Source organism: Ambystoma mexicanum, chromosome 1p (genome assembly GCF_040938575.1).
Source record: "Ambystoma mexicanum isolate Mex_15411 chromosome 1p, UKY_AmexF1_1, whole genome shotgun sequence".
NCBI classification, from domain to species: domain Eukaryota; kingdom Metazoa; phylum Chordata; class Amphibia; order Caudata; family Ambystomatidae; genus Ambystoma; species Ambystoma mexicanum.
Window position 1 is genome coordinate 990,606,425 of NC_090921.1, and position 981,727 is coordinate 991,588,151.

A 981,727-nucleotide genomic window follows, 5' to 3' on the forward strand; every position below is an offset into this window, starting at 1 on the left:
CCAAGCTGGAAACACGCTATGACAACGCACCCTGGACAGTGACCCAAATGGAAGGAATGAGGGTGACAGCGGCACGAGGACAGCAAAAAACCTGGAATGCATCCTGGTTCAAGATGGTGCCCCAGCAGATGTGGACAGACGGAGAGACAGTCGCACGAAGGCGAGGAGCAGTCACAGCATGCACTGAGTCACCGATGCGACGAAGAAGCGACACAGAGTGGTGAGCCAGGGGAGCAGCAAGAAGAATGTGAGGAGGCGTATCCAGAAGATGGAGGTGAGCCAGAGGGGGAAGTAACCCAGAGATAGCACCCCGGCAGAGACCCAGTAGGTATAACCTAAGGGCAGCCCCGAAGGCCCCAGAAAGACTATGAATGGTGAAAGAAAAGGCAGAGAGCGTGCACCTGTGCCAGACTAGATTTGCACAGGAGAGTTTTTGATGTTGTTGAATACTGTTCTGGAGTTCTGCTTGTTTTTGTTTGTTGGGAAAAAGGAGGAATGTTATATCCACCTCACGTCCCACATGCGCGGTGACGTGATGCGTAATAAAGGGCCCGCCCTGCCAGAACGCAGGCAGTTCGGGGCACAAGTGAATACTGGTGTTATGCCGCGCCACGCACCAGTCGCCTACAAAGCGGCTCCCATTTGCTCTCTTCCTCGGCCGGCAGCACAAGCCAGAAGAATCTAACACTTCCTACAGTTGCACCTTATAAGACAACACATGCCTGAGTATGTCATGCAGTCCTGATTTTAGGCTTTGTGTTCTCGAATTTGTAGTTTTGCTTTTGTTATTTTAAAATCAGGAATACAAGTGCTCCAATTTAAAAAAAATCTATTCACGCATGGAATGTAGGCGCCTGTGAGGTCCGAAAATTCTACATTTAAAAAATGTCACATACTGAAAAGACACTAATAAATGTTTTTTTTTAAAAAAGACACGTTTGTTTACAAATAACCTAAGGAATAAAACACATGTTTGGAGTAATCTCCAGTCTACCCTTGCATTTTGGTGTCAAGTCTTAGTTTTTTTTCTTTAGTTACCCCCGTGATATTAATATATACTCGGTATACGCAAAGATTGTTTCTTTACTAGACACTATCAGCAAATTTAGCAGATGAATACGTCGATCTATAGATGTGGATATTTTCTGTTAATATCTATTCTGCTGAAAATCAAGAAATAACTGGAAGCAGAGAACACAAGAACCAATTTTCAATTCATTGTTTTTGTACAATGGAACAGTTCCTTTTCGGCGCTTGCACATTCTTCAGAATAAACGTGTTCTAGTCTTTCTGTCATGTCAACTGCTGTCATCCAAGGTCTGTCTTGTTTCTATGTCCATGTTTTAACCATCGAAAAAAGATGGCGGATGCGACCTGATATCCCGTGAAGTTTGTCCAATATCGGTGCCCGTCCAGTCTTTTATGGAGCGAGCATTCATTGGGGCCGGGAAACGGTACCGGAGAAAACAAGGAAATTAAGCTGGGGGGCGGAGACCATGGAAGCGAAGCGACAGAAGGTGATTGGAATGAGAGGAGCAGGGCGAACGGGGAACAGGTCACCTTTAACGCAGGGAAGCAATAGAGATGTGAAGCTCTATCCTTTGGAAAAGGAGTGAAAGTTGTCCTTGGTGTTTGTTTAATATCGCCTTTATTTAGCGTTGTCGACCATCTGGACTGTCGTTTTTTTAAGAGATGTGTCTGGTTGTCCATTTGACGGTCAATACATCGGATTTTATCTCTCTGGTGGATGGCAGTCTGAGTTTAAAGACTCGGAAGTAGCCTGTGGGGATTTAAGGTGTGTTGCCGGGTCTATCAATTGCATTTGAAATCTTTGGTGTACCCCTTGGATGTGAGATTTGCAACTCTTCTTTTGTGAGATCAGGGTTGCCCACTAGGCAGCAACTAAAGGAAATGGGTCACGGTGACAAGTTCATCTTCAGCGGCTTTTTCATGTGAACAATTCTAACTCTTCAGGCAAAATGCTAATATTAGGGCTGTACGTTTTGATGTGCAACATTAATTTCAAAGTTCAGATAACTGTTCTCGCCAGCTATTTGGTTTATTTGTGAAAGAAAAGTTAAACTGTGTAGGTATAGAAATGGACACAGTTGCGTGCTTGTTGGATATGTAAGCAAATAAAGTACTTATTGCAAAGCTGCACATATTCATTTACATCTGCACAATAATATGCTGGAGGCCTGTTTTCTACAATGAAAAAAACCAAACGGTGTTTATCAATAAACCATCTCTAAAACCACCATATAAAGTAGGAAGGGAGTTGTGGGAAGGAAGCAAACTAGTTGTCAGTGTTTGCTTTTAGGCAATTTCAATCTGCATCTTCATTTACTTTGCGGTGTGCGCACACATTTGGGAAACACTAACCTACGAGTCCCAGAATGAAAACTGTTTAATGAACATCCTGTGCTGGATGCGAGGTGTCAGACATGTAATGGGAGTTCTTATACTCTTCTATATAGCTCACCAAGTTCAAGTGAGAGTTACACCATTCATGGCCTCCAGGCTCACGTCAATTTTCAAGCCTGCTATGTGTAGATGTGTATTTCCATTGGGACACATAAGACTTAATTATTCAGACCCTTTGAGATATTGTGGTGTGAAATTGAAAATTTTGGGACATATAAATAAATCATTGTGGCTTCAAATTGTATTTGCAGCCTTTTTGCTTTGTTCTTTAATTGACTGGAGGGTGCGAAAGAGGTCTGAGGGTCATTATTTGCCCCTTTTGTATGTAGGTTCTGCTATCGAGTTACTAGTCTGAGGTGACCCTGTTTAAGTGTTTGACTCTGCTTTTTTGGGTAATTGTCTGAGCCTATTTTAAATACAAATTCTATTTTACATTATTAACTTTATTGATTCTCATTTGTAATAGCGCATATATTTATTTGGATTTGTAGAGCGCACTACAGCCCGCAGGCGACAAGGCGCTGTATCATAGCTTAAGAAGGCTTCATTAAGGGTTACAAAGAAGCCGCCCAATGAAAGACTTGTTTACTTTTCAGAGTCCATGGTTTACAATGGTTTCAAAGATCAACGCTATCAGACAAACCATCGCTCAGGCAGTGACAAGGGTTGGACCTACTGATAACTCCATCCCTCTCCCCGTTACTGCCGATCTATACCGAGGAAACTAACTATCCTTAGGGCTATCGGTAAAATTAAGTCATGCTCCCCCTCGGATGCTATTCCTTTACGGGTCATGAAAGACATTGCCACTGATTTGCTATCAGAAATTACCAAAGCGATTAACGATTCCTTTCAAACAGGATCTGTCCCTCAGGAGTTGAAGTCTGCCAGGGTGATCCCAATTCTGAAAAAGCCTACTTTGGACCCTACTGTTATATCTAACTTCTCTCCTTTCTTGGCTATTCTTTTAGAATCACTGGTGATCACCCCCCTTCTATCTACATTTCTAGAATCCTCTAATTTCCTGGACCCCGTTCAGTCCGGGTTCTGTCCTGGTCGTGGCATGGAGAGTGTTTTGATCGCCGTCTTGGACGATATGACCAGACTAGTGGATGCAGGTGGAGTGAGTGCCCTGATTTTGTTAGACGTATAAGCGACATTTGACACTGTCAACCACTCCATCCTGATATTTCGTCTCTTCCAGTTTAGCGTAGCTGGACAGGTACTTGCCTGGTTTAGTTTGTTCCTTGCAGATTATAGTCTGACCCTCTCGATGCCTCCTTTCTTTCTGCTCCTTGTCACCTCAGCTGTGGAGTGCCTCTAGGCTCCTCCATGTTGCCTATTCTGTTTAATATCTATATACAGGCCCTTGTGTGCCTCATCCGCTCCTTCGGCATCAGGTGCTACTCCTATGCCGATGACACCCAGATACTGATCAGATTAGACCTGATCAGGTTGAGGTGTTGTCGTGCTTGCAGGGGTGCCTGACTGCGGTTGGAGATTGGAGGAACCACAATGGGCTCAAACTGAATGGGGACAAGATTGAGGTGGTGGTGGGCTATGCCTCTGATCCTACACTCTGGGTGTCCTCTTTCTGGCTTTCCTCCCTGGGCCCTTAACCGATTCCAGTTAAAGTGAAAAACTTGGGTGTGGTTCTATCTGCATCCTTGTCTATGGACCAACAAGTCTCTGCGGTCCGTCACGCTGGTCGTTTTCAGTTGAAAATTTTGAGAAGAGTATTACCTCTGATCCTGGCTACGCTACACCTTCCCGTGGTTGCCGCTATGGTTTTATCACATATAGATTATTGCAACTCTCTGTATCTGGCCCAACCCATGGGCCTGATAAAACGACTGCAGCGGTTGCAAAATTTGGCTGCAAGGGTAGCCACAAGCTCCCTTTTTGGAACACCTCTATTACGGAATCTGCTCTGGCTCCCTGTGGCTCAAAGGGTTGAATTTAAGACCTTGTGCATTGTACACCGGGCCATTCATGGTCAGGGTGCAGAATACCTTCAAGCTAAGTTCATGCGTTACTGTCCCACTCGTCATCTGCGTTCAGCCGCCTCCGAACAACTGGTTGTTCAAAAGCACAACATGGCGCCCGGGCCTTCTCTTTTGCTGCAGCAGTTCTGTGGAATAATCTTCCACTTATCATAAAGAAAACCCCTAATTATCTGAAGTTTAGAAGACTGGTCAAAATGTTCCTATTCTAATTATCATGAGGCTGTCTCCCTCTCTCCTAGCGCCATGATGCCTTCGGGCGACAGTGCGCTTTACAAGAACCAATAACATAACAGCATCACAGAATACACTCACCCCCAAGCAATGACCTGCACCCTACTCACCAACACCCCTCACTCACCAATTGTCCATCAAAGGTTACAAAATCCAAACTGCTCACCTCTCTACCAGTCATGTAGATATTTACTTGCTCTGTCACACTTCCAACCCACAACTCGCACTTCAGTCCCCCGCTACACTCTCAACCATGCTCTCAACACACACCCTACACTCGCCAGTTCCTCCTGTCTTAATTCCTTCATTACCTCCACTCTTCCTCGTCCCAGTACTTACCTTATGAGGCCCCTGCCTCCGACACAGGACCTTCTTTTATTTCTGTTATCCCCTATAACTCCTCCCCTCAACCCACGTCACCCAGTTTATTTTTTCGTGCCTCTGTCAGGTTGGGCTATTCCTGGGGCAGGGCCCCGGGGAATGATGATTTCTGGCCCCCTGGTGGGGCTGTATGGCAGGGCCTTCGGCTCATTCAGGTGCAGTGTTGCTCCCGGGCCCCCTGCAGGATTTGGTGTCCCGGTTGAGCGGGAAGGTGTCGCCTGGCTTTCTGCTGGGCTCTAGTCCGGCGTGATGGTATCACGGCCCGCGTCCTGCGGTAAGGAGATGGGGGGGCCTCATATTTGATGATGCTTTCTCTCCTGCTGGTGGGGGTGAGCGTTTTTGAACACGGTATGCCGGCTCCTTTAATGTATGTTCCGATGTTTTTCCGGAGATGGGTGGGCTCTGCCTCTGGAGGGGAGATGAATTGTGAAGACACAGTTCATTTCCATGGGGTTAGATTGGTTGCTCTTCCCTTTTGGGTGTGGGTTCTCCTGGCTTTTCCATGTTTTAGTATGTAATTCGGTGTGTTTGCTTGTTGTTTTTGCACGCCATGGGTAAACATTCTGCAAAGCTTAGGCACCTTGTCTTGTCTTGTTCCTCTTCCCCTGAACTACACAAAAGGAAAAAGTAAAAGCATTTTTCCTTAACCAGGAAAGAATTGGGCATACCCCAAGGATGGGGTTGCCATTGGGGTCTGATATCCGGGATAAAATCCTTCAGGAATAGCGTGACCCAGAGAAGATTGCAATGCCCTGCTTTATGGCCAAACTCTACCCATTGACAGGAGGCGAGACTTTGCTCTCGGATTCAGTTGAGGTTGATGATATCCTCTCCAGCCTGGTGGGTCACTCCTCTGTCAGCCGAGGAGGCAGCGGTCCGGGACCCGGTGGACCATAGGGTTAATTCCAGCCTGTAGAAGCTTCATGCTGGGGTACATCTGGCTCTCGGGGTGAATATCTACCGTTCCTACACAACAGAAACTGTTCTGAATGGTTTCAGAAAATTGAAAAAGGAAGTGGATGGGGGTTCCGACTGTGCCCCTTTGCTGTCAGAGAAGATATGATATGGCATTTATATTTATTACGCGCCTATACACAACTGTTTCCAGGCACGACAAGATGCAGAGACAGGTTGAACCTTTGTCCAATCTTGTCATTTGATGGGGTGCTCGGCCAAGACCATGGGGGCTAGTGTGTCGGCCCGGAGGCATGTGCATCTGCGGGATTGGAAAATGGAAGGTTCTCAGAAGATGGCTGCCCTAAAACTTCCTTTTGATGGGTCTAACATTTTTGGTGATTCACTTGAGGATAAAGGGCATAAAGTATTTCGGGCTGACAAATGGCGCCACAAGCCTACCTCAACGACCAAGAAGTCTTTCCCTGGTGCGGGTGCAGTGCCAGGAAGGTCTTTCCCTTGCTCCTCCTCTCAATCTTTACCGAGATCGAAGGGATGGTGGGAGGGGGGAGATCGTGGTCCTCCACGCTCTTCACGTCCTGGTCCGGTACAGAAATCCTGACAGTTTGGACAGGCCGGTGGGTGGGCGTCTTTGGCTGTTGTTTCTGGTATGGGACAGGTGGTGCTCTGATTCCTTGGTTCTAGACGCCATTCGGAGGGGTTATCAAGTAAACATCCTGTCTCCACTTGTCCAGGTTTGCATGGTTCGTACTGTTGTACCCAGGCCTCGGACCAAGAGGTTGACTATGGAAACTACTCTCTCCGAGTTGTTGCTGTAGAAGGGTATCATGCTCGTTCCCGTTCGGGGTCAGGGTTTCTACTTGTGGGTGTTCCTGGTCTCCAAACCTTCAGGGAAGTATCGCCTAATTTTGGACCTCAAGGCCCTGAACTGCTTCGTCTGGAAGGAACGCTTCAAAATGGAGACTTTGCAGAACATTCTCCCTATATTGTGCAGGTGGGACTGGATGGCATCACTGGATCTCCAGGCATATTACCACGTGGCTCTCCGCCCCTGTTGCTTAAAGTCCTTCCGTTTTGCAGTAGGATCCCAGCATTTTCAGTTCCGTGTGCTCCTGTTCGGGTTGCGCTCAGCCCCCAGAGTGTTCACCAAACTAGTGGCTACCCTGGTGGCGCATTTGCACCTGAGGGGCATTCAGATTTTTCCCTACCTGGATGACTGGTTGGTCAAGGCGGCCCTCCGGCGGATAGTCCTGACTCATCTCCAGTTGGTCTGCCAGGCATTGCGAACTGGGGGTTTCTGGTGAACTGGCAGAAGTCTTAGCTGGAGCCCTCTCAGGATCTAGTTTTAATCGGGGCTCATATTTGCAGAAGGATGGGCAGGGTGTTTCTGTCCCAGGAGAGGGTCCATCGCTTGCTGGCTGTTCTGGGCAGGATTCTCAGGAGGCAGGGGCACATGGCATCTTGCATGTTTCTGTTTCCTTGGGCCTTTTTGCGTCTTCTGGTGTCTTGTCTCGCCCACTGGCTCCTGACATCTCAAGCTTATGAGGCTTTGATCCCAGTGTCCCCGTCTCTGAGGGTCTCCCTACTTTGGTGGTTTGGGGTTCTGAATCTCCAGGCAGGGGTGTCCCTGGTCCTTCCTCCTGTGACCACTCTTACTACAGACGCCAGCGGAAGAGGTTGGGGGGCAACATTGGAGGTTCTTGGCCCAGGGGTTGTGGGATCCGGCAGAGAGCCGTCGATCATCCAATTGGAGAGTGTTATGTGCCATTCTCTGTGCTCTTGTGTACTTCAAGGTATTTCTGGAAGGCTGGGTGGTTTTGGTCCGGACGGACAATACGACGGCCTTGGCTTGTCAACAGCCAGAGGGGTTCCAGCCCCTCGTTCATTGCTCTGCCTGCTCAGATAGGTTTGCGGGAGGAATCTCATCTGGTGGCCTCACATGTCAGGGGGGGGGTGGACAATGTTTGAGCGGATTTCCTCAGCCGCCAGTTTCCCTCCTCTGTGGAACTGGTTCTATTGGAATGGGTCTTCGCGAGATGTCAGATTTGGGACCCCCGTTCTAGATCTGTTTGCCTCTCTGACCTCGGCAAGGGTTCCCCTCTTCTGCTCATGGTTTCAGGCCGAGAGGCTTGGGGCGGGGGGGGGGGGCTGCGGGGTGGACGCTCTCTCGTTGTAGTGACCTTGGGAGGGGGGAGGGGGGTTACTTTTTTTTTCCCCCCGTTTTACTTATTTTTATTAAAATTGCATAATATAACAATAGTAACCACACAGAGCAACAGGCACTTACACACAATATTTTAACAACTTAACTACCTATCTACTTCCCCCACCCTACCATCCCCCTCTCCAGCCTGTACGTGAGCCCGTCCATCGATTACATTTATAGCGTCTACATCATCCAACTGCTGTACGTTTTCCCCTTCTCCCATGTTTGCGAACAGTGTTAGTCGGCACTATCCATCTTTGAATGTCCATCCCAGGCTCTATACTTTGCGTTCTAAGCGCCTTCTCCCACACCCCCGTCTCTGCTGTGCACCACATTTCCAACTCTTTCCACCATCTGCATACACTCGGTTCTCTAGTTTCTTTCCATCCCATGGCTATACTTTGTTTGTTTGGTCAAAATATACATTAGGTCCCTGAGTTTATTTAGCAGCTCTTATTCTGTGCTTTTCTTATATCGCCCCATCATGCAGGCCTCCGGAGTCTTGACCTCTAATTCAATGCCAACCTGGGCCGCCTTGGTTGCTACCTTCTCCCAGAACCCTTGTATTACCGGACAGCCCGAAAATATATGTGTGAGCCCCACATCCTCCCCTTTGCATTTGGGGCACACTTGTTTCCTATCTCCCTTGAATGTTGAAATAATAGCAGGTGTGAGGTATGCCTGTTGTACTATATACATTTGTATCAACTGTAGCCTGGCATTTCGGGATACCTTCTTATATCTCATTATCTCTCCCCATTCTTTCTCCTCTAACGTCCTCCCCAGTTCTCTCTCCCATTTACTCTTGCTATTCAGTTAGGTCCTTACTGTGCAGCCCACCAGGACCTCATAAATTCTGGAAACCGCGTGTCCACCTTCCGCCACTGTGAGCAGGGTCTCAATACACCTTCCGCCACTGTGAGCAGCCTTTCAATATCCTCGTTTTCAATCTCCCCATCCTTAACATTAGGCCATCTTCTACCTAGCACCCCCAGGGACCGTGTTGTATAATAACTGCCCAGCTTGTATTCCAGCTTCCTGTCGCAACTCCTCAAACCTTTTCCACCTTCCCTTGCCTCTCAGGTCCCCCACCGGAGCCAATCCACACGTCTCCCATCTCGTTGCTATCATTGTCCTGTCACTCTCCGGACCGCCCCTATCGGTATCTGCGGAGAGAGCAGATCTGTTAATCCCAAGACCCTGCAGGCCCTGTGCCAGGTTCTGGTACCCAGTTTTACCAGGTAGCAGCACTCCTGACACTCCCTAGCTGGGGCCCAAAGGAGGTCCCTTAGGTGACGCCACCTCAATGTGGGCTGCAGCAATGCCGTCTCTATCGTGGGTTTGTCCGCCCTCCACTTCACCACATGCTGTAGTTGGCACGCTAGGAAGTACAGCTCGAAGTTCGGTACCCGCAAATCCTTGCTGGTCATACAGCCTCTGTAATGTATTCAGGGCTACTCTATTCCGCCCATCCTGCCACAAAAACCCCCTACATAACTTCTCCAATTCCCAGATGAAATGCCCCAGTATGTCGTATGGGACATTTCCAAAGCAGTGCATAAGACACGGCAGTACCACCATTTTTAACAATGCCGCCCTTCCCATCACTGACAAGGGCAGTTTACTCCAGAATCCCATAGACGCAACTAGGCTAGCTTTGGCGTGCACTGTTATCGTCATGCTCGAGAGGGGTCCCAATATGTTAATGCTGAGGTATCTGATGGAAGTACTGCTCCAGGGCAGGGGGAGATCTGGCAAGTCCCCTTCCTCTAACTGTGCGGTAGCCGCCAGCAGAAACGGACATGATTTCTTCTTGTTTATTTTAATACCTGTGAGCTTTCTAGAGTTGTCCAGCACCTCCAGTGTGTAGGGCAGATTCAGCTTGGGATCTCTCACGTATAACAGCACATCATCCGCGTACATGGATATCACATGTCCTATCCCATCGATGTCCCTGCCAACATCCCTGTATTCCTGCCTCAGATATGCCGCCATGGGCTCAGCTGCTATAATATATAACATCAGGGAACCCAGGGACCCCTGTCTAGTACCTCTGTATAGTTGCGATGCCATCGAGTATGTACTTCCTGTCCTAGCCCTGGCCATCAGCTCTGTGTATATCGGGCGCACCCATCTCATAAACAGTGGACCAATCCCCATCTTCCTCATCGTAGCATACAACCAGTCCCAGTGTACTGAGTCAAATGCCTTTGTAGCGTCTAAATAGGCGACCATCCCTTGTATGGACCTATCGGCTGTGCTGTAAATTACATGGTGGAGCTGTCTCAAGTTTTCTGAGATGCTTCTTCCAGGCACATGCCCTGTCTGACCGGGATGGATCCGCTGGTGCATCACTCGTCTGAGTCTATTTGCTAGGATTGCTGTAAGGATCTTGCTATCCTGATTTAGCAGGGACAGGGGCTTAAAGCGAGCACTGACTGTGGATCCTATATCTGGTTTGAGCATTGGCACTATCGGGGCCTCTCTCATGCTTGCTGGAAGGATGCTGTCCTCCATCAACTCATTGTATACCTTGGCCAACAGCGGCGCCGGTTTATCTTCATATGCCTTATAGAACTCACTTGTTGGCCCATCGGTCCCTGGTGTTTTCCCCGTCTGCAGGGATCTGATAGTGACCACCACCTCCTCCGGTGTAATGGGGGCCTCTAGTGACTCCACTTGAGGGCCGTCTAATTTTGGTAGGTCTAGCTGGGTGAGTACATCTTGTATGTCCTTAGTGCCGCGCTAGGGGGCTGCGTATAATGCCTAATATTCAGAGAACACCTCATTGATCCCCTCCTTCGTGCCCACCGTCTCCATTTCCGCATTCCTGACCGAACAGATTACACTTATACAACCACAACACCATCCTCCCTGGTTTATCCCCTTGCGCATGACTCCTCTCGAGGTATTCTGTGTAATTAAACTTCCCAAGCCTATCCCATTGTGCTGGGCCAGTCCGCTTTAGCGCCATCATCTCATCCAACTGTTCCTGTCCTGTCAAGGCCTCCACTTCCCTCCTCCTCAGTTACCTTTCGGTCTTCTCCAAATCCCTCATCAGGACCTTCTGTACACCTCGCGATTCTGCTATCATCACTCCCCTAATTACCACTTTGTATGCTTCCCAGACTGTGCCCACCTTTTGCACGCTCCCCTCCTTTACCTCCATGTATTCAACTGTGTTTCCTGACATGCTCAGCAAATGCAGTGTCTAGCAGTGCTTTGCTCCTCAGTTTCCACGTGGGGATTGGAGGTCTGGGGGCAGTTACTCTCCATCTCGCCACCAGTGGCGAGTGGTCAGACAGTATTCTATCTAGGTACTCTGTCTCCGACTCAGGTCTGCGTTCCCCTCCTGTGAACCTGTAGTCTATTCTGGTATACACTTTTATCTGGCGCAGAGTAATGGGAATATCCCTTGTGTCTCCATGCTCAGCCCTCCATAAGTCGCGTAAGTCAGTGGTCTATTGATGAGTTCAATACCTTGGCCGGGGGGGTTAAGGGGGGCTGGCCGTTGTGCTTAGTGTCAGATCTATCCAAAGCTGTGTCCCTTGTGCAATTGATGTCCCCTCCCCAAATCAAGGTGTTATGTCTGTACGGGCCCAATCTCGCGTGCAGTGCCCTAAAGAACACAGTGGTGTCATGATTCGAGGCATTAGTGTTCACTATACTAACTTCACGGTTCTCAAGCAACCTGTGTACTATCGCCATCCTACCCTCATGATCAAGTTTTCACCGACTACTTTGAATGGTATGTTAGGTGCTATCCAGATAAGGACCCCTCTTCCTGCTCCTCCCCTCGCCCTTTCCAAATTCTTTTGCTTCTGCCCATCTAGGTGTGTCTCATATAATGGTGCTACCCCAAACCTATTTCTCCGAATATACATGCTCACTCTTTCTCTTCACATAGTTATTAAGCCCCCTCGCATTCCAAGTCATGATTCTCACCTTATTAGCCATCCTTGCTCATACTGAAGAGTTAGTGAGGCCGCCAACCTGTGGCCAGCCTAAGAAGGAGTTTGATGCAGTCCACTGTTACCTGTGACAGGCTCTCTGTCGTTCACACGCACACACTCGCGCTATGCCTTGCATGCTGGGATAATCTTGTTTCCGCTCCATTCCACCTTGTCGCTAGACTAGTTTCCTGGTGCCCTATGGGTTGTCCCGGAATTCGGCCCTCAACCACTCTAGGGGGTGGGGGGAGGTTTAAGAGTTCACGTTAGTGTACCCTCTACCTGATGTCTATGGTACCCATTCTGCTCCTGCATTTTAGATTATTTCCAGTTCTTACATTCCATTGCCCCCTTATGCCGCATCAGTAGTCCCACATCTCCGCTTGGTTACTTAGTCATTGCATGGAGTTGCCGTCCCGTGCCTCTACTTTCAGCTCTGTCCAGATCCTTGGCAGGTGTCCGGTTCGTCAGGCAACTGTGTTCTGTCCATCCATTAATGTTTCTTCAGGCGATTTGAATAATAGAGATTTGCCATTGTAGATCACTTTCAGTCTTGCAGAATATATCTGCATATACTGGAGTCCCGCTTTCCGTAGCCTGGCCTTCGTGGTGATAAATTGTGCTCTCCTCTTTTGAACTTGGAATGTGTAGTCTGGGTACACTGCTACTTTGGCGGAGCCTCTTTGTATCATTCCCCCAGCCCTGGAAAAGGCCAGCATCTTTTCTCGGTCCCTATAATTAAGTAATTTGGCTATCACCGCGCCTGGGTGGAGCCCCTGGGAGCGGTAGTCTTATGAGCGAGCAATGCGCCCTCTCAATTGTAAAGCCTTGAGAGAGTTTTCCAGCCCCAATTTCCTGCACCAATAGATTTTCCACATCGGTGGTGGGGTCCGCTCCCTCAATCCCTTCTGGCAGGCCCACAATACGAGCTTGCCCTTCCGCTTCCTCTGCTCTGTCTTCCAGTAACCTCACTTTCTGCATGAGGACGTCCATATCTTTTGTCGTCTGCGCCCTTACTTCCGTGTTTTCTTACACCTGTCCCTCCAGCTTGCTAGTGCATTCCACGATTGCATGGACATCTTGGCATAGCGGTGCCAGATCAATTGCTACTGCATCTATCCCGCCCTCCAATGTAGTCTGCAATACCGCTATCTCGACCAGAATTTGCTGATTACCTAGCTCCGTATTCTCTTGGGACTGTGGTTGCTCTTTCATCCTTCCCTCTGCTTTGTCAAGCCGGGGCGTTTGGCTTGAAGTAAATGTTTCTAGCATAGTCGGTTTGTTCTTCATTTTACCGCCTGTTGTCACCATTGTCGTTTCTGCGTTTCGTGGTGTTCCCGTTCTCTTGCGACACTTTGAGTGTCCCTTCGCAGGGTCTGGAAGGTAGTGTTGGCAACGTCCCCCTTGTGCGTGGCACAGTTATGAGTGTAATATTTCACTCTAGGTGTGATCCCTGGTGCTGCCTGTCCTCCAGGAGACCCTATTGGGCTCTAGCTTTGCTGCAATGTCCTTGGAGATTCCTTGGCTCCTTGCCCTGGCTATATGCTGTGCCGTAGCGTGTGGGCCCCTCCCAGATGGGGACTGCGGCCTGGTCATACGCCGGGGGGACCAGGAGTCTCCATGTAGTTTCTGGGAGCGGCGCGGGGTGGGAGCCCACCCTTTGTGTGTACTTTGAAGATCTATTCAGGGCCCCCTCACCCCTACCAACTCCTCACCTCCTTTCTCCTGCTGTCCCATATCTGCTTTGTGCACGTTGGTTGCATGCAGCATCTGGCCAGCCGCAGTTCGTCTTGCTTAGCATGAGGAATTCAAGCTGCTGGGATGATGTCCTTCGCGCTATTGGCAGCATTCCATTGTCTCCTCCCCTGTCCTTGCACGACCATGCTGCCACTCTTAATGTTATGGTAGCTATTCCAACCCAGAAATGGGCTGGCCCGGTCTCCCGAGCAGTGTCTCATGCATCCACCTGCTGTGTACACTTCAGCTCTCCCTCATGGACTGCAAATTCGGCCGTATGTCTTCTGTGCTCGCTGCTTGCAGGGCTTCACTGCACCTCGGCGATCGTGACAATTTCAATAATAGTAATGCTTGTGTTTCTTTTCAATTGTTACAGTAGCTCTCACAGCTGCGGTTCTTATGCAGCCAATTTCCATTTACTGGGGCCTGTCTGTGGCCGTACCGCAATGGTAACTCGCTCTCCACATTCCGTGTTGGTCCGCAGCTGCATTTACCACAGGGGGGGCTGATGGGTGCGCACCAGCCTTCCTGCTGCAGCGCAATGTTGCTGCTGCCTTCTGTAACGGAATCCACCTATCGCGTGGCTTCGTCCTTCTCCCCAGTGACTAAATGCCTGGGCGAGATGCATTGCAGCTTACGTCTTCACAGCTGCCCTTGGGAACGGCCTCCTTCCGCCTCAATCCTTCTAACGGCGGCTCTGTTGTTGTGCGAAGTGGCGAGATCGAGCCTCTCACTGTAGCATGTGAGCGCTGCGTTGCCTCTGCTCATGAAAGTTTATTGCCACTATGTATAACGGCAAACTCTTCTCTCTCTCACTCTCCACTTCTGCCAAAGTCCTTTGTTCTGTGCCGACCGCCATTTTTGTTTCCACTCCGTCGGGATGCTGCAGATCTTCTTCTCCTGCTTCAGGTTTAACGACAATAGTGTGGTTCCTTCCAGCTTTCAGTGCTTTTCATGCCTCGCATATTAATACAGCTACTGTTCCAATTCCAAGTGAAGTAGCTTATTTTAATTGCATCTTTGGGCCAGGATCATGCAGGATCTGCGGAAGCACTGAAAAAGTACCTCCTTTCACATGCCTTCGTAGCCACCCCCTCCCTTGGGGTCACCTTTATGCATACCCACCTCTACCCCTTCTTCCCCGGGTGGTTCAGCGCATCAGCATGTCGAGGTCGACTGTGTTGTTGTTTGCTCCATTCCGGCCCTGCCGGAGTTGGTTCCCTTCTATGTTGGAGCCTCAGTTCCAGGAGCCTTGGCTGGTTTCCTGAAGTGGTATGTCCCCTGCCCGGGTGGGGTCTGGGGTTTGGAGTCCGACAGATTCAATGGGCAGTATGGCTATTGCATGGGGTAGGTTGATGTCTCGGGGGTGGGGGGAGTTTCAGGTCCTATGGTCAAGTCGTCATGAATGCTCGTAGACCCTCTACTCTGATTGTGTATGGCAGGCATTGGGGCCATTTCCGGGACTGGTGTGGGCGGTCTGGGATCCCTCCCCAGTGTTCTGGTCTGCCTGCTTTTCTCCAATTCCTCCAGGAAGGGTTTGACAAAGGCTTGGCAGTCTCCACACTTCGCTCTCATTGGGCTTCCATAAAATTCCTCTTGGGGGACTCTGATGGTCACTTGGACTGGGAGGTGTTGGTGGGGAAGCTGCTGCAGGGTATTTCTTCTTCCCATCCATGTACTTATAAAGGGCTTCCCCCTTGGGATCTCCCTCTTGTCTTACCATTCCTTGAAGGGCCTCCTTTTGAGCCCATTTCTGAGATTGACATTTTACTCTGAAGACTGCTTTTCTTATCGCTATTGCTTCTGCCTGTAGGCTCTATTGTGTCACCCCACCCTTTCTGAGGGTGCTGCCGGACTTGGAGTGATCCGAAGTTCCTCCCTAAAGTTGTGTCTCGGTTTTGCACCGCTTAGGATCTGGTTCGCACTGCCTTTTTTCAGGATCCGCAAACACCAGAGGAGGTGGCTTGGCATGCCCTTGATGTGCAGTGGGCGGTGTTGGAGTATTTGGCTAGGACTGCCCCTTTCAGGCAATCTGCCCGCTGGTGCTGGGCGCAAGGCTTCGGTGGTTTCCATTAGCCAGTGGATCCGTGTTGTTGTCTCCATGGTTTATGTGGCTTCTGGCCTGCCTGTACCTGCGCACATTCAGGGGCGGTCCACTAGGGGTTTAGCGGCTTCCTGGGCCGATGCTAGGGGGGTTTCTCTACAGGAGATTTGTAGGGCTGCCACCTGAGCAGATCAAAGCACTTTTCATCAACCACTGGTTGAATAGCTCCCACCCGGGGTTGGTTCCTTTGGGGTTTTGTCAGTGGGCATGTGAATTCAGAGTTATTAAAGTGTTTTTCTGCACTGTTTTTTGCTCGCTCTCTCATTGGGACCTTTTCCCTTTTGCTGCTATGGTATACCTCATGAGGTAAGTACTGGGACGAGGAAGAGTGGACCTGGAGGTAATGCTCTTATTACTTACTGGTAATCTGCATTACTCCTAGTCCGACTTGTCCTCGTCACAGTACTGATGACCCTCCTCTCCCTCCCTGCGGGGAAGGTCCCATGCTCCGGCTTGGTTATGTAAACTGGGTGATGTGGATTGTCCAGGTGCAGAGTCCCAGTCTGCCCCAGTCCCCTCCTCCGCCCTTTTGCCTTTGCCTTGCCCTGCCTTCCTTCTGCTCTTCTTTATTGTGTAAATGACACTAACCGCAGAATGGCCCCCAGACTCGAAGGAAAACCCTGCAGCACCGGCGGATGATTAACCCGTGGACTGCGATGAAAGGCACCGAAGGGTCCAAGGTAAGCAAGTGTGCAAGTCGACCTCCACTTGTTCTCCCATCTCCCACGCAATCATCAGTAATCCCTGATATTTACGAAACACACGCTGGGTTGCCACGTTGCCCTGGCGAATCGGCGTTGTTTGTTTTTGGAAACGCCGGCTCTAACATCGTGTCAGAACATGAACATGACACTGAATGCGCGGTTATCCAACTGGTTAAACAAATCCATCAAAGGCAGTTTATGTCGGTCGAAGACGGATCTTTGACGAACCTGAGCCCGGTGCTGCATCAGGAACTCTGTCATCCTCATCCCCTCTGCCTGCAAAATACCACCACATCCTTAGTAATGACTCAACGCACCTATCTGCACTGTTTCCTTCGATTGAGTCCGTGTTAAGCACAACGATTTTTTTTCAGCTTTTACGTGCGACTCTGGTACCCAGTGTGGCACTGTGAATGCTGAACCGACCTTGGGAACAACCATAGGTCCTGGCCTTTCCACTCATACGACAAACTCTTTATTTTTGGTCAGTGATGCCGAGCTAATGCGTATTCCAAGTACACAGGCACAAAACTCCACTAATGAATTAATGGCAAATCGGAACCTTAAATGCGCTCTTATTCAACACCATATCAATCCTCTGCAGATTCCAACAAAGCCGGGGGCAGTGATCCAAAGTGGCGCCAGTGTTGAGTTGCTTCAGCATGCCGACGTAATGGAAACTAGAAACCTCAGCGCAAATTGGACCCAAGAATTAGAGGTGGCAGTACTGTTTCTCACGGAAATTTCAGAAATGACCTTCGACAATGCAAAATTAATGACTGCACAAACTAGCGTACACAGACCTGCTGCATGTTCTGGCAATGCAGATTTAAGCTCAATTGCTAGAGCACGACGACTACAACGTGTAGTTGAGCTAAAGTCACAACTAATTCACTCAACGACAAAAGAACCAGTACCCTGGTCAACAAATGTAAGCATTCCATATGCTAAAACAAAGTTTTCTGCCGGAGGCACAGGCCCCTATTCAAGCTAGAAATCTCTCTGACACCTTCACAGTTTAATTTTTAGATTGTACGCATTCTTCATCCATTGAAAACGAATCCATAGCTCCTCATGTCCTGCAACTGAGTATTTCCGTAGAAGCTTTAACGCCGCTAGAACATTACTGTGAAGCTGGTTCTTCAATTGCACTTGTTCCTTTCACTAAATTGTATGAATTCCCTAAATGGCGCAATTAGTGACCAAAGCGCAATGTTTCTAGTGCAAAAAATTGAAAAACTTGAACTTTTCACGGGAGTTCTGCAATGAAAATTGAAAGGGATGCAGACATTTCAACAGGATCGTTTAAGTGACTTGGCTGCTCGGCATCACTGCCAAAACGACACCTTAATAGAACGTCTCCTAGAGACTGTGCATTGGATGCGAAAAAATGTTAGCCGTGATAAGAGGGGAACACTTCAATTCGTTCCTGCCGACGATGAGGGAGTGTCAACCAGCATCCTGCCACACTCCAGTGTCACCAGACACGTGAATTTGCAGCCCCAGTCCTCTTTAAATGAATCTGCTACATCCCAAGATGTCCCGAATTCTACTTGGAACTCGGCTGCTTCATCCAGCGACAAAGCTTGACAGATGACAACCAAGAGATGTCCGTCTCCAAGTTCTACTGCGACAAGCAAATTGATGCATTCCAAAGCCACCTTGGCATCTGTTCAAGTACTGGCAAACGCGCCTAGTTCTAATCCGCTTTCTACACATGACGAAACCGGTGACAAACTTAGAAACCCACAAAATTTGTTTAACATTTTTAGTGGCCCCGCAAAAACTATTGCAATGATTGAAAATTCATCAACGCTGCAAAAGGTTGACAAAAAGGCAGCAATGCAAGCACCAAAAAACAAACTCCAAAAGAATGTCCGTCAAAATGTGAAAAAATGTATAAGAAACATCACCACTCCAAAAAAACTGGCCCGTTTGATCGTAAAACAGGCTCAACACGGAAAGTTCCAGATTCAGCACCAGCGCCAAACCTCGCCAAAGAAAATTGTTCTCAACAAAACAAGCGATCTGCAAAATGTGAGCGTCTAGAGTCTGACGAAAAAAGTACTTCTAGTTCCACTGCTGCAGAACTTGTCGACTAATCGGTCAACTTATTTAATTGAAATAGATGACACACTTGCATCTTCTATAAATGACCATGAATCTGGAAATTTAGAATCACAAGATGAAAAGCTTAAGAATGCAAAAGTTTCTTCAGCAAACAATCAAAGCAGTGATGTTGTACAAAACGGAAATGGTAAAGCTTTGTCGGCTCAATCCTTAACTCTAGGTTCCAAGCTCAATCCAAAACAAACTTTGAATCAGCGGAAAAATGAAGTACAGTATTGATCTAGAGTACACTGCAACACTAGTTCAAATAAAAAACATATGCCCATGGAAACTCGGTTTACAAAATATTCAGACTGATGAAAATGAGGTCAATTTTAGCAAACGTTTTGAAATTATTTGCTTGTATACCTCAACTACGAACAATATCGTCTGATGACATAAAAATCGTGGAGTACCCAACAGAGAAAACTTCCGACCAGGTACTGCTACATATCATCTCTTCTGCAGTGAAAAATGTTACTACAAGCAATTGAAGAGCTACTTGTCTTCCAGTTTGACATCACTTTGGCACCCGAGTTAATAACTCACAATGATCAACTTCCCCTTCAGGAAAGAAAAGATGCAGAAGTAAATGAACATCGATGTGCTACACTGCGAAAATTGTTGACCTTTCCCCAGGAATCTCGGAAAGGATTTGGAAATGAAGAGAAAGTGGCAAGAAGCAGAAATGGAAATCAATCTTCCTATGGAAATCGCCACTAACCATGATTGACGCGGACCACCACTGAACAGATAGTGTCATGGAACACACATGGATTTACACATTTGTTCAATAATTTCACGGAACCAATAGATGGTGTTCTTGCAATTTGTTTGCAAGGAACTTGGTTGCGTGATCCGCCGACACGCAATGGTTTCGCAATTTTCTTAAACCCTGCAGGAAAAAATGATAGAGGTCGTCCATTCTCAGGTTTAATCATCTTATTGAAAATTCATAATTGGCTGACTACTATAGCTTCATTCAATCCAAATCCGTTTGTATAAGGAATTCTTTTGCAAATAGATTCCCCCAATATGACCATGAAATCCCATCTACTATTGGTCAACAGATATTGGAATCCGGCAATGATCACTCCAAAGACCTTCATTAATGCAGTAACACATTTAATTGATGAATCTTCATTGGCCTATACCAATTTATCGGTATTAATTTGTGGAGATCTTAACTGCAGCTGGTTTAAATACTACTCTGAAAACAACACAAATGTACAGTTATCTGAGACTGCAGTAGCCCTAAGAGGACAATTTTGGTCACAAGCTCCCGCACTACAGAACTGCTATGGACAATGGAAACATAAAGGGCGACCAGCCATGCAATCCAACGTGGAGAGGACTGCACGGTCATAACACCTTGGACTACATTTGGGCATCACGAAATGTCTTTGAAAGATTGGTTTAGCTTCATGTAATCTCGATGGGAAACGGCAACCATGATTTGCTGCTTCTTGTATGCAAACTTGAAGGCGACGAACTACCCGATTGACATGATGTCCAACTATCAACAAATGCGGCCGGAAACCGCCTGACAACAAACGGCATCTTAATTCAAAAACTGTGCCTTGGCCTTATCCAATTGAATAATGTTGAGTATTCACCCTTGCTAACATGGCGGCACAGGTAAACTCCAGAATAATTGGGCATACTCCTAAGAATTTGTTTAGCTATGAAATTGCACAGGCAAAAAAGGCACTAAGAAAAGACCTGCGATCGATAAAGAAAATAAAGTACCTCCCGGACATTACATCAAGAAAAGTCAGCGAAAGACGCCAGGTATACCGACATTGGCTCAGATCTCATGCCGTGATAATTGAACAAAATCGTGCAGAAATTATGCTCAAGCTGCTGATCACCAAAAATATGTGACACATCTGGCCGATTTTATACCATGGAATCTCAAAATCTATACTTTTTTTTTTTTTTTTTTTTTTTTTTTTTACTTCAAATGAAATTCCCAGTGGAACTTTGGTTGAATATTTTACAACAGCATATAAGAATCTAAATCATAAGTTCCAGAAAAAGTACAAAATTCTGCGAAAGCATGGGATATAACACCATCAAGGAAAGACATTGAATTAGCTATACAAAAACTAAAAAGCTCAAGAGCAGCGGGCCCAGACCTAATCTCTAACATCATGTTAAAGAAACACAAAGAAAAATGGGCCAAATTTATTGAATGTCTATTTAAGAAAGTGTGCAAAAGCAATTATAATACCGATCTACAAAAAGGGGCGCAGAGACATTCCGGCTAACTATCGTCCTATAGCCCTACTTGATACTATTGGAAAATCTTTGATTCTTATCTTCGACAGAATTTGGTTGCATGGACAACTGAAGCAAGGCTAACACTCTCGACAAACTGGTTTGACGGCAAAAGTAGGTATGGAAGTAAATCTTACCCTACTGAACATCTTAAAACTAAACGCCCTACAGTCAAAGACAAAAATATTTTTTGCTTTTGTTGACCTGTGCCAGGCGTTTGATGCTATCAATCGCGAAAAACTATGGGCCAAACTCTTAAAATGAAATTGCCCTGCTCAACTTCTAGAACCAATCATGGCCCTGCATACTAACACAACTATTCAAATAAGAGTGAATAATCAAGGTGATTTGACCCCGCCTATACTTGCGTTCAAGGGAGTCAAACAAGGCTGCCCCTTGGCCGCAGATCTTTTCAAACTATTTATAGCGGACTTGCCTGCCTGGCTCACTGTTTTTCCCCAAAGATAAACGGTACTTTAATCAATTGTCTTGTTTATGCAGACAATATAGTGTTGATCGACCAAACTCAGATTGGTCTACAACATCTCCTGAATCGTCTCAACGACTATCTTCACACAAATGAGCTGACTCTAAATGCTGAAAAAACAAAGATCGTGTGCATTGGAACAGGATTCTCAAATAAATACAAAAAATTCATATGGACAATTGAAAATAATTGTTTAAACACCGTAAAGTCTATTAGATATCTAGGAATAATCTTCAATGATTCGATCTGTCAAACAGCATGGATAAACGATTTCACAAATAGAACAACCAAATTGGGCTTACGAGGAGCAAAGATTAACAAAGACTCTGCGAAATTCTCTATTGCACCAATTATGATGTTTTATCTTCAGAAATTTGTCCCCACAATTGCATTTGGTGCAGAAACAGGCTGCAATCTTGATTACCGCCTATGGCAACTTCTAAGAAGGCAACTTTTGGAGACGAGCTCTGAGGCTAGCTCAATACATCTCAATGGTTGCGTTGAGGCATGAATTGGCAATACATTCTCTCTACATGATGATCATATGGAAATCGCTATCCACCCTAAGGAAAATGTTTCTTGGCTCTCAAATTCCGGCATGTTATATCTTTAACATTGGAAATGAAACGGTGCAATCCAAAATCTTTCAATCCTGGAAATCAAAATTGGAAGCGATAATGGACACTGCCAACATAAGTCAAGAAGAGCTACTTGAACGCCCACAATATGCCAAAAAGAAAGTTAGAATCCTGGGATTGGATTTCAAATAATGAACAACGTCGAACTCTTAAAACCATTCTTCCAGTATCTATAGGATCTTTGAAGCTACACAACCAACCAAAGTACTTATTAAACTGTCCGTTGCATCACCATAGGAATCAGTTTTTAAGATTCAGGTTAAATGCATTGAACACCAAAGAAATGCTCTTGGCTCAACGAAATAAGGAAACGACTGACAATGTATGCAGATTCTGCGAAACAGGAGAAATTGAGTCCCTCAAACATCTAATAACTGAGTGTACTGCACTTATTACTCAGCGTGAACTGGATTTGGGTACTTAAGAACCACAAATATACGAAGCAGAAGAATGGTGGGAACTTGTAGCCGGCCGAAATATCAAGTTATCATGTAGCTTAATTAACTTTCTTGACATGATTCTGCGAGTTGAACCACATGAGGCTGTGACACACGACTAAGCTTAAAGTGTGAAAAGCTTGTTTAGCATATAGACTGGCTAAACCCTCCAGTGAACAAAACTTGAGATTGTTAGAAAATTAAATTCAAATAAGGATGATTAACCAATGTAACAAAAGTTCGATATTGATTTACCGAACTGTAGTTTTTACAATAATAATAAAAAAAAAAATGTGGATTGAGGGGAGGAATTATAGGGGATAAAAGAAGGTCCTGTGTCAGAGGCAGGGGCATCATGAGGTAAGCACTGTGACTAGGAAGAGTAGGACTAGGAGTAACGAAGATTACTGGCAAGTAATCAGAGCATTCTTTCTCACGCCTTGTCCACTTCACAACCTTTCTGCCAGTAGATCGTTCCTTTCCCGCATTCTTTCTCCCATTCTGCAGCCTTCTCCCTCTTTCTCGCCCATTACTCATCCTATTGCCCGCCCCTCCTTCTCTACTTTTTGGCCCACGGCGTGCCCTGGCTAGCTGCTCCCTCCCTGGCCCTCCATCCTTCTGATTTCTGGTCCATTGCTGCTTCTCCCCACCTCACATGGTGACTAGTTTCATTTTTTTGTTTTGTTGTAAAAAAGCTGTTATTTATTTAAATGGCCTTTTATTATGTGTGTTTTTGAAATGGTGTCAATTTGGTCCTAAGTGAAAAGATCTTTTTAAAAAGATCGTTTCACTTAGACTGATTTAGGAGCAATCTTTCTAAATCCAACTGTCACGCCCTTGCCGCACACGAGTGCATGCAGCGGCCAACCGGCAGGTCGGGACACGGAAGCGCAGGAACAGGAGAACGGCTAAGTGTGTGGGTGCATGTGTGTTGTGCGTATGCATGTGTTTTTGCTTGGGGGGTAGTGGGGGGCAACGGGTAGTGGGGGCGGGGAGGAACAATGGTGGGCTTGGCGGGTTAAACCCACCTTTTATCATGCAAAAAAAAGAAACTGCATAGAACCATCAATATTTGTGTTTTGCAAAAAATGCAGATTTTTGTTGGTATTTTTGCAAAACTGCAGATTTCGCAGGGATTATTAAAAAAGAAAAACAAATCCCATTTCGCTGCAGTCAAGAAATCGCTGTAAATTGGGGGATCTGATTATTGTGTAACGGAGCAAGATATCTATAGCATTGCTGTACAATATGCTTAACAAGTTCAACAACAAAGATAGAATGAGGAGATTTTATAACGGGCCATTATCAGTTAAAGGCTAGGAGTAACTTGGAGAAGTCAGTTGCAATATTACATTTTCTAGGCCAAAAAATGTGTTATTTAGCACAATGTCTTTCAGGCATGCAGATTTTTTAGTTTTTTTTAATGCAAATTACTTTAAAAAATAATATAGGTACATTAATTGCAAGCGTTGTTTCTTTTCTTATTGTACTACAGTTTTCAACTATAGAAGAGGGTTTATAGTGATTTTTTTCGAATACAAAAATGTCGAAAGCCATTTTTTCGAAAAAATAGCGTTTCTTATTCGAAAGGGGGGTTCCCCAAACCCCTTTTTAATTTTTTTTTTGTTTTACCCATTTTATTTTTATTCCCAGACCCCAAAATAAATATAATTTTTTAAAAAAAGAATTCGACATTTTTTTTTCGATATTATTTTTTCGACATTTTTGTCTTTCGACATTTTATTTTGTTGAAATTATGCCCGACCACCATAAAAGAGGGGTCGATGGGGCAGAGCTTCTAGAGTGTGGGCGGGGCTGCACATCTGGTTTTTACTTCAAAGGTGCCAACCCTACCTTGGATTGTAATGGTGTCAGGGAAATTGCTTCGGGTGGTTGGGGTAGCAGATGGGTGCCCCTGGTATACGGTTTCCACTTGAGAACGGGAGGTATTGCGGGGGAATGCATTGCAGTGGGCTTGGTAAAGGGAGCTCTGTCTGGGAGAATTTGTGCGCGCCTGTATTGGGACTGGGGGGGATTCGGGGGGGTATGTGATTGGGAGGGGCTGGTGAAAGGGATGTATCACTGGGATTAGTGTGCAGATGGGGAAGGAGAGGTGTCCCTGGAAGGTTATAGGGTGTGTGAATGGGACAGGGGAGGTGCCTATGTGGAATTGGATTGGATGGGGTGGGACTGGGGAAGGGAGGTTGTCCTTGGGGGGTGGGTGGGGGCTAGGAAGGAGTGCATGGGGGGGGTAAGGCTTGGGAAGGGGAGTTGTCCCTGGGGGATTAGTGGGGGCTGTGTGGGGATGGGGCAATTAGTGGGGGTTGTGTGGGGGGATAGGGAAAAGAAGGGGTGGTGTCCCTGGGGGTTTATGGGAGTGTGAACGGGATAGGTGAGGTGGCCATGTGGGGTTGGATGGTATATGGGTGTGGGACTGTTGAAGGGCAGTGTCCCTGGCCGATTAGTGTGGTGTGGATGGGAAGGGAGGTGTCCCTAGGGGACTATTGGGGGTTGGGTATGGGGAAGGGGAGGTATCCGTGGATGATTGACGTGTGTATAGGGGTGGGGCTGAGCAAGGGGATAGCTGTTGGAAGATAGGTATACAATTAAATTTGCCTGTTCCAGTTGCTCTGTCAATGTTTGTAAGCCAGAAAGCCTCATCAGCATACTTCCAACAGTTTGGAATGTCTGCTAACAAGCTTTTTATTGAGCATGAACTTGATCTCTTGTAGTTTGCATGACCCTCGTTAACAAAAAGTGTCCCTCCTAGTGTAAAAACAATGTATTTTCTGCTTACCTCGGATCTAGTTTGGGAAATTGACATTTTACCCAACCTTTGTTTTGAATTTACACCTTAACATGTTGTCTATAAGGCCCGAACTGTGTTGGTTCTATATTGCTTCAGTGTTAATTACTCTAGAACCAACTCTGCCAGAGGGTTTGTCCCCTTGTTTTCATATTGGTTCTATTTCTTGTTTTCGTTTTAGTTACTTTTATATGTTGTGTTGTACTCCAAAATTAATTTGATTGGTATCTTCTTTGAATAAAAAACTGTAGTGCCTCTGTGGGGATGGGCCCCTTAATCGCCTCAACCCAAGCAGGCCTACTGCCGGAGGAGCAAGTGCACATTTTGTACGCAAAGCAAGCTTATTGTACAATTATCTAAATAGCAGTTAGATGGTGCTGTAGAACCAAACTAACCCAAGTCTTAACAAACCTCTTATATACGTTTTTGCAACAGTTCAAACACTCCCAGATACTTTATTACAATCCAACCTCCAAATGTGAATGGACAAAAACCTCTTTAAAGAAATCCCATCTTTCTCCAATTCCTACACACTTAACTACCATATTCAGCTCATGTATGGAACACAACTCCTAGGATTTGTCCATGGTAGGTCATGATATCATAATTTAGTTAAACATGTGTATGCAAACATAATTCATTACTAGTAATAACTGGCCTAAGCCCTTTTAACCTTAATTGCACATGGTTCACATAAATATTTAAAGCGATATGAAGGCTGGGTAAATAAGTTCTCTTTGAATTAGCGAGAACTATCTCATTCGCCAGGTCACTGGTTTCATTGGAACATTTTAATCTAAATAACTGCCATTTCATTGCACACAGCAACCTGAAAATACAATTGAAACTCCCGGGTTCCAATTACTTTAGCCTTGTGCATTGACTTACCAATGTTTTACTGCTGTCCAAAAACAAATAGCGAACTCTGCATTCACGAGATTACATCTGCTGTCTGCGATATTTATCAGACCATAAACCCCATGGCTGGCTCCTTCACCTGAGCTGACCGCGAAGGTTGAAGTTACTTATTTACCCATCCTGTGGACTCTGAAATCCTGCAGCATCAGTCTCCCAAAAGTTACAGTTCACTTTGCAAACAGCCCTGACTACCGTGTTTTAAACCATTCGTAAAAAGCAATCTACACTTTTGACAAATTCACTACGTATTTGTATCGGTGTGCATGCATGCTTAACTGTCATATTTCCTTCACAGTGGGTTCTCTATGGCCAGTCCTCTTCCTTGCATGCAAATTAAATGTCCCCGTCTGTTTCCACATACTTGGAGAACCCCATGTGTGAATTGTTTGTTTCACTTAGTGTTTTGTGTGCGTGTAAGCTAATATATATCAGTTCTAAACAAAAAGTAACACTACAGCAATATGAAGTAGCAACATCGCACTCAGTTCGTCGCACCCCCAGTCATCAATATGGTGCATGCAACATGAACCCCGCTTGCTCGTGGTGATCTTTCCTGACCACCCAAACACCTCTGTTTTGAAATCTGCCACTTAATTTGTGCTCTTGGGGGGATCCCGGTTGGTGGACAACATAAGGTGTACACAGAAATGTATATGGCCAAAACTATTACGTCCTCCTGATGAACTAGTTGTATATCAAAACGCATGTCGAGGAGAGGACAACCAGCCAAACTAGAATTGACCAACAATGACATTTAAGTGAAATAAATCATTGAGCAAAAAAAACACAAATGCAACAATTGAAATGACAGCCAAAAGTATAAGACATCAATAGCCTAAACTTTAATTTTATTTGATGCACTTTGATAACTATACATGAGATCTAATGAGAAGAGAATGTATGCATTGGACTAAGGTAGTCCTCGACACATTCAGAGAAAACCAATTAATGAAGTATTTAATGGAATAAATGTCAACTACACATCTAATAAACCAACTAAGAACATTTAACCTTATGTACTTGCTTTGAATGTTTTCATAGAAAATATTAAATGAAGCCAATTATCACTTCCCAGAAAATACCTGTAACTTCTTTTGTTCATTTTTTCCTTTTCTTCTGATCTTTTTTCTTTAACTGAATTTCTAATAATGATTTTGAAAAGAGATTGCACATAAGCATCCACAACATCCAAATATTTAACAAATTTCCGGCAAGTCAAAGCAGGAATCTCCAGCTGTATGCAATGCAGCCTTCAAATTCACAATTTTAAAGCATAGTGCCCTGGACAATTGTCACGCTGTTTATTTCTTCAATGTTTTCATGTAAGGTTTTATCAGCAGAAAGTATAAGCTTTCATACTGAAAGAATGAACTATGCATTTGTTTTGAGAAACCTATCAAATGCAAGGCAACCCAAGAGCATCCAACTTTTAGCCACGTTGAAAGAAAAGTAGCCACACAATTTGAATCCCCTTTTTGGTTCATTTAAAAAAGCACTGCATAAGTATATAAAGGAACAAGAGTGCCCTCATCCAGAGTTGCCTCTTGTTGGAATCAGAGCGGTTTGTGCTCCGAGACGAGAATTTGCTGTACACATCCTGTTATTCATGGTTTGTTAACATAAAACAGTCTAGTACTGCATGCTGCCTTTTTATATGTACACAAAATAACCTATTTAAAACCCAAATAACATAACAAGCTCAGTGATGTAACACTTTTAGGCTTGGGCACGTTCCGTCACATGTTAAGCAAATACATGTGACTGCACATGTTAAGCAAATACATGTGTCTGCAAGTCTTATCATTCTCGGCGGTCTTATTTGGTAATCTACTGCTTTTCTGTTGGGAAAGCCTCTTATTGCGAAGAGATACACTAGACACTGTTTTGGTCTCTGGGTTTTAAATGTGACTCGGCTGCCCCAATTGGTCAGTTTTTTGGGGTTTTTGTTTTGTTGTAAAGAACATGACCTCCTTTTTGTATGAGTTCTGTTCTGCTAATATTGCGAGTGCTTTAGAATGAGGTCTGGGTACGAGTGGAGGGATCCATTACGTCTGACATCTGCCTTGTTTTTTGTGTCGATGGAACATTTCCCTTCCTTGGCAGGGTTGCATCCATGCCTGAAAATGGCTGTTTCATTCTCTGTCTGCAGGATTGCCGCGTGGCCGGGTGTTCTTATAGGGCTGTTCTGAGAGCATTATTGCTAGACAAAAGTGGGTCTGCGTGCAACCTTCAGAGGTAACTGGGTAGCTCCAAACAGTTATTGAAATTCGGCGGCAGGGCCTTGTGGTGTTGACTAACAGTAGCTTTGTGCATATTCATTTGCCAACCTTGTCTCTTGACCATCACGCTGCTTGTTTTAAAAGGAGAGATTACAGTCTTGCTTTTTCTTCTAATGGTATAGTTGTCTCCCAGTGTGGATGGACCAGTTGATGGCACCCAAGAACCTTCATCTGTCGACATCAGTGATGCCCTTACACAATTTCTGGATTGGTGTAAAGAAATGGGGATGAAAATGAATCCAAAGGTAAGTGGTTTCCTTCTGGAGGAGAGATTTGGCCAGCAATGATGAATTGAGTAGACCATCAGAGGGTGGACAATCGAAAATGTGGGTTCTAGGAGTTTTCTGCAGTACAGAGCTTCTGAGGGCTTGCATGCTTGTTCTTCCCCTGCATTTCCCAATACCTTCCCGTCAATAACGAGTATTTGTAATTGGACTAGGAGGACAGTGACTGAAATTAAACAGTCCGCAGGACCATTTTCCGAATTCTGTTTTCCATAACCATTTGTAATTTCAGCGTTTTGTTTTTCTTCATGCTGCTTCGTGCCAGTTAACTTTGGATGGGGTTGTTTTTCAACCTGTTTACAGAATGATTATATAAAGAGGTTTGAGATTTTGTATGTCTTTCACATCTCAATCTCTAAGTCCTTTTTAGATTTTGCTGAATGTATTGAAGGAAAATATCAGACTTGAAACGTGTACAATGTGTTTGCTAATCGCTAAGCCAGAAAGCTGTGAAGCTTTGCTTTTCCTTTGTGCCAATGTCCTGATAGTTGAGGGAAACAGCAAGGCTAGACAAACTAACGAGCCACCATCTAATGGGGGAAGATGATGATGATGATGATGATGTAGTTGAAGCACCTCTGCGCATGCCTTTTATCCATCTGGTTGTAATCTTCTGAGATTCACTTGCCAAATGTGACTCTGAAAATTGTTGCTTAGCAGCAAGTAGAGAGCCCAGAGATTGCCTACAAGCTTCCCTTCTTAAACATTTGGCTTAAACTGTTGATGTTGGCCACACTCCGTTATTCCACAGACCAATCTAATGGAAGACATCGGCCCGGAGTCTGCGCGCAACTACATGGATATCATTCTATATTTTCTGTGACAGGCATTGCAGTCAAGATCGGTAAACATTGATCTTGACATTAAGAATGACTCGCAGATATTATGCAGTTGGATGAAACCATTTTCTGTGAAATTTAAAAATGGCTGCGTTAAAATAAAATGCCTTTTTCAAGCTCGACGGTTGTAGGTGATTTTGACACACAAATACCAATGTGTACATACCGTCCTTTTTTTAAATGATTTTTTTTAAATTTTAAAATCCCTTCGCCTGGCTGATGTAATTCATGCCCTGAACTTCACCCGACACACATTCTTGTCCATAACTTGATTGCTTCACACACCCTCCACCTTTCCTCCAGCCTCCTCACATCCCCCACTTTGCTCTTTATCCAGCCACTGCCAGTTGCACAGGCATTGTGCCCTTCGGTCGTGTCTTCTTTTTAAATTTTCGCATTTATAGGAATTGAGACTCCTCTTAAACGAAGTACAAATGTCACTAAAATCCTTAAGAATGGATTTACTAAACAGATCATTTGTTAAAAATAAAGTTTGTAACCAAAACGATAACCAAATGGAATTAAAAACAATGGTCTCAGTAGCTCTCGGAACAGTTGAAAGATTGTAATACACTTTTAGAGCAAGAGTTTTAGCTTCCTATTAGCGGAGCGTACAGGAAGTGTCATACTTATTAAAGTAAGTAGAGCATACATGTTTTGCGGTAGGCATTTGAGCCACTAAGTTCTGTAATCTTTACTATCACTTTTGTTAACAGCAGGGAATGTCTAGATTGAGCAGGAGGCAAAGTATAAAATGGTTCAAGCGAGTGTTGTCTTGCTGTGTCCTGCTGCTACAGTTTCAGTGAGATTTGTCTGTGTTGCCATGATATTCATTTAATTGGTGTCAGAGTATAAGCTCTTCTTGTGCTATGAGCTTTATTCATTTTTTTTGGTGGCCGAAGCAAGACCCACACCCTAGAAGCCGGAAACTACAAAAACGGAGCCTTGCGTATTTGTTGTGCAAGTCCCGAAAGGACATCTTGCCTTCAGTAAGTTATACATACCAAATAATTTTTTTCCAATTGCATCCAGATTGCTTCATTTTCTAAAGACTTTATATATTACAAAGTCATAGTTATCTCAAGGGTGAAACAAAGTAGAGCAATAGCACCAAAATCTAAAAGCAAAAACAGCGGATAAAATCTGCAAAAAAAGGGAAGACGCTGGACATGTCTAATAATGAAAAATTATATGTAAATAATGTGTTCTATGTTGAGTGACAAAATCAGGAAGCTGGAGTTGAAATCCATCATATGCCTACGAGAACGGGGAACATTACAGCTTTCTTTCCTGTTGAGTCACCTGTAATTGCTACTGATACTGCCTCCTCATCGTGAATTGAGATAACACGGCCACATGTTGAGGAGATTGTTGAAGGCGGTACCGAAGAGGATGCCTGCCACTACCTTATTCTTAGATCTCTGCTACTCTCTCCAGGAGAGTATTGCAGCAGCAGTTGGAAAACCTTTCCTACATGTCACGGAAGGAACACCAGTTGTTATAAACGGGCAAATACCAGAAAGAGACATGATCAAGGACCCCAACAGACTATTGGCATCCCCAAATCTTTTTCCACAACTTGATTCATTAGGTTCAATTGAAGAGGATATTGCCATTGAACCAACTGCTGAAATGCATTCCTTTATGGTAACGATGCAATTTACCATGAAAAGTTAATGAGGATTTGACATCTGATGTACCCCATAGGCGAAAGACTGCATCCATTATTGCTACGAATCAAGAACATTTGGTTAATAATGAAAACTCATTGGTATGTCACTCTAAGAAAGACAATGATGTATCACAAGATAGGTCAGTACTTGGTGGCCAGACACATGAATGCGTGAACGCTAATAAGGCAGACCCCTCCGGTGTTGCCGAAATATTTGTCACCCAAACAAAGGTGTTGGCGTCGCAGAAGAAAGGAATTACCAGTAAAAAGTCACGACCACCTTAATCAGATACCACCAAACCCCACTAAAGGCACAAGCAAATCTAGAAAGAAACTACTGTATATGAAGAAGCGACAATCTGAGAATGTGGTACTCTAACTAGCTTGTTAACCCACAATCGGTTAATAGCATTAATATGGATGAAGTCCCTGATTTTCCTGGATGTGAACCTGAAATCTTGAGGCCAAAGAGTTGAGCAGAAGTTGAATCTAGCTCCACTCCAGAACGGTACAAACCTGCAACCCTTAGTACGCAGACTGTACCAGCTAAAGGTTTCTATATAAACGCTGACCCTAAGACACTCACTATAAAACACATGAATCAGAAGGCGAGAAATCGCTGGCCTAATTGGTCAGCTTTTCTTCAAGTTTCAAGAAAATTCCACAGCAACAAGTATTGCTGTCTGATTTAACTTTTTTTTATTTTTAACCATTGGAAACCACGAACCCTAATGTTACGAATTCGACTGGAAAGTTAGGGCTACTGTAGAAATGATTCACAACTATAGCTCACAGCTGAATTGTTTGGGTCTGGAGTTGGATATGAATGTGGACGGGAATGATACAAATATCCCATCAAGCTTACCATCACCCAGGCAAATTGTGAATACCAGGGGAGAAGGTGGTAAACATAGATGATGGCAAACGAGTCCTGAAGTGGCTGGTTGGTGCATTGCCTACACTTCCTGGAAGCTCAAACTGAGCTATTTTGATATCATCCTGAAATTCTTGAGGATTTGAGCATCTCCTGATAACCGAGCAGCCATTACAACTTTTATTGCAAAGCCAAATGCTTCTGTTACAGGAGACATGGATGATGTCAAAGAGATATATAGTGCAGACACCTGCTAGAAGGGGTGCAACGGGTAGACCCTCTGGCGGGTTATTGATTGGCATCAAGCCCTCGTACCCCGCTCGTAGATTGACATTGTGGAATCTAATGACTATACACTAGCAGTAGAGATTGAAGGTATCTGCCTGAGTAATTCTGGTTGTTTATTAGTCATCAATGTCTATGACCCTCTGGTTATGGATGCAACTGATTTCTATATTGGATGCACTCAGTGATCTCTTGACGAATTGGATAAAAGGAGATAATGAAATTGGGTCCTACTTGGTGGAGATTTAAATTCCTGCTTTGTATGTATTAAAAGCCTTGAAGCGCAGCTTATTGTGGAGAGTAGACATTTTATGAAGCAGACCTTCTCAAATAGGCAGGGCCGGAAATGGGCAAGATACTTGGGTGATCTGGAATGAAGTATGCTCAATGGCCGTGCTAACGGAAACTGCACAGGGAACTATAAATGGGCTATGGGAGACGGGCGGGTTACCCTAGATTATTTTGTTGTGAACACTGAGGGCTCGGATTTTATCCAAGGCATGAGTGTTGCTAGGAATTTCAGTGAGCATGCCATTGTTACCCTGTTTCTCAACCCTGGTAAACTAACAGAGCCCTTTTCCCGGATAAGAATTTTCCATTCTGGGACATTCAGAAGGACTTGCTCCCTTCTTCTTCCTTTTTTTTTCTTAAACCAATTCTCTTAATCTAATAAGAGTCTAGGCACAAGACAGTCTACGTATTAGACATGAGGCGCATAGACTTGACTTGTAGGTAGCACAAGTTATAGCTCTACATAGCGGCCATTTTGGGTCGCTGATGGTTCACTGTTGTTTGTGCCTTTTATGTTTGAATATCTATGCATTTTTGTTTTTTTCTCAACAAATGTTGTTTTCAAATAATTATTTTCCTTGCCCTTCTTGGGCTCTGATTTTTTTATTTACTTTTTTACTGATTTCAACAAAAAAATGTAGTTTGTGCATATGTTTATAGAGATGTTGGTATAATTTATTGCGCCCTTAGTAGTTGTTTCATTTGTTTCTTTCTTCTTACTTTGACATAACAATATTGTTAGGTTGTACACTTTAGCACTGTCTGTTTAAACCAATATATACACAACCGTCTTTTACACTTGAGACTGACTCATTTGTTGCTTTCTTTTTACTTTATTTCAATATTGTTATGTTGTACACTTGAGGACTACTTGTTGTTAAAACCAATATATACATATCTTTCTTTGACACTTGTGACTGATGGGGTGTTTTTTTTTTCTTGTGACTGAATGTACAAATGAGTTTTTGAAGACGGATTGGACTAGGAAGTTCTGTTTAAACAATGTAACCTAGGTGTACCAATCCCATGCGTAACAGTACCTTCTTTTCTTGATATATGTACATGCCCTATACTGTTACGCCTCCCTATGGGCAGACTGACGCTACCATATAGTGTCCTTTTTTTGTTGACTAAACTAACAGTGTACAACAAAAGATTGGTTCAGTTGAGGTTAACCATGCTGGAAACCAGATTATGTGGTCTGCACAAAATGTGGAGAGGGCAACCAATCGCATCAGTAAACTAGGACCGGATCTCTATACGTATATCACAGAATTCGATATAGATTATATTGAAAACTGGTTATACCAATTTTCTAATGTAGTGGCTGCTTTTAAATTTACTTGTACTATATACAAATCCAAATGTGGCCTGCCCTATGAAAAAACTATAAGGGATCAAAAGAGAGGCGTGCATCGGAATATTTGTGCAGCCAAAAGCAAGGGTTGTAACCATACAGCGTTTACTAACATAAGGCTGATAAATATACAGGAATTGGGGGTGTTGGTGGTCGCCTCCCATAAGAGTGCTGGCTGGTAAAAAAATGGTAGCTGTCTTAAATTCCTGTAACAATAGAAATATTTGGAATATTCTGCGGGAGGCAAAGGGAAATAAGAGCGCTTGAATAATAAATCTGGTAAACTAACAACGGTGGATTAAACACCTGAAGTCGCTATGGATCTGGTGGAAATAAACATCAGCTTGTCCCATAAAGTTCCTAGTAGCAAAGACTGGATCTCCACTGATAAAGCAGGTATTGTAAATCAAATTGTCTGACTAAAGGCATCTAGGTCTCTTGGTCCCAATGACCTAGCAAGTGCTGTTTAAGGAGGATAACTGTGGGCTGGTATTCTGGAGATTGTTTAAAAGGTATTCAAGACTGGCATTATTCCACAATCTTGGAAAACCGAATTTTTAATACCCGTACTTAAAAAAAAAAAAAAAAGTGACAACTGTGCCTGGTAATTATAGACTGTCTATGCTAGACGTAACCGGCAAACTGTTTGCGTTATTTTTATGGAGGAGCGTCAGAAATGGTCTAAGGCATGTAACATCCTTGACCGGTTTCAAACTGGTTTTAGCCCTGGGTGCTCCACTCTGCATAATCTGAGGCTGATGGATATGTAAACAGAGGGGCGAAACAGGCCGAGCCTCTATTCACTCATCGTTGACTTCTGGGCGGTCTTCGATTCAGTATGCAGATAGAGGCTGTGGCAAAAACTTGAATATCTTGGTTGCCCAGACCATTTATATTTCCTGAATATCTTTCATGAGGGCACAACTGTGCGGGTCAAGTTAGATCAAGAAGGGGCCCTGTTGCGCCCATTTGGAAGTATTAGGTGAGTCGAGCAGGGTTCTGTCTTGGCTCCCTTACTTTTACTTTTAATTTATATCTGGCTAACCTGCGAAATTGTTTAAAAGTTATCCTCTCCTGCCCACCAAAGATTGGACCACATCATGTTGTATGTCTCACATATGCTGGTAATCTCATGATATTAAACTGCACCTTTTCAGGCATGATGAGCGGAACAGAATTGCTTGCTACAGTAAATCAGTTATGTATAAATTGAGCAAAACTGAGATTATTCAGTCTTCCTCCAGAAAAGTACAAAGATCTAGGTTAACCGCTATGCGGGGTGAGGGGGTGTCAGTGTAGCCTATATACCGAATGTTATAGATAGCTGGGTGTGGAATTTGAGCCTAAACAAGGCTTTATTTAATATATCACGACTCGTACTAGAAAGGCTGTACAGTTAATGGAAATCATTTCAAATTTTACCAGGGGCTACTGTCACGCTCACCTGATCTCCACGGGGGCGTAGCTCATGCCCGAAGGATGATGTCTGCACTGGCTTTGCGCTGCTTAAATGAGGATGCTAGCCCGCGTCTTCCCTTCGTTCTCACCTCAGGAGGCGTTTGCCTGCAAAGTCGAAACAAGATATTAGCCAACTGAATGGAGCTGGTTTTGGCTTCACCTCTTTCCGATTTCCCTCTCTTCCTCTGGCTCACCTTGGGTTTCTTAAAAGTGAGCACTCCGTCCTGAACACTCTGGCAGGGGCGCGGTTTATACAGTCTTTCCAAAGATCAAGTTACTTCACTGATCTGAAGGAGGTTGCTGATTTGGAAGAACTGGAGTAAGCAGGTAAGTCTCTATCCCAATGGCTTCTTGGAATAGCTGCATCAAGTCTTTCTCGCTCAAGTTTAACTAATGTTCGTTCTTTTCTTTCAGGCGCGGTGTTGAGCGGTTTTCGGATAATGGACTGACTCTCCTTACAATGATGAGCAGGTTTTCTGCAGGTGAGTATATCGCTGTGCGAGGCGCGCTAAATGTCCTTTTGAATATCTTTCCTTTGCTGTATGTGACTAACCTGCTGTGTCTTTTCTGTTCAGCAGGTGCGGCGCAATTCCGGGAAGAAGATGGAAGAACCACTCGATGGAGTTCCTGGATGATGTCGAGGCGCGGCGCAATTCAGGATGATGGAAGAACCGCTCGATGGATGGAGGATGCCGACCCCAGGTGAGTGTAGCTACCCGCGTGGGTACCTTCTTTTCTGCTTCTGCAGATGCGGCGGCTCGTGAATAAGCGGAAGGTGAGGCCGGGATGTTAGACTGCAGGTAAGACCTTCGACGCTTTAATAACTCCTGTTCTTCTCTTTTCACAGGTGTCGATGGACGGAAAACTCTGGACTGGCATGGCAGAAGAGGTGCAAGAGCTGAACAGACACGGTGACCGTTACGCTGCAGGAGTGCAGAATACCGCAAAGCGTGTTCTGTTTGCAGGGTGCGGTTTAAATAGCCTTGCAAGCAGTTCCAGGCAAATAGTCCTCCTAACCGTATCCTGCCTATTCAGGTAAAGTAGTCCCAAGCCACACCCTGCACAGAAAGGCTCCGCCTCCCTAAACTGAGAATATAGTCTCATGAAGTCAACACCTACTATGAGCCTGGCGCCAGGACTGAGTCCAGGAGAATCTATTTGGGGCTTGATAAGCCCTTAAGGGTGCCAGTGTCGGGGATGGGGTCACCAGTTTCAGGCGTTTGGGAGCATGCACCATGACAGCTACAGCTTGGAGGGAACTTTTCGTCTCTACAAACAATGTTTTTTGCTTGCCATCATATATGGTTTAGTGTGTCTTTCCGTTATGGCGTGACATGGCTGCAGAGGCTGGAAGCTTGCTACTGGAGTCTAACATTAGGCCTTCCGCAGTGTATCCCCATGGAGCTACTGTGACTTGAATTGGGTCTTGTCTCCATGGTGGCTCTTGTACTAAATAAGCGTGTTTTTTTTGTGTACAAAATCTTTGACCTAACCAGAATGTCCTCTGCTAAATGTAATGGCTGATCTGCAACTGAGGTATGCTGTTGCATATGAAAAGTCAGTGCTAACATTGTTTGAATTGATTGGTTGGATCCCGGATTCGGATAAAGGATAATACGAACTCCAAAGGACATTTGAGCGGAATATTAAGAATTTGGATTGGTGTAATAACTTCTTGCATATGGTTAAATTGAAATCATATGCATTTGTATCAGATGTTTTTTTTTAATTATATGGTTAAAACATTCAACCTTTAATATGCAATAAAATAAAACGCACATAAAATGGCATTAAAATTCACGTGAATACAGATCAAGACCCATCTTAAAATCTTCAAACAAAAAATCAATTGGCATCAATAGCAATTCAGTTTTACAATAAAGCAAAAAGAAAAACGAAAACAGAGGAAACAGTTAGAATTTTATTATCTGAAGGACAGTTATGCAGTATTGTTTTGTAGGTTCAATGATTTTATAAAACTAACTACAGCAATTACAAAGGAGGTTGTCCGCCCAGCCAAACATGAAAGCCGTAATTGCTCAGTTCCAACAGAGGAAATTGTTGATAAAAATGTCTCAAACCAGAGCAGCCAAGCACTCCCCAGAGGCAGTTATCCAATGCCTAAGAGATTCATAAAAATCTGGTGCATTACAGAAGCGACATGTAACCTGTTCGGAGGATATCATACCATATCTGGCAAGAGGTTTGTTTGGTGAGTAACAAGTTCCATCAAAATCGTCGAAAAATTGCCCTTGTTTGTCAAGGTAAATACTTAGAAAAGGTGTTTATGATGCCCAATTTCGTATAGTCGGTGCACAAATGATTCAATGAAGACTGTGCATAGAATCCATTGTTTTAATCCAACCATAATTGTACAAGGATAATGTAACTTTCTGTGGATTGTGCACCAAATCTTCATTGGAACAATTGATGGTATCTAATAATGCATCTTTTTGAAATGGAACAAATCCAGGCACACCCTTGAACCTGAAGGATTTTGTTTAAATCTACGAACAAGGATATGTAACGCTCACCTGATTCCCACAGAGGTGCAGGTCTGGCTTCGAGTGCTGATGCTTCTTCAATGGTGAAGCGCAGGACTCTGAAGATGGACAGGAAGGGCCCTCTACTCTGGCTTCTCCGGCTCGCAGGAATATTCCCCTGTGCGTGAAAAGAGAGTATTACCTACTGACTGAGTTATGCTCAAGCCTCCCACTCTCTTCCAACCCTCCACGATACCCTTCCACGATTCCCCGTGAAGTCTCACCTTAGGGTCTGAAAGGACGAGCTCTCCATCCTGCTTCTGACGCAGGGGCGCGTTGAACCCAGTTACTTCACTGGATTGAGGTTGGATGTGAGTTCAGGTAAGCTTGATTATACTGGTAAGGCGCTGTAAAAGTTCTGTTGCAAGTTCAAAAGTTCAAGCTTTAAATAATAATGTGCATTGTCTTTTTTCAGGTGATGAATGAAGATTCCTTTGGAGACTTCTTGCAACAAAGCGCTGATGTTGATGTCTTTTCCCCATAGGGGCCGGGGTTCGGAATGCCGGAGATATGGCGCCGACCCGAAGTGAAACGTGCAGTTCCAGTAAAGATCTGGTAAGTCCTAGATGAGCGCTCAGGTAATGTTTTTGCATTCGCTCATCTAATATCTTTGTCTTTTTTCCCCATAGGGGCCGAGGTCCTGCTTGGAAGCAGCAAGACCCGAAATGAAATGGGAATGACCCAACAGGTAAGTCTTAGAAGTAAACTGAGCTTTTCCTATTCCCTTCCTTCTCTCACCTCCTTATTCTTGTCTTTTTCTCTAGGCTCTGGGAAGTGGCTGTGTATCCGGATGATCGCTGCTGAAGATGGAGGAACCCAGGAAAGGTGAGTGAAATGCAGCGCTGCAGCGATCGTAACTAAATGCTTTTAAAAATGTCTTCCCTTTCAGGATCGTCGGTGATGTCTCCGTGGTGCAGAAAAGCTGGTAGGTCTCTTGTCTCCCTTTGCAGGTGACCCAGAATGCTGACAGGCGTGGCTGAAGTCCAGATGCAGGAGCTGACACGGTGAGCGTCCAGCTGCGAGGAGCAGAACAACGCGAAGCGTGAGTTGCTGATCGGGTGTGGTTTAAATAGCTTTGTAAGAAGTTCCAAGTGTGTATCCTTCCTCCGATCAGGTATGTATCCTTCCCCGACCACACCCGGGTGGAAAGTAGTCCCACAGGTAAAGTAGTTCCTATTCAGGCCTCAAGAGGGCCTGGATGTGGCAGCATGGTCTGCATCAGGTAAGTGCACATTAAAACACTTGAACACATGTCTAGCTTTATGAGCCTGGCGCCTAAGGCGCCAGGACAGAGGTCCAACATGAGCCTGGCGCCTAAGGCGCCAGGACTGCGTCCAAAGGGCCCCAGCTTGGGCCCGCTGGCACTCCCCTGGGGGAAATGATGCCTGCCTCTGGGGTTGCTGGGTCGGACCTGGCTCCTTGGAGGTAGGCATCATGACAGGATCCCTGAGTTGGACACAATCTTCGGGTATAACGATAAGTTTCTCCTTTCTGCTCTTGCTTGTAATGAGAGCATACCTAGTTCATTCCTTATGGCATTAATGGGCAGAGCATTTGGGAGTCTTGGTGTTCTTCTCCAAAAGAGTGCCTAAAGAGCTGATTAACAATTCGTCACACTGAGAGGATAAGTTTCAATGCCATGAAGTAACTTTGACACAAGGTTGCCCTCATAAAATGTTATTGCGGGTTTCAGAGAGAATTTGCAGTATTTTTGATCAACCGTTATTAACTGGGAGGAAAGAGCATGAACACCATTCTTATACCACTGTGTTTAATATAAAGCCCTGTATAGGAATCACAAAACCAATATAGGTCAAAGAGGTTGTAGTGTTATTTTTGCGTCTCGCATCTTCCAGTGATATGAGCTCTTAAATTTGGTAAATTTAATAACTTCAGGCTTTTCGGGATTAATCCTCAAAGAGTGAGCTTCAATATCTCTAACAAAAGAGGTTATTAGGTACTGAAGGCCAACTGCGGTGAAATGAAATAATAAGAAATCATCGGCGTACGCCAAGGATCGCTGTGTTAGGTGAAAATTTGGGTGAAACAAATATAGCAGATTTCAAGCCATCATCGGCTAGATACAAATTAACTGGAAGGAGGCCAATACGCACCCCTGCCTAACCGTGCATGCAGTGGGAATTGTTCTAGAAAGACCACCAGTGTGATTTGAGGCGTATATGTATATTGGTATCTGTGTAAAGTCCCACAATGAGCCTTAGGAGACCAGACCAAGCTTCAGACCATACAGCAAATCTGAAGCTTGAGCCAGAGTCTGTTATGATCAACTGCATCAAACTCTGAGATTGGGATTGAGAGACGCAACTAAAATTGTTTCGTACTTCTCGCCCCATGCTAGGTGTTGTAAGCAATTCACCATAAGATCACTTAAACACATCTGTAAGTGGCACCTAAATCCCATTTGCCCGATACCGGAGAGTTGGCAGTCCACGACGCAAGATGATTCAGTAATATCGAGGCAAATACCTTGTTTTCTGCATTTTTGGATTGTAATTGGTCGGTAATTCAGGGGACATGTTCTCTCCCCTCTTTCGTAGATCAGTATTACCAAGGCAGTGAACATTGAGGATGGCAGCTCATCAGGGATAAATATGTTTTGAATTGGACATGATAAAGCATCAGCCCAAAGATTTGTCTCTCTCCTACACAAAAAGTTAGAGAGACCACTCTGACCCGGGGCATGAGAAGAGCGAAGATGCAAAATAGCCCGATGTACTATCTTACTATCTCGGGCCCAAAATCCTCCATTTCAGGCACTTAAAGTTGTTGTCTACTAGAAGCATAGTACCTTGCTCATGGTCATCTCTAACGGAGTGAACAGTTTTGAAACAAGCAACCCATACAGAATGCTCTAGTCCTTGTTTCTTAGACAGTTGAAGATCACTTCGGAGTCAGTCTTTTTGTCCGTGAGTTTCACGTCCAATATTTGTAGGACTGGCGAATCTTTTTGATGAGCAGTTGAGCCTCATCAGATGAAGGGCCCACTTGAGATCTGAGACATCTTATATTTTTTCTCATACCTCTTCTTGGAAATACCATTTCGTCGTAGGTGTGGGCATTTAGATCAATAATGCCTAGTTTTGACGACTTACTCATCTTATCAACTTTAACTTATGGCACAGGAGGTCGTCCTCAATGAAGTAACAAAAGTACCAAATTCATCAGAGGCAAGGGTGATGAACTTCTCTTCCTCCGTAGAGAGACCCAGTAAGTGTGGTAGATGATAATTTAGCCAGGCTGCAAGGTGCGCATTCCAAGAGATTCTGTATCCGGCCCCACTAACCACCAGATCCCAAGGTTTCTGTTATGTCTTATTAATGTGGTGTTGCACAACACGTGGTTATTGAACACGGGGGGCCGTTGGGAGAGGCCTCGGTGGCAGGTGGTGGAGGTGCTGCTGCTGCTCTGTGCGCTCTCATTCTTAATAAACAACATACCGCTTGATGTCTGACTCACAGCATCATCCTTACATCATTACACTGGCGACGAGGATGTAAACCGCACAAGGGGGTGGAAGAGAATATAGATGCCCCTTCGTGCAGCAGCAGGGACCGGCAGCAGCTCCCCCGACTGCCCGAACCCGAGGTGAGGGGTGAAGGGTATTTGTATTCGCTGCCACCCCTGAATCTACGCCCGCATTAGGAATGAGGGTAGAAGAAAGGAGGCCCAACCATGGGAGGTGATGCTGCTGGCCTGAAAATATTAGAGGAAAGGACCCTAAATGCTGGACACCATGCTTGTGAGCGTCATCCTTTCACGGCGTGCATTGTTTGAAGCGTTGCCAAGACAACATCAATGCGCTGCAGTTCGTGGCAGAGGAAGGAATTGTTAAAAAGCAGAGTTTGTTACTAATGATTCCAAGGCCTAAGGATATTTTAAAGTGATAGTACTGTTGTGTATGCCAAGATTTAAGACTATTTATTGTGATCTTGTCAATAAAGCGCAAATAGGGGGAAAAAATAATGTTTAGGAAAAAGGAAAAACGAAAGGGTAACGACAAGAATTGACCATGTCCACAGCAGCAATACGGTCCCACGCCCGTTCTTAGCTGAACGTGGAACAATGCTGATAAGGTGAGAAAGGTGGAAGAAAATGTTTTGAGACCTACACCATAGCCATTGGTGGGGACAAGTTTAATCCTTCCAGGAAACAGTCTTTGTTCCTATATAATATGGGCCCAGAGGGCTGCAGCGTATTTGATGGCTTACCAGAACCATAGGGTGAAGGGGGGGTAGAGGACCTGATGATTTTACCCTGGCAGTAAGGAAGATTGAAGAACATTTTGAACATTTCTGGCAGTGTTTTGGGCCATTCTTCCTGTGGGGCCAACTGTTTATAGTAAAAACTGATCAGACCTTTGGTACAGATGTTGGCTTGGGGTAACTGGTTAAAGGGTTAGCCCAGGATATCTAAATGAATATTATGGTTGCAGAATTATGATTTTCAGATGTGCTGCGTGCCTGGTAATGAGAATATGGTGGCAGATTGTCTTTCTCCTCTTCTGGTGGATTGTGGTAATGAAGGTGAAAAGATGGAAGGAAAGGAAGCGGAAATTATTATTGCCAGTATTGAGCAGGGTGCTTTGAGTGAAGAAGAATGGAGTCTGGCGGTGAGAGATGATGTAGTGTTTAGCAAAGTGGCAGAGACTGGGACAGGGTGGCCCAGCAAGACTAATTTGTCTAGCAAATGTGAACGTTTTTATGAAGTGAAGAATGAATTGCCTCTGGTTGGAGGAAAGCTCAGGAGGGGTCATAGTGATGCCTACTGAAGGCATCAGGGACAAACTGATAGAAATTGCTCACCAATGGCAACGTGGTGTTAATAGCAGGAACAGGATGCTGAGACAGAGTTACTTGTGGCCAGCAATGGATAGAGGGGTAGAAAGAGGAATAAGGAATTGAACGAGCTGTTTAGCAAGTGACAAGAGTAGAGTGACCTGTGCAGGTGAGGAGCCTTGGCAAAAGCTTGCAGTGGACATAATGGGACCCATTCAAGGGCTGGATGAAGGTTTCAAGTTCATTTTTGTCTTGATGGATTAACACTTGAAGTGGATAGAGTGGAAGGGTGCAGGGGAGGCAACCACTGTGGAGTTGGTGTCATTTTTCAAGGAGATTTATTTTAGTGCGGGGTTTCCCACGGAAACTTTAACTGATAATTGGGTGCAGTTCTGTTCAGAAACGATGAGGACATTTTTGCTGAAGTTTCGAATTAAACACATGCGCACAGCCTTGTACCACCCCCAGAGAAAATGTGGTGGCGGAACGTGCCAATACATTTCTTAAGGGTGGCATTCAGTTGGCTGAGGTTGCGGTTGTTGTGGAGTGCGGTTTTGAAATACAGGGTATGGAGCTACTGCATCACAGCCCACTCAGTTACTAAATTGTCTCCTTGTGTCTTATTGAAAGGACGCCAGCCGGGGACGAAATTGTGTCCGGGATGGATGGGGTTGGCGTACATTGTGAGTCTAGAACGAGAATAGGTGATTAGAATGGTGGAAGAGGTACAGTGTCTGTATAGAGAAGTGTTTGATGAGCATTTCAAGGTTAAGGAACGTGAGTGGCTGGTTGGTGATTGGATTTTGATCAAGAATGCCAAGTATGGTTTCAAATGCTTAGAGAGAAAATTCTTGGGCCGTAAAAGGATTGCGGCAGTGAGGAACAGCATTGTGGTGGTTGATGGAGAAGAAGTATGGTCAAAGGGTTGGCTGGCTTTGTGAGGCGGGGTCGGTTCCCCCAGGGGCGGTGAGGGTGGTAGTGTTGATCAGGTCGGATGAGGGAACATCGGCGTCGGCTGGGGGTTGTGTGAGTGGGATAGCTTAAAAATTCCCCCCAAGCTCAAGGATATTTTGTGTTTAATTCATTAATTGGCTCGGTGATTGAGTCAACATAATTTTATTCGCTGGCTGTCTAATACTAGCTGCATTTTGTTTTGTTCCTCAACTTCCCTTATCCCCCTCCCCAATTTGTTGTTCCTTCGTAAGGGGGGAGATGGGTTATGTCTTATTAATGTGGTGTTCCAGAAAACACGTGCTTCTGGAACGCAGGGGCCTTCGGAGAGAGCTTGGTGACAAGTGGTGGAAATGCTGCTGCTCTCTGTGCTCTCATTCTTAATAAACAACTTACCGCTTGATGTCTGACTCGCAGCGTCATCCTTGCCTCATTACAGGTTCCATTAGGATTCATATTCATGCTCCATATTGATGTCTAACGCAGCCTCTAGCATGGCAGCATCACTATAATTTGTGGATGTGACTATAAACCTTGTGAATTGTCCATACATCACCTGTTGACAAAAAATATAGTCCAAAATACTTAGTCTGTCCATGTAGGTGCTACAGCAACTGAGGAGAAAGTAATTTAAAATATCCAAGCTCAAACAATTCAACAACTGCCTACCATTTCCCCTTTTGTTGGCGGTCCAGCCTCCTCTCCTACCAACCTCTCCCAGCGATTCAAGGTTGAGGCAGTCTGAGTTTAGATATCCAAACAGCCCTATATGACCCTCAAAGATTGGTGGACGAATCCAACAGGAAACTAGTGAGATGGAGTCCAAATCCCCCAGTTTGTCATGCCAATAAACATTTAAGATCAGGAAATTCATTAGTCCCCTGTTATACTGAATATGGGTTGCCAATATTCCAAAACACAGCTCATATGACCCAGTTATTGATATGTTGGGGGAAGAATTAACACCTGTTTTTAGGCCACCAGAGGGGCGACCAAGAGCTCCTCGCAATGCAAGTTGATATGAAAGATGATCAAGCGGTTACAGCAACCAAGTCTCCTGTAGAGCAATCACTAAAAGTTTGTGCTTTACGTCCAAGTTCAGCATTTGTTAATAAGTGGCCATGACCTCTTGTGTTCCATGAAATTAAATTGAACTGTGATGTAGAAGATTTGTGAAGAACAGAAGGAATTCACTTATGCTGTGAAGCATTTAATAACCATGACCACTTATTTGTCTGCTCAGAATATGAATCATGTTTCTTAGACGTTGTATTTCAGCCCTCGAAACAGGCTCCATTCCCATGTCACAAGTTTTGGTGCTATTCCCACATGACCATTTGTATTGAGAAATATCAAATCCAAATAAGTTTTCCCTTTCCTACGTTATGTGTTCAAACACATTTTGATTTAAGAAAAACAATGGAGTTGCTTGCTCTGGAGTGGTTTGTGAAGTCTTGCCTTTGCAAATCATTCGATGTAATTTCAGAGAGACTCTGTATTGAAGAGAGTAGTTGTAAAACAGTTGTTTTAAAGTATTACAGGCTGATTTGCAGGCAGTAGACCTCCAAATAATATTGCATATGGATGTTCCTCTAAAGTGTGTTACTCATTAGACAAAAGACCTCTTTGTTTTGGGTTTAAATATGGCTCACGGCCAGTGATCGAAGTGAGCAGGAATGGTCGGGAGCAGGTATCCACTACTTTTATATATCCGTTTACCATTCCTCTACTTTTTACGACCATATTCACCATTCTATATAGATTTGTCCATTCACGTCCCATTTCAAGAGTAAAGTTGTAATGGGGGCCTTCGTTACTAGTAGCTTAGACTATTGCAATGCCCCGGCTGCGACACCTTGTCACATGTTGCACTATGCTATCACCTACCCTCTCCCCTGCCAAGACCACAGGTCCACTACTTTGTTCTGTACACTTCTACCACTGCTCAAGCCTTTTCACGAGATCAGGACCCAGTGGATTTTGAATGGCTAAGTTCTTACTTGAGTCAATAGAAGCACCATTCACCATCTGGGATTTACCCATAGCCCTGCTCATGAAACAATTAATAGATTCTGTATCAGACTGCTGTAATTTAAGTGATTTTAAGGTTGTCCTGTTATTAGGGCTGTCTGTTAGTGTAATGAAGGTCGCTCAATTTAGTAATCCAGTTTCAGATAGACATAGGTCTCGTCTGGGGTGTAAGGCTCGGTCGACACACCTGTCCTTACTAGGGAAGAACAGCGAGGGACACTCTATCCTAGTAACAAAGAAGAAAGTTCTTGATGACTAACCACATAACTTAGTTCAGATTTAGTTTTGGCTGCTATATTAGCCTCACCACCCTTTACAGTGGGAAGTGACTGATCAGGTTTTGTACCGAACACTGTGCTCGTAGTTTGAGATGCATGCCCCATGCTTGGCCCACTCCAAACCGAGCAGGAGCTGGCTGTGCCATGTTTATAACTATGTTCACATTGTCAGTATGGCCATCCCTCATAAAGCAAGTTTTCTTCTGTCCAATATTGATGGGATACTGTGTTAATTTCAGGTAATGTCATGTGGATGTTGTCTTAATTGTAGATGGATCAGGTTTTGACAAGGCATCTTTTGCAATGGGCTGATCAAAGAAGGAAGAAATATTGTCTTGATGGACGATTTTGTTTTAGAAGGCATATTCTTAGTTTCCTGCTGTTACTGATTTGTTTTTGCATTAGATTGTTTTCTCATGTATGTTGGTAGTTATAATGGCTAGGGAGAAAACGTGTAACGGAACAGGAAGCCTCGGTATCAGTCGATATTAATAATTGGATGGTGCGTTGGTGTTATGCGGATCACCTCTTCATTAGACATGGAGTCTGTAGATCGCTATTGCCTCATAAGGAGGTTATCTACTCAATGCCAGAGTGGCATGTGGTTTTTCTCTATGCGTTTGGATGGGAGGTTTTTCCATAACACAACCATTCACTCGAGGTTTCCCCAAATTCAGACATCTTCCGAGAAGCTAACATCCTTAACCACATTTCCCCACCTTACGTTATCCGCATTAGGCACTTGCTCAACATCTGCTGTCAATGGACAAGATTTCTGTTGGAAGCGAAACAACTTGGTCGCAATGTGTAATTTTATATGATCGAATTCGAACAAAGCGATTTCAAGGCCATAGTTGGTTTTAATGTCTGTCTTAAGGCCTCCATAAAGAGAGACCAGAATGCATAAAACTTGATTCATCTGAAGTAAAGTTTGATGAGATGGAATATTATTCCATCTGAAATTCGTTCCTGGGGTTGTTGAGTCGTCTTGGTTGAACTGACACAGGGAGAGAATCAAAAAAAGGAATCCGTACCCGACGTGGTGTTAAGGCTGGAGGAGTGTCAACGAAGCTAACCTCCAGAGTCCACATTGTCACCCGTGACGAGCACTTTCCCTATTGGGATTTGTGAAATTCCCTGAGATATCGGTAAAGAAAGTAGTGAAGATGGTAATGTTAAAGCCGCCGAGTTGTGTCCAGACTTTTATTGAGGGGGAAAAAAAGATCTCAGATTGTTTGCTTGTGTTAGTCAGGGTGGCGGTTTCTGTTTAACAAAGCAGGGTGCAGCTTCCAGAGCATCAACATGTTCAGTCATCTTGGAGCCAGAGTTAGACCATGGTTCTAGGTTGCCATGGACCACCTCTGGAAGAATGGGGAGAGGCTAATGTATGGCTGCCAACATGTCTGCATGCAAAATGTATTGGATTTTGTCATTCAGATTCATCATTGTTTTTCCCACTTCCTAATTCACACATGATGGTATTCGCCTACTCCCACTTTTAGCAGACGTGGTGAGATTGTAAGTGTTAGAACTGAAAGAGGGAGGACAGGAACATCAAGTCAAAAGTTTCTGTAATATTACACCAAAAATTAAGGCAGTCAAGATAAGATGTGGAACTCTTGCGCTCGCACTCCCAAACCGCCTATGTTTTAATAAAGTGCGTGCAAAGGGTGGAAGGGCTATGAGGTAAAGGTCAACGCTCACACTCCCAAACCAAGCGTGTTTATGGCAAACAGCGTGCAGAGGAAAAAAGAAAAAGGGCTATGAGCTAATGACTAGCTAATGACTAGCGCTCACGCTCCCAAACTTCCTATTGTGAGGCTAATGTACAGAGCTAAAGGAACGGTTTCCAGTGCTGACATTCCCAAGCACAAGAGCAAGTCCAAAAAGCACATGCAAGTGGTGAGTTGCTGTAGAAATCTGGAAACAGTCAGGCTTGAGTAGACATGAACACTTTTGACAGAGTTGGTCCCCGATTCATGGAATTATTTGCATCTAAAACAGGGATTTCTGTGCCATTCTGCCCGCAAATCTCCATTCGTCTAAAGGGATTTGCGGTCAGAATGGCACGTGAATCCCCGTTTTACACACAAATAATTCCATGAATCAGGGCCTTGGTCTCACCGCAGAAAAAATATTTTGTTGAGTTCTCATCATTGGCTCCGTACCTCAAACCCCAAATACAAAAAACACTGTTTGCCCACCGCGCCCTTTTCCCACTATAGAATCGCTGACGTTTTTTAGCCTCCGAAAAGCGCTAGCCACACTCGTACCAACACTGAGCAATCCGTTCTTCATATGGCGAAGCACTATGGCTCTACAACGCAAGAACTGCTGAGGCAAATGTTCCGGGCTTTATGTGCGACCTGAACTTCCAAATATCGAGGCGTGAGAGTTCCTCACTCACTGCTGTGCTGCTGGAGTCACTGAAGACCTAGAAGCTCTGGCAACAGACCCACTCTGTGGCACACGCGGCTTCCCATTCCAGGCACAAGGCTTCGGACTGCGGGCTGCAAGGCTCCAAAGCAGCCTCACAACCACAGCCAATATGGCCTTTAGAGGAAAGCACCTGACACAACTATGTTGAGCCGAACTGCACAAGCGAAAGAAGCTGAAAAAAAAACGCTAGAGCGGCCACTTCCGACGTAAGATTAGGAGCCTAATCTGATATGTTATGATTATAAGAAACCACAACCCCATCTGATTGTACGTCCTTCTGGGAATTTACGTCCTTCCAGGCAGCACTACAGATAAGGGGTGTATCAGCCACTTTTACTCCCTAAAAATAGGCAAATACTTCCAAAAAATAAAATCCGGGAGTAAAAATACCCCCTAACAAAAATAGGAAAAGACGCATGTTGCCTGCTTTCATCCACACAGCTCCATGAATATGTTTGGACTAGTTGAAAACATAGTGCCACAGTAAGAAACTCTTCTATTATAACTGCCTGATTTGAAGAGGTAAAACAATATCTTTTTATGCAGGAATACTTTGTGCAAAGAAATTTTCATTACAAAACATTTCTATCTTACAGTTGGAACAAATTTTACTTGCTAATAAAATGCTCCCATTGGGAATGAGACTTACTTTTTACTCACTAAATATTCATTTTACTCCCAACTTTAAAAAATAGGGAGTGCAATACTCTAATTTCAAAATCTTATCTGGAGCACTGCTTCCAGGAATTTACGTTGGTTCCTATTACTCCTGCTTATTAATAGTCTTCCTGTCATGTTTGTGATGGGATCTGCATTAAGAATGCCTTGGCGAGGGATTCCAAGATGACCGCCAGCTGAAGAGGTCGTGCATCCCAAAGTGCTCCGGACCGGCTAATGAAGAAAGGAGCCAAAAGCACCCAAATAAGACTACTATAAATCCGAAAATCCAGCTCCGTAGCAGCTCAAGTGTGTGATAATTAGACCCCTCACTCAAGCCCGAGTGCCCCAGCAGCCCGCAGTGGAAGAGCAGGAGATGTGAGGACATGCGGGCACTGGAGGCCCTGCGGAGCGAGCAGCCGCGATCCCAACCAAGCGTCGGAAGCCGGATCGTGGGTGGGAGAAGTGAGCCCAGCTCCCCCTGCTAGGGGTACTGTGCAGCGGACAGTGGCCAAGGGACCGCACTGCAGGTAGACCCGGAGAGCCGCAGGGGCAGTCCAGCCCTACCGCTTGAGGAAAGAGGACGAAGAGCGGAGGATGACGTAGCCCTGACCCAGGTACCAGCCGCCGGCTGGTGGCGGGAAGCTATGCCGGTGAGGAGAGGACTCGGAGGGCATCCCGTAACGAACGTAGCCCCTGCAGAGGCGATCCCTGCCGGACCTGTATAACAGAGGCCCAGCCAATGGGCCAACAGCAGGGCACGCCCCCGGAGGGGTGCGCCCGGTGAAGGAGTTAGCACACAGCCCCGTACACTGAAAGGTGGCCGGTGGACCTCGGAGGCGAAGGCGGCCTGGGAAGAGTGAGGGCGATGCGCCTCCCTGACCTTTGCAGAGCCGTTGGAAGCCCATCTGCAGTGGAATACTCTCCCCATAGCGCAGGAGCGCAGCGCTGAGGCCGACAGTCCCGCCGGGACTACCCCTAATACGAATAGTGAGTAAGGAGGTGAGGGGGTGTGAGGAGTTCCCACGATTGCTCCCCTACCCAGGGCAGTGAGCCCCCAGCTATCCCTGCAGAAGCCCTATGATCCTGTGGTCAGATGCTGGGAAGAGAAACGTGTGGATCACAGGGCCCACAGAGCTCCACTGAGCACAGAAGTTCCCACCAATATCACCCAGCTAATCACACGGGCCTAGTACCATTGGGGTCAACTGCAAAAGGTGCACGCTTGCTCCTGAATGCCCTCTTACACACCAAGGAGACCAGACCTTTGAAGGGTGAAGTAGAAGCTTCCCCGGGGTGCCAAAAACTGAAGTGTTGAGACTCTAAAGCTTTTGTTGCTTACTCAATCCCTGACACTAAGCCGGAAGCCAGTGCCTCCCAAAGTGAGCCATCTGGTGGCTTAGGTCACCAAACAAGAGCGGTTCGGCTCCCAGAACCCAGGGATCCCGGTCAGAGGCAACAGACAGTACAGGAGGAAGCAAAAGTTGGAACCTCACAGCTGGTCAGGGGGATCCAGATCAGGAGCACTGACCGCGAAGAAGCCTGAGGACCCAGCGTTGGGGAGCCCCCGGGAAGCGACACTTCGGAGTGGGAAAGGCGAATGGACAGCCCAGATGCCAGGAGCCAGAACCAAGAGCGCACCCCCAAGAGAGAAGGGGTCACCTAAAAAGCAGAACCAACTCGCTAAGTGCTGGAACCAGAAGCAGCTACGGGATCCAGCGCAGCCACAGTCATTGCTGGACCAAACCGAACCAGACTCTATCCCAACCTGAGACGCAATGAATACAGACAAAGAGGAACTGCTGAACTACCTGAAGGGTATGGAAATGAGAATGACAAATGCATTCAAGGCCCAAATTGGACAGCTCAAGGAAGACCCAACAGCCTCCCTGCAAGAGGTCCGCAAAGAGGTGAACGAACTGGGAGACCGGGTAGATAGAGTAGAAAATGGCCTCTCCAACCTCACAGAAGAAACCAAACAGACCAGCCAAATACTTGACCAAATAGCGGCAGCCACAAACAACCTCGAGCTGTAAGCTGAGGACCTCGAAAATAGGTCCCGTCGGTCAAACATCCGAGTCAAAGCCCTTCCTGAGACGGTCCTGGAGGGGGAACTCAAAGACACTCTGCAACAGATGTTTAGCAATATGCTGCATGACACACTGCCTGAATAAATTGGATTCGATAGACACCGCGTGGGGCCCAGAAAATCAGACCCAGGCGCAAGGCCCAGGGAGGTGCTGGTAGCCCTCTTCTGATACCTTATGAAAGAGAGTATTTTACGAGCAGCCAGGACTACAACCGACCTGACGATCAACGGCCACCCGATTCATCTATTCCAAGATCTGGCGCTCACAACCCTCCACAAGAGGCGAGACCAGTCACGAAAGCTCTTTGAGAGAGACAGGTATCTTGCAGTTGGTCATATCCGTTTGGCCTAATGTTCACTTGGGAAGGCAAAGCGAGGAGGATCAGCACCTGTGACGAGGGCCTGACCTTGCTGAATCTGGAGGAGGATAAAAACAGCCAGGACGCAGATCCGGCACGAAGCACTCTACCTACAGGGACCAACGCCTGGGAATGGTCCACAACACGGAAGAAACGGATCCAGGAAAGAACCAAAATTGTCGGGTCCGCAAGGCACCCAATCACGGCAAGAAACTCAACGAAGATGGCCTTAATCCATGCCACAATCCCTGAAGAGAGGCGTATAGTTGCATCCAACCCAAACACATGACTTAACGGCTAGCCTGGGCAGTAGCGGGCGCATCCACGCCTTGGAATCCACTCTGAGTCATGGCCCAAAATGGTCACTCGGAACCTACGTGTCACACAACAACCCAACACCCCAGATCGTTAGGGGGTCGGGGGGGGTCCTTCGGGATCTGAGTCGTGGGGAGCACAGGGGGGAGGGATGGAAGGGGGGGAGAGGAGGGAATAGGGAATCCTGGGTTCAATGTATAATTAAGCGATCCAGAGTCTGAGAGGGGCAGCATGGAATAGGAGCGGGTGGCGAAGGGGCGTCATATGGTTTAAGAAGAAATCGGGAGGAGATAAACGAGATAGGTGAGGGAGGCACCATAGTGCCCCACAACTTCATTAAAAGAGCGAGCAAACTTCCTCTACTCAGTAATGGCTGAGTCTAAGATAATTACTCTGAACGTACAGGGATTGAACTCGCCTATAAAACATCGGGTTATCCTGATAGGCTGAAAGCAATGCAGACAGCGATAGGGATTCTACATGAGACGCACCTCCTCCCTAAAGATGAGAAGAGAATGGCCCATCGATCCTTTCTGCAGCAATACTTTGCATCTACTGGGGGGGGGGGGGAAGGGGTAGCCATACTAATAGGGAGGGCTCTGGACTTCAAACAATCACAACTCTGCAGAGAGAGAGGGATGATACCTCGGGCTTGATAAAGGGTAGAATATACACAATCCTGGCCATCTATGCCCCTAACCAGCGTCAGGATGTGTTTATAATAGACCTACTGGGCAAACTGATTATAGGTGGGGACTGTAATTGTGTTATGGATGCACCGTTGGACAAAACACTCCCTCCCACAATAGCCGATCAGAAAAATGGGCACTGGGTCGCTTCTTCAGAGAATTGAGCCATTGAAACTTGGCGATTCTTTCAGGGGACCAACAGAGTACACCCACTATTCGGCCGCTCACCTTGGATACTCCAGAATAGATATGATCCTAGTCTCCGCGACATTAATCCAGCAAATAACGGAGGTAGAAATAGGAGTGAAAAATCACTCGGACCATGCTCCGGTGTTGGTGGGAGTAGACTGGGTGGGGGGGGGCTCGAGGGGCGCAACGGAAAACCGCCCTGGAGGTTAAATGAAATTCTCCTGAAGGACATAGCACTCAGGCCTCACATGGATGCCTCCATCAACAATTATTTTAAAGAAAATGACAATGAAGAAACAGGCTGGGGGGGTCATGTAGGATGCGGGGAAGGCGATGATCAGGGGAGAATTTGTCACAGGCAGCGGCGTGCGTATTACAGGGAAAGGACATTGGTGACGCACCAGCTGGAAAAGGAGGTGAAGGACGTTGAAACCAAACACAAATCCAGCCGCTCAAAGTCCCTAAGAGCGCTCCGGAAAATCGGAGCCCAACTGGAGAACCATATTGCGGACCGGATTGCCCAGACAGTGCTATGCACAAAACAATCCGATTACATCCATGGGGATAAGGTGGCTATATTCCTCGCCGCAAAATTGAGAAAATGAAAAGCCCGGAATTACATAGCACAACTGAATGACAAGCACAGAAAACCGCACACAGCGGAACTGGACAAAATAGAAATAATGAAGCGTTTCCATGAGGAACTCCTAAGTAGTGAGAACCTTGATCCAGGAGGACAACTCTCATATATCGGCTCTATCCCCTGGGCCCAGATCGCAGAACAAGACAGAACCAGTCTCGGGGGCCCGATCTCGGCACAAGAGGTCAACTATGCCAGTTCAGCACTGACGGCAAATAAGGCCCAAGGTCCAGTTGGCCTCAGCAACGGTTACTACAAGACTTTCCATACTCACAGTTACTCCCGTAACTGACAAGGCTATATAATTCAAACGGAGAAGAGAGGAGGGTTATGCCCGATATGGGGAGGCCCATAACCATACCTCCCTTGAAGCCAGGAAAGGATCCCCACAGCTGTGTGAGCTATCGTCCTATAGCGTTGCTGAACACAGACGTAAAAATCTATGTGAAGATCCTTGCCACTCGCCTGATGAAAATCCTTCCAAACATAATACATGACGACCAGACGGGGTTTATCACGGACAGGCACACAGGACAACGTAAGGATAGCACTGGTCTTAAAGGCAGAACAAGCGTTTGTAGTGGCTGCCCTGGATGCTACCCGGGCATTTGATATCATGGACTGGCGATACCTGAAACTGATCTTGAAACGCTTCGGTTGCGGCCCGGAGTTAACCAAGATGGTGCTTGCCAATTACCAAAATCCATCGACAAGTTTCACGATTAACGGTCAAGGCCAGAAGACACGATGCCCAGAGCAATGGCACAGCTGGAGGAATTTGTGCAGGTTTCGGGATTCTCCTTAAACTTCCTTAAATCAAAAGCTATGAATATCACAGCAAGGAGGGGAAGTGATCGAGACGCTGGAGAGGGAATTCCCAGTGATCTGGGTGGGGGAAACACTGGAATATCTGGGGATGCATCTCACCAGAGAACCAAACAAGCTATATCGGGCAGACATAACCCCTCTATAGAAACAGCTACAAGACGATATGCTCAGATGGGATTCTCGGGAACTGTCGTGGTTTGCCTGCATCACAGCAGTAAAAATGACTATCCTCCCCCGTCTTCTCTACGTGATAGGATCAGTTCCAGTGCCCATACCTCCAGCCAAGATCAGAGAGTTACAAAACGCAATACTGAAATTTATATGGCAAGGTAAAAACCCCAGGATCCAAAAACAAATCTTAATGTGTCCCCCGCTCCTGGGTGGCCTGGGAGTTCCAGAAATGGACAGGTATATCTTAGCAGCACATTTGGCATCAATATTGAGGTGGGCAAGACCTGAGAATCACAAAGGATAGTGCAGAATTGAACAGTCGGCCTCGTCCACTTCCCTAATTGCGTTGCTGAGCCTGAAAGAGGAAAATCGAGAGAGAGGGCGTGTCATGATGCCTACCCCCGGGCATCTGGACCAAGCCCATCCGCCCCGGAAGCGGGCATCCAGACATTTAGTAAAATCTCAGAAGCCCGGGCTAGGGGCTATCTGGGTTCAGTCCTGGCGCCTTATTGCCTAAGGCGCCAGGCTCATAGTCATCACTTACCTCAGGCAGACCATGCTGCACATGCATCCAGGCCAATGTGAGACCTGGAAGGGACTATTTTTCTTCAAGGACTATTTTTTTACTCTGGTGTGGTTCTAGAGACTTCTTACCGGGGACTACTTTTGAGGCTATTTAAACCATGCCCGATCTACAACACATGCTTCGCGTTATTCTGCAGCGTAACGCTCACCGTGCCTGCGAACCTGCATCCAGTCTTCTGCCACGCCCGCCTCGCATCCGGAGCTCCTAGAAGAAAGGGGAAAATAGGAGAAGAGGTTAGGTTACGGACATTAATCTCATTCCTTACCTGATTCAGGATCTTGCACCATTCCGAGCCTGAAGGGACATTACTTCGACACGCGTCGCTTCGCAGCTGCAGCGCCGCTCCATTCTCCCCAGTCCACAGCATCTTAGACTCGGCGCTGCCTCCATCATTTTCTTCGGTGATCTTCAACACCTGGGGAAAAAAGACAAAGGAATAGCGAGGTGAGCCTAGAGAGACTACAAAGACAATCATTTTACCACAAGGCTTACCTGATTTACCACCGGAGGCATTAACCTTCAATACGCCGCATCTTCTTACGCCGCATCTATGAAGGGAGGACAAAACAACACGTTGAACTCAGGCAACTTTACCGGATAGTGTTGGGTAATGCAGACTCTTACCTGAACGCCACCAGCAACCTCCAGGCAGTATTTGTTGCCGCAAAATCACCAAGGGATGCAAGAGTGAGCATTGGACATTTTGAACTATTTAAACTTGGTAAACTCCGGAGTCAATAATCTTCCAGAACTCCAATACCTCAAACCAGTGAAGTAACTGGTATCTACGCGCCCCTGCAAGCCATGCAGGATGGAGAGCTCATTCATTAAAAACATAAGGTGAGGACACTATGTGGGAATATCGGAGGTGGCCAGCGGGGAGAGCGGGAGCAGTGGGGAGGGGTCTGACCTCAAATCCACGGGACTAAATCCCTTTCTCCATCCACAGGAGAATATTCCTATGAGTCAAGCACACGAGACTAGGCGGGTCCATCCAGACAGCCATCTTTGCCCTACGCTTCACGTTGGTAGAGGCCGCTGCTGTCTGGGTTCGATCGACGCCCCTGTGGTAACCAGGTGAGCGTAACAGCGTGCTTCTGAAATCGACAAAATGGTTGCTGCAAAGCTGGGACAAAGCCCGGAAAAGGAAACGCATCCCGCGTGGCCTGGGCCCATACACGCCGCTGATGCACAACCCAGACTTCACACCAGAGTCTCCAGAGAAAGTACTGGGCGGGATGGCCGGATGCCGAGACCCTGACCCTGAGGGACATGTACAAAGTTGGTTCCCCATTACTCTTCAGACTGTCAGCAGAAATTCAACATAGGGGAAAAGGAGCGCTACAGATGCACACAAATAAGGCACTGGAGGAGGGTGAGACCGCAAAGGGGGGCTACCAGACTCTGACTGCTCTCCGACGCTCAACTGACAGACTGCCTCCCATATAAAGTGAATTGGGAAAGAGACTTACAAGAGAAGCTAACGGAGGAGGAATGGAGCAAAGTATGGACACGAGCACATGGAACTTCCAGATGCACCACGATTAAGGAATCAGCTTACAAACTGTGCCTTAGATGGTATATGTCCCCAAACCGCATACATACGATCACAAAGACTTACTCACCAAACTGCTGGAGGAACTGCGGTGAGAGGGGCGACCTGTTTCACAAGTGGTGGACAACCTGTTTCACAAGTGGTGGACATTTCCCTAAAGCGTAGCTTGCGGGAAAGAAATACTAGGTCACATAAAATACATCTCTGGAGTTGAGCTACCGATGTCCCCAAAAACAATTCTCTTAGGGGTCCCCATAGAGGGAATATATGCAATGTCAGGAGCGAAAGCCACCCTCATCAGTCACCTGTTATCAGCGGCGAGAATTACCCTAGCACAAAATTAGAAAAACGAAGCGGGCCTGACATCAGCATGGTGGTGGGTCAAGGTTTGGGGCGTAATGGCCATGGAGAAGTTATGCGCACGCAGCACCGGAAAATACCTAAAATTCTTGACTGTCTGGAACCCCTTCCACAAACTGGTGCAGGGCAGAGAAGCCCAATACGTCAAACCTCGTCTCCTTTAGAACACACATGTCATTTGAGCCCCACTAAACGTAAGAAGAATTGGACTCAATCTTTAGCGAAAGAACTCGCATCTGTTGAACTCTGTATCGCAAAATTGTGGTTAAAGCTGGGGGGAGGGGCATGTGGACGGGGGTTGTGGGACTGGGGTCAGGGGGAAACTTGAAACCCTTGAAGGTAAAGGGAATCTCAAACGAACAAACATAAAGGTTTTGAACTTTGTTAATAACTGAAAGTTTTATGTCTTGATAACCTGTATGCCTTGGATCCAAAAATAAAGTTGTTTAATAAAAAAAAGTGCCTCAGGGAATGGAGATACTGTAGTGTATATATTAGCACCTTAGTATCTGTGAGGCATGAATGCCCGAACCTAGCCTCAATTTACATGAAATATCTTTGTGGATACGTACAAAATCTTGATTCACTGAAAGATATGTCATTTCGACGGTATTGTATGCACTCAAAGTAATACCTTGCACTATAGAGTTTGGCTTTTAGTAACTGCAAATTTGGCTCAGATTCGATATATTGATGAATGAAATGGCCAATTGAATGCACAATTTGGATCTGTTTTTTTTTTTTTATTTTTTTTATATGCAGCCTTTTATTTACTCATTAATTTGATAAATGCAATGTATGCATATTTGTTTTAGTATGGAGTTGTTATATGTTGCGATTGATCCTGGATTTCTATGGATGGTTTTTTATGTATGTGTATGTCTAAAATATTGAATGTGTAAAGTTCTTACCATATTACATAAAATTCTTAAAGCAATGCAAAAATGGTTATGGGGAGTACCAGAGATTTAGGGAAACCTTCGAGGTGCAGCGTAGGTTGTAGACTGGGACATTGACCATTTATAGACGAATGGACCATTAATGGCCACAGGGGGGAAATGGGTTTCTTAAGTATGTGATGCATCTCCTTAATTCTAACATTTCCCTCTTTTCAGGTTTGCATCTGCCGGGAGGGCACTGTGTCGGATTATGGTATGTTAGCCCAAGGAAATCTCTCAGCTGGTGAACTTCTCTTTCTAGTCCCCAGGTCGGCTCTCCTCTCCCAGTACACGACTTCCATCTCCTCTGTTCTTCAGAAAGGTACTTTCACCCAAATTCTACATATTATCCTCTTTCCAGACAAGTGGATCTGTGCACAATCCCTGTTACTTGGGCTTAGGTTGAAGCTGAAAGTGATGTAGTTTGCAGTTATGAAACCAGTTTGATCGAGCATGGGAGCAGAGTAAATGGTACTAAATGTTATAAAGCATAGATAATTTGGTCGTTGACCTCATCCTGTTAGTCACACTAAAGCACTAATGCTTGCTTTGTCAGTTTGTTTACCAAGTGTGCTCTGTCCTCTCGCTGAAAGCATCCTTCAGTTGAGTGTCCTCAGATAAATGTCATATGGTTCAACAGTATTTCTTCTCAGTAAAGTTTTGGCACTCTGGAGGCTGATTATCAGAGGATGTTATGTGGAGTTCTATTGTGGAGGAGATGGTGTTTGTGGGAACGTTTGTGTGGGCAAGGTGGAAATTGTTTTGAAGGGATGCTGGGAGTAAAAAGGTCAGTAATAAATCTGTGCATGGGCACTGGTCCGGTATCTAGAGGAACATGATTTGGGTGAGCTAGTGGCCTTCTAGGACCAATCAACTTACATGACATTCAAGTAAAACAATGTGTACAACCCCTGTTGACGAAAATAAGCTGTACTGTTTGTGACTAACGATTGGCAATGTAGATCAGTTTCTTGTGAGGGGCTGGACCCTGAGAAGGAGGCTGTTGTAGTAATCCAGTTTGCTTAGGCCATGATATTAACTTGGCAGTGTGACATAAGGTAGGAAAGGATAATGTGGATGTTAGTGGATACACACTGCGATCTTCCATCGTGAAATGTTGCAATATTGAGATGGTCTCGGAGATGTTAATAAGTCATTGTGTTTTTTGTTTTACATGCATGGTATCCTGTAGTTAATGGAGGTCGTATGCGTGGTTGAATTCATCAAACTGTTTATTCAAGTAAGGTAATGCCTGATGACCCTGGCAAAAACTGACCACCAGTCTTCCTTATTCTTAAGTCTCTTGTAGAGCCTCACCCCACTATATTGTGGAAAACTGCTGCTTTTGTGCCAGAACAGCCTGCTACAGTGAATATAACTACATTTCATAAGAGAACACTGGTTGCTATTATATAACTTAACATAAGAAGTAACGATCCTTAAATTGTGGGCATGTATTTCTCAAGGTAACCATCTACCAGTGAGAGCATCACCCTCGTCTGCCATTTTCTCTCCTACTCTCCCTCCCACCCCACCTTTCACTCTCTTAAATATCTGCATCCATACCATGCCACCAAAGGTCTGTCTACTTAAGCCTTTGGTTTTCAAAGATCAGTGACTCCCTCCCTCATTCCTTCCAGCACCGCTAAACTGTGTCCTCTCTCCTACAATTTATCGTGTAAACCCAATTCATCCTTCACTCTTATACCCTTTGAAGGATTCCTAACTTCAAAAATGTCTTGCATCCCAGGGCTTGAAATTAAGGTTGGATAAGCAGGAGCTAATAGCAGATCCTGGCTAGCCAGCATTAACCAGTAACAAGGAGCTAGTACATAGCGTTCCACAACTCTATCTTCAACTTAAGATGGAAACATATCATTTTGTCCATTATTTATGGCTCCTTGTGCTTTAAATGTCCATAAAGACGTGTCTTGATGTTTACTTCTAGATTGTCCCAAACACACAGTTACGTTCACATAGTTGTGTTTCTTCGGCATCAGTTGCCCTGGGGAGCCAAAAGTAGCTCCTGGTCGCGGTTGGTGTCAAGCTAACCAGGCTCTTCTAGGCTACAAGCAGGAGGTAAATGGCTCCCAGCTCCCCTCAATTTCGAACCCTGACATCCATTTTCTCTCCACTCGACTCCAATACTCGCCTGCAACATTGCATTCCTTGAGGGGGCATCAGCAACCATATTATTCTTTCCACTGGTGTGTACAACTTAAAATTCCAATCTCTTGAATGCTCTTTATCCTTTTCACAGTTCTCCTCACACCATCTAACCCCGTTCAGTTGAAAATGGAGACCAATGGCTTGTGATCACTACTCATTTAAAAATCTACCCCACAAATGTGCTAAACTTGCTCACTCCTCACAAACGTGCCAAAGCCTCTCTTTACCTCAAAGTAGCTCTTCTCAGTGCCTTTGTGTAGTTGATGCAAAAGCCACTGTGAACTCTTTTTGCCCACCCCCATCTGCCTGCCTTAAAACTGCACCTAACACATCCTCACTCTATCTGTATATAGAAATAAAACCGGTGCCGATTTTCAATAAAGCCCATCAATCTAGCACCCTGAATTCCCTTCCACCCTCTTCTGAGTCTTCCTGTGCCATGTCCTCCGCAGGCAATAGTACATTCCATCTGATGCAGATGTTATGCAGCGTCACTCACATGCACTATCTTCCCATCCTTCTCTGGACTGTACAAAGGGCCCCTTAAGTCCAGTGGAGGCACCGGAATATACCTTTCAAAAGTCCAAAGGTGCATCTATGCATATCCTGGTCTTTTTGTGGGCCTCGTTGCAGGTACTTTGTGGCATCCCAGGGTTCCTTATTGGTGTCATGAGCCATGGAAGTTGTGGGTAGCCAGAGTCACCTGCAAGTGGAATGGCATTTACTTTCAAATAGTCAGAACAGGGAAGTGCAACCATTAACTAAGTTGTGCATGCTTTTCACTTCCATGCGGTTATTTGAGTACACTATAGTGCCATTGGGGTGCATTTGATAATGCACAATAACTTGTCCCCATCCTGCACTGCAGCGTATGTATGTACCCCTATATTATGGATTCCCCAATCATCCTGCCACATCCCAATGTTGACATTGCATGTTGTGGCCTGTGCTACCTTTTTCTTGGCCATTGCAGTGTATTTTATGTATATTTGCTTGGCGTTTTGTATGTCTCCTGACTTTTGTGTGCTACAGGGTATGGTGGGGTGCTTTCCTTTCTGCTACCATGAGTGGCCACCTGAGCCTGAAATCATTGAGGGGTAGTGGATGAGGCACTCTACCACACAAATGCTTTTTCAGTTATGGTGTCCTATGCATTTTGGGACTTGTGGTCCTTTCAGCCCAGCTGCTTTAGTGTGCAGGGAGAATGGCGTGGGCTGTTTGAGAAGCCATATGCATCATGGTCCAGGACACTTTGTGCTACATGTGCATCATTGAGCGCCCCTGCTTCACTTCCACGTTCACCTTTGTGGATACATGCCTAGTATCCAAGTGTGCTGTCCTTTGTGGGTCTCCATGTGTGCTGGAAGGCTGCTGCTTCATAGAACCATGGCGTCATGACTTGATCCTGGGAAACGGGCGCAGCAGTGGGTCAGTGAGGTCTGCGTCGCATGTACATTGCACATTCAGAGAAGGGTATGGTCTCCAATTTCGAAACACATGCTCTGATTTTGGGGTGTCACCTGCATGCAGTTCACAGCTGCTATTACATTAGGTAAACGGCATAACCTCTGCCCTTCATGGCTTGGAACTCTGCACGGGTGCTGGGCAGAGATGCACATGGTTCAGTAGTGCATCCAGCACTCGTCCAAGCACTTTGTATAATGTTGTTTGTGACATGATGTGTAGTATGCCGATGGTGTACTGATATGTTCCTGTGGCACAGAAGTGCAGTGCTCATACTAGCAGAAGTGGTAGTATGACTGCTTGTATGTTGATGTATTCTCCATGTCCGACTGGATAAGGGTGAGCTCATCTGCAAATGTTTGGCGGTTAAGGCGATAATGTGCATCTGTCTGTGTCCAGGGCAATGGTCTGGCTCTGGGTCTAGGTGCCTCCTTTGGCCCTGGTGGCTTCCGTTGTTGCTGCTGGTGTGCTATCCTATGTAGACCCATCTATAGTAGGAGTCCCTGGATATCCTAGTTGGCAACTGCCATGGGCTGCATGGTGCTTGGAAATATGTTTGGGTAAGGTGTGTCCCTTACGCTGTTTGAGTCCATTGGATGCACATGTGGCTTCATTCGACATTTGGTCTTGCGACTTAACCTTGTAGGAAAGCACATGCTCTGTCACATTTACAATATCGCTCGATTAACCATATTAAGGAATTACAATTCGCTTTAACATTTTATAATGTGCACTTTCTATATTTGTGTGCTATGTACTGTTTATATCCATGAATATAAGTTCTTGAATATGCTTAGATTTGCTAGTAATGTGGAGAATTTCAGTTGCTTACTTAATACATGTGTAGAATCACAATGAGTACATTATATAAGATCATAGATCAAACCTAGTTTAAAAGTATTGTAAAATCACGATTAAAATTTAGCATAAAATTGTGTTCAACCAATATTTCTCTAGTGGTCAAGTCTATTGGTGACTTTCGTTGTTAGTAAGATTGAGTGCCGATAAGAAGTTCATTGTTGCTATGTTTAGAGAGACTCTTGATGCATTAAAGATGTGGAGCCATAAACTCTCTTTAGTTAAAATTTGAAACTCGCCAAGGAATTTGGAGTAGGTTTGAGTTCTGTATTGCATTAAAGCCGTACATTCTGCGATTAGATGGTATGGGGTCTCTTTCGTGGTTGGCAATTTGCAAAATCGGCAAGTTAGATCTAGGCCATAGATTTAATCTTCAGCAAAGTATTGAAATGGCTAGTTTTATTTCAGGGTAATGATTTAAATATGAAGTAATTACATGTAGAGCTTTTTGTTGAATGGCTCCTTGTTTAAATATAACATAATTGATACATTTTTCCCATGTAACTCGCCAATCACATAAATACAATTTCAATTTTGCTTTTTCAGGGAATTGAAGTAGAAGATCAATTGATATATCTGCTTCTTTAAGCGTTGTGAGGCAGGACGTCTTCCACACATGTTAAAGGCCCTTCTGTTTCGTGTTCAAGGGAGGCTTTGAAAATAGGGAGTAGTGTAGCTCAATCAGTAGGGCCAATTAGACATTTTCTATAGGCGGCTATAGATTGCCATAGAATCTGAGCTTCGTGTGATGAGGCCCAATTCGAATCTATTTGTCGCAATTGGGACATTAGTTGCTAAAGATAGGACTTGTCTCCAGTAGAGTCCCTCAATAGTGTCCCAATTTGGGTATTACCAGAGAGTTTTGTGTGGGCTACATAGATTATGACAGAGGTTACTTTCTGTAGATAAAATGAGATTGCTGGAATGATAAAAATTCTACCAAATGTGTTGTGTGTCGCCTTGCCTTGTGTTGCTAATGCCTTAATTCTCATTTTTATTTCTGCTTTGTATGGGAGATCTGAAGGATGATTGTTTAAATGTACTCCTAAATATTTATATTGAGTTAGTTGAATTATTGGAGTTTGTGCTAAAAACCATTTAAAATGGTTAACTTGTTTTGACGCATAATGAGGAAGAACCACAGTATTAGATTTGGAAGTGTTGATCACAAGTTTCATTAGCAATGGCGTATAGGTGAAGAGAAATCAATTTTCTTTGTAATCCTATTGGCATTTGATCGATAATCACTAGATCGTCCGCATATAGTAGCCATCCTATTTCATATCGTCCTAGTTTTGGTGGGAAAGATCTAACGGAGTTAAAGGCCTTGGAGATGTAATTTATATAAAAAATTCAATAAAATCGACGCAAAGGTGCACCCTTGTTTTAGACTTGTAGAGCTGTTTATTTCTTTGGATAGCAGGCCAATTGTAGTGTCAGTATAAAATTGTCGTATTAAAAACAATAAATACGGTTGGCACTTAGATACTGTGTCAAATGCTTGTTTAAAATCAACTAGCGCTACATATATTGTGTTTTTCTTTTTTTTTTGGTTATTGCTTGTCTTTTGAGCATTGCCAAAATCGTTAAGTTTAAGGGAGTGCCTACTCCTTGTGTAAAACCTGATTGACCTGTTAATTTGTTCTTCAACCATAATTTGAAACCGCGGAGTATAACACGATAGAAGATTTTTCCAGGTACATCCATTCAGGCTATTGGCCTATAGCTTAACAGATTGTATCTGTCTCCTTTTTTGAATATTGGTATGATTGACTGTTTCCATGATTGTAATATCTGACCTGCGCTAAGGATTTCCCGAAATATGAGTTCTAGGATATCTGGCCATTCTTGTGGATGTTTCTTGATAATAAAGTTCAATATGTTGGCCAGGCCAGGAGCTCTTTCGATTTCTTGATAATGATGAGAATATCTAGCTTATCAAAGAAAAGATTATCTAATTCCCTGTATGGCAAGAGCTGACTCAGTGTATCTGCTGGGATTGAATAAGAATAGTTAGATGATGCTTTGTCCACGTGTCTTCATCAATAATGTTGAGAAGCGTGGATATGATATGGCATTTGTAACGCGCCTATACACAGGTGTTTCAAGGCGCGACGAGGCAGGGAGGGGAGGAAACAAGGGGAAACAGACAACGATCCTACTAGGCCAGGTGTCATTCAGATCGCGCAAGTGCAAGGGTGGGGGTGGGGGAGGGGGAAAAGTGCAAGTGCAAGTGCAAGGGGAAGGGGAGAAGTGCAGTAAAGGTAAGTGGCGTAAAGTAATAAATAAATGGGGCCAGCTGGTGGCAAGTGCAAGGTAAGTGCAGAACAAGTGCTGGAAAAGGGGGGGGCTGTAGGGATACAGAGACAGTCCCGCAGTGCAGAGGGGTTCCAGGGCATCAGTGCAAGTGGAGAGTGGCTGGGCCCAGGACCGAGGCCGTTAAGAGTGGTCCAGTTGCAGAATCAGTGGAGTATCAGTGAGGAATAATTGGCTGTTCAGCAGGGGAGAGGGAGAGAGAAAGCAGAGGCAAAGAGGAAGGTTTTAGGTGCTTCCGGAACCTGAGATGGTTCTCCTCAAGTTTCAGGGAGGCAGGAAGGCTGTTCCAGAGGGAGGCCCCTGCCGCGGAGAGAGATCTACCCCCAGCTCGTTGCTTCGAGAAGCGGCTGACCCTGAGGGAGTTGGAGGCGGATGAGCGAAGGGCTCGGGAAGGAAAATATTTGGGAAGAGAGAGTTGAAGGTATATAGGACCAAGGCCCCAGAAGGCCTTGTGGACAATGCAGAGGGTTTTGAACTTTATCCTCGCAGCTACTGGGAGCCAGTGTAGAGATTTCAGTCCTCGAGAGATACGGTCCCTGGGCTTGAGGCCAGGGACAAGTCTCGCAGTTCTGTTCTGTATGAGTTGCAGAGGGCGGAGAGTGGAGGCAGGCAGATTAAGGTAGAGGCTGTTACAGTAATCCAGCTTTGAGAGAACCAGGGATGCAGATGTGGACAGAGTAACATCGTTAATACATTTCCATAAATGGGATGTTGACTTGTTTATGATCGCCGAAAAGATGTTTTCTGCGTACTTCTGCTTTTTCTTCGCTACAATCTGTTTGATGTTGCAAAATTTAGTTCGTAAAGTGCGTCGTTCGGCATTATAGGTGAACACTGAGTTTCCTGATGGCTAGTTTGTAATTCTTAAGATTACATTTTATCTATATCCCAGGAATATTTATATTTGTATAGAGGTGGTCCTGTGGTTGAATGTTCTCCGGTTATCACTTTGGCTTTGGTATAGTCAGTTTGGGTAGTGGGAGATTTTTCTTGGAAATTTTCTGTTAGATGTTTTTTTTTTAACAAAGCTAAGGTATGTGGTTTCCATATTAGTCGTTTTCTAGCTTGATTCAATTGTAGTAATTGAGGGCTATATGTAAAATTTTCTGTGTCCGGGCTCAATTTCATTTCAAGGATTTTGTGGTCACTTGAGGGATTAGGGATACTTCTAAAGGATGATATGGAGGAGTTTGCCTTTTTTGAAATAAAAATATAGTCTATAGTAGATTTCCCTCTAGACCATGTTGGGCCGGAGGAGAATCTTGCTGAGTGGATCTATTGTCACGATGCCCGCTCCCGAGGAGCCGGCTCAGGCCCTGCGTCCCCGAAAGCGGACATCAAGTTCCCGGGGAAGGTCCCAGCAACCTATAGGCGCCAGGCTCATTATGAAAGTGTTTGGGTGCACTTACCTGATGCAGACCATGCTGCAGAACCCCGGCCTCCTTGAGACCTGAAAGGAACTACTTTACCTGTGGGACTCATTTACCACCCGGGTGTGGTCGGGGAAGGATACATACCTGATTGGAGGAAGGACACATTCTAGGAACTTCTTCCAAGGCTATTTAAACCACACCCGATCAGCCACACGTGCTTCGCGTTGTTCTGCATCTAGCAGCTGGACGCTCACCGTGTCTGCTCCTGCATCTTGACTTCTGCCACACCTGCCAGCATCCTGAATCACCTGCAAAGGAAGGGAACAAGAGAACAGAAGAAGGAAAAGGCCTCACCTGCTAAATCTGCATCCCAGAGACATTTTGCCGACAATCCTGAAAAGGAAGACATTTATTTTTAAAAGTACATCGCATAGATCGCTGCAGCGCCACATTCTACTCACCTTTACAGGGCGCCTCCATGTTCAGCAGCGACCATCCGGATTCGCAGTCGCGCCCCCGCGCCTAGGGAGAAAAAGACCAGAACAAAGGTGAGAGAAAGAAGGGAAAAGGGAAGCTAAAACTCCATGTCAAGACTTACCTGTTGGGTCATTCCCTTTTCATTTCGGGTCCGCGCCGCATCCAGGCATTTTCGGACCCTGGCCCCTAAGGGGAAAAAGACATCAGCGTTAATAAGTGAATGAAAAGACATTACCAAAACACTCATTAAAGACTTACCTGATTTCCACAAGGATTTCACCGCTCACCTCGGGTCGGTGCCTGTTCCCTGGCATTCCGTACCCCGGCCCCTATGGGGAAAAAGACATTAGCATTAGAACATTAATGCATGGACACAAGGGGAACCACTTATAGAAAAACTTACCTGGAAGCCAAGCAAGTTTGGTTCTCACCCATCCGAAAATCCAGTGACGTAACTGGATACCAACGTGCCCCTGCATCAGAAGCAGGATGGAGAGCTCGTCCTTCCAGACCCTAAGGTGAGACGCTATGGGGAAGCACAGAAGGGTTTTGAGGAGGGTGAGAGGGGTAAGTGGGAGGCCGATTGCATTACCCCGCAGACAGTAAACCCCCAATTCTCACCTACAGAAGGATACTTCTGCGAGTCAGACAAGCCAGATCTGGGGCCCGGTCCAGTCCGTCTTCCGAACCCTGCGCATCACCTTAGACGAGGTCACAGCAGCGCGAACCAGGCCAGCGCCCCCGTGGGAGTCAGGTGAGCGTTACATCTATTTAACATTGCTAGCTTTCTAAAGTCCATAAGTGAGAGCCTTTTTGTGGCTATTGATTGCGCAAGGATATTATTTTTTGATAAGCAATTTGTGTTAGTCACCTGCAATGATTATTGTTTGTATTTTCGGTAGGAGTGATATCTGATCTAGTAAAGTTTCAATATGGGTTATGAACACATCTTCCTTGATAGCACTAGGGTTCCAATAGATGCTGAAGATGGCCGCTTATGGGTATAAAGGATGATGAGGGTTGCTTGGGGTAATCGTTACTACTTGAATACCTGGATGAGGTGAAGACAAACTTTTTAGGTGAAGTTGAGAGGCAATGGTAACTGCAACTAGAAATCCGGATGATGGTTGTCTTCTGGCAGCTTTTATGGCTGGAATGCATGCTAAAAGATGATCTGGCCATATTGGATTAGTCGTTAGCCATGTTTCTTGTAAAAGTACTATACTATATTCATTCTGAATGTTTGCTTGGCTAGATATTAAATGTGAGAAACCTCTCGTGTTCCACGAGATTAGTGAGCAGGTGCAAGTTGTGGTTGGGTCACTGATTTATGATGTATTCTCTGTTGGATATTAGGTTTGGAATTCGGAAACCAGTCCCATCTTGATGGTGGTTTGGGCACTTGCTTGATTTGTTTGTTCAAGTTCTTGTTGTCAGAACAAGCACATTTGCATGTGGTTTGTCCCAATTCAATTGGGTTTGTTGCATGTGTTGTGTTGAAATCGGAGCTAGAGTCCATTTGCTGTATTTACCATTGTCCTGTAAATCTTGTCTATGTTGCCATATGGTGTTCTCGATTTAAAAAAAAAAAACTCAACATCAGAATTTCCCTTTTCCACGTATTTGATGTCATCCATGTCCGCAGAGCTAATTTGGTTTAGCCCACTAGTATTGGCAAAGATGGCCAAAATTGTTGCTCTGTTGGGAAATGGGTCAGACGGACGTCTGTCTAATATGGTTCTGATTAGAGTTTCAGAATCTTTAACCACAATTTCTGTATAGGCTGTTTTAGGAGGGCTTTGGGGTAAGCTGTTTTGTGAAGATCTAAGGTGATTCATTGGAAGAAACTGCATTTATTGGACAGGTGCTGATAACAGGTTCTCAGTAGACCATTCTAGTGACTTTTGGCCATGGGAGATTTAACGCTTTTGATCGAGGGTCTTCTGCATAGTCACGATCAATGTTTACACAGTAGGTTTGTTTTTGGGTGTTGCTGCTAGGTGCAGTACAGTGAAAACTACAGTGAAATATTTTGGTAATGGGTGGAGATTTGATGGGATAAACTGAGAGATTAAGCTAATCTTGGTCAATTCCATCCGATCAATTTGTCGGGTTTCATTCAATTCAATGACATCACATTCAGTAATGGCTGACAGTACAGATTTAGGCTGATGATTACCTTGTTTTGTTTGCGGGCTGCACACAGGAGGGAGAATGGTAGAGTTTGTATGAGCTGTATTCCCCATGGTTGCTTTAACTTGGTCATGCTCATGTGGTTGTTTCTTTCTCGCTGGATCTTCATGATTAGATGAAAGTGTTGATAAATTCGTCTATGCATTTTTTCATAAATTTTTTTTTTTTTTTTGGGTTTCTTGATTTATATTTTGTTTTTTTGTTTTCTTTGCCGGTTGAACTGGTTGGGAGGGAGTAGCTTTTGTGAGCTTCTTGCGTTAGACATTGCACAGAATTCTGTGGCGGGGCTGGTACATTCTGCTCATTCTCCGTCCTGATGGTCCCAGAAATTGTATCTGCACTAACTGGCATATTCATCAAAGGAGGAGCAATAGACGGGGGAGGAATTGGGAGCGGGAATAGTCTTGATGCAATCCAGTCAAGTTTCGCGTTGATGCAGGCTGAAGATGCAGCTTGTTGATTGACTTTCACATTGATGGTTTCGTAGAGTTTAGTCCATGAAAGTATGCTTGCGTTTATCGCATTGAGAACAAAGTCTAAGTGCAGTTTCATTGATGATGGAAATACGAATGAGGGGCGAGGGGTGGGTTTGTTGAAAGAAGCAACTAGGGATGAGGCTGAATAGGGAGGAGAAGGACTTTCCGGAACTTCTTTGGATGAGAATAATCTTGGCAGAGTGGATAATCTTTCTTAGTTATCGGGCGTAAGAAATAAACAGCTTTGCTGGGCGCCTGATAATTATTTTGAGTGGATTGTTAGTGGGACAAAGGTGCTGAGTAAAAGAGAATCGGCTTGGGCGCTGTTTTTTTTTTTTACCACTTGAGAGTAGAGTGAGGGAATGGCCGAAGTGTCAACAGTATGGATAACCGCTGCTAGGGCTTCTGTTACGAAATGCTCTTGGGGTGTTAAAAAGAGGTCTGCCTCTGGATCCTGGACAGCAGGAATTAAGCATTCCTGAAGCGTAGCATCCGAAATTGTGATAACGGTTTGATTATGGGATGCAGCAGTAAGGACATTGTCTAGGAGGCCGGTTTTACATATGGCACTAGAAGAGCATTATCGGTTTTTGAGAATTGGCAGTGACGGGTGGAATTTCTTCTATTCCTCCATATTTATTTTGGAGATAAAATTTCCGTATGTCAGCTATATTTGCAGCGTTTCGTTTTTTTATAGGAGGCCGGGAAGGTAATACCTTCGTGATTCCTTGGAGGGCGGGGGAGTCTATTTCGCAGGTAAGAGGTAGGAGTGGCATACCAGATATCGGATCGTTCACATTTTCTACAGCGAGTTTTGCCTGCGACAATTGAAGGAAAGGATAGAGAAGGTGGAAGGGAAACTATGCGCCGAAATGTGTAAATATGTTTTACACTGGGAAGATTGCAAGTAGATGATTGGAGAGAAGAATTAAGTGGAGTGGCGTGCCACGCTGCCTCGCAGACGAGCGGACAGTACACTCCAGTGCGCTCTCGGTTGCGCGCACGTGACCGTATTTGTAGATGCAGAGGCTGTTGATGCGCGCACCTTACCTAAAAATGCGAAGAGGAGTTGTGTTGAATAGGTATTTAAGGGCACTGTGTATATATAGTAAAGTGTCCACTTTGTATACCGTTGTTGGCAAATCCAGCTGGCTTGAAGATATGCAGTAAAAGTTGCGGTCGAGTGGCAGACAGCAATTCAGGCAGGCAGACGCAGACAGTACACTCCAGTGCACTCATGGTAGTCTTCATTTTCTTTACCTGGATGCATTTACCTCCACCTATTTGGTGGAGGTAACTGCGCACAATTATTGGCAGAATTACAGCCCATTTTTGGAGGTTTTTCCACTTGTAATACAGTGGCATTACCATTTTTGTTCCTGATGGTAATTCCACTGGCAGTCTCTGCTAGTTTTGTAGTCGGAAGGCACCCATTTCTTGGAAAGGTTCATTTGGCGGAGTGGTAAAAGTGGCAGTAACGTAATTACTGCCCCTTTTACCACTTATCGCAGTCTTGTAATGAGGCCCTTAGTCTTTGGTTGATATGTGGTCTATCTCCCATCGCTACAAATATTAGTGTCCTGATCCAACATAATAGATGGAACCTTAATTGTGGAAAGTTAGATTTAGTAGCTTAAAATTAAATTCCTCATTCAACATGTTCAGGGGCCAGTGTGTCTAGAGATTGTTGGGGTGGTCAGGAAAGGACTCCACGAACAAAGGAGGGGGGGGGGTGGTTTATGTTGCGCATGCCCTATTGATGACTGGGGTAGCAGTGAATTTAGAGCGATGTTGCAACTTCATATGTATCCAGTGTAGTTAATTATGGATGGGATATGAAAGATGAAATGTTAAAACCACCAAATGAAACATAAACACAATTCACTCATGGGGTGCTCTGAAGTACGTGGAAACTGAGACGGGGGAGGTTTTAATGTGCATGCACGAAAGTGGGCTGGTCATAGAGCACCCATTGTGAAGGAAATCTGACCATTATTAAACGTGCATGCACTCCGATACGTATAAATAGGGAATTTGTGAATCTAAATGTAGCTGGCTTTTTACAAATGGATTAAAACACGGCTGTCGTGGCTGTTTTGCAAAGTGAACTTTGACTTGATTCTGCAGGATTTCAGAGGCCACATGATGGGTAAATAAGCAACCTTCGCAGTCAGCTCAGCTAAAGGAGCCGGCCATGGGGTTTATGGGCCGCTAAAGGAGCCCGCCTTGTCGTCTGGATCATTACCCTCTAACCTTCGCAAATATACTTGCCACACATCCCTATCCAACACTATGGGCCAGTAACCTCAGACTAAGTTTGCGCACAAGATTGAGACTTCACTTAACTTGCCCACAACCTCAAAAGGCACGTAATAAATGCCTGAGAATACGCACGCATCCAGACATACCCAGAAATAACGATATGCCTCTCAGCACCTATTGACTTCTGGACAATCCCATGAGGATTTCATCATCTATTGCCTCCATTGGCACACACCAGGCAAGTGTACCATTGTTGCCACCAACCAGCATGCATCCTGCAAGTGTATTTTCCTCTGCATCGCATTTCAGTACTGCCCTCCAATGCTACCAATATTACTACGCTGCATAATAATGTGAATTGCCCCCTACCACACTCCAGCTCTGACGCCTCCTCCCCAATGTACCACCCCAGACTAGTAGCAACTACTCACATCTAAGTACCAACCCTGCACTCCCCAAATCCGCTGTACTGCCCCCCCACCTGCCAACAAGATGAACTACTTCCCTGACGCCTCTGTTTGTACTCCTGCCACTAACTCGCACCTGACTAGCTTGCCCTCACTCACCAAGCATCCCATCAGCTGGATGCCATGTAGCACAATTCTTAATGTGGCTCTGACTGTTGACTCTGATTGCATAGATGAAAAACATTCCACTGCCAATAATCTCACATGATTCTACACTCTGACTCTCCTGTGAAGGGGTCAACCCCTGCAGAGCCACCCTGTGTCAGTAACCACACCCTCATAACCATCTCCCAACCCACACAACAGGGATATCCTTGGCCACCACCAACCGGCCACACTTAAAGAGCCACTGTGACCATCCAACCTTTCTTGACTGGTGAACTCAACAATGCATGCACCATACCGGCCCACGCACTGGAATTTATGACCTCCTCACCACCCACAATGTTGACGCCCTAGCATCTCAGAAACCTGGCTCCACAAGGCATCCGGTCCCTCACTATCTCTAGCCATCCCCCCAGCTATACCATCTACAGGAATGAAAAGCCCACATCTAGAGGAGGTGGCGTTGCCCTTGTAGCTAGAGACTCCCTCCCCATGAGACAGGTCAATACCGCCATTGACGACAATGTAGACCTGCTTTCCCTCAAGCTATCCCCTTCACCCACATGTACCATGGCTATCCAACTTGTCTACTGCCCCCCAAACCCCATACTAAACTTTCAGGAAACATCCTTGAGGATAATATAAAAACCTCCTAGAATCCTCCTCCTGGGAGATCTCAAATTAGGCCTAATGACCCCAACGACCCTCAGTCCATCTCATTGGCCAACGCCCTAGAAACCTTAGGCTTCAAGCATCGCATCAACAACCCCATGCATATAAAGGGCCGCACACTGGATTGGATTGCCGACCACAACTGCCAAATGTCATCCAGCGCAAACATTCCCTGTCCGTGCTCTGACCACATCCCTCAGCCCAGCAAACACAAAGTCATGCCACCACACTACCACCTGCAGTTGCACGTAGCTGTCACAACCCTTGTCCAAAACCCCCTCTGGCAAACCCATTGGCCAGGTGGAGTCAGGACTCGGGCCTCTAGAGCCTGGCATTCTCTTCCAAAACCCTCTTGGGGCCACTCCTGGCGCCTATGGCTCCTGGCTCATACACCATGAAAAACATGTACTTGGGAACTACTTAATGTGTTGTCAGCCAACATGGAGGCAGCCGCATAGCTTGGTTCCAAGGAACCAAGCTATGCAGTCTAGTATTTTGGGTGTGGTAGCCTAGGGACTACTTTACCTGGACTATTTTGTTGGGGCTATTTAAACCACACCCGAGCAAGACAACACGCTTCGTGTTACTTTGCAGCTTGCAGCGTGACGCTCAGTGTCCAGCTATTACCTCGGAGAAGCAGAACCTGCAAGGAGACGAAAGCAACATCATTAGCAGCAGCATCTTACCTACAGTCTTCATCTTTAGCCACTCGCAGCTACTGAGAACAGCTTCCTCGAATCTGCATGCCTCCCGTACAGAACGACCTGAAAGAGGAAGATCGAGGCAACATTAAAGAAAGCAGTAGAGATATTTGCAAATTACGAACTGCTCAAAAGGCTTACCTGGCTGGTCGCCTCTCGGCTGGCACCACTCCGGACATTCCACTTGCGCTGAAGAACACCGTGACCTACAAGGAAGGAAAACACAGGTTAGCAAAGGCAAGACTTCGCAGCGCTGCGCATAGCGCTTACTTACCGCATCATAGCACTCTTAATGCCCATCATTTACCAGCGGGCTCAACCAAGCCAGTTTGCCGCGCTGAAGCTTTGCATACCTAAGGAAGAAAAAAGAGACATTTTAAACAAAGAAAGGCATGCAGGATAGCAACAAAACTAAAGAACAGCAATAAGACCTACCTGAACAATATCAAACGGGCCGGCGTCCGTGAAGTAACTGGACCGCACACGCCCATGAAAGACAATGCGCTCCTGCAAAGAAGGCAGGACGGAGAGCACGCCTAACTCTACCACAAGGTGAGGAGAGGGCGCCAGAGGGACTGAAATCATACGGGGGTGGAGGGAGGATACTTACCCCAGTCGGTCAGTCTTGAACACAGTCCTCCTGTATTTTCAGGCAGAACATTCCCCGCAGACCATATCAGGGCAAAGCTGAGAAGCATAACAGCGAGTAACCCGGCTGGATGGCGTCCCTGTGGATACCAGGAGAGCGTAACAGTAGCTCACAGAAGCTCACAAGTGAAAGATCATGCCATTGCTGGACATTCCATGCCTCAAGCCCCCCCCCCCCCACCATTCCCAAGTTACTAGAGGACGTGTAAACCTCTACCTTATCCACAGCTGTGAAAACTATTGCCCCCCCCCCCCCCCCCCTCTAGCACCTCGCAAAGCTAAACCAGTCGGACATTCCAACTCGTGGTTCACCCCGGCCTCCTTGAACTACATAACAAAAACGCCAGGCACAACTAATGTGGGCAAAAAATCCCACCATTACCCCGAAAGATGACTTCAATAAAGTCTCAAGCAATACAAATCAGCAGTAATAACAGCAAAATCCAACCCTTTGATTGCCAGAATATGCAGTGCCAAATCAGACACTAGAGAGGTTTTTACCATCTTTAGGAACCTGGAAATTCCAGCATCAACTCTCCCCACACTCATCAAGGATGAAACCTGGTGTTCCATCATTCAAATGGCAATGTTAAATAAAACTTAAAAATGCAAAGGAGAATAATGCCCAGCACCCCTCATGAAAGATTGTGCAGAAATCCTCGTCCCAATCATCACAGCATTCATAAATGCCTCCTTCTCCACAAGCACAGTACCAGCCAGCCTCAATGAAGCCTGGGTCCTCCCCCTCATAATAAAAACATCCCTAGAACCTATTCCCACCAACTACAGCCCATCACTACTGTCCCCTTCCTACTAAACATTCCTGGCAGGCCATCTTACCTGCAAGTTCAGCACCTCCTTGAAACTAACCATATCCTAGGAATGCAGCAATCTGGCTTCCGCCCTGGCCCTGGCACTGAATCAGCCCTGCTTGACCCAAAAAAAATCAACTGGACGAGTTCAGGTATGAGGGGAAAGCCAACACTTCTTCTCCTCCGAGAACTAGCTGCTGAATTTGACCTGGTCGACCACAAAATCTTGTCACTACATTATTACCTCTGCAAACATCTCCACCATGGCTACCGCCTGGATTGCTTCCTTTCTGGAAGGAAGAGTCACAAGGGTCTTCTCGGAGAGCACCAATGCATCAGCCTCTCCCATCCCATGTGGGATACCACAAGGGTCGTGCATATCCCTGACCCTTTACAACATCTTCACCAGGCCCTTCTTCGACATCCTTGACTCGCTCTGCATAGCCTACACAAACTATGCTGACGGTGCCCAAATCCTGCTCCCACTTACAAGCATTTATGCAGATGATTCCAACACCTTCAACAATACTTACACCCTGATACAGTCCTGGATGGCAGCCAACCACCTGTATCTAAATGGTGACAAAACTGAAATCCACCTAGTCGGTTCAGCTAAAGCACTAAATACACTGCCTTCTAAATTGACAACCTCACTATCCTTGCCTCCCCCTCAGTAAAAAGTCTAGGGGTGTACCTTGACGCCTCCCTTACCTTGTCCCGCCAAGTGAGCGCCATCTCATCAGCAGCCTACGCCACCAAGGTATTGAATGCTGCTCAACTTTTCCTCTCTGAAACAGCTGCTTGACTATTGCCCGAGCTATCCTAGGCTCCAGGATTGACTATTGCAATGTCCTCTTCACAGGAACTTCAGCCAAAAATATCCATACACTTCAAATAATTCAAAGTAATGCCCTCTGAGCAGCCCTGAACATAAAAAGAGAACACATCTGGGAAGCCAGAAGATCAGCCCACTGGCTCCTCGTTAGATAAGAATTGGTGTAGTCACACTGTGTGATTACACAACACGTATGTGCTTGGTATTGTGTAGTACAGATCAAATGGTGGCTTACCTAAGTAGCCTCAACAGTACCTCTGGTTGGAAGAGTGGTCCAGCTGGATTCCGTCTTGCTACAGCGCTGCAGACCCTGGTTCCTTGGCCTTTGTCATGGGGACAAGAGGGAGAACGTCTAGAGGGCTCTTGCGGCAGTACTGGGGAGGTCGTTTGCAGCTACGGGCTCTTTTCGGTTTAGCAGCACTTTGCGGTTTCAGTGCTTAGCAAACAGCACTAATGCTGATCTCAGACACTTGTCGGGCCTTCCTTGTTCCTTCGGTCCTGTACTCTGGTGAGGGGACTTTGGATCTGGAGGTCCTGAGACTCCTGGAGCTTCTAGCCGGATTCGTTCCGCGGCAGACGTTGCAGTAGACGTGGCATTTGACTATGGACGCTCGACCCCTGGCAGTGGGCTCCTGCAGCAACAGAGGCACAGCAACTTGGGGATGGTGGTCCAGTGGACTTCATTTCGTGGTTAGTTGGTCCCACTAACCCAAGGGGAGAAGTCGTTTCGGAGGAGCTTCTCTGTCGAGGTGAAAAAGGGGGTTGGAAAGTCAATCCGGACTTGTTGCATTCAGATATTCATAGAGACAAAGACAGGGGAGTTCCGGGACCCTCCCTCACACCCTGTCCTTCCAGACACACTGGAGCCGGGAGCAGGCTTCAGGGCTGAGGGAGACAAAGGGGCCAAACATGTTTCAACACAGAGTAAAACCCAAGAAAGGCAGCACAAACAGAAAATGGCAAAAAAAAGATGATGGGGGGGCCATTTTGTACTGCAGCGGAGGGTTCAGCCTGCGGTAGAAAAGCACAACGGTAGGAAAAAATAAACCACTGCCACCAGCCATTTAAAGTAGTGAGGGTAACAACAAAAATGTACTTGAGAAAGTGAGATAAGGGGCTACTAAGTAACCCCGCAGCTCTCCACATAAGATGGGGTGTGCTGGACCTACAAAGAGAAAAGGTAAGTAAAGTTAATTTTACTTTACTCTTCTTGGGAGCTGTAGTTCACCCAAGAAAAGGTATTTAAACCTTAAGAGGATTTCTCAGTGACGCTGTACTGAAGGTGTTGTGTGCCCCCATAAAAAGCAGATGCCTATGGAGTTTGTCAGATTCCAAAAACAGTGAAAACACAAAATCCAAATCCGGAAAATGAGTGAGTGAGAAAAAGGTCTCACTCCAGGGTAGAAATTAAAAAGTCGAGCAAACGAGCTAGGGTCTCCAAAGTTGAAGGGAATTAGCACAGAAATGAAGATGTTCCCTAACACTCTCCGTCTAAGACTGTATCACACTTAAAACCTTATCTATCACCCACAAGTCTTTCCAAGACAGCCCTACCCTTCTCCCAGAAAATAGCCAAAGCTCACTCAACTAGGCCCACCAGGAGACCATACACGGACCACCTACGCCTACCTAAAGTGAAATGATCCAAAGCTGGCGGCTCCAGCTTCCCCTACATCGCTGCCAAATAGTGGAACTCCCTCCCGCCCTCAATCGGAGCAGAAAAATCCTACTGGGTATTCTGTAAAGGGCTACAAACACAGCTGTTCCAAGTCTGAAACAAGCCTTGTGCCTTCTCCGTGTACCTAATGTATTGTATGTCATAACCAATTGTCATAACATTTGCCATTTACTCCCCTGTAAAATAATCCACCCTATGTCAAAACTAATGTAAACAACCTAATGCATGTCATAACCAAAGCTGATTCCTGTTCCTGTAACAGTTTTATGTCAAACCTCATGCAAATAACATCTTGTACCTGTACCAACCCCTTGATGCCTTTGGGCTGTTTACTTGCTTTACAAATAAAATAAATAAATAAATATCGCAAATGTAATCTCCTGAATGCATGGGAGCTTGACAGAGGGGTTTCAATATTCGGTTTTGGCCAGCAGTAAAACATGGGGTCAGTCAATGCCCAAGGCTAAAGTAATTGGAACACAGGAGTTTCAATTGTATTTTCAGATGTGCTGTGTGCAATGAAATTGCAGTTATTTAGATTAGAATGTTCAAATGGAACTAGTTCCTTGGGGAATGAGAGTTCTTGCCAATTCACTTGTTTACCCAGCCTTCTTCATATCGATTTGAAATATTTATGTGAACCATGTGCAATTAAAAGTTATAGTTAAAAGGGCTTAGGCCAGTTATTACTATTAATGAATTATGTTTGCAAACAAATGTTTAACTGAATGATGTCATGACCTACCATGGACAAATCCTAGAAGGTGTTCTACACATGAGCTGTAGGTGATAGTTTAGATAACGGCTGCCAATGAGAGTGTAGGAATTGGAGAAAGATGGGATTTCTTTGTAGGGGTTTTTGTCCAATCATATGTGGGGGTTGGGTTGTAATAAAGTATCTGGGAGTGCTTTAACTGTTGTAAAATTGTATATAAGATGTCAATGGATGAGGTTTGTTGAGACTTGGGTTAGTTTGGTTCTACAGCACCATCTAACTACTCCCTGTATGATTGTACAATAAACTTGCTTTACATACAAAACGTGCACTTGTTCCTCAGGTGGTGGGCCCGCTTGGGTTCAGGTGATTGAGTCCCACCTCTACAAATTTGGTGACCGAGGTAGGAGCCCAGGCTTTCTGAGACATTGGTCGTCTTCTGTCAGTACCATTCAGCTGCAGCGCCTCAATACTGGGACCAGTCTTGCACCATGAAAAGAGGTCTGTGGACGCCATATTGGTTAACGGTCCATTTTCTCCCAGGAGACGTGGTGCCATCGCCCAGCTGTGCAGGACAACTTGACTGAGAGCCACATCCGAGTGCTTTGGGTTCACGAAGTGTACTTTTGGAGTTAAAGCAAGAGGGAAATGGTGGGTAAAGAGGGTTGTTTCTTTGATTTAAGGGGTTTGTTAAGGGCGGGCTAGGAGTGTGTGTGAGCGAAATTGAGGTTGCAGGGATTGAAAAAGTGGATGTTTTTGATGGAGTGATTGAACTGTTCATCCCTTGTATATATTTTTTACCTATTGTTATTTTAGAGGTGTGAGGTGGTATCCTACCCTGCTACCCTTTAGTTTACTTGTTTGGTTGGAGTCCTCACCTGAAGATGGGGTAGCATTGTATGTATGGTAAGACCAACCATAGATACATTTTTAAAGTAGGCCCTTGACATTCTTTTGTATTGGCTGTGCGTCCGGAAAACTTTCTGTAGTCAGGGAAAGATGGTTTTGTAGTAGAGAAGGCCATACTAGTGATGAAGAGAGTGAGGGCAGCGGGGCTGTACTATGGTAATGTTTATTTGTAAAGTGCCTATACACAAAGCAAGTGTTTGAAAGCGCTCAGAAGGGAGGGAACAAGGGGGAAAAACAACAATTTCTGAAAGATACAAGTCTGCATGGGCAGAGTAAGTGCCTATAATAAGTTTAACAGTGTAGATAACAGCAAATAGGTTCGACGACGATTCTGCAGTTTTTCCAAGTGCATTGAGGCACCACCATGCAAGGAGGGGAGACGGGGAAGATATCTTCAAGGCATGATACGTTCAGATCGGGGGCATGGCCTAGAGATCATGGCATGAGGCTGTTTTTCCTTCGAGATTCGGCAGTGATCCTCTACAGATCCTACGACTCCTGCTTCCTGATAGGGCTGCACAAAGCGGGAACGCGATCGTAACTGAAATAACCAGACCGCTCCCGGTTCCAGTTGAACGTGCTGAAAGCATAACCAAGATGGCGGTCCTTATCTGAAGCTCCACTAACTGAAGCCGTGCTGGAGGAGCGGGCACAGCGATTGTGTGACATCAAGACCCTCACGCCGGGGTAACGGCAAACCGGGATGGTGGTAGGGTACACTGCTGCAGATTGAATGCCGCGGCCAATGGCGTGCACAAACCCTGGGCACCAGTGGCGTGTCCCGAGGTGGCTGATAGAAAGCGCCCCTGAAGAGCTCTCCGGAGCCGGGAAGCTGCTGAGAGAGGCCGGACCAGCTGACCACAGGAGTGCACCAAGAGTACACACAAAGCTACGGAACGAAGGAAGTGGACCAGCTGAGTCCGGGAGCTGAGCGACGAGAGCCTCCGCTGTAACAGTGTAGCAGCAGTCCAAAACACCGCCTGACAGCGGCGCGGACATCTGCACGCAGTGAACGCGTGTCGGCAGAGGATAACTGACCCCCATCACTCATGGGACAGCTTGCACAACAGGCTTGACAGCGAACTAGAAGACAGAGAGGAGCCTCCGAGGAGACGGTTCTTAGTGCCCCATCTACACGTGGTGACCGGAGGACAACCACCTGCAGTTCAGCGGCACAGAGTCCTTGTGTGAGGTATCAGATTGATTCACAGATGAGGCCCTAGACCTGTGCCCAGGTGGCTTGAATTACAAATGAAAAGGGCGCCATTGCTACAACGGCCGTGCTGAACAGGGCGAAGCGCAGCAATTAACACCAATGGGGGCCACATGAGAACACACTATGCAGCGCTTCGGTCAGCTGCGACGGACATCTCCCTTGAGCAAAGTGGCTCCTAGGCCTGGTTTGCAGACGTGTCTGGGGGAGCTTCCACTTATTCTTGTCGGTGTGTCTGCAGCAATGCAATATCAGCCCGATTGAAAGAGGAGGCTTTGGCCCGGCATCCAAGGTCTGGTAAGTGGCAGCACTGCTCCCTTTAATTGACCGCTAGATACAGCGCAGCTGTAATGCTCACCTGACTCCCACGGGGGCGCTGGCCTGGTTCGCCTTGCTGTGTCCTCGTCTAAGGTGATGCGCAGGGTTCGGAAGACGGACTGGACCGGGCCCCAGATCTGGCTTGTCTGACTCGCAGAAGTATCCTTCTGTAGGTGAGAATAGGGGGTTAACTGTCTGCGGGGTAATGCAATCGGCCTCCCACTTACCCCTCTCATCCTCCTCAAAACCCTTCTGTGCTTCCCCGTAGTGTCTCACCTTAGGGTCTGGAAGGACGAGCTCTCCATCCTGCTTCTGATGCAGGGGCGCGTTGGTATCCAGTTACGTCACTGGATTTTCGGATGGGTGAGAACCAAACTTGCTTGGCTTCCAGGTAAGTTTTTCTATAAGTGGTTCCCCTTGTGTCCATGCATTAATGTTCTAATGCTAGTGTCTTTTTCCCCATAGGGGCCAGGGTACGGAATGCCGGGGAACAGGCACCGACCCGAGGTGAGTGGTGAAATCCTTGTGGAAATCAGGTAAGTCTTTAATGAGTGTTTTGGTAATGTCTTTTCATTCACTCATTAACGCTGATGTCTTTTTCCCCTTATGGGCCGGGATCCGAAAATGCCTGGATGCGGCGTGGACCCGAAATGAAAAGGGAATGACCCAACAGGTAAGTCTTGACATGGAGTTTTAGCTTCCCTTTTCCCTTCTTTCTCTCACCTTTGTTCTTGTCTTTTTCTCCCTAGGCGCGGGGGCGCGACTGCGAATCCGGATGGTCGCTGCTGAACATGGAGGCGCCCTGTAAAGGTGAGTAGAATGCGGTGCTGCAGCGATCGATGCGATGTGCTTTTAAAAATAAATGTCTTCCTTTTCAGGATTGTCGGCGAAATGTCTCTGGGATGCATATTTAGCAGGTGAGGCCTTTTCCTTCTTCTGTTCTCTTGTTCCCTTCCTTTGCAGGTGATTCAGGATGCTGGCAGGTGTGGCAGAAGTCAAGATGCAGGAGCAGACACGGTGAGCGTCCAGCTGCTAGATGCAGAACAACGCGAAGCACGTGTGGCTGATCGGGTGTGGTTTAAATAGCCTTGGAAGAAGTTCCTAGAATGTGTCCTTCCTCCAATCAGGTATGTATCCTTCCCCGACCACGCCCGGGTGGTAAATGAGTCCCACAGGTAAAGTAGTTCCTTTCAGGCCTCAAGGAGGCCGGGGTTCTGCAGCATGGTCTGCATCAGGTAAGTGCACCCAAACACTTTCATAATGAGCCTGACGCCTATGGCGCCAGGACTCACATTTTCTATGAGCCTGGCGCCATAGGCGCCAGGACGCTGTCCAAAGGGCCCCTATAAGGGGTTGCTGGGACCTTCCCCGGGGACTTGGTGTCCGCTTTCGGGGATGCAGGGCCTGAGCCGGCTCCCCGGGAGCGGGCATCGTGACAGCACTCCCCCCAAGGCCCCTCCCAAGGTTGTTCCTTCCGGGGGTTTTGGTTTGTTTGGGAAGAGTCGGTGGAATTTCCTGACTAATCGAGGTGCATGCACATGGTCACTGGGTTCCCACGACCTCTCCTGAGGTCCGTACCCCTTCCAATCAATTAGGTAGAGAAGCTTTGACCTAAACATTTTTGAATCTAAAATGTTCTTCACTTCGAATTCAGGTTCCCCATCTATTTGAATAGGTTCTGGAGGTTTAAGTAGTCGGGTTCCGGGTACCACTGGTTTCAGAAGTGACACATGAAAAACAGGGTGAATTCGCATATTGGCTGGTAAATCAAGTTTAACCGCTACTGGGTTAATTATTGCTGTAATAGAATAAGGTCCCAGATATTTTGGGTTAAAAGTTCGAGGCCCTTTGAGCGGTAAATGTCTGGTAGCTAACCACACTTGATCCCCAATCTGATACGGAGGTGCTTCACTCCGATGTAGGTCAGCATTCTCCTTGTATTTTCTCTTGGCTTGTTGTAAATGCATGGTTGCCTCTTTGAAGGCTCGGGTAATGGTAGAATGCAGATGTTCTACTGTGGGCACTCCGAGGTGAGTCGAGGTTTGAGGTTCGAGGGTGATGTCCAAACAAGGTATAAAAAGGACTATGGCCAGTTCCAGAGTGTACCGAATTATTATATTTATATACGGCTATCCAAAGAATGTCTTTCCAGTTGCTTTCAGATTGCTATAACATACACCGTAAGTACTGCTCAAGGGTCCGATTTGTCCTCTCGGTCTGACCATCGGTCTGAGGGTGGTGACTGGTCGATAATCTTACGTCGATTTGTGCCATTTGACAACATTTGCGCCAGAAGTGGGAAATGAATTGGCTTCCCCGGTCAGAGATTAGTATAGATGGGAATCCATGTAGTTGAACAATATTTTCGAGGAATTCTTTGGCTAGGACAGAAGCTGAAGGTAAACCTTTCAAAGGAATGAAGTGGGCCATTTTGGAAAACAAATCCACAATTACCAGAATGGTATTGTATCCCGAACAAGGAGGCAAGTCCGTAATAAAATCCATTGATAGGGTGTGCCAGGGTGCTGGCGGTATGTCTAGAGGTTGAAGGAGACCGGCTGGTCTTTTCTTTTGACCTTTATTTTGGGCGCAAACACCACAGGACATCACAGAAGATTTAACATCTTTTCGCCAAGAGGGCCACCAGAATTGTCGTTTCACCTTTTCCATTGTCTTGGCAATACCGGGGTGTCCCTCTATTAATGTATCGTGATAACCTGAAATAACCAGTTCGTGTAAATCCTTGTGCGGCAGGAATAAGCGTCCTTGGTAATAAGGTAAACCATTATCTATGGTAAAGTCTGATCCCTTTTGTATCCAATCCTGTAGGACTGTAGGGTCCAGGAGTTGTTTCACTCTGACTTGAATGTCTTCAAGCGTCTGTAACGAAGTCATGCCTAGAATTCTCTGTTCGGGAATTATTGGTACTGGTTCTGAGTTTGTATCAGATTCTCCCATTCCAATTCGGGATAAGGCGTCTGCTTTGCCGTTCTTGCAGCCAGGTCGATAGGTAATCACAAAATCAAATTCAGCGAAAAACAAAGCCCATCGGAGCTGCCGTGATGACTGAGCATTGGCGGTTTTCAAATACTGTAAATCCCGGTGATCCGTGATCACCGTGATGGTATGTCGAGCGCCAAGCAGGTAATGCCGCCAGGCTTTAAAAGCAGACTTAATGGCTAACAGTTCTTTGTCAGTGATTGCGTAATTAATCTCTGGTGCCGAGAATTTTCTGGACCAAAATGCTACGGGATGCAGTTGGTTGGTTTCAGGATCTCTTTGAGACAGAACTGCTCCCCTGGCTAGATTGGATGCGTCAGTTTCGAAGACATACGGGAGATCTGGACATGGGTGTTTCAATATAGGTGCGGAGGTAAACTTGGCTTTTAAATCCTGGAAGACCTGCTCGGTTTCTGCAGGCCATTCAAAACGTTTATTTTTCCTCAAGAGTGTAGTAATGCGTTGTACTATGCGTGAAAATTCTGGGATAAACCTGCGATAGAAATTGGCAAAGCCGAGCATGCTTTGAACCCCTTTTACAGAGCTAGGTGATGGCCATTTGAGGATGGCATCCACTTTTCTTGAGTCCATTCGGACTCCTTTGGGTATCAGGATGAAACCGAGAAACTCAACTTCTGTGGTATGGCAAACACATTTCTCCGGTTTAGCAAATATTTTGTGTTGGCGCAGTTTTTCCAGAACTGCCCTAACGTGTTTTCTGTGATCAGATTCCGAAGAGGAGTACACTAGAATGTCATCGATATAGACGACAACACAAACATCGATGAGTTCCCGAAGGACATCATTCATGAAGAATTGGAAGGCAGCAGGCGCATTGCACAACCCGAAAGGCATTACCTGGTATTCGAATAATCCATATTTTGTACGGAAGGCTGTTTTCCATTCGTCGCCTTCTTTTACTCGCACCAGATGATATGCCCCCCGGAGATCTAACTTGGTGTATATGCAAGCGTCCTTCACCTGGTCAAGGAGTTCAGGAATCAGAGGATAACGGTTTTTAACCGTTATCTGGTTCAATGTGCGGTAATCGATACAGGTTCTAAGGTCGCCTTCTTTTTTAGGCACAAAGTACAAAGCCGAGGATGCCGGGGACTTTGACGGGCGAATAAAACCATTGGCGAGGTATTGATCCAAATATTGTCTCAAATGCAGGTTCTCAGGTTCGGTAAGGGCATAAATCCTGCTACAAGGGGGTTGTGCACCGGGCACCAGATCGATTTGGCAATCGTACGATCGGTGAGGAGGTAACGTGTTGGCCTGTTCCTTTTGGAAGACGTCCTGAAAGTCCTGGTATTCCGGAGGCAATTGCATGGAGGCAGAGGTTACAGATGCTAGATTAATCTTCAGGTTTTCTGGGTAGCAGGTTTGTGCACAATCCGGGAAGGTTATTCTCTTAGCTCGCCAATCAATTTGAGGATTATGTGTCTCTAACCAAGGAATTCCAAGAATAACCTGAAACTGTGGAGCCTTGATTACATCAAACACAACTGCCTCCCGATGGCCGTCAGGACCAATAAGAGTCACCTCAGTAGTGGAATGTGTTACCGGTCCAGAGGCAATTTCAGTTCCATCGACTGTGGTGATGACATCTTTGCTGGTTTTAGGACGGAGAGGGAGGTTAATCCTAGAGAACAATTCACGATCCACATAGTTTCCAATAGCCTCACTATCGATGTATGCCTTTATTGCATGCAACCGCTTAGGCTTTTCTGGATCTACGAGAAACATTGGCACAATGAAATGCGAGGTCTGAGCGTTAGTTTTCAAGCTCGGCAAGCGGACCCCTATGCTTGTCTGGCTGAGTCGTTTCCCGAAACAGAGTATTCATGGTTTTTATCAGCGGCTCCTACCGCTTTTCGGGGCGGTTTTACCGGGCAATCTCGTAGAAAGTGTCCAGAGTTCCCACAATAAAGACATAATTTTAACTGCCGCCTCCTTTCACGTTCCTTTTGAGTTAAGGGTTCTTTAACCCCTCCAATTTGCATAGGCTCAGAGACATCAACTCCCTTGGGGTTAGCGTGGGTCTTGACCAACACCCGGGTCTCAAACCTGGACCGATCTGTTTTTCTGTTTTGAAGTCTGTGATCCAATTGGACCACTAAGTCTATATATTCTGTGCATTCTTGGGGCGGATTTACAACTTGGGCCAAGACATCTTTAAGTTCTCCGCGTAGACGTCGATAAAATAACGTGACTCTCTTATCCTCTGGCCATCCCGTTTCCACAATTAGTCTATTAAAGGTTGCAATATAGGATAGGAGGTCCTGATTGCCCTGTCGCAGGGATAGAGGTTCGTCATCCAGAGCCTGCCCCTGAGAGTGTCGAGCAAATAACCTTTCCATGCTTGCTTGAAATCCTTGAAAATCACGGAGAATCTTGAGTAACCAGTGGAACTGACCAATCGGCAGCACAGCCGCTGAGATATGACAATACAAAGGCTACTTTGGTCTGATCATTAGGGAAGGCCCCAGGTCTGCATAGGATGTGCAAACGACACTGATTCATGAATACGGCAAATCGTTTGGGGTCCCCAGCAAAGCTTTCAGGTGCGGCCAGCGGCATGTTTCCAGGTAGATTAATCTGCATAGGGTTACTGGGAACCACAGGAGCGGGGTTCCCTCCGGAACAGGGTAGAGGAGTTTGTCCAGCTTGACCTTACAAAAGCTGTCTGGCCAGGTCATCAGTTCTTTCCTTTGATATTATTAATTCCCTCTTGAGGGCATTAGTCTCTTGACGAGCGGCATGTACTTCGGCCCGTAATTCCCCCAGTAATTGGGCCAACTGATCAGTCTCAGAAGTTTCCATAGCGCCTGGGTGGGAATTTGTAGGAAGGCTTCGCGTTCTGTAATGCTCACCTGACTCCCACGGGGGCGCTGGCCTGGTTCGCGCTGCTGTGACCTCGTCTAAGGTGATGCGCAGGGTTCGGAAGACGGACTGGACCGGGCCCCAGATCTGGCTTGTCTGACTCGGCAGAAGTATCCTTCTGTAAGTGAGAATAGGGGGTTAACTGTCTGCTGGGTAATGCAATCGGCCTCCCACTTACCCCTCTCACCCTCCTCAAAACCCTTCTGTGCTTCCCCGTAGCGTCTCACCTTAGGGTCTGGAAGGACGAGCTCTCCATCCTGCTTCTGATGCAGGAGCGCGTTGGTATCCAGTTACGTCACTGGATTTTCGGATGGGTGAGAACCAAACTTGCTTGGCTTCCAGGTAAGTTTTTCTATAAGAGGTTCCCCTTGTGTCCATGCATTAATGTACTAATGCTAGTGTCTTTTTCCCCATAGGGGCCGGGGTACGGAATGCCGGGGAACAGGCACCGACCCGAGGTGAGTGGTGAAATCCTTGTGGAAATCAGGTAAGTCTTTAATGAGTGTTTTAGTAATGTCTTTTCATTCACTCATTAACGCTGATGTCTTTTTCCCCTTAGGGGCCGGGGTCCGAAAATGCCTGGATGCGGCGTGGACCCGAAATGAAAAGGGAATGACCCAACATGTAAGTCTTGACATGGAGTTTTAGCTTCCCTTTTCCCTTCTTTCTCTTACCTTTGTTCTTGTCTTTTTCTCCCTAGGCGCGGGGGCGCGACTGCGAATCCGGATGGTCGCTGCTGAACATGGAGGCGCCCTGTAAAGGTGAGTAGAATGCGGCGCTGCAGCGATCGATGCGATGTGCTTTTAAAAATAAATGTCTTCCTTTTCAGGATTGTCGGCGAAATGTCTCTGGGATGCAGATTTAGCAGGTGAGGCCTTTTCCTTCTTCTGTTCGCTTGTTCCCTTCCTTTGCAGGTGATTCAGGATGCTGGCAGGTGTGGCAGAAGTCAAGATGCAGGAGCAGACATGGTGAGCGTCCAGCTGCTAGATGCAGAACAACACGAAGCACGTGTGGCTGATCGGGTGTGGTTTAAATAGCCTTGGAAGAAGTTCCTAGAATGTGTCCTTCCTCCAATCAGGTATGTATCCTTCCCCGACCACGCCCGGGTGGTAAATGAGTCCCACAGGTAAAGTAGTTCCTTTCAGGCCTCAAGGAGGCCGGGGTTCTGCAGCATGGTCTGCATCAGGTAAGTGCACCCAAACACTTTCATAATGAGCCTGGCGCCTATGGCGCCAGGAATGACGTTTTCTATGAGCCTGGCGCCATAGGCGCCAGGATGCTGTCCAAAGGGCCCCTATAAGGGGTTGCTGGGACCTTCCCCGGGGACTTGATGTCCGCTTTCAGGGACTCGGGCCTGAGCCGGCTCCCCGGGAGCGGGCATCGTGACAGCAGCTCGTTACTCCTACATACCCTTGAAAGGTCCACACACAGTGCGGAAACAGCACTTCAGTGCTGGAATACAGTGCCCCACATGAAAGTAAACGAGTAGACGATAACCCATATACCGCCCCTCCACCCCCAGCAAGCGCTATAGAGAGGAAAAAGTCTGCACAGCGGCCATATGTGAATCTCCCTTACTTTGGGTCCCAACATTCAGCCTGTACAAGACAAAGTGCACTACGGGGCCGCACCCTCCCTTCAATGACATTGGGACTCGCTACGTATAAACAATATGCCAATCTCTTGACCTGTTCCCTCGTTGCTCCCATACGCAGAGGCGAGGAAGGGTGCTGGCGCAACTTATTAGCAGACTTACACAGATAGGCATTCTGCATTGCACTGCGCTTACACGGACTGCTGACCATGGAACGAATGCATTAAAGAAAAATCAGATGGAATGGTTGAAACATGAGTGGATGGGACGGGAGGAGTGGATGGGACGGGAGGATGGGACACGGAACGGATGGAATGAATAGGAAGGATGAAACGGATGGAACACACAGAGCTGATCGCATGAATAGGAAGCATGAAAAGGATGGAACACATCAAACGGATGGGAAGGATGAAATGGGTCTACGGAATGGATGGAGTAGACTATGTGGACGATGGGTTGAGTGGATGGAATGTTGGAAGAACTAATAGATTAAATGGATGAAACAGACGAAATGGATGAACAGACTAAGTGGAATGGACAGAGTGAATAAAACGGATAGAATAGATGGTACAGATGGAGTGCTCGATCTCAAGCGCCTTACTGATAACCACCATATCACACTACCAGGCTTACACTCTCCTGTACATCAACACTCCACTAGAACACAGTGATACTATGACACATTTGGTAAAGCTGTTCTCATACTAACATCCGCCACATTCTCCTCATGATCCTAATTAAACACAGCTAGCTGAGCACACACCGCTAGCTTAAGCGTCTCCTCAGGCCTAACGCAGCCACAAATCAGTCTGGGTGTCATCCCGCCAGAATGAACACACATACCTGACCTCCCAACCACCACACCTACCGCTAAGAAGTAGCTATCATGCAACTGCCACACAGGCTGCGCACACATCTGGTGCACCACCTTATGACTTTCTCTCTACTGACTTGAACTACGGTTCCCGAGGGCGTTCAACCTACCAGCGCTTTGAGATCATACCAATGATGCATAAGGCGCTATATAAATGCCTCAGCTAGTGAGCATGGTGAGCCACGGAACGGCTATCCCCTGAATAGTTGAAAACTGTGCATAACCTACGGAAAACAAAGGTGCTGCGTTCTAACAGGTTGATGGGGCGAGGGACGGGGTAGATGCCCCTTAAATTGACATCTGGTCCTGACACTTCTATATGCAACGGAGAGAGCCTAAGGAGACAGGCGACCATATAACATTGACCCTCTGAAGTCCACGTTGGGATACTCCGGCATAGAGACGAGCAGCAACAGCGCAAGCAAGCGATATGCTTAATATAAAGAACAAACAGAAGGGCACCATAATGGACTCCTTTGCGGGGCACGGAGACACACCAATCGCAACAGAGAGTGGTCCGGGAACAACGGATACTGCTGCCCGTGCAGATCTGCAAGAAGATGGTGTTGGCCATTCAGAACCTCCCTAGAACATATTAATAGATTAGGTTAAAATTGATGTGCAATTGCTACGATATGATGTACTAACTCTTGCAGAATGGGTCACAACGCTGAAGTGCAGCTGAAAGGAACTGCCACTACCACCACAGACTTGGCTGTCAGGCTGAAAAAGCTAGAAACTACAAATCGTTACCTTGAACAGAGAGCAGAAGATGCGGAGGAACGCTCACGCAGAAATAACGTCAGGGTACTGGGTATTCCGCAAGATACAGAGGGCAGAGATCCTACAACATATATTGAAAATCTGTTCCTACAAGAAGTTGGCGCTAACAAACTGTCACAAGGATTTGCAGTAGAGAGAGTGCACAGATCTCTCCAAAAAAGCCGCCACATGGGTCGTATCCCTGCCTGATTGTCGCCAAAATATTGAATTTCCGAGACGGGGATGTACTGCTTCAGTTCTCTAGAGATGGTGGAAAAATCGAGCGGGGTTGCCGAAGGTAGCCATATAACCAGACTATACCCCCCTAGTGCAACAACAACTAAACAGATTTGTACCAGTCAAAGCCGGAAGAAAGGAATAAAATACATGTTCACCTACCCTGCAAGACTTAAAGTGATATACATGAAGGCAAGTCGAGATTTTTTGAAACCCCCGAAGCAGTAACGATGTGGCTAGAACATAACAATCTACCCCCCACCGCTGGATCGATATGGACAATTGGCAGGCTACCCCTGCTGAATCACTCGGCTGGTGCGTGCTAAGGGAAGTGTGCACCGGCAAGCCCGAACAGACCACAACTGTTGGGCAAAGTTGGAACGTTCCGGGGTTGGTTAACAAAGTTTCGTTTAATTGATCCAACCAAGATGAAGTTTGATGCCTTTTTGTTCTCTATACTAAATTAATAGGCTAGTGAGCAGGAAGGATTGTTGTTTACATTACATAGTGCACTGATTGCGACTACTCCTCCGAATGTGCCCCATGATGCCAGGCCCTGGCGCCTTTCGTTTAGTAACACATACATGGGAAGATGACGCAGATTAGAATCATCACATGGAATGTCAGGGGCCTTGGCACATACATGCGCAGGAACAAGGTCAAGTCCTATCTCAGCGCAAGAAGGTTTCGATAGCCCTCCTACAGGAAACCCACTTTAAAGGGAAGGAACAAGATGCTCTAGCTAAATATTGGGGAGGCACTGTATATGGGGCTCCATACTTCAAATATGCCAGGGGTGTACTTACATGAGTAGACTGCTCCTTACCCTTTCAGATTTTGAGTAGTGATATAAATATTGAGGGCAGATACGTCATCCTCAAGGGGTATATGGGAAATGTGGAAGTAGTCCTTGTCAACTCCTATTTACCTAACTATGCCATACCAGCATACATATAACCACAGCCCGTATTATCCACCACAGAGATGCCTTCTTGATATGGGGCGGGGACTTCAGTTGCCTGTGCATCGCGGTACTAGACAGACCTGCACCACTTAAGATTCAAAGCCTCCCCGGCGACAACGGCCCTCAATACTGTGCTGGCGGAACTCACCCTTACAGATGTATGCAAGAGCTTCACTCGGATGTAAGGGAATACTCCTACTATTCCTCCTCGCATGACCTCCGCACGAGGCTGGATTATTTTTTGTGAGCACAGAACACCTACAGAACTTTACTAGCGCAGAATACATGGCTCGCTTCATATCAGACCACTCTCCCCTTATTGTGCTGTGGAACGCTGAGGTGCTGCGCGCCCCGGTTCCCACGAGGCACATGCCCACCGATGTACTGCTAGACCTGGCCTTTAAGGAGAAACTCGGAGAAGCACTGGCTTTTTTCCCTTGTGGGATGTTTTTACTGCAGTACTGGCATGGAAAACATCATGATGGCCAGAACTCCCCAGAGAGTGCACAGGGAAAACATGAAGAATAGGCTGCCACCCATGTTTGCCTATGTTGTGAGCACAGGAGATCACTGCATAAAACCACCATTGGGCTACACACACAGTAGCCTGAAACCATTGAATCCTCTCCAGCAGGCCTCAAAACTAACCAAACTATTCAACAGCCGGGCGAGCTGTTTGAAGTTTTGCCGAGAATTTTTGCAAGACCTGTAGCAGTACCCAGAAAGCAGTGTTACATCCAGAATCCAGAGAGGCTAGACCAGCAGAGCAGAGCTGACCCAGATCGCTGTGAGCTGAACCGGTGCCTGATTGACCCGCCGAGCAGACAGAACCGCAGCCAGACGTGTTGACCAGATCCGTGACGAGGCCTAGTTCAAATTTATATTGTGAGTACCTAGCAGAACTGTGCAGAACCAATCTCTTAGTTAAAATAGTCTAATCCAAACTATTTTAACTTAAGTAGAACTGCCTCCTAGAAATCGTGTCATCTGTCATTTTTAAAGCTGCACAACTGTCACCTGTCATTTTGAGTTTACTTTAAATCCAAAAAACTAACTTTATTTAATCGTCCGTATCTCTGGAACCGTTTGGGATAGGAACGAGATTTAACTTTCCTCTGAAAGCTTAGAACCTAAGCTTTCCAACGAGCCTAGAACCTTTTCTGCAATCACGATTTACGCACTCGCGAACAATTTACCACGATTTGCGATTTTGGCTCAATTTCTCCACTTGTCAAAATAGCAGCTCCAGTCTTTCTTTTGTTAAAATCCGTTGCAGCTTGGTAATAACTCATAGAGCATTGCTAAAGTGAGCCTGAACTAATACCAACACGCATCTCCCACTCACCCTGAATCTCTAGAGGGAATTAAAATCAGTTGGCACATTTTCCCATCCATTGCCATCACATTTTAAAAAGCATTTTGGGCCTGTGTTTCAAACTCCTACCTGTTTCCTCTAAGCTTGCTGGGGGGGAACTGAATTTCGTATTGTATTTGATTGCATTCCTGAGAACTGTGTGCTCCTCTTTCCATCTCCTTCCATTTCTTACATTGCATAGGGGAGGGGGGTGAATTGCCAGAGAAAAAGTGATTATCTTATCTTTTGCTAAAATCATATCAAGTATTTCTGTACTGCATTTTATTCCTCATTGCTTTTCCCTTTAAATCATAAAAGTATTTTTGCTACTTTATCCATCCTATAATAACTCCTCATTGATTGTAAAGAAGTGTGCTAGTGCCAGATTACCCATTGTTGATCAACATCATATGTCTAAGTGTACTATCAGATATTAATTTATTATAAAGTGTGATATATATATATGTGTTTAAATTCTCAAATAAACCTTTTAATTTGCAAAACAAACCTACTTCTTGGCTCAGTGGGGTCAGGGGGATTCTAAGAGGGGTTGTTATACAAGGGTGGTCATCCAGAGTACTGAACTAGACATAACAATACATTAATAAGGGTTTTCCTCAGCATCCCAGACTAGGCATTGACTTGACTTGGCTGTAGTGTTGATTGAATATCGCTTACAAAAGCGGGGGCTCGGAGCCGGGATATATTCTGGGTTAGATTTACCACTTGTGCAGATTAATGCAGTGTGCCAACTGACCAGATACACATATCCGGTTAGATCACCACGCTGTTTTACACTGTGAAAGCATCCCTCAAAGGAACGCTCTAAGGAAACGGTCTGTTTTGCAAAATAAAATACAAACTTCTGTAAGTCAGGAAGGAACTCAAATTCCAGAATGACGACCGTGGTAGATATGAAAATAGCGAGGGAGCACCTCTTAAATAAGCTATTTGTGAGAGGTGAGTGGACTCATCAGGACCAGGCGGTCTGGTTGCAGGCAATCGCGCAACAGGTCACTGAAACAGGGTCAGATATCTGGAGAGATTAGGGTCCCCTACATGTGGCCCTGAGTGAACTATATATGGCCCCTAAGGCAAAAGATGAATACAATAAGATTGCCAGGATAGCGGCATATTTGTATCTATATATGGAAGTCATGCAGGACAAATGTGCTGAAGCCCAAGATCTGGCAAATAGACAACAGATGGCGTTAGAAAAGGCCCAATCTGACCTGGTCTCTTCTGAGCAGAGGCTGCAAAGGAGCCAGGAGTCAGAAAATGATAGCAGACAGTACATCACTAAAATAAAGGAGGATATGGATGTGCTGCAACAGGAAAAGGCTGACCAGGATACCAGATTTCTGGCCTTGCAGAAGGAGTACCAAGAAGGTTTGGACTCCCTACTGCAGAGTCAGAAAAAGCTGGAGCAACAATTAGATTTCAATAGGGCATGTGCCGAGCAGGTAGTCACCCTGCAAAGCCACCTAGATAGGGAGAAGGCAGAGAGCAATAAACTGATTTTGAAAGACCTGGATACCCAGGCAGAGTTTGACCAGGAGAGCCAGAAAGCTGGTGCCTTCCAAAGGCAAAGGGACGACCTGGCGGCACAGATGCAGGCTCTTAGTCAGGAAAGGGATACCTTAGGCCAGGAAGTCTGCCACTTAAAAAGGAAAATGGAAGAAAATCACCTGGCCCTCCAGGGACTGGGTGACCTCCAGAAAGAACACCAGAACTTGTTAGAGCACACCAGGAGGGTGGAGGATGCTCTGGCAAGAAAGGAGCAGGCCAATAGGGACACAGCTCAGGAGGTAACCCTCCTGCAGCAAAGACTGGCCCAGTACTCCAGGACCAAGCGGGAGGCACAAAGAGAGAATGAGGCTCTCTGCCAGCACAATGATAGGCTCCAGCAACTGGTAGCGATGCAGGAGAGACTGGTAGAGTCTAGTAAGGCCTTAACTGAGGAACTGAAAGCGCAGGTTCTTGCTTTGCAAGAGGAAGCAGGGGCGGATAGAGATGAGGTTCGCTGGGAAAGAGAAACTCCTGAGCATAACCTCAGGAGCCCTAGTACCAGAGGCCTTCATCTCTCCCAGTCCCTGGACTCTGCCACCCCCATGCCCCTCGCACACATGAGCCCAGAGCCACGGGGATGGCAGATTACTATCCAGCCAAAAGTATGGGGCTCATAGGCCAGTACCACCCAGGAATGGAGGGGCGGGCATCCGGGTATGGGCACCCAAGCACAGTGCAATTTCGTGGGGAACCCCAGGAGAGTAGGCCCATTAAGGGCATCCTGAAAACCTCTGCCCAGTTAGGTCAGTGGTGGGGGATACCCATCAAATCCTGGCAGCAAGGAGGGGTCTGAAGACTCCTCTGAGCATTACAGGACACAGGAGACCAGGTCCCCACATTCTGCCAGCCATTCCCAGGCTCGCAGAATCCGGGAAAACCTGGAAGATCAGACGGGCACCTCTGGGAGCAGCGCTTCTGAGTCGGAGGATGAATGGACCAGGGTTACCCGAACCAAAAAGGCCAATAAGGCAAAAAGGGCCTTGCTTAAGGACCCATTGAAACAAATAAAGGCAATAAGGAGTGTCATCACGCCTTATCATAAGAACGCCAAGTATTCTGTTTGGGAACACTTGGAGCTCTATGAGCAAATGATGGAGACTTTCCATTTGAAGGACAGCCAAAGCTGTATTCAATATGTAAAGTGGACCTTCTCACCAGAATACTCCAGTTTCTTTGCGGGGCTGGAGGATCAAAACCATTCAAGGTGGTCCACATACAGGGCGGCCACCTTGAAACATTTTTCTGTGCACAGAAATCCTCAAGAGGCTCGCAAGGCAGCCTACAATTTGCAATGTGGGGAGGATCAGGCCCCACAAGAGTTTGTGCAAGAATTAAAGCGTGCTTTTGCGCAGACCACCAGAAGGGTGCGCACGGATAGCAGAGAATTTATCGATACGTTCCATGCCTTACCCAAATACATAATGACCCAGCTCGTGAGAGATTTTCATGAGAAAAGATCTTTAGACTGGGTCACTGAACAGGCTACCCGGATCTGAGGTGCAGAAGCCCATCGAAAATAAAAATAATGTGCCGAAAAACCCCAAAACCAACAGCACTCCTGCTGCTGCCAAGGTGGCAGAGGTAAAGGTTGCCCAGTTTTAGATTTGGAGATGATGGGGGGCCTAAAAACCTGCCTGCACCAAATAATTCACAGCCCAGAAGGCCCTCGGGCCAGTCACAGACAGGAGTCGAGGAGGTAGTCCTACAAATGGGGTCCCCCGCTCCCCTGACTATGTAAGTCCCCGCTACAAGGGAAACCGACCAATCCTGGGTTATGTGTGGACTCCTCCAGCCCAAGGCGGGGGGGGATCCAGCCAAGCACCTAACCCAGGGAACTTCCCTCCCAACTTCCCCCAGGAGGGCATAAATTCACCAAATCCTGGGCAGAACTTTTATCCCAGGTATCCACCCAATTTCCAACCCCAAAACCATCCATCCATCTTTCCCCAATTCCCTGAGCCCAGACAACCTAATCCGGGAGAGGGGAGGCCAAGGGTGGAGGGGTACCAAAATCTTCCCAACCAGGGGTACTACCAGAGAAGGGATAGCTACCCTTCCCGGGATCAGCCCAGGGGAGAAAATAGAGCCCCGTATCAGCCTGAGCGGGTTTCACAACTTGAGCGCCAGGTCCAAAATATGGCACGGGATCTGGGTCACATACTGAGGGCTCAACAGAACCCTCAGATGAGCATGCCACCGCAGAATGCCCCAAACTCTGGACCTGGTGCTCCAGAACAATGACGGGGGCAGCACCCCGATAACCCACCGGTTCCCAGGGAGGAGGCACAAGGGGAAGGGGGGTGTAAAGCCTTGGAGGAAGCTTCCTTCCCAACTTGTAAACAGCCCCTGGAAAACCAGGAACCCGAAACAAAATCTCCTCCCCCTGAAAGCCTGCCTCCCAAGGAGCAGAGGGGGGGTAGGAGAAACAAAGTACCCAAACAGACCCACTTTGTGGAGGAGGTACAGGTCTTCCAATTTGAGGGAGAGGGATCCTCTGAAGATCCTGGGAAATGGATCTTCTCCTTCAGAGATGGGGGAACTCCTCCCAAGGAAAAATGGGTCCCAAGGGATTCCAATCCAGACTGGGGAGATGTGGAGACTGAGCTACCGCCGCCCATCATCTCATCCCAGAACCGACAATACCAAAATCCCAAGGGTCAAACCCATCCTGATGACTGCCTCCAAAAAGGGCGGGGCGGCCCAGAACCGAAACCAGCGGAACCCACAATGGCTCTGATCTCCAGTTGCTAACTTTTTCTTTCAGATTCCCAAGGTTCTCCACAGAATTCTGCCCAAATCTCTTCGCTAGCAATGTCCAAAACCAGAAAGTTAGCCCACCAGTTGTCCAAAAATGTGCATTATCTGTACCCCCGTTGAGAAGGAGGGAAGATACTATGCCCCGGTACAAGTACAGGGGCAGGGTACAATTTTGGCACTGGTGGGCACTGGATCCCAAGCTACCCTTCTGTCCAAAAGGGCCTTTGAGGAACTAAATGCAGGAAGGGGGGAGAATTACCGTATTCCTCTCAACTCTCTTCCTGGACAACTGCAGAACTTTGACAGGAAGGAAATTCCCATTGAGGGGACTGCAGACTTGGACATTAAAATTGGGCGACACAAGGTGAAACACCCGGTCATAGTAGTGACTCCAGAGGGCACCCCTTGTTTACTAGGGAATGACCTCCTGAGAAGGTTGTCACCCCTAATAGATTGCGTAAACAAGGAAGGAAACACTCTTAAATTCTTCACCAATCCACAATCAGACACTCCCACTCCTATAGTCCAGAAAGATGTAAAATCAGCTCAGAGCCTGGCTGATATTCAGCAAATTGGAGAGCAGTTGTTCATCCCTGTTCAGTTAAATTATGGGAAGGACTCTGTTCTCGCTCGAGTGTGTGTGAACAACGCTAAGAGCTTCATCAGCGAAGCCATGTTCCGCCAACTCCCAAAAGATCCAGCCATTCCCACATTCAAACTGATAGACAAATGGGAAATGGACCTGGAAGCACCTAATTCCAAACATCTCCTGCCAAGCAAGTGTATGCTCAAAATCTCCAATGGCAACAAGAGCATAGTCCATAATTGTTGGGTCGTGCGAGAGGTCATTGCCGCCTTTTACTTAGGCAGTGACATTCTCAATCGCTTTGCCATTAGTTTGGACCTAATAAACTTCAAAGCTTGGTCCGGATTAGCGGATAATCCCATGGGCTTTGGTGATCCAGAAAAAGCATTTAGGTCAGCTCAATTGCTACCTTATGCAGTTGAAATTCAGATCAAAGAGGAAGTCACCATCCCAGAAAGGACCCGACAAATCTCTCTGGAAGTGAAAGTTAAGAGGACAGAAATTGAAAAACCCTGATGCTTACATACATCTAAATGCTTCTCTCCAAAAGCAAGGGTTGGGGGTAAACCCAACTCCATTATTCAACATAGAACATGACACCATTCCAATAGAGGTGGATAACAGCGACTTAGAGGATTACTCTAGCCGCAGGCACCATCATTGGAATGGCGGTTGATGACCGACATTTCTCCATTGATTTAGGAAATGAACTGTTAGGACCAATCCCCAAGGACTGTTTTGACAGTGAGGACAATACAACACCAGACAGGATTTTCACCCGGCATGGGGGGGAACTTCCTGGTTTACACTTCCTGCCCTTATGGTAAGGAAGATGTGACTTGTGACTTCAGGAGGGATGAGGTGATTTTTCAGGTCCATGAGGGCTGCCTTTCCCACCTGAAGCCTCCAGTCCAAATCGGCACTCTGACCGGGGACTTCTCCACCCAGCTGGAGGAGGCCGCTGAGATAGCCAAACCAGAAGTCTTTCCAGGCTTCAGGCAGATGGTGGAAGAGCGAGTCAACCTTGCTGATGCCTGTGTGACTCTGGAACAGAAGCAAAAGTTGAAACAAGTTTTCTTGGATTTCCAAGATCTCTTTGCGGTAGACTCGTATGACTCTGGTCGCACCGACATCCACACCACAACAATTCCCACGGACCCTGGAATGACTCCAGTGTTTGAAGCAATATCGCTTGCCTCTCGCATCCATGGAGTCCCTTACTGAAATAATGAAGAACCTTGAGCCCCGGGGAATAATCCGTCCAGTCCACAGCACTTTCAATAATCCGGTGCTGGGAATGTTGAAGCCAAACGGCCAGTGGAGACTCTGCCCCGACCTTAGGGAGCTCAACAAACGGGTCCATACTTCCCGATGGCCTGTGCTCTACATTGACCAAGGGCTGGCCCAGATTCAGGGGTCACAGGTATTCACAGCAATAGACCTGACCAATGGATACTGGACCGTGCCTGTCAGTAGGGAGGACCAATACAAACTGGCTTTTACCTTTGGGGGCCAGCAGTACACATGGACCCGGACTCCCTTCGGATACCTCAACTCCGGCAATTAATTCAACATTTTCCTACATAAGGCCATGCCCGACCTGGGTGCGAGGGGTAACCTGGCTTATGTAGATGTCCTCATCAAAAGTTCATCTGTGTAAGAACACATAGCGGAGATCCGTTATGTTCTGACACAGTTGAGGGCCGTCGGAGCAAAACTTTCCTTCCAGAAAGCACAGTGGTGTAGAACCAGTGTTAATTTCTTGGGGCATGAGATTACTCCTCAGGGTCTCTGTCCCCAAGAAAAGAAAGTGGAAGCACTCCAGAAACTGAAAGACCTCACAACTCTGCAGGAACTAAGGAGCCTCCTTGGACTGACCAATTACAGCAGAAAGTTCATTGAAGGCTACGCAGAGATCACTAGACCCCTGATTCATCTCTTGAAGGGGGGGGTCAAGTGGGAATGGGGTCCAGAACAATCCGAGGCAGTAAGACAACTCAAAAGAAGCCTCTCACAATAGCCTTGCCTAGCTTACCCTTTCAGAAACAAGGAGTTCTTCCTGGAGACGGGGTTCTCTAATACGTGCTTGACGGCAGTATTATACCAAAAGCATGACAAGGTCAATAAAGTAATCTCCTATGCGAGCAAAACTTTATCCTCTGTGGAGGAAAAATTCAACGATTGTGAGAAGGCACTCCTGGCAACGGTGTGGGCATTGAAGAATTACCGCCCGTTTATCCAGGGGGAACACATCATAGTGGAGACTCCACACCAGCCTCTGCAATATCTCCAACGTGACAGAATCCGGGCCGGAAATGTGAGTAATTCACAAATTACTTCCTGGTTTCTGTCAATGCAAGGCTTTCCTGTGGAGGTCAGATATGGCCAAAACAAGAAGAGTCCCCTCGCGCAAGGTCTGGCTGACTTGCATGATTGTGCCAGAGAAAACTGTCTCGCGGACGAAAGTCTAAAAATCAAGGAAAACATGGAGGCATACCTTAATTCCCAACACAAAGTCTTTGAAGAGGACAAGTGTGAGGGAATGCCCACTGTCTATGTGGATGGATGCTCTCACCATGTTGACAACAACGGGGAGAAAGAACTGGTGGCCAGCGTAGGGAATGCATGGGTGAAGGAGTTTCCAGAACCCTCCGCTGGATACAAAATTGGTCCCCGAAGTAGTCAGGTGGCAGAATTGATGGCTGTGCATCAGGCCATCCTCACTGCTGTCCAACATCAACTCCACGAACTGGTCATAATCACAGATTCGGATTATGTACGGAACGGGTTCGTGGAGCACCTGGTTAATTGGAAAACCAGAGGCATGTTATGCGCTAATAACAAACCCCTGAAACATGGGAAGTTAATCCAAAATATTGATGATCTGGTCACATCGAATGGGATGACATCTACTGGAAAAAGATCAAGGGTCATTCCAAAGTAGAGGGACCAGACAAAACTGCAAATGACTTAGCTGATCAGCTGGCCAAAACCGGGGCCATCCAAGGGGATCTAATAGAAATAGAGTTCCTGCTGGGGGAAATCCAGGTCACTGCGATCACTAGGTCCCAGACAAATGCTCACAATGATCTTTCAACTGCCCAATGGAGCAAGGAGACCCCTGATGCTGATTTGATTACAGCTCAGAAGGGGGATCCAATCATTGGTAAGTTTTACCAACACCTTGAGGACCCTGAGAACTTTCCCCTGACGGATACCGATTACATTGAGAAAGAGGACCGAAGAGTGTTGATGAAATGTCCAAAAATGTTCCGAATCCAAGACGGTTTGCTGGTAAGGAAATCCAAAGCTGGCCACGATCAGTGGGTGGTTCCTACCTCATTCCGAAGCCTGATGTTAAGTCACACCCATGATGCGGCCACCATAGGGGGTTTCACACAACACTGGAAATCAAGAGAGGTTGCATACTGGCCACACATGCGGCAGGACCTCGACCAATACTTGAAGGTGTGTCTTGTGTGTGCACAATTTCAGCCATCATCCCTCACACACCGTGCGCCTCTCCAAAAGAGGGGGATGACACTGCCATGGTCAGATTTGCAAATCGACTTTGTAGGCCCTGTAATCCGCTCATCTAGAGGAAACCAGTACATGTTGACCGTTACATGCTTGTTTACCAAGTGGGTGGAATGTCTCCCAGCCCCAAATTGCAAGGCAGAAACAGCAGCTGCCCTGATGATTAACCACATATTTTCCCATTTTGGTCTGCCTCAAAGGATTGAGTCTGACAGGGGTAGCCACTTCACCAGTGAAGTAATGACAAAGATGTGGGAGATACTGGGGGTTAAAAGGAAGCTACACGTTGCTTACAGGCCAGCTTCTTCTGGAGCAGTGGAAAGATACAACCGAACCATTGTGAGCATATTAAAAAAGTTTGTGGCAGATTCTGGGCCAAGTTAGGATATCCGATTACCTCTGGTCCTAATGGCCATCAGATCTACCCCTTCATCTGCAACCAAAATGTCACCATTTGAGTTGATGACTGGACGCAAGATGGTGCTCCCCCAGCATTTGCTCTACAGAACCCAAGAGCAAACATTGATAAGTGCCTCCACAACTCATGAGTATGTGGAGAATTTAAGGAAACCCCTTCAGCATGCTTTTGTCTATGCTCAGCGGAATCTAGAAAGATCAGCCGAGAGCATGAAGACCCACTATGATTTAAAAACTACCCGAAAGGAATAGAAGGTGGGTGATCGGGTCTATCTATACAATTTCCAACGGAACCAGGCCAAACGGCGAAAATTCTTGCCTACATGGAAGGGACCGTTTGAAATTAGACAAGATCTCCCCTGGTGCCTATAAGATCTGCATCCCGAAAGGCAGTCTAGTCTGGCGGAAGGGAAAGACGAATGGGAACGTATAAATCAGCTAAAGTGTTGCCATCCCAGGCACACTCTGCAACAACTGGAGGAATCAACTGGAATCCCAGATGGGGCCGCTCCAGAGTAATTCAGTTCCAACCCTAAAATATTCCACATATAGCGCATAAAATTCTGTGATCCTTGTATATATATATATATATACATGTGTATATATATATATATATATATATACATGTTCTTGTCTCCTAATTTAAAAAAGAAAGTGCATGTTCATATCTTCTGATTCATAAAATGTATATGTTCGCCACACCATTAATAGTGGTGAAGAAATGTCTACGAATAGGTATTGCCGCGTTGCTTTATCATCCTAGGAGAGATGAAACCATGGAGACTGACCAAGGAGGATGACCGGGGACCGGGAGCAGAGAGCCGAGGGGCCCGGTGTACCGCCCAATCCTCCCATCAGGACCAGCATGGAGAACTGATTGATCGACTGGAGGGAGGAAAAGATGCTGAACTGTGCCATCCATGGAATTGGAAGAAGAGGAGGCGAACATCCCAGATCTTGCGAGTTCCATCAGCGAAAGATCAGAATGGCCATCGCAAGAGGGGGGGGCTTGTGGGATGTTTTTACCCATGCATACAAGCCCTACCATAAAACTGTGCAGTACTGGCATGGAAAACATCATGATGGTCAGAACTCCCCAGAGAGTGCACAGGGAAAACATGAAGAATAGGCTGCCACCCATTTTTGCCTATGTTGTGAGCACAGGAGGGCACTGCCTAAAACCACCATTGGGCTACACACACAGTAGCCTGAAACCATTGGGAATGGCAATGCTGATTGCCAAAAAAAGCAACTCAGAACTGTGGGGAATTCATTTTCTTAATCCCAAAAATGGTTGCATTACCAGTACTCACCACTATCAGAAAGCCGGCGTTTTAAAACCACCAGACTTTTGTGTAAAACTGAACAAATGAAACAAAACCAGACCAAGGAAAGACTTGCTAAGAGGTGGATACAATGTAAAACTATATTCTGAAATGACTTGAAGGAAGTAATTATTTAATGTATAGGTACAAATTGTCAGTATGATTTGAATGTAGAAAACTGGGAACAAAAAGTGACATTTAGCTGAAACCTGGCTTAATGAAACTGGATTCTGCCTGACCACTACCCCCGACAGGAGAAACCTGTTCAGCCACTCTTCCCAGGCCTAGCTGCATCCTGCTGCCCCTTGCCAAAAGGAGTTGTCACCTCTCTGATTAGATTAGGGGTGGAGCGCCTGGGAACTGGAAAGAACAGAACAATGCAACTTCCTTGACTCAGGCAAATGTTATATTGGGGGCGTCGTAAAATAGCTTCCTCTTGGGAGAAACTGGGGGGCAGCTGTGCCTCTGTGAACAAGCTGGCTTGGGGGAAGTGGATAAACCAGTTATTCCACCATGTGATGTGGGAAGCCACACGCCTTTTTGACCAGAGCATAATTTTAAAAAGTTAGATAACTCATAGTGCGGACTTGTCAGAATTATATAAGTAATATCATTATTTTTGTGATTTTTCTGTGAACATTTTAAGAGGCGTTCGGACCCTGTGGTGTATTCTGGGGGGTTGCTAGCGGAAAATAGGGTCTCACTCCAAATGTATGCATGTTAAAAATCTGACACTTTATCATCTGTAACCCATATCCCTGGTGCACATTTGTGTAAAATCTGGAAAGGTTTAGAGGTCGTTATCTGGATGAAAAGGGGAGAATTCTGTCATCGGTGGACACAATATCGTACAAAGACAGGGATCAGATGGTTTGATGCTACAGAAAATGTTAACTGGGCCTATAATATTAGGAAAATGGTACATAGATAAATATGTATTTGGGTCAGAAATAGATTTGTGTGCAATCTGACAAGGGGAGGTTCCTCTGACCATAAAACCTACAGCATCACTCTGACTCACATTTCCTTCCCCCAATCAAAGGAGAGAGGAGGAATTGGCCAATGATAAGTGAGAGGGGCAGGTTTAGTTATGACCAACGCACACACACACTTTCCAAAACACATAAAAAGAGACTGCTGGGACAGGTAGAGATATTCAATTCCATTTGCTGCAGAGTATGCGGACCGTCGACTTCAATTCCATCAATCTCCAGAACCTGTAGCAGAAATTAACTCCAGAATTTGTAGCAGAGAGGCCTGAATCCACCAGCTGAATCCTCTTCAGCAGGCCTCAAAACTAACCAAACTATTCAACAGCCGGGCAAGCTGTTTGAAGTTTTGCCGAGAATTTTTGCAAGAACCTGTAGCAGTACCCAGAAAGCAGTGTTACATCCAGAATCCAGAGAGGCTAGACCAGCAGAGCAGAGCTGACCCAGATCGCTGTGAGCAGAACCGGTGCCTGATTGACCCGCCGAGCAGACAGAACCGCAGCCGGATGTGTTGACCAGATCCGTGACAAGGCCTAGTTCAAATTTATATTGTGAGTACCTAGCAGAACTGTGCAGAACCAATCTCTTAGTTAAAATAATCTAATCCACACTATTTTAACCTAGGTAGAACTGCCTCCTAGAAATCGTGACATCTGTCATTTTTAAAGCTGCACAACTGTCACCTGTCAATTCTGCAGCTGCAAGCTGTCACCTGTCATTTTGAGTTTACTTTAAATCCGAAAAACTACCTTTATTTAATCGTCCGTATCTCTGGAACCGTTTGGGATAGGAACGAGATTTAACTTTCCTCTGAAAGCTTAGAATCTAAGCCTTCCAACCGACTTTTCCGCAATCACGATTTACGCACTCGCGAACAATTTACCGCGATTTGCGATTTTGGCTCAATTTCTCCACTTGTCAAAATAGCAGCTCCATTCTTTCTTTTGTTAAAATCCGTTGCAGCTTGGTAATAACTCGTAGAGCATTGCTAGAGTGAGCCTGAACTAATACCAACACGCATCTCCCACTCACCCTGAATCTATAGAGGGAATTAAAATCAGTTGGCACATTTTCCCATCCATTGCCATCACAATTTAAAAAGCATTTTGGGCCTGTGTTTCAAACTCCTACCTGTTTCCTCTAAGCTTGCTGGGGGGGAACTGAATTTCGTATTGTATTTGATTGCATTCCTGAGAACTGTGTGCTCCTCTTTCCATCTCCTTCCATTTCTTACATTGCATAGGGGAGGGGGGTGAATTGCCAGAGAAAAAGTGATTCTTATCTTTTGCTAAAATCATATCAAGTATTTCTGTACTGCATTTTATTCCACATTGCTTTTCCCTTTAAATCATAAAAGTATTTTTGCTACTTTATCCATCCTATACTAACTCCTCATTGATTGTAAAGAAGTGTGCTAGTGCCAGATTACCCATTGTTGATCAACATATGTCTAAGTGTACTATCAGATATTAATTTATTATAAAGTGTGATATATATATATATATATATATATATATATATTGTTTACATTCTCAAATAAACCTTTTAATTTGCAAAACAAACCTACTTCTTGGCTCAGTGGGGTCAGGGGGATTCTAAGAGGGGGTGTTATACAAGGGTGGTCATCCAGAGTACTGAACTAGACATAACGATACATTAAAAAGGGTTTTCCTCAGCATCCCAGACTAGGCATTGACTTGGCTGTAGTGTTGATTGAATATCGCTTACACCCTCAAAGAAAACATTGGTAGCGTAGGAACAGTGTGGGAAACCCTGAAAGTGGTCACTAGGGGAGAAGTCATAGCAGGGGCTGGGGGTGTTCAGAAAAAATGAAACTTGAGGCCCTAGAATGCAGAATAAGAGAACTGGAAACAACACAGGCTACAGGGGGAGCCACTACGCATACCCTCCAGGAGGTCTTCAGTGACCACTAAGCTACTTGGCGACGCCTATCCAAGTTTTGACTACGTGGCCAGCACCACGCACATACATGCAGAGGGGGATACATCTGGGAGGCTCCTTGCATGGCTTTGCTGTAGAAAACATCCTAAAACCCTGGTTACCCAACTGAAAGACGAATGTGCGGGGAAACATGGAGCGCTCAATCGGCCATTAATGATCTATTCGCCACATACTACGCTACACTGTATAGTCAAAATGCCTGTCGCCCTGCAGATGAAATAGAGTAAGCCCTCGCAGACATCACCCTCCGAAAACACACCACTAGCCAACGTAACTTCCTGGACCAACCCTTCACCCTACATTAATTTAGAAAGCACGATCACAGCGTCAGCCTCAGGGAAGACCCCAGGTAGTGATGGTCTACCTGCCGAGTTTTACAAAACATACCGAAACCCAGTAGAAGAAGCCTTTGAGACTGGAAAACCTCTGGACACAATGAGGGAAACTTGGATAGTCTCCATCCTTAAACCAGGGAAACCTGCAGACATGTTCATAGAGACCATTGGCCATGCTAAAATGCGATGTAAAATTGTTAACAATGATGCTGGCATCGCACCTCCGACAATGTATAACACTAATACATCCGGACCAAACCGGATATGTCCCGGGGCGCAACACTACCTTAAACCTTCACAGACTACAACATGTAGTCGAGCAGACATATAGCCATGAAGAACAATATGTAGTAGCATCACTGTATGCGGTTAAAGCTTTTGATTCTGTTTACTGGGAATGGATTGAAGCATCATTGAAAAGTTTTGGATGTGGGGCACATTTTAGAAGATGGGTTAAAATACTCTACACTTGCCCCCCCACTGCCAGAGTCTGAACAGGGCGTTATATATCTATACAATGGGTCATCCAAAGAGGGAACCGCCAAGGCTGTCCTCTTCCCCAATGCTTTATATCTTGGCACTAGAACCTATTGCTGTATACCTCAGACAGGAATTCCTCGTAGATTGGTTACGTATAGGCAACACCACACACCTGCTTCCACTATACGCTGACAGTGTCCTACTTTACTTATGCCAACCGCACCACAACCTCCCTTTAATGCTCTAGATACTGGACAACTTTGCACGATACTCTGGGATCGTATTTAATAAGCAAAAATCATGCCTTTTTCCATTGGCACCATTGAACGATGCCGAACTAACCCAGACATTAGACTGGGAAGTGAAGTGGGAACATGACTCATTCCGGTACCTGGGTATAAAGATAGCACACACCCCAGAATACATACATGCTCTAAACACGCGGAGAGCTGTGGAGGGAGTGAAAAGATCAATGGTGTTCTGGTCTAAACTACCTCTCTCGCTTATGGGCAGGTTGACCATCACAAAGATGATTATATTGCCACCTTTGTTATACGGGTTCACCAATGTCACCCTCTATATTGCAGCTTCCTTTTTTAGGGAATTAGAAACCCTGCTTAGAGCCTTTCTGTGGGGCTCCAAGAGACACATACTATCTACAACGATACTGACACTTCCTTTTGTACAAGGCGATGTACAGCTGCCTAACTTAGAATACTACCATCTGGCGACACAACTTAGTTTCACTGCCAAGTGGTTGACAGATGAACCCAACACAGAATATACTTTACTAGAGGCCCTGATTTGCTCTGCACGTCAGCGAGACGCTCTCTGGCATCCCTTTAAGCAAACAGATGCCACACCCCCTACTGGTGACGCCGGGCAGACAAATCTGGCAACGGACCATGAGAATTCTGCAGCTCACACTCCCGTACACTCCACACAAATCAAGATCGCACGGTGCTGGGAAGATGTTGGCATTGCAACATGGGGATAACTAAGTTTGCTAAACGCGCTTGGCCTAATTGGCCGGAGGAACCACAACAACATATGCGCCTTAACACTTATGTATGAATTAGAAGATGGATGGAGACCGGTGTCCCGAATATACAAGGCCTTAGTTGACAGTACGATTGTGGACCAGACTAAGCTTAGGGCCAAGTGGGAGGTGGATTTGGGGGAATAATTCACGTATAAACAATGGCAGTGGGCACTCGTCCACGGCAAACATGTCTCGCGCAATGCCAGATTCCGACTCCTGAAGGTCAATGTCCTTCGTCGTGCATACTTGACCCCAGCTTGAGTTGCCAAATTTAACAAGGACGCAGCTTCCACTTGTCCACGATGTGGCCAAGTTGATGCTCACATAATGCATACGTTCTGGGAATGTGACTCTGCAACAGTTATGGATTAGAATTAAAAGTACTTGTGTAGGCGCAAGCATCACTAGGTATAAGTGGACACCACAGGAGTGTATGCCTGGTATGTACACTAGAAACAGTAAGCACATCTCTAAGTTCATGGACTTGGCATGTATACTGGGTAAAAGGTGCGTAGCCATGACTTGGAAATCGAACAAGGGTCCACGATCTGAAATATGGCTAAAAGAAATGCAACGTTGGAGTGCAGCTGAGACTATGGCCTGGGGACATGCTATTAATGTACATGGAGGGGAGGTGGGAATTATTTTTCTTTTTGAAGCTTGGAAGGCACTGGTTCATGCTGCCCTCTACACATTGAATGACAAACCACTCTGAATTGTTGCGAGTTATACGTAATGTGTCAACTTTCATTGTCAAACTTGTCAGCGGTAAAACGCTCCGTATGTCCTTCGCTTTCACGCAGACTGTGACTTTAAAAGTTAATGCCCTACATGTCACGAAAGGCTAATCCGACAGAGAACAGAAATAAGCTGTTTGTGCACAAGATTGGTTGGTTTCTACTTCTTTTTGGTTGGTTTTCTTTGTTTCCCTTTTCCCCCTACCCAACTTTGGTTACCCTTCTCCCTGTTCTGTTCCCTTCTCTTTTGTTCATATTGTTCAGGATTATTGGCTTGCTGTGCCTAGCAAGGTAACCTCTACTCGAAAAAGCGTTTTATGCCTGTAATTAAAAAGCCAATAAACAAATATATATATATACAAAAAAAATGGTACGTTCAGATCTTGCAAGTGCACAGACGGTACAGGGGAAGGGGGGGGGAGACTAGTGGAGGGCGGGTCCAAGTGCCCCCAGTCAGAAAACTGGGTTAAGTGCTGAGAGATGCCACTTTCATGAGTCATTGACCAAGTGCAGTAGCGATGAGGCAAGTGCAGGCCCGGATGCAGTGCGAGAGGACTGGCACGGGTGCCAGGGACCTGTGAAACTGAGGTACACCTGGCAGCCAGTCAGCAAGCTGTGTGGAAAAGGAGGAAGAGAGGGATAGAGCAGAGAGAGAGGTTAGCAGGGTAGAGGGAGAGAGAAAGAGGAGGAGAAGAGGAATGTCTTAAGGAATTTCCTGAACTTGAGGCGATCAGGCTCAAGACTGGGGGCAGCAGGGAGGCTATTCCAGTGGGAGACCCCTGCTGAGGATAAAGATCTCCCTCCAAATCTCTGCTTGGAGAACCAGCTCACATGCAGAAGGTTGGGTGGGGGGGTAGATGAGCAGAGGGCTCAGGAAGGACAGTATTTAGGTAGGCCTTGTTGCAGATAGGAAGGTCCCAGGCCCCAGTCAGCCTTGTGGACAATTCAGAGTTGCGTGAACTTGATCCTTGCAGCCACGGGGAGCCAGTGGAGGAATTCCAGCGGCGGAGAGAGGCAGTCCCTGGGCTTGAGGCCGAGGATCAGTCTCGCGGTTCTGTTCTGGTTGAGTTGCAGAGGGTGAAAAGCAGAGGCAGGGAGGTTGAGAAAGAATCTGTTGCAGTAGTCCACCATTGAGAGAACCAGGGCCCTGGAGACAGTGAGCCGCTGGGGGAAGGTGAGAAAAGGAAGAGTACCTCTCAAGAGGTGCAGCTGATGCTTGGAATTTTTTAGTGATTTCCGAAATGTGACTGGAGAAGGAGACAGTGGAGTCAAAGATGACCACGTTTTTTTGCCTCGCAGGTGGGTGCGGGCGCAGGGCCAAGGGATGCCGGCCAGAGAGAGTGGGAAAGCGGGAGCAGGAGTCCCATTGCGAATGATCTCTGCTTTACTGGCATTGAGGCAGAGGTAGTTTGCTGCACACCATGACTGAATTGCAGACACAGTCCTATATGAGCGAGGTAGAAGAGGTGGCTGATGGTAGCCAGAAGGAGAGTTGCGTGTCATCCGCATAGCACTGGAAGTTAGAGATGTAAGTGGCAGTCCCACATGCAGGGCAGGCATGTAGACATTGAAGAACCAGGGGGATAGACCCCTGGGGACCGCCACAGGTTGAAAGAGTGACATTAGAGAGAAAGGGCCCAAGTTCCACCTGGGATGGGCGGTCAGTAAAGGAAGGAGGTTAACCACGCCAGAGTCTGACCGGGGATTACCTGCGATTACCTATGATTACCAGGGTGTCACAGACGTGCGATCAGGATTTTGTGGTTTACTGTGTCGAAGGCAGAGGAGAGGTCAAGAAGAATGAGGACAGAGGGAGTGTTGGTATCAAGATGCTCTAAAGCCAGACTGATGGACGTGCGGCAACCAGCAGATTCAGTGTGGATTTTGAGCTGAGAGATAGCCAGCTTTTCCAGGAGTTTGCCCAGAGAGATGGGGTGGTAGTTTGTCAGAATGGAGGGCTCAGTAGAGGGTTTCTTAAGCAGAGGGTGCAGAAGGGAATGCTTAAGACCCCTTCTTCCTGGCATTCAAGAGTAAAGCCAAAGCCTGGCTGTCTGCCCAAGACTGGCCCCTGAATCAGACCGCTCGCTAGGTACCTCTCGTGCTCCTGTCCACGGCCTAACTCTGGGTGTAAATATGTAATTAGCTGTCCTTCTAATTTGAATCTGTATATAATTTGTGAATGTTCTCTTGTTTCTTGTATTGCTACTCTGCTATGCTTATACTATGTTGTAACCTAAATGATGCACCCGGATGCCCTCGGGCCTGGTGCGCTATACAAATAAATACAAATTAAGAGAAGTTAGGATAACTCAGTGGCAAAAGACATTGCAGAGATCAGCCAAGGCTGGAGCAAGCGAGCGAGTCAATGTTGTCCTTGATGGTTTTGGAGGGGCAGGTGTCCACCAGTTTCGATGAGGCCTTCATAGACTGGACTTGTGTGGCGACCTCCTCATGTGCGATGGGAGTGAGAGAAGAGAGAAGTGATGGAAGGGCCAAAGCAGGCTCCAGAGGTGTTGGTGTATATGATGTGGTGTGGAAGTGAGGGAGGAAAGCATGTCTGACGGAAGACGAGGCTGCTGTAGGATTGGCTAGTTCCTTACAGACTTTGAAAAGATTGGCTGTGTTGTTTGATGACGAGATGGGGCTTGAATAAAGGCACTTTTCTTGGTGTGGATGCAGAGTCGATATTGCCTTTTAAAGGAGACGACAGGCCAGTTTGTCAGAGGGTCCGCCTGACGAATTCCATTTCTGCTCAGCTGCCCTAAACTTGCTATGGAAAGCATTGTGCCCCTCCTATGCTCGATTGGTGGGGATACCTTGGAAGATATTGGCCAGCGGAGTGTTTTAAATTATTTTTATTTTTTTAAGATGCTGTCTTAAGAGTGAGCCATAGAATTGAAGCAAATAACACAGCGAGGTAATTGCAGTGTAAAAGAGTACGATTACTGATAGTGGGGAGCCACTGAGAAAATGTCCCCTATACAGTTTCTCAGTAACTCCCCACTATCAGGGACTTTGTGTGAAGAAATGTTGTGCTGCGGGTTCGGTTTGTTATTGTTTTTGTGAAATTGTCTTGGATAAATAGGTGTGGAGTATGACTCCATTCAATCAGTTGTGTCTGATACTTCCTGGCAACAAGACGAAAATGTTAAAATACCATAGGGAATGGTTGCGGCAATCTAAGGGGAAAATGCTCAGTTCTTGGCTTATCGAGGGGACTTATGACACGCCGGTATTGGAGAATTTACACACTTTCTTGACTACAAGGCACAAGGGCTTGTAACTAGAGAAGCGGTTAAATATCCTAGAGTTATGGAGGATGTATGAAAAAGGCACGAAGGGCCATAATGTTGAAATCATGGAGGAAGAGCCGAAAAAGGAGGGTGCAGGAATTCCTTCTTCACCGCTCCATATGGGTGATATCCTTTATCTCCTGCTGAGGTGTACACCGACCCGGAGTTCGAACCTCCATTTTTTTCCCCCCATCATCCACTCCAGCTACGAGGCCTATGAACTGGGATCTCGAGGGAAGTGGAAGGGTAATTCCTTCAATGGTTAGGGCTGCAGATTGGTTGCGAACGGAGAGTGGCAGGGGAACAACTCCCCCAACTGCTAGATTAGCAAACGGTTAAGGGTGGAGGAATGAGAGGGAGTAAAGCTGGCAGCCAGAAGCGCAGGTGAAGGATCGAGCACTAGGGAGAAGGTCGGGCCTTTTCCTGCTAGGATAGGTTGCAGGAAGTGATAGACACACAAGCAGGGGGAAAAAATGACTGGAGCGCCAAGACTAGCAGAGGAAGAGGTAGTGCTGCTACTGCAGCAAAGAGATGGAGTGGGAGGAAGTGAGTAGACTGGTAAGGGATGTAGAAGGAAGGCAGTGGCATGGGCAGGTTCTTGTTAGATTGGACAAATAGGTTACGAATTGGTTGAGGTGGATATGGAGAATACGGGGATGCTGTCACTGGTACAGGGGTTGAGCAGGGAGGACTGGAGGCTGAACCCTTTGGTAGTGCTGCTTATGCTTTCTTGTCTGTAGAAGGGTCAGAGGATGTGGTAACTGGAGTAGGAGATGAAGGGGATGGGAATTCGATGTGTAGCAGGGTGTAGTCCTACTTCCCACTCCAGTAGCAGCGGTCGAGAGCACACCATGGAGCCATAGGATGCACCACGGTTGTCGCATGGCCGTAGCAATAGCAGGGGAGAGATGGGGAAAGCCCCAGTGAAAGCGGGTATAACTGTTTCAGTTGCTCCAAAAGGGTCTGAGAAGTGCGTATTCTGTCCCATGGTCACAAATAGATCGAAAGAACTTGATGAAGGCACTGCCTTCGCTCACTCCAGGGGCAGGGAAGTGGATTTATGCATTAGAGAAACATACTACCTGTGTCATGTTGGCCCTAGGGGACATGATGAGCTGATTCACGGCCTTAATGGGGTAGTGTTCAGATGAGCTCTGGAGGAGATCGGGGTATCCGGGAGTTCAGTTGGATACAACTGCCCACGATGGAGCAGCTTTTAATTATTGCAGAGCATCGGTATGAGGGGTCTTGCGGCTTATGTAACCTGATACATCTGTTATAAATTCAACTCCCTCTAGGTCAGTCGCTTCTCCAAGCAACAAGTTGGGGGTAGATCGCTTTCCTCGGCTGGGGTCTCACTCTGGAACAGCCTCCCTGCCACTTTAAAACTTGGAGAACCATCTCTGGTTCCAGGAGTGCCTCAAGACCTTCCTCTTTGATTCTGCCTTCAATCTGCCTCTCCCTTGCTGATCCGTTCTGCTTCAGTACCATGCACCTGGTTAACCTCTGACTTCAGGCCCAGGTCCCTGCCGACCCATCCGCTCACCCGCACTGCCTCCTGGCAACAACTGCACTTGGGTCTGTATCTGTAAACCTACAGTCCCCTTACCTGCACTTGTCAGACACCCCGTCTGCACGCTAAACTTTGCACTTGCCAACCTGCTGGCTGCACTACCAGTTGTTGTTTTTATCCCCTGCTTAGCACTTTCCACTTCTCCCCCTCCCTCCTGCACTTTCACATTTCCCTTTCCCCTGCACTTGTGCATTCTCAATGTCACTGGGCCTAGTAAGATTGTTTTGTCCTCCCTTGTTTCCCCTCCCTTGCCCCGTCACACTCAAACACTTGTGTATGAGCGCAATACAAATAAAATATCAATTCTAGCTAAAACGAAATAGGTTGTCGATCCTGCCGAACACAACCAGTTAAATCGGGAGATGTAGAGGGCAGAAATGGGAGAAGTTTGGGACAAGAATGTGGCGATTTTCTATTTTTTTTAAAACCACATGCTAAAGTATGGCCTCCCCAAGGAAGTAGAGCATGATTTCGAGAAGGTGGTCGGAATGGATGCTATTGGTTGGCCAGAATTCAAGCACACATTGTGCACTTTTGTAAAAGGAGGCGAGAAAAGGAGTATAGAACCAGTGCAAAAAGCAAAGGCTAAGCTTGTTCAGAAGAAATTGGTGAAGGTTTGTTTGGAAGGGGCAGTAATTACTCCCTCTATGGAAGGAAAGCAGGGGCAATTGGAACAAAAAGGACAGGTTGAATTGGGCATGGCACAGTGGTGGATTGATTGGTACGCGCCAGTTCCAAGGCAAATGAGGGGGTTTCCAAGGGGGTAGAGGTGGATTCCGCATGGGACTGGGTAATTTGGCAGGTTTGTAAGAAGGGGCCTCCAGTTAAATTGACCAATGGGAAATAATTATGGAGGATTATATGGGATTAAGTGTTGATCCTGTGGAAGGTTGTCATGAGATTGTCATGATGGGCCATAGTATTTTAACATGAGAGCTCAGCAGATCCAATCTCTGAACCTGCCATATGCCCCAGATTCTGTCCACTTGCAGCAGGCAACAGTTGAGCAGAAACCAGCGACTGAGACTTCACAGATCTTTGGGATCCCACCGACCATGCCAACACAAGCATCGGTGCAGACATGGGAGAAGAATCCTTTACCCCCAAGTAACAGTTACGTACTACACTGGAGTAAGTGTTTTTGGAGGGAGTCCTTTTTTGCTCTCCGGTGCTAATGAGTAACGGGTGTCGGACGGCCTACAGGGGTCTCTGATGTGTCCTGTCCGTTGCCACCAATCCAGAAGAGGAACCCCGGATAGGTGAGCAGGTAGATGACCAAATGGTCTCATTTATGGTCGACACAGGGACTGCAAAATCTTGCATTAAGGAAGGCGAGTTCCCCTTGTCAGGCAAAATGATGGACACACAGAGATTCTCTAGGGCTATCTTGTCTGTTCCTTATGCTGAAGATCTCCGTATTAAGGTAGGTATTCAAAATATATGTGCCCCTTTGTTGTATTGTACAGACACCCCAATGAATCCTTTGGGAAGAGACCTCCCGAGTAAGCTACAGATGTTGATTGCTTTCATAGTGGAAGGAATTGTATGCTCGACTCCAGTTTTGTATCCGGTGAGAGAAGCAGCGGGTTTGCATGCCTGTTGTAGCGACAGCACGACTAAAGGGTGGGGAGGTCCTGGTGCATTCAACATTGTTTCTTTACTGGGTGATGGTTTTGTTAAGTTGGGTCCTGGGGATCAGAAATTGGACCTGCTGGGTACCGATTATTTTTATTTCAGCCTGATGTGCTGTTTGAAGTAACACCAGGCACCATTGTTACAATTCTTAGAGGCAGTAGTGATCAAGAAGAACAGAGTGGTTCTCTCAGGCACAGATGAGGAAGGCAGAGGGTAGCGCACAGTTCTATGCATCGATCCGACCGCATTGCTTCGGCACGTGTTGATGAGCAATTGTTCAGTGACACTGAAGACGCAGGAGAGCTGGTCTTAGGAATTGGGGTTCCCTGCCAGGTACTGATGGAGCAAAGGTAAGTACCACAGACTATGCTCATCATAAAAATTACATCGCCATATTGGAAGGGGGATTTGTGAAAGGTGCCGGACCATTTGTGGACCATCAATCCTCATGATGTGAGGCTGCTTAAGAGTGTTGGAGCAGTACGAATCCAATTAATTATATTTAATATAAGCAGCACCCCATGTTTAGGAAGGCGGATAAAGAGATTTGCAAGACAATGATGGTGTTGTTAAAGCAAGGCATTATACAACCTTCTGTGCCCCCATGCAATATGGCTAGCTACCCTGTGAAAAAAAGTGAAGGGGTCCAGGTGGAGGATGGTCCAGCATTTTCGTCTCCCTCAATAATATTTCCTCTGGTACAGAATCCTGTCACCACCCTTTGTAACATCCCTACTGGGTCAACCCACTTCAGTGATTTTGTTTTTTTTAAATGCTTTTTTCTCTGTTCCCTTCCATCCAATTCTCAGTACCTCACAGCGTTTACGTTTCGTGGTCAGAGATTTGAGCATGCAAGGTTTGCCCAGGGTTATGGTACTGTGACTCTGCGAGTGTCTTTAAAAGGGTGGTTCAAAGATTCGGGGTATCTATCGGTGTCCAGTACCATAATTTAGTGCGTGGACGATTTTTTTAGTCTGTAGCACTTCAGAGCAGCATAGTCAAGGAGATTCAGTTACGCTCCTCACCCTTCTTGCGGAGAAGGGGTACAAAGTGGACAAAGAAAAATTGCAGTACTATCGGGACAGAGGTGGTATATTTGGAGCAAGTAATATCACCTACGGGAAGGAAGGTAATACCCACCGCAGTCCAGAATACACCTCAGCCAGTCGCAGTAGAACAGATGCAGCAGTTTGTGGGGCTCCAACTACTGTAGACCATGGATTTTTGATTACTCTTTTTTATGTGAGGTCCTTACTGCAGGGGCTTAAGGAAGCACAGAAGGTGAAAGGTCCGATAAAGTGGTCTGAGAAAATGGGAACTTGCTTTCGGGAACTCAAGGCCATGATCATCAGTGCTTTGGTCTTGGCGACACCCAATTACAAGAAGTCATTTCTTTATTATTATTTTTTGCATTCAAATAGGCAGGTGATGACAGCGGTGCTGACCCAGCAGACCTTGTTGGGCCACAAGCCTTACAGCAGACTGCAAGACCCAGCGATGCAGGGACAGTTCCCTTGCTCACTATTCTTAGAGAGGCACAGCTACACCCTACTGATGAGGTTCAACCAGACCGAAACACGTGTCTGGGGTTGCTGTTGGTACTCTTGTTCAGAGGAGATTTGCCTAGCATTTCGGTGCTGGACTGTCCCAGGGCAGGACAGAGACTGATATTTCTCCTCTGTGAAAGATAGTGAGCTAAAGACTCTGGGTAAGGCTCTTGTAACCAGGACTCATGTCTGGCAGAGAGTCTCCCAGGACCCCCCCTTGTTATTTACAGTTGCCTTGTGAGCAAGCTTTGGCAGCAACAGCCTTTGCGATGCAAAAGTCTTCAATCATTACTATGGGTTTGCCCGCTGACCTTGTACGTAGAGCATGCGGTCTTTGTGATATTGCAGAAATCCAAGTCGATGTTGACACCCCAAAGAGTTTTAGGATAGGAGGCAATTTTATCAAATGCATCGATACATTTTGTGCATTACCTAGTCCATCATAAGACCTTTGTAGCCGAACCAGTGAAATCTGTGGACACTGTTATGATTGTGCACTTATGAGGGAGAGAGAATGAATGGTAATGAGGATGCCCTGGAGTGGGGAAGGAGGTCAGGTACTTTTCGTTTATGGGTCTTGAACCATAAATCAGGACACTTGTGAAAGGCATACATGTGCAGCTGTAGTGGGCCTTGTGGACGGGAATACCGGGTCAGACTGAAGAGACTATTGCCTTTGTACTATTCCGCGCAAGTGGTGGAACTAGTGACAGTTACAGAGGTGCTAGACATTACTAAGGGGAAGGTAGTCACTATTCATTATGACTCTGCGTATGTCACCTCCACTGTACTTTCTGGGTTATCAAGATTGCAGAGAAGAGTGTTTAGTAGGTCTAACGGGTCCCTTGTCCAGCATGCTGCATTGCTCTTCTGACTAATGAAAGCATTAACTTGGTCCGCTGAGATAGGGGTAGTTAAATGCACTGCACATTCTAACCGCACTAATCCAGTAGCTCTTGGGAATGATTCGACAGACAGGGCAGCAAAGGAAACAGTGTATTTACCTCTTACAGATTCCCAGAAATTGGAATCCATGTCCCAAAAGGTACAGTTACCCGCTCCATACACTGCAGTCCCGGGTCTTCAGGTCATAGAGATGCAGGGGAAAGTTCCTTGAGCAGAACAGGAGCTCTGTAAGAAAAGAGGATGTGTTCTCTCACCCACTGATTTTCTGTGGAGCCAAGGGGTGACGAGTAAGGTAGTAATGCCGTAGCGCTGCTTCTTTTGACTCTAAAGCAGGTACACTACCCGTTGCATACTTAATGGCGTCAAACTGCTGAAGTGCTACAGGAGGAATGGTTTATCCCTAACCTACAAGAAACAGGTAAGTAGATTTGTAGAGAATTGTGTAGTGTGCAAGGAATACCGGAAATACCATGAGGTCGTTAAGGGGGTGTGGCCGAGGAGTCTTGCCTAGGCCCTCTGGCCCATTCAAGGAGCTGCACATTCACTTTGTGAACATGATTATGAGGTGCAGTAACTTCAGATATTTGATTGTGGTGGCTTGTCCAGTCTCACAGTGGCTTGAGCTTGGCCCCTACATACATCCTGATGCTAAGTCCGCAGCGAGATGTCTGGTGAGAGGCGTTTCCGTAGTGGGAATTTGTGAGGTCCTAAAATCCAACAATGGAACCCACTTCTTTGATGCCTGGTCCATGGAAATTGCTTCGCTTTTAGGGATCAAGCCCAGGTTGTGCTAGGCTAACCCCCTGCAGGCCAAAGGGATTGTGGAGAGGCTCAATGGGGTGCTTAAGGCCTGTTGAGCTCAATTGTGTAATGAATTGAGAAAATCCTGGCACCACTGCCTTCCACTTGCCTTGTTTTATTTGAGAAACCAGCCATGAAAAGACAATCCCTTAAGACATCACGACATTTTGACTGTGCGTAGGTTACACACACCTCTCACCTGCACGCACGGCATCTAACACACACAAGACTGCAGAGGTACTAGGAGTGGAGTTTAGGGGCGTACCTTATGGCTTGCGTCTTCTCACCAACAGACAACAGGTGAAAATGGCGAGGCTACTATCGATCAATGCAAGACACAGCTGTTTCCAGCAGATTGCATCTTTGTCTGCACCTCTGTGCGTTGCTGGAAGGTAGAACGAACAGCGTTTCCTTGGGCCCACAGAGTTATCTACTCAACTCCGACTGCTGTGAAGGGCAACAAGAATTGGATTAATCTCAGTGATACTCGGAGATACCGGCACCCCTCCACTGGCACAGGAGTAGACATTAAGTTAAGTATGCCATAAGGGCTCACTGGTCATTACAGTGCAAAGGGGAGTGCGAATGAAGATCCCAAATTAGGATCCTTTTGTTTAGGAAAGATGTCTAAACTTGTAAATTGTGTGAAAGTTAATGTTTTTATGGATGGTTTTTAGGGTCCTTGTGTCTTGTCTGAAGATGGCAACCAGTGTAAATTCAGAAAATTTAAATGTCTAGTTTTGTGGAATTCGAAGAGATAATGTCAAGAGAGAAAATAAATGTTAATTGTGGTTTTTTTGGAGGGTAATGGGGATGATGAACTAGATTCCAGGAACAATTGCAGCATAGTAGATGATCTAATTATGTCCCAGCATCATCATCCAAAGTTTTAATGTACATTGCTGATCAATTTTCGACTTTCCAGCCACACAGTTTTTTTGCATCCATTCTTGCACCAAGGGTCCAAGCAGCGGCAAATGCCAAATGGTTCCTTGTGACAAGGTACAAACTTTTGCTATTTGTCAACACATCCGAGTCAGCATTTAGTGCTGTTGGGGAAGAGTTGCGGGCAATGAGGATAATGACTTAACAGAACTGGTACTGAGTGTGTCAGAAAATTGGGAGTATGTGGCTAGAGTCTTTGTTCTCTTGATTACCATCTTGGGTCAGCCTCACTGTGAAGATCCTGCTGCCTATTTTTGTCTTTCTTATTCCTTTCCTGTCAATGGCTCTTACAATGTTGTTCTGCCCAGGTACGGAAGCAGCTGCTATGATGACTGTGACCCCTCTAAGGCTAGAGCCACTACTACTTCATCCCATATGGGTACTCAGACTGAAGCCATTTTGTGTCCTTCACCAAAGTGGCATGATTGTGTGCAGCAGTAATTGTGGCCATAGTGGGGAGATGAGTTGGGATTGTTTGGCGGAGGAGTATGTCCATATAGGAACTTGTAAAGGTTGGTTGTATTGTGGTTCCCCAAGAAGATGATTATGGAATATTAAAGTATTAACTAAAGGGGGGGGTGTGGTGCATGGCTACATGGCCACGGAATAGTACGTGGCTCCAGTGAGCTCCTGCTGATCTGGTAAATACAAATGCCCAGAATCCACTGTATATGGTATGCAAGCATGTACAGACGCATGAAGTCGTGGAGCACATCAAAAGTTGAACGCCAAAGAGAATTGCAGCGTGGGAAGTAAACCGGGAGCTCGAGGAGCTGGTCGGATCGGAGATGTGTAGACTTAGAAAATGGCGGCTGCAACAGAACAAAGGAGGCAGTGGTGAAGCAGCTATCCTGAAAGTTTGTGAGAGTGAGCGGAGTCCAAGCCCATTAAAGACGGTCCCCGTATACCACACGGGTGCAGAGTGGATGGAAAATAAATTGAATTGAGCTTTCCACTGAGCAGCCCTGCTCGAGTTACATTACTAAAACCAGAGCAGTAAATAATCTATATGGTTTGAGCAGCGCCGCACACACAAGGGCCACAGTGGATGACAACAGCACACCCGGTGACTTGACACAGGGCGAAAGACGAGAATCGAGGCAGAATAACAGTAGGAGTGTTATGCCGTAAATCCTGCATGGCCATTACAGTGTGTGCGGCTCCGAACCGATGGTAAGGACCAGCAGGACAAGGAACACAACATTACCACAACCCACGAATGCACACGATCCTGTGATAAGAGCCGGCAGCTGGAACAGAAAACATTGTGACGCAGTCAGTTGAATGCCACAGTTTAGCAAACGCAGCACAGCAAAGATCGGAACGCTGAAATCTGAAATTGACAACATTCGGAAACGCAGAGGCTAGCGAGTAGCTGATGGGAAGTGGCCGAGCTGCGCAGTGTTATGACTGTAAGGAATACGAGTTGTGTGATTGAATGAGAAGTCGAAGGCTGGCTGGAGGGCATAGCTGCTAGGACTGGTGCATCATGCATGAATGCCCAAAATAACATCAGAGGAAGTGAGAAGAGACCCAGAGCAGCAAAGAGGGCCAATACAAGGGGAACAAATGCTATACTAACTAAGAAGATCACTGTGGGGCACAAGTAAGAGTGTAAAACGGCCCGAACAGTAATGACATTACAGAAAAGACTGTGAGCCAGACACTGGGTTATACAAGGACGCGAGTATCGTTGGGGAGCAGTACAAACACAGAGTATCTTGGGAGATTAAGAAGCTGTGAGAGGTTCTGACGGATCACTACAGCCACAGAAACGGCCCTACAGAGGGTAACGCCACTCAGAAGAAACCGAAGAATTCAACTGATCGCCATAGTGCCTCCAGCAAATTCAAGGAACTATAACTGTACCAACAATCGGACGCACACTGGCGGAAGCTGACGGGCCAAACCACACAGAACATAAAGACCTGGGTGGAATGTTTTATCGCGGATAGTAGGTGTCCACAAATTAAGAAGACAGACAGTACTGCGCACCTACCATTGGGCCGAACGGTGCCTAAAATGGAATGTGGGGATAAGGAAGGAGACTTCAAGAGTGAAATACATAGGAAACAAAAGCCACAGCACTACTCGGAGAGCTCCTGAAATCTGGATGTAACCTGCAGCAACTAACACAGCGGGTGAGCAGCACTACATGCAAGATAATGGCTCTGGGGGCTCGGGACTGAGCAGGGACCCCTGCAAAGAGCAACAGACCCGAGAGAGGGCCATTGAATGCAAGCATAGGCTGTGGAACATGGGCTCCCCTGGAGCAGAGTATCCCCGATCTGCAAGAGTAGAAGAGTCCCCGCTAACAGAATCAAGACACAGGGCGCAAACTTGACAGTAGCACTGAGCAGTGGCATCCTGAAATTAGTAGCAGGTACTAAAGCAGAACTAAAAGAGGCTGCTGTTTGTGAAAGTCGCACTCTACCTCAGAGTGGAGGCTTTCGAGAGGGGCTGGTTGCATTGGATCCCGGCTGGTACTTGGATGCAAATGGGTGGTGCAGCAGCCTATAAGTACCCACCAAGTGCATATAGTGGGTCTGGGCTGCCAAGACAATGACTGAGGATCTGTAGCCATCTGACGCTAGGTGACTGGGCAGCACCAGCAAGATGCAGAGCAGGCGTAGCTGGAAGCCAACATACAGACCTAAGCACTGGTTGTGCAATTGTTGGCAAGTCAAACCCCAGCCTTCTTGTACCGAGGCATACAGCAACACCGTGATGGCCTCCAAGCTGCCCAAGACAAAAGGGAAGAAACCCACAATGGAGGAATTTGCAAGGGCACCACAGCCAATGGAGGGGGCTCGAAGTAAAAGGAATGTGCAAATGGACACAACCTCAGCACGCAATGATCAACAGATCCTGGAGGCGATTGCGGACTTGAAAGTAACATGGGAAACTAAACTTGAGGCAGCCATGGCCGACTCAAAGCAACACTGGAACTAAGTTGGCTCAGTACAGGTGGAAGTCAACCTACTTGGACAAGACGTACGAACAATAGCAGAACGCACAGGTGAGCTGGAGAAGGAAGTGACCTCAAACACAGCTGCATGCTCATCTCACGCCTCGGAAATTCACATAATGAAGCAACAAGTCAGCAACCTAGAAAATGGAGCAGAGGAAGCCAAAGGGCGCGCCCGGAGGAATAACATGCGCATTGTGGGGCACCCAGAGGAAGAAGGACCTAACCCAACGGACTACGTTGAGACTATGTTGCTGCAAGAAATAGGAGGGGCGCTCACCCAAGGGTTCGCGGTGGAGAGAGCCCACAAAAGCCCTGACAAACCACTGCCAGGGTGCCCCCCCCCCTCCCAAGATCAATAATTGCCAAAATACTGAATTACCGGGACAGGGAGAGAATCCTGGAACACTTACCGAAAGGGGGCACAATACAAAGGGGATCCACGTCTATTACGGTGTGCCCAGACTACACTTCTGGTGCAGAGACGGCGACTGAACTATGGGGTGGTGAAGAAGATATTGCGCAAGACGGGCTATAAATACATGCTGATGTACCCGGCGAAACAAAGTGTTCCACAAGAACAGGGCCCTGTTCTGAGAGACCCCTGAGGATGCGACGGAGTGGTTGGATGCCCATAATTGTTTGTCTGGAACAGACCGCCAGAAAGAGGGCCGAACGGATAAGTGAGGCAGCGATTCCAGAAGCCGAGGTGCTGTATAAACTGTGACATTGGGACTTGAATATAAGATAGGGCAATGTTAATTGGGAAGAAAAAAAAGCTGTGTTGAGCATGTAGATTTGAGCGGGCATAGCGTAATGGTGCATAATTGCAGGAGACACAATGGACTCACTCTTATACCCCTATAGATAGCTTAGTTGGGTTACCGGTAGTGTGCTAACCCCCTGCTGTGTTCCTAGTAATGGCACCGCAGAGAAAGGACTAAATGCAGGATAGCCTGAGATCCAGGGTTGGAGCTGGGCAACATTTGGGAACGGGAAGGGAGGGGAGTTGAAGGATGCGCAGTGATTTTAGTTGGGGAACGAGCTTACGTCCACGCTCCGCTGCGCAAGATACAAGAGAGACAGTGGCGGGACTGGGTATGGATGAAAGATGGGAGACCTTAAAATAGTTACCTGGATTGCCAGGGTGCTCAACAGCTACCTGAAGAGAAATAAGATCATTATGTACCTGAGGAGGCAGAAAATAGATATCGCTCTACTACAAGAAACCCATCTAATGAAGGAAAAAAAGAGGTGATGAGTAAGAAAAGGAAGGGAACCACCGTGGGGGCAACGTATTCAGCATATGCCAGAGGGGTAATCACCTGGGTAGCACTGCATTTCCCCTTTCAGTTATTACAAGCTGCGGTAGAGTCGGATGGGAGGATGGTAGCAGTACGGGGACTGATAGAAAACCGAGAAGTGTGTATTATTAACACATATGACCCGAACCAAGATACTATGGCCTACTTTAAGACCTTTTATATAGTAAAATAAGCCCGTACCTGGGGGGTGCGGTCATATGGGGAGGCAATTTTAACTGTACGCTGGATCCCAGCGTTGACGGGTCAGATGGCAAACTAGACAAACCCACCCCTGCAGCCAAAACTTTTAAGACCCTGTTGAGAGACATTAAGCTAGAAGACATGTGGAGGCTACACCACCCATGTAATAGACATTACTCGGCCCCACATAATTTGTACACACAGATTATATTTTCGGCTCCCCGAAGACGATAGGAGAGAGAGTGCAGAATGAATATAAAGCGAGGGTCCTTTCAGACCGCTCACCACTGATCTTAACATGGCAGTATCAGGCCCCTAGAGCCAGGATTTCAACGTGGCGGCTTAGAGCCGAAGCATTGAAAGATAAGGGGACCTGAGGAAGGGCATTGTAGAATATTTTGAAAACAATACTGGAAGCTTAAAATCGGCCGGCACCCAATGGGAGGCATTTAAAGTGGTGGTGAGGGGATCAGCAATAGCAAAATCCAAAGGGCTGCAAGGAGGCATATTGCAAGAGCTACAGAAGGCAGAGGAGGAACTAGAGGCAGTCATGTGCAGACGGAATGACTCCCTGGAAGAGGCAGACACTATAAACCAATTACGGCAAGAATGTGAAGAGCACTGGGAGAGGCTATGTAACTTAAATTACAAAAAATACATAGAGGCAGCGCGCTGGCAGGGACAAGCCGGGGAGGTTGCTAGGATGGTTGTATAAAAGCGAGACACCAAGGCCAACGATTGGAGCAATACAGGGGGAAGGAGGACAGATACTTGATACCCAAGAGGGAGTGAACGAAGGGTTCCTTGAGTTCTACAAACAATTGTCTGGAGATACAGATGGGGGTGAATGGGGCGAGATAGTGGAAACACTAGGGGACATTGGCCTACCCAAATTGAGCACTGAGGAGAGAGAGAACTTAGATGCCCCAATCACATTGGAGGAACTAGAAGCAGTGATTGAGGAATTACCCACTTGCAAGGCCCCGGGGGCGTACGGACTCCCTAGCGAGTTCTGTAAAACATATAAAACGGAAGTGCTTCCCTCGCTACTTGCAAACAAAGCTTTTTGAAACGGGGATATTGCCAGAATCCCTAAGGGAGGCGATAATCATTCCGATTCTTAAGCCTAATAAGCCGAGCATGGACCGTGGATCGTATAGACACTATCCATGCTGAACCAGGACAGCAAGATACTCAGGGCTGTGTTGGCGGGGAGATTGAGACAGGTCGTAAGCAAACTTGTACATCCTGATCAGACTTAGAAGGCTCCACCGGGTCATAGAGCAAACAGAAGGAGATGCGCAGGAAGTCACAATTGTTTCATTGGATGCGGTGAAGGCCTTCGATTCTGTTAAATGGCCGTGGCTGATTGTGGCCTTACAGGAATATGGAATAGGGCCCGAGCATCTGAAGTGGGTAAAACTATTATATAGCTCACCACTAGCCAGGGTTAAGACGGAAGTGGCCATTTCAGAAAGATGGCAATTTAGCAGAGGTACCAGACAGGGGTGCCCTTGGTCCCCGATGCTTATATATTCTTGCACAGGATCCCCTAGCGATATACTGAAGACAACAGTACGGGGAGATGGGGATTTTCACGAAAGGAGGGCAACGCCTAATATTGTATGCGGATGATATGTTGCTATATTTGATACCCGGAGGAAAACCTGCAATACAGCCTAGAAGTAATGGAGCGATTTGCGTCACTCTCTGGCATTGCAGTCAACCCGAGGAAATTGGGTATATTCCCCCTGGGGAGATATAAAGGGATTCTGCGGGAGCACCTACCCATCTTACAAATACCCTGGGAGACCGAAACCTTCAGATACCTGGGGATCGATACCTATCACGAGGTGGAGGACGAACACAAACATAGCACAGAGAAGGCAGTATCAAACATTGAGAATAGCATGAGATTCTGGGCTAAGCTCCCTTTGGCCATTGTAAGGAGAGCAGCTTTGTTGAAAATGGTTGCATTACCGAGGCTAATACACTTTTTAGGAAATATACCATACATGATACCTAAGCGATTCTTTGTTAAACTCCAGAGCATATGTAGAGGCATCATCTGGCACAACACCAGGAACAGAATAGCCCTGTGGAAACTGCAGAATACGTATGACAAAAAGAGGCATAAAACTGCCCAATTTTGAGATCGATCATTGGGCCAGCCAGCTACAATATGTTTTTATTGAAAGAATGAATGTGGCTGCCTAAATCGGAGCTAAAGGAGTGTCAGAGAATACTGGATTAGGGATGGCAAATGTGGCGAAAGGCTTGCCAGGCCATGGAGAACCCGACTGCATGCTCCACGCAGGTACCGCTAGTAGCACTGACCAAAGATGTGCAATTGAGGAAGACGATACGCAAGCACTGAGAACCGGTGGGTATTGCAACAATGGGAGACATATGGCAAGATGGGAAGATATTGGAATTTAACGCACTGGTAGAGGAAACTGGACTACAACTAGGGCAATATATTACATACACCAGACTGGTGCGATGGGTGAAAGAAACATGATCTGAAATAGTGCTGGAAGACCAACCCGATACGACCATAGAAACCATCTATGACATCGCAGAGGGAGGGCATGAGGTTTCCCAAATCTATGAACTGTTGATGACCAGGGTAGGGAAGGAAGTGACCAAGCTAAAACGGGATTGGGAAGAGGAAGTGGGAGAAAGCGTGAATGATGGGCTGTGGGAGAGGGCTGAGGTACCATAAAAAGGTGTCCATGAATGAAAGGCTGCAACAAATCCAGCTATACGTAACTCACAGAGCGTACATGACCTCCCAGAGGATGGCCCGATTAAGAGTGCAGAAATACAAACATGTCCCAAGTGTGGAGAAGTTAATGCTGGGATGACGCATATGTTCTGGGCATGCCGGTAAATTTTGGAAAGAAGTAGCCCATCGCCTGTCAGAGAAGGGGATCACGTTAGATGTGGAATCAGTGTGGGGATTTATGGTGGGGGGTTCCCTAGACCACGCAAGCTAATGTGAGTAAACTTAAAGACCTGGCTTACAAGTTTGCCAAGTGCAGAATTGCCATGGGCTGGAAAGGATGTAACAGACCAAAGGTAGAGGTTTGGTGGAATTATTTCAAGAAATGGGCTGAGACGGAAACAGCAGTATGGACCGAAGCAGCCAACAGAGGGGGGAGGAAGAGGCAGATACATTGACGGCCTGAAGGCACTTAGTGGCCACATTGTCTGAGTCCACCCAAGTATGCCCAAGTGAAAATGATATCTCCCAAAACACGGAAGAGGGAACATCCCTAGAGGATATAATGGCGGAAGGCGAATGGAGTAGGCTCAAGTTAGTGGGGAGGGTAACTGGCAAGAAGCGGCTATGGTTTAATATGACACGAGATACTTAAAAAGGTATAACATATACCGTTTGTTTTCGGTTTTTTTTTTTTGGTGTTGATTGGATGTTGTAAAAGTTTTGGCGTGGTCAGGAAAGGTCCCCACGAGCAAGTGGGGTGTGGGGAGTTTTATGTTCTGTTCACCATATTGATGAATGGGGGTACGGCAAACTGAGCGTGATTTTGCAGCTTCATATGTATCCAGTGTAGTTAGTTATGGATGGGGTATGTTACTGTAGTGTACTATTTGTTTAAAACTGATACATATTAGCCTACACAGGTGCCAAAAGATAAAATGTTAAAACCACCAAATGAAACATAAACACAATTCACATATGGGGTGCTCTGAAGTATGCGGAGACGGGGACGGTTTTTAATGTACATGCAAGGCAGACGGTGTCATGATGCCTACCCCCGGGCATCTGGACCAAGCCCATCAGCCCCGGGAGGAGGTATCCAAGTGCTTACTGAAAGCCCAGCAGCCCCGGCTAGGGGCCATCTGGGTACAGTCCTGGCGCCATAGGCGCCAGGCTCATGTACATTATTTACCTCATGCAGACCATGCTGCAATGATGTCAAGCCAACGTGAGGCCTGAATGGGACTTCTTTGCTTCAGGGACTATTTTTTACTCGGGCGTGGTTCTGAAGGAACTTCTTACCTGGGACTACTTTGAAGGCTATTTAAACCACGCCCGAACAGCAACACATGCTTCGCGTTATTCTGCATCCAGCAGCGTAACGCTCACCGTGCCTGCAGTCAGCATCCAGTCTTCAGCCACGCCCGTCTCGAATCCAGAGCTCCGCGCAAAAGAGGAAAGAAGAAGGAAAGGTTAGAACACAGACATTATTTCAATCCTTACCTGATTCCAGATCCATCACTTCTTCGAACTTGAAAGGGACATTATTTCTGCACGTGTCGCATCGCCAGCTGCAGCGCCGCGCCATACTTACCAGTCCTTACAGCATTTTTCGATCCGGCGCTGCCTCCATCATTTTCTTCGCCGAACTCCAGCATCTAGGGGACAATAGAAACATAAGGTGAGCCGAGAGAGCCAACAAATAGTCTCTTTTACCACCATAGACTTACCTGATTTACCACCGGAGGCATTATTCTTTAACAACCCGTAACTTCATACACCACACCTGTAAGGAGCGAGAAAACAAGTTAAATACACGCATCTTACCGGACAGTGTTGCGTAATACAGACTCTTTCCTGAACGCCATCAGCTGCCACAAGACGATCATCTCTTGGAGCCAGCTGCAACACAAGAAGGGAGTGGTACAAGAGTCGGACATATTTAACTCTTTGAACTTTATACTTACGGGTTCTCGCCAGGAACCTCGGAGTCAATATTCATCCGGAACTCTTCCAAAGCCTTCGAACCAGTGAAGTATCTACGCGCCCCTGTATTCCACGCAGGATGGAGAGCTCATCATTTAAAAACATAAGGTGAGATCACTGAAAGTGAATATTGGAGGTGATTAGTGGGGAGAACAGTGGGGTGCCATTACTAGAATCCACGGGTGTCTAAATCCCTTTCTCCACTTGCAGGAGAATATTTCTACTGGTCAAGCAGACGAGATTAGGCGGTCCAGTCCAGTCTGTCATCTCTGCACTACGCTTCACGTTGGAGGAGGCCGCAGCTGTCCGCGTCCGATCGACGCCCCTGTGGGAGCCAGGTGAGCGTAATAGACGGCTGGTCATGGAGAACCCACTGAAGGAAATATGACGTATATTAAACATTGTGAAACCTAGGCCTCCCCACCCCCCACCCCCTGACCCCCACAGGACTCTGACTTGGGTGTGTTTTTTCTCCAGTATCTAAATAACACTTTAATAGTAGCGTCATTCTGTGGTTCGACTTCTTTGCTAAGCATTCATTTAAAAACTGTACCATTGTCTGAGCGTCTGTTGTCTTGTCCAAATGCCTGCTATTGTCTCATCTCTCCCTGTCTCGTCTGCATGTGCCCCTCCCTGCATCTTTCCCTAGTGTTCTCCCTCCCCCCTCCCCTTTCTTCTCTCCTATCCCCACCTACTCTATGGTGCTCTGTCTCTCCTATCTTTTCTAATTGCTTCTCTATTGACAATCCTTCTCTCCTCACTAAATCTGGTAGGAAGAAGTTTAAAAAGGATATCTTGGTCTCCAACCCAAGCCTCCCTATCTCTGACACCGATACCAGTGCCGCCTCTAGGCAAACTTTCACCGACATCCTCTTTGTCGTTCCCTCGCCAGACCTATGGACTCTTCATATGGTCTCTTTGCTTTCTCCTTTCTCTTCTTCTCCCATTAATTGTGGCACTGGTGGGAGGCCCTCCTGGCCTCCTTTCACTCCTCTAAGTTCATTAATGTTTACTTGAATGTTACCATCTTGGTCCAAGGCCCACAGGTCAGTCTTCTCCTCTTTGATACATGCTTCCTGTGACTCATCAATTTCCTTCCTTCTCCTGCTGTCCCTTCTCTCCCCTCCATGGCTTCCTCACCTTCCCCTGCTGTCTCCTCCTTGGCTACCTTGCGCTCTCCTCCTTCCTCTTCTACACCTCCGCAGGACATACCTCTGATTTGTACCCCTCCCCAGAAGTCTTTCGGACGGTAACCTCCTCCATATTGCTGCTTTTACCTCTTGATCAGCTGTCAAACACTCCTCCAACATCTGCTACCTCCTAGAGGAACTTGACCTCGATCTAACTGAGATATGGTTCACGGCCAGCTCTGGCACAAGCTTTGACACTCCTCCCTGACCGCTACAAGATCCTCTCCGTGCTGAGGTCCAACCATTCCGGAGGGGGTGTAGCCCTGTTCTTCCCAGAGTGGATTCCTGTCTGTCATTCCCACGCAGGCCTACTCCTCTTTCTAATGCCTCGTCTGCAGGCTCTCTCTCTCTCTCTCTCTCTCTCTCTCTCTCTCTCTCTCTCTCTCTCTCTCTCTCTCTCTCTTAGCCATTCCCTTACTGTGGCTACTATCGATCTGCCACCTGGTCAGATCTCCTCCTTCCTCTCTGAATGGGAGGACCTTTCCTCTTCCCTCCTGGTCTCGATTACTCAACTCCTTCTTGGAGACTTTACATCCACCTGGATGCTTCCTGTCCTTCCTCTGGACTATTTTGTGACCTCTGTGACCCTTTCTATTCTTCCCTCTGGCCCAACTCACATTGCAGGGCACAGTCTGGATGTTCTGATATCTTTGGACCTTCCCCTTTCAAACCCTCTCACCACTCCTGGAGTGATCACTTTCTCCGTTCCTCCCAGCTCACCCTCTCTACTCGCCAAGCCAACTCCAGCACTGCCACCCACCTTCTCGGTTATCCGACCCATGAAGCGTGTGTCAGTTGAGGCTTTTGCCACCACTTTCTGATTTCCCTCCAACCCCCCCTTTGTCTGACTCACACTCTGACACAGCCCTTTCCATGCTTCACTCTGCCACCCCTCCTCCTTCTCCCCTGATGAGGTTTCTAGACAAGTCTGATCTATTAACGTCTCATCAAAACAGGTTGATTCCTGTTCCTCCAAAACCATCAAGGACCACATTGACTCCCTGGCTCCTGCTCTGGCTAACTTCTGCAGCCACTCCTTCGCCACTGGAGTCTTACCATCCCCCCTGAAGCACTTCCTTGTACACCCACTTTTTGAAAAACCCTCTGCCGACCCGTCCTGCCCGGCTAACTACCGCCCAATCTCCATCACTCCCTTCCTGGGCAAACTCCTGGAAAAGCTGGCCATCTCCCAGCCTAATCTTCACACTGAATCTAGTGGTTGTCTTCATGACCTGTGGGCTACATTGACCCATTGAACAGAATTTCGCCAAAACCAAGCTGCGCTTCAACACAAACAGCAAAATGGTTGTGCTGGTTCAAGTGAGCACCATGGCCTCAAAACTGCGTTGTGCATCAACAAAAGACAATGCCTCCATCATCTTGCCAAGCACATATTGGGCAGGATGGAACAAGGGGGCACACTATGGGAGCTTGCCAGTGTGTTCTTACATATACATAAGAAACGGAGTGAAAAAGCAGCGCTGTCTTGCTGTCATCCCAAAATCCCCATTAAAAAGGAAACTTGTTCACCTTTAAAAATGCTTCTCTGACGCTATTTCCATCTGTTTTACCTTAAACTACTGTGAGTAATAAGGCCCTGCCACGCCCAGGATATCTCATTGTGCTTCAGCAAAACTAGGCATGATTTCTGAATGACAGGCCCTGTCAAACCAACTCTGAGAACAATCAACAAGGAGCATCACTTTTCCAGCACGGGAGAACACATTCATTTCTATACAAAAGTATCAAAGCTCAGTGGTTCAAAGGAACTCCAGCTATCGGAGCCATGTCAGTTTCAATGCATCTGTGCTTCAGACAAAACTCCTGCATTCAAGAAAATAACAATAGCTGCAAGACAGTGTGGGAATCTGATGGAGATGCAAAACCGAATTTAAAATGAAATGCCTGCTTTTCACCACACGTGTATAAAAATGTGCTTTGCAAACTAAAAAGGAGAAAAATGCCTGTTTAAAAGTAAACTGTTGAATGAAAGCCTGGGTTTTGTTTTTTGTTGCTGGTGATAATACACACATGGGCTATTTTATTCCACAGGTTTGTTTTAATTTGGGATCCAAAATAAGAAAATAAAGGTTTTAAAACACCTGGGCTGGAGTATGCAAACTCTTAAAAAAAACAAAAAAAAAACCTGGTTATTCCAGTTGGCAGAACCAAGGCTTCACCCAGAGGAAGGGAACCACCATAAGAACTCTCAGCAGAGATTAACATCCCAGTGATCATTACTAGGTTGGAAAGAATCTAGTCTGGGCTGAAACCCCTGACAATGGAACTCCCAGTACAAGAAAGCGTCAAGTGGGAAAGGGGCAATAAAACTTCAATCAAGCTGTAAACCCCACCTTGCTTTCGGGGAAATAACAGTTGGTGGCAGCTGAAGAAAGAATAAAATGGTCCAGTGACAAAGGACTGCCATTTGCTTCCAAAGACTATTTATGTATAAAAATGTAAAGACTTCTATCTCTGAAGCAAGACTTTGTAAAAATGCAAAAATGTTAGTTTAAATTTCATTTTATGGGCTTTCATTGAAGACATGTTAGAATTCACTGGGAATAGAAATGGAAAAGTATTGCGGATTACAATAAAAGCATCGATGTTGCCAATGTGAATTTTTATACTTGCATCCCTTATGATCATTCACATGTGTATAAAGTTATGGAATTTTAGGCCGAATCTTTCATACTCAAAATGACTAAAAAGTATTAAACGGACCAAACAATATCTCAGATTGGATTTTTGGACTGCTATGCTCTACTTAAAATATGTAACCCGGTTATGACATTTATTACTGTGCTGCAAATGTACAAATGTGTAAATTCTGTTATGACTGATTTTTTGGCAAAAAGGTCTGTGGGAAGTCTTTTTACACCATAAAATGCAACCTCCAAAACTGAGTCACATCTTGGGGGAGGCAGCCAACATTGATTGTCCAATCCGGTTGCTTAGAGGCGTGCTTAGTTAAGCCGGCACAGCAATATAGTCTGTGATGTCACCATGCTCTATATTAAGAGTCCCAGACAAGACTCTAGACACACACTCTTCCTGAAGTTCCTGCGCTGCGTTCCTGTTCTATTCATCCTGCTGAGTCCAGATTCCCACTACAAGGCCAAAGCATTGCTGACCCTATTCCAGGGCCCACTGCAAAACCAAAGCATTGCTGATCCTGTTCCAGCAAGGCCTCAATTCTGAAATCCCACTAAAATTCCCAAATAACCAAAGGGGAAAGCTGTGGTATTCTTTTGGTAAGCATCCTGAACCAGCCTGGGTTGCTGCCTAACTGCATCCAGATGTATCTGTGCCGTGACCCGACCTGCCCTGCTGTCTTTTGCCCAGCTGTCCTTTGCCAGGTGCGCTGCCGTGTAGTGACCAGAACCGTTGACGGTCCAAAATCCAAGACTAAAAGTGGACTGCAAGTATAATCTCTACCCCATAGAAATCCATAGTCTACCTTGTCTTGCATTTGTCCTAATCCCACTCTCTAAGCCATCCTATCCTTATCCTGATAATTTAAACCAGTTTTAACAAGTTATCTGAGCACCCTGCCCGTGACTTTCTAAAGTGCTAGCGCCATTTCTTTTCAATTTTGTCTTGTGTAATCCTATGCCATTCGTCCTAGTTCGAGTGATCAGACTGGTTTCAGCAAGAGTTGGGCACTGGGGTGACGGGGTTGAATTTGCGAATCAACCCTGGATCTTACTGTGTCCATCTTTGGTGGTCTAGTCTGAATACTCTAGTTAAAAGTAAAACTGTTCTTGTCACACCTGATTTCCTTTCCTATTTCACGGCTTCATTTTACTCAAAGCTCACCTTTTTATATCTTGCATAACTCATCCAGTTTCATAGCTAGAGACCTATTTTCAAATCTTAGTGTCCCTGGGAGATATATCTATAACCCAACCGCTCTCCAAATCGGGAGTATTTCACCCGTTTTTATTAAAAACTGTTTGGGTAATTTAAAGCGGGAATTAAGAAAATGCAACTTTTACACATGTCATTTCACTGCAACATGTTTTAAATTTTCCATTCATTTTCGAATGATATGCTCTTGGTAATCTATTTCTTGTGATTGTTAGTGTTTAGGCATTGTTGCTTTAGTGAGAAATTGTATTTACCTTAATGTTTTAAACCCACATTCATTATTTATTTGTCCATTTCCGAGTGTCATTTTATAAGATTGCAAAGGGTTTAAAATCCGTTTTCCACTCTTATTTGGGGACGGAAGGTCAGATTTTTATTCTGTTTTCTGCCTATTATTCCTGATTATCTGCTGTGTCTTTCTATCCATTCAGAATTCAATTATTTGTGGGTTGAGGGAACATTGCAGGGGGAAATTCTAACTTGGGTGCTATATTTCCTAAATCAAAAGTGCTCCTATTCCCTGGTGTTTTGTATATGCTCCATTAGAAGGTTAAACCAAGTGTATTGCTTACATTCTCATTGTAATTATCACCCCATTGGTGATTGCTGCCCCATATTAAAAATTGTATGGTTTCTTTTGAATTTTAAATTAAATAAATATTGCATTTTACCAACCAGCCTGGTTCATGGTCCATTGTGACCCGGGGTATTTGAAAAGGGGGTGTGATACAAGTTCTGTACCATCTCAAATTGAATCTGTATAATATAAAGAGATGAGCATTTCAATTGTGCGTTGCATACTAGGCTGAGACCAAGGTGTGCGTCGCCTGATTGAAATCCTTTACAGACCATCAGTCTGGCTTCAGAGCTGCCAGAAGCATGGAAACTGCTCTACTGAACATCCGTGAAGACCTGCTCTCCAACCTTGAATCCATCACCCCCTGTGTCCTCCTTTTACTTGATCTCTCTTCTGCCTTTCACACAGTCTCCCATGCCATCCTGCTCAACCGTCTGTGATAACCTGGGTATCACCAGTCAGGCGCCTGGCGTGGCTGACTTCTTTCCTCTCTGATCGACCCTCCAAGGTCCAACTTGGGTCCTTCCTCGCCTCTATCTCTACCTGTGGTGTTCCCCAGGGGTCTAACCTCTCTTCATGGCTGTTCAACCAATACCTGGCACTTCTTGCCCACCGCATTGCAGCTCTCCGCCCCAACTTTCAGTTCTATGCGGATGACACTCAGCTAATTTTCAGGCTACCTTCGGCCACCTCTTCTCCGTCTCTCATCTCTGTCTGTCTGCTATCTAGGAGTGGTGTGCTGCCAATTATCTCTGCCTCAATGCAGTAAGACTGAGATTCTCCTCCTCGACACACCCACTCCCTACTTTCCTGTCACTCTCTGGCTGGCCTCTCTTGGCCCTCTTCCTACTCCCACCTGCAAGGCTAAAAACCTCAGGGCCTTCTTCGACTCCACACACTCCTTCTCTCCTCACATCTCTGACGTCTCTAAGTAGTTATACGACCAGCTGCCCTGCCTCAGTTATTCTTCCTTTCCTCCTTCCCCCAGAAGCTCACTGTCTCCAGAGCTCTGGTCCTCTCTGGGCTGGACTACTGCAACAGCCACTTTCTAAATCTGCCTGCTTCTACTCTCCGCCCCCTCTGCAACTCCTCCAGAACAGTACTGCGAGACTTGTCATTGGCCTCAAGCCCTGGGATCATATCTCTCCAGGACTGAAATCTCTGCACTGGCTCCCAGTGGCTGCTAGAATTAAGTTCAAAACCCTCTGCATTGTCCACAAGGCCTTCTGGGGCCTGGGGCCTCAATACCTTCAACTCTTCCTTCCTAAATATCTTCCTTCGCAACCGCCTCTAACTCCCTCAGGGTTAGTCGCTTCTCCAAGCAACGAATTGGTGGTAGCTCTTTCTTCGGCTGGGGCCTCCCTCTGGAACAGCCTCCCTGCCTCCCTGAAACTGGAGGAGAACCATCTCCGGGTCCGGAAGCACCTCAGAACCTTCCTTTTGCTTCTGCTTTCTCCCCAGCTAAACTCCTGGCTGAACCTGCACTGGTTACCTGGCCACCCTTTGATCTCGGGCTCGGGTCCTTTCCTCCACCAGTTGCACACCTGCACTGCCTCCCTGGCAACCTCCACACTTGGACTGTTTTCTGTATCCCTACAGTCCCCCACCAGCACTTACACCTGATATCTGCACTTATCCTTGCACTTGCCACCAGCTGGCCGTACTTATTATTTTATTTATTCTGTTTATCCCATGTACTGCACTGTCCTGGCCCCCCCTCCCACCCTGCACTTTTCCCCTTCCCCTGCACTTGCACAATCTGAATGACACTTGGCCTAGTAGGATCGTTGTCTCTGTCTTCCCTCTGTTCCCCCCCCCCACCCCCTTGCCACGCCGCACCTTGAAACACTTGTATAGGCGCATTATAAATGCCATATCATATCATGCACAATGATACAAATGTATAGGGAATTTGTGAATCTAAATTTAGTGGGCTTTTTACCAATGGATTGGAAAACGGCATTCTGGGCTGTTTGCAAAGTGACCTTTGACTTTTGAGAAACTGATTCAGAGACCACAGGATGGGTAAATAAGTAACTTCAACCTTCGCGGTCAGCTCAACTGAAGGAGCCAGCCATGGGGTTATGGTCTAATAAGTATCACAGACGGCAGATGTAATCTCCTGTATATATGGGAGATTAACAGAGAGGTTTTGCTATTTGTTTCTGGCCAGCAGTAAATCCTGGGGTAAGTCCATGCCCAAGGCTAAAGTAATTGGAACCCAGGAGTTTCAATTGTATTTTCAGATGTGCTGTGTCCAATGAAATAGAAGTTATTTAGATCAGAATGTTACAATGGAACCATTGACCTGGCGAAGAAGGTAGTTGATGCTAATTCAAAGAGAACTTGTTTGCCCAGTTTTCTTATCGCTTTAAATATTTGTGAACCATGTGCTATTAAAAGTAAAGGTTAAAAGGGCTTAGGCCAATTATTACTAGTAATTAATTATGTTTGCTTACAAATGTTTAACTGAATGATGTCAGGACCTACCATGGACAAATACCCAGGAGCTGTGCTCTACACATGAGCTGAAGATGGCAGTTAAGATAACGTTAACCAATGAGACTGTAGGAATTGGAGAAAGATGGGATTTCTTTGAATAGGGTGTTTGTCCACATGTGGGGGTTGGATTGTAGTAAAGGATCTGGGAGAGTTTTAACTGTTGTAAAATTGTATACAAGATGTCAACTGATGTGATTTGAGACTTGGGTTAGCTTGGTTCTACAGTACCATCTAACTGCTCCCCGGATAATTGTACGATAAACTTGCTTTATGTACAAAACGCACACTCGTTCCGCAGGTGGTGGGCACGCTCAGTGATTCCGTCCCCACGCGATCGATCAGTACAGTTCCTGTGTGGCTAATCTTAGTTTTGTCACCACCACTGGAGATAAGTGTATTACTTCCTTATCATAAATCTTATCTGGGAAATGTTCTGTCCTTTATCCAGAAAATGACTAGCTCACAGATTTCTGTCCAATTGTTAGACTTGTGTTCTATCCACCTTTCTCATGTATCGTTGTCTGATTGGCATACAGTTCACTACATGGACTTTTAATTGCATAGATGAAGTTTGAGCTGTAACATGTTGTGTAATCGTTCAGTCTACTCTTACGGGCATTATACGGATGCTGCACAGAATTACCCCATATGATATCTTAGTTGCTACAGTTAAGGCATGAGAACATGCATGTCTTCAATTCCCAAATGTTCTCTGGGTATGTAATGGAGACCTTTCAGACTTAACTAGTATATGCCACAGGCTTTATCTTTCCTTTTTATAAACCATCATTGGTAGTTTCAGGAATAACCATTTTAATTGCAAAGTGGGCAACCCCTTGCTGTATATAGATTTGTCAAGATGTCTCCTTCTGTCTCAAACACTTGAGATAATCATTCTCCGTCTTGGAAATTGACTGTTGGGTAAATTCTTCATCATTGAGTGTAATGTTGTGTAAACAATAAGTAGTTTTACGATAAGCAGTGGTAATCTCCACATCCAAGAAATGAAAGGTTGGGGTACCTGTTGCCAATTCATATAGAATGAATTGAGTTACAATAACCCAAGATCATCTGTAGTTCAAACTTGGTTCCAGTCCAAATTCCAAAATTGTCATCAATTAGTTTCCAGGTAAAATCTTATCAGACAAAACTGGGTTATCTAGCATATGTCTAATCTCCATTTGGTACCCTGGCTGCCTTGTCTGTACTTACCTGCAAGCACCCATTGGTGCATTTCCAAGCGTTACCTCTGCTGTAATTCCTCCTACGACATTCATTGGTACGCGACTATGCATTACGTTCCTTCCAGTTCCGTTTTCTTTGTTTACCTCATCTAGGCTGCCATTTGCACGCATCCTGTTTTGAGCATGAAGTTTCTGACGGTACATCATTGGACACTTTAAAAAAAGATGAGCTCCTCGAGTCGCTTACCTAGCCCTTCCTCTTTCAGATATTAATGAAACGCTGGCTTTTTAAAATTCAAGTCTATTGATATGGAGCGATGGGAAGCATTCGTTCCAACATGGCTCCCTACTGGTCCTTATCAGTAGACGTGAATGTGCTGTCTAATCTTTCAAGACTAATGCATACTGCAACTGCCACGTTCACTAGAAAAACCGACACAGCAAAGTTATGTGCGCCTTTATAAAACCTTAGTGCAGTTTGCTGCCCTCGGGCCTGTAACTGAGCCCCGGGCGGCAGAACCTGATGTAGTAAAGCCCACTCCCCACCCGCTCAGGGTTTATTGCCTAAATAGTGCATGAAGATATTAGCATAAACTGGTGCTGTTGCCGATCCCATCGAGGTGCCTGAAGCTTGCAAATAAAATGTAGCTTGAAAATGAAAAAAAGTTGTTCAACAGAATGAGCTGCACAAGTTCAATAACAGATTGTTTACTTGCATGGAAGATAATCCTCCTGTAGTAAATCCCACATCCTTGCCTCTAACCCCTTAATGTGAGGGAGTAAGATATATAAAGGCTTTGTACATCCATGGCAAAGAGAATGCAATCATCAGGAATTATTTCCAAGTAGTTCAAGAAATGAGTAGTATCACGCACGTATCAACTCGTGTGTTGAGCTATCGGCTGTAAAAGACCATTTAGGCAAATTGCTAAAGGATCAAAAATGCTGCCTGTACCTGCTATTATTGGTCTAAAGGGAGGGTTAGTCCTGTCCTTATCAATCTTCGGAAGGGCATAGAAAACTGGTGTAACTGGGAATTTATTTGTCAAATCTTTAGTGATTGGAGTAGTCATGTATTATCCTCTGCTTTATCAAGAGTATTTTTGATTAATGGAGCAATCTTTCGTACAGTCCATATCTAGCATGTTGAGTCATCACCTATTAATGGAAAACCTCTCATGATAAAACTTGTGTCCATTACAATTACTGCTCCACCTTTTGTTAGCAGGTTTGATAGTAAGTGAAATCTCTCTTGCGAGATTGTCAATTAAAGAAAGTTTTTTTCGTTTGATGTTAGTTACTGTCTTTTATGGTGTAACTGATCTAGCACTTTTGTTTAAAAAATATTCGAAGCAGTGTTGTTAATGCATAGATTAAATGTGCTTTTAGGTCGTATTTCTAGGTAAACCATTGTAACTGATTCATCTGTCTCGTTAGGTTGCATGTCAAAAATCTGTTATCGCATTTTAGTAGTAGTTTAAATGGATAAATCCTCTTTGCAAAGAAATGGGTAATCCTATTAGGAACAACATAAGACCCTCTTATTGAGCATGGAAATGTTTACTTCACTAGTATCTTGTGCTAGCTCTGTGTGTTCGGTTTTAGCTTTCTTTTGCCGTGGTCTTGTTTTCTTCGATCTAAAAGACATTGTTGAGAAGTCGATAGAGACCGATGTTGATGATGTATCGATGATTCAGTAGTTTGTGCTCTCTGGCAGTATTACTGTTCCTAGCTCATGGTATATCTCTATTACCAGAACTATCGTCACTATTTAGTTTACTCCTGTCCTGATTACTTTCTGGTGTGATTTGAAATTGGATTTTTGGACAGCTAATACTCCTGCCAAGTATACACAAGATTGTGCAAGTAAACGTGTGTCCCGTCTACATTTGTAAATCTTCTGTTCAATGTCCTTTTTGATACGAGTCTAATCCGATCTTGTGACGTATTTCTTTCTATCCCACTTAGTGATTTTAAGATGACATAACTGTGCTTTCAACTATTTCATGATCGAATGTTGAAAGGGCTTTTGATAACTCCTATGTGGTGTGAAGTATTAAATCTAGAGAACATTTATTAAGAATTGGTTCACATCTTTCACAAATTTTACTCTTTATGTAAAGTTGGGCTCAGTATATTCTGGTATCCTGTGAGATTTATAATATTGAGATAAAGTCGATGCATGGTGCTTCTGTGAGATCTCCCTCCTGAACAAATGTTTTAATTGCACTACCCGTTTAGTTGGATGTTCATTTGTAGGGGGAGATTTGTCAAAGTGACTTATGTGAAAGAATTCTACATACTTCATCCTTTAAAATTGCTAAAGTAGTGGCATGTTTCTATGTTCATACATTTTAGAGAATGATATAACGATGGTGTGTGTGCACATAACCAAATTGTGCCTATGCACACCCAAATCTAAAGAAGATAAGTATATAACCATTTGATAAAGTTGGGTGTAGGGGAGGAACCACACCCTTGTCACATAGGCTAAGTGACAAAGAATGGTGTCCAGGAAGGATTACTCTGTCCCCTGTACACTGCTAAACTGGTGAAAGCCAATTAATGAATATGTAGAATAGGTACTGTATAGTAGCATCATAATCTGCTAGTTGATATTCACATGTGGTTATTTGCATTATTGACAGATGTAAATTGCAACGGATGAAGAGAAGAAAGTTCTCAAAACTCATTGAGCACCTGATGCAATAAATCACAAATTTTGAAGTTCCCACATTTCCTGAAGTCTGTTATGAGATTGATACTATACAGTACCTATTCTACTTATTTGTTGGTTGGCTTTCACCAGTATAGAGGTGTGCAGGGGACAGAGGTACTCTTTCCTGAACCACCACCTGACTCAGAAAGGGTTCTCCATAACGTAGATGTTGGAAGAGCTCTTAAATTCGATCTTCACAGAACAAAGGAAGGACTTCAAAGAATCGTCAAGACTTTTTTTCACGTCCAGCAATCCCAATAAAGGTGGTCTGGCATCTAAAGCCACAGTTTCAATGTGGATTGTTTCCTGCATATTGGAGGCTTACCGTCTTCAGGGTCTGCCACCACCGAAAAGTCTTCTTGCAGTGCGAGTAAAGGCAGCCTTGGTTGCCTTGCTGAAATAAGTCCTAAGGGAGTGCAGGGCAAAGGGAGCTACTTGGCCTTCCCTCCACATCAGACTTCTGCAAACACTGACTTGTCAGTGCCTGGCAAATGCATATCTAATACCTATGCACAAGCCACAACTATTGGTGCTGACAATGCTTTCTTTTAACTGGACTTCGGTGCAAGGAACAGATATGAAGACACAGTATTGCATATAAATCAAGTGGCTGAAGGCACACCTAGTTAAGACATTATTATTTCAGTAGCTCATTCATAGCTACAATTAATCTGTTAACTCCCATGATACTGCTGAACAAAGACTGTTTAGCCCTGTACAGCACAGGTTTGATGCTACTGTGTGAAAGCTAGCTCAAGCAGGTCCAAGTAGGGGTTTTATTTTTTCGGGGGCGGGCATGGACAGGTAGGTTGGAAATCAGCATGTGGTTATCGTGGCCATGTGCGGGTAATCGGTGGGTAAAAAGCTGAACACTTTTAAGCAGTTTGTCCCTCCACCCATCTTATTGCCCTTCTATCAGTACTCCAAAGCGGTAGTTGGTGCTAAAGTACAGGAATGCTGCCTTCAAGCTGTAGTTCTATGCTTCTGCCTCCCTTCTTATGTTGTAACAGATTGTACGCATGTACAGTCCCCTTGTGGTGGTTCCTGTATGTGTGCAATCTGGGTTCCTTGTTATGTGAAGTATTTTATTTAGCTGTCTTGTGATATGGCACAAACTTTTTTCTCCCCCCTCCGCTCCAAAAAATAATCAATTGTAATAAAATGTAAATGTAATTTAAGATAAAACCAGTTGGTGAGGAAGATTGTTGTCCTGTTGCCGGTGGAGGAGTGACATCTGAAAAGCTTGTGAAACTGGTTCTGTGGTTGAAGTCCGGTTTAATGTGTTTCTGTTACTGCAGAGAAATCTTCACTGGCAAGTGACTCAGGCTGGGTGCCACTGCTCCTCTCCCTTCTATATGAATACACCAACAGTGCTTCACGGTGGAAGCCCTACTTTGCCCTTTGGCCGGACCTTAAAGGCTTGGATCATCCCATGTTTTGGTAAGGTGATCCATTGTATTTCTACAGTTGGTGTATCTCTTCCAATGCTTTGACTTGGATGTTTGTTTGTCCCAGGACTGTGGATGAGTGATCCCTTTTCCTGTGGAAGCAGCATACAGTATCTATTTATGCCTGTTCTGCAGTCAATAATTGATGCATGCTTGTATTACATTGCACAGAAAGGTGTAATCCTGGGTCCACAGTATTCCATGGATATTGCAGAATTCTAGGGCATTCTGCTTCGGGGAATTCTGTAAAATCTTCTGCTGGAATATTGACGTTTTCTTACAGCTATTTCTTCACATGGACAGTGTCTTGTTACTTCATTTTATTTTTATTGTATTTGTGTTTAGTTCTAAAAACTTTAACAAACGGCAAAAACGTTTTTAACATTTCCATTAGTAAACATACATGTATTTACATTCCAAAAGAATGCACTTTAAACTATGCTTAAAATACACTTTAAAATTAATTGCGGTTAAACACAAATAGACATTTTTAGGCCTACATATGATCATCAAATTCATTCAATTCATTACAATCATTATCTGGGTCCGCGTAAATGTGACCCATTGGCTAAATTCATTCAATATTATTTGTCACTATCAACTGTTAAAAGTTTCAAGATTACACGACATAACCAATACAAAGCAATGTGACCACTTTCCATCTCAGTTTTAAGACAATAAGTCCATAAGGCCTTGTGTTTTACTGCGTCGAGGTTATGAATGTATTTGTCAAGAGTGGTCTTGTAAACTGGACCCAGTTTTTTACACTCAGTAAATAAATGTTTAGCAGTTTCACTATTCCCTGGAGTTTTACATATTCGACAGACCCTGTAAGAGGGCCGTGGGGGTCCTATTATAGGAACCCTGAAACACCAAAAGTGGGAGTTGGCTAGTACGTAGTTTAAGCATCACATTCCACACAGCTGGTTTGGGACACTGTAGTAAGTACCTTTTGATTTGCTTATAAAGCGTGCTGAACCCTGAGGTAGCTAGGCGCTTGACTTGGTAGGAGTTACACACAGGTTATACATATACAAAGGTACAATAGAAAGTACAGATATAGTACAATTGATACAGTAGAATATGCAGATAAGTACAGTACATAATGGGGTTACAATCAATAAATAAGAGGAAGAGGGGGAGATATACTAAATGCAGTGGGGGCTGCTGAGGTGGGCATTTATGCAGTATTTACAAAGATGTACAGGCAGTGGTAGGATTGGGGGTGTGGCTCAGGAGGGAGTGGTTTGAGTGAGGAGCCAGGATTTTACTTTGAATCTGATCTCTAGGAAGGAGTGTTCATCTCTCAGCGGAGGGGGAAGTGAGTACCAAGTGTTGGCAGCTAGAACAGGGAAGCTAGAACCACCTGATTTTTGGAGTCTGAATTATGGAATGCTAAAGTAGTGGGCGTATTTGGCTCTGGTTGGTCTTGATGAGGTTTTCCAGGTGAATTTGTCGGTCAAATATTTCGGGGCTGTGTTGTTGAGGCATTTATGGGTGATCATCAGCGTTCTGAAGGTGGTTCTGTCTTTTATGGGGAGCCATTTGGCCGTCTGTTTGACTTGGGTTATTCGGCCATGACGTGGTATGTTAAGAGCTGCTCTAAGAGCATTGTTTTGGAGGATTTGAAGCTTGTGGATGTTTTGTTTACTGGTGCCTAGGTAGAGGGAGTTGGAGTATTACATTTTTGATAAAATTAGGGCTCTGGGCAGTGGGATGCAGCTTGGTGCAGAAGGAATGGTCTGCAGGCAGTTATTAGCTTGGTAGTATAGGCCGAGGCAGAAGCTGTGGCGTTCACTTGTTTTGAGAGTGATAGTGGTGTGGAGGTAGACCCCTAAGGTTTTGGTGTTTTTGGAGACATGTGCATGAAGGTAGCTGTGTATGACGTATGAGACATATTTTATAAGTACTTAAAATCGAGAGATGTGGATAATTATTAGTCCAATCCCATTGCATCAGTTTGTGTTGGAACATAAGTTTCAAAATAACAACAAACCTGGTTCCACGTGTGAAGTTAGGGTGCCAATTAATATGACTATTATTCAAATTAAACTTGGTACCACTGTGCTCTCGATTAGGTCCTCTTGGATCCTCCATTAAAGCTAACATTTGACATACGTTTTAGCTTTTAAGTGTAGGGTTCCCCGCCTGACCAACAATCTACCTCTAAGAGAAACGAGACCTAACTCCAATCTCAGGTACTCAACTGTGGTCGAGTAAGAGGGTTTCAATAACCTTTTCCAAAAGTAACTTAATTTATCCAACCAACAGCGGTCCTGCATAATCGGAGCCTCCAGTCCATACAAGACCATGGGGCAAAAGCCGTTGCTTAGCAAATTGCTCAATCAAGTGTTTCAAACAGCGAGCTTTGGCCATTCTCTTATAGAACAGTTATTCCGACTGGCACTCATTTCGAGGCCCAAGTAAGGGTATTTCACTATATACTCTAATTGCCCCAAGCTGGTTGTTTGGGGGCTGGGGGTTAAGCTTCTCAGAGGCTATACGCATTACCTTTTTGTCTTTTCCATATTTATGGTTAAATCGTTATTTGCTGCATATGAGACTAGTATATCAAACATTCCCATGGTTCCGCTAAAAAAGGTATGGTTGAACATTACCATGTTTTCGGCGTAGAGCATATGTGGTAGTAACTGTCCACCAATTCTAGGGCTGCAGCCGATGACTGAGGTAAAACGGGCAGAAAGGTCCGCCAATAGCAGGGGAGCTAATGTGCATCCCTGCTTCACCCCTCTAGAAATACGAAAACTAGTGGCCATAGTGCCTGCATCATCCAATCTATAACCCGCCCACCTGTACTGTGGTGCAAACACTTCAATACACACATAAGCCACTTGGCAACCCCAGCCCTCCATCTTGGCCCATAGTTATTGACAGTTCATGCTGTCAAAGGCAGCTCGAAAATGGACAAATATGATGTACATTGACTATCCACCCCTTGCTGAGGCCTTTCGAAAAAGGGTTTCCGTTACCCTCAGATTGTGGGTAGTGGAGCTACCCGGGCTAAAACATGTTTGTGTAAATTCGAGCAGCTGGCTATACTCGACCCATGCCTGCAGGGACTTTAAATCAAGGGTAGAAAAGAGTTTCCCCATGGAGTCTAAAAGTGGCAAGAGTCTATAATTTTCCGGCATTAGCCTATCCCCCTTTTTATAAACCGGAAGGAGAACAGACTGCTGCCATGAAATCATAATTTCCTGGGTGATGCACCGTCTATAGCCCACCTACCAGGGTCTTGTTTTAAGACTACATTAGCGAGTCCATTTGGACCACAGGCCCTGGAGTTCTTAAGCTTCAAAATAAGTATTTCTATATCTTCTTTGCTGGCCAAGATGGGCCAGCCCCCCGGGATGAACTGCAGAGCTGTCCCCCTTGTAAGATTATGATCTCTCATTCAAGTACTTAAGCCAAACACTTTCACTTATTGGGTTTAGGGTTTGCCTACTGCTGTCTCCATTAGCCTTCCCCAGTATCTTCCATATGTTTCTGTGCTTGCCAGTACTCAATGTGCTAATCCTTGTTTGCCAGTGGTAGTTTTTAATTGTGTCTCCCGCGCTTGTGCCAATGTTTGTATTCTTTCTTTATAGCCACAATCTGAGACCATTGTGTGTAGGCAGGGCCACCAGACCTGCTTACTGCTCTCAATTTCTGTCTCATTTCTCATTTAGAATCGTGGATGGCACTATCAAATTGGTTAGTATGTTTTCCAATTGTCAGCGGGTGCCTTGTAAGGAGGGCTTCTGTTTGAGAGGCTAGTTTTTTTTAGCCAAACTTTGATTTAGTTACCGTTTATCCTATCAAGCTGTTCAAAATCGACACTGGTGAGTAATCCCACCGCTACACTACACTTGCTTTTTGGACATGTTTGCTGTCCAGCGTATGGTGTTACCGGCATGATTTACTTGTAGGCCATGGCAGCCGGAATGAGGATTTATTCCCTAATTGCTAATAGTGAGGGCCAGAATAGTATGATCACTATAGTCTTTAGGCTTCACCTCAGGTTTAGATACTACCATAAGGCACACCTTATTACCAAAAAAATAGTCTAGGGTTGTTAGTGTTTGCTCCCCATGTATATTGCCCAAGGATATCACCCCTGGTTGTACCATTCAATTGAATTAGGCCCCAGTACCACTGAAAATGTATGCATTTTTAACCCTTACGGTTAGTGATGTTCTGTCCATTTCACATTTTTTAATTATATTTCGATAAGGTGAACACTCAATTTCATCTGAGCATCTGGCATTCAGATTTCTACCCAACAATACCATTTGATTTTGTTGTAACCGTCCATCTGCTGCAAAGATTTCATCGAGTTGAGAATGGATTTCTTCCATACAGGACTTTTTGTACAGATTATAAATATTTATTAACCGGTCTAATAGCACAGCGAGTAGAGCGCTCGCTTTGACATCTGTGCAGAGCCTGCTGACGCAGGTTTGAATCCCGGCAAGACCAAACTCAGTCTTTCATCCTTCTGAGGTCGATAAATGAGCAACACACACCGTGGGTAATAAGCAGCGCTCAGATGCCTGAGGGTTTGTAGCGCTATATAAATGCTAAATTGTTATTTTTATTATCATCACTTCCTTCCCGTTCTGTTTGAGTGAGGCCAAAGTTCAACCACTTAGACCATCCCTTTGCTAGATGTTACTGCCACTTGGCTAGAATACATTTTCTGGCTCACTCCCATAAATAACCCCGCCATATGGTCAACCCCCCTCCACCTCCAACCCCCAGTCACTTTGGCCATTACTTGGTATAGGTGGTACCTGTCCACATAGACGTGAGGGTTGAGGCAGGTTTCCTGGAGAAGGAAGACATCATAGCTGGTTAGCATTTGCTTTGACACCCCCTGTCTGAAAAAGGTGTAGATAACTCCAGGTATTCCAACTAGCAAACCTAAAAGTTCAATTCCCTCTAGTCAGTTGGCCCAAATGTGGCCTGTCAGCCGGTTGCTCCCAGGGCCTTGACCCAGAATCTGGTCAAGACTGTGTATGGCTTCTTGTAACTCTATTTGCGTATGGCCCCACCTGTGTGCATCCATTAGGGACTCCATAGTGTTTTTTGAATTCATCAACCCTTGGGGGGATGGCAGTACAACAACCTTTCCCCATACTGCCTTCTATCGGTTCTAGTAGTCACTGTGGCACCAGGGTAGTGCTCATGGTATACCGTTAGTTGGCCAGATTATACAATAAATCCACTGTAGCACATAGCATGGATACAGCAAAAGAGGATACAAATTGAATCAAGACCCAGTTAAACTGTGCCATTTAGGGCGTTTTAGTTGTAAAATATCTGCCGAAGAAATCATTCACAGCTGGGGGATCGTAGACCACACACTGAGCAGGGATGACCGATTTAAGAAGGGCCTGGTTGCAGTTGGCTGAATCCCTTCAATTTTCACTAAAACCCCCAGCTTTTGGGCTCCAATATCGGGACCACTTAAGTAAGGATTATAATCTTCTAGCCCATTTTTCCCCGTGTTTTGGAAAATTGGTATACAGAATTCATCTGGTGGTATTATTCTTGGGTGACAGAGAGGTGGACCCTTTCTCTTGCCTGGTGAAACAATCAATGACTGGCCTAGGGTTATTCACCAAATTCGTGTCAGTGGGCTGACTTTTACCCGTGTGGCAAGATCCAATGACATGAACTTTTTCCTGGGCCCAACAAGAGCCAACCCCTCGCCGAATCAACCTGAGATTTTACTTGTGGTTGCTTTGGGACTGCATGAGCCCATTTGTCCAGTGGCCCACTCAGTTACTTTCCTCTTTGTGCCATCGCCTGGAGATTTCTTTCCATCATTTGATATTTCATTGCATAATGCTTCCAGGGCATCCTTTTCATTGCAAGCAGCAATGTTAACCGAGTCTTGGAGCATTACTGATGCCGGTGAGCTAGGAATGCTGACTGGAAGGCTGTCCCAATGCTCACATTGGCCCTTTAAGTCTTAATCCATAACTAGTATACTTGCCGGGGGTCCTTGGTCCCGTCTGTGGGTTTGAAACCCCTCCCTGATGTATCCATTCCCTTATTTTCCGGTTTTTGACCCAGGCATAAGGCAGTATTAGCTAAGATAATCTCCACTACCTTTGTGGTTATTACCTTTAGGTCATGTTGTTCAGTGGCCAGATTTGTACAAAGAATCAATAAGGTTTTCATTTTAGAAAGAATAGTGTTGGAGTACCTATCCGGGTGGAAGGCTTCATCCTGGATAGTACTGTTGGAGGGCTCGCCATCACTTGCATCTCCTGAAGTTTCCAAGGTGTCAACGAACGCTTCGAGGTTTGGGGTACTGGACAGGTTTCCTCCAATTATATTTTCATGGGGTATCATGGGGGGGGGGGGGAGGAACCCAAAGAGTTGTGTTTCAGTGTACTACATAATTGTAACAATGATCCATTATTGTCAAGAGACTGCGGTAAGCTTGGCACTTGCTTGTCAAATTCGTCTGCTGTATCTGCAATGTTATTAGTTGCAGAAATTAGTTTTCTTTTGCTCTTGCAGATTATTGTCCCCCTCTAGGTTGCATGAAGGACTGTCTCTCACTTGCGTCACTGAGGGGCATGACATAGAAAATAACTTGCCCGTCTTGCTAACGGCCTGGAAATAGCTAGTAATAGTTATCTGGTCATTTGGCACTGGTTTTCCCCAGTTTCCTCCATAATTTCTACCCTTCTTTGTGGAAGGTGCCTCTGAATTACATTTATTATTTTTTAATGGGCTCTGTGCCAGTTTTCCCATTTTTAAGGATTTGCTACGCAGGCTAGACCTACTAGGCAGTTTGCTCTTCATGGTGAGGGCCACGTACTCGAGCAAAGGGAAACAAGTGGGCCAATGTTGAGAACTCTGGAGGTAAAAGGGGATGGCGGAAGTGACACAGGATAGAGACTTAGACACGGGTAGGCTATGTAACACCCTTTACTCTGTGGGGTACCCACATTCCATTACACACTCCTACCCTAGAGTAATTTATTCTGATTGAGATTGGATTTACATGGGTATCTGAGCAGGTTGCTTTACCTTGGGACGTATGCTGTTCAATGATCACACAGTCCACCCATCATTGGTTACTTCGCCGGTTACTATCCACTCCTGCTTGTCTGAGCCGGGGGCTGGGGGGCACGGCTAGCTCCCAGTTCCACCCTGTACCCCTGTCAACTGCCAGAGACTGCCAGACTGCAGCCAACTCAACAACCAACTCCGTGGTGTTACAGGTATCAAGAGCACTTTCTCCTCCCAATGTCACACCTGTAGATAGGGAAGAAACTCTGCCACTGCTACCGACTCTGCCCATCAAGTTTAAGTAAAGCATGCCCGTTTTCGGGACGTTGCTACATCTTTCCTAAATGTTGAACCTTTCCTGCAGCCCTTCTGCACTCCATTTGTTAAAGGGAATATATCCACCGGCTGACCTGACATTTTTGGACACAATTTAAAGGGAATAAAGTGGACTGTTTGCACATTTTTGTCTGGAGGATAGGTTTCAGATTTGTTGAAGGACGCCAAGGGGATCTTGACAGTAGATGCATACTGCTGAAGTTCCCGGGAAGACCAGGGAGTGGACGAGGAACAACACATAAGAAATTGGGGCCTGATGTGGTGATTTTTTTTTTTTAATGTTCTAGTTCAGTTTATCAAGACCATATACCTACAACAAGAAAAATACTATTGTGGGTTCTTATTCAGATTCTTGTTTTCATTGTAACAAAGTTGGTCTGGATGGTTAAGTGCTTGATGAATTGCTACGCTATGGAACCTGTCTTTGGCAGCTGTAATGTAAGTGCAATGTCCCGTTTGCCAGTCGATTAGACAGTTGTCTTGTCAAGTGACCCCTGCTTTCTTTTAACTTTTATTTCCTGTTGCTGATACTCTTAAACCGGAATATAACTTCTCCATGGTGTGGCACTAAATTAAAACCGCAGTACACTTGCAAAGGGTTTTGCCTGAGTAGATTTAGTGATAGCTGATGTGAATGGGATTTCACTTCTCTGCCACACTGCGAGGGGATGTTGCAGCTCTGTGTTAATGTCCGGGCTGTCTCCCCCCCACCGGCCTGTTTATATATGCTGGAGAGAACAGTTCAAAGCCCCTTGCTGCTTTTTTTTGAGTTTTTTTAGGTGCTCTTTCTTTATCGCTACTGCAAATTTTTGTATTCAGTGTTGTGAGTTTTAGTGTGATATGGACTTAAAACTGGCATGATCCGGCAGTGAGGTTGGCCTTGTGTTTTTTTTCTTCTTATAAGCTGAAAATGGGCAGATCTCCTAAACATTCTTGTTGCAAGTGATTGTGCTGAGACGTGGCCAGCTGCTCCAAGTGTACATAAGCATACATACAGTACTTGATATCAAACATTTCCCCCCCACGGTATAAAGACCGATTCCAAATTGGCGCAGGATACGCAAAGCTAATTTCTCCATCGAGGGTGTCTTTTTCCTTAGTGGTCGGAGGAAGGTGCCACTCGCATAGGGAGATTTTAAGCTACTACAGAGGGCATCTGGTGCGCCTTTAGTCAATTGATTGGTATTCTTACCTTTATACATGGGTGATTTCTGTCTGACTCAGCTGAAAAAATGTCAATAGGCTTTCATTAAGGCACAAAGGGCCTCATTACAAGTTGGGTGGTGCGGGTAAAATGCAGCAGTATTACCGTATACCACCGCATTACTGCACCGCCCAACTATACATTCGGCGGAAAGTTGGAGGATGGACCTCCAGAAATGCGCTGGAGTTAAATCTGCTAACTTTCTGCAAAATCCCCCATGGAGTCCTAAGAAATGGGGACCTGCACCGCCAGCTGCCACTTGTATTCCAATGGTAATACCGCTGGACCAAGTGGTAACGGTAATTGTTTGGCGTATCCTGGCGTATACCACCAAACTCTTAATGTTTGTACTTAAAATGGTACTCAATGAAACGGCCAACCTTTTACACATTGTTTACACCTCCTCCTATCACTTTCCCCCTTTTTAGAGGGCCCTGTTCTGGAGACTATTTTAGTTATTCATTGTGCATTGCAACTTGCCAGCTTCTTCACCTGCTGTTCTAGAACCAATTTACATCTGCTCTCCCTGCCATGATGATTGAAAGCATGATCGCTGCAAGGCCTAAAGGAGTCAGCCCAGCGATTGATTGCTAAGCTCAGGAAGCTTTATGTTGCTGGGTTTCACATTGTGGAAATGAGACTTGTGAGACTTATGATTTCCGTCGCATGGTCTTCCATTGATTACTGCACCAGCAGGATAGGTTTCGTTCAAAGGATTATTAAGCATCAAGATGGGTAAGAGTTGTAGATCTCGATTGCTCTTGGCAATTGTAAATACAGTATATTCTGATATTTTACGTGATCACATGTTTCACCCAACAGCTGGAATTCTGGGAAATTATTTGTATACATTTGTGAAAGAAATTATGACTACCCCCTCTAGAACTCTTGAGCTTGGATGTCAGTACCATGTGCCACTTTGGGCATCTGTGTATGATCCTTGAACAAGATGATAAAATAGTTTAGCAGCTAAAGGCAATTCCTTTGTAGGATCACTCGTTCAGTGTCGGCATGTGTACAGTGCTCGCTTGGGACTGGGCTAGAAGTGGAGTTCTGTTACTCGTCTGTACCTCAACCCATGCTACTTCACTCTGCTCACTCGATTCCAATTACCCTGCTCAACCCATTCCCCCACTCCATGCTAACCCGCTTATCTCACCGATGATCGTGTTAATTTATTTTATTACATCCAGGCCTTGTACATGCTTGAAAGACTATGCCATATGATCCGCAATATCAATAGGGAAAAGTGGGTGGTCCACATCAAGATATGGATGGAGGCGATTGAAGAGTTAGTCCGTCTTGTTTGTGGACGAGACTACAGTTGCCCTGAAGCAGCTGATCAAAGTACTTGTCTTGGGATAGGCAGCATCTTCAGTAAGGGCAAAGGATACCTATGTTGTTTTTTTTATTTTTGAGGGGTAGGTGGCATAATTGACAAAGCCTTCTAGATGATCATAACTATGTAGAGGATGTTGCCATATCAGAGGATCCTTTACATGCAAGACACCTGCATATCGGGTTTCACTTAGGACAATGACTTCTTTGCAACTTTTTGGCTTGGGTTCAAACCACCTCTGAATCTTGTGACCTAAATCCTATCCAGCACAACCTAAGGGGAACCTCAAGCAACTGAACAAGCCCACCATAAAGGTGGAACTCTTACAGGGCATCTCAAAGATTTGGTGACAGGGTCCTTGCTCCTGATACCTGTGTAAAGACGATAACCATGTTAAGGTGCTCGCTGTAGTGCAAAATGGGGAGGGACCAATATCTGAATGCGCACTGTATGCCCCCTCAGAATTCTTGCTCCTCAGCTTTTATGCTTCCCATGATTACAGTACTATTAAGATGTACATACTTTAACTATTGTCAACGTTTTTACTGGGAGACAGTAACAAAGGTGCAGCTTAATATGGTAGTGTACAGAAACATCGAATTGCTGCCTATGCAGTATAACTGAAGGAGGAGAAAGTGAAGGAACAATCAGTTGTCAGGGGACACTTGTATCTAGGGCTGAGGGGGAAAAGGTTTGGTACAGGTTGAGGTGGTAGGTTGACAGCCTTAGCCATCCTAACCTAGCGGGGCGCTGTGGCAGTTCGGAGGCCCCTGCCCCAGTCCCTTATACTGCTAGTATGCTTGTCAATTACTCCATACCTTCCCCCGCATAATGCTGACCAGAGGAATAGAGAACAGCCTGCGAGAGACTTCGGAGAGCCTGAGAGGAACCACACACCCAAGCTGGCAACTGAATGAAGTAAAACCGATACATGACACAACAACAAAGAACACAACAATCGTCAGTGCATATGTGATCAAATAAACCACTTTATCAAATAAGGACGCTCACCTGCTATGGAGCTGCAGACCAGCTCCACAACCAAACCAAACGGCCTGGGAGTCCCTCACACAAACTGGGACATGAATTCATAAACTTGGGCCCAAGAGGCGGGGACCAAGAACTAAAACTTGGGCAACAAGAAGCTGAACTAATTTGCAAATTTCGAGCTGTAGTGAAAGACCTCACCACAGACAATGAGATGGCCTCCTTTTTATGAATAATGTATGTGTTTACGCACTGAGAAGAGCATTGACTGAAAATGTATTTGTTGAACATGCAGATTGAGAACAAGCATGTTTTAATAATTAGAAAATGTGCAAATGTACAAATTGCTTTGTGTTAACCATGAATACAGACTTAGAGAATATATCAATCCATTTGTATTGAATAATAAAGAACTACCTTCAACTGGAACTGATAAAGTAAGGAATATATGGTATCAGGGAAGACATATGTGCTACCAGACAGGTTTTCACACACTGACAGAAAAGTGTTGACATAAAATCCATTCATAACATATCGCAGGGACTAGAACTGAAATACTGTATTAAACAAGACCGTAATTTTGAGCAGCCCAGGAACATGGCCGCGGTACCAGTAATTGAGAAAGGACTATAGATCATGTGATATTAACTAGCATGAGTTACCTACTAAAATAAAAAGAAAAGTAACAGGCAACTATTTGGCTAATATTTTCAACAATTGCCAAATTAGTAACTGTACATTGTACATCGGATCACTCTTTGCAACCAAAGAGGTTAATTCAGGATCAGAACCATGGGTAAACATCTGAACTCAGTTAGTTTTCCCATTCCAATATGGCCGCGGGCAACTACGGTGAAACGAGACTGGGTTGCCAGGCAACCACAGCGTAGCATACAATAGTCTGGTGGGGACGCCGTAAACACAAGGACATTTTGGCACGGGACGCAGTGAAGGAAATGTAAGCCCGCTCATGGGGGGGCTAGAAATACAAAGGGGTCTGGTTTATCTCGCACACGCGGGAACACGTGGAACATTTCTGAACAATTACTAAAGTGTGCGCTTAAAACGCAAGAGAACAGAAGCATGTAAATTTAACGCTCTCAATTTGCTGTGTTTACCGTGAAGGCCAGCCAACAACAACAAGGGGAAAAAAATGCTCATAGAACACTTTTCCAACCATTTAAAGATTTTTTACTCTTTCCTTATGGGAACTATGAGAATTAAGAAACGTGAGCCAGCACAAATTTGGTTAATATAAACACATAACAGGACGAACATTCTTCCCAACAACAATTCCTTTTTGTTTTTTGCAGATGGATCTGGGATTTAACCCATTAAATTATTCACAAGACATTAAGAATACTAGTGGGAAACAGTGCATCTAGGTAAGGCTATGTGCGTAGAACCTGATACCATAATAATTAAAAGTAAATCAAGAATAATAACAAAAAAATAAATAATAAAAAATAAAATATATAAATCAAGAAGTGCATGGACCATTACATGAATACTTGATCATTTACCATTGAAAAGTATTAGTGAAATTTAACCTTATGTTATTTTGTGGTTTAACTTACTATTTTCTCTTTTTTCTCATCTAATTGTTTTTTTCAATCCTTAACACTCCTACCCTTCACCCCTCCCTAAAATGGCCATTCTTTAATTTTGTTATCTTACTTAATTTGTGTATTTTTGATTTCAAAAAGTCGTTGACTTGAATGTTTTTACTTGATAAATCATTGACTCTCATATGTTAATATGGGAATATCATGGTATGTGCTTAACATGTGTAAATTATCAAATTATAAAAATGTTTATGTAATACTAATAGCCCTGATTTGAAAAAGATGATTTAGTCATCGAAACACGTGTAATCACAAAGGGCACGAGAATATCTCATAATAAACCACAAGATGTGGAGTTTCTGAACACCGTTAAGGGAGTCCTTTGTCATCCTTTTCAGTTATTTGTGGGCGCTTGGGAATAAACCAATGTAACACCCTAAAGAGTTTGAATTCATAAACTCAATCAAGGGGCTAAGACCCCCCTCTTAGTGTTTTGCCTGTTGTGACCCCTCCCTGTGGGTAAGAATAGTATGCTGGCACAGGCAACCAGCAGGGGAGGACCTCCAATGGAGGAAAAAAGGGAGGGGGTGGGGGGATACAGGGCAGCTCGGGAATTGAAAAGTTGTCGGTTGTTTGGATAAGGTCAGAGGAGGCATAGGTGGACCAAGAGACGAGGCAGAGGAAAGACAGTGCAGAGGAGCATGGAGGTGGATTATTCAGGCAGTGTGCAATGTGTGTTGGTGAGAGGATGTGGTACTTGGTAGTGAATGACCGGTATATGAGTAAATTGGCAAGGGAGAGTAGGGGGTGACTGAGCAGGTGACTGAGCTAGTGTGGGTGGAGTGGTAGTGGCATGGCAAGGGGGAGAGTAGTAGTGGTGTGCCGAGAAGGATATTAGTGGCATGGCGAGAGGGAGCATAGAAGAGTTTGATTTTGTAATTTTGTATAGTGCATACCCCACAGGTACTCGGCAGAAACCTGCAGATCGGCGCAGATGGCAATTAGCAATATTTGTGCAGAGATTGAACAGTACTGAAAGAATGATTCTACAAGTACAGATAGGTCTTCAATTGTTTCCTGAATATGCTCAAGGGCTCAATGTGTTGTACATTATCTGGAGGTGAATTCCAGTTTCATGGACCTGTAAAGTAAAAGTGTTTGTCACAACATGTAGAGGTTTTGGAAGAAGGAACCACCAACAGAACTTGTCCCGAAGATCGTAACATAGGTTTAGGGCGATAAGTAGTAATCTTGGATGGTGGTTACCAAACCATGAAAACACTTAAAGAACATACACAGAATCTTGAAACCGATCCTCTGTTGTACCAGGAGCCAAAGAAGGATCCTTCGAAAAGGAGAAACAGCATTTTTCCTGGGTAGGTTGAAGATCAGTCTAGCTGCCGAGTTTTGGGCTACCTGTAACCTCCTGAAGTTGGTATTTAGGAATGCCCATCAAAAGGGCATTACAATAATCTATCCTGTCATTGATTAGTGTTCCGTCGATCTTTCTCCAGAATAAGAGGCAGCAATTGTTTTTTAATTGTTTGAGCTGAAAAGACTGATTTCACAATCTGATTGACATGAAGATTGCAGCTCATACGAGACTGCCAAATGCAGCCTATATGTTTTACTTTCTCAGTGTATTTGGTTGGAACCCCAAATAAATGTTGACACTGGACAGTATTTAGAACATTTGCCACTTTGGTTTTAGAGCGTGGTGAGAGGGAGAGTAGCGCATGGTGAGAGGGAGAGTAGCAACTATTGGCCCCTTTAAAACCTGTCACAAAACTCTACCTGTCCAATGACACAAGGGAACAGATGGTGACCCCCCCCGCCCCAACCGATCCACTAGGATCAGTCAAATTTGTATTGATGTACGGCTTGGTGCTCTCCTGAGGCTAATGGGTGTACCTGTTTTGCCTGTTGCAGGAGCACCTCTTTCAAGAGGATAGGTGTGGCTGTAGCTAATGAACACCGTCACCTGGTCCATTAAGCAGGAACCTTGCACAATTCTGCTGACATGCGGACTGTTGTTGGCTTGTTTATAAAGAAGAAAATAGTCTTCATTTTTACTTTTATGAAACCCCCTCCTCTATCTTCTGCCTGTTCTTTAATGCCCCAAGCATTTTGTCCCAGTGTGTTCCATCCAGATGTCATTTGTGGCACTTGGGGATTGTTATGGCCCCAAAAGTTAGGGGCTACCACCAATGTCTGGAATCCACATCTGAGTTTTCCAATAAAGATGTCTGCAAAAATGTGTGGTGTGGTGACTAGCATTGATAAACTAGCTGTCAAATGTTTGAGTGGTGCATGTGTATTGTATTTGTTTTTATAGTTACCCTTTATCTTTTGGTTTGGAATAAAAGTTATGCACCAAGTACTTTGTCAACTGTTTAAATTTGCTTATGATGCATCCATAGATAACCTACTCAAGGGTGACCATGAAATCTCTTATGAAAACGGACTGTTAGGTAAGAATTGGTGTAGTAACACTGTGTGAGACTACACAACACTTTAGGTAGCCCACCTTTTGGTATAGGTCTGTACTACACAAGTTGTTAGCGTGACTGAGCAGCCAGGCCTATCTCAAGAGGGGTAAATCTGAGCTGTAGCAATGCAATTCGCAAATTCAAGTAGCCACGTTTTGTATTCAAGGTTTCAGTTGTTATAAATAATTATTTATTTAACATACATTTTTAAATAGGGCAAGCTATATAACGATCAAATATACTTTTCCAGAATCGGCACTGGTTAGTGGATACTCTTTGGATAAGCTTGGGACTTCATTCACAAGGACAGTAATGGCATGTATATATCACAAGTTACACTTTGCAGATTCTGAGGTTGCAGAAAGGAAAGGTTAAAGGAAGGAAAAAGGTTAAACGGGTTCTCAGGGCATGTGAATATACTTACATCTTCCAATGAAGTCTAGACAAGCCTTTGCCAGCAATAACAGTTTAAAACAAGTTACCACCTATGAGTGACAGACATATAAAAGGCAATGGACTAGATGAGTCTGCAGGGACCAGGACAGCCAAAGTCAACTGGAGTACAGTCTATAGAGGTGAGGCACTTCTTAGATTAAAAAAAAAAGTCTTGCACAAAGTTAGTTTTATAGAAAACAATTGTTGGGTCGGAATCAACTCTAAGGTAAGCCACTGCAAGTCTCACTTGAGAAAAGCACAGCTCAAAAAGACACTGAAGTAAGTACCCCAAGTCTTAACAGTACCTCTGGTTTGAAGAAGAGTGGTCCAGCTGGATTCTGTCCTGTTGCAGCGGTGCAGACCCTGGGTTCCTGAACCTCAGTTGTGGGGACAAGAGGCAGGACGTCTGGAGGGCTCATGCGGCAGCAATTTGGAGGTCGTCTGCATCTACGGGCTCTTTTCGGGTCAGCAGCACTTAGCGGTTCCAGCGCTCGGTAAAGAGCACCACCGCGGATCTCGGATACCGGTTGGGCTTCCTTCACTCCTTGGGTCCTACACTCTGGTGAGGGGGACTCGAGCTCCGGTCATCCTGCTTCTGGAGGTTCCTTAGGAGACTACTGGAGCTTCTGGCCGGATTGCAGACGTTGCACTCTACTACAGGTTTCTCGACCCCGCCCCCCCCCCCCCCCCCCGGCACTCGGTTCTTGCAGCAGAAAAGTAGTACAGCCAATCGGCGACGATGTTCCAGTGGAGTTCGTCTCGGGGTTAGCTAGTCCCATTAACGCAAGGGAAGAAGTCCTCTCTTCCGGAGCTACCCTTGTCGATCAGAAAAAGGAGTTTGAGCACAGCATCAGGGCTTCACTGGGCAATTCAAAGGTCCAGGAGGATGAAGCAAGCTTCGTTTGCAGTTTCTTCGTCCAGTGTTTCTCCCAGTAGTCGACTCTGCCACTAGTCCCAAAACCCTCACCCTTTAAGTATTTCTCCCATTCTTGCACAGCCTAGGCTGTCAATCACACAGCAGGGTGACTGTCCTGAAAGGACAGCCAGACAATCGGGACTGGTTGCATTCAGGCATTCCTAGAGACAAAGGACATGGGGGGGGTTTTGGGAACCTCCCTCACATCCTGCCCTTCAGACACACTGGAGCCAGAGGCGGGCTTCAGAGCTGAAGCGCGCCAAACTCAAAATGAACAAAGGGCTCAACTCTGCCTCAACGCATATACAAAAAGTAGATGCATTTTGGGGTTTGTCAGACTCCAAAAACCGAGTAAACATCTAATCCAAATCTGGTCCAAACACATGGGAAGTCCAACAAAAGAGCTGGGGATCTCGAAGGTTGAGAATTCTCTCTAACACTGACGATGAATCGATCTCACTCTGGTCTAAAAAGAGCAATGTCTGCTATTTCTTTTCAGTTTTCCAGCTAGAGAGTTTCACTCTGCAGGAAAGGAAACTGCAGAGGTGAGTGACATCCTGCAGCAGGGAAGGTTGTAGTTGGGTTCTAGATGGACCAGCTCACCACACGAGACATGCGAGAATGTAGCAAACCCATAAAGGTGATTAACTGAGCTCCCAAAAGGATATCTCAACAAAGACGTCAGTTTGAACAGTACAGGTTTGGAGCTGGCAGAGGTAGCAGTAGGAGAGCAGTTGTCCACCAGGTAGACCGGGGTCCGCATTGGAGTACTGTAGGGTCTGGGGAGCAGACACATCACTTCCAGCAATGTCAAGGGACCTCTGAGAAGATTTACTGAATAAAAGCAGTCAGTTACACCATTGCGGAGGCTGCGTCAGGGAATATTTGGATCAGCAGTAAGAAATGTTTTGTTTGTCAGAATCACAAACTCGGCAAAGACTCTGATCGAGGGAGATGTTAGGCATGATTGTATGCGGTACCCTGTGGGAGACTGCACCAGCCTTGTCCTCTTGGCAATAGTTAACCCAACCTTTGGTACAAGCATGTACTACACAAGTTGGTAGAGTGACTGAGCAGCCAGGCTTATCGCAAGAGGGGTCAATGTGAGCTGTGACAGTTATTCAAATAAACACTTACTTGATTAAGCTATTATTAATTTATTTAACAGTCAGTTAATAATAGAATAAGCCTTCTTTAGAAGGGAGCAAATAAATACACTTCTAACTGTGTTTCCTTAAATCAGTAGATACTTATGGCTTACAGAAACTTCCTACACCCTTAGGTGAGTTAAATAACTAGGATACTGTGGACATTGATGTGTCACTGGTACATTTTCGAGCAATACTGAATTTGGTGTCGATGTAAAGGTTTTAGGGAATCAAACAATGGTTAACACATATTCCTAAGCAGGTAAGTACTTTAGGAACCTCCAATGCAAAGTACATTAACCCTTCCCGAGCCCCACAAGTTATCTTATGTGTAACTTTTGTTGAGGGATAGTTAAAGCACAAAGTCAGAGGATAAGAAGATTCTTTCAGGGAGCCAGGACAGCCAATGTTAGTTTAGCAAAATGTTTAGGTGAGCTGAAGCACTTCTTGTAGTTATGCAAAGAGTCTTGCACAAGGTTTTGGAAGTGTTTGTAGAAAATGAAATCACTGTAGGGCCACATGCTGGGAGGGTTGTGAGTGGCAAAGCTGCAAGCAACTCTGCAAAGTAAGGAAGACGAGTCTCAACTGAGAACTAGCAAGGCTACACAACAAGAGGTAAGGCCCTTTAGTTTTACAGTACCCTTGGTACTGTAAATTGGTTCCAACTGGCTTCTGTTCCTTATAGGGCTGCAGACCTGTGTTCCTGGGCCTCGGTGATGGGGACAAGAGGGAGGATGTCTGGGGACTCCTGCACTACGAATGTAAGGTTGACGCCAGCAATGGCCAAACTTCAGATCAGCGGTTTCAGCTCCTCGCGACCCTTGCAAATAGCACCACTGCGGTTCTCTGATACCTTGATGGACTTTCCTTGCCTCTGGGGTCCAGCACTCTGTTGAGGTGTTTCAGGCTTGGTCAGTCCTGCTTCCTGGGAGTCCGGAGGATCTCCCTGAAGCTCGGGTCCGACTTAAAGACACTCATTCAATTCTGGTGGTCCTCTCCCTGGCAATCACTTCCTGCAGCAGCAATGGAAGTACAGCCAGCTCCGAGAGGATTTCCAGATGAGCTTGTCTTGGGGATGATTGGTCCCACTAACCCAAGGGGAGAAGTCGTTGCAGCGAATTTGGAACTTCAGCACTGCAGCAGGGTTTCAACCGACAAACCAACGGTCCAGGAGTTGCAGCAGTCGTTTCTCTTCCAAGTTCTTCTCTGGATTCCTTCGTCCACTGGTCAACTCTGCCTTCCAAGCAAAAAGGTTTGCCTTTTATGCAGGTTTCTTCCATTAATTTGCAGCTTAGCTGTCACACAGCAGGGTGGCTGTCCTCCAAGGTCAGCCAGCGGCCAATCACCTTTGGGTGCATTCCTGTAACCAAGAGGATTAAGCACAGGGCGTTTCGGGCACCGCCCTACTTCCTGCAACTGCCGGACACGCTGGAGCCAGAGGCGGGCTTCACCAGTGAACCCTGCCAAAGACAAAACGAACAAAGGGACCAAACCTGGTTTGGCGTGCAGAGTAAATCTCAAGAAGGACCTTTCCAACAAGAAATGGTGAAAAAAGACTGAGGCCATTTTGACAAAATGGGCACCCATGGGTGCTTTACTGCAGCTGCAATAGCAGCCCACGGTAAAAACACACAATGGTAGGAAAAAGTAGACCACTGCCACCAGCCCTTAATTGTAGAAAGGATAACATAACAATGTTGCATGAGAAACAAGACAAAGGGGATACTAAGTAACCCCTCCAGCACCCTATTGTAAGATAGCGTGTGCTGGGTCTAGAAAGTTGCAAAATGTAAGTAGAGTTAATTTCACTTCACTGCTCTTGGAAACAGTAGTTTCACCAAGAGAAGGTATTTAAACCTTTGAGAAATCTGAGACTTCCCTGTGCAACTGCACTGAAGGTGCTGTGTGTCACAATGGTAAGATGATGCCTATGGAGTTTGTCAGACAGAAGAAACTGCTGCAGAGAAAGTAGACGTCCCTGCCTACATGGTCCTTCATTAAGCCACGCCCCATGTTTACACTGGATTTTCATAATTGACCATGTGGACAGATTCTGAGATGCCTCCCTATTGTGGTGAACAGGGGAGGACACAAATTATCAAGGTAGTGGGACTCAGCAGTAAGGCTTCGAGTTGGGGGGGGGCTGGGTGTATGAGAGCAGTGAAGAGTTCATAGCGTGCCTAATAGCACAAATTAGGCAGAATGTGTAAAAAAGCAGTTATATTAAGGGTATCCAGGCATTGTTTTGAATACAAAGTTTCGAATGCCACAGTTTAGAAAAAAAATGCATTGAAAAAATTAATTTTATTGTAGGTAAAGTTTTTTTTTTTTTTTTTTTTTTTTTTATTTTTTATTAAAATGGGTGTTAAGGGGTAAAAAAACAGATTGGGGGACCCCCCCATTTTAAATATATTATTTTGATGCATTTTTTTTCTCGAAACTTTGACATTCGAAACAATCACTAGGAACCATATTAAGGCCTTGGACAGCTGTGTTGTCAATCAAATCACGGTTAAGTAACTCAAAAAACAAACTACAAATGCATACACATTCACTTTTGGGTTGATCTGGCTACGGAGCACCAATACTTTACTTTTAAACACTAAGTTTAGCACTAGAACACTAGCAAAGTAAGTGCAGAAACGACAACGACGTAAGTAATAAGTCAATTTGAGGAGTATTCTACTCTACACTTAGTCCTTCACTTGCTGAAAGAGATGAGACCTATTGCCCTTAGTCACAGGTCCCAATAAAACCCTTTGCAGGAGGCTTTAAAGTAGTATGAACAAGGATTGTCAAAGCCAACTGGTAGTTTGTAAGTGTTCTAAAAGTTACGAACAATAGAAGTAAAGTTCTGAGGCGGTCCTCTCCCAATCCTACCACCCCAGGGGAAGCCCAGGGGGGGAATTCTTGACCAGAACTCCACTGATCACGGTTAGGCATGGAAGAGGTTGGTTAAGGGCTTTATGCTGTTCATACCTATGGAGGTAGAAGTGTAGAAATGTGTATGCTCACTAATCCCCTGTGCTCCGATTAACTCTTGCACGACTTCAGAGGTTCCTGAATTTGGTAGGCCCCCCATGCCTCGTGTTTTGGTTCTGTTGGGAGGGGTATTGGGGTTGCGAGTGCACAGGTCACTTGAAGCATCAGAATTTAGGTCCGGCTAGTTGGCACTTGCGTGCCCTGGTGAGACTGGTTCTGACACTGAACATCTGAACAACCCAGGCGTGATGAAGAAAGGACCGCCATGTTGACTGCCTTGAAGGATGCCCACCAGGCCACGATGCAGGTGGTGAGAAGTGATGGTCACCGCAATTAAATTGAGGAAGCCGACTTTCGTGGCAGAAACCAAGAAGCTGATCCTTTGAGGCACCTCTTCATACTGGGGAACTACAACTCTAAGGCCTCTTGTTCACAAGTTGATGGTCTGTGGAGTCCGAAGTCTGAACTCGGGACAATGACTGATGCTGCAAGGTAGACTAGGAGGAAGCTGGTCAGCCCACAGGATGGTTCTGGGATGCTCCAAGGACAGGATCCCCAAGCAGGGGTTGAGACTGATTGTTCCCAATGGTCCAGAGGTTGATGTACTGAGAGAGCCTTCAGTAGATCAGCAAAAGAGCAGGGCTTGGATGTAACAAGTTCTGGCTCTTTAGCGGGATGCTTCTCTTAGCAGGGGTCTGAAGAATAGCTGCAGGAGTTAATCTTTTATCCCAAATCAGAGCTGGAATCGCCCCCGAGCTCACCAATGGTAAGGATCTGCACCATTCAAACTTGCAGGTGCTGTCCAATCTTGGACAGTCTCCGGCCACCACATCTCCCCAGCAACACATTTTGGCCAGGCTGTGGACTGTGGTGGAAGGTGCTGGTCATCAAGGCATTCATGCAAGGGAGTAAAGAGCTTCCACCCTCCAATTTCACACCCACCACCAGGATGTGATCTCAATGTAGTACTCGCAAAGCTCATGGGGGGGGCCCCCTTTCGGGCCGATGCACAAGTCCAGTCTTAAACACCTGACTTACAAGACTGCCTTCTTAGTGGCTATTACTTCCATATGAAGTGTTAGTGAATTGCAAGCATTGTCAGTGCAGGATCCTTTCTTTGTCATACACAAGGACAAACTGGTTTACGTACAAATGCTGGGTTCTCTCCTAAATTCATCTCTAAATTTCATGTAAACCAGTCCACTGAGCTACCGGATTTCCTTCAGAACGCAAGAAGCTCAGCTGAGGTAAAACTCCACACACTAGATGTAAGGAGGGCAGTCCTTTACTATGTAAACAAGAACCGACCGCTAAGAAAAACAGACCAACTTTTTGTCTCCGTAGCCCCAGGCAGACGGGGAGACCGCATTTCCAAGAATGCCATCTCCAGATGGATAGTCAGATGTATACAGCTATGCTATTCTCTGTCAAACAAAGCACTTCTTTCACTCCAAGAGCTCACTCCACAAGGAGCACAGGAGCTACTCTGGCTTTTATTGCAAATGTCCCCTTAGACAGCATTTGCAAAGCAGCTACATGGAGCTCAATACACATTTTCACTCAGCACTACTGCATTGACGTCCATTCCAAAGCAGATGCACAGGTGGGACACGTGGTTCTAAAACATCTGTTTGCCAATGAACCTTCTCACAACCCACCACATTCTCCTAACACTGCTCGCTAATCTATGCACAACATGTGATCTAAGCAGATTCCACAAGCCTCAGAAGGGATACATTACTCACCGTAATTGTATTTCTGATGCTTGTATCTGCTTAGATTCATATGCGCCCACCCTTCCTCCCTGTGGAGAGGTGGTGTATCGATGCTTTTGAACTGGTCTAATACATATCTGCTTGGATACACCTGTACTCTCAATAGACTTCATGCTACCTCATGTCAGAAACAAAACAATCTAAGGGACCTAGACGGCTGAAGAACCATAGGGACAGTGGACGTCACACTAGGGATGGTTTTACTGGCACGCCCTGTCGACGTCACTTTTTTTTTGAAATTTGAAAATAACAATTGTAATACTCTGCAGCTTCCACTAGATGTCAGCCTATGTACAGCATGTGAATCTAAGCAGATAACGTTCAGTAATGTATCCCATACATAAGTATTAGAGAAGTGGAATCCTTTGAGGTAGGGAAGAAGATGGTGCCATCTTTTGAAAAAAAAGAGGAAATAAAAGTAGGGGTCTGTATAATTGTAGTGCTTGAATTCCTGTGCCCAATATATTTCGGGTGGGGGAACAAGCTGAAGTAGTGGTTATTTGAGTTTGTTGTAGTGTTTTTAATTTATAATGTGTAGCAGGAGGGAGGCCGAGGGAGGTCCTGTGGAATTGGTGTGTGTGTGTGTATTGGGGGGAAAAAGGAAGTGTGGGTAGGGGGCGACAGGTGAGTGGGAGCCAAGAACTGGTAGGAATGCTTAAGAAGAACTATATTTTGCATATGGTCTGACATTTTTGCATGTAAAGTGTTTTAACATGGCAGTAGCTACACCGTTAGAGTACATGTATAGTGCATTGCCGTTGTATAAGGATACCATTGAGAAATACCCTAAGCAGCGGGTGGCAGAGACACACGGGGGTATGTTTCGACTATGGCCTGAGCAGGGTACGAACAACAGAGGGATATTGGAACACATGTACACATTTCTGGCAGCCAAATATAAAGGTAAAAAACTCCAAAGGAGGAAAAGGATTTTAGAATTATGGAAAATGGTGGAAGACATAAGCGTACAATGATGAGTGAACATTCCAGGGTGATAGCGGCACAGCCCTGAATGTAGTTAAAGCAGATGTAGCCGAGGAAAATGTTATCTCCGCCCCCTGTAGGATGTTATCCGACCCTTCCCGCCACCACATATACCAATCCAATGTATATGGCCCATCTGCCACAGCACCTCCCCCATCCGTGTTACCGCCCCCTACCAAACGAATACTAATGCTTCCGTACCGACAAATCGAAACCCACAGGAGTTGAAAGAGGCTTTAAAGACAGCACAAATGAAACTTGTGCAGTTGAGGGCTCTCGGGAAGAAGGGAGCAAATCACGGTGTGGACTAGACTAATGGAGGTCTGGAGACATTTTGTTTTCATTCGATAGCACCACGATCAAGGATGTGCATATTGAGAAGAAGGGAACAGTTATAAATGAGGGGCGTGGCGTGTAGATTACGTGGCAGCGAGGTTGGATGGAGACACAAATGGGGAGTTGCGGGAGGAAGATTGGGACACAGTGGACGATATGCCGATAATTACCCCACGGGTATGTCACAACCCTTGCCCAAAACCCCCTCTGGCAAACCCATTGGCCAGGTGGAGTCAGGACCCGGGCCTCTAGAGCCTGGCATCCTCTTCAAAAGCCCTCATGGGCCAGTCCTGGCGCCTATGGTGCCAGGCTCATACACCAGGAAAAACAATGTGCTTGGGGAACTACTTTATTGTATTGTCGGCCAACATGGAGGCATCCACATAGATTGGTTCCTAAGAATAAAGCTATGCCGTCTAGTGTTTTGGGTGTGGTAGCTTAGGGACTACTTTACCTGGACTATTTTGTTGGGGCTATTTAAACCACACCCGAGCAAGACAACACGATTTGCGTTACTTTGCAGCTAGCAACGTGACGCTCACCGTGTCCAGCTATTCCCTTGAACCTCAGAGAAGCAGAACCTGCAAGGAGACAAAAGGAACATCATTAGCGGGAGCATCTTACCTGCAGTCTTCATCTTTAAACACTCGCAGCTACTGAGAACAGCTTCCTCGAATCTGCACGCCTCCCGGACAGAACGACCTGAAAGAGGAAGATAGAGTCAACATTAAAGAAAGCAGTAGAGACATTTACAAATAACGAACTCTGGACATTCCACTCGCGCTGAAGAACACCGCGACCTACAAGGAAGGAAAACACAGGTTAGCAAAGGCAAGACTTTGCAGCGCTGCGCATAGCGCTTGCTTACTGCATCATAGCGCTCTTAATGCGCCATCATTTACCAGCGGGGCTCAACCAAGCCAGTTCGCCATGCTGAAGCTCTGCATACCTATTGGAGAAAAAGACATTTTTTAAACAAAGAAAGGCATGCAGGATAGCTACAAAACTAAAGAACAGCAAAAAGACCTACCTGAACAATATCAAATGGGCCGGCGTCAGTGAAGTAACTGGACCGCACTCGCCCATGAAAGAGAACACGCCCCTGCAAAGAAGATAGGATGGAGAGCACGCCTAATTCTACCACAAGGTGAGGAGAGGGCGGCAGAGGGACTGAAATCATACGGGGGTGGAGGGAGGATACTTACCCCAGTCGGTCAGTCTTCAACACAGTCCTCCTGTATTTTCAGGCAGAACCTTCCCCGCGGACCACATCAGGGCAAAGCTGAGAAGCATACCAGTGAGTAACCCGGCTGGGTGGCGTCCCTCTCGATACCAGGTGAGCGTAACAGAACGCAAAGCCTACCATAACAAATCCACCTGGGCGCCATGGAGACATCAGAAATGGTGACAAGAGACTGATGCCCTTCAGAGAGACCTAATAGTGACCAAAGAACGCACTGAAGAGATTAGCAGGCAATGCTTGCAATCACAGGCAGTACAGACGCCTCAACCTGGAAGCAATCCAACGATGCAAAACCCCGCCATACCACCCGCTCCGGTACATATCACGTTACCTGGAACAGTGCCCCTGGCACCACCACAAAGGTTCTCAGGTGACCCACGGAAGTATGCGGCATTCATCAATCAGTGCCGCCTTCATTTTCTTTGTAGGCCTGGAGCATTTCCAAACTACCAAGCTCGGGTAGCTTTTGTCTTATCATACCTGAGTGGTAGTGCAGCAGATTGGTCGGTGCCGTTGGTAACCCATGACGATCCTCTTTTACATGACGTTGGGGGGGGTTCCAGAGAGAAATGGAAAAACTTTCATCGCCAAACCCAGGAACAAGCAGTAGACAATGAACTGTTGTCCCTCCAACAGGGGAATCAGGACTTGTTAACCTACATTGCTACATTCAACAGACTGGTTGCCGAAGCTAGGTGGCCAGAAAACAAAAGAACCACGTTATTCCATCGAGGCTTACGAGGCAAATTAAAGGACGTCTTAGCCCAGGTGGTTGATCCACCCAGAGACTGCAGAATTCATAAATCTAGTCGTGCAGCTAGACCACCGGTTGCAGGACCGAAAGGCAGACCGGTCTAAGACGGACCCTCGGACCGTGTATATTCCACCAAGGGAAAACACACCCTGTGTACCTGAAAATGCTGTAGAACGCATGCAGATTGGAGGGATACGGCCTCCATTAACAAAACGAGAGCGGGACAAAAGAAAACAGCAGCTTTGTTTGTATTGTGGGAAACCAGGACATTTCCTGAAGGACTGTCCAGTAAAACCCTCTAGAAGAATAGTCAGGGCCACAGAGAAGGATGAAGCTAAGGAATCGGAAAACTACCAGGCTCGACAAACGTAGAGGTCAGTTTGTCGAGTGAGAAGAAAGAGTTGCTGACCTCGCACTTTGCAATACCAGTGATCTTAATTAACCACCAACAGTCAAGAATGCATGCCGTTGAAGCATACATCGATAGCGGAGCAGTTGGAAATTATATTGATCAAGAACTGGCAGCAGAGATGGGGCTTCTTTTGTGTTCTAAGCCAACTATGGACAAGGTAACCACTGTGGATGGGACAGAAATCGCTTCCGGACCAGCAACCCAGTGCACAGCCAAGGTAACCTTGCTGTGCCAGGATGGACATCGGGAGTCTATTTCATTCGATCTCATCAAGGCACCTCAGTTCAGGCTAATACTAGGGATGCCATGGTTGGTTGCTCACAACCCTTTGATAGACTGGCGGGCACGAAAATTAACCTTCCCCGGTGACTGCTCCCCTGCCTGCTTTTGCCAAGAGGAGAAACCCGACGTCTGTATCCCCATGACTCCCGGAGCGACAGTATCAACCCTGGGAGCAACTAATACCTTGCCAAGTGAATACCATGATTTCCAGGATGTTTTCCGAAAGGACCAAGCCAATACATTGCCTCCGCACAGGTCCTATGACTGTCAGATCGACCTTGTTCCTGGTGCACAAATCCCTTGCGGCAGGATCTACGCTCTCACAGAACCAGAAAACCTTCATTTGAAATCCTATTTAGACCAGTAACTTGCAAACGGATTTATCCGTCCTTCGAAGTCCCCCACAGCCAGTCCTTTGTTATTCGTACGGAAAAAGGAAGGAGACTTGATAACCTGTATTGACTACCGCGCATTGAACCAGACCACTGTGAAGAACCGCTACCCCTTGCCACTTATCCCTGAGATGCTAGACCAAGTTAAAGATGCCCAGATTTATACCAAATTGGACCTTCAAGGAGCGTACCACCTGGTCTGAGTCAGAAAAGGAGATGAATGGAAAATCGCCTTCCGTACTAAGTACGGCTTGTTTGAATATCAAGTCATGCCCTTCGGGTTATGCAAAGCTCCTGGGGCATTCCAGTATTTCATGAATCGCGTCTTAAGGGAGTTAATTGATGTGTGCGCCTTAGTGTACATAGACGACATCTTAGTATACTCGGCCTCGGAACAAGATCATGTTGGGCACGTTCGTTCAGTCCTTACCAAGCTCCGTCAACATCGCTTGCTTGCAAAGCTACGTCACCGAAGTAGAATTTCTTGGTTTTATCCTTACTCCAGGAGGCATCAGAATGGACGTGCACAAGGTAGATGCCATTCTGAAATGGCCTTCGCCGATGTCTCTGAAAGGGGTACAAAGCATGCTGGGCTTTGCGAACTTCTACCGCCGGTTCATCCCAGACTTCTGAAAGGTTGTGCACCCAATCACAGTACTATTACGAAAAAACAATAAAAAGTTTGCTTGGACCGAAGAAGCAGAAGACGCCTTTCAGGAACTTAAACAAAGGTTTACCTCTGCTCCAATCCTGCGACATCCTCGTCCAGACCTCCCTTATATCATTGAAACTGGTGCGTCCAGTCTCGCAATGGGGGCTGTCCTTTCACAGAGAAACCCGGAAACCGGCCAGCTACATCCTGTGGCCTTCTGGTCGAAAAGTTTCTCCCCTCCAGAGATTGATTATGCCATCACGGACAAGGAACTCCTGGCTATCAAATCCACCTTTTATGCCTGGAGACACTGTCATGATTCCTGCCCCTCATATCCCCAGCCCTCCAAGATGTCAGGCTGGAGCCAGGCCACGATCACCTACATGGCCCTCAAGGGCCTCTCCATCCCTCCAAAGACCCACTTGGAGTCAGACTTGGCGCTTGTGGAACGAGACTCACCCACCCCCATAGGATAACATTGGGGATTGGACTTGTAGTGCATTGAAGGGGACAAGATGGATGCCCCCACATATTTCGGTTCCCAGAACTGCATGTGCAGTCTAGTCTTTTGGGTGTGGTTCAGCCCAGAGACACCTGGGATACCCAGAGACTATTTAAGCCACGTCCAGGCTGAGAAACATGCTTTGTGTTTTCTGCACGTGCAGTGTGACACTCACCGTGTTCGGATCGGTCTCCAGTAGGCCTGCATCTTTCTTCTGCGCTCAGCTCCTGCAAGAACAAGAACACTGTTAGGAGCAGCCTTCCCTTGCGGCGCTTCTGCCCATCATTCATCGCTTCTTCTGTTCTGCGGGCATCTTCTGTGGTGTCATTCCCATCCCGGCACGCTGCTTCCTAAGGGAAAAGAACAGAAAAAAAGGCATTAGCAAGCATTCAGCAAATCTTCGCTCAATTTAAAGACTGTACGAGCTTCAAACGCTTACCTGAATCCCAGCCGCTCTGGGGGAACTGTCTCCGGAACTTCTCATCCATCTGCAAGAGGGAAAAGACACTCCATGTTAGCGTGGAAACAACTAGAGGCGCCGCACACCGCGCTTACTCACCGCATTTCTTCATAACTGGCATCCACGCTGAAAACGTTGCGGCACCTAAAAGACACAGAAAAAGAACTCCGTTCAATACAAATACGAAAGGGTCACATTGCGCATCGCGCTCTCACTCACCTTCAGTGCTACTCATCTCAGCAGCACGTCGCCTTCCTCGGACGCCGGCCATCATCCAAGGAAGGAAAGGAACTAAGTTAGAGAACTGTTCAAAAGACTCATTATACTTACCTGTCGGACTCTTGCCAGTAAGTAACTAGGCAGCAGCGAGCCTGTATCAATCAACGAGCCCCTGCGCTGAAAGCAGGACGGAGAGCATACTTTCCAAGAAAACAAGGTGAGCTGTGGATCAAAGGGAAGGGTTGGATCCCGGGGAAGAAGGGGTTCAAGCACACAGAGACAATAGGGAGTTAAACTCTACCAATCCTGTGTTTCAGGCCCAGTCTCCAGTCGAGTAGACTCCAGGGAAGGGTTCGAGGTCGTAAGAGGTCAGAACAGGCTGAGTGACGTCCCCGTGGATACCAGTTGAGCGTTACAGGCACTACCTTCTGGGGGCCAGACACACCATGACAGTCATCACAGACCACCGAAACCTGCAATATCTCAAAACCGCCAAGGCCCAGTCCTCGCGCCAATTACGGTGGGCCCTTTTCTTCGCCGAATATGATTATTTAATCACATTTCGACCAGGAGTCAGAAACGGAAAGGCGGATGCCTGATCTCGCATGGGCATAGATGAAATAGTATATACAACTCCAGACCCAATACCTATTATACCTGAAGACAAACTCTTGGGTATCACGACAGCCTTAACACAAGCAGAACTACGAAAAGAAATCCAACAGACAATGAATCCTGATGCCTACCTCGCATGGCAAACTCGAGGAGAACAATATACCATCAAGGATCATCTACCCTTTTTTAGGGATCGCCTAGATGTACCCAAGAAGGAATTACAACAGCATGTTATTTCAAACTATCATGATTCACTGATCGAAGGGCATCCTGGGATGGCCAAAACCCTAGCTGTGGTGAAGGAACTTTTGGTGGCCTACCTGGCGTAAGGACATCATTCAGTCCTGCGGTGTCTGCACACAAAATAAATCACAAAAACAAACATCTGGTCTCCTACAACCATTGGACATTCCTCCAGTTCCATGGCACACTCTTTCCCTTGACTTCATCACTGATCTACCTCCAAGCCAAGGGTTCAACACCATCCTTGTAGTTGTGAACTTATTCTCGAAGATGGCCAATTTTATTCCTCTCAAAGGCCTCCCAGACGCAGCTGTTAGGGAGAATTCTCTGTTTAGGCTGAATTTCCTAACCTAGTGAGTCCCCCAGCAGCTTTGCTGGATTTCTGGAGTTTTTTTTTTCCCATCCTGCCAAGAGTGAGACTCTTTTTCTCCCACTCATGGACATGAATGTGTGTAATTCCTTTGAATAGCCATGTGTTCTATGGGCTATGGGGTCTTTTACTCCATAGGGTCTCATATGTTTTACTATGTGTGTTACACCGCACCCTCCGTGCCGTAACACTGGGGCGTCCTAGAGGATCCCCACCATAGACTCCATACCCGGGGACTGACTACTGTCTCCCCGGGCATGTAAAGTCACCATTGGCATTACTAGACCTAAATTTACTAACAGAACTAGTACAAACCATCCTATTGTGGACGTACTAGTAGGTGTAATTCGATTACTCCTGGGTCTGTTATTTGAGGGAGCACTGTCCCGTCCCCCCTCGTCGAGTTGTGGCTGGTGGTAGTGGAAACTACTTGTTATATTCGACCCCCGAATATAACTCAATGGGATTCTTCCCATTTGTTGGAGGTTAATACTTTTCCTCGTTAATCTCTAACGTACCACCGGTTTATTTATCTTAACTAAATCTATCGGTTGGTATTTTCTGCCAGAACTCAGTTTTTAAAATGGCGTCTGTGTTCGTCTCTGTGACTCCTAAACTAAAGGTTGAGCCCTTTGTTCCACTTTTGGCGGGCTTCTACTCAGAAGCCCTCCAAAGTGGTGCCATTCTGTCTGGGTAACCACAGGGGGTGTGGGAGGGGGTTTAGGTACCCTGGACTGAGTTGCCTTGCCAACTCATGTCACACTCTGGTGTAATTGGCCCAAGTGATGAGCCACCCCGCTCACCACTTAGCGTAGGGTGATTGACAGCTAGGCTGAATGAATGGGGGTTTTCTGCATAAAAGCAGGGCTTTTGGGACTGGATCTTCCGAGGTCGCCACAGGACCTAAGAATCCGACGAGGGTAAAGCTGAGCTGGCCTGCAACGACGACACCTCCGGTGGAGCCCTGCTGAACCGACTCACCAATTCCTGACGACAGCGGAGATCTCCTGGCTGGAGTCTTCTTCCCCTGACTGGTGGGAACAACCAGTCCCCTTTGCTTTTTCTTCGTTCCAGGACGTAGTGGTCGAATTGCTCGTGCTGAGCACCCTGGCAACCGGATAGCCACTACCCACTGTACCGCGACCAAAAGGTGGTGCCTTGTGACAGAGCACTCTGCGGCTGGTCTCTTCCCTGGTGGTGCAACGATCTTCAACTTTCCTTCGACGACGAGAGCATCTCTTCTCTTGGCAAAGCCCCGACTTGCATCCACCACCAGGAACAACTGCCCCCGCCGGAGTTATCTCTCCACAAACAAGGTACCGTGTTCGCCTGGCTTCCCTTGTGCCGGTTAGCGTGAGGTGTCTTAATCCTCGCCTCTCCATTGGGTCGCCTCTAAGCCTTCTTAACTTTCTGTTCTGAACTGGTCCAACCTTTCGATAACAATTGGCAACAAAGACTTGAAGGGCATTTCCGCTGTGATACTTTTTGGGACATATCGCCTTGCCTCTCTTCGAGTGGGTCTGGCCCCTGAACTTCTCGATCTACAGTAGACTGTGCCTTACTTGCCTTGCATTTGTTTGTAAAAGTGTTGATACCGAGTTGATTTCATACCCTGCCTTTTCTCTCCCGTCCTAACGAATACTAGAGTGCCATCTAGGTTAAAGCATTCACCTCTGTCTGCAAATAAGTGGTGCCGATGAACCTAGACTTGTCGAACTATTGTTAGAGGGATTGATTTACTTATAGTAATTGTAATTGAAGTTGTTTTGCCGTATTAGTGCCAGAGTGTTTTCTATAGATGTGTTTTTATAAATAAATAACTATATATCTTTACACCGAAGCCTTGTTCCGTGTTTGCTTGTTCTACTGTGTAAATTGCCCTATTTTGTATACTTCACATACTGCCTAACTCTTCTTGAGGGAAGTCTGACTGCTCAGCCACAGCTACCAAGTGAATCTGTGTGGTACAGACTGCTACCAAGTGGATTTACTGCCAAACACCTGTAGTCCTAAATCTTTTGCACTGGTCCCAGAGGGAACTGCACAGGTTTCCGCCTAACAGCAGCCACTTTAGCAAAAGTGTTCCTGGAGGGCGTGGTTAAGCTACATGGCTTCCCTTCGGTTCTGGTCTCTGATCGAGGCAGCCAGTTTGTTTCAAACTTCTGGAAAAAATGTTGTGCAATGGCGCAGATCGACGTTCGGCTTTCTACCAGTCACCATCCCCAAACGGACGGCCAAACCGAGAGAACCTATCAGACACTCTAGCAATATTTACGGTGCATGCTGCACCACGAACAAAGGAATTGGAAAGACCTACTATGGATAGCCGAATATGCATATAACAATTCTTTGCATTGAAGCACGGGACAAACACCCTTCTACACCCTTTATGGCAGACATCCACGTATCTCTGAACTACACCTTCCAGCCAGCTTGGAAATGCCAGCGGTAAAGACTCTGCACACAACAATTACTCAGGCTTTCAAAAGGGCAAAGGAACACCTTATTCATGCCAAATAAAAACGAGATTCGCCGACCAACACCGGGAAAAAGGCCCCTGATTATCAAGTAGGAGACAAAGTTTGGTTAGCCGCTAAATTCGTACCCATCAAGGAAACCCGGACCTTTCATCCTAGATTCTTAGGACCCTATACCATTAAGGCAATTATCAACTCCGCAGCCGTGAAACTGGATTTACCACCTAATCTACAAATCCACCCGGTATTTCACCTAAGCCCGTACTTGTTGACAGAGAACCAGAATTCGAAGTCAAAGACATCTTGGACTCTAAATACTCTAGGACCAAGCTATATTATCTCATCGATTGGAAAGGATTTGGACCACAAGATAGATCCTGGGAGCCCAGTCAGAATATCCACGCACCACGTCTAATCTGGAAATTCCATCGGAACTTCCAAACCTGGGCCAGACAAAAGGAACACCATGGGAGGGGCCTTAGGGGGGGGGGAGTGCTGTCACGACCCTCGCCCAAAACCCCCTCTGGCAAACCCATTGGCCAGGTGGAGTCAGGACTCGGGCCTCTAGAGCCTGGCATCCTCTTCAAAAGCCCTCATGGGGCCAGTCCTGGCGCCTGTGGCGCCAGGCTCATACACCATGAAAAACAATGTGCTTGGGAACTACTTTATTGTATTGTCAGCCAACATGGAGGGATCCACATAGCTTGGTTCCTAAGAACCAAGCTATGCGGTCTAGTGTTTTGGGTGTGGTAGCCTAGGGACTACTTTACCTGGACTATTTTGTTGGGGCTATTTAAACCACACCCGAGCAAGACAACACGATTTGCGTTACTTTGCAGCTTGCAATGTGACGCTCACCATGTCTAGCTATTCCCTCGAATCTCGGAGAAGCAGAACCTGCAAGGAGACAAAAGCAACATCATTAGCAGCCTCTGCATCTTACCTGCAGTCTTCATCTTTAAACACTTGCAGCTACTGAGAACCGCTTCCTCGAATCTGCACGCCTCCCGGACAGAACGACCTGAAAGAGGTAGATGGAGGCAACATTAAAGAAAGCAGTAGAGACATTTACAAATTACGAACTGCTTAAAAGGCTTACCTGGCTGGTCGCCTCTCGGCTGGTACCACTCCGGACATTCCACTCGCGCTGAAGAACACCGCGGCCTACAAGGAAGGAAAACGCAGGTTAGCAAAGGCAAGACTTCGCAGCGCTGCGCATAGCGCTTACTTACCGCATCATAGCGCTCTTAATGCCCATCATTTACCAGCGGGGCACAATGAAGCTAGTTTGCCGCGCTGAAGCTCCGCATACCTAAGGGAGAAAAATTAGACATTTTAAACAAAGAAAGGCATGCAGGATAGCAACAAAACTAAAGAACAGCAATAAGACCTACCTGAGCAATATCAAACGGGCCGGCGTCAGTGAAGTAACTGGACCGCACTCGCCTAATTCTACCACAAGGAGAGGGCGCCAGAGGTACTGAATCATACGGGGGTGGAGGGAGGATACTTACCCCAGTCGGTCAGTCTTCAACACAGTGTTCCTGTATTTTCAGGCAGAACCTTCCCGCAGACCACATCATGGCAAAGCTGAGAAGCATACCAGCGAGTAACCCGGCTGGGTGGCGTCCCTGTGGATACCAGGTGAGCGTAACAGGGTAGAGAGTATGTGGGGCCGCAGTTGAACAGATTTGGCTGGGCAGCAGTGGCAAGGAAAAAGGGGAGTGACAGTAAGAAGGCAAGAGGAGGAGTGGGTACACAGTTGCCATTATTGCATAAAGGCCCCTGGAGGGCGTATTATGTACCTTGTGCTCAAATGGGCAATAACAAACCGATTAAGGGGCAACAGACATATTCGTTTGAAAAACAAACCGCTGGTACCCCTTTAGCAATAGGGGATTTTAAAGGTTTGCTTGTAGCAATTGTGGAGTGGGGGGGATAGGGCAGAAGATGTTTTTTTCTTAAAATTATTTATATGGTGCTACCAAAGTCCTGGAGGCACAAAGGTGCTGAAAGTAGATGTTATGCAACCATCGGGAGGTGAAAAGAGCTAAACGCCCCACTGGGCTTTGGTTAAGGCTGGATACCCAGGAGTTAAGATAGATGATCTACATGATGGGGTGCACTTTATATCAAGGCTCAGGTGTGGGCTGAACTTGGGCGGGCATAGCCTGATACTCCGGATTTACAGTCCATAATGAAGTACACAATGGGGGCTGATGAAGACCTTGCTCAATACATTTTGAAAGTACAGGAGATGTGGAGGGCAGAGAAGGGAAAACAGTGGGACCGGTTGGTTCTGCTTTTCTATTTTGTCAATATACGGGGATTGTACAGAAAGCTCTTGATAAGATCGTGGGTATTGAGGCGTAAGGCTGGTCTGAAATATAGACTATAATTGTACATCACTGTAAGCGGCACAGGGGTTGCAAGCGGAGGATGCAAAACTGGTACAGAAGAAACTAACAAAAATAGCAGTTGAAGGGTCAGTCGTGGCAGTAACTTAAACGAATTCGGCAGAGCAGGCAGCAGCACGAACAGATGCAACAATAGCAGGGTTTTTGCCAGGCAGAGGGCAATGGATCGGTGTCTCTCAATCACAGTACCCTGAGTTGTACTAAAGACGGCAGCAGCATGGAAGAGGAGGGTTTCAAGGAGGAAGGGGGGCATAGGTGGATTTGGAGGAATGGGGCCGAGAGGAGCAGCTGGACCAGTTCAGTGTTGGGGATGCAGAAAGAAATTGGTCATTTTGTAAGGGAGTGCAGAAGTATGATGGGAGTGGGCCCAATACCACAGCATCAACACTTTATGGCACACCCGATGTCCACTTCAATATCATATGAGATGCATCAAGCGTATACACAGCTGCCACCAAGACCCCCTCGGACACAGTTGCCTGCCCCACCCAGCATCTCAACACAAGATGGTCCACCAAGGCAGTCATATAGCTCCCAAATGCCCGGAAGCAATGCTGCTCCTTATGGGACAGTGCATCCCTATCGAGGAGTGAACCCTTTTGCGTTCAAATTCATATCCTGACCAGGACAGCCCACAAAGTTTTTGCGTGCCCAGTCCTGTCCATGTCTACCCACCCAGACAATGAACCCTTGGTGGGTGCTGAGATTGGAATTCATCTTTATGGTCGACACGGGTGCCACTAAATCGTGCGTTAGTGAAGGAAACTCTCAACATGCAAGGCTTCTCTGGGGCGTTGGCAACGTTTCCTTTCACAGAAGATGTATCCATCAAAATAGGAGGCAAAGTGGTGTATGCACCTTTTTTTAAATGTATTTGTAAACCTTTCCAGTAGATTTGCTAGGGTGTGATATCTTCAGCAAACTTAATATGGCCATCTGAAATGTTTGTATACGGGATTATAGTTTTACTTGATGCAGTGCCCCAGTTAAGGAATGTGTGGTGGCAGATACCATCAGATTTGATCTCCAGACCCGTAGTGACCCCAGAGCTTGTGGCAGCAACAATATGTGCAAGTGACATACTGTATTGAGCCAACAGTACCCTTGAAGGCAGTGACCGATGCAGAATTGTTTACGAATTGGGTTGATGACGGAGAGAAAATGCTGGCTATTTGCATACCCTGTGAGATAATGGCAATAACGTAAAGTACAGTGTTCTGTGATGGTCCTTGTAACCACGCCCCTTTCAAGGAGACCTAGCACAGGTTCCTGAGAGGTTATGGACAACATATGCCCACGATGTAAGGAGTGGCACCTGTTAAAATCACACTTAACAAGGGGCGGTGTTACCCCTGGTGAAACAATATTCACTGTCCAAAGATGCAGAGGAGGGAATAAGAGATACATTTTCCGCACTCCTAAATAAAGGAATTATTGTGCCCTCCAGCTCCCCATGCAACACGGCCATATACCAGATAAAGAAGGTGAAGGAGTCAAGTTGGAGAATGATCCAAGATCTCTGTTCCCCTTGAATAACATTGTATAGATGGAATTTCCGGTAGTTTCTAACCCTGCAACAATTCTGTGCAGCATCCCAAGACGAGCAACACATTTTACTGTTTTATATTTAAAAAATAACTTCTTTTCTGTACCCCTACACGAAGACACTCAATATCTAACTGTGTTTACGCATGGTGGAAAGCAGTACGAGCACACAAGATTACCACAAGGGCATTGCCAATCCCCTAGTATCTTCAACAGAATACTACATGCGTATTTGGGAAATATCCTGGTACCCAGCACTATCCTTAAATATGTGGACAACTTGCTAGTATGCAGTGACATGAGCAACAGTGCCGAAGGGACTATGTCGCACTCTTACAGCTGTTAGCACATAAGAGATACAAAGTGGATAAGGTTAAGTTACTGTATTGTCTCCAGGACGTTCTTTCTTTGTGGCAATTGATATCCGTCCATGGGTAGAAAATATCGAACGTGCTGTATCAGTGCGCAGTGCGCCCCAGACAAAAAAAATGCAGAAGTTCTTCAGGTTGTGTAATTACTGCAGAGAGTGGATCCTAGATTACGCTTTGTACACAAGGCTATTGTGGTCTTAAAGAAGCACAAAGGACAGACAACAAAATAGCATGACAGAACGCAAATGACAGACAACAAAATAACATGGACAAGAGGACATGCTTACAAACTTTAATAACCTGAAAGAGGTCATTTCCACTGCCCCAGTGTTCTTGATACCGGACTACAAGAATTGTACTTGTTCTCCCATTCTAATAGCCAGATGACGGCGGTGCTCACTCATAAGAGCACCATGGCCACAAGCCATTGGCCTATTACAGTGGGGTTTTAGACTTGTAATGCAGGGACAGTTCTCTTGTGAGCAGTCGCTCGCTTCTGCTTCGTTCTCCATGGAAAATAGATCCACAATCACCATGGGGTGTTCTGTAACATTCTATGTGGAGTATGCAGTATTTGCTATTCTGGAACGGTCTAAATCAACATTGACCACACAGCAGGCATCCGCATATGAGGTTATTTTATCTAGCCCAAACATCCACATAGTGCAGTGCAAAACAGTAAACCCTGCTACTTTCCTGACAGAACTGTGTACCGAGGAAGACCTTGCTAGACCTGACTGTAACATTTGAGGGGGAGGAGGCGGACATACCAAAGGCAAAAGATAGCCCACTTGTGGAGGGTCGGGGTGGGAGGGGCTGATGGGGCGGGGGAGGTAGTACTTTTTGTTGACGGTTCAGCAACCATTGACCTGTGGATAGTCCTAAGACCTATAGGTGCTGCAGTTGTCTGCTTGGTGAATGGTGCAGAAAAGACTGCCCATGCATTATTCAGCACAGGCAGCGGAACTCGTACCTCTTAACGAAGTACTTTTAGCATCTCATGGTTGCCGGTGCACATTTATTCTGACTCGGCCTATGTGACAACAACGGTGCATTCTAGGCTTGCAAGTTGGAAAAGAAGGGGGTTTAGGAGGGCTGATGGATCCCCAGTCCAGCATGCATCATTGCTGGATAAACTGATTGAAGCATGTTCCCAGCCCTCCATGAGGGCGGTGGTTAAATGCACCGCCATACAAATGATACTGATAAAGTTTCACTCAGTTACAAGTTGCTTATTTCCCAGTAGCCATCATTGGAGTATCCAGTAGTACGGGTACGAGAACAGTTGCTAGCCCCATACACTTCACTTCCAATAGCATAAATTATTGAATTACAAGGCCGGGCCCCATAGAAGGAGAGGGAACTACGGCACAAAAGAGGGTGTATTCAATTCCCCCTCTGCTTTATTATGGCGATGAGTAAGCACGGGTAAAGTTATGCCTCACATTGTTGCTGGTTGCCTTCAACAATTGCATCATTTGTCAAAACATAATATTGCTGCACATATTCAAGAGGACTGGTTTGTCCCCAGTCTACAGGAGGTTCTTAATAAAAATTAATTGCATCACATGCCAGACCTACAGTACTGGCCACATCCTGAGAACTATACAAGGTGCACTACACTACCTTAATGGGCCGTTTCGGGAGCTCTATATAGACCACGTCGATATAGGAGAGCCGTGCAAAGGGAGTAGGTATGTGATTGTCGTGCTGTCTCCCTTCTCCCAGTGGGTCGAGGCCACATCTTTGGTAAGGGCGGTGGCACGCGCCTTTAATCCCAGCTATGCGACGGGGAGGCCGAGGTTGTGGATGGGGGTTCGTGGCTGCTGTTTGCCGTCCACTGGTGATCTGCACTAGAGCTATTCTGAGTAAAACCCAAGTGAAGTGGTCTGTGTTATGTTCTTGGTGCACCCGGGAAGGGGTGGATCTGTTTCTGTCAAGTGGGATCTACTGAAGTGCATCAGCAATGAGATGGGCCTCAGACAGAACCTCCCCCCAAAAAAAAAGTGTTGCCTCACTGGGGCGTTTTGCGATGTGCTGCGGTCAGACAATGGGACACATTTCTTTAACAAACTTTTTAAAGAACTGACCGCATTACTGGGAAACAAGAAACAGATGTGCACAATTTACCACCCTTAGGCCAACAGGGTTATGGAAGGGATCAATGGATTGCTAGAGGCCAAATTATCTAAGTTGTGAATTACCCTTAAAAGAAACTGGGTGCACTGTCTTCCTTTTGCTTTATTCAATTTACACACCCAGCCCTGTAAGGATCATCACTTATCGCCACAGGAGGTGGTAAAAGGGTGGTGTATGAATACACCTTTCTCTCCTGTAAGGAAGTCCTCTGATGTTCACAGGGGAACAAACGTTCTAGGTGAGGAATTTAATGATTACTTAACAGTTTTGACTAGATCAATAAAATGTATTTCTCAAGAGGTAGAATGACGGCGGTCTGAAGAAACAACCAGTGCTGCATCTGCTTCAATGACATCAGCCTCTTCAATTGTCGCCGGATGATTGTGTAGTTAGGAACTTTGTGCGCCGGTGGAGTGAACCCAGATACTACAGGCCTTGTATGCCACTCCAGTTGCTGTGAAGGTCCGGGAGCTGCGATATTGGGTTCACCTTTCTGATATCGGGAGGGCTCCTAATACCCCACCCCCCATAAGCAAGCCCGACAGTAGTACATAAGTAGTGTCTATTAAGAGTGAGCATATATTTGCAGAGCTATCCACAGGATGTACATATGATCTTGAATTATATACACAGTTTTACAATCTGTTCATTTTAACTGAATGCCAGTTTTATATTTCATTCTATGCACTAGTGTATTCCCGCTCATCTTTTTCCTCCACTTTTTTTCCTAATCATGCAAGGGTGTTTACTTATCGATGCGCCTGTTGCTAATGTACGACAAGAAGTTAGGAAGAGATTTTATAGTACTGGGGTTTTCTCTGTATTTGTGAGTGATGCATTTCACATTGAAAATATTTTGTATTTTGGTTTGGTTTAGGACTATATTTAGTAGGTAATTGTATATGGTTTGAACATATAAAAGGGGGGCATAACTGAGAGAGGTGTACCAGGGGTGGGTGTACATATCAGAATGGGGACAATAACACAATACTGGGAATTCATTCTAACAGACCAATAAATGGGAATGTGATGACAAAAAAATTAATCTGGCTATATCACCAGATGCAAAGTTATACGTGCCATATGCAAGCAATGTTTTAGTGGACAAATTAAGAAAATATATGATGAATATCGAGGATTAGGGTTTGACACGATGGAGATGTGCACCATCCGGAGATGAGTAACAGCTGATATGCGGACTTGAGCTCAGTGGGGAAACGGAGGGTTAATGTGAGTTGCTATATTTGCTCCTTAATACCACACGTGGCAGGAGCCCCCAATGTACTAATACTGCAAGAGGTTCTGCTTTTGGATGGTCAATGTCTTGTCCATCTAGCACTATGTAGTTTGTGACGCACGTTCCAAACGCACAGCATACACCTTGTGATGATGGATGCAGATGAACAGCAATGGGCCTGTAATGCCAGAATCCTGCAGTACTTACAAAGGCCATACATGCAGCTAGAAGGAGTGAGGTTTGTGGCCAATCGGTGGGAAGAGACTGATAAACTGTGTGGCAGTGGGACTTATCGGACATAGAAAATAAGTGATTCAGAGGGTAAACAAAGCATGTCAAGAGTACCTGGGGAAGCACATGGAAAAGCTAACATGGATTGAAGCAAAGGAAAAGCCAGTGATGGTGCAGAAACAAGAAGAATGTAAACTGTGCTTCGAGGGGATTGGGTCCTCTGACGTATTCCATATCCATGACATGTAATCACCAAAGCTGTGCTGCTTCGGAAACTTTTTTCAGCGTCTGCGTCCTGCATCGATGTCGATGCGCCGTCGTCGAGGACCTCCTCTGACGTCATCCGATGTGATAAGTAGGACGCACGACGCCCGTAGCCTCAGTTCTGTTTTTTCCACGAACGTGTTGCTTTGTGAATCTCGGTTAACGCCTCGACTCTTGAGTTCTGTTCTTCTCGGTTCTTCGAACCTGTTCGTTTTTGTGAAAATCCTTCGTGGGAAGATGTCTTCTACTTCGTCTTCGACCCCGCGTCCGGGCTTCAAGAAGTGCGGGGAGTGTGGGTCCAAGATGTCGGTGACAGACTTGCACGACGCCTGCCTCTGGTGCCTTGGGGAGGCCCACGACATGGATGACTGTATCGACTGCCAGTCGCTCACGTCCAAAGCCTTAAGCGAACGGAAGAAGTTGTTGTCGGTAGGTCGGGTGTCCAAGCCCCGGAAGTCGAGGTCTGCGGGGCTTTCGACAGATGGTTCGAGGGGTGTGACTCCGCGTCATCGTCGGAAGTCTCGTGGGTCTCCTTCTAGGAGTTGGTCTCGCCACTCCTCAGCCTCTTCGAGGCATTCTCGGAAGTGCCGACCCCGGTCGTCTTCCAGGTCCTCTTCGGAGGACTCTGCCCGGCACGTCGCTTACCCCACCAGCCGTGCGACGCCGGAGGAATGGGCTTCCTTCGGGAAGAAAATTCTGGCGATTCTTGAGTCGCAGGGTACTAAGCCGTCCGCGCCCCCGAGTGGGGTCGGTCGTGAGAGGTCGAGAGACGCCGCTCGCAAGAGTGGTCGGCACGAGTCACGGGAGAGGTCCCGTTCGGACAAGGAGACTCGTTCTCGACGTACCCGCTCCAGGTCCTGGTCCCCGACGCGTTCGAGACCGTCTGCACCTGTGAGGTCTTCGAGGAAGACATCGACGTCTGAGGCGTCGAGGGCGTCGACAGGCTTTCTCGAGGCTCCGGCTCCGAGGAAGTCGTCGAAGCCGTCGACGCTCAGGTCGTCTAAGGACACGCTCGGGGCTCCGGCTTCGAGAGCTGTGTCGACGCCGCCGATGCTGGCGGCGCTGCATCTGACGTCGACGCCGATCCTCTCGGCGCCGATTCGCTCGACGCCTTTCGTGTCGGAGGTACCCCGTGGCACGGGGGAACCCCCTAGGAAGGCTCTGGTTAAGAGCAAGCACTCTCGGGTGCCTTCTTTTCGCCACCTGGAATATATTTCAGAGGCGGATGAGGATTCTGATGGCCTGGTTCCTAGTCAAGTTCCAGATGATATTGTCTCGGGCCATAGTCAGTTTGACGATTTGAGGCAGTCACTGCATGATGCCAGTGGACTGGACACCTCTCCGGAGGTGGAGTTTTGTAGGCCTGAGCCTGGCTCTCATGCCGATTCCTCGTACCGGCGCCTTATGGCTAGGGTTTGAGTACTTGGAATGGTCTGCTCCCCCAGGGGAGTTTGTGCAGGATGATCTAACGGACATCCTTGATGTTGGTCCCCCAACTGACCCGGTACTGCCGTTCCATATGACTTTACAGAGAAGGGTGGCGGCGGCTTGGACTGCTCCGGAGAGTCTCCCGGCGGTTGGCAGATCCTTGTCGCGAAAATACCGTCCAGCCGGTAGCGACCCCTGCTACTTGACCAGTCACCCCACTCCGGAGAGTTTGGTGGTGCAGGCGGCCACGGCCCCGGCAAAGCAGGCGTCGTACCCTACCATCCCTCCTGATAGGGACGACAAACGTTTTGATGGCTGGGCGAAGAAAGTGTTTTCTTCTGGTGGTATGGCGCTTCAGGCAGCCAACTCCATTTGTGCCTTGTCTCGTTTCACGCACACTCTGTGGAACTGTGTTGCGTTAGCGGCTGAACATGTTCCCGAAGGGGACGAACGGGATGGTTTCCTTGCTATGGTCCAGGATGGTAAGGATGCCATGTGTGAGTCCGTTCAGTCGGGTTTGGACTTAGCTCAATGCGTCAGTAGGTCCATGGCGGCGAGCACCGTGATACACAGGTTTGCGTGGTTGCGGAGGTCGGGGTTTGCTCCTGATGTGCAGTCCCGGCTCCTCAACATGCCCTTTGACGGTGAACACCTTTTTGGCAGCAAGGCTGACGAGAGCCTTGAGAGGTTGCAGACCTCAAAAGCTGCAGCGAAGTCGTTGGGCGCTGCAGTTCGACAACCTCCACCTTTTCGTCCTAGGGGACAGCAATGGAGGGGTGGTTCCTTTTTGCTATTACTCGTCCTTCAGTAAAGCGAGAGGAGCTGGCAGTCAAAGAGGCCAACGCAGGGGTACCAGAGGTGGACGACAGGGTACCCGTGGTGCCAAGGCCGCTCAGGCAGTTGCCTCTTTGCCCTCAGGTAACGCCGCAGCCGCTCCCACTCAGTCATGAGGCCATGTCCCATGGTTCGCCGGTTGGGGGAAGGCTGGCGTAGCATCTTGTAGAGTGGCAAGTCATTACTTCAGATGTGTGGGTTCTGGAGATCATAACCCACGGCTACTGTCTTCCCTTTCGGCACAGGCCTCGCGACAATCCACCGGGGAACCTCTCTTTGCAGAGTCCGGATCCGCTCCTTGTGCAGGAAATTCAAGCCCTGCTGGAGAAAAGCGCCATAGAACTGGTGCCTGTAGCGGAGAGGAACAAGGGATGGTATTCTCCTTATTTTTTGATTTCAAAGGAAGACTGGGGATTGAGACCCATCATGGACTTGCACGGTTTGAACAAACTCCTCAGGAAGGACAAGTTCAAGATGGCGCTCTCTCTCAAGTCCTCCAGGCCCTTCAGCTTCAGGACTGGTTGGTGTCACTCGACCTCAAGGATGCTTACTTCCATGTGGCGATCCATCCCAAGCACAAGAAGTACCTGAGGTTCGCGGTTGGCGACTCGCACTTTCAGTTTCGGGTCCTGCCGTTCGGATTGACCTCCGCCCCGAGGGTTTTCACCAAGCTCATGGTGGTGGTGGCAGCGCATCTCAGGCAAGGGGGGATTCACGTCTACCCCTACCTGGACGATTGGTTGATCAGGGGGAGCTCTCCCGAGCAAGTCCTGGATCATCTGTCCGTCACCTGCCACTCCCTTCACAGGCTGGGCTTCTCCCTCAATTTAAAGAAGTCCCATTTGACGCCAACACAGCGGCTCCAGTACATCGGAGCAGTGCTCGACACTTCCCTGGGGCGGTGTTTTCCTCCCCAGGTGAGGGATCTTCACATTCAGCAGATGGTGCACAAGTTTCAGCATGCCCAGACGCTCCCAGTGTTCGAGTTCTTGAGGTTGCTCGGCCTCATGACATCCTGCATTCTTCTGGTGCCAGAGGCTCGCCTGCGGATGAGATCTTTGCAGTGGGCACTCAAGACGCAATGGTCGCAGTCCTCCGGCAGGATGTCGGACCCGGTTCGAGTGCCGCCCTCGGTCGCCCGGGACCTTCTGTGGTGGGCCGTCTAAGGCAACTTGAGGAAGGGGGCTCCGTTTTGGCTTCCCTGGCCAGAGGTGACGATCGTGACGGATGCATCCCTCACGGGATGGGGAGCTCATGCCAACGGGCTGACAGTCAGCGGTCATTGGTCTCCGTCGGAGTCCAGACTCCATATCAATCTGTTGGAGCTGAGGGCCGTCAGGCTAGCCCTGAAGGCTTTTCTGTTTACTGTGCGAGGAAAGAGTGTCCTGATCCTGACGGACAACACAGTGGCCATGCACTACCTCAACAAAAGGGGGGGGGGGCAGGGTCACTTCCTCTGTGCAGGGAGGCGATGCAGCTCGAGTTCTGGGCCATCCAGCAGGAAGTTTCGATCTCGGCAGTTCATCTGGCCGGAGACGAAAACGTGATGGCGGACGTGCTGAGCAGGCAGAGCGCGATCTCTCACGAGTGGGAGTTGGCTCAGGAGATTCTCCTGGAGATCTTCGCCCTTTGGGGGACCCCTCAAGTGGATCTCTTCGCCTCCAGTGTCAACCGGAAGTGCGAAAGGTTTTGCTCGCGGGAATTTCCTCCAAAAGGAGCCTTGGGAGACGCGTTCGTGGTGGAGTGGTCATTCCCGCTGCTGTACGCGTTTCCTCCAGTCCCCGTCATCCCGCAAGTGCTGCGGAGGTTACGGAAGTTCGGTTCCCGGATGATCCTCATTGCCCCGGCGTGGGCTCGGAGGACGTGGTACCCGGACCTTCTCGACTTGTCCATCTGCCCTCCACGTCGTCTTCCCTACCGAGACGATCTGCTCTCACGGGAGGGGGGGGGTCAGGTTCTCCATCCAGAGGTCGGATCCCTCAACCTTCACGCTTGGCTTCTGAAAGGTTGAGGTATAAGGATTGGGACCTCCCTGAAGACGTGATGGAGGTGTTGCTTTCGGCCCGAAGGCCAGCAACAAAGTCTCTGTACCGTTGGCGTAAGTTCTGCGACTGGTGCAGAGTTCAGAATGTGGATCCTTTTGCATGCGACATCCCCATTGTTCTTTCCTTTTTACTTTCTTTGGCCCACAGGGGCTTGCAAGTGGGTACCATTAAAGGTTACTTGGCGCTGCTGTCCATCTTTAAGCGCTCGTCTGAAGTGTTCTTACTTTAAAATCCCCTTAATTTCACAGTTTCTGAAAGGGCTCACTAATGTGTTCCCTCCGTCACCTTTCCTGGTGCCCGGTTGGGATTCGAACCTTGTTCGTAAGTTTCTTATGGGTGCTCCGTTTGAGCCTTTACATTCTTGCATTTTGAGGCTGTTAACTCTGAAAACTGTGTTTTTAGTTGCGGTTACTTCCGCTCGCAGAGTGAGTGAGTTACAGGCACTTTCAGTTAAGCCACCCTTCACTGTATTTCACAAGGACAGGGTTGTCCTTAGAGTTCGTCCCTTCTTTTCTTCCGAAGGTAGTGACGGAATTTCATTTGGCCCAGAAGGTTGTTCTTCCGGCATTCTATCCTCCTCCGCATCCTGGTAAGGAAGAGGAGAGGCTCCATAGGCTTGATCCTAGGAGAGCTTTAAGCTTTTATGTTTCACGCATGTCCCGGGTCAGAGTGGACGATCAACTCTTTATTGGTTACGCTGGAAAGCGTTTGGGGCAAGCTGTGACGAAACAGACTGTCTCGCTGGATTATTTTGGCCATCTTGGAGTGTTACCGCTTGGCGGGTAAGGACCCACCCGCTGGCTTGCGGGCCCATTCTACCAGGGGTATGGCTGCATCTACTGCCCTGCAGAGGGGTGTTCCTATTCGCAACATCTGTGATGCAGCCACCTGGGCTTCAGTACATACATTTGTACGTCACTATTCCCTCGATTCCATCCGAGGACAGGATCTGGCCTTTGGCAAGGCGGTCCTTTGCTCTGCTATTTGATTGGCTATTCTAAATTTTGATTCTAAATTCTTTCCCTCCTCCTTGCTCTGGTACTGCTTTGGGAGTCTGTCATAGATATGGAATACAAAAAACAAAAAGTGTCTAAACTTAAAGACACTCCCGTCCCCTGCACACCTTACAAGCTGAAATAAATCAGTCAAATTTCATAACATTTGCACTTTTATATATAGAAAGAATTGTCAATTTAGAACATAGGTAACAAAATATCTTCATAAAAGTACAGAAAAAAAGCTATCAACTGACTTCCAATATGGCCAGCATGAAAAACAAATCAAACCAGACAAAGAAATAAGCTCCCAATTTTGAACTGCAGCTTCAAGCTCTACGCGTTTCGGGGACTATCCCCTTCTTCAGGAGCAAAAATATCTGCAAGTATAGATATATATACAATTAGAGGACATCTCACATATCATTAAAAGTTTGGACAAACTAAACACATTAAATAAAGAGAATACATTAAATAATTATGTACACATAAATTGAACCACAATTCTACATAGCATACACAAGTGGTTGTATATTCACAGTGGTACAACTGGTATGGCTCCAAATGTAAATCTCAAAATGCATTAAAACCTAAAACACTTATTCGTATGTACCTCACAGTGGGAATGTTGTCAAAGAAAATAGAGTCTCTGTCTGTGCATCTGTCTGTGCACGACGTACACATAACCAGGATCCCTGCGAATACTCCTGCCGTCCTCAACAAGTGAAATGTGATTGCCGAACTCTGGAATACCAAAGTATATCTATCAGCTCCAATTACACGTAATTAAATCACCAAACCTTAATGACTAAACAACTAGTTCAAAAAACACCTATTACTCATTGGCAACTAATCTGTGCAGCTCAACGATCACCAAAATCCACAACCTTGTGCCACCACCTCATCTTTGTGCCAACATATCAACTTAACACAGAAAGTTAAAAAGCCCAAATCCTCAAAGAAAACCCAAAATTTAAAATGTGCAACTCTTCCAACATATTATTTACCTAAGGCAAATCAATAGCCAATCCAATCCAAATTCAGGACTTCCAGTACTCCGCATCCAATGTAAAGCATCCTGCTGATTATAGATATGTATAATGCAACTAAAAAACAAACACAAAATATACCATTTACAAACTAACACCACCTTTCCAATACAAACATAAATAAATATAAACACATCCACACAGCTAAAACTTACTTCCAGAAGCGCACCTCTTCACCTCAGATTCAACGGCTCCTCTCCAATTTACACGTAACAGATCCCAACCCACAACACACTTCCTGGCTCATTTTATACTGTTTCCTGGTAGTCACATGATAAAGTCACGTGACCCGCCGGCACTGAATACTAAAAGAATGCACAAAACTCCCTGCAACCTGCCAAATACACAGCTAATGCTAACTAAGCACACAGGTACTGAGTGAGTAAATAAAACAAAATAAAAAAGACACCAAAGATAAATATGTGTGTAGTTAAAAAGGAGATAGACATAGAAGAAAGACTGCATTTTTGAAAAAATAAAAAAATAATAAATAAGTGCCTTAAAACTATTGCTGTCCATCAACCATACTTAACTACGCGGCAAATTCAGAAATAACCAAGTAAACTAGTTATGTACTAAAGATAAATGTGTATGTATTTAAAAAGAAGATAGACATAGAAGAAAGACTACATTTTTGAAAAAATAGAAAAAATAATGAATAAGTGCCTTAAAACAATTGCTGTCCATCAACCATACCTAACTACGCAGCAAGTTCAGAAATAACCAAGTAAACTAGTTATGTACTAATTACCCAAACCCAATAACTACTATTCCATACACCTCTAATGGAACAACCAGTATGTAACACCCGGAAAACACAAATCCCTCCATGTGACCTCAAACTCATATCAATTTATGCATTATGAACTACGCGGCAAATTCAGAGATAACCAAGTAACCTAGTTATGTACTCATTACACAAATCCAATAACTACTCTTCCATACACCTCTAATGGAACAACCAGTATGTAACACCCGGAAAACACAAATCACTCCATGTGACCTCAAACACATATGAATTTATGCATTATGAACGACTTAAACCATTCACCAACCATACCTCGATACCTACACAAAACAATTCAAAGAGAACTCTTCATTGAGCCCTCTTGGAGATAAAGTCCCCAAGAGGTCAATCCAAAACATCTCTCTCTGAGCTAATATTCTCAAAAAGTCACCTCCTCTGGGTGGTTTCTTCACCACTTCCAAAACATTAAACCTCAATTGTGCAATAGTATGTCTAGACATATTAAAATGCCTAGCAACTGAAGATTTCTCATTTTTACACCGTATTTGAGATTTATGTTCAGTCCATCTTTCACGTGCGGATCTGGCTGTCTGTCCAATATACATTAATCCACACGGGCACTTAATGCTGTAAATCACCCCTGTGGATCTACATGTGGCAAAATCTCTAAGAGTGATTTTTTTGCCCGTCTGCGGGTGAAGAATGTATTCTCCTTTAGCCACATTGTTACAATGACTACACGACAAACAAGGAAATGTTCCCTTTTTTTTAGTCACCAATGTCATCTGAATTTCCTTCGGGCCTCTTTCGGCTCTCACAACCCTATCTCTCAGGTTCCTACCTCTTCTATACACCATCATTGGTGGAGATGGAAACAATCCCAGAAGTATAGGATCATGATGGAGAATCGACCAGTGTTTATGTATGATTCTTTTAACATGCCAACTTTGTCGAGAGAATTTGGAAATATGCAAAATTGAATCAGACTCCTTCTTCACCTTAGGTGTAAGCAATTGCTCCCTTGTAATCGGGAGCGCTCTGTTCTGGGCCTCATTCAAAAGTTGTACTGGATACCCTCTTTCAGAGAATTTTTTAGAGAGCGACTCACATTCAACTTTAAATTCATCAGTATCCATAACAATTCTCTTAATTCGCAATATCTGACTATATGGCAGACTAGCAATCATTGACTTTGGATGAAAACTCGCAAAATGCAATAAATTATTGACATCAGTTGGTTTATGAAAGAGTGATGTTTTGACCTGATTATTAACAATTTCTAACTGAACGTCCAAAAAGTGTAACTTGGGGTCACCAATTTCCAAAGTAAATTTTATCCGTGAATGAACAGTATTTAAATACTCAAGAAACACTTTGAGTTCACCTTTGGAGCCACACCACACACCAAAAATGTCATCGATGTACCTTTTCCAAACAATTATCTTACTGGACCATTCTACATTGTCTAGTACAAATTGTTTTTCAAACCAGTACATGTAGATATTAGCATACGCAGGGGCCATCGCTGACCCATTGATGTTCCAGAAATTTGTGCAAAATATGAGTCTTGGTACCTAAAGTAACTGTTGTGTAAAATAATCGTAATCAACTCAATCACCAACTGTGGATCACATTCTACATTCACAGACTGTAATAGTAACCACTCTACTGCCTCAATTCCCTCCTGGTGGGGAATCGAGGTGTACAGGCTACATACATCCATAGAAAACAAAATACATTCTGAAGATAGACAAACAATTTCATTTATGTTCAATAAAAAATCAGTTGTATCCCTTAAGTAGGTAGGTATCAACTTCACCAAGGGTTGTAAGATCTTATCAACATATTTAGACAGTGGATCTAAAATACTGTCTGTTCCTGCTACTATGGGTCTCAAGGGAGGATGCGTTGTGCTTTTGTGTATCTTTGGAAGACCATATAGTACTGGTATGATTGGATGTTTATTGAGGAGAAAAGACCTTGTTTTAATCGAGATCCACTCATTATCCAAAGCTCTGTTCACACAGGCTTCAATCACTGATTTAATCTGTATAGTAGGATCACGATCCAATCGCAGATACGTGGAATTGTCATTAAGCATCATTTGACATTGGGTGTGATAGAAAGCAGAGTCCATGACTACTACTGCCCCACCCTTATCTGCTGGTTTTATCGTTAGATCTAAATCTTTAGCCAAGGCCTCAATATCTTTAAGTTGAGACTCTTTAAGATTAACTGGAGTTTTTGAATTGAATTTAATTTTCTTCAAATCATTTTCCACCTTGAATTTAAACATATTGATCACTGGATTTTCTATAGGAGGGTCAAACGTACTCTTAGGTTTAATTTCCAAAACATCCTCCATTTCATCAACTGTTCTGTCAAAAGTTTGCATAGAGAAAAACAATTTCAGTTTGATTTTCCGCAACAACAGATGTAAATTAATTTTTTCTTCAAACAGACTAGAATTACTTGCTGGAACAAATGACAGTCCCTTATTCAAAATATCCAACTGATTAACGGTGAGAGTTTTACTTGAAATATTCACTACTATGGATTCTCTCACTTGGTTTTCTTTTTGGACCTTGTTCCCACGTCGGGTCTTTTTTCTAAAAAAGGAACCCTCTGCGGAGAACGTGGCAATATCGGTACAGCTAAAGCAGGTTCGCCTGAATCTGCACTGTCAGCCAGAATACGGGTTGGCAAGCTTCTACCTGGTATGGGGTCACCAATACTCCCCTCACTAGTGTTATCTGAGCCTGATGATTTAGATGGTGGTTTAGGAAACCTACTCCTATTTCTTTGAGCATAAAATTCCTGCCACGAGTATACAATATCGTTGTAATAGTCAAAAGTGTCTCTCCTAAATTTACGCAATTTACGCTGTTCAATATCTTGTTTGTATGAAGCGAGCTTCAGATTGATATCCTCCGAAATGCACTTAAGGTCTTGTTCAGTCTTCAACTTTAAAAGTTGATTAGTCAGATCAGTAATTTCTTTCTGAATAGAATCTAAGGAATTAGCGAGTTCCTGTATGGTAAAGAGGATGAGGTCCAATGAACATTTATTCAATATCTGGTCCCATTTAATAATGAACTCCTTGTTCTCCTTACATAAAGTTGGCCTCAGATATACTCTGAGGCCTCTAGGAATTCGTTGAGATTTATGATATTCAACCAAAGTTGAAGCATGAAGCTTCTGAGAAATCTCACGTCTAATGACGCGTTCTAATCTAGAAATCAAACGATCCGGACTGTCCTGTGTGTCTAAGTTTTTCAGTTTGACCAATTAGAGCCAAGATCTGCTTGGCTTCCTCGTTAGTAAATGCCAAAGTAATGGCATGTTTATCAGTAATCTCATTGATTTTCGAAAATGACATCATATAGTGGGTGCTACCAATGATCAGTGTCACACATAAAGGGCAACTACCAAATTACAAAAAGAAGTATCTATCAGAGCACACCTAATTACTCAAAAACTAAATAACTATTTAGAGAGATTTTATTACAATTCTGGGTGCTGGGGAGGAATACACGCCCTGACACTGGAGCATGTGTTAAACATAAAACAAAAAGTGTCTAAACTTAAAGACACTCCCGTCCCCTGCACACCTTACAAGCTGAAATAAATCAGTCAAATTTCATAACATTTGCACTTTTATATATAGAAAGAATTGTCAATTTAGAACATAGGTAACAAAATATCTTCATAAAAGTACAGAAAAAAAGCTATCAACTGACTTCCAATATGGCCAGCATGAAAAACAAATCAAACCAGACAAAGAAATAAGCTCCCAATTTTGAACTGCAGCTTCAAGCTCTACGCGTTTCGGGGACTATCCCCTTCTTCAGGAGCAAAAATATCTGCAAGTATAGATATATATACAATTAGAGGACATCTCACATATCATTAAAAGTTTGGACAAACTAAACACATTAAATAAAGAGAATACATTAAATAATTATGTACACATAAATCGAACCACAATTCTACATAGCATACACAAGTGGTTGTATATTCACAGTGGTACAACTGGTATGGCTCCAAATGTAAATCTCAAAATGCATTAAAACCTAAAACACTTATTCGTATGTACCTCACAGTGGGAATGTTGTCAAAGAAAATAGAGTCTCTGTCTGTGCATCTGTCTGTGCACGACGTACACATAACCAGGATCCCTGCGAATACTCCTGCCGTCCTCAACAAGTGAAATGTGATTGCCGAACTCTGGAATACCAAAGTATATCTATCAGCTCCAATTACACGTAATTAAATCACCAAACCTTAATGACTAAACAACTAGTTCAAAAAACACCTATTACTCATTGGCAACTAATCTGTGCAGCTCAACGATCACCAAAATCCACAACCTTGTGCCACCACCTCATCTTTGTGCCAACACATCAACTTAACACAGAAAGTTAAAAAGCCCAAATCCTCAAAGAAAACCCAAAATTTAAAATGTGCAACTCTTCCAACATATATTATTTACCTAAGGCAAATCAATAGCCAATCCAATCCAAATTCAGGACTTCCAGTACTCCGCATCCAATGTATCCTGCTGATTATAGATATGTATAATGCAACTAAAAAACAAACACAAAATATACCATTTACAAACTAACAATCAGGTCAAAACATCACTCTTTCATAAACCAACTGATGTCAAAAATTTATTGCATTTTGCGAGTTTTGATCCAAAGTCAATGATTGCTAGTCTGCCATATAGTCAGATATTGCGAATTAAGAGAATTGTTATGGATACTGATGAATTTAAAGTTGAATGTGAGTCGCTCTCTAAAAAATTCTCTGAAAGAGGGTATCCAGTACAACTTTTGAATGAGGCCCAGAACAGAGCGCTCCCGATTACAAGGGAGCAATTGCTTACACCTAAGGTGAAGAAGGAGTCTGATTCAATTTTGCATATTTCCAAATTCTCTCGACAAAGTTGGCATGTTAAAAGAATCATACATAAACACTGGTCGATTCTCCATCATGATCCTATACTTCTGGGATTGTTTCCATCTCCACCAATGATGGTGTATAGAAGAGGTAGGAACCTGAGAGATAGGGTTGTGAGAGCCGAAAGAGGCCCGAAGGAAATTCAGATGACATTGGTGACTAAAAAAAAGGGAACATTTCCTTGTTTGTCGTGTAGTCATTGTAACAATGTGGCTAAAGGAGAATACATTCTTCACCCGCAGACGGGCAAAAAAATCACTCTTAGAGATTTTGCCACATGTAGATCCACAGGGGTGATTTACAGCATTAAGTGCCCGTGTGGATTAATGTATATTGGACCGACAGCCAGATCCGCACGTGAAAGATGGACTGAACATAAATCTCAAATACGGTGTAAAAATGAGAAATCTTCAGTTGCTAGGCATTTTAATATGTCTAGACATACTATTGCACAATTGAGGTTTAATGTTTTGGAAGTGGTGAAGAAACCACCCAGAGGAGGTGACTTTTTGAGAATATTAGCTCAGAGAGAGATGTTTTGGATTGACCTCTTGGGGACTTTATCTCCAAGAGGGCTCAATGAAGAGTTCTCTTTGAATTGTTTTGTGTAGGTATCGAGGTATGGTTGGTGAATGGTTTAAGTCGTTCATAATGCATAAATTCATATGTGTTTGAGGTCACATGGAGTGATTTGTGTTTTCCGGGTGTTACATACTGGTTGTTCCATTAGAGGTGTATGGAAGAGTAGTTATTGGATTTGTGTAATGAGTACATAACTAGGTTACTTGGTTATCTCTGAATTTGCCGCGTAGTTCATAATGCATAAATTGATATGAGTTTGAGGTCACATGGAGGGATTTGTGTTTTCCGGGTGTTACATACTGGTTGTTCCATTAGAGGTGTATGGAATAGTAGTTATTGGGTTTGGGTAATTAGTACATAACTAGTTTACTTGGTTATTTCTGAACTTGCTGCGTAGTTAGGTATGGTTGATGGACAGCAATTGTTTTAAGGCACTTATTCATTATTTTTTCTATTTTTTCAAAAATGTAGTCTTTCTTCTATGTCTATCTTCTTTTTAAATACATACACATTTATCTTTAGTACATAACTAGTTAACTTGGTTATTTCTGAATTTGCCGCGTAGTTAAGTATGGTTGATGGACAGCAATAGTTTTAAGGCACTTATTTATTATTTTTTTATTTTTTCAAAAATGCAGTCTTTCTTCTATGTCTATCTCCTTTTTAACTACACACACATTTATCTTTGGTGTCTTTTTTATTTTGTTTTATTTACTCACTCAGTACCTGTGTGCTTAGTTAGCATTAGCTGTGTATTTGGCAGGTTGCAGGGAGTTTTGTGCATTCTTTTAGTATTCAGTGCCGGCGGGTCACGTGACTTTATCATGTGACTACCAGGAAACAGTATAAAATGAGCCAGGAAGTGTGCTGTGGGTTGGGATCTGTTACGTGTAAATTGGAGAGGAGCCGTTGAATCTGAGGTGAAGAGGTGCGCTTCTGGAAGTAAGTTTTAGCTGTGTGGATGTGTTTATATTTATTTATGTTTGTATTGGAAAGGTGGTGTTAGTTTGTAAATGGTATATTTCGTGTTTGTTTTTTAGTTGCATTATACATATCTATAATCAGCAGGATGCTTTACATTGGATGCGGAGTACTGGAAGTCCTGAATTTGGATTGGATTGGCTATTGATTTGCCTTAGGTAAATAATATATGTTGGAAGAGTTGCACATTTTAAATTTTGGGTTTTCTTTGAGGATTTGGGCTTTTTAACTTTCTGTGTTAAGTTGATGTGTTGGCACAAAGATGAGGTGGTGGCACAAGGTTGTGGATTTTGGTGATCGTTGAGCTGCACAGATTAGTTGCCAATGAGTAATAGGTGTTTTTTGAACTAGTTGTTTAGTCATTAAGGTTTGGTGATTTAATTACGTGTAATTGGAGCTGATAGATATACTTTGGTATTCCAGAGTTCGGCAATCACATTTCACTTGTTGAGGACGGCAGGAGTATTCGCAGGGATCCTGGTTATGTGTACGTCGTGCACAGACAGATGCACAGACAGAGACTCTATTTTCTTTGACAACATTCCCACTGTGAGGTACATACGAATAAGTGTTTTAGGTTTTAATGCATTTTGAGATTTACATTTGGAGCCATACCAGTTGTACCACTGTGAATATACAACCACTTGTGTATGCTATGTAGAATTGTGGTTCGATTTATGTGTACATAATTATTTAATGTATTCTCTTTATTTAATGTGTTTAGTTTGTCCAAACTTTTAATGATATGTGAGATGTCCTCTAATTGTATATATATCTATACTTGCAGATATTTTTGCTCCTGAAGAAGGGGATAGTCCCCGAAACGCGTAGAGCTTGAAGCTGCAGTTCAAAATTGGGAGCTTATTTCTTTGTCTGGTTTGATTTGTTTTTCATGCTGGCCATATTGGAAGTCAGTTGATAGCTTTTTTTCTGTACTTTTATGAAGATATTTTGTTACCTATGTTCTAAATTGACAATTCTTTCTATATATAAAAGTGCAAATGTTATGAAATTTGACTGATTTATTTCAGCTTGTAAGGTGTGCAGGGGACGGGAGTGTCTTTAAGTTTAGACACTTTTTGTTTTATGTTTAACACATGCTCCAGTGTCAGGGCGTGTATTCCTCCCCAGCACCCAGAATTGTAATAAAATCTCTCTAAATAGTTATTTAGTTTTTGAGTAATTAGGTGTGCTCTGATAGATACTTCTTTCTATAGATATGGAATACGTTGGAGGACCCAATCCCCTCGAAGAACAAGTTACTTTCTTACCTGGTAACGTTCTTTCGATGGGATGGTCCGACGACATATTCCATATCGCTCCCGCCCTGCCTTCCTCGCTGCAGAATTTCTTTTGCGATTGCAGCTTAAGTTCCGCAAGGCTTTGTGTCTGACTGGCAGTTGACTAATGTCACACGTTCTGGGGGGAAAAAACTACAACTGAGGCTACGGGCGTCGTGCGTCCTACTTATCACATCGGATGACGTCGGAGGAGGTCCTCGACGACGGCGCATCGACGTCATCGACGCAGGACGCAGACGCCCAAAAAGGTTTCCGAAGCAGCACAGCTGTGGTGATTACATGTCATAGATATGGAATACATCGTCGGACCATCCCATCGAAAGAATGTTACCAGGTAAGAAAGTAACTTGTTCTTCTATAATTCAGGCGATTGTCTCTGGGTACCAATGACCAGTGCAATGCGACAAACATTCCAGATCTCAAGAAAGGCACAGCAGCAGTAATGAACATGTATTGGGTCTGTGGCCAGCAGACGTTTCTGCACATCTCGTCATCTTGGACGGACGTATGCTCGCTGACCATGTAGCACTCTGCTCTTTTTGTGGTCCCTGAAGCACACCTAGCAATGAGACAAGTAAGCTTACTTACCCCCCCCCCCCCCCTACCTCCCACAGGGCTTACTGCCTCTGCAGCCCCCTGTTTTCCTGGTCTTACCAGGAACAAAAGGAAAACCTACTAGAGGAAGGAAACTGTCAAAAAACTCAGCTCAATTACTTCACGGAATACCGGATCAATACAAACTACAATAAGGAAGCAACATTTTTCGCTTCTGTTACTGCCAGGAATACAAGGAGCGGCCAATGCCAAATGGCTGGAGAAAGTTGGATGGGAACTAATACAGCTGGCAAATGACACTGAACAAGGGTTTAACTCGATCAAGGTTGAACTGAGAGCCATTTGGTTAATGACGTTGCAGAACTCTATCTGCTTGCAGCAATGGAAGGAGCATTTGTAAAAATGCATTGAAAAATTGGAGAGTCTTGCTGTGCTCAGATACCCCCAATCGACGCCACAAATGGGTCTCGCGCACAAATAATAAAGGTTGTGCACACCCTTGGAGAACATATGCAGACTGAAGCAGGGATTCACAAGAATGATTGGTTCAACAATCTCTTCTTGTGGGCACAGTAATGGATGGGAGCAGTTGAGGATCCTAGTGCTGCTGGTGGTGTTCTTCTGCACTTGCCAGTTGGGACTTCAAATCTGTGCTAAAGCGATCACTGGTTTCATTTGGGGTAAGCAGTGCATCACCAGATCCTGAAAACATATGAGGAACACAGGGTTGACTTAGAAGGAGATAGGGGCTGTATATCTTACTTGTACCCCGGAGCAGCATGCTCAAGTGGGAGAAGGTTTACGCTCTGTATGTAGAGTGTGGGTGCCCAAGAAAGGAACATGGAGGTATGCAGAGGCTCAGAGGTATGAGGAGGCTGAGAGGATGGCAGTGGAGTTCGTTAATATAGAATAACGAAAGTGGGCAATGTTGGGGAGCAGGGGCGGAAGTCGCAGGCCCCTCAGCTATTTAGGATGAGACGTTTGTAGGAGATGGTGTGGGGGCACTAAGAGAATGGAGGAGTGAGGGGGGCACCCGTAGAAGCTGGTTTGTAGTGGAAATATAGTGAATCTTGGTACTAACCGTATATATGTGGAATGAGACTCCATTTTAGAAGTTAGACTCCATCTTGACATCAAGGCCTAGTGTTGGAGCTATGCTAGTACACTTAATTCTGTCCCGAGGGATAGAAAGGGTTGTGTGCATTTTCTGCTCAGTCCTGGCAGCCCTGCAGAAGGTTAATTCATTGGAAATACACAGTTCTCCATTGTGTTTTATCATTAGTGCATGTAACCCAGAAGGAATGCGCCCTGCAAGGCCAAGCGAAGGCCGGACTTTATCTTTCAATAGTTATCCCACAAGAAGAGGCCTGGGGGGCAGGGGCTTTATGCCCTCGCCAGTCCAGACCATTTAAGTTCTATCGGCCAGGGACTCCAGAGCACAGGACACATGCATTTGATTTGTGCTGCAAGGTGCCAGGGGAGAAGGTAACGATGGGTGGGAAAGTTGTGGAGGCACCAGCGTGTTTGGGATTGGAGGCGGGCTTCATGTAGTTCTGAAAGTTATCACAACCTCAAAGGTATCCTCCTTGCTCATGTCCTCGGTATCAGGTGCACTTTAGAAGCTATGAAATAATGAATTGTGTAACTAAATTGCCAATTAAAGCCTTTGAGAACCAGATGAGGAAAGAAGATCCCCATGTGGAAGAAGACGGACAGAAGATGCTAGGACCAATCACCTGGCATCCCATATGGAGCAGGCTATATGTGTACAGGGTCACACCAACCAGCTACCTGAGTGTGAAACCTATGTGATGTATGTCACTTGTTGCGATGTGTACCTTTTATAACCCATTGCTTATGCTGTTTTTGTCAGAGCGCTTCGTGGCAGAGTTCTTTGCTGGCACGCACTTGTATTTTCTTGAGACTAAACCTTGTTCTCCTTGCAAGAGGTGTGCTGGGCCTTTTTCCCTAGTGGGTTGTATTTCTTCTGGTGCTACCTCAATGGAACTGTTGCCGTTCTGTGTTAGCAGCTGGAACTTTGGTAGACGCCAGCTTGTGGTGTAAGTGGCCTTCCTGATGGTGAATTGCAACCTGCCAACTTCAAGGGATCCTGCTTTGGAAAGTCTTCCATCGTGACTAGAAGGATGCCTACTGTCACCTGTGTGCGGTGGCTATTGCTGGAACTTTCCTTCCCCCATCCTCTGCTGTGTCCTGAAGAGGTCTGCATCAGTACTTCTCGCATTTCCACAATGCGAAAGGTTTCGCTCTGCTCCTGGATATGGTGACTGTAAATATGTTTATAATTGTGTGGTGTGCGATATTATCACCTGCTTGTTTAATTTGTGTGTTTTGGCCCTAGAATAAATATAGTATTTTTGTACTTACCCATCTAATTTGTGTGTGCTTCAATGTGTGGACTCTTTGTGAACCCCTTGACCCCACTCGTACTCTCCCGAGAATAGTCTTGACTGCTCTCCATTGCTACCTTGTTTGGGTTTTGGCTAACCTCCGAGTTACCCTGTTCACTATAACTAGGATGGCCTCCTAACATGTCTACAAGGCCAGATTTTTTTTAGAAATCCATCTCAACATCATATATGGAAAATGTGGCCCGGAGTGGGTAGATAAGGCCAAAAGACAACATGGGCAAAGGAGAGGGCGAAATCCTATGGTACAGCCATTTTAAAGTATATGTCCTCTAAAAGGAATTATGCCATAAAATACAAAAGTGAATGTTAGAATGTCAAAATAACATGGTTGAAAAATATCTCAGCCCATTCTGCACACATCCTGCAGTTAACCATGCAATTGCCAAAAAAACAAAGAAAAAAGAACACAAAGTATCTCCACTGCACTCCACTGTAAGGAGATCGGAACAGGGAATTTTACAATGGAGGACAGAGTCCCCACTACACTGGCAACCATGTGGACTGATCAGTGCCCCTAAGCAAGGTAATTAAAGTGAACAGGCTTTTATTACTTCCAAAAGCCAGGTCGGGTTCAAAACAGGAACATAGAAGTTGGATGGAGTTCCAAAGATGTTTGAGGGGGGAAAGCAGCCAAAACTAAAATAGTGACATCATCAAAGGTGTATACTGCACCTTATTTAATTCATCCCGCTCCTTTCTAAGAGTTTATCTTGACTGCTCAGCAAGCCGGACTACCTCTTCGAGCCAGAATAACTCTGAACAAACGCCCCAAAAGACAAGTAGGTTGCTCTATCTTGGTCTCAATACATTTGATTGAGAAATAATGCGCATCACGTTTGTGCCCACGCATGCTTCATTTTTGCATATGAATCCAAGATGTTTGTGTTTCTTAATGCTACTCTAAGCAGCATTGTAAAGTTGTTCTTGTTAAGCTAACTGGTGAAGCTGATCAATTCTTCCTCATTATCCCCCCCAAATGTCCCGAATATCATCTATGAACAAAGTCCCAAACAGTTGTCATTTGTCATTTAATTGGCAATATTGTACGTTTGCTCATAGGGATTCCTTGGTCTGGTGCATATTTATCCCCAAAGCTGTACCTGTACTGTTGGTAAAAATGCTCATTGAATGTAAATGTTGATCAATGCCAAAACATCTTAGGAATTGTCATATTAAGATGGCACTGGGTGCACATCTCCAAAAAATGTAATTGCCTCACTGCGTGTGTTAAGCAAGAGCTGTTAGCCTCTGCACTCAGTCAGGTGTGAAATGGGGAAAGGAAGGCAGTTGAAATGCAATTTGGAACAAGCTGATGCTGGTTGGATTGGGAGTGAAGGTTATTGTAAAGGGCAGATTCATATCTTCACCCCTGTACCCTGAAAAATAAATGCCAGCACGTGTTGCACTGTTCTTGCCTGCACACAGTCATCCCAGTGCTCCCCCTTACCAGTGTGCGCTCATTTATTGATACTTTGTACATAATTAAACGACTTCCTTGCTCTGTCAATATATGCAAATACAGTCAAAGTGGTAGGTCATGTGATGTGCTGCTGAGCAGTGGCAGAGTTTTGGAGATTTGAAACTGCTTAAACGTCACAATTCTATACAGTTGCCCATGAGTGACACTGTGAAAAGGATGGTGCTGCTTGCCCAACATCTATGGAAGATGTCAAACAAGGGAAACAAACAGCAAATAATGGTGAAAGTCATAGCCTCTAAAGAGAATGTGGGAAACCAGAAAAGGAGCACAATGGCAATGGGATGATAAAGTAGAAAAGCAGTGGCAGCCCAAACTCCACAACATCAGAACTGTACACAGTGTTAAATGAAATCCACAATATGAAGTCACAAAGTGGGTGCTGTAGGCTCCAAAATTGATGTTATGTACAACTGATTTCAGGGAGGATCAAAGAGATTAGAAGACTATTCGCTCAATAGATTAGATGCAAAGGCCATATTAAGAAAGTCAACTCCTCATTACTGAAATGGAAATCGGTGATAGCCAGAGTGTTGGATTTCCAAACCTCAACTGTGAGGATCAAAGCGTCCCTGGCAACAATGTATGAACCCCCCGCCTTGGTATCTACATGAACCCCCAGAGGTCACAGTGTGGGCGTCCAGCAGAGATGCAGAGTATGTCTCTTAAAGCAGTCACCCTGGTGTCTGCAACTTTACTGAACCTGTGGGAAAATAAACTAGTATGAGTACTATAGACAAAAAGTCCCAAAACACACTGTGCCAAAAACGCAAGAATTTAAATACAGTAGTGTATTTATTTGAGTTGATCGGTCAGCCTGACACGTTTTTCGAGCCAAGACCGGCTCGGGCCGAATTCTGTTGCTTTCTGTCCAGCGCCCAGCCCAGCCTCTTCTACATCTGCGAAGCATAAGAGTTTGCATTGGCAATTTATGCCCCTATGGTTTGCATTGGCAATTTACGCCCCTACGGTTTGTGATTCCAACCTCTGTATTAAGCCTTGTCAAGAGGAGATGGGAACACCAATGAGCCACGGGTGGGAGACGTGCCAGGGAGAAATCAAGAGCAAGTCTTATTCCTGAGGTGGATATGGTGGCAGTCGAGTGCCCCAATTCCTTTCCCCCTTGTTCCGGTATGTTTCTGTGCAGTCCACAATTGTCTGCCTTTTGTAATAAATGCTCGGCCAACTTTTTGTTTTAGAAATCCCAAGGAGATCTTGAAGGGAGAGCGAAACTCCCTTCACCGCCATCCATGTACCAGGAATCTCAGCAGACCGAGACCAGGATTGGAACAGTAACTTGGCGGATTTCAAGGTTACGGGCATACCTCGCTGAGCGAGTAAATGCATGACCAGAATTACCATCACACTACAGCCAAGATGTGCAACACCCTACAGAGCCGACGGAAGCAAACCGCCCACTGATGCTTGACAGCCTATACCATCCGAGGACCTTTCCTACACCAGAACCTCCCTGTGGTGGCACAGGAAAAAACTGACATAAAACAAACTTGAATATTTACCTTCCTGGGCTGCCATTGCAATTCCACGCTGGGTCTGCACAGAGGAGCAAGGCAGGCCTTCGCCTTCTACCACGTATGGGCAGGGGAAAACTGGGTCGGATTGGCCAGGGATGGAGGCCCAATCCAGGAACTGGGAGGAGGGTAAAAGGATGCTACAGGAAGGGTGGGTTGTTTGAGTGAGGTCAGGGGAGGTAGAAGTGGCAGACCAAGAGACCATTAGGAGGAAGGAAGGAGCAGTGGATTGCGGAGGAGATTTCTGGAGAAGGTGAGATAGTGGGTGATGGTGGTACTGTGGTGAGTGTGCACATGTTGGTGTTCCAAGTGTTGGTATAGATAGTTTAAGGAATGAATGTGAAGCTAGTGGTAATGAATGAAAGGAGGCTATTTAAGGAGTAGTAGTGGTGTGGAGGATGGAGTGCTGGCGTGGAGGAGTGACGTGGGCGACAAAGGTGTAGGGGGAGAAGACAACATATCGGTTTGCAGGTGGGAACCAGAAGTAGTGAGAAAGATTGGGGGGGGTGAGAGGAATGAATAGAGGTGGGTGGAGTTGAAAGAGAACAGGGAGAGGGTGATTGTGAACTGAAAGCCTGACTACTGAAATAGGGTATTTGCAAGACACTATGCACATCCATCCATAAAGAAAACTAACCACTGGTTACAGTAGGAAATGTTAGGCATTCCCAGAGGGAGATTGGAGAGATTGGGCTAAGGGCCTTCATGCTTAACACCTTAGCTTTTTTAGCTTTCAACATACGGAGGGTGAAACATTCTGTAAATACTAACCAGGGGCTAGGGATATCTGGGCTCGAGAGGAGGAGCATGGAGAAATTGGAGAGGGGTGCGGCCATAGGGCCTGTTAGTTCTTCAATACCCTCTGAGAATCGGAGTGATTTTAGTGCCATACTGTAGATTCTATTGTCTGAAGCAGCCAGTGCGATTTTGTTCTGGCTTGATGTCAACCTGTGTAGCAAAGTCCTTTCCTCTGGAGTTTGAACCAGCTGTGTGGAAGTCCTACACTGTTAGCAGCTGCAGGGTGGAGTGGTAGTATTCTTGCCGGATCTGTGCCATGTCTGGCTAACTACATTTGGGGCCCCACTGCTATCTGTGACACTTCTGGTTCTCTACTTCCCCCAAAAAGCACTTGAATTCCAATTGGCCTGATTAGTTTGTTACTGCAATCGAGCAACAGCTGTGTGGCCTGTAAGCCGAATCTCTGCAAGGTCAAGGGTAGCAGGAAGCTGTACATTACAACCATGGCCTGTCACTACATATATCTTTTGTCTTTAGGGCCCAGACACCTTGTCTGCGACGAGGCAAATGGGGCTATTGCTATTCTAATAAGGGCTTTTAGTAATACCCTAATAGTGGTGAAACGACCTCCCTGCTGAGATACGTAGGGCACACTTGACTGCAGGGTTGTCCCGAGAAGGGGAGGAACCTTTGAGCTGTGCTAGTTTGCGGTGTGTGGCATTGGACCTTGGAGGACGTTTACATTGGACGTTTATGTTGGGGTTTGGTCACAATAAGCTACAATAATGTGCATGTGCAACTATTGCCGCTATGTTATCAAGGGCTTTTTGTTTCCTCTAAACGCCTCACTGTGCAGTTTGCAGTAACAGCTTGTGAATTTTTAATCTAAATCTGTCTGTAGTACGTACTGGATTCCCCTGCGGCTAGGTTTAAGCAGCAATTTTATGAACAATAAAAGCAACAAGGGTAATTTATAATCTGAGGGCACCAAAGGAAAAAAAGCCCAGAAACCAGCATAAGAGTCGGCATGAACCATCAATGGGAGCTGCTTCCATCGTGGAAAATGCTAATCACTCCGATAACCTGGGGGCGGGCAATAAGGAGACCCAAAGGATTACAGAGAGAAAAATAACCAACTACTTCCAAGCAGACTCTGAAGGGCCTGGAAGTAGATGATAATGCGTGGATTAATGAAGCCACTGGAACGGCTGCTAGCTTATCTGTAGAAATGGACAATAATTCCCTCCTAAATCTTTTCGAATCCTTACAGAATTGTTAAGTATTTCAAACAGGCGAGATACCTTGGTCTCGGCCTAGTATGCAGCGCACAGCTGAAATGTTTATTTTATTATGTCTATAGGTTCAATATTCTGAGTGATAAACCACTCATATCACACCCCTTCTCAAAATACCCCAGGTCACAATGGGCTAGGAATCAGGCTGGTTGGTAAAGGTAATATTAGTTTATTTATTTAAAATTCAAATCAAACATGTTTTGTAATAGGGAGCAGCAATCACCAATGTGGTGACAATAACAAATAAGAAGGTATGCAAGGTAGTTAAATTCACTTTTAGCAACACAGAATATTAAACACCAGAGAAACAAACACGTTTGGCTTGTTTGGAAGGATAGCACTTAAGTTAGGATTTCCCCCTGCAGTTTTCCTCAATCCAGAAATAAACAATTCTAACTAGATATCGGGAAGCAGCATGTAATCGGGAATAAAGAACAGTAAACAGAATTTGAATACAACCTTCCCTCCCCAAACAAGAGCGAAAAACAGGTTTGCAATCTTACACTTTAAAATGACGTTTGAAAATGGCTAAGCAAAACAATGAAAAGTGTGTAAAAATCCTTAAGTCAATACAAATTTCTACAGGAGCAACATTGGATAGATGCTAACAATCCTAAGCTATAGTTTGAGCAAAATTAAACACTGGGAATCTTAATGGAAGTTTGAAAATAATTGAAAACAAAAATCACACGTGTAAAACTTTGCAGAAATGTGGATTCGCTGCTAAATAACAGTTTTTAAGAAAAATTGGTGAAATATACTGATTTTGAGTGCGGTTTTTAGGTTGGGATGTAGCTATGGGTCTTGGGTATACTCCAGAGTTGAAATGAAGTAGTCTCTAGCTATTAAATTGAGTGAGTTATGCAATGTTGAATGAGAGGCGTTTTTGGAAATTAAAGGCACGAAAAAGGAAACAAATCAATTTTTACAAAGATAGTTATCCTCTACACTAGGGCATTCAGGCTAGGTTACCAGATTGAAACACAGTAAGCTCTACAGTTCATCCGCAGAACCAACACCACCACCTCCGTGCCCGCCCTGGCGGACTCAGTCCGATTACCCGAAGGAGGATTGAGGGTTTAGGATTTCACAAGACAAAATTATTTATAGAGTTGGGACTAGCGCAAAGAATCAAAGGCAGAGTGGCAATAAGGATTCTGACAATGTTACAAGTTCTTAAGGAAAGGATAGGATGGTTTAGAGATTGGGATGGAACAAAACAAGGCAAGGTATGCTATGATTTTCTGTGCTTCCTATTAATACTTACAGTCCACTTTAATTTAGGATTTTGGACTGTCTAGGGTTCTGGTCATCACACAGATCGGGTATGCCCAAGGACCGCAGGGCACATCTGACGGAACAGGGTCAGCTGGGCGGTTCTGGTCACCGGACTGCTCTGGACTGGAGACTGCACTGGTTACTGGAGATCGGAGATCAGCGGATGGCGAGTTTTCAGCAGGCATGCATTTAGCAGTAGCAAGCCAGCTGGATCAGAATGCTTGCTCTAGGATTTTGGGATTTTTAGAGTTTGAGGCCTAGCTGAAAAAGGAGTTAAGCAATGCTGAGGCACTAGCTTTGTAAAGAAAAGCAGGAATCGGGAACAAGGATGGAGAAATCAGGAATAGGGCGCCACACAGAAAATCAGGATGAAGTCAGGAATCGGTGTTCTTGTGTGCTGTGAGGTTAACTTTTTTATCATGCCAAGTGACATCACTAAAGTATATGGCAGGGGCAGGCCTACTGTCCACACCCCTTATGCTAGGATTGGGCAGGAGCACAGTTTCCACCTTGCTTTTCGCTGATTGGATGACCGAAAAGGATGTCATGTTTATGGGGTTACTTTTACAATGTCTAGAAACCTCCCCAGGTTATTGGGACCAAAATCTAACTTTCCCACAAATACATATTTATGCATTTAGAACCTCTGAGAAAATCAGATACACAGATTACATATTTTGTGGGTCACATTTCAATCCAAATCCCAAGTCTGTGGGACCTGGCTTTGACTTTCTGCTACATTTTGGCAATTTTAACCATGAAAGATTTGGCCTAATATTTCCCAATTTTGTACATAGATGCGCATTTAGCCCTAGAATGTGTATAAAATGTTATATTCGCTGCATTAATACTTTTCGCGCAATCTGTCATTCTTTATAACTTCTGTTCCTTATGCAGTAGTAAGTCCTACCAAGTCCTCAAATGAATAGCATAAAATTAGATTTATAATTATGCACTTTTCACATATTTTCTCATTCTTGCTGCCAAGTTAAATGTCTTGAAAGTTCAGTTGCAAAATAGGATTTTGAAACACCAAATGTCACGTGTCAGTCTTTTTTTTCTTTTTCACAAGTGTAAGCTCATGTCAATCCCTTTGAAGTAGAATGAGGGGCCTCTCCCTTGTGAGTGAAGCTTCTTGCCCCTCCCACTGGAAGGGTGAGTGTCTTAGCCTGCTATTGTTTCAGCCTGCGGCAAAGACTAATGTCTAATGCTGACTGGGAAACCCCATTGTCCAGGGTATTCAAGGCCTCCATCTAGCAATTGGCCTTTTCCTGTTCCAGCAGTTGAGGTGTCGCCCTTTCTCATGGCTTGCACTGGCAGAGCAGGTTTTTTAATATAGTTTACTAACTCGGACTGGGTTTAGCTTTGAGTTTCACCTTTTAAATCTTTAAACCTATGGAATTAAAACAGTTTATAGGTGGATTTTTAACAGTAGCAAATTCTTTTACATTTCTTAAATAAGCCTTTACACAAGAATATACTTTTAAAAAAAATAGGTGATTTTGCTCTTCATTCAGGAAAAAACACATGAAACTTATTTCTTTAAATTCGGTTTTCATTTGTAGCAAATACACATTTTAGTGAGCTCTAGTCCTTTTCTTGAGTGCTGGAGTTGTTTGCAGCATGGATAAATGTATCAAGCATTTGTTTAGTCTTTCTCTGGACAGCTGATTCTTTAGATACTGTTGCAAAGAAATAGCTGTGTTTCCTGTGGAAAATTGAAAAACAAAGTACCTGGTTGTTTTTCCAAAGATACTTTGTATAGGAGCTTTCATTCAAATGAGGCCCGTTTCCTCTGAGACTCGAGACTGATCCTGGGCATTGCAGGGCCCTTTAATCACAGTGGTTCAGAAGAAATTAATGGATTTAGTGCCAAAACAGTGCTTTTTATGGTTGAAAATATGACATTTTAAAGAGGCATTTTGGGTTTTCAGCACACTGATGCTGCCTATTTCACTTTGCTCCATGTAAAAGGTTGCAGAGCACACTAGCATACTCCTGCAGTGAGTACTCTGTTCCACCCCTCTGAAATGTGTTGGTAGGATGGTGCAGCCATTTTCTGGTTATTGCAAAGCGCAGTTTAGGGATCTTGGCGCGCACAGGAGTTGGTGCATTCATTTTGTGCTGTTTCTGGCCTCAAAGCAGCAAAGTGGTGTAACATAGCACATCTGAGTGGGTCAAAATATCCCAAAGAATGAAGGGCTGTCATTTGTATTGGAGAGCAAGGATATAGTATAGAGGGGACTGTGTACTGTGGTCCAAGTACATCGGGATGTGCAGAGTGCTGGCCTGACATGTCGGTGCGTGTCATGCTCCCTAATACTAACTGGATTAGCGGATAACGCCTTTGTAGAACAGAACTTGCATAATAGCAGAAATGCATGCAGCAGGAAGAAAGGGAGGAACAGATCCTTAAGTCAATGGAAAGTGGGGACAACGCTGCGAGTAATGTTGCCTTCAATTTTGCACTGAAGATCTCATTGCAAATGTACAATCAACTGGTGATGGAATCAAATAAACGCTGCAGATGGCTGGAAGAACTCTGATAGGTCCTTTAGGAAGCAACATGGAATAAATTGCAGAGCTGGAAGAAAGAGTTTACCAACACAAATTTCATGGAGTCTACAACTGTAGAACCAATAATCACCGCCATAGAGCCCAGCATTACAGAGGAGCCTGTCTTTGACACAGTGATAACCCGTAAAAAAGGAGAATGTTGAAAAAGGCAGGGAATGTGAAAAGAGCTAGCCAAGGAAATAATGAGGAGGCACTGTCGGTAAGCATGCAAATGGTGCCAGAGAATGGGAAGCCGCAAAGAATACAAAGGGGTGAAAGAAGATGTTGCAAAAACCTCAAACACCTGAAGAATAAGGGTGGACATCTAACAAACTGGATATTAACTTGTGATCAAAAGATTAAAGTCAGTAACACTGGGCTGGAAGGGAGCACAAGGACACAAAAAATGAATGGAAACTTATTGCAAAAAGAAATGTTGTGTGGGGATTTGGAATCAGAAACAAAAACACAGAGCTGACTGGAAACCAGGACAAATCCTGTATGACAAACAAACTGGAGGAAAAAGAGGTGAAGAGTGAGAAACGTGTTACCCCCAAAGCCTAGAAACATATGCCTGAACTAATTTACAATAACCAGATTATTTGAAGATGATAAATGTCAGATTAATAGGGGTTGTGTTCAATTATTTAATATCCCGACCATGCCCGAATTGAAAAGCTCTGACTTCAGTTTGGTTGAACAGCTGGAGAATTACAGTTTGCCAGTAACGAGGGTGCATTGTAATGTGTCGGAGATGGTGGGTTTAAGCCGAGAGAACGCAGTTTCTCTTTTGAAATGGGGTTTTGATATTGATCGGGTTGGTACCTTTTAAAAATTGACAAATCTATAAGGTACAAGGACAGCGAGCTATTGCTATGCCCAGTAAAACGATTGGATTGCAAGATGGTAAGATCCTCCAAAAAAAAGCAGTAGTGGGCAAGTAATGGTGGGTAAAGACAAAGCCAATTGGGAATGGTTATTATCTTTTCTACCATAACCTATATGCAAATCCTGAAAACTGGTTGACTGTAAAAAGCTGGAATACTGGGCATCATTATTTGTTTTTAAAATATGTGTGGTTCACATTACTATACACTGGGGACATTATTTGGCTTGAAGAGACCTGGTTGCTAGGGAAGGTAAGTTTTGATGGATTTATTAATTGTACCAAAGCTGCCCAGAGAGGTGAGAGGTTCCCTGTTTGTGGGGCTTATTACTTTTCTAACTGTTGTGAAGTGAAAAGTAAAGGTGGAGGGGGAAACCAAAATATTTTAGTGGTGGAAGTTGAATTAACTGAGGAGCGCTTGCTATTAGTGGTGAACATTTAAGACCCCCCCCTCCCCTTTGCTGGTGCTTGAACAAAGGAAATTCAATTGTCTTTATGTGAGGTGATTGCAAGCGCTAGAATAACAGAGTGAGTGCTACATTCTTGTGGGTGGTGATCTGAACGCTTGTATGGATTACACTGTGGTTAAATGTGGTGCATTTGTGGCCGACGGGCAGAAAGGAAGAGGACAGAGTCCAGAAGAGCTTGCGATCCTGGGTTGAGTTATTCTATGATTTAGAAGTGAACAGGTTAAACAGGGAGGTGAAGGGGATATATCCTCCTCTACAACATTGAGGGTTGGAGATAAATCGGCAACCCTAGATTATATTTAGGGATGTGGCAAGATATTAGCTGAACCTTAATCGATAGTATGGGTTTTAACGACCACAGTAATCACACTATAGTAATGTTAGTCCTAAGGAATGATGCTGTGAAAAACAAGAATATGGATAAAGTAGGGGCAATACAGTTATTATGATCTGTCCAGATAATGCGATTGAAACCCCCATTTAAGGGTATCCCCTTCTATGTGTTTTCCGGAAAGAGAGTTTCAATGGATGATGATCTGATGGCTTGGATTAGCTTGATTACCTCTGGATTTAAAAATAAGGGCAATAGAGGATTCCAAGATGGCCACTGACATAGATATCAGTGTCGGCAGCTGCTCCTACGGTCCGGAGCATATCCATTTCTTCCACCACCCAGGAACCCTGCAGTGCCCTCAACCGGGAGCCAGGTACTAAGAGGCAACACTGGGACAGCTCCAATGAAGGCTGGGAGCTACAAGGGAGGTAACTTGGCAAGAACTCAGAGCGGACAGGAGCCGGGGCGGCCTGCCATCACTCCTGATGAGAGAGAGGAGGCAGCGCAAGTACGGCCAGGAGCAGTGGCAACAGGCACCACCATAACAGGTGCTTGGGGAAGCGGGAACGGAGCCCCAGTCAGCAGAGGGGGGTGGAGGGGACTGCTGCCCCCGCTGCAGAGATCTGTAAGCCACGTGCCGGTGGGGGGTGGGGGGGAGACAGTGGAAGCTAGTGAGAGGCCGCAACCCGGAGCGACCAAGCAGCCTGGGAAGAGGAGTTGCTGGAGGAAAGCGCTCTGCCAGGAGATTGGGAGCAGACCTACTGCCCCCCAGCAAGATGGGAAGATCAGAGGGGAGTGCTGAGTTGGCGTTCCCGCCGGGGTCATCTGAGAGGAGATTAAGCCTGTCGGGGCGCGGCGAGGAAAGAGTGGAGGATGTGGGCCCTGCTGAGAGCCAGAGTAGGCAGGCAAGGCCCTAAAGAAACGCAGGCTGGTTGGTGTTTCCGGGGGGCCATTGCGGACCACACCACACACTAAGGCCCTAGGCGGCATGACTGAGGACGTGGCAGCCTAGAAGGGCCCCCCACAGCAGACCCTTGAGGACGTGGAGGCATCCCATAGGCCGCCGCTGAGGGGAAACCCAGGCCCCCGTGGAGGAGAGGCGCCTCCACTGCATGACAGTCCCAGAGGGTGACCGTAGGTATGGAGGCCCAGGAAAGAGATATAGCAGGAAAACAATAGGAGCGTGTGGGAAGCTTTGGGAAGGCCTACTCGACACACCCTAAACTGCCAGAAGGCAGCAGATGAAGGTGGAAAAGGGGCTTGGAGTGAGCCGGGGCAGGCCCCAGGAGAAGGGAGGTGGCCCCTGAGAAGGATGGGGCTGAAGAGACCAAGAGGGTCCAACTCGGTGGGCCCCTGGCCCAGACAGCATAACAAAGAAATCGGGAGGCTACGACTGGCAGGAGGAAAAGAGGCCTGGGCCAGAGGAACAAACAGGAGGACCCCCCAAGGGGCCCCAGCGGCCTAGGGGGAAGACGTGCCAGTGACACCCCGTAATGACATCATCCAGTGAAGCAAGAAGGGGAAAGGCCAGAACCTCTTGAAGGAGTGAGAGGGGCGGTAATCGGGAACCACAACACACAAACAAGGGCTCTTCTGGGTCAATCCTAGACTTGGAGGGCAGAAGAGTGGACCAGGCACAACAACGGTGGGAAGAATCTTCAGCCCCCTGCCATAGTATCGTGGCCCTGAGGCAGCTGAGCCGGAAGGGCCGACAAGACACTGGGACAGGAAGGCGCAGGGCGAATGTCAGGGCGAAGGCCTACAAGCAGGCACTAGTGGTGGGGGACACGGGAAGCACCATCCATACCTTGTGGGCATCACCAGGCGAGACCACAGGGTCTTTGATAACGACAAAGGGCAGACGGAGCCCGTGGAGCCAGAACCCTTCATGCGACGATCTCCACGATGACATAATGAACCTCCAAACCTCATTCAAGAAGACCTTCCAGGAACAATTCCAACTGATGAGGTCGGACCTCAACTTGGGTCAGACAGCTCGGCTCGAAATCAGACAGGAGGTGGGTCTGTTGGGAGATAGGACAGACACTCTTAAAAGTTGCCTCCAGGAAGTGGACGAGGACACAACGGCGCATGGTGAGGCCATGGAACGTCTCAATGTGGCCTAAAAAAAAATTAGAACTGGTGATGGAGGACATGGAAAACCGGTCGAGGAGGATCTGCATAAGGGTAAAAATAAAAAATCTAACAGACTGTCACAGACAAAAACCCGAGGGGAGGCGAGGAAGCGGATATACTATGGACCGTGAGCCCAGAGGAGATAGTTGAACAGGATCCATAGGACAGGAAGAGTTTCCAGGGAGCCAGGTGGGAGGCCGAGGTACGTCTTGGTGGCTTTCTCCTGCTATGCACAGAAGGAGGCAGTCTTGAGAGCAGCAAGTGTGAAGGAATCGTTGCAATACCAAAGCTCAACAATTTCACTGTATTAGGACTTCACAGGAAGCACATTGCTTAAGAGATGGCTGATGGGCCCAGTGGTGAGGGAGCTGGCTCGCAAAGGCATCCGATATAAATGGCTATAGCCTTTTTGATCTGCTTTTTGAATGGGAAGGAGCGCAGAAACGCATCACATAGCGATTCCAGAAGGGACTGACCTCCTGCAACTGGATGACACCCAGAGCAGCCAGGGGACCCCTACTGCCCACCAAGAAACTAACACAAGGCCCCGATCTTAGGCTTGGTCGACGCCGGGAGGGGGGATGCAGAATAACCGCACTGCGAGGACCACGCCCACAGGCAGCAGCAGAGACTGGAGCAAGCAGGTGGAAGGCTGAAGAGCTGGTGAGGCGAGCGCACAGGCAAGAGGGCTATATGGGGGTGGTGGAACAAGTTGGCATCTAACGGGTGACCTGAGTGGTGAGAGGCTCCAACCTGAGTTCAGATAGGGTGAAAAAGCTCAGGGGGGGCACATTGAGAGGGGGGGGTCAGTCAGGAATTGGTGGGGCGGGGGAAGGGCTGTTCTGGGTGGGGGCATCAGGAGTTGGGGACTGAGTCAAGGGGGTTTGGGGGGCAGGGAGTTCTCGAGGGACGACAGCAATGCAGTAGGCAGAAGGAAGTGAGAAGATGAGGGAAACGGGTGGAAAGCGGGGGCTAACTGGGGGGAGAGAGGAGGTGGACCTTGGTGGGGGAAGGAAAGGGAGGGAGTACGGAAGCACATTAATAATTTGAGGGCTACGCATAATGTAAGGGGGCTTAACTTCCCACTCAAAAGGTGAAAATTGGAGCAGCTTACTAGGCCCTGGGCCCAGACGTTCTGAGAGAGGATCAGGCCAGACTTAAACTGCAAGGCTACTCGCGGGTACTTAGGCCTCTGGCCTGGCAAAGAAGGGAGGGGTTGCCCTTGCAAAATCCGAAATAGTATGGACTTCAAGATGTTAGGACGGACAATGGGAGGAGATTTGTCATAGCAGTGGCCGAATATGGGGGGATTACCTATACCCTGGCCTCAGTCTATGCGCCCAACGTGGGACAAGAAACCTTCCTGATGGAACTGCTGGATACGCTTGATGGGGCAGTGAAAGGCAACATGATTATAATCGGGGATTTAAACCTGGCTTTGTCCCGGGAGCTGGGCAGAGGTTCGGGGGCACCACCTACGGGGGGCAGTGGCCTCAGCAGCATTACGGGAGAGGTTTGCAGAAATGGGCTTGCAGGATGTATGGAGAGGACTGAAGGGGGACGGGGAGGAATTTACATTCTTCTCTAGTGTCCATGGTACTCCGTCTCGTATAGACTTGTGTGGGTGTTGGCCTCGCCTTTGGGGAAGGTGGAGGGAGTTGAAGTGGGCCATCTGGAAGTAGGGTCCATGCAATAGTGATAATGGAGCTGCGACTCCCAGGTCGTAGGCCAGGGATCTGGGGCTGGAGGATGCCAAGAGAACTTCTAAGGGATCCGGTAGTGAAGGGAGACCTGGGGGCTGGGGGGAAATCGAGGCCTTCTTCGTGAACAATAGGGCGGGGGACACAGGAGAGAGTATCCGCTGGGATGCTTTTAAGGCTACAATAAGTGGGAGCTCATAGCAGCCAATGACCAAAGGGGGAGGCAGAAGAGACAGCTCGAAAACCCTGCTGGAGACAGAGGTGGAGGAGAGCAGAAAACTGGCAATCACGGACCCCTCAAGGAGGGCCATGAAGGGGTACCGCCAGGCAGTGGGCCAGCTCATGTACTCTGAACAAAAAAGGCAGAGAGGGCTATGTTATCGGTTCGCCAAAGGTTCTATGCGAAAGCCAATAAAGTGGACTCTTGACTGGCAAGGTTGTTACAGGGAGAAGCAGGAAACAAGACAATAGAGGCCATGATAGCTGACCCTGGGGCACACCACTCCCATACTGGGGACATACAAGACTGCTTTGCAGCCTATTATGCAAAGCTATACTCGTCCCCGGACCCAAAGGACCAAAGGCAGACGGCAATTGTGGAGGGCTTAGACCTACCTCTGCTGGAACCGGAGACTGGGAGGAAATTGGGTCAGGAAATAACGGCAGAGGAGGTGAGGGTGATGGCAACTCTGCCATCGAATAAAACACCATTCTCGGATGGCTTCACAGCATCATTTTACAAGGCATTTGCAGGGACACTTATACCGCACCTGACCACCCTATGTAACCATTTCTGGGTAACAGGCAGGATTTTGGCATCAATGGAAGAAGCAACGTTTATTCTTCTCCCCAAGCCCAACAAAGACCACGCTAAGTGCACAGCATACAGGCCCATAGCACTGATGAACGTAGACACTAAAATATTGGCTAATGGGCTGGAGGACCACCTACCAGGATTGATGCACCTGAAGGGGCCCCTGAGGAACCCTCGCATGAGGCAACAAGGCACAATCACCACACACAAACTGATACGCCAGACACAAGGTTGTATTCCCAAAATTCTAGGGTTTATTGCAAAGCAAAGTAAATTCAGTCGGCCAACTGGTCTCACGCCCCGCGACGTGTGTATCAGACCACGGGAGACGCAAGAGAGCGAAAAACATACATCAGTTGCATATATACAAAACAAGCATCTTGTAATCCGTAGTGTCACATCCAATACCGCCCCTTGTACTTTTCCTTTGAATTGGGCACAATGATTGACATTGGTGACGAATATGACATCTTAAACATTCGTTCTAGCAACAATTGCAAACCTTGCAAGGCCGCAGACATAAGTCTTTGTTGAAGAGAACATAATGCTTCTGTTCTCTTTAGCAAGCTGCATGTGGGGGAAGAGACACCTTCCAGCCCTTCCTATCTCCTAGTTTCTATTTGGATCCTACGGGTCGACTCGCTCTCCAGGACTCTACAGGGCTCAGGGAAGGGGGGCCGCAAAGAAGAGCATAATTCATGCCATTCATTTTCGCTTCTAGTATTACTACTGTGTTTTCGAGACTTGCTGGCACCTGTGAGCTGATTAGGATGCTTCGCTGCTCTCTTTCAAGGATGGCGCGTGGGAGGAGCCCGGGCATTTCTATCTGGTTGCTACATTATGTTTCAACATGTCTCCCTTGGCCTTGCATTGTGCACTAGCAAAGCAGAATATTCTTTCAGCGAAGCAGTTTAACAGAAAGCAAAAAGCAAAACGTTAGAGCAAACAAAATGGCGATTTCAGTCACCTTAAAATGGACGCACTTTGGTCAAGCTTATGGTTATATATCTTTAGTACTAAATGCATGAGATGGTTGGTCTTCGGCCAACATGATACATAACATCATGATCGAGGGGTGCCTATTTTTCTAGATCGTCAAACCCTCCTTTTGGCGTATGCCAAATGTCTCATCCGTACATTGCATCCTCTTCTGACCAAGTATCTGACTCTGATTCTGAATCTGACTCTGAATCTTGCGCATCATCTATATTGATTGACATGAATTCTTTAACTGTTTTTGTTTGCTCATTATCATGGGTACTTGGTTTAAAGGTGCTCTTTTTTCCCTAACATCTGTACGCATCCTTCATTCATTTTGGTGCATATTACAGGTAGACATTGTATGCAGCAACAGCATGTCATGAATATTCCTAGTATTGTGATTAGGATCGCAAATAGTTTCCATCCCCATGAATATATTAAGTCCCAAAACCAGGAACTTATATCCCAACCCCCTTCTTGGGTATGGAGTTCAGAGCTCAAAACGTGTCATTTTCTTATTGCTTCGAAAATCGTGGGAGAGGAGTCGTTTACAAATACACAGCACGCCAATCCCACGATTTTGCAAACACCGCCACGATCAACCAGGATTACGTCAAGAGCCATTCGGTTTTGAAGTGTCATTAATCTAATTCCTTTCACCTCTGTCATGTTGTATAATATATCTGTTCCGTTTATTGTTTTTTCTAAGATTCTGGATAATCGTCGACTATTATAGGAGTTTATTGCTTGGGCCAAAAATGGTATAAATGATTTTGCTACGTCCACTGCCATTAATCCCCCTTCAGTATTTCTTCATGGCCTGGATCTAGATAGTTTGGCTATATCTGCTGTTTCTAAGAAAAACACTCCTGGGAATGAAAGTCCTAAAGAACATGTACCTCCCCAGTTTCTAGGTAACCAAGAATACACTTTTTCTCCACATATGAAATACACAGGGTCACCTACATACACTGGTTCTACTTCCCTATTGAGAATCGCTGTATTCATACATCTAGTGAATGTCCCTACTAAATAGGAGCCTTTCTTTTGTAAACAAAAAGGAACAGAACGTGGGCTGTAGTTTACTGTGTAAGAGGGGGGCACTGCATCTTTATTTCCTTCTGATCTTATGCGAAATATGATCACAGATGATTTTTCTGTTGGAGACAATCTATCTTGTGGCCTTGGGTTGGGTGTAGTTTCTGGTATTATCATTCGTGCTCTATGAAATATAGAGCAACCTATGGGTCTCATGATAATCTCCTCAAATTCATTCATGTTCGTGCTATCTAACGGACCCGTTTTACTCTTTTTCCATTTTCCATGATCTAATGTACTCAGAGATGCACTGCATGCAGAACTTAATGTTAGTGGTTGCATGTACAAACCTATTCCTTTACCACCATGTTGTGGCAGATGAGCACACACCCAACAGTTATTCTTTTTCAAAATTGAATGTGTCATGTTCATTATTTGTAGCCCATACCCCTCTCTGTCTTTCTTCCATTGGGGACAGAGTGTTAGTAATTACGTGGATAGGACTTTCAGTGGTGGAAATGGTTCTAGTGGGCAAGAGGATTTCTAAGGGGTGCATTTCCTCTAGATGCCACAATACTAATGCTGTTGTTACTGGGGCTATTATACTCATTATGCACATGATCACTGTTAAAATCAGCATACAATTTTTCCAATAACCCTTTTTGTGCAATTTTTCAGTTTCTATGTTTGATTCATTATTAGCCTTATCAGCAGTGGTGCAGGAGGGGGCAAAAGCTGGTTCTGGCATTTTCTCTCACGGTCCGTCTTCCTCAGCGATTTTCGTCGTGGATATTTCTCCTCGCGGCACTCGTCCAAATGTCAAGGAGTTTGATAAATGTCAGCTGTCTATTCTGCCAGTTCTCTAGCAGCCTGGATTGCTTATACGTTGGGCAAGATCTCTATATGCATTAGTACACTGCTTAAAGAACTCCGGAGCAGTTATCAATTGCCTTTTTGTACCATGTGCGCCCCGCTTGTCCACTCGGGTTCAGGACACATGGATTTATGTTAGCACCGAGGAGTCTCGTCATTGGGCTGTCTGATTTGCACAACCCTCATGCCACTCTCCTCTAGGCCTCCAGTTCCTATTTCATCTGTGAATAGGAAACAGAGGCAGCAAAAGATCAACAAAATGAAGATTTGATCACTCCTTCTTTCGGCGTCGTAGATTGTACCGCCTTGCTCCTGTTACCGTGTGGTCGATGAACAGTGCTGGTGCACTTCCAGACTCAAGCTCGGAGTCAGCCTGTGGCGCAATGGCAGATGCTGGTGGGCGCCACAGTGATGATGCAGGTTTCATTTCAGGCTGCGGCACAATGGCGGATGCTGGTGGGCGCCAAAGTGGTACACGTTTCGTGTCGTCCAGCAGTGATGCAGATTCTGCTTGCCAACATTGGGGCACTCTTTGCCCTTCCTCTTTTACAGCAATCTTTTCAGGCTTTCTTTCAGGATCAGGCAGATTCTGTGGCAAGGAACTGGCAACCGTGTCTTTTGTTTTAAGAACCGCTGCTTCTTTCTGGTCACCTCGATCAAACAGTTTTTCAGATGGTGACGGGACCTTCTTGGCGTGGGTTGCGTGTATCCACGCTTTGCGCCCATCCACTCGAATGGCCGTCTGCGTTGTCAGGAGTTTTTGATAGGGACCATGCCACCTGGGTGCTAACAATGTTTTCCGCTCAAAGTTTTTAATTAGCACCCAGTTTCCTGGTTCCAATGCGTGTCCCGGGCCAGTGTATCTAATCGGTAATGCCTCCTACACCTGCTGATGAATCAAACGCAATTTTTGAATCAGGAGATTACAATAAATGCTGAGCACAGGGTATTCAATCTCCCTAAGCCTTTTTCGGCTGAGGTGCACACCAAACATTCGCCGGTCTCCCCATGACTATTTCATATGGGGAGAGCCCAGTTCTTGCCTGCACAGATGTTCGCATGCACAGTAGTTCTAATGGTAACGCATCTACCCAACTTAGCTTGCTTCCTGCGCATATCTTGCTAATCTTAAGATTTCAAGATTCCGTTGTGGCGTTCAATAAGACCGGCCAACATCGGATGTCTTGAACAATGGAATCGCTTATCGATCTGGAGACCTGCGCAAATCTGTAATATTACTGTGCCCACAAAATGTTGACCGTTATCTGACCATGTGACACGGGGTAAGCCAAAACGGGAGAAATATTGCTTTAACATTACTTTTGCCGTGCTCATGGCAGTGCAGTCTTTCAGTGGATATGCTTCCACCCATTTGCTAAATGCACATATGACCACCACGACATAATTCAAGTTTTGGCATCTCTCCATCTCTATGAAATCAAAATGGATCACCTTAAACGGCATAGAGGGAGGGCCAAAACTGCCTGTGGAGTCACTGTTCCCTTCCCCACATAGTGTTGTAGACACCTGATGCAGTTCTGCACCAACCTCTCAGCATTTTTCTTTGTGTGCATTCTCCCATACCGTGGCTAGATGCTGGACTATTTTTCTGGCATAAATGTGAGTGAGGCTGTCAGCCATCGTGACCATCGCAGTTACATAGGAATTGGGCAGCATCCAGTTCCTACTCTTCTTGTCCACCCAACAACCCTCTAGATCTAATTCTGCAGAGCCCTCAGCCCACCCTTGGATCTCATCAGCAGTAGCTTCTGCCTGCATCTCTTTGACAGTGGCAATTCCATTTTCTATCATGCATATCATGCAGGGCACTTTCTCTGACTGTACTGTCAACATTTTGGTATTCAAGTCAGTGGCAGGTTCCTTCGCAATTGTGTCTGCAAATGCGTTTCCCTCTCCCACTTTGAATGTTGCCTTTTTATGCGCCTCGCATTTCACTATTGCCAGGTGCTTTGGAAACGTAAGTGCAGACAATAATCCCACAATCAAAGGGCCATGTTGTATTCTAGCCCCATGTGATGTTAGGAAACCTCTTTCAGCCCATTGTCGGCCAAAGTTATAAACCACCCCAAAGGCGTACTGACTGTCAGTATATATATTCACACTCAAGTTCTCTGAAATCTCACAGGCTCTGGTCAAGGCAATTATCTCCGCTGCTTGTGCAGAGTTGTAGGGGATTCTTTTACTCTCCACAATACTTTTCAATGTGGTGATAGCATAAGCGGCAGTTGATGTGTCATCCGGCAATTTAAAACAAGAGCCGTCACAAAACAACTCTCCATCTGGCTCTTTTTGTGGAGTATCTGTTAAATCAATTCTCCCCTTTGTTTCTTCCTCTGTAACCATTAAACAATCATGGGGAGGTGTTTCATTTCCATCAAGTTCTTCCGTGGGCAGTGGCATTAATTCAGCAGGATTCAAGGTGCTACACCTCATAATTTGGATGTGTGGTGCGAATAGGACAATTTTATATCTAGTCAATCTAGCAGATGTGAGGTGTTGTGTCTGCGTTCTATTTAATAGAACGTCTACAGCTTGTGGCACCATCAAAATTAAGGTGTGCCCCAATACCATCCCTTCTGTTTGTTTCACTGACGCAGCAGCCGCTGCAACAGCTGGCAAACATCGTGGTAATGCGCGCGCTACATAGTCAAGTGCAGAAGAAAAATAGCTGCATGGCCTAATTCTTCCACCTTGTTCCTGTGTTAAAACTGCCAACGCGCAGCCGTCATTCTCATGCACAAACAATCTAAAAATGTTCTCATAATTTGGTGTGCCCAAAACTGGAGCAGAACATAATGCAGTTTTGAGCAAGTCAAATGCTTTCTGACAATCTTCATTCCACTGCTAAGGCATCACAACATCCTTCTTTGTCAACTCCACCATTGGCTTTACAATTGAGGCGAAATTGCCAATCCATTGCCGACAATAGGAAGCCATGCCTATTATGGCTCTGACTCCTTTCTGTGTTTTTGGAATAGCTATACCAGAAATGCTTTCTTTTCTCTCTGGCGTCCGTCTTCTCCCTTCTTTCGAAAGTAGGTAGCCTAAATAAGTTACCTCCTTTCGAGAATATTGGAACTTTTTTAAGCTCGCTTTGTGGCCATGCGCTGCCAAATGTGTTAACAACAAAACAGCACTCTTTTTTTCAAATTTCTTCTGTATCTGCAGCAATCAACAAGTCATCTATATATTGTAGCAATATGCATCCTATTGGTAACTCTAGCATATCTAACTGTTCTTTCAATGCTCTCCTATAGATGCTTGGACTTTCTGTGTAGCCTTGAGGAATGCGCGTGAAGGTGAACGATCGCCCTCCTAATGTGAAGGCAAACGGATATCTACTTTCTTGGTGTACTGGAATGCTGAAGAAAGCATTCTTCAAATCAATAACACTAAGGTATTCTGCTGAAACTGGTATCATTGTCAAAATTGTGGTAACATCTGGGACCAATGGAAATTGAGGATCTACTACCTTGTTTAGTGCACGCAGATCAATTATGAAACAATATGGTACCTCATTACCTCCTTTCTTATATACTGGAAGAATGGGGCTGTTACACGTGCTGCCTGTAATTTCTTCAATCACCCCCAATTTTACCAAATCAGACACAATTCTTTTCAATCCTTTCTCCTTCTGCTGAAATTTTATACTGTGGAATACGCAGCAACGTTACTCCTTCTTTTAACGTAATTTTCACTGGCTCTATTTTCAAACAACCCACATCATTATCATTTGTTGCCCATATACAAGTTGGCACTTCACTCAATTTCCCTGGCAAAGGTTTGGACAAAAATTCTGATATTAGTACATTCTGTGGCGAAATAGTCAAAAATACTCCATCCGGTGTATAGTGTATAACCGCACTGAGTTTTTTCAACAGGATTAAGCCTAACAAATTTTCCCCGCAGTTTTCTGTTAAGAGAAATGGACAGTATTCAGTGAATGGACCTAATGTTACTGGTACTGGTTGAGACTCTAGATTAATTACTGGGGTACCTGCGAACCCTACTGAAATATTTTTATGCCCTGACAGTGGTATCTCCGGAACCAAGTGATGGTCTATTGAACACTTCTGCGCCCCCGTATCCACAAAGAAGCTGTGCTCTTTATTCCCGACTTTCATTTCTACGTAGGGTCCTTTCTGATTCACAGGAATAGTCACTGGTTCCAACCCCTGTCTTGGGCTGTCCTATTGGGGAAATAACACATCATCCGATGTGTAGTCGCTACTATTATTATAGTACACATTCGAATGAGTATCAAAAATGTTCCTGCCCCTCCTATTTCCATTTTGCATATTCTGCTGGCTCTGATTCTGAGGAGGGGTTTGACTTTGGGTTTGGGCACCATTCCCTTGACTATTTTGGTGTTGCTGCATATTATTCCCGTTATGCCCATTTGCTCCTGGAGCCCTCTATGCTGTCTTCTCTGACGTACCCATTTCTATTCTGCAGGTGTGGACATTGCGCTCGCCAGTGACCTTCTACTCTACAATACGCACATTGATTCAATCCCAGGGGCCCTCCCTCCATGCATGTTCGAATTACCTCTACCCTGGGCGTTTCCTCTCCCTCTATTGTGTCCCGCTACCTGCTGGAGTAGCACCCTTGTCTTTAAGCTCGTTCTATCCTTCGCCTCTTTTTCTTACTCGGCATTCACTCTATTCTCACAATATTGACCCATATGCAATACTTCACTCAACGTTTTTGCTTGCCATGCACTCTCCGATGTCATATTAAGTTTTGTATGGGGAGCATTAACCCTCTTACATATTTATCAACAAATAACCTTTTTCCCGCCTCCGTACTTACATCCTGGCCACTAAAATCTGTAAAAACCTCCTCGAATCTATTGAAATAACCCGTGGCACAAAGGTAGGAGGTACTTCCCTCATGGGAAATACCGCGCTTACTATTCCTCCACCCTATCTCATCTGTAACAATATCCCCAAATCAAGTGATAGGGCCGTTTCTCCTGTTCCGCGTTCAAATGCCCTCTTATATACTGCTATTATTTCGGGGGGGGGGGGGGCTGGCTTTATTTTCATTTATATCTTTGTTTATCAAATGTTCAGCCATTATCTGCAATGCTTTTCTTTTCATGGGCAAGGTATATTCGTCAAATATCTCGTCTATCTCCATTGTGGGAATACTAGGATCCGAAATCCATTTCAACGCCTCTCGCATACACACTTAGTCTGTCGCCTGTCTGTCTTGACGACGGCAGATATCGCCGCTGTATATATGGCTCTACCGCTTCAATTCTATCTCTCCTAATATCCCTACTCCTATACCCGGGTATGGCAAACATTTCAGTATGTTCATCGTCAAGTTCACCTTTTAGTTCAAAAAGCAGATCTACATGTTCCCTCATCTCTTCATCATTCCCTCTACAACGGGCCAAAGCATTCAAATCTAGCAATCGTTGTGTTGGTAACTTCCCAAGTTGTTTCCATCTTGCCACCAAATATTCACCCATGCATTCCAACAATACCCGTCTTTGCTCCTCCTAAGGTCAAATATCGAGGCCATCGCTGCCGTTTCATCATTCCCATCTATATATATTTCGGCCTGGACTCGCAACTCTTGCTTTCTCTCCTTACTAATCGCGCTATGAGTCACCCTCGCACATCCACTCTGTCCAACCCCTTCTTTCTTTTCACCAGATCCAAGTTCAGTTACAGGGGGGGGGGGCAGATGGAACAGAAACCATCTCTGCTGAGGAAGGTGCAGATGGGGCCATGGGAACAGGCTGTATCTGTTGTGATGCTGATTGGCTAACCAGAGGCGCCGTGTGTGCAGTCTGTGGCTGTGCTTTGGTCTGAACAGCTGGGAGGGGCTGAGCAACAGGATGGGGTAGAGTAACAGCTACTGGCAGTCTTTTGAGTCTCTCGGCTTGGGCTTTGCTTTGTGTCAGTCAATATTTTTTCTATCAATTTATCTGATGCATGAAATTCTCGTTGTGGATATATTTTTTTCTATACTCAACTGATCGTGTCTATTTGATCTTCTCAAACTATTACTCCACTCCTCCTCCTCCTTTCTCTTCCTTTCTTTCAGATTTCGATTTATGCCTGTGCGCATGTTTCTCTCCACTTTTGAAACGGAGCGTTGCTGCGCTCCTCCAATCCCTAAGAATATCAAATGCAGCAGGGCGTGTTTTCTTCTTCATTAATACCTTTTCCAAATGATCTATCCTCGCCATCTCAAAACTCCTATGTTCCGGCCACTGAAAATCTTCCTATGCCAAATCTCACAAAACATTATTGCTCCCACACCATACTTCACATACATCTCATAAGCAGGCGTTCCCACCGGTGGTGCGACCTGGCCAGTTTCCAAAGATTGTCCGTCGCAGCGGAAAAAACCCACTACAGTGGACAATACCCCAGGCATGTGTTCACCTTACCCTTGGCTAATCAACCTTACACTGGCTGTTTGATTTTGCAAAATCAACTCTCAACCAATATCAGGATTACTTACTAATTGGGGCACGACTCACCTGATTAATCAATTTGTCTTTCCAAGACACAATTCGTCCGTATACTGATGCAACCAATGATGTCGCGTCTGCGTATCTTGGCTCACTCTGCCTCGTTTCGGGATCCTCGCCTCCTTGTTCTCTGGTCGATCAGGGATCAGATGTGTGCAGATCTGCAAAGGAGTCTCTCACCTTTTCGCAGGGGCGCCCCGAACACCTCTTGATCCTGGCTCGATCGGCCCGTACACGATTGAACAAGTGGGGGAGGGTCCCTATCCGGGCACCATCTTGAAGGGGCCCCTGAGGGACCCTCGCGTGAGGAAACAAGACACAATCACCACACACAAACTGATACGCCAGACACAAGGTTGTATTCCCAAAAATCTAGGGTTTATTGCAAAGCAAAGTAAATTCAGTTGGCCAACTGGTCTCACGCCCCGCGACGTGTATCTATCAGACCTCGGGAGACGCAAGAGAGCGAAAAACATACATCAGTTGCATATATACAAAACAAGCATCTTGTAATCAGTAGTGTCACATCCAATACCGCCCCTTGTACTTTTCCTTTGAATTGGGCACGATGATTGCCATTGGTGACGAATATGACATCTTAAACATTCGTTCTAGCAACAATTGCAAACTTTGCAAGGCCGCAGACATAAGTCTTTGTTGAAGAGAACATAATGCTTCTGTTCTTTCGCAAGCTGCATGCGGGGGAAGAGACACATTGCAGCCCTTCCTATCTCCTAGTTTCTAGTTTCTTTTTGGATCCTACGGGGCGACTCGCTCTCCAGTACTCTACAGGGCTTAGGGAAGGGGGGCCGCAAAGAAGAGCATAATTCATGCCATTTAATGTTCATTCTAGTATTCCTACCGTGTTTTCGAGACTTGCTGGCACTTGTGAGCTGATTAGGATGCCTCGCTGCTCTCTTCAAGGCTAGCGCACGGGAGCAGACAGGGCATTTCTATCTGGTCGCTACGTTATGTTTCAACATGTCCCCCTCGGCCTTGCATTGTTCACTAGCAAAGCAGAATATTCTTTCAGCAAAGCAGTTTTAACAGAAAGCAAAAAGCAAAACGTTAGAGAAAACAAAATGGCGATTTCAGTCCCCTTAAAATGGCCGCACTTTGGTCAAGTTATATATGGTTATATATCTTTAGTACTAAGCATGAGACGGTTGGTCTTCGGCCAGCATGATACATAACCTTGTGATCGAGGGGTGCCTATTTTTCTAGATCGACACACCCTACCAGGTGGGGTTTGTGCAGGGGAGGCAGACATTTGATAACGTCAGACGCGTCGCTCACCTGATGGAGAAAGCACAAATGACTTCCATTCTCTCTCCTTCTGTCTTTAGATGCCGAGAAGGCATTTGACCTGGTGGAGTGGTCTTTCCTGTTTAAGGTAATGGAAAAGATGGGACTGCGGGGGTATTCCTGTTGATGGTCACGGCTGTAAAGACCAGAGGGGGGGTCTGCACTTCCGCTCTCTATATGGTAGAGGGGAGGCACAGAGATCCCAGCCAAGATTCTCTATTATTGGTACGTGGTCGAGCAATCGGGGCCTAGCTTCTCAGGAGGTGATGCAAGCTGGTTCCTAAGTACAATGTAGTCCCCAAGCACCCACAAAGGAATGTCCACACACTTTATCGGTTAAAACACAGTCTTTATATAATTAATATTCAAGGTCATATTCACGATAACTCACTTTGTACTCCGAGAATCAACAGTGGTAAATATGTACAATTCTCAAGTGGTACCACTAACGTTATTAGATCTCATTAAAGTGCATACGGTTAGAAGAATGACACACAGATCAAAATAAAGAGGAAACCAGCAGTAGAGAGAGGAAGGAAAGCAAGATGGTTGAGCAATGGGCAGAATACTGGCCCCGTTACCTAGACACAGTTCTGTGTGGAGATCCCCCCCACATGGGCAACCTGTAGAAGAAAGATGCAAGCCCAGTCCATATATTGTTCACACTAGACTTTCCAATAGTTCTACAACCCCAAAGTACCTGGCGTTGTAGCGTTCCTCGTCGGGGGAAATCGACAACCCTTCTTGAGTGCCCTCCCTTTAAGGCAGGAGTCACGGGTCGTCGATCGTCCGACGGAGAACAGGTCGAGCTACGATGGTGAAGTGGCCGCGTCATTCCTAGCTGTGCTCGTTGACAGGGAAGCGTAAACCTCCTGCAAGAAAGAGGCGTGCGGGGCACCTTGGTGTCAATAGTTCTGGACCGCAAAGAGTTGAAGAACTGTGGCCCAGCAAGGGCGTCGAGTCATCGGCATCTCTGTGGTCTTTGGGTGGCGGGAAACCCACCGGTGGATGCTCCTCGGCGCGTCGACGGTCAGGCCTTCTCCAGCAGGATACAGCAGCGACGATGCGGACAAGGGCGTCCTTGGATCAATTAAGTTCTTAGGCAACGGGAGCACGACGGCTCCAGTCGGCGACGGCGGTTGTTGACAGTGGCGGACAACAGTCTGGGCGCTTCTCTTTGGAGTTCCGCAGCAATCCCTGTATCGGGTCGGCAGCCTGTCGAAGGCCTGTCTACCAGGGAGCTTAGGCAAAGATCGGCTTTGCACGATGATCCCTCGTAGCTCGGGAAGAGGGCGCCTTGCAGGTCCTCTTTGGGTCGGTTCTTGAGGTACAGCAGCTTTCAGATTGCGAAGGATGGCAACAGTAATTCTTTTCGTCCAGCAGGGCTCAAGGTTAAGCTTCAGTTACTCGTTGTAGTGGACTTCAGCTTCCGAACACAATTCCTAGCAGTGAGAGGTCCCCAGATATACTGTTGATCTCCCATTCATTCCGCTGGGTCACACTCAAGCATCCAATCACGACTACGGGCATTCATGCAGGCAGCCAATCAGGTACACAAGGTATTCAGGCCATTCACTTCTCTCCAGACACTCGCAACAAGTTGTGTATTGTATTGCGACAAGTACCGAGCCATTCAACACTCCAAGCTGCATTCATACCTGTTTTGGGCAGGGCTGTCTCAACCATTGTGTCAAACACCAGATACTAGACAGCCACCACATAGAATGCATATTCGTCACACACTCCATTCACTCAGGTCCCACCCACAGCCGTATCCACAACATACAGTTGTTGAGAAGGCTCCAGCCAGTCTGGTCGGCACTTCCCCACACTACCATATATGGAACTTCCACACAACAGCCAGTCAGGGGGAAGGGACAGAGGCAGGGTTTCCCGGGACCTCGGGAAGATCAAGGTAACGGGTGATGGAAGGCAAGAGGTCATGGGGGCCATTTTGTCTCCATCAGGAATCTACCGATTCCAATGACAGAACCTGGGCATCCCAAAAAGGAGGATGCTCAGGGCACCAGTCATTTCAGCACAGAGCTGCCACCAGCCCGTACCCTGCTCTGTGGGTCACACACAGGTGCCCAAAAACATACACTAGGGGCACAGGGTTGCACCCCTACCCATGGGTGCCATAAGGGTATCCCAAGGGTCTGTTCACCAAACCAAAAGAGAGCTGCACCGCCAGGAGTCCCACATGCACTCCTGCGCGGAAAACACGACAGAACCCACGATAAAAAGCAGTAAAGGACAAAGACACGGAGGCCATGTCCCTCCGATGCATTTCCAGCATCACAACGGCGAACTAACTCTCCCATAGCGCGCCTCCTGGTCAATGGGTCTATGTCCAAGGCGATCCGGATGCAGAGAGGGACCAAGCAGGGTTGCCTCCCGTCTCCTTTGCTGTATGCAATATATTTGGAGCCACTACTGCAAAAGGTGCGGATGCAGGAACGGTGCACAGTATTCCATTTGGCGGTGTTCAGCACAAGGTATCCGCTTTTGCGGACGATATGCTCCTCACTCTTATGAGACCGAGGGCGTCACTGAGGGCATGTGGGGACTTAATGGCCGTGTTTGGGGGAGGTCACAGGCCTCAAAATTAATGTAACTAAATCAGAATTTCTAAACCTCACAGTCCAAGGTATGGAAGCGGAGGAGCTGGAAACTTCACCATTTATATGGTGCCCCTAGGAGATAAAGTATCTGGGAATTCATTTGACCCCCACAGCTTCAATGGCTGGTACAGGGCAAACTAGTGACCCACGCTGGCAGGTGCCAACGCAGACCTTCAAAAGTGGAAGAATTTCCGGATTTCATGGGTGGACAGAATAGCGGTAGTGAAAATGGTAACGCTACTTGGACTGCTTTACCTCTTTCGGGTGATCCCGCTGACGGCCCCAAACACCTTCTTTGGGGAGTTTGGGAAAATCACAGGCAATTTTATATGGGAGGGAAAGAGGCCACGAATCAGCCGTTACTTAATGACATCCCCAAGGAGAACGGGAGGGATGGGTCTCCTGAATTTCCAGCGGTATTATGAAGCATCACAGCTGCGGATTATACATGAATGGTTTGGGGGACACAATGGGAAGTAGTGGGTAAGCCATGGACCGAGCTGTGGTGAGGCACGACCTGAGGGAAATTATTTTGGCTACCACATCAACCTAGACCGTAGAGCATGTATCTGAGCATCCTAACAAGACTAGTTTGTGGACACACGGGGCAGGCTGGAAAAAAAGCACAGGATCATGACCTTCCCATCCCCATTTCCACCCATTTTTGAAAACCCGGAGTTCTCCCCAGGCAGGGAGCAAGGGCCTTTTGAACAATGGCAGGTAGGTGGATGCAAGAAACTAAGGGATATTTTCCAGGGCTCTATTATCAGATCCTTTGCCGAGTGTAAGCACTCCTTTGCAGAGGGGGAGAAAGATAGGCTGCAGTATTTTCAGTTTCAGCATTTGGCCTCAAAAACCAGCGATCAAGGATGCGGCTACCAGCCAGCTTACCCCATTTGCAATATGTCTTAATGCACAATGGGTTGAATGGCCTGATTTCATGCCTTTACAAAATCTTGTATGCAGCTACCCCCGACCAGCCTGGTCCTATATGGGAAACTGGGAGAGAACGATAGGGAGAGAACTGGACAGGGTGGATTGGGAAGGTTTGTGGAGGTTGATACTGAGGGTGGCTAAGGCATCCCAAGTGCAGGAATTCTGGTACAAGTTGATATTCAAGTGACATTCTACACTGGTGCGCCTTCACAGGATCTACACGGGGTCCACGCAGGAGTGTTGGAGAGGGTGTGGGGAGGTGGGCAGCTGGTCCCACATTTGGTGGAATTGTCCCAAAATTAAAACCTTTTGAAGGGATGTACAGCAGTACCAGGTACAGATCTTTGGGGAAGAGGCAGGTATACTGCCGGAGGAAATACTTTTGGGGCTGGGGGTGGGGAGTGCACTGAGGGGGGATTGGGAGCTAGAAGAAAGGCACACATACTGCCCACTATCGCAGCTATGCTGCTCATTGCACTGTGTTAAAAGGGTGCTTCCATCCCCACCATCCAGGACTGGTACCGTAAGGTATGGGACTTCTTGACCCTGGAACGATAGACTGCTGCATTTTGCTGGAGACTGGAGGGAAGTCTCTGCTTTTCTAAAGTACATTGGGAGGAAAGGGGGGGGTTGAGCCTATTGTATTTTTGCATGTTGAAAATAAATAAAAACAAGTTTAAAAAAATACAAGAATAAGGGCCATCATAAGGCAGGTAAAGCAGCCAAAAGATATCTTCACCATTTATGGTAAAAAGATCAGGGAAGAAAAGAACAAACTGAAAAGTACTGAGAGCGGCCAAGTGGTGGCACAAATAGAAATAAAGAAGGTGAAAAATAACTGTAGAAACTGGATAAGGTGGTATCTCACCTCAATAACGAACCAAGATTGGTAAGATGTATATGAAGTGATGAGATCTGACGATTTACTTTGCCCTGAAGTAGACGGCAGACGGATTTAGATCCTTGTTTGTCTTGTATAGATAAGGCAGTATGGGGATCCTTCCTGAAAAATAAATTCAAAGCTGAGATTGGCTGGTCTGCTCCTGAAGTTGCCCCTTTTGCATTTAACATTTAAAAAGATGAGATCTGGCATAAAAACTGTGAAAGTATCGAGGGCACCAGGGCCTGATGGGGTTTCCAATGAGGTAATGAGGGCCAATCCGAATCTATCGTCTGATATCTTAAAGGTTCTTTTTGACCTGGTGACATCTACTGGTCGTATCCCTCAATCCTGGAAGGTAGCCCACCTTATTCCAGTACACAAAAAGGGTGATAGATCTAAGCCAGAGAATTATCGACTCATCTCGCTACTGGGTGTCAAGCAAGATTATTGCTTCCTGTGTTTTACAGAGGATACAAGACTGGGTTGATGAGTGCCAGATTCTCAACCGATTTCAAACAGGCTTCCGTAAGGGCATGTTGACGGTGTTACAATGTGTTTATACTGAACTCGCTGATTAACAAAGCTAGAAAGAACAGGCCCCACATGGATGCCCATTTTGTCGATTTTGCTGCAGCATTTGATACCATATGCAGAGTCAAATTATGGGTTTAGTTAGAACTGCTGGGTATGCCGAAAGACCTGCTTGGAGCCAGTCAAATGCTGTACTATGAGACCAGAGCGTGAGTGAGGCTGGGTGAGCAATCTGATGCGATTACAATTGAAAGAGGGGTTAAGCTGGGGTGTGTTCTTGCCAGTGCCCTCTTCAACTTGTTTATGGCTGGTTTGGGATCAGTATTGCAGTCCAGTAAACATTTTCCTCCTCGGTTAGGGCAGCTGTCAATCGCATTGCTTGCCTACGCCGATGACATAGTCATCGTTGATTACACTTAGGTGGGGATTAGTGTTGTTCCACAGAGGATATTCGAGTATGCTGCAGAGAATGGACTGGCAGTGAATATGGAAAAAACTAAATTCATGGCATTTGGTAGAACGAAAGAAACTAGGTCCTATACAAGTACCCGGAATGGACAGTTGGGAAAGGTGGGAAATTATTGTTACTTAGTTTATAATATAAGTGATAGAAGAGGGAATGCAAACATATATAGGAGACAACGAACAAGGACAATAACAATCATGTTATCCATTAGATGATTTGTATGTAGTGATGCAGGATATAATGTGATTGAGTTGATTACCGTGTACAAGCAAAAACTGTTAGCCAGTATTGGTTATGCATTATTAGAAACCTCGTTTCGAGGGGATTGGGTCCTCCGACGTATTCCATATCTATATCTATGACATGTAATCACCACAGCTGTGCTGCTTCGGAAACTTTTCGGCGTCTGCGTCCTGCGTCGATGACGTCGATGCGCCGTCGTCGAGGACCTCCTCCGACGTCATCCGATGTGATAAGTAGGACGCACGACGCCCATAGCCTCAGTTCCGTTTTTTCCGCGAACGTGTTGCTTCGTGTTTCTCGGTTTAAACGCCTCGACTCTTTGGAGTTCTGTTCTTCTCGGTTCTTCGAACCTGTTCGTTTGTGAAAATCCTTCTGAAGATGTCTACTTCGTCTTCGACCCCGCGTCCGGGTTTCAAGAAGTGCGGGGAGTGTGGGTCCAAGATGTCGGTGACGGACTCGCACGACGCCTGCCTCTGGTGCCTCGGGGAGGCCCACGACACGGATGACTGTATCGACTGCCAGTCGCTCACGTCCAAAGCCTTACGCGAACGGAAGAAGAAGTTGTCGGTAGGTCGGGTGTCCAAGCCCCGGAAGTCAAAGTCTGCGGGGCTTTCGACGGATGATTCGAGGGGTGACTCTCCGTGTCATCGTCGGAAGTCTCGTGGGTCTCCTTCTAGGAGTCGGTCTCGCCACTCCTCAGCCTCTTCGAGGCATTCTCGGAAGCGCCGACACCGGTCGTCTTCCAGGTCCTCTTCGGAGGGCTCACCCCCGGCACGTCGCTTACCCCTCCAGCCGTGCGACGCCGGAGGAATGGGCTTCCTTCGGGAAGAAGATGCTGGCGATTCTTGAGTCGCAGGGTACTCAGCCGTCCGCGCCCCCGAGTGGGGTCGGTTGTGTGAGGTCGAGAGACACCGCTCGCAAGAGTGGTCGGCACGAGTCACGGGAGAGGTCCCGTTCGGACAAGGGGACTCGTTCTCGACGTACCCGTTCCAGATCCCGGTCCTCGACGCGTTCGAGACCGTGTACACCTGTGAGGTCTTCGATGAAGGCATCGACGTCTGTGGCGTCGAGGGCGTCGACAGGCTTTCTCGAGGCTCTGGCTCCGAGGAAGTTGTCGATGCCGTCGACGCTCAGGTCGTCGAGGGACACGCTCGAGGCTCCAGCCTCGAGGGCTGTGTCGACGCCGCCGATTCTGGAGGCGCTGCATCTGACGTCGACGCCGATTTCGCCGATGCCGGTTCTCTCGACGCTGGCGCCGATTCGCTCGACGCCATCGACGCCTTTCGTGTCGGAGGTACCCCAGGGCACGGGTGGACCCCCTAGGAAGGCTCTGGTTAAGAGCAAGCACTCTCGAGTGCCTTCTTTTCGCCACCTGGACTATATTTCAGAGGCGGATGAGGATTCTGATGGCCTGGTTCCTAGTCAGGTTCCGGATGAAATTGTCTCGGGACGTAGTCAGTTTGACGAGTTGAGACAGTCACTGCATGATGCCATTGGACTGGACACCTCTCCGGAGGTGGAGTTTTGTAGGCCTGAGCCTGGCTCTCATGCTGATTCCTCGTACCGGCGCCTTATGGCTAGGGTTTCTGAGTACTTGGGATGGTCTGCTCCCCCAGGGGAATTTGTGCAGGATGATCTGACAGACATCCTTGATGTTGGTCCCCCAACTGACCCGGTTCTGCCGTTCCATATGGCTTTACAGAGAAGGGTGGCGGCGGCTTGGACTGCTCCGGAGAGTCTCCCGGCGGTGGGCAGATCCTTGTCGCGAAAATACCGTCCAGCCAGTGGCGACCTCTGCTACTTGACCAGGCACCCCACTCCGGAGAGTTTGGTGGTGCAGGCGGCCACGGCCCCGGCGAAGCAGGCGTCGTACCCTACCATCCCTCCTGAAAGGGACGACAAACGTTTTGATGGCTGGGCGAAGAAAGTGTTTTCTTCTGGTGGTATGGCGCTTCAGGCGGCCAACTCCATTTGTGCCTTGTCGCGTTTCACGCACACTCTGTGGAACTGTGTTGCGTTAGCGGCTGAACATATTCCCGAAGGGGACGAACGGGATGGTTTCCTTGCTATGGTCCAGGATGGTAAGGATGCCATGTGTGAGTCCGTTCGGTCGGGTTTGGACATGGCTGAATGCGTCAGCAGGTCCATGGCGGCGAGCACCGTGATACGCAGGTTTGCGTGGTTGCGGAAGTCGGGGTTTGCTCCTGATGTGCAGTCCCGGCTCCTCAACATGCCCTTTGACGGTGAACACCTTTTTGGCAGCAAGGCTGACGAGAGCCTTGAGAGGTTGCGGACCTCAAAAGCTGCAGCGAAGTCGTTGGGCGCTGCAGTTCGCCAACCTCCGCCTTTTCGTCCTAGGGGACAGCAGTGGAGGGGTGGTTCCTTTCGCTATTACTCATCCTTCACTAAAGCGAGAGGAGCTGGCAGTCAAAGAGGCCAACGCAGGGGTACCAGAGGTGGACGACAGGGTACCCGTGGTGCCAAGGCCGCTCGGGCAGTTGCCTCTTTGCCCTCAGGTAACGCCGCAGCCGCTCCCACTCAGTCGTGAGGCCATGTCCCATGGTTCGCCGGTTGGGGGAAGGCTGGCGCAGCATCTTGTAGAGTGGCAAGCCATTACTTCAGATGTGTGGGTTCTGGAGATCATAACCCACGGCTACTGTCTTCCCTTTCGGCACAGGCCTCGCGACAATCCACCGGGGAACCTCTCTTTGCAGAGTCCGGATCCGCTCCTTGCGCAGGAAATTCAAGCCCTGCTGGAGAAAGGCGCTATAGAACTGGTGCCTGTAGCGGAGAGGAACAAGGGATGGTATTCCCCTTATTTTTTGGTTTCGAAGAAAGACGGGGGATTGAGACCCATCATGGACTTGCGCGGTTTGAACAAACTCCTCAGGAAGGACAAGTTCAAGATGGTTACTCTCTCTCAAGTCCTCCAGGCCCTTCAGCTTCAGGACTGGTTGGTGTCACTCGACCTCAAGGATGCTTACTTCCATGTGCCGATCCATCCCAAGCACAAGAAGTACCTGAGGTTCGCGGTTGGCGACTCGCACTTTCAGTTTCGGGTCCTGCCGTTCGGATTGACCTCCGCCCCGAGGGTTTTCACCAAGCTCATGGTGGTGGTGGCAGCGCATCTCAGGCAAGGGGGGGATTCACGTCTACCCCTACCTGGACGATTGGTTGATCAGGGGGAGCTCTCCCGAGCAAGTCCTGGATCATCTGTCGGTTACCTGTCGCTCCCTTCACACGCTGGGCTTCTCCCTCAATTTAAAGAAGTCCCATTTGACGCCAACACAGCGGCTCCAGTACATCGGAGCAGTGCTCGACACTTCCCTGGGGCTATGTTTTCCTCCCCAGGTGAGGGCTCTTCACATTCAGCAGATGGTGCACAAGTTTCGGCATGCCCAGACGCTCCCAGCGTTCGAGTTCTTGAGGTTGCTCGGCCTCATGGCATCCTGCATTCTTCTGGTGCCAGAGGCTCGCCTGCGGATGAGATCTTTGCAGTGGGCACTCAAGACGCAACGGTCGCAGTCCTCCGGCAGGATGTCGGACTCGATTCAGGTGCCGTCCTCGGTCGCCCGGGACCTTCTGTGGTGGGCCGTCGAAGGCAACTTGATGAGGGGGGCTCCATTTTGGCTTCCCTGGCCGGAGGTGACGATCGTGACGGATGCATCCCTCACGGGATGGGGAGCTCATGCCAACGGGCTGACAGTCAGCAGTCGTTGGTCTCCGTCGGAGTCCAGACTCCATATCAATCTGTTGGAGCTGAGGGCCGTCAGGCTAGCCCTGAAGGCTTTTCTGCCGTCTGTGCGAGGGAAGGATGTCCTGATCCTGACGGACAACACAGTGGCCATGCACTACCTCAACAAAAAGGGGGGGGCAGAGTCACTTCCTCTGTGCAGGGAGGCGATGCAGCTCGAGTTCTGGGCCATCCAGCAGGAAGTTTCGATCTCGGCAGTTCATCTGGCCGGAGCCGAAAACGTGACGGCGGACGCTCTGAGCAGGCAGAGCGCGATCTCTCACGAGTGGGAGTTGGCTCAGGAGATTCTCCTGGAGATCTTCGCCCTTTGGGGGACCCCTCATGTGGATCTCTTCGCCTCCAGTGTCAACCGGAAATGCGAAAGGTTTTGCTCGCGGGAATTTCCTCCAAAAGGAGCCTTACGAGACGCGTTTGTGATGGAGTGGTCCTTCCCGCTGCTGTATGCGTTTCCTCCAGTCCCCGTCATCCCGCAAGTGCTGCGGAGGTTACGGATGTTCGGTTCCCGGTTGATCCTCATTGCCCCGGCGTGGGCTCGGAGGACATGGTACCCGGACCTTCTCGACTTATCCATCTGCCCTCCACGTCGTCTTCCCTACCGAGACGATCTGCTCTCACGGGAGGGGGGTCAGGTTCTCCATCCAGAGGTCAGATCCCTCAACCTTCACGCTTGGCTTCTGAAAGGTTGAGGTATAAGGATTGGGACCTCCCTGAGGACGTGATGGAGGTGTTGCTTTCGGCCCGAAGGCCAGCAACAAAGTCTCTGTACCGTTGCCGTTGGCGTAAGTTCTGCGACTGGTGCAGAGTTCAGAATGTGGATCCTTTTGCATGTGACATCCCCATGGTTCTGTCCTTTTTACTTTCTTTGGCCCACAGGGGCTTGCAAGTGGGTACCGTTAAGGGTTACCTGGCGGCGCTGTCCATCTTTAAGCGCTCGTCTGAAGAGTGTTCTTACTTTAAAATCCCTTTGATTTCACAGTTCCTGAAAGGGCTCACTAATGTGTTCCCTCCGTCACCTTTCCTGGTGCCCGGTTGGGATTTAAACATTGTTCTTAAGTTTCTTATGGGTGCTCCGTTTGAGCCTTTACATTCTTGCCCTTTGAGGCTGTTAACTCTGAAAACTGTGTTTCTAGTTGCGGTTACTTCCGCTCGCAGAGTGAGTGAGTTACAGGCACTTTCAGTTAAGCCTCCCTTCACTGTATTTCACAAGGACAGGGTTGTCCTTAGAGTTCGTCCTTCTTTTCTTCCGAAGGTAGTGACGGAATTTCATTTGGCCCAGAAGGTTGTTCTTCCGGCATTCTATCCTCCTCCGCATCCTGGTAAGGAAGAGGAGAGGCTCCATAGGCTTGATCCTAGGAGAGCTTTAAGCTTTTATGTTTCACGCATGTCCCGGGTCAGAGTGGATGATCAACTCTTTATTGGTTATGCTGGAAAGCGTTTGGGGCAAGCTGTGACGAAACAGACTTTGTCTCGCTGGATTATTTTGGCCAACTCGGAGTGCTACCGCTTGGCGGGTAAGGACCCACCGGCTGGCTTGCGGGCCCATTCTACCAGGGGTATGGCTGCGTCTACTACCCTGCAGAGGGGTGTTCCTATTCGCAACATCTGTGATGCAGCCACCTGGGCTTCAGTACATACATTTGTACGTCACTATTCCCTCGATTCCATCCGAGCACAGGATCTGGCCTTTGGCAAGGCGGTCCTTTGCTCTGCTATTTGATTGGCTATTCTAAATTTTGATTCTAAATTCTTTCCCTCCTCCTTGCTTTGGTACTGCTTTGGGAGTCTGTCATAGATATGGAATACGTCGGAGGACCCAATCCCCTCGAAGAACAAGTTACTTTCTTACCTGGTAACGTTCTTTCGATGGGATGGTCCGACGACGTATTCCATATCGCTCCCGCCCTGCCTTCCCCGCTGCAGAATTTCTTTTGCGATTGCAGCTTACGTTCCGCAAGGCTTTGTGTCTGACTGGCAGTTGCCTTATGTCACACGTTCTGGGGGGAAAAAAACTACAACTGAGGCTATGGGCGTCGTGCGTCCTACTTATCACATCGGATGACGTCGGACGTCGGAGGAGGTCCTCGACGACGGCGCATCGACGTCATCGATGCAGGACGCAGACGCCGAAAAGTTTGCGAAGCAGCACAGCTGTGGTGATTACATGTCATAGATATAGATATGGAATACGTCGTCGGACCATCCCATCGAAAGAACGTTACCAGGTAAGAAAGTAACTTGTTCATATGACTTATGGAGATGGGATGATGCTTTTAGAAGGCTTTATCTGGTGGAAAATACTGGGCTTATCTTCAGCTACGCCGGTGCAGGCGATAAGAATTGAATAGGGCCTGACTGCACTACCTACCATGATCAAGATTCAAAGAGGCAAGTTCTGTTTTAAAAATCATGTCTCCGGTTAATAACCCTCTGTTATCGGTGATTAGAGGAGATCCTGCGAGGATCTTGTAAGGTACTGGTAGATTTTGTGCAAGTCAATGAAGCCGCCTTTAAGCATAAAGTATGGATGCCTGATTGGACAGACGATATTGGTATTGTGTGTGCATCTAGGGTGATCAGAGCTAAATGATGGGACTGGAGCCAGAATTTCAAGCATGTAGTGGGTAAAAGTCATCAAGTACATTTGTAAAAATGCATTTTCAATACCTGAAACCACAAAGGTATCTCTTTCAGTTCTCGTCGCCTGGGCTAAGGAGGCTATTTATGCAAATGTTTAACAAATGACCAGTATTGGCAATAAAATGGGCTTGAGAAGGGGTTCTGAGAAAGAGATGTGATTTTGTAGGCTACGTAAAGACCCAGCTAAGACAAACTGTAAGACATGTACTAACAGACTGCAGAGGAATGTGGAAAAGCTACATGGAATACTATATGAAGTACATTGGTTCTAAGGTAAATCTAAGTTACTAGTATACAGGCCCATGTACACGGGCCAAAGTGCAGGTTTTCATTATCACAGTATGACCACTATATATCGTAAGCCTACAGCTCCATTGAGTAGTGACAACAGGCCATGACTGCATTGGCCTTTTTTTAAATTAAATTGTAGATGAAATCCTTTGGCTAAATCGTATGTCGTGGGAGGGGGGGTATGTCATCCACAATTGCAGTGACAAAGAGGTCTGGCAGGCTTTTGAAAAGGAACTGATGAAACCAGTGTAATCCTCCTGAACCTACCTTGTTCCACTCTGCGACCCCTCCAGCTAATCCAGAATAGGGCAGCAATATTTATCGTTGGCCTCAAGCCCAGTGACTGTATCTCTCCTGCCCTAAAATGTCTTCACTGGCTCGTGGTTGCTTCACAGATTAAATTCAAATCCCTCTGTATCATCCACAAGTCTGTCTGGTATCGAGGACAACAATATCTGCAACTCTCGCTCACTAGTCTCCATCTAGACCTCTGCGTTCCTCTGGCAGGAACTCTTTGCGTGTAAAGCGTTTCGCTAAATGGAGGGCTGGAGGTTGGTCGCTTTCCTCAACTGGCTCCCTTCTATGGAACATCCTCCCCTCTCTCTGCTTCTTGAGCAGGATTTTCTTACATTACGGAAGCTCCTCAAGATTTCCTCTTTACCTCCTCCTTCCCCCCTTCTCTACTCTGCTAATTTCAGTTGCTTTGATTGGTGTCCAGGGCCCTTATGCATCCTCAGGGGCCCTGACCTCTATCGCACCCAGCTTCTGTCTGCCCTCAGCACTTGCCTCAGCACACCCTCCATCCTGGAGGCTCGCACTTAACCATACCTTGTACTTCACCTGCTGCTCACCACGAGCATAGCACCCCAGCACCTACCCCCACTGCTGCCTCCCTTCTGCACTTGCACGCTTTGAATACTCACAAGGCTTAGTAGGGTCAAGGATCGACCTTCTTTCCTCTGCACCTGTATTTCATATTATTTCTATTTATTGTGTATTATTCCCCTGTCCCCTCCCTGCCCTGTGGGCGCTTTGAAACAGAATTGACTTGCTGTATAAGCGCCTAACAAGCAAACAATAAATAGTGTAATAGGTTTATATACCACTAGGTTATACTGTCCTTGAATAGCTGTTGCTCTTTTGAAACTGTAATTGGGGTTTGCTTTCCCTGAATTTCTTAGTGCACTTCTAAAATAGTTTACTGAGTTCATACTTGTCTTGCTTGTAGCCCCTCCATAAAGTATGCGTTCCTTTACTACGGTATCCAGTCAATATTTTGAATATTTTTTTTTACGACATACGAATATGTCGAATCAAAATTTACAAAAATGTTTTTTTTTAATTCTTGAAATTTTTTTTATAGGGTTTAGTTTGGTTTAGTTAGAGAAAAAAGATGTTTTTTTTTTTTTTTAAAAAGGGGCTTATTTTATAAAAAATAAAAAAACAAGGCATTCGAAGAAAAAATGTTTTGCAATTTTGGGTCGACATATTGGTATGTCAAAATAGTGACTGTTGAAAAAGTCACTATAAACCCTTTACTATGTCTGAACTGTTTTCTTAAAAGTAATACTGGTAGTGTAACTGTATCCATTCTTCATATAAGAAGGTTACATATGTTGCAAGAGATCCTTATAACAATGTTGGTCTAAGTGTGTCTAAAACTGGTATAACACTGTATATTCTGACCAATAGGGTCTCCTACCCTTGAATTATGTATTGTAATCTAAAAGTAACTAAGCTGGTTTTATTCCCCAAGAAAAGCATCTTGCTTTTCTGAATGTTCTTTGTACCAAACTACAGCCCTTTCTCCCTCCTAAGATAAGCCCAACTGCTCAGTCTATGCTACCAAATGGTCTCAGGTGGTACAGCATTATACTAAGAGTGGACTTTTGTACTGCCTCTGATATGGTTTTTCTGAGGTTTTGGTAGGACCTTCGAAACATTTTCCTAATATCGTCACAACAGAAGAGACTTGGTTTTGCAGGATGCAGTTTCAGTCAGTCATGGTACTTGGGAATCTGTTCCAGAAAGCTTCCTGAAGAAGATCCAAACAAGGATAGACTGCCATCCATCAGGGACATGAAGAGGAACAGATTTGTTGAAGGTCACCACAGACTGCGACAGGTGATCTTCTATTGGTGAACACAGGAGCAGGCCCAGCACAGCTTCCCTTGGAGCGAGACGGCTGAAAATGCAGGAGCAGGCAACACGTGACACACGCTGAAGATCTGCCAAGTTCCAAGACTCTGCTCGGAACGGCTGCAGCAGTGTAGCTGGTCAGTCCACTGGCTGGCCCAGTAACAGTTCTAAAGGCTGAACAGGCACAGATCCTCAAGCAGGGGTTGAGCCTGATTGTTGGTGCTTCAGCTGCTGGAGTGAGAGAGAACAAAGGACTTTCTTGAGATCAGAACAGAGGAGCAGCGCTTCATTAGGACAACACTGTAGTCTATGCTGGTCAGCTGCAGGGGTCAAAGGCAGACCGCTCTTCTTTGTAGAAGTCCTGGCTCCAATGGTGACCTGATGAACAGTTGCAGGAGCCCACATATCCTGGATTCAGACTGGTAGCAAGCCAAAGCCCATCAATGGTAAGGATCTGCAGCGTTTAAACACTTAGTGGGTATCCAATCATGGACAGCTTTGAGGAGGCTGCTGGTATGGTAACAAGTCCCTGCCACTCAGTTGCTCCACTCACTACCTGTTTTCATGCCTTCCAGGCAGCTACTTGAGGATTCCAGGCAGACTGCTTTGTGGAGGCTGCTGGTCATGTGACAATAGCCCCACCCATCCTGCCCTGCCCCTTCCCTTCCTTTCTTTTCTTAACTCTTGGATCAAGGCTGTCTCTCGCCTGGGTGTCCAAATAAAAGGGCATTTCCTGTTTGGACCTGTTAGGACCAGAAGGACCTACAACCCCTCTCCTCTAACATCAAGTAAGCTCCCTCAGCTAGGTGTTTCACCCCCCTCTCCCAACAGCCCAGCGCTACATCACCACTCATCGCCAACCACGCCGCTCACCTGCAACATCATGGACACTGCATCGCAACAATCTCTCTCGCATCGCCATAGACCCCATCAGCACTCTATCCACAACTACAAGAAAACGGATGTTCGCTAATGTCCACTCTGCAACCAACCATGCAGCAGACATTGCCGGCCTCATCACAACATGTGAGTTGGATGCCTTCTTCATTACTGAGACCTGGATGACATCCACCTCCACCCACATCATAGATGTCGTCCCCAACTGCTACAGACATCTACAATGAGATCAACCAAACAAGATTGGCTCTTTTGAAAACCTTTCCTGCCACTTCCTGCTCTCCCCTTAATCGAAGACTTCAATCACCACCATGTGTCTCATACATGCCATGTTTGAGAAAAAGTGAGGTAGATTTCTAAAGTTATTTTGACTTGGCATTGTAGTTGTTGGGTGGGCGGGTAATTGAGAGATGCATTTGATTTCTTGGGGGATTTAGGTTATTGTATATCTCGCTCTGTACATAGTTCTGGTTAAAATGTTATGATTTTCATTTGTATTTGCAATGTTTTAATTGTTTACGGTGATTGTCTTGTGATTTGTAATGGATGTTGTGTAAATAAAGATTTAAAAAAAAACACAGGCCAACATCTTGCTTGGTGACTTCAACATCCCTGTAAACCCAGCAACCAAGTCAATGAAAGAAGATCTCCTCTGCCCACTCAACACTCTGAACGTCATGCAACACATGAAAGGCCCAACTCACAGGAAAGGTAATACCCACAACCTCATCATAGCCACGCCCACCCTCCATCGCAGCTCTCCAATCCCACTTGACTGGTCAGACCATGTGGCAATCCCCTTTGACATCTGTCACACCACACTATTCAAGCAAACCCATTGGAAACCCTGCAACAAGCCTTCATATCTTTTAAGATCTTCCCAGTGTGGTGGATATTACGGAAGACCTTGCCAAACTCCACATGGTCACATTTACCTCTCACGAACAAGGACTGCGACTTGCTTCTCTAAGAAGTCAACACCACGGCCACAACCAACATCAACTGCCAAGCCCCTGTGAAATAAGGCTCCCTCAAGCCTAAGCCACCTGCACCCGGGTACACTCAAGAACTTCACTTCAACAAACGAACCATCAGAAAATAAGAGAAGGGTTCGCAAAAATTCTGTAACACATCCAACCTCACCCTGCTCAAGGAACTCTGTGCTACACTCAAATAACCGATGCCGACTGCCAAGGACCACTACTGCCAAAACACCATAGCCAAGGCCAACTATGAAAGCCTCTCCCCAAACCACCTGTACTGTGCTCCATAAGGGAATATACTGCCATCAACTCTTTCTTCATAAATGAGATCTGCATGATCTGCTAACAAATAGATGCCAACGCTGCAACTGACCGCACACTACACCTCCCATTTCACAAAACCCCAACTACCTGGATAGCTTTCAAGACCCTCCCTATGGAAGACCTCACTGCCGTTATAACATTGCTCAAAGCCACATCGTATGTGGACAGCATCCTCCCCGCCTCCGTATTCAAGAGACTTCCAACTGAAGCTCTCCTCCCTTACCGGACAATCCTTAACAGCTCCCCAACTCAATGCACCTTCCCCTCGACCCTCAAGACCGGACATATCCTCTTGGTTCTGAAGAAATCGACACTGAACCCTGACTACCTCAGCAACTACCGCCCCATCACCCATCTTCCTTTCGTGGCTAAAATCCTTGAGAAAGCCATAGCCAAGCAACTCCTCCAACACATCAAAGCCAACAACATCCTCCTGTCCTGCCAATCTGGCTTCAGATCCAGATGCAGCACAGAAATGGCTACCATCAAGGTGATCATTGATCCCCTCCAAATCCTTGATGGCCATCTCTACCTCCTTGACCTCTCAGCAGCATTGAACACGGTAGACCACCTGAGACTCACTGACAATCTACATCAAAGCATGGGAATTACTGCGATCATCCTCGGCTGCACATAGCAAGGAAGACTATGTGGTGTGAACCATTACTCCTGCAGAAAATCAAGTCCTTCATCCAAGAAAACAACTTCAGATCTGGTGTCCAAGCATTGGTCCTCTCCCAGTTGGATGATGGCAATGCCCTTATGGAAGGCCTTCTGGTGACTACTCTGGCTCCCCTAAAATGTGTCCTGCATGCTGCAGCATGACTCCCAAAGGACTGTGCAAATATGACCACATGTGGCTCCCACTGCAAGCCTGTGACCTCTTCAAATCCTGCAGCAACATCTACAAGGTTGTCACTTTGAAGTACTCCCAAGCTGCCTCACTGAGACTCTCTGCATCTCCAAAGGCCTGCGATCCACCAGGAGTGAAGGACATATGCATACTTGAACTCTGCCTGTAGACACATTCTCTGTCTACACCCCCAGATTCTAGAACTTCCTCCCCATCAACATCCGCCTTGTTCCCTCCCTTCATTCTACAATTCAGGAAGGAGCTCAAGACCCTCATCTTCAAGGACTGGCTCCTCCATGCCGGAGACTGGTGTGAGAAATCTGGAGGCACTCTCGACTCTACTCCCCAGGGATCGTCTCTTCAGGTGGCTAGGGAAGGGCCATCGCTTTTGGAGCCAACCCATGGGGTGGACTAGCGAGGGAGGATCACCTGGGTGGAGGGTCCTTTGGTATTGGGGAGGAGCGTTCCAGAGGGCAAGACATGGTATCCCCCATTTCCTGACAGTGATTTACCTTGCCCTCCCTCAGCCTTTGTAGGATATTGTTACACAGACCCTACTTTTCCCCTTGAAGGCAGACCAAGTAACGAGAAGAAACGACTAACCCCATGAGTAATGAAGATACCCATAGGAAACATCACTATAGTACTGGGACAAAGAAGAGGGATCCCGAAGGCTATAGAACTGAAGGTCAGGCATGTCCTCTTAATTGGTCTAATTGGGGTCAGGTAAATGATACTCGGACTTCGCACCTTTTGAGTATTTAAAATGTGGTGTCCAGAGAGTGAAGGAGAGAGCAACAGGAGAGCCATTGCAGTCCGCTGCAAGCCAGAGAACGGGACGTCAGGACACTGAAGAACAGCATAGCAAGAGAAGCTGTTATTGTGTGGCAAGGGAGTCGTGTCTCCAAGAAGCCGGAGAAGGGTACCGAGGAAGATGCCAGTGCCTTTTACTGTGGCCAAAAACTGCTTGTTCCACTGAATGGCAGTAACCATCCAGGTGCGTCTGAGGGGCAGGCGTTGAGACACTGACCTAAAATCCCAGAAAGCATCTGATTGAAAAAACTGATAAGTACATCGCTGCCGGTGAGTTTCAAGAGAATGCAAGGAAACCCGGTGCGCGTATAAAAGTGAAGGGATTACATAGTAGCGGAGTGATCGCGTGTGGTCGGCACGTTCGACTGGATTAAGGGAACAAATCAAAGCGAATGCAGTACTTGAAGTGAAACTTGCAGAAACATTGCATCAGAGTGAAACGCGCTGAAAGCGATGAATGAGTAGCCAGAGGGGAGCCAGTGAAGTGCTATCAAGATGCTTATCAGGAAAAATAAAACTGTAATTGAAAATCAAGCCGGTTTATAGTGATCACGTCGAAAACAAAGGGTCGACTTCCAAAAGCATCTAATACAAACCATTGACAGCCTATATTTTACATATAAAAGTTCAATTGCATCGAAACCAGTCCATCGACGAGATACATGGACTGGTTTCAATGGAAATGCACTTTTACATGTAAAAAGTAGAATTTCCATGCATTTTTGTGTTACTTTAAAATGTTACATGGCGCTGTCCAGTGCTGAAATTTCAGCACTAGCAAGCCCCTTGTAATGTTCACTTTTTTTTTTTATCCCATGCCTACCCCCTAACCCAAGCCCCAACCCTGGCCCTGGCCCCAACCCTAATGCAACCCTTAAACTAACCCAAGCCCTAACCCTAACCCTAGCCCCAGCCCTAACCCTAATTTTACCCTTAAACTAACCCAAGCCCCAACCCTAATACTTACCATTACATGTCGATGGAACCATCACATTTTTTCAACGAAATGGCCTTTCTATGGAATGGTATTTCGATGGAAAAATTCTATGGTTTGGGTTTCGATAGTTTGGGATTTGATAGAATGACTGGCTACCAATCAAGCCACCACATTATAGAAAGGAAGCGTAAAGAAAGGCAACACCCTGAATCAAGAACTGGGGAAACTCTGCAATTCGCCACGGTAATAAAAAGCTGGAAAAGGGCCACTGGTTGCGTGATCTGTGATGCATGCGCCATGCAGCCTATTAACTGCGCCTAGACACCCCAGTGAGAAAGTGTGAAAGCAACTTTGAAATGCACTAAAGCTGAACATTGGTGTTTTGATTATGAGAAACAGCATTTGGGAGAAAGCAACTCTGAAAGACACTAAAACGGAATATTGTTGCTTAGTCTTGCTGGAAGCTTGGGGAAGAGAACCCCCTGAGCTCCTTTGAAATATTCTTTCTTTGGACAGTCCTGCTATCGGTCAGTTTCTCCACTAGCATGAGAAAATCAGCGAACGGAAGTAAAGCATAAGGCTTTACTTGACTCCAAAAAGCCAGGATTGGGTTCAAAACCAGCAAAGAAAAAGGGTATCCCGTATAAATCTATGAAGGAAATGCAACAAAATAAAACTTTCGGAACCGGTGGCTATTACACTTGCTTTGCAGTGATCCAAACGCAAGTAGATTTTAAGACAAAGTACTCAGGGAAATCTTGATAAGACAAATCCCACGAGATCCACTTCTAATCCTGCTCATGCTGCAACTGACCCTGCAGTGCAAAGAGGGGATTTGCGGCCCCTGTCATACTGCTGGCTAGAAAATTGGAATTTTATTAGATGCTACCCAGAAACCCTGACTATGTACAGTGCATACCAGATTTGGTCCATGGTATGGAAGGAAGGTACAAGGTCATATCTCTTCCTGGTTGTCGCCCCAAAGAGAAATGGAAGGATTTGTGGGTGCATTTAAATTCTAAAGAGAATGTAAATTAATCCGATCAGGAAAACACTCAATAGGCAACTACAAATTGAAAAATAGGTTGTTGCGTGTGTACGTCTAGAGTAAAAACTGCAATTGTTGTCATGATCATTGTGCTATACAAAACTACTGCTTTTTATTGTTTTGAGAATGCTGATAAATGCACTTTTGCAAAAATGGTTTTCTTAAAGAGGTAACATGGAAAACTGTGAGAAAATGTGTGTATGTCTGTGCTGGGGAGAGAAGGGGGTTGGATTATTGTAATCTGTATTTTTGATCTATTGGTTTATTTTGTTCCCAGGTTTGGCCACACAGACTTTATTTCAACTAATCAGTAGAAGATGGATCAAAACAATAAATTAATCCAGCAGTGCAGATTGTTTCTTTTAACATGGGATGGCTTCTCAATCTATTCTGCAAACACAGGGTGCATGTGATGTTTGGTGCATATCAATATGCCCCATGCGTTCTGAGACATGCAGTACACTAATGGTAAGATGGTAAGAGCCCTGTTTGTCCTTCCCAAGTACACTTAGTGTATCCCAAAAAAACAAGAAATAATAAACACAAACCATGTACTGTAAAAAAGGATAGGGAATAAAACTGCTATAGTTAATAAACCAGTAACAGCAAATACTGCTCACAGATTAAAATTTATTTTCAGGAACAAATCCATAAAAACTCAAAAATTAACACAATATTTCAGAAATTACAGTAAAGCATACAATTGGCATACAAAGTCCCATTATTTCATATGTTTACCTGTCCATCTTCTGCATTTAGTCATTTTACTGAGCACAAGTGCATTTGTTATGGAAATTGCACCGTATTTGATCAGAGCTATAACCCAGACAGGTTAAAAGGAAATTAAACTGTTTTCAAAAACCAATGGACAGAAAGGGCGTGATCAACTACTGGGAAATTGTGTAATCTAAATGTCAAATAAAGCAATAGTTTTAATTGGGGTTATCACATGCAAGTATGCTGCCGCCCCCATCTCAGATTTGTATTTGTATTTATTGTGTTTATATAGCGCTTTACTCCAAAGTGCTTTACATTATAACGACGAGATACATGGAAGATTAGAACAGTAGAAGCAATTTACAAGACATGAATCAAACCAACAAAACAGTGAGTAGAGCAATTAACCTGCGAGGGTAAACAAGAGAAGGAAGGGGGTGAGGAAGGGAAAGGAGGAGGGAGACAGAGTGGGTGTTAGGGTGAAGATGCAAGGAGGGGGAGGTAAGGGTAAGAGGAAAAGGAGCGAGTAGGGGGAGATGTGAGGGAAGAGAGAAAGTGAGAGGAGGGTATCAGGGTGGGGAATGGAGGAGAGATTTTAAGGAAGAACGGAAGGAGGAAAAGGTGGGGATACAGTGGATAGAGAGAGGTAGGAAGTTCCAGTGGAGGGGGGCAAGGAGCTGAAAGGAGCGGAAACGGGAAGAAGCACATGGGGAAGGGGGTACACTGAGTAGGAAGAGATTGGAAGATCAAAGGGAGCGGGAAGGGGTGTAGAATGAAAGGAGAGAGGAGAGATAAGGGGGCGCAAGATCATCAAGAGATTTAAAGACGAGACAGAGGAAATATAATTTATGTTGGGAGTGAAAGGGAAGCCAACCAAGGTAAGCTGGGGGTCGTGTAACTAGTTAAGTTAATTAGTTACTTAGTTACTAATTAGTTACGTTAACTTGTGGATTAAGTTACCTGGGAATCTAGATGGCGGGTCTGCATTGTCCAGTTGCTTTTCTGCACAACATTTATCTGTCCTTTTAGAGATTTTATGCCAAATTCCAGCAAAGTTTCCTCTGTTTGGGTGGCGGGGGATATTTACACCAATGGCTGATGGGATGCTTTTCGCTTGTTTAAACCAGTCCCACATTTGGCCCCCTTTCTGAGTGAATTATGTCCCAAGCTGCTGCATTGCATAAAACAAGCTCTCTTTTCGCATGAATACATAGCCAAGAATGTTTGTTTCATAAACCTGCTTTCCACCCTCGAGAGGTAGTCCGATCGTTGATAGCCCCATATCGCATATACCACATTTATTCTCCTTAAATGATACCCAAACCGTTTCTATTGGCCAATCCTCTATCGTGTTCTTGTTGAAGTATTCCCTGATTATTCCCTCCCGTACATGTTCAGAGGCTGTCGCTTACTGCGGCAGCAGGGTACACAATTTGAATTTGACTAGCAGTTGCTGAAACCAGATCCTGGTTATTCAGTTTAAATTAGTAAGTAAGAGCTACCTCTGGAGAAACCAAAGCTGTTGAATAGTGTTCTGCAAATGTAACCCCCATTAAGATGCATACTATAAGCTTACCAATTATATAACACCAACTATGCTTTAAATGCCTTCTATATGTGCCCTAATGCTCATTTATACATATTTCCATTCATATAGATTTAATATCATAGATATGTTTGCATAGCAGCAGTTGGCTTGGGGAGCCAAATGTAGCTGTTGGCGCCAATCAGGGCCTACGTCACGTTTAAAGTTCCACTGCAGCAACAGTTTGGGATTATTCATTGTTAATCGTATCGGACTGTAATCAGTGACCTAGGCAAAATGTCACATGAAATATTAAACCATCTGTGAACTGTAAATTATCAGTTGTAGAGGAGGAATACTGTTCCCCCAAGTAGAACTTGTACTGCTGGATCTCTGGGAGCAATAACCTCCAAATGTCTTGACAAATAAAATGACATTGCTTCTGACCGTAGCTACCTGGTACAGCAAGCAATTTTTGACTGATTGGCTGGTCTTTCTCGAAGTCAGTAACTACATTGTAGTCTCCTCCAATAATGCATCCAGATCCTGCTGCCCTTACATTAAAATATATTAAAAGAATTCTGGACGGTTGTAGTTTTGCCCACAAATGTTAATCCACAGGACCTTATGATTTGTGGTCCAAACATTAATTTCTACCCATCGACCCTCAACGTTCACCTTGGTATCGAGTAGTTTGAAGCAATCTGATTTATGAATGCTTGATATGTGCAGCCCAAAATCATTTTGGCCACATTACGTCTGTTTGCATAGGCAATAATTTTGCTTGCCCCACTACTGCAGTCTTTTTCCATTCCTAGACATGTATGTGACACTTGCATCCTGCATCACTAACACCACTTTTAGTTATCCTATTGTGCATAGTCTGTTGCACAGAAATTGTATTCTGATTTTGTCTCCAAGTTTGTGTGCCATGAGCATTGATAGATTTGCTGTTCTACAAATGTCCACTTGTCATAACCATTCTGAGCATACCAAACCGATTAGATGATTATTTGCATAGCTATCTGATAAAATGTATCTGTGCTCCCCCATCCCCATTCCAATCATCCAAATATTGACATCCTGAAACCCAATTTACCCTTAACAGAACAACATCAGCTCTTACAGGTAACATTACAATTTGCCATGAATCGCCTTTATGCAGTCCTGTGAATCAATTTCCTCACTCTTGGAGAATAGATTTTGCACACTCCACTACTCTCTTTATGTAGTTATTGGTTGATTTGAAACATTAGCACCAAAGTTAGTTAAGTATTTAGTTATATGGTAGTGAAGGTCCCACATCTTACCTTCTTTCGGTAGTTTGGGTAAACTTTGCTCATTAATAACGCATTTGGTGCCAGTTAGGAAAGATTTCTCATTTTGCAACTTTCCCTCCATAGTTTCTATCAACCCATCACCCCCCAATTCTTTTTGCTTGCTCTGTTTTTAAACCTGTTCTCATTTTTTGAAGGGAAGTCAAGCCTACAGCTTCCCTTCCCTTTTGCTCATTGTTAATGTGAAAACTAATCAGTCCATCAGACTATCAGTGCAAACTGTTTTCCTTTTGAATTCTTGAACTTTTTAACATTGCATACAGCACTTCGCAGTGCAGCGCAATGGTGATGCTTTTGTATCACCCTAGCCTTTTACACTTGTGATTTTTGTTTACTTTTATATGTGCCTAAAGACTAGCTGGTGGCAGCAGATGCATTTTTACCATGTTTGCATTGCTTTTAGTCTGCGTGTTACCGCATATGGCTAATAAATGTGGCTAGTTCCCAAAAATGGCCATGCCATGAGTTTTTCCTTTTTGCTTCTTTGGACAGATTGTTTGGGATTTTTCTCGCTTTGCCAGGTCAGGAAATCCCTTTTCCAGGGTTATGCACTTGCCCGGGAAAGCTGCTGCTTTTGCAGGCTATTGCTGCCTTTGTGTTGCCCCGGAAGGGGGTGGGACTCCACATCCGTAGTGCCAGAAAGTCTAGGTGTGGGGCAAATGTGAAACCAGTAATTGTTCCTGATTGAACAACTGCTGCTTGTTTGAATGGTGCCGATCCTTGCCGTTGGTGGGCTTGAACTTGTTTCCAGCTCGGATTTTGGATAAGAGGACCTCTGCAGCCATTTCTTCAGATCATCATTGGAGTCAGGAATCCCTTGAAGAAGCGCAGCCTGCTGAAGATCCAAATTCTACAAGTGGCCCAGCATCGCTTCTTCCTGTGTCTGGCCCGGTGAAGCCCTATTTGACCTACCTGATCTCCGAAGACCCTGAGCAGTGCTTCAGCCCTTGTACTAGTGAGCCTTCAGAAGTGTCCCAGGACTGCCTGGTGGACTGACCAGCTCTCTCCTGGCCTACCTTTCCAGAAGTGTCACTGTTACATGGTCAAGACCAGAACTTCAGTGGTCACCAGTTCGTGCCACAAGTCACCTTCTCCTCAAATTTCAGCATCTCCGCATTAAGGGAACTTTTCATGGAGCAGCTTCTGTGACTTGGAAGGATGCCTGTCATCTCATGCGTTACGGAGAAGGTCACTGGAACTTGCCTTTCTCCAAACTGGAGTGTCCTGTAGAGGTCGGCATCAGTGTTTCTTGCATTTCGTCCATCGACAGAAATTGTATCTTGCACCCTCATGGAAGAATCCTCAAACCTGTAACTCCTTTGCTGAATACATTATTTGGTGTATTTTGAACCTTGGGTGAATGTGTGTATTTGTTTCATAGAGTATTGTGCTATGGTTTATACTAGCTGTGTAAATTTAATTGTGTGCCATACTGTGGACTCATTGAGGACCCCTGACCCCACGCATTCTCTCCTGAGAATAAGCTTCGACTTCTCTCCATTGCTACCTTGATTGGGATTTGGCTAACTTCTAGGTTCCCTCTTCACTAGAAGTAGGGTGGCCTCCTAAAATATGTCCACCAGACCAGATTCTATAAATCCGTCTTGCATCAATCTATTTGCTTTCAGCCTTCCCTTTACCAGTACCACCCTCGCCACTCCGAGAGGTAATTTGTGTTGTTAGGCTCATTAATGGTCCAGGCTTATTTGTTCCCGTGGAGGTAATGATCCCTCTGCCACACTACTGTGGCTCTGGGGTGACGACCACATGGGAGATCCCCTCCCCTCAGGTCAGTCTGTGTGCATGCTAACCTGGACGCAAACATCCCCTTAACTGCCCATTCCCCATTCATCATTGTGATTTTTGCACACATCTGCGGTACAACATAAATGCCATATTTTGCCTCAAAGTAGAACAACCTCATAGCTGACACTCGTTCGATCCCCATGTATTGTTATCCCACATCTCAGAGGCTCGAGGATAGATGATGTAGATCCAGGGGTGGGGAAGGGTCTAACCAATTTGCCAAAACAAGTCTGCTTTATTTGTATGTTTCGTGAGGGTCGGGGTGAAGATGTACAGATGACATGTCTGTTAACAGAGCACAGCGTGCTTCATTGGAATTATGAATGCTGGTATCATTCTTCATTCGTCAATCTCTCATTGCCGTTTCCAGTGAGCCTCGATCAGATGTGCTCATTGTGTATAGCCTTGGTCAGGGATTTCAACAAAGTCCAGTACAACTGCAAAGTCTGTAAAGAAATGTTTTTGCCTTCAGTAAAATCCAAACTTAGTGGGTGTGCAACACAGCATACTTCATACATCGCTGCTGCAGCTTTTTTAAACACATTTTGTAAACATTTTCCGTGCTTGCTGAATCTCCAACGTTGGATCCGGATAAGAAGTAACTATTATCTGAGCCATAATTCAGCTCTCCTAGTTCCCTGACAGCTGCCATAATAGCTCGGCCATTATGCTTAAAACTTTTTGGGATGTGTGTGGCTTCCATTACTTGCAAAGAAGAATAGTGTAGTGACATTATATCGGTTGTAGTGTTCAGGAGCAGCATTGATTGCTGAGTCAATGAATGGCACAGCTGGACTGAATTTTACATGGGACTGAGCCTTATTCTGTTGAATACAGCACTAAAGGTGGAGTGTGGGGGGGGGTATAAGCAAGTCTTTCAATCCCAATGCAATGTTCTACAGTTGGGGCTCTGCAGAGCTTTACATGCAATCACATGCACATTAAATTGCATGCAGCCATATGAACATTTGTTAGACAAGTCAATGATGTCAGGCCAGTGGTCATTTTTACCATACTAACAAAACCATCACATACATGCAAATGTCCTGTCAGTTTCACAAGTGGTAGATATTGCATGATGGACCGAAGGATGGGAAAACATCAGGCTCAAGAAACATATGAGGGCAATCAGCTAAAATAAAAACGTTCAGAATTCCAGTTTCGCACTAGATTCATGGGAATCTTATATAGTGTGTTGTGTGAGAAACCTGAAGGAGTCACCCTGTCTAGGGATCTGTCATTCGGGTGACCAGGACACAGCCATCACTTTTGGATCCAGTTCCTGCGGGTGGACCAATGTGGGAGGATCACCTGGATGGGAGGTCCTTGGGGGAGAAGAAGTGGTACACCGGGTGAGACACAGTATCCCCCTTCTTTAAACACCTTTTCCCCCATCCTACCACGTAGGATATTCCAAAACACTTTCCCCTTCCCCCTTTTCTGACATGAACACCTTCACACAACACTATAGACAACAGACTAACACCGGAGCCGTTTACCTGACATGTCCCAATACAAGGGTCAGGCAAAGACAGTCAATTGATCAAAATCACACACCCCTGACGGCCTTTTCCCTTTCCCACAGGGATGAAAGATGGAGCACGACAGCACCCTACAAGCAAAGCAGACTGCACGACTTGAGAGCTAACTCAGCACGGCAGTTCAAGAGAAGGAGAAAGACAATGCGCTTCTCGAGTATACCAAGGGGATAAGTGACCTTGCCCTTATCGACAGAGACCTGTGAAGCCTCAAGAGAAGGAATTGTAAGACCCCAAACAATAGCCTGCCTGTGTTGCAGCAGATGTGAACAGTACCCGGGCGCCTCTTCCGCTGACAGCCAAGCCGAGGAGAGACACATGGCCAATGGTACCGGCCTTGACTCTACAGAAAAGAAAGCAAAGCAGTTCATCAAAGCCGCTGCGTCGAGGGGAGAGCCGATAAAGAAACCGAACTGTGTTGAACAAAAGTAGCAAGCGGCTAACTGAATTTGAATGAACAAAGAACTATTGATGTAAGGAAAGGGGAAAGCCAGCATAACAGAATCAAACACCACATGGGTGTTCACTTGAGAAACGCAAGGCGATTACCCTGCTGTTGAACCACAGTAACCATAAGGATTTAGGAAAAACAGAAGGGGGGTCAAAGTGGTCATACAGGGGTCTTGTCAAATCCTCAGTACAGTTGAAAGTCTTTGACCATCAGATGATTGGGAAATTAAAGGGAAACAAATCCTGCATGGTAAGAAGAGTGCACGAAGAGTACGTTATAAAGGTTGGCAAGAGTGAACCCGGCAGAGGGATGCTAACAAGAGGGGACGAAATCTGAAATCCCATGAACATTGTGTTGACAGGAGTGAACCCAAAGGAGGGAGGCTGGCAATTAATAAGTGGTCCGAACCCAAAGGAGGGAGTTCCAGGGGTGGAAAGTCACCCTAACTACCATATGAAAAGAACCGTTTAAATGAGTTGTCGAGTACAACTGACGGGTCTGCGCCCAGAAGAAGGGGACCGAGAGGTGAAGCCATCACCCAAAGCCATACGAGGAACTGAACTTTGCGTTTGTTTGAAACTCTCAGGCCCTCGAAGGCAAGAGACTTTTTATTGAAAAGAGACTTTAACCATCGAAGAACCTGATAGCTGGAGCAGAACTGTCGACTTGTGCTGGGAAAGCTAGAGTGTGTATTGTGCTTAAGAGACCCACCTCGTCCCGTGCTGAAAACGTGGCAAAGGGAGACACCTGGAAATCACAAATCCTGATTTATTATTTGTGAACACTTCTTTCTTTATTGAAAACCCTATCCCACACTCTTTCTATAATTAGTTGTAAGGATTTGAAACAGGTTTTATTTAGTATAGGCCTTTTTACTTTGACAAGACGCAAAAAGGACAGCCTTATTTTTTATTTGATGGTCTGCACTTGCTCCCATCTTAGTTTTAGGTTAGGTTTTTTTCCACCCTGCACTTACTGTTTCATAAACACCCTTGCATCGTGATCACTTGTCTGTCTTTATTGTTGCCACCATGAGTTCCTTACAGTTGCAATACACTGCATTGTGTGCTCTTGTAGTAAGTATTTCAAATTGCTGTGGTTAGGCATTGGGGCACAGATGTCCTTAACGGTAGCTCAAGTATAACTAACCTATTAGAGAGGACCCGTTGTTAGGGAAGTTTTCTCTTTGAGCAACTTTTCCTCTATATTCTATGGACCCCCAAACTTTGCTTTTGTTTTTACACCTTGTTTTGACTTTTTCCAGTGAAGCCTTCAGGCCTTTTGCTCATTTGTAATGGGGAAACTGACTAGTCCTTCGTTCCATCAGTACTGGGAAAACTGTGTCCCTTTTTCTTTTTACATGTTCCCTATTTTGGGTAACTTTCTCATATTACACAATGCATCTTCCAATGCAGTGCAATGGGGATATGTTTGTATCACCCTAGACCTACACTCAAAATATTTTTGGTTACTTTTAAATGTGCCTAAAGACAAGCTGGTGGCACCAGTTACATTTTTACCATTTTACTGTATTTTTTGTTGGCTCTCAAGTTTACCATGTTTGGCTACTAATTGCGGCTAGTCTCCTAACATGGCCGTGCCACAAGGTTTTTCGCTTGTTCTTTCAACATTTTGTTCTTTTGCCTACTTCCTGTCTTGCCAGCTCAAGAAATTCTTTTTATGGTCATGCGCTTGCCCGGGAAAGCCTTGCTTTCCTTGGGCTAGTGGAGGCCATGTGGGCTGAGACTCTCTGGTCCCATCCACAAACTGGTTTCTAGAGTGTATGTATGAGTTTCACCAACTGTGGTCCCTGATTGGACCACTGCTGGGTTTGTGTGAGGGGAAGATCTTCCATTGGTTGGGCTGACTTTCTGTGCTCACCTGAACTTTAGGATAAGAGGTCCTGCAGCCATTTCTCCAGATCTGAAGAGGAGCCAAGTATCCTGTTTAGCTGTACAGACAAAGGAAGACCCTTGGACCGATCATGAAGAGATCTGGCGACCAAATATTGAGAGGCTGCGAGATGGGCAAATGAACCACAACTGAGAACCTGGCTAGATGCCATCAAGCGGCAACCAGAGGCTCCAACAGACTTACTCACCCACTTCGCCTTTCTGCTCCTCCAACTCTGGATCCCTTATGGACACTATCTAACCAGTGCGCAAAAGCACAACTCGCCACAGAACACTATCACACACCCAAGGCTCCGAATCTCACCCATACGGTTACAACGCACAGGGCCTCCTGCACAAACTCCCACATGCAAAACAACACTCGGACACCAGTTCCTCCTGTTTCTGAACCTAGCCTCTCATCCTTTACTCACTAACCTCCCCACACCTTCTCTTGCAGAGCCATGTGAGCACCTGGAAGCCGCCCCTGGGTGTTAGCCACGCGCGGTATAAATCAACGTAACATAACATCGAATGGATTGTGTCCTCCCACGTATTCCTCATGTTTGATATTCAATATCCAGCTTCAGCTGCTTTGGGAAATTTCTTTTCGGTGGAGGGTGCTGTGCGTCAATGCAGTCGACTCGATGTCCTTCGAGGGGCTCCGTCTCGAGGATTTCGTCATCAAAGGCATATATAGCGCGTGCAGCGCACATTGCCTTCAGTTACATTTTTCTGATTAAGTTTACGCTTCTAGAACTACAGCACGCTTCAGTATTTTGAGGGGAATGGGTCCTCTGACGTATTCCATATCTGACAGTAATCACCACAGCTGTGCTGCTTCGGAAAATCTTCGGCGTCCTGCGTCGTAGACGTCGATACGCCGCCCTCGAGGACCTCCTCCGACGGCCGACATCACTGGATGTTATGTTCTAAGTAGGACGCATGACGCCCGTAGCCTCGGTTCCGTTTTTTCTGCGAACGTGTTCGCTTCGGAGATCTCGGCGCGCCTCGACTATTTGGAGTTCCTGTTCTTTCTCGGTTCTTTGAACCTGTTCGTATTGTGAAGTCTTTCTTCGTGAAGATGTCTACCTCGTCTTCCACACCGCGTCCGGGCTTTAAGAAGTGCGGGGACTGTGGGTCCAAGATGGCGGTAACAGACTCGCATGACGCCTGCCTCTGGTGCCTCGGGGAGGCCCATGACACGGATGACTGTGTCGACTGCCAGTCGCTCACGTCCAAAGCCTTGCGGGAGCGCAAGAAGAAGTTATCGATAGGTAAGGTGTCCAAACCACGGAAATCGAGGTCTGCGGGGCTTTCGACGGACGATTCGAGGGGCGACTCTCTGCGTCGTCGCCGGAAGTCCAGTGGGTCTCGGTCCAGGAGTCGGTCCCGCCACTCCTCTGCCTCTTTGAGGCACTCCCAGAAGCCCCATCATCGGTCGCCTTCCCCGTCCTCATCCGAGGACTCCGCCAGTCGGCTCGTCGCTTACCCCACCAAGCAGGCGACGATGGAGGAATGGGCTTCCTTCGGGAAGAAAATGTTGGCAATTCTCAAATCGCAGGGCACTGGTCCGTCCGCGCCTCCGAGTGGGGTCGGTCGTGATCGGTCGAGAGATACTGCTCACACGCCTTCGAACTCGGGTGGTCGGCACGATTCGCCAGAGAGGTCCCGCTCGGATAAGGGGAATCGTTCTCATCATGCCCGTTCCAGGTCCCGGTCCTCGACGCACTCGAAACTGTGTGAACCTGAGGTCGTCGACGGACTCTTTCAAGGCCCCGCCTCTGAAGAAGTCAACGCCATCGGTGCCCAGGCTGTCGAGGGACCCGCTCGGGGCTCCGGCCTCAGACGGTGTCGACGCCATCAATGCTGTCAGTGCCGCGTTTCCGTCGACGCCGATTCACTCGACGCCTTTCGAGGCAGTTTTGACGGGGGTTCCCTGGGGCTCGGTGGAACCACTTAGAAAGGCTCTGGCAAAGGTCAAGCATGGCTTTGTTCCACATTCTGTGCCTTCTTACTGCCAGCTTGAGTTTATTTCAGAGGTGGATGAGGGCTCTGATGATGGCATTGTTCCGGATAAGGTGCCGGATGAGATTCTCTCGGGCCATAGCCAAATTGAGGACCTGCGGCAGTCCCTGCACGATGCCAGTGGGCTGGACACCACTCCAGAGGTGGAGTTTTGTAGGCCTGAGCCTGGCACTCATGACTCCTCGTACCGGTGCCTTATGTCCAGGGTCACTGAGTACTTGGGATAGTCTGCTCCCCCAGGGGATTTTCTTCAGGATGACCTTACGGATATCCTCGACCAAGGTCCACCAACTGACCCGGTACTGCCGTTCCATATGGCTCTAGAGAGGAGGGTGGCGGCGGCTTGGCGAAAATACCGCCCAGCCAGTAGCGACCCCTGCTACTTGACGAAGCACCCCACTCCGGAGAGTTTGGTGGTGCAGGCGGCTACGGCCCCGGCAAAGCAGGCGTCGTATCCTACCATCCCTCCTGATGGGGACGACGAGCGTTTTGACGGCTGGGCGAAGAAAGTGTTTTCTTCAGGGGGTATGAGGCTTCAGGCAGCCAACTCCCTTTCACGCACACTCTGTGGAACTCTGTTTCCTTAGCGGCTAAACATATTCTCGAAGGGGACGAACGGGATGGTTTCCTTGTCATGGTTCAGGATGGCAAGGATGCCATGTGTGAAGCCGTTCAGTCGGGTTTGGACATGGCAAATTGCGTCAGCCGGTCCATGGCGGCGAGCACCGTGATACGCAGGTTTGCGTGGTTGCAGAAGTCGGGGTTTGCTCCTGATGTTCAGGCCCGGCTCCTCAACATGCCATTTGATGGGGAATATCTTTTTGGCAGCAAGGCTGAAGAGAGCCTTGAGAAGTTGCAGACCTCCAAAGCTGTAGCAAAGTCGTTGGGCGCTGCAGTCCGGCAACCTCCGCCTTTTCATCCTAGGGGACAGCAATGGAGGGGAGGTTCCTTTCGTTATTTCTCATCCTTTGGTAAAGTGAGAGGAGCTGCCAGTCAAAGGGGCCACCGTAGGAATGCCAGAAGTGGAAAACAAGGTACTCAAGGTGCCAAGGCCACTCGGACTGTTGCCTCTTTGCCCTCAGGCAACGCCACAGCCGCTTCAGCTCAGTCACGAGGCCATGTCCCATGGTTCGCTGGTTGGGGGGGAAGGCTGGCGCAGCATCTTGCAGATGCCATCACTTCAGATTTGTGGGTTCTGGAGATCATAACCCACGGCTACTGTCTTCATTTCCAGCAGAGGCCTCAAGACAATCCACCGGGGAATCTCTCTTTGAAGAGTCTGGATCCGCTCCTTGCGCAGGAAATTCAATCCCTGCTGGAGAAAGGCACCATAGAACTGGTGCCTGTAGCGGAGAGGAACAAGGGATGGTATTCCCCTTATTTTTTGATTTCCAAGAAAGACTGGGGGATTGAGACCCATCATGGACTTGTGCGGTTTGAACAAACTCCTCAGGAAGGACAAGTTCAAGATGGTTACTCTCAAGTCCTCCAGGCCCTTCAACTTCAGGACTGGTTGGCATCTCTCGACCTTAAGGACGCTTATTTTCATGTGCCGATACATCCAAAGCACAAGAAGTGCTGGAGGTTCGCGGTTGGCGACTCGCACTTTCAGTTTCAGGTCCTGCCGTTCGGATTGACCTCCGCCCCAAGGGTCTTCACCAAGCTCATGGTAGTGGTGGCAGCGCACCTCAGGAAAGGGGAGATTCACGTCAACCCCTACCTGGACGATTGGTTGATCAGGGCGCGCTCTCCCGAGCAAGTCCTGGATCATCTGTCAGTCTCCTGCCACTCCCTCCACAAGCTGGGCTTCTCCCTCAACTTAAAGAAGTCCCATTTGACACCAATTCGGAGGCTCCAGTACATCGGAGCAGTGCTCGACACGTCTCTGGGGCAGTGTTTTCCTCCCCAGGTGAGGGCTCATCACATTCAGCAGATGGTGCACAAGTTTCAGTTTGCCCAGAGTCTCCCAGCGTTAGAGTTCTTGAGATTGCTCGGCTTCATGGCATCCTGCATTCTTCTGGTGCCAGAGGCCAGGTTGGGCATGAGATCTTTGCAATGGGCACTCAAGCTCCAGTGGTCTGTCCTCCGGCAGGATGTCGGTCCCTGTTCATGTGCCGTCCTCGGTCGCCCAGGACCTTCTGTGGTGGGCCGTCGAAGACAATCTGATGAAGGGGGCTCCATTTTGGCTACCCTGGCCAGAGGTGACGATCGTGACGGATGCATCCCTCACGGGATGGGGAGCTCATGCCAACGAGTTGACAGTCAGCGGTCGTGGCTTTTCTGCTGACTGTGCGAGGGAAGAATGTCCTGATCCTGACGGACAACACGGTGGCCATGCACTACTTCAACAAAAAGGGGGGGTGGCAGGGTCACTTCCTCTGTGCAGGGAGACGATGCAGCTCTGGTTCTGGGCAATCCAGCAGGAAGTTCCGATCTCGGCAGTTCATCTGGCCGGAGACGAAAACGAGACGGTGGACGCTCTGAGCTGGCAGAGTGCGATTTCTCACGAGTGGGAGTTGGCTCAGGAGATTCTCCTGGAGATCTTCGCCATTTGGGGGACCCCTCACGTGGATCTCTTCGCCTTCAGTGTCAACCGGAGGTGCGAGAGGTTCTGCTTGTGGGAATTTCCTCCAAAAAGAGCCTTAGGAGACGCGTTTGTGGTGGAGTGGTCATTCCCACTGCTGTACGCGTTTCCTCCAGTCCCTGTCATCCCGCAAGTACTGCGGAGGTTACGGAGGTTCGGTTCCCGGGTGATCCTCATTGTTCCGGCGTGGGCCCGGAGGACGTGGTACCCGGACCTTCTCGACTTGTCTATCTGCCCTCCACGTCGTCTTCCCTACCGAGATGATCTGCTCTCACGGGAGGGGGGGGGTCAGGTTCTCCATCCAGAGGTCAGATCCCTCAACCTTCACGCTTGGTTTCTGAAAGGTTGAGGTATAAGGATTGGGACCTCCCTGAAGACGTGATGGAGGTGTTGCTCTCGGCCAGACGGCCAGCAACAAAGTCCCTGTGCCGTTGGCGTAAGTTCTGCGACTGGTGCAGGGTTAAAAATGTGGATCCTTTTGCATGTGACATTCCCATGTTTCTGTCTTTTTTGCTTTCTTTGGCCCACAGGGGCAAATGGGTACCGTTAAAGGTTACCTGGCGGCGCTGTCCATATTTAAGCGCTCGTCTGAAGAGTGTTCCTATTTTAAAATTCCTTTAATTTCTCAGTTTCTGAACGGGCTCACTAATGTGTTCCGTCCGTCACCTTTCCAGGTGCCCGGTTGGGATTTGAACCTTGTTCTCAAGTTTCTGATGGGTGCTCCGTTTGAGCCTTTGCATTCATGCCCTTTGAGGCTGTTAACTCTTAAAACTGTTTTTTTCGTTGCGGTCACTTCCGCTCACAGAGTGAGTGAGTTACAGGCACTTTCAGTTAAGCCACTCTTCACTGTGTTTCATAAGGACATGGTTGTCCTTAGAGTTTGTCCTTCCTTTCTTCCGAAGGTGGTGTCGGAATTTCATTTGGGCCAGAAGGTGGTGGTTCCGGCGTTTTATCCTCCTCCACATCCTGGTAAGGAAGAGGAGTCTCTCCATCGGCTTGGTCCTAGGAGAAGAACAAAGTTATGGCAGAAAAAGCCACGAGTCCACAGTGCTTATACAGTGATTAAGAAAATAAACATCAAGGCTATGGGTATCTGGGCGGTGTGGGTGTACTGCCAATACACATCCACAGGAATAGTTGAAGAAAAACAAAGGTGTTCCCAGTCTTGCTGCGCCAAGAAATTATAATTAGTTGTTTGTGCAAAGAGAAGCCTCTATTGTTTGTGCCAGATACAGTTCTCGAAATGCCTCACAGTTGCGGAAAGCTCAATGACTGTTTGTTTCAGTCTACTAGTGTTACCATTGCAACTGCGAGGCATTTCGAGAACTGTATCTGGCATTGTCCTACTCTAAATGTGGAGTTCTTATTGCTGCAACCTAAGCCTCTGATGAAAAGCTGTACACAGCTTGAAACACGTGTCAGGCTTCTCTTCGCACAAACAATAAAGGCTTCTCTTTGCACAAACAACTAATTATAATTTCTTGGCGCAGTGAGACTGGGAACACCTTTGTTTTTCTTGGTCCTAGGAGAGCGTTAAGCTTTTATATTTCACGCATGTCCCGGGTCAGAGTGGACGATCAACTCTTCATTGGTTACGCTGGAAAGCGTTTGGGACAAGCTGTGATGAAACAGGCTTTGTCTCGCTGGATTATTTTGGCTATCTGAGGGTTACCGCTTGGTGGGTAAGGACCCACCGGTTGGCTTACGGGCCCATTCTACCAGGGGTATGGCTGCCTCTACTGCCCTACAGAGGGGTGTTCCTATTCGTAACATCTGTGATGCAGCCACCTGGGTTTCGGTACATACTTTTGTATGTCACTACTCCCTAGATCCCATCCGGGGGCAGGATCTCGCCTTTGGCAAGGCGGTCCTTTACTCCGCAATTTGATTGGGCATTCTAAATTTCTGTTTTCTAAATTCTTTTCCCACCTCCTTGCGCTTGTACTGCTTTGGGAGTCTGTCATAGATATGGAATACGTCGGAGGACCCAATCCCCTCGAAAAACAAGTTACTCTCTTACCTGGTAACGTTCTTTCGATGGGATGATCCGACAACGTATGCCATATCGCTCCCTCTCTGCCTTCCCCGCTACAGAATTTCTTATGCGATTGCAGCTTATGTTTCCGCAAGGCTTTGTGGGTCAGACTGGCAGAAGACTGGTGCCACACGTTCTGGGGGAAAAAACTACAACTGAGGCTACGGGCGTCATGCGTCCTACTTATAACATCCAGTGATGTCGGCCGTCGGAGGAGGTCCTCGAGGGCGGTGTATCGACGTCATGGACGCAGACGCCGAAGATTTTCCGAAGCAGCACAGCTGTGGTGATTACTGTCATAGATGTGGAATACGTCGTCGGACCATCCCATCGAATGAAGAACGTTACCAGTTAAGAGTAACTTGTTCTTCCTTCGTGAAATATACGAAAATGTCTCCATCTTCGATACGACTACCCCAAAGACCGGGTTCAAAGTGTCAAGACTGCGATGCCAAGATGTCGCTGACCGATCCGCATCAACTATGCTTGTGGTGTCTCGGTGTGGAGCACAAGACCTTGGCCTGTTCGAAATGTCAACCGATGACTGGAAAAGCTCTGAAGCAGTTTAAGGGGAAATTGGCGGTAGGTAGATTGCCTAAGGAATCCCAGTCGAAGAAACCTTCTTCTGACGATGCGAGAGGCGACTCTCCTCGAAGAAAGAAGGCAAAGAGGTCCAGGCAAGGAATGGCTCCCACCACTCCTCGTTGAGCAAGTCGAACAAGAGGCACCATAAGTCGCCTACTTCGACGTCCTCATCTGACACCTCTCGAGAGAGGTATATCCTGTCCCACTAATGCCTCCACTCCTGCTGAATGGGAAGCATTAAGGCTATAAATGCTCAAAATATTTGAAAAACAGAAACCCTCGACAAGCTATGGTCCTACCGTGCCTTCTAAAGCCGGTAAGGAAAGGGCTGAAGCCAAATCCTGCGCGCCCTCGAGCCCGGGACGAAGGCCAGATCCACATCAAGAGCTGTTGAGGCCTCGGCAAGATGAGAAATTATCGAAGGATCCTCTAAGTCAAAAGACAAGTCGAGGTCATCAATGCCAGCTGCGGCATAGACGCCAGCAGGCCCATCGACACCAGTGGCGCCATCGAATTCGAAAACGTCTTCATCGAAGACATCGATGACTCCTCGAGTGTCAAGCTCAAACCTTTTGAAGCCTTCACCTCTACCGGAGAAAACCTCTCACTCCTTTACCAAGCAAGGATTACTTTAAGTCTCTAACCTGTATTTATGAGGACGATGAGCCATCTGATAATGATGCACCATTTGGTTTACAGTATGGCACACCAAATATCCCGGATAGCTTAATATCGGAGGAATCCAGGCTGAAGGACCTATATGAAAATATGACTGCAAACAGCCAGTGGAATGGACACTTCACCAGAATTAGGTAAGCCTGAGTCTGATGAACATGCATATGCCTCATACAGGCAGTTGATGTTTAAGGTAGTAGATTACCTGGGATGGAGCAGACCTGCCCTCCCCTTCGAGCAGGATGATTTTACAGACATCTTAGATCAAGGTACTCAAAAGGATCCCATTTTACCTTTCCACATTGCTCTTCAGAAAAGGGTAAGTGCCAATTGGGAAACACCAGAGTGAAGTCCAGCAGTAAATAAAGAACTTGACAAGAAAATACAGGCCATCCAGTAGTGACCCCAACTACTTATCGAAGCACCCTACCACAGAAAGTCTGATGGTGCAACCGCAACCTCAAAACAAGCAGCTTATCCAACCGTCCCACCGGATAGGGATGACAAAAGGATAGGTGCTTGGGCAAAAAAAGTATTTTCTGCAGGCAGCATGGCTCTTAAGTCGGCCAACTCCACGTGTGCCTTGGAGAAAATTTCAAACACTCTATGGGACTGCATTTCTATGGCGGCTGAGCATATTCCCGAAGGGGAGGAAAGAGACTGTTTTGCTTCGCGATTGTTAGGGATGGCAAGGAAGCCATGTGCAAGTCTCTTCAGTCGGGTTTGTATTCTGCTGACAGCATCAGCAGAGCCATGGCGGCAAGCACCAGACGGTCAGTCCAGACTTCTTAACATGCCTTTTGACGGGTCTCATCTTTTTGGCAGCAAGGCTGATGAAAGCTTTGAGAAGCTGCAGTCCTCAAAGGCAGCAGCCACATCTTTGGGTGCCACTATTAGGCAACCTCCACCTTTTTGCCCAAGTGGACATTCCTGGAGGGGTAGATCATTTTGCTACTAATCCTCAGTTGAAAGAGCGAGAGGAATGGTTGGTCAAAGAGGCCAAAGAAGATTCCCTTGTGGTGGACAAGGGAGAGGTGCAAAGTCAGCTCAATCAGCAGCGTCTTTACCAACAGCCACTGTTTCAGCCGGCTCAAAACCTCTCTGAGGTCTTGAGTCACAACACCCCTTTGGGAGGCAGACTATCTCAGCATCTGAAAGAATGGCAAGGCATTACTTCGGATGCTTGGGCACTAGAAACCATAGCCCAAGGTTACTGCCTCCCCTTCATTCTGAGACATCAGAACCATCCACCGGGGAACCATTCTTTGAAGGTTCCAGATCCGTTCTTTGTGCAGGTAATGTTGACCCTGCTAGAGAAAGGTGCTATGGAGCAGGTACCTGAACGGAGAGGAACAAAGGATGGTATTCTCCATATTTCATAATCCCCAAAAAGGATGGAGGACCGAGACCCATCTTGGACTTGAGATACTTGAACAAGTTCCTCAGGAAGGACAAGTTCAAGATGGTCACATTCTCATATCCTTCAGGCTCTCCAACTCCAAGATTGGATGGTGTCATTGGACCTTCAGGATGCTTATTTTCATGTGCCAATCCACCTCAAGCACTAAGTACCTGAGGTTCGTCTTTGGCGGTTCCCATGATCAGTTTCGAGGTCTGCCGTTTGGCCTGACCTCCGCCTGAGGGTTTTCACCAAACTCATGGCAGTGGTGGCAGCGAGCCTTAGTAGAGGGATGATACATGTCTACCTCTACCTGGACGATTGGCTGATTAGGGCGCGTTCCCCCAAACAAGTCCTGGATCATCTCAACATCACTTGCCACTCTCTCCACAGACTGGGCTTCTCCCTCAATTACAAGAAGTCCCATATCACACCACTCAAAAGATCCAGTTAATCAGTGCAGTACTGGATACATCCTTGGGAAAGAGCTTGCCACCCGAGGTGAGGGCTCAAGACAGTTTGCAGATGCTTACCAAATTTCACAGTGCCCAACGTCTCCTGGCCTTTGACTTTTTGAGGTTGCTCGGCGTCATGGCATTCTGCATTTTTCTGGTGCCAGAGGCTCGCCTGAGAATGAAATCCCTTCAGTGGGCTCTCGGGGCACAATGTTCTCGGTTCTTTGCAACATGTCGCACCTACTTCAGGTTCCAAGCAGGGTCACACAGAATCTCCTGTGGTGGGCCTGCGAGGACAACATTCTGAAGGGAGAACCTTTTTGGCAACCATTGCTGGAGATAACGGTAGTGACGGACGCCTCACTCACTGGGTGGGGAGCCCACACCAACGATCTGACAGTCGGCAGTCGTTGGTTTCTATCGGAGTCAAAACTACACGTCAATCTTTTGGAGCTGAGAGCAATCAGACTGGCGCTGAAGGCTTTTCTACCCTCTGTTCGGGGAAAGAATGTCCTGATAATGACTGACAACACAGTGGCCATGTACTACCTCAGCAAGAGAGGTGGTGTAGGGTCACTACCACTGTGCAGAGAGGCAATGCAGCTCTGGGCAATTCGAGAAGGAATCTCTGTCGGGAGTTCACCTGGCCGGAGAGAAAAACACGGCGGCGGACGCTCTGAGCAGGCAGAGTACAGTCTCCCACACGTGGGAGCTAGCTCAGGAAGTCCTTCAAGAGACCTTCACCCTTTGGGGAACCCCTCAAGTGGATCTGTTCGCGACCAGTGTCAACCAGAAGTGCAAACTTACTGCTCCAGGGAATTTCCCCCAAGAGGAGCTCTAGGAGACTCGTTCATGGTGGACTGGGAGTTCCTCCAGTCCCCGTCATTCCACACATGATCAGGAGGTTGAGGAAGTTCGGGAAATCCATGATCCTAATTGCCCCGGAATTGGGCCAGGAGGCTGTGGTACCCGAACCTTCTGGACATGTCCATCTGCCCTCCAATACGTCTTCCACAAAGAGAGGACCTTCTCTCGCGAGTGGAGGGTCGGGTTCTCCATCCAGAGGTCAAGACACTCGGCCTTAACGCATGGTTTCTTAGAGGCTGGTTATTCTGATAAGGATTGGGACCTCCAGAATTATGTTATGGAGATTTTTCTTTCGGCCAGAAGGCCAGGAACTAAGTCTTTGTGCCGTTGGAACTAATTCTGCAGCTCGTTCAGGGAGGAATGTGGACCCTTTGCTATGTAAAACACCAGTGGTGTTGTCCTTTCTGCTGTACCTAGCCAATCTGGGGCTCCAGGTTGGAACATTCAAAGGCTATTTGGCGGCGCTATCCATCTTCAAGCGCTCGTCTGAAGAAACTTCATTTCGAGGGGATTGGGTCCTCCGACGTATTCCCTATTCAAAAAATATTCCATAGGTGCCCCTCTGCGAGAATGATCACGGCCCATTGACCTGTTCTATGGGCAGGTACCCACTGGAGAGTCCGCAGCCACACTTTAGCTCACTGTACCTTTCACAGATGGCAAATACCATTTGCATATCAGTCTTTGTCCCACTCACATGGGCAGTCCAGCACTGAAATGCTATGGCAATTCCCTTCTGAACAAGAGTACCAATTCAATTTAGGGTTGGACTGTACAAGTTAGGGTTATTATTCCTGTAGACTGTTTGTGCTATAACTAATGACTTAACTTACCTTTCAGTTATTGTGGGGGTGAATTTATTATTCTGCACTGACTGTATATTTGTTTTTATATTAGTGGTATTGTATGATATTATTACCTGTTACGAGTCATTTGTATAGTGTGTTCTTTGGACAATAATAAATATAGTATTTGTATACTTGCTGTCGAATTGTAATCCTTGATTGCTCATTGTGTGGACTCGTTGTGGATCCCTGGCCCTATTTACCTCTCCTGAGACTAAGCTTTGCCCATTCTCCTTACTACCTTGATTGGTTTGGCTGACCTCCCAGAGTTTCCCTGTTCACTATAACTAGGGTGGCCTCCTAAACTCTCTCCAGCAGGCTAAACTTTAGAAATTCATCTCAACACTCATAATAAGAGAATACATTGAAATAGTCCTACCCTGTAGATCTGTAGGTCTCCACAGCTCTTTGTGTCGATACCCAGCTGCACTTGTGACATGGAAGAGTGATCATTGGATGCATGTATGGTTTTTGGTATTTAGACTGATGGAAAATATGAGGGGTGGGGGGATTATAGTGAGATGCCCATATTGCCTAGCAAAACGTTTGTGGATGAAATTACTAATGTAGTGGAAGTATTAAATTCATTCAGATAACAAATGTTTCTGCTCAAGAGTGTCTGGGAATTTGGGGTTGGAGGGCTTCTAAAAGTAGAAATCATACTGGGTTCATTCATACAGATAGCCAGAGGGTGTGGTTTGCTAATGTGCAGCCTGCTAACTGATGTCCGAGCCATCAGCCTGTGCAGAATGAGTGTTGCAGGGAAACTTAAGGAAAGACAATACAATCTCCCTCCCCACGAGCCATACGAGGATGGCCTCAGGTGGAGAGTAGAAGAAATGGTAGGCGAGTGACTTGGAGATTTAAGAGGGAGAAGAGATTACCCCTGAGAACTGCAGTGTTGTGGTGTCAGAATGTGTCTGTATTCCTCCTGCCTGTGCGTGGTCCCAAACATGTAGGAGACCAATTCAGAGGGCTCATTCACATCCCAACTTGCTTGTGGTGGGAGTTGGTTCACCAAGGGGGCGTTGTTACAAGTGTTCTGTGGGTGCGCTCCACTATAATGACCTTTGATGGCTGTGCCCCAGGTAGCAGCTGATGTATTAACTCTTGTATATAATGTCTGTTGAGATGGATTGCTAGAATCTGGCCTCGTGGACAGATGCCAACCTAGTTATAGTGAATAGGGGAACTCTGAGAGGTTATCCCTAACCCAATCAAGTTAAGCGTGGAGAGTGGTCAAGGCTTAGTCTCGGGAGACAGTGAGTGGGGTCAGGGGTCCACACAGTGAAGCACACAATAATTCGATTTAGACAGGCGAGTACAAAAATACTCTAATATGCTGAAGGTTTGTAAGTATGCATACAATAATTTAGACAACTAAAAGAAGGTACGTAGTGATGCAATAGAATCAAACCAGTTGACAAGAATTATGCCCTAACTTTATAAGTCCAATCCCTATGATGTTTGGGGTCTTGTGCCCAAAAGACACAAATCTCCGTCTTATCTTTTTACGAGAAGGGACAGATGCTGAAAGAGTTCTTGTACTGGTTAAAATGTTCCAGAAGATATTCAACAAATTACAGGTAGGTAAAATATTATTCCAATCTGTTCGTTTTTTTTTTCTCTCCCAAAGTCCTGTCTGTGACAAGACTTTAGAAAACCCACTTTGGACAAACATGGTTGCATTCCTTAGCTTTAGACTGAGCTACCCAAAGGTTTGGTAGCTGTGGATGAGCTTTAGTCTAGGAGGGAGGAGGACTGTAGTGAGGCACACAGAACTCGGACCATTTACTTAGTTCAAGGAAACTCTTGAGTTATATAAAATAAAACGTATTTATTTATACACACCAAGGCTTGTACCATTCAAGTAAGGTAAGTACCATCACACAATAATATAATAGAGCAGTTGCAATGTTCAGAGTTGGATACTTCAAAATCGCAATAATGGTAACAAATCATATAATCAAACCTCCTGAAACATATATGCAAACCGCACTGAATTGCTTTAAGAAGTGTCCTAAGGCAAGGCAGAGCACAATGGTTTGTCCACCCTAATGTAGGCCCTGGAGGGGTGTGAGATGCAGCGATCTGCAGCCCCCAGAAAGACAGGATCAATAAAGCAATGCCTTTAAGAAAAGACCCCGGTTCAGGTTTCCTGGTCTTAGTGACAGGAATGAAGAACTTGGAATGGATCTGGCAATTGCTTTAGTGTGGTCGGATGCCCAGCAGAGAATCATTGTAGCACTGGCTTGTTGGTGCCCTTTTCAAGGCTCTGGTGAAGGAGGGTTGTCGTACGTTAGACTTTGCTCTTGTTGTCAGTCCTTGTCTCGGCTCATAGTACTTTTGGGAGCAGCGTCCAGTGTCTGGAGCTCCAGAAGGATGCCCACAAAATTCAGACGACCGAAGACGTTGCACTGCAAAATGGTGCAAGACCGCAGGCATTGGAGAATTGCAGGCTGTGGAGGTCGCAACTCTTCCAGGGAGGGTGCAAAATGCAGTTTGTGTTGGGACTTGTTAGGCCCACCAGTCCTAGGGAGGAAGTTGTCCTCTTTGGAGCTTCGCTTTCGTACAGAATTTGAGATTGGGACAGCAGTAGTTACTGAGGCGCCCCTGGCGGGCACTGGAAGTGGTTGTGGATGTCCTTCGTCAGAATCTTGGTACCAGTGGTTGACTGAGTTTCAGCTCCAGGACCCTCAGATCGATCCACGAACAATGGTAGAGTCCACCAATCATCACTCGTGCACCCTTCAAACTTGTAGGGTGTGGGGGGGGGGGGTGGCTGTCCAAGGGGGACAGCCAGCTTCCCAGTGCAAACTGGTTCCAGGCAGGCACACTGCAGGACAAAGACCAGGGGAGTTGTCACCTCCCCTCAAGACCGGACAAGCCATTGAGAACAGGATTTAAAAAAGTACAGCCACCATTTTAGGCAAATGGTGACCCTTGTGTCCCTTACTGCAACTGCAAAGACTGCATGTGACAAAAGTCCACAAAAAGGTGTGTAAAAAGGTACACTGCCACCAGATTGTGTCACAGTAATCAAAAAGTTACATGAGAGACGAGACAAGGGGAGACATTGTTTTCCCCTCAGCACTCCACTGAAAGTGGGCTCTGCTGATCTCGCAAAAATAAAATACAGGTGGGGCAAAGAGTGTCTTACTGCCCTGGTAGCTTGTGTTATCACAGGTAAAATAAAAATGGAAGCTCTAGGAACTCCCAGCAACACTGCACAGAAAGAGCTGTGTGCTGCAATAGGAAAAGGTAGGTGCCAAAAAAGTTAGAGAAACTCCATTAAAAAGTACCGAAAAAGAGGTGAAAAGGGTTCCCAGGGTCAGAGTAGATAGATGAGTGAGTGTGGAAAAAGGTTCCCACTCAACTCGGAACTGTCCAAAAATTCAATTGTGCAGCAAAAATGCTGGGGGACTCTCATAGTAGGGAGAAGTCAACTCAAAAAGGAAAATCTACCCAACACTATCTTTCAGATACAAGCTTTTAGATAGACCATCAAAAAGCGATGGAATGGAATAACCAAAGTTTATTCAAAGGATTACAGGGGGAGGTGAATGTGTTTCAATTACTTACCACCCTGACTCCGATTTTGCAAGATGACTAGGTATGTGGACTGTGGGTTGCTGGAGGCAGGTTTTTCCACTGTTGGATCCAGTTGAAGGTGCCCAGGAGCTGCAGGTGCAAGGATTAATCCAGGAGCAGAGTGTTACCCTTTGCGAAGAAGAAATGCAGAAGGCACTGATGCAGACTTTGAGAACACCTCACCAGATGGGGAAAGCGAGTTGCTACCGCACACGGGTGACAGAAGGTGTCTTTCCAGTCTTGGTTTCCAGAGCAGGATCCCTTGATGTTGGTAAGCTGAAACCTGGTCGAAAGGCGACTTGCGATACGAGCTGGCAACCACTGAAGTGCTGGCGATAATTCTACTGAGGTAGTCCACTGGAGAGCCGGTCAGTCCACTGGGTGGTCCAGGGAACTTCCGAAGGCTCAGGACGGCTGGATTCTCAAGAAGGTGTCGAGACTGGCCAGCCCAGTGCTTGAAATGACGCTCACAGCCTTCGCAGATCAGGAAGTCCAGCATGGCTTCACTGGGCCAATTGCAGGAAAGGATACTGGGCCGCTTCAGGAGTCGTCCATGGATCTTCAGTCTACTAGTCTACACAGGATACTTGGCTCCAACACTGATCTCAAGAAATGGCTGCAGGAGTCCTCTTCTTATCCTAACTCTTGGCTGGAAGCAAGTAAGCATCTGCACCATTCAAAGAGCCCGCAGTGGTCCAATCGGGGACCACTGTGGGTTTCACTTATGCCTCACACGCAGGCTCTCTGGCACCACAGATGTGAAGTGGGACCAGACCGTCCCACCCACTTGATGTGCCACAGACAAAGGCACCACTAGCTTGCGAAAGCAGCAGCTTTCCCGGGCAAGTGCATGACCTTTTTTATATGGGATTTTCTGACCAAACAACAATATGGCCAAAGAACAAGCAAGAAAACTTGTGACACATCCATTTTAGGGCACTGGCCAAATTTAGTAGTCATACGTGGTAAATGTGAATGTGCACCCTAAAAAGAATGCAAAAATGTTGATGGATTTCTAAACTCTGACCTGGTGGGCAGAGGTTTGGGTGGCCATCCTAGTTAAGTGAAACAGGAGAAACTCCTGGACAAACCAATCTACGGTAGCCTGGCAGGCGGCCATGCTAAAATTGAGGCAGGTGGCTTACAGTTAAATTTAAACTAAGGTCACCGTGTTTCTTTGTGTAACCTTGGTATTTCACCTGTGCGCAACACTGGGTACCTCTGATCTTATCCCATGCTGTACACCAATTTATTAATATGGATTTCTAAACTCTAACCTGGTGGGGAGAGGTTTAGGAGGCCACCCTATTTAAGTGGAACAGGGGAACCTTCTGGACAAACCAGACCAATCTACGGTAGTTTGGCAGGCGGTCAAGACTAAGTCTCAGGATGGGTAAGAGTGATTGGAAGCCCTTAATGAGCACACACAGTAAAACTCCACAGAACACTCTTATTTAAGTGTATATCAAAAATACATTTATAGTGGGCATGATAACTAAACACATATAAACCAAATTAAACATAAACAGTTACCACACACGCCTTACAATCTTTACCATGCATACAGATATGTTTCGCCTAATGCAGTTCAGGGGGAGAATACAACCTGCAACAGAATAGATACGCCAACACAAATATTGCATTAGGCAGTTCTTCAAAGTCGATCCCTAACTTTTGCAGTCCTGCCCTACGAATGGGGGAGCCTTATGCTCAAAAGTACAGCAGTGCGTTAACGCGCGGTCGTGCGTAAAAGCGAAAACTGGTCCTCTTCAGCGAGCTGTAGTAGTTCAGGAAGGGGCTTGAGAAGATGAACAGTGTCCTATTATTTGAGGAGGGTCTACAGTTAGTGCGACTTTCGAGTTTCGGGAATAGCTAGGGAGAGCAGGCAAGCCCTGCTAAAATGAGCATCTTTTCAGGGATTCTCAATCATATAGAACAATGGCTGTGCCAGGGGGCCACAGGTAAGTACTCTCCGACCCTTGACACAGTCCGGGCCAAACTTTGCCAGTCTAGTCGAGGTCGCTTGTAGGTTCTACCCCTGAAGTTGCACGTCACTCTGGCTCTCAGTGGCTGCGGGACAGGACGATCGTCCGTGGCTGGACAGTAGCATTTTCTCAGCTCTCGGTGAAGAAAAGAGGACCGTTCCAGTGCAGCATGTCTCGGGGCAGAGTTGGGCAGGTATGCAAGGCTCCTACAACAACAGTCACCACAGCAGGGGCACCCATGGACCGCAAATGCTTGAGGCATGGCGCACCCTAAAAAATCATGACCCAGAGGAGCTAGGACTACAAGTTTTGGCGGGAGAGGGCCCAGGACCACAAGTTGGCGATTCCCAAAGTCTCAAGTGTCAACAGAGGACATCCGTGCTCCTATCTGATACGCCGGGTTCGAGCTGGTCAGTTCACTAGATGGCCCAGGAACACTTCCGAAGAGGCTCTTTTTGAGGGTAAGCAGGAGGTGCCGAGAATAGTTGATCCCACTACTTCAAAGGGTCGAAGCGCCCTTGCAGGCCTTCTGCGATCGATATAAAAGCAGGATTCCGAAGGACAACAGCAGGGTCAGGGTGCCAAACCTTCTGGCACGTCTCCAGCAGTTCCACAGGTCTGCTCTTTCATTTCAGGATACTTGGCTCCTTCTGTAGTTCGGTGTGAACTTCAGGTGATCGACCGGGAATGGATGCAGGGCCCCCTTCTCTTATCCAAGATTCGTTTGGCGCTCAAATCTGGGATAGCCAATGGAAGATCTGCTTGCTTGCATTCACGCCGTGCATGGGCCAATCATGGACCATGGTGGTTCCAGTCATTCAGGCTTGCCAGACATACTGGGACCAGTAGTGTGGATTGGGGCCAGACAGTCCCAACCCTCTTCCTGGGCACTAGCACATGTGACATGCAGAAGCCCGCAAATGAAGTGGTTTTCGCGGGAGACTGCATGCCCAATTAAGGAATACCCAGTTCACTCGACCGCGGGGTGGGGGGGGGAAGGCAGAGGGACAAAATGGCCAAAGGACAGAACAAAAGACTTTGTGACACAGCCATTTTCGGCACTTGCCCTAGTCTTCAGTCAAATGTAGTAAACGCGTTTTGGTCCACTAAAGAAGTACAAATATTTTAAAAGTAAACTGCTGCCACCAGTTCGTCCTAGGCACACTTGTACAACCACCCAAAAATCCTTAGATGGTGCCGAAGGCCATAAAACAAAAGGACCCTTGTGCACTGTACTGTAAGGTACATGGCACATAGATAAAATTTTACCAAGACATGTTAACATAGTCAGACTAAGGGAAACATAGTTTCCCAGTACTGACCGTCTGAAGGATGTCTGTTTCCCTACAACAGATGAGCAAAAGCCCAGAGTAGTGCAACTGAAGGCTGTGCTCCACTGGAAAAAGTCAGGTTAGGTAAGCCAAACAAAACCCAAAATGTGGGGGGGGGTCCATAAATGGAGGGAAAATTGCACCTAAGGGAAATCTTTCCGAACGGGTATCTGCTGCCACCAGCTTGTTTATAGGCACATGTAAAAGTAACCAAAATTCCCATGTGTAAAAGACTAGGTTGATACAAAGGTGTCCGTACTGCATTGTAGGATGCTGTGTGCACTGTTAAAAAGTTGGTAAAAATGACAAAAGGGAAACCTATTTTTCCAATACTGCTGGTCTGAAGCACTGACCAGTTTCCCCATAACAAAATGAGCAAGGCCAGGGAGTGAAGCTGAAAACTTCACTTCGTATAAAAAGTCAGAACTGGTTCAAAAACAAAAAGTAAAAAGTTTGGGTGTCCATAGAATATGGAGGGAAAGTTGCTAAAAGAGAAATCTTTCCTAACACTGTGCTGTCAATATCTCAGGCCAATAATTCATCGGTTATTGCACCGCAATCACACTCCTTGGTATTCTGACCACGTCATAGCTGTTTAAAGTTCAGTAGTTGGAGCTTTCACTCGCTCTTCCAGTGATACTGTAGTATTGTCCAGCTTGTAGGTTTTTTTCAGCTAGTGCCTCTAGCTGTTGCTTCATACAGTTGATTTAGTGCAACCGAACCTGAATTTTGTTGGCCAGTGCGTTGTAAATGTTTTGCTTTGCACCCAGTACTGTGAATAGCTCAGAGTTGCCTTCTTTTATAGCTCCCACATTGCCCTCGTGTTTATGCAAGACCTTTAATTCATGAGATATTCCTGTGTTTAAGCTGGACCCTTGCTCTTTGTGAATTCTTAGATTCTCAGTTGCTGCTTTTGTTGTATGTGTGTGTATATACATATATTTCGGAGGCTTGTGGCTCTGCTTAGAATCGCATGCTGTGTATAGGCCGACATCTAGTGGTAGTCGCAGCGTTTGTTATACTATCCTTTGTGTGACGTGTACTGTACCCATGGTCCTTTACCCGTCAAGGTTGTTTTTTTCCAGTCATCGGAGTCGGTCACTATTTGCAGAGTTCCTTGGCTAATGCCATTATTATAGAAGTTATTATGCTTATATTTAGTTGTTCGCGTACTTTATTAAACATGCCCATTGTGCCCAATGTTCTCTGCGCCAAAGCTGTAGACCATGCTCTCAAATGTGCTGAAGAGGAGCAAAAGACCCTAAAGACACGAGGGCTGATATCAAATAAACCCTATTTATAACAGGGGTTATTTCACCCACGCTGTTCCTTTTGCGGACAGGGATTCCCACGCTGGTCACAGACAGGATACAATCGGGGACCGTCCTCTTGGTTTGCCTCCCAGTCAATCCACCCCTTATCAATCCAGTTTTCAAAGGGGCTACAGAAGAACTCTAGGTAGAGCTGTCACTGCTAGAGACGCTACAGCCTCTAAGCAAGGACGTTCCCGTCCAAGTTCCCTCCCATGTCTCCCCAGTTGAAGGCTGCATTTGCCTATGTGCCCACGAATGGGAGGTAATCACATCGGATCAGTGGGTTCTATCAACAGTGGCAAAGGGTTACTCCATCGAGATTCTAGAGAAACCCCAACATCATCCACCAAGACACAGGAAAATGTCTCCACAACATCAAAAAATCCTGCAGGAAGGCGCAATAGAGCTGGTTCCATCTCATGAAGTAAACAGGGGTATCTATTCCGTGTGCTTTCTAGTTCCAAAAAAGGATTGAACTATGCACCCTATGTTAGTCCTGAGTCCAGCCAACGCATGTGACACCACAAAAGTTTTGTATGACCACACTTCAAGAAGTAATTCCCCCTCTTAAAACAAGGGGATTGCATGGGAACATTGGATATGAAAGATGCATAGCTTCATATTTCAAGGTTGCCAGTGCACAGAATATAGCTGCACTTCCAATTAGCACATACACACTATCAGTTCAAACTGATCACCTTCGGCATTTCATCAGTGCCAAGGGTGTTCACCAAAGTTCTAGCAGTGGTAGCAGCGCACTTGAGAAGGTTATCCATCCCAGTGTACCCTTATCTGGACGACTGGCTCATGTGTCAAAACAACACTGAAGCAAAAATAAATCTATTGCTCTAATTGGGGTTCTCCGTTGAGAAAAAGTCTAGTCTTGTCCCCAGTCAAAAATAATGTATAGGGCTCCTGGTTGAGACCCTATCCCCAGGAGTGCTCTATAATCAAAATCAAAATCACAAGTGAACAGGGTCACTCCTACTCATTCAGACAACCCAAAATTCTACTTCATATAATATAAAAGACACATCTTCAAAGTAGCTGTAAATGTTTATAATCGAAGGATGAGACCTAAGGTCTAATTGTACACAAAACACAGAACATTCCAATGAACAACAGACATGCAACAAATGTGTGATGCTGAAGCACATGAATCTTCGAGACACATGGGACTCCGATTTCAATACAAACCTACTAGTGAATACATTGCCTACTGCTATGTTAGAACATAACAGGGGTCAAAAACATAAAGTGCATTAACATAACACAATGTTGAGAAGTTACAGATGTGAACAGTGCTAATGATGAATACTGTAATTGAAATTGAAAAAAGTCTACACAGGAATGTTTCGGCCCTAACAGGTTACAGTATAAGCCTTTCTTGAGCGGGCCTTCATCAGGACGGATGAACTCGAAAGGTGGAGTGTTTTGTGTGTGTACTGCCTACAAGACAAGAACAATGCGGCAGTGTCAGTACTTGGGTAATGAGGAATAGGTAAGGAGGTAAACATAACTAATTTGTTGTTTATGTCCAAATAAATGTGTACATTTCTTACTATGTCAATGCAATAACTCAGCACGGTTTCAGAAAGAGTGGGGCACCCATGTGATATCGGGTGATCTCTTGAGAAACTTCATAGTTTCAATGGAGGGGGTCCAATCTATAAATGAGGACTCATGTCAGATCTATGTCTGTACAACCAGTAATGGACAAACACTAGAATAACACACACGTGTCATAGTAGACTTATGTGGGTTTACCTGTGCGCGCCACAGTGTGCCTTTAAAATGAGGAATTGAAAATGTGGCTCTGTGTGGTTCTAGCGCCTCTTATGCCGTGGCCTGGATGGCACCGTGTCTGTTCAGTGGACTGAGGCTTTTGGTGGGGAGACCAGGCTTGCTATCCTGTATCAATCCCCTTCTTGCAAGGGTTGGGGTCCCTGTAATGTATAAGCGGGAGGTCAAGCTCTGTGGAGAATCACATGCCTCTCACTGGTTCATTTTATCGTGTCATGTGTGAACTCAATTGTCCTAAAATATTCAAATCTAGATATCAAAGAATTGAAACTGAAATTTTTTTTGAAAATTACAAATGTTTTACCTCCGCTGGAAGTTCTCTATGAATGCCGTGCTAAACTGCACCGATTAAATCGGGCGTCCTGGCGAGCTGCACGTGTTGCTCGTGTTCTCTATTATCAGATCCCCCAACCGTGAGTATCTACGGGTGTAATCAAAACACTGTGCTTTAGTATAGATGCCAAATTGATCGCCTAGTTCGGCGCCCAGCCCGCATATTACTTACCTGTGGTGCTGTGGAGCTCCCTGCCAAGCGGCAGTGATAAACTGGAAGATGCCGTCGTCATGGTGACCGATGTTTATATATCGGGCCGCCATTTTGGATGTAGATGTGTCGCGGCCAGTGAGTAATTGACTTAACGCTTCCTGTGTGCTACTAAATGAGTAGCCACATTATCTTGTCTCGTAGGCAGTACACACACAGAACACTCCACCATCCGTCCTGATGAAGGCCCGTTCAAGAAAGGCTTATGCTGTAACCTGTTAGGGCCGAAACAATCCTGTGTAGACTTTTTTCAATTTCAATTAGTGTTCATCATTGGCACTGTTCACATCTGTAACTTCTCAACATTGTGTTATGTTAATGCACTTTGTTTTTGACCCCTGTTGTGTTATAACATAGCAGTAGGCAATGTATTCACTAGTATGTTTGTATTAAAATCCGAGTCCCATGTGTATCGAAGATTCATGTACTGCAGAATTGCGCATTTGTTGCATGTCTGTTGTTCATTGGAATGTTCTGTGTTTTGTATACAATTGGACCTTAGGTCTCATCCTTCGATTATAAACATTTACAGCTACTTTGAAGGTGTGTCCATTATATTATATGAAGTAGACTTTTGGGTTGTCTGAATGGGTAGGAGTGAACCTGTTCACTTGTGATTTTGATTATGTTGTTCTTATTCAAGTAATGTAATTCATGCAAGCACTAATAAAGACTCAAGAACGCTTAGTTTTTCCATCAAACGAAAGAGTCCAAAATATGCTGTTTCAAATCCCTCATGTCGCTGGTCATCAGATAACCACGCGCAAGGTAATGCGCCTTCTCGGCGTGATGGCATCTTGCATATACCTTGTCCCATACGCGCGGATGAGCATGCATCCTGTGCAGAAGTGGCTAGCAAATCAATCGTCTCAAGCAAGCGATCAGTGGGACGATCTAGTGGTCGTTTTGCAGCCCTTGGAACAGGCTCTACACTGGTGGTCCAGAGACAATGGGCTAAAAGGAGAAACCCTTTTGCAACCCACCAGTGCAGGCCACTCTCACAGTATGCCTCACTCTCTGGATGGGTAGCACATTACCTTCATTGCAAGGCACGCACCGTGTGGACAAAACCAACGCAAGGAAATCACATCAACCTACTAGAATTCCTAGCAGTGCTCAAGGCCCTACAAGCATTTCAACATCACTTGGCAGGACAAACCGCTCTAGTCCTCAGACCGTGCCACTGCCATGTTCTACCTCAACAAGCCGGCCGAGACACAAGTCTGTCCAGGTTAGCCCAAAATATTTGGAAATGCTCTCTCCAATGCAACATTTTCCTACTATCTCAACACGTTGCAGGGAAACGCAATCTTCTAGCAGACAACTTAAGCAGAAATCTGCAGCTTCCCGCAGAACACGAGTGGCAAATTCACACACATACTTCACACAATGTCTTTGCCCAATGGGGACAACCAGACTTGGATCTGTTTGCAATGTAGGTTTTTCCAACCAAAGTGCAAGCTGAAGGCCCTGTGGATGAGATGATCAGAGAAATTTGCTTACGCTTCCCCCCCCAACACCACTCCTCAACAAGATAGTTCATAAGATGCACCAGGAACCAGTCACACTGATCCTAATAGCACCAATGTGGGCTCAACACCCATGGTTTGCACACCTACTCAAACTGTGGCAAATCAATCAAACTTCTGTGCCCATATAACATGCTGTCCCAACACAAAGGGACAACTTTCAATTCATATCCTCAAACTCTGAACTTGGTAGCCTGGCTCCTGAAGTCCTAGAGTTTGGACATTTAAACCTTCCACAAAGGTGTATGGACATCGTAAAAAAAAGGCCCGAAAACCCAACACCAGACACTTAGAAACGATTTGTCATTTTGGCGCAGTTCATGCAACATCAGTCCATTTTACTGTTCCCCTTTTCATATAGTGCACTATCTGCTTTATCTTTTGGACTCTGGGTTAGTCTTTAATTCCCTCAAAGTGCATTTAGCAGCACTCTGCTTACACTACCTCCCAGAGCAAAGTGTCATGGTGGAAAGTTCCTGTAAACAAAGCTTTCATGGAAGGAGTAGAGGTTATACCCTCCAATTTCTAATCCATCTCCGGGGTAGGACCTAAATGTTCTGCTCACAAAACTCCTGGGCCACCTTTTGAACCAATGCACAAGGCTAGTCTTACACATCTAACACATGACTGTTTTTCTTATAGCCAACACATTGATAAAATGGGTCAGTGAAGTAAAAGCCCTCTCTGTTCAAGATCCCTGTATTACTATTCACAATGACGAGGTGGTTCTCAGAACACATCCTTGCTTTTCACCTAAATTTATCCCAAAGTTCCATGTTAACCAATCCATTGAACTTCCAGCTTTTTTCCAAAACCCAACAAATTCAGCAAAAAGAAGCCTCGATACTCTGGATGTAAGGAGAGCTATCATGTACTACCTAGACAAAACTAAACCCCTATGTAAAACAGATCAGCTCTGTTTCCATAGCAGCTGGTAGGGAAGTAGATCATGCCTCTAAATCCGCGATCTCAAAGTGAATAGTCTCATGCATCCAAGTTTCCTATTCACTATCTAACAAATCCTTACCTTTCACACCGAGAGCCCACTCTACTCAGGGTACAAGGGCTACTCTAGCTTTCATTGCAAATGTTCCATTAGATGGAATTTACAAAACAGCCACTTGGAGTTCCATTTACGCATTTACACAATACTACTGCTTAGATGCGCTCAAAAGCGGGCCCCCTGGTGGGTCAAGCGGTATTAAGACATCTATTTGCCACTGTACCTTCAAACATCCCACCTCCATCTCCACAAGCCTCAGAAGGCATAGATTACTTTCCATAATCAATTTCTGATGCTTGAAAAAGCTTAGATTCAAATGCGGCCACCCTTCCTCCCCTCTTGGAATTTAAGATGCACAGATGCCTTTCGCCTTTATTCTTTCTACCTCGATTTTCCTGTACTTGCGCAAACACTTCATGCACCCTCATGTCAGAAATAAAACCATCTGAGGGACCTCGAAGGTCAATGGGTACAGTACATGTGGCACAAGGGATAGTATTACAAAAAACACCCAGTCGACGTCCCTTTTCGAATTTCAAAAGCAAGTTATGTAATACTCTGTGACTACCACTATATGTTGGCCTATGCACAGCATGTGAATCTAAGCAGATAGAAGCATCAGAAATATGATTACTGTAAGTAATGTATGCCTCTCTCACTGTCTTTGTGTAGCGTTGGCTGTTTACAGGCCCACAAACAAAATGGCTCTAAAATCCTACAAATCATCTTGCCTGTGCAGAGGTACCAGAGCTAACGGGATTCTTCCACTCAACTGCATCATGTGACTCCACATGGAATACTTATTTCATTGAAATACCGAACCATGAAAAGGACTGCTTTTGAATATGGACAAATGTATGCTTACTCAATAAATTTGTTTCGGGTATAATGGTCATGAATTAGTCTTACTTGATCATCACATCAGAAATTGGGATTTACACAAAAACAGACCAGGCGTAGGCAGTGTGGTTATCCATTCAATAACCGCGCACCATTTCAAGATACTGAGCTGTAAAGCTCAATTGACTGCTTCACAGAATCCCCTCAGTGTCTTCATCTTTACTGAAGCAATACATTCACTTTGTTTTGCTGCCCTTTTACTGATGTATGTAGTGCTAGAAGAATGGAATTATCTCATCTCAAATGGCACACTTGTGCATGGTAGGAAGTCTGCACTGGTCCATTATCCAATCTAACTAGAAAGCGAGTTAATAACCGCTCAAGTGAGAGAAAAGCACAGAGAATCTTGTAGGTTGTGGGTCATAGCAGAACAGATTAGTTTTGTCTTTATGCCGCAATTAAAAAAAGTTCACGTGGACATGGATGTTCTGGTGGAGAAGACCCTGCCAGAAAATTGTAGCTGTTGTACTTTGCGTTGAAAAATGTTTTTCCACTTTGACTTTTCTATATGTAACATTTTTCTCCTTCCATTATGACACAGGCCGGAGCAGGAGCGCAAGAGACTGCTTCAAGGTACTGGTGTTCCGGAGGTGGTGAAGAGGGACCTGGAAAACATGCAGGTGGAGTACTTCACCATTGTGACACCTTTTATGAGGAACCACCCAGATCTCTTTCAGCCAGAAAGACACACAGCAGAGCTGTACAAGAAATTAGTGGCATTTGTCATGGCCTACAGGTAATTCTATGCCTTGTTTGCTGATCATCTCAGACATGACTTCTGAACTGAGCTATTGTTCCATAGCAGTGGCTGGTGACCGATAACTAGTGCATGAAACATTGGAAGATTACATCAACTATATCACATGTTGTATCTTAGGGTGAATGTAGTGTTCATGAGTATTTTCAGAGTCTTGAGGAAAACTGTTGTAGAACAAGTAACGTGATGTGTTCCCTGTTGATTTTACGTTTTATTATTGAAATTGTTATGGTAATGAATGCAAACACGTGTTTGAAACTGTAATCCTTATAGAATTATCTGATATTATTTCTATTAGCTTCACTAAATGTGTTACTCTTTGAAGTATTTGGGCTGTTAACCCTGATACCCATTTCCAATACTTTCAATGAAACTAAATTGCTCCAATTTTTTGTTCAGAAATTGCCTTCCATTGATCGTGGGACACACCCTCCAGAGAAAGCCTGTATACTAACCCTCTTGCAGAGAGTAACTGCCTTTTGTGCTATCCTGATGGTCTGTAATTGCATGTCCTGTTTCTTTGTCTGCACACTCTTATCTGGTAACTGAACAATGTTTTGGGAGGCAATTTAGTAGTGTCTAAATGTTTATTTGACTTGTCTCACGGTTCTTAAGCTTTCAAGAGCCTGAAGAGGAGCAACGAACAAAGCATCCCATCCCTCCAATGATGGTGCCTGTGGCTGACACCTTAAACCATGTTGCGGACCACAATGCGCATTTGGAATTTTCCACGGTAAGATGAATGCTGGAATGGAGGCTGTGAAGGTTTAGTGGGTAATGTAAATGGATCTTTTATATAGTGACCTAGGCCATTTTGGTGGCCTCTTGGCATTTGGTGATAAACAATACTTGTAATCGGTAAAAATCTTATTCTGTCCTTTTGCACACAATTTCACTGCAAACAACCAAATCTTTCATTTTATTTATTTGGAAATTACTAATGTTTTTGATGCCTTAGCTCGGGAGGATAGCTCAGCGGCAACGTGCTCGCCTTGGAAGCAAGACGACACGGAACACCACAGGTTCGATCCCCGGGTCCGCGCTTAGAAACCTCTCGGTATTAAGTGCATTATAAATAACCTATCATACCTTATAATCGTACCTTAAATGTTACCGGTGCTAGATTTCTTCCACTTTTATAGTATGTTCTACATTTAATTGATCTGAGAGGCTGCTTTGTTTTTAAAGAAGTATTTGATTGGTAAAGTTACTATTCTTGTTGTTTTCCATCCCCTATTACTTTAATTCTTTGTGGATCCGCAAAGTGAAGCTTCAAGTGGAACCAGCACTGCCAAAGCCGGTAGGTTCAAAAGGAGTCCCTTTAGGGAGCCAGGACAGCCAAAGTCAATGGGCTAGTTCAAAGTTTTGATGCATTCTTGGAAAATGTTTTTAAATAGTCAGTCGTTGAAATAGAAAATAGTCGCCTTGAAGAAGCACAAGCTGAAAGGCCAGTGCAAGTGAGTTGAGGTCAAATCAGAAGAGGGTAAAATAGCACCCCCCAAGCTAGAAAGCACACCAGATGGCAAAAGGTTGATGTACCCCAAACCCCAAAGTACCTGTGAACTGAATAATTTGTTCCAGTTGGATGCCTTGTTGAATTGTAGCAGATCCATGTTCCTGGTCCTTGGTCGTGGTGACAAGAGAGGACGTCTGTTGGGCTCCTGTGGCAGCACTCGAGAGAGGGGCTCGGCAGCAATGGATTCTCCTTGATTCAGTGGCTCTTTGTGGTTTTGGCGCCTTTTTCTCAGTGCAAAGAACAAACAGCTCTGGTTAGCAGTCACTTGATCCCTCGTTCCTGGACTCTGAATGAAGATTCCCTGCTTCTGTAGGGTCCTCTGGATTCCCACAAAGTTTTGGCCGGATTTGCACTTCGGAAGACGATGCAATCGATGATGGTCGGGGGTCTCTGGATATTGGGATTCTGCAGCCTTGGAAACTCACAGCAAGTCAGGGGGTGTGCCAAAATGGAGCTTGTCTTGAGGCTAGTTGATCCCACCAGCCCAAAGGACAAAGTCGTCCCGTGCGGGTCTTCCCAGTCAAACGTAAACAGGATCAGTACAGCTGCAGGGCTTCATCAGGCACTTTGCGGTCCAGGAGGGTGCTGCTGGTGTCTCTTCACATCATCTTCGTTGGATGTTGCCCTCCAGTGGTCGACTCTGCCTCTAATCCCAAAAGCTTTGCCTTTTAAGCAAGTTCCCATTAATTTACAGCCCTAGGCTGTCAATCGCACTGCAGGGTGGTTGTCCTCCTGCACAGCCAGCTGGCCAATCAAAATTGTTTTTACTCGGGCACACCTAGACACAAAGGACATGGAGGTTTCCTGTCCCTCCCTCACTTCCTGCCTTTCCAGACACACTGGAGCCTGGGTGGGCTTCAGGGCTGAAGCCCGCCAAAGGCGAAATGCACAAAGCACTCAAACCTGATTCAAACTGAGTAAAAGCCCAGAAGAAACTGACAAGAAATGGCGAAAAAAGAAGACTGGGGGCATTTTGAGAAAAGGGTCACCCTTGGGTGCTGTACTGCAGCTGAGCTATCAGCCTGCAGATACAAGGCACAAGGTAGTAAAAAAGAAACCACTGCCACCAGCCGCTCGAGTGAATTAGTGTAACAGAATCTTACATAAGGAGTGGGTTAAAGGAGTTATTATGTAACCCCCCCCCCCCCCCAGAACTCCACACAGGAGGGTGTTGTGTGCTGGACCCATAAAAGAAAAGATGAGTAAGACCAGGGTCATTTTACTATTCTTGGGAACGATAGTTCACCCAAGAAAATGTAGTTAAACATAAAGAGAAGTCCAAGGGACTTCTCAGTGGCACTGCACACAAGGTGCTGTGTGTCTCAATGCAAAAAGCAGATGCCTATGGCGTTTACAAGACTCCATTAATCAGTAAGAAACACAAAAATCCTAGTCAGAAAAAACACATAAGTGAATATAAAGTCCCACTCACTCAATAGTTAAATCAAAAAGCCCTGAGTCCAGCAAAAGAGCTGGGGGTCTCTAGGGAATTGGCACAATCTGGGTAAGTCCAACAAGGCTCAGTTCTACCCGACAGGTGAGTAGAACACAGCAACGGACCTCAGGGGGAGCCAGAGGGAGATTTCTCGTTGCAGGTTCATGACCTAGAAGCCCACGAAGAAAAGAAGCAAAGCAGGACTTGCGTCTATTGTTAACCAGTGGACAACTTTGGTAGAAGGGAACTTGCAAAACCCCGCAACCATGGGCACCCATTGGGGGTATATCCAAAGGGCACTAGTCTTTGGGGCAGTTCCGGTGGACACGACTTGAACATTAAAATGACCGGAACAAATATTCTGATGCAGGTCTAATTATAGGATCTGGACCAGAGTTCGAAATTCCAGGGAGCTGGGAGCTGTTTAGCTCCTGTTTGTAGCTTAGAAGAACCTGGTTAGCTTGAAACCAACACCTGCCAGAAGCTATTTTTGGCATCCCAGACAAACTGTTGCCTTACATGCACACCTGTGCAAATTTAACTCTGTGTATTTGGGACAGTCTAATGTTAATGTTAAAGGATATTTGTACCGTGCACTATCACCACTGGAGTGGTCCTTTGGCGCTCTCGCAGCTCTGAAAAAGGCCAGCAGGGGGGGGTGCGTTAGTGGGAATAAGCTGGACAAGTGCAAGAGAGCAGTGATGTGCTGTTGGCAGCCTCAGCCTGGTGGATCTGTTGGCTGGGCTTGGGGTGTTTTATGGTCGGTAGTCGTCGTGTGCTGTTGTGCAAGTCTGTGTGGTTTGTTTTGCTGTAGCAGTGTAGTGAAGTTTGTGTGGATTGTTGTGGTTTAGGGTTGTGGTTGTTTGGTTAGAGTTTGAGAGGTGTATGCAGAGGGGTGAAATTGTTAGTGGTTGGTTAATTGGCATTGCTGTCCTTTAAATTATGTCTAGGTGTGTTGCCTGCTTTCATTCACTATTTCATCTGAGTGTGGCACTGCCAATCCTCAATGTCCTATCTAGTTGCGAGGCAGGCTAGTGATCACTATTACATCTCAGTGTGGCACTGGTTAACATTCACAGTTTCATCAAAGCGTGGTGCATGCTAACATTCACATTTGTATCCAGATGCGACGCAGGGCACAGTTGAGAATTCCATCCGAGTTTGCCACATGCTAACATTCGCATTTCTATCCACATGCGACGCCAGCCAAATTGAGCACTCCATCCAAGTGTGGCACATGCTGACACCAACACCATAATCCAGATGCGACGCAGGTTAAAGTTGAGAATTCCATCGAAGTTTGGCACACACTAACATTGTTAGACCTGCCTAAATGTGAGGCTGGCTAATCTTCACCATTCTCTCTAGGTGTGGCACTAGTTAACATTGGCAAGTATGTTCGTATGTAATGCAAGACAACATTTGCAGTCCAGCCATGAATAGATTTAGGTCAGTTGTCATAAATCTCTGTGTGCATGGTGCAAGTCTATGACAGTTTACGTTATGGAAAGTTAAGGTAGAGTGGCGGGGGTCTTTCTGGAGTAGAGTAATTGCTCTACAGCCCACCCATGCCACACTAGCAGTTTTGTTGGAGACTGTTTGCTGCTGGCTACCCCTGCGGACACCTGGAGACACCACCTGGAGCCGCCTCTGTAGGAGCCGCCCCTTGCCTTAGGCCGTTAGCCGCAGGGGCTGCCAGGCAGAGGGCTGCCTTGGTCGTCTCAGTTAAGACCAAACAGTCAGCCAATCACGAGTGGGGGGAGGTCAGGCAGGCGGAGGGAGGGGAAGAGGGAAGCAAAGGAGATGGGGAGTGGAGCAACATTTGGGGGGCTGTGGGCACATGGGGACACGGCTCCAGGCCACAAGATGGCAAAAGGAACAGGGGGTCCCTACAGCTCACCTGGGAATGCCGAGTTGGAAATGGCGTTATCCCACGGTGTAGCTGCAAGCCCAGACACAGTGCAGGCCCTAGTAGCCAATCACGGGTGGAGGGAGGTGTGGGAGGCGGGTGGCAGGAGGGGAAGAGGGAAGCAAAGGAGACGGGGAACGGAGCAACACGTGGGGCCTGGGGGCACAAGGGGACACGGCTCCAGGCCACACAATGACAAAAGGAACAGGGGGTCCCTACAGCTCACCCGAGAACCCCGCGTTGGAAAATTAGAACATTTAAAGCATAAGGGGCTGTAGATAATGGACAAAATGATATGTTTGCTTTGCATGTGGAAGTTTGATTTGCAGAACGCTAGTTGTTAGCTCCTCGTTGCCCAGTGGTAGCTCCTGGTCACTGATTAATGCTAGATACCCAAGCACTGCTTTTAGCCCCTGCTTATCCAAACTTAATTTCGATCCTTGTGGACACTGTAAGGGTGTCGAAGAAGGAAGCTGACCCAAGAGTGTCACGTTTGTTGTGTTAGACTTTTATGAAAAATCCCTAACTATCCCTCTCTCTAATAGGGGTTTCTCTGCCTCAAACTAATACTAAAGGATCTGTCAGAATGTCTGTCAAAATGAAAGTACACCGCCTACTTCTATTCCTTGGTCTACAACTATCGACTAATATAATCCAACATAAAGTTCTTTCCCCGGGAGAATTACTTCCTTCTCCTGGTTTATGGGTGGCGTTTCCCAAAATGTCCTTTTGTAAACAAAATCCAGGAGGGAATGACTTCCTTCCCCTGGCTGGTAATTCCAGCACTTTTTTTCTTTTACCATTTAAACTTTATTAAGCACTTTTCCCTGTGCATCAACAACCAGTACATTATACATTGATTATATGCAGAAAAGAAGACATCATTCCTCCTCTTGGTTCCAGTAGTACTCATGGTGAATCATAACTGAAGATAAACTTGTGCCTCGCAGTGAAGCTAGAAAAATGCAAAGAAAATAAAAGTAGAAAGAATGGTGCAAAAATACTCATCAATTATGATGCATGCAACTTTTAGTGACTTCTGGTGACATCTGCTGGTGGTTTAAGTCGCATTCCGTAACTTACAGCAGTGAAAATGATGCCATCTCATGGGGCCTATGATGGATATTAATGGGGAACAGTCGGCTAGGAATTGTGGCACCCGCTGCCGCATTGCCCCTTTGATTTTGCTCATGGCGGCTACGTACCAAACTCGTGCCCCCCATTCCCTATCTGGTTCTTCCTGGCTCTTCCAGTGTTTTGCATCACCAGTCTTACTGCTACTAAGAAGAGAGTGACCAAACAAGAGCGTTTGGCTCCCAGTGTGTAGTGGCCCTGGGAGTCTTTGTTGCCCAATAGTAACACCAAGGGGTCAAGTTCAAGCTGAAATCCACAAATCTCCTTAATTTGGGCGACCGCTTTCTTCCAGAACCCTTGGATATGGGAGCGCACCCACCACATATTAATGAAGGAGCCAGGGAATTGAAAGCAAGCGTCCCCAAAAGGCATTACCCTCCCCACAATGAGGGGCAGTAACGGACACACCCTGAGAGGGAATGAGGCCAAGACCAAGTGCGGGTAAATGTAAAAGGTTCTTTATCTAGTCAAATAGGGCATGCAAAGGACTCTGCAAGCTCCGAGAGTGCTCTGTCTGACAATAGCAAAGACAATCTTATTTATTACAAAACTTTGTCATGAAACCTACACAGTATAGGGGGCACATAGTCTTGGGGATTGGGTGGCGTCGACTAACTATAGGCGCAGTAGTGACAAGCAGCTCCATGATTGGTGGACATCAGCATGGTGCCAACATGGGGCAGATGGGTCAGCTGGGCTGATCGGGGTGGGGCTGCCAGGCCAGGCCAGGTGCGGTCAGTGTCGTTGATGGATGATTGCCCTAGCATTCTGCCCTTGTGGCGCCACACACAACATTCATCCGTTTAGACGATTCCAGTTGTCCTGTAAATCCTGCAATGTGTTATTCTAAGAGACAATAGGACACAGGAGAAATGCATATAATGTGAAGCTGTACCAATACATCAGGGCACTGTTACTTCTGACCTGTTGACCGGGTGTCATAAACTTGGGTGTCTGGTCTGAGGGCACAAAGTGAGCTGCCCTGTCATTCGGTCTCGTTGGATGTAGTGAAGAATTACTTTATGATATGTTAGTACAGGGTTGAATATCTGCTCTCCAAGGCCCTTTAACTGGGGGTGAACGGAGTACCACTGGATCAGCGAGGGTGTACCTCTGGCCCCTTGAGGCGGCGGGGTTTAGGGCCAGGTTGTAAATAATTCATTTGGCCAACCATGGCGGTCTTGGACATGGGGGAGGTGAATACTTGAAGCGGGTCCAGCAGGATGAGGGGAGGTGAGGCTGTGTTGCTCGCACACCAGCTAGTCCTGCCGGGCCTTCGTGGGAGGGGGAGATGGCCTTGGGTGTGTGAGCAATTCGCTGTGCTTGGGCTGCACACTATGCAGAGCGAGGAGGCGATTAATAAAGTCAGTAATATTAGAGTGATCGCACATTTCTAATGTCTGTACATTTGTGTACTATTTCATATATGACTGATAGTTTGGCAGTGTTTCATACATCATTGAACATCGGATGACAACATTTTAACAATCTCACACGGTAGTAGTTGGATAACACACGAGGTAGCATTAGGTTTGGTGATGTACTCAGGAGCATAGAAGCAATACGTTCAGAGGCGATGGCACATTTTCATTTTTGTACAGCATTCAAACGTGTCCCACTGCTCAACACACATGCGCTCTTAGTACTGCTTTTTTCTGCCTTCCTTTGTACTTAGCAGCATTCGTTAGCACTAGGTGGTCTGTATCAATTTCTTTTCATTGAGTCTTCTAGGCACATGGTATTGTGCATGAGCTGAGGCCATGTTTCCTTTACAAATACTTATAAACTTTTATCCCTTTTCCAACACGGATGTTTATAAACAATATAACAACCTTATGAATCGTTAGGCTTTGGGGTGTGGTTGAACATCAGCAGGGGTTCATACAAGGAGGGTGTTGACACCATATACTTTGCATGTTAAGGGTTAGATGCGGGGTCGAGGCCTGTTCTATAAGGATGGTTTTCTGTATTTTCCAGACTTGAACCGCGAGTCAGGTCACTTCGGGGACAATGATGTACTGCGGAAGGTAAATGATAGTGTTTGTTCTGATACTTGTTCGTGTCTGGTTGCTCGTGAGAACGGGCCTTCAGCGGATCTGCCATGGAGTGGAGGCGCCAGGGGGCGGGCATGGCTCTCTGTGAGTGGGGATCCAGCTGCAGCATTCGCAGGCAGGCTGTCTCGTTGGGATTCAGGTTGTCGGTATCTAAAATGGAGTCCTGATGTTTTCCAAAATGGTGTCCATGGTCTGTTACAGTACAACACGATCAGTCCTGTGTGTCAATCAGTAGTCACCCCGCCACCTGGGCCCTGGTGACAGGGGGGCCCCTTACGAGCCACAAACCTCACGTAGGTGGCCATGTCGGGGAGGAGGTGTCTCCTGGACCTATCCTCCCATACATTTCCCCCCTTTCGTTAATTAAGTAACGAATACTGTAACTCGCCCAACCTTTGGTGCTCTTTTTCATTTGCAACAGCGTCGTCCCATGCTGGTGTACCTTTTATTGGCATCCAGGCTCTACACACCCATCAAAAACTTTCTCCTCTCCTAGCATATTCATCTGGTGTGCAGGTCATGTATATACATTCCCCTTCCAAGTCCACCCATACTTTCTTGGGGTTCCTTTATTGTAGTGTGGTACAATCTATCTGCTATGTCCCCATCGTAAGGAAAAGGTACCAACCTGTACTTTGGCCCCGGATCCTCACCTGTTGGTACTTGAGCCTTGTGCATGACCTGTGAGACTCCACTAGTGTTGCCCATTGTCACCATCATCATTGCGCCATTAGGCACGGCATTTGCGCAACATCGAAGACCCAGCTGGCACACGCAAAAAATCAAAGTAAAAAATACCACGACAGGCATCAGCATTTTGATCGTCAATCCAAGCCATGATGGTACCCAGGAGAGGAGGTTGTCGAACCAGGTGCTGGCGTCTGCTCTACCTTCGTTTTTCATTCGTTCCCCCAGGTTGTGCACTGCTGCGATAACATGTGACAATGTACCATTATCTGCATCTTCAGAAGGTACGAATGTGCAACATGCGCTCCTGATTTTTTGGCAAACACCGCCGTCCATCGCTGTCAACAGGTCTAGGACATACCTGTTCTGCATCGTCATTAACCGCAGGGCTCTTAGCTCCACCTTGATCACGTTAAACCCTTATTCAGTGTCGTTAGCTAGCTGGATCAGCTCCCAACGTGTGATCTGGAGCTATTTTGCATTTGCCCGTGCCTGGATGCTTGGAACGAGTGAGGCAAAGAACGTTTCTGCAGAACTGAACAGTCGATACTTGTCTGGAATCTGTGCCAGTAATTCCGAGGAGGCTTTGGATATGTAGTTGAATGATCTTTGCTGCCTTGATAACACCTCTTGCACATTGCCGGACGGCAGGACATACAGCTGTGGCTCTTCTGTTGGCGGGCTGTTTTGTTCACGGGGGGCATCTGGCACTTCTTTTTCCCCAGCAATATGACTCTCCAGAATCACCATCAACGCGGAGTGTAGTGTTGCCAATGAACTCATGCCCCTCCAGGACTGTGGGAGGTGCAAGTACACCTGTTTGCCGCAGACCCAGTAAGTGTCCATAAGCGCTGCTGTTACTTTCTTCATGTCTGGGATAGTGAGTGTCCGATTACAGTTCTTGTTCACACCCATTGGGTTCTTCCCTTCCCCATGGAAGCACAGATCGTAGGATATTTCTTTTTGCAGTTTGAATGGCTTTTCTATGGCGGTCACCCAGGTCAGTTTTGTGATGTGCTCTTTCCAGACTGGCGTGCATGTTTTTTCGATCCACTGTAATTTTTCTGCTGTGAGCCCTTGCAGTGCCTCAGCTTTGCACGATATTTCTTCATCTTTCCATTTATTGTCCAAAAATAATGTCCCTTTGATCACGAAAAAAGGTTCTTTCAAGCATATCACTCCTTTCACTCTTGAGTAACAGGTTTTCTCATTTTGCAGCATTTCAAAGGATACTTTGTGTGCCTGAAAGGTGTTCTTAATTCTGCACAAGGTGAGATGAAGGAGACATTGGGCATCTGCAAGAGGCAATTCTTTTGGAACAAAACTTTAGGTGTGCCCAAGGCGTGGGGGATCAGGGGACAGACATAACAACTCTCGTTGGACGTCTGTTTTGCAGTGGAACTCATGTCCGCATACCATTTGTTTGACTTGTGTGGATGTCTGGGGTCTTCTATTGTGTCTAGACCCAGGCCAAAGTATTCATCATATTTTCTCCTCCCCTCCTACTGCTTCTAAGGTAGCTTTTTGCTTCTCGGGCTATGTGTGATATTGGCCCCCCTTTTTCCCATTCATCATATAGAGACAAACTTCTCTGCCATTTCTTCATTCTCTTCCTTTCCTCCTATAGGTGGTCTAGTTTCTGCTGTGGGAGTAACTTCTAGTGAGGGCAGTGTGGTGGTAGTATCGTATAGCCATGAAATGACAGAAGGGTTGCGATCATTTAGATTGTACACATTATATTCTGAGACATTTGGGAGTGAGGTTGGATTTATACTCGGGCTGCTGTGGATATTATTTGGGGGCTGCGCATTGGGCAGGATTGTACCATAGCCCCAAACAAGCTGAAATCCATCCCATACTAAGTAATCACCCTCTTTAGCCACCTTGGTTGCAGTTCTCGTGTTAGTTTCGTTCCCCCCTGCCCCCTCATTCATCTCAATAGGGATTAATGAAATGAACCAGTAAATAACGAGACCAAACATCATTGCAAAAAATAAAACCGCACACACGAACAGGACACATTCATACGAATATCTACGCAAATTGAATACATTATTTACATTTCTAACTGCCCTAATGCTATTCGTTGCGGGCTGCCGTTCGTTGCCATTGTTACTCCTATATGTTAAAACATAAAAGGGCATTAAGCATACTTAAACAGTTGAGATCTTCATTTAATTATATATATATAATATAGAGAGAGATTTTATGATTATAGGTCAACCTTATTCATATGTTCATTGTTGGCTTTGATTTAACACAAACAATTTTCGTCAGTACATATTTTTTCTTGTTACCAATCTCGTTTTCTTTTAGTACCCATATGTAACATTCATCGTTTTGCATTCCCTTTTATTGTGAAATCTCGGCTGTTGTCTGTGCTTCCTCTTCTCGTTCCTCTTGGACACTGTCATATGCTTTACGTCAGTTAAATGTATCCAATATCTCAGGCCCTTTACTTACACTGCAGTCGGTGTGCAAAATATCACTTCATAAGGGCCATGAAATCTTGGGGCATTCCACCTTTGTACAAAACTTCTGACATAAATCATATCCCCTGGCATTAACTGCCCTTGTGGGTTTTGCTCGACAAATGTTACTGCCTCACTCCCTTCTCGAGTAAATGGTGGTGCAAGCTGCCTTGATATCATGCACGCTGCTCTGATGAGTTTTATCAGATAGTCAGTAAATTCTTCTCCTAGTATCTTGGCACTTTTGTGTGCATCTGAATGCCTGCGGAGCGGAGAGTGTGCTGTGTGCATGCGTCTTCCTGTCACGATCTCGTGCAGTGACAAATGGCGGTCCTTGCTGGGCTGATTTCTCAGCTCAAACAAAGCCAGAGGCAGACAATGAACCCAGTTCTTCTTAAGGGAAAAACACAATTTTGACAGCCTGCCCTTCAGAAGGCCGTTGATCTTCTCAACCACGCCATTGCTTTGCGGATGATAAATCGAGCATAGATTATGTTTTATTCCTAACAGGGCTGTTACTTCTTTAAACAGCTCGTTAACAAAATGAGTGCCATTATCTGAGCGAATCACGTCGCAAATTCCCCAGTGCGGGAATACTTCCCTCACTAGGAACTTTGCAGCGCATTTAGCATCAGGTCATGCGCACGGCCCTGCTTCAACCCATCTGGAGAATGGACAGACAACCACTATCATATACCATGCCCCATTACACCTTTCTCCCATATCTGCATAGTCAATATGCAGCTCTCTGAAGGGCCCTACAGGTTTGGGTATTGTTCCTCGGAGTGGCCTTAGCGTCATTCCTGAATTGTATATTTGACATGCTGTGCATTCCATTGCTAGTTTTGATATATGTTCCTGGAGGCCTGGTACAAACCAGTCATCTTGGATCTCTGCTGCTATGTGTTGCTTAGCATTGTGGGCTGGGAAGTGTAGTTGCTGGAATGCAATTTCTAAGAGTTTGAGGGGCATTACCACCTTCCCTGTGTTATTTTGACGCCACAAAAGATCTGTTGCTGACTGATTACTACCTCTCTTTTCCCACAGCCCTTTTTGCTCCTCACTTGCCTCTTCTTGTAACTCCATTATTTGTGACACGGGCATGGTGTTGTATCCGTCCGGGAGCTCTTCCACTACCTGTTGGTGCATTAGGTACTCACCTGTTAGTTCTTTCACTAAATAAGACGCTTCCTTGGCCGCGGCGTCTGCTGCAGCGTTTCCCAAAGAGATGACGTCCGTATTGGACATATGGACATGGCACTTCACTATGGCTACCATTGTAGGTTCTTTCAACGCCTCCATAAGTTCCTTCAAGAGCTCTGCATGTTGTACTGGTGACCCATCTGCTCTGTGGAACCCTCTCCGCCCCCACCATGCCAACCTGCTAAGTACTGTAGTAGTCATGTATGCTGAATCTGTGTTAATAGTCACTGTGCACCCTTTCGCTGCACGTAATGCTTCAATAAGGGCTATAAACTCTGCTGCTTGGGCTGAGTGATGGGATGGCAGGCAATGCTGTACTATCACTTCGTACTCACCTTCTTCCAATCTCACAACTGCCACCCCCACATGTTTTTCCGCCGTCTCAGTGTTTATTGACCCTGACCCATCTATGAAGTACACTTCTCCTCCATTTAGGGCATTTTCACTTACCACCGGGCCTTCCCCTTCCTCTCCTTTGTAAGTGGCACAGTCGTGCTCCTGCATGTCTTCTAATGTGCATGGTTCTGTAATGAATGTTGCTGGATTTACTGTCTTGCATCCGACTATGTGTATGTTTGCACTGGACAATATCATTTCATAAGCAGTTGCCCTTTATGTTGTCAGTGTGCTTTTTGATCTTTCATTGTATCTTTGATACAGTGGACTAATAATGATCTGGACGCAAAAGTTGGTAGCAGTTCTGAATGCGAGCGACATTGCGATGGCAACGCTGTTAGATCAACCTCAAATTGCAAAGAAGAAATTAAAACAATGGTTCTGGATTCAAAACTTGACCAAATATAAAATCTCTCAACAGCACTGGACTTTGGACCTGTAATGAACCAGCTAGATAAATTGCCACAATGTTTGCAGAAATTTCTGTCTAGGCACCATCGCAACAGATTCCTAAGATTGCGCTTAAATGCCTTAAAAACAAAACAGATGTTAGTGGCACGACGCATAGCGACATCAGATGACAATATGCAGATTCTGTACTGCTGACTCAGAATCACTCAAACACTTAATTACAGAATGCACAGAGCTAAGGAACCAAAGGTCACTCCACCTAAAACAGTTTGAGCCAGTTGGCGGCAACATGGACGAATGGTGGCTTAGGATTCTAGGCAGAAGCTCAGTACATTTAACATGCTCTGTAATAAATTTCTTTGATAACATTTTGGAACATCATTCAAATGAATAGTAATAAGAGCCAAATACCTGGAGACTGCCACTAGAGTACTGAGTAGAACCAAGACAACCCCCATTTAAACATGGGTTGTGAATTGAATTGGAAGATGTTTGTTTGCTTGTTTTTTTAAAGATATGTGAAGAAAATTGTTGTGATAAAAGTTTGATTTAAACTAAAAATTACAATTAAAAAAAAACTAATCTCATATCATCATCAAAGAAGGAAGGCGGTGCCCCCACCACTGCCATCAGCTGTACTGGCACCTGCCTCTCTTGTATCATGTCACAGGGTATTGCTAGTTCCATTATTATCTCACCGTCACTTTCGGAATCTGAAAAAGATCTTCATCTGATAGATCCCGCAATGCAATGTCAGCATTAATGCACAATACTGTGCGCCACTCACAGCCATGTATATCCATTGCAATTACAGCTATTCTTTTGGCTGATATTTGAACTGCATGCAAATCTAGGGACATCACTGTTCCTGGCACAATCTCTGGGCGTGCTATGGGTCGGAAGATGAATCCTGCTGGTACTCGCCATTCTAGCTTTTTCAACTCGGGTACTACTCGTGCCACTGTTTTCAGTCCTTGAATAAACACATCGGGATCTACCGGTATGCCGCGCACTTCTGATGCTGTTGCTCGCGCATGTACCACCAGCATTACGCACAAGGGACAGATCTCTGGGGTGGAGCAAACTATCCCCCTCTCCGTAAAGGAGATAGTCATATTAAGCTTGCTGAGAAGGTCCCTTCCAAGCAAGTTAATCGGGGACTGTTCGTAATATAGTAGGGGTGCCCTCACTGTCTTACCCCCCACTGTGACGTCTAAATCTTCGGTGTAAGAAACTTCGACAGCCCCAGAGAAACCCTGCGTCTACAATTTACGATTAGATGGCGGGAACCGTCCTTCACGTAAACATGATTTTTCAGCTCCCGAGTCCACCATAAATATGAACTGTTTATTCCCTATCTGCGCCCCTATCAATGGTTCTTCTGCTGCATTGTAGGTTGTAGATAGAACAGGACACGCAAGTGCTCCCTGTGGGCTGTCCTATGCTGGATGTCTCATGTTCCCCGCCTTGACTGAAGACATTCCCTGATACCACCGCCACTCCGCCATATGGGGCAGGTGCACCGTTAGCAGTCGTGGCGAAGGGGTTACCTTGTGTGTACTGCATGTGGTCGCGGTTTTATGGATGTTGTTGTACACTGTGAGGATGTTCTCTTCGCTGTTCTACATACCCCTGCTCTGGCTGCCCTTGTGCTCCTCCCATGGGTAATCCATAGGGGCTTCCCGGGTGAGGATGACCACATGATTCATTATCTTGATACACATTATTTTGTCTGCTTCTGCATTCTCGTGAGAAATGTCCCCACCTTCCACAATTCCAACAGTTCCCCTGTCCCCCCTTGGACCTTGTCCTCCATACCCTCCACTTCCCCCGTATCCTTGACCATCCCCTCTGCGGCCCCTGTACCCACCTCGTCCTCCGCAGGGGGGCCCACTCTTGCCACTGTGGACCTCCGTATTGCTCCTGTCCATTCCACTGTGGCTGCCCGTTGCCTGCCCAATTTGCTGCCATCCTCCCTTGTATCGTTACCAGCCCCTCCTCCTCTTCCCCCTCCCTGTCGTGGGGGAGTGCTGCCACAGCTGCAGCAACCTTCACCAGCTTCATTTGTACTAACTTGGCCTCATCTGCCAACCTTTTTGGGGCAATTTCTTTCTCCCTTTCTTTTATTCTTTTGCAGTGGTGTACTATTATGCTTTGTATTTCCAGCCACCCTTTTGCTTCAATCCCTTCTATTTTGTCAAGTGCTTTTTGTACCTCTTTTGGGAGCCCTCTCTTTATTATAAAGTAAAATAGGGATGTTGACTGATACCAGGGCGTGCCAGTTTCGGCTCTCCACATCTCCTGCACCCGAAAAATGTAATCCATAGCATCCTCCCCATCATTCATTGTGCACTGCATTACTGATTGTAAATCTGGTGTGTCTGGAAATGTTTCTCTTAATGCATCCCATACCCACGCGCGCACTGTGTTAAAAGATGCTCCATCATGGCGATCACAATCCAGTGTCACTCCCGGGAAGCCAGCCTTTGCCCATACTCTATCTGCTTGGTCACCCACTGCCGATACTCGCAGGCTTTTGACATCTTCTACTGCTAATGGCACTCCTGCAGTGTGTTTTTCAAATGCATATATCCATTTACTTGCCCCTCCTGATAGCGGGGGCAATGATTTTAGCAAATTGGCTTTGTCCATCTGGGTCCAGGGTATATAATTTGGTCTCCCACCTCCCCTATGTATCAATGGGAGTTGCAGCCTGCCCTTTGTCATTCTGCCAGTACTCCCCTTCAATCCTTTCCTTCCTAGCGGTGCCATTCTTCCCATTCTATTCCTTAACCTTCCTGTCCATTCCTCTTCCGTTGTCCTTCCCAGAGATGTTCCCTCTCCTCTACCTGGTCCTCCTCCCATCGCCACACTCAACCTCCCACTTTCCTGTTCATCGTCCTCCATGTCGCACCACAATTCTCCCATGCCCCTGATGACCATTCCCTCTTCACCTGTGTTTTCATCCATCTCCTGTGGCCCCAGTTCTTTTATTCTAGTTGGCTCTTCCTGAATCCTGAACAGTATTTCCCCTTTCTTACATCCCTCCTCAGATGACCTGTCAAGGGCCTGTGCTCTAGTTGTTTGCTCATGTCTAGCAACACTTGTTCATTCTGCTCACATATATTTCTTATTCTAGATAACTCATCTCTTGCCATGGAGAGCCTGGAATCTAGGTCCTGTGGTAACTTTTCTATATCTACTGCAGGGGTGCTTACCTGTTCGCACTGTCTGGGGCACTCATATGGTGGTGGGGCAGTTGATCGTGGAGTGGCTGTGGGCGCTGCGGCGGGCACATATGTGGGATCACTATAACCTTCTGCTGGCACTGGTTTGTTTAGGAAGGGGTACAATCGTGTTACCTCAATTCATCCCTCTGTTTCTGTGTCTTCCTTTCCAACTTCAGGTATGAGTAGGGGAGTATCAACGGTAGAGGGCAGGTTAGATACTGACTCCTTCCTTTTGAGAGGAGGCACTTCCTCAAATAGCCTCCATAAGTCTAATATTTCTCTTCTATTATGAAACTTTTTTCCTTTATATTTCATGAATATACATGTGGCTACCATATCTAGGACACTCATCAAACAATCCGCCTTCTGGCCATACTTGTGGTAGTCCTTCTCCCTTTAATTCTGTGACCCACTGATTGTGGTACTTTTTTATACGTTCTGCATAACCAGGTAAACTTTTACAGATGTGGGCCAGGGGTGTTTCCACCCCCATATTGTATTCTCTGCTTTTATCTTTTTGTACTAGTTTGTGTCTGACACTGTGGATTATAGGTGTGGATGTGTCTGTGTGTGACCCTTACCTTAAACAATTCTTGGGCATACAAAAAAGCACTTGCTCACAATATTATTACCTTCAGATCAAAAACTTTTTCTTACAATATTACTCCCTTCAGATCTTACCGGGTCACACTTACGATGACCATACCATAGAGCTATGCACTCATCAATTCAACATCATTTCCTTGCAACTCATTGAAAATTGTTAACATAACATATGTAACATGGGACAGACACTTAATGAACTTTTGACATACAACACAACATTTACCCCTCCCCTATTTTCTTGCCCTGCACTTCTCTCCCTGGTAAGGTCCCCTTTCCTAGATCATCATTTGTCCCTAGACCTTTTAAAACCTTTTATCTTTTGCTCAACACTAAGGTACCCCGACTAGAGTAGAAAGAAAAAAGAAAGTAGCAGTTTCCAACGTATAGACAGTGTCTCCCTATTTTCAGACACCTTTATTTTACACTCCACTTTTTCACTTATTCCCAATACTAGTTGGGATAGCACTACACTGCGCCGCCTTCTACCCCCTTGCAGAGCTAGGTTCCCGTCTTTTATCTTCTCATATTTCACCTTTTTTGTCCTAATGGCCGTATGCAGAGAAAGTAAAGTAAAGACAGATAGCATTAATAGTTGAAAGTACCCCTTGAATGACCTCGTGTACTCCGACTTCCTTCCCCTTCACCCTTTACAACCACTCGCACTTAATACTCACATGCCCGTCCTGAATCGAGATTCTCCGGACTGGGTCCGTCCAGGCGGAGCTGCCACACACTCAATGGCCGCCTCCCGGCTCTGACGAGCGGTACTAAGATGGGGTTTTTGGAGCGGGACCCCGTACCCTTTCTCTTATTCTGTGCGCACGTCTAAGCGTACCAGTTGCCGTAGGCGGGCAGCTCTCTTGAGCGGGTGCACCATGCGTCTCCACTGCCGCCCGGAATTTCTCGTGCCAGAGGGGACGATGAAGAAATTAAAAATGTAATCACGCTTTCGGGGTCACCACTGAAAGCTAGCGTCCCCAAAAGGCATTACCCTCCCCACAATGAGAGGCAGTAACGGACACACCCCGAGAGGGAATGAGGCCAAGAACAAGTGCGGGTAAATGTAAAAGGTTCTCTATCTAGTCAAATAGGGCATGCAAAGGACTCTGCAAGCTCCGAGAGCGCTCTGTCTGACAATAGCAAAGACAGTCTTATTTATTACAAAACTTCGTCATGAAACCTACAAACTGTAGGGGCACATAGTCTTGGGGATTGGGTGTCGTCTACTAACTATATGCACAGTAGTGACGAGCAGCTCCATGATTGGTGGACATCAGCATGGTGCCAACGTGGGGCGAATGGGTCAGCTGGGCTCATCGGGGTGTGGCTGCCAGGCCAGGCGCAGTCAGTTTCGTTGATGGATGATTGCCCTAGCATTCTGCCCTTGTGGTCACACACACAACATTCATCCGTTTAGACGATTCCAGTTGTCCTGTAAATCCTGCAATGTGTTATTCTAAGAGACAATAGGACACAGGAGAAATGCATATAATGTGAAGCTGTTTCAATACATCAGGGCACTGTTACTTCTGACCTGTTGACCGGATGTCATAAACTCGGGTGTCTGGTCTAAGGGCACAAGGTGAGCTGCCCTGTCATTCGGGTCTCGTTAGATGTAGTGAAGAATTACATTATATGTTAGTACAGGGTTGAATATCTGCTCTCCAAGGCGCATTAACTTGGGGTGAACCGGAGTACCACTGGATCAGCGAGGGTGTACCTCTGGCCCCTTGAGGCGGCGGGGTTTAGGACCAGGTTGTAAATAATTCATTTGGCCAACCATGGCGGTCTCGGACATAGGGGAGGTGAATACTTGAAGCAGGTCCAGCAGGATGAGGGGAGGTGAGGCTGTGTTGCTCGCACACCAGATAGTCCTGGCGGGCCTTGGCGGGATGGAGGGGGTGATGGCCTTGGGTGGGTGGGTGATTGTGGGTGTGTGTGTGTGTGAGCAATTCTCTGTGCTTGGGCTGCACACTATGCAGAGTGAGGAGACGATTAATAAAGTCAGTAATATTAGAGTGATCGCATATTTCTAATATCTGTACATTTGTGTACTAGTTCATATATGACTGACAGTTTGGCAGTGTTTCATACATCATTGAACATCGGAAGACTACATTTTAACAATCTCACACGGTAGTAGTTGGATAACACACGAGGTAGCATTAGGTTTGGTGATGTACTCCGCATTCAAACGTGTCCCACTGCTCAACACACATACGCTCTTAGTACTGCTTTTTTCTGCCTTCCTTTGTACTTAGCAGCATTCGTTATTTAGCAGTAGGTGGTCTGTATCAATTTCTTTTCATTAAGTCTTCTAGGCACATGGTATCGTGCATGAGCTGAGGCCATGCTTCCTTTACAAATACTTATAAACTTTTATCCCTTTTCCAACACGGATGTTTATAATCAATATAGCAACCTTATGAATCGTTGGGCTTTGGGGTGTGGTTGAACATCAGCAAGGGTTCATACAAGGAGGGTGTTGACACCATATACTTTGCATGTTAAGGGTTAGATGCGGGGGTCGAGGCCTGTTCTATAAGGATGGTTTTCTGTTATTTTCCAGACTTGAACCGCGAGTCAGGTTACTTTGGGGACACTGATGTACTGCGGAAGGTAAATGATAGTGTTTGTTCTGATACTTGTTCGTGTCTGGTTGCTCGTGAGAACGGGCCTTCAGCGGATCTGCCATGGAGTGGAGGCGCCAGGGGGCGGGCCTGGCTCTCTGTGAGTGGCGGCCAAGCTGCAGCATTCGCAGGCAGGCTGTCTCGTTGGGATTCAGGTTGTCAGTATCTAAAATGGGAGTTCTAATGTTTTCCAAAATGGTGTCCATGGTCTGTTACAGTACAACACAATCAGTCCTGTGTGTCGATCAGTAGTCACCCCACCACCTGGGCCCTGGTGACAGGGGGCCCCTGACGAGCCACGAACCTCACGTAGGTGGGGCATGTCGGGGAGGAGGGGTCTCCTGGACCTATCCTCCAATACAGAACGTCCCACACGGCCAGCATTTGGGGGAGAGTTGTGAATTCATTTTGTGCAACCATTCTGGGGTCAAGTACCACCAGCGCAGTATTTTAAAACAGTTTCCTTTGAGTTGGACCGGCTGAGATGCCTTACCCGTCCTATTCGTATCTATCCGTGTTGTTGACCAGAAAAGCCTGTTTGCATTGGTCAAACGTGAGAGGGAGGTTATCTCGAAACAACTGCCACAGCCTGTTCAGCCCACCTTTGGACCACCGAAGGAGACGCCCCTTACATAATCCTGGGGGGAACTCGCCATTTCCCCATATCCCCATCATAGGAGAGGGGAAGGTAGTCGTAGCATATCGCCGTGCAGCTTTGTACTAGTACTCCAGTGTGGTGTTTTATTGTTGAGAGCCCTCACACTCCCATTCTTCGTACTCTTAGGGAGAACCAGCACCAGTGATTTATGTGGGGTCCCAGGGCCTCCTGTTCAATGGCGACCCAGTGATTTGGATTATTCTCTGTGGCTTGACTCTCTAGGACGGGCGCAATTTGAAAGAGAACTTTCAATATCGGGTACCGCCAATCCCCCCGCCACCCTTGCTGTCATAAGCGTATGTCTAGTAACTCTGAGACTTTTTTGACCATTATAAATTTAAAATTGTGTCTGCAGTTCATTCAGTGCTACCTTGGGGATCCAGATTCGTTACGCTTGAAATGCGTATAATAATCTTGGCAATAGGGTCCTCTTAATTACCGTTATTCAGCCCAGCCAGGAGATTTCAGAGGCACCCCATCTCACTAAATCTTGCTTGACCCTAGCAAACAGCGGCAAAATATTCGCTGCATACAAATCACTATATTTCTCTGTGAGTTGAATGCCCAAATATTTCATAGAATGGGAGGCCCATGAGAATGGAAAGTTGGATTTCAGACGCTCCACAGTCTTCCGTGATTCTGTTATATTGAGGATCATTTATTTCGAATAATTCATCTTGAAGCCTGAGACCTCCCAAAATCTGTCTAGCAATGAAATTATGAGGTAATGATTTTAGGGAGTACCGCATGTAAAAAAGGAGGTCAACAGCATAGAGCAAAAGTTTATGGTGGTAGCCCGCCACTTCCGATACGAAAATATCCCTTGAGCGCAGTAAACAGGCCAAGACTTCCATTGCTAGGACAAAGAGGAGGGGGACAACAGACACCCTTACCGGGTCCCCCTTCACCAATTCCCCCAGGTTCGACAGGACCCAATTTGCCTTAGAGGGGAGGACAAAATTAGCCAACACAAGTTTACTAAAACGCGGACCAAACCTAAACCTTACAAGTACCTTCGATAAGTATCCCCAATCTACATGATCAAACGCTTTCTCAGTGTCTGAGTCGAGCTAGCGACTGTTTATGCTGTCGTGTCCAGGTCGAGATATCCACCATCTGACGAATGTTGTCAAATGCTTGGCGCCCAGGAACAAAACCTGTCTGGTCTGTTGCCACTACTCCAGGGAGTACCACCGCTAAGTGTGTAGTTGGTACATTTGAGAATATGCAGGCATCATAATTTAAGACCGCTATAGGACTGAAAGAGGAGAATAATGTAGGGTCTTTCCCAGGATTGTTGAGCAATGTTAGTGTCGATTCCACCATTGATGGTGTAATAGACCCAGTCTCCATTAAGGAATTGATTACTTCCACCATATGGGGAGAGAGGAATTTGGAGAATTTCTTGTAAAACAGGGCCATGAACCCATCTGGGCCTGGAGCTTTATTTCTGGGCAGGGCACGAATAGCTTGTATAACCTCCTCTATTGTTGTGGAGGTTTTTAATGTCTGCTTGTGCTATGGATATTTGGGGGGGAGAGATTCCAGATGAAAAGCGTCCTGTTGTGGGTCATTAAGAGGATCTGCTGCAAATAGTTCAGTATAATACTATGTCAATATGTCGATTTTTGCCGGTTTCTCATTGTGTAGCTGGTCTTGAGTGTCCCTCAGCCCCCCAATTGTAGTGCTGTTTCTCTGGGCCTGAATCTTATAAGCTAACACACGGGTTGCCTTGTTCAAGGTAGTGTAATAGAAATGTTTCATCCTAAGCAGCTTGTGGGAGATGTCATCTGGCCACAACGCTTTTAATTCCGCTCTCGCCACGTGCAAAGGCCTGTACGTTCTCCTTGCTCCGTCCACCTTATATTGAACTTCCCAATCCTGGTCTGTCCCCTTTGCCCCGAACCATTGGGCTGTAAGGATTTAGCCCCCCGCACCCCTCACCCAGCGTTGGCTTAAAGGCCTCCCATACCCCAGTTAATGATACCTCTCCCGTAAGGTTCTCTTGGAAATATTGGGTGATTCTCTGTGTGATGGTGACACATATTGCTTGGTCCGCTAATAGTCATTCAGCTTCCATCCCATGGACTTCTTACCTCCCAGCCCATACACGTTGAGTTTCAAAGTAATGGGAGAGTGAGTGTAGAACATATCTTAGTGTTGATTAGGGCCATATACCGACACAAAGGTGAAATCCCTGCCAGCTAATCATAAGGTCCACCCAATATATTTGCCTGGGGACACGATCTTTACATCAGTCATCCCCATCCATCAATATGTCTGCAGCCCTCACCCATTGTTCAGAACCCCTCATTGCCCTTGCTCTCTGTTTCCGAGCTCTTCGATTCGCGACAAACCACTATTTGACACCTAGTCTTTTCTGTGTTGCCCCCTTCCGAGCTGCACCATAACATAAAAATTAAAAGAAAACAAGAAACCAATAACTTGCAACCTTAACAACCCCGTTTGGGGTGAACATCAGGCCTGTCCCCTGAAATAGGGCGCACTCTCCTAGTGCCCTTATAGTCGCATGCGTTTGCATTTCAGTCGGCTAAACATAGCCTCTGCACCTCCAGATCTGCCTTTTCCTCCTAAATCCTGAGTTCCTCGCTGTTTTCCCTGTTGGTCAAAACACCCTCTCGCCTGAGGTGAAGCCTCAAGTAGGGGCCTCTGAGTTCAAGCTCCTCTCTCGTCTGTCCACCGAGGGCCTGCAGCGATCCTTCCTTCCTTCCTTCCTTCTGCTTTACCTCGAGTGGGACTGGGCCTAGGTAGACGTCAAAGGACCTTGGGAGCTATTGTTTGGTAAGTGCATGTCCACTTCCGATATCTTAAGAGTCTCCACTGCTGCTCGGAGGGAAGTAAATTGATGTTGGACACCGTCCAGTTGAAACATGATGCGAAAGGGGTATGCCCCAATCTGTAGCAAACCCCTTTGTCTTTTGGCCAGTTGGTTAATGGCCTCATGAGCCTGCGCCTTTGGATTGGCCCTTGAGAGAGATCCTGAAACAATTGGAGGGAGGCCATTTTGTACTCCAGACTGTGGTGTTCCTGGATTTCTGGAAGATCAGTTCTTTGGTCTTGAAAAAATGAACTCTCGTCAAGACATCCGTGAGAAGATTTTGCCGCGTTTGAAAGTTGGAGTACTGTGTGTGTGCGGTCCAGAGTAAGATCGACTTCTGTTTCCCCCATTATCTCTTGGAACAGCCCCCTGATGTATCGCTCCAAATTCTGATCTTTAACATCTCTTGGCAGCCCTCTGACACGAACATTGTTCCTCCGGGATTGGTTTTCGCATCCTCCTCTTTTTTCTTCTGAGGATTGCCTGTAAGCCTCAAGCGTTGCCACTCTGTCCCAGCTGGTCCTGTGCATTTGCTTGGTTGCAGAAGACCGTTTCCAGTTCTCCCAGTTTAGTTTCATTCTGCTGCATGTTGTGGGACGTCTTGGAATGAGCTTTTTAATTCCTGCAGTGTTGACGCCATTTCCTTTTGTATGGACTGGAACAAGCGCAAGATGTCTCCTCTCGTGGCGGGCTGCGCGTCGTCTTCTACCACGGGTGGTGGCTGAGATGCTGGTTTAGGTTGCTGGAGCTTCTCTTGAATAGATGTCGCTGGCTTGTCCTTAGTCTTCCCTGACTTCATCTTGTACATGAATGGGTTGAGGTGAGGGGAGATGGAGGGGGTTCTGCTAGAAGCTAAAAGTACAGGAAGGTGACCCCCTTTGACCACTCTGGGGTTGATTAAATCGTCACCAACAGGAAAACAATGCAAGTCCCAGTGGTTTCTCTCCCTGCGCACCTCACTGCAATCCTGCCTGAAGGGGTCCTGTTGTCTCTTATTTATGAAACAAAGTAGACTGCGGATCAGAGGACACCAGGCAGACCGCTGTAGGGTAAGCGCTGTCCAATGTTGGAGTTGACTTCAAGCACCGGCCCTTACGTTCACTGCAGGGTTATTTCACGCTCAGTGCCGTTGACAATAATAAAGGGTGGGCAATCTCACTTCTCACTCTGGTGCAGCGATCAGTAACATATTCATAGGGTGCTATGCTTTCAGAATGGTCACCAGCCAAGGTCCGCCTGCAAAAGTGGTGATCCACTACATTTGTTAGGCTGGGACCATAGGCTTCCCCCTGCCTGTTGTATGCTTCTTTACACTCCTCTTCATTTGTTCTCTGCTGCAAGGCCCGGGCCTTCAGATATATAAGGCTCCACGTTCCACCAAGGAGGAAGACGTACCCCCCAGCCTCCTCTGCTGTAGCTCCTCAGATCGGGGACAGCGCCTCAGTCCTCTGCCCCGCTGCATCCCGCTGGGGGTCTCCGGAATCGGCAGGCCTCTTCCACCTGCAGGGGGAATGGGGAGAGCTCTGAGCCGCTGGTCCCTGCGCTACCCCCTGGGAGACGGGATGCAATATGCTGCTTCTCCGAGCCCAGACGTGTGGCGGCTTTCCTCCTGATTTTGTGACTCGGCTCGTTGCTACTTCAGGAGGGAGGCTCTCCGCACCCCGCCTGAGAACTAGGCCAGTGGCACAGTACCTGCTTGGCCTCTGCAGCAGGCGCAGGTCCCCCCGTCATGACTGGGACCGCTGCAGTCAGATATGGCTGGGCTGGATCCTAACACGCTCTCTTTGTCGCGGCTGCCTTTTTGCCGCTCTCGGAAGCTGCGGTATGGGGTCGTGGGTCCGTGTTCACCACAGAGCTGCTCCACTTCTTCTTGTCTCGGGATTCCGAGATTTTAAATCCCCTAGAGTTCATGTTCATAGCGCTCGGTTCACATCTACTAATCGGTGCACTTTCGAGGCTGACATTGCCGTTTATGCTGTCTAGGGCTGCAGAGCTAATGGGCTCACACCAGCATCAGCCTCCATCCAGGGCACGCCCCTGTTGCATCACTTTTTACAGTCAATCTTATGGACCAGGAGAATGGCTCCCTTTTCCTGGTACTGGTCTGCACTTTCAATACAGTTCACAAGGCCAGGGGAATGACTCCCTTTGCATTTCTTCAGTGTTCTTAAAATGATTCAGTTTTCTCACCAGGAGAATGACTCCCTTCTCCTGGTGTTTGAGAGTTCTCTTTTTAACTTAGGTTTTTCCTGACACACTTTCACTATATCAGCAATGCCTTTTATATAGGGGTCCAAGACCCTTCTGTGGTGGTCATTGGACTTATTCATGCCAATGGGTCGAGGAAGATTTCCTCGGCTGCACTCTTTATCTTGGTTTGGGGCCCTGACAGTTGATGGCCCTCTGATAGGCCTCACGCTTGCACTGACATGAAGCAGAGACCACCTTACACCCCCCCACCCCCCATCCATGCCAGTCCTCCCATTACTTTCTGGGACTTGGTCACACAGCGCTGGTCTCTCCAGGGGTTGGTCTCCTTCCCGCAGCTGTCTGCTTCAACCGCGTCTGTGCGTGTTGTTGCTTCATGCAGTCTCTGCACCATTTGTGAACTGCCCGGTCCACCTCCACGCCTGCTTTCCACTGGGCTCGGTCCTGCCGATGCAGGACCCGTCTCAGACTCCCTAAGCCACTAACTGGCGTCCTCTGCAGAGCCCTCGCTTCGGGTCGAGGGCTGACTTTGAAATTCTCTGGTTTTCCAACGAGGGAGAAAGAACACTTCGGATCCTCCTTCTCTTGCTTCTTCATAGTGCTTCAGCGTAACAGTGGTTATGTTTGAGTCAAAACGTTAGATAAGGTTTGCAACTCCATCTCAACATGCAAGTTAAGATCTAGAGCGGGATCCTTGATTGAGGGTCCATCACCAAAGGTCAGGTGGTGGAACCCCATTCTTATGGGGAATCTGACTAGTCCCTGAGACTAACAGTTCTGAGGGACTGGCTCCCTTTTGAATTCTTGTATTGTTACAATTATTCATCACCTTACAGTGAAGTGCAGTTAAGATGTCTTGTATACTTCTTTTTATATAATGGCTTTTTGATTACTTTGACAATGTGCCTAAGACAAGCGGGTGGCAGCTGTGATATTTGTAATGTTTTTGTGTTATTTTACTCCTGCACCTTTGCATTTACCGCAAATGCCTAGCACCCTAAGGTGGCCATGGTGGGAGGATTTTTGTTTGATCTTTGGCCATATTGTTCTTTGACCTTCTTCCTGTCTTCTCAGTTCAGGAAATGCCATATGTGGAAATCGATTTCCTTTGGGAAAGCTGTGGTTTCGCGGAATAAGGAGTGTCGTGTCTGTCTGCCAGAAAAGGGGGCTGGGATTGTCTAGTCCCAATCCACAACTCTGGTGCTTGAAAGTCTGCTGCTGGACAGATGTTGAAGCACATGACTCTGCAGGATTGGATAGCCACTGCCAGTTTAAATGGTGCAGAACCCTTATCATTGTTGGACCTAGGCAAGCATGGGGAACAAATCTTTGATAAAAAAAGTGTTGCGCTCACCTGGCTCCCACAGGGGCGTCGATCTGAACTGGACAGCTGCGGTCTCCACCAATGTGACGCGTAGTGCCGAGATGAGACTGGACTGGCCCACCTAGCTTCGTTTGCTTGGCCCGTAGGAGTATTCTTCTGCAAATGGAGAAAGGGAATTAACCACCCGTGGAGTTGAGTGTTAACCCCCACCCCGCTGCTCTCCCCACTGATCACCTTTAATGTCCCCTCTTATAGTCTCACCTGATGGTTTGGAAAGATGAGTTCTCCATCCTGCATTGAGCGCCGGGGCGCGTAGATAACCAGTTGCTTCACTGGTTCGAAGGAATTGGTGAGTTCCAGAACAATATTGACTCCGAGATTCCCGGCAAGACGCCGTAAGTATAAAGTTTGTAAGAGTTCAAATGCCTGACTTTCACTCATGTCCGATTCCTTGCAGGTTGCAGCTTGACCCTAATGAAGAGTTCCTCGTGGCAACCGGTAGTGTTCTGGTAAGGATTTGTATTATCCAACACAGTTCGATAAAATGTCAGTATGTAACATGTTGCTTTCTCCCTTATTCAGGTGCTGAGAGAAAATATGAAATCTCTGGGAATAATGCCTCCAGCGGAAAATTAGGTAAGTCTATTGTGGTGAGAAGGATTCCCCCTGTTTGTCTTTGTTTCACCTTGCTGTCCTTTTGTTCCCCTTAGGGGCTGGGGTACAGCGAAGATGCGGTGGAGGCTGCGCCGACCCGTGAAGAGGAATAGTACCCCCGGCGGTAAAATCAGGTAAGTCTATGGGGGGTAACTAATATTGCCTCTGTTTATTCCATTGGCTCACCTTGCTGTTCTTGTGTTCCCCTTAGGTGCCGGAGTGCGGCGGGAACATGCAAAAGGATGCAGTGGATAGTGAAGATGCTGCGAAGGCCGGTGAGTTCAGCGTGGCGCTGCAGCAAGCGAGGCGACGCGCATAAAATAACTTCTTTCTTCCAGCTCGAAGGCGCGGTGGATCGGGAATTCACGTAAGGATCAAAGATATTGCTCTTGTTCTAACCTTTTCTCCTTCTTTCTAGGAGCTCCAGACTCGAGGCGGGCGTGGCAGAAGACTGGATGCAGACTTGCAGGCACGGTGAGCGTTACGCTGCTGGATGCAGAATAAAGCTAAGCGTGTGCTGCTTTTTGGGCGTGGTTTAAATAGCCTCCAAAATAGTCCCTAGGTAAAGTAGTCCCTTCCAAGCCTCTTTTGGCTTGGAGCTCTTGCAGCATGGTCTGCATCAGGTAAGTTTTAATCTATGAGCCTGGCGCCAGGACTGACTCTCCATATGAGCCTGGCGCCATAGACGCCAGGACTGCACCCAAATAGCCCCTAGCAGGGGTTGTTGGGCTTGCTTGGAATAACTTGATGCCTGCTTCCGGGGTTGCTGGACTTGATCTGGATCCCCGGGGGTAGGTATCATGACAAAAAGATGGCCCCTGCAGCCATTCTTCAGATCACCATTGGAGCCAAGTCCTCTATGAAGAAGAGCAGCCCACTGTCGACCCAGAGACTGCCCCTGCAGCTAACCTGCATCGATTCCAGTGTTGTCTCAAGAAGGCCTTAGTTGGTGCTTCGACCCCTGGACCAGTGAAAACAACCAGTATTGACCCCTGTTCAAGCATCCATGCCTTCTGATCCTTTTGAAGTGTTCTTAGACCAAACGGTGCACTGACCAGCTCTCTACTGAGTAGCCTTGCTGCAGCAGTCGCCATTCCGTGTGCATCCTTGGAACTTGGACAATCTTCAACTTTCAAAAGACCGCCTGCTCCTGCATTTTCAGCTGTCTTGCATCAACGGAGGCCATGCAGGACCTGCTTCATTTTTTAGTCCCAGGACAATCACCTGTTGCCTTTGAAACTAAATTCTACGTGTGAAAGTCTCCTCTGTACCTGCGACTGCTGGGCCTTCCTCGACTGGACCAAGCACAGAAAACTGTGTCCTAACGGATTCCAGAACCTCAGCAGTGGTCTCTGGATAGATCTGAATTTGGGGTGGGGAAGGCATAAGCTACCAACCTAGTTCTGTCCCCCCACACCGTGACTGGTCGGTGGAGGCCTGGTCAAGGATCTCTTCCTAGGCCTATCCTATTGACTGACATTGGGTATTTTTCATCCCTACATTCTAATTACCTTTTTGACTCGTAACCACTGGCATCATACTATTCTCTTTCATAAATCAGTTGTCAAGCCAATCTTAGTCAGGGTCTGGACCACTTGCTCCCAATACTGGCGTATCTTCGTGCTGGCCCAGAACACATGCACCAGGTCTGCATCGACCAAGCTACATTTCAGACAAGATTGTTCTGTTGCATTGCTAAATTTAGCAATTTTCTTTGCAGTTAAGTATGCTCTGTGGGTGACGTATAATTGAATCGGCTGTAGTTTCGCATTTCTGGACACTTCCTTCTGATACCCCATCGCTCTGCCCCAAGCCGCATCCGGCAACTGCTCTTGCAAGTCAGCTTCCCAATTATGCCTAATCTGTATTAGGTTGTCTTAGTCTGGATACTGTGCATCACCAATCTGAGATGTAGTAAAGTGTTTCAATCCTTTCATCTTCTAACAGAACTCTATCCAATCCCGGCCATTTTAGCTTCATACTATGGGGGAGTGAGGCATATATTATGTGGTTCCCTTTCTGTATTCCTAGTTCTGAAGTGACTGCACCAAAAGACATTGGTTGCCTCTCTTTTAGTATATCGCCTAATGTCACCACCCCTCTGGGTTCCCAATATTTCCTGACATTCAACCGAAGTTGTGCATCCTCACACTTTAGTGTTACCAGTGGGATCTGGGGTGAGTAAGGTGAATCTTTGCCCAGAAAGCAGCAGGCTCTTTGCCACATCGTCTTACCTAACTTCAGCAACAGTGGGGGATTGGGAGTTCGGGGTACTGGGGGTTCTTTCTATTTCTTTCAAAAAGAATGGGGTGCATGCCAGTTGTAGTAACTCAGTGTCTTGGGTCTATTTATCTGACAACCAATACGTGACAAATTGGAGCTGGCACGCTACAAAATACCCTTTGAAATCCGGCACTCTTATCCCTCCCTGTTCGTATGGTCTCTGCAATTTTTCCAACTACATTCTACATCTCGAGTTGCGCCATAGAAAACTCCTACAGATAGTGTTCAGAGTCCTAAAGAAGGCTTTAGGTATATTATATGGAACATTCGTAAAATAATGGAGCAGCCTTGCAAGCACCACCATCTTCAACAACGCGGCCCTTCCCATTAATGGAAGCAGCAGCATGGCCCAGAATTTCAGGGACTTCTCTATTTTATTCACCGCCTGTAACGTGTTTTGTACGTGTTCTGCTTTCGGGTCATGGAAAATGTCTACTCCCAGGTATCTAAATGGATCCTTTTCCCATCTGTAACTCTGGCAACGCGCTTCGGGGTCTACCTTTTGTTGGGCAAGGTTTGTATGCAGTACACTCTGGGACCACTACACACAACTCTGACTACAGGTATAGGTTGGCTTATCTCAAGAGGGGTAAATATGAGCTGTAGTGGAGTTACACAAAGATTCAGTTTCAGGTATTCAAGTAAACTTACAGTCAGGGTTTCTTGCATAAACAATTATTAATTTATCAGTCAGTTATAAAGCCTTCTTCAGAAGGGAGCAATAGAATAGTAACACACAAATACACTTCAATACTGTACACTCTGAGTTTCTAAATCGGTAAAGACCCTTTTGGGATGGCCCACAGATACAACCTACACCCACAGGTGACTTCAATAACTAGGTGCTGGGGACATTAATATCTTACTGTTGGCATCTTTTAGAATACTCTTAAAAGTTGGTAAAAGGCAAAGATGGTTAGAACAATAAGATACCACAAATATTCTCAAACGGGCAAGTCATTTTAGATTTTCCTAGAGTCATTCAGTTCAATAGGCTAAGCCAAGGTCAATGGACAAAAATATTTATAGTATGAAGCACTTCTGGTAAGTAAATGGAAGTCTTTGGACAAGTTCTTGGGAGTCTTTGATGAAAAGAAGAATCAAATGTAGGGCCACAAGCTGATTAGACTTGTGAGTTGCAGAAGTGGCAAGCACTCTCCACTAAGAGGTAAGTTCTCTCAGACTTTTTACAGTACCTTAGAAATGAAGAAAAAGATGCAGCAGATAACTTCTGTTCCTGTGCAGCTCTGCAGGTCTCACTGTCCCTGGGCCTCAGTCGTGGGGACAAGAGGGAGGACGTCGGCAGACTCCTGCAGTGCACTGGGACAGTCAAAACTCGCAACCGGCAAACTTCGCTTTCAGTGGCTGCTCAGTGTTTCAGCTCAATGCGGTTACAGCAAATGGCAACACTGCGGTTCCTGGCCATCGAGATGGACTTTCCTTGCTTCTGGGGTCCGGCGCTCTGTTGAGGGGGCTCAGGCTTGGTCAGTCCTGCTTCTTGGAAGTCCGGAGGATCTTCCAAAAGCTTTCGGCCAGCTTAAAAGCAACACACACAATCTGGTGTTCCTCTCCCTGGCTATACAGTTTCCAGCAGCAACTCTGTTGAAATTCAACCAGCTCCGAAATGGATGTCCAGGTGGCTTACTTTGGAGTTGATTGGTGCCACCAACTCCAGGGGAGAGGTCGTCCGTGCAGGGGCATCTCTGTCGATGCGAACTTGCTGTTTCGGCACTGCAGCAGGGCTTCACCGGGCAAACCAATGGTCCAGGAGTTGCAGCAGGCGTCCTCTTCAAGCTCTTCTTCGGTTCCTTCGTCCAGTGGTCGACTCTGCCTTCCAAGCCAAAAGACTCGCCTTTCATGCAGGTTCCTCCCATTTATTCCAGCCCAGCTGTCAATCACCCAGCAGGGTGGCTGTCCTTGCCGGACAGTCAGCCGGCCAATCAGAGTGCATTGGGTCTCCTAGGAGACTAAGCACAGGGAGTTTCGGGCACCTCCCTCACTTCCTGCCTACCCCAGACATTCTGGTGCCAGAGGTGCGTTTCACTTGTGAATCCCGCCAAAGGCAAAAGGAACAAAGAGAACAAACCTGGTTTGGCGCGCCGAGTAAATCTCAAGAAGGACCTTTCCACAAAGAAATTTCGAAAAAAGAAGACTGGGCACCATTTTAACAAAGATGGCTCCCGTGGGTGCTTTACTGTAGCTGTGAACGCAGCCCGCGGTAAATACACACCATGGTAGTTCAAACGAAACCACTGCCACCAGCCATTCAAATAGAAAAGGATAACATAAAAAATATTACATGAGAAACTAGGCAAAGGGGATACTAGGTAACCCCTCCAGCACTCTATTGTAAGATAGTGTGTCCTGGGTCTAGAAAGTTACAATGGTAAGTAAAGTCAATTTCACTTTACTGCTCTTGGAAACAGTAGTTTATCCAAGAGAAGGTATTTAAACCTTTTGGAAATCTGGAAGACTTCCCTGTGCCACTGTACTGAAGGTGCTGTGTGACACAATGTAAAAGATTATGCCTATGGAGTTTGTCAGACTCCACAACTAAAAGAAACAGAGGTAATATTCACATTAAAATACATGAGAGAGTGGGGAAAAAGGGTCACACTCTCTCCCGGCTAAAAAAATCAAGTCCTCAAAAGCCAGCGAAGTTGCTTGGGGTCTCTAAGGTGGAGGGAATTAGCATATTTATGAAAATTCTCCCCAACACTCGCCCCCCCCCCCAAGATTAAGGGACAGGAGGACCTGTGTTCAATGGTAAAATCAAACCCCTGTAGGCTGACCATCTTAACAATTTAGGATTCTCCCCCTTCATCTGCATTAACCATCTCAAGGGTTGATGGTCTGCTTGAATTGCAGAAGTAGATCCATACAAGTATAGTCTAAACTTCTTCATAGACCATACAATGGCTAAACATTCTTTCTATGGTTGCCCACCTTGTCTCGGGTTCCTTCAGTTTTCCATTGATGAAGCAGATTGGGTGTTCCCTGCCTTTCTCATCCAGCTGACTCAGAACTGCACCTATACCTGTATTGAAAGCATCTGTCTCTACAATAAAGGATTGGCTGTAGTCGGGAGCTCTTAAGACTGGAGCTTGACAAAGGGCTTACTGAAGTCCTTCAAATGCCTCAGTGCACTCCTCATTCCACCTGACCTTCTTGGGGTATTTGGTTGAGGGGATCACATTTAAGGGAGACACTATGGACCCATAGTTCTCAATGAAGTTTCTATAGTAACCTGTGAGACCTAACGAGGCTCTCACTTGGGTTTGAGTAGTAGGGGTGGCCTAGTCTTGTACAGCCTGTACTTTGCTAGGCAATGGCCTTATTTCACCTCCTCCTTCCTCATGTCCAAGGTAGACCACTTTACTCTGACCAATTTGACATTTACTTGCCTTTATGGTCAGATTGGCCTGTTCAAGAGCCTGCAATACATATCCCAGGCGGTCAATATGCTCTTTCCAAGTAGGGCTGAACACTGCAATGTCACCCAAGTATGCCATGCAGAAGTCCTCCATCCCATTCAGAACCTGATTCACCATCCTTTGGAATGTAGCAGGTGCATTCTTTGTTTGTTTTGTTATTTAGAATTTGCATCAGACACGAGGGTATCGGGCGTGCTGGAGGCAGCAAGAAGGTTTTCATCTTTGGTTACATTGCTGTACAGTAATATACAAAATATAATCTACACAGATAATATACAAACGGAAGGATGGCGGGGGTGGTAGGATAGGTGGAGTAGGTAGGAGTCGGAGCATTGAGTTATTATCCTTGATCAGGTGGATAAGGTTGTGTCTAAAGTGTGTGTAAGACTGATCTACTCTTAGGGCATGGGCAAGGGAGTTCTAGTGTTGTGCAGCTTTTGCCGGGAAACTGCTTCTTCCAGTTTGTGTGCGTTTGAATCTAGGCACTATCAGTCTGTTGGAGTTGGCAGTTCTGGTGGGGCGGTTAGAGGAGTGTCTTTGGAATCTGTCACTGAGATATTGTGGGGCAGCGTTGTTGAGACATTTGTGAGTGAGAGATGCTACTTTGAGTGAGATTTTGTCTTTTGTGGTGAGCCAGTGGCTCTCTTTATGTCAGATATGAGCTTTTTTGGGAATACTCAGTGCTGCTCTAAGAGCATTATTTTGTAGAATCTGGATTTTGTTGGTGATATAATTGCTACTCCCTAGGTATAGGCTGTTACAATAATCCAGCTTTGATAAAATTAAGGCTCTTGCCAGGGTGGTGCAACTGTTAGAAGAGAGGAAGGGCTTGGCTGCTCTGATTCATTTGCATGTGTAGGCGGTAGATGAAGCCATGGAATTGACCTGTTTGTTGAATGTGAGGGTGGTGTCCAGATAGAAGCCTAAAGTTTTGACTTCTTTGGTGACTATGATGGGGTTACCGTCTGTGATGAAGTTGGAGTAGTTATGGCCAAGTTTATTGATGGTGGGGGTGGTGCCAAGGATTATGAGTTCCGTCTTGTCATCATTCAGGTATAGACCGTGCATGGCCATCAATGCCTGGATGATGTACACCCTGTTTACCAAGGTCAAATCCTTGCCGTAATCTCCCGTCAACGGTAAGAGGATCTAGGTATCATCGGCATAGTTGGTGTAGGTGATACCAAGACCATCGAGATCATCGCAAAGGGGCTTCGTAAAAATGTTGTACAAGGTGGGGTAGACACATCGTTGGGGGGGGGGCCCCGCAGGTGATGGGATTGGCGGACGGTGTGGCTGAAAAGACGCGAATGGTCCTATTGTTTAGGAATGAATGGATCCAGCCTATTGCTTCTAATGAAAAGTGAGCGGCTGAGTCCAGATGGTTACAGAGGATTGTGTGATCTACTAAATCAAACGCTGCTGATTGTCAAGCAGTAGTAGTGCCGCTTTGCTGTTGTCTCCAAGTGAGTCAATTTGTGCCTTAAGGTCGATTAACGCTGTCTCAGTCCCATGTTGGGGTCTGAAGCCCGATTGGCGGACTCCTAAGAGATGATATTGTTCTAGGTATTGTTGTATTTGGTGGTAAGCTAATTTGTCTAGAAATTTGATAATGAAGGGGACTGTAGTGATGGGTCTATAATTAGTGGTTTGGATGGGTCCAATGTTTGTTTTTTGAGTAAAGGGAGCACCCAGGACTCTTAAGTTAACTGGGGATGGTACCGGAGGAGAAGGAGTAGTTGATGAGCTTCGAGATAAATGGTGATAGATCTCTGGCTGCGTCCTTTATGATTTGGCCTGGGCATGAGTCACCCTGGCAGTTCAAGGGTTTGAGTGTGAGTATAATTTTTCTGACCTCTAGGCTAGTTACTTTAGTGAAGCTAAAGCGGAGTGGAGGTTTTTGGGATGGTTTAGTGGGTGCGGGTTTACTGGCTGCAAGGGTGGATTGACAGAGGATTTCCTTTTTGTTAGCTATTTTAACTTGGAGGGCAGCAACTTTATTGTAGAGGGCATTTTGGATGCTGGTGCACCAGATTTTGTTCTTCACACAGGTGTCAGGGACTGGGATGGGAGTTTCCAGTTCTTTAAGGATGGTGAAAAGTTCCTTTATACTTGAGTTCACTTGGGATATTCTTTGATTGTAAGATTCTTGTTTAGCTAGTATGATTTCTTTTTTGTAAAGGGAAGTTAACTTATTGAGGTTGGTTTTGTTGTCATCTGTAGGAGATTGTCTCCAGGTCTGTTAACTTTTTCGTTTTCAAGTCTGAGGGATTTCAGGTACGGTGAGAACCAGGTGTTCAAGTGCTTTTTAGGTTTGCTCTTTCTGCGTTTAAGTGGAGCTATGGAGTCTAAAACTGAGGTCATTATTGTGTTATACTCCTCGACGATGGTGAAAGGATCAGTGGAGTGTGGTAGTGAGTTCAGGGTGGGTAGGATGAAGGGGACAAGTTTCTCAGCTGAGATGTTTCTTTTGATCCTGGTGGGGATGGCTGGGGCTGACGAGTTGATAGGCGGAATGGGTGAAATGGCCTCAAGAGAGATGGTTATAAGGTGGTGATCAGACCACGGTTGAGGAGAGATGGAGGTGAGGGAGACATGGCCGTTGAAGTTGGCTACCCAGTCGAGAATTCTCCCTTTGTAGCGGGTTGGTAGGGTCAATTTTTGGTTGAATCCTAGTTCTGCCAGGGAGCCAGCAATGTGTGCGGCATGCTGGTCTTTGGGGTCACTAAACCCCAGGTTAAGGTCTCCTAGGAGAAGACGATGGGATGTGTTTTTAAGTTATCCGAGAGGATGGTGGTAAAGTCCTCCAAGTAGCCCTAGAGGGCCTGGTCGTAACAGAAGGTGGATAGTGAGAGTTTGGGTGTCAGTGATGGATAATTTGGCTGTGTGGGATTCACATAATTCAAGATTATGTGGAGGAGCGAGTCTCATAGCTAGGCTAGTTTTGGCAATTATGGCGAGGCCACCGCCTCGGGAAATGGTTCTGTCCACTCTAAGTAATGTGTAGTCCTTAGGGATTGCTAGCATGATAGGGGGACCTGCTGCGGAGTGGAGCCAGGACTCAGTAATGACTAAGAAGTCCACATTTTCCTGTTGTAGGAAGTCCGCTATTTCTGTACCATGTGCTACTAGGGAGCGGGCATTTCTGATGCTTGTTAATCTGCTTAGAATCACATGCTTTGCATATGGTCCGACATCCAGTGATAACCGCAGAGTATTGCATCTTGCCTTTCGGGACCGAAAGGAGACGTTGGCATAGGCGTGTCTGTAACACTATCCCTATTGTGACATGTAGTGTACCCAAAATCCCTCACGCGCCGAGGTCCCTTGGATTGTTTTTTCCCGCCCAGATAACTGGTCGCCCTATAGCGGAGCTCTTACATAAGAGACATTGTTTATCTTAAACCGACTTGTCGGTTATTCCCCTTAAGTCATTTCGACGGCAAGAACAACTTTGACGAAGACTGCGGGGGACTTGTCTACGGCAGTGGATTTCGGTGCCTAAGATCCGGCGGCTGAAGCAGTTATGTCTTTCCTCTTTACCCTCTACGTCTGGTCATCTTTCCCTATCGCTATGGAAAGGACACCTTTTAGGTTCTGCCCTAAGTGTAGGGTCAGATACCCGTGGAAGGACAAGCACAGGACGTGCAACTCCCGTCTCCCCTTAGATCACGACGAGAAGCAGTGTGCGGCTTGTAAACTCCTTCGGCCTAAGACCCTTAAGGAGCACCGTGTAAAGCGGTGGGCCGCAATCGGCATGTCGCGGGTGGAACCCTCTTCATCCACCGCCACACCTGCCGAAAGTGACGGGGGCACCTCCGATGACCAAACATCTGTTGCGGATGTCATAGACCTTGAGGCGGACACTTCTAGGTCTGCCACGCCCTTCCCCGACCCTTCAAGGCCTGACACTAGTCTCGCTTCAGGGACAGCACCCGGGGACAGCGGCGTACAAAGAACGCATTACACTAAACACACAACCCCTCCACCTATTTCGATGGGTACGTCGAAAAAGGTGAAAGCGCCAGCAGGGCCATTGAAAATTTCGGCGGATTCCTCGGATCGTTCAGATCCAAAGCCTTCCGTGCATCCGCAGAAGCGTTTGACGACAGGGCATCCCAAAACAAACAAGGGTTCTACCCCTAAATCAAGTTTACACATCAAAGCGCCGAACTTTGACGCTCAGACGGTCTCGAAAGGCCCGGTAGGCCCATAAACTACGACTAGGCCTCAAGGCAAAAAACCTACCGCTGGGCCCTCTAACGCTGCGGTAGGCGGTAAATCTACCGATAGACCTTCGGAACCACTACTCACACCGATTCGCCAGAAATTTAACACAGTATCGCAAGAATTACTTTGGCGGTTAGGCTTATACCTATTCTGTCGAAAAACATGGGGCAGGCCGCGGACAAATCTATAGATATGCCATGGTGCCCCGGTTCTCGCGATACCTATGAGGACAGTCAAGAGCCTCTTTCCAACACCCTGAGTAACAAATTTCGGCGTCAAGGGGCGGAAGACGACGTTTTTCCACCCGTAGGCCCTTCTAGTTCCATGGATTGTCTTGAAAAAATTTCTTTTTCTGAACATCCTTCCCGAAAAGATCTTGTGGAGAACCTAATCTTAAATCTGCTTCACATTTCCAAGAAGATCAGCCCTCAGTCCCCGTACATCATGAAGACATCGTTGAAATGGATACTTATCAGGACATTTACAATGAAGATTAAGAACCTTCCTTCCTACAGGGCTACAATGAGGATCAGGCGGATGCCATGGACAATTGGAAAGAAACCCACTAAGTGGGGACGGGACCCATGGACGCTCCCCCAACAAGATCAGGACACTGATGTTCTGTGCCTGGATTCTCCTCCGTCCACCCTGGCTCGCCAGCCCTCACCTGTAGACGACCAAATGGCCTTCAATGCCATGTTAAGGAAGGCAGCAGATCACTTTCAAATCACTACTCATGAGGCGGTGCCTGAGGAGGACTTTGTAGAAGACATTCTTAAGGAGAACCCCCCCCCCTAGCCAGGCCATTCCCCTCCTTAATTCTGTTAAGAGAAGATTTGCCTTCTCCCTGGTCTCACCAGCTCAGACCCAGGCAGTGAACCCAAGAGTAGAAAAGTTTTTTCGGCCAGCTCCTTCGGACCCTCAATACATTAAAGGGCATGCCACCCCTGATTCCCTGGTAGTGACTACCACCCGTAAACGGACAGGATTACCCCTTGCTACGGGGGAGGCGTCTCCGGATAGAGAATCCAAGAGGTTATATGCCTCAGGTAAGGGGGTTACCTCGGCTGCCGCATATACCACGCGCATAGCGAATAACACTACGCTGCTGGCGAGTTATGCTGACGCTCAATGGAACCTAGGACAGGAAGGTCTCCAGGAGTTCCCAGAGCCTGTCTGGTCCAAGCTTCTCACTATTGTGGCCGAAGGCAGGCATGTGAACCAGAATGTAATAAAGAACACTCTGGACACGGCTGAAACAGCAGGCAGGTCTCTGGCCCAGAGAATCTTACTTAAGAGGCACGCTTGGCTTAGTACCTCAGGCTTTAAGCCTGAGACACAGGCCGCTCTCATCAATAAAATTGAAGAAACTAACCTCTTCGGAAAGGCGCTCAATGAGACCCTAGAAACAGCCAAAAAAGAACTTGAGACTCTTAAGTCTATGCAAAAAATTACTCAAAGACCTTCCCCCCCAGAGGGGAGGTAATTCTCGTCGGTCCTTTCGAGGGCAGTCCTGTGCAAGTCAGCATAACTATAGCACGGGAAACTTTAATGCTGGACAAACATCAGGTAGCCCCACATACTACCCACCAAGTGGGTCAGCAACGCGGCAAAGCCAGTGGTAGAGGCCCCAACCGTAGATCCGCCGCAGTTTCTGGTCAGAAATGACCATCGGATTCAGGTCCCCTCTCATGTCACCCCGGTTGGGGGGCGCTTAACATCTTTCCTCACGTCATGGGAGGGGATAACTTCAGACCAGTGGGTAATAAAGACGGTCGCCCACGGGTACTGCATGGAATTCATCCCACCTCCACAATTCAGACTACCGCGCTCACGGCGCCTCTCACCGGACCATCTGAAGATCCTGAATCAAGAAGTGGAAGCTCTGCTGGGAAAGGACGCATAGAAGCCGTCCCTATTCTTCAGGTAAACAAGGGTATTTATTCAGTGTACTTCCTTGTACCCAAAAAGGACCTTGCCATGCTCCCTGTTCTAGACCTGCGCCCAGCGAACAAATTCATAAAACCTCAAATGTTTTGCATGGTAACACTTCAGGAGGTGATCCCACTGTTGAAACATATTACATACTTTCATATTTCAATGTTGCCAGCGCACAGGAAATATCTAAAGTTCATGATAGAGGACAGGCATTACCAATTCAAAGTGCTCCCCTTCGGCATCGCCTCGGCGCCAAGGGTGTTTACCAAGGTACTGGCAGTAGCAGCACCAGCACACCTGCGCAAACTATCCGTCCTGGTTTACCCTTATCTCGACGACTGGCGCATAACAGGGGTCTCGTACGATACATGTTTTTTGAACACCCAAAGGACCGTAGACCTTCTGTTCAGTCTGGGTTTCTCCATCAACGAGAAAAATCCAGTTTAGTCCCCAGTCAAATAAAACAATTACTGGGAGGTCTAATCTGGACGAAAGACATCCTTGTCTTCCCCTCCAACGAGAGGGTTCAGGACATGCTTTTTCAGATCCTCAATATGTTCCAGTCCGGAGGTGACGGTGCGCAAAGCCATGCGTTTGCTAGGAATGATGGCGTCATGCATATACATGGTTCCCCACGCGCGGCTACGCATGGGTCCCATGCAAGAGTCCTACAACAGCCAGTGGTGTCAGGCCAGCGGACAATGGGAAGATCTGTTAGTTGTCTCGCCAGCCCTTGTTCTCTCTCTGCAGTGGTGGTCAAGGGAAAACCTTCTGAAGGGGAAAAACTTCACCACCCTTGCAGTGGAAGCCACTCTCACGACAGACGCATCTCTCACAGGGTGGGGGGCGGGCCTCACCTGCTACAGCAGACTTCATGGAGAGTGGCCCTCACAAGTAGTGGAGCTATTAGCTGTGTTCAAGGCATTAAAGGCGTTTCAGATGCAACTACAAGGGAAGACAGTGCTGATTCTAACAGACAGCACTACAGCCACGTATTACCTGAGCAAACAGGGGGGCACTCACTCTCCAGGACTATCCAAGCTGTCCCAAAACATTTGGATGTGGGCTCTCAAACACAAGATGTTTCTGTTGTCCCAACATGTTCCAGGGGAACTCAATCTTCTGGCAGACATGCTCAGCAGAGAATTCCCTCTGTCCATAGAATACGAATGGCGTCTGCGCGAAGAAGATATCGTGTCCAACGTCTTCGCAGAATGGGGCTTCCCAGAGATTGTTTCGCGACTCAGAACGCCCAAGGCCAAGACTACGCCTCCAGGTACCCCAGAACCGCTCCAAGAGGAACGGTCTCTGGATAACATGGTCAGGGAAATTTGTCTACGCTTTTCCCCCCCGACCCTCCTTCTCAACAAGATAGGCCACAAAATGCACCAGGAACCAGTTATCATGATACTGGTGGCCCTCTTGTGGGCCCGCCAACCCTGGTTCGGTCATCTGATGGAAATGTCCCTCTCCCCACCAGTAAAACTACCCTGCCCGTACAACATGTTGTCTCAGGACAGGCGAGAGACCCTACACCCATGCCCACAAACTCTGAATTTAGCAGCCTGGCTCCTGAGGTCATAGAGTTTGGACACCTACAGCTCCCTCAGAGGTGCATGGACATACTCAGGGAAAATAGGAAACCTAGCACCCGTTATTGCTATGCCAGCAAATGGAAAGTTTTGCCAATCCCATCGATTGTTCACCCACACACATTGTGCTATACTTATCCCATTTGTTGGACACAGGGCTGGTCTTCAATTCCCTGAAGATTCATCTGGCTGCTCTTTCAGCCTACACCACATCGCAACAAAAGGTGTTGTGGTGGAAGATGCCGGTGATTAAAGCCTTTATGGAAGGGGTTAAAAGAATTTATGCTCCCATTTCTCACGCAGCTCCTGGATAGGATCTAAAAGTTGTTTTAAGCAGGCTCATGGGATCTCCCTTTGAGCCAATACATAAAGCAAGTCCAAAAGACCTTACTTATAAAACGGCCTTCCTAGTGGCTATCACTTCTATCAGAAGGGTTAGTGAACAACAGGCTCTTTCTGTTCTAGACCCTTTTGTTACAGTCCACCGGGATAAGGTAGTTCTTCGCACGCATCTCAGATATGCGCTTAAATTCATCTCGAAGTTCCATGTGAACCAATCGATTGAACTACCTACCTTTTTTCCAGACTCCCACTAGCATGGCCGAAAGAAGCCCACACACATTAGATGTGCGCAGGGCAGTCATGGTTTACCTTGAAAGAACGAAACCACTGAGGAAAACAAACCAATTTCAGTGGCAGCTGGTAGAGAGGGGGATCCTGTCTCTAAATCAGCTATCTCAAGGTGGATTGTCAAATGCATCGCACTATGTTGCAAAGAGAGAACTGCCCTTCAAGCCTAGAGCACATTCTACTATGGCCATTGGGGCATCCATAGATTTCATTCAAATGTTCCCCTAGAGTCCATTTGCAAAGCGGCAACCTGGAGTTCTGTACACACCTTTACAAAACACTATTGCCTAGACACGCATTCTAGGTCTGATTCTCAGGTGGGACAAGCAGTACTAAGACATCTTTTCTCTACCGTTCCTTCTCGCAACCCACCTACAACTCCGGATACTGCTCGCTAGTCTATGCACGCAATTTGATTCTAAGCAGATTAACAAGCATCAGAAAAAATGCTTTATTTGCCGTAATAGCATTTCTGATGATTGTATCTGCCTTGTAGGTACCATAACGAGAACTAGCTGGTCTTCAGTAAACTCAACCATGTTGACCTTCTGGTCATGCCAATGCTTCACCAGAGCTTGACCTGCTTTCGAGTTATCTGAAGCTTGTCATCATGTGTCTCATTCTCCTTCGGAGACCTAACACATAGTCAGTGACTCTCACTGGCTTGGGGAAGGAGCACACTCCAACCCCTCCTTGATTAGGGCCAATGGACCTCTAACCGGATGACCATAGAGAAGTTCAAACGGACTGAATCCAACCCCTTCCTGAGGGATTCTCTATAAGCAAAGAGAAGGCATGGCAGTAGAAGGTCCCACTTTCTTCTAAGGGGTTCTTCTAAAGCACCCATCATGCTCTTCATAGTTCTATTAAACCTTTCTACCAACCCATTGGTCTGGAGCTGGTAAGCTGTTGAGAACTTGTAGGTCACTCCACATTTTTTCCACATGGCCTGCATGTAGTGGGACATAAAGTTAGATCCCTGTCAGAGATAACCTCCTTAGGAAAACCTACACTGGTAAAAATACCTTTAGGGCCTTAGCCACAGCCTGAGCTGTGACAGCCCTCATAGGTATTGCTTCAGGATATCTGGTAGCATGGTCTACCACAACCAATATAAATCGGTTGCCTTAAAATGTTGGAGGGTTTAAGGGACCAACAATGTTGATTCCTATCCTCTCAAAAGGAACTCCCACCACTGTAAGAGGCACCAAAGGTGCCACATTCTTGGCTCCACTCACGCCAGATGTCAGACAAGTTTGACAGCTCCTACAGAATTTATCTTTATCAGACCCCCATCTTAGGCCAGTAGAAATAAAGAGAAATCCTTTCCTTGGTCTTCTTAAAACTTAAGTGACCAGCCAAAGGAATCTCATGGGCTAACTGTAGAAACTGAGGGCTCACCTCCTGGGGCACTACAAGTCTTCTGTAGTCTCCTGGGGTAGACTCAATAGGTTAACTGTAGAAGAGACCATCCTCCCAGTATAACCTGTGCTTCCCTCGCTCTTGCCTTTCAGCTGGGAAGCTGCCTGCTGGCGAAGTCCTTCAAGAGTAGGACACTCTGTGACCTCTGCTGAAGTCAGCCCTACAGCGGCCACAAACAAGGGGGCGTCCTACCTGTGATAGTTTAGTAATTGCAATGTATTTAAATGCAAATTCAGTCAATTGTGATAAAGAGCATTAATGGACAATACTACCTTTTGCCATATAATGTACTACCGTGCAAGGTGCAAACATACACTCAGTTTTGCTAATGTAGATCAGCTTTTCAGTTTGCTGAAACTATTTTTATTACTGTAGACTTTCTGAGAGCAGAAATCTGTCTGTAGTCAGTGATGGACCTTAATCCATTTGACAAGAGGGTGGCATAGATTGTTCCCTCTACACAAGTATCCAAATTACTTTGTAAAACAAAGTGTGAACAACATAAGCAAAGAGAAAAGTCCACAGTAAGCATTACTTCATGCAGGAAGGCAAATTAGTGCAAAGCAATGTAACATGTATCAAAAAGTGCAAACCTATACGGACCAACTTGAAGCATCTAATACTGCATGTTAGTATCCTATGCAAACACTAAAACTTTGTTCAGTTTCAACATCCTAGAGAAAGCATAACTAATATAGCGTTTCTAGGAGAAAAGACCTTGGGAAGGTCTACCAGAGCCAGGCTAAAGGGTGACCTTGTAATGGGTCCTACAGGGGCCACCTTCTGCCAGTAAAGACTGCAGCTCAGGATGGTCTTTAGGATCCAGATCTCCAACAGGGGGATGGTCTTCTTCCAGCTCTGTCATCAGTCATCAACCTCTTCTGGTTGGATCTCACCCTTCGCCTCAGATGGTGGAATAGTCACTGGTGTGACTTTGGACTGTCCTCTCTGGTATGTCCAGTGCTATCTTTCTTGTTTCCTGAGACCTTGGGTTTCCCCTTTGTCTCTTTCTTCCTGGAAATAGAAGTTGGCTTTTCCTGTGGACTGGGTGTTATAGGTTCTTCTGGAACAGCCCACTGAGAGTAATTTAACGTGAGCTCTCTGGCCTTCCTAGTCTGCTCCTGCTTCCTTTTACTGGGAGGCCTGGGGGTGCTTGATGCAACTCCGAGTTTTTAAGTCATTCCCCGACAGGACTTTCCCAGGCACCTCACTTTGTACACTGACCGGTATTCTGACAGTCCTATTGTTGCACTGGATGAGAGCTGGAAGTATTGGAACCATCTGGAGAGGGCCTCCAGCAAGCTTAGTGGGACTCTTGGGTGCATTAGCAACATCCTCGGGTTTGAAGAAGGTTACATCCATCGCTGTGATGCTGGCCCCAGTGTCTCTAATGGCAGGGGTCTCCTGACCATTTACAAGCACACTGTCATTGTAGTATTCTTTTGAGTTATTTGGTATAGAGTTATACACATCTACAGACACAGGGACACTAAAGAAACACTGGCAGAGACTCCATTGGGGTTCTTCAGCCAATAGTTGAAAGTTTCCACTTGCCATATGTACTTCTCCCTCAGAGATGAAGTCTAAGGAGGCATTGTGGACCCCTGAAGGTTTACCCTTGCATCTGGGATTCCCTTTCACATGGTCAGTTGACCCACAAGCACAACATTTTCCAAATGTTTTGACAAATGGGGGCTTCTGCTGACCGCCCTCTGGTTTGGCACCAGAGGTTTCACTAGACTGACCTGGTTTCCCATGTGGCTTACCCTTCTTATGTTTGTGGCCCTCTTTTGGATGGGAGGTTTTAGAATTCTCTGTCATCTTTCGTGTGCTGCTTCCCCTCATCCTTTTTATGAGAGGCCCCAGAATCCTTGTGAGTAGCCCTGTTGGCAACCCATAAGTCAGCAGCTTTTGCTAGCTTCTTGGGATCAATCTCTTTAGAGCCAGTAAAGTGCTGTCTCAGTTCAGGAGAGCAGGCATCAAAATAGATTCCGACAAAAACAGATTTCTCATTCTTTCAAAAGAGTTCACTCTGTAACCCTTAACTCAACCATCTAGGTTTTTCAAACATTCACACACCCAGGTAGCCCAAGGGGTACCATCAGTCTTTTTGAGGGTCCTAAACCTCTTAAATCGTCTGTGCAGGGGCTTCTCTGTCGATGCAAACTTGGCATTTTGGTACTGCAGCAGGGCTTCACCGGGCAAACCAACAGGCGTCCTCTTCAAGCTCTTCTTCGTTTCCTTCGTCCAGTGGTCGACACTGCCTTCCAAGCCAAAAGACTTGCCATTTATTCAGTTCTCTCCCATTCATTCCCGCCTAGCTGTCAATCACCCAACAGGGTGGCTATCCTTGACGGACAGTCAGTTGGCCAATCATCACAAAGTGCATTTGGTTCTCCTAGGAGACTAAGCACAGGGAGTTTCGGGCACCTCCCTCACTTCCTGCCTACCCCAGACACTCTGGAGCCAGAGGCAGGTTTCACTCGTGAATCCCGCCAAAGGCAAAATGAACAAAGAGACCAAACCTGGTTTGGAGCGCAGAGTAAATTGCAAGAAGGACCTTTCCACAAAGAAATGGTGAAAAAAGAAGACTGGCGCCATTTTGACAAAGATGGCGCCCGTGGATGCTTTGTAGCTGTGAACGTAGCCCGTGGTAAATACACACCATGGTATTTCAAATGAAACCACTGCCACCAGCCATTCAATGAGAAAAGGGTAACATAAAAAATGTTACATGCAAAACTAGACAAAGTGGATACTAGGTAACCCCTCCAGCACTCTATTGTAAGATGGTGTATGCTGGCTCTAGAAACTTACAATGGTAAGTAAAGTCAATTTCACTTTACTGCTCTTGGAAACAGTAGTTTATCCAAGAGAAGGTATTTAAACCTTTGGGAAATCTGGAAGACTTCCCTGTTCCACTGCACTGAAGGTGCTGTGTGACACAATGTAAAAGATGATGCCTATGGAGTTTGTCAGACTCCACAACCAAAACAAACGGAGGTAAAATTCACATTAAAATACATGAGTGGGAAAAGGGGTCACACTCTCTTCAGGTTAAACAAATCAAGTCCTCAAAATCCAGAAACGTTACTGGGAATCTCTAAGGTGGAGGTAATTAGCACATTTCTGAGAATTCTCCCAAACACTTTTGTACCCTGCAAAGGGGAATAAACATGACTTTTGTGCATTTATTGTAATACCAGAAAGGTCTGCGTAGCTTTCGAACACATCCAGTATGTATTGTGAGTTGGGTGTTGTAGGTAAAGGAGCATATCATCCGCCAGTGCTTTGGCGTAAGGCGCTTTATAAATAAAATACAAATGCATACAGAGAGATCATGTGTGTGTTGCCCTGTATGCTGATGCCTGCCTCATGATATTCTTTCCGTAAATATACCGCTAGCTGCTCTAGCGCCAATATAAATAGCATATGGGACCATGGGCAGCGCTGTCTAGTGCCTTTGCTTAACCCCCATTGTTCCGATATAGTGGTGCCTGTCTTGACTCTTGCCACTGGGTTGCTGTATAGCGGTTTCACCCATTTTATATATGTAGGACCAATACCGAAACCTCAACACCGCCAGTAGCCATGGCCAATGGACCAAGTCGAATGCTTTGACGGCGTCTAGCAAGGTTACTGCCATCAGCCAGGTGCTTTCCTAACATGGTGCAATCGTCGTAAGTTACATGTGATCTTCCTATTTGGAACCTAACCTGACTGATCCGGGTGAATGAGTTTGTGAATTACTGTCTTCAGCCTTCCAGCCATCAGAGCTGTTAATATCGTGCCATCTTGATTGAGCAGTGAGAGGAGCCTGTAAGAACCGCATTCAGTTTCGGGTTTGTTAGGCTTCAATAATGGGACAATGATTGACTCCCTTAACGACAACGGCAAAATGCCTTTTATCTAGTGATTCATTCAGCATTGCCAATGACGAGGGCATGACCTCGGTTCTAAATTCTTTATAGAACTTGCTGGGTAGTCCGTCAGCCCCCGGAGCCTTACCCGTTGGCAACCCTCTTATAGTGTGTTCCAATTCTTCAATGGTTATGGGAGCGTCAAGCTTGTCTACCTCTAGCTTTGGAAGGTCTGTCGACGCCAAGGCTTCTTCTATATCCGACTCTTGGGCCTCTGCTCTTCATGTAATATTTTATAAAAATTATAAAAGCAATAGTTTGTCCTGTTCTGTCTCGTGGATCTCTCCATTCTTCGCTACGATTGCTCGAATCATGCTTTTCTCAGTTTCACTTTTGTATAACCAGGCCAGTAGGCGTCCTGATTTGTCTCCTTCTGTGTGCTGTCATTCCACATATTTTCTAGAACTCAATTTGCCCAACCTATCCCAGTGTTCTAAGCACTCCTGCTTCAGGCCAACAGTTTAACGAACTTTACCGCTGGGTGGGCTCCATTTATGGCCTCTAATTTAGTTTCCGCTTTACATAAGTCACTCTCTATTGCAGCTTGCACTCTAGTTGCCCTGGCGATTGCAGTCCCCCTGATCACTACTTTGAAGGCCTCCCATAATGTTCCCGCTGATGCCGCACTATCTGTATTGTGTAAAGAAATCCTGCACACCCCTCTCAGATGTTCCCATAATGCTTCGTCCCTAAGAGACTCACTTCTAAGACTCCATATCGGGATGCACGCTTGTGGGGGAGCGGGGGGTAGGGGGGGACTGACAACACCTGTGCTTTTATATTCTGCCTTTTTCAAATTCACCCAGGGTGTCTTCGCCTGTAAAAATATTCAATCTAGGGTACATATCTTGTGGATCAGTGTAATGCGAATATCCCTGCATCAGCGGGTGTAGCGTCTGCCACATATCTGAGAGTTTAAATGCTTTCAACAATGTGTTGAGGGCCTTGGCAGAGGGGGCAGGATGGGTGAATTGGTCGTCCGATCTGTCCAATGTAGGGTTGAGCGTACAATTAAAGTCTCCTCCCCATATCAGTGTGCCATCTATATGTGGACTTATTAGTGGGTATAACGTGCAGAAGTAGGCCGCAGTTTCCTGGTTAGGTGCATATGTGTTGATGATACAAACTTCTCTGTGTTCCAGGCGACCCCACATTACAAACATCCTGCCTTCTTTATCCTGCAAAGTCTCGGGCACCGATGGTGCCACCCATATTAACACTTAGCATATGCAGAGTATGCCGAGCCTAGCATTGTACCTCTCCATTTTATATCCAGGGCATCATGTTTCTTTTTAGTGAGATGCTTTTCTTGCAGGAGTGCAGTGTCCATTTTCTGACGCCTTAAGTAAGTCATAATTCTATTATGTTTAATATAACTGTTAAGCCCCCTGACATTCCAGGATGCTATTCTAAGTTCCCTCATCGCACTTAAAAATTCTAACACGCGGGGTGCTGTTGAGCCGCCCACTAAGATGGCCGCCTGAGTGCCTAGCTCCTGCCCCGAAAAATATGTATAGCAAATTAATCAGACTATACCCTCTTTTTGTTACTGCCAGTGGACATACCCACATTCTACTAACGTGTGCCTGCGGCTGAAATCTCGGACGAAATCGGGTCTCGGAGCCGAGTTTGCAGCGATTGTGCGATCTGCGCTGCTGCTTCGCCCTGGCCGGCCATTAGAGTGGAGGTGTCGTGCTGCCTTCCCGCGCTGGCTCACATCCCTGATCTGCAGAGGAGCCAGCGCTGTAATACCTGTGACCTGCCTGGACACACGCCACTGAGGAACCCCATCATATGTTTGGACGCAATTGTGCTGGGAGCCGCCGGCTATCACGGATGACTTATTTGGCAGAGGGGCGAGTGCACTGGGCTGCGCCCGCGCGACAAGACAATATGTTGCCTTGTGTCGCTTGACCTGGGGGAGCAGCCTGGGGGCGGCTGTGGCCCGCGGCGCCCTGTGGATTGCTAGTGTCACTTGCTGCTCGTCGGAGCTGCCTGGGCTCCTCCTTGTTTGGCAGGCGGTGCGGATGGGCTGCCTCTCCCCTTGCCTGTGACTGCATGTTGCAGCCTAACGACATTGCTGCCTCTGCCGCTTTGGGTCCTGCCCTCGGTGTGCGAACCTGCTGGGGCCACTGCTGACATAAACCCTCTGGGGATAATCCAGCATCCCTGGGCTGCTGCCTGCGGCCGCTGCGACCAAGCTGGGAGGGGCTCGCCGGCATGGTGCGGTGCTCCGCCGCTCCTGCTCCTGAACACATACCGGCCAAGGTGAGAAGCATGGTGCCCTGATCACGCACTGGCCTATCCTACTGCTGCAGGCCCTTAGGAGATCCTTGGTCCCCCCCCCCCCACTCTGCTGTTCGTAACTAGGGCGCTCTGGGACGGTGGGTCCCCACCCTGTGAAGGGGGATTTTGACTTGATGTGACTGCTGGGGCTGGCTGTGGTCTGGTTGAGCGGGGCTGCATCCGCTGCCCACTTGAGTTGTAGCGGTGCTGGCCTGTTAGCTCCCTTAACCCCATTCCTGTTGGTGGCCTGTGTGGGTGGCGGTGAGCAATCTAGCTGCACTACCTGTACCCCTCCCCTTGATGGCCTCTGCTAGTGCAGCGGCTACGCCCTTCAGGCAGTGGAGCACAGATTGAGTAGTGGATTGGACCAGGAGACAACAAACTGTGGTTAGCCCCTCTACTGTGACCACACTACTAACCCTTGGGGCAGACTATCATTGGCCCGAGACACCTACGACACCGCTGGGTCCCACAATCCGGCCATTGTCACCCTGCTACCAAGTGACCCTCTGTTCTTATTGCCTGGCTGACTAAATCCGACTGGTCACTATCTTGTTGGACAGCGACCACAGGGCTGATGAATACACATCCGGCAGCATTCCGTGGCTCAACCCTTCCTCTGTTCCCCACCTTGATGCAACTTCTTCCCAGGATACTGCAATATTGTTGAATGTAACCTGACGACTTTACATCATCCTGTGGGGCGGCCGCGGTTGGAGGGGGTGTAGACACTAGCTGCTCCGTGACTGGTAGTGGGCTCTTTGATTCTTGACTTCCACCTTCTGATTGTAAATACCATCTCAGCAGTCATGACAAAAAGCACTACGTCCAAGAAGAGGTGCCCCATGGACACGTTCACCAGCACCCCGACCAAATTCTGCACGGGAGGCGCGGACCCTGCAGCGGAGTGTCCAGCCCCTTCGGCCACCACATCTAGGAAGGATCATTTACTGGCTACGGTATAAAATGGCTTTCTCGCTGTGAACGTAAAGCTAGATGAAAATGTATCCGCTATTGGCTCTTTAAAATCGAAATTGGAAAAAGAGGGAGCTCGTATCAGAGGTCGAGTCTAGGGTTGGGGAAAACGGAAGACCAGATTATGAAACCTGGCCGAGATATTGCACACCTTCAGCAGGAATTTAGTAGGGAACGCAGTAGGTGCGATGACCTTGAATCGCACTCACAGCGCAACAACATTCGCATTGTTGGAATCCTGGAGGTGGCTTGCAAAGGTCCGATGGAACAGTAAATTGAGAACTTGCTTAAATCCATATTTGACCCCTCCAAATTCTCACAGCATTTCTTGGTCGAGAGGGTGCACCGCGTCCTCGCCCCGGTCCCCAGGCCTGGCGCCCCACCTCGCACTACTGTGGTGAGATTGCTCAACTACCGTGACAGAGACCTTATTCTCCATTTGGCTAGAGAGAGTGGTACACTGCGCTTTGAATCATGTGACATCCACATTAACCCTGATTTTGCAACGGCTGTACTCTCCAATCACAAGTCCTTTTGATCCTGTTAAAAAACTGCTGCGTATACGTCAGGTGCAATATGCCTTACTGTATCCTGCAAACTACGAATACAGCACGGAGGTAGAGCTAATGTTTTTGAGGACCCAGATGAATGGACGTCATACATTGAAGATAATATTTCCATTCCACTTGCAGGAGAGACTCAGGCGGCCGTGGGAGGTCCCCCTCTGCCCCCAAGCTGGGGATGCACCTGATATAATGGGCAATGACTGATACTGGCATGTTAGATTATGATAGATTTGTTATTCTATTTGGGTATGACCCTGTATTATATTGGGGCTGCTCCACACGTACCGACTGCCGTCTGAGACCTGAAGCGAGCTCACAGTGCACCCCATAGGGTCTGGTATACTCTTTGTTAATGGGTTTTTCATCGTCAAGTTGGGGAAGATGATGAGGGTGGCTGTTCGGGTGGGGTGGTTTTGATCGGCTGTTTTGACCCAATGTTAAGTTTGTACAATCAAAAGTTGAAAACAAGTGAAGGAAGCGCCAATAGCAATGTTTGTGCCTCGTTACTGCTAAAAGTCTGTCTGCTATGGTACTTTTTCCATACCGACCATGAACAGTATTAATGCTAATCTAACTTGTCTGTCTTGGAATATCTACGGTCTCAACCACCCCATTAAAGCCAAAAAGGTTGTTAAAAATAAGTGTGGACCTCTTCACTTGTGACTCTAGCGTATCTAGGCTCCGTAGTGCCCTACAGCAAGTGCGATTAGACATCATCGATCCAGAAAATGGCAAACCCTAATATTACGTTCTTGTCCTAGAACGTACGTGGTCCCAAGCATCCTATTACGGCCCGTAAAGTGGCAGCCTATGTAAACCGATGGGCCCCTAAGATCATTATGCTGCAGGAGACTCGTTCTCTGGGGGCCACATGTGACGCATTTGCCAAAACTCTGGGGCCCTCAGCGGTATTACTCTAGCTACTCATCTCAATCCTGTGGGGTACTGGCATTGACACTGTTCCATACAATTCAAAGAATCCAAGCGATGCATTGACCCGATGGGCAGATATGTTGGTAGTTTGGGGCTCACTGGCTGGGTTTGGGGTGACGCTGGTAAACACGTATGGCCCTAATGTGGATGGTCCCCAATTCTATGAGCAGATTCTTGAGCTCCTACTGGGTGACTCCCATTCACACAACCTTATATTAGATTTTGTGTTGGATCGCACCAGCGCCTCGCAGAGGGAGTTGTCTGCTGCTGGGCGGATGGTGTCGAGTGCCATTTGTCATTTAGGCTGAACAGACCCCTGGCGTTGCTGCAACCCGTCCAAACGGGAGTACACATTCTACTCCACTGTGCACGACGCTCACTCTAGAATAGATTTTTGGTTAAGATCCTCCTCACTTATGCCCCATGTTGTGGATGCAACAATTCATCTATGTACCCTTTCTGAACACTCGCCCATCACATTATCCCTGAAGTAGCATGGCTCGGTGGTCCCGCGCCCCCTCTGGCTCATGTCCCCGTCCTGCATGTTAGCTCCGACATTTACTGAGCATCTATATACCGAGTCGGAGAGCTTCTTCCACAGAAATACAGAATCAGTTTGCCACGCGAGTATGCTCTGGGAGGCCTATAAGGTGTGGGTTAGGGGAGAGATTATTTCCACTGCCTCTGGGACGCTACGGGAAACCAGACGACGTCTCTTAGAGGTTGAGGCTGAAATTAAAAACTTAGAAATAAATATGCACGCAGGCGTGATCGGGCAATATTGGGTGATATAAAGGATAGGCTTGTGAGGTTCGGGGAACTGGCAGATAGGGAGGTCCGCCTATTATACCACCCAGTGAAGGCAAGAAGGTACGGCGAGGCGGACCGCCCCAGCGGCATCTGGCTAGGGCGGTTGTTGCGGAGTTGGGGTCGCGTCACATTGCAGGGATCGTAGACGCCTCGGGTAACGTCTTAAACTCCCCTGAGGCGGTGAATGCTGAATTCTACGGGTTTTATAGGGCACTGTACTCCAATGCCGACGGATGCTCCCGGGTGGAGCTGGAGGCATACCTCAACTCTATAACCCTGCTGAAACTGAACAAGGAGGCCCGTCAGGAGCTGAATCTCCCGCTAACGGTGGAAGAAATAGTCTAATCCATTAAATCCCTTCCTTCTGGGAAAGTCCCTGGATCGGACGGACTTGGGATTGAGCTATATAGGGATCTGAGCGCGGTCTTGGCTCCCAATTTGCTCAGGACATGGGAGGAAGCTATAGAAACCGTGATTCTTCCACCTTCAATGTCTAAGGCATTGATTGCAGTGCTGTTGAAGCCTAAAAGGCCCCCCGAAGACATGGGATCCTACAGGCCCTTGTCTTTATTTAACTCTGACACCAAAATCCTTGCTAAGCTACTGGCTACTAGGCACCTCCCGCATATGCCGGATTTGGTTCACTCTGACCAGTCAGGGTTCATCCCGGGGCAGACTACAGCATACAATCTTTGGTATTCTCGCACAGCTTAACCCGGATGCGCAGGCGGTCGCCGCCGCATTAGATGCCGAAAAGGCGTTTAACTCGGTCTCGTGGCAATTTCTGTTTCGGTTCACCCAGGCATGGGCCTGGGTGAATTCTATATTCGATGTGTTCAACTTCTATACTCTTCACCAAAGGCGAGAGTTAGGACGGGCCCTTCCAGATCACCAATATTCCTGTTAGCACGGGGCACTCGGCAGGGGTGTCCTTTGTCGTCGCTACTGTTTGCCCTCTCTGTCGAACCTCTTGCCTGCATGTTGCGCCTTTTACATATACACCGGGGTCTGCGTATGATAGGCCCACGCACATAATATCTTTATATGCTGACGACTCACTTCTATACATACGGAACCCTGACGTGAACCTCGCCCCAATTCTGGAAGAAATCCATAGATTCACTGTATTTTCGGGATATCGTATAAATGAGACAAAGTCGGAACTGTTCCCACTGAATGCGGCCATGACCCCTGTCCACCCCCCCACCAGCACCTTGAGTCGGTGGTAACCTCAGGGTACATGCAGGGGCTGATCTCCACTCTATATAAGAAATGTCAGGAGGTGTAGATCCCACCCATTGCGGCCAGGATGGGATGGGAGGGTTATTTAGGCACTCCGCGAGACGATGCCAGATGGGCGCGCTGGTGCCGCTTCACCAAGGAGGTTTCCTTGAATGCCAGGCACAGGTTGATCCAATTTAAGGTGCTTAACAGGCTCCACTACGTGCCTGAGAAGATCTCCAAATTTGCTTCCACAGTAAGTGCAAACTGTAACAAGTGTAATGCTACCCCAGCTGATGCATAACATAGGTACTGGTCCTGCCCACGGGTGGCCCAGTTTTGGTCCGAAATAGCTACAACATTATATGAATGTACTTCAGTTCCTCCGGTATTCGCATTCCCCAAGTACTTATTCGGGGATATAGGTAAGATTTCTGTAAAGAAGAGGCGATTGTTCAATATTTGTTGTCTAATGGCTAAGAAATGTATTCTGCTTAAATGGAAATCAAATTCGGCCCCAACTGTTCATTTGTGGTTAAAGGAAATGACGCATGCTAATGAATGTGAGGACACATACTTATCGTTAATCACCTCGAGGTGTAGACCAAAGTATATATGGGATCTGTTCAAAGACTTTCTGCGCAAGCAGAGGGGTTGCACTGACTGAGTACATTTATGTTGTATTTACGAATTAAATTTGAACTAGTGATAAAAATTTGGTTATTAGTTATGCTGAATAATATATGAAAGTACTCAAATTGCACTATATCCTGGTTGTTGGATGTCTTTCACTGAATTTGAAAATAAAGTTTAAAAATAAATAAATTTTAACACGCACAAGCAGACTAGCGTACAAGTTCAGCAGATTTAGTGTGGACCTATAGGTTAACTCCCAACTAACTACCCCAAGACCCCCCCTCACCCCAACAATTGCCCAGCCCAATACCTTGTGCTCGGGCATCTCCACTTCTCGCCAAAAAACCCAGGGGCATGAGGGCGTGACAAATAGAAAGATTTTATAATGATTAAAAGAATTTGGCCAGAATTAATTTTTTATTTGAGTAGCAGGGTTTTTGAGTGCTTTTCTAAAAGCTGCTAGAGAGTCGATATTTCTAAGTTCAGGTGGAATATCATTTCAGCTCCAAGGTCTCGTCCTGGTGTCTATGGCGCAGTAGGCAGATACGTTACTGCTAGTATCCAAAATACAAATCCAGTCTGAGGTGCAGGACGTTCCTGCGCAGTGCGATCTTAAATGGGCACCTCGTTTGTTGGCTCCTGTATTGGCAAATCTAAGTCCTGAGGCATCCCTCTGTAGATCATACCACCGCCCAGTATTGCAGTTGCAGATGTCTACTGCCATTTAATTGCTTTGGCTCTCTCCTTGTGCTCCCCCTTCTCCAGCATGGGGTCTGGCATGGATTCACATGCTCATGAATATTCCCCGTCGTCAGGCTGGGAATCCTCGGTAAAGAAAAAACCAGTATCAGTTTCGTTTCTGATCTGTCTTTCGTAGTAATAACCAATCACTGGTCTCTGCGTCATACTGACCACAGCCAATGACTGCCCTCTACCTAAGCACCGCCTCTGGCAGCCATCTTCAGATTTTTACCGCACGTTCATGTGTTGGGATCCTTGTGCTATTGCTCTCGAGCGTTAGTGCTATTTTTCGCGCTTTTTTCACAAAAACTTCGATTCTTTCGGTCAAAAGAGCCTCAAGCTCCACCGATCCTACATCCGATCAACGGGGACCCGTGTCGGATTCGTCTGCGCCCCTCAAGGGTGAAGATTTCGTCGAGCTACACTTCGGAGGACTCCAGAAGCTTCTCAGGCCCGGTCTCGGAGATGGCCCAGGAGAAGGGAAGCTCGACACCCGGAAAGCTGTTCAGGGTCTGCCCTGGATGCCAGCTGCAGAACGTCTTTAAGGAGGACAAACACTCTTTCTGCCTTTACTGCCTTCATGAGGACAAGACGCACGTGGAGAAGGACTGTGCGTTTTGCGGCAACATGTCGGAACGGACCATGAAGGACCGCCATCAACGTCTCGCCAACTGGCTGGAGGGTAAGAGCCCGTCTGGCGAAAAGAAGAAGAAATCCGAGCGGTCTTCTAAGACCTTTGAGGGCGCCCCGGCGACGGGGGCCCAACATAAGGCCAAGCACCGCGAGTCCGCTGGCACCGGGAGCGCCGAACGGTCGGACTCTACGGGCGCCAGGCAGGGCGCACCCTCCCCGGCACCATCAACCACGAGCCAACGCTCTGGGTCGGGTAAGAGGAAGGCCGAGCACCCGGCGAAGCTCCTGGAGAGGCCCCGGTCGAGCTCTAAGGCAGAGGAGGAGCGTGGCAGTGCCCCCTCCCTCAAGGATAAGGCGGTGAGCACACCTAAGGTGGTGAAGGCCTTGATCCATCCGACCAAGCCCTCTATCGAAACGGTCGCGGCGGCCCTGGCTCAGCCTGTGGAGGCTGCACCAGTGGTGGCGACCTCAGGGCCCAGAATCTCCCTGCCTCCTCGGAGGGAGTCTTCTTTTGTGCCCATCGATAGGACCCCCGTGAAACCCTCCGTGGGGAAGAAGAAGGGGGGGCAGGGCGTCGTCGTAGATTCGGCCTCAACCTCAGAAGAGGAGCTGATCGAGGTCTTAAGCCACGGCCTAGGCGTGGAAGAAGGCCAGCCCGTCAGAATGGACCCCGACGCAGGTGACGACGACATCGTCGAGGATACCGACGGGGCCCCTGCTCGCCCGTCGGATTCCCCTCTGCCAGCGCCGCAAGACAACTCGGCGGCCATTTTGTTGGCCATACAGTCCTTATGCTCCGAGATAAGGACGAGGCTACCGTTACCGACGGAGGAACCTCTCCCGTCGGGGGATCCAGAACCGGGACCTTCTGGTGTTCCCCCTACCAAGAAAAGAAGGATCCATCCACCACCTCCTTTTCAACCGTCGCGCCCCGTCCAGCCCTCCTCCCCGTCCACCCGAGGGGATGATACGGGGACTGACACGGCAGCGACGGGTACGGACGACGAGGCATACGACGAGGATATTCCGTCGTCGCCTCCCACCAGGGCTTCTCCGCCCGACGAGATCGGATCTTTCCACTCCATGATCTCCAGGGCTTCCGAGCTTTTCCAACTCTGCCCTGAGGAGAAGAAAAAGGAAGGCTTCCTTTATCAGCGGCGCGAGGCCAAGAGGAAGACGGTCCTCGCAGTGCCTCTGTTGGACGACATTTGGGATGAGGGCCTTTCCCTCCTCAAGAACCCTTCCACGACGCCAGCTAGAAGAGACCGGTACGAGAAAAAGTACCGGGTCCCGGACACGGCCCCCCTATGCCTCCGGGCGCAGCCTACCCCGGATTCCGTCGTCTCCGCGGCAGCCAGGAAGAAAGCGGGGGGGGGGTGCGGCCTCCACATCGACTTCCCCGCCGGACGGCGAGGGAAAGAAATTGGATGCTATGGGACGTAGAGTCATCTCGTCGGCAGCGACGACGATTAAAGCGGCCAACGCCTTGGCTATCGTGGCTCGCTACGACAGGGAGCTGTGGTACAAGATAGCTCCCCTGCTGGATTTTCTGCCGGACGACAAGAGGGCGGAGGCCCTGGAGATCCTGCAGGAAGGTGAGGTGGCCTCGGACCACGCCATCACCGTGGCGACGGACATCGCCGACACTGGGTTCCGCCAGCTGGGCAACGGCGTTTGCCTTCGACGTCGTGGATGGCTCAAAGCTACAGACTTCCGGCAGGACGTCCAGACCAGAGTCCTGGACATGCCCTTCGACGGGAACAACCTGTTTGGGAAGACAGTGGACGATTCCTTTCAGGCCATCAAGGCGGATACTGAGACGGCCCGGGCCCTTGGAGTTCTGCAGCAACGACGGACGCCCTTTCGGAGCGGCGGAGGCAAGGGCGCCTCCAAAGGTTCCGGCGGCGGTTTCGCTTCCTACCGTCAAGCGGCCCGCTCGTCGTCGCAAGAGGCCTACAGAGGACGAGGCAAGTCTAGCGGACCCCGCCGTCGTCGCCAAGGAGGTCAAGGCGGCAAGGCCGCGTCCAAGCAGGATTGAACCGGCCGTGGGGTCGGGCCCCCACCGAAGCACCCCGGTGGGAGGCCGGCTGGCGGGCTTCGTCAGCATGTGGGAGTCCATCTCCACCGACCGTTGGGTGCTGGACGCCCTGGCCCGGGGCCACGCGCTCGAGTTTCAAAGAAGGTGCCCGCGCGTCCCCCCCGTGGCCAGGAAAGAACTTCACGTCCCTCAACTTCTCCTGGAGGTAAAGGCGATGCTCAGAAAGGGCGCCATCGAACTCGTCCCAAAGAGGCTTCGGGGCTCCGGAGTCTACTCGAGATACTTCCTCGTGAAGAAGAAGACGGGAGGATGGCGCCCCATCCTAGACCTGCGACGTCTGAACAAGTTCATCAAGGCGCAGAAGTTCCGGATGGTCACCCTCCAGCACGTCCTGGGTCAGCTGGAGGAAGGAGACTTCCTATCGTCGTTGGATTTGGAGGATGCCTACTTCCACATTCCCATCCTAAAGGGGCACCGAAAATTCCTCAGGTTCGTGGTCCAGGGGCGTCATTACCAGTTCAAAGCCCTTCCCTTCGGACTACGGTCGGCACCCAGGGTATTCACCAAGTGCCTCGCACCGGTGGCGGCGCAGCTGCGCCGCGAGGGGATTCACGTCTACCCCTACCTGGACGACTGGCTCATCCGCGCCAAGACGAGGGAGCTCGCCGTGGTCCACACGGCAAGGACCGTCCAACTCCTCACGGACCTGGGATTCTCTGTGAACTACGCCAAATCCCACCTGGTGCCCGCGCAAGTCGCACTGTTTCTGGGAGCGAGGCTCGACACAGTGTCCCTTCTGGCCTCCCCGTCGGAGGAGAGGACCAGGACCATCTTGGGCAAGGTGCAACGGATGTTGGTGGCCGACGCGGCCAAAGTGAGGTCCATCAAGTCCCTCCTCGGGATGATGTCTTCCTGCATCTACCTCATTCCCATGTGCAGGCTCCGGATGCGCCCGTTGCAAGAATTCCTGGATGCGCGCTGGATCCAGACGACGGGCAGCTTCGAGGAAAGGATCAAGCTCGACGAGAGTTTCCGACGAGCGATACGGTGGTGGGGCACCCGCGCGCATCTGACGGCGGGCATGGACTTCCAGACCCCAGCCCACCAGGAGACTGTGACCACGGATGCCTCCCTGGAAGGGTGGGGAGCGCACACCGAAAATCTGCACGCAAGGGGACTCTGGCTCCCGACGGAGAAGTCCCTGCATATCAACGTCCTGGAGCTCCGTGCAGTGTTTTGGGCCCTCAGGTCCTTCCTTCCGTCCCTCAAGGGCAAGGTGGTGAGGATCTTCACCGACAACACCACCACCATGTTTTACATCAGGAAACAGGGCGGAACCAGGTCCCCAGCGCTGTCCAAGGAGGCGCAGGACCTGTGGCATTGGGCCGTCGCCCAAGGGATTTTTCTGGTGCCGTTTCATCTGGCAGGGATAAAAAACACCATCGCCGACTCACTCAGCAGGGAGCTGCGCTCGTGCCACGAGTGGGAACTACGGCAGGATCTGGTGGATCGCCTCTTCCGACGGTGGGGCACACCCCAGATCGACCTGTTTGCGACGGCGACGAACACCAAGTGCCGGAGGTTCGCCAGCAGGTTTCCCCAGACGAGGAGCATGGGCGATGCTTTCTCGTTCCCCTGGGAGGGCCTGTTCCTCTACGCGTTCCCTCCCTTGCCTCTGCTAATCCGGCTCGTCAACCAGCTCAAGAGGTCACGGTGCAGGATGATCCTCGTCGCACCTGCGTGGCCGAGGCAGATATGGTTCCCGGACTTGCTGGACTTGTCAGCGTCCCCGCCGATCAAGCTGCCGGCGGACGCGGATCTACTCTCCAGGGAAGGAGGCGCCATCCTCCACCACGACCCGAAGTCGCTGAACTTGCAGGCCTGGCTCCTGCAGCGCTAGAGTTTGGAGGATACGACATACCGGCCGATTGCAGAGAGGTTCTTGCAAAGGCCAGGGCGTCCTCGACTCTTAAATGCTACGGACACAAATGGAAGAGGTTCTCTGTCTGGTGCCACGCACAGAAGATTAACCCTCTACGGATTACGGCTCCCCAAGTACTGCCGTACCTGCTGACGCTGGCCAAAGCTGGTCTGGCACACGCGTCCATCAAGATTCATCTTGCTGCGATCTCCCGATACGCCAGAACCACGGGGCGGACGTCCTTGTGGTCTCATCGTCTGGTGAAAGAGTTCATGAAGGGACTGTTCAGATCGTTCCCGCCGGTGAAGGCTCCGGCCCCGGCGTGGGAGCTCAACGTGGTGCTGACCAAGCTCATGGGACCTCCGTTCGAGCCTCTGCACTCGGCCCCGTTGAAGTTTCTATCGTGGCAAACAGCTTTTCTTGTGGCCATCACCTCCGCACGACGAGTGGGAGAGATCCAGGCCCTTTCCTGCAAGGCCCCGTACTTGACTTTCCACGACACGAGGGTAGTGCTCAGGACGCACCCCTCCTTCATGCCCAAGGTACCGTCGGACTTCCATCTCAACGAACCCTTGGTGTTGCCTGTGTTCTTCCCGTCGCCTTCGTCGCCGGCTGAGAGGACTTTGCACTCGCTGGATGTGGCTAGAGCGCTGAAGTTCTACGTGGACCGCACGAAGTGTTTTCGGAAGACGTCACAACTCTTTGTGAACTTTGGACCTGTCAATCAGGGGAAGGCTCTCTCGAAGGCTTCCATTTCCAGATGGCTCTCCGGCTGTATCATGTACTGTCATCGGTTGGCAAACCGACCGCTGCCTGGCCGTCCGAGAGCCCATTCCACCAGAGCGATCGCAGCTACCACGGCGTTCCTTTCTGGTGTGCCCCTGCTGGACATATGCAGGGCTGCTACGTGGAGGTCGACGCACACCTTCACAAAATTCTACTGCGTCGACCGGGATTCCAGGGAGGAGTCCAGGGTCGGCCAAGCAGTGCTGCGCAACCTGTTCGCCTGAGGTGAGCCTGGTGAGGAGGTAAGATGCTTAATGTTGAGTTTGATGTAATGCTTAATGTTGAGCCTTTGCCACCTCCTGTGGTTGTGCATGTGTGTACTGCTATGTATTCTTTATTCATGAGCATGTGAATCCATGCCAGACCCCATGCTGGAGAAGGAACAGGTTACTTACCTGTAACTGTTGTTCTCCAGCATGGGTCTGGCATGGATTCACATGCGAACCCTCCCGCCTACCCCTCTGCGGCTCTTCACTTGGTCATACTGCCACTTTACGTGCTTCCAAATCTGAAGATGGCTGCCAGAGGCGGTGCTTAGGTAGAGGGCAGTCATTGGCTGTGGTCAGTATGACGCAGAGACCAGTGATTGGTTATTACTACGAAAGACCGATCAGAAACGAAACTGATACTGGTTTTTTCTTTACCGAGGATTCCCAGCCTGACGGGGAATATTCATGAGCATGTGAATCCATGCCAGACCCATGCTGGAGAACAACAGTTACAGGTAAGTAACCTGTTCCTTCTCCACTCACACCAGCCTCTGTTCCAGTTGGTAAATTCTGTGTCTATCCATTTGTATAAGTCTTCAGGATTATCAAAGAAAATGGCATGACCTTTGTGAATTATTTTCAGTCTAGCAGGATACAACATGTACTTTAGGTTCGCCGCTCGCAGTCTTCTTTTGATCGATATATAGTTCATCCGTTGCTTCTGTACTTGTAAGGTATAATCTGCGTAAGCAGTTATCCTGACATACGCCCGTTGGATTGTCCTCCCTTTGCGGAAGTGCTTGAGGATCTTGTCTCTATTTTGGTAGTTCAGTATCCGAGCTGTTCTTGGCCTCTGCGGGGCACCAGGCAGTGGTTTCCTCATGAACGATCTCTGCAACCTTTGACCGTGAAGCCTCGTGTGAGGGCCCCTGAACCATTTCCTGTAGCAGCAGAGTCTCTATGAAGTTAGTTGGGTTTGATCCCTCTTCTCCTTCTTGGAGCCCAATAATTTTCACATTGTTGCTTCTGGCTCTTCCTTCTGCATTCTCTGCTCTTTCTTCCAGATTGCGCACCTGTTGCAGTACCCGGACTTCTTCTGAAGTGTCCTCCAAGCTACTTGTGTTCTCCGCCATCTCCCTTTCAAGTGTTTCGGTGCGTTCAGCAAGTGACCTCACGTCCTGCATCAACAAGTTGACATCTATGCTGATTGCATCCATTTTGGACTCCAGAGCCTCTTTCAGAGATGCTATTGCCTCCAGTATCTGCTGATCTCCTTTCTTGAGAGGCTGTTCCTCTTGAGGTGTTGAGGTTACTTGGGCAGTGTTCTCCGCTGGGTACACGGTTTTGGCACATGCCTCCAATGTATGTTTTTTCCCCCTTGCCTCTCAGGGTTGTGGGTGCCATGTCTTGACCTTGCCTTGCTGCACGCCTCCTAAGGATTGTGCCGCTCAGCCGTAACGAATCTGATCCTTATTGTCCCGACTTTGCAGGCGGGCTTCACCACTTTCTCGTCACCTGTGCGCTTGAGTGCTCTAGCGTATCTTTTAGGTACTCCTTACAACCTCTGACTGTGACGTCAATAATCCAGTATTCTGACCTTATCTCTCTTCATGCCGTTTCGACCGGGTCTGCCGTGGTGTTTGATGGTTGCATACTACTATGGTATGTTTGGCTATGGTTGGTTTGTCTCAGAATGCTGGGGCTTATTCTGGGCTTATTGTGGACTCCTTGCCCTTTGCAGGGCCTTCAGTGTGCTAGAGGTTAATAACTTGGGCCTTGGTTATTTGGCCTGCCGTTTTTCTTCAGTGAACCAATTTCCCCACCCTATTGTTATGCACCTTCAGACAGGAGGAAATTCGTATGCACCCGCGTTCCTGCCAATTTGGGTGTCATGTAGTTCTGCTTAGGCTTGTGGATAGTGTCCATCGTGTAGGCCCCGCTGCCATACTTGTGGCTCGTGTTCCATATACTCCTGTGTCAGGAGAACATGCTATGACTGTGGGCTACTATTCGCAGTTTCAAGCCATTGCCATAGCGTTACTTGAGCCCTTGTCTGTGTACATGTTAATGATCCACGCTTCTAAGCGATTCTACACTGTACTTGCTTGCCTCCTTTGTTGTACTGGCACTGCAGATACTTCCACAGACAGTATAGTATCCCCAAACCGGTGCTACCTTCTTACAGCGTCTTCATTAATGTTATCAGCCGCTACCAGCACTTAGTTGGTGCCTACTTTTGCTTTGGAATTGCAGTTCGCTTGATTCCTGTGGACTTTTCGCAGTGCCACACACTTCCGTGCGTGCGCTGTGTCAGTGTGGGGCTGTGCAGGTTGGTACTCCTCTGTTGAAAGTGGCTGCAGCTCATGTAGCTTCGTTGTCCCTCCTTTGGAGTGTTTCGTGCTGGGTCGGATCTCTGCACGTTTCGTAACTCTAATCTGCTACCCGGCCCTTATCTTGGGGGCCGGTGATTTTCTTCAGCACGCTCCTCGACAACAGCCGGTTGGAGTGTAGAGTTAGTTTCTGTGTATGCAAAGTTCCATCAGCGGAGGCTTCATTCGCAGCCCCTCATCCCTCCAGTCTCCCATGATCTTGCCTATGCCAAAATAGTATTGCAAAATACCAGCAGCTTACCTTAAAACGGGTTGGTTTCTTCCTACTAGTCACCACTCTGCTTGATTCGTCTCAGCGTCTTTTTCCTGCGGGTCATCTCCACACGGGCTACGGCCGGGCTGCTGCCATTCCTATTATGCTACGATGTCCCGATCCGTGTCCTGCTGGCACTCAACTTCGCAGATCTTCCGTCTCACGACTTTGCTTGCTTACTGTGGTCCAACTCCACAGATCCCAGCCTCCGCCAAGCACATCCACTATAGTAACCACTCCAACGACTGTTTAAATAAGTCCGGCTGTTAACGCCTTGAGTGTCTTATGCAAGGGTGAAGTTGCAAACTCGCTTATGCATTGTAGTTTAATGTTTACTGAGCCTCCGACTTTAGCACGGTGCACCCTGCTGGTGTTCGCATAGCTCCGTTTATGAGAGCCACACTCTGTCGCCTGTGCCAACGTCCTCCCGCAGTCCCTCCAGGATCCCTGCACTAACGAGTGCTCGAGCCACCCATGCGGCTTACAGTGAGGTCTGCTATTCCAGGCTCCTTACTGACTGAATGGCCAGCGGCACTTCAGCTCTTATTTCCAGTCTTGTGCTTGTCTCGCTTTGCTGCTGTCTTTCGGAGTCCGCATCCGTTAAGGCTTTGTTATGCCATGGGCCTCCAGCGCTCTGCAGACCCCCATTTGTTCTGCGCCACCATCTTTGTTTGTTTCTTTGAGCCAGGTCCCGGATTTTGATCAGCTAATACGCTGTTAATAAAGCACCTCAAGTTCTTTTTCAGTGCCCAACTGTGCCTGCCTATTTCCTCCACACAGTGCTGCAACCACAGACGCAAAGGCTTGCATAAACCTTCTCAGGATAGGATCATGAACGGATCGCAGGAGCCACGCGAATCACGTGCTCCTGCATGGCTGCTTAGCCATGCCCCCAAGAAGTTGGTTGTTAACTGTAACTATGAGACTGAACAGTTACAAAAGTTTTTTATTACCATAGAAATTTTCTGCCATTCGGAAAAGTATATGTAAGGTTATTACTTACCTTAGAAATGTTCTGCCATTCTGAAAAGTATATATAAGGCTGTATTACTTACCTTAGAAATGTGCCCTTCTGAAAAGTATATGTAACGTCTTTCTTTCCTTAGAAACTGTTTTGCCATTCTGACATAAAGTAGATGTAAGGGTATATTACTCATCTCTGATTTGGTTGTGCCTCTCCCCAAAAGTAATGATGTTGGTTTCACATCACTATTCCCGTTAGGATAAATGAATGAGTATCCCTGCTGAGCAGCGCAGGCAGGTCTTGCCGAAGAGACGTCTATAGCCTGTCCATCCAGAAACTGGGCCACCGACGAGAGAGACGCAACCACACCGACAGATGCCTGATCAGAACCGTGGAGCAGCACGGACCAAAGACGCAGAAGCCACTGAGACACAACCCTGCTGGAAAAGAGGTACACAATGTTGTACTGAGAGTAGGCAGAGGGAGGGCCAAAGCCCAGACTAGGCTACGAATCTGTATACCCCAGAAGGGGGTGGAAGGGTGAAGCAGGCCCGTAGAAGGATTTAGGAAGCCAGCAGCCCACGCAGGACTGAGCATAAGAATACCCCAGGAGGGATTGAGTGGAGCAAGTTACCGAGGAGAGCTGAACAGGTCCTTAGCCCACACTTGGCTGACCATACAAGTACCCCAGGAAGCGCAGAGGGAAACCAGCTACCAAGCAGCCCTGAGCAGGTCAGTAACTCACTCAGGGTTGAGAAACCATTTACCCCTTGATGGGCTGAACGAAAGGACACACCAATCGGGGCTGACCAATTCCAAGGCCTTCCCGAGGCTGTGAAGGTGAAACATGCAAACAAGACCAGGCCTGAACTTTTCTTTTGTAACTACCAACCGGTCTCGATCGAGAAGAGATTCCCCGTGAGATGGGGTAAAGTAAAGACTGCCTGAAAATAAACTTTTTGAGACTTCATTAAGAAGTGGAGGAGATCGTATGAACTCTTTGGTGGGGGTCAGAAAACCAGCCTCACTAACTTTCTAACAGGGGGAAGTGACCCTATCCTAAGTTCAAGCTTAGATTGCCTTTTCTTTCTTTCATAAGTGATTGGTTAGTTGGTAGGTTAGAATAGATTTGGATGGAGGACAGTTTTTTTGAGACATCCTGACGAGCAGACCTTTTTTTTTTTGTTTCGTAGAGTGGTATCCCTTCATAGAAATAGGGTTACATGAGGTTTTCTTCCATGTCCTCTTGTCCGTCTCCTATGTCTGACTTACCACAGCTCACTTTCTCATTCAAGAATTGCATCAGATGCACTTTGTAGTTAAGTCACAAGACACATCGCCTGACTATTACCAGTCAAACCATACGATTTACAAAGTCATTTCAAAGGAGTTTAACAGTTTCAAAATCTACATCCCTACCACATATGCATGAAACAAGCCGTTCTAACTTCAATTGTCTTGGTGCTAGATCATGAGCTTTTGTCTTGGCACCCAGTTGAGCATTTCCAATGTCCAACTCCACAGCCTAGTCCCAAAGGACTCCTCTGCATTTCTAGAAGGCTCTCATTTGTGCTAGAGGGAGGGCAGCTTACCCGACCCATCCCTTCCTTGAGGGAACATTAGCGGTTTGAAACTCTACAATCTCTTTTACAAGTTCTGTTCTGTGAATTGATTTGCATCCCTCTGGCATCGCAGTTCTTTACGTTTCTCAAGGTGTACTTTCCCTGTGAACCACTTCCAAAAGGTAACTCGGGTAAAAGTGGGGTGGAGAGCCCCCTGTGGATATGCAAAGAGGACAGACCAAGGGAAACACCCATGCCCAAAAAGAGTCCAGCAATGTGAGGAACACCGGTTTTATTTAACAAAAAGCTTATGAAACAGGGACAGCATGAACATTAAGCAAATCTCTGTGACTCTCTAGTAATTCTAAGCTAGACAGTACCTTAAAAAGAGGTATGACCTCACAATTGATGTTTCGTCTTAGAAACCCTAAGGTGGGAAGGGATTGGTTAAGGGAATCCACTGGATATACATTCCATATGGGTTAGTACATTCATTGTCTACCTTATATCTTATATCTTGGTGGCTCTGCCTGAGACCACCTCCTAAAAAGATACAAGTAAGCAGTATAACCGGCTGTTGCAACACTGTTCATGAGGCGTTAAAGGTGGGTAGGGATTGGTAAGCAGTGCCTTTTTCAGCCTTGGCACCATGAATGTTACCAGCACATGAGTGATAACGGGTTGCTGAGAACGGTACCATGGTGCTACCTTTCCCAATAAGGTTACCATTTCTGATTCTCTCGGCCACAGGCGAGGGCGTTTAGCTTTCAACATTACACTCCCTCCTATCTTTTGTCACAAGAACTAGATTGAAGGTCTTGGTCTCTTTCTAAATCCAATGAATAGACATTATTCTGCAACTGCAGGTCATGTGTGTGGAGACCACATTCTGTTCAGCGTTTGAGGATTTAAGCCCCTACTAATGCTGTGTCTACCTGTTTTGGCCTCTAGAGACTTGTTTGAGCTACTTTCTTCACAATATTAAGCCTTAGCTAATGGAAACCTGAACTTCCAGCATTATTTGTTTCCTTCTTCAATCTGAAAGAACTGTGTACCACGCCTGTGAACTGTCTCTTGATGGCCTATCCAAACCTTTCTTTCCACAGCAAGGCAGATGCACCGGCTGTCTGGGCAATTCAGATTTGACCTTTCTCCTAACTCTGCGAACAAGGTCCTCCTGCAGCTCTGAGGCTTCTTATTGGTGCCTATGCACGCAGACATGGCTGCACCGTCCATCTTGTATTACATGGCCTCTAGTTTCAGTTGTCATCCAGCATTGAACAAGCTTTATGTATTTTTATGAGGCTTGTGTTTCAGCATAGAGACAAAGCCTATTGAATGGAAGCATATTGTTCATGTCTAAGTGTAGTTGGACCTATTGTTCGTGTATCTTCGTGGTGGATGCACCTACGTGCGTCTGTTTTCAGCAGTGACGTAATTTGCTGTCCTCTTAATCATAACCTGTTCATATCCTCCATGGCTTGCAGATTTAGCTCTGCAAGAAGGTTCGGTAGGGTTGTCTCAGTGAGTACCGCCTTTCACACCAGTGGTATGGGGGCGGGGAGGAGTCGGATGCTATAAGTGATGTACATCTTCCTTTTCTACAGCATGGAGAAACGTGGAGGGACCTTCATGTTGAATGACACATTCATCTGCCTTCACTAATTTTCACATATTGTTAGGCAGTTTAACACAAGTTACTGTGTAAGGTGACAGGGCTGTAACCCATTGGGTTTAACCTGAACTGCTCAAAGGTGTGGTAACAATGGATGAGCAATCAGGCTTAGTCTAGGTGGGATAAGGACTGTAGTGAGGCACACAGTACTGAAAGCATACAATTGGAAACACTGACACACTAGAAGCTGTAAAATTTATTTTATATACACTAAATCACTAATGTAAAGCAACACAAAAGTTAGTGGAAACTACTAATACCAATGAGCAAACTTGGATGAACTCTTGCAAGTTTAGTTACCTCTACCTCAACCACTCTTCAAAAGTCCAACATCTTTACTAAATGAGTCACAAAGAGTCAAATTTGAGGGGCGGCACAAGGGATCCATTGACCAAGGCCGGAGGATGAAGGAGGTAGATGAGCAGCAAAAAGAACAAAGTCTATGAGGATGTCTTCAGGTTTGCAGGTAGATTATAGTTTTAGCTATTTAGAGCCCAATAGGTTTTTAACCCCAATGGGACTCGGTGTGCTCTGGAGGAGGTGTGGGGTGTGTAAGTAACAGCTTAACTGCAGCCATCCAAGAGTACCTGAGCAACGCAAGACCAAGGAAAGTACCTAGGCTTCGAATAGTACCTTTTTAATGCAGAACTTCGTGCAGCAGGCTGGTCCCCTAGGTGAGATGACAGTTGTCCCTGGTTTGGGGTTCTTGGCCTGGATGGCTGGAGAAGGAACTTTGGACAGAACAGATGGATGCACCCGAGCAGTGGGATCTCCATCAGTGGATCTTCGTGGCACTGGTACGTTGGAGCCCTGCACAGGCTTCGGTTCAGCAACGGTTGTCGTCCGGGGGACTTTTCTTCAGTTCTCAGCCCTTGACCCAGCTGAGCTGACTTCAAGGAGTGGAAGTGTCACTGCAGGCCCAGAATGATGCCCACGAGGTTTCAGCTGGATCTGCGCTTCACACGACGTTGGAAAACAAAATGACACAGGTCGCAGGGTATTGGGGGTTTGCAGCCCTGGAAGGTCGCAGGTCTTCGTGGGATGGCGCAAAATGCAGATGGTCTTCAGACTGGTTGATCCCACCAGTCTATGGGAGGAAGTCTTCTTCAAGAGATCTTCCATGTCATTTGGAATTCGGAGTCAGGTCTTCAGCGGTCACTCAACGGCTCTGACGGTCGCTTGGAAGTTGCTGGGAAGTGGTCCTTATTCCTTTTTGGATCTTCAGTCCAGTGGTTAACTCTGAGGTTAAGCTCCTGGACCCTTGCCTTTTATGCAGGGAAACTGGCTGAGCCCACCATTCAAGCCTTTCATGCAAATCTGGGGGGTGGCAGCCAGCCTCCCAATACAAACTGGTTCCAGGCAGGCACACTGCAGGACAAAGACCAGGGGAGTTTTGGTTACCTCCCCCACTCCCTGTCTTTTCAGGCACTCAGACCACATTGGTGGGCTTTCCAAGGGAAGCCAGCCAAAGACAAAAGACCCATCAAGACCTTCCCCACCTAGGTAGGCAGAACAAAGACCAGGGGAGTTTTGGTTACCTCCCCCACTCCCTGTCCTTTCAGGCACTCAGACCACATTGGTGGGCTTTCCAAGGGAAGCCAGCCAAAGACAAAAGACCCATCAAGACCTTCCCCACCTAGGTAGGCAGAAGAAGGCTTAAATAAGAGCAAGTGGTCATGAACAGGGGTTAAAAAGCTATAGCCACCCTTTTAGGCAAATGGTGACCCCTTTGTCCCTACGGCAGCTGCGAAGACAGCTTGCGGTGGAAGTCAATAAAAAGTTGTGCAAAAAGGTAGCTGCCACTAGCATGTCAGATGACCTTGTAACAGTAACTAAAAGTTACCAGAACAGTGAGAAAAGGGTGACAATGTTTCCCCTCAGCACTCCATAGAAGGTGGGGTGTGCTGATCTCACAAAATAAAATACAGGAGGGACAAAAGGGTGTCGCCTGTTCTGGTAACTGTAGTTATCCCAGGCAAAATAAAAAGGAAAGCCCAAGGAGCTTACAGCAACACTGCACAGAAAGTGGAGGAAAGCGTAACTGAAAAAGTATCAAAAAGATATTTAAAAAAAGGGTTCCCAATTATAAAGCAAAAGAATGAATGAGTGAGTGTGGAAAAAGGTGCCCACTCACTCAGAAATAGTAAAAAGAAATCCAATAGTCCAGCAAAAATGCAGGGAGTCTCGCAAAGTGGGAAGAATGACACTCAAGAAGGAAATTCTACTGAACACATCTTCATCCAATAGTGTAGAAATTCTATTCGCACCTATATGGAAGGTCATGGTATTTCTTGTACTGTGCATCCCAACGCTCCCACATATAGATATTGTGTTAGTGATATCTAGCTGTAATTTGATTCTTGGGTGTCCATGGAATATGTTCTGGCATCGTGCACTTTATTCTATGCATCTTTGCACAATTGCAAATTTGCACAGACCTCAATGTGATTCGGGGCATGTCTCCTCTAGCTGTAATTTGATTTTCTTTATATCAGATGTGGTTCATACTCGTATGTACTTCGCATTTTTCTGTACAATTAAGTGTTTACAACCCAGTGCACTTTAGTGGGAAATGCAAATATCGGCTATAGAGTAGCATCTAATTTATACCATGTCAGATAAGAATATACTTACGGGTCTATTCACTTTGCACTTTGATTGTGGCATTTATTGTTCAATTTTGCATTTTGTTGCATTTTACTAAGAGAACTTGTGTTAGTCATATGTAACCGGAATTTGATTCTTGGATGTCAATGGAATGTGTTCATGCACTGTGCACTTTACTCCATGCATCTTTGCACAGACCTCTGTAATTCGCGGCATGTTTTTACATAAATTTGCACTTTGCAGTTTTTAAAACATAATCTGTGCTTTGACAGTACGGACCTCAAGTGTACTGTCATCTACTTGCTTTGGCCACAGGTTCGGGACTGTAGAATCAGTGCTTTCATTTGGGTGCATTCTTAATTCTGATTTGGTGCAGGACCCATTACATCGTGGGGCTTGTGATGGCATTTCCTTTGGCAATTATGAAATTTGTGGAACATAATTTACCCTCGTTTTATGTCATGTGTCTGATAACATTGGAAAAGATGTTCTCTCCTCATGCACATATACGCATCCTTTCTATATCTGGAATGAAGAAGCAGGCAATTCGAGTGCTGTGTGTGGATTGCGAATACCAGGCAAAGATGGCCACCATATTCTGCCAATAATAGAGTGGCACATGTAGTAAAGAACGACCATTTAAATGAGCGAGAATGATATATATATAATTTGTGTGATCAAGTGCCCAGTAGGCTGTGAAACGCGTTGGTTTTTCTCCTGTCTTGTCAGCACGTTTTTAATTATGAAACTGTAAACTTTCTTCAATTTTATTTGAATTGTGGAGTGGCAAGCATAATTTTGGGATGGTGCAGCAGAGTGCGACCTCTACAAGCTATTGTAGAGTTCTTTCTTTTTGCATATAAATAATATATAATATTTCGGAGGCTTGTGGAATCTGCTTAGATCACATGCTGTGCATAGGCTGACATCTAGTGGAAGCTGCAGAGTATTACAGTTTTCGAAACTCGAAAAGGGACGTCAACAGGGCGTGCCAGTAATACTATCCCTAGTGTGACTGTACCCATGATCCCTCACGGATATAGGTCCCTCAGATTGTTTTTTTTCCGCCATACTAGCCGGACGCATGTGTGCAGAGTTTTTCGGCGTAAAGCCATTATCTATTAATTAGGTTAGATTTCTTCCTATTCTTTGTCCATCGAATGCCGAAGAATGACGCTGGTGAGGATTGGAGAGACTTCCATCAGAGACTGCTGCGACTGACCCTTTGGCCTTGGGAGGCCGTGCCAGGCCTCGGCCCAGTCAGTAGGGAGAGTGGGGAGGTCATATATAGATTATTTTCCCCTTTTCCTACATATTATTCGCGCCGCTGCCATAATTTGACCATATGGAGAGTACTCCATTTAAATTCTGCCCCAAGTGTAACAAAGTTCCCTTGGGTAGATGAACATTTAACTTGTAATCTGTCTCTCCCTCAAGACCATATCGAGGCATCTTGTCGGGCCTGTAGGCTCTTCAAGCCTAAAACCCCAAAGGACCGCTCCACGAAGCGCTGGGCCCACTACGCCAGACAGCTTGAAGCCATGGATGTAGAGGGTGCTTTCAGTGATGGCAGCAACACCGCTGAATCGGATGGCGAGGGCGACAGGGCAGCTTCAGCTACCCAGGCGCAGGCCCCTGACCCCATAGGGCAGGCCGGCGGCCATGTTGTGGGGACCATACCCAGCAGCAAAAGCGCGACACGTACACCCACCACCAAGCACATTATCCCCAGCCGAGACTCGACACGGATGTCGCGCGATCGCGACGGTGGACACCTAGGGAGCGGTCCACTGAATCACTTTCCTCTGGGCGTTCCCGGTCGCCTCATGACAGGGCCCAACTGTCCTCAGACAGAAAAGGTGTCTATCAAACTACCGTCGAGACCCGGTCATCTGACGATGCAATGTCCCAACCCACTTCCGAGACTAGATGTGCCGCATCGGATCCCGCCTCTGAAAGTCGAGGCTGCTGTGTCGGAGCAGGCGGAAGGCCCCAAACAATCTGGAAAGACCACTTCTGGCCATGGGGGAGGGGGTAAACATAAAAAAATCCTCTAAAGATCCCCACACTCCTAAGAGAAGCATGGGGATGACAAGGCTGCAAGAAAATCCAAAGAACCGCATCCTGCCCCTAAAACCAAGGTTATACCTCCCACAGATGTGGATATGGGCCTAACCCCTCAACATGTTACTATACCAAGCTCCAAAGAATGGAGCTCTGCAGATATATACAGAGTAATGAAAAGGATGACATTTATGGCCAACTTTTATGAAAAGGACCCAAATTATTTTCAAAGTTATATGAGCACCCCTCCCACCTCAGCTCCATCTGGTTCCAAAGCCACTCCTGTGTCTCCTCAACCCCCCCTAAGAGGTCTCGAACTGAGACCCCCTTCATAGACCCATTTGTTGTGGAACCTTATGACCCCACTTCATACCATGAAGATCCTGACCCTCAATGTTATGAGGACCAGGATGCAGACCCTTATTACGGGGATGATGAGGAACAGGAGGCTGAAGATGAGGTTGACACTTACACTTTAGACTCACCAATTCCTACGGACCCTCCTGTGAATGATTCCCCAGTCGATAACCAACCCCTCCTTAATGAGGTGTTGGCAAAGGTTGCTGAACACTTCCAAATCGATACTCAGGAAGTTCAGGAGGACAAAAATTTTGCAGAGCAACTCCTGGGGGACAAGAGGGCAGTAACTCAGTCCATCCCGCTACTAAAATCTATTCAGCGCAGGATTGAGCCATCGCTACAAACCCCTAACCTCACGTGCAGTAGATCCGCGTGTCGAGGTTGTTTCGTGCCGCTCCCTCTGACCCTTTTATACATCAGGGGACAATTAAAACCAGATTCCCTAGTTGTCACCACCACGAGGAAAAGAGCGGGCACTCCACTTGCTTCCTCCGGGGCTCCACCGGATAATGAAAGCAAGAGGATTTATGGCCTTGGTAGGAAAGTCGCCTCCTCTGCGGCTTATCAGGCTAGGATAGCCAACAGTGCCACCCTCTTGGCAAGCTATAATTACCACAAGTGGGAGGAAGTTTCTGCCTTACTCTCCTCTGCACCAGAACCTTTAAAAACCCAGTTAGCACAAGTGGCAGCCGAGGGGAGGGCAGTGTCTGGCTGCCTCCTTAAAACTAACTTCGACGCAGCTGATAACGCCGGTTGACGGTACGATCATTAAAAGGCATGCATGGCTGAGGCAATCCGGATTTAAGCCTGAGACTCGGGCAACTCTAATAGACATGACGGTCGATCGAACTTATTATTCGGCAAAGCTGTCGAAGATGCACTCAAAACAGCAAAAGATTAGTATGACACTTAAGATCCCTTGGTGAACTCGCTAACAAACCCTATGGACAGAGGGGAAGCTTCCCAGGGCTACCCAAGAGGGCAGCACAGGGGTCGTGGGCAGGGAAGAGGCACCCAAAAGCTCAGCTGAGGTAAAACTACAGACACTACACTAGATGTGAGGAGAGCGGTCCTCTACTACTTAGACAAGACCAGACCGCTAAGGAAACCAGATCAATTGTTTGTCTCCATAGCGCCAGGCAGAGAAGGTGACCGCATTTCTAAGAATGCCATCTCTAGGTGGATAGTCGGATGTATCCAACTGTGCTATTCCCTAGCAGATAAAACACTGCCTTTTACGCCCAGGGCTCACTCCACAAGAGGTACTGGAGCCACTATGGCTTTCACTGCAAATGTCCCCTTAGACAGCATTTGCAAGGCAGCTACATGGAGCTCTGTACATATTTTCACTCAGCACTACTGCATTGACACCCATTCCAAGACAGATACACAAGTGGGACAAGCGGTTCTAAGACATTTATTCACTCATGAACCTTCTCACATCCCTCCTTCTCCTTCAACTGCTCGCTAATCTATGCACAGCATGTGATCTAAGCAGATTCCACAAGCCTCAGAAGGGATACATTACTCACCGTAATCGGATTTCTGATGCTTGTATCTGCTTAGATTCACATGCGACCCACCCTTCCTCCCCTCGGAGAGAAGGTGCATGGATGCTTATGAGCTTGTCTGATAAGTATCTGCTTGGATACAACTGGTCTCACGCTACACCTCATGCACAGAAAAATACAATCTGAGTGACCTACACGCTTGTGGGATCATGGGTACAATGGATGTCACACTAGGGATAGTATTACTGGCACACCCTGTCCACGTCCCTTTTCGAGTTTTGAAAACAACAACTGTAATACTCTGCAGCTTCCACTAGACCTCAGCCTATGCACAGCATGTGAATCTAAGCAGATACAAGCATCAGAAATACGATTACAGTGAGTAATGTATCCCATATATTACTGTGTATAGTTGAGGCTCGTGGATCTGCTTAGAATCACATTTTTGCATAGGCCAACATCTAGTGGTCTGTGCAGGGATTTGAATCACTAGTTCTAGAAGTTCGAAAAGGGATGTTGACAGGGCGTGTTTGTAATACTATACTCTATGTGATGTGCACTCCATGTTCCTTCACGCGTTGAGGTCCTCTTCCAACCTAGGTGGTCTTTTAAATCCACAGAATTCCTAGCTTTTATAGTGTAAGGTAGAATGTCAATCTTGTATGTAATTCCTCACTTAGTGAGTCCCCAGCCCTTTTTGCTGGACTATTGGATTACTGTGTGACTCTTCTGAGTGAGTGGGAACCCTTTTTCCTCACTCACTTATTCTTTTCTGTGACTCTTAAAACCGTTTTTGGTTTCTCTTGATGGAGTCTGCTTTCCTCCATCTTTTTGTGGCATCTGTATTTTACTATAGCAGTGTAGCAGTGTTCCTAGAAGCTCCCTGAACATTTCCTCTTTGGTTTTCTTTTATATTCCTGTGATAACATACTGTTACGAGGAAAGGGGCTATTTTTTATCCTACATATGCTTTTCTTTTGTGAGATCTGCAGACCCCACCTTATGTGGAGTGCTGAGGGGGCACATTTTATCCCTTTTCTCACTTCTGTACAGTTTTAGTTACAGTGGCAAGTCTGAGTGGCTGGTGGCAGTGGATATTTTCTATTGACGTTTGTGAATTTTCACGCAGGCTGCTGTTGCAACTGTGGTAATGGAGACCTGTGTTGCCATTGACCTAAAATGCTGCCCGTCGTCTTTTTACACCAACTCGCGATGGCATGCCCTTTCTTGAGCCTTCCTCGGCTAACCTCAGTGGCGGAAGTCCTGCTCACTCCTTTTGTCTTCAGGCTCCCATTGAAAAGCCCGCCCGGAGGCACCAGTGTGTCTCGGAGGACAGGAAGCTGGGAAGACACTGAAACTCCTCTGGTCTTTGTCCTCCCGTATGTCTGCTTAGATCCAGTTCTGACTTGTGCCTGGCTGTCCCCTTCGGACAGCCACCACACAAAGTTTGAATGTTGCATGCATGCGGATTGGCTAGATTCCTGCATAAAAGTCGAGGGTTTTGATGCTGAAGCAAGAGTCGACCCCTGCAAGATCCATTCTGAAGAAGAGGACGACGTCTGCAGCTGCCTCCAGCGACCGTCACAGCCGACAGTGATCGCTGCTGCTCCAACCCTCTCCCCTGTGTAACAGGGAAGATCCAGACCGTATGACTTCCTCCCTTAGATTGGTGGGCCTAACCAGTCTTGAGACCAGCTACAGTTTGAGCCATCCCACAAAGTTCTACGAGCTTCCAGGCCTGCAATACCCGAATACCCTGGAATCTCTGTCATTGCTGCGGTTCATCGTCTCGTCCAGCGCAGTTCCAGCTGCAAATTCGTGTACGTCTGTCTGGTCCTACAGAGACTCCACCTTGAATGTAGAAGTCCCCTCAGAGTCAAGGACCGAGAAGAAAGTCTGCTGGGCGACAACCGTTGCTGCTACAAAGCCTGTGTTGAGTCTCCACAACAAGTGGTGCGAAGATAGTCTCCTAGGCATCCCTGTGACTGAATCTGACCGTCTGCTCCTGCCAAAAGTTCCTCCTCCAACCACCAAGGCCAGAGACATGAACCAGAGCTGCTATATCTTCCCGTGTGGACCTGCTGGTGACTTTGTTGTTCTTCATCTTAGAAGGTACTGTCTGACTCTTGGGTACTTAACTGGGCAGTTGCTGTGTTGCTGTTGGCTCCTCCTGAGCTTCATGAGTCATGTTGGGGTGGACGACCCAACTGTATTCTCCTGGCCTGAAGGACATCAGTCCTGGAGACTGAGATCTTTCGGGTGGCCTGTCTAGCCCTCAGGAACCCTTTTGAATCCAGTCCCATTACTTACTTGTTATGAAAATGCTTCTTCTGATATTTGACAACTTTTACAGTGGTGTCCTTCCTTTGTTCTGTCGCCCAAGGGCCACTGGTCCCCCAGTGTCCCCATCTGACTTTTCAGACACTCATTGCCCAGATAGGATTGGGCTCCTAAAGAGAAGGTTTTCCTAAAATTGCCTACTTACTAGTATTGCTGAATGTGGGACGAATAATTTGCTAACCTGAAGCTACCCTATACTTACCTGTTTATCATCTAAAGGTCTAGTATTGAACAAAGCACTGCAACAACAAATATTTAAGGTATATATCTATCTGTGTGAACTATTTTTACTTCCCTGAACTGTAGTGATTTTAACATTGTGTTTGGGTCGAGATTGATTTTTTTTAGTAGCGGCACAACCCAGGCTTCTTTGAGGTTATTAGTTACCTGGTTGGAGGAGAATGAAGAATTTATCAATTTCATGAAGCTACTCTTCGACTGTCTGGACAACCGGGGTGTCGTCTACACCAATTATGCAGACAACACTCAAGTCCTCATCCCCCTCACTGGCTGCTACGACCATGACTCCAAGCTGCTCAACATCTATCTTGAAATCCAAGCTTGGATGGCCAACAGTGGCCTCTGTCTCAATGACGACAAGACAGCGTTAATGATCGTGGGTACCCAGGCACGCCTGAATAAACTTGATAGTAGATACTCCTCTTTCGTCATTGACAACAATATAATCAACGTCTCCAAAGAGAGAAACTCTGGGGGTATACCTCGACTCAACCCTTTCACTCAAAAAACAGGTCAATAGTGTTGCGTCCTCCACAGCCTACACAAATAAACTGAACTACAGTTGCAAATCTTTTTTATCCACAAGTAGTTGATTAACGCTGGCCAGAGCACTCACTCTATCAAAAATTGATAGACATAACGCCAACTGGCTGCCCATCCGAGACAGAATCACCTTACGCACCCTGGCTATCATGCACAAATGCCTCACAAATTCAGCCCCAAAATACTTTGCAGACAAAATCTGTATACACCAACCAACCCACACGCACCACCAGATCCTCCCATGCCCTAAACTTAGTGGTTCCAAGCTACAATCTAAAAACAGCAGGAGGAGCCAGCTTCCCAGTCCAAGCTGCCAAACGCTGGAACTTTATCCCCATCACCCTCAGACAGGAACCCTCTTTCCTCACTTTCAAAGCCGGCATAAAGAACTGGCTGAGTAACAAACCTCCTCAGTAAGATGCACGCAACCGCTCACCGTCTTTGTCTCGACTCACTCGTCTGCTTAGGCCACTATTGCACCTCCTCTTTTGTATCTCACATCCTGGCCCATCTGTAACCAGGGTCCACTATTGCACTTCCTTTTGTATCTCACATACTGACCCATCTGTAACCAGGGTCCACTATTGCACATCCTCTCGTGTATCTCTCATCCTGACCAATCCAATCTGTAACCGGGGTCCTACTTGTTGTCCATATTCTGTATGCCTGTCTGTAACCTAAGTTCTCAAGCGCCCAGTTACCTCAGGGTTCGGCGCACGATACAAGTAATAAACAAATACAAAAATAGTATGGATAATAACCATATTTTTATATAACTAGAGTGTGTTTCCTTGATTGTAAATGTGCTCAACTGTCTTTGTACTCAATTACAGCCCTTCTAGCTTGATAATATCCTTACTATAATATTCAATATATCCCATCACTACTCCACATTGCCTTTGACGCTCGACTGATCGAGCAGTATCCGGCTACATTTCATCGAGGATCGAAGACCGTCTTCGACACCTCTTTGCAGAATTCGGCCTAATCAGGCTTTGGACGTCACAGTAGGAAGAGGGGGGGGAATCAACATTACATTCAAACTTGGAGAATGTCTCTGTTTATCCTTCACTTCCATACTTTCTAGCTGCCCTTTTTCTTAGTTATGGGGAGAACTCCCTTTAAAGTCTGCCCCAAGTGCCACTGAATATTCCAGTGGAAAGACAAAAATAACATGGGCAACCGTTGAATCCTTCGAGACCATTCAGAGAGTCGGTGTCACGCGTGCAAGCTCTTTTGTCTGAAGATGTTGAACGATTGATGCATGAAACAGTGGGCTGCCTACGCCATGCAGGCTGATGCCTGTTCGGATAACCCTGCTGGAGCAGGACGGCATCGGCGCCTTTAGTGACGCCGAAGACGCAATAGAAGAGATCAGTTGACTCCTGCTTGCTCGTCCTTACCTCTGTAGGGCAGGCATCGTGCTCCTTGGTGGAGACTGCCCCTGGCAACAGGAATACCCATAAGCCTAAACATGGGGGTTTACACAAACACAGTAAAGCCACTACCCTTGCCCGCCTCTGTGAAAATTCCTAAAACTGGCCCTGTGGTACCAAAGAACAGTGCTAGTGCTGATTGTTGGGGAGAATTCTAATTTCTGTGCTAATTCCCTTCAACCTTAGCGATTCCCAGCTCTTTTGCTGGACTTTAGGACTTTAAATTTTAATCCTGGAGTGAGTGAGCTTTTTTTCTCATTCATGTGTTTTGATCTGATTTAGATTGTGTTTCCTTTGTTTTTGTACTTGGCTGACTCAAAAGTGATTGATCCCAAAAGGTTAGCACAGGTTGCTGACTTTTGGGTAGCGAACACGGCCACTCACAAAGACCATGGGGCAACTCGCAAAAAGGAAGAGGGGAAGCAGCACAAGAAAGAGGGAAAAGATAATTCTAATTTCAACCATCCAAAAGAGGGCCACAAACATAGCCAAGGGTAAATTCAGTGGAAAACCAGGTAAGTCTAGTGAAACCTCTGGTGCCAAAACAGAGGGAGGTCAACAGAAACCCCCATTCCAAAGAACATTTGGGAAATGTTTTGTATGCATGTCTATAGATCATTTGAAAGGGGATCCCAGATGCAAGGGTAAACTTTCAAGGGTCCGCATTGCCTCCTTAGCCTTCATCCCTGAGGGAGAAGTTCAAATGGCAAGTGGCAACTTTCAACTACTGGCTGAAGACCCCACTGGAGTTCAAGCCAGTGTTTTAGTGTCCCTGGGTCTGTTGGAACAACAGACTGTGGATGTGTAGAACTCCATATCAGATTACATAAAAGAATGTTATAAGGACAGTGTTCTTGTAAATGGTCAGGAGACACATGCCATCAGAGACATTGGGGGAAGCATTACAGTGGTTGATGAAAGCTTTTCAAACCTGAGGATGTGGCTAAGGCACCCAAAGGTCCAACTAAACTTGCAAGAGGCCCTCTCCAAATGGTTCCTATTCTGCCAACTCTCATCCAGTGCAATAATATGACCGTTAGAATACCCGTCAGTGTACAGAATGAAGTACCAGGGAGAGTCCTGTTGGGAAATGATTTGAAAACTCTTGGAGTTGGATCTAGTACCCCCAGGCTCTGAGCAAAAAGAAGCAGGAGCAAACAAGATAGGCCAGAGAGGCAACCTTAGGAGACTCTTAGTGGGAGGTTGAAGAGATTTCCAATACCCGAAGTCCACAGGAAGGCCACCCTTCTATTTCCAAGCCACAGAAAGAGACAAAGGGGCAACGCAAGGTCTCTGGGAGAAAGAAAGGTTTTAAACCTAATCATGTTCACAGGACAAGGACATCCCCGAGAGGACAGTCCCAAGTCACCCAAGTGATCGCTTCTCCAGCTTAGGCTGAGTGGGAGGACCAACCAAACTCAGAAGAGACAGCTACTTGTGACGCAGATATGGAAGACAACCTTCCCTGCATTGGAGATTTGGATCTAAGGACCATCCTGAGCTGCACGCTTTACTTGCAGAAGGTGGACCTTCTAGGGCAGACTTCAGCAGAGGACAAAGAGTGTCCCTCTCTGGAAGGTCTGCGCCAGCAGACAGCTTCCCAGATGGAAGGGCAAAAGACAGGGAAGCATAGGCTTTACTGGGAGGATGGCCTCCTCTACAGTGAACCAACTGAGTCTACCCCAGGGAACTACATGAGACTGGTAGTACCCCAGGAGGTGAGAAAGAAGTTCTTACAGTTAGCACATGAGATTCCTCTGGCTGGCCACTTGAGTTTCAAGAGGACCAACGAGAGGCTAGCTCTGTATTTCTACTGGCCCAAGATGGGGGCTGATGTAGAAAAAATTCTGTAAGAGCTTCCACACTTGTCAGACTTGTGGCAAGAGTGGAGCCAAGGCTGTGGCACATTTTAGTGTCCCTCCCTGTGGTGGGAGTCCCTTTTGAGATGGTGGGGATTGACATTGTTGGTCCCCCTAGACCTTCCAACTTCTTGAGGCAACCAATTTATATTGGTTGTGGTAGACCATGCTACCATGTATCCTGAAGCCATACCTATGAGAACTGTTACTGCTCAGGCAGTGGCAAAGGTATCTTTACCAGGGTCGGTTTTCCTAAGGAGGTCATCTCTGACAAGGGATCACGTTTTATGTCCCACTACATACAGACCCTGTTGGAAAAACTGTGGAGTTACCTACATGTTCTCAACAGCCTACCATCCCCAAACCAATGGGTTGTTGGAGAGGTTTAATAGAACTATGAAGAGCATGATAGGTGCCCCCTTAGAAGAAAGTGGGAACTTCTTACTACTATACCTCTTTGCTGATACAGAAGTCGCTCAAGCAGGGATTGGGTATATCCCCTTCAAACTGCTCTATGTTCATCTAGTCAGAGGCCCTTTGGCCCTGATCAAGGAAGGGTTGGAGAGTGTTCCTTCCCTACAGCCAGTGAGAGTCACTGACTATGGGCTAGGCCTCAGGAAGAGGATGGCACTCATGATGACAGAAGCTTCAGATAACCTGAAAGCAGGTCAGGCTCCGGTTAAACATTGGCATGACCAGAAGGCCAACATGGTGGAGTTTACTCCAGACTAGCTTGTTTTTATTATGGTACCTACAAGGCAGCGGACCTTGCAGGACAAATGGATTGGACCCTTCAAAGTTGTGGGGAAGTCAATTATTTAGTGGACCTGGGCAATCCCAAGGAGGCCCCAGGGTCTATCACACTAACCATCTGAAGGCTTGTTTCCAGACCCAAACTAGTAGCTTTGCTTCTAGCCTCTGATCAAGAGGAGGAGGAGAGTGAGCCTCTCCCTGATCTCCTCAGGGGACAACCCTCAGATGAGCCAATTGAAGGAGTAGAACTCTATTCAGATTTGACTCTGCAACAACAGGAGGAGTGCAAGGCTCTGTTAAATCAGTTTGCCTCTCTGTTCTCACAGACACTAGGCTTGACCCCTTAGGGCCAGCATGAAATTCTCACTGGTGACATTCTCCCTGTCAAAAGCAGGGGCTGCAGAATGTCAGATCATGTAAGATCCCACATAAAGGAAGAGGTCAAGACGATGCTTGATCTCTGGGTTATTGAGCCGTTGACAAGTCCATGGGCTAGTCCAGTTGTACTAGTGCCAAATGCAGGTACCAAATAAGATTGTGTGGACTATAGAGCTCTTAATGCAGTCACCACAACTGATCGACTGATGCCCATCCTTTACCCAGGACAGATGAGCTTGTGGACAAACTTGGTTCAGCCAAGTTCCTCAGTACATTTGACCTGAACTCGGTTCAGGTCAAATAGCGCTGACAGACCATGCCAGGGAGAAAACTGAATTTTCCACCCCAGGAGGCCTGATGGTGAATCAAGTTCTGAATGGGTTAGTGGACTTCTGCATGGCATACTTGGATGCCATTGCAGTGTTCAGCCCCACTTGGGAAGAGCATCTTCACCACCTAGGATATGTTTTTCAGGCTCTGGAACAGGCCCATCTGACCATCAAAGCTAGTAAATGTCAAATTGGTCAGAGTAAAGTGCTCTACCTTGGACACAAGGTATGGGGAGGTGAAATAAGCCCATTGCCTAGCAAAAGTACAAGCTGTACAAGACCGAGCCACCCCTACTACTCAGATCCAAGTGAGAGCCTTTCTTGGTCTCACTGGGTACTACAGGAACTTCATAGAGATGGGACCATAGCTTCTCCCTTGAATGTGATCTCTTCACCCAAATTCCCCTAGGTCAGGTGGAATGAGGAGTGCAATAAGGCTTTTCAAGGACTGAAGAAAGCCCTTTGTCAAGCTCCAGTCTTGAGAGCTCCAGAGTACAACCAATCCTTCATTGTAAAGACAGATGCTTCTAACACAGGGATAGGTGCAGTTTTGAGTCAACTGGACGAGAAAGGCCGGGAATACCCCATCTGCTTCATCAGTAGGAAACTGAAGGACCGTGAGACAAGTTGGGCAACTATTGAACGTGAATGTTTTGCCATTGTGTGGTCTCTGAAGAAGTTTAAGCCCTACTTGTATGGTTCTACTTTTGTTATTCAGACAGACCACCAACCCTTGATATGGTTAATGAAGATGAAGGGGGAGAATCCAAAATTGTTAAGGTGGTTACTCAGCCTGATTTCACCATAGAACACAGGTCCGGGTGTAATCACCAAAATGCTGATGGTCTCTCCAGAAAGTATGACTGACATGATTAGGAGATTCATTCGGGAGTGGATTACATCCTCCTGTCCCTTGGTCTGCGAGGAAGAGTGTAAGGGAGAATTCACATTTCTGTGCTAATTCCCTTCAACCTTAGAGACCCCCAGCACTTTTGCTGGACTTTAGGACTTTTTTCATTTTAACCCTGAAGTAAGTGCTTTGATTTGGATTGTTTTTCCTTTGTTTTTGGAGTCTGACAAACTCCATAGGCAAATACTTTTTGTATGGTGACACACAGCACCTTCAGTGCAGTGTTGCACTGGTTTACCTTTTCTTGTGCGAACTACCGTTCCCAAGAACAGTAAAGTGAAATTGACTTTACTTACCTTTTCTCTTTGTAGGTCCAGCACACACCATTTTATGTGGAGTTCCGGGGGTTTACTTAGTAGCCGCTTATTCTACCTACTCATGTAACATTTTTTATGTTACCCTCACTACTTTAAATGGCTGGTGGCAGTGGTTTAAATTTCCTACCGTTGTGTGTTTTTACAGCAGCCAGAATCCTCAGTTGCAGTATAGCACCCATGGGTGACCATTGTGTCAAAATGGCCCTAGTCTTCTTTTTTTCGCCATTTTCTGTTTGTGAGGTCTTTCCTGGGTTTTACTCTGCGTGCCAAACCAAGTTTGACCCCTTTGTTCATTTTGCCTTTGGCGAGCTTTAGTACTGAACCCAACTCTGGCTCCAGTGTGTCTTCAAGGGCAGGAAGTGAGGGAGGTGCCCGAAACTCCCCTGTCCTTGGTCTCCAGGGAAACCTGAATGCACCCAGTCCTGATTGGCCAGTTGGCTGTCCTTACAGGACAGCCACCCTGCTGTGTGAGTGACAGCTAGGCTGTTCATGAATGGGAGAAACCTGCTTAAAAGGTGAGGGTTTTGGGGACTGAAGACTACCACTGGGAAGGACATCCCGATGAAGAAACTGAACGAAGCTTGCTGCATCCTCCTGGATCGTTGAAATGCCTGTTGCCCTGCTGCTGTGCTGAAACTCCCTTTTCTAATCGACAAGGGAAGCTCTGGAAGGGGCGACTTGTTCCCTTGAGTTAGTGGGACCAACTAACCCTGAGACGATCTTTGCTGGAAGACCTTCCCCAACTGGCTGTACTTCTTTGCTGCTGCAGGAACTGAGTGCCAGGGGTCGACAAATCTGTAGTCGAGTGCAACGTCTGTAAGCCGGCCAAAAGCTCCAGGAGTCTCCCCAGGACACTCCAGAAGCAGGACGACCAAAGCTTGAATCGCCTCACCAGAGTGCAGGACTCGAGGAGTGAAGGAAGCCCAGCCGGTGTCCAAGATCTGTGGTGGTGCTGTTTACCGAGCGCTGAAACGGCAAAGTTCTGAAGTGATCTGAAAAAAGCCTGTAGCTGCTACTGACCATCGTATTGCTGCCGCAGGAGTCCCCAGACGTCCACCCTCTTGTCCCCATGACTGAGGCACAGGAACATAGTATCTGCATCGCTGCAGCCAGACAGAAACCAGCTCTTCTAACCAAAGGTACTGTTCTGACTTGGGGTACGTATCTCGGTGTCTGTAGCTTTCTCTTCTCAGTTGAGACTTGCAATAGCTGCTTTTCTAGAGTTGATTTCAGCTCTAACCTTCACACGTGTAACAGCTTGTGGCCCTACAGTGATTTTTCTTCAACAAACTCTCTAATTTTGTGCAAGACCTTTACTATCTAAGAAGTGCCTCAGCTCCATAGACTTTGCTCAAATTGACTTTGGCTGTCCTGGCTCCCTGCAGACTCTTCTATTCCATTTGACTTTTACTGTCCCTCATTGGTGATGCGTTGGTTTTAAACTAATATTGCTCAGAAAGGTTTTTTTCTAGACTTCATTGGAAGATTTAATGTGCTCACATGCTTTGAGAAACTGTTAACCTTTTTCCTTCCCTTAACCTTTCCTTTCTGCGAATTCAGAATTTACAAAGTGCACAATTGATATATAAATGCCATTACTGTCCTAGTTAGTGAAGTCACCTCAGGGTGTAGGAAGTGTGTATGAAGACTCTCTAAAGAGTATCTACTTACTTTGTGTTGATTCTGAGAAAGTATTTTAAAGTGTATTTGATTGCTACATATATTGCCCTTTTTTAAAGAATGCTTATTTAAAAACGACTGTTAAATAATTATTTTAACTAAAAACCTTGCGTGCAAGTGTTATTTGGATAATTGTATTGGTGGATGTCATTGCTACAGCTCACATTTACCCCTCTTGAGATAAGCCTGGCTACTCAGTCACACTACCATCTTGTGTAGTACAGTCCTAAACCAATAGGTGGGTTACCTAATACCAAGAGGACAAGGGTTGTGTAGTCTCCCCCAAGTTAACTACAGTAATTCTTGCCTAACACTGATAACTCGACTCGTCAAACGTCCTCTAATGGTTATGGGACATGAAACAATCGTCAGCTGGTACAATTTTAAAAAATGTGTCAAAACTAACCAAAATACTTTCAAAACCGACATGATACACTAAGTCTTTGACCACATTGTCTCAGGCTTTACACAAGGATTCCCATACACTTAACCCAGAAGAAATTGCATTTCTTTTATAAGCAACTTCAAAGACCAGCACATGGACCAAACAATGTTTCGAGGAAACTATGGGCAAGAAGGTGTCCTCTGTTGTGAGTTTTGTTTAGCAAAACACCCCATTAAACAGAAATGGGTTTCCATGGGAAAAAGGGAACCCCCTGCTAAAATGGCCAGAGTAGAGTATGTGTCGGAAACACACTTGTAGTCTAATTAATCTGGATGAGGATGATGGTGCAGATATTTATACTCGTGATGTCCAAGGTACCGACCATGATGACCCAGATTACTATTTACTACAATTGTTTGTTTTATTATTTATAATGCGCGCCAAACCCAAGGGCATCAGGGCGCCAGAGGCATGAAGAGGGTTGTTCAGCTTCCGTTGCATTGCTGTGCAAGATCATACATTACGACATTGAGTTCTATACAAAAAATGTGGGTAGTCAATATGTACAGAGTACAACCATAAGAGAGGCCTGTTACGCACTATGGTAAAATGCACTGTGAAGCAATATATAACACTGTGATACAATATATACAGTATGTACAAAGGGGAAGGTCTAGTAATCTACATGTAGTACGCTGTCAGAAGTCCTTTTCCTTGATCCAATGGATGAGGTTGGACCTTAAGCGTAAGTAGGGTAGGTCTTCCCTTAGGGTGGGAGGGAGGGAGTTCCAGTATTGTGAGGCTTTGAGCGGGAAGCTACTTCCGCCAGTCTTCATGCGTTTAAATCTGGGCACTAATAGGAGGTTGGCATTGGCCGTTCGCGAGAGACGGTTGGAGGATTGCCTCGTGAATCTGGCTGTGAGCTATTGTGGGGCGGTGTGGTGGAGACATTTATGTGTCAGGTAGGCTGTTTTGAGGAGAATTTTCTCTTTCGTGGAAAGCCAGTTATTGGATATTCTGAGGTCTGAGATGTGGGCTTTCTTAGTAAGGCTTAGTGCTGCTCTCAGGGCGTTATTTTGTAAGATCTGGATCTTGTTTGTGATATATTTGTTACTCCGAAAATATAGGACATTACAATAATCCAGTTTGGATAGGACAAACGCTCTTGCTAGGGTAATGCAGTTGTTAGATGAAAGGAAGGGCTTGGCTGCTCTGATTAACTTGCATGTATAACCAGTAGCTGAAGCCATTGAGTTAACTTGTTTTTTGAAGGTTAGTGTGGAGTCTAAATAGAATCCAGGGGTTTTGGCCTCCTTGGCCACTCTAATGTTGTTGTCAATTTTGAAGATAGAATAGTTATGACCTAGTTTGTTTAGGTTAGCAGTGGTGTCAAGAATGAGAAGTTCTGTTTTGTCATCATTCAGGCATAGACCATGAGAAGCCATCCATGCCTGGCTGATGAGGTATACTCTATCACAAAGGCCAAATCCTTGTTGTAATCACCCGTCAATGGGATGAGGATCTGTGTATCATCGGCATAGTTAGTGTAGGTGATACCCAGGCCGTCTTGATCATCAAAAAGGGGCTTTGTAAAAATGTTGTACGGTAGGTGAAACGCAGGAGCCCTGGGGCACGCCAACGGTGATGGGTATAGGCAGGGCTTCAAGTGGGCCGGGGCCTGCCGGGGCTGGGCCCCAGCAGGCTCCGAAATTTCGTTTTGAGGCGGGGCCTTGCCGGGGCCCACTAATCTCCCCTGGCAGCCCCGCCCACTGCACGAAAAGCCATTTTTTTCTACAGCCTGAAGCTCTCGCTCGTGTGCGAGAGCTTCAGGCTTCGGAAAAAAATGTCTTTCAGCCATAATGGTGGCGCCGCACCTACGAGGCATCCCTTTAATCAAGTGATGCACGTGGGCCGGCGCCACCATTGTGGAGAAAACGTGAGGCCGCTGGAAGCAGAGGCCTTGCTTTCTAAATACTGAAGCTCCCGCGGATTCGCGGGAGTTTCAGTCTTTAGGAAAAAGGCCTCTGCTTCCAGTGGCCTCACCCTTTCAGCCTTGATGGTGACGCTGCCCCTGCCCAGCTGGCGAGGGGCAGCACCACCATTAAGGCTGAATAGGGAGGCGCTGTCCCCTGCCAGGCAAGCCTATAGAATATAAATGCAGAGATCAGCACCCTCTCCCCTAAAGGGGAGAGGGTGCTAATCTCTACAAAAGGCTGCCTGGCAGGGGTGCCAGTAGCCCATTGATCCGGGGCTCGTCAAAGGGGCGTGGCCTAACGGGCCATCAAGGCCCCCGCTGTTAGGCCACGCCCCATCGATGAGCCCCGGCTCGATTTGTAGTGCCACTTAAGGCACTGGGTATAGGGTCAGCGGCTGCTAGGGGTGAGAAGACGCACATTGTTCTATTGTCGAGGAAGGATTGGATCCAACCTATTTCCTCTTGTGAAAAATGGGCGGCACAGTCCAAGTGGTTGCAAAGAATCTTATGATCGACCAGACCGAATGCTGCTGAGAGATCAAGAGCCAACAATAGTGCTGTTTTACCATCGGGTCTCCGCGCGTCTATTTGTGCTTTAAGGTCAATGAGCGCAGTTTCAGTTCCATGTTGTGGTCTGAAGCCTGACTGCTTTACTCCTAAAAGGTGGTTGTGTTCCAAATATTGTTGGATTTGAAGATAGGCTAACTTATCCAGAATTTTAAGCAAAAACGGGACTGTGGTGATAGGGTGATAGTTAGTAGGTATTGATGGGTCGAGTGTTTTTTTTTAAGAAGTGGGAGGACCCAGGATTCTTTCGGGTTGTTGGGAATGGTGCCTGAAGAGAAGGAGGCATTTATAAGTTTGGCGATTTAATGGGGAGAGGTCACAAGCAGAATCCTTTGTGATTTGTGCTGGGCAGGAGTCGCTGTGGCATTTGGATGATTTGAGGGTGAAGATGACCTTTTCAATTTCTATGATAGATATTTTATTAAAGTTGAAGCGGGGTATGGGTATTGTGGTTGGAGGCAAGGTGGTCTGGGGCACGGGCACATCGATTTTACTGGGGTTAGGGGCAAGGAATTGTTGGACTTAACCTGGAGGGTTGTTATCTTTTTGGAGAGGGCGCTCTGTATGCTAGTGCACCAGTTTTTGTCCTTGAGACAGGTGTCTGGGGCTTGGATGGGCGATTCTATCTCTGAGGATTGCGAACAATTCTTTGGTGTTTGAGTTGGCTTGAGTAATGCCCAGGTTATATGATGAATGTTTGGCTAGGATAATTTCTTTTTTGTAGATGGAGGCTAATTTGCTAAGTTTGTTCTTATTAGTGTCGGAGGGATCTAGTCTCCAAATTTGTTCACTTTTACGTTTCTCTTGTCTAATTGCTTTCAAGTGGGGAGAGAACCAGGAATTTGTGTGTTTTGGTTTGCTCTTTCTAATTTTCAGTGGTGCTATGGTATCTAGAGAGGATAACATTACTTTGTTGTACTTTTCTACCATGGTAAAGGGGTCAGTGTGGACAGGAAGTGAGTTCAAAGTGGGGAGAATCAGGGGAATTAGTTTTTCAGTTGTAATGTTTCTTTTTTTTCTAGTGGGAATGGCTGGAGCTATGCTATCGACATATGGTGGTGATCGGACCAGGTCTGCGGTGTTATGGAGGTGATAGATGTTTGGCAGTTGTGCTCAGCAATCCAGTCGAGGGTCCTACCTTTAGTATGGGTTGCACCTGTAACATTTTGGGTGAACCCTAATTCCTCGAGGGAATGGTTGATCTGTGTGGTGTTATGATCTAATGGGTCATCGAAGCAAAGATTGAGATCTCCTAAGAGGAGGCATTGTGAGGAATTGTTGAGGTTATCAGATAGGACATTGGTTAGGTCTTCTTCAAAAGAGCCTAAGAGGCCCGGGGGTCTGTATATAAGGTGAATAGAAAGGGTCTGGGTGTTGGAGATCATCAGCTTAGCAGTGAGGGATTCGCATTAATCTGTTTTGTGGCGTGGAGGGTCTCAGTGCTAGGCTAGTTTTTGCAATTATGGCAAGGCCTCTGCCTCGGGATGTGGTGTGATCTATTCATAGAAGTGTAGTCCTCAGGGGATAGCTAGCATGATCGCTGGGCCTGCTGCTGAGTGGAGCCAAGATTCAGTGATCGCAAGGCGATCTATATTTTCTGTTTGGAGTAGATCAGCTATTTCTGTGGCGTTGCCACCATAGAACAGGCATTTATTAGTGCTCCTTTTATGCCAGTCTGTGTAGGTTCAGTTGGTAGTAGCTGGGTGTTGTGGGGGTACTTCAGGAGGGTGTTGAAGTCTCGAAAGAGCCGGCTGTTAAGCTGGAGTGGGTGCTGGGTGTTGGTGGCTTTGCGAGAGGGGGTTTTGGTGTTGGGATGTAGGCCTCTTAGGGTTTTGGTAGTATTGTTAGCGGGAGGATATGATGTTTTGGCTAAAGGCTCGTAGGGAGTCTAGCGCAGAGTTTGAGGTTTCTCTGGTGGAGACTACAAGGTCTTGTGTTCAAGTCATTCTGACTTAGGGGTTTATTGTGGAGGGTCACAAGCTGATAAAGGCAAGGTGTGAGACATGGTGAGGTCTAGTATACTAATTAGGTATAGGATAGTCCTCAGTAGGACAGTGTAAATCAGAGGCAAATGCATACTTTACATGTGAAGTGGCTAGCTAGTGGTAAGTGTGACGTTAAAGTCAATTTGGCGGTATCAGTACAGAGGCACAGGGCTAGGGTGGCAATGGGTGAAGAGATTTGGGTGTGCAGCTTGTGTTCAAGGAAGGAGTGCACGTTCAGATTGGAGTGACTCAGGAGACTAGGTAATTCAAACAAGGTGTCGTTGGAAAGGGGAGATTCTCCCCTTTCCAACGACACCTCCCTCGATCTGAACGACACAATAATGCCACAGATCGAGGGAGAAAAAGAAGGAAAATCACCTTGTGTTTTCACAGCGGCATCCGAAATGGCTGCCGCAGTGAAAATTACTTTCAGCTTCACGTCGCACGCATTACGTGTGCCGATGTGAAGCTGAACGAAATCCAACCCACATGCTGTGAGGAGGAACTCACATAGCCCAGGGGTTGGATTTCACTTTTGTGCGATTCCCTGCTTTCGCACAAAGTCAAGTGCCAGAAAGGACGAGCTATATCGTCCTTGGCAACACGAACGTAATGCTAAGGACGAAATAGCTCGTCCTTGGCACTTAAAGGGGTTAAAGGAGGAGCACAAACCCAATAGAATACTCTTAAAGTTCATCTAGCTGCACTTTCAGCATACACCACCTCTCAAAGTAAAGTATCATACTGGAAAGTTCTAGTGGTTAAAGCCTTTAGAAAGGGTTAAGACTATACCCCCCAATTTCAAATCCAATGGAACTTTGAATGTTGTCTTTACCAAACTCATGGGACCCCCTTTTGAGCCAATGCATAAAACCAGTCGTAAACATCTCACGTATAAGATAGCATTTTTTGTAGCCATCACCTCAATAAGGAGGGTCAGTGAACTGCAAAGTTCAAGATCCGTTTGTTGTTATTCACAAGGACAAAGTAGTGTTACGTACACATTTTTCTCTTCTGCCTTCAAAGGTCTTCATTGGCTCCCAGTTGTTGCACAGATTAAGTTCAAATCCCTTTGCATCACCGCAAGGCTGTCTGGGCCCGGGGACCACACTATCTTCAACTTTATTTTACTAAATACTCTCCCGCTAGACCACTTCATTCCGCTGGCACCATCTCTTTGTGTAAAGTGCTTTGCTAAAAAGAGTGTAGGTCGTTAGTCGCTTTCCTCAGCTGGCTCCTATGGAACAGCCTCCCCCTGCCTCTGCGCTTTGAGCTGGACTTTCTTAAATTCGGAATCTCCTCAAGACCTTCCTCTTCGCCTCCTCCTTCCCTACACTTCTCTGCTAATCCCGCAGTTGCTGTGATTGGTGTCTGGGGCTATTATGCATCCTCGGGCTCCCTGACCTCTCAAACCCAATCTGCCCTGCTCCTGTCTACCCTCAGCACTTCCCTTGGCACACCCTCCACCTTAAAAGTTTGCACTTACTCCTAATGTTGCCCCTGTCCATGTAGCACTCAACAACCCAAGCACTTCATCTGTGCTCACCCATGAGTCTGGACTCCCAGCACTCTGCTCTATCCCTTGCTGCACTCACACATTCTGAATACTCACAAGGCATAATAGGTTTGTGCCTTCCTCCTTTTTCCCTCCACTGCTCTTAAGTATTGTGTTTTGTTATGTATTCACTCTCTTGTTCCCTCCCCTCGCCCTGTGGGTGCTTTGAAACAGTATTTTACTTGTTATACAAGCGCCTAAAAAGCAAACAATAAAAAAATGTCAATCAATCTATAGAGCTTCAGCTTTCTTCCAAAACCCACAAAATTCAACAGAGAGAAGCCTCCATACACTATACATCAGGAGGGCAATAATGTCCTACCTAAACAAAACAAAGCCACTTAGGAAAACAGATCAATTCTTTGTTTCCCTAGCCACAGGAAGAGAAGGCTATCCTGTTCCTTAATCAGCTATTTCAAAATGGATTGTCAAGTGCATCCAACTATGATATGGCATTTGTAACGCGCCTAAACACAAATGTTATTCTATGATCAAGAAAACGTTACCATTCACGCCCAGAGCACACTCAACTCTAGGAATCGGGACAACTCTAGCTTTCATTGCAAAAAGTACCATTAGATGCTATTTGCAAAGCGGCTACTTGGAGTTCTATTCGCACCTACGACACAGCACATTCAAGAGGTGATTCACAGGTGGGTCAGGCGGTGTTAAGACATCTTTTTGCCACTGTACCTTACAACCTGCCACCATCTCCAGGTACTGCTCGCTAGTCTATAAAAGCATGCAAATCTAAGCAAATCCACAAGCCTCAGAAGACACATATTACACACCTGTGATCTTCTTTCTGACGCTTGTACCTGCTTAGATTCACATGCGCCCACCCTTCCTTCTCTCTTGGAGTTGTTCTACGGCATACACTTTCTTGCTTCCTTATGTCAAAAACAAAACAACCTGAGGACCTCAACGCATGAAGACCCTTGAGTACAGTACATGTCACACTAGGGATAGGATTACAGACACACCCTGTCAATGTCCCTTGTCGAACTTCGAAAACAAATCATGCAATACCGGGATCAAAATTGAGATTGGATAAGCAGGAGCTAAAATCAGCTCCTGGGTATCCAGAAAAAAACGGTCACCGGGAGCTACCTCTAGGGATCGGCGTACTGCAAATCTAACAAGATGCATATTTATAATCTTGTCAATTATGTATTACCCCCTCTGCTTTAAATGTTATATAGATGGGGCCTAATGTTTCTTTATAGGTTTTGTTCAGCATCAGTGGGCCTGGAGAGCCAAGCATAGCTCCTGATAGCTATTGGTGTCAAGCTAACCAGGCACATCTAGGCTACAGGCAGGGAACTAAATGGTTCCTAACTCCCCTCAGTTTCAAACGCTGCAATACTCTGCACCTACCACTTGATGTCGGCCTATGCAAAGAATGTGAATCTAAGCAGATGCAATCGTCAGAGACAATTACAGGTATGTAAAATGTCATAGTCACCAAAGGTTCTAAATGGCATTGTGACTTAAGTTAATAAAATAAGGTAAGTGCAGTAAGATGGAACTAAGACTCAACCGATCCCTATGAAAAGTGGGGCCCCCCAGAATGTATCTGATGCAGGTAAAGTACTTGTGTTGGGGATATGCTCCTCCTCTGATCCAAAATCCAGCCTGTAAGCAAGTCCAAGCAGACCAATGGTAAGTATTTGCACTATTCAAGCAGCCAGCAGTGGTCCAATCTGGGACCACTCAAGGTTTCACTCGTGTCCCACACCCAGACTTTCAGGTTTCCAAAGATGTGGGTCCAGACAGACCCACCCCCTTCCTGAGCCTGACACACAAAGGCATCAGTAGCCCGCTAAAGCTGGGGTTTTCCCAAGCAAATGCATGACCTTATTTTAGGAAAGATTTCTCTTTTGGCACCTTTTCCTCTTTAGTTTCTATGTACCCCCAATCTTTTTGCTTTTGTTTTTTAACCTGGTTTGGCTTTATGAAGGGAAGTAAAGCTTTCAGCTTCACTTCCCTTGACTTTTGCTCATTTGACATGGGGAAACTGATCAGTCCTTCAGACTATCTGTACTGGAAAACATTTTCCCTTTTACATTTTGTGACTTTTTAATATTGCACACATCTTGCAATGCAGTGCAATCGGGAAACTTTTGTTTGGAATTTTTTGTTACTTTTATATGTGCCTAAAGACAAGCTGGTGACAGCAGATACATTTTTACAATGTTTGCATTATATTTAGTGTACGCAGGCCGTGCAATGAGATTTTTGCTTGTTCTTTGGCCATATTGTTTGCCCTTCTTCCTACCTTCCAAGGTCCGGAAATCCCATATAAAGTCGTGCACTTTTTTGTTAAAGCTGCTGATTTCACTGGCATTTTGTGTGTGTCTGTCCGTCTGTGTGTCTCTGTGTGTGTGTGTGTGTGTGTGTGTGTGTGTGTGTGTGTGTGTGTCTGTCGCCCAGGAAGGGGGTGGAACTGTCTGGTCCCATTCCACATCCATACTGACAGTCCAGGTGTGGGGCATGTGTAAAACCAGCAGCTTTCCTTGATTGGACAAACTGACCGTTTGAATGGTGCAGATCATTCCATTGGTTGGCTTGATTCCAGGCTGGATTTTTGATGAGGACACCTGCAGCCTTTTCTTCAGATCAACATAGAAACCATTCGGGTTATCATGCCAAGGAGTGCAAAAAACAAAATAAGACACCGAAATTGAAAAAGAAGCTAAATTAGCACTAGTTTACAACCAGACTTATATCAGGGTCACCATTACGTTGGGACTGTCAATTTAAAGCTTGAAACATCACACAGCTGATCATGCCTTTCAGAGCATAACTCAACAAACTTTGTTATTTCTCCTGGAGAACCGCTGTAATATCCAGCGGGGAAACACGTGTCGAGGACTTTAACAAACTTTATTTCATGAGGACTCTAAAACAAACTTTATTCGATAAAAGGAAAACACATCTTCCATGAAAGTAAATAGAAGGTTCAAGTTCAACAAACCTAAAGAGGACTGTTTACAACTCTAATTGATTAAATGACAACATATCTTCTATGAATAAAAATGGAAGGTCTCTAAGGTTGACTTTCTCAAAGTAGTTATCTTAAAAATAAATACAAACTTGGCGCATCTCCATCGATCTCCACGTTTTTTCTGCACAACATAGAAACTAAGAATCCCTTGTAGATGAACAGCCATCTGATGACTCTTGAAGGGGCCTGGTATCCCTTCCTGCATCTGGCCCGGTGAAGCCCTGTGTGACTCCCTGATCTGAGAAGACACTGAACGGTGCTTCAGCCCATGAACCAGTGGGTCAAGTGGTCTCGAGGATCCAACCATCCTGAGCCTTCGGAAGTGTCCCTGACCACCCGGTGGACTAACCAACTCTCTCATGGGCTACCTTGCTAGAACTGTTGCCATTCAGTGGTTGCACCCAGAACTTTGGTAGTCACCAGCTTGTGGTACAAGTTCACCTTCCCTCTGAATTTCAGTGTCCCAGAATAAAGGTCCTGTCTTAGAGAAGCTTCTTCAAACGCAACTGGAATGAAACCTGCCGTCGCCTGTGTGAGAACTCTCCTTCCCCCATCCCGAAAAGTGTCCTGAAGAGAACTGCATTGGTGAATCTTGCATTTCTTCATAGCCAGGGGCTGCATCGTGCATCTAGACCTGACCGGAAGAATTTATTTATTTATATATTTATAACATACCGAAAGCTTGCAAGCATCAGGGCGCGACAGACACATGGACTGAAGAGTCACAGGACAGCAATAAGGAAGAGAGGCTACACAGGGCCTCAAAGTATGCACTGGTGTGATATGGTTCTGAGGTTATCTAAAGAGCGTGGTTTTGAATGTTTGAAAATTGCTTTCAAGTCTAAGATAACAGGGTAGCTCGTTCCAGTAGGAAATGGCTTTGGTGGAGAATGCTCTACCTAGGCCTGTAGCTTTTATTCTGAAGTCGCCTGACTTAAGCAGTCTCTGCTTTTCAGATCTTGGGCTTCGGCTTGGCTCATAACATCCTTGCGCCCGCAGCTCCTGGTCACCTCTCACTGGAACGAACGGCAGGAAATCCAACCTCCAGAGGACCTGTCCCTCCCCCATCGGCTCATCAAGTAATTTGGCAAAAGGGGTGACTGAGGTTAAGTAAACGCGAAGCATCTGTCGCCTGCACCCATCTGCCCTGACCCCCCTTCCCACTTCTGCCATCTAAATGCAAACGCAGACTCAAACAGAACCGCTCTGATACTTTTAGACCTCTCTACGGCATTCGACACAGTTAACCACGACATCCTCATGAGACTGTAAGAATTTGGAATCACTGATGACGCCTTACTTTGGATCAGATCCTTCCTAACCAACGGAACAGAAACAATATGGATGAAACCTTACAAATCAAGCCCACGAGAATGGTCATGCAGAGTCCCACAAGGATAATCCTTCCCGCCATTACTATTCAACATCTACCGGTCACAGCTAATTAAAATCATCGAAAGACATGGCCTCACCTGTTACAACTACGCTAACGACACACAAATAATCTACAAAATACAAGACTCGCAATAAGACAACTCAAAACTAGAGATAGAGAACTGCCTTTGAAATTTACAACTGGATGAACTTAAACCACCTTAAACTCAACCCAGGCAAAACAGAAATAATAATAATCACAAAAAACGGTGAAGACAACTTCTACATTCCATGGCCAACTGAACTCCCAACTTAAATTGTATTTTCTCTGTCTCGTCTTTAAATCTCTTCATGACCTCGCCCCCTCTCATCTCTCTTCTCTCCTTTCTTTCTACATCCCTTCCCACTCCCTTCGATCCGCTGATCTCTTCCTTCTCTCTGTCACCCCTTCCCCATGTGCCTCCTCCCATTTCTGCTCTTTTCAGCTCCTAGCCCCCTGCACTGGAACTCCTTCCCTCTCTCTCTATCCGCTCCATCACCACCTTTGCCTCCTTCCGTACTTCCTTGAAATCTCTCCTTCCACATCCCCCGCCCTGATACCCTTGCCCCCCTCTCACTTCTCTCTCTCTCTCCTCCCTCACATCTTCCCCCCTACTCACCTTCCCTATCCGCTCCTTTCCCTTACCTCTCCCTCCTTACTTCCTCACCCTAATGCCCTTTCTGTCTCCCTCCTCCTTCCCTTTCTCATCCCACTCCTTCCCTTACTTACCCTCACAGTTAATTGCTCTGCCTACTGTTTTATTGGTTTGATTAATGTCTTGTAAATTGCTTCTACTGTTATATTTTCTATCTAACTTGTTATAATGTAAAGCGCTTTGGATTAAAGCGCTATATTAATACAATAAATACAAATACAAACTTGGTGAAACCCCAGCATCGATTGTGTAAAAAAAAAATTAAAAAAAAAAACCTGAGAGTCCTGATAGACAACGAACTCACTCTAGAGCCACAAGTAAACGCCCTAATCAAGAAATGCTTCTTTCTCCTGCGATTGGGTAAAAGGATCCTACCATTCCTCTCATTCACCAACAAAAGAACTACCGTCATCGCCCTCATTATGTCCAGATTGGACTACGCCAAAAGCCTATATCTAGGCATGCCTGTGACTCCTAAATAAACTTCAACGCATACAAAAGGTGGTGGCCAGACTGCTCCGTAAACTAGCTCAAAGAGAACACATCACACCAGCACTGGAAATGCTACACTGGCTTCCCATCAAACAGCGGATCAAATTCAAATCAATGTGCATAACGCACAGAGCAATCCACAACCAAGGTGCAGAGTTCCTCAGAAGAAAACTAAACGTGCATCACACTACAAGGCCACTCTGATCCAGCAGCGACATCCGCTTGGAACCAAAATCATACAAGAGAAAACTCGAAAGATCCTCTTTGTCTCACCTTGCCCCAAAAACCTGGAACGAACTACGAAAGAACATACGGAACACAAGAGATCACCTCCAATTCAGGAAACTCCTCAAATCATGGCTCTTCACCCCATAACCAGAAAGAATACCCAGACGGACATACACAGCGGAACTAGGCTGAGAGAAGAACCTATCCTGATTCCCTAAGTCATCAACCCTTATAAAGTAAGAATATACGGATCTGTAACATATCCACCTATCAATTAAGACAAACCACATTGATCTGTGGGTGTTCTTGGTATGATTCAATCAGAAAGGGGAGAGCAAGGTATGGCCCAGCAATAGCACCTGGCCCACCTCGTAAACACGGGCAGCAATGGACCACCAACAGTAAATAGTTGGGGAAGGAGCAGGGAATGATAATATAACACCACTACCTACGCAGGGATAATGCTCGCCCTCCTGGGTGTACTAAGCTCAATAACTTAGTTGGAGGCAAGCCTCACAACTACAACTAAGACTAGACAGTCAGGAAAGGGAAGAGAAGAATATACCTACCCAATGGACTACCAACAATAAATAGATGGAAAGGAGCTGGTAAATGATAATAGAACACCACTATCGAACTAGGGGATAAAGCTCACCCAACTGGGGGTACTAAGCCCAATAAATCTACTAGATACCAGCCTCAGTATCGCCCCAGAAACTAGACAGTCAGTAAACCAAGAGAAAGAATATACCTACCCAGTATGACAACCTGACACATTAAACAAAACTACAAGGATTATGAGACATACAGCCCACTAACCAAAACCTCAAATTTCTGCATACTTCACACAAAAACCTACACAACCACCTCTCTCACAGCAAACAGACTTCACCACACCGCAACATCAATTAACACATAGATCGCAACAAGAGCACGCGAGGACTTGATTCGATCCTATATGTACACCCAAGCTCAGTGCACAGTGAAGACCGAACTGAAGCTGCCAACAGTACACCACCTCTAACTTTCCTACGCCCTCTTCACCCACTAACCCACCCCCATCTTTTTGTTTACAGATCCGTCAGCACGCCTGGAGACCAACTCCGTTGGTGACGGTACACTGTACAAATACCTTTTAACATTAACATCATTGGGAACAAGTCCCCTCATATCCTAATCCTCCATTCCGCTACCTTTTGGTCATCGAACCTGGGTACTTTTTTCTGAAAGGTAAGAACACAATTACTTAACTTAGTAACCTTGTTGACTATCTTCTTAGAACTATCACCAACACAAGTAAATTAGAACTTACCTGCACAAACTACATTCTCGGGAGAAGCATTGTGCCTCCTGTGACTTTTGGGCACAAGGCCCCATTCTTCTTGGAGTTAGTGAAATTTACTTTTGACTTGGTTCCATCATTACTGTTGAATACGTGACATTTTATGCATTTGTGAACCCATGGTGAACGTATTTGTTTATTGTTGAGTATTGTGCAATTGTATCACCTTCTAGTTTCATTTTTCAGTGTGTGTAGAAGGCCTAGAATAAATAACTGTATTTTTATACATTCCTGTTTATTTTTTTATTGTGTATTATATTTTGTGGACTCATTGAGGGCCCCTGGCCCACTCACTCTCCTGAGAATAGCCTTGGCTGCTCTCCACGTTTACCTTGATTGGGTTTTGGCTAACCTCTGATTTCTCTGTTCACTATAACTAGAGTGACGACCTACAATCTGTCTACCTGGTCAAATTCTAGAAATCAATAAACACCTAATAAGGGATTTCCTGACCTGGCTAGGCAGGAAGAAGGACAAACGACAATATGACCAAAGAAGCAAGCGAACATCTCGTGGCACAGCCTTTTAGGGCGCTTCCCACATTTAGTAGCCATACACAGTAAACGCGAATGTGCACACTAAAAATCATGCAAAAATTGTAAAAAAATGTATCCGCTGTAACTGTCTTTAGGCACATACAAAAGTAAATAAAAATCCCAAGTCTAAAAAGCTTGGGTGATACAAAAGTATCCCCATTACACTGTAAGGTGTTGTGTGCCATGTTAAAAAGTACAAGAATTCAAAAGGGAAACCTAGTTTCCCATTACTGATAGTCTGAAGGACTGATCATTTCCCCATAACAATGAGCGGAAGGGAAGTGAAGCTGAAGGCTTTACTTCTCTTTAAAAAGTCAGGACCAGTTTAAAAACGGAGCGAAAGGAATGGGGATCCAGAGGCACTATGGAGGGAAAGTTGCAAAAAGAGAAATATTTCCTAACTGGGCCTTGTGCCCAAACATCATCAGTTCCAAAGTATATACTTCACAGGTAAGTTTATGAAGATTGGCAATGTCAGTGGTTATGATTGAATCAACAAGTTGGATAAAGTTCAGGTAAACAAATTCAATCCCAGACACTAGAATTGGTATAGTAAGGGATCCTTGCCCAGGGCTCCACCGACCAGTCAGGAAAGTGTGATTTTAGGGACAGGACTTTATGCCCATGAACCCTATGGAGGATGGGTGGGAGGGGGGGACAGATGTCAACTTAAACCCCTGACTCTTCCCCCAGAGACCACTGCTGGGGTTCTGGACTCTGTTGGGGGCACAGTCCTCTGTGCTTTGTACAGTCAAGCAAGGTCCAGGGGTCAAGGGTGCAGAGGTCCATTTTTTGGTGCGTGATTTACTTTTGGTCGGTTGCAGTACTTGGGAATCGGTTCCAGACAGCTTGCAGTAGAACACCCAAAAAAGAAAGAAGACCTTCAGGGAGTGAAGAAGATAGATTGCAACAGGAGTCAACACAGTCAGGTGGCGACAGGTGATCTTCAATGGTCAAATCAAGGAGCAGGCCCAGCACCGCTTCCGTTGATGCAAGAAGGCTGAAAATGCAGAACAGGTGTCTTGTTACACAAGCTGATCATCCCAGTTCCAAAGATCAGGAAGAGAAGCAAGGCTTCACCCGGATGTGAGTTGGTGCTCGTCTGCTGCAGGGATCGTCCTCTGGTTGTGGATGGTGGGGGCATGATTTGCAACAGTCAAATTTATTATAGGAAAACATGCCTCCCCTGTCCCTAGCTCCAATATGAATTCTCTATTCTTCAAAGCAAAATAATAAACTGGTGCTCATCAGAACGTCTCACAAACTCTGTCCTCTCCAAACCTACTCTGTACTACCACTACAATGAAAGGATAACAAAAGTAAACCTAGGAAAGAGCTGCCATCCCACTGATTTGTCTGGTGGTGGTTGGTTTTCTGACTGCCACCCAAGAGTCTGCAATGTTCTTTCTCAGGCCCTATGTCTTTTTCTGCATTTCAAGTGTCTGTTAGATGTCTTGGTAGTGGTTGGTCTTGGCCCCTACACAAATGTTCCTTTTCTTTCTAGCCAATGAGCCGGGTATGCCAGTGCATGTAGTTCGAACCCTAAGTTTCACCAATGTATCTGGGAAGGTTCTCTTTCCTCAAGGCAACATACTCTAGTGTTGTGGATTTGCCTGTGTTCGCTTGGCTGCCAATGTCTCTCTCCCTCGCTCAGGGTATTTCGTGGTCTAGCCATGTTTGGGCTAGCAGCTCTTCAGCCCTTCCTGGTTCCTTAGTTTTCTCACCCTCTCGTGGGGTTCCTTGTTTTACAACCTAGTGTGGGCTATGGGGTTTCTCAGACCGGCATCTGGTTTGTTTTCTCACTCCCGCATGGGGTTTCGTGTTGCTTAGCCCTGCGTGGGCTATCCGGCCCTCCGTCCTTGGTTTGGTTATCTGTTGTTCACCCCTCATGGGGTCTCTTGCTGCTCAGCCCAATGTGGACTATGCGACTTCTTAGTCTTACTTCTGGCATCAGTTTTCTTGCCCCTTTGTGAGGTCTTTTGTTGCTCTGCCCGCCTCACTGCCATCCACCTGCTCTTCGATTGGTGCAGCTTACCTGCTCTCTGGTGGCAGTGATAGTTGTGGGAGGCGATCTCTCCAGCCAGTGTGGCACTGCTCTTCCCACTACGATTCAGTCCTTGTTCATGGCCTTCAATTTGTCATGGACTGACTGGTTCTCTGCATGGTGGATGCAGACACGCCGCTTCTGACATTGCTTCTGCTCAGTTGTCCTTCCTAGATTTGGCAGCGTTCTGTGGGCTTCTGTTTTTCCGCCCAACTGGCTATGTGATCCTGGCTCCAATTTCCTCCTGTGAGGAAGACGTTCCCTTCTCTGTGCCGTGTAGGCCAGCTTTAGTCTTGTGGCTGATGGTCTCTGGGGCGGAGTTCCAGGACCTTTGCATTCCTTCCTGGAACGAGATGGAAGACATTGTTTCCGCACTATGTGCAAAGACGGCAACAGCCCCAGGTCAGAAACCAAGCCATCCACATTTAAAAGGCCCACACATGCTCAATTCTCATGTAACAACCAATACTTGGGATTCGGTACATGAAGGAGGAGGATTAAAAATCCTGCCTGGGGCTTCCTTGTCTCACGGGAGGCGGATCCTGCTTGCCCTGACCCATAAATGTAGTGTGTTTACCGCCCTAGTCCCAAAGGAGTATCCCCTCTGGGGGAGAAGGGACACATTCCCTGGATTAGTCAGAGCACAGACACTTTGCTCAGAGATCCTGATCAAGAACAAGAAGAAGTTGGGAATAACAGGACCTGGGGTGAGGAAGGCCCATACAGCACGTGCAAAGGTCTCCATGTGCTGGGATTGAGGTGGGATAGACGGTTTCTGGACTAAAGTTCTAATTAGAGTCCCAGTAGGTGCCAATACCAGAAACACAGGACCTAGAATGAGAGTACCTCTTCATGGTGACCCACAATATAGGGTGCCTGGCAACATGAGTGACCGGGAGCAGCCAGCAAACCGGTTTTAAGTGGCTAGGGGTATCACAGAGAAGTCTGCACAAGCAGCAATAAGGCCCTACAATGACCAGCAGCTACAGGGGTCCAAGTCTTTCTGTCCTAGTGGTAGACAAAAGGAGACAGGAGCTTTGAACAAATCACACAGGGCTGCAGTGAACAAGGTTCCAGCTGTTCCGTTGGATCAGAAGGAGGAAGAGCTTTGAGACATGATACCCATTAAAACATTCGGGGGGATCCAGCACATGACTGTAGCAAGGCTATTTTATCTTCCCTCTCAGCTACAGGGACAGGATTCCAGCTAAGATTGTTGAAAAATGGATTGGTGGGGTGGGAGAGGATTTTATTTTTATTTTATTTCTTTAATGCACGGGAGCCCGCATGCATCAGAGTGCAAGGAAGAAGTCTATTCAGCATTCAGGGTCGCGTGGTCGTTTATTCGAAAAAGCACTGTTTTCAGTCGTTTCCTAAAGGTGAAAAGGTTTCTGTCTGCGCATAATTCCTTCAGAAGGCTGTTCCATTGACACACTGCCTGCGCTTGGAATGGCCTTCCGAGACCATTCACCCGCTTACTCTTTGGGATGACCAAGCGTACAGAGTCACTAGATCTGGTTACTCTCTTAGGACAGAAGACGCTTATAGAATCTTTCAGGTGGGTTGGTGCATTGCCATAAAGGCATTTATGTACTATGGTACAAACTTTAAAACGAACCCTGGCTTCTACCTAAAGCCAGTGTAGGTTTTTAGGATGCCTTGAAATTTGTTCTTAGACATGTTTTTTATGATGCGCACAGCATAATTTTGCAGAATTTGGAGTTTTTGCATGCAGCCCTTACCTGCACCAACCAGTCGGGTACTACAATAGTCTATGCGTGGCATAAACAAAGCACGAACTATGATACAAAGGGTTTAACTAACCTAAGTAGTCTTAGGTGATATTGTGCCTTACTTATGATGTATTGAATTTGAGCATCTGCGTTGCGAGAGGCTTAAAGCACGACTCCGAAGGTCTTAACCTTTCTGACAGTACAGACTTGATGATTTTGAATTAGATAGCCAAATATTTGTAGTCGAGTTTGGAGCATGCCTGAGCTGAGCCGAAAATAAGTATCTCCGTTTTCGCTGCATTAAGGACATGCCATTATTTGACATCCAGCTTTGATTGGTACCCTAAATCCTTGAGATTTTGGTAAGAGTAATATTTATAATCAGCTAGGTGTCGTCGGCATAATTAGAAAAGCTAACTCCCAAGGTATCTAGGAGATTGCATAACAGGCGGCAGAATACATTAAAAAGGGCTGGTGAAAGGCAGGCACACTGTGGTACACCATGCTGTAGCCTCTCTGGTTTGGAGTGGGCTTCACCCGAGACAATTTTAGACATTCTATTCTGCAAGAAGGATTCAATCCAGAGGGCTGCCTCCTCGGAGCAACCAGCAAGATTCTTCAACCGACCTATAAGCCTTCCATGGTCAACCAGGTTGAAGGCTGCTGAAAGATCTAGCAACATCAGCAGCCCGACCTTGCTGTTGTCCATAATCTTGAGCATTTCACTCTGTAGGTCCAACAAGGCACTTTCCGTGCCATGGTGGGACCTGAACCCAGATTGTCTGGGATGAAAAACTTCAGATTTCTCCAGTTGCACTCCAGGAGCTCTGAAACATAGAATGTATTGACTTTCTAAAATATATTTGGCTAGTACCTGTGCCAAAAAAATGGAAAGTTTGGTGCAAATTCATCTCACGGTTTAAATATATAAAGCGTCCCAAAATGTTTTATTTACATTGCACAATTTCTTTTTCAGAAACCAGTTTTAAACAGGTGCACAGCATAAACCAATGGACGGATTTGTTTCGGAGGCGGCATAAAGCACAGGAGTCGTGCCTTTTTTATTTTTATTGTGGTGGAATAGTAGCCTTTATCATCATTTTTTTTAAAAGACATAGCGAGTTTCCGTTGGCACACAAACATTTCATACATCTCCCACGGTGCATTGCAGCAGCTCAAGCTTTTCAGACATAAAAGCCATCATTCTCCAGCATGGGGTCTGGCATGGATTCACATGCTCATGAATATTCCCCGTCGTCAGGCTGGGAATCCTCGGTAAAGAAAAAACAGTATCAGTTTCATTTCTGATCTGTCTTTCGTAGTAGTAACCAATCACTGATCTCTGCGTCATACTGACCACAGCCAATGACTGCCCTCTACCTAAGCCCCGCCTCTGGCAGCCATCTTCAGATTTTTACCGCACGTTCAAGTGTTGGGAGTCCTCGTGCTTAGCTCTCGAGCTTTTACTACGTGTTTCGCGCTTTTTCAGGTGAATTTTCACATTTTTTCGGTTAATCGAGCGTCAAGCTCCACCGTTTCTACTCCCGTTAACGGCTACCCATTACAGGATTTTCCTACGCCCCTCAAGGGTGAAGATTTCGTCGAATCAACTTCTTGGAGGATTCCAGAAGATTCGCGGCCTACTTCGAGATGGCCCAGGACGCAAGTTCGTCACCCGGACCCAAGCTGTTTCGCAGCTGCCCTGGATGCGGGCTGCAGAATGTGTTTAAGGAAGACAAACATTTGCGATGCCTCTACTGTCTTCATGGGGACAAGACTCATGTAGAGAAGGACTGCCAGTTCTGCAAGAACTTGTCGGAGCGGACCATGAGGGACCGTCAATCCCGTCTTGCCAGCTGGTTGGAGAAGGGCTCAACGGGTGAGAAGAAGAAAGGGTCCGAGCGGGCTTCTAAGTCCTGTGCGGGCGCCGCGGCGACGGGGGCCCAACACCAGGCCAAGCGCCGCGAGTCCGCTGGCTCCGGGAGCGCCGAAAGGTTGGGCTCTTCGGTCGCCAGGCAGGGCGCACCTTCCCCGGCACCGTCAACCACGAGCCAGCGCTCCGGTTCGGGGAAGAGGAAGTCCGAGACCCCGGGTAAGCTTCGGGAGAAGCCCCGTCCGATCTCAGAAGAGGGGGAGCGAGGCGTCACCCCTCCCCCGAAGGAGAAGGCCCGGGACACACCTAAGGTGGTGAAGGCCCCTACCCAGCAGGCAAAGGCCTCTATCGAGGCGATCGCAGCGACTCTGACCAAGCCGGCAGAGACCCCGCCAGTGGAGACTGCCTCCGGGACTAGAGTTTCCCTGCCGCCAAGGAGGGAATCCTCTTTTCTGCCCATCGTCATGGCCACCATGATAGAAGAAGCGAGGGGGGGGCACGGTAGCCTCCGCGAGCTCGGAGTCAGCCTTGGAGGAGGAACTGACCGAGGCCGTGAGGAACCTCGAAGTCCAATTCGAGAAGGTTCGATCCCGTAAGGAAGATCCTCGGGAGATAACCGAGGAAGACGATGGCGAAGAAGAGCAGCCTTCCCTTCCGGCGCAGCCGGAACCTAGGCCTCAGGATGGCTTGGCGGCCATTTTGCCTGCGATCCAGTCCTTATGCTCTGAGATAAGGACGAGATTCCCACGGCCCAGGCCGGAGGACCCGCAACCTGGCCCGTCGGGAAGTCCTCAGAACAAACGATGGAGGACCCAACCCTCTCCTCCACTCGCCCCCGTAAGGCCTACAGTTCCCTCCTCATCCTCCCACGAGTCGGGAGATGACGGTGCGATGGGCTCGACGACGGGTTCTGAGGGCGACGACCACGACGACGGAACGGGTCTCCCATCTCCCGCCACACGGGCCTCGCCGCCCGACGAGATTGGCTCATTCCACGCCATGATCGCCAGGGCATCCGAATTGTTCCAGCTCCGCCTGGAGGAGCAGAAAAAGGAAAGTGTCCTCTATCAGCGCCGGGAGGCCAAGAGGAAGACTGTCATCGCGGTGCCTCTAATCGATGACATCTGGGAGGAGGGCCTGTCGGTTCTCAAGAACCCCTCCACGGCACCAGCCAAACGGGACTGGTACGAGAAGAAGTACCGGGTCCCCGAAACCGCTCCCCTGTGCCTCAGGGCCCTGCCAATGCCAGACTCGGTCGTCTCGGCGGCGGTGAAGAAGAAAGCGGCGGGGTTAGGAGCCTCGACGTCGAATTCCCCCGCTGGACGGCGAGGGAAAGAAGTTGGACGCCATGGGGCGCCGGATCATTTCGTCGGCGCCGACGACGATCAAAGCGGCCAACGCCCTGGTGATCGTGGCCCGTTACGACAGGGAGCTCTGGTTTAAGCTGGCCCCCATATTGGATTTCCTACCGGACGACAAGAGGTCCGAGGCCCTGGAAATACTTCAAGAAGGCGAGGTGGCGTCGGACCACGCCATAACGGTGGCAACCGATATTGGCGATACCGGGTTCCGCCAGCTGGGCAATGGTGTTTGCCTATGACGACGGGGTTGGCTCCGGGTGACCGACTTCCGTCAGGGCGTCTAGACCAGGGTGTTGGACATGCCGTTCGACGGCAGCAACTTGTTCGGGAAGGCGGTGGACGAATCCCTCCAAGCCATAAAGACGGACATGGAGACTGCCCGCGCCCTAGGAGCCCTTCAGCAACGACGGCCCTTTCAGAGCTCGGAGGCAGACGGGGTGCCTCCAAGGGATCCAGCGGTGGCTAGTCGTCCTACCGCCAGGCGGCACGCTCCTCGTTTCAGGAGCCCTGCAGGGGTCGTGGCAAGCAGGGAGCGCCTCGCCGTCGTCTGCAAGGTGGCCAGGGCGGCAAGGCCACCACCTCCAAGCAGGACTGAACTGGCCGTGGTCTCGGGCCCCCACCGAAGCACCCCGGTGGGAGGCCGGCTGACGAATTTCGTCGGCGTGTGGAAGTCCATCTCCACCGACCGTTGGGTGATGGATACCCTGGCAAGAGGACACCCTATCGAATTCCTGAAGAAGTGCCCTCACGTTCCACCTGTGGCCAGGAAGGAAAATCACGTCCCGCAACTGCTGTTGGAAGTACGGGCAATGCTCGGGAAAGGCGCCATCGAGCTTGTCCCCAAGAGGCTCCGAGGTGTACTCAAGGTACTTCCTCGTCAGGAAGAAGACGGGCGGCTGGCGCCCCATCCTGGACCTTCGTCGTTTCAACAAATACATCAGGTCACAAAAGTTCAGGATGGTCACCCTCCAGCACGTACTGGGACAGCTCGAGGAAGGCGACTTTCTATCATCGTTGGACCTGCAGGATGCATACTTCCACGTTCCCATCCTCAAAAGTCACCGAAAGTTCCTCAGGTTCGTCGTCCAGGGACGCCACTACCAATTCAGAGCACTGCCGTTCGGATTGAAGTCGGCCCCCAGGGTCTTTACCAAGTGCCTAGCACCGGTGGCGGCGCGGCTGCGCCTGCAGGGGATTCACGTCTACCCCTACCTGGATGACTGGCTCATCCGCTCAAGGATAAGGGAACTCGCCATCGAGCACACTGCGAGGACTGTCCAGCTACTCACAGACCTGGGATTCGCCTTAAACTACACAAAGTACCACCCGGTGCTGTCGCAGGTGGCCGTGTTTCTGGGAGCGAAGCTCGATACAGTGAGGCGCCTGGCGGCCCCGTTGGAAGAACGGACGAAGACCATTCTAGGCAAAGTGCAGTGCCTGCTAGCCACGTACGTGGCCAGGGTGAGGTCCATCAAGTCCCTCCTGGGGATGATGCCCTCTTGCATCTACCTGGTGCGCCTCTGCAGACTACGGATGTGCCCTCTTCAAGAATTTCTCGACGCCCGTTGGATGCAGGCAACGGGCACCTTCGAAGACAGGGTCCCCCTCAACAAGGTGTTCCGGCGGGCGATTCAGTGGTGGGGCGTTCGAGCGCACCTCACGGCGGGAAAGGACTTTCAGACACCGGTGTACCAGGAGACGGTGACGACGGACGCCTCCGTGGAAGGTTGGGGCGCCCACACCGGAGATCTCCACGCAAGAGGCCTCTGGCTCCCGGAGGAGAGGCTCCTGCACATCAACGTCCTGGAACTCCGAGCCGTGTTCTGGGCTCTCAAATCGTTCCTCCCGTCGCTCAAGGACAAGGTGGTGCGGATCTTCACGGACAACACCACGACAATGTTTTACATACGGAAGTAGGGAGGCACCAGATCCCCAGCCCTATCCAAGGAGGCACAGGATCTGTGGCACTGGGCGGTCGCCCAGGGGATCTTCCTGGTTCCCTTCCACCTGGCAGGAGAAAGAAACACTATTGCCGACTCGCTCAGCAGGGAGCTGCGCGCGTGTCACGAGTGGGAACTGCACCAGGATCAGGTGGATCAACTCTTCCGACGATGGGCCAAACCCCAAATCGATCTGTTCGCAACAGCGACGAACTCAAAGTGCAAGAGGTTCGCCAGCAGGTTTCCCCAGCCGAGAAGCATGGGCGATGCATTCTCGTTCCCCTGGGACGGCCTATACCTGTATGCGTTCCCTCCGTTGCTGCTTCGACTCATCAACCAGCTCAAGAGGTCCCGGTGCAGGATGATCCTCGTCGCACCGGCGTGGCCGAGGCAGATCTGGTTCCCGGACCTTCTGGACTTGTCAACGTCCCCTCCCATCAAGCTGTCGGCGGACGCGGACCTTCTCTCCAGAGAAGGAGGCGCCATCTTCCACCACGACCCGGCGTCGCTGAACCTGCAGGCTTGGCTCCTGCAGCGCTAGAGTTTGGAGGCTACGATATACCGGCCGATTGCAGAGAGGTTCTTGCAAAGGCCAGGGCGTCCTCGACTCTCAAATGCTACGGTCATAAGTGGAAGAGGTTCTCTATCTGGTGCCGAGCACAGAAGATCAACCCCCTACGGATTACGGCCCCTCAAGTGCTGCCGTACCTGCTATCGCTGGCAAAGGCTGGGCTAGCCCATGCCTCCATTAAGATTCATCTGGCGGCGATCTCCAGATATACCAGAACCACAGGACGGACATCCCTGTGGTCCCATCGACTGGTAAAAGAGTTTATGAAAGGACTGTTCCGGTCGTTCCCGCCGGTGAAGGCCCCGGCCCCGGCGTGGGAACTTAACGTGGTGCTGACCAGGCTCATGGGGCCCCCATTCGAGCCGATGCACTCCGCACCGATGAGGTTTGTGTCGTGGAAGACTGCATTCCTGGTGGCCATTACCTCCGCACGACGAGTGGGAGAGATCCAGGCCCTATCCTGCAAAGCACCGTACTTGACTTTCCATGCCTCGAGGGTGGTGCTTAGGACGCACCCCTCCTTTATGCCCAAGGTGCCTTCGGACTTCCATCTTAACGAGCCCCTGGTGTTACCTGTTTTCTTCCTGTCTCCTTCGTCGCCGGCCGAGAGGACTTTGCACTCGCTGGATGTGGCTAGAGCGCTGAAGTACTAGGTGGACCGCACAAAGAGTTTCCGGAGGACATCACAGCTGTTCGTGAACTTTGGACCTGTGAATCAAGGGAAGGCTCTCTCGAAGTCTTCTATTTCCAGATGGCTCTCCGGCTGCATCCTGCACTGCCACCGGTTGGCTAACCGACCGCTGCCAGGCCGTCCGAGAGCCCATTCGACCAGAGCGATCGCTGCTACTACGGCGTTCTTATCTGGTGTGCCCCTGCTGGACATCTGCAGGGCTGCTACATGGAGGTCGACGCACGAGATTCTACTGCGTCGATCGGGATTCCAGGGAGGAGTCCAGGGTCGGCCAAGCAGTGCTGCGCAACCTGTTCGCTTAAGGTGAGCCTGGTGAGGAGGTAAAAGATGCTTAATGTTGAGTTTTTTTGTATTGCTTAATGTTGAGCCTTTTGCCACCCCCCGTGGTTGTGCATGTGTGTACTGCTATTTATTCTTATATTCATGAGCATGTGAATCCATGCCAGACCCCATGCTGGAGAAGGAACAAGTTACTTACCTGTAACTGTTGTTCTCCAGCATGGGTCTGGCATGGATTCACATGCGAACCCTCCCACCTACCCCTCTGCGGCTCTTCACTTGGTCATACTGCCACTTCACGTGCTACCAAATCTGAAGATGGCTGCCAGAGGCGGGGCTTAGGTAGAGGGCAGTCATTGGCTGTGGTCAGTATGACGCAGAGATCAGTGATTGGTTACTACTACGAAAGACAGATCAGAAACGAAACTGATACTGTTTTTTCTTTACCGAGGATTCCCAGCCTGACGACGGGGAATATTCATGAGCATGTGAATCCATGCCAGACCCATGCTAGAGAACAACAGTTACAGGTAAGTAACTTGTTCCTTATGGATTTGTGAGATTTGAACAAATAATTGCAAACTTTTCAAATTGTTAATTGGAATATATATTTGTGTACAGCTTGCATGTATATGTTTTAGTATGCCTTTGTGTGTGTATATCCCTTTCAGCTAAGTCACACACAGTTTAGCACCACCCACAGCCATCATGGAACATCTCCAGGTCAGAGGCATATGGAAATGCTTTGTGGGTATTGTGATGAATCCGCAATGATTCCCCCTGAAAACCTGGCCTCGGGCCCTCCTCATGTGTCCAGGGAAAGGCAGATGCTTTCTGATCCCGACTCTGGGGGTGGTGGTCTGCGGGAGGATCACATGAAGGAGGAAGCAGGTCAGGAGGAATGGGAAACCCCCTTGTTTAACTTTCCCCGAAGCCCCATTCTTCTTATTGCTTATTGCAAAACAACTTTCCTTTATTGACTTCAAGTCCCAGAATTCCCTAACTACTATGACGAGTAAGAGGTTTGAAGGATTGGTAAGCAAATAAGTGAAGATGACTCACACCTGAGGGAGACAGAGAGGCTTAAAAGGCCCCCTCGGGTGCAGGCCATAGAGAAGGAACTGACTCTGCTTGTGGAGAGCAGAGGAAGTCAGAAGCAGTAAGCATGTGATGCAAGTTTGCAGCCCAAACAGAAGCTGGAGAAAAGAGAGGACGCTGGGAACATTACAGAGCAGATTCCAACTGCCGGTCCTGAGAGGGTCTGTGTCTCCAGAAATCTCAAGTGCAGATGTTGCACAGTGGAAAGTGTGCAGAAGGAAGACTTTTCCCCCTTGTGACCCATTCTGCAGAGGCTGCGCAACGGGAAGTATGCAGGAGCCTGTTTTTGGTGGTAGATGAGCACCTGTAAGCCTTGAGGCCGTTTCTGGTGGCTGGCGTACACCGTGGAGCCTCTGGAGCATGTGGCACTCCAAAGTGAAGTAGCACGAACGAAGGCGGGCTTACCGGAGAGGTTTGCTGCACCCTGAAGAGCCAGAGCAGCAGAAGAAGTCCTGCGGAACGCGAGAGGAACAGAGGCACACGTTGAGACTGGTGAGTGACCCAGGAGCTCTATGACCCTGCTCACTTTCGGGAAGCAGGCGTTTGAGTGAAAGGCACTCGCTTAGTAGTAGAGAGAGTGCAGAGCTGCACTCGCGTGTGAATAGAAATACTTCACGTGCTAATTTTGAATACCAACAAGTTATAAAACAACAAAAGCAGCACTCGCAGAGGTGTGAAAGTGTTTCCCAAGCTATTGGTCCAAATTTAGCTGGGGAAACCCAACTAAGACTTAATGAACAGAAGCGAAGAGACTGTAATTTTGAAAGTGGGAGTTTTTGGGAACTCCAACCAACTGCGGGGGGAACTTTATTAAGAGTTGGTGTCCATAAGCATTGCCTAAAACAAGAGAGGGTGGACATAAAACAAACTCCATCTGGCCAATATTAAAAGCAGCAGAAGGGTGCTAATGCAAGGGATGTAAACTCTGGAACCAAGTGCCCCTATGTGTACATTTTATCAAAACCAGCAGGGGAAAGGTAAAAGGAGATCGTATCCCAGTCAGTCTTTGGTTGTATGTGCAGTGGGGAGATACGAGTGGCAAACAGACTACCCTTCAGGAGACCAGTAACCAGAAGGAAAGGAACTTCATTTACAGACAAGTGTTGAAGGTCATCAATGTGGGTCTTGTCGTCCCTAAAAAGGTGTTGTGTTGAAGCTGCCAGTTGTGAAGCTGTTATGTCTCGTCAGTTAACATGGAATGTAAAGTACTGTTGTGGCGAAAAGCTATTCGGGCATGGGAGTATACCTGAATGGAAAACTTTAGGAGATTGTAGTCCTGGCAAAGAAGCAGGCCTGGTGAAGGTTGGAGAAGGGCTACACGGTGGTCCTGACAGTTGTTGAAGTGGCAAAACATCCTGACCAATATAAACATTGTTATTGAAGAACTGAAAACCTGTTCAGAGAAGAATCATCATCTTATAATTTGTTTTGGAACTTTCTGTTGACAAGCTGAACTTCTATCAGACTATATTGGAACTTGGTTGCAGGATTGGCTTGTGTTCTCTTTTTGAACTGTGAAGTAGAATCACTTTTTTTAAACTTCTCTTTATTGTTTTAATATCTTTGAGAAACAACAAGAACCCCAAAACATGCCCTTCCTCCCTCACCCCCAACCATGCCCAAGCGCCCCCCAACCTCCTCCCTCCCCCTCCCTTTCTTCCCGACGCATCAAGCATGAAGGGCCAACAGTTCTGAAGTCGCCACTGCTCCCGGAATTCCCCCTTCAAATAGTCCAAGGTCTCTCCCCATTCCTGCGCAAAATCCCCCAATTTATTGTTAACAGCTAACGTAGCCCATTCCAATTACAAGATCTCCCACATTTTCCTCATCCAGTCCTGCTCCGTTGGGATCCTGGGGCTCTTCCACCTTTGGACGATGAGAGCCATTGCGGCCAATATAAAAACTACTTGTGCCTTAGGTTGTCCTGCTCCCCTCCCACCGCCCCCGACTCTCGCCATCTTCCCAATAGAATCTCCCGGGGGTCTTGATTCGTGCCCTCCCCAATGCCTGGTCTTGAGCCCGCGAGGTAACCCTCCAGAAAGGCCTGATAATCCCACCAAATATGAGCCTCCGTGCCTTCTCCGCCACAACCCCTCCAACACATTCCAGAGGCTGCAGGAAATATAACATGAAGACGGGCCGGGGTATAATGTCAGCCAAATAGGTACTTGTACCAGGCCTCCTGGAGTTGAACAGCCCTAGCCACCTTTGGGATCCATCTCCAAAGCCTCTCCCAGTCCTCCCGTTCAACAACCGCCCCAAGCACCCCCTCCCATCTGGACATATACGGCCATTTTATTATCAGGCCCGTAGCCTCCAGCAGTCTATAGAGATTCGAGATCAACCCTCTGGACCCCTCGTGCATCAGAAGGTAGCGTTCAAACTGAGTCAGTTCGTGGGTTGCCGCCCTTCGCATCTCCGTGGACATCACCCAATGTCTGAGTTGGAAGTATCTAAGCCGTTCCCCCTCGCCTACCCCAAACACCCGCTTACATTCTTCAAAGGATTTCATATTCTGGTCTCGAAACATGTCCCTGATGACCCTACACCCCCCAATCTCCCGCTTCAGGAATGCCCCCTTTTCCATCCCCGGTGTGAAGTCCCCATTGTTGAAGATGGGGGTGAACGGCGACAGAAATGTAGTAATCCCCAAATTCTCCATGACCCCATCCCAAATGTCTACCAACCCCTTTGTAATGCTGCTCATCTATAGATGAGCCGGTCTTAGCCTGCGCGGGAGCCAGAGTACCTCACCCAGGTGGTGCTGGGCCACAGCTCTATCCATCTTAACCCACTGCTTATTGTATTCCGCTGAAAACCATTCCCTGATTACCCTGAGCTGCGCCACCTCGTAGTAGCGGTGAAAGTTCGCCATGGCCAAGCCCCTCACCCCGCTGGATGCTAGCAGTAGGCGCCTGGCCAAACGCAGCCTCTTACCCTCCGAGATGAAGTCCTTAGCTGCCTTGTCTAATTCCATTAAGAAGCTAGCTGGGATGGTCAATGGAATAGCTTGAAATAAGTAAAGCAACCTTGGGAGGACCACCATTTTAAGACGCTGCGCCCCTTCCTAACCACAATATCCTTGGGGAGCTCCACCTCCTGAGATCTTTTTTGATCGCAGCCAATAGGGGAGGGTAATTTGCCCCGAACCATCCCGACAGCTGAGGGGTGACCCTGATCCCAAGATAATGTAACCCACCCGGACTCCACTTAAATGGGGAGGACTCCCTTAGGACCTTTGCCTCCTCGCCTTTCAGAGATAGATTCAGTACTTCAGATTTTTGCAGATTTACCCGCAGGCCGAGACTATCCTGAATTTGGATAATGGCGCCATACACGCCCCTATAGACTCCCTTGGGCTCGTCAAAGTAAGCAACATGTCATCGGCGAACGCTGCCACCTTTTGCTGGTGCCCCCCGAAGGGAATACCCGGATGTCCTCAGCCTCCCTTATCGCCACCAGTAGGGGCTCCAAGTACAAAGCATACTGCAGCGGAGAGAGGGGGCACCCCTGCTTTGTTCCGCGTCCGAGCTTGAAGGAATGCGACAACGCACCGTTAACCAGCAGACGCGAGGTGGGAGCCCTATAATTCGCATGCACCATGCTAATAAACCCATTTTTTCCATGGCCAGAAACAGAAAAGACCACTCCACCCGGTCGGATGCCTTCTCTGCATCCAAAGCTATGAGAATCGCCGGTGTGGGGGTCTTCTGCGTTTTCTCGACCAGGTGAGCCACCTGCCTGGTGTTGTCAGCTGTTTATCGTCCTTGAACGAACCCCGCCTGGTCCTGATGGATTAAGGTAGGGAGGAGCACCTCCAAGCACCTCGCCAAGATCTTAGTATACATTTTCGCGTCTCAATTTATGAGAGCGATAGGTCTATAAGTACATTCCTCCGGATCCTTGCCTGCCTTTTGGATGAGAGTCATTTTAGCCTCCTCCATTGAAGGAGTGATACCGCCAGAAGCACAGAATGAATTGAGTAATTGTGGTAGATGGGGGGGACAGGATACCAGAGAAGGTTTTATAGGAGGAGACCGGCTATCCATCAGGCCCCGGCGCTTTGTTACTAGGAAGAGACGCGATGACAGTATGCACCTCATCCACCGTGATGGCCTGTCCCAATTCCTCCACAAAGTCCCCAGAGAGACGCGGGAGGGCCAAGGCTCCCAGGAAGTCCTTCTGGCGCTGGGTGGCTAGACCCTGAGATGTATACAGGGCTTCATAGACTCTTACTAAACACTCCCCGATATCATCAGAATGGGTGAGTCTCTCCACGCTCTCATCCTTTAAGGCTGAGATCACATTTCGCTCACGGTTACCCCTTAGTAAGCGCGCTAAAAGCGAGTCTGCCTTATTCGCCTTTGCATAATATTACTGCCTGACCTTTAACATTGCTTCTTCTGCCTTTTTGGTCCTCAGAATCCCCAATTGCCCCTCTGCCAACCTATACTTCTATAGACTCTCCTTGCCTCCTGCAGTATCGCCCTAGCGGCCTCTACCTCCCCTTCTAACTGGGCTTCCAAAAGTCGCAGCTGTTTATTCCTCTCTGCCTTCAAAGCAATGAGTTCCCCTCTCAGGGTGGCCTTGAACGCGTCCCACCTTATACTGAGGCTCGTGTCCGTGCCGTTTTCTTTAAAAAAAAAAAGCTCTAAAGCTGTTGCCCATCTCCTCCATAATCAGCTGGTCCCTCAGGAGTTCCCCAGGAAAGTGCCAGCTCCAAACCCCTGGCCTTCGCTTACCCAGCTGCAGTTTCATCTGCACCACCCTATGATCAGCGATGCCCATTGGGCCAGTCTCCACCCGCTCAACCCCTCCCACCAAGCTCATGGAAACCCAAATATAGTCAATTCTTGATTGGGTTCTATGCACATCCGAAAGAAACGTATAGCCCTCTTCCTCCCCCCTCAACACCCTCCACACATCTTTCAAACCTGCCCCTTCAAACTGCTCCTTCAGCTGTGGTGAGGCCACCACCCCCCGCCCCCTCTGCCCGCATGTTGCGTCCGGTCCAGCCACTTGTCCCAGGCCAGATTAAGATCCCCCATCAGGATGACCTGCCCTCTCACAAACCCTTCCAACACACCTAAAGTCTCCCTCGCAAACCGCTCCTGTCCCACATTTGGAGCGTAGACAGAGGCTATGGTATAAGTGGCACCCCTGTGATCCCCCCCCTCACCATGAGGAATCTCCCATTTTTGTCCCTCAGGACACCCTGAGGGACAAAATGCCAGAGCCACCCCCCCCTTTCTTTGTAGGACTTGATGCGAAAAAGATCTGTGGAAAACCATTCGGGCGCATGCGACCCTGATCTTTGCGCAGCAGATGAGTCTCCTGCTGTGCCAAAATGTCTGGGAGATGCATTCTAGTGAATTGTTCCAATTTAGCCCGCTTAAGGGGGGAATTCAACCCCCTCACATTATGCGTTAGCCACCTAAGATCAGGATGATGTTCTATCCCACTCTCTGGTTGCCCTACCGAACCCGTTCCCAACCCTCCCACTGCACCCCAAACCCCCTGTGCCCCAGAGTTAGGCGCTTTGGATCCCCCCCCACCGTTTCCCTTCCCCACCCCTCCCATGTTTCCCCTCCCCACCCCTCCCATGTTTCCCCCAGCCCAGAACCCCCAACTTTGGCCCGGACCACACCCTCCCCCCAACCCCCTTCCCTCCTTCCCCCACCTACCGGACAATCCCGTCCTTTCTTGTTCCAATATGTTTTACTCCTCCCTCCCAGGCTTAGCAAACAGCCCATGAGTCCACCATCCCCCGTAATCTGCCCCAGTGGCACTAGAGTCACCCAGCCCCCTCCTCGTTGCCACTACCCTCGCCCCCGGTGCTCCGAGCTTTCATCCCTCCCGAGGGCCCCCGCAACGCACCTCTCCTCTTGCCATGCTCCCCCACAGTTGTCCATTCCCAAGGTCAGCTCCTCTCCCTTTGGCCCACATGAGGCGTGGGTTCCCCAACGAGACCCCCCCAGGTCCCCCCCTCGCTCTCCAGCTCCAAGCTTATAATGCTGGCCGCTTCCTGAAGCGTGGTCGCCTGCTTCTGACTCCCCTCCCACTCGAAAACTAAGCCAAAAGGGAAGGTCCACTTATACTTTATCCCCTTCTTGGACAGCTCCTTCAGAACTGGGCCCATATTCCTTCTTTTCAGCAGTGTGCTTGCGGCAAGATCCTGGAACAGAATTTCCTGTCATTTATAGAGGACCGGCTCTCTTTGTTTGGCTGCCCGCAACACCGCTTCCTTCGGTCTGTATCTAGCGAAGGCAACCACAACCTCCCGAGGTCTGGCGTTGGGTCACCCAGGGGTCCGGCCAACCCTGTGGGGCCTGTCCAAAACTATCGAGCTTGGGTGCACCTCGCTCAAGAGTTCAGCGAATATCCGCTGACATTCCTCCTTCAGTTGACGGTCCGTCACTGCCTCGGGCAGCATCTTAATTTGTATATTGACCCGCTGAGATCTGTTTTCCAAGTCCTCTAGCATCGCCTCCATGTTCCTCGTCGCAGAGTCTAGCTGGTCTATGGCCTCAGCATTAGCCGCTGTCTCCCGCTCGTTCTCCTGGAGGCCTCTTTCCAGTAAGTCAGTCCTTTCCCCTAATTGAGCTACTTCTTGTCGGATTTCCCCCAGAGCCACGTTGGGGTCGGTTCTCATGAATTGGAACTGGTCCTGGAAAGTTTGAGCCAAAGATTCTCTCAGGGTCTGCATTTCCCCCGTGAGATCTTGCCTCATCATCTGCGCAGATTTCAGCAACCGCCTCACTGCCCCCATTCTCCTGTGAATTGCCACTGCCGGTTTTGTGCAAATCCCTATTGTCCATAGCAGACCAAGTGTAGGCAGGGTCCCCTGGTGGGCTCCAGCGCGGTGACCGCCCCCACCCCCCCTGATTTCCCTCTAGACCTGGAGGACATCTATGCCAGGCCCGGGCCGCAGCCCCCACCACTATCGGGGCGGCAATCCTGACCCCTCGTTACAGTTTAGTAGGCCGGAGACCCCCCGCCCCCGGACCCAGCAAGACCCTCTGCTCCTAGGGGATCAATCTCCCTTCAGCCCTGATGCTCCGTCCTCTGAGGGGTGTGCTCCTTCTTCTCTGGATGTCCCGGATGGCCAGCACGCTGCGGGGCGCTTCTGATCCCTCCTCACTCCTCTTTCGTGGTAATTGTCCAAATAGACCCACTAGATGTACAATCGCCGTGCTCCACTGAGATCAGCCTCAAAGGAGATGATCACAGTGCTCCGTTGTAGTAAGCACCTAGAGACAGGGAGCGCACCAAAATGGCAGTGCCCCTCTTCCAACCATCGCTGCCCCCGCCAAGGGCCTCTCCAAGGCACTCGCCTGCCCCTGTGGAATTGTGCCCCAGGGCCTCCAAACCCTGTTCACCAGGCAGCCCGCAGCTCCCTCCACACTCTCGGGCTGGCCCCTCCTCCCGGAACGTGCGTTTGCTTTTACTGCGCCCGCCAGGGACCAAACCCGCAGTCCTGCGTCGGGGGGGGGGGGGGGGGCGACGTGCTCCCCCGCCCCCACGCCACACTTTCTGGGCCAAGGGGGCCCCACCAAGGCTTCCTGGGAGCCGCGCACATGCCCCCACCGCCTCTACCTCCTCTGGAGGGCGGGCCGCTCCGGTGCACGCTGCCGCCTCACCTGCCCTGGAGGCGCTGCTCTCCTCTTGGTCCCGCTCAGATGCTTGCCCACCTGGGCTGCCTTGTAGTGCCGCTACAATCCTCAGGGAGGCCCAGGGTCCACTCGAGCGGGTGCGACCCGTGCCCGCACCTCCCCGCTGTAGGCCGCACTCCGCAAGCCGTCTCCCAACGGCCGCCGCTGTGCTGCACGTCCCCGCGGCTCCCTCCTGGTGGCGGCGCCTCACTATCCTGGGGGTTCCGCTGCGCGACCCTTCCGCTCCCCCACAATAACAGCTTGCCACTGCTGCAGCCCGAGAGCTTGGTCCCCAGGGGGGGTGGATCCTCGAGCGAACCCGGCCCGGGATGTCAGAGCAACCGTCGGCACGTCTACTTGTTGCCGGCGGCCATCTTGGAATCTGTAGAATCACTTTTAAAACCTGGGAAGGGGAGCTCGCCCAACTGGTAACAAGAAACTTTGGTTGCTTTATGAACATCCAGCATAAATGTTTTGAACTGCCATGTAATACCTTGTTAATTTGTTGTATGTTTAAGGGTGAGGGACAGATATCTGTTAATAGAGTGTTTCCTTTAGTTTATTTTAGGCAGGCAAATCCTTGTTAGGGTAGGGTAGTGAGGCATTCCTCCAATCTAATATTCTAATAAAATGTTGCATGTTGAGAAAACATTACAAGTGGTCCACCTCACATTTCTGACCCCTCACAGTATGTAAATTATCACTATTCCATTAGTTGCTTTTTCTTTTGCAAAGCCTTTTGTTTGTTTTATTATTTGAAATGCGCGATCATACCCTCAGGTAACAGTGTGCAACATTTACATGCGATTGCAAAGCTTAGTTACAACAGCAAAAATATATAACATACAGTAATAACAGGAATATATACATATGTGCAAGTAGGCATCAATGGGTACAGGCAATAGGTAGTACAGTAAGCAGGAGTATGAAAAACTAGGCAACTGGCTATAATGGGAAGCCTACGTTTTCAACCATAAAATGACCTTAAATCGGACGTTTTGATAGTGCAAGTCCGTATTGAGGGGTGGTGGTAAAGAGTTCCACAATTTCGCTGCTTTGACTGGGAAGCTGTTGCCCCCTATGGTTGAACGTTTAAAATTGGGGACAGAAAGGCAGTCTTTATATACTGTTCTTGTTGGTCTCAGGAAGTCTGTCTATGGAATCTGTCGATTAGATAGATGGGGGCAGCATTATTGAGGGATTTGTGGGTTATTGAGGCAGTTTTTAGGAGGATTTTGTCTTTGACAGAAAGGCAATTATTCTGTTGACAGTATGCTGTAATATGCTCTCTTCTGGAGATGCCCAGTGCCGCTCTAAGAGCGTTGTTCTGGAGAGTTTGAAGTTTGCTGGTGATGGCTTTGAAGGACCCAAGATAGAGAGCGTTACAGTAGTCCAGGTGGGACAGTATGAGGGCTCTAGAGAGGGTCAAACAGCTAGTGTCAGACAGAAAGGGTTTGGCTGCACGGATCAATTTACACGTGTAAGCCGTGGAAGAGGCTAGGGAGTTCACCTGTTTGTTAAAGGAGAAGATGGAGTCCAGGTAAACGCCTAGGGTTTTAACCTCTTGTCCCACTTTAATACTATTGCCATCGATCATGAAAGAACAATAGGCAGAGCCTAGTTTCTTTAGGCTGGTGGTAGTACCTAGAATTATGAGTTCAGTTTTATCATTCAGGCATAGTCCATGTGTGGCCATCCATGCCTGGATGATGATGTACACTCTATTCACCAATGCCAAATCCTTTGCATAATCTCCAGAAAGCGGAAGGAGGATCTGGGTATCATCCGCGTAGTTAGTGTAGGTGATACCGAGATGATCCAAATCATTGAAAAGGGGCTTGGTAAATATATTGTACAAAGTGGGGGAGATACAAGAGCCCTGTGGCACACCACATGTGATGGGAATGGGGTCTGCTGTAGGTGAAAACATCCTCCTCGTTCTGCCTTTGAGGAAAGATCTAATCCATGTAATGGCCTCAGCGGAAAAGTGAGCTGATGTGTGTAAGTCAGTGCATAAGTGTGATCGACCAGGTCAAATGCTGCGTAGAGGTCTAGGAGGAGGAGTAAGGCGGCTTGGCCATTGTCTCTAAGCTTGTCGATCTGTGCTGTAAGATCAATGAGGGCAGTCTCAGTCCCATGTTGAGGACGGAAGCCTGATTGCCTAGCTCCAAGTAGGTGATGTTGTTCCAGGTACTTCTGTATTTGCACGTATGCAACGGTGGTCAGTCAAAAGGCCGAAAACAAAATCTCGAATGACAAAAATCTCGAAAAAAAAAATATCGAATTTTTTATTTATTTATTTGTGTGTTTTTGGGGTCAGGTAAGTAAAAAAAACGGTAAAATAAAAAAAATGAAAAAGGGGGTTGCGGGGGAACCCCCCATTTTGAAAAAAAATGCATTGAAAAAAAAATTCGATATTTTTTTTTTCGAGATTTTAAATTCGTGCTTTTTTTTCAAGATTTTAGTTTTCGAGATTTTGACTAAAAACTGTATGCAACCTTATCCAATATTTTTAGAAAGAATGGCACAGTCGTTATGGGTCTATAGTTTGTAGGCGTGGCTGGGTCAAGTGTGGGCTTTTTTAGTAGTGGCAGTACCCAGGATTATTTTAAGTTGGTGGGGATAGAACCAGTGGAGAAGGAGGTGTTAATTTTGTGATGAAAGGGGAGAGGTCACGGGCCGCATCTTAAATGAGCTGTGCAGGGCACAGATCACCCTGACAGTTGGACGGTTTTAGTGACGAGATGATTTTTTCTACTTCAAGTGTGGTGACTGTAGAGAAATTAAAGCGGGTAGTTTCCCTTAAAGTAGGCTTCTCATGCGATTTGGAGGTGGGAGGGTCATTCAGGGAGGCTTTTTTGCAGGAAATTTTATTTTGTAGCGTAGCAATCTTGTTGGCTAAGGCCTTTTGAATTTCTGAGCACCAGTTTTTATCTTTAGTACAGGTATCTGGTGGTGCAATGGGGGTTTCTACTTCTTTAAGGATGGAGAATAGTTCCTTCGTGTTTGATTTTGCTTGGGCTATACGGGAGTCAAAGGAGGATCGTTTAGCAAGGTAAATTTCTTTTTTGTAGAGGGCTGCTAGTTTAGTTAGTTTAAGTTTATTGGCTACTGAAGGGTGTTTATTCCAAATGGCTTCGTAAGTTTCTTTTTTGCTGTCTTAAATCTTTGAGGAATGGTGTGTACCATTTGTTCAAATGCGTTTTGGGCTTGCTTGGTCTAATTTTGAGGGAAGCGATTAAATCCAACGAAGTGGACATGATTTTATTATTTCTCAACCAAGATCTCTGGGTCCAGGTTGTCAGGGAGTGTGTTTAGTGTGGGTAGTAGGTTCAGGATAAGTCTCTCCACAGTGATACTCTTCTCATTTCACGTGAGTGTGGGTGGGGCCCTACTAATAGGCAAGGGTAGGGGTTGGATGGTAGAGAGCGTGAACGATACCAAATGGTGGTCGGTCCAGGCTAATGGTGAGATGTCAGTGATGTTGGCTAGACAATTATAGTCAGCCACCCAGTCGAGTATTCTGCCTTTGACGTGTGTAGGTTCCATACATCTTTGGGTAAATCCTAGATCGGAGAGGGTACGGAGTGTAGTATTGTCAATTTGGTCGTCTTGGTCGTTGTAGCCCATATTGAAATCCCCAAGGGTGAGTACTTGGGTGGAACTTTTAAGGTTGCTAGATAATATAGTATTAATATCTTCATCGAAGGTGCCTATTGGGCCTGGAGGGCGATATATCCGGTGTATGTTAAGAGTTTGGGAGTTGGTAAGAGGGACTTTAACAGAGAGTAGTTCACAAGAAAGGATATTTATAGTAGTTACAATTCTCATGGTAAGGCTGCATTTGTGTATGATAGCAATACCCCCTCCTCTGGAGTTGGGTCGGTCGTGTCTCAGGATAGAATAATTATCTGGGACTGCAAGCATGAGCATTGGGCCAGCCGCCGGATGTAGCCAGGTCTCCGTAATAGCAAGGAGGTCGAGGTCTTCTTCGAGGATTAAGTGTGCAATTTCTGTTGCGTGAGCTACTAACGATCTAGCATTGATTAGCGCTCCCTTGATTTGGGGGCTCTCAGTAGGTTTTGGTAGTTGTGATTTGAGGGTGATCTTGTGTTAATTCAAGGTAACCCTGATTAGAGGGACTGTATCGAGGTATGGGGTTGGAGTTCTGGGATGAGTTAGGTTTAAGGGTAGGTAGGCTGGGCCGGGCAGTCGTGGTTCTTAGTCTCTGTAAGGTGGGCATAGAACGGGCGAGGGGCTCATAAATTGTAGCTAATCTGGCTCTGAGTCCTAAATTCCTATCAGAGGTGGAGCGGGGGAGGCTGGTGGGCAGCAGTGGCTGTAGGTCACCAATATGTGGAGGAGAGCTACTGGGTGACTTAGTGTTGATCATAGTCGAATACATAATGATAGGTGATTGGGGGATGACATGCTAAGCAGTGCTACGGTATTTATGAGGAGCAGGAGGCAGACAAACAAGCTAGTGCTCAAGGGACACATGCTAAGTAGTTTGTAGCAAATATTTAGAAGTGTGGGTGGTTGACCTAACTCTAGGACAAGAGCTCGGGCCTAGGCCGGTGCCGAGTTAGGCTCTCCCTAGACAAAGAGGGCTCACGGTGCATGAAGAGAGTAGCGCTAGTTGAGGAGCAGTGCCTGAGTTCGAGCTAACTCAGTTTGGCTGAGCTGCAATAGGGTGGCACCGCTACAATGCAATGAGGGGAGCACCTAAGTTCAAGTGACACAAATTGGCTATAATGCAATGAGGTTAGCACCTCCGTAACTTTGCTGGGGTTTCAGTAGGTTGCATTGGGTGTCTGCTCCTACCAATGTTTCTTCTTTCTGCCATGTCCCCCCTACGCCACCTGGTTTAAGAACTGACCACAAGCTGAACTGTAATTTATTGTTTTTCTCATTTTTGCCAGAATTATTTACGTATGGTGACAACACGAAAGATCACCAAAGGCCAAGAAATTTTCAACACCTATGGGCAGATGGCAAACTGGCAACTCCTTCACATGTATGGATTTGCAGAGCCATATCCTAGTAACACCAATGATGCTGCCGATATCCAGATGGAGACGATGCGCACTGCGGCAATGCAAGGTCGGTGATTACATATGCCAAGAGACCTATCCACCTTATTTGTAGTAAGGTCTGCTACATAATGTATTTCTTTACACAACTCTGGGTGGGTCTGTCATCGGATGATCGCAAAAGCTATCTGTAAAATATTTAAAGATGCACTTACGAGGGGCTTTATTAGAATATTGGAATTGGCTATCTGGGGTTGCAGTAGCTTGAAATAGTTAAGTAGCACTTTGTAGCAATGATATTGGTGCTAGTGCATGTGCCAGGGTCTTAAAGTAGTATGCAGTGTGTTGATTATTCAGACAATGATGGAACTTGGCAGTGGTCCGATTCGGGATCTTCCCCTGGATCAGCAAATGATTTGATCAACCAAATTGTCTCTAGTGTTGATATGCTTCATTGATGAGCACAATGGAAAGAGTGATTATCAGAGGGGTTTGGTAGGTGGGAAGGAGGAGTCGGACACAGAATGGACATTTCTATCGGCTTGATTCAAAATTATAAAGTAAATGCCTGTCTTACCCTATTGCTACAGGGATGTTTCCCTACCTAACCAAATTAACATGCTAGTCTGTCGCCAGGAAGTCCAACTCAAAAAATGTCCCCTGTCCAAAACCTAATTTACCTGACCCTTCCACTAATACTAATAACTGCAGTTTGCCTTTAACGGGATTCAGCTACTTCCTATGATAAGCTTCTGGGCACTAAGCACTTTAGAGTTAGCCTTTAGAATCTATTAAGGCATTTCATTCCTCAAACGGAATTGCAAGTTTAACTTATTATGTTTTTGCTTGACGTATTCTAAACTTATACCACACATCTGGAACATACGAACTCGCATAGAGCTCGATCATTGTCAACTTTATAACATCAGCGATTAGTGCGTTTGCTGACAGGGCACTACTCGCTCTATTTATAAGACTAGGCTCTATGACTTACCATACAGTGCTGTTCGGCAATGGGTATTACGGAGCCCCGTATGTGATCATTGTTTTAATGTATTACACTAATCCACAGAGGGTTGGCTTTAGATACCGTGCAAAGAATGTAACTAACAGTTTGTAATGTTAGTATGCACAACAATACCTCTGCAGACGACATAATCCATATAACCTTTTATTCAGCACAAGCACAACAAATTGCATGCTGTTACTTTCAAAAAATGGTGTGATCCACTGGAAACAAAGATTTAAAGACTGTTGACCTGTCTGAATAAATGGGCAGGATGAAAAAATATGCCTTTAATAAAAACGCATAAAATGGCCGTAACATTATACGTCCCTAACTATGAGCAGATACACCTTCTAGCACAGAGACTGTCCCTGAGACACAGAGCCCAACTTAAAAATAGACATAGGACTGTGTCCATTCTGGGTGAAAGGCAAACGCTCTTCTCTTTTCACTTTTCTTGAAACGTACACACTTTTAAAAGCGGTGGACACAGATGGGCAAAATCATGTGACCAAGCAACTAGTTGTTGCGAAACACGTCATTTTTGCTGCTGCCTCCCCTGACCACTCTTTGTGGAGCTGCACAGATGAATTTAACACATATATTTTTTTTAATTAAGGAGACATTTTAAATTCTACTTTGTGGACTCTGGTGACCATTCATTGACTGCGGGCTGTCACAGTGGAATACCCTGACTGAGAGTCTGACTCAAACCTGCTAGAGTGTAACACTGGCGAATGTTGGATAAGCGCTATGTGAAGCGTGAAACGCTACAGGACATATCCCATTGGTGTCTTGCCTCTGCGTGCATGTTTTGCTTTTTGTTTTTAAACTTTAAACTTGTTAGTCATTTGACCAAGTTTTTATTTCTTTTTTTGTTGTGGGCCGCTCTGACATTTTACACAGACTCGGAGTGCAGTTCTGCCACTTTGGCGCTCCTCCTTCATGTGTGCATATGATGGCATCTTGCATTTACCTTGTTCCTCACGCCACTGAGACCCATGCAGGAGTGGTTGGTGAAACAGTGGTCTCAGGCAAGTGGTCAGTGGGACGATCTAGTGGTCGTTTTGCCAACACTAGTACAGAATCTTCGCTGGTGGACAAGAAAAAATCTACTGACGGGGAAACCCTTGTATGATCCAGAAGTACAAGCGATTGTCACGACGGACGCATCACTTGCTGGGTGGGTGGGTCACTACCTTCACCACGCAGCTCAGGGTCTGTGGTCTCTCTCAGCAGCACAGAACCACATCAATCTGCTAGAACTATTGGCAGTATTCAAGGCCCTTCAGGCGTTCGAAACTCTCCTAGCAAACCAATCTGTGCAGATCCTGACAGACCGCACTACAGCAATGTTTTACATCAACAAACAGGGGGGCACGGAGTCTCCAAATCTGTCCAGGCTTGCGCAACACATTTGGAAATGGGCACTCAAACAGAAAATATTCCTATCATCACAGCATGTTCCAGGGGAACTCCACTCTCTCGCAGATTCATTGAGCAGAGATCCCCTACCAGAAGAACACGAGTGGCAGCTACACGCAGGGGTAGTAGAACACACCTTCTCTCAATGGGGTTTCCCCACAATAGACTTGTTCGCTACAAGCGAAAACAAACAATGCCCAGATTTCCCGTCCAGGTTCCCCCAGCCAGGCTCCAAGGGGAACGCCCTTTGGATGAACTGGTCAGGGAAATTTGCTTACACTTTTCCCCCCCAACACCTCTAATGAGGAAGGCGGTGAACAAGATCCACAAGGAACAGGTGACGCTCATCCTAGTTGCTCCTATGAGGGTAAGACAACCCTGGTATCCACATCTGCGCAAACTGGTGATGTGCAAGCCCATCAAACTCCCATGCCCATACAATTTGCTCACTCAGCACAGGGGACTAACGGTGCACCCTCAACCTCACTCCATGAACTTTGCAGCATGGCTCCTGAGGTCGTAGAGTTTGGACATCTTAATGTGCCACAAAGATGTATGGCTATCTTAAAAGAATTAAGAAAGCCTAACACTAGGCACTGTTATTTTGACAAGTGGAGGAGATTTGTAATTTGGTGCCAGTCTAAACAAATTAACCACATAGAATGGCCTCCTTCCCACATTCTAACTTATATGCTCCACTTGCTAGATGCTGGGTTAGACAGCATTTGCAGCTACATGGAGCTCAATACACACTTTCACTCAGCACTACTGCATTGACACACGTTCCAAGACAGATACACAAGTGGGAGAAGTGGTTCTAAGATATTTGTTCGCCCATGAACCTTCTCACATCCCACCACCACCACCTTCTAACACTGCTAGCTAAATCTATGAACAGCATGTGATCCAAGCAGATTCCACAAGTCTCAGAAGGGATACATTGCTAACCGTAATCGTATTTCTGATGCTTGTATCTGCTTAGATTCACATGCGCCCACCCTTCCTCCCCTCAGAGAGAAGGCGTATGGACGCTTATGAGCCTGTCTGATACATATCTGCTTGGATACAACTGTACTCGCGCTACACCTCATGCTAACTCATGTCAGAAAAATAACAATCTGGGGGACCTCGATGCGTGAGGGATCATGGGTACAGTGGACGTCACACTAGGGATAGTATTACTGGCACGCCCTGTCAACATCCCTTTTCGAGTTTCGAAAACAACTGTAATACTCTGCAGCTTCACTAGATTTCAGCCTATGCACAGCATGTGAATCTAAGCAGATACAAGCATCAGAAATACGATTACGGTGAGTGATGTATTATATATATCACAGTTTGTTTTTCGAAACTCGAAAAGGGGAGTCGAACCAGGGCGTGCCAGTAATACTATCCCTTGTGTGATGTCCCCTGTACCCATGATCCCTCACGCGTGTATGACCCTCAGATTGTTTTATTCCGCCATACTTGTCGGACGGATGTTGCCGAGTTCCCTTGGCATTAGCCAATTATACCAAAAATATTGTTAAAAAACGTCCCGTGTTCTCTTCCACCCTAAGCCGAAGATCAACGTCGGTGAAGAGTGAAGTGAGGGAACCAGCCGTTGAAAACTACACAACAGACTTTGGGCCTTTTGAAGGCCTCTGGCCTCGGCCCGGGCCTTGGAAGGCCTCTGGCCTCAGCCCTGTATAAGTAGGAGAGTGGGGGGTGGTCATAACTTTCCCACATTTATTTCCTACATATACCAGCCCGCTGCCAATTTCAGACATATGGAGAGTACTCCTTTCAAATTATGCCCTAAGTGCAACAGGAAGTTTCCCTGGGTAGACCAGCATAATACGTGAAATCTGTGTCTCCCACAAGACCATCCCAAGGCTACCTGTCGAGCTTGCAAGGTCTTCAAGCCGAAAACACTTGAGGACCGCTCCACTAAACGCTGGGCCCACTATGCCAGGCAACTAGAGGCCATGGACGCCGGAGGGTCATTTAGCGATGGCAGCAACGCCGCTGTATCGGACAGCGAGGGCAGAGGGGTGACTTCATACACCCACGCCTCCGACCCCAGAGGACTGGCTGGCGGCTCAGTTATGGGGACAACACCCGGCGGCATAAGCGCAACACACACCACTTCCACTGAACACATCAGCCCCGGCCGTGACTCGACACGCGTGTCAAGCGAAAGGCAAAGGAAGACGCTGAGAGAGCGGTCCAACAAATCTGTGTCCTCTGGGCGTTCCCGTTCGCGATTGCCTCATGACAAAGACCAACCGTCTGCGGTTGGAAAAGGTGTTGCTCTCCCAATACTCTCATAGGCCTGATTGTCAGACGATTCCGACCTCTATCCTCCCGAGATTCGATGTCCTTCCTCCAAGACCACCCCCGAATCTCGTACCACCTCCAATTCTCGATGCGAGGTGTCGGATACCACCTCTGAATATCGACGCAAGGCGCTAGATCCCTCGGAAGCCCCTAAAACCACTGGGAAACATTCCTCTAGTCATGGGAAGGGGGACAAACGACACAAAATCCTTCAGAACAACATGTTCATAAGGAGAAACAAAAGGACCCTAAATCAGTAGGAAAGTCCAAGGTCCCTGACCCTCCCACTAAAGGTAAAATCGTCCCTCCCACTGCTCAAGATATGGGCATGGAAGAGGAAACAGAAGATTTTGTGGTTATCCCTAGCTCTAGAGAATGGAATTCAGCAGACATCGATGGGGTTATGAGAAGAATGTCATTTTTTGCCTAATTATTTTCATAGTTATGCCAACACACCACCTACCTCTGCCCCTTCGAGGTCCAACGCCTCTCAACCCCCTGCTAAAAGACTCATGCCCCGGCGCAGGGCTTGGTCACAGACCCTTTGGTCATTGAACCTTACCATCCCGAGTCATATTGTGAGGAAGCAGAACTACAAATGGTGGAAGACCAGACAGGGGTCTGTTATTATGGGGACGACTAGGAGGCGGCGGATGAGGATGAGGATGAGGCTGAAGCCTACAATCTTGACTCCCAAATTCCTAAAGACCCCCCGCCCCCAGTGAATGACTCACCAGTAGATAATCAACCACTCCTCAATGAGGTACTGGCTAAAGCAGCAGCCCATTTTCATATTGACACACAAGGTGTCCAAGAGGACAGGGATTTTGCGGAGGAGATCCTAGGTGACAAGAGTCATTACTCAGGCTATCCCTATATTGAAATCTATCCAGCGTAGAATTGACCCCTCGCTGTTAACTCCAAATCTTACTTGTGCGGTTAATCCACAAGTTGAAAAACTATTCTGTGCTGCACCCTCGGATCCCCTGTACATTAGGGGTCAATTAAAACCGGACTCCCTGGTAGTAACAATCACCAGATAGAGGGTAGGTACACCACTTCCTCCTTCTGAAGCACCTCCCGATAAAGAGAGCAAAAGACTATATGCTCTGGGCAGGAAAGTTGTCTCCACTTCCGGCTATCCGGCACGAATTGCTAACAGTGCCACTCTTTTGGCAAGCTACAATTGCCATCAGTGGGGAAAAAGTAGCTGCTTTAGTGCCATCCGCACCTAAACCACTGAAGAGCCAGTTGGCTCATCTGGCAGCAGATGGTAGGTCCGTATCAGGATGCATACTGAAAACAAACTTTGATGCAGCAGATAATGCTGGCAGATTAATCGCAGAAGGCCTGTAATAAAGCGTCACACATGGTTAAGACAGACCCGAAACCCAAGCCACCCTTATAGACATGCCGGGAGAGCCGAACGTACTATTCGGCAAGGCAGTGGAGGAAGCCTTCAAAACAGCTAAGGACGAGTATACGACCCAGCCCTGCAGATAATGTGCGTAAGGAGCCTTTTTATGCATGTAATTATGGCAAATACACATGATTTCATGTTCTACTGCGTACCGTGTACGCTTTGATTTATTCATTTAAAAAACATACTTTCCACCACTTAATGGCACTGTAACGTTTCTTTTGTCAGCAGCATAGCCTTTCTTACACATGATGGTGAATTTCCAACTGAAAGACCAAATCTGTGACAGCTAAGCGAGCAACACAATAAAGCATGCACCCTTTTAAAATGTGTTCATACCCATAACATCTAATAGCTATATGCTAAAAAGTAAAGTTTGCTTTGATGTCCTAAGTCGAATATTCTTTAATAACCATACATAACACGCTGGAAGTTTGCGACAAATCTCCAAACCTAAGTGAGTTTATGCACAACTTATTTTTTGGGGCGTTTTTAAAGCGCTGAAAATGAAGTGGGTAAATCCAGGATGTTTTGCCTTTTGCATCTTCTAGTTTTTCCATGCAGGATGTGGAAAATAAAGGTACAGTGATATTTTTTTGCCACAAAATGCTGCTATAAGGATTTACATGTTATGATGCTTTACTATGCAAGTAAACTCTATAGGACATTATTATTGTAGGTCTTGACACCCAAAACTAAACGTTTTGTTCCAAGTAAAGCGCAGAAGAAGGTGGCCATGCCCATTTTGAAAGAGCGGGTTAAAATCCCAGCTTCGCTGTTTAGCGTAAGTGTGTGATGCTGGGCAAATAATGTAATCTCACCCTGACTTCAATTGCAAAAATTGAGTGCATATAAGTTTACACCCTTACAAAAGGACAGTTTTAATAAGTGTAGGGACACATTGGTGTATACTGGTGCTCCTCTGCTAGTGGCTCCAATACTGCTGCGTAGAATTGCATTATTGCTGCACTGGCCCTCCCCCATTCTTGTAACACTGGATTTAACAGGCAGACGTAGTGTCACCAGCCAGTCAGTGCACTAGAGATTCTAGTATAGCAGACTGTGGTAGAAGCAACATTTTCTCCCCTGTTGCTCCCAGCCACTGAAGGTGCTTGGGCCGCCAGAGTACTGCCCCACACTCTGCAATGCCCTGTTATGCTAGGATATTGAGTCTTGCATTGCACACCATCTGCCATTTTCACACTTTCTAGGACCTTCAGGTTCTGCAAGAAGTGGGTTTTTCAAACTCAAAGGAGAGAGCAGTTAACTGATTGTAACATTGAAGCTGCACTAGAATATTCTTATTACAATGAGTAATGAAGTTAGATGCCCCTACACAAGTAAGTTTGCCTTTCCTCCAAAGTCTCTGAAGTTATTACCTCTCCCAACATTTGAAGGGTTAGCCCCAGCCTACATATTAGCCTAGGTGCACCCTTGGATGTGCGCACTTGCATTTTGATAGGCAGGGAGGTGAGGGAAGTCTTTCCCCCAAACTGGCAGTGTTAAGTTTTACTGTGTGTGCGCTCAGAAAAATGTACTTGAAAAAATGTACAATGCCCAAACTTTGCATCCAGGTTCCCCCAGCCACGCTCCAAGGGGAAAGCATTATGGATGAATTGGTCAGGGATATTTGCCTATGCTTTTCCACCAACCCCTCTGTTGAGGAAGGTGGTGGACAAGATCCCCAAGGAACCGATGACGCTCATCATGGTTGCTCCTATGTGGGCAAGACAACCATGGTATCCACACCTACCTGGCGGTGTGCGACCCCATCAAACTCCTGTGCCGGTACAACCTGCTCTCCCAGCACAAGGGGCTAACAGTGCATCCTCAGCCCAACTCAATGAACTTGGCAGCATGGCCCCTGAAGTCATAGAGTTTGTCCATCTCAATTTACCCCAGAGATGTATGGATATTTTGAAAGAGTCAAGAAAACCAAACACAAGGCACTGTTACTATGACAAATGGAAACGATTTGTTATTTGGTGCCAGAATAAGCAAATCAACCCAGTTGATTGTACTCCTTCTAATGTTGTCACCTATATGCTCCACCTATAGGATGCAGGGTTAGTGTTTAACTCACTTAAAATGCACCTGGCAGCTTTATCAGCCTATACCACGTCGCATAACAAGGTGTCATGGTGGAAAGTGCCAGTTGCCAAAGCATTTATGGAAGGGGTAAAGAGACTCCACCCTCCAATTTCTAACCCCCCACCAGGTTGGGACCTTAATGTGGTACTCGCTAAGCTCATGGGACCTCCCTTTGAGCCCATGCACAAATCCAGTCTCAAACACCTGACTTATAAAACTGCCTTCTTAGTAGCCATCACCTCCATAAGAAGGGTCAGTAAAATTCAAGCTCTGTCATTACAGGATCCTTTCTTTACTATTCATAAGGATAAACTGGTTTTACGCACTCACCCAAAGTTCTCACCTAAGTTCATTTCCAAATTCCATGTTAACTAGTCTATTGAGCTACCGGCCTTCTTCCAAGAACCCAAGAGATCTGCTGAGGTCAAACTCCACACACTAGATGTGAGAAGGGCGGTCCTCTACTATGTAGACAAGACCAGACCGCTAAGAAAAACAGATCAGCTGTTCGTCTCCATAGCTCCAGGCAGAGAGGGAGAATGCGTCTCTAAAAATGCCTTCTCTAAGTGGATAGTCAGATGTATCCAACTGTGCTGTTCCCTTTCAGATAAAACTCTGCCTTTTACGCCGAGAGCCCACTCTACAAGAGGTACTGGAGCCACTCTGGCTTTCATTGCAAATGTACCCCTTGACAGCATTTGCAAAGCAGCTACATGGAGCTCTATTTACACCTTTACTCAGCACTACTACATTGACACTCATTCCAAGACAGATGCTCAAGTGGGAAAGGCGGTTCCAAGACACATGTTCGCTCATGAACCTTCTCACATCACACCTCCCTTCTAACACTGCTCGCTAATCTCTGCACAGCATGTGATCTAAGCAGATTCCACAAGCCTCGGAAGGGATACATTACTCAGCATAATTGTATTTCTGATACTTGTATCTGCTTAGATTCACATGCACCCGCCATTCCTCCCTTCTGAGAGAAGGCGCATGGATGCTTATAGTCTTATCTATCTTATCTGCTTGGATACTCTGTACTCGCGCTACTCCTCATGCTACCTCATGTCAGGAAAAAATACATTCTGAGGGTCTTACATGCGTGAGGGAATCAAGGGTACCGGGGACGTCACACTAGGGATAGTATTACTGGCTGGCACGCCCTGGTTCGATGCCCCTTTTTGAGTTTTGAAAAACAAACTGTAATACTCCGCAGCTTCCACTAGATGTCGGCCTATGCACACCATGTGAATCTAAGCAGATACAAGCATCAGAAATATGATTACGGTGAGTAATGTATCATATATATATATATATAGTTTGTGGAATCTGCTTAGATCACATGCTGTGCATAGGCCGACATCTAGTGGAAGCTGTGGAGTATGTTTGTTTTTCGAAACTCGAAAATGGGCGTCGACATAGGGCGTGCCAGTAATACTATCCCTAGTGTGACGTCCACTGTTCCCATGAACCCTCACGAGTGTAGGATCCTCAAATTGTATTTTTTATGACATGAGGTAGTATGAGGAGTAGCGCGAGTACAGATTATCCAAGCAGTTAGATAAGACTACAAGCATCCATGCGCCTTCTCTGAGCGGAGGAAGGGCGGGCGCATGTGAATCGAAGCAGATACAAGCATCAGAAATAAGATTACGGTGAGTAATGTATACCTTCTGAGGCCTGTGGAATCTGCTTAGATCACATGCTGTGCATAGATTAGTGAGCAGTGTTAGAAGGAGGTGGGATGTGAGAAGGGTCATGCAAATGGTGTCAAGGAGTAAATTTGCAATGAAAGCCAGAGTGGCCCCAGTGCCTCTTGTAGAGTGGGCTCTTGGCGTAAAAGGCAGAGTCTTTTCAGAAAGGGAGTAGCACAGCTGGATACATTTGACTATCCATTTTGAGATGGCACCTTTTAGAGACGCAATCTCCCTCTCTGCCTGTAGATACGGAGACGAACAGCTGGTCTGTCTTTCTTAGCGGTCTGGTCTTGTCTACATAGTAGAGGACCACTCTTTGCACATCTAGAGTATGTAGTTTCACCTCAGCAGACCTTTTGGGTTCTTGGAAGAAGGCCGGTAGCTCAATGGACTGGTTAACGTGGAATTTAGAATTTAACTTAGTTGAGAACCTAGGGTGAGTGTGTAAAACCAGTTTATCCACTGGCATGTCGATAAGAGAAGCCTGGGTCTTGGGTTTAAACCCTGACTGTCTGAGCCAAGCGTGTCTGCGATGAGCGGGCCTGCATAATCTGCGGCGTCAATGATCGCCTTTAGAATGCACCCAGACACCGATCTACCCTCCGACACAAGCTACCCTCCTCCGCAGCTTCCACTAGATGTCGGCCTATGCACAGCATGTGAATCTAAGCAGATACAAGCATCAGAAATACGATTATGGTGAGTAATGTATCCCATATATATTAACAAAATACTTTGTTAATGGGACATTATGGGTAAGTTACACCAGTAAAAACCTATAAAATTAAATGGAAAAACATTGTTACAGGGACGTTATGGTTACAGGTAAAACCGAAAAACCTCAGAAATTCGCTAGTTATGGTAAGGTAAGCAACCATAACTCATGCCAGCGCTGTGATCTGCTAAGACTAACGCCCATGACATCAAAGATGACATCACAAACCATGACGTCCCTTTAACAATGTTTTTTGTTAGTGAATTTCATAGATTTTTATCAGGGCACTGTAAACATAACATCACTTTAGCATAGTGTATTTAAAAATGATGCTATGTTTGTAGTACCGCACCTTCACCATAATGTCCCTTTAGCAATATTTGTTGTGGCCGATTATGATATAAAGCTCCTTTCAAAGTATCACAATGTAAGTGGCAATGAAGGGAGGCAGTGCGCCGCGCATCGTATACCCTCCACACAATTGTATGCTAAATGGAAGGAACCATGGTATTGTGGAAAACACTGCAGTGGAAACGGGCAGAAATGGGTGGCTGTTGAAACAGATGGTTGTGCGTGTTGCAGTGCGTTTTCAAGAGCGCAAGTGCGCAACAGCAAGCACAAATATTATTCCTGTACTTCCAAAAAGGGCAGCAAGGCAATGTGTGTAGAGCGTGCAGAATTCGGAAATGCAGTAATATTAACAGGAACGCTATTTGTGGGGAAAACTGTTTGTGCTGTGAAACGATAGATTCCCATTTGTACAGTACGACAATGGCACAAGTTGTAAAAAGACAAATACACTTCTTCACAATATACCATACTTTCTCCATTGCCGGACCAAATAAAAAATAACGCGCCTACATGGGTGACTGCATAATGGGATACAAAATTATGCAGGAGTTCAGAAACAGAAGCATTACCTGGCCTACTGCCTCCCTCAGCACAAATGGCACTGAAAATCATGTTACATGGTGTTCATTTGTCCCTCCACAATCGACAACAATAATATCGTCGTGATTGCGTGTCACCAAAGTTTTACACAGACAAACCAAAAGCAATCACTTCATTGTTGGTGCTCCATACGCGTACACATCCACATGATACACTCCACACAACTCCCACCGGACTCTGTTTTCCATTCACTGTCAAGTAATGTATGTGCAAATCACCCAGAAAGCATACGCTGTTGCTCGTACAACACATAACCATAAGCTCAACCTCTGCATTTAGGTCGACAAATAAACTGTATACCACAGTCTGTGCGTGCACTCCACACCCAGAAAGCTTATTGCACAATCCTGTATGCTCCAAAGTCCCAAATATAAGGTGGCCATGTGCAAAAGGGGCATATATTACACATACAACCCTGCAACTATCATATGTCCGCATAGGAGTAGGGGAATAAATGTCAACCAGGGTAGGGGATGTCCTTTATAGTGGTGGCTCTTTAAAAAAGCAGTTTTTAAAAAAAAAAAAAATTTAAAACAGCTGCGACAGTAATAACTCTTTTATTCGGGCTTTTATAATTGTTTTTATTTGTTGCACTGCACCTCACATTCCTACAATAGTGTCTTCAGTGCAGCTTGTAGATTGGAAAACCAAATGTCATTGCCACTGGGTGCGCATATCGATAACCATGTTGTCATTGTCACAGGAGTACATCCCAGCAGCATACAAAAAGTTAGATATGCTTCTGTTGATAAGACGCCTTCCCACCTCTGGCTGCGGACAACATTCGTTGGGATAGTTATATACTGGACTTAGTGGTATACATGAGAAAAGCACCTTCGCAGTGGCAAAAATGTGCTGCACTTCTTTCATCATCTTTTTGAGTTGATGGTACACACTTACACAAGCTATGGAACCCAAAAGCAATGCTCCATAATGCAGTACCACAACTTGTACAGTACCTAAAGTGGCCATTTGTCGACATTCTGCAAGCAAATGGTCGAAAGTACAGACAGCGACACCGCACCACAAAGGCTCCGTCGTTCAAATTGCCATTAAGGCCTCGGCATACTGCAGCAGATCTAGCACAAAGCGATCACCCACTATGAAAACTGTGCGTCTCGCCATCTCTGCTAGCCTCGCTACACAGAGTAATGTAACAAAATGTGGCTGTCCTTTCCTGTGACGCACACTCTAACCACCTGATTGGGCAATTGCAACAATCGCATTTCCATTGGCCAGCATGTTCAAAAGTGCAGAATGTAGCACGTGCGCCTTGCAAAGTATCGTAAGGACTGCGCCCCAGTAAATCATGAACAGTCGTCATTCCCTTTCCACTATCCTCTTCCCTCCACGCCCTTATTAGGTAGCGCTAAGTACTCACACACGCATCCACCCATGCCTTCCAAGACTTCAGCATTTTACAATGTTAGTTCTTCAAACGACTTCATATGTACCGTTACAAAATCAGCCTGCACGTGTGCTGTTATTGGAAAGCACTTCCAGTGGAAAGTTCATTGAAACATTGTAGGAGTTATACATGCAAATTCATCCACATAAGCAACCATCAACACAAAAACATACGAAATAAGTTTTTGCAGTATGTTCACAACTCTGTTATAAGTGCCTCTGTGAACGATATCTGCCTCTAAGCATCCCCTATCTGTTTAAAAACCGTACTGATGTTCCTCCCATATCCTACCATAAACTGGCAATTTGGTGGTATGTGATTGCAACGTTTTTATTTACCCATATCATACACTATATTAGTGGAACAGAACTCTGTTTTTTCCTTCCGACAATGCTGGGAAAATTGTTCCCCACTAACACACCTACTACATAACTCGTAAAAAGAAGGCACTAAAGCCACCACTAAATGTATTTTAGCAACCTACAGTCACTTTCCAAAAGGTCAGTGTCTGCTCGGCTGTCATGCTTTGTACGCTGCACTGTTGCCACAGGCTCTTTTTAAATCTGCCAGCTTCCACTCTGCGCCCTCATCAACTCATCCATACGAATAGTGCGCAACTTGTCCTTGGCTGAACTGCAGGGATCGTATCTCTGCTGGACTAAAATGTCTGCAATAGCTCACAGTGGCTGCGAACAATAAAATAAAAGTGATGTGCATTATGCAGATGGCCTTCTGGTGTCTGGGACCTCAATACCTTGCACTCTTACTTCCTAAATATCTGCTTGCTCCAGCTCTTCCCTCATGCGCCTCATACTCCCTCGGGGTCAGTTGCTTCTACACGCAAGCAGATGTTGGTAGATTTGTTTCTTCTGCTGGGGCCTCCCTGTGAAATTCGCTCTGTCTCCCTGAACCTTGAGGAGAAGCATTGTAGGGTCTGAAAGCGCCTGAAAACCTTTCCATGTGCTTCTTCTTTTTCCCCCTCCTCTCCCCTACTCACTTCCTGCACTGGTTTCCTACCCACCCTATAATCTGTTCCCCAGGCCACCTCCCTCCCTACAGTTCCATGCTTGCACTGGCTTTCTACCAACCCCCGAACTTGGGGAATGTTTTCTATAACCCTAACATTCCAACCACCACTTCATGTCTACACTGATACCAAAGCTTGTGATTTAGCAAGTGTCCTATCCGACTTTGGCCTCACCCAACATGTCAATGAATCTACCCATATTAAGGGACGCACATTATACTGGGTTTCAGACATGAACTGCGCATTAAATATAATCTGTGTCGCCATGTGCATGGTCCGACCATCATAAAATAACATTCTCTATCAACTCTTGCCCACCCATAGACAAACCCTGTACCGCGCCACCCACCTTCACTCGCAACAAGAAGGACATCACAACCGAGAAACTACTCCCACTCACCCTCCCTTTTTTGAACTCGGTTTCCTCCACCTGCGCTGACCCTACTGTCCTTGTGGACACCTACAACCGAGCGATGTTAAAAGCCCTTAACTCCATTGCCCCAATCAAACAGCGCAAAGAAAAGCCGCGCAACCACCTTAATTCTTGGTTCACCCCACACCTACTAGAAATTTGCAAAGATAAACGAAAAGCAGAGTCTCTCTGGAGAAGTTCTCCTATGCCAGTAAATAAAATTAACCTACTATCCATCACTCTCTCATACAAGGAAGCCATACTAGCGGCTAAAAAAGAAGTGTACAATAACAGGATTATACAAGCACAATCCAACACTAAGGAACTCTTTAAAATCCTCAAGGAATTAGAGTCCCCAGTTGCTCCCCTTGACACGTGTACCCCTTTACACGTGTACCCCTGACACCGAATGGTGCGCCAACATACAAAAAGCACTACTAAACAAAATCACTACACTCCAAGCTAAAATCAACGCCAAAAAAACCATCTCTTGGACTCAGCAGGTAATCTCCAATCCTACAACATCCCATCCCCTAAACACTCCTTCAAACCTTTTAGCTTCTCACCTCTCACCACTAAGGAAGTGGAAAACATCATTATGAAGTTAAAACCATCCAATTGCCAAGGTGACGCCTGCCCAGCACCAGTCGTAAAGGAAGCAGCACACGACCTCGCTCCCTTCATCACTTCCTTCATCAACTCATCCTTTAAATCTGGCATAGTACCAAACAACCTCAAGGATGCTTGGGTAATCCCCTTGATCAAAAAACCTAACCTAGACCCTAGCAATCCCACCAACTATAGGCCTATCACCATGGTGCCTTACCTCCTCAAAATCTTGGATCGTGCTGCGTATCTCCAAATTCAAGATTATCTCGATACCAACAACCTATTAGGACTCAATCTGGCTTCCGCCCGAGACACGGCACAGACACAGCTCTGATAGATCTAAAAACCCAAATTGAGGATCTAAGGACAAGGGCAAACGAGCGCTCCTACTCCTACTGGATCTCTCTGTGGCCTTCGACTTGCCGCCCACTTTTCTGATGCAGCTACCGCATGGATCAGCTCATTCCTTGCAAACAGATTCATGAGGGTCTTCTCATCACTTGCCGCCGCTGACCCAGCTCACGTCCCCTGCGGAGTCCCTCAAGGCTCATGCCTATCACCGACGCTGTATAACGTATTTACTAAACCACTCTTTGATATTCTTGACCATCTGGGTGTCACTTACACAAATTATGCGGACGACACCCAGATACTCATCCCTATCACTGGTGATTATGTAACGGACGCCAAAACACTTAATGCAGTTTACACTGTCATCCAGGCGTGGATGGCCTACCACAGGCTCTGCCTAAATGATGAGAAAACTGAGTTACTCATCCTAGGCTCTCAGTCCAAACTCGCAAAACTTGACAGTGTATATGAGGCCTTCAACATTAATGGCAACATCATCAAGGTTACCAATGTCACTAAAACCCCTGGTATTTACCTAGATTCCACCCTCTCTCTCAACAGACAAACCAACTCAGTAGTCTCAGAATCCGCGTATACGGGTAAACTTATCACAGCTTGCCGTCCCTTCTTAACAATGGGCAACTGCCTTATCCTTGCCAGAACCCTCATCTTATCAAAAATTGACTACTGCAACGCCCTTTACATCGGAACGAGCCAAAGAAACATTGATAAACTTCAGGTAACCCAGAATAACACCATTAGGGCTGCTCTTAACATACAAAGGCACGCCCACATCTCATCCACCAGCGCAACATACATTGGCTTCCCATTGCACGGCGTATCGCCCTCAAAACACTTGTTCTTAGCCACAAAGCACAGAATAATGCTGCACCGGCATACCTGTCAGCGCGCTTCACTCAACACACAGCCTCCAGACCTTTAAGATCTGCACAAGCGCACACACTCATCATTCCCAGCTTCAAACTGCCAGAGGTTCGAGCTTCCCAGTCCTGGCGGCGAAGCTCTGGAACTCCCTACCTAATGAGCTCAGGAATGTACCCTCCCTCCAATCCTTCAAAAGCAGAACAAAACACTGGCTCCACGAGCAAGACGTTATGACGGCCACTCCTATGTAACACTGGCTGCATGCTGCACCTTCCAGACTACCTTGTATATACTGCAGCTGTATATTACCCTGTAAATGTATGTATATATTTATATATGTTTATGTATATATAATTGTAACCTTTAACTGCCTTCTGTAACACTTTCTTGTAACTATCTTTCTAAACATGCGCCCTGATGCCCGTGGGCAGGCTGCGCAATATAAATATACAAATACTATCCTTGCACTTGCCAGCACTGGCCGTAGTTGCATGGTATTCTATTTGTTTATTGTTCCCATGTACTGCACTTTGCCCTCCCTCTTCACTTGCACACACTCGATGTCAGCTGGCCTAGAGGAATCAATGTCTGTGTGGCCTCCGTTCCGCCTCCCTTTCCTCAGTGTGCCTTCACACACTTGTGTGTAGGCGCGATACAAAGGGCACAAAATACCATTGCACATCATATCATATGATGCACACACTGCGTTTTCATAACATGATGCCTACCACGTACCTTGTACACTTCAAATTATGGTCTTCCCACTGTAAAGCATGTACTACAAATGTCAGAAAAGTGATCCCACAAAAGCAGCAGGGAATGTATATTAGCAATGTTAAGCAAGTGTGTGCAGTGCATGCATACAAACAGGATGCATGCCCCTTACCTTGCACACTTTCACCATAGCCTCCTACATTTATCGGTACAAACACACCTTCTGTCAGTGTTTATGTACACGCCACAACCAGCAACCACATTGCCCAATGGCTTAGCCTCCACAGAGCCAATGCCATAGCTGCCATCCTAAAAAGAGCCGGATGTGCCACATCTAATCCTCAAAGTCTCGCGGAATCCGGAGGAGTGTTTTTGGGGGAGGGGGGAATGTGAAACGGTGGGGATTGTGTCTTTAGGATTGCCTCTAAAAGCAGTATTTATTTTCTTTTTGTCGTGTTTTTTTATGTACGTGCATTCATACATTTTTTTTCTTGTTTTTCTTTCTTTTGCTCACTGTCTGTTTGCTTTTCCTCCTGACATTTTTCTCGACCGAAGATGAACACTTATCTTACATTTCTACAGAATTCTCTGCAACGCTTCATGCAAACACAACACCATTGACAATGGAGGTTAAAATAAAGCCATTTCCTTGAAACCACTGGAAATCCTGCTGGTTAGTAATGCTTTCATAGTCGGTGCAAAACATCCCAGCACTACACATAAAGTTGCACATGCTTCTGTTTATCTAACATCTCCCGACCTCTGGCTGTGGACAAATTACACAGGCATGCTCCCATTGTCCTCTTGATGTCATCGATGAGAAAATCACCTTTGCAGTAGGAAATATCTGCATCACAGCTGTCATCAACTTCTTTAAATAAGCGAGCAAACATGAGCACGACATGTGCCCTAAATGTAGTCCTTCAAAATGCACGACCACCACATCTACCGTACCAACAGAGGCCACACATTTGCAAAGAAGATCCATGAATTCAAAACCCCACTCATAAACTGTGCCCCAAAAAGCCTTCACTCGCCAGTATCGAACCCTCTTTCCACGGCATACCTGTGCAGATCGTGCACAAAGATATCAACGACTACAAGCACTCGCAGTCTGTCCATCTCTGCTAACCTCACTGTATCGAACTTTGGGCAAATATGTCACCGCCCCTTCCGGTGAACCACACCCTCGAATCCTCATTGAAGAATCCCCACAGTTCCATTTGCGAAGGCTCCATGCACAGAAACATGTGCTTTCCCAGCTACAGCTAGGGCACGCCCCAGTAAAGCAGACACAATACTACTTCCTTTTGTACTCAAAATTTCCAACACTCCCTTTGTGGCGCCTATTGACAAGTTAAACATTTCAGAAACGCCTGCACCAATCGCAAACTGAACCTCAGCATTGCACACTATCATTTCTGTACACAACTCCATATTTCCTGTTAAAAACTCTGAGAGCACGTTCCCTCTGCTTCCAAAGCCCCTCCACCACATTTTCCTACAGGATGCCCTATTTCAGCATACACAATGATCCTTTAGCCATGCACACAACAGTCCACCCTTGCCCACACCCAGCACAACACTATTAATCCATGCATGCAACCATGTGGGCAGCTAACATTGTGCACAAATGTAACATGTGTAGCGGCGCTTCAACCCAACTCCTTCACACCATAAAGCACCCATTCACGAGAACAGGTCGCAATTAGCAGCATCCACAAACATACCACAGCCTCCATCATCCCTACCCACTGCCATTCCCAAAGTATTGTCACGACCAACCTAACCACAACATTTTCACAACATTGGCCCTAATTCAACAAATCTGCACACAGCATAGTAAACAACCCATACAAGCTACACTTCAACCATACCCTCTGCCATACTGCCATTGTGCACACACAGCACTCAGTGCCCGCACTGTGTGACTTTTCATTGCACCATCTCCAATCACACATCCAAAACTTTACCATGTTCTACCAGCGACCTCACCTGCGGAACCAAACATACACACCTGCTAGCTCACTTCTGATGCTCTATGTCGTCTGAAATGTACTCCACAACCATTCTTTACAGGCCACCACCCTCTACCAGATACACAGTCAAAATTATATTAGTGGAGTGAGTTTCCTCAAGTCCTATTCTCTTCAATGCGTAGCCTACGGCCATGCACCCAATAGGCTAGGCCTTGAACACAGGCACTGAAACTTAATGCCACCATGCATGTGACCATATCAGCAACTACGCCAATCCAGATACACACCACTGCCACCAGCACTCCTACCCAACCTGCACACGCATCCACCAATCACATACTGAACCTCTGCATTGCACCCATTCACGAAAACAGGTCGCTATCAGGAGTATCCACCAACATACCAGATCCACCACCACCACTACCCACAGCCATTCACAAAGTATTGTCGCTACCAACCTACCCACAGCCTTTTCACAACATTGGCCCAACTTCAACAAATCTGCACACAGCATAATAACCAAGCACATTTAAGGTGCACTTCTACCATATCATCTTCCAAACTGCAGTATGTAAACCCAGCACCCAGTGCCCACAATGCGTAATTTTTCACCTCACCATCTCCAATTACACATCAAAAACCTTACCATCATGTTTCACATGCTGCCTGTTGCAGATGCAATGTTACCATGTATGCTCCTGTGCGCTGTTAATAAATAAACAAATAACATTTTTTTTAAAAATCTTTACCATCTTGTAACAGTGTCCTCACCTGCGAAACAAAACATGGACGCATGGCAGCTCACTTCTCCTGATCTCTTGCGTCTGAAATGTGCTCCACACCCATTCATTACAGGTCACAGCCCTTTAACTGCTGCAGAATCCAAAATGCATTACTCCTGTGTGTGTCCTAAAGTCCTAGCCTCGTCAGTGCATGGCCCATGACCATTGGCCATGCACCCAACAGTCTAGGCCTTCAACACTCACTGCTACATAATGACACCATCCATTTCACCATGTCACCAACTTCGACTAGCCACATACACAGCACTACCACCAGCACTCCTACCCAACCTACGCACCGCCATGGAACTATGCAGCAACAAATTGCACCAGTCACTCTGTCCTGCACCCCTGTGAACTTTCATGCACATACTATGGCCGTCCCCACTTCCATTCCCAAAGTATTGTGTCACTGCCAAACTACCCACATTCGATTCGCAACACTGGCCTACTGCAGCCAATGTGCACACACCGCACTATGCAAGAACCACCCTGTACCGGATGCACACCCACACTTGCGTTACTGCGGTGGGTATGCTAAAGCCCTACCCTCTTCAGTTCATGCCCTACAGTGTACGGCCTTCGCCCATGCACCCAATAGTCTAATCCTTCCACGGACCGAACGCTACTTCCTGCACCCATGCATGCCACCATGTGCCCAACTACCGCATTCCATCCGCATAGCACAGCCACCTGCGCTCCCATCCAACTTATGTAATGTGCAATTCATTCCCCTTCTAAAATTGATCTACAACAACTCACCATGGAAAGAGGTTGCCGGAAAGAGGTCACGGCAGAAGCTATCGGGCCGTTGCTACACCTGCCTCCAATAACCACACAAAGTACTCGCCTGTCTAGCTACCCGCGACTAGACGCAGTATGCGCGAAAACTGCAGGCACTCCTCCGTCGTCTTCCACCTGCCTACATATGTCACATGAACCACTTCTCACCCCACCCATTCCCTCCCTTCTTGCCACCAACACATGGCGTTCGGTATATTTTCCAGAGCCTTCCGCCGCCGCACTGTCCTCCGATACACCATGGCAGTGTTTCCCAAACACTTTGATGCACAGCACACTTCCCTCCAGCCAACCACCGGCCGCGTCCAACATTCGCCGACATCACGGCGTACCGCAGGCCAATGACACTTCGGTCCGCGGAGCGAACAGGGAAATGGGACCGTGGAGCCGACCCCGATATCACTACTTTTTTGGGATGTATACTTCAGTAATTTGCAACAAAAGTACTGGTCGGATTTCCACCAAACACACAAAAGCACGCTTTCTGACCCAAGCCCCTGCTCCTGCCGCAAATTTAGTGAAAATCCGTCCAGCCGTTCGGGCTGTAGCCGTGTGTAAAGTTTTTCCCCATTCAGTCTATGGGGGGGGGGGGAATTGGGACCCCCCCTTTAACTTTGACGCCCCTCAAAAAAAAAAGGGGACGTCGACAAGGCGTGCCATTAATACTTTCCCTAGTGTGACGTCCATTTTACCCATGATCCTTCACGCGTCGAGGTCCCTCAGATAGTTTTTTTCCACCATTCTAGACGGATGCTTATAGTGGAGTTCCTCTTTCGGCTTATAGCCATTTAATATTATCAAATTACAGATAGTTTCTTCTTACTATCCTTTATATCACCGAATATCGAAACACCAGACGCCGGTGAAGGAGAAGAAAAACAACAGTCGAAAGACTCCCGCAACGGATCAGTTTTGGCTTTGGAAGGCCGCTACAGGCTTCGGCCCACACAGTAGGGAGAGAGGGGGAGGTCATTTTAGAATGTATATGCCCCTTTTCTTACAACCTTGTCATTCCGTTATGGACAAGACCCCCTTTACTTTTTGCCCCAAGTGCAATAGGAAGTTTCCGTAGGTCGATAAACCCCTTGTGTGTAACCTGTGTCTCCCGCAAGACCACATTGAGGGTTCTTGTCGAGCGTGTAGGCTCCTCAAGCCCAAGAGGTTGAAGGACCGATCTACTAAACTCTGGGCCCACTACGCCAGGCAACTCGAGGCCATGGAAGTAGAGGGTGCCTTCAGCGACGGCAGCAACACCACGGTATCACACGGCAAAGGCAACAGGGTTACTCCGGTTACCCAAGCGCAGGCCCCCAACCTCGGAAGACAGGCCGGTGGCCTTGTTATGAGGAGAACACCCGGCGGCGGAAGCGCTATCACTTCATCCTCCACTAAACACACAACCCAAGGCCGAGACTCGACACACGTGTCGAGCGGACGGCAACGCACAACATCTAGGGAGAGGTCCATGGAATCTCAGTCCTGGGCACTCTCGATCGAGATCGTCAGATGACAGGCTCTGGCCATCGAAGGACGGTACACACGTCACGCAGAATTCTCCCACCGGGGGCCAATCGACCGCAGACGAGGCTCCGGTTCAGCAGGCACCCGAAATTCGACATTCTGCGTCAAGTCAGCTACAAGACCCCATACAGTCGGGGAAACACGCTTCAGGGGGCCAGGGTAAAGAGAGGGAATCTAAGAAAAAGTCCTCTAAGACCCCTCACAGGGAAAAATCCTCTAAGACCCCTCATAGGGAGAAATCTCAGGGTGTTGGGCCCAAACAACCTGGATCTCATGATTCTGTCTTCCACCCTGAAAAAGGCGGCTCATCCTTCTACCTTACTTCCTCCCACAGATGAAGATTTAGGGCTCCCTTCTCAACCATTGGTCATCCCTAGTTCTGCCCAATGGTCGGCTGAAGATTTAGACCGGGTCATGAGAAGGATGTACTTCGTGGCCAACTTCTATGAAAAGGACCCTGACTATTTCAAAGTTTCCACTGCACTCACCCCACTACAGTACCCTCTGTGTTGCAGATCCCTGCTCAACCCCCTGCTAAGAGGCCTCGCCCCGAGAATCCAGTGCAAGGCACAGTCCTTGACCTTTATGACCCGGACTCCGACCATGAAGACCTCTCTATTCAAGAGGCAGCAGACCCTTATTACGGGGATGAGGACCCTGAGGTTGACCCCGAGACAAATATGTATCTCATGGACTCCCCTGTTAATCAGGACACCCCCCCCCCCGGTCATGGACTCGGCCATTGACAACCCCTACTAAATTAAGTGCTCGTCAAGGCGGCAGAGCATTTTCAGATACCTACTCGGGAAGTACAACATGACAAAGATTTTGTAGAAGAAATCTTAGGAGATAAGGCTCTTATGCAGTTTATCCCTCTCCTCAAGTCCATTCAGCGAAAAATAAAGCCACCGCTAGAGACCCCTAATATTACGGGGGCAGTGAACCACCGCATAGAGAAACTGTTTAGACCTGTCCCTTCTGACCCGCTATATATAAGAGGGCAACTGAAGCCTGATTCATTAGTTGTTACTACAACAAGGGAGAGGGCTGGTACTCCCCTAGCTTCCTCTGAGGCCCCGCCTGGCAAGGAAAGCAAGAGACTTTCCACAATGGGCAGAAAGGTGGCCTCCTCCGCGGCATTCCACACTAGAATTGCTAACAATTCTACCCTGTTGGCCAGTTAAAACTGCCACAAATGGGATGAGGTCTCGGCCTTACTATCATCGGTCCCAGAACCACTTAAATCTCAGCTTGCCCAGGTGGCAGAAGGCAGGGCAGTGTCATGCTGCTTATTATAAACCAATCTTTACGCTGCGGACAACGCAGGCTGGATAATAGCAGAAGGGTTGCGCCAATCAGGTTTTAAACCAGAGTCGCAAGCTACCCTTATCATGCCTGTTGAGCCCTATGTGCTGTTTGGCAAGGCTGTCGAGGACGCCTTAATGATGGCCAAAGAAGAATACGATACTCTCAAGTCATTGGGTCAACAGACCAATAAACCTATTGGCTAGAGGGGAAACGGGAATTGTCGTCGCTCACACAGCCAAAATTCACAGTGAGGTTCCACCAATAGCCAGAGCCAAGGTGGTACTGCCTGGGGAAACAATCCGGGTCAGTCCTCCCAGAATTACCCTAGAGGAGCGTGCAGATCCTGTGGTCGCGGTGGGGGCAACTCCTCCTGAGGTGGCATCCCACCTCAAAGCAGTGACTATCCGCTCCAGGTGCCCTCCTATGCCTCTCCAGTAGGAGGGTGTATATCCAGCTTCAACCACGCATGGGAGGAAATCACTGCAGACAGATGGGTGCTGTCCACAGTAGCAGGCGGATACTGTATAGAACTTCTCCAACATCCCCACAATCACCCACCACGACAGAAGACCCACTCAGAAGAACATCAGTGTATACTCCTTGAAGAGATGGCCACACTTCTATTAGAAAACGCCATTGAAGTCGTCCCAGCCAACCAGGTAAACGGGAGTATTTATTTGTTACTTCCTTATGCCAAAGAAAGATCCAACGATGCAGCCAGTATTAGATTTGCACCCTGCAAACAAATATGTCAAACCACAAAAGTTCTGCATGACTACGTTACAAGAGGTAATCCCTCCACTAAAAAAAGGGGGATTACATGGCAACATTGGATATGAAAGATGCCTATTTTCACAGAAGATTCTTGCGTTTCAAGATAGCGAACCAGTACTACCAATTCAAGGTGCCGCCATTCGGAATAGCCTCAGCTCCAAGAGTATTCACAATGGTACTGGCGGTGGTGGCAGCACACCTGCACAGGGAGGCAATTCCAGTGTACCCTTACCTGGACGACTATCTCATTACGGGGGAATCCCCCCTAATTTGCAGACAAAACATTCAGAGTACAATCAACCTTCTCTTTCAATTGGGCTTCTCCATCAATGAGAAAAAGTCAAACCCAGTGCCAAGCACTTCAAAACAGTTCGTAGGAGTTTTCTTAAACACAGAAGAGGGGTTGGTCTTTCCATCAGAGGAAAGAGTACAAAATGTGTTACTGCAAATACCACATCAGGCCGGCCGTCGGATAAGGGTGTGGAAAGCTGTGCGTTTAATAGGCATGATAAGGCATGATGGCATCCTGCATTTACGTAGTTCCCCACGCGCGCCTGCGTATGCGTCCCATGCAAGAGTGGTTGGCGAGACAGTGGTCTCAGGCAAGCGGTCAGTGGGACGATCTGGTGGTCATTTCGCCAACACTTGTACAGAATCTTAGCTGGTGGACAAGACAATCTAACGAAAGGAAAACCCTTCTATGGTCCAGAGGTGCAGACGGTTCTCAGGACGGACGCCTCACTGGCGGGGTGAGGGGCTCACTATCTTCACCAAGCAGCTCAGGGTCTGTCGTCTTGCACTGTAGCTCAGAACCACATCAATCTGCTAGAACTTCTGGCAGTATTGAAAGCCCTTCACGCATTGGAACCCCATTTAACAAACCTATCTGTGCAGATCCTAACAGACAGCACTACAGCAATGTTTTACATCAACAAACAGGGGGATACAAGTTCTCCAAATCTATCCAAACTTGCGCAGCAAATTTTGAAATGGGCACTCAAACGGAAGTGGATCCTGTCGTCACTTGTTCCAGGGAACTCCACTCTCTAGCAGACTCATTGAGTAGAGACCCCCTACCAGAGGAACACGAGTGGTGTCTACACGAAGGAATCGTAGAACCTCTTCTCTCAATGGGGTTTCCCCACTATAGACTTATTCGTCACAAGCTAAAACAGTCAATGTCCAGACTTCGCGTCCAGGTTCCCCCAGCAAGCCTACAAGGGGAATGCCTTATGGATGAACTGGTCACTGAAATTTGCTTACGCTTCTCCCCCAACACCTCTCATGAGGAAAGTGGTGAAAAAGATGCACAAGGAACCAATGACGCTTATCCTAGTTGCTCCTATGTGGGCAAGACAACCATGGTATTCACATCTGCACAAACTGGCGATGTGCGATCCCATCAAACTCCTGTGCCAGTACAACCTCCTCACCCAGCACGAGGGACTAACAGTGCAGCCGCACTCAATGAACTTGGCAGCATGGCTCCTGAGGTCATAGAGTTTGGCCATCTCAACCTGCCACAGAGATGCATGGATATATTGAAAGAATCAAGAAAACCAAACACTAGGCACTGTTACTTTGACAAATGGAGAAGATTCATAATTTGGTGCCAGCCTAAACAGATCAACCCCCTAGAATGTACTCCATCCCACATTCTAACTTATATGCTCCATTTACTAGCTACAGAGTTAGTATTCAACTCCCTAAAGGTCCACCTGGCAGCTTTGTCAGCCTACACAACCTCTCATAATAAGGTCTCATGGTGGAAAGTACCAGTAATCTAGGCATTTATGGAAGGTGTAAAGAGACTCCACCCTCCCATTTCTAACCCGCCGCCAGGTTGGGACCTCCATGTGGTACTCGCTAAGCTCATGGGTCCCCCTTTCGAGCCTATGCAGAAGTCTAGCCTCAAACACCTGACTTACAAAACTGCCTTCTTAGTGGCTATCGCCTCCATAAGAAGAGTTAGTGAAATTCAAACATTGTCAGTGGACAAGACCAGACCGCTCAGAAAGACCGATCAATTGTTTGTCTCCATAGCACCAGGCAGAGAAGGTGACCGCATTTCTAAGAGTGCCATCTCTAGGTGGATAGTCGGATGTATCAAACTGTGCTATTCCCTATCAGCTAAAACACTGCCTTTTACGCCCAGGGCTCACTCCACTAGAAGCACAGGAGCCACTCTGGCTTTCATTGCAAATGTCCCCTTAGACAGTATTTGCAAAGCAGCTACAGGCAGCGCTGTACATACTTTCACTCAGCATTACTGCATTGACATCGTTCCAAGACAGATACACAAGTTGGACAAGCCGTTCTAAGACATTTATTTGCTCATGAACCTTCTCACATCCCACCTCCTTCTTCCACTGCTCGCTAATCTATGCACAGCATGCGATCTAAGAAGATTCCACAAGCCTCAGAAGGGATACATTACTCACCTTAACTGTATTTCTGAGGCGTGTATCTGCTTAGATTCACATGCGACCCACCCTTCCTGCCCTCGGAGAGAAGGCGCATGGATGCCTATGAGCTTGTCTGATACATATCTGCTTGGATACAACTGTACTCACGCTACACCTCATATCAGAAAAATAACAATCTGAGGGGCCTAGACGCGCAAGGGATCATGGGTACAGTGGACGAAACACTAGGAATAGTATTACTGGCAAAAGCTGTCAACGTCCCTTTTTTTGAGTTTCAAAAACAACTGTAATACTCCGCAGCTTCCACTAGATGTCGACTTATCCACGCATGTGAATCTAAACAGATACAAGCATCAGAAATACGATCACGGTGAGTAATGTATCCAATATATATCACTAACAAAAACATTGGGTTATGGTTACAGGTAAAACTGAACCCCCGAAATTCGCCAGTTATGGTAAACTAAGCAACCATAACTCGCACCACCAATGTGCACTGCAAGGACTAACACCCATGACATCAAAGATGCCATCACAAATCCCATTGATGACATCACTGATGACATTACATGTGTGGCTTCCCCTTTTTTGTTCACTGACAGTACCCGAAACTCTAAAATGAAAGCATTCATAATTTCACTACTCATCTCATGGTAGTTCTTCCAATGATTTTTGATAGTTTTCTTTCACCATTAGAATAACAATCCCTTATGGAGGCTTTCCATGAAAACTAAATGCATTTAGTTCATGCACAGAAATGATTGTTGTGTTTTACGCTTTCCTCTTCCCGTATATGTATCATATGATATGATTGAACCTTGAGGAAAGTAGTGCAAGAACCATATGAGAAGGGTGCCATACACAAAGAACCCTTTGAATTGTTACTTCCTGACTGTAAGTGAAGAAACTCACCTGGCCTACTTACGTCAGTGAACAAAAAAGGGGCTGCCACACATTTGATGTCGTCAGTGATGTCATCAATGAGATTTGTGATGGCATCTTTGATATCATGGGTGTTAGTCCTTGCAGTGTCGGCGCAAGTTATGGTTGCTTAACTTACCATAACTGGTGAATTTTGGGGGGGTTTTCGGTTGTAGCTGTAATCCTAACGTCACTGTAACAACGTTTGTCAATTGAAGTGCATAGGTTTTTACTAGTGCAACTTAACCATAATGTCCCTTTAACAATGTTTTTGTTAGTGAATTTCATAGGTTTTTAGTAGGGCACTGTAACCAGAACGTTGCTTTAGCATAGTGTTTTCTGTAAAGATAATGGCTGTTTGGTGCTGCAACGGAGCCATAACGTTACGGATTCCCTGGCTGCCCTCATAATATTGGTGTGGAAAGGCCAAATTGTCTGGTGTATGTATCCATTTGCGCTACCCCTTCCTTTTTCTGAATAGTGTTGGTGTCTCTTAGCAATTACAGATGTACATGGGAAATGTTGTTGAGTGTTTATAGTAGTTTCTCTTTTTGTGCTAACCTTGCATGGTTAATCTGTACCGAACAGTATGGGCCGAGATGACTACAGATGAGCAATAGAGACGTTTCCTAGGGAGACTGCACCTGGTCGGCATATGCGCAATCACATTGCAAGTATCCATAGGACTCCATTAGTGGCCGCATGTCCGCATCTTCTAATGCACTGTTATATAGTTGTGGAAGCGCACGTGTATCTGTTCCACACCTATACCCATGCATAGGTCATCCACTGTGTGCTGGTAACACAGCCCCTGTCGCCAGCCCTATGGATACATACAGTAGGCTACCGAATTTCAAGTACTCCTGCTGACTATGTGGGTGGCTCTGCAAACCAACCAATGTGTGGCTAAAGCACGCCTGACTGTATGACGCCCTCTGGTAAAATAGGAACAGAAACCTGCAGTGTAACGTGGGCGTGGTAAATGTCACATTAAGTTGATTGATGTGCTACTTGCCTTTCCATGACCCGTGAAACAGACACATCGTGTCTGCACTGAGCAGTGTGACGGAAAGTGTCAAGAGGTTGCCTGCGGGTCGTACAGTTGAAGAAACCATGTAACTGCAGGTGGGACAGTTTGTAGTGAGTCTGCCAAATGGCAGCGGTGGTGCGGCTTGGTCACGCACATACGAGTGCATGTAAAGGCAAGTAAGAAAACAGCAGAATGTGCAGAGCGCCAATAATGTTATTGGTGATTAGAAAAGTACTGTAGCTGCATGGGTCACACAAAATAAATGGCTTCCTGCACCACGTAATGGAGCTGTGTTTCACGTTGTTGTAAACATTCTTGTATTCCAGAATGCATGCATCTCCATAAATTTATACTCTAAGACTAATGGGGTAGCATGAAGTGTTTGTACTGCATGTGAAGACAACTGAAATGAAAGCACAAGGGACCAGTGGGCAGTCTACCGCCCTTCCAACTATTACGTAGGGTCATTTCATGTACAGCATCTGCCACGTCTGCTGCGGGCAACAAGAGGGGCACTCCTGTAGGGCTGCAGAGCTCTAAAACATCCTTGCAAACCATATGCCGCGCTACATACCCTTACCCGGCAAAGGGCATTGTATTGTGCATGTACTGCAACACGCTACTCTACAGAGGGAAGGTACTTGGAAGGGTCCTTCCGGGAGCATGACAATGACTGCTGCCTATGTAGTTGAGGGCCACCCAATAATTCCGTTTCTCGGCACGTCCCCTATGGTATCCATGCAGGTGCTGCCCCTTCTGTACCGGGCCTTTCCTGCCGTTCCTTCTGTAGCGTGTATCAGAAGACCATAATAAATGGAAATGAACTGGGAAAGGGAAAAGGGGAAATAAAGAAAGCACCTTTTAGAGATGAACAATGGAATTGCCAGTGAACGGATGCAGGGCGGGAGGCATGGCACTGTGCAAAACACTGTAGTTGAATTGGTTGGAAAGGGAGTCGCTGTAGAAGGAGGTTTCTTTACGTGTTGCACAGCGTTTTGAAGAGTGTCAGTGTGCAACACGTACTACAGAAAATGTTCACTACTTTCAAGAAGAGCACCAAAGCAATTTGGATTGGGTGTGCAGAAATCGGGATGGCAGGCATAGTAAAATGAACATTATAGCTGGGGAAAACTGTTCGTGCTGTGAAACGTCATATTCCCATGTGTGGAGTACGCCATTGGCACATGTCGTACAAAGGCACAAATACACTTCTTCGCAATGTACCGCTTTTTCTCCATTTGCGTACCAAATGAAAAATGACTTGGTCACATCAGTGTCTGCATAATGCGAGAGAAAGTTATGCAAGAGATTGGAAACAAACACATGCCCTGGGCAGGTGCCTCCTTCATCGCAAACGGCACTGAAACTCGTGTAACATGCTGTGCAATTTTCCCTCCACAAAGAACAACAATAATATCGGCATGATTGCGTGTCACCAAAGTGTCACACAGACAAACCAAAATCAGTCACTCTATTATAGGTACTCCATAGAACTACACATCCACATGATAGATTCCAAAAGGAGCAGTCACTGCACAGTGTTTTCTGCCGACAAATACACTGTGTACCACAGCCTGTGCGTACACACCACACACAGAAACCTCATTGACCAATTCCATAGCCTCTACAGGCCCATTTCTATGTCCGTCATCTGCAAAAGGGGTGTATCTAACACGTGCCACTCTGCAACTATCGCTGGCTTTTCATGCTGTGCGCGCGCAGGAGTGGGGGAATAACTTTCAACCAGGGCAGAGGATGTCATTGGTTGTGGCGGCTCTTAAGAGCTTTTTTTTTTTCTTTTTTAATGGTGCTTCCATAGAAACACCTTTTTTTGCGTTTTTATAAGTAATTTTGTGTTGTCAAGGTCAGCTCACATTCTTACAATAGGGTCTTCAGTGCAGCCTGTAGATTGTGAAACAAAATGTCATTGCCACTATTCGACAAAGACATGCCATTGCCTTTGAAAAGGTTTATATATCGGTTACCAATGTTCTCATTCTCACAGGAGACATCCCAGCAGCACTCAAGTCACACATGCTTCTGTTGATAAGACCCCTTCCGACCTCTGGCTGACCGGAATCCTTAGAATACTTCCACACTATTCTCGGGGGTATACATGAGAAAAGGACCTTGACAGTGGGAAAAGTGCACTGCACTGCTTTCATCATCTTTTTCAGTTGACGGTACACACAGGAACAAAGCATGGAACCCAAAAAGAAGGCTCGAAAGTGCACGACCACAACATGTACAGTTGCCAAAGAGGCCATGCGTCGACATTCTACAAGCACTCCGCCGAAACAGCACGCTTGGACACTGCACACCACAAAGTGTCCACTCCCTCCAAACCGAAATTGACACACAAACCTTCTTGGAGGGCATACACGAACAGATCTTCCACAAAGGCATCACCCACGATGAAAACTGTGCGTCTTGCCATGTTTGCCAGCCGCACTACACAAACTAATGGAAGAAATGATTGCTGCCCTTTCCTGTGACGCACACCCTGCGCACCTGATTGGACATTCCCCACAGTGCCATTTCCATTGGACACCATGGTGAGAAGCGCAGAATGTGGCACATGCCTTCCCCCAAGTACCATGAGGGCCGCGCCCCAGTGAAGCAGGAGTCTTCATTCTCCCTATTGGTGCTCTTGCCTGTGACGGACACCCATGAGCATCTGATTGGACAAAGGCCATACTCTCATTTCCATTGGCCAGCATGTTGAGAAACGCAGAATGTGGCCGTTATGCTTCCCCAAGTACGAGGAGGGCTGCAACACAGTAAAGCAGGACTCCTCGTTTTTTCGCTTTCCACTCTAGCCGTGCATGCAAGGTGCTAGACCCTCCCCACAGCAAACACCTCATAGTACAGGCTATGGGTAAATGCTCATGTCATGTGCACTGCACTCCCCATCTGCATTTCAGCTTGCCAGCTGTCACCCCTGGCACATATTTGCACGTAAGGCTTCATATGTTGCGTTGGTTGTGCAGAACGGAATGTAGGAGCCTGTTTACGTTAGCCATAGTTTACAGGTGTGCTGCTGAGCACAGCCTTTCATGCTACCATATCTTACAGAACTCCCAAAAGCAAGGGGATAATCGGGGCCAAACCATAGGTGGCATGAGGCTCCCTATTGTTCAACAGGGGCAATGATGTACACTGTTTGCTAATGTATGCATACCAGCTCACTTCTGCTGCTGTACCAAGTCTACAATGTCCTCCGCAACCATTGTGTAAAAGTCACCAACTTCAAATGCATGCAGTGTGACAACTACATGGCTTCAATAGGTTGTGGTGGCTGTTATAAAGGCCTAGCCTGTTGGGTGCAGGTGTGGTGAACAGTATGTAGGAGGCTGTGTGCATTGGCCATGTTTTACATGTGTGCTGCTAAGCACGTCATTTCATGCTCACATATCTTACAGCACTTCCTAAAGGGTCTTCTAAGGACCTAAAAATGGCAAACGCCAATGGTGACATGTGGTGTGGCTCCCTATTGTGCAACAGGGGCATTGATGTGCACCGTATCCTAATGTACGCATAGCAGCTCACTTCTGCTCCTCTACCAAGTCTACAATGTCCTCCACAACTATTGCTCACAAGTCACCAACCTGACATGCATACAGACTGACAAGTGCATGACTGCATTACATTGTGGTGGCTATCATGAAGGACTAGCCTGCTGAGTGCATGGCCTATGGCCTTTGGCCATGCACCCAACAGTCTAGGCCTTGCCAACACCCAACACAACATAACAAAGCCATGCAGGCGAACATGTAGACATGTGCCACAAATCAGAAAGGCAACATAGGCACGAGCACTTCTACCCAGCCTCCGCACCTTAAAGCAAGAATGCATGCATCCATGTTCCACTTACCATAATGCACAAACATACCACAGGGTTTGGCATCGCTACCCACTTCTATTCAGAAACAATTGTTATAATGCCATCCAAACACAATCGTCGCAATGTTGGTCCTGCTCTCCAAACTGTACTGCATAGTGCACTGCAACGGTTACTAATCTGCACAGTTAAGGATTTCAATCAGGCGACACACACCTTTGTCTCAGCCTAGGATGTAGCGCTCAATTGATATGCCTTTCTCTTTATTTTGTATGCAAATTCAATTTGAGATGGTACACAACTCGTATCACACCCCCTTTTTCAAATACCCTGGGTCACAATGGACCATGAACCAGGCCGGTTGGTGAAAATACAATATTTTATTTATTTTTAAAATTCAAAAGGAATCATACAATTTTTAATATGGGGCAGCAATCACCAATGGGGGAGATGATGACAATGGAAATGGAAGCAATGCACTTGGTTGACCATATCCAAGAACTTCTACAAAGCACACATGAATAGGAGCACTTTTTGGATGAGGATAGCTAGCACCCAAGTTACGGTTTTCCCCCTTCAATGTTCCCTCAACCCACAAATAATCGAATTCTGAGTGGATAGAAAGAAGCAGCAGGTAGTCAGGGATACGAGGCAGTAAACGGAATCAAAATCTGACCTTCCCTCACAGAATACAGACTTTAAACCCCAAGCAATTAACACTCACATTTTACAAATAATGTGTGGTTAAATTATAATATACAAATGTTTTATCACAATAGCATGTATGTTATATCACTGGCAATCACGAGGCAATGGATCAGCAAAAGGCCTACCATTCGAACATGAGTGGAAAGTTTAGAGCATGCTGCAGCCAGTTAAAATGAAAACTTTGGTTTTAAAAGAAAGGCAAAGGTGACCTAAAACGAAATTATCTAGACTTTATTGTTAAAGAGGAACACAGTAAGCTCCAAGGTTGATTTGCAAGGTCAATCTTGTCCTCCCAGTGCTCAACCCCAACAATAAACTATACGGAAATCAGTTTGATTACTCCAAATATAACTAAGGGCTTATAATTTACACCAGCCAAAAGTGAAAAGAGATGGCGCTAGCACTTAAACATTAAGGACAGGATACAAGGATAATTCAAACAGTTTCAATAAGTTACCAGGGTATAAATAGGACTACTTAGAGAGTGGAAAAAGGACAAAGGCAAGACAAACTAGGCTATGTGACCACTAGTTTTGGGATTTTTGGACAGCACACGGCGGCGCGCCTGGCACAGGTCAGCTGGGCAAGGTCTGGTCACCGGGTAGCGAACAGCTGGGCAATTCGGGTCACGGGATGGCACAGGTACTGCTGGATACAGTCAGTGGGCAAGCAGTTAGTGAGCAGCAAGCCGGTCTGATTCCAGGATGCAAAAGGTACCACCGCTTTCCCCTTTTTGTTAATCGAATATTAGTGGTTTATTTCTGGATCAATGGCCTTGCTGGAGTAGGAATCCGCAATGCTTTGGTTTTGCAGTCGGCTCTGGAGTAGGGTCAGCAATGCTTTGGCCTTGTAGTTGGAATTGGCGAGATGAATGGAGCAGATCAGGAACACAGCGCAGGAACTTCAGGAAGGGTAACTGTCTAGAGTCCTGTCATGGACTCTTATTTATAATGCATAGTGACATCATAGAAGTATGTGGCTGGGCAGGCTTAGCTAATTACACCTAACCCACTGGATTGGTCAGGGGTGCTAGTCCCCACCTCGCTCTCGGCTGGTAGGATGGCAGATTTATGTTGGGAGTTTTACAATGTTCAAAATCCTCCCACAGTTAATTTAGCTAAAATCCGATTTTGCCACAAATGGTACATTTATACAGTTTATGCAGACCATTGCAGCCCAACTCTGCAATCTGTGAGACATTGTTTTGTATGTTTAATAATCTTTGGTCATTTTCAGTGTGACATGTTCGGCCTAAAATTATGTAACTTTACACGTGTGTACATACTATCATAGGGCCTATTGCTGTTAATTTTTAACTTTCCATCATATGTCCTCTCCCCGTGATTCTTTGCTTTCAAATTCGGTTTTTGACTTTCCATCTGGATTCCCACACTGTTTGGCAGTCATAGTTATTTTCTTGAAGGCAGTAGTTTATTTGAACCACCGATGCACTGAAATTGACATAGCCCAGAGCTGTGTCTTTGAATTACTGATCATTGACACTTTGTAATTTAAAAAGTGAAGCTTTTCCCGTGTGGTGGAAAATGAAGTTTTTGTTGATTTTTCTCAGATTTGGTTTGACATAGCCTGTCATTCAGGGGTCATACTTGGTTTTGCTGAAGCACAATGGGGATATGAATGGGCATGGCAGGGCCTTATTAATAACAGTAGTTTGAGGAAGAACAGATATAAATAGCGTCAGAGCAGCATCATTATAAGGTAAAATACCCCCTTTTCAATGGGGAATTTGGGGCTCGCAGCAAAGCAGCGCTGCTTTTTCACTCTATTTCTTTTGTATAGGTAAGAATACACTGGCAAGCTCCCTCAGTGTGCCCCCTTGTTCCATCCGCCCATTATGTGCTTGGCAAGATAGTGCAGCCATCTTTTTGACGCTACAAAACGCAGATTTGAAGCCATGGTGCTCAAATGAGTCAGCACAGCCATTTTGCTTGTGACTGCAGATGCGCAGCTTGGTGATGTGGGGAAGTACTGCTGAGCAGGTAAAAGTATACCACAGTGCACTGCACACGCACATGTAAGAACCAGTTGCACTGTAACCTCTTCCATATTTACACTATTTCATTAGTGCGCCCAGTGGACACAATACATGACTGGTCTCTGCAGCATCCCCACCCTTACACCGACAACTGTACAATGTTCTACCAATCACCACACCCATGCGAGCAACAATGTGTGCAATGCAGCCAAACCACACACACACAGCGACAATGTGGCACCGACTTTCAACCAGTGGACATACATTTCTGTGCAAGTGCTGTAGCCATGCATTAAAGGAGCTGTGGACTTACCACACACAGCACACCATAGTACACCCTATCTATAAATGTGCATGTCTTGTGGAATGCACTCCCTTTCTGCAAATGTGCCTGCCACCATTCATCACAGAAAGACATCACCGCTGCAGCAGGCATGCCATAACGAAGGCTGCCTGCAATGGCCACAAAAGGTCTTTGCCTGTTGAGATAATCGCGAATTGGCGGAGTATGCACGATACAGCTGGCACAACACTGTCTTCTTCTAATGAGATGTATCACTTGCAGCACTTCTCACTCGCCCACCCTCTCCATCCCTTCTTTCCACCACCAGATGCCGTAAACTGTTTTCCAGGCCCGTTTGCCGCTGCACTGCCGTCAGAAACATGCCAGTGTTATCAAAAACTATGCACACACAACACGTCACCGTACACTGCAGTGCAATCACATTTTTTACCGCACAGTGAACGGGCAAAAGGGACGCTGGAGCGGTGGCAGATATGATTACTTTTAGTTGCCACACAGTTGCATACAAGAGGCCCAGCCATGAACACAATGCAGTAGGGGCTTGGTACACACCACAAAACTTTCATCCGATATACCATGGCAGCGTTTCACTAAACCTTTCACGCACAGCACGCTTCCCTCCAGCCAACCACCGGCCGCGTCCAATGTTCGCCGACTGCACGGCGTACTGCAGGCCAATGAGCGAACAGGAAAATGGGTCAGCGGAGCGGACCCAGATATCACACATTTTTTAGGACGTACATTTCAGTCCTTTGCAACAAAAGTACTGGCCCGATTTCCACCAAACGCACAAAAGCACGCCTTCTGACCCAAGCCCCTGCACCTGCCGCAAATTTGGTGCAAATACATTCAGGCTGTAACCGTGCGCAAAGTTTTTGCCCATTCAGTCTATGAAGAAAAGAAAAAATGTTGGGAACCCCCCACGCCCCCAATAACTTTCCCTCCTGCACGAAACTTCACCCAACTCGGCGAAAGAATTCAGAGCCGGCCATATACATTTTTTTGCAAACCTTGTGAGGATTCCTCCAGGGGGAGCGAAGTTATAAGCCGTCGAAGAAAAAAAAAAGCACCGAAATGCTATGGCAATTCCTCTCTGAACAAGAGTACCTGCAAACTCTCGTCTCAGAACTGGTTCTCATGCCATGTTCCTTCTGGAGAGGAGCGCCTGCTACCTTTTTTTGAAATATGTGTAAGGAACTTGGGGTTGGTCACCCTGAGTTACCTGGGGGCAACCAGACGTGGACTCCCTGCTCACTGGCTGAACCACGTGTATGGGGTTGCTGTTGGTACTCTTTTTCAGAGAGGAATTGCCATAGCATTTCGGTGCTGGACTGCAGGCGGGACAAAGACTGATATGCAAATGGATATTTCCCATCTGTGAAAGGTACAGTGAGCAAAAAGCGTGTGCTGCAAACTCTCATCTCAGAACTGGTTATCATGCCATGATCGCCTGCTACCTTTTTTTGATATATAATTTTTTTTTTGTTTCATTACAATGGTCTCTTCTGGGTCTCATTGTCTGATTTATGAGCTCCTGTTGCTCCTACCAACTATTCCTAGGTCTGGTCTTCCAGATAGTGTACTGCTAATCAGTATTCTCAGTATTTTCCTTAATGGTTTTCTTAAGATAGTCTCTTGAAGTCCTTCCTCTGACTTTAGTATTTGACACTGTTTTCGCTTGATCCTTCTGGACTTTTCTATATCCTTATTTTGCATGAAGACACCACCACTCCTGGGGTCTCTCTTCTAGGCTCTCTCTCTGTACCCTGAACGCAACATATAATCTTGACTCGTATTGCTTTTCGAAGCCTTTCATTAAGGGATTCCCCACTCTTTAGTTTTCACAAGTTCCTTTACTTAAGGTATGTTCTACCGGCGACCTCCACTTCTCCATCCCACCCTGATAACTTTGTTCATTGTGGGTGGCATTTCGGGGGTTGATTTGCACAGGTCTGCTGCTTCGGTTGGTCGTCTCTGCGCTCTGGGCTTCACAACTGCTCCAATCTCTACATCACTGTGGCTTGCCGCGCTGGTCGAATGCTGGCTGACGGTTTCAAGTCTCCCGCTCCTACAGGTATCTGCATCATTACACCGGCTCCAGGCCCACCACAGTGCTTCCATGGTCATGCCACCACATCAGACCGTCCTCCATGCTCTGTCCTGGCAGTAGTTATTCTGCTCTTTGGGTTGTCTGGTCTCCAGCGTCTTGCTCTGGTGTTCTTTGCTTCTCTGGGAGCCTGAGGCTCTGCAGCTCCACTGTTTTCCGCCCCTCCAAGGTGTAGCTACGTCAGAGTGCTTCCCTTGTGTATGACTCTCTCCTTCCTTCTGTTCCACTCGTCCTTGTTACATACAGGTTTGCTCTTAAAGGGATATTCCCTTTTCCTTCAGGCGCCGTGATTGATCCAGCATTATCTGGAGCCAAACAAGAGGAGGACACGTTATTCAGTACTGCAGGCAGTCCCATATATGCAGATATGGTGGCTTTCATAGGGAGTTCTTGTGAAAATCAGAGCCTTTGTCCCCTAAGGGCGAGTCGCACCCATTAAGGTCGCACTTGCCCAGACCCCCAGGGTGAGTCTTGCGGAGGGGCTCACCTCACAGCCTCAAAAGAGGTGCCTCTCCCCTGGGGAGAAGGGACAAATACTCTTGATTCGTCACAGGGGAAAAATAAACTAAGTTTAGTCATGTTCGCTATGTTAATTTAGTGCTTTCCTCAATGTCTGAAGATTATCTGCTTTACTATCCTGGCAAATGGTGTGTGTGTGTGTGTGTGTGTGTCGAAGCAGTGGCACTAAGTAATCACATGTTCAAGGGTGTTTATTCAAATAACAAAAAACACCTAGCTAGCGCTACCGCTATGAGGGAAGTTCCCTGCCTAATGCGACTAAAAATAAGGGTGCTCGTCAAAGTCCAAAAGAAACAGTCCTTGGTCCAAACCCTATTAGCTAATTGGCCCTACTACTTGGGGAATAAAAAGGAGGCCGGAGCAATAGCCTCTGCCCCTGGCTTTTGCCTGTCCCAACACTTGGATCCCTTTTAACAAAGGCTAGATTTTCAAAGTTCATCAATTTCTCGCAGTACAGTCCTCTGCCTCTCTGCAGGTTCTGTATGCCAAGGTAAAAATCTTATACGTATATTCCATGGGGTTCCTTTCTCCCAAGAAGACAAGGTTTTTTTAACACAATTCCAGCATTTCTGGTTTGGTGCTCAATAGTGTCCTGGTCTTGTTTTTAAACACTGGAACCCTCCAAGTTCCCTCTGCTCCTAGTTTGGTTCACTGTGTTTTGGGCTTCCATGACTCTCCAAAATCCTCTGGCCCTCTGACAGGCATACTTTAGCAGGGCCTTGGTGGGGCGTCTGCCCGTTCGGGCTTTCTTGGCTCTCATAACCGTTGTGGCTTTCCCAGCCTCTGGTATCACTGATCGCCCCTCAACAACGTTACCTTTTCAGAAAGTGTTTGCTTCCCTTCTGCGGCTCAGCTCGGCAACTAATGTACTTCTGGTACGGAGATCGGGGATCTGATCTCTCCGCTGCGGTCTGGTTTAATGGGCCCCAGGCCCCTCGTGGCTTCCGTGTGGTCGTGCCACCAGAAGAGACTGTCGCTTTACCATCTTCATCTCTCTCTCAACCTTGGTTCATCAGGCTAGCGATTCGCTTGCTCTCTACGCTACCGCCAGCTCTGTGGTCTAGTGTGATTCCGCCCCGCCAGGACATCCTCCCATGCGTAGGATTCTCTCTCCCCCATTATAGGTTCCTCATCGTTTTATGTATGTCATCACAAATAAAAGGGGCGTATCATTCCTTTTTAACTGTGGAGTTCAGGTGGAATCCAGCATTACCTGATCCCAAAGAGGATGAAGTATCACTATTTGTAGAATCCAAAACAGAAGTAACAGTTTTCCTGATTGCCATCTATGCAGATAACGAGTTCTGGACAGGGAGTTCCTTAACGGAATGGGAGTCCTTGTCCCCAAGAGGGTAGTCACTCCCAGTGAGGTCCCACTTGCCCAGACCCCTAGGGAGGATCTTGCTGAGCAGGCTCGCCCCCCCTAGCCTCAAAGGCGGTGGCTCCCCTCTGCGGAGAAGAGACGACTAGTGCAGATTCATCACAATATATTGATGCCCTGGGTGTAATTTAGGTGCATCTCAAATGTCTTTTCCCCTGGTGTTCCACTAAGGACCGTCCGGAACAGTTACCTGGGTGATGGGCACCAGTGGGTACTTTGTCCTTTGTTTCCCCTTAAAGATGTAACATAATAAAGAGACTCAACAGCATCTCCAGTAATATTTCTTACTACGCTCTTTTGGAGACCAGGAGAGCGAACCAGGCATGCAGAGGAAAAGCTGTGGTGTAAGGAGTAGCCAGCCGTTGACCCACCACCTCCCAATGACGTACCACCACCCAAGGAGGCTTTGAGGATAAAGTAGGCCAAGATGTTGCCAAGTGCTAGTTACCCAGTTATTCTTGGACCCAGTGCTTTGCAAAGGAAAAAGGGAAGTAGAGCACTGAGCAGTGCTTAATAAAATAGCAATGTGGGCCGCATTGGGAAGAGCATGCAGAGAAATAAAATGTTGACCATACAGTTTAAGCAGCCTTTAACTGCAGACATCAAGAAAGCAGCAGAATAGTTAACTTTTGCTGCTCAGCTTTAAAATAGTGGAACTGTGTGCTGCATAAGGTTTACCTAGCCCTAAGTGAGGTGCATGAGCCCAGGTGGTTCTGGTTTGGTTCTCGGAGGATGCTCCAATGGCATTGTGAATAGCAGTTTTAGGAAGATTTATCCGTTTTATGCTTAATCCCTTTCCTAGTGAGACCCCCAGCACTTTTTGCTGGACTTTTTCTTGTTGTTCTGAATGAAGACTTTCCCCCCCCCCTCATTCATTCTTACTGCTCCATCTTTGTGAACTCTGTTTATTATGTTTTACTTAATTTATACAGAGTCTGCATTCCTCCATATCTCTTAAAGGCACCTGTTACACCTTTGCAGCACACCGCACCCTATTTGCAGTGTTGCTGGTGACCCTTTGGGTTGTCCTTTTTATAGACTTTCATTTTCCCCAAGAACTACTGTTCTTAAGGAAAGATGGATACTTTGTATCCTTCCTAAAACTTCTCTAAGGAGATGATACAGCCAATGATGATACTAACACTCATACAGACTATAGGTATATGTGTCCCTTAACCAATCCCTCCACCTAGTAGGTTTTTACTGTTAGCCACGTAGAATGACGTCACAGCTGACGTATGTCAAGGTATGAAACATTGTGTAACAAAAATGCATGAAGTGTGTGAGCAGCAATCTGTTTCTTCACCAGGTTTCCCTACGTTATTGAACTGATAAAGTAGTATTTTGCCATATTCCTTAAATCTGTCCGGTTATTTGGGTCAGAGATGATTTATTGTGGTAATCCTAATCGGCACTTGGAACGCTCCACGTGCTACTGCACATTTGGTAGTGGTGTGGCTGGTTCAGATCCAGACTCTCGGATTCTTGATATCTTCCACCATCAGCCGGAAGACCGTAGAGTTTCCTATGGAGAGCGGAAGAATCGCGTGTGTAAATTGAGACGGTGGGTAGTGCCTCTTTGAAGAAATTCCTGTCCAGTCCGCACGGGCGCCCCGCAGACTGAAGGCGAAGTGGTTGACTGGGGAAGAGTTGACACCGAAGGGCTCAAACTGAACAACGGACATAAGTAGAATATCGAAAGTGGCAAAAAGAGGGAGGGATTGCATGTGTAAATATATTTCTGATGTTTGTTAATCTGCTTAGAATCACATGCTGTGCATAGGTCCGACATCCAGTGGTCACTGCGGAGTATTGCATTTTGTTTTTCGTAGTCGAAAAGGGGACGTCGACAAGGCGTGTCTGTAACACTATCCCTATAGTGACGTGCGTTGTACCCACAATCCCTCACGCATCGAGGTCCCTTAGATTGTTTTTTTTCCGCCCAGCTACTGGTCGCCTTTATGCGGAGCTCCTCGAGAGACATTGCCAAATAGCTTCTTCGACCTTTGGTCGTTGGTTATTGATATTAATAACGATAAATCCCTCCCTCGACGCAGAGCCGTTTCTCCGCCGAGCAAGATCTTCGACGGAAGGACGAGCGGAGGAGATCCTTCGGCGCTGCCGAACACGTGGCCTGGCCTCGCCGGCCATACACAGTAGGGAGAGTGGGGCTTTGTGGTCTTTCTTTCTTTTCTTTAAGAATGCCTTTCTCTTTCCCCTCCCTCTCTTTCGAGGTCGTAGTCACACCTATTAGCCTCAGCTATAGAGAGGACGCCATTTAGGTTTTGCCCGCTTTGCAAGGGTAAATATACCTGGAAGGATAAGCATTAACGGTGCTTCTCCAGCATGGGGTCTGGCATGGATTCACATGCTCATGAATATTCCCTGTCGTCAGGCTGGGAATCCTCGGTAAAGAAAAAACCAGTATCAGTTTCGTTTCTGATCTGTCTTTCGTAGTAGTAACCAATCACTGGTCTCTGCGTCATACTGACCACAGCCAATGACTGCCCTCTACCTAAGCACCGCCTCTGGCAGCCATCTTCAGATTTCTACCGCACGTTCATGTGTTGGGATCCTTGTGCTATTGCTCTCGAGCGTTAGTGCTATTTTTTCACGTTTTTTTGTTCATAAACTTCATTTTTTCGGTCAAAAGAGCCTCAAGCTCCACCGACTCTCCATCCGATCAACAGGGACCCGTGTCGGATTAGTCTGCGCCCCCCAAGGGTGAAGATTTCGTCGAGCTACGCTTTGGAGGACTCCAGAAGCTTCTCAGGCCCGGACATGGCCCAGGAGAAGGGAAGCTCGACGCCCGGAAAGCTGTTCAGGGTCTGCCCTGGATGCCAGCTGCAGAACGTCTTTAAGGAGGACGAACACTCCTTTTGTCTCTACTGCTTACATGAGGACAAGACGCACGTGGAGAAGGACTGTGCGTTTTGCGGCAATATGTCGGAGCTGACCATGAAGGACCGCCATCAACGTCTCGCCAACTGGCTGGAAGGGAAGAGCCCGTCAGGCGAGAAGAAGAGGAAGAAATCCGAGCGGTCTTCTAAGACCTTTGAGGATGCCCCGGCGACGGGGGTCCAACACAAGGCCAAGCACCGCGAGTCCGCTGGCACCGGAAGCGCCGAACGGTCGGGCTCTACGGGCGCCAGGCAGGGCGCACCCTCCCCGGCACCTTCAACCACGAGCCAACGCTCTGGGTCGGGTAAGAGGAAGGGCGAGCACCCGGCAAAGCTCCTGGAGAGGCCCCGGTCGAGCTCGAAGGCCCCATCGGAGGGGGAGCGAGGCAGTGTCCCCCCCCTCAAGGATAAGGCGGTGAGCGCACCTTAGGTGGTGAAGGCCTTAATCCATCCGGCCAAGCCCTCTATCGATACTGTCGCGGCGACCCTGGCTCAGCCTGTGGAGGCTACACCAGTGGTGGCGACCTCGGGGCTCAGAGTCTCCCTGCCACCTCGGAGGGAGTCCTCTTTTGTGCCCATCGATAGGACCCCCGTGAAATCCCCGGCGGGGAAGAAAAAGGGGGGGCAGGGCGTTGTCGTAGATTCGGCTTCAACCTCGGAGGAAGAGCTGATCGAGGTCTTAAGCCACGGCCTTGGCGTGGAAGAAGACCGGCCCGTCGGGATGGATCCTGACGCAGGTGACGACGACATCGTCGAGGGTGCTGACAGGGCCCCTGATCGCCCGTCGGATTCCCCTCTGCCAGCGCCGCAAGACAACTCGGCGGCCATTTTGTTGGCTATACAGTCCTTATGCTCAGAGATAAGGACGAGACTACCGTTGCCGACGGAGGAACCTCTCCCGTCGGGGGATCCTGAACCGGGACCTTCTGGCGTTCCCCCGCCCAAGAAAAGGATTCACCCTCCACCTCCTTTTCAGCCGTCGCGCACCGTCCAGCCCTCCTCCCCGTCCACCCGAGGGGATGATACGGGGACTGACACGGCAGCGACGGGTACGGACGACGAGGTATACGACGAGGATCTACCGTCGTCACCTCCCACCAGGGCTTCTCCGCCCGACGAGATTGGTTCGTTCCACTCCATGATCGCCAGGGCATCCGAGCTTTTCCAACTCTGCCCTGAGGAGAAGAAAAAGGAAGGATTCCTTTATCAACGGCGCGAGGCCAAGAGGAAGACGGTCCTCGCGGTGCCTCTACTGGACGACATTTGGGATGAGGGCCTCGCCCTCCTCAAGAACCCTTCCACTACGCCAGCTAGAAGAGACCGGTACGAGAAGAAGTACCGGGTCCCGGACGCAGCCCCCCTGTGCCTCCAGGCGCAACCTACCCCGGACTCCGTCGTCTCCGCGGCGGCCAGGAAGAAAGCGGGGGGGGGTGCGGCCTCCACATCGACTTCCCCACCGGACGGCGAGGGAAAGAAATTGGACACTATGGGACGCAGGGTCATCTCGTCTGCAGCGACGACGATTAAAGCGGCCAACGCCTTGGCTATCTAGGCCCGCTACGACAGGGAGCTATGGTACAAACTGGCTCCCCTGCTGGACTTCCTACCGGACGACAAGAGGGCGGATGCCCTGGAGATCCTACAGGAAGGTGAGGTGGCGTCGGACCACGCCATCACTATTGCGACGGACATCGCCGACACTGGGTTTCGCCAGTTGGGCAACGGCATGTGCCTTAGGCGGCGTGGATGGCTCAAGGCTACGGACTTCCGTCAAGACATACAGACCAGAGTCCTGGACATGCCGTTCGATGGGAACAACCTGTTTGGGAAAACAGTGGACGATTCCCTTCAGGCCATTAAAGCGGACACTGAGACGGCCCGGGCCCTTGGGGTTCTGCAGCAACGACGGACGCCCTTTCGGATCAGCGGAGGCAAGGGCGCCTCCAAAGGTTCCGCCGGGGGCTTTCTCCACCTACCGTCAAGCGGCCCGCTCGTCTCAGGAGGCCTACAGAGGACGAGGCAAGTCTGGCGGACCCCGCCGTCGTCGCCAAGGAGGTCAAGGCGGCAAAGCCTCGTCGAAACAGGATTGAACCGACCGTGGGGTCGGGCCCTCACCGATGCACCCCGGTGGGAGGCCGGCTGGCGAGCTTCGTCAGCGTGTGGGAGTCCATCTCCACCGACCGTTGGGTGCTGGACGCCTTAGCCCGGGGCCACGCGCTTGAGTTTCAAAGAAGGTGCCTGTGCGTCCCCCCCGTGGCTAGGAAAGAGCTTCACGTCCCTCAGCTTCTCCTGGAGGTAAGGGCGATGCTCAGGAAGGGCGCCATCGAACTCGTCCCAAAGAGGCTTCGGGGCTCTGGAGTTTACTCGAGATACTTCCTCGTGAAGAAGAAGACGGGAGGATGGCGCCCCATCCTAGACCTGCGACGTCTGAACAAATTCATCAAGGCGCAGAAGTTCCGGATGGTCACCCTCCAGCACGTCCTGGGTCACCTGGAGGAAGGAGACTTCCTGTCGTCGTTGGATTTGGAGGATGCCTACTTCCATATTCCCATCCTAAAGGGGCACCGAAAATTCCTCAGGTTTGTGGTCCAAGGGCGTCACTACCAGTTCAAAGCCCTCCCCTTCGGACTACGGTCGGCACCCAGGGTATTCACCAAGTGCCTTGCACCGGTGGCGGCGCAGCTGCGCCGCGAGGGGATCCACGTCTACCCCTACCTGGACGACTGGCTCATCCGAGCCAAGACGAGGGAGCTCGCCGTGGAGCACACGGCAAGGACCGTCCAACTTCTCACGGACCTGGGATTCTCCGTGAACTACGCCAAGTCCCACCTGGTACCCGCGCAAAACGCACTGTTTCTGGGAGCGAAGCTCGACACAGTGTCCCTTCTGGCCTCCCCGTCGGAGGAAAGGACCAGGTCCATCCTGGGCAAGGTACAGCGGATGTTGGCTTCCGACGCGGCCAAGGTGAGGTCCATCAAGTCCCTCCTCGGAATGATGTCTTCTTGCATCTACCTCATTCCCATGTGCAGGCTCCGGATGCGCCCGTTGCAGGAGTTCCTGGACGCGCGCTGGATCCAAACGACGGGCGGCTTCGAGGAGAGGATCACACTCGACGAGAGTTTCCGCCGAGCGGTCCGGTGGTGGGGCACCCCGCGCGCATCTGACGGCGGGCATGGACTTCCAGACCCCAGACCACCAGGAGACAGTGACCACGGATGCCTCCCTGGAAGGGTGGGGAGCGCACACCGAAAATCTGCACGCGAGAGGCCTTTGGCTCCCGACGGAGAAGTCCCTCCATATCAACGTCCTGGAGCTCCGTGCAGTGTTCTGGGCCCTCAGGTCCTTCCTTCCGTCCCTCAAGGGCAAGGTGGTGAGGATCTTCACCGACAACACCACCACCATGTTTTACATCAGGAAACAGGGCGGAACCAGGTCCCCAGCACTGTCCAAGGAGGCGCAGGACCTGTGGATTGGGCCGTCGTCCAAAGGATGTTTCTGGTGCCGTTTCATCTGGCAGGGATAAAAAACACCATTGCCGACTCACTCAGCAGGGAGCTGCGCTCGTGCCACGAGTGGGAACTACGGCAGGATCTAGTGGATCGCCTCTTCCGACGGTGGGGCACACCCCAGATCGACCTGTTCGCGACGGCGATGAACTCCAAGTGCCGGAGGTTCGCCAGCAGGTTTCCCCAGGCGAGGAGCATGGGCGATGCTTTCTCGTTCCCCTGGGAGGGCCTGTTCCTCTACGCGTTCCCTCCTTTGCCACTGCTAATCCGGCTCGTCAACCAGCTCAAGAGGTCACGGTGCAGGATGATCCTCGTCGCACCTGCGTGGCCGAGGCAGATATGGTTCCCGGACCTTCTGGACTTGTCAACGTCCCCGCCAATCAAGCTGCCGGTGGACGCGGATCTACTCTCCAGGGAAGGAGGCGCCATCCTCCACCACGACCCGAAATCGCTGAACTTGCAGGCCTGGCTCCTGCAGCGCTAGAGTTTGGAGGATACAACATACCGGCCGACTGCAGAGAGGTTCTTGCAAAGGCCAGGGCGTCCTCGACTCTTAAATGCTACGGACACAAATGGAAGAGGTTCTCTGTCTGGTGCCACACACAGAAGATTAACCCTCTACGGATTATGGCTCGCCAGGTACTGCCGTACCTGCTGACGCTGGCCAAAGCTGGACTGGCACACGCGTCCATCAAGATTCATCTTGCTGCGATCTCCCGATACACCAGAACCACGGGGCGGACGTCCTTGTGGTCTCATCGTCTGGTGAAAGAGTTCATGAAGGGACTGTTCAGATCGTTCCCGCCGGTGAAGGCTCCGGCCCCGGCGCGGGAGCTCAACGTGGTGCTGACCAAGCTCATGGGACCTCCGTTCGAGCCTCTGCACTCGGCCCCGTTGAAATTTCTGTCGTGGAAAACAGCGTTTCTTGTGGCCATCACCTCCGCACGACGGGTGGGAGAGATCCAGGCCCTTTCCTGCAAGGCCCCGTACTTGACTTTTCACGACACGAGGGTAGTGCTCAGGACGCACCCCTCCTTCATGCCCAAGGTACCGTCGGACTTCCATCTCAACGAACCCTTGGTGTTGCCTGTGTTCTTCCCGTCGCCTTCGTCGCCGGCTGAGAGGACTTTGCACTCGCTGGATGTGGCTAGAGCGCTGAAGTTCTACGTGGACCGCGCAAAGTGTTTTCGGAAGACGTCACAACTCTTTGTGAACTTTGGACCTGTCAATCAGGGGAAGGCTCTCTCGAAGGCTTCCATTTCCAGATGGCTCTCCGGCTGTATCATGTACTGTCATCGGTTGGCAAACCGACCGCTGCCTGGCCGTCCGAGAGCCCATTCCACCAGAGCGATCGCAGCTACCACGGCGTTCCTTTCTGGTGTGCCCCTGCTGGACATATGTAGGGCTGCTACGTGGAGGTCGACGCACACCTTCACGAAATTCTACTGCGTCGATCGGGATTCCAGGGAGGAGTCCAGGGTCGGCCAAGCAGTGCTGCGCAACCTGTTCGCCTGAGGTGAGCCTGGTGAGGAGGTAAGATGCTTAATGTTGAGTTTGATGTGATGCTTAATGTTGAGCCTTTGCCACCTCCCGTGGTTGTGCATGTGTGTACTGCTATGTATTCTTTATTCATGAGCATGTGAATCCATGCCAGACCCCATGCTGGAGAAGGAACAAGTTACTTACCTGTAACTGTTGTTCTCCAGCATGGGTCTGGCATGGATTCACATGCGAACCCTCCCGCCTACCCCTTGGCGGCTCTTCACTTGGTCATACTGCCACTTGACGTGCTTCCAAATCTGAAGATGGCTGCCAGAGGCGGTGCTTAGGTAGAGGGTAGTCATTGGCTGTGGTCAGTATGACGCAGAGACCAGTGATTGGTTACTACTACGAAAGACAGATCAGAAACGAAACTGATACTGGTTTTTTCTTTACCGAGGATTCCCAGCCTGACGACGGGGAATATTCATGAGCATGTGAATCCATGCCAGACCCATGCTGGAGAACAACAGTTACAGGTAAGTAACTTGTTCCAACCGTTGCTTACCCCTCGATCACCAGGAGGATGGCTGTGCGGCCTGTAAATTACTAAAGCCCAAAACTCTAAAGGACCGCAGGGTCAAAAGGTGGGCGGCCTATGCCATGTCTAGGCCTGACTCCTCGCCCGCTGCCGAGTGTGACGAGGACAGTGACTACACGGCCCCCGTAACGGAGGCTGTAGACCTCGCAAAGGAGCGCTCGCGCTCCTCGTCCATCCCCGGCCCCGACAAGCCCGGCTCATGCCCAGTTTATGGGGATGAACACCCCGGCGACAAGGACGCACACAGAAAAACATCAAAGCACATACCCCCAGGCACACATTCGTCGAAGACGAAGACAGCCTTAGCGCCAATGGGGACGTCGGGCCCACCGACGTCTTCCACCGACCGTAAGGGTCGGCAGCCCTCCCTGCCACCGCTTCCGCGACAGGCGACTGGGCACTCTAAAAATTTCCGGCGACACGCATCGCAAGAGTGCTCACGTTGCCACCAATGACTCGACGACCAATGACTCGACGACCAATGACTCGACGACCAAGGACTCGACGAGCAAAGGCTCGACGCTCCAAAGCGCGATGGCGACCGATCCCTCGGAAGAGAGAATGATCGCCGAAAGCCTCGCGCGCATAGCATCTAAGGACGGCCAAAGACGTACGGCCACTGAAACGCCGAAAACCGCGTACAAGGCTAAATATACGCCGAAGGCGCCGGAAAACAGATCAGGTCAGTTCCCGATGCCGTCGGAAGGCCCTAGCCAGCAAGAAGGCTACTCAGAAGGCGAAGGCTCTCTTTCTTCGACGTTATGGGACAGAACCAGACAATTACAGGAGGAAGAAACCCCCTTTTCTTTCCCAGACCGTCCTGGCCGACCTCAGTGGACCTTTGAAAGGTTCCAGTCCTGTATGGACAAACTAGATAGGTTCATGTCCATCCCAGAAGACAGGGCACCCAAGAGACCAAGGGAGGCACCCCTTGAGAGTCCAAGGGCTAAATACCAGAAGTTTTATAGCCCTATACAAGAGGACATAGACTCTTACAATCCCACTGAGGAAGACACCTTCTTCCAAGAGGAAGATGAGTTCACCTATGTTGAGGACCAACAAGAAGAGGAAGGTTTTCACGAGGAAACTAGCCTATGTGAGGAAGGATTCCAGGAAGACACAGGCGAGGGCGACCAAAATCCCTGGCAGTCACCGGCTAGGTCGACTGACACAGGCAGTAGCAGTATAGTCATCAGGTCTACTGAAACTACACCAGTCAGGAACCCTTCGCCTGTCGATGATCAACCCACCTTCAATGCACTGCTGAAGAAGGCAGCAGCACATTTCGAAATCGAAACTGGAGAAGTCACCACAGACACTGATTTTGTGGAGAGGATTATCAAAGAAAAACCCCCCACTAGCCAGGTCATACCTATCCTCGCCTCAGTTAAGAGACGCATTACACCTTCTCTTTCCACTCCTGCATTGGTGAGGGGGGGTCAATCCGAGGATTGAGAAACTGTTCTCTCCCTCTCAATCAGACCCATTATACATTAAGGGTCACTCAATCCTGGACTCCCTGGTCGTGACCAACACCAGGAAAAGGGCAGGAGTCCCACTATCTACTAGCGAGGCACCCCCAGATAAAGAGGGGAAGAAGCTGTATGCCTTAGCCAAGAGAATCACCACCTCTGCAGCATTCTATACAAGAATCGCCAATAATAATACCCTATTGGCAAGCTAAGCCGACGCTCAATGGGCTAAGCTCAGACAGGACGTCGAAGAAGCTCCCGAACCCCTAAGGACTCGTTTACTGGCTACAGTTAACGAGGGCTCTCTGGTCAATCAAAGCATCGTCAAGAATACCCTTGATGCAGCAGAGACGGCTGGCCGCACTTTGGTACAAGGAATTTTACTGAAGCGTCACGTCTGGCTTCGCAATTCCGGATTTAAGGCGGAAACACAAGCATCCCTTATTAATAAACCCATAGAGGAATCCAACCTCTTTGGGAGAGCAGTGGATGACGCGCTGAAGAACGCGAAGAAAGAATTTGATACTATAAAGACCTTCGACCAAATTTCTAAGCCCCCTAATAGGCGGGGATTTGGTAATGAGCGCTTTTTTCGTGGACAACGCCAGCAACAAAACCACCAACAACAACAGTACTCTGCCAGCAACTACCAGGGTAATAGCGGCCAGTACAACCAAAGGGGTCAACGTCGTGGCAAGGGAAGAGGCAGGGGTTCCACCCCCAGAGGCTCCCAAGCCAACAACACCACCAAGTGACGCGAAGATTTGCGTCCCCTCCCATGCAGCGCCAGTCGGGGGCCGGTTAACATCCTTTCTTCCAGCATGGGAGGGAATAACATCAGACCGCTGGGTACTTTCCACCGTAGCCCGCGGCTACTGTATAGAGTTCAACAGTTCCCCAACATACAGACCCCGAAGGGACGCCGCATGACATCAGAACACCTCGCCATCCTTCTCCAAGAAGTGGATCAACTGCTGGAAAAAGGAGCCATAGAGGTCGTGCCTCTATCTCAGGTAATGGAAGGTATTTATTCAGTGTACTTCCTTGTACCCAAAAAGGATCTAACCATGCGCCCTGTATTAGATCTGCGCCCAGCGAACAAGTTTGTCAAACCCCAGAAGTTTCGTATGGTGACCTTACAGGAAGTAATCCCACTGCTATCACAGGGAGATTACATGACAACACTAGACATGAAAGATGCATACTTTCATATTTTAATTTTGCCAGCGCACAGAAAATACCTCAGGTTCATGATAGAGGACAAACACTACCAGTTCAGAGTGCTACCCTTCGGCATAGCATCTGCACCAAGGGTATTCACGAAAGTACTGGCAGTGGCAGCGGCCCACCTGCGCAGGTTATCCATCCCAGTATACCCTTACCTCGACGACTGGCTCATAACAGGGGATTCTTACGAGACATGCTTCTCAAACACCCAAAGGACTATAGACCTTTTGTTCCAACTGGGCTACTCCATCAACGAGAAGTCCAGCTTAGACCCCAGCCAAGTCAAACAATTCCTAGGGGCTCTAATTCGAACAAAGGACGGCCTGGTCTTCCCCTCCAACGAGAGGGTCCAAAACATGCTGTTTCAGATCCCCCAATATGTGGCAGGTCGAGAGGTGACGGTGCGCAAAGCGATGCGTTTGCTAGGTATGATGGCGTTGTGTATTTATTTGGTACCTCACGCGCGCCTGCGCATGCGCCCAATGCAGGAGTGGCTCAACAGCCAGTGGTGTCAGGCCAGCGGACAATGGGATGATCTAGTGGTGGTCTCGCAGGCCTTGGTTCTCTCGCTACGGTGGTGGACAAAGGAAAACCTGATAATAGGGAAACCCTTTGCCACACCCGCGGTGGAGGCCACTCTAACCACGGAAGCCTCCCTCACAGGATGGGGGGCTCACCTATCCCATCAGACTGCTCACGGAGTCTGGACTCCGAACGTAGCATCCAAGCATGTAAACCTTCTGGAGCTACTAGCGGTGTTCAAAGCACTAAAAGCCTTCCAGGAACACCTTCAAGGGAAGACGGTGATGGTCCTTACAGACAGCACCACAGCCATGTACTACATCAACAAGCAGGGGGGAACCCACTCTCCAGGACTGTCCAAGCTGTCCCAGAATATATGGAAGTGGGCTCTCAAACACATGTTCCTACTGTCACAACACGTACCAGGGGAACTCAATCTGCTAGCAGACGAACTCAGCAGAGACTTCCCCCCTGCCCGAAGAGTACGAATGGCAATTGCACGAGCACATCGTCTTAGACGTCTTCACGCAATGGGGATTCCCGGAAATAGACCTGTTCGCAACACTGGAGAACTCACAATGCCAAAGTTACGCCTCCAGGTACCCCCAAAACCAGTCCAAGGGGAACGGTCTGTCGATTCAATGGTCAGGGAAATTTGTTTACGCCTTTCCCCCGACTCCCCTCCTCAACAAGGTGGTGCACAAGATGCACCAGGAACAGGTTACCATGATACTAGTGGCCCCAATGTGGGCCCGGCAGCCCTGGTTCGCTCACTTGATGGAGATGTCCCTATCTCCCCCAGTGAGACTTCCCTGCCCGTACAACATGCTGTCACAGGACAAGGGCAGGACACTGCATCCATGCCCTCAGACCATGAACTTAGCAGCCTAGCTCCTGAGATCATAGAATCTGGACATCTACAACTCCCGCATAGATGTATGGACATCCTCCGGGAAGCCAGAAAACCTAATACTCGCCACTGCTATTCTAGCAAGTGGAAAAGATTTGTCATCTGGTGTAGAGGTAAGAGCATCAACCCGGTTGACTGCTCTCCCACAAACATTGTTCTGTACCTGACCCATTTACTGGATTCAGGTCTAGTGTTCAATTCCATTAAAGTCCACCTAGCGGCACTTTCTGCATACACCACTTCCCAACTTAGTGTCGTGGTGGAAGATACCAGTTATCAAAGCATTCATGGAGGGGGTAAAGAGAATACACCCTCCGATAGCTAACCCAGCTCCCGGATGGGACTTAAATGTGGTACTTTCTAGACTCATGGGCCCTCCCTTTGAACCCATGCACAAAACAACTCTTAAGGACCTCACTCTTAAGACTGCTTTCTTAATAGCCATCACCTCCATTAGGAGAGTAATTGAACTACAGGCTCTTTCTGTTCTAGACCCCTTCGTAACAGTTCACAAGGATAAGGTGGTTCTACGCACACACCCAAGGTTTGCACCAAAATTCATATCAAAATTTCATGTAAACCAGTCAATAGAACTACCAATGTTCTTTCAAAACCCTTCCAGCTTGGGAGAAAAAAGGTCTGCATACACTAGATGTACGCAGACCTGTCATGTTCTACATGGAAAGAACCAGACCACTGAGAAAGACTAATCAGTTCTTTGTCTCGGTGGCAGCAGGAAGAGAAGGAGATGCAGTCTCAAAGTCCACTATATCTAGATGGATTGTTCAATGCATCACTCTCTGTTACACTCATGCTAAGAGAGAACTACCCTTCAAGCCAAGAGCACATTCCACTCGAGGCACGGGGGCTTCCATAGCGTTCATTGCAAATGTTCCCCTTGAGTCCATCTGCAAAGCGGCTCCCTGGAGTTCTGTGCACACCTTTACAAAACACTACTGTCTAGATGCACACTCTAGATCTGACTCCCAGGTGGGACAGGCAGTATTAAGACATCTTTTCTCTACTGTTCCTTCTCATAACCCACCGCCAACTCCGGGTACTGCTCGCTAGTCTATGCGCAGCATGTGATTCTAAGCAGATTAACAAACATCAGAAGACAATGCATTACTTACCGTAAAAGCATTTCTGATGGTTGTATCTGCTTAGATTCACATGCGCCCACCCTTCCTCCCCGCTCGGATGGAAAGATCATAGACATCTTCTACATCTCTCTCTCTTTTCTGTACTCACTCACGTATAGAAGGCTCCCTCAGGGCAGAAAAAATACAAACAGAGGGACCTCGACGCGTGAGGGATTGTGGGTACAACGCACGTCACTATAGGGATAGTGTTACAGACACGCCTTGTCGACGTCCCCCTTTTCGACTACGAAAAACAAAATGCAATACTCCGCAGTGACCACTGGATGTCGGACCTATGCACAGCATGTGAATCTAAGCATATACAACCATCAGAAATGCTTTTACGGTAAGTAATGCATTGTCATAGTGGGGAAATGTAACGGGATTGAGTTAAGAGATACCTCAATACCTAATCTCAAGGAGATGGAAGAAAACATATCAAACTCTGGAACAGAGTATTAAGTTTAGGGATTCCTGCGGCAAAGCTGAGGAAGGGTGTGTTTTAAACTCCAAAATTTGGTAAAATGGAGATACTTTTTACTAGGCAGGTAAAGAAAGACGATTGTACAATTTGTTGTGCACATTTGTTTGGGGTTATAAATGTTACACATCGTTTTTATTAGTTGCGATAAATTAGTTTGTAAACTGAAAATACAGAACAATAGTAATAATTTGGTTGATTATCGGACTGTAAAAATAAGAGATTGGGGCCAATCAAAGAAGGGTAACAAATGAGAACAAAAATAGTAAGATAAACATTCTTGGATAATCAATAATAAAACAGGACATTGAGAATCGATAGTTGTAACGAAGAAGCAAAGAAAATATTATTGTGTAGGCTCAGAGGTTTTTTGGAAAATATTTTTGAGAAATAGACGGCGATTGATAGTGCTTGCCCTAATTGATTGATGTGATATAAATAAAGTAATAGAATAAAAGATCCGGTAAGTATTGACAGTTAAAAACAACTTGTCGTTGTGGGAACACTCCCCTTCTACACTTGTGCAAAACATTACCGAGGTACACACCTAAGATTAGGAAATATGCTTACAGGGTAAAAGGCGCAACTGATAACATTTTCATGTCTTGGCCTCAAGGGTCCCCCATCAAGAATAGTATTGCAACACACAAAAACTTAGTTACATGCTGCATACTCAAGGAAAAAGTTAGAAAAAAGGTTCGCTGTATTAGAGCTATGGGAAAGAAGACCTGCCTGAGAGAGTGGAAGCTTAATCAGCATGTAGAGGAGGGCACAATGCCCTCAACTCCTCTTAATCCTGCGGACAATAGTATGACCAATAAGAAACCAGGATTCTATCCTCTACAGGAGTTAAAAGCAGCAGCATCGTATAGTAATCCGACATATGCACCCCCTGCTTAAAGTAGTGAAAATAGTACAGAAGAAAATAAGATTAAAGAATGCAAATATGTCTGTATGTGAGCGACATGAGGTGCGTAGCGAAATAAGGGACAGATTGACAGAGCTGGAAGAAGAAACCAAGAGACAAAGAGGAGAGAAAGATAGTCATCGAAATTACAATTGTGCAGAATGAGTGGATCGGAGGACAGATATTACTCAAATTAGATGGAAAGGACATTGATGAAGTTAAAGAGAGAGAAGAGAGGAACGGGAAAGAACGGGCAAGGGCATGCAAAGATGACAAAGAAAAATAGGAAACAAAAGGTATGAAGAACAGGTAAAAGGAGAAAAGATGGGGTGAAGAAGAAACATGAGGAAATGGAAGCACAAAGATTGAAAGATCGAAGGTTGCAAAGAAAGCAGGAAGAGAAGAGGAAATGAGACTGGAAGAGCCAGAGGAAATGAGGAGCAGAGAACAAAGGGAGGACGAAATAGATCACATTGTTAATAGATGTGTAATACCAGTTGAAGAACGGGAACGATTGGGGAAGAGAGGTCACAACAGCCAAATAGGGAGCTGCACGAGATACCTAGAATACTGACATTTGCTGATGAGCAAAAGGCAGAAGGCATAGGGGAAAGGATTGGAGATCTATATAGGCAGATGAGGGGAAAGGATGGTTACAAGGCCAAAGGGAGTATCGAAGGATCTCCACTGAGAGAAATGAGAGGTAGATCGGATAATGTAATGATGGACAAGCAAAGAACGATGTCCCTGAGCAGACTAGATCTTGACTACGAGGAAAGGGAAAACAGCCATATCAGTTGGGGTATGATGATGTCAGGGCAGATGAAGAGCAGGTGCAAGTGGATTTAGGTCACCTGGCCTAATCCGCAGCCACCTTGCGCCTTCCAGGTTGATGCTCTTTTACCCCCATTTAGCAAGACCCGCCCACGTGGTGCCTTCCTGGTTTGCAGCTCTTTTTCCCTACTCAAGGAGCCCTCCAGCCTCTTATCCTTTGCAGATGGGGATCAGGTGCAAGTGGATCTAGGTCACCTGGCCTAAGCCCCACCCACCTGGCGCCTACCAGGTTGCCGCTCTTTTTCCCCACTTAGCAAGCCCCGCCCACCTGGTGCCTTCCTGGTTGCCACCCTGAAGGGGCCCTCCAGCCTCTTTTCCTTTGCAGATGGGGAGCAGGTGCAAGTGGATCTAGGTCACCTGGCCTAAGCCCCGCCCACCTGGCGCCTTCCAGGTTGCCGCTCTTTTTCCCCACTTAGCAAGTCCTGCCCACCTGGTGCCTTCCTGGTTGCCACTCTGAAGGAGCCCTCCAGCCTCTTTTCCTTTGCAGATGGGGAGCAGGTGCAAGTGGATCTAGGTCACCTGGCCGCCTTACTTTCTTCTGTGCACTTACTCTATCAGAATTGTCCCTAGACCTAGTATGATAGCAACCTCGTCTGTCTCCTCCCCCCTGCCCTTACTTGTTTATCCCCCAAATCCCTCCAGCATTATCTGAAATGTCATCAGGCCTAGGATGATAGTTGCTTGTTTTGTTCCTCCTCTCCCTTTCTGCGCCCCACTCCCTCACCTTTTTGTTTTTCTCCGGCTCTACCAGAAATGTCATCCGGCCTATTACGGTAGTCGCCTGTCTGTTTCCATTTCCTTCCCACTCTCCCCCTCCCTGAAATGTCGTCAGGCAGAGTATATTATGCATGGCCTCTAAGAATGTCATTGTATTTTCCCTTGTTCCCTCCCTTGCCTTGAAGTGCTTTGAAACACATTGTGTATAGGCGCTATATAAATAGACTATCATATCAAGAAAGGGAAGAAAAGGAGAGAGCGCGAAAAGAGGGTACATGTGGCTTGTCAAAAGACACAAACCTAGAAAGAGGGGTAAAGTGGTCAGATTTAGGAGAGCCAGAAGGAAAAACACCAAAACCTATATCGTATTCCAAACTACCACAAAGACAGTCGCGTAGTGTAGGGGTAATGTCCCCGCCCTATGTAAGTAGATTGAGGTCATTGCCAGGAAGAAGGCGAGCAGGTGAAACTAGCCCGACCTGGAAGACCAGAAGCATGGGTGGATACGATTGTAGAACAGGATTCACACAATTCCCGTTATTGGAGAAGGGGGGAGAGGACGACCACAATATATATCGTGGCCATAAATGGCTAAAGATAATTTGAAATGTAAATTACCCCTTTTTCACAGCGGGAGCATGGATTTATGTAGTAGAAAGAATGACAGGGGGAATGTCATTAGCAGTCGGTGACCTAGAAGGCCTGCTAGCAGCTATTCTGAAGACATTTGGAGACGAGCGGGGTATGCGAGTGACACACAAGGGAATGCCATTTAATAATTGCAGAGCAGCTATATGGTAGGTGCTGAGAGTACAATATCTTGATGCGACCGACATGGGTGCAAATATGACACAGACAATGGGAGAGGACGAAGATCCTGTTGCTTTTATTCAGGGAATCCAAGAACGTTGGTGTCTTGAGACGAGAGAACCGTGGGATAAGACTGTAGAATTGTGTTATCACATTTTATGTCGAGGACTGCCAGAGCCACTGCAAAGGCAGATGAAGGAACAGGTGGGAATAGAAGCAAAGCCATGGCATGAAATACATATGACTATTGTACATCATTGCCGACTGTTACAACAGAAGAAAAAGAAAAAAGCTGAGAACAGGAAGCTTGAGGAAGCAAAGTTAGTTCAGAAGAAGTTTTCAAAATGTGCTATAGAGGGAGCAGTACGGAGGAGCAGTGAAGGAGTGGTCACACAAGAGTTACCGCCTACACAGTCAGTCAATGGCGGGTACAATTTATGGCTATGTGGTAGTGGGAATGGACCTAGAGGACGAGGAGGCAGATTTCAAAACTCTCAAGGGTGAGGAGGATTTAATGGAGGACAGCCACAGACAATGCTGGAATTGTGGGAGGATGGGACATATTGCCCGTACGTTTAGAAGTAGAATGGGCATGCAACAGAAGTGGCAGACTCCAAGAGGAGGTACAGGTTATTTCCACCCTATATTACAGAACCTGCGGAGTATTATGCCCCAAGATCGCACACAATATAAGACAAATGCACCACAAACATAACCGCTTCTGCTGCAAGTACAGTCACCACAACGGTAACTACAGCAAGCGCCTATGAAAGCATAACAGGCAACAATGCCACAATGGAAAGTAAATACAGAAACCCCACAAACACATATACCCAGGATAGGGTGTGTGACAGTAGTGGGAGGGAATCCTTATACGGGTACAGGGATGAATTTATATCCATAATAGGAGAGCCCACAGTGACCTGATGTGTTCACTACTATCTGTTCGAGAGGGAAAGTATCCAGTGTCAATGTCTGGCATTGCCATGAGTGCGCAGGGATTCTCTAGGGCTATGAGTTTGCTTCCTTTTACTGAAGAATTATCGATTTCAATAGGAGAACATGAGATGTCGCTATGGTAGTCTCGACATTAACGCACTAGGACATGACTTGATGGCCACTTAATATGACAGTATCTTTTACTGACAAAGGGATAATATGTTACACTCCAGGGATACATTACATGAATATAAGAGAATTTATAATAGCATTTACAGGCCAAAAAAAACTTTACATGGTGTCCCTTGAGATTCAGAAGTATTTTTGTATGGAGTAAATATTTTGTTGGAATGGCTTCCTGGATTGCTAGGTTATTGCTGAGGAATTTTTGTTTAGGCCAGAAGCACCTATGGATGACTAGGAAGGACGGGTTATTTCCATAGAACTGGAAGAAGTGATGGTGAGTAGGAAAGGTGATTATTCATGGGACAGATGACGAAGGAACAGCATGAACAGTAATAGCTCTTGAAGGGTATAGCCTAACTGACTTGATGGACAAGGAGTTTTTTTAGAGATGAGAATTCAGGCGATGAATTAGTATTTTTCATAAGCCTCACCTATTGGATGAAAGTAGAGAACAGGGAAATACCACATAGAATGGCTTTAGTAAGAAAGAAGCCATCAGTTTTCCAGACCGACCGAGAAAGGGTGCCAAGCATCCTGTAGACTAAAAGTCCATATGACGTGGGTCTATTGAGTGGAGCAGGAGCAATCAAAATAAAGCTGATACCAGGAGCAATTTTACCGTGAGCAAAACATTACCCCATGTCCAGAGAAACCGATGAAGGTATATTCTAAACCATTTCTGCGTCAACAAAGCAGGGAGTATTAGGACCATCAGATTTCACATGTAACACTGCTGTGTATACAGTAAATAAATCAACAAGGGGTTGGTGGAGATTTATTCAGGATCTACGCCCCCTAAACAATATTGTCAAACCAGTTTTTCCTCTACTTCCGAACCCAGCTACGATATTCTGTAACATCTCAGCGAAAACCAAATATTTTACAGTAGTAGGGAAGGCGCTAGAGAGCCCAGTTTAGATGGCTGCAGGCCTGTCAGCTCCCGACCAGTCCCAGATATTCGGAGAAGATCTGGCTACATCCAGCCTGCCACAAAGTGTGGACACACCTGAAAAAGCAGTCTAAACTTGTGGGGGGCACACACAAGGAAACTCTGACTGCCCCAGGTGCTCTAACTGTGAAGAAAGAGAAGTCGACCCACAGCGGAGCAGCGCACATGCAACTGGGAACAACTATTCCAGGGGTGAAGCAAAGGACTGGTATGTGGGCCCCCTAAACATCTGAAGGCATCCCGGTCCTGGAGAATGAGTGAGGGGACAACCAGACCCGCCAACTACCCGCCGCTGTAGAGCAGCAGGCAAAGAAGAGGCACTCCAGGAAGATCCACTCACTCGTGCACATAGACACAGCAGACCGCAGTGGAACCTGGATTGGGGGGGAGACGATCCCCGCCGTCAGTCAGACCAGACCTGGGGTAAGGAGTGCAGCAAGTGGGCCCTGTGTATGGTAGTCCGGGGGATCGCCAACAAGAGTCACTCATTGGCACCACTCTTCGTCACCTTCCCGCTGCCCCCGCCAACCCCTCCATCTGCGTAGCTGTAAGGAGCTGGGAGACGGCTATGATCAACCGGAGGCAGAGCAGTACTGCTGTTAGCAAAGCTCTGGATTCCACTGCGGAGTGCCGCACATTCCCCATGCACCCCCCGGAGATACCTTTCAGGGAAATAACGCTTCTGCTCCCCTGCCCTGTTTGGCGCCTGGAAATGAAGAGAGTGATCCCCAATGAGGCTTGGCTCCCTGAGCAGACCCGCCTACCTTGTGTCAGGCGGCTCAGCCAATGGCACAGCGCAGGAGACAATTGGATTGAACAAGCCCTGCAACAGGCACTACACTTAGGTGCAACATTCACCCGCATTAATATTGGATGAAGAGAGGGAGAGCACAACTGAGGGACAACTGTCTGGCTACCTCCTATATAGTAGGGGGGTGTGCCAGGACAGTGCAGAAGACTCTCCCCACAAGCAGAACAGGGTAGAGGAGAGAGCGAGGCCTGGGCGCGATGATGCAGATGTGAAAGGATAAAAGGAGTATCTGCTGGTGGGAGGGGGCGCCCTAGAATCATCCAGTGGCACCATGTTGAAATCCCCAAAATCCAACAAACAGCAATCGAAACTCCACTTCGAGGAGCCTGCTATGTCAAAACAATCGCACTGTGCAGGACCCATGGGAAGCACTTATCAAGAACATGCTGGGGCAAGTACAGTCCCTCAATGGCAAATTAGACACTAGGTGGACCACATGCAGGTGCGCCTGCATAAGCACAGAGGACCGCCTAGATGAGGTAGAGGGCATGGTGTCCACAGTCAAGGATGAACACAGCACTACCCTTGTCAAAAGAATCCTTGGACAAACAGGACGAATTTGAATCTAGGTCCCGCAGAAATAACCTACAATTATTGGGGTAGCTGGGGATCAGCGCAACATGGACAAGATGGTGGAGGAACTACTCTGAGAGACCCTTGGATGCGACTGCTTCTCAGCAGTGTTCATTGTTGAGGGCCCATCGTATCCCCAGTGGGAAACGCCTGGTGGCAGGGGCCCCAGCGAGACCTAGAATAGCTTGCCTGTTGAACTACTGGGACAGAGAGCTAGAGAATTGGGATCTATAACATGCCAAGATGCACCAATACGCCTCTTCCCGGACAAAGTGCAATCCTCTAGAAAGACCTTCATTGAGGTCAAGAAAAGACTCTGCGCAAGAGACATTAAATATGCAATGTTGTTTCCAGCTAAACTCAGAGTGGAGCACAACGGCTGCATGCTGTTCTTTCACACCCCAGAGGAGGCCAATGGATTTTTGGAGTCGCTGCCCAGGATACCTCACTGTGGTTAGAACAATGGACAAGGTGATGATCCCCCTTAGAACGCATCAACAGAGGTCAATGATGGCTAACGGTCAGAATACTAGTTCAGGTCCTGGCAGGCGGAGCACTGTAAGCTAACAGTAGCTGGTCCTCTAGCGCTTCTCATGCGTGAGCACATTTTAGTTAAAAGGGGGAGGTGGGTAACTGGCATGTTGGGGGTTGCTGGTGGGGGGAGTTGGGGGAATGGTTGGGGGGGCAGCAGTTTGCTGCGCCCATCAGTGGTACCTCTTCTAATTAGTCAAGAGAACTGGGTGTCGACACAACTGAGAAGCTGGGGAAATGCTGGGATGTCTGAAAACTTGTTACCACAAAATGGCAAATACACTTAATAGCATGACATGGAATGTCGGGGGCCTCAACTGTCCATCCAAATGCTGCAAGGTTGTTTTATATATGCAACAACATCTGGTTGACGTAGCATTCGTGCAAGAGTTTCATTTTATCCCTGGGAGGGAGGCAAAATTTGGACAAAGATGGGGATGTCGCTGCTATTTCTCCTCATACTCTGCACACTGCGGGGGGGGGGTGCATAATGCTACGTAACACAGTGGGGTTCCGACTGATCGCCCAGTGTAACATTCGGGAGGGGCACGCCATAATGGTAAGTGGGACAATACATGGTCGGCTGTACACCCTGATTAATTTTTATGAAGATAATCAAGACTCAGTGGAAACCCTGGGGTGGATCACGAGGCGAACCCCAGCGAGGAAATTATGTGGCCGGGGAATTTCAATGCAGTAATGGACCTTGTCCTAGACACAACAGGAAGAACCATCCCTCCAGTGTCCAAAGTAACGGACAAGCTGCAAGACATGTGCTGGTCATGGGAGATAGATGACGTTTGGAGACTGAGACATCCTGGTGGATGTCAGTCCGCAGTACACGGCTCAGCATCCCAGTTGGACTATTTCCTGATTTCTGACACTGGCAGGGGGGGGTGGTTGACATTGCCACCCTAGCACGCACATTGTCTGATCACGCACATGTACTCCTGGCCCTAACACTACCTGATAGGAGGGTGTGGAGAATGAGTTGGGTGTTCAAGAGCGACCGTCTGACAGATGGGGCATTCCGGGATGAGCTGACTCCAGTCATAGACAACTTCTTCGAACTAAACGTCGGGTCGGTGGGATCACATGCAACCCTATGGGACAGCTTTAAATGCCTTGTTGGGGGAGAATGAATCTCCAGCGGGGATGGAATACTTATATGAGGCAAAAACTAACAAACTGAGGCTCAAATAAAACAATTACAATCAGAAGCCGTAGGGGAGAGTACAACCAAACGCACTGAAATTAAGAAACCGGTGCAGCTATTTAATGAGTTGGCTCAGAGGGAAGTGAAGTTTTTCCAGGGTAGGACAGATGCGCGTCAGTATGGTGAGGGACAAGACCCTGGCATGGTACTGGCGAGAACAGTCCAACTAGAAACAAAGAAGGGTCAGGTGTCTTCCATTAAGGATGTGCACGGCATGTGAAATTTGGGGATGTCGACATCGTCCAAGAATTCTGCGCCTTCTATAGTCAACTATACTCCTCACATATTTGAGTAACGCAACAAGAGGTGGGGGAATACTTGGATCAGGTGGCATTATTCTGGTGCACAGAGGAAGAGCAGGGTTGGTGTTAACGTCCCCTGTCCCTAGAAGAGGTCCTATTGGCAATTAAGTAACTACCGTCGTGGAAGGCCTCTGTCCCAGACAGCTACACGGCTGAATTTTACAAATGTGTTGCCACTAAACTAGCCCCTCATCTACTAGAGGTGTATCGACAAAGTCTAGAGGCCAGCCACTTGCTGGACTCGCAACGGGAAGCTGTGGTTGTTTTTCTCCTGAAGCCAGAAAAGTCCCCAGACGAATGCTCCTCCTACCGCCCAATATCCCCTATAAATATGGACAATAAGGTGTTGGCCAAAATGTTAGTGTCTAGACTGGCCGCAAAGACGCACAGGTGCGTCAAAGCAGACCAATCTGGGTTTATTTTGGGTAGATCCACCTCTTATGGGCTCCGCAGAATGTTCGGGTCAGTGGCAGCTGTCCAACAAGATGAGTCCGTAGTAGCACTGTAAGACGCCACAAAAGCGTTCGACGCAGTAGAATGGCCCTTCCTATTCATGGTACTCTGTAGAATGGGGCTGGTGGAGGAATTTATTGCCATGATCCAGCTACTCTACACTTTGCCTAATGCTAAAACCCGTGTGACTCCGAATATACCCCTGGAAAGAGGCACACGACAGGGGTGACTGCTTTCAACACTACTATTCGCATTGGCAATCAAACCACTAGCGGGGGGGATTACAGATGGACACATCCACAGAGGTCAACAATTGCACAAGCACAGGGTGGTCATCTGCCTCTACGTGGATGAAATGGTGCTTTATATCACAGACCCGGCGCACAACCGGGGCCCAGTCCTGGCAGATGTGTCTTTTGGGGAATACTACGGGCTAAACATTAATGCCACAAAATCTGTACTGTTCCCACTCACAGTGGGCAACACACAGTTTGTTCATAACTTAGGATTCCAATGGCATAACATTCACACCAGATACCTAGGAATAAATATAGCTCGATCCCCGGAAGACTATAGAAACAGAACTATCGCAGGGTCTAGGATCAAACTAAATCGTCAGTGCAAAGATTGGAAGATTGATGGAACTGCCAGTTAACCTATATGGGAGGACATTGCTGGTTAAAATGGTGCTACTCCCGCGTTTCCTATACGTGTTCCTTAATGTACCGCTATCCCCCCACCTCCCGGGAGTTTTTTCGAGAACTCCGCTCCGAAATACTGCAGTTTATATGGGCCGGGAAGCAGACGCGTGCATCATGGGAGAAATTAGTGGCCATTCTGGAAAGGCGGAGAGGGGGTCTAGCACTTCCTGAATTTGAGCTACATTACGAGGCAGCACAGGCGGGATACCTACTATACTGGTTCAGGGGTCAGATAGACAGGAGGGACGTGGAGGTGGAGAGGGCACTAGCGGCCCCATTCCTCTTATGGGCGACCATATTGACATCAACCAACAGAAACCCGAGAGCGGCAAAAAATTAACCTGCAGTTCGTGGGCCCGCATCGAGCACAGAGGAAAGGGGGAAACCATCTACTCCCCAAATCTCCCAGTCATATACATTCCTGGAGTACCACTGACCTGTGAGAAAGGATATATAAAACTTGTGAAACGCCTGAAAGTATCCGGTTATGGGTATCTGTTTCCAGACGGCAATTCCTGACAGAAGCGATGAAAAGCAAGGAGGCCCTAATGCCACTTGATATGTTCTTGTATTATCGGCTGAGGGATTCCCTGAAACAAATGTTTCAGTTTCCCTACTGAACTGAATCCGTAACGCCCGCCATACTAGCCTACATGCTCTTGAGAAAGGAAGACCATGTGGTGTCCGCTTTGTATAATAAATGCATGCACTCTAGAGGCAGGGGAGACGTCTCGTCCCGAGCCTAATGGGAACAAATGATGGGGAGTGCAGTGAAAGACGAGACATGGAAATACTGCTGTGGGGAAACGAGGAGGGTGGCTCTTAACACCGGGTATAAGCTGATCCACTTGAAGTACCTACATCAGTGTTACTACATTACAGCGATGATGCACAAATTCTTCCCAGACGCTTCCGAAAATTGTCTGCGATGCACCACATCTCCAGGGGACTTTCTGCACATGGCATGGGGATGCCCAACGTTGAAACAGTTCTGGTCACAGGTCTTTGAGGTACTGAGCGCAATAGTGCGGGGAGGACGTGGAACAAACGCCCATGATTGCACTGCTGGGTTATCCTAAAGGCATCCAAAATCATACCAGGAAACTAGCGCGGCTATTACTAATCCTAGCAAAAAGACGGGGGCAATGGTGTGGGGTAGCACTCGAGTTTCCAATATGGAGCAATGGCGGGCAGACGTTCTGTACTGCAACGTAATGGAGACTGAGTATAGGCGGTTAGTACACCCACAGTCCAAACCCAAGGACATCCGGGGTCCCTACACACACAATACCTCATTACACGTTCCCGCCAAGATGGGGCGAACTAAGGTTGATGCACGCCCTACCATCGCAGCAGACCAAGGCGATGTTACAGTTAGCCAAGTCAACAGCGGGCAAACAGGTCACACTCAGCTACATAACAAGAGAAATGAGAGTAGGAACTGTACTGCACCAATATACTGCAGTGTATTGTTTGGAGGGGTGCATGTTGCTGAAACAGTCACACTGTTACGTTAATGGCATGTTCTTATTACAAAATGACAATATAAAGAGTAAAATATATATATATATATATATATATATATATATATATATATATATATATATATATATATATATATATATATATATATATAATATTTTACAGTAGTAGATTTAAAGAATGGCTTTTCAATTCCCCTTCATGAGGACTCTCAAGATATGACCTCATTTTCGTATAGCAACCAGTGCTGGACTGGAAACATACAAGATTACCACAGGGGTACTGTGAGTCCCCATCAGTCTTTAATGGGGTCTTTCAGATGGACCTAGGTAACCTACAATTTGAGAGCACAATAATTCAGTACGTAGCTGACATAATAGTGTGCAGTGAGACAGAGGGAACATGCAGGGAAGAATCTGTCCATTTAATGGCCGTAGTAGCAGAAAAAGGATACAAGGTGGACAAAGAGAAACTACAATATTGCTAGGAAGAGGTCCTGTATATAGGGCAGCTAATCTCTCAAGAAGGGAGAAAAGTGACACCTTGGAGAGCAGAAGCAATCATGAAAACTCCAAGACCTGAGACGGTGAGGGAAATGCAGTAGTTTTTAGGCATATGCAATAATTGTAGTGCCTGGATTCTTGATTAAAGTACATATATTTGACCACTTTTAAAAGGACTCAAAGAAGCACAGATGGGTGGAAGTGAGAGGACATGGACAGATGACATGACAGCCTTCTGTTAGAGTTAAAAGGAGTGTTGTACAGCCCCTTTAATAGGGATTCCATACTGAGGAGTTTTATTTATTTTCACATTCAAATGGAGTGGTGATGACCGCAGTTCTTACGCGGAAGACATTAGGATATGGGTATAAACCATTAGCTTATTACAGTGGGATTTTAGATCCAGTAATGAGGGTATTACCCATGCGAACAAACGTTGGCTGCTGCGTTTTGCAATTGAAAAAGCTGGAAGCATTACAATGGGCTGCTCAATTACACTATTCGTCTAGCATTCCTTGTTTGCTATTTTGGAGAAAACTAAAAGCACGTTGACTACACAAAGAATGTCAGGATATGAAGTGATTTTTCAAATCCAGCAAAATCGTTATATGTAGAGTAGTTAATCTAACGACATTCATAGCAGAACCAGTTGGAAAGGGAGATTATTAACATGATTGCACAACGTATACGGAGTTCTATGACTATATTCCCCCACGTTAAAGGAAACACTCTGTGGGGGGGACGGATTCTATTCGTTAATGGTTGTTTGAGAATTTAGCAAACGGGAGAAAGGCATACGGGATCGGCAGTAGTGAAGTTAAAACAAAATAGTGAATTGGAACTAGTGACAAGTGCAAGACTGCCTTCACGTTGTTCAGCACAGGCTGCAGAATTAGTGGCGCTTATCGCCGCACTCCAGAGATATGAGGAAGTGAGAGTGTACTCTGACTCTGTCTATGTGACTTCAGCCGTACATGCAGGATTGTCACGCTGGAAAAGTAGGGGTTTTCTCTGTGCAGATGGCACACCAGTGCAACATTCATCGCTATTGGACAAATCTATTTATGATATGATGTGGCATTTATAACAAGCCTGTACACAAGTATTTAGTTCTAGGCGTGACAGGACAAGGAGGGGGAAACAAAAGGAGGACAAAATAATTTTACTAGGTCTTGTGTAAAGCAGATCACTCAAGTGCGGTGCAGGAGAGAAGTGCTAAGGGGGAGGGGAAGGGGGAGTTAACTCATGAGTCCAGCCAGCAGGTGGCTCATAAGTGCAGAGAGAAGGGACTGTAGGGTTTCCGATACAGACCCTTAAGTGCTGGGAAGCGTGCGGGACAAGGGAGTGTGACCTCCGATAGGGAAGAAGAATGTTGGAGCGACGTTGATGAGGAAGGAGTGGTGGGAAGAGGACTGCAAGTAACACAACAAGCGGGAGGGGAAGAGGCAGGTAGGCAAGGAAAGCTCAGGAATAGGTTGGGGAGGATGGCACTTGCAAAGAAAAAAGGTACAAAGGTAAGTAAAAGCAGAGGGAGAGCAAATCTGCAGATGCATCTCATCCACAAGGGGGGCGGGAAGGCCACACTTTGTGCCTTGGGCACTGATGGACAAAACACATTTGTTAGTCACTAACCCCACTTTCAGAAGGGGCAGGGAAGGTGATATATGCCTTCGAGAAACACACCGCAGGGGTCCCTTTGGCTATAGGGGATGTCAAGAGCTTGCTGGTATCTGCAATGGGTGAAAGCGGGGTTCCTGGGAGTAACAATGGACTGTGACCGGCATGATGGGGCGTCATTTAACAACGTGAGAGCACAGGTGTGGGATGCACTGTGGAGAACCTTCCCGGACACCCCTGATTTACACTCAGCAATGCACAATGTGGGACGATGAAGATGCTGCGCAGTTCATTCTTCGGGTGCAGGATATGTGGAGGGCAGAGACTGGCACTGCTTGGGATCAGTCCACCTCCCTTTCTTACTAAATTATCAAAAGAGGCCTACCGAAGGAGGTACAGAAGACCCTTGATAAAATTGCTGGGATAGTAGCCAAGGGTTGTCAAGAAATGCAGAGCATTATAGTACACCATTGTAGGGGGATCAAAGAGAGGGAGAAGGAAATTGCACAAAAAAGATTGACAGACGAAGCAAAGCTTGTGCAAAATAAACTTGTGAATGTTGCATCAGTAACAGCCACCCTACCCCCGGAACGGCAAGGAGACGGGGAGGAGGGGCAATAGCATTACAGGCTAGGATGGCAGCCACCTGGGCAGCGAACGGGCAAGAGCAATGGGCTGGAGGGGAGCAGTATGGAGGGCCCCAGTGGCAGGGAAGACCTGGAAGAGGACGAGGTGGGTACAGCGGACAGAGGGGGGCATACGGAAGACAAGGACCGAGAGGAGGGGGACAGGGAGCATGTTGGGCATGTGGGAGGTGTGGGTCACTTTGCGAGGGATGTTGCACCAGTCCCATGGTGTATTATCAGAACACACAAGGATTTAATAATGAGCAACAGCATGACCATCCCCACCCAGGCAGTCCCTATGGGTTACCTATGGAAGTATACAGACACGAGGAACTGGTTGATACGCGCCACACACAAGAGCAGGGAACACCGCCTCAGGGGACACAATGATTAACGCGTCAAAGTCACATGGGGAATACGCACAGTAACCCTTTCGCCAACACTGCTAATGGTGCGCCAGCACCGTTTCGAGGAACAGCCATGGTTGGGGGAAAATGTCTTTTCTTTCCCGCAAACAAACACACACCCAGACCAGGACAGCCCACAGAGAGCACTTGCGTGTCCAGTCCTATCGACTACCCTACGTCCAGACGAGGAAAAGAGATAGCCTAAAGGAGGGGGCAGAGATAGGAAACAGACAGTTCATCTTTATGGTGGACCCAGGAGCGGAGAAATCATGCCCAATGGAAGGCAGGTTTCTGCTGTTGGGCAAAAATTTGGAAAAACAGGGATTTTCTGGGGCTGTGGTCACGATTCCATACACCAATGATTTGGAAACGGTGGAGGGGACTGTGCGAGCACCCCTATTGTATCACGAAGACTCGCCGATAAACTTGCTGGGGAGAGACCTCCTTAGCAATCTCAATATGACTATTTTGTTATCTGAAAGGGGTATAGTGTGTTCAACGCCGGGAATATGCCCCCTCTGGGCAATGCTATTGATCAACATGATAGCAAATGAAATAGCTGTCTGAGGGGTGCCCACCAAAGCAGACATGTTTGTGTATAGGATACAGGTCCTGGGAAGAGTGGTGCCAGAAATAACACGAGCGGAATGGCAAGTACCATCTGACTTTGTCTTCCGCCCCGTAGCTGCCCCTGAAATACTACGAGGAACCATCTTCACCCTAGATCTGCAGGGAGTACAACTATCAGCTAAACTTATTGTGGTAATAGGTCTGGACACGCACAGATGCGAATGGCGAACAGTGTTATGTATAGACCCAAGCATAGCGCTGCACGATATGACTGACGAGGAGCTGTTCACTGACAAGGACATTAATGGAAATATCATGCCCTGTGACATAATGGTCCAAAACAGACGAGTGACGAACCCCCTCATGGCCAGTGTCAGTGCGCCACCATAATTTATTTGATGAGGACATGCAACAGGTACCCACATAATTATGGACCACCAAACGCCATGATGTAGGACTCTTACAAGAGGTTACCCAAGTGAAGATGAAACTCAAGCCTGGTGCGGTGCTGCCCCGAGTAGGACAATATCCCCTGTCAAGCGAAGCAGAGGAGGGAATTAAAAACAATACATGCACTACTACAACAGGGTATCATTGTACTATCATATTTCCCTTGCAATAATGCAATGTATCCGATTAAGAAAGTGAAGAGAGGGGCTTGGAGGATGATACAGGATTTACGCCCGTTTAATGACATCGTACAGAAGGAGTTTGTTCTTGTCCTGAAGCCGACATCCATTTTGTGCAGCATTCCAAAATCAGCAACCTGCTTCACAGTGGTAGACTTTTTTTTTCTCTGTACCACTGGATCCTAGCTTACAATACCTGACAGCATTTACCCTGGGAGGGAAAAGATACAAACATTGCAGATTACCACAGGGATACTGCGAAAGCCAGAGTATTTTTAACAGAATATTGCATGAAGATCTTGCCAATATTGATTTCAAGAGCACAGTGATACAATACGTAGATGATCTTTTGGTGTGTGGTGAGAGTGAGGAACAGTGCAGAGCAGATTCTATAACATTACTGAACTTGCTAGCAGACAAAGAATATAAGGTGGACAGAGGGAAGCTGCAGTACTGCCTAGCAGAAGTACTGTATCTGGGACAGCTAATATCCAAAGATGCAAAACGATACTCCAATATAGGGCAGCAGCAGTACGCGAGACAATTAGGACCCACACAGTGAAAGGCATGCAGAAATTTCTCGGCATATGTAATTATTGCCGAGCCTGGTTACTTGACTATGCAGCATACACGAGGCCCCTATTACAAGCAATAAAGGAAGCACAAAGAGAAAACGCAGCTATTACATGGGCACAAGAAATGAACACTGCCTTCAGTACACAAAAGGAACTTATTTCAACCCCCCCGTTCTAGCGACCCCAGATTATGAACGAGAGTTCTACTTGTTCTCACACTGCAATGGGACACTCATGACCACTGTCCTATCACAGAAGACGTCTTTAGGACACAAACCATTGGCCTATTACAGTGGCACCCTGGACTCTGTGATGCAAGGGCACTTCGCGTGCGAACAGGCTCTCGCAGCCGCCGCCTTTGCAATTGAAAAGAGCGCCACCATAGTAATGGGATGCTCAGTGACACTTTGAACACTACTTATTTGCAATTCTAGAACGGTCCAAATCCACACTCGCCGCACAAAGAGCAACAGCCTATGAAATAATACGTTCCATTTCTAACATCTACATAGTGTGGTGCAAAACAGTAAATCCAGCCACATTTATCACAGAACCATGCACGGTAGAAGACATGCAAAATCACGATTGTGCCACATACGAAGGCGAGGGTGACGAAATTCCCAAAGCAAACGAGAACGCCCTAGAAGCAGGCGAGGTATATTGTGTGGATGGGTCAGCGTCTATTTGGCCAGAAACTGGTGAGAAGCATGTGGGTGCAGCCGTAGTAAGCCATAGTAAGACTGGAGGAACGGGAATGAGATCATTGTACAAAAACATCTACCAATGCATTAATCGGCACAAGCTGCAGAGCTGGTAGCATTAATTGAAGTGTTGCGCATAGCAAAGGAATGCGCAGTAACAATTTATTCAGATGCAGCCTACGTAACCACCATGGTACATGCTGGACTGTCTAGATGGAGAAAGGGAGGTTTCAGAAGGGCAGACGGGTCCCAAGTACAACATGCAGGACTTTTGAATGAGCTGATAGAAGCCTTAGCAGAGCCATTGGTAGCAGCTTTGGTAAAATGCCAGGCGTCCTTTGGCGTCAGGAAAATACAGCAAAGGTAGCAATGCCTGTGGAGTTATTACAGCTTGCATTCCAACAACTACATTATCCAGCACACACCACAAAACAAAATATAGCTGCGGACATCCAGGAAAACTGGTTTGTCACAAACATGCAGGAACACCTTGCTAAAATGACGATTGAATGGGTAACGTGTCAAACTTGCACCTCCGGAATGACCATCAGGACACTGCGAGGAACACTGCCCCACCCCATCGGACCTTTCCGTGAATTGCACATTGATTATGCAGACACGGGGGAAAGGTGCAATGGAGCAAGATACCCAATAGTGGTGGTCTGCACCTTTTCATGCTGGGTGGAAGAAGGACCCTGTGCCCACCCAGATGCGAAATGCACAGCAAAGTTTCTGGTGGGGTAAGTGTTTCCGCGTTGGGACATTTGTGATGTCATACGCTCTGACAACGGAACTCACTTTGTCAATGACCTCTTTAAAGAAGTAACATCCCTGCTAGAAATTAAACACACATTAAGTTCCGTTTACCTCTTGCAAGCTAACAGAATGGTCTAGAAAATTAACGGTCTCATTAAAAGCAGACTGTCAAACTTATGCCACACCCTTAACAAGAATTGGGTATATTGCCTTCCCTTGGCATTGTTCCAATTGCGAGCATAACCAAGCAAAGACCACCACTTGTCCCCACACGAAATAGTAACAGGAAGACGTATGCAAATGCCACTATCCCCGATGAGAACAGCATCAGATGCTAATAGGACTGCCACAATTCTGGGGGAGTAATTCAAGGAGTATCTGACACATCTTACACGGGCAATAAGGAGTATAGCTAAGCAGGTGGCACCACACTTCACAAGAGAAAGCAAAACAGACACACAGACAGCCCCATAACACAATGAATTCCCAGAGAGTTGGTTTACCTTTTCTCAGAGATTTCACAGCCCTTACGAGGTGGTATATTGCACCCCCTCTGCAGTAAAGGTTGAGGGCCTGAAATATTGGATACACCTCTCAGATGTTAGAAAAGGCCATTTTAGCATACTACCAGACGAACAGCTAAATGAACAAGTGGCTGTGCCCTAGGGGGATTCCCTGAGTAGAAAAGAACATTTCTAACCATATCAGAAATATTTAAAAATATAAATGTAAGTACAACCACATTTTTAGTGAGTAGATAAAAGTGAACAATGAATAAGTATATATACCTCTCCCTCTCTCTCCCCCTTTATGAAATAAAAAGTTGTCTTGTATAACTGAAAATGAACTTAACCCATTGTATTTCACTCTATAGTTACATGGCAGAAACGAGGGCCCTCAATGACAATGCTACAAATATAGTACAGTAGGGGAAATGTCAGTGCTATTAGAGCTTATTCTTATGAGTGTGGCCTCTAATTTACAGCCATTGTGTTCTCCACTATATCATTTTGCAAGAGGGAACCCACTTAGTATGGGATGGGTTGAAATTGATATGGGCCCACAATGTCTCCACGAACCTTACCTCTCTGCACACAAATCACACAATGAAAAGCCCCACAGGTTGAATACCCAATGATAAATAATGATGAAAATGTACCTAATGCTTACAATGAAGATATCATTTCTGATGTATTAATGCTGGCATATACTCATCCACAAGCAACAGTCGAACCTACCTCAAATGACGGCTACATGCACTTTAGAACTCAAACACCCGCCCCAAGCACCCATCTCACCCCACAGTATTGGCAGCATAATGAAGGTCAAAGTGTAAAGATGAATTTAGGAATTTTCCCTATTCGCTACCAAAGAATTATGAAGCTATATAATGGTCTAGGGGTGGTGGGGGGGCTTTTGAGTAACAGGAGGAAAAGGGAAGCGGAGCAGAAAAGGTATGATGCATACCATGGCCTGGGGTTGGATGCAGTGGAAGACCCCCGTCACCCAGATCAGTCTAAGAAGTGGTACTCTGGCATGAGCATCATGGGTAAACCAGCAACTAATGAGAGTTGCTATGTGTGTTCCCTGATACCTCACACATCAGGAACACCTAATGTTCTAATACCCCAGGAAACGCCCATAGCGGATGCCCAGTGTCTCGTTCATCTTGCACTTTGTAGAATTTGAAGTACCTTCCAGCAAACACAGTAGCATTACAACTGATCCAGAACGAGAAAACCTGCCACAGCAAGACTCAAGGAGTACTGTGCGTGAAAGAGCATTTTTTTTGCCGTAAAAGGGACCATGCGGAAAAAAGATGGCAAGAGGACACAGTGATGTGCAAGGCGGAGGCACTACGAGGACGGTCGGAAGAAAAATTCCAATGGGTCAAGAAAACATGCACTCAGGTCTGGTCCCAGCACATTGCCAAACTGACATGGGTGACAGCCCTCGAAAAGCCAATCAAGATCCACTGGGAAGTGCCAATACGAACTTTGCTTCCACAGAGAAGGGAAGGTGCCCATGGGATCAAACAAACATTTCAACAACAAAAAACTTATCCGCCCCGGCATGAAGAAAGGAACAGCTGCTTTAACGGACAATTAATGGGTATGCGGCAAACAGGCATACTTGCACCTCCCACCGTCATGGAGAGGTACTTGTGCCCTGGCCATGCTGCATTCAGCCCTGATGGTGATTCCAGAGAGTCATGTCCAGGGGGAGAGGGTGCCCACCAGAATGCCGCCAGCTCCCCAGTCTACAACCACAGAAACCCCAAACCCCCACATATGATGCGCTGTCGAAGGATAAGCTGCAACAGAGTCACGCAAAAGAAGGGCATCAAACTATATTTCTAAAGACTCTTCCAAACTTTTGGCACAAATATCTGACCAATTCAAGCTGTTGAAATCTGCAGAGACATTTTTTGCATCACTCATACCAAGTATCCACAACGCCAAGTGGTTGCAAATAGTCCGTTGGGAGCTGATCCAGTAAGCCAACGACATTGAAGTAGGGTTCAACGTTATCAAGGTGGAACTCAGAGCCCTGCGGTTGATGACCATATGTGCTGGACCTCCTTACTGCAATGGAAGGCAGTGTTTGCCGAGAAATCAGGAGTGCATGCTGCATATTCGTGCGTTCTGCAGATGCTGACAACTGGACACTATCACACGTGATAACTGCAGTGCACAACCTCAGAGAAAGAATGAAGGAAGGTGGTGTACAGCCAAATGACTGGTTCGACACAGTTTTTGATTGTTTACCATCCTGGTTCGGGACTGCAATGAAGCTACTGGTACCCATCATAGTAGTTTTGCTGCTAATTGTTTGTGGGTGCCAGGTAGGGGTTCGATGCTGTGCAAAATCTATGCCTAGTAGTGCAATGATGATGCTGACAATGGCCAGCTCAACAAAGATGCCCCATGATATGAAAGACGTACAGGTACAAACGGGACAATCAGGATCCCAAATATTGCATGACAGCAGTGTACAACAAGTTTGTATCATACCACTATCAAGGAGCCCTATGAACTAGAATGGTATAAAAAGGTGTGGGTGGATCTGGCTGGGGATGGTGGGTGCAGCTATATGACATGTACTCCTGATGAATATGCAAGAAGGGGTCAACATCTGAGATCTGTGTGCATGGCCTGGATTCCAATAAAGGGGGCTCTAGACGGGGATGAAGCAGTAATGGAGGCATAGGAACATAGGTGTACTAACAACCAAGGTTATTCAGTACTTTAGGAGCAACAAAAGGGGGGATTGTAAGGGAGGAAGGGTCTCCAGCCACCCCTCCGTGCATTCTGCATGAAATAAATTTATTTGCTCATCCCATTTCAGGGAGACGCCCCCCCTTGTCTTTCACTGACGACAGTAGAAGGAAGCCATTGGATGACACACTCTGACTCCATTTTGTGCCACCACCGACTCCATCTTTTCTACTAGGCCGCACAATGATCTCTAAGAAGCCTTCTCTCCCCCTGGCCATTGTCGCGCACAGCCTGCTCCGACACACCCGCCACCTCCTCCCCTGTCTGCGCTGCCTCAGTCCTTTTCTCATGGACGCCCAGGCGCGAATTGTTGCAAACTAAGAAAGCATTATTTCTCTTTCTCTGAGCTCATTGCCCTGTGTGTGACCGGAACCTGTTCTGGCCTGCGCGTTCATCCGTATCCACAAGCCTGTTGCTGCTCTTCCACCCCCACCTTTAGAAATGATTGCCTGCACAGCCTTTTGCCCCTCTATTCTCCTTTCATGAAGCATTTGATGGGACCCTTCCACCCGGACCACCCTTGATTGCCCCCAATATACCTAATCCTATGTGATCATATATTCTCCATGGACTAACACCTATCAATCCATTCGTTTAAACCATGAGGCACCAGGCAAATACATCTCAGATCGGAACCCCTAGATAGGGCACCTGGGAAAAAGGACCACTGCACCTCTGCCCCCACAGAGACCAGGGTTAAGAATGTGTATTTGTTTACCCGCGATTTACTGGCGACCCCGCATTCTGCCATAAGTTTAATGTTGTACATTAGTCTTAGCATGCCAATTATTGTGTAGTTTAGATTAGTTAGAATAATTGCATTTCGTGGACCCAGTCTGACCTTCACTCCTCCCAGATGAGCCCAGCCGACCCACATGCTGCAAGAGACAACAGCTTTGCACCAGCCAATCAAGCTGCACCATCCCAGTATGGCCTATACTGCAACATTGTAATGAACCAATGAATTTTCAATATTCCTCCCCTATGCTATTTGTCACTGATGACGAGACGTGTGCAAGACATGTGCATAAAAAGGTGTTTCTGTATTGTTGGCAGAGCGCTCTCAGAGCAGCAAAGTCCTCTGCGTGCATAATTTACCTGATAAAACCTTTGTTTGACTTGCAATCTTTCTCTTGGTCTTATTCCCTACTGCAGTGTGTCCATTTATTCTGAGTTTGGGATTTGCGTTGAGGAATGACCACCTTCAGGAGCGTCATTGCGAGGGCAACTAGACATGCAGGAGCCTGTGCAAGAGTTCAGAGGTTGACCAGTGCGCGGCACAATCCGGTGCATCATCAGGGAAGAGGAAAAGGAAGAGGGAAAGCGGAATTGAAAAGGAAGGTCTTGAGTTGCTTCCAGAACCGGAGGTAGTTCTGCTCAAGTTTGAGAAAGGCAGGGATGCTGTTACAGAGGGAATCCCCAGCCGAGGAGATGGATTTGCCCCCAACTTTCTGCCTGGAGAAGTGTCGTACCCACAGAGTTGGAAGTGGATGAGGAGAGAGCTCAAGAAGGAAGATGTTTTTGAAGAAGGAAGATGTTTTTGAAGAGAAAGTTGGAGGTAGCGCAGTCCCAGGCCCCAGAAAGCTTTGTGGATGATGCAGAGGGTCTTGAAGTTGACCCTTGGAGCCACGGGGTGCCAGTGAAGAGATTTCTGAGCTGGAGAGATACAATCACTGGGCTTGAGGCCAAGGACACGTCTTGCAGTCCTATTCTGGATAAGTGTTAAAGGTAAAAAAAAGTAGAGGCAGGAAGATTTAGAAAGAGGCTGTTGCAATAGTCCAGCCTAGATAGGACCAGAGCTCTGGAGATGGTGAGCTTCTGGTGGCAAGAGAGAAAAGGAAGAATACCTCTGAGGGGAGGTGCAGCTGATAGTTTGACTTCTTAGAGATGTCAGAAATGTGGGGAGAGATGAAGGTGCATTTGAAGATTACACCAAGGTTCTTAGCCTCACAGGAAAGAGCGGGAAGAGGGCCCAGAGTGGGCGGCCAGAGAGAGTAAAGGAGGGAGCAGGTGTCCCAATGAGGAGGATCTGTCTTACTGGAATTAAGGCAGAGATCATTGGCGACACACCATTCCTGAATTGCGGCCAGACAGTCTGGTATGAGAGAAGAAGCAGAGGTGGCTCAGGGGAGTCTGAAAGAGAGCCGAGTGTCTGCATAACATTGAAAATTGGAGCAGAAAGTAGCGATGCGGTGGGCAAGAGGTGCCAGGTAGTGGTTGAAGAGCGTGGGAGAGAAGCTAGACCCCTGGGGAACACCACAGATAGAAAAGAGAGATATAAGAGAGGAAATACCCCAGTTGGACCTGAGCGGGTCAGTTGGTGAGAAAGGTACTAAAGCTTCCATTGGCTATCGCCGCGGTGGAGTGTGCAGCCTGTTAGGCAGAAACCTGTGCAATTCCCTTAGGGACCACTGCAAAAACTTTGTCTACAGGTGTTAGCAGTAAACCCAATTGGTAGCAGTCTGCACCACCCAGATTTACCTGGTATCTGTGGCTGAGCAGTCAGACTTCTCTCAAGAAGAGTTAGGCGGTATATAGAGTATACACAATAGGGCCAAAAAATACAGTAGCACAAGCAAACACTGACCAGAGCTTTGGTATAAAAGTATATCATTATTTCTGAGGCTTGTGGAATCTGCTTAGATCACATGCTGTGCATAGGCCGACATCTAGTGGAAGCTGCGGAGTATTACAGTTTGTTTTTCAAAACTCGAAAAAGGGCGTCGACACAGGGCGTGCCAGTAATACTACCCCTAGTGTGACATCCACTGTACCCATGATCCCTCACGCGTCTAGGACCCTCAGATTGTTTTTTTCTGCCATTCTGGTCGAAAGCATTTCGCGGAGTTCCCTGGCCTTAGCCATACTTTTGCTAAATATTGTTAAATTTGCCCATTTCTCCACCCCAACGTCGAGTCACCGAACTTCCACGCTCGACGCCGGCCCGGAGAAGAATTCGACCGTCGACAGCTGCACGACGGATTTGGGCCTAGGAAGGCCTCTGGCCTCGCCCGGGCCTTGGAAGGCCGCTGGCTTTGGCCCTGCAAGTAGGGAGAGTGGGGGGTGGACATACTCTACACTGTTTTGGTATATAGGTACATTCTTATATATTCCTACACTTACAAGCCCGCTGCCACAAGGTGCGTATGGAGGGTACCCCTTTCCAATTCTGCCCCAAGTGCAACCGCAAATACCCTTGGGTCGACGGGCATGCCACGTGCAATCTCTGCTTGCCGAGGGACCACCCAGAGGCGAACTGCAGAGCGTTTAGTAGGTTTAAACCCAAAACACTTAAGGACCGTTCGATCAAGCGTTGGGCCCACCACGCCAGGCGTCAAAAGGCCATGGCAACGGAGGGCGCCTTCAGCGATGGCAGCGACGTCGTGCTTTCGGACGGCGAGGGCATTATGGCGTTGAAAGACAGCCGAGCGCAAGTCCCCGACCTCGGAAGGTCGTCCGGCAGGGCAGCTATGGGGAAGACCCCCGGCGACACAAGCGCTTCCCACAGCACTTCCACAAAACACATGAAGTCCAACCGGGACTCGACGCGCACATCCAGTTCTTGGAAAGAGGCACATGGAGAACGGTCCGAATCGGCGTCCTCTGGGCGTTCACGATCGCCGCATGACTCCAGGCAATCATCCACTGTTGCCAAGTGTGCCTCGCTCCCCAAGGTAACGGAAGTTCAATCGTCGGAGGACGAAGCCGACTTCCATCCCCAGACCGCACTCCAGGAGTCGGCGCCTGCAGACCGCGTTACGGCGGCTCCCGAACCCCTACCTCCACACTCAAAGGATAGGGACACTACCCCCAAACTTCGATGCCAGGCGTCGAAAGGCTCCGTAGGGGCGAAAAAACAGGGAAAACACTCTTCCACTCACGGGGACGGGGAAAAACAACAAAGGAAGCACCCTCTGCCTACTTCCGCACCTTTAAGACACTCCACTCCTCAAACAGACAGACAAGTCCAAGTCTTCTGCTATCACAAAAACCCCTACTCAGACCACCAAGTCTAGTCAGTATAAGTCGGAGAAACTTCCAGAAAGGGTCATCCCCAGTTCTAGTGAATGGTCTAGTGATGACATAGACAGGGTCATGTCAAGGATGTCATCAATGGCAGATTTTTACGCAAAAAACCCTGGACACTTTCTCTCTTATACTCCTGACGGGTCAGCACCCTCAGGCTCTAAGGATCCTATACCTCCAAGTAAAAAGTCCCGGTTTGAAACACCAACACGGTCTTGGGACCCCTTCTATGTACAGCCCTACTCTCAGTATCAAGGAGAGACCTCCTTTTGTGAGGATCCAGATTTGGGCATGTTGGAAGAACAAACTGGTACGGGCTACTATGGGGATGATGAGGACCAAGAAGAGGACGACGACGACCTGGAAACCTACAGAGTAGATTCCCCGGTAGAGAAGGAACCCCCGGTTACCGACTCCCCTGTCGACAACCAACATCTCCTGAATGAAGTGCTGTCTCGAGCAGCTGAACATTTCCACTGTGACACCCAGGGTGCTCAAGAGGAGAGGGACTTCGCCGAAGAGTTAGTGGGAGAAAGGAGGCCTGTTGCTCAGGCCATCCCTATCCTGAAGTCTATTCAGAGGAGAATAGACCCTTCACTCGTAAATCCTAACCTCACCAGAGCAGTGAACCCCAGGATTGAGAATCTTTTCAGGGCACCCCAATCAGACCCACTGTATATAAGGGGGCATCTGAAGCCAGACTCCCTAGTTGTTACAAACACCCGTAAGAGGGCTGGAACACCCTTGTCATCGTCCAAAGCTCCTCCCGACAAGGAGAGCAAGAAACTGTATGGGTTGGGCAGGAAAGTAGCCTCCACTTCCGCCTACTAGGCAAGGATTGCCAACTCCACCACCCTGTTGTCCAGCTACAACTGCCATCAATGGGAAGAAGTCACGGCACTCGTAGACTCCGCCCCAGATCCCTTAAAGTGCCAGTTGGCACGAGTTTCGGCGGAGCGAAGAGCCGTGTCCGGTTGCATTCTAAAGGCAACCTTTGATGCCGCGGATAACGCCGGCAGATTGATAGCAGAAGGAACTGTTATCAAGAGACACGCTTGGTTAAGGCAGTTTGGATTCAAGGCTGAAACCCAAGCATCATTGTTAGATAAACCGGTGGAGCCGGATCTGTTGTTTGGTAAGGCGGTTGAGGACGCGCTGAAAAATGCCAAGGACGAGTATGAAACACTCAAATCCCTTGGTCAACTAACCAATAAACCCCCTAATCGGAGAGGGAATGGCAATTTTCTTCGCCCACGCGGCCAAAATTCCCAGAGAGGATCTAACTATTCCCAGGGGCAGGGTACACCGTGGAGCAATAACCAACAGTCTACCCAGGGTTACGGCAGGGGTAATAAAAGAGGACGTGGGAAAAGTAGAGGCAGCCCCAGTAGAGGAGGTGGCACGCCTCCACCAAAACAGTGACGCTCAGTTCAGGGTCCCGTCTCACGCAACCCCAGTAGGGGGACGCATTTCCAACTTCACCCAAGCTTGGGAAGGGATCACGTCAGACAGATGGGTGCTGTCCACAGTATCCGCTGGGTGCTGCATAGAACTGTTAGAGAATCCCCGAAACCATCCTCCACGACAAAGAATACATTCTTTGGACCACCAGAAGATCCTCCTCGAGGAGATCGTCAATCTGCTAGCAAACGACGCGATAGAACTCGTCCCGGGACACCAGGTAAACCAGGGTATTTATTCAACTTACTTCCTTGTGTCAAAAAAAAAGATTTGACAATGCGCCCAGTATTGGACTTACGGCCTGCAAACAAGTATGTCAAGCCCCAAAAGTTTTGCATGACTACTCTCCAGGAGGTAATCCCCCTCCTAAAAAAGGGGATTACATGGCAACATTGGACATGAAAGATGCCTATTTTCATATTTCCATGTTCCCAGCGCACAAAGTACTTGCGCTTCAAGGTGGACAGTCGGCACTACCAGTTCAAGGTACTGCCCTTCGGGATAGCTTTGGCTCCAAGGGTATTCACCAAGGTACTGGCGGTAGCGGCAGCACACCTACGCAGGGAGGCAATCACGGTGTACCCTTACCTGGACGACTGGCTCATCACGGGGGAGACCCCAGTAATTTGCAGAGCAAGCATTCAAAGGACAATCGACCTCCTCTTCGAATTGGGCTTCTCAATAAACGAGAAAAAGTCAAGTCTCGTGCCAAGCACATCCAAACAGTTCCTAGGAGCTATCCTAGACACTCAAGAGGGGTTGACCTATCCTTCCGAGGAAAGAATTAGGAATATACTGCTGCAAATTCTGCAATATCAGTCCGGTCGCCAGTTAACGGTACGCAAAACAATGCGTTTGCTGGGCATGATGGCGTCATGTATTTGCCTGGTCCCGCATGCGCGCCTGCACATGCGTCCCATGCAAGAATGCTTGGCGAAACAGTGGTCTCAGGCAAGTGGTCAATGGGATGATCTCGTGGTCGTTTCGCCAACACTTGTACAAAGCCTTCACTGGTGGACAAGAGAGAATCTGTCCAAGGGGAAACCCTTTTACGATCCCGAGATACAGGCGGTAGTCACAACCGATGCATGCCTGACGGGGTGGGGAGCTCACCATCTCCACCACACAGCTCAGGGTCTCTGGTCGCACTCAGTGGCCAAGAATCACATCAACCTGTTAGAGCTTCTGGCAGTATTTAGAGCACTTCAAGCGTTCAAGCCCTACCTGTTAAATCTGTCAGTGCAAATCCGGACGGACAGCACTACAGCCATGTTCTACCTGAACAAGCAAGGAGGGACTCGGTCGCCAAATCTGTCCAAGCTTGCCCAGAAAATCTGGATATGGGCACTCAGACGGAATATCTTCCTGTCATCGCAACATGTTCCAGGGGATCTCAATTCCCTAGCGGATGCTCTGAGCAGAGACCCCCTCCCAGAGGAACACGAATGGTGTCTACACAGAGAAGTCATAGAAGATATCTTCTCTCAGTGGGGTTTCCCCACTATAGACCAATTCGCCACAAGCGAAAACAGACAATGCCCAGGATTTGCATCCAGGTTCCCCCAACTAGACTCGCAGGGGAACACCCTGTGGATGAACTGGTCAGGGATGTTTGCGTATGCTTTTCCACCAACTCCTCTAATCAGGAAGGTGGTCAACAAGATGAACAGAGATCGATGACGCTCGTCCTAGTTGCTCCCATGTGGGCAAGACAACCGTGGTTCCCAGACTTACGCAGATTGGCAGTGTGCGAACCCATCAAACCTCCGGGCTGGTACAACCTACTGTCCCAGCACCAAGGTCAAACAGTGCATCCTCAACCCAACGAACCTGGCAGCATGGCTCCTGAGGTCATAGAGTTCAGACATCTCAATTTACCACAGAGGTGTATGGACATCCTAAAGGAATCTAGGAAACCTAACACGAGGCACTGCTACTTTGACAAATGGAAGAGATTTGTTATCTGGTGCCAGAATAAACAAATCAACCCAGTTGATTGCACTCCTTCCACTATTGTTACATCCATGCGCCACATGCTGGACACAGGACTGGTTTTTAACTCACTGAAGGTACACCTGGCAGCCCTGTCAGCATAAACCACTTCCCATAACAAGGTGTCGTGGTGGAAAGTACCAGTAGTTAAAGCCTTCATGGAAAGAGTAAAGAGACTTCACCCTCCTATTTCAAACCCACCACCAGGATGGGACCTTAACGTGGTGCTATCTAAGCTCATGGGCCCCCCATTCGAGCCCATGCACAAAAGCAGTCTCAAACACCTGACTTACAAAACGGCCTTCTTAGTAGCAATTACATCTATAAGAAGAGTCCGTGAAATTCAGGCTCTGTCAGTGCAAGATCCCTTCTTTACTGTCCATAAAGATAAACTGGTTTTACGCACACACCCTAGGTTTTCACCTAAGTTTATTTCAAAATTCCACGTGAACCAGTCCATCGATCTTCCGGCTTTCTTCCAAGACCCACAAAGCTCGGCTGAGGTGAAACTACACAAACTAGATGTGCGTAGGGCGGTCCTCTACTATGTAAACAAGACCAGACCGCTAAGGAAAACAAATCAGCTGTTTGTCTCTGTAGCTACAGGCAGAGAGGGGGATCGCGTCTCCAAAGGTGCCATCTCTAAGTGGATTATTAACTGTATCCAGATGTGTTACTCAGTTTCTGGAAAAAACTCTGCCTTTCACGCCTAGGGCCCACTCTACAAGAGGCTTTGGGGCCACTCTGGCGTTCATTACAAATGTACCCCTTGACACCATTTGCAAAGCAGCTACTTGGAGCTCTATTCACACTTTTACTCAGCACTACTGCATTGACACTCATTCCAAGACAGATACACAAGTGGGACAAGCGGTTCTAAGACATTTATTTGCTCATGACCCTTCTCACATCCCAACTCCTTCTTCAGGTACTGCTCGCTAATCTATGCACAGCATGTGATCTAAGCAGATTCCACAAGCCTCAGAAGGGATACATTACTCACCGTAATTGTATTTCTGATGCTTGTATCTGCTTGGATTCACATGCGACCCACGCTTCCTCCCCTCCGAGAGAAGGCGCATGGATGCTTGTAGTCTTACCTTTCTATCTATCTGCTTGGATTATCTGTACTCCCGCTACTCCTCATGCTACCTCATGTCAGAAAAAATACAATCTGAGGGTCCTAGACGCGTGAGGGATCATGGGTACAGTGGACGTCACACTAGGGATAGTATTACTGGCACGCCCTGTGGCAACGCCCTTTTTTGAGTTTCGAAAAACAAACTGTAATACTCAGCAGCTTCCACTAGATGTCGGCCTATGCACAGCATGTGAATCTAAGCAGATACAAGCATCAGAAATACGATTACGGTGAGTAATGTATACCTTATTTAAAAACACACTGGCACTAATATGTCAAGCAAGCTCAAACACTGTCACTATAAATATATACACCTCCCTAGTTTATTATTTGACAAGTCTAGGTTAAGACACCACTTATTTAGCAAAACAGAGGTGAGCGTCTAACCGTAGATGGCACTCCAATAATTTGTTTAAAAAGGAAGAGAAAAGGCAGAATAGGAAAAACACACAGTACCAACACTTTTAAGAAACCACAGCAAGTCAAGAAAGGCAGGGTCTACTGTAGAGCACAAAGTTCATAGGCCAGGCCCACTCTTGGAGAGAGCAAGGCGGAATGTGCCCAAGATCACACAGTGGAAATGCACTCAAAGTCTTTGCAGAAAAGTCAAGAGGTTGGATCAAGTTAGAAAGGTAATGTTAACCGGGCCAAGGTCACCCCAGGATAGAGAGTCAAGGATTTACGGGACACCTTGGACAGTCTGTTGCAAGGGAGACCAGGCGGGACACAGTACCTGAAATGGTGAGAAAGCTCCAGCGGGGGCAGTTGTTCCTGGCAGTGGGTGCAAGTTGCCGCTTCGTCCAGGGGAAGAGAAGATATCGACGTGGAGGAAAGCTGGAGGTCGTTGAACTGCCAGGGAAGAAACCAGCCGAAGAGTTTCCCAGTTAAATGGTACTACCCTTTTATTCACGCTAGTGGTGAAGCGTGGCTATCTGGCCGCCGTGGGTGCTTGGCACGGGCGATTCGACCACGAGACGATCCAGGAAGGAGAAAAAAAGCGAACTGGTTGGTCCCACCAGCTCAAAGGGAAGAAGACTCTCCTGGAAGAAGATCTTCCCTGTCGTCAGGGAAGTGGTGAGTTCGTACAGCAGGGCTCCACCAGTGGTGTCGTTGTAGATGGCTCACCTTTTCCCCTCTTTGGTTTCTTTAGGTCCTTTGGCGACTTCTGAAGTTCCAGTCCCCAAAGCCCTGCTTTTATGCAGCAAAACCCCCATTCAACAGCCTAGCTGTCGCTCAAACATGCTAAGTGGTGAGCTGGGTGGCTCACCACTGGGCCAATCACACAAGAGTGCGACTTGAGTTGCCAAGGCAACTCAGTCCAGGGTGCCTAATCCCCCTCCCACACATCCTGTTGACCTCAGAGTGGCACCATTTGGAGGGCTTCTGTGGAGAAGCCCGCCAAAAAGTGGAACAAAGGGCTCGACTTGGGTTAGAGTTTCAGAAGCGAACACAAACGCCATTGTAAACCTGAGTCCTGGCAAAAAGACCCAACCGGGGAATAAATATTAAATAAATAACCCGGCGGTATCTTTAACATTGCACCAAAGAGTGGTGCGTTTAAAATGAATGGGATAATCCCATAGGAAATATTCTGGTGGAATATTTTGCGTGGTATCCACTGCCACCAGCCAGAAACTCGATAAGTGGGGACTGGACAGTGCCCCCTTGGAAAACAGACCCAGGGGCAATCGAATTACCCCTACCAGTACTTCCACAATATGATGGTTTGTACTGGTTCTGTTCACAATTTGAGACTAGTAAAGCCAATGGTGACTTTACATGCCCTGGGAGACATTAGTCAGTCCCCCAGGGTATGGAGTCTATGTTCAGGGGTCACTATGACACCCCTGTGTTACTGCACTGAGGGTGCTGTGTAACACATATACCAAAAACACATCAAGCCCTATGAAGTAAAAGACCCCATAACCCATAAAACACATTACATAGTCAAAGGACATTCTTAAATCATGCCGAAGAGTGGGAGAAAGAGTCTCACTCTTAGCAGGAGAAAAAATGAAACCCCAAAAATCCAGTAAAGCTGCTGGGGGACTCACTAGGTTTGGGAAATGAGCCTTTACAGAGAATTCTCCCTAACACAGCCCATTCTAAGAGGGCAGACATGATTTATACCGGTAATGAAGCCGCAGACATTGAAGCAAAAAGAGCAGCATATTTCTAATTTTGAAGTAGAAAATGGTAAGCAAATGTCAGAACGGTGCATAATGAGGGCACACTCGACCATCAAATAATAAATAAAACAGTCCTAGTGAAGTATGTCAAAACAAAGTGGCCTATGCTAACAAAACTGATTACCTGCTCTTTCTCTGATGTAACAATGTGTCGGGAAAATGTATATGCAAAAAGTAAAGGGTTCACAAAATAACATGTCAGGGTGACTGAGCACTGTAGGTCCCTTCCCCACGTTTTTAGCACGGGACAAGGTGGCACACTCTGGCGAGAGAACACACTCTAGCTTCTTTGGCACGAGGGTGCAGCTCAGGACACAACTCGGGGCCTTCCATGACAAAGTCTCTTTGCTCCCCAAAGTCTCTTGGTCGCAGGGTGCTTGGGTTACATACAAAAACAAAGTTCCTTCTTTCCAGGATTTAAAGTTCACCAGTATGCAGGTTCACAGTTCCAAATGGATTTTACAGTTCAATATGGGTCTCCCTCAGCCGGGCTCGGACCTCTTCACACACAAGTTCACAATAAGTCTCCCCCAGTCAGACTCTGACCTCTCAAACACAATTTCCTTACAGCTTGGTTAAATCGAAGACTTTTTACTGTGCAATGGATTTTACAAAGACCTTTGCAGGACCACTTGGATTTCAATTTTAATTTGCCTTCCTTCATACAGTTTGCTTTCACACTTAGTTTCTCTTGCTTGTACTGCTTTCTGGTACTCGTGGTTCTCTCTCCTCTTTCAACTTTCATAGGCTTCCTTCAATCAGGCTTTAGCCTTTTTAACATTCCGTTTAACGTGCATTTAAAGTTCAAATACATTTCTCAAAGATCTTTGACAATGCTGTTAACTTTTCTCAATAAGCCAGCTGCCCCTGGTTTGCCTCCCTGGAGGTACTTCACTCTCCACATTGCAGCCGCCCCTCTACTCACAGGCCCAGCAATCAGGCAAGCCTTCCAGGGTCTCTCCAGCTCGTATTCTCTACCCTCTGGCTTCTGTGCACTATCCAGCATCCCTAGCTCGCTCAGAGTGTGCCTGTGTGCTCTGCCTTTTATAGTGAGGGGGAGGCTTAATCGGTTTCAGGTGAGAATGATTGTCCATGGAGGCCTGGCCTTGCCTGTCTCTATTAGGACAGTCCAGTCTTAGCATGGGGCAGTCTGTCTTCAGTCTCTGAGTGTTTCTTCTCAGTGATCTTCATCCTCTCAATCCCTCTCATCTTCGTCTCAGCAATTGTATAAAAAGGGGGGCTGTTGGGAAGTCTTAATGTTTTCTGGTAATTATGGGAAAATTGGGTAGGGTGTTGTCAGGGCGGGAAGGTAGATGCATGGTTGGAGGTACATGGGTTCTGGCTTCCCATGAGGCTCTCTCCTTCTTTGCTTTAGGTAAAAGCACTGGGGTAGGATCGGACTTGGTTTAACATATCCCATGTAGACTGGGGGGTGTCAGGTAGGGTTTTGTCGGAATGGGGGAAATACTGTGTCTCTCCCGAGGGCATTCATCCCGCAGTCCCCAAAGACCCCCTTGTCCAGGTGGTCCTCCCGCACTGGTCCACCCCCAGGGTCTGGTTCCAAAGGCGATGGCCATGCCCTGACAACCTGAACAAAAGATCCTCTGGGTCTATCCGTGAGAACACTCTTAGGTTTCTCACAATACATGTTCCTGCATTGGTGATCCCTCAAAGTGCCCGCCATAGTTTTCCGAAAATGGATGCACATCAAAGGAAGAAGAGAGAGCACTACTTTTCAGTAAATTCAATAGAGACTTATCACAACATCCCAGATGAGCATACATTGTTCAGTACGGCAGCAGTAATATTAACAGCCATATTCATGCCAGGAATTCAAGCTACAACAAACACCAAGTGGTTACAAATAACAAGGCGGGAGCCGCTACAAACAATTAACACGACAATAAAAGGATTAAATGTGATTTAAAGAAGAATTGAGGGCCATCAGTCTCATGACCCTCCAATGCAATGGAAGGTGTGTGCCCCAAGATCGGGCCTTCTTGCTTTACATACACATCTGCTCACGATGGAGAAAATGGAACCTTGACAGAAGCTAGAACTCTGATGTTAACCCTGCATACCTAAATGGTGGAAGAAGTAGATGAAGTAGATGAAACGGAAGACAAGGACTGGTTTTAGTCTCCGTTCTCATGGGTTCCAACCTGGCTGGTGAATGCCTTCAAAATGTTAGGAGCTATAGTAGTGTTAGTGTTGCTAGGATTCGGTCTTATCAGAGTAATCCAAGGACAATGGAAGGAGACAGCGAATAAAGCAATTGAAATGAAGATAATCGATGTAAATGCTGTGACTGACGAACACACACACTGTGAGCACACACAGACTGTGAGCACCTGAAAGGAAGCCCTCTGGCAGCCCAGGAATGAATTTTTATTATCCCAAGGATCACAAGAACTATATAAGACGTTGGGTGTTCTCTTCACCGACTAGGAAGTGCTGCTATATGACCGGGAGTGTGGATGAAACACACAAAAAATGTAGGTGACCCTAGGGGGGGGTGACAAAGATATGAATCCAGAAGAAACCACAGTCTGAAGAAAAGGTGAAGAAAATTGGGGAGGTGGTCAATGACTCGGCCAGAGGGGGTAATGTAGAGAGGCAGATGTCTACGTCATTTATAGGGCCTACCCCTTCACCTCGTCATACTAGAAGAACCACAAGAAAGCATTGTGCATGACACCTGGTATCATCCCAATACCACATAGGAGATATGAGAGACGTTATGCGCTCAGACAACCGTACCAAATGTATGCTCAAACTGATACGGTAGACATGAGCCTACAGATATAGAAGAACTAGAAGTATAGTCTGACAGATGTGAAGTGACGTCATCCGAGGACGCACTGAAACCAACACATGAATATCTAAAGAATGAAGATGTGATTAAAGTGACAAAGTAAACACATATGCGAATATGAAGAAAACCATATACACCAAGATAAGTGACAAGAGCTGTAGTAGATTGATATATGCAGAAACACAAGTTAGATAAGGCAACGTAGAAGCTTGGTAGGAAATAGAATGCGGTTAAAGCAGCCATGTTCAGAAAATGGATTTCGGCATTGTGTAATAGTAAGCAAGAAGCCTTGAGAGGAGAAAGACCAAGGCTGCAGAGCGGACAGGCGCTGGAATACAGATTTGTGCAAGAAGCAGAGGGTATTTGCTTGGCTCAAGATCAAGGATGCCACAGCAAGAAGCAACTGCAAGTCTTGAAAGGAGTCGATGAGGATAAGCTACATAAGCAGGAAATATTCTTAGGTTAAGTAAAGGAGTGAACAGTTGTGAATGCCAAGTATTGTACAATTAAATATGCAGATTGGAGCAGCCAAGTCTCTAGAGGCCAAGAAGAGTAATGGCGCCCAATGTAATTGAATCAAATGGCACTAAATAGAAGGGGAGAGTGGACAAAATCACTGTCTCTTCACACTGGATTCAGGCTTGAAAGATGAGGCCTATTCATAAGCTCCAGATGAAGTGGCATAGTACTGTCACTCCCTTTTAAAGTTCTGAGGAAGAGAACAGTCAGCAAGGTCAACTACAAAGAAGAAGTCTTAGCTCAGAGCCTGACTGATGAGAGATGGTAGGCTAATTGGCTAAGAAAGGCAGTTGTCCGACGTTGTTCCTTCGCACCTGGTCTTGTTGCTTAAATGCTTCTACAGAGCCGAATGTTCAAGGCTGGTAAGAGAGTGGCAACCAATCATGAGGGCCTATGTAATGGTGGACTATACCTTGTTGCTGAAGCCTATCCGCTGTTATGCTATTCTCAGTATTTGATCTATTGAATGTAGTTCAGGGCGTGCCTACCAGATAAGCTTCTCTTAACCAATCCCTCCACATAGTAGGTTTTTACTGTTAGCCACATAGAATGACATCATAGCTGATGTATGTCAAGGTATAACAACTTTTGTGTAACTGAAATGCATGGAGAGTTTGTGAGCTGCAATTTGTTTATTCACCAGGTTTCTCTACTTTATTGAACTGATAATAAAGTAATATTTTGCCATATTCCTTGAGTGAGTATGGGTATTTCGGCCTGAGATCATTTATTGTGGTAATCCCATTCAGCACTTGGAACGCTCCGGTACTACTGCACAGATCATTAAGGTAAGGCCTTGGCAGATGGAAAAGGGCTGTGACACAAAGTCTTGGCTGGGGCTTAGGGGGGATGGGCCGATGTTGCTCTGAAACAAACAGTCATGTCCATCCCTAAAGTATAGAATTCCCCAGAAGTACAGAGAAAAGGGTACTATGGACTAGGAGTGTGAAGGTCACTGTGGTATCTTTTTCTAATTCACATATCCAAAACTGTTGCATTGAAAAGAAGAAGAAATTGATGAATGATACATGAACATGTAGAGATGTTGTCTAAGCTCTTGAAATTCTCAACAAAAAGAGAAATCTATACTCTGAACGCCCAGTTTGATGAACACACACAACGAAACTAGCAGGACGAAGGCACGTAGCTATTTGTGTGATTGCTCTGTACTGTGCATATAGCGAGATCATCTTTGCTCAACTACAGTGAGACTGACACGTTTTAAAGCCAAACGAAGATTCAAGGAATCGCATAGATTAATTCCCAGGCTCATTTTCACCCGAGTAAGAACTACTAACAGCCCTCCAGATAAGGTGCGTATCTGGCCTTTTTGTGCACTTAATTCTTGTGAATACAGCAACTTTATTTTTCCTATTTGTATCCATTACAGGCTATTCTTGGCAGCATCCCCATAAATCATGGAGTTTACTGCCGACATCCAACCCGGTTGAGTCATGGTCTGTTGTACACTTTCCTGTGTTGGTTATTTCATCTAGCAAATACAGAGTCTGTACAGTCACTTGGAAATAAATTAGTGTGTTTTTCACTTTGTTCGCATGCTTTGATTTTCTGTGTTACAATGTCATTTAAGAATTTTGCATTCCTAATGTGCATTGCAAATTGCTTTGACACTTTAGGAAGTTTCATTAGAATTGGCGTTCTTATTGGGCCTGATTTTGAGGATTGGTGTGGTGCAGTGTGAAAGTGTGTTCTAGCAAGTGCTGCATATTTGTGTTTATCGCAGCTTGTTTCATTGGTTTTAATAAAGGCTGCTCTGCTGAAGAGAAATGTGTTCAAGTTTACTAGCATAGGAATTTCATGCTGTTTTCTCTCTCTCACAAGCGCATCAATGGTATTTAATGGCTTGAGGCCTTTGATGCATTTTTTTATGAGCGCCTCTGAGCAAGCAGCGGTTTGGAATTTCTCATTACAAAAGGCTTGATGTTAAATTAGTAGATATGTTTGGTATAGTTCTAAAATATTGCAAGAGTTTGCATGTGTGCGTACCTGCATGAAAGGGCACATGCACTCGTTAGTCACAGCAGAGCGAGAAAGGAACGGCTGGAAGCGTGGTCTGAATGTTAATTTTATTACCCCACTGTCCCCCTGTGCAGGTATAATTCATACAGTTAGGGAGGGTGAAAATATACCAGCAATTCTTTGATGGACTTTATATAGTTTTCATAAGATATTAGCAGTCCTCCCCACCCCTCCAATCAGGACTGGATATTATTTTTTAAACAAGACTAGACCAAATGCTGTATTTATTTTTAGTAGGGTTGGCTGTACTAGTACCTCTCAACAGCTCTGCTATATGTAAGCACAGTATCCTAGCTGCTTAGCAGAGCTGCCATATGGGACAGTGAACTATTTCAATCAAGGGCTAAAGTACATTTAGTGGCATCATAATCAGATTCCTTAGCAGGACTGCTATGTTTTGGAACAGTACCTGAGGTTTTCAACACTGACATTGTAATGACACAGTACCAACATATGTTTGCAGTTTCAGTATGTATGTAAGGTACTGAAGAGAAACAGTCTCTAAGCTCTCCCCTCCATTCTCCTAAGGTGGTAGTATGCACACTGGTGGACAGAACAGCCGATGCCCCAACCCTACAAGCCATTCAGACAAGTTAGTTCCCTGACTAAGTCAGTCAGAAAACTTAGTTCAGTGGGTTCATAAACCTGCCACACAGATCAATCTTTCACTTGCAAGTTCCAAACCTGGCAATAGCTTGCTGAGCTCCCGCATCTGCGTGCAGTGATATGTGTTTAAGATGGAGATAATTTAGTGGTAGTTGCGCAAACTGTGGTGGCAGCACTTCGGTGGTGGACAAAGGACAACCTGCTAAAGAGCAAGCCATTGTCACCCCTCCAACACAAGGCACTCTGACAAGAGACATATCGTTTTCTGGTTGGGGAGCTCATTATCTCCACTAGGCAGCACATGGCCTGTGGACACAGACGCTAACAGACATAACATCCTAGAGTTGCTAGCAGTGTTCAAAGCCTTACAAGTTTCCCAGCACCACTTGACAGGGAAAACAGTACTAGTTCTCACGGACAACACAACCGCCATGTTTTAAATCAACAAACAGGGCGGGACACATTCACAAATTCTATCCAGACTATCGCAGAAGATTTGGAAATGGAATCTCCAGAGGAACATTTACCTCATGGCACAACACATTGCAGGGGAACACAACTGCCTAGCAGACATACTAAGCAGAAACACAGAGCTTCCTTCGGAAACACAAGTGGGAATTACATACAGACATTGTGAACAGCATTTTTGCAAAATGGGGTCAGCTAAACCTAGCTCTTTTTGCCATACAAGAAAGCACAAAATGGAGTGCTTACGCCTCCAGGTTTGCCCTGAAGAGTAACAAGGGAATGTATTGTGGATCAGTTGGTCATGGATATTTGGTAAGGCTTTCTCCCCTCCCCTCCCCTCCCCACCACTCCCAACCTAACTTCTCGAATAGAGTGTCCACATGATGCATCAGATACACTCAATTATTCTAGTTGCTCCAATGTAGGCACAAAATATGCTCCCCCCGCCTCCCAAGATGTCAGTTTCCCCACCAATGAAACCCCACAGCTCTTCCAGCATATCACAGCATCAAGGGGCAACCATCCATCCACAACTTCAGACAATCAATTTACCAGCTTGGTTTACCAATTTACCTTAACCTGACAGATGCATGGACATTTTAAAACTGGCACACAAACCCAACACTAGACATTCCTACTTTAACAAATTGACGCAATTTTGTTATATCGTGTAGAAAGTCCAATGTTCATCCCATTGACTATTCACCTTCCAACATGGTGCACTATCTATTAAACTTGTTAGTCAGGCCTAGTGTTCAATTCTCTAAAGTCCACTTAGCTGCTCTTTCAGTTTACGCTACTTCTCAAAGTAAGGTGTTAAGGTGGAAGATTCCAGTCGTGAAAGCCCTTTTTGGAAGGGGTGAAAAGGATTTATCCCCCAATTGCAAATCCATCCTCTGGTTATGGGTCCTCCCTTCAAGCCCATGCTTAAAGAAGGTCTCAAGGATCTTACCTACAAAGCCCCCTTTCTTATAGTCATCCACTCTATAAGAAGACTAAGTGAGCTGCAAGCATTATCAATCTCAGAACCTTTTGGCAGGATACATAAAAACAAGGTGGTCTTAACACATCCACATTTCGCACCAAAGTTAATTGCTAGGTTCCATGTCAACCATTCAATTGAACGAACCGTGTTTTCTTCAAAACCTGCAGAACTCTGGGGAGCGAGCCCTTCATACACTAGATGTTAGGAGAGCTGTTATGTACTATCTTAACAAGACTAAACTATCTTAACAAGACTAAACCAATAAGGAAGGTGGACCAATTCTTTGGTTCCTTAGCTGCAGGGAGGGAAGGGGACCCTGTCTCCAAAGCAGCAATTTCTAAATTAATTGTAAACTGCATACAACAATGCTATAGATCATCCACCAAAGTACTTGTCATGAGCCCAGCCAGTGGGCATAGTCCTCATTCAGGCTAGACAGAGCACATGAAATCCATCAGCAGGTCAAAGGTGGGTGTTAGCCTGGCACATATGGCATTTACACCATTCACAGCATCTACTTCCATAGACACCAGTGATGTTCAATAGTAATTTTCATACACTAAGATGGCCGCCGCAAGAGCCATTTATAAGTAACAGCACTTTCTATTCATATTAGCAGAGGAAGCTACTTAAGCCCCGCCTCCGCTGGAACACACGCTTCGCGCCTGCTCTGCTGACAGCGGGTAACGCTACCGGCTTTTCTCCTCAGAACCTGAGAAAAAGAGAATAATAGAGACAATAGTTTTACAAAGAGTTAGAGTACCATAGTCCACTGAAGAGACTTACCCGACAGAACTTATCTCTGACGCTGTTATATTCAGTTAAGAACATTTATTTGTTCGTAGTCGCAGCATCTTCAGTCAGAAGTTTCATTTACAGCCGCAGCTTCTTCGGTAGAAGTTTCACTCACAGCCACAGCATCTTCAGTCAGCAGTTTTCGCTCGCCGTCGTAGCATCTTCAGTCAGAAGTTCCATCCGCAGCAACAGCATCTTCCGAATGTCTTCATCAGCTTTACGAAAACCTGCAGATAACACAAGGTATTTGATAAAAAAATGAACATAACAGTTTTACAAAGACATTTTTTAAGCGTTTACGTACCTGAAGGTTCCTCAGGTTTTCACGTCAGTTGTTACCGCGCTCCACCTTGCAGGCTGCTGTTCCTCTATCTTGGCGAACTTGCATTTAAAACGTTTTCTCATCCTGAGTAACTCTGCAGCCATAATTCTTTTCCCAAATTCCTTGAACCTGCAAAAAAGAGAAAAAAGACACAAGTAATTAGAAAGCGAGATCTCTCCAACAAAGGAATCTATTCAAGCCCTCTAAGATTACAGTATCTTCATCTGCTGACTTACCCAAAGCCTAATTCTTAAAAGAATAGACAATTAAAAGCAAGAAGCTACAGAATTCATCAGCATCCCAAGTTACAATTGTTTCTCCATCTCAAAGCACCCCTGTAGGAAAGCAGGATGGAGAGCTCCACAATAATAAAACACAGGTGAGAAGGGAATTCAGCCCTAGAGTTAGTATGGAGTGATTTTAAGGAAATCCACATCTCATATAGTATTATCTCAGTTAATAGATGTTAGAGCATTTCTATTGTTGTCATTTGTTTGTCCAAACAGAAAAAGAGTCCTAAAGACTCCAAGGTATCAGGTCCACAGGCTGGGAAGTTATTACGCTCCCGAGGAGTCCAGGTAAGCGTTACAGTACTTCCATTTACACTCACTGCACACTACTCGAGGTACTGGTGCTCAGTTTCCACGTTTACTCAACATTACTGTGTGGATTTACAGGCAAGGAGCGATTCTCAAGTGGGACAAGCGGTGTTAAAACATCTTTTTGCCTCTGTTCCTTCTAACACACATCCTTCTCCTGGTACTGCTTGCTAGTCTATGCAAAGCACGTGGTTCTACGCAGATCCACAAGCCTTATAAAAACAAATATGACTTACCTGTAATCGTCTTTCTGATGCTTCTATCTGCTTGGATTCACATTCTCCTACCTGCGGAATAGAAGATACGTAGACTAATTACACCTTCTTCCTGTACTCTAATGCACACTTAATGCAACCCCATGTCAGAAACAAAACAATCTGAGGACCTTGATACGTGAAGGATCATGGTTACAGTGCACATCATAGTAGGGATAGTATTAGACATGCCTTGCCGACATCACTTTTGAAAACAAGTCATGCAATACTCCACACCAACCACTAAATGTCGGTCTATGCAAAGCATTGAATCGAACCAGATGCAAGCATCAGAAAAACTTACAGGCATGCAATATTTGTTATATATTCACCATAGGTTTGTGAAATGCATTTAAATGACTCAATCAACACAACAGATGAGTAAATTAATGCAGCAAAGATGGAACCAAGTCACAAGTGAATTCTCCAAGCTTCAGCAGTCCAATCCCTAAGAAGAAAGGGGCCTTGTGCCCAAATGTCACAGGAGTCGAAATGCTTCTCCGCAGAATTTTGTTTCTGTAGGTATAATTTGGTTCTGGTGAGTGCTGCCCATGAGCTGTGGGTGCACAGATTCTTGTGGTCCGGTCCAGATGCACGATGCAACCCCTGGCGATAAAGAAATGCAAGATTCACCAATGCAGGACACTTCACAGGACGGGGGCAGGCGAATTCCAATGTAGGTCTCTGCATACAGGCAAAGACAAACAACTTCCAGTTGCAGTTGAAGCTTCTCTAAGATGGGTGCCCTTGATACTGGGACGCTGAAATTAGCAGGCAAGGAGACTTGTACCACAAGCTGGTGACCACCAAAGTTCTGGGTGCCATCACCGAACGGCAATGCTTCTGGAGAGACAGCCCACTAGAGAGCTGGTCAGTCTGCCGGGTGGTCCAGGGACACTTCCGAAGTCTTGGGACGGCTTATCCTCAAGAAGGCGTTGAGACTAGTTGGTCCCACTAGACCAAAGGCTGAAGCGCTGCTCGCAATCTTTGGAGATCAGGTAGTCCAACAGGGCTTCACTGGGCCAGATGCAGGAAGGGGTGCCAGGCCTCTTCGGGAGTCTTTTGCATCATCAGTCAGCTGTTCATGCCTGGGTTATGTCGGATGGGGCTGTTTCCGCCCGATGGTCTCCCCGCCTGGGGTGCTTCAGACTCAGCGCAAAGGCCTTGGTGCTCCGTAGGACAGTGTTGTGTAATATTATCACCTGCTAGTTTCATTTCCAAGTGTGTATTTTGGGCCTCGAATAAATATGGTATTTTTGCACTTGCCTGTCTAAATTGAATTAGTGTGCTTCACTGTTTTCGACTCATTGTGGACCCCTGTCCCCACTCATACCCTCCCGAGAATAGGCTTGACTGCTCTCTGCTACCTTGATTGGGTTTTGGCTAACCGCATAGTTACCCTGTTCACTAGAACTATAGTGGCCTCCGGGGGGCGTGGCTAGCCAGCCATGTAAGAGGCTGGAAGGATCTGGAGCTCCTGCAGATCCGACAGAATCCTGAGACTGCCCGCTGGTAGATTGCATGAATATTATCCCCAAAAGAAGGTCCAGTCACATAAGATTGTGTGGCATACATTGAGCCATGCCAGGCTTGTCAACGGCCATCTGAGAATAATATAATTGCATTTTAAACTTGCCGAAATAATCACGACTCCTTAATCAAAATGCCCGCCCGGGAGAACAAAGGACAGAGATACATTGTAGCCCGCGCAGCGTGGCGCATCAGAAGAAACTGACATAGCAGAGCTGCCAGCCAGAGAAAGCTAATGAGACCGAGCGGGCCGCTTACGTCGGACGAATAGTGGCGCACATACAGATGCGACATGACACTTGGAAGAAACATGCATCGCATTAGTAGGACGGCAGTGCTAATAGCTGGATGAGAGGGGGCCGGATGGAATCGGAGCTACGTCCCCTCTCCCTGCAGTGGATGGGGCAACATCACGGAGCGCAGCGAACGCTGGGACTCCGAGCAAAAGCTGGACCTCCGAGACAGTAGCCGGCACAGAAGACAGTGCGGCACGGGGCGGTATGAATGACACCCATATGGCCCCCACAGCAGACAAGACAATAGAGCGCCGCCGAAGGAACAATCATACGTGAAAAACAAGACCAGAATATAAAACACACAACACAAATCAACAGACAGCGCAGAGTTAACAGAACGCCTGCCCGAGGGGCGAAGTGAATGACGGGTGAGATTTACACAGCACCCGCACTGTTAATAGTGGAGGGTCTGGAACACATACCCACTGCGGAAGGCATCCGCATCGAATATGCCGATAAGCCCAGGCTGAACGAAAATGCATTATTGACCCCGCGTTGCAATGGAGTGCGTTGGCTCATATGAGGGCCCCTGCTGGGAAAATTTTCTTTCCGGTACATATTTACAAACAACCCACTGCATGCTGTGTTGGGCAGCTTGAATGGAGATCGGAGAAAGGCAAGTGAAGTGACTCACCAGGCACTTGGAGAGGGGAGGAAAAGGCTGACATACTATACTGGGCTCCCCTCCTCACAATAAACACTGCAGTACCTACAAGCGGTGATCAGAAACAACGTAGGTGCCCGTGCACCCAGGAGACAGTGCGCAAAACAGGAGTCACAGGTGTAGACAAATCGCCACACCCCAAGGAGAGCAAGACAGGACAAGGCCATGCCAGGCGCAATAATTGAAGGAAAAGAGTGCGGCAAAGTGACCGAGCACAGGAACACACCGTGCAGACACACCCCGCAAAATCGCTAGTGCAAGGTGCAACACATTGGCCCACGGTGGAGCAGCCCAGTGCCCCAGGCAGGAACTAAGCCACTGAGTCGGCACAAGTCTAAGACACGGACACTGGAACCCTGGAGGTCGCAGACAGGCACATTAAGTGACGTGGGGATGCCAGCCAAAGCACCCAAACGAAAGGAAAACAGCCTACTATGGAAGAATATGCCAAAACACCAATACAGACAGATAAAGCCAAAAACAGAGCAGCTCACAAGCAGACTCAACATCATTGAGCAGCGAACAGATCCTGAAGGCAATAGCGGACCTGAAGGTCAGTGGGAAACCAAGCTCGAAGCAGCAATGATAAACCTCAAAACGTCGCTAGAACACAAGATTGACGCAGTGCAAGTAGATGTGACCCTCCTGCGACAAGATGTGAGAGCAATAGCAGAACGCAGTAGTTCTGGAAAAAGAGGTACAAGCAAACACTACCGCAAGCAAGACTAATGCTTCTGAGATCCACACACTGCGCCAGCAAGTGAGCAAACTGGAGTATTGGGCTCAGGAGGCTGAAGGACGACCCCGAAGAAATAACATACGCATAATAGGGCTCCCGGAAAGGCGAGTAAGGCCGTGACCCCACAGACTACATTGAAAACATGCTGCTGCAAGAAATAGTTGGAGGGGCACTGACCCAAGGGTTCGCGGTGGAAAGATACCATCGGACATTGATGCGAAAACCTGTACCGGGAGCTCCCCCGAGGCAGATCATCGCCAAAATACTAAATTATCGGGACCGGGAGAAGACCCTAGAATACTTTCAGAAAGGAGGCACGATCTGGAGGGCATCAGCAGACATAATTGCATACCAAGACTATACACTTCAGGTACAAAAACGTTGATTGAACTTCGGAGTGGTGAAGAGAAGACACTGCGAGGAAAACTATAAATATACTCTGATGTATCTGGCAAAACTGAAAATATTTCACAAGGTAATTGGGGGTAATTTGGGAAGGGGAACGAGCCTACGTACATGAGAATTGGCGCCTCCAGCAGCAGATGAAGAGACACAATGGAGGAGGCGGGACATGGTTGGAAGATGGGGGACCTTAAGGTAATTTCTTGGAATGTCAGGGGGCTAAATAGCTACCTAAAAAGGAACAAGGTCATGATGTATTTAAAACAGCAGAAAATAGATATAGCATTAATACAGGAAACTCACCTTACAAAAGAAAAATTGGGGGTAATCCAGAAGTTGAAGGGGACTGTATGGTGCAACGTACTCTGCTTATGCCAGAGGGCTGATTACTTGGGTGGTGCCACATGTCCCATTCAAGTTACTGCAACCCACAGTGGAAGAGGGCGGGAGGATGGTAGCAATACGGGGGTTGGTGGAAAATAAAGAAATATCTATTATAAACACATACCCCCCAAACCAGGACACAGTGACATACTTCAAGACCCTATACAACAAACTGAGCCTGCCCCTGGGGGAGGCGGTGATCTGGAGGGGCAACTTTAACTGTACATTAGACCCGAGCACAGACAGGTCGGACAGTAAAGTAGACAGGCCCGCCCCTGCGGCCAGGGCCTTGAAGACTTTGACAGATTTCAGGCTAGAGGATATATGGAGGGTGCAACATCCACAAGATAGACAGTACTTGCATTACTCTGCCCCCTAGAATTTGTATACGAGTATAGATTACATGTTTGCTACGCAGGACGTCGTGGCTGAAGTAACACCTACAGAATACAAAGCAAGGGTTCTGTCGGACCACTCACCACTGGTCCTAATATGGCAATACCGGCCCCCAAGGGCTAGTATTCCAACCTGGCGGCTTAGAGCAGAGGCACTAAAAGACGTAATGTTTAGGGAGGACTTGAGAGAAGAGATTATACGCTACTTTGAAGACAACATTGGGAGTGTCGATTCGGCGGGGACGCTATGGGAAGCATTCAAAGTGGTGGTGAGAGGAATAGCTATAGCTAAATCCAAAGGGCTGCAGGGAGGCATAATCAGACAATTGCAAAAAGCAGAGATAAGTTGGAGAAAGTGATGAGCAGAGGAAGCAGCACTTAGGAGGAAGCAGAAACCATAAGCCAACTGCAACAGGAATGCGTAAAACACTGGGAAAGATTATGCAATCTAAACTATAAATAATACGTAGAGAGGCAGCATGCGGGTGGAGACAAACAGGGGAGGATGCTGGCATGGTTGTATAAAAGTGAGACCCCCAGACCACCGATTAGAGCAATAACAGGTGAGAATGGGCAAATAGTGGACACCCAAGAGGGCGTAAATCGAGAGTTCCTTGAATATTATAAATACTTATATAGAGATGAAGAAGGGAGTGACAGCAGGGAGATAATGGACACGCTGGAGGGCATGGGCATGCCACAAATAAGCGCGGAGGAGCGGGAAGACCTAGATGCCCCAATCACGTTAGAAGAGCTGGAAGCGGTGGTGGAACAACTACCCACTAGTAAGACCCCAGGGGCTGATGGACTCCCCATTGAGTTTTATAAAATGTATAGAAATTAGGTGCTCCCCCCGCTGCTAGCAATGTTGAATGAGGCATTCGAAACAGGGAGGCTACCAGAATCCCTTAGAGGAGCGATCATCATCCCACTCTCCAAGCCCAATAAGCCAGGCAAGGATTGCGGATCGTACAGGCCGCTATCGATGCTGAACCAAGACAGCAAAATGCTTACGGCAGTGCTGGCAAATAGAATGAAACGGGTCATAATTAAATTAATGCACCCTGACCAGACTGGATATGTCCTGCACAGGAACATTTCCGATAACTTTAGCAGGCTTCACCGGGTTATAGAGAGCACAAAAGGAGACTCAAGTGAGGTTGCAATTGTATCGCTTGATGCAGTTAAAGCCTTTGACTCGGTTGAGTGCAGCCTTGGCTAGCTATGGGATAGGACCTGGGAGCCTTAAATGGGTCAAACTACTGTATAGTGCACCGCTAGCTAGAGTTAAGACAGGAGCGATCATTTCGGAGAGATGGCAAACAGGCAGGGGCACCAGACAGGGTTGCCCATGGTCACCAATGTTGTATATATTAGCACTTGAACCTTTAGTGATATACCTGAGACAGCAATATGAGGTCATATGGATCAATGTAAAAGGAGAACTGCACCTAGTTTGGCTATACGCAGATGACATGCTGCTGTACTTATGATATCCTGAGGAAAACCTCCAATATATACTGAAGGTGATGGAACACTTTGCGTTGCTATCCGGCATTGCAGTGAATCCTAAAAAATCATGTATATTCCCCTTGGGTAGGTATGTAGGAGTCCTAAGGAAACAATTGCCAGTTTTAGCAATACCATGGGAGACGGAAACGTTCAGGTATCTAGGGATAGACATTTATCACACGGTGGAGGCAGAACATCAACATAATACTGCGAAGGCTCTGAAAAACATTAGCAACAGCATGGGGTTTTGGACCAAGCTCCCTTTTTCAATGATGGGAAGAGGGGCGCTGTTGAAGATGATTGTACTGCCGAGACTATTACACTTCTTTGGAAACATACCATATCTGATACTGAGGCGGTTTTTCACTAAATTACAGAGCATATGAAGGGAATTTCTATGGCATGGGACTAGGAACAGAATTGCCCTTTGGAAGTTGCAGAATACGCATGATAAAGGGGGCATTAAGTTACCTAATTACGAGATCTATTACTTAGCCAGCCAACTACAGTATGTAGCCAAGTGGTTATCAGAAGACCCAACTTCAGAATCGAGATTGTTGAGACAAGAGAGTGCCCCGTACTTCCTGAAAGAAATAATATGGCTCCCTAAATCACAATTGAAAGAGCGCTCAGAAATGATGATACTGGGATGGAAACTGGCGGAAAGCTTGTCAGGTCATGGGGAACCCAACCTCGTGTTCCCAGCAGGTACCGTTGGTGGCGATGATGGGAGGAGACAGGCAACTAATGAAAACGATTTGAAGGTATTGGGAACCAGTGGGGATAGTGACAGTGGGAGACATGTGGCAAGAGGGGGGAATACAGGAATTCGGGATGATGGTAGATGAAACAGGGCTATAGACGGGGCAATATATCACATATAATAGAATGATACCGCAGATCAAAGAGACATGGTCCGAAATAACACTAGAGGAACAACCTGATATGGCCATTGAAACAATATATGAAATAGCAGAAGGTGGGCACGAGATTTCCAGACTATTTCCAGACTATATGAGCTACTGATGGCCAGGGTGGGTAAGAAAGTGGCATAATTAAGATATGACTGGGAGGAAGAAGTCGGGGCACCCATAAGTGATGGGATGTGGGAGCGTGCGCAGGGCTACCATAAGAAAGTGTCCAGAAACGCACAGCTACAGCAAATACAACTATACGTAACCCACAGGGCATATGACTCCCCAGAGAATAGCTAGATTCAATAATACAGAACGTCAAACATGCCCCAAATGCGGGGAGGAAAACGCTGGGATGATGCACATGTTTTGGGCATGCCCGAAAATTGGGAAGTTCTGGGCAGAAATAGCTCACCGGCTAGACGAGAAAGGGGTTAAATTAAATGTTGAATCAGTGTGGGCATGTATGATAGGAGGGGTCTCCATACCTCGTCAAATGAAGCATGTAAGCAAGCTAAAGGATTTAGCATATATACTTGCCAAGCGTAGAATTGCCATGGGATGGAAGGCATGTAACAAACGAAGGGTAGAAATCTGGAGGAGAGACCTTCAGAAATTGACTAAAGCGGAAACAGTAGTATGGCAGGAAGCGGTAGAAAAAGGAGGGGAGGAGGAAACAGAAACCCCGATGGCCTGGAAATATTTAATAGCCACACTGTATGGGTCCACCCAGGACTGGTCCACAGACCAGGACTCGGTGGAAGACACAGAAAAGGAGAACCCCAGAGAAGAAACAGATGCGGATAACAGAATGGAATAGGCTCCAGTTGGGGGTGGGCAAGGGGTAGGCAGTAGACATTGATTGATATATGTAAATTGTTGCAATATTATGACATGTACTACAAGTTTTTGTTGTTTGTTTGTGGTAAAATCAATAATATTAAAAAAATAAAATAAAAAAACTATAGTGGCCTCCTAAAATCTGTCCTCTGACCAGATTCTAGAAATCCGTCTGAACACACACTCCTTCCCCATGTAGTCCCCCACATACACTTTTTTACCCATGCAAGTAAATGCACATATACAAAAACATCTATTGACAAAGACACGCACTCATGCAAAACCACTTCACTCCACTGTCCACCTAGCTCTCCATCTGCACTCATCCATGGACATATGGCTTGCACACCCACATATGTAACCAGAATCACACTGTGGATATAAATGTTTTAGCACCACAAAATACAGTTGTAATGATGGAGAAATTTTACTTAATTAATCCATACAGTCCCTATCAGATCTGTTTTTTAAACGGATGGTTATAAGGTATGTAAGAAGACTGAGATGTTTTGCTTCCCAGTTAAGACACTCTCCAGTTGTGTTCCCTTGGAACAGGGGTACTTGCAAACATTTTCTAGAGGGACAAAATGTTTTTGTTTGCTAGGGGGCTGGATAGATCACTGGCCACTGCCAAAAAGACTAAACCCCCAAAACACAAGTACCTCTATTATAATTATAGTGGGGTTTCCTGTTTAAAACTACACTGAAATAATTCAAAAACCGAGTTATTAGTGGCTTGGCAGTCCCCACCAAGCAATTGTGGTTGCTGCTTGTGCCAAATGGTACATTTTAAAGCACACAGGCAAGTAGCAGTAATATATGAAAGGATGCAGATTTCAACTTGTATGGAGGTTTCGGACTACTCCCGGTTAGGGAGAATTCTCATAAAAATGTTAATTCCCTCTACCTTAGAGCCCTCCAGCTCTTTTGCTAAACTTTGGGACTTTGAACTTTTAATTCAATGTGTTTTCTGTGTTTGTTTTCTTTGGTTGTGGAGTCAAAACAACTCCATAGGCATCATCTTTTCATTTGTGTCACACAGCACCCTCAGTGCAGTGACACAGGGAAGCCTTTTAGGCTGTCCCAAGGTTTAACCCTTTAAATGCCAGCCAGGAGCCGGCTCGTCGGTAAAAACCGCTCCAGGTTGCCACCGACGAGCCGGCTCGTCGGTGGCACTTGAGGGGTTAATGAGGGGGGAAATGTTGGCGGGTTTGGGCGGTGAATACCGCGATTTTAAAAAAAAGCCATTGGCACTGGGGGGGAACCTCAATGGCACTTAAGAGGTTAAATACTTTCTCTGGGATAAACTGTTTCCCAGAGAAAGTAAAGTGAAATTGACTTAACTAGTCTTTTTAAATTCCTAGGCCCAGCACACCCTATCTTACAATAGAGTGCTGGAGGGGTTACTTAGTATCCCCTGTGTCTAGAAACTCCTGCATCAGTCAAATGCTACCCTTTCTTCTCGAAATGGCTGGTGGCCCTGGTTTTACAACAAACTACCATGATTTTCCCCAACCGCGAACACCGGTAGCGTTAAATCGCGGGAGCCATGTTTTTCAAGATGGCATCTGAGCCCCCCTTTATTTAAACAGGTCCTGGTCTTTTTTCGCCATTTCTTTTCGGAAAGGTCCTTTTAGAGTTTGTCTCTGCGCGCCAAACCATGCTTGGTCCCTTTGTTCCTACGCCTTTGACAGGCTTCAGGACTGAAGACCGCCTCTGGCACCCGAGTGTCTGGGGTGGGCAGGAAATGAGGGAGGTGCCCAAACTCCCTCTGCTTAGTCTCCTAGGAGACCCAAATGTACTCTGGCATGATTGGCTTGCTGACTGTCTGGCAAGGACAGCCACCCTGCTGGGTGAGTGGCGGCTAGGCTGGAATGAATGGGAGGAAACTGGATAAAAGGCGAGTCTCTTGGCTTGGAAGGCAGAGTCGACCACTGGAACGAAAGGACCAAAGATGAGCTTGAAGAGGACGGCTGCTGCAACTCCTGGACCGTTGGTTTGCCCGGTGAAGCCCTGCTGCAGGTCCGAATCGCCAAGTTCATCTCGACAGAGAAGCCCTTCAAGGACGACTTCTCCCTTTGAGTTGGTGGGACCAATCAACTGGACCTGTAAGCCACCTGGATGCCATTCTCAGAGCTGGTTGCTTTTTCCTCAGTATGCTGCAGGAAACCGGATAACCTGGAAGAGGGACACCAGTTTGTGTGCTTGTCTACAGCTACTGGAATTGAAGATTTGCCATTTGCCAGCTTTTTGATCAGTCCCATGTGAATCTTTCTTTTACGAACTACTTCTGAGAACTTTGGCAAATACTTTTCTGTTTTGCTACCAGAACTGCTTTATCCTATACAAGACTTTAGCCCATTGACTTTGGCCTAGCCTATTGCATTGAATTGGCTCCTCTAGTGACCCCAAACTATTTGCACTGTCTAAGAATAAATGTACTATTCTTTTTATTAACCTGTGCCTTTTTGCTCCTACTTCAAAGTACTCTGCCATTTTGCTCCTCCTTCAAAGTAGTTTAATTGCCTCAGACCCGTACCGTGTAAAGTACTGAAGTATATTTTTGTGTGATATAGATTGCCTCCTTCTAGTGAATGTTTTATAACCGACTGTGAAATAAATTAATAAGTGTTTTACCAAGAAACCTTGAGTATAAGAGTCTATTTGTATACTTGTGATTGTAGACCTCTGTGTAACAGCATTACAGCTCACATTCCCCTCTTGAGATGAGCCTGGCTGCTCAGCAACACTACCAAAACTGTGTAGCATAGTCTTGTACCAAAGGTTGGTTTTGCTTACACCTGTAGTCCTAGTTGTGTGCAGTGGTCCCAAAGGGTACTGCATACAAACGTTGCCTAACACTCGCACAAGGAATAATTGTGAAAAAGAAACTATGCCGAAGCATAAAGCACTTTGCGGCAATAACGTTGACCAAAACGTAATGGGATTTAAAATATATATTTTAAAGACCTATTCCTGTCTTTAATTCTTGTTAGCTTCTGTGACTGTGGCAGGCTGACTTTCTGCCTTGACCCTGAAGTCAAAGGTAATGCTAAACTAATACTTTGAAGGCTCAGCAGAGAATCTCATCAAGCAGGTACCCTATCAACTTCTTTAGTATAGTTACTGGCTTTGCAAGAGAGGCACAGAAAGGTGAGGTGGGGTTGGGAGCAGAGCAACTGGTCTTAAGGCCTGCGAGTGGTCCGCAGCTCATAGGAGTATGCCTGGTTTAGAATATATGCATTGTCACCAGAATTTTAAAAAGTTCTTAAATGGATCTCTTGGACACTTAAGTAGGTAGCCTATTTGCTATATAACACCACTGTGTCCATACGTGGGTGTGGAAGCAGAGGTTTTTCATCATTGGAATCCTGAGGACCGGCCTGGTGTCATCCCTGTTTTGGAGCCGCCCACTGGTCTCAATTGTTTCCTATGGGTGTAAAGTACTCTCCTGCAGCTACCTGACTCAGTGGGGGAACCTGAGACTGGATATCCTGTCTGTGCTCTCTCTGGACCACTAGATGGGTAGCGCCCCTTCCCGGGAAATCTAACTTCCATGTATTACAAACCTATTGCACTGTCTGTTAGAACTACTGCCATATTAAGGCCACTATTGTTTTGTGGGAAAACAGAGTTCTATTACAGCGTAGCCTAAAAGTAATCCAAGTTGGGTTACTTTTTTTGGATCTGTGTGATTTTCCCATAACAGAAAAGACAGTGACGAAAGGTTTGCATGGGAAATAAACGCACCACCAAAGGTTCGTACATTTCGAATGGATTGTGTCCTCCCACGTATTCCTCATCTTATGATATTCGTATCCTGCCAGCTTCGCTGCTTTGGAAAAAATAATTCTCGGCAGAGGGTGCTGTGCATGAGGTTGTGGCGTTGATGTCCTTTGACAGGCTCCGTACCTTGTCGACGTTGTAGAGGAGGTACCAGATATGGCCTGCCCTCCAGCCACCCATTTTAAGATACCAGGAACATACTCGCCAAGATATGTGACGTATGATGAGCAAATAAACCAGCAGAGAGCCGCGCTAGGGCTCTGCCCAGTGCCCACCAGAAGAGAAATGCCTGTTGAAGTGCCTATAACCAGACAACCATGGGCAGCACGGTACCCGTTGAGACAACCATACCAGCAGTTGACACGAAATGAAGACTACTTACAAACTGTCCCAGAAGAGTCCCAAAGGCCTTAATGAAAGGCGAATGGTGATGTCACGAGGACCCGGACAGACGTACAGATGAACGAAACGACAAGCAAAGAACGACACGTAAAGACGAAATATGAGGAATAGTGGTGTAAATAGACTTAAAAGAAGAAACAATGTTAAAACACAAAGAATGTAACCATGAAAGAAGGATGAAAATATGCAACTGGCTAAATGCCTGTAAATAGGCTTGGAACGCAAGAAGCTAAGAAAACAGTACGGGTTGCTATGCTTAGTAGAAGGATAGAGCGGCAAGCACCAACTATATAGCTACCTCAAAAAGCACATTATACAAGTGCGGCTCAATTTTATAAAAGCAGAATTAAGCCCTGGATGATGGAGGAAAAACAGGCCAGGATTCATATATTAGCTCAAGCCAGACGAAAAGAGCAGAATCGAAAGTTGGTAAGAAGCAGCTCATGCTTAGGAATTCTGAGAGCGGCAACTTCGAAGAATCGAAACTTAAGAGCGTAGCAGCCTTCCCCATGAAGGTCGAGATAAGGAGGCCCAGGCAGGTGGCAAGGCAAAAGGGTAATCAAATACACAAAAATAAGGAAAATGAAGCAGATTCACAGTGAACTAACACGTGACCAGCCAAGTGCGAAGAGGTACCAACGTCTGATGTCACCCAGAACCCGAGGGTGCCGTAACTTTTCCTGATAAGAAGCTACAGCTTCGAAGCCATTCTCAGACAACTAACTGACACATAGCCCTAAGGTACTGATTGATGGAAGGGAGGCAGGGTGAATCTTGGGGCACACTGCATCTGGGTGTCCATTCTGCATGCTGCTAATTAAAGTGGAGATTTATGTCTAGGGGTGTAACCTACCCAATCACAATGGACCAAATAATCTAGGGTCCTATAGCTAGTAGAACCAATGAGACGTTGTACTTGTAGTGAGGTCTATCACGAGTGATGTAGAGGGATGGGCGTAGACGCCCACCCGATAAGTTATCCAATCCTCACACTCTGTTACAGATATAGCACCCATACTTGTTACCTTTTCCAACCAATATAATTGCATGAGAAAAGTATGAGTGTAACACGTCAATGATGACGAATATTACCTATAAAAATTGCCGTCTGAATGAAGAAGTCGGGAGTTGAAGCGAGATGGGCGATCGCATCACTGATTTCCTAATGTTTCCCCCTTTTTTGTACTTGTCATTAAATGGACTTCCCTTTGCCAAACGATTTGAGTTGTCCTTATTGATTGGTGTTGGAGTAAGGGAATCCTGCACCCATCCTCCTCAAGGTGCAGCTCTCTCGTCTTAAGGTACTTTGATCCCATGGGCCCGTCAGAGGTCACTCTGCCCTCCTGTACACTTGGTAGCGGTGAGGATGGTTGACCATCAACTATTGAATATTGATAAGACACCTATTGACCGTCGACACAAAGTAACTGTAGGTCTTCGGCAATATCACAAGTCCTTTGCCATTTTGGCCGAGTAGACTGTGAAGCTTCCCGTGGACAATGAATGTATAAACGTGTCCAAAAAACTGCAGTGGGTTTGAAGGAGCCCGTTTTACAAACATAAACCCTTCCATTCCTACGGGCAGTGGATCAGACGAAAGACCAAAAAGGCGGTAACGGAGGCGGTGATCCTGAGGATCCAGAGAGGAACGATGCGAGCTGTGAAGCGAAAAATTAAGTGCTTTGGCAAATGTCATAGGCATTAGAACAAGTAAGGTAAAAAGGTAACGGAGGGAAGTGGAATAAACAAAATAGTCAGAAGTAGAGAATATATATATATATATATATATATATATATATATATATATATATATATATATATATATATATATATATATATATATATATATATATATATATATAATGACTCGAGAATAATTGAGATATTGAAGAATACCAGGGTGGACACCTGAGATAGTAAAGAATACCGGGGCAGACACCCGAGAAGAGAGAGAATTCCAGGGCGGACACCTGAGGAGAGAGAGGATACGCCTTGTTCCTGCGCTTTAATATAGCGGTCAGAAGAAAGGTGAACTCCTAGTCCCACATAATAGGGAAAGACTAGGCTACTACGATGATTAAAGACGTAGTAAAAGGAGTTTGTTTAAACTCCATGTCGGGGTATTGATTAGAAGGCAGAGATATGTGTCCAGCTGGTGTCTGTGTAGTCTGTTTAATGTTTGTCATGCATGTTATGTTGATGTGTCATAAGGAAATTTGTCTCCTTGTTGTTTGAAATTGATCAAGGGATTTTACGCGATTCTATAGTTGAGAGGGAATCGCACATGAATTGATGTTCCTGAGTAAATTGGTGATATAAAATTTTGGCGGGAAAAGTTTGGATTGGAGCTTGCGGTATTGGTGCTCGCTCATATTATAAGGAGTGGTGAAGTTACATGGAAGTATTGTTAGAGACCGGCTTCAGCATGGACGATATTACTCCACTAGCACACTTATGTAAGCAACTGCCTAAACATGCACCCAAGCTTAAGAAATGCAGTACAGAGTGGGTTAAGGGTACTGCCCACAAGATGTTTATGCCGTGGCCACAGGACGGGTCCTTATCTAAAGCCGTCTTACAACACATGACGACTTATTTGCATGCCACATATACAGGCAAGAAACTGGAGAAACGCCTCACAGTTCTAGAACTTTGGAAAATGTTCAAACAGTCGAAGGATGAAGAGCCACCTGCTGCCTGGATATTAAACGTATGCACGGAGGGGGGTGAGATGCCTACCGCGCCACCTGCCCCGCCCGAAATAGAAACCGAGGGAAGTAAGCCTGAGGGACTCTACCCATTAAGGGAGCTTAAAGCAGCCACAGGGTACAGCAACCCCATATATGAGTCGCCTACATACATTAGTGATGATAATAAAGGGAAGGATTAGGAAAATAATCTTACCTCCGCAGTCCCGAGGGACAAGGAGAGACGCGATGATGAGAGGAGGGGCCAGGCACAGATTAGTGCATCTCTGGATAAAGAGAGAGAGGGAAAGAAGTGGAAAGGAAGTGAAGACAGATTAGATGAGATAGCATTCGCAAAAGACGAATCGCTGGGAGGACAGATTTTGTTAAAACTCGATGGTAAAGGAAGTGATGATGTGAGACCGAGAGAGAAGTCTGACGCACAGAGAAGGGAAAATGAGAAGGAAAGGAAGATAAGGGACGAGAGAATAAGAAGAAATGATAGGCTGAGGCGAGAACAGCTATATCGCAAAGAGCAAGAAAAGCAGCTCGATCGCAAACAGAAAGCAGCCTAGGACAAGTACAGACAGAATCAGAAAAGGTTGGAAGAAGAGCAAAGAGTACCTGAAAAAAGAATAAAGAGATGAGAAGATGAAGTTCGAAGAGCAAATTAACGTAGAAATGAAAGGAGAAGGGAAGAAGATAATGTCAGTGAAGAAGCGAGGAAGCGCAAAGAATTCAATGATGATATTGAACGTAAGCTTAGACAGAGGGCACGCGATCTCGAATATCTGGAGCGGGAAGTTAAAAAAAACCCAATCCTGTTGTAGAATTGGAAGACATTAAAGAATTTTTCCCTGCAAACGATTCAGTACCAGGCACTAGTGGGGCTAATATTGAAGATGACTTTGACACCAGAAGCATCGGGGAAACGATCGACAAAATATATGATGAAATTGGGTTAGAACCAATATCCCAAGGGTAAGACGAGTGCCTGGAAAGCACTCGGCTGTATGACACTGAAGACGTCACACGAACTAGTGGGAGCAGGAAACTGTCCCTGGATAGGCTAGAAATCATCAAGAACGACGATGATGCAAGAAGTTACGTGAATTGGGAACAATCAATGGCCGATTCCGGAGAGGAGACGGAATGCGAGACAAATGAAGAAGGGAGACGGCCTGAAAAGCGGCTCCCAAGGGACAAAGGGGTGCGATGTTCGGATGCTAGTGAGTCCGCACCGAGGACATCAGAGTCTGCCACACAGTCGGACCGGCATGATGGAGCACCCCATGGTCAGAGGGGGGTGTCAGCACTTGCCTATGTAGATAGGTTGAGGACATTGCCAAGCAGATGGCGATGCAGGTGTGATAACCCAGCGATAGACAGAAGAGCTATGGGGAAAAAGAAAGAAGGCTCCGCATTCCAATTTCTGCTGCTCGAAAAGGGGGAGCAAGACAGCAATATGTTCAATGGCCACACATGGATCACGAAAACCTAAAAAATAAGCTTCCAATGCTGAAATGGATACACAAGCTAGAAAAAATGACAGGGGGTGTCCCGCTCGCAATAGGGGACATTAAAGGTCTCCTGATCGCCATACTTGGTGAGAGAGCAGTCGATGTGTGGACGCGGGCAGGGTACCCTGGGGTAACCGCGATTAACACTGCTCATGACAGAGAACCATTTAATAATTACAGAGCAGCAGTATGGAAAGCGCTACGAGTGCTGTACCCAGACACTTCCGATATGGGAGCTATAATGACTCAAAAAATGAAGGAGTCAGAAGATTTGTTTATTTATATCCAGAATTTCCCAGACGCGTGGGTGCTCGAAAAGCATGAATCTTGGACGAAATCTATACCAGTGTTTTACCACATATTATGCCAAGGGTTGCCAGAACGAGTGCAGAAACAGCTCAAGAAATTGGTAGGAGTTGAGGCTAAACATTGTGTCGAAATACAGTTGACTATTGCACATTACAGTAGACTGTTGCAAGAAAAGAATCGGAAAAAGGAGGCAACTCGAAAAGGTGAGGAAGCGAAGCTAGTGCAAAAGAAATTCAATATCAAAGTATGCTCTTGAAGGAGCCATGGTCACTAACCCACGTACAACAGGTGGCTAACCCACAGCAGAACAACCAGGGTATCGTAGGACAATACCCAAGGCGAAGGGGATTTAGAGGAAGAGGATGGCAGAGTAAACGGGGAGGTTTCAAGAGTAATCAAGGAGGCTTTCAAAAAGTGCAGATGGCCAGTCCAGATATGTCAAATGGACAAATAGCCCGATCACCGCCAGTGTGTTGGCTGTGTGGATTGACCGGGCATTTGGCACACTCGTGCAGAAGCCAAGGTGTGTGGCAAAATGGCCAAGGAATGGGAGCAGGCACAGTGAATCCGCCTGCAATCTCCCACCAGGGCGGTGCACAGAATCACACAGTGCAACAGCAAGCACCAGGCTTGCAGCAAGGTGCGCAACAAGGGGTCCAACTCCTTAACATGGGGAACCTGCCGCACAGGCAATTTCAACAGGCACCACCGCAAACTTCACAGGGCACAAACTCCGGAAGGGGAGGCAACCCTGGGAATGGAGAGAATCCGCAAGTGTATAATGGGCCAAATTTATAAATGAACTAGGACAGCTCACTGGGAACCCTGATGTGCTATATCCCATCAGTGACACCAGACCCTAATAGGGAACCTAGGGTGGATGTCATAATAGGGGGTAAAAATGATTCCTTCTTAGTTGACGAGGGTGCAACATGGTCGTGCATACGTGAAGGCAAGTTTTCCTTGTTCGGCGAGGCCATAGATACTCAGAGTTTTACAGGAGCTCACAGTCGAGTTCCCTTTACAGACGCACTCCCAGTCTGCATAGGGGAATGCAAAATCAATGTACCTTTGTTGTATTCGCGTCAGACCCCAGTAAACATTTTGGGTCGAGATTTAATGACAAAATTTACAGAGGAGGGCATAGTATGCTCTACTCCGGGAATGCATTATTCAAACGTGTGCAATATGATCAGAACCTATTCAGGACACAGAACCATGAGAGCTATACCGCTGGAACCTGAGGTTTTTGCATATGGTATACGTGTACTTATGGCAGGATTACTAGGCCTTGCGGACAAGGTAAGGAGAACCCCTGACAAATTTCTATTCAGGCCGAGAATGCCAATGCATGAAGAGGAGGGACAAATATTTCCCTTGATGATACATTGTTAGGCAGAAACCTGTGCAGTTCCCTTAGGGAACACTGCAAAAGATTTAAGACTACAGGTGTTGGCAGTAAACCCACCTGGTAGCAGTCTGCACCACCCAGATTTACCTGGTAGCTGTGGCTGAGCAGTCAGACTTCCCTCAAGAAGAGTTAGGCAGTATGCAAAGTATACTCAATAGGCACTCGGGTACAATAATACAAGCAAACACTGACCAGAGCTTTGGTATCCAAGTATATAATTATTTATTTAAAAACACACAGTTGAAACACTCCAGCACTCTTATTGTAAAATATTCTAAGCACAGTTACTATTATGATATATACACCCTTTTTTCCCTATTAGATAAATCACAGTAAAACACCACTTATTTTCATACAGAGGTGAGCACTTAACTAGAATGCACTCTAATAAGTTTGTGAGAAAGGGAGGGAAAAAGACAGAATATGAAGAGGTACACCACTCTATGATTCAGGAACACTGTTAGCAAGGCGGAGAGCAAAAAGTCACTGGTAAGCCAAAGTCCAAAGGCTGGGCCCACTCTTAGAGGGAGCAGAGCACAAATGCGCCCAAGATCACACAGTTCCACTAGGCTTAGAAAGTCTTGCAGAGGGTTCAAAAAGAGTTTAGAGAGGCTTAGAAAAGTTTAGCCAAGGTGTCCCAGGCTAACCCAGGTTCGAAAGCCGGGGGCTAAATCTACCCCGTACAGTCGGTAGCAAGGGAAGCCAGGCAGGACACGGTACCTTAAGTGGGAAGGATCCTCCAGCGGTGGCAGTTTTTCCTGGTAGTGAGTGCAAGTTGCGTTGTCGTCCAGGGGAAGAGAAGATCTCGACTTGGAAGAAAGATGACGGTCGTTGCACTACCAGGGAAGAAACCAGCCGCGGAGTTTTCCGGTTAAAGGTGGTACCTTGGTTTCGCGGTCGTGGTAAAACGTGGTATCCCGGTTGCCGGGGAGCTTGGCACGGGCAAGGCGGCCACGAGGTATGTCGGGAAAGCGAAAAGACGGTGAAACTGGTTATCCCCACCAGTCAAAGGAAGAAGACTCTCCGGCGGGAGATCTCCTCTGTCGTTGGGAAAAGTGGTGAGGCAGTCCAGCAGGGCTCCACCGGTGGTGGTGTCGTGGCAGGTCGGCTCAGCTTCTCCCTCGTCAGATTCTTAGGTCCTGTGGCGACTTCTGAAGTTCCAGTCCCCAAAGCCCTGCTTTTATGCAGCAAACCCCCATTCACTCAGCCTAGCTGTCACTCAAACATGCTAAGTGGTGAGCAGGCCGGCTCACCACTTGGGCCAATCAGGATGGAGTGCGACTTGAGTTGACTAGGAAACTCAGTCCAGGGTGCCTAAATTCCCCTCCACCCCTCCTAAGTAACCCAGACAGAGTGGCACCACTTTGGAGGGCTTCTGTGGAGAAGCCCGCCAAAAAGTGGAACAAAGGGCTCGACTTGGGTTGGAGTCACAGAAGAGAACACAAACGCCATTTTAGAATCAAGTTTTGGCAAAAAATACCAACCGGGGAATTAATATTAATTAAATAAACCGGCGGTATGTTCGAGGCTACCGTAAAATAATTAAATAAAGATAGTAGCCTAAACCAATGGGAAATCCCATAGGAAAATATTCACGGTTGAATATAAAAAGTAGTATCCACTGCCACCAGCCAAAACTCGATCAGGGGGGACGGAGACGTGCCCCCTCGACTAACAGACCCTGGGGCAATCGAATTGCCCCAGCCAGTACGTCCACAATATGATGGTTTGTACTGGATCTGTTCAGAATTTAAGACTAGTAAAGTCAATGGTGACTTTACATGCCCTGGGAGACAGTAGTCAGTCCCAGGGTATGGAGTCTATACTGGGGGGTCACTAAGATACCCCTGTGTCACTGCACTGAGGGTGCTGTGTAACACACATCACAAAAACACATGAAACCCTATGGAGTAAAAGACCCCACAGCCCATTAAACACTTCTAGATTCAAAGTAACACACTCAAATCATGTCCAAGAGTGAGGGTAAAAGAGTCTCACTCTTGGCAGGAGAAAACAATAAACCCAAAAAATCCAGCAAAGCTGCTGGGGGACTCACTAGGTTAGGAAATTCAGCCTAAACAGAGAATTCTCCCTAACATACATGCTGCAGCAGTGGGAGGTAGGATAGCATTAGTGGAAGGCTGCAGTGATGAAGGCAGACAATGGTGTGCGATTATCGCCATTGAAGAAGGATATCGAGTGACTGACGTCACCGATGACAATCTGTTTGAAGAAAAACCAGACTCAGAAGAAACAAGGGTGGAAGTGAGTCTCATATTTTGGGTAAAAATGATTAAAAGAGAAGTGCCTCAGAGAATGATGTTGGCACTGGTACGTCCGGAATACTTTGATGACGACATGGCCCAAGTGCCTGTCTCAGTATGGACTACTGGACCATATGACGTAGGCCTCCTGAAGAGGGTGGGAGAAGTGAAAATTAAATTAAAACCAGGAGCAATTTTACCCAGAGCATGACAATATCCCATGTCCAGAGAGGCGGATGAACGGATCGCGAAGACAATTTCTGCCATGATGGATCAGGGCATCCTAGTGACATCAGAGTCACCCTGTAATACAGTGATTTATCTCATCAAGAAATCAAAAGGTGGATCTTGGCATTTAATCCAAGATTTAAGGGCCTTAAACGATATTGTTGAAGCCGAGTTCCCTCTAGTCCCTAATCCATATACAATCCTATGTAACATGCACATTGAGGCAAAATATTTCAAAGTGATTGACTTGAAAAATGCCTTTTTCTCAATCCCATTGCACCACGACTCTCCAGATCTGACGTCATTTACATTCAGACAAATGCGTCTGAAAAGCATGAGGTTGCCACAGGAGTACTGTGAGTCCCCGTCCATATTTAAGAGTCCTACAGATGGACCTAAGCAATATTGTAGTGGATAGTGTCATCTTGCAGTATGTGGATGACATCCTAATCTGCAGCACCACTGAAGAGCAATGCAGGCGCGATTCTGTTAAGCTATTGACCATACTGGCTGGGAAAGGATATAAGATTGACAAGGAAAAGCTACAGTATTGTCAACAGGAAGTGCTGTACATAGGCCAACTCATCTCGCATGAGGGAAAAAAGGTGACCCCAGAAAGGGCTGAAGCTATCATGAACACAGCAAAGCCATTCACGATAAAGCAAATGCAGAGCTTTTTAGGTCTGTGCAATTATGTTAGAGCATGGGTCTTTGATTACAGCTCGTATACCAAGCCCTTGCTCCACGCTTTAAAGAAGGCTCAAGTGACAAAGGAAAAGATTGAATGGACCGAGGCAATGGAAAATGGGTTTGTAGAACTCGAGAGCGATTTTTACAGCTCCAGTTCTCGGAATTCCTAATTATGCAGAGGAATTCTACCTGTTTTCACACACAAATGGCAGCGTTATGACGGCAGTGCTCGCTCAAAAAACTTTGTTGGGTACAAGCCCCTGGCATACTACAGTGGGATCTTGGACCCAGTAATGAGAGGCCACTTCCCATGCAAACAAAGTTTAGCTGCCGCAGCGTTCGCCATGGAAAAGGCAACCACTATTGTGATTGATGTTCCAAGACGTTATACATCGAACATTAACTGTTTTCTCTTTTAGAGAAACCTAAAGGCACGTTGACGTCTCAAGAGAGCCTCTGCATATGAAGTGATCATATCAAACCCAACGATCAAAATAGTTTGATGTAAAACAGTCAACCCAGCTACATTCACAGCTGAGCCGGTCACTGAAGGAGTGCCGATACATGACTGTGCAAACTATGAAGAGATCTATGATGAAATCCCCAGGGTGAGAGAAAATGCCCTGGCGGGAGGAGAGATTGTTTTCATTGACGGCTCTTCAAGAATCGACCAAGAAGACGGACAAAGATATACAGGCGTTGCCGTAGTGAAACACATAGCAAACAGAGAATTCCGGGTACTCGTTAGTGCACGAATACCATCTCGTTATTCAGCACAGTCAGCATAGGATGCAGAATTATTGGCGTTGATACTCGCCATTGAGAATCATGCAGACCAGGAAGTAACAGTGGACAGTGACTCCGCCTATGTGACTTCTACAGTGCACGCAGGCCTAGCACGCTGAAAAAAGGAGGGGCTACCTCTGAGCAGACAGCACACCAGTGCAGCACGCATCCTTATTGGACAGGCTGATTAAGGCACTACAGCTCCCAGTGGGCATAGCGGTTGTGAAATGCACCGCCCACACAAATGGGACAGACTTTGTGTCACGCGGAAACCATGCAGCAGACACAGAAGCCAAGCGTATGGCATCCAAGAGTGAGACGATCATGGAAGTAGAAGTGGCGTGCACCCATGAACGGATGATGATAGCCCGAGCCTCACCAGAAGCCTATAGCAATATGAAGCAGACACAACTGATGGAGCTTCAAGGGGAGGCACCTCAGGGCGAAAATAACCTGTGGTAACGTCGAGGGTGTTCCTTAAACCCCTCTGACGGATTGTGGCGGCAAGTCAGCACTGGTAAACCAGTAATGCCTCTAGCCCTACCAAAGATAGCATTGGAACAATTGCATTACCCATTTCACATGTCAAAAGAGACTATAGCAGCAACGCTCGCAGAAGACTGGTTTATACCGAATTTAGCAGAGCATGTTGCATTCTTTATGGTGAACTGCACAATCTGCCAGCAATTCACCACTGGGCACACATTAAAAGTAGTGAGAGGAGTCATCCCCTGGCCAAATGGGCCTTTTCAGCACTTACATATCGACTACGTCGACATGATCCAAGTGTGTAACGGGTACAGGTAATTGATTGTAGTGGTGTCCATTCTCTAGATGGATAGAAGCAGGTCCTTGTACACACCCAGACTCAACCTGTGCGGCCAAATTCCTAGTGAGGGAAGTGTTCCCTAGATTGGGGGGGGGTGTGTGAGGTGATGAGATCAGACAACGGGGCTCATTTTGTTAACGCAGTCTTTGAGCAGATCAGCTTGTTGCTTGGTATAAAGCACAAGTTCTCGTCGGCGTATCATCCTTAAGGTAATGGTATTTGTGAGAGACTCAACGGCTTGTTAAAGGAAAGGATAGCCAAGTTGAAGCTTACTCTAAAGAGGGGAAGGTTGCACTTCCACTGGCATTGTATGCTCTTCGGAACCCACCAGGCTCCGCACGAGATAGTCACAGGAAGGAGAATGAATATCCTCCTTACCCCCCCGAGACAGAGCTAGATGTGATGCCCAGCCAACCCGAGAGGTCCTGGGAACCTGAACTGCATGACATCCAGCCTTACTGTAATTTCAGACCAACTACAGCAATAACGAAAAGGGGGCAGCGCAGCACAAAACACAGCAAGAGATGCTGAAACAGATGCAGTTCAAAGTCTACGTGTTCCACTCATCTTCCCTGGAGACGCTGTGTTGGTGAAAAACCACACGAGAAAAAGATGGGACAAGCCAAGATTTAATGGCCCCTTCATTGTAGAGGACTGCACTCGTTCAGCAGTCAAACTGCAAGGCAGAAGAGCATGGATCTTTCTCAATGACATTAAGCCCTATATCGGAGAAAGCCCTCAAGCTGCACCGCACCGCGAAGAAATTAGACAACGGAGAAGATCCTCAGCACGTGCAGATGAGATCCATGACGAGGAAGGAGGACGCATGAGCAGCAAAGCCAAGACAAAGAACTCTTGAGCAACTTCTGGCTTAAATTGGACATTTCCTCTAAGCAAAAAAGGGGGATAATGACATAAAACGGACACTCTGTGCATCCCAGTTGCAGGGTGAAGAAGAAAATTGCGCATTTAAGCCACAACACGTATGTTGACACGAACTTGTAGATCAAATCACACTAAAGCGTTGGTGAGAAAAAAGACTCAAATAGATTGTGGTGAAAGACTTGTGCCTGAGGAACTAAACGCAGCATACTGAATCATCAAAGAGCAAGACGTCGCTTTGCAACATCTATGTTGTCTCCCAGCAGAAATATCACAAGGGATGTGCTAACCTCTTTCCAGTTAGTACTAGAGACATATCCATCACTTTTAGGGAGAGTCACCAGTGTCACAGAATTCATCCAAGATCCTGCCAACAAGAAAGTAATCTGGCAACTGCTTACTGTCCTCGCGGAAGCCTTCGTTGTGTTACCGGAATACAGTGAGAAGGACACAAATGCTTCCACCACAGGCAATCATAGATGAACTCATCAATACACTCTTCTTTCGCATCATAGAAGAGTGCCCAGCTATTGTTGGAAGAACCACAGACACGTTAACTTTTATTAGAGATCCAGCAAACTCTGAACTCCTGAGCCAGCTGTGGACCAAGCCAAGTTATCTGGTCGCAATTCACGCAGCAGGAAGGTGCAAGGACTGTTCACGTCAAGGGAAGAGCCTATAATTCTGAACCCAGCAGGGCAGGACAAATGTCCCTGTCACCTGAGGACAGCCGACTGGCTCACAACGTCCTCTTCCGCATAGTAACTGACTTTCCGGAAATGGTGGAGAGACCTGTCGAGGTTGACGTCCTCACCTTCATCAGAGATCCAGCTAACATCGCACAGATGGGAACGCTCCTCCAGGGCATCGTGCTTCAAGTGGAGCTGTCCAACTTTCAGAGAGATTACAGGAGGAGATTCCAGTGAAACCTTCTGCCGAGGGACAGATCAAGGAAGCCGAGGCAAGCACTTCATCTTTCCGCCGAGGGACAGATCGAGGGAGCATAGACAAGAACTTCACCTTTTTATTATTTTGATTTTTGATCTTTCCATGTTTTCTATTTTTTCACATTGAACAGGTTCCAGCATGTCCTCAGGACTGAAGCAGATTCGGTGGTGGGGGTTGGACTGGGAACTCACCTATTTTGAATATATACAGTAAAAGTGACTTATCTAAGTGTTGGTCTAATCTATTTTCCATAGTCTAGCAAGGATACTGAATCCTGTATCAAGAGAAAATCATCACCCGCAAGAGGGGGGACACTTGTGAAGCACCAGACACTTTGATACAAACTGTTCGAGAACAAGTGAATTGGGGGAAAATAATAAAACATTGACATTTTGCTATGATTGAAATGGGGACCCAGAACAGTAACCTGGTCCTCCCACAAGCAGAGGGGCGCCCCCGCTTCCCTGGAAGGAAATGCTACCAACTTATCTTTCTGTCATTAACAATCAGAACTGCATTCTTTATTGGTGCACGGGGCGTTCCACTTTGTGTACCCACCAGATAATGTACACTTAGATCCCACAAAAGCGGCTAGACCCTATATAGTTATTCCAGTCCTAAGAAAATCTGATGGTATGGTAAATTAACTGAAATTGAATGCAATTAACAGTGACACATAAACACTTGAGTTAACGAATGAAAAGAAGAGCTGCAGACAGGGTCAGCACGCTATGAATGAAAACATAGCACTGACAAATACACGCACCCACACACTGATTGCACACGAACTAGGGCATGTGTCAATGACCACGGAACCTCAAACGAAGGCAACAGAGGGCATGAGACTGCCTACTGAACAATCAGCCCCAGAAAACAATGAGAGAAACCAAGAAGAATCGAGAGAAACGCCAACGAAAGAAGACATAACAAAGCCCTTAAAAAGACAGAAGCAGCTGTAGGAGAATTCACTGCAAGGACACAAAGGTTGATAGATAATTTATTTCCGTTCATAGCTAGAACGAAGAAGCTACATGAGAAACTGAAAAATAAACCCGCAGAGACTGTACTGACAATCACACAAGTTCCAACACAAGGAACAAGTACCAGGCCCATGATACAGCCGGTGACAGGCTGGTGGCTAATAAAGACACTTATAGAGGGCAGGAAAAGACTGCAAGAAGAGAAGGAGAGAATTGCAAAACCTCCACCTACCACATCGATGCGGATAAGGAAACCTGCTCCATCGTCCAGAATGCCCGAGAGCCCCCCAGCAAGGAAAAGCCACACAGACTGATTTAGAGATGTACTTATAGCGAACTACAGGAAAACACTAAGGATCAAGAGAAGCCTGCATGAAGATAACGGTGAACTGAACGACTACCTAGACAGCACATCTAGGAAACATTTGGCACCAGCACATGAAAGAAGTTGGAAGAAGGAAATCAGAAGGCGAATGCTTCGTTTGCACACTTTTACCGTACAGCATGGGGAAATCCAAAATATTTGTGCCTGTAGAAATTGATGTCCCGACAGCACACTGTCTTTCAGACGTAGCAATGTGAAACACCAGAAGACAGTTTATGGGAAAGGATGCCTCACTGATATGGGCAACTGAAACAGCATATCCCGATGAAGATGATTATGTCCAGGCCATTAAGACGAGAAATAGAGCCCATATAAGGAATCATGTGATCAGGTACGAGAAGCCTGGAGTTAAAGGAACAGCAATCAGATGGGATGTGAACCCAAAGCTAAATGTCCAAAGAAAAACTCCAGAAGAGGCAAAAAATTGGAAGAACGGAGGCCAAATACAGATTTGGGGAACAGTGCTTTCACCAAACCGATGGGAAGGAGGAGTGGTGGTCTGCCAAGCATGGGTGGTCTATGGAGCCTATAAGGAAGCAATAGAGAACTCACAGAGGTTGTGCAAACCTTTTTGGCCGAAACTCACACGATTACTAACATGGGTTGAAGACAGAGGAGGACCCCTGCAGATAGTGCCACTGGAGAGCACAAAATCGTGCGTCAGGAATAATGGCACGAGGAAGATGGGAGAGAATCAGAACTGCGGATGAATCTTTGAAACTCCAGGAATGACTCAGAACTGCAGTAATTATGGATCATTACTGGGCGTGTGGATCCAAAGCATACATAAGATTGCAGAGAAACTGGGGAGGCATATGCACAATTCTGAATGTCCACGTTCCTGCGCTGGTGATCCCGAAGAGTGACCTGAAAATTGACAGTTTCCCGAAAGCAGATGCCCACTAGAGAAAAAGGAGATCTGGGGAGCTGGTATCCCGAATGAAGAGGGGAAATTACTTTTCTGCCAAATCAGAAGAAGCATTCCATGCAATCCCATATGAACACAGGCTGTTCAGCCTCACCTCACCAGTGTTCACAACAATCATGCCAAGATTCCAGGTTAGAGCAAACAGTAAGTGGTTGCAAATAACCAGATGGGAATTATCACAGACCATCAACACCACCATAAAAGGATTCAACGCGATTAAGGAAGAACTAAGAGCAATCCGACTGATGGCTCTCCAGAACAGATATGTACTTGACATGATCACAGCGATGGATGGAGGTGTTTGCGCAAAAATCGGAGAATCATGTTGCACATTTACACCATCGCATGATGAAGAAAATGGAACCTTAACAGAAGCCATAAGTATGCTAACAAAGCTACAGAACCAGATGATCGATGAAACTGACGAAGTTGATGATGACAGCTGGTTTGGAACTCTATTCTCATGAGTCCCACAATGGATGGCAGACATATTCAAGTTTCTGGGAGCCCCGATATTGATGATACTATTAGGATTTTGTGTTATCAAGATAACCATCACACAATGCCAGAAAACTGCAAAGAAAGCAATTGGGATGAAGATCATGATCGATGTCAAACTAGGATGGAAGCCGCGAGACCTGACTGATGAAGAAATAAGAAACTTCGTGAAGGCCAGCAAATTTGCGCCAGAAGGAACACAATTTGTGTATCCCAGGAAACGTAGAAAGTACGAAGGAAAATAGATTTATTGTAGCCCGAATGGACAATGCCAACTAATGATCTGGAACAAAGACGAACATGTAAAAACAGCAGGAAGTTTGAAAGGAGTGATAAAGATATATGGACTCCAAAGAGGCACTCCTTCGCACCATCATGTACAAACCCAGAAGATGAAGAGGAAATGAATACAGACAAACCAAGCAAGGTGAATACAAAAGAGGAAGCAGAAGTGCTCGATGAACCGATCAGAGCGGAGATTGTAGAGGAGGTCCCAGATATGCCCTGCACTTCATCCACCCATTTTGAGATACCAGGAACATACTCGCCAAGATATGTGACGTATGATGAGCAAATAAACCAGCAGAGAGCCCCACTATGGCTCTGCCCAGTGCCCATCAGAAGAGCAATACCTGTTGAAGTGCCTATAACCAGACAACCATGTGCAGCACGGTACCCGTTGAGACAACCGTACCAGCAAATGACACGAAATGAAGACTACTTACAAACTGTCCCCGAAGTGTCCCAAAGGGCCTTAATGAAAGGCGAATGATGTCACGAGGGCCCGGACAGACGTACAGATGAACGAAACGACACGTAAAGAAGAAATATGAGGAATAATGGTGTAATAGACTTAAAAGAAGAAACGATGTTACAGCACAAAGAACGTAACCATCAAAGAAGGATGACAATATGCAACTGGCTAAATGCCTGTAAATGGGCTTGGAACGCAAGAAGCTAAGAAAACAGTACGGCTTACTATGCTGAGTAGGATAGAGCGTCAAGCCCCAACTATATAACTTAAAAAGCATAATATACAAGTGTGACTCCATTTTATAAAAGCAGAATTAAGCCCTGGATGATGGAGGACAAACAGGCCAGGATTCATATATTCGCTCAAGCCAGACGAAAAGAACAGAATCAAATCTCAGTAAGAAGCAGGTCATGCCTAGGAATTGGAGGTCAACTCCAGGAAGGGAGGAGAGCAGCAACTTCGAAGAATCAAAACTTAAGAGCGTAGCAGCCTGCCCCATGAAGGTCGAGATAAGGAGGCCCAGGCAGGTGGCAAGGCAGAAGGGGAATCAAATACACAAAAATAAGGAAAATGAAGCAGATTCACGGTGAACTAACACGTGACCAGCCAAGTGCGAAGAGCTACCAACGTCTGATGTCACCCAGAACCCGAGGATGCCGTAACTTTTCCTGATAAGAAGCTACAGCTTCGAGGCCATCCTCAGCCAACTAATTGACACATAGCCCTAAGGTACTGATTGATGGAAGGGAGGCAGGGTAAATCTTGGAGCACACCGCATCTTGGTGTCCATTCTGCATGCTTTTAATTAAAGTGGAGATTTATGTCTAGGGGTGTAACCTACCCAATCACAATGGACCAAATAATCTAGGGTCCTATAGCTAGTAGAACCAATGAGACGTCGTACTTGTAGTGACGCGTCTCGCGAGTGATGTAGAGGGATGGGCTTAGACACCCACCCGATAAGAGGTATCCAATCCTCACACTCTGTTACCATATGCAGCTATAGCACCTATAGTTACCTTTTCCAACCAATATAATTGCATGACAAACTTATGAGTGTAACACGTCAATGATGACGAATATTACCTATAAAAATTGCTGTCTGAATGAAGAAGTCGGGAGTTGAAGCGAGACGGGCGATCGGTTCACTGATGATTTCCTAATGTTTCCCTGTTTTTTGTTCTTGTCATTAAACAGACTTACCTTTGCCAAACCATTTGAGTTGTCCTTATTGATTGGTGTTGGAGTAAGAGAATCCTGCACCCCATCTTCCTCAAGGTGTAGCTATCTCGTTTTAAGGTACTTGAGGGTGAGCTCTGATTCCATGGGCCTGTCGGAGGTCGCTACGCCCTCGTGTACAACGTCACCATCAGTACAAATATCACTTGCCGCGCCCGGTGGCTTCAGTTACGTTTTTCCGGTTGCTTTGCTCTCGAACTGCACGGTTTGAAATTTTCTTCTGAAAATGTCAGGGTTCAAAAAATGTATCGACTGCGGGTTGAAGATATCAATTACAGATCCTCACCGCGTTTGTCTTTGGTGCCTAGGTTCAGACCATCGAACCGACGACTGTGGTGCCAGTCAGTCGATGACGGAGAAGGCCCTTCGTGAGAGAAAAGGTAAACTGGCAGTGGGGTGGGAAGCTTCCCAAGGCCTCCTCGAAGGCCTTGTCAAAAAAACATAGGAAGTCAAGCGATTTGAAAGAATCGGATCGTCGTAAACACTCTAAGAGATCTCGATCTCGCAGTAGATCGAGATGCTCTTCATCTTCCTCTTCAAAAAAGGTTAAGAGGAGACATAGATCTCCCTCTTCATCCTCCGATATATCTACCGAATTGGTACGATGCCCGACTAAGTCGGATTCTCCAAGAAAATGGGAAGAATTTAGAAGGAAGATGATAGATGTCTTTGAGAATGCAGCCTCGACCACCTCAAAGAAATCTCAAAAGAGCCAGACCCCGGTCACTCCGTCGGACGACACAGGGAAGTCAGGAGCTACTGTGGTAAAACACAGTAGTATGGGTGTAACTCGTAAGACTCGAGTTGACGTCAAATTGTTGAAGATTCCTCGAGAATAGTGTTTCCCCGACCGTATAAAAAACAAGTCGTTGAAACCCTTGACGACTTCATCGGCACCGACGGCTTCGACATCGAAGCCAAAAGCGTTTTCAACGCCTTTGTCGAAGACATCATCAGTTCCTTCGATTACTTCGACCCAAACTCATGAAAAGGAAAGGAGATTTACTCCTTTACCTAAGTCGGACTTCTTTAAGTATATGTCTTCTGTTGAAGAAAGTGGCTCTGAAGAAGAGGTTTCTCCTTTTGGAGTACAACATGGTACTAGAGAGGTCCCAGAAGAATAAATTGATCCAAAATCGAAAATGAGAGACCTATGTGATAACCTTCACTCTGCTAGTGGCATTGATACGTCATCTAAGCTGGAGTTTGCAAAACCTGACCCTGCAGAACATGCAGATTCTAGGTACAGGAGTTTAATGAATAGAGTGGTGGACTACATGGTCTCGGGTAGAGCCTCACCCACTTTTGATCAGGATGATATGACTGACCTTATTGATCAGGGCCCCAGAAGGATCCAGTTCTCCCCTTCCATATGGCAGTTCAAAGAACGGTAGAAAAAAACAGGGAAGTTCCTGATACGATTGCTGCAGTCAACAGTCATTTTCCTAAGAAGTATAGAACTTCCAGTTCTGATCCTGATTATTTAAGCAGGCATCCCACACCAGAAAGTCTGGTTATTCAGACTGCAACTTCCTCAAGACAGACAGCATATCCATCTATCCCCCCGGATAGAGAGGATTAGAAGGTGGATGCTTGGACCCGTAAGGTCTTTACTTCGGGTAGCATGGCTCTCAAGTCAAATAATGTCACCTGTACCCTGGCCAGGTTCACCCATACCCTGTGGCACTGCATTTTGGCGGCGGATGAACATATTCCGGAAGGCGAGGAAAGGGAAGGCTTCCTGAATATTGTCAAAGACAGAAAGGAGGCAATGGGGAAATATCTCCAGTCTGGACTGGATCCTGCTGATAGTATCAGCAGATCCATGGCTGCAAGCACAGTGCTACACAGATTTGCCTGGTTGAGGAAGTCTGGGTTTGCACCAGATGTGCAGGCCAGACTTCTCTACATGCCTTTTGATGGCTTGAGGCTATTTGGTAGCAAAGCTGATGAAAGATTAGAAAAACTACAGACCTCAAAAGCGGCAGCTAAATCTTAGCGCCTCCATGCGGCAGCCTCAGAAACCTTATTCGGGCTCATCTTCCTGGAGAGGTCGTTCTTTTTGGTACTACTCCTCTTTTGGTAGAGGAAGGGGACAGGCCATTCAAAGATGCAAGAGGAATGTCGCTCGTGGTGGACGAGGAAAAAGTGCAAAACCAGCCTCAGAAACAGCATCTTTGCCCTCTGCCGCTCCTGCAGCCGCCTCCAAATCACTCAGAGGCCTTATCACACAAAACCCCGATGGGAGGCAGAATCTCTCAGCATCTGAAAGAATGGCGGGGCATTACTTCAGATGCTTGGGCACTGGAGACAGTAGCTCAAGGTTACTGCCTTCCCTTCCTAAAAAGGCCTCAGGACCATCCACCGGGAACCAGCTCTGTCAAAATTCCAGATCCACTCCTGTTGGAGGAGATTTTAACCCTGCTAGAGAAAGGTTCAATAGAACAGGTACCTGTAGCAGAGAGGAACAAGGGTTGGTACTCCCCCTACTTTCTCATTCCAAAGAAGGACAGAGGATTGAGACCCATCTTGGACTTAAGAAACTTGAACAAGTTCCTCAGGAAGGACAAGTTCCAGATGGTAACCCTTTCTCAGATCCTTCAGGCTCTCCAACTCCAAGACTGGTTGGTATCATTGGACCTTCAAGATGCTTACTTTCATGTGCCAATCCATCCCAAGCACAGAAAGTACCTGAGGTTTGCGGTTGGTGGTTCTCACTTTCAGTTTCGAGTTCAGCCATTCGGGCTGACCTCCGCCCGAGGGTTTTTCCCAAACTGATGGCGGTTGTGGCAGCGAGTCTCAGGAGAGGGGGGGTTCACGTCTACCCATACCTGGACAATTGGTTGATTAGAGCGCGTTCTACCGAACAAGCTCAGGAACATCTGTCGATCACCTATCACATCCTTCACAAACTGGGCTTCTCCCTCAATTTCAAGAAGTCTCACATGATACCATCCCAAAAGCTCCAGTTTATCGGAGCAGTTTGGGATACTTCCTCGGGCAAAGCCTCGCCTCCCGAAGTGAGAGCTCTTCACATTCTGCAGATGGTAACAAAGTTCCAGAATGCTCATCATCTGCCAGCCTTCAATTTTCTGAGGTTGCTCAGCCTCATGGCATCCTGCATTTTTCTGGTTCCAGAGGCCAGATTGAGAATGAGATCCCTTCAATGGGCCCTCAGAACTCAGTGGTCCCAGTTCTCGGGGAGTATGTCGGATCTTCTGCAAGTCCCGAGCGCAGTTGCTCAGGATCTACTATGGTGGGCTTCCAACGAAAACATCCTCGAAGGAGAATCTTCTTGGCAACCATGGCCGGAGATAACAGTAGTAAGGGATGCCTCACTCACGGGGTGGGGAGCCCGTACCAACAATCTGACAATCAGCGGTCGTTGGTCTCCATCACAGTCCAAACTATACATCAACCTATTGGAGCTGAGGGCAATCAGACTAGCGCTGAAGGCCTTCCTGCCGTCTGTACAGGGAAAGAATGTCCTGATAATGACGGACAACACTGTGGCCATGTACTACATCAACAAGAGAGGAGGTCTAGGGTCTCTACCACTGTGCAGAGAGGCAATGCAGCTCTGGTTCTGGGCAATACGCGGAGGATTCTCTCTATCGCCAATTCACCTAGCCAGAGAGCAGGACACAGTCTCCCTCGAGTGGGAGCTAGCTCAGTCCTTCTGGAGATCTTCGCCCTTTGGGGAACCCCTCAAATGGATCTGTTCGCGGCCACGGTTAAACCCGGAAGTGCGAACAGTACTGCTCAAGGGAATTTCTTCCGAGAGGAGCTCTAGGAGACGCGTTCGTGGTGGACTGGAAGTTTCCACTTCAGTATGTGTTTCCTCCAGCCGCCATGATTCCTCAAGTAATCAGGAATTTTAGAGAGTTCAGGAAAACCATGATCCTAATTGCCCCGAATTGGGCCAGGAGGACTTGATACCCGGACCTTCTGGGTATGTCCATCTGCCCTCCAATACGTCTTCCACAAAGAGAGGATCTTCTCTCGCAAGAGGAAGGTCTGGTTCTCCATCCAGAAGTCAAGACACTCGACCTTCACGCGTGGTTTCTGAGAGGTTGAGCTACAAGGATTAGGATCTTCCGGATGACGTAATGGAGATTTTGCTTTTGCCCAAAGGCCAGCAACACAATCCTTCTACCGGTGTCGTTGGAACAAATTCAGTAACTGGTGCAAAGATAAGGATGTGGGCCCTTTTCAATGTGGCACCCCAAGGGTGCTCTCTTTCCTATTGCATCTAGCCAATCTGGGGCTCTAGATCGGAACAATTAAAGGATATCTAGCTGCGCTGTCTATTTAAAAGCGCAACTCGGAAGAGGTTTCTTCAAAATTCCATTGATAATTCAATTCCTGAAAGGGCTTACTAATTTATACCCTCCAGTCCCCTTTCATGTCCCAATTTGGGATTGAAATCTAGTACTTAAGTTTCTAACTTGTATACCTTGTGAGCCTCTGCACTCCTGTCCCTTGAGGCTTCTAACATTGAAGACTGTCCTTCTTGTGGCCTTAACATCAGCCCACAGGGTTAGTGAAACTACAGGCTCTCTCATGTAAACCTCCATATACTACTTTTTACAAGGACAAAGTGGTTCTTCAGGTTAAACCATCTTTCTTACCAAAAGTAGTTTCTGACTTCCACTTGTCACAAAAAATCATATTACCAACATTCTATCCTCCTCATTTGGGCAAAGAAGAGGAGAGACCGGATAGACTGTACCCCAAAAGGGCTCTCAGTTTTTACATTTCAAGAATGTCGAAATTACGTGAAGATGACCAACTTTTTGTGGGTTATACAGGTCATAAATTAGGATTAGCGGTGGCAAAACAAACTATATCCTGCTGGATCATTCTGGCTATAATTGAGTGCTACAGATTGGCGGGAAACGACCCACCGGATGGGCTGCAAGCCCATTCCACTAGGGGGATGGATACTTCTGCGGCTCTGAAGAGTGGAGTCCCTGCAGCAGATATTTGTTCAGCTGCAACATGGGTATCAATGCATACCTTCATCAAGCATTATTGCTTAGATGCCTCTTCCTCCAATGAGGGTTTATTTGCCAAGGCGCTACTTCATTCCGTCCATGCGAACAATAACTAGTACTCCGACCTCCAAAATTACCACTGCTATGAGAGTTGATCATAAGATGAGGAATACGTGAGGGGACACAATCCATTCGAAGAACAAGTTACTTACCAACTGTAATGTTCTTTCAACTGGATGTTCCTCCCTGGTATTCCTCATCACCCCTCCCATCCTACCCCGCAGTACAGTTTACGTTACTTACACTTTCCTCTCACAAAGAGTCTATCAGTCATGAGGCACGCCTGGGTGTTGCTTGAATATTTTCTCGAAAAAACAGAACTGAAGCCAACGGGTGCGGTACAAGCTATTTATACTGATGGTAACGTCAACACGGTACAGAGCCCGTCGAGGGACATCAACGCCACGACCTTGTGCACAGCGCCCTCTGCCGAGAATTTTTTTTTCCGAAGCAGCGAAGCTGGCAGGATATGAATATCATAAGATGAGGAAAACTTGGGAGGAACATCCAGTCGAAAGAACGTTACACTTGGTAAATAACCTGTTCTTCCCATGCGAACAAACACTGCAAATCACACATACCAATACCCACGACACACCCCCTCCCGCCCTCAACACCTCCCCACCCACACCCCCAACATAAACAAACCCTACTTACCTTTTCTTCATGCTGTGTCCCTGCAGCACCAGTTCACTTTCACTTCTGTGATCGGGAACCGGTGCTGCAGGGTCTTTTTCTTCTTTTTTTATGGGAAGCTGCAGGGGTCTCCCCTGCTCACTATACTGTAAAGTACGGTGAGCGGGGTGTTCCAGGGTGCGCCCCCACAGTCTTTTTTTTTAATTTTTTTTTTTTTTTACTTGCCTACAATGCATGCCACCAAAGGTTCAAACTTTTGGTGTTCGAACCTTTGGTGGTATGCATTTTTCAGACTTTGTGTGCGGTCTGGCCTTTTTTTTTTTCTCGGTCCGTTTGTACAATTCCACCTTTTTTTACTTGGGGATTAGACTCAAATATTCATCTAAAAAATCTGTGTGCCTTATGAGGCCTGTGTAAGGTTTGTAACATCTTCCACGCCCCCACATATCTCTGCTTTAAGTGAATGTTACTGTATAGTTTGAACTGATACTTTAACTGTTTGAATTCTAAAGTGGTAGTGTGGAAAAAACACTGTTTTATACAAAACTTCTACTTGCTTGTTCACGTCTTTACTTAATGTATACGTGTTGCTCAATCTGTATGGTTTGTATTTACCTGTGAGAACAACCTGGATTGTACCAAGCTACTGTGATTGTTAATTGTACACCAAACCCCTGATCTCCTCAATCTCAACCTAACTGCTCGACTGTGTTACTGAGGCAAAGTTAAGTTCAGGATTTTGACATTTGTAGTTTTCCCACAAAGGTTGGTCTAGGTTAGGGTAATTCTCATTTCTGTGCTTATTCCCTTCCACCTTGGAGTCCCCCAGCTCTTTTAATGGACTTAGACCTTTTTCTCACTCTCATGTGTTTTTGCCCAATTTGGACCTTTTAATTTTTTATGTTTTGGTTATTAAAATAACTTTTATATTTCCATTTAGGGCATTTTCCAAGTTTTTTTTTTTCTCCAGCTTAGTCCACAGGTCATTAAAGGAGCGAACACCAGCAGTGTGATCTAATATTTGTAGAGTATCATTAGTATCTTCATGTTGTCAGTTCGTTCTTTAGTCTTTGTGATCTTCGAGTTTGTTAGTTTGATTTTTCACTCATTTCCTTCCAATAATGGACAACTTGGAGGGTTCCCGTCGATCTTCTTCGCAATTATGGGAGTTTTCCATCAGGAGCATCACTGACTTTTTTTCCATTCTGTGTTCAAAGATTCACACTCCATGAAAATGTGATATGCTGTTTGTCTGTTTGGAATTTTTACAGAATCGACAACATTTCTGATTGCTTGAGATTTGTTTGGTTTTTGCCAGTAATTCTCTCGTTGGTAACAAATTCAGCCGAAGTCTGAGGAAAGTGCCTTGTGTCTGTCGACCAGGAAAAAGATCTAAATATTTTGGGAGTTGGTTCAGTTTTCGACAGTCTAACATGCAGTTGAGCGAGAGTTGGTATACAGCTTTTTACTCTATGGTAGTTATCCAATCTGCTCGCTGGATTATTCTTTTTGCTTCAACTGGTCTACGTGTCAATATTTCTCCTGTGATGCTCTTAGATAGCATCAGTTGTTTGCAATCCTCTTTCCATGTATTTAGTATTGAATTATTGATTGTGTTGGGACGAGTCCGTAAGAGTCAGACTCCTGGAATGTCTTCATCGATCACTGTTTTTCTGTATAAGTCTAGTGTTTTCCGTATTATGATGGATTCAAGAGATTGAAGAGCTAACTCGAATCTGATTTGAAGAACTGGGAAGGAAGGGGTGTAAAGCAAGAACTTTTCTCCAAAACCTTCCCTCTATCTCATCCCAAGTTTTCCATTATAGATTTAGGATGCTTTCACTTCCATATTTTATTATCGCGGTTATCTTTTGCCGGTAGAACATGGTCAAAGGTTTGCAGGAGAATATACCATATTTCCTATGTAGGATCGCTCTTTGTCGAGCAAGGGAATCGTTTTTTTGTCAAGAGATGGTCTTTCAATAGACCTCCGTTAATACCCTGATCAATCCATACTCCTAGGTATTTTGTCGACATTACAGTTTCCAATTGTGTTTGCAGAAGCAAAATCTTTAGTTCTTTATTTTTTTTCACCATGTTTTTGGTTAGGGCATTAGCTTGATTTCGCCAGGTTGAAGCTGAGGTAATTTACTCCTACGTCCTGTCCACTTTCCTCCATACTTGGGACATTCCTCTGTCCTGTACGTGGGGTACCTCACGCGGCCGTAACTCTGCCCTCCTTAGCTCCGCCCAGCGCATCGCCCATCAGTTCTTTTCTCCGCTCGATCGGGACTGGACGCACTTGCATCTTTGGAAGATTTTTTCCTCCAATGCCGTCCTCTCCTGCTCCGGTTTAGCCGTTGTGTGGTAGTCTGTCTATGCTGTTAGGGAGAATTCTCTTATAAGGCTAATTTCCTAAACCTAGTGAGTCCCCCAGCAGCTTTGCTGGATTTTTTTTTTCTTCTTTTTTCTCCTGCTAAGAGTGAGACTCTTTTCCTTCCACTCTTAGGCATGATTTGAGGTATGTCTTTGACTTTTTGTGTGCTTATGGATATGGGTTCTTTTACTCCATAGGGTATCATCTGTTTGTGTATGTGTTACACAGCACCCTCAGTCCAGTAACACAGGGGTGTCATAGTGACCCCCAAACATAGACTCCATATTCTGGGACTGACTACTGTCTCCCAGGGCATGTAAAGTCACCATTGACTTTACTAGTCCAAAATTGTGAACGGAACCAGTACAAACCATCATATTGTGGAACTACTGGAAAGGGTTCATTCGATTGCCCCTGGCTCTGTTTCCAAGGGGGCACTGTCCAGCCCCCCTTGTCGAGTTTCTGGCTGGTGGCAGTGGTTACCACGCAAAATATTCCAGAATATTTCCTATGGGATTTTCCCATTGATTTTAAACGCACCACTTTTTGGTGCAATGTGAAGATACCGCCAGTTTCTTTAATATAAAATCACCGGTTGGGTCTTTTTGCCAGAACTCTTTTCTAAAATGGCGTTCGTGTCTGTCTCTGTAACTCCAAACCAAGGTCGGGCCCTTTGTTCCACTTTTTGGCGGGCTTCTCCAAAGAAACCCTCCAACTGGTGCCACTCTGTCTGGGTTCCACAGGATGTGTGGGTGGGGGAATTGGCACCCTGGACTGCGTTGCCTTAGCAACTCAAGTCGCACTCTGTTCTGATTGGCCCAGTGGTGAGCCTAGCATGTATGAGTGACAGCTAGGCTGTTGAATAGGGGGTTTTCTGCATAAAAGCAGGGCTTTTGGGACTGGAACTTCAGAAGTCGCCACAGGACCTAAGAAATCCAAAGAGGGGAGAAGCTGAACCATCTGCAACGACGACACCACCGGTGGAGCCCTGCTGCAATGACCTCACCACTTTCCCGACGACAAGAGAAGATCTTCTGCTGAAAGAGTCTTCTTCCTCTGAGCTGGTGGGATGAACCGGTTCGCCATTTCGCCTTCCAGGACGTCTCTTGGTCGACTCGCCCGTGCCAAGCACCCCGGCGGCCGGATAGCCAAGATTCACCACTGTGACCGCGAATAACAGGAATGCACCTTTTAACCAACGTACTCCGCGGCTGGTTTATTCCCTGGGCAGTGCAACGACTCCACGTTTCCTCCTCGACGAGATTCTCTCTTCCCCTGGTCGAAACCACGAACTGCACCCGCTGCCAGGAACAACTGCCACCGCTGGAGTTTCCTCAACTTTAAAGGTACTGTGTTCCACCTGGCCTCCCTTTCTACGGTTTGCTAAAGGTGACCCTTAAATCCTTGGCGTTCCAACTGGGTTGGCCCCCAGACCTTCTAACTTTACCTTCTGAATCAACCCAACCTCTTTTGAACATTTTTTCAAAGACTTGAATGCATTTCTCAACTGTGTGATCTTGGGCACATTTCACCTTGCTCCATTTAAAGTGGGCCTGGCCTATGGACTTTGGCTCTACAGTAGACTTTTCCTGCTTTAACTTGTTTTGGTCTTTTAAAAGTGTTGGGAACTGTTTTATTTTCATGGCCTGCCTTTTTCACTCCCTTTTACTTAATTATTGGAGTGCCATCTAAGTTACGCGCTCACCTCTGTTTTGACAAAGTGGTGTTTTGACTTAGACTTGTCTAATAATTCTTAAGGGAGGTGTGTATACTTTTTTGATTGTGTTTTGAACTTGCTTTGATTAATAGTGCTAGTGTATTTTCTATTCTAAAGTGTGTGTTAAATAATTATATACTTTTGAAACCAAGCTGTGGTCAGTGTTTGCTTGCTCTACTGTGTTTTTAGCCCTATTGTGTATCCTCTGTATACTGCCCTACTCTTCTTGAGAGAGGTCTGACTGCTCAGCCACAGCTACCAGGTAAATCTGGGTGGTACAGACTGCTACCACTTGGGTTTACCGCTTACTCCTGTAGTCTTAATCTTTTTGCAGTGTTCCCCAAGGGAACTGCACAGGATTCTGCCTAACATATGCCGTTTCAGTTAGATTTTCCTAATTGTTCATCTTGTAACCGACGCTTCGCTAGGGCGGATCCCCATCCTTTTTGGGTCCAGACCACCGGTGGGACTCGTTTTTTTACTGCGATTCCCTTTCGGTCCGGGCACTTCAATGTCGTTTAGAGCAGTGGGAGGAGGCGTTTCAGCGCACTGCCACTATGCACTTTAAGGCTCTCATCGACGATGAGAAGAAACACCCAGTGAGTTCTTTACTTTTTAGAGCACCCTGGCCAATGGACTCCTTCCCGGGGTCTTCCCGGGCCGGGAGGAGCTTCAAAAGCTTTGTTACCAGTGTTTGCCCTGAGGTGCCTTTTATTCCTAAAAAGTGTACCAGAGTTTTCTCCGAGGGCCTCCCTAAGGGGCCTATTGACACCGGATTACAATCCGAGGCCCCTCCTGTGGGGGCTGTTTGTGGGCCCAGTTCTACTGAGGTGGCAGGTACCGGAGCTTGCTTCGAGGTCTCCTTGTCTGGAGCTTCGCGTAAAGAGACCGGGGTACACCCTGAGGCCTCTGTTGAAGTTTTCTGTACCGAACTAAAGTTTGAGGCCCTTCGTGAAAGGGCTTTTACTGGGCTCGGGTCTGAGGTCCCTCGTTTGGAGGCTAAGGTGACGACAGTTCTGAGAGGCCTGTTAAGGCCTTGTCGGTGAGGTATATTCCTCATCGCTCCCGCTCGTGCGGTGACGCCAGTTCTATTGAGGGGGCACGGAGTGAGGTCTCTGACCGGAATTCCTCTGTTACTGGCGTTGCCTAGGCCCTTCCGTTGAAGGCTATTCTGGCTGATAGCATGTCTCAGAAACATTCTAGGCCATGCAGTACCAGCTAGGCCGAGGTTCCTTGTGTCAAGGCTAAAATGAAGACCCCTGACCCATCTGTGGAGAACCCTGTCTCACTTCCACATGTCGCAGTTCTCCTCAGGTGTTGACAAAATGGCGGCTGCTGCCGCTAAGACTACAGTGGCCATTTTGGATCCCTCCCTTACAACTACGCCATCGGCGCTGGGTGGGGCGAGCGGCTTTTCAGGTGAACATCGTTTTCCTTGTGCGCATCCTTTTTGTCCAGTATATGACTGGAACGCTCGGATGCCACTACCGCACAGCGTTCCGCTTCCTGCAGCATCTGCGCCCTTGATGTATGTTGACACCAGTGGAGAAGGGCCCTCTTGGCAACCCTCTCCCTTACGCCCCTGTAATTACTCCGCTCATGAGAGGCCTCCTCCAGTCGCGCCTAAAACGTCGGCGGAGGACACCTTTTTCAGTAAATTTTAAAAGCTAATGCGCTCTGACCCCATGGAGGAGTATTTTTGAGGTTTGTTTAGGGAGATATGCCCTTGTGCGCTGTCGGTCCCAGTTGTGGCACTGGTGATCCCGCCAGCACCTCCTTAGCCGGCCGGGCCTCCACCAGCTCTCGCTCCCTTGCCTCCACTGTCTCCAGTGGACAGATCTTCAGCAGGGCCAGATGCGGCGCAGATTGATCCGGATGTGTCGGACGACGCACAGAGGGGGATCAGGACAGCGAGGACCAGCCCCGCTCGGTTAGAGCCTTTCCTGACCATGTGCTGGACATGTGTCTTTTAGATGTTCCAGTACCCGAGGCACCCGCTCCACAGGAAGGGGTCCTTTCCGGGGCATTCACCTTGATGCCTTTGGAGCATACCGGCTTGTTCTTGCAGAAGAACGTTTTAGCCGAGGTCTGTAAAGTCTGGGAGAAACCACACTCTGGACTGTTAACAAAAAGATTGACGCTCGTTATAGGCTCCATTCTTCGGAAGAAGTGGCCTTAGCGTCGTGTCCGCCCCCTTGGGTGGTGGCTGCTGCTACATTACAATCCAGACCCGCTTCATCATCTACAGCGGCAACGCAGGTTCTGGCCAAAGAGGACAAGCTTCTTAACTCTTTGGGGAGGAAGATTTTCGCTAATTCAGTCCTGCAGTTATGGCAAGCTAGCGCGGAACTCTTAATAGCAGGGGCGAATATGAAAATGTGGAAAGGTCTGTCAAAGTTTGAGGAATTCATTCCCGCTAATAAACTAGAGGATTTTAAAGCGGCATTGTCAGATTCCAGGGTCCTGGCGCAGGATATGCTGGAGGCCGCAGCGCATCATGTCGACACCTCGGCCCGGGGCCTTATGCTTGACGTGGACACCTCGTCCGGCTTGGCTGCACGCTACCAAGTTCTCTAAAGAGGTGCAGGATAAAGTTCTACACCGCCACCGATAAACCAACCAAATGAAGTTTCTCTGCGCTCGCAAGAGACCCCGGTGGGAGGGCGCATTGCGTCTCACTGGGAAGTGTGGCAGGCCATCACTGAGGACCAGTGGGTCTTGTCAGTCGCTCGGGCGGGCTTCCGCTTGCCCCGTCCCGCTACCCCACCCTTCAATCCTCCCTTCGAGCAGTCGGGGTCGCTCTCCCTCAGAGCCGAGATTCAGAAGTTGCTAGATCCTAGAGCGGTGGAACCCATTTCCGTAGGGGAGCGAGGGGAGAGCTTCTACTCCCAGCTGTTTACAGTGCCCAAACCCAACCAAGCTGGCATGCGCACCATCCTAGACCTTTCCCAGTTCAATCTCTCTCTACCCCAAGAGAAATTCAAGATGATCACGCCCTGTCAGATAAAGTCCTCTTTACAGAAGGGTGATTGGCTCAGCGTGGTGGACCTTCAGGATGCTTATATGCATATTCTGATTTGGAGTCTGCATCGGAAATACCTATGTTTTCCATGGGGGAGGAGCATTTCCAGTTCCGAGTGCTCCCGTTTGGCCTCAGCTCGGCACTGCGTGTCTTTACGAAGATGTCGGTTATCGCAGCTGATCTTCGGCTTCAGGGTATCCATGTCTATCCATATTTGGACGATTGGCTGCTGCGCAGTCCTTGTCCTCAATCAGCCTTGAGCAACCTTCAGTCTCTCCTCCAGCTCCTATTCCATCTTGGGCTGTCAATGAACTAGCGGAAATCCTCCATGACTGTCTCTCAGGACCTGATTTTCCTGGGTTTTCGTTGGAACACGATGGACTGCAGAGTATATCTGACCGGGGACAGAATGGCGGATCTGTTGGCCACGTGTCAGGTGTTTGCCCAGTCAAAGAGCATGTCGGCCTGGTAGTTCCAGAGGCTTCTGGGCCTCGTGGCCTTGTGCGTTGTGGCTCTTCCTCTTGCTCGTCTCAAGATGAGGCAAACACAGATGGCTCTTCGGAGTTCTTGGCGCCAAGCAGTGGACCGAGACTCAAAAATGATTCCTGTTCCATCTTTCATGAGAGCAGACCTTGTGTGGTGGTCGTCTCTCAGCAATCTGTCGGTGGGCGTGGCCTTTCAGGACCCCAGCCCGATAGTGACAATCACGATGGACTCTCCTTCTGGGGTGGGGTGCGACGTTGGACCTTCTTCAGGTTTCCGATCTCTGGTCACTGCAGGACAAACTCCTTCATATAAATCAATTGAAGCTCCTGGCGATCTTCCTGGCGCTCCAAGCGTTCCAGCCTGTCATTGTCAACAAAGTAGTCCGGATCCGCACGGACAATGTGGTGTCCATGTTTTAGATCAACAAGCAAGGGGGTACCAAGTCCCCTCTTGTGGAACTTGCCATTCAGATGTGGGAGTGGGCAGTTCAGCATGGCATCTGGCGGGTGGCAGTGCACATCCCGGGTCAGCTGAATGTTACTGCGGATGCCTTCTGCCGGCGTACAATGGTCCGCTACGAGTGGGAGCTGAACTCGCACTTCCTCTCTCAAATCTTCCAGTGTCGTGGCACTCCAGAAGTGGACCTATTCCAAACGGCGTCAAACAGGAAACTTCCCCTGTATCCCTTTAGGAACAGGCTGGGAGCCTCCACTCTGGGGGATGCCCTCGAAATTCTCTGGCACAACATGAGGGCCTATGCTTTCCCGCCTCTGCCTCTGATTCATCGGACGCTTTGCAAGCTGAGGGGCACAATGAGCTGTTCTCTTCTGCTCATAGCATCGTGGTGGCCGGCCAGGTTTTGGTTTTCAGAGCTTCATCTGTCGGTGTGTGCACCTCAGGCTTCCGTTTTTTCCCGGCCTGCTTCACCAGATAGATCGGCAGCTGTGGCACCCCTCCCCACAATCGTTCAGCTTGGCAGCATGGTGCCTGAGTTCAGATTGTTAGAACACCTCAACTTGTGTGCTGATAACATGCGCATTATTCAGGAAGCCCTCGATGAGATCCCAATACAGAGGCAAATGGCTTTGGTTCTGCCACTGGTGCTTAGCCAGACAGCTAGACCCCAAAGGGGCTACGATCAACGCAGTGCTGTCCTTAGTTTCTCATCTAGCTGAATCGGGCATGCATGTCTTGTCATGCAGGACTTATCTTTCGGCGGTTGCCGTATACCTATCCACGGACCAGTGCTCTTTTTCACTGTCAAATCCAGTGGTTAAAAGGCACTTTGCAGGTCTCATGCGTCTTTACCTTCCTGTCCGCAAACCGCATCCGACGTGGGATCTGAACGTTCTCCTTACGGCCTTGTGCCATAAGCCCTTTGAGCCAATGGCTACTGTAGACCTTGAGCACCTTTCGTGGAAAGTGTCTTTCTTGGTCGCTGCGACTTCGGCAAGACGTGTCAGTGAGCTCCAGGCCCGGTCGGTGGGGCATCCCTACCTGGTTTTTCATAAGGATAAGGTTGTCCTGAGGACGAATCCTTCTTTCCTTCCAAAAGTGGTCTCTGATTTTCATCTGAATCACTCAATCTCTTTGCCTGTCTTTTCTCCAGATCCAGCTTCAGAGGCTGAGAGGATTTTGCATTGCCTGGACGTTAGAAGAGCTCTTAAGTTCTATCTGGACAGAACATCTGAAATTAGGAGTTCTCAGTTGCTGGTAACCTTCAGTAACCCGCAGGGTAAACTGGCCTCCAAAGCGACTATCTCCAGATGGATCGCTGCCTGTATTATGGAGTCTTACGCTGTTCAAGGTCTTCAACCTCCAAAAGGGTTCACGCACACCTGGTACACGGGGCAAGGCAGCTGCTGTTGCCTTTCCAAAGTATGTCCCTTCGCAAAAGCAGCTACCTGGGCCTCCCCATCGGCCTTTTGTAAACACTACTGTTTGGATCTGAGCTCCAGGTCTGATGCTCAGTTTGGCCAGGCTGTGCTTAAAAACCTTTTCCAGTAAGGAGTTTTCATCCACCCGTAATTCCTGTGAGGAGTGCTTGGGAATCTCACATAAATATGGAGGAAAGGGGACGGGACGTAGGAGTATTGTAAGGTTACTCACCGTAGTGACCACCTTACTCCTAGTCCATAATCCCCTTTCCTTCATATGCCCGCCCACCGTCCCCTCTAATAAGGTTCCTCTATTATTGCTTAAAGGTCTCTGACCTGGCGATAGATGAGGACTGATGGGCGATGCGCTGGGCAGAGCTAAGGAGGGCGGGGTTACAGCATTTTTTTATGATGAGGTGGAACAGGTGTTCACAGATTTTTGACCATGCTTCTGGGTTTCTCTTCAAGATCTGTTTGCTCAGCCCATCTGGGCCAGTGCCCTTGATGAATTAATCTGCATAATTATCGTCACAATTTCCCCGTAGGACCATTCAAATTCCAACTATTGTATCTTGGGTTTGTTTTTTTCTGATACCGGTCTTTCGTTCTTTTTTTTTTTCATAGTCTGGTAAAGTGTTCTGACCAGGCTGCATCGGTTACATCTGCTGTTATCATGTCTTTGTTTAGGTGATCATTGTTAAGCAAGTTCCACATTTCTCTAGTATTGCGTTGATTTAGTGTAGCCAACATAGTTACAGCATCTTTTTGTATGTGCATGGCCCTGGAGTTCTTTTGCCAGTTTCTATACTGCTGTTTATATTTTTTGATGGCTATCTTTCTTTCTTCGCTATTCAATTTTTGGGTCAGATGAATGTTTAATCTGAGGACCTTTTTTCTGTTGGCTGTTTCCTGATTAGATGTGTGTGCGTGGTGTGAGGTCAATGGCCTTTGTTTTGATATGGGTCCTATATGTGCTTGAAGCAGTCATTCATATTCAATCTTGGACTTCTCTGTCATTTCAGTATTCTGGAAGATTACCAGTAATTGTTGTATCTGCTTGTCTGATATTCGTAAGCGGTTCAACCCATGGTTCAGTTCTAAAGATACTTTTGCGTTGATATGGAGGCGACTTTGTGTCCATGTCATTGTTAATATGTTGTGATCGCTAGTGGTCTTATCGGTGATCTCAAATGATTCAAGTTCTCATCACTGAACTTGAAAACAGGATATAATCTAGATATCCGACTGTTTCCTTTACCCCATGTTGGTTTTGCTGGCTTATCACCTTGAATCTGACCGTTGACGAGGACTAAGTCTCTCAATGAGCATTCACTATGCCACGATTGGGCTTTCTTGGTAAGTTTGTTTACTGCAATATTGTTTCCAGATTTTGTGAATAGATGGATATTAAGGTCACCACAAATGATTATTTCAATTTTTGGGTACGTTTTCTTTAATTAGTCTAATTTCGTGAATATTGCTTCAATGAATACATTATCATTGATGGCACAAGGATTCCAGTAGATGTTACATATGCACATTTTCCTTGTGTTCCAAACTCCGTTATCTCTTATAGATCTTGATGAAACAGATGTATTTTCAAGTATGGTACATTGTGTGAAGGGGTTCAAGTTAAGTGATTTAATCGCATGAAGCCTCACACCTGTTCTAATCATAGGGGTTCTGTGCATTGCATTGATAGGCCTCTATACAGTTCTCTCAAACGTAGCAGGGGTTCTGTTTCCAGGCTGCATTGTATGCTATTTAGATTGCATTGATAGGCCTATCTTCCACTATACAGGTCTCTCAAATCTCGCTGACCAACTCGCTCTCAAGTGAGACAGAACCCACCGGTGGATTACTTGGGAGTGACACTGCGATTAGGGGCTCACGCCTCATAAGGTGTAAGGCCTAGCTGCGCCCCTAAAAGTCACTATTTTAGCTAGTAGCTATCATCCTTAAACCCACATAGCTAGCTCTCCGCAGTGTACCGCATTCAGGGAGACGGACATTAAGTAGAGCCACTGATAACACCCAACTATATACCCACTAACCATCTCACGTACCCATCTCAAGACAGCGACTGAACGAATCAACATCAGCCGGAAAGACCACCTGCAGACAGAGCCCAAACTGTTAGCGGACAACCCTCCACGCCTAGTACTACACTACAAGACAACCAGACCAAAGCTAAACCAAATAGACATCAGCAAACAAATGAAGACTAAACAACTCTCTTAAAATGCTGCGCAAACGACCCATACCGAGTGAAAGAAAAAGAGAAGAAAGAACAAACAGTCTGGAACAGCAACAAAGAACCACAACTACAGAACACACCCCCACAGACAGGAACAAAAATCGAACGGCAACGCTGAGAGAAGAGGAAGATCCCTCTATTTAACCCCATACCTCGCTGACAACTGGTCACCAGAGCAAAGCAACCCAATGCTAGAAGCAGCAACATCAAACAACCATGCAGAAGAAGGATGAGCAACACTAGAAACAACAAAATCACTATCAATGCGATAACACCTTACATCACCAAAATAAGAGTGACTTCCAATCGACCACCACAACTCCTTCAAGACGAACCCGACGAAAACAAAAATCCAAGACAGAACCTAGAAGAACTCTTTGACAACACTGACACCTCGGAACCAACACCTCAGCAAGAGATCGACCAGGAAGAAAACCAACACCGATCAGAAGATGACCTCAACAAAAAAGTCCAAACCAAACGACACCTCCAAACTCCACTGCAATCTAATAAACGCAAGATCCATGTCAAAACACTCAACAGAGATCTTCGACCTACTCGATGACAACGGCATTGACATCCTGTTCATCACAGAAACTTAGTTGGAACACAAATACAAAATCACACTCCAAAGCTGCCTTCCAACCAACTTCAAATGCCTTCAAATAAACAGGAAAAACAAAAAAGGAGGCATTGCAATAGCATTCAAAGGACACCTGAATAAAAACAGACAAACTGCTCAACATCCTCATCTGCGAAACCATAGTAATACACCTAACAGAGAGCCCAAAAACAAATCTCACATTTGTCCTGGTGTACAGACCGATTTTATAGTGATTTTTTTCGAATTACATTTTTTCGAATGCCATTATCTCAAACATTTTGTCAATTTTTTATTTATTTTTTCTTTAATGGGGGGGTTCCACCCAAACCCCTGTGTTTTTTTTTTAACACTTTTATTTGCAAAAAAGTATGAAATAAAAAAAGAATACATTTGAAGAAAATAATTTCAACAAAATGTTTTCGAGATAATTGCATTTCGAAAAAATGACCAGATCCCGTACAGACCACCGACATATGATGAAACCTTCATCGACAACTTCATAGAAGCCATCACCAACATAGCCATCAACCACGAATATCTAATCATCCTGGGAGACTTCAACATCTGGTTTGAAGACAGTCACACCAACTCCCAAAATTCACTGATTGAACAACTCACTACCATGAAACTACAACAGCTAGTCAAAGGGGCAACACACTCGGCAGGACACGCCCTCGATGCAATTTACACCAAGGAAAAACTCATCACCACAGCACCGCTGATACAAATACTGTGGAACAACCATCTCATCATTCCATTTGTGATCACTCTGCCAACTGAAGTCTACATCCAACCCCCTAAACTCATAACCACCACAAAAAGAAACTGGAAACACGTCAAAGAAAACAATCTATTCTAACAACTGGAGATAACCAAACCCTCAACTACAGAACTAGAGCTAACTGACCTAGACGGGAAAGCGGAGCTACTACACAAATGGATTGCAGATACAATTGACAAGATCGCCCCAGATAAAAAAAAGGAGCAATGGCAAAATGGTTCACCCCACTACTAAGCACCATGAAAAAGGAAAACAAAAGATTGAACTGGAATGGAGGAAAGAATACAACCCAGACAAAAAAACTCTGTTCCAAAAACAAATCTGCGCATACAAGAAGGAAATTCAAAAGGCGAAGAGAAGGCATTATGATAACTATGCAACGACCTGGCAGACCACTTCAAGAAAAAAATCAATGACATCTGACAAATCATACAAAACAGACCAACCAACCACAATATACAACCAAACGAACCTAACACAGAACCACTACACAAACTCCAAAACTTTCCTGAAATATCAGCAGAGGCATTCGCAATGCTGGTAAAACACAGCAAGAAAGCAGGATCACCCCATGGATCCCTGTCCCCCGGATGGACATCTACAAATCAATTCTCGCACAAGGAACGCTAGCAGAATATTACGGAAACCTTCTAAATCTATCACTAGCAGCAGGAACTGTACCAAGGACCTTCAATTCTGCATATATCAAACCACTTCTAAAATACACAACTGGCGACGTAGAAGACCTCCAACTACAGGCCGATTTCAAACATTCCCTATCCAGCAAACTCCTGGAAACCTACGTATACAAACTAACCCAAGAACACGTGGAAAAACACCACCTGATAGACCAAGCTCAAGTCGGTTTCAGACCCGCAGGAGGAACAGAAACAGCACTACTATCCATCTGGGACGACCTAAAAACGAATGCAGACTCAAACACAACCTCAGCCATTATTCTGCTCCACCTCTCCGCAACCTTCGACACAGTTAGCCATGACACCCTAAACAAAAGACTAGAAGACATAGGCATATCAGACATAGCACTACTCTGCACTAAATCATTCCTAGCAGACAGAACAGAAACCGTATGGATTAAACCCTTCAAATCCACCCCACAAGTTAACGACGGTGGAGTGCCACAAGGATCCTCACTATCACCACTATACTTCAACATCTACCAGACTCCAGTCATCAGAATCTTCAAAAATACAACATTACATGCTACAACTACGCAGACGATACTCGAATCTACAAAATCGAAGACACCCAAGCCGATCACTCAACCCTAATCAAGTGTCTAAAAGAAGTCTTCAACTGGATGAATGCCAACAATCTGAAAATCAACCCAGTAAAGACAGACATCACAATCATATCCAAAAACCAAGAGAACGAAACCGCCATCCCGTGGCCAACGGAAATGGGAAGCGCACCATCAACATCTAAGGTAGTAAAAAATCTGGGAGTCCTGATGGACAACACCCTAACCTTAGAACCACAAATAAATGCAATCAAGAAATGCTTCTTCCTCCTCCACATGGCAAGAAGAATCCTACCATTCCTCTACTTCACACACAAACACTCACAATCATTGCCCTCATCATGTCTAGAATCGACTATGCAAACAGCCTCTACCTCGGAATACCAGAACACCACCTGAAGAAACTACAACAGATACAAAATAAAGCAGCCAGTCTACTCCTCAAACTATCCAGAAGAGACCACATCACTCCTGCCCTAAAAACACTACACTAGCTCCCAGTAAAACATTGCATCACCTTCAAAACAATGTGCATAACCCACAGGGCAATCAGTGGCCAAGGAGCAGAATTCCTACAAAAAAATAACAATCTACAAGCCACCAAGACTCCTAAGGTCAAGCAACGAAATCCGCCTGGAACAAAAACCATACCTTAAGAAAGAACTTGGAGGCGCTTCCTTCTCCCACCTAACTGCAAAAACCTGGAACAACATCCCAAAAGAAATAAGAAACACCAAAGATCACCTACAATTCAGAAAACTACTAAAAACATGGCTCTTCAACAATTCAGGTTCAAACTGAAAACCGAAACAACAGAAAGGAAAAGGATGACTAAACTCAAGAGGACACTGACAAAACCCAGAACCGACCAGAGAAACTCCCACCACAACTAGATGGGTAACGCCAAGTCAAACAGAACACAAGTGACACCCTTAAGGACAGAATCAGCATCCTCAGCTCGCCCATAATCGCTACCAGGTACCACACTGTTATAGAGTTGTCTGAATGTTAGCAATCGCCAACCTCAAACTAAGTTGTGGCCATTGGCATGTACACTGGCCATATGAGTGACGAAGAAAGGAAGTTAAGGTTATGAAGGAAATTGATGGAAGTGGAGGCCAGGTGTGAAAGGGACTGCGAGTACCGGACAAGCCCATATCAGCACAGTAGCACAGAAATGCTCCCACAACCCAGCTGGGGAGATTACGCAAGCCCAGCGCCTCACTTCAAGACAGAAATGCCAACTAACCAAGCCACTTACAGTTTCCTCCTCTCTCAAATGCTAAACGAAACACAACCACAAACCTACAGCACAACAAACCGCACAAACTTCACCACACTGCAACAACAAAACAAAACACACATAGACCCACACAACAGTACACAACGACTACCGGCCACAAACACCCCAGGCCCAGCCAACTGACCCACCGGGCTGAGGCCACCAACAGCACATCGCTGCTCTCTTGTACGTTTCCAGCTTCCTCCTACTAACTCACCCTCCCTTTTCCCCCTTTCAGAGCCGCCAGAGCGCCAGGGGACCACTCAAGTGGTGATAGTGCACGGTACAAATATCCTTTAACATTAACATAGTCAGTAGGCCCGAGGAAGACGGACCTTTTTCTCTGGTGATTGCCGGGTTCGTGTATATGGGAATCCATCGCAAGTTAGTTGTTCACTGATCCATGTTTCTTGTAAACATATGTCTCCATTTTTGATGATCCGGTTGTCGCCATTGAATAGATAACATGAACCACGGGAATTCCAACGGCAAAGTTTCCATGGCGCTTCCAACTCTTGTTCTCATATTCTGCTATATGGTTAGGTTTTCTTTGTTGTTTGTCATTAGTTGGTCTGTTTAGTGTTTCTTTGTATGTGATTTCAAATCCCAAGTTATATATTTCCCTTGCCATTTAACTTAGTGATTGCCGTATGGCTCCACTGTAAATGTACGGCCACAGAATTAGTTCGATGTTCGTGGAGAAATTCAATTGTTCGGGTATCATTCGATTTTATCGCATGTAGATTGGAAATAGCATGTAATAACGGTAGTAGATTTGTTCTATTCAAGATGGTGTCTTTGGACTTTTATGTTTTCACTGTTTTTGGAGTCTGACAAACTCCATAGACATCTGCTTTTTGTATGGTGAACACACAGCACCTTCAGTGCAGTGTCACAGAGAAATCCTTTTAGATTTCTCATAAGATTTAACTACCTTTTCTTGTGTGAACCACAGTTCCCTAGAACAATAAAGTGAAATTGAGTTTACTTACCTGAACCCTCAGCTGCAGTACAGCACCCATGGGTGATTTTGTCATAATGGCCCCTGTCTTCTTTCACCGTTTTCTGTTTGCAAGGTCTTTCTTGGGTTTTACTCTGTGCGTTGTGATAGATTTGAGCTCTTTGTTGGTCTTGCCCTCCCCTGGCTCTAGTGTGTCTGGAAGGACAGGATGTAAGGGAGGGTCCCGAAACTCCCCTGTCCTTTGTCTCTAGGAATGCCTGAATGCAACTAGTCCTGATTGGCTGGCTGTCCTGACCCTACTGTGTGATTGACAGCCTAAGCTGTGCATCAATGGAAGAAACCTGCTTAAAAGGCGAGGGTTTTGGGACTACAGACAGTCGACCACTGGGAGAAACACCTAACGAAGAATCCGTGAATGAAGCTTGCTGCAACTTCCTGGACCTTTTAATTGCCCGGTGAAGCCCTGCTGCTGTGCTGAACTCCTTTTTCACCTTGACAGAGAAGCTCCAGACAGAACGACTTCTCCCCTTGGGCTAGTGGGACCAACTAACCCAGAGACTAACTCCACTGAACCACCATCCCCGACTTGCTGTGCCTCTACGTTGCTTCAGGAGCCCAATGCCAGGGGTCGAGTGTCCATAGTCGAGTACAAATTCTGCCGCGGTACAAATCCGGCTAGGAACTCCAGGAGACTCCTAAGGACCCTCCAGAAGCAGGACCTCCAGATCCAGTGTCCCCACATCATAGTGCAGGACGGAGTGAGCAGAGAGAGTCCGGCCGGTATCCAAGATCTGCAACTGTACTGTTTGCTAAGCGCTGAAACCGCAAAGTGCTGCTGAACCGAAGAGTCTTTAGCTGCCGACGACCTCTCAAGTACCACTGCAGGAGTCCTCCAGATGTTCTTCCTCTTGTCCCCACGACTGAGGCTCAGAAACAAGGGTTTGCACCACTGTAGCAAGACAGAATCCAGCTGGACGATTCTTCTTCAAACCAGAGTTACTGTTTAGGCTTGGGGTACTTACCTTATTGCCTTTCAGCCAAGCTCTTCTCAGTTGGGAATTGCTTTGGCTTACTTTTTAGATTTGATTTTAACTATCTTCTCACAGGCATAACAGCTTGTGACCCTACAAGTGATTTCTCTAAAGATTGTCTAACTTTGTGCAAGACTTTGATCTAAGAAGTAAATCAGATCCATAGACTGTGTCCCAAATGACTTTGGTTGACCTGGCTCCCTGAAGACTCTTCTAGTCCATTGACTTTGATACTGTTTGTCTCTCATAGGTGGTAACTTGTTTACTGTTACTGCTGAGAAAGGCTCATCTAGATTTCATTGGTAGATTTAGTTGTCCTCGCATATACTGAGAAGCTGTATAACCTTTTTTCCTTTCCTTTCCGCAACCTTAGAATCTGCAAAGTATACTAATGAGATATATAAATGCCATTACTGTCCTTCTGATTGAAGTCACCTCAGGGTGTAGGAATTGTGTAAGAAGCATATCCAAACATTATCCACTAACTTGTTTTGATTCTGAAAAGTAATTTTAGAGTCTGTTTACATTGTTACAACAAATTGCCTTTTTAATGAACGCTTATTTAAAAATTGATGTTAAATAAATAAGTGTTTATAGCTGAAACCTTGAGTGTAAGGGTTACTTGGCTACTTGTATTTACGGATTTTGTTTGTTCAGCTCACATTTACCCCTCTTGAGATAGGCCTGGCTGCTCAGTCACACTACCAACTTGTGTAGTACAGACTTATACCAAAAGGTGGGTTACCTAATACCAAGCAGATAAGTGTTGTGTAGTCTCACACAGTGTGACTGAACCAATTCTTATCTAACAGTCTCACAGAAGCCACCTACTCCAGTAGTGGTCCTGAAAAACCACCCAACACTCCTATATTATAACCTGGAGACAAGAGGCAATCTTCTGCTGTGTGATGTGCCTCTCGCACCTTAGACAGATATGCAGAGTTGTATTGTCAGCAGTGGACAAACAATGACCACTGGAGTGAAGGAAACATCTGAGTAGCAGGTGCTGAGTTTGATAAATGTTATCGAAGCACTGAAATTTATGTTTAAATTACCCACCCCAAAAGCAGCAATATAAGAGAAAGCATGATGTGATAATGAACATCGAAAAATACCTCACTGGTGTCTTGAGTGCTGAGATGGTGTCTCCATTTCAAATCTTTTCCATCCTTGGGACCAGCCATGCTCACTCTGGCATAACCGCTCGGTTTACACAATTTCTGAAAGTGCTTCTCTTTAGATGCTGTTGCCCAGTGTGGACTGTCAGTAGAACACCATGCAACATTCCTTACATTTGGACTGGGGAGAGATGAACACAAGCAACAAAATTGAGTGCTCTTAAACTGGCAAGAGAACATTGATTACTGGAATTAATCGTAACCTTTTCTCTTGGCAACCCCCCAGACCATCATTTATCAGCCTGCCATGCTATTAGAGAGAGGTAACAATTATTTGCAAATCAGGCCTGGTCCCACCCCACAAGAGCAATTCAGCCCAAACTGCTAGGTTATATCTCGGGATTATGATTAACTCGGAACCTTTCAATCATCACTTTTTGTTTTGTTTAATCTTGTGCTGTACATTCACTAACACTGATTTGTTGTCCCTACACTACTGGCCCATCCTAATTTTACTAAATTTGTAGTGATGTTAAAGGCACAGAGCCTAGTTCTGGGGGATGTGTATGGAATTGAATGTGCATGGGCGGATGGTGCCTTTACTCGCTGCAAATAGACACACTGATATGTTTATATGTTGAGTTAAGGCAGCAAAGTATTGGGTGGGGAGATTAGTAAGCAGGTAAGGACATGTTCTTGTATAGTCCATATGTCAGTTTCACAATACTGTTTATTTGAGGTGTGTGCCCTGTATGGCAGTAGATACTATCTCCTAAAATGCACTAATCAGTTACTTCCTTCTGTACTGTTTGACTGTCACCTCTTTCCTCCAGATAGCCCATGGTTGGTCATTCCCCCACCTTGATTATATATTCAGCGTTGTGAATTTTGCTCTAAAGAAGCTCTAAGTATGATCTGTAACTGATTGATGGTTTCGTAATTCACATAGCTTTATATTAATCGTTCTCCTCTTTTTCTGCTTTTTCCCACTCATCAGGTGCAAAAGGTCAAATGGAGTCAGCAAGGATTGCAGACATGTGGAACTTCTTATGCCACATGGAGATGGTGGGTGAGGAAGGTGCCTTTGTGATTGGGCAGGAGGAAGTGCTGACCGTCGAAGAGCTGACTGTAACGCTGAAGGTGAGTGGGAGGCTCTTTCACAAGTCTGATATGGTGTAAGATGTAAAGAAGGAAGTATTCAGGAGTTCTTAGTTTTAGATTTCCCTGTCGTGGAATTTTTCTCAATGGTCACTTTGACATTCCTAGTTTTAAAAATAGGATTCCCTCGATGTTCTGCTTTTGGATCATTTTTTATTTAGTTTTCCACAAACATCCAATCGCCACTAATGGCATGATTCTTCAAGGTTTGTGTCAAAACCCACCATTAATTTGGAGATCCTTTCTTGGTGTCTCTTTGCAAGCTTTTTTTACATTGCCTTAGATTTATTTTTGGTATGGCGTCAGTATTTTTCTGACTGGAATCATTCTTTCCATAACCCTCTTCACTGTGTGATACCACATTTCAAAAGTGCTCTAGATTTCCAGGGAAGACTGCAGTGTCTGTGTAGTCAAGATATCTACAGTGGTTTCCAACCGACATGGACAGTAAGTGTTTAAAAGGACAATGCGCAACAATATCAGAAGCTGCATGATATCATTGGTGCCTCTGAGCCCCCTCTGCAAGTGTTCAACATGCACATGTAGGTCAATTGGAGGAACCTATTAGAGGGGGAGAAAGCCTTTCAGGGTCAAACCGAGTGGGACTGTTTCCCTTGCCCTCTCTTCAAAAAGTGATCTCTCGAACACTGCCCAACTTCCAGTATTGAAAATAATCTAAACCTGTACAAATCCATCTCTGTTCTTTCCTTACATTGCTTCACTTTAGTTCCCTATTCTGGCTTTGACTCCAGGCCACAATTTAACCTCCTTGTGCAGTCCCTCAAGCCTCCCACTAGCTCTGCTTGGTAAAAATGGGCTGATCTGGTCTTTGGCAACCCCACTTTACTTGCTTCACAAATTGCCAGTTTCTATAGACTGCGCTGTGTTTAAGGATACACTTAGTAGAGTGGCTCCCGTCCTGACTGAAATCTGAGGAGTCCTTTTAGAAGCGTTATGGGGTTGGTTTTATCTACTTGAGAGACTGGAGCCATTTTGTGGGGGCTACTCATCTATGTCTGAGGTGCTGAAGCCTAGCATAAATCCCAAGATCTTTGCAAGATCCAGGGTGGACGCCGGAAAGATGATAGACCATGCTGTTTACTCTCACCTCTTTAGTCTTGTGCCACCCAACTGGCGAGGTGTCAAGCTCTGATTCAAACCAATACCTTTATAAAAGGTCTGGAATGAGGGCCCTTTATTTGTATCCTCCCACCTGCTGATCATTTAATCAGATTTGAATGCATAACTTTGTTCTGGGTTCCTCCTCCTAAGCTCTGTAATAATGGCTATTACCCAATTTAATGGTACTAAATGTATTACCGTCGGAAGGATGAATATGAGTAGGCACCACAAGAATTTGAGGTTGTGATGTGAAGCCTTGCCCCATGTCGTAGGCAAACACTTGACCTTTCAGCTGTTCGCTGAGACTAATGGTGTTTGCAATGCTAATTAGTGGAATGACTGTGGGTGTAGTGCCTTTTTCGAGCAGGATACAATTGCTTAAGTGGACATAAAACTGGGTGACACTTTCGTATAGATGACATCCATGTTCATTGCAATATAAGGAAGATGGATCTGTCTTGTATGGGCCAAACCAGAAGAATTATTGGATTTCATTAATTTGTTTAGTCTACTCCCTTTTTGATTTTGGAGGAACGAGGTGAAATGCTAACTTGCTGACAACTGGAGAGGGCCACACAAATGACACTGGAGATAAACATATCAGAGGAGAAAGTCAAACACCCCGGCCTGCAGCAGAACTATGTGAAAGAGATTTATAATGGAGTTGAAAAAATGTGCCTCTACTTACCTTAAAGATGAGGATGGCTGGGTACGCCATACGTTTTCTCAGGAATGAAGTTGACCACAATTATAAAAGAAACCAATCCCACACAGATTAAATATATGATAGTTTTATCAGAGTTCAATGTATTATGAGCATGCAGGCTCCTAATTGAATGACTATATTAACCCAAAAATGTGTACAAACTGATATGAATTATATTTTGTATTTTGTTTTATTTCACAAACACTAACTTAATTACAGGACTTGGCATTAGATGGAAGGAAATTCTGAGTTACATTCTGGCTGCTATACAATATACTTAGCAGGTGCCCACTCTGACAATCGTCTGAAAATAGAATCTGTGGATGCTTTGTGGGGGTGGGGGATACGAATCAGAATATTCCCAATTTTCATTTAGCCGAAGGCCAAGAGGCTTCTAAGACTTTCTCTTTACCCGAACACTATTAATTTCCTAAACCAACCTCTTTCAATCTGTCCTGGACTCTGCTAACAGATGCCTAAATTTGTGAGTGGCTATCACTAACATCCTCATGGTTTTCTCACTCATGGAAGGCTAATCTACTATACATTTTTGCATTGTATGTTGTGGGTGCTCTCTGGAAGGGCATCCCCATGAGTGTAACCCCGTAGTCATGAGTTTAAAATGTTGTGCATGGTTCACTGGGCTATCCACTCGACTGGTCCTACTTTTTTGCAGCTGAAACTCAAAGCATACATGCCCTCACGCATGTTACGCTCTAGTGACAAAAATCTTCCAGTACTCGCGCATTTTCGTAAGCCCAGATCTGGCAGTCGCTCCTTCTCCGTCTGGGCACCTATGCTCTGGAATGCCCTTCCACAGTTACTCCGGGAAATACCTGATCACCTTAGCTTCAGGAAGCGACTAAAGACTCTACTGTTTAGGAACTAATTCCTGCTTTGTGCTTTTTCTCTCTGGTCTCTTTCTAGCGCCCAGATGCCATCTGGCCTTGATTTTAGCACTGTATACATTTAAATAAATACATACATGTGACATAGCTTGAATCCCCTTAGGACAGTGGTCTGCAACCTGTGACACTCCAGATTTTCGGACTAGGACTTCCATTATGCGCCACCATTTACTCTGCTGGCTACGGCTGATGGTAGTTGTAGTCCAAAACATCTGGCCGGCCAAATATTGCAGACTCCTGCCTTAGGAGAACCTACAGTCTGCATGTTAATGTTTTGTCAGTGGCTCATTTTTCTGTCTCTCACTGGTGGGTCCTCTCTACCTACAAAAATTCAAAGGCGCAGCACTAGTTTTTCAGGGGGATAATAGGTCCTGGCAATGCAGGAATGCTGGTCAATCGACTCTGTTGTCATTGCTCAATCCAGGAATAGAGGGAGAGAGAATTAAATTCCTTGCTGTCTAGTGACGCTTTTAGGGAACAAACACCCAGGATACATTACAAACCGGCTGGCACTAGAACCCCAAATTATTGAGCAGGGGTTGTGGGGTGGACAGAGAAGACCTTTCTTTAACACAGCGGTGTGGTGAATTTAAAAGTGCTTTACAAGGAGGATAATTCGGTTCCGGATACCAAGCTCAAGGGCCCATTGTGCCATATTAATTAAAATAAATATATATTCACTCAAAGTATAAACAAATTTTGAAATTTACAAAACTGCTGTTATTAAATACCTTTTTGGGGGAATAGCCTATCCCACAAAAGCCCCCTAACTGTGTTAAGGGGTGGATTATCCTCTAAAAAAGGTGCAACCTTGGTGTTTGCCTCAGCGGAATCTGCATACCCATCACTAAATCTGTAGACCACAAGGAAGGCCGGCTCATTCTTGAGCCTCGCCCAAACCAATCCTAATGGCTCTTTCAAGTATCCATGAAGATTGAGTGTTCAAAAAGTCTGCAGACTCTGCCATGTCCACAGCAATTGTGCTATTGTAACTTGCAGATCGGTCTACAAGCTCAGATAGCTGTCAGTTTTGGTCACTTCCTTTCTTTAAAAAAAACACTGGCCTGCTTTTCATCACATCATTGGATCTAATGAAGGTCTCGAGTGTGATCAGAAGACCCCTTCACACCCCGGTTGGCTTTCAATCTATCTAGCGGTTTTTCATGTAGGTGAAAGCAAAAATGTCCTAGTGGAGTTTGCATGGCCAATGCATCTTTTTAGACACCACCCTCTGTTTTTTGTTCCCCCTTCAAAGGAATATCATGAAACTTTCCATATGAATTAAATCTCTGGTCTATAATTTCTTTGGTAGGTTTCGTGCAGTTACATTGAACAACCCCAAAGTGAAACGCACCTGAAAGTGTTCTTCCTTTGAGGAGTGTAGGGGAGATTTCCCTCAAACCCCGTGGTCAGGGTCTTTAAGTGTATCATCCCGATTTAGTTAGGGTTAGTGATTCCCTCAAGCTCACCAGTCGATCTAAGTGACATTGTAACGGAGCAACCCAAGTCCAATTCTGCAGGTGAAGTTGGGTGGTTACATTTTGCACTTAAAATTTATATCCAATAAGGTAACGTCTGCACACTGTGCAGTGGCATAACGCAATGTGTCCCCGATCCCCGTGAGAGTTGCAGAGCCCCCACTGTCCCCAACTCCTCAAAGAAGTGCAGGCCGAGCCAGATACCCAAGCCGGCCTGTGCCAACATGCATGCGCATTATGACCACGTTGCCAGACGGGCCAGCGCAGCAAGTGATAGTATTTTTTTAATCTTACCTCTAGTGTACAAACAAGAGGGGCAGTTCCTGTCCTGTCCCCCAAACATCCCAGCCATCACTGTACACCGTAGGATAAATCCTGACACTTCACTTTCTGCCACAGGATCTTAGCAAGACATTTACAGACCTTGTACTGTGCATTTCATTATAGATGTGCATTTTTACCTCTAGGTGCAACCCAAAAGGAAAACAAACTAGATACAGCATTAACCACCACATGCTATCACAGTTATGCACTTTTTATACTCACTCATCAGAAATAACCGGCAATCAAACTGACTCATATTTGGTAAATATGGAATCATTTATGGCAAGTGTATGTATTGGACACGACTTTTCAAGGGGTTAGCATAGCAATTCAAATGTAAGCGATTTCCCTTTTAAATGTAGACATCCTAAATATCTATCACTCTTTGGCTATGAAAGCAATGCAGTATGAACACAGTTACTGTTACTCCCCTAACCTTGCATAACGTTGGATTAGTAGCAAAGTTACGAGATTGGGATCGCCCTCTGCATAAATGAAGAAACAGGCAGCTAATACTTTGGATTCTGGCTACTTTGTTAATCCTTCATTACCAGAAGTATAAAAAAGTCTGCTATCAGTGTCCATTCGGACACTTTGCCAATTAAAAAAAAAATAACTTGCAGAAGCAGTACTAATTGATTGTTTTGACCTATTTATGCTCACACAGGGCTCTCTCTTTTTCAGAATGGCTTTCACACCTTCGACTCGCTAGTCCCTTTCTGCAGCCATGTACGATACTGCCCTTTCTGCCCTGACACAGCCCCAGATTCGAAATGCGGCCTCCCAGAACTCGCTGTGCAGTTGCACCAGTCATCAGCCCAACAGAGGAAACCTCAGAGCTAGCTATGCAGGACAGCCCCTCCTTTCAGCCAGCCAGCAACCTGTCTCTCACCAGGCAGATCCCTGAGAAAGACCAAAAGACCCGAAGAACAAAGACCCCTCCTTCCTTTCTCGCTCTTTTAAACATTTCATAGAAAATCGCCTCTCAACCTATATATTTGTATATTTTCTTTATGATTTTCCAGCCTCTTCCGTGACCTCATCACATGCCAGAACCGTCCAGCATCCATCCTGCCACTTCTGATTCAGCTTGTGTAACTTTCCAGCCCCTGGTTTAAATAACCTTTGGACAGAATTCTGCATACCACAGCCTCCCAATAATGTTGTTTCGAGGGGATTGGGTCCTCCGATGTATTCCATATCTGACAGACGCCAGCACAGCTGTGGACATTACCTGTGTCGTGCATCGATGCGCCGTCCCCGAGGACCTCCTCCGACTGCCGATATCACCCGATGTGATAAGTAGGACGCACAAAGCCCATAGCCTCAGTTCCGTTTTTTCTGCGAACGTGTTCGCTTCGTGAATCTCGGTACGCCTCGACTCTTTGGAGTTTGGTGTTTTTCAATTCTCAGTTCGTTGAACCTGTTCGGTTTTTTGTGAAGACCTGTTCGTGGCGATGTCTACTTAGTCTTCAACCCCGCGTCCAGGCTTCAAGAAATGCGGGGACTGTGGGTCCAAGATGTCGGTCACGGACTCTCACGACGCCTGCCTCTGGTGCCTCGGGGAGGCCCACGATACGGACTGTGTCGACTGCCAGTCGCTCACGGCAAAGGCCTTGCGGGAACGCAAGAAGAAGCTGTCGGTAGGCCGGGTGTTTAAGCCCCGGAAGTCGAGGTCTGTGGGGCTTTCGACGGATGACTCGAGGGGCGTCATCGTTGGAAGTCCAGTGGGTCTCCTTCCAGGAGTCAGTCTCGCCACTCCTCCACCTCTTCGAGGCATTCCCGGAAGCGCCGGCATCGGTCGCCTTCCCCGTCCTCTTCCGAGGACTCGCCCGTCGGCGGGTCGCTTATCCCTCCATGCAAGCGACACCGGAGGAATGGGCTTCCTTCGGGAAGCGGATGCTAGCAATTCTTGAATCGCAGGACACCGGTCCGTCCGCGCCTCCGAGTGGGGTCGGTCGGCACCGGTCGAGAGACACCGCTCATATGCCTTTGGGCTCGGGTGGTCGGCACGGCTCGCGGGAGAGGTCCCGCTCGGACAAGGGTAGCCGTTCTCGCCATGCCGTTCCAGGTCCCGGTCCTCGACGCGCTCGAGAGCGTGATCCTGTGCCGTCTTCGAAGAAGACGTTGACGCCTGTGGCGCCGAGGTTGTCGACGATTTCTCTCGAGGCTCTGCCTCCGAGGGGGTCGTCGATGCCGTCGGTGCCTAGGTCGTCCGAGACCCGCTCGGAGCTCCGGCTTCGAGGCCTGTGTCGACGCCGCGGATGCTGGCGGCGCTGCAGCTGACGTCGACGCCGATTCGCTCGACGTCGACGCCTTTTCTGTCGACTCCGGCCCCGACTAGTTCGGCGCCCTCGACGCCTTTCGAGGCGGTGGTGTCGGAGGGGCCCCGTGGCACGGATTCGCCCCTAGGAAGGCTCTGGCTAAGGTCAGGCACTGCTTTGGTCCCCAGGGGTCTTCCTCTCCCCGCCTGGAGTACATTTCAGAGGGTGATGAAGGCTCTGATGACGGCTTAGTTCCGGTTACGGTTCCAGATGAGCTTATCTCGGGCCATAGCCAGTTTGATGACCTGAGGCAGTCGCTGCATGATGCCAGTGGACTGGACACCTCTCCGGAGGTGGAGTTTTGTAGGCCGGAGCCTGGCACTCATGCCGATTCTTCATATCGGCGCCTTATGTCTCGGGTCACCGAGTACTTGGGTTGGTCTGCTCCCCCAGGGGAGTTCGTTCAGGATGATCTCACGGACATCCTTGATCTTGGTCCCCCCACTGACCCGGTTTTGCCGTTTCATATGGCTCTGCAGAGAAGGGTGGCAGCGGCTTGGACTGCTCCGGAGAGTCTCCCGGCAGTGGGCAAGTCTTTGTCGCGAAAATACCGTCCAGCCAGTAGCGACCCTGCTACTTGTCTAGGCACCCCACTCCGGAGAGTTTGGTGGTGCAGGCGGCTACGGCCCCGGCAAAGCAGGCGTCGCATCCTACCATCCCTCCGGATAGGGACGACAAACAATTTGACAGCTGGGCGAAGAAAGTGTTTTCTTCATGGGGTATGGCGCTTCAGGCGGCCAACTCCATATGTGCCTTGTCTCGTTTCACACACACTCTGTGGAGCTGTGTTGCATTAGCGGCTGAACATATTCCTGAAGGGGACGAACGGGATGGTTTCCTTGCTATGGTTCAGGATGGCAAGGATGCCATGTCTGAGGCCGTTCAGTCGGGTTTGGACTTGGCAGATTATGTCAGCCGGTCCATGGCGGCGAGCACCGTAATGCGCAGGTTTGCGTGGTTGTGGAAGTCTGGGTTCGCTCCTGATGTGCAGTCCCGGCTCCTCAACATGCCCTTTGATGGTGAACACCTTTTTGGCAGCAAGGCTGGTAAGAGCCTTGAGAGGTTGCAGACCTCCAAAGCTGCAGCGAAGTCGTTGGGCGCTGCAGTTCGCCAACCTCCGCTTTTTCAGACTAGGGGACAGCAATGGAGGGGATGTTCCTTTCGCTATTACTCGTCCTTCAGTAAAGCTAGCAGTCAAAGAGGCCATCGTAAGAGTGCCAGAGGTGGAAACAAAGGTACTCGAGGTGCCAAGGCCGCTCGGGCAGTTGCCTCTTTGCCCTCAGGCAACGCTGCAGCCGCTACCACTCAGTCATGAGGCCAGGTCCCATGGTACGCTGGTTGGGGGAAGGCTGGCGCAGCATCTTGTAGAGTGACAAACCATTACTTTGGATGTGTGGGTTCTGGAGATCATAACCCACGGCTACTGTCTTCCGTTTCGGCAGAGGCCTCACGACAATCCACCAGGGAGCCTCTCTTTGAAGAGTCCGGATCCGCTCCTTGCGCAGGAAATTCAAGCCCTGCTGGAGAAAGGCGCCATAGAACTGGTGCCTGTAGCGGAGAGGAACAAGGGATGGTGTTCCCCTTATTTTTTTATTTCGAAGAAAGACGGGGGATTGAGACCCATCATGGACTTGCGCGGTTTGAACAAACTCCTCAGGAAGGACAAGTTCAAGATGGTGACTCTTTCTCAAGTCCTCCAGGCCCTTCAACTTCAGGACTGGTTGGTGTCTCTCGACCTCAAAGATGCTTACTTCCATGTGCCGATCCATCCCAAGCACAAGAAGTACCTGAGGTTCGCGGTTGGCGACTCGCACTTTCAGTTTCGGGTCCTGCCGTTCGGATTGACCTCCGCCCCGAGGGTTTTCACCAAGTTCATGGTGGTGGTGGCAGCGCATCTCAGGAAAGGGGGGGGATTCACGTGTACCCCTACCTGGACGATTGTTTGATCAGGAGGAGCTCTCCCGAGCAAGTCCTGGATCATCTGTCCGTCACCTGCCACTCCCTTCACAGGCTGGGCTTCTCCCTCAATTTAAAGAAGTCCCATTTGACACCAACGCAGCGGCTCCAGTAGATCGGAGCAGTGCTCGACACGTCCCTGGGGCAGTGTTTTCCTCCTCAGGTGAGGGCTCTTCACATTCAGCAGATGGTGAACAAGTTTCAATTTGCCCAGGATCTCCCAGCGTCCGAGTTCTTGAGACTGCTCGGCCTCATGGCATCCTGCATTCTTCTGGTGCCAGAGGCTCGTCTGCGGATGAGATCTTTGCAGTGGGCACTCAAGCTCCAGTGGTCTCAGTCCTCCGGCAGGCTGTTGGACCCTGTTTAGGTGTCGCCCTCGGTAGCCCAGGACCTTCTGTGGTGGGCCGTCGAAGGCAATCTGATGAAGGGGGCCCCATTTTGGCTGCCCTGGCCGGAGGTGACGATCATGACGGACGCATCCCTCACGGGATGGGGAGCTCATGCCAACGAGTTGAGTCAGCGGTCGTTGGTCTCCGTCGGAGTCCAGACTCCATATCAATCTGCTGGAGTTGAGGGCCGTCAGGCTAGCCCTGAAGGCTTTTCTGACGAATGTGCGTGGAAAGAGTGTCCTGATTCTAACGGACAACACGGTGGCTATGCACTACCTCAACAGAAAGGGGGGGGGCAGGGTCACTTCCACTGTGCAGGGAGGCGATGCAGCTTGAGTTCTGGGCCATCCAGCAGGAAGTTTCGATCTCGGCTGTTCATCTGGCCGAAGACGACAACGAGACGGCGGACGCTCTGAGCAGGCGGAGCACGATCTCTCACGAGTGGGAGCTGGCTCAGGAGATTCTCCTGGAGATCTTCGCCCTTTGGGGGACCCCTCATGTGGATCTCTTCGCCTCCAGTGTCAACCGGCAGTGCGAAAGGTTTTGCTTGAGGGAATTTCCTCCAAAAGGAGCCTTACGAGACGTGTTTGCGGTGGAGTGGTCATTCCCACTGCTGTACGCGTTTCCTCCAGTCCCTGTCATCCCGCAAGTACTGCGGAGGTTACGGAGGTTCGGTTCCCGGATGATCCTCATTGCTCCGGCTTGGGCCCGGAGGACGTGGTACCCGGACCTTCTCGACTTGTCCATCTGCCCTCCATGTCGTCTTCCCTACCGAGACGATCTGCTATCACGGGAGGGGGGTCAGGTTCTCCATCCAGAGGTCAGATCCCTCAACCTTCACGCTTGGCTTCTGAAAGGTTAAGGTATAATGATTGGGACTTCCCTGAAGACGTGATGGAGGTGTTGCTCTCGGGTAGGCGGCCGGCAACAAAGTCTCTGTACCGTTGCCGTTGGAGAAAGTTCTGCGACTGGTGCAGAGTTAAGAATGTGGATCCTTTTGATTGTGACATTTCCATGGTTCTGTCTTTTTTGCTTTCTTTGGCCCACAGGGGCTTGCAAGTGGGGACCATTAAAGGTTACCTTGCGGCGCTGTCCATATTTAAGCGCTCGTCTGAAGAGTGTTCCTATTTTAAGATTCCTTTAATTTCGCAGTTTTTGAAAGGGCTCACTAATGTGTTCCCTCCGTCACCTTTTCTGGTGCCCGGTTGGGATTTGAACCTTGTTCTCAAGTTTCTTATGGGTGCTCCGTTTGAGCCTTTACATTCTTGCCCTTTGAGACTGTTAACTCTGAAAACTGTGTTTTTGGTTGCGGTTACTTCCGCTCGCAGAGTGAGCGAGTTACAGACACTTTCAGTTAAGCCACCCTTCGCTGTGTTTCATAAGGACGAGGTTGTCCTTAGAGTTCGTCGTTTTCTTCTGAAGGTGGTTTCGGAATTTCATTTGAGCCAGAAGGTTGTTCTTCCGGCATTCTGTCCTCCACATCCTGGTAAGGAAGAGGAGAGGCTTGATCCTAGGAGAGCGTTGAGCTTTTATATTTCGCGCATCCCGGGTCAGGGTGGACGATCAACTTTTCATTGGTTACGCTGGAAAGCATTTGGGACAAGCTGTGACGAAACAGACTTTGTCTCGTTGGATTATTTTAGCTATCTCCGAGTGTTACCGCTTGGCGGGTAAGGATCCTCCGGCTGGCTTGCGGGCCCATTCTACCAGGGGAGTGGCTGCGTCTACTGCCCTGCAGAGGGGAGTTCCTATTCGTCACATCTGTGATGCAACCACCTGGACTTCAGTATATACTTTTGTACGTCACTACTCCCTCGATTCCATCAGAGGGCAGGATCTGGCCTTTGGCAAGGCAGTCCTCTATTCTGCAATTTGATTGGGCATGCTAAATTTGTGTTCTAAATTCTTTCCCACCTCCTTTCTTGGTACTGCTTTGGGAGTCTGTCATAGATATGGAATACGCCGGAGGACCCAATCCCCTTGAAGAACAAGTTACTTTTTTACCTGGTAACCTTCTTTCGATGGGATGGTTCGACGACGTATTCCATATCGCTCCCTCCCTGCCTTCCCCGCTGCAGAATTTCTTTTGCGATTGCAGCTTGCGTTCTGCAAGGCCTTGTGTGTCTGACTGGCAGAAAACTGGTGCACACGTTCTGGGAAAAAACTATAACTGAGGCTATGGGCGTCGTGCGTCCTACTTATCACATCGGGTGAAGTCGGCCGTCGGAGGAGGTCCTCGGGGACGGCGCATCGACGTCATCGACTCAGATGCCAAAGATTTTCCAAAGCAGCACAGCTGTGGACATTACCTGTCATAGATATGGAAAACGTCGTCGGACCATCCCATCGAAAGAACGTTACCAGGTAAGAAAGTAACTTGTTCATCTCCTTCCTCTCTTCCTGCTCCATGTAATGAAGGTTTATTCTCAATGCCCATTACGCTGTTACACTGTACGCTACTTTGCGAAGCACTGCTGTTCAGCTTTCAATGAGGCATTCTTTTCTGAAACTGGCAATGATCAGTCAGTGCTGTACGTTTTTACACTCTGAGCCTGTGGCCTAACAAATCTAGCCCACTCAAATCACCCGTATACTAAATGCTAGTAACCAATGTCACCCCCTATATTGTCCTCAATACTAAATGTTAGTAACCCATGTACTACAGAATACAATATACTGCACAGGTTCTTTAGCGCATATCCTTTCCAACAGTGCAAGCAGTAAATGCTATGTTAATTGTAGTGGCAGAGACAGATTTTGGACTGGAATTGGGTGGACTGGACTGGAATTGGGTGGACTACTCGTGAGGGGATTCTAACATTGTAAACAGCTTGTGTCAGTAGCAGATGGTGAACATTTTTAGTGTAGGGGCATTAACATCGCCCACAAATTGGTGCGTGCTACGAAGTATCGAGGGTAGCCCCAAATAATGGATGGTGTCGGGTGTGTTTAACACCATATAACACTTTGAAAAAAAAATTCAAGCACATTTTTGAAAAGAATGGGTTAAAAAGCCATTCAATTTACAATTGGTTCTCTGGAGTAACACATCAAAAAATCTGGTAAATGCCAGTACACAGCATTTTACAACGTTTGCATAATACCTGTATATACTTCACATGCCAGCATTGACATTGTAAGTCATTTTCATGCAGCAGCGCCCAGGTTGTGAGCAGCCACTGTCAATCACATTGACGGTAGGGCCACAATCTTTGTCAGTAAAGTCACTGCCAAGCGTTTTCATTCAGCTGGGGCAATGGTTGCTATAAATCACTTTCATGAAGCTGCCACCACAATCAACGCCAGCATGGTAACTGCAAATCACTTCCATGAAGCTCCTGCCCCAATCTTTCCAGTAGGGTCACTATCAGTCACCTGCATGAATCTGCAACTTCAAACTATGCGAGTGATGATCACTACAAATATATTTCATGAAGCTCTGGCCACAGCATATACCAGAATCATAAAGCCCAATATATCACTGTGATAAGCCAGTGTTGTCTCTATAAATATTGTGTGTCACGCTAACAAAACACCTTCTCACATACACGCTCATTCAAAATCTTGCAATGAAAAACAGTGAAACGTGCTTACCTTTTGGTTCAAGTGCTACTGGTTGCTTCAGTGGACTGGTCTACGGCAAGGAGTATTCACGGTGACCCTCTCACATTATTGTGGATTTACACAAGATTTGGCCTATTTTCACTGAAATTTGGCCTTGCTTCCTCTTTTTCATGGAAGGAAGCCCAATTAAGTGTAGAAATATGCCCAAAACACGTCAACAAATGACACCACTGTAATAGAATCTTTTTCTGATACTGCTGACCTAGCAGGTTTCCTATAACCCCTTCAGTCTGATGGGCCATTTTAAGGACCCCCCTTGCCCCAGAGGCTGCATGGGCCCCTACTACGCCAGTGACACTGTTTTTATACAAAATGTAGCTTTATGTAACAAAAGGTAAAGAGAAAAATCACTGCACTTCCAGGCAAGAAAACTTTGTAAAACAAGATGCCACAATACCTAATCCCCTGCACTATCGTGAGTCAGAGTTTAGATTCTATTAAAGACAAGGAGGCGAGTATTATGCAAAACAATCTTTACTACTGACCAAATAGCAGCAAAGACATTTTTTTTGTAAAACAATTCACTTTTCTTTAAACACAGAAACTCATAAGCACACTAGTGTAGGAAGCCAGTCCAAGATGGGGCTAAGCATGAGCCCATGAACCAATCGGGGTGAACCCACCCCCATAAATGTCCTTTCTTCTAATAACAAATCCTCTTCTGAAGCTGTGACATGACGCCCTAGAAAGCGAAACAAAAGAGGTCCACATCCAAACGAAGAACTGTTCAGGCAACTCCTCCAAGCGCAAACTCCAGAAATCTTTCACCAGTACACCTTTCTCAAGTTCCTCAACCGGGAGCTGAAAGAAATGAGCACATATTAGCATCGGGTCGGTGGGTGTAATAATACTTGCCTCCTTTTGTCTTTAATAGAATCTAAACCCCCACTCACGATAGTGCGGGGGATTAGGTATTCTATGGCACGACAAGGAGGCTCATATTATGCAAGTTCAAAGCCCTTGCATCACATTAAAAACCACATGATCAATCCATTTATGGTAGAAGGTTTTAAACGTAGATTCCCTGGACTAGTGAGCTGCTTTTAATATCTGCTCCAAACCACCCCCAAGGAAAGCTGCCTTTGATGCCATAGCACTCCTTACCGAATGAGCTCCAAAGGAAGAGATATCAATACCAGTCACTTCCATAACCCATTTAATCCATCTAGCTAAAGTAGCTGAGGACACTGCCTTATAAGGTTTACGGTAGGAAATAAGGAGCTGAGAGGTACCTGGAAGGGGGGGGGCGAAGCTCTTCTGTGTTAGTTTCAAAACCCTTCAAACACTGTACCACACATAATGTATTATTCACAGGAAATGCAGGATAAGAAACGGAAGAAATCATACATTTAGTTCTCTTGGTCACAAAGAAAGTCACTCCCTGAGGAGATAAAACGTTATTGTCCACATCAAGAGCTCGGTTATCAGACACTCCCTTAATGGAGACAAGACATAGAAGCATGGCTAGCTTTGAAAAAAGTTGTTGAAGGGATAGTTCCTGATTATGAGGCCAAGCCATAAATAAATTCGGTACTTTATTAACATCCCACAGAACAGAATATCTGGCTTTAGGAGGAACCTTAACTCTGGTGGACTTAAGGGCCTTCCTTACCAGAAAATGCTTCCCAACTGGTTCCCCTTTAACCAGAACATGACCGGCCGATATCGCTGACCTGAACCTGTTAATAGTTCTATAGTCCTTGCCTTCTTTGAACAATTCCGCTAAAAAATTCACTGTCTACCGGAGGAGCAAAAATGTGATTGAGGTTCCTACCCATACACCAGCTAACCCAGCGACCCCATGCTGAGGAGTACCCCGCCTTGGTGGAGGATGCCCAAGAGTCTCTGATGACGTTAATAGAGTCCTGCGAAAGGCCTCTGAAACACCAGGAAGAGCTGAAATCTTCCAGGCCATAAGGGAAAGATGTCCTTGAAGGACCAGGTTGTGAGGAAGACCCTCCAGGTCTGTGAGGAGCCGTGGGTGGAGAGGGAGAAGACAAGGAATATCTACCGCTAACTCCAGGAGAGCGGGAAACCAAACCTGAGGGCCAGAATGGGGTCACTATTATCATGGAAGCGAACTGCCTGCCTAGTTGCACCAGAGCCCTGGCTATCATGGTGAATGGAGGAAAAGCATAGTGAAGATGGCCCGACCAGTCCTGGAGAAACGTATCGGTCGCCAGAGCTAGGGTGTCCGGTCTCCAGCTGTAAAACTGAGGGACCTGGCAGTTGAGATGAGAGGCAAAGAGGTCTATCTGAATGAGACCCCAAAGAGACTGAATTAAGGCAAAAACCTCCTTGTTCAACATCCAGTCGCTCTTTTCCTGAAGGTAACGGGAATTCCAATCCGCCACCATATTGCTGGATCCCGGCAGACACTCTGCTTGTAACAGAATGTTCCTGTCCAGGCAATAATGCCAAAACTCCCTTGCAAAGTCCGCTAGGGCCTTCGAGCAGGTCCCCCCTAGGTGATTGCTATACCGTACTGATGAAATATTGTCCATCCGAAGGAGGACACAGCAATTCCCTTGGTCTTTGAGAAGGCTTTTTACCGCGAAGGAACCTGCCAGCAACTATAGACAATTTATATGAAGTCATTTCTCTTGATCTGACCATTTTCCCCCCGATGGAATTCTGACCTATCATGACCCCCCAACCGGCTCTGCTGGCATCTGACTCGAGAACCACATCTGGGGATGGCCCAAAGATCGCTCAGCCATTCCAAGCATCCATATGCTTGAGCCACCAAAGAAGCTCCAACCGGGCTTCTGGGTCCAGCACCACTTTCTGACAATATGACAGACTTTTGCGCAGATGCCTCCCCTTGATGCGTTGAATCGCTCTGTAATGAAGAGGCGCCGGAAATATAGCCTGAATGGAGGCGGACAACATTCCCACAACCCTCGCTAACTGACTGAGGGACAGTACCCCCTTCCTTAGGATGAAGCGAATCTCATTTCAAATTCTGGAGAGTCTGGAGTCTGGAAGGAGGAGGATGCAACGCTTTGAATCTATACTGAAGCCCAGAAATTGATACATGGAGTAGGATAAAATATGGACGACTTGGCATTTAGTACAAACCCTTGGTCCTGCAAAAGAGAAATCGTTGGATCCAAGTGACCCTGCAAAACCCATAGACCCTGGGCCAGGAGAAGCATGTCATCTAGATAAATCATACTCCTGACTCCCTTCGACCTGAGGAAAGCCATCATCGGCTTCATTAGTTTGGTGAAACACCACGTTGCCGATGACAGGCCGAACGGGAGAGAGGCAAACTGCCAGAGGTGACCCCCCCAGGAAAACTGGAGAAACTCCAGATATGCATCTTTGAGGTCCAACTTGACCATCCAATCCCCTGGGAGAAGAGTATCCCTCAGAAGATGAATGCCCTCCATTTTGAAATGATGATAAACTACAAACGAGTTGAGGGCTCTGAGATTTATCACAGGGCGAAACCCCTCCTCGAGTTTTGGAACCAGGAAAATTGTACTGAGGAACTGGGAAGCTCTGAAGGTGGCCAGGACCACAGCACCCTCGAGAATGAGATCTTGAATCCCCACATCCACCAGCTTCTGCTTCTCTTGATTGAACACAAGAAGAGGAGGCGGAGAGAGCTGACATGGAGGGGAGTAGAATTCTATCTGAAACCCCCGAACCGTCTGTAACACCCAAGGATCCGAGGTGAGCTTCTCCCACTGATGAAGCAACCTGCCCCCCAAACCTTTGCGGGAAGAAACATTTACGAGACGAGACAATACCTGGAGCGGATCTCGCTCTACTTGCACCTCTGCCATTTTGACCTCTCCACTGAGTTCCTCTTTGAGAGGAGGATGACGTCTGGGTGCCTTGAGCAGAGGAAGAGTGATGCGTCCCCGAGAGGTGTATTGCTGTGGGCGGGTAGAGCCCCTGAAAGAGGAATGGGCAGATCAGTGGGCTCTTCCTCGTCCGACCTCGTCAAAAATTCTAGGCGCAAACACCTTCCTAATGTTTGTCTGAGCCTTGTCTAGTGCGGTAAAGGTATGGACATAAGCCGAGAGGTCCTTAATGAACTTATCTCCAAAAAGATTTCCCTGTGCCTTGGGGCCAGCCTCTCCTTCCACCATATCTTGTAATTTAGGGTCTATGCGCCTAAGGAGAGCTTTGCACGTCTCTCTGGATATACTGGTGTTGGCATTGCCGAGCAGGCAAAAAGAACGCTGCACCCAGCCCCTGAGCGCCTGGTCATCGATCTGTGATTCGTTAATGGCGGTCTCCTCCGCCAACTCGAATATCTGGGTCAAGGGCCCCAACATGTCCAACAGCTTGTCTTGACAACCCCGGAGTGCCTCGTCAGCCCCCTTCTTTGGGTCCTTTCCCCTCTGAGACAAGAAAGCCACCATAGAGTGATCAATCACTGGGATCAAAGCTACCTTGTCAGGAATAACAGGCCGGGGACACTCTGATCTTAACTTATCCCTATCTTCGCTCGGAAGAGGCCTCCTGACCCAATGATGGAGGAACGAGAAAACCGCCTCAGAAGGGCGCCATTCCGCTGATCTAGGGTGTTGGATGAGAGAGGGGTAGAAAAATTGACCCCTCTGTCATCCAACAACTGTTCCTCCACTGTCTGAGATATCCCCACAGATGAAACCTTCCCTTTTCGCCTCTTAGGCAGGGAATCCGAATCGTCAGAAGTGTCAGGGGAGGATAGAGGAGTAGAGGTAACTCTAATTGGGGCTGAAGACTGAGCAATACCCTCCCCGAACCTACGCTTCAAGGATCTCACCGGGGGTCAGGGGAAGAGGGAGAACTCTGGACCGGGCTTAGTTGCCCTTGCAAATGCTTAGATTTTGCTGTGCATTTCTTGGGTGCTGCGAAGGACCCTGAACAGGATTGGGATGGAAGTCTCCAATGTTATTAATCAGCCTATCAAAAGCCGAGGCCAAAGTTGAATTTAAATTCAATAAGGCGGAATCCATGGAATCCCTTATAGCCCTGGAGACAGACGGGGGTGGAACCAGGGAAGACGCTCCCAACCCCCTAACTCCAGAATCTTCATTAGGCCTGTCACTTTTCTTTGAAGCCGCCCTAACCTGGGTGCTGGCATCCACCAAAGGGACCACCTCTGCTCCTTTGGCAGACTGCATGATCAGTCAAATACAGTTATGAAGGTGTATAAAATTACTCAATAAAACCCCATCAAAAGGGCACTAACCAAACCAAGGGGGGAAACGGGTGCAGCAGGCCAGATAATAGCCCCTTAAGAGTTTTAAAGTGATGAGATTGAACCCTTAAACCAAGCAGGTGAGGCCACAAAGGCTGCCAAAACTAATAGAAACACGGTCACACTGGGACTGAAAAAACCTGTGTGCATCGTGAATTTATAATATGTGCATTAGAAATGCCCAAAATATGCGTATGAGGCGCAGAGCAGGCGAACCTCTCATGAAAATATATCTCCACACGGAGAAATGAGAGCTGTCACTCTGGAGCCGCTCCCGAGCAGGCGAGCGCTCAAGTAAACAAATACAGACGCGGCCGAGCAGGCCGTGTAATGGGAAAAGGAAGAAAGGGAGGGCCGGCACATAAACTCACACAATGTATCCTGAAAAGAACGCAGAGCAGGTGAAATGGGATACTTCGGGAGAGGGAGGGACAAGGAGGGGGGAAGGCCCAGACAAGACAACACTGAAGGGAGGGCACCTCCTCACAGCGAACGCTCTGTGGAGCCAACAGAACGCTTTCCACACAAAGTAACAAGCGACCTCAACCAACAAGCAACAAAGGAATAATTAATTCATAGAAACAAAGTAACACTTCACACAGCATAAGTACACCGCAGATTTGTTATTAGAGGAAAGGACATTTATGGGGGTGGGTTCATCCTGAGTGGTTCATGGGCTCGTGCTTAGCCCCATCTTGGACTGGGTTCCTGCACTAGTGTGCTTATGAGTTCTGTGTTTTTTCTGTGTTTAAAGAAAAGTTATTGTTTTACAACAAAAAAAAATCTTTGCTGCTATTTGGTCAGTAGTAAAGATTGTTTTGCATAGTATGAGCCTCCTTGTTGTGCCATAGAATTTTATAACGTACAACACAGCTGTACTCTAAACTGTTATAAGACAAGTAGCGTTCTGATGTGGACTATGGGGTCACGGGATGAACAATGGAAAAATGCATGATACTTCACAAAAGGCGTATCCTGTAATTCGAAATCACAACCAATTGAAAGTGCCCTAACAACAATTAATGCTGTTGTGCTCTTGAAAAGCATGTGTACAGTTATTTTCCAGCGTTGTTGAGTCAGAGATGCAGGTTTCTAGCATGGCATGTCATGAACTTCGCAGATTTTGGTACGTAGAAGTCCATAAATTTATGCTGCCAGGCCATGCTAAACTATCTAATGGGAAATATTTAAAATGTCGATATCTAAACGTCTCATTCTGGTGTTCTTGGTTGGCAAACACTGTATCATAAAGATGTGGGCAAATATCACAACCCCCACTGTTATTGTTTGGGTGTTTTAATGGACCACGCACTGCAGCAGTAAATTACATTAAAGTGAATGGCATGTATCATAGATAACGTAGCCAATAAATTAACGTTCAGACACAAGCTTGCCCCTACAGATGCCCCAGATGTGTAAGATGACACTAAATCACTTAGCTTGCAAGCTTGTTATTCCCCCATTACCTGCAGTGCAGATTTGGGGGCAGTCTTTGGCAGGAAAGAGTTACCATATGCGAGTCCCCATTGAGCAGTTTCAGGAGTTCTGTGGAGGGGGACCCACAGAATACCCTTGATGAAGAAATCCACGAAGAAAATGCTCGCTATCAATGGTGGAGAGTCAGAACAATACTCAAGGACCGAAAAAGCAGTTCTGCAGAAGCAGGTTAGTGGTTTCCAGAGGTAATCGCTGTGCATGTTGTTTGGAGACCACTTTCCATTCCAATGGTCGAGACACCGGTGCAGGGGGGACTGCAAGACTCTTGAGGATGATTATTCATGATTTCTATTCTAGAATATTTTTATAGAGCACCAACTCACCCGCAGGCCTCGGAGCGCTACCAGACCAGACCAGACGGACATAAAACAAGTAAAGAAAGATGCATTGAGGGAAATTAGTGTAGAACCAGATGATATATAGGCATGGGAAAGCTTAAATGCCTCCACTGTGAAATAGGTAAGTTATTAGGGCTTTTTTAAACTGTGCCAATTTGAGGTTAGTTGCCTAATTGCCAAGTGAAGATTATTCCAAACTCTTGGACCCCAGGCGCTGAAACTCGGGTCACCAAACCACTTTAGTTTGGTTTGAGGTTGCGCGAGTAGATCTGTTGCTGGACCGCAGTGTGCGCCTAAGCGGCGGTCTGTTAATTAATTTGGGTTCTGATGTAACTAGGGGCATTACCTGCAAGGCATTTGTAAACTGTACAGGAAGCTTTGAAACAAATACTCTGCTGAATCAGCAGCCAATGCAGCCCTGTCCGGGCATCCGAGACATGCTCCCGCCGTCTGATGCCACATGTGGCTCTAACCGCCCCATTCTGGGCCACTTGAAATTTCCTGATATTTGCTTGCACTGTCCCTACCAGGAGCCTGTTAGAGTTGTCAAGCCTGGAGTTAATGGTAGCTGCATCTAGCAAGGCTCTATTATTTTTCTGACAAATATGACCTGATCTGCCGCAGGAGCGGGGTCATGTATGTGCAGTTGGTGGTCACATAAGAGGCGTGTTTTTTAAAGTCGAAATGGCTGTCAAAGATAACTCCTAGGGTTTTAACCTGACTAGAGACCAGAACGCTGTTTCCTCCAATGAGAAGGGCCTTATATAGTGGGCCTAATGACTTGAGTTTGGTTGGACTTCCCACAATGAGGAGCTCTGTTTTTCTGTTATTCAGCGCCATTGAGATTTTGTCCATCCAGTCTTTGATAGTGTCAAAAACCCTACTGATGAGAAACAAGTCAGCCTCGTAATCACCAGATAGTTGCAGGATAATCTGTGTGTCATCTGCATAATGTGCGTGTTTACACCCATGGTATCCAACAAGTCAAAGAAAGGTATAGCATAGAGGTTATATAGCAGAGGTGATACACTAGATCCCTGTGGAACTCCACAGCACAGTAGACCCTCTCTGGACTTGTGATCACCCACAGCTACTGTGGCTCTCCTGGGACGCACGAATGATCTAAACCAGTTGGCAGCAAGTTTTGAACATCTGCAATCCTTAGTTAGCCTGTCCACCAGTTTATCATGGTCCATGAGATCAAAGCGGCGGACAGGTCTAACAGAAGCAGCACAGCCAATTTGCCTCGATGAACAATTTCAGCGATGGTGGACCTAACCTCCAGCAGGTCTGTTTCCGTCCCGTGATGTTTTCTAAAACCAGACTGGCTGCTGGAAAGATCTTTTTCCTCGACAAAGGTGCGTACTGAGTACATGCTACCTTGTTGAACATTTTAAGCAGGGACAGAACATTGGTTATTGGACGGGAGTTAAGAGGGTCCGTGTGCTCAAGACCCTCCTTTGGTGATTCCTAGGTCGAGGGTCCAAGCCCGGGGAGCGGAAAGGGGCGTCTGCAACAGGCGAATGTCATCCTCTGGCACAGGAATCAGCTTCTAAGGGTGGGGGTCGTCTTGGGGAGAATGCATATTGGAGCGGTGGTAATGTTGAGGCACTTCGAGCAGGGCAGTACCTGATGTGAGAGGACCAGGTGGAGTGCTGCAGGACCTGAGGATTTCACTGTCTGGCCTGCCCCTTCAAAGACCCTCCTCTAGCACAGCAGCAAGCCCAAGGCAGTTCAAGCAGGGTGACTGCAAACCCTCTCCCCCCGCAACCCTCCTGTGAATAATTTCCTGTGAAAGTGGAATCTTGCATGTAAAGATATTTTAATCTGCTAGTAGCTACTAGATTATCCACGCTCTATGGAGACTTTGTTAATACCTAACACAGCACTATCTCCAAGTCCAACATGGTTACTTTGGGGCTGGACTGTGCACCATTACTGGCGTCGTATTTGAGCTTGTTTTGAGCATTGTGGCCCCTTTGAAGTTACAACTTTAAATCTGGTTATGTTTTCAGCATAGTTTTGTATTTTGATCTATTTTATTGTTCAATCTGGAACCGCAGAGTCACATTGCTGTGTTTTAATTGAATGTTCAGTTACATGTGGAGACAATTTACGATACTCTTCTCCATTGCTCAGCCAATAATTTTAACAATTTCTGATATGGCAGCCGGTTAAGATGGATTTTCAGAATCCGCCCTGTGGACAGATTCAGGGAGGCCCCCCTGTTCTGATGAAGAGTGACAAACACGAATGTGTATCCAAACTCTATCCGGGTAGTGTGACTGAGCAGCAAGACATGGACTTGGCAGGGCGTGATGGGTAAAGGGTTCAGTTAAGCACACACACAGCATTCTTAAAGATACAAGTTGGGCAGAATGTATAAAAATACAGTAATTTCTTTAGGCATTAGACAAACTTTAATCAATGAAAAACAACAGGTAGACAACACACTAAAACATTCACTACTATTATACACACACATTCACCTTGGTATGCGCTGCTCAGTTGAATCGTTTTTCAGAATTTTGTGTGTGTATATAGTAAAGCAGGTGAATAAAATCTAGAACCAAATGGATCTATTCTGGACAGCAGGACACACCGACTACTGCACCACCACTTTGGTGACTACCTCCAAAGACTCCCAGGCCACGATGCAGGCAGAAAAATGCGATGGCCACTTGAAGAAAATGGCAGAAGTCTACCTTTGTGGCAGAATAAAAAAAAACGAGTCCTGCAAGGCCCCTCTTAGTCTCTTTGTGGTGAAGAACTGCAACTTGAGGGAAATGCGTTGTGTTTCCATAAGATAAGAATCTGCAAAGTCCCAGGGTATAATTTGCAACGACGACTGATGCAGTGTAACGCTCACCTGGTATCCACGGGGACGTCACTCAGCCTGTTCTGACCTCTTGCGACCTCGAACCCTTCCCTGGAGTCTACTCGACTGGAGACTGGGCCTGAAACACAGGATTGGTAGAGTTTAACTCCCTATTGTCTCTGTGTGCTTGAACCCCTTTTCCCCCGGGGTCCAACCCTTCTCTTTGATCCACAGCTCACCTTGTTTTCTTGGAAAGTGTGCTCTCCGTCCTGCTTTCAGCGCAGGGTCGCGTTGATTGATGCAGGCTTGTTGCTGCCTAGTTACTTCACTGGCAAGAGTCTGACAGGTAAGTATGAGTCTTTTGAACAGTTCTCTAACTTTGTTCCTTTCCTTACTTAGATGATGGCCGGCGTCCGGTGATGGCGACGTGCTGCTGTGATGAGTAGCGCTGAAGGTGAGTGAGAGCGCGATGCAACCCTTTCGTATTTGTATTGAACTGAGTTCTTTTTCTGTGTCTTTTAGGTGCCGCGACGTTTTCAGCATGGATGCCGGTTATGAAGAAGAAATGTGGTGAGTAAGCGCGGTGTGCGGCGCCTCCTAGATGTTTCCACGCTAACCTGGAGTGTCTTTTCCCTCTTGCAGATGGATGAGAAGTTCCGGTGAACAGAGTTCCCCCAGAGTGGCTGGGATTCAGGTAAGCGTTTGAAGCTCATACAGTCTTTAAAAATAAGCGAAGATTTGCTGAATGCTTACTAATGCCTTTTTTCTGTTCTTTTCCCTTTTCCTTAGGAAGCGGTGTGCCGGAATGGGAATGACACTGCCGAAGATGCCTGCAGAACAGAAGGAGCGATGAATGATGGGCAGAAGCGCCGCAAGGTAAGGCTGTTCCTAACAGTGTTCTTGCAGGAGCTGAGCGCAGAAGAAAGATGCAGGCCTACTGGAGACCGATCCGAACACGGTGAGTGTCACACTGCAGGTGCAGAAAACACAAAGCATGTTTCTCAGCCTGGGCGTGGTTTAAATAGTCTCTGGGTATCCCAGGTGTCTCTGGGCTGAACCACACCCAAAAGATTAGACTGCACATGCAGTTCTGGGAACCGAAATATGTGGGGGCATCCATTTTGTCCCCATCAATGCACTACAAGTCCAATCCCCAATGTTATCCTATGGGAGTGAGTGAGTCTGGTGCCACAAGCGCCAAGTCTGACTCCAAGTGGGTCTTTGGAGGGATGGAGAGGCCCTTGAGGGCCATGTAGGTGATCGTGGCCTGGCTCCAGCCTGACATCTTGGAGGGCTGGGGACATGAGGGGCAGGAATCATGACATGCAGTGAAGTAATCTAGGACAACATATGGGTAGCCCAATGGAGGATTCCGTATCTCTTCTGAGTACCTCCAATTGCTGGATCTTTGAGCAGCAGTTGGGACTGGTTGTTCGCATTGGTCCAGGGGTCGTAGCACTTACTAAGGTTTTCAGGGAATCTGCAGAATGGCAGGGCTTTGCCAGGCAAGTGAAGAAAGTGTTGCTGGCTAGCTTCCAATGATTGGGTTCGATTCTTCAGCAAGCTGCTCTCTTTCATAGAGCATTTGGCTTGAGCGATTATCTGAAGAATATCTGCAATAGTGTGATTAATTGACTTCTGCCCCCAGTAGTACAAGGATGAGTAGAGGCTAAAGCTCCTACTGAGCCCTCACACTCCTACAAGCCAAGAGCCAACAAAATCATAAAGGTAAAACAGGTTTGCCTCCTTCACCTTTTGTTGTAACGTGGGCCGAGAGAAGGGTATTGTGAGGCAGGCATGGCATCAAGCAAGACAAAGATTCAAAAGTATTAGTTTTAAAACTTTTATTTACTAAGGTTCCTGGGTTGGTGTAATGCCCGACTGGCCCCAACTCTAAAGAGATGGTTCCCTTAACTCATGTTTCTAATGGGCGTCGGTATCTAATAGTCTAAAACAAAAGTCCATCTGTGTCTAAACCCTCACGCTTTACAAAAATGTGATGGGAAGCCTTTTTGAAAAGGAAAAATTGTGATTCAACAAAAATGGCAAAACAGAGTTGGTTTCAAGTGGTCTTCTCACTAGGTGCAATTTGGTCAATGTCGCAAAGATGTGCTCACTGTACAGTGAATTCCAATACCTTCAATGTCTGAGTTCTTTGGGGTACCCTTCCCCAGGCTTCAACTTCTTCACTTTACTTTTTTTTGTGGGCCTCTCGGGGATCCCTTCCCCAAGCTCAAGCTTCTATCATCTTCAATACAAAACATGGTCTACTTTTCTCAATAGGCCTCTCAGGGGTAATGTTAATGGATATTTGTACCGCGCACTATCGCCACCGGAGCAGGTCTTCTGGCGCTGGGTTCCCTTCCCCAAGCTCAGGCCTCTTCCACTGTTCCAAAACACAAAGTAATACGTATCACAGTTCCTTCTTGATCTCTCAGGGTGCCCTTCCTCCAGCTTGGGCCCCTCTAGTTCCAACCCCCAATTTGTGTTCAGGCTGTTATATATATATATAGATGTGTGTGTGTATATATATATATATATATATATATATATATATATAGATGTGTGTGTGTATATATATATATATAATCTGAGGCTTGTGGAATCTGCTTAGATCACATGCTGTGCATAGGCCGACATCTAGTGGAAGCTGCGGAGTATTACAGTTTGTTTTTCGAAAATGGGCATCGACACAGGGCGTGCCAGTAATACTATCCCTAGTGTGACGTCCACTGTACCCAAGATCCCTCACGCGTCTAGGATCCTCAGATTGTTTTTTTCCGCCATACTGGTCGGAAGCATTTTGCAGAGTCCCCTGGCCTTAGCCATACTTTTGCTAAAATGTTAATTTATTTACATCCTTCCCCATCCCAACGTCGAACTTCGACACTTGACGCCGGCTGGAGAAGAAATCGACCGTCGGCTGCTGCACGACGGATTTGGGCCTCGGAAGGCCTCTGGCCTCGGCCCTGCAAGTAGGGAGAGTGGTGGGTTGTACATACTCTACACTCTTGGTATATAGGTACACCTTATACATTTCCTACACTTAACAGCCCGCTGCCTCAAGATGCGTATGGAGGGTACCCCTTTTCAATTCTGCCCCAAGTGCAATCGCAAATACCCCTGGGTCGACAGGCACGCCACGTGCAATCTCTGCTTGCCGAGGGACCACCCCGAAGCAAACTGCAGAGCGTCTAGTAGGTTTAAACCTAAGACACTTAAGGACCGTTCGACGAAGCGTTGGGCCCACCACGCCAGGCAAGCGGCCATGGCAGCGGAGGGCGCCTTCAGCGACGGCAGCGACGCCGTACTTTCGGACGGCGAGGGCATTACGGCGTCGAAAGACAGCCGAGCGCAAGGCCCCGACCTCGGAAGGTCGTCCGGCAGGGCGGCTATGGGGAAGACCCCCGGCGACCCAAGCGCTTCACACACCACACACACTAAACACACAAAGTCCAACCGAGACTCGACGACGTCGAGTTCTCGGAAAGAGGCACAAACAGAACGGTCCAATTCGGTGTCCTCTGGGCGTTCTCGATCGAGATCGCCGCATGACTCCAGGCAATCATCCACTCTTGCCAAGAGTGCCTTGCTCCCTAGGCTAACAGAAGTTCGATCGTCGGAGGACGAAGACGACTTCCACCCCCAGGCCGCGCTCCAGGAGTCGGAGCTCGCAGACAAAATCAGCGAGGCCCCACGCTCGAAGGACAGGGACCCTACCCCCGATCCTCGACACCAGGCGTCGAAAACCTCCGGAGCCACAAAAGGACAGGGAAAACATTTTTCCACTCACGGGGAGGGGGGAAAACAGCAGAAGAAGCAGCCTTTGCACTCTTCCACACCTGTGAAACACACCACTCCCCCTAAACAGACAGACAAGACCAGGTCTGCTAATATGTCTAAAACCAACAAATCTACTCAAGATAAATCCCAGAGACTTGCTGAGAGAGTCATTCCCAGTTCCAAGAAATGGTCCAGTGAAGACATAGATAGGGTCATGTCAAGGATGTCGTCTTTGGCTGATTTTTACGATAAAAATCCAGACCATTTCTTTTTGTATGATCCACAAGGGCGACATCCTCAGGCTGTAATGATCCTATCCCCCCGAGTAAGAAGCCCCGGTTTGAAACACTGATGAGGTCTACAGACCCCTTCGAGGTACAACCATACTCAAGACCATACTCACTGTATCAAGGAGAGGCTTCCTTTGGTGAGGACCAAGAATTTGGCATGGTAGAAGAGCAAACCGGGACGGGATACTATGGGGATGATGAGGACCAAGAAGAGGAAGAGGAAGACCCTGAAACCTACAGAGTAGATTCCCCGGTAGAAAACGAAGCCCCGGTTACCGACTCCCCTGTCGATAACCAACCCCTCCTAAACGAGGTTCTCGCACGTGCAGCAGAACATTTCCATATTGACACCCACGGTGTCCAGGAGGAGAGGGACTTCGCAGAGGAGTTAGTGGGAGAAAGGTGGCCTGTTGCCCAGACCATCCCGATCCTTAAGTCCATTCAGCGAAGAATAGACCGGTCCCTGGTGAACCCGAACCTCACCAGAGCAGTCAATCCCAGGGTTGAAAAACTTTTCAGGGCAGCCCAGTCTGACCCTCTCTGTATAAGAGGACATCTGAAGCCAGACTCCCTAGTTGTCACTTACACTCGTAAGAGGGCTGGAACACCCTTGTCATCGTCCGAAGCTCCTCCCGACAAGGAGAGCAAAAAACTATATGGTTTCGGCAGGAAAGTAGCCTCAACGTCCGCCTATCAAACAAGGATTGCAAACTCCACCACCCTGTTGGCCAGCTACAACTGCCATCAGTGGGAAGAAGTTGCGGCACTCATAGCCTCTGCTCCTGAACCTTTAAAGGGCCAGTTAGCTCGGATTTCCGCAGAGGGTAGAGCCGTGTCTGGTTGCATTTTGAAAGCAACCTTTGACGCCGCGGACAACGCAGGCAGATTGATAGCAGAAGGCACTGTTATCAAGAGACATGCGTGGTTACGGCAGTCTGATTTTAAGGCAGAAACCCAGGCATCATTGTTGGACAAACCGGTGGAAGCCGATCTGTTGTTTGGTAAGGCGGTCGAAGACGCACTGAAGAATGCCAAGGACAAATACGAGACACTCAAGTCCCTTGGCCAGTTAACCAATAAACCCCCTAACCAGAGAGGGAATAGTAATTTTCGTCGCCCACGCGGCCAAACTTCCCAGAGAGGATCTAACTATTCCCAGGGTCAGGGTACACTGTGGAACAACAGCCAACAGTCTACCCAGGGTTACGGCAGGGGTAATAGGAGAGGTCGTGGTAAAGGCAGAGGCAGCCCCAGCAAGGGAGGCGGCACGCCTCCACCAAAGCAGTGACGCTCCGTTCAGGGTCCCTTCTCACGCAACCCCAGTAGGGGGATGCATTTCCAACTTCACACAGGCTTGGGAAGGGATCACATCAGACAGATGGGTGCTGTCAACAGTATCCATAGGGTACTGTATAGAACTACTGCAGCGTCCCCGGAACCATCATCCACGACAAAGAGTACACTCTTTAGAACATCAGAAGATTCTCCTCGAGGAGATCGCCATTCTGCTAGAAAAGTACGCGATAGAACTCGTCCCGGGACACCAGGTAAACAAGGGTATTTATTCAACTTACTTCCTTGTGCCAAAGAAAGATTTGACAATGCGCCCAGTATTGGACTTGCGGCCTGCCAACAAGTATGTCAAGCCCCAAAAGTTTCGTATGACTACGCTACAAGAGGTAATCCCCCTCCTAAAAAAGGGGGATTACATGGCAACCTTGGATATGAAAGATGCTTATTTTCATATTTCCATGTTCCCAGCGCACAGAAGGTACTTGTGTTTCAAGGTGGACAGTCGACACTACCAATTCAAGGTACTGCCCTTCGGGATAGCTTCAGCACCAAGGGTATTCACCAAGGTACTGGCAGTGGCGGCTGCACACCTACGCAGGGAGGCAATCCCGGTGCACCCTTATCTGGACGACTGGCTCATAACGGGGGAAACCCCAGTAATTTGCAGGACAAACATTCAAAGGACTATCGACCTCCTCCACGAGTTAGGCTTCTCAATCAACGAGAAAAAGTCAAGCCTGGTGCCAAGCACCTCCAAACAGTTCCTAGGAGCAATCCTAGATACTCAAGAGGGGTTGACCTTTCCTTCAGAGGAAAGAATTCGGAATATACTACTGCAAATTCCGCATTATCAGTCCGGTCGCCAAATAACGGTACGCAAAGCAATGCGTTTACTGGGCATGATGGCGTCATGTATTTACCTGGTCCCCCACGCGCGCCTGCGCATGCATCCCATGCAGGAATGGTTGGCGAAACAGTGGTCTCAGGCAAGCGGTCAGTGGGACGATCTAGTGGTCGTTTCGCTAACACTTGTACAAAGCCTTCACTGGTGGACAAGAGAGAATCTGTCCAGGGGGAAACCCTTTTACGATCCCGAGATACAGGCGGTAGTCACTACCGATGCATGTCTGACGGGGTGGGGAGCTCACCATCTCCACCACACAGCTCAGGGTCTCTGGTCTCCCTCAGTGGCCAAGAACCACATCAACCTGCTAGAGCTTCTGGCAGTATTCAGAGCGCTTCAAGCGTTTGAGCCCCACCTACTAAACCTGTCAGTGCAAATCCAGACGGACAGCACAACAGCCATGTTCTACCTGAACAAGCAAGGAGGGACTCGTTCACCAAATCTGTCCAAGCTTGCCCAGAAAATCTGGATATGGGCACCCAGACGGAACATCTTCCTGTCATCACAACATGTTCCAGGGGAGCTCAATTCCCTAGCGGATGCTCTGAGCAGAGACTCCCTCCCAGAGGAACACGAATGGGTTCTACACAGAGAGGTCGTAGAAGATATCTTCTCTCAGTGGGGTTTCCCCATTATAGACTTATTCGCCACAAGCGAAAACAGACAATGCCCAGGATTTGCATCCAGGTTCCCCCAACCAGACTCCCAGGGGAACGCCCTGTGGATAAACTGGTCAGGGATGTTTGCGTATGCTTTTCCACCAACTCCTCTCATCAGGAAAGTGGTGAACAAGATGAACAGAGAATCGATGACGCTCGTCCTAGTTGCTCCCATGTGGGCAAGACAACTGTGGTTCCCACACCTACGCAAGTTGGCGGTGTGCGAGCCCATCAAACTTCCAGCCTGGTACAACCTACTGTCCCAGCACCAAGGTCAAACAGTGCACCAGCAACCCAACTCAATGAACCTGGCAGCATGGCTCCTGAGGTCATAGAGTTTGGACATCTCAATTTACCACAGAGGTGTATGGACATCCTAAAGGAATCTAGGAAACCAAACACAAGGCACTGTTACTTTGACAAGTGGAAGAGGTTTGTTATCTGGTGCCAGAGTAGACAAATCAACCCTGTTGATTGCACTCCTTCCCCTATTGTTACATACATGCTCCACCTGCTAGATGCAGGATTGGTTTTTAACTCACTGAAAGTACACCTGGCAGCCCTGTCGGCATAAACCACTTCCCATAGCAAGGTCTCGTGGTGGAAAGTACCAGTAGTTAAAACCTTCATAGAAGGAGTAAAGAGACTTCACCCTCCTATTTCTAACCCACCACCAGGGTGGGACCTTAATGTGGTGCTAGCCAAGCTCATGGGACCCCCTTTCGAGCCCATGCATAAAAGCTGTCTCAAACACCTGACTTATAAAACGGCCTTCTTAGTAGCTATTACTTCTATAAGAAGGGTCAGTGAAATTCAGGCTCTGTCAGTGCAGGATCCCTTCTTTACTGTCCATAAAGACAAACTGGTTTTACGCACACACCCTAGGTCCTCACCTAAGTTTATATCAAAATTCCATGTAAACCAGTCCATCGAGCTTCCGGCTTTCTTCCAGGACCCTCAAAGCTCGGCTGAGGTCAAACTACACACCCTAGATGTGCGTAGGGTGGTTCTCTACTATGTAAATAAAACCAGACCGCTAAGAAAAACAGATCAACTGTTTGTCTCCGTAGCTACAGGCAGAGAGGGGGATCGCGTCTCTAAAGGTGCCATCTGAAAGTGGATTATTAACTGTATCCAGCTGTGTTACTCACTTTCTGAAAGAACTCTGCCTTTCACGCCAAGAGCCCACTCTACTAGAGGCATTGGGGCCACTCTGGCTTTCATTGCAAATGTACCCCTTGACACCATTTGCAAAGCAGCTACTTGGAGCTCTATTCACACTTTTACTCAGCATTACTGCATTGACACCAATTCCAAGGCAGATACACAAGTGGGACAAGCGGTTCTAAGACACTTATTTGCTCATGACCCTTCTCCCATCCCACCTCCTTCAGGTACTGCTCGCTAATCTATGCACAGCATGTGATCTAAGCAGATTCCACAAGCCTCAGAAGGGATACATTACTCACCGTAATCGTATTTCTGATGCTTGTATCTGCTTAGATTCACATGCGACCCACCCTTCCTCCCCTCTAAGAGAAGACGCGTGGATGCTTGTAGTCTTACCTTTCTATCTGCTTGGATTATCTGTACTCGCGCTACTCCTCATGCTACCTCATGTCAGAAAAAATACAATCTGAGGATCCTAGACGCGTGAGGGATCTTGGGTACTGTGGACGTCACACTAGGGATAGTATTACTGGCACGCCCTTTGTCGACGCCCATTTTCGAGTTTCGAAAAACAAACTGTAATACTCCGCAGCTTCCACTAGATGTCGGCCTATGCACAGCATGTGAATCTAAGCAGATACAAGCATCAGAAATACGATTACGGTGAGTAATGTATCTATATACATATATATATATATATATATATTTTCACTTTGTTTGACTAATAATTGTTTTCTCTTTAACAAGCAGTTCTTCATCCAATTACAAGGTGCTGCCATGGGCTCTACATTCGCCCCCGCCTATGCTAATTTGTTGATGGGCTTGTTGGAGAAATTTGTGGTATGGCATCCTAGAAACAGTCAATACACGTCTAAGATCGCCCTTTGGCTGAGATACATAGATGACTTGTTTGTTATCTGGGAAGGAACCAGTACAGAATGGCTGGACTTTGTTACAGTCCTTAACATCAATGATCTTAATCTACAATTCACAGAGAGCCACAGCAAGACTGCTATCACATACTTGTCACTGTGGCTCAAGGTGAATTGATCACCAGTCTGTACAGAAAACCTACGAGTTCCAATATCCCACTCCATGCCAGGAGCAACCACCCCACAACCCTTAAATGGAGTATCCCTTATGGGGAGTTCATTCGCATACGCAGAAACTGTTCTGAGATTGAAACTTTCCACTGCGAATGTGCCCTCATGGCAAATAAATTCAAGCAACGTGGATACCCCAAGAAAGTATTGGAGAGGGCTTTTCAGAAAGCCAGAGACCCAGATCGCTCCCTACTACTAACAGACACTTCGGAACATAGTACCACAGACACCAGCGAGACACGACTCATTTTGACCTATGTAGAAGGCTCTCACAATATTCGACAAGTCATGCGACGACATTGGCATATCCTTAAATAAGATGAACACTAAAATACCATTTTGGGTGATCGCATTAACATTACTTTTCGCAGTTCCACCTCATTTAAGGATACTCTAGTTCCAAGTTTTATGAGGCCGATTGGTAATGCATTGACTAATGGATGGTTGAACACCAAACCATCAGGCTTCTTTAAGTGTACTAAATTTAAAGCCTGTACTTACGCTGTTAATAAGACATGTTACACACATCCCATTTTGGGCAACAATTATAAGATCTCGTCCAGAATAACTTGCGACACTGATCATGTGGTTTATGTTTTGAATTGTCCTTGCAACATGTGGTATGTGGGCAGTACGAAAGGTAAATTGAAACAGAGAATGCTTAAACACATTAGAGCCATAAGAAATGTAGTTTGCAACTATCCGATGGCTCTGCATTTTCAGTCCAAACATGGCAGTAAACTGGAGGGCTTTTGCTTCTTTGACATTCAAACAGTGCCCAAATCACCCAGAGGTGGAAACTGAGAGCTATTGTTGAGACCATTAGAAACAAAGTCAATTTTGGACCTTGAGACCAAAAAACCGAGGGGTCACAATCTTGATGAAGAGCTGTATACGTTTTTAGGTACCTAATAGCATATATTTTTTGAATTTCTCCTTTTATTTTTGTCACCTTGTTCTGCTCTTTGATGGCCCTTCTATTGTCCAGCGTAGAATTAACTTGGCCCCAGCCACCATGTACATTTCTCTTCTGTTGTATATCACTGGTTGTTTTCTTATGAGACTGTGAAGCTCAACTTGTTTGTTTGTTTTTAGCATGATTACTAGGAGGGTTTTTCTTAAATATTTATCATAATGATGAGCATTTTTACACAGAATGTTTTTAGGACTTATGCTTTTTTTTACTCTATGCCCTCCCCTCGTCTCACCCGCATTTTATTTGTTGGTGGTTGATATTTCTTACCTTGTAGATGTAGTTTCTGGCCTTCTGGTTACACAGCTATGGTACATCTTTATATGTGTCCATTTAGTCTAATTCATCTATTGACATGATTAAACTAATGAATATCATGTTCTTATATGCAGCAGAAGGCACTCTATCATAGCAGTTTTTTGATTCAGATTAATATTTTTAATTGTTTACATGCACTTGGCACTTTATTCCTGATAAAATTGGTGTCTATTCTCCAGTTGTCCATGTATGCACGTTTCTATGCTTTGTATTTTACCACAGAGATATGAGTATTTTTAACATTTTAATACCATGTTATTTTACTATTTTGTGATTTTCTTTTTATTGTTCTCTGGTAGTTAATTGAATGGTTTTATGATAATCTAAACATTCTATGTTCGTAATACATTAGTGCATACATGGACGTAGAGCACTATGCACATTATTATAACTGTTGAGAGGACAACCTTTCTCTTCCCCTCCACCTTTTCCCTAGTTGCTAAGCACTATGCACCTTTTTTGCTGCTAAGCACTATGCACTTTATACAGTTTTTATACTGTACCACCTTGTCTGCCATATCCATCATGCATATCAGTATCCAGATTAATGGTGTTGCGTCTATGTATTTGTGGTATGAGGTTACTATTTGGCATGTTTTTACAACGATTAGTAAATTACACGGTTGATACCTGCATTGTAAAACTGAGTTGAGGAAATGGCTGTGTTATAGCGGGTGTGCAGTTTTGTGCACAGACGGGATATTCACATGTTTGGTGTATTTCTGGCTAGGCTTCTTCTATTTAAATATTTTATTTTTTATTCTTTAGAGGCCAGTAGTAGCCAGTATTGCCAACATGTCTACTTACATTTGGAGGCTTCTAATTGGCTGTTGCATTGTTTTGTCATTTATACTTATGCTCATAGTATTTAACTATAACGCAGCCTTAGATGCATGAGATTTCTGATATGCACGGCTGTATTTACAGCGCAGTGCTTTCATCTCTATCTATTTTTTCCTGCTTGTTACGCCTTTTCCTCCTCAGTTTTTGGAATTGTAGTGTCCATGCACTCACTTTAATATTTTGAACTACACAGTACTTCGACAATGTTTTAATGACTGTGGAGTGTATTTGACTTTGTTAGTACACTTGATATTGAGGTGTTTCACACCGTTGTAACATGGCCGCCACAAATCCACTAAACACTATCTTCATGTGGATGGGGACATTCTATGTTGTACCATAGAGTATGTTAAGCATTTTTAAGGAGTCCCTTCTATGTGTCACTCCTAACCTACGTGAACAAGCAGTCAGAATACCACAAAACGCGTTGTCTGCCATCCAGGTTTTCCCTTCTGTTGCACCTTTACAATAAAGGTTTTCGTGCTGCCTGGACCTGCTGTCATGCCTTTTCCTTGCTGAGACTGGATGTCCATTTCCCAGCTGCTCTCGGGAGTGAAACCCGCCGGATTTGCCCTGCTCTAGGGCATTTTATTCCTTTGTAAATAAATATATATATATATATATATATATATATATATATATATATATATATATATATATATCTTCCTCTCATGTGGTAGAATCAGAGGCTTTTGAAAACACCAGGCTCTTAGCTTTTCCTCAGCATGACCGCTCTGACTCTCTTGCCCCTCTTTTTTGTGTGCTCCTTTCCCTTTTCATGCACACTTGCACTGTCCTTTACTCCTTTTGTGTGTCGTGCCTCTAGCACGCTCCTTTACCATGCACTGTGCTTGTTTCTGTCTTTCCGGGTCACTCGCTCGCCTTTTTGTGTTATTCTTTCCTTTTGTGCCTCTTATAACTTTCCATTTCCCTTCGTGCCTCCTGCACCCTTTTCACAGGCTTCTAGCCCCCTTTGCATTCACATTACTTCACTGTCACCTTTTACTTTCTTTATTCTTGCACACAGACACGTTTTCCCAGTTTCGCGCTTACACTTTTACTTGTATCAATGTCTTTGCACTCTTTGCAATCTTCCTGTTCGCTTCAATAATACACTCCCATAAACGCGGTCCTCTTTCGTACACATTTCCAGTGTTACTATGTATTGCGCTCTTCACAACCCGGCTCTGCAATGAATTCAAACTCACCGGGCTGAATTCTGCGCTTTGGCTTCATGGGGCACTTCGCTCTGAGGTCAGGGTCTCAACGCCTGTACCTCGGACACTCCTGGGTTGTCTCACTGACCCTAGGGAACGAGCACTCGCATACACAGGTTCTGCAGCCGACCAGCACACCTCTCAGTTCCCATACGCGGACCCATCTTTGCTCCCAGGAGACAAGGCTCCTTCGACATGCTTCTGCTTTCTTACACTGCAGTTCCTCAGCATCTCAGCTTCCTGCTCTCTGGCCTCTGGTCCTGGGCAACTCTGGTTAATGATAGAAAGACCAGTCAAGTGGAGTTGGTGTGAATGGTTACTATCAAATGCCTGACGCTATTAGTGGGACACTTTGAGTTGTTTCTATGATAGGTTGCCCTCATTTTCCCCATGTTGTTCCTATGGGTAATCTTTACTGATCTTAGTCGCCTCTTCCTCGTCTCAGTATTTGTTGGATATGGGGAGGAGAAGTTGGGGTGAGATTGGAAATGCCCCATAAAGCCTGAGAGAGAGTAGGTTGGGGTGTTGGTTGGACTGGGGGAATACCATGTCTCGCCCTTGGGTATCCTCCTCCCAATTCCCTGTAACCCTCCACTCAGGTGATCCTCGCTTGTCACCCCCAGGGTCGGGATGCAAAAGCGATGGCCTTTCCTTGGCAACCTGAATGGAAGATCCAGAGGGAGTGGGTCGGAGAATACCATCCGGTTTCTCGCATTCCCTTCCCCTATGTGGTTTGGACTGCATTGCTTCACAGGGAAACGTCCAAAGAAAATCCACATTTCCTTGGTCTTTACCCTTTCGATGTTACACTGAGGAGTAATAAGGTTGTAGGTCCAAGAACTACCACATAACTCTTGGGTGTAACTCTTTCCTCTGACTGATCCATATTAGGGGGAGTGATCAGTCTAAACCTTCGGCCCAATAAGTAGTTCTTAAGATGGATGATGGCCCACCCAATTGCCACGGTTTTAAGTTCAATCACTGAATAGTTATTTTCCCTGGCTAGTGTAGAGAATGGGCTGTTCTAGCACAGGGGTGCACAACTAGTTTTGCTGGTGGGTCCAGTGTACCTTACAAGCTGTCTACGGGGGCCAGATTGTTTGTTTGAGGTAGCCAGGTAGGGCATGTGGTGAATTTACGCCCCCCCCTTCAGACATCTTTAGTAACCATGTGGGAGAACAAATATGCATTTTGAGATGTACTTTGTGTGTTTATTGCTAGTTGTGATTTCAATTCTGCAGTACACATGATTACCAAGCAAGAAGAAAAACTGATTTGCCTCTGGGCTTCAACATTTTATCAATAGTGTGAGAACAAAATCATCCCTGCACCCCGAGCAACAATAACCTAGAACTAGCTGTCATACAGGTGAAAAAAGAGATGTGGCTGATGAGTGATCTGCCCACATTAATGACTAAATGAGGAAGCTTTGCCTCTGGATCTTAGTAGAGAATGCCGCCTCAAACCCTTTGCACTGCACAAAATTGCAGTATGGGCAGACTGGGAGGCCACTGGCAGCATAGGACACCCTCACATTTAAAGAAAAACCGTTCACATTTGCATCCTCCACACGCCACCACAAAACACCTCTGCATTCAGAAGTACTACCACAAAAGACTTCAATACCAACTGTCAACATTGCTTTGTCACCAGGGCATTACATTAAGGTTCTTCACAATAGTTTTCTCTGAGGCATCATACAAAGGTGGCGTGTACAGGCCATGGAAAGAAAATATAACCGATAAAGTATGTTTTCTATACTGCTTATTACCATGCTTTACAGCAATATTGTTGGTAAAAATGTGTACTATACTTGAGGGGTCTAAATATTTCCCCCAAATATGCCAGTGTATTGGAATGTAGCAAAGGAGCCCAAACCAATCAACAGGTGTTGGGGGGGCAGGGGGGGGGGGCTGGGGGGAGGATCCTCCCCACCTCCCCGAGAACATTTTTTTATTTTTATTTTTTTATTGAAAGTTTTCAATTTAACAAACATTACAACATTATTAAGTACAAGAAACAGATTAATATATTCAGTATTTACATTGCCATAAAATCAGACTGTAGACATTAAAACAGCGGACACTAGGTTACAGAAAGAAAATATTCTGCATAAAATTAACCTGTTCATATAGAAAAAAAATCGCTAACTGATTACTATCAAGCAGTTTCATCATCAGTTTTTGCATAATTCATTACTCATATAATCGAAGGGCATTGAGAAAGTTCACTGATGCGATGAGTAAACTAATGTTAGAAGAATTTAGCAAACCTGTCCATCTCAGATTCGGTCGAACATTAGCAACTGTAGACATATGCTTCATATAAACATTGTTTCTTAGTGGGCACAAAGCAGTACATTCAACAATAATGTGTTCCAACGTTTCTTTTTGTAACACATTACTACGGAATCTACAAAAGTTATCTGACATGGCAATTTGTTTGCGCTGAGCCAAGATGTCCTGAGTTGGCCAAAGATTGAATCGCATTCTCAAGATTGCCATGCGAACTTAAGGAGAAGGGGATTTTAACAGATAACTTTCCACAGACCCCATTTTCTTACTTGGATATAATTGACTAGAAAAATGCTTATATAGTAGGCACAATGCACGGGTTTCAATCCAATCATGAAAAAAGATTTTTCTTTTTACTCTTTCAGGGTTATGTAGAAGTGTTTCCATATCGACATCTACTGTAACCATAATTTGATAAACATAGGCAGTCCATTTCAGAACAAACCGATGACTCCAGGTAAACAGATATGTGGACAAGATGGCTAGAATCGACTCATCATTGGTGTTCACAAGACATTTTCTGAGTAGTGCGCATAACTGCCAATGATATTTTGCACTAAGCGACTTGAGACCTAGTTCATATCTTGTACACGGGCCAGGTGTTGACTGTGGCATATTTAGAATTTGTCTCCAAAATGTGGCTTCTAATTTATCTAGATCTTTGACATTCGTAATATCTCTTTCCTCTAGACCATACAATAACACTGGTGTTACTTTTTGTTGCCAAAAGTGTAGTGCAGGGCTAATGGTAAATTTGCCATATTTATAGAGAATCAGTTTAGATTGAGATATTGCAGAGATCAGTTTGTTTTGCAATGACTGTTGATGTTCTATGGTAGATGAGTTGGCTTCCAATTGGGAACCCAAGTATTGTAACACGGAACAATCTCTAAGGTGATATTCTTAACTATCCAGATATACTTGCTTCTTTGTGATGGCTTCGGAATATCAGCTACTGTCTGCGATTTCTTTATATTCATGGAGAACTCATTATCTTCGAAGTAAGTAGCGAGAGCAGATATTCGCTTCTGTAAACCTGTCGGGGGTCTTGGAAATGAGCACAAGATCGTCGGCATACCATAGTGCTTGTATCACAGTACAATTAATTTTAGGCGAATCCGACACTATAGTGAGGAAGATTTCTTGAACATCGTGGATGAAAAAATTAAATAGGGCCGAGGCCAGGATACATCCCTGTTTCAGCCCTCTCGATGTTTCAATCACTGCAGATAACAAGCCCATTGTAGACAAGCGAACCTGAATGGGCGTTGATGAATGTAAGGCAAATATAATATCAATTAAGTTTTGTGGACATTGAGCTTTAATTAGCTTTTTTAATCAGTTTCACACAGGAGACTGAGTCAAACGCAGCATTTAAGTCAATGAATGCGAAAAACAAGGATGTTTTTGTGTTTTGCGCTTGAGCTTTTAATGACTTGAGGATCATAAGATTAACTGAAGTCCCAAGACCACGGACAAAACCTGTTTGATTTCGATCACGGCATTTTCTTTCGTATGTCCATCTGTTAAAGTCCCTTAGTACTAGGCGATTGAAAATGTTGCCTGGAGAGTCCAAAAGCGCTATCGGACAATAGTTCACCGGTGTGCCACGGTCTCCCTTCTTAAAAATAGGAACAATAACAGAGGTGCGCCAGGAATCTGGAATTTTCTGAGATTTTAAAATACGATGAAAGATGTTATTCAGGATTGTGGCCCAATGCTTAGGATGTTGTTTTAGCATGTAGTTAGTAATACCATCCGGACCCGCCGCTTGCGATGATGAGGATTTAGCTATTAGATCTTCTATAATATCCTCTGAACATTCCAGATACCAAAACGTTGTGGGTTGACTTTTATATTCAAAAAGTTGAAAGGCCTTATCCGCATAGAGGGCCGTGAAATGTGATATCCATTGAAATTCGGAAACTCTGTTTAATTGGGACTGCAGATTATTAGTGTTTGCGTTTACATTGAGTAGCTGCCAAATTTGTGTAGCATTCTTGTTTTATGTTGCTGCCAAAAATGCCTCTCCATCCTGTTGGTATAGCTTGCCTTTGTGGGATCTCACCCGGTTTCTATAGCAAAATTTTAACGCCTTACGAATTTTGCTCCTCTCAATCGATCTTTTTTTATTTGAAGCATTATTAGATCAAAAGTATGAAGATGTGATCTTCCAGATGGGATATAGAGATTTTTGTTACGTGACAAAGCCTCCACATATGAATTTGTATTCTGCGATTTATCTTGCATCATCAGAGTTTCATTTAACTATGTCAAGTTTCTTGGATACCACTTAAAGCAAGATTTGGCATTATTAATGGTCAATATTTGAGGCATCCATTGTTGTTTGTCACGAACATCCTGTCTATCCCCTGGCCAAGTCAGCATGAGCATGTGATGGTCACTTCCTGATTGCTTGATTACCTTGAAGCCAGTTGCTGACATAAAGAGCTCCTCCGATAGATCTATATAATCAATAGTGCTTGTCGAGGATCCTCTTTGCCACGTCACCTGCGGTGGAATATCTCCCGGGAGTGATCCATTAGCCATTCTCATGCTAACATGAGTCATAAAACTACACCATTTATTAATTTCCTGCGTTTTTTTCCATTTATGTATTTAATGGAATCGAGATTAAGGTCTCCAGCTAGTAAAACAGATGTTATTCCTTTGGTTTTAGCGATTATCTCAAACATTTCCGAAAGATCTTTGTAAAAACGTCCATCAGAGATGGCTGCCGGATTTCTGTATAGATTAATTAGTGCCAGCATTTGGGAATCAATCGAGATTTTTACCATTTGTATGAAATTATTCGGATTCGCCCAAGGTTGTAATTTTAATCTCGAACTCAATTTGACGGCAACTAGAAGACCTGCCATAGGGCGACTCTTTTGCGCCGGAATCGCAGGAATGATGGATACTTCATGATTGTCCCATATTGGAATAGAGCTTATCCAGGTTTATTGTAGGGCTATAATATCCGCTTCACTAAGAGAATCATTATGATCTGTTAGTAAATGAGCATAGCCCCTCGTATTCCAACTCACTAATGACAAGGAACTAGGTTTCATCCCACTCACATTTTGCTGCAATGGTGGTTATGTTTGAGGTATGTGTGGGTACCCAGTTGTGGATTCATCAAGAGTACAATTGACACACTGACATTCGATTATTGGAGACTTAAGACTTGTTTGTTTTTCTGAAATGGTCTCACAATTTTTCCTTTCTGGGTCTTGGGCGAGTAAGAAGCCCATTTTAAAGAGTTCCATTCTAACGTGCCATAGAGAGTTCATCACTAAGCCAGACTTCATCCATAATCGAACAATGGCAAGGTTTACAACACATATAAATTCCACTTGATCGATGTCAGATGAAGTTAGATCTCCTAATTCCGGCACATCATTAAAGATATTAAGGACACTAGCACGTGATAAATCATATTGTGGATGTGGAGCAGCATGACATTTCAGTATTAATGTGTGATAATTTACAAACGCCTTTTTTCTTTTATGGTCCATCTTTTGCTGTTTGACTGAGGCTTCTTCAGTTTTAGTTGGATTTTTGCAAACTGACTTACTCATCGCGCTATTCGTCTTTTGGCGTGATAGGGATTCATGGACCAAAGTATTGTCGTCAGAGAATGTAACTTTATGGTGGTTTTCGCTCGATCGCGCAGGGACATTCGACATCTGAAAATGTGTTGCAAAATAGGTTTCAATTGCGGACTTGATATTCTCATTCTGTTCGTGCCATATGCCAATTTCGGGTAGATCTTTTATTAGTAACGGAGCAGTCGACTTCTTTGAGGCAAGTTGATTTATTTCTTCTCTGTATTTGATGTGATGTGTTTCGGGTGAAGTTTCGCTGGAGAACTCTTCATGAGATGGACTGTTCACCACAGGATTCTGTTTCTCTTTTTTTGATGCCAATACCTTTGCTTCATTTGAACGTTGAAGGAGATATGAATCCACCGCGGTTTTAATTTGATCGACCTGCAGTTGGTTGGTTTTTATTGGAGCAACTTGACGTGTAATCTCAAATGGCAGAGCAGAATTTGTGATGCTTGAAACGGCTTCACAATTTGTCAGAGGATTTGTTTTGTTGTGAGCATTCGGATTCACTTATCAAGTGCTGTAACCAATTGACTTAATGGAGAATGGTTCATAGGTGGCTGTGATTGATGTAATGTTTGATTTGAAGAAGCTATCTTTTCAACCAATATATTGGCTCTACTCGGAGGATCATCAGGGGGCTTCATAGATCCAGTCAAATCCACTATGTGCAGACGTGAAGAAGAAATAGACGTTTTATTGCTTCTTTTTGTTGGTTGAAACAGTTTGGTAATAAGGTGCCTCGCTCTACCCTTAGTTTGTTGATTAGGTATTCTAGGATTGTTATCAACACTTATCCAAGAAGAGTTTGGATCAGTTGTTTTCGGAGCATCCACTTCAATTGGGCAGATAATATGTTCAAATGCAGGAAGCCTTAATGGAAGTGTTGCAGGTATGGTCAGAATTTCTACACTCCTGGATAAGTCATTTATAGAAACTTCATCTTGATGAGATTTCTCACTCTGAGACGGATGTGCTTGAATCCATAAGGTTATTTGGTCAATCTTTGCTGATTGTAAGTTGATTTTATGTTAAAGTGTTTCAAAAAGCTTGAACAAACTTTGTATCGTTGTATTTACTGCCACGAGCTTAACTTCCAGAAGCCCTACATTCACTGGTGCACCTTGTTTTTCTCTTGAAGACGCACAGTGTCTCGGCGTTGGTAGTATATATGAGGCAGCTTCGGAAATAGTGGAATCCATTGAGCAATGCTGATGGTAGTCCGTGGCCGACATACTAGGTGACATGCTCTTTCCTCTGACAGTCGTGTGAGTGGGTATTTCTAAAAATACATCCTCATTAGTTTCAGCGCTTTCGGCCTCTTGGATTTCTTCAATTTGTTCTAGTTGTGGTTTCGAGATCTTATCTTGGTCAGATTGTTTGATTGTTTGCAACATAGTGTTATCAGACACCGGAAGATCTTCAAGCAGCTCTGGTTCCGCATTTGTCATTTTAACATTTGTTGAGGGTTCATTTTGGAATAAAGAGGGCGGAGGGACCTGGGCCATTTGATTCAAACAGGTTTGTATTTCATTGTGCTTCTGAGGAGTACTTCCAGGGATAACATTTTGTTCTGGGTAGGCAGGAGTACCTACTTCAGTGAAATGACCCTTCTGTGGTGTTGAAATCGTAGCGTGTTGTGGAGTGTTTTTCAATGAGGGGCAAAATTGCCTAATGTCCTTACTCACCGTGGGAGTTTTCAATCGCGTTTTAGCACGCGGTGTGAGTATGATGGACGTAGATGATGTGACTTTTCTTAAGTTACTTTTTAGTTTAGTTGCACTAGCACTCAAAGATGAACCTAGTTGAACTGCCGAAACCTGCATGTTGGATTTAAGAGTGTATGGAACTAAACTCATGTTAGTTTCACTTAAGGTAACCGTTGACATCTTAGATGTTATATTAATAACAATACTGAGAGTGGAAAACAGTGGAAATATGCCTATTCACAACACTTTAAAGAAATAAAAACAATGCAACTCATGAATCATTACAAAGAACAAGCATATTTGAACCTTAAATTTTGTAAATAGAAAACGATTATAGAAACGGAGAAAAATAAGTGTGCATAAATTAAAATTAAAATGTGTGCACGAAAACATTCAACACACGGGTGTAATTGGAAAAGCAAAAAAAACATAGAAAAAAAGCAAAAAACATATAATACCTAGCCACAACACCGCGGCTAAGCGGCAAAGAGGGACTTGAGAGGACTTGCTTGGGTGCACGCGCACAACAGTTTATATAGTCCCGCCTCTCAAGAGGCAATGCCTAAAAAAAATGTAAACGCAGGGTGTTTTAAAATGTCTTATAGCACTAAGTGCAATGAAAGGCAGTATTCAAGGGTGGTAGATTCATCTTCTGGAGTATGTAGTTGAGCATGAAGAAAGCTTCCAGAGACTTGTAAATAACGCAACCAAACAGGAGCTGCAGCAACAAGGATCACCCGCGGGAAAGCGGGAATTGAGGGGACTTGTTGGGTGCGCACCATTTTTAAAAATGAGAACATTTTTAAAACCCAAGCATACACACCGACATACACATTTAAATTAAAGTACCTTCTGCCCTGGTCCTGATGTTTCCTCCCAGTGAAACAGCTCACGCGTAGCACGAAAAAGAAGCAAAGAGTGCTTCCTGGTTCGTGCACATGCACGCAAGAGCCGGAGCGCTAATGACTAAGAGCCCTGCTCCATTTGTATGAGAGGAGGCACAGGAGCCCCTACCTCTCACATACAAACATGCAGTTCCTCAGCTAGCACGCCCAATGGGCCATGCAAGGAAGCAAAACGCCCCCGTTTTTATGTGGCTCATTGGATAAAATCCAGTGAGCTGCAAGACTTATCCTTGTCCTCAAGCCCAGGGACCACATCTCTCGGCCCTAAAATCTCTCCACTGGCTCCCGATTGCTGCAAGGATCAAATTCAAATCCCTCTGCATCATCCATAAGGCTGTCTGGGGCCGGGGACCACGCTATCTACAACTGGCTCTCACCAAATAATCTCCCTCCAGATCTCTTCTCTACACTCCTCCAGTGCCAACTCTGTGTGTCAAGCGGTTCTCTAAACAGCGAGCTGGTGGAGGATCTCTTTCCTCGGCTGGCTCCCTACTCTGAAAAAGCCTCCCCTTTCCTCTGTCTTGAGCCGGATCTCCTCAAATTCCAGAAGCTCCTCCAGACTTTTATTTTCACCTCCTCTTCCCCCCTCTCCCTCCCTTGCTAAACCCCACAGTCATTGAGATTGGTGACTGGAGCCCTTATGTGTCCTTATGCATCCTGGCCCTCCGCCAAACATCTTTAGCTTCTGCCCACTGCCAGTACTTGCATTTGGGCACCCACTGGCCGGTGCTGTCACGCAGGCTTGCACTTATTGTATTGGCAGTTGACCACTCTTACCAAGTGATTTCTGCCAGGCACTTAACAGCTGCTTGCAACGCACTCCCTAGCACTCCACTCTGTGGAACTCATAGCATTTACACCCACCCCCCCCTCCCTCGTCCATTCTCTCTTTCTGCACTTGCATGTTCTGAATGCTCACAATGCCTAGTAGGACCACCTCTCTTTCTCTTCATTATTATATTTGTTTTTCATTCTCATGTCCCCTCCTCTTTGCCCTGTGGGCACTTTGAAACACAATTTACATGATGTATAAGCGCCTTACAAATGCACAATAAATAAATAAATATGCAAGACTGAGGAACACAACTGTCAAACGGAAACCGCGTTTCCCTTTTACAGTTCAAGAAAGCCGAGGAGCGATTCCTCCGCTGCATAAAGCAGCTGAGTGAGTGCTCAATGTTTACAATGGGCTGGATCCTCCATTATGGGCAAGGGGGCCCGTGGGTCGGCGCAACCTTGCCCATTATGGAGAAGCGCCACTGGTGCACCGTCAAAGAATGTATGCACAGGGTGGGTGTGGCTGGAGATGAAATACTGTTGACTTTGAAGTCATGTACATGAACTGCACTGTTGGTAATAGTGATTTTGAGGGGATTGGGTCCTCCGACGTATTCCATATCTATGACAGTAATCGCCACAGCTGTGCTGCTTCAGAAAATCTTCGGCGTCTGCGTCCTGCGTTGATGACGTCAATATGCCGCCCTCGAGGACCTCCTCTGACGGCCGACGTCGATGGATGTTGTAAGTAGGACGCACGACGCCCGTAGCCTCAGTTCTGTTTTTTCCGCGAACGTGTTCGCTTCGGGAATCTCGGCGCGCCTCGACTCTTTGGAGTTTCTGTTGCTTTCTCGGTTCTTCGAACCTGTTTGTGAAATATTTCTACGTGAAGACGTCTACCTCGTCTTCCACACCGCGTCCGGGCTTTAAGAAGTGCGGGGACTGTGGGTCCAAGATGTCGGTCATGGACTCGCACGACACCTGCCTCTGGTGCCTCGGGGAGGCCCATGACACAGATGACTGTGTCGACTGCCAGTCGCTCACGTCGAAAGCCTTGCGGGAGCGCAAGAAGTTATCGGTAGGTAAGGTGTCCAAGCCCCAGAAGTCGAGGTCTGCGGGGCTTTCGACGGACGACTCGAGGGGCGACTCTCCGCGTCGTCTTCGGAAGTCCAGTGGGTCTCGGTCCCGGAGTCGGTCTCGCCACTCCTCTGCCTCTTTGAGGCACTCCCGGAAGCGCCGTCATCAGTCGCCTTCCCCATCCTCATCCAAGGACTCCGCCCATCGGGGGGTCGCTTACCCCACCAAGCATGGGACACCGGAGGAATGGGCTTCCTTCGGGAAGAAAATGTTGGCGATTCTCGAATAACAGGGCACTGGTCCATCCGCGCCTCCGATTGGGGTCGGTAGTGATCAGCCGAGAGACGCCGCTCGCACGTCTTCGGGCTCGGGTGGTCGTCACGATTCGCGGGAAAGGTCCCGCTCGGACAAAGGCAATCATTCTCGGCATGCCCGGTCCAGGTCCCGGTCCTCGACGCGCTCGAGACAGAGTGAACCTGTGAAGTCTTCGAGGAAGACGTCGACGCCTGTGGCGCCGAGGTCGTTGACGGACTCTCTCGAGGCTCCACCTCCGAGGACGTCGACGCCTTCGGCGCCCAGGATGTCGAGGGACACGCTCGGGGCTCCGCCTTTGAGGCCTGTGTCGACGCCGTCGATGCTGTTGGCACCGCGTCTGTCGTTGACGCCGATTCACTCGACTTCCTCGACGCCTTTCGGGGCTGTGTTGACGGGGGTACCCCGTGACTCGGGGGAACCACCCTACCTTGATGACTGGTTGATCTGAGCACGCTCTCCCGAACAAGTGTTGGATCATCGCGGTCTCACCTGCCGCACCTTCCACAGGCTGGCTTCTCGCTATTTCAAGAAGTCGCATTTGACACCTTCCCACCAGCTCCAGTACATTGGTGCTGTGTTAGACGCGTCCCTGGGGAAGTGTTCGCCTCCCCAGGTCAGGGCTCATCACATTGTGCAGATGGAGGACAAGTTTCAAAGTGGCCAGTGTCTTCCGGCTTTGGACTTTCTAAGGTTGCTGGGCCTCATGGCATCCTGCATCTTTCTGGTGCCGGAGGCCAGACTGCGGATGAGATCCCTGCAATGGCTCCTCAAACTGCATTGGTCCCAGTTCTCGGGCAAGATGTCGGATCCCGTGCAGATTCCACTCTCGGTCACCCAGGATCTTCGGTGGTGGGCCGACGAAAGGAACCTGCTGAAGAGGGAACCGTTTTGGCAACCACGGCCGGAGGTGACTCGCTGATGCCGGACGCCATTTTACATCCAGAGGCGGCTACTTTTTTGGTGTCCTCCGAGGTGGACGACGACCGGGAGATGGTGTTGTAACCATCGGCCTTGGGGCTGCAAAGTGTTGGACCTTCGACCTCATGGGCCGTGGGGGGCTGGCCCGGCTAGTTACCCGCTGGTGAACCTGCAGGCTATGTTGTCGCTCCAGGTTCTGTCCACATTGCAATCCTTGTTCAGCCAGCTGGATTCGAGGTTACCCCCTCTGCCTGTGGTTCCGGTGGGTCCGGTCATCAACGCTGCTGGTGTTCCACCGTGTTCGTCGGCTACAGCGGGGTTGCCGGGGCCTCTACCGGTGAGTGAAGATGATCCTCGTTCCTACCCTGAGGCGGATGAGCTGCTGGAGTCGGACAGTGTGCCTCATGAGTCCATTTCTACTGACTCTTTGTCGCCGACGAGGGACGCGACATGGGATTCGGACGGGGTGGTGGAACAGCCTCATAGTCCAGCACAACCTTCCCCTCCCGATGATTTTGGGGCGTTCCACGCAATGATGGCTAAGGCATGTGTGGAATTTGGTTTGACTCCTGACGAAGAGCGTAAGGAGTGCTTCCTGTTCGACCACACGGGCAAGAGACGGAAAGCGGTTTTCTCTGTGCCTATCCTGGACCACATGTGTCAAGATGGCCTGCGCACGATGCGACATCCCTTCTCAGAACCGGCTGTCAAAAGGAGGTTGAAGAAGAAGTTTAAGGCCCTGGACTCTACTCCGAAGTGCTTAGTGTCTCAACCCACCCCTGAGTCGGTGATTTCGGCGGCGGCCAGTCGTAAAGCCCGGAGTCAGCACAAGTGTGTTACCCCTCAGGACAGTGACGCCGGGAGACAGAATGCCTTCGGGAAGGTGCTTTTGACTGTTGGGGCGACGACGGTGAAAGCAGCCAACTCCCTGGCGATCATGGCACGCTATGATCGTGAGATGTGGCATTGGCTGCCACCTATTTTGGAACATCTGCCAGAGGAGCACCACAAGGCTGCCATGCTCTTAGTGTGTGAGGCGGAGGAAGCTTCCAATCACAGTATTAATATATCCGTGGACCTAGCGGAGTCCGGCTTTAAGCAGATTAACAACAGCGTTCTACTGCGTCGCCAAACTTGGCTTAAGTGAGGGACTTTCGCCCTGAGGTGCATTATAAGGTTCTCGACATGCCTTGTGAAGGGGAGCAGTTGTTTGGAGAGAAAATTGATGAGGCCCTCAAAGGTATGAAGGAAGACACTGAGACTGTTAAATCGTTGGGAGCTTTGCAGAGTGGGCGCTCCTTTTGTTCCTTTCGTCCATTCCGAGGGGCTTTGGGAAATGCCCGGTTTACTTCCTCCAGGGACCGAAGTTACGGTCGATCTGGATATTCCTCCCAGAGGTTTCGGAGATCGGCGCAGAAGAGTCGGGACTTTAAGACCTCGAGGAAAAGAGGGGCACAGTGCTCCTCCTCTAAGGGGAGACAGGCCAAGCAACAACAATGACTGTCTTCAGGGAAACTTGCTGGGGGGCAGGGTGGCACTGCACATGGACAAGTGGTGGAAGATTACGTCGGACCGTTGGGTGTTTGACACGGTGCGTCTGGGTCACTCACTGGAGTTCAATTGTTCCCCGGTTTCCATTCCTCAAGTGTATACCATGCAGCCTCCTCTTCACATCCTACGGCAGGAGGTTATACTTATGCTGCAGAAAGGGGCTATTGAATTGGTTCTGGTGGCATAGAAAGGTCAGGGGGTTTATTCCCGTTATTTTGTTGTGAAGAAACCCAACGGCAAGTGGCAGCCCATTCTCGATCTGCGGGTGTTGAACAAGACTCTGCAATGCCTGAAGTTCAAGATGCTCACTCTTCAGGACGTCATTCGGTCTGTGCAGCGGAAGAGTTTCTGGTGTCTCTGGACCTACAGGATGCATACTTCCACAACCCCATGCGTTGACGGCACCGCAAGTTCCTGCTGTTTGTCGTAGGAGAAGATCATTACCAGTTTCGGGTACTCCCGTTTGGGTTAAAGTCGTTTCCCAGGACGTTTACAAAATGTTTGGCGCCAGTGGCGGATTGGCTCCGACAGGAGGGGCATCACGTCTACCCGTAACCTGGACGACTGGCTGGTGCGGGGTTCGTCGCCAGGGGAAGCGCAGGAAAGTCTTGGCCCTACCATGCAGCTGTTGCAATGGCTGGGCTTCACCGTAAATTTCGAGAAGTCTTTTTTGTTGCCTTCCAGGGACTTGGTGTTTCTGTGGGCAGAGTTTCAGACTCGTCTGGGTCTTGTGAAGCCTTCAGGCGAGAGGGTGTTGAAGCTCCGGCAAATGGCAGCGGAGTGGAAGATTGGTGCAAGGGTGTCGGTCCGGACCTACATGTCACTGTTGGGGGGCCATGGCGTCATGCATTCCGCTGGTGCCGAACTGTCGCTACATGCGGCCAGTGCAGGAGTTCCTCGCGGACCGGTGGACTCGGAGTCGAGGCTCATGGTGCGACATGGTGGTGATCAACGACAGTCTGGTGGACGCTCTCGTGGCAGTGCTCAGAAAATCTGGTTCGGGGCATTCCGTTGCTGGAACCGGAGTGCCAATTCACGATTTTGGCGGATGCCTCTCAGACTGGATGGGGGGCGCCTCTCGGCAGCTCACAGGTTCAAGGCCTGTGGTCTCAGGTGGAGTCTCGATTGCACATAAATGTGCTCGAGTTGAGAGCGGTACATTGGGCCCTGAAATCATTTCTGCCGCTCATAAGCGGCTCGGTGGTGAGGGTGTTGACAGACAATACCACCACAATGTTTTATCTCAGAAAGCAGGGGGGCATGCATTCCAGGGTGCTGTCGAAAGAAGTGCAGGATCTTTGGCATTGGGCTCTGTCGCACGACATTGGTATTGTGGCATTTCATCTACCGGGAGTGCTGAATGTGCAGGCGGAAACGCTCAGCAGGGATGTCGGTCCGCTCCACGAATGGCAGCTGAAGGAGCAACAGGTGTCCATGATCTTCCGGAAATGGGGCCATCCTCCGTTGGATCTCTTCGCTGCAAGGGAAAACCGTGCAGGGAGTTCGCCAGCAGGTGGGCTCACCCAGAGTCTCTAGGGGACGCGTTCTCATTCCCGTGGACAGGCAGGTTCGCTTATGCCTTTCCTCCGTTTCCACTCATTTCACGGACCCTCAAGTGGATTCGGAAATACCCATGCCGTGTGATTCTGGTGGCTCTGTTCTGGACCAGGAAGCCGTGGTTCTCGGATCTCCTTCATCTGTCGGTAGCGGAGCCGATTCGGTTGGAAGCGATGCTGGACTTTGTGTCTCAGGACAAGGGCGCTGTGTGGCACCACAATCCAGGATCTCTCAGCCTGATGGCTTGGCTCCTGACTTCTCCAAATTTGGCCTGCTAAAGCTGTCCAATGACTGTCGACGAATTTTGGAGGCGGCAAGAGCACCGTCCACGAATGTCTTCTATGCATGCAAATGAAAAAGGTTTTGTGTGTGGTGTAAGGACCAGCCGGGGGTGGACCCATTGAACATTTCACCTGAGCAAGTTCTTCCTTACCTGTTGATGTTGGCGAAAAGGGGGCTGGCGCTATCATCCATAAAGGTTAACTTGGCAGTGATTTCGAGGAGACATGCGGCTCCTCTGTTTAGCGATCGGCTGGTCAAACATTTCTTGAAGGGATTGTACTTTTCCCCCATGTTAGGGAGAATTCTCATACATTGTTGATTTCGCTTACCTAAAGAGTCCCCCAGAAGCTTTGCTGGATTTCTAGAATTTGTTTGTTTCACCTGGTAAGAGTGTGAGCCTTTTTCCCCACTCTTACATGTGTTTTGCTATGTGTACACCTTCAGTGCAGTGACACAGGGTTGTCTTTGAGTCTTTGAGACTTCCCCCTGACTCAATTTTTCTGGGGCTGACTGTCCCCCAGAAACAGGTAAAGTTGCCATTAACTTTATATAGTCACTTTAAACCACAGACCCAGTACACCCCATTTTACATGGAGTATTGGAAAGGGTTAACTCTTATCCCTTTTTGTCTGTGCCTCTTGGAGCCTTGTATCTCTCCCTTAACATTAAGACTTGGCTGGTGGCAGTGGTATCTACCCTAACTTTTCTACCGCGATGATCTTATATAAACGTGGTAATGTTTTAGGCTATTATATTAGCCTCGAACATAAACCCGCTTGACCAAATACATTTTATTTTGGTTTCCGGCTGGGTTTAGTCGCCATTTCTTTTTGTTAGTCTTTCTCGTGTTTTACTCTGCGCACCAAACCAGGGATGACTCCTTTGTTCGCTGTCTTTTTGCGGGCTTTGGTAACCCAAGTCGCACTCTTGTCTGATGGGCTAAGGGGACTGGCCTTGCCAGGCCAGCCACCCTGCTGTGTGATTGACAGCCAGGCTGTATCAATGGGGGAAAACTGCATAAAAAGCAGGTCTCTGGGAACGAAAGAACCAACGAGGAACTGGAAGAAGAGGACCCCTACAATGACTGAACTGCCCGGTGAAGCCCTTCTGCAGGTCCGAATCTCCAAATCCTACGACTGAGAAGATCCTCCAGGAAACTTCTTCCCTTGAGCTGGTGGGACCAACCAGTTCGCCCAAACTACAAGACAGGACCCCTCCTTTGGTCGAATTCGCTGTACAGAGCTACAGTGGGCCGGATAGCCAGGAAGGTCGGACCCTACTTGGGTTTTAAGGAGCACACCTTTTATTCGTTGTTTGGCGCTGCTGCTGGTTTCTTCCCTGGGTAGTGCAGGACCCTCCAGTCTTCCTACTTCTGATCAGTCCGACAGTCGCTTCAGGAACCTTGAGCCTGCAGGAAATACCAGGAATGTCTGCCTCAGCCACAGCTCCCTCTCTGTTTTAAGCTACTGTGCAAATCTGGTTGTGCGTTTCGCTCAGCCGCGGTGAAAGTGTTTGGAATCTTTCTCCAATCCAAGGGCTTGTCCTTCTCTTCTCTTTGAACTAACTTTTCTACCAACCAACCTCATCCGGAATCCGTGCCACGAACTTTACAGCAAACTACCCTAAACTGTGTGATCTTGAGCAAAAGACTTTTGACCCATTGACTTTGGCCCTAAGCCTTTTCTAGCTGATCTCCTCACTGTAGTCTCTCTTGTTCAATTGCCCAGAGTACTTACCTGTTGGTTTTGTCTAATTTCTAATAACTTTCTTTCACTCCCTTTTAAATTGCTGTAGTGCCATTTTGCTCCTACTTCATTTTGTGAGCCTAACTTGTCTGGAATTTAAGGGAAGTGGTGTGGTGTATTTATGATTGTGATTTTGATCTTGCTTAGAATAGTGAAATGCTATACAACTGTTGAGTAAATAAATATATATTCTTTTACTTAGAAACCTTGAGTCTGTGTTTGCCTGAATCATAGTAATTGCTGTCCTTTGTGTAACTATTTGTACTGCTCACTTACTCTTGAGATAAGTCTGGCTGCTCCGCTACTGCTACCACTATAACTGTGTAGTACAGGTTTGTACCAAAGGTGAAATTGTACTGTCACTTGTAGTCTTAAATGTGTGTAGTGTTCCCCAAAGGGTACTGCATATAATTCTGCCTAACACTCCAGTCAAGATATTTCTTCCGGTATGGAGCCTTAATGTGGTTCTGTCCGGTCTGATGAGACCACTGTTTGAACCAATGTTGACGACTCCTTTGCAGTTTTTTTCCTTGAAGGTGGCTTTTCTGTTGGACATTACTTAGGCCAGAAGGATGTCTGAGTTGCAGGCGTTGGTTGTGGACCCGGCAAAAACAAAGAGGTGATGGCTGGAAGGTTTAGAATGAATCTTAACCACTGGCATTGCTCTGGGCAACCCTCCAGACCACCGTTCTTCGCCTGCCAAGCCATTACAGAAGGGGAAAGACCATATGCAAATCAGGCTTGGCCTCACCCCAAAAGGTGCAGTCAAGCCCAAACTGCTAGGTCACATACATACTTGTGGTTCTTGAAGGACACGGTGGTGTTGGCTACTAATCCGCACTTTATCCCTAAAGTGCCAACTGCTTTTCATAAACTCTCTTCTATTGTGTTGTCTTCGTTTTTTGCTTCACCCTCCACGCCTGCAGAACGGGCTTTGCATTTGCTGGATGTGAGGAGAGCGTTGAAGTTTTATCTGTAGCGTACTCAAGATTTCGGGCAATCTAGGCAGCTGTTTGTGGTTTACGGGCCATCCGTCAAAGGACGGGCAATCTCCAAACAAGGACTTTCTCGTTGTGTGTCCTCTGCTATTTCGTTTTGCCACTCTAAAGCTGGAAATCCTTTGGGAATGACTCTGAGGGCACATTCGACGAGGTCTACGGCTTCGTTGGCGGCGGCATTATGGTCAGGGATTCCGCTGGTGGACAATTGCTAGGCGGCATCTTGGGCAGTGCCGCGAACCTTTACCCGGCATTATTGTCTGGAGCAGCAGCCTAGTGAGGATATGCAGGTGGGACGGGCGGTCCTGCAACGCCTGTTTCAATAAGGTTAGCCCCGCAGCTTCGGGGTGTTTGTTTGAACTTGATCACTGGATGTGTTTCTTGGTCTCATGTATGTGATTGTGTATGTATTGGTTTGCCTTTACACTCCGCCATGTATGATTGGTACTGCTATGTAATCTATTCACAGCATGTGAATCCATGAAAGATCCAATGCTGGAAAAGGGAGTAGTTTCTTACCTGTAACTCCATTTCTCCGGCGTTGGTATCTTTCATGGATTCACGTGCGCCCGCTGGCCGCCCATGCAGGCAAACCTGATGCGGGTTGCCTCAACTTTGGAGGTTAAAATCTGAAGGGAAGCCGCAGGGGCGGGGCTATTTATACCCTACGTCCTATTGGTGTGGTCTAAAGCACCCAAAAAGGACGTTGATAGGACACTGAAGTGTTGAAGTTTTCCATAGGAAAACACTAAGTTAAAATGACTGAGGTTCCCAGCCTGATGACGGGGAATATTCACAGCATGTGAATCCACGAAAGATACCAACGCTTGAGAAATGGAGTTACAGGTAAGAAACTACTGCTGTCTTCATAATACACAAGGACAAAGTTGTCCTCAGAACGCACCCTAGGTTCTCACCTAATTTCATTTCAAAGTTCCATGTTAAACAATAGAACTTCATACCTTCTTTCAAAATCCTTCTAACTCAGCAGAAAGAATCCTCCATACACTTCATGTACGGAGGGCGGTCTTGTACTATGTGAACAAAACTAAACCTCTAAGGAAAACAGACCAACTCTGTTTCCATAGCACCAGGAATAGAAGGTAACCACATATCCAAGAACGCCATCTCCAGGTGGATAGTCAAGTGCATACAGCTCTGCTATTCCATATCCAAGAAAGTCTTACCTTTCACCCCCGTGGCTCACTCTAACAGAGGTACAGGAGCTACCTTAGCTTTCATTGCAAACGTCCCTCTAGACACCATTTGTAAAGCTGCCACATGGAGCTCCATCCATACGTTTACACAGCATTATTGCATTGATACACACTCTAAAGCAGTTTCACAGGTGGGACAAGCGGTCCTAAAACATCTTTGCTGCTGTAGCTTCTCACTTCCCACCTCCTTCTCCAGATACTGCTTGCTAATCTATGCAGAGCATGTGATCTAAGCAGATTCACAAGCTCCAGAAGGGATACATTATTCACTGTAATTGTATTTCTGGGGCTGGTATCTACTTAGATTGAAATGCGCCCACCCTTCCTCCCCTTTTGTAGTAGAAGGCGGCTGGATGTTTTCTGGGCTATCACTGTTTCTACTTTATCACATCTGTACTCCAGTTACACATGGAACCTCCTGTCAGAAACAAACAATCTGAGGGACCTCGACGTGTGAAGGACCATGGGGTACAGTACACGTCACACTAGGGATAGTATTACTAAAACACCCTGTCAATAGTCTATTTTCGAGTTTTGAAAACAAATCTTGTAATACTCTGGGACTAGCACTAGATGTCGGACTATGCAAAGCATGTGAATCTAAGCAGATCCAAGCACCAGAGATACAATTTCAGTGAGTAATGTATCCCATGCATTCACAATGGGTTCATAAATGCATTCACATGACTTTTTCAGCACATGAAGTAAGTAAAATAATGCAGTAGATGATGGAACCAATCCACAAATCATTTCATTAACCTAATCAGCCCAATCCCTCAGTAAAAGGGGACCTTATACCCAAAAAGTCAAGAGCTACAATGCTTCTCCACAGAATTAATCTTTGCAGGTAAGTTAGAAATTACTTGTGTTGGTGATAGTTCAGAAGATATTCAACAATGTAACTAAGGAAAGTAATTGTGTTCTTATCTTTTAGAAAATACTACCCAGTTTCGACGACCAAAAGGCATTGGAATGGAAGGTTAGGCGACAACAGGACTGGTTCCCAAAGATTTCCTATGGAGGACGGGGGAAACGGGTGCACGGCATTTACTTACCCCCGACTCTGATTTTCCCAGATGACTTGATGGGTCAACTGGGAGTTCCCGGAGGTCAGATTTCCCGCTGTTGGTTCCAGTGATGGGTGGCCAGGAGCATTTATTTTAATGGGGCGGGAGGTCCCCCCGAACCCTCCATCTAACCCACTCAGTCACCCTGCCACCATGCTGCCCCCCATCGTGTATATATATATATTCCCTGAAAAAAAATGTTGTTAAAGGGACGTTATGGGTAAGTTCCACTACTAAAATCCCTATGCAATTCACTGAGAAAACACCTTCTTAAAGGGACGCTATGTTTCAGTTGCCCTCGGAAAAACCTATCAAATTCAGTGCAACAAGTACTTGGAAGGAACATTACACTTACTTCGCACTAATAACAACCTATCCATATTCTGGTTACAAGTAAAACCAAAAACCCCCAGAAATTCGCCAGTTATGGTAATTTAAGCAACCACAACTCGCGCCACCACTGTGCACTGCTAAGACTAACACCCATGACATCAAATATGACTTCACAAATGTCATTGATGACATCACATGTTTGGCTCCCTCTTTTTTTTGTTCACTGACCTATCTAGGCCAAGTGCTTTTCTTCTCCGACAGCCAGGAACTAAAAATTCAAAAGGTACTATATTTGTAGACCTTACCCTTCTCATATGTTCTTACACTACTTTCCTTAGGGTTCAGTCACAGCATATGAAACATATACATAGTGGAAGAAGCAGGCCTGAAACACAGCAATCATTTCTGGGCATGAAGATAATCAGTTAGGTTATGAACACTTTCTGGTAATACTGCTGCTTTTTTGCCTACTTTAAGTTCCCTGTATTTGCTCATATTTGTATACGTTGTGATCTCATGTTTTGTGTGCAGTAGTACAATTGTGTAGTAAGTGAGGCATTATTACCTACTAATTACATGTTTCACAGTACACAAAACTGAAACAAAAGCATTCATCATTTCACTATCCAGCATGGCAAGATTTTGAATAGTGCACCTCTATGGTGCATGGTGCATGCTGCAGACAATACCTACGTTTCTATGTGAGTAGGTTCCTGTACTGGAAAGAACTCTGTAATGCAATGGTGTTTATAGCAATGCATTGCTTAATTAACTATGTATCTCATGATGGGTCTCCCACTGACCTCTGATAGTTTTCTGCCAACATTATAATGACAATATCTTGTGGAGGCTTTTCATGAAAACTAAATGCACATGTGATGTCATGAATGACATTTGTGATGTCATATTTGATGTCATGGGTGTTAGTCTGTTTGTAGCTTTTCAGAACACAGTAGCAGGCCGCATAGGTTTGCCCTGTAATTGATGTTGGACCGCCGAATCTGCTGTGCTACACTGCCTTTGCAAGTAATGGCAACCATGTCAGCCCGGCTCACTACGCACAGTAATGGAGAAATCTATTAACGCCCTTCCTGTGCACCACACCCTCAGTTGCGATAGTCTCCACTGTCCCATTCCCATGTGTAGCATGCTGAAAACCGTACCATGTGGCACGTGTGTTTCCCCAAGTACGGCGAGGGACGTGCCCCAAAAAGCAGAAACATTCCTTCTTCCCTTTCCACTTCCTTCTTTCCAGCACGCCGTCATTGGGTACTGTTAGAATGTTCCACATGCATCCACAAATCACATTGAAGAGCTCTCCGTGTAACAATATCAGTTCTGTACACCAGTCCTCTGCGTTCACACCTCAGCCTGTACAGTCCCATTTCCATGGACAACCTCAAAATCCCCGGATGTGGATTTCGTGCTGCGTGGGGGGAATACATTGCAACCAGGGCAGGCGAGTTCGTTTTTAGGGGCGGCTCTGAAAAGAACCTTTTTTTAACATCCTGTAGACAGGCAAACAAAACGGCATTACCAATGGGCGACAACGAAATACCATTTACTTGGAAAAACTCCACAACAAAACTTTCCACAACTAATGAGGTCATTGTTCCAGAAGAACATCCCACGAGCGGTCAAAAAAGTATACATGCTTCTGTTGATAAGGCACCTTCCAACCTCTGGCTTGGAACAACTTCCATGAGCATTGTCCCATACTCTTCTTGGTGGTATGGATCAGAAAAGCACCTTGGCAGTGGGAAAAGGCCTCATCACTACATTCAGCAACATCTTCAGTCGACGGAAAAAACCTAAACAAGCCACGTAACCCATATGCATACCGCCGTAGTACATGACAATAACATCGACCATAGCAAAAGTGGCCAGGTCTCTGCAAAGTGCATGCATATCGGCGAAACTGCGGTCATAGATAGCGCACCACAATGCGTCCACTCCTTCCCAACCGAAATTGCCATCAAAGTGTCTTTCCTGGGCATACTTGTGCAGATCTATCACAAAGGCATCACCTAAAGTCAACACAATTTGTTTTGCCATGTCAGCCAGCCTCACTACGCAGAGTAATGTACAACAGTATGACCGCCCCTTCCTGTGGACCACAGCCACAGTATCTGATTGGATAATCCCCAGTCCCAGTGGCACGTGCGCTTCCCAAAGTACTGCGAGGGCCGCGCCCCACTAAAGCAGGAGCAGTCCTTTCCTTTCCACTATTTTTTTCCACCACTACCTCATTGGGTACGGGTAAATAATCACACACACATCCACCAATGCCATCCAAGACGTTAGCATCTAACACTGGCAGTTTTGCACACACACTTCACATGTACCGTTACAAATTCAGCCTGCAAGTGTCCTGTTATTCGAAAGCACATCCAGTAGAAAGTTCAGGAAAAGATTGCAAGATTTGTGCATCCACATGAGCACCCACCACCACAAAATGGAGCTATTAACTTTTTCTGCAGTATGTTTACAACTGTTATAAGTGCCTCTGCGCAAAGTATCTGTCAGTGAGCGTCCATTGCATTATTTAAAAGCATACTGTTTTTTTCCCCCATCCCCTACCATCAAGTGGCACTTCAATGGTATGTGCTTGCAACGTTTTCATTTACCCATATCATACATTGTAATATCGAAACAGGAACTCTCTGCTTTCCTTCCTACAATGCTACCAATTGTTTTCCCCACCAACTCATCTCCTACATAAATCGTAACAATATGCCACCAAAAGCAGCACTGAATCCATCTTACCAACCTAAGGCAAGTTCCCAAAAGGTCACTATCTCCACAGCTGTGCTTCTGTCTAGGCTGGACTATTGAAACAGACTCTTTTTAAATCTGCCCGCTTCTATTTTCCGCCCTCTGCAACTCATCCAGAAGAGGACTATGTGACTTGGCCTCGGCCTCAAGCCCAGGGATGCTCTCTCCATGCACTGAAATTTCTGCAATAGCTCTCAGTGGCTGCGAGGAATAAGGTAAAAACCCTCTGCATTATGCACAAGGCCTTCTGGGACCTCAATACATTCAACTCTCACTTCCTATATATTTATATCTTCCTATATATCTCCCTGCTCGAGCTCTTCCATCATCCGCCTCCAACTCCCTCAGGGTCAGTTGCTTCTGCAAGCAACCAGTTGGTGGTAGAGGTCTTTTTTCGGCTGGGGCCTCCCTCTGCAACAGCCTCCATGCCTCCCTGAAACTTGGGGAGAACCATTGCCGGGTCGGGAAGCACCTCAAAGCCTTTCTCTTTGTGTCTGCGTTTTCTTGGTGTGGTGCAGGCCTTGGCTTTTGGGTGCATGGCCTACGGCCTTTGGCCATGCACCCAATAGTCTAGCCCTTGGCCACACCCACCGGAGCAATGCAGTTTTGACTGCATCTCAGCATCCAAAATCATCCAAACTGGCCCCCATCACGCCTTTGACCATGCACACAAGAGTCTAATGCTTGCCCACACCCATCACAACATGCATACGAACATGTGGCCGGAAACCACAATCCACAAACGTAACATAGGCAGCGGCACTTCTACCAAACCCCAGCACCATAACACAGCGATGCATGCAAACATGTAACAGCAGATTCCACAAACATATCACTGCCTCCGCCACCCCTATCCACTTCCATTCACAAAGTATTATGTCACAGGCAACCAAACCACACAATCTTCACAACATTGGGCCTACTCCCAGGAAGCTACAGAAACCAGAATGTCCAAGCACATACAAGATTCACTTCAACCCTACCCTATACTGACAGTGTTCCAACACTGCACCCAGTGGGCACACTGCAAGACTTTTCACTGCACAATCTCCAGCCATACACCGAAAACCGTAGGATGTTCGAACAATGACCACACCCATGGAACCAACAATATATGCATGTCAGCGCACTTCTGTTGCTCTACGCAAAGTAGAATGCGCTCCACAACCATTCTGTAAAGGTTACTACCCTCTGAGAGATGTAGTCAAAACTGCATTGCTGCGGTGGGTGTGGTGAAGTCCTTGGCTTTTGGGTGCATGGCCATGCACCCAATGGTCTAGTCCTTGGCCACATCCACTGCAACATAATCCAGCCATGCATGGCAACATGTCACCAAGTACCACAATCCACACACGTACCACAGCCACCAGCACTCCTCCCCAACCGCCGCACCGTTATACAGGTATGCATAGAAAGATTAACCTTTTAGCAGAATCTACAAACTTAACACAGCCTCTGGCACCCCTACCTACTTTAATTCACATACGATAGTGTTACTGCCACCCGAACCAACCAACAGTTTATGCATATCAGCTGACTTCTGGTGATCTATCAAGTCTAAAATGTGCTCCACAACCATTCAGTTAAGGTGAGCACCCTCTGACAGATGCATTCAAAACTTCATTTCTGCGGTGCGTGTGGGCACGCCTAGACTATTGGGTGCATGGCCTATAGCCTTTGTCCATGCACCCTTTAGTCTAGGCCTTGCCCACACCCACCGCAACGTAATGCAGACATGCATGGCAGCATGTGCCCAAGTACCACACTCCACACACTTACCACAGCCACGACCAGTTCTACCCAACCTCTGCACCGTAACATAGCTATGCAGGGAAACATGCAACAGTTAGCAGAATTTACAAACATAACACAGCCTCTGGCACCCATGCCCACACATACGTGCACACACTATTGAAGAATTGCGCCCACTTCACACACTGCAGTATCCATGCACATAGAAGATGCAATTCAACCCTACCCTCTTCTATACTGACAGTATTACAACACTGCACTCAGTGCAGAACTGTCCAGTCCAGTAGCTGCAGCCATGGAGTAAACACTGTAGGATGTGCTAAGAAGCATCACACCCATGGAATGAACAATGTATGCAATGTTGATGAACCACACACAAGGCAACAATGTGAAACCTAATTGCAACCATGGCACATAGTTGTCGGTGCAAGGCCTCCATCCGTGCATGGAATGGGCTACAGGCTTACCACACGCAACACACCGGAGTACATGCTATCTTACAATGTGCATGTCATGTGCAAATGAGCTCCCACCAGTCATCACGGATAGCGGTCTCCGCACCAGCTATCGGGCCGTAACAAAGCCTGCCTCCATGCAGCACACATGGTAGTCTGCTGTGCAGAGACCCGCGCATTGGCGCTGTACGCACGGATACTGCAGCCAAATGAACATCTTCGTCCACCTATTGACATATCTCAGATGAATTGCTTCTCACCCGCCACCCTTTCCATCCCTTCTTCCCACCGCCACATGGCGTAATATGTTTTGCAATGCACTCCCCGTCTGCTATTCAGCTATCACTAGTCAGCAAGGTAAGAGGTCGTGGCACGAGCTATTGTGCCCTAACGAAGGCTGCCTGCATTCACCACACATGATAATTGCCTGTGCAGAGACCGGCGAATTGGCGCAGTACGCACGGATACTGCAGGCACACCACCGTCTTCGTCCAACTAATAATCACACATCTCAGATGAACCACTTCTCTCTCTCCCACCCTTTCCATCCCCTCTTTCCACCACCACATGGCGTACATTCTGTTTCAGTCCCTTTTGGCACCGCACTGTCCTCTGATACACCATGGCGGCGTTGCCCAAAAACTTTGATGCACAGCACGCTTCCCTACAGCCAACCACCGGCTGCGTCCAAAGTTCGCTGACAGCATGGCGTACTGCAAGCCAATTAGACTTCTGTCTGCGGAGCGAACAGTGAAATGGGTCCGCAGAGCGAGCCAGATATCACACATTTTATTCGAGAAGTACATTTCAGTTCTTTGCAACAAAAGTACTGGTCGGATTTCCACCAAACACACACAAACATGCTTTCTGAACCAAGCCCCCGCTGCAAATTTGGTGCAGATCCATTAAGTCTATGGAAAAAGAAAATAATTTGGGACCCCCCTACAAATATTACCCCGCTGCACGAAACCTCACCAAACTTGCCGAAAAAAATCAGAGCGGGCCATATACTTTTTTGCAAAGTTCGGTGAGGATTCCTCCAGGGGGAGCAAAGTTAAAAGCCACAGAAAAAGTGGTCTTCCTATGGGTTCAGCAACTTAACCATAACTACACGGCCGCTACTGTGGGCCGAGTAATTTCTGAGGCTTGTGGATCTGCTTAGATCACATGCTATACATAGGCTGACATCTAGTGGTAGTCGCAGAGTATTGCATTATTGGTTTTCGAAACTCAAGGGGACATCAACAGGGCATGTCAGTAATACTATCCCCATGTACCCATGGTTCTTAACGCGTTGAGGTCCCTCAGATAGTTTTATTCCGCCATCATAGTCAAGTTGCAGAGTTCCTTCTTTCTGGCTAAGGCCTTTGATTATACAAGTTTTAAAAGTTAGATTTCTTCTATACTTTGACAGCCGTACCACCGTAAGATCTTCAGCAACGGCTTGCAAGGGCAGATTCTTCGACGACTACTTGGACAGTCTTGATAAACTTTGACTGTGGCCTACTTGGGCCTCAACGGGCCTCGGCCCTTCAGAGTAGGGAGAGTGGGGGGAAGTCATAACGTCTTTCCTTTTAAAGAATGCCTATTCCCCTATCGCTGGGCTGCCATCTTTCCGTACTATGGAAAGCACACCCTTTACATTTTGCCCTTCCTATAACAGGAAGTTTTCCTCAAAATACTCACAAAAAGTGTGTAACATTTGTCTCCCCAAGGGCCACCCCGAAAGAAAACATTGCAGGTTTTGCAAACTTTTTCGGCCTAAGACACTAAAGGAACGTAAGAATAAGCGCTGGGCCCATCACGCTATGCAGGCTGAAGCAGCTATGGATGTGAAGGGAGCCTCTAGCAAGGTCTGCATCCTAAGTGACGCCGAGAGTGGTCGGGACCCAACGGTTTTCGGCGTGCAAGCCCCCCGACTCCCATCAGGCAGGCCGGCGGTTCTGCTACGGAGACACCCGGTGTGTCTCAGCCACCCACACTGCACGCCACAAAAAGCACCCCATGGCCGACAGTTGAACACTTAGTCGATGGTTAAACCACATACAGTGCCAAAGGGAAGGTCCCAAAAATCCCTGTCGTCTGTGCCATCGCGATCTCATATGACAGGCCCCCAAAACAGATGTTCAAGTCTATTCGCGACACAGCGAATACACCAGACAAACCCTCGGGTACCGGTGAACATGCTACGAAAGACGCTTCGACAGCCCTTTCCAATAGCTTGAAAATGAGGGAGCTTATTAACAAACATGTCCCAGACACTCTGCTTAAGTCCAAGGCGTCAAATCAAAAAAATTCTAAATCTTCGACGCCCCTACTCTCTAAATCCCCTATTTTAAAGGATAAAAGCCCTCTCATCAGAGAGTATCTCTACCCCTGTTTTCACAGGTTTTCCTAGCTCCATCCAAAGGAAACCCATAAAAATTTAACAAAATAATGCGAAGAATGTCATGCTTTGTAGACTTTGATCGTCACCCTGATCAACTGTCCAACCTCCAAGGGCCCTCACAAGGCGAGGCAGCTAAAGACCAACATACTGCCAAAAAACATGACTAGACACTGCCCAGCCGAGCATTTCGCAGGACATGTCCCAGGATCTCTAATACATTGACACTTCAGGCTCTCAAGATCCCGGTTCACTAGCAGACCATAATAACAATTATGACGCCTACATCATACAATCTCTGGACCATCATGACCAACCTGTGGCTGACTCCCCTGTGGATAATCAGCTGCAGTATATTGAGCTCCTCCTAAAGGCTGCCGAACATTTCAAGATAGTTACCCAAGAAGAACAAGTGGGCAAAGATTTTGTAGAAGACATCCTTGGGGATAAAAGGTCTTCAGCACAGTTTATAGCACTCCTGACGTCCACACCGAGGTGCATTCAGTCTTCTCTACTCACCCCCAACCTTACAAGGGCAGTTACCCCGAAATTGAAAAGATGTTCAGGCCAGCCCCCTCCGACCCATTATACATCAGGGGTCAATTAAAGCCCAACTCTCTTGTAACTATCACAAGAAAGAGGGCGGGCATGCTCTTAGCCTCTGCTGAAGCCCCTCCTGACAAGGAAAGCAAAAAGATGTATACAATGGGCAGGAAAGTAGCTTCCTCGGCTGCATACCAAGTAAAAATAGCCAAGAACACCAGGCTCTTCGCAAGTTACAACTGCCATAAATGGGACGAGATCATACAACACATCGACTCTGTCCCAGAGCCCCTGAAAACACAGCTTTTAAAAACAGTGGCTTGAGAGTAAGCAGGTGGCCGACTGCATCTTAAAGTATCTGGACGCAGCAGATAATGCAGGCTGTATAGTAGAAGAGGGTACTCTTATTAAGTGCCATGCATGGTTAAGACAATACGGCTTTAAGCTGGAAACTCAAGCCACCCTACTCAATATGCCAATCGAACCAAATGCCTTTTTTGGGAAAGCAGTTGAGGAAGCACTGAAAAGTGCTAAAGAAGAGTGTGACACCCTTAAGTCCCTGGGACAGCTAACTAACAAACCTTTTGTGCAAAGAGACGCGTTTAATACATGCCAATTTTTCTAGGAAAAAACTCTCAACGGTCCGCTAATAGTCAGGGAGGACAAACTTCATATTGTAGCTTCTTGCAGGCGCAGTCCTCCAAGCAAAATGTTCAAAGGGGGCACAGAAGGTCTAGGAGTAGAGGCACAGCCTCCTCAACCAGAGGCTCCACCCCCAAAGCAATGACCACCCGATCGAGGTCCCCTCCCATGCATCTCCAGTTGGAGGTCGCATTTGTCAATTTACCAATGCATGGGAGGGGATCACGTCAGACAAGTGGGTACTTTTCACTGTGGTAGGAGGCTATTGCATAGAATTCATACATAGACCATCCAACCACACGCCAAGACGGAGACAAACAATGCAGGAGGAACAGTGCATTCTGCTAGAAGAGGTCAAAGCACTGCTGGGAAAGGACGCTATCGAGATTGTCCCGGCAAACCAGGTAAACAATGGTATCTATTCACCGTACTTCCTTGTGCCAAAGAAAGACCTTACAATGCACCCTCTCCTAGACCTGAGTCCTGCAAACACATGTCCAGTCACAAAAGTTCTGCATCACACTACAAGAAGTAATCCCACTGCTAAAATAAGGGGACTACATGGCAACATTGGATATGAAAGATGCATATTTTCATATTTCATTGTTCCCAGCTCACAGAAAATTCCTGCGCTTCAAAATAGCAAATCAACACTTTCAATTCTAGGTGCTTCCCTTCGGCATAGCCTCAGCTCCAAGGATATTCACCAAGGTATTGGCGGTAGTGGCGGCACACTTACGCAGACAATCAATCCAGTGTACCCTTATCTGGATGACTCGATGATAACCCGGAAATCCCCTCAAATTTGCAAGCGGAATACCCAAAGAACAATCAACCTTCTGTTCCAAATGGGGTTTTCAATCAACGAGGAAAAAATAGAGCCTCGTTCCAAGCCAAACCAAGCAGTGCCTAGGAGCGATCATAAAGACAAGAGGAGATAGTCTTCCCCTCAAACGAAAGAGTTCAGAACATACTGCTGCAAATACCTCATTATATTGCCAGTCGCCAAATAACTGTACACAAAGAAATGCGCCTACTCGGCATGACGGCTTAATTCATTTATCTAGTACCACACGCGCGGTGCGCATGCGCCCAATGCAGGAGTGGTTAGCAAAACAATGGTCTCATGCAAGCGGTCAGTGCGACGATTCTAGTGGTGGTTTTGCTAACCGTAGTACAAGCACTTCGCTGGTGGTCAAAGGAAAATCTGTTAAAGGGGAAAACCCTTTTACAATCCTCCAGTCCAAGTGATACTTTCAACAGATGCCTAATTCTCCGGATTGGGCAGCTCATTACCTTCACCACACAGCGCATGGCCTGTGGACACAGATCACAGCCCAGAACCATATCAACCTTTTCGAACTACTAGCGGTACTCAAAGCCCTACAAGCTTTCCAGCAGCATCTTACAGGGCAAACAGTGCAAGTACTCAAAGACAGCACCACTATAAACAAGCTGGGAGGCACATATTCTCCTACACTGTCCAGGCTTTCCAAAAAATGTGGAAGTAGGCACTCAAGCTGAACATGTTCCTAGTGTCTCAACACGTTCCAGGGGAACTCAATGGTAGACTCTCTAAGCCGAAATCCTCTACCCGAGGAACATGAGTGTCAACTCAACAGAGGAATTCTAGATGTCTTCCCCCCTCTGGGGTTATCCTCCTTTAGACTTGTTCGCCACAAATCTAAGCGATCAATGCCCAGACTTCGCATCCAGATTTCCACAACCCAGAATCTTGGGGAAAGTCCTGTGGATGAGCTGGTCGGAGAAATATGCTTGCCCTTTTCCCCAACACCACTCCGGAGCAGGATAGTGCACGAGATGCACCAGGAACCAGCTACTCTAGTCCTGGTTGCTCCTATGTGGGCGAGACAACCCTGGTTTCCACATCTGCTCAAACTGGTGATGTACGAACCAGTCAAACTCCTGTGCCCCTACAACATGCTATCCCAGCATGGGGGGAACGCATTCCAACCACATCCTCAGTCTATGAACTTGGCAGCTTGGCTCCTGAAGTCATAGAATTTGGACACTTAAAATCACCTAAAAAAATGTATGAATATCCTCAAGGAGGCACACAAACCCAACACCAGGAACTGCTACTTCAACAAATGGAAATGATTTGTAATATGGTGCCGATCAAAAGATGTAAACCTTATTGAGTGTACCCCATCACGCATTCTTCACTACATTCTCCACTTACTAGACTCTGGCCTAGTATTTAACTCTATTAAGGTTCACCTAGCGGCTCTGTCCGTGTACACCACTTCTCAAAGCAAAGTGTCTTGGTGGAAATTCCCTGTTTTAAGGCTTTCATGGAGGGAGTAAAGAGACTTTACCCAGCCATTTCCAACCTGCTTCCAGGTTGGGATCTTAATGCTGTACTCTCATTGCTCATGGGTCCACCCTTAGACCGTATGCACAAATCCAGCCTCAAACACCTAACATACAAGACGGCTTTCCTAGTAGCCATCACCTCAATAAGATAGGTTAGTGAGCTACAAGGTTTCAGTGCAAGACCCTGACAAAAGTGGTACTTGGAACACACCCTAGGTTTTCACCTAAATTCGTATACAAGTTCCAAGTTAACCTATCCATTGAACTACCCGCTTTCTTTCAAAATCCATCCAACTCGGCTGCGAAAAACCTCCATACACTGGATGTAAGGAGGGCAGTTCTTTACTATGTAAACAAGAAATGGCCGCTAAGAAAAACAGATCAACTGTTTGTCTCCATAGCACCTGGCAGGCATGGTGATCATGTTTCAAAGAACGCTATCTCCAAGTGGATAGTGAAATGCTTACAGCTCTGCTATTCCCTAACAAAGAAAACCTTGTCTTTCATACCAAGAGCTCACTCTACCAGAGGTACAGGAGCTACTTTGGCATTTATTGACGCCATTTGCAAAGCAGCTACATGGAGTTCCATACATGCCTTTATTTGCAGATTCACAGGTGGGACAAGCAGTGCTAAAATATCTGTTTTCTGCCTTTCCTTCTCACAACCCACCTCCTTCTCTAGATACTGCTCGCTAGTGTATGCATAGCATGTGATCTAAGCAGATCCACAAGCCTCAGAAGGGACACATTACTCACCATAATCGTATTTCTGATGCTTGTATCTGCTTAGATTTACATGCAACCACCCTCCCTCCCCTCTTGGAGTAGAGGGTGCATAGATGTTTTTCTGGCTTTATTGCTTATCTGCTTTATTTCATCTGCACTTGCGCTACCCTTCATGCTACCTCATGTCAGAAACAAAACAATCTGAGGGACCTCGATGTGTGAAGGACCATGGGTACAGTGGATGTCACACTAGGGATAGTATTACTGAAACGCCCTCTCGATGTCCCTTTTCAAGTTTCAAAAATAATGTAATACTCTGCAACTACCACTAGTTGTCGGCTTATGCATATCATGTGAATCTAAGCAGATACAACCATTAGAAATCTGATTACAGAGAGTAATGTATCCATATGTATTTTTTATGTTAAAAATCGGACCAAAACGACCACTGGGAGAATGCACGATTAATGTGCAAACGAGGAAAGTGACAAGTTAAAAACACAGTATGAGGGGTCCTTGAATCCATATGTCCTTGCCACTAAAGTTCTTAGCCCCTAAACAGAATTTGTCTTGGTTATGGAGATCAGTGTGTGATAGACAAAATATCCTTGTGTGACCAACAACAACACTTAATACATATTCTTCATGAATCATGCACTTACCGTTTTAAAATCCTTAGAGGGGGCGATTTCAGTCTAAAATGGGCCTTTCCTAGAGCTTTTTATTCAGGCAATATGACCCGGGGAGAGGGGCATTACCTGAGCGGTATTGCCCCCCCCCCCCCTCCCAGGATCATATTGCCATTAGTACCCCGGCATGTCATACCTGGGTACTAATTGCACTTTTTCTGGAGTCGAGAAACGGCACTGCAACAGTTTCTCGACTCGAGAAAAAGAAAAGTGTTAAAAAAAATTACAGCCAGGGTTCAGGAGAAGGGACTACACATATTCCCTTCTCCCTTTCCATTGCACCCATTGAACATTATGTAAAAAAAGAAACAAAATGGCCGCCATGTAATAGGGAGAAGGGACTACACGTAGTCCCTTCTCCCTGTCCATGGCGGCCAGTGGCGAAGGAACCCGGAGCTGCGGCGGTGACCCGGTGCATTGTCGTTCTGGTGTGGCCCGGGCAAGGGCCAATGAGCTTGCATTGTTCCTCGCCGGTTACTAATTGACCATAAAGATCACATCAGCTATGAGACGTTTGGGTATGGTCAATGCAGCTAATGATTCCTCAAGTTAATGTATGAGATTGGGCTCTTGAAGCATAACTGTAGCACCTCGCCTGATTTGCCAGGGAAATTTACATGTAAAGGATAAGTTTGTAGGTGCAGAACTAATATTATATTGCATGTATTCATGACTGGCCAAGTATAGTGGACATTAAGGTAATTCAAGAGAAAACGACTTTAATGGCCTTGTACCAACACATCTATTGGGTCACGTTGAACATGGGGGAAACCCTACAGTATTGCAACTGATGTGGGCAGCGTAACAAACGGGGTGACCATTGAAGTGGATGGACTGGCGGGTTTAGTCTTTGGCCTTTTATCCAAGAAAAATGAAGCAGAGTTAATCATTATGTTGAGGGGTCGAAGCGTTATTTTGGATAACTTTATCAAGAATCTTTGTCATTTGAAAGTTTCACTCACTACTGATGTGCTGCCTTCCCAGAATCATGCTGCCGCCCGATTTGAAAATGGCCGACGGCACCATAATGAGGCTGTTTGTCTGGTTGCCTAGCAATCCAGCCTTTAACTTGTCCAATCCAGTGCACCGGCAGGCGCAAGCCGGCCAGGCCAAGAAGGCCAAACAAAAAGGCCTTGTCTGCTTTGTCCGCGCTAGGGCCTTGCTGCTGTGTCCCGTTGCTCTACTTGAGATTGCTGCGTACACCTTTCTGTCTTGCCAGCCGGAGGTAAGCATGCACCATTCATGGTCTTGTCAAAGCCTGCCTATTTCGCAGCCTTCACGACCTAACGAGGCAGTAAATCGCTAGTAAAACATGGCCACGTCATAACCTCGTCTGCTGAACTTGTTATGACTCTCAGCCTAGTTATAAACTTGATGTTAGCTTTTGCTACTGTTCTGTACATTGTTTGTCGAGCGTTTCTACAATTCTCCAGCATGGGGTCTGGCATGGATTCACATGCTCATGAATATTCCCCGTCGTCAGGCTGGGAATCCTCGGTAAAGAAAAATTCACTATCAGTTTTGTTTCTGATCTGTCTTTCTTAGTAGTAACCAATCACTGATCTCTGGGTCATACTGCCCCCAGCCAATGACTGCCCTCTCCCTAAGCCCCGCCTCCGGCAGCCATCCTCAAATTTTTACCGCACGCTCAAGTGTTGGGAGTCCTCATGTTTAGCTCTAGAGTTTTTTTTACTGCATTTTCACATTTTTTCAGGAGATTTTCTCATTTTTTAGGTTTAATCGAGCATCAAGCTCCACCGTTTCTACTTCCGATAACGGGGACCCGTTTCGGAATTCTTCTGCGCCCCTGAAGGGTGAAGTTTTCGTCGAGTTTACACTTCTTGGAGGATTCCGGAAGATCTGTGGCCTACCTCAACGGACATGGCCCAGGACAAAGGAAGCTCGACGCCCGGATCCAAGCTGTTGAGGAACTGCCCTCGATGCGGATTATATAACGTTTTCAAGGAGGACGAGCATTCGCAATGTCTCTACTGCCTCCATGGGGACAAGACGCACATGGAGAAGGACTGTGCCTTCTGCAAGAACCTTTCGGAACGGACCAAACAAGATTGTTGTTCCCGCCTCGCCTCCTGGCTGGAGAAGGGCACAGCAAGTGAGAAGGCGAAGAAGAAGGTTGAGCGGGCTTCTAAGTCCTTTGAGGGTGCCCTGGCAACGGGGGCCCAACAGAAGGCCAAGCACCGCGAGTCTGCAGGCTCCGGGAGCGCCGATAGGTCGGGCTCTTCGGTTGCCAAGCAGGGTGCTACTTCCCCGGCACGTTTGACCACGAGCCAGCGCTCTGGTTTGGGGAAGAAGTCCAAGAACCCGGGTAGGCCGCTGGAGCGGACCCGGTCGATCTCGAAGGGGGAGCGAGGCGTTGACCCTCCCCTCAAGGCGAAGGCCCAGGACGCACCTAAGGTGGTGAGGGCCAGCTGAGACTACGCCAATGGAAACGGCCTCTGGGCCCAGAGTATCCCTGCCACCGCGGAGGGAATCCTCTTTCCAGCCCACCGCCAAGACCCCCGTGAAGCCCCCGGAAGAAAAAGAGGGGGGGGCGGTGGCCGCTACAGACTCGGAATCATCCTCTGAGGAGGAACTGGTGGAGACCGAGAGGGGCCTCAACGAAAGGTCCATAGGCAACGAGAGGTTCATAAACCTCAACGAGAGCTTCGAGAAGGTTCGATCCTAGTGGACAGTCCCTGCTGACGTGATCGAAGATAGCGACGAGGAGGACGAACAGGGCTCAGTGGAACGGCCTTCCCGTCCGTCGCAGCCATTGCCCGAGCCCCAGGATAGCTCGGCGGCCATTTTGTTGGCAATCCAATCCTTATGTACCGAGAGAAGGACGAGATTACCACGGACCCCGACTGAGGATCCAGAACCAGGCCCGTCAGGAAACCCTCCGAACAAGCGGAGAAGAGTCCACCCCTCTCCGCCCTTCGTACCGCGAGGCCGATGGACCCATCATCCCCCTCGCCGGGAGAGGATATGGCGATGGACGACGACGGCGGCGATGACACAGCAGACATCCCGTCGCCACCCCCCCGCGGGCATCCCCAGCCGACGAGGTTGGCTCTTTCCACGCCATGATAACCAGGGCATCCGAGCTCTTGCAGCTCTGCCCTGAAGAACAGAAAAAGGAGGGGTTTCTGTACCAACGACGAGAGGCTAAGAGGAAGACGGTTCTCGTGGTGCCTTTTCAACGATATCTGGGATGAGGGACTTGCCGTCCTCAAGAACCCTGCCACAACACCCGCCAAGAGGGACAGGTACGAGAAGAAGTACCGAGTCCACGATGCCGCCCCCTTGTGCCTCAGAGCCCAGCCCACGCCGGACTCGGTCGTCTCGGCAGTGGCTAAGAAGTAGGCAGCGGGCGCGGCGTCTTTAACTTCCACGCCGGACAGCGAGGGCAAGAAGTTGGACTCTATGGGATGAGGGGTCATCTCGTCAGCGGCGACGACGACGATTAAGGCGGCTAATGCCTTAGCGATCGTGGCCCGCTACGACAGGGAGCTCTGGTTCAAGATAGCTCCCCTGCTAGATTTCCTGCCTGATGAAAAAAGGGCAGAGGCCCTAGAAATGCTGGAGGAGGGCGAGGTGGCGTCGGATCACGCCATTACGGTGGCAACGGACATTGCCGATACCGGATTTTGCCAACTGGGCAACAGTTTGCCTCCGACGACGAGGATGGCTCAAGGCAACAGACTTTCGCCAGGACGTCCAGACCAGAGTGTTGGACATGCCGTTCGACGGCAACAACCTCTTTGGTGAGGCGGTGGATGAGTCTCTACAGGCCATCAAGACCGACTCGGAGACGGCCCGGGCACTTGGAGTGCTTTAGCAGCGACGGCCCTTTTGGAGCTCTGGAGGCAGACAGGGTGCCTCCAAAGGATCCAGCGGTGGCTCCTCCTCCTACCGCCAGGCGGCCCGCTCCTCTTCCCAGGAGGCCTACAGAGGTCGCGGCAAGCAAGGGGGTTCCCGCCGTCGTCGCCAAGGAGGCCAAGGCGGCAAGGCCGCGTCCAAGCAAGACTGACCCGGCCGGGTGGTCGGGCCCCCACCGAAGCACCCCACTGGGAGGCCGACTAACGAAGTTCGTCAGGGTGTGGGGGGTCCATCTCCACCGATCGTTGGGTGTTGGACACCCTGGCCAACGGGCACTCACTAGAATTCCTAAAGAAGTGCCCTCGCATTCCTCCCGTGGACAGGAAGGAGAATCACGTCCCTCAACTGCTGTTGGAGGTAAAGGCGATGCTCAAGAAAGGTGCCATCGAGCTCGTCCCCAGGAGGCTCCGGGGCTCCGGAGTGTACTCAAGGTACTTCCTCGTCAGGAAGAAGACAGGCGGTTGGCGCCCCATCCTAGACCTGCGTCGGTTAAACAAATACATCAAGGCGCAGAAATTCAGGATGGTCACCCTCCAGCACGTACTGGGACAGCTGGAGGAAGGCGACCTGGAGGATGCCTACTTCCACATCCCCATTCTAGAAAGTCTCAGGAAGTTACTCAGGTTCGTGGTTCAAGGACGCCACTACCAATTCAGAGCCCTACCGTTCGGATTAAAGTCAGCACCCAGGGTTTTCACCAAGTGCCTGGCACCAGTGGCGGCGCGGCTGCGCCTGCAGGGGATCCACGTCTACCCCTACCTGGACGACTGGCTAATCTGGGCAAGGTGAAGGGAACTCGCCGTCGATCATACGGCGAGGACCGTCCGGTTGCTCACGGAGCTGGTGTTCTCCATCAACTACCCCAAATCCCACCTGGTTCTGTCAAAAGTAGCACTGTTTTTGGGGGCGAAGCTCGATACAGTGCAGCAATTGGCCTCCCCTTCAGAGGAGAGAACCAAAACCATCCTGGGCAAGGTACGGCGATTGTTAGCCACGGACGTGGCCAGGGTGAGGTCCATCAAGTCCCTTCTCTGGATGATGTCCTCATGCATCTACCTTGTACCCCTTTGCAGACTTTGGATGCGTCTGCTACAGGAGTTCCTCGACGCCCTCTGGGTTCAGGCGGGGGCTGCTTCGAGGACAGGATCCCCCTCGACGAGGAGTTCCGTCGGGCGATCCTATGGTGGGGCACCCGGGCTCACCTCACGACGGGCACGGACTTCAAACCCCCGGCGTTTCAGGAGACGGTGACTACGGACGCCTCTCTGGCAGGTTGGGGGGCCCACACCGGAGATCTCCACGCAAGAGGCCTTTGGCTCCCGGAGGAGAGGTCTCTTCACATCAACATCTTGGAGCTCCATGCAGTGTTCTGGGCACTCAAGTCGTTCCTCCCATCCCTCAAGGACAAGGTGGTGAGGATCTTCACCGACAACACCACCACAATGTTCTACATACGGAAGCAGGGAGGTACCAGATCCCCAGTCCTAACCAAGGAGGCCCAGGATCTGTGGCACTGGGCCGTCGCCCAAGGTATGTTTCTGGTTCCCTTCCACCTGGCAGGAATAAAAAACACCATTGCCGGCTCACTCAGCAGGGAGCTGCGCTCGTGCCACGAGTGGGAACTACGCCAGGATCAAGTGGATCGACTCTTCCAACGATGGGGCAAACCCCAGATCGACCTGTTCGCGACGGCGACGAACTCCAAGTGCCAGAGGTTCGCCGGCAGGTTCCCACCTTGTGGAGCATGGGCGATGCTTTCTCGTTCCCTTGGGATGGCCTGCTTCTATACGTGTTCCCTCCGTTGCCGTTGCTGCTCCGCCTCATCAGCCACCTCAAGATGTCCAGGTGCAGGATGATCCTCATCGCACTGGCGTGGCCGAGGCAGATCTGGTTCCCGGACCTTCTGGACTTGTCAACGTCCCCACCAGTCAGGCTGCCGTTGGACGCGGATCTTCTCTCCAGAGAAGGAGGCGCCATTCTACACCACGACCCACACTCGCTGAACTTGCAGGCCTGGCTCCTGCAGTGCTAGAGTTTGGGGGGTACGATATCCCGGCTGATTGCAAAGACCAGGGCGACCTCAACGCTCAAGTGTTACGGTCATAAATGGAAGAGGTTCTCTGTCTGGTGCCGTGCACAGATGATTAACCCTCTGCGGATTACGGCCCCTCAAGTGCTGCCGTACTTACTGTCGCTGGCCAAAGCTGGACTGGCTCACGCCTCCATAAAAATACATCTGGCTGCCATCTCCCGATTTATACCAGGACTACGGGACGGGCGTCCTTGTGGTCTCATCGCCTGGTAAAGGAATTTATGAAGGTACTATTCCGTTCATTCCCGCCGGTGAAGGTCCTGCCCCGGCGTGGGAACTTAATGCAGTGCTGACCAGGCTCATGGGAGCCCCATTCGAGCCTATGCACTCGGCGCCCTTGAAGTTCCTATCATGGAAGACAGCGTTCCTCGTGGCCATCACCTCTGCACGACGAGTGGGAGAGATTCAGGCCCTATCTTGCAAGCCTCCATACTTGACTTTTCATGGCACAAGGGTAGTGCTTAGGACGCACCCCTCCTTCATGCCCAAGGTGCCGTCGGACTTCCACCTCAACGAGCCCTTGGTGTTACCAGTTTTCTTCCCGTCGCCTTCAACGCCGGCCGAGAGGACTTTGCACTCGCTGGATGTAGCCAGAGCGCTGAAGTTCTACGTGGACCGCACAAAGAGTTTTCGGAAGACGTCACAGCTATTCATGAACTCTGGATCTGTGAATCAAGGGAAGGCTCTCTCGAAGACTTCCATTTCCAGATGGCTCTCCGGCTGCATCATGCATTGTCACCGGTTGGCAAACCGACCGCTGCCCGGCCGTCCGAGAGCCCATTCGACCAGAGCGATCGCTGCTACCACGGCGTTCCTGTCTGGTGTACCCCTGCTGGACATCTGCAGGGCTGCGATGTGGAGGTCGACGCACACCTTCACAAGATTCTACTGCGTCGATCGGGACTCCAGGGAGGAGTCCAGGGTCGGCCAAGCAGTGCTGCGCAACCTGTTCGCTTAAGGTGAGCCTGGTGAGGAGGTAAGAGATGCTTAATGTTGAGTTGTTGTATTGCTTAATGTTGAGCCTGTTGCCACCTCCCGTGGTTGTGCATGTGTATACTGCTATGTATTCTTTTATTCATGAGCATGTGAATCCATGCCAGACCCCATGCTGGAGAAGGAACAAGTTACTTACCTGTAACTGTTGTTCTCCAGCATGGGTCTGGCATGGATTCACATGCGAATCCTGCCACCTACCCCTCTGCGGCTCTTCACTTGGTCATACTGCCACTTGGCGTGCTACCAAATCTGAGGATGGCTGCCGGAGGCGGGGCTTAGGGAGAGGGCAGTCATTGGCTGGGGGCAGTATGACCCAGAGATGAGTGATTGGTTACTACTAAGAAAGACAGATCAGAAACGAAACTGATACTGATTTTTTTCTTTACCAAGGATTACCAGCCTGACGAAGGGGAATATTCATGAGCATGTGAATCCATGCCAGACCCATGCTGGAGAACAGTTACAGGTAACTTGTTCCTTGTACTGCCTCTTGTAACCTACGGCTGGCATTGTTTGCCTGTATTAAATTCATTTGTTGTACCTTGTATCAGGCGGATAGCGGTCTGCTTATCCGCAGGGAAATCATTAATTGTCACTGCCTTACTTGTCTCTTTGTGCATAATGTATCTGGGCAACTAGAATAAATTGGCCATACGCATGAGTAGCCACTTAAGGCCTTACATATCTGCCACTGATGTAGACTAAGTTTAAAACTATTAACCTGACAATCATCTCCGAGGACTTTTTAGTTAGACGTATATTCTTTCTTTTATTGTACAAGCATACCTCACAATAGTAATTGCCTTTGAATCATTTACCTAAATTACCTGATTTGTTACTAATTATCTGGAGGACAATACTCCCTTCGTGCTAGAATGCATTCCACTGTATAGTTAACACTATCCTAACACGACTTGTCTCTTACCTCCAGAGCCAGCTGACCGTCTCATTCTTACTATGTATTCTCCTTAGTGCTTCATTGTAAAACTGGTGCTTGCTATACTAGTGGATAGCTATTTTGACAGCTGTACACTCCTTTACATGAGTCCGTCGCTTACCATGTCCACTCCTACTTGACAAACACACTGGATTAAGCCAACCACATTTTACCACCCCTTAATCATTGCCTCCAGTCGTCATCTATTAAACCTATCACCTTCCTACCAGAGCAAAAATGTGTAATCAAGCATCATAACACAGATGCTGCCACGTCCACTGGCTCAGAAGGTACCTTATCCCTCATCCAAGGATTTAAAAGCTCTGCCACCACACTACTACCTAACACTCCTTGTGCTATTGGAGCTAGAAATGATAGGCTTGGCTCTAGATTTACAGAAATCCACTCTCCACAGACTAGCCTTCGCACTGAATCCAGACCTTCACGTAATAACCCTACCACCAAGACTAACCACATAAATAAAATCATAACTAGTCAGAAATACCTCCCTACCAACGTTTCTAACACTGATACCCCACCTATCAAAGGTGCCCTAATCAACGCGAGATCCATTGTAGCTCATGCCATTGATATAGCCAACCTGATCATTAATAAAAAATTAGACTTCTTAGCTATAACGGAGACATGGCTCCACGCTGCAGCTGGGTCATCTCTCTTACTTGCCATACCCGAGAACTATACTATCATGAGAGCAGATAGAGAAGTTTCTACCGGAGGCGGTATTGCCTTTATTGCTAAGTCTAAACTAGGCCTCAGAGTATCTACCTCTCCCCAAACCCAATCGTGTGAACTGCTTTCGGTGAAATTCCCCATCTCTAAATCTCGTACTCTAACAGCTCACTTAATCTATAGACCTCCAGGTCCCATCGGCTCCTTTGAGGAAGACATCACTACCCTAATTTCTGCTAATACAAAACCTACTTTGCAAATACTAGTGCTAGGAGACTTCAACCTCAGTCTAAATGACACTAACGACCAACACGCATCGGCTCTTGCGAACACCCTCACTGAATTCGGCCTCACCCAAAGAGTCAATCAGCCAACCCATGATAAAGGCAGAACCTTAGACTGGGTGGCTGATCTCAATTGTGAGTCAGCGATCACCTCTATAGAAGCGCAGTCGTGGAAGACCACTACCTAGTGTCCTTCACTATATTAGTAAGTACACTACCCATTAAGACTAAGTTAATAGTCCCCCCTCTCCTCACTAGGAACAAACGAAATATCACAGTAGACAGGTTAATGCCGCATCTCTTAAACCCTTTGCCAGCTACGACTGACCCAGTTACCCTAGTGGATTTATACAACTCCACTCTTGCATAGGCCTTCGATATCATTGTCCTGCTCAAAGTCCGCAAAGGTAAACCTAGAGCCCACCTGAATTAATGCTTCACACCTCCTAAAAGCCTTGCGGGCAGAAAAAAGGAAAATGGAAGTCCAGTGGAAAATCCTCCCCACTAAGGAGAACAAATGTAACTTGTTTAACATCTCTGCAAAATACAAAGCTGAAATACTAATGACTAAACGTGAGACCTATAATGACCGGCTCAATAAAGCTAATTCTAGTACTAAGGAACTCTTTATTATCCTTAGAGAAATGGAAGCACCTATTCCCCCCGGCAGACACATACACCAGGATCAAGCATGTGCACTAATATCCAGAATGCACTGTCCAGCAAAATCTCCCTCCTCTAAACAAAATTCTTACAGAAAAACCTGAACCTTCCTTCAGCAGGCACTGCTCAAAAAGTCCTAGATCAAACCCAAAAACCTCTCCTGCGTTTCAAATTTGCACAAGCCACTATCCAACAGATGGAAAATATCATTACTTCGCTCAAACCATCAAGATGTCAGGGAGACATCTGCCAGTCCAGATTATCAAAGAAGCGGCCAGAGACCTGGCGCCTTTCATCACCACATTAATTCATTGCTTCATTTCGGTCATTTCGTTCCGAAGGACGTGTGGGTCTTGCCACTCCTTAAAAAAAAAAAAAAAAAAAAAACTTCTCTGGACCCGGCCATCCCAACTAATTACAGACCGATCACCAAAGTCCCGTTTTTACTTAAGATCGGCTCTGATAGATTTAAAGACCCAAATCAAGGAAATCAAAGACAATAGGAAACTTGCCCTCCTTCTGTTATTAGATTTATCAGCTGCCTTCGATCTGGTGGATCATAAAGTGCCATGCAAACACCTGTCTACTGCGGCTCATTTCTCCCAGGAAGCTACAGCATGGATCCAATCATTTCTAAACAATAGTTCTGAGAGTGTTCTCACCCTCAGCAGATCCTACACCTATTACATGTGGGGTACCTCAAAGTTCCTGCGTGTCACCCACTATGTATAATGTCTTCACAAAACCGCTGTTTGATGACCTTGACCATCTGTGTGTCACCTACACAAATTATGTAAATGACACCCAGATCCTCATACCACTTACTGGAGACTATACCGACCTGGCCTTAGTAAACAAGATTTATCTAATCATTCAGGCATGGATGGCCACTCACGGCTCTGCCTGAATGACGATAAGACGAAGCTCCTAATCCTAGATGCTTCAGCCAACATTAACAAACTCAGCAACAAATACTCAGCCTTTAACATTGACGGTATTGACATTAAAGTCGCTAAGGAGGTAAAAACCTTAGGTTTTTATCTAGACTCAACTTGCAGCCTAAGCAAACAAGTTAATGCTTCTTCCTCAGCAGCAGCTTATACTTGTAAACTGATACAGGCCTGTAAACCATACCTTTCCACAGAAAGAGCCTCAATCTTATCCAAACTTGATTATTGTAATGCCCTTTTCTTAGGCGTGAACAAATACATTGTCTATAAACTCCAAATACTGCAAAATAACACACTTAGAACTGCCCTCTGTATACCTAGGAGACAACATATCTCTGTGGCTAGACAGAACTGGCTCTCAATCAATGACAGAATTCAGTTCAAAACTGTCTCTCTCACCTACAAATGCCTAAATAATTCTGTCCCGCACTATCTAAGGGAGAACATTTTCAAAATACCTTCTAAAAGTCCCAACAATGACAGCCAACTCCTTCTGCCTCATAGTCCCTAATTTTAATCTGAAAAGGGCAGGAAGCAGAAGCTTTCCTGTTAGGGCCGCCCAATTATGGAATTTTCTTCCCATCTCTTTGAGAAGGACCAGTCATTCTACAGTTTTAGAAAAAACACCAAAAATTGTCTGTTCTCTAAGGACTCCTCCTGCACTAGCACGGAATAATATTGCCTGTTGCTATGTAAATTATTGATGTGAGGAATATCACGCATGTACTATATTGCCTGCTCCCTGTAGGATTTCTGTATACAATGTCTGTAATTATTTGTATATAACTGTTATATCTCTTTGTGCAAATGAAAACATGATGCCTGTATATAATGACTGTAATATTCTATGCCACTGAAAACTGTAACTCGCCTGTAACGCGCCCTGCTACCTAAGGGTTCTGAGCGCTGTATAAATAAATAAACAAACATAAACAAACAAATGAAGCAAACTGGTATGACAAAGAACATAACCTTGCTAGAATTGAGCTCTTAAAAACATCTTCACTGTTTATATGGACCCCCAATCTCTTTGCTTTGTTTTTTAACCTGTTCTGACTTCTTGAGGGGCAGTAAAGCCTTCAGCTTCACTTCCCCTGCCTTTTGCTCATTTTATTATGGGGGAAACTGTCCTTCAGGTTATCACAACTGGAAAAAATTTTCACTATCAACTTAGATTTTCTTTTTAACATTGCACACAGCATTTTACAATGCAGTGCAATGGGGATACTTTTGTATCACGCTAGCCTTTTACACTTGGGATTTTTTTTGTTACTTTATTAGGTGCATAAAGGCCAGCTGTTGGCAGCGGATATATTTTTACAATTTTTGTGCTATTTCTAGTGTGCACGTTCGCATTTACTGCGTATGGCTACTAAATGTGGCTAGTACCCTAAAAAGGCCATACCACGAGATTTTCACTTGTTCTTTGTCCATTTTGTAGCTTTTCCTTTTCCTGCCTTGCCAGGTCAGGAAATCCAATATAAAGTCATGCACTTACTGGTAAGTCTGCTGCTTTTGCAGGCTAATGCTGCCTTTGAGTGTGTGTGGGGCCCAGGAGGAGAGTGAGACTGTCTAATCCCACTCCAGGTCTGTGGTGCCAGCGAGTCTGGGTGTGGGGCACAAGTGAAACCAATAGTTGTCCATCATTGGACAACTGCTGGCTGTTTGGTGTAGATCCTTACCATTGGTGGTGTTGGACTTACTTCCAGGTTAGATTTTGGGAAAAGAGGACTCCTCCTGCAGCCATTTCTTCAGATCATCTTTGGAGCCAAGAATCCCCTGTAGATGAACAGTCGGCTGAAGATACAAAGAGGACCCTTGAAGAGGCCTGGCATCCCTTCTGCATCTGACCCAGTGAAACTCTGTTGGACTACCTCATCTGCGAAGGCCCTTTGCAGTGCTTCAACTTCTGGACTGGTGGAACCAACCAGACGGAACGTGTTCTCGAGGATCCAGCTGCCATGATCCTATGAAAGTGTCCCTGGACCACCCAGTGGACTGTCGAGTTATCCGGTGTGCTACCTCGCTATAGCCATCGCCATTCCACTTTTGTACCCAGAACTTTGGTAGTGGCCAGCTTGTGGGCTTAAGTGGCCGTCTTGCCAAATTTTAGCGTCCCAGCCTCAAGGGATCCTGTCCTGGAAGAGCTGCTGCAACCGCGACTGGAAGGAAGCCTGCCGTAGTCTCTGTGCAGTGGCAGTCACTAGAACTTTCCTTCCTCTGTCCTGGGAAGTGTCCTGAAAAGGGCTGAATCAGTCAATCCTGCATGTCTTCATCTATGGCGAAGGGTTTCACTCTGCTCCTGGACCCGACCGGAAGAATCCTTGCACCCACAGCTCCTGGGCACCTCTCACTGGAAACAACTGTGGGAAATCCAGCCTCCAACGAACCTCCCCCTAACCCATCCCCTCAAGTCATCTGATTGCAGGGGGGGTGTTAGTCAACGCAAAGCATTTGTCTCCCCCTGCCCTCAGAGGGTAACATTGAGTACAAGTCTTTGTATCTTGCCATTCCACTAAATTTTGGCCATTGAACTTGGGTAGTACCATCTGAAAGATATGAATACATAATTACTTACCTAGTAACATTGATGGATTTCCATAATCTGGCCTGGTTGGCAGATTTTAGGAGGCAATCCTAGTTCTAATGAACAAGGGGTTAGCCAAACCCAATCAAGGGAAGCATGGAGAGTGCTCAAGGCTTAATCTCAGGAGAAAGTGAGTGGGGGCAGGGATCCACACTGAATCCCCATAGTCAAGCACACAATTCAAAAGAAGTATACAAATATATGTCCAAAAACACACACTAGAAAATCAAATAAGCAGGTAGTAATATCACATAATGCTCAATTATCAACAATATATAGTCACCTTTGGTTCTTAGAAATGCATTCTGTAATGTCGACCACAAAACAAATGCAAGTAGTGATGCAGCGCAATGAAACCCGTTCACAAGAAGGATACCCTCACTTTGAGTCCAATCCCTATGATGTTTTGGGCCCTGTGCCCAAAAGTCACAAAGCTTCTTCTTAGGAGAGGGGACTGATGTAGGAAGAGTTCTTGTGGTGGTGAAATGTTTCAGAAGATAGTCAACAATGTTACAGGTCAGTAAATTATACTCCTATCTTTTAGATACAAGCTTTTAGATGAGACGATCAAAAAGCGATGGAATAGCCAAAGTTTATTCTAAGGAGAACAGGGGCAGGCGAATGTCTTCCGATTACTTGCCCTCCTGACTCTTGATTTCCCAGACTCGATGGGTTGCTTGAGGTAGGTTTTCCTGCCGTTTGTTCTGGTGCTTTAAGTCTACGGATTGCAGGACCAAGGATTTATTTCTCCATTTGACTGTCACCCGAGACGAAGACAGCAAGCAGGATTCACTGATGCAGGACTCTTCTGGACACCTCACAGGACACTGGGAAGCGACCTCCACTGAGGTCACCACAAAGCACCGATGACGGGCGTCTCTCCAGTCGCAGTCAAATAAGACCTTCTAGAGCATGATCCCTTAAAGCTGTGAAGCTGAAACTTGGCAGGAAGGGGACTTGTGGCATGAGTTCCGGCAGCAAACATGGAACAGCGACTATTCTTTCTACCGAGGTAGCCCACTGGAGAGCTGGTCAGCACTGCATGGTCCACAATTCTGAGGGCTGGGGACAGCTGTAGCCTCAAAACGCGTTGTGGTTGGTTCGACCAGTCCAGGTCTGCACTGCAAGATCTGCTTGGGGCCTTTGCAGATCATGTAGTGCAGCAGGGCTTCACCGGGCCAATCGCAGGATAGGATGCCAGACCTCTTTGGGATTCGTCGACGGATATTCAGTCATCTGCTTGTCTTCACAACACAGGATACTTGGCTCCAACCTGAACTGAAGTAATGGCTGCAAGAGTCCGTCTTAACTTAAATTCTGGCTGGAAGCAAGTCCATCTCCATCAATGGTAAATATCTACACCATTCAAACAGCCAGCAGTGGTGCAATCCTGGGCCTACTGTGGGTTTAACTAATGCCCCACACCTAGACTCTCTGACGCACCAGATGTGGAGTGGGACCGAACCGACCCACCTACATCCTGGGTTCACACACACCAGGCCAGCAGTAGCTTGTGAAAATAGCAGCTTTCCCGCATGAATGCATGCCATATAAGGGATTTCCTGACCTGAGAAGACAGGAAGAAGGCCAAACAACAATGTGACCAAACGAGCAAGAAACGTTGTGGCACGGCCATTTTAGGGCACTAGCCACTTTTAGTAGCCACACTCGGTAAACGCAAATGTGCACATTAGAAATAATGCAAAAATTGTAAAAATGTCATTGCTACCGCCAGCTTGTCTTTAGGCACATATAAAAGTAACCAAAAGTTCAAAGTGTAAAATACTAGGATGATACAAAAGTATCCCCACTGCGTTGTAAGATGCTGGGTGCACTGTCAAAAAGTTACCAAAAAGACAACGGGGATACATAGTTGTCAGTACTGATAGTCTAAAGGATTGATCAGTTTCCCCATTACAAAATGAGCAAAAGGCAGGGGAAGTGAAGCTGAAGGCTTCAACTTCACTACAAAAAGTGAGGACCGTTTGAAAAACGGAAGCAGACAGTTTAGGGGTCCATAGAATAGGGAGGGAAAGTTCCTAAAAGAGAAATATTTCCCAACACATCTCTTCTTTTGAACAATTACTAACGCAAGTAACCTATCTGCTACAGATAGGTTGTGGGGAGAAGCATGATGGCTTCTGTGACTTGTGGGCACAAGGCCCCATTCCTAGGGATTGGACCGCTGAGGTTAGAGAATATCATGTGACTTTGTTCCATCTGTACTGCATCACCTTCCTTACAGCCTGTGCTGATTTAAGTCATTGAATGCATTTTAAGAACCTATGGTGAATGTATGTCTATTATTGAGTGTGGTGCGATATCACAGGCTTGTTTCATATTTTTGTGTTGAGGCCTAGTATACATATTTGTATTGTTATATATTCCTGACTAAATTGAATTATTGTGTGCTTCAGTGTATGGACTCATTGTGGATCCTCGCCCTACTCTCACACTCCTGGGAATAGCCTTCACTGCTCTCCAGTACTACCTTCATTGGGGTTTTGGCCAACCTCTGAGTTCCCATATTCACTATAACTAGGGTGGCCCCTAAAATCTGCCCACAAAACCAGATTCTAGAAATTAATCTTAGCAGTAAGAAATATCGAAAAAGGATATTAGACCGGGTATACAGTGCTAAGCAGATAAAGCATGGGACAATCGGAACCTGGTGTGGTCATTGAGAATGATCATTCCAGGTTTTCGATATTGGTGGCAGAAGGAGTGATGGATCTGAATGCAGTTAAGGGGTTTAATCATATATTTCAGGAACATGACTGAATTACGCATTTGTCTACGCTATGATGGGGTGATGTTGGATGGTTCAATTTCGGTGTGACCAATCAGATGGGTATACCACCCAAATCATTTTTATTAGCTAATTCTTTTAAGTAAAGGAGATAACATCCCCATGGACCTGTACAAATCTGGCTCTCCTACTTTTTATTTATATATAGTTTACTCATTGACATTTGTAGGGATCTTTTGATCCCTTTTAAGTTGTTAAACACTCTATATTCATGCCCATTTTCAAGAAGGGGCGACGTGGAAATAATCCTACCACCATCCAATTTCGTTACTAGATGTAGTCTCAAACTTTTTGGCAGTGTATAATAAACCAGGCTTGTGTTGGTCTACGATAAATGACCCAATACCTGCAATTCACTTTGGTTTCCATGAAGGACTGAAGACTACTGAACAGGCCCCAAACCTACTATGGTTGACTAGTAAATACAGTGTTGGTTACAAGTCACCAGTTTTTTTTTTAAGCCTTTATGAATGTATTTGGTGCCTTAGACTGTGCGAACAAGAGTCGGCTGTGGGAACACTTATCTGCAAGAGGGGCTACTGTTAGATTGGTCTGGTGAAGAGATGTTTAGGAAGCCAACCTAGTTAATGAACAGGGGAAAAAAGTCTCAAAGGGTGAGCCTGGTAAATGGTCCACAATGAGTCGACAAGGTAAGAAATCTAAGATTACACTTGCGCAGTAATAAAAATTCTATTCTGGTGCTTGTGGATCTGCTTAGTCACATGCTGTGCATATAGTCTGACAACTAGTGGTAATCGCCGAGTATTGCATCTTTTTTTCAAAGATCGAAAGGGATGTCGACATGGGTGTGACTGTAACACTAGCCCTAACGTGATGTGTAGTGTACCCAAAATCCCTCACACTTAGAGGTCCAACCAGATTGTTTTTTTCCACCAACCTAGTTGGTCGCTGATGCAGAACTCGTAAGAGTTTTTCTGAGGCTTGTGGAATCTGCTTGGATCACATGCTGTGTATAGGCCGACATCTAGCGGAAGCTGCGGAGTATTACAGTTTGTTTTTCGAAACTCGAAAATGGACATCGACACAGGGCGTGCCAGTAATACTATCCCCAGGTGTGACGTCCACTGTACCCATGATCCCTCGCGCGTCTAGGACCCTCAGATTGTTTTTTTCCGCCATACTGGTCGGAAGCATTCCGCGGAGTTCCCTGGCGTTGGCCATACTTTACTAAAATATTGTTATATTTCCCCATTTCTCCACCCCAACGTCGAGTCACTGCATCCACACTCGACGCCGGCCCGGAGAAAGAATCGACCGTTGAGAGCTGCACGACGGATTTGGGCTTCGGAAGGCCTCTGGCCTCGGCCCTGCAAGTAGGAAGAGTGGGGGTGGACATACTCTACACTCTTTTGGTATATAGGTGCATTCTTATATATTCCTACACTTATTAGCCCGCTGCCACAAGGTGTGTATGGAGGGTACCCCTTTCCAATTTTGCCCCAAGTGCAACCGCAAGTACCCTTGGGTTGACAGGCACGCCACGGCAATCTCTGCTTACCGAGGGACCACCCCTAGGCTAACTGCAGAGCGTGTAGTAGGTTCAAACCGAAAACACTCAAGGACCGTTCGATCAAGCATTGAGCCCACCACGCCAGGCGTCAAGAGGCCATGGCAGCGGAGGGCGCCTTCAGCGATGGCAGCGACGCTGTGCTTTCGGACGGCAAGGGGAACGTGGCGCCAATTGACAGCCAAGTGCAAGTCCCCGACATCGGAAGGTCGTCCGGCAGGGCGGCTATGTGGAAGACCCCCGGCTCCACAAGCGCTACCCACAGCACTTCCACAAAAACATGAAGTCCAACCGAGACTCGACGCGCACGTAGAGTACTCGGAAAGAGCCACATAGAAAACGGTCTGAATCGGTGTCCTCTGGGCGTTCTCGATCTAGATCGCCGCATGACTCCAGGCAACCATCCACTGTTGCCAGATGTGCCTCACTCCCCAAGGTAACGGAGGTTTGATAGTCATAAGACGAAACCGACCTCTATCCCCAGTCCGCACTCCAGGAGTTGGCGTCAACAGGCCGCGCAACGGCTGCTCCCGAGTCCCAACCGCCACTATCCAGAGATAGGGACACTACCCCCGAACCTCAGCGCCAGGCGTCGAAAGGCTCCGGAGGGGCGACAAAACAGGGTAAACACTCCTCCACACAAGGGGAAGGGGAAAAACAACCGAGGAAGCAGTCTCAGCCTCCTTCCACACCTCAAAAACATTCTACCCCACATACAGATGGGCAAGTCTGTCTTCTGTTATCCCAAAGACCCCTGTTCAAACCAGTAGGTCTAGTCTAGATAAGACAGGGAAAGGCCTTCAAGAAAGAATCATTCCCAGTTCAAGAGAATGGTCTACTGATGACCTAGACAGTCATGTCAAGGATGTCATCATTGGCAGATTTCTACGCCAAAAACCCTGAACACTTTCTCTCTTTTACCCCTGACGGGTCAACTCCCTCAGCCTCTAAGGATCCTATACCCCCAAGTAAGAAGTCCCGGGTTGAAGCTCCTACTTCAGACCCCTTCAGTATACAGCCCTATTCTCAATATCAGGGAGATCCATCCCTTTATGAGGATCTAGATTTGGGCATGTTGGAAGAACAAACTGGGACGGGCTACTATGGGGATGACGAGGACCAAGAGGAGGACAACCCAGAAACCTACAGGCTAGATTCCCCAGTAGATAAAGAACCCCCGGTTACCGACTCCCCTGTTGATAACCAGCCTCTCTTGAATGAAGTGCTGTCCAGAGCGGCAGAACACTTCCACATTGACACCCAGGCTGCTCAGGAAGAGAGGGACTTTGCCGAGGAGTTAGTGGGATAAAGGAGACCTGTTGCCCAGGCTGTCCCTATCCTTAAGTCAATACAAAGGAGGATAGACCCTTCCCTTGTTAATCCCTATCTCACTAGGGCGGTAAACCCCAGAGTTGAGAAGCTTTTCAGGGCAGCTCAAACAGACCCACTGTACATAAGAGGGCATCTGAAACCGGACTTCCTGGTAGTTACAAACACCTGTAAGAGGGCGGGAACACCCTTGTCATCGTCGGAAGCTCCTCCCGACAAGGAGAGCAAGAAGATTTATGGCTTGGGCAGGAAAGTAGCCTCTACTTCCGCCTACCAGGCAAGGATTGCCAACTCCACCACCCTGCTGGCAAGTTACAACTGCCACCAGTGGGAAGAAGTCGTGGCACTCAGATTCCACCCCAGAACCCTTAAAAAGCCAATTGGCACGAGTTTCGGCAGAAGGAAGAGCCATGTCCGGTTGCATATTAAAAGCAACCTTTGATGCCGCGGATAACGCCGGCAGATTGATAGCAGAAGGTACTGTTATCAAAAGGCATGCTTGGTTGCGACAGTCTGGGTTCAAAGCCAAAACCCAGGCTTCATTGATTGACAAACCGGTGGAGCTGGATCTATTGTTTGGAAAGACGGTCAAGGACGCGCTGAAAAATGCCAAGGACGAGTATGAGAGACTCAAATCCCTAGGCCAGCTAACCAATAAACTCCCAAACCAGAGAGGGAATGGCAATTTTCGTCGCCCACGCAGACAAAATTCCCAGAGAGGGTCTAACTATTCCCAGGGGCAGGGTACACAATGGAACAACAGCCAGCAGTCTACCCAGGGTTATGGCAGGGGTAATAAGAGAGGGCGTGGTAAGGGTAGAGGCAGCCCCAGTAGAGGCGGCGGCACGCCTCCACCAAAACAGTGTTGTTCCGTTCAGGGTCCCTTCTCACACATCCCCAGTAGGGGGACGCATTTCCAACTTCACCCAAGCTTGGGAAGGGATCACTTCAGACAGATGGGTGCTGTCCACAGTGTCCGCAGGATAATGCATAGAACTGTTAGAGCGTCCCCAAAACAACCCTCCACGACAAAAATACATTTTTTTGCCCACCAGAAGATCCTCCTCGAGGTGATCGTCAATCTTCTAGCAAATGACGCGATAGAACTTGTCCTGGGACACCAGGTAAACAAGGGTAGTTATTCAACTTACTTCCTTGTGCCAAAATAAGATTTGACAATGCGCCCAGTATTGGATTTACGGCCTGCAAACAAGTATGTCAAGCCCCAAAAATTTCGCATGACTACTCTCCAAGAGGTAATCCCCCTCCTAAAAAAGGGGGATTGCATGGCAACATTGGACATGAAAGATGCCTATTTTCATATTTCCATGTTCCCAGCGCACAGAAAGTACTTGCGCTTTAAGGTGGACAGTCGGCACTACCAGTTCAAGGTACTGCCCTTCGGGATAGCCTCGGCTCCAAGGGTATTCACGAAGGTTCTGGCGGTGGCGGCAGCACACCTAAGTAGGGAGGCAATCCCGGTGTACCCTTACCTGGACGACTGGCTCATCATGGGGGAGACCCCAGTAATTTGCAGAACAAACATTCAAAGGACGATCGACGACCTCTTCGAATTGGGCTTCTCAATAAACGAGAAGAAGTCCAGACTGGTGCCAAGCACCTCGAAACAGTTCCTAGGAGCTATCCTAGACACGCAAGAGGGGTTGACCTTTCCATCAGAGGAAAGAATTCGGAATATACTGCTGCAAATTCCGCAATATCAGGCCGGTCGCCAGATAACGGTACGCAAAGCAATGCGTTTGCTGGGTATGATGGCGTCATGTATTTACCTGGTCCCCCACGCGCGCCTGCGCATGTGTCCCATGCAAGAATGGTTGGCGAAACAGTGGTCTCAGGCAAGTGGTCAGTGGGACGATCTAGTGGTCGTTTCGCCAACACTGGTACTAAGCCTTCACTGGTGGACAAGAGAAAATCTCTCCAAGGGGAAACCCTTTTACGATCCCGAGATACAGGCGGTAGTCACAACCGATGCATGCCTAACAGGGTGGGGAGCTTACCATCTCCACCACACAGCTCAGGGTCTCTGGTCTCACTCAGTGGCCAAGAATCACATCAACCTGCTAGAGCTTCTGGCAGTATTCAGTGCGCTTCGAGCGTTCGAGCCCTACCTGCTGAATCTGTCAGTGCAGATCCGGACGGACAGCACTGCAGCCATTTTTTACCTAAAAAAGCAAGGAGAGGCTCATTCGCCAAATCTGTCCAAGCTTTCCCAGAAAATTTGGACATGGGCACTCAGACGGAAGATCTTCCTGTCATCTAAACATGTTGCACAGGATCTCAATTCTCTGGCGGATGCTTTGAGCAGAGATCCCCTCCCAGAGGAACACGGATGGTGTCTACACAGAGAAATCGTAGAAGATATTCTTCTCTCAGTGGGGTTTCCCCACCATAGACCTATTCGCCATAAGCGAAAACAGTGCCCAGGATTTGCATCCAGGTTCCCCCAGCCAGACTCCCAGGGGAACGCCCTGTGGATGAACTGGTCAGGAATGTTTGCGTATGCTTTTCCACCAACACCTCTCATCAGGAAGGTGGTCAACAAGATGAACAGAGAATCAATGATGCTCGTCCTAGTTGCTCCCATGTGGGCGAGACAACCGTGGTTCCCACACCTACGCAGACTAGCGGTGTGCGAACCCATCAAACTCCCGGGCTGGTACAACCTACGGTCCCAGCACCAAGTACAAATAGTGCATCCTCAACCCAACTCAATGAACCTAGCAGCATGGCTCCTGAGGTCATAGAGTTCGGACATCTCAAATTACCACAGAGATGTATGGACATCCTAAAAGAATCTAGGAAGCCAGACACAAGGCACTGCTACTTTGACAAATGCAAACGATTCGTTATCTGGTGCCAGAATAAGCAAATCAACCCAGTTGATTGCACTCCTTCCACAGTTGTCACATACATGCTCCACCTGCTGGATGCAGGACTGGTATTTAACTCACTGAAGGTACACCTGGCAGCGCTGTTAGCATACACCACATCCCATAACAAGGTGGTGTGCTGGAAGATACCAGTGGTTAAAGCTTTCATGGAAGGAATAAAGAGACTTAACCCCTCCCATTTCAAACCCACCACCAGGATGGGACCTTAACGTGGTACTATCTAAACTCATGGGCCCCCCATTCGAACCCATGCATAAAAGCAGTCTCAAACACCTGACTTATAAGACGGCCTTCTTAGTAGCAATAACCTCTATAAGAAGGGTCAGTGAAATTCAGGCTCTCAGTGCAGGATCCATTCTTTACAGTTTATAAAGATAAACTGGTTTTACGTACACACCCTAGGTTCTCACCTAAGTTTATTTCTAAATTCCACCTGAACCAGTCCATCGAGCTTCCGGCTTTCTTCCAAGACCCACAAAGCTCGGCTGAGGTGAAACTACACACCCTAGATGTGCGTAGGGTGGTCCTCTACTATGTAAACAAAACCAGACCGCTAAGGAAAACAGATCAACTGTTTGTCTCCGTAGCTACAGGCAGAGAGGGAGATCGTGTCTCTAAAGGTGCCATCTCTAAGTGGATTGTTAACTATATCCAGCTGTGTTACTCTCTTTCTGACAAAACTCTGCCTTTCACGCCAAGAGCCCACTCTACAAGAGGCATTGGGGCCACTCTGGCTTCCATTGCAAATGTACCACTTGACACCATTTGCAAAGCAGCTATTTGGAGCTCTATTCACACTTTTACTCAGCATTACTGCATTGACACCAATTCCAAGACAGATACTCAAGTGGGACAACCGTTTCTAAGACATTTATTTGCTCATGACCCTTCTCACATCCCACCTCCTTCTTCTAACACTGCTTGCTAATCTATGCTCAGCATGTGATCTAAGCAGATTCCACAAGCCTCAGAAGGGATACATTACTCACCGTAATCGTATTTCTGATGCTTGTATCTGCTTAGATTCACATGCGACCCACTCTTCCTCCCCTCTAAGAGAAGGCGCATGGATGCTTGTAGTCTTATCTATCTGTCTGCTTGGATTATCTGTACTCACACTACTCCTCATGCTACCTCATGTCAGTAAAAATACAATCTGAGGGTCCAAGACGCGTGAGGGATCATGGGTACAAGTGGGCGTCACACTAGGGATAGTATTACTGGCACACCCTGTGTCGACGCCCATTTTCGAGTTTCGAAAAACAAACTGTAATACTCCGCAGCTTCCACTAGATGTCGGCCTATGCACAGCATGTGAATCTAAGCAGATACAAGCTTCAGAAATACGATTACGGTGAGTAATGTATCTCATATTGCCCATCTACTATCACGGCCTACGGTTGTTAAGTCAACTTCGCCTATCATCTCGACAGCTGAAAGCCTCAACGCTTGTCGGCCAGTCAGACTTCGGCAGAGCCTTCCGAACCCTGTAGTTCGGCGCCATCCATGCAACCACCACCACCGCAGCATGTGAATGGGCATAAACCCTCTTCTGGTACGTGGGGTTCCCTTAAAACTTCCACCACTGGTGCGTTACCATCCAAAGGCACTGGAACGCTGAAACCGGCGGTAGCATCGATCGCGGCAGCGCCTACAGATGTGCCAAAATCCTCTAGGCTGTCGATAATGCTTCCAAAGCTCTGAGAGAAGCTTTTGGCTACTGTTTTAACCGCTGGGAACTCCAGGGAAGCCCCCTCTTCCCGAGGGGACTATTCTGAGGCCTCCTGCCTGTTTCTAAGGCCTTACATAGGGATTCACTCCGTTCTGTGTGCAGCTCATACCCCCTCACCTCCCTCCACCCCCCTCTCCCCCGACACATCAGCTTTCTCAGAATGAACCAGGGAGAGGTTTGAGGAGTGTATGGCTAAATTGGCCAACAACTTTTTGGACCAGTAGGACAATGCCTTGAAGAGACATAGGGAAGTCGACTCATGCCCCATTCCCTCTACATCTCGGAAACTTCCCTCGCCGTTGCCCAGTTTCCCTCTTTCGAGGAACCACAGGAACACCACGTTAATATCTTTGGGGATCACCCTGAGAAACCCGGGTCAGGATGTTTCTTATGGAGGTTTTGACCTTTATGACCAAGACCCGTCTATCAAGACCAAAACTGGGATCAGGCGTATGATAAGGGCTGTTGGCACTCAGCACCGCATAACACTGACCCAGATGTCATCTGTCTAAATCCCCCCACTACTATTCTGCAAAAAGATTTGTCACCAGTTGACGGCCAAATGCTGTTTAACTCTCTTTTAAAAAGAGCAGCTGACCATTTTAAGATTGCTACGCACAAAGCCGCCCCTGACTCAGACTTCGTGGAGGACATGGTCAATGAGAAAGCTCTGGTTAACCAAGCCATTCCCTTATTCAATTTTCATTAAAAGACGTCCGGCTCCTTCCTTACTCTCCCCTTCATGCCTCTGGGTCAGGTGCGCAATACAAATAAATAAACAAAACTTCGCTTACACAGGCAGTTAATCCCCGTGTGGAAAAAAATATTTGCTGGGCATCCTCTGATCCCCTCTACATTAGGGGCCACGCCACACTGGACTCCTTGGTCATAACCACGATTCGCAAGTGGGCAGGGGTACCACTGTCCTCAGCAGAATCCCCTCCAGAAAAGGATTGTGAAAAACGTGACGCCCTTGGTAAGTGTGTCAACGCCTCTGCAGCTTACTCCACGAGGATTGCAAAAACCACGCTCCTTGTGAGCTATAGTCATGTTCATTGGGGCCTAGTACAGGATGGCCTTCAGGAAGTTCGAGCCTACCCGATCACGCCTGCTGGCAGTCGTGGCGGAAGGCAGACAAGTTACCCAGAATATCCTAACGAACACTCGGCTGAAACCGCAGGGCACACTCTTGCCCAGGGAACCCGCATGAAGCGGCATGCCTGGTTGAAGAACTCTGGGTTCAAACCCAAAACACAAGCCTCCTTAATTAATAAGCCGGTGGTGGAATCCAACCTATTCGGGAAAGCAGTCGAAGATGCCCTGGAGACGGCAAAAAAAAACGAGACATTAAAGTCACTCAGCCAGATCTCGGCTAAACCTTTTAATCAGCACTGCGGCACAAATGCCTGCCGGTCCTTTCGTAGCCAATCCTTCTCCCGCTCACCCCATGGTCATTATGGCTCGGGGGAGGGAGGTGCCCCCTGGTCCTCGGGACAGGGTTCCTCTGGCAATTTCCAGTATAGGCAAAGTGGCTCTTGTCGGGGTAAGGGCAGAGGTAGAAACTCTGCTTCCAGAGGCTCCCTGGCCTCCTCCAAGTGACTCGGGGGTACGGATACCATCCCATGCTTCCCCGGTCGGGGGTCGCCTGTTACAATTTTTCCATGCTTGGGAGGGGGTCAGATTAGTGGGTACTAAAGACAGTCACTCACGGGTACTGTATAGAGTTCCTCTGACCACCTCGTTACCAGCCACCAAGAAGCAGACACCTGTCGCCAAAGCACCTGCGCATCCTGCTGGAAGTAATTCAGGTCCTGCTGGAAAAGGGCGCCATCGAAGACGTCTTCCCTTCTGCAGGTAAACAAGGGTATTTATTCAGTGTACTTCCTTGTACCCAAAATGGATCTCACCATGCGCCCTGTTTTAGACCTGCGCCCTGCAAACAAGTATGTCAAACCTCAGAAGTTAAGGATGACAACTCTTCAGTAGGTAATTCCACTTCTGCAGCAAGGGGATTACATGGCCACGTTGGACATGAAAGACGCATGCTTTCATATTTCCAGCGCACAGAAAGTACCTCTGGTTCATGATAGAGGACACCGGATCATGATAGGGGACACCCGCTATCAGTTCAAGGTTCTCCCCTTTGGCATTGCCTCAGCCCCAAGGGGGTTCACAAAGGTACTGGCGGTAGTGGTGGCTCACCTACGCAGGCAGTCCATTCCAGTCTATCCCTACCTCGACGACATAACAGGGTATTCGTACGGAACATGCCATACAAATGCCCAGAAGACAATAGATCTCTTCAACCTAGGATTCTCTATCAACTAAAAGAAATCCAGCTTGACCCCCAGCCAAGTCAAACAGTTTCTGGGGGCTCTAATTCAGACAGGAGACAGGCTCGTCTTCCCCTCCAACGAGATGGTCCAAAACATGCTGTTCCAGAACCCTCACTATGTAGCCATTCACCACATGACCGTACGCAAGGCCATGCGGCTACTGGGGATGATGGCTTCTTGCGTCTTCCTAGTTCCTCTCACTCATCTGCGCATGCGCCCTTTGCAAGAGTGGCTCTCGCGCCAGTGGTGTCAGGCAAGTACCCAGTGGGACAATCTAGTGGTTGTCCCGACAGCCCTTGTTCAGTCTCTGCAGTGGTGGTCAAGAGAGAACCTTCTGCAGGTAAAAACCATCCCTACAGTAGAAGTCACTCTTGCCACAGACTCCTACCTGTCAGGGGTGTGGGGGGGGGGGCTCACCACCTTCAACAGACGGCACACAGCACGTGGTCTCCAGCAGTAGCGTCCAAGGACATTTTACTCCCTTCTTTGCAGAATGGGGCTTCCCAGAGATAGACTTGTTTGCCACTCTGGAAAACGCCCAATGCCCAGGCTATGCCTCCAGATACCCACAGAACCGCTCCGAGGAGAACGGTCTCTGGATAATCCACAAGATTTGCCTACGCTTTTCCCCCCAATTCCCCTTCTCAACAGAATAGTGCACAAGATGCACCAGTAACCAGTCACGATAATCCTTGTGGCCCCTATGTGGGCACGCCAGCCTTTGTTTTCCCATCTCATGACAAAGTCAGTCTAACCCCCCAGAAAACTGCCATGCCTTTACAACATGTTGTCCCAAGATCAGGGAATGACACTACATCCATGCCACCAAACACTCAATTTAGCAGCCTGATATGATATGGCATTTATAACGCGCCTATACACAAGTGTTTCAAGGCGCGACGAGGCAAGGGAGTGGAAACAGGGGAAGGGAGACAATGATCCTACTGGGCCAGGAGTCATTCAGATCGCGCAAGTGCAAGGGAGGGGAAGAAGGAGGAGGAGTGCGGGGAGGGAGCTGAAGAGGAAAGTGCAGTACATGGGATAGGAACAATAAATAAACAATAAATAAACAATAAAAAAAGTGTGGCCAGCAGGTGGCAAGTGAGAGGGTAAGTGCAGACGTCCGGTGTCAAATGCAGGAAGTGGGACCGTAGGGATACAGAAACAGTCACCAAGTGCGGGGGAGTGGATCTGGGCCCGAGATCTGGGGGTGGCCAGGTAACCAGTGCAGTTCCCGTGTCAACCAGGAAATCAGCAAGGGAGAAGAGGAGAAAAAGCAGACGAGAAGAGAAACGTTTTGAGGTGCTTACAGAACCGAAGATGATTTTCCTCAAGTTTCAGGGAGGCAGGGAGGCTGTTCCAGAGGAGGCCCCAGTCGAAGAGAGAGATCTACCACCAGCTTGTTGCTTGGAGAAGCAACTGACCCTGAGGGAATTGGAGGCAGATGAGCAAAGAGCTCGAGAAGGAAGATATTTAGGAAGAGAGAGTTGAAGGTATTGAGGCCCCAGGTCCCAGAAGGCCTTGTGGACGATGCAGAGGGTTTTGAACTTAATCCTCGCAGGCACTGGGAGCCAGTGCAGAGATTTCAGTCCTGGAGAGATCCGATCCCTGGGCTTGAGGCCAAGGACAAGTCTCGCAGTTCTGTTCTGGATAAGTTGCAAAGGGCGGAGAGTAGAAGCAGGTAGATTTAGAAAGAGGCTGTTACAATAGTCCAGCATGGAGAGAACCAGAGCTCTGGAGACAGTGAGATTCTGGGGGAAGGAGAGGAAAGGAAGAATACCTCTGAGGAGGTGTAGCTTGTAGTGTGATTTCTTAGAGACATCAGAGATGTGAGGAGAGAAGGAGAGTGTAGAGTCGAAGATGACCCAAAGATTTTTAGCCTTGCAGGTGGGAGCAGGAAGGGGGCCAAGAGAGGCCGGCCAGAGAGATACAGAAAAGGAGGGAGTGGGTGTGCCGATGAGGAGAATCTCAGTCTTACTGGCATTAAGGCAGAGGTCATTGGCGTTGCACCACTCCTGGATAGCAGACAGTCGGAGATGAGGGAAGTAGAGGAGGAGGCCGAGGGTAGCCTGAAGATGAGCTGAGTGTCATCCCCGTAGCACTGAAAGTTGGGGCAGAGAGCAGCTATGCGGTGGGGCAGGAGTGTCAGGTACTGGTTGAACAGCCAGGGAGAGAGGTTAGACCCCTGGGAGACACCACAAGTAGAGAAAAAGATAGCAGAGAGGAAGGACCCAAGTTGAACCTGGGAGGGTTGGTCGGAGAGGAAAGAAGTCAGCCACGCCAGAGCCTGACCAGTGATACCCAAGTTATCAGAGAGTCGGTTGAGCAGGATGGCATGGTTGACAGTATCAAAGGCAGAGGAGAGATCAAGCAAGATGAGGACACACAGGGTGTTGGAGTCAAGGTTGGAGAGCAGGTCTTCACGGATGTTCAGGAGAGCAGTTTCCGTGCTTCTGGCAGCTCTGAAGCCAGACTGATGGTCATGAAGACAGCCAACAGATTCAGTGTGGAGATTAAGCTGAGATGGCCAGTTTCTCCAGGAGCTTGCCCAGGAAGGAAGTGATGGAGATGGGGCGATAGTTAGCCAGGCAGGAGGGGTCAGCAGAGGGTTTCTTAAGAAGGGGGTGCACAAGGGAGTGCCTCAGGGCGGATGGGAAGACTCCATTGGCAGAGGAGTGATTGCAGAAATCAGCAAGGGCAGGAGCCAGGGAGTCAATGTGGTCCTTTATGGTTTTGGAGGAACAGGGGTGAACCTGTTTTGACAAGACTTTCATAGATCGGACTTGTCTAGAAACCTCATCAGCGGAGAACAGGGGAAAGGCAGAGAAGGAGAGGAGGCTGCAGAAAAGCCAGAGGAAGAGCAGGGGAAAGGGGTAGGGAGGGGATAGGAGGAGAGTAAGGACAGGATGTCCTGAGTTTTAGAGATGAAGTGAGAAGTCAGTGCCGTGCAGAGGGCCTGGGAAGGGACAGGAGAGGTAGAGACTGCAAAAGGATTAGCCAGTTCCTTGCAGATTTTAAAGAGTTCAGCCGAGTTGTTTGATGCCGAAGAGACACGGGGTTGGATATGAGCTCTCTTCTTGGTTAGGACAGAAAGGCGGTATTGCCTCTGGAGCAGGCGACAGGCCAGTTTGTCAGAGGATGTACATGAAACACGCCATTTCCTCTCGGCCAAACTGCACTTGCGTTTTATGTTGACAAGGTCGGAGTCATAACAGGAGTTGCACTTGGCTTTGGGCTTCAGGCGGATTCTCATGACAGGGGCAAGGATATCAAGAGTATCAGATATAGCAGAGTGGAGCGTGGAGAGGGCTGTGTCAGGGTGAGAGTCAGCCAAAGGGGAGGTGGGGGTGAGAAGGTGGCGGCGAAAGCCTCAGCTGACACGCGCTTCATGGGTCGGATGACCGAGAAGGTGGGTGGCAGTGATGGAGGTGGCTTGGCCTGAGGGGTAGGGAGGGTGAGGTTGGAGGAGAGGAGACAGTGATCGCTCCAGGAGAGAGGAGTGGAGAGGGGAAGGTCTGAGGAGATCAGAACATCCAGCGTGTGCCCTGCAGAGTGGTCAGGCCAGAGGGGAGAATGGTGAGTGAGAGAGAGTCACAGAGGTCACGAAAGAGTACAGAGAGAGGACAGGAGGCATCCAGGTGGATGTTGAAGTCCCCAAGAAGGAGGAGTTGAGTGGTTGAGGCCAGGAGTGAGGAGGAGAGGTCCGCCCACTCAGAAAGGAAGGAGAAGATCTGACCAGGTGGCTGATAGTAGCCATAATAAGGGAATGGCTAGGTCAGAGAGAGAGCCTGCAGACGAGGCATTCAAAAGAGGAGTAGGCCTGCGTAGGAATGACAGAGACAGAAATCCACTCGGGGAAGATCAGGGCTACACCCCCACCAGAGCGGTTGGACATGGGTGAGGAGAGGATCTTGTAGCCGTCAGGTAGTAGCGTGTCGAAGCTAGTGATGGAGCTGGCCATGAACCATGTCTCGGTGAGACCGAGGACATCAAGGTCATGTTCTTCAAGAAGGCGGCAGATATCGGAGGAGTGTTTGACAGCAGAGTGAGAGTTAAGAGTGGCAATATGGAGAAGGTTGCCATCCTTGAAGGACTTCCGGGGGGGGGAGGGTGTACAGGTCCGAGGTGCACCCTTCGGAGGTGTAGAAGGAGCCTGAGGCGTCTGTCAAAGAGGTGAAGGTTGGCCTGGGGGCCTTGCACCAAGGCGGTCCCATTAGAGTATACATTAATGATTACCTTAGAGGAGTGGAAGGAGGCCAGGAGGGCATCCCACCGGGTGCGACCATTTATGGGAGAGGAAGAGAAAGGAGAGCGCACAGAGACCATATGAAGGGTCCATAGGTCAGGTGAAGGAACGACAGAGGATGTTGGTGAGAGTTTCCTTGGAGGAGGTACTGGTGTAGGTGTCAGCTATAGGGAGGCCTGGGTTGGAGACCAGGATGTCCTTTTTAAACTACTTCCTACCAGATTTAGTGAGGAGAGCTGGATAATTGATAGAGAAGCAGTTGGAAAAGATAGAAGAGACCGTGAGTACCATAGAGTAGGTGGGAGAGGTGGAAGGGAGAGGGGGAGACACTAGAAAGGACAACTAGAGCAGACAGGACAGCGAGAGGCAGGCATTTAGAGTAACGGGACAAGACACGCAGGATTTAAAGAGATCACAAAAAGCACATTAAGACAGTAGGGGAGACACACCCAAGTTTGAGAATCCTGAATAGAGGGAGAAAGACCTAGGGTACACAGTGCAATTCTATAGTACTCAGATAGTTACATATAAAGAACTCAGTGGAGGAACCGCCTGCGGGTGGTAGGGGATAGGCAGGGCACTCCGAGGGACGGTGACTGGCAGCTGGTGTCCCCTGCGGAAACCTGCAGACACTTACTGGGAGCCTCGGGTAGGAGCTGCCCTTTGCCTAGTGGCCCTTAGCCTGGGGCTGCCGGGCAGGGGGCTGCCTGGGAGGGCCTTAAGTGGGAAGGGAGAGCCAATCAGGGAGGGGGGCGGGCGGGCAGACAAGGAAGGAGGCGGGCGGGCAGACAAGGAGGGAGGCGGGCGGAACAACGGGGAAAGAGGAACAACATGAGAGCAAAGAACAGGGGGGCAGGGAGGCACCAGACACAATTTTAAAACCCAAATGCAGGCCCAGGATGGTCTTAACTAGACGATCAGCCCAGCTGCAGCACCCGCTCACGCCAAGGTAGAAAATGGAGCCTGGCTCCTGAAGTCCTAGAGTCTTGGCACCTTCAACTCCCTCAGAGATGCATGGACATACTCAGAGAGGCACAGAAACCTACCACCAGACATTGCTATTCCAGTAAAAGGAAGTGCTTTGTTACCTGGTGTAATAGCAAGGATGTCCATCCTATCGATTGCTCTCCTAAAGACATTGTCCTTTACCTAACTCGCCTGTTGGATTCAGGACTGGTTTTCAATTCTCAGAAGGTCCACTTAGCCGCTCTCTCTCTGCGTACGTACACCACGTCCCAGAGCAAGATTTCATGGTGGTAAATTCCTGTGATTAAAGCCTATATGGAGGCTGTAAAGAGACTTAATCCCTCGATCTCCAACCCAGCTCCCGGATGGGACCTGAATGTTGTCCTTACCAGACTAATGGGACCTCCCTTTGAACCATTACAGAAGGCTAGCCTTAAGGCACTCGCCTACAAGACTGCCTTCCTATTGGCCATCACCTCTATATGAAGAGTTAGTGAACTGCAGGCCCTTTCAGTTCAGGAACCCTTTGCTACGATTCACAAGGACAATGTGGTTTTGCGCAGGCACCCACGCTTTGCGCCCAAGTTTATCTCAAAGGTCCTCGTGAACCAGTCCATCGAAATGCCCACCTTCTTCCAAAACACCACTAATTTTGCAGAAAGGAGCCTCCACACACCAGATGTGCAGAGAGCAGTGATTTACTATCTGGTAAAGACGAGGCCACTAAGAAAGACAAACCAGTTTTTCGTTTCGGTGGCAGCTGGTATTGAAGGGGACCCTGTCTCTAAATCAGCTATTTCCAAGTGGATTGTAAACTGCATCACACTGTTACACTCTTGCCAAGAGAGATCTACCCTTCATGCTTTCATGCCTAGAGCTCACTCGACCTGGGGCACAGGGACTACCGTAGAACTGTCCCTCTAGATTCCATTTGCAAAGCAGCAACCTGGAGTTCTGTTCACACCTTTACACAACTCTACTGCCTAGATGCACACTCTAGGTCTGATTTTCAGGTGGGACAAGCAGTACTAAGATATCTCTTTGCTACTGTTCCTTCACACATCCCACCACCTTCTCTGGGTACCGCTAGCTAGTCTATGCACAGCATGTGACTCTAAGCAGATCCACCAGCATCAGAAGACATACGTTACTCACGGTAATCGTATTTCTGATGATTCTATCTGCTTAGATTCACATGTGCCCACCCTTCCTCCCCTCTTGGAGTAGAAGGAACATAGACTTCTTACACCTTCTCTCTTCTGTACTCACTCACGCAGATTATAAGGCTCCCTCATGGCAGAAAATACAACCGGTGGGACCTCAACGCGTGAGGGATTTTGGGTACACTACATGTCACGTTAGGGATAGTGTTACAGCCACGCCCATGTCGACGTCCCTTTCGATCTTCAGAAAAAGATGCAATAGATGTTGGACTATATGCAGAGCATGTGAATCTAAGCAGACACAATCATCAGAAATACAATTACACTGAGTAATGTGTGCCATTTATTTATGGCCAAAGACCACACTATGGAAATCACTACACGCAGGTAATACTATCACACCACACTCATAATAAAATACATATATGCAGTCCATGTAGCAAGTACAATAAAACCATTTCCCCACAACACAATCTGGAAGGGGAGGCCATGGTTATTTACAATGGTAGTCCACAAGACTACAACCCTAACTTGGTAACTCCAATCCTAAATTGACTGGGGCCTTGTGGATGGGAGAATGGTTCCAAACGTCAGAGTAGGATGTATTCTTGTGAACAAAACTGTGCCTGGCTTTCGGAGGGCTTTGGGCAACAAGTTTTGCCTAAGCCAAAAAATGTAAAACTTTTCAAAAGTGTTCAAAACTTTACAGGTGGAGATGGCGGGGGGCGGGGGGGCAAGCAAGTATTGCTGTAACTCTCTCCTGGTCCCATACTGTGTTCTTTTGGTAAGCATTTCCTATGCCTAATGTGAGATTTCTTTCAAGTCAGTGCCATTACTATGCTGCTGTTCTTGAATGAAGTGAGAATGAGTCTTCAATCATGTTTGTTATAAATGAGCCCCCCTCCTTCCTTTCCCGTGGGTTGTGATCTGCAATGAGTTGTAAATTAAAATGCACTTTCTAGCAAGCGGTCCGCTGCTCATCCCACGGTGCTCGCCAGTGAATTGGGGGTAAACTTCTGTCAGACATTCCAGCCTCCTTAATTTCTATTTTCTATTATACGTGGTGATTGTGCCTGCTTTGATGAAGCTGTAGTCCTCATTAGTACCCTATATGTTGGCATATGGAGGAGGTTTGGCTAGGCTGACACCAAGCGTGTCTCTGCCATCATTTTAATGTTTGTTTTTCTTTACCAACTTCCCTTCTATTTCCACTATTCTTTTCTTAATGTATCCCTCTTTTTCTCTGCTTCTTTCTTCCATACCGTAGCCACGCAATTGCTCAGCGGAATCTTTTGATCTTTTTAAGGATCAATATTTCCACAACTGCGTCTAGTTTCTGCCATTCAAAACACCCAGTAGCAGGCCATTTGAATGGATGATCGGTATTATTGTGCCAATGAACATTCCATTATTCACCCATGAACCATGCCGGCTCTTTATTCATAGATACGGGGCTGTCAGAGGACTAGGGTAAGGAAAGAGGTGTGCGCGAGGTAACACATGATACTCCTACGTCCCGTCCCCTTTCCTCCATACTTATGGGAAATCTCTCCGTCCTGTGGGACGGGACCGGAGCACTTTGTAAAAAGCATCAACATTTTTCCAAAAATGTGTCCTTCCTCTCTTTCTTGCGCGGGGCCTGGCACGTGGCCGTAACCCCGCCCACCTTGGCTCCGCCCTGCGCATCGCCCATCAGTCCTTTTCTCCGCTTGATCGGGGCCGGACGCACTTGCATCCTCGGAAGATTTTCTTCCCTTTTTTCCTCTCTGCTCTGGCTCTCGCTAGCGTTCGTTATTAGTCTGTCTATGTCTTTCAAGTTAGACTTTCCAGATTGTTCATCGTGTCACTGTCGCTTCACGAGGGCAGATCCCCATCCTTTTTGTTTAGAGTGTTTGGGTCCGGAACACAATTGGGACTCCTGTTTTTTACTGTGACTCCCTTTCGGTCCGGGCACTTCAACGTCGGTTGGAGCGGTGGGAGGAGGTGTTCCGACGAACTCCTCCTTCGCATTATCAGGCGTTCATCGACGAGAAGAAAAAACGCCTGGTAAGTTCTTTACTTTTCAGAGCACCCAGGCCGGGGGATACCTTTCCGGGTTCCTCTCGGTCTGGGAGGGGCGTTGATCGCTCCGTCACCAGGGTTTGCATTGAGGTGCCCGTTGGGCCTAATAATTCTACCAGAGTTTTCTCCGAGGATCTCCAAAAGGGGCCTGTGAACACCCGAGTACGCTCCGAGGCCCCTCCTGTGGGGGCTGTTTGTAGACCCAGTTCTACTGAATCGTGGGGTAGCGCAGCTCGCTCTGAGGCCTCTCTGTCAGCATCCCTCAAAAACAAGACCGGGGTGCGCCCAAGGCCTTGGCTGGGCTTGTTGTTACCGAACGGATGTTTGAGGCCCGTGCAGATAAGGCTGTTACCGGGCTTGGGTCCGAGGTCCCTCGTTCAGAGGCTAAAGCTACCAACAGTTCTGAGAGGCCGGACAAGGCCTTGTCGGTGAAAGCGGTTGCTCACCGTTCCCGCTCTTGTGGTGACACGAGATCTGTTGAGGGGGCAAAGAAGCAAAGTTCTTCTTTTACCAGCAGTGCTGTGGTCCTTCCTTCGAAAGGCTAATTTAGCGGTTGGTATGTCTCAAAAATATTCCAGGCCTCATAGTACCGGCTCTGCCAAGGTTCCTTATGTTAAGGCTAAGATTACGCCATCGGCCTCTGGTGTAGGGCTCGGTCCCTTTGGTGAACCTAAGGTCCCTTGTGCGCATCCTTACCGGCCGGTTTATGATTGGAATGCCCGGATGCCTCTTCCGCACAATGTTTCGTTGCCCGCGGGGGCGGCACCTTTGATTTATGTGGATAGATCAGTGACTGGGTCGGTGTGGCACCCTTCCCCGTTATGTCCCTGGATTTGTCCACCTCATGAGAGGCCTCCTCAGGTTCCGAAACAATCTCCTGAGGACGCCTTCTTCGGTAAATTATGTGCACCGACCCCATGAGGGAACATTTCAAAGGGCTTTTCAAGGAGATATGTCCACCTGCGTCTCTGGCTTCACCCGTTCCTCCGGTGGTTCCGCCGGCGCCTCCTTGCCCGTGGTGCCTCCCCGGCTCCTTCCGCCTGTCCCTCCGTTGTCCCCAGTGGACAAGGCAGTGCCTGACATGGCTCAGCAGGATCCTGACCTGTCAGATGATCCTCAAGGCGATCAGGACAACGAGGACCTTCCCCGCTCTATCAGAGCCTTTCATGACCGGGTACTGGACATGATGAGTTTCTTAGATGTTCCGGTGCCCAAGGCACCCGCTCCGCAGGAGGGCGTGCTTTCTGGGGCGTTCACCCTGTCTCACTTGGAGCGTACCGGCCTGTTCCTGCAGAAGGACGTTCTGGCCGAGGTCCGAAGAGTCTGGGAAAAGCCACACTCTGGACTTTTTGTCAATAAGAAGATTGACGCACGGTACAGGCTACATTCCTCAGAAGAGGTGGCCCCGTCGTCTTGTCCGCCTCCCTCCTCCACAGTGGTGGCTGCGGCCACGTTGCAATCCAGACCTGCAGCATCCTCTTCCACGACAGCCACTCAGGTCTTGAGAAAGGAGGACAAGCTCCTTGACTCCCTAGGGAGAACATTTTTTGCCAACTCGGCCTTGCAGCTCAGGCAGGCCAACGCTGAGTTGATATTAGCGGGAGCTAACATGCAAATGTGGAAAGGTCTGTCGGAGTTTGAGGAGCACATCCCGGTCGAGAAGCTGGAGGACTTCAAAGGAGGCCTTTCCGATGCCAGGGTCTTGGCCCAGGATGATCTGGAGGCTGCGGCTCATCACGTAGACACCTCGGCTTGGGGCCTTATGCTGGGGGTTGATACCTCACCCGAGGCATGGCTGCATGCCACTAAATTTTCTAAGGAAGTGCAAGGCAAGGTGTTGGATCTTCCATTTGATGGTAAGGAGCTTTTTCATTCTTCTACTGATGTAGAGCTCACCAAGACCAAGGATAGCACTCGGACGGCTAAATCATTGTCTGTTCTGGTCAAAGCTCCTTTCAAATCCCAGAGACCGTTGTCACAAAGTCGACCCTCCTCTGGTTTTAGGGGCTTCCTCGACCGAAAATCCTGCAGAGTGGATACTCTAGTGGGGAATAACTGCCGTAGACAACAGCACACACGGTTTTTCTCTCGCTCCTCAGCCTCCTCAGCCTCCTCATCAGGTTCAGGTGGCACCGCCACCGATAAGCCTACCAAATGAGGGTTTTCCACGCTCGCACGAGACCCCGGTGGGAGGACGCATTGCATCTCATTGGGAGGCGTGGCAGACCATCACAGAAGACGGATGGGTCTTGTCATTCGCTCGAGCGGGCTTCCGCTTACCTTTACCCCCTACCCCACCCCTCAACCCTCCTTTTCAGCTGTCGGACTCACCCTCCCTCAAGGCCGAAGTTCAGAAACTTCTGGACCTCAAAGCTGTGGAACCCGTTCCCCTTGGGGAGCGAGGGGAGGGCTTCTACTCCCGGCTATTTACGGTGCCCAAACCCAACGAGGCTGGCCTGCGCACCATCCTAGACCTTTCCTAGTTCAATCTTTTCCTACCCCAAGAGAAATTCAAGATGACGCCCAGCCAGATACGCTCCTCCTTACAGATGGGCGATTGGCTCAGCGTTGTTGATCTTCCGGATGCGTATATGCATATCCTGATTTGGAATCCACACAGGAAATATCTCTGCTTCTTTTTGGGAGAGGAGCACTTCCAGTTTCGGGTGCTTCCTTTTGGACTCAGCTCGGCGCCGCGTGTCTTCACGAAGATGATGTCGGTGATTGCGGCCTATCTTTGTCTACAGGGTATCCATGTGTGTCCTTATTTGGACGACTGGCTCTTACGCAGCCCTTGTCCGCTAGCAGCAGCAGGCAAACTCTAGTCTCTTTCAGATCCTGTTCCATCTTGGGCTGTCGGTGAACTGGTGTAAATCCTCCATGACGGTCTCACAGGACCTGATTTTCCTGGGTTTTCGTTGGAACACAATCGACTGTAGAGTGTATATGACTGGGGACAGAATGGCAGATCTGTTAGCCACGTGTCAGATGTTTGCGCAGTCGGAGAGCATGTCAGCCTGGTGGTTCCAGAGGCTTCTGGGCCTCATGGCCTTGTGTGTACTGGCTCTTCCTCTTGCTCGTCTCAAGATGAGACGGACCCAGATGGCTCTTCGAAGTTCCTGGCGTCAGGCTGTGGACCCGGATTCCAAGCGGATAATGATTCCGGATTCCATGAGAGTGGACCGGATTGGTGGTCATCTCTCAGCAACCTGTCGTGAGGGGTGCGGGGTTTCAGGACCCAGCCCCCACGGCGATGATCACGACAGACTCCTCCCTTCTGGGGTGGGGTGCGACGTTGGATCTTCTTCAGGTCTCAGACCTCTGGTCACCTCAGGACAAGCTCCTGCACATAAATCTCTTGGAGCTCCTGGTGATCTTCCTAGCGCTCAGGCAGGGCGTTCAGACTGCTCATTGTCAACAAGGTGGTCCGCATACGCACGGACAACGTGGTGTCCATGTATTACATCAACAAGCAAGGGGGAACGAAGTTCTCCCCCCCCCCCCCCCCTTCGTGGACCTGTCCATCCAGATATGGGAGTGGGTCGTGCTTCATGGTGTCTGGCTGCTTGCAGTCTACATCCCGGGCTGGCTGAATGTCACAGCGGATGCCCTCAGCCGGTGGACAGTGGTCAGCTACGAGTGGGAATTGAAGGCAGAGGTCCTCTCATGGATTTTCTCGCGTTGGGGCACACTCTTCGCTACGGCGGTGAACAAGAAGCTTCCTCGGTATGCCTCCAGAGGGGGGCTGGGAGCCTCCTCTCTGGGGGATGCCCTCGAGATTCCATGACACAACATGAGAGCTTACGCCTTCCCGCCTCTGCCTCTAGTTCACTGTGCAATCTGGAAGTTGAAGAACTTGGTGAACTGTTCCCTTCTATTTGTAGCACTGTGGTGGTGGCCCGCCAGGTTTTGGTTCTCAGAACTTCAACACCTGTCGGTGTATCCGCCGATCAGGTTACCAGTAACTCACAATCTTATTCACCAGGGGGAACAGCAGATGTGGCACCCCTCCCCACAATCGCTCAGCTTGGCGGCATGGTGCCTGAGTTCAAGTCTTTAGAGCATCTGAATGTGTCTACAGATAACATGCGCATTATCCAGGCAGCCAGGAAACCATCGACCAGATCTCAGTACAAGAGTAAATGGCTCAGGTTCTGTCATTGGTGTTTGGAGAAGAAGTTAGATCCAAGGGTGGCCACGATTGACACAGTCCTGTCCTTCATGTCCTTCCTAGCAGAGTCAGGGGTTCATGTTTTGTCATGCAGGACTTACATTTCAGCGGTTTCCGCTTATCTTTCTACAGACCAGTGCTCGTATTCTCTGAGTAACCCAGTGGTTAGGAGGCATTTTGCAGGTTTGACAAGCCTCTACCCTCCGGTTCGTAGTCCGCTCCCGCCGTGGGACCTAAATGTTGTCCTGACAGCGCTGTGCCATAAACCCTTTGAACCAATGGCTACGGTGGACCTCAAGTACTTGTCTTGGAAGATGTCCTTTTTGGTCGCCATTACGTCGGCAAGGAGAGTGAGCTCGCTCCAGGCATTGTTGGTGGAGCATTCTTTCTTGGTCTTTCACAAGGACAAGGTAGTCCTTCGGACAAACCCGGCCTTTCTACCGAAGGTGGTGAACGAATTCCATCTGAATCAATCGTTCTCCCTACCAGTCTTTTTTCAGAACCCTGCCTCTGAGGCTGAGAGGGTTCTACACTGTCTTGATGTCCGAAGAGCTCTTAAGTTCTACCTGGACAGGACTTCTGAGCTTAGGAGTTCTTCTCAACTTTTTGTGACCCCTCAGGGCAGGCAGACGTCTAAGGCAACTATTTCTAGGTAGATCGCCGCCTGCATCACGGAGTCCTTCACCGTCCAAGGGCTGAAACCTCCTAAGGGTGTTCATGCACACCTGGTGCGGGGTAAGGCAGCTGTGGTTGCTTTTCAGAAATATGTCCCCTGGGTGTCCATTGCTAGGGCAGCTACTTGGGCCTCCCCATCTGCTTTCTGTAAGCATTATTGTCTCGACATGAGCTCAAGAGCTGACGCTCAGTTTGGTCAGGCTGTACTGAAAAACCTGTTTCAGTAAGGGGTATTTCCATCCACTCATAGTTCTTGTAAGGAGTGCTTGGGAATCTCCCATAAGTATGGAGGAAAGAGGACGGGACGTAGGAGTATTACCAGGTTACTCACCGTAGTGACCACCTTACTCCTAGTCCATAGTCCCCTTTCCTCCATACGCCCGCCCGCCGTCCCCTCTAATAAGGTTCCTCTTATTGCTAATGGGTCTTTGACCTGGCGATAGAAAAGGACTGATGGGCGATGCGCGGGGGCAGAGCCAAGGTGGGCGGGGTTACGGCCGTGTGCCAGGCCCCGCGCAAGAAAGAGAGGAAGGACACATTTTTGGAAAAATGTGGATGCTTTTTACAAAGTGCTCCGGTCCTGTCCCACAAGACGGAGAGATGTCCCATAAGTATGGAGGAAAGGGGACTATGGACTAGGAGTAAGGTGGTCACTACGATGAGTAACCTGGTAAATTATCACCACTCCCGTGTTCGCCTTTCACTTTCGGACAAAAGAAAACGAAAAGCCAGAAAGCCAGATATAGTTAGTTAAGACAGTGTGGCCAGGGATGTTGAGACAGGAAGATGGGAGCTACACCCTTATTAGACACCCTCAAGAGTCCCTAAGGCAACTATTAATCCAGCAAGCAAGAACAAGCACTCGGTGCCTGTTACTTAACCGCAAGTATGGTGGCTCCCCAGTTCACAACGAAGAACACTGTCCCATTCCGAAACAGATGTATTCAGTCAGCAGAGTCTGGGTCCCCCAGGAACGCTTCTCTGGCTGTGGACTCTTGACCAATGCCTGCTCTGGCAAATCATGGGAGAAATCAAATACCCACACCAGTGCCCTGGAACCTATAGTTCTCGTTTATTAAAGCAGATGCCACTGCAGTTAGTCATGATCAAGGGAGTACATTAAGAAATGGTCATTTTTCCGTCTTACAAGGGTTTAGCTAAATGCATAGATATTTGCTATTGCAGAGAAAAGTGCATATACATCAGAAAAAGCATGCAACGCTGTAGAAGGGCATGCTGGATGTCTCCTCTTCTCCGAGAATTCTGTAATATAAGCAGAATCGTGTACCTCTCCTTGAGCAGGACGTGCATTGCCAAAATAACATGCCTTAAACCGAGCCTATCCAGATTACATAGTAATCTTAGCATTGGTCTCCCAATTCAGTATATTTCTAAAATGGGCGAACACAGTTTACATAAGCACAAGAAAAACAGGGACCTGTTCACCTCGGAGCATAATTCTTTGCAGAGAGCAAATTAACTGTTTGAGCATGCTTCTGAATACAAGATGGATGTGCTTGAGTTTACAGTATAGTGTCTAAACACTATGAAGCCTCCTCCCTCCGTCATCAAGGAATGTATGGCGTTGGGAACCAAGACTAAGGTAAGTGGGGCGTTTTTCACCAGCAACTCCCTTTTCAGGTTTCTCCCTGCGTGTAACGGTTCGAGCAGCCCCTTTCCCACCCAGTAGGTGGGACTCCACAGACCGGAGTCCAAAACAGATTTACTATTGGGTGGGGGTTGTTAAGGAGAATTTTCATTTGTGTGCTTATTCCCTTCAACCTTGGAGACCCCAAGCTCTTTCGCTGGATTTAGGGCTTATGATTATTTCCTCCTGAGTGAGACAGACCTTTTTCTCACTTCCTCTTGTATTTTTCCTGACTGGGATTTTTGTGTTTTACTGTTTTATGGAGTCTCACAAACTCCATAGACATCTGCGTTTTTTATAGTGACACAAAGCACCTTTGGTGCAGTAGCACTGAAAAGTCCATTGGACTTTTCTGAATGTTTAAATACATTTTCTTGGGTGAACTACTGTTCCCAAGAATATTAAGATGATCCCCGTCTTACTTTTCTTTTTGTGGGCCCAGCACACCCCCACCCTATGTGGAGTGCTGGGCGGTTACTTAGTAATTCCTATCCCACTTCTCATGTAAATAAATGTTGTTACACTAACTTACTTTAAATGACTGGTGGCAGTGGTTTAATTGTACTACCAGTGTGCATCTTTACCGCAGGCTGAACCCTTAGCTGCAAAACAGCACCCATGGGTGTCCATTTTTCCAAGATGGCCCCTGTCTTCTTTTTTCACCATTTTCTGTTTTTCTCTTCTGGCTTCTAATCGATTAGTTGAAACTGGTTTGAGCCCTTTGTATGTTTTGCGTTTGGCAGGCTTCAGCCCTGAAACCTGCCCAGGCTCCAGTGTGTCTGGAATGGCAGGAAGTGAGGGTGTGCCTCTAGGTGTGCCTGAGTGAAACCAGGCCTGATTGGCCGGCTGGCTGCCCTGAAAGGACAGCCCCTGTGATTGACAGCATAGGCTGTTGAATGAATGGGAAATCGCATACAAAGCGAGGTATTTGGGACTAGAGGCAGAGTCGACCACTGGAGAGGAACATCCGAAGAAGATGTGGCAAGTTGCCAGCAGCACCATCAGTGCCCAGTGAAGCCCTGCAGCTGTGTTAACCCAGTTTTGATATCAACTGGGAAGACCTGTACGGGGCAACCTCTTCCCTTGGGCTGGTGGGACCAACTAGCCTCAAGACAAGCTTCCATTTGGTGCAACCCCTGGCTTGCTGTGGCACACCAGAGCTGCAGAAGCCCAGTGCCCGGGGTCCTGTGACCATTGACAAGTGCATCGTCTTGCGAAGTCCGAATCCAGCCAAATCTTCGTGGGCATCCTGAGGACTCCACAGCAACAGGAAACCTTGATCCAGAGTCCCCTCACCAGAGTCAAGGACCGAGGGAGCAAGCTTCTTCCAACTGGAGATATTCGTTCTTCATTGGCACTGAGGAAAATGTGCCAAAATACTTAAGTGCTGCTGAAACAAAAGAAATGCGTAGCTGAGGAGTCCCTCTCTGGATTACTGCTGCAGGAGCCCGCCAGACATCCTTCCTTTCGTCACCACTACCAAGGTCCAGGAATAAGGGTCTGCCAAGCTGTAGCAAGAAGGAATCCAGCTGGAACATTGTTTTCAAATTGCAGGTACTGTAGGGCTTGGGGTTTACCTTTCAGCCATAAGTTGTGTTCTATCCTGTGAAGTGCTTTTGTGCCATGTTAGAGTTGATACCAACTCTCTTGAACAGCTTGTGCTCGCTACAAAGTAGCTCACTTGAGTTACTGCGATTTCTGCTGAACTTACTAAACTTTGTCAAGACTTTACCTGAGAAGAAGTGCATCAGAACTATTGACTTTGTCCATTATCTTTGACTGTCCTGGCTCCCTAAAGGCACCCTCTAACCCTATTGGCTTTGGTCGTACTTGTTTTCACATAGGTTATAATTGTGGACACTATTATTGCTGGGATAAAAGTTCATCTGCCTCCCTTTGGGAGACTAATTGTTTTACACTGTGGAAAGTATGTTCAAAATCTGATTCCAATCTTTCCTTCCTTTACAACTCAATAACTGAATTGGTAACTGAAAATAAGTTGAATACTGACCTTAACTGAAGTCACACCCGTGTGCTGGAAAATGTGTTGGCATAAAGTATGTACCAACGCTTACTGTCCTTTACAAACTGAATCCAAACTTTGAATGTTACTAGTAGATAAGACTTTTTAAAGAATGCTTCTTTAAACCTTGTGTAATATTATAAATAAATATGTATATATAACTTTAAGTGTGTACGTGTTACTTGGCTACTTGTAGTTACTGGTTTCAATTGTACAGCTCTACAACTCACATTACCCATTTTAAGCTAAGCCTGGCTGCTCAGTCACACTACCAACTTGTGTAATAAAGGCTTATATTAAAAAGTGTGTTACCTAATACCAAGAAGATAAGTTTGTTTGTTTATTTTATTTCTATAGCGCTGCGGACCCGGGAGTAAAAGGGCGCTTAGTACAAGTTACAAGGCACAATACATGGTAATAAGCAGTAATAGTTGAATAACAGATATATACAGAATATACAGACAGTGGAGGTAATAGCAACCAATAAAGACAAAAATGAGACATGTGCAATATGTACAATTTATAGCTAAGTCTAACTTAGTCTTGTGTAGTCCTCACCTGTTGGACTGCACCAATTCCTAACTAACAGGGGTATCTTTCATCTTTCATCCGGGAGCCAGCATGAGCGTGAATACAGGGCTCCCATAGAGAACATGGCTCGCTCATGTGCTTTGTTCATAGATGGCGCTGCAGGTGTGGCATGCTGTGACCGCATGATTACGAGGACAATGGTGTAGACTCTGGCGTTTGCGAGAGGCGATTCCAAAACTACTGGGTTTGAATGGGGTTCAGAGGTTGACTAGTCTGGGATGATGGTTAAACTGGGCAGAGGGAAGAAACTCCTGGATATAAGCTTGGCAAGCCGTGTACTAACCTTCTCCCTGGAACCATAAGCAGGCTGGGCTGTAACTGCTCTGGCTATGAACAAACCTGATGATCATCCAATTGGACTTCATCACAGCTGCACTCCATGAATGTAATTAAGGGATTTGTATCTCTCCAGAGGCACACTCAAAGCATTAGAGTTCTGAGATCAGAGCAACTCGGGAATAAATTTGGGAAAAAGCAGGGCAAAAGTGAAAATGTCCTATTATTGCGGCTTAAGTCTTTTCCCCCTCACAGCTATGAGAACACAGAAGTGCTGATTGTTCACTGTTTTAATTGCTTTCAGGTTGGGGAGGAGTTGACTGTAGAGGTGGGGCAGAAGGTGTTATAATGCCCCGCCTTTAACAAGGAAGTTGAGCAGTTAGTCAATGTTATGTGCAGTTCTTGAATAATCTGACATTCGTTGTTGCTAGTGAATGCTTAGGAAATGTAGGTAGACTGTGTGTGATGAAGCTGTAGTCTGATCCAAATGCTTAGGCTGAGCACTTCATCGTGGCTAGATGTTTGAGGTTCTATGTGGATGTACTGTGATGTCTGCTCTGTATGTAGCTCTTTATGGCACCGCTCAAGTCGCGCTCTCACTCGGTTTCCTACATTGCCTAAATTGGCTAGCTGTGGCATCGCATTGCACATGAACACCATTTACCTGTCCTCTAGAGCTAAAGTAAGCCTTGCATACATTCTTCCTATCCCCTCCTCTCATCCAAGGAACACCTTGTACCTCACAGAGGCTTATCTGAGCCAGAGTTCCACTCCTTCCCTGAGGCCCATCCACCTAGGACTTTGTCACAGTAGAGTCCATACTTAAAAATCACATGTAATGTCATTTCATTTAAAACCAAACCTTGAAGTTCATACGCTCTCACTTGTAAATTCAGAACAGTTGATTTCAGTTTTAATATTTTCTATTTTGGTGTTAAATCTAGCATGGTTCCTTGACTGCTTCTGCTCAAGGTCTGCTTAGCTGTTACTTGAATGAGCAGAGGGTGTTTGTATGGTGTAACAAAGCTTCAATGTGCTGACTTGTAACAAGGACCATAATCATGTTTTGTCTCCGATTTGTAGGTAATGTGCTTCTCTGAGGAAGAATACAATAACTACAAGGAAAATCGCGGTTGGGAGGAAGACATGGTAGGCGACGCAGCAACCAACACACTGACCAATGCGGACATCGCTAAATTTAAGGACTCATGGAAAAAGCTTTTGCATGCCAGCGCCCAGCTCACCCTACAGGCCTACACCTCTGACCTGACCACCGATTATGCAATCATTAATGACGCACAAGCGTATGCAAAACTGAACAGCAGAGAGCGCCATGCACTGCAGGTGCGTTATGGACAAAAGAAGATCTTGCACCATCTGTTGGAGCTCACGAGCTAATGAGAGCTAGAATGGAAATGAACAGGAGGTGCCATTCCAGTCCATGGCCCAAGTCTTGGTAGTGAACCATGGTGCTGCTTTATCAACTTAACTACGGTCCCAACTGGTAAAGCCTGCTACTGCTGCGTCCACAGACTGCAGCCCTGGTGATCCTCACTGCATGCAATGTAAAGGTCTATAATTGAGTAGAAACAGATGTTCGAAAAGCATTTGAACTATTATTGGATTAAGCAAACCTGGATGAACGGTGCAGAAGCAGTATTTAGGGTTGTGTAAGGGTACAGTCTGTGAAGGATATGTAATCTTTTCTGGGTAGTGCCTCCCTTAAGTGCTACCGATGTCTGGCCATCTTGGTAAAAAAATCTCATAATGAAGTCTTTAGTACTCTTTAAGTCAATCAATTACAGGTAGAACGGTTACAACCATTGTCGCCTCCCCTTAAGTAAGCTCAGAACTATCTAGTCACAGTGGCGTTCTCCCTTTGACAGTGGCTACCTACAGCTTAACTTCTCAATAACAATAGAAAATATATAAAGGGAGTGTGCCGGCCTATTGGGAGAAGGTTGGGTGGGGGGGGATGAGTGGTGTAGGGGCCATTGTTGAAGTCAGTGGTCCAGCATTTTGGGATTTATGTCTATTGACAGTGTGAATGTTTCCAATGGAATCGCAAAGGATGAGTAGCAAGTTTGTGTTCCCGCTAGAGAACACAGGAAGGACTTGGCCGAGTCTTGTGGGTCAAACTATTGGAATGACGATTGTGCCTTTTATAGTTTTGTGATTTATGATGTATGCCTGGAATAAGGCTTGGAGAGATTTGGGGATAATGCTAGTTCTGAAATCACAGTAAGTGTCGAAAATCAGGTAAAAAGAGGTGTACTGCGCGGTGTAATGCTTGGATTGGTGAGAGATTGAGAGAAGGTATAGGTGGTGTACAATCAAGGCCTTCAGTCTTGATTTTAGTGTTGCAAGAGCGAAGACATTCATGTGGGCTCTCTAGGGGCTGTTTTCTAGTGAGTAGGAGGTTAATGGGATTCTGGACAGTTTCTTAATGATTAAACCTGGATTTTTTGGACCAAGCAGTTTCCAATGATTTTTAATAAAGGATTTTTGGAATAACAAACATCACATTACCTGATGGTGGGGATCCCTGCTCATCTGGGTAACCAACCCAGCAACACTCTTACCAAAGTGAATAGGCAGCCTCAACATAACAATGGTGTGGGCTTCAGGTGTTTAGTGGTGATAGGGAGGGCAGGGTTGGCAATGCAGTAGGGGTGCTACAGGATGTGGGTGGGAGGTAGAATTTGGGTCAGAATTCCAGGGGGTGGGGTGGCAGGAAGAATTGAGAAGAGCACAAAGCCAAGAAACTAACATGGGCACACCAGGGGTGAACAACTTTTGGTTTATTTAAGTTTGGGATCTAGTCTGACCTATTTCTAAACTAAAAATTCTAAGGTTATAGTTTCCCAATTGAGTGCTGCAGTTTGGAAATAAACGCTAAAGCCTAGAGTCCGCCTTTTTCTGGACTTAACTAATGGTTCAATAAGTTGGGATAGACCTCGGAATTAACCTTACTGTTTTTTTTATGTCAAATGTCATTCACAATGGTCTTTCTGAATCAGTAGACCCTGATATGCCAGTTGGTTTTACATATATAATCAAATCGTATAGTTGAGCTGCTTGTACTTTGGTTTCATTTTTCAGAGTAAAGACTGGCTCCTCTCTAAGTGGAAGGGATATAGCTTGAACCCACACATTGTTTTAATTCGGTTTATGTAAAATGAAACATTGGAAATAAAAGATGTATGTAACACCACTGTGCTGCGTCCATTGGTGTGAAAGATTTTTTTTTTTTTAGTAATGCAATGTTGTGAATTGGGCTGATTTGTAGCCATCCCTGTTCTAAAATGTTCAGATTGAGATTAGTATCTGAATGTGCCTGGAAAGCTGCACTAGGGCTGTTGGATGTATATGTAAACACTTCCTATGGAAAGGGGCAGTTAGTACTATGAATATTTTACCATTGTAGATAGACTGAGGTGTAGGTAGGGGAGTTAGTACAAAAGTTCGCTGTAGCAAGTACCATTTACCATCTGGCAAGGATGGGCGACCCCATCCAGTCCTCATATTTCTTGCGCTGTTTTTCATGCCAGCATCAGTCCTTTTTTTTCTCTCATTCTTTTCCGATTTTTTTTCTCTCCTTTTTCCTGGATGCTGGTTCTGTTCATTTCATTAATAAAGATGCTTAATGCCTGGATTTCTTACCAGTAGTATTCATTACTCCTACTCATCCCAGTACTAACTACAAATCATGAAGGCATCTCACTTTTCCAACAACATACCCAATGAAATTCTAATTGTCCTTGCGCCCTACACCCTTATCCTCGCTTGGCTCTGAGGGTCACATCCCCATCCATCTTCCTGGAATACAGAGAACCCAGATGTGCCTCGGGCGGGTGAGGGATGCTGGGAGGAACCCAAGTACTGGGATTACAAATGGGACTAGGATAGTAGTATTGAAGATTCCAGGTAAGTAATCTGGGTATTCTGTCCATGTCCCTCTTCCTCATCCCAGTACTTACTCTAAATCACAACGATTACCAACTACAGGAAACAAGGTGCATAAAGAGCACACAAAGCAAGAATTACTTGCGCACACACAATAGCACTGAAAATTGAACCAGTAAATGAGTGATCCTACTGAGCAGGCAAGATCAATTTAGTGTCTCAAAAAGGTCAGGTGGTGGAAGGCCCAATTAGCTGCCCTACAGGTGTCCAAAACAGAAGCTCCCCAGACTTATGCCCATGAGGACGCCATCCCCCCAGTAGACTGACCCAGAACCCTGGGAGGATAGGGAGAACAATTCAGCAAACAAGCTAGAGAAATTATCTTTCGACAATCTTATGATGGTTAGGGTACCTGAAACCCTGCAGGTCCAGTTAGGTAAGTGGGACCTCCCTGGCATCCAGATGAGCAAGGGTCCAATCTACCTCCTCTGGTAGATCCCTCGTGATGAATAGAATCTGTTTTCTTAGCTAACTGAAAGGGTGAAATCCCCTTCGGACGAAAGGTGGGGTTGCACCGTGATGTGATGGATGAACTCTGGGGAGACCACTTAATAAGGAAGGGAACCGAGGAGTTCACCAAGCTCCCCAATGCATCTTTCAGACATAAAGGCCAGCAGAAAGTAGGTCTTAAGTGTCACAAATGTAAGGTCAGTGGAGACAAAGCATTCAAAAGGTGGGTCCTGTAGGGTCCGGTGTTCCAGAGGGAGATTACAGGTTGGGGTGATGGTGCTGACCGTAGAGCAAGAAACAGAAACTCCTTGGCAAGCTATAATGTGACCCTGCTGCCCAGAGCTCCTGGAAGGCTTTAATCTCTACTCTCTGGGAAGAATTTGCCAAGCATAGGTCCAAACAGTCTCCTTGAAAATTGAGAGCCCCTACCCCACATTCTAGCGGGAGGGCCTAATGATCCTTTCACCAGGAAATGAAGGAAGCCTAATGGTGAGCATAGGATGCCAGTATGGAAGAGTACAGAGAGCCCTGGACTGAAGAGAAAGCCCAATCTTCCCAACCAACATAAGCCTGCCCTTTCAGAAGAAAGCCTCCAAGCCTCAATGCCATTTGTTGATCGGCAGGGAGTCTTCGGGGTCCAACACCTGGGGTGGACTCTGTGGCAGATGTATTGGGGTAGATGCTGGTATTTGAGGTGAGTAAACCATCTCTTCCTGGACCAACTGGAAGCCACCCAAATACTCTGGGCACTGCTCTTCCTGATCTTCTGCAGAACCCACAGGAGCAATGGGATCAGGAGAAAGGCAAAGACTAAATCCTCTACGCATGGAAAGGTCAAGGTATCTGCCCTCCAAAAAACATGTTTCCTGAATCTAGAGCCATAGGTGGACAGGAGGGCTTTTCTGGCTGACACACATCTGTCCGCTCTGGGAAGATTCCAATGGTGTCCAAACAAAAAGATCTTCCATGACATCTCCCACTCCGAAGAGGATGGAAACGATCGACTCAGAGAATCCGCCAGACAGTTTTCCACCCATCAAACATGCACTACCCTGAGAGCAAGGAGATTAGATTCTGCCCATTTGCTGAGGAACCAAGTGCTGTGTCCACTGGCCTTGGTCCCTCCCTGGTGATTGATCTTGGCTAGGACCGAGATGCCAGTAATCAAAACACTGCATCCCTGAACATCCAACGCAAAGGGCCTGTTGCACTGCTTCCAACTCCCAGTAGTTCGAGGACAGTGAACCCTCATTCCCCGCCCCCCTCAACTAGCAGCCCTGGGCTGTCTTCTGATTCAAATCTGATGATCCCCTGAAGCTGGCATACTGTGACAACAGAGGAGGGCACATAGGAACCATTGACTCCAAGTTCTGGGATTGAGGAGCCCAATGCAAGGGTTGAAATCAAGATTAGATGAGCAGTAGCTAAAAGCAGCTCCTGGGTATCTGGCATTAACCAGTTAGCAGGAACTAGTACATGGCGTTCCGCACAGCTAACTTCAACATAAGATGCAGACTTAACATTTTGCTTTTTTTTTTTTTTTTACCCCCCCTCCTTTTGCTTTAAATGTCATATAGATGTAGCCTAATGTTTGTTTATAGGTTGTCCCAAATGCAGAGTTACATTCACATAGGTATGGTTGGCATCAGTAGGCCTGGGAAGCAAAAACTTGCTCCTGGTAGCTGTTGATAACAAGCTAACTAGGCTCTTCTAGGCAACAGGCAGGAGCTAAATAGCCGTAAGGCTCCCCTCAATTTTGAACCCTGTAATGCATGCGCAAGCGGGAGATAAGAAGCTGCAGATGAAGCAGGGTGCAAAGTGCGACACTGTACTGTAGATACCATTAGGCACTGGATCCATAGCCAAAACTGGTCTAGGGCTTGTGGAGGACGAACATTTCAGAATCCGCCCCAAGAGCGAGTCCTGTCCTCCATTAGATAAAACCAACCAGTGTCTGTGTGGCAAACCGATCCAATGAGCTGCGCTCCCTGGTTCAGGGTCAAGAGAGACTTAAGTTGATTAAAGGATGCTGTGATCCATGAGATACTTGCTAGACCAATGGACATCCTTCTCTGCATCCGCTCTGGAGGAACCTTGATCAACCAGTCGTTCAGGTACAGACAAATGGCTATGCCATCTTTGTGCAGCTTCTCTCCACTCCTTCCTCGCCAAAGGGGCCAGCACCTTGGTGAAAACACAAAGGGCAGACCTCAGACCAAAAGAAAGGACCTTGAATTGAAAATTGACTTTTCCCACGCAAACCATAGAAATTGTCAACAGGAGGGATGCATAAGCATGTGGGTAGATGGGTATTGGAGGTTTAAGGTTCGAAATTAAGGTTCAATGAGCCCCTAAAGCCAGCACCTGGGTGTCGGTATCAGGAGCTACAGCTGACGGAGTACACAGCACACTGCAAATCTAACGTCCACATGGGGTGCACACTAACGTTTTGCCGTTATGTTATCCATGATATTTAAGTGTCCTAAATCATCTTTATTCACATTTGTCAAACTCCCAAAGTTAATTTCGAAGGGATTGTGTCCTCCGACGTATTCCTCATCTTAGATATCTCCTTCCAGCTCTGCTGGCCTCGGAAAATGTTTTCTCTCTAGAGGGCGCTGCGCGTCGACGTCCTCCGAGTCGATGTCCCTCGACAGCCGCCGTGTCGACGTCGACGTCATCCTGCCTATAAAGGCCGCGCGCAGCGTCCGTTGCTCAGTTCCGTTTTTCCGCGCTTACTCAGTGCCTCGGAATACCGTTGCTCAGTTCTTAGTCAGATTAATCCTATTTACCTCGAGTCATTCGATCCGTACTCAATGGCTTCCTCGTCGGAACCGACAACTCCTCGATCCGGCTTCAAAAAATGCAGAGATTGTGGGAAAAAGATGTCGTTGACTGACCCTCATAGTTTGTCTGTGGTGTTTGGGAGCTGAACACCATTGTTCGGAATGCGAGGACTGTATGTCCATGACAGCTAAGGCCCTGAAGGAGCGTAGGGGGAAGCTGGAGAAAGGTAAGACTTTTAAAGCTTCTTCTTCGTCGACAAAGTCGAGACACTCGTCTCCTCGTCACCATTCGCGCTCCAGGTCTCGGAGTGGGTCTCATCACTCCTCGAGATCGAAGCACTCGAAGAGGAGACGTCGAAGATCCCCTTCTCCGTCTTCCTCTTCCTCTGTTTCGCCAAAAAGAATCCCTTGCCCCACGAAACATAGTTCCCGGGCTGAATGGGAGGAATTCCGCAAAAGTATGATGAGCGTCTTCGAGAAAGCGGCCTCGACCCCCTCGAAGACTGCCGAGAGCGATGCTCTGATCGAAAGACCCGAAGGTCAAAAACGGTGCGAGTCGCAGTACCCGGCGAAGGTAACCTCTCGAGCGCGTCTCGAACCCTCGAGTAGGACTATGACCTCCAAACCTTCCTCGAAGGTTCCGTCGACGAGGGTTCCGTCGACGCCGAGGTCGATGTCTTCGACGCCGTTGTCGAAGGGACCTTCGACACACGGGTCTGTCGACTCGACGCCAGCTTCGACACCGGCGTCGACGCCAAGAAAAGTCACGGTTACGACACACCCAGTGACTATCCCCAGGTCCTCGACGTCGATGGCGTCGAGATTGTCGAGCAGAATTCCAATTCTGTCGAGGTCATCGAGGCCTCCGCCTTTGTTTTCGACGCCACGCTTGAAGCCTTCGACATCGGCGTCGACGACATCGACGTTTTCGAGACCGATAATGACAAGTTCGGCACCCTCTGCCTTGGAAATGGGATTTACTACTTTTATGAGTTCAGAACAATTGAGAACTATGTCCTCAATTTTGGAAGAGGGTGAATTGTCTGAACAGGAAGACACATTTGAGTTGCAGGGACCTGTAACCCCAATTAGAGAGGAATTTTCCTCTGAAGAACGCAGGTTAAAGGATCTTCATGATTCCTTACATGAGGCAAGTGGGTTAGACACTTCCCCTGAGGTGGAGTTTGCTAGGCCAGACCCGGTGGAGCATGCTGAAACCCCCTATAGAGCCTTAATGGCCAGAATCACAGAGTTCATGGGGTGGTCTGCACCTTCACAATCTTTCCAACAAGATGACCTCACGGATATTCTTGACAAAGGCCCACAGGAGGATCCTGTGGTGCCTTTTCATAAAGCTCTTCAGAGGAAGATCATGACAAACTGGGAAACCCCAGATGTAGTACCAGCAGTAAATAAAAAACTGTCTACAAAGTACAGGGTATCTTCTACAGACCCAGAGTTTTTGTCTAAACACCCATCCCCAGAAAGTCTGGTGGTACAGGTAGCATCCTCTACCGATGTCAAGGCGGCTTATCCTACCGTCCCACAGGACAGGGACGATAAAAAATATGATGCTATGGCAAAGAAAGTCTTTTCAGCATGTAGCATGGCGTTAAAATCTGTTAATGCTACTTGCACCCTTGCTAGGTTCAGCCATACACTTTGGGAGTGTGCTTCTACAGCGGCTGACTGCATCCCAGAGGGAGAAGAAAGGGATGCGTTCCTGAATATTATACAGGACGGTAAAGACGCTATGTGCGAATCCCTCCAGACGCGCATTGATTCGGCTGACAGAATCAGCAGAGCAATGGCGGCAAGTACATCAACCAGGAGATTCGCTTGGTTGAGAAAGTCTGGTTTTGCCCCAGATGTGCAAGCCAGGCTCTTGAACATGCCATTCGATGGCTCTTCTTTGTTCGGGAAAAAGGCGGATGACAGTTTAGAGAAACTGCAAACTTCAAAAGCAGCAGCAAAATCCCTAGGAGCTGCAATCCGTCAGACTCCTTTTCGTCCCACAGGAACCTCTGCGAGAGGCAAGTCCTTTCGCTTCTACTCCGCATTCGGAAGAGGTAGAGGACGACCGGCTCAAAGGGGACAAAGAAGAACTACCCGAGGTGGACGGGGTAGATATTCAAAAGCCGCAGCAACAGCAGGTGCCTCTTTACCATCGGCATCTGCATCAGCCGCCCCAAAACCACTCTGAGGACTTCCCTCACAGGACACCTGTAGGCGGCAGGTTGACTCAACATCTGGCGGTATGGCAGGCTATCACGTCAGATGCTTAGGCATTGGAAACAGTTGCCCAAGGTTACTGCCTGCCTTTCCTACGTATACCTCAGAGTCATCCACCGGGGATCAGCTCTCAGAAAGCTCCAGATCCGCTCCTCTTGCAGGAAATTTTGGACCTGCTAGAGAAAGGTGCCATAGAACCGGTACCTGTAGCGGAGAGGAACAAGGGCTGGTACTCCCCTTACTTTCTCATTCCAAAGAAAGACGGAGGACTGAGACCCATCTTGGACTTGCGAGAATTGAACAAATTCCTCAGAAAAGACAAATTCAAGATGGTCACTCTTTCTCAGATCCTCCAGGCCCTTCAGTTCCAGGACTGGTTGGTATCTCTGGACCTTCAGGACGCTTATTTCCATGTGCCTATCCATCTCAAACACAGGAAATACCTGAGGTTCGCAATTGGCAACTCTCACTATCAATTTCGAGTGCTGCCATTTGGGCTGACCACCGCCCAGAGGGTCTTCACCAAGTTAATGTCGGTAGTGGCTGCAAGTCTAAGGAGGGAAGGGATTCACGTCTACCCCTACCTGGACGATTGGTTGATCAGGGCTGTTTCTCCGGAACAAGCTCAGATCCAGCTAAATCACGTGTGCCACTTCCTTCACAGACTGGGCTTCTCCCTCAATTTAAAGTCGTCACAAATGATACCATCGCAGAGACTCCAGTTCATAGGAGCGATCCGGGACACTTCCCTGGGAAAAGCCTCGCCACCAGAGGTGAGGGCTCAAGATATTCTACAGATGGTTACCAAGTTCCAACATGCCCAACGTCTCCCAGCCTTCGACTTTTTGAGGTTGCTAGGCCTCATGGCATCCTGCATTTTCCTAGTGCCAGAGGCTCGCCTGAGAATGAGATCCCTCCAGTGGGTACTGAGGACTCAGTGGTCACAATTCTCAGGGAGAATGACAGATCTTCAGGTTCCTGGCAGGGTGGCTCGAGACCTTCAGTGGTGGGCCTGTCAGGAGAACATTCTGAAAGGAGAACAGTTTTGGCAACCCTGGCCGGAGATAACAGTAGTCACGGATGCCTCACTCACGGGGTGGGGAGCCCACGCCAACGACTTGACCATCAGCGGTCGTGGGTCTCCATCGGAGTCCAGACTACACATCAACCTGTTAGAGCTGAGAGCCATCAGACTTGCGCTGAAGGCGTTCCTGCCAGCTGTACAAGGGAAGAACGTCCTGATAATGACGGACAACACGGTGGCCATGCATTACCTCAACAAAAGAGGAGGCGTAGGATCACTACCCCTGTGCAGAGAGGCGATGCAGCTCTGGTTTTGGGCAATCCAAGAAGGAATCTCTCTATCGGCAGTTCACCTAGCCGGAGAGAAGAACTTGACAGCGGACGCTCTGAGCAGGCAGAACACAGTCTCCCACGAGTGGGAGCTAGCTCAGGAAGTCCTTCAAGAGATCTTCGCCCTTTGGGGAACCCCTCAGGTGGATCTGTTCGCCACCAGCCTAAACAGGAAATGCGACCTGTTCTGCTCAAGGGAATTTCCCCCGAGAGGAGCTCTGGGAGACGCGTTCATAGTGGACTGGGAGTTTCCGCTTCTGTATGCGTTCCCACCGGTCCCTGTCATTCCTCAAATGATCAGGAGGTTGAGAAGATTCTGGCGAACCATGATCCTAATTGCCCCGGATTGGGCCAGGAGAACGTGGTACCCGGACCTTCTAGACTTGTCCATCTGCCCTCCAATTCGACTTCCACTCAGAGAGAACCTACTCTCAAGAAGGGAGGTCAGGTTCTCCATCCAGACATCAAAACCCTCAACCTTCACGCTTGGCTTCTTAAAGGCTGAGGTACAAGGATTGGGACCTCCCTGATGATGTTATGGAGGTGTTGCTTTCGGCAAGGAGGCCAGCAACAAAGTCTTTATACCGCTGCCGTTGGAACAGATTTTGCAGCTGGTGTAGAAAACAGAATATCGACCCTTTTTCATGTGGTACACCAATGGTTTTGTCCTTCCTACTATATTTGGCAAATTCAGGCCTTCAAGTTGGCACCATTAAGGGCTATCTCGCAGCGCTATCAATCTTTAAGCGTACTGCGGAAGAACCATCCTATTTCAAATTACCCTTGGTAATACAGTTTCTAAAGGGGTTAACCAATGTTTATCCCCCAAGACCATTCCAAGTTCCCCTATGGGATTTAAACTTAGTACTAACTTTCCTGATGGGTACACCTTTCGAACCTCTCCATTCTTGTTCGTTAAGATTCCTTACCCTTAAAACTGTTTTATTAATAGCACTTACATCTGCTAGAAGGGTGAGCGAATTACAAGCTCTTTCTTGTAAACCCCCTCACACAATATTTCACAAAGACAAAGTTGTCCTGCAAGTGAAGCCTAATTTCCTCCCAAAAGTGGTTTCTGAATTCCATATCACTCAGAAGATTACCCTACCATCTTTCTATCCTCCTCCTCACCCGGGGAAAGAGGAAGAGAGGTTACACAGGCTAGACCCTAGGAGGGCTTTAAGTTTTTACATCAGTAGACTAGCCAAGATAAGACTTGCAGACCAGCTGTTTGTAGGTTACGCAGGTCACAAGCTGGGGTTACCAATAACTAAGCAGACCATTTCCAGATGGATCATTCTAGCCATTCTGGAATGTTATAAACTGGCAGGGAAAGAGCCCCCTCAAAACCTTAGGGCTCATTCGACCAGAGGTATTGCAGCTTCATCGGCCCTCAAAAGAGGCGTGCCGGTTAAAGACATATGTGCGGCCGCTACATGGTCGTCTGTCCATACCTTTACACGTTTTTACAATTTGGATTCCTCCTCCAGTCAAGAGACTAGGTTTGGAAGGGCTGTACTGCATTCTATTCATCAATAGAAGACAGCGTGAAGTCAGTACTCCCTCCTCCGATAATAGAATACTGCTATGGGAGCCTATCTAAGATGAGGAATACGTCGGAGGACACAATCCCTTCGAAGAACAAGTTACTTCTTACCTTGTAACGTTCTTTCGACGGGATGTTCCTCCGACGTATTCCTCATCGACCCTCCCATCCATCCCCGCAGTTCTACTTCCCTTGTTGTTGCAGCTTACGCTCCTTCAGGGTGATTAGTTTAGTCCAGAAAGTATTATTGTGGGCTACAAAACAGAACTGAGCAACGGACGCTGCGTGCGGCCTTTATAGGCAGGATGACGTCGACGTCGATACGGCGGCTGTCGAGGGACATCGACTCGGAGGACGTCGACGCGCAGCGCCCTCTAGAGAGAAAAATTTTTCCGAAACCAGCAGAGCTGGAAGGAGATATCTAAGATGAGGAATACGTCGGAGGAACATCCCGTCGAAAGAACGTTACAAGGTAAGAAGTAACTTGTTCGTCTGAATAGCTCCCATCAATTTTAAACCCTGGAGGTCCAGCGAAGCCAGCCATTCCCCCTTTGAGATGAGAGGAATAATCAGTTCTTAAGTTTCCATTCTGAAGGGAATCTTTAGAAGCCACGTATTGACCTTCAAGCTGATAATGAGCAGAAAGCCTACTGATGTCTTGGGAACGCAGACAATCTAATAACATCCAAAGCCCCTCTCCGAGGGCGGAACTCCTAGAATTGCGCCCTTGCAGATAAGTTCCTCTGCCTGATGTCCCTCTGTAAAGGGGCAAAGATTGTCCCTCTCCCTATTGGGGCTGAGGTGAAGTCTATATGGTCACCCTGCAAGACAGTCTACAACACCCAGGGATCTGCAAAGCGGTCCTCCCAAATCACTGAGAATTCTTGCTTCCACATGCGGAAGACCAGTGCAGTCAGGAAGGCTAAGTTCTGACCACTGGAGCCTTTCGTTTTGGTCTGGGAGTAAGGAGGGCCATGGTCACTTCTTTGGAATACATTGATGACCTGCCTGTCAAACTTGAAAGTAACGAGTCTACGTCAGCATTCATGGGCAAGTTAGCGTCTTCTGAAAAGGGGTAAGATGTCATTAACCTGGTAGAGTTCAAATGTTCAGGGTCCTGCCAATCCCTTAGAATTTGTCCACCTATAGAAGAGATCACAGGAAATCCCTTACTCGGCCCATGCTCAAACTATTGCCCTGCGGGATCTTCCTCCTCGGTCCCATGTCTGCTACCCTACTGAGGACTTCAAGCTGCCTTCTGATTAAACAATTTTCTGCTGGGGCTCCCTTCATCTTCAGGTGATGAAAAGGCTCATGATGGCGAGGTTGTAAGCTGGTGCTTGCTGCTCCTTTACCTATTATTCCTTGTGGCCTTCTTTAAGAGCTACTTAGATCATCTTCAGTAGCTTCTCTGCGCTGGAATGAGACACTGTATGCCGCTTCAAAGAAGGGGGGGGGGGCTGTTTTGGAGGAGGACCTGGAGGAAGGGGAAAGATGCCTCTCTTCTTTGTTTCCCCATGGTAGGAAGCTCCACAACTGTCACTGTCCAGCTTCTGACTCCCATCCAGTAGCTAGGGCTGGAAAGCAACAAGGGACTAAGGGCAGTCACGTTTAATATTACCTTACCAACAGGGAGAGGGAACCCATTGACTTTCTTGCTTTTTCATTTTTAACTTTTTTTTATGATTTAGTTTGAAATCAAACTTTACATTATTTTTCTATGTAAAAAAAATATTTTGTAATTTCCAATTTCGTTATACTTTGTATATTACGTAATTAACCATCCCTAGAAACTACTTCATCACATTTCAGTGTTAGTCTGTCTATATCGACAAGGTTAATCTTTCATCGCAATCTTTATCAGTGCTGTTCAAATTTAAAGAAACCCAAAATTGCACCACTCTCACAATCCACAGTTTATCTTGCCCCAACATGATATATGCACATCGATCCTTAATGCCAAATTTCTTTTTATTTCTGGCAACATGTTGGCAAATATCTGTCTTTTAGCGGCCAATTCAGCACATTCCATAATCAGATGAAAGAGCGATTCAGTTTCATTATCCAGCTTGGAAAACCTACAAATGTTCTTTTGATTTCCAATTTGGTGCGTTTATGCCAAATATTCTGCGTTGACAACACATTGAGTCTTAATTTTAAAAAGGTGTCTCTTATCTGCCGATCAGGAAATCTTTTCAATCCAATAATCTTTTAATTTTCCATTTCAGTTTTTGCAGCCGATTTAGGAGCATTTCTTCTGTGGTATTCGTGGCTTGCAAGTTTTGTTTACAATATGTTTTCCACACATTTATCACTGTTGCATTTATTGCTGATTGTTTTTCCCCAAGGATCATCATCATCGCTGGTATATTTTCAGATGTCACTGTTTTCCTGTATAGATCTAGCATTTTCCAGGTCACTATCGCAGTCCTAACCCAAACCTGATTCTTGGCATAGGGTATGATTTGGGCAAGCCAAGAACCTTCCTCCAGAATATGCCTTCAAACTTAGTCCATAGTACCTTTTGGGATGTTTATCATTGATTCACTACCGTATGTTAAGATTGCAGTTACTTTTTGTTTATAAAACATCCATACCGGTAGTAATGAAAATTTCCTGTGTTTTCTATGGATTACTGCTAACGAAGCAACTTTTAGTTTTAGATGTTCTGATATTGGATATTTATTATTGATTGATATGCCCATATTCCGAAGTCTTTCACTATTTTCACTTATTGCAATCTTTCTCCTTTTATGAAAATCTTCAGTGATCTTTTTGCAGGATCTATGCGTGTTGACAAAGCCATCATTTCAGTTTTGTTAATATTGATTTTTAAATCATTAGTTTCAGTATATTTCAAGAAGGCGGTCATTCTTTGTTGTAGCCCATTCTGAGTTTTATCGAATAAGACTACATCAGACTCCTATCCAGTAGCTAGGGCCGGAAAGCAACAAAGGCCTAAGGGCAGTCCTGTTTTATGTTACCTTACCTACTGGGAAAGGGAACCCATTGTCTGTCTTCCTTTTCTTTTCTTTTTCTTTTTTTTTAGAAGGACTGTGCTTTACGCTGGCCCTCCCACCCCCTTACTATCTTCCTGCCAAGGTGGTATGACTTACCCGGCCCTCTACCGTGGCGGAGGCGAGAACCTCCTTTCTCATACAAGCTAGGCATGCTGGAGGGGTGGCACATGAAAAGAACTGCTGGAGGGCCCTCTCCACCCTTTGCCGGTAAGCCTGTACAAAGGGACTCCCCTTCTCTACTGAGGTTACCATCCAAGGAGCAACCCCTTAAAGGCAGCCTGCACCTCTGCCTTCCAGGCATCTGCTGTAGCGGCACATCCTCACTGCGATGCACCCATCCAGTCCTGGTCCTGTACAGGAACTTGTGGGGCTCTTGGCTTTCATTGGGGCCCCTGTTTCATCTCCTAACTCTATTCCTGCTGCCCAAGCAGGGGAGCAGGAGTATTTACTGGCAACACGCCTGCTACCAAGCAGCAAGACATTATATTGAAGAGCCAGCCCATCGGGCCCCTCTGTACCCGTCGGAGTTGGATGGGGGTCTGCCCCCTCTTAGAGGCAGGAAGGGATCAGGAGGTGGAGCCTAATGAAAATTAGGAATTTTGATTGGGTAGGCTGTCGGGAAGGTGGCATTCCTTCATGTTGCAGACTAGATACTGGGATGAGGAAAGGGGATGAGGCTGTAATAGCAGTTATTTCAACAGGTGCACAAGGGCACACGTTGCAACAAAACCCACTCTTTCAAATGAGGTGACGGAGTAATGCAAACCTCTGTACATATAAGGCAGCAGAAAGCTTATAGATGAAATGCAGAATGTTCTTTTAACATCCGTTGAAAAAACAAACCTCTAAATAGTATTCATCAAATGTAAATCCGCTTAAATGTCCTAAATCAGCAAGTGTGCACTGCAAATACAATGACAGCCATACAAGACCACCTAGTCTCCTTCTAGAGCATGAACATGTTGAGATGCCCAATACGGGAGCTGTAAAATGAGAACTGTGCCAAATAAAAGGCTGTGCACCATAGAATTGTTATCTGAACAGTTGGCATTTGCACAGGATGAAAAGCAAATGGCTCCTGCGATGGCTTAGCAATAGATCGAGGAATGGCTATGGCCCCATTGATAAAGTTGTTAGCAGCATTATCCTTTTGCGAATCTACACACCTCAATGTAGCAGTGGCAGAGCCATTTACTAGTCTGTTTTCTTGCTTGATGCTGTCTGTGGTGGCTGTGATCCGATATGTTAGCAGGAACATGACACGCAAACACAGTGCGTCAGGTTTTTTATGCCATTTGTACTTTCCTGATTGGAAGCAATCTGTAACGCATTTGTGCAACTAATATTGCCTGAGGCAGCTCCAGCAACATTAACCGAAACCTAGCTAAGGAAGAGGAAAACATACTTTAAAATCTACAGCATTATTTAACAGTGTGATATAGTTTAAAATAATGTTTACAAATTTCATCCTACATACATTACAAAAATCTATCATAATACATCAATATATCAAAACAGTACATCGTCTAATATACACCTGTTCACATGTATTTTCCTCTTTAGTTCTATGTCCTCGGCAGATCATATTTTTTTCTCCATGCAGATCCACAATTTCATATTGGCCTTGGTTGGTGACTGCTGTCTTCTCCCAGGCAATGCATCCAAAAATCTTTGCGACCCAGCTATTGAGGCAGCTAACGACCTGGATAATACAGCCCGATACAGGGGACGAGCGCCAAACAGGCTTTACGAAGGGGGTAGGCTGCAACTTAAATGTATTATTGCTTAGCCTACTGAAAATGGAAGCAATTGGGAAGAATATCCCCATTTATATTGCTTTCTTAGATTTGGCACACACCCTCGATGGAGTAGATCGAGAACTGCTATGGAAGAAAATGAGCTCTAAAGGATGCCCACAAGGTTTGCTGAATGCAATAAGAATACTTTATTCTGATAAGTTAGTACTAATTTGCTTGGACACAAATGGGCAGCTAACTCTGCCCTTGAAAACCTCCCATGGAGTTAAACAAGGTTGCCCTCTTGGAGCCACACTTTTTAATTTCTTTATTTCTGATATTGGGCCTAATTTGAAAGAGATTAATGTATTTCATCCTAAATTGAATGGAAAATTGGTCAACTGGATGCTTTGTACTGATGATATTGTCCTTTCGGACCGTATGCCATTGGCCTGCAGAGAAAGAGAAACAATACATGGATGAAAATGGCCTTGAAATCAATGCACAAAAGACGCAAATCCTAATCTTGAAGAAATTACAAAGCCAAAAGAATGCAAGGAAGTCCAAAGATATTCAATGGAGATTGGGAAATGAAAAACTGAAGGTAGTGACCGAGACCCAATATCTGGCAATTACGATGAACTCAAGTATAAATGATGCACCAATGACCCGGAGATGGGTGTCCAAATGTAAACAACTAACCGCTCATGTGGCCAGGATCCACATGAAATATGGAACCTATTCTTACAGACCAGTAATTCAATTCTATCGAAATAAAGTAATTCCGGCCTTGACATATGGAGCCGAAACAGTCTTGGGATGCTCCTTTTAGCTGTGGCAGGAATGTGAACACTTTGTGTAGAAGGCTCTTCCAACTTCCCAGAGGTTTCTTGACAATATGTATGAGATATGAATTGAGCTTAACCTCAATGTATGCAATAGTAATGTGGAATACTTTGAATCTCTACAGAAGGATTGAAGATCCTGAATGTTGTGTTCAATTCCAGATCTTAAAAAACATGAGGAAATCAAATGAAGATAATCTCCTGGATAAATGGAAATTAAGCTTCAAGGAGATTCTCACAAGTTTGAATGTCGACCAAGAAACTCTAATTCAAAATCTGAACGCAGTGAAAAAGAAATTGTTTGAAACCGATTGGATTGAGACTCAAGATTTAAGAAATCAGCAGACCTGGATGAAGAATTCTCCTGTTGAAGTAAAAAAGCTGAATGTTTTGCCAAAGTATATGGTGTGGTTTCCGGGTAAAAGATATAGAGATAACTTCACCAAGTTTAGAATAAATGCATTCAACACAAAAGATAATAAATATAAAAACACAGGCGATCAAGTGCCGGAGGAAAATTGTAGATTTTGTGATGTCACAGGAGAGTCCTTAAAACATATCTTGCTGTTCTGCCCAAACTTGAGAGAGGAACGGACAGGATTTATGGGGGTTATAATCGAACAATACCCGACAAGATCAGCTGATGAATGGTGGGCAAGAATGCATGAGGGAATTGATAATAAGTTGATAATTGCTCAAGTCCTTTTTTGGAATATCTCAAGGAGAGACTTAAGGAAGTATAACTAGTTGAGATTAGCATTGTTCTCTGGATGTAAAAACTGAGGTCGTCTATGAACGACTCTGATTGGAAAATGTCTACCTTCTTTTTTTTCACTCCTTTTTTAATTGAGAGACAGTATCCCGAGTTTCATGTGATCTGTTGAAGGATAATATTCATAATGAGATATCAGTTTTTATGTCTGACACACAACTGTTCGATGTAGCTAAATGAATGTCCTTTTCTGTGGTTCTTGTTTTTTTTAAAGTTTGTAAAAATCAAAAAAAAAAATGAAAAATGTGTGCAGTTACAAGGGTTTCTTCATGGTAAACATATGATCTCAAGTAAAATAAGCGCTTAAACAAAGAACGTTTCACACTGAGTTAACATATTTTGTTCTTAGAAAAACGAGACCGACGTAGCGTCTTAGAGACTCCACAACGAGGTGACATAGCTGCTAAATATGGTAATAAAGGTGTTCTCAGTAATAAAAATGTGTTGTATTCTAGGCCATGGAAACTTGATTGAATATGACTGTGGCATACATTTAATATATGTAAAGGAAATATATTGTGTTTCTTGCCCTCAATCATGGTTATATTATTACAGACATCCCACTTAGCTTTTTTTTAAATCAATTTAGAACACATGCTCATATTGCATACTCCAATCAGTCACCCAGTTAATCTTTTCTAAGAAGTCCTCAACACATTTTTAAGTGTCCTTAAATATGATCACCTTTTGTCTTTTACCATGGCATCAGCTATTACTCATGTTAGGACATCCCAATATTAAGTAAAGACAGCTTTTTCTGATCACAGCCAGGGTGCTTAGCTAAGTTAACTCAAGTTCTAAACTTATAACAAGGACCGATAAAGAGTAATTAATGCAGGCTTCATACTGATATAGAATAGTCAGTACAAGTATCTTGCACTTGGACAGCCAGGTTAAGTATCAACGTCATTTCCTGCAATAAAATCCAAAAAGGAAGCCTGTCTTAGTATCGCTCTCCTTACAAAGACAGGTGGGATGAGGTCGACTTACTCCTCCTATGTTGCTTGTATGGACTGAAAGAATTTTCTTCCAATTGGGGCTTAATGGCAGTATCTTCCTCAAGTGAGGAATACACTAAGCCTCAGAGGCAAAGAGGTCTCAACTTTTGAACAAGTGGAAGGAGCGGAGCTCTAGGGCATGCTGGTGCTTCACTCACAGGCATCTCTACCTGGTGACGAAGGCGTAGCGGGTCCAGGTGGAGCCAGGAAGGCCAAAGTCATTGAACCTAGTGGTTTCCCTTTGACAGTTTATTACCCAGCACGCATGTCCAATGGGCCATGCACGGCTGGGGGCATTTTGCTTCCCCAGCCTTGCACAGCCCATTGGAGATGTAGACTGGGGAACTGCAGGCCTAAATGTGCCTAAGAGCTGCTCCCGCACCACCCCTCACATTTAGACCTCCCTGGGTGGCATTCAGGAAATGCTGCTTTTTTATTTATTTTATTTTACTGTTGCTTACATGGTTTGCAAGAAACCTTACACAACAGAAGTAATCAAACCATAAAACCATATAACTCACATAAAATCCACATAAAAGAAAGGAAAAGATTCAATTCAGTTTCAGAAAATCTACCTGTCGCAATAGAATCATAATATACTTTTCAGATGCATCTTATCCAGTTCAATTTTAATACAATTAAAAAAAAAAAACATTTAGGGCTAGGACCAAAGTAATACTAGTACCCCACATGCATCTGCACCAAAGTAGATTCTTAAACACTTCCGAACTGCAAGCAATGTTTTCCTTGAAGCAAATTGCATGTTTTTCCTCAAAATAAGTACACACAATAACCAAGTGTTTCAGGAGAACCATAAACTCCACAAAACCCACAGTTATTGTCAGATAGATTGTAAATAACCACCATTGAGGAGTCCCTCCAATGCTCAATCCTGTTGAGGATAGGAAGTTGGTTTAGCCTAAAACGCATATGTCATACCAATGTTAGGGCAAGGAAATCGCTGGAGATACAGCGGTAGACACTCTCTTGCATGAAAGAATTGGGAATACTCCTCATAGGTTGAATAAGAGGCAATGCAATAGACTGTCTCTGCCCGATTGGCCCTGCACAGAATTTTCTTAATGGTCCCTGGTCGCTGCACAAGATCTTCCTGGATAACCCCGTTATGTACCAGTACTAGACTCATCCGTTGTCTAAGTTCCTGGATAGCGGGGATATTTCCAGCATGCATGGCTAGATGTACATTCTCATAAGGAGAATTTTTGGGGGGGGTCAATTATCTTTTTCTACACAAAGTTGCTTCCAAATGTACCTGGACTTTAGAGAAACAAGACACAGCTCCTGTCTTATGACCGCATTCAGGATAGCCATCGAGAGGCCCAACAACTCCTTCCATAGCTTCCCTTGTATGATGTCCCATGTCGTGGATACATAGGCCAAGGCCATACAAAATGATTGGCTCAAATTTGGCTAGATGGTAACGCCTCGGGGGTAGCAGTGAAAATGTGCAAACTCAATACCTCAAAAACTTAAGTTGTACAGTTCGTTTTTTTTGCTTTATCAAGTAAAATATTTTTCCAAAAATCAATGCTAACCCTATTAGTTGGATAGTAGCCCAAATAAATTACAGCCTTGACCTGTTCCACACTGTCCGGACTCATAGTCCAAACACAGGGCTGTATCTTGGTTCTCTGGTTCTCTGAGAAAAGACCAGAACTTTAGATTTGGATGCATTAGGCAAAAGGTTGTTATTCAGAGCATAATTAAAGAACAGCTGCATTGTTTTTTCTCAGGCCTTGCGGCTTTCTGTCAGAGAATAAAATCGTCTGCGACGGCCATCCACTCCAACCTAACACTCCCCAACCTAGCAGTGCATTGGAAGGACCCTTTCACAGTATCTCCACATCGCGCACACATAAGTTGAAGAGTATAGGTGCCAAAGTGCACCCCTGTATGTATACATCACTGGTGATAGAGACCCCTCCTTAGTGAGACGAACACATGTGATAGTGTGAGAATGTAATAAGGCAATAAGTTTAACCAGCTTGCGAGGAATATTCCTTAACCAAAATGCAGTTCAGAATTCCTCTTAGTCCGATCCTTTAAAGTAATAGGGCTCAAAGCCACAACACCAACAGTCGCCGCACTACAGAGATGCAGTACTCAGGAAATGCTTCTCTCCTGCCCTCAGGAAGATATCTGCTTCCTGTTAATGAAGCAAGGGAGCCAGAGGGCATCTGTGGAAGACCGTGTTTGGACCAGGGCTGCTGGTAAGGAGAATCTGTATGAGTACATACAAGTGTTTGTATCCATAACTCTGTGTGAGTGAATGCGTGTCCGTTGTATGTGTGCGCGAGTGAACGGAGAAATTAATATATATATAAATGCGTGTTTGAATGAGAGACATTAATGTGTAAGGAATGGGTGTGGGGGGAGAGAGGGGCTGCAATGTCATGACCTGGCATACCTCCACGCCCTCCCGGTGAGGGGGATACACAGGCCAAAAAAAGAGTTCTTTGGGAACCGTAGGTCTCCAGATACATTAGCCATACATGGTCCATCTACCAGAAATGGTTTGACTTTGTGACATGACATTCCTTACCATAGAGTGCTTGCAGTCCGGTGTTCGAATGCACACTATGAGCTACTTGGCCAACATTTTGACCAGGTTGTATTGATGGCATGATAATTAAATGCCTCCGGAAATTATGCTGCAACACATCACCCCACTCCCAACCTGATAGGAAAAGGAGAGGATGTTAACTTGAATACTTTAAAAAACGTATGGAATTACCATCCACAGAACTGGAGTAAGAACCAAAATAGTTTAATTTTGCAATGGAGAAGATCCAGAGTTCTCGACAGTGTGATCAAACGGGTACTGTCTCATGATATCAACGAAGTTGTTTTTTTTTGGTTTTTTTATTCTTGATTTAATCGCTACTGTGATTTTTTTTTTACAAGTTTTTGAAGTCAAAGAACATGCAATTTATACAATTTTTTGTTTTTAAAGTCCAGAAAAACCTGGTTCACTTTGACTAGTTTTATGTATTTGGATTGTGTTTTAATGTTGTGTACTTACATGGATTATTTTTCCGAAATAAAGTTAGACTGAATGACTGATAGTAACAAACTAGCCAAAAAAGCAGAAAGAAGCTTTTGCCCTAAATTCACTAAGCAAAAAGGACAATGCAGTTACCTGTTTTTATGGAAAAGAAGGTCCACTGACAAGGAAGCTCTTGGCAATAGGTGCTTCCAATTTAGCAAGGCCAAAGTTCTGTATTCCTATGTACATAAAATGCACCATACCTAATTGTCAGAAAGATAACCCAAAAAACACTGAAAATAGTGTTTCTCATAGATGAAAGCATCCCCATCCAGTGAAAAAGATATTCAAAAATCCTGAATATACAGAAGAAAATGTGTACATGGAGAGTAAACATATGTTTTCCGGACACTAGATTAATGAGAAAAAAACCCACTGTGTAGTCCGACCTTGCTGCCTTGAAACGCAAGTGCAGGGTGGCTGAGAGGAAGTGGAGGGCTTTGAGTGCATCCTCAGACAAACTGGCCCGCGGCCTGCTCCAAAGGCAATATAGACTTTCTGTCCTGTCCAAGAAGAGAGTCCACATTGAAGCCTGAGTCTCTGCGGCCTCTAACACGGCCAAACTCTGCCTCTCCTGTTCCCTCCCAGGCCCTCTGCATGGCTCCGGCTTATCACTTCACCACTTAAACCCAGGACATCCTGTCCTCGCGCTCCTCATACTCTCCCACTCTCCCTCTCTTGCCCCCCCGCTTCTCCCTCTCCTGTCTCCCTTTTCCATCTGATAACACCTGATGACATTTCTACACAAGTCCGATCTATGAAAGTGTCGTCCAAGCAGGTACTCCCCTGCTCGTCAAAGACCAAATTGACACCCTCGCTCCAGCCTTGGCCAATTTCAGCAATCACTCTTTCACCACCGGTTCCTTCTTCTCTCCTCTCCTCAAGCACTCCCTTGTGCAGCCTCTCCTTAAAAAGCCTTCTGCTGCCCCTACCTGTCCTGCAAACTATTGCCCGATCTTGATCACTCCTTTCCTGGGCAAACTCCTGGAAAAGCTGCCCATCTCCCAGCTTATTCTCCATACTGAATCTGTTGGTTGTCTACATGACCATCAGTCTGTCTTCAGAGCAGCCAGAGGCACGAAACTGCTCTCCTGAACACCCGTAAAGATCTTCTCTTTAATCTTGATTACAGCCTTCTTTCTGTCCTAATCCTCCTGGACATTTCCTCTGCTTTCTACACGGTCAATCACTCCATCCTGATCAAGAGACTCTGCAAGAACCTGGGCATCACAAGTCAGGCCCTGGAATGGTTGACCTACTTCCTCCTGAACCATCCCTCCCAGGTCCAACTTGGGTCCTTTCTCTCCACAACCTCTCTCCCACATGTGGTGTTCCTCAAGGCTCTAACCTCTCACCCTGGCTCTTCAATGTCTACCTGGCCCCTTTGACCCACCTGATATCTACCTTCTCCTCTAACTTTCAGTGTTATGCGAATGACACTCTATCTTTCAGCTCCCCTCAGCCTCCTTCGCTCATTCCTGACCATCTTTCTGCGATCCAGATCGGTGCGCCTCCAACGTTCTCTGCCTTAATGCCAGCAAGACTGAGATCCTTCTCATTGGGATCTCTGCTGCCACTTTCCATCTCTCACTCTGGCTGCCCTCTTTGGGCCCTCTTCCTTCACCTTCGTGTGAGGCAAAAAACCTTGGAGTCCTCTTCGATTCCACTCTCTTCTCACATCAGACTTTTCCAAGAAGGCCCACTACTAGCTTCACCTCCTCAGAGGTATTCTTCCTTGTTTTACTTTCCCCCAGAAGTTTACTGTCTCCAGCACCCTGGTTCTCTCTAGGATGGACTACTGCAATAATCTTTCTCAATCTGCCTTTCTCTACTCTGCGCCCTCTGCAACTAATCCAGAACAGAACTGCAAGACTTATATCCTTTGCCTCAGATCCCAGGGACCATATCTCTCCAGCCCTGAAATATCCCCACTGGCTCCCGGTGGCTGCAAGGATCAAGTTCAAGACCCTCTACATCGTCCACAAGGCCTTCTGGGACTGGGGCCTGCACTACATCCAACTGTCTCTTCCAAAATATCCTCCTTCTCGAGCCCTTTGCTTGGCTTCCTCCAACTCCCTGAGGATCAGACGCTTCTCCAGGCAGAGAGTGGGGGGTAGATCTCTCTCCTCTGCAGATGTCTCCCTCTGGAATGGCCTCACTGACCCTCTCAAACCTGAGCTGGCCCACCTGAAGTTTTGGAAGCTGCTCAAGACCTTCTGTTTCTCCTCTGCTTTCTCTATCCCCCTACTGGCCTACCTGTCTGCTACACCCACTGGGTACCAAGCTCCTCCATGATCAGTCTTCCCTGCACTGCCCTCGGCCCTACCGTGCACTTAGGGTTGTAACTGTAACCTCTAAAGCCCCCTGCCTCCTTGCACTTACCAAGAGCTGCGCTGCAGTGGCATCACTCACTCAGAGCAATGCTGCCTCATTGCACTTCCCTTTGCCTTCTCCCTGGGAGTTCCCCCTGCACTTTTTCGCCATCGCACTTGCACAATCTGAATGACACAAGACCTAGTAAAATAGTTTGTCTTGTGTTCCCTCTGTCTCCTCTGCACCCTTTTGTCTTTCCGCGCCTAGAAATACTTGTGTACAGGTGCATTGTAAATGGCTTATCATATCAAACCAGGGCAATTAAAAGTGCTTTAAGCTAGTGACTTCTGTAACTCACTAAACAGTGAGAACCTTTAAAATCCTCTCAAGCAAATAAAAAGCAGTAGCTTCTCAAAATCGAATGCACTCTGAATCACATTGACTTACACAAGTAAGAGGTTTAATTGTATTATTGTATGAAACCAAACATTAAGTACACTACTTTACATGCTTCCCATAAGTTTCAAACCACAAACCAGGAAATACTGGTAATGCACACACTTGATATAGGGCAGAAGCATAAATGCATTTTCTGTGACCGATAATAATTGGCAAAACCATAAATAAGTCCATTAGAAATGGTGCACATCTGACCTGTTTTAAGCATGATCACCCGGCGGACACATGTCGGAACGTATGCAGCACCGAGGGAGCTTGTCTTTGACTTCTGAGGTGGAGTGAATACCGAGCTCAGAGCCGTACTCTACATGAGACTTGGAAGCCGTCGTTGTGCCTCCTGAATCGCTTAACCGGAAGGAGTGAGCAGAGCTACAGCTGCGCTCGGTGAGACATGGGTTTCAGTGCCCGGCATCCCCGGTAAGTGAGACCAACCACCAGGGCTAACTGCAAGCTCCGATATCATAGAATTGAGGCTTGCCTTTCCCCAAGATGGACACCAAGGATTGATGCGGCCTTAGAGGACATGTATGGAACCCCCCCTCAAATAGAGACCGGACTGAGCCTCGTTCCCTCTTCTGACAAAGGGGCTGCTGGCTCCAGCAGCTCGACCTATTTCCCAGCAGCTGTCAGTGGGCTGGGGGCAACAAACTCCTAATAGAGTTGTGAGGAGCCATGCTATAACAGACGCGGACCAAGAGGTGAGGCGACAGACCTTCGATGCACTGTCAAATTATCATAAGCAACTGCACGCTGAACCAATTCAGTTGCAGGCCCGGCTCCCCCTTTTTCCCACAAGAATAAAGGGCTCAAGTGCTGACAGTGCACAGGGCAGATGGGGCAGATCCTAAAGAGAGACCTGAGGTGCGACACCTAAAATAAATATGACTGTGGGCGGCAGGGATGATGGACATTAAGTGGGTTCCAAACAACCAAAGATGGATGCATTTACGGTGCCAGTGGGCCAGCAGCAAAATCCTGGAATAGCCTCGACTCAAACATCGGACATAGGCGATCAATTGACCCTTGAAGATAGAGTTGCAGAGATTCCGTCGGCAGTGCAGAGTTCTCGAGTGGCCCTGGAAGGCAAGATAGGTACCCTAGGGGAAGAGCTTAATATGCTTCAAGCCAATTTGCAGAAAGCATCAGACACCAAGGTGACAACCATGGAAGGAGACATGATGCAGCTAAAAAACCAAATGGATGATTTGCTGCAAACCACGAAAGCCCTGAAGGCAAGGGCCGAAGACTTGGAAGGACGCTCGCTGAAGAACCACCTGAGAATAGTACAGACTCCCAGAAAGAGGTTCTGTGGAGCTCTTTCCGTAACGATGGCTGCAAGACGGATTTGGGACCAAAGGCCCCTCAAAATGATTTGCAGTGGAGCTGGTCCCCACACAGAAGCCACCACCTGGAGCCAGACTTAGACCCCTTGTGGCCAGGATATTGAACTTTAGTGATTGTGGCGTGATTTTACAACTGGCTAGACAAAAAGGCCCTGGTGCACCTAGACAACACATCAATTATGGCTTTCACATACTATAGTAGAAGAGTACAGCAACAATGCCAGAACTTTGAGGAAATCAAACGACAAGAACACCAGATTGCACAGCTGCCATTGGTTCTGCCATATCCCTGAGGAAATGTGGGAATTTGAGGGTAGCTGGATGTCATGATTGCTAACCTTGGGCTCCCATATAAACCCCTCTCCCCTTTAGCACATGCACGTGGGGGTAGGTGTAGAAATCGGGTAGGGGCCATGTGGGTGAAAGCCTGGCAGTTAAAACATTCACATCAGTTTATTAGTACTGACACTCCCATTTCATAGGAAGTTGCACACCTTGTTTCCTGTTCAACCATGCTTTTAATACACTTCCTGCCATTCCAATATAGGCATTATATTGCCATTAATTAATATGCCATTCTGAAGCAATCGGTTCATTCTAGTCTTTGGGCGTGGCTGCCTTTAAAAGCCACGCCCAGGGATCTGCCCGTGCTTCGTGTGCTTTCTGTAGCCTGCAGCACACGCTTACCGCGGCCAGGTCTCCAGTCTTCAGATCCTGATTCAGTTTCTTCTCCGTGACCAGAGTCAGCGCTCGCATCATCGGCTCCGATGCTGGAACGAGAAGAAAAGAGAAAGGCAGTCAGTTTTCATGGAACCAGATTTCTATAATTTCTCGCCCAATTCCACCCGACTCCAGGAACCCTGCAAGGAAATAGAAAAGCAATTAGAACTCTTCCGATCGCTATCTCCGCTCACCGCTATCGCTAAAGTCCAGTGCTGTAACTGGGCACACGAGTCAGCAAGCGCTACAGCAGAACGGAGATATTGCATTGAATAACCCCAGTGCGGTAACTGGGTAGTCACAAACTTAATGGCTCTACAAATCTAGAAACAGTGGTGTGACAAAACCACTTACCTGAACAAACAATCCAGTGCAGCAACTGGTCAACCACGAACTCTGTGAACACAAACAGCTAACTGCTGGAGGCAGTTCTGAAGAACAGCAACACCTGACACATCTCGCCCAGAATAGCGTCCCTGCACGAGCAGGATGGAGTACGCACCAAATTAATCACACAAGTGAGACACGTACCATAGTAAATTAGGCATCTAAGTGTTTCGGGGAAGGAGGAGGGTTAGTCAACCCCTTTAAAACAATACTAACCATTTACTCTTTTGGGCAGATCTGACTTCCCACTAACCAAGGGGTGGTGTAGAACCAGAGAAGGGACCGGAGGACTCCATTGCTCCTGCAGAGACTCAGGTAAGCGTGACACTGGACAGGTAATACTATCTGCAAAGGAACTGGTCATGAGACTGGTATCCAAAAGCTGAGTTCGATGCGAGGTGGGAGGAGCAGGTAAATCATGTTCGTGGACTGGCAAGATAACCGTGGTGGAGGGTGCAACTTAACAGCTCGGTGTCGGAACAGAGGACATGAAGACTGGGACAGGGGAAGGCACCGACTGATTAAATAGCCAGTTAGGAGACTGTGCATCATGCTCCCCAAATGGGCGTTGGTGACAGGAGATTGGAGGTCGGAACGAGTTCCCGCAAATTACAGGTATTATACTGATTCGGCATTTCGTTGTGAAGTTATGGTTGGTATATGTTATATGTTGTGGTTGATGAGGGGAGTGGGACACCTGTCCCTGAGGGTGTGGCTAGGACTTGGCCTTCACCGTCAGACCTCTGGTGTCCCGAGGCTAGGAAAGTGAGTTGGTATTTGGAGCTGAGGGAGAGGGATTACCCTAAGCCAGTGATCCCCAATGTGTAGCTCACGAGCAACATGTTGCTCTCCTGACCCTAAAATTTTGCTTGCCAGTTATTCTGGCCCATTGTGTGGAGGCTAAGAAGCACATGCAGGGATGAGACATCCATGGCAGTGTACCCTGAGCCAGAACTGCAAAGGAAGGCTAGCCAATCAGCCTGTTCTATTTGACGGGCATAACATACTTTTAGTTGTTGAAGCATTAGCTGTGGAGGCATCAGTGGTGTGAGTGGTGGGGCAGGCCCGATAGGTATGATATAAAATTTGCACCCATACACAAGTGTTTCAAAGTGCGACGAGGCAAGGGAGGGGTCCAAGAGAGGACAAAAACAACGATCTTACTAGGCCCAGTGACATTGAGAATGCACAAGTGGAGAGGGAAGGGGAAAGGTCGAGGGGCAGAGGAGGAGTGGAAAGTGCTCAAAACAGGATCTAAACAACAATAGGTAATGCAGCCAGCGGGTGGCAAGTGCATGGCGTAAGTGCAGACAATGGGTATCTAATCAGTGCAAGTGAGGGGACTGTAGGGTTGAAGATACAGACCCAAGTGCAAGGGTTGCCAGGAGGCAGTGCGGGTAATCAGCAGGGTGGGCAAAGGATCTGGGCCCAGTACCAGAGGGATGCCAGATGCCCAATGCAGAAACAGAGATCAGCAGGGGAGAGGAAGAGAGAAGGCATAAGCAAAGAGGAAGGTCTTGAGGTGCTTCCAGAACCGAAGATGATTCTCTTCAAGTTTCAGAGGGACAGGGATGCTGTTGCAGAGGGAGGCCCCAGCCGAAGAGAGACACCTACCACCAACCCATTGCTTGGAGAAGCAGCTGACCCTGAGGGAGTTGGAGGTGGATGGGCAAAGAGCTCAAGTAGGAGGGTATTTCAAGGGAGAGTTGAAGGTATTGCGGAGCCAGGCCCCAGAAGGCCTTGTGGACAATGCAAAGGGCCTTGAACTTAATCCCTGCAGCCACTGGGAGCCAATGAAGAGATTTCAGAGCCAGAGAGATACAATCCCTGGGCTTGAGGCCAAGGACAAGTCTCGCAGTCCTGTTCTGGATGAGTTCCAGGGGGCAGAGAGTAGTAGCAGGCAGATTTAGAAAGAGGCTGTTGCAGTAGTCCAGCCTAGAGAGACCAGTGCTCTAGAGAGAGTGAGCTTCTGGGCGAAGGTGAGGAAAGGAGGAATACCTCTGAGGAGGTACAGTTGGAAGTTTGATGTCAGAGATGTGTTGAGAAAAGGAAAGCGTGGAGTGGAAGATGACCCAGAGGTTCTTAACCTCACAGGTGGGAGCAGGGAGAGGGCCAAAGTAGGCCGGCCAGAGAGTGACAGGAAAGGAAGGTACAGGAGTGCCGATGAGGAGGATCTCTGTCTTACTAGCATTAAGGCAGAGGTCGTTGGCAGCACACCACTCCTGGATTGCAGACAGTCGGAGATGAGAGTGGGAGAGGGGGTTGCAGAGGGGAGCCTGAACATGAACTGAGTGTCCACATAGCACTGAAAGTTGGAGCAGTGAGCAGCAATGCAGTGGGCGAGGGGTGCCGGGTATTGGTTGAAAAGCCAAGGAGAGAGGTTAGACCCCTGGGGAACACCACAAGTGGAGAGTGAAATAGAGGCAAGGAAGGACTCAAGTTGGACACAGGAGGATCGGTTGGAGAGGAAGGAGGTCGGCCAGGGCCTGATCGGTGATACCCAGGTTATCACGGAGGTAGTTGAGCAGGATGGCATGGTTGACCGTGTCAAAGGCAGAAGGGAGATCGAGAAGGTTAAGGACAGAGGGTAGATTAGAATCAAGGTTGGAGATCAGGTCTTCACGGATGTTCAGGAGGGCAGTTTGCTTGCTTCTGGCAGCTCTGAAGCCAGACTGATGGTCATGGAGACAACCAGATTAAGGTGGGAGATGGCCAGCCTTTCCAAGAGTTTGCCCAGGAAAGGAGTGATAGAGATCAGGCGATAGTTAGCCGGGCAGGAGGAGTTAGCTGTGGATTTCTTGAGAAGAGGGTGCACAAGAGAATGCTTCAGAGGGGAGGGGAAGGCTCCAGTGGCAAAGGAGTGGTTGCAGAAGTCGGCCAGGGCAGGAGCAAGGGTGTCAATATGGTCCTTGATGGTTTTGGACTAGCAGGGAAGGACCTGTTTAAACAAGACTTTCATAGATTGGACTTGTCTAGTTATCTCATCCGGGGAGAAAAGAGGAAAGGCAGAGAAAGAGTGAGGTGAAGCGGCTTTAGGGGGTAGTGGAGAGAGCAGCTGGAAGAGGAGAGGACAAAAGAGTGGACAGGATGTCCTGGGTTTTAGAGATGAATTGAGAAGCCAGGGCCATGCATAGGGCCCGAGAGGAGACAGAAGTAGACTAAAATCTGCAAGGAACTGGCCATTGCTGTTGCAAAGAGTTCAGCCGAGTTGTTAGATGCCGCAGAGACACAGGCTTGGATGTGGGCTCTTATTAGTGTGGACAGAGAGCCTGTAGTGCCTTTGGAGAAGGCGGCAGGCCATTTTGTCAGAGGATGCACAAGATGCCCGCCATTTCCTCTCAGCCACCCTACACTTGCGTTTAAGGGTGACGAGGTCAGAGTCGTACCAAGAGTTGCACTTGGCTTTGGGCTTGAAGCGCATCTTCATGACAGAGGCAAGAACATCGAGAGTATCAGAGATAGCAGAGTGGAGCTTGAAAAGGGCAGTGTCGGGATGAGAGTCAGCCAGAGGTGCAGGCGGGGGAGAGAAAGTGGCAGCGAAGGCTTCAACTGACACGCTTCATAGGGCGGATTACCAAAAAGGTAGGTGGCAGTGCTGGAGCTGGCTCCGCCTGTGGTGTAGAAAGGGAGAGATGGGAGGAAAGGAAAAAGTGATTGCACCAGGAGAGCGGAGTAGAGAGAGGGTTAGACAGGAGGAGGTTGGAGGAAATGAGAACATCAAGAGTGTGCCCTGTAGAATGAGTCGGGCCAGAGGGAAGAATAGAGAAAGAGAGGGGGGTCACAGAGATTGTGAAAGAGTCCAGAGGAGAGCTAGGAAGCATCCAGGTGGATGTTGTGGTCACCAAGGAGGAGGAGTTGAGTGGTCGAGGCCAGGAGAGAGGATATAAGAGGTCAGCCTACTCGGAGGAAAGTGGTAGTCTGACCAGGTGGCCGAAAGAAAGTAGCAATGGTGAGAGTGACCAGGAGAGAGAGAGAGCCTACAGACAAGGCATTCGAAGGAGTAGAATCACAGAGGCAGGAATCCAATCAGAGAAGATCAAGGCTACACCCCCACCCGGACGGTTGGATCTAGGTGCGGAGAGGATCTTGAAGCCATCAGGGAGGAGAGTGTCGAAGCTTGTGACAGAGCTGGCCGTGAACCATGTCTCAGTGAGACCGAGGACATCGAGGTTGCGTTCTTCCAGGGGGCAGCAGATGTCAGAGGAGTGTTTGACAGCTGAGCGAGAGTTAAAAGTGGCAATATGGAGAAGGTTGCCAGCCTTGAAAATTTCCAGGGAGAGGTACAAATCAGAGATGCACCCTGCAGAGGTGTAGGAGGAGCCCGGGGGAGAGAGTGGGGGGGCGGCAGAGGAAGGTGGAGAGGACAAGGTAGTGTAAGTGATTTCAACCCGGCACTCCACCTAAGTCAATGTCTAGTGTGTGATGCACAGCTGGAACCCTTAATTATTTATTTATGTCGAAGTTCTTTTATTTCTCCAGCATGGGGTCTGGCATGGATTCACATGCTCATGAATATTCCCCGTCGTCAGGCTGGGAATCCTCGGTAAAGAAAAAACCAGTATCAGTTTCGTTTCTGATCTGTCTTTCGTAGTAATAACCAATCACTGGTCTCTGCGTCATACTGACCACAGCCAATGACTGCCCTCTACCTAAGCACCGCCTCTGGCAGCCATCTTCAGATTTTTACCGCACGTTCATGTGTTGGGATCCTCGTGCTATTGCTCTCGAGCGTTAGTGCTATTTTTCGCGCTTTTTTCACAAAAACTTCGATTCTTTCGGTCAAAAGAGCCTCAAGCTCCACCGATCCTACATCCGATCAACGGGGACCCGTGTCGGATTCGTCTGCGCCCCTCAAGGGTGAAGATTTCGTCGAGCTACACTTCGGAGGACTCCAGAAGCTTCTCAGGCCCGGTCTCGGAGATGGCCCAGGAGAAGGGAAGCTCGACGCCCGGAAAGCTGTTCAGGGTCTGCCCTGGATGCCAGCTGCAGAACGTCTTTAAGGAGGACGAACACTCTTTCTGCCTTTACTGCCTTCATGAGGACAAGACGCACGTGGAGAAGGACTGTGCGTTTTGCGGCAACATGTCGGAACGGACCGTGAAGGACCGCCATCAACGTCTCGCCAACTGGCTGGAGGGTAAGAGCCCGTCTGGCGAGAAGAAGAAGAAATCCGAGCGGTCTTCTAAGACCTTTGAGGGTGGCCCGGCGACGGGGGCCCAACATAAGGCCAAGCACCGCGAGTCCGCTGGCACCGGGAGCGCCGAACGGTCGGGCTCTACGGGCGCCAGGCAGGGCGCACCCTCCCCGGCACCATCAACCACGAGCCAACGCTCTGGGTCGGGTAAGAGGAAGGCCGAGCACCCGGCGAAGCTCCTGGAGAGGCCCCGGTCGAGCTCTAAGGCAGAGGAGGAGCGTGGCAGTGCCCCCTCCCTCAAGGATAAGGCGGTGAGCGCACCTAAGGTGGTGAAGGCCTTGATCCATCCGACCAAGCCCTCTATCGAAACGGTCGCGGCGGCCCTGGCTCAGCCTGTGGAGGCTGCACCAGTGGTGGCGACCTCAGGGCCCAGAATCTCCCTGCCTCCTCGGAGGGAGTCTTCTTTTGTGCCCATCGATAGGACCCCCGTGAAACCCTCCGTGGGGAAGAAGAAGGGGGGGCAGGGCGTCGTCGTAGATTCGGCCTCAACCTCAGAAGAGGAGCTGATCGAGGTCTTAAGCCACGGCCTAGGCGTGGAAGAAGGCCAGCCCGTCGGAATGGACCCCGACGCAGGTGACGACGACGACATCGTCGAGGATACCGACAGGGCCCCTGCTCGCCCGTCGGATTCCCCTCTGCCAGCGCCGCAAGACAACTCGGCGGCCATTTTGTTGGCCATACAGTCCTTATGCTCCGAGATAAGGACGAGGCTACCGTTACCGACGGAGGAACCTCTCCCGTCGGGGGATCCAGAACCGGGACCTTCTGGTGTTCCCCCTACCAAGAAAAGAAGGATCCATCCACCACCTCCTTTTCAACCGTCGCGCCCCGTCCAGCCCTCCTCCCCGTCCACCCGAGGGGATGATACGGGGACTGACACGGCAGCGACGGGTACGGACGACGAGGCATACGACGAGGATATTCCGTCGTCGCCTCCCACCAGGGCTTCTCCGCCCGACGAGATCGGATCTTTCCACTCCATGATCTCCAGGGCTTCCGAGCTTTTCCAACTCTGCCCTGAGGAGAAGAAAAAGGAAGGCTTCCTTTATCAGCGGCGCGAGGCCAAGAGGAAGACGGTCCTCGCAGTGCCTCTGTTGGACGACATTTGGGATGAGGGCCTTTCCCTCCTCAAGAACCCTTCCACGACGCCAGCTAGAAGAGACCGGTACGAGAAAAAGTACCGGGTCCCGGACACGGCCCCCCTATGCCTCCGGGCGCAGCCTACCCCGGATTCCGTCGTCTCCGCGGCAGCCAGGAAGAAAGCGGGGGGGGGTGCGGCCTCCACATCGACTTCCCCGCCGGACGGCGAGGGAAAGAAATTGGATGCTATGGGACGTAGAGTCATCTCGTCGGCAGCGACGACGATTAAAGCGGCCAACGCCTTGGCTATCGTGGCTCGCTACGACAGGGAGCTGTGGTACAAGATAGCTCCCCTGCTGGATTTTCTGCCGGACGACAAGAGGGCGGAGGCCCTGGAGATCCTGCAGGAAGGTGAGGTGGCCTCGGACCACGCCATCACCGTGGCGACGGACATCGCCGACACTGGGTTCCGCCAGCTGGGCAACGGCGTTTGCCTTCGACGTCGTGGATGGCTCAAAGCTACGGACTTCCGGCAGGACGTCCAGACCAGAGTCCTGGACATGCCCTTCGACGGGAACAACCTGTTTGGGAAGACAGTGGACGATTCCCTTCAGGCCATCAAGGCGGATACTGAGACGGCCCGGGCCCTTGGAGTTCTGCAGCAACGACGGACGCCCTTTCGGAGCGGCGGAGGCAAGGGCGCCTCCAAAGGTTCCGGCGGCGGTTTCGCTTCCTACCGTCAAGCGGCCCGCTCGTCGTCGCAAGAGGCCTACAGAGGACGAGGCAAGTCTAGCGGACCCCGCCGTCGTCGTCAAGGCGGCAAGGCCGCGTCCAAGCAGGATTGAACCGGCCGTGGGGTCGGGCCCCCACCGAAGCACCCCGGTGGGAGGCCGGCTGGCGGGCTTCGTCAGCGTGTGGGAGTCCATCTCCACCGACCGTTGGGTGCTGGACGCCCTGGCCCGGGGCCACGCGCTCGAGTTTCAAAGAAGGTGCCCGCGCGTCCCCCCCATGGCCAGGAAAGAACTTCACGTCCCTCAACTTCTCCTGGAGGTAAAGGCGATGCTCAGAAAGGGCGCCATCGAACTCGTCCCAAAGAGGCTTCGGGGCTCCGGAGTCTACTCGAGATACTTCCTCGTGAAGAAGAAGACGGGAGGATGGCGCCCCATCCTAGACCTGCGACGTCTGAACAAGTTCATCAAGGCGCAGAAGTTCCGGATGGTCACCCTCCAGCACGTCCTGGGTCAGCTGGAGGAAGGAGACTTCCTATCGTCGTTGGATTTGGAGGATGCCTACTTCCACATTCCCATCCTAAAGGGGCACCGAAAATTCCTCAGGTTCGTGGTCCAGGGGCGTCATTACCAGTTCAAAGCCCTTCCCTTCGGACTACGGTCGGCACCCAGGGTATTCACCAAGTGCCTCGCACCGGTGGCGGCGCAGCTGCGCCGCGAGGGGATTCACGTCTACCCCTACCTGGACGACTGGCTCATCCGCGCCAAGACGAGGGAGCTCGCCGTGGTCCACACGGCAAGGACCGTCCAACTCCTCACGGACCTGGGATTCTCCGTGAACTACGCCAAATCCCACCTGGTGCCCGCGCAAGTCGCACTGTTTCTGGGAGCGAGGCTCGACACAGTGTCCCTTCTGGCCTCCCCGTCGGAGGAGAGGACCAGGACCATCTTGGGCAAGGTGCAACAGATGTTGGTGGCCGACGCGGCCAAAGTGAGGTCCATCAAGTCCCTCCTCGGGATGATGTCTTCCTGCATCTACCTCATTCCCATGTGCAGGCTCCGGATGCGCCCGTTGCAAGAATTCCTGGATGCGCGCTGGATCCAGACGACGGGCAGCTTCGAGGAAAGGATCAAGCTCGACGAGAGTTTCCGACGAGCGATACGGTGGTGGGGCACCCGCGCGCATCTGACGGCGGGCATGGACTTCCAGACCCCAGCCCACCAGGAGACTGTGACCACGGATGCCTCCCTGGAAGGGTGGGGAGCGCACACCGAAAATCTGCACGCAAGGGGACTCTGGCTCCCGACGGAGAAGTCCCTGCATATCAACGTCCTGGAGCTCCGTGCAGTGTTTTGGGCCCTCAGGTCCTTCCTTCCGTCCCTCAAGGGCAAGGTGGTGAGGATCTTCACCGACAACACCACCACCATGTTTTACATCAGGAAACAGGGCGGAACCAGGTCCCCAGCGCTGTCCAAGGAGGCGCAGGACCTGTGGCATTGGGCCGTCGCCCAAGGGATTTTTCTGGTGCCGTTTCATCTGGCAGGGATAAAAAACACCATCGCCGACTCATTCAGCAGGGAGCTGCGCTCGTGCCACGAGTGGGAACTACGGCAGGATCTGGTGGATCGCCTCTTCCGACGGTGGGGCACACCCCAGATCGACCTGTTTGCGACGGCGACGAACACCAAGTGCTGGAGGTTCGCCAGCAGGTTTCCCCAGACGAGGAGCATGGGCGATGCTTTCTCGTTCCCCTGGGAGGGCCTGTTCCTCTACGCGTTCCCTCCCTTGCCTCTGCTAATCCGGCTCGTCAACCAGCTCAAGAGGTCACGGTGCAGGATGATCCTCGTCGCACCTGCGTGGCCGAGGCAGATATGGTTCCCGGACTTGCTGGACTTGTCAGCGTCCCCGCCGATCAAGCTGCCGGCGGACGCGGATCTACTCTCCAGGGAAGGAGGCGCCATCCTCCACCACGACCCGAAGTCACTGAACTTGCAGGCCTGGCTCCTGCAGCGCTAGAGTTTGGAGGATACGACATACCGGCCGATTGCAGAGAGGTTCTTGCAAAGGCCAGGGCGTCCTCGACTCTTAAATGCTACGGACACAAATGGAAGAGGTTTTCTGTCTGGTGCCACGCACAGAAGATTAACCCTCTACGGATTACGGCTCCCCAAGTACTGCCGTACCTGCTGACGCTGGCCAAAGCTGGTCTGGCACACGCGTCCATCAAGATTCATCTTGCTGCGATCTCCCGATACACCAGAACCACGGGGCGGACGTCCTTGTGGTCTCATCGTCTGGTGAAAGAGTTCATGAAGGGACTGTTCAGATCGTTCCCGCCGGTGAAGGCTCCGGCCCCGGCGTGGGAGCTCAACGTGGTGTTGACCAAGCTCATGGGACCTCCGTTCGAGCCTCTGCACTCGGCCCCGTTGAAGTTTCTATCGTGGAAAACAGCTTTTCTTGTGGCCATCACCTCCGCACGACGAGTGGGAGAGATCCAGGCCCTTTCCTGCAAGGCCCCGTACTTGACTTTCCACGACACGAGGGTAGTGCTCAGGACGCACCCCTCCTTCATGCCCAAGGTACCGTCGGACTTCCATCTCAACGAACCCTTGGTGTTGCCTGTGTTCTTCCCGTCGCCTTCGTCGCCGGCTGAGAGGACTTTGCACTCGCTGGATGTGGCTAGAGCGCTGAAGTTCTACGTGGACCGCACAAAGTGTTTTCGGAAGACGTCACAACTCTTTGTGAACTTTGGACCTGTCAATCAGGGGAAGGCTCTCTCGAAGGCTTCCATTTCCAGATGGCTCTCCGGCTGTATCATGTACTGTCATCGGTTGGCAAACCGACCGCTGCCTGGCCGTCCGAGAGCCCATTCCACCAGAGCGATCGCAGCTACCACGGCGTTCCTTTCTGGTGTGCCCCTGCTGGACATATGCAGGGCTGCTACGTGGAGGTCGACGCACACCTTCACAAAATTCTACTGCGTCGACCGGGATTCCAGGGAGGAGTCCAGGGTCGGCCAAGCAGTGCTGCGCAACCTGTTCGCCTGAGGTGAGCCTGGTGAGGAGGTAAGATGCTTAATGTTGAGTTTGATGTAATGCTTAATGTTGAGCCTTTGCCACCTCCCGTGGTTGTGCATGTGTGTACTGCTATGTTTTCTTTATTCATGAGCATGTGAATCCATGCCAGACCCCATGCTGGAGAAGGAACAAGTTACTTACCTGTAACTGTTGTTCTCCAGCATGGGTCTGGCATGGATTCACATGCGAACCCTCCCGCCTACCCCTCTGCGGCTCTTCACTTGGTCATACTGCCACTTTACGTGCTTCCAAATCTGAAGATGGCTGCCAGAGGCGGTGCTTAGGTAGAGGGCAGTCATTGGCTGTGGTCAGTATGACGCAGAGACCAGTGATTGGTTATTACTACGAAAGACAGATCAGAAACGAAACTGATACTGGTTTTTTCTTTACCGAGGATTCCCAGCCTGACGACGGGGAATATTCATGAGCATGTGAATCCATGCCAGACCCATGCTGGAGAACAACAGTTACAGGTAAGTAACTTGTTCCTTCTGAATGATGTACCCTTATATCACGCCCCTCTCTTTGAATCCCCAACCCGGTCACACTGAACCAGGAAGCAGGCTGTTTTGCAAAGTTAAAAAGATTTATTTTAGGTATTTTCACAATATATATATATCACACTATTTAATTGTTTATACAATGATCACCAATGGGGTGATGTCACAATAAATCTCTTTAATCAGGAGTATGATCGGAAAAATAATGCAGCATAGAAATAATACTTTTGTGTGGGTTCAATCAAAATGCAATGTGATCACTTTCTCCCTGCACACTACTCAATCCCCCAATATGCAGTATAAAGAGATGGAAGGAGAGAACAGGTTTCAGGAATACACACTCAACAAATACGGTATCAATCCCAATTTTCCCCCAGCAAACACAGAGAAAAACAGGAATGATTGCAAACTTGTCAAAATGGTTTTGAATGTGGCTTTGAATGGATGGGAAAACACTGAAAATAGATTTAATTCACTAAAATGGATTCAATACTAGTGGGAGCCGCTTTGTATGGTTTCAGATAAACACTATCAATGATTATTGAGTAACTAGCAGGTTGAAAACTTAATTATAAGGTCGGATGCAATGTACAGCTGTTTCACACGTGATAGATTTGAGCCAAATGAAAAATTTGCGGCAAACCTTTCCGCGCGCGATTGCGGAAAAACTATGAGGAGTTTCTAGCATACACGGTGAAGAAGTTATGAACGTTTTTATAGAGGTCAGTTTTTTCAGAAAGAGTCAACATTTGTAAAACAAGCTTGCGCTTTTTAAAACTACAAACAAGGTTTCTTATACTAGGGAGACTATGAAGCCACAAACTACACGACACCACAGCCACCAGCCCAGCGATGCCTCTGGATGGTTTTTGCCCGCCGAGACGCTTGCCTTTCTTCAGGAAATATTTTGGCGCAAAGATGATTTTAACACTACTATTACCAAAGGACTATAGGGATGAGAGAATGATTCAGGTAAGGCAAAAGATTTTCTATAATGCAGTACTGGATATAATAGAATGGGTTTGGATAGGATTACTTATGGATAAAATATCTGCTTGCGACAATCCTATGCTATGGATACTCACTACCAGTGTTTGGAATGGACCCGTCAGGGAGACTTTCTGGACTGGAATTCTGCTAGCACACCGGACTGGACTCAAGGCGCTCTGGTTCTGCACTCAGCACGGCACTCTGGACACTGCATGGCGGGATTGGACTGGATCTGACGGGTTGGTTCTGGTTCGCAGCTATCTGGTCACAGCTCTGCTCTACTGGGTTGGATCTCTGGATTCTGGCAAGAATTCTTAACAAGAAAGCAGCACAGCTCAGCCAGGCTGTTCTTTTTTTTTCCTTTTGTTCCCCTTAAAGATCTGGGGTAAAATCTGGTTTCAGGATTTTAAAAGGCCAAGCTGATAAGGGTTCAGCTTTGGAAACGGGCCTTTCTGCTTTCAAAGTTCTGTAGTCTGGAATATGGATTTCTCTTGCAAAGTGCTCCGCCAGCAATCAGATGGTGGGTGAATGTGTGTGTGTCTAGGTCCTAAGCTATCTCTATTTATGTATTTTCTTAAAGGTTTGGGTATGCTGACTTCTACTAGGCACACCCCCTAGATATTCTATTGTTTAGGGTATTTCCTCTCCCCTGATTTGAGAAGCAAACAGGGTGTCATGATGACGCTGTATTTTATGATCCAGGGAGAACCTCCCCTTTGTTTCTGCACAGAAAACCTATTTTTCATACAAGACATATTTACAATTTTACAAACTTGCTAGCAACAGCATATTGATATCACAGATTTTGTGGAGCAAGTATTCATCCGAGGCCCGTCTCGGTGAGAGCTTGGGTCTAGAGTTCGCAATTTTTCGCACTTTTGGTCTGGTACCCAATGTCAGATTTGTCCACATTTGTACACATGTGTGCATGACATCTGGGCATAATCATGTGAAGTTTCATGTTTCTGGCATCACCACAATTGCTACAAAACCACAAATTCTGTAGTCATGTCCCTGAACATAGCACAGAGTTCTGAGTAGTTTTAAAACGTGACCAGAATTTTCATATTAACAATACTGTCATTTTACAAATGTTTACAATTTTGCACAGTCCTCTTTCAGTCCTTCTCAAAAATATACTTTCTTGTGCTTTAAGAATACACATAACTGTCTGTGCCCGCCCCCAAAGTTTTGGTGAGTCGAGCAAGCCCCGCCTCTGTCCTCTAGCAGGGGCATCTGTTGACAGTTGCATCTGCATATCTTTTCAGTCAACGGAGTCTTTTGTCTCTCCCCAGAGCAGCAGGGCAAAATCCCCTCTCCTCTTTATTAACACCTGACTGGGAGCTCCTGGGCTTTGATAAGAAGCAGGAGAGATGCCTTTTGTTGGAGCAAACTGTAGAATTTGCTTTGAAGCTCTTTGGCTGGCATCAGATTTACTTTAAAGTCAATTTGTTTAAAATTGTCTTTGATAAAAGAAACGTACATTTTCAAAATAGGCAAACAACTCTAATTCCAGTCTTTTTAAACATAAAGATTAAATAGTTGCAACCTATATTGTTTTTGATAGCAAGTCCCTTAATTTCAACCATGTGATTTTAACTGCACAAGATAAGCTTCCAATGTACTTAATTGACGGCTGTCACACAGGCAGCCAGCGGACTTGCGCCCATTTCCGACAGGTCTTACAGACCAGCACACTTTTTAATGTGGATATTCTTGTGATGGAATCTGCTTTTCCTGACATTGTGTGCTTTTGTGGATTCTTTAAATAAAGTGATGAGCAACACCCAGCAAGGATGTTGGATCTTTTCTGATGTTTGAAATCCGTTATTTTGTAATTTCAGCAACCAAGGAAAAACAGATTTCAGAGCACTTCTGAGTTTCCTTGCAATGAAGTACTGCCTTTCATGTAGTTTCCCTTTTCACTCTGTGGGCAGCCCAATGACAGATTTTAGCAGTGTGGTCTCCTGTTCCACCACTGACACAGGCAAAGTAGATTGGCGGCCAACTTTCTGGTTTCACGGCGCAATTTTCAGAGGTTAAGGGCGGATAGGGCTTTTTCCGGCCATTTCGCTGGTTCTGGTGCCACCAGCACACAGTGATGTCGCATGGCAGAGCCTAGTGGGTCATTACATCCCACAGTAGCCAAGGAGGAGGCAGAGGTGGGAGGCAAGGAAGCCAGATAGGAGAGAGAGAGAGGGCACAGCAGGAGCAGGAAGGAAGTTGATGAGGCGCGGGAGGCGTCTATCAAAGAGGAAAAGGTTGGCCTGAGGGCCCTGGACCAGGATGGTGCCATTCTGGTAAATATGATATGGTATGATAAATGGGGGAACAGAGTGAAGACAGAGACAGCGATCCTACTAGGCCAAGAGTCATTCAGATCATGCAAGTGCAGGGTAAGGGGGAAGAGGAGAAGTGCAGGGAGGGAGGGAGGGAGGGGGGGTGGGACAGTGCAGTACATGGGGAAATAGAATAAATAAAACTATAGAAGTAGGACCAGCTGGTGACAAGTGCAGGGGTAAGTGCAGACATCAGGTGTCAAGTGCTGTTGGGGGACTGTAGGGATACAGAAAACAGTCCCGAAGTGCGGGGGTTGCCAGGCAGGCAGTGCAGGTGTGAATTGGTGGGGGAGGGTACCTGGGCCCGAGATTATAGGGTGGCCAGGTAACCAGTACAGTTTCAGCCAGGAATTCAGCAGGTGAGAGGAGGAGAGAAAGCAAAGCGGTTTTGAGGTGCTTCCAGAACCAGAGATGGTTCTCCTCAAGTTTCAGGGAGGCTGTTACAGAGGAAGGCCCCAGCCGAAGGAGGAGATCTACCACCATCTTGTTGTCTGGAGAAGCGACTGACCCTGAGGGAGTTGGAGACGGATGAGCGAAGAGCTTGAGAAGGAAGATATTTAGGAAGAGCGAGTTGAAGGTACGGAGGCCCCAGGCTCCAGAAGGCAAAAATGTTCCATACTAATTGCATAATGCTTGTGAAGACATTTTCATCTTCCAATTTTTCTTTCCTGTACGGAAGTGCATTAATGGGAAAAATAATTGAACCAAATGCCCATGTTTGTGTTCTGCTGACAATTACCAATTGCTGTGCCGTTATACAGCTGGTTTCTGCATATTGGACAAATAAGTGCCATTAATGCTCAAACATTCCATCTAAAACAATTTTCTTATGCCAATTTCTTTACATGTGAAGTTTGTGTTTGCGGGCCCGAAGCATCATAATTTGCACAAATGTTACATACTACTTGTATTGCAGTGCCTTGTGGGGAATTGACATTGTATGATTCTTTGCTTATCTGGCATGTGACTAATGGGTTGCTAAGGGGAATGAGTTCCAAATTGTGCACAATTAGTGTAGTTACCATTTGCAATTGACTTAAGTTACTGAAAATAATTTCTTAGAGAAAGTTATTTTTACTTTAGTATAGTGTTTCTTGCTAGATTCTTCCTGCTTCTAAATTCTTAAAAAACGGATTTTACCCAATGCAATGTACTGAATTCATCAACCTCGAGCGAGGAATGGCTAAGTCGTCTCTACCATATGTTTGAACTTGCGAAGTGCAGGATGACCCCCATGTCAAGCGAGTGCACTTAACAAGTGAGGTATCCAACCATAAACATATAATGTGTACAATATGAAGAAACAAACCACCCCTTCTGTAAAGTGGTCTTCAAAAGTTCCAACTTGTGAACAATATTACAGGCCCACAAGCATGCTTAAATTGCACCACTTACAACTATATTTCCCAGGGGATTGCTTGGGGAAAGAGTACCCAAATCCTTCATAATAAATATTTATTTTTATTCCTAATCACTTGTCTTCAATGTAACGGACCTTGAGTGCTTTAAAAAGCACTGTTTTCCACTAGATGCCTTAGGTGGACAACCCTCCACTCACAGAAAGCCTGGTTGAAATGATCTTTAAATTCTACCATATTCTGTCCAGTGTTACTCATCCTGTTCTCCTAAAAATGCACAATCTGCCCCTAGAAATCCTGACCATCCCTTGGGAGGGATGGGCGGGGCAGCACCAAAATCAGCCTTTATATTCTGGAGTAAATGCTACTGTTGAAACGTTCCTGAAAAACATTTGCCATTAAATCGCTTGAAAATGTCCTGGGAGAGAACTATAAGCACTCAAATATTTTGTTACATCCTGCAATGTTTTTGAATAATTTTGCTGACCTAGTGCCCAGAAATGCACTGTTTGCCACTTGATTTACTAAAGATTGTATTTCTATACCAATGTAATGCCAAATGAGGTTTAAGGCCATTATGAATTGCTTGGACTAGGCTTACACCTGGATGAGATAACTGTTAATTACTGATCATTTTTATTGCTATTAGTAGTATGGAGCTTAGTACAGTTATGATTTGTTCCAATCATTTTACCACCGACTGAATGCAGATAAATTACATCAAAGTACTGAAGTTGCTCACCATTTCACCTGACACTCAAATGTTGCTCATTGCTAACAAAAGGTTGGGGACCCCTGCCCTAAGCTGTCTTGATGGGGGGTTGGGCGTGTTGCCTTCTCTCTTGATTGTAAGTTGTTTGTGTTTGTTTAAAATGCCAATAAAAACAGTTAAAAAAAACAAAAGTCTGCCAAAAACAAGAAACCAGTAATCGGCAAGGTGCAATCAGTTAAGAAACCAAGTGGTGGTCCAGCCACAAACCTGACCAGCGCAAGTGCATTGACCAAGCTGAGCTGCTGATTTTTTTTTTAAATGCATGCTTTCAGTAGAATAGGTAGTTCAAATCTTCCAAAAAGTAACTGCAGTGTTAATATGCAGCATAACTCCTTTGTAAAAGCCCACCTGGCTGAGTTTTCAATGCATTCATATATTTTGCATACCAATTGTACCAAACAAATGCAATATTTTTTGGGAGAGTGCTGAAAAAGGACTTTTTTAAATGGCAGAAAAGCCAGATAGAAATGAATCTTCTATTTTTGAACCAAAAAGTTTCCTGATTTAAAAGGAAGAATAAAACCTGATTTTTGTTTTTTTATCTTTCTATATAATCAAAATAGAACCTGATGCACGCAAAATGGGAAGACATCCATTTTCTATTTGCATTATGTGAGAAACCTGAGGGCGTTCTCACTGATGGACCCCAGGAATCCTTTGTTCAGTTGGCCAGGGGAAGGCCATTACGCTTGGGTCCTGACCCTGGGGGGTGGACAAGCAAGGGAGGATCACCTGGGCAGGGGCTCCTTGAGGACTGTGGGAGGAATGCCCTCGGGAGAAACGCGGTATTCCCCCCTTTCCGGTACACCCCTGCCTGACTTCCCTGCAGTCTTCTTGTGATGTTCTAAACAGGGGCTTGCATATCCACAGCAATACACTTACCTTCCCCGAGGTTACAACATTGCACCCAATTTGCACGTAATTACCCATGAACACTGCAACTCCCATAATCCCCCATCACTTCTCTTTTCCCAAAACACTGAGACACAGAAGAGAGGGACTGAGAGGATGAATATTTCTCAAAACCACACAGAGACAGAAGACAGACTGCCCCATGCTAAAACTGGACTGTCCCGCCAATAGAAACATGCAAGGTCAGGCCTCCCTTGATAATCAGTCTCACCTGAGACCTATTAAGACTCCTCAGTATGAAAGGCAGGACACACAGACGCACACTGAGCGAGCTAGGGATGCGGGATGGGGCACGGAAGCCAGATGTAGAGAATTCGAGCTGGAGAGACTCTGGAAGGCCTTGAGGAAGAAGAAATGCTTGTTTGCTGGGCCTATGGATACAGGGAATGCTGCAGTGTGGAGAGGGAACTAAACCTCCATGGAGCCAAACAAGGGGGAGCTGGGGTTACCTGGCGGTGCCTACACCAGAGCTCCTCCCCCTGGGCAAAGCAGGAAAGCCCATGCCTTTGAGGGACAGGTGGCGAGACCCTGACCTCCAACAAGTATCCCCTTGAACTCCTGCTGCTTCCAAAGACTTTACATTTGGAAAATCCCGAGCGTTCCAAACCCGACTGAGGGAGACCCGTGTGGGAACTGTAAAAAGGGGGTCCAAACCAGACTGTGAGAGACCTCTGAGTGGAAAAGATACCAATAGCCCTCCCGGGTGAACGACCGAGTTGGGCAGGTGAAACAACTGCTGTGGTATTGACCTTGGCTCCTAGAACAAGGACGCAAATGCAGAAATCATCCCAGCCGGTGAGTGAGAGAGATTCATGCAACGCCGGTCTGTGTTGAAGTTGAGGAACTGTGAAATACCATTGTTCGGTGATAGAAAGTAACAGAGTGGTGCTGCGTAAGAGGAAAATATGCATTTTCTAAGGCCTCTGTCACAGCGAACTGTGTTAGGTAAATGAATTGAACTGCGTCTGGAAAAGGGGAAACTATAACAAAGCAAGTGGTAAACGTTGTGGAATGCAAGGACCAAAATGCTCTTTGTTTATTGAGAAAAGTGACTCGCATTGTCGAAGATCTTTGGGGAATGTATGAACGGAATGTTGAAAAGGCTCCAGCCCGACCGAGGAAAGCCTATGAAAGTTGAAAGAGGAGAGAGAATCACGAGTACCAGAAAGCAGTGCAAGCAAGAGAAACTAATTGTGAAACCGAAATGTATGAAGGAAGGGATATTAAGGTGAATCGAAACTCTTCGATTTAATCAAGCTGGGAGGACCATTATAAGTGCAAGGTCCGAAAACCTATGGCAAACTTGTGATGAACTGAGAGAAATTGAGTTTGGGAGGTCCGAGCCCGCCAAGGGAGACCTATTGTGAACTTGTGTGTGAAGGGGTCCGAGCCTGTCTGAGGGAGACCTATGGAAAGCAGTGAACCTGCAAACCTGTGAACTTTGAATTGCTGGAGAAAATTAACTTTTGTTTATGTATGTAAACCAGGCACCCATGCGACCAACAGACTTTTGGGAGCAAAGAGACTGTTGTGGAAAGTCCTGGCAGGTATCCTGAGCTGCATCCTTGTACATAGGAAGCCAGAGTGTGTTCTAAAGCATGTGTGCCACTTTGTCCCATGCTGAAACGTGGGCAAGGGAACTAAAGTGCTCAGTCACCCTGACATATTCTTTCTTGAACACTATTCCTTTTGCATTCACATTTTCCCCGCACATACTTTGTTACATTAGAGTAAGGGCAGTTAATAGATTTTGGGCCTCATTATAACTCCGGCTGTAGCCGTGCCAGTAAAAACGGCACGCTGCCGCCGGAGTTATGCTTTTTTTCCGGCGCCTGGCGATGGGGAATCACCATGGCATTACAGCCCAGTCGGTCCTGAAGCCGGAAAATGTTCCTCCCCATTCCCATTTGAGTCCTATAGGACTCCATAGGAATGGGGAGGACGGATTCACCGGCGCTGTGTGCAACAGTGCCAGTGCATCCGTCACAGTCTGCGGGCGGGTGCCGTTCTGCCTGCCAGGGCAGACCTGGTGGGTGGGATGGCATATTTCTTTGCTGGTTTTGCTTAAAGTCCAAGAAGGAACAAGTTACTTACCTATAACTCCTGTTCTCCAGCATGGGTCTGGCATGGATTCACATGCTCATGAATATTCCCAGTCATCAGGCTCGAAATCCTCAGTAAAAGAAAAAAAACGTTTCACTTTAGCCTGAAAACTGTATTTCTACTCTAAACCAATCACTGTCCTTTTGGTCATACTGCCAGTGTCCAATGACAGTCCTCTTCCTAAGCTCCACCTCTGGAGGTCATCCTCACATTTGATGGCACGTAAAGAGGCAGTATGGACCAAGGAGAGCCACAGAGGGGAAGGCGGGAGGGTTTGCATGTGAATCCATGCCAGACCCACAGGTAAGTAACTTGTTCCTTCTCCAGCCTGGGATCTGGCATGGATTTGCATGCTCATAAATAAAGATTACACAACATTACACATACACAACCACAGGAGGTGGCAAGGCTCAACAGAAGTGAAAACATTCACCCCTGGAAGAGAGTCGCCTCAAGTGAACAGGTTGTGTAGCACTGCTTTGCCAAACCGGGACTCCTCTCTGGAATCCCTGTTGACCTCCACGTAGCCGCCCTGCAGATGTCGAGCAGGGGCACACCAGATAGAAACGCTGTTCTTGCTGCAATGGCTCTTGTGAAATGGGCAGCCGGAAAGCCAATAGGAGATGGAAGCCTTCGACAAGGCCTTCCCATGATTCACAGTTCCAAAATTTACGGAAAATTGTTGTCTTCAGAAACCCCTTTGTAAGTGCCATGTAAAACTTAAAGGCACAAGCAACGTCCAGGCCCTCTCCATTGGCGACGTCGGATTTGGGAAGAAGACCGGCAACACCAAAGGCTCGTTGAGGTGGAACTCTGATGGCACCTCCGGCATAAAGGTGGTATGGGTACGCAGTACCACCCTTGAAGCGTGGAATGACAAGTATGTGTGTTTGCAAGACAGGGCCTGGAGCACCCTGACCCGCCTGGCTGAGGTGATCGCCACGAGGAAAGCAGTCTTCCACAAGAGAAACTTGAGTAGGGCTTGTTATATCGGCCAAAAAGGGCCCCCCCGCCTCCATGAGTTTAGTCAATACCACATTGAGTTCCCAAGCTGGGGCAGGAGCCTTCCCCGGCAAAGTCCGGCAGAGGCATTTGAGGAACTCCTTGACGAGTCTGTGCGACCACAGGTAAGGCCTATCCAGCGTCCTGTTGCAACAGGATATGACAGCCAGGTGCACCTTGAGAGAGGCGTGAGCCAGTCCAGCCTTGTCCAGGGAAAGCAGGTATGGTAGGAGCTGATGGGCTTTGACACGCAGAGGGGTAATCTTCTAAGCCTGGCATCACATGGAGAAATGTTTCCACTAATGGCCGTAGCACGTCAATGTCGAAGAGGCTCTGGCCTTGGCCAGGATGTCCTTACACCAGGTAAAGAATAATGTACAAATTCTAGGGCTGCAGGAGCCAGGCTGTGAGGTTTAGCGATGCTGGCTTGTGGTGCAGAATGGCCTCTCCCTCTCTGGAGGGAAGATCGGGTAGTAGTGGCAGCCTGATGGACAGAGCCGTAGACAGACATAGCAGGTCTGGATACCAGATTTGTGTCAGCCACGCCGGAGCAACGAGTATCATCCTGCAGTGACACTGAGTGTGTTGATCACTCGTGACAGGAGTGGGAACGGAGGAAAAGCGTATAGGAAAAGTCCCTCCCACAGGAATGAGAATGCATCCCCCATGCTCCTCGGCTGCTGGAACCTGCTGGTGAACTTCTGACACTTGGAATTAATTGCTGTCACAAAAAGGTCTATCTAGGGTTGACCCCATTTGTGGAATTAAAGATCCACTTGGTCCTGGCGAAGCTCCCACTTGTGGCAAGAATATTGCTCCCTTCTGAGCGCATCTGCGAGGGTGTTCTTGGTGCCTGACAGGTGAAAAGGGACGAGAAACATGTCCTGATGAATGGCCCAGTGCCACAGATCCTGGACCTCCCTGGAAAGACCCAGAGGGCACATCCCTCACTGCTCCCAGATGTAGAACATGGTGGTGGTGTTATTTTTATTATTTTATTATCTGTGACGATCCTCACCAACTTGCCCCTCAGCGATGGCAGGAAGGGCTTGAGGGCCCAGAAGCTGGACCAAAGCTCCAGGACGTTGATGTGAAGGGTCTTTTCTTCTGGCAGGCAGAGGCCTCTGGATTGCATGTGTCCGGTGTGAGCTCCCAAACCTTTCAGAAAGCAGCCATGGTGATGGTCTCCTGGTAATTAGAGACTTGGAATGGGGCCCTTTGCGTGAGATGGGCGCAGGCCCCACCACTGTATTACGCATCGGAACTCCTCGTTGAGGGTGATCTTGTCCATCCAGGATCCAGAGCCTTGCAGTTACCTTGCTTCCAGGAACTCCTGGAGAGGCCTCATCCGTAGTCTGCAAAGGAGGACGAGGTTGATATAGGAGGACATCATGCCCAGCGGCGACTTGATGGCTCGTACAGTAGCCAACAATGCCGACGATAGGTGCTGCACCTTCCCTAGGATGGCTATCACCCTCTCTTTCAAGGGAGACACCAGACAAGCTACTGTGTTCAGTCTGGCTGCCAGAAACAGCGTTGTGCGATTGCTCCAAGCAGGACCTTGGATAATTTATGGCGAATCCCAGATCCATCAGCAGATGCACTGTCCTTGCCCTGTGCTGGCTCGCAAAGCGTGGGAGCGGTATTGTACAAGCCAATCATCCAGGTAAGAGTAGACGTGGATTCCCTCGAGATGAAGATGTGCTGCCATCAGAGCACTTTGTAAAGACCCTTGGGGCTGATTTCAGGCCAAAGGGGAGCACCTTGAACTGATGGTGTCTCCCCTGGAACATGAACCGCAGGAACTTGCGGTGCTTCCGGTGGATAGGGACGTGGAAGTAGCCAATGTAGAGGAGCAGCTGAATACCTCTGCAAGAAGTCCCGCCCCATCCTGCCTATATGTTTGAAACCTGAAATTGCGACATGCACAACGCCAGTGATGGTGCCTATTTTACGGCGAGACTTCAAGAAAAGGTATCCATTGAGAAAACCCTATATGATGTACAACTTTAGAAATGACAATCTCTTGGAGACGATCCCTGAAGGAATATGAAGATGAGAGAATAAGAGGCTGGTGACGTCACAAGAAATGAGCGCGACGCACTGAGAGGAATGGTCGAAGAGGATGCATAGACCTTTTAGAATCTGATGACGAAATAAAGAATTGAGTAAACTTTCCTACGTGGAATGAAGATTGCATGTGTGAAGAGCACTGCAGAAAATGCAAGCCGTTTTTTTACTGTACAGATGCAGCCAGACAAGTAGACTAAGCAATCGTAAAGGCTAGCTATACGTAGGGAATAGATTGCAGGTGGTGCCGCCATTATATAGAATCTGGACATCGGTGTCACACATTTAGTAAGCTCAGACCTGTGAAGAAAGATGGATCGGAGGGCTGTCTCGCAGTAAGAAAAACAGCTGAAGATCGAGGAACGGCCTGGAATAGCTTTCTGGCCTGGTGTCAAAGGATGGAGCAGCCAATAACCGGTTATCTATCCTTGAAGAACAGTGAATGTGAGAAGCTGAATCGGCCCTTGTTAAGGTGCAAGAAAGAAAACCGTGAGTGCCAAGTTAATTCAAGACAATTGAATACTGCAAAACAGGCAGAAATACGGTCTCCTGTCACGTGAGTCAAGGATGGAAATAGGAGTTGGGCGTACAGACCAGAACTATGATAAGAGTGTCCCTATACTACCTTTTATTCTCAGGAGCAAGGATATTTTGCAAGGACAAGTTCAAAGACAATCTGAATGGCGGGAGGCAAGAGCAATGAGATATGTTGGGCTAATTGGGTGGGGAGACATGGTCAAGTCCACCCACTGGCATCTGGGGTACCAGCTTATGTGCTGCTAGTGAGCCAAATGTTCCAGAAAGGTATAAACGTGCCAATCAATTGTAGAAGGCCATATAACAAAGGGCCTTATAGTTTGAAAGCCAATGGTGTACCGTGTACCTAGTAACTGATGAAGATGACTATGCCCACTAGGGGGGGGGCATAAGTTGTCCACCTGATTTTAGACACCCAATCACAACGCGTCCCTATATACTTAGATGTTCCCCTTAAGCCAATCACAATCCCCCATAGGTTTTCTTAGTTTGCCATGAAGTATGACATCATGTATGATGAATTTTTAGTATACAAATGTGTTTTTTATGAATGATTGAGCACTCGAGTGAACGTCTGTTGATGTTAGTTGTAACTCCCTGTTTACTCTGTCATGACTGTTGAGGACAAAGATGTTTTGGCCGGTTGAGCTGTCGATGCCGTCGCCCAGGGGGACAGCGAAGGGCCGCCTTTTGTCTGTTGATGGTAAGCAGAGTTTTGAAGGCGCCAAGGACTTTTTCTTAGAGGGACCGCCCTAACAGGTAGACTCGCCATAGAAGTGGTTGGTGACAGCAACCTTACGAGCGGGGACCCGCAGCAGCAGAACCAGTGGGATCAATGACATACAGCCTTGCCTTCAATTGAACCCCCGAGGGTAAGGGCACCTTCAAAGGATCTCAACCTCTTTTCTGAGGGAGTTGGTTCATGGGACCGGCCGGTCCTGGGGGAAGAATGACCATGCCCGGAAGCTGAGTCAGAGGCCTTGCGCGATTTGAGCCATGCTGCCAGCCTGCTGTAGCGATCCTACTTTGTCTTTTACGAAAATCCATGACCGACCTCGCAACCCTTCTCATCATGGTCTGGATGCAGGCAATACAGACATTTATGGTGTCGATCTTCGACGTACATGTTCCTCAATCCACATTTGGCATAGAGTTTGAAGAGTCATTTCTTCTCCTCGGTCATGGTGGAAAGGCTCAAAGTAGGGCCAAGCCCAGGCTTTCTCGAAACTTGTTGAAATATCTGCGAAGTAGTGTGATCTTCACTGACAGCAGGTCCCCGCTGCAGGTAGCCGACTTCCGGTCGAACAATTAGACAAAAAAATGGTCAAAAACTTTAATAAAATTTGCAGAAAATTAGAAAAATGAAAAGAATAGCTCACAGAGCACTGAGAGGACTCCCAACACTGAAGCATGCTGTAAAAATCTGAAGATGGCCTTCATCAGTGGAGCTTAGGGAAGAGGACTGTCATTGGGCAGGGGCAGTATGACCCAAAGGACAGCGATTGGTTTAGAGGAGGAATACAGTTTTCAAGCTAAAGTGAAACTGTTTTTCTTTTTACTGAGGATTTCCAGCTTGACGACAGGGAATATTCATGCGCATGTGAATCCATGCCAAACCCCATGCTGGAGAAATTACTTTCACAATTTTCCATTTTTTGAAACTTTTTATGTAAGCCAAATACAAAGGCTATTTTTTTTACAAATAGTGTTTTCTGGTTTTCATTGCATATATTCAGCCCTTCAGATAATTCTTGTCCCAGGCCTTTTACGCATTAAAATCTTGCAAATACAATCCTTTCTATCTTTATTTCTACCATTTTCACAACAGTTGAAAGCAGAGGTCACTGCAAAGGGCAGGTCACTTGACAGAAAGAGAACACATGCTTTGATTCTTCTCTGCATGGATGAAACCGTAGACCATGACAGAGGTTCAGACATGTTTCTCCGAGTCTGTCGGTGCACACAGTGAAATCATAAATGGTTTCTTTCTGTTCAGCTGCTGCTGTTTTGTGTCTGGGGAGGGGCATTTTGCATACATATTTATTTTCCTAGCATTTTTAAGGATCGTTGCAGTAATGAGATCGAAAACTTTGTTACTTTGGGACGTATCCTTTTAACAAACAAATTATACTTTTCAGTGAATGCTTACCTGCATTGCATACATGTATTTTTTCTGGTGCACATTTATCATATATTTGGTGTGTTCAACACATTACTGTGTACGAGAACATTTTCCACAAATGTGTAGCAAAGATGCTTGCCTTCAAACAAATTATTGCAACCGTTTTTGGTATGTTCTATTCATTTATTTTTAAGTTCATTGCTTGCCGGAATACTATTTACACTCTTGCTGAGGCAAATTATTTTTACTCTTGTAAATGAATTTTGTTAAAACAATGTGTAAAATACTCCCCACTCTAACACGTTATCTGGGGTGTGTATTATTAGTATTCAATGTCTAGTTGAAATGTCCATTAAACCTTAACTTGGGGTCAATGTTGTAAATGGTACCATAAATGGTGAGCGGCAGCAGGGCCCTTGCTCAAGGGTGAGCGGTTGTCATTACACCAATAACATGGGGTGCCAGCCTCTTTCAATTCTTCAAGACTACACATAAAACATTGAAAACTTGGCTCTCAATCCAGTGCAAGCGCTATTACAAGACAACAATGAAATGGTTGCATTTACAAATTAAATAGAAACACAGCAAAACCGGTCAAGATCAGTATTTACATTTTTATGTAGCAGTTCTTGCAGGATTCCTCCAACTTCTCTGCACTGTGATTATTATTAGCTCAGTCGATGGTTCACTGACTTCTGAAGGATAGAAGTCTAACTCCAGACAGCCAACATTTGATCAGGACACAAGATGTAGATTTTAACATTGACCACTTGCCTCTGTACTAGCATATCACAACACTGGCATACCATTAAGCACTACTAGCTCCAGTAAATGAAGGCCTTCATTAATCATTAACAGAAAATTCTGCTATCAAACCTCAATACACATAATACAAGTCATGTTTGCTTTACTGTGTAAGTGGTTAGGCGTGTGTCTTAAAAATTAAAATATATACAGAAGAGATCAAATGAGAAGTCCTTTGTAGAGGAAATATTAAAGGCATATTGAGTGATTTATCCTCCTGTTACATTAACATCCCCTTCTGCAACATACTTTAGGAAGTGGACTAGCTATAGAGTGGCCGGGAAATGGTACACAAATAATTTGTTGTTCTTAGGTTGAATTCCTTCCAATTAAGGTTTTATAAATTCTCTAGGGCAACCCCCAGCTATCAGACCTAGAAGGAAAAAGGTTAGGTGCACCCTTTTTCGAGAAAGACAAAAGCTTTATTTTGTATACAAAAGGAAAAGACGACCGGGTATTACAAATACACTGCTGAAGAGCTCTCTGACGTCTTTCGTAGAAGATTCAGGTTATAAAAACACAAAACGTCACTTATGACACTCTCAATATACAGTGTTAATCCCCCACCCTCATTGGCTGCCGCCTATATACATGCTAATGATTATATATAGCCCATCCTCTGATTGGTTCTGCAGTCTTCTTGTTCCTCTTCGTCACACGTGGGTAACGTCTACATCTATCATGGAATGCTGCAAAGCAATTGGTTAACATCAATTGGCACCACCCTACCTTCGATCCTGACCATGTGACATGCGCCTGATTATCACCATGAACTCAGTGGGCAACTTCGACATCAGTCTGGCCCTTGCGAACAAAGCAGCCCTTTTCTCATCCCAGACACGTTGGCGCCCCCCATCATACCCTCCCCATTTTATGGCATCATTCTTAGCTCTCCTTGGCACAAAACATAGATCATGTCGTTCCCTGCTTTCCCCTTTATCAGTTCCCCCTCCCCAGGAGTAAACCTAGTGTCCCACTAATTAATCCATTTCTTGAAGGATTTAGGGCCCATTTGCCTGTACATCTGGTAGTTCAAATAGAGTGACCATTGTTCTGAGGGTCTCTAGCGTCTTAAACCTTCTTTTTTTTTTTAAACACTCTTGGCATTTTGTAATAACCAGTCTGAAACAAATAACAATCCCAACATTCCCTTCCACCCTCTTCCCTCCAACCCCCTAAATCCCCATTTCTTGATCGATTCCCCTATGACCTTCCTATCGCCTCCTCCCCATCTCCCTTTCCGTCACCCTCCCTTATTCCCCTTAATTAACAGGCCCTGCTTATGGATACCCCCCTGAAGGTGCCCTCCAAGGACTCTCCCCTCCCTGCCCCTCTCTCTCTTCCCCTCTCTCTGCTATCTCACCTCCTCCTTTTCCCATTCCTCATGATGGTTTCAGGTCACTGGATATAGACAGATCATTCAGCAGCATACCCCAGTCTGCCGGTATCACTTCTCCCTCCGTGTGACCCTTATCAGCCTGTAATAATCTCCAATTTGGGTATTCGCCTTCTACAGGCATCTCCCTGCCATAACGTTATTGACGGCCCCTGTGGATGTTTCCAACCAATTGCCATACAGCGTTTAGCTAATATCAATAGGAATCACGCCATCTTGTTTTGTGACTTTACCTTTCTCCCTCTGAGAGGATCCCCATATACAAACTCTTGGGTTACACTCCAGTTTTGTCCCCAGTAACTCGTTCACCCCTTTAATCACCCTGTCCCAGTAACTTGCTATGATTCCACATTCCCAAACCATGTGCCAGTATCCCGCTGGTCACCTCCCGCACCATGGGCACTCATCGCTCAGCGTCATCTTCATTGCTCGTAATCTGGTTCAGGTCACGTATACTCTATGCAGAAGGTTAAACTGAACCAGTTGGCATCTAGCATTCCGTGACACCTTCTGGACTTGCTAACAAATCTTTGTCCATTCCTTCTCCGATATCTGGACCCCAACATCCGCCTCCCATTTTCCTTTTATCTTCAGTTCCCCCCCCCCCCCCCGAGTTCCTCCTCCTGTAGGGCCTTGTAAATGCACGAAATCCTCACCTCCCCCCGCCCGTTTTCTCTAGCATTACCTGCAATAACGGGCTTGCTTTTGGTTTCACTGGTATTCCCTTCCTTAATTCTGCTAGCCTCTTAACTACTGCCCAGCATGCCAAGGACAATACCTTTGGTAGCTCGTACTTCGCGCACCATTCTGCGAACGTCAATAATGTCCCTCCCTCAAACAAGTCCCCCACCACACAGCAGCCCTTCTCACTGAGTCTCTGTATCCCCACCCTCCCAATATTCTGCCTTAGCTTCAGGTCCACCCCCCCAGGGTAGATTCCCCCATACAACGCCCCGGGTCCCTTCTTCCGAACATATTTCCTCCATACCTCCCTAACTGTCTCAAATACGATTGTTGTCCCCTTGTTCCCCAGTGGAGTCCATAAAAATTCAACCCCTTGTCGATGAGACAGTAAACTCCCCACCAGCCTTTTCAGAACTTCCCTGCCTGGCTGCCCCACTCCAGGGCTATTTGTAATTGGGCTGCTATAAAATACTTCTCGTAATCTGAAGGCCCAGTCAGCCTTCCGACTTCGGCCTCCATAGTGTCGCTAGAGATACAATCCTCCTCCCTGTATTCCACAGTAACTCCCCAACCCTACCATGCGTCTTAAAACTTGTTTTGGCATCCCAGGACCTCTGCCTTTGCTCCCAGGAATACGACCTTGGTACTAGGCCGCAGCCTTTCACTTCTTCGACTACACACATTCCTTCCTAATTATTTCAAAGGCCTAACTGATGTGGGGGCATATGCATGTTTCTTTACTGCGTCTGGGAATGGGATGCAATGGTGAGGCGAGGGCTAATGCCTTGGTGTTCTGTGTCTCTGTGAAAACCCGGCCTGCGAGGATTCAGGCCTACTCCTAAACGTGATGCTGGTTCAGGTTTTGACTGTCATGTAAATGTGTAGATTACACCCTATGTAATTCAGTTGCAACCTTACTAAATAACTATCCTCCATATGATTTCACACTCCTGCCAATTATCCCCGTCCATAACACAATCCCCTACCCAGTCCCGTGCTCATTTCCATATTTTAATATCTTTTTCTCGCAATCTAAATCATCTTGGAGGGGCGTGCATCCCGACAATTCCTATTATTAAAAAAAATATGCAATGCCTATAGAAATTGGATCAAGGGTCATAGAATATTGACCATCAGAGAGATGGAGCAAATATGTTAAGGATCCCAGCTGACAAAAACATTTCTAAAATGTGTGCAATTATAAATCAAGCCTCTGGCAGTCACCAAATTTCTATGCAGACCACTGCTGTTGATGCTCAACTCTGGGTATCACACTTTAAACATTTATACTCCGCCCCTAAGTGCAGTCAGGGTTTAGATTCCTTAAACATACTAATTGCTTTCAACCTCGCCCTTGATCAACTTGAGATTCGCCATCTCATTAAAACAGCCAGTGACTCAAGAGCAGTAGGACCGGATGGCCTTTCTAATCACATCATGAAAATCCACCCAGAGCTTTGGGCTTCTATATTATGTAACACATTTTCAACTATATACCATGAACAGAAGTTGCCCCAAACATGGACTCAAGCAATAACTGTCCCCATTTATAAAAAATGCGATCTGCAATCTCCTGGTAGCTATCGACCAATCTCATTATTGGATGCTCCAGGCAAAATCTTTTGTCGAATAATTCTTAAAGAATTAAATTTATGGTCAGTAGATAGGCTACTGACAGACCTTTTTCAATCGGGTTTCGTTAGAGGAGTGGTTACGATTCCAAACCTATTCACCCTCACTATAATTCATTCACATCAAAGGGCTCAAGGTCAATCCCTGTACTTGGGATTCATTGATTTCAGAGCCGCTTTTGACTCTATCGATAGAACCCTTTTGTTCTCTAATCTAAAAGAACACAATTGCCCCACTTCATAGTGATCTTTGATAATGTTATTTCATACGGACACATCCATGCGTGTGCGTGTCACTTTAGATGGCAAGTTATCCCCAGTAATACCACACAAAGTGGTTTAAAGCAATGCTGCGCCTTAGCTTCCTTCTTGTTTAATTTCTTTATATTGGACATAGGCGACTCAATAACAAACTGCGTTGGTGATCCCCCGAGAATTGGAGCACAAAAAATGTTGTATTTATTATACGCAGATGATTTGGTCCTCTTATCACAAACACCCAGAGGTTTGCAAAATATGTTGGAACAACTTGGCACATATGCCCAGGATAATAACTTGGCCATTAACACGATCAAAACGCGAATAGTGGTCTGTAATACAAACCAAAAGTTTGGAAAATATAATTGTAAATGGCATTTACAGCACTGTGAACTTTTCAACGTCCATCAATATAAATATCTAGGTGTGATGATTCAGCATATAAAATCCATAATACAGTACGCGTGCAAAATTAAAAGTAAATTGCAATCATTAATGTCACAGACAAAGAGATTGATCAATAAATTTGGAAAATTCTCTTTGAAACACACAATGACATTTTACAAAATGAAAGTGACTCCAATTCTATTGTATGAAGTGGAAGCTAGTGAACCTAAAGAACGCAGTTTTTGGGACAATATAGACTCCACTTATTGGAAACGAGCATTACAGTTACCAAATGGTACTCCCATAGCTCTGATACGTCATGAATTAGGCCTATCGTCCTTATATTCACAGCGTTGGGTGGTCTAGATAAACCCTCCATTCTGAAAATTATAGCCCATAATTTACTTACATCCAGAAACAAATTTCCATCTAGGTGGCGTAATCATATCTTGAATGCATTAGCTGATGCAGCTGTTAGAATTGATCTACTTATCACAAATCCTGATCGGGCAAAGGTAAAAATCTTTCAGTATGACTGGTCGGAAAACGCAACAAGTGTTCCTCACATAAAGACTTTAATACATTCCTGTTTGGCACCAAAAGATATGGGGTGATGGCTGATTATCGGTGTCAAGTCAAATGGTCGAAAACAAAGGATCGAATGACCATTTGATCGACAGTCAAATGGTCGGAAAAAAAAAGGTTGAATTTTTTTATTTATTTATATATATATATTTAGTTTGGGTTGGTAGAAAAATGTTTTTAATAAAGAAAACAGGGTGTTGGGCGGAACCCCCCATAAAAAAAATCGTGCCTTTTTTCGATCATTTTACTGTCGATCAAAAGGCATTTGATCCTTTTGTTTTCGACCATATGACCTACAACCCTGATTATCTTGTGAAGTGTCCATCTCCCGTTATGCGCAGGAAGTATTTGAGGTTTAGGCTAAATCTGTGGAACACTCGCGAAATATTGTGCAGAAGGAAAAGTATTTCCACAGAGCAAAATTATTGCCACTACTGTTTGAATATACATCAAAATGAAACTGTACAACATCTGATAGACTGCGATGCATTGAGCATTGTACGAAGCAAATGTTTCAGGAATATATTGTCACTTCAGAGTCATCTGAATCAAGACCAAATATGGCAACTATTATTCTCAAACCCGAGAATAATAGTACAAATAGCAATCGTGCAATTTCTTGACATGATTTTACCAAATCCGATTTGTGAAGAGTAAAAGCAGTGATATTCTTGGTTGACTATGATTGTCTATGAGAAACGTCATTTGCATCTTGAATGTTTCAGACTTGATGGTAGTCTTGCATCTGCCAGTGTATGGAATTACATTTATATGATTGCATTTTAGTTTTTTCATAAATGTTTGGAACGTGTGTCATTCCTTTTTAGCCATTGAGCATTTTTCTTTGATGTTTATTCATACGTGAATTATGTCATTTTTATTGCTTGTAAATTGTTTTTATTATGTTAATAATTTGAAAAGTTGATGTGTCAACTAAACAAATTAATTAAAAAATAAACAAATTATTTGGAGTTTTTTTTATTCCGGAAGCAGAATTAGCCTTCCCATTTGAACTAGTCACTATTGTTAGGAAAGATTTCTCTTTAGGCAACTTTCCCCAATATTTTATGGACCCCCCCAAATGTTTGGCTTTTGAACCTGTCCTGCCCTTTTACAGGTAAGTGAAGCTTCAGCTACACTCCCCTGGCCTTTTGCTCATTTTGTCATGGGGAAACTAATCAGTCCTTCAGATTATCTGTCCTGGGAAACTAGGTCTCCCTTTTTTGTTTTTTTACCTTTTATGTAACATTTTGACAGTGCACACAATATCTTACAATGCAGTGCAGTGGGGATACTTTTCTATCACCCTAGTCTTTTACACTTGGGATTTTTGGTTACTTTTATATGTGCCTAAAGACAATCTAGTGGCATCGGATACCTTTTGACAATTTCTGGAGTGCTCATTCGTGTTTAACATGTCTGGCTACTAAACGTGGCTAGTGCCCTAAAATGGCCCTGCCACAAGAATTTGCACTTGTTCTTTGGTCATATTGTGGTTTGGACTTCTTCCTGCCTTCTTGGATCAGGAAATCCCATAAAATGCTCATGCACTTGGCTGTGAAAGCTGCTGCTTTTGCAGGCTAGTGACGTGTCTGTCTATCGGTCTCCCTCCCTCACAGTACGGGGTGGCCCTGTCATGCCCCACTCCACATCTGTGGTGCCTGAAAGTCTGAGGGTGGGACATGAGTGAAACCCACAGTGGTCCTTGATTGGACCACTGCTGGCTGTTTGAATGATGCAGATCCTTACCATTGGTGAGCTTGGACTTATTTTCAGCCGCCAGGATTTAGGATAAGAAGAGGACTTCTGCAGCCACTGTTGGAGCCAAGTATCCTGTATAGAAGAGCAGCTGACTGAATATCCGTGGATGACTTCCGAAGAGGCTCGGCATCCCCGTCCTGCATTTGGCCCGGTGAAGCCCTGCTGCACTACCTGATCTGCAAAGGCCCTGAGTAGTGCTTCAACCCTTGGACTGGTGGGACCAACCAGTCTTGACACATTCACGAAGATCCAACCATCCTAAGCCTTCGCAAGTGTCCCTGGACCTCCTGGTCGACTGACTAGCTCTCCAGTGGGATACCTCAGTAGAATCCTTGCCGTTCCGTGCTCGTTGCTGGTACTTCAGTGGTCTCCAGCTCTTCCCATAAGTCGCCATCTTGCCACTTCCCAGCTTCAAGGGATCCTGCTCTGGAAGGTCTTCTTGAACCGTGACTGGAGAGATGCCTACCATCATCGCTGTGCAGTGACAGTCAGTGGAAATCACTTGTCTGTGTCCAGTGAGGTATCCAGAAGAGTCCTGCATTTGTGAATCCTGCTTGCCTCTTTTGCCAGGGGTTGCATTCTGTACCAGCAGCTGACAGGAGAAATCCTCTGACCCACAAGGTGCAGACATCCTGCATCAGAACAAACAGCAGGAAAACCGACCTCAAGCGAAAACGGCCTCTCCCCACCCCCAAGTAGACCCACCTAGTCATCTGCGAAAATCTGAATAAGGGGGTGAGTAATTGCAATGTAAGTAATTCACCTCCCCTGTTCTCCTTAAGATAAACCTTAGAATAAACTTATGCTATTCCATTCCATCACTTTTTGATCGTCGGATCTAAAAGCTTCTATCTAAAAAATAGGAATATAATTTTACTGACTTGTAACGTTGTTGAATATCTTCTGGAACACTTCACCACCACAAGAGCTCTTCCTACATCAGTCCCATCTCTGAAGAAGCTTTTTGACTTTTGGGCACAAGACCCCATACATCATAGGGATTGGATTTATAAAGTGAGGGCATAATTCTTGTGAACTGGATTAATTATACTGCTCCCCTACTTACCTTTTTTTAGTTGTCTGTTAATGTACGCATTCCTCAAATTTCAATGTGACTGTATATATGCTTGATAATGGAGTAGATGTAGTATCAAAAAACGAAGGCAAAAACGCTGATTTGCTCAAACTTTCCCATCTTTTTGTACACTTTTGAAAAAATAAATAGGGGGGGGGGTTGGTAAGGGTATATAAAAAGGGTAGGGGATGTGGGAGAGGGGCAACAGGGGGTCTCTCCCTGCATTTTGAAACTCCCCAAAGAATTTTACAAAAACATTTTTGAAATATGGCCCCAAGAATTGTTTTGTGGCTCTGTTTTTTTGTTATTTTAACGTAGAACCAATTGAGTATTGTGTGCTATTACTACCTTCTTATTTCATTTCTTAGTGTGTATTTTTAGGCCTATGATATAGTATTTTTGTACTTACCCGTCTTAATTGAGCTATTGTGTTGACCCATTGTGGACTCAATGTGGAACCCTGATCCCGCTCACTTTCTCCTAGAATTAATCCTTGACCACTCTCACCTTGATTGTGTATAACTAGAGTAACCTCCTATAATCTGTCCACCAGGCCAGATTCTAGAAATCCCTCTTAACAGCTATCAATGCTCTCTTAGTTCTATCTGTGAGGAGCTTGCACTGCAGAGACAATTAACCGTTCCTGGTCTGTGAGTGGTGCTCCCATTGCTGTTTTTTAGGAGAGCTTTGATTACTTACCCCCTGCAAAGCTAGTTCTTTGTGAGGGGAGTTTGAACTGCTAAGGCCTATGCAGTTCCTATCCTATGCAAGTCTAGCCTGCATTTCTGATGTCCTTCATTCACCTGCACAGTGTGTGGTGTAAGGAAGGCATCATATCAAACAGTGAAGACAGACACAAGTGATCACAGTTCAAGGGTGTGTATTGAATTTCAATGGGTTGGTTGAACGCCTATCCAATCCTAAATATGGGAGCAGGCTACGCCCATCAAATAACGCAGTCCCAGTGGAGTCTGTGACAAAATAAATGGGCCTATACTAATAAACCTATTGCCAATCCTTCTAAATACAAAATGTGTGGGACAACAATGTAGGCAAAAGAAAACTGTTCAAGAAATATGTCAGGATAGTTGAGCAGTTGGCTCCCGTTGCCCACATTTTCAGCACGGGACAAGGCGGCTTGTCTGAGCTTCACACACACTCTGGCTTCTTAGCCACAAGGAAACAGTTCAAAGCAAAGGTATGAGCGCTTTCTGCCAAAATGTCTCTCCCAATGACAGTCTTTTATTGCAGAGGGCCTGACTTAACAAACACCAAAAATCCTTTCTTATCAGGATTTTCACATTCACAGGTTCACAACTGGTCTCCCTCGTTCGGGCTCAGACCACAAATCCCCTTTGTTTGGGCTCGGATACCTTGTGCACTGTGTTCAGGTTTGGTCTCCCTCATTCTGGCTCGGACTATGAATCCCCTTGTTCAGGCTCAGATGACTTTCGATTGTGCAATGGTTTTGCTTAAACCACCGCAGGAACACTTTGATTCACACCTATTCTCATTCTTTATCTTTTACTTTAGTTTCTGCCACTTCTTGGTTGAATATCTTACAGAAACCTTTGATTGAGCACACTTGCGGTTTCAGACCACTCTGTCACAAATATTGTATCTTCTTTGCTACAGTTCAGACATCCATCAGCCGTTAGGCTGTCCTCGCATCTTTCATCACACACATTCACCAATCTGTATCCTTGCTCTTTCTCTTTGCATACAATGTTGGCGCTTGCCAACTTGATTTTCTTGGATCTTGGAGCTAAGGACGGTACCACAGCAGCTGCTGCTTCTCGCCTACTCAATCGGCCGTGCAGGAGGGCCCCGGGTATCTCCAACACACAATACAGGATTCCTCCGTCTTGTTTCTTGGCCTTATGCACTGAGACTCGAAGGTGAATAGAAAGTAACGGTTTTGTGCTGGAAAGGTCAAGGGTATCTCCCTCCTTGTGCACTCTTCGTGGTTTGCCGTCTTTTGTACCTTGTTCAGCTGCCGTCTTGAAATTGCTGTTCCTTCGTGTGCTTTGCCTCGCTCAGTGTGTGCTCTTGTGCTCCGCTTTTATCCATGTGGGGAAGTTTAATGGAAGTCAGGTGTGAAGGGTTATCACGAATTGCCTGGCCATAGCAGTGGGACATGTCAGGTACACGGCTCGGGTGAGAGTCTGTTTTCTCCTATAGCGGGCTGTCTGTGTGAAGGTGTTCATGCAGGAAAAAGGGGGTAGGTAGAGTTTCCATATATCTTACGGTGTGGGATGGGGTAAAGGTGTTGCAGGGAATAGAGAGATACAGCGTCTCACCATCAGGTGTCCCACTCCCCGAAGACCCCTCACCCAGGTGATCCTCCCGCACTGGTCCACCCCCAGAGTCTGGATCTAAAGGCGCGGGCCGTGCCCTGGCCACCTGAGAGAGAGGCTCCCAGGGACTAGTGGGTGAGACACCTTCTGGTTTCTCACAGTGGGTGCTTGAACTGCTCCATCCCATGCAGTTTCTTCTCTATGTGAGTGGAACCTCTACTGCTGTGGCCGGCTTCTCTGTGGTAATCTTGTATTGTTGAGACCCATGATGTTCCTGTTACATATGAGGAAAGAATGTTATACCGATTTCCATGGCATACCTTTTCTATAGTAGATGGGCCATGGGCATTCCTAAAGCCTATGTTGCACCTATTCTATAGACCAATTTCTCATCTGTTTTCTGTGTATGGATCATGTACCCCTGTTTAACTTGCATGGATACACTCCACCTGTTCTACATATTGACAGCTTGCATTTCTGTTGCCCTGATTGCCTTTTGTGTTTGTGGGAGGGAAGCCTGATCAGCTCCAACTCAAGATGACCTGACAAGATGTATTGTGTGAACGAAGCATTAAAAGGTTTATGCTATTGTACCTATTCTTTGCATGCAAGGGAAGCTCTCAGTGTTAGTGCTCACTGCTCCGTTTGTGAGAGGGTGTTTGTTTGATTGCACACTGTGGTTTATCTGTTAATTTGAAAGAAATATGCTTTTTGACCGCTGCTGCATAATGATTTCCATACAGTTTTAACATTTCGAATGAGTCGGCTGGATTTTCACATACTTATTACTCTTTGCAGAGGACAAAACCAATTTTTTCTCCTTTGAAATCGCATTTACTCTCCAAGTTTAAAAATAGGGAGTAAAACACTCCCATCTCAAAATCTTATCTTGAGTACTGCATATATTTAACCTTTTGAATTTTTGGGAAAAATAATGTAGACGGGGGCCAAATCTGACCCTCATGCCCCCCACACGACTCAACACGAAGTCCGAGAAATTACAGATGTGCCTCACTCTTATGCCCATCACCGCAATCATTGATGTGTCGCAGGTGTAAGAAGCGCTATTCTTTCAGACAGCTGTTCAGGCCATACCCAATCGATGATTTGGACAATACGGAAATTACATCAATCGAGCAAGTCGACTGACTGCAAAGCCAGAAATCAATGAAGCCATCACTGACATCACGACGTAGCCACATTATACATGAAATACATATTCATCCATTCATGAAGTTACACAAGCATGCACTAGTTTATTGCATATAGGCACAAAGCACATGCTTCTGACCCACGTAGGTAGAGGACGAACACACATACATATTTCTATATTCACATCTTTCGTCAAAGCTGAAACCACAAGATGCAACGAATCCATATATTTAGCTTGCACACGCTTGAGTGTTACTAACATGGAGAAGCCATAAGGAAGGATATAGAAGCTATAGGTCTCTGAAATGGACGGCAAAGGAGTGACATGCTTCGGGTTCATGGAAAAGCTGACATGATCGCCTCAGTCAGAGGCAGGCTGAAACAAGGCACCCAGCCAAGGACAAGTGGAGACAGAAAGTTCTAGTTACTAAGACAATGAGCCACCTGCAGAAAATCAGACTGAAATCCTCATAATTACAGGCAAGAGAGCTTCATTTTGTGTTTTCAACACACGTGACCCAGCTGAACAGGTCAATGTCCATTCAATCGAGGTAGATGAAGAGGACTGTTCCCTTCGAACCATAGGGGGAAAGGTTACAAGTCTTACCCACAAACTGCTACCTGAATGCACTTTCCCAGGCTTAGGTGATCAGAGTTGGCAACATTATGGAACACTGTGCCTCCATGTTCATTCCCTTTGCCTTGAAAAGGTACACTCAGTCTGGTAACCATCCAGGGCCCCAGGGATGGGACGACAGCTTCTGCCCAATCCAGATTCACCTTTCACATGGAGATAACATTTCTTGCAAAGGTCAATGGTCTCTCTGCGACACTGCAACATTGTAGATTGATATTAGTAAAGGTGGTCATAGGAGGAGCCACTAGATATGGCTATCGAACTGTGGAACTGACCCGTATATCTTCTAAATGTAGCTTACCCAAACTGTCCAATGTAAATGTATGATAGGTTTCTGGAATGGAACCTGAACTTGTGACGTCACACTGGGATAAAACCGTGTGACGCATACCTAGAAGCCGAGAGCTCCGGAGGATTCTTGTTTGTTCTGGTGTGATCCCTGTCCTTTTGTTTACTAATAAAAGGCAGTAACTTTGCCCCATGGCTGAGTCTTCTGTTCTTGTGGCGGGAGTCTTTGATGGGCCCAAGTGTCCCTGCTGATATTTGGGGTGACTGCTAGAGTGCCCCGACCACACCTATACAATACACTGACCTTTTTAGTCAAGTGAGATTTTCACATACAAGTCTACCAACTATATGTTAGTATAGTTGTACCACCTTTATTCCTAGACACATTGTATTACATCTAATTGAACTTCCTATCGCTCATACATAGTGATACTATTGCTTACACAGCTATCCTACCACCACTGCGCGGGTACTATTATTCACTGCTCTCATTATGCACACTATACTTACCACACTCACATTAGTACTTGCATTTATTGTGACTACCAGTCAGCAAATACGAGCTCCCACCTATCTATGGCACAACAGTCGCACATGATCATGCTGCCAACTACTACCACAGCCCCTGTTGTCCACAAGATCAAAGCAACCCCGTTCTTACCAGCTCTAAAGATAAACATACTGGATAGCATCTCAAACCTACTACATTCCTACCTAAACTACTTCTAGGCACCTCAAGCAATACCAAGACCTCTAGACACATCCCCACCACAACTAAAGACCCGTAAGTGCCATCACTAACCCCCCGAGCTCCACCCCCAGTGTGAATGATAGAAACTCTACACTTGGCGCTAGAATACCTACTCACTCTCAGCCCACAAGCAAAAACAACCAACACAAACCGCTCCTAAAGACTAAAAGAAATCTCACCAAGGGCCCCATAGCCACTAAACCTACGCAAGATAGACAAAATGAGTATAGGAACCTACTCCATCTGAGCTCTCTCTCATCCAAAGATCTTGCACCTACCATTAAGGGAGTCTTAATAAATGCCAGGTCTGTGGTAGCCCATGCTACTGACATAGCAGATACTATACTTTCAAACAAATTGGACCTCTTAGCAGTAACGGAATCATGGCAGCATGCCGCAGCCGGCCCCTCACTTCTACTAGCAATACCAGAGAACTACTTTATCATAAAAATCGATAGACCAGACTCAAGAGGAGGAAGCATTGCCCTCATCTTTAGAAACTCGCTAGACATAAGAACTGTCACCACCTTTACGTTCTCCTCATGCGAACTACTTACTGCCAAATTCCAAACATCACATAATATTACCATCGCCATACACCTAATCTACAGACCTCCTGGGCCTATTGGCACCTTCAAGGAAGATATGATGACCTTACTATCTGACAACACCAAAGCTTCTTCGCAAACCCTAATACTAGCTGATTTCAGCTAGGCTATAATGACCCCAATGACATGCAAGCAACAGCACTAGCCAATATCTTAGTGGAACATGGCTTCCTTTAATAAAATCTCACAGCCTTCGCATGAGCAAGGGCGGACTCTTGACTGGCTAGCTGAGCATAACTGCAACATCACTGTCAATGAAATGCTGCCCCTACTATGGACAGACCACTACCTTGTCACCTTTGAGCTTACCTCCAATAAACTCTTAAAGAAAATATGCCCACTGGCACCGCCTTGCCCCACTAGAAGCAAACGTAACATTACAGTTTAGGCTATTACACCTTTAATAATCCCCACCTTAATCTCACTAAATACCAACGACCCAGACATACTAGTAGACACATACAATGCCTCCATGACCAAAGCCATAGACATAGTTGCACCCCTTAAAATGCGCAAAGGGGAACCAAAAGCCCATTTAAACTCTTGTTTTACCCCTGAGCTTAAGATGCTCCGTAATGGAAAAAAGGAAAAGCAAAACACTTTGAAAAAACTCCTCTTCATCAGAGAACAGAACTAACCTGCCAAATACAAAGCTGAGATCATAACCACCAAACGCAACACCTTTAACAATAGAATAAATCAAGCCAGCTCTAGCACGAAAGAGCTCTTCATCATCCTGAGAGAAATGGAGACGCCCAACCAACCCCCTGACACTTGCCAAAAAGACAAAACCTGTTGCTCAGACATCCAGAATGACCTTTCCAACAAAATTGCTACCTTGCAAACAAAAATAGCTAACAAACGTCTCACCCTAACCAACCTCCTCCCAACTAAACCAACAGACACACTGCCTGCACAACAACTTCAAGGTTTTAAATTCAATAATATATCTGTACAAGAGGTACAAAAAATTATCACCTCATTGAAACCTTCAAATTGCCAGGGAGATAGCTGCCCGGCACAGGTTATCAAAGACGCAGCCAGAGACTTGATAAATTTAGTAATAAATGGGGCCAACGCCTCTTTCTCAAGTGGCATTGTACCTAGCAATTTGAAGGAATCCTGGGTACTACCTTTGCTTAAAAAACAATCGCTAGACCCGACCATTCCCACAAACTACAGACCCATTACTATGGTCCCCTTTCTTATTGAAAATTTTGGACAGGGTTGCATACCTGCAAATCCAAGACTTTCTGGAGATGAATAAACTCTTGGGGACTCCGCAATCTGGCTTTAGACCTCAACATGGGACAGAAACAGCCCTTATTGACCTAAAAAGCCAGATTGACAATGTCAAAGACAAAGGAAGACTTGCTATCCTGCTCCTCCTGGACTTGTCGGCAGCCTTTGACCTGGTCGACCACAAGGTACTATGTGATCATCTTGCTTCAGAGACCCACTTCTCTTAATCAGCCATTACCTGGATCCAATCCTTCTTAAATAATAGGACCATGCATGTCTTCTCGCTGTCCGCTTCAGCTGATCCCATACCAATTACCTGTGGCGTTCCCCCAAGGCTCATGCGTATCCCCTACTTTGTATAATATCTTTACAAGGCCCCAATTTGATGAACTGGATCGTCTGGGTATCACCTACACGAATTATGCAGATGATACCCAGATCCTCCTACCCCTCACAGGCATCTAAAACACTGATGTACAGCGAGTGAACGAAATTGGTTATAGGTCAAAGATTCGAATGCAAAGGATCGAATGACAAAAGGGTCGAATCAAAAGGACCGAAAACAAAAGGGTCGATTTATTTTTTTTATTTATTTTTTACATTTGTTTGGGCCCCCCCACCCCAGAACCGTTTTTTGTAGTAAAAAACACTTTTTTTTCCAAAACGGAAACCCAAAAAAAAATATGGAAAAAAATAAAATTCGACCCTTTTGTTTTAGGTCAAATTGACTCGATCCTATGCCATTCTTGGAGTGCACACACATGCGCGCGCACACAAACTGCAACAAAGGGGTGACACTAGCCCTCCTATCACAACCAGTGAACCTTTCAAAGTTTTGGGGGCCTCAAAGTCAGTGGAGGAAAGCCACACTTCACCTTTTTCCAGGAGCAGAAAAGAAGTGGATTAAGTTGTCTGGCAAACCATTCCCCAGCACAAATTGGATTCCATTTAATCAGGGAAGGATGTGTGAGCTGAGTTCTGAAAGGCATGCAGCAAAACACAGCTGTTCCACTGTGAAACACGCACAGGGCGTAAACATGAGACATCTATCTTGCACCTGCTCATTGAGTAGATGTCTAATAACCTGTTAACATGTCAATTTTAATGGATTCCTTCCTCACACAGATTTATCTTCAGCTCCTGCTGCTTTCGGAAACCTTTGCACCACCAGTAGATGTTGGGGAGAGTTCTCATTCTATGGCTAATTTCCCTTACCTATAGAGTCCCCCAGCAGCTTTGCTGGATTTGAAGGGTTTGTTTTCTTCTCCTGCTAAGAGTGTGACTCTTTTTCCCACTCTTAGGCATATTTGCTATGTGTGTTCTAGGCTATTTTTTTGTGTTTAATGTCTATGGGGTTTAACTCACCCCCATAGGAACCATGTTTATCCACATGTGTTACATAGCACCCTCCGTGCAGTGACACAGGGGTGTCGTAGCGACCCCCAAAAATAGACTCCATACCTTGGGACTGACTGTCTCCCATGGGACTGACTACTGTCTCCCAGGGCGTGTAAAGTCCCCATTGACTTTACTAGTCAATCTTTATGAACAAAACCAGTGCAACCCATCTTACTATGGGGGTACTGGCAAGGGTTAATAGTTTTTCCCTTATGTTCATTTTCGAGAGGGTACCATACAGTCCCTCTCTCAAAAGTTTCTGGCTGGTGGCAGTGGTTACTACCAAAAATATTCGACTGCGAATATTTCCCTATGGTATTTTCCCAACATTTACTGACAGCCTCTAACATACCGCCGGTTTATTTTTATATTAACTTTACTCCAGTAGGTTTTATTTGCCAGAACTTTTATATAAATTCTTTCTCGTGTCTTTCTCTAAACTCCTAACCCAGGTCGGGGATCCTTTGTTCGTCCCTTTGGTGGGCTCCTGCCAAGAAGCCCTCCTTTCGGCGCCACTGAGTCTGGGGTGGATCCATTGTGTGGGAAGGGGAGTAGGACCCCTGGACAGGGTTGCCTCTGCAACCCATGTCGCACTCTGCCCTGATAGGCTGGAGGGTCTTCCGCCAGGACGACCACTCCACTGTGTGAGTGACAGCTAGGCTGTATGAATGGGAATCTTTTTGCATAAAAGAAGGGTCCTGGGGACTGGAAGAGCAAGATGTCGCCACTGGAACTAAGAAGCCGAAGAGGAGAGAAGCCAAAGACATCTGCAACAACTGAACCACCGGTGAAGCCCTGCTGCAGCGTCTCACCACTTTTCTCCACACGACGAGAGAAGATCTTCATCTGCAAGAGCCTTCTTCCCTTGAGCTGGTGGGGCCAACCAGTTTGCCATTCACCTTCCTGGACCTGCCTTGGTCGAATCGCCAGTACCCTGTACTCGGAGACCGGATAGCCAGGCACCAGTCCACCCGGACCGCGATTTAAAGGAGCAAACCTTTTATTCGTTGGGCAGTATCGCAGTTGGTTTCATCCCTGGGCAGTGCAGTAACTCGAACCTTCCTCCATGACGAGAGCCTCTCTTCCTCTGCTGGATCTCCTGAACTGCAGGAACTGCCAGGAACAACCACCACCGCAGGACCCTCTTCTTCATTTTAAGGTACTTTGTTCCGCCAGGCCTCCCTTTTTCCGTTGTTAGCACTAAAGGTGTTATAAATCCTTTACCTACCTGCTGGGTTGGCCGCCCTTATCTTCTAACATTGTCTTTCACCTTCTGCATCCACCTTTTAGATTCGTTTAACAAAGACTTGTCTGCAGCTACAAGAACATTTTACTCCTGGGCCCTTTGCCCTGTACCACTGACTCTGGCACAGGCCTATTGACTCTGGTTGAATTTGTTAGAACTGCCTTCTCTAAATTGCTTCTCAACTAGAACTGTGTTGCACCCACTTCTTATAACCACCTTCTTCTTCCCACTTTTAAAACTTGTGAAGTGCCATTTTGCTCGGTTTTCATTTAAGTATTATACGCGCTAAAGTGCTGCCTTCCCTAAACTTGTTCACAAACTTATGGGAAGTGTTGTTAGGGTGTGCAAGAAGATATTTCTGTATAACTTGTGTTTTCCCTCCCTTGTGAGAAATTGATAGTGCCATTTGTGTTTAGTTTTCACTGTGCCGTTTTGCTCAGTTTTCACTCTTGCTCAAACTTGTCTGCAATTTTCTTGACTGATTTTAACTTGCTTTTATAACTGTGATTAATGTGTTGAACTGGAAGTGTGTAATAAATATATATATATATATATTCTTTTTAATACAAAGCTTTGGTCAGTGTTTCCTTGTACCCTAGTATTTGTAGTCCTATTGTGTAAACCCTGAAAACTGCTCACCTCCCTCTTGAGATAAGTCTGACTGCTTAGCCACAGCTACCAACTAAATCTTTGTGGTACAGACTGATACCAAAGGGGATTTATTGCTCATACCTGTAGTCTTAATCTTCTGTAGTGCTCCCCAAGGGAACTGCACAGGATTCTGCCTAACAGTAGGCACAGCAAAACTTCACCTGGTGGCGATGCATGGCCCACACCGACCCTGACATTTAGGGCAGCATGTATGGAGCAGACGCGCACCATGATCTTAGTTCCTTTTCTCTGCGCACTGTTTATTTTGGGATTGCCACTTGTGATAATTTCTGTCTTGTCCAACCCTGATAAAGCATCGAGATTCAAGCACTGCTCAACATTTGGAAGACAGTTGTTTATCTCTGATCCGTACTTGATTCGTGTGTATTGCCGAGCAGAAGAATACAAATCACATGTCTGCAAATCATGCCAATCCATGCATACAAAGGCCCTACTGGACCGTGCTCAACATTATTTACTTATTGCCCCAAATGTGGCAATAAGACTCTTTCGAAGTCCCTGGGCAAAGACCTGAGGAGGGCGGTTATTGGAGAGCAAAAGGAGGGGTACTCCCCTGCCCATAAGGACAAGAAGAAAAACCACAGGAAACGGTCCCTCTCCCCGAGCTTTGGCATCTAAAAAGCAGAGTCGCCGCTATAAATTGACTCTTGGAGTCTTGGAGCATTCTTGAGCACACACAGTGGGTACTTGGGACCCACAGTCATTCCTCAGTCTATTACCTTGAACTGCACCTAAAGTAATTGGAAGAGGAAGACTGCTATGGATCCCGTGGAAGCTCAGTACCTGGACTCTTGATGGTGGAGCTCTACTCCTTCTTAAAAAGGGGGAAACTGTCTCAGGCGGTCCTTTCCCTTGTTCTAGCCGGCATAGTAGATCCTCCACTACAGCCTTTATTCTTTTGCATTTTTATTTAGTGTTATGGCTTGTAAAATAAATCGTTCACTGATGGTACAATAAATAAACAAAATTCATATTTAAAAACATACACAATTCATACTAATACTTAAAATAATTGGTATTCACATTAGATACAAATATAGATTAAATATCTGATAACAATTAAAGTTTAATACATTCGTCAATTGCATTATAAAACATGCCCATTAAGTATCTGATAGTTGCTAAAATCAGAGACACCTGAGAGCCAGCCAATATCCTATTCCAAAGATCAAGTGAAGTAATACAGTTCATACAACAGAGGAACTTGGTAAAATAAAAACACCTCATATGGTCCAAACGTATGCATCCAACAACCACATGTTTCAAGGTTGTAACAATTGTTGTGTTCTTACAAAATCTGCACCACCAATTGATCATCTCTACTTTTTGTCAGGCCTCCAAAATGATGTTGGTAGGTAATAAATTAAACCTTAAACAGAAGAGCCACTCTTTCCATTTCGTATTTGGAAATTTTATGAGATTAGGTGGCACTACATTTAATGGCTTCTCAACATCTGCGATTTAGGAAAAAACTTGTATTTCATTCCCTGGGCGAACACCAGTCAGAAATCCATCATTTCTTTTTTTTTTGTACATGTCTGCGGGACAGGTGATCAAGTCCTCTATTGTCATCTTTATGGATTTCAATTAGGAATCCCCAAGGTACACCCAGTTAGTCAATTCTTGATTTAATGATTTATTCAGGGCCATATTCAAAGTACTAAACAATGAAGCCTCTCTGGGCTTCATTATCTTACTGTAGGTAGAGATTTCCATTTTACCATGGCTGCTAAGGATAGCAAGCCCAAATCCTAGCGTATGATGACAGTTGGTACACATTTCGGAAGGTTAAGCACACGTCTCCAAAACTGTCCTTCGATTTTAATCCAAAAGTCAACTTGTATCGGGCCATCGACCTCTGGCCCATAAAGTCAAGCCGGCACCAACTTAGCTTTAACAAATTTTGTAACAGGTTGTAATGAAAAACGCCGATGGCAGTTATTGATCCTTATTGCCTGACTGGCTAAGGTTAGGCATTTAACCTGTATCCTTAGGTAATGTACACCTTTCCATTTTGTCCTGTGAATCAAAATATTCAGGAAGACTATCAAGCGATCTCCTTTAATCTCCATCAAAATGTGTTGTACTTTTATTGTAGGGCGAGGAGATCAAGATCTTGGTTTTTAATGGGTTATTTTCAAGTCGTCATTAACATAAATATCCAAAGCCTTAAGTTGGCATTGAAGGCCAACAGCAGTGTAATCTAGAAGGCCCAAGTCATTGGCATAAGCCAACCAACTAACTGATGAGTTCCCAAATTTCAGAGGGAACAATCTTACATCCCTAAGAGCATCCCCGATATCAGATATAAAAATGTTGAATAAAAATGGTGCAAGGACTTAACCCTGACACAGACCTTTAAACGTAGCTATTAACGAAGACGAGGCACATTGAGAGTTTAGTCGAATTTGGACCTTTGTTTCATTGTGCAAATAGCATAAGATACTTAGGGCCTCATTACAAGTTTGGTTGTATGTTAGCGGTAAATCCACAAAAATACTGTGCTGCCACTTGGTTCGGCAGAATTACTGCTGAATTACAAGGCTTGTTAGGTGTTGTTAGTCCCCATTTATTGGAGTCTGTAGGACTGCATGGAGATTTCAGCGGAATGACTGCCGGTCGTAAGTCTGTTGGTTTGCCCATTTATTGGTGGTAAGGCAGAGGAATTACCTCCAGCATTCTGCTGCAGGGTTTTCCTCACCCTTAACTCCAAACCCGTAGTTTGGCAGTGCGATAATGTGACAGTAATGCAGTGTTAACTCTGTTACCACTGTTTTTTGGTCACACCGCCGAACTCGTAAGGAGGCCATTAGTGATGTATTTGGAAATGCCCAATTCAGAAGTTTTGACCAAAGTAATGATCTAGTAATACAATCGACAGCCATTGTGAGTTACACAAATACTGCATAGACCGGTTGTCTTTTTAGCCCAGATCTATGTTGCAGAAGGTTCAAAATTAGACCATTTAATGAGGTGTCTACTTGTTGTTTGAAGCCTGATTGGTTTATATCATAGGCTATATCAATAGCCCTTCTTTCCAGATGTTGTAATAGTATAGCCGATAAAATCTTGCTCAAGACGTCTAATAAAGATATAGGTCAATAGTTCTTTTGGTGCATCCTGCTCCCCTTTTTAAAAATCGAGACAGTGTTAAATGTTCTGCATCAAGGGCGTAGAACGAGAAGTTAATATTTGGTCAAATAATGTTTTTAAAATCCTAGACCAAATGGCTGGGTTTCCCCTCGTTAGTGTTCGAAAGATAGTCTGGGTCCTGGGACATGCAACATTTTGCACTTCCCAATGATCTCGAAAATGTCATCAACGCTGTAGTGTAATAACCGAACTGAATGTAGTATAGCTGGGTTAACATGATTCGTTATTGGTGTAGCACATGATCTATGATAATAATTAGCCCGTTCTACCTCAAAAATCGTGTTTATCAGTCTGTTAACTTGATGGTCATCCCTTATGTTAAGTTCCAACGTACTGAGTTCTTTGAGGTGAGACTGCTTAACTTCCGCTCTGTGACTGTAGCATTTGACGTTTACAGTTTCTACCCCAATTTTTATATCTTAATTTTAATTTTGAAATCTCAGTTCGTGACTGCGTTTTGAGATTCTGGTGAATATTCATATTTAAGGCATGCTTACGTTTAGCAAATCAACTATTCTACTTTGAAAGGTAGAATAAAATGCAACAAAGGAATTCACAAAATTCTCAGGAGAGAATGCTTCATTATGTGCTTTCAGTTGCCGATTGGTGATTTCCAAGTCTAAATAGGAGTTAAAACACATGTAAAACTAGGGTTCCATCTAACTCAATTGGTTCCCGCATTTATCGTTACTGGGGCGATTTGGTTGGCACTTATGTTAACAACATTATCCATATCCCACTCCACATAGAGATGCAAGTGATCACTCATATGAAAGTCAAGAACCTTATAGTGTACACATTTTACAAAAAACACATTCACTAACCAACCTATAATCTAAAATTGATTTTGTTAACACCTTTTAGCCATTTAAAATCTGGTGGTATGTCACCTCAGGTGTTACCATTAAGTTTAATTCTTAGTCATTCATTAACACAAGCCAGTCATTACTTTGCTGTATTGAATCTTTAGTATAGTGCATTGATGGCTTGAGAAAATCCCCTTCGTGATCATGGCAATTACAATATAAATCACCTGTGATGATTAACTATTTGCATCACGGTCAGACAACCAATTAGAGAATTCCTGGGGTATTCTTAAAGGGTTCCAATAAATGTTTTTCAGAACGGAATCATTTTTATTAGGATATTTCATTGAATCCCACACTATTTCGACCGGTTGTAAAAAGGGGTTTTCATCGGACCACTTATTAGCTGTAATGCCAAGAACGTTCTTAACCCCAAACAGTCCTCCATACGGACAGCCCTTGTATCCCTTATTTTCTGGATTGAACAAAGTGGTAAAACCATTGAAAAGGGGGGTGTCCTCAGCAATGTTTTCTGTAATAAAAAAAATCATATTTGTTAAAACAAAACAATTTAAAAAAAATAAGTACACATACCCTCTCGTATTCCAGGACAAGATTCTGATAGTGATGCCTAAAGACCTTTCAAGGTCGTGTAGACCTTAGAGGTGGCTGGTTGCAATGCAGTAGCTAGGCAAGACTAACCTTTCTTATCTGGGCCACCTCTTAAAACCAGGGGGGGTCGAAATATATACCCTTCTACTTTCCAGATAAGCACAATCACAGCAAGCCTGTAGCCGTACATCAGATTTTTGGTTACTTGGCCCATTCCTATTAAAAGGTCCCTCCAGAGCTGGACTTATTGATACAATTTGTTGGTGCACTTCACTTAAGTCATAACCCAAGCTTTACAATGATGTTTCCAGCACTATTCTTGAGCGTACATGCAGACACATCGAATCACAAGCATAATCGTCCAAAAATTCTACTTGATCAATGTCATTTGAAGTTAATGATCTTAAACACAGAAATATTTCAAACAAAGAGAGATCGATTCAAATTTACTTTTTCATCTGTTGTTTAGACTCTCAAGTAGGACGTGGTGTAAGGCTGGTTGTGGGTGCAAGGAAAGATGTTGTGATGAAGGGAGTGAAGAGGGTATGATAATCAAAGTAAGTAGTCAATCTTCTGTAAGTTGAATTTGTCATTAGTACCCTGGCGGGGGCAAAGAGGTGGCAGCAGTGGCGGCAACCCAGCCAATGAGTAGGCTCGCAGCAGGGGCTTTGCACATGGTACAGCCCCCACTCCGAGCCTCTTCAGAGCGGAAGGCCGCCATCTTCCCTCGCCTGGTTCTGCAGGTAAGTGCACTTCCCCACATCCCATACTCCACTACCTTTTCCACACAAGGAAATAATATTGTTGAAGGTACGTATCCGAAGTATCTTTCCCCAAACCTCAGTCATCATAGACAGACATATCCGTAACTAGTTACAGTATGTCAAGTATTTCATTTCCCCGACCAATGCTTACATGGACAGGGAATAGTGAAATCCAATAAGCAGCTTGAACAGCGAGAGATCTAGCATAGCTCGCAACCCAGCATTGGTCGGGGAAATGAAAAACTTGACATACTGTAACTAGTTACGGATATGTCTGTCTATGATAACTGAGGTTTGGGGAAGGATACTTAGGATACGTACCTTCAACAATAGTATTTCCTTACATTTTGCAGGAATAACTGCACTGCCACACGAGACCTGTGAGAGAAAGAAAAAACAAGAATAGATGTGAATACCGTGCACTGATATAAACCAAGTGACGGTAAGTGAGACAATATTGAAGTAATAGACCTTACACTGGATTTATGCAGGATAGGGGGTTGAAATACATCTGACCAGGAATTATTTACTCAATAGAGATCAGACCTCCTGAGAGGAAAAGAAGACCTGAATTGATGACCTATCATAACAGACAACAGATAGTGGTAAGAAATCAGACGGATAAGAGTACCATAGAATGTACAGTAGTCATAAACTTCGAGGCCTCTGATGTGTGCATTTCCCTTACAGGGAGCTGATACGCAGATGAGATGTCCCATCTAGAAATGGAACACACTGGATCCAGACAAAGAAATTGAAAGACAGAGAATCTTTATCACTGTCCATATGTGAATGTATAGAGTGCTAAAAAATATCTCTATAGTCCTGAAGAAAGCGGCAAACTATATTTCCCCGCTGAAACCGGTTGACAAATATGGGTTCAGGGTGATGACCTGTACCACCTGTCTCATAAGGAAGTAATATATGAGCTTGAAAATAATATCCATTGTTTTTTTAGTACGCAGCAGTGATTGGACCTATAGATTCTGGACCAATGATCGCTGTGATTTTTATATATAAGTCACACCGAGGGCTAGCAACATGATTAAAAGAAATTTGTTGACTCCCAAGGACGTGCACCTTTTTTTAGTAATCGTAGGAAAGTAGTGAGCCAGGATAGGGCGAGTGCCCCTTTGGCTGTTCTCTGGATAAAACCAGGAACAGATTCCTTTCCTCCATAGGGACATTTAGTTAGAGCTAAGGACTCAAGCTATAGGTTTAAACTATTTTAACAAAATAGATTGTGTAAAACAGACAGGGAATTATTTAATTGGCGCTCTTCATTGATGACAATCGGTTCTTGTGCGTTCTCCATTAATTTCCATTGCTGGTGGGATAATTGTAGTGGTTTATGAGATTGCATGTAATTTTGACACAAGATATGACCTTCTACAAATTAAACTTTAGCATTTAGAGCATATACCAAAGCCTTGTGCTCTTTTTGGTTGTCCTTTATATTCTCGTATAATTGAACTAATGAGTTAAGGACAAAGTTTAGAGATGCCAACGAGGAGGGACACAATGTAGCTAGGTGTGGGGAGCTATCAATTAGTTACAGTGAAAAAAGCAGCATCATGGCTGCCTGTGAAACAGAGCCCTTGTTCTGAGAATCCAATCCGGAATGTGAGGCGTTGCTACCGAGGCATTTGGAGGGCTAAATCCTTTATCCGGTAAGTTGTAATGACAGTTCGTGCCTGCCAGGTCGTTCTGTATAATACTCAATAGATCTTCATCCGGAATAACTCTGGCCACATTAGGCAAATCATCTAGTTTGGGCAATGGGACATCTACCTTTGAGTGTGGATGAGGTGAAGGCTGTGGTGGTGAGGCGGGTAATGGATGAGTGGCAGGAGAGGTGGGAGAGTGGGGTGAAGGGCAGGTGGATGTTTGGTGTTCGTGAGAAAGTGTCTGTGAAGGTGGATGCCGGGAAACTGGAATGGAGGAGGAGGGAGGAGGTGATGCTGAACCGGTTGAGTATAGGTCATGTGGGCCTGAATGACAGTCTGTTTCGAGTGGGGAAGCGTGAGTCGAGGGACTGTGCGGTGTGTGGGGTGCCTGAGACTGTGGGACATTTTTTGATTGCGTGTGAGAGGCATGTTGAGGAGAGAGAGTTGATGAGGGTTCGGTTGTCTGCGCTGGGAGTGGCTGAACTGAGTGGAAGGCTTTGCTGGGAGGAGTCGAGGTGAGAGGCAGGGAGAGGAGCAGTGTGCTGCTAGATTTTGTGGGGCAGACGGGGCGGTGGGAGTAGTTATGAGAATGTGAGGGCTGTGTGTAAGATTGGTGGGGTAGGTGCACATCATCCTTTTGGATGGGGAAGCGCCTGAGTTGGTCCACCCACGCATTCGATAATTTGAAAGAAAGACATCTATAACTGGCTCGTTACCCTCATTTGCCAGTTCTATGTTCTTGATATCTGATATCTCTGGTGACTCTGCAAGAATGTGAGTGTAGGTGGGGCAAGACATCATCAAAAATATTTCTCTTTTGTTGAAAAAAGAAGGGATTTTAGAATTGCCTCTTGGGGTAGTGGGTCTTTTAGACCCAGACCAGCTCTCAGTTGTTGGAGGACCTACCTGAGCCTTAGTCACTATCTGCCATACCAGGTTCGCCTTGGTCTCTTGGGTAGGTTTGGAAATAGATGAAGGAAGCACTGCAGTGTCTGTCATTAGAGATGTAGTCCTCCCCGACCCCCAACCACCCGTTGCTGCACAATTCACACATGGTATGTACTTCAAGGGGTGTGAAGGAAGTTGTAGCTGAAAGCCAAATGCAACTAAAAGATAGGTGAAGCAAAGCGATAAAAGCGTTTGTAATAGTAGTTGGTCACCAACTTTCAACAAATTTGGCCAGTTTCAAGTGATCACTGTGAAATAATTATTACTTTAGTACTTTCTGGACTTGCCTGAATACAGTGGGAGGGTGTGAAGTGTAAAGGTATCATGAAGCAAGAGACAGACAACAGAATTAAAATTCAAAGTAAAATACTTTATTAAATCAAACGTCAGGATGGTAGAAGGCCTAACTTGTCCTATACTAAGGTGGGATTTGCCTACCTGAACGAAACTAAGGAAAGTTTGAGTCAAAGAGTTCAATTCAAAGTCTTTCTGTGTCCAAAACCTATCCTTGCCCTCACAACTAAAGCTAACCAATGTGAAGAGGTGTCAAAACCAACAGAAATAGTATTCAACACAAAGTTCTGAGCCTCTTCCAGCTTACAGCTTTCTCTCAGCTGCCTTTACCCAAGTGTAACAAAGTTCCATGAAAAATTCTCAAAATTACCTTTCTCTAGTTCCCAGTAATATAGTTAAAAAACCAATCCTCAGGGTTCCCTTCCCAAAGTTTCCAGTGCCACTGTTCACAGAAAACAAAAGAGTGTGAGTCTTTGTCCCTAAGACCACGCAATGTAGCTCTTCATGTCTCGGTTTCTCTTGCCCAAGACTTTGGGGGTCATTACGAGTTTGGAGGCAGCCATGGTGCTGTTAGCACCATGGCTGCCTTCAAAGTTGTGTCCGGGTCCGGGTTCTTTGAATGGGGACTTACCGGGTCATTCCAACCTTGGAGGACCCGGTAAATCCCCATTCAAAATACCCTTCCCCGTTCCCATTCGAGCCCTCATAGGGCTCAATGGGAATGGGGAGGGAGCTAATAACGGGCACGTAAATAGCGGGCCCGTTATTAGCTCCCTGGTCCCTTAGCGGCTCCTGCTAAGGACGGTGGGACCCGCTAAGGGACCTCGGAATGCGGCAGTAAGGGATTAACGGCACCGGCATCCTTACCGGCACTGTTAACTCCTTACCAACGCACTCGGGATGAGGCCCTTTATCTTCGTTATTACAATATCTCTGAGTTTTCAATGTATAGGGCTCACTGGTCTAGGCGCAGTTGTCAGACCAAATGGTCCACCCATTACACGTCACGCAACCAGGATCCCTGACTCTCGTCCTCTTGCCTTTAATGTAATGACTTCTGGCTTGTTCGCCTCAGCCTCTTGGCTCTGCCAGCACTTGTTACATCTTCTTTCAGACTGTTAGGCCTTGCCGCTCTGCATTTAGTCATAAAAATTCAGTTGAAGATGTTTTACACACACCCACCTGCTTATGTTCCTTGCCACCCTTGTGCCCTCTGCCGTAACTGCCTTCCACTTGGGTGTTTGGGTGATGCACTTTAATTGCTTGGGTTTATTCCATTCCACCCATAGAATGCTTAATTTCAGTATTCCATTCTATTTAGTATTCAATAAATATTCATACCGCTTAGTTATACAGTTCTCTTTTGTGCGGTTTGCTATATGCATTGGTTTCACTGTATTCCACAAGCCTTCATTTTGTTTTGGTTTTAAAGTTCAGCTTAGTTCGGTATCCAAAAAGCTGTGCTTTCCTTCATTTTCAAAGTTCTATTTAGTCGGCATTCAAGGAGCCTTGTTTTGTGTAATTATGAAAGTTCCATTTAGTTCGGTATTCAATAGACATGATTTTGTGTAATTTCTAAAGTTCCATTTAGTTCAGCATTCAATAACATTGAAGGAGCGCCTCAGCATTCATGAGTCCTCCTTTGACACTCACTGGCTTGTGGCGTCTCCTTCTCTCGCACTCCACTCCCTGCTGCGTGTCTTGCTCTGCATGCCGGCTCCCAGAATTGCGCTTTCTAGATGCGGACAGCGTCCCTTCTTCTTGGTGCTCGCCCGCAGCTCCTGCTGCTGAGCACCATTCATGGAGGCCCCAGGCTGCAAACACTTACATGGCCTCCTGGAAAAGTTGCTGGTGTCCTGGTTCGTCATCTGGCACCACCACGGCTGCCTCCTCTGTAGCAGGGGCGGATTTAGCGGTCGCTAGGCAGACAAACGGCGAGCGGGCCCCTCCCCCCATTCCCTTCCTTCCCATTTGTTTTCACAGTCAGGCAGAGGCAGCAGCGCTCATGGGGCCCCGCGTGTTCTGTGTGAACACTGACTGAGCAATGAATCCATTAAAGTGGAGGGGCTGCCAAGTTCACTATGCATAGAAGTGCCCTAACTGCTCTTAATGAATGCGGGGGGGGGGGAGGGGGGGTGTCTCAAGTGATGCCAAAGAAATGCATAACTAACAGGTTTGCGATGTGCCCTCTTGTGAATAGGCAGTTGGTGGTCTCCCACCATTTACAAGGGCCCATTATCTCCACCTGAGCAGCAGTTGCCTCCCCATAGCCAGGCCTTTCCCCCTGGTGAGAATTTCTACTCTGGGTGTCAATGGGTGGCGGGGCAAATACACAACCCTTCCATGCCCAGAAGGAACTTTAAACAAAAGGCATCACGTAAGATGATGGCCATTTGCTGTTTTTCCATTTCACCTCCCAGTTTATTCCAAGTAGACCAAACACATCATGGGCTAGACGTGAATAAATTAACACATTCCCGCAATAAAGCCAACATTATAAAAAATTGCTTTTGTTCCTAAAGTTTGCCATTCCGCACTCGTGATCACAATTAACTTCGCCCACCCTAAGATCTGCCTCTATGACCAACCCATCTTGGGCCCTTTATCACGTGCTGCCCACGGGGCCCTTTGCCTTAAATCTGCTACTGCTCTGTAGCAGGGTCTCCCAGCTGCTCCATTCTCTTTGTATACACCTGCAGCCCCATGACAGGCTGGAGGCGGACACACTTTTCCGGCGGGTCTGGCACTGCTGGGGAGAGGCCGCTCCCCTCTCACCGGCGCTGCTCACCAGTCTGCTCCGGTGCAAGCTCTTAGGGTGCAGTGCTCGTGGTAACTCTCTTCCCCACAATGACAGCGCACAAAAGGCACCAGAGAGCCCCCGGGTCCACACTGTCAGTCGCTGGCGTCCTGGTGATCCCGGGCCAAATTTTGCCCACCGGCTGTAGAAACTTGGTCGGGTTGCGGCACGTGCCGTGCTCAGCTACAAGGCGACCGCTGTTTCTCTGGTCGTTGAGCTGCCCCGTTGGTTTTTGTATACAAGAAAAAGTACGTTATCTGCCAGCACGCCTCATTTATTCGAATCGCCAAAGTTGCAGGTGCTTAGTTAATATATATATATAGAAGGTTTTCGCCCATATTAAATGCTAAATAATGGAGATTAAGGTGTCGATCGGCAGAGCCTATGGCAGCCATGTCTCCATCGGGTGCTGCATGGCCATGCCCTTAAGTGGTATACTTAAGGCCCCATCGTCACTGCCTGTAGCACCAAACTAATTCTCGGGCAATGCATGCATAGAGAGAGACCACAGATGTGAAGAAACTGGGCAATGCATTTTCACAAGGATCCATTCCAATGCAAGGATCGATGCTGGTGTCTTTCAGGCCACCGAGACAGGCTGCCACAGCTGTATTGAAAGGTAGCAGGTTTTTGTGTACAACCTTGTTCAGAATACCACTCAACTCGGGGCCTTAGGTTTGGAAGGTGCGGACACCATAACAGGCAAGAATTGCTCAACGGAATTTCCACTGAGCTTGAAGACACCTGTTCTGTAGTAAATACTACTTATAAATGTAGTCTTTAGGAAAATGCTTACTTGTGGTACTTCTTGTGAAGTCAATCTAAATTGATTGACAAAAATAATTCACTCTTTTTAGATTCAAGTTTCAATTTTGCACACAATTATTTTTATTCAAAAATGAATGAGCAGGGGCCCATGCCGATGCATTTCTGACTGGATTTCCTTCCTCAGGGCGGGCTCTAAAAAACGTGAACAGAAATGGGGGTTAGCATCACCCCTTTTCTCAAGAAATACGATTACATAACATGTCACTTTGTTCAAATTAAACATACATGTTCTTCATATCATCAAACAAAACATACCTGTCAACGTGTTGTGTGCTCTGCTGTCAATTATATATTTAATTATCCATTAGACACATGTGGCTGTTTGTTACACTTTTAAAACAAAAGTCTGCATGCCTGTGGCTCAAGCGTTTCTTGCACCTCTATGTCGTAGTTCCACTGAGCTTGATTTGTTTAAGTAAACCTTTATTCGGTTTGTTTGGCAGGAACGTGTGTATCTTAGGTTGTTCCCTGAAAAAAAGGGAGATGACCTTGCTTGTAACCATAATTGGATATACAGTCACTTTTGACTGTTCACTTCAATTCTTTCTTCATTAAATGTTCAATATAACCATGAGCGCATACCCCTGCTGAGCGCTCGCGGAACACGCTGCCAGTTCAACACGGTAATGGAGGCTAATAATTGCGTCTGATTCAAGTCCCGAGTCCCTTCAAGACAAGGAGACTCGAATTACTGCTTGGATTTGTGTATTAGAGTGTATATCTAGATTACTCGTGCGTTACGTTCAAAAAGCACTTAATTGTTATGCGTTTTTCAATGCTTGCATCGAGAGTCCGGCAGCGCCGCCGTGTCTGCGGCAACTAATGTTCCCCTTGATAACAAGACGCCGGGACCCTCGGGCGAGTCATTTGTTGCACGTTATCGCGCATTATCACGGTGACGTGAATCTTTGTTTATCCCGTCTAACGGGAAAATGTAGTTTCAAAAGTATAACTACACTGTGAAACGTGATACTGCACGTTTAGTTTTTTAATTAGTTGTCTATTTGGCGTAAGTGTACAATTTCATTTTAAATCTATCTGTCCTGATATGCAGCAACTCAAAGCCGATTATTTACTAATAAGTATTTGTAAAACATGATCTGTGGAAGCATATATCCTCTTGTTGCTGAAAATCAGATCTTTAGAATGTTTTATTACTTTCTCATATGCTAGCTTATTTTATTAATTAATTGCGGTATTGGGACAATTAGTAGCCACCATGTTGGTGCTAGTCCGTTTAAACTTTCATTACTAATTTTACCACAATCTGGTCTGTGTCTATGTTATAGACATTCTGTTAGACATTCAATCATTACTCAAGTGACAATGTGTAAGGAGACCCTTGTGTGTTCAAAGAGGTTATGCTTATTCAAAATGGCAAAATGTGATTGAACATATTCAAACAACTTCTTCGAATTGCGCTTCCTGTAAACTTGATAGCATTTGTGAAATATATACAACGGGTAATACTGATCATTTCTTCATCCTCAATTGTCTGTTATACATTCAATACAGTGGTTGTGCATAAGAGAATTCTTTGTGTTTTCACTATTAATGCACAGGCTACAATCTGTATTCAGTGTTAATAGTTAGCAGACTGCTCATACAATGTTCACAGAAAACAACATAGATCAAGTTCTTCTTTGAGACCTGATGGGGCGACAGTGTCGAGTCTATTGATCCAAAACGACTCTCGTTGTTGTAACTTTTTTGTTACATTCATGCGTAGATCTTTGGTCTTAATCACTTCTAATATTTGGAAGCGTACTTGCGCAATTTGGTGTCTATAATCATGACAATGTCTTGCAATTGGTGAATGCCGGTTGTTTGTTCTTATGTTAGACTTGTGTTCATTCCAGCGTATTCCAACTTTGCGGCCAATTTGTCCAACATACATCAATCCGCATGGGCATTTGATCGCATAGACAACGTTCTGAGATTCACATGTTGCATAATCCTTAAGTTGTATTTTTTCTCCAGTTTGTGAATGTTTGATGATATTCCCTTTTATTGTATTGTTACAGTTATTGCAGGCAAGACATGGGTATGTACCCAGATGCTTGCTATGTTGCCTCTTTGGATGGTCTGGATGAGTTTTTACAAGAAGATCCTTTAGATTATGACTTCTTTGGAATGCGAAGATTGGTTTAGTGCTAAAGTTGTTCTGTAATTTTGTATCGTGCAGATACCATAGCCATCCCTCACTGAGAAGAAGTGTAATGCCTGCCTGAAGTCTGTGCCGGAAGGAGAACCAGCTCTGGGAACGTTTCTAAACTGCTAGGTTCCTGCAGGCCAGTGGCCAGCTACTTCAGGCCCCCTCTCCCTCTGCATAAACTCCTCCTCGAAGTCCTCAGCCCCACCAGAGTAAAGGAGTGCCAGCCCAGAGGGAATGGGATCACATTCTTCATCAGAGATGTTCTACATCTTTGAGAAAAATGTGCTCATTGAAGCAGGGCATACTCCGGAAATGTGCTGGCTTCGTATGCACCGAATAACGTTGATGGCAGAGCCACACAACACTGGGCTAGAGCCAGATCCGCTGGAGCAGGAACCGAGCCTGCAGGCATAGATTTGCTGTTCAGAGAGGAGCCTCTGCCAGCTTCACCAAGCACAGTGGGTCCTAGGTCATCACAGCCAAAGCAACCAGGGCCTTAGCCAAAATTGCAGGCATTTTTGTCTGGAACCTCTTCCACTGCGCCGGGGTAGAGGATTGAGTGAGGAATGGTATGTGAGATTTCTGAGTGCAATCGTCAGAAAATCCCTAGATTGGCGACGACTCTTCGTAGAAGAGTAAAAGGAGCGGTTCGTTTTTTGGGGAGTGGGGCCTCTTCTTGGGCTGCTTCTTCATGCCCTCACAGAGAGGGGAATCTTCCTCCATCTCTTCGTCCATCAACTACTTTCTGGGCTCCATGCACAGAGACTTGGAAGAGGTCCTTGTATCCCTCTTGTAACACTAGGTGAACAATTTAGCTGCATGCTCTTTTTGAGCCTTTGGAGGGATAGATTGGCACACTCCTAAATCATTTGAATCGTGTCTCTCCCCCAGGCAATAAAGGCAAACACAGGGAGGGTCAGAGGCAGACATCTGCCTCCCGAAATTCAAATATGGCTTGGAGCTTGGGGCCTTACCAGGATTAAGCATAACGCAAAGACAGACAAAAGCTAATTGGCACTCTTGAAGCTTGCTGAGTCCATTCAAAAAAGGAAGGAAAGTCACAAGGTGCTGAAGATCCATATATACTAGCCTCCACGTCACGCCCAGCATGGGCGCGTAAAAGCACCAAGCAGAGTAATGTTGTGCCACTGGTGGTGAAAACATTTCCATGGTCAGCCGCTGATAGAGGCAGAGGAATCCATGGGAAGAAGGAATCCATTAGAAATATTCAGTACCCCAAGCACCATGGTACCAGAAGTGAAGACACTCTGACCCAAACCATCTAGTTTCTTAGACTCCTATCAGGGAGAATGGGATGGAAGATGATAGCCCTAGCCACAGCTGTGGCAGCCTGTATTACCAAGCTTTCCAGTAAAAGGTGGGTTCAAAGGAAGAGTGGTTCCACTGGCCCAGGAGGCCGGGTGAAGCAAGACTGGCAACAGCTGGTCTGAGGGCCCCACTAAAGAGCAACACTGGCACCATGGGGGTTTAGGTGGCAAAATGTTTTATGCTATAGGCGCGTGCTATAAATCAACTTAACATAACATTTGCCTTGGTGGGGAAAAAAACACTGCTGGACCTCTTTTCCTTTGGGGAAAGAAGGAAAAAGACTGAAATGCTTGGCCCCTGAAAGAGGAGGCAGCAGGCTGCTGAGCGGCTAAGGCCAAAGACAGTGCCTTGAATTTCTCCAGTGCACCGCTTTGGAGCCAAAAAGCTGTTAACCATCAAAAGGAATGTCAAGCAATTTTGTCAGAAAGCCCATTTTGAACTCAGGTGTCCCCAGCCGTGATTGTCTCCCACGCACTTTTTGCAAGCCTATGAATGTGGCCACACAATCGGTCATATCCAAGCCTGAATAGAGGGTCTGGCAGCTACCGGAGGTTCTTTAGTGGGCTCTGCCAGTCCTCTGACCGATGCACCCCCAGAATGCTGGAGTCTGCGTGCCCCTAAAAAGTGACTTTTTCTGAGGGAAACCGCATCAACATTTCCTATTATATGGTGAATCCCAGTTATGCCAACTTTCTACTAGCCACACGTGGTGTCCTACTGGTTGGAATGACTCTGCCTGAACCGCCCAGTCATCTTGAAACGGGTACACCCTAAAGCCTTGCCGACATAGGTAGATGGCAACCTGAGCCAGGTATTTTGCAAACACTTGAGGTGCTGACCTTTGCCTGAAAGGTAGGGCTTTGAATTGGTAACATAGGCAGAGGTATTTGTCATGACAGCTGTGGATTGGGGCATGGAAAGAGGCGCTGTGAAGGTAGACTGCTGCCAGATAATCTCTCCTCCTGAGGCATGGATGGATTTGTTGTAATGTGCTTATCCTGAATTTTTGTTTTTTGATATACTTGTTGGGGTCCCTTAGGTCTAGGGTAGGAAGCCATTTCCTGTTTTTATTTTGCATGAGAACGTATAGTGGTAGAAACCGGACCCTCTTTGTAGGAAGGGTACCTTTTCAATGACACGCTTAGGTAGTGTGGTCTGAATCAGCAAGGACCTTGGGTGGTTTAGGCAGAGGGTCTTGGTTATTTGACCTGTGGGGTAGGGGTGAGAGTGGGAGGCGGGAGTAGATGAAAGTTCCAGAAAATATCTTCCTCAAATGATCTGAAGAACCCACTGGTTTAAAGTGATTGTTTCCCAGTGGTGTAGGTATCAGTCCAACTGTCCCCTGACAGTGGTGCTCATCATTGGGGGTGGGGCTGAAAGAGTCAGTTGAAGGTGGATAAATGTGACTTAGATTGTCCCCCACTCTGTCGTCTACCTTTTGAGCTGAATGAGGACACGGCTTATTGGTACCTGTTAGAGGCACGTGACGTTTATGGTGAGTATATCCATCTGGATGCTCCTCGAAGTTCTTGCTACCCTGATGTCACGCCCCTTAGGAAGCGCTGGTCGCTATGGTACCGCTGGACCAGAAAGTATGCGGCGTCCATCTTTTCACCCAAGATGGCGCCTACAGCGTTTGGTTGCAGTCTAGCTGGTGTGTATCCGCATGGCAACCTGACTCCTCCCTCTCAGCCGAACGCTGCATATCAGTCCCGTTTGTCAACAAGCAGACGCGTTGCTACTCCAGCATTTCAACGCTACATAAGTTCGGACCTAGGCTGTGTCTATCTTGTCCTTACATTACTATTGTATCTATTGACCTTCTCTTCTGTTTCCCTTACTAGCTATCCTTCTCCTCGTGCAATAGGATAGAAGCCGCTGTACTGTCTCCAGAAGATCGAACGTTCTCTTTCAAGGGATTCTTCCGAGGTTTCTCGGATATCCGAACCAGAGCTTCCCTCGGTTACTCCTGAGGTACAGGGACCGGGCAGGGTAAACCTGTTTTCCATCTGTTCGGAGAGATTAGTTCTAAATTTATTTTCTTCCCTTCTCAAGCTAAAACCTCAATTCCGTAAAAAAGTGATATACTTAGCTGAACTCCAGTTCAGCAGGCAATCCGATTCCTCTAACAGGTATTTCTTTTGACTGAGACCCACTTACCTCTGCTTCCAGTATCTCTGCCCATATTCAATCCCCTTCTTTCTGTTTAGTGCTTCCTTCCGAAAGCTGAATCTCCGGTCTTTGGCATAACCATTGCCCAGCCGCTACAGGTGCTAGCTTCATCCTACTTCCCTCTTGTATTGAATTCTGTTGAAGTGAATTATCCATTACCTTTGCCGAACGTCTCTTTCATTTTCTGACATTAGACTACACGATACTCCCTACCTTGAGGTGCCACTACTAGAACACATCAGAGGGCTGACGAGGGAGCAGAAGCACAGGGTTTTCTTCCCACTCGAGGGTTTCCCTGGGAGCTCTCTTCTTTTCTAGGGCTTTTGCCACGAAAGGGAAGGGAGAGCCCAGAGGGATTCATTTTCAGCTACTTCCTATCTAGTTCTGACTATATTCAAGAGGCCTTCTTAGAGGGTGAGTCCACTCTAAGGTTTTCGTTGCTTGTCATCAACACTGATGTTTATTGTTCACCTTCATAATTTTACAGTTGTTTAACACCTGAGCCCCTAGAGGTTCTACATGACTTTCATTCTCAGAGCAAAGCCGTTGCTTTAGCTGTGTCTGTGTCTATATCCACCTTCATCCACCTTCATCCCCTTTAGGCATCGTCTACTGCCTTCCTGAACAGATCCACAGCACTGAAAGGCATTACACCTGGACCTCCGAGCACAAGGTCGTGAACTTCATTCATGCCGCGCGGCATAAGTGTGTGCCTTTCCCAAACCGGTCTTGGCGATGTCCACGGTAGTGTCAATGGCATGATTGGAAGCAGTTTCACCACCTTTGATAATGATTTTCCCTTCGCAAATGGTACTCTGGAGGTAAGAGTGTGTTCATTTTGAACCAGAGCCCTGTTGAACTGCGCTGCATGATCTTACAGAACACTCTACCATTGGTGTCATCTTCCCAAAGGCCTCTATCTTTTCTTTCTCCATTCCTTATCCGGTGAGAAGGTGAAAATCGTGCAGGGTTGGAAGATCTGGAGCTTTCTCATTTTTATCAGCTGTGGTAGAGAAAGTTGGTGCCCTAAGAGGCGTCTTGAGGGCCTGTAAACCCGACTCCCAGATGTGGCCCAGAATTAGTACCACTTTAGTTCTGCATTTTTTCATCATACCGATCATAAGGAAAACATTGTTTCGAGGGGATTGGGTCCTCAGGCGTATTCCATATCTATGACAGTAATCACCACAGCTGTGCTGCTTCGGAAAATCTTTCGGCGTCTGCATCCTGCATCGATGACGTAGATACGCCGCCCTCGAGGACCTCCTCCGACGGCCGACATCACTGGTTGTTATAAGTAGGATGCAAGACGCCCGTAGCCTCAGTTCCGTTTTTTCCGCGAACGTGTTCGCTTCGGAGATCTCCGCGCCTCGACTCTTTGGAGTTTCTGTTCTTTCGGTTTTTCGAACCTGTTAGTTTGTGAAGAAAAAGTTCTTCGAGATGTCTACCTCTTCTTCCACCCCGCGTCCGGGCTTCAAGAAGTGCAGGGACTGCGGGTCCAACATGACGGTGACGGACTCGCACAGCGCCTGCCTCTGATGCCTCGGGGAGGCCCATGACACGGATGATTGTGTCGACTGCCAGTCGCTTATGTCCAAAGCCTTACAGGAGCGCAAGAAGAAACTGTCGGTCGGTAAGGTGTCCAAGCCCCGGAAGTCGAGGTCCACGGGGCTTTCGATGGACGATTCGAGGGGCGACTCTCCGCATCGTCATCGGAAGTCCAGTGGGTCTCGGTCCCGGAGTGGGTCCCGCCACTCCTCTGCCTCTTCGAGGCACGCCTGGAAGCGCCGTCATCGGTCGCCTTCCCCCTCCTCGTCCAAGGACTCCGCCCGGCGGCGGGTCGCTTATCCCACCAAGCATGCGACTCCGGAGGAATGGGCTTCCTTCGGTAAGAAAATGCTAGCGATTCTCGAATCGCAGGGCACTGGTCCGTCCGCCCCTCCGAGTGGGGTCGGTCGTGATCGGACAAGAGACACCGCTTGTACACCTTCGGGCTCGGGTGGTCGGCACGATTCGCGGGAACGGTCTCACTCGGACAAGGGGAATTGTTCTAGTCATGCCCGTTCCAGGTCCCAGTCCTTGATGCGCTCGAGACCGTGTGCACCTGTGATGTCTTCGAGGAAGACGACGACGCCTGTGGCGCCAAGGTCATCGAGGGACTCTCTCATCCGAGGAAGTAGTCAACGCCATCGGTGCCCAGGCTGTCGAGGGACACGCTCGGGGCTCCGCCCTCGAGGCCTGTGTCGACGCCATTGATGCTGTCGGCGCCGCGTTCGGCGTCCACCCCGATTTACTCGACGCCTTTCGAGGCTGTTTCGACTGGGTTACCCCGGGGTATGGTGGAACCCCCTAGAAAGGCTCTGGCCAAGGCCAAGCATGGCTTTGTTCCCCATTCTGTGCCCACTTTCCGCCAGCTTGAGTACATTTCAGAGGTGGATGAGGGCTCTGATGATGGCATGGTTCCTGATACGGTGCCAGATGAGATTCTCTCGGGCCATAGCCAGATTGAGGACCTGCGTCAGTCCCTGCATGACGCCAGTAGTCTGGACACCTCTCCGGAGGTGGCGTTTTGTAGGCCTGAGCCTGGCACTCATGCCGACTCCTCGTACCGGCGCCTTATGTCTAGGGTCACTGAGTACTTGGGGTGGTCTGCTCCCCCAGGGGATTTTCTTCAGGATGACCTCACGGATATCCTCGACCAAGGTCCACCAATTGACCCGGTACTGCCGTTCCATATGGCTCTACAGAGGAGGGTGGCGGCGGCTTGGACTGCTCCGGAGTGTCTCCCAGCAGTGGGCAAGTCTTTGCTGCGAAAATATCACCCAGCCAGTAGCGACCCATGCTACTTGACCAAGCACCCCACTCAGGAGAGTTTGGTGGTGCAGTCGGCTACAGCCCGAGCAAAGCAGGCGTCGTACCCTACCATCCCTCCTGATAGGGACGACAAGCGTTTTGATGGTTGGGCGAAGAAAGTGTTTTCTTCAGGGGGTATGGCTCTTCAGGCTGCTAACTCTGTATGTGCCTTGTCACGTTTCACGCACACTCTGTGGAACTGTGTTTCCTTAGTGGCTGAACATATTCCCAAAGGTGATGAACGGGATGGTTTTCTTGCTATGGTCCAGGATGGCAAGGATGCCATGTGTGAGGCCGTTCAGTCGGGTTTGGACATGGCAGATTGCGTCAGCCGGTCCATCGCGGCAAGCACCGTAATACGCAGGTTTCCGTGGTTGCGGAAGTCGGGGTTTGCTCCTGATGTGCAGGCCCGGCTCCTCAACATGCCCTTTGATGGTGTGCATCTTTTTTGCAGCAAGGCTGACGAGAGCCTTGAGAGGTTGCAGACCTCCAAAGCTGCAGCGAAGTCGTTGGGCGCTGCAGTTCGACAACCTCTGCCTTTTCGTCCTAGGGGACAGCAATGCAGGGGAGGTTCCTTTCGTTATTACTCATCCTTTGATAAAGCATGAGGAGCTGCCAGTCAAAGGGGCCACCGTAGGAGTGCCAGAGGTGGAAAGCAAGGTACTCGAGGTGCCAAGGCCGCTCGGGCAGTTGCCTCTTTGCCCTCAGGCAACGCCGCAGCCGCTTCAGCTCAGTCATGAGGCCATGTCCCATGGTTCGCCGGTTGGGGGAAGGCTGGTGCAGCATCTTGTCGAATGGCGTGCCATTACTTCAGAAGTGTGGTTTCTGGAGATCGTAGCCCACGGCTACTGTCTTCCCTTTCGGCAGAGGACTCGCAACAATCCACCAGGGAATTTCTCGTTGAAGAGTCCGGATCTGCTCCTTGTGCAGGAGGTTCAAGCCCTGCTGGAGAAAGGCGCCATAGAACTGGTGCATGTAGCGGAGAGGAACATGAGATGGTATTCCCCATATATATTTTTTGATTTCCAAGAAAGACGGGGGATTAAGAACCATCATGGACTTGCGCGGTTTGAACAAACTCCTCAGGCAGGACAAGTTCAAGATGGTTACTCTTTCTCAAGTCCTCCAAGCCCTTCAACTTCAGGACTGGTTGGTGTCTCTCGTCCACAAGGACGCTTATTTTCATGTGCTGATCCATCCAAAGCACAAGAAGTACCTGAGGTTGGCGACTTGCACTTTCAGTTTCGGGTCCTGCCTTCCGGTTTGACCTCCGCCCCGAGGGTCTTCACCAAGCTCATGGTAGTGGTGGCAGCGCATCTCAGGAAAGGGGGGATTCACGTCTACCCCTACCTGGACGATTGGTTGATCAGGGTGCGTTCTCCCGAGCAAGTCCTGGATCATCTGTCCGTCACCTGCCACTCCCTCCACAAGCTGGGCTTCTCCCTCAACTTACAGAAGTCCCATTTGACGCCAACTCAAAGGCTCCAGTACATTGGAGCAGTGCTGGACACGTCCCTGGGGCAGTGTTTTCCTCCCCAGGTGAGGGATCATCACATTCAGCAGATGGTGCACAAGTTTCAGCATGCCCAGTGTCTCCCAGCGTTTGAGTTCTTGAGATTGCTCGGCCTCATGGCATCCTGCATTCTTCTGGTGCCAGAGGCCAGGTTGAGGATGAGATCTTTGCAATGGGCACTCAAGCTCCATTGGTCTCAGTACTCCGGCAGGATGTTGGACCCGTTCAGGTACTGTCCTCGGTCGCCCAGGACCTTCTGTGGTGGGCCGTTGAAGGCAATCTGATGAAGGGGGCTCCATTTTGGCTACCCTGGCCGGGTGACAATCGTGACGAACGCATCCCTCACGGGATGGGGAGCTCATGCCAACAAGTTGACAGTCAGCGGTCGTTGGTCTCCGTCGGAGTCCAGACTCCATATCAATCTGTTGGAGCTGAGGGCCGTCAGGCTTGCCCTGAAGGCTTTTCTGCCGACTGTGCGAGGAAAGAGTGTCCTGATCCCGACGGACAACACGGTGGCCATGCACTACCTCAACAAAAAGGGGGGGCAGGGTCCCTTCCTCTGTGCAGGGAGGCAATGCAGCTCTGGTTCTGGGCAATCCAGAAGGAAGTTTCGATTTCAGCAGTTCATCTGACCGGATACGAAAACGAGACGGCGGACGGTCTGAGCAGGCAGAGCGCGATCTCTCACGAGTGGGAGCTGGCTCAGGAGATTCTCCAGGAGATCTTCGCCCTTTGGGGGAACCCCTTAAGTGGAACTCTTCACCTCCAGTGTCAACCGGAAGTATGAAAGGTTCTGCTTGCGGGAATTTGCTCCAAGAGGAGCCTTAGGAGACGCGTTCATGGTGGAGTGGTCATTCCCACTGCTGTACGTGTTTCCCCCTGTTCCCGTCCTCCCGCAAGTGCTGTGGAGGTTCGGTTCCCGGATGATCCTCATTGCTCTGGCATGGGCCCAGAGGGTGTGGTACCCAGACCTTCTCGACTGGTCCACCTGCCCTCCACGTCGTCTTCCCTACCGAGACGATCTGCTCTCACGGGAGGGGGGTCAGGTTCTCCATCCAGAGGTCAGATCCCTCAACCTTCACGCTTGGTTTCTGAAAGGTTGAGATATAAGGATTGGGACCTCCCTGAAGACGTGATGGAGGTGTTGCTTTCGGCCAGAAAGCCGGCAACAAAGTCCCTGTACCGTTGCCGTTGGAGAAAGTTCTGTGACTGGTGCAGGGTTAAGAATGTGGATCTGTTTTCATGTGACATTCCTGTGGTTCTATCTTTTTTGCTTTCTTTAGCCCACAGAGGGCTGCAAGTGGGTACCGTTAAAGGTTACCTGGCAGCGCTGTCCATATTTAAGCGCTCGTCTGAAGAGTGCTCTTACTTTAAAATCCCTTTAATTTCTCAGTTTCTAAAAGGGCTCACTAATGTGTTCCCTCTGTCACCTTTCCATGTGCCCGGTTGGGATTTGAACCTTGTCCTCAAGTTTCTGATGGGAACTCCGTTTGAGCCTTTGCATTCGTGCCCTTTGAGTCTGTTACCTCTTATAACTGTATTTTTGGTTGCAGTCACTTCCGCTCGCAGAGCGCGTGAGTTACAGGCACTTTGAGTTAAGCCACCCTTCACTGTATTTAATAAGCACAGGCAGGGTTGTCCTTAGAGTTCATCCTTCCTTTCTTCCGAAGGTGGTGTCGGAATTTCATTTAGGCCAGAAGGTTATTCTTCCGGCATTTTATCCTCCTCTGCATCCTGGTAAGAAAGAGGAGAGGCTCCATAGGCTGGATCCTAGGAGAGCTTTAAGCTTTTATATTTCACGCATGTCCCGGGTCAGAGTGGACGATCAACCCTTTATTGGTTACGCTGGAAAGCGTTTGGGACAAGCTGTTACTAAGCAGACTTTGTCTCGCTGGATTATTCTAGCAATTTCTGAATGTTACCGCTTGGTGGGTAAGGACCCTCGGGTAGGCTTACGGGCCCATTCGACTCGGTGTATGGCTGCCTCTACTGCCCTGCAGAGGGGTGTTCCTATTCGTAACATCTGTGATGCAGCCACTTGGGCTTCGGTCCATACTTTTGTACGTCACTACTCCCTCGATTCTATCCATGGCCAAGATCTGGCCTTTGGCAAGGTGGTCCTTTACTCCGCAATTTGATTGGGCATTCTACATTTCTGTATTCTAAATTCTTTTCCCACCTCCTTGCGTTGGTACTGCTTTGGTAGTCTGTCATAGATATGGAATACGTCGGAGGACCCAATTCCCTCGAAGAACAAGTTACTCTCTTACCTGGTAACGTTCTTTCAATGGGATGGTCTGACGACGTATTCCATATCGCTCCCTCCCTGCCTTCCCTGCTACAGAATTTCTTTTGCGATTGCAGCTTACGTTTCCACAAGGCTTTGTGTGAAGACTGGTGCCACACGTTCTGGGAAAAAAACTACAACTGAGGCTACGGGCGTCGTGCGTCCTAGTTATAACATCCAGTGACGTCGGCCGTCGGAGGAGGTCCTCGAGGGCGGCGTATCGACGCAGGACGCAGATGCCGAAAGATTTTCCGAAGCAGCACAGCTGTGGTGATTACTGTCATAGATATGGAATATGTCGTCGGACCATCCCATCGAAAGAATGTTACCAGGTAAGAGAGTATAACTTGTTCTTTTTCTTTGTGATGACCTACAAACTAAACATGAGTCTTTGCAAGCATGTTATGCAAGGAGGCGATGTTGTCTGGTGGGGACACTCTAAGATCTGATTACAGGGAAGTCTGTTCACAATCAATATATTCATTATACGCATTTTCCAGGTTGGAAGGCAACTCTCTATCTTCCAGGTCTGCATCTTCCACACCCACAACAAATGCATCCTGAGGGTCAAACTGATTCTAATGTTCCAGGGCAGAGTTGTGAAATCATGCCTGAAGTCATACTAGGCCTGCGACAAACAACTCTGCAAGTGAGGCTGCACAGCTGGAGTGTCGTTGACCAGCAGGGGAGATGCGTTGTCTCCCCCAAGTCTTCTAGTGTTTGTCAAACATAACCTGGGTACGTTCTTCGAGCAGTAAGGAAAAGTTACTAATTGTAGCAACTACTGTACTCCTAATACAAAGTCTCCTTTCCTCCATACTTTGAATTCCTGCCAAGCGGGGACAGTACCGGAGCCTTAAGCACAACATTTAAAGATGCATGTGCAGGTGGGCTGCATGTGCGGGGAGCGGCCAGGTCCATACTTCCAGCCCCACACCAGTCCTCCTCAGTCCCTTTATCCATTAAGAGATTCGAAAGACTGACTACATTTTAGGGGGATGGGTGGGTGGGCGTATGGAGGAAAGTGGACTTTGGGCTAGGAGTACAGTAGTAACTACGATGGCTAACTTTTCCTTACTCCTATGTCCTGTCCCTTTCCATCATATTTATGGGAGAGCACCAAGCACCACTCTCCCCCAGGAAGGAGGAACCTACACTGCTGAGAAAATGTCCCCAAAGACTGCCTGTCCAAATTGTGCATCAGTTCTGGAGCTGCCATCAAGAGAATGGGCCTCATTATGAGTCCGGCGGTAACCGAGCCGGAAAAACCAGCAGGTTACCGCCAGACTCGTATTACCATTCCGCCTCCATGATTCCCAGAATCACCGGGGCATTACGACCCCGGTGACCTGGGAATTCCGCAGGCGGAATTGTGTAAATCCCCATTCCTATGGAACCCCATAGGACTCCATGGAGATGGGGACAATGGAAACACCGGTTCCATCTATGACAGAGCCGGTGTTTCCATGTCCGCCTGCAGGCGGGTGGTGTTAAACGCGCCAGTGACACCTCCCGCCTGCAGGACTCTTAATCAGCCAGTCCGGAAAGAACAAAAGAACCGTGACGGCGGTTTTACCACCGCCGTTCTTTCCGGACTGACAGGGTCGTAATGAGGCCCAATGTCTGCAAAAAGCAGAGCGAGGATCACATGGCCGCTTTGCAAATTACCTCCCATGGAACATGTCTTTGACATGCTAGTGCCATGCTTTTTGCTCTTGTCATGTGCTCGTGAATCCCTCAGGCGGAAATACTGGAAACAATCCATTGGGTTATTGTCATTTTTGCCACCTGCTTGGCCTTGTGGGTGCCCCCGAAAGCAACAGTGTCCAAAGACTTATGAGATGTAGTCCTCTAGAAATAGAATCTCAAAACCTTATGGACGTCCAGACAGTGCAAGACTGTCTGCTTCCAACTGGGGTCTGGGAAGAAGATGAAGACCAGTAGAACAATTTCTTGTGGAATTCCAACACCACTTTCTTAACGAAGGGTTGGTGGGTCTGGAGGACCACTTTGTCTCTGTGAGAAGAAATGTAAGGATCTGTCGCTGATGGTGCCTGCAGTTCACTAATTCTTTGTGCTGATGTAAGGGCTACCAGAAAAGTGGTATCCCAAATGCCAGCCATATAGGTTCAAATGGTTTGTGCATCATGGCTGTGGGTATCTCATTTTAGTTCCATGCCAGAATAGGCCTGTGCAAGGGAACAGATGTAAAAGCCCTTAATGATTAGATTAGAAAACAACCTGCTCTGGATGGAAAGATAGGCTCCAAGAGCCTCCAAAGTAGCCCTGCAGGAGAATACCAAAGTTCTAGAATGTACCAAACTCAACAAGCAGCATAACACATCCACGAGGCTTGAAGGGGATTTTTAGACCTGTATAGCTCCCAATGACAGAATCCGAGTCACTTGCCCTTGTAATGCAGCCATGTAGAAATCTTCCTTGCAATTGCAATAACTCTTCGATTGTCCTCCGAGAGGCCCAAGTGACCAAGATACAATTCTTCAGGGGCCAGAATGCCCAGTAAAGTGATTGTGAGGAGGGGTGCAAGACACTCCCACGTTGCTAGTCAAAAAGATCTAGAAGAAGAAGGTACGAAGAGTCAGGGCTCAAGTCGAGAGTACACGCAGGTGAACAGCATCCACCCACTTTTTTCAGCAGGCGGACGCCGTTACCTCCGCCATTTTAGAAGCTGTGTGTTGGCTGTCTTTTTTTTTTTTTTTTTAACATAGAAATTTCTGCCGTCCTTGGGACTCGACTGGTTCGCAGGCCTGGCACTGCACCACTGCACCAGATAAGCAGATTAGAATTGTTCCAGGGAAAGCATTGTAGCTGATTCTTCAAGTTGAATACATGCACACCTTTTAACATTTTCAAAACACAACTAGAAGAAAATATCCTCTATTGGTTTTTTGTGTGTTGATTCTATGAAAGGCAAATGCCATTTGCGCTGTACAATGTGTATGGTTATGCAAAACCAATTGAATTACATGTTTAGATTGCATCTAGTTATGTTAATTTCTGGTGACGTCACATCCCATTGTATATGTTAATGATTCCCGCCACCTTTTTTTTTATTTAGGACTTGACGCCTGTAAGAGAGAGGCCAAATGCCATAAGCAGTAGGTCAGAAAACCAGTGCTTCATCAGCCAGTGGGCTGCTCCCAAGAGGAACTCTCAACTACTAGAGTTGTAGCCCTTCTGGAGTACCCAGACTGTCAGCAGGAGAGGAGGGAACGTATAGGCGAGCAGGTTTTCCCAATATATGGACAGGGCTTCTCCTAGCAAACTCTCCCCTTTCCCATTTTGGGGCCATATCACTTGCACTTGCTGTTGGTTTCTGATGCAAACAGATCCACCTGCAGTGTACCTTACATTCTGAATACAGAGGTAAGAGCGTCACTTTGCACTTCTCACTCTTGATTAGAGTGTGCCATTCAGTGAATCTGCCTCTTCTTTGTCTGTCCCTGCTAGATGGGCCGCCATAGGGCCCACTCCCACAGCTGGATTGCTAAACCCCGAAGCTTCAGTGGCTTTTTGGGCCCTTGTTTAAGTAGTACATGATGACGACTTTGTCCATCAGGATCAGTACCCTGTCATTCTTCACTACTGGCAGAAACGAAAAACTTGCAGGGCTAGGAAGGAACAAGGTACTTACCTGTAACTCCTGTTCTCCAGGATTTGCATCTTTGATAGATTCACATGCTGTTTGAATATTCCCTGTTGTCAGGCTGGCAATCCTCGATAACATTGAGGCAGTTTACATTTGAATTTGAAACTGCAGGCACTTTACTGTTCTCTTAGAGTCGTTTTGGGTTATATTGCGCACAGCCAATAGGCAGAGACTACCATGACTCCACCTCTGCAGGCCATCTTTAGATTTAGCATATCGCACTTGAACATGGCAATATGAGCCAAGAATAGCCATATTTATTTAAACATTTTCTATAGCACAAACCATAAACAAATGCATCAGAGCGCTTTTACAGGTTACCATATATGATTTACAATCCTAACACCACCACATAAAATACACTAATTTGCAGCACTAAAATGAGATAATTAAAGACAATTTAAGAAAACCTGTTTAAAAGACAGATTTCCATAATCATGCTTTCAGAGCTTTTCTGCACGCCAGGTAATTAGGATCTATATGAAGATCAACCGGCAGGAAATTCCACAGTGAGACAGCCGCCCCATGAAAAGGATCTTTTCAAGGAGAGCAACAAATTAGATTTGCAGACTTCCAAACGAAGAGCATCCCGACTTCAGAGACCTCTTGAACCTCCTGAGATTTTTACTTTATTAGCAAGGTAGAAAGGATTCTGCCAATGGATCGTCTTATGTGTAATACATAAAAGCTTAATAGTGATCCTCGCATCTAAAGAAAGCCAATGAAGGAAGTTTTAAAGAAGTGTAATGTGCTCAAATTTACGTGCTCCAAATCCAAGTTTACGGCCGCATGAAAGGTGTCCTTTGATGGCGTCAATGATGAGTGAGAAATGCCTATTAAATGGAATTTCCATAGTCAATTCAATGAAGAACTAATAATTGCACCAAAGTGCAAAAGTTACATAGTGTAACAAAAGATTTGAATGATCTCAGTGAGACCAAATGGTAGTTGTCTGATTTCACTAAGGCATTAAAATGAGATATGCAATTAAATCCTTGGGTTTCACATTGGACGCAAGATTCATTCAGGTGAGAAAATTCTGCCTGAGAACCCGGAATATTTGAATTTAATAACCAGTTTAAAAAATGGGTTAGTTAGCGGAACTGAAAAATAAAAGAAATTCAGTCTTAGACTGATTCAGTTTAAAAAAGTTTTCAGACATCCAGCTTTCGATGTCAGCCAGGCAATCTCGTAAAAGAATTTCTTAGGTATAATTGAGTGTCGGCAGCATATTGGTGCTTTTCTGTATCATATTTAGCTACCAATTTGCCAAGAGGCTCCTTCTGTAATTTAAAAAGCAGCGTTGAGAAAATCGATCCTTGCGGTACAGCATGTGGTGTCAAACGAATTGGAGCATTTCAGACCCATCACAACCAACTGCTTCCTGGCATTTAAAAATGACCACACCCACTCAATAACTTGACCTATAATGCCAATCCAATGGGTTAGAGTGCCCAGCAGAATGTCAATGGTATCAAATGCTGTGGCCAAGTCAAACGAAATTAGTAGACCAGATCTGTCATCATCCAAATCCTATACAGATCGTCAAGAATATGCAAAGTAGCTGCTTCTGTGCTACACACAGTACCTAACCCAGACTGAAAAGGTGCCAATAGATTTTGATCAGATATCCACCTATCCAAAACTGTTCTCTCAATAATTTGGCCAAAAAGAGTAAGGAAGAAACAGGTCTATAATTAGCCAAGGCAGTGTAGGTGGAAGGGTTGCATGTGAATCTATGAAAGATACCTCACGTTCAAACGTTAGTACCTTTTTATCCTAGAATACACCCTGGACTCTTGTAAATATATGCAAGACCTGTAAATATCTGCTAGACCTGTAAATATTGTACATTGTAAATGATACATCATACTATATTATATGTTTTGCTCAATTCTATGCTCTTGTCACCATGTCTGTAAATATATGTCCAGGTCCCAGATACCTACGGGTTAGGCGCGCTTTAAAAGTGTTAAACAAATAAATAAAATACCAATGCTGGAGAAAAGGAATTACAGGTAAGTAAATTGTTCCTTCTTCAGCATTGGATCTTTGATCGATTCACATGCTATTGAATAGATTATAAAGCAGCATACATATGCCATACAATGTCAAAGTCGAGGCAACATGCTCACCTACAGGAAAAGCTTACAAGCAAGTGAACTGACAGAGCACCGCCTGCCTGACACTGGACGCCTCAATGGAATCCCAGTTGACGCAGTCGAACCTTGTGAAGGTGTGGACAGACCTTCATGTGGCTCTCCTGCAGATATTCAACAGCGGGACACCGGAGAGGAAGGTGGTGGTGGTGGTGGTGGAAGAAACCGCTCTTGTGGAGTGCACCCTAGACCAACCAGGAAGCGGCCTGTTTGTGATGCAGTGGCAGTAGGAGATGTAAGCTGATAGCCATCTGGAGATGGAGAACTACGACAGCCCCTGGCCCACAGGAACAAAAGCCACGTACAAGTGAAATGACCTGGGGAGTTGCATGGTGCGGACAACATGTTTTAAAGCATGCAAATGATGTCCAGAGAATGCAGTAAGCGTTCTGCCGGAGTAGAAGGCGAGACAAAAAAAGACAGGCAGGACCAATGGTTCATTAATATGGAAAGACTAAACCACCTAAGGCAGGGATGTAGGATTCGTCCGCAACACAACCATGGACTTGTAGAACACCAGGTAGGGTGGTTTACATGATAAAACCTGTATCTCCCCAACTAGCAGAAGTGATGGCGACCAAAAAAGTAGTCTTCCAGGAAAGGAACTTCATGTCATCCTTGTGCAAGGACACAAAGGAAGAACCCATTAATTTGGAAAGAACCACCTCTGCATATGCAGAGGTGGGAAAGCCTGGAAAAAACCTTTACCAAACTCTTTAACAAGGCAATGGGGCCACAGAGATGGAGTGAACGATTTGCAGGTAAACCTGGAGATTTCTTTCAGATGGACTTTAATGAAGGAATGCGAAAGACCACCGCGGGCCAAGGACGGAAGGTATGGTAACATTTCCTGAGGTAGGAAACTAAAAGGATCAACCTGATTGGCAGTATACCGAATCGTGAAATGATTCCTCTTTTGATGATGACAAAATACCATGAAGGGTGTGCAAGTTTTAGCCAGAATACCACACCAATCCTGTGGCAAAAGGACATGCCCAAATTGTAGGAAAGCAGGAGCCAAGCCGTCCCTTGTCCCTGAAGAGGAGGTTGAAGACAGGAAGGAGACAGATTGGAGGTGCCGATGAGAAGATGAGGAGTTTTGAGTACCAGAATTTCCTCGGCCAGGCAGGGCTACCAGGATCAGTCAGCACTGATGCCATCTGAAAGCATGCAAGACCCTGGGTCTCAGAAGAAACCGAAGGAATGCGTATTGAATCCTGACTGTGCACAGGAACGTGAAGGTGACCCCCAGGCTTCTGGCTTGGGGGAACCTGCTGGCAAGTTTTCTGCACTTGGCGTTCTCCCTGGTGGGCAGAGAGGTCCATCTCTGGAACACGAGATGAAGCTGGGTGTGGAGGAGCTCCAACATGTAGCAGGAGCACAGTTCCCTGCTCAAGGAGTTGGCAATCAATTTGTGGATGCATGGCAGATGAAAGGGGGACAGGAATATCCCATGGACCTGTGCTCACTTACAGAGTGACTGGGCCTCCACCGAGAGGATTGGTGAACGGGTGTCGCCTTGTATTCATATGTATAACATGGTAGTGATGTTGCCCGTGAACACTCGAACCACCTTCCGCTGAATGTGGAGGCAAAAGGACTCTAGGGCTCAGAACAGTTTCGAGAATATTGGTATGCAGCAATTTGTTGGATGGTGACCACAGGCCTCTGGCATGGTTGTTGCTGGTATGCGCTCCCCAGCCTTCCAATGAAACTTTGGTGGTGACTGTGACCTGATGCGTCAGAGGGTGGAATGGAGCCCCCTGGATGAGGTTGGTGGGAACTGACCACCAGAGATGGGCAAGCTGGAAGGGGCATGAGAGTGAAAGCTTGTCATCCCATTTTCCCGAGATTTGGTTCCCTCGGGCATTTAAGAACTCTTTGAGAGGTCTCATCTGGAGCCAGCAGTACGGTATCATGGGGATGCAGGAAGACATCATCCAAAGGAGAGACTTCAGAGAGCTGAATTATGTCGTCTGTTTCTGTGAGAGCAAGTTTGCCTTGGCCAGGATGGCTGCCACCCTGTCTCCCGATGGGATAGCCAGGCAAGAAATTGTGTCCAGTTGTACACCCAGGAACAACATCCGTGGGAAGGAGCGAAGGAGGACCTGCTGTAATTAATCAAAAATCCTAGCGAGGACAAACTGCATCATCTTTGTGGTGTGATGTATGGCCTGACTAACCAATCATCAAGGTAAGAGTACAAGTGAATGTCCTTCCAATGAAGGTGGGCCACTACTGGGGCAAGGCATTTGTTGGAAATCCTTGCGGCCGAATTGAGGCTGAAGGGTAACACCCTGAATTGATAGTGCATGCCTGCTACTGTGAAATGGAGGAACTTCTGGTGTTGCAGACGTATTAGGCCGTAGAAGTATGCATCTTCCAAGTCCAGCAAGGACAGAAAATATACCTGCTGAAGCTGAGTGAAGGTGTGCTGAAGAGTAATCCTGAAAGTCTGTGAATGGATGAACTTGTTCAACAGGCGAAGATCCAAAATCATCCCCCAACCGCCTTACTTTTTCCTACCAGGAAATAGCTGGGTAGACTCCTCGACTCTGCTGAGTGCGAGGAATGTGTTATATGGCCCCTCCTTTAAGAGGGGGGCATGGAGTTCCTGAGGAAGCGTCAAAAGATGTTTTTAAGCCTTTGTGGTTGGCGAAATGCTGTGCGGTTGGTTTTGAAACTCCAGGATGTCTGTGTTGGAGTAAGAGAGAATACTCTTGGTACTTCCCACTTTTTTGATATCAGGAGCCTGTATCGTGAGGGGAAAAGGCAAATCATCTAAAACTGAACAAGGAAACAGGCAACCCCTCCCTTCATCACGTCTATTAGTTGCCTTAGACTATGCTCTGTGCTATTGTTACAAGAAAAGCACTGCACATCAACCAGATATCTATTCGAAAATTGTTTAATATTTAATTTCTCAATAAAAAGTTGATATCACAAACCGTATTAAAAAACACTGAGTCACGTCTTTTTTCTGATGTTCTAAAACACATTAAAAACAAACACTTTATCAAACGGTGGGGTTAGTATACAGTTGTGACAAAGTTTACTTTTTTAATTTTTATTTTGGTACCGCAACACAGACTAAGAAGTTCTGGTGGCGAACACAACAAAAAAGTTGAACATCACACTCCACCTTTTATCTAGAAACAGGATATTCCAGTGTACTAGATCTATACAATATAATTGGCTCTAGATCTTATACTACGGATTCTTCCGTTTGCAGAGGTTATGCATTGAGACAGACCTAATCAGACAACATAGGAAAAAACAGGACTACTTTTCTCACTCCTAAGTCAAACTACAGGTCGACACATTGTGTTTCTAGACACTACTAAAAGAACTCTCTAACATAGACATTCCCAACTCATCGAACAAGGGCTGTTCAGGACAGAAACAACTTATTAATCAGTGTAAATTCTTTTGGCTGCCTCAGCACTTTTTCATGTGAAGAACTGTGAAAAAACATAAAAATACCAAAAACCTATTAAAAACTGATGTTTGGAGTACTGGTAATATTCCTAATACAATCAAAAAGCATAGTCCACACTAACCGCTCTTTGTTTTTCACATGTAGGGCACATTTCTTAATTTCTTTTATTTCAGTGGATAGAATCCCCTTGGGCTTTGCTCCTCTGGAAAAGTGGGAACTGAATTTTATTATTTGGTTATGGTTGAATGTTTCAATAACTACATTTTGATTCAAACATTGATTTGAATGTTTTATCTCATGACTTATTCTCCGAAATATGCTTGCTTCGTATGTCTTAGTCTGTTACTTCTCACCCAGAGAGGGGGGAAGGTGCTGTCACTCCATCCTGCATATTTAAAAAAAGAGACAGGAATAGGATTCCTGCATTAGTCTTGGTTAGTTTTATCTCTCACACTCTGTGGAACACAACCTACCTATAACTTTTGGTTGTGCGTCAACAGCTTCAGAGTGGGGAACTATATCACCCTGCCTTCTAAACGGGGAGTCGAATGGTGCTGTAGGGTATTGTTACTTTCATGTTTCAGAATATTTGCATAAACTGAGGAACCCTTCCACCGTTATATGTCCTTTTCTACAGGGATACTGGCCTACAAAGATTCTGCTACACACCGCAAGGCACTCATGTGTGCGCAGGAGAACGCCATGTTGGAGAGGAGCTATTCAAGTTTTTTGGCCCGCATATCTCGCAAATTATATTTTCGGTTGCCGGCTTGCTTTGCCCACAGTTCTATTGGAGCTCTAAATAAAGTGAGTGAACAGTCATCACTTACTTTTTATATTAACCCGCAATAACAAATGAGCAACTCATTTAGAATATCTATATTTTATTTCATGGGAAAATTGCTACAAACTAGACTGTATTCAAAAATAGACCACTTGCTGTGAAATATACAAAAAACAAGCCCATATTATCGTTCAAGTACAAATATAGGATAAAACGAAGCACATTTCTACAGACGCCGCCCTCCTTGATGAATCCGTCAGACCTCTGGGCCTTTTGACCACCTGAGTAATTTGTTATGGCATAAATGTCTCGCAATCATGACATTTAGGCAATTCCTGGCATATTCTTTACAAATGCAGATTAGTGTGCACAAAAATAATCAACAGTATATCTTTTTACCCTAAAGATTGATGTACTATAGTGACTAGTTAATGAATAAACAAATTCAATTTAAGCACGGTGTTCAAACCCTTGTTAACTGAATCCAATCTGTGGATCAATTTTTTTCTCGGTTTTCCTCAACATCAGATCACGGTCTGTATATTGAACTAGAAGATATCTGTATACTTGTGATGTTTTTCTTTAAAATGGGCCACCATTGTTTTTTCTGGAATTTCATTCTTCAGACAAGTGCAGTGCTCACATATCCGTTGCCTAATCTCACGTTTAGTTTTTCTGAGGTAGAATAGACCACACAGGCATTTTGTGCCAGATGTGACAGAGTCACGTGAGTGGGTAGGCACGACAGCAAGGTTCGCCTTCGCACATGCACGTTAATAAAGGGGGCGACCCGCTGCGTGTCAGAGCATCCCGGAAACCTGTAACGAGCCTGTATCCGTGTATTTCTTCAGGTACGGGAGGGCTGGCCTGCTCACAGGGAGGACTCAGGGTCATACTACAATCATAACCCTGGCGACAAGGACGCCGCTGAGTAGGGGAGGCAACCGCCGATTACACGATTGGTGTTAAAGGGTTGTCCCAATGCCTACTAGGTCTGTCACCCATGCGGTGCTGATTTAGCCACCATTTTGTGTCGCAGACAGTTGCGGCCCCTCATGGGGACACGATTTCTAATCAAGAGACTTCAGAAAAATGCGGTGCATTACAAGGAAGAGGCTACATTAAATTTGGGGGATTTCTCTTTTTCCTCATTGTTGGTCCAACGTCCCGGGTATAGGGAAATTTTGCATTCCTCATATCCTTGGCCACACCTGCTAAGGAAGAATGATGCCATTCACAGACCCTGGAGGGACAGTTACACCAGGACATTCTGTGGCCTCAGGAGGTCATCACCTCTGTGGACTTGTGGCCTCCACGAGTGTGAGAGGTGCCTGTGCGGTCCGCAGTCATGAACAACCTTGCAGCTGACACCCAAGGAGCGGGTGCACCCCCCAGGTCATGATAATCCCCCAGACAACAAGGGACGCTGGCCCCTATGCCAGAATTCGATATGTCGGGCCCGCCATCGAAATTAGGCCCGAAGTGGCTGCTATGGGTCAAGAAGGGAAACAAAAGATGATCCCAATGTGGCGACGCTGCTGTATGCTGCAGGTTCTGAAGTTCACTGCATCTTCGAGTGGCTGAACACAGCAGCTGTCACACCAGGCAGTGGAAGATGCCCCCAAAGAACATTTCCTACCCCTGGCCAACCAGGACTTCGAGCGCTTTGTGATGTGTAGCGAGAAGCAGCACGAGGACAAGTCGCTTGACCATTTCTACGGAAGACTACGTAACCTGACCAGCACGTGCCAATGGGAAAATAAGTAGGGGAGGATCCGGAACCAGGTCATACAGGGCTGTAGCTCAGGGAAGCTACGGCGGCAGGTACTGCGGGAACCGGGGCTCACGCTGACGCAGATCCTTGACATGGGCAGGTCCTATGAACTGGCCGACAGCCGCGCCACCAGGATGGACACTGCAGTCAAGTCGGTGTAGGTGGAAGAGGCGTATGCCATTGGATGGGCAGCTAACACCGGCCCGTCAAGCCAGATGTGGTCACAGAAGAAGAGTGACACACCAGAGCCATGCCCAAAGTGTGGGTACGACCTGCCGCACTCCAGTGAATGCCCTGCGAAAGTGAGGGAGTGCGGGCGATGTGTGAATGCAGGCCATTTCGCCAGAATGTGCCGCGCTGCAAATCCAGTCGCCATCCCTAGAGGCCCGCGTAGAGCTGGCATCGTGAGGCAGCGCAAACCGAGAAATGTAGCCGTGGTGGAGCAGGAGTTCCAGGAGCTGGAAATCCAAATTCTGTTGGATCCTGATGCGGCGCTGATTGAAAACGCTGCTTTGCTTTTTGAAAATTGTGCCCTGAATCTTTGTTTGCGGACCTTGCCGCCAGGCCACGCCCACACCGGAAGTGCGGGACTCAAAAGCGAATGCCGGCACACTCTGGGTGCATTCTGTTGGATCCTGATACAGCGGTGATTGAAAACGCTGCTTTGCTTTTTGAAAATTGTGTCCTGAATCTTTGTTTGCGGACCTCGCCACCACGCCACGCCCACACCGGAATTGCGGAACTCAAAAGCGAATCTCCGGCACCCTTGCTGCGTTAAGCCCGCTGCGGTGACAAAGGCGCTGCATTAACACTGACTCACTGTTTGTCTGCTGTTTGGCTCTGGGGCTCAGGCTCTACGCTCCTTCGACGTCAATGGTCCTGAACTGCTTCTGGCCTCACACGCTGGGACACGGAGGAGGTAGGCGTTGTATACCCTTCTCATCCAGTTATAAGGAAGGAGTTACTGTTCAGAGTTTCCTTGTGGCAAGATACTACATACTCTATAATTCACTAAGAGAACCACTCGATTTCGATTTGTTATACTATCGGACAAGAGGCTGGGAGACTGCGGAGGATTTCTCTTTGATCCCAGGTACTGTCTCAATGTGGCCGGCATACAGGATTTCGCCTTCTTGCTGCTATTAATTGGGACTCCTACATTCCTCTTAACCTCCGGAAGGAGGGAACTTTTTTTAAAACTTTTTTGTTTGGCTGGTCATTGGGGAGGAGAGACAGACTAAAGCTGCTCCTCAAGCCATCGGGCATTCCCAAGACGATTAATATTTTATATATAAAACTTAGAACATTATCATATTGCACTTAGCTCCTTTTGAATGTCAAATATTTTATGTTATTGTATTCTATCTCAATCCTTTTTAGTCTTTATACTATCTAGGGGTTGCGAGCTACTCTCCCCCTGGTGATTATTAATTATAATATTTTTTTGTACTGCACTCCATCCTACACTAAACAGATTTTTTTTTATCTCAGGGGGTGTGCTTTTATTGCTGACCTATCTGAATATGCCAGCACTTAGAAGTGGGTTTGAAACGCTTGAGTGCCAAGAGAACAAGGTGGTAGAAGCTCAGCTGATTCCCCCATCAGAGTGTGAAGGGGGTATTACCAAAGACTCCATGGAAAATAATCTTGCTTGTAATTTACCGGTGGAAACAATTTATGATAAGGTGTCGAATCCCACATTAATAGAGTCCAGTGTGAGAAATGAGAGACCCCCTATTACTAATTCTACAGTTCTCTGGGAGCAATCGCAAGTTGTGGAAAATCTGGATGTTTTACATACAGAGGCAGTTACTGGTAATATGGATATGTTTGGCAGTTGGCATGAACTTACTGATGCAGAATGTCTTCAAGAAAGTGTGCTAGGCATTAAAAGAGTGGTTCGCTTCCATGCATCTACCCCCCTCAGAAGGCTGATCCAGGGAAAAAATGAAAGCTAAGCAAGTTCCGATTTTAGACTCCTTAAATTGGAATATGATAGAAAAAATCAAGGATAAATATCCATTTGGAATAAGCTCCACCACTCACATTTCCCCAGCTGTGTTTATTTTTGGAAAAGCCGAATAGGAATGCTCTACTGTGCCTAATCAGTCTAAATATGCTAGTTGGGGAATACATTTTAAAGGGACTCCTATTCCTCCCCTGCATAACCTTAATCAGGCAATTGGTGGGGAGGATATGGACGATTCCTTTATGCTAATGGCCAAGCTATGGGGGACCTGCTCAAAGAAATTATTGATCTAGAGATGCCGGCAGTGAGACCTTTATCTAATTGTAAGGGTGTGAGGAGTCTGTCCGAGGGGGCGTCTAGTGGTGCGTTCTCCAAAACTATAGGTAACATTACGTTGGGGAAACAACAAGAGGGGAAGGAAAAAGGCCCCCCTATATCTGTACTGGAGCCCCTGAAGTCTCATATATATACGAAGGATGGCATTACCCAAACTGATGAAGGTCGGATGGTATTGATCAGTCGGAAACAGTAGATAGATCCACTGAACCAGACCAGGCGATATCAGAAATTCGACCTGTAGGTAGGGATAAACAGGAAAATCACTTACCCGGTAAGAAAGATAGAGGAGACTATCTACTACCCCATCTATATAACCTGCACATTAGTTTAAATTTGGCTCTGAAAACCTTGGGTGAGTCCCAAGATATGCTTGGGGGTTCTATGGTAGGTCAACAAGCTGCTTTTAATCAATTAGTAACTCGTTTGGCATTTTTAGAGGGCCTTGTGGAGGGTAAGACCAATAATGACCATAATATTAAAGAGCATAATCAATATGATAAATATAGGGAGGATGAAAACATTAGGCTAGCAACCATGGATGCAAAAATTACCACACTGTTGGAATGTATGCTTTCAGGGGACCGCCCTATTTCGTCATATAGAGGGCTAAGGGATCAAGAATTGTCAGGCCCAAGAGGGAAGACATTACAGAACAACGAGCATGAAAATGAACAGAGGTATCCTGATAGTTCGTCTGTTCTCTTGGAAGCCATGGAGATAGCAACAGGGGGTTGTACTCAGGAGCAAGATATGGAAACTTCCAATGCCCAGGAGCATGCAATGGAAACTTCCAAGGAGGGGGAATGTTTGAACATTAGCAGCGATGACGCTAGTGTCATCCAACAAATGCCGCCAAAAAAGGGGGAAAAAGTGCAAACAAAAAATTAAACATATGAAGAAAATACCAACGGACCTGGAATTGGAAACTGGTAGTTATTCCAGACCCCATGGAGAATGCCCTGCCAATACTTCTAACTACGATATTAATGAGGGACCCCAATCTCCTGTCTATAGGCGGAAAAAAAAAACAGGCTAGGATGCTTAAGAAAACTAAAAACATGCCTAACACAAAAATTAGGGGTAGGAACTCCAATCTCAAAGCAATTAGAAACATTCCAGCTCAAGAAGAGCCTAGTGACAGTGGAACAGCTAATGGACCAAGTAGGGGAGAGGGCCAGGAGCGGGGGGCGGCCAATAAGGAATTCCCACTAGCTGGGCGGGGAAAAAAATATAAACCCCAACATCCCAGAGGTTAATCAGTTAAGGGCTGGTCAAGATCACCCACAAACTAAGCAAACTAAGATGACAGCTTTTGGTAAAATAACCAGCACTAAGCATGCTAGAACATCTATAGGCACGCAACAAATGAATATACTACCCAGTGCGCAAGTACTGCTCCTGTTATATCCACCGAGGCCCTCTCTTCCAATGGGCTGACTGCTACGGCTGAGAGTCTGAGTGGTTCTATACCTAATAACATAGGTAAGAGCCCCATAGATACACAGGCTCTTAATATTCAGGAGACACAGGAAAATGCATTAGCAAAACCATTTTTAGGCAATGCTAAGATGCAGCCTGTACATGTACAGCTCCCTTCAATGACTAACACAGGGAAGATCCTGGGTTGGATTAATAACAATAAGACAGATTTACTGGCTAGTCTGAATAGAACGAACCTACTAAACTTGTTCAAAAAAATTCCTTTACTGCGTGCAATAACTACCGATGATATAGATGCTATTTCCCTACCAAGACACAATAATCACTGAATGGTAAGTAGATTTCACTCGGTGATGGTGGCAGATATGGTTCGCGCCCAAGAAAAAAACCTTGATTCTTTGGGTTTTGGTCTGTTTACACTAGTGGACGACAAAGAGGCAGATAGCTTTCTGCAACACAAGGAACCGACTAATATTCAAATTGAACAAATTGCACTTTTAGGCTCCAAAAAACTTGAAAATTCAGATCCAGCATTGTCTTTAATCTCTAGCCTTCTTAATAATGACCAGGATTGGTCGTGGTTGCAGCCAGCTCTTAAAACTTTAGAGACCCTGAGACAGGGTACTGGACGCTCCTAACAGTATTAATATTGAGGTCATTTCTTGGAATTCGTGTTGGGGCTTACACTTGAATACATTCTTGACTAAAGGTGAGATCTACACTTGCCTCCGCATTTATTTTTTCCAACAAACTATGATGCTTAGTGAAATCTATATGGAAGGTTTCCATACTTTTTCCTCATTAGCGTCTAGGGGGGTAGCTGGGCGGCCTAGTGAGGGTTTGACTATTGCTGTTGATCGCAATCTGGGGTTCCATGGTAGCGTGATCTATACGAGTGAATGGCTCCTGGGCATCGCTTTATCTTCAGAGAATGAAGTAGATCCAATCCTCTTGTTGAACCTATACTGGAATCCTCTAAGGGTGCCACTCGAAATAGTGGAGGACTCCCTGGGAGATATTCTGGGAGGATGGTTTGAGAAGGGCTTTGGTAATCGTATCATCATGGGAGGAGATTTTAACTCCTTCTGTGCAGAGGGTTCCATGTGGAATGAGAGAGAGGCTACCCCGAAAACTCTTCATCCTAATCTTAAGAGAGGAATGTGGTGGGATAAACGCCTGGAAAATTGGGATTTGGGACTCTTAGATCACTCCTCGGACTGGAATTTATCCAAACATACCTTGAAAAGGGGAACCAATAGCTCTTGGATAGATTTTTTTTTATGTTTCAAATAGTTGGACACAAGCGTTTGGTAAATTGACACTTATGTAACGCTCACCTGGTATCCACGGGGACGTCACTCAGCCTGTTCTGACCTCTCACGACCTCGAACCCTTCCCTGGAGTCTACTCGATTGGAGAATGGGCCTTGTTTTCTTGGAAAGTGTGCTCTCTGTCCTGCTTTCAGCACAGGGGTGCGTTGATTGATGCGGGCTCGTTGCTGCCTAGTTACTTCACTGGCAAGAGTCCGACAGGTAAGTATAATGAGTCTTTTGAACAGTTCTCTAACTTTGTTCCTTTCCTTCCTTAGATGATGGCCGGCGTCCGGGGATGGCGACGTGCTGCTGAGATGAGTATCACTGAAGGTGAGTGAGAGCGCGATGTGCGATGCGACCCTTTTGTATTTGTATTGAACGGAGTTCTTTTTCTGTGTCTTTTAGGTGCTGCAACGTTTTCAGCATGGATGCCGGTTATGAAGAAGAAATGTGGTGAGTAAGCGCGGTATGCGGTGCCTCCTAGATGTTTCCACGCTAACCTGGAGTGTCTTTTCCCTCTTGCAGATGGATGAGAAGTTCCGGAGACAGAGTTCCCCCAGAGCGGCTGGGATTCAGGTAAGCGTTTGAAGCTCGTACAGTCTTTAAATTGAGTGAAGATTTGCTGAATGCTTACTAATGCCTTTTTTTCTGTTCTTTTCCCTTTTCCTTAGGAAGCGGCGTGCCGGGATGGGAATGACACCACCGAAGATGCCCGCAGAACAGAAGAAGCGATGAATGATGGGCAGAAGCGCCGCAAGGGAAGGCTGCTCCGAACGGTGTTCTTGTTCTTGCAGGAGCTGAGCGCAGAAGAAAGATGCAGGCCTACTGGAGACCGATCCGAACACGGTGAGTGTCACACTGCAGGTGCAGAAAACACAAAGCATGTTTCTCAGCCTGGGCGTGGCTTAAATAGTCTCTGGGTATCCCAGGTGTCTCTGGGCTGAACCACACCCAAAAGACTAGACTGCACATGCAGTTCTGGGAACCGAAATATGTGGGGGCATCCATCTTGTCCCCTTCAATGCACTACAAGTCCAATCCCCAATGTTATCCTATGGGGGTGAGTGAGTCTCGTTCCACAAGCGCCAAGTCTGACTCCAAGTGGGTCTTTGGAGGGATGGAGAGGCCCTTGAGGGCCATGTAGGTGATCGTGGCCTGGCTCCAGCCTGACATCTTGGAGGGCTGGGGACATGAGGGGCAGGAATCATGACAGCACTCCCCCCCCCCCCCCTCAAGGCCCCTGTCAAGGTGGCTCTTCTGTCTGGTCCTGGTTTGTTTGGATGGTTTTGATGGAAACATCTAAGCAAGCGAGGTGCATGGATGTACTCACAAGGCTCCCATATCCCTTCCAGTCTACTAAGTAGTATAATTTGGATGTGACGTACTTTGAATCCAGGATGTCCTTGACTTCGAATTCTGGCTCCCCGGCGACTACTATTGGCTGCGGTGGCGTTGCTACCCGGGTCTCAGGTTGAACAGGTTTAAGGAGAGACACGTGGAACACAGGATGAATCTGCATGTTTGAAGGCAAAGCTAGTCTGACCGCCACAGGATTTATCATGGAGGTGACAGTGAATGGACCCAGGTATCTTGGACGGAAAGTTCGGGCTCCTTTAATGGACACGTGTTTAGACGCCAGCCAGACTTTGTCTCCCACTTGGTAGTTGGGGGCCTTTGCTCGGTGTTGATCAGCAAACTTCTTTTGGCGATTCTTAGCTTGAAGTAGGTGTCCAGCTGCCCTTTTTAAAGGTTTGAGAAATGGTCGGTGCAAGGTTTTGACTGATGGCATTTCCAGGGTTGTGGGAACGTCCAACTCAGAAGTACATGGGTGCCTGCCATACATGGTATAAAAGGGTGTCTGCCCAGTGCTGGTGTGTAGGGAATTATTATAAGCATATTCAGCTATCCATAATAGGTCGAACCAGCTTCCTTCAGCTTGGTGTAACATGCAATGCAGATACTGCTTGAGCGTCTGATTTATCCTCTCAGTTTGACCATCCGTTTGGGGATGGTGACTGGTGGATAGCCGGATGTCGATCTGGGCCATAGAGCAGCATTTTCTCCAAAAGTTAGATACGAATTGAGTACCTCGGTCTGAGACTAAAACTGAAGGAAACCCATGGAGCCGTACGATGCCTTCAAGAAATACCTTTGCCAGAGTGGAAGGATTTGGGAGCCCCTTAAGAGGAATGAAATGTGCCATTTTTGAAAACCGGTCCACGACCACAAGAATAGTGTTAAACCCTGACTGCGTGGTAAGTCAGTAATAAAATCGAGGGACAACGTGTGCCAGGGTGCTGGTGGGATTTCCAAGGATTGTATTAGCCCAGCCGGTTTCTGCTTGGATGACTTGTTTTGAGCACACACTCCACAAGATAGGATGAATTGGATAATGTCTTTAAGCCACGTGGGCCACTGATAATTTCGTTTTACCTTGGCTAGGGTTTTAGCGATTCCGGGGTGGCCCTCGATCAAGGAATCATGATAACCGGACATGACTTGTTCTCGTTGTTCTTGGTTTGGTAAGAATAAATGATTCCTGAAGTAGGGCAACTGATCTTTTATCATGTAATGTTCTCCTTGTGCGCTCCACGCTTGTAATTGCTCTGGACTCATCAGGTTTTGGATTTCTTCATGTAATTCTTTCTGAGTTATAGTTGCTGTGATTCCTAGGAGCTTGTCACTTGGGAGGATTGCTATTGGGTCAGGGGTCTGATACCCTTGCTCTTCCACCACCATACGGGAAAGGGCATCGGCCTTTGCGTTTTTCACCCCTGGTCGAAATGTAATCACGTAGTCATATTCAGCAAAAAAAGAGCCCAACGTAGTTGTCGTGAGGATTGGACCTTTGCCGTTTTTAGGTTCTGGAGGTTCCGGTGGTCAGTTATTACGGTGATTGTGTGTCTGGCGCCCAAGAGATAGTCCTGCCATTCCTTAAAGGCTGACTTAATGGACAGGAGTTCTTTGTCTGTGACAGCGTAATTGAGTTCAGGGGGTGTGAATTTATGCGACCAGAAGGCAACAGGGTGTAACTGGCCCGTTTCGGGGTCCTTTCGTGGGAGGACGGCTCCCATAGCTATGCTTGAGGCATCCGTTTCCACCAGGTATGGGAGATCAGGGTGAGGGTGGCGTAAGATTGTGAATCTTGCTTTGAGTTCCTGGAAATCTTCCTCGGCTTCTGTTGTCCACTGGAACTTTTTGTTACTTTTCCTTAGCAATGACGTGATGGGATGCATGATTTGCGAAAATCCTGGGATGACCCGGCGGTAGAAGTTTGCAAAGCCCAGCATACTTTGAACCCCCTTGAATGAATTTGGGGATGGCCAGTTCAGGATAGCATCTACCTTGTGTGCATCCATTCGGATTCCATTCGGGCTGAGAATAAAGCCCAGGAATTCCACCTCGGAGACGTGGAATGAGCACTTTTCGAGCTTGGCGTAGAGCTGGTATTGACAGAGTTTCTCCAATACGGATCGGACGTGTTTAACGTGGTCCTGCTTTGATGCGGAATATACTAGAATATCGTCGATGTACATTAGAGCACAAACATCAATCAATTCCCGTAGGACATCGTTCATGAAGTATTGAAATGCTGCAGGCACGCTGCAAAGGCCAAAGGGCATTACTTGATATTCGTACAAGCCGTATTTGGTGCGAAAAGCGGTTTTGCATTCGTCCCCCTGTTTTACGCGAACAAGGTGATATGACCCCCTCAGGTCTAGTTTTGTGTAGATTTGGGCATCTTTGACTTGATCAAGCAATTCAGGAATCAGTGGCAGGGGGTAGCGTTTTTTATGGTAATCTGGTTCAGTGCACGATAGTTGATCCACGTTCTCAAGTCCCCCTCCTTTTTCAGTATGAAGAATAGAAGACTGGCTGCTGGAGACTTCGAGGGACGGATGAACCCGTTGGCCAGGTATTGGTCAAGATAGGCCTTCAGGTGCTGGTTTTCTGGTTCTGTGAGTGCATAAATTCGCCCACAAGGGATTTGTGCACCGGGTATCAGATCGTTTTGGCAATCGTATGGTCTATGCGGTGGCAGGTTATTAGCCTGTTCTTTCTGAAAGACATCTTGAAAGTCCTGGTATTCACTTGGAAGGGTGCTGATTGCCACAGTCGCAAGTGTGGGGGTTCTGGTGTCTATTGGTTGTTTCTCTTGGCGATAACGTGTGGGCGCAAGTCTCGGGAAAGGCCAAATCTTTTGTTCGCCAATCGATTCGAGGATTGTGAGCTACCAACCATGGCATTCCCAAAATCAACCGGATTTGTGGTGCCTTAATGAGGAGGAAAACGATAGATTCTTGGTGTCGATCCTGGCACGGAAGGGTTATGTCATGATGCTTACCCCCGGAGCACCAGGCCAGGCCCAGCACCCCAGGGAGCAGGCATCACGCCCCCGGGTAAAAGCCCAGCGGCCCTTTATAGGGGCTCTTTGGACTCTGTCCTGGCGCCGTTGGCGCCAGGCTCATGTTGGACATCAGTCCTGGCGCCATAGGCCCCAGGCTCATAAGGGGAAGTGTTTGGTGCACTTACCTGAAGCAGACCATGCTGCACACTCACCTGATGCAGACCATGATGCATGAAGAACCAAGCCAAATGAGGCTTAGGAGGGACTATTTTTCTGAAGGAACTATTTTGTTACTTGGGTGGGGCTGTGGAAGAATACTCACCTGGAACTTCTTCCAAGGCTATTTAAGCCACACCCGGACAGCCACACGTGCCAGCAGCTGAACGCTCACCGTGTCTGCTCCTGCACCGGACTCCAGCCACGCCCGCCTCGAACCTGGAACACCTGTAAGGGAATAAGAGAAGAGAAAGGTGAAAACCAAGAACTATTTCAACCTTCTTACCTGCATCCGGAATCTTCACGCCAGCATTCTTGAAGGAAGACTTCCATTTAATAGCACCGCGTTGGTCGCTGCAGCTCCGCGCTTCACTCACCTGTTCCCGAGACGCCCGGCTCCATCGCGGCTCTCAGTGCCGGCCGCCACATCTCTGCACCGCACCTAAGGAGAGAAGAAGAGACAAAAGGTGAGCAAGGGAACACAAGAGGAAAGCCGGATTTTCAGCCATATTACTTACCGGCTATTCTTGGTGAGCCATTCCACATCTCGGGTCGGCGCCACATCTCTGGCAGGTACCGCACCCCGGCCCCTATGGGGAAAGGACAAAAGACATTACTGGGGAATTATAAAGACATTTAGAGGGGTCGCCCTCATCACTGACTCACCTGATTTTACCCCGGCAATTTAACCCTTCAACGCATCGCCTTTGTTCTGCACCTGAAATAAAGGACAGAAAAAGACAACATAAAAGGAGGCTCACACTTGAACTTTTGTATCTTCATACTTACGGCGTATCGCTCAGTAAAGTCAAGTGGATTTGCCAGCGCCATTCTGAAAACCAGTGAAGTAACTGGACGAACGCGCGCCCCTGCACCAGAAGCAGGATGGAGAGTTCATCCTTCCAAACCATAAGGTGAGCTTAAACCGGGGGTTTTGGAGGAAGTCAGAGGAGAACGAAGGGAGAAAAGGGGGAGCAAGCACATTATTCAGCAGACAGTAAATCCCCTTTCTCATCTGCAGAAGGATATTCCTACGGGCCAGACAAGCAAGATTTGGGGGTCCTGTTCAATTGGTGGTCCGAATACTGCGCATCACGCTTGAAGAGGCCACAGCAACCCAGACCAGACCAGCGCCTCCGTGGGAGCCAGGTGAGCATTACAGAACGCGAAGCCTTCCTACAAATTCCCACCCAGGCGCTATGGAAACTTCTGAGACTGACCAGTTGGCCCAACTACTGGGGGAATTACGGGCCGAAGTACACGCCGCTCGTCAAGAGACTAATGCTCTCAGAAGGGAAGTGATTGTAACAAAAGGAAAGAGCTGATGACCTGGCTAGACAGCTTTTGCAAGGTCAAGCTGGACAAACTCCTTTACCCGGTTCCGGAGGGAACCCTGCTCCTGTGCTTTCCAGTAACCCGGTGCAGATTAATCTACCTGGAAACATGCCGCTGGCCCTACCCGAACGCTTTGCTGGGGGGACCCCAAACGATTCGCCGTATTCATGAATCAGTGTCGTTTGCATTTCCTGTGCAGACCTGGAGCCTTCCCTAATGACCAGACCAAGGTAGCCTTTGTATTGTCATATCTCAGCGGCAGTGCTGCCGATTGGTCAGTTCCACTGGTAACTCAAGATGACCCGATTCTTTGTGATTTTCAAAGATTTCAAGCAAGCATGGAAAGGTTATTTGCTCGTCACTCCCAGGGGCAGGCTCTAGATGACGAACTTCTATCTCTGCGACAGGGCAATCAAGGCCTCCTTTCCTACATTGCAAACTTTAATAGACTAATTGTGGAAACTGGGTGGCCAGAGGATAAAAGAATCACGTTATTTTATTGAGGTCTACGCGGAGAACTTAAAGATGTCCTGGCCCAAGTTGTAAATCCGCCCCAAGAGTGCTCTGAATATATAGACTTAGTGGTCCAATTGGATCACAGACTGCAAAACAGAAAAGCAGATCGGTCCAAGTTTGAGACTCGGGTGTTAGTCAAGTCCCACGCTAACCTCAAGGGGGCTGAAGCCTCAGAGCCAATGCAAATTGGAGGAGTTAAAGGACCTTTAACGCAAAAGGAACGTGAAAGAAGACGGCAGATGCACTTATGTCTTTATTGTGGATCCTCTGGACACTTTCTACGAGATTGCCCGGCAAGGCCGCCCTGGAAGGTGGTAGGAGCCGCTGAAAAAATCCATGAAACATCTGTATCGGGAATTGGTCTCCAGGATTAACCTCTCCCTGCGTCCTAAAACCAGCAAAGATGTCATCACCACAGTCGATGGAACCGAAATTGCCTCGGGACCGGTAACACATTCCACAGCTGAGGTAACACTTGTAGATCCGGACGGCCATCGGGAGGCAGTTGTGTTTGATGTAATCAAGGCTCCACAGTTTCAGGTTATACTCGGAATCCCTTGGTTAGAGACACATAATATTCAAATTGATTGGCGAGCGAAGAGAATAACCTTTCCAGAGTGTGCACGAACCTGCTACCCAGAAAATCTGAAGGTCAGTCTAGCATCAGTAACCTCCGTCTCCATGCAACTACCTCCGGAATACCAAGACTTCCAGGACGTCTTCCAAAAGGAACAGGCCAACACGTTACCTCCTCACAGATCGTACGATTGCCAAATCGATCAGGTGCACAACCCCCTTGTAGCAGGATTTATGCCCTTACTGAGCCGGAGAATCTGCATTTGAGACAATATTTAGATCAATACCTAGCCAATGGTTTCATTCGCCCGTCAAAGTCTCCGGCATCCTCGGCTTTGTTCTTTCGTGCCAAAAAAAGAAGTCGACCTTAGAACTTGTATCCATTACCGCACATTGAACCAGATAACTATTAAAAATCGTTACCCTCTGCCTTTGATCCCTGAACTCCTTGACCAGGTGAAGGACGCTTGCATATACCCAAGTTAGATCTCCGGGGGGCTTATCTGGTACGAGTTAAAGAAGGCGGCGAATGGAAAACGGCCTTCCGTACAAAATATGGACTATTCGAATACCAGGTGATGCCTTTCGGGTTGTGCAACGCGCCTGCTGCCTTCCAATTCTTCATGAACGATGTCCTTCGGGAACTCATCGACGTCTGTGTTGTCGTGTATATCGATGACATTCTGGTGTACTCCTCTTCGGAATCTGATCACAGAAAACATGTCAGGGCCGTCCTTGAGAAATTGCGCCAGCACAAACTGTTTGCAAAGCTGGAAAAATGCGTTTTCCATACCACCGAGGTTGAATTTCTTGGATTCATCCTGACACCTAAAGGGGTCCGAATGGACTCACGGAAAGTGGATGCCATCCTCAAATGGCCATCACCTAGTTCGGTGAAAGGTGTCCAAAGCATGCTTGGTTTTGCCAATTTTTATCGCAGGTTTATCCCAGAATTTTCACGGGTGGTGCAACCCATCACTGCACTCTTGCGGAAGAATAAACGTTTTGAATGGACCTAGGAAGCTGAACAGGCCTTTCAGGAATTAAAAGCTAAATTTACGTCTGCACCTATTTTGAAACATCCGCGTCCTGATCTCCCATATATAGTCGAAACCGATGCATCCAGCTTAGCCATGGGAGCTGTCCTGTCTCAGAGAGACCCCGAAACCAACCAACTGCACCCCGTAGCATTTTGGTCCAGAAAGTTCTCGCCGCCGGAGATAAATTATGCAATCACCGATAAGGAATTATTAGCCATTAAGTCCGCCTTTAAGGCTTGTCGGCATTATCTTCTTGGCGCCAGGCATACCATCACCGTGATAACTGATCACCGAAATTTACAATATTTAAAAACTGCCAAGGCTCAGTCTTCACGACAGCTCCGATGGGCTTTATTCTTTGCTGAGTTCGATTTTGTAATCACCTACCATCCTGGCTGTAAGAATGGCAAAGCGGACGCGCTATCTCGAATTGGAATGGGAGAAATGGACACAAACTCAGAACCTGTGCCGATAATTCCCGAACAAAGAATCTTGGGGATAACCACTTTACAAACTCTTGAAGACATTCAAGCACGGGTAAAACTATTCCTGGACTCTTCAGCCTTGCAGGATTGGATCAAAAGGGGGTCTGCCTTTTTAATCAACGATGGCATACCTTACTTCCAAGGACGTTTATTTTTGCCAGAAAAGGAATTGAAAGAACTGGTTATTTCCCGTCATCACGATACTCTGATGGAAGGACATCCTGGCATTGCCAAAACAGAGGAAAAAATTAAACGACAATTCTGGTGGCGGTCCTGGCGAAAGGATATTAAATCTTTCGTGATGTCCTGTGGAGTTTGCGCCCAAAACAAAGGTCAAAAAACAAAATCTGCCGGTCTTCTTCAACCCTTAGACATTCCACCAGCACCTTGGCACACCTTGTCACTAGATTTTATCATGGACCTGCCCTCTTGTAATGGATACAATACTATTCTCGTTGTGGTGGATTTATTTTCCAAGATGGCCCATTTTATTCCGTTGAAAGGCTTACCTTCAGCTTTTGTTCTTGCCAAGGAATTCCTCGAAAATGTCATCCGTCTGCATGGATTCCCGTCCATACTAATCTCCAATCGGGGAAGCCAGTTCATTTCTCGTTTTTGGAAAAAGTGTTGTCAACTGGCACAAATCGACGTAAGACTCTCAACCAGTCACCACCCACAGACCGATGGTCAGACGGAGAGAACGAACCAGACCCTTGAACAATATCTACGATGTATGTTGCACCAATCGGAGGGTAATTGGAAGGACATTTTATGGGTGGCTGAATATGCATACAATAACTCGATACACTCTGGAACTGGTCAGAGCCCCTTTTATACCCTATATGGACATTACCCTCGTACTTCAGACCTGGACTCACCTTTGAGCCTCGAAATGCCCGCAGTCGACCATTTGCATTCTACGATTACTCAAGCCTTCAAGGATGCTACTGCACACTTACAACATGCGAAAGAGAAATACAAAAAGAATGCAGATCTGCTTCGCAAGGAGGCGCCTCCATACCAAATAGGGGATCAAGTATGGTTGGCTACCAAACACTTATCACTCAAGGGACCTCGGACTTTTAATCCAAGGTATTTAGGCCCTTACTCGATCAATGCTATAATTAACCCAGTGGCAGTCAAGCTAGATCTACCAGCTAACATGCGGATTCATCCCGTCTTTCATGTGTCGCTTTTGAAACCAGTGCAACCAGGAACCAGATTAATAAAGCCACCAGAACCAATCCAGATAGATGGGGAGCCTGAATTCGAGGTGAAGAACATTTTGGACTCTAAGATCTCAAAATCAAAACTTTTCTATCTAATTGATTGGAAGGGGTACGGGCCTCAGGAAAGATCTTGGGAACCCAGCGACCACGTACATGCACCTCGGCTAGTAAAAAGGTTCCATCGGAATTTCCCGAACAAACCGAAACCTCCTGGGGGAAAAGGCCTTGGGGCGGTGAGGGGGGGAGTGCTGTCATGATGCCTACCCCCGGAGCACCAGGCCAGGCCCAGCACCCCTGGGAGCAGGCATCACGCCCCCGAGTAAAAGCCCAGCGGCCCTTTATAGGGGCTCTTTGGACTCTGACATCAGTCCTGGCGCCATAGGCGCCAGGCTCATAAAGGGAAGTGTTTGGTGCACTTACCTGAAGCAGACCATGCTGCACACTCACCTGATGCAAACCATGATGCATGAAGAACCAAGCCAAATGAGGCTTAGGAGGGACTATTTTTCTGAAGGAACTATTTTGTTACTTGGGTGGGGCTGTGGAAGAATACTCACCTGGAACTTCTTCCAAGGCTATTTATGCCACACCCGGAAAGCCACACGTGCTTCGCGTTGTTCTGCATCCCAGAAGCTGAACGCTCACCGTGTCTGCTCCTGCACCTGAACTCCAGCCATGCCCGCCTCGAACCTGGAACACCTGTAAGGGAATAAGAGAAGAGAAAGGTGAAAACCAAGAACTATTTCAACCTTCCTACCTGCATCCGGAATCTTCACGCCAGCATTCCTGAAGGAAGACTTCCATTTAAAAGCACCGCGTTGCTCGCTGCAGCGCCGCGCTTCACTCACCTGTTCCCGAGACGCCGCCCGGCTCCATCGCGGCTCTCAGTGCCGGTCGCCACATCTCTGCACCGCACCTAAGGAGAGAAGAAGAGACAAAAGGTGAGCAAGGGAACACAAGAGGAAAGCCGGATTTTCAGCCATATTACTTACCGGCTATTCTTGGTGAGCCATTCCACATCTCGGGTCGGCGCCACATCTCTGGCAGGTACCGCACCCCGGCCCCTATGGGGAAAGGACAAAAGACATTACTGGGGAATTATAAAGACATTTAGAGGGGTCGCCCTCATCACTGACTCACCTGATTTTACCCCGGCAATTTAACCCTTCAACGCATCGCCTTTGTTCTGCACCTGAAATAAAGGACAGAAAAAGACAACATAAAAGGAGGCTCACACTTGAACTTTTACATCTTCATACTTACGGCGTATCGCTCAGTAAAGTCAAGTGGATTTGCCAGCGCCATTCTGAAAACCAGTGAAGTAACTGGACAAACGCACGCCCCTGCACCAGAAGCAGGATGGAGAGTTCATCCTTCCAAACCATAAGGTGAGCTTAAACCAGGGGTTTTGGAGGAAGTCAGAGGAGAACGAAGGAGGAAAGGGGGGAGCAAGCACATTATTCAGCAGACAGTTAATCCCCTTTCTCATCTGCAGAAGGATATTCCTACGGGCCAGACAAGCAAGATTTGTGGGTCCTGTTCAATCGGTGGTCCGAATTCTGCGCATCACGCTTGAAGAGGCCACAGCAACCCAGACCAGACCAGCGCCTCCGTGGGAGCCAGGTGAGCGTTACAGGTTAAAGCTGCAGTGCTTTGGGATACTGGACCAGAAGATATTTCCCTGCCGTCGACATTGGTAACAGTGTCGGTGGTTGATTTAGGGCGTAACGGAAGCCCCATCTTTGCCGCATGATCCTGGTCGATGTAATTCCCAACGGCTCCACTGTCAATATACGCTCTCACTGCGTGCATTTGAGATGATTGTTGGTGATTGATCAAGACCACACTACAAGTCCAATCCCCAATGTTATCCTATGGGGGTGATTGAGTCTGGTGCCACAAGCGCCAAGTCTGACTCCAAGTGGGGCTTTGGAGGGATGGAGAGGCCCTTGAGGGCCATGTAGGTGATCGTGGCCTGGCTCCAGCCTGACATCTTGGAGGGGTGGGGACATGAGGGGCAGGAATCATGACAACGTATGGATGTAGATTTGGGTGACCCTATTCCTCTACTTTTTTCATTGTCGTTGGCAGGTCCCGATCTTCATATAAGACCTGATTTCATGGGCCTGGAGGTGGCGAACAATAGGAGAACGGTTATTTGGAATAAGAAAACGGTTATGAAACTTAACGCCCTTATTCTAGAGAATCTGACCCTGGCCTCCTATCGAAATTCGAGGGAGGAGGACCTCACGTTGGGGGGTCCTTATTACAACAATATCATGATGTTGTGTGCCTATAAAATTAGTAAGGCGGGTGGCACCGCGGTACATAGACCTAATAGGATGGGTGGGGACTCCAGAATCCATAGATCCAAGCTAAATAAATGCCGGGATTTGAGGATCCTGAAGAAGCTACCCATCTCATTTGTTGAACTGCAGTTGAGGAAAAAAAAATCATCCTGAAACATAAAAACCTGGTTAAGTCTCTGAAAATTGATGAATACCTTGTAGCCCATCAACAGATGATGGAAAATCTATGTAAGGGCAGGGATGTTAAATTTTGGGCTACTGTTAATAATACCCTTACCCCTGTTAAGGACAGACTTGAATGTCCTATCCAAGCAGAGGCGTGGTGCGCTTACTACAAGAAAAAAATTGAATTGCCTTCCAAATTTGCTAGGGAACAGGACTCGGATTTGGGTCCTCCGGTTGTGGGTGAGTGCTCTTGGGTTCTTGGGGATATCATTTGGGCCATTAATGAATTTAAGCCATCCAGAGCGCCGGGCCCGGATGGCATACCCACGTTTGTCATAAAGGCGCTGCCGGAAATATGGGCTGAGTTGTTTAAACCTATATTTGATGACATCTTTACTATCCCTGAATCCTGGGCTCAAAGCATTATAGTACCCATATTTAAAAAGGGCGATGTTCTTAATCCCAACAATTATAGACCAAAGCACTTTTGGACGCGGCCAGTAAGGTCTTCGGTATTTTGCTTTAAAGAGATCTTAATAAAGTGGTTAGGAGGAATGCCTGTTTCAGTAAATTTCTGGTTGGTTTTAGAGAGGGCTTGGGAACTAATTTGAATGGGAATATCCTGGCCCATTTTAGAGATATGGTTCATCAATCTAATATAGGAGAGATTTTCTTGGCATCCTTAGATCTTTCCAATGCTTTTGACGGGGTTTATTATCGCGAGATTATGGACTAAAATGCTAGCAATGAGCTTTCCTCGAAAGATTGTCCAACTCTTAGCTCTGCTTCATAGGAATACCTCGGTCAGGGTCCGTTTGACCCATGAAGGTGCTCTCTCTGAGGCCATTGATACTAAAGTTGGGGTCAAGCAGGGCTGCTCGCTCGCGCCAACACTCTTCAACCTATATGTGTGTGATGAGGAGGGCATGTGGCAGGGACCCATTGCATCGGCTAGGTTGGGGAGTTTGCCTATCGAGTGGATGGCCTTTGCTGATGATTTTATTCTTTTTGATCGTACCCCACGTGGCCTTCGTAGAAAGATGGACATTTTTCATCATTATGCGATGGCAAATAATCTTTCCCTGAATGCATCCAAATCCCAGACGATTGTGGTCACAAAAAAAAGAACTATCAAATCCTATAGTTGGAGAATGGGTGAGGACCTGGTGGAACAGGTTCAGGCTATCACATTTTTAGGCTATAATTTTACTAATAGATCAAGCCTGAAGATGTGGAAACTGAGCCTGGAGGAGAAGGCGATTAAACTCAAAGTGCAAATGAAATTCTTGAAGGTCACGGTATGTACATTTTCGTTGTTACCTTTAAGACGATTTTATCTTGCAAAATGTGAGCCAGTCCGCCTGTATGGCCTTGAAATCTGTACCCATGATATAAGTTTGAGTCTTAATGTTGTTCAGGGGAAAATGTGGAAAGAACTTCTTGGTCTATCGATGGCAATCCCCAATGCAATTATCCGTCACGAGTTATGCCTCATATCACTTAAAGCAAGATACCTTTGGAGGCAATTATCCTTGTTTGGGAAAATGAATGATCCACCTACAAACACTTTGTATGAATTGTTAAGCGAGGTTGCAAAATCTGGGTCAGTGGTATCTATCAGAAAGTTTAGCAACAAAATGATTTTGTTGTTAGGTACACTGGGTCTTTGTTTAGAGGATCTGGTCCAGCGTCCAGGGCTGGTTAAGAGACTTCTATTCAAGGCTGATTGGGGAGCTACGGTAAACGGGGTGGACTCTTATTCCACATATAAGGAGTACGCAGGTTATGGTCACGCCAGGGAATGGACATTGTGCATTTTGCGCTCTCGGTGTACAAAGCGGGCATCTAAGGCATTATCAACAGGTTTGCAGACATTTTTCAGGCTGTAGGGAAGCTAAAAGGGGAGCCATTCAAATTGCACATAGATGAGTCCGTGCGCTCAACAACACTTAAGCACAGGCGCATACCTTTTCACCTATGAGTGCAAGTGGAGCAAGAACTGCAAAATCTAGTGGACTCAGACATTATTGAGAAAGTTGACTGCTCTACCCCGTGGGTGTCCCCATCGTTGTGGCGGCCAAGCCTAAGCAGCCGGGAGCTGTATGCATTTGTGTGGACATGAGGCTACCCAACTTCGCCATCAATAGGGAATGCCACCATACGCCAACGCTGGACGATGTAGTAGGTGAGCTACAGGGTGGCAGGTTTTCTCGAAGCTCGACTTGCGCTTTGGGTATCACCAACTTTAACTGCACCCGGACTCACGGTATATAACTACGTTCACAACCCACAACGCCTGTACCAGCATAAACGTTTGAGTTTTGGGATCTCCCCAGCCGCAGAGGTGTTCCAAAATGTCATCAGCTGCGCCCTTGTGGGCCTAGATGGCGTAATCAACCTAAGTGATGACATATTGGTGTATGTGACATCCGAAACAGAACACATGACCAGGCTGGAAAAGGCATTAGAAAGAATCTGTGATCTGGGTTTGACTCTACATCGCGAACAATGCAAATTTCTGAAAGGAAGTATTGCATTTTTTGGGTTCATTTTCCACTCTGGCGGGATCTCACCCGACCCATAGAAGGTGAAAGACATTCATGACGCAAGACCACCAGATAATCCGTCCGAGGTGAAGAGTTTCCTAGGGATGGTGAACTATTGTGGAAGGTTCATCCAAATTCTGGCCTCCTTCTTGAAACCTCCCCGGGCCCTCACAAAGAAGGATACAGCTTGGACCTGGTCGACCGTTGAACAGGTGGCATTTGACACCATTAAAGCTGCGCTTATGGGAGACAAGACTATGGCTTTCTTCGACCCAGAGAAAGAGTCAGAGCTGGTCGTGAATGCAAACCCAGTGGGGCTGGGAGCCGTGTTGCTTCAACCAGATCTGCACAGACAAATGAAGCCCATCGCATACGCCAGCAAGGTGTTAACAGACACTGAACAAAGATACTCCCAAATCAAAAGAGAAGCGCTGGCCATACTGTGGGGCTGTAGAAATGTTTAAATTTACATTATGGGCAGGCCGGTCTCTGTCATCACTGACCACTGACCACTGATCCCCATTCTAAAAGGGTCCTCCTCCAAACCGCCACAGAGGATAGAGAGGTGGATGCTCGCCCTCATGGAATATGGGGTGAAGCTGCAATACAGATCAGGTACACACAACCGGGTGGACTAACTATCCTGCCACCCCAGTGGCAGTGGCTCCCAAGACCGGAAGTCAGTGGGGGACTGTGAGGAGTACATCCGTCAAGTGATAGAGGCGGCCATACCAATAGCCCTGACTCTAAGTGAACTAGCCGAGGCCTGGCAGGCGGATTAATGCTCCCAACTGGTCCAGAATGCCATTGACTGCGGAGACTGAAAACCTGCGCTCTCAGACATGTCCCGAAGGGATAAAGACACCCGGCGCGATCTACAGTCACTGTTGCGCGCCCGACACAAGCTGTCAAGATCGGACGAAGGCCTGCTACTTCGTGGGAGACAAATTGTCATACCTCGAAAGCTGATTGGGAGAGTGCTTGAACTAGCTCATAGTGGCCATCAGGGCAATGCAAAGACCAAGGCAAGGCTGAGAACCAAGGTATGGTTACCGGAACTAGAAGGAAGAGTCGATGAATATGTTTGCCAATGCGTCTGGTGCCAAGCAGCCGCACCAATGAATAACGAGCAGTGCATTGAATCAATGGAACGGAGCGGAAGCCCATGGAGCACAGTGCACAACGATTTTGGATCCACGGGGAGGGGCATGTACTTTTTAGTACTAATCGACCAGTGGTCACGCTATCCAGTGGTGGAGATAGTTGAACCAACATCAAGTTGGTCAGTGATACTGTTTATTGTATTATGCACCTGTTATCTATGTCACGTTGACAGCAAGTTAATGTAAAATGCGCATGTTGTTTTGTTATGAAAAAGGGAGGATGTGACATCACGTTCTGAAACACTTGTGTACGAGCGCGATAGAAATAAAATATCAATATCAAAGTGACCAGACCATACAAGCGATGAAAAAGATCTTCGCGACACATGGATCATATGTTCGGACAAGGGTCAGCCGTTTCATGGCAGGCAGTTCGCATAATTCATGAGCGACTGTGGCATAATGCACAGGAAGGTGACCCCAGCCTGGCCAAGAGCAAATGGAGAGGTGGAGTGCTATTTCGAATCTCACAGAGTCAAGGGGGAACTGAAGGGAAACCTATATCAGTTCCTTCGAGAATATCGATCAACGTCTCATCAGTCTACAGGGGTGGCCCCAGCAGAGGCCCTGTTCAACAGATGCCCGAGGGGGCTGATCCCTGAGACATAAGGCCGATCACCAGGTATCATTGATGACCAAAAGACACTGGAAAACCGACGAGCGCACAATGAGCGAGAGAACTCCAAGTGGCATCTGAAACCCTCTGACATTGAAGTAGGGGATACTATCCTAGTGAGGAACCGACACCCAGAAAGGAAGTTATCCCTTAACTATGAGCCTACCCGCATGGGGGGAAACCATGTCAGGTCCATGGGGACAGCGGCAGACCAACGGATAACGGTTAAAAGAAACCTGAGAGCCCTGGCAAGGGCCTGCTTTCGGTGTGTCCGTTCAAGGACTACATTTTGGACCCGACTTAATGAAGACCAGTAATGGACGGTAATTGCCCACGTTGGGCAGTGATACTGTTTATTGTATTATGCAGCTGTTACCTATGTCACATTGACAGCAAGTTAATGTAAAATGCGTATCTTATTTTGTTATGAAAAAGGAGGGATGACACAGTCGTGCGAGTGCGTAGGCGCGACAGCAAGTTTCGCCGTCGCGCATGCGCATTAGTAAAGGGTTCAGCCCGCTACGTGTCAGAGCGTGCCGGGAACCCGTAATGAGCAGACCTGTGTCTGTGTATTTCTACAAGTATGGGAGGGCTGGGCCTGCTCACGGGGGAACCCGGGGGCATACTACAATCATAACACCATACACTGCCCATTTCATCATGCAGTTGGTGAACGCATGAAGCTTCCACTTCAGGCCATATAAATCAATTTCTTTTATATCTTTTGTCAAAACACATACAGAACACTTGCCATACCTGAAGTGACGCACTACTGGCGGAAGTGCCCACAAAGTAAAGATCTAACAGAAAGACTGAAACAATAAGGATATCAAAGCCGAGTGATCCAAAGAGTGAATAAAAGATCTCGCAATATTGATAGAAAAAAGTGTTTAACGAAACAACGAACATTTTCAGCTGATAAAATCACGTGTAACATCTTTTAGTCATGCTCTCAGACGAACTACACTTCAAAATTGTAACACACTGAAAACAGACGATTTTCACCCAGAAAAACAGAAATTTGCCTTTTAGCCTCCGCAAAACCTAAGACAGGCTTGTTCATTGAACAACCACCAGCACTGATAACTTACCCAGCCTACTTTGATTTATGTTGCCTAAAGTGGAAGCTTCATGCATTCACCTACTGTGTGATGAAACGGGCAATATATGGAATAAAATGTGGCATAATCTACATCGGAAAAATGAAACGGGAGATTGGGCAACGGATCTGCGAGTACCGCACTGGTCTGAAGAATCAAATTCCAGAAAAAAACAATGGTGGCCCATTTTAAGGAAAAATATAAGTATACAGATATGTTTTGGTTTATCATACAGATGATTAAAGAACCTCCGTGAGGAGTAGCCTGTCATCTGATGTTGAGGAAAACCGAGCATAAAGTGATCCACAGATTGGATTCAGTTAACAAGGGTTTGACACCGGGATTGAGTGGAATTTGTTTATACATGAACTAGCCACTATAGTACATCAATCTTTAGGTCAACAGATATACTGTTGATTATGTTTGTACACACTAAGCAACATTTGTAAAGAATGCCAGGAATTACCTAAATGTCATGATTGTGCAAGACATTTATGCCATAACAAATTAGACTCAGGGCATCCAAAGGCCAAGGTGCTGACAGATTTATCAAGGAGGGCGTCTATAGAAATCTGCTTAGTTTGGTCTTGCACTATAAATGGGCTTGTTTTTTTCTGTATTTCACAACTGTGGTCTATTTTTTAATAGTGTAGTTCGTAGCAATTTTCCCATAAAATAAAATATAGAGATTCTAAATGATTTACTAATTTGTTTCTGCAGGTTAATATCAAAAAGTAACTGATGACTGTTCACTCACTTTATTTAGAGCTTCAATAGAACTGTGGCCAAAACAAGCTGGCAAAAGTATAAATAATAAAATTCAGTTCCCACTTTTTCAAAGGAGCAGAGCTGATTAGGATTGTATCCACTGAAATAAAAAAAAATTAAGAAAGTCGCCATACACACGTGTAAAACAAAAAAGAGGTTATTGTCGTACTATGCTTTTTGATTGTACGAGGAATATTACCACTACTCCGAAGATCAATTATTAATGGGTTTTTGATATTTTGTTTTTCACAGTTCTTCACATGAAAAAGTGCTGAGGCAACCAACAAGAATTTACACTTATTAATAAGTTGGTTCTGTCCTGATGAAGGCCCCTCGTTCGATGAGTTGGGAATGTCTATATTAAAGTTCTTAAAGTAGGGCTTAGAAACACAATGGGCCTCATTACGGTGCCGCCAACCCCGTAAAACCGTTTCTGGCGCCTGACTTCCCAGTGCCAGCAGGACATTACAAGTCCCGGCGGATCGGGAAGTCAGGCACCGGAAAATGTTAGTCCCCATTCCCTAACGGACTCTGCGGGAATAGGAATGGGGAATTGGATGCACGGGCACCGTTGCTAACAGTGATGGTGCTTCCGTGACTACTCAGAGCCCTTGTGTCCGGCAGAGACAGAGTTGTAGTTTGCTGGTCCAGAAAGGGTGCCGGTAAGTTGCAACCAGCACCCTTATTTCCAGACCGGCAAACTCTGAATGAGGCCTAATGTGTTGACCTGTAATTTGACCTAGGAGTGAGAAAAGTCAGCCTGTTTTCCCCTATGTGGACTGATTAGGTCTGTCTCACAAATCATAACCTGTGCACATGGAAGAATCTGTAGGATCTAGAACAAATTGTAATGTATAGATATAGTACACTTGAATATCCTGTTTCTAAATAAAAGGTGGAGTGTGAGGTTCAACTTTTTCATTGTGTTCTCCACCAGAACTTCTTAGTCTGTGTTGCGGTACCAAAAAAATAGTAAAAAGGTAAACTTTGTCACAACTGTATAGTAACCCCACAGTTTGATAAGGTGTTTGTTTTTAATGTGGTTTGAAAAATAACGTGACTCAGTGTTTTGTAATATGAACTGTTTTAATTGAGAAATGATGAATTATTAAACTATTTTCTAAAAGATCTCTGGTTGAGGTGCAGTGGATTTCTTGTGTTGGAGTAAGGCCACACCCACTTGTCCGTGGTGATGGTTGACCACTTGGCGAGGAACTGGGAAAGACACTGTCCCATGGGAGAATGGTACTGGAGGAGTGAGTTTGCAGACTGGTCAGGCCTGCGTACCAGCTTGACCTCTTGGTTGGGAGCAGCCTGGCCAACATAGGACTGGGACTTTCCCATGTAGGTGTCTCTAGATGGTTAAGTGGAAGATTATTATGACTGTGACCGATAAAACGGCCTATAGTCCCTGTTGGATCTTGAAAACCAGGACTTCCCTGAACAAAAGTACTGCCAGGGCTGTTGCAGGGTACCCAGAGACCCGGCAGTGTCAGTCTTGATAGCCCGGAGCATTTAATCAACCACCTTCCAGAAGATATCCTCTCTGCCAAAAGGCATATGCACTATTTTGGCTTGCACTTCTGGACGGACGTTGGTAGCCTTCAACCATCCCTGTTGGTGCAGCACCACACTGTTTCCCATCTGCCAGAAACCGGTGTCCATGATGACTAATGCAACTAAGATGGCATTGTTGAAGGTGGCTTCGCCTTCCGGAAGATCTCTAAATGCCGCCTCTTCCTTGTCGTCCGGCAAGAAATCCAGAATGGAGCCTATCTTCAATCAAGCCAAAGTTATTTCTGATTTCTCCATTAACACTACACAATTAAAACAACATAATAAATTCAACTTCATGAACCCCAATTTAAGATCTTCCAACTACACACATTCATTTTTAAAACCAGGCATTCTAATACATTTCGGGACAGTTAAAAATAAATCTAGTCACCCACATTGTGCACAATATGCGTTCTCATGTCTAAAGCCTTTTTTTTTTTAATTCAGCCAAGTCATAAAGGAAAAAGGTATCCTCCGAGGTAAGCACCATAGACATTGCTTCCTTAATAACTATAATCTGCTTAATCTTAAAATGTGGTTTTAACCATTTCTGTCTCAGGTCCTGATGTTTTGGGCAGATGAAGTGAACCAAATCCTCAGCTGACCCTGTCTTGCAACCACATTTGCCAGATCCCTTCATCCAGCACATCCTTTTAGACAGAGGCAATAGGTTTAAACATGCTAAACTCAGCAGCCTTCTGCCTGCTGGAGAGTTTATTTTAGTAACTGGGCCTGGATCAAGTTTGAAAACTTTCATATCCGAGTATTAGGCCAGCGACGATCAGGATTTACAATGTATTACCTCGGAATCAAGAGCCTCTACCCTTTGACAAGGAAAGAATACTAGCCTGGGCTTCCTTTAATGTGCCCAGCTCATGGTCTTCCTCCCCTGATCCTGACAAGAACTCCTGCCACAGACTTCGCCCTACTTTGAACCACTCATATTTCTGTGCACTCGCCGAGACCTCCGTCTCTAGAAATCCAGCAATCATGCTAGCATTAGCAACAAAACCTAGTTTGTCCCTTGCACAGTATGACAAGAGTCTAGATTATACTAAAAGGTTAACACCCTGCAGTCCCAGCTCTACCCTCAAGGTGCCACTTGGACAGCAAGGCAGTATCCCAAGCAGCTGTCTCAGAAAACGATCCTGAACAGCCTCCACCAGTCTTGGTGGCCACGAACTTCGCTACTGTGATGCTACAAATGCATTGGAGGGTCAGGGCCTCCATGTCCTTGTCATGTACTCCTTTTATCATGTGTGTTCTGTGTTATTTTCTGCACAGGAGTCCTTGTTGGACTCCTGGCTGTGCAGCTCTTCCTCTTTTTGGTTCACTGTACAGACCCTTGGGATACCCTTAAGGCACCCATGGGTGGGGGTACAACCCTGTAGCCCTAGTGTATGTTTTTGGGCACCTGTGTGTGGCCCACAGAGCAGGGTATGGGCTGGTGGCAGCTCCATGCTGAATTTGACAGGTGCTCTGAGTATCCTCCATTTTGGGATACCCAGTCCCTGCCATTAGAATCAGTTGATTTCTGATAGAAGACAAGAAGGCCCCTGTGGTCTCTTGCTTTCTATTGCTGGTTACCTTGTTTTTCCAAAGTCCTGCAAAGCCCTGACTCTGTCCCTTCCCCTGACTGGCTGTTGGGTGGAAGTTCCATATATGGTATTGTGGGGAAGTCCAGGCCAGACTGGCTGGAGCCTTCCCAGTGACTGTATGTTGTGGGTACACCCTTGGGGTGGGACCTGGGTGAATGGAGTGTGTGGCCAATATGCATTTCATGTTATGAGTTTCTGGTTTCTGGTATGTGACACAAAGACTGAGACAGCCCTGCTCGAAACTGGTATGAATGCCTTGTTGCGAGCGTCTGGAGGGAAGTGAATGGCCTGAATGCACTGTGAGCCTGATTGGCTGCCTGCCTGCCTGACTGGCCTTCTGAATGATTGGTTGCCTGAGTGTGACCCAGCAGAGTGAATGAGAGACCAACCAGTGGGCCTCATTACAAGTTTGTCAGTCCGGGAACTACGGTACCGGTAAGCTTGCCGGTACTGTAGTTCCCGGACCGGCAAACTGAGTTGTGCACACAGGTGCCTTTCTGCCCACCAGGTCTGACCTGGCGGGCAGAGCGGCATCCGCGAGCACAGCATGTCGGATGCACCGGCACCGTTTATAAAGGTGCCAGTGCATCCAACCAACCTCCCCATTCCCATTGAGCCCTATGGGGCTGAAATGGGAATGGGGCGCCTTGCGTTCTGGCACCGCAAATGGTCAATTACCAGGTCCGGCAGGGCCGTAATGACCCGGTTATTGCCCATTCGCGGGTGCCTGAAATGTTCAGAAGTTTGGCAGCAGCATGCCGGTTTTACCGGCAAGGCTAGCGCCAAACTTCTAATGAGGCCAAGTATATCTGGGGACCTCTCACTGATGGAAATCGTTCAGAAGCTGAAGTCGAAACTTGATACTTATTCTCGAAGCCGAAACCGGAAGAAGGTTGACTGCTGTTACCTTCGACGCAATCTGAAAGCTGCTGTGCCTTCAAGAAACTGATTCAAGAGAGGACCTGGCTAGGAGACCTCTTCCTGATCTACGAGGGACCATTTTGCACCAGCTAACCTTTGCCAAAGCGCCCTGGAAGCCAGCCTTCGAAAGACTGTTGACCGAAGACGGGGACCACCAAAGTACCCAGACATCCGTCCACCATCGTCACCCAGGGTTCGGAGGACCGGCGTAACCGCTGGAGGATGTCGAAGCCGTGTTGCCCAGAAGCAGGGACAGCTTGACCCTGTGCCGCTGACGACCGGAGCAGCAATGCTCCATTGCTTAAGAACACTTTGAAACAAGGACTCCCTCGCTCATCACAGACTGCTTTTTCCTTCCGGAGAAAGTCAAGTGAGCCGACGAACCGAGGAGATTCCGCCAGTGGGTTTCCAGTCACCCGAAGACCACAAAGACGCCGGGGACCCGACGCCCTTTGTCACGACTGCTACAATCTTGTCTGGCGCAGAGGCAGCACAAACTCCTGCCTCCCCGTAAGGTCTTGGCACCTGGGACTGGTAAGAACCACAGGTAACCGTGACCGGTCGGGGAAAGAGGGTTAGGGTTCGTAGATTGGATGGGTAGAGGGTAGCAGGGTAACCGGTAAGAGGTTTAGGGAGAAGTTGTGGGTGGGTATGGGTGGTTAGGGTAAGATGCTCCTCAGCTCCTGCCGCTTGTCCTGCTGGTTCAGCTTGTGGTATGCTCTCCGCCCTTTCAGACCACAATCTCACCACACACAGACGCACACAATTTGCCCAGCAGTTTCGAAGCCTTTGTAGTGGAGCCTCTAACCACACTGCTTGAGCTTTTGCCTGAAGCTCTAACCAATTTTCTTATTGCACCTTGGTAAGCTTTGCATGTTGTACTAAACTGCTTACTGCATTACTTTCATGCAGATAAGAATCTACGTGTCCACTTCTGCAATCTAACACATTACACCATGTGAGGTTACAGCTTTGAAAGTAGCGAACAAAATAAGAACAAGCACTTAGCTGCGGATTGTAGTCCTAGGTCCTTCAGTGCTGCACAGGAAGTCCCGAATTTTCTGCGATGAAGCTCCGCTGGAAAATACCAAAAAATACCAATGAGCGAGAGCCGAGCTAACTTCAGTGTTTCTAGCACTTTGCTTTATACCCCATGTTATGGGTAATCGTGAGCGAGATGTGCTTTCTGCATGATTCAATGTCACCCGAGGCTCCGCACAGGCGTTTCCTGCTGTTTCAACGTTTCAGGCGTTGGAGACCGTATGTTTCGGGTTGCTTTCACCCGGAACGTTGTAGAATGTTCAGAACTCTCAGTCACTCCAGAGAATGCATTCAACATGCGGATTAGTGTCTGCCATGTGCTGCGGTCTTTACCGCTGAATCGTAAAACATGCCCCCAAAAGGATTAGTCTTCTCCTCACACGAAGATGTAACAAATTAGCACTTATCTGTATAGTGACGCGGGGCCTGTGGAATGTTCAGGCAGGTCGAATGTCCCGCATAGGCTTGCCTTCGGCGGAGCGCTGGAAAACACGCCCGTTCCCTTCTGAAGCCGGAATAGCAAGCAGGAGTGCACAGGCGCGGCCCGCGCATGCGTAGATTGTCAGGCGTGGCTCTTTCCATGCCAGCAGGCTCGTGAAGCACAAAGCCTGCTGGGAAATGTAGTTCCCTGATGTTCTTTTGTCCCTGGGCGTTCTCCCTGCAATAAGGATGGAATAGCCTCCTTATATAACACGTATAGGGTTTGTGAAGGGGGTCAGTGGGACCAGGATGTCTTGGGTGGCTTTGCATGAGACACATAATACCATTAACATGCCTAGCTCTGACACCCTTGCCGGGCCAAAGTTCTTCATTGACTCTTTGCTGCAACGAACTATCGTCGCTGAGGTGCACCGCACGCCTCATCTTCGCAGGACATCCACGACCGATCATTGATGAGCACCACCAGGACCGAAGCTGCTGCCTCGACACCTTTGTTCACCTTTTCTTCGAGGGATCTTGACGATCCGTGGCTCCTGTCTTAAAGGGAGTCACTCAAGAAGGATCCGTCGACGACCCGAAGTCGAACTCTGCTAAACCAGGTACATTGGGGTGGTAGAACCTTTACAGAAGGAAATAAGACTCTTGGGCTTGTTTTATATCTTTATTTACAGGTTGCCCATGTGGGGGGATCCTCACACAGAACTGTGTCTAAGTAACAGGGCCAGTATTCTGCCAATTGTTTAACCAACTTGCTTTCGTCCTAAGTCTATTGTTGGTTCACTTTATTAATTGATTTGTATGCAATTTGAACTGTCTACATTTGATGCATTTTAGTGGAATCAGACAAGTAACTGTGGTACCACATAGAAACTGTATATATTTATCATTTTAGAATTGCCTGAGCACAAAGGGCCTCATCACGACTTTGGCGGTAACCCTTAAAATCGGTGGTAATGCTATTAGCGCCGATTTTAAGGGTCCGTCGGATCACAAGTCCAAATACCGCCGGCGCCATTACAGCCGGCGCAAGTACAGCCGGCTGTACAAGCACCGGCCATAACAGCGCCAGGAACCGTTTGCGCTAAAACATCAGCAATCACGAGTCCGGTGTTGGCGCCATTAGCGCCATAAAAGTGGCGGACAATCCGCCGAAAATACCTCCAGCAAAAAGCTGGAGGTAACAGAACACAGGCCACAGAAATAAGGACCCAGGTGGAACCACTGCAAATCAGAGGCCTACAAAGGACCCACCCATGCACAACACACCCTCCCCAACACCATTACACCAGCAGGAGCAGGGAAGAGACAGCAATAAGGACCCAGGTGGAACCACTGCAAATCAGAGGTCTACAAAGGACCCACCCATGCACAACACACCCTCCCCAACACCATGCTGGCATTTGGAGCTGGGAGCCTTGATGTTGACTTCTAGCTGCTGCGTCTGGAGCTACAGAGGTCAGCCAACCAGGCCAGGGCCCTGGCAGTGCAGGGGTCAGTGGGGATGAGGAAAAGGAGTTGGAGAGCAGCACCAGCAAGGCAGCCAGCCATCCCCAGGGTCAGGCCAACACTCTGGGCCCTGACTGATGGTCAGTTGGTGACAGATTATCGGCTGGACAGGGCGACCATCAGCCAGTAGCTGGACACAATCCAGGGTGACATTGGCAGCCGCATAGCCACCAGCACGGCACTACCTCCCCTAGTGAAGCTCGTGTCTGTGCTTCAATTTCTTGGGACTGGCAGCTACCAACATACCGTTGCCATGATGCATGGAATGTGCCAGTCCACATTCAGTGCCATGCTGGGACAGGTGCTTGATGCACTGTTGAATCATGTGAACGAACACATTGCATTGCCAGCCACACAGGCACAGCTGCACCAGCTGAAGTGTCAATACTACGCCATTGCCCAAGTCACAAATGTAATAGCAGCCCTGGACTGCACACATGTGGCACTCGTACCACCCCAGGCACATGAGGCTGCCTACAGAAACCGGAAACAGTACCATTCCCTCAACGTGCAGATGAAATGTGGTCCCGACCACACCTTCATCCACTTCTCTGGCCGCTACCCAGGATCCACCCACGCCTCCATGGTCCTGTCGGCATACATGAAAAGGCATCGAGGGCAAAACACATGGCTACTGGGTGAGTACAAATGTGTACCATAAAGCATGTCAATCCACAACAGATGGTGCCTGTCACAGAATCCATCATTCACAATAGGCAGCAGCATTACTGCAGCATACACATTCAAGCACCTTGCATGATAAACCTCGGACATGTGCAACACAGCAGAACACACCCATGCAGGATGTACGACATGTGGCGGCACAGTGACATATGGAAGCCCCACCACAATAAAGCCTTCTGTGTGCATAGCACCATGGCTCCCAACACTGACACAGTACAGAATTCCCACCCTGCCCACCTGACAATAATTAATTTTCAAACCATAAGCTGGCACAATCACAAACGCACCACACATAAGTAGGCCGAGTAATGACAATGTTCATCCCACGAACACTGGCCCCAAAATGGCAAGGGAAATGCATGGAGAACAGTACAGAGCAGTGACAACCAGCAAATGCAACTGTAGCCAAATGGATTTGCAATGACACATGAGGCAGCCACTTCTGTCATGCAGAAGTAGATGGAAGTGCCCCTTTATCTTGCGACAACTGAATGAGTACTGTTACATACAGATAGATAGGCGTACCAAGTGGAGAGTACCCCATTGATTCAATCGTGCCCGTAGGACAGCACACTCCACAATGTTATAGGCCAAATGATATAAAAGGTAAAATGACACTGATGTCAGAGCCCTGTACACCCACTGGACTTACCTTGTCCCCATATCGTCTTCCTCTCCCCTGCAGGTGAATCTGCATATCCCCAAGACACGTGGCACGTGACGCCTGTTCGTCACCCACGCACGGCAGTGGAGCGGGCATACAACCTTGCCCATGCCCGTACACGGATCTGCATGGATAGGGCATTTGGACTGGCGAAGACACGCTTCCGGTGCCTCGACCGCACGGGAGGGGCAATGATGTATGCACCAGAATAAGTAGGCTAAATTGTACGGACATGTGCCATGCTGCACAACATCTGCTGTCGCAGAAATGTGCCACTGCCCCCTGATGCACATGTGCATCCACCCGAGGATGGTAGTGAGGGCGATGAAGTGCCAGAATGTGTTGCACATGCACAAAGGATTGGGCTGAGGGAGGGGAGGTTGGCCAGACAGGGATTGATTATTTTAGAAATGGGTAATGGGTAGATCGGAAATATGTCACTTCAACATTGAATTGCATCAGTGACCATCACTACTGTCCATGCATTGTGAATTTTCTAACGTGATTTATTTAACATCCAACAATCCCCCCTCCCACCAGTGAACACCCAGCACACTATCTCCCCTCCCCCCAGTAAACACCCAGAAAACTATCCCCCCTCCCCCAGTGAACACCCAGCACACTATCCCCCTTCCCCCAGTAAACACCCAGCACACTATCCCACCTCCCCCCAGTAAACACCCACCACACTATCCCCTCTCCCCCCAGTAAATACCCAGCACACTATTCCCCCTCCCCCCAGTAGACTAGCCCCAACTGTGCAGATAGGCACATGTGTCTCATCAGGGCAACAACAACGATGCCATGCACCACTAGGAGGGTCGCGGGCGCTTCCCTTTTCCGGGCCTCTCCGGTGTGCGTGCCCTTAGGTGGCGCATGGACCGGCGCCTAGGAGATGGCTCTAGGGAACCCTCCATGGGTGTGGTCGATGTCTAGGGGACGGAAGCGGTGGCCATCACGTGCTGTCGCATGAGGTTGCTTGCCTCCCGTGTCTGTTCAGCAAGTGCTGAGACTGCCTCCGTCAACTCCCTCACTCGTTGGCCAAAGCCCTTCAGGGCAGCGGTACATTGTTCAACAACTTGGCGTGTACGCACATTGTCCCGCGCTATGTACTTGCAACCATGCCTTATTGATTAACTGACTGCCTTGATGTGCCTGCTCTGCACCTTCGCCATCGAGTCCACCCTGGCCTGTTTGGCCTCAATGATGTCGAGTCGGCCCATCACTGCTGCCCCAGTGACGAAGGGCTCCCCTGGTGCGTCACGTGGTGGCCTATGACTTGTGTGCTGTCGGCGGGGGGAGCTGCATGGCGACATCGCGCCAGCCCGGACTGGGCTGCCTGGCTCAGAGTGCCGGTGTTCTGGGCTCCCATAAGATGGCGTGTCCACGTCGGGCTGCGGTGTGCGGACACGACGCACAGGCACATGTCGACTCCCTGCATGCTGTGTGCCTGGGCTTGGGCTTCCCTGGGGTGTGATCATCCCTTCAGCCTCACTACTTCCGGGAGAGTGTTGTCCTACGGCATGATGGCCACGTGGAGGTCTTGCTCCCACGTCGGGCTCCGATGCAGACCTCTCTCCCTCAGCATCGGGGCTGTGAATGGTGGCTTGGGGTGAGCTGGCGGTCATCCCCCTGCGGCCATGTGGCTGCCGCTGTTGTCTGGTGGGGCTGCGTTGGGGTGAGGTGGGTGTTGGACTGGGTCGTCTCCCTTCGGGGCAGCCTCTTTGTGGGGTGCTGGTGCTGGTGGAGGCGCAGTGCTGTGGGCGCTGTGTTGGTGTGGCCTCCTCCCCATCATCTTCGTCCCGTTGGGATCGACGTGTGCCTGTGGGGTACATAGGGTGTGGTTTGAGTTCAATGCTACATATATTTGTGTGATACAGGTCATGCCAACAAGCGTGATTGAAGACAGTAACAATGACGCATTCAACTTGCATTCTGTTCATTCGCCATGTGGTGCTTGTTGTGAATGTGTATGGAGGTACACTGCATGGGAATGCATGTTTGGGGTGAACTGCGCTCTGGGTTTTGGGGGTGTTTTCATGCACACTCCAACTCTACGTAGCTGTCCTATGGCTATGGAAGTCTATCCCCTGCCCCTGTCATTCATGCACTGCACGTACGGGGTCGTCTAAGCAGCACTACCATTCTAGGTATGTAGGCCTAACTTATGGGTTTATGCAGTACCTCAGACACATGTTGTCAGGAGTAGGGTTGGCCTAAGGCCAGGTACTATTGGAGTTGTGGGGCCAGGGACCTTGAAGAAGCCCATTTCCAGAAGGGTACTGTACTTTAAAGGGCTGCTATGCCCTTTCTGCAGACAAAATGTGGCTGCAAACTACAAATCCCAGCGTTTGACTCGCCAGGACTACAATCCCCAGCATGCTTCGCGGGTTCGGGAGCCAATGGGAAGCCGCGCTGGGTGTGGCTCGCGAATGCCCATGCGCAAGCCCCGAGGCACGGGGCTTGTGCTCGAGACGCCGAGGAGAGAGGACGTAAGCCCAGCAGCTCCCCGGAATCCATACGCGAGGGGCCTAGAGCCACAGGAACAACGATCCGGCCCCTCGCTGACACAAGATAAGTGCCGCTCAGCCCAGGCAGAGTCTGGGATCCTTGGGGAAGCGCAGAGGGCATAGCCCGACCCCTCCCAGAGCCCCTGCGCATCACGTAAAAGCTAAGTGGGCGGATATTTGCTAAGAGAAGGAAGGAAGTGTGCATGGGTTCACGTGCATTCGTCTCATGGGAAAACGCCGGAAGGGCGCGTGAGATGAAGGAGCACTAGCTTGGGGAATCCGGTCTGAGGAAAGGCCGCGTTTTGACACCCGGTCTGAGGGAAGACCGTGTTTAGGGGCAAATTGTAAACTTGGGGCTAGATAAGCCACGTGCGGCAGCGCACCCTAAGATTCGTGGAATATTTATATTAAAACGCTGAATGCGTGTTGAGAGAGTTTGTGAGAGAGTGTGAGACCAGCAGAACGTAAGACATACGCTAAGGCTTGTCCTTTGTTTTCTTTTAGTTTGAACCTGATTCGAACCTGAATCTCGGACTGCAAGGACGTGGCACAGGACTTGACAGCCTTTGCAGGACAGGACTTCGAAGACTAAGCAAAAGCTAAGTGTGCTAGTGCATGTGACTGTGTTCATGAAAATGTAAATGGGCTAATGTCAACAATTGTTTGTTGCTAATCCTGGTATGCTGCTGTAGTGCTCAAAGGAGCACCTTCATGTTTGTTCTAAGGGTGAGGTGAAGGTGACAACACCTTTACATGTAAAGGTGTTACGGCAGTTCCATCAGCCAGTTTGAGGAAAGTGTGCAGACATCGTTTACCCTAAAATCCCCAGTCCCATCCATAACTTCTTCCCAACCCTCAATCCGGTTATCCTAAAATCCCTCTACCTATCCACTCATCGAGATCCTAACCCTCCTTCCCCACTCTGGTTAAAGAGGTCTGTGTAAGCTCTGTCTTGCAGGCACTGAAACCATTGAGGGGGTGGTTGGTACTGCGTCGCTCCTGCGCCTAGGACCTGAGCATCTCTGACAGAAGCACAAGCCCACGTAATATTCAGGCGCCTGAGTGGTGTAGCCAACCCCCATCACCATTATGGAAGAGATCGCCAAGGTCTTGCAGGACCTACAAAGCGAACTAGCGGCGTCCAGACAGGACTATGCCACGCTGTCAGCGCAGGTACGTAGTTTGGCCGCACAAACAGCACCTTTGCCGGGTCACGCACCAGTACAGGTGCAAGTCACCCCAGAGCCCATGATTCCTCTGGCTCCACCTGAGCGGTATGCAGGAGACCCGCAGAAATTCTCTACCTTTATTACGCAATGCCGCCTCCATGTCCTTACGAAACCGGCAGCGTTCCGGTCCAATCAGTCTAGGACTGCATTCGTTATCTCCTATCTCATAGGAGATGCTGCAGCATGGGCAAACCCCCTAGTCCAAAAGGACAATACTATCCTATATGATTGGGACGAGTTTCTCAGTGAATTTGAGAAAATATTCAATCGTAGGGCTGCCACCCTGTGTAAGGATCGGGAATTGCTGACATTGAGGCAGGGAAACAAGGAACTAGTGACGTATGTCACTCAGTTCAACCGATTGGTAGCCGAAGCCGAATGGCCACGCGACAAATGCATGTTCCTATTTTATCAGGGATTGAGGGATGATCTGAAAGATCTTATTGCCCAAGTTGACCCCCAACCCCGAGAATGCTCGGATATGATTGATCTGGCGATGCGGTTGGATCATCGTCAGGCGGAGCGACGGGGGGATAGAAAGAAAGGGGAGTCACGTCCAGCGACAAGGTTTGACCAATTTAAAGGGACACGAGGGTCAATGGACAAGTCCAAAGGAGACGAGCCGATGCAAATTGGGTCGGTTCGAGGTCCCCTATCAAAGGAAGAAAAAGAACGAAGGAGAAAAGATGGTGTATGCATGTACTCTGGGAAGTCCGGACACTTTGTTCGTGAATTCCCCACAAAGCCCAAGACTCAGGGAAACGCCTCGGCTCGTCGGTAGTGGGGGTCACCCGGTCGAGCCTGACTGATTGTAGGGCCCCAATAGAAGGTTGTCCCAATTTTGCCCCACACATTTTGGTAAGGGGGTGTCTTGGTTTTCAGGGTATATCAAAAGAGGTCACCATGTTGATTGACTCGGGGGCAACGCGTAACTTTATAGATATCCAGTTTGCGGCCAGGTTGGGTATCCCTATCCAGCAAAAGGCAAAACCTGAGCCCGTACAGGCGGTTGATGGTACACCTCTATGCTCGGGACCCATTACACATAACACTAATTTAGTGACCCTGAGTTGTGGTATTGGGCATTGGGAATACATTGCCTTTGACTTAATTGCTGCCCCGCAGTTCGGCCTTATCTTAGGGTTACCTTGATTGAGAAAACATGATCCTCAGGTTTGTTGGACCTCCGGCTTGGTAAAATTTAGCTCTCCTTATTGTCGGGAACATTGTGAACAGCCGGTGGCCGCGGCCTTTCAAGTCGCAGGCATTACCGGTGTTCAACCCGAAGCGCGCTTAGAAGAACTACCCACAGAGTACTCAGACTTTGTAGACGTCTTCAATAAGAAAGCCGCTGAAACTCTGCCCCCCCCATCGGCCATTCAATTGCCGGATCGATATTGAGCCAGGGGCAACGTTACCATGCAGCCGTATATACGCCTTGACCGAGGCTGAAAACAAACACCTTCGGGAGTATATAACAGCCAACTTACAAAATGGCTTTATTAGACACTCTAATTCGCCGGTATCTTCTCCCTTGTTCTTCGTACCGAAGAAGTCCGGGGAACTCAGGACTTGCATAGATTACCGCGGGGTGAATCGGATAACCATCAAAAACCGTTACTCACTTCCACTCATTCCCGTCCTTCTAGATCAGGTTAGGGACGCGGTCATCTATACTAAGCTGGATCTTCGTGGGGCTTACCATCTAGTGCGGGTGCGCGAAGGTGACGAGTGGAAAACCGCCTTCCGAACAAAATTCGGATTATATGAATATCAGGTTATGCCATTTGGTCTCTGTAACGCACCTGCTGCCTTCCAGCATTTCTTAGATGAGGTTCTTCGGGAATATTTGGACGTATGTGCCGTCGTATACATCGATGACATCCTCATTTATTCCCATAGCCTAGAAGATCACGTCCAGCATGTACGCGCTGTCTTACAAAAGTTAAGAGAGTACCATCTATATGCCAAACTAGAGAAATGTGAATTCCACCGTACTACCGTGGAATTCTTGGGGTACTACCTTACTCCGACAGGCGTACAAATGGATACAAAAAAGGTGAGGGCCATTCTTGATTGGCCCCCGCCAGCCAATGTCAAAGATGTACAATCCTTTCTGGGATTTGCAAATTTCTACAGACGATTTGTCAAGAATTTCTCTGAGCTCGTTACTCCGATCACGAGGCTTCTGCGCAAAGGCTGCCCGTTTATTTGGGACGCCTTGGCTGAGCAGGGATTTCAACGGCTCAAGAAGGCCTTTACCGATGCACCGGTATTGAAACATCCGGACTTGTCCCAACCATTTGTGGTGGAAACGGACGCTTCCAGCTATGCGCTGGGAGCCGTTCTGTCCCAACGCGATCCTCAGACGGGCCTCTTACATCCAGTAGCCTACTATTCGAGGAAACTGCTTCCAGCAGAAGTGAACTACATCATAGCAGATAGGGAACTATTGGCCATAAAGGCAGCCTTTGGCGAATGGCAGCATTACTTGATGGGGGCACGTCACACAATGACGGTTATTACCGACCATCGCAACCTTCAGTTTATTAGGACTGCCAAGACCTTGAGTCCGCGTCAACTGCGTTGGGCCCAGTATTTCGCAGAGTTTGATTTTATTATCACATACAGACCTGGAACGAACAATCGGAAAGCTGACGTTTTGTCCCGCTATCCAGACAAGGTCTCTGAGGAAATAGAAACTGTACCTCGGCCAATAGTTTCTCCAGCACAAATAGTGGGTTTAACCGCCGACATTTTTGAGAGCATCCAAAAGGAGCTTTCCATTCATGACCTTCATCAATGGTGCAAACTGGATCCCAAGCACACCATTAAGGATGGGCTCCCGTATCATGGGCATTCCTTGTATTTGCCTACTATACCCCTACGGGAAAAAGCGATGTCGTGGTGCCATGATTCCTCCCTAGCGGGTCAACCCGGTAGAGCAAAGACTTTAGAATTGGTAGCAAGACATTTTTGGTGGCCAAGGTGGCGGCTTGATGTTCAGCAATATGTGCAACAGTGTGCAATTTGTGCCCGGAATAAATCCGACCATCAGAAACCAGCGTGCCTCTTACGTCCCCTGCCAACACCTACTACACCATGGCATACAGTCACTATGGACCTCATAGTCGAGCTCCCACAAGTGCAAGGCTACACCTCCATACTGGTGGTGGTAGACGCCTTTTCGAAAATGGCTCATTTCACCCCCTGTAAAGGGGTTCCAACAGCCAAGGAAATTGCAGATTTATTCTTGCAAAATGTGGTTCGCCTTCATGGCCTTCCATGCCGTATAATCACAGACAGGGGTCCGCAGTTCACTTCCAGGTTCTGGCGTGTGTTTTGCAACATCATTGGAATGGAAGTTCGATTATCCTCGGGTTATCACCCTGAGACGGACGGCCAAACCGAACGTGTGAACCAAGGACTAGAACAGTTCCTGCGTTGCTTGGCCGCGGGACGAGAGACGACCTGGGTTCAACACACTTGGCTAGCAGAATTGGCATACAACAATGCTGTTCACTCTTCCACGAAACGATCCCCGTTCTTCTGCTTGTATGGAAGACATCCACGGATTTTACCTTTATCCGTCGCAGCAGAAACGGAATTGCCTACATTGGCAGGACAACGGATCGGAATAGAGCAGGTTTGGAAGGAGGTGCAGGATAAACTCGTAAAAGCCAAAAATACATACAAAAAGTATGCCGATAAACACCGAAGTGCCAGCCCAGTGTATCATAAAAACGATCTGGTATGATTGTCCACCCGAAACCTACGGTTAGAAGGGCCCAGAAAATTACAACCCTGCTATCTAGGCCCATTCAGTATAGAAAAAGTGATCAATCCAGTGGCGGTTCGGCTAGCCCTGCCACCCCAGATGAAAATTCACCCTACTTTCCACACATCACTGTTGAAACCAGCCCCGCCTGGCGCGAGCATCCAAAAAACACCCCCAGTACTCATACAAGGGGAACCCGAGTATGAAGTTCGAGCTATTCTGAATTTAAAAAAATTAAGGGATGGCCAAGTCTATTATTTAATTGACTGGGTGGGGTACGGGCCCGAAGACCGCTCCTGGGAACCCTCACGCCATGTGCATGCCCCACGGTTGCTGCGCACTTTCCACAGAAACCACCCTGAGAAACCAGGAGGACCTGCCTTCTGTGGGAGGGGGAGTGCTGTCAGGAGTAGGGTTGGCCTAGGGCCAGGTACTATTGGAGTTGTGGGGCCAGGGACCTTGAAGAAGCCCATTTCCAGAACGGTACTGTACTTTAAAGGGCTGCTATGCCCTTTCTGCAGACAAAATGCAGCTGCAAACTACAAATCCCAGTGTTTGACTCGCCAGGACTACAATCCCCAGCATGCTTCACGGGTTCGGGAGCCAATGGGAAGCCGCGCTGGGTGTGGCTCGCGAATGCCCATGCGCAAGCCCCGAGGCACGGGGCTTGTGCTCGAGACGACGAGGAGAGAGGACGTAAGCCCAGCAGCTCCCCGGAATCCATACGCGAGGGGCCTAGAGCCACAGGAACAACGATCCGGCCCCTCGCTGACACAAGATAAGTGCCGCTCAGCCCAGGCAGAGTCTGGGATCCTTGGGGAAGCGCAGGGGGCATAGCCCGACCCCTCCCAGAGCCCCTGCGCATCACGTAAAAGTTAAGTGGGCGGATATTTGCTAAGAGAAGGAAGGAAGTGTGCATGGGTTCACGTGCATTCGTCTCATGGGAAAACGCCGGAAGGGCGCGTGAGATGAAGGAGCACTAGCTTGGGGAATCCGGTCTGAGGAAAGGCCGCGTTTTGACACCCGGTCTGAGGGAAGACCGTGTTTAGGGGCAAATTGTAAACTTGGGGCTAGATAAGCCACGTGCGGCAGCGCACCCTAAGATTCGTGGAATATTTATATTAAAACGCTGAATGCGTGTTGAGAGAGTTTGTGAGAGAGTGTGAGACCAGCAGAACGCAAGACACACGCTAATGCTTGTCCTTTGTTTTCTTTTAGTTTGAACCTGATTCGAACCTGAATCTCGGACTGCAAGGACGTGACACAGGACTTGACAGCCTTTGCAGGACAGGACTTCGAAGACTAAGCAAAAGCTAAGTGTGCTAGTGCATGTGACTGTGTTCATGAAAATGTAAATGGGCTAATGTCAACAATTGTTTGTTGCTAATCCTGGTATGCTGCTGTAGTGCTCAAAGGAGCACCTTCATGTTTGTTCTAAGGGTGAGGTGAAGGTGACAACACCTTTACATGTAAAGGTGTTACGGCAGTTCCATCAGCCAGTTTGAGGAAAGTGTGCAGACATAGTTTACCCTAAAATCCCCAGTCCCATCCATAACTTCTTCCCAACCCTCAATCCGGTTATCCTAAAATCCCTCTACCTATCCACTCATCGAGATCCTAACCCTCCTTCCCCGCTCTGGTTAAAGAGGTCTGTGTAAGCTCTGTCTTGCAGGCACTGAAACCATTGAGGGGGTGGTTGGTACTGCGTCGCTCCTGCGCCTAGGACCTGAGCATCTCTGACACATGTCTTTGCTTTCATTCACTAAGGGTCTGCATGTGTGGTACTTTCAGCTGCATGTATTTGGGGATGGGACTCGCCTGCCGTTGGGTCGATGCCAGTCCCTGCCTCCGCGCCACCAATGCCCTCGATGGTTCCAACGTCTATAAGGGCTGTCATTTTCTCCTCCCAAGGTGTGAGTTCGGGTGGGCCTCCTCCAGTGGCCTTGCTTGCACTCCTGTGCTGTGACAGGATGCCACGTACTCGCACGCGCAAGTCATTCAGGCGCTTGCGGCAATCTTCCCTATGCCGGGGGACGCACCCCACAGCACTGACCCTTTGGCTGATGGTTCTCCATATTTGGGCTCTGCGCTGGCCACTAGTTTTCCCTGCTGCAGCTCCTTGTGGTGTATCTGTGCCTTCTCGACCAGTACTGCTAGCTCCTGGTCACTGAATTTGGGCTTCCTCACCCTGTCCAGGGAAAGACTTGCCCCTAGTGCGCTCCTGAGACATGTTCTGGCCTTGGATCGCGTGGATGGCTTCCAGAAGCTGTGATATCTGACGGATTGTGATTTCCAAGATGGCCGGCTCTTTATTTCCCGTTCCTGCGGTGACGCGCTTCCCGCGCACTCCTAGCGCCCCCTCATAGTACGCGCTATGAGCGCGACATGACGGTAGCGCACGGTGCGCCGGATTTAAAGGTTCGCGCTATTCGTGCTAACGCCATGGCCCAGGGCGCGTGCACGACAACTCGTGATCTGGCGGATTATCCGCCAGGGGCCTTGGCAATAGCGCTAATTAGGTCCGGCGGATAATCCGCCACATTTACCACCAAAGTCATGATGAGGCCCAAAGTGTGTTATGGTATGTGTACATAATCAAAGCCTTATTTATATAAGGAACGGTGTTTTTACTAACATAGTGTGTGGACATTCCTTTGTGGGTGCTTGGGGACTACATTGTTCGTAAGAACCAGCCTGCATCACCTCCTGAGAGCTTAAGCCTTGGTTGCTCGTCTACAGCTACCAAATAGAGAACCTGGGCTGGGGTGCTCTGTGCTTCTACTCTCCCATATAGAGGGCAGGAGTACAGATACCCCCCTCCAGTCTTTACACCAGCCCCGTGGGGTGTCTTGAGAGGTAGTCTGCGGGGTTGTCTTCCTTGCCTGGACAATGTACAATGTTGAATTTGTAGTCCTGTAGTCTTAGGACGCATTGCGCTATTCTTGGTGGCATTCTCGATTTTGGGTCTCTGTAGGAAGGAGCGAAGTTCTGAGACATTCTGGGGTGGCTGGGCAGTGTTCTGTGCCGCCAGCTTGTCTAGGTCAGGTTGGATCCCTTTCTCGAAAATGTGTCCAAAGAACCTGAGCGACCCCTTCCTGAACTCGCATTTCTGTTTGTTGCGTGTCAAAGCCACTGCCTCCAGTGCCGTGCAGATTCGGTGTAGTGCTGCGTTGTGTTCTTCCTTCTTTTTGCCAAATACAAGGACGTCGTCGGACTAGTTAAGGTAGATGGGGACGTGACGTATGACTTTATGGATCTCCTCGTGGAAAAGTTCTGTCGCGGACGAGATGCCGAAGCGAAGTAGTTTGTACTGGAACAAACCCATGTGGGTGCTGAAGGTGGTAATGTACCGTGACTCATGTTCTTTTGGAGTGTTGCTTCCACTATAATAGTGAGCATTGATATATTGCACAATACAGGCACTTATTCTTTTGATCTCTAATGGCAACACTGTTTGAAAACCATGCCCCATTTATAATCCATCTGTCTGGGTACAGAACTGCTAATCTGCATCCGCTATCCATGCTATGGTATGTGTAGCTTTCTCCTGCCTCTCAATTGATCTCCTCTATCCATGCTTGAGCACGTTTGCATTCTGTGAGGCAGAACATGTGAGTTCTCTGTCTATTCTGGGCTACATGTACCTTTTACATGCAGTCCTGCATTAATACTACAGGCTGCATACCTTCCTCGATGGCTACTGATAAAAAGTCTCCTGTATCTATGCTAGAATAGAAGTAACCTCTTTGTAGACTGATAATGTTTGCCTTCAAATGGTACTTGTTTATCATTCTGATTAGAGCAAGAATGAAGAGTGTAAGGTGTCTTAAAGGGAGTAAATATGCTTATTTATAATGCTGTGAGGCAGCAGATCGACATATGGGTTGTGATTGCGGCAGGGGGGAATGGGTCAGATATTCTTGATCACTTAAGTTTGGTGGAGGGGGGGCCCCAAAAGTAATTAAGATGGCCCTGGCCGGAGTGGGCGAGGTGTGCTGAGGAGAGCACTTCGTCCAAGGTGCACCTAAGAGGGTCGATAACCTTAGAGACGGCCCAATGACAGAATCTAGACCATTTACTCCTATAATGACTCCTAGTAGCCTTTCTTCTAGCGTCGTGGATGAGCTCTAGGTTAGCTTGAAAGAGGTTCTAGTGCTTCAACATGACCTGCTCGGGTACCACGAGCAGATTGGAGTACCCCGCCCCCCTGCTTGGTCAGGAGAGGAGCCGGGCCCAGCGGGAGGTGAATGGGTGGTCTGTCCCATAGGCAGAGTAGCTCAGAGAACCACAGTCTCGCCGGCCACAAAGGAGCTATCAAAATGATGCTGAGGTGACGAGATTCCTTGATCGTGCAGATCACCCTGTGGACCAGGGCCATGGACGGGAAGGCGTATGCCGTCATGTCATTCCACCGTATCTGGAATGCATCACCCACAGAGCCGGAGCCCTGCCTCTGCCAGGAGGCGAGCTGCTGGCATTTCCTGTTGTCCCAGGAGACAAACAGATGCCACCATCTGAGGAAGATCTCCTTTAGTACCAGGTCGTTCAATTGCCACTCGTAATTGTCCACTCCAAGTCTGCTGAGCCTGTCCGCCTCCAGGTTGGACTACCCCGGGAGGTGGACTGCGGTGAGGTAGATGTTCTCCAGTGCCCACTCCCACATGCTGACGGCTAAACTGCACAGTGGGGATCTGGTAACCCCCTGCTTGTTGACATAGTATATGCTGGTGGAGTTGTCCGTCTGGATAAGAATTGCCTTGCACTCAATGAGAGGGAGAAAGGCCTTGAGAGCCAGCCATATGGCCTTCAATTCCAGCCAATTGATGTCGGACTCCTGCTGAGTCCAGGCACCATGGACGCTGTGGCTGTCCAGAGTGGCTCCCCAGCCCTTTTGGGAGGATTCGTGGTAACAGTGACCTGAGGGGCCGGCTGCTGGAATGGCTTGCCCTGCCTCAGGTTGAAGTCCGCGGACCACCACATGAGGTCCGGGTGGAGAAAGGGAGGAATGTCGACTGGCTCCGCTTGGGAGCCCTCCTGATTTCATGAGGCTGCGAAGTGCAGCTGTAATCTCCTTTTGAGCCTTGTGTAGGGTACGGCCAACAGGATGGCCGCCATTATACCCAACAGATGTTGGAACCACCAGGCCGAGGTTACTGCCCTTGAGAGGAAGTGAGGGGTGGCTCTCTTGATGTCCGCTATCTTGTCCTGCGATTGAAAGACTCTCAGATCTCGTGTCCCAGGTGAGGCCCAGGAAGGTCGGGGTCTGCGTGGGCTGCAGCTGAGACTTTTTGAGATTAATAGTGAACCCCAGGTCATGGAGTGTATTCATCAGTGCGGAGGGGGTATGGTGAAGCGCTTCCGGAGATGTAGCCTGGACGCGCCAGTCGTCTAGGTATGGGTAGACATGGTGGCCCTGGGGAGGGCTGCCACTGCATTCATCAACCGGGTAAACACCCTGGGGGCTGAGTTGAGGCCAAAGGGTATTACCTTATATTGGAAATGGCAGTCCATGATCCTGAACCGCAGTAACGAACAATGGGCTGCCAAATCGGGATGTGTAGGTACGCGTCCTTCAGATCCAGGGAGCACATCCAGTCTCTCTGGTCCAGCGTTTCTGCAATAAGTGCTGGCGTAACCATCTTGAATCTTTGAAGAGGAAGGGAGAGGTTGAGCATGGAAAGGTTCAACACAACTCTCAGGCCAGCCTGCTGCTTCTTCTGTATGGTGAAAATCCTGGAATAAAAACCCAAGCCTTGCTGTGAGATTGGGACTTCTGCCACAGCCTGGCTCTCGACGAGCGACCGGATCTCTGCCAACAGAGTTGCTGTCCCAATCTGTGGGAGAGGAGGAGAGGACGGTACCGGTAGGCGGTACCCTGTGGGTACTACGGAGAGGATCCAGGGGTCCAAAAAATTCTGGCACCAAAATTGCACGTGAAAGGCAAGCCTGCCACCCACCGGAGTCACGTGGACCCAAATGGGTGTCATGCCTTCTTTCCCTCGGAGACTGTTGCGGAGGAGGGGGATTGGAAAAAGTCTGTGCCCTCCCCTCCCCCTTTTGTTGTTTCCTCTGGTGCTGACTCTGAGAACGGTTGAGTTGCCTGGACCTTCGTTCTTGAAAGCCCCGGAACCTGCCAAAGGCCCACCCATTGTCGGAGCATTGCTGTGACTGGGTGTATGCCTTGGGAGTGGCCTTCGTAAGAATAGATAAAGACTATCTTTACAGAGTCAGCACAGAGTCTTTGAGTCTGCTGGAGTGCTGCTGTGCTGTGTGGAGACAATCTGCTTTCTATCTCCATTTTTATCTTTTTTCCTCAAATACCCCGGGACTCAGCGGAGCGGACGCGGAGTCAGTGCAGACTCTTTGAGTCAGAGTCTTTGTGTCGGGAGGCAGGTGGTGCAACCCCTATGAAAATAATGAGGACTTTTATGAGCACAGTGAACGTCGGACCCGGGCCCCTTCAGAGAAGCCCTGCGACGCCTGAGGCTGGCCCTTTGACACGCCAGTAATTGCTTCACCAACAGCAGAAGATTTCACACAATCAAGGTGAGCCCGTTAGCAATATGACTGACATTGTGCCTGAGCTTGTGCCTGAGCTCGCGCGTGCGTCTGTACCGATAGCTGCTGCCGCTATGCCGCTGTTATGCGCAGGGACATCATTTCACCAAAATGCCAGGGGTAGCGGAAGTGACATCACATGACCTCTGACATCACATTTCCCTCCCCCCACACCTCAAAGTCACATCACAAGAAGCGATGGAACACAACCTTTCACCCCTTGACAAAACAGGAAGGGACATCACATATTGTTCCTAAGTACACTAGGAGAAATATGGTTGCAATATCACTATAATGTTACATACATTTCACAGAAGAATAGATCACCATATGTATCGTTAATATCTTTGTGTATAGGACCAAATTACTGTAAAGGCAAGCAGACGTTCAAGGCCAAATGATAATGTGTTATTGTGTAGCATTTACGCTTAAGCGCTTATACATACAATCTTACCCAACCTGTGTTGGTTCTCATGTATCGACCTCAGAAGGGTGAAAGGCTGAGTTGAGGTGTTTACAAACAGGCTAAATCAATGACTCACCACCTGATGTGTGCCTGGAAATAAACCTTTATGAGTCTGCCAATTATTGGCTAGAATTCCAGAAAGAAAACATGGTCTTATTCCTATTCTTTCTTATTTAGAGGCACTGCTCAATACACTTGTGGAACCCCGTTTTTTTTTTTTTTAGAGGCCTGAACAAGAGAGCCAGCCACTCCAAAAATAAAGAGCCACATGACACTGGCCAGAGCCCAGGAGCTTACATTTAAATAAAAAAAATATCTAGGGGTAGCATGGGAGACCTCAGGGGTCGCAACAAGACTGGGTTGGGCTCATTAAGCTTTCCCTTTGCAGATGCTGCAGCTCGGGGAGCAAGACTAGCAGCACGTTTAAAAGCCGATTTTGTAAACATCCAATCAACAATAAGTGGTGACGGAATCTGTTCATTTAATCAGAACGATGAACGTGATGAAAGATTTACCTCGGCAGAACTCTCCCCTCTGGCATTTACACAATTACCATCAGAAACAGATTTGAGACTACTTTAAAAAAAAAAGACCTTGCTGCAAAAAACGGTTGATTTAACCAGTACTCCAACACACCATAAAATCAACATTTTGCCAAGTTCTGATTTAAACTCAACTTTAAGAACTAAAGACGATGAGAAATTAAGCGGCCCTGATCATGTAACTGGAAATCACAAAGGGAAAGCTGATAGTTCCATCTCTGCCCTCAGTGCGTCGTGTAACATGGAGACTGATAACCAACAAACAAATAAACAACCTCTATCCGTCGCCGCTGGGTTGCAAATTTATAATAATGTTCTAGTTGCATCTGCAACTTCGCTAATTCCTTTTACAAAACTATATGAGTCACTGCACGATGCTATCAAGGACCAGACTGCCTTGATTGCTCTTGTGAACTCTAAAAGTAAGTACATTGGAGTCGATGGCGGAGCACATTCATAAACGTCTCTATGCGGAAGCAGACATCTCTGCAAAATGGCAACACTGTCTAAGCGATATTGCAAGGAATGAGCTAGTCCACAATAATGATCTGATGGAAGTAGTACTGGATTGTACAAAATGGATGCGCCACAATGTCCAAAAGCCCATCTCAGACAATCAATCCACCAATGAAATGTAAGTGTCAGAACTTAGAAATCTTTGAACAAGATCTAATAGAAGTCAACGCAGCCACCTCTAGAAAAACAACCTTATCTAGAAAAGAGCAGGCTGAACCACAGATCAATCCGTTGGAAATAAATGGACATGATGGGAAGAATTCTGATGTCAATAACAAATCTAGACAAACCTGGTTCCCAATTAATGGCTCAGAGCCGAGCAGACTGCCTCTAACTCTTACAAGTAAACCAGACGTCTTGAAGACGAAGTTGAACGTGTCGGACCTACCCAGCGTGGTGCCGTTGAGTTTTAATTTTGGGAAAACAACTCAACAACTATTCTCCGATACAGCGAAGCTTCCAATAACTGCAGCAAATTCGACTAAAACTGGAACACTAGACATTTTTCTATGTCCTAAAGTGGCATCATCAGTTTCTGTCATGAAAGCAACAAAATCTACTGACCTTGTCAAAAAACCACCCCAGAATAATGAGAAAGGATGGAAATGTAAGTCTAACACTGCCAAGAAATGTATCGACACCCCCTCCGTTTGCAATCTTCACTCGTCCAGAAAAGAAAACTGGAACAAATAAAAGGACCTCTCAACCGTGAACAATTTAGAAACAACATGCGTCCCGGTTAAACAACCGAGACTTGAGGTCGAAGCAGATAAAACCAATGTTTCTTTTACCTCCACTGACTTGGCCAATCTTTCAACTTACTCAATTGATGATGAAGATGATGAAATGTACTCTTGCTCAAATCACGACGTCAGCAGTAATTCCAGCTCGTCAACGCTGGCAACTATTCAATGCCCCCAAGAACACGACGTAACTGGTAAAGGCAACCGGTTGATGAAAACCGCAAAACGAAAACTTGAGGCTGACACACCAGAGATGGCTCGAACTAAAGTCTTACAAAAATCAACCATCAAGCGAAACAAACTGAGTATTCAAAATCTGAATCCGAAATGTACCACATTGCAGGCAAAAAAGTCTGGAATCACAAATGAGGTCAGGACTAGCTCTAAAACAAATCATTCAGGAAGTATGAAGAAAATACAACTGGAGTGCATATTACGTGACAATGAAGAAATAAACCTAAATCGTCGAAATATTATGAAACTCCTGAGTTGTGTTCCAAGCCTCAGGACCATCGAATCCAATGACATCCAAATTGTTGAATATTTATTGGAGCAACGATCTGATTGGGTGGCCATACACGTGCACTCTCAATTAGTAGCAAAGACCCTCAGAGATGCAAAACACTAATTACTAAAATTTGAATATGATTTGCCCGATTATAAAGGCCCCGAGACCGACTCCCAAGAAACCAAGCTGAAAGAGAAACAGCAGCGATTTAGCCCTCATAGAGCAAATGAATCTCGCAGACGAGTCTTGCAAGAGCATTTTGGGAGATCCAACAGAGAGGAAGAACCCAGGAGACACCCCTCAGATAACACAGGCTGACATTCCATGCAAAGAAACAAAAAAAAAACAAATGAAATGTCACTAGCTCTCTGATGAGGACCATAAGCAGGAAGGATCCTTGATATCATGGAACACAAGAGGATTCATCCACTTATTTCAAGAGTCTGACCTGAAGAAAAAAAGAGCACACCATTATTTGCATACAGGAAACTTGGATGAGAGATACTCCAATCTGTGAGGGATTTTCTACAATTTTCTCACCAGCCTTGAAAAATATAACCGGTCGCCCTTTCTCTGGACTTATAACCCTAAACAAAGATGTGGCAGGCTGGTCTATTATAAAGTCCCATCATCCAAATGCATTTGTTCAAGGCACTACGACTCACATAACAAATGAGACTCCAAAATCAGGCACATTCCTATTGTTAGTGAACGTATACGGGAACCCGGCAAAAATATTTTCAAATGCCTTTATTTCTTCAGTGACCTCGTTAATTGATGAATTCATGATAACTTATTTAAACTTTTCAATCATGATCTGTGGAGACCTTAACAATTCTTGGATTGACTCAAGTGGTCGTATTCAAGAACTAGATCACAAATTAACATCAACTCGTGGCAGGAATTGGTCCAAAGAGCTGGCCAGCAGGAACTGTACCATGTTAAATGGTCAAACACATGACGACATACCTGCACACCCAACCTGGCATAGGAAAGGCTTGTTTAAGACCCTGGATTACATTTGGGTCTCACGCGACCTAATCGCTAAAATTAACAGGCTGGAAATCCTCAGCATGCAACATAGTGACCACAATGCTGTCAACATACGAGGGACAATAAACATACCTCGGAGAGCCCAAGACTACGTCATCCCACTTGAAATAAATCAAGGCCTTAACTGCATAAGAATTAGATCAGTGGAGATCACAAAATTGACCACGACTTTACAAGCGATTTCCACAAACACTGATGAGAATGTGGAGTATACGCCGCTCTTGGCCCAATATAAATAATCGACAAGCTGGCTCAGAATCAATAAGTTCGTACACAAATATCCATACAGTAAAAGAATAAATGATAAAAAGAAAAAGCTTCAAAGCAGCATTAAATTGCTGAGAAAATCATGTTCAACAGCTAACTTTGTGGAAGCTAAAAGGAAGCTGCAACAAAACTACCAAAACTGGCTGTTAATGTTCAAAATTGGTCGAGAATAGGAGCAAGCTGAGCTCATGCTTCATCTAATTTTCACCCGTATGAGCTGTGAAATCGGGTCGATAATAAATGCTGGCCCAACATCACAATCTGCCAGGATGAAGACTGGGGTCAATGTGAAAGAGTGGATAAAACACTTCACAATGGTATTCAAAGCAGATTCTATAAACGATCCATCACGACACCTAGATCCTCCTGTACCTTGGACCCTCCATTATAACAGCTTGGAAATTGAGGAATGTATCATGAAATTGAAACGCTCAGGTCCCCAGGTCCTGACGGGCTGATGAACTTAATATTAAAGAAATACAAATATGAGTGGGCAGTATTCATTTAAACCCTATTCCTAAATATCGCAAGAACAAGAAAAATCCCCACCTCATGGCAATCAGCGGTAGTTGTCCCAATCTATAAGAAGGGTGATCGCGCAGACCCGGGCAACTACCGTCCGATTGCCTTTCTAGATGTAATTGGGAACATTTTCTTGTCCCTACTAAAAAAAGGTTATCCAAATGGGCTAGGGACGCACATATCATTGATAACCGTCAAACAGGCTTTACAAATGGTGTGGGCGTCGAACTCAATTTGACTTTATTAAACATACTAAAATTGGAAGCCTTAAAAAGTAAGAGACCATTTTTCTTGGCTTTTGTGGAACTCTGTCAGGACTTCGACAGAGTTGATCGTTCACTACTGTGGGCCAAACTATTCAAATAGAAATGCCCCTCAGAACTGCTACAGATGCTAATTCAACTACACACTAACACCTCCATGAAAATTCACTTGAATGCTGATGACGAAATCTCAGAAAGATTAACACAGAAAGGAGTCAAGCAAGGCTGCCCACTGGCCGCCCTAATCTTCAAGCTTTATATTGCCGATCTACCTGAAGCACTATGTAAATGCATCAGTTTTCCACCAAAGGTCAACAATCACCCTGTCAGTTGGGTTACATACACGGACGACATAGTACTTCTAGATTACACACAAATCGGCCTTCAATGTCTATTATCTAGCTTAGATTCATACTTGAAGGAAAACAGCATGGAAATCAACGTTGAGAAAAATAGAATTGTTGGCTTTGCAACTAAACAAGGGACTCGAGGAAAGAACTTCAAATGGATTGTTGCCAAAAAGGAAATTCAAAGAACCGATACCATTCAATATCTGGGGATCTTATTTAATAAATCAATAAGAGAATGGAATTGGACCACCGACCTGAAAGCAAAAATAAACACCCTTACCTTACAAAGTGCTAAATTGCACCGGGAATATGGAAAATTCACATTTCTGCCAGTGATCCAATTATATCGTCAGAAGGTCGTACCCACTGTTACTTTTGGCAGTGAAGCTGGATTAAATATCAACTATAAGATACGGAATCAGCTTGAAGGAAAACTTTGGAGGAAGGTGTTGTGTCTTCCATCGTACATTTCTATTTTGGCAGTCAGATATGAACTGGGGCTGGAATCTCTCAAAGCCACAGTACTATGGAAATCTTTTGCCCTGTTCCGGAAAATGTCTAAACACGATCAAGCTGCCCCATATAACATTTTGAAGGAAAGCCTGAGTGCACCTTATACTGGACTTTTAAAAGAATGGGTGTCAAATATTTTAACTAATCTATCCCACATTGGAGCATCTGTTGAACTACTCCACACAAACCCTTGTGCAGTAAAGAAAAAGGTGACCCAGAGTGACTGGAGCATGACACTAGACGGTCGCTCAAAACTAAAATCAGCTATTATAACAATCAATGATATTCAACCGGTAAACCTACTTCCAAAGTATTTGCAACAGCTCCCCTTGAGATATCATTGTGACCAATGTTTCCGCCTACGATTAAATCTACTGCCGACAAAAGAAATGCTTTGGCAGAAACACGACAAAGCAACATTAAATAACTTATGCCGATATTGCAGTAATCATGTGGAAACGCTAAAACATTTAGTGGTGAACTGTTTAGCATTAAATTCTGATCGAACTGTCGCACTGGGCCAGTTTGGCTATGTTTTATATTTTGATGTTCTATGTTTTTAGAAGCAATGTGCCTGTTTGAATCTAAAAAATGTGAATCATCAGCTGAGAACCACAGTAGTTTCATTGTTCTCCCTGGCTGTTCTTAGGTTTACCGTTTTCATTGCTCTTATTGGTCCTTTTGTTTGTCTTTTTCTGATTGAATACTTGATGTAATTGAATGATAAAGATTTGTAAGTTTTGCAAAAAACTAAATACAATTTTAAAAAAAAATAGATAAAGACTTCGGCGTTTGCGAGCTGTTCTTCTCTGATTCTTCATCCGTGGTGGAGTGAAAGAGGTCACTACCCTCGAATGGAAGGTCCAATACGTGTTCCTGGACATCAGGGTTAAACTTAGTAGCCCAGAGCCAGGCAGCCCTTCTCATGTCCGTGGTAATGCAGATGGCCCGGCCATAGGTATCGATGTGGGTCACGGTGGTGATGTCCTACGCTACTAGCCTGGCTTCTCCTAGACCCGCCTTGAAGCGCACTTGGCTCTGCGCCAGAATGTTCTGGGAGGAAGTCTGCAATTTCCCACCATAGCCTTTGGTTAATGGCTGCCAGCATGGCATCTGCGTTGGCTTGACGCAGTGTTAGGCAGAAACCTGTGCAGTTCCCTTAGCGACCACTGCAAAAGATTTAAGACCACAGGTGTTTGGCAGTAAACCCACTTGGTAGCAGTCTGTACCACACAGATTCACTTGGTAGCTGTGGATGAGCAGTCAGACTTCCCTCAAGAAGAGTTAGGCAGTATATAGAGTATACACAATAGGTACAGGGATACAGTAGCACAAGCAAACACTGACCAGAGCTTTGGTGTAAAAGTATATAATTATTTATTTAAAGACACACTTGTAAATTACACTAGCACAAAGAAGTAAATTCATCACACAGTCACTATTATATATATACAACCCTAATTACTTATTAGACAAGTCTTAATGAGAAACACCACTTATTTTCAGACAGAGGTGAGCGCTTAACATAAGATGGCACTCTAATAAGTTATTAAAAAGGGAGGGAAAAAGGCAGAGTTATGGAAGCACACAAATTTCAATACTTTTTAAAGCACCACAGTGAGGCAGGATAGGCAGAGTTCTACTGGAGAGCAAGGAAGTCAATTGCAAGGCCCACTCTTGGAGAGAGCAAGCAGAAGGGGTCCAGGTTCACACAGTGGGGTTATGCCCAAAGAGTCTTGTAGATAGTTCGCACACAAAGCATGAAATTAAAGTCAGGAAAAGTTAGCTGGGTTGTCCCAGGTCAGCCCAGGTTAGAAAGTCGAGGATTTACTGTCACCCCGAACGATCTGTCGCAAGGGAAGCCAGGCGGGTCACAGTACCTTAAGTGGGAAGGAAGCTCCAGCGGGGGCAGTTGTTCCTGGCAGCGGGTGCAAGTTGGTGTTTCGTCCAGAGAAAGAGGAGGTCTCGACGTGGAGGAAAGATGAAGGTCGTTGCACTGCCAGGGAAGAAACCAGCCGCGGAGTTCTTCGGTTAAAAGGTACTACCCTTTTACTCGCGGTAGTGGTAAATCATGGTATTCTGGTTGCCGGGGTGCTTGGCACGGGCAAGGCGGCCACGAGATGCTCCAGGAAGGCAAAAAGAAGGCAAAACTGGTTATCCCCACCAGTCAAAGGAAGAAGACTCTCCGGACTGGAGATCCCCTCTGTCGTCGGGAAAAGTGGTGAGACGGTTCAGCAGGGCTCCACCGGTGGTGTCGTCATTGCAGGACGGCTCAGCTTCTCCCTCCTCGGATTGTTAGGTCCTGTGGCGACTTCTGAAGTTCCAGTCCCCAAAGCCCTGCTTTTATGCAGCAAACCCCCATTCATTCAGCCTAGCTGTCAATCAAACATGCTAAGTGGTGAGCCGGCCGGCTCACCACTTGGGCCAGTCACACAAGAGTGCAACGTGAGTTGCCAAGGCAACTCAGTCCAGGGTGCCTAAACCCCCTCCCACACCCCCTGTGGTACCCAGACAGAGTGGCACCACTTTTGGAGGCTTCTGTGGAGAAGCCCGCCAAAAAGTGGAACAAAGGGCTCGACTTGGGTTGGAGTCACAGAAGAAAACACAAACGCCATATTAGAATTGAGTTCTGGTAAAAAAATACCAACCAGTGAATTAATATTAAATAAATAAACCGGCGGTATGTTCGAGGCTATAGGAATTAAATAATTAAAGTTGGTAGCCTCGAACAATGGGAAAATCCCATAGAGATATATTCGCGGTCGAATATAAAAAGTAGTATCAACTGCCACCAGCCAAAACTCGATCAGGGGGGACGGAGACGTGCCCCCTCAAACAACAGACCGCGGGGCAATTGAATTGCCCCGACCAGTACGTCCACAATATGATGGTTTGTACTGGTTTCTGTTCATAATTTGGGACTAGTAAAGCCAATGGAGACAGTAGTCAGTCCCAGGGTATGGAGTCTATATTGGGGGGTCGCTACGACACCCCCTGGGTTACGGCACGGAGGGTGCTGTGTAACCCACATCAAAAACACATGAAACCCTATGGAGTAAAAGACCCCATATCCCATAAACCAGATGGAAAGACAAAGGACCTCATGATCCATGATATGCTGGTCCTCAAACAGATGTTTGAAGAATTTGCATCTCATCTCAATTAGTGCAGGACATTCAGCAATTAAGTGTTTTAAAGTCTCCAACTGTAATGATTCTTTACAAAATCTACAATCTCCATTCATCGTCATTTTACGCATAAGGCAAACTTCATTTGAGAGACAGATGTTCAACCTTATCCTCAAGTAACCAAATCTATTTTTTTGGATTCGGAAATTTCACCAAATATTGCTCTATTTTGTGTAATTCCTTGATAGCATAGGGTTGTGATTTAAATATTCTTAGTTTTGCACAGGCATTTCTGGTCTTTATCCAGTCCAACAATTTCTTTTTGGCTCTTTTAGGATTATTTATTAGAAGCTCCTCATCAAGAGCAACTTCAACCATTAGAGACTGTATCCACTTTCGCCATTTTATGATTGTTATCTGTGTTTAACATAAATTTTCCCATTATGAACATTACACCATTCCTTTCTGTGACCATTAGATACTTCCGATACAGGCACAGCACTTTCCATAAATAAACCGCATACAAAGATACTAGCCCCAATTCATGGCGTATCAAGCATATTGATACTGTCACAGGTAATCCACAAATTGATTTCCAAAATTCGCCTTCCATTTTAGCCCATATTGTCTTTCTCATGATGTTTCTTGTTTCCGTAGCATAAGTCAAAATGGGGGCAACCTTCTGTTTATAAAAAATCACTGCTGGAATCAAAGAAAACTTCCCATATTTAGCCTGTATGATTTTCGTTTGGTGTATCCCAGTTGACACTTTTTGTTTCAGAACTCTCAGGAAAGGTTTGTCACCCAAGTCATTATTAAATTGCAGGCCTAGATATTTATACTCAGAAACTAGTTCAATTTCAACATCCTGGATGGTCCATCTAACCTTTTGCTGAGGACCATTTTTCTTCTGGCCTAATACCATAATTTTACATTTAGCTTGATTTATTGTCAAGAAATTTGCCTTTGTATATTTGCTTAAGGCTGTCAATAGGTTATTCAAACCCACTGGAGTCTTGGTCAACACCACCAGGTCGTCGGCATAAAACAACCAAGGGATAGGATGACCCCCTATTCGTGGGGCATCAGCTCTACAGTTCATGAACTCTTGACGCACCGCGGCCATAAAGAAGTTGAAAAGAGTACTAGCCAGGATGCACCCCTGCTTGAGACCTCTAAATGTTGGAATTGGATCTGACCGTGTTCCATCGGAGGCTAGTCTCATTTGTACAGTTGTTTTTGAGTGCAATTCCTTTATCCAGTATATTAAAAACTCTGGACACTTTGCCTCCCACAGTTTCCTTATCAGCAGTTTCCTGCACAGTGAATCAAACGCAGCCTCGAAATCAATAGAGGCCAGGTAGATTGTTTGATTTTTCCATTGTTCCAGGCCCTTAATGATTTCCAGGATGTGTAAATTAATGGCCGTTCCCATTCCAGGCATAAAACCAGTTTGATTTGGGTCCCTTATTTCTTCATCATTCAACCATTGATTCAAGTCTCTTAGCAATAATCTAGCAGAAATTTTACTTGGTATGTCTAGCAATGATAATGGTCTATAATTGGCCGGATTTTCATTGTCCCCTTTTTTGTAGATGGGTATTGTAATAGATTTCCCCCAAGAAGATGGCATACATCGAGTACTCACTATTTTCCTAAAGTTGCATAAGAACATTTTGGCCCAAGCTAATGGGTGTTGTTTAACCATAAAATTAGATAAGCCATCTGGGCCCGGCGCCTGGGAGGTTGATGATTTGGATATTTGAAACAATATATCATCCAGGTCAAAAATAAGATCTATTGTTTGTCTGCACTTAATCGGAGTGTAGACCTCTTCAAGATTGATGTCCGCATACAGGGACTTATAGAATGAGGCCCACACTTCTTGAGGTATCGGATTTAACTGATGGACTGTTTGTACCTTGGAGTGTGTAAAATTCAACAGAGTCCATATCTTGGCTGAGTTCTTGGATTTTAATTTTTGTAGCATATTCTCTGCATCTTGTTGGTATACAGAGCATGTTTAGATCTTAACCAGTTTTTATACTTGCATTTCAAAGATTTAAGTATAGCTCCTCCACCAGTGTGGTTCAAAAGCATTACCTGCCTTTTGTCTCTACGATATTGCGCTTTGCGCAGTGAGACGTCGGAGTCATATGAGTGCAAGGTCATTTTGCTAATTTTCTTTATTGTTGACAGCAAAGATCTGCATTTCTTCCACATATGAACACTCACTTAAATTCCTTGCATTCACTCTCTCATTCTCACACCTTTCCAAATTAGATTTAAACATATATAATGATTTAGGAGACCACTTGGATCTATTAAACGCAGTATTCAGAGTTAAATTTGTTGGCAAGGATTTTTCATGTTGTTTTTCATGGAAAGACCAAGACCAATGCATAGTTTGTATGTCATGGTCACTTATTTGTTGAGGTATAATTAAGAACTCTGAGATGTTATTAAACAGGTTCCTATCCACAAATGTATAGTCAATCATGGCGACTTGAGCCCCACGATGCCAGGTATTTTGTTGTGGAATATCTCCAACTTTGGCACCGTTCAGTTTGAAAAGTTGGCGCTCATCCATTATAAAATTCCATTACATCAGCACAGGCCTGTAAACAACAAATCATCTCCAGGACGACGGACAAAGCCGGTAGCAACACTCAGGACCGCCCATGTCATCACGCAGTATGATAGGCACCCAATCACAAGCCCACGCTCAGTACGTGTAACCATGACTACGTTTCTGCCTTCAGGAAATGCAGAGCTACAGTGAGCTTCAAAGGCAAAAGCACTGCCACACCGACAGGAAATGTTCTACCCACAGAGCCTGGGGACATGAGGGAGGCATCTTCGCAGGGTGATTAGATGGGTAACGGTAATTCCCTGGAATCTTAATTGGCGCATAGGCCAACCCCCGTTCACCCTGTAGAGACAGGCCACGCACCAGCCACGACTTCGGACATTACCGCTTTGTCAAAATGCAAACAGAATACTTAGCAGTAACTCCCACCGGGAAGCACAATCTTGAAACCCATTAGCTACAAATGGCTGAGCATTTGCAGCAATCTTTAGTCTCCGTTTCTTTTCTTTCCAGTTGAGGAGTAGTACACACTGAGGACTTGCCTCCCTTCACGTTCGTGGATTCCAACACGGATGGTCATTACACTAGTGACACAGGTAAGACCCGTGTGCAACAATGCCCCCCCACATATGTATTCAGATAACATACAGTTTGCAGTATTAAAATTCACACAAACTATTCACAGTGGTTCCTTTTTCCGCACAGCTACAGCTAGACGCCATTGCTGGCCTCACAGCTGGAGCAAGGGATGTACTACAACTATCCATGCTAGTTCAGCTCTGTCCACTACCAGGAGCCACAGATCACTAAGACTAAAGGTGAATATATTGCCATGTCCTCCAGCTCAGTGCATTAAGTTACATATCCCCGTATTAGGAGGGTAGACACTTATGGCACTACCTTTCTCTCCCCCCTTGTTTTATATTTTCTCGTTACAAGAGAACCAGATCCACAGGAACCAAGCATGCAGGCTTACAGCGACTCACAGATCCACACCACTCCTGCTAGGTTGTGAACATCTCCAGAGCCCGTTTTTTGGTTTCCTACTATGGCCGGCCCAGGAGCCTGGGATTCAGTTCCCGGCACACAGCAAGTAAAGCCGGTAACTAGAGCTTCTTAACTTAGTTGTGCTATGCTTAGTAATTACAAGCATTTATCTATAGATCCACTCATACTACCTTCATGTATTCCTCGCAGGGTCTTTCAATAGGATGCCCTGAAGAAGGCGGTAACAGCAACTACAGTACCCGCCGAAACGTGAAGACAGCAAGGGAACCACACCTGACAAATTCGAGTCTCGAGCCAGTTCCCCATTAGAGTTAGTCACTTATTATTTCACGTTGGCAAAAACAAAGATATCTTGTACTCTAAAGACCCAGACACAAGACCTCAAATACTACTAGACCAGGAGGACAACTTAGTAATTCCTGGAACAAAAACCAAGGACTTTACACCTGGAAATGGTTATATGCACTCATTGAATATGTATTCAAGCCATGTTATAAGCATTGAGTTTGCAGTAAGAGGGGATGCAAGCACGAATGAATGACTGTGTCTCTGACCATTTTGTTAGAATCTTTGAATTTTCTTTTTTGAACTTTCCTTTTCACTAAAGTCAACAATGATTATAATTGATAGATAGTCAATATTTTGTTTAAGGCTTCCAAAGAAGAATGAGATTTGATTTATACTTTAACTGAATTGTTTTAAGTTCTTTCGATTTAATCTATTCTGCATGATACAGCTTCATCCTTGTATTGTATGCATCTTTCAATTGGTTTTCTCCTTAATTAGAACATGTTTATTTATTTATTCACATGAAAACATTACATTTATTTGTATTTTTCATTGAGTTTATTCAAATTTGTTGATACATGTCACACATGTAAGAGAAATATGACTGGCTGGTCATAGATGTGTTGTCCATAAATTGCTACAAATTAGAAGTTAGGACAAGCAAGGAAGAAATCAGGCATCCATAAACCAGTGGAGTATCTGCACTCAGTTATATTGCACTTTGTTACAGATAGGGGCACACATCTTTTTGATGAACCTGGAAGGCATACTGCCCTCGGTAGAACTGTCAGTAATGCTGCGTGAAAGCGCCCCCTCGGACATGATGCCGGTAGTAGGGCATTGCCCCTCGGGAGTAACCCCGGTAAAAGAACCTTGCGGTCCCTCAGCACTGGCACCGGAAGGATCCGGAGACCCCTCTGCCGTAAGGCCGGTAGCTGGACTAGCCTTGTAAGTGTGCTGGTTCGAGAATCTGAAAGGTTCCTCCAGGCCAGGCGGTTCCTTGGGAAGGAGTCGCCCTTACAGGGTGCAATGGTAAATAGAGGCCTTGCCTTTGGCCTCGAACAATGTTTGACAAAGTCCTTTAGGTCCTCCGAGGTGACTTCTGTAAGAGCTTCCTCCACCTAGCTAGCCTGTACTTCAGTGCACATAGAGTCAGTGCATTGCACGCAGAACAACCTACACAGCCGTGGTCAGGGATAAGGCAGCAGAGGCAAAGGGCGTGGGGGTCAGACGTGGGGAAGAGACCCTCGCAGGCTGGACACCTGCTGAAGCCCGCTGAAGTCAACATGCGCCGGGGAGGAGCATGGCGTCGGAGGACCAAGTACCTATTTAAAAGAAAAAGACAAAGATGGAATAATATCCAGGGAAGAGCGCATGGTATTACATGGGCAAAGCAAACCCAGGAGCGCTAGTGAAATTGGCCCATTCCCGTTGACGCGGAAAAGGGGACTGAGGAGTGGTGCCGGTGGGCGGAGTCAGGCGAGCGCATGCTCCCAGGGCCGCTCCCCCACGCACCTCTACATGTAATGGGGAAGATTTTTCTGGTGAAAAAGGTTCCGTCTCCCGTCCATCGCGAGGGACGCCCATACATGGAGGAAAGGAGACGGAATGTAAGAGTAAATCTTTTTTATTGTTTTTCAGCACAACCGTACAAACATACATTCACTTCCTTACAGTAATATGTTTTGACTGTGTTCAGTCGTTTAGCAGCCATGTAAACAGTTAAGTTGGATCACATTTTGTCACCACCCAACCATCCCTCAATATCTCCAAAGTCTTTTTAGTCTCTTCCCTCTTCCCATTTCCCCATATTTTAGTAGCTTTCATTGGACAAACTTGTGCCATATATTCTGTGCCCCACTGCTGTACAGACATCTATATCAGCGACCCATTGGACCAAGGCTGGGCATTTTGGTGATCCCCATCATTGGGCTATGTTGCGTTTTATCAGTCCTACTGTTGTGGACAAGAACAGCCTTTCCCACCTATTAGTGGTTTTTATGTCCGGGATGCCCAATAGCTGTGTTTTAGGATCAAGTGGTATTGTTCTCCCTAGAATAACAGCTAATTTACCACAGCATTGTCGCCAGAAGCTTCTTATCCGAGGGCATTCCCACAGAATATGTATGAAGGTGTCCTCCCGCTCCCAGCACTGTAGACAATTCGGATCTGGGGCCGTTTCCACCTATACAATGCAACCGTGGGGTAATAGATTCTGTGGAGAATTTTAAGTTGTATCAAGCAGAGCCTGGAAGCAATCGCAATCTCTTGCGGGTACATTAAGACCTGTATCTGTCATGGCCACAGGTCTCAGACCACACAAACCACACCATCTAGTGATGGGGGCAATGGGTCACATGACTCACTTATGTCCCTTTGGGGCCCTGGCTGGACTCAGTCATGGTGCCTTTGGCGCCAGGCTCATATAGAGATGTGAGCAGGAACACGTTATTTCAGTGCAGGAGTGCTTTTATTTTACAAGAACTTTCCAGGAGCTGAAAGCCTTTATTCCAGAGAACATCCTCATGTGCTGACTCATCGGGTGTGGCAGGCAGGCTGAACTTGGTGGTCGTGGCTTCAGAAGCTCAGCTATATTAGCTGCTCCATCCTTAAGGCCGGTGCTTCGCCTTACTGTGCACTTGCATGCAACGTGATGCTCACCGCCGCTTGGACCAGTTTACTTACCTTTGAAACCAGGCGCTCTCCTGCATACTCACCTCCAGGAAACCAGTACTTCATCGCTTCATCTGCAGACTCATCTCCTGACATCCAGTGATCTTGATCCCAGCACCGCACGCCGCATCCATGAACTTGGGCCCTGTGAAGAAGAAGAAAGATAAGGTTAGAACATCCGTCCTAGGGCCGCACCGCATTTGAACCCCGCGCACGCCCTAGTTAACAATTTACCAGCTACTGTACCGCTGCTGCTTCGTTCCTCGTTCCCTCCGGCTGCCGCCTCGAGCTCTGCAGCTTCTACCGGGGCAGCAACATCACCTGCAAGGAAAGAAAGCAAAAGAGCAAACATCAAAAGCAGAACGGACAGAAATACAAGACAACAAACTTTACAATACAACAAAAACAGATGAGGAAAGACAAAGGCAAACAGGAACACTTACCTGAAGTATAGTGGCGTAGTCGCAGCAGGACTGGACTACCACGTGCAAGGGACCAGTGAAGGAACTCGTCCAGATCATACAAGCACCCCTGCCAGAAGCAGCAGGACGAGTGCTTGCCAAAACTAATCAACAGGTGAGCTTTCCAGGGACAACACATCCAACGGGTACCACTGTTTGGGAGAAGGGGTCTGGAAGGGGATCAGGCACACAAGCTAGCATACTCACGTCCCCTATTCTCCACGCAGGAGCAGTTCCGAGCCGCATCACCTATTACCACCAGTCACCACATAAGCGCAGAGGGTGAAGTCGGACCCGAGCGACCTCACCCCCGGGAGGGCTGCAACTGTGCCCCAACGCCTGCGCAGAGACCAGGTGAGCGTAATAATATCCAGTCTCCTGGATCGATAGCACCTAATGTCGTGTTTCCCATCTTAATTTAAGATTGATCAGCTCTGCAGTGGTAAATGCCATTATAGCGTTATATAGGCTGGAAGTGACTCTGGTGGGTATGCGTTCTATTAGGAGGTTACGCTCCAAGGGTGTGCAATGAGGCACGTCAGTGAGTGCAGGCAAATGTCCCCCCAAGGCATGGGTAAGTTGCATATAATGATACTGCTCAGTATTCGGGAGCCCAAACGTCTGTTGCAGTGTTTTGCAGTGTTTCGAATGGGGCTATATTTCCCTCAGTGAGAATGCCCGCCACTTTGGTGACTCCCGCTTCCACCAACCTTGGCCATGCCGTAAATTTCCCAAGTTCTGTGAGAGTACCATTGTACCAGAGGAGTTGCATCGGGGTCACCTATTTCTCCACCCAATATGTGTGTGTGCTTTCTTCCAGAGTATGGCGATATGCGCTGCCATCGTCTGTGGGGGAGGTCTATCGAGGTTCTGATGGATTTTATCAAGTGGCGATGCATTCTGGCCTCCCCTGAACTCGGCCCTAATGTGTGGCAATTCTCAATTACTGTGAAACAGATAGCTAACCACTGCAATTTGGCTCACCCAGTAGAAGGAGCAGAGGTGTGGCACCCCTATACCCCCCTCTCAGACCGATCTTTGTAGCATAGCGATACCTAGAGCGATACACGGCTGTCCGACTCCCCATATATGTTTTCGAAGGAGACCTTCTATTTGGGCAAATTCGTAATCGGGGATCCAGAGCGGGGCGTTTTATAGCACATATAGGAAGAGTGGTAGTGCCATCATCTTGAAGAGCTGCCCAGCAGCGTCAGGGGCAGGAGCATCCAATGTCGGACATCATCTGTAAGGCAATCGGTAAGTGGATGTAGGTTACAGGGTATATAGTCAGAGAGATTCCTAGATATCAAGATCCCCAGGTAGCGGAAACCTTCACGTTCCACCTGGTATGGGCAACCTATGGGAATAGCGTTCTCTGTGCCCTTCACCGGGAAGAAAACAGATTTCCCCCAATTGACCCTCAGCCCACTAAACTCACCAAAGCGTGCCAGCATCTGTGTTACCACCAGACATGATCGGGCTGGGTCACCTGGATATATCAGAAGATCATCACCGTAGAGGGATACTCTATCCTCCCCACCTTTCGGCCAGCTGAACCCTTTCCATGCATTGACCTGCCAAAGCCATTGGGCCAGAGGTTCAATTGCCAGTGCAAAAGGAGGGGAGACAGGGGTCACGCCCGTCATGTCCCTCTGCCCAGTGGGAAGGATCTAGAGGGCCATTCGTTAACCCTGACTTCGGCATGCAGGGCTTCGTATAATAGCTTCACCCAACCCAGGAAGGTCTCATCGAACCCCACTTGCTGCATTGTCTCCAAGGCTTTCCCATATCACCGAGTCAAAAGCCTTTTAAAAATCAATGGTTAGTCAGGCAAGTGGTGTGTCGAGAATGGGAGCCGTTCCATGAGCAGGTGGAGACGGTGTATGTTAATTCGTGTCGACTTGTGTGGCATAAAGTTGCATTGATTGGGTGGACCAAGAAGGAGATGGCGGATTGTAGTCTGGTAGCGAGAAGTTTGGCGAGAATCTTGGCCTCCCCATCGATGAACAATATTGGCCTATACGAGGTACATACTTCCGGTGGTTTACCTGGTTTGGGGATGGCCACCACAATGCTGGCCATACGCATATCAGGAGGAAGGGTGCCCTGTTCTTTGGCATGAAGGAACATCTTTTGAAGGGGGGGTTGCCATCCTATCTCCACCTAATTTCTTCCAGGTCTCCACCAGTAGGCAATTGGGACCCAGTGTTTTCCCAGAATGCAGTTGGCAATGGCCCCCGCTATTTCTGTTTCGGTGAGATCTCCATCTAGTTGTGCACAATGCTGTTCGGACAATTTGGGGAGCGCAATATCATCTAAAAAGGAAAGATCCACCGGGGAAGATGGGGCTCGGTAGAGATCAGCGTAGAAACAGGCAAATGTCTCTGCTATGTTGGGGTCCAACTGGGCCTGTTCATTCTGTGCGTTTATGACCTCCCTGACATGTCAGTGTCCCTCCTCTCCAGCCAGGCCAACATCTTGCCTGCTTTGTCACCTTGTTCGTAAATACGAGCTTTTGATTCCCGATGGGCATGCTTGGCGTTGTCCATCGCGATGTTTCGGAGGCATTCTCTGGCTTTGAGGAGGCAACAGTGTGTTTCAGGGGTGGTATTTAGGATATATTTAGCCTCCCATTCCTCTGCCTCCCCCTCTGCATCTATCACTTTCTGCAACTGTTCTTTCTTTTTATTGGATGTCAAGGAGATTATTTCTCCTCTAAGCACTGCCTTATAGGCCTCCCACAGTACTACAGGGCTATTGACTGTGGTAGAGTTAATTTCAAAGTATTCAGTAGTTATTTCTGTTATATGTTCAATGAGTTTGGGGAAGTCAAGATAAAGGCGTTTAGCCTCCACATCTTGGGGGGGGCAGGTCTGTCCATGCATAGCTCCATGACCAGGGGCGAGTGATCAGAGATGCCTCGGGAAAGCAATTCCACAGTACTTACCCTATATGCTTCTGGGGTCAGGAGAAAAAAATAATCCAGTCTGGATAAGGAGGTGTTGGCTCCCGAGTGGAATGTGTAACCTCTGTCCACTGGGTGAAGTTCTCTCCATGTGTCACAAAAGCCAAGAGCTGATGCAAATGTTGCTAATCTAGTGGGAATGTTTGGGTTTCGGTTACAGATATCGTGCAGTCTAGTGTGTTGTTCATCACGTCATTGAAGTCACTCCCTAGGATCCACATATCTGGCTGGTGCCTTGCCACCAGGGTTGTTATTTCGTCCATAAGTTCCTCTCTGAGTCCCGGCGGGACCTATACGGGTAGAATGGATAATGTTTCCCCCCAGAACGTGCCTTGTATTACCACATAACGGCCCCTGGGGTCTTGCTCTACCAAAAGCAGAGTAAATGGAAGGTGCTTGTGTATTAGGAGCAAGACCACCCGGGATCCCATAGTATACCCTAAGTGGATTGCAGTACAATAGGTGTTCTTCGGAAAAGGATAGAGGTTGTGCCAGCGAGATGTGTCTCGGTAAGGAGGGCAATGTCAGTGGGATGCTTATTAAGGAATTGGGTGACAAGACGCTGCTTGATTCCGGAGCCCATGCCGTTCACATTCCAGGTGAGGAGTTTGAGGGATTTGCAGGGATTAGTGGTCCTTAATAGAACTTGTGTGCATGCCATGAGTGGTATATGGGAATTAGGATCGTATAAATTATGTTAGGTGGCTGTGTGATCTGAAGAAGGCGGGTGAATGTATTGGGTTTCTCTAGCAAGCTCACAGCAAACTCAAACAAACAAAACTCAACAATCCTCTCACACAATTCCCTTCCCCCTCCAAAACACAAATGAGTCCAGCAGTGCAGGTATAACATTTCTGGTGGGGGTTGTGCTGGCCCGCTCAGCTTATCTTCCAAGCGAGGCTAGCACAGTGCTTCACTGCGTGCAATGTAGGGGTCATGTGCTCCGTGAGCAAGTATCTGGTTGGTACCTTAATCCTTTCGCTCAGAGTTTGACAATCAGGCTAGGGTTGGACATCGGTGTTGGGTCACTGGGCGGCCCCATTCAACCACAGAGTTTTAAGGCACTTTAATGCGTTGGTTTCACAGTGACACAGGTTGTATCTGCATCGAGTCATATCATCAAGAGCAGTTCCTGATTCGCTGACAGCTTGGTCTTGTTCAGCCTAGTCGTTGTCCATGGGCGGTAGCCGATCCGGTTCATGGTCCTGCGGTGGCTAGCCCTTCAGAGGGTCCTCTGTGCATGGTCTGGGCCTGTTGTGTTGTTCGTTCCCGTCTGGCCTCCAGTCGCCTTCCAAGTTCTGCTCTGTCCATATCCATGCCTCACGGGGATCCGTTAAGTGTATTGTGGTGCCTTTATGATACATTTTCAGTTGGACTGGAAACATCAAGCCGTACTTAATGTTTAAGGATTGCAGACGGTTCTTGAGCTGGTCGAAAGATTGTCTAGCACGCTGCACCTCTCTGGTGTAGTCCAGAAAGAAGGCGATGCAGGAGCCATTGTACGTAATTGACCGCTTGGTCCGGGCCTTTTGAAGAAGTGCGTCACAGTCTCTGTAATTTAACAATTTAGTGATGACTATGTATGGTGGGGCGCCTGGAATTGGTCATCTCATCGGCATGCTATGTGCCTGTCCAATAGAGAAGAAGTTCGAAAATGTCTTGGGCGCAAACTTATCTGCCAGCCATTGTTCTAGGAATAGCTCCATGTTTTGACCTCCCGATTTTTCCGGGAGGCCCAGGATGCGGACATTGTTTCGTCGCAATCTGCCCTCTCTCTCCTCCACCCACTCCTCCATCGTCTTCAGGCGTGTCAAGACCCTCGTTATTTGGTATTCCATATTTCGGAGGCTGTCTTCCGTTCCTGAAATGCATTGTTCAGCTTCCCCTGTATGCAAGGACAGTTTCTGGAGATCATAGTGCAGGACAGATACGTCTGCACTAATGCTGTCCATCTTCATTTCCATAGAGGTGCGTGAGCTGGCAATGGTGTCCATGACATCCTTCAAAGAGATGGTTCCATCTGCGTCTGCTGTATCGTTGGGCGTTGTTTGAGCAGTAGGGGATGTTGTTGTAGGAGTTGCATACTGCTCCATCCTGCTCTGGGTGGATGCCTTCTTCAGCTTGTCGTTTACCATGTTGAGCCTGCCGTTGTCAGCAGGTAACTGAGTCAGTAGCACACTGTTAAAGCAGGTACCTGCGGCTCTCGAGGAGATTCAGTGGTAGAGGTATGCAGTATCGCAGGATGTTGTCAAGTTTGTGGGGTGCTGCGTGTCATCCGCTGATGTATGTCAATTGTACCGGCCATAGAGTGGGATCAATAGCACCAGGGGATCCACAGAGCACCAGCAGGCACGACCAGGGTAGGAGTATGTCTGCATCCGGGGTAACCACCACAGATACTCACAGTTTCAACCTTGGTGCACTCCAATGCTTCCCATTGTTGACTGCTGGGGGGTGGGGGGGTTTCTCCTGTTGGCTACAGCAAGTCGGTCAGTGTCGCCCCACCTCAGTTGCTTGGAGGTCCACATTATGCCTGCAGGGTAACGTGTTGCCAGTACCTTAGTATTTGTTGCGCTTGTGGAGGTTTTAGCACATAGCTTCTGCGTTTTTCACCCCGTTGGTCTGTGGGTGTAAGTAGTTCCCTGGCGGAGTGACAGTGTCTGTCCGCCCAGTGTATTGTAGGTTAGGGAAGGGGGGCAAACACTGGTTGTGCGCTATGTCGGGGTACAGGAGTGTGTGCGAGAGGGGCAGCTGCTGCCTTGTCCGCCCCAAAGCAAAGCAGTTCTCTCGTTGCTCCAGCATCACACTTGATAGTGCCATAGCAGTAGGAGGCTGGGTATTCCTGCTGTATTCTGTTATGAGGTCTGCCACTTTAACATTGAGACAGCATTTCAGGCTTTATGCTTGATATTGCAGTGCTAGTGCAGTGTCTTATTATAGTGGGCGGTAGAGTTTATTAGTGGCTGTTGATCGTGATTGCTCCGTCCTATGGTGGGGTGTTTGCACTCCGATGAGTCAACCTGCTCATGTGCACAGCTCGTGCATTACTAGTATGCAGGCAGTTCGTCCCCTCAATATCCCACGCAGTGTGCACCACCAGAACCGAGGTGGATGCAAGTTTGCTCCTATAATGGGACACGCTTCAGTGTTTTGGCAGTGTGCGCATCATCCTTGTCGTCAAATAGGTGGATGACAAGTTGGTTGCCACCGACCGATGCGGGCCAGTGTTACACTCACCTGGTTCCCACGGGGACGTCGATCTGGACCGGCCTGGTGCCACGTAGAGCCGAGATGACTGACTGGACTCCCCCACTTACTTCGTTTGTCGGCTCGTATGAATATCTTTCGGCAAAGGAGAAAGGGAATTAACCTCCCGTAATTCGAGCGTTAACCCACCTTCCACTCCCGTTGTCTGCCCACTGACCACTCCCGATGTTCCCTCTTGTTCTCACCTGATGGTTTAGAAAGGTGGGCTCTCCATCCTGCATCGAGCGCAGGGGCGCGTAGACGACCAGTTACTTCACTGGCGTGGAGGAATTGGTGAGTTCCAGTATTGACTCTAGGATCCAATAGTTTGTAAGAGTTCAAATGTCTAATCTTCACTCTTTCCGATTCCTTGTAGGTTGCGGACTTAACCACCACGAAGAGTCCAAAGGGCAGTTGGTGAGAGTCAGGTAAGTCTATAGTGGTTTTCCCCTTAGGGGCCGGGGTACGGCGATGATGCGCCGACCGAGATGAGGTGAGTACCCCCCGTGGTAATCTGGTAAGTCTTTGGAGGTAGTTTGTATTGCCCTTTTGCATTCCCGTGCTCACCTGGCTTTTCTTGTCCCCTTAGATATCGGAGAGCGGTGTGGAAATGCTGAGCCTGCGATGGAGTGAGGAAAAGCTGCACTGAATGGTGAGTGCAGCGCGGCGCTGCGAGGTGCGTGACGATGCGTGTGCGATGACTCCTTCTTCAAGATCGACGGCGCGATGGATCAAGAATTCAGGTAAGGTTTCAAGTTTTAACCTCTTCTCCTTCTTTCTTTTCGTTTCCAGGTGGTCCAGGACTGAAGCGGGCGTGGCTGAAGACTGGAAGATGCTGGAGGCACGGTGAGCGTTACGCTGCTGAATGCAGAATAACGCAAAGCATGTGTGGCTGTCCGGGCGTGGTTTAAATAGCCTAGGAAAAAGTCCCAGGTAAGTATTCTTCCACAGCCCCCACCCGAGTAAAAAGTAGTCCCTTAGGTAAAATAGTCCCTCCTAAACCCCATTTGGCTTGTGGCTTCGTGCAGCATGGTCTGCACCAGGTGAGTATGCAGCATGGTCTGCATTAGGTATGTTTTCTGTAATGAGCCTGGCACCAGGACTGACTTTATCCTTATGCGCCAGGACTGCACCGAAACAGCCCCTAACTGGGGGTTTTGGGCATGCTTCAAATGGCATGATGCCTGCTTCCGGGGTTGCTGGGCCTGGTCTGGCTTCCCGGGGGCATGCATCATGACAGCACTCCCCCTCAAGACCCCTCCTAAAGTCGTTCATCCCCCTGGCCTTGGTTTGTTAGGAAATTCTCAGTGGAACCTCTTCACTAATTGAGGTGCATGCACGTGGTCACTAGGTTCCCAAGACCTTTCCTAAGGACCGTAGCCTTTCCAGTCGATTAGATAAAAGATTTTTGATCTCACTTTTTTTGAGTCCAAGATGCTCTTAACCTCAAATTCGGGCTCTCCGTCTATGAGGATGGGGTCTGGAGGTTTGGTTAGTCTTGTTCCAGGTTGTACTGGCTTCAAAAGGGATACGTGAAAAACGGGATGAATCCGCATATGAGCAGGTAGGTCCAACTTGACAGCCACCGGGTTAATGATGGCCTTGATGGAGTAAGGTCCTAAATACCTAGGGTTAAAGGTCCGTGTTCCCTTGTTTGGGATGTGCTTAGTGGCCAACCATACTTAGTCCCCTATCTGGTATTGCGGTGCTTCACTCCTGTGCAGATCCGCATCTTTCTTGTATTTTTCCTTAGCCTTTCGCAAATGTGCAGTTGCTTCCTTAAAGGCTTGTGTAATAACAGTGTGGAGATGGTCCACCGCAGGCATCTCCAAGAGTCGGGGCGAATCAAGGTCCGAGGATGGTGTCCATAAATGGTAAAAAAAGGACTTTGTCCAGTTCCCGAGTGTACGGAATTATTGTACGCATACTCGGCAATCCAAAGAATGTCTTTCCAGGTACCCTCAGACTGATGTAGCATACAACGCAAGTACTGCTCAAGAGTCTGGTTGGTCCTCTCTGTTTGACCGTCGGTCTGAGGGTGGTGACTGGTGGAAAGCCTAACATCTATCTGTGCCAATTGGCAACATTTTCTCCAAAAATGCAAAATGAATTGACTGCCCCGGTCCGAAATCAACACGGATGGAAAGCCGTGTAGGCGAACAATGTTTTCAAGGAACTCTTTGGCCAAGACTGAAGCTGAAGGTATCCCTTTTAAAGGAATAAAGTGAGCCATTTTGGAAAAAAGGTTCCACAATAACTAAAATGGTGTTAAAGCCATTGCACGGGGGTAGATCTGTTATAAAGTCTAATGACAAGGTATGCCAAGGAGTGGGTGGGATATTGTAACGCTCACCTGACTCCCACTTCGCGCTGCTGTGACCTCTTCTAAGGTGATGCGCAGGGTTCAGAAGACGGACTGGACCAGGGCCCCAAATCTGGCTTGTCTGGCTCGCAGAAGTATCCTTCTGTAGCGAAAATAGGGGATTAACTGTCTGCGGGGTAATGCAATCAGCCTCCCACTTTCCCCTCTCACCCTCCTCGAAACCCTTCTGTGATTCCTCGTAGCGTTTCACCTTAGGGTCTGGAAGGACGAGCTCTCCATCCTGCTTCTGATGCAGGGGCGCGTTGGTATCCAGTTACTTCACTGGATTTTCGGATTGGTGGGAACCAAACTTGCTTGGCTTCCAGGTAAGTTTTTTGATAAGAGGTTCCCCTTGTGTCCATGCATCAATGTACTAATGCTAGTGTCTTTTTCCCCACAGGTAAAGTAGTTCCTTTCAGGCCTCAAGGAGGCCGGGATCCTGCAGCATGGTCTGCATCAGGTAAGTGCACCCAAGCACTTCCATAATGAGCCAGGCCCTATGGCGCCAGGACTGATGTCCTTTATGAGCCTGGCGCCACAGGGCCAGGACACTGTCCAAAGGCCCCTATATGGGGTTGCTAGGTCCTTCCTTGGGGACTGGATGTACACTTTCGGGGACGCAGGGCTTGAACCGGCTCCCCGGGAGCGGGCATCATGACAGCACCCCCTCCGCCCCCCAAGACCCCTCCCAAGGTTATTCCCTCCGGGGGTTTTGGTTTGTCTGGGAAGAGTCGGTGGAATTTCCTGACTAATTGAGGTGCATGCACATGGTCGCTGGGTTCCCACGACCTCTCCTGAGGTCCGTACCCCTTCCAATCAATTAGGTAGAACAGTTTTGACATCAACATTTTTGAGTCTAAAATGTTCTTCACTTCGAATTCGGGCTCCCCATCTATTAGAATAGGTTCTGGAGGTTTGAGTAGTCGGGTTCCGGGTACCACTGGTTTCAGAAGTGACACATGAAAAACAGGGTGAATTCGCATACTAGCTAGTAAATCAAGTTTAACAGCCACTGGGTTAATTATTGCCGTAATAGAATAAGGTCCCAGATATTTTGGGTTAAAAGTTCGAGGCCCTTTGAATGGTAAATGTCTGGTAGCTAACCACACTTGATCCCCAATCTGATACGGAGGTGCTTCACTCCAATGTAGATCAGAATTCTCCTTGTATTTTCTCTTGGCTTGTTGTAAATGCGTAGTTGCCTCTTTGAAGGCTTGGGTAATTGTAGAATGCAGATGTTCTACTGCAGGCATTCCGAGGTTCTGAGGTGAGTCAAGGTTTGAGGTTCGAGGGTGATGCCCAAACAAAGTATAAAAAGGACTGTGGCCAGTTCCAGAGTGTACCGAATTATTATATGCGTATTCGGCTATCCAAATAATGTCTTTCCAGTTGCTTTCAGATTGCTGTAACATACACCATAAGTATTGCTCAAGGGTCTGATTTGTCCTCTCGGTCTGACCATCGGTCTGAGGGTGGTGACTGGTCGATAATCTTACGTTGATCTGCGCCATTTGACAACATTTGCGCCAGAAGTGGGAAATTAATTGGCTTCCCCGGTCAGAGATTAGTATAGATGGGAATCCATGTAGCCGAACAATATTCGAGGAATTCTTTGGCTAGGACAGAAGCTGAAGGTAAACCTTTCAAAGGAATAAAGTGGGCCATTTTGGAAAACAAATCCACAATTACCAGAATAGTATTGTGCCCCGAACAAGGAGGCAGGTCCGTAATAAAATCCATTGGTAGGGTGTGCCAGGGTGCTGGCGGTATGTCTAGAGGTTGAAGGAGACCGGCTGGTCTTTTCTTTTGACTTTTATTTTGGGCGCAAACACCACAGGATATCACAAAAGATTTAACATCTTTTCGCCAAGAGGGCCACCAAAATTGTCGTTTCACCTTTTCCTCTGTCTTGGCAATACCGGGGTGTCCCTCTATTAATGCATCATGATAACCGGAAATAACTAGTTCGTGTAATTCCTTATGTGGCAGGAATAAGCGTCCTTGAAAATAAGGTAAACCATTATCTATGGTAAAGTCTGATCCCTTTTGTATCCAATCCTGTAAGGTTGTAGGGTCCAGGAGTTGTTTCACTCTGGCTTGAATGTCTTCAAGCGTCTGTAACGAAGTCATGCCTAGAATCCTCTGTTCGGGAATTATTGGTACTGGTTCTGAGTTTGTATCAGATTCTCCCATTCCAATTTGGGATAAGGCATCTGCTTTGCCATTCTTGCAGCCAGGTCGATAGGTAATCACGAAATCAAATTCAGCGAAAAACAAAGCCCATCGGAGCTGCCGTGATGACTGAGCCTTGGCGGTTTTCAAATACTGTAAATTCCGGTGATCAGTGATCACTGTGATGGTATGTCAAGCGCCAAGCAGATAATGCCGCCAGGCTTTAAAAGCGGACTTAATGGCTAACAGTTCTTTGTCCGTGATTGCATAATTAACCTCGGGTGCCGAGAATTTTCTGGACCAAAATGCTACGGGATGGAGTTGGTTGGTTTCGGGATCTCTTTGGGACAGGACAGCTCCCATGGCTAGGCTGGATGCGTCAGTCTCGACGACATAAGGGAGATCTGGATGCGGGTGTTTCAATATAGATGCGGAGGTAAACTTAGCTTTTAAATCCTGAAAGGCCTGCTCGGCTTCTTCAGACAATTCCAAACGTTTATTTTTCCTCCAGAGTGCATTAATCGGTTGTACCACATGTGAAAATTCCCGGATAAACCTGCGATAGAAATTGGCAAAGCCGAGCATGCTTTGAACCCCTTTTACAGAGCTCGGTGATGGCCATTTGAGGATGGCATCCACATTTCTTGAGTCCATTCGGACTCCTTTGGGTGTCAGGATGAAACCTAGAAACTCGACTTCTGTGGTATGGAAAACACATTTCTCTAATTTAGCAAATAGTTTGTGTTGGCGCAGTTTTTCAAGTACTGCCCTGACGTGTTTTCTGTGATCAGATTCCGAAGAGGGGTACACCAGAATGTAATCGATATATACGACAACACAAACATCGATGAGTTCCCCGAAGGACATCATTCATGAAGTATTGGAAGGCAGCCGGCGCGTTACACAATCCGAAAGGCACCTGGTACTCGAACAATCCGTATTTAGTACGGAAGGCAGTTTTCCATTCGTCGCCTTCTTTAACTCGTACCAGATGATAAGCCCCCCGGAGATCTAACTTGGTGTATATGCAAGCGTCCTTCACCTGGTCAAGGAGTTCAGGGATCAGAGGCAGAGGATAACAGTTTTTAACCGTTATCCGGTTCAATGCGCAATAATCGATACAAGTTCTAAGGTTGCCTTCTTTTTTGGGCACAAAGAACAAAGCCGAGGATGCCGGGGACTTTGACGGGCGAATAAAACCATTAGCTAGGTATTGATCCAAATATTGTCTCAAATGCAGATTCTCAGGTTCGGTAAGGGCATAAATCCTGCTACAAGGGGGTTGTGCACCGGTCACCAGATCGATTTGGCAATCGTACGATCTGTGAGGAGGTAACGTGTTGGCCTGTTCCTTTTGGAAGACGTCCTGAAAGTCTTGGTATTCCGGAGGTAGTTGCATGGAGGCAGAGGTTACAGATGCTAGATTAATCTTCAGGTTTTCTGGGTAGCAGGTTTGTGTACAATCCGGGAAGGTTATTCTCTTAGCTCGCAAATCAATTCGAGGATTATGTGTCTCTAACCAAGGGATTCCAAGAATAACCTGAAACTGTGGAGCCTTGATTACATCAAACACAACACCTTCCCGATGGCCGTCGGGACCAATAAGAGTCACCTCAGTAGTGGAATGTGTTACCGGTCCAGAGGCAATTTCAATTCCATCGACTGTGGTGATGACATCTTTGCTGGTTTTAGGATGGAGAGGGAGGTTAATCCTAGAGACCAATTCACGATCCACATAGTTTCCAATAGCCCCACTATCGATGTATGCCTTTATTGCATGCAACCGCTTAGGCTGTTCTGCATCTACAAGAACCATTGGCACAATGAAATGCGAGGTCTGAGAGTTAGTTTTCAAGCTCGGCAAGCGGACCCCTACACTTGTCGGGCGAAGTCGTTTCCCGAAACAGAGTCTTCATGGTTATCAGCGGCTCCTACCGCCTTTCAGGGTGGTTTTGCCGGGCAATCTCGTAGAAAGTGTCCATAATTCCCACAATAAAGACATAATTTTAACTGCCGCCTCCTTTCACGTTCCTTTTGAGTTAAGGGTCCTTTAACCCCTCCAATTTGCATAGGCTCAGAGACATCAACTCCCTTGAGATTAGCATGGGTCTTGGCCAACACCCGGGTCTCAAACCTGGACCGATCTGCTTTTCTGTTTTGAAGTCTGTGATCCAATTGGACCACTAAGTCTATATACTCTGTGCATTCTTGGGGCGGATTTACAACTTGGGCCAAGACATCTTTAAGTTCTCCGCGTAGGCCTCGATAAAACAACGTGACTCTTTTATCCTCTGGCCATCCCGTTTCCACAGTTAGTCTATTAAAGGTTGCAATATAGGATAGGAGGTCCTGATTGCCCTGTCGCAGGGATAGAAGTTCGTCATCCCCAGCCTGCCCCTGAGAGTGTCGAGCAAATAACCTTTCCATGCTTGCTTGAAACCTTTGAAAATCACGGAGAATCGGGTCATCTTGAGTAACCAGTGGAACTGACCAATCGGCAGCGCAGCCGCTGAGATATGACAATACAAAGGCTACCTTGGTCTGATCATTAGGGAAGGCCACAGGTCTGCATAGGAAGTGCAAACGACACTGATTGATGAATACGGCGAATCGTTTGGGGTCCCCAGCAAAGCGTTCGGGTGGGGCCAGCGGCATGTTTCCAGGTAGATTAATCTGCACAGGGTTACTGGAAACCACAGGAGCGGGGCTCCCTCCGGAACCGGGTAGAGGAGTTTGCCCAGCTTGACCTTGCAAAAGCTGTCTGGCCAGGTCATCAGTTCTTTCCTTTGATATTATTAATTCCCTCCTGAGGGCATTAGTCTCTTGACGAGCGGCATGTACTTCGGCCCGTAATTCCCCCAGTAATTGGGCCAACTGATCAGTCTCAGAACTTTCCATAGCGCCTGGGTGGGAATTTGTAGGAAGGCTTCGCATTCTGTAACGCTCACCTGACTCCCACGGAGGCGCTGGCCTGGTTCGCGCTGCTGTGACCTCTTCTAAGGTGATGCGCAGGGTTCGGAAGACGGACTGGACCGGGCCCCCAAATCTGGCTTGTCTGGCTCGCAGAAGTATCCTTCTGTAGGCAAAAATAGGGGATTAACTGTCTGCGGGGTAATGCAATCAGCCTCCCACTTCCCCTCTCACCCTCCTCGAAACCCTTCTGTGATTCCTCATAGCGTCTCACCTTAGGGTCTGGAAGGACGAGCTCTCCATCCTGCTTCTGATGCAGGGGCGCATTGGTATCCAGTTACTTCACTGGATTTTCGGATTGGTGAGAACCAAACTTGCTTGGCTTCCAGGTAAGTTTTTTGATAAGAGGTTCCCCTTGTGTCCATGCATTAATGTACTAATGCTAGTGTCTTTTTCCCCATAGGGGCCGGGGGTACGGAATGCCGGGGAACAGGCACCGACCCGAGATGAGAGGTGAAATCCTTGTAGAAATCAGGTAAGTCTTTAATGAGCGTTTTTTGGTAATGTCTTTTCATTCGCTCATTAACGCTGATGTCTCTTTTTCCCCTGAGGGGCCGGGGTCCGGAAATGCCAGGATGCGGTGCAGACCCGAAATGAAGAGGGAATGAATCAACAGGTAAGTCTTAACATGGAGATTTAGCTTTCCTTATTCCCTTCTCTCTCTCACCATTTGTTCTGGCCTTTTTCTCCCTAGGTGCTGGGGCGTGACTGCGAATCCGGATGATCGCTGCTGAACATGGAGGCGCCCAGTAAAGGTGAGTGGAATGCGGCGCTGCAGCAATCGACGCGATAGTTTTCCTTTTCAGGGTTGTCGGCGAGATGTCTCCGGGATGCGGATTTAGCAGGTAAGGACTTTTCCTTCTTCTGTTCTCTTCTTCTCTTCCTTTGCAGGTGATTCAGAATGCTGGCAGGCGTGGCAGAAGTCAGGATGCAGGAGAAGACACAGTGAGCGTCCAGCTGCTAGATGCAGAACAACGCGAAGCATGTGTGGCTGTTCGGGTGGGGTTTAAATAGCCTTGGAAGAAGTTCCAGGTATGTATCCTTCCTCCAATCAGGTATGTATCCTTCCCCGACCACGCCCGGATGGTAAATTAGTCCCACAGGTAAAGTAGTTCCTTTCAGGCCTCAAGGAGGCCGGGATCCTGCAGCATGGTCTGCATCAGGTAAGTGCACCCAAGCACTTCCATAATGAGCCTGGCGCCTATGGTGCCAGGACTGATGTCTTTTATGAGCCTGGCACCATAGGCGCCAGGACACTGTCCAAAGGGCCCCTATATGGGGTTGCTGGGTCCTTCCTTGGGGACTGGATGTCCGCTTTCGGGGACGCAGGGCTTGAACCGGCTCCCCGGGAGCGGGCATCATGACAGATATCTAAAGGTTGCAATAGTCCAGCGGGTCTTTTCTTTTGACTTTTATTTTGGGCGCAAATGCCACAAGACATGACAAACAATTTAATGTCTTTGCGCCAGGTGGGCCACCAGAATTGTTTCTTAATTTTGGCTTCAGTTTTTGCAATACCAGGATGTCCTTCCAGTAAGGTATCATAGTACCGGGAAATGACAAGTTCTTGTAGTTCCTTTTGTGGCAGAAATAGCCGGCCTTGGTAATAAGGTAAATCATCGGTGACAGAATACTCTGGACCTTTCTTGGCCCAGTCCTGCAAGGCAATTGAATCAAAGAGCTGGTGGATCTTTTCTTGAATGTCCTCCAGTGAATGTATGGACGTCAGGCCAAGGATCCTTTGTTCAGGAATTATGGGTACAGGTTCTAAGGCTATTTCTGTTTCTCCCATTCCAATTCGGGACAAGGCGCCTGCTTTACCATTTTTACAACCTGGTCGATAGGTTATTACAAAATCAAACTCGGCGAAGAATAATGCCCAACGGAGTTGGCGCGAAGATTGGGCCTTAGCTGTCTTTAGGTATTGCAAGTTTCGGTGATCGGTGACGACCGTGATGGTATGTCTGGCACCCAGCAGATAGTGCCGCCAAGCCTTGAAGGCGGACTTGATGGCTAACAGCTCCTTGTCGGTAATGGCATAGTTTAATTCGGGAGCCGAAAACTTCCTTGACCAGAATGCCACTGGATGAAGCTGGTTAGTTTCGGGATCCCTTTGGGAGAGCACTGCTCCCATGGCTGAACTGGATTCATCTGTTTCCACTATGTATGGAAGCTCAGGGCGCGGGTGTCTTAATACAGGGGCAGATGTGAATTTTGCTTTTAACTCTTGGAAGGCGTTTTCGGCTTCCTCTGTCCACGCAAAGCGTTTATTCTTTCGCATTAGCGTAGTAATGGGATGCACAATGTGTGAGAAGTCCGGGATAAACCTGCGGTAGAAATTGGCAAAGCCAAGCATGCTTTGGACGCCTTTGACTGAAGTTGGCGAAGGCCAATTAAGAATTGCATCCACCTTACGTGTATCCATCCCGATTCCTCTCGGGGTCAGAATAAATCCAAGGAATTCCACTTCTGTAGTGTGAAAGATGCACTTTTCCAGATTAGCATACAGTTTATGCTGGCGTAACTTCTCTAGGACTGCTTGGACATGCTTTACATGATCAGATTCTGATAAGGAGTATACTAAGATATCGTCGATGTAAACGACCACACAAACATCGATGAGCTCTCGAAGGACATCATTCATGAAGAATTGGAAGGCTGCTGGTGCATTGCACAGTCCGAAAGGCATCACCTGGTACTCAAATAATCCGTACTTGGTGCGAAAAGTAGTCTTCCATTCATCGCCCTCTTTGACACATACCAGATGATATGCCCCCCGAAGGTCTAGTTTAGTGTATATACAAGCGTCCTTCACCTGGTCTAGTAGTTCAGGTATCAAAGGTAATGGGTATCGATTCTTGATGGTTATCTGATTCAGAGAGCGGTAGTCTATGCATGTTCTAAGGTCGCCTTCCTTTTTTGGTACGAACAACAAAGCTGAAGATGCAGGGGACTTGGACGGGCGAATGAAACCATTAGCAAGGTACTGGTCAAGGTACTGGCGCAAGTGGAGATTTTCGGGTTCCTTAAGGGCATAGATTCTGCTGCAAGGTGGTTGTGCTCCCGGTACAAGATCTATTTGACAATCATACGATCTGTGAGGTGGTAAAGTGTTTGCCTGTTCCTTTTGGAAGACATCCTGAAAGTCTTGGTATTCAGCAGGTAATTGCGTGGCAGCTGGGATTACTGAGGCCAGGACTGAGTTTTGAATTTTCTTAGGGTAGCAGGTGTGAGCACATTCTGGGAAGGTTAGTCTCTTCTCTCGTCAATCAATGCAGGGATTATGTTTTTCTAACCAAGGTATTCCCAGTATTAGTTGGAACTCTGGGGCCTTGATCAAATCAAACACAATAACCTCTCGGTGCCCATCTTGACCCAGCAATGTCATTTCTGCAGTGAAATGAGTTACGGGCCCAGAGACAATTTCCGTTCCATCCACTGTGGTGACGACATCGGCAGTGGTCTTTCGGATGAGAGATAGATTCATCCTGGAAGCCAATTCACAGTCCAAATAGTTTCCTATGGCTCCACTATCAACGTACGCCTTTACCGTGTGCATGCGTGATGGTTGCTCTGGATCTACAAGGACCATGGGTATGGTGAAATGCGAGGTCAGAGTGTCCTTCTTTAGGCTCGGCAAGTGGACCTCTACACTTGCCGGGTTTGATAGTTTCCCGAGTCAGGTTCTAAATGGCTTTCGTCTGCTGCTCCTTTAGTTTTCTTGGGTGGTTTTACTGGGCAGTTCCGAAGGAAATGACCGGTAGCTCCGCAATAGAGACATAATTGCAGTTGTCGTCTTCTTTCTCTTTCCTTCTGCGTTAGGGGTCCTCTAACCCCCCCCAAGTTGCATAGGTTCTGGGGCATCTACTCCCTTGGAGCTTACGTGGGTTTTAATCAACACCCTATTCTCAAACTTGGTTCGGTCAGCCTTTCTGGTTTGAAGTCTGTGATCCAACTGGACCTCTAAATCTATATATTCAGCACAGTCCTGAGGCGGGCTCACTATTTGGGCTAAAACATCTTTGAGTTCTCCTCGAAGCCCTCGATGGAATAATGTGATTCGATTGGCTTCAGGCCATTCGGTTTCCACTACTAATCTGTTAAAGGTTGCAATGTAAGATAAAAGATCCTGATTACCTTGCCGTAAGGATAAAAGTTCGTTATCCAAAGCCTGTCCTTGGGAGTGTCGGGCGAATAGTCTTTCCATGCTTGTTCGAAAACCCTGGAAATCTGGAAGAATCGGGTCATCCTGATTGACTAGTGGAATGGACCAATCCGCCGCACTGCCGCTGAGATATGACAGCACAAAGGCCACCTTGGCCTGATCGTTCAGGAAGGCTCCAGGTCTACATAAAAAGTGCAAGCGGCATTGATTCATAAATATATCAAACCTTTTTGGGTCTCCGGCAAAGCGTTCAGGCGGAGCCAAGGGAACGGCTCCAGGTAGATTTATCTGCACCGGGTTACTCAGTGGTACTGGAGCTGGACTTGCCCCATGTCCTGGTAGAGGTGTTTGTCCAGCCTGGCTTTGCAATAGTTGTATGGCCAAATCATTGGTTCGTTCTTTTGATACTATCAGTTCTCTCCTGAGGGCATTAGTTTCTTGACGGGCGGAATGCACTTCGGCCCTTAATTCCCCTAATAATTGGGCCAACTGATCCGTTTCCGAGGTCTCCATGACGCCCAGGTGGGTATTTGTGGGTAGGCTTTGCGTTCTGTTACGCTCACCTGGTTCCCACGGGGATGTCGATCTGGACCGGCCTGGTGCCACCTAGAGCCGAGATGACTGACTAGACACCCCCACTTTCTTCGTTTGTCGGCTCGTATGAATATCTTTCTGCAAAGGAGAAAGGGAATTAACCTCCCGTAATTCGAGCGTTAACCCACCTTCCACTCCCGTTGTCTGCCCACTGACCACTCCCGATGTTCCCTCTTGTTCTCACCTGATGGTTTAGAAAGGTGGGCTCTCCATCCTGCATCGAGCGCAGGGGCGCGTAGACGACCAGTTACTTCACTGGCGTGGAGGAATTGGTGAGTTCCAGTATTGACTCTAGGATCCAATAGTTTGTAAGAGTTCAAATGTCTGATCTTCACTCTTTCCGATTCCTTGTTGGTTGCCGACTTAACCACCACAAAGTGTCCAAAGGGCAGTTGGTGAGAGTCAGGAAAGTCTATAGTGGTTTTCCCCTTAGGGGCCGGGGTACGGCGATGATGCAGAGTTAACTGCGCCGACCCGATATGAGGTGAGTACCCCCCGCGGTAAATCAGGTAAGTCTTTGGGGGGTTGTTTGTAATGTCCAGTGGTTTCCCCTTACGGGCCGGGGTACGGCGGTGATGCAGAGTTAACTGCGCCGACCCGAGATGAGGTGAGTACCCCCCGTGGTAATCTGGTAAGTCTTTGGGGGTAGTTTGTATTGCCCTTTTGCATTCCCGTGCTCACCTGGCTTTTCTTGTCCCCTTATATATTGGAGAGCGGTGTGGAAATGCTGAGCCTGCGATGGAGTGAGGAAAAGCTGCACTGAATGGTGAGTGCAGCGCGGCGCTGCGAGGTGCGTGACGATGCGCGTGCGATGACTCCTTCTTCAAGATCGACGGCGCGATGGATCAAGAATTCAGGTAAGGTTTCAAGTTTGAACCTCTTCTCCTTCTTTCTTTTCGTTTCCAGGTGGTCCAGGACTGAAGCGGGCGTGGCTGAAGTCTGGAAGATGCTGGAGGCACGGTGAGCGTTACGCTGCTGAATGCAGAATAACGCGAAGCACGTGTGGCTGTCCGGGCGTGGTTTAAATAGACTAGGAAGAAGTCCCAGGTAAGTATTCTTCCACAGCCCCCACCCGAGAAAAAAGTAGTCCCTTAGGTAAAATAGTCCCTCCTAAGCTCCATTTGGCTTGTGGCTTCATGCAGCATGGTCTGCACCAGGTGAGTATGCAGGATGGTCTGCAATAGGTAAGTTTTCTGTAATGAGCCTGGCACCCATGGCGCCAGGACTGACTTTATCCTTATGAGCCTGGCGCCATAGGCACCAGGACTGCACCCAAACAGCCCCTAACTGGGGTTTTTGGGCATGCTTCAAATGGCATGATGCCTGCTTCCGGGGTTGCTGTGCCTGGTCTGGCTTCCCGGGGGCAGGCATCATGACAGCCAGGGAGGTGTGCTTTCCAGATTCCTTGGCAGAGTTCTCCGGTGGCCGCGCCTTGGTGTACCCCTTCGGCTGTGACTTCATAGGGTAGCTCAGGGTCTAAATTGTGTTCTGCCAGTGTTATTCAGGAAAGGTCTCGGGCCTTGGGGGCCTGGGAGAGTGACAGGGTGCTTACCTCACACCGTTGTGCAATGCAGACCTTCCACGGCACCAAGGTCCCGTCCAGCACCCGTCACCCCACTCGGAGCCGAGAGCGGGTTACCCCTCCTCCACCCCTGGGTCTACAGGGCCGCTGCCACTCTGGTCGCACCCCCCGTTCACACCGCCAAGGGCACCGCGACGGCCATTCCTCCTCTGCCGTCACCAGGCAGCAGCTCCTCACCTGTCCGACGACTCGATCCGACAGGGATTGTCTGAACACACTGCGAGACAGGAAACGCCTAATTTGAATCAGCAGTTCCTCAGTACTATGTGCAGCTCCGTGGGTAATGTTTTATTTTTGCCGGCCCCGGCTGATGTCACAATGTAGTCTGTGTTCGGTACGGGCAGAGCCAGCTATGCAGCGGCCATTTTGCTGGAGGTTCCCTGAGTCTCTGGGGCACGTGTTTTCGCTCTAAATATTTCTGTCAGGATTCAACGTCCGCATCCCATACTTCCCAATTCCGTTCCTCTCATATTCGCCTCTCAGGATGTGTAATTCCTTTGCATTTCACCTCTAAATCAGGATGTTTTCTTCAGGATATAGCTGGCGGCCTCAGGAGCTCTTAGGGACTCACGTCCAAATCGCTTGTCGGCTAGCCATGCCCCCTGCGAGGGAAAGATTTCTGACCTGGTTTCGTCAGAATGACAAAGGACTTGGGGGTTTGAGTGGAGGTTTTCTTCTTCGTTAATTCGTCATCAATGGACTAATGAAAAAGGTCCACAGCCTCAAAGGGCAGTTCCAGGATTCGCTCCCGCACATCAGATGAAAACTTTGTGGTGTGCATCAACACAGTCCTCATCTCAACCCCAAGACACAGCCCTCTGCTGGTTGTATCGATGTGAGTGACCAAAGATTCCATGAGGTCCTGCGCAATGGCCCGGGCATCCACAAGACCGGCCTTGTAGGAGGCTTGCTTGTCCGAAGGGAGGTCAGGCAGAAATTCTCGAGCTCCCACCACAACTTCTGGCAGCCAAGAGGGCATCCGCGTTGGCCTGGCACAGATACAGCACTTAGATGGAGCAGCATCGCTTTCCCAAGTACTGAAGCACCTTGTCCTCCTTGCAGGCAACTGGAGACTCCCATGGAGGAAGACAATGGTTTAGAATACAAGGAGGCTGCAGCCACCACAGCAGAATGGGATTGCGGTTGGGATGCCAGGAGGATTGGCTCCCGTCAACCTAATTTTGCTGCCCAACTTCTTGTTCATGCGTTGGCTCTGGCTGCTTCCAGACCTTCCACGCCACCTGCAGGACATCTTTCTGTAGGGGAATGTCAGACTGGATCGTGGTGCATTTGCCCAAAGCCTCTGCTAGCACACCCGACTTCTTGGGGGGGGGGGTTCCTTGGGAAGAGGGACCCCCAAGAACTCTGCCAGGACCGGAAGGCGGCCATGAAAGGCCTTGACGTATGCAGAGGGTTCCTCATCCTGGGCATCCCAGTCATGGCCCCTCATCCCCCCTTTTTTTTTACAGGCCGAAGGGAATCCAGTCCCTGTGACACAGATGCTGGTGGAGTCCCCCGGAGCTGTAGACGGGTCCAACGGCTGTTGAGGGGGAGGCGTGAGGAGGGGGGCTGGGGGAGGATCAGATCAACTGGTGGGGCCTGAACCGTTTGAGGGTTCTGAGACTGCGGGAGAAACCCAGGCAAGGGGACCGGGAGTGGCGCCACCTGGGGAGTGACCTCCTTCACAATCTCCTTAAGGAGCCCCTTCATCTAAGGGGAAGGCATGAGGAGGAGGAAACGTTCAAAGAAGTGGTCCTCACTAGCCACCACGGGTTCCTAGGGGCCTGCCCTCCGAGGCACTGGGCCTCCGCTCCTGGTCAAAGCGCAGAGGCGCCTGGTGTGTGTAGCTGTACGGCTGGGATGGGTCGAACTACCCCTGAGGGGACCAAAATCCAGCACCATACGATCTGTTGCCGATTCCAGAGGGAATGGGGCTGGAATCATCCTACAAAGCCCACTCGATGGGTCAAAGCACTGGTGGGCCCTGAGCCAGATCAAAAATGGCCCCCTGCGTGGCATGCTCTGCCACATGCCGCTCCGCCATTTTGAAGCCTTGCTTCACACCATGGGAGCCAAGAAAGGACTCCGACACGTGTGGATACAGCTACCTCTGGAAGGCGCTGAGCACTCAGCCGAACGGCTGGTAGTCTTAATGCCCTGGTTGACGGCCTTGAATCGAGCTGCGGTATGCTAGGAGCCCTCGGCACCTGTGCTGGTAGCTGTGGTGGATCTAGCCGAGGAACGACTGTTGTAGGTGGCACTCGACGATCCCTTATCTCCTGGGGTAGAAGGACAACAAGCCTGGTCGTCCTACTGAGGACAGCCTGGTAGGGCACCTAAGCCCCTCAGCTTGGGAGCAAGTAGCCCTAGAGTCCTTGGACCTGCCCGAACCTCAATCCGGAAACCCCAATCCATGGGAACCCCGGGGAAGGAGTCACCGCACTATGAAGCGGGCCTGAACAGAGGGCTACCTTGTCTTGACGAGAGGTACCGGAGACAAAGTCATCCAGTTGGAGCAGAGCCGAAGTGTGGAAGATCTCCCTCCACCGCGACAAATGATTCTTCAATCAGTGACCGAGCATGCTGAAGCCCGCACATGAGTCCCAGTGGTGGCCGGGCCTCAAACATTCAAGATTGAGTGCATGGGGTCCGAGGCCAGGAACGAGGGGTTGCAGGAGGCACATCTCGTGAATTCTCTTGCGGCAGACATGCGCCAAGGAGGTGAGGCACCGAAGGGAAGTGAAAATAAGAATAAGAATTGAAAAAGCAAACGGGAAGCAAGCAGAAAGCTAAAAAAAAAAAAAAAGGTCTCTGCGCTGGCTGGCAGGTCCGTCACCGTCTGTGCGGAAGAAGGGACTGAGGTGAGGCGCCGGAGGGTGGGGTCTCGGCTCGGTGTTTGCACTCCAGCGCGTGATACTAAATTTAAAGGGGAAGCTCCATTTTTCACTGACAAAGGTTCCGGTACCATCCCCACAAGGATGGAGGAAAGGGAATGGGACGCATGAGTATTTGCATGTTATTAAGCATTCACTAGATGGCTGGCAAAAGATGTATCTGTTGTAGTGTTAAAGACTTATGTCAGATGTTGCGCATCTGACGTTACTGAATATTCCAAATGGTCCTAGTGATACGGACTGGTGGTTATTATACATGCGGAACGCTGCATCTCCTAAACCTATGGCAAAAGGGAGCTAATGTACCTCTGAAAAGGTATGTGTATGTAGGAAGTTATGGCAACAAGAGGTCACTTTTTGGCACTTATAGAGCATTCCTGTTTGTTTTAAAATTGCTTGAAGCAGTAAACAGTTTATATATATATATATATTTCGTATCAGAATAGGACTACGATATGAATATTTCAATTTAAACAACACGCAATAATGTGGACCATATGAGGAGTAATGTGGACATAAGAGGTAAGGGACCCACCGAGTCCTTTTGGGTGATGGATAAACCACAATAGATTCAGTTCGGTTACCTTGTAGGCTTACGTTTCTTTCACTCGGTTCATCCTTTAGATTGTACATTTTGTACTGGACTGGAGGATTAAAAGAGACTGAATAATCACAAGCGCAGTGTCATATTGCGGGCACCACGGCGCATAGCCGCAGGTAATATAAAGGCTAACAACTATTATAAGCGACAGGGGCTCACCCAATTACACATATACATACCTTTATATATAGTTGTGCAGGAAAGTGAGGCGATTGAGATCGAGCAGTGGATCGATCGACACAAGTGTGGCGTTGCCCCGTAAGGGCTGCGCACGCGGCGGCGTGACGTTGCAAGTCGCCGCGTGCGGCTTAAATAAACGGGGCGTTCCCAGAACCGCAGAGCGACCGGGGAGCCCGAACCTAGCGGACGTGTGCGTCTGAGCTCTGTTGGGTTGGGGGCTCACGGGCACGCATAGGGGGCCCAAGGACAGACCCCCAACAGTGGCGACGAGTGATGTCGGATGCCCGGGCCCGGCGGTGAAAGGTGTCCGGAATTTTTGCTGAAACGATCGGAACGTTCACGGACGTTTCGTTTCATGCCGTGGCTGCGGACCGCACACGCGGCTGGCGGCCATTTTGTAGACAAGGCCGCGGAACTTCTCGGAGCTCCGGTTCGGGCCGAGAAGGTGATCCGGGTCTAATTTTTGGATCTTGTGGGTGCTGAGGACATGATCCACGCGCCCATGCCCATTTTGTGTGTTTTCATTAAATTTTGAGATCGCTACGTCGAGTGGTAGCCAGGACGAGGGCTATAATGGCAGGGCCTGCTTAGCCTAGTCCATCCATGTGGCTCAATTTTTGGGACCTCTACACAGCAGTGCTTTGCTGCAAGGTAGCAACAAGGCACTTCCTCGCCCCCTTCATCATCAGGACACTTTTTGATCCTCTTCATCATCACAAGGTGGTGGCAGCTTCAGAGGTCTTCTGCATCTTTCAGCATCTTCATTTTGTCGCATGGTGGTGATGGGAATCTGAGTTGCGGCCTCAGGTCTGGTAGTGGGGTGCCTGTGCGCTCAGTCCCATGTCCGACAGTGAACAGGACGGCGACACCGCGGATCCTGGGGAGGAATCTCAGGAAGAAGGTCAAGGGGCACAGCCTGTCGGCCCCATCATGGCTCAAGCGAGAGCCCAGGCGGCCCTGCAACCGATACCAGAATTCGATCCTACGGGCCCTCCATCCAGTTTGGGGCCCCGATGGAGGAGGTGGGTGGCCCGCCTGGACATGTACTTCAGGGCTGCTCGAGTGGATGATGATGACAGCATGGTAGCCACCATGCTGTATTCGGCGGGAGCAGCGGTTCAGGAGATCTTCGAGTCGCTGACTCCAGCGGACCAGACCTATGGTGCGGCGAAAGCGGCTCTCCTTGCGCACTTCCTTCCACTTGCCAACGTGGACTTCGAGAGATTCGTGATGCTGTCGGCCAAGCAGAAGGAGGATGAGACTTTGGACACGTTTTACGGCCGCCTACGCCGCCTCTCCCAAGGGTGCGTGTGGGGGGACGCAGAGGACATGATACGGACAATGCTGATCCAAGCATGCTCCTCCGGCAAACTGAGGAGACAGGTCCTCAGGGAGCCGGGAATCACTCTGCACCGTATACTAGAGCTGGGTCGATGTCACGAAGTGGCTGAGGCACGGGCGAGCAAGATGGAAGCAGGATCACGCTCGATCAAAGCCGAAGAGGTGTGCACTGTGTGGCGGGGCGGCAGAGGAACGAGAAGGCCTGGCGGAGCCCCCCGAGACAGGGCAGGAAGGTCGGGGGAGTCCTGCCAGAAATGCGGCTATGACCTCCCCCACCCCACAGAGTGCCCAGCCGCAGGAAGAACATGTGGCCGATGTGGCCTGCCGGATCACTTCGCGAGAGTGTGCAAGTCGGCGCTACCTGTCATGGTACCCAGAGGTCCTGCCCGGGTCTGGACTCCGCGTCAAACCCGGCCATCCAACGTGGCCCAGGTGGATCAAGCGGAAGTGGAGGCTCAGGCAGAGGAGGCTGAAACGGAGGAGGAGGAAAATATCTTCTTCGTCTCAAGCATGGGGGTCCTAAAAGGCAAAAGCAGGAGGCAGCCAAGATGCGTAGTGGAGGTGAATCACTCGCCTGTCCCCGTGGTGGTGGACACAGGAGCATCGGTCAATGTTATGGCCAGGGGACATTATGACGCTCTTGACCCATTGCCGAGCCTGGCTGCGCCAAGAGCTCGCATCTTCGCCTTCGGTGGACTCGAGCCCATACCGCTGGACGGAGCGTTCGTGGCGAAGGTGGAGCATGAAGGATCGAAGATCAGAGCACGATTCTACGTCACCCCCATAAGCAATAACACCCTGCTAAGCTGCGCGGCTGCGGAGGCGCTCGGGATAGTCAGTTTTGCGTACTCAGTATACCTGGAAGACATCAACGACCTACTGGACAAGTACGCAGCCCTGTTCAATGGCATTGGGAGAATGACCGGTGATCCAGTCCGGCTACACATTGACGACTCAGTACAACCTATCGCCCTGAAACACCGGAGAGTTCCTTTTCATTTGAGAGAGCAAGTCGACAAGGAACTGGACAACCTGGTGGCCTTGGACATCATCGAGCAGGTGGAAGGCCCAACTCCATGGGTGTCCCCCATTGTCGTGGCCAGGAAACCAAAACAGCCGGACTCCGTTCGCATCTACGTAGACATGAGGCTGCCCAACAAGGCCATAAAAAGGGAGCGACACCTGACCCCGACCATCGATGACATAATTGCTGAGGTACAGGGGGCCAGGTTCTTCTCTAAACTCGACCTCAGAGCAGGGTACCATCAAGTTGTCCTCCATCCTGAGTCCCGGTATATAACGACTTTCACCACCCACCGGGGACTCTACAGGTACAAGCGGTTGAGTTTTGGGGTCTCGTCGGCTGCCGAAGTGTTTCAGAACATTATCCGGGGTGCACTTGCTGATCTTGAAGGGGTGCTCAACATCAGTGATGACATTTTGGTGTTTGCCAACACGGAGGTGATCCATCTGAAGCGCCTGGCCAAAACCTTCGAGAGGCTGCAATCGTTGGGTCTCACCCTCCACAGGGACAAATGCGAATTCCTGCGCCCGTCAATAGAATTCTTTGGGTTCGTGTTCAAGGAGGGTGAGGTGTCACCCGACCCACGGAAGGTTCAGGACATTAAGAGTGCACAGCCCCCGGAATCCGTGTCAGAAGTGAGGAGTTTTCTGGGCATGGTGACCTACTGTGGTCGGTTTATCAAAAACCTGGCCTCGAGGTCTGAGCCGCTCAGAGCTCTGACCAAGAAAGATACTGCCTGGCACTGGGGTCCACTGGAACAGTCGGCGTTCGAGGACATCAAAGGCGCCCTAACAGCGGAGGACACAATGGCGTTCTTCGACCCGGCGCTACCCTCGGAGATCGTGGTCGACGCCAGTCCGTTTGGCCTGGGGGCGGTCCTGACCCAGGTGGACCGTGAAGGAAACCTCCGGCCCGTTGCATACGCCAGTAAGGCGCTCTCGGAAACGGAGCAGCGATACTCCCAGATCGAGAGGGAGGCCCTGGCGGTCTTGTGGGGATGCCGTCATTTTCGCCTATATGTGCTGGGACGTCCGGTGACGGTGGTGACTGATCATAAACCCCTGCTCCCGATTCTGGCGGGCTCGTCATCTAAGCCCCCGGCCAGAATTGAAAGATGGATGCTTGCATTGCTGGAATACGGGGTCACGCTGGTATACCGGCCAGGGGCCAACAATGCAGCGGACTTCCTTTCCCGGCATCCCGGAGTGCGTGGGGGAGTGGCAGGAGACACCTGTGCAGAAGAAGCGGACGACCATGTCAGGATGGTGGTGGAGGGAGCAACACCAAATGCACTGCCCCTGTCGGAGCTGGAGGCCGCGGCAGCCGAGGATTGGTGCTTCCAGATACTGAAACAGTCGATGCAGAGCGGGTCTTGGAAGCTCGTCCTGGAAGCGCTCGCAGGGCGGACCCATGAGGCGAAGACCGCCCTTGAACAGCTATGGAAGGTGAAAGATGAGCTGTCCTTCTCTGAGTCGGGGCTCCTGCTCCGGGGGGATCGCATAGTGGTCCCCCACTCCAAAGTGGGTGAGGTGATCGCTTTGGCCCATCACGGACATCAGGGTGCTGCCAAGACGAAGGCGAGGCTGCGGATGAAGGTCTGGTTCCCGGAGCTAGAGAGAAGGGTCGATGACTTTGTGGCGGCCTGCGTATGGTGCCAGGCCGCCTCCCCGGTGCAGAGGGAACCGGCTATCGAGGCAATGCCTCGGGGGACCAGGCCCTGGGAGGTCGTACATGCCGATTTTGGGTCCACGTCCGTGGGCACCCATTTTCTGGCCATAGTCGATGAGTACTCCCGGTACCCCGAGGTGGAGTTCGTGGAATCGGTGGCATTCGAGCATGTGGTGGTCGGCGTGGAAAAGATCTTTGCAACCCATGGGTTTCCCCTGACACTGTGCTCGGACAATGGGTCGCCATTTCAAAGCGAACGCTTCTCGGAGTTCCTGGCCAGCTGTGGAGTCCAACATCGAAAGATATCCCCGCTGTGGCCGAGGGCCAACGGCGATGCAGAGAGGCTGATGCGAACACTAAACAAGACATTTCGGATTGCGCAAGGACAAGGCCAGTCCCTCCAACGGGCCTTGTATCAATTCCTGCGAGTGTATCGCACCACCCCCCATGCCTCCACTGGTGTCGCCCCGGCGGAAGTGCTGTTCCGGCGATGCCCCCGGGGTCTACTGCCGGAGGTACAGGAGAGAGAGCCTGGGGTTATCAACGACCAGCAGGTGGAGGCCGACCGACTGGCCAGGATCAGTCAAGAGAACGTGCGACGGGGCCTGCGGCCCCAGCGGCTGGAACCCGGGGATGAGGTGCTCATCCGGAATCGCCATCCTCACGGGAAGTTGTCACTGCCTTATGAACCGGCGCCCCTGGATGTGGTCGCTGTGAAGGGGTCAATGGTGACGGCCTCTGATGGGCGGACGGCTGTCACCCGCAACGTCAGCTTCTTCAAGAAGTTGGGGGACTCGAGAACTGAACCCCCTCTGGACCCTGGTGGTGCCGAGACCCCTGAGGAAGATGGCCCCCCTCTCGGTGCCCCGGGCTCTCCATGTCGGGAGGCTACTGGTGACGGACTGTCGGTGCCGGAGGTGAGCGGGAGGTACCCCCAGAGGACTGGGCGAGGGAAACCCGCTTACCTCAGTGAGTATGTGTTGGGACAGTTGGAGAGTCATCTGGGGTGAGGGGGCTGACATTAAAAGAGGCCTGGGTCCAGGATGGGCAAGTTGTTTGATGTGTGATATGTTATGTTTCTCTAATAAAGTAATTGTGTGTCCTCCTGAAAAAGGAGGAGTGTGGCGTTGCCCCGTAAGGGCTGCGCACGCGGCGGCGTGACGTTGCACGTCGCCGCGTGCGGCTTAAATAAACGGGGCGTTCCCGGAACCGCAGAGCGACCGGGGAGCCCGAACCTAGCGGACGTGTGCGTCTGAGCTCTGTTGGGTTGGGGGCTCACGGGCACGCATAGGGGGCCCAAGGACAGACCCCCAACAACAAGTAAAGCTTTGGAAAGTGGATCTGAAATTGGCCACGCAATAGTCTTTTTGGAGAAAGGTCATTTGTGCAATGTGTGTGAGCTTCGCTCTTTGGAAATCGCATGCCTACTGATAGGATTGGACTTATTTTATGAATCACAAATGCGTTTAGTGAGTTTTAGGGGCTGGGTTACAGTGATGGTGGATGCACGTTCACGGTTTTCTTTTAAAGACATACATTGAGAGACTAAGTTATAGGGGAAAGCACTGGTATGGGTAGTGCAGTTCATGTGTGCGTTGAAGCAATGACACTGGGACAACTAATGAATAAGTGTTTGTACTCCCTTTTTCTTCCCCCAACTTCTCGAACAGATCTGTTTTCCTGTTTTGGTCAATATTGAACTATGATTTGGATTTAGGATTACGCGTGACGTGTGATCACTAAAAACACAGGTAATGTATTGAATTTCATTTTTCGTTTGTATTTGACTTGCATTGGTTTAACTTTTGATTGTAACTGGGATTTGTCCGTCCTGAAGAAGATCTCAGGTTTTCGGGTTGAAACACGTGTTGAATTCCCAGTAACTACGAATTAAATACAAAATTCTATCACAAGCTAATGAGTTTTTGTTGACAATGAACATGAAGATACTAAATATTTTAAGGTGTAGCGCTCTGGTTGCATAGCCCTTCATTTGGCTTTTCTTAACATGGCTTGAGCCTCCTCTGCAGCAGTTGGGCCACATGAAGTTCTTGAAGCGTTACAGGAGGAATGCAAGAGCACCTGTGTTGAAATTCCAAGGCGTTGCCTTGTTGAAGACCTTCCAGGACCCTTTTTGTCCATGGCGATCTTTTCCCCACTGTTCGACGAAGTTCGATACCCATCCTCCCACTGGGGTGCAAAGGTGGGGGCCGGGGTTCACAGCAGATTCAGGCCTGCTTGTGCGTCTGCATCCTGGCCTGCAGATGACGCTAGCCTCTGCTGACGTAGGAATAGGAGCGGCCCCTGTAGGCTTCCTGGGTAGTGGAGCGGGAGGGCTGATGGTAGGGGGTAGTGTACCACCTTGGAGGACCTGGAGACTCTTCCCTGTGGGCACTGAAAGGACGAACTCTGTTGCAGGGTCCCCAGAGAACGAGCAGTCTGTCAGTTTTGAAAGCGTGGGGAGTCTCATCCACTGCCTTCCCAAAGAGGTTGTCCCCATCAAAAGGCATGTCCACAACCTTGGACTGGACGTCCGCCCGGAGGTTCGTGGCCTTCAGCCATCCCTGTCGAAGGGCCACGCCATTACCCATCTGGCAGAACCTGGAGTGCACTATGTTCAGTGCCACGGTGATGACATGATCCGAAGCCACCTGCCTCACCTGGAACAGGGTCATGGCTTCAGCCTGCTTGTCGTCGGGCAGAAAATCCAACAGTCCGAACTTGTACCAAAGCTCGTCGTGATAGGACAAGAGCATTGGCAGCCTTGATGGTGAAAGTTGTGATGTAGATGCTGCATTTGCCACCGCATCCAGCTTCTTGGCCTCCTGGTCTGGGGGCACCATGGAAGAGGGTGAGGTGTTGGACGAGCGCTTCCTTGCGGCCGCTGACAACACAGAGTCTGGAGAGGGCTGTGAGCGGAGACACCTGGGAGCTGAGTCTGGGGCCCTGCATTTCTTCTCCAGCCGGTCCCTCTTGGAGTGTGTGGCACTTGGCGTCTTCTTAAGGGCCACCCCTTCCTACTAGACGTCATCCAACAACAGAACTGACATGCCGGTTTTTCTCGAGATCTTGCATCACTGAAAGAGAAACCCCCATTCTTCTTTTCCTCCGGCACCAGACTGAAGAGTTTGGACGCCCTTGAGATTATGGCATGGAAGTAGCCAATCTCATCTGGTGGCATGCCCTGGCAGGCTCGTCGGCACCCAGAGGCTCCCAGTCAGCCGGGAACATCATACTCATCCATATGAGGAGCCGTGGTGTCGGTGTCAGTATGCAGCAGCTCTTCCTTCACTGGGGTGAAGGCCATATGGGTCGGCAGCGTCTGACGCTTTGGCCTGGGAGGACTCCTGGTAGGACTGCAGGCAGGTCTTGATGCCAGGGCAACAGGCAGCCTCTGCCAAATTTCCGCCACCAAGGTGTGCAGGGTGGTGAGGATGTCCAGCAACATGTGCCTGGGTACTGGTCTGGGTGCGAACAGTGCATCCGGAAAAGGATTTGGGCTGAAAGCCTTTGGTGGGGCAAACGGCTGGTACAGGTCCTGGCATGGAGAACCCTCCTGGGGCATGGGCCATTGGCCTCCTTCATAGTCCGAGGAGAAATCCTCAGGCAGATCAAGATAATCTGAACTACTATAGATGTAAGGTGATTTCCTCGTAGACACCAATGGAACTAGTGGTGACACCCTCACGGGTCTCAGTAGAAAGTCCGACCGAGGCAACAACTCCCTTAACCTACCAGAGTCCTTCAGGAAGGAGGAGATAATAGGGATTTACAAAACTAGCACCGCCGTCATGGTCACTATAGCAGACAAAGGCTGTGGAGGCAAAGACACCCTTGGCACGGCCGTTGTGAATGTTGAAAAGATGGCCGCCGCAGAACAGCTTGTCGACAAAGGAGTGGTAGATGTCGACGGGCCGTCGATGACATGCTCGCCGATGGCATGGTCGACGAAGAAGCCATTGACAAGGTAGTGGTGTTGGTTGACGAAGTTGTTGTCGACGGGGCACTTTGGGCCTATGGTTATTAAGACGAGGGCGCAGTCAACATGCCTCCCGCTAGTCTCTCCTTTGATGACTTGTCCTTAGAAGATGACTTGTTTTTGGAAGGGGTTAGACACTTCCTCGCGGAAGGCAATCCACCAGCGGGTAGGCTCACTGTCCACTGTGCTGGTGAGCAACCCCTTCCCAAACCAGATCCTGCAGCAGCGGCAACCTTTGTGGGAGCAGATGTGTGATGCTTGGCCTTCTTTTGGATCCCCTTGGAAGGAGCATCCTCAAAGGACCTTGACCTCTTTCTCAGAGGAAACACGCTCATGGGACCTGCCGGTCCTCGATGAGGCGTGACTGAGCCCAAAGGCCGCATCAGAGGCTTTCTCCTCCTTGAGCAAAGCAACCTACCTGCGATGGCGATCTTTGGGATCTGGCATGACACTAAGAGTGAATTAGAGAAGTTTTTTGAATATCTAAACAGTATAGACCAACGAATACCGTTTACATCAGAATTCTCCACAGAGTCCATACACTTTCTGGATGTCAAGGTCAGTAAGGAAAGTACAGGCTATAGGACCAACATATATCAAAAACCTACGGATAGGAACAACATTTTGCATAAGTTGAGCTTTCACAAACCCAGCCTGATAAAAAAAACCTAACCTACAGCCAAATGCTGAGAGTCAAAAGGATTGTTAGCGACCCCGAGGACTATGAAGAAGCCATAAACAAAATGGGAACTAAATTCTTGAGCCGGGGGTACAATAGTTGGGAAATCGAAGAAGCAGAGGGGAGACTTGAGAACAAAGATAGGGAGGAACTCCTTAAACCAAAACAAAAGTCAGATGAAACGCCCTCTATTGTGTTGGTTTCCAAATATTCGAAACAGAGTAAACGAATTAAGAATATAATCAGAAAAAACTGGAATATATTGGCCCAGGACGAGAGAGTGGAACCTCTATTCAAGGAACTTCCCACATTTGCTTACAAGAGGAGTCAAAACTTAAAAGACAAATTGGTGAAAACAAGGAGCTTCAAGATGAAAAAGGATACCACTAAAACTAGAACATTTCCATGCCTCAACTGCTCCAATTGTGGATACATACTCAAGGGAACATAGTGAACCATCCACATAATGGTGAAAAAATAAAACGTAGGCAGTTTGGGACATGCAATTCAAATAACATTATCTACTCTACAAAGTGTCCATGTGGATTACGTTACATGGGACAATCGACACGTACTGCAAAAATAAGATGGAATGAGCACCGCTCATGTATATGGACTCATAACAAGAATTCAGCGGTGGCACGTCACTGGGACTCTAAAAAACAATCTATCCCAGATAAGATTCCAAATACTGGAGGTGGTGAGAAAAAGAGAGCCACACATGAACCTGCAACAGAGACTTGACCCCAGAGGGAATCCTTCTGGATTGACAAGCTTGGAACTTTAACACCAAGAGGATTGAATGAGGAGATACATTTTTCTTGCTTTCTTTAATAATGCATGTACATTGAATGCAAGATGGATTTTACATGTTCCATTTGATAATTGTGGATATAGTCGAGAAGGGGTGATGAGTTTTTGCCAACACATTAGTTAAACAACATGTAGCCATTTGACGAGCTGGTCAACTTTAGATATATAAACACACACACACTAGAGCTAAATTGGATTCACCAATCATGAGTTTAGTTGAGAATTAACTCTCATATCTCACAGAGAGATGAAACGCAGGTTAAAGTATATACTTAAGTACCCGTCATTACACTACTGCATCAATAGCAAGAGGTTGCAGGGCAACACTGGTTTCCGGGCATTTTCAGTGCACTATGCCTTTAAATATTCACGACCGTCTGTACCACTGCCACACAGGACCTTACGTCCAGTTACGAAGACCATTAAACGGTGGTTCCTCGTTATAGAGGCAGCCTAGAGAATACTGTATGGATCGAACCTGTGTGTACAGTTGGAATGGAGTCCGGAAATGTCTCAAGAGATTGGAAACACACAGCATGTATACGAGCCATTGCCGTGGTGATCTACAGTCCCGCCCTCCGGAGGGTGGGACTAGAGGCGCGTCCACCAGGTCCAATCCTGGACGGCGGCCATCCCCGCGATCGCCATGGCAATGCCTAAACTAAGCCTCGCACGGGTACGCGCCCATGCGACTCGTTTCACGAGAGGTTTCAACCAGAGCACTGTAGAGGTAAGGAACGCCGCTTGAGAACGGTGGGTGGATTAGAAGTACTTTTCAAATAGGATTACGGGAAGCTGATTACTGCCTTTTTTGAAACAGGGAAACTCTACTGACGTGTGTGCTTACATGCGAGGCGACACCAACCTCTAAAGCAAGCTAAGGTAAAAACGGGTATTGGGGATTCTGTCCAGACACAGTGATTTCTAAAACAATACTCCAAATATTCGGAGGATACTAATGAACGCACTGTTACCTTTTCCCTTTTTCTACCTGCATGATGGGATGTGTCCTGTGACAATTTTGACTAACGTGATGGTATGTACATTTGTAATTTACATAATTTTGTTCATAATGTAATGGTATTGATTATGTTAAAATGTAGCCCTGAAGATGGTGCTAGGCACCGAACTGCATTGGCAAGAGCGGATACTTTAAGCTGAGGAATTGCGCATTCGCCTAAAACACTGTGATTAAAACACAAACCTATTAGTAAATATATGAAGAAAGTGTTTGAAATCTCATTTATAAACCCTATACCTTGAATGACAGTAACTTTACAGTATGGAGCTGAAATACTAATATAAGCCTACAAAATACAGAGGAATGAATTTAGTTTCCTAACGGGAGCAAGGAGTAGCACCGGGCCTTACAGGGTGTTTTTCCTCTCTGTTTTTCTTGCTGCTGTACATGTTATAGAGCCAGAGTGTCATTGGGCTGTATCTGAACCCGGTAGCTCCACATACTATCAAAGAACGGATTGAATAATAAGAAATATGAGTCTATTCTGAGACTAACTGAACCAGCAGTGGTGCCCACCTTTTCTCCATTTTTCCTAAAAAATCTGAAGATGGCCACCGGGGGTGGAGCTTAGGACGAGTGTCATTGGCTGGGGGCAGTATGACCCACCGGACAATGATTGGTTATAGAGGAGACAGGCAGTTTTCAGTCTAAAGCGAAACTGCTTTCTTTTTTAGCAGAGGATTCCCAACCTGAAGACGGGGAATATTCATGAGCATGTGAATCCATGCAAGGCCCCATGCTGGATAACTTGAAAACCAAGCTGTGCAAGAAGCTGCACATCGGTACAGGTGTGCCGATGCTAGCTCTGGTGACCAAACTGATGAGCCAGTCATCCAGATAGGGAAAACATGAATGCATTCCCTTCTGAGGCGAGCCACCACTACTGCTAGCAGCTTGGTCAAAACACTGGGTGCCGAAGAAAATCCAAAAGGCAAGGACTATGAAGTGGAAGTGACAGGCCCCTACCTTCTCAGACACATCCTGTGCTTCTTAAGCATCCTAGAGATCTAGAGAGACTAACCAGTCCTTGTCCAGGGCCTTGTGGCTCTGGGCCAAGGTGACCATCGTGAACAAGTTCAAGTGCTTCAGATCCAGGATGGGTCTCAAATCACATTACTTTGGTACCAGAAAATTGTGAGCGTACCAATCCCTGCCTCATTCCGAGAAGGTTACCAGTTCTATGGCCCCTTTTGCCAGCACCGGACGCATCTCTTCCAACATGAGAGATTCTGGAGGCAAGGGTTGGTCTGGAATCAAAGGGCAAAAGGGAGGCAGTAACCCTGCTGTATGACCTAGAAGAACCTTGCGGCTCCGGCACCATTGGCGATGCGAGAGGGACCCGAGGTCAGAGGAGCAATGTCCGGAGATAGAACGGCGAGACCCCTGGATGTGACCCCGGATGTGACCTTGTCACGTCTGCTTGTGGATTCCCTGCTGGCCTGTCCGAGCTCAGTGCTATCCATTGGCCTGGCCAAAGCAGTCAGTGCTTCGGTCAGAGACACCTGCGCCTTGGCGAAGATGCCAAGCATCTCCATCCTGAATGCCTCGCATTCCACCAGGGTAGAGGATTGGGTGGGGAAAGGTACCTGCAGTGGCTCTTCCTCCATCGACTAAGACAGAGTGATGCCTCAAAGAACTGACATGGGATCTTGACCTCTTTCAGGGTTTCTTCTTTTTGTCCTTCTGGACTCAGGATCTTGTCCTTCTGGTTCTTTGGTCTGTGTAGAGTAACAAAAGGTCAGTTTATCAACTCTCCTTGTGGCGGAAGGTAAAATGTTTTGTATCTTGTTCTCAAAGCGCTTTCGGGTGCATCGATTGACACGATCTGCAGTCCTGTGTTTCATGTCCTTCACAAAGGAGGACTTCATCTGATTCGGCATTGTGTTAAATAAGGAAGAACCGAAGCAAAGAATTTGAGAGAGAAAATCAAACACGTTTTGAGAGCAGTGTTCCTAAAGCGGGCAGAGTGCGTGGAAAAAAGGAACTGGTGTCACAGGACACAGGATATCCATCATACATCTCTCACCGTAATCATATTTCTGATGCTTGTATCTGCTTAGATTCACATGCTATGCATAGGCTGACATCTAGTGGTAGTCACAGAGTATTGCATGACTTATTTTCAATATTCAAAAAGGGACGCCGACTGGGTGTGTTTGTAATATTATCCCTTGTGTGATGTCTACTGTACCTGTAAAAACTGGATGGGGGAATCTGTACTTCTGCCCTCTATATGGTTGGGGTAGGAGCGCAGAGTACCCCAGCCAATGTTTTCCATGTAATAGCTATGGACGAGCAATCATGGCTGAACCTCTCAGGAGTTGATGCAGGCTGGTTCTTAAGTACAGTAAGTCCCCAAGCCCCCACAAAGGAATGTCCAGACACTGTTAGGTGATAGCTTCTTTATATAACATAAGGTCAGATAAATATATACACATAAATAACACACTTTGTACTCGGGCAACCCTATTCTAATAATGGAAGCAATATAAATGGGATACATTACTCACCCTAATCGTATTTCTGATACTTGTATCTGCTTAGATTCACATGCTATGCATAGGCTGACATCTAGTGGAAGCTGTGGAGTATTACAGTTGTTTTCAAAACTCAAAAAGGGACGTCGACAGGGCGTGCCAGTAATACGAGCCCTAGTGTGATGTCCACTGTACCCATAGTCCTTCACGGGTCAAGGTCCCTCAGATTGTTTTGTTTCCGACCTGAGGTGCATGAAGTGTAGCGTGAGTACAGGTATATCCAGGCAGATAAATATCAGAGAAGCTCATATAACATCTATACACCTTCTCTCAGGGGAGGAAGGGTGGGCACCTCTAAGCAGATACAAGCATCAGAAATACGATTACAGTGACTAATGTATCCCCTCTGAGGCTTGTGGAATCTGCTTAGATCACATGCTATGCATATATTAGCGAGCAGTGTTAGGAGAAGGTGGTGGGTTGTGAGAAGGTACAGCGGCAAATAGATGTTTCAGAACTGCTTGTCCCACCTGTGTATCTGCTTTGGAATGAGTGTCAATGCAGTATTGCTGAGTGAAAGTGTGTACTGAGCTCCATGTAGCTACTTTGCAGATGCTGTCTAAGGGGAAATTTGGGATAAATACCAGAGTAGCTCATGTGCTCCTTGTGGAGTGAGCTCTTGGTGTGAAAGGCAATGTCTTGTTTGTTAATGAATAGCCAGTTGTATGCATCAGACTATTCATCTGGAGATGGCATTCTTGGAAATGTGGTCTCCTTCTCTGTCTGGTGCTATGGAGACAAACAGTCTTTTTTCCTAAGCGGTATGGTCTTGGTTATGTAGTAAAGGACCACCCTCCTTACATCTAGTGTGTGGAGTTTTACCTCAACTGAGCTAGTTGGATTCTGGAAAAAAGCTGGTAGCTCAACGGACTGGTTCACGTGGAATTTGGAAATGAACTTAGGAGAGAACCTAGGATGTGTACGTAAAACCAGTTTGTCTGTGTATGACAAAGAAAGGGTTCTGCACGGACAATGCTTTCAATTCACCAACTCTTCTTATGGAAGTAATAGCCACTAAGAAGGCAGTCTTGTATGTCAGGTATTTAAGACTTGACTTATGCATAGGATTGAATGGGGGTCCCATGAGCTTTGCAAATACTACATTGAAATTGGAGGGTGGAGTCTCTTTTCTCCCTCAATAAATGCCTTGATGACTGGCACTTTCCACCACGATACTTTATTCTGGGAAGTAGTGTAAGCCGATAAAGCCTCTAGGTGGACCTTTATAGAGTTGAATAACCCCACGTCTAGCAAGTGGAGCATATAATTTAGAATGTGGGAAGGAGTACATTCTATAGGGTTTATTTGTTTAGACTGCCACCAAATTACAAATTAATAATTTGGTTTACGTACCTCCTTGAGGATATCCATACACCGTTGTGTTAGATTAAGATGTCGGAACACTATGACCTCAGAATCCATGCTGCCACGTTCATTGAGTGTGGTTGAGGGTGTACTGTTATTCCCCCGTGTTGGGTTAATAGATTGGTCTGGCACGGGAGTTGTATGGGATCACACATCACCAGTTTGCGCAGATGTGGATACCATGGCTGCCTTGCCCACATGGGAGCAACTCGGGTGAGCATCATCTGTTCTTTGAGAATCTTGTTCACTATCGTGCTCATTAAAGGAGTTGGGTGGTGGGGGCGTAAGCAAATTTCCCTGACCAGTTCATCAATAGGGTGTCCCCCCTTGGAGTCTGGTTGGGGGAACTTGGACGCAAAGTCTGGTCATTGCTTGTTTTCTTTTGTAGCGAATAAGTCTAGCATGGGGTAACCCCACTGTGAGAAGATGTGGTCTACAACACTTGAGTTTAGATGCCACTTGTGTTCCTCTGGTAGGGGATCTCTGCTCAGAGAGTCTGCTAGAGTGTTGAGTACCCCTGGAATGTGTTGGGAGGATAGGAACATCCCCGTCGGAGTGCCCATCTCCATATTTTCTGTGTCAGCTTGGACAGATTTGGCGAGTGAGTGCGCCCCCCTGCTTGTTGACATAGAACATTGCAGTGGTGCTGTCTGTTAGGATTTGAACCAACTGGTTCGTCAGCAGCACCTCGAATGCTTGAAGCGCTTTGAATACTACTAGGAGTTCCAGCAGGTTGATGTGGCTCTGTGTAGTGATGTGAGTCCACAGACCATGTGCTATGTGGTAAAGGTAATGTGCCCCCCACCAGGAGAGTGATGCGTCTTCCGTGTTGTGGAAAGGTTTTCCCAACAGGTTCTCCTTTGTCCACAAGCATAGGTTTTGTACTAGTGTTGGTGAAACGACCACAAGATCGTTCCACTGATCACCTGCCGGAGACCATTGTTTCGCCAACCACACCTGCATGGGGTGCATGCGCAGACGTGCGTGTGGGACCAGGTAAATGCATGATGCCATCATGCCTAGCAATCGCATTGCTTTGTGTACGCTTATCTGGCGACTGGCTTGATACAGAGGTATTTGCCGTAGCATGTTTTGAACCCTTTCCATAGATGGAAAGAATAACACTCCTTCCGTGTTTAAGACAGCTCCTAGGAGCTGTTTCACTGTGTTTGCCACACAGCTTGACTTTTTCTCGTTTATTGAGAAGCCCAATTGGAAGAGGTTTAGGGTTGTTGGCGTGTTTTGCTTGCAAAGATGGGGTGATTCCCTTGTGATCAGCCAAGCCTCCAGGTAGAGGTACACTGAGATTGCTTCACTGTGCAGGTGCGCTGCCACCACTGCCAGTACCTTGGTGAATACCCTTGGAGCAGACGCTATTCCGAAGGGCAGCACCTTGAATTGGTAGTGCTGGTTTGCTATTTTGAAACGCAAGAGCTTTCTGTGCGCTGGGCACATTGAAATATGAAAATAGGCTTCTTTCATATCCAGTGTTGCCATGTAGTCTCCCCGCTTTATCAGCGGGATTACCTCTTGTAGCGTTGTCATGCAGAATTTTTGTGGCTTTACATAAGTGTTTCCAGGGCATAAGTCTAACACAGGGCGCATAGATAGATCTTTTTTTGGCACAAGGAAGTAGATCGGATAGATACCCTTGTTTACCTTGTTCGCTGGTACGATCTTTATGGCATCCTTGCGTAGCAGCACGCTGACCACATTGAGAAGGATGAAGTTGTTCTTCTCTCGTAGATTTTCTCTGACGCAGGGGATGGTTTGATGGTTTTTGGATAAGCTCCACACACCTCCTGCTACTGTCGGTAGCACCCACTTGTACGTGGTGATTGCCTCGTGAAGCGTGAGATGCGCCCTCATACTGGAGAGGCATGGGAGGGGACCTGTAGCAGGTTGTCAGCTCTTTTGTATCCTTGTGAGGCTTGGCCCTGGTTGTTATGTCAGGAAGAGCCTTGACCCTGACCGTAAACGGAGCCTCTCAGAGTTTTGGGCACAAAACCGACAAAAATTGCTTCCGCCTCTCCGGGCTGGTGGATTGTTTGTCAGCTGGCCAAAAGATTTTAGGGTGTCAAATACTTCCTTGGCGGACTTTAATGCATCTTCTACGACTTTGTCAAATAAGACAGTAGGTTCCATCAGCATATTAACTAGTATCGCCTGGGTTTCAAGTTTGAAGCCAGACTGGCGTAGCGCTTTATTATGGTCCCTTCTGCAATAATCCTGCCTGCATTGTCTGTGGCATCTAGATTGTTCCTCAGAATGCAGCTGGATGTTGCCTTGCCGTCCCCTGCTAATAGGGCTAGTTTTGACTTTGGAGGCTCGGGAGCAGATGCTACAGGGTAGTTATCTCGTCCCATTTTTGGCAATTATAACTTGCCAATAGCGTTGAATTATTTGCGATGCTTGTTTGGAAAGCTGCCGAAGTCACTAACTTTCTCCCCATTGTGTAGAGTGTTTTGCTCTTCTTATCAGGGGATGCCTCTGAAGAAGCTAACGGTGTGCCTGCCCTTTTACGGGTTGTGGTAACCATGAGTGAATCTGGTTTGAGCTGGCCTCTAATGTAGAGAGGGTCAACTGGCGCTGGGCAGAAAGGTTTTTCAACCCGCGGGTTGACTGCTCATATCTGGTTTGGTGTCTCTAGGGAAGGTTGAATCCTTCTTTGGACAGATTGTAGAATATGGATGAATTGGGTGGTGGCTTTCTTGTCCCCTTTCTTGGGTTTGGATACCAAAGTGTTCAACTGCCTTGATTAACATGTCATTATGGAGAGGCTGATTGTCCACTGGCGAATCGGACACTGGCGAATCCTGCTGAATTGGTGAGGCCAGATTATATACCTTGTCCTCCTTACCATCATAGTAATGATCAGTCTCTTGATAGGTTTAATTGTCATCAACCTGTATGAAGTGATCATCATACAGATCACCTTGGATTGGTTGGACTGGACTTAGAATAAGGAGAGTATCATGTTAAGCTTGTTTAGCTGGGGGCTGGGAGGTGGAGGCCTCAGCTGTAGGAGGTGTGCTTTGAAAGTCTTGGTATGCCTGTGGTTTTTTCTGAAGAAATTGGCCATAAAGGTCATCTAGTGATGACCCTGTCTATGTCTTCCAGAGACCCTGTGGCTGAACTCGGAATGACACCAGGGTATTGAGGGGTAGAGTCCTGCCCTGGGGTGTAGGCTGGGCCGGAGTCTGAAGCTGGCCTTTGTTCTTTAAGGCTTCAGCCAGGGAACCTTCCTCCTGGGGGACAGAGTGTTTTTCCCTATGTGTAGGGGTAGGCCTGTCCTTATTAGACTCACCTTTATGATTGGGGCTCTTGAAGGAGTGTTTCTTGGAGTGTTTGACTTGAGCAGGCTCTCAGGGACATGTTTTTTCACTAGGTGGGATAAACTAGTGTTTTTAGAGTTTATAGCTGTTTTCGACATGTGATGTCAACTTTCGGCTGTGGGGCGGACTGCAGCCTCGTCTGCATAGGCTCAGACACCCAAAAAAAGTGGCCCACCCCTCGCCTCAAAAAAGTGGCCCTCAAATAATCATTTGTGAACTGCGTCAATTCACGACTTTACAGAAAATGCTACTTATGGAGGGTTCATGTGTCTGTTACATTACAACACAACTCATAAAATAACATAACTTTGCATACAAGAATGGATTACCATATGTATCATTAATATCTGTGTGGATAGATCCATATTGTCAAATTACTGTGAATGCAAGCAGACATCCAATGCCAAATGATATGTCATTGTATAGCATTTACGCTTAAGCTATTAATTATAGAACAAATATGCATACAATATCACTCAACCTGTGTTGGTACTCGTTTATCAACCTCAGAAGGATGAAAGGCTGAGATGGCCTTGGTGGGATTCAAACTGCAACCTGCAGATCACACACACATCGCAGCAGCAAGCGCTCATCCCACTGAGCTATCATATAGGCTATAGTAAAATGAGCTGGCCTCAGCCTGGCTGCTGCTGCGCCGCTAACTGGCTGCTGCTGTGGTCCTCCTGTGCAGCCTCCTCTGACCGACGCGTGGTCCTCACTCCTTGTGTCATACAGACCAATTCAAATCAGAACTCATGTATTCATTTGAATGTGTTTGCAGAACTCTCTTTTTTCTATCTCATAGCAAGAATCACAAAGACACGCACTACCATTTCGTACCTCCTAAAAGGATCGAGATGTCTCCTTAATTTGTCCTGTACTTAGCATTCGTGTCCATACTCTGCGTGAGTTTAAATAACGCCTGTCTGCAGCTCAACACACGCAAACTATGATTACCACAAACGGTATGTCAAGCGGAAAGCTGCATCCTCAAGGGAGGAAGTGACGTCTTGCTGCCCGAGACAACGCTCTTCTCCTTCTCCCTGCAAAATGTCCCGCCTGGGAATACATTTATGCAGCAATGCCTGGCATATGTGCGGCGGGAGAACAGGTTTCATATCAACAAAACAAGACTTGCACAGGCGTTGGCTCTTCCACCCAGCTTTTCTTCATAGCATCCCCGCTCCAGTCTCCAATCCTCTGATGCACTTGCAAAACTAATCGCAATGTTTATTGCCAGTGCCAGGGGCCTCTTTAATCCCAGCCCGGCAGCCCCTGCAAGAAGAGGAAATCCATTGGATCCTCTGCGGATTGTAGTTGTCAAGGTTATTGCTGTCGTCGTTTTGTTTTAAGGAAATCCAAAGGATATTGCACTGCATTTCCCACAATCCCTTTCATTGTTGCACTTACACTCCCCTGTTTCTTGGCCCGACTTCTCATATGAGTCATAACGCAATGAAAGTGATTTTTTAGGCCCATTTAAAAGTAGAGCTGTGCAGTATTCATTATATGAAGTGCACATTTTTTTAATGGTGTGTATTGCACTCTGGCTATATCTTGTCACGAGGATGATGCTCTTAAATCTTTGCCACTATATTTATGCATGTATTTCTTTGGATTTTTAAATTAGGGCCATATGCCATCTTGCAGCTGCTTTAAAGTGTGCCAATCCTATTAAGTGAAGTCCACAGTGCTGCAATGTTTTTCACCGTATGTTGTATGATACGAGTCAATTCTGCAATGTGATAAGCTCCTGTGCCTGCTACTCTGAACGAGTGTTGCAGGCACAAGTTGCTTTCAACTTTGCAAAGCGCAAGAAAGTTGTTGCTTCCTGCAAAGTTGAAAGCAACTTAATGTGTGCACCGGCGCCACTGTGCCCTGTGACCAGCCCAGTACTGCAGGCAGCCTCCAGCCTGCCTTGCTTGCTGCTGCCCACACATAAGTTTACTTTGCTAACTGTAGTGGCTGCACGGTGACTGTCCGGCGGCAGCCCCTCAACTTCTCAACTTTGCGTGATTTTTTTTTCTTCTTTTTTTCTTCCTTTCCTCACTGGCACATCCATGGGCAGAAACTGGCCCCCAGGGAATAAACATGATTTCGGCTCAGCCACAGGCCGATTGGCCGTTTGGCCAATCCGACCCTGACGTTCGCTGTTCTGCCGATGTTTTGGGGATGGCATCTTTTTTGTCCTTAGACTTATGGGGCCGGTCATGAGGCGATCGGGACCTTGAGTGCTCAGAAGACAGGGATTCTGTAGACCTTCCCCTTGACGCCATGTGTGGGCGTTTGGTCGACAATGTCGACTCCTTGCCATGGGCTGTGTGCTTAGTGCCAGGGGTCGTGGTAGTGCTTTCGCCTCTGGGTGTCGTCCCTGTAAAAGAGCTGCTGGCCTGTCTTTTGGGGTCGGGCCTGCACTAGGAAGCCTAACGGTTCCCCGTCGCCATCGCTGTATGTAAAGACCCATCACTGGATGCTCCCTCCACGTCTATGGCGGCCTCGGCCTGCATGGAATGATGGGCCCAGCAATTAGTTCTTCCGCCTCGAAGAGTTTTTGGTTTGAAGAGCTTGCAGGCTCGACAATGTCCCTCGTCGCAATTGTGCGGAAGATACAAATTGCACACCCGGTGCATGTCTATCCACAGGAATTTTTTATTGCATGTGGGGCAAAACCTAAATTGAGTTTTCTTCATGTTTATGGGGAATGGCAGGCAGGTGAGAAAGATGGAGGAGGGGAAAATGCATTCTACAATGACCACCCCCCACTCTCCGTACTGTAAGGGCTTAGGCCCCGGTGTGACCTTCCAAGGCCGAAAGGGTCCGTCGAGTCAGATTAGTCCGACGGTCATCTTTTCCACCGCGTTGAAGAAGCCGAAGCCGGTTTGGAAAAGGACAGAGTATACTAGTCTTAATTTCTCATAAGTAAATCGCGTTAGCCGAAATGAACTCCGCAATAAGCATCCATCACGATGGCGGAAAAAACAATCCGAGGGACCTCGACACGTGAAGGACCATAGGTACAGTGGCTGTCACACTAGGGATAGTATTACTAGCACGCCCTGCTGAGGTCCCTTTTCAAGTATCAAAAACAACAACTGTAATACTCTGCAGCTTCCAATAGGTGGCGGCCTATGCATAGCATGTGATCTAAGCAGATTCCACAAGCCACAGAAATATATATATTACACAGCCACGTTAGTGGCTGTGTAGTCATGGTTAAGTTGCTGTTTCCATAGGAAGAGCACTTTTTGGGTGGCTTATAACTCTGCTGTCCCTGGACGAATCCTCACGAAACTTTGCAAAAAAAGTATATGGCCCACTCTGAATTTTTTTGCAAAGTTTGCTGATGTTTGGTCCAGGAGGGAAAAGTTGTAGGGGGGGGGTCCCAAAATGTCTTTTTTTCCTATAGACTGAAAGGGGAAAACTTTGTGCACGCCTACAGCCCAAACCGCTGGGCGGATTTTCACCACGTTTGCGGCAGGGGCAGGGGCTTGGTCCCGAAAGCGTGCTTTTATAAATTTGGTGACAATCCGTCCAGTAGTTTCCTTTAAAACGATCGAAAAGTATGTCTCTAAAAATTAGTGATATCCATGTCCGCTCCGTGGTCACACTTCCCTGTTCGCTCCGCAGACAGGATACCAATTGGCTAAGGGGCTGACGTCTTCACCGCGGACACGCGACTTCTCCACCGATTGGCTGCAGTGAGCCGTGATGTGCGTCAGGTTGTTTGGATGCGCCCGACATCTTGGATCCGCCGACAGCGCGGCGGCGACCAGAGACGAAATGCTGTTTCCGAAACTGTGTTCATGATGTATTCCCTATGCCCGCCTTGTCCGGAATGTTTGTAAGTACTGAAAATGAGGGGTCTCGTAAGGATAGTACTTCAGTCCGTGCTGTGCGCAGGCAACTTGAAAGTATTTTAAGGACACGCGTGGTGTCAGCGAACATTAAAATTGGGTACATGCCATACTTAGCATTTTTATTAGTTTGAGTGTGCTCCTCTTTTATACGCCACCAGGGGGGTGATATGCTGCGGTGGTTGTGGCCAGGGCCTACAGTCTTGGTTGCATGGCCAAGGCCATGCACCCAAGATGAAATTGATAGGTAGAGAAAATATAAGGCACTATGGGTGCAATATGCTGTGGTAGTTGTGGCCAGCACCTAGAGTCTTGGGTGCATGGCCGAAGGCCGTGCATCCAAGAAGTAAGTTAAAAGCACTAGAGTTATTAGCCACAACGGTTTTCATACACTACACACCCACACCATCAACTATTTATGCCCTTACACCCAAGCCTCTAGCCTCTGGGCACAACCACTTCAGCATATCACTGTAACGCTCACCTGGTTCCCTCGGAGGCGCGGTTCTTGGCTGGGCGGTAAAACCGTCTTCAAAGTTAGGCGTAGGGTCCGTTTGGCTCCCTGGTTTGGTCCCCTTCTCACCGAAAGCTTGACTTGGAGGGTGAGATGTCTACAAGTGGAAAAGATCAGGGTATTAGTAGCTGGAAGGTTAGATGAAGTCTCTACCCCACACTCTCTCCTCCCGTGGTACTCGGTTGCTAACTGTGCTCACCTTAAATAGGTGAATGCCGGGCTCTCCATCCTGCGTCTTGTGCAGGGGCTCTGGGTCCAGTTGCTTCACTGGTTTTGGGATCAGCCTCTTGATTGCAGAGGGTAAGTAGAGAGCGATGCCGCCGTTAATTGCACAAGCAGATTTTGCATATATCAAGTCCTTAATGTCCTCTTTTAACGTCCCTTTCTTGCAGGGTTGGCTGAGAAGAAATGATGGCGAAAGAATGCCAAAGTTCGTGGAGGCACGTAAGTAGAAAGTCTGTGCAGGGCCTTTCAACGCACCTTAATGTCTCTCTCTTGCTTTCAGATGGAGAATGATGAAGGCGCCGGTGATGATGCCCAGGTTCGTACCGAGGCGCGAACAAGATGATGGAGAATATGAAGGCACGTAAGTAGAAAGTCTGTTCCAGGCCTTTAAACGCACCTTAATGTCTCTCTTTGCCTTGAAGGTAGCGGAGTGCGGTGCGAGCTGACTTTGGAGCGTACGTCGCCAAGGTAAGCCGTTCAGAAACAAAACGTTACTAACCAATGTTCTTTTGTCTTTGCAGGGCTCGATGGCGGAGAAAAGGTGCGGCGAATACCTTAAACGCTCCGGTGGATCGGGTAAGTTGAAGCGCTGACCTTGACTCTTCTAATCTGTGTTTTTGTTGTTGTGCAGATGCTGCTGAAGACTGAAGATTGGATCCTCATCAGGTAAATCCGGAGATTTCGCGTTCACAGGAGCTGGAATGGAAGATTCCCTGGAGCTGACACGGTGAGCGTCCTGCTGCTGATGCAGAATAACGCGAAGCATGTGGCACGAATCGGGTGTGGTTTAAATAGTGCACAGGAGTGCTTCGGGATCTTCTTCCACAGCCTCGCCAGGTAAGAAAAGGAGTTCCAGTTTCCAGAAGAGTTCCAGTCCTAGGGAGTGGTTCCAGCCTCACCCAGAAGAAAAGTAGTTCCTGTCAGAGGAGGATGAAGACTTCATCCTGTTGGTAAGGAAGCAGCATGGTCTGCTGCAGGTAGGTCCACCCAAGCACTTCTGAATTTGCTATGAGCCCGGCGCTTCTTGTGCCGGGACCAGTCTCCACAATGAGCCTGGCACCACCGGTGCCAGGACAAGGCCCAAAAGGTCCCTAAAGGGACTTGCTGGCATCTGCAATGAATGTTATGAGCCTGCTTCCAAGGGCGTTGGGCTTCTCCTGACTCCTTGGAAGCAGTGGTCATGACAGCACCCCCCCTCAAGGCCCCTCCCAAGTTCGTCTTCTCCGGGGGTCTTGGTTTGTCGGGAAAAGTTCGGTGAAACTTCTTGACCAGACGGGGTGCATGCACATGTTCCGATGGTTCCCAAGATCGTTCCTGGGGTCCATAACCTTTCCAGTCAATCAGATAATATAGTTTTGATTTGGAAATCTTGGAGTCTAGGATGTTCTGAATTTCGAACTCCAGTTCTCCATCCACTAGGATAGGGTCTGGAGATTTTGTCAAACGGGTTCCAGGTTGCATGGGTTTTAGCAAGGAGACGTGGAAGACGGGATGAACTTTCATTTGAGTAGGTAAGCCCAATTTTACTGCCACTGGATTTATTATGGCGGTGATCGGGTAGGGTCCCAGGTATCGTGGATTGAAAGTACGTGGTCCTTTTAAGGGTAAATGTTTGGTGGATAGCCAGACTTGATCTCCCACTTGATATTAGGGAGCTTCCTTTCGATGTTGGTCTGCACCCTTCTTGTAATGTTCCTTGGCTTGCTGAAGGTGAGAAGTGGCTTCCTTAAAGGCGTGAGTGATTGTAGAGTGCAGGTGATCTACAGCAGGTGTTCCAAGAGTCTGAGGTGGATCAAGGTTTGAGGTGCGGGGATGGATTCCATACAAGAGGAAAAAAGGGGTTTTTCCAGTTCCAGAATGGACTGAATTATTATAAGCGTACTCCGCAATCCAGAGGATTTCTTTCCAAGTACCTTCTGCTTGCTGCAACATGCAGCGTAGATATTGTTCTAGAGTTTGGTTGGTCCTCTCGGTCTGCCCGTCGGTCTGGGGATGATGGCTGGTTGAAAGCCTTACGTCAATTTGGGCTAGACGACAGCAACTCCGCCAGAAGTGGGAAATAAACTGACTTCCTCTATCCGAGATTAGAATTGAAGGAAAGCCATGCAACCGAACGATGTTCTCGAGGAATTCCCGGGCTAGAATTGAAGCTGTGGGTAATCCCTTTAATGGAATAAAATGAGCCATTTTAGAAAATAGGTCCACAACTACTAAGATCGTATTATATCCGGAGCATGGTGGTAAATCCGTGATGAAATCCATGGAGAGAGTATGCCACGGGTGAGGAGGAATGTCTATTGGATGTAAGAGGCCTGATGGTTTCTCCTTCTGGCTTTTGTTCTGCGCGCACACCCCACAGGAGATTACAAAATCTTTAATGTCCTTCCTCCAAGAGGGCCACCAGAAATGTCTTTTTACCTTTTCAGACTTTTTAGTAATGCCGGGGTGCCCTTCCATTAAGGAGTCATGGTAACATGAAATGACCTGTGATTGTAAATCCGTACATGGCAGATATAATCTACCTTGAAAGTATTGCAAGTCTTTTTCCATTGTAAAGTCTTTCCCCTTGAGTTTCCAGTCTTTTATTTCTGCTGGAGTCATAAGTTTTTTAACTTTCGCTTCAATATCTTCAAGGGATTGTGTGTTAATTAAACCCAGGATTCTTTGTTCCGGAATTATTGGTACGGGTTCAGGACTAGTCGTGAGTTCATCTACTCCCACTCGGGAGAGGGCATCCGCTTTTCCATTCTTGTTGCCTGGTCGGTAAGTAATTACGAAGTCGAAGTCGAACTCGGCGAAAAATAGTGCCCAACGGAGTTGTCTAGAGGATTGAGCTTTGGCTGATTTTAAGTATTTTAAATTGCGATGATCCATAATGACGGTGACTGTGTGTCGGGCTCCCAGGAGATAGTGCCGCCAGGCCTTAAAGGCGGACTTAATAGCTAAAAGTTCTTTATCGGTAATGGTATAGTTGATTTCGGGAGCCGAAAATTTGCGGGACCAAAAGGCCACAGGGTGCAACTGGTTTGTTTCTGGGTCCCTCTGCGAAAGCACTGCTCCCATCGCGAGGCTGGAGGCATCGGTCTCAACAATATAGGGAAGTTCTGGGCGGGGCGTTTTAAAACCGGAGCTGAGATGAATTTAGTTTTCAGTTCTTGAAAGGCTTCTGTAGACCATTCGAAACGTTTGTTTTTTCTGAGAAGGGCTGTAATAGGTTGAACTATTCGAGAGAAGTCTGGAATAAACCTACGATAAAAGTTGGCAAAGCCCAACATGCTTTGGACTCCTTTTACTGAGGTTGGTGAGGGCCATTTAAGAATAGCGTCCACTTTTCTTGAGTCCATGTGAACTCCGTTAGGTGACAAAATGAATCCCAAAAATTCGACCTCAGTAACGTGAAAAACGCATTTCTCCAGCTTAGCAAAAAGTCGGTGTTGACGGAGCCTCTCCAGTACCGCTGTGACGTGTTTTCGATGATCAGCCTCTGAGGCCGAGTAAACCAGAATATCGTCAATATAGACAACTACACACACATCAATGAGTTCTCTGAGGACGTCATTCATAAAGTACTGAAAAGCGGCCGGTGCATTGCATAATCCAAAGGGCATTACTTGATACTCGAATAATCCATACTTAGTACGAAAGGCCGTTTTCCATTCATCGCCCTCCTTTATTCGTACCAAATGGTAAGCTCCTCTGAGGTCCAACTTAGTATAAATACAGGCACTTTTAACTTGGTCAAGTAGTTCTGGGATCAATGGTAACGGATATCTGTTCTTGATTGTTATCTGATTCAGGGCACGGTAATCTATACATGTTCTCAGGTCTCCCTCTTTTTTTTGGAACGAAGAACAGAGCTGAGGAGGCTGGGGACTTTGAAGGACGGATAAATCCATTAGCCAGATATTGGTCCAAATATTGTCTTAGGTGAAGATTTTCTGGTTCGGTAAGGGCATAAATTCGACTGCACGGAGGAATGGATCCCGGAGTCAGGTCTATCTGACAGTCGTATGACCTGTGAGGAGGCAGGGTGTTAGCTTGATCTTTCCGAAAGACATCATGATAATCCCGGTATTCGGAAGGCAGTTGTGGAGTCTCAGAGGAGATTGCTGCCAGCTTGGTGGGAGGCTGAGGATAACAGGTGGGAGCACATTCTGGAAACCGAATTGTCTTTGCTCGCCAGTCGATTTGAGGATTGTGCTTCTCCAACCAAGGGATTCCCAGAATAACTTGAAATCGCGGAGCCTTGATCACGTCAAACACGATCTTCTCTTGATGTCCATCTTGGCCTACCAACGTCACTTCCAAGGTGGTGTGAGTTACTTGTCCGGAAGCTATTTCCGTACCGTCCACTGTGGTAATGACGTCTCTCACCGCCTTAGGACAAAGAGATAGATTCATCCTAGCGGCCATTTCACAGTCCACGTAATTGCCGATCGCGCCACTATCAATGTATGCTTTTATGGCATGCATACGATTGGGCTGCTCTGGACTCACGAGGACCATAGGCATGACGAAATGCGAGGTCAAAGAACTGGTTTTAACGCTCGGCAAGCAGACCTCTACACTTGTCCGGCGAGGTTGTTTTCTGACTCAGAACCTTCGGCACCTTTATCGGATGCTCCTACCATCTTTTTCTTTGGTTTCACAGGGCAATCTCGAAGAAAGTGTCCAGAATTTCCGCAATAGAGGCATAATTGCAATTGTCTTCTCCTTTCTCGTTCCTTTTGGGTTAGGGGTCCTTTCACGACCCCAATTTGCATGGGTTCCACGGAATCATTTCCTTTAGCGGAGCTCTGTGGTCTTGAAAAAACACGGGATTCAAATCTGGAACGATCGGCCTTCCGATTCTGCAACCTGTGATCTAATTGAACCACCAGATCGATATATTCCGAACAGTCTTGTGGCGGATTTACCACCTGGGCCAGAACATCTTTAAGTTCCCCTCGCAGGCCTCTGTAGAAAAGCGTGATTCTCTTGTCTTCTGGCCATCCGGTTTCCACCACTAGTCTGTTAAATGATGCAATGTAAGTCAAGAGGTCTTGATTACCCTGTCGTAGTGAAAGAAGTTCATTATCCAAGGCCTGACCCTGGGAGTGTCGTGCAAACAATCTCTCCATACTAGCTTGAAAGTCTTGGAAGTTATGAAGAACAGGGTCATTCTGAGTCACTAAAGGTATAGACCAATCTGCGGCACTGCCACTAAGATATGAGAGCACGAAGGCCACCTTGGCCTGGTCCGTTGGAAATGCGGCAGGTCTACACAAAAAGTGCAAGCGACATTGATTGAAGAAGACAGCGAATCTCCCTGGATCACCAGAAAAACGCTTGGGCGGGGCCAAAGGTACATTTCCTGGTAGATTAATCTGCACCAGATTAGTGGAAGTCGTTGGAGCATGGCTCCCTCCCGAGGCGGGCATATGAGTTTGTCCCGCTTGGGCTTGTAACAACTGTCTGGCAAGATCATCAGTTCACTCTTTAGAAACAACTAACTCTCTCCTTAAGGCATTTGTTTCCTGGCGTGCTGTGTGTACTTCTGCCCTCAACTCCCCAAGCAATTGGGCCAATTGGTCTGTGGCTGAGGTTTCCATTGCGCCTGGGCGGGAAATATGCGGTAAGGCTTCGCGTTCTGTAACGCTCACCTGGTTCTCTCGGAGGCGCCCGGGTCTTGGCTGGGCGGTAAAACCGTCTTCAAAGTTAGGCGTAGGGTCCGTTTGGCTCCCTGGTTTGGTCCCCTTCTCACCGAAAGCTTGACTTGGAGGGTGAGATGTCTACAAGTGGAAAAGATCAGGGTATTAGTAGCTGGAAGGTTAGATGACGTCTCTACCCCACACTCTCTCCTCCCGTGGTACTCGGTTGCTAACTGTGCTCACCTTAAATAGGTGAATGCCGGGCTCTCCATCCTGCGTCTTGAGCAGGGGCTCTGGGTCCAGTTGCTTCACTGGTTTTGGGATCAGCCTCTTGATTGCAGAGGGTAAGTAGAGAGCGATGCCGCCGTTAATTGCACGAGCAGATTTTGCATATATCAAGTCCTTAATGTCCTCTTTTAACGTCCCTTTCTTGCAGGGTTGGCTGAGAAGAAATGATGGCGAAAGAATGCCAAAGTTCGTGGAGGCACGTAAGTAGAAAGTCTGTGCAGGGCCTTTCAACGCACCTTAATGTCTCTCTCTTGCTTTCAGATGGAGAATGATGAAGGCGCCGGTGATGATGCCCAGGTTCGTACCGAGGCGCGAACAAGATGATGGAGAATATGAAGGCACATAAGTAGAAAGTCTGTTCCAGGCCTTTAAACGCACCTTAATGTCTCTCTTTGCCTTGCAGGTAGCGGAGTGCGGTGCGAGCTGACTTTGGAGCGTACGTCGCCAAGGTAAGCCGTTCAGAAACAAAACGTTACTAACCAATGTTCTTTTGTCTTTGCAGGGCTCGATGGCGGAGAAAAGGTGCGGCGAATACCTTAAACGCTCCGGTGGATCGGGTAAGTTGAAGCGCTGACCTTGACTCTTCTAATCTGTGTTTTTGTTGTTGTGCAGATGCTGCTGAAGACTGAAGATTGGATCCTCATCAGGTAAATCCGGAGATTTCGCGTTCACAGGAGCTGGAATGGAAGATTCCCTGGAGCTGACACGGTGAGCGTCCTGCTGCTGATGCAGAATAACGCGAAGCATGTGGCACGAATCGGGTGTGGTTTAAATAGTGCACAGGAGTGCTTCGGCGTCTTCTTCCACAGCCTCACCCAGGTAAGAAAAGGAGTTCCAGTTTCCAGAAGAGTTCTAGTCCTAGGGAGTGGTTCCAGCCCCACCCAGAAGAAAAGTAGTTCCTGTCAGAGGAGGATGAAGACTTCATCCTGTTGGTAAGGAAGCAGCATGGTCTGCTGCAGGTAGGTCCACCGAAGCACTTCTGAATTTGCTATGAGCCCGGCGCTTCTTGTGCCGGGACCAGTCTCCACAATGAGCCTGGTACCACCGGTGCCAGGACAAGGCACAAAAGGTCCCTAAAGGGATTTGCTGGTGTCTGCAATGAATGTTATGAGCCTGCTTCCAAGGGCGTTGGGCTTCTCCTGACTCCTTGGAAGCAGTGGTCATGACAATCACATCTATAGATACACCAGGCCATGCACCAAACAACAAAGTTATACGCACTGCAATTATTTTTCACTGCACACCCATACATTAAAACATCTATGGACATACACCCAAGACTCTAGGCCCTGGCAACAACCCCTGCAGCATATCACAGCTATGCATATACCCGTATTATAGACCATCAAGGAGGTGGTTGTGGGAAGGACTTACAGTCTTGGATGCATGGCCAAAGGCCATGCCCCCAAGACCAAACTTGTACGTAGTGCAGTTAAAAGCCACAATTGGTGTGATATGCTGTGGTGGTTGCGGCCAGGACCTGGAGGCTTGGGTGCATGGCCGAAGGCTATACGCGCTGGCGTTATAGGCCACTATGGTTTTTACATACTGCACACCCGTACATTGAAATATCTATGGCCTTACACCCAAGACTGTAGTCTCTGGCCACAACCACTGCAGCATATTACACAGCCACGGTAGTGGCTATGCAGTTATGGTTAAGTTGCTGCTTCCATAGGAAGAGCACTTTTTGGGCGACTTCCATGTTCGCAGACATGTGGCCCCTTTACTGATTGGTTGTGGAACAGCGTGAAGTGCGTGAGATTCTTTTGCTGCGGCCGCCATCTTTCGTTCGTGTTTTGGTGTACGCGGCTATCGCCCCTAACACATACAAACGCAGCCAGCATTGCACTTGTTACACTTATGCAACACTGTTTCGGAAGGTGAACGTTAATGAGGCTGGATTGGGCTATGGCAGCAGGAAGTCAAAAAGTGGTGTTTTCATGTCACCAAAGTCACACAGTAATGTGGCAGTAGATGCTCAATATACGGCGAAGAATCACTCTGTCTGTCTTGCAACCCTTTAACAATACTATTTCTGTGAGACTGGCGTCCTACATTTTAAAATCTGAGACAGCAACCTGCACTATTTGCTGCCAACAGTGGTTCAGCACGTGTATGGGAGTAGCGGTTCGCATGAATGGATTCTGATATGTTGTTGTAAAGTGAGAATGTATTTGCATTCTAAGTGAAGATCACATGCTTTGCTTTTTTGGTTTCCAGCACAGTAGGGCCACGCATCCAACTGTACCCATAAGGGTCCATTGTTTTTTTTTACCTTGAGCTACAGGGAAAAATCACTAAGAATGCAGGGAGTGAAAGTTTGCAACACATACCATTTGATAAGGTTATGTTTCAAAAACGTTTGTAAGGCACATGAAATATCACTTCACGAAGATTCTTTGAGCCAAAAACATTGCTGTCTGACTTCACCTAAACCAATTGAGGCGGTACATATCTTGTAAGTTTAATTTTGACGACTGCACACCGCACTGAGTTTGAATTATTATATTACCAGACCATTATTGTTGACAATATTACTGATTTATTACCTTTCTATGCAGTTGTTATTTTTTCCCCCTTACCAAGAGTGCAGATTGTCCGCGTTCTCAGGCTATGCGTTCATTCACTTGTGTTGAACGCTAATATTTTCCCTTTAAAATGTCATGTTTGGCCATATCGGTTGCTCTATCACTTTGCACGTTCTGTTGGTCTTTTCTGAAATCACGAGGTGGCATTTGCAAATGCTTGCACATTACTTTTGCCTCGGTACCTGCAATAGTATCTTTTGCCGTCATTTTTTTAAACATAGAGAGTGCAAATTGTTGGCATTTGTAGCCTGTCACTAGCTATACCCATGTTGAAATCTACTATTTACTTAAAATTGTATGTATGGCAACTTCGATGTGTGTCTTAGTTACTACATTCTTTTTGTCTTTTTTTTAAATTGCTTGGTTATTGATACGTGTTTTATTTAAACTTTCCCGACCAGCTACTTCCTTCCATACTGTGCATGTCATGGTTTCCAGATGCCGAGTGATGGCTTCTTCAGCCGCCAAATGCAGTTGCTGGTGACCGGCTGCCTGCCCGTAATAATTCTGTGGGATGATTGCGCCGGCCCACTTTGTCCGTAAGCTGAAGTGTCTATTAGGAGTAACATAACATCTTTTACAGTGGTATAGCCGAAAGGTCATGGCGACGTTTTGACAATCATTGCCCAAACAAAGTAGTTGCTTTATCGAAAACGGATAATTTGTGTTTGGAAAAAAAACAACGTGTGCTTTACCATTGACATTTTCGATGACGACCAAAGAAACAAATTTATTATGTGATTGAAAATGGGATTACTCCGATGTTCTTGCAGTTTATTGTGAAATAAAAGTACTTTACAAATTCAAAAATGTTAGTGTTTCTTTTAAAAACTAGTTTATTACTTCAAAATGTCACGTGCTACATTGTACGTTTCTGTGTGTTAATTTTCAGGTGCTGCGTCACGGTACATAGGTGCTTATGAGGGCATTTGGCTATGCTGGGGAGGATCGTCAATGAGAAAGGTACTGCATATCACTAGGGTTGGTTATGTGAGGGTCAAGGGCGGCCATTATGCTTTATTGACGTCAGGGCCACTTATGTTAGCCAGCTGCAGCAATGGTGAAGATCAGCACAGGATGAACACGCTCTGCTGTCAGATTTAGTATGTTTGTCAAAGGTACACTGCAAATGTTTGTGCTACATCAACGTTTCTGCAAACATACATGGTTGCATCCTCGGTACAATCATATCTTCTGACCTTTCCACCTGGGCACCTTATGAAAATATGTGTACGAAGGCGAGTGCTAATGCTCATGGTTTCAATACGTCTGCCACGATTGCAATTGAGGCCACAGAGTTTGTTGGGATTTTTTTCCACACGTAATACGACAATTCATTTGGGCAGTCATTTGACAGTTTTGGGGGAAATAACTGGGTGCATTTACTGAAAATGTGTCTACGGCAGATTGGTAACGCCTGAAAAGCCTGGTGTTGGAGGTGTTGAAGTGTTTTGGTGTTTGACAAGTGTTGCTCTTTCAATAAAAAACAATGCTACAACTTCAATGGCTGAGGGGTAGGCTGTACCAATGGGTAGTGGCCACAGTGTCGGAGTCATGGTATAAGGTCATGATGTGCACAGTGTGGCTACTGGCCCTGACCAAACAGAGAAAAGATAGCATTACAGTGGCCTGGGACTGGCTTTGTGGTAAACCTGTTGCACATAACCATACATTTCAATGGAAATAAAAATGTGCTCATGGCAATATGGTCACACAGTTTCCATTTTTTTTTTGCAGACTGCAATGGAAAGCGAAGAAGGACTATGTATGCAAAACCCGGCTTCCCTTTCTATGGTGGCCATCTTGGAAGAGGATTTTATTTCTTAAAGCGGGACACAAGATCATCTGTTTTAATACCACGGGTTACTGCTTTGGAAATGTACATTGCAAATGGCTTGCATCCCCCATTTTAGGAGTGGAAGGGGGGGGGGGGGTAATGATCCAGAGACCTCGTTATGCACTTTCGGTTCCATTGCCCTCATAACTTGCCCTGCTGGCACTTTGTCCACCGTTCCAGTCCCTGGAACGGAGGAGGATGAACACTACAATATTTCCATTGGCATAACAAACTATAAATGGAACTGTTTGAAAATCTTATTGCGTCTATGCACTTTACTACGAAATATAAAGCAGATGCAGTGTATGCAGGTTTTTTTTCATTCCTTTTTGTGACTGTGAATGGTGGGTCACAAAGGAACATTTCTTTTGTGTATGTATGGCTTTTGTTTGGAAGGATAGCTAAGATCGAAAGTTGCGGATGGAACTGAGGAAAGAGGCAACAAACAGTAATATGGAGGGGTAGGTGGAGGGAGAAAAATGTAGTGGGTGGGTTATTTCTGAGCTAGGGGCAGTGTTTCTCCAGCTGTTTCTTCACAGCAGTAGTGGTGTTTTATGGGGAAGGGGGATTGCTTTAGCTAATGTCGTTTTAAGATGAATAGCAGTTTTGTTAAAAGTATGTGCTGTGCACAATTAGGTGTTGGGAGTTCTGCACGGAAAATGTTGCGGTTGCAAGTTCACACAGCAGCACAAAATATACTTCCACACTGTCCTCGAGTGTAACGCTCACCTGATTCCCGTAGAGGCGCCGGTCTTGACTGGGCGTATACCGTATCTTCAAAGGTGATGTGTAACACACGGCTGGCTCTTTGGGCTGGACCTCTGTGCACTGTATGTCTGGCTCGAAGGGTAAGATGTCTGCAGATAGAAAATGTGGGATTAATGAACTGGGTTATTGAATGTCTCTCTCTTCTTCCCTTTCTCTTCTCCTGTAGAACCCCAAAGGTTAACGCTCTCACCTTAGGTAAGTGAACGCCGTGCTCTCCATCTGCCTCGAGGCAGGGTGCTGTAACCAGTTTCTTCACTGGATAAGGGGAGCAGGCCTCTTGACTTCAGAGGACTGCTGTCCGTCGTTTACTGCACGAACGGTAAGTTTCGAGTAATTCTAATGTCTTTAAAGTCTTTAGTAATGATGTCTCTTGCTTTGCAGGGTTCCGGCGATGGCGGATGGCGGGCTGAAGTGAGTTGAAGATGGAGCCCGTGTGATGAATAGAAGCGCCTGGAAGCACGTAAGTAAGCGCTTGTTGCCTGCTTCACGATGCGCTCTAACTGTCTTTTTATTTTGCAGGTACAAGTTCGGGGCGGCTGCAGGGTGCCGGAATACCCACTGGGTTAGATGTGGAAAGGAGTAATGGCACGTGTGTATTAAAGTTCCCCAATGTCCTTAAACGCACCTTGTTTTGTCTTTCAGATGCGGGATGCAGCGCCGAAGGCCTCCGGAGCGTGCGAAGAGTTGGTAAGCTTTTGTCTTTCAGATGCCGGAATGCAGTGTGAAGACCTCCGGAGCGCACGAAGAGTAGGTAAGCCTTTGTCTTTCAGATGCCGGAATGCAGCGCGAGGCGTTGGTGACAGCCGATGGACCAGGTAAGTGAAGAGCTGTCACTGAAGACCGTAATGCTAACCTGTTCTTTCTTGTCTTTATAGGTGTTGCTGAAGACTGGATTCAGAATGGTAAGCCTTTTTCCTTAGGCCCAGGATCAGATGCAGAAGACACGATGAGCGTTCTGCTGCTGAGGATGCAGAATAACGCAAAGCAAGATTCATCCATCGGGTGTGGTTTAAATAGCCTCCTGTAGTGCTTAGGTGTCTCCTTCCACAGCCACGCCTAGGTAAGAAAAGAGTTCCTGCTTTCCAGAAGAGTTCCAGTGTTCTGAATCTAGGGAGTGGCTCCTGCCCCACCCAACAGGAAAAGTAGTTCCAAACAGAAGAGGATCAGAGACTCAACTGGCAGGCAAGTAAGCAGCATGGTCTGCTGCAGGTAAGTCCACCCAAGCATTATGAGCCCGGCGCTTCCAGCGCTGGGACTGGGCATATTTATGAGCCTGGTGCCACTGGCGCCAGGACTGGGTCTAAAAGGTCCCAATTGGGACTGGTTGGCACTCGGAACCTGGGTTATGGATCTGCTTCCAAGGGAGTTGGGAAAACCCTGACCTTTTGGAAGCAGAGATCATGACATCGAGGCACATATCTTATTGTGAATCATGTATGGGTTTTCGGACACGTCACCATGCTGTGCGCCAGCATATGATCATGTGGCATTCTTCGGAAGGTGTGCAGTGAAGGCAAATGTTCGTAACTGGTATGGTTACGTGTCACTACTAGAAACCTATTCACTTCACTAGAACAATTTTGTACAAGGCACGATATGGGTCAGTTGCCCTACTAAAAACCTATGAAATTCAGTAAAAAAAAGTTGTTAAAGGGACGTTATGGTTAAGTTGCACTACTATCGTCATCTATTCGAATGATCCTTGACAGTTTTTTTTATCAACATTATAATAAGACTCCCTTGTGCAGACTTTTCATGAAAAGTACATGCACATGTGATGTCATCAGTGATGTCATCAATGACATTTGCGATGTCATCTTTGATGTCCTGGGTGTTAGTCTTAGCAATGCACGTAGGTGGCGCGAGTTATGGTTGCTTAGTTTACCATAACTAGCGAATGTCAAGGGTTTTTCGGTTTTACTTTGAACCATTTACTTTTAACGATGTTCTTTTACTGAATAAATATATATATATATATATCAGTGAACAAAAACAAAGGGGCTACACATGTGATGTCATCAATGACATTTGTGATGCCATCTTTCAAGTCCTGGGTGTTAGTGTTAGCAGTGCACAGTGGTGCGGGAAGGTATGCTTGCTTAGCCTACCATAACTGGCGAATTTCAGGGGTTTTTCGATTTTACCTAGAACCATAATGTGCCCTTAAAGTTTTTTTTACTGAATTTCATAGGTTTTTAGTAGTGCAACTTAACCATAACGTCCCTTTAACAAAGTTTTTTTTTAACATATATATACACACTCGGTTAGGGAGAATTCTCAGAAATGTGCTAATTCCTCTCTACCTTAGAGATCCCCAGGTCTTTTGCTGCACTCTAGGACTTAAATGTTGTGACTGGAGAGAGTGAGACCCTTTTCCCCCTAGACTCTCATGTATTTTAATGCGGTTTTGAACTCTGTGTTTCTTTTGGTTGTGGAGTCTGACAAACTCCATAGCCATAATCTTTTTACATTGTGTCACACAGCACCTTCAGTGCAGTGTCACAGGGCAGTCTTTTTTAGATTCCCCAAGGTTTAAATACCTTCTCTTGGATAAACTACTGTTTCCAAGAGCAGTGAAGTGAAATTGACTTCACTTTTATTGTAACTTTCTAGACCCAGCACACACTATCTTACAATAGGGTGTTGGAGGGGTTACTTAGTATCCCCTTTTGTCTAACTTCTCATGTAACATTTTTATGTTACCCTTTCCTCGATGAATGGCTGGTTGCAGTGCTTTACTTTTAACTACCGTGGTGTGCATTTACCGGGGGCTGCGTTCGCACCTGCAGTAAAGCACCCAAGGGTGCCATTTTTGTCGAAATGTCCCCAGTCTTTTTTCGCCATTTCTTCTTGGAAAGGTCCTTCTTGAGATTTACTCTGTGCGCCAAACCAGGTTTGGTCCCTTTGTTAATTCTGTCGTTGGTGGGATTCATGAACGAAGCCTGCCTCTGGCTCAAGGGTGTCTGGCGGGGGCAGGAAGCAAGGGAGGTGCCTGATACTCCCTGGGCTTTTTCTCCTAGGAGACAGGAATACACTCTTAGGTGATTGGCCGGCTGGCTGTCCGGCAAGGACAGCCACCCTGCTGGGTGACTGACAACTAGGCTGGAATGAATGGGAGAAACCTGCATAAAAGGCAAGGCTTTTTGGCTTGGAAGGCAGAGTCGACCACTGGACGAAGGAATCCGAAGAAGAACTTGAAGATGACGCCTGCTGCAACTCCTGGACCATTGGTTTGCCCGGTGAAGCCCTGCATCTGTGCTCAAACTCCAATTTCGTATCGACTAGAGAAGCCCTGCAAGGACGACTTTGCCCCTTGAATTGGTGGGTCCAATCAACTCCAAAGTAAGCCACCTGGACACCCTCTCCGAGTTGGTTGAAATTCCACTGCAGTTGCTGCTAGAATCGAATAGCCAAGAGGAGGAACACCAGATTGTGTGTGTTGCTTTTAAGCTGGCGAAGAGCTCCAGGAAGATCCTCCAGACTCCCAGGAAGCAGGACTGACGAAGCCTGAGCCACCTCAACAGAGTGCTGGACCCAAGATGCAAGGACAGCCAGTAACCGCGGTGTTGCTATTTGCATTAGATACGAGAAGTTGAAACACTGAAGTGCCACTTGTTTGAAGATTGCCGGTTGCGGTCGGTGACCGTCCCATTGCAGTGCAGTGCACGTCCTCCCTCTTGTCCCCACGACGGAGGCCCAGGAACACCAGGATCTACAGAGCTGCACCTTTTCTTCAACCTTAAGGTACTGTACAGTCTAAGAGAACTTACCTCTTGTTGTGTAACTGCACTTGTTCTCTGTTGGTGAGACCTGTTGCAGTTACTCTGTAGAGTTGCCGATAGCTTCTTTACTTCACAAGCCTAAACAGCTTGTGGCCTGCTTTGAATTCTTCTTTTCTACAAAGACTTCTAAAATATTGTGCAAGACTTTTACCCACCTGCAAGAAGTGCTTCAGCTCACCTAGACTTTTTGTCCAATTGACTTTGGTTTAGACTGGCTCCCTGAATGACTCTACTTCCCTCTGACATTGTGTTTTTTTCTTCCTTACAGGAAGGGGTTACCTAACTTTGCATTGGGGGTTACCAGAAGTACTTACCTGCTTCAGAATATTTTTGTGATCTCTTGTTCTGTTCTAATATCCTTTTTCTTTGCCAAAGTCTTAGGTCTGATTCTAAATGCAACCAGTGGTATATTAATGTGCAGTGTCCTAATTACTAAAGTCACCTGAGGGTGTAGGAAGTGTCTGTGTGCCATCGCCAAAGGATACTTACTGATTTAGAAATATTAAGAGCGTGGATTTTGGAGTGTATTTGTGTGTTACTATTATATTGCCCCTTCTGAAGAAGGCTTACTAGGACTGTTAAATTAATAATTGTTTAATCAGGAAACCGTTTTTTAAGAAGAGTTTATTTGAATACTTGTCACTGTGAATATCTGTGTAACTCTCCTACAGCTCACATTGACCCCTCTTGAGATAAGCCTGGCTGCTCAACACGCTACCAACCTGTGTAGTACAGAATTATACCAAAGGTTGGGTTCCTATTGCCAGGAGGTAAGGGTTGTTGTAGTGCACCCAAATGGTACTGCATACAATCTTTCCTAACACACTCTATCACAATATACATACATACATTCATTACACATGCACCAACTGACAGTTTTTAAAAAGCATGAGAATTGTTAAGCAAGGTGTAACGTTATAGATCACTGTCGAAAGGCAGGTTAGTTTAGGAACACTGGCAGTATACTTTCCTTAGACTTAAATAGTGATACTAGCGAGGATCCCCCACCTGTGTGACCTGAAAGGGAAAAGTTAGGTTGTACTTTATCTTGTATATTACTCCCAGTCCAAATAAGTTAAATAATGCTCTGCTTTTCTTCTACAGGTCCCACCACCCCAAAGTACCTGAGATGCCACGGGATACAAGACGAATCTGGGACCCCTGGATGATTCCTGAGGCTGGAAGAGGCTCTTCCTCGTCACAGTACCTTTAGTGCCTTGGCAGGGAAAGTGGTGGAGTTTCCTGGCTTTACTCGATGGGACCCCTAGAGGATGGACCCCCCTTTGGAAGGAGGAGTCACTGGGATGTCGAGGTCAAGAGTAAAGGAGGAACGAAGCAGTGTTGTTAAGGCAGCATTTCCCGTTTTCGTGGTGGGTCATTGCTCCAGCTGTGGATGTACCACAAAGGTAAAGTTTGCTTTGGACCCCGACAAGGCCTCCCAGAAGAAAAGACCTTTGGGGGCCTTGGATGCCTTTCAGTGGTGATGGGTGCCCTGTCAGAGTAGGTGTCGGATTGCAGGATTTTGCAGTTTACCGACTTTTGATTCTTCGATGCTGCAGCACGGACCTCTGGATGGCTTCTGGCAACCTGGATTCAGCATCTGGACTGGACTACGGGCCCTAACCAAGTCTGGACCCTCGGGACATCTTCGGATTTCAGTGGTGGGGAAAAAGGTGTCAGGGATGTCCCTTGAAGGAAATGAAACTTTTGCAGCTCAGGGTGTCAAGCAGCACTATGCCAGGGTACCCCCCTCTTCTGGGTGATATGCAGTAATCTGGCTTCCAGTGGTAACAAACACTCCTCTGGACCCTGAGCAACGCAACTGGACTTCTTGGGATCAAGATTTCCAGGCACTCTCCTGGACTCACGGAGACCCCTTCTCTGGACGGCAGGCATAGAGGACTAGCTTCCAGGGTACTTCGGAAGTAGAGCAGCAGCTGCACGATGGTCCCTCGTAGCTGGGGAAGAGGTCGCCAAGCCAGGTCCTATTGATTCCGTCAACTCAGCAGTCTTCGGATTCCTTTAATAAATGCAGCTGCAGACTCCTTCCTTCGACTGGACTGAGGATTCAAGCTTCAGGTTTCAGCTTCAGAACAAATTGGTGAGTGAGGGTTCTCTAGTTATACACATTTGTTCCCCATTGACTCAGGCTAAGCAAGGCTCAATCAGCCAATCATAAAATAGTTAATTCATGCAGGCAGGCAACCAATCAGGCTCACAGGCATTCAGGCTATTCACCTAAAATCAGACACCCATAACATAGAACGTGGATTTGAGTAAGCGCCCAGCCTTTCAAAGCACTACACTGCATTCACTCCAGTTTCAGTCAGGGCTGTCCCAGGAATTGTGTCTCACAACCAAAACAAGACACTGACAACACAAAATGCGAGTTGATGTACTCCATTCATATAGGTGTACCCAGAACACAGTCCCTGGGAAGGCTCCAGCTAGTCTGGCAGGAGGCAGCCCCAGAGCATATATGCTCCTTCCACCCAAAAGCCAGTCAGGGGAAGGGGACAGTCAGGGCTTTCAAGGACTTTGGGAAACAAGGGGTAAAGACAATACAAACCAAGAGGCTACATTGACCATCTTGCCTTTGTCCAGGAATCCATTGATTATCACGGCAGGGTCTGGGTGTCCCAAAAAAATGGAGGACACTCTGAGCCACTGTCAAGTCACCATGTAGCTGCCACCAGCCCATAACCTGCTCTGTGGGCAACACACATCTTTCCAAAAGGCATTTCCAGCATCACAGTACCCAAGGTCCTTCATGCGTCAAGGTTCATCAGATTGTTTTGTTTATGACATGAGGGTGTATGAAGTGTTTGCTTTGAGTGCAAGAAAGATGACAAGGTAAAGATAAAACACATATGCACCGTCAGCTCGCGGAGGGGAGAAAGGGTGGGTGCACGTGAATCTAAGCAGATACAAGCATCAGAAATGCGATTACTGCAAGTAATGCATTTATTTATTGGATATTTGTAAGGTCCTTATACAACAAAGGCTGTTTGCAGGCACCTCAATCCATAAAAGGGGGGGGGGGCAAAGGAGATAACAATAACAGTCCTACTAGGCCTTGTGACATCTGGATCCTGCAAGTACAATAACGAGAAGTACGAGGGGGAAGCCAGCCTGCTTGAAATGCGAAGTGCTACAGTGAGAATTTGAAGTGCAGGGTAAAGAGGAGAGTGTGTGAGTGAAAGTGGGGGTGGAGGAGAAGAGGGAAACAGGGGCTAAGCGATTGCTAAGGGGTGATCAGGAGGGCAAGTGCCATGGATTGCATGGGGTGCAGGGTCCACATGCTAAGTGTGAGGAGGGGGGCTGGGCGGGGGGCCGGGTGCCCTGTAGGAATCAGAGGGAACCAGGCACTGCAGCAGACAGGCGTGTTAGCAGGGGAGGGGGCGAGGGAAGGAAGAAGAGAAAAGGGGCGTCTTAAGGAGCTTCCAGAACTTTAGGAGATCCAGCTTTGGCCAGGGAGACCATTCCAGAGGGAGGCTCCTGCGGAGGAGAGAGATCTACCCTCAACTCTATGCTTAGAGAAGCCTTCTGAGGCTTGTGCATCTGCTTAGATCACATGCTATGCATAGATTAGTGAGCAGTACCTGGAGAAGGAGGTGGGTTGTGTGAGGGCAAAGTGGCAAATCGATGTTTTAATACTGCTTGTCCCACCTGTGAATGTGCTTTAGTGTGTGTGTGTGTCTAGGCACTAATGCTGAGTAACGATATGAATGCAACTCAAGTAGCAGCTTTGTAAATTGCATCTCAAGGACAATTTGTAAAAAAGGCTAAAATAGCCACTGTGCCTCAAGTAGAGCGGGCTCTTGGTGTAAAAGGAAATGTCTTTTTTAACAGTGAGCAGTAAAGCTGGATGAATTTGATTATCCATCTTGAGATTGCGTTTTAGAGACATATTTCCTTCTCTGCCAATTGCTATGAAAACAAAGGTGATGCTTTGCTTAGCGGTTTTATCTTGTTTAAGTAGAACATGACTACCCTCCTTATATCTAGAGTATGGAGGCTTTTTTCTGATGAATTTGTAGGATGCTGAAAAAAAAGCAGGAAGTTCAATAGATTAACACATAACTTTGATATGAATTTAGGTGAAAACCTAGGATGTGTTCCAAGAACCACCTTGACTTTGTGAATGATAATGAATGGATCTTCGACTGAAAGCACTAGAAATTCAGGGACTTGTCTTATAGGAGTGATAGCCACTAGAAAAGCAGTCTTGTAAGTTAAAGGCTTTAGTACAATATTGAGGTCCCAACCAGGTGGTGGATTTGAAATGGGAGGATATAGTCTTAACTCCTTCCATGAATGCTGTGATAGCTGGTCTTTTCCACCATGATATGTTGTTTTGAGATTTAGTGTAAAGCAGACAGAGCTGTCAAGTGTACTTTGATAGAATTAAAGACTTGTTTTGAGTCTAGGATGTAAAGCATATAGTGAACGATGTGCGATGGAGAACAGTCATTGGATTGATGTAGTGTGACCTGCACCAAATAACAAATCTCTTCCACTTGTTAAAATAACAGTGTCTTGTGTTAGGCTTCCATGCTTCTTTTAGGATGTCCATACATCTTTGTGGAAGGTTGAAATGTCTAAACTCTATGACTTCAAGAGCCAAGCTGCCAAGTTCAGAGTTTGGGCGCATGGATCAAATGCTGTTCCCTTGTGTTGGGACAGCATGTTGTATGGGAACGGGCGCTTGATCGGTTTGCACATTGCTGGTTTGAGACAGTGTGGAAACCATGGTTGTCAAGCCCACATCGGGGCTATTAGGATCAAAGTGACTTGTTCTTGTGCATTATTTTGTTGAGGAGTGGTGTCAGTGGAAAAACGTAAGCAAATCCATGACCAACTCATCCATATGGCGTTCCATTGGATCCTGGTTGGGTAAACCTGGATGCAAAGTTCGGGCATTGCACGTTTTGCTTTTTTTTTTGCGATAATGTCTAGCAGTGGATGTGCCCATTGGGTAAAGCTATTGTTTAGAATATCTTTGCCACTCATGTTCTGGAGGTAGCTGTAGACTTCTGCTTAGGGCATCTGCTAGTGAATTGTGTTCCCCTGGTATGTGTTTTGACACTAGGTAAATGTTTCTTTTAAGAGAGCACTTCCAAATCTTCTTGGCTAACTTGGACAGACGTAAGAGTGTGTCCCGCCCTGCTTGTTGAGTTTGAACATGGCAGTGGTGCGGTATGTGAGTATTAGAACTGTTTGCCATTCCAGGTGTTGCTGGAAAGCTTGTAGGGCTTGGGGGACTGCTCATAGTTCTAGTAGGTTGATGTGGTTTTTTTGTTGTCTGTGTCCACACGCCGTGTGCAGTATGATGAAGGTGATGCGCTCCCCATCCTGAGAGTGAGGCATCTGTTGCGAGAGTAGCTTGCACTTGCGGGTTGAGAAAAGGTTTCCCTTTTAACATGTTGTCTTTTGTCCACCAGTGTAGAGCTTGTACTAAGGTTTGGGAAAACAACCACTTGATCGTCCCACTAACCCCTTGCCTGAGACCATTGTTTTGCTAGCCACTCTTGCATCAGGTGCATGCACAGCTGCATGAAGCCTCCATCCCAAGCAGGTGCATTGCTTTGAGCAGTTATCTGACGACGTAGTGAGTCACCTGGGATAGCATGTTTTCTACTCTCTCGTTTGAGGGGAAAGCTAACTCTTCCTGTGTTTTCATAATTGCTGTCAGGAAGTGTTTTACTTGATTGGGGACGAGACTGGACTTTCTCGTTGACGGAGAACCCCAATTGAAACAGATTGTTGCCTGGGTGGTGTTTTTGCAAATTTGTGGCATTTCCCCGGTTATGAGCCAGCCGAGATAACAGTACACAGGGACTGATTCTCTGCACAGATGCGCGGGCGCCACCACAGCTAGTACTTTTGTGAACACCTTTGGCGCTGATGAAATGCCAAAGGGGAGGACTTTGAATTGGTAGAGTTTGTTTGATATTTGGACGCGCAGGTATTTTCTGTGCACTGGCAACATCTTTCATGTCCAATACTACCATGGAATCCCCTTGTTTTAACAGTGAAATCACAGTGTGGACATGTGAACCCTTTGTGGATATGTGTTAGCTGGACGTAGATCTATTACAGGGCACATAGTCGAGTCAGTCTTTGGCACAAGGACGTATAATGAATAGATACCCTCGTTCAGGTCGAACTCTTTAAAATCTGCAAGGAGCTGGCCAATCCCACTGCAGTCTCCACCACTCCTGTTCCCTCCCAGGCCCTCTGTACGGCTCTGGCTTCTCATTTCTCCACTAAAACCATGACATCCTGTCCTCGATTTCCTCTACCCCTTAGGCCCCCTTGGCCACCTCTCCTTCTCTTCCTAGTTCCTCTTCCTTTCTGACAACACCGGACCAGGTTTCTAGACAAGTCTGATCTATGAAGTTGTCACCCAAACAGGTGCTCCCCTGCTCTTCCAGAACCATCAAGGACCACATTGCCACCCTCACCAATTTCTGCAATCATTTTCGCCACTGGTTCCTTTCCCTCTCTCCTAAAGCACTCCCTTGTGCACCCCCTACTAAAGAAGCCTTCTGCCAATCCTACCTGTCTAGCAAACTATCGCCTGATTTCTATCACTCCTTTCTTGGGCAAACTCCTGGAAAAGCTGGCCATCTCCCAGCATACTCTGCACACTGAATCTGTTGGTGGTCTCCATGACCACCAGTCTGACTTCAGAGCAGCCAGAGACACAGAAACTGCTCTCCTGAATACCTGTGAAGACCTGCTCTCTAACCTCGACTCCAGCTCTTCTTTTGTACTCACCCTCCTTGACCTTTCCTCTGATTTCAACACGTTCAAACACGCCACCCTGATCAACCAACGGTGAACCTGGGCATCACGGATCAGGCCCTGCCGTTGCAGACTACCTTCCTCCTCCACCGTCAGTCCCAGGTGCAACTTGGGTCCTTTCTCTCCACCACCTCTCTCTATACATGTGGTGTCCCCTATGGCTCTATCCTCTTACCCTGGCTCTTCAATGTCCATCTGGCCCCTTTGGCCCACTTGATCGACACCTTCTCTTAAAATATTCAGTGTTATGTGCAGTGGTCGAAGTGTATGAAAAGAAGTAGTGGAACTATGTTCCCTGCTGGTCAGTCCCGCGCCCCACAAACCCCATCCCTGCTCCCCTCCCACACACAATCCAAACCCCCAAACAAACACACCTGCTATTTATGGGAATTTGCAATGCTGTGCACTGAAGTGCAAGCTTCAACTTCTTCCTACACTTTTATTTTAAAACTAAACCATTCTAGAATGGTTTAGTTTTAAAATATAAGTATAGGAACGGTAAAACTTAAAAATAAAAAGTATGGGAGCACCGCTCCCACCCACTTCCACCTCTGGTTGTGAGGATGAAACTCTGCTCTATTTTAGGCTTCCCTCTGCTCCTCTCCTCCCTCGCTCATTCATTCCCAACTAACTATCCGTGATTCACGATTGGTGCGCGTCCAACAATCTTTGCCTTAATGCCAGTAAGACGGAGATCCTTCTCGTTGGGACCCCTGTTCCTGCTTTCCCTCTCTCACTCTTGCTGCCCTCCTTGGGCACTCTACCCTCGCCTTCCTGTTTATCAACAAATTAATAGTTACTCACCGTAGTGACTAATGTACTCTTAGTACAGAGTCCCATTTGCTCCATACTGCATGGAACGTCCCTCGCTAGGGACGGCAGGCAGCACCCTTTTCACCAGAAAAAAACGACTTCCCATTTAAATTTAGAGGGGCGCGGCCCTGGGAGCATGCGCTCCCGACTCCGTCCACTGGCGCCACTCCTCAGTCCCCATTGACGCATCTACAATATTTACCATTGCCTAATGACACAAATATTATTAGGGGGGTTGTGGGGGAGGATGGTGGGACGTATGGAGGAAAGGGGACTATGGACTAAGAGTACATTAGTCACTACAGTGAATAACTTAATTACTCTTACGTCCCCTTTAACCCAAAATTCATGGGCAATTACAACTGAATGTAGCCCCAGGGTGGAGAGGAGACCCTCCTTAAGAAAAAAGATTCCTTAGAACCGCCTGCCCGACAGCTGGGTCTGACTTCGAGTCGGCGTCCAAAAAGTAATGCTTACAGAAAGCCAATGGGGTGGCTAGGTGGCACCCCACTGATGACCTGCCACTCTTCCTGCCGTTGGAATGCAATGGCCGTGGCCTTGGCTCCGACAGTGTGGGCATGCATGTTGGCTGACAAAGGCCTGTGCTGCTCCTCGTAGGCCTCCATGATGGCAGAGAAAACCATTGTGCATTAGAGGTCTTGGATGCCTGATACCTGGGCTTTGACCCCCCGAAGGTAACAAACAGTGCGTCCAACTTGCGGAAGCCCTTGGTCTGGTCCATATAGAATTAAAGAGCGCGTCTGACTTCCAGACAGTGCAAGACCATCTGAGCCTCGTCCTAGGGTCAGCAAAAAGCAGAGTTAAGGCTATGATCTCGTTTAAATGGAAAGCAGAGGGTACCTTAGGTAGGAACGCTGGGCGAGTCCGCAGGACCACCTTATCTCTATGACACGTGGTATAGGGTTCTAAGGCCACCAGAGCCTGGAACTCGCTGATTCTGCAAGCAGAGGTGAGGCCCACTAATAAAGCCGTCTTAATGGTGACCAGCCTGATGTCCGTGGACGCCATTGGCTCGAAGGGCTTGTGCGTCCAGGCGCCCAGCCCTACATAGAGGTCCCACACGGGGTGTGGTTTCTTGAAGGGTGGGCAGAGCCTGGAGAGGCCTGCCAAATGTCTTCTGACTATCCGGTTGGAAGAGGAGAAAGTCTCCTCCTCTGAATTTCTGCAGGCCCCTATGGCTGCCAAATCGGTGTGGCATGTGTCCACCTGCACGCCCGAGTGCACAGGATGCACACAGAAGGAGAGCACATCATCCAGTGTGCAGGTAAGGGGGACAATCTCTTTAGAGTCCGCCCAATGACAGAACCTAGTCCATTTACTTTTGTACTGGCTCCTGGTAGCTTTGCTCCTGGCCCCCTGAATGAGCTCTAGGTTAGCCTGCGAGAGGCCAGGTGCTTGACCGTGCCTGTTCAGGAACCACGCTGCAAGGGCTAACTTCTGTGGAGTGGGGTGTACGACCCTGCCCTCTTGCTGCACCAGAAGGTTAATGGGTGGTCTGTCCATGAGGCAGAGGAGTTCAGAGAACCACAGTCTCGCTGGCCACCCTGGAGCTATCAGAATGACGCTGAGGTGACAAGATTGCTTTATCTTGCGGATCTACCTGTGGACCAGGGGTGTGGGAAGGTAGGCATACGCTGTCATGTTGTCCCACTGTCTCTGGAATGCATCGCCCCCAGAGCCGGGGCCTTGCCCCTGCCAGGATGCAAACTACTGGCACCTCTGGTTGCTGGCGATCTCCAGCAATACCTGGTTATTCAATTGCCATTCATAATTGTCTGATCCCTGTCTGCTGAGCCTGTCCACCTCCAGGTTGGACTGGCCCGGGAGGTGGATGGCCGTAAGGTAGATATCGTTCTCCAAGGGAAAGACTCTCTCTGAGCTTGTGTCTCAGATGAGGCCCAGGAAGGTCAGGTTCTGCATAGGCTGCAGCTGAGACTTCTTGAGGCTGATTGTAAACCCCAGGTCGTGGAGTGTGTTCATAAGTGCGGAGGAAGAGTGGTGTACCGCTTCCGGAGCTCTCACCCCGACAAGCCGGTCGTCCAGGTATGGGTAGGCGTGGTGGCCCTGGGCCCTAAGAAGGGTTGCCACCACATTCATGAGTCCGGTTCATACCTTTGGGCTGAGTTGAGGCCAAGGGTAGCACCTTGTATTGGAAATCGCAGCCCAGAATCCTGAAGAGCAGGAAGGCACGATGCGGCTGCCAAATCAGGACGTGTAGATAAGCGTCCTTCAGATCCAGGGAGCACATCCAGTCTCCCCTGACCAGTGTCTCCGCAATGAGTGCTGGAGTAGCCCTCTTGGATGTTTTGGAGAGGTGTTAGGCAAGATTGTATGCAGTACCCTTTGGGTGCACTACAACAACCCTGACCTCCTGACAATAAGAACCCAACCTTTGGTATAAGTCTGTACTACACAGGTTGGTAGCGTGTTGAGCAGCCAGGCTTATCTCAAGAGGGGTCAATGTAAGCTGCAGGGGTGTTACACACAGATTCACAGTAACAAGTATTCAAATAAACTCTTACACACAAGGTTTCTTGATTGAACAATTATTAATGTATTTAACAGTCAGTTCAAAAGGGGGCAATATAATAGTAACACAAATACACTCCAAAATACACACTCTTAGATTCTCTAAATCAGCAAATACCCATTTGGGATGGCACACAGACACTTCCTACACCCTCAGGTGACTTAAATAGCTAGGACATTGTGGACATTAATATATCACTGTTGCATTTAGAGTAATACTTACGAGTAGGTCAAAGAAAAAGGTTATTAGAACGAAACAAGAGATATAACAAATATTCCGAAGCAGGTAAGTACTTTTGGTAACCCCCGATGCAAAGCAAGTTAACCCCTTCCTGGGAGGAAAACAAACGCACAATCAGAGGGAAGACGAGACATTCAGGGAGCCAGCCCAGACCAAAGTCAATTGGACAAAAGTCTAGGGCAGCTGAAGCAATTCTAGTAGATACAAATTCTTGCACAATGTTTTAGAAGTCTTTGTAGAAAAGAAGAAATCAAAGCAGGGCCACAAGCTGATTAGGCTTGTGAGATAAAGAAGCTGTTGGCAACTCTACAGAAGTAAACAAGATGAGTCTCAACTGAGAACAAGTGAGGTTACACAACAAGAGTTAAGTTCTCTTAGACTTTCCAGTACCTTTGGTTAGAAGAATAACGGTTCCAGCCTGCTTCTGTTCATCTGCAGATGCTGTGTTCCTGGGCTTCAGTCGTGGGGACAAGAGGACATCTGGAGGACTCCTGCACTGCAACGGTCGGCGACAGACAAGGAGCAACTTCTATTCAGTTGCACTTCGCGGTTTCAGCTCCTCGCGTCTAAGTAAATAGCAACACCGCATACTCTTGGCTGTCGAGATGGGCTTTCCTTGTATCTGGGATCCAGGACTCTGTTGAGGTGGCTCAGGCTCAGTCACTCCTGGGAGTCCAGAGGATCTTCCTGGAGCTCTTGACCAACTTAAAAGCAAAGCACACAATCTGGTGTTCTGCTCCCAGGCTCTTCCGTTCCAGCAGCAACTGGAATTACAACCAGCTTTGCGAGGTTGTCCAAGTGGCTTACTTTGTAGTTGATTGGTCCCACCAACTCAAGGGGAGAAGTCTTCCTTGCAGGGCTTATCTAGTTGAGGCGAATTTGGAACTTCAGCACAGCAGCAGGGCTTTACCGGGTAAACCAACTGTCCAGGAGTTGCAGCAGGCGTCTCTTCAAAGTTCTTCTTCGGATTCCTTCGTCCAGTGGTTGACTCTGCTTTCCAAGCCAAAAAGCCTCGCCTTTTATGCAGGTTTCTCCCATTCATTCCAGCCTAGCTGTCAGTCACCAAGCAGGGTGGCTGTCCTTGCCAGACAGCCAGCCGGCCAATCACCTAGGCGTCATTCTGGTCTCCTATGAGACCAAGCACAGGGAGTTTCGGGCACCTCCCTCGCTTCCTGCCCCCGCCAGACACCCTGGAGCGAGAGGTGGGCGTCACTCGTGAATAACGCCAAAGACAAAATGAACAAAGGGACCAAGCCTGGTTTGATGCGCAGAGTAAATCTCAAGAAGAACCTTTCCATAAAGAAACAGCAAAAAAAGAAGAAAGGGGCCAATTTCACAAAAATGGCAGACTTGGGTGCTTTACTGCATCCCGCGGAAAAAGCACACCACAGTAGTTAAAAGTAAACCACTGTCTCGAGCCATTCATAGAGGAAAGGGTAACACAAAAATGTTACATGAGAAACTAGACAAAGGGGATACTAGGTAACTCCTCCAGCACCCTGTTGTAAGATAGCGTGTGCTGGGTCTAGAAAGTTACAAATGTAAGTAAAGTCAATTTCACTTTACTGCTCTTGGAAACAGTCGTTTATCCAAGAGAAGGTATTTAAACCTTTGGGAAATCCGAAAGACTTCCCTGTGCCACTGCACTGAAGGTGCTGTGTGACATAATGTAAAAGATGATGCCTATGGAGTTTGTCGAGTTCAAATCACATTATATCACATTATAAATACATGAGTGGGGAAAAAGGGTCTCACCCTCTCCAAGTAAAAAAATCAGGTCTTCAAAATCCAGCAAAGTTGCTGGGGGTCTCTAAGGTAGCGAGGAGGTAGAGAGGAATTAGAACATTTCTGAGAATTCTCCCTAACAAGAGGGAAGGAGTGGTTGAGGGTGGAGCGGTCCACCACAACTCTCCGGCCAACCTGGCTCTTCTTTTGTATGTCGAAAATCCTGGAACAGAAGCCCAATCCTCCCTATGAGGTTGGGACTTCTCCCACTGCCTGGCTCTCAACGAGCGACTGAATTTCTGCCAACAGAGTTGCTGTTCCAGTCTGTGGGAGTGGAGGGGAGGAGAGGGAGGGGCCGTTAGGCGGTACCTAGAGGAAACTACCAGGAGGATCCAGGGGTCCGAAAAGTTCTTGCACCAAAACTGCATGCGAAAGGCAAGTCTGACCCTCACCGGAGACACGTGAACCCAAAGGGATGTGTCATGCCTTCTTTCCCTGTGAGGCTGCTGCGGAGGAGGGGGACTGGAAAAATCCCTCCCCTCCACTCCCCACCTCCCTTTGTTGTTTGAGCCGGTGCTGACCCAGAACCGTCAGGCTGTCTGGACTTCTGTTCCTGGAAGCCCCGGAACCCACCAAACGCCCACCCCTTATTGGAGAGTTGATGCGACTGGGTGTACGCCTTGGGCGTGGCCTTCGTTAGGAAAGATAAAGACTTTGCAGTTTGCGAACTGTTCTTTTTATCTAATTCCTCATTGGTGGTGGAGTGAAAGAGGTCACTACCCTTGAGCGGAAGGTCCAAAATGCATTCCTGGACGTGAGGGTTACACTTAGTGGCCCGAAGTCAGGCAGTCCTCATGTCCGTGGTGATGCATATGGCCCGGCGAGGGGCATTGATGTGGGCCACGATGGACTTCATGATGTCCTGCGCTGCCAGCTTGGCTTCTCTAAGGCCCACCTTGAAGCGCGCTTGGCTCCGCACCGTAATGGATTGACGCAGGTGCAGTGAGGCATTTGAGTACAGCTTCTTTCTGTACGCCTCCAAGATCTTCTCCTCCTTGCCTAACAGCACTGAGGATGAGGTGGCCGAGGACGACTGAGCTTTAGAGTGATGCCGCAGCGATCACCGAAGAGTGTGGTTGAGAGTGTGTCGACAGCAAGAGTGGATTCCCCCTCCATCTGCCTATACTTGGTGTTGAGGCACCGATTGACAGGTTGAGCCGAGTGTGGCTTAAGCCACACCCTCTTGGTCAAGGCAACAACATCCTTATGCAGTGGGATAGCGGTTTCAGTAGGGGATCGTAGGGAGAGGACTTCTGCCAATGCCCCCTTCTCGGGCTGCTCAACCTCTGGTTGAGGAAGGCCCAAATATTCTGCCAAACCTGCAGGCTGTTTGTGGAAGGCCTTTGCTGACGACTGTGTGTCACGGTCCTCCTCCTCATCTGTGTCCACCAGAGTGTCTGGCTGGTCAGGAGCGGGAGGAGGGGTGCTAGGCACCGTGGGCTGCCATGTAGTGACCAGAGCCGAAGGCTGCTGCGGAGGCTGGTGTGGAACTGCCTGGACAGTGGGAGGTAGGGGAGCCGGGAATGGAAGGAGCCGGCAAGGGCAGCGGGGGCTGCGCTGGGGCCTGTGTCGCCAAAGTCATTGGTGGGCACCGGTGGAGTGACCGCAGGGAGCAAGTCCCTGACTGCATCCCGCAGGATGACCCCCATCTGAGGGGTTCGCATCAGCGCCAGAAGCCTTTAGAAGAACCTGTCTTCAGAGGCTGAAGAGGTGGTAGGTGATATTGACGGAGTGGCTAGAGGTTGCTGGGGCCAGAGCGCACTCTGTCTCGGTTTTAGGGGGAACCTGCCCTGCGCTGCTGATGGATAAACTGTAGGCCACGTACCTGGTTGACACCAGTCCCACCCTGAAACTCATCCTCCCGCCTGCTCCGATCCTAGGAGTGGCATCGGACTAGCGGCCATGCAGTCTGGCGCAGCAGCCATTTTGTCAAGCTGTGTGCCACATGCCGAAGTCGTGGCGCTTGGCTCCCTGGGCCCAGCATCCACCAAAACTCTTGGCGGTGGAGCATGAGACCTACCCTAAACCTTAGGCTGGGGCCTGGAAGGCGTATTGCCCTCGGCAGTGTCGCTGGTAGTGCTGCGTATAGGCGCCACTCAGACATTCGTCTGGTAATAGGACATTGCCCATCGGGTGTACACCCAGTAAAAGAACCTTGCGGTCCCTCAGCACTGCTTCCGGAAGGATCTACTGAGCCCCTTGGGCGTGAGGCCGGTAGCTGGACTAGCCTCAGTACGTGTGCTGGTTTGAGAACCAGAGAGGTTCCTCCCACTCGGGTGCTTCCTTGGGAAGGAGTCGCCCTTACGGGGTGCGATGGAAAAAAACATCCCTCCCTTGGCCCTCGATTTCTGTCTGAGGAAGTCCTTCAAGTCCTCTGGAGGCAACCTTTCAAAGAGCTCCCTCCACCTAGCTAGCCTGTTCTTTTGTGTGCATGGAGTCGGTGTGTAGCACGCTGTACAACCTTCACAGCCTTCGGGGCGGAGGCAAAGAGTGTGGGGGCTGGACGTAGGGAAGAGCCCCTCACAGGCTGGACACCTACTGAAGACCGCTGAAGTCAACATTCGCCAGGAAGGAGCGTGGCACCGGAAGGACCAAGTACCCAATTGACAAGAAAGAAGACAAAAAGATGGAAGAATCCGGGGAAGAGCGCATGTATTACATGGCTGAAGCCAAACCCGTCGACTCGGAAAAAGGGACTGGAGAGTGGTGCCATTGGGCAGAGTCAGGGGAGCACATGCTCACAGAATTGCGCCCCCACGCGCCTCTAAATTTAAAGGGGAAGTAGGTTTTTTCTGGTGAAAAAGGTTGTCTCCCGTCCCTAGCGAGTGTGATGATGCCTACCCCCGGAGCACCAGGCCAGGCCCAGCACCCCCGGGAGCAGGCATCATGCCCCCGGGTAAACGCCCTGCGGCCCCTTATAGGGGCTCTTTGGACTCTGTCCTGGCGCCGTTGGCGCCAGGCTCATGTTGGACATCAGTCCTGGCGCCATAGGCGCCAGGCTCATAAAGGAAGGTGTTTTGTGCACTTACCTGATGCAGACCATGCTGCAAGATTCAGGCCTCCCTGAGACCTGAAAGGGACTATTTTTTCATTGGGACTATTTTGCCACTCGGGCGTGGCCAGGGAAGGATACTTACCTGGAACTACTTTGGGGGCTATTTAAGCCACACCCAGACAGCAGATCACGCTTCGCGTTGTTCTGCATCCAAGCAGCTGAACGCTCACCGTGTCTGCTCCTGCATCTGGTCTCCAGCCACGCCCGCCTCGATCCTGGAACACCTGTAAGGAAAGAAGAGAAGAGAAAGGTGAAAACCAAGAATTTTATCAAACTTCTTACCAACATCCGGAACCTTCACGCCAGCGTTCCTGAGAAAAGACTCATTTAAAAGCAATGCGTTGCTCGCTGCAGCGCCGCGCTTCACTCACCTGTCCTCGGGAGTTCTTCTGGCTCCACCGCGACTGTCTGCACCGGTCGCCACATCTCTGCGCCTAGGGGAGAGAAGAAGAGACAAAAGGTGAGCAGAAGGAACATATGAGGAAAGCCTAATTTTCGGCCATAACACTTACCGGTCTTCTGTTCGTGGACCATTCCTCATTTCGGGTCGGCACCGCTTCGTTGGCAGGTACCGCACCCCGGCCCCTATGGGGAAAGGACAAAAGACATTACTGGAGGAATATAAAGACATTAAGAGGGATCGCCCCCATTGCTAACTCTCCTGAGTTTACCATCGGCAATTCAATCCCTCAACACATCGCCTTCATTCTGCACCTGAAATAAAGGACAGATCACAGGTTAGGAAGGCAACAGAAAAGGAGGCTCAACACTTGAACTTTTGTAATCTTCATACTTACGGCGTTCCGCTCGGAAAAGTCAAGTGGATTTTGCCAGCGCCATTCTGAAAACCAGTGAAGTAACTGGACAAACACGCGCCCCTGCACCAGAAGCAGGATGGAGAGTTCATCCTTTCAAACCATAAGGTGAGCTTCAACCGGGGATTTCGGAGGAAGTTACAGAAGAACGAAGGGGGGAGCAAGCACACTATTCTGCAGACTGTTAATCCCCTTTCTCATCTGCAGAAGGATATTCCTACGGGCCAGACAAGCAAGATTTGAGGGTCCTGTTAAGTCGGTGTTCCGAGCTCTGCGCATCATGCTCGAAGAGGCCACAGCAACCCAGACTAGACCAGCGCCTCCGTGGGAGTCAGGTGAGCGTTACAGCGAGGGACGCCTCATGCAGTATGGAGGAAAGGGGACGGGACGTAAGAGTAACATTGGTATCATCTTCGATTCCACTCTTTCCTTCTCTCCTCACATCACAGACTTTGCCAAAAAGGCCCACTTCCAGCTGCACCTCCTCAGAGGTATTCTACCTTTTCCCCACTGTCCCTCAGAAGCTCACCTTCTCTAGAGCTTTGGTTCCATCCAGTCTGGACTAGCGCAACAGCCTCTTTCTCAATCTGCCTACTTCTACACTTCACCCCTGCAACTAATCCAGAACAGGACTGCAAGACTTATCCTTGGCCTCAAGCCCAGGGGCCGTATCTCTCCAGCCCTGAAATCTCTCCATTGGCTCCCGGTGGCTGCAAAGATCAAGTTCAAGACCCTCTACATCATTCAGAAGGCTTGATGGGGCCAGGGCCTGCACTACATCCAGCTCTCTTCCAGAATACCTTCCTTCTAGAGACCTTTGGTCAGCTACCTCCAACTCCGTTTCAGGTGCTTCTCCAGGTATAGAGTGGGGGGGGGGTATCTCTCTCCTCTGCAGGGACCTCCCTCCGGAACAGTCTCCCTGCCCCTCTCAGACTTGAGCCGGACCATCTGAAGTTCCAGAAGCAGCTCAAGACCCGCCTTGTCTCCACTGCCTTCTCTCTCTCGCTTCCTTGCTAACTCCCTGTCTGCTGCTCCGACTGGTTGCTTGGTACCTTCAGTCTCTCACTGGGTACCAGGCTCTTCCTTCACCAGTCTACATGCACTGCCTCTCGGCCTACCGCACACTTAGGGGCTGTAACTGTAACCCCCTACAGCCTCTCTGCCGCCTTGCACTTCTCGTTGTCGTACTTGCACAATCCGAATGACACAAGGTCTAGTAGGATTGTATTATCTTCCCTCTGCCCCTCTACCCCCTGTCTTGTGGTGCCTTGAAGCACTTCTGTAAAGGTGCCTTATAAATACCACATCATACCCGATGTTCAGGGACCAGTTTGATTGTGCCTTTTTGAAGCAGGGACTTGATCTCTTCTAGTAGAATCTTGTGTTGTGGGAACATCTTCCGGTGTGGGGGGATAGTGCTGTTTTATTCTCTACAAATTAGACTGAGTACCCCCCTGCCTCCCTGGATAACACCCACTGAACGGATGTGATCCCCCTCCCATGCCTGGGTGAATTGGCAATTGAGACCTCAGAGTGGAGTTGCATGGGTGGGCACCGGCACCTGGATGTCATTGTTTAGAGGCAGGGGAGCCTCTAGTAGTGGAAGCCCTACCTTTACCTCTTGCCCTTTTATATCCGCTGGGATGGTAAGTGGTGGGCTGCCCCTGTGTATTGCCCCAGTAGAGGATTGTCCCGGACTGTATCCCATTGAACATGGGTAACCCTGTCCGCAAAAGGAGTGGCACGTATTGAACACCCCCGTTGAACAAACGGTCTGTTGGTGATCTGGCCTGATTTTAACATCTCATGTTCCTCTTCCACACTTTAGTGCATCATTGTTTGCCTTGCAAAATAGAACGTTGGGTTTGATTGGCATGTTTAACAGGGTGGCCTGGGTTTCTAATATGAAGCCTGATTGACGCAGCCATGCATGCCATTTTAGAAGTGTGCCTTCTGCTATAGTGCGTTCAGCATTATCTGCTGCGTCAAAATTATTTTTTAGGCTGCGGCTGGCAACCTATTTACCCTTCGAGATGGTCTTTAATATTTGTGCCTAAGGATTTGGGAACAGTGTCAAGCTGTTGCTGTACATTATCCCAGATATGACGGAAGTAACTGGCTAGTAGGGTTGTATTATTGGCGATGCGAGTGTGGTACACTCCCGAAGTTGCCATTTTCCTGCCCATGGTATATAACCTTTTACTCTCCTTGTATGGGGATGCCTCTGTGGATGCCAACGGAGTGCCTGCCTTCTTTCTTGTGGTAGTTACCACCAAAGAGTCTGGTTTTAAATGACCACTGATTTAGAGGGGATGAGATGTAGCAGGTTTGTAACATTTTTCAATGCGAGGATTAGCTGCCCTGGTTAAACAGACTAGAGTAAGGGAAATAACTGCGTTACCACTTTTTTGTTGCCCAAAATGTCATCTAAGAAGTCCTTACCTTGAAGGGCTTAATTAATCTTAAAGTGTTGGGCTGCTTTAATTAGCAGATCATTGTACTGCATTAGTTTATCTATCAGGGAATCAGCAATAGGCTGGTCCTCTGGTGATGATGGTATATATGGGATACATTACTCACCTTAATCATATTTCTGATGTTTGTATCTGCTTGGATTCACATGCTATGTATAGACGGACATCTAGTGGTAGCTGCAGAGCATTACATTTTTTGTTTTCGAAACTCGAAAAGGGACGTCGACAGGGCATGCCAGTAGTAATATCCCTAGTGCGACGCCTCCTGTACCCATGGACCTTCACGAGTCGAATTCCCTCTGATTGTTTTGTTTCGGATATGAGGTTGCATGAAGTGTAGCATGAGTACAAATGTAATAAAGCAGATAACGTCCAAAAAAATGTATGCACCTTGTATTCCACAGGAGAGGAAGGGAGGGGCCATGTGAATCTAGGAAGATACAAGCATCAGAAATACAATTACAGTGAGTAAATTATAAATTACTCATCGTAGTGACTAAGGTACCCCTAGTCCATAGTCCCCTTTCCTACATACTGTATGGACGTCCCTTGCTAGCGACGGGAGATGAAAACATTTACACCAGAAAACCCTTCTCCTTTAAGTTTACAGCCGATCGGAGGTGCAGCCCTGGGAGCATGTGCTGCCCTGACTCCGCCCACTGGCACCACTCCTCAGTCCCCATTGATGCATCGACAATATTACCATTGCCTAATGACACCAGTTTTATTAAAGGGGGGGGTTGGTGGGACGTGTGGAGGAAAGGGGACTATGCGCTAGGAGTACACTCTTATATGATTACTTCTACCTCCCGTCCGATTTCCTCCATACTGTATGGGAGATTACAACTGAATGTAGCCACAGGGTGGAGAGGTGACCCTCCTAAGAAAACAAGTTCCTTAAAACTGCCTGACCAAATGCCACGTTCGACCTGGAGATGGCATCCAAGCAGTAGTGCATGGAGAAGGCCGAAAGTGTGGCCCATGTAGCTGCCTTACTGATGACCTGCCACGGAACATGTCTCTGAAAAGCCACAGCCGTGGTCTTGGCTGTGATAGCGTGGGCATGCATATTTGTCAGGAGTGGTTTGTGCTGCCCCTCATAACCCTCCTTGATGGCCGCAACCATCCATCTTGCTATGGAAGCCTGATAGCCTGGCTTTCACCCACCGAAGGTGACAAAGAGCCTCTGATTTGCGGAAGCTCTTGGTTCTGTCTAGGTAGAATTTCAGAGTGCGTCTAACATCTGAACAGTGTAGTCCCCTCTGAGCTTCGTCCTTAGGGTCTGTGAAGAAAGTAGGTAGCAAGATCTCCTCATTCAGGTGAAATGAGGAGAACTACCTTATGTAAGAAAGCCGGGTGAGTTTTAAGCACCACCTTCTCCTTATGAAAAATAGTGTAAGGCTCTGAAGCCACCAGTGCCTGGATTTCACTGACCCTGCGTGCAGCAGTAAGACCCACCAGAAGGGCTGTCTGTCACAATGCCTGCCCCCGGAAAGCCAGACCAGGCCCAGCAACCCCGGAAGCAGGCATCATGCCACTTGAAGCATGCCCAAAAACCCCAGTTAGGGGCTATTTGGCTACAGTCCTGGCGCCTATTGCGCCAGGCTCATAAGAATAAAGTCAGTCCTGGCGCCATGGGCGCCAGGCTCATTACAGAAAAACTTACCTGATGCAGACCATGCTGCATGAAGCCACAAGCCAAATGAGGCTTAGAGGGACTATTTTACCTCAGGGACTCCTTTCCTCTCGGGTGGGGCTGTGGAAGAATACTTACCTGGAACTTCTTCCAAGGCTATTTAAGCCACACCCGGACAGCCACACGTGCTTCGCGTTATTCTGCGTGCTGCAGCGTAACGCTCACCGTGTCTTCAGCAGCTCCAGTCTTCAGCCACGCCCGCTTCAGCCCTGGAACACCTGGAACAAGAAAAGGAGAAGAGATCAGAACAAAACCTTTACCTGAATCCTTGATCCAGCACATCGTCGATCTGGAAGAGAGAAGCCTTCACAGGTGCGTTGCCGCGCTGAACTCACCATCCGGGGCTGCATTCCTTTACTCCATCGCGAACCCAGCATCTCCAGGCCATTCTTCAACACCTGGGGGAGACGAGAACAAATAGGTGAGCAAGGGCAATACAAACCACCCCCAAAGACTTACCTGATTACCACAGGGGGGTACTCACCTCATCTCGGGTCGGCGCAGTCAATCCTGCATCACCGCCGCACCACGGCCCCTAAGGGGAAAACAAGGACAATACAACCTAACCCCAAAGACTTACCTGATTTACCACAGGGGGGTACTCATCTCATTTCGGGTCGGCGCAGTTAATTCTGCATCATCGCTGTACCCCAGCCCCAAAGGGGAGAACCACAATAGACTTACCAGGATCTTACCAATTGCCACTTGGAACTCTTCTAGTGGTTTAAATTTGCAACCTGCAAGGAATCTGGTAGAGTGAAGATCAGACTTTTGAACTCTTACGAATGATTGGACTTTAGAGTCAATACTGGAACTCGCTGATTCCTCCACGCCAGTGAAGTAACTGGTCGTCTACGCGCCCCTGCGCTCGACACAGGATGGAGCGCTCATCTTTCCAAATCATCAGGTGAGATTAAGAGGGGACTTCAGGAGTGTTCTGTGGGCAGACAAGGGGAGTGGGAAGGCGGGTTAACGCTCAGATTACGGGAGGTTAATTCCCCCTTCTCCATTGCAGAAAGATATTCGTACGAGTCCAACAAACAAAGCTAAGTGGGTCTGTCCAGTCTGTCATCTCAGCTCTACGTTTACTCTGGTGGAAGCAACAGCGGGCCAGTCCAGATTGACGTCCCCGTGGGAATCAGGTGAGTGTAACACTGTCTTAATGGGGACTAGCCTGATGTCCGTGGATGCCATTGGCTCAAATGGTTTATGCACCAAGGCGCCCAAGACTACTTTGAGGTCCCACAACGGGTGTGGCTTCTTGATTGGTGGGTAGAGCCTGGTGAGGCTCGCCAGATGTCTTAAGCACCGGGTTGGAGGATGAGAAGACCTCCTCCTCCGAGTTCCTGTAGGATCTGATGGCCGCCAGATAGGTGATGCATGTGTCTACTTGCACCCACAGAGTGTGAGGTGTGCTGAGAAGGATATCACATCGTCCAATGTGCAAGTCAAAGGATCGACTCTCTTTGATTTGGCCCAGTGAGAAAACCTAGTCCACTTGCTCTTGTTCTGGGTCCTCGTAGCCTTGCTCCTAGCGCCCTGTATGATGTCTAGGTTAGCCTGTGACAGACGCAGATGCTTTAGTGTGACCTGTTCAGGAACCACGCTGCGAGGGCTAACTTCTGGGGTGCGGGGTGGATGACCGTGCCCCCGTGCTGTGAGTAGGTCAGCTGGATCCAGCGGAAGGTGCATCAGAGCCTGATGCGACAGGCTGAGTAGCTCCGAGAACCATTGCCTCGCCGGCCACCAAAGAGCTAGCAGGATGACACGGAGGTGCTGGGACTCCCTGATCTTGCAGATTACCCTGTGGACCAGGGGAGTGGGAGGAAAGGCATACACGTTCATGTTGTCCCATTGTATCTGCATCGCATCACCAAGAGAGTCCCAACCCGGTCCCTGCCAGGACGCAAACTGGGGGCACCTCCTGTTGGACCAGGTGGTGAAGAGATCCACCTGAGGATGACCCCATCTGTTGAGGATCCCCTAAAGAACCTGTTTGTTGAACTGCCATTCGTAGTTGTCTGCATCCAATCTGCCAAGCCTGTCCGCCTCTAGGTTGGACTCCCTCCGGGAGGTGGATTGCCCTCAAGTGAATGTTGTTCTCCAGAACCCACTCCCAAATGCTGACTGCCAGGCTGCATGGGAGAGGAGACCTGTTGCTACCCTGCTTGTTGATGTAATACATGCTGGTGGAGTTGTCAGTTTGAATGAGGATCATCTTGCCACTGATGAGCAACAGGAAGGCTTTGAGAGTCAGCCATATCGCCTTCAGGTCTAGCCAATTGATATGGGCCTCCTGTTCTTGAAGAGACCAAACTCCATGGACGCTGTGGTTGTCCAGGGTAGCCCCCCCCCCCCCAGCCCTCCAAGGAAGAATCTGTGGTGATGGTAACCTGTGGTGCTTATTGCTGGCAGGGTCTGCCTATCCTCAAGTTGCCATCCGTGCTCCAACAGATAAGGTCCTGGTGGAGAAAAGGAGGAATGCTGACGGGTTCTGCCTGGGCACCCCGCTCCTGGCTCCATGAGGCTGCAAAGTGCAGCTGTAATCTTCTCATTTTGAGCCTTGTGTATGGCACTGCCAGTAGACATGCCGCCATGATACCCAAGAGGTGCTTGTTAGGGAGAATTCTCATGCATGGCTGATTTCCCTTACCTAATGAGTCCCTCAGCAGCTTTGCTGGATTTCTGGGGTTTATTTTTTTCACCTGGTAAGAGTGCGAGCCTTTTTCCCACTCTTAAATGTGTTTTGCTGTGTGTTTTTACCAATTGTGATCTTGGGCTCTGGAGCCTCACCTACTCCATGAACATCATTTTTATGTGTCTTACACAGCACCTTCAGTGCAGTGACACAGGGTTGTCTTTCAGACTTCCCACTGACTCAATTTTTCTGGGACTGACTACTGTCTCCCAGAAACATGTAAAGTTGCCATTAACTTTATGTAGTCTCTTTAAATCACAGACCCAGTACACACCATCTTACATGGAGTATTGGAAAGGGTTAATTCTTATCCTTTTTGTCTGTGTCTCTTGGAGCATTGTTTCGCTCCCTTTTCATCAGGGCTTGGCTGGTGGCAGTGGTAACTACCCTATTTTTATACCGTGGTTATCTTAAATAACCATGGTAATGTTTAAGGCTATTTTATTAGCCTCGAACATAAACCCGCTTGACCAAATATATTTTATTTTGGCTCCGGCTGGGTTTGTTCGCCATTTCTTTTTGTTAAAGTCTTTCTTGTGTTTTACTCTGTGTGCCAAACCAGGTTTGGTCCCTTTGTTTGCAGTCTTTTTGCAGGCTTCTGCACAGAAGCCCTCCTTAAGGTGCCTGAAAGTCTGGGTAGGCAGGATATGAGGGAGGGGGTCTTAGGACCCCTGCCATGGGTTCCCTTGGAAACCCAAGTCGCACTCTTGTTTGATTGGCTGGGTGACTGTCCTTGCCAGGACAGCCACCCTGCTGTGTGATTGACAGCCATGCTGTGTGAATGGGGGAAAACTGCATAAAAAGCAGGTCTCTGGGACTGGAAAGGCAGAGTCGCCACTAGAAGGAAAGAACCAATTACGAGCTGACAGAAGAGGACCCCTACAATGACTGAACCGCCCGGTGAAGCCCTGCTGCAGGTCTGAATCTTCAGAATCCGATGACAGAGAAGATCCTCCAAGATCATTTTGGAACAGTTCGGAATCTCTGACGATACCCTGAAATCCAATCCAGAAAAGGCAAAAAGAATCATCAAGAAAAGGATTGGGAGGAAACTCAGGCAATCAGACTTCCCAAGAATCAGTGCCATAACATTATATGGGAGTGAAAATGCTTACATCTGCTCCCCCCCTTACCTGGCAAAATTTCCATCAAGCCACTATAGAGACATCCTGTTGAGATGTAGACTTAATATCTGGAACTCCAGAGAGGTGACTTGGAGAAGAAAGCTTATGGAAAAATCAAAAGCTTACTGTAGGTTTTGTAAAAACAAAGACCATTTGGAAACCATCAGACATGTGATGTTAGCCTGTCCGGCCCTGACATCTAACTGCCAGTCAGCTATGGGAAGTTACACTGTTAACATCTCCGAGGAGACAGAGGAGGAGTATTGGGAGAGATTACCGACAGTCGAAAAAGTTGGCAAAACATTAGATGCCCTAAAATTTGTCGAATCCCTGAAATTGGAAATAGATGAAGAGGAACTTGAGGAGGATGAAGACCCTGTGGGCATATAGTACCCACAAGCTTTAAACCAGCACAGGAATAGACTTTCACTTACCTATTAACAATGGACTTCTCCGAGATGTGACAGTAGTGAAGACGGTGAAATGTTAAAGGTTTAATCTGTTTAACCAATAAAACATACAAAAAAAATAATTGTGAAATGTTATATAACTAAAGAGTAAATAAATGTATATTCTTTTACTTGGAAACCTTGAGTCAGTGTTTGTTTGAATCATAGTAATTGCTGTCCTTTGTGTAACTATTTGATACTGCTCACTTGCTCTTGAGATAAGTCTGGCTGCTCAGCCATCACTACCACTTTTACTGTGTAGTACAGGCTTGTACCAAAGGTGAATGTGTACTGTCACTTGTTGTCTTAATTGTGTGTGGTGTTCCCAAAGGGTACTGCATATAGTTCTGCCCAACAGTGCTGGTGCCACCATGCTAAGGTCACCGCTCTGCTGAGAAAATGACCCGTGGCCACTGGCGTAACAGTGGCCCCCGCAGTGAGGGGGGGGGCCTGCAACCACATGTTCTGGGAGGGGGGGCCCCACTTGGAGTAAAAACAACATTTTATTTTTGAATTCACTCTGCATTTATAAAGAAATTATTTAGGTAATAGAAAAAATGTGAAGTCCGGGGGCTACCCCCACCCATTACATGAAGACCCTAGGCTGGAGGCCTCCATGTCATCAGGTGGGGGAAGCCCTATGACTTCAAAAATAAATAGTTTATTTTTGAAGTCACTCTGCCTTCATAAAGTAATTATTTTTGTTGTGGTTCAGTCCTTAACGGAAATTTCTTTATGAAGTCAGAGTGACTTTAAAAGAAACTATTTTTGAAGTATTATGGCTCACTTCAACCCCATGACGTGTGAGTGTATGGTGAAAGAGTGCACACAAATGTATGGGTGGCTGGCTATGCGTGTGTATGGTGAAAGGATGCACACTTAAATGCATGGGTGGCTGCCTGGGTGTGCCTGTATGGTGAAAGAGTGCACTCTTAAATATATGGATGGCTGGGTGCGCTTGTGTATATATGGTGAATGGTGTGCGCTTGTGTTCATGGGTGCAATAAAACCTACATTTCAGGGGGGGGGGCTAAACCTTCAAATGTTGGGAGAGGCACTAACTTAATGTGTGGTGGGGAGGAGCAAACTTATTTGTGTGGGGGCATCGAACTTCTTTGTTCTTTACACATTTTAAGGAGACTATTCTAGAGCAGCTTCAATGTTACAAGCAGGTAACTCTCTCCTTTAAGTCTGAAAGCACCCACTTAAGGACTGCTGTGAGAATGACTGGTCTCCTTTTCCCTCTCTACCCTTCTAATCACTCCCCTGGCATGCAAGTACTGAAGCAACATCAAAATTTCAATTGCTTTAAAAATGTGGCATTTGAATGCAGGTACTAACAGTGAAATGCTGTACATTAGTAATTGCTGGGCTGGGCCCTTGTTAACAGTGAAACCCAGGTGCTGTTTAACATCTGTGTCCTTTTCTGTCCGGTAACTGCTCTGTAGGTCAGCCAGGTCAAGTCAACATAGCCCACAATTTCAGTGGGGCGGGAGTGCTGAAGCACAGTCAGCTTTATGGTGTTGCACCACTACTTGTGTTTAATGCCTTGATTACTTATTGCTAATCTTCATTACTCCTAGCCCTATTCTTCCTCATCCCAGTACTTGTGTATGAGGCAGTACTTGTGTATGAGGCACTATGCCTCATACACAAGTACTGGGATGAGGTAGAGGTACATGAAGGTAAAGCCTGACTTAGCTACCTGTAATCTTCATTACTCCTAGTCCCACTCGTCCTCATTCCAGTATTTACCAGTGAGTCAAGGAGCCCCATATGTAAGCACTGGGAGCAAGAAGAGGGACGTGGAGGTAATTCTGGGCCAATTAGCTGATTCTGAAGGTTGGGGTAGGAGATGGGAGGGAGAAGGGATGTGTGGGGGGATTGTGCAATAAATCATAATGGTCGTCCATGTCCATGCTAAGCAGGCATGATATGTGCTATTAGTGGCTAGAGAGGCATTTTGTTGCAGCCAGTCCAGTCATTCCTCAGTTTGGTATGACTTTTTTTTAACTGGGCATTTCTGATAAACCAGTCCTGCTAATTGTAATTACCTGGCTAGACTGGCATTTGGGTTCTGCCAGTCTAGCCATTTCTTACTGTGGCACTGTACATTTTTCTGGGCTTCTGTGATAAAACTATATGATATGATAAGTCATATATAACGCACCTGTACACAAGTGTGTTTAGTCAAGACAAAGGAAGGGAAATAGAGGGAGGACAAGACAAATGATCTTACTAAGCCTTGTGTCATTCAGATCTTGCAAGTGCGAGAACGAGAAGTGCAAGTGGAAAGGGACAGGGGAAGTGCAAGGGAGAGGGGAGGGGAAAACAGGGCAGCAATGCTCTGAGTAAGTGCAGCCAGGGCAGTGTGGCTCTGGGTAGTGCAAGGAGAACAAGGGACTGTAGGGTTACAGTTACAGCCCCTAACTGCGTGGTAGGCCCGGAGGTAGTTAAAGGGTGACTGATCAAGAAAGAGCCTGGGCTCAGTGAGACGGAGGGTAGCCAGCAACCAGCTGGTACAGCAGACAGGTAGGTCAGCAAGGGAGGGAGAGAGAGAGAGAAAGCAGAGAAGAGGAATGTTTGAGCTGCTTCCGGAATTTCAAGTGGTCCGGCTCAAGTTTCGGAGGGACAGGGATGCCATTCCATAGGGAGGCACCTGCAGGGGAAAAGTATCCACCCCCCCACTCTCTACTTGGAGAAGCATCTAACTCTTAGGGCTCGAGAAGAAAGGTATTTTGGAAGACAGTGTTGGATGTAGTGCGGATCCCAGCCCCAGAAAGCCTTGTGGACAATGCCAAGGGTCTTGAACTTGATCCTTGCAGCCACCGAGAGCCAGTGGGGAGATTTCATGGCTGGAGAGATACAGTCCCGGGGTTTGAGGCCAAGGATAAGTCTTGCAGTCCTATTCTGATTAGTTGCATAGAGCGGAGAGTAGACAAAGGCATAATGAGAAAGTGGCTGTTGCAATAGTCCACCCTAGAGAGAACCAGAGCTCTGGAGTCAGTGAGCTTCTGGGGGAAGTGAGAAAGGGAAGAGTCCCTTTGAGGAGGTGCAGCTGGTAGTGGGACTTCTTGTCACGCTCACCTGATTCCCACGGAGGCGCAGGTCTGGCTTCGAGTGCTGATGCTTCTTCAATGGTGAAGCGCAGGACTCTGAAGATGGACAGGAAGGGCCCCTCTACTCTGGCTTTTCTGGCTCGCAGGAATATTCCCCTGTGCGTGAAAAGGGAGTATTACCTACTGACGGAATAATGCTCAAGCCTCCCTCTCCCTTCCAAACCTCCACGATACCCTTCCACGATTTCCCGTGAAGTCTCACATTAGTGTCTGGAAGGATGAGTTCTCCATCCTGCTTCTGATGCAGGGGCGCGTTGAAACCCAGTTACTTCACTGGATTGAGGTTTGATGGGAGTCCAAAATAAGCTTGACTATTCAGGTGAGGCGCTGTAAGAGTTCTGTTGCAAGTCCAAAAGTTCAAGCTTAATAATAATGTTCATTGTCTTATTGCAGCAAGCGCTAATGCTTATGTCTTTTTCCCCTTAGGGGCTGGGGTTCGGAATGCCGGAGATATGGCGCTGACCCGAAGTGAAACGTGCAGTTCCAGTAAATGACAGGTAAGTTCTGGATGAGCGTTCAGGTAATGTCTTTGCATTCGCTCATTCAATGTCTTTGTCCTTTTTCCCCATAGGGGCTGGGGTCCGGAATGCCGGGAAGCGGCACGACCCGAAATGAAATGGGAATGACCCAACAGGTAAGTCTTAGAACTGAGCTTTTCCTATTCCCTTCCTTCTCTCATCTTGTTTTCATGTCTTTTTCTCTCTAGGCTCTGGGAAGTGGGTGCGGATCCAGATGATCGCTGCTGAGATGGAGGCGCCCAGGAAAGGTGAGTGAAATGCAGCGCTGCAGCGATCGAAGCGAAATGCTTTCAAAATGATGTCTTCCCTTTCAGGATCGTCGGTGTGATGTCTCCGTGATGCTGCTTTAGCAGGTAATGTCTTCTTTCTCTCCAATTCTCTCTCATCTCCCTTTGCAGGCGACCCAGGATGCTGGCAGGCGTGGCTGAAGTCCAGATGCAGGAGCTGATACGGTCAGCGCCCAGCTGCGAGGAGCAGAACAACGCGAAGCGTGAGTTGCTGATCGGGTGTGGTTTAAATAGCTTTGGAAGAAGTTCCAGGTATGTATCCTTCCACCGATCAGGTATGTATCCTTCCCCGACCACACCCAGGCGGAAAGTAGTCCCACAGGTAAAGTAGTTCCATTCAGGCCTCAAGAGGGCCTGGATGTAGCAGCATGGTCTGCATCAGGTAAGTGCACATTAAAACACTTGAACACATGTCTAGCTTTATGAGCCTGGTGCCTAAGGCGCCAGGACAGGGGTCCAACATGAGCCTGGCGCCTAAGGCGCCAGTACTGTGTCCAAAGGGCCCCAGCTTGGGCCCGCTGGCACTTCCCTGGGGGGAATGATGCCTGCCTCTGGGGTTGCTGGGTCGGACCTGGCTCCTTGGAGGTAGGCATCATGACACTTCTTGGCGATGTCCGAGATTTGAGGAGAGAAAGAGAGTGGAGTTGAAGATGACACCAGGAATGAGCAAGAGACGAGAGTAGGCTGAGGGGAGCCTGTAGGAAAGCTGAGTGTCATCCGCTAACACTAAGTTAGAGGAGAAGGTAGAGATCGGGTGGGCCAAAGGGGCCAAGTAGAGGCTGAAAAACCAGGGTGAGAGGATAGAGCCCTGGAAAACACCACATGTAGAGAGAGGTGGCAGAGTGAAAGGGACCAAGTTGGACCTGGGAGGGGCAGTCCAAGAGGAAGGGAGATCAGCCCCTCCAGGGCCTGATCCAGAATGCCTAGGTTGTCACAGAGTCAATTGATCAGGATGGTGTGGTTGACCATGTCGAAAGTAGAGGAAAGTTCAAGGAGGATGAGGACAGAAGGAATACTGGAATCAAGGTTAGAGATCAGATCTTCACAGGTGTTCAGGAGAGCAGTTTCCCTGCCTCTGGCAGCTCTTAAGCCAGATTGATGGTCATCGAGACAACCAACAGATTCAGTGTGAAGAGTAAAGAGACCGCAACAGGATTGGCCAGTTCCTTGCAGATTTTAAAGAGTTTGGCTGTGTAGTTAGAGGCCGCAGAGACGCAGGCTTGAATGTGTGCTCTCTTCTTGATGAGTCTTATTGCTTCGACTGGCATTTTGGTGCAACCTGTCTAAGTATTTCTTAATGTGGCCTGGCGTGCTTTACTGTAATGTTATGCTGTTTCTACACTGGTCTACATTGTGCAGCCAGTTGGACATGTTTTCATTGTGGCATGTCATTTTTAATAGCAAAGCATTAATGTTCATGTGCACTGTTGGTGACCTGCATGTATTGGATTGGTGTTACCCTACACAACAATAGCAAACACTGGCTTTTTAGCAAATTTTTCTCAGAAAGCGTGCTGTATATTACATTAAAACACATTTATATGTTTCTCCTAGTGCAGTGTGTGGCATACCCCTTCAGCAACACGTTTGTGCGTATTGCGCAACTGTGGTAATCTAGGCCGGTCCAGAGTGTGGTGCGACTTGTGATTTGTGGCCGAGTTGGGGTGGGGAGCCCCTCAGCATAGATCACAGGGGGGCCCCCAGATCCTGTATTACGCCACTGCCCGTGGCCCACTTGATGGCTGTGAATTTGTCCTCTGAGGGAAAAACTCTTGTAGCTGGTATCCCAGATGAGGCCCAGGAATGTTAGGCCCTGCATCGGCTCCAGCTGTGACTTATTGAGATTAATGGAGAATCCCAATTCGTGTAGCGTATTCATGAGGGCGGATCTCGCCCTGACAAGCTAGTCGTCGAGGTAAGGATAGACATGGTGATGTTGAGCCCTGAGAATGGCTGCCACTGCATTCATAAGCCTGGTAAAGACCCTGGGCGCTGAATTGAGGCCAAAGGTTAGAACATTGTATTGGAAATGGAAGCCCATGATTCTGAACCTCAGGAAGGACCAATGAGGCTGCCAAATCGGGACGTGTAGGTATGCGTCCTTCAGATCCAGGGAGCACACCCAGTCTCCCTTGTAGTGTCTCCGTAATAAGCGCTGGGGTAACCATCTTAAACTTTTGAAGAGTGAAGGAAAGGTTCAGGGTGGAATGTTCCAACACAACTATCAGACCAGCATGGTTGTTCTTGTGCATGGTGAAAATCCTGGAGCAGAAGCCCATACCCTGCTGGGACTACTTCCACTGCCTGGCACTCTACGAGCAATCGAATTTCCACCAACAGAGTTGTTGTCCCAATCGGTGGGCGTGGAGGGGAGGAGAGAGGAGCGGGAGGAACCGGTAGGCTGTAGCCCATGGACACGGACAGGATGCAGGAGTCTGTGTGTCAATGTGCGTGAAAGGAAAGCCTGCCCCCACCGGCGACACGTGGACCCGGAGTGGAGTGTCATGCCTCGTTTCCCTCTGGGGCTGAGGAGGGGTACTGAAAGTAGCCCTTATTCCCCACCTTGTGCTGTTTGCGGTGGCACTGACTTAAAAACCAGTCCGGCTGCCTGGATCTTCGTTCCTGGAAGCCCAAGAACCCGCCAAAGGCCCATCTCCTTGTTGCAATGCTGGTGCGTCTAACTGTAAAGTCTTGGCCATGGACTTTGTGAGGATAGGTAAGGATTTTGCCGTCTGGGAACTGTTTTTCTTCTCATCAAGTTCCTCATCAGTGGTGGAATGAAAAAGGTTGCTACCCTCGAATGGAAGGTCTAATATGCTCTCTTGGACGTCCAGGTTGAGCATAGTAGCCCGAAAGCCAGGCAGTCATTCTCAGGTCTGTGGCGATGCAGATGGCACGGCCTGAGGCTTCTATATGTGCCACAGTGGATTCCATGATGTCTTGAGCCGCCATCTTGACTTCTGGCAGTCCCGCATTGAAGCGCGCCCAACACTGCACCGGAAGTTCCAGAAGGAAGTCTGATATTTCATGCCAAAGCCATTAACGGCTGCAAGCATAGCATCCGCATTTGATTGACGAAGGTGCAGCGAGGCGTTGGAATAGACCTTTTTTCCATTTGCCTCCAAGATCTTCTCTGCTTGCCTAGTAGCACTGAGGACAAGGGAGCCAAGGAATACTGCAGCTTGGAATAGAGTGAGCCCGCAGCAATCACCAACGAGTGAGGTTTTGGGTGTGCCGACAGCAAGAGTGGATACCCCTCCAATTGCCTGTACTTGGCGTTGAGGCGCCAGTTGGTAGGCTGGGGTGTAAGCCATCCCTTTTTGGCCAAGGGGACAACAACCTTCTGCATCGGAATCCCTGTTCTAGCTGCAGGGCATAGAGTGAGGACCTCGGCCAGGACCACTCGCCTCTGGTTGTTCAACCTTGAGTTGTTACGCTCGCCTGGTATCCACGGGGATGCCACCCAGCCCTGCTTGGATGATTTGCACTCTCAAACCCTCCCCCAGTCTCTTGGTAAGGTCTCTGGTTAAAGATGGGTCTGCAATATAGGAGAGCTGGATTCAATACCAGATTGTCTTTGTTTTCCCACCTCCCTTGGCCTCAACTCCTTCCTCCCCCTTGGGCCTGCCTTCTCCTCACCTTAATATTGTAAAAGGTGGATTCTCTGTCCTGCTCCTCGTGGCAGGGGCACGTAGATGTGGGGGGCGAGCACCGACCAAGTTACTTCACTGGTGCAAGCCCCCCTGTGGGAATCCAGGCCTGCTGAGACTCCGTAGGTTTGCTAGTTTACAGTCTTTATATGCAGTTCTTATGGTCCTCTTAGTTCGAATAATATTGTCTTGCTTCTTTCCTTTTAGGTATGGAAAGGTAGTTTGGTGTTGTCATGCAGTTTGAACATGAGCATGGGCCGGTAGGCGAAAGCGTGGTGTGCGCGATGCTGTCTGGTGAGTAATGCGCGATGCGCAGCGCTGTTTCACCTTTTATATTGCTAACTTGTGTCTTTTCTCTCCTTGCAGGTTGCGATGTTCCTCACCGAGCGCCGTAATGTTCCAGCAATGATACTGACAAGGAGATGACTACCCAGGTAAGAATTGTGTGGCTTTCTTCATTCGGGAGGAAACGTGAGTAAACGCTTACTAATACTGTCTTTCTTTCTCCTCTTTCCAGGTTATGGTATTCCAGGATGCATGCGGTGCCGGATGATGGAGTTCGTACCTTCAGGTGAGTTGAACTGAAGTCAGCGATGGATTGCCGACCGGATACTGTTCCAGGTAGGTTTCATAGTGTTCTTTCTCTCTCTGCAGGTCCTTGGTTTCAGGTAAGCTGGCATCAAAGAACTGGACGCGGTGAGCGTTACGCTGCCCACAGCAGAATAACGCAAAGTATGTTCTGCTGTTTGGGTGCAGTTTAAATAGTCCCAGGCCTGCCACACCCAAAGTAGTCCAGGTAAAGTAGTCCCAGGCCTGCCACACCCCAAAAGACTAGACCGCATAGCTCAGTTCCTTGTAACTGAGCTGTGTGTGTGCCTCCATGTTGGGTGAACCCCCACCCCAAGTTAAATAGTTCCAAGTAAATAGTCCCATTCTAATGTTGGTCTTCATGATGGTTATGACTGACTCCAAGAGAGTCTTGGATGAGGTTTTAAGGCCTTTGTCCTGGCCCTAACTGGAAGGTTGACTTGCCAGCGAGGGCCACGGGAAAGGGTCATGACAGTTGTGGAAGCCGCAAGTATTCGGCCGGACCTGCAAGCCGTTCATGGAATGCCTTGGCCGAAGAGAATCCTCCTCCTCATCAGTGTCCACCAGGTTGTCCTGCTGGTCTGGAACAGGTGGAGGAGTACTGGGTGCCGCAGGCTGCGGTGTGGTGACCGGAGCCGGAGGCTGCTGTGGAGGCTGGTATGGAACCCCCTGGGGTGCAGGAGGCAGAGGAGCCATAACCGTGGGGACCAGCGCTGGCAGATGAGACTGTGCGGGGGCCTGAGGCACAGGAAGGACTGTGGGCGCAGGTGGCAGGACAGGAGGTAACATGTCCCCGATCACATCCCGAAGGATGGTTCACAACTGTGGGGATCTCCTAAGCGTGAGGAATTTCTCAAAAAACCTGTCCTGAGCAGGCGGGTGCAGCGCTAGGTGGCGCAGGAGTAGGGCCCTGAGGTTGCTGAGGTCTGGGCGTACTCTGACTTGCTGCTTGCGGGGTGTATCTGCCCTGCAACGCTGAAAGATATGCTGTAGGCCATGTACCTGGCGAAGACCTGTCCCACCTCAGAACTCGTTCTCCCACCTGCTCCCCAAAAGGGGGTGGTATCGGACTAGCAGCCATCTGTCATGGTCATGAAGTCAGGGGCACAGGCATGCACGGGTCGCATGCACAGGAGACCTGGGTGGACACTGTCCTGGTGCCTTTGGCGCCAGGCTCATGAACAAAAATAAACAAGAACATCCATTTAACACCAAAAAGCTTTTATTATGGACATAGCACTTCAGATGCATTAACCTTGAACATTCCATCCATTAAGCAACCCCAAGTGTATTCTTGGGTGTGGCTTCTAATGGATTGCCTTCGCACGTGCTCACTCTCTAGGAGTGGCAGGGTGTGGCTGGTAAGCCGGCCCTAATGGGCGTGCCCATGATCTCAGCTATATAAGCTGCCCCGATCCTCAAGACAGACGCTTCGCGTTATTCTGCATTTGCAAGCAGCATAACGCTCACCGTCGCCTGAGGTCAGACTTACCTTTGAAGATCGTACTTCCTGGACATCCTGCTTCCTGCCAGCATTCCTACCAACTGGGGGAAGCTGTTCTTACCTGTACATCTCTTCAGAAAACCAAGTATTCATCTTTACACTTCCCGGAACGTTTAAATCTTCATCTTGGTACTGCAGCACGACTCGCTCCATCGTCGACAGCAGAGCCTGCAAGGAAAAACAGAAGACAAGGTTAGACATTGAAAAAACTGCCAGTTTAAGGTTACGCTTCACCATACTTTTCGCATTTCCTTAAACCATCACTTACCTGCTGTCGAACATTGTGGTAGCATCTATCTTCCATCTGGCCGCATCTTGCGTCTCACAGCTGCATTGAGGCCGCATTTCCATCTAAGGCAAGAAAACAGAAGAGAGATATTATTGCGGGCATAAATAGGAGCAACATATAAAGACATTAAACAGAACGAACAGCATCACAAGATCTCAAGAAAGACTTCCCAAACACAAGGAGAAACATATCGCAGCTGGACTGGACCAATCCTCATCAGGGATCAGTGAAGGTACTAGATCCCATTCGAGTAGCAGGACAGAGAGCTTAACTTCCATAATTCACAGGTGAGCTTTATGGGCCAGCGTATGCTCACGGAAACCGTACTTTGGGGTGATTGGCGCTCTCACACACTGTTATCTCCACGCAGGAGCAGTATCAGCACGTACCACCGCTCACAGCTTTTCTACTGAGGCAGAGGCCTGAAGGGGGTGATTCAAATTCAGGGAGGGTTGCAACCATGCCCCAACGCCTCCTCAGAGAGCAGGTGAGCGTAACACCATCTAGTCTGGCGCGGCGGCCATTTTGTCGGGCAGCATGGTGTTTGCCCTCTAGGCCCGGCCCCCTCCAGGCTTCATGGCGGTGGAACTCGAGGCCTACCCTGCACCTCAGGACAGGGCCTGGTAGGAGTCGTGCCCTTAGCTGTGTCGCCGGTAGTGCTGCGTACAGGCACCCCGCAGATAATTGTCCGGTAGTAGGGCATAGCCCCTCAGGTGGTCACCCGGTAAAAGAACCCTGTGGTCCATCAGCAACGTCACCAGCAGGATCAAATGACACCTCGGCCTGGCGGCCGGTAGCTAAAGCAGCCTCAGTACCTGTGCTGGTGTTAGAACCTGAACGGTCCCTCCTGCTCAGACTTTTCCTTGGGAAGGAGTCGCCCTTGTGGGGTGCGGATGAAAAAAGTGGCCCTACCTTGGGCCATGACTTATGCTTGACGAAGTCCTTCAAGTTCTCTGAAGGCAATCGTTCGAAGAGCTCCCTCCACCGAGCTAACCTGTTCTTCAGAGCACACCGTGTCAACGTGTCACACAAAGTACAAGAGTGTGGCGCCAGAGGACAGAGTACCTGATTAAAGGCAAAAGACAGTATTGGGGGAAGAGCATGTGGAATTACAAGACCAAAGCCAAACCCAGGAGCGCTGGTGAAAGCGGTCCTCTCCAGTCGACGAGGAAAAGAGGACTGAGGAGTGGCACCGGTGGGGAGAGTCAGGGGAGCGCATGCTCCCAGGGCTGCGCCTCTAAATTTAATGGGGAAGATTTTTTTCTGGTGAAAAAGGTTCCATCTCCCGTCCCTAGTGAGGGACGTCCATACAGTATTGAGGAAAGGGGACGGGACGTAGGAGTATGCATCCATACTGAGGCATGTGGATCTGCTTAGATCACATACTAGGACTAGACTAGCGAGCAGTATCTGGAGAAGGAAGTGGGTTGTGAGAAGGAAGTAGTTTCTTACCTGTAACTCCATTTCTCCAGTGTTGGTATCTTTCATGGATTCACATGCTGTGAATATTTCCTGTCATCGAGCTGGGAAACCTCTGTAACTATGTAAAAACGTCGACACCTTGAGTGTCCTATCAACATCTTTATGGGTCGTCCAGTATATAGCCCAGCCCTCGCGGCTTCCCTTCAGATTTTAACCTCTCTAAACCTATAGGATACCTGAAGAGGAAGTTTGCCTGAAGGGGGGAGGCCGGAGGGTGCATGTGAATCCATGAAAGATACCAACGCTGGAGAAATGGAGTTACAGGTAAGACACTACTCCCTTCTCCAGCTTTGGATCTTTCATTGATTCACATGCTGTGAATAGACTATGTAGCAGTAATAAGACCTGGCGTTGCATAACAGGCAAACATGACTTATAAGAGAGGCAATATAAACCACAACAACAGAAAGATAACATTTTTAGTTAACCGACAACAAACACATGAGCCAAATTCAAACCCCGGAAGCTGCAGGTCTTACCTTACTGGAATAGGCATTGTAGCACAGCATGCCCAACTTGCACGTCCTCAGCATGTCGTTGATTCAGGCAGTAGTGTCTGGTAACTTGTGCGGTACTGCCCAAGTCGCTGCCTGGCAAATGTCACTGAGCGGTATGCACGCCCAAAGGGCCGGTGACCACGCCGTGGATCTCATAGAATGATCCCCGGGAGTCGACTGTAAAGGCTTGTTGGCTCTTTTGTGGCAGAATGATATCGTAGACTACACCCATCTTGAAATGCCTTGCTTCAAAATCGGCTTCCCCTTGTTGGAGAGGCCGAAAGCCACAAAGAGTTGCTTAGATGCCCTGAACGCCTTAGTCCGCTGCAGATGGAACTTCAAAGACCTCTTGACATCCAAGGAATGCAACAATTTCTCTGCTGGAGTGGAAGCTTTAGAAAAAAACATTGGCAAAGCTATCATAGCATTCTTGTGAAAGTCAGACGGAATCTTAGGAATAAAATGGGGATTCGTAGAAAGGAGAACCTTGTCTTTCATGAAACTCAGGTATGGAGGGTCAATGACCAGAACCTGCAGTTCTGAAACCCACCTGGAAGATGTAATAGCTGCCAGAAAAAGAACCTTCCAAGTGAGAAATTTGATGGCAGCCGTTGACATAGGCTCAAACGGTGGTTTCATGAGGGCCACAAGCACCAAGTTGGGACTCAGACCAGAGAAAACTTCTTCGGGCGGAATAGTCCTGAAATGGCCCTTCAGGAAAAGTTTAATCAAATCGGTTACTGAACAGAGGCGTAGAGTTGCGCTGCCGCATGAACCTTGAAATGGCTGCCAAGTGGACCTTGATGCATGACAAAGCCAGACCCTCCTTACCCAACATGAGAAGGTAAGGAATGAGTTGTGGAGGCGAAACCCACAACGGCTGCAAGCCCCGCTGCTGAGAACACCAGATACAGAATCTTTTCCACTTACAGGCATAAGACACGCTGGTAGACGGCACCCTTGCTGCAGCCAAGATGCGCCAACATTCCAGGGGAATCTTCAGACTTTCGAATACAAAGTGTTCAGGAGCCACACTGCTAGGTGGAGTGAGCCTGGGTTGTGATGCCACACCATCCCTTGCTTCTGTGAAAAAAGATCTGGCTCTGACCCCAGCTGAAGCAGGTCGTCCCTCGCTAGGTAAAGGTGGTCTGAAAACCAGGTCGGTCTGGGCCAGAGCAGGGCCACCAGGTTGATCCTGAATGGAACCTTGCAAATCACTTGAATCGTCCTCCTGATGAGCGGAAACAGAGCGAAGGCGTAGGCAAACAGGTCCGTCCACGGGAAGGAGAACGCGCCCCCCCCTTGTGTCCGGATGAGACACACTGCTGGCAAAGCGACTGCATTGCTCGTTGTTGGGGCTAGTGAACAAGTCCACAGGAGGAGTCCCCCACTTTTCGAATATCCTCGCCACTTGCTCATTCTTCAGCCGCCATTTGTGCATTTGAGCAGACTCCCTGCTGAGAGCATCTGCTTGAATGTTTTGAATCCCTGGTAGGTAGAAAGCCAGGAGCTGAACCCTGTGTGCCATGGCCCAGTGCCAGATGGCTTGAGCCTCCTGGCACAGGGGCTGTGAATGCGTATCCCCCAGTTTGCATAGACGGAAGATAGTTGTGGTATTGTTGGTGAGAATCCGAACCACTGAGTCCTGAATGAGGGGAAGAAAAGATTACGGAAGTACATGCAAGTACTGTTTGCTGTTCGAAACGCTGGTGGAAACATTCTCTTTGATCTCCCCTGTATCTACGGAGTGTCAATTTCAAGGACCCGCTCTACCGCGATCTGCTGAGCAGCTGGAAACTCGCAGAGCGGAGGTCTTTCACAGTGACACAGAAGCTGCCCGACTCTACTTACTGAACTAAATAGTGAAATTGACTTGAGCTCCTATTATTGGAGTGCATTTGTTTACTTTTTTTGTTTTGTTAAACTTACTGCTCTGTGCACACCCTAAAACTTTCCACTTCTCTTTTGCTTTCAGCGTTTGCTTTCATTGGCTCACTGCCCTAACGCCCACCCTTGACTCCTCCCCCTCAATCTCATAAACAGTGTGTGCTGCGCACCCGCGCATGCACACGGAAGTACATGCAAGTACTGTTTGCTGTTCGCTGTCTCGGTGTTCGGTGTTTTAATGTAATATGCTAGTCTACCTGTTTAATTTGTATTTGTGGTGGGCTTTATTTGGGAAAACTACTGCGGAAAATTTGTTTTGAGAGTTATTCTAATTTTATTTCTTGTTAATTTTTAAGCAGTTCTTCATTTGTGTGCACCTTTTTCAATTTTATCCCTCTAAAAAAAAGAGGATATTGAAATCAATCTAGGGGCTAAAGCTCGACTCCTGAATACGCATGTGTCAGTGCTGTTTTTTGGTTATCTAATCATAATTTGCAAGAAGTGTTGCTGAGATTCGTTGACAGACGAGTCGAGCTCTCTTTTGAGGCTGATTAGTGATTTGGTGAATTAAAAAAAAAAAAATCCGGTGTCTTGTAAAATGGTGGTAACACCAAAAACAGGAATGCCGGCCCAAGAAAAAATAAAGGCTTGTGCGGCAGCGGCAATTCAGACTCCAAAATCATCCTCGCGCTCCATTCAGTTGGCTCACGTGTGTAAATCTGCCTCTAATCTGCTCCTGTGTCCCCATTGCTGACATACGTACATTTTGTGAGCGTGGTGCTAAAATGAGGAGTGGAGAAGCTTCAACTAGATCCTTCTTCTATCGGAGTACTTAGTGCTCCGTCGAATGCACAGGGGAAGGACGGGGTGGTGGTTGACATAATAAATACCCCTCCAGATTCTTTAATTGCTGCTGGTGCCCTGGAACTCATTAAAGAGCAATTGGGAATAAGAGGGGGAGTAAATGAAGTAGCTCATTTGGCAAAACTACCAAAACCAACGCTGAACGCAGTCGCAAATAAACAGGCAGAGAGTGAGGTAGAAAGTAATTTGTCTGACATAGTTTTGGCAAAGTAACGCCAATTATAGATAAGTCCCCTACCAAGAGTGATAAAGGTGATGCGAGTAGCCAGAGCTCCATTGACGCGACTAATCAAGAGGGGGAAAATGGTCCGTACACTCATGATCTATCTAAATCTCCCATGATGTTTTCTCCATCGGCTAATGAATCTTCGGTTCTATCCTGCTCATTCACACATCCAACCCCTCGTCGCACTCAATATACGCAGAGTAAACAAAATCTGCCTTCTCAGGGTACTTTTGTCATAGGTGTTGAGACCTCGCTTTAAACAGTGATTGCGGCATTATTTTCGCTAACCCGATTATATGATTCTTTAGACACTAAAATCAATGAGCGACATATGTTGTTAGTAAAATTGCTTCAGAATCAGAAGAATGTTAACTCTCCATGTATTTGCTGCAACAATGTAAGGGATGATGATGAAAATGTAATAGAAAATATCAAAGATAACCAGGAGAAAATGCAAAATGATCTATCTGATGTATTATTAATTGCTCACAGAACCAACAAGTGGTATTACAACAGGTTGCAAGTAAGAAAAAAATACCAACAAACAATAGGTGCGTTGAGAAGGAAAATGAGAAAGTGATGGAAAACACAAAGGGTGTAATCATAACAGGAGATGAGGCAATAAAAAATGTGGTGGATAAGTGTGTACCTGGCCAGCAGTGTTACAAAAAAAAAGTAAAAACAAAGAACATAGAAACTCCGTCCACTTCCTCTAGTGGTAATGGACAACAAAGTCAAGATGTTGAAATTGTAGAGGAAATGGTGCAGTGTAACAAAGGTGCTACATATCTTATTTTGATAATAAAAACAAGGGTGCACAAATACCGATAACAAAGGTCTAAAAAAAAAAGTATCAAAAACGTTAAATCCATTCACAACTGTAACATCTCTGGTACCAGACAGTTCATACAGGCCCTATCAAAACCCACATCGGTAACATCATTGGCGCGGAAAGCTATTGCCAATAAATATCGCGAAGTATTGTTATTTAAAGCAAATCAATCTAAATTAGCTAAAATAGCATCTTTGGTTTTGAACCTCTTGATACCCTGTTATCTTTGAGTAATCAGAACAAAGCTCTTGATACTAAACAGAGGCCGTTATTTGCTGCTTGCTTAGAGAATAATAAGTCTGTTGCCTCCTCGGCTGTAAATACAGTGTGTTCTCAAGAACTGATAGCTGTTAATGAACGGTTTTGCCTGTGGTATCTGCAAAATTGCCAGGAGTGGACACATTAATAATGAAAGAATGGAAAGAGGAAATTGAGAAATCAGTACAGAGAATTGTTTCTAAAGTAAACAAACCTAACCGTGAACTCTCTCGAAAGTAATGATTCTGACCAACGTCCTTCAGTGGCTTACACAAATAAGTCACTCCAGCCAAGGGATTCGAAAATGAATCCTGCTTTAAGAGGAGCGCAGCGAACTCCGCTGAAACCTGTGTTATCACATCAACTAATTCTGCAGAGCCGCTTGCACCCGTTTCATTCTTTTGACCTTAATAGACAATCAGTTATGAATATTTTCTAGGATGTACCTGCTTTGGAAGGAATATGTTCAGCAGATATTGATCAGATAAAAGTTTTTGCATCAAACTGACCTATCAGTGGTAAAATTGTGGATGAAATCTGGATTTGTGAAAAACGCATTATGGCAGGCAAGAATGGATCTCTATGAACTGGGGTTTCAATTGTTAAATAACTCTGCTCCGGATCCCTCACAAATATCCATGATGAGAAATCAATATAAGTCTAAATCTAACAAACCCGAAGCACCAATCCTTGAACCAACAACTAAACGAAAGTGAAAGCCGATACGATGACAGAGAAATGAGATCATGTGAAAATTAACTAGTGCAGCAGTAAGTCTCCCTCTCCTTAGACTCATGGAATACGAGAGGGTTTAAACATTTGACGAAATCCAAAGATTGCATTTTGGGAAAATTTGACATCTTGGCTTTCCAGGAGATATGGCTGGCCGTTGCCCCGGTATGGGATAATCATATTATAGCTTTAGTTCCGGCTATTGTCCCAGTCATGGGAAGACCTATGGCGGGTCTGATGGTAGCCATAAAAATATCCCCAAACATTCAATTAGAACCTTGGTTCTCTCCCAATAGTTTTTTTCAATTGGTGAGGATAAAAATCCAATGTAAAACCATAGGTTTGATAAACATATATTGGAACCATGCAGCAATATCAGATGATACATTTTTTGCTACTTTAGAGCTTCTTTTAAACATGATTTTCTTAGATCTGACCTGTGATTATACAATCATCACTGGCGATCTGAATATAACTTGTCATGCCAAAGTGCTAAATGCCTATCTGCAGCGCTGAGATGGAATTTTATAATGGATGAGCGCCAACTTTTCAAACTGAACGGTGCCAAAGTTGGAGATATTCCACAACAAAATACCTGGCATCGGGGGGGCTCAAGTCGCCATGATTGACTATACATTTGTGGATAGGAACCTGTTTAATAACATCTCAGAGTTCTTAATTATACCTCAACAAATAAGTGACCATGACATACAAACTATGCATTGGTCTTGGTCTTTCCATGAAAAACATGAAAAATCCTTGCCAACAAATTTAACTCTGAATACTGCGTTTAATAGATTCAAGTGGTCTCCTAAATCATTATATATGTTTAAATCTAATTTGGAAAGGTGTGACAATGAGAGAGTGAATGCAAGGAATTTAAGTGAGTGTTCATATGTGGAAGAAATGCAGATCTTTGCTGTCAACAATAAAGAAAATTAGCAAAATGACCTTGCACTCATATGACTCTGACGTCTCACTGCGCAAAGCGCAATATCGTAGAGACAGAAGGCAGGTAATGCTTTTGAGCTACACTGGTAGAGGAGCTATACTTAAATCCTTGAAATGCAAGTATAAAAACTGGTTAAGATCTAAACATGCTCTGTATACCAACAAGATGCAGAGAATATGCTAGAAAAATTAAAATCCAAGAACTCAGCCAAGATATGGACTCTGTTGAATTTTACACACTCCAAGGTACAAACAGTCCATCAGTTAAATCCGATACCTCAAGAAGTGTGGGCCTCATTTTATAAGTCCCTGTATGCGGACATCAATCTTGAAGAGGTCTACACTCCGATTAAGTGCAGACAAACAATAGATCTTATTTTTGACCTGGATGATATATTGTTTCAAATATCCAAATCATCAACCTCCCAGGCGCCGGGCCCAGATGGCTTATCTAATTTTATGGTTAAACAACACCCATTAGCTTGGGCCAAAATGTTCTTATGCATCTTTAGGAAAATAGTGAGTACTCGATGTATGCCATCTTCTTGGAGGAAATCTATTACAATACCCATCTACAAAAAAGGGGACAATGAAAATCCGGCCAATTATAGACCATTATCATTGCTAGACATACCAAGTAAACTTTCTGCTAGATTATTGCTAAGAGACTTGAATCAATGGTTGAATGATGAAGAAATAAGGGACCCAAATCAAACTGGTTTTATGCCTGGAATGGGAACGGCCATTAATTTACACATCCTGGAAATCATTAAGGGCCTGGAACAATGGAAAAATCAAACAATCTACCTGGCCTTTATTGATTTTGAGGCTGCGTTTGATTCACTGCGCAGGAAACTGCTGATAAGGAAACTGTGGGAGGCAAAGTGTCCAGAGTATTTAATATACTGGATAAAGGAATTGCACTCAAAAACAACTGTACAAATGAGACTAGCCTCCGATGGAACACGGTCAGATCCAATTCCAACATTTAGAGGTCTCAAGCAGGGGTGCATCCTGGCTAGTACTCTTTTCAACTTCTTTATGGCCGCGGTGCGTCAAGAGTTCATGAACTGTAGAGCTGATGCCCCACGAATAGGGGGTCATCCTATCCCTTGGTTGTTTTATGCCGACGACCTGGTGGTGTTGACCAAGACTCCAGTGGGTTTGAATAACCTATTGGCAGCCTTAAGCAAATATACAAAGGCAAATTTCTTGACAATAAATCAAGCTAAATGTAAAATTATGGTATTAGGCCAGAAGAAAAATGGTCCTCAGCAAAAGGTTAGATGGACCATCCAGGATGTTGAAATTGAACTAGTTTCTGAGTATAAATATCTAGGCCTGCAATTTAATAATGACTTGGGTGACAAACCTTTCCTGAGAGTTCTGAAACAAAAATTGTCAACTGGGATACACCAAACGAAAATCATACAGGCTAAATATGGGAAGTTTTCTTTGATTCCAGCAGTGATTTTTTATAAACAGAAGGTTGCCCCCATTTTGACTTATGCTACGGAAACAAGAAACATCATGAGAAAGACAATATGGGCTAAAATGGAAGGCGAATTTTGGAAATCAATTTGTGGATTACCTGTGACAGTATCAATATGCTCGATATGCCATGAATTGGGGCTAGTATCTTTGTATGCGGTTTATTTATGGAAAGTGCTGTGCCTGTATCGGAAGTATCTAATGGTCACAGAAAGGAATGGTGTAATGTTCATAATGGGAAAATTTATGTTAAACACAGATAACAATCATAAAATGGTGAAAGTGGATACAGTCTCTAATGGTTGAAGTTGCTATTGATGAGGAGCTTCTAATAAATAACCCTGAAAGAGCCAAAAAGAAGTTATGGATGTTGGACTGGATAAAGACCAGAAATGCCTGTGCAAAACTAAGAATATTTAAATCACAACCCTATGCTATCAAGGAATTACACAAAATAGAGCAATATTTGGTGAAATTTCCGAATCCAAAAAAATCGATTTGGTTACTTGAGGATAAGGTTGAACATCTGTCTCTCAAATGAAGTTTGCCTTATGCGTAAAATGACGATGAATGGAGATTGTAGATTTTGTAAAGAATCATTACAGTTGGAGACTTTAAAACACTTAATTGCTGAATGTCCTGCACTAATTGAGATGAGATGCAAATTCTTCAAACATCTGTTTGAGGACCAGCATATCATGGATCATGAGGTCCTTTGGGACAAATTTTATCATAGCCAACGGGCTAAAATGAACATAGCCATATTTATGTTTGTAGAGACATTAAACCTAAAAGACTGCAAAGACAACTATTTTGAGAAATGTGCAATGAATTAAATTTTGTATTGAATTAGATTGATACTTACCTGATCTTAGTGACAAGTGTAATAAGCAGAGAATTGTGCAAAAGGATTTTGGTTTGAATAACATTTTTCTTTCGCCTTCTTTCTCTTTTTAAGAATGTATTGTATATATACGATGTTTATGTTATGCTGCTTTTTTCTTTGTTTTGTAAATTTTGAAAGGCTGTTTTTACAGCTAAGTCAAAATAAAAAATAAAAATAAAAAAAAGAAAAGATTTCAGTACCCAGTGAACCGCCCTGAATTCCAGAACGTTGATTTGCAATGAGACCTCCTCTGGGGACCACAGGCCTTTTACTTGGAACTGGTTCAGGTGAGCCCCCCAACCGATGGGAGGCCTTGTTCACGATCGTATACCAAAAATTGGGTTCCACCAGGGGTATGCCCTTTATGTGGTTGCCAGAGTGAGTCCACTACCACAGGGCGTTCACCAGAGACCGGGAGATGGTCACCCTGTCGGCCCAGGAGTCGTTGATCTGTGACCGCTCAAGCGAGAAACTCCTATATAGGTTGCATGAAAAAATAACCATTCGGGATGAGAGGGATGCAGGACGCCATGGTGCTGAGATGAGACATGTACACACGGTCCTCTGTTGTACCACCTGCCGGAGCAACAACAGAAGGAGGCGATGCTTTTGGTTTGTGAGGAGGAAGCGTCAAATCATAGTATCAATATTGTGGTCTACCTGGCAGAGTCTGGGTTTAAGCAGATTAATAATGGAGTGGTATTCCGCCGGCAGGCCTGGCTGCGCTGTACTGATTTCCGGCCAGAGGTTCAGCACAAGGTGGCGGACATGCTGTGCGAAGGGAAACATCTTTTCAGTGAGAACATGAAGGAGGACTCGGATACTGTGAGGTCCCCCGACTGCCGTGCATGGCAGACGGTCTTTTCGCCCCTGTCGCTCCTTTCATAGCCTCTATGGGAACTCAAGGTTTGCAGGCTCCCGCGATAAAGGATTCAGTAGATCTACCTATTTCTCCCAGGGCTTCCAACATTCCTTTTAGTTCACGCAGTGGAGAAAGGAGCATCAGACAGCAAAAGAGGGGGTCCTCCTCTCAAAGATGCCATCAGTCCAAGCCTCAACAATGACTGCCACAAGGGCAGTCGACTAGGAGGGAGGGTGGTGCCCCACCTCGACGAGTGGCGTTTTATCCCAATGAACAGATGGGTGCTTGATGCAGTGCAATACGGCCACTCGTTGGAGTTCAGGCATCTGCAACTCCCTATTGCACCAGTACATAGCTCAGCCACACCTGCAGGTCTTGCATCAGAAGGTGCGTCTGATGCTGCAAAAGGGGGCTATTGAGAAGGTCCCCGCGTCGGAAAGAGAAAGCAGAACATATTCCCTGTTCTTTGTCATCAAAAAGCCGAATGGAAAATGGCGCCCCATTCTGGACCTGCAGGCGCTCAACAGAAATGTAAAAATGCCAAAAGTTCAGGATGCTAACGTTGCACGTCTGGCATCAATGGATCTCGAGGATCCATATTTTCACATCCCCATGCACCCCAAGCATTGCAAGTTTCTATGGTTCATGGTCTGCGACAAACATTACCAATTCCGAATTCTTCCTTTTGGCCTGAAGTCGGCTCCCAGGACTTTCACCAAGTGCCTGGCAACTGTGGTGGCATCTGTACCTGGAAGACTGGTTGGTCACGGCGGCGACTCGTCAGCGGATGTCAGAATCACTCAGCGCAGCTATGCTCTTTTTACAGCATCTGGGCTTTGCAGTCAACTTTGGCAAATCCTGTCTGACGCCCTCCAGGGAGTTGGTTTTCCTGGGGGCTCATTTCCAAACGGCGCTCAATCAAGTCAAGCCTGCAAAGGAAAGGATAGAGCAGCTGCTGTCACTATCAGGCTTGTTTGTACCAGGAACTTCAGTCACGGACCCAATCTGTGTCACATCTTGCAGTCGTCCCGTGCCATAATAGCCAAGGAGTTGGCCGCCTTGACCGTAGTAGCTCCCACCATGTGGACCTTTTTTCCAAAAGCATCCAGCTAGCGGCCTTCATTTTCGGGGGAGTCGCACACTTGTGCTGGGAACTAGCCTTTCTACTTGCAGCAGCCGAAACAACCGACTCTTGAGTGGGCTGCGACGTTAGGCACTTTGGAGTTGACTCGGGCGCCTTGAACTTCTTCTCCAGGCGGCCTTTGACCGCAGCCTCTGAAAACTGGTGGCGCATTGTCCGAAGGCCCTCCTGCCACACATGGTCCAATATGGGGATCGAGAAGACTGCCTTTCGCCTATTCCGCATATGGCCAAATAAACAGTCTTTCCTCTCCTCCAGGATGAGGCCAAACTCGTTACATGCCTTTGCCATCATTGCATGGAAGGCTCCAATATCATCCAGCAGAGATGGCTGGGCCGGGCTACTCTGAGCATCCAGATCTGGTTCAGTGTCCCAGGTATCCGCCCATCGGGGAGACAAGACCGTTGAGTGTGTCCTGCGGAACTCTCTCTACCTCAGACTCCAATAGTTTTTCCCGATCCCTCCGAGGCGGGCTGAATGCCCTGGGAGATGGCAGAGGAGGCTGGACCGGGGGAAGACCCTCTGGGACGAGGTCCTCTATTGTGAGGGGCTGCCCATACATCCTTCTGTTGAGGTCCTCTACCCATGGAACAGCCGGAGCCTGAGGCACAGGGAGCCGGGCATCCAACTGGGCCAGAAGCGATTGTAACATCGTCCGTACCTGCATCGAGAGTACCGAGTGCGGATTGACCAGAGGATTTCGAGGCAGCACCACCCGCAGGGCCCCAGACGTGGACGGAAGAACAGGCTGTAGACCCAACACTGAAGGATCTAGAAACGGATGCCCCTCCTCTTCCTGGTCTGAATCAAACTCCAAGGTCGAGGGTGGTCCATGTTGGAGAATATCCATCGGGAGAATGAATGTGAATATTGCCCCTGACTGCCAAGTCATATCTCTAGAAGACAGCGGATCCACATCGACCACCAGCTTCACCGCGGACCTCTGTACTTCTACCGTCGCCGGGGCTGTCGTTGAAGAAGCCATCGTCAGCAAGGGAGTCGACTGGACCGTTACCAGCGGGGTCACCAACGGGGTCGTCATCCACGGGGTCAATTGGACCATCGATGTTAACACAGGTGTCAATGGCGGTTCCTTCGCAGAGGAAGACGTTGTCAGGTGGAACAGATGATAACGAAACTGACGTTGGCGCGGTCATAGGCACCGACCCCCCCACTTAAATGCGGAAGAGGTCTGCTTGGTCTAAGACTTGGAACAGTGTTTGGAGGACTCATGTCCCGAACAACAGCAACGCCTTTCCTTGGAAGACTTCTTAGTCGACGAGAACGAATGAGACCTGGACTTCTCCTTGTCCGATGTTGAGGCCTTGTGAGCCAGTTCCGCCGGCTTCTGTGGGGCGTGAACCCACGTCCTTCGGCTTATCCGCCCTTGATGCTGCAATACTCAGCATCTTCCTTGCCACCGAAGACTCATTGCCTTTACCCAACTCTGACACCTGCCTGGTCTCTGTGGGCGGCTTCTTAGGCGTTGGCTCTGCCGACCGCACCCTCTGGTGCGATGGCGATCTCTTGGCCCAAGGCGTAGAGGATCTGCCCCCACTGGAAGAACCCACTGCCAAAGCCAGATAGGTGTCATGATGCCTACCCCCGGGCATCCAGATCAAGCCCATCAGCCCCGGGAGCAGGCATCCAGACATTTACAAAAACCCCAGCAGCCCCAGCTACGGGCTGTCTGGGTTCAGTTCTGGCACCGTAGGCACCAGGCTCATAATAAAAATCAGTCCTGGGGCCATAGGCGCCAGGCTCATAGACATTACTTACCTCATGCAGACCATGTTGCAAATAAATCCAAGCCAACGTGAGGCCTGGATGGGACTATTTTACTACAGGGACTATTTTTTTACTCAGGTGTGGTCCTGGGGAACTTCTTTCCTGGGACTACTTTGGAGGCTATTTAAACCACGCCTGAACAGCAGCACATGCTTCGTGTTATTCTGCATCCAGCAGCGTGACTCTCACCGTGCCTGCAGCCAGCATCCAGTCTTCTGCCACACCCGGGTGCCTGCAGCCAGCATCCAGTCTTCTGCCACGCCCGCCTCGAATCCGGAGCTCCTAGAATAAAGAGGAAGAAAAGGACAAGGCTAGGAAACAAACTTATTTCAAATTCCTCACCTGATTTTGGATCCATTTCATCTCCCGACCTGGAAAGTACATCAGTCCTGCACGCGTCGCTTCGCCAGCTCCAGCACGGCACCATACTCACCAGTTCTCACAGCATCTTTCGATCCGTCACTGTCTCCATCATTTCTTCGCCATACTCCGGCACTTAGGGGCACAAGAACAACAAGGTGAGCCAAGTGAATCAACAAATAGCTCTTACCACCATAGACTTACCTGATTTACCACCGGCGGTATTATTCTCCATATCTTCATATGCCGCATCTGTAAAGAGGGAGAAAAACAACACGTTAACGCATGCAATAGTTACCGGACAGCGTTGGGTAACAGACTCTTACCTGAACGCCAGCAGCAGCTACGAGACCTTCTTCTCACGAACTCAGTTGCAACTTAAGGAAGGAAGGAGACAAGAGTGAACATCGGGCACATTGAACTCTTTGAATTTGATACTTACCAATCCCACCTGGGACTTCAGAGTCAACGCTTACCGGAACTCTCCCAACGCCTTCAAACCAGTGAAGTAACTGGTATCTACGCGCCCCTGCAAGACACGCAGGATGGAGAGCTCATCTTTGACAAACATAAGGAAAATACTTCTTCGTATCCAGCAGACAAGACTAGGCGGGCCAGCCCAGACAGTCATCTCTGCACTACGCATCACGTTGACTGAGACCGCAGCTGTCCGATCGACACCCCTTTGGGGTCCAGGTGAGCATAACAATAGGCCCCTTCATTCAGCCAGCAAATCAGCTGCCGATTACGGTCCCTGAGAGTCTTCTGGGAGAACCCAGACAGATGGCGCAGTTGCCGGCAGAGTGATTGGGGTGCAGGCAGTACAAGCTGTCTGCATGGCCGTCCCCATCATAAACGTTTTTGAGGCTGCAGGTCGAAAACGGCCGAAACAATGACTTCTTCGGACCCACACATGACATGACGGGCTGTTAGGGAGAATCCTGTGCAGTTCCCTTAGGGAGCACTACAGAATAAGACTACAGGTATGAGCAATAAATCCCCTTTGGTATCAGTCTGTACCACAAAGATTTAGTTGGTAGCTGTGGCTAAGCAGTCAGACTTATCTCAAGAGGGAGATGAGCAGTATTCAGGGTTTACATAATAGGACTACAATACTATGGCACAAGGAAACGCTGAACAAAGCTTTGTATTAAAAAGAATATATTTATTTTATACACTTCTAGTTAAACTCATTAATCACAGTTAAAGCAAGTTAAAACCAGTCAAGAAAAGTATACACAACTCCCTAGTTAAATTGTAGACAAGTTTGAGCAAGAGTGAAAACTGAGCAAAACGGCACAGTGAAAACCAAACACAAATGGCACTCTAGCAATTTCTAACAAGGGAGTGAAAGCACAAGTTATACAGGAATATCTTCTTACACACCCTAGCAACACTTCCCATAAGTTTGTGAACAAGTTTACACAAGGCAGTACTTTAGCATGTATAATACTTAAATGAAAACCACGCAAAATGTCACTTCACAAGTTTTAAAAGTGGGAATGAAAAGGTTGTTATAAGAATTAGGTGCATCAACACAGTTCTAGTTGAGAAGCAATCTAGAGAAAGCAGTTCTAACAAATTCAGCCAGAGTCAATAGGCCTGTTCCAGAGTCAGTGGTACAGGGCAAAGGGCCCAGGAGCAAAATGTTCTTGTAGCTGCAGTCAAGTCTTTGCTTAACGATTCGAAAAAAGGTAGATGCAGAACGTGAAACACAATGTTAGAGGATGGGGCGGCCAACCCAACAGGTAGGTAAAGGATTTAAAACCGCTTTAGCACTACCACGTGAAAAGGGCAGCCTGGCGGAACAAAGTACCTTAAAATGAAGAAGAGGCTCTTGCGGTGGCGGTTGTTCTTGGTAGTTTCCATAGCTGTTTGGGGGATCCAGCAGAGGAAGAGAGACTCTCGTCGTGGAGGAAGGTTCAAGTTACTGCACTACCCAGGGATGAAACCAGCCGCGGTACTGCCCAACGAATAAAAGGTATGCTCCTTTAAATCGCGGTCCAGGTGGACAGGTGCCTGGCTATCCGGTCTCAGAGTACAGCGTACGGGCGATTCGACCAGGGCAGGTCCAGGAAGGCGATTGGCAAACTGGTTGGCCCCACCAGCTCAAGGGAAGAAGGCTCTTGCAGATGAAGATCTTCGCACGTCGTGTGGAGAAAAGTGGTGAGACGCTGCAGCAGGGCTTCACCGGGGGTTCAGTCGTTGCAGATGTCTTTGGCTTCTCTCCTCTTTGGCTTCTTAGTTCCAGTGGCGACGTCTTGCTCTTCCAGTTCTCAGGACCCTGCTTTTATGCAAAAAGATCCCCATTCATACAGCGTAGCTGTCACTCGCACAGTGGAGTGGTCATGGGCGGGAGACCCTCCAGCCTATCAGGGCAGAGTGCGACATGTGTTTCTGAGGCAACACTGTCCAGGGGTCCTACTCCCCCTCCCACACAATGGATCCACCCCAGACTCCGTGGCTCCGAAAAGAGGGCTTCTTGGCAGAATCCCGCCAAAAGGACGAACAATGGATCCCCGACCTGGGTTAGGAGTTTAGAGAAAGAATTTATATTGAAGTTCTGGCAAATAAAACCTACTGGAGTAATGTTAATAATAAAATAAACCGGCAGTATGTTAGAGGCTGTCAGTAAAAGTGGTAGCCTCGAACAATGGGAAAATCCCATAGGGAAATATTTGCGGTCGAATATTTTTGGTAGTAACCACTGCCACCTGCCAGAAACTTTTGAGAGAGGGCCTGTACGGTACCCTCTCGAAAATGAACACCAGGGAAAAACTATTAACCCTTCCCAGTACCTCATAGTAAGATGGGATGTACTGGTTTAGTTCATACAAATTGACTAGTAAAGTCAATGGGGTCTTTACATGCCCTGGGAGACCGTAGTCAGTCAGTCCCAGGGTATGGAGTCTACGTTGGGGGGTCACTATGACACCCCTGTGTCACTGCACTGAGGGTGCTGTGTAACATGTGTATAAAAGATGGTTCCTATGAGGGTGAGATAAACCCCATAGACATTAAGCACAGAAAATAGCCTAGAACACACATAGCAAATATGCATGAGAGTGGGAAAAAACAGTCGCACTCTTAGCAGGATAATAAAACAAACCCTTCAAATCCAGCAAAGCTGCTGGGGGACTCTATAGGTAAGGGAAATTAGCCATAGAATGAGAATTCTCCCCAACACGGGCCTAGAAGAACCACACTGGAAACAGCAAAGGCTGAGTAGAAAGAAGAACACATTCTCTGGAGAGAACATGAGTTGATCCCAACAGTTTGGAAGACGGTTGAAATCTGAAGGGAAGCTGCAAGGGCGGGGCTATATAGTGGACGTCCCATTGGTGCTGCCTAAACCACCCATAAAGACATCGATAAAACACTCAAGGTGTCGAAGTGTTTCCATAGGAAAACCACTATATTAAAGTTAGAGGTTTCCCAGCCTAACGGGAAATATTGACAGCATGTGAATCTATGAAAGATCCAAAATGTTGGAGAAGGTACAGCGACAACAATGAGTTACTCACCGTAGTGACTAACGTACTCTTAGTCCATACTGCATGGGTGTCCCTTCCAAGGGACGGGAGACGGTACCTTTTTCAACAGAAAAAACCTTCTTCCCCTTTAAATGTAGAGGGGTGTGGCCCTGGGAGCATGCACTACCCTGCCTCCGTCCACCAGCACCACCCTTCAGTCGCCATTGAGGTGTCAACAATACTTAACATTGCCCAATGAAACCAGTATTATTGGGGCGGGGGGGAGGATGGTGGGATGTATGGAGGAAAGGGGACTAAGGACTAAGAGTATGTTAGTCGCTACGGTGGTAACTCATAACTCTCACATCACATCCCCATTCCTCCATATTACAACTGAGTGTAGCCCAAGGGTGGAGAGGAGACCCTCCTTAAGCAAACAGGTTTCTAAGAACCGCCTGTCCTAAAGCCGTGTCTGATCTAGAACCAGCATCCGAACAGTAGTGCTTGCAGAAAGCCAAAGGGGTGGCCCGTGTGGCCGCCATACTTATGACTTGCCAGGGGACATGCCGCTGGAAAGCGATGGTCGTTGTCTTGGCTCTGACAGCGTGGGTGTGCATGTTGGCCAGCAGTGGTTTATGCGGTCCCTAGTAAGCTTCTTTGATGGCCAGGACCATCCAACGGACTATGGAGGCCTTCGAGGCCTGATACCCCGGTCTTGATCTGCCGAAGGTGACAAAAAGTACATCCGACTTGTGGAAGCCCTTGGCCCTATCCAAGTAGAATTTTAGGGCATGCCTGACATCAAGGCAGTGCAGAACTATGTGCCTCGTCTTTGGGCTCAGCAAAGAAACGTAGGTAGCACTATTTCTCCGTTCAGATGGAATGCGGAAGGCACCTTGGGCAAAAATGCTGGGTGTGTCCGCAGGACTACTTTATCCTTGTGAAATGTAGTATATGGCTCTGAGGTGACCAGCACCTGGATTTCGCTGATTCTGCGAGCGAAGGTGAGGCTGACTAGCGAGGTCGTCTTAATGGTGACCAGCCTGATGTCCGGGGATGCCATTGGTTCAAATGGTTTGTGCGCCAGGGCACCCAGAACTATGTTGAGGTCCCACACGGGCTGTGGTCTCTTGATGGGCGGGTAGAGCCTGGTGAGTCCCGTCAAATGTTTCCTGACAATCGGGTTGGAAGAGGAAAAAATCTCCTCCTCTTGAGTTTCTGTAAGCCCCAATGACTGCCAAGTAAGTGCGGCAAGTGTCTACCAGCACGCCTGAGTGGGCGAGGTGCGCCAAGAAGGAGATCACGTCGTCCAAGGTACATGCAAGGGGGATGCTTGCTCTTATACTGGGCCCTGGTAGACTTGCTCCTGGTGCCCTGTATGATCTCTAGATTAGCATGGGAAAGACTGAGGTGACCTGTTCAAGAATCACGCTGTGAGGGCTAGTTTCTGTGGCGCGGGGTGGATGACCCTGCTGCGCCAGAAGATGTGCTGTGCCAGTCGGGATGCGAATGGGAAGCCTCTCTGAGAGGCTCAACAGCTCTGAGAACCATGGCCTGGCCGGCCACCACAGTGCTATTAGAATGATGCTGAGGTGGTGAGATTCCTTGATTTTGCATATCACCCTGTGTATCAGTGGAGTGTGCAGGAAGACGTATGCTGTCATTCCGTTTCACTGAATCTGGAATGCATCGCCCAGGGAGTCCGGGCCCAGACCCTGCCAGGAAGTGAACAGTTGGCACTTCCTGTTGTCCAAGGAGGCAAAGAGGTCCACCTGGGGGTGTCCCCATTTGTAAAAGATTTCCTGCAGTACTAGGTTGTTTAACTTCCACTCTTAGTTGTCCGCACCCAATCTGCTGAGCCTGTCTGCCTCCAGGTTGGATTCCCCCAGCAGGTGGACAGCCGTGAGGTAGAGGTTTTTCTCCAGGGCCCATTCCCACATGCTGGCTGCGAGCCTGCACAGCAGGGGAGAGAGCGGGGGGGGGATCTGGTATCTCACTGCTTGTTGACATAGAACATGCTGGTTGAGTTGACTGAATGAGGACGACCTTGCCCTCGATAACCTGGGTGTACGTTTTGGGCGTGGTCTTTGGCAGGAAGGATAAAGACTTGGCCGTTTGTGAGCTGTTTTTCTTCTTGTCCAGCTCCTCGTCCGTTGTGGAGTGGAAGAGGTCACCACCTTCGAACGGAAGATCTAAAATGCGTTCCTGGACATCCGGGTTGAATTTCGTAGCACTGAGCCAGGCCATTCTTCTCATGTTCGTGGCAATGCAGATGGCACGGCCAGAGGTGTCAATGTGGACCACGGTGGACTCCATGATGTCCTGCGCCATCATCTTGGCCTCTGCCAATCCCGCCTTGAATCGTGATTGGCTTTGTGCCAGAAGCTCTGGGAGGAAATACGCAATTTCCCACCAGAGCCTCTGGTTAACTGCTGCCAGCATGGCATCCACGTTGGCTTGACGAAGGTGCAAGGATGCGTTGGAATACAGCTTCTTCCTGTACGACTCCAAGATCATCTCTTCCTTGCCTAGCAGTGCCGCAGAGGAGGAGGCCGAGGACGACGGAGGCTTGGAGTATAGCAATGCTGCAGCAATCAGAGGAGTGTGGCTGAGGATGGGCCGATAGCAAGAGTGTATCCCCCTCCATCTGCCTGTATTTGGCATCCAGGTGTTTGTTCACTGGCTCGTCTGAGTGGGGCTTGAGCCAACCCTTCTTGGCCAAGGCAAATACATCCTTCTGCATCGGGATCCCTGTTCTGGTCATGGGACATAGCGCGATTACTTCTGCGAGGATACCCCTCTGCTGATTGCTTGACCTCGGGTTGAGGAAGGCCCAAGTACTCTGCCAGCCTTGTCTTCAGCTGAGCCTTTGGTGCTAGAGCCATTGGCGGGAGCACGTCCCTAAGGATGTCCCCCCATCCGATGAGATTTAATGAGCCAGAGGAACCGTTCGAAGAACCAAAGAACCTGTCCTCACAGGCCAGATTGGTGGTAGGCGATATTGACGGGGTAGCGAGAGGCTGTTGGAGCCCTTGCGTGCCCTGCTCATATGGACGCAGTGTGAACCTGCCTTGCGAGAAGGGTAAGCTGTAGGCCACATACCTGGTTGACACCAGTCCCACCTTGACACACGATCCTCCATCTGCTGCCTACCCTGGAGCGGCGTCGGCTGGATGTCTATTTTCTGGCACAGCGGCCATTTTGTCGAGTTGCCTTCCACGTGCGTGCGTCGTGTTGCTCGGCTCACTAGGCCCCTCATCGTCCAGGACTCTTGAGTGTGGATCATGGGGCATACCCTGTTCCTCAGGCCGAGGCCCGGTAGGCATTTCGCCCTCTGCGGATCTGCCGGTAGAACTGCTTATAGGTGCCCCCTCTGCCATGTTACTGGTAATAGGATGTAGCCCCTCGGGCAAAGATGCGGTAAAAGAACCTTCTGGTTCCTCAGCACTGACACTAGGAAGATCTACTGACCCCTCGGCCTGGCTGCCGGTAGCTGATTCAGCCTCGGTACTTGTGCTGGTACCAGGACCTGAGCGGTCCCTCCCACGCAGGCGGGTCCTTGGAAAGGAGTCTCCGTTGCGGGGTGCACTGGAAAAGAGCGGCCCAACCTTCAGCATGGATTGATGATAGATTAATTCCTTTAGGTCCTTTGGAGGCGATCTCTGGAAGAGCTCCTTCCACCTGGCTAATCTGTTCTTCAGAGACCTCGAGGAAAGCGTGTTGCACGCGGTACAAGGAAAGTGGTGTAAGGTTCTGAGGCCACCAGAGCCTGGATCTTGCTGACTCTGGGACTTGCCTCTGCCCACACCAGCAAAGCAGTCTTAATGGTGACCAGCCTGATGTCCGCTGACGCCATTGGCTCGAATGGTTTGTGCGCCATGGTGCCCAACACCACACTGAGGTCCCACACATGGTGTGGCCTCTTAATGGTGAGGTAAAGCCTGGACAATCCCGCCAGATGTTTCTTGACAATCGGGTTGGAGGAGAAGACCTCCTCCTCCGAATTCCTGTAGGCCCCTAAGGCTGCCAGGTAAGGGCGACGTGTCAACCTGAAAATCTGAGTGCGCCAAGAAGGAGAGCACATCATCCAGAGTGCACTTAAGTGGGGGGGAGGGGGGGTCGATCTCCTTAGAGTCCGCCCAGTCACAGAACCTGATCCATTTTCTTTTATATTGGCTCTTGTTAGCTTTGCTCCTGGCGCCCTGAATGATCTCCAGGTTGGCCTGTGATAGGCTCAGGTGCTTGATGGAAATCTGCTCAGGAACCACGCTGCGAGGGCCAACTTCTGAGGCATGGGGTGGATGACCCTTGCCCCCCTGCTGGGACAGGAGCGGCGCAGGACCCAGCAAAAGGTGAATGGGTGGTCTGTCTGTGAGGCTGAGCAGTTCGGAGAACCAGTGTCCCTGGCACTGGCCACCAACAAGCTATCAGGATGATGCTGAGGTGACAGGCTTCCTTCATCTTGCAGAGTACCCTGGGTATCGGGGTGTGGGAGGAAAAGCATATGTTGACATGCCTTCCCATTGAATCTGCAATGCGTCTACCAGGGACCCGGGGCCCAGCCCCTGCCAAGACACAAACTGATGGCACTTCCTGTTCTTCTATGTGTTGAAGACCACCTGCAGCACCTGGTCATTCAATTGCCATTTGTAACTGTCCGCTCCCAGCCTGCTGAGCCTGTCTGCTTCCAAGTTGGCCTCCCCAGGGAGGTGGACGGCCGTGAGTTAAGATTGTTTTCCAGGGCCCATTCCCACACACGGACTGCTAGGCTGCACAGAGGAGGGGACCCTGGTAGCCCTCCTACTTGTTGACATAGTACATGCTGGTGTAGTTGTCTGTCTGGGTAAGGACGGTCCTTCCAACAATGACCCTCAGCTCCAGCCAGTTGATATGTGACTCCTTGAGATTGAGCGAGTAGCCCGGATCGTGCAGCATGTTCCTAAGGGCATGGGATGAGTGGTGAACTGCTTCCGGAGATGTAGCCCTGACGAGCCAGTCATCTAGGTATGGGTAGAAGGGGAGGCCCTGCGTTCTGAGGATGGCCGCCACTGCATTCAGGAGTCTGGTAAAGACCCTGGGGGCCGAGTTGAGGCCAAAATGGAGGTCCTTGTATTGGAAATGGCAGCCCATGATCCTGAACTGTAGTAAAGAACGATGGGACTGCCAAATCAGGACATGTAGGTACCCGTCCTTCAGATCCAGGGAGCACATCCAGTCTCCCTTGTCCAATGTCTCCGCTATAAAAGCTGGCGTAACCATCTTTAATTTTTGCAGGGGTAAGGAGAGGTTGAGGGTGGAAAGGTCCAGCACAACTCCCAGGCCCGCCTGGTTCTTCTGAATGGCGAAAATCCTGGAGTAAAAGCCAAAGTCTTGCTTGGAGGCTGGGACTTCCTCCACTGTCTGGCTCTCTATGAGCGACCCGATCTCTGCCAAAAGAGTTGCTGTCCCAACCTGTGGTAATGGAGAGGAGGGAGGAGAGGATGGGATAGGAAGGCGGTACCCTGTGGATACTACGGATAGGATCCAGGGGTCCGCAAAATTCTGGCCCCAGACATGTGCATGGAGAGCAAGCCTGCCCCCCACCGGCCGTACGCACACACTGAATGCGAGCCTGCAGCTCTCCCCTTCTCTAACCATGCACAGCCAGCCTGACACCCCCCCACCTCACCCCCTCTGCTGACTCTGCGGATATTTTGTTCTCACGGAAGCTTGTGCATTAATTGTTGTGAGTTAATACTGTATCTCTCTTCTTCTGAGAGCATTGCCCTGTGTGTGACCAGGGTAGAGCCTGGCAATAGAAAAAGCCATCCATCTCCACAAACCTGCCTCTGCTCCGACACCTCAAACCCCCTAACCTTATGTCCCTTTGATGTAACAGTTGCAAGACAACAAAACAACCATGTTTGATCTAAGAGACGACCTATCAATGTATTCTGAAATACTGTGTTAGATAAGGCACCTGGACCCATGTACCTTCGCTCTCCCTGTGACCCAGGCCAAATGTCTATGTGATATATATTATGTTGAAGTTTATGTATTATATTAAATCTTGCATGACTATGATTAGGGTAAAGTGTTAGATTAGACAGAAATGGAGCTGCACGGACATTGCCTGACCCTGCACCCCTCCCTGAGGAGCTCAGCTTACCCATATGCCTCAAGAAGTTACACGTTCAGCATTCACCAATCCTGGAGCAACACGATTATATGATCTGTAAGTCTTGTCTTCTCCAACCAATGAGCAATACTTATTGTATCCCCTATAGCACACATCATCAATGACGTGTTTTTGTAATATAATGTGTATTTTGGGTAGAGCGCTCTCGGAAGTAGCAGCGTCCTCTGCGTGCCCCATTTTAACTTTATACAAAGGCCTTTGTTTTACTCACTTGCAATCCAGGTCTCATTCCCTACTGGGTGTGTCCATTGGTGTCTCATTATTTGGTTATTTCATTGTGTGAGTTGGGAGTGCCAGCTTTCATTTGGGCACCATGACGCAATTCCGTTCTTTCGTTTTTTGGTACGAGACGTTCCCCGGCCACAGCAGGAAGATCCAGGGCGCCCCCATCAAGGCTGCCCACCGACAGCAACTGGTACCCTTTAGAAGTGCGCACATTAGGAAAGAAGGTTCCAGAGGTCCCGGCTTTGCAAATACCCAGCTGTACCGCTCCCCGGAGCCCAGTCTGGCCATTGAGTATGGGACGGCGCCTTAATAGACCGGGTCCAAAGGCTTGCAGATCAATACGGACACAAGCAATCTTAAAAGAAGGTGGGGGAAATGAGTTAGATTGAGGTATTCTGGGGCTATCTGGTGCAGGTAGAAGCAGGGGGGTCTTTCCTTTACTATTCTTCTTTGCATATGGCCATTAGGATTTTATAAAGAGGTGATAAGGTGAACAGAGGTACAGGAACCTAGCTCTGCGAGGGGGTAGAAGGCGGCGCTGCATAGTGCTATCTCGACTAGTACAAGAGGTTAAATGGTGAAAAAATAAACAAACTATGAGTCTTGTATAAGAGGACTCTGAATAAGTATTAGTTTTGCTTTCTTTTCTTTCTAAAGAAATAACGTCTCTAGAGAGGTCCTGAAGGGACCAGGAAAGCAGGAAATTCTGGGTGAAGTAAGGGGGCAAGAGTGAACCGGAAGGTAGGGTTTGTGTTTTAATGTTCATGTATTACAATTTTGTTTAATGTTGCATGGTATATGTTGTGTATGTCAATTTGTGCGTCAAACGTCAAGTGGCCAACATCCTGTTTGATTTCGTTTTGATGACAATGAAATTTGGTGGTACGAAGTGTTCAAAGGTTTGACAAAAGCATATCGTAAAGGTGTTACTATTAAATTGTTGGAAAGATTCTTTTCTAAAGAGCATTGTGTAACAGAAGGTTGTCAAAAGGTGGTCTTAGATTGTTCATACCTCCACACACGCATCCCAAAGCTAATAATTAGGGCACGATGGGGTGAACACACCATTAATGCATATATGCCAGCGCCTACCAGTGTATAGTGAAAAAATACAAAAGTAATATGAACCGTGGCGAACAGAAATGAAAGGTGAGTGAATGCCCCAGATATGGCCAGAAGGTGGGTCATTTCATAAATCCGTGCTAGACATGGTAGCAACAAACTTGACCATTAAATTTAAAGGTAAGCAACTCCAAAACAGAAGAGAAGTGTTAGATTTGTGGAGGTTATTTGAAGAGATACCCCCCCAAGCAAAAACAATGGCAACAGTTCACCAACCCAAGTAGTGAGCAACAGAGGGGAAGGGCGAGAGAACGAGGGAAAGGAAACGGAACCGAAAAAAACTATCCTCTGTTAACTAAGACCGCAGAAGGATACCTCTGTATATACCAATACCGAGCACCCGCCTCCCCACAAGTCATCAGTAACAGCTCCGCCCCCATATGATCAGAAAGGGTCATACGGGCAGGCGTGCGTCCCTCCAGTCAACCAAGGGTAGTTAACACAGGACACAATTAACAATGACACAAGCAGAGCTAACCAGATTAAGAGGAATATGAAAATGTTTCAACTGATTGAAATCCATTGTATGCATTAGGAATCATAATTTGAACAGTGTGTTTGCAATCAACTAAGGGCACGTGCGTAGGCCCAATCCACTCTCCTTCCCCGCCTGCCAGCCCGGCCTGTTCACTCCTCCCCCCACCCCCTGCTGTTGATTGGAGATCCCGCCTGGAGACCCAGGCCCCACGTTCTCCCCTCCCAACAGTTGGTGCTTGGGATTGGTGGTAAGGGAAGTCTGGCCTCACATAGAGAATCAATTGCAAATGGTGCTTTAATTGTTTTTTAATCCATTGTATGAATTAGGAATCGTAATTTGAACTGTGTTTTAGCATTAATTAAGCACACCTGCGCAGGCCCAATCCAGTGTCCTCCCCCCCGCTTACCACTATCTAATCAGGTGTGTTTCAACTGATTGCAATCCATTGTATGGATTAGGAATCGTAATTTGAACAGTGTTTGCAATCAACTAAGGGCACGTGCCCAGGCCCAATGCACTCTCCTTCCCTGCCTGCCAGCCCGGCCTGTTCCCTCCTCCCCCACCTCTGGCTGTGATTGGTCCTTTTGGCACTTTTAGAACTGCCTCCCAGGGTAGCCCTGTGCCCGTGCATCCCCGCAGCTAAGGGCCCAAGGCAAAGGACGGCTCCTGAATTAGGCGCTCCAGTCAGTATCTGCAGGTGTCAGCAGGGGAAGCCAGGGTGGTCCTACTAACTCTCTCATAAGACTAACCATGGCACACGCATTCCTGCGGCTCTTCCACATAAGCACATCCCCGCCTAACTTTCCCAGACCTAGAGGCACAAGACTAATCCATAGACCCATACTACAGCCATCTAACAGTGGCTGCCTAGTTCATCTCACCACACCAGCAATTATGACAGACACAGCACCCTGAAATAACCAACGACGGGTAGGCTGACGTCAACCAACATCAACGAATAAGGTAGGAACAATATATTCTGTCTACAACATACATTGTCTCCATCATATATACCTCCTGTACCATACTGCATGGTGAAGCTTAGGCCTCTCTCCCACTATACAGGACTCCTCCAAGTGTGCCCCCAGACGGTTTTAAACTGCATTTGAATTACATTGGAAATTGCTTTCAATTTAGGACTCTCACCCACTATACAGGACCCCTACAAGTGTGCCCCCGTATTTTGAAAGTGCCCCGAAACTGTTCAAACTGCATTTGAACTGCATCTGATATAGCAATTATATCTTAGGCCTCTCCCCACTATACAGCACCCTTCTAAGTGTGCTCCCCTATAATTTGAGACTACATTTGAACTACTTTGAACCGCCTTTGAAACTTGGGCCACTCTCACTACACAGGACTCTCGAGTCTCAGCGTGCTCTCCTGTAATATACTGCACCCTGAAACCTAGGCCTCTCCACCTCAATACAAGATCCTCAGGTCCAATCTCCCTCCTGTATCAATGTGCACTGTGAAAAGACTACTCTAGGTGTTCATACCTCCTTCTCATAACTTAAACCTGCCACATTGTGAGGCCGTAGCCTCTCCCACTATCCAGGTACTCCAGCCTAGGCATTTCAATTGCTGCCTGTGTCTCCCAGTCTCGGTTTAATTGCTGCCGGCCACTTAGAACCTTGAACCTTCCTCCAGATATCTAGATGTCATTTTTGGCCTTAATTACCACCATCCTCTTTCAAACCTAAACCTCGCCTCCACCCAGGCATCTCCTTCCTGATAATTGACCACCCCTGCCATCTGCAAAGCCAAACCCTCTCCCGATAGATTAAGGTCCCAATCTTGATCACAGCCTGCCTTGCAGAACCAAACCTACCCGCTGTCATGCCTACCCCCAAAGCATCCGGACCAAGCCCATCAGCCCCGGGAGCAGGCATCTAGACATTTAGTAAAACCTCAGCAGCCCCGGCTAGGGGCTATCTGGGTTCAGTCCTGGCGCCTAAGGCGCCAGGCTCAGTCATTACTTACATCAGGCAGACCATGCCGCAAATGACTCCAATCCAACACGAAGCCTGAAAGGGACTATTTTTCTACAGGGACTATTTTTTACGCAGGTGTGGTTCTAGGGACTTCTTACCTGGGACTACTTTTGAGGCTATTTAAACCACGCCCGACCAGCAACACACGCTTCGCGTTATTCTGCATCCAGCAGCATAACGCTCACCGTGCCTGCAGCCTGCATCCAGTCTTCTGCCACGCCCACCTCGAATCCGGAGCTCCTAAAACAAAGAGGAAAGAAAGGGACAAGGTTAGAAAAACTTATTTCTATTCCACACCAGATTCTGGATCCATCTCGTCTCCGGACCTGTAAAGAATAACATTTCTGCACGCGCCGCGCCATACTCACCAGTCTTCACAGCATCCTTTACCAGACAGCGCTGGGTAATACAGACTCTTACCCGAGCGCCACCAACTGCCACAAGAGCATCTTTTCACGAGCCAGCTTCAAGAAAAGAAAGGAAGGGGGGGAACAAGAGTGAACATCGGACATATTGAACTCTATGAACTTAATACTTACTGGTCCTCACCAGGAACCTCAGAGTCAATACTCTCCAGAACTCTCCCGAGCCTTCAAACCAGTGAAGTAACTGGAATCGACGCGCCCCTGCAAATCCACGCAGGATGGAGAGCTCATCTTTCAAGAATATAAGGTGAGATTGCTGTGAGGGCATTTCGGAGGTGATTAGTTGGGGAGGACTGTGGGGGTGCCATCACTTGAATCCACAAGTGGCTAAATCCATCTCTCCACTTGCAGGAGAATATTTCTAAGGGTTAGGCAGACAAGATTAGGAGGGCAGATCCAGTCGGTCATCGCTGCACTACGCATCATGTGGGTGGAGACCGCAGCTGTCCGGGTCCAACCGACGCCCCTGTGGGAGCCAGGTGAGCGTAAAACCACTGCTGTCCAAGGACCAGAATCAAACCGTTCAATCAGGTTTGGATCCCGCCAAATCATCATCATTTCCGACGTCCGATACCTCACTCCCAAGAATACTCTCTCATTGTAAATCACCTGTACATTTCTGAACTCTCAGCCTCCTGTGCCATAGTCATCTAGGTATTATCAGTAGCTGTTACTACTGAATCCTAGGAACCTGACACCCAGGACATCCAGGAAGCACAGAAGCCTGTAACTAGTACCATAATCCCCTCCACAGTTACCTGCAACCTCAGCCCAATCCATACACCCACCCCCAGCGTATAATACCCCAGGACAGCCCACGTAATATGAACACCATATCCAACTGACAGAACAAATTCAAACCTTCAAAAACCAATACAGAACACACCCCACAAAACAATACCATCAACAGAACAAACTTCACAAGAGAAAAATCCTTATACCTTACACAGTACCTCGCAGCAACCAAAGAACCTATATACTCCAACGACACCAACATTAACAGATGGATAAATAAAACACCAGAACAACGGAACAAAAGAAGGACCATAGGAGAGAATGGGATGACACCAACCCCCTTACTACCTACATCACAAGAACAGATGGGCACTATCGATACCCACACCAAATGACAAGAGATGAAGAAACAATAGAAGTCAGCGACCCAATTATCAACCTCGCAGACCAATTCAACGACGAAGCCGTCTTCACAGAACCTCTACCGCTCAGAGGCAACATAAATGCACCCCGACTGAACACCCACAAACCAAAACCGGGAGCATAAAATAAACCAATGACACCAAAAAGATCCACTGCAATCTAATCAACGCAAGATCAATGTCCAAACACGCCACCGAAATCTATGACCTCCCAAGTGACGGAGGCATGGACATCCTTTTCATAAACGAAACATGGCTAGATGACAACTAAAAGATCGCCCTCAATAACTGCCTGCCCGATACCTTCAAGTGCATCCAAGTAAACAGTAAAACCAAAAGAGGTGGTGGACAAGCAATCATTCACAAGGAACACCTGGAAATTAAAGCAGAAGACCCATTAAACATCAACAAATGTGAATCCCTAATCATAAGTCTATCAACAAATCCCAAAACAAACCTGAAATTCATACCGATATACAGACCACCAACGTACGATGCAGCCTTCATAGACAACTTCATAGAAGCAATCACCAACCTAGCCATTGAGCGTAACCAACTGATTATCAACATCTGGTTCGATGAAGAAACCATAACCTCTCAAAAATCGCTTACCGGCTAACTAACAATGGAACCACAGCAACTGGTCAAAGGTGCAACCCACACGGCAGGACATACACTATACGCAATCTTCGCCAACAGAAAACTAATCACCACAGCACCACCAATTCAGATCCTCTGGAGCGACCACCTCATCATCCCATTCGTAAACACACTGTACTCCCCAATTACCAAGAAACAAGAAAAACTACCGACCATCATGAAAAGAAACTGGAGAACTATAAACAACTCCAACTTAACAGAACGACTGGAGATCACCAAACCACAAACCACCATGGGCGAAGCTGACCTAGACACTAAAATAGATATACTTCACAAATGGATCACCACAACAATCGACAAGATCGCAAAAGAAAAACCTTTCAATCCATCCTGCAAAAAAGGGCAACGGCAAAATGGTTCATCACACTACTAGGCGCCATGAAAAGGAAAAAACAAAAACTAGAATTAGAATGGAGGATCAATAAAGACTGCGGAAAAAAAAATGCAAACTTCAACATACTCGTTCATACAAAAAGGAAATACAAAAAGCAAAAATTACAACAGAATCCTCAAAGCACCAAACATCCAAAAAGAACTGTTTAAAATCATAAAAGAAATTAAAAAAAAAAAAAACCTGGCCGCAACAACACTCCAATACCATCGAGGAAACTATGCAATGACCTTGCAGACCACTTCAAAAATAAAATCATGACCATCCAACAGACCATACAAAACACACTATGCAACCACAACACTGAAGACATCCACCGATGTAAGGAACACCAGAACAAACTCAGAAACTTCCCGCACATATCATTGGCGACTTTCATCAAACTCGTAAATCAAAGCAACAAATCTGGCTCCCCGCGGATCCCTGCCATCTACAAATCAATCCTCGCACAAGGAACACCAATGGAATACTACAGAAACGTCCTCAACCATTCCATTTCAACGGGAAGAGTGCCTCAAGCATTCAAATCAGCATACATCAAACCACTCCTCAAGGAAACTTAGAGGATCTCTCCAACTACAGACCCATCTCCAACATTCCCTACCCAGCTAAACTCCTTGAAACGCACATATACAGAACAACCCAAGACTTCATAGAAGAACATCACCTATTAAACCAGGCACAAGTAGGCTTCAGACCGATGAGAGCAACAGAAACAGCACTTATTTCAAGCTGGGATGATCTAAAGGCGAACGCAGACTCAAACAGCAGCACCGCTCTGATACTTCTAGACCACTCTGCAGCTTTTGACACAGTTAACCACGACATCCTCATCACAAGACTGGAAGAATTCGGAATCACTGACAACGCCTTACTTTGGGTCAGATCCTTCCTAACGAATAGAACAGAAACAAAATGGATGAAACCTTACAAATGAAGCCCTCGAGAATCATCATGCAGAGTCCCACAAGGATCATCCTTCTCACCACTTCTATTCAACATCTACCTGTCACAGCTAATTGAAATCACTGAAAGACATGGCCTCACCTGTTACAACTACGCCGACACACAAATAATCTACAAAATACAAGACTTACAAGAAGACAATGCTACACTCGAGAACTGCCTTAGTTAAATATACAACTGGATGAACTTAAACTACCTCAAACTCAACCCAGGCAAAACAGAAATAATGATCATCACAAAAAGTGGAAAAGACAACCTCTGCATCCCATGGCCAACGGAACTTGGTGAAACTCCAGCCCCATCATCAACTGTAAAAAAAACCTTAGAGTCCTGATGGACAACAAACTCACTTTAGAACCACAAGTAAATGCCCTAATCAAGAAATCCTTTCTCCTGAGATCAGGTAAAAGGATCCTACCATTCCTCTCATTCACCAACCAAACAACTGCCGTCATCGCCCTCATGTCCAGACTAGACTACGCCAACAGCCTATATCTAGGCCTCCCAGAATGACTCCTAAATAAATTCCAATGCATACAAAATGCAGCGGCCAGACGGCTCCTTAAACGACCTCGAAGAGAACACATCACACCAGCGCTGAAAACGCTACACTGGCTACCCATCAAACAGCGGATCAAGTTCAAATGAATGGGCATAACCCACAGAGCAATCCATGACCATGGTGCAGAGTTCAGACGAAAACTCAATGTACATCACGCTGCAAGGCCACTCCGATCCAGCAGCGGCACCCGTTTGGAACCCAAATCATACAACAAGAGAAAACTCTGAGGATCCTCTTTTTCTCACCTCGCCCCAAAAACCTGGAACGAACTACCAAACAACATACGGAACACAAGCGATCACCTACAATTCAGGAAACTCCTCAAATCATGGCTCTTCACCCCATAACCAGAAAGAATGCCCATAAGGACATACACAGAGTAACTAGGCTGAGAGAACTGCCTACCTGACTCCCCTAATCATCAACCTTTATTAAAATAATGATATATGGACATGTAACATATCCACTTATCCATTAAAAACAAACCTCACCAATCATAACAAGAAGACCCACAGATCAATCGGAAGGGAGAGCAAGGTATTACCCAGCAATGGCACCTGGCAACCCTTGTTGTCACAGGCAGCAATGGACCATAAACAGTAATACATAGGAAAGAACGGGGATAGATAATATATCTCCACTACCTAAGCAGGATTAGGCCCGCCCCCAGGGTATACCAAACTCAATTTAGCGGGAGGCCAACCTCATACCCCGGCCCTGATACTAGACAGTCAGGCAAGGGAAGAGAAGTTATACCACCCAATGGACTACCAACAGCAAATAGATAGAATCTGGTTAATGATAGTAAAACACCACTATTGGTCCAGGATCAATGGTCACCGAACCAGCGGTACAATGCCAATTAATCTGCTAATCCAGCCACAGTATCGCCATAAAAACTAGACCATCAAGTAAACCTAGAGAGAGAATATAACAACCCAATATGACTACCTGATACATCAACTAAAACTACAGGGATTATGAGAAATACAACCCACTAACCAAAACCTCCAATATCTGCTTACTTAATGCACACAAAATCCACACAACCACCTCTCACAGCAAACCGCACGGACTTCACCACACCGCAACAACAACCAACCAACACATAGATCGCAACAGCACGCGAGGACCCGCTTCGATCCTACTTGCACACCCAAGCTCAGCGCACAGTGAAAAACGAACTGAAGCTGCCAACAGTACACCACCTCTCACTTTCCTATGCCCTCGTCACCCACTAACCCACCCCGTCCACCTTTTGTTTACAAATCCGCCTGAGCGCCTGCAGACCAACTCTGTTGCTGACGGTGCGCTATAAAAATACCTTTAACAATGACACAAGCAGAGCTAACTAGGTTAAGAGGAATAGGTGAAAGGAGCCAACTTTTAATGGGGGGCCAGAAAACACCGCCATCCCCCACGCCCAATACCCCACTAAGTACATTGGGGAATGACTGGAAAGCGTGAGACTTTATTCCGCATTGATAACACCCCTGTCAAAATAGTAGGAGTAGAGCAAGGAGAGCAGGTGAGTACGGGACAGGGGAGTGTGACATCAGAAAGGAAAGAAGAATATTGGAGTGATCTAGACGAGGGTGAAGAGGGGGATGGAGCAGGAGGGGTGTCACTACCTAGAGGGTCAGCGCCAAGCGGGAACAGGAAGAATGGCACCCAGGGAGCTTGAGGAATAGAATGGGAAGAATGGCGATAGCATCAAAGAAAGGAACAAAGATAAGCAAGGGAAGGGGGAAGAGAAACCTACAGATGCCATTGATACACAAGGGTGTGGGGTGGCCACATTATACCCCGTGGGCACAGATGGATAAAGCCAATCTACTGAAGACATTGCCACCAGTTTCAGGGGGAGCGAGCAAACGGATATACGCCTTTGAGAAAAACACTGCAGGAGTTCCTTTAGCAATTGGTGACGTCAAAAGCCTGTTGGTATCGGCAGTAAGTGATCAGGCTAACGGGGTGTGGGCGAAAGCAGGATATCCTGGGGTCACACTGGATTGTGACCGCAACGATGGAGCATCATTTAACACTGTGAGGGATCAGGTATGGGAAGCACTGAGGAGTACATTCCCAGACACCCCCGATTTACAATCAGTGATGCAGTGCACCATGGGGGAGGACGAGAATGCTGCAACATACATTCTTCGGGTGAAAAACATGTGGAGGGCAGAGACGGGCACAGCTTTGAACCAATCCACCTCCATTTTCTACTTTATAATTAAGAGGGGCCTCCCAAAGGAAATACAGAAGGCACTTGATAAAATTGCAGGGATAGAAGCCAAAGGCTGGCCAGAAATACAGAGCATTATAGTACACCACTGTAGGAGGATCAAAGAAAGGGAAAAAGAGCGCAGAAAAGATTGGCAGACAACACAAAGCTTGTACAAACGAAATTGGTTAAGGTCGCAGCAGTAGCTGCAGCCCTCCCCACAGACTGCCCCTTTTGGGGTGGGGCCAAGCCTGATTTGCATATGGTCTTTCCCTTCTGTAATGGCTTGGCAGGCGAAGAACGGTGGTCTGGAGGGTTGCCCAGAGCATTGCCAGTGGTTAAGATTAATTCTAAACCTTCCAGCCATCACCTCTTTGTTTTTGCTATGTCACCCCGAGTGGGACGGGTATGCCCAGACGTGGGTCCCGTGCCTGCTGGGCCTAGAGACCCAAGCTACTCCTCACTGATGAGCCCCAACAAGGGCGAAACATGTTTGGGGATGCTTGTGGTCTCGTGCAGAAGGGATGTGGCCTAGCAGTTCGGGCTGGACTGCCCCTTTTGGGGTGGGGCCAAGCCTGATTTGCATATGGTCTTTCCCTTCTGTAATGGCTTGGCAGGCGAAGAACGGTGGTCTGGAGGGTTGCCCAGAGCATTGCCAGTGGTTAAGATTAATTCTAAACCTTCCAGCCATCACCTCTTTGTTTTTGCTATGTCACCCCGAGTGGGACGGGTATGCCCAGACGTGGGTCCCGTGCCTGCTGGGCCTAGAGACCCAAGCTACTCCTCACTGATGAGCCCCAACAAGGGCGAAACATGTTTGGGGATGCTTGTGGTCTCGTGCAGAAGGGATGTGGCCTAGCAGTTCGGGCTGGACTGCCCCTTTTGGGGTGGGGCCAAGCCTGATTTGCATATGGTCTTTCCCTTCTGTAATGGCTTGGCAGGCGAAGAACGGTGGTCTGGAGGGTTGCCCAGAGCATTGCCAGTGGTTAAGATTAATTCTAAACCTTCCAGCCATCACCTCTTTGTTTTTGCTATGTCACCCCGAGTGGGACGGGTATGCCCAGACGTGGGTCCCGTGCCTGCTGGGCCTAGAGACCCAAGCTACTCCTCACTGATGAGCCCCAACAAGGGCGAAACATGTTTGGGGATGCTTGTGGTCTCGTGCAGAAGGGATGTGGCCTAGCAGTTCGGGCTGGACAGCCCCTTTTGGGGTGGGGCCAAGCCTGATTTGCATATGGTCTTTCCCTTCTGTAATGGCTTGGCAGGCGAAGAACGGTGGTCTGGAGGGTTGCCCAGAGCATTGCCAGTGGTTAAGATTAATTCTAAACCTTCCAGCCATCACCTCTTTGTTTTTGCTATGTCACCCCGAGTGGGACGGGTATGCCCAGACGTGGGTCCCGTGCCTGCTGGGCCTAGAGACCCAAGCTACTCCTCACTGATGAGCCCCAACAAGGGCGAAACATGTTTGGGGATGCTTGTGGTCTCGTGCAGAAGGGATGTGGCCTAGCAGTTCGGGCTGGACTGCCCCTTTTGGGGTGGGGCCAAGCCTGATTTGCATATGGTCTTTCCCTTCTGTAATGGCTTGGCAGGCGAAGAACGGTGGTCTGGAGGGTTGCCCAGAGCATTGCCAGTGGTTAAGATTAATTCTAAACCTTCCAGCCATCACCTCTTTGTTTTTGCTATGTCTCCCCACAGAACGGCAGGGAGACAGGGAGGAGGGGCCAATAGCAATACATCTAAGAATTGAGGCAAACTGGGCAGCAAAGAGCAATGGGCTGTCGAGGAGCGGTATGGTGGGCCGCAATAGCAAGGAAGGGCTGGAAGAGGATGAGGTGGGTACCGAGGACCGAGAGAGGGGTATGGGGACCATGGGCCCAGAGGAGGGGGACAAGGAGTGTGTTGGACATGCGGTAGGTGGGGGCATTTTTCAAGGGAATGTTGCAGCCGTCCCATGGCATCTTACCAGAATGAACAACAGTATGGCCACCCCCACCCAGGTAGCCCCTATGGCCTGCCAATGGGTGGATTTAGCCCAAAGAACAAATAGATGCCCGGTATGCACACAAATAGCACCACCGCAGGGTACACAGCCACGCGATTACTGCAACAGAATCACCTAATACACGCACGCAGCAATCAATTTGTCACCACGGCAAATGGCGTGCCAGCACCATTTGGAGGAGTAGCAGTGGTGGGAGACAATGTTTTTAACCACCACGAGACATCCAGCATAGGACAGCCCACAGAGAGCCCTTGGGTGTCCAGTCCTGTCAATGACCTTAAGCCCAGACGTGGAACCACTTGTGGGGGCGGAGATGGGAAACAAGCAGTTCATCTTTATGGTGGACTAGGGAGTGGATAAATCATATCTAAAAAAGTCCAGTTTCCGCTTTCGGACCAGAAAATGGAGACGGAAGGATTCTCTGGGGCGGTGGTCGAGGTTCCATACACTCAGGATTTGGATGTAACAGTGGGGGGAAAGACAGTGCGTGCACCCCTACTGTATTATGAAGACTTGCCAATAAATGTACTGGGGAAGGACCTTCTCAGCAAGCTCAATATGACCATCTCTTTTACAGAGAGGAATAGTATGCTCAACACCAGGGATATGTACCATGAGAGCAATGTTGCTGATACACACAATGGCAAATGAATCAACAGTTCGTGGAGTGCCAATTGACCCAGACATGTTTGTATAGGGGATACAAGTGTTAGCAAGAGTAGTCCCTGAAAGAAAACGCCAAGAGTGGCGAGTACCATCAGAATTTGTGTTTCGCCCCATGGCAGCCCCAGAGGTGGCACCCGGATCGATAATGTCCATAGACCTGCATGGTGCGCAAGTATCTGCATGACGAATAGTGGTAATGGAAATGGACACGCATGGGTGTGAATGGCGGACAGTGCTGTGCATAGATCCCAATATAGCACTACGTGACTAATCAGACAAGGAGCTGTTCACGGACGGTGATGGATAAATTATAATGGAAATTAGTATCCCATGTGAGATAATGACAAGTAAATCCCCTCCCATTGTCAGTGCACCGCCGACATATTTTGACAAAGACATGCAACAGGTACCTTCAATACTATGGACTACTGGTCCCCATGACACAGGACTCCTGCAAGAAGTGACCCCCGTCAAGATCAAGCTTAAACCAGGTGCGATATTGCCCCAAGTAAAACAGTGCCCACTGTCAAGAGAGGCAGAGGAAGGGATACAAGAGACAATACATGCCTGCTAGAATAAGGGATCATTGTGCCATCAAATTCGCCCTGTAATACTTTTATCCTATCAAGAAAGCAAAGGGCAGGGCTTGGAGGGTGATACAGGATTTGAGGCCCCTCAATGACGTCATACAAAAGGAGTTTCCACTTGTCCCAAACCCTGAATCCATTTTGTGTAGCATCCCAAAGTCAGCAACCTGTTTCACAGTGGTAGACTTGAAAAATTCATTTTTCTCAATACCACTGGACCCAGAGTCACGATATTTGACAGCATTTACCTTGGGAGGGGGGGGAAGAGATATGAACATTGCCGGTTGCCCCAGGGGTATTGTGAAAGCCCAAGCATTTTTAACAGAGTACTACATCAACATCTTGGGTACATTGACACAAAGATCACAATCATTTAGTACTTGGATCTACTAATTTGTGGAAAAATGAGGAAGAGTGCAGAAATGACCCAATCATATTGCTCACTTTGCTGGCTCACAAGGGGTACAAAGTAGACAAACAGAAATTACAGTACTGCTTAACTGAAGTGCTGTACTTGAGACAATTGATAGCCAAAGATGGCAAGAGAATATTAACAGACAGAGCCGCTGCAGTGTGCGTGGCTAGTAAGCCCCACACCGTGAAATAAATGCAGACATTTCTTGGCATATGTAATTATTGCCGAGCATGAATACTGGATTATGCAGCATACATGAGGCCCTTATTGCAAGCACTCAAAGAAGCACAATGAGAAGGCACTACACTTGCATGGACCCCAGAAATGAATACAGCCTTTGACACACTTAAAGATTTAATTCCAACCGCGCCAGTTTTAGCTACCCCCGATTATGACAGCAAGTTCTTCCTGTTCTCACATTGTGATGGAACACTCATGACAGCAGTATTGATGTAGAAAACAACGCTAGGACATAAGCCTCTCGCTTACTACAGTGGAACACTTGATGCAGTGATGCAAGGACACTTTGCTTGCGAACAGGCTCTCGCAGCCGCCACGTTTGCCATTAAAAAAAGTAATCGCCACCATTGTAATGTGATGTTCAGTAACACCATTTGTTGAGCATTCATAGTTTGTCATTCTCAAAAGATCAAAATCCACACTGACAATACAGAGAGCCACAGCATATGAAATTATTTTGTCCAGTTCAAACACATACATAGTACGGTGCAAAACAGTAAACCCAGCAACATTCATTACAGAAGCATGCACAATAGAAGATATGCAAAACCATGACTGTGCCATGTACCAAGGGGAAGAGGATGACATGCTCAGAGCAAACGAAAATGCCCTAGAAGAAGGGGGAAGTGTATTTTGTAGATGGGTCAGCGTCAGTTTGCCCAGAAACAGGCAAAAAGCATCTAGGAGCAGCAGTAGTGCGGTTCGAGGATGGAGAATATGAGATAATCGTGCAAAAGAGGTTACCCATGAACTTTTTGGCTCATGCAGCAGAATTAGTGGCACTAATTGAGTCTTTACACACAGCAAAAGGGTGTGCAGTAACAATCTATACAGATTCAGCCTACATGACCACAACAGTACACAGGGGACTGTCAAGGTGGGGAAAGAGGAGTCAGAAGGGCAGATGGGTCACCAGTACAACATGTAAGCTTTTAAAAGAATGAACAGAAACATTAACAGAACCAACAATGGTGGCCCTGGTTAAATGCCAGGCCCACAGAAATAGCAATGATGCCATCTCTTTGGGAAATGCAGCAGCGGACACTGCTGCCAAAGAAGCAGCATATTTAGAAAAACACATACAAGGAGAGTTCATACAGTGAATGTGGAAGAAAAAGGTGATGGGTACAATTCAATGCCAATATCACAAATAATTGATTAACAAAAACGGGCCCCCCTTGAGGAACAAGAATTATGGACAAAAAGAGTGTACACAGTCATCCACAGACGACCTTTGGCAGCAAAACTGTACTGCAAAGGTAGTAATGCCCATATAATTATTACAAATAGCATTCCAGCAGCTGCACTTCCCCGCGCACACTGCAAAACAGCATATAGCAGCGGACATACAGGAAAATTGGTTCTTTACAGGAACATGTGGCAAAATTAACAATAGAATGCACAGCGTGCCAAACATACAATTCAGGAATGACTGAGGATGCTGAGAGGGACACTGCCCTGCCCCATTGGACCATTCCATGAACTGCATATTGATTATGCAGACATGGGAGAAAGGTGTAATGGAGCACAACATCTAATTGTGGTGTCTGCCCCTTTTCACGCTGGGTGAAGGCAGGACCCTGTTCCCATCCGGATGCGAAATGTGCAGTGAAATTCTTAGGTGAGGGAAGTTTTATGTGACGTCATACGCTCCGACAACGGGACACATTTTGTAAATGAGTTGTTTAAGATAGTAACTACCCTATTGGGCATTAAACAAACTCTGTTCAATTTATCACCTGCAATTTAACGGGGTTGCAGAAAAAAAAAATCAACGGCCTCCTTAAAAGCAGATTGTCAAAATTGTGCCACACCCTAAAGAAAAATTGGGTGTACTGCTTGCCGTTGGCACTATTTTAAGAAAACAGCCTAGCAGAGACCACCACTTGTAGCCGCATGAAATAGTGACAGGGACACACATGCACACCCCAATATCACCCCTAAGGAGAGCATCAGATGCACATAGAACAGCAACAGTATTGGGTGAGGAATTCCAGTATTTAACAAAACTGACCAAAGCAGCAAGAAGCATAGCAAAACAAATAGCTCCAGCTTTTACACAGGGAAATGAAACTGATAGTGACAGCAGCAACAGACAGCCCCAGCACACAGCTAATGCCTGGGGAGATGGTGTACGTACGCAGTTTCGTAAGACGATGGAATGCTCCACGATGTCATGGTCCCTACGGAGTAATATATTGTACACCCACTGCGGTAAAGGTGAAGGGGCTGAAATATTGGATCCATTTATCAGATGTGCGAAAGGCGCACGATAGTGTAATAGCAGAAGGGGAACAGCATACAGAGAAAGTAACAACACAAACGTAAAATTAATGGTCACAAGGAAATGAATGATACTGCATAAATGAAATGCAAAAATATGAAAAGGAACAGAAAAATAATTTATGGAAAGTGAATGCTATAAATGAAAAATGCACATGTGAGATATCTTGTTTTGACATAGAACTAAATATCCACAGTTGATCTCTGTACAGCCACACAACCTACCTCAAGCAGGGATTACGTGAATGACATACCTCCACTACAGCACCCGACAAAACGTATGGGCAGCCGAGTAGTGGGAGGAGGGCAAAGACAATCAATGGAATATTCCCCATCCAATATCAAATATTATTAGAAGTCCAGGCGGGAGCGATGGCAGAAAAGGGGGGCTGGACGGAAAAGGTATGATGCATATCATGGTTTGGGTTTAGATTCAGTGGAAGACCCACGCCACCCAGATCAAGCCAACAAATTGTATTCAGATACGAGCACAATGGCAAAGCAAGCAACTAATGAAAGCTGCTATGCGTGCTCCATGATTCCCCATGCCTCGGGGACACCCAAAGTTTTGTTACCACAGGCGGCGCGGCTATTTGCTGAGGCTCAGTGTCTAATACAACTTGAACTGTGTAGAATTAGAAGCACCTATCAAGTGCACACTGTTTCGTTACAAATATTGCAAAAAGAAAAAACCTGCTACAACAAGCCACAAGGAGTAATAGTAATATGCGTCAAGGAGACATTCTTCGTGATTCAAGGGACAATGTTGGCCGACAGCAGGAGCAACTAATGTGCAAGGCAGAGGCTTTGCGAGGACTGTCGGATGAAAAGCTCCAAAGGATCAAAGACGCATGCACTCCAATCTGGTCTCAGCACCTTGCCAAACTAACGACTGTAACAGCTCTCGAGAAGCCAATCAAAAAACAACGGGAAATACCATACAAACTGGGCTTGCATGGTGAAGGGAAAGTGCCCCTGGGCGCAAACAAGCACAGCAGCTTTAATGGACACGTACTGGGTGTGCGGCAAGCAAGCGTACTTGCACCTTCCGCCATCATGGAGGGGCACCTGCGCTCTGGCAACACTGCACTCAGCCCTGATGGTAATACCAGAAAGCCACATCCGAAGGAAGAGGGTGTCAGTTAAAATGTCCCAGGCACCCCCTGTCAACTACCGAAGAACCCCCTGTGTATGATGTCCTGTCGGAAGAGCAGCTGCAAAGTAGGGTGTCACGGAAACGGAGGGCATCAAATTACATCTCCACAGAATCCTCTGAACTCTTGGCGCAAGTACCTGATAAGTTTAAATTATTTACCTCAGCAGAGACATTCTTTGCGTCGCTCATACCAAGTATTCAAGCTCGAACAAACGCATAATAGTTGCAGATAGTCCGCTGAGAGCTCATCCAGCTGGCTAATGACTCAGAAGAACGATTCAATGTCATCAAGGTGGAACTAAGAGCCCTGCGACTGATGACCATGCAGAACCGCTATGTCTTGGACCTCCTCAAAGCAATGGACGCCAGTGTTTACCGAAAAATCCGAAGTGCATGTTGCACTTTCGTACCTTCTGCCGATCCACAGATCACGTGTAATAGCAACGGTGCACAATCTCGAAGAATGAATGAAGGAAGAAGGAGTGCAGTCCAGCACGTGGTTCGACAATCTGTTAGAGTGTGTCCCGTCATGGCTCGGGGTGGCGGTGAAGCTGCTCATACCGTTCAAAGTCTTCTTCTGCACATTTATTGTGTGTGCCAGATGAGGATTAGGTGCTGTGCAAAATCCATTCCTCGCAGTGCAATGATGATGGTGACAATGGGCAACACAGCAAAGGTGGTTCAGGTAACACATGAGGCCCAGGTTCAGACAGGAGAAGACCCAGAAACAAAATATAGGGTGACTGCTATATATAACAGTGGAAACATTGGAGACCCTCTCTATTGCACCACAATTTTGAACCCCATGAATTAGAATGGTACAACGAAGTATGGGTAGATCTGGCGGGGGATGAGGGCTGCATATAGATGACCTGTACCCCAGATGAATATGCACAGAGAGGTGAAAGCCTTATGTCGGTGTGTCGGGCTTGAATGCCGATAAAGGGAACCCCAGCCTGGGATGAAGTAGTGGCTGAGGAAAACAAACGGAAACGTTTGGAAGAGTTACATTATTCGTTACTTAAGTAACTAAAGGAGGGAATGTAAGGGAGGAAGGATCTCCCAGGCCCCCCTTCATTCGTAATGACGCGCACAATATGCTCATTCCACGGTACACAGCGCACTCCTGGCCAGGGTTTGAGGTAGCCATTGAATGATACATAACTGTGCATGGTCTAAGAGCCACGAAACTCCATTTTGTATAAACGGCAGACTCCATTTTCTGCTACGCCGCACGCACACACTGAATGCGAGCCTTCACCTCTCCCCCTTCTCTCACCGCGCACAGCCAGCCTGACACCCCCAACCTCCTCCCCTCTGATGTCTATGCTTTTGAATTTTTTACCTGGCTGTTGAAGCGCCTTTTGACGCATGCTCGCCAGAACCGGAGGACTTTCCTAATTTGCTTGCAGTGTGGGAAATTGACTTCTGTATCTGTTTCAGGGGGCCCATCATGTGGTGAACGTGATGGCCCAGAGGACAGGGATTTTTCAGACCTTCCCTTCAACACCGTGTGACTTATTGGTCGACGATGCAGTTGACTGTCGGCCATGGGGGGTGTGTTTAGTGTGGCGTTCAGTGAGAGTGCCTGAGCCACCGGGTCTCGTCTCGGTAGCAGAACCGCCAGCCTGTCTATTGGAGTTGGGGGCGCGCACGCGGGAAACCATTGGGTCCCAATTGCCCTCAGCATCATTTAGGCCGCTGATGCTGCCATCGCTGGAGGCTACCTCAACTTCCATAACAGCCTCGGCCTGCATGGCGGGCCCAGCGTTTAGTTTTCTGGTCCTTTAAAGTTTTTGGCCGAAACAGTCTGCAGGACTTGCACTGTTTTTCAGAATGATCCCTAGGAAGGCAGAGGTTACACACCCTGTGTGAATCATTGCAGGGAAACCTGTTACAGGAGTGACAGAATAAGATGGCAGCCTGGAAGGAAAAAAATATAGGGGCATTCTCTAAATGAGACGAATTAGGACCTCCGTTCACTCTCCCTACTGTGCAGGGCCGAGGCCAGTTGGGGCCTAGGTAGGCAACAGTTTGTTGAGACAGGAGTCGTCGATGAATGGTCTTTGATTTCATTTTGATTTTATTTTATTTATAAAGCGCAAAAAGTCTTGTCCTCGAAAGATGTCGCTAGAGATCTTCCGGTGTACAATCATCGAAAGAATAGAAAGAAAGTCTAAATCTTAAACTTTGTATAAGTAATGGCGTTGACCAGAGGAACTCCGCAACATGCATCTGACTATGATGGCAGAAAAAACAATCTGAGGGACCTGGACACATGAAGGACCATGGGTAATGGAGACATCACACTCAGGATACTATTACTGGCACACCCCGTCGACGTCCCTTTTCAAGTTTCGAAAACAAAAAATGTAATACTTACCCGCTACCATTAGATGTTGGTCTATGCATAGCATGTGATCTAAGCAGATTCAAAAGCCTCAGATATAGATATATATATATATATATATATGGATCCTCATCATAAAACTGGTCTTGGGCGTATTGATCGTCCTGTGAGAACTGATAACCATGTTGTGTGGTGTCGATAATGAATAACTGGCTAATAAAAGGATGACTTGTGGAAGTACCTGGTTGTGAGCGGTCAAGCCTTTGTACTTTAGTGGGTGGCTCCTCACTAGTTCCTCCACTCCTCTGTGGTGCTCCACTACCCTATGGGTGTAGGAATTCCCCTGGGTGCCCATCCACAAAGCTTGAGATTCACTTCATGACTTTCAAACTTTGTGGTCAAATCAGTGGATTTTGGAAATGGGTGTGACCCTGAGGGAGAGGGCTCTGGGTGAGAGGCAGGTTTACCATGATTAGGCTAAAGTTGGCACTAGAGGCTGTATCAGCACGCACAGCACTGAGTCTTAAGCTATATGATTTGTTTTAGGTTTTGATATTTGGATTAGCAGCAAGTTCAAGCGAGGAAGAGGTGTTGCCCACACCTCTAGTATTGGCATGAAAGGGTTGTACCCTGTAATGCTGGCACTGATAATAGGATGTTTCTAGTTTTTCATATACAGGATTTAATTATCCAACCAGCAAGCCAGTCATGCATCGACCATGGACAGCCAAGAATCAATTTAGCCTTAAGACCCTGATGGTTCGCACCACGTGTCGGCTGACCTACTTAAATGACTAATTAAACTCTGTATATGAAAAACTAGAAACGTGTTACCTTCCTTATCAGCTCAAGCATTACGGGGTCCAACTCTTACATGTTTACCATAGTGTATTGCCTCTGTTTATGTGTCTTTGGAGGGTGTGTATCGTTTCTCCTGTGACTTGCCCTCTTCGTATCTTGAAATACCTAAAGATTTCATTGTTTTTCCTTTGAGACGCATTTTTGGGACTTGTTTTAATCTCAATTGCTGCATTTGACGTCCCTGAATTGTGCGTCAATGGTGTAGGTTTTGACGTTTGTTCTTCGGCGTGCAAATGAAGGGCCTTTTTATAGGAGGAGTGTCATGCAGTGAGTGCAAGGACCCAAACGACAATAGACGCTTGTGGTCTTTTCTTTCTTCTTTGACACTGCATGGCCGTGTTTGGCATACGGCTCAGTGTTGTGTGCTTAGAGTGGCGATGGCTGTGTGCTTTTGCCACTGGGTGGATTCTTCACAGGACCGCCAGCCTACTTACCAGAGATGGAGGGGGAGGGAGGGCGGGGCTAGCACATGGGGACCCATGGAACCCTGATCGTCTTCGGCTTCATTGTGCGCCATAGCTGCCTTCATCAGAATCTTTGGCACCTCCGTTAGGGAACATTTCTCTAAAGGCAACTTTCCCTCTAGATGTGTGGACTGCCCCAAACATGTTGCTTTCCTTTCAGCATTCTGACCTTGCTTGCCAGTGGAGCACAGCCTTCAGCTGTGCTACCCTGTGCTTTTGCTCATTGATACGGGGAAACTGACAAATTCTTTAGGCTGTCAGTACTGGGAAACTTTGTTTCTCTCAGTGTTTCGATTTTGTTGACACTTTCGCTAATAGTTGATCATTGCGCAAAGTACATTACTGTACCGCACAATGGGGTCCTTGTGTTTTTTGGCCTTAGCCATCTGCGAAGGATTTTTGGGTGACTGGACAATGTGCCTAGGAATGGACTGATGGCAGCACAAGCCTTATTGTGTATTTTCATAACTTTTGACTGAGCCATACCACGCTTAAAGCATTTGGCTCATGACTGGGGCCAGTGTCCATCATGGCAGTGCCACAACGTCTTTCGTCTATTCCTTTGGCCATTTTGTCCATTGGCCTTCCCCTGGTCTTCATGATGCGCGACTACCTTATTTGGGCATGCTGTTGCCGTGAAAGCTGCTTCTTTCGTAGGCTCCTGCAGGTCACATGTGTGGGTACCCAGGAAGTGGGCTGACACACTCTGGTCGCAATCCCCACTACTGGTGCCAGAATGTCTGGTGTGCATAAGAGCCACAGTGGTCCCTGATTGGACCACTGCTGGCATGCAAGAGTGAGGCAGATCATCTCATTGGCAGGCTGGGTGCGAGCACTCACCGGACTTGTGGATAGGAGGAGGGGTCCTGAATGCAGATCCACAGATCAGCAACAGGTCTGAATCAACCTGTAGATGGAGACAAGTACCCTGAAGAGCTGGACAGAACAAAGGACGATCCTGAGACATGCAGATGATGGTTGGCACCAAAGCCTGCTAGTGTCCTGGTGGAGTCCTGCTTTTCGCTCGATCTCAGAAGACCTGTGAGGGTGCTTCAAACCTTTGGTGTGGTGGGACAAATCACTCTCGATGCCTCCTGGCTGCCCTGCAAAAGAGCTTGTCTGGTAGTGTTCCTGGGCCATCCAGTTGACTGTCCAGCTTGAGAATGGCCACCTGCACAAGAGCGTTGCTGCATCGAGTTTTGCCTCGAACCTTTGGGGCATCCTAGCCTGAACTGCATAGCACCTTTTCACAGAATTACGTTGTGCCTGCTGCTTTGAACCGTGAGAGAGAAGGTTGCATCAGATCGCAAGAGTTTGGTGCCTCTGCATCACTGTGCAACAGTGATGGTAGTTGAAGGTGGTTTTCCTGTGTTCCTTCTTGTGCCCTGAGACCAGCTGCATATGTGCTTTCTTTGTTCTTCAACCGAGACGAGAGATACAGCTCTTGTTGCAAACCAGACCCGCATCTGCACACTCAGCGCCTGTGCAATTTGAAGCCGAACCAAGGGCAGGAAATCAAACCTCTGATGACCTCCTCCAGACCTGCCAAGTTCGGACCAAAACCGAGCTAAGGGTGGGGAGTACTGAAACCACTTACCGGTGGCACCTTTGTTCATCCAATGCATTTTAAACATGGAGGATCCCATGTGGTTCTCTTCTTGGCTTGGGTAGCCCCTGCTTCCAGAAGCTCTCTGAAAGCTGGAACAGCTTTGTTCGTCGCTGCAGATCCTCCCGACTCTTGGAACCTGTGCCCTTCAAAATCCTGTCCCTAACTTTGCCAGCTCCTTAGAATGGTACTTTGTGACTTTTACACACCACCAAGCGCTTTTATGAGCACTTCTAATGTTGAGCACAAGGCTTCAATCATCGTAAGGTTGGGCTTCTAAAGTTAGGGTTTTTCATTTCCGAAGATGGTCTATGCTATAAAGATGGACTGCCCTATTCCTTTACAGGTATTGGTGGAATTTAGAATGTTACCGCATTGACTCCAGAGACACTATTTATTGTACATAGTGTGTTGCTTGTGTGGTATTTTTACATTGCTTTGCATTATTCATCTGTTTATTTCTGGGCCTAATTGCATATTTTGGCTACTCATGTCTAATAGCAATTCTTGATGTTTCACTGTGTGTGCCCATCAAAGACCTTAGTTCACCCCACTACTTCTGAGACTTAGCCTTGACTGTTCTCCAGGCCATCGTGAATTGGTCTGGCTATCTTCCCAGAAGTGTCCTGTTTCACCAACAAGGGTGGCCTCCTTAACTTCTGTTCACCAGAACAGAGTTAAGAAATCCATTCCAACAGCCTGCTACGTCGATGGCCATTTCAGCCTGCATGGCGTGTGGCCCAACACTTTGTGCAACCACCTTTTAAGGTTTGAAGTGTTTGCAAGATTTGCAGTGTTTTTCTGCACAACGAAGACAGTGATTGCACACCCGGTGTGTGTGCTTCCAGGGGTATTTGTGGTTGTAGAACCGCCAAAATGTAAATTGAGTATTTTCCATATTTAATGTGAAAGGCAGCACGACGAATAATGGTAAGTGGTGTAAAAGTAATAGGCATTCTCTGAAAAGAGTAAATGTCCGCCACCCTTTCTCCTTACTGTAATTGGCCGGAGATCCTGTGAAGACCAGGTGCAGGTTGTCGGAAGAAGTCAGCGTTCGTCGAGAGTCTCCCGTAGACCATGGTAACTGGAACCCTCTGTCGAACATCACCGAAGATTAGTTGTATAGCGATGGGCGAACAAATAATCTAACAGTAATTATAACTTAAGAATGGAGTGTAGCCAGGAATTTCTGCAAAACGCGATCGACTGAAAAAAGAAAAAAAAAAACGATCTGAAGGACCTCGACGCTTGAAGGACCATAGGTACAGTAGATGTTACAAACACGCCCAGGCGACTTCCCTTTTCGAAATTGAAAACAAGCCATGCAATAGATACACACGCACACACAGGGCCCCGAACTTCATGTCTGGTGCAAGTGGTGTAGGGGTGTCGGGCAAAGCCGATGCAGAGCCATGCTGTACACTCTGACGATGTAAAAGTTTCCAAAGAGCAGTTGCACTAGGAGATGCATATCCAAGATGGGGAATATGTGGGAGGAAGGAGTCCATTAGAAGTGAGTATTTGTACAGGCAGCGTTAATAGAAAAACTATTTAAAAAGTTGTCAGTAACATTCACTACATTACTGAAGGCTTTTACCAATCGGAGACTACTACTGGATCCTCCCACTTGCCCGTCTTTTGATACCATTGTTTCACCAGCCACTGTTGACCAGGGTGCAATTTGAGTCTGCCATGGGGAATGTTAAAAATGCACAATGTCATAATACCTAAATGTTTCATTACTTTTCAGTTATCTGTCGATTGCCAATGGGTAAGATGGGATTTGTGCTTGCAACGCTTGAGCTGTTTCTACAGTTGTATAAGCTATTGCAATTTGAGTGTTTGGAATGGCTGCTTGAAATGTTTTGTTTTGGCTTCGGACAAAGCTGGATTTCTTTTTGTTGATTGAAAATCCCAGACTGCGGAGCAAATTTACGGTCTCCTGTGTGTGTTGTAGACACTCTCCCAGTTATCAGCCAGTCGTCTAGATAACGGTAGAGAATAATTGCTTCACTGCGCAGATGAAGGACGCTGACGCAATTCCAAAAGGACAGACCATAAATTGGAAATGTCTGATCTATTTTGAAACAGATGCTTGTGTTGACCTGAGAAGGAACTTTCATATCCAGTGTGGTCATGTAGCCTCCCTTCTTTAGCAGACATATGTCCTCATGTAGAGTGCTCATTCAGAATTTTGTGGGTTTTACATATTTGTTTGCTGGCCTTAGGTCTAGAACAGGCCTATTGGTTTGGTCTTTTTTTGGATACTACAAAAAAAACACTAAGTAAATTCCCTTGTTTACCTGAGTGTTTAGATCTCCACTTGTAGCAGTGTTAGGTTTTGTTCTTAGTGGTTGGTTGCATGGCTTTATAGCAGCCCAATGCAGTACCCATCTCAGATTGACCTTAAAATCAAATTCTCTGAAGTCATCCCCTCCCATGCTTAAGCACATGCTAGTATGGGATCCCCACATGGGTAACATGGGAGGGGACCACCACTGGGGAGTAGTTTTGCAGCTGTAGTACTTACTTGGTACTTAACCTCTGCTGTGTACCCTGCATCTACGCTGTTGGCGATGGGCTCCAAACGTTCCAGTTCCTTGTAATACTGAATTCAAGTACCTTGTGTTCCCTGGTGGTCAGCTGGTATGGGTCGCCGTATGACTAAAAGGTTGGGCCGAAAAGGAACACCACTAGCCTAAGTATACTTTTGTTGAAATATGTTCCCAGTAATTTGGCATAGAGTTTTAATGGCTTCATGTCCTTTTTTGGCTTTATCCAAGAGCATCCTCCAGAGATTTACTAAATAAGCCGAAATGCTCAATAGGTTGGACAAGTAGGCCTGCATGGATCTCTGGTTTGAAGACTCACCATGAGCCATGCATGCCTTTTGATGCTCGACTTGGCCACTGCTCTCAGAGCTGTGTTTGCTGCAACAGATTTTATTTTTGTATAACTGCATTAGCTGATGGTTTTCCTTTCGCAATTAAATTAATCATGGCCAATTTCAGGGTCTCAGAAGCTTCGCTATAGAGTTCTTCTACTTCATCCCACTGGTCTGCTTTATGGTGCCATAAGGACTGTGGCTTTGGATATTTGCTGTTCATGTGCTGAGGATGACCATCTTTCTTCCAAATGCGTCAAATGTTTTCTACTTTCCTTGTCTGGTGGGAATTCGTTGAAAAGGGTGCCCCCAACCCATCTTTTCTTACAGAAGTAACTAGGGAATCAGACTTTAAATGCTGTTTAACAAAGGGGATCACAGGGATATTGCTTGTACTTCTCCATTCTGGGGTTACCCATTTCCTAATTTCCTAGATTAATTAGAGAATGCGTTACCCTCTTTTGGATACTTTTAAGTTAAGGGATGGATTGGAAATGGGCCCTTTCGCTTGTAAAATCTACTCTATTAAACCTGTTTCATCTTCAGATTCATGAGTTTGTATATTGAACATGGTTGCCACTCTCTTTAGGAGATAGGTGTAAAGGCATTGTTCTTCTTTAGGAGAGAAAGCTATTGGGGGTGGGGAGTCTACAATATCTGGGGAAAGATGGGAGTATTCCATTGGGTCAATGTCTTCATCATCCATGAGGACATCCCCATCTCTGTATAATTATCTTCAATTCTATCCTCCCCTTCTACTATGGACCACTTTCGTTGCTCTAGATGTGTTTTTCCCTTCTGGATGGAGTAATGTCCCCTAAGGTATTACTCTTCCTCTTATGGGGAGTATTTATAAAAATCAATAAAAGGACTCCACTTTGCCCATAACTGTGGTAAAACATTCTTTAGACCATGGTATACCTTGACGTTCACCCTGTTGTGAAGGGGTTGCTTTCCTGTGTGACTCGTCCTCCAATTCCCCTTCTAAGAGCAAGAGATAAGAACCCCTTTCTGCATTACAACTGATAACGTTGCTTTCCTTCTACTGGCGTCTATGACAATGTTTTGCATGGAGTTTTAGGTGTTGAAATCTCTCTATTTGTGGATTTATCGGTGTCGACTTCAAACTGTTTTTCTTGGGTGCCAGCTGCAAGGTATAATTTAACGTTTCTTCCTTAGTTCGCTCTTTGGCATC

General features: G+C 47.2%; 1 protein-coding gene across 1 annotated transcript; it reads left to right on the forward strand.

Annotated features, from left to right (window-relative positions):
• Positions 1-1,300: 1,300 nt before the first annotated feature.
• On the forward strand, positions 1,301-669,168 carry SETD6 (SET domain containing 6, protein lysine methyltransferase). The gene is made up of 9 exons (XM_069654594.1): positions 1,301-1,517; positions 28,735-28,857; positions 58,264-58,408; positions 141,379-141,520; positions 281,353-281,547; positions 282,184-282,301; positions 404,614-404,794; positions 554,347-554,489; positions 667,038-669,168. Exons 1-9 carry the CDS (start codon positions 1,497-1,499, stop codon positions 667,350-667,352), a joined length of 1,383 nt encoding a protein of 460 aa, XP_069510695.1. The 5' UTR covers positions 1,301-1,496; the 3' UTR covers positions 667,353-669,168.
• Positions 669,169-981,727: the final 312,559 nt, after the last annotated feature.

Bases quoted from the DNA above. Each gene is read 5' to 3' on its own strand.
- SETD6 (XM_069654594.1), top strand. From the start codon at position 1,497: ATGGAAGCGAAGCGACAGAAG. The intron at 28,858-58,263 runs GTAAGTGGTTTC...CCCTCTTTTCAG, and splicing joins GGATGAAAATGAATCCAAAG to GTTTGCATCTGCCGGGAGGG. The intron at 282,302-404,613 runs GTAAGATGAATG...CATTTTTGCCAG, and splicing joins CGCATTTGGAATTTTCCACG to AATTATTTACGTATGGTGAC.